The 1,111,464-nt window shown below is 38.9% G+C and overlaps 2 protein-coding genes, 2 long non-coding RNA genes, 1 other non-coding gene and 1 pseudogene across 21 annotated transcripts; 3 read left to right on the top strand and 3 right to left on the bottom strand.

Annotated features, from left to right (window-relative positions):
• The first annotated feature begins 58,503 nt into the window (after positions 1-58,503).
• Positions 58,504-60,644, top strand: LOC129038791 (uncharacterized). Its single transcript, XR_008503231.2, has 3 exons — positions 58,504-58,775; positions 59,016-59,168; positions 60,246-60,644. It is a non-coding gene; the product is annotated as an uncharacterized LOC129038791 (long non-coding RNA).
• Positions 60,645-212,899: 152,255 nt separating this feature from the next.
• On the bottom strand, positions 212,900-560,091 carry RUNX2 (RUNX family transcription factor 2). Of its 7 annotated transcripts, none has more exons than XM_063666237.1 (9): positions 555,296-555,554; positions 554,972-555,095; positions 460,368-460,732; positions 451,298-451,454; positions 445,261-445,365; positions 390,933-391,106; positions 370,628-370,789; positions 217,469-219,990; positions 212,900-216,730 (listed from the first exon to the last, which is right to left on the bottom strand). In XM_063666237.1, the coding sequence occupies exons 1-8, from the start codon at positions 555,431-555,433 to the stop codon at positions 219,383-219,385; spliced, it is 1,833 nt and encodes a 610-aa protein (XP_063522307.1). In that variant the 5' UTR covers positions 555,434-555,554; the 3' UTR covers positions 212,900-216,730; positions 217,469-219,382. The 7 variants fall into 7 exon arrangements, with proteins under 7 accessions (XP_063522307.1, XP_063522311.1, XP_054346175.1 ...); XM_054490200.2 differs by lacking the exons at positions 212,900-216,730; positions 217,469-219,990 and adding exons at positions 333,549-337,805; positions 339,346-339,411 and having other exon boundaries at positions 555,296-555,534; XM_063666241.1 differs by lacking the exons at positions 212,900-216,730; positions 217,469-219,990 and adding an exon at positions 295,582-298,809 and having other exon boundaries at positions 555,296-555,532.
• On the bottom strand, positions 236,985-237,089 carry LOC129039689 (U6 spliceosomal RNA). The gene has a single exon (XR_008503408.2). It is a non-coding gene; the product is annotated as a U6 spliceosomal RNA (small nuclear RNA).
• Positions 505,620-1,071,360, top strand: SUPT3H (SPT3 homolog, SAGA and STAGA complex component). Of its 11 annotated transcripts, XR_010126711.1 has the most exons (14): positions 505,620-505,922; positions 518,393-518,493; positions 782,582-782,666; positions 861,763-861,849; positions 865,325-865,415; positions 882,442-882,581; positions 929,012-929,087; positions 936,221-936,333; positions 937,412-937,519; positions 957,847-957,957; positions 1,046,453-1,046,546; positions 1,048,068-1,048,169; positions 1,050,239-1,050,313; positions 1,067,188-1,071,360. XR_010126711.1 is itself a non-coding variant. In XM_054490206.2 (12 exons), the coding sequence occupies exons 2-12, from the start codon at positions 518,393-518,395 to the stop codon at positions 1,046,484-1,046,486; spliced, it is 1,011 nt and encodes a 336-aa protein (XP_054346181.1). In that variant the 5' UTR covers positions 505,620-505,922; the 3' UTR covers positions 1,046,487-1,047,470. The 11 variants fall into 11 exon arrangements, 5 of the variants coding, with proteins under 5 accessions (XP_054346181.1, XP_063522312.1, XP_063522314.1 ...); XR_010126708.1 differs by lacking the exons at positions 1,048,068-1,048,169; positions 1,050,239-1,050,313 and adding an exon at positions 943,420-943,484; XR_010126709.1 differs by lacking the exon at positions 1,048,068-1,048,169 and having other exon boundaries at positions 1,067,188-1,071,359.
• On the top strand, positions 622,428-624,843 carry LOC134739723 (uncharacterized). The gene is made up of 2 exons (XR_010126714.1): positions 622,428-622,528; positions 622,855-624,843. It is a non-coding gene; the product is annotated as an uncharacterized LOC134739723 (long non-coding RNA).
• LOC129038221 (pre-mRNA-splicing factor RBM22-like) lies at positions 789,316-794,238 on the bottom strand (annotated as a pseudogene).
• Positions 1,071,361-1,111,464: the final 40,104 nt, after the last annotated feature.

Below are 1,111,464 nucleotides of genomic sequence, written 5' to 3'. Positions count from 1 at the left end.
AGTGTTAATGGTGGTCCTCATATGGTAAGTAGTACATACTTATATTATCTCACATTCTTATAACATTCCTGTACCATATCTATTTTCTTATTTACAGATATAGTATGAGGCCCACAACAGTTGCTTATATTCATAAGCAATAAGAGCTAGGATTTCAACCCAAAGACTGCCATCAAGTCTCACAGGTGAGGAAAACAGACTGCAACAAACAATAGTCTTCCTCAGTCAGGAAGGCAGAGATGTGATATGATCAAACATAAGGTCGTGAAAAACGTTGTGAGTTGATCTCCAGATAGAATGTAAACCAGGTAGCACACAGTATCGGAAATCCTGTAGTAGCTAAAATTAAAAATAAAAATTGCTTCACAATGTATCTTGGAGACACTTCTGTATAAGTACATATAGTTTTCTCAGTTGTTCGTTTTACAGGTGTATAATCTTCATTGTACAGTTGTACATTTATTTATTTATATTTTTTAATTCAAAAAGGAAAACACATACACAGTAAAAGAAAAGTCATGCAATTCAAAAGTCATTGCAATGAAAAGAAGGCAACTCTCCTACCCTAAACGTTCTTACCCCCTTCCCAGAACTCACCACTGTTAACAATTTATTTTATTTGCTCCCAGAAATTTTCCATGCACATATACACTCTTACACATGCATCATATGGCACATACACATTCTTTTTTTTTTTTTTTTTTTCTGAAATGAAGTCTTGCTTTGTCACCAGGCTGGAGTGCAGTGGCACGATCTTGCCTCACTGCAACCTCTGCCTCCTGGGTTCAAGCGATTCCCCTGTCTCAGCCTCCCAGGTAGCTGGGACCACAGGCATGTGCCACCACGCCCAGTTAATTTTTGTATTTTTAGTAGAGACGGGGTTTCACCGTGTTGGCCTGGATGGTCTTGATCTCTTGACCTCATGATCCACCCACCTTGGCCTTCCAAAGTGTTGGAATTACTGGGGTGAGCCACTGCACCTGGTCCACACATTCTTTTAAAATAAGAATACAGGATATGTTGGTGGGAGTATTTGCATACATCTTATTTATTTTATAAAAAATACAAGCAGAATGTGTTTTGTATGTTCTTTTTGGTAATTTCTTTTTTTGTCTTATTTTATTTTTAATTGACAAATAGTAATTGTATGTATTTATGGAATACAATGTTATGTTTTGATACATGTGTAAATTGTGGAATGAGCAAATCAGGCTAACTTGCATATCCATCACCTCAAATATTAATCATTGATTTGTGGTGAAAATGCTTAAAATCCTCTTTTTTCAGCTATTTTAAAATATACATTATTATTAACTATAATCGTTGTGCTGTGCAATAGATTGCCAACACTTATTCCTTCTATTTATCTGTAACCTTGAACCTGTTGATCAATGTCTCCCCCTTCCCTGTCCACCCACTCCTCATTCCCCCAGCCTCTGGTAACCACCATTCTACTCTATACTTCTGAGTTGTTAAGATTCCACATGTAAGTGAGACCTATGTGGTATTTGTCCCTCTGTGCCTGGCTTATTTCACTTAACATAATGTCCTCTAGGCTAATCCATGTTGTCACAAATGACACAATTTCCTGTTTTGTTTTGTTTTTTTAAGGCTGAATGGTATTCCATTGTGATTATATACTACATCTTTTAAATCCATTCATTTGTCAATTTGGGACACTTAGGTTGTTTCCATATCTTGGCTGTTGTGAATGCTGCAATGAACATGGGAGTGCAGACATCTCTTCAGCACACTGATTTCAATTCCTTTGGGTATATACACAGTGGTGGGATTGCTGGATCATATAGTCATTCTATTTTTAGTTTTTGGAGGAACCACTATACTGTTTCCAAAAGTGGCTGTGCTAATTTGCAATACCACCAACAGTGTATAAGAGTTCCCTTTGCTCCACATTCTCATCTTTGTTATCTTTCATCTTTTTGTTAATAGCCAGTCTAATAGGTCTGATGTGATATCTCATTGTGATTTGAATTTTCATTTTTTTCTGATAATTAGAGATGTTGAGCATTTTTTTCATATATCTGTTGGCCATTGGTATGTCTTCTTTTGAGAAATGAAAGCAAAAATAGACAAATGGAGTTGCATCAAAATAAAAAGCTTCTGCACAGCAAATGAAACAATAAAGTGAAGACACAAACCACAGATTAGGAGAAAATATTTGCAAATTATACATTGGATAAAGGACTAATATCCAAAATACACAAAGGAACTCAAACTACTCAGTAACAAGAAACTAATCTTATTAAAAATGGGCAAAGAACTTGAATGGACATTTCTCAAAAAAGCACAATGTTTTTTGCATTTTTTTACTTTAATGTGTCTTGGAGAGCTTTCCATATTAATATATGTTTCACATTCTTAGTAACATCCATATAGTGTTTCATTCTATGAATGCAACCTAACTCACCTAACTGGTCTACTTTTAATAGATATTTAAGTCATTTCTAGTCTTTTACTGTTGAAATAATGCTGCAGCAAACATCCTTGCAGGTGTCTTTGAACATGTATAAGAAACTATTTGTAGGCTAGGTTCCTGGAGGTGTGATTATCAGATCCCAGGGATGTACATTTAATTAACTATTATTTTTATTTTTTATTTTAAATAGGAAATGTATTTGCATGACTCAAAAGTTAGAATGCTAGAACACAGTAAACATTGGAAATTGTCACACTCTTACATGTCCCTGATCATCATATTTCCTTCACCCTATCTAAATTAAGACTTTATTTGTGTCTTGTACTTTTTCCAGATTGTTCGTATTCAGATGCAAGAAAATGCAAATATATATCCTTACTGCCCCACCTTCTTACCCAAAAGCACATAGTGTATACATTGTTCTATATCTTACATTTTCCACTTAATGTATCCTGGAGATCTGGCTATGGACTGAATGTGTTCCCCCAAAATTTATATGCTGAAACCTAATCCCCAGTGTGGTGGTATTAGGAGGTGGTGCCTTTAGAAGACGAGTCAGTCATGAGGGTAGAGCTCTCAGGAATAGGATTAATGCCCTTATAAAAAAAGACATGAAAGAAGTGTTCTCTCTGCCCTCCACCATGTGAGGATGCAAGGAGATAACAGCTGTCTGCAAACCAGGAATTATTTCCCCCCGCCCCCAGACATCAAATCTGCTAGCACCTTCATCTTGGACTTTCCTGCCTCCAGAACTGTGAAAAATAAATTTCTGTTGTTCATAAGCCCCCCAAGCTGATGACATTTTGTTATAGCAGCCCTAACAGACTGACAGATCTTTCATTATAAGTATATAGGGATCACCTTCCATTCCTTTTTACAACTGCATACTACTCCATAGTGTAGCTATTCCTCAACTTGATTAGTCCCCTTCTGATGGACACTAAAGCCATTTTCAAATTTTTGCTACTACAAAAAATGCTGCAATGAATGAATATGTACATACCTCATTTTATACTCATAGAAATAGATGTCATGCTACCACTTAGAAAAAATTAAGGGAACACAGAATTATATATCTGTGTTGGCTAGCAAATATATAATAATTCATCAGAAGTATAAACAAAGACCTAATAATAACATTCCTTGCTGGGGTGGATGGGAACTTACAGAAAGGGAACAAAGTGGGAAGTTCTCTGTATACCTTTTTACATGTTTTTATTATTTGAGTCATGTAAATATGCTACAGTACTATATAACTACTTTGAAAATTATGTAATATGTATCAAAATATGTTTATGATAGATTTAGATAAATTCACAAGGGATCATTTTCAAAAACAGGCTGTTTAAGGCATCTTTAGGCTTTTGAAGCAAAATTATAACTGGCCATGTGCTTCTCTTCCAAACTCAGCCCATAGTTCCTTACCTGGCTTATAGCATAACTGTAAGCATAAATTTTCATGAATTTTTTCCCCAGGTGGTTAATTGACCATTGCTAGCATTATCTCTCTTTCCCTGAAACTCTAGGAACACTAGAAATAATAGTTACCAGATTCTTTTTACAGAAGTAAATTAAGAAATGTAATTAATAGAAAATGCCCCACATCCCACATAGATCCAACATTAGGTAAAAGGATGACCTATGGCTATGGAGAATTCCTGGGCAGCCTTGGTTTATAGTACCCCACTCGTTTGGCTCATGTGTGAAATTTAAATACACACTGCTTTGTGCTTCAAGGCTCACAGGAAATCCCCCCCACCCCAGGGAAGAGGCGGGCTGTGAAGCTGCTCTCACTTCAGTCGTCTTCTGCGGATTGCCGCTTCTGTTAACACCCAACATTCTCCCATTACTTGGACCTTTCAGAAATTTTAGGGTCATGCACTATATTCTGAAGCTGCTTTGTTCATTTTTCTTTCAATTATGCTGTCTCTTCAATAAGCCATCCTAGAATTGCCAGATGTTTGAAAATTTAGTCCATTAACATTCATTGATTTTTCTTCCTCCTTTTTTTTCTCTCTCTCTTCTAGGAGCCCTTCTTGTGACAATTAGGTCCCCAGAGGCTTCCCTGTCCTTAGGCTTACAGCCCTCTTCTATAGTTGCATTATGATTTTATTACATGTGAGTGTATTATACATCATGTTACATCATACCAGATTATCTCTTTTTAGAATTAGAGCAAAAAATTAAAATGCCATTGCCTGTTTTAGAGGGTGAACCCTAAGCTGAGATGACAATAGATCAAAACTTCCATCACCTTCCAAGTATTCATGTGACAAATCAGGGATGGTGACTTTGTTTTTTCACATGTCCACCTTATAGGTTGAATTGTGTCCCCCCAAAAACTATGTTTGAGATAAAAGCTCAGAACCTGTATATGGAAACAGGGTTTTTGCAGATGTCATTAGGTTAAAATGAGGTCTCATATGGGCTTAGGGCTCACCTTAATCCAGTATGACTGGTGTCTTTACAAGAGGATAAAAATTTGGACGTAGACACAGAGGGAAGACAGCCATGTGAAGACAGAGGCAGAAATTGAAGTGCTGCCACAAGCCAAGGAAAACCTGGGACTAGCAGAAGGGGGAAAAGACAAGGATTCTCCCCTAGAGGCACTAGAAAAGTGTAGCCCCACCAACACCTTGATTTTGGACTTCTAACCTGTAAAACTGCAAGAGAATAAATAGAATAAATTGGTTTTCCCAAGCCACTCAGATTGTGGTACTTGTTACAGTAGCCACAGGAAACTGATATAACCATGCGTTTGTTCATTTCTAAAAATGTCTAGCATGTGCCCCTTCCCTGACCTGTTTCCACATATTCCCAGACAAAACGGAATGTCATCCAAGTATCATCAGAGAGACTGTCTGCTGCGTCAAAGGTTGGATTTTAGCATTTTGTGCCCTGCAGCCTGAGACCAAGTGACTGGTCCATGCCCCCTCCCTGGCATCATCTAGAAACATTCCAGATCCTCTGCACTGAATGGACACAGGTAGCATCCCAGGAATGCTCAGGAGATCAGAAGCCTAGCTCCCTATCATTGTTTTGCACACAATCCTCCACATTCCCAGCACTTCCCAATCCTGTGTTGCCCTGGCTACAGGCATTTGGAAAACATTTTCCTTTGCTCCTTGGGCTCATCACACAAGGAGGCAAACACATCAGCTTTGTCCACCCCAAAAGCCTTTGAGCTCTCCAGAGACTAAAGGCAGAAGATACCCATTTTCAAAACCATTTGTCTGAAGAGCACCTGGAGGACTTACTTATTTGGCATTCTTCCTTCAGATTTCCTTTCAGGTGATCACGGATTTGGCATTGGGGCACTTGGCTAATCCTCAAAAAGCACAAATCAAACGCCCCATTCTCCTGCCCCATAATTACATTACCCATTTACTCCTCGTGAGCTGGTGATAAAAGGAAATTTACCAAATGGGTGCTCAACAGGTGGCCTTAAAATGTTTAAATTGCCACTTGAAGGAGGGCTGATGAAAGGGGTATGCACAGGTGTGACTTAGGCTGACGAGACCTGCCGCACTTGTGCAGGGTGGGGCCGCTCAGAGTGAGCACACCCGACGGTGGAGGATTAGGCAGGCTTCTTCCTCTGTGCTTCACCTTTGGCTACCGATCCAGATGCTGAGGCAAAGCCTGGGCCAGTGACAGGACTGGGGCTGCACCTTGGGAAGTTGTTCAAAATTTCTGCTCCTTCACACCACGTGGTATCTTCTACCACCCGCCCTGGGACCACCAACTAACCCATTTCATGACGTATTCTGAAGTGACCCAAATAAGCCTCCTTCTTATTGGTAGAAGCCTCCTCCTTCTGGTAACCTTAGAATGGGGAAAGGTTGAGCTCATTTGGGGTTTCATCTTTCAGTTACTGCTCTAGCCAATTGGTCCCACCCTTTAGTATCCATTTTCAGTTACTTTCTGCTTTCATCCATGGAAATTTGCTAAAGAAGTTCCTGTGCAGTATCAGTTTCTCTGGATGGGGAGCTCATATTTTGATTCTGCTCTCAGGACTTGGAGGGTCTCCCATCCTTCTTAGGCCATCTCCACATTTGAAGCTTCCTGCTGTGGAATCACATTTACTTTTTCTCTGAACTTCTTGAATATACATGTTCCTAAAGTCTACTGCAGACATCCTAAAAAGCCCAGTGTTCCCTTAGCATTTGGGAGCTCCAGAATGAGAGGGCCACTTTCTCCCAAGGTCTCTATGACTTTGTTTCATCAATCAGCCTTTCCTTTTGACCAAAATGAGATTCAGAAGATGTCCAGAGAATTGATGTTCCTCATCTTTCCATCTTTTCTCTGTCAGATTTGTATCCACAATGGGAAAGCATTGTCCACACATTTCCACTATTCAGGGGAGGTGGCTGATAACCGCCCACTCTTTCAATTTGACCTATTTAAGAAATATATTTTTAATAACCATCTTCTGTTGACGTTATGGGCATAACATGACTAAAATATTTAGGGGAGGTATTTAGCATGGGCTGCTATAATAAGGTACCATCGACTGGGCAGCTTATAAACAATAGAAATTTATTTCTCACAGTTCTGGAAGCTGGAAGTTCAAGATGAGGGTGCCAGCATGGCTGGGTTCTGGTGATAACCTCTTCCAGGTAGTGGAGGGCTGACTTCTCATTGTATCCACACATGGTAGAAACAGGGCGAGAGAGCTCTGTGAGATCGCTTTTGAAAGGGTCCTAATCTCATTCAGGAGAGCTCCTCCTCCCAAAGGCCCCATTTCCTAATACCATCACATTGGACTTTAGATTTCAACATATGAGTTTGAGGCACATAAACATTCAGTCAATTGCAGGAGGGTAATTTTTGGATTAGGTAGTGGGCGGTGGTAGGGTGGGGAGTCTCTCAATTAGATCTCTCAACTGAATTGTCTTTTTTTTTTTTTGGCCCTTGATGAAAAAGCTGTGATTTTTTTAAAAACCTATTTCCTGAAGCATACAGCAAGTGTTATGTACTCTTGACAGTTTATCACATTTTGTTCAGTTACAAATCATTATTAACTTCCAGAGAGATGAAAAAGTTGGGGGTACCAGACCCCCAATATCCCCTCTCTCCCCAAAATTGTGTTGTCATTGTTCAGCCTTTAATCCAGTTCCCCACATGGGAAGCCACATGGTCTTCCTCAGTTACTGGGCATCGGTATCCACATGTAATAGAAAAAGTAGTCTACCTGCCATGACCAGTAACTGCCCGATCTCAGTGCTTCACCAAATAAGATTAATTTCTCACTCAGGACACAGCCCAGCTTCCATGACTGAATTCTGAGTGTCTTATGGCTACTGCTGCATTCTCCTTTGCCAGAGACTCCATTTCCCAGCCTTCCTTGCACTAGGGTTGCCATGTGACCCAGTTCCAGCCAACGAGAGAGGCGAGGCTGTGGGGGCTGCCCAGGAGAATTGTCTTTCCTGATCAGTGGAAAGTACATATTCCACTGCCCCCTTCTTCCAAGTCCTGCTAGGGATGCTGGTGTCAGCATGCAGTACTTTTTCCCTAGACAATTTCAATAACTCCAAACTGTCTCCTGCATCTGGTTTCTCCCCTCCCACTCTTGTCACTACATTCCTGCCAATCATCTTATAAAAACACCTGTAAACAAGGCTGGCTTCTCCTGCCTGTGGGACACCTTTAGATGCCTATGCTTAAGGATAAGGCATACCATCCATGAGAAATATGCCCAGTTCTATGGCTGCCTTCTCAGTGTGAGGCAGCAAACAGAGGATGGGAAGCCAACATGTTGAAGAATAGCCAAGTAGAGGGATAGAAGGAGCCCAGGCCCCCGGAGGCATCGCTGAGCTTCTGAACCAGTCCCAGACCCTCTCATTATGTACCTCCAGACTCCTTATTATGGAAGATAATTAAATCTCTTATTATTGTTGTTACTTGCTGAAATAAACCCTTCATGGTCTGGTCCCAACCTGACTCGTCAGCCTCAGTTTCCTCTCTTCACCACAACATATCTTGCCTGCCAGCCACTACAAGCTACTTCAACATTCTCATGCTTCTTTGTCTTTATTCATGCTCCTCTCACTGCCTAGAATGCTCTCCTTCTGCTTCTGTTCCAGGCACATATATATTTATACCCCTGCTTCAGGGTTCTGATGGTTCTTCCTACAAGAAGCTTCCATGGATTTCCTCCAGGCATGTTTAGTCCTCTTGTGGCACTGTGTTTCTACCTGTGTGACAGGCCAGGTACACACTTTACTGTGGTTATTTGTTTACACCCTGGTCTTCTCCATAATTAGGAGCCACTTGAGGTCAGGGGCAGTGTTTTGCTTTTTTCTGAGGGCCCGGCAACCAGCACAGCACACTATAGGTTCTTAGTAAATGTGCCTTGACTGAACAATAGATAAAGCCTTTCTCCTCAGTGATGACACTGCCTCCCCATGCCAGGAGCCCATCACTCTGTGAGCACAGCTCAAGCCCTTCTCTCAGCCTTTCATCCTCCCATGCTCTACTTCTGCCTTATCTGATGAATTCCTAGAATGCTAGAGTTGGAAGAGACCATAGAGTTTTCCTAAGGTTTATTATCGGAATGGCTAGTGAGTAAAATGAAGGATTCCAGGAATAAATATATTTGGGGAACACTAAATTAAATAAAATTTAAACAAGCCCTTCACCATAGAACTTCTCAGAACCATTGTATGCTAACATGTGGTGGGAATCTCTGATAAAAGGCAAATGGCAGGTAACGTTTCTCAATGCTCCACCCCACCCCCACTGTGGAACTCATTCCTGTGGAATATGTTGTAGGACACTGATCTGAAACAAGCCCTTTGTTCTACAGGTAAGAATTTACTATCTTGAATCCCAGAGCCAAGCTGGTAATGGGGCTGCCTGCCCACCAGCTCGTAATCTCTATCCCACTCTGTGGCTCCATCTTGATCTGCTCCACCACTTTCTGGCCACACCACTAATTTAACACTTTGCATGGTTGGTCATGTATGCACTTATGTCTAGAGCTAAATTATAACTTTCTAAAAGGGAGTGGTCTTTTCAATACTCTTCTAGTCTTCTCGCTGTGCATAGTCAGGCATGTGGTCAATGATATACTCTGACTGAAGAATGAACAGTACATGAATGAATGAGGGAGTTAAACATTTACCACATTATTTTGGAAAGTGATCACATCTCTTCGGAGACTAGAACAGATATACCATTAATTTTTGTACCACTAAAGAGGAAAATGTTTTCCATCACCTCACCGCAGTATTTCTTATCATCAATTAAAAGGAGCATTCTAATTTTAAGGGTGCTAAAACAAAAACACATGCGTATCTTACTACTAATGAGTTACAGTAAAGAAATTTACTCAAAGCAAAACTCAGTTCCACAGATCTTCTCATTCCACTGGTAACTCATTTCAAAATTGTCCAAACCCTCAGAGTGGGAAAAGAGTGGGAAGGAGGAAAGACTTGGAGTCACAGGGTTAAAGAAGAACAGCTAAGGAAGTTCTGCCAAGGGCCACGGTTGTGAGTGCCTTGAGGTTTTCAAGGGTGGTGGCCATTGCCATTGGGCAGCCTCCAGCTGAAACCCAACAGGCAGGGCACACAAATGGCATCAATTAATCTGAGATTGGTAATGACATGTTTGTTTTGGATTGAAGGAATGCCATTGTGGCTTCCATGCAGTGATTGGGTTGCTGTGGATGAAGGGTGGGGACATGTGTATCCTGGACACAGTCATTCCATGGCCTTTGGGAGCTATCCAACATGGTTCCAGGGTGTTTTTGGTAATTGGGAGTCTCTGGTAAAAGCATTTTCTCCAGGAACTTCAAAGAAAAGTCGCAAGTGTGCATTGTCATCCTGTGAGGCTAACACTCACCTGTGGATGGCCATGGGGCATTTCCAATGAGCTGTGCCTGGCTTATTGGAAGGAACTATAATGCTCTAGAGTTGATTCACATCACCTTTTTTTTTTTTTTTTTTTTTTTTTTTTTTTTAAAGGAAGGCTTCTTTCTCTGACTATGTAAACACTGGGGCTAAGGGGAAGTCATTTCCCCATTTCCAGAATACAGTCCAAGTTCACGAGTTCGACATTTCAAACCAGACCCATGCCCTTGGTGGTCAGGTTGGTTTTCCTTTGGCCAAACACAACCTTCTGCACTTGAAGAGGGCAGCCTGGGGTGGAAGGGCACTTACAGGGCTTATTTAAAAGGGCACCAAAGTCTTCTGGGAGAGAAAATAGCTCTTTCCAGAGAGATTTTCATGATTAAGTGCAAATGAATCTGAAACACATGGATCAAATTTCCCTAAAATTACACACAGTTTTAAAAATTAAAGGGGTAAAGGAAATGGTATTTCTGGTAACCCCAAAACATATGAAGAGACACACTTAATGCAAACAAAAATAAACCAAACAATGGTGTCTGGAGCCTTCTGTTGGTACAGAACCCAGCTGAGCTTTGTCCCTTCTTGGCTAGTAAGGCTGAGGCCCTCCCCACTCATCACCTAACGGGGAGAATCTGCCGCCGGAAGGCCTCCTCCAGCTGAGATGCACTGCAATTTTTAAGTAGGAGGCAGGGCAGCCAGGGAGAAAAGCCCATTTTCTGTCGGTTAAGCCTCTCCATTAGTTACCTTTACCTTTATGAATGCTGTTGAGATTTGGGCTTTAACATACATAACTTTAAATCAGTAATATCCTTCATGCTTGCATGATTTGTTGGCTCCATATGTAACCTCTTGGCCCATTAAATTGGCTCCAACTCAAATCCTGTTGTTTCTTTACTTTCAGCTTTCTTCTTGTTGAAAACAAGGGGGCATGGAGTAGAGGAAGAAGCAAGCAGAAGAAATGGGGAGAAGCTAGAGAAAGAAGAAAAAAATGGGATTCTTTCTACTGAAATTTCTAAATGTGGAACTCATTGTCTGTACTGGCTTTGAGGCAGAAAAAAAAAACCTAAGAGTTTAAATATTTGTCGAAGTCTGGATTTCTCCCTGCACCCGTCCCCCCATTCCCTCTGGTAAAATTAAAGCTGAAGCTAGCAGTTCATGTCTAGCTCTTGAAATGTCACCGGCAACACTGCTATTATTCTGATTTTCTGGGCAACGCCCGTCGGTTCCCTGCTGCAGTTCAATTAAACTAACTCTGCCTCTCTCAGATCTGGCCTGACAGCTGCATTGAATTTGGGTTCATTGGGTGATTTATCCGGCTGGGTGATGTACAGCCACATGATTTAGGAGTGCAAAAAAACTCTGGAATGCACCAAAAAAGCAATATATGCATTATTATTAATAATAATAATAAAGATAAATGTCAGCCCCAAGTGACTCTGGTGGCCCTCGCCACTCCATTTAACATTTTAACGGTGGCATGTGGCCCCTGCATGGCACTTGGTTCTGTCTGGTACCTTCAAGGAGGCTAAGAAAAGGTTATTTGTCAAATGCTGGGTCAGAGTAAAGGGGGGATATTTTCAAAGCTCTGGGTCAGACCAGCCCAGCTGCATTCCTGTCCCTGTCATTGAACAAGCTGAACTTTGTCACATTATTAAGCTGTCAGCAACTCCAGGGCGTTGTTTAGATTTCTGGTGGGAACTCCTCACACATGCTCCGGGGCTCCGTGGGGATTTTATCAACACCATTGTAAAACATGCACAAATGAGCTGTGCTGCAATTGCCCTGGGAAGACCAGCTCATTCGGCCTCATCAGGCAGGAATGGAAATACCAGAGCCGGGCTCTTGTGCCACCCACAGGCAGCCTCCCTGGTGCCCTCTGCAAACACCCACCACACAGCAGGTCCCTTGCTCTTCAAGCGACTTCTCCCTGGGTGTTGATGGCTGAGAGTTCTGCCTTGGCCCCAGCCAGATTGGAAGCTGAGCATCTTGGAGTTCAGATTCATGTGGAGTTGATGTGGCCCAATGAGGCCGTGGTTGAAGTCCAACTTTAGCCCCTCAGCTTCTCTGTTTATCCCTCTTTCCCCCTCAGTTCAGTTTGTCCCTCACCCCTGAGATCCAAATGTTCTCATATTGTTAGTCTTCCAGTCTGGGAGCTGGGAAAGCTTCAGATACAAATTAGAAAAGTTGAATCCCCAAGAATTGTCAGGTGCACCTTCTCCATAAGGAAGGTCTGCAATCAAAGGAAACTGAAAGCGAAAGCCATGCCTCAAATTTTAGCTATCAACAAGACTCCAGAGAAGGGACTCAAGACTGAGGGCCATCCAGCAGCCTTCAAATCATGCCACTGCTGTCAGTATACACTTTACCTTTGCATGGAACTTTCTGAGTGTGGGGAAAAGGGCATGGGCAAAACATGAGTTCTGATGGTAACAGGGATGCCTGCCATGTAGCTCCAGGACCCTCAGGTCTAGCACAGCAGCATTCCCACCATGGACAGCCCGTACCTGAAGGGAAGAAGCAGGCTTCAGGACAGCCTGGGAACACTTGGAATCTGTTCAAACATCAGGCTAGCTCTGAGCACCATGGGGGAAAAACCAACTCTGTCCCCTACTGGCTGTGTGACTTTGGGCCACAAACATCTGTGCAATGGATATATAACAGTAGCATGTGGTTTGTAGGCTGAAATGAAAACCAATCAAGGTAATGCAAATAATAATGCTACGTATACTCCTAAACATAGTAAGCAGTCAATAAATTGTAACTATTGTTAGTCCCATCACAAATCAGCTTATCTAGCTGATCTTCTTTTCTCCAACATCACATACGTAAATATGGCAAGGCAGGAAACAACCACCTCAGACTGGACCACACAGACAATCACTTTCCAAATAAGGACCTGTCCTAATCTTGAGACATCTTGGAGGGATACCAGTCATACAAGCATCCTTAGAAACTACTTTTAGGGTCCCCTTCACCCATTAAAAACTTATTAGTGTTAAGAAAACAAATAGATAGATAGATGGATGAATAAATATATGAAATATATGCGTGAGTACACTCTGAGGACTGTTGTGGGGTGGGGGGAGGGGGGAGGGATAGCATTAGGAGATATACCTAATGCTAGATGACGAGTTAATGGGTGCAGCACACCAGCATGGCACATGTATACATATGTAAATAACCTGCACATTGTGCACATGTACCCTAAAACTTAAAGTATAATAATAATAATTTAAAAAAAAGAAATATATGCGTGAATGAATAGGGTGATAGTATGTGTGAAGTACCTGTATTTATATTCTAAATATAATCTATGCATATATGTGTATACATATGGACATATGCACATAGATGATAAATGGCTGAAATATATAGCATGTATTGCGTGTATCTTAATGTGTATATGTTTATCTGTTTACATGTATGAAAACAATTGTATAAAGAGAAATGTCAGATGAATGGACAACGGACGGATGGATAGAGAGAGAGAGAGAGAGACCTGTCCCAGATGATTGTTGTCATTTGGAGTGTTACAACTCTGACCCTCTCTTTTCTAAAGAAATCAGAATCCAGGCCTGGGCACTCCTTGGCACCCCTAGCTCTTTCTACTTTGGTGTGCTTCTGCTCCAGGTTCTGGGTCTGGCTCTGCCACCAAACCAGCTGTGTGAATTTGAGAAACTCACTCGACCCTCTGGACACAAAGGAAGGTCCATTGATGACTCAGTCCTTCTCTAACTTACATGATTCTTTTTCAACTTGCATGATCAAAAACAGAGCAAAGGAGTCAGAGCCGCTGTTCAGAATCCACAGGCCACATGGGCTGAAACAACGTAGGCAGTGACACTTACACAAATGAGCAACCCACACCTAAATAGAAACACATGGCCGCTTCCCCTCCCCATTCCAGTGCACACAAACATGTGGGTGGTCTCCACAGGGAAGTGGAAAGGAACATGTACCTGCTCAAAGGATTTTTTTCCACATAAGAAGAGCCCCACATCTTTCTTTAGACCTCCCACTGCCAACAATCTGGTCCATCACCCTGCAAAGAACTCCTCAGTGAGGGGAAACTTCGCCTAACAAGGCCCCTTGTTACCACCCCTGGGGGGCTGGCTAACAACCTAATTAAATTGGGTCCATCATAACCTTTGAACGGATGCTCTGGGCACATCAGGTAGAAGCCACAAACCTCTCCTGGGACATACAAAGCATTAAATCTCCCCTCCTTCAGTATATTTGGTGATAGATATTGTTAATAACTATCACAGATGCTACCATGTTTATTAACAAGCAAAGCCAGTGAAAAGCAAATGGTCACCCTTGAGACTGAGCCACCAAGATTCTGAGACAAGTCACCAACATGTCATGGCTCTGAATTGGGATTTAGATTGAGGATACCCCAGCTACACCCTGGTTCTGCCATCAGAACCACTTCCACTCACTGCACCGCCTTCTCAATTGCAGAATGAGAATTACTATGATTGCACTGCCCTGCCTCCTCCTCAAAGGGGCTCTGGTGATTAAAAACAGTAAATTCAAATGAAGTTTTTAATAATACCCATTTCCAAGAGGATTAAATGAAACAATATGCATAAAGTCCTTGATACAGAGGCTGGTGTTCAGTAATAACTCATAATCATTTGCTATTATTATCATTGTCAATGTATCTTATCTTCTAGACGTAGTTAGTGCTGGATGCTGAGCTGGTCGCCATAAAATATTATTTCATTGGTTCTCACAACTTGAAGGGGGATATATTATTTTGCATTTTACAGATGAAGAAACTAAGGTGCAAGAGGATGATTTCTTCCAGATCAGGGCTGGGACTCACACCTATGCTCTCTAACTCCAAAGCTGGTGCTTTTTCATTTCTAACTAGATGAAATAATGTGTGTGGAAGTACAATCCTGTTGATAACTTTTATTATTACTATTTCACTAAAGGTCCTGGCTTCCTAAGATACTCTTTATTAGTTAGGATGTGTGTGGCTGCATACAACAGAATGCTCAACTGCCAGTGGCCCAGGTGATAAAGGCATTACATTATTTTACATAAAAATAAAAACAGGCTGAGAGCGGTGGCCCACACCTGTAATCTTAGCACTTTGGGAGGCCAAGGTGGGCGGATCACAAGGTCAAGAGATCGAGACCATCCTAGCCAATATGGTGAAACCCCATCTCTACCAAAAATACAAAAATTAGCCAGGTGTGGTGGCACACACCTGTAGTCCTAGCTACTAAGGAGGCTGAGGCAGGAGAATCGCTTGAACTCAGGAGGCAGAGGTTGCAGTGAGCCAAGATTGTGCCACTACACTCCAGCCTGGGCAACACAGCGAGACCCCATCTCAAAACAAAACAAAACAAAACAAAAACAAGAATAGAAGGAGGTGGTTCTAGGATTGGATCAGTAGCTCTATGAATTCAGGTATTTGAGTTAGCATTTCCATGATTCTCTGACCTTCCCCTCATGGCTGCAAGATGGCTGTCAAAGGCCTACACATCATGTCTTCACACCACAGCATCTCAAGAAGGAAGGCAGGGGTCAGAAGTGCTTTACCTCAGGCATCTCTGTCTTAGTCCATTTTTGTTTCTATAACAGAATACCTGTGAATGGGTGCTTTACAATGAGTAGAAATTAATTTCTTACAATTCTGGAAACTGGGAAGTCCAAGATCAAGGGGACAACATCTTGCAGGGCCTTCTTGATGCATTATCTCACAGTGAAAGGCAAGAGGGTGAGAGAGAGAGAAAAAAAGGAGGGGGCTAAACTTGCCTTTTATAACAAACCAAAATCTCACCCATGAGGATGGAGACATCATGGCCTAATCATCTTTTACAGGTCCTACCTCTTAATACTGTTATAATGGCAATTAAATTTCAACTTGAGTTTTGGAGTCAAACATTCAAGACATGACAATTTCTCTTTTTTTATTATGGACAAAAATATTTTTTGGAGGCCTCTAGTAGTGCTCTATTTATATCTTACTGGCTGAATTGAGTCACATACTCATCCCTAGGCCAATCACTGGCAAAGGGAAGAGAGTGCCTCTAATCAAACTTGAACAACCATGAGACAAGAAGAATATTGGCGTTCTTCTTAGCAAGGAGGAAGGGGAAAAGGCTATTGGATAGTCAACAATTCCTCTGCATGGCATTCAAGCCCCCACTCCTCTGCCACCTCATAGCCCACTCCCCTCTGCAGCCCCAGCCTCCACTGCTCACCAGATGGACCACAGTCTGGCCAGCCAGTCTCCTCATCACTTGACCCATGTGTCACACTCAGGCTCCCTTCGATGTCCTCCTCTTGGTAGTCCCTCTGTTTATAGTATCTTTCTCTTTATGCCTTTTGCCAATGACAATTCTACTCCATGATAAAGCTCAGTCACAACTCGTCTTCCCAGATAAGTTCAGTCCACACTGATACCACTTTTTATAAACTCAGGAACACTCATAGTTTGAAGTAGAGATGGTCTAGCACTGTAGTTAAAAGCATGGACTCTAGAGCCACCCTGCTGGTATTTGAGTCCTGTGTATACTACCACACGTGTGACCTTGAAAAAGTCACTTGGTCTTTCTGGGCCTCTGTTTCCTCATTTGTAAAGCAGAATTAACTATGGCACCCACCTCATAGGATTGTTGTAAGGGTCAAAGGGGTTAATATAAAATAACTTTTGAGTGGTGTCTTACCACTGTCTGTGAATTCTCTTTTTACTGGTAAACCATCCCTTTCCCTATTTAACTTCCAGGACTAAAAGAGAATATCTAGATTACTCAATTTTTATGGCACTTATACAATTGAGGTATACAGAGGTTAATTTTTCTGACATTTCCAATGTCATAAGCATGCAATGACATCCTGTTTGCAGATCATTGAAATATAGACACTTGGTGCTCTTGGGAAAACTTTGTACAGAGTTTCAGAACCTCTGGACCAGGGTGTGTGAAAGCTTGGGACTTCACTACCACCATCAGCAACCCCTGGCAACTTATTAAAAATGATCTTTCATGGTCCTTATTTCAGATCCTCTGAATTAAGTGGTAAGGCTCAAATCTGATATTTGAACAAACTTCCCAGATGATTGGTGAAGCAAAGATTGGTACCCACTGCTGGAGCTGGTGGTGGGGTACCCACTGTTGCCATTTCCTTCAGACTTAAGTCTCATGTAGAGAATCTCTAGGACAGGGAGATGGACATCTCTAAGGACCAAAGCAGACCTCTGTGGAGACATGAATGTAGGCTTAGACAGGGGGCACAGGGTAAAGGGTTCTCTTGGCACTAGTTCAGTCACCATCAGAGTTTTTTAGGATTCTAGAGACTGGAGAGTTTGGCCAATGCTATAAATTTCCTTGAAGGATCATGTTGAGGAATGAGACAAGATGGAAATGTGCCACTCTCTCAAGACCCAGCCTATCATTCAACTCAATTTTGGTCATTTTCCCCAGAGCTAATTCTATTTAAAATGTCATTTGGGAAGCCTGGGCAACTTGGATGACAAATGAGATAAGAGATCTTGTTATTTGTCTTCTATTGTGTAATAAATCACCACAAACTTAGCAGCTTCAAACAACACAATTATCTCAATGTGTTCAATGGCGAGGACTCTGTGGGAAGTTCAGCTGGATCCTCTGCTCCAAGATCTCACAAGTCTGCACTCATGCTAGGGGTGAGGGCTTATCTAAAGGTTTGACCAGGGAAGTATCTGCTTCCAAGCTCACAAGGTTGTTAGCAGTATTCAATTTTTTATAAGTGGTCAGAGTGAAGACCTTATTTCCTTGTTGGTTATTAGCTGAAAACTGCTCTCCGATCCTTGCCATATGGACCCCTCTAACATGGCAATTTGCCTCATCAAAGCCAGCACAGAAGTGAATTAGCAGGAAGGAAGTGACAATCTGTTGTAACCTAATCAATACTGCTGTGTTCTATTGACTAGAAGCAAATTACTCAAGGAAAAGGGATTACCCAAAGCCATGAATAGGAGGACATGGGTATCATTGGGAACCTTCTTAGAGACTGCTTACTATAACTCCCATATTGAAAAATTTCTCTCTTAACCGAAGGGGTTGAAGCCATTGAAAAGAACTGTCAAAGATGCAAATGTGTCACACGGGCAGGGTTATATTAATTCATGTATATCATCTCTCAAATTATTTTATTACATTAGCTAGTCATCTCAATATTTGTTCATGAAATGTTATTAATAACTGACCAGAGTGAGTATTTCCAGGGATACAAGATAAGTAAAAAAGGGGACTGCCCCCAAGATGCTTTTAGTCCTAAAGAAGAGGTAAATTACTGTTGCTGTTAAATTTCTATGCCCACAATCCTTACTGTGAACTACTCCTGGAAACTAAAGCACAAGATCTCCTAAAGGCTACTATTAAATGCAACTATATTATCCCAACAGAGAGAACTCAAGTGATATATTACATTTTAGTAAGATTTGGCTGCTAGTCACAGTACAGGTATAAATGGAAGCACAAACTCAGTCATGGTGGCAGGCTGGTGGGGGCAATACGGTCCTGCCCTTGGAGGGCTACAGAAGGGACGCCCCCTGTGAGGAGGGAGGAGGCATGGTAGAGGATGCTGGGAGGGCATAGGAAAAAGGGCCATTCTTCAACAACTGTCCTGTCTCAAGTTGGTGGACTCAAGTTTCAGCCAATAAAAAGTTGGTGAAGAAAGGTGTTTGATAAAACATGGAATCCTTTAACCAACATTCATCACCTCCAAACATTGTTAATGCAAAATGAAGTAACAAAAATAGGGTCGTGAATTGCTTCTATGCATCTAACAAATATTTATTGACTGTCTACTCTGCGCAAAGTGTGTGGGCACTGTACTTACTCCTGCACAACTTCTTGAGGGACCAAAAGCAGGATAACTCAATGCCTGCCTTGTAATACACTGGGAGAATCATTCTACAGTTTACACATGAACCCTGCCAAGGAAGATAAAATATGGCCCTAATCCTCCTTTCACGGAGCTCTCCATGAAGGAACAATGAGAGAAGCCAGCCTAACATTTATAAAGTGGGAGCCTCAAGTGAAAACTGCTTCTTGGAAAGAGAGCAAGAAGGGAGGGGCCCAGAGGTTTGGAAACAGCATTTGATAACAAGGCTGAAGGGGCTGCTCCTTATGGGAATTCTAACATGTTCGCTGAACTCATTGGTGTGGGAAAGACTGAGATTCAGAGATGAGCAGACCATCTACTTGAGAGAAGGCATGACGTTTGCCTCCCAGCGCCAGCCCTAGCCCAGGGACAGGACGCCAGGCTCCCCCTGGGCTAGGGAGGTGGGAGGGAGTGTCTTTAGCTGAGGCTCCTAAGCATAGCCAACCACTTTATCTTCTCCAAAAACACACACTGGAAGAAGAGAGGAGAGAATGTTTGCACTGACCTACCTAATTGTTGTTATATTTGAAGCACCTACATTTCCTTATTAACACTACAGTTTTTTCATTGCTCAAACATTCTAGTCAAAACCACACCCCCACAAACAAATCTACCCTGTCACCCCCTTAGAAGAAAAAAGTACCCAGGACTCCATCTGATAAACAGTTTTCACATGATTAGTACACTCTGCTTCAAAGTGTCCATCATCAACACAGTATAAGTAGCTTTCATTCTTGTGCCTAGAATGCTTTATGCTAGCCACTTAAATTCATCATAAGAGACTTGGTGTTTTACCATTAAATGATAATAGAATAACATGCAAAAGCAGCCATATCGATTATTCTGGGAACTAAAGGGGCAAAACTTTAGAATGAGAAGCCTCAGCTAACATGTGTGGCTGGGCCAGTTGAGTCTCTAGGAATGTATGGGCCAGAGGTAACCACTTCTCCTCCTTCCAGTCCCTCCAGGAATTGCAACTCACCTCAAAGACCCTCTGAAAATAGGCACCCCATCACCTGTCCCCTGTATTTTCCCTTATGGCTGTACCTGAGGGAGTTTGGTTCCGTCAGATCAAAAGTGCTGATTTTGGCCAATAATCAACAAGGATTATTAGCCCAAGCTATGTGCCCAACACCGCACTAGAAAGGAAGACCTAGTCTTTACCTGTGTAGGGTAACTTTAACTTAGAGGTGGGTATAAGATTGTGCCCATGATTTTCCTTTATCTTTTAGTTTCTATCCCTATTTTGGTATTTGTGATCTTTACACTGCCAGAGAACAAAGACATACGTAACACATGTCCCAATTCATTATGTTGAGTTTACATGTAATTATGGTTTGTGTTCTTTCACACTTTTTTCTGTTGTTTGTTTGTTTGTTTTCTGTCACCTAGGCTGGAGTGCAGTGGCGTGATCTCGGCTCACTGCAAGCTCTGCCTCCTGGGTTCGTGCCATTCTCCTGCCTCAGCCTCCTGAGTAGCTGGGATTACAGGCGCTCACCACCATGCCCAGCTAATTTTTGTATTTTTGGAAGAGACGGGGTTTCACCATGTTGGTCAGGCTGGTCTCGAACTCCTGACTTTGTGATCCGCCCGCCTCAGCCTCCCAAAGTGGCATTCTTCACATTTCTAACATTTACCCCACCACCACCAAAAATGGTTTTTCTTTCAGAACATGAGGACACCACATTAAGAATTGCCAGGGTGGCATGTGATGATATATGAGTACTGGGAAGGGAGGGAAGGTTTGGACAGAGAAAGGGTACATACCTACTTCATGTCGCCCTTGCCACCTTGAGGCTATACTTATAACCTGGACAAAGACTACCAGATTTGCAGAAAACTTAGAAAAGCAGGAAATGCTGAATTTTAGAATAAGAAGCAACTTGGAGATCCTATGCTACATTTCATTCATCTCAAAAACCAAGCAAGGGTACATAATTTGCCCAGCTCACAACCAACAAGGAGTAAAGCTAGAACACAATACCAGGTATGTCTTGCTCCCAAGCCTGGATTCTTTCTCCATGCTGGGCTGTCCCTGGGAATCAGACATTCACATCATGGCAGGACTCGAACATCAAACACACTTGTTGTCAGGCCTTTTGCAATGATTATTTTATGCCTGAGTATATATCATCTGTCTTATCCTCCAGCGGGTTCTGTGTCCTGATCTCTGGGGTGTCTCTGGTGTCCCTTCATGTGCCCAGCCATCTCCTGGGCCCTAGTAAACAGACGCATGTCCAGTTGCATTGAACTTTAGTGGTAGTGTGCTCACTCATCTTTCCATTGTAACTTTCCCTACAGTAAACTTACAACAACTTCTTACAGACATACACACTCGCAGAGAGAGACAGAGAGGGAGAAACTAACAATAGTTAACAGTAAGAATCTGAATCTGAGGAACTGTGACTATTTTAAAAGCAGAGAATATATTTTAACTCATGAAGCAGAGCTGATCTGGAAATAATCTGGCTTCGATATGCCTCTAGTGTAACCCTTCAAATATAAGAACTCACTATCTCTAATTTCTTTTGTTGCAATTTTCCAATAAAATCTGGCAGTGGCCCAAGTTCTCAGAGGACTAATAGGGATAAGAATGTCCCTGATTTTCCTTCAAAATGAGAAATCATTTCAACGTGAGGAGTCCAGCCACAACTGGCACAACCCCCAAGGGTCTCTGGATTTCAGGAGAGGGACCTGGGCCTCTCTCTAGCCATCCCAGCAGGCTCCCAGGCTTATAATTATTCAGTCAGCAGCCCAGAATTGTGGCCTACTTAGTTTTCTCTAAAAGCACTTAAGGACAGTTTAATGAAAGGAAAGAGCAGCAGAGAAAGGGGAAAAATGCTTTTTTTAGGAACTGAACAAAATATCATGTTTTCTTCTCTCTCTCTCTTTTTTTCCCTTTTTGCAATATTTCTCCTCAGAGAAAATTATAGTCTTTAGGGCCAGCAATGTGCTCTGTATGTTTTGCTTATTACAGTGGTTAAAACGAGAACCATGGGTGATGGAGTATCATTATAGCATTCCTGATATCCCTGATATATTTGTGCAAACATAGTTGTGGGTAATGCATGGACAACGATGAGCCCGTGTTGTCTGGAGAAGTTTCTCCTCATCTTTGTTTATTTGCACAGCCTCTTGCTTTACTCTGGAATCCTCCGATTGTATTCCTTTTTATAGTTTCTGCCTCTTTAAACTATATTTTTCTTTAGTGTATCTTCTTTTCCACCTCCCTCAAGCAGCCTTGAAATGTTTCCATGCCAAACAATTTGCAAAGGAAATGTTTCAAGTTAGAAATGGAGTAAAATGGCGGCTGTAATCACAACGGTGAATTTCTAGTCGTTAACACTTTACTCCCTTTGGTTTGTGTCCATGTCTTTCTCTATTTTCTGTTCCTGTCAGTAGGAGCCCAGGAAGAGACTTCCTTCTCCTACACAGGGGGCCAGAGAGCCAAAAAATAAAAAATAAAATAACAATACCATTGAAAAGCAATGCTGAATAGCACTGAGCCAAATGCTTTGAGACATAAAGGAGCAGCACCCTCCATTCCATTCCATGCTCTAAAATTGCTTGAAATGTACTGAAAAGAAAGACATGAAATATTAATAAGGGCAGGCAGTTTAGGGGCCATGGAAGTTCAGAGAAAAGGGGTCTCTGAAGGCTGGAGAATTCTAGGAAAGCCCCATGGAGGATTGGGGCCCTGCAGGATGAATGCGGCCTTGGGAAAGCAGAGAGGACGGAGAAACACTTTTTCAGGAAGAAGGAGCAGGGAGACTGTGATGAATGCTCAGCCAGGTCGCCAGGGTTCTCAACGACGTGCTCAACACCGGGAGGCTCACTGGACTCTCCATGAGAGAGCTTCCTAAATAGGCACGACTCCTACTCTACAGAGATTCATGTGCCCACTTTGCTGGCCTCTGGTGCTAACCATGCGTACTTTATGAGTTTGAGCCCTCTTCTTAAAATTTTATTTCTGCTTGAACTCTCATTAGATTCTGTTTGCAGATAACAAAAATTCTAGGATTCTAACAAACGTTACAGATTCTCTCCCAAGAAAAATTAACATAAATACAAAGTTATGCTTATAATTTTAGGAACCCTCCTGATGTCCCCTCATGAAGCCCAGGTTTAAATGCCTTGACTAAACTGTCCTTGAAGACAGAGACTGATTTTTATTCATCTTAGTAGCCCAATGCCCAAAACACAGTAATTGGTCAATAAAGATTGAGTGGATGATACAAGAATGAATTCTATCTCTCTCACTTTTTGGCCCCCAGGGACTTCCCTCAATCTGCCTGCCTTAGGCCACAGGCTCACATTGCCTACAGATCCCAGGTGCCCATGTGGAAGACTCTCATGGGACCTGCTCATATCTGTGGTTTCTGCTCCTATCCTTGTGAATTCTGATAATTTATGTTGCCTTGACCTCTATTTCTGCCATTTCACTTTCTCATACGAGAAACAGGTCTCGGTCACCTTGACAGTTTCCAGTTCAACACAGCACCCAAATGGCTCAAAAACTCAGAGGCATCTCTCCAACCTGGCAGATGGAGCTCCCCACTTTCCCATCCTTCCTTTAAAGAGAGCATTTGGCCATTTGCCCTCTAACTTGAATGACCCACACCCTACTCCTTTATCTGTGCTGTTAGTTGCAGAGCTCTCTTCTCTCTCCCTGCCTGACTCTTCACTTCTGCCTTGCATGGCCCAGGGATGGAGCACTGCCCTCCAGACTCATTGCACCCTCCCTGTCCAGATCTGTAAGTGAAAGTCTTTGAACCTGTTTCCCATTGTGAGTGGGGGACTGAATTTGCGCTTTCCACCTGGAGAACCAGGGACTGCCCCAGGCTAGAATTCCCCCCGCCCACCATGGAATGCCTTGTGGAGGGAAGAAAAAGAAGGGGCTCCTAGCACCAGAGTGATGGTCAGGCAGGCATGAACTGGACACAGCTCAGACAAGAGCCACGAGAGCATCTGCCAGTATAAACAAGTTTCCCATGTGAGGGACCCTTTGATCCGGGGCAGGACAAATAGGCGTTGGGCTCTCCACTAAGTAAAAGAAACATCCCATCAAAGCACACTGTAAATACTATGTCCAGCTCTACCTCATTTCCTGTTAGGGCAGGGCTGCTAGCCACCCTGTCACTCTGATACTGGAATCCCAAATTAGCTGGGGGCTCTCAAAACACCTAAAACTTGTCCTTTCTGTGAATCCAGGTTCTCATTGTTATTTTACCATCTTGCACCTCATCTCCCAAGAGTTGAGCTGTCTGGCATCTATGATGGTAGCCAACCAGCTAAAGAAACCCATGTTAACATGTGGAAAGAAGAGAAACAGATAAGGCTTTCATTCCTCTCATTTCTTTTCTAGGTAAACCACGTGCATCTTCACGGGTGCTCTCTGAAAGCACTGCCTCGATCTTATTTTCTAACCACAAAGTGTCTCCTGCGAGGAGTATTGATGCCTACTGGAATGAGATGCGTGTCCTGGGGAGGCGGGAGATGAAGATGTTCTGTGCCAGGAGGTGGCTTGTAGCACCTCTTTGGTCATACTCCATGTTTTAAAAAGTTATCTGAAATGTGAAAAAAAGCACATTTCCCTTTCAAAGTTATTCTAGAGCATTGTCTAACAAGCCTTCCGAGGAGTTGTTTGATTCTGTCCTGGAGAGATATATTTTTAACTTATTTAGTGTTGATCAAGAGCCCAGATTCTCTAAAGTCAGATGCTAATCTGTAGAAGGCTGATAGGTTGTATGACAATTTTATCTGGTAGCAATGCAATCAATTTCTGTCTGTTAGAAAAGGTAACCCCAAAGGTTACTGTTTTATTGTCTTGTAGTACATTAACTAGTTTTACAGTTAAAGTTTTTAATCTTATTTCAGTAATTTTTCTTTCATTGACTATCTACACTGCCATCTTTTGTATTCTCTTTTAAAATAGTTTTAGCATCCTGCAGAATCCCTGATTAATAAGTTCAACAAATGTTTGACTCGTGCTCACTCTATACTTGCAAAGGAATTTTTATTTTAATTTCTTGAAAACTGTCAACTACATTTCAGCTACGGGCAGAGGTCAGTGTCAGAGGTCTTTTAACACCCAGGGTGCTGTAGACAAGCATCTCTCAGACTCTAATGTGTACATGAGTCACTTGGAATCTAGTTATAATGCAGATTCTGACTTGCTAGTTCTGGGGTGAGGCACTTCTCATAAGCCTCCAGGTAAAGCCAACTCTGCTGTCAATGGACAACACTTTAGTGAGTCTGTAGGATGCAAACTGTCTTCACAAACTCCGTAGGAATCTGTGTCTCTTCCCTATCCCCCACCTCCCTATAGTCACGGCAGAATCCAACAATCCTGACTACTAAAGAACTGGGCTTGTGGAGAGTTTCTGGGCACTTTGGGGGTGGTTTAAGTGTGTGTAGAGGGGTGTGGGTAGGAAGGTGGGGCAACATAAAGGAAATGAAGTGATTCATGCTCAACTGCGATTGCCTGAGCATTAAATTCAATCAGCGGGAAACCCAATCTCCCCACTGCAAAGGGAAACATCCAGCTTGGAGTGCTGCTCTCCAAGCAACACAGCCTCCACCCTCTCCTGATGGGACCCACCCAGGCTGTTCACCAAGGACCCCTCCAGAGCTCTCAAGTGCATGGGTAGTTCTCAGACTTCATGTTTTCTATGGCTGTTGAGCTGTTTGCACCTCCTTTGAGAAGAGCAGAGGTAGGTCCCCTTTGTTTTTAGTGGGCACATTTCAACACTTTGGTGGCTGACTCTGCTCTGCTGTGTGCTTTCTTACGTCATGGTGCACTAGTATTTTAAATCCTTTACATTTCTTGGAAACAGAGATCTCAGAGACTCCAAGAAACACACAATTTGTTTAGTTCACTCCTACACAGGAACCTCTACCAAAATGGAGAGGCATGCATTCCCAGGGAGGACTGAGAGCTCTGGTCCTGGCTCTCAACAGCCAGTTCACGCAGTGGGCTGCAGTGAGAAGAAAGAGAGAGAGAGAGAAGAAAGAAAGAAGGAAAGAAAGAGAGAGAGAGAGGGAGGGAGGGAGGAAAGAAGGAAGGAAGGAAGGAAAAAAGAAAGAAAGAAAGAAAGAAAGAAAGAAAGAAAGAAAGGAAGAAAGAAAGAAAGAAAGAAAGAAGGAAAGAAAGAAAAGAAAGAAAGAAGAAAAAGAAAGAAAGAGAGGAGGGAGGAAGAGAGGGAGGGAGGAAAGGGAAAGAGAAAGAGAAAGAGAGAAAGAAAGAAAAGGAAGAAGGAAGGAAGAAGAAGGAGAAGGAAGGAAGGAAGGATGAAGAAGGAGAAGGAAGGAAGGAAAGAAAGAAAGAGAGGAAAAAGAGAAAAGAAGGAAGTCTGAGAAAGAAAGAAAGGGAGGAGGGAAGGAAGGAAGAAGAAGGAGAAGGAAGGAAGGAAAGAAAGAAAGGAAAAAGAAAAGAGAAGGAAGTCTGAGAAAGAAAGAAAGAAAGGGAGGAAGGAAGGAAGAAGAAAGAGAAGGAAGGAAGGAAAGAAAGAAAGAGAGGAAAAAGATAAGAGAAGAAAGTCTGAGAAAGAAAGAAAGAAAGAAAACAAAGGAGAAAGAGGTAAAAAGAAAGAGGGATGGAAACAGAGAAAGAAACAGAAACAGAAGAGAAGGGAAGGGAAAGGAGAAAGGAAGTAAGAGAGAGAAGGAAGGAAGGAGGGCCGGAGAGAGGGAGAGAATTGTTGATAGGTCATGAGAGTATGTTCTGCCTTCTGGGACGTGGTGTTAAATGTCTTCACTGAAATGATATTGGCTGTACACAACAAGTGTTTTCTTTGTTTTCATTTTTGTTTTATGTCCTATCCTCGTTCAGTAAAATAAAAGGTTGGCAATCACATGTTCATCCTCCAATTTTAGGGAAAATGTTTCTAATCTGGAAAGCCACACATCCAAGAACCACTGACCCTGGGCTCTCAGGCTGCAGATGACAGCCCTGAGTAACTTAGTCCTCTCTTCCAGCTGTCTGGAAAGCCAGCACTTTATTCTGCAGTATAGAAGCAGGTAACTTTCTACCAATCACCTCCCTGGTCCTCTTCTCCCGCTCCTCTTCTCCTCCCATCACCATTCTGCCTAGAGAGAAGAAACCTTGATGAAACAGATAACAAAGCCTCTTCGGCAGTATTTTAATGCAAAGTCTGAAGACTGGGAAGGAGCTGGAGTTTGAAGGCCTGGGATTGAGCCTTGGCTTTGCCACTTGAAAACTGCATGCACTTTTATAAGTGGTGTAATCTTTTTGAAGCTGAAAATCTTTCAGAGTTGCCAAGATAATAAAATCAGAAACATATATAAAAAGCTCTGTAAAACATAATGTAAAAGAACTGTGAAAATATAATCTATTGTTACAAACCCCCTCCATCCCTCCACATGTCTAAATATACACATGAAACGCTGTTGAGTGGAGAGCTAAGATTTCTGTTTCACTTGTACCCACTGTTGGTGTGGGGACAGTCAAATGATCTTAGAGACAAGCAATCTGATTTTCAATTATTTATTAGATTTCTTTCATCTGGAGTTTGTTGGATCATCAAGAGCCATCCAGGTAACTGGAATGTGGTCAGTAACCCCTGCTTTAAAGAAACTGAGGTAGAGGAAAAAAAAGTATAGCTAACTTGGTAAGTTAACAGTTTATCGAATGTTCTGACATAATCTCATTTAAAGACAACAGAAAAGTGAGTGTTAATGTTCCCAATCACACATGATACACAAAGGTTCTAAAGATAAGTTACAGCCCAAAGTCTCACCATCAGCAAGTGGCCAGGACAGGATGTGATCCCAGTTCAGGCTGATTCAGAGGCCCTGCTGTTTACCCTACACTATCCTCAGGCTATCTGAGAACCAACACTGAGCCTTTACTCACTTGTCATGGGGGAAATTCTTGGATAGGGTACTCAAGCCTCAAATTGCCCTCAATTCTACCATTTATCAGAAGTGTAATTCTAGACACGTCCTTTCTGATAGGTCCTGTACAATTCATAGAAGACATACAAAATTTCTAATCATTTCCATGAAAGCAATTAAAAGCAAACACACAAAATTAAAAAACAGAATAAAAAATTCAAGGCCCAGTGCGGTGGTTCACCCCTGTAACCTGTGCCCTTTGGGAGCACAAGGTGTGTGGATCAGCTGAGGTCAGGGATTCGAGACCAGTCTGGCTAATATGGTGAAACCCCATCTCTATGAAAAACACAAAAATTAGCCAGGCATGGTGGCAGGCACCTGTAATTCCAGCTACTCGGGAGGCTGAGACAGGAGAATCATTTGAACCCAGGAAGCGGAGGTTGCAGTAAGCCATTGCATTCCAGCCTGGGCAACAAGTGAAATTACGGCTCAAAAAAAAAAAAAAATTCAAAAAGCAAAACAAATAAGTTATAATCAGTAGGCTTCTCTATTGAACTCATCATTATCTAGAACTTACTCTTTTTTGCTTTAAATTAAATGCCAATGATCATTTAATCATTTACCTGTCCTACCTTTTTGGTAAGGCTGGTAAATGAAATTTCTTGTGCCTAAAGGGTTAAATAAAATATTTTTATACAATTTACACTGAACATTATCTAACTTCTTAGACTAATATTGGACATTATCTCATCAGTGTATGTTAGATGTAACATATGCATCTGTCACCGATGCTAAACATCTAACTGGGGGAGTGGAAATATAATATAATAAAGAGAATGTATACAGGAGGAAAATTGAACTCCAAAATGCTTTAAATTACAACATGATGCCTTCCACTTTATTTAATCAAGTCCTTTCTTATAACTCAGTTAAAATGAGAGAGAAGAGAAAAGAGAGAGGGAAAGTAATACTAAAATTTATTCCTAATTTTAACTCTGAAATATACAATAATCATAGTGATTTGATGAAATAGTTTGAAGTTTCCAAAGCAAAAAAAAAACAATAGTTTTGTGTTTCTTCTGCAAGGCTTCTCTTCAAGAAGACACATTCAGAAACTTTACCTTAATCATTTTAATATTCTGACCTAGGAAAATTAAGATGTTGGTAATGTGAACATGTATGCTGTAGAAATGGATGTGGACCACAGGTGGTGGGTATGAATGACAAGGTTCAGTACCAGAAGGTTCACTGGAGCTCTTAAAAACTTAAAGAACACATTAGATTAACTTACTATTAATATTTCAGTCACATCTAGTGAAGTGACTCATGCTTGGACTCAAAAAGCCACATGTCTGCTCTATGTTAGTCTATGATTGACTTAAAGATGGGAGAAAGAAAATAAAATCTGTGCACTTAAAAATTCCTTGACCTTGTTCATCTCACAAGCCATCTCTCTTTTCTCCTTCAAAACCTGACTGCTCCAAAGTCACCAAAAGATGGTGAGAGCCAGCAATGACTGCCTCAGACAGCAGCAATGGAAGCCACACACCCTCTCCATGAGGACGTTCCCATCCTCAATACAGGGAACTTTCAACTCAAGGGAGATCTACTAGAACAGGAGCCAGCCAATTACCCCTGTTTTTCTAAATAATGTTATATTGGAATATAGCTACACTACTTGTTTACATACTCTCTAGGGCTGCTTTTGCAATACAAAGGTAGAGGTGAGTGATTGCACTTGAGACCATGTGGCCACAAAGCATGAAATATTTGCTATCTGATCCTTTACAGAAAAGGTTCCTTTGCTTGCTCCTGAACTAGAAAGAGCTCCAGCTTTGGAGCACTCAGATTGGCATTTTATAAACTCCAAAGCTCTGGTTCTCAATCCTGCTGTCACCGTTGCACATCTGAGGGAAAAAAACATATTTTCATCAGTAATTCTGTCTTACTCCTTAGTAGAAAGGCTCCCAGCATGCACATACATGAGCAAAGAATTTCTTACGAAGCTAGTGAAATGTAAGCTTCAGGGTCACTCGCATGCACAAGGCCTTGGGAAGAGCCCATGTGAGGTGTTCATGTAGTTATCTGTTTTTGAATCATTTGAAAAAATAAGATGCGGAGACTGTTGTCTCTTTCCATTCCAGTTTTTCCCCAATGAGTCTTTCCATGTGTTGGGTAGGGCTAGGATGCCCTTGGCAATTTCGAGGAGCCAACTAAACAGAAGTTGAGATGGGGAACTGGGGATATTTTAGCTTGGGTGTAGTGGGATATAGAGAAATAGAGAGAAAGACATTTCACAGTCTCTTCTTTGTATGGTTAAGTTACTGCTCGTACCTCCCAAGATAGGAATGACTTGTGGGAATATTTCCATTGCCCACCATGCTGACCCTTTGGTGTTACGATGCAGAAGTGCAGGCTTAGTGGTCTTAATGCTATGTGAACATGTTCTGGGATACCCATCGCTAAAAAATGCATGGTAGTGGAGGAGAAACAGGTTTTGAAATGTGTAAATCCAGAAGCTAGTCTGTGGAAAATTCTTCCAAGCCCTCAAGTTCATGTATGAAAGAAACTTGATAGATTTTCCCAAATCTGACAACAGTCTTAAAATATTGAATGACACTATTAATGCAAGTTGTGATGCTGAAACTTTTCTACCAATGACTGTAAAAGTCTCAATCAGTGATGCTAAGGTAAAGATCAAATTATCTTTCTATAGAAAACATTACAACATTGTTATTGTATGAAGATATGATCAGAGTATTCAGCCAACAAATGTAGAATAGCTAGTACCATAGAGTGTGTCAAACTGTTAATTAATAAAAATAGTATGTTGTTGTCTGGATTTTGTGGTCAGCTTTTTAAAACTCGTGATTTCTTGTGATTTTACTTTCATTCTAAAAAAAGTATCATAATTATATATCCTTTTTCATAAATAGGGCCCTCCGAATCACGTAAGCTTTAGACCCACAAAGCCTGTACTACTTACATACTTGCACACGCTGGTTTCTTTCTTAGTTTTTTGTTTGTTTGTTTGTTTTATGCTGGCCATCATAACCCACTATATGGAGGCTGTGGCCCAGTAATGGATGGATTCACAGTTGAAAAACAGCCTTAAAGATCTATACAATGAATTAGTAATGCAAGTGAATCCACTACTAAAAGGAGCCTGTTGCACTCCAAGCTACCTTGCTACCTGGTAGATGGAAAGAACACACATCTCAGAACTAGGTTGACCTGGGTCTGAACTTGAACATAGTATCTAAGTTTCCCAAGCCTGGGTTTCTGCAGCTGTAAAACAGGGAAAATTGAACCAACTTCATAGGGTTGTTGTGAGGGTGAAATGTGAGGACCTGGGACCTGTGTTCAAGGCAGAGTCCAGAACCTTCATACAGCAGGTCTCTGACACTGGCCATTCCCTTCTTCACCATACACGTCTCCCGGGAGCCACCAGCGGCTCATGCACAGAGAACACAACTGGCAAAGAGACATTCAGAGGAAAGCCTCTGTAATTAATGTCATATTCACTCAATTTCAAGTCTAGACAATATTTTTCTAAAACAATTGCTTCTGAGGGCCAATAATGAAAACACAACAATGTCAGTCATCAGAACTCAGAAAGGTAAGGATAAATATTGCCTGACAGGTCCACTCTAACTTCGATCCGAAATTCTGCATTCTTCTGGGAGACTTGTAGTAAATGATTTCCACACTTCTCCAAGGCTGTTGGTCCTTGCTGTCCACCACCCTATACTTTAGAAACAAGAGACAGGAGTGCCAGGAGAAGACAGCCTTAAAACTCTTCTTTAAAGGATTCAGTAACTGGGGTAGCAGATGTCATTTGCCCTCCAGATATCACTGTCCTAAATATAGAGTGAGCTGAGTACTCTGAAAGCTATGGGCAGCCCCAAATCTTGGACTCAGAGTATATTCCCAGTCAGCATTCCAGGGGTCTGAATTTCCCATCCTCATGCTACTTGAGGTTGATCCTAAGGGTGGCCACCTCTTACCCTGGGGCAGCTGAGAAGAAAGTGAAAGGGAATTGCAATTTTTCCTGGTATTGGGTCTGCGGAAGGGGGTCTCTACTCTTTCTCATCCCACCTCTACTCTCATCCCATCCTCATTCTTCCTTATTAGTTAAAGGCGGAGATTAGGGAAGGCACTGGCCACAGCCACCCAAGTATCATGACTTGGGCAGGGTAACATTTTGATGCAACTCTATGCAAATGGCACCCATGGAAATGGGCACAGTTGTAGTCCAGGTGCTGTGGTGTCTGGCAAGTCTATGTCGTGCTGTCCCGGGGTGATGCTCCATCTCTGCCTCAGAATATGTAAAATGTTAAATCTCCTGTCCAGATAAGTTTTTTCCCATCTCCCTCCATAGAGAGACTGTGACTGGAAACAGGGCAAAACACAGAGAGGCTGACAAGAGGAAAAAGAGAAAAAGAAAACCAGAGGGAGACAGAGAGAGGAAGCAGTAGATTTTGCTACAGTCCCAGGGAATAAACCAATAGCTCTTTAGTAAACAGAATTCAGCAAGGAAGCTGGCAGATGTTCCCATGAACACAGGGCACAGCACAGGGACAGACCACCCAGTGCTCAGACAACATCAGATCCTGGAGTTTTGTCACCCAAAGGAGCTTCCCTGGTCAACAGGGACCCTGGGAGTCATTTGTATCTGCCCCATTACCCCACTACCCCAGATTCCCACAGTGGAATGAGGAAAGTTCTCCTGGGATCCGACAGGAAAATCTGCATTCTCCCCTCCTTCCTAGTTCAGTAGCTAGTGATACTTAGGAGACAGAGTGAAAGCACAGCTCAACCCAAAGCAGCATGCCATCTCCTGGCATGCTCACTCACCAGGCACTCAGCAACCCATTTGAAAGTCCCCTTTCATCCACCAAACACAAGTGTGATTTCCCCAACCCAGTCAAAAATCCCTTTCTCTGTTGAGAGTATTCTCAGCCACGTACAAAGGGAAATCTGATGTAACTAAATCTTACTCAAGTGTGAGTGACTGATGATCTTTTTCAACTCTCCCATGAGATTTACATTGTAAAACACAAGATAAAAACAAGGAAAGCAAGAACCGTGATGAATCTCCATTGGGTAGGGTTCCAGGTAAGGTGACAAAGGGAAGGAAAGCTTCAGGAAGGGTAGAAGAGTTTGGAAGGCTGAGCTGGCCTCCCAGATCTCCTTAAATCCCATCATGAGGGCACCTGCTTACTCTATCTATTCATGTTGCTTCTGCTTCCAGGCAGTCACACCTCTCCATATAGAAGAAACCCGACTCAACTGTTTTCTGCCATAATATCTAATAAGAGTCAGGTGCTATAAGGCAGGGGTTCTCAAAGTGTGAGCCGCAGGCCAGCAGCATCAGCAACACCCCAAAATTTGTTAGAGGTGCAAATTTCCAGGCCCATACCTAGACCTACTGAATCAGAAACTCTGGGCATGGGACCCAGAAATCTGTTTCAACAAGCTCTCCAGGGTATGTTGACGGACAGTAAAGATTGAGAACTGCCTATATAGGGCATGATGAACCGGGAGCCTTCCTCTCCCACTAACTTGAGCAACTCAGTTCACCTCTGTGAACCTCAGTTTCCCCAAATATAAAATATGACTGGATTTAATCAGTGTTCTATGGAAAATGGGTTTCATCAGATGCTTCTTGAAAAAAAATTTTTATTATCAAGTAATCCTGGGAAATCCCTTCTTAGACATCCATAATATATGTTAGCCTATTAAAGACTCCCGAAATCCAACCACAAATAAAGAAACTTGTTTAACTGTGTTTAGCCCTGTGCTTGCCAGACACTTTCGAGTATGAATTCCCTTTCTTAATCACATCCATTAACATCTGAAACAGAAGGGTTTAGGTGATTGCCAGGGTCTCTCCCTCTCCCAGCTGTAGCATCTGGCAGGTCTATGTCATGCTGTTCCAGGATGACGCTCCATGTCTGCTGTGTCATATGTAAAATCAGCTCTCAGGAGCATCTCAGCTCACATAGAGCAGCCTGTGCCCTATACTGGAGTTTATCCACATGGTGATTTATGCACATTCTCTGATTTTGTTAGTGTTACATACAATCTTACCCTTCCCTGCCATCTAGAGAAAAACCACAAGATAGAGGAGAGCATTAAACAGCTCCAGGGCAAGAGGTGAGAGGAGTGAGGAATAGAAGGAGAGGTGAAGAAGTCATCCTGGGGGTGGGGGTGGGTTATCGGGACTGAATAGCCCTGCCCAGCCCAGGGCAGAATTAAGCCTATGACAGCCTTCACCTATCTGCAAAACTGTTGATATCACTTCACAGTTTCTTGTTTCTTAATCCCTGCCTTTCTTAGAGGGCAGAGAAAATGAGTCACAGGCATGGAACACCCTGATCTCTGACAGCAGATGATGCCAATCATCATAAAAATTATGAATAATCATTATAATAGTCTGCAATTTACAGAGTGTTTCTTCATATATTCTTTCTTAATCTTTGCAACAACAAGGCTGTGAAGTAGAAATTACTTTTATCCTTATTTTACAAATAAGAAAACAGAGGCTTAGTTGGGATTTTTTTTCAATCCCACTGAACTGGGATTCTACCCTTGGCTTCTCCAGTCACTGGTTGCATAGCCACAGGTGAGAAATTCAGCCTTTGTGCCATAGCTTCTAATAGCCTGTAACCGAGGGTAACTGGATTGATTACCAAGGTTCTTCTACCACAAAGGCACATATCTACTGTTGTAAATCAATTTCCATCTGAAAGCACTCCTTGGTTTGTGCAATGTTGAATTAACTTCACGCCTGCCCATTGCATTCCTGACAACAGACAGTATACCCCCATGTAGTAATACGAATATGGTTTCTAGACTTGATTAAACCAGACTGAACCCAATTCCTCACACTAGTTGTGTGATTTGGGGTTTTGTGAGATTAATTGTGTAAAATGTTTAGCACAGTGCATAGTAAGTGCTCCCTAAGTGTCAGCTACACATCCATCATTGGAAGAAGACAAATCTTAGCTGAGTTCAGGCGCCAGGAAAGATAGCAAGCACTAAAGTGATGAAAAGTCACTGACTATGCCAAGACCAGGAGACAGGTAATTCAAAGAACTTTGAATATGAGACTGAAGACTTTGGTTGAAATCTTCACTTTGCTGCTTAATTACAGGTGGCCTTGCACAAACAACTAAAATGTTTGCTTTTCTCTTCTGCTTCTTGGGGGTTGTAATGCCTGACTTGCCTTCTATACAAGACTATTTGAAGGTTAGACAGGCCAGGCATGACCACTTGTAACAGAAACTGTTGATTGCCTACATAAAAGCCATTCACTCCAACTTCTTGATAAACAAACCTCAATTATTCAGGTATCTATCTCTTCCACGTGGTCATGAACTCTAGGAGGTGTGTTCCGGTTGGTGTAAACTCATAATGGTGGCTCCATTTCCCTCTGCTAGTGGCTGGTAGAAAGAAGGGCCTGTAATGCAATTCTGACCACTGAGATGTGAGGGGAAGTCTTTGAGGGGTTGGACAAAAGATTTCCTTGCTTTTACGAGGAAGCATAAAAAGAAGTGGTATCTTCTTCCCCTGGCCACAGCCATATCTAGATGGCCGTACTGGTCCTGTTGCTGCAGACATTTTGCTACCGTGAGGGGACATGCTTGAGCATAATGCCATCTCTCTGAGGATGGCAGAGCGGAGAGATGGAAAGAACTTGGGTCTTCGATAATATCATTGAGTCACTTAATTAACCATCCCCGAATGTGCTGTATCTCTGGAACTGCCACATGAAATAGTAAATGTATTCTTTGCTAAAGGCAGTGAAGTCAGGATACTGTGTTGCTTGCCACTGAGAGCATCCTAATACATACACTACTGTGTGGTCTGCTGCTGTAAAGTGCTGACACATAATACCTATGTGACACACATATAGTTATATATAAACTATTATTTGTATTGAATGCTCCAAACTCACTCCTTAAGTGGGAGGATATTAACAAATTACCAAGAAAAGTCAGAGTGAGTTGTAGCACTTGGGTAACAAGACATAGATCAGTGGTGGGGATAGAATCAAGGTATAACACGAAGAAGCCTAACTAAGCTTCAGTTTATTTTCCTTTAATGATATTTAGAACTATACCTCCCTCATTTTTTGTGTGTTTAACAAATGATGAATGTACCAAATAAATTAAATATGTATAATAGATATGTTATATATGTATATATGTTATATATGTTAATATACATATATGTATATTATATATGTTATAGAGGCATGTCATATATATGTTATATCTACATATGTGTGTATACATATACAACATAATATGTGTTATATATGCTATATATAGCATATATATGTGTTGTATATGTGTGTTATATATGTGTGTACATGCATATGTATATATAAACACATACACATAAGGAACATATAAGGAGAAAATTCTGCCACTCTACCAAATCACGTGTATTCTCCTTTGCCCTCAGGATTTCCAAAGTTCACTCACATCTATTGTGCATCAGAACATGGGCAAACCAACTGCGTGAAATAATTTGGAAGTCACAAGTCCACTGTGTCTATTTTTTTTAAGTGAAATGGAGAGATGCTGGCTGAACGAAGTGTTCCATTTTCTAAATAGAATGCTTTATTTGGCCAGGCCAGATATGACCTAATGATGAAGATTCAATTGCATCTGAAAGGAAGATAAAATATAAGTTGTAAGAGTGCATATTCTTACTAAACTGAACATGGGACAGGGTTTTCTCTTCTAACAGCTGTCCACTCTTACTGTTCTCTCTGGTTTGACAGAAAATGGTAAATGTCTTGGAAATTATTTAAAATGTTGTGGGATTGTGTTTGTTCTAAATTTTGGATTGGGAAGGCAGACAACTGTTCCTGGTAGGGAATCAGGATAATGTCACAGGAACATCTTGACTGGACTTGTGACTCCCAGTAACGGGAGAGCACATGCTTGCTTCTGACATATAGTAAGTGGCCAACAAGTAAGTTTTAAAGAACTGAAGCCCAATATTCTGTTTATCGTAGGCAAAAGGCCCTGAGCATCACTGAAAGTGGCAATTTCATATTATATGGAGAAATTTGAGAGTAAATTGTAATAAATTAGTAGAATAATGTTGTATTCATTGGCAAAACCTACGCTTTTTCAAAAATATATGACAATGATAATTGATGTCCATGATGAGCTCCTGGATTCACGACTTCTGAGTACCTTAACTAGAAGCATTATTATAAAAAGCATGGGCCTGGGAGTCCACTGAACTGGGATTCTACCCCTGGCTTCTCCACTCACTAGTTTCATGGCCACAGGCAAGAAAATCAACATTTATGCCATGCCATAGCTTGCTTATTGGCCAAGTGAATGATGACGATAGTGCCTACCTTATAATGTGGTTGTGGGGAGTAATGGGCATAATGCATTACTTGTCAAGTAATGAAAATACTTGTCAAGTTCCCTGGTATATTAGTTCTTGTTAAAATCACCTAAAATGTCATAAATAAATAAATAATGTGGGCCACAGCTTTTGAATCTAGTCTGTGATACTATTTAACCTAGTTCTGTATGACCAGTTCATGGATGATATACGCATGGGAACTCAACTAACCAGATTCTTTGATAACCAGAGTACCTGTCTATTATTGTGCTTATCTTATTGTATCATCATTATCAGTCTGCAGATTTCTCTATAGCTAGAAAGTGAAGATCACAGTGGTATGAACACTATGCATCATTTTTCTCTTCAATACACAACTCAGCATTTGGCACATAGTAAGCACTTAATAAACATTGTATGTGTAAAACGAGTCGGTGAGTGAGTGAGTGAATTTTGCCTTGGGCCAGACCTGTTTTTCTGTAAAATATTAAATGATTGACAGGGAATCCATTGGCAGTTACTAAGATAAATCAAGATGAAGCCACTACAGAGAACCCTCTCTGGAGGCTAAAAACTATAGGCTCCCATTGCTGGATCTGCTGCCAGATGAAAACCACATTGTGTGGCAATTTACATTGTGTTCTTCCAACATCGAGAGATTCAAGACAGCCTGGCTCCTGCCATCTTATGAACAATTCTGCCCCAACACACTGGCTACTGTTCTCTCTATTGAATTGCAACTTTTTCTTTTGGATATCGATAAACAGCTGCAGAGTCAAATTAGTACTGTTTACTGTCAAATTATGATGGAAACTGATCCTTTCTTTTCATTGTTTATAACGCCTGTACTGCTTGTCCCAAACCTCCAGAGTAACTAAATGCGAGTCGACGGCTTCTGACGGTGGATGCTATCCCAGATCAAACAGAAGGCAGATTTTGTTTGTCTTCTAAAATAAACTATCTTTTCAGGTTCATGGGCTCGGAATAACAACTATCACATTTCGCCAGCTGTTTTTTATTCCTTTGCTAATTTTACAGCTTGGTCTTTCAGAAGGAGGGCTCTGTCTTTGTTCCATTCCTATGGTGCTGGTTCAGTGCCAGGGGAACAGAACATTCATAGAAGTTTGGGAAGCCAAGAGAAAGAGGAGAGTATGTTTGTGATTTGGATGCATGGATAACAGTGTTCTGAAGACTCATCATGAAATAAAGTGTTTATTGTCAAAACCTACATACTGTAGCAATCTCTAAATAATAGAGTTTTTAAAATCCTGGTTCTATTACCTAACATTTGTTTTCCTTCCAAGCTCTTCACCATTTGCATATTCAATAGGCAGACCTTCGATGTATTCCTCTAAGTTCTTTTTTTTAAAAGATTGAAAAAGACAAAAATAAGTAGCCTGTCACTTAGAAATCATCTGCAGATTGACATGATTTCACTAATCATTACTTTGGGGACATGAATATGCAACTTGTTTTAAAACCAGTCAAATGCATTGCCCTCCTGCTTGTACTTTTTTATCTTGTTCATCAGCCTGTTGTGAAGAAGAATCTTGCAAATTGCCTCATTGGAATCCAGGCACTCTACTTCGGTTACATTTTCTGGATGAGTCAAACTACTCTCACAACAAAGAGCGTAATATTGTGCTGTCACGAACAGTTTTCAGGGAACCCATACTGGCTCTTGGTGATTACTGGAAATTTATTTCATGCTTGCAAACCAATTTTTCAGCAGTTTGATCTAGAATCTCACCAAAGGGCCCTATCACATTGTTTGCTCTGCAGTTAGCAACTATCTTTTTACCCTTTTCAAAAATAGGATCAATAATTTGCAAAATTCATCTAATACTCATCCTGAAAAAGTGAATTTACATGCACTATATAATTTAATCCTCATGATGATTTTATAAGGCAAGTACCATATCTCCACTTTATAAAAAAAGAAACCAGCATTCAGAGGAGTTAAGCCCTACAGCAAGAGTTGGAAACCTGTTTGCCATCCCTAGTCTCAACTCTCCCGCCATTTCCCCTATCCTGGCTTCTAAGTCATCTCTGATGTGACCTCACCCTTGCATTTCAAATTTCCACTCTTCTTCCATTTGAAGCTCCAGCCGAATTAGGCTACTACTGAGCTTAAACATGTCTGGTACCATCCTGCTTCCAGGCCCATGCCCTACCCTTTACCACATAGCTAGGTTTCAGCTAAAATATCACAACTTCCACACATCTTTCCCACACGAACACACATATATACACAAGCAGAGCCATTACTATGGCTGCCCAGTTGTTTGACCATGAATAGAAAGAGCCCCTTGCTGGGAGGGCCTTGGGCATTTTGGTCTTTAAAGCCAATGAGCTCAATCTGAGGAAAGTACTTGGAGGGCCCCAGGGGCTGGGGCAGAATATCTGGGAAGACCAGGCTCAGCAGACACAGAGCTTCAAATACCCTACATTGCCTTCCTTCTCTTATTGGTGCTATGCCTGGGAGCACAGACTCTTCCACATTCCTGAGTGTAGTGGAGAAAATGTCAAATCTGCACAGCCCTTGGCAGGGTGGGAGCAGCTAGAACACTTGCTGTTAACGTGTACTTATAGTTTCCTCAATCTGTGAGAAGCTGGAGCTTCTTGTCCAATCCACCATTCATTCCATCATTTCTTCAATAAGAAAATATTAACCACCTACCATTGAAAAACACGAAGGAGAGTAAAAAGATGGATAAGAAATGGTTCCTAAGCTGTAGTTTACAACTTGGTGTGAAAGATAACCTCAAACATCACAAATCAAGGCAATAGTACATAAACATACAAAAACAAAACAAAACAAAACACTTTCAAAGTTCAGAAGAAGGGAAGTTATTTGTATGGTTTTGTTGTTGTTGTTGTTGTTTGTTTTTTCATTTGTTTGTTTGTTTTGAGACGGAGTCTCGCTCTATCGCCCAGGCTGGAGTGCAGTGGCGTGATCTCGGCTCACTGCAAGCTCCGCCTCCCGGGTTCACACCATTATCCTGCCTCAGCCTCCCAAGTAGCTGGGACTACAGGCGCCTGCCACCACGCCTGGCTAATTATTTGTATTTTTTAGTAGAGACAGGGTTTCACCGTGTTAGCCAGGATGGTCTTAATCTCCTGACCTCATGATCCGCCCGCCTTGGCCTCCCAGAGTGCTGGGATTACAGGCATGAGCCACTGAGCCTGGCCCTTTCTAATGGTTTTAGAGGCAAGCTAGAAATGGAAGAATGGGAAGGATTTTAGAAATAAAGATGGTTGCAGGGACAGATGCATGAAGGTGGAGGTTGCAAGAGGCGTTCAGGCAATGGCAAGTGGATCTTGGCTACAGCACAGGCTCCATGCAGACCACGGGGACTAGTAAAGGGAAGACTGAAGACAATGCAAACACCAGGCAGATGAATTTGCATTCTTCTGGAAAGGTGATGGAGAGCCATTGAAGACTTGTGAGCAGGGGGGTGACATGATCAACACTATGTTTAGGAAAGCTAATCTGGTCATCACGTGAAATGGAATGATGTGGTAAGAGCTACGTGTGTAGCTCATATGTCACATGCTTTGACTTCATTCTGTTTGCAAATCCTTCCGAAACATCCTCTGAATCTTCTCACCTCCCGTTGTTTACTTACATTCACCACAAAATATAAGAAAGCCAGCAGTGGGATCTCAACATCTTTTTTCTTTCTTTCTTTCTTTTTAAAGAACAATATATTTGTGCTTGTTCTAGTTATTTAAAAATGGCTATGGTTGAATCAGACAAGCTGTTAAAAGGTGGAAGGAACTTCAAGCTGAGGGCTTGGATCTGGTGTAGCACAAAGTTCATTTTCATTATCATCATCACCACCTCTAGCAACTATTGAGGACTCACTCTCCACTAGATATTAACTATAAACTCATTTGATCTTCATAATACTATAAGCTAGAGGGAGGTGGCTGACTTTTCCATCTGATCAACACAATATTTTGCTTCTAGATTCTTTTTGGTGTATGCATAGTCCAGGCCCAGAAGAGAATTTCCAACTTGCATCCTGGAAACCTGCTCAGGGCTCAAGCTGGGTATAATCTGGTGTTCTGGTTTGGCTTTATGTTTGGACCTGATGAGTATTGAGATTTGGATTTCTTTCTTTCATTCTTTAAATATTTCTCAAGCATCTGCTATGTGCCCAGCATTTTGGTGAACAAGACAGACATGTTTCTTGCTCTCATGGATGGTTTTTCTTGGAATTCCAGGAAAGAGAAACATTTACCCCCCAACTCACGATAACAAGAAAACCTGGGTATAAGACTTGATTCAAATGCTAATTATTCTGAAACCTTAGCCAAGCCTTTAAGCCTCCCAGAGCCTCAGTTTCCTTGTGGTTAGAAAGACAGAGGTCACCTGGAAGATACCAGCTCTCTATCAGAGACTATGATTTTCAGAGTTTCAAAAAGTGAAGTCATGCTGTATTCAGATGCCTTTCCCATCCCCCTGCCTCAGCCTTTCTGCTTTCCAGGGCTGGAAGGCTCAGGCTTCAGAGGAGCATACTTATCACATTGCAAGCCCTTCCCCACTGGTGCTAATTAGGGTCATTCTTATGTGGGCACGTCCATGTCCCCAGAGGGCCAGATAGGTCCAACCTGGCTGTTTGCTCAGTGTCAGTCTGAATCAAAGACTGCTCCATTTAAACTTGACATTGTTTTTCTGTTTACTTTACCTAATAAGTGAATCATTTACTCCATAAAAAGCACATTTTGGAGATGGGGTGGGATTCAGGAAAGGGAGATGCTGGTCCTTCTTCCTAACCTGGTCTATGAGCTGAATTACTCAGTGAGAGGTGATGTCATTCCCTGAGACACACGCCAGAGACATGGAAATAAATAAAGCTGCTATTCTCCTCTCATTGGAAGAGGTCATGCTGACGGAGTTATGCAGGATTCTTCGGAGAAGGGAACCCAGGAACTTGATATCAATCTCATTATATAAAGACACCACAGAGTCTCTTTGAATGTAGGACTCTGTTGACCCACAGTGTGCCATTAAATTGGAAACAGGATTGAGTAAGGCAGTTGCAAATCACAAAGCATTTAAGCCATTTTCACCCTCCTCTGCTGGCTCCAATATGAGCATGCAACTTACTTTGTTCAATGACATTTGGCAGCCGCCAACCTCAAAGCCATTTTTATTTTTATTTTTCATCTCTGGTTTCAGCCATGCACCAGAAGGTTATCTTTTCCCCTTTTTCTGCAATTAAAAATTTTCATTAAAAAACAAGAATTTGATAGGAAGATAACTTCTTACACTAGAAAGCAGAGGGGAAAGTATGATGTATGCAAAGAAGTGACTTAACACTTTGGGCCAGTCATTATGTTCTCTAAGCCTCAGTCTCTCCATTTAGAGAATGGGAATGAAAGCTGAGAAGACTTGAACAAGATATCATGGATAAAACCATAATGCTCTTCCCTTCACAGATTTATTCATTCATTCAGTCAGTGAGTGCCTACTCTGTTCATCACAGGAATAACTTTTAATTCCCTCAAAAATAGGAGAATGCATACTTAGCTACCAAACCTATTAAAATATACTTGAAAATTTGTTCCAGTAACTCAGTGTTTAATAATCATACCATTTGAGTGGCCCTTTTCTTTTTGTCTGTCTCCCTCACCCTCCACCCACTAGTACAAACTTCAGTGTGGAGAAAAATATCTTCTCTCAATGGCCCCACCTCAACCCCCTTCTCTACAAATCTTTTATTGAGTTCAGGGAATCAGATGGAGAAAAGATGTCTTGAGAAAAAACACACATGAAAAAGAATAGATGGCCTTTGATTGATTTAGTTCCCAGTTAAAAACCCAAAGGACATCAGTTTATTCAATCCCACAAATGTCTAGCAAGGATCTATTAGACATTCTGCTACGCAATGTGGTAGCTCAGGAAGAGTTGGGTTCTAGTCCTCTTTCTACCACTAATTGGCCCCCTGACACTGGCCAACTCACTGCCTCTCTAGGCCTCTTCCTCTATAAAGGGGGCCTGGAATGAGTGGCCACTAATGACCCTTCCAGCACTAGCATTTTATGATGCTAATGAGCGCAGGGGAAAGAAACTGAAAACCAGCTCCTGCAAAAATGGAATTACTTTGCCGTTTCTGTTCTTTATTTGATCACAATTACTGAAATTATGTAGAACATATTTCCATGTTGAGTCTAATTACAGAATTTTCTAATTTTATTTTTGTTGTTCCTATTTGAATCCAGTTTGTTTTTGTTCATTTTCTTGGGTGGAAACTTTTTAGCACTGAGTGCATTTTTATGAGTGTCTTTAAAAGGGAGATTTAGATGCAGTTCCTCTGCCTTGGTATGGAGTTCTCTGAAACTTACAGGAGAAAAAAAATATCTAGTCACTTTGAATTTAGGTCAAACCAAATTTTAATATCCAAAGAATTTAATCAGAAGGCTAGAGTCTACATTACTGCTTTAAGATACCAGATTTGGCATGTGTTCTATTTTGTTATGAAGGACCTTACCCATCTCAAGGCTAATGCAGTACATATTAGTATTCAAGATCTCAGGAAATCTCATTTTGGTTTAAATTTAACTCTGTGTATTCTAGCATTTGTTAAGTAGAGAACTCCCTGCTTCATATGTAGTCTCATAGATCGCATCAGATTTATTTCCCCAGTTTAGGCTGATTCAGGAGTTACCAAATGGTTCAACACATTCCAAAGCAAATGTGATAACATCTCATGAACTCAGATCTCATTAATTTAGAATTTATGTATCTTGAGGGTGCATAGGCAAATCAAAGCAAATAGTAGTGTAAATGACTTTTAAGGAAAGTTTAATGTTCTTAAGAAGACATTGTTTTAAGTGCATTAACATATCTTTAGCATTAAAGAAGGTGCTAAATACAAATGATTCTAAATTAATCTCCAAAGTTGATAAAGTAGCCCCTTTTTGCACATACATATTTAGACATTATTTGTGACACTATTTATAATTAAAATTATCTTTGAAATTTTACCATTCTAGCTTTTTCCCTTTGGAGTGTATCGGTTCCTCAATTTAATAGAAATTTGTAATATTGCTGCTATATAGTATACCACATTGAAAAATGGAACGTTTGATCACATTTGATCATAGTGCAAAATTTGTTTTATATGATTCACCGAGGGTAATGATGAAAGCACTTGTGACAAGGATATTTGAGGTGAGTCTGGGTAAACACAGAAGGAAAACGCGTCATGAAAAGATCAATCCAGTTATCTTATTACCAGACAAGTAAGGCCCAGAAAGGCAAACTGATTTGTCTAAAGTTCTGCAGTTCAGCACAAAGTGAAGCAAGAACAAGAAAGCGTGGCTTTTGACTCTTACTTCAGCCTTTTCCACTACCCTGTTCTCTACTTCACAGAAGGGGCTGACTTCCATCAAGTAGAGACTAGGGTAGCGGAAAACGGTCCCTCCAGGCCCATCTTGCACTTCTATAAATGATCTTACACTGACCCAGTGTCTTAACTTCACACACCCCCTGAGTCTCTAGTTTAAGGTACACTGAGAGCCCGTCTACAAAATTGCTCAGCTTCCCCCAAAATCAGGTACTCAGCCACTCCTAAGACTTGTTTTTGTTCCAAAGCATAGCATCTGACTCAGTGGTAGCCTCATCTAGACTCAATTACTGTAGGGGCTGGGGGATATATATATCCTGCCACATTACTTAGCCTGACCCTTCTGCCCGTTTCCACCTCCTGCTCGCTGGTAAACCAAGAGAAAGTGGGTATTTTAGGGAAAATGCACTGGAAGGTCACCAAAGCAACCTGGATTGTCTTCAAGTTGAGCTCAAGAGCCACAGGCCACAGTAACCCGATTCTTGAAATATTCACCACTGATCCTGGAAGCTGTTTTCTTTCTGGTTTGTGATTTTCAATAGGATTCCAAACAACCAAAGGGGGTTGGAGTTGCGGGGTGAAGAAGAACAAGCAAAGAGAGAAAAATCCCTAACCTTCCAAAACCAGATATTTATCACTGTCATTCACACAATGACCTCAAGGGAGGTCACTGCTACTTTACGGCTGGCGACAGTGCTGTGGTGAGCACCAAAAGGCATTTTTGGCCTAACAAACCAATTAGCTGATGATCATATCCACTTCCTTGTTCCTTCCTAAATTTCTTAAACATGTGTTTCTTGGAATCCACCACTTTTGCCACATAAGCCCAAGTGACAAATCATCACCCCCGAAGAGCCAATGCCCCACAACAAACCACCAGTGTCTGTTGCAACTGCCAGAGGACAGGAGCCAGTGATAAGCCAGACTACCAAATTTGGTAAAAAGGAAAAAAAAAAAAAAAAGAAAAAAGCTGTTTGTGCTGGCTAAGTAGTACATTCCAAAGTGCAGTGATGGCACTGGCTTATTTGCAAAATGTTTTGAGATCTGTTACAGTTAGGAAGCTTGGTGACAGAGAAGACTGTCATCAGGGACAGGCTGGCTGGCTCCCAGGGAACCAGTAGCTTGACGAAGTTACCGCAGTCCACATGCTGGTCCTCAGCTTGGCAGGTCCAGCAATTAGAGTTAGTCTGCACTTATCCAGAGAGGAAAGGTCAGTTTCTTGTGGACTGGTATTTGATAGCCAAATATATAGTGGGTTGATGTATAAACCAGAGACTAGTCTATTAAGTAACAGTGGAGCTGACATCTTCAGGAGCCAGCGTGTCCCCTCTCCCCTCCCGTACCTATTTGAAATGCTCTTCCTCAGACACCTGGGGAACCATCCTAAGAAACTGAAGGTGGCTAGCCAGACAGCTTTGACTCAACAAAGGCAGAAAGATGGCCCTAAAAGAACTTTCACCCCAGCCAAAATGTCTCTTTCGTGAACAGGCCTAGATGACCCCTGCATATTTCTGTCCTTCTACAATTCCAAGCTGCCTGCCTCCCTTGTGTTCTTAGTCTTTCATAAAGACCCTGGAGCCAGTAAGTGGTAGAGCCTGTATTTGAAGCCGTCTCTGTCTCTCTCAAAAGGCTGTGTACTCAACCACTTCAAAGATGTCCTTGGTATTTTCAGATAGTCTGAATCTCCTCCGTTGCTTTGATTATTTATTTTCTAACGGAGAAAGTGAAGGGTGGGACTATTGTTAGCCATGGCAGAGAGAGGAGGGAAGAGATAGGATGGAATAAGGTCTGTGCACATTTAGAGACACGGCTCTGTTACTAAACAAGAATCTTGTTCAACACCTTTGTCTCCCTCAATTCTAGAAAGACAGGCCCAGAAACTTCACCTGGTTACCTAAGTCTACATGGCCATGGTTTACAAGAATGAGAGAAAAGTGTCTCTAATCCCTTTGAGTTGATGACATTTGAAACCTCTCTGCACATAACAAGATGCTGATGGATTAACTGCAATGCTGGAAAGGACAGAGAATCTCAAGATCAGTTTTTTTTTTTTTCTGTTAAAAATAACAAAAATAACAACAATAATGAAAAAAGTCACCTTTTAGCAGTTAATCTTTCTAAAATGTTTTAATTGATTCTCTACCTCAGTAATTAAGGTCTAATAAGCATGACTGAGCCTTTCTTAGATTATTGAATATATGAATGATGACTATAGAATATTATAGATATAGCTAGAGTTGCTATAAGATTGTTCCAGGCCGGGCACAGTGGCTCACGCCTGTAATCCCAGCACTTTGGGAGGCCGAGGCGGGTGGATCACGAGGTCAGGAGATCAAGACCATCCTGGCTAACACAGTGAAACCCCCGTCTCTACTAAAAATACAAAAAAATTAGCCGGGCATGGTGGCGGGTGCCTGTAGTCCCAGCTACTCGAGAGGCTGAGGCAGGATAATGGCATGAACCCAGGAGGCGGAGCTTGCAGTGAGCCAAGATCGCGCCTCTGCACTCCAGCCAGGGCTTCAGAGCGAGACTCCATCTCAAAAAAAAAAAAAAAGGATTGTTCCAAACCCTGGGTTTTTTCCCCCTGTCCTCTTTCCCTAATGCAAACCTGTTTTCTTATGACTTTTCCTTAAAGTTAAGGTGAGTTAAATTCTAGCTATGTGACAATTACAAGTAGTGAAGCTCTGTTTAATTAGAATTTTGCAAGCAGAAGGTCATAGAAAATAATAATTTATAGCTTGGGGGACTGTAGTAATCATATAGTCCAACAACCTCATTTCATAAATGAAAAAATGAACATCAAGACAGAAGTAATTTACTTAAGACCACTCAATTAATTAGTAACAGAGTAAATATGTAAATCACATCTAACTACAGGTTGAATTTTTTTTAACCCAGTGGGAATGAAATTAACAAATGACCTGGAAAGTTGTCCCATTGGTGTGGAGGAAGGACATGGGCATGTCCTCATGGCCCTCTATGTCTGTATGAAGACCTCAAATGCTAAGAGGTTTCAAATACCACCAACTCAAAAGAGATTAGAGACACCTTTACCCACAAAAACCATGTCTTTGAGGCCTTAGGCAACAAGGTGAAGTTTTTGGGCCCCTCTTTCTAGAATTGAGGGAAACGAAGATGTTGAACAAGATCCTTGTTTAGTAACAGAGTCTTGTCTATTCTGAGCACAGCTCGAGACCCTCTGTAGAGAGAACGGGGAGTAATGGAGGAAAAGATTCAACCTCACTGGTGGTCAGAGCTCCAGGAGTGAGGATGGGCACAGAGCAATGACTAAGGCAGAGGGAAACTGGTCTCAGGATCTCATCTGGGGTTGGGCTGTGAAGCAAGATTTGAAGCATCACAGCTAAAAGAACTAGCGAAGATTAAGAAGATCCGAGGAGAAAAAGCTCAAAAGATGTCCAGAGATGATGGGTTGCAGGAAGAGGAAGCCTTCCGAGGGCTGCCTGAGGATGAGCTCGTGGTGGATGCCAGGATGGCTGTCCTACAGAGTCTGACAGGTGGAGGGGGAAGCCCTAGCTTGAGTTACCTCCTCTCATTCTTCCCACCCCACCCCTTCTTCCCCCACCCCGACCCCATCAGACTCAGCAGGACCTCCCTCCTTTGGGAAATAGTTTTAATTAGGCATGGGAAGAATTTTCCACAACACAGCTTCTGGCTCCACACATTTATTCTGTCTTCCTTCCCTTCCATTACTCTCATACTCCCCATGCCAGGTGCCCTAGGACATGGTGAAAATGATAGATGACCTTTGTCCTGCACCCTCGTACCACAATAGGGGACAAGTCCACCTAGCGGCTAGTAGGAGTATCCCTGCCATTACTGCCCCAGGACAGCAATCCCATTACACAGCATATACCCAAAGGATTATAATCATTCTATTATAAGGACACATGCACACGTGTGTTTATTGCAGCACTATTCACAATAGCAAAAACTTGGAACCAACCCAAATGCCCATTAAAGAAAATGTAGCACATATACACCATGGAATACTATGTAGCCATAAAAAAGGATGAGTTCATGTCCTTTGCAGGGACATGGATGAAGCTGGAAACCATCATTCTCAGCAAACTAACACAAGAACGGAAAACCGAACACTGCATGTTCTCACTCATAAGTGGGAGTTGAACTATGAGAATACATGGACACACAGAGGGGAATATCACACACTGGGGCCTGTCAGGAGGTGCGGGGCTAGGGGAGAGATAGCATTAGAAGAAATATCTAATGTACATGATGGGTGGATGGGTGCAGCAAACCACCATGCCATGTGTATACCTATGGAACAAACCTGCACGTTCTGCACATGTATCCCAGAACTTAAAATATAATAAAAAAAATTTTTAAAAACCCATATATAAAAATGATGACAAATAACCCTAACATACTCCAAGAAATCTGAACTTGTGTATGCCCAACTCTATTGCCCTTTAGCCAGATCCCCAAAATGCCCAAGGCTGCTTCAAGGTCACCTAACTGGAAGGAAGGTGTGATGGAGGAAAGGTCGGGATAAAAAGTGATCTTAACTGGTTGTGTTAAAATGGCTTACTTTTCCAAATTTTACAAAGACATATGAGCACTAAGGCCCCTCCTCTGCAAGGGGTGAGGGCAGGGGGAGTGAGAGGGAGATTCAAAAGCTTCAGTCTCATCAGCTTCACAGTAAATCCAGGCCTTAAATCTGGAAATGGCAGACCCGTTGATAAAACTGAATACGTGCTCCCCACTCCTCAGCAGGCTGGATCACCTGACATCTGCACCATGGAGCAGACCTTCTTAAGTTTGTAGCCAGGGGATGGCAGTGGGGGTGGTCCAAGATAATCCTTAAAATGAATCCATATGTGGCTGGATTTGTCTGATGAAGTGGAAGAGGGTGAGGAACCGAGACCAGCAAATGTCTATATCCAGGGGTTGATTAGCATCATTGGGGAGGAGAGGAAAGAGTCTCATGTCAGTGTGGGAAGCTGGGAGAGGAGGGAGGAAAGTATGGTGTTGCATACACATGTACACACACACACACACACACACACACGTATACACATGCATATACACACACACCAACCAGTTCCAAACTCAGGTCTGGGCACTGTGGCGACGAGCTACAATGTGAAGCCGGAGCAGAGGATTTCCAAAGGACCTAGTAAGTCATGGGCACTCATGTCTTCACCCAGTCAAGCCCCAGTGGGCTAAGTGTGTGACAAAGTGGGGTAGTGGCCCCTCCATGTCTGAAGAGAACACAGCATGGCTCTGGCAGGGTGAAGGCTGGCAGCAGTCAGAGGACATGGCCCTGAACATAAACAACGGTATTTCTGCAGGAGGTACTGAAGCAGGGACAGGGAGAGGCAGCGCAGGAGGTCGTGCAGGCAGAAGACATCATCGGCGGGGCAGGGGAGGGGGAGCCAGAGTGAGAGAGGACACCACACAGTGACCTCGACTGACACAGGTGACACATCTTTCCAGGACTCCCAAAATGGCTGGTGGGGCTCTATGGAGGACCAAGGCCATGTGTGAACAGATGGGAAAACTTAGTGAAGAACCTATTGTTGCCATTGAGGCCAGAGAGATTCAAGGTCCATTTCATGGACATCAGCATCTCAGCCTGCTTTGTAAGAACCCCATCTGAGCCATATCATTGATCTGAGTTTGAAGGCTAAAGAAGGATATGATGACGGTTTCCAGGCCCAACATTTAGGGGTGAAAGGGTCAGATTAGAATGAGATTCTACTTATTCATTTATTCCTTCACTCATTAAATATTTATTGAGCTTCCACTATGTGCCAGGCACTGTTGTGGGTGAAACAGAGAGTTCCAGCTGTTAGACTGCTGAAGGAATCAGCAATCTCTGAGTAAGGAATTGGATTGCTCCATCTCACTTGCAGCTGGTGTGCAAGCTGTGGCAGGAGGCAGCACCACTTAATGGTAAAGATTCTACACTCCGGAGCCAAACCGACATAGATTTAAACTCATAGCCCTCCCTTACCAGCTGTGAGAACTTAGGGCATCCACTTAGTCTTGCTGAGCCTCTGGTGTTGTGGTCCTTACCTGTAAAATGGGAATAATAACAGGACGTACTTCTTAGGTAAGCACGAGGATTACAATGTAGAATCCACATAAGTGTTTAGCACCATTCCTGGTGCACACAAGGGCTTGGTAAGTGGGAGCTACTCATGTCCTATTCACATTATCATTCTCTCGTGCTCCCCATTTGAAAGTTATACTGCAGTGCAGAGCTGTGAGCCAGACCAGCGCACACATGATTGAAGGAAAGAAGACATAGCCTTCAGCAAGCATCAGCAGGAGACAGGGCTGTGGCCTCAGTGGCACCAGAGCCTGTTGACAGCAGGTGTGGGGATGTGGCAACTGGCTCCTGCACTGTAGAGAAGGAAATTGACAAATGCCACGAAGGAGCTAGAGAGCTGCGCACAAGAGCATGCAGATAATACCTTCCGGAGACTCTTTGGAAAACTGGAGGTGGGGGCATTCGGAGGGTGGCTTGGAGTTCCTGTGGTCACAGGTGGGGCCAGAACTGAGAGCTGAGCTTTGTTGGCTTGTGTTTCTCCCTCCAAGTTGGAGGGTGGGAAACTGTGGGCTATCATAGAAGTACCTTCCTCTTATTAGTCCTGGGTAAGGAGGTGGCACTGACCTGGTCCTGAAGGATGAATATGAGTTTGTCAGGTAGGACACCAAACTGTTTAGGGAGCCACCACAGCCCTGCAAGGGAAGGAGGAGGGAAGGGAATGGGAATGAAGTCGGAAAGTTAAATTGGAGCCAAATTGGGAAAAGCCTCCTATGCCAAACTCTACTCAATTTTGCAGGTTTGGGGCGGGAGGAGGGTACTGGAATTTTATAAGCCAGAAATGGAAAGCAGATAGAGCAGTCAGGTATGCGTCTTACTAAGGGTTCCCTATGGCAGCATGGAAAGTGGATTGTGTACGTGTTAGGGGTGGGAATTAGGGTGTAAGCAGTAATCAGAAAAAAGTCAGAGTTATCAACACTTTTGTGTACTGAGTGCTGCCAGCTGGCACACGAGGATGTGGTTTTTTTCTCTCTCTGCAGGTTTGCTAACCTCCTTTCTTTCTCCTCCTGCAGGGAGCTCCTGGTTCCTCTGATTCCTCCTCCTAAGAACACATAGACCAGACTGGTATCTAGGTTTTCTAGAAGTCCAGAACAAGGCCACCTCTGAAACAGCTGTGTCTCAGAGAATGAAAAATCATTCAAACTACATAGAAGACAAGAACCATTCATTCCCCAGAACCGTTCTAATACCCTAGATATCAGAGTCAGCTGGGTGTGAGCACCTGGGCCTAAGCCATGTATATAGCAGTAGAATGAGTAAGACACACTGATCTGAGAACCTGAGAAATGTTCCTCTATGCTCAACTTGATTCTCTTTATCAAAATGATTTTTCAACTGGGAGAGAAACAAGAAGAAACTACAACCTGGGCTCTTTGACTCTTGCTTTTTATATGACCAAAAGTGTCAGAAAGACATGGGGGGATGAGCTGGGAGATGAATGCTTTTTGTTGGATGCACAGACCCTGAAGCTTCCCCATGCCTCGCTCTGTAGAGCCTGCACCCCCAGCCAGTCCCACTCCACAGCCCTTCTGCCTCCTCGCTGAGCCAGGCCATACCATGCTCCTTCTTGCTTCCCAGCTTGCCCAACACCCTCAGCCATACCCGAAATACCCTTCTTCCTCTGTCCTCCTCATCCCATCCATCCCTCAAGTCTGGATCACTCTTTACATCTTCCGTTGGTTTCCCCTAATCAGCCCAGTCCTTACCAAAAATAGCAACAGCAATGAGGACAGTTATCCATGCTGAGCCCCGCCAGCTAGACACTGAGAGTGCTTCGCTCAGCCATGCACTCATTCAACACACTGTCTGGATGCCTACCAGGGGTGTGGCTGTGCACAGAACAGACGGGTCCCTAACTTCGTGGTATCCTACAGTGCTTCCTGTCCTCACATGGGCCCTGGAAGCAGGCTGCCCTGTTCATTCCAGACACAAAATTCAGTTGCAGCGGGCCAGAGGACCATCTCCTGTGCTGTACTGATAATGGCAGAGCAACCTTTAGATGCTGGTCAGTGTGACACACACTGCCAAACACTAAGACCCAGGGCCATCTCCTACTGTGTGTGTAGCTAGCATCATGTCAGACCAGAAGCACCTCCCATATTTCCTTATTGTTTGGTGTGGGATGGATTTAGCTCCTTAACTGAGGTCGTTCAAGGCCGGGCCCACTCTTGGGTGTCATTATTTCCTGTAACACCTAGAGCCATGCTGAGTCTAAAATACTTGGAGAGAGATGCAAGGCAAGTCTTATCTGGCTTCCAATCCTGTTTGTTTTTGCCCATAAATTCAGCCACAGAGGGAGGGCCAGGGGATCTCCTGGATACTGCAAAACCTGCAGGCTGCCCTGCTTGTCTCCAGCCCCCACTGTCTTCTAACCCTTTAAAGCCCTTCTAACACAGTGGGGGCATGGCTGGTTCAGTTGCTACCCAGAATCTTCTAAATGTACTATGTAATCATGCATGTATTCTAAACATATTGTAGCATTATTTTTTCTTCTCTGAAGTAAATAATGAACAACAAGCCAATCATATAGCACTGATCTTGTGTCAGGCATTGCTCTAAGACAGGGGTTTTCAGTCGGGCAGCATCAACATCACCTGCAGGCCTGTTAGAAACACCAACTAAACGGCGTTCTCTGGGGCAGGGCCCTGCAATCTGTGTTTTCACCAGCCCTCCAGGTGATTCTGTAAGCACCAAAGTTAAGAACCCACTGCTCTAAAGGCCTTTCGTGTATTCACTTGTTTCATTCTCATTCCAACCCTATGAAGTAGGTTCTCATGTGAAATTCTATTAATACTTTGTAGCTGGGGGAACTAAAGTACAGAGGTTTGTCCACTGTTCAAACCAGGATTCAAACCCGGACAGATGTACTTCAAATCCCTCAGTGGGAGCAAGAGGGCTTAACCTCAGGAAGTCAGGGGACCTCACATTGCATCTCTCTCACCCCTGGAAAAATATCTAGAGACAAGAAGCTGGTGGGCACACGACAGGCCTCTGGGAGTCTAGTTGGGCAAGGACATGCCTGGCTTCCCGGAGGTCATGTGAGTCTGTGAACCGTGGTTGACCTCAAGGCAGGAAAGAACAATTTGACTAAGTCTCTGAAGGTGGTGCTGTGGAAAGAATAAAACACTTTTCAAATCTTCCTCTGTCAATCCCAGGTTGTTTGATAATGTGCTCCGCTCAGGATCCGACACAGTGATAGGGAGCTTGGTAGGACGCTGCCAGGGCCCCTGCCACAGAAAAGGTGGGGTTTATCTCAGACCAGGGGCCTCAGTTGTCCCACCACTGTAGAGCTATTTAATTTAAAGGAAAGTGGCTGAGAGGGCAGAAAGAGCATCCGGGAAACATCACCGCAAGGCTCTCAGGCCCAGCTGGGATTCTCCATCTGGGGTCCTTGGGGTGGAGTCGAGGATGGCCACTGTTAAATGGTAACACATTCCTGCGGCTGATACCATGCAATTTTCTTTAAATGTATGCTTAAAGATTTTACTAACTTTGTGGATTGGGGTAGAGAAGAGGAGAGAAGAGGCAGGGAGATAAAAAAAAGAAAAAAAACAAACAGAAATAATAAAGATATGAAACTGTGGTAAACTAAGTAGAGCAGGTATAAAGAGCTTTCATCTTGCTTCTTCTGTGCTGGTCCATCTCCTCTTCTCTAAGGAAAGGGAATTAACATTGCTGAGAACCTACAATGTGCTGGGTGCTCTCCACATACCCCCTTGCTCAGTCGACATTACCACCTCCAAGGCACGTATTATCATTGTACCCAATTTGCAGAAGATAGAAGAAACAAAATTAGTTCTCAAATGTCTTTCTGTTTATTGCCAACCCAACACTTTCAGCTATATCACATTCTCTTGAAGGTGTCTTGATTCTTTTGGCTGTAAAACAAGTCCCTAGATATAACAATAAAGGATACTTTTAAAATTTATGAAATGCCTCTTTCATTCTTCCCTTGTCCCTACACCTCGTTCCTGTACTCTGTTCTCTGTTCTCATCTCATTGACACACGGACTTGTCAAATTAGTCAGTCCAGATGGGAATATTCATCTATTTATAAGGACATGAAATGGCATCGTTTGTTTGGGGTGGGGAGAGGAAAGGATGCAAGGGCAGGTTCTCTGGCCCTGTCAAAAATGGCCAGGTCATCATTTTGATCAACCCTTACCTAAACCATGAGGTCATGTATTCATTCACTGAAGGAATAGTTATGAATTTTAAAATTTTTGAAATAAATCCTGAAGTTCAACATGGTAGTTTAGGCCTACTTTTACCTCTCCTTCCTCCCCAATTCCACTGAAATAACAATAAATAAATGCAAAAGAATAAATTCATAACAAACATGAAAGGATCCAGCTGCAATCCAGAAAATTTTACAAATACCTGGACCAAAAGAAGATGGGATCATATCAACAGATAAAGCTGAGTGGAAAAATCTACATCCCAGAACCACATGCAAGGGGGGAGAACTGGCCTGGAGGTAGAGCCGCCCTTCCCAGCAAAGCCCTGCAGAGGCTCCCAGATCAGAGCCCTGGGGAAACGAGCAGGGATGGACTGTGGGGAGATTAATGAAAGGCCTTTCCAAGTTTCATAACTGCCCACCCTCCTCCTCAGAGAGCAACCGGCGGCCATGGCATTGGTCTGTGTGAAGAAAAGAGTATCCATTTGGTCTTGGCTTTGGGAACATTCTTCCCCTCACTGTTCTCTGTTCAATGATATGGATTTGGTCATACTACTTGGTTTTGCAGCGTATAAAATTTTCATAAACAGAATACTTCAAATTCATGTATTGCTTTTCTGTTTTCCAAATTAGCCTACAGACAAAACTTGGAAGACCTAGAATAGAAATTGTATACACCAGAAGTAAAGGCAGAAGGAAATGTTACAGCTCAGAAAAGGGAGGTGGGAAGGTGGTGAGGGCCAGGGAGTGTGGGTGTGCTGTTGTCGGATATTCCAGCACCTGCCTGTGTCAGGACGGTTCCAGGCCCAGTGAGGCATGGAGGAACCAAACAGATGTTCTCAGCCCTAGCAGCACCTCCATTCCCATCACAAGCCAATAGATTCCTCCTAACAGTTAACAAATCCCAAAGTGAAGATTTAAGTAGGTTGTTTAATACCTATAAAAGTAGCCACAAGAATGAATGAGGATAATAGCAGTGTGTACAAAAATCCATGGAAGACATGAGACAGTGTAAAGGTGCTAAAAATTCGTGTCATAGTAGTGGGGGGTGGATACAGTTTAAATAGGACAATTTCAAGAAATAGATTATAAAGGAATTATCTAAGGTTGTGGTGGGAATTACCAGAAGTAAAAAGACATGGCCAAGGAGTGTACATCCAGGGCATGAGCTCAGAGCTGCGGCAGAGAGACGTACTCTCCAACAGCCTTTGCCACATTTTGTTCATGTGTATGCATTACTGTTATAAATAAATTAAGGTAAATGATTAAAAAGCAACTTCACCTACCCCAGGAGGAATGTGAGGTGGATATTATCTTTCCCATTCTCATTTTATATGTGAAGAAACAGTAGGCCAGGCGCGGTGGCTCACGCCTGTAATCCCAGCACTTTGGGAGGCCAAGGTGGGCGGATCACCTGAGGTTGGTAATTCAAGACCAACCTGACCAACATGGAGAAACCCCGTCTCTACTAAAAATACAAAATTAGCTGGATGTGGTGGCACATGCCTGCAATGCCAGCTACTTAGGAGGCTGAGGCAGAGGAATCACTTGAACCCAGGAGACAGAGGTTGCGATGAGCCGAAATCATGCCATTGCACTCCAGCCTGGGCAACAAGAGCGAAACTCCATCTCAAAAGAGAAAAAAAAAAAAAGAAAGAAATAGTAGCCCAGCCCTGTTGTGTGATTAGAAACCAAGTCTCCTGATCATTGGCTTCAAATTCGGCCTGCACAACCCAAAACCTTCTGCTTTTGGATGCAGACTGACTAGGGTTGGAATGCTCAAGTGACTTCTGTGAACCTTGAGCAGCTCACTGTTCATCTTTGAAAACAGGAAGAATACAACTACCACCCCTCCCTGGGTTACGCTAATCACCTAGCACAGGGCCTGGTAAAAAACAAGCCCTCAAAAATGTCAGTTTCAGCCAGGTGTAGTGGCTCATGCCTATAATTCCAGCATGTTGAGAAGCCAAGGTGGCTTGAGCCCAGGAGCTCAAGACCAGCCTAGACAACCTGGAGAAATCCCATCTCTACTAAAAGTAGAAAAATTAGCTGGATGTAGTGGCACAGGCCTGTAGTCCCAGCTACTTGGGAGGCTGAAGTGGGTGGATGGTTTGAGTCTGGGTGATCAAGGCTGCAGTAAACAGAGATCTTGCTACTGTACTCCAGACTGGGAAACAGAGTGAGACCCTGTCTTAAAAAAACAAAACAAAACACAAACAAACAAAAAAAACTGTCAGTTTCCTCTCTTTATGTTTAGTTTTAAACCCATCCAAAATTTGGAGCATTAATATCATTTGTTGATGAGGTTGTCTTTCTTCTCATTTCATGTGATGTATCACGAATTCTGACTAAATTGAAAGCAATTCATTCTTGGCCATATCAAAGGATTTGTCACAACTTAGCAAGGTAGAAAAGGTCAAGTGTAAAACATGTGGCAGGAAGGTGTGATTTCATGGACACACGCAATCAATGTTCCAAGTAGGTGAGTGTTTGTGGTTGTGGGGTGAGGGGTATTGGGAAGGGTTTTACTTTCAGTCCCCTGAATACCTCTTTCCCACTCATCACACTGAGAGGTCACCCTTAGAGTCACTCCTTTGCACCTGGGAGAATTGTGGATCTCCCTGGTTCCCTGTGAAAAAGTCTAAGTGTCCCCAGGCAAAGAAAAAGCAGCTGCCCAGCTTAGAGAACAGTATCCTGGGACTACACAACTGAAGAATGGCCTGGGAACAGATAGGGGAGGAGAAAGAGGGAGGAAAACAGAGAAGCACTGGAGGAGAAGGCACCAGGGACAAGGGATAATTCCCCCAGCTCCACGGGTTTCTTCTGCTTGTTATAGCCCATGAGAAGCAGAACATCCTCCCAAAGACACTGCATCATTGGCACACAGTATATGCTAGGATGGCACTCTACTAATGCTTCACGGCATTTGCACATTTAATCATTACAACAATCCCATCAGGTTGTCACTATTATTCTTCCCATTTTACAGATTAAGAAACTGAGACACAGAGAGGCTAAGTGTCATATCCAAGTCACACAGCTGTGTGATGGAGCCTGGAAATGAGCCCAAGAAGCTTGACTTCAATGTCAAACTCTGCACCACCACATTAGAAACACATTCCCCACGCAGAAACACACACACACACACGCACGCACACACGCACATACACTCTGGGAGGACTCTCAGGGAACTCCTGCTTTCTCAGACTGCTAGGTGCCAAGTTCTGCTTTTTAGAGCCAGTGAGATAAGGAGAACTTGCTCTATTTCATGTAAGAAAGCTTATCTGTTACTAACATAGTAGATTTATCCTCTGTCAATCCAGAAGAAAGAACTAGACCTGAAGGGTGGAGCTTGTAGGAAGAAGACAGTAGCTCAACATTAGCAGTATAAAAAGAAGGGCTGCTGTAATAGGTAATGAGCTACCAGTCAGTGGACATGTTTTTGGTTTGGCAGCTGCAGTCTAGGAATGAGCAGATGGTCTACATCCTGGGGACGAGATTGGAAGAGATGAGAACCAAAGCCCCTCCCAGCCTGGGCAGTCAATCTGAACACACTTCTCCAGACCTGCTATTGCAAAGCAGTGTGCCGAATCAACAGGAGATGCATGTTAAATAAAACCCGACCCAGCCTCTCAAGAGTTTACAATGCGATTCTCAGGTTTTCCAATATCATCTTCATAGAGTTCCTGGAGGAATTTAATAAAGTACAGTGAAGATTCGTTCCTTTCATCTCCTAAGGGTAAGTACGTTCTGACCTGCCCAATAACCCTTTCTCTTCTCTGTCTGCTTCCGGAGAGCACTATGAGGAGTCAGTCTTACTTAAAAAAAAAAAAGTAAGAAAGAAAAAAAGAAAGACATGTATGATATGTTCTACATCTTTGCCTCTGAAGAGGAAATGCTCTGTGTTACTGTAAATAATAATTTGCAGGTCAGTGAAGGTTGTTAAATGCCCTTGATGCCTTTTCTCACTTCCCTCCAGACTCTCGTAATTACTATTGCTCTGAACCCAGCGGGCAAGATGCACATTTCTCTGTCCAGGAAATGACAGCAGCAGTGTGGTACCCTCTTCTCACTTCGGGGAAAGACTGTGTATCTGCATATTGAGCCTATCCAGAGTCCGTGTCAGAGCCGGGTATGTGCCTGCCTGGAAATAGCTGCATGGAAATGCAGGAAGTGGTTGCCCAAAAGACCTGAGGCTGCAGGTCATTGCCCCTGGGTTCTAAAGCTGGCTCTAACACAAGCTGCGTGACCTCAGACAAGTCACAAAATCTTCTGGGACTCTGTTTCTTCATCCGTAAAGCCAAGAACACAGCACTTACCATGACTCATAAATACTAATATATAATGAGAACTCATTCTTTTTATTCAATATCTCATTCAAACACATATGAATCATCACTAAGGACCAGGCACTGTTGTAGTCCCCGGGGGTGCAGTAGTAAACAAAACAGCGAAAGTCTCCCTCTCCCTGGAGTTCCACTGGGAGAAGCAGATAAAGAAATGAATAAACAAAACATGTGAGATTTCTAAGGGCTTTGGCAAAAAGCAAAGCCTAGAAGGGGAAGGAGGAGTGCTGAGGAAAAAAAAGGGGCCTCTCTAAGAGGGTGCCATTGAGATATAGGCTCAAAGGAGGTAAGAAGGTGAGCTGAGAGATCACTGGGGAAACAGTAATCCAGGTAGTGGAGTAGCCAGTGCAAAGGCCCTGAGGCCAGAGTGGCTGAAGCAGAGCGACTGGGAGGGATGCAGACTGGATTCAGAAGAACGTGGAACTGAATAGGGTAGGCCTTGCAAGGCTTTGGGCTTCTCTGAGACAGGAGCTACTGGAGAGTGTTGAGCCACAGAGGAGTGACATAACCTGCCTGGGGTTTTAAAAGAATCTCTCCAGCTTCTGTGTTTAAAAAAAAGAGAAGCAAATAACATATTTCCCAAGGTGTTTTAAAAACACAAAAGTACAACGTGAAAATGAAGCACAGTAAAAACTCAGTCCTCCAAGCCCCTCAGGAAAAAACTTGTTCTGGAAACCAGGTGTGGTAGATTAAATGCAGCCACAAGTTCATCATCACTTTCCCCACTGAGAGCTCAAATTTATTTCCCCTCCCTTCATCTGGTTTGTCCTGCAGCTGCTTATCAAATATGGCCAGAGTATTGCTGTGCCAAATCCAGGCCCAGCCTTTCAGGGGACTGGCAATTTCCTCTCTTTTCCGCTTAGAATTCTCACTCTTGGGACTGCTCTTCTCAGAACCCAGCTGCTATCCATGAAGAGGCCATGTGCAGGTACTCTGGGTGCAGCCCCAGGAGGGCTCCCAGACAACAGTCACCATCAACCACCAGCCATGTGAGGAAACGCTCTCAAGATGTTCCAGTTCAATTAAGCCCCCAGATGACTTTAGCCTCATCCAACATTCTGTGGGGCAGAAGAATCTCCCAGCTGAACCCATTTAACCCATAGCGTCATGAGACAGTAAAATATTTGTTGTTATAAGCCACAATATTTTGGAGTGCTTTGTTATGCAGCAATAGATAACCAAAACTTCAGGGTTTTCTAGAGTTCAGAGCCTACCCAGTAAGGTGTCAAAACTTGAAAAGGAAAAATATTAACTATAATAAATGGAAAACTTTCTAAAACAGAATATACATCTTACTTCCTTCCTAAACAGAGTTTATCCACATTGATCAATCTTTTCTTGGTGATTCAAATGTATCCATGTGAACATCATCATATGTTTGTCTTGTTTTTAATGATGCAAAGATTCCCTAAGGGTCTATTGAAATGATTGGAGCTTTTTCCCTTATACTTACTGGCCCTGCACCTGTTTGCTTCCTTAGGTATTTTTAAAACGATTCCTCCTCCTTCATTTTTCTGTTTGTGCCTGTTTATGTCAGCCTCTCCTCACGCCTTTTCTAATTTGTCATATACATTTTGAATGGAAGAAATTTCTTTTTTTTTTTTTTTTTGAGACGGAGTCTCGCTCTGTCGCCCAGGCTGGAGTGCAGTGGCGCTATCTCAGCTCACTGCAAGCTCCGCCTCCCGGGTCACGCCATTCTCCTGCCTCAGCCTCCCAACTAGCTTGGACTACAGGTGCCCACCACCACGCCCAGCTAATTTTTTGTGTTTTTAGTAGAGACGGGGTTTCACCGTGTTAGCCAGGATGGTCTTGATCTCCTGACCTCGTGATCCGCCCGCCTCAGCCTCCCAAAGTGCTGGGATTACAGGCGTGAGCCACCGTGCCCAGCCGAGTGGAAGACTCTTCTTAGAGTAATTTGAAAAGTATGAATAAACAGGATTAGAGAAAGGGCCTGATTCTACAAAAAGGCATGACTTTATGTTTGTGGATTTTGTGACAGCAGTTTTGTTTATAATCTAGTTCTTCCCAATATTCCATATGAATGGGGCTGCTGGATAACTGAGTTTAGGATGGGGGAGAAGTTTTTGTTATTCCTGTAAATGTATTTAGATACTAGTTCATAGAATCACAGAGCTGGAAGAAACCTTCCAGAGATGTTTACATTCCACTCCCTCAATTTACAGATGAGACCCACAATATTTGTTTGACTTGTACAAAGTGAAAGAGTTAATACCAGCAGAAGCAGGATTAGAGCCTAGGCCTCTACCTCACAGGGCAGTGTTCTTCTATCAGGTCCTTCTGAGCACAATTTGTCCTGTGATCTGTAAATCCTGAGTGAAGCGAGGAAGCCCAAGGAGTACATTCCTATGAGAGCTCATGAAGCATAGGAGAAAGTTCTGCTCATCTGTGCCACTTACCAGCCACATGATATTGGGCAAGCTGCTCGGGCTCTCTCAGCCTAATTTGTTCAGGATAGTGAGTTCCAATATCCAGGATTGTTATGAAAAATAAAAAACACAGGCCAAGTATGAAGCATGGTGTATGGCACTCAATTATTATTCATTTGATGATTGTCATTTTTCTGTAGTGCCTTCTATTAGTCTTAGCCCCTTAGAGCAGACAAAGTGTGAGGCTCCTTGGATTAAAGACTATACCAGCCTCTCCTTCTCCCCATAACCTTAACTACTTGATAGGAATAGTCTAGTCCCGAGACCCTTCCTTCTGTGGGTGGCATTGCCAAAGTTGTCTGGTAAAGGGTTCCACTAAGATATGCATAACTTGCGGAGGTAGAAGAGGAGATGTTGGGAAAGCCCAGCCCAAACAGAATCCAGGTTAGCTGACTCGCATTTTGTTGTTATTTTTGTTGTCGTTGTTGTTGTTGCTTGAGACAGAGTCTCGCTGTGTCACCCAGGCTGGAGTGCAGTGGCGTGATCTTGGCTCACTGCAACCTCCGCCTCCCGAGTTCAAGCCATTCTCCTGCCTCAGCCTCCCGAGAAGCTGGGACTACAGGCATTTGCCACCATGCCCAGCAAATTTTTTGTATTTTTAGTAGAGACAGGGTTTCACCATGTTGGCCAGGCTGGCCTCGAACTCCTGACCTCAAGTGATCCACCCGCCTCGGCCTCCCAAAGTGCCGGGACTACAGGCATGACCACCATGCCCGGGCTGATTCATGTTTTGGGGTCCTACTGCTGGATGAGGTCTTGTCTCAGGATGGAGAAGAATGGTGGATTGCCAAACAGCGAATGTTTAAAGAAGTGACACAACCCTTGAAGCCAGCAATGAGATGCAAATGCCTCCCTTCCTGCACTCCTCCTCCCACCGTCAGTGCTCCGAAGACTGTGAGGCCCCCAATACTTGTTTTAGAGAGATTTTAGTCAGTGCTCAGAGGAAAGGTGTGGGGGAGAAGAAGGCCAGTAAATCAATAACAGATCTTTCTTTCCATCAGCTGGTTTAAAGTATTGAGCCAATGTCAACCAATCTAGAATTTCTAAGTTGTAAATTTAAAAATTGAATAGTAAGATTTTTATCTGAGCTGCTTCATGAAAGCCACTATTCAGAGTCCAGTTTATCACACTCCTCACGTAGTCTGAGCTAAGGTCTGGGGTCATGCCAGTCTAGGGAATTCAGTGAGAAAGTTTTCATTTCTACCTGGCTCAGGCTGTGGGGCTTGGATATGGCACTTCTACTGGATCTTTGTGATTCTCCTCCAACTTGTTTCCCTCAACAGATTTCCTGGACTGTGAACTGATCATGCAGAAATATTCAGAGCAATGAAGGACACTGCAGGGCCCTGAACAACTTCATTGTCCAGGATTAAAGAGTCAGTCGACATCACATACTCAGCACTATACTAGGCATTGTGGAAAATAACAATGATGTCAGCAACAACAATAATAGTAATGACAATGAATGTTTATTGAGCACCTACTATATGCCAGACACTCAACTAGATACTTTTCCTAGATTATTTCTGAGTCTTCCAAAAATTGGATAAAGTGGTTGTCATTCCCTCTGTTCTATACACAAATAAATGAAGACTTAAAGAAGTTAGATAAGTTGCTCAAAGTTCTACAAGTAGTGAGAATAAGGAACAATATATGATAATTTCCTTGTCCTTGAAGAGTTTTAGGAAACACCATCTCCCATCTGTTATCCAAGAATATTCTCTTGCTTCTAGTCTCACATCAACATTCATTCAGACAATAAGTTTTTATATAGCGCTTAGTATGTGTATCTGCAAACACCACCTTGACAACAGAGAGAAAATACACAGAACAATTATTCACTCAATGCTGGGGAATGTAATGAAAGGTCAGAGACAGAAATCAGTGTGGGCTGGAGAAGTAGGGGAAGGTTTTATGGAGGAGTGGGACTTGGGTTGGGTCTTGAAGGATAAAAGAATTATTTAAAGAGCATTCCTGGCCAGGGGAACAGGATAGGCAATGGCACTGGGGCATGAATAAGCATGACGGGGGAAGTACATTGGGAGGACACAGAAATGTCATAAGTGGAAGAATGAAACTATTCAGATGCCCTATGGGGATTGGACAAGAGGATGGCATTCATCTAGGAATTTATTTGGGCAATTGCAAATGATAGTCCAACGCTTCAAGTTTCTTATTACCTGAAGATATGGAATACATAAAAATGATGAATGAAAACAAACAGTATTATTTTGCAGTAACATTTAAATTACTAACTCTTCTATAAGAGAAGCAGTCTACCAAGTTAAGGAGTGGTTAGGAAGATTAGGAGAGTGTTTCTGTCCCTCACTGAGAATTAAACTTTTTTTGTTTGTTTGTTTGTTTGTTTGTTTGGGATGCAGTCTTGCTCTGTCTCCCAGGCTGGAGTGCAGTGGCACGATCTCCGCTTACTGCAAGCTCCGCCTCCCGGTTTCACACCATTCTCCTGCCTCAGCCTCCCGAGTAGCTGGGACTACACGCGCCTGCCACCATGCCCATCTAATTTTTTTGTATTTTTAGTAGAGACGGGGTTTCACCGTGTTAGCCAGGATGGTCTCGATCTCCTGACCTCGTGATCTGCCCGCCTCAGCCTCCCAAATTGCTGGGATTATAGGCGTGGGCCACCACACCAGGCCAAGAATTAAACATTGTCCTCCAAAGATTCGTGTGTGTGTGTGTGTATTTGTTCTAACAATACCCCAGAAAACTAGAAAAATAAGAAAGCATAGCTCCTCCTCACCCTGATGTAAAAGGCTCAATGGGGACCACATTTATTGCGCCCATACCCCTCATGGATTAGTCTAAAGGTCTTGGAAAGTCAAAGACTACCATGGCTGCTATCCTACTTTCCCCCAGTAACCTCCCAAGAGGGCAGATGATTCCACATTGAATAAATCCAATTTAGGGGAAAACTCCTGTTGGGAAAAGGATGCATCCTATGGTAAGAGAAGTTTCTATAGGTAGAGTGGCATTTCCCAACAATGTAGAAATTTACACAACAGAAGTAAAAAGAAGAAAGTACTCTTGAAAAGAGGCAGTGACTTGAGGACAAAGACAGAGGAGCAAGACTGCAAACTGGGAACACCTTCAAGGAAACCCTTCTAGGATGATTTAACTTCTTAGATATCCTTGCTCTAGGAAAATTAGATACAGGTTAAAATTATTTTCTTTTGTGGCAGAGACTGTTAGCTGTCCACCTTGTGCTTCCTTTCCATTATACAAATTTCCCTCTGAGAAATGACTGCTCAACCAGGTGTCTCATTTCCAAGCCCCCTTGCATCTAAGTGGGGCCATGTGGAGTGTCGTGTGGAGTCTTCTAGGGCCCCGACTGCCATGGTCATGAAAAGGTCTTTTTCCTTCAAATCCTCCCTTGCTTCTTCACAGGAAATCTATTCATAATAACATTTCAATCAGCAAGATAATAATAATAACATACTAAAATTAATAACTTATAGTTTGCTCACATGTATGATCTCATATGATACCACAAACCCTGTAATGTGGCCATGGTATCACCTACTATTGTCCCCATTTTAGAAAGGAGGAAACTGAGATTCGAGTCTTATCAAAATCTGGTAAGTGGTAGAGCCGTAAGAAGCTAACGCGCCTCTGGATAGATGCTCCCTAAAAGAGAGTTGGTGGGTCTTTCCCAGGGAGATTGCTGTGCTCTGCTCTATGTCACTGCCACTGTCATGGGCACCCAGCTTCATCACCTTCAGTCCAGTTGCTCCCATTAGACATTGCTACCATTTTCACACCCAAATAGGCAAAAGACCAAGAAGGAGTCCTTGATTCCAGTGGTTTAATGTTGAGTCTCAAAGTGATCATTGAAAATTTAGAAAACAGTTCAAACTAAAGTCAAAATGTTGCAGTAGTGAGCTAAATCTCTTAACATAGGAATCTTTGCCCATGTTAGTTGTCCAGCTCTAAAAAGTGGAGGCACAGAGTTCCATTGCCTCTAACATTACATTTATTCAATCAGTTGACAGATGGGTTTAGAGCAGTGTCTCTTGATCTTTCATTATTAGACTCCTCTAAAAAGTCTTTTTAGATATTTCCCCCAATATCCCCATGAAAATTTAGTGGCATAGATATACTATATATTTATTTATGTACTATGGCCCTTTGAAGGGTCACAAACCATTGTCTTAAGTTTTTTTCAAATCCTCACCCCCTGAATTAATTTGCACCCCATAGGGGTATTGTCACCTCCTCTCCCACATTGACATTGCACAGTGTAGAGCATTTGCGTTGAGTGAGGGATATAAAGTGAGGAAATTGACCAGACCCTTGCCCTCAAGAGCATACACTCCAGCATGAAGTGGGCTTTGTCTTACATTATCAACAACCCTAGGAAAGGAGAGAAGCCAGAGCACCTGGGCTAATTTCTGTGTAAACCACCAAAGGTGATTTTAAAACCCTTCTCAATCCAGGAGTTTAGTAGCATTAGATTGGGTTTCAGTTCTGAGCCATCATCAGTGGGGGCTCTACATACAGAAAAATTGGCAAAGACCTGAGGTCTATGTGGAAATATGGTTGGGAGGCATTCACCACACATTTACGGCATGAAGAATAATTTTTGCTATTAAAAAACTGTTTATAATGAAACACAAGACAGAATGGAACAAATTCCTCCAAAAAATGAAAAATGTTTTTTTTTAAATCACTTCTATCGAAAAACCATTCAGCCGGATTTAAATAGCCAATCCTACTCAAGATAATGTTTCAGTTTCTTTAACAAGGGAAAGAATTTGAAGCCGAAAAGCCAACTGCTACTTCATTACTTTAATGAAAATCCCCTCGAATGCTATGATCTACTCAATCCTAGGCTCATAGGTTGAGTCACAAAGAAGTAACAAATTCTAAGAAAGGGACTGAGTGGGGAGTAATTCCATTCCACATTAGCACCTTTGAGCAGTACTACTTCAGTGCTTCTGGTGGGCGTGAGGGAGAAAATTAAACATAAGCCACACTCCTTCATTCAGCAAGTATTTATTAAGTGCTACTATGTGCCAGGCACCATGTGAGGTGTTTAACAACAACAAAAAGAAGCCCATTAGAGAAAGATTTAGGACTTCTCTAGCATCCAGAGCAAGCTTAGCTTAGTACTTTACACTTGGGAGGTTCTAAATATATTATTAGAAAATTCTTACATGAAAGCAGGAGACTCAGGTCCTAGATGTACCTCTGAGTTTAGCTGTGTGGCCCTTTGTCAGTTACCTAATGTCTCTTGGACGTGATCTATTCATCTGAAAATTAGGGGCCTATTCTGTATAGAGGTTCTCAACTATGGCTGTCACCCAGGGTACTTCAAGGAAATACTGATGCTTGGGGCCCTCCCATCTAAGACCTACTGACTCAGACTCTCTGGAGGTGGGGCTGGAGGGTAGGTATTTTTTAAAAGCTCTCCCAGCTGTACCTCCTTTGATAAAACTAAAGATAAAACCCTAGATAGAGGCACATCTGAAAACAAGATGGCAGCTCCGACTTCCTGACCACTCAGGCAATTCTCAAAGTAAGAGAAACAGGGCAAGATTTGCCTCCAGTACTTCCTGTTTTAGCATATTTACGCTTTCTTCCTCCTTTCCCCCATTACCATCTGCTTCCTGATTCCCTTTCTCTCCTGACCCATTCGCTATGGCTTAGCACTTAGTAAACTTTTCTTCCCCTTTTGGCAACACATATGGTAGCATTCATTTGCAGCTAAAAAAGAATTCATCTCCAGAGTTCCTCCTCTCAGGAAAGAAGACGTATAACAGTAAAATGAAAGGCTCGATAACACTGAGAACATCATCACAAGCTTCAGGCAAAATAGGTTGGGACACTTCAGGAGCCATACTGAAATCAAACCATGTAGAATACTACCTTCTCTGGCTATGTGTGAGCATCATATGCACTTGACCCCTAGTGGAAAATTAGACAAAAATTCTCCAAGATTTAACCTAAAATGCTAAAAAAAAAAATGTGGAATGGATTGAGAAGTCTTCTGGTCAAAAACTGCCACCCAATGTTCAGATACCCAAGCCCATCAGATAATTTTACTTGATATTTTCCAATTTGTGAATATGCCTCTTTTAAAAAATTGAAATTCCATTAAATTAAAATATCTGTTAAATTATTTCCATACATTGAAAACCCCATGTGCCTCTATAAAGTCCAGTTGTTTTAATTACCTGAAGACACGGACACAGATTTCTAACTTATATCCACAAGAACTTATATTCTTGAACATAGAAGGTATTCAACTAATGTTCCCTTCCTTTTCTTATGAAAGAAGTATACTTTACATTGCTAAAGTAAACACAAGACGTTTTTCTTCATTGACTTTCTTTCAGCCCCCTAAACCAAAAACCCTTCAAGGGAAGATAAGGATTCCTACTCATCTTTTGATTTCTATCACTAAGCAGACTCTTCGTCACTGCAGTGAATGGATGAATTGATGAACGAATGACTCCCTCAGGGAAGACTTCATAATTTTTTTATTGTATAAACCATCCTTCCTTCTTATTCCCAAACATGTACTTTTTCCCACCACGAGAAGACTTGTACTACTTCAAGATTAAGTAACCCTATGGTCATACCTAAATGCCAACCACACTATCTGCACTGTGCCCAAATGCCATCCTCCCTGCCCTTCTCAGATATCCATGAAGCTGTCACCCATGGTGATGGTGTGGCAGCCTATGATATCATTATAAAGAGCTTTCTACTCTGGGCATCCCATCTGGCCGCATGAAAGTTCCCTGTAGTCTCAGTTGAGAGAAGGTTAGTAATTCACTTAGATCTCATTCACAAAGCTGTTTTTGACTTTTATTCTGAAATAATTATATATTCGCAGGAAGTTGTAGAAATGTACAGAGAGGTCCCACACATTCTTCACCAAATTTCCTCCAATTCACCAAACTAGTATGAAGTTGGCAGAATAACTTTTGCTCATGTATATTTATGTGAAGGAATGGGAAACAGGATGAACAACCATTCTGGTTTGCCCAGAACTGAGGAGGCTCCCAGAATATGGGACTTTCATTATTAAAATGAGACAGTTCCAGGCAAACTGGAAAGAGATGGTCATACAAACACCATGGAAACATCCACATAAACTTGCTTAGCAAGTCATATTTGCTAGGGATAGAGCTCCATTGCTCTTTTCGGACCTCCTCTAAAACTTGCTCCCAATGGTCTCACTGTACTCCTACCTATTTAATTTCTCCTTCTGTTTGCAGACCCTGTCCCCTCAATACCTGGATCTATCTTCCCCCCAGAGCCCTGTTTTAGAATTATGCTCTCATGCTTTCCTGAGCCCCTCTTTGGCTACCAAAATTTGCATTTGTCCCAGTGCAGTGAAAATAGCCCCGGACCGGGCAGAAGTGACAAAGGTTCTCATCTCTCTCCTACCACCAATTGACTGATTGACTTTTTGCAAACTATCTTCTAGCTCTGGACTTTTTACTCAGAAAATAAGGATGTTGGTCTAAAACAAGCTTTCTCACCCTCGGCACTACTGACATTTGTGACCCAGTAATTATTTGTTGTGGGAGCCATCGTGTGTGTTGTTTGTACAATGTGTTAGCAGCATCCTTGATTTCTGCCCACTAGATGCCAGGATCATCCCTAAGTTGTGACAAACAAACATGTCCCCAGACATTACCAAATATCACCTGTAGGGTAAAATACCCCTGGTTGAGGACTGGTCTACATTATTTTTAGTCACTTCCAGTTCTAAAAACATTTGATTAAGTCAATTCCAAGTAAATTATGCATGATTAATAGTTTCCCCTCAGCTTCCCAAGAATATTTGCATTTTCCAAATAGTACCTATTTGGAAAAAAGTCTAGAAGAATCCTTGGAAAAATATTAAAAGCAGCCCTTTCTATGGTGGGGTCACAGAGGTTTAAATGTTCTTTCACTCCTCCTCTTCCTCCTCCTCCTCCTCCTCCTTTTCGTTTTTTGGTTTAATATCTACATGATTAATCCATTACTTGAGTCCTTTTTTTTAATGGATGCTTAAAATACAAATGAAATCAGTTTGTGCTATTCAAACCCAGCACTAAGAAACATGAGTTTAAACAGAAGAGATTACAGTGAAAACAGGGCCTTACAAAGTCACATCATTTTGAGCTATTTAAACCTTTTCACACAGTTGTATTTATTACATACTATGAAATTCTTATGATGTATTTACACAAATCAGATTGTTTCAGCAAACAATGAGTTTTGAAAATACCTTTCCTACCAAAAGCAACCCAGTTCAGGGCACCTCAGCTGGAATTAACCAGACCTCATTACCTCTCACCTCCCAGAAACAATCAACCTAAGGAGGAATCAGCCTCTGACTCTCTGCCTGTCTGGCTGAGAAAGAGTCTTAGGGGATGAATTCTTGGAAAAACCTAAAAGCACTTTCAAAAGCTTGCGAATTATTCGCTCCATACAACATGCTAAATATTTGATTGAACCATATGAAATTGTCAATAGTTGACTGTTTCTAACCTATAAAAATTTAGATTTCTTATGATTTCCCCTAGTAATATTCAGTAATGGTCAAATAGGTTAAGAAACCCAACCATCCATTGCAGTTATCCTGCCAGGTGCTTTGACATAGGAAGTTGGTGAAAAGGTAGAGAGAAGGGTATGGAGCCAAGTCTTGCAGGCCTCATGGTCTGACTAGACCCATGATGTCACCAAGAGGAAAAGGCTAAAAAAAAATAGTGGCTCTGCCCTGTGCAATGTGCAAGCTCTTGAAGGAAGGGACCGGGTGCTATTATTCAGGTCTGTGTGTCTCACTCTGTGTTTCTCACATTGTTTTATGCACAGCAAGGACCTGAGTGTTACTGTTTAATGGTTACGGGAGTAGGAACGTCTACAGCATGTTGCATAATAAAATGATTTATTCTGACCTTCATTCAGATTCCTTCTTCAAAAGTGTATCTATTACCTAGAATTTGCAAAGAAGAATGCTACACAATGTGGTTGGTTCAAAAATTTTGTCCCAGCTTTCACGCAATTTCTAGACTGTGCAAATTGGACCTGAAGAAGTGGTTTCAACACTAGAATCCAAGCGAGACATGGTTCCACGTGAATGGCTTTATCATTGAAATAAGTGAACTGGGGAAACGCCTTTGAAGTTATGTTCATGACCCCAGTTCCTCTGAAAAACTACAATGCACTGTTAAAGTGAAGAAAAAAGTCTCATTGGAAGGGAAAAATATGTTCACTTCATTAATGATTAAATCTTACGCTTAGCAACTTCTTTATGTACTCTCAAAAACCATGAATTTGGTCCTATTGTCAAAGCTACACATCAGCAGAAAATACTCCACAAATACTTCAATCTACTGAAGTCAAAATTGAAGCCATGAGGGAGGCAAATTATAAAATTTTTGTATTTTTTGGGGGGTGCATTTTCCCTTTTATAGCATTTATGACTTATGAACAAAATTGACTTGAATCAGGCCTTCCCACTGGTAGAAAGCCAATTAGAGTCATTCCAAATGACCAAAGCTATTAGCTTTGACTTGAGCTCAATAGAATAAATACGTCATTTTTCAAGGGTGTCTTAGGCCGTTCTGGCTGCTATATAACAAAGCCATAAACTGGGTAGCTCACAAACATCAGAAACTGATTTTTCATGGTCCTGTAGGCTGGGAAGTTCAAGATCAAGGTACTAGCAGATTTGGGGTCTGAGGTCCCACTATCTGGTTCATCGATGGCAGCTTCTCCATGTGTTCTCACATGGTGGAAGGGGCAAGCAAGCTCTGTGGGGTCTCTTTTATAAGGGCACTAATCCCATTCATGAAGCCTCCACCATCATGACCCGGTCACCTTCCAAAGGCCCCATATCCTATTACCACCACCCTGGGGATTAGAATTTCAACATGTGAATTTGGAGGAGATACAAACATTCAGACCACAGCAAAGGGGAGGCTGGTCTTCCATTTTCTATAAGAATTTCACCAAAATGCTCAAAGTCTGAAAATCTCACATGTTTTGATCATTTTCTTGTTTTGCCCTGACATTCGCATTGTTAATCACTTCTTCAAACATGGTTGACTGGCTTTAAGTGACTGCCAGAATTTGAGCAGGACCATTTATAAGAGGCACAACCACACACCAGCATGTGGCCCTGCTTCTTGGAACCTGCTGACTCTCATAGTTATCATGATGGAAAAACCTCTAGCTGGAGCTCGGTTCCATCCTCTCTTCCTAAGACAGCATGGCCTACCTAGCTTACTTTTTAAAATTCCTCTTTAGGTATCCAAGATCTCCATAGAAAAAGAAGACTACTGGGGGTGGTAGGAGGGTCAGGACAGAGCAAAGGTCAACAGAGCTCACAGCCCACCTTTCTGCCTTCTATGTCACCTAGGGCCAGTCATGCTCCTCCTGACCTCATCTACCAATCATAGAAACTACATTAGATAACATGAAGTTGTTTTAAATTTTAATAATCTGTAATTCAATGGCCAGTTATGAAAAAAGTACGCCTCTTTTTTTTCTGCTATCCCTTCTTCCTTTCTCTCTCTCCCTCCCTCTTCTCTATACCTCTCTGTCTCCCCCTTTCTCTCTCCCCACCTCCTCCCCCGTCACTCTCTCTCCTCCTCTTTTTCTCTCCCCCTCTCTTTTTCCCCCTCCCTTCTTTCTCCCCCTCTCTCTCTCCTTCTCTCCTCTGTCTCTCTCTCTCTCTCTCTCCCTCCCTCTCTCTCTTCCTCTCCTCTCTCTCTCTCCTAGCAAATGCTTCCCAGCAGCCAAATAGAAGTCATTACCAGAAGCACCGCAGCTAAACAGAGGGAAATGTTTAGGTAAGCATTATAATGGGCATGGAAATAAAGAGACCACAATTCAAAGCATAAGTCATCATAGATGAGAATGCACATGTTTGGGGCTAGTTTTATGAGAAATGAACGGGATGATGCTGCGCTGGCGAATCCCTGGGCTTGTGTTTTCTTAATGCCAGGAGTGATTTATTTTCTGGTAAACAGTTTTGCTCAAGTAGGGCATCCAATTACTACAAACCTTGTTTGGTATAAAAACTAACTGCATAGAAAAATATTGCCTTAGCAAGGTTTAACTGGTTGTTAATCCAAACATGTGGCAGAGCCCGAATTCCAGGGCTCAAAATATCCTCCCGATTCTCAGCAGCATCCGAACGTCCAGAGATCATAATCATCACTCTCAATGAGGCGTGACTCAGAGGTAGCGTATGGAAAGAGGACATTTCCAGAAAAACCATGGTATGGAAACCAAGCCTGCTGGGAGAGGCAAGGCCTCCCTTAGGTAAAAGTTCTGCTCTGCTCCTTTGAAGTGTGAGGTTGGGCTGCTTGGGGAGAATGTTAAGAAAGATGAAAAAAACTTTTAAAATCCTCCTTTCCACACAAATCTCTTCACATACAGCTCTGTTCCCTGGGATGTTTCATCACCTTGAGAAATATATTTAAAACAGACATAGTAAGAGTATCCTTTTATAAGTAAAGCAAAGCACTAGACTTTTATTTTTCACACACAAAAAAATTTTAATTGCCTCCTTCAAATTCTCAGGGTTTACCTCTAGCATCCATAAGACCTAATTGTCATACTTAAGATATTTTGCTTTCAAGCAAAAAAAATAAAAAAGCTTGAAAGAACTTAAGAGAGAAAGAAAAAGAAAGGAAAATGAAAGAAAGAGGGGGAGAGAGAAAGGAATAAATCTGCTCATCAAGAAAATTTAGCTTTGTGTCAAAAATATGTCTCAAAATGAGAAAGGGAGGAGATAAGTTTAATATCCAAATCTTCCTGTTTCCCACCTCTTTTTCCACGGGGTTTCCTGCTGTGCTAATAGTTTTCAGTTGTCTCTAGGAGGTGTCCAGTGACCATGTATTCGGAGTACTGCAAATGCATACTTTGCCTGCATGTCCTGCAGGATTTGTTTAAAATACTTTTCCTATTTCAAGGTGGCAGTTGGCAGTCAGAAAGATCCTAAACGACTCTGGAGCCATTTGAGTCGAAAGGAACGTGAAGTGTCAGCTTACCCCAGCACACAGACGCAGCGGCCCTGCCACAGGGCAGCAGGCTCCTGGCTCTGCACACTGGATTCCCTGCCACAGGCAATACACTCAACTCAAAGAATCATGGCGCACCAGGAGACTTGGCCTTCGGAATCATTGGCTCCGCCATCCTTCTGCTGGCTAGCAGGCAGATAACAAAACCATCCCACCACATTGATTCATGCAGATCACATTAATTTAAGAATTCCAAAGATGGGGATTTCATAATCCTCCTTGGTTGTTCGTTCCAGTCTCGCAACCCTATCAAACAAGACCTTCTTCATCTCTCACCCTAATCTCCCCTGATGCAATTCTAGCCTCTCAGTTTTTTTCTGTCTTCACTAGAAATGAAAAACAGATGGACACCATCTTCTGCATAATAACCCGCCATAAACTGGGAGACCATTATTAAATCAACCGATCAACCGGGTCCTTGTCTTCTCCAGGTTAAACGACGCCAGTGCCTTCAGCTTTCCCTCGTAGTTGCTGGTTTCTAACTCATTATTTTCATGACTCTGTGACACTCAAATTGTAGAGGCATAAACTCAAAATTTTATGAGGATTTGACTAATACTAAGTGCGTGTGTGTGTGAGTTTGTGTATGTTCGTGTAGGAGGGAGGTTTAGCTTACAGTTCCAACAAGTTAATTTTTTTTAACTTTTTTCTTTGTGAATGATATCAAAAAGAGTTTATATAACATACGAGCACAGTTTAAAAAAAATAAAATAAAATGAGAGCACATGCACCCACCACAAACTATTTTTTCTATTAAAACTGACCTTGTGTTTGATTTTGCTTTATTTGAGAGGAGGTGGAGGGTGATTACGTTTTAAATCACATTTACATTTGGATTTCACTGATTAGATTTTAAACCAATGATACTTTTTAAACTCTTACACACATATTTGTTATAGCCTCCTTCAAATCTGACAAAATTTAGCTGAGGCATCAAAATTTTATAAGACGGCCCATTCTAAAAAGTCCCAAACTACATCAAAAAGTCTTTAAAAGGGGGAATGTTTCCAAGGAGCCAAGTTTATTAAGAGTCTAGTTCTCTATTATTAAAATATTCATGTCTGAGCTAAAACAATGTTTTCATCAGGATATGTCAGGAAACAGGCCATTTAATCATGTTTCTCTCAGATGATATTTGATGGTATCATTCCCATCATTCAAACAAACTGCCAAGAAGCAGATGTGCCTGGGATCCAAGCGAGTTAGAGATTCAAACCTCCCTAGAGTTATTGTCATGAATTTTCTACTTCATATCAGTCCAAAAGATACCACTTCATGAAAACATCTGAAATTATTAGCACTAACCAATCACTTTCATTTTGTATGTTTTAGGGAAAAATACGTTAATGAGGTGCCATTATATAATTGATCCATAGCTTACCATTTATAGTCCATCTGAATCTCTGCTTGAGTCAAAAGCCAAAGAGCTTCCTGGAGATAAAGCCATAACTTTCAGTTCAAAGATTTGCAACTGCTTGTTCTCAAGAGCCTGATATTCCTACGTCTCTCATCACAGAGGGCCTATCCCATGTCTAATTGCAGAAAAGGCCTCAGTTTACCTTCTTGGCTCTAATTCCAGAGCTCTTGGTTGTCAAGTTTTCATGTTGGAGAAAAGAATTGGAAGTAAAAGCTATGCTGCAACCCTCCCTGTGTCTATTTTTTTTCTCTAGCAAAATGAGGTTATTTCTTGCTTGTTTTTGTTTTGTTTTGATTTTGTTTTTCCATTTAACCTCCCCTGCTTGCTGATTCACTCTTGTGGCTGAGACTGCACCTAATTTGCTTTGTGTTTACAGGTGCTGCTCTCGGGACTTGATCAAGGCTTGTGACTTGGTCACAAACTTATTTTTGTTTCTTTCAAGATTCCAGACCCAAACATTGAAACCATTTTTGAATACAGACCTCAGTTGGCTTCATCACACATTCCCAGGAAGCTGTGCCCTGTTTGCTTCCTGCATCCAGTCCCTTTATCCAATACCCACCCTTTCCCTTGGCTTCTGGGGAAATATTTTAGAAACCATCTCCATGCTTCCTGAGAATATATAAAGACTATTTGTTTCCATTTTTTTCCTAGCTAATGCCCACATTTTGTTCTTATTCCCATTGCTAACATTGAGAGACACTCAGGATTTTCTTTTTTCCCTCCTTGGTAGCAACTTCCCTGTGGACATTTCCTGCAAGAGTCTTGCTCCACCTGTCAGAACCAATGCCAGATTACTTCCCATCTTTATAATGCTGCAGGGTTAGAAACAGGGCTGGACCCACCAGCAGACTCAGTACAAGATCCAAGGTAGGGTTGTGTTGGGCTACCTATCCTGGAAAAGAAAACCTTGTCTATTAGGACCATCTGCCTGACACCATCCTGCAGTTTCAGGCTCGTCTTTTAAGAAGGAAAGGGGTGAAAAAGAGAAAAAATAACATAACAAAACTGATCTCAGCACTACCCATGGAGTCATTAATGTGGTTTCTAGCAAACTGCTCATAAAATTCATAGCAGCAGCTAATTGCTACCATGTTCTTTCTCATATACTCCCATATTAAATTTGAAAGAAAGAAAGAAAAGCCCTTTCAAAGCCATATTAATCCATGCACAGCAGTGGAATGCATGATCTAAAGTGAGCCTTTCGTATCACCACAGCTATGTGGGCTAGCTGTCAAATGGTGGATTTCATGTCACTCACAATACAATGAACAATGCCTTTGACTGCCGCTGGCTCTGCCTGGGCCCAGCTCCCTTTACTCCGGCAGCAGTAACCAGCACAGAGTGCCGTGTGAGTGCACACATTTGAATGTCAGTGTATCAGCCTCCAAGCCGTCTCCAGGGAATTCAAGCACAATCTTGGCATATATCTTTCTGCTTCTGCCTCCACCCCATATACACATTTGCTCGCAAGTCCACAGCGGAAGAGTTGTGGCCAGCGGCAAAACTCCAGCTGCTGCCTTACCCTCCATGAAGATATTTCACCACATAAAGCCATGCAATATGCTAAGACCAGCCTTGCCTCAAGAAAGCTCTTGTAAGGACTTACAGAACCACAAACTCAACAAGTCTATCATACTTTTTGAAACTCTTTCTAGTAGAAGGCTTCTTTTGGAATTAATTATTCCAAGCATTCATCTGGACTGGGCTGCTCCTCAGCTGGTCTGAGCTTATGTGGATGCATTGGTTGCTTCTGCTCAGCTTCTGTTTTGATTGGACAGGCCATTGATAGCATGCTGATTGGGGGTGACACCCATTCCATTTGATCTTGGCATCCCTTCTGATTGTCCAAACCAGTGTCAAACTGATTGTTGCATATTGTTAAAATGTATTAAATGAAATAAGTCTAGTCAAGAAACCAATATGTTCAAACAATGTATTAGAATAGCTGGGTAACAACTAGTCAAAGACATACCAGGGTCTGCAATGAGCATTTAATTTCAGAAGGTCCTGCTGCAGTATGAAAATCTGACTCTCTCCCAGGTATATCAGGGATGTCATTGCAGAATCACTACAGATAACTCTTTCTTTTCTCCATCCACCCTGAGGGTTAAGCAGGTAAGCTACAAAGAACTGATGTAGGTCTTCCTAGTGGAGAAAGAGAGCATACAGCATCTTACTGGAGGTACTATAACTCTTTCTTCTGCCTCAGCCTCATGCCCTGTAGGAACTGAACACCCTTCATTAACACCTCAGACCCACTGTAGCCCTGAGCCAGCCCAAGCCGGCCAGTAAATTAGAAATCCTACCCTAATCAATAGGCATGTTTGGAGTTACTTTGGATCACCATACAAGCTGATGGCTCATAGGAATTAGGTGATCATTGTGTGTCCACCAAGTCACTAAACTTAATCTCCTCCTCTCAATCATTGCTGCTCCATATCCCATTATTTCCATGGGGGTGAATGCCATGCTCTGAATCACAGCCCACTGACGCAGGTCTAAACCCTAACAGTGTTACTGATACCCTCACCTCTAGAAGTAGTTCAAGGCTTCTCTTCTCTAAGTGGCTTCTTCAATCCCCTCACTCTCTGTCTGCTTCCAAGAGAAAAAGTTCTGAAATCATGGAGTCTCAGAACAGAGTTCAATCTCAGTCCTAGGCAGTGAAGCTTTAGATGGGAGGAGATTAAATGGGCATGAACCTGGCCAATTTTTCTTTCTCTTGGGTTCTTTTTGTGTGCATCCTCATGTCAGAGTGATATGTCAAAGTGTCCTGACTTTAATCTAGGTCTTGGATTAGAGGAGAAATATGGGGTCTTTACAGTTCATACATGACCCAGCCCACTGCCATAGGGAAGACTATGGGTAACTATGGCCAGAACCCGAGTCAGAAATAAAGCGACTTCCCCTTGCCCCTCTCCCTTAGGAACCTGTAGCAATGATAAGCAGCTGGCGGAGTATTAGAAATTCATGATTTTGAAAAACACAACATTCTATCCAGGCCTATTATCATAGCCTAGGTTCAGGAGCCTATTCACCATATGCCTCCCTACTGGCTCAGGTTTTGCTGCTAACAGACAAAAGTGCCTAGACACAGAGGCACCCACCCTCCAGACGAAGAATATGCCTCTGCCCAGATCCTTTTGCTGTGGAGTTTCAGCCACCATGTTGGTATCTTAGGATGTTTTCATCAACACACATTCAATCTTAGTTCGGCCATGTCACTATGACATTTAATCAGCCCTCCTCCTTGGAGGCCAATCCTAGAGTTGGCTTTCTACATCCTGACATTCCCCTCTTTTCTACTGCCCTATCTTGGAGTCTTCAGATTGCCTTGCAGCCATGATAATAGAAGTGCTGGGTGTATGGACAAAAGTGGAATTGGCTTGAAGTAATTTGTGAGACCTTTCTATCCATTTGAAACCAAAGAATCACAGAGGAGACAGATAATATAATGTCCCAAGTCTGCTGGAAATGTGTACATTTTGACCAAGACAAATACAAATCTCAAGACATTCCCTTCCTTACCTCAAGGCAATAGTCTTCTGTTTTCAGTCTCCTCCCCAAATGATATTAGGACCACCCACATCAGAAGGTGAGAGAAAGAGGCACAGGGAGGGGTGTATTAGTAGAAGGCATGGGATAAACTTGGCAATATTTGGGTCTTCCTGTGAGTGCTTGATGTCTTGTTAAGTATCGCCATAAGGCCTAGCTGGCTTGATGTTTGGGTTCCATTCCTACCTGCAGGTAAATCCTAGCCACATTGATCCTACTTTTGACTAAGAATGACACAAAATATCCTAAGACATTAAGGGGATAACCCTACTAAAAGATAAGGAAAGCAAAACAGCTGATGCGTTGCTGGATGCAGAAAGGCAGGGGACTAAAATGCAGCCAAATCCTGGAGCAGCTTTGCTTCTACCCCCAGGATGTTTAGTGGGGAGTCCTGAGTATTCCTTCATTCAACAGAAGTCAAGCAACGTCTCTACCTGCTTTAATAAAAATAATCACTCAGTTGAATAAACCCGTATTTTTGCTCAGGAAGCTCTCAAGGGAATATTTAAGAGATAGGTACAAAAGATGAACATTAAATCAAACATGAAAATACAAGTTTGGCTTAACACGAAGGAGAGTGTCAAGGAGGGCAATATCCTCCCTGACAGGGTGGTCCACCATTACAGGTTGTCTGGGACTGAGGGGACTCTTGGGGCATGGAATTTTCAATGCTATAATTGGGAGAGTCCAAAAAAAAAAAAAAAAAAGGACCGTTGGTCACCCTGATCCTGGTCCACACTGAGTGAGGCTAGTGACAATGTAAGAGTTAAAGGAGGGTGTAGTGTGGTAGGATGGGACCAACTACACAATCTGAGAGGGATCTGAGGCTGTTGTCGATGCTGTACATTTGGAGGATGACATAATGAAAGCGGAGCTCTCCAACTCCGGCTTTGCTTCTGTCCTGTCTGGAAAGAACAGTGATCTTCAGGCCAACAAGAGCAATATAAAAATTGGTGAAGGATCTCCCAAAGCTCAACAGGGATGTGTAGCCAGGATGAGCTGGTCCAGCTTCCCAAAATGAAATCAAGAGTCTTGGCCCAGAAACTTAACCTGAGAGAAATAGCAATAGAACTACCAAACCCTTGTAGACAGTCTTCACAAAAGGGGCCCTAAACTTGAGTGTGCTCGATGTCTTCCTGGGAAGTTTGTTGGGAATACAGATTCCAGGGCCCCTCCTTCAGATAGGCTTATTTGATGGGTCCAAAGGAGGGGGTCTGAATTTTTAATAAACGTCCCAGGCGATTCTCTTAAAGGTGGACTTTTAATGGACCACTCTTTGAGAAACACTTGAAGAATTTGGTGAAAAACCAATTGGTAAATACCTATTTGTTGGTGGACAAACAAAAAAGACTAGAAATTTAAGAGAGAGAGAGAGGAAAATATATATATATATATATGTATGTATGTGTGTGCACCATTTTAATTTTCAAATAAGAAATTTCTAAGATGGATTTCTCAAAATACAAACTACTAAGCTACTTGCCAGTTCCTATCAGATGCAAGGCATGGCCTCTCAGAGCTAGGACAATAAGAATATTAGTGGCAAAGCCTGGTCTGCTGATGCCCAGTCTCTCTAAGAGATTTTTCCTCTGAACACACCTAAGCACTATTCTGAGCTATCTGTTTATTTGTTTGAAGTTGATGCCTTTACCCAAAAGAATGAACCTGAAGATAAAAATCAAAGATGCCTTGGCAAACTGAAACATAATATAGATACACATATCACTTGGGTGTATATGTGGTCATCAGTGGGCTAGACAGCTGCAAGTATGCAAATCAGAGGCCTGGAAGCCACACTGTTAAAAATGTCTTGGCTGGCACCTCCCCACCACTCAGGCAGCCCACATTCTAATAATGGCATTTCCTTCCTATCTGGTTGCTAATTCTCTGCGATGCAAACAAAGAAGAAATGAGAAAAAGAAGTGACCTGCCAACTAGCTCCATAGAAAAATTCCTCCCAGATTTAAGATTTTTATCTCTTGTTAACTTTGGTTTCTGAAATAATAACTAACATGTGCATAGCATTTTATTCTTTAACAAGGTTCTTTCATGTATATTATTATCTCATTTTATCCTCCCATCAGTCCCATAAAGTAGATAAGACAAATGGTTTAATGACACTGGAGCCATACAGGCTGAGCTGGAGGCAGAGCTCAGATGATCAGAACCGGGACTCGAACTCAGTGTCCTGATCACAAATCCAAAACCAGTCCTTTGAGACAGACAATCATCTCTTTAAATCCTTTGTGGAAAAGAAGACAGTGCAAAGTACTTAATAAGCTAATTAGTCCATTAAATAAATGGCTCAGACAGTTGTGGCTGCTCTTCTGATCACTGTTATATTTGTTTGCTTTCCCTCAAAATTAACTTCATTATGTCTCTGAGTTGGCAGATGCCAACACATATCCGCAGGGAATTACATTTCTGTACTGGAAGGAAGCTCCTTCTTGGATGTCTTGCAAGATCCATCAAGGAACCTGATGGAAATTGAGCCTGTCATTAATGAGACAGGGCAATTTGGCGCAGAGAAAACAAACCCCTAAAATGACTGTGTCAGCAACCTCCTTGCACTCCCCGCTGAAATAGAGCAGGAACCAGTTCCCAGAGGGCAGGGTCCATGTAGTCAAACACTCTGCCATGGTGCCTAGTGCAGTGTCACAGGCAGAGTGGGTGTCCAGAAACATTTGTGGCACGAATGATTCAGGATGACCACACGCTGTGTGAGAGAAGTGGAGGGAACAAAGCTGCAGAGCGATAAATCAGGGTCTGAGGGTTCTCTTCCCAGCTCCAGTCTGACATAGAGCAATTTTCTCTTCTTTCTCATGGGTAAAGCACTCTAGATGAGGACAAACTAACCATCTTATTACTGGAAAATCTATACAAAATCCACCAGAGGAGGTTAGGCACTTAAACCAAAGTGGCTTAACAAGAAAGGGGGAAGTAGCCCAAATTCAAAACTCAGAACACTAACCAGGAGAAACATCAGTTTCATTCACTTGCCTTTGTAAAATGATCCTCCTCGCTAACCTGAGGTTGACTGTATGCTTAAGGGTTAAATGTATTACCAGCTGGCAAATGACCTTCTTGAGAGAGAAAGGGGAAGCAAGAGAGGCCAATGCCTCAGAAATAACTAGTTTAATAAAAATAATCTCCCCCTCACATTTCTGACACCACTGGGCAGTCACACCATCCTGCCTCAGGTCACCAGATGCAGCTCCGTGAAGTCAGAGGAAATTATAGAAATCCATCATGGCTGAGTTTTCTGACCTGGTTATTACTTGCTGCTTTTTATCTTCCAAACAGTCCCTAAATTTAATTGCCTTGTTGTAATGGATTAACTCTGAGGTCCACAGTAGCATTTATATTGTGTTCAAAGGGAAGGTTGAGGGTTCTGAGCCAGTGTGGGGAGTGTGCTTTTATCAGACCAAAGCTGTCCTTGCTCAGTTCTGAGTAACTCCAGTAAACACTTGTCTGTGAAGGTCACATGAATGTCTAGGCAAAGAGAAACACAAAGAGACTCTCATTTGATCTGAAGGAAGCAATGCACCCTCTCCAAGCTAATTTCAATATGGAGGAGAAGAAGCAAAGGCCACAGGGACTGTGACTCTGCAAATAAGTACTAAAGGCACCAGTTTTAGAGGAGGGACAGATGTGGGTCTTAGTCTTTCCTGTGTCATATATCTCTCTACTTCTTCTAGATCATTCTCATCAGAAAACAGCCCCTCCTGTCTCCCATCTACTAAAAGGATCTCTTGACCCATATTCCCATTTCTTTGTTATTCCTTAAAATAAGCTATTTAAAAATATTAGCTATGCAGGCAATCTGTCACTTCCCTTCCACTCTACCTACACTTCTCTTGTCAGAGTCATCCACAACCTTTCATGAAGCCAGATTCCATAGACACATTTTTTTTTAATCCATCTCCATCACCTTTGTAGTAGCATTTGACACAAGACTGATCCCTTCTTCTTGAAACATGATTTCCTCCTAGATTCAGTGTGAAACCCATCCTCTCCTTGTTTTACTTTTCCTTTCTGGCCATTCCTTTCCCAGTTTCATTTCTCTTGCTCACCTATCAATCATGTCAGTGTTCTCTCCTGGGCCCTCTTCTTGTTTCTCTCTATCCTCCTTCCCTAGACATTCTCATCTGTTCGTATGGCTCTCAATGCCATCTATATACTGATGACTCTAAAACATACATCTCTAGTTTCTAACTTTGTGTTTGAACTTGAGACTAGCATATTCAGTTACTTGTCTGGCATCACTGATGTATCCCAGAGAGATCACAAACATATGCTCAAATCTATTTCTTCAAGTATTCGTCATCCCAGTACATGGCATCACCAACCACCCAGTTGCTCAAGCCAGACCCAACTGAGAGTCACCCTTGAGCCTACCCTTCTCTTACTGCCAATCTACTGCCAGTTTTGTTGATTCCATCTCCAAAGTACATTTCAAACAAATCTACTTCTCTGCATCTCTATTGACATCATCTAGCTCAAGCTGACAACTTCCCCTCTCAAACCCGCAGCCAGTGACCCCCAGTGCAGGCTCACACACCCTCTGTCAACTCCACCTTACTTGCCTGTTTTCTGTTCCTCAAGTACACCAAGTTCATTCCCACCCCAGGACCTTTGCACTTGCAATTCTCTCTGCTCTGTCTTCTGATCTTCTCATGCCTGGTTCCTTCCTGTCACTCTGATAGTAGCATAAGTATCACCTGTTTTGAGATCTTCCTTGCCTACTCAATCTAAAAAATTATGAGAGACTTAAGTTCAAATTCTAGCTCCCTACTTTCTAACAGTAAGGAAAAAATAAAGAGTGAGAATAGGAAGCAGGAGAGTGAACAACGTGTAACACTAACTGATATGGTTTGGCTCTGTGTCCCCACCCAAATCTCATCTCATAGCTCCCATAATTCCCGCATTTTGTGGAAGAGACTCTATGGGAGATGATTGAATCATGAGGGCGGGTATTTCCCATACTGTTCTCGTGATAGTGAATTGTTCTCAAGAGGTTTTTAAAACAGGAGTTTCTCTACAGAAGCTCTCTCTTTGCCTGCTGCCATCCGTGTAAGACGTGACTTGCTCCTCCTTGCCTTCCACCATGATTGTGAAGCCTCCCCAGCCATGTGGAACTCTAAGTCCAATTAAACCTCTTTGTTTTGTAAATTGCTTAGTCTCAGGTATGTCTTTATCAGCAGTGTGAAAACAGACTAATACACGAACCACGGTCTTGGGTTCAAGATCTGGCTCCAACAGTACCTGCCTTATGAGTCTTTCCACTATATTGTAGCAGGTAGAAAGATGCTAGGTAAGATGGATGGGCAACGAGCAAGAGGGAGTTTATGGTAGGATGGCTGTTAGACTTTCTGGCCAATATGTGAAGGAGGCTTCTGCCAAACAGAAATGACCACAGACAGCAATTATTGGCTAAAAGGGAGCTTTAATAAAATTTATGCAGCTTATATATCCCCAAAACTAGCAATAAACTTCGCTCAGTAGGAATATGAAGGATTTTAACTTATAGTCCTTTCCTTTGAGCCCTAAAAATACACATGACAATTAAGAATACATAGATCAAATAATAATCATGACTTGCATTCACTAATGCTCTTATGCTAGCTGGACACCCGACTCTCAATATCCTGTTCAATCCTTCCACAACCCCGTGAGGTAGGTTTTCTGTTACTATTCCCACTTTATAGAAGAGAAAACTGAATATTACACTAAAGCTCACACAGGTAGAAAGCTGAGATTTGAACCCAGGTGTGTCTCTTCCCTGGGGCTGTAATATTTCCTGTAAAAAAGATGTCTTGGGTAAGATCTGATTGGGTTCTAACTCAGGAAGTTAAGCAAAGTTCATTATTTTGGGAGAAGTCCTCTTAGAGGAGCTGGAAATCATGTTCAGTCTTAGTGTATGTGTTAGAATAGGAAAGAGAAAATCAAGAGAAGAGGGCATGGAGCAGTTATGCCTCTACTGAGTGCACAGCCTATGGACATGAATAATAGGGGACACATTTGGAAAGAATGGGAGGCTGCAGTGGCCACAACACAGTGTGCGTATCCTGCCTTCCCTCCTTCCTTCATTCAATCATTCATTCCATAGATGTTCATACAATACCTCCTGTGTAGCACAGTCCTGGCAGCTTGGGGAATATGAGAGACAACCAAGGAGACATAGTCCCTGCCCACACATGGCTAAAGCCAAGTGGAAGAAACAGATATTAACAAATAAGCACAGATAAATGCCTTGTTTCTTTGATCTAAGACATTATCAATTGTAAGAAACACAACTTCATCACAGGCACACATAGTTTGTAAGATGCAGCCCAGTTTGGAAGCTTTAAACTATTGGGTAAGAGATGTAGATATAGCATATAATTGCATAATTGTGAGAAGTGCTATGAAGAAAAAGTACAAAGCACTATAGGAGATGCTAATGGGGTGTGGGAAGGATTAATTTAGGCTGCAGGAATCATAGAATCCCTCCTGAAGGAAGTGAAGGATGCTGGAAGAATAAGGTGGGAGAAGAAAGGTGCTATCATACGTGCAATCCCTCAGGCAGGACTCATACTGTAGATGCAAGGACATGAAGGGCCAGTGTGGCTCCAGGAGGGCCAGTGTGTGTGTGAGTGGGGGCAATGCCACCAGAGTGTAGCCGTGGCCAACAGCTTCAACATGCGGGCTCTTGCAGGTTACATTAAAGACTCTGGGTTTTTTTCTAAGTCCATGGAGAACCATTAGGGGTTTTTAAGCAGGACAGTAACATGGTCCAATTCTTGTTTTTAAAGGTCACTCTGGCTACAATATGAAGAGCAGATTGTGGGAGCAATAGCAGGGAGATTAGTTAAGAGACACCAGCAGTAGTCCAGGAAGAAAGGATGGACCCTTCCTCAGGGTGTGGAGAGAAGCTGATGGATTTGAGACACATTTTGGAGGTATAATTGAGAATACTTGGTGATATTTGTATACTGAAGAGGGTGTAAGAATTAAGGATAAACTGTCAGGTTTCTGACATGAGAACTTGAGTGAATGGGGATAACCTTCCCTGAGATGAAAAAGAACAAACTTTGGAGGAGAAGACTACAACTTCTTTTTTGGATGTAAGTTTGGGATGTTTCAGAGAGTCCTAAATAAAGAGTCAATTTGGCACTTAGATGTGAGTCAGTTCGGCACTTAGATGTGAGTGTGGAGTGCAAAAGGGAGGTCTGGGTATTTCCATGTCTGCAGTTGGTGTCTTTAGATTGGGAGTTTTCGGCATAAATGATGTTTAAACTCATAAGATTAGAAGAGGTTGTCTAAGAAAAGAATATATTGTGAGAAAAAGACCAGGGTGAAAGCCTAAGGTGCCCCAGCATTTAGAAGTGGTGTGAAAGATGTAAGTCCAACAAAAAGGATGAGCAGAAATGGCCAGAGAGAGCAGGGGAGCCAGGCACCCAAGATGAAGGCCAAGAGAAGAGAGTTTTAAGAAGCAGGGAGTGATCAATTATGTCAAACACTGCAGAGATGGTCAGAAAAGATGTACCCTTTGGATTTTGCACTGGAGAGACCATGTATCACTTTAGCAATAGCAGGTTTTGGCTTGCGGTGAGGAGAATACAGACTGAGATGGGCTAATGAGGAAGCGGAGGCAGACTGTGTAGGCAGTGCTTTCAGGAAGCTTGGCTAATGACGGTATATGGGAGAGGGTGGAAACCAGTGAGGGCGATGAGGTCAAGGCAGGATTTAGTTTGCTTTTGTTTGGTGAGCCATTTGCCCAAGTGGAAAACTAACACAGAGATCCACACAACGGTGGTGGGTTGAAGATATGGGAAAGAAATGACAATATTAGAAGAGTAATATTCCTGAGCCCCCAGGGAATGTTGCATCTAGAGAACAATGCAAGCCATATATGTAATTTTAAATATCTTGGTAAATATGTTAGCAAAAGTAAAAACAAAGAAGTGAAATTAATTTCAATAACATATTATGCCCCACACAAAATATTCAAAATATTACCCTTTCAGCATGTAATCAATGTAAGAAATTATGAATGAGATATTTTACATTCATTTTTATCCTATTTTACACTTATAGCATATTTCCACTCAGACTGGATACATTTCAAGTGCTGAATAGTCACATGCGGCCGCTGGCTACCATATTGGACAGCCCAGGTCCAGAGCAAAGGTAGAGGCATTGACCTCTGATGGAGTAAACAACATTTTCTCCCTTGAAAGATAGAAAGGAAAAGCTGCAGGAAGTTTTGAAGATTTGGTGGTAGGTGAATGAAGGATATTGGGAGGAATTTTCAAGACCATTTAGTACAACTACCAGGACATTACTTAATCTTTCCATCAATATACTTCTGCTCCTTTGAAATTCCCTTTTACTTCCATAATACATTGAGAAGTCATTGGGCTTCTTGAGTGATAGAAGGTAGGCATATTTTATGTTGGAAAGCCTCCTATAAAATCTTTTAAAAATCCCTTTTTAAGCACCATAAGGGCTATTTTTATACATTGTCTTCTCATAACTTTGGAGAGAAAAAGCATCCTTCAGTGACAAAGCAAGTGTAAGTTCTCGGTCCTAAGCCCAGTCTTGCCATTAACACCTCACTGTGCTGGGCAGTTCCCTTCATAGGGAAGGATGGTCTAAGCAACAAGCATAAGAAAGATAAAGAGACCCTGCTAGGTATCTAAACGGCCACATGCATCATCAATAATGATCAGAACAACAATGACAGTGATACTCACAGGCCCGGCCACATCCTCCTGGTGCTGGCAGTTGATGCCCCCTCAAATCTATGTTTCACTCATCTAAGGATCAGCAAAACCCCAAGTGTGAGTCTGCCTAGGCCTTTTCCTCCTCTCCCTTCAAACCCACATGTATCTTGAGGTAAATCTAATCCACATGTTTCTGATTCATTTACACTTAACTCATCAAAATGTTGTTTTCTAACAGCTATTTGATGGCCAAAAGCTCTTTCTTAAAGCTTCTTTCTTACAAATAGGATGTTGTGGTTTGCCAAGAGAAAAAAAATAAAGCTGGGCCCCAAAAGGTTTGAATCTGACTCAAAACTAAGAAATCATGAAGTTTGGACCAAATTTGGCCAGAAGCTTTCTCATTATTCCTCATAACCTTTCTCCCCCAGGTGATTTTTCAACTCTCAGTTCAGTGATACACAAAGTGACAATGCTTAGGCCAGGCAGGGTGCTGGTCCAGGATTGCATTTGACGCTGGTTGAATGAGAAAATAGGATGCATTCGCAAGGGACATTTTTCAGTCAATTCACTTCTCCTCCCTTGAAATTCCCTTTACCTCTGTGGTTTACAGTGGGCCTCTTGTCCACTAAATGGCAGCTCCTTTACTCACCCCAGGGCGCTTTCTGCACACACAAACTGCTTCCCTCGGGTGGGGCTATTCATGGTACTTGGAATCATGCTTTTTTCTTCATTTCCTCTTCTCAATGAAAGCTCTGTGTCAAAGGTTTCAGGAAAATAATCCCAGAGCATGAAGAATTTCAAGGCCCTGCAAAGAAACAGAAAATACATTAGGTCAGATGTTAGGCTGATAAACTCACCAACTCCCTTTAACTTAAGACTTTAATTAAAATGACTCCTGTAAGGAGGATTAAAAATAAACACTCATTTATGGTTTCTCTCTGAAATCCTGTAAAATCGACATGAAGACACTACTTCTGGTTTATTGTAGCTTCCTAAGACACCCTGGCCAGACGGATTTTATTCCTGCCATTTGGAATTAAGACAAATCTTCAGCAGCCCTCACAAGCATAGATACTCTGATCTTCCTATGTTTGTTTCTCTTTGGGCAGCTTCCAGACACGGGCCATTGGACGCATGTTACACTAGCAAGATGAGTTTATGAGGTCTCTCTGCTGTAGGAGCAAACTGTGTAGTCTGGCAGTAGTAACTAGGACACAATAAATGTCCAAAAAGTATGTGTTGAATTAATCTGTATCAACAAAACTCAGTGGGTCTATGGATCTAGAGGAATAGAGAAGAACCATATTCGTAGTTTGCAAAGCAAGGGAAGAAATGAAAAGTGTGGTGGAATGAGGAGAAATGCAGAGAGAAGGTACCTAGTAAAGTCATTTTGCAAACAACTCCAACCATTGCCTCTCTTCCCAGCAAGAAATGAATGACAGTTTCTAGAAAGCTTTACTAAGGTGACAATGGATAAGACAGGATAAGCCAGATTTTGTGACATATACCAATCTAGAGCTATTTTGTTATATCTTCCAGGAGCAATGGCAGAAGCCCACATTTTGGTGTATCTGAAATTCCCACTGGGAAGACAATAGGATAATGGAAGAAATAAGGCACAATCTTCGGACTGGGAAGGAAGATTTTCCTGTTTCTCTCAGGCCAGTAGTTCACTGGGCCCAGACTCTAAGACACGGATATCCTGGATTGATTCCAGTAGTGAGGATGAGCTGTCCCTGGGAAAGTGGTAGGAGCCAGCAGCAACAGCAATGTAGAGAGATGGCCAGTTTCTGGGCAGCCAGGATGTAGGGCAGCAGCTGTGATGCCCTACAAACTCAAGCAGTGAGGCCCAGTACCAGTACCAGTACCAATCATCTGGTGTCCCAGTGCCAGTAGGAAGGTCAAGAGCAATCAGCCCTGCCTGTGAACTTGAGGTGAGCAGCGCCTCACCCTGAGGCTAGAGTCAAGTCATCACCAGCCAATACCCACATGAGACAGCAGAGAGGCAATATCAGATTATTCCACGCTCAGCCAGAAGCAAGATCAGAAGATGGAACCTGAGGGTTTGTTCCAATCACAGCCTTCTGCAAGACTCTCAGAGCATCTAAGTGACATTTTAGAGATGGTTCTGTCCAGAAAGCCTGCAGGCATGAACTCATGTTCTCACAGTCTTGGACTTTAAGAAAGCATAACTTGGTTCTTTAGAAAGCCTTGGAACATATATAGGTGGCATGAATAATGCCATCCTTAGGAGCCCCAGCCAACTATTTAGTTCCCTTATCTAAGACTGGCACTTTAGGATTCCCCCACATTTGACACCACCTTTCTGTCATCTTCTGCCATCACATAGAATCTTTTCCTGATGTAAAAGGATCAGAAATGAAGGTTAATATGTATTTTTTTTTAATGTAAAGAAGAAGGCGGCCGGGCGCTAAGGCTCATGCCTGTAATCCCAGCACTTGGGGAGGCCAAGGTCAGGAGATCGAGACCATCCTGGCTAACACGGTGAAACCCCGTCTCTACTAAAAATACAAAAAAATTAGCCAGGCGTGGTGGTGGGCGACTGTAGTCCCAGCTACTCAGGAGGTTGAGGCAGGAGAATGGTGTGAACACGGGAGAATGGCGTGAACGCGGGAGATGGAGCTTGCAGTGAGCCGAGTTCACACCACCGCACTCCAGCCTGGGTGGCAGAGCGAGACTCTGTCTCAAAAAAAAAAAAAAAAAAGGAAAAAGGCAAAGCTTGTGTACCCTGAGTTATACTCCTCGATATCCACAGATTTTCCAACCTGGTGAGGTATCGACCCTTCCTTGAATTAACTCCTATTCTACGTTCAAGAGGATTACAGCTATCGCACTTGGGGCCTCCCTTTGGGATGCTCCTCACATGTATCTGGTAGGCCCCTGGCCCCCTATTTTCTGTCCGCTCTTCATGAAGAGTGGTTGAGCTCCCCAACCTCTTCCTATACTCTTTGGGATAGGGAATCTTCCCACATCTCATTCAACAACATGTTAAAAATATCGCTTACTGCTCACTAACTAATGGATATGACAGAAAAAAATAATCTATCATTTGTCATTTCTGCTCCCACCATGTCTCCTGAAAGGAGTGAATTCTGGAAACTAGAAGATCTTTTTAATAAGCTGAGCCCTGCATTATGGTTCTCAAAATAATGGGCTTGCACATGTTGATGGCAATGTGATGAAAGACGTTTTCCAAAAGCCTTTCACCAGGACTCACAATATGAAATACATTTTGCACTATAGTCCCCCACCAACACACACCATTTTAATTTCATTTTTTAAAATTTATTTCATTTTTTAGAAATGACAGTGTCACCCACTAAATTGATTTCACAACTCACTATTGGTTTATGATCCAGTTTGGAAAATACGGAAGTAGATTTGGGCAGGGGTCTGCGTGTGTGTGTGAGAGAGAGAGAGAGATGGGAGAAAGAGACACAGAAGTGGGTCGGGAAGGTCAGGAGAAAGGAAGGAAAGGTCTATAGCCTAAGGGTAACTTTGGAGTAGATGGTACATGTTTTTAATGAGGATTTTTATTAGTCTCCCCTCTTGATTTCCAGTAAAACCTACATTCCTCAGTGATGCTCCATGGAGTGGATTAGCCTGGGCGACAGGGTGTATAACAAAGAGCTATGCCTGATTCAAGGATGGCAGGGAATGAAACCAGAGGCTGCCCAGGAGAGCAGAAGTGTGTGGATTGTGTATGTCAAATGGCCAACTCTCCAAATTTCATAGAATTCCATGCACTGGGAAGTCAGCAGAATTTAGAGAATGGCAGGTGAGTGTGATGGAAAGAGGGAAGGCTGGGAAGCCACAAGGACTGGATCTTAATCTAGGGTGGCCTCTAAGTAGTCACTTTGCCATGTGGGCCTCATCATCACCTAGAAAAATGGAAGAATTTTAAGATTTGTAAGATCCTGTCTGCCTCTAACTTTCAATGATTCCTACATTGTGTTCTTTATCCTTAAGAGCTCACTTCAGCAGCACATACACCTTATCCTTTAGTTGTTTACAGTCATTGAGATATCCTTCTTATGGACCAAATAAAATGTCATTGTTTATCTCCTTTGAATTTTTTTTATTATACTTTAAGTTCTAGGGTACATGTGCACAAGGTATCTCCTTTGAATTTTATGCCAAATTAAGGCTCAGTCTTTGAGACATCTCCTCTGACACTTCCATACATGATGTGCTTGCCCCCTTGCCACATATACACATTCCCCCACTTCCCTCCCTGTGAGGCTGCCCTGAGCTGCTCTGTCCCTCATTCTTCTTCTCAGAGCTCTCTTCCTTCTGGTTCTGGCAATGTCTTCTCTTTGCCCCTCCCTCCCCTGTCAGCCTAGCAGTGGCAATGACCCTGTTGCTTCCAGCCCTTTTTCCTGCCACCTCCCTTGTGGCTCCTCTGCATGCCCCCTGCACCTGTATAACAAATAAGCTCTCACAGAATTCGGACAATTCTAATTGGAGCGCACCATCTGTCCCTATTGACACCTTATACAGTGCAAGAGTCATAAAAGATCTCTACACGTCATCCTTGGAAGCTGGTGACAAAAAGAAGTTAATGAGATTTTAGTTGCTTTAGAAGCCAATAGTTATAAATTTTAAAAAATACGTGTTTTATGAGAGGTAAAATTTTTCTGTTTTTTAATAATATTAATAAATATGGATTAGGAAAATTAAATAAAGCTAAAATTGGGGATAAAGGTATTAGAGAAAATATCAGTTCTTGAAATGGCACAAAAACTTCAATCACAAATTCATCAATAAACTCATGAATTTTGATAAATGCTTGTATCCCTTATGGTCATATGAGTCACATAGTCAGGGCACTATGTTGAGCCTCTTCTCTGTTAAAAATATACTGTGTAAATATTATATATAATACATATATTACATATGTGCACACATAAAAGCCCACCCACGATGAGGAAATATAGTGATTTATGCTATATATCTGTTTACATGATATATCGTTTTATTTGGCTAAGAGTATTAAAGAGGGAACAAGTATTGAGCATTTCATTGATTACAGGCATATGTAATTTAAATCATATGCTGGGATAGTGATGATTCCATAGTTTATTTCTCAAAAGTTGTGTGACTATCTTGAATATCTTAGGGGAAAAAAGGATCTTAAGCTAAGTTCGTAAAAAAATACAGAAAACTCTGAATACTGAATGTGCAGCCGGATTATGAAAAGCATATGGCCAGGGCCCTCTGTTCATTTCTCCATTTCTTAAAAGAATTGTTCACAGCACTTAGCTCAGAGTTGTGCACCTAATAGATAACTGAAGTATGCACTTGACTGTTGATCAAGTTACATTAAGCCAAGTTAAGACCTTACTATAATTCTTTCATGTACACACACACACACACACATCTGCAGTCAGATTAATGCCTCATTTATCTGACATTATTTTTGTACATTTCCCAAGTAAATAAAACTCATTCATTTAAAGTTACATTTCTTTAATTGGGATCACAAAACTTTCTAAAAGAAAATACACACTACTCTACCTTCTTAAACAGAAAATTCTCAACATGGTATAGACTGTAAACAGTGACTCATGATGGTTCCAATTATGAGCATCAGTCATTTTACTTGGCCCTCACATTCTGTTGAGAATCTTTTAGCGATCGTCAGGCTATTTATTATTTTTAAGCTGCTTTCTAAACAGCAGAGGCAGTGAGGCCTCTCCCCTTCCTAACAGCACCTTACATCTGCTGACAACTTTTGTCCCCAGAAAAAGCCTGACATTTGGTCTCTGAAGAAAATGTTTTCTGACTGGGAAGGATCCAGGTATAGGATTGAGCCTGAGTATTGAAACAAATCTTTTGGTAACTGTAGCCATCACCCTGATTAGATTCTTAGGGAACCAAAAAGGCAGCTCCACCCAGGAGTAAAATACACTGAAGGGCAATACTCCCAGACTACAGCCCTCCTTCTTTTGTCCCTCTAGGGTTCTCCTGGCTGCTCCATGCCTTTTTACCCTATAGAGAGGCCCGTGCCCACTTAATCAGAGCACACAGCCTGCTCCCCTATTTATGGGAGAGGTTTGTTGGGTGAACAGCCTTGTCATACAAAAAAAACAAGGGAACTTTGTCACCAAAGGTCATCTCATGTTGATGAAAATCTGATTCCATAAAAGGATTGGATGAATAAAGACATCAGTGGTAATTCAGAGAATAGAAATGCTATTTTTAAAAAGTATAATCAGTGTCCACAGAGAGTTTTAAGAAAATAATGCATTCAGAAACCTAGAACAGGCTATACAAAAAAAGAGAAGCATTCAAAGAACAAGAAAAAATACTTGGAAACTTTAAAAATAACAATTTTCAAAATAAAACAGCCATATCAACAATAAAACAAAAGTGCCTAAAGATGAGGGGGATGGTCTGCAATCTACAACGAAGCAAACCACTCGTAATGTAGGGCAATAAGACAATGAAATGGAAAATGTAATAAAGTTAGGAGACGAAGAAGAGAAATCTACCAGATCCAGTATATGTCCAATAAAAGTTTTAGAAGGTGAGAACAGAGACAAGGGAGGGGAGAAAACAATCAAAGAAAGGAGGAATAAACTTTCCCTAGGTTGAGGAGCAATAAGAATCTGCAGATTGGAAGGGGTTCATAAGATCTCAACAAAATGCCGGAAAAGGTTCCACCCTGGGGATAGGAAATATTACAGTATTTTTAAAAATAAAAAGAAAACTTTAAAAATTTCTAAGAGAAAAAGTTTTTAGAAGGGAACTTGAATCAGACTAACATCAGACGACTTGTTGCTAACAGTAGATGCTACTTGTTGCTAACAGTAGTTGCTAGAAGTCAGTTAAGTAATGCAAATATACACATTTGGAGAGAAGCAAGGGACCCAGAAAATGCACCTGTGTATCATGCAAGGAAGCTGGAGGAAGACACTGCTAGTTATTTGCCCAATATAACTATTACCTTCTTTTCCTAACAGAAACCCGGTTTCTTGGGGCAGAGAGGTGGGTAACCAATGTACCCAGCTAGAATTATTTACATCACCAGACTCTCCTGAAGCTAAGAGTGGCCAGATAACCCAGTTGTGGCCAGTAAGTGTAAGCAGAAGTTGAGTTTGAATTGAAACTTTCCAGATGCCTTTTTCAAAAAAACAAACTTACCATCCTGTTTCATGCCTTTGCCCTTTTCCCACCTCTGTTTTAGAATGTGGACTTGATGTCTAGAGGCACACGCTGTCTTGTGAGTAAAAGGACTGAAGCCTATGTTGTAAGGAAGCTAATAGAAAAGGATGGAGAGAGCCTGGATCCCTGATGAAAAGCAAAATCATAAAAGTATTAAAAGAAAGGTGGGGAGATTTTAAAAATAATTTTAGAGGAAAAAACTATTATAAGTATGACACAAAATTCAGAAGCCATAAAAAGATTTAAGGAAAATTTTAAATTTCTGTATCAAAGAAAATAACCCCACAAAAAGTCAAATAATTACTGATGAAATGGAAAGAACATAATTGTAACTCATATCATAAAAAGATAATTTTCTCAACATATAGTGAAATTCCTAAGAACTGCTACAGAAAAAAAAAAAAAAGGACTTAATTAGAAAAGTAGGTTCAGTGGCTCATGCCTGTAATCCCAGCATTCACTTAAGCCCAGGAGTTTGAAACCAGCCTAGGTAACATAGTGACACCCTGTCTCTACAAAAAAATACAAAAAAAAAAAAAAGACAAATAGGCAAAAGAGAAGAGCATAAGAATCATTCTTTGCCTAGCCCTAGATCCTGAAGATTTGCTTCTGTGTTTTATAAAAGTTTTATAATTTTATGTCTTATATTTAAGGCCACTAGCCATTTTGAGTTAGTTTTTGTGTGAGATATGAGACTTAGATCAAGGTTCTTTTTTATGGGGGAGGTGTTGTGGGTGCCCAGTTGCTCCAGCACCATTTATTGAAAAAGCTATCCTTCCTCCAGGAAATTGCTTTTGCACTTTCATCAAAAATCTGTTAGGCATATTTGTGTGAGTCTATTTCTGGGTTCTCTTATTATATTCTGCTGATGTATGTGTTTATCATGCCATCAATACCACACAGTCTGGATTACTGTAACTATAAAATAAATCTTTAAATCAGGTAGATTGATTCTTCGCCACTTATTCTTTTTTATTTTTTTAAGACGGAGTCTCGCTCTGTCGCTCAGGCTGGAGTGCAGTGGCGCAATCTTGGCTCACTTCAACTTCCGCCTCCAGGGTTCACGTGATTCTCCTGCCTCAGCCTCCCGAGTAGTTAAGATTACAGGCACTCGCCACCACGCCCAGCTAATTTTTAATGTTTTTAGTAGAGATGGGGTTTCACTATATGTTGGCCAGCTGGTCTCAAACTCCTGGCCTCGTGATCCACCCGCCTCAGCCTCCCAAAGTGCTGGGATTACAGGCATGACTACCGTGCCTGGCCCATCACCACTTATTTTCATTTTTCAAAATTGTCTTAGTATTCTAGTGGGGTTTTTTGCCTTTCCATGTATATTTTAGAATAATTTTGTTTATATTTACAATGAATATCTTACTTGGATGTGGTAAGGGATTGAGCTAAACCTGTATATCAATTTGGGGAGGACTGACATCTTTACTCTGCTATTGTACTATTCATGAACACAGTATGTTTCTCCATTCATTTAGATTGTCTTTAATTTCTTTCATTACCATTTATACTTTTCAACATACAAGTCCTGAACATGTTTTGTTAGGTTTCCATGTAAGTATTTTATCTAGTTTGAGCACTTATAAATAGTATTGCATTCTGCTGTCCACGTGCTGTTCGCAAGTATATAGAACTACAACTGAGTTTTGTATGCTTATCTTACATTTTGTAATCTTGCTGAAATCATTTATTAGTTCTAGGAGGTTTTGCTTATAGATTCCTTAGGATTTTCTACGTAAACAATCATATCATCTACAAATAGGAACAGTTTTATTACTTCTTTTCTAATCTACAAGCGCTTTATTTTGTTTTTCTGCCTTATTACACTGGCTAGATCCTTCAGCATCATATTGAATAAGAGAGGTAAGAGTAGCCATCCTTGCCTGGTTCCCAATTGTAGGAGGAAAGTATTCAGTCTACTACCTTTAAGTATAATGGCAGAGGTAGGTTTTTGCAGATCATCTTTATTAAGTTAGGGAAGTTGCCTTTATCCCTATTTTTCTAAGAGTTTTTCATGAATGGGCGCTGAATTATGTCAAATGCTTTGTCTGGATAATTGATATGATCCTATGATTTTTTTTCCTTTAGCCTGTTTATATAATGAATTACACTGATTAATTTTCGAATATTGAAACAGCCTTGCATCCCTAGAAGGTACAAAAATCAAGGATTATTCATGTAAACTGGTTGTGGTATCTTTGCATCGTCCTTTCTCTGACCTCACCACACTTCCTCATGGGCTGGAGAGGTTGCCAACGCTAGCTGTGGTGGACACTAGTTCAGGCAAGGACTGCTAGGCTGTGGAGCTGGCATGTGTCATGGGGCAGCCAGTGTTCCAAGCAAGGAAGTGCCATGGATGCATCAGGCTCAGGGGAGAAGTGAGATGTGCCCTCCATGCCAAGCTTGCTGCCTGCAGTGCCCGGTGAGGCACTAGCCTTCAGTTGGCCAACAATTCCTACTACAGAACAATGTGGTTGGTTAATTCTGACTAACTATGCCTACAACCATGCAAAGCAGGAAGGAAGAATGTATCCAGCTATTATTGGAATGTAGTACTCATGCATGGAAACTCTCATGTTTGCTTACTTTGCCTTGCTAAACTCTGACAACTCATTCTGCATTTTTATTTGTGTGGAATAAATTCTCTTCAACAAATCCCAGACTTTGCCACATTTATCCAGTGCTAAGTCATAAAAATACCCATAGACCTTGAATATTGCTAACAGGTTAGGATAATGTGTCTGTGGGAGATGAAACTTGGAAGTAGTTCCTTCTAGCCCAAATTCTATATAACACTTAAGCAGCCTGGAAAAAACAGGCAATATCTGGTGTGCAAAAGATCCTTCTCTGAATCTAGGACCTCTAGAGAAGCCAGAAAACAGAGGCAAATCTCCATTCAGAAGCACAGGCCATCTGTAAATCTAATTCTCTCACATTAGTCATCAAGAAAGGAATTCATACATGTCTAAGAAAGTGGAAAAACATTGTTCAGCATTTTAAACTGAAAGAGTTCCATTTTCTATGTTTTTCCCCTAATTAGTGTTTCTTAAACTTTTTTCATTATGTCTCACTCTAAAGAGCCTTTTTAGACACATATTTCCTAAGTGTCTCCCTGTCTTCCCCATGAAATTTGAGTATCATAGATATACTGTAGATATTGTTGGATAAAGCTGAGCTTTAAAGAGCCACAAACCAGTGTGGTATCTAATTCCCTCCCCAGTCAATCTTAGCCCCTTAGGAGCAATATTGCCAGTGTTGAGAATGCATGTCCTAAACGAATGAGTGCCAAATTCTTCACTAGAGCAGAAGAAAGGAATAGTCTAAAACCACCTCTAAGGTTGCACCAATATCCTGTCCTCAGAATTACAATGACAATAATTCTCCTTTATCTGAGTGCAACTATTAGTATGCATTAGTCCAGACTCAAGTAAAAACGGATTTATTTCTATTAAAGAAATGTCAGGAAAGCTGGTGTCAGGAAGTCTTAAAAGGCCTGGCAAGTCATAATCAGGCAGCTACCTTTCCATCTTCAGTCTCTTCTGGGAACATGAGTTACCTTCTAAGTATGGTCCAAGTGAAGGCTCTCACCTGTTCCTGCCCAGGGCTGTGCACCTTCTGCACGGGTACAAATGCCTGAGTATCTCAATTACTCAATCTTCCAGTGTTCCTTTGCTGTTAGATAAGAGTTATACGGAGCCATTTGTTGCAATATTTGATGGCTGGACTCCGATGCCATAGTTAACTGGACCAGCTTAATTTAAAACGTTGTAAAAATCTTGAAATTATGTTTTGGGCTCAGAGTCTAACAGACTTTTGGTACCTGAACCATGCCACATGTATCGGGGGTGGCAACTGTTGTATATTAAAATTGTGCATCTGATTTTACTCACATTAGCAGCTTCTGTGACACATTTCCACTGGAAGTGGGGAGCAGTCACCACGGTGTCAGGTGGCAGGGAAACTGAAGCTTCGTGGTGGCAGCTCAGTGTGCTGGGAGCTAGGATTTTCAGGAAAGACAGTTGCTGAGTTTGAGGAAGCCTCTAACATTCTCTCCACAAACTGATTTGATGAGGAATCTTGATTCATTAGATAATAAACATAAAACAGATTCTTTTATCGAGTGTCTGTTACCAACTGGGCTCCGTCCAACTACCCTTTTCCCCTGGTGGGGGCACTCTTAGCAACACCCAAGAGGACAGCATGCCTTTCCTGTTTCATTTCAGTTCTCTAAGAGTCAGTGCTGTCAATATTAAATCTCCAATTCCATATTCAAGGGGTAGTGCTTCTCCTTCCACCTTCTCAGCCTCAGGGAAGACTGTGCATAGGGGCTTGACTGAATTGGCCAGGGGTGGACAGTGAGACACAGTCTCCCTCACATGCTTCCTTCCTCCTGTTCTCTCCTCTTGTGTCGGAATGGAGAGCAGAGGAAGAGAAGGTATGTATCTAGTATGTGAATGTCACAGTGAGCTTTCAGACATCACCTTGGTTGGTAGTAACTGCTGACTTGGTTCATTATCTATGAACTCAACCTGGTCACGTGGTACCTCCAACAGCCTTGCTGACAAAAAACTCTTCTAGGCATAGGTGGTCTCCTGGAGACTAGGCCACATCTTTCACTTGTCCTCCAGCCAATGAGTTCATCCACTTGCTCTGATGCCCCGAACTCCTTTGGTCTCTGGCAAGACTGTTGAACCAAGTCCCAATTACCCTTCCTAACCCCAAATCTGGGGCCCATGACATGTATAGGATCTGTTTTCCATCCTCTCAGTAACCAGGAACCCTAGAGAGACAGTCTTTGTTGCTGCCTGGTAGCACACCACGCCATCTCTTTCTGCTGCTCTGGTAGCCTAGATATGGGCTCTCAAGCCTGGTGACTGGATGCCACCATCAGGAAATAAAAAGCACAACTCCTTCTGCAGTTGGATTTACTTTCAAGAGTCTGCATAAAAATGTATTAGTGGTGCTCCATCCTTTGACTTCAAAGAGAGCAGAAGCCCCCTGGGAAGGGGAAGGGAGAACGGTGTGGGGGCCACATAACACTCCCTTATATAGACAGTTTTATTCCACTCCTAGTTGCCCTTTGATAGCTATGGGAAGAAAGGATGGGGAACAATAGAAGCCATGCTTCTCAGCAGCCCAGTGGTGATGTCTAACCCATTAATGACAAGAAAACAGGACCTCCTTCTCCCTGTTGTCTCCCTTCCAAAGCGTTTGACTCCTTTACCCCCATAATAATGACCTGCAAATATGCCTTTAAGTTGTTGTCATAACAGATCTGGCCACCGCTCCACCTGACCTCAACTCCATTGTTCAAATCCGCTTGGCTTGACCTTAGTGACTCAGTCCAAATTGTCGAGAGAAGGACTCCAATTGGCTCTGCTTTGGACAGAGGTTCATGAAGGATTCAACCCGATGTGGACATAACAGTAGATCACCAGGGAAGAACATGTCTTCCTAGGTCTATTTATTCATCAAAGCTTATGGCTGGGGTGACTGTATCATAATATCAATGAAATTTATGCATTTTAGAGAGTGAAAGGGACACTCTTCCCCAAGGCCAACAGGCATAAGCTGGGACTTTCCTGAATAAACCAGAATGGAGGTATGCCCTACACAAAGGAACTTCCAAAGAAGGAAGCGTAGCTAGACAAGTACACCAGGTACCTTGGTGCCATAGCAAAACACATTCAGCCAGCAGCAGAGGGTGAGACCGTTGTTTTGTTATCATTACTGTGTTGTAAATGGGTTCATATTTGATGATTTTCTATAAAAATATGATTTATATAGCTAGAGAAATAGAAAAGATACATAAAGATTAAAAGTATCACCATCTCCCCATCTCTCTTCCCATTTTAAAACTATACTTTTATTTCTTTAAATTGTCATACTGTAGTACAATATGTAAATACATAGTGTATCTTATTGTTGAGCCTTGTACTTATGAGTTCAGGTTGCTTTATCTTTTTTCTTTATATGGCTATATTATTTTAATTACAATATTGGCTGAGTTATGGTGATTTCTCTGGAAGGAAATCTGCACCCCCAACTTGTTCTGTGGGAGAAGCTCTAACGCCAGGCATTTCCCCTCTCAGCATGGCAGCCACCTGAATCTCAGACATAAAGCCTCAGAGTATTTAACTTGGCTTGCAAGAGTCTCCTTGCAAACTCCAACTTAATGAGGACAGGAAAATTATTACAGAGGTGTTCTTGATGGCGTTCAGAGTAAGGGCACATCTGCCATTGGTCAGTGACAACAGGGCACACCCCTCTATGTGTCTCTGCCAACCTCAGGCTCCCGGAATTTCCCTGAGGTCTTGTTGGTCAAAAACCCAATAAACAGTCCAGGTTGTTTATTGGAGAGGGGCTCTGCCTCTCACCCACCATTCACCATTGCCCTGGGTGGCCTGGCCACCCTTGCTTTCAGGTTGGGAAAATGGCAAATTCAGGGTTATGCGATGCACTAAGTTGTCACCTGTAAGAAAACAGAGAGAGAGAGAGAAAGCCTCAAGAAATCAGTTCATCTGGGCATGGAAAGATGAATGCATTTAGATTATAAGGACCATAAATGTATTATAGGTTTTGTTTTGTTTTTAAGATTTCAGAATGTTTTCATGATGGTTTAAGCCCATACAAATATCATTTTTTAGACCACAGGTTGGCAAAGTATGACCTGTGGGCCACATCTGGCCAGCAGCCTGTTTTTGTAAATAAAGATTTATTGGAACACAGCCACACTCGCTTGTGTACATACTGTCTGTAGCTGCTTTTGTGCCACAAGGCAGAGTTGAGTAGTTGCAACAGAGAACATATGTGGTCCACAAAGCCTAAAATATCTGCCATCCGGCCTTTTACAAAAAAATTTGCCAACTCCCGTTTTAGACCAACATTGACACAATCTCATTTTCCTCACTAATTTAACAGAAGGAAGTTTATATATTAATGCAAAAATAGAACACATGGCCCTTCCTCAAAATGTACCGCCTCTCATATCTTATAAGCATGTCACTGCTTTTCTATACAAGAAGCATTTTTTAGAGTAGCGGTAAAGAACAGAGAGTTTGAGTCCTGAATCCATGCTCTCCAGCTGTGTGACTTTGGGCCAGTCCTTCAGTCTCTCATGCCTCAGTTTTTCTCATCTGTATCTGGGGATTGTGATCATACCTAGTTCATCAGGTTGTAATGAAGATTAAATGAATCAATACACGTAAAGAGTCGAGAACAGTCCCTTCCCATAGTGTGGCCTCGATGAGCATTGGCTTCTAATTGTTTGCTTTGTGTGGTATAGCCATTCCTCTACACTTGATGTCCAGTGAAACACACATGTATCAGAAAAGGGGCAAGAAGGAGAACACAGAAAAAGAGAATAGAAATCCATTTTGCAATTTAGCAAGATCTAAGATCTACCTAGCCCAGTCAGCCTTTGCTTCCTTCTCGGAGCTCTTTCCCCAGCTTGCTACACTGATTTTTATTTATTTTTCCTAAAAACCATAAAATTTCTGAACTGGATGCATTAGAACACAGCCTGCAGAATGCCTCCTGGAACATCTGAACTAACAGCTGGAGAGAATGACAATTCTTAGTTGCGCTGGAATCTGTTGAATTCACGATTCCCCAAGATCCAGTTATTTCTATTCACTCTCAAGCTTCAGTGAGCTCATTGTTTCTTGGATGGAATCACCAGCTTGGGCTCAGCACCCAGCCCTTTTCAAAGTGCTTAATAAATTAGTGGCTCTCCACATGTACTTATCCATGTGGCACGAAGTGAGACACACAAGGTTGAAAAAAAAGGCTGATCTGGATTTGAAAACAGAAAGACTAATCAGGCCTTTGCTCAAAGCAGGTCAGAATAATTTGCCCCAAGCACCCAGCACTGCGTTGTCCCTTGACAGGGCTGCTGAATCAATTAGCCTAATTAAATGAGGTGGAAAATTACTCCGGCAAATAAGTTGCCATGAAAGGTAAGTCTTAATTTGGCCTAAGGGAAAGCAAACAGCTCTCCAGTGTCTTGCCAAAGTCTATGAATGGGGAATAATTGGCAATTTATGTGTATGTGTTTTTAAGGCCATGGGACAAATATGTTTTTGTTGACAAGCAGCTGAAGCTTTCCCTGGTATAAAGACAGGGTTTCTAATTAAGGGATAGTATAATTATGTGTGTTGGCAGACATGTCACATATGTACCATGGCTGCAAACATCGGGGGCCTGCGACCCAGCTCATCACAGGGGGTTCAGGCCAAGATGGACCTCTGGGGCAGCACCTCACATCAGGCCAGTCAGTCATTGCTTCCTCCTCGGTGATGTTTCCCCAGCTCGCTACACTGATGAGGACTCCATCACAAGCCACTGGGAAAGACAGGCTATGAAGTTTGAACATGTGTGAAAATGGACCTTCATCTCATAGAATCCACTGCAGGCCTCAAGAATGATGTTGGAGAAGTCTATGTTTTTTAGTGTAGGAAGGTGATTGAAACTATGTGATATGAAAAAATATATATATATAAAATGGTCTATGTCAGCATGGAGAGTGGAAAGTACGCATCTCCCTCTTCTGCAACCCAGGATCCAATCTCTGGGGCCAGCCTGCCTCAGCTCCATCCTGCAGGGGGAAATGTGAGATCCTTCATTACTGAGGTTCTATGTTCCTGGGATATCTCAGAAAGGCGCATCTCCAAACACAGAGAAGTTCTCTCCCTGTCATGTTGACTGCCTCATGCAGGTAACTTTGATAAGTTTTTTCACACACACACACAAAAGTCTGCTTTGTATGTATTTCTTAGAAATCTCTTTCTCAAAAGGGACGCAGGCTCGAAAGAAAGTAGGCTGTGGGGAGAAAGAAAATCCCTGCCTTTCCGGCTAACTAAAAAATTAAATTATTAAAACAATCACAGCATGTGAACTTCTCCCAAAACCCTATTCCAAGCTTCCCAGTCAGACCTAGAGCAATATTGTTCAGAGCCCAAGGGGCAGTGCAGACAAGCAAGGCCAACGTGGCCTTCTCAGCCAACTTGGCTTCCTCGGAGTTTCACTGGCCCCTCCCGTACAGTGCAGCCCTTAAGCCCCTACTGTTTGCTCACTTGTCTGTGAGCCCAGCTCAGCTCTGTGCAGGGCTTCTGGAATCCTGGCCTGTGTCTTGCAATCTCCTTCGATCTAGCTGGGGAAGTGAATGATTAGTTAATGACCTAGCATGAGGCAGAAGCCAGAGTTCTAAAAGATCCTTGAGAAGAGTGTCCTTGAGGTGATGGGGAGAGGCTCAACAAGAACCATCTTTTAAATGGTTGTGTGCCCTGAAGGCACCAGAAAAATTAGTGCCAGCCCCTCTGTATCATGACAGGGCTCTGTGTTTGAGATGGCAAGTTTACGAGGCAGCATAGCATGGGGTTAAGAGTAAGAGTGTCTTTCGCTCTTTCAGTAGCCAGACGGAAGGAGGGAGGACAGGAGAAAGAAGGAGGAAGGAAGCAGGCAAGGAGTGCTAATAGTAATTCCATCATCACCGTGTGCTGTGCTCTTCACAGACAGTGTCTCATTTAAACCTCCCCCAAACCTATGGGATTTATCATTCAAAACACGGCATTTTAAAGTATGCCCCCTTGATTAAATAAAGGTCAAAAGTCATATAATTAAATGTTCCATTTGATCTGTAGCCCTCAGCTCATCCCTGAACTTTACCTCAACTCTGACACCCCCACCCCTTCTTGAGCTTTATTCCATCCCAAACCCTCTCCATCCCTAATATGGGGCTCAGGGATGGGGTAGGAGTCAGGAATGTGTTAAGGTGTCTTCCTCAGAAGTTATTGGGGAAATTTTAGAGCTGATATTTTTTAAATGGATTTTAATTTTTATTGTATTTATTATTTTATTTACTTAATAGATTTTATTTATTTAATAAATAGATTTTATTTATTTATTAGATCTCCTTAAAAACAAAAGTAATCAATGATTCTTCTAACAAATTAAATAATAAAATGATAAATGAAGAATAAGTTAATAATTCCTCTCACAAGTTCTGCTTCATGTGATAATTAATGCTAATAGCCCAGTTATTCCTCCCTGCTCTTTCAAATACATACAAGTATCACAGATATAAATCTATATATTAAAGCTGACATTTTAATGGTTTTCTTTGAGTATCATAAAAATTTACTGTGAATGCCAAAAATCTCTACCAAAATGCCAAGTCAAATTGTCACATTACCACTATTTTTCCCATTTTAAAGATGAAGGAACTGAGCTCTAGAGAAATTAAATAACTGGGTCACATTCACACAGCTAGAGCCATGCTGGCTGGCTGGCTTGTGTGCCTGTCTTTCTACCGCACAGCACTGCCTCACATTTCATACGGGACTTGGGGTTGAGCTGCACAGACTAGAGGTCATCTGCTTACTCATCTTCCTATGCCACTCCCAGGCCAGGGCTTGATCTTTGAGTGTCCGGGATCATGAATCTGCCTGGACAAGTTCCTTCATACCTCATGCCTTAATTTTCCCGTTAATAGCCCAGTAGCTTACTGTGTGGGGTTGGTCTGAAGAATAGACGGAAAAAAAATAGTTCTTGTCAAACAAAAATATGAAGTCAGAACAAATGCTTCAACAAAAAAGCTTTCTTTTCTGACAGGTGCCATTTTTCTCAAACCCACATAGATTTAAAATGGGCCAGATGTTGCCTTTTTCAGTATTACACAAGGATCAGGTAAATGGATCCATGGGACCAGTTCCTACTCTCCATTTCCTTTTAAGGTACTTAAATAATATGGGCACGGTCAGTTGTTTAGGGAAAGAGACAAGCTCTTGAGATTGAGGTAATGAGAAGATCCATTGAGAAGAGTCCTGGAGAAGTGTCTGCACTGGACTTTGAAGGTACCCTCAGGCTGCACAATCTTCTCTGAGGCTTGTCAGACTCTGATATTCCTGCCAAAGGTCTATTTTTTTTCATTACTCTTTATTGATGAGGTTTTCATTTGAAACCTGAATGCACAAACCAAGAGTTCCTTCTGTCTAAACTCAAGAAGAGAGCCACATGAGCCAAAGTTGACTCTCTGCATTCAACTTTTTAGAAATGGTAGGGCGGGGGAGTGGCAAGGATTTTGTTTTAGTCTGTTAAAGGACAACAAGCTTCCAAGGTTCCATTTGAGGAACACACAGGAGGCTGAAAAGAACCAGTAGGCAGCTCCTTGTCCTAGCCCTGAGGTTACTCATGGATCAAATGATTCTACTGTGTTCTCTGCCCCCTTCAAGTCTGACAAGCATTGACTGTCCCTTATTTCTTAGGGTCTGTTAAGTTTTTTTGTTTTTTTTTTTTTTTCAAGTTGAAACACATAGCTTAATTTGAAAACAAATGAGTTTTCTTAGAAGAAATAATACTTGCCACCTACTAAAGAGGCTTATTGCATTCCACACTGAGAAACAAGTCACCAGAACCAGGGGTTTAGATGGAGACAGGTGGCAATGAGCTGGCTGATGTCCCCTCTCTGGACTTAGCATTTCCAGATCCACTGTGGCCTGACTGTGACATAGCCCTGTGGGCCTTGGCCACCTTGGACCCAGACACACATCTGCCAAGGTGAAGTAACAAATGCTTGTCCAGTCTGGTGATCAGCAGGACAGAGACAGGCACCCAAAAAATTATTTTTGGCTGGGTACGGTGGCTCACGCCTGTAATCCCAGCACTTTGGGAGGCCCAGGAAGGCGGATCACCTGAGCTTAAGGGTTGGAGGCCAGCCTGGGCAACATAATGAAACCCCATCTCTACAAAAATTAGATGGGTGTGGTGGCCTGTGCCTGTAGTCCCAGCTACTCAGGAAATTGAGGTGGGAAGGATCTCTTGAGCCCAGGAGGTCGAGGCTGCAGTGAGCCGTGATTGCACCACTGCACTCCAGCCTGGGCCACATAGTGAGATCCGGTCTCAAAAACAAAGAAACAATTTTTAAGCCAGAAACCTACCCCATTCTTAAGTAAAGACAACAAGGATTCAATAACCCTATCTACACCGTCACCACACAGCAGAGTACGTCGAGCCACTCCAAAATTGTGCTGCCCAAAGGGGACACAACCTGCCCAGCAGCCCCTCCACAAGGCTGAGGGGGCTGTCCTCTCATTCCAGGAACCCAAAACAGGCCCCAGGAAACGAGGGCTTTTTCAAAATAGCATCCTGGGGTCCCTTTTAACCTCTCTATCTCTGCAAAACCTACAAGGCTCTGTGGAGTTGGGTTGGAGCCAAGATAGGATTAACTGGAATTGTAGAAGTTTTCAGAAAAGCAGTTTCCTACTATTAGCAACTTCGCACCCATAGCTAAGGCTCAATCCCCCTTCCCCTTTCTTAGCCAAAAAGGACATATATAATAATTCTGCTTTGTGAGATAAAGTGTGTGGTGTGTGCATGTGTGTGTCTGTAGGTACGCATGTTCACAGTGGTCCTTGTGAGTGCATACACACCTACACACAAGGACTGCACAGCCATATCCCTACCTTCACCATACTGCAGAGATGGACATGTCCCACTCCCCAAATATATATATATACACATTTATATATATATACACACATATACATATATATACACATATATACACATATATATAGTAGATACTTATATGTTTTCAGTGTGTGTGTGTGTGTGTGTGTATAAACATAGATAGATATTTATCCCTTCTCTTCTTCCTCATTCTCCTCCAAAGTCTTCATCAAATCTAAAAACTGTTCTTTTCCATTTCTACCCAATCCAGACCTTCTGTTATGTCTGCTTCAAGCGTCACAAAACAGAGGTTAAATTCTGAGCCTCAGTGATTCTATCTAGAGCCCCTGTTGGGCGCTTTCCTTACTGGCCTTGACCTGTCTGGGATATCACCTACCAGCAGTCTCCAGAAACATGCCATCAGCCAGGATGCATGGCCCTGCATCTCAAGTGTTTTTTCTGGGTTATGCTATAAATTTTGGCTGAGACATCAACACATGTCAACATGTTACTTTCAGTGACATGTTTTTCTTTTCTCTGTTAGCTTTGGTTCAGGGCTGTAAATCCATTTGGGGAAGCAAAGTGTCCAAGCCTAAGCAAAAGTCATCTAATATGCTTCATGAATTGTGGGATTTCTCTATGCCTGACCCCTCCTTCCGTCACTCCCTTCCCTCCTTATTTTCCTTAGAAATTGAAGTGAAAAGGATATTCAGTTGGATATCCTTTAGTGATTAAAGTGATCAAAGTGAATTCAACTGGCAGGGCATAAATGAACACAAACCAATGAGCTCCCAGTGACCTCTGTCCTTGGTTGGCTCTTAATGAGATCCCTCCCAGGTACACACATTTCTTGCCTCTAGGGAATTGTAGCCAAATCTCCTTTTGTTCCATCTGAGCTCTGAATTTTCTTTTTTGTCTTTTCATTGACAACAGTGGTCTCTGTCCAGATTTTAACCCCACTTTGTCTAGTCTCTTCTTTCCTTTTTCATTATTCAAAATATCTTTGATCTGCTTGAAATAGGGCTCTGGGCTACCTGAAACATTCCTTCCAGGCGTTCTGAGAGCTCCAAAGACTCTCCTCTTGCCCCAGGGGGGCTGCTTCTCCACTCTCTTCCTTTTGCCCTTGACAGAGTGAGTTCTCTTGGCTGTGCTTTCATTAACTGTAATGGAGAAGGAGGCGCCACAAGCAACTCAGCTCAAAGCTGTGGCTTATGAAAAGTGATCTAAAAGGTGTGCTATACATTCCTCAGGCTGGCTGAAGGTGGCTAGCAGAAAGTCAGTTTATAGGGAACAAAAGGAACATGGCTTTACTGCTTCTCTATTAAAAAAATAAAAATAAAAAAGAACTTCTCAGGTTTTGAACAAATAATATTAATGTACAGCTTGAACACACATCTTAACCATCAATCTTAAATCTAAATCAGTTTTGACTGTTCCAAAAACCCATTTGCAAAGGATAAAGACTTACCACGATTAGGGTATCCTAAAGAATTAGTCATGGACTCTGAAGAAATCAATTGCAGGAGACAGCTTACGGCTGTGAAAAGAGCAATAAGCCAGAAGTCAGCCAACCAGGATTCTAAGCCCAGAACTGTGAGCATGTTATTTAATTACTTTAGGTTTCAGTTTCCTCATCTGCAAAAGGAGAGGGGTGAACTTAAACCTCTAAATTTCCATGGGTTTCAAAAATGTTTTGAACAAGTAAGCAATATTAAAATAAGCCAGTATTCTCCCAAGGCAAATACTTTGCAGGAAAAGTATATATTTATTAGGATATACAAGTTCTAGTGTTTGTTTTAAAAAAATTTTCATTGCTTCATAGTCATACTTTGTATATTCCAGCTTCTGTTAGAAGTCTTTTATGACTCTGTCACTCATAAATTTGTCCAAACTCCTTTTTAATCCATTTACATTTCCTGTCTGTACAGCCTCTCAGGGTAATGAGTTCCATAACTTTATTACATGCTAGGAGAAGTATTATTTCCTTATTTTCCCTAATCTTACCTCAAGCTTCTAAACTGCCTGCTTGCCCTGTATTTCAGAATTTGATAAACAAGTTCACCTATAGTCTTTGCTTTATAAAATGAGATTAAAATCATTTTAGGCTGCTACAAAAAGCAGTGGCCCACCCCACACCTTCCCCTAATTATTACAGTTACTTATACAATAAATGTGGGTATTGATGGCATAAGGAAGTCCTGGCTCCAAATGACTGAGAGTCAGGAGAGCCTGGAGGCCTAAGGTATAGCTTTAGAGTCAGACGGGCCAAGGCTCAGATTCCAGCTCTGCCACTTGCTGGGCAGTCTCTCTGAGCCTCATTTCCTCATCTGAAAAATGGAAAACAGTATTCACCTCAGACCTTGTTGTGAGAGTTAACTAATACAATTTTTGTAATGTGACTAACAGTGCTAGGTCCATTGTAAATATCTCCCCAAAACGAGTGGGTTTTTGCGATCATTAATGAATGTCAGGACACTAGATAGCCCTCTAGGTTCTAGAATCATTGCTCATATTGTGAACAGGGCCCAAACAACTGGTTGACAAAGAACAATCTGAGCTTCCATGAAGGAGATGATGGAAAAGCAGGGTTGGAGAGTGAAGTTTTGGACAATAGAAAGTTAGTAGAGTTTAAGAAGAGATCCTTGGCAGCAGATCCACAGAAAACCTACTCTCAGCTTGAACTAAAGTGGCACCAGACATGGACAATAAATATTTACAAGGTGCTAGAAGAGATTTTAAACCAAAAGAAGGAAGGGAAAGCCAATATGCTCTTTCCAGAGCAATGGCCTATGGGTCTTGAGAGTAGAAATTCCATTTCTAATGCTTACCAATCAGTGGTGCAATCTTAAGCAAATCAATGCCTATATCTAAGTCCAGGTTTCCTTGCACATAAAATGGAATTAGTCTGGTTCACTAACTTACAAACCATGCTCCTTGGAGCCTGTTTTAGGGAGGAGAGGAAAGAGTTGGGGAATGAGGATAGGATGTGAGTCCTCATCCCTAATTCCATCAAGTAGCCATATTTGTAAAGTCCTAGAATTGACTCATAAAGGAAAATGACATGGAGTCAAAATTACTCTTAAAAAACCCCAAATCACCCAAATGTTTACTGTGGGAAGTACAAAAGAACCAAAACCAAGTGAGGAAGAGCATCTCCCATCTCACACTTACTCTGGGGTATGCCGTCATTGAGCCAAGTTTCTCTCTCTCTCTGTCTCTCTCACACATACACACACACACACACACGTATGTATGATGAAATCTGTTCGAATGCATAACCGAATGCTACTGCAATGAGATTCCATTTAAGATTTAAAATTTGGTTTGTAAAAACGCTTCCCCAGCTATAAAGAAAAATAATCAATACTGCTAAACTAGACACTGGGGTGCTTTCCACTCTAACAGGCTGGGATTCCAACAAGAAGAATGTAAGCTTGAAATTCGGGATTCTTATTAGAGGGGTTTGGAAAGAATCCATTCACATAAGAAGAAATTGGGACAATTTGTACACCTAATCAGACAACCAACAGGTGCAGGAAATGGAAAGAAAATAAGCCAAAATATGTAAGCATTTCTGGAAGCCTAACAACAACAATAAAAAGAAACACTTGGCATCTAGCAGATTCATAACCAACTGGCATCCCCACAGTCAACTAGTTACAAGAAAGGAATTCAGGAGACTCTATAGGGTATTCCCTGAAGACATCATCCCAATGTGTAGCTAGGGCCAAAAAGGCCAATAAAATTCTATGCACATCATCAGCACGATTGCTTTTTTGAAAATATAGACAATTTATGTGATTCCTGAAGAAAGGTATGGTGCAACACAACCGGGGTAATTTGCATTGTTCTCATTCCCACGCCCCCTGACCTCGACCCCCAAAAGACGTAATAAGCTGAGCAAGGCAACCCGGAAAACAAAGAGAGAAAACAGAGCAAAAGAAACAAGGACAATGGATTGAGGGAGGGAGAAATGGAGGCAGACTGAAGCATATTAAAAAAAGGAAACTGAAATGATTAAAGTGATGGAAGTTTCTTTAGTCGGGAACATTTAGAAGGGATATTACTAATATCTACGAAATTACAAAGGAGAAAGCAAGGTGGTCATGGGTTTTCCCATGGCTCCCTTCCTTCCTTACACTCATAGTAGTTTAGAAAAAGTAGTTTTGGGGCTAGACTAACAAAAAGCATACTCTATTTATTCAATAAAGCAATATATATTTAAAGGATACATCACAGGTATTGTGTGATACATCACAGGATACGTCACATTTATCCATGGGAAATACATGGAAGTTGTTATTCTATCAAAAGAATCCAGCAGATGTTATAAATATATTCAAGAAAGGTTAGAAAAATACAGATAAATTTGAGAGGTTTATTTAAAGAAAATGCGTCTCTTCATATATCTTTGCCCAAAGAATAGTCAGTTTCTTAGGCAGGGGAAGTTGTCTTCTTCAACCAAAAATAAGAATGTGGACAACATTGCTTAAGGGTCTTTACATTTCCATATTAGTTTGCTAGTACCTGGAGGCGAGGATTAGGTCTTGTACTCCTTCATACCCATCTAATTCTCCTGCTAACGCAATGCCTTGTATATATTCAGCGGTCATTAATGTTTGCTGAAACAAATCTAAATGCATAGATTCATTGGAAGAGCTGGTAAATATAATCTCTCTACAAGCCTTCTTGGTACTTTCAGTGTTCCTCTTGGATACATAAGATCAATCTCTAATAATCATTACATTTTTGTCATCTGGAGAACGTTCTTTCTTTTTTAAAAAACTTCTTTGAAAAATCCAACCTATTTAGCTTCCCAAGAGTTCCATCTAATAAGCCTTTTAGAAAAGCATGCAATTTGAATAACAACAGAATAAATTCAACCTTTGCCTATTTATGATACTAGGAAACAGGGCCAATCAATTTCAAAACAAATCTCAGGGTTAGTGCATCCAAATAAAACAGCGGTCAACCAACAATTTTCTTCAGAGCATGACTGTTGGTGCTGAGCCTGAAGAGGAGAAGGCTTATCCATGAGCTATCGGGATTTGTCATCATTTCCTTTGAGGAGCAACCAACCAAGACACAGGAAATGGAAAGTCTCAGCCTAGTTCTATAATCAATGAACTGTGTGACCTCAGGTGAATGATATAGCCTGTCTGGGCCTCAGTTTCCTCATCTGTAAAAGGCAAAGGTTACTGACTAAGGTCATAATACACAAATCGTAGAATTCTATTTACTTAAATCTATTGATCAAGGAAAATACTGTTTTCAGAATGGAGTTTTGATTTCTAATTTTGAGAAGGTAGATTTTCTATCTTACTCTAACTTAATGTAACAGCTCCATAAGATGTTTGGAAGGCTGGAGAAGAGTGTGTGTGTGTGTATATAAGTGTGTGTGTGTAATATAGGGTGGGGAAGGTGAGGAGGGTTGGATAAGGCAAGAGTTCAATAATAAGCACCCCTTAGGCTCCCCTCATTATGGAAGAAAACAGTTATCTCACATCATACCACATTTCCATGTTCATATTTATCAATGAGACAGCCCTCCAAGATGAAATATTTCTTCTGAGAATTTTCTCAAGGCCCACGCTTTACTCCACCATCAGATGAAAAATTCCTAGAGAATGGAGACCTTAGGCCACCATCCTGAAATGGCTCAAGAAGGAAAAAAGCAGAGTCCTATGTGAAAAGAATGGAGCTAAGAGAGTTTCAAAAGAAAGGACTGTGGAGAAACATTGCAAGTCTTGCGAGAGAAGTAAGAGTGATGTGGCTCATTCTAGACAGCTACAATCCCAAAAGAAAACATAAGGCTTCCCCCAGAAGATCCTTCAATCCTTCTAAAATTCCACATCCTCACCAGGCACACAAAACTAAAATTAGTGCATCATACACCATGCAGTGACACACCAATAGGGCATGGCAAAGAAAATGAGAACAAGAAAGGGCCTGCTCCTGGAAAGGCTCATGGACCCAGAGGGTCAGCGCCTGGCACAGGGTAAATGCTATAGAAATGTTTGTAAATAAACAAAATAAAAATTAAAACCCTTATTGTTCAAACCCCATGTGAAATATAAGCCTGCCACACACATTTTGAAACATTTTCAGCATTGTTATCTATAAGATGTTCTCCATGCATATAAATAATAGGCCTGAGCTGTGACTGTGTTGTAACAAGACCAGATGGGGAAAGGTCTTGTTCACTTGCAGCCAGCTTCATATGAATTGAAGGTATGCTTTGTCCTATGGCAATAGAAGACAGAATAAAGTAGCATGTGTGGCCTCTGCCCAAAAGAAGATCGCAATCCAGTTGGTGAAGTAAATTAATTATACAGGTGCCCAAAGTTAATGATCTACCCAAGAGATGCCCTTAGACAATACAGATGGGATGTATTTAATACAATAGGGAAGAAGACAGAGAGTGAACTGGGCATGTTAGGAAGGGCTCCACAGAGAAAAGCTTTGAATGATAGGCATGAAAGTTACTGTGGAGAGGAAAAGAGAAACTTCCAGAAAGTTGGAAGACTGAGTATAGGCACCCATATCAGAGGAGATTGAGCAATTCAGGCAGGCTAGCATGGAGAATCACCATTTGGCAACTTATGCTATGATGTTGCAATAACTGGGTAAATCAATTGGGTAGGCTAAGCAGCTTGGACTTCATCCTGTGAATAATAGGGAACCCTTTGGATAAACACAGCAAGATAGGCTGTTGGTCACGCAAAATTCCCTAAGCCTAAGATATTCATCATTTCTATCAGTGGTGGTCTTTGCACTGAGTAACCATGGAAACACTACACTACCCAAGGGTGCCCCCTCACATGTGGTCTTAACAGACCTTCTTCCTAAGTTAAGGGCACTCTGGCAACCTTGAACAACGTCTTAGAATTAGAAGAAATCTAAGAAGTTATAAAACCCTATTCCTCAAACAGTGCAGATTTTTTTCTATGAGATCCTCAAGAGCAGCATATTCCTTGGGCTGGCACAGGACACTGCACACAAGAGGAACTCAGTAAAGGTTTGTGAGTAAGCAAAGTAATCCAGCCATTTCTTAAACAATTCTGATAATTTAGATCTCCCTTGCAGGCTTGGGCAGCATTTAATCATTAAAAAGTTCTTTCTTTATTTGAACTTAGGTCTATCTTCTTATTTCTACCACCCATTGGTTCTAGTTCTGTCATCCAAAGAAACATAGAACAAACCTCATTCTTCCATGTGACCACTTTTTGAATATTTGGAGATACTCATTGGGTCTTCTTAGTCTTTTCCTCTCAAAAACATCTCCAGTTCCTTTCTAGAGCAAAGGAACCAACATGCTGTTTTCAATAGTACTGTATTCTCCTGTCTCTCTTTAGTTTACTGAGAAAGATGGGTTGCATGAAGGGTTGGATAATAGATTTTGGGAGGAGAGGGATCCCTCTAGAGGCTAGATACATGAATCCCTGAACCTTTGTATCTGTGCCATGATTCTCAGTGGCATGTTTTCCGCCCCCACTTGCAGCCAAGTCTCCCGATAAGCCTGATCTTTTCTCCCCACAAGTCCCCACGCCCTCATGCTGTAGGGTCTCTGGGGGTCTGTCATCCTCCCCCACTTCCATTTTCAACAGATGGCATTTTCGCAGGTAAGAGCTTTGCCAGTGTCCCCTGGCAGCCTTTGCTGCTAGCCTCTCTGTCTACTACTCTAAATCGCAGCCATTACCATTTAAGCCCACTTCCTCCAGATTGGTCCCCAGCGCCTCAAGCAAGCAAGAGCAGCTGGTTCCTCATCCTCTACACCGTAATCCTTCAAATCCCTGAAAACCTTCATTAAATCACAGTTCCACCAATGTCACCACACCCTTAAGCTTCAGGGAATGCTCTGCCACAAACCTTCACCTTCTAAAGCAGAGGATCATAGTCAGCATTTTAAAAAAACAAAATAGAAAACACTAGAGTGCATGATACTCAATAAATGTAAATATTGTTTCTGGAATTTTTTTATATACGTTAATACTTTAGTTATATATATCCTATATATATCCTATATCCATATGCATATATATTCTTCATGCACTGTGATGAAATGTCACAGTGTTTGTTATTGTGAGTATAGTCAAAAGAGTTTGATGAACACAGATTTTCCCCAGCCCAAAGCTGTGGCTGTCCCTAGTTAATGTCTGAGCCTACAGGGCTATCTAATAAAAAGAACACTAGGTCAAGGCGATTAGACTCTGGATTCTCAAGGTAGATATCACATCTCTCTTATTTGTGAAGGCATCCCTGCATCTAGTTCAGTATCTGCACAAAATAAGTATTTGCTAAATGAATGAACACCAGTCACTGGCTACGTGACCTGTGGGACTCAGTCCCCTACTTATAAAATGAGTTTTCAGCACTTTATTATGAACTCTGAGTCCCCTGAAACCCAATCCTGAGAATTCGAGACCATCTCTGGGTCCTGGAAAACACTTTTGCAATGGCAAAGATTGGCTCTGGTAACTTCTCTTTTCCCCCATACTCACACTGTACAAATAACCATCTCTGGGTAGGAAGTGTGAGGATAAACTGGTGTTGAAAATGAGCTAAGAAAAAAAATAAAGCAAATCCTGCCCAGTGTATGTCAGGTTGTGGTTTGTACTAGATTAATGAAAGCCCCGCATGGCATAATTGTGTTTACAGTGAGCTTATAGGAGTTTTCCCTCAAGGTAGGGAAAGGGGATCGGGTTAAACAAATTATTTAGCTTTTCCTGACCTGACCTGGCAACAGTGATGGGGAGCAGTAGCTGAGGAATGGCCTTCTCAACGTCAGCCTTAACTATGCTCACCTCGAGCTCCTTTGAAACCAGACACTGGTCTTCCATCTGGGAAGGGGAAGACAATTCTGAGGCCTGAAGCTCCAAATTGCTTCCTGTGGGCAAATTGTGTGGCCAATTGTGTAGAAGTGATTTCCAGCTACGAGGCAATAGTATTATAGGAATTAAAGGTCTTGCTTTTTGGATAGCAAATTTGTAGCAAATAGCAAATCTGATTGTCTAGAACTAGAATCTATCTCTTTCTTTATTATTGTTACTGCCTCTTCTTCCTGAAACAGAAACACTTTATGGAGTTACATGCAGCCCACTTCCGCAGGAGGGTACTATCCTGCACTTCTATTAAAAACAAAACACAGATTCTATCTGGATGCTGAATTTACACAACAAAAATCCAGTTTGAATTAACATTGAATGGATTCAATGAACTACATGTTGCACTGACATGTTTGACTTCGGTCTAAAAGCAAATTAATTTTAACTACAGTTTAGGGAGTGTGGATATAATTTTGCTTTGTTTTTATGGTTGACTTTTTTTTTCAGTCAATCTATAGACATTGCCAGTTCTCTTTAGTCTCTGAAGATATTTTTAGGTATGAGACTGTACTAACAGGATGTATGTAATTTATTGGCAGAACTTTTCTGTCAACCCGTCAGTCACTTTTTATTCCAAATTACATGGGCCCAACCCAGGTCTGGGATGCATTCACATTAAATGATCGTGGATCATTTATTTCAGAAATGATAGGTTGAAGAAAATGTGCTTTGCATGTGAGAAATAAAATCCCACAGCACATCCAGTTTCCTGTTTCCTTGAGAGCTTCATTTTTCCATTTGGCCCTTATTTAACTTTTCTTCCGTCTTACTTAAAGGTCTTAAGAGGATCCAAATTCAGACCAGGAAAACCCTAACCACCCACTCCCTGGCCCTGGGTTGTGTAAGACCGCATTCCCAGAGGGCAGGAAGGAAATCACAGTCACAAATGATGTTTTGTAGAACTCTTAGGAGTTCAGCAAGGGAGTGAGATTAGGTGTTATGACCCACATTTTGCAGGCCAGGAGACCTAGGCTGGATTAGATGATGTGGCCAAAGTCACACAGCAAGGAAATAGGGAAGCCAGAACACAAACACTACTCACCTGTCACCAAATCAGGTGTTCTCACGACACTGCACTCTTTTCCTGGAAATAGTTTCCACGGTTTGTGAGTCTTTTCCTAGCTTATTTCACCAAGCACAGTACCTGTCCCAATCCAGCAAATTCTTATCATCAGGGTTCACTCATAGAAGCATAACCTCTGTATGGCATGTGTTCTGGGATTGGGCCTTCTGCAGTCATGGAAGTAAGCTACATGGATTATGTCAGTCATCTCCTCGCTATCAGGGTGGGCAGGCAGAATGGGAAGGCGGGGAAGTAGGGGAGGCCAAAGACAAACATGAACCCTGTGCACCTCTCACCACCTCCGATCCGGTAATGCAAGGAGCGTGTGGGTGGAGCTGCACTCACACCTGGTCCAGGAACTGGAGAAGCTGAAGCAGGAGGTCTGTGGGAGCTGGAGCTACCCCGGGCCTGGAGGCTGCCCTGGCAATGAGCAGACCAGCCATAACACACTGACAGCAATTATACAGGGTCTACTCTATGACCATTTTCACGTACTGTTTAGATTTTATGTATTTAAGCTTTTTGTAGATGTATAAATTACATATCCTGAATCTTACATGTAACTGTGATTGACTCTGACAAATGCACATGTCCATGTAACACACACCCTTATCAAGATATAGCATGCTTTCATTACCCCAGAAATTTCCCTCCCAGTCAACACCCCTCCCCAACACTACCAGAAGCTACCACTGCTCTCATTTCTTTCCCAATAGATTAGCTTTATTACTAGACTAGTAGTACTAAAGATAATCTATTAGCTTTAGTACTAGTACTAGTTTAGTGTAATACTAGTACTAAAGCTAATCTATTAATCTAAAGCTAATCTACTGGGAAAGAAATCTGACTAGTACTATCAATAGAGTAATACTAAGACTTTATGTAAATGGAATCATACTGTATCTACTCTTTTGCAATCTGGACTCTTTACTTAACATAATGTTTGTAAGGTTGTCCATGTTGCCAGTATTAGTAAATCATTCCTTTTTATTGCTTAGTAGTATTTCATTATATGAACATGCCAAATTTATCCATTCACCTGCTTATGGACATTTGGGTTGTTTTTATTTTGGGTCTATTATAAATACAGCTACTATAAACATTCTTGTACAAGACATTTGGAGGGGGAATATGTGATTTCTCTAGAGTACTTAAAAATAGAATTACTGAGTCATAAGGCCGGAATATGTTTAACCTTATTACAAGCTGCCAAACTACTATTTTTCAAAGTAATAAGTTACAGGCTACATTGTGTCCCTCTAAAATTTATATGTTAAAAGTCCTAACCCCTAATATCTCAGAATATGACTGTATTCAGAGATAAGGTCTTTAAAAGAATAATTAAGTTAAAATGAGGTTGTTAGAGTGGGCCCAATCCATTATGAATGTGTCCTTTTGCAAAGAGATCAGGACTGAGATACACATGGAGGGGAGGCCATGCGAAGACACAATGAGAAGACAGCCAGCTACCAGCTAAGGAGAGAAGCCTCAGAAGAACCAGCTCTGCTGACACCTTGATCTCGGACTTCCAGCCTCTAGGATTGTGAGAAAGTACATTTCTATTGTTTAAGCCACCTAGTCTATGGTACCTTGTTATGGCAGACTAATACATGGTAGTGCCATTTTTTTACCTCCTAACAGCCATGTATGTGACCCCTGGGTGTTCCACATCCTTGCCAAGACTTAGTGTTGAGAGCATTTTTATTTTTAGCCATTCTAGTGGGTGAATAGTGCATATAAGTGTGATTTTCATTTGCATTTCCCTGATAACTAGTGATGTTCAGCACTATTTTTTGTGTGCTACTAGCCCAGGGATCCCCCTGCATCCTCACTGGCCTCTTTGCAAACCATTTTCCACAAACACATCTGATCCCTTTTACCATCTAAAATCTTTAAATGACTTCCTATTTTTATGAAGCTAAAACAGAACTCTTTTGATGGTTTGAAATAAGGCCCTACGTGGCTCTCCACTCCATGCACACTAGACTTCTTTCATCCTTTGTTCTCTCCTGATTTCTCCTGCCATCAGAACTTTGGTACACTATTCCTTGTGCCTGGAAAATGATGGTTTCTCTTCCTTATTCAGACAATGATGGCTTCTCTTGCTTACTTAGCCTGTAGCTCACTTCTTCATGGAACCCTCTGTTCACCTTTCTAATTAGATCCTTTTCCTCTCTTAGTGGTAGTATCTGTCCTTTACAGCCAGCAAAAAACTGGGGGAAAGAAAAAACCAAGGTCTTCCCCATCTTTGAAGTTTCTTCTCCCCAATTTTTGACTGACACAGTCATGTTCACATTCTACTGAAGTTAGTTTCTCACTGAAGCAGTCATGTTCACATTCTATGGAAGGGAAGCTTATTAGAAGACAAATCCCAGAGCCTAGGGCACAGTGGATTAGTAGACTCTCCCTCCAGATATTGGCTGAAATTTGGGGCCTGGAAAGACAAACTGGCTTGATGTTGAAGAGGGCATGATGTGGCAGCATAGGGCTAAGTTTACAGTTTTCCTTTCTTGATTTATTTTAACATGAATCCATACTTATAACAATGCTGATTTCACACTTATAACAAAGTGTTGAATAGGAACTTGGGAAGGAGGCAGGGAGGTCTAATTTAAGGCTGATGTCCCATAGTAAGATTGGTCCCAGTCTTTAACTTTTACAAGACACTTGCTGAGGATTTGTAATAAATAAACATGGGGGGAGGAACAAAACCTCAAATTCAATACTATGTCTATGTCTTTAGAGTTGTGAACAAAGATATTGAAAGCAATGACATCAGCTCTCAAACCATGGAATTCAACTTGCAAGTTGTCATCTTGGGGGCATCTACTCTGTTTCTTAAGTCTCCATTTGTCCTGTGGCCCTAGGGAATAATTACTTGTCACCAAGGTAGAAGTCAATTCCCACTGTCTCCTGTCACAATCCAGTTTGTGAAGAATATAGCATCTATATGGAGTTTAATAACCTCCATTGACATTTTTGTGAAAAAAAAAAGCAAGCGAATCTAACCCAGAAACACTGCCCATTCTAATGTAACTTATACAGGAATATCTTATAATCTTTGTTTTGTTTGACTAGTAGGATTTTTTAGTATTTCATTACGCAGTGTTTAATTTATATTACTTATACACATTTTAATAAATTTAGCATAGAGGGTATGGATAATATCTTCTTTGGAGGACTTTAAGTACTCTTCTTAGTGGTAGATATTCTTTATTTATGTATTGTATACTTCAGATTTCAAAGCACTGAGTTTGCAACATTGTAATGAAATAAAAGCAGTTTTAGAAAATTAATATGAGGAACTGTAAACAATTTAATGAGAGGGGATGCTGTTTTGTTAAATGCCTAGGATGTGAAACTGAAACCCTTTAAGTTTGGCTTGAAGATTCCTAGCAGCCTAGGCCAAAAGGAGATCATGATGCCTTCTAATGAAATAAATTATTTCCCTGGTGCTAAAATGTGCTTGGAATATTACACAGAGCCCTATATATAAAACCCCAAAATGCAATTATATCTTCAGTTTGAGTTGCAGAGAAAACACAAAAATTGTCTTCAACATAATCCTAAAATAAAATCTGAGGGTACATTATCCATCAAGATATATATTTCTTCAGGAACCTTGAGCACCAGATTTGCTCTGATAGTGTAGGCTTGTGATAACTAAGATCCCATCATGATGCTGGGCAAAAGCCAGTTCTTCTGATGTTAGTTGCCAGGGCAATGGCAAAGGCACCAAAAGCGAAAATAAGAATTCTCCAGGAAAACATGAAACTCCCAAGCGTCATAAGTAACTGTAGAAAGAGGCTCTCTATCTTGGCATAAACCTGAGCTACTTGAGGGTGACTTGTATCCTTATATGGTTAGGGATCTGGGCTTCCTTCTGCCACCAAGATGCAACTTTGCAAGTCTCAGAGTACTTGTGCCCGGAGGGAGAGGTAAGAGGGTAGTGCAATCATCCAACCCAGGTAGTGGTCATAGGTGGTCGTTTGACAAAATCATTGAACTAAGTGAAAGCTTTATAACTATAAATCATAATTTTCAACACAGGAAAAACAAGCTCCTGCAATGAAGACTGTATCACAAAATTAAACTCAATGTTTCTAAACAAATTTGTTCCCCTCTTTTTCATTATTTGTAACACACTCTCCCAGCAACTGTCACCCAAAAAACTTCTGAATAGTCACTAAGTATGGATTGTCATTGAGGTGTCATTTGTTTAATCTGACTATCTCTGTATTTTAATTGGTATGTATAGGCCATTTATATTTGATGTAATTATTAATATGGTTGGATTTAGGTCTACTATTTTATTATTTTCTGTTTGTCCTTTTTTATTCTCCTCACTTTTCTGCCTTGTTTTGGATTATTTGTCTATTTATCTTTTCACTTTTTGGTTATGTCTCATTGTACTTTCTTAGTGGCTATTCTGCAAACTACACACCTAACCTTTCACAGACTAAATATAGTTAACATTTTACTTTGAGTAAGATGTAGAAGACTTCAGGTAAAAGGTAGTTGCCTTAGCACTATATATATCTCTTTAAATATCCGCTTTTTATTACAGTTGACATATGTATTACTTTTGTATACGTTTTCCACCAACATAATTTTTGCTTTCAATAGCCATACATATTTTAGGAAACATTAGAGAAAAATAATCTTATATTACAGCCAGATATATACCATTTCTCTTGCTCTTCCTTCATCCCCAAAGTATAAAGTTTTTCCCTGATACTCTCTTCCTAAAAAAACTTCCTTTAGCATATCTTTTAACACAAGTCTGCTGGCAAAATTACCTTACTCTTTATTTCATCTTTATTCTTGAGGGGCTTTTAAAAAATATAGTTTGACAGTTCTGTTCTTTCAACACTTTGAGGATACTCTTCCACCATCTTTTGGTCTCTTTTGTTTCCGATGAGAAATTCACTCTCATTCAAATTTGTGTTGGCGTATATGTGGTGTTTTTCTCTGGATGCCTGAAATTTTTTCTTTATCCTTGGTTTTCAGAAGTTTGATTTTGATATATTTGGGCTTGGTTTCCCTTGGGTTTCTATTGTTGGGGTTCACAGAGATTCTTGAATCCATATATTTGTATTTGCACTGCATTTTGGAAGTGTTCAGACATTATTTCTTCAAAATTTTCATACCAATCTATTTATCTTATCCTTCTGAGACTTCACTGATATAAATGTTGTTTTGATATTGTCCCATAGGTCCCTGACAATCTATTCCCCATAGATTTTTTTTCTCTTTTCTCTATTCTTCAGGTTGGATAATTTCCATTAATCTATATTAAAGTTCGCAAACTTCTCTGTTATCTTCATTCTGCTATGGAGTGCATTCAATGAAATTTTCATTTCAGATATTATATATTATACTTCTAAAAATTAAACTCCATTTAATTTTTTTAGTTTGTATTATTCAGTTGAGAATTTCTCTCTTTCTATTCACTTCTAAAGTGTTTGCTTTTATACTAAGGAGCATGAATCTACAAGTTGCTCTAAAGTTCTTTTTCTGATAATTCCAACATTTAAATCACCTTGGGTTTGGCAACAGTAGATTGCCTTTTCCTTTGGGAAGTGGTCCCATTTTAATGGTTTTTTTTTTTTTTGTATGCCAAGTAATATTGGATTCCATCTTGGAAATTTGAATAGTATGTTGTGATCCTCTAGATTCTGTTAAAATCTTTGAAATTTTTTCATCTCTTATTTGTTTTATTACACAATCAACCACCGTAGGTTCAGTCTGCAGTCTTACCTTGCTTTTTGTGGATGTTGGTTTTAATGGCAGTTCATTTTCATGGCCTTTGCACTGCTGTTTGTGTTTGCACCACCCAGGGGTTAGTCTGGTAGGTGCTTGGGCAGTCTGTATCTTAGCTCAGTTCTCAAATACTTTACCATACTTCTTAGGTTCTTACCCACACATGCATAGTTCAGGGGCAAGCCTGACACTTATGTTAGATTATCCATGACATTTGGAGATCTTATCTTTTAGCATTCTTCTCTTATTCATTTCCTCCAAACCTTCATCTTCTAAAGACTCCTTTAGACAGTTTTTACAGCCAGAAATATGTGTTCTTCTCAGAGCTTTAGCCTCCTATGCTGTCATGCAGTTTTGCACCACTGGGGTTGCCTCAGGGAAGAGAAAAAAGAAAGAGAGAGAGAGAGAGAGAAAGAAAGAAAGAAAGAAAGAAAGAAAGAAAGAAAGAAAGAAAGAAAGAAAGAGAAAAAGAAAGGAAAAGAAAAGAAAGGAAAGGAAAAGGAAAGAAAGGAAAGGAAGAAAGAAAGAAAGAAAGAAACAGAGAAAGAAAGAAAGGAAGGAAGGAAAGAAAGAAAGAAAGAAAGAAAGAAGGAAGGAAGGAAGGAAAAGAAGGAAGGAAGGAAGGAAGAAAGAGAAAGAAGGAAAGAAAGAAGAAAGAAAGAAAGAGAGAAAGAAAGAAAAAAGAAAGAGAAAGGAGAGGGGAGGGGAGGGAAGAAGGGAAGGAGGGAAGGGGAAGGGGAAGCGGAAGGGGAAGGGGAAGGGGCTTTTTGTATTTTGTCCAGAGTTTTTAGTTGTCTTCAATGGGAAAGATGTGCTCTAGTAGGCCTACTCAATCTCGGCCAGTAGCAGAAATCCTCTGCGAAGTTTATAAACATGAAAGACACAGAGCTCCTCAGATTTTCTAGTCCTTCCTGTGTCCTTTGGGTAATTTGTATCTTTCATGTATTCATTTAATCTTAACTATCAAATTTGTTGGTATAGAGTTGTTCACAATATTTCTTTATTATTTTGTAATGTCTTACAGTATGTCCTGATAAATTCTCTTTCATTCCTTATTATCTGATTTTTTTTTTTAATTTTTCTCCCTTTACCCTAATCAGTTTAAATCTAAGTGTTAAACAATTTTGGTGATCTTTTCAAGCAACTAGTATGGAGTTTTGTTGATATTCTACTTAGCTGTTCATTATTTCATTAATTTCTGCTCTTAATTTTACTATTTCTTTTATTTCACTTATTTAATATGTTCTTTTTCTAACTTCTTAAGGTTGAAAGGTTAAATTATTGATTTTACACCTTTCTTTTTTCTTAGATATGCATTTAAAGCTATAAATTCCCTCTAAGCACCACTTTAGTTGCATCTCACAAAATCTGTTATTGTGTTTTGTTTGTAAGTCAGTTCAAAATGCTTTCTCACTTCCCCTGTAATTTCTTCTTTCATTCATGTATTACTTGTGTTGATTAATTTTCAAATATTTTGGAATTTTCCAGTCCTCTTTTTAAAATTTATTTCTAATTCAATTCCACAGTAGTAAGAATACGTACTCTATATGATTTCAGTCTTTTAGTGTTTACTGAAATCTGTTTTGCAGCCCAGAATAAGATCTAGCTTAATTAAAGTTTCAGATCTTGAGAAGAATTTATGCTCTGCAGTTATTTGGTAAACGTAATCCATAAATATTAATTAGATCAATTAATCTAATTGATATCAAAACTACCAATTATTGATAGTTTTAAGGAGTCTTCGATGTCTTAACTGATTTTCTACTTGTTCTATCAATTACTGGAAGAAAGTGTCAAAAATCTCCGATTATTATTGTAAATCTGTCTTTTACTTCCTTAGTTCTGTAAGTTACTTGCTTTATGTGTTTTGTGGTCTGGTTATCAGGTGTATGTATCTTTAGAATTATCATGTATTTATTATGAATTGACCCTGCTATAATTTTGAAATGTCTCTCTTTGTCTCTGGAAATACTCCTTATTCTGAAGTCTATCTTGTCAGATACTAATAGCCATGCCAACTATTTTATAATTAATATTTGCCTTGTATATTTTTTACATGTTTTTACTTTTAACCTATATGTATTTACATTGAAAGTGGGTTACTTACAGACAGCACAGTTTTGGATCTTTCTTCTTAATTCAGTCTTAAGAATCCTATCTTTTAAATGAAGTGGTTAGTCCATTTACATTTAGTATAATCATTGGTGTGGTTAGATTTAAGTCTAGCATCATTTCTATTCATTTATTTGTCCTATCTGCTGTTTTCTTTTTGGATTTGAGTTCATTTTGCCTTATCAGTTGGTTTTTCATCTATTCCATCTTGTGGGGTTTTTTGTTTGTTTGTTTGTTTTTAGTTAAGATTTACAATATGTGACTTTAACATATCACATTCTGCCAAAAAGCAAGATTTCATTGTTTCATGTATAATGTAGGAGCTATACCCATCTTTTGTACTTTGAATACATTTTAATTCTCCATTTGTTATAAACCCTAAAACATATGGTTGCTATTTTTGCTTTAAGCAGTCTATTAGTCTTTAGGGAAAACTAGGAAAAAAGAAAAAAAAATGTCTTTTACATTTACAGTATATTTAGCATTTCCAGATCTCTTTATTACTTCTTCTAGCTCTGAGATTCTACCTAGAATCATTTTCCTTCTGACTGAAGGTCTTTAACTTTTTTTTCTAGTGCTGGTTTGGGTGGTGACAAATTCTCTGAGCTTTTGTTTATGTAAAAATGTCTTTTATTGTACCTTAATCTTTGAAAGGTATTTGTGCATTTTTGTGGGATACAGAATTCTTCATCGATTTTTTTTTTCTTTCAGTATTTTAAAGATGCTTTCTTTTGTCTTCTGGGTTGTGTTGTTTCTAATGAGAATTTAGCAGTCAATTTTATGACTGTTCTCCTGTTTGTAGAATGTCTTTTCTTTTATGAATTTCTCTTTATCTTTAATTTTAAGCATTTTGATTATTATTTGGCTAGGTTTGTCTTCATTCTGCTTAGGATTCATTAAGTTTTTGTCCCATTCTTTCTATCTTTTCTTTCTGGGATTCCAATTACACACATTAGACAACTTAATATTGTCCCACAGATCACTGATGCTCTTTTTTTTCTTGTTTCTTCTTTCTGTATGCTTCATTTTTGATAATTTATCTCCCTGTTGTCAGGCTTATTGATCTTCTGTTCTGCAGTGCCCAATCTATTGTTAAGCCTGTATATTGAATTTTTTCATACCTGACATTGTATTTTTTAATTCTAGAATTTCTATTTGATTCTTCTTTTATGTATAATTTCCATTTCTCTATTGAGATTTCCCATTTTTTATATATATTTCATATATTTTTAGAAATCTTTGACTATATTTAAAATAGGACTTTTAATCCTTGTCTGCCAATTTCAGCACCTCTGTCATCTAGGTTTATTTATATTGATGAATTTTTCTCCTGGTTATAAATCACATTTTCCCATATTTCTCCATATTTATCAGTTTTTTTAATTGCATAGTGGACAGTGTGGCTACTACATTGTTTAAAGGCTTTTGTTGCTAAAATCCTTTAGAAAGAATATACCACATTTCATTGATTCTAAGAAACTAACTTTTCCATTTTAAGTTTTCTGAAATCAAGATGCATCCAATAATTAATGGCATGTCATAATTTAATTTTTCTTACTTACTTTTACATAAAATAATAGTAGATTTTTAAATTGGTGGCACTTAGATTTGATGAAATATGGTACTGATGTTCATTCCATCAACAACACAGGAAAGTTATTCTGAAAAAATTCATCGACATCAATAATTTTTGCCAATATAATAGATGAAGAATATATAATTTTATTCCTATTTGCGTTCCTTGATTACCGTGGGGTCATTTTATAGATTTAAAAACCTGGGGATGAGGAAAGCAATTAATAACCTGATATAAGTCCTTCCTCATCCCCTCTACCCTACATACTTTGGGCTAAATTTTACTAATCTGAGAAATACAAGAATCTCAGGACAGCTGCTCTTTGCTATTTTTCTCCAGGCAAAACAAAAGTAATAGTTACATACTGTGAGGGTGGATTCTCAAGCCAAGATGCATTAGAACATGTACACAAGTTGTTAAAATATTGAGTGTTTTCTATGCAGGTTGGTAAATAGCCACTGCCTGAAGATGCCCAAGTGTTCCAAGACATCTACAACTATCCCAGCCATTCCCATGGTTCTCCAAGACCATCCAGTTATCCAGCAACTAAAGAGTTAATGCCTAGTTCAGTAGACATAGGATCCTTCAGAAACCTGCTCCAATTCTATGACCAGTATCTTTTTGTTTGGTTGGTGTGTGTGCCATACTAGTCACTGAATCTTTTGAATATCACCCCTGTTGAATAATTGATTAAACTTATCCCAGTTTATCTATTCAGGAACAATTCAGAGGAAGAGGAAAGAGAACAACTCAAAAGTGGCAAGAGAAAATGTATGAAAGAGAAGTCTGTGTGGTTACCACACTGGCATGCCTGGGATAGCCAAGAAGTATCTTGAGGCTTCAGGACCTCTGAGAAAAACATGGAAATTCAATCAATCAGACATCCGCTGAATGCCGGCCACTGTCCTATAGAGTAATCACGGGGGAGCAACAAGGGCACACATTTCCTTCATAGAGGAATTTAAGATCTAATGGGAACAGAAGGCCACAAATGTACAAAAGGGTCCCAAAGGCAGCCCTTCCCCCATTTCATATTATTGGCAATGGTTAGCTCTTAAGAGAAGCTGGATGCATAATGGGATGAGAAAGGCATTGATCTTCCATAAATCCTCAGAGCTACCACATGCACTGCCAGCTACTCTTTGACCTTGAAATATATCCATTGACAGAAGCCAAGAAGTGGATATCATGTTCAAAAGTGGGACAAAAAACAGGTAGCCTAGAATCCTAAATCTTGTCCCTTAAAACCTTTCATTTCACTCTTTGAGATTTTATTTCCTAAAAGGTAAATTCTGTTTACACTGTTGGTCATTTGGTTAGCATTATTTATTGTCTGCTTCAGGAAGGGCACAGTTTGGTTCCTGAAAAGTCATACAGACAGTAGGACAAGGACAAAATGAGATTCAGAGCAACTGAATATGTGATGTCTTTGCAATAGGAAAGCATCATGAGCTTCCTGAGCATTTCTTCAGGGGAATTACATAGTGTCAGAGTAGGAAGAGATTCACATCAGAATTAACAAAGGAGAATCCCAAGACCTGAAACATTGTCCCATTTCTGGCCCTTTAAATATACCTGGACTCCTACAAGACAACATATCAGGCACATAAGAACCTGTTTGTGTAGACTCAGCTGGTCCAGCCTCAACTGTTCCAATTCCAGATCTTTGCCTAGGACTCGTGCTTGATCGCTTTTGACCTGCTGCTGCTTCTTGACCTACTGCTGCTTCCCTGGCTCTGTACTCAAACTCTTCACACAATGTCTTTGATTAATTACTGTGCTTGATTTAGGAGAAGACATAGTCTGGCGTCTTGGATTTCCCAGCCAGACCAATATCACTCACTGAGTGTAACCCCCTCCTTCCACCACGGCTTATTCACTGAGAAGAGACTTGCTAAAGACTTAGAAAGAGAAAGCTGATGGTAAAACTGCACCCAGAATCAGGGCAAATCATTCTGCAAATACCAAGTTCTTCCCTTCCTCAAGACTGAAGCAACTTAGCAAAAAAAAAAAAAAAAAAAAAAATCTGCAAGTTAACAACTTTCCTACTATTTGTAGGAGAAGGAAAGATCTCTCTAGCTCAGTAATATTTTGAAATACCACGAGTTTTCAAGGTGCAAATCACTACATTTATATTTACTTACAGTGTAGAACCTACAAAAGAAAGATAAACAGCATAATACAACTCTAAGTAAACAACAACAACAAAAAAGGTAAGCTCACATTCTATCCACCCCATCTCCACCATTGTCACCACCACCATTCAATTAAACACTAAAGCTTTTTAAAAATCATACCTGCTCTCCAGGATCTTACAATTTTACTTGAAATGATAAGTGTAAAAACTAGAGATAAACTAATTCTCATAAGTTGTTTTCAAGAATCACTTAACTCTTTAACTTTTTAAGCTCTTGTTAAAAGCATTAAAATTCTAATTCTTTTCAAATGAATTTGGAGCATCTAAGATCAACACACCATATTATTTTGGTCAATTTAGTCCACCAGCAAAAAAGCAAAGTAGTCAAAGCACTGATTTAAAATTGTGTGGGTGCCGCCAAAAGAGTAAAGCAAACCGATTATATAAGGTTGTGTAGATGCTGCCAAAAAAGTCATCACCAAAATTGCCCACTTTTCATGATTGTACAAACACAGGCTTATTGAGAAAGTCCATCAACAATGATTAAAAAAAAAAAAAAAAGAAGAACTTCTGTCTCTCTCCTGCTTTGTACTGGAGGGTCGGTTACTAAGAATCTCAGATAAGTAGAGAAAGAACTATTAAAAAATTGAATTCCTGTCTACACAATGCCAAGACATCTAGTAAGTCTGGTTAAAAAAAAATGTCAACCCAGATGTTTGGCACTGCATAGACAAAACATCCAGATGATTGGCTGAACTTGTGAATAAACTGCTGAAATGCACCAGATGTTCTGGATTCTTAGGGCTTCAAGGCCTAGCAGTCCTTGGGGACATCAGGAGAAAGCAAATGTCCCCACTGGACCTTCACCACCTGGATGCCTTCCCTGGAAACTGCAGCGGGTGTGAGCAGGGTTTAAATTAAAAACGTCAACAACCACCTTAGAAAAACCAAGTGAAAAGTACAAGAAGGACATAATGTGATATCTATCTGAAATACACGTTTTGGGAAGTCACTGAGTCACACTGATCTTGAGGCATTGTGGTTGCACCTTTAAAGATTTTTTGCCCCTCAAGACTTTCTCTTTCAGCCCAAGCTCTGGCCTGCCCTTTTCCAACCCAAGGTGCTGTGGATTTTTTTCTAGGCAGCCGTTGAAGCTGAAATGTAGAGCCTTCTCTTTCCCCATCATTTTGCCTCTTCATTGCTCCTTTCTTCATACCTCATTTTATGGCTTTCCTTTCCTACCATGTGCAAAGTAAGAAAGGGAGCATAACAATCACGCCAAGGATTCTTCTGGTACAGCCGAGAAATGGGCACCCCTGGCAGAAAAGGCTCAGTGCTGGCAATGGCAGGCCAAGCAGGAAGGAACAGCAGGCACGGAGTACAGAGATCCAGGCACAAGGAACAGAGACACTGCAGGATGCTGCCCCACCCAGGGGACACCCGAGAGGCTGGCGGCCAACGGGGCTCAGAGCAGCACTTAGGAGGATGTTAATTGACAGGGTGGGACGGAACCACAGAACCCGGAGTCTCCTCCAGCCAATTTGTCTAAAATGGCGCTTGCAGGAAACTGAGGGCAACAGAAAAGAAAAAAAAAAAAATCTCAAAAAACACCATGTGATTACTAAGCTCCCAACTGTATTTAAAAAACAGCTTTGGCTTCCTGCAGAAAGTTCTGCTATGCATTTAATCTGTTATATAATTTTTGTTTTCAGAAAGGGGTTTGTTTTGTTTCTTTTTTAAAATGTCATTAAAAGATTTCCTTTGTGTCAGTATTTTCTGGGCCTTCCCTGGGACAATTTATGCTGTTTTGTAAAAAAAGGAAAGAAAATAAAATAAAATAAAGAGAGAGAAAGAAATGAAACAAAAAGAAAAGAAGAAAAGAAAAGAGAGAAAGGAAGGAAGGAAGGGAGGAAGGGAGGGATGAGAGGAGGGAAAGAAGGAAAAGAAAGGGCAAAGACAGACTTATTAAAACAATCTTTCTACTGCCACTGGAGAGGGACTTGACTCATTAGGATACAATTAATAGGACATGGGAAATGATGTGGGAAGGAAAATAGAAAAAGAAATAATTCCTCGTTTTCCTCATGAAGTTGGTCCCAGTGTTTGCTGGGAGGAAGCAAATCAGAATACTAACTGGCAAGTTAAAAGAACATCAGCTACAGTCCCACCTCAACCCCAAGACAGATGGGACACACCCCAGTTTCACTAATACTAAAAGATGGCAGAGATAGGCAGGAAAATTTAAATACAAAAATATAGAGTATTATTTTCCTCTCTTTGGATTAAAAAAAAAATCCCTACTCCTATTTCTAACCACCCCCCACCCCTGTCTTCCTTTCCCCTCCCCTTACCCTCTCTTCTCTCAGGGATTGGCTTTATTTAAAAAACTATATTTCTGCCCAGGCATTCAAAAATGCTGAGTGCCTGAAGCAAAGTAGTAGAATAAGCATGTTTCTTACTGTTTCTTGGCAACTGTGAGGCCCAAGACCTGCTTCCAATTAGAGATCATGTGGCTTCAGTTTAGTATTATCATGAAAATGAAATTACCACTTTAGAAAAGTCAAGTTATTTTGGAAGTGAAAACTGCAGGTCAGAGCCCACCAAAATTCCAAAAAATTTGCTCAAGAAACATCTTGTTGAAGGGTCAAAAAGGCCTGGCTGATAAACATCCTGGGGTTGTTTATCACAATAGGGCCTCCCTGGGCCCTATTGTGAAGGTCAAGCTCATTGTCTTGCAAGAAAAGGTATCCTTCTGCTGGTAGGTCCAAGCTCATCCTGCTTGCAGAGAGACAGCGCCAGCTTCTCAGCTCCTCTTGCCATGCTTGAGCTGCTGATCTCGACGACTCTCCTGGCTGGTACATACCTACCTTAGCTAGCTTTTTCTCTCTACTAAGGTTTATATCTTCCCTCCCCAACAAGATTGTAAATTCCTGAGAGCAAGGCCCATGTCTTTCCTTTTTTGTCGTTACATAACTTCTTAGAATAGGAAGGAATCTCGTCCAATCACTTAATTTGAAAGATAAGGCATATTAACTAGTTTCTGGCAGAAACATCATTAGGACTAAGGCCTCTGGCTATATCAGGATCCTCCCTGAACCCACAGATTGCCTTACCACCAGGATGAGCTTGAGATGCTTTATTGACTAGACATGGAAAACCTTGTATAGCAACACAGTGGTTAAGACCCTAGAGATTCAGAAGCACAAGGTTCAATCCCTGGAGCCTCCACTAACTACCTCTGTGACTTGAGACAAATTGCTTTACTTATTTGAGCCTTCATTTATTCATCTGTAAAACTGGGAAAATATAAATATCTACCTTGTTGGTTTACTGAGGATTAAACAAGAGAATGTATGGAAAGTACTTAGTCCATGTGCCTACAGTTGGTAAGCACCAAATAAATGGTTATTGTTTTGTTATCATTATTATTACTATTATTATTATTATTTGGAATGTGTTTGATAGAACCCAAACACGGGTGTGTGTGTGTGTGTGTGTGTGTCTGTGTGTGTGCTTGTGCGTGTGTGTGTGTGTTTTATAGAAAGCTCCACAGCATGTCCTGTGAAAACATGGGTTTGTTTAGAGGAAATGGCCTGTGTCAGCTTTCTGGAACCATCTCTGTGTCAGCTTTCTGGAACAATCTCTGTTATTATGAAATTCCAGGAACTAGAATAAAATAGCAAGGGAATGGGGGAGAGAGCCAATGGGTTCTTCACAATACAACTTGAACCAACCAGCTAGCAGGTCAATAATTTGTTGAACACACATTGTGTATCAGGCACTGTCAGATGCTTTAGGAAATTCAGGAAATGTTAAACACAGGCTCTTCAAATGTGCACACTCTAGGTACAGATACAGGGTGAATGGAAAGAGAACTAAAATTCCAGCTATGTTTAATGTGTCTCTTGGGATCTATTGACAAGTGCTAGAGAAGTTCAGAAGAAATAGAGATGGCTTCCAGGTGGTGTGGGCAAGGAAGATGTCATAGAGAGGGTGAAACTTAAGGTGGATCTTGAAGGACTGGGAAGACTCAACCATGTAAACATGAGAAAGCAGTGTTCCTCATGCTAAGGGAAAAGTCTATGCAAAGGTCCAGATGTGGAAATTTCAATGTGCATTTAAAAGCAGTGAGATCAGACTGGCTAAAGGTAACAGTACATCTATAGGCTTAGGGAACATAAGAGTAGAAGAGTTTCTTGGAAATATACTATGAAGTGCTTTGAATGCTTTGCTTATTACAGGACCTCAGTATGGTTGTGCATAGAATGGTGCACCTTAGCATTTTGCAGTGTACAACCTAAACAATTGTACTTAGCAGTTTGGCTAACTCTTTGGAATTCATCCTGCAGGTAGCCATGAGGCACTGAAGGTTTTTGAGTAAGATGTCAGGATTTGATTTTTATATAGGATGTTGGGGACCATGCACTCAACTTGGAAGAGTTTTGGAAATGAGCAAGTCAGAAATAATTCACCACCAATTTGGGGGTGGGAAAGGAGAGAAACTGTGGTGCTTTAAAGCCCTGGCTTTTGACATTCACAGTCTGAGTACCTTTGGAGTCCGAGGAATCGTGATCCAAATTAACAGAGTTTTTGAGCTGACTGGTGGCAAAAAAAACAAAAAACAAAAAAAAACCTTTAGAGTAAAACATATCATAGTTGACTAACCTTTATTATTGTGGGCTGTTCTAAAATTCTCCTTGTCTAATGGCACAATTTCTAAGGGGGCTTAGGGGAGGAGTGGCAGGCTGTGGGGCTTCGAGGAGGGCAGAAGGAAACATGGTACTATCTAAAACTCTTCAGAGAGGCAGGAAATGAAGGAGCAGGTGGTTGAGAGGAGGATTGGGTCACAATTACTCCATTTTCTTTTTTGCTGTCTTTGAGAACAATTGTTCTGTGGCCTACATCAAAAATGGAGGCAAATCCATAACCGTGCCAAGAAAAACTCCCCTGGATATAACATAACACTGAGTCTAACATGAGGTGGTGGGGGACAAGGAGGGAGTGTATCACAAAAGAAAACAACGGTGTGTGGTCCTCCTCACACACACTGGCAGTTGATGGGTGACTTTTGGTTTCACAGGTTCCTGCCAGTGCAATTGAACCCTGAGCCTTTACTCAACATCCAGGGTGACCTGAGGCTCCCAGCCACACCTAGCTCCAGGGTCCATACACATCATGGCTCCCACCGAACCCCAGGGAAGACTGAAACTCAAAGGAGACCAGAGAGTTTCTGCAAGTCGGAAAGGTGTGAAACAGATGCTGGGGTGGAGAGTGCCAGAGGATGGGGATAGACATGTGCAAGTTTCTGCCACCAACTTGTGGATTCAAGTTTGAGCCCTCATTTGCAAATGTCTGTGTAAAAGACTCCATTTCCCATGACCTCAATGGAACATGACTTGGCTGGCTGGACAAAGCATCCTGAGGAGAAAAGCAGCTTGCCCAGGACGTCACAGGAAACTTACAGGAGCCCTAAATGAGCCCCACTGCTCAAAGGCAGGAGGACCATGTGGAGGGAAGGGATCCCCCAGCCACACCAAGAAAGCCTCTTCAGACCCTAAGAAAGAAGAGATAGGAAGGGAGAGCACAAGGTGGAGCATGGCTCTTCCACACCCTCGAGGGCAACAGGACCAGGGTCCCCACCTCACCACTCCCCCATCTACCACACTCAGACATGCCTGGGAAGTGCAAGTTGTTCTCTCAGAGAGACAGGCCCAGGCAAAGCCCTGCTGACCCTGCAGCTTTCCCATCCCAAAGCCTGCCCAGCCCAGGACAGACCCCTAACCACCCAGCCGCAAGGTGTGCCTCGGGACAGAAACAACAACCCGGGATTGCTGACAGGCAGACCAGAGTCAGCGACCCAGAGAGAGGTTCTGGACGGCTGGCATTCTGCTCCACAGCTACCACCTGGGACAGCAGTGGGGATTAGTTGCATTTAACTGTTTTCTTTCATTTCTTATAAGTGCTGCTTGGCTCATTTCAACCAGGGGCTCCTGAAGGATTGCAGAGCACTGCAGAGGCACTGCGTGTGCTGAAACAGCTGAACCACAAGAGGAGTTCCCTGAGACTCTTGCCGCTGGTCAGCACTGTTCAAGTGACACACAACGCATTCCCAACTCCCTCTTTCCTTGCCTTTTTCTCATAACACAGGTGTGTGTGCGCGTATGCATATCTGTGTGTGTAGATACAAATGTAGATATACAATATATAAAACCTTACAACACAACACAGTATAACATAGTAAGAGATAATATCGTACAATATAATATCCTTATATACTACCATTGAGATCAAGACCCTCGATCTCAACCAACTTGTGAACTACAGTCCGTTTTACCAACCCCAGTTTGCTGGAAGTCAGTTCAGAGCAAGGTTGCGCTGAGATCTGTGCCCCTACCATCATTCTCTGAGGAAATACCAGTTGTACTTCCCATCAGTGCTCCAAATGTTCTTTGTGGGTAGATTTTTTTTTTCTCACTTCACAAAAACAGAAGCTTCCAGGTTACATGTACTGCCAATCATCGATAGGCTCCCCAGCTTAGGTAAACAGTTCATCCCAGATCACGTCTTCTGTACAGCAAAAGTGGGCTCACACTTGCAGATGGAGGAAGAGTCTCTTCTAAGTGCCACAGGCCCTTCTGCCTCCCTTTTTAACCCCCTATTTGCCTCCTCATCTTCTCCTGCTGCTAATGTTATAAGAATGAGCTGTTCTCAATGAGAACACATGGACACAGGGAGGGGAACATCACACACTGGGACCTGTTGGGGGTCAGGGGCAAGGGGAGGAAGAGCATTAGGACCAATACCTAATGCATGCGGGGCTTAAAACCAAGATGACAGGTTGATAGGTGCAGCAAACCACTATGACACATGTATACTTAAAGTAAAATAATAAAATAAAATAAGAATGAGCTGTTCTCCCACAGTCTCACCTCTACCCATGTCTAGATGTTGATCCCTAACTCTCCTTGGATAATAAAGAAGTAAAATTCTGCCAAAAGTGCTCAAATATCTCTGGGCATTCAAATCATCCATTCAGGCCACAAAATCTGAATGTGTGGATCACCCAAGCCATCACCATCACCCCTAAGTCACCTCCATCTCCTATTGCGACTACAACTCCTGATGGGCTCAATGCTACATGTGCCTGCATCAAATTTCTTCAAGAGATCTCCGGTTTATTCATTCATTTGCAAATGTTTGTTGAACAGGCACTAAGAGCCAGGCGCTGGGCCAGGCGTGGTGGCTCACATCTGTAATCCCAGCATTTTGGGAGGCAGAAGGTGGCAGATCAATGGAGGTCAGGAGTTCGAGAGCAACCTGGCCAAAATGGTGAAACCCCATCTCTACTAAAAGCACAAAAATTAACCAGGCATGATGGTGAGTGCCTGTAATCCCAGCTACTCGGGAGGCTGAGGCAGAATTGCTTGAACCTGGGAGGTGGAGTTTGCAGTGAGCCGAACTCCTGCCTGGGCAACAAAAGCAAAACTGTCAAAAAAAAAAAAAAAAAGAGCCAGGCGCTGTTTGTCCTAGGACCTGGGAATCAGGTCAGTGAGTAAAACTGGCAAAGACCCTGCCCTCCGAGAAAGATAATAAACAAATGATGTATAATAGAGGCTGATGAGTACAAAAGATAAAAATAGAACCAGTGAAGAGGATAGAGAAGGACCCAGTGGGTAGCACTTCAGATGCTGAGGGGCTGGTCAGAAAAGCGTCTCTGAAGGGGAGACCCTGGCGGGGGGTTGCAGTGCAATGTGAGAGCATGGCATGAGGGTATCGTTCACCTATGAAAACACAACTCTCAATTCTCCTTGGCAGTGGAAGGCAGTCATACAAATTAAACTCCCTTTATTATTGCAGCAGCGTTCATTGATCACATGCTTTTACACCTGTCAACGCATTTGCTTCTCACAACTCCATGGGGTATGATTCACATTTTAAAATGCTGCAACAGAAGCCTCAAGAGGGGAAAGGACTACCCAAGGCCATTCAGAGAAAACCCAGTGGCAGAGCTAGATTGGAACCCAGATCTTCTCACAACCAGCCAAGCACTTCCTAGGAGAATAGATCTTTTTAAACAGTCTTAACCTCGGGTATATTTTGCTTAAGACTTCCATCAGAGGTATGTGCCTCAGAACTGACAAAAGTCTGCTCAGGTATATATCACTGTCTGTGCGGCCCTCATTCCCTTCCAACGTGACCTAAAACTGCTGCATGGTTACAAATGGGCTAATGAGTTACTGAATTACCATAAGTATCCTACTCTTTGGTAAATAGGAGCTGGCTGTCGTCAATAAAAAACCCAACAGAAAGGAGATAAAGAGCAGCATATGTACACTATGTGTACTACATTTGCTAAAACTACCAGTCCTATGTAACTTTGGACACATCTTTTTCCATCTTTGACCTTAGTTTCCTCTTTTGTAAAAAGAACATTTTAAATTAGGTGATCACTAAGTTTCTTTTCACTTCTGGCATCCTACAATTCTATGCAAACATATAGATTTGAGTAAGGACCCTAAGCAAGCCCTTTGGTGATGTGCCACATTGTACCTGGCTAGAGAGAATTTCCTGGCTAGAGATGCTACCATCCATGATTCATTTTCCCAGCAGAGATGCTCTTCCCAGGCTAAAGCACTTCCTAAGATTTTCTGAGGTAAAGGATGAAGTATGTTGATTTTTTTCTAAATCAGTGTTCGTTGTTGATTGGAAAACTGAGGCAGGGTAAAGCCTTTGGGGATGAAGATGAGAATAAAAGGGAGGAGCAAGAAGGGGGCAGAAAACAAGAAAAGGAGAAGAAAGAAAGATAAGGTAAAGAAAAGAAGATAGAAGTGGTGGTGGTGGGTGATAGAGGGGTAGGAGCAGGGACAGGAGATGTCCTAGAAAAGTGTTTCCCAAGTTTTGTGATTTGCTTCCTGTATGAGGCACATAGGCTTCATTAATAAGAAAGTTTGTGTGTGTGTGTGTGTGTGTGTGTATTCTGAAGTGTGTATTAATCATACTGGCAATGAGCAGATGAAATCAATGATTCCCCCAACTTCCTCTGAAATCTACTGGAGAGACCACATATATGATGTTTCCTCAAACTGGCACCCATATTCATCCTTCGTGCAGTGGTTTCCTATTAAGGTTTCCAGGACAGTTTCCTATTATGATCACTCCTCACTCTGGGATGCACCCCCAAATTCTCTTTTCTTATCCAATCTCATCACTGGTTTCTCCTGCTCTCCTGGAGGAGCAAGTTTCATGTCATCCCCTTAGCTAACTTCAGCCAGGGAAAGCTTTCACGTCTCAGCTTTCACACTCTTTCTGTAAGTGTTCTCTATGAAGGAAAAAAACACTGTTTTTCCTCTGCTTTCACACTACACCATCAACACAGAAGGCTTCTGTGACCAAATGTGTCCAAGTTTTTCCCCACAAATTAAGCAAACAATCAATTCTGCAGCAGACACCAGCTGGGTGTCCTCAAATTCAATTCAATCCTGACACCATCTACCTGGAAGTAGCATCAGATCCCACAAGTTGAAGGTTCAGCCCCACAAGACTGCCTCCCCCCACTTCAGACACCAATCTCAATTAATAAGTTGTCACCTATACTTCTATCTGATCAGTTATAAATTGGGGACCCCATGATCCCCTTTTTGGGATTTGATTAATTTGCTAGAGCAGCTCACAGAACTCAGAGAAACAGTTGGTTACATTTACCAGTGTATCATAAAGGATATTACAAAGACTACAACGAAGAGGTGCATAGGGCAAGGTGTGGGGGAAGGGACATGGAGCTTCCATACCCACCCTGGGTGCACTGCCCTCCAGGAACCCCCATGTGTTCAGCTATCCAGAAGCACCTGGAACTCAGTCCTTTTGGGTTTCTATGGAAGCCTCATTACAAAGGCATGATTGATTACAACATAGGCCATTGAAGATCAATTCAACTGTCATCCCTTTTCTCTTTCCCAGAGGCTGGTGGGTGGAGCTGAAAGTCCCAACTTGCTAATCCTGCCTTGGTCTTTCCTGTGACTAGTTCCCATCCTGAAGCTACCTAAGGATCCCCAGCCACCAGTTATCTCATTAGCATACAGAAGGACACATCACTTGGGAGAGTCCATGGATTTTAGGAGTTATATCCCAGGAAACAGGAGGAAGACCAAATACATATTTCACAATATCACATTTGTTATTCCACTTTCTTCCTTCTGGTTCCTTTTCCTGCTGTGGTCTTTTTTTTCGTTTTTCTAGGTGCACCTTTACCTGCACCTAGAGCATTCCAATACTACAGAAATAATCTTCAGATTGGCTGTGTATACCTCTATGGGGAACCAAAGACTTTCCAGAAGGATACACAAATGTGAATAAATTGGGAATCATTTTCCAGATCCTTGACTCCAGAAATGCTCTTGAACTTGCTCCCCGACCAGCCTGCCATTCTGCCTCTGCACTTCCCTTTCACAGACAACATTTTCCCTACTTGACAAAACATGGCGTATTTCTTGCCCACTCAGATCTTGCTTTGGAACATTACTTTGGTGAGTATAAATCTCTAGGATACCAAACAAGGGGACAATTCAATAATGCATGGCTCCTGAAAGGAACCCCTTGACAATGAGACAATGAGGTCTTTAGTAAGAATTATTGAAGAGCCAGAACCTTATTTCTTCCAAAAAAAAAAAAAATTACTGGCATAGCTCTGTGCCTTTAACTGCATGTCTATCTACCTGTCTGTGAGTTAGGAATGGATGGTTGCCATAGGGTTGCACCAATTTGAGTTGAAAATTTAAGTCAGATTTTTTTTTTCTGGCAAAAAAAAAAAAAACAAATAAGACTGTGTGAACTGCCTTTGCCAAAGTGATTTTATATGACCGGACATTTTCAAAAACTGAATGAGTTCTAAGGTTATGACAAAATTATTTAAAGCACATACACAATATGTCAGAAATTACAACGTTTGCAACTAGTAAACTTGTAATGAAAAATTTTTAGATGTTTTGATAGATTGTATTTTTGTTTCTATTTGCTGCCATCCTCATACTAAAACTATACTTGGGTCAGGTTTGCTCATATGACCTTCTTTTGCCCGTTGAATGTGAGCCATAGCTGCGCGGAAGCTTTAAGAATGATCACATGGTTCTGGCAGAGCTATTTTGTCTCTTAAAAAAATTATAAACAATTTTCCATGATGTGCTTATTTCATACTGCATGCCTGTGTCAAAACATCTCATATACTCCATAAATATATATACCTACTCTGTACCCAATAAAAATATAAACAAAAAAAAAAATGCGTGTCCCAAACAGCAGGTGCTTCTTCCATGTGGATCCTGGAAAAAAGAATCCATGTGGAGCAGAGTCACAGTCAAAGTATCAAGTAAGCAAGAAATAAGACTTCGTTGTTATAAATCTAAGATTATATTTTATATATTATATGCTTAATTTTATATATTATATGCTTAATTTTTACATTATATGCTGTTAACAACAACATAACCTAATTAAAACTGACTAATATATCTGAGAGGCTAAATACCTTTTTAAGTTTTATTTAAAGAGTATGAGGGCAAATATGTTACAGACTAACATTTTAGATCAATGATCAATTCCCGTTAAATAAGCCACCTTTTAACCATTCTCCAGGCTTATCAATCAAATATTAGATGTGAGCCCTAGAGATACAGAAGAACACATACTCCTCAGTCTCAAGGAAATTACAGTCTGATACAGTAGAGACATACAAGCAACATACCTCACTGCCTGGTGAGGATGACCATGGATATGGGTCCAGAGAACAGAGATATCAGAGAAGGTAAAAATGATTACATTTATATAAGGTAGAAAACACTGAGGAAGAATTACTGGAGGAGATGTAGTAGGGAAGGACATTTCAGTCATACACAGGTGCATATATAAATTCCTAAGGATTTAAAGAGACATGGTATGTTTACAGAACTAGAAACATCTGATATTGCTGGCATCCACTTTTCAAAAGCAGCAGTGGGAGATATAGGCCGTGGAAGACAGATCCTAGATCCCTGCCTCCTTGTGTTCATGACCTAGTATATCCCTCTCCCTTTGGGAGTGGGAAGGATCTATCACTTACTTCTTATCAATACAATATGGCAAAAGTGATGATAAGTTCCTCCCATGATTCAATTACATAAGACTCCTAGAAGACTAGCCTGGAATCTCTTTCCCTTGCTGGCTGTGAGAAAGAAAGCTGCCATAAAGTAAGTAGAAGCTCATAGTGCAAGAAACTGCAGGAGGCCTCTGGTAGCCAAGGATGGCCTCAGTCCTGCCACACAAGGAAATAAGCTCTGCCAAAAATCTAAATAAATGTAGAGGTGAATTCTTCCCCAGATGAGCTTCTGATGAGACCACAGCCCTGGCCAATAGCTTGATTGAAGCTTGGTGAGCCCCTGAAGCTTACAACCAAGCTTAGTTTTTCCCCAGGCTCCTGACCCATAGAAACTGTGAGATAATAAATGTGAGTTGTTTTAAGTCATTACTTCATGGTAATTTCTAACACAGCAATAGAAAACTAAAAGACATCTAGAGCTGTGGGAAGGGGCTGTGCTAAAGAGCTCAGCTGGGAACCTTGGAAAGAACTCTGAAGGAAACGATTGAAGTAAGATTGGTAGAACTTTGACTTTTACGATTCTTGTATGCCTAATATGCTGACTACACTTAGTACTTTGATGAATGGGTGAATGGCCACCCAAGAAGTCTTCATGGAAAAGTCAGATGTTAGCAGGTTCTGAAGGAGGGCAACAGTTAGATAAGTACTGAGGAGCAGAGAACTTTCCTGTGGGGAGCAGGAGATTGCCAGAGGAGTGGCAATGGAGTAGGGGTTCAGGAAACATAAAGAAGACCTCTCTGTTAAAGAGAAGGGTGGGAGAATATAAATAAATAGTAAAAAGATGGATGGGAAAATTGGTTGGGGCCAATTTTTTACCTCAAAATCCTTAAGACCAACGTCCTGTCAAGCTCTTATGTTCTTAGCCCATCCATGATTACATCACTCCTTATTTACCATCTTTTGATAGCTCCCTATTATCTTTGGTATTAAATCAATACTTCTTCCCAACACCTACAAGCACCGCCTGATGCAGCATATCTCTCTTGACTCAACACATATCCCCAAGACCCCTAGTACTCTGGGCTCATTTTCTCAGAACACCCAAATTCTCCTGTCCTCCTGCCCTTGGGTCCTTCACACAAGCCAGGAGGGGTTGACGGAGTAATGTGAAGGCACATTCCCGGCAGAACTTCCCCAAACTCTCTACACCCCAGTTTGGAGTCCTTCTTTGTCATATGCTCTCATGACACCTGCCTGCTTCATGGCCTGTACTATACTTGTAAATGCAACCCTGGGGATGAGTTGTTGAGTATCTGTGGATCTCATTAGGACATATGAGACCTAGGCTGTGTTGCTCACCATCACATTCCCCAGAGCAAGCACAGTGCCTGTCACAGAGCTGGCACTCAATAAATATTGCCCCAATGAGTGTATGGATCTATGGGTCCACTCTCTGCTGGAGTTTAACCCAGTATAGATGACAAGAGTTGAAGCTTGAAACTGATGCTTCTACCACTCACCTTGTGATGGGCTTTGTACCCAGAGCACGAGATGAAGCCGTGTCACAGCAGCTTTCTACTCACCTGCCGGGGACAGAGGGGCCACTAGACACAAGGACACACCATGAACTGACAGTGCATAGAATGCTTTTACAGTCATCCCTCAACACGAGGTGAGGAAAGTCACAGGACAACTAAATCATACTCACTTCTAACAATTCCATTTCTTATTACTCTCAGAAAAGCAGTGTAAAAAAAGAATAAGGTCTGGCTTGGCATCTTTACACACCATAACTGCATAATGCTTTTATTGGCAAGATGTCACAACAAACTTATGCATTTGGTTTTTTAAAATCACCATCGATAGATAAGAAACCAGGAGATTTTGACATGCATGGGGTCACATGGCAAATTAACAGTGGAACTAAGGTTCAAGCTAAAAACCACAGGAGAGTCAACATATTTATTGAATAGGCTTTGTTCAACTGTGAGCTCTTGGGTTACATCTGGTGACTTCATTCCAATTGTATGTAGACTGAGAGAAACCCCGGTCTGACAGAGGACGTATTAATTAGAACGTAAGAGGATTTAGAACGTTCTAGGGTTGATACCAAATTCGGTGTGAGGACAGGCAATGAGTTAAGAGGAATGAATGGCTGAGAGGGGCGGCCTTTTTGAGAGAGAGAACAGGGGAAAGGAGACAGTTGGTAGAACTCAGCCTGAGATGCAGGGACTGCCAAAGAGGTCCCAGTGCAGGGAGAAGTGGGTCAATGTTTGGTGCTTTTAGAAACTCAGAAGAAAAGTGGTTTAAAAATAGGGCCACTACAGGCACCTGTAATCCCAGCTACTGGGGAGGCTGAGGCAGGAGAATGGCATGAACCTGGGAGGCGGAGCTTGCAGTGAGCTGAGATCATGCCACTGCACTCCAGCCTGGGTGACAGAGCGAGACTCCGTCTCAAAAAAAAAAAAAAAAAATGGGGCCACTAGACTGGATTTAATCCTGACTTTAGGGCTTTCTTTCTGGGCAACCTCAGAAAAGTGACTAAATCTAGTTAACTAGAACCTGCCTCGTGGGGTTATTACAAACATTAAACAGAGTAATTCAAATAAAGCAGAGATGGAACACTACAGATGCTCCTTGACTAACAATGGAGTTACCTCCCAATAAACCCATTGTAAACATTGTAAGTTGAAAATGCATCTAATACACCTAACCTACCAAATGTCACAGCTAAGCCAACCCTACCTTAAACATGCTCAGCACGTTTACATTAGCTTACAGTTGGGTAAAATCAGTTAATGTAAGCCTGTTTTATATTTAAGAGTTGAATAACTCAGGTAAGACTGTACCATAGAGTACAGTATTGGCTGTTTACCCTCATGGTCGTGTGGGTGACTGCGAGCTGCAACTTGCTGCTGCTGCCAGGCATCACAAAAGAACCTCATATGGCATATTGCTAGGCCAGAAAGAGCAAAATTAAAAATTCAAAGTCTGGTTTCTAGTAAGTGTGTATTGCTTTTGCACCATTATAAAGCAGAAAAGAAATCATAAACTGAACCATTGTAAAACGGGGATCCATCTGCACAGCCTGTGGATCAAATTGAGTCCACTCCTTGCTTTTCATAAATAAAGTTTTATTGGAACACAGCTGCGCCCATTTGTTTACATATTTATCTATGGCTATTTTTACATTAGTGGCAGAGTTGAGTAGCTGCAACAGAGAGCTCATGGGCTGCCAAACTGAACATATTTACTATCTGACCCTTTCCAGAAAAGTTTGTGACCCTCACTCTAAAGCAATTAATACACATTTAGTAAAATACATTAGCATGTAGGCTGGAACAAATAAGTGCTCAATAAGCATTAGTCCTTATTATCTAATCCCATGCTGTCAGATGTAGGACCAGGTTAGGTAAGTGATTTGCCCAGGAATGCTAAGCTAGGTAATAGAAAAGAAACAGGGCTTAAGAAAGAGGATTAGGTGCCAAGCCTGGTCTATCAGAAGACCTAATCCAAGCATAGTGTGTGCAAAGGACACAGAAAGTTCAATTCAAGGAAATCTGCATGTCAAATCCAGTGTCTTGTGAATTGAACTGGATATAGAAGCAAATTTTATTGTAATCAAGAATAAAAAGGCTATGGACAGAAACTTTGCTAAGATGTGTTTGCTTGATAAGAAAATCCAGGAAGAGAGGCCTGGAGAGAAAAGTTTTCAGAAAGGATGGCTGTGGCAAGTTACCCTAGAGTGATAAAAACCAGCTAGCAAATGTTCATCTAAATTAAATTTGGGAACTGTCCAGTCATTGCAGGTCATGATTTACATACCAGGATACTAGATTTAAAACGTTCTATTTAATTTGTGTTCTGTAACCCTGAAAATACAATCCAGAATATAAATAATGAAAATAAGCACAGACAGGTCAATGATACCTTTGTACAATCAAATTATCATTTAGGTGTGTCTGAGGTGGAGGTAGTTATTGTATATAAGAAGTTATATCAGGAGTTCTTGAGTAAGCATGCAATTTTAACATGAAACAGCCAAACTGGAGACAAAAATAATCTTGCTACTAGTTGTTTTTGTTTTGTTTTGCTTTTGCTCACCCAGTGGCGTCCAACATAGGGATGGCAATTCTATGTAAATACTTGTTATATGTAAATACTTGTATTCATGTAAATACTTGTTATATGTACTTTCACTTCTCTACCCAGAGTAGACATTACTAACCGTTCTTGGCACATTTTCTGACTGATCTAGACTGCTTCAGAAGTCTCCGGAGTGTCATGCTGTATGAATCTTCTATGTAGCATTCAAGATGAAATAAAATTATCATTCCCAGATCCACGGTACATGGTAGATGCTTATTAAATTTTTATTGAATGGTGATGAATAGGTAAATGGATTACTGAATGGATGAACAGGTAGGTGATTCAACTGTAGACCTCTCTAAATGCAGCAAACTGTTTTGTTTGTTCATACCATCGATCACAAGATAAACCAAGTAAGGTGGAGTTGGAGCAGGGTTGGGTATTTACTGGAGACAAACAATTCCAGCTCATGCTTGGAGCCTCGAAGTCATGGTGACAACTACATCTCTAAACACCAGAATACAGGAGAAAAATGGCTCTGGAACCCACTTGTTGCGATTGCCCGGAAACAAGAGTTACTACAGTGAAGCCTCATTCATTTGTTTATTAGATAAATCTTCATTTCATCAGTCAGGCTCCCAGCAGGATGTGGGTAATGGAGGAAACAGATAACCTCAGATGGAGTCACTTTATGAGTTTAATGAAGAGACTATTACCAAGGATAGCACAGTACCCTGGGGCTAGAAACGGAGGGAGACATCACCCTCCCTGAGCCCAAGAGGAGCTGCTGTTTCAGTAGAGGGACTCAATCAACCTGTATGCAGGTTTACTCCTGGTTCCTCCATGGGCTGCACGAAAGGGAAGCCAGGGGCGAGGGAGCCCACTGATACAGTTCATAAATGTCAGCTTCCTGGCCCAACGCAGGGAGGAAGTGTAGCGAGTGGACCTGGAAGGACAAAGTAGATCAACACAAAGCTGGGCAGTAGCATTGAGCATACCTTGTCCTAGACACTGAGGGCTCAACAGTGAACAAAACAAACAAGGTCCTTATTCATAGGAAGCTTAGAGTCTAATGGGGGAAGAGAAATGTTGAACTAATTAATATGATAAAATAAGATGATTTCAAGATATTTTAGAAAACACAAAGCTAGTGGTACGTAATAATATTGTTTCTATTACATTTTCCTAAATTAAAAAATGAACCATCACCAACAGATAATGCAGATGCCAGGAGACAGCGCTTGGCCTAATTGGCTGTTTATTCTTAAAAAGGAAACCAGGCACTATTTTCCTATCTTGTCTTTTGATCACATGCTTGCTTCCAAAGTCATTCTCTCTTTGATAGTTTGAGAAAACAAATTTTTGGTTTTGGAATGGGCGCCTTGTTTAATCCTGGTTTCTGCAATCTTGGTAAATCAGGGAGAAAGATATGTCCAGTGGGCAACACAGGAATGTTTTATTTGCGTAAGAAGAAGAAAATAGATTTTTTTTTCTGAGTTGCAGGAATAGAGTCTTGACCATATTTTGGTGTTTAACATCCGTTCATCTCAAGAAACTTTTTTATTTCCAATCTGTTCTTGATTCTATTCAAAGAGAACTATGACATCTCTCTCCATTAATAATATTTTAAAGCTTATTACCCTATAGGCTCTTTCTTAAAGGTTATGAAAGGAAGCTGCTTTGGCCAGAAGTTTTGAAGGTTTTCTCTGGGGGGGTACCTGAAGGTTGGCAAGTGGGTGGGGGTGGAATAGAGGAAGAGTGTTTATCACCAGGACACCAAGTTCTGATCCCCAAATCAACAAGCCATGCCCCAAGTTAGGAAAACGGAGAAGGGCTGGCTGGACTTCAGAAAGACATGCAAACAAATTTACCATACGATGGATTCGCAATATTAAATTAAGTATTCAGCAATCACAAATCTTATAACACATTCCAGAACAATTGAGTGTGTGAGAGAGAATGAGACCTCAAACCAGCTAAGCCAGTATTTAAAGCCTTTTTAATTTAACAGAACCCATTTTTTATGGTATCCAGGATATGTTTCTGGCTTTTCAAGCTGTCACATGATCTCTTGTCCAGATGTGAGGGTGTATATCTGGGACTGGACCAGCCAAAAACCGCAGCACTTTCCTTCAGCTTGTAACTCGTTACTGTAACTCAACCGTACTCCTCTCAGCTACAGAAGCCCCACATTAATATGTGGTACAACAACAATAACACAGGAGGGGATAAAGTTAACCAAAACATTCACATGAATCTGGAAAAGAGGAGAGGCGCGGGGCGGGGCGGGGGTGGAGAGAGAAGGAGAGCCAAGTCAGATAGGTTTATTTGTCAGCTCCACACAACACTGAAAATGAAACCTCCAAGTGTGTGGTGGTCTGAAAACTTCCCTTTTTCTCACCTACTGTGAACAGCTTTTACCCAAGGAAAAGACTTCCTGGAGCTTTCTTCAGGAAATTAGCAAATGCCTCTGTTTGGAACGTCAGGTTGCAGGAACCCACAGCAAGGCCAGAAAGTGCCTCAAGAACCACAGAGTGTAGAGCTTCTCCTTCAAAGAAATTTCTGGAAGCCCAGGCCTTCACCACAGAGCGGGCAGAAACAGGAGGGAGAGGGCAACCGCCTGCCTGCCTGACTTTGCACCTTTGCCAATGACCTCTGAGGGACCAGCTCATCAAGTTGCTCAGATGGCTTCTGTCAATCAATTACATTTGTCACGAGGTTTCTTTGTGTATAAAGTGGGGACAGTAATAGAACGTGCCTGGAGGGGATGTTTTTAGGAGTAGAGGAAAGCACTTAGTATCTTGCCTGCCTCAGTGAGTGCTTTCATTCATTCCTGAATCCACAAATATTGACTGAGCACCTACTATGCACCCCTGTTCTAGAGGCCTGGGCTACCTCTCTGAACAAAACAGATGAAGATCCTGACCACAAGGAACTTACATAAGAACAGGGGGGAAAATAATATAATAAACAAGAAAACAAATTCGTACCTACAAAGGCAACATGAGCTACGGCAAAAAGGGGAGAAAAAGCCTGCTCGGGAGACCGGGGCATCCGGAGAGCAGGCGCCATGTAATAAAGTGATAAGGAAGGTGGCTTTTAAATTAATTAAACAAAGCAAATGTTATTTATAATAATCTTGTCTTAATTCAAAAAGGACATCTTTCACCCTGGAGGGCTCTTCCACCCTATGTCTAGCCCCAACAAGTGGCTTCATTAGAACAGATGTGCACAGCCGGATAGTGCTGGGGGGCCTAAGAGGCCTCCCCCATTGAAGATCCTGCTCTTCTTTCTGCCCAGCCCACCTCGGAGGCTCACCAGGCCTAGAACTGCACCTCTGACTGGTCATGAGTTGGAACAAGTGGGCCTCTCTTGAGCACATATTGTGCAACTGGCTCTGGCCGGCTCACCCTTAAAGCAGAGAGGGTAAGGCAAGGAGAGCTCCATGTCCCCTTTCATGCTATTCTGATTCTCCTCTAAAGGGGCTCGAAAGGTGAAAGCCAACAATGTATTAAGGGGAAGCCTTGTATTCTTCTTCGCCTTAACTCCCATCCTTGCAGTGCCACAGAACGGACGCCAGAAGAGAATTCTATCCCGGGCCCTCCCACGACACCCTCTACTTTCAAGACACTTTTCCTTCTTCCTTCGAGTATCAATCCTTCCAAATCCTCTGTGCACTGCTCGGTTTGACTTCAGCTCCAGTGGTGAAAGGGAAGATTTATTTCCAAAACGTTCTGTGGAGAGTGTTTCATAGAAGATGTATTGTTTCTAGCAAGATCTTCACCAGGGCTGAGGAAGAGGCAAGAAATCTCCCCCAGAAATAATGCCACATTTCTTGGAAATCACTGACTCTGCAAAAGAAATAAAGAAAAAACCTATAGTCATTTCAGTTAAGTTGTATGCAGGTATCTATTTTTTATGTTTAAATACATCTGGATATGTGATACAATGCACATATACACATGTTAAATCATATAATCTCAGGGTCAGAAGGGTGCTTATAGTAGAATTTCCTCCCTTACTATAATGCACTGTGAATTATGCCTGCATTAAGTGTAACATGGGTTATAGCCAGGGAGAAATATCTACCCAGCTGCAGTCCAGCCACTCTACTGAAATTCTGCAGATGGCACCTGACAAAGCCAGGATCTTAATTCACAGCCTAAATTATGACAATTAAATTAATTTCAAAATACTTTTATTTAGTTTAAGGTGAGTTTAAAGGCAAAGAAGTTAATAAAAGACTTACTGAGTTTCAGCAGTGGTTCATATCTCTGGCTACACACTAGAATCACCTGGACTGTGGTATTTTTAATTCATACCTATGGAGAGTCTTATTCACAAAGTAGTCCAGCACGCATTATGCTAGGTTAATTTTTGCAGTAAAATATTCTGCTTATAATAATGAAAATTTGGGGCAAGAAGCCTCAAGTATAATTAATATTATTTCCCCTCAGTAATGTCTAAAATGAAATCACTCTCCTCTACACTCCATACCCATACTGTGATTTTTTTTTTTTTTTTTTTTTAGTTGGGGTCTAGGCTGGTGTGCAGTGGTGCTGCGATCATGGCTCACTGCAGCCTCAAACTTCTAGGCCCAAGTTTCAGCCTCCCAAGTAGCTGGGACTACAGGCACACCACCACACCCAGTTAATTTTTCTACTTTTTGTGGAGATAGAGTCTCACTATGTTGGCCAGGCTGGTCTCTTACTCCTGGCCTCAACTCATCCTCCCACCTCAGCCTCCCAAAATGCTGGGGTTATAGGCATGAGCCACTATGCTTGGCATGCTCTGATATTTTTTATTGGCCTTTGCAGAGGGCCTTTTGATTGATCTTACTGCAAGAAGGTAAGGTAGTTGAAAGAATCATAGTCTAGTAATCAAGAAACATGGTCTTCTGCTCTGACGCCAATAGCTGTATGCGCTATGTTTACCTTTCTGGCCTCAGCTTGCTCGTCCATAAAATGGGCAGATTGTCCAAGGTGACCTTAAAAACCCTTCTTTTAGAAAGAGAGCATTGAGGTTGTAGAAGGAGTGTGGATTTTGGAATCAGAGAGATAAGAGTTCTGTTCCCAACTCAGTCACTTCCTAAGCAGGCGACCTTGGGCTTGTCTCTGAGTTTCAGAACAGCCATTGGTAGGCATTTATTGGGAAAATGAATTGAGATGTGGAAGCACTTTTGCAAAATAGATGCAATTACATATTCTTTTTAATTCCATTTGATTCCCTTTCTCTCCTCAGACCTCCTCCTCTTTCCCCCTGAATTAACAGAGGATTCAAGTAAAGTATGAGTTTCTTTCTTTTTTTTTTTTTTTTTATTGAGACGGAGTCTTGCTCTGTTGCCCAGGCTGGGTGCGGTGCCACGATCTCAGCTCAGTGGAAGCTCCACCTTCCGGGTTCACGCCATTCTCCTGACTCAGCCTCCTGAGTAGCTGGGACTACAGGCGCCCACCACCATGCCCGGCTAATTTTTTGTATTTTTTAGTAGAGACAGGGTTTCACCATGTTAGCCAGGATGGTCTCAATTTCCTGACCTCGTGATCCACCCACCTCAGCCTCCCAAAGTGCTGGGATTACAGGCGTGAGCCACAGGGCCCAGCCAAGTATGAGTTTCTTAACCAAAGAAACCCATCCAAATGACAAAAGGACATTTCTACCTTGCATCCTTTTCTGTCCAGTAGAATTATTCTTAGATTCTACCCACGTGACCCAAGAGAAACAGAATTGTCCATGCAATCGGCAGGCTCTCTACATTCAATTCACTTCCCAGAGTTGGTGATTCCCTTTGGTGCCTCACAGGCAGACATTTTAGGCTATGGGAGGGACATTTTGGAGGCAAGCCTTCCGTGGAAACCTCCAAATCCCATTCTGTAGTCACCCACTGGCTTTTCCAGTGTTAGATGAATCCTACTTGTCTCAGCCACTTCCTTTAACCTCATCAAGGGCAGGCCCTCAGAGTGGCCATCTTTGGGTAAATCTATTGTTTCAGTCTTTTCATGGGAGGGAAGAATCTCTTGTGAGAGAGGAGAAATGAAGCTAACATATTCTTGTCATCCCTGAAAGGCCTTCTAATAGCTTGGGTGTGCTGGGAATTTGTCCAGCCCTCCGTGTGGAGGGCTTTCTACCTTGAATGAAATAATCCACTTGAATACCCCAGTAAGTCAAATCCAATGGGAGATAAGACAAGAATCATTCCTTGCCGCTTTTAGCCAACTTATAAGTTTGGTGTCTGGATTATTTTGTGAGCCTGGCCATTGGAAAAACATCTAAATCTGACTTGTTCCCTGAATGAATATGACTTGGGGTGTGGGGGTGGAAGGGAGAAGAGAAAAATGAACTGGAGCTGTGTGAAATTTGACAGTTTCAGTTCACAGGGGTTTGAGTTAACTTCTTTCAGTTTCAGCTCATGCAGGCTTCCCTCCTTTGGAGAGAAGATTTGACTTTCAGGTTGAAAGAAGCTAAACGGAGCCAAAACCACATTATTTGACGTACTTTCAGGTTGAGTCGAGGAGAAGAAAGAAGTGGAAAGGTTGCCCCAGCCTTATTCCAATCTCTCCTACAAAAACTCACACCTGGTTTACCTCCAGGGTTCTCTGTTTCCTGGTCGACTTTCCTCCCAGCTAGATTCAAGTTGAATTGTGAACCCAAACCCTTACATATTTAGCTTTTCCTGGTGGCCTACTCCCTGAGCTCCAGAAGAGCAGAGCCAGTCTGAGGAGGGACAGGGCCTACTTGAAACATCCGTATGCCCCCAATTGTCCCTATTGCCCCTGTTTACCTTTCTAAAATCCCCCATGGGGCCAGGGACAGTGATCAGCAAAGAATCTGAAGTTGAACCCCACTCCCGCAACATACTATCTGTGGGGTCTTATGTGGGTTAATCACCAGGCTCTTGACACAAACCTTAATGATTTTTTTAAGTTCTAAAATTTGTCTTATTATAATATGAAAAATCACATTTTTCCCCCTTTGTGGTGAAGTCGACATATTTAGTAGAGACTCATTCGTCTATTAGTAGCCCAGTCCCCAGAAAAGTGCTAAGGGGTTTCGGAGGAGTTAATTTCTAACATTAAGAAATGTTCAGAAGAATGGGATGCTGCTACGACCTTGAGGGGGGTGAGGATCCACAATTTGACCACAGACAGAAGACACCCTCCTACAAATGTACAAAGCTCCCCTGAAAGACAAAAGTCCCCTCGCCAGCCGCAGGGACTGCAGCAATCCCTCCCAGTCCTACCCTTGTCTGACTGAGGCCATCATTCAGCCCAGATCACATCTGTCCACTCTGAGGTCTTGGCCTGAGGAAATGGGTCACAGAGGGACCAACACCCCTACTCCATGTTACCTGGCATTTCCAAATAGAAGGATCAAGGGAAAGAAGGAGAGGGAGAAATATATAATCTTCCACGTAGGGAGAATAACTGCTTCTAAGGTTGTTTCAATTTCCAAAAATTAATTTGCATATACCCTGAGAAAATTCCTGCTGCAGGTGGAACTACTTTAGGTAGTGATCACTTATTGGATGGAAAAAGAGAGAGCAGATAGAATCCAGAATAAGAAGAGGACCTCTAATGAATACAGATGGGCCCCAATCAGTAAGACTGTGGTTTACCAGATGTTTTGAGTAACCAGCATGTCCATATTACATAGTTAGAAGAGACTTAGTGAATCCTATCAGGATGATTTTCGGGGGTTTTTTGTTTGCTTTTTCTCTAGAAGAAAAGCAGCTAAAACTCTCTAAGTCTGACCTGAACTCAGTATTGAATCAAGCTGACCTTTGATGACATAGGTCACAAGAGCTGATTCCACAAGCCACACATGGTAGGCAGCTCTCGTATCTCAGACAACTGCAGACAGCGCAGTGGCTGAGCAGCCGAGGTACACATCCCCACTGTGCAGGTAGGAAGACTCTACCCTGCTACCAGAGCCTGCTAGACCACGGCTGCAGGAAACAAGGGTTTCGTGGGAAGGAGGTAGTTCTAACAAAACACCCTGAGGCACAAATCCAAAACACTTCTTCACCTGGATCAAAAGACTCCCTGTTATCAAAGCAAAGTTTGCAGGGCTGCCTTTCTCCAAATTCTGTAAATCCCCTGCATCAGTAATTACTAATTATCCCCCAATAGCTAGCTATGCTCTTTCTCTGCCACACTACTAAGATCCATGATTTTTTTGTGCGATGCCTGGATGCTAGATTAAAGACCATATTTCCCAACCTTGTTTGCAGTTAAGTGTGACCATGTAACTCAGCCCTTGCCTTTGTGATTGAAGTGGTGTGTATAACTTGCTGGAAGTGGTTTAAAAAGCCAGGCTGTGCCTTTTCCTCCTGCCTTTTTCCTGCCCATTGGCTGGAATATAGATATAATGGTTAGCACTCCAGCAGCCATCTGGGACCACGTGATAACCTAGAGAAGTCACACATAATGGAGGGCTAAGATTAAAGACGCCTCTACCTCTGACACCACGAAGAGCCATTGGAGCCCTGGACTGACCACCTCCAAACTTCTTGAACATAAGGTGTAAATAAACTTCTATCTTGTTTAAGCTGCAACTCACAGCTAAGCCTAATTGTAATTGATAAATTCGCTCAATAGGTTACATATTTCCTCCCTTTATTTCCTCTTCCAACAATTTCAATTATTCAGTTAACACAAATTAAAATACTAGCTAGCATTTATAGAGTGCTTCTTGTGGCCGAGCCACTGGTCTAAGTGCTTTATATGAATTAATTTGTCACAACAACATATGAAGTAGGTACTTTTTTCTGTCTGACAATATTTATTTTTATAAAATATTTTTTATATTTTATAAAATATTTTATAAAATATTTTTATAAAAATGTATGCAATAGCAAAATATAGGAAACCTATATTGGTAGGGAAATAATTAATTGTGTGTGTATGTGTGTATTAAAAGAATTATGCAGTTCTATATATATTGATATAGAAAATTATCCCAGGTGTGTAGCTAAGAAAAAAAAAACAAGGTATCAAAGTGTATTTTTTACAAATCAGAAAACCGAGGCATAGAGTGCTTAAAGAACTTCCTCGAGGTTACTTGTGAAAGCTTCTTGTAAATGATTTGGTATCTGAATCCAGTTTATCTGATTTCAATTGTGAAAAATAATAGAGAGGGAGGGTTGACCTGGGTTTTCACCCACCCAATGAGGTTCATAGGGACAAAGGAATCTATCCACTGAGCAGAAAATTGGATCAGATGACTTTTGAGATGCATTCTAGTTTTCAAAATTCCATAATTCCATGAAAGGGCAACATTGTAAGATCCTTAGGTAACCAATAAAAATCCACTTATATGCCTTACATGTCTCCTCCAGGGGGGAAAAGAGTGAACTATTTTAGATATATTTTCAATTTAGGTATACTATGTCAATGCTTTTGTTCCAAGAGGATTTTGGAGTCATCATAAAGCTCAGTCAGAACTTGCATTTCTCCAAGTTTCTGGTTAATCAAGTCTTTTCTCCATCCACTCAGGATTCATACAGTCAAGAGCAACTAAATTCTTTCATATTCAAGTCACTGTGCTACATGGTCAGGGATATTTAAAGATAAAACAAAACAAAATAAAAGACATGACATTGTCCATGCCCCGCAAAAGCCTATGAACTGCTAAAAGGGTCCTATAGAAGAGTCTTAGGCTTGAATTCAGAAGACCTTGGTTTGCCTGGACCTTAGGAAAGTCATTTTTTCTCTTTGAGTATGTTTCTTCATATTTGAGTTGGGATTGATAAGACTTAGCTCAAAAAGTTAGAAGAAAGATTAAGTAGCAAAACACATTGTAAATCAAAAAGTGTTATAAACACGTAATTCTTCACTGCTCTTCCTAATCTATGCACCACCTTCTCATACACTTTCTCTGTCATTAATCCCTCATTACAATGCTGTGGGATATGTAACAGGGATAATATTATCCCCATATGACAATTGCCTCAGAAAGAAACCAAGATGCAGAAACATGAAGAACCTTGGCCAAGTTCACACCTGTTACATAGCAGAGTCAGCTTTTAGAGAAGACGCCAAAGCTGAAATCCTGGCTGTGCCATCTCCACAGAGTGAAGCAACAGAGAGGGAACCTGGTGATTAAGAACATGGTCTCTGCACTATTCACAATAGTAAAGACATGGAATCAACCTAAAAGCCCATCAATGACAGATTGGATAAAGAAAATGTGGTGCATATACCCTATGGAACACTATGCAGCCATAAGAAAGAATAAGATCATGTCTTTTGCAGGAACATGGATGGAGCTGGAGGCTATTATTCTTAGGAAACTAACCCAGAGACAGAAAACCAAATATCACATGTTCTCACTTATAAATGGGAGCTAAATGATGAGAACTTATGAACACAAAGAAGGAAACAACAGACACTGAGGTCTACTTGTGGGTGGAGGGTGGGAGGAGAGAGAGGAGCAGAAAGATAACTATTGGGTACTAGGCTTAACACCTGGGTGATGAAATAATCTGTACAACAAACCCCTGTAACATGAGTTTACCTATACAACAAACCCTCACATGTACCCTTGAACCTAAAATAAAAGTTTAAAAATAAATAAAATAAATTTTAAAAAAAGAACACGTGTTCTAGAGCCAGACTCCCTGACTGTGAATCCCAGATCCACCACTGCAACCCGTAGGACTCTAGGAAAGTGATTTACCCTCTCTGTGCCTTAGCTTCCTCATCTGTAAAATGGGGATGTGATAAGATCATAGGGCAATGAAGGTTAAGTGAGTCTCTGCAATCTTTTGCTCATGTATTGGAAGTTTTATTTCCAAATCTCTCCATTACAAATGGCACCTTTCCTAAAGGACCGTCCTGTGCCGGGTTCAGAGGAGCTTTGAAGTTCATTGTCCCCTTTTGCTTATCCTTCCTTCAGTTCATGGATGTCTGGTGTCCACACCTTTAGCCATGGTCCAAAACCTCAGGAGGGAAAAGGACATTACAAGAAGCACATTGCTTCCTCAGCTGGGAAGCCAGAACCACTGGCTGTGAGCTCACCCTCTGAGGGGAATTTCCACCTCAACAAGAAAGAGTAGACTCCACTGAGCACCAGAAGCAAAGTAGGAAAGAGAGACCAACCCCTCACTGTCCAAGCTCGACTCTTACCATGTAAACACTCCCTGGCTGTACGCAGACACCCATAGCCACACTGGTGTATACATTTACATTAGAGCGAAGCGGATGAATTGGCTCAATTCACTAACACTCTTGTTTTATTTGGAGCCATGAGCACTGGGCTGCCAAGTGAAATGGCTGTCTTAGAAAGCGCTTGTGTATTTTAAAGAAACATTGCATGCATTTTAACCAGAGATTTCCTGTGTGTGTTTATTTCCAATAGTGTGAGTGCCAGAGGGTGGTCAGTTTGCTGCATCTCATCTGTGGTTGTTGGGGTAAGATGAGGGGCCCGCCTGAGGACACTGAAAGATGGGAGACACAAGTAAATTGGAAGTCAGTGGGGTTCATCTATTCCTCATTGTTCAGTGGGGGGCAGGATGTTGGACATTCTTCCGAAGTCAGGGTGCTTGCAGATGGTGTATTTTATGCAAGCCATCATTGTAATGCTTCCTGTTTGAATACTGCTTTGCAGATTAGAATTCCTTCATACACACTCTGCCAGTCACTAGGCAGCAGGAAGTCTGCTGGTCTTGTCTCTTTACATCCTGGGGTGTGTGTAGGGTGACCCTATGCTCGGATAGGGTGCACAGCCTGACAATGACAGGAGCCACGCCTTTATAAAACTGCTGCCATGTCCCCAGCATGTAATCTTTGATGGGTGACTCAACCTCCCTCATATTCCTATTTAAGGGCTTGTGAGGATTAAATGAATTAATGTGTGTAAAGAACTTAGGACAGTACCTGACCCATGACAGTCACCTCACCTAATTGAGAATGTAATAAACATTAATGAAAATCACAATGATGAAGTTAATGATGATGATAGCAATAGTGACAATGGTGATGTGAGGATGGCGAGGATGGTGAGGACACTTCGCTCTCCTCCTTTTTGGTAAAATAACAATAACAGACTCCAGTCACTTAAGGCCAGGAAGCTACCTGATGGGCACTTTATAACATTGTGTCTAATCATTACAACTCCTATCTTATAGTTGGAAAAACTGAGGTTCAGAAAGGTTAATGAACTAGCCTGGGGTCACAGCACTAGTCAAAGGCAGAGGATTTGGATCTGTCCATCTTCAATCCATGCCTTTTCTTCATGTCACACTGTGCACATCTCCATGTCACCTTCCGGTCATTGGAGTCACCTGAATACTTCCTTTTAAAAGTTCACTTCTGGAACATTTATCCTTCATCTCTGCATTTTTGTTTCACATTTATCTTTACTTTTATGCCACCTGCCAGCTTATATTCCCAGGCTTCCTGTTGATTATATCCCTCATTTGCAAAGTGTCTTGTGAAATTCCAGAGTGTGTTCTGAGGTTTCAGGCTACTTCAATACCAGCTTGGAAATCCTGGGTTACTTGGACAATGTATTGATTGGAAGTGACAATGGCATAGGATCCATTTCAGCAGCCTGTAGAAATTGAGCCACTGGTATGTGCCAGGCGGAGTCCCACATGCAGGGACAATGGCTCCATTCTCACAGGCCTACATTCTGGAGCATGATACATGCAAATCCCAATACATACAAGAGAAATAATTATATCATCTCTATTTCACCAAAGCTGCATTCTTTATGGGGAAAACCATATATTTTAAAGCGTTCATGGTTTTGGCCCAGTCTTGAATTCAAAATAGCAGAATCCAGCCCCTGCTGGGAGAGACAAGAGTAGGGAGGCCCAGGTTCAAGCCTTGGCTCTTCTTTTCTTATCTGTAACCTTAAGCAAGAATTTTCCCCTCTGATCTTCACATTATTCCTCTTCAATAAAGATAATACCTAATGTCTCCATAACAATGCCTTGCTTTTACCTAATACTTTTAGCCATCAAATATGTTTCACGACAGTATTTCATTTAATCAGGCCAAACCTGGCCACCCAGGTCATGTGAAGCATTGACTCCCTGGATCTCCCTAGAGTACAGTAGCCAACAACCCACACACCCACCATTGAATGGCCCCACCCCTTTGTGCAGATCAAGGCAGAGAATTCTAAGAGAAGAACCCTGACACCACCAGATATGCTGGCTGAGGGTGTCTTTAAGTGTACGCACCTTAGAGTGCTGAATTCAATTCCCACCTCTTCACTTGCTAACTGTGTGACCTTGGGAAAGTTGCTTGACTTGTCTGTACCTTGGTTTCCTTATTGCTAAAGGGGAGTAATCATATTTGGGGTAGTTTTAAAGATTCAGTCAAATAATGTATATAAAGAATTTAGGACACCAAGGAATTAAAAATTGGTATCTTGAAAATAACTAATTCTTACCAAGTAGAGTGAGGAGGAAGAAGAAAGGGGGCTCAGGAGAAATAGGAAGTGTTAACATACCTTGAACATTGACCCTATGAAAGGACATAAAAATGTATCCTTGCTTCAACCACCCACAAACAGATGGACACCTTCTAAACGTCTTGGGAGTGGATACGAATTGACTAATTTTACAGGTGGATAAACAAGTAATCACTCAGAAATACTGATACTGACATCACACAGACAGCTAGTGAGTTTCTTGAAGATGGGAGCTACATGGATCTTATTCACCACTGTATCTCCACCCCTTCCCTGGAAGGTGGCTGTTGCTGGATATGTTTGTTGTTGCTTTGCCTGCTTCACCAGGCAGCATGTCCCTCCCAGAGGAACAGTGAGTAGGAGGTGATGCCATGCCCAACAAGTGGCCATGGCAACAGAGAGAGATCAAAGTTATTAAAAACCCTACTCACCAGGCTATTCCTGTGTCCCTATGGCCTACCAAGGATATGAAATCCCACAGGCTCTTCCATGGAGCTCTGAGCTTCAACCTCACCTGCCTCCACACTAGGAAGAAAGTGTCACCACCATGCAGTTGTCCAAAAAGCATTTCTCTCATGCAAAAGGCCTCCTCCCTGACCCACCAGCAGGAATGATGCCTAACGCACACCTCCAGGCTTCTACCTCCATCTCACTTTTTACTACCATCTCAACTCCCATCCAATAACTCCCCTATGGTGACACTTCCTTAAATCTGGGATTCCTCCTTCTCCCTTAAATCTCAGGGATTAAGACTGGTGGCTCCTGACTGATGCCACTTCTTGGCCTAATCTTGCTCCACTCTGGGGCATTGCTCTCCCCTCCTCACATGCCTCCCGTTTACTCATCTCACCCTCCAAGGCCCACCCTTCCTGAGGTGAGGGAGTTCTAAAGGATGGACCTCTAAGGTGGACGTTGCAGGACCCAAGCCAAGGCCACACAGTTACCGGGGCCCTTAGGCACAGCCACATTGGACAATAGAAGGCAGTGAGGACTCAGGGCACAAACAGGACAGTGTTAGGGTTCACAGGAAAAACAGAAGAGATTGGCAGTTTCATGGTGAAGGGGCCACATGAGCTCAGTCAATAGCCAGGAGGATTTTGACAAGTCCAACTTGGTATAGAAGGAGATGCCCCTCTGGGAAAACCTGAACCAATCATTACATCTGAAAAAGGACTGGGGTACATGGGACTAGCCTGATGGTGAGACAGAGATCCAGATGCACCGTAATGGGGAGTGACAGTTCCCTAAGGCACCTGGAATCTTAAAAAACATGGGTTTCAAAGCCAAATAGGCATGGGTTTTACTCCTCCCTCTGCTCTTTTAAGCTACAGCACCTAGAGCAGGTCACTTAACCTCCCAAGCCTCGGTTTCCTTATCTCTAAAACAGGACTATCATTATCTCAACAGGATTGATAAGGAGATTAAATGGCAAAATGTGCATAAATCCCTAAGTCCTGACTCTGGCCTATATTCTGAGCGCATAAATGATTCTCCACTGCCTTTGGGATCAGGTACAAACCCTTTACCCTATGACTGTAAACCTTTACACAAACACCATTAGAGTAATTTAATTTTATATTCAGAAATTTATTTTTTAAAATGATTTTCAGAATACACACTACAAGATATACAGCTCAACAAAATCTTGCTGGTAGAAATATACATAAAAATTTACAGTCCTGTTCATAGCAGGGGTCAGAATTTGGCCGGCATAAAATTGTCATGCTCCTCAGTAGAGGATAAGTGTACAAAGGAAAACCCTGGACTCAGGAGTTGCCTCAGGATCCCTCTGACTGCAAGATTCAAAGTCTCACTGGAGCAAGGCCAAGAGGAGTGGAAGACAGAATCATACGCCTCCGAGCCTGAAAGGGATTGAAGAATGAGTATTGTCATAAGGATTTGTCTTCCACACACATTTTGCCTAAGTCTGGCTCTGGTCCCAGGCCACACTGCAACAGGAAGAGCCATTTAAAAGGGGTAGCAGGTTTTAGAGGCTGAATTGCTTCTGTCAGCCTTGTCATAAAAGGGGCTAAGAAAATGCTGGAGTTCAAATGACCATCCGTATTCTAGAACATTCCAGAATCTTCCCAGGAGTTCTCAAGCCACTAGCCAAGCTGAAACGTGGCACCAAATATTTAATGGGAAAAAAAATGTTGCCATATTTTGCTTTCAGAATACTGCCACAAATTTCAGGACCTGTCTTCCACCTGCCCTCTATCTCCCCTCCCACTGGAGCCAAGTGCGCACAGGATTCTGGCAGCTTCCTCTTCCCTCACACCAAGTTCTAGCCTTCTCAAGAACCAAGCACCTGCCACCACTGCTTCCACTGGCTGGACTTCCAGGGGCACCCTGCTCTTGGTTGGGATGTGATGAAAACTACAGTGATTGAGAAGCAGCCAGGCCTTGGCCTCCTTTCCTCTGCCCAGAACATCCATCTCCTGTCACATCTGCCCACCTGATTGACCACAAGCCCCTTTCTGCAAGGGCAGGCTGAGGTCAGAGCCAAGACAGCTGCAGGAAGAAGCTGTATGGCTTGGGGATCACCACCTGGGCTGCCAGTGCACTTCAGTCCTGCTGATGCCTGGACCCTGGCCGGGCATCTGAGATGCAGGCACTGGAGCTCAGCTGGCAGCCCTGGCCTCTGATGAAATTAAGCCCCAGTGAAATCTGAGCTCCCTGCTTCTTGGGCTGTGTTGACTCTGTGTGCACCTGTTCTATTCACATCTGTGCCTTCAAAGAAGCATGTAGGATCAGGGAAGAGGTGCCTCAGGCCAGTTTGGGGAGGTGCCCAGGAAACAGTGCCAGGTGCATACAAGACACCATGCTCACAAGGCCAAGTGTGGGAATACTGGGTGGCCCAGGTAGGTCATAGCCTTGAGCCATGGACACGCCCTCCTCCCATCCCTAACCTTAGCTAGCTGTCTTAATAATGCCTATGTGTAGACAGCAAGGAGGCTAAGTAAGAATATGGACAGTTCAGGGAAACGTGTCCCCGAAACTACAGAAAGAATCTAACCCAGCTTTGAAGAGGTAGAAACGGACGTCGTCTCCTCCATTAACTTCATTATGTTGGATTTCAGATACCTTCTCTGTCCACTCAAAGAGTAGCTAAGATGGTAAATGATTCCTGAGGGCAGTTAAACTGTTTCAGCAAGAGCGCTGATCCCAGACCCGAAGACAACACAGGGATTTCCCTGAGTACAAGCCTCTCCTCCCAGAGCTCCTGCTCCAGCCTGCCCCTTTGGCCCTGTGGCACCCAAGATGGCAGCCCTGCAGCAGCTTCTATGCCAAGACTGATTTGGCAGAAAAGCCCCTGCCTCTGGACTGGCCCAGGCCCAGACTTATATTAATACCTATTACATTATCACATTGACTGGCTGGGGGAAAGTGAATGCTCTTAGGATTGGTTGGCTAAGGTTTTGAGTCTTGCATGGTCCAGGTGAAGAAAGAGCTTTCTTTTTCAAATCCGGTTGAATTATGGTTTTATACAGTTTCAGCTACAACTCTTTTTTTTTTGAGACAGAGTCTCCCTCTGTCACCCTGGCTGGAGTGCAGTGGTGTGATCTGGGCTCACTGCAACCTCCACCTCCCGGGTTCAAGCAATTCTCCTGCCTCAGCCTCCTGAATAACTGGGATTACAGGCACGTGCTGCCATGCCTGGCTAATTTTTTTGTATTTTTAGTAGAGACGGGGTTTCACCATGTTGGCCAGACTGGTCTCCAACTCCTGACCTCAGGCAATCTGCCTGCCTCCGCCTCCCAAAGCGCTGGGATTACAGGCATGAGCCACCACGCCCAGCCTACAACTCTTTTCCTAATACTTATAATGCAACAGGACTAAGATCCATGTTGACTATAACCAGGAACAGCATAGAAGGCAGTGTAGTGACCCTCACCTCCATGGTGCCTACTTAAAGGACTCTAATGTCCCCTTAAAAAACTCTCTCCCGAAGACTTGTCACAATCCAAGGAATTACCATCTTTGGAGATTCATTCCTTTGGGTTAAGATAGTGTCCTTTGTCAAAATATTAAAATTTCTGGGAGGCATAGCACATTGAGTATCAGTCTCTGGCATCCAAGAATTCATTCATCACGCTTTCATCACCCTCACCCCGATCATCGCTGGCTGACTGGCACTGCTCTCCCCTCCTTCCCATTCATCTTGCCCTCTTCTGACAGCAATTGCTTTTTAAAACAGCCCACATCAGTCCCTGTCTCTTCCCTTTCTAAAATGCTTTGCTAACTCCCCTTCATTTACAAATACAACTCCAACTCCTTAGGGTCCTTAGAATTGAGGGCCTCTCATGGTTTGGCCCCTGCAGGGAGATCACGTCCCTTCAGTTGGCACACCCCACCCCTAACGCCTTATGCTGCACACCGGGCTCCCCAGCATTCCTCTCAATATCCAGGCCCTTTCACACCTGTCTTCTCCCATGCGCTTCCATTGGCCTTCCTCCACTTCTCCTCCTGAAGAACTCCACCCCACCCTTCGAGATCCGCCTGATATTTTATCTGGACTGTGCTGGGTTTCCACATCCCACCTCACTCTGGGCACTCTGTCCTGCCAGTCTCTTTATCCCAAAGTTCTGGAGACCACATTTGTGACATGGTCCCATGTTATAGGAATATAATGGGTATTATACTCCTTTTTGTGTGTGTGTGAGTGTATAAAAATGGATATAATAATATTCCTTTCCCCTTTCAACTGGGAGCTCTTCCTGGGCAAGAACTACATCTTATTCATTGTCCCAGCACCTGCTACATAGTCAGCCTTCCACAAACATGTGTTTTCTTCCACTCCGACCATCAGCTGGGAGATTTTTATATGAGAAAAGGGAGCAATGTGGGGTGAGGGCAAGGAGTGGAGTAGGATAAAAGCAGTCAGTACCTTATAAGTTGGCCTAAAGACCCAGGCAGCTACGCGAAGCCTGGATAAAGGAGAGGAATCCTAAAAGGCCGGGACCCAGGACAAACATCGCCAACAGAGTCATGTTCTCCAGGGCCAACCAAAGCTTAACAAACAGTGCTAGTAGCTACTTAGAGCTTTTTTTTCTTCTTTTTTTTTTTTTTTTTTTTTTTTTTGAGACGGAGTCTTGCCCTGTTGCCCAAGCTGGAGTACAATGGCATGATCTCGGCTCACTGCAACCTCCGCCTCCCAGGTTCAAACGATTCTCCTGCCTCAGCCTCCCAAGTAGCTGGGATTACAGGCACCCGCCACCACACCCAGATAATTTTTGTATTTTTAGTAATGATGGGTTTTCATCATGTTGGTCAGGCTGGTCTCAAACTCCTGATCCGCCCGCCTCAGCCTCCCAGAGTGCTGGGATTACAGGCATGAGCCACCGTGCCCAGCCTACTCATAGCTTTTTAAAAGCTCTCTGCTAAATTTTACATCATCTCTTTGATTCCCAAGTTATTTAGTAATATGTTCACATTTCCAAATGTGTGTGTGTGTTATCCTTTTGTCGTTAGTTGCTAACTTAATTGCATTCTAGTCAGAAAACATTGTCTATGTGTTCCTGATTTCTTTATTGCCTAAAATGTGGCCGGTTTTTATAAACATTTACACTGGGGAGAATATGCAAGCCCCAAGTGTAGGAAGCAGGACTCCCTATAGGTTCACCAAATGGATCTTGTTCATTGAGTTGTTCAAAGGCTCTTCAGCTGTACTAACCTGTGGTCTGATGGATCTAAAATAGATGTATTCAACATCTCCCACATTGATGGTGGGATTCACAGTCACTCCTTTTAGTTCATTCGACCTTTGCAAACTTATCTGTTCTCACTTGCCTCAAAGAGGTGTCAGCTCCAAGGAGGAGAGGGTTTGCAAACCGCAAAGCTTCATGTGCAGGGTATCACTGGTGAAATTTTTTGCAGCACCTATTATCATCTTGAGAAGAATAAAAGCCTTTTCAATAGCTCCGTAGGTCTTCCTCTCTCACCTTCATTATCATCACTCCCCATCATGGAACACATACTGTACACAGGCTCTTCTCACTTGATTCCTGGTTTTCTTTGGAGGTGCCATTAGTCACAGAGGGAAGAGCCTTGCTCAGATTCCTCATTAATAGAACTGCAAAACCTGGAGCAGAGCCCAGGTTGGCCTGCCTCCAAAACCTATGCTTTTATGATGTTTTGTTTCATTGCTTAAGTTGTTTTTCTAATAAGGAAATATTTCATATACATATGTAATAATATACATAACACTATATAGAAGGTATAAAGAATAGCAAAACAAAACCCATGCCCCCACCACAAAGCCTAACACATGGCCACTATAATTGCTTTTAAATCCTGTGTGCCCTCCCAGTTCTCATTCCCTTCACCTCTTCTCCAGAGTAAACACTTTCCTAAATTTTATGGGGTTTTTATCACCTTGCTTTTTTCTCAATAATCTTACTATCTATGTACATATACACATATACACATATGTGTGATAATATATTTTTAAGTTTTATATGATTCTGAATCTCATAGAAATGGGTTCACATTACATATACTCTTCTGCAACTTGGGAGTTTCATCTGTGTTGATGGGCTGGAATTCATTCCTTTTTACTGCTGTATAGTATTCTACTATATGAATGTACCACTATTTATTTAGTTTTTTGTTTTTTGTTTTTTTACCATTGATGGACATTTAGTTTGTTCCCACTTTTTGCTACAATGACGGTGCTATAAGCATTCTGATCCCTTGGTGCACACATGCAAGAGTTGCTCAAGGGTATAAATACCAAGAGTGTCTCTTAGTCAGCTTGGGCTGCCATAACTGAGTACAGACTGGGTGGCTTAAACAACACAAATTTATTTTCTAACAGTCCTAGGGGCTAGAAGTCTAAAATCAAGGTGTGGGCATAGCTGCTTCCTGGTGAGGGCCCTCATCCTGGCTGATAGGCAGCCTCCTTGTCTACCTATGCTCATATGATGGAGAGAGAAACAGCAAGCTCCCTGGTGTCTCTCTCTTTTTTTTTTTTTTTTTTTTTTTTTTTGAGATGGAGTCTTGCTCTGTCGCCCAGGCTGTAGTGCAGTGGTGCGATCTAGGCTCACTGCAACCTCTGCTGCCTGGGTTCAAGTGATCCTCATGCCTCAGCCTCCTGAGTAGCTGGGATTACAGGCATGTGCCACCACACCCAGCTAATTTTTTGTATATTTAGTAGAGACGGGGTTTTACCATGTTGGTCAGGGTGGTCTTGATTTCCCGACCTCATGATCTGCCCACCTCAGCTTCCCAAAGTGCTGGGATTACAGGCATCAGCCACCATGCCCGGCCTTTGGTGTCTCTTTTATAAGGGCACTAATCCCATAATGAAGACCCCACCCTTATGACCTAATCTAAACCTAATTATCTCCCAAAGGTCCCATGTCCAAATACCATCAATGGTGGAGAGATGACGAGGGGCTTCAACATATGAATATTGTGGGAGATACCATTCGGCCCACAGCAAAGTGGAGCTGCTGGGTCATGGTGCATACATCTCTTCGGCTTTACTAGATATTGCCAAACTGTTATCTAAAGAAGTCAATTCAAAAGCCATGCTCAAGACCTACTTCTTCCTAACTCAGCCACTCACCTCTTTCAGTATGCCTGCCAGGAGCATCCTTGAGCCAGATTCGACATTTTTTCTCTCTAAGAGCTTAGGAATTTTTCATGTGTCATGACCTGTTTCTCTCCCCTGCTCGCTTTCTAACTGGTTTTCTCTTCCCCCACCTTGAATGTCTCTTCTCCCGTCTTCCCAGCAATAACACTGGCTAAAACACACCCACACTCCACCTGTGCTCCCTTCTGGAGAGAAGCCACACCCTCAGGAATGTGGAGTGCTTCCAGGGCAGAGCATAAAGAAGCATTTGTCTCTCAAAGACACCAAAAGAAATGGTGTCTACATCTTCTTATAGTTAGCCACCAGGAATGAACCAGGCAGTTATTAAATCAGTGGGCGCTGAGACTCATAGAGGTGGAGGAAGTCCAGGAATCACTATCTAGTCCAGCCCCCATCCCAGGAGGAAACAAAGGCCCAGAGGAAAGTGCTTCACCCAGCGTCACCAGGCCAGTGAGGTGAGGCTGTCCTGGAACCCTAGCTCTGTGTTGCTAAGCAGAAGTTGCCATCCAGGCAGCTTGCAGGATCAGAGGTAACAAAATTATGCTATTTCTGGGCTTTGCATGCAAACAGCTAGCGTACACCATAGTCTAAAATTGTTTAAAAAAAAAAAAAGATTTGCCTGTTCAGGGAGTTTATTATTGAGGACTAATTTTCGGCTCAGCCAAATCAAGGAATGATCAATATTTTATCACAAAGGGTTTGTTTATAGCAAGTGACAATTAATGTCTTGTTAACCACTTTTCCTTCATGCATACAGTAAGTGTTTATTGAGCAGCTGCTATGTGCCATATTCTAAGCATTGATAACATATCACAGATAAAAATCAGGTGAAAATTCCTGTCTTTCTAAAACTTACTTTCTTGATTTTTTTTTTTTTTTGACAAGTTCTTACTCTGTCACCGAGGCTGGAGTGCAGTGGCGTGATCTCAGCTCACTGCAACCTCCACCTCCCTGGTTTAAAGGACTCTCGTGCCTTAGCTTCCGGAGTAACTGGGACTACAGGCATGCGCCACCACACCCAGCTAATTTTTGTATTTTTAGTGGAGAGAGGGTTTCACCATGTTGGCCAGGCTGGTCTCAATCTCCTGACCTCAAAGTGATCCACCTGCTTCAGCCTCCCAAAGTGCTGGGATTACAGGCATGAGCCGCCACACCCGGCCCCTAGAGCTTACTTTCTAATGGGTGATGACAGACAATAAACAAGCCAACAAACATAGAAATATGTGTGTGTGTGTCTGTTTGTGTGTCAGGTGCCAGGAAGCACTATGAAGAGGAGGAAGTAGGGTAAGAGAGGGTGGAAATGCCAGCCAGCAGAGGGTGCTGTCATAGCTAAGGGCACTGCAGAAGGCCCCTGGCCTGCCCTATTAGAGCTTTGAACAGAGGGAGAGGAAGGATGCCACACGGGAAACGCACTCCAGGTTGAGGAAACTGCAAGAATAGAGACCTGAAGCAAGAGCCCTTTTGGTGTGTGCAGGGAAAGATCATGGAGACTCGTTTGCCCCAAGCAGGGTAAACAAGAGGGGGCCTAGAAAGAGGCGAAGTCAGAGAGGTAATGGGGACTGGATCACGTAGGGCCTTGCAGGCTGTGATCAAACCTTTGGAGCTAACTTAAGTGGGATGAGAAATTCTATCAGTTTCCTAATGCTGCTGTAACAAAGCTATAAACACACACGCTTACTGGCTGAAAACAACACAAATTTAATATCTTACAGTTCTGAAGGGGAGACGTCTAACATGGGTCTTACTGTGTTAAAATCAGGGTGTCGGCAGGGCTGTGTCCCTTGCTGGAGCCTCTAGAGAATCCCTTTCCCTGCCTTTTCTAGCTCCCAGAGGCTGACTGCATCCTTTGGATCTTGGTTCCCTTTCTCCATTTTCAAGGCCAGCAATGAACGGTCAAGACCTCCTCACTTCAAAACTCTTTAATTATTCTTCCACCCCCACAACTCAACTTCTCTGACCTCAGCCTGGAAAGGGTCTCTGCTCCCAGGGACTCATGTCCCCAAGACGTGTCACCCTAGGTTGTGTTGGACCCACCCAAGATACTTTTTCCATTTCAAGATCTGTACCCTTTGTCACATCTGCAAAAGTCCCTTTTGCCTTGTGAGATAACACATTCACAGGCTCTGGGCATGAGGCTGTGGACATCTTTGAGCCTTTAGTCTGCTGACCACCATCTACACTGCAGGATTCTGGGTAGACAGAGGCATGATGTGACATGACCTGCTTTCCAAACAGCTGCAGGGCTGGGAATGGGCCACGGGAGGCAAAGGTGGTGGCAGAGACAACAGTGAAGCGGCTACAGCAGTTACTGAGATGAGAGGGGAGGGTGGCGTGGATAAGAGCAGTGGGACTGTGAGGAGCAGTCTTATGATGGGTATATTTTAAAGGGAGAATCATTAGGATTTGCTGACAGATTGGACATGGAGGGTGGCAGGAGGAGAAGAGTTTGGGTAATTCCATGGATTTAGTTCAGCGCATGGGAGAATGGAGTTACTGTTCATGGGGAAGGCTCCCCACAGAGGTGGGAACACATGACATCATATAATGATTCCACTATCCAAAGTTTAGCTATGCATCCACTCTGGCCTCCCAGCCTTCAGGATCTTATATTTTAATCAGGGAAAAAAGACATACAAGATAACAGAAATGATTATTTACTGAAACATCAGAACTTATTCCTACAAATGAACACTATCTCCAAAGCTCTTATCTTGGGAATCCATATACATTTATTCCAACGCTGCAGCCAAAAGATTTTTGGAATCTCTTTCTAGGAATCTAGTTGATTTATAGACCATAAAAGAAAATCGGCCTTGTCATTTCTCCCTCCAAAGGTAAGTTTATAAAAGCATTGACTTTATTCACTGGACCTCAACTTCCAAAAATTGAAGCCATTTTCCCTAGGATGACCATCTGCTACCACAGAGGATATTCACATGTCCAGCTGTGCTGGTGTCATTAGAAGTCAGCTACAATTTCCAGGCAGCACAAATTTCCTTCCACACACCAGCACCCCTTCACTGGAAGTGAGAACTACCGCCCTTCTGAAGCTCCAGTTTTTATGCTGTTAACATCGGGCAGGAGGTGAAGGGGGTGCAGATCTTCTTAACAGCCCAGCACTCATTTGGATGTAGATTCTGGCATAATATGGTTTTTAAATTGTGTTATTCCGCAATAGTGGATCATCCACATATCTTTAAAGAGACATTTGAGCTCATCTCAATACCAGGTATATTTATGTTCTCTGAAGCTACTAGTTTGTTCTGATGTTATCGTCCCAGTAAATATGTAACTAATTGTATTTCTTGCTTGATTCTAGAGGCTAGAAAATCCTCCAGACTGAGATTGCTCAGTTGTAAAATGTGGGAGATAACAGTATCTTCTTCATATGGTAGTTTTGAAGAGGAAGTCACATATGTCACAGAAAGCACTTAACATAATACCCAAGAAACTCTTGAGGTATCCTGGCCATGATTGTTATTCTGCATCCTCATGTGTGATCACAGTTACTAGATCCACAGCCTACCTCTTGTTTTTCCTTAGAAGAACCTACTTTTTGGCTCCAACTGATTTTGTTGCTTTCTTCTCATTCTTGCCTGGTTTTCCTAAAGTTCCCTTTGAGTAACTTGACTGCCCAGTTGGGTGGGTGAGCAAGGTCTTCTTCTCCTCCATTCGGGTCTCTCCTCTACCTCCCAGGACCATACCAGAGGCAGGCAACGGTCCTGGCCAAACCAGCCTCCTCTGCTTCCTTCATGACTGACAGACAGCTGGACTTCACCTGCATAGAACGACACAGGAAATTTATAGGCTCAAGGTGGGACATGGTCTTTGCTGCTATCTGGGTACCAAGGAGGAGAGGGAAGGTCTATCTATGTAAAATTTTGAATGTCCATCCCTTTCTCTGAAACCAACCCCCAAGTTTTCTATTAACCTGAAAAAGAAACACATGCGAATGCCAGGGGACTTTTCTTCTCCCACAGAGAATTTTAGGAACAAAAACAGAGGGCTCCTAGAGTCTATGGCTCATGCTTAAAATCTGATTCACCAGTGGCTCAATTGTTTGGAATTTTAGTCCAATGGAGGAGATAGTTTTGACCAGAAGGCCCTTTAGAAGCACTCCCCCACCCACTGAATTACAGTCACTCATTTTCTCTGGTTGAATACAGGTTAGAGTGGGCCCCAGGGCAGCTTGAGGCTCCTCTCCACCCCTTCTTTCCCTTTCTTCCCCACTCTCCCCAACCCCATTCCACCCTTAAAGAGGAATCATATACCCCAGGTGATCAGATCATCACCCAAATTAGATGACAAAATAGATTTAGAAGTGCCTCACCTCACTCTATGTCTGGCATATCATGGGTACTTTATGAATGTCAGTTTAATTGCCTTTCCCATCTCCCACATTTGTCCACCAAAACTATAAAGTTCAGACCCCAACCGACCATATGCCAACACTCCAGTGATGAAGCTCCCCATCCTATGGAGCCTTCCCAGCCCGTTTATTCCATCTCGGTACAGCTGCTGATGGACCAGCCATGCCTGTCTTTCTTCTTGAGTCTCCGGACTTTGTAGAAACTTCCAACCGCTTGATTTGACAAATGACTTTCTGAGTGGAGGGAGGTTTTACATTTAATACATATCATAAGGGACATCAGAGCTATGCTCAGGAGATCAAATACTTTCTTCAGCTAAGAATGTAAGCATTATCCCTATTAATATCTTTCCAACAAAAGCCCTGTGCTCCCCACCCCCGTTCGTCTATGATCTCAGTTTATTAATGTCGCAGGTCCCTCCCCTGTCAAGCTGTCCTCACCACATACTCTCATTCCAGCCTGATGTCTACCCTCTGTAGAACACACCTCCTTGGCAAGCATTTAATGCAAGAAAAAAAATCCTCCATCATCATAAATTGTAAAATCAAACAACTGAACACCATCCCCTGGGAAATAAATTCTGAAGAGTTAAGAAGGGAAAAGAGAGGGCTATGATTATTTTAATCCTATTCCAGATGCCCAGGTACTCTCCCCAAACAAAACCCAAATTAAACATGAGCCTTATTCAAAGGGATAATGACAACAAAAGTGCAGAAGACAACATTTGGCAAATAGTACATGCTCAATTAATGTTTATTTAAAAATAAGTAAGTGCATACGTACAAAGCAACGCTGTGCACCATGCTCGGCCAAGCCCCAGCCTGACCAAACAAAGTGAGTTATTGAAACCAGAGTCCCCACACTGAGAGCATGCTCTGCTGTTCAAAAGTGCCTTCGTGCTCATTAGTTGGTATGACTAATGCAGCATATCGAAGCTTGCACCTGGCCTCCAAGGGATGTACCTCTCGGAGGTCCCTCAAAGAATGGAATAATACAGATACCCACAAACACTGAGAAAATCCTGTTCTCACAAGATTTTTGAACCATCTAAAGACCTTAAGACCTCTATCCTTACTACAAAAATTGCTGAGATTATGAGCACACCAATTCCTTATCAAAACTGGAATGAGTAAAGACCTCTTTTTTACCACCACCACCAACAAAAAGTGTTAGAAGGGTACTGACATTATAAGGTGGATACTTCAGATGTAGAGGTCAAAAGGGCAAAAATGTACCAGCCAGAAAATTTCTTTTACTTAGCCAATCAAACCCTGTAGTCAATGACAAAGTCAGATATCTCTCTGGGCCTCAGTTTATACATCTGTAAAGTAGGAACAGGGAGGTTGGCTCCACCTACCTACAAGGGTTCTTGAGAAAATAAAATTAGATCGTGTGAAAAAGATCTTTGAAAAATCAAAACCTATACACATAAACCGGCCACAATAAGTAAAGGACAGAAGATGTGAAAACCAAGGAGAGATCGTTCTTGGTTTTGAGTTAAAGAAGGTGTCCTTTCCCAAGACAGTACCAGGTAATAGGAGCAACAGCGATGAGGTCATCACAGGTCATGTCCTGTCATCAGAGGCAGCGTATCACAGGGTCAGAGCATATTGCCTAGGATCAGAGCTTCCACCGTCCTGGGTGTGAATACCAGAGCTGCCATCTGCAAGCTAAATAATCTCATGCCGGTCTTTCGGCCTCCCAGGTCCTTTGCTCCCTTGCCTGTAAGGTGAACTAATATCTTCTCCCTCCTAGAAAACTACTGTACGAATCCAATGAGGTAACTGAGGCCAGAGCATGCAGAAGTGCTGCACAGATGTCAGCTCGGCCCGAAAGCACATCCTTCAAAGAGAACATTCCACTCTCACAGACCCTCTGAGGGGGAGAAGGCGCTTCCTTGCAGCTTCCTGTGTCAAGTTTTCTCAGGTTCTGCTTCATTGCTCTGGGTTTCCGCCCACCACCCTCTCTGTGGCACCTCCACAGCCTTGGAGGGTGGCATGCTGGGAGGTAAATGGCCCTTTGCCTCATGCCCTGTCCCCTACTGTTGGAGGTGGTGCCCAGAGGAAAGGAAGAACAACCTGGTGTAGTGGCTGGCAGCTGGTGGCTGCCTGATACGGATGCCATCTCTGGCCCAGATGGCTCTAACATTTTCCAGTAGCCCCCAAGCAGTGCCCTAAGCAAAAGGCTGAATCAGGTGAGATTCTCTTGCATGGTTTTCCCATCTACATTTCAGTATACTCCCTTCAACAAGGCCCAGATTCCCCCAAAAGTACTGTACTAACTTGTTCACTCCTGACCACATCCTCCCATCAAATCCTCCTTGGACTCACAACTCTAAGATCCAGAAGGAAGGTAGAGATCATCTCATCTGGATCCTAACCTGGGTCCCTGAGCCCCCTAAATGTCCTAGCAGGCCATAACAGGAGTCCTAGAGGTATTCTTCATGTTTTTAAAGCCATTCATAAGCATATGAGTGTGCTACGCATGAGACCAGACAGGCTAATTATGCCTCAGGTGCTTTGCTTTTGGATGGAATTATATCCACTCACGGTGTTCACTCTAGTTAGCTGGTGTTAAAAGTTCTGATTACATGTTTGTCATTTTAAATGTCAACAATTACTCTTTCAGTAAATGTTGCTTGTGTCATAGACAGGCTTTTTTGCCTAAAAAAGAATCAATAGAGGAAAAATAATAAAAAGGCTCCTTTGAGGCAAATAAGTGGAGAACCAAATCACCTCCCCATTTTACAGATGAAGACATGGAGTCCCAAGTGTTTCTCAAATTCATGTGGCTACTCTGGGGCAGAAGCAAGAGTCTAGCCTTGGCGTTTTTCCTCCTGCTCCAGCACTGCTTGTACAAGCTGTTCTGCCACATCCCAGGTTCTGTCCTCTCCTCGCAGCCCTGCCAATTATCAAGCAGCACCTAATAAGAAAACTGCTGTCTTGTTGGCCAAGTGATGTACATATGTCAACAAGTCTTTCCTAGAACTGTCCTGTCCATCAAGTAGCCACTAGACACATGTAACTATTTAAATTTAAATTAATTACAATTAAATATGATTCAAAATTCAGTTCCTCGGTCACCCTAGCCACATTTCAAGGACTCAGAAGTCACATGTGGCTGGTGGCTACATATTAGACAGTGCAGACATGGCTCATTTCCATCATTGTGGAAATTTCTACTGGGCAGATTGTTGTAGATGCACTGACTCTAATAGGGAAGGCCCCAGCCCTCTGACTGGGGGAGACATGAAGGTGCTTCTCACGGTATCAGGCTCTCTGCCTGGACTTACGGTCTATGGGTCACCAATGACCTGGGGCCAGACCATTTCTGACCCTATTCCCTGGGGTCAGTTGGAACTGCAGTAAGTCCACCCAGGTCAGAGAAGGAGACCTTGCAAGAGAAACAATCAGAAGAACCACCTTCTCCTTAGACAAGCCCTGTGGTTTCCATGACCAGAAACCACGTTCAATGTTCAGTCACTCTGAATATATATGTCACTCTGTTACAGGAGAAAGAGCACTAAAGGGGAGTCGGGAGAGGCGGGGTTCCTGCACAAGTGTTGCCTCTTACCAGCTGTCTGCTTTCAGCAAGGCCCCCCTCTCTGGCCCTCAATCCCCTACTAGGTAAACAACCCAGTCTTCTGGAGTCCTAAAGTTCCACGCTGACCCCATCATCATTTCATTCCTCTCTCTCTGGTATGTGTCTTATCTTTCTTAGATGTGTGTGCATTTACAGAATGTTTCATCTTAATCAAGGAAATAATAGACAGGGCAGGGGAAATTGCCTTGGCGACTCCAAAGTGTGTGTTAACATAGAGAAAGAGCTCTGAAAACCTTCTAGGGCAGCAGAGGCTGTCAGGGTGCTGTTTTCCATGCAAGAATCCAGTAGAGGGGGATATTGCATAGAGGCGAATTCCTAACAGGCTTTGCCTTCAGCTTGTCATTGTTAGTGCCCAAGCTCAGAGGGGAGGAAATGTCTTTTTCGTCCTTGCGGGACCTCACATCTACTCTCTGTGTACCAGGACTCAATAAGTCTCTAAAAGCCTCTGGATGGACACGGGAAAGCCCCTGGTGTTCTTTCTGTGCATTTAACCCTAATGAATTTTCCCTTCCCATTTCCAAATTACAAAATCAAAGCTATTTTCTCAGGTGCCATATTAAGCAGCTGTCAGAAGTTGGAATCTGGCAAGATCAACAACTTTTGAACAGCTCAAAATTCGCTAAAGTCCCAGATGGGTTTTCCCCTTCTCTGCCTTCCCGCTCCCTTCTCAGAGACAGCTTTCAGAGTCCACCTCGGGCGCCTGAGACCTGAGGAGTGTGCCTCTTTCAGTAAAGCACGGTTTTAAGGAAATAAAAACACGTTTCCCTTTCACATGCCTCATTGCCTTATTTTCCTTCTCATTTTGACAAAATGGGACTCTGCAGTCCTCCTCCTCAGATGAAGGCTGATTAGCAGCCACGGTCACTAATCTGTCACCATCTTCTTCTAAAAATGAGACTCACCCAGCCTCAGCACAACAACTAAGAGCAAAAGGTTCGTCGGAATTTCCAACTCCTGTGATTTCTCCCTTTGGTTCTTCAGAGATAACGGTGAGAGTAAAAGACGTAGAGATGAGAGTAAGACACGCAGAGAAGCCCTGGCTATGAGCGCCCATAGTGGGCGTGGGGCAGCAGCCCTTGAAACTTCACAGTGAGATTCCACAGAAGGGCTCTTTCCCTTGTAAATGTCCCACTTACGGCTTAAAGTTCAAGAAGGTAGGCCGGGATCCAGCCTCACCAGCCTCACCCTATGCCAGGCTTTCTGCAGCGCTGGGAGGGAAGGGTGGAGAATGCTGAAGACAGAGATCTCCAGCAGTCACACCTTTCATGGAAAACAGAGACATCTGTCTTGATAGGTGAAGCTGCGGATGGTGGCTCAGCTGCTGTCTCAAAGCAATCAAAGAAAATGTCTGTGATAGGTGGAGGGAGATTTTGTTCCCCAAGGTTGGTTCTCCAAGCTGAATAGACAAAGGTGCAAGAAACAGGGAAATTCTCAAGCAAAATAAGGTGTATTTGCCGGAAAGTCTATCTGAGTGAGAATTCTCAAAATATTTTCTAAAGCTCCGAACTGTTTGGAGAACATAGCCACAGTATATACAGAAATAAATGCCCCGTTTTCATTAGGAGAGCCTGTGTGTATAAAGGGACGCATCCAGGCTTTGGGGCCAGACATTGGTTCAAATCCCAACCCTGTCACCTTCTACTCAGATAACCTCAGACAAGTCACCTAGAACCACTGAACCTCCGTTTTTTCATCTCTAAAATGTAATAGCACCTACTTTTACAGACTTATTGCAAGGAATAAATAAGATAATCCATGTAAAAGCACTCAGGGCCAGGCGAGGTGGCTCACCCCTATAATCCCAGCACTTTTGGAGGCCAAGGTAGGCAGATTACCTGGGGTCAGCAGTTCAAGACCAGCCTGGCTAACATGATGAAACCCTGTCTTTACTAAAAATACAAAAATTAGCTGGGCATGATGGCGGATGCCTGTAATCCCAGCTACTCGGGAGGCTGAGGCGGAAGAATCACTTGAACCTGGGAGGCGGAGGTTGCAGTGAGCCGAGATCGCGCCACTGCACTCCAGCCTGGGTGACAGAACGAGAATCCATCTCAAAAAAAAAAAAAAAAGCAAGCACTCAGCACCATGCCTGGCATATAGTCAGCACTCGCCAGATGTTAACTGCTATCATTACATTGCTAATAAAATAATACCACAACATTCTTCTGAGTGTAGAGATACAGACATACACGAAAATCCTCTCTTTGTACAAGAAATTTCTTCAGGATTAAAATTCTGATGCCTGTGTGACTTAAGACTAACCCACAAGAAAATGTCATGGGGGACTGTGATACATACTTCCTAAAATTTGTTTCCTGTTCTGCGCAACAGCCCTTGTGTTTTTGGAGTTCTAAAACTGAAGCCATGTGGTCAGTATAAATGGCAGAGTATTAATCAACTGAAAATAAATATTTCTGAGATCCAAGGGCAATAAAACCCTGTGGAAGCATCCACCCCCAACCCATTACTCAAATTCAGACACAAAGAGACTGCGTCTGTCCTCATCCTCACCATGATGACCCTACATTTCATGCAATGGAATATTTACAGCATCATAGTGGAGCTTGGGGTACAAGTGGGGCATGGTGCTGATAGCCCTGTGTTCGGTGGGACACTGCCCTGGTGGTGGCAACTGGTGCATGCTTCAGTTCTTCTCCTTGATCCTCAGCCACGCTCGAGTCGGTGTTTGCTGCGCAACTCAGCATCGCTGCTGCCCCTGCTCATGAGAATTACATTGTCATGTAATAAGTACCTTCCTTGAGTCCATGAAAATTTAAAAAAAAAAAAGTCTTAAAAAGAAAGGAAGAAAGAGCATCACTTCCACGTTTGAGGACCTCAAGATTGGTTAGAAATTAACTATGACACTTGCCCCAAGTGGTCAAGATGTTGTCCAATAATCAGTTGTCACCAGGCTGGGCGCAGTGGCTCATGCCTGTAATCCTGGGATTTTGTGAGGCCGAGGTGGGTGGATTGCCTGAGCTCAGGAGTTGAGACCAGCCTGGGCAACACGGCAAAACTCCATCTCTACTAAAATACAAAAAATTAGCCGGTTGTGGCAGCATGTGCCCGTAGTCCCAGCTACTCGGGAGGGCGAGGCAGGAAAACTGCTAGAATCCGGCAGGCAGAGGTTGCAGTGAGCCGAGATCGCGCCACTGCACTCCAGCCTAGGTGACACAATGAGACTCTGTCTCTAAAAATAAAAATAAAAATAAAAAAATTGTCACCAATAATTGAAAAATGGGCTAGTTTATTCATTCATTTCTAATCAAGCAGATGCCACAGTGTTATTTGATACTAATATCTGACCTTTGATACTAATATCTGACCTCTCACTTCAAAAATTGGGAAATATTTCTTCACATGGTTCCTCTGACACCATGAGCCAGTGGCCTCTTGCTGGGCACTCACGAGGTATAGAGCCTAACATTATTAGCTTAATAATAACAACTTTTAAAAACCTAGAGAACAATAAAATGAATAAAGTGCCTCAGATATTGCACTTAACTCCATTCCCTAAGTCAGCAGCTACAACAATGCTGGTTTGAGTTGATTGATCCAGTTCATGGGCAGACCTGAAGCCGGCTCTGCCCCACATTTAGGTAAGATCTGAGAGGCACGAAGAAACTTACCCTTGGTGGTGGCATTCCAGTAAGTTATTCATATTTTGAGTGAAGGGAGTGGGAGTTTGGAGCTTTGTTTGTTTTATCTTTTTGCAAAGCAGTGGAAACCCTCTTTCAGACGAAATCTCTGAGGGCCCCTATGTAGACGATACTAGTGCATTCTTAAGTAGTATTTACTGTATGCCAGATGTTTTAACTCATTTAGTCCAACAATTCTACAAGGTAGATACAGTGTGCTGCTACTGTTCATACTTTACAGATGGCAAAACTAAGGCACAGAGAAGTTAAATGATATGCCCAGCATCACACAGCTGTAGGTGCTAGAGCTGGGTTTCCATCCTGCCTGGTCTGACTCCAGAGCCCACCCTCTCATGGATCACACTGTGTGACCCCAGTATAAACTATTTTTAAGGAGGCATATAAAATCAGAACAGCTCTGGCTGGAGCTCTGATAGAAGGCAGAGGTTCCAAGCTCTCTATAGTGACCCTCAGGTACATCCAAGGAAGATGAGGACTTCAGGAAGCCACTGGATTAAGACTTTATCTACCTAAGATCACTTTAAGATCGCATTTACTTCTTGAGGAGTAACAAATTAGTGCATTAGTAGGAATCTATTTCCAATTACCAGGGTCTTTAGAGAATGAAACTTAGGTAAGTGGTGACTGGGAGACCCTGGCTACAGGGTAAGGATGTGGAGGGCACACGGGTAGAGGGAGTGCTGGACTCGAGTCTGGACAGTAGGAGGGGAGGGGGCTGAGAGAGGCAGTGCCTCCAGGACAACCAAGCCTCTACTTGACAGGCGAGCTGGAGGTCAGGCTAACAGCAGTGCTTATGACCAGTATTTGAAAGGGCCTCTGGGCAGGCCACTCTCTGGGTGCTGAACACTAAACAGCAGGTTGGTCCCTGGCAGAGGCATAGCGTGACTAGAGCCGTGGGGATGGGTGAGGAGAACAGTCTGACATGAGAGTGTCAGGGCTCCCCCCATGAGGTGACACTCAGAGTTTCAGTTTTTATCTTGATAAAAAGTTTGCAATTTTCACAATTGCAGAACAAATAGAACCATGACTCATATTTCACAATTTGCCTGGCAAATTCACTATGGGATCATGTTTCTGACAACTGCATGTTTTCCAGGGGTGAGGTGACATCAGGATAGAACATTTGGCCTGAGGGGCATGTTATAATGGGGGACAGTGGGACACACATTGCCCCCACCTCATGTCTTAGGTTCAATACCAGAAGCCAGTGATTCATGCTGTACACAGGTCTCAGTGGACCTGGGAGTCCATCACAAATTCTGAGGTATCCACGTGCATATTTTACTGTCTGATTTTTAATCATCTCTGAGCCACATTTTCATCCTCTGGAACTTCATGGTATAAATTACTTGAGGTTCATCGTTTAAAAAATTTTTTTGAAATTTGCATAGCGTAAGTTTGAGTAGCAACTTTCAAGATAATGTAATTTAAGAGATGATGATACACGTGATGAAATGTGACACTTTGAAGGAACAATTAAAACACTGATTGAAACTGAAAAACCAGAGTTTCGCCCTCTGGTTTCTAACTAAGGAATTGAGTCAGAAGTTCTGTAGTCTCCTGTGGAAGAAACAGACACGAGGGCCAACTCTGTGTCACCCATAGATAACACCTAGTACCACATCAGCAGCATGAGATAATGAATTATTATTTGTCAAATGAATGATAAGTACATAGATGCAAATACATAAGCATACAGTCCACAGCAGCTGAAATACAGGGCCCAATCTTATTCTTAGGGACCATTTCCCTATTCAACATGCTAATAATATTTGTTCCTTTTTTTTTTTTTTTGAAACGGAGTTTCACTCTTGTCGCCCAGGCTGGAGTGCAATGGCACGATCGCGGCTCACTGCAACCTCTGCCTCCCAGGTTCAAGCGATTCTCCATTCTCAGCCTCCTGAGTAGCTGAAATTACAGACTTGTGCCACCATGCCCAGCTAATTTTTTTGTATTGCTAGTAGAGATGGGTTTCACCATGTTGGCCAGGCTAGTCTCAAACTCCTGACCTCAGGTGACCCATCCGCCTCGGCCTCCCAAAGTGTTGGGATTATAGGCGTGGGCCATTGCGCCCAGCCATTTGTTCCTTTTAAAATAAGCGTTGATTAATCTTGGAAATGAGGTTTATATAGACAGCAGAAACTTATCTTCCAATGGTTATATCTCACATTCGTTGAGCACCTTTTACTCAGATCCCTTGAAATGGTCCATATTTTTGATTCTCAGAGCACTAGTGGGCTGTTAAGCCCCAAGGTAATGGTGACGTTTTCCCGTATCTCCCAAACCACCCAGTGTGGCAAGTATAATTTTGTTCATTTTAGGAGATGAGGAATTGAGAGACATCCAAGCCACAAAACAGGAAGGGACAGAATTGAGATCCTAGGCCAGGTTGAGCCCAATGCCTGTGGTCTTTATATCAAGGGCTAACAGCCTTAGTGAAGATGGGGGTGTCTGCCTGCCCCCTCTGCAATGTCAGTACCATGAAGGCTCATTGAACCTCAATTTTCACCATGTAGAAATTTGACCCCTTCAATGCTGCAAGGGCCTCCCAACAGGTCCCAAGCCCAGGCTTATTCCCATCCAGGCTGCCGCCCACCTTCAGCCAGAGTGATTGCAAGTCTGGTCAGGTCACTCCCTTGTTGAAAACCCTTTAAGACTGCCCATTACATTGAGAATAAAGGCCCAAATCCCCACATGCCAAAAGCTCCTACCAGACCAGCCCTGTCCACCCCTTTGGGCTCCCCTGCTTCTGCCCAAGCCCTCTGCTCCCCAGACATGGGAATTCACTTTCTCCTTTCTGTCACAGGGCCTTTGCATATGTTGTTCCATCTCCCAGAGGGTTCTTTCCCACCACAACACCTTCCCCCTTTCTCTTGTCTTAGCTTAAACGTCCCTTCCTCAGAGAGGCCCTTCACGATGACCTTCTGCAGTGCATTCCAGAGCACCCAGCATCCATCTTTCATTTCACTCGTCACTGTTAGATCAGGATAATGCTTTACATAATTGTTTCTTTCATGTCTGTTTCACACATTGCCCAGAGGAGGAGGTATGATTAAATAATACCTGTGAGGGCAGGAACTCTGTCCGTCCCACTTATGTCTATGTTTATTACCAGTGTCTGCTTCAGCACCGGACATGTAGGAGATGCTCAATAGATGCTTATTCCATCCATGAGGCAATTCATCACCAAATCAGGACACTGCTAATCCAGTTTTAGGCCCAAGGTCTTGTAATCTCCAAGCGTGTTTACCATCTGATATCTGATTGGTTCTGAGTTTTATCAGAACCAATGTGTGAGAAGCTGGTGGAGCTGAAGTGTAACATGCATTACAGGAAACCATTTACCACTCTGGGATCCCCTCTCCCCACTATGTTTTAATAAGCTTAATAATAGCGACAGCTAACATTTATTAAGTGCTATGTTCTCACCAGTACTTTAAGAGACTTTCATACAACCTAAGTCCACATGGCATGATCTTTTTAACTTAAGCCAGATCCTGTCCAAGCTCTGTTTACCTCCAGAGGCTCCATCTCACTTACAGTAAAAGCCCAAGTTCCATCTCACTTACAGTGAAAGCCCAAGTTCCAGGCATGGCCTGTAAGGCTCAGAGGGTTTGCTCCTCTCTGACCTCATCCTCAGCACACTCTGCCCATTTCACTGGGCTCCAGCCACACCAGCAGCCTCCTTGAAGCTCCTAGAATACACCTGACATCTCCCTCACAGGGCCTGTGCGCCTTCTGTACCCTGGGCACGAAAGGCTCCTGCCTCAGATAGATGCAGTTCTAGCTCTATCATATGCTTTAAATGTCATCTTCTCCACGGGCCTTCTCTGACGGCCATCCTGTACTCCTTCAGCCCCTTTCTTGCTACGTTTTTCTCCATCGCATACCACCATCTAATATACCACTGCTATTACCTGTCTGCTCATTCATTGTCTGCCTGCCCCCTCTGCAATGTCAGTGCCACAAAGGCAAGGATTGTTGCCTATTTAGTTCACTGCTGTGTCCCTAACTGCCTGGTGCATACAAGGAACTCAACAAATGCACGTTCCATGAGTGGATGTTCTCATTTCGTCCTTACATTAATCCTGAGAGATACACACATCACCCAAATACCTTCCTTGCCACCTTTTCTGCCAAGTCTACTGCTCCTGTACTTTGCTCACTGGTGGCAGAAAAGAGAACCAGGAAACTCAGACCTCGAGACATTCTGGGTTCACACCCTCACCCCTACAAAGCCTGTCTGAAACAGGTGCCCTGTTTCAATTTCCCACTTCTCTAGTCTAGCCAGAAGTGAGTTTCCTTATGCATCAGTCATTCATTTGTACGTTGTTTTCCCGACATTTGCTGGAGACGGAGGCCCCAGGTGAATGAGGTAGGCCCCACCCTTGGGGAGCTCAGAACTAAAAAGCTGCCTCCATCTCTCAATGGCCTCTTCAGATTCTTTCTGTTGCACCATTTTCCTGCTCATTTATTTTTCTAATTTCAAACACAGATTTTGTTACCTTTCAAAATATGAGGCATTTAAGAAAAGCAGCATTTTAAAATAGTGCTCATGGCTAGAACTGAGAGAGATTCTTTCACACCTCCCTGTCCCTACCTCCAGGGGCGAAAGAGGTGCAGCTTGTTCTCAAATAGAAAAATTCAGCATTTTTCCAAAGCAGGCAAGGGTTGTGTTTCTGCATGTAGGACAGGTTCTGAGCCCTGGGATAGTGGTGAGCTTCATCATTTTCATTTCAGATGCCATTTCTCTGGATTCTTTCCCCAGCCATGACTGCTCAGCATTGCTATTAATTCTTCCAAGCATTTTGCCCAATAAACACCCAAAACATGCTTTTCGCCCTTGCACCCACTTCCTGTCCTGCATCTACCTCTCCATCCCTTCCACTAGCTTCACATCTCTGTTGTTTTCAAACTTGTCCCTTGTATTCTGGGCAACCTGTTTCTTGTTTCATCAAACCATTTTGTTCTCAAGTACCTTCCTCTCTTTAAGTCCCTCTTCAACCATCAGCAAAATCTGCTGCTGCTGCCTCACAAGGAGGGCCCCTCCACCTCGACACCCTGCCCTGAGAATCTGAAGGGAAAGGAGTAATAGTAGAACTGAAATTAAATGTCAATTTCAGCTAACCTGAGCAAGGCACACTTTCACCAGAGGGGATCACAAAAGCAAGGGATGAGGACCGCTTGTCCTCTACACTTATAGACTAGACTGTCAGGGTCAGCACCTGCTTCTGAATAGACAGGGTATGGACTTGCTTACCCACTCAGATGAGAGGAACTATCAGGGCACCATACACTCATTAGTTCATTAATGCGGTCCTTCACACATGCAGCAAATAGTGATTGCAAGGTTTATTTCTTTGACTGCTGGAGGTTTTATAGTCTTTCAGAATGCTCTATTACATTGCAAATATTCTTGAAGGGTCTTACATCTTTTGAATGAAATTTAATTTGATACAATTCAGTTCTTCCATTTGAACTTCCATAGCATTTTGTGACATGGAAAAGAACACTGGACTAGGGTGAAAGAGAACTAGAGAAAAATCCAGTCTATTCTACTTACTGGCTGATTAACCCCAGGAAAGTCACCTGACTTCTTACCTCAGTCTCCCTCATCCATTAAATGGATGTGATACCAGCTACCCTACCTATATCATGGGAGTTCTGTATCCCATGTACAATCAGCAATCAGCGAGATGCCTGATATACAGTGGTCTTTCCAAAAATGTAGATGAAACTGAAGAGATTCCAATTAAAATCAATCCGTGGTAACAAAGGGCCTTTTTGTTGAGTCGAGCATTACAGAAATGAAAGCTTCATCTCTACCTAACAAAATTTTGTGCATCCTTCAAGGCCTAAGTGAAATGCAATTTTATTCATGAAGTGGTCCCTCCCTCCAACCCCAAGACAGAAAAGAGCCAAGGGGATTGAGTGGCATCTGGGACACAAGGCCACACCTAGGAAGTGCAGCTCCCTGGAGCAAAGCTCTTGAGAGTCACCAGGAGAAGGGATTCATTGCAGAAAATGGAGTTTGGAAACCCAGGGCCTGCCAAAGAGGAAAGACAAACCAAGGACCCAGACTGAAAAAGAAAAGGAGGGCTCTGAGCCGTGGAGAGCAGACATGGAGCAGAGAGGAGGTTTGAGAAACAAAGTTGGGTGGTGTTATGGAGCAAGTAGAGTGGTGTCCAGGGGTAAATAGACACTGACTGCTTGGAATATTCTCCTGGAGCTGAATCATGCTGGACAGAAACCATCCCACCCTTTCTCAAATCCCATAGCACTTTGCACTTCTCAGGGCACTGCCCAAACTGCCTGTCTTTACGAGTCTTTGAGGATGTGCATATCTTCCCTCCCCTACCAGAACATAAATTCTTTGAAGGCAAGAGCCAGGTCTCACACCCTTTGTACACCCTTCCCAGCCCACACCTAATGCCTAGACCAGTGTCCTGCATATGATCAGTATAATAAATATTTGTGATGGATTAATAAAAACATTACACTCTTTGGTTTCAAATATGACCAAATAAAACATGACCCAAAATACTATTGAACCTTAAAAACTAGTTGTGCACAGGTACCCTGGAACTTAAAGTATAATAATAAAAAAAAAAGTCTACTCCTGTAGCTTTATCATCTGGGTTTTGAACTTTCTCTCTATCCTTGAACACTTTACAGCATACTTAGTTTTGTTATACGACAAAATCACCGCTCACTTAACTATGTGTTTCATACCCAATAGCGTAAGCATGAGTACCATTTATTGGACATAATGGCAAAATAGCTACCTGTTGGTCAAATGCATTTGGCACCCCTTCAGAGTGTAAGTTATTGCTAAAAGGTGGCTGCTACACTAGGACTACATTTCCCAGCTCTTCTTGCACTCGGGGGAGGCCACGAAACTAGTTCTCATCAATGAAATGTCAGTGAAACTAGATGAGTCTCATCTCTAGGCCAGGACTTTTAAGAAACAGTTAAAGCTTCTACACTCTCTCCTTCCTCTTTGCCACCTGGAAGCAGAGACTTTGAGGTTTCAGGGGATGCAGAAGTCACAAGATGAAAGCCACAATCCCTGAGTGACCACAGGGAGAAAAGCCCTCTGCTTTCTGTATTTAGATGGACAAAGGGAAATCGCAAGATGGAAGCCTGGATCCCTGAGTCACCACAAGAAGGAAAGCTCCAGCTTTCTCCATTTGCTCTGTCACATAGGCAAGAAAAAAACTTTAATTATGTTAGCCACTGGAATTTGGCATTTAATTGTTAGAAAAGCTAGTGTCACCTTAACTAACCCAAGTACCTACTGTATGGCAGGTGATTCACATAATTTACTTTCATAGAACACTTGCAACAGTCTTGCATGGTAGGTACTATCACCATCCTTTTTATTTTGCAAATAAGTAAACCAAGACACAGAGAGGTTAAGTTACAAAGGTTAAGAAAGGTTGTCACAGCTAGTAGGCGCTGGAGCTAGAATTTCACTGAGATTTGTCTGGCCCCAAATGCTGTGTTTTCTCCCATAACATCACACAGCCTCTCATTTATCAGTGATCTTGGACTCTGCCTTTGACATCATTTTTAAATTAGGGGTTTCTGGCCTGATTCTGACCTACACTTTTTAGAAGCAGTTGAGATATATGTCTCTGCTTTCCTTCACTGAACTCTGACCATCACCTGGAAGAATTATGTATTCCAAGCCCTGGGGTGTTCCCAAAGACTTTAATTTCTTCCTCACCTGTTTTGACACAATTCTTTTACTATCAGAATTGAATTCTTTCTCTAAGCAAATATTTAAGCTTTATACTGCTTGACTTCCATTTTTTCACCAGTTGGGAAGGGTAAGAAGACAATTCATTCTGGGTTTAGGGTGGGAGACAAGAAACAGGGTGGGGGAAAAGGGAAATTGTATGGGTTCATCAAATCCCACCTGGTCTTTGCTTGTTTCAGAAAACCCTCTCAGACGTCTTGTTAATAAAATTTATGCCACCCACGATTATATCTGTGTTAGTTCTGTTTCTATCTCACTTTCCTACTGAGGGATAAAAAAGTTCAAATGACTTATCCAGAGTCATACAGTATCAGTGGACAGAACTGGAAAGCAAATTATATTGACGTGAAAAGAAATAGAAAGTAAGTCAATACATAAACTCATCTGCAAAAAGGAACTTGTAGAAATTGGGTACCTTTTTTGGATTCTTTACATATAAAACGCCAGTTATCCAATGTAGAAAGAAAAAAGAGTAGGCAGCCCCAATTTGTAAGTAATTGAAACCAGCTCCTTTAGCTACTGGGTGAGTAATCTTTCTAAAATGTATATACGTGTTGACTTCTTAAACCATATTAACTATTCTTAGTGACTCAAGATAAAAACCAATTGTTGAATTAGATTGTTAGAGGATGGTGCCTTCAGAGGATAGTGAAGAAAACAAGGCTTCTTATACTAAATATTCTCAAAGTATTACTGGTTCAGTGCACTCCAGGAGAGCAGAGATTTTGTCTTTAGCTAAAGCACCTGGACCTGCCTGGCACATAGTAGTTGTGCAATAAACATTTGTTTAATGATTGAATAAATAGATGAGTTTTTTGCTTTCTAATCATTTCATCTCCTCCCTTTATATCAGGTTCTTTGTTGTCGTCATTCCCTGTGCCTTTAACTTGCTATTTCTAATCTGTTGTGGGTCGAGAAACTTAAAATAAATTACATAGATAAGAGAAATTGTAATATAACTCAGTAGAACTTCTAGAACTTTCTGCATGATGGAAATGTTCTATGTACCCTGTGTACTTACCACTTTTGAACATTTGAAGTACAGCTAGTTTAGCTGAGAAACTGAGCTTTAAATTTTATCTAATTTTAATTAATTTAAATTAAATTAAAATAACTATATGTGACCATTGGCTACTGTACTAGACAGCACAGGTTTTGAACTAAGTGCTAAATAAAAGAAGGACTTGTTTGAGGGCCAGGGGATGGAGATTTTGAAAACTGTGCAGTCTTTTTTTTTTTTTAACTTCTGCCCTGTTATGAACGAGTAATGAAGCAGGTCGCAGGGCTCTGCAGGATGCCTAGGAGTGGAGTTGGGCAGGTTGATTTGGCTCAAGTTGCAGTTTTTCCTCAGTGATAATGTTTAGAAGGGCTGAAAGTGGAAAGTGGAAAAAGCTCTGTCAGGGATGCTCAGAGGCCAGGTGAAGCCAGAGGAAAAAGCTGGTCTATTCAGGGAGACGTCCAGCATGACCAGACACCTTCTATCCCTGATCACTCAAGGCAGACAGCACCGCAGTTACGTGGAGTTGTGTTTGTGTCTGTTTGTGTGCATTTTTTTTTTTTTTTGAGATGGAGTTTCACTTTTGTTGCCCAGTCTAGAATGCAATGGTGCAATCTCAGCTCACTGCAACCTCTGCCCCCCAGGTTCAAAAGATTCTCCTGCCTTAGCCTCCCGAGTAGCTGGGATTACAGGCATGCGCCACCATGCCCGGCTAATTTTGTATTTGCAGTAGAGATGGGGTTTCTCCATGTTGGTCAGGCTGGTCTTGAACTCCCGACCTCAGGTGATCTGCCTGCCTCGGCCTCCCAAAGTGCAGGGATTACAGGCGTGAGCCACTTCAACTGGCCCATTTGTGTGCATTTTAAATCCCCAGACTTTCTCACAATATTTTTTAACACAGGGCTTCAAGCAATCAGTATGGTTTAAAAGCTCTTCTGTCTCTAAAGAGAAAGAATCACCCTACCTTAGTCAGGAGGTCTACTATCTGACTACCTAAGGAGCTTTTCTGGAGTTTCTATGTCCTGCAGGGATGATTTGGAGGCTTTCTGAGTAGAATGGAGGCAGCTGTGCTCACTGGAGGGAGTCCACCCTTTGCATCTTTGTCCTAGGTTCCCCTGGAGCTAGAACAATCTCAGCCATTTAGACCTCAAGGAACTCACACTGAATTCAATGTCTATTGTCTGCAGAAATGGCATCTGCCTCTCTCTATGCAGGGAAAGAGTCTCAGTGGCTGAATATTGTCACACACATATCTTTTTTGCTGGTCTAGAGGACATTGCTTATATGTGACCTGCAGGCGCACACCACTGATCTCACCCACTTACTTCCTAATAAAAGAAAGAAATTTGGTCTTAACCACACACACTGTAGCACCAGGTCCTGTTTCATGACCAAATCCATGCAATTCTTGTGTTTTTAAAATATATATCTATATCTATGCATAGATATAGATGCATATGTGTATATAATATAAAAGCAATAATTGATCATTAAAGAAAATGTAAAGATAAACAAAAGCATTCAAATACCCTTATCCAAAGACAACCTCAGTTAACATTTTGTTGTATTTCTTACCTGCCAGTCTTCTATGCATAGATGAGGGATTTTCCCTTCTTAACCTTGTTGCAAGCGTTTTATATTCTGCATCTTTCCTTTTGTTATATCATGAGCATTTTCCTTGTAATCACACAGACTTAGCAGATATCTTTTGTAATGCCTGCAAAGTATTCTGTTGAGTGGAGTTAACATACATACTTAATCATTCCCCTCTTGGAAAAGCATTTGTTTTCTAACACTGTCCTTTTATAAATTATGATAGCAAATAATTTTGTGTGCAAAGGTTTGTCTCCACAGACACCAGCTTTGGAATATCCTCCTTAAGACAGAAGCGTAGAAGTAGAATATCTGAGTCCAGAGTCATGAGCATGTATTAAAATTAAAGTCCCATATTTCCAAGAGTCAAGGTTCAGGGTAAATGAGCAAAGCCAAGTTCACAAGCTGATAATTATTTGACCTCAGTATTCTAGCTCAGAAGTTCCCAAACATAAGACCTGCTGCAACAGGAGTGCCCGGGCATTTATTTACAACCCAGATTCCCAGTAAAACAGGAGAGTTACCTGACCCCCTCCTGGGACTTTTGACAGGAGTGTGGCTTATTTGCTTGGCTGCAACACCTCAAACCCTTTACAGGAGGGAGAGCATGCAGACGGGCAGGTGCAGGAGCCAGGGTAAGCGCTTTTGGGCTCCGGCCTCACGGTAGCATCTAGGGAGGTGTTACAAATAATGCTCTTCCAGTAGTTACCAGCCACGGATGGCTAAGTGTTAAACCAGCTCAGTGTATAGTCAGGGTGCCGTCCTTTTATACCCTGCCCTCTTGGTACCCGAGTCCTTGTTTGGTGTCCAGAAAGAATCAGGTCACATGGACTTGAAGGATGGTGAATGTGGGGATTTTTATTGAGTGAGGGGGGTGGCTCTCAGTGGGATGGAGTGGGAAAATGATCTTCCCATGGGATTTGGCTGTCCTGCGGCCAATCTCCTCTCTGACCATCCTCAACCAAACTCCTCTTGATGTTCAGACACTCCTTCTCTTCTCTCCTTCTCTGCTACACCAATCTGCTGCTCTGCTGCTCATGGAGTCTGGGGTCTGGGGTTTATATGGGTACAGGATAGGAGGGCAGGCATGGCAAGCCAAAAGGCCACATTTGGGTATGAAAACAGGAATGCCTGTTCCCATTTAGGGCTGCAGATTTCCGGGCTTCAGGGTGGGGCCTTTGCCAGAGACCTGCCCTCTTCTGCCCAGTATTTCCCTGCCTTCTGTCTATATTAGCAGGACCCACCCTAGACTTACTGATTCAGAATATGCTGGGTTGAGCATGAGTGGAATGCTAACAGTCTCTAGGTGAGTGTTTAATAATCACTGCTTCTGGACAAAGGAACCTCCAGGCAGAAACACATTTTGAAGAACAACTTTACAAGCCCTTCTGTTTATCTGCGATTAAAACTGCAGTTAACAGACCTAATCCTAACCCTGCCACATGGCAGGGGTAAAAACTCATAATAGCAACCAGTATACTTCTTAGTTCCTCATTGTACTCATTTAATCATCACACATAAAAATATGAAAATTCACATCCCACTGATCAAAAATGCTTCGCCTTATATGACCTTTGGAAGTTAGCCATTTCCCATTTAGATGTTCACTCTTTTTCTCAATATTTCCCTCACTAAGACTGTCTACAATTTCCTCTGCTAAGACTCTAGGGTCTTATTTCCTCTTTATTGGAGGATAGAGAGTTTCACCTATTTTAATTATAAATCTCAAAGACTTCACTGGAATTTTAGTAATATAACAATGCCCCAAATCTAAAGTATTTCGAACCGTTGATGAGATCCTCTAAAAAAGAAAAGCAAACCTGACTTAAACCCAGGATAGGCAAAACACTCAAAACTCACCCTCTCCCTGAAACCCACTGTGTTTCCGTGGTGTTCCTTTGGTCAGGGAACAATGAATTCACACAAACCAAAATTGAGAAACAAAGAGAGAGAAATCATGTCAAAAGCAGAGACCAATTTTGAAGCATTCAGGAGGACATCAGGCCAAGATGGGTGTGATCCTAAAGGCTACCACCCAATAAGGCTTGAGGGGAACAACTTGCCTCCCACATCTTGGCCCTGGGTCAAAAGTCTCTTTCTCAAAGGAAGTACTACAAAGCGCTGAAAAGGTGTCCTTTGTGAGAAGTTCTAATTTGTCTTTTGTGAGAAGTTCTAGTGCTACTATAAATCACTGTGGACCATAAAGAGGGCGTCAGTGGAGGTGTCCCTGAGCTGCTTGAACTTGATGAGTCCTGAAGAAAAGAAACTTCCACCAATGAAGGTCAAGGGAGGACTACGATCCATTTTTAATCACTTGAAGTGGTTAAAGGGCAATAGCTCCGGTGGCACAAAATCACCCAACAAAAATGAACCTGGCACCTGTGCTGTCCTGGTAGTTGAGAGATTTTTAAGGAAGCATTTCTCAAGAGCAGGATGCATTGAGACCCAGAGGCTGAGGTTCAAGGTTAAAGGGTCCAGGTCAGGAAAGAATGACATTTAACTATCCAGTTTCTTTTTTGTGTGTTTGTTTTTTGTTTGTTTGTTTTTTGACAGGGTCACACTCTGTCTCCCAGGCTGGAGTGCAGTGGCACCATCTCAGCCTACTGCAAGCTCTGCTTCCCGGGTTCAAGTGATTCTCCAGCCTCAATCTCCAGAGTAGCTGAGAGTACAGGTGCATGCCACCAAGCCTGGCTAATTTTTGTATTTTTAGTAAAGACAGGGTTTCACCACATTGGCCAGGCTGGTCTCAAATGCCTGGCCTCAAGTGATCCACCCACCTCAGCCTCCCAAAGAGCAAGGATTACAGGCATGAGCCACCGCACCCAGGCTAGCTTCCTTTTAATATTGGCTTAGCAGTCAGCCAAATCCAGATAAGTCTGGTAGAAAAATGAGAAGATGGCCAGGGTTGCTGGTGACCTGGTGAGGTCATGGATGTAACTTCAAATTAAGAAAGTCACCCAGGTTTTAAAATTGCCCTACCCACCTCTCCAATCATCCTCAGGCTGGCCTGGTACAGTACACCAGCTCTAGCATCCAATTCGTAATTGCTCCCAGATGATAACAGAGGCAAGGGAAGAGAAGCCAGGAGCAGGCTATCATGATATAGCTCATTTTCTAACTTCATATTATTAAGACGTCCCTTCTCTTTAGAATGTAAAAGACCTGGAGAATCCCAGGCCTAAACCTCCAAAGATTCCTAGGTTAGCAAGACCCCATCCCTACCAAGGGATTCTGATATTGGTGGTTCAAGGACTTACCGTGACCAAAACCCTCTCCCAGAACCCCATGTCTGGCTCCACTCATGGGCCCCAAACAGAACACATGTAATCAGGGTTGAGCAACCCGGAGATAAGCTCTGTGCTCCTGGGGTGAAAAGGCCATGGTTTTGTGGTCGTTCTTTTGGAATGCATTGCAGAAGGAGGACTAAGCATTTGTTCTTCATGCACGCAAGCTGATGACTCAATTCTGACAGCAGACTTCTTGTAAGACGGCCTCCGCTGGGCTCCATAAGCAAAAGATTTAGTCAAGTGTGTTAATTCAGGTAGGGCTGTAATTAACTGACTATGGCTTCATCTCACCCTCAGAGTGTCCTTTTTAGATTGTATTATTGTTCCCAAATATTAATTCTCCTCTCTCCACTCCACCAGAGCTGCTGCCAACACAGCTTTCAAGCAATATAAGCAAGAGATAAATGTTTATTCTTTTAAACCATGGAGTGAGGCTGTTTGTTACTGTAGCAAAAACTGGCTAACATAACCCTGTTTTGACAGGTACAGGAGTAAAGGACATTCTTTCACCTAACATACTTATTTTAAAGACCTACTGTGTGTCAGGGATTATTCAAGAATAAATGTTCAAAGCTTACAAACACAGAATTTGACCACACCATCCAACTCAGCTTTAGTCCCTTCTTCAATGGAAACAAATCGTGTTATTCCTCTACTTAGAACGCTTCAAGCATTCTCCAGCTAACTCAAATTAAAGCTTAAGTCCTCTATAATGGCCTGCAGGGCCCTACACACAGTCTGACTCTCATCTCCCCCGTGACCCCATTTTCTACTACTCCCTATGTCCACTTTTCCAGCTGCCCTGGCCTACTTGCTGTTCCTTGAATACACTGAGCATGCTCCTACCTTAGGGCTGTTGCACCTGCTGTTCTTTCTTCTTTGGCCGCTGTTCCCCACAATATGACAGGGCTCACTTCCTCACCTCCTTTAATGTCACCTATCAAATGTCACCTTCTCATTGAAGCATTCCTTGACCACCCAATTTGAATTGTAACTCTCCCCATGCCCTCCCTATACCTCTCCCCAACACATCTCTCTCCACTGCACCCATCACCATCAAAATGGTGTGTATCAGCAGTTCTCAGAGTATGCTATACAAGCCCTGAAGGTTTCTGAGGCACATCAAAAGAATTTTCATAATAACACGAAGCCATTACTTGTCCTTTTTCCCTTGCAGTATATGTCCTTTCTCTCTTGCACTTGCAGTACGTCTTTAAATACTCTGAAAAATATACAAAAAGGTCTTTTGCCACCTACCAAACTATGATAGTTGTCTCAAGGAAAAGTACTTGTATGATTGTTTGAGATGCAAGCTGAACTGGCTGTTTTCTTTTTTTTTTTTTTAATGGATTTTTCTTTTGATCTTCACAGAAACCCTTTTTAGGGATTAATTGTTTTTATTCCCATTTTATGGTTGAAGAAACTAGAGCTTAGAGAGTTTAAGCAGAATGCTTGCCTAATAAGCACCAAAGCTAGGATGAAAATGCAGGTTTATTCATTAAGTTACATCATTAAGTTACCTTTAAAATTCTGTCTGGGTGTAGTGGCTCACACCTGCAATCCCAACAGTTTGGGAAGCCGAGGTGGGCGGATCACCTGAGGTCAGAAGTTCGAGACCACTCTGATGGTAGTTTCTTTTGCTGTGCAGAAGCTCTTTAGTTTAATTAGATCCCATTTGTCAATTTTGGCTTTTGTGGCCATTGCTTTTGGTATTTTAGACGTGAAGTCCTTGCCCATGCCTATGTCCTGAATGGTAATGCCTAGGTTTTCTTCTAGGGTTTTTATGGTTTTAGGTCTAACATTTAAGTCTTTAATCCATCTTGAATTAATTTTTGTATAAGGTGTAAGGAAGGGATCCAGTTTCAGCTTTCTACATATGGCTAGCCAGTTTTCCCAGCACCATTTATTAAATAGGGAATCCTTTCCCCATTGCTTGTTTTTTCAGGTTTGTCAAAGATCAGATGGTTGTAGATATGTGGCATTATTTCTGAGGGCCCTGTTCTGTTCCATTGATCTATATCTCTGTTTTGGTACCAGTACCATGCTTTTTTGGTTACTGTAGCCTTGTAGTATATAGTTTGAAGTCAGGTAGCGTGATGCCTCCGGCTTTGTTCTTTTGGCTTAGGATTGACTTGGCGGTGCGGGTTCTTTTTTGGTTCCATAGGAACTTTAAAGTAGTTTTTTCCATTTCTATGAAGAAAGTCATTGGTAGCTTGATGGAGATGGCATTGAATCTGTAAATTACCTTGGGCAGTATGGCCATTTTCACGATATTGATTCTTCCTACCCATGAGCATGGAATGTTCTTCCATTTGTTTGTATCATCTTTTATTTCATTGAACAGTGGTTTGTAGTTCTCCTTGAAGAGGTCCTTCACATCCCTTGTAAGTTGGATTCCTAGGTATTTTATTCTCTTTGAAGCAATTGTGAATGGGAGTTCACTCATGATTTGGCTCTCTGTTTGTCTGTTATTGGTGTATAAGAATGCTTGTGATTTTTGCACATTGATTTTGTATCCTGAGACTTTGCTGAAGTTGCTTATCAGCTTAAGGACATTTTGGGCTGAGATGATGGGGTTTTCTAAATATACAATCACGTCATCTGCAAACAGGGACAATTTGACTTCCTCTTTTCCTAATTGAATACCCTTTATTTCTTTCTCCTGCCTGATTGCCCCGGCCAGAACTTCCAACACTATGTTGAATAGGAGTGATGAGAGAGGGCATCTCTGTCTTGTGCCAGTTTTCAAAGGGAATGCTTCCAGTTTTTGCCCATTCAGTATGATATTGGCTGTGGGTTTCTCATAGATAGCTCTTATTATTTTGAGATATGTCCCATCAATACCTAATTTATTGAGAGTTTTTAGCATGAAGGTTGTTGAATTTTGTCAAAGGCCTTTTCTGCATCTATTGAGATAAACATAGGCAACCTATAAAATGGGAGAAAATTTTTGCAACCTACTCATCTGACAAAGGGCTGATATCCAGAATCTACAATGAACTCAAACAAATTTACAAGAAAAAAACAACCGCATCAAAAAGTGGGCAAAGGATATGAACAGACACTTCTCAAAAGAAGACATTTATGCAGCCAAAAAACACTTGAAAAAATGCTCACCATCACTGGCCATCAGAGAAATGCAAATCAAAACCACAATGAGATACCATCTCACACCAGTTAGAATGGCAATCATTAAAAAGTCAGGAAACAACAGGTGCTGGAGAGGATGTGGAGAAATACGAACAGTTTTACACTGTTGGTGAGACTGTAAACTAGTTCAACCATTGTGGAAGTCAGTGTGGCGATTCCTCAGGGATCTAGAACTAGAAATACCATTTGACCCAGCCATCCCATTACTGGGTATATACCCAAAGGATTATAAATCATGCTGCTATAAAGACACATGAACACATATGTTTATTGCGGCACTATTCACAATAACAAAGACTTGGAACCAACCCAAATGTCCAACAATGATAGACTGGATTAAGAAAATGTGGCACATATACACCATGGAATACTATGCAGCCATAAAAAATGATGAGTTCATGTCCTTTGTAGGGACATGGATGAAAGTGGAAACCATCATTCTCAGCAAACTATCAGAAGGACAAAAAACCAAACACCACATGTTCTCACTCATGGGTGGGAATTGAACAATGAGAACACATGGCTACAGGAAGGGGAACATTACACTCTGGGGACTGTTGGGAGGTGGGGGGAGGGGGGAGGGATTGCATTAGGAGATACACCTAATGCTAAATGACAAGTTAATTGGTGCAGCACACCAACATGACACATGTATACATATGTAACAAACCTGCACATTGTGCACAAGTACCCTAAAACTTAAAGTATAATAATAATAAAATAAAATAAAATAAAAAAAGAAGTTCGAGACCAGCCTGGCCAACATGGCAAAACCCTATCTCTACTAAAAAATACAAAAAAAAAAAAAATTAGCTGGGTGTGGTGATGGGCACCTGTAACCCCAGCTACTCAAAGGCTGAGGTACAGAGAATTGCTTGAACCCGGGAGGCGGAGCTTGCAGTGAGCAGAGATGGTGCCACTGCACTCCAGCCTGGGTAACAGAGCGAGACTCTGTCTCAAAAATAAATAAATAAATAAATAAATAAATAAAATTCTTTCCATGTGTAACATGCCATGACTATACCAAATTGTAGAACGTCTATGGTGATCACAGACCTCTTGTAGCTAATGGTGTTTGAACTTCAGAGTTACATAAATATAAGAAATAGAAACAAACATATTGGGCACCTTATATGCCTCATTTCTAGACAATGTCTCTTTTAATACCAGCCTCGGTTTATTCCTTCTGGAATTCCAGTTAGATATTTGCTGGATATTTCCATTTTATCCTCCATGTATTTTAATCTCTTTCTCTTTTTTTTGCTGGATTCTGTGTCATACCCTTAGGTTTATCTTCAGTTTGCTAATTCTTTCTTCAGTTTTGTCTAATTATCTGTTCAGTGCATCCACTGACATGCTTTTAATGCATTAACCATACTTTCTATTTTTATAAGTTCTATATTTTTAAGTCTGCCTATTCCTTCTCATCTTATCATATTTTCATCATTATTCATCTTGTTTCTTACATTTTTTAAATTAATTAATTTATTTTTTCCATAAGTTATTGGGGTACAGGTGGCGTTTGGTTACATGAGTAAGTTCTTTAGTGGTGATTTGTGAGATTTTGGTGCATGCATCACCCAAGCAGTATACACTGCACCATAGTTGTAGTCTTTTCTTTTATTTATTTTGAGACGGAGTCTCGCTCGGTCGCCAGGCTGGAGTGCAGTGGCGGCGATCTCGGCTCATTGCAAGCTCCGCCTCCCGGGTTCACGCCATTCTCCTGCCTCAGCCTCCCGAGTAGCTGGGATTACAGGCACCCGCCACCACGCCAAGCTAATTTTGTTTTTGTATTTTTAGTAGAGACGGGGTTTCACCGTGTTAGCCAGGATGGTCTTGATCTCCTGATCTCATGATATGCCTGCCTCGGCCTCCCAAAGTGCTGGGATTACAGGCGGGAACCTGCGCGCCCGGCCCATAGTTGTAGTCTTTTATCCCTCACCCCCTTCCCACTCTTTCTCCCAAGTCCCCAAAGTCCATTGTATCATTCTTATGCCTTTGAACTAGCTGTTTTCTTTATGCATCACGTTTTTACTTGCAAGAATGACTACTGACAGACGAGGTATGGTTACTCAGACTTGAGTATTTGACAGACATTTTCTGAAAAATAACTAATGCATTTGTTGCCAAGGATAAAATATAGGCTTTCTTGCAAAAATTTAAAATTTTGTAAATTTTATATCTGTCACTATTCAATACTTAAAGACTTCTCTAATGAAATTGGTGATGATATTAATAAACGTGATTTTGGGGATTGGATAATAAAATGTAGTAACATTTGAAAGATTTATGTAATTGGGTGAACTTATATTTTTCAAAAGATCCATTCACACTGCATTGGTAAAACACTCATTCAAAGTGCAACATAGACCGATGGATTTCAATAAAACAGAATGTTGTTACAGTTTCAGATTCAACATTGCAAATGACCTTTAAGAAACAACTACTTGTTGAGTTCTGGTGTAGTAGCAAAGAAAAGGACTCACAATTAAATGAAAAGGCTCGTAACATACTCGTCTCTTGTACACAACTATATGTCTGTGTGAGGCCAGATTTTCTTCATATACTTCAGCCAAAACAGTACATCAGCACAGATTGAATGCAGATGCAGATATGAGAATCCAGCTGTCTTCTACTTGTAAATTAAAGAAATCTGCAAAAAAGACTTTTTTAAATATCACTGTTTTCTAAAATGTTGTTTGGGAAAAAACTATAATTTTTCACTAAATATATGTTATTTGTGCTAAAATGTAATAGTATCTTATTATTACTTTTAAGTATTCATATGGATGCATTTTTAATTTCTCAATTCTAATTTCTAGTATTGTAAATATCAACAGTGATAACTTTTATAAATGAAAGTTCTTTGGAGTCCTCAATAATTTTTAAGAATATAAAGGGGTTCTGGGACCCAAAATTTTGAGAACTGCTGATGCATATAACTCACTTATTGCTGTAACTGTTTTTCATCTTCCTCCATTACAATGCATGCCATAATATGGCAGGAGTTGTTTCCTGTCTTGTTCATCACTGAGTCCCCAGAGTTTAGAATAGTGCCAGGCAATTGTAGGTGCTCAGTAAAGATTTGTTGAGTGAATGAATCAATGCCACTCAACAGCAACCTCCACTTCCTGAGGGCTGTGTGCTGACTCTCCTATGAACCTCCCCAGGGCACAGAGTGTGAGGTTGAGCTAAGAATCCCCACATCCATTTATCTGTTGTAAGATATTTTCCAACTTTCTGCCCATTCCATATCAAACCGATCTCACCCATTCTGAACTCCCCATGCACTGGCCTTCTAACACTGAGTGCACACTATGTCCTCAATCATTCATCCTGGCCCTTAAGGACACCACTTTGCCTTGTTTATATGCAATTCCTTTTCTTCCCCTCAGACTGTAAGATCCGGGAGTGCTGTGTTTCATGGTTCGCCTATTTTCAGCTCTAATCACAGTACCTAGCCCTGAACAGGTATTCAATAAATGTTTTTTATATAAGTGAATAACATACAAAATGAACACTCTTTCACCTGAATATGCACATATATACACACATTGAGAATATTTATTTGTTTCCAGCAGCCAATGAAAACCTTTCACCAATAAGAGCATGGTTCCCATACTTTTCGTTCCCTATAGCTAAGCCCTTCCCTTGCTTCCAAAAGTTCTCTAGACAACCCTGCCCTCAGGCACACCAGTGCAACAGTGCAGGTGACTCACTGTCAATGCCTATTTGTACGACATCCCTCAATGGTCAGTGCCCCAGTATCCAGGCTTCTGCCTCATAGCCACAGGTCTAGTAACCAGGCCTAGGCATTGTTCCCTTGCAAGAGTCCTGGCCTCCATGACAGTAGCATTTGTTGAGCATCCACAATGTCATGAGCTTGGTCATAAATATGTATAATTCCCAGGCATCTCAGCAACCTGATAGGGAAGAACCACAGAGAACATGAGATAAGGACCAAGCCTAATCAATTTGTTGTATCTACACACCCACAGTGCATGCTCAGTCAATATTTAGTGAATAAACGGCTGAATGAATGAATCCTACAGTGTGGGTGTTCACATCCCATTGTACATATGAGCAAACAGCCTCATAGAGCTTATGTGGCTCATCCATCATGTTGCCAACCCCTGCATATATTTAGGGCCACCAATGATCTACACCCAGTGGCTTGCCCCCACAAGCCTCTGTCCACTCAGGCAAACTGGTTTTCAAGTCACAGACATTCTTGGTCTTGGTGGATCCCACTGTTCATTCAGCAACAATCTCTCAGTGTCAGCCACCTGGGACAAGTCACCTCAGTCCTTCCAACTCCTGTCATCCTTAGCAGACCAGGCAGGTGCATTTTCAAAGTACCAGTTAAACCTCTTGATTTCAGCTGGTTGGTCCAGACTAGCAACCCAGAGAGCAGGACACCCAGTCCAAAGAAAGCCATTCTGCTCTCAACAAGTCTGCAGCTAACAGCACTTCTTTCAGTCCTCCTCAGTTTCTGTTGCTGGAGGAAGAAAGATAAAGGAGGCTGGGAAATTCAGGCCAACCTACATGCTCATATTGCACCCAGGCTCCCAGTCTGTGGCTGCAGCTTTTGCTGGAAGGTAATAGACATGTGACTTGGGCAAGGCTACACTAGCTAATGCTTTGCTTCGTAAGTGCTCCTAAGAGCTGCAGTTAACCAGGGAAAATGAAGCTGAGAAGGATAATGGAATGCCAAGGTTTGCCACTTTCCCCAATGCCCAGGCCCCCCATGGCCTGGCCACAAGCGTCCTTTGCCCAGTTATTGCCCTGACAGCACAGGGAGCAAGTGGCCCCTTGTGCAATCTAGCAGTGCAGCCAGCTGAGGAGAGCCAGGGCCCCAGACAGAATGTGAAGGCCTGGACAGGAGCATTCTTAAGCCCTGTGGAGCACTAGCCTGGTCAAGGGACAGCATCTACTTGGCCACAGGAGTAAAAGCATGGGAGAAGTGGGCCCTTCCCCTGAAGCCTCTGCATACAGGAGGCTGTGGGGCCTTCAAAAAGAAGAGGAAGGAAGGAAGGAAGGAAGGAAGGAAGGGAGGGAGGGAGGAAGGGAGGAAGGAAAGAAGGAAGGGAGGAACGGAGGAAGGAGAGAAGGAAGGAAGGAAGGAAGGAAGGAGAAAGGGAGAAAGAAAAGAAAGAAAGAAGGAAAGAAAGAAAGAAAGAGAAAGAAAGAAAGGAAAGAAAGACAGAAAAAAGAAAAATGAAAAGAGAAAGGAAAGGAGAAAGAAAGAAATCTTGTATTGCTTTGGGTTGTTTTCTATTCTAAAAAGTCATATATTTCAATAATAGAAAATTCAAATAATACATAGAAGCACTAAGAAACTGGGTGCAGTGGCTCATGCCTGTAATCCCAGCACTTTGCTGGGGTCAAGACAAGAGGATTATTTGAGGCTGAGAGTTCAATACCAACCTGGTCAACATAGCAAGACCTCATCTCTACTAAAAGTAAAGGAAAAAAAAATAGCCAGGTGTGGTGGCACGCCTGTAGTCCTGGCTACTGGTGGGGATGAGGTGGGAGGATCCCTTGAGCTCAGGAGGTCAAGGCTGCAGTGAGCTGTGATCATGCCACTCAGAGTGACACAGTGAGACTCCATCTCTAAAATAAAAAAAGAAGCACTAAGAAGAAAATTTAAGTTACTTGTTACCTACTTGTCATCTAGAAATGACTACTGTGGACATTTTGTACCAGTCCTCCTGTCTTTCTTCTGCATGTGTCTTTATTATAACATATTGATGTCATAATGTTCCTATTGTAAACAGACTTTCCACTGAACACTGCATGATAAGCATTTTCTCCACCATAATAAATAATATTTTGTGATTTTTAAAGCATACAGAATATTCCACCATCATCTGGAATTTATTTAAGCATTAATTTTTTTAACTATCCCCTATTATTGAACTTCCAAGTTGTTTTCCTTTTTTCTATTCTAAGCAACATGCTGATTATCTTGAACATAAACTGTGCCCTCCTTCAATTACTTAATTAGAAGGGTTGCTAGAAACGGAATTATTGGGTCAAAATGTACCTACATTTAAAAAAAATTTAAGAAGTCTTATTAATGTATAATTAACATACAATAAATTGCAAGTATTTCAAGTGCAAAATTTCGTAATTTCTGACATATGTATATACCCATGAAGCTATTGCCACAACCAAGGTGATGAACACATCCGTCACCCCCATATGTTTCTTTGTGGCCCTTTCTAATCCCTCTCTCTCTCCCCTTCCCTTCCCCATAGCAATGACTGCTCTGCTTTCTATCACTACAGACTAGGTAGAATTTTCCAGGGTTTTTTATAAATGGAGTTACCCAATACGTACTCTTTTCCTCTGGTTTCTTTTCTTCAGCGTAATTATTTGGAGATTCATCCATATTATTGTATCACTAGTTTATTCCTTTTTAATGCAGAGTCTTACTCCACTATATAGTCAGGAACGTGCACCCATTTTTAACACTTTTGATGCCTACTACAAAACAGACTGTGGGGGCTTCTTGAGGCTCTTTATCACAAAAGCATGGACATTTGGAGCTGACCGCCCCCTCCACTGAAAAGCTAGGATTGAAATTCCATTTGTTCCAAGTGTACCATTCTGTCCCCAGAACTGCATAGCCTCTGACCCTCCCTAGTTCCAACATCCATTACCAGGAAAAAGGAAAAACTCCAGGAACCAAGAAAAGACCCAAGAGAAGAGGAGCCGGCGAGGGCAGCAGCAGTGTCACTGGAGCCCTGGTACCTCGTGCCTCAACTCTCCAATCCCAGAAGGGACCTACTTCCTAGATGCTGCTCTGCTCCCAAAGAAGCCGGCCCTGAAGCCGTGGCCTGAGCCGTCACACCGTGGGCTGTCATGGGGGTGACGAGCAGGGCACAGGGACAAGACAGTTTCTCAGACCACACAGACAAGTGCGTGTGAGGTCTATTTGCGCTCCCTGTAACCTGTAACCTTGCATGAACGTTGTATTGGTACAAATAGAACTATAAAACAGGGAGGAAAAAAAGACTGCATTTGCTTCCCTGCTAGACCATGAAACCACTGAAAGTCGGATCTGTGGCTGACTCATCTTGCTTCATGGCTTCTTGCTCTGGTGAGTTTTCAATCCGCTTTTCTCGAAGGCTATTGACTACATTTTCTTTGAAATAGCTCAGCTCCTGCCCAGCACCAGAAATCAGGTGACCACGGGGAAGACGGCAGGGGGCTGGGGCCTGCCCTACCCCCACACCCGTCCCATAAACTTCTCTGCTTCCTTCAACATGCAGTTGCATGTCTTTTCTTTAGAACCATGTCCAAACTCCCCAGGTGGAGTCAGTCATGCCCTCAAGCTGCCTGTTTTCCATTTCACTGGGATTATTTGCTTAACCATTCAGCAAGCTTACTGGGGGCCCACTGTGTGCTGAGTACTGGGCCCTTCTGCTCGTGGAGTCCAGAGTCCAGTGAAGCACCAAGGCTCAGTGGAGATGACTCCCATGCCAGGGGTCAGGAGCAAAGATGGAGCTGTGCAGAGGACACCATGGGTCCACCGAGGAAAGATGCCTCTCATGGAATGGACAGGGAATCAAGAAAAACCTCCTGGAGGAATTAGGCCCTAAAACAAACCCTAAAGAACAAAAAGGGGTTATCTAGATGCAGAAGTTAGGAAAGAGGCAGGGTCCAGACTGCATGGATCAGGGAGCAAAGGCAGAGAGGCAGTGGGGTCAGGGGAGAGATGTACAGAGGGAAGAATCAAATCCCTCACCCACCAGGAGAACAGGAGGCCAGCCAGTCCAAAACGGCTGAAGAATCTGGCTGGTGGTGGAGTAGCAACTACGAGGGGCAAGGCAAGAGAGGCAGGTAGGAACCAGGGCACCAAGAACTTTGTACTCCGTGTAAAATGGGCAAGAGGGAGCCACTTGAAAATCTGAATGAGCAACTTAGTTAGAAGTGTATGTGAGGCAGATTGTGTGCTACAGATGGGAGAGGGATTTCGGAGGGTGGCACCGAATCAGACACACTAGTTATGGGGGAAGTACAATAATCAACAGAAGAGGCATTAAAGGACTAAACTAGGGGAGTGTTGGCTGGGATGCAGAGTAGAGATGAGTATGATGGATGTTCAGAAGGTAAAATTTGTAATACTTGATGTTCAATTCCAATGTGGGGACTAAGGGTGAAAAATAAGTTGATAGTGACTCGAGTTTCCCAAGTGGCACACATGTGGATGGCACCTTCCCATCAATTAGGACAGACATGGCTTATTCACCACTCCATCCCCAGAGACCAGTACAGTTTCTAAGATATGGCCAGTGCTTCATAAAAGTTTCTGAATGAGTGAATTAGTCTAAGAATGGTCCTGCCTTACCTACTCCAAGGGGGCACATGCACAGAGCACAGAGTGAAAGATGTCCTGGATTTGGGTAGCTGCAGACCCTGCAGGGAAACCCTCAATGTAAAGATGGTCTCCGGTGCCAATAACATGAGCTTTACAGAGGAGGATGCCAGCAGAGGACCCAGCCATATCGAGGAATGGAGGATAGCAAATAACACAAACAGACATGACTTGGATCCTTGCTCCATTCAGACCATTGACAGCTCAAGGCTGTGGAAGAAGAAACATAGGAGCTTGACCCAAAAAGATAAAAGATTTGGAGATTTTAGTCAGCAACAGACACCGAAGGTGGGCAAGGTCAACATTTACAAAGTTATGAAGAAGGCCTTTAAACAAGGAGATTCCCACCATCTTAGTAGGAAGTGGTTGTTGGAGGTCAATGAAATGGAAGTCACTTCCTGCAAAAGGGATCTTCCAGAACTGTGGACCCTCTTCCTGAAAAAATGTAAGATCAAAAACTATGATAGATTTAAAGAAGTTTTAAATTGATTGTGGCTAACAAAGTTTCCAGAGCATAAAGTGGACCCTTGGGTTTTTGTAGCACGTCCCCATTATAGGGTGGGATGACTGAGGGCTTCCACACTTCAGCCTGTCCCTTTTGGTTTTTGTCAAGAATTACATCGTGGGTTTTATGAAGCCCACTCAGAGCCCTCCTCGCTGAATATCCTTGAACATGTTTTTAAACTTCTCATTCCTCAGGTTCCTCATTGCACAAAAGGGGTGGTAATACCAACCTTGGAGGACTGTTATGAGATTGAATGATAACAGACCGTCTAAAAAATAGCAAATTTTATTATCACAGGCATCACTGTTATTATCTTACAATAAGTCAACCTTTCTGAGTTTCACCACAAAAACACATGATCAGGTTTTTGGATAATTAAATTAGATAATGGAGAGGGATACGTTTTGTGCACTGTAAATAATTCTGTAAAAAATAAAATGATTATTGTTGTGTGGGTATGAGGAGGGAAAAGAAGTCCCCTGATTCTCCTGGAGCGACTGAGGGCTGTCACCCAGAGCATGTGCATTTTTATCTTTAATTCAAAGCCTATGACTCAGGTTGGAGATCTGCTTACTGGACTGCTGGAAAGCTAGGCTTAGGACTCCCCTGCAGGACCACCCAGGAGTCTGAGCAGCCACAGGACGCCAGCATCTTGTTGACTTAAGAATATGAACCATTGGAATGTATTACACCTGTCTGTCCTGGCTACCTAGCCTCTTAGTCCTTCAAGGTGTTTAATTTAATCTGCAAAACTCTATACAGTGGGACCCTCATTCCCTCTGAGGTTATTGCTTGCTTTTATAACATTAAGCTAGGAAGTTATAAAATTGCAGAGTGTGGGAAAAATACCAAGATCCTAACCTTGGTTTGACCACCTACCAACTGTGTGGTCTTGAGCAAATCATTTCACTCCTCTAAGCCTCGATTTCCTCTCCCATAAAATGGGGCTCATAATCCCTGCTTATCTCTCATAATTGTTATGAGAATCAATAAAGTATTCTGTGCAGTGTAAACAATTGTATAAAATAAATATGTAAAAGTATTCTTACTACTTCTGCTATATCAGTTAGGCTAGGCTACATTATTCTTCAATAAATACAAGAGTCATTTTTTATTCATGTAAAGTCAGGTGTAAATTGAGTGGCTCCTCAGGGCAATTCTCCTCCATGCAGTGATTCAGGGATCCAGGCTCCACCCATCTGGAGATGCCAACATCTGAACATCTGGTTTCCAGAGTCATTGTAGCAGAGGAAGACAGGGGTGATGGTTTGCCAAGAATTTTATTAAATGTCATGCCTGAGAGTGGTTGGACATCATTCTCACCTATATTCTTTTGGAAGCACCCAATCATACAGCCCCAACGTAATTACAAACAAGAGTGGAAAACGTAGGGGAGTCAATGGAACAATTGGTGAATACCAGTGTCTTTGCTACACCTGCACTAATGACAAATAATTTACATGTTCAGGAAAATGCATGACAAAGAACAAAGAGCTTAAAATCAAACAAGCCTGGGCTCAAATCCAAACTTTGCTGCTTGCTACCTATATGACTTTGAGCAGTTTGGAACCCGTTTCTTTGTATTTCAGATGGGGGTATTATTTTGCTGTAAGGATTATATGAGATAATAAGTATAAAATGCTTTTTATCTGGCACATAACTGCTTAATAAATCGTAACTGTTTATTATTTTTCTATTCTCTGAGCTTTGAAACTGCTGATTCACTTCTGTGAATATTCTGTGGCAATCTGCGAGAAAACATTTAAGTGTCTGTCACATTCACCAGCTCCCACCTGAGAAACACTTTATTGCTAGTAAAACCTGATTAAACTGAGCTTCAAAAAAGAAGCAGTCATCTGAGAGGTTATTCATCGTCAAATAAGCCTCTTGTACTCTGCTCTGGGCATCAAGGACCAGGGTTCCTGCTGTACCATGTGGCAGCAGTTACCTCATGCTGTACCTCATGCTGTACATGAGGACCTGTGTGCAAATTAGAAAAAAAAGCCCTTCCTCTTGATGTAGAATAATCCCATTGGCCCTACTGCTTGATAAGTGTGGATTTCACTTACTCTTTAGCCTGGTACCCTTGGGCAGTGACCAACCTGCACAACTATACCCACTGGTCTGCCAGGGATATATAGACAAAAACATCTAGTCATGCTCCTGAGGAGGCCACCAGAAAGCTCTGGGGAGACAGACTTATAACCAATTGACTTCACTCCACTTTAGAGCAGAAAGGAGAGAGCAGACAATTTTGTGGGCACAAAAGGCAACAAGTTACCCTTTATTCCTTTTCTCCCTTCCTATAAACAAGACTGTCCTGGACTGTGGTGACTTTCTGTCTTGGTTGGTCCATTCAGAGTTAAAAAGACTCAGTGTCTTTGGTCTCACTGAGTAAAGGCTGGTCACAGTCCAAAGTACAGAAGTTCAATCATTATAGTTAGGTCTAATTGAGACACATCCAATCCTTCCTCAGGAATCCTGAATAACCCATTTTCAAGTCCCCCCCACATCTCTTTGACTAACAGGTTGTTTTACTTTGGACAACTCAGTTAAACCTTTCCTTGCCTCAGTTTCCCCCAATACAGAATGGACATGGGGTACTAATCAAATGTGTATTGAGGGGAATCTATTAAGAATATTGTAAACTTTCAAAAATATAAACCAACATAAATGCATGGAAGTCATTGTTCTTTTATGTATATGATTGATGTACTTGCATAGTAATTCACAATGATGTTTTCTGTGAAATATCTTTATTTGTTCTAAGCAGTTTCTTCAAATAAGGATAAAATAGGCGCTAGAATGTGGTATTAAGAATTACAATGGACCAGAAGTGGTGGCTCACGGCTGTAATCCCAGCACTTTGGGAGGCCAAGGCAGGTGGATCACCTGAGGTCGGGAGTTCAAGACCAGCCTCACCAACATGGAGAAACTTCATCTCTACTAAAAAAAACAAAGTTAACCGGGTGTGGTGGCAAATGCCTGTAATCCCAGCTACCCGGGAGGCTGAGACAGGAGAATCCCTTGAACCCAGGAGGCGGAGGTTGCAGTGAGCTGAGATCGAACCATTGCAATCCAGCCTGGGCATCACAGTGAGACTCTGTCTCAAATAAGAAAAAGAAAAAAATGAATTACAATGAACTACAAGTAAAAGAAGTAAAAAATAAAAAAAAAATAAAAACAGTGGCATAATTAGTTGAGAAGTCTTATTTTTTTCATATGTAGCTAGAAGTGAAAAAGGAGGCAGCCTATGGCTGGTACTGCAGTCATACCATCAGAGACCCAAGCTCCTTCTGCTTTCCTCTCAATTATTCTCAGCTTGTGCTGGCTCCTTGGGGCCATAATATTTTCCAGCATCAGATTTTTATTCCAGGAAGGAAGAAGGAGAAGGGCAAAAGGACTCCCCATCCTCCTTCAAGGAACTACTCAATATTTCACTTGCTTCTCAGTGGCCAAAGGAATGTCACATGACAACTCCTTTCTACAAAGGAAGCCGCAGAATGTAGGTTTTTAGCTGGGCATGCGGTTCTGGCAGTAAGAAAAAGCAGGAGAGTGGATATTGGGTAGACACCTAACAATGTTCAGAGGTATTTGTGACAAGTTGATTGAAACAAGGGGAAAAGGAGTTATTAAAAAAAAAAAAAAGCATATGAGGCAATTCCCTAAATCAGTCATCTACTTCCACAATAATGCTCCCTCACAGTAACAAAACCTCAGGGACATGCAACAGTAAACATCTAGGGTCAGCTGGAGGTCAGCTAAGTGGCTCTGCTAATTTTGGCTGGGCTTACTCATATGTGTGAGAGTCGGCTGGCAGTTGGCTGATCTAGACTGGCCTTGACTGGAGCAACAGAGATGGCTCAGCTCTGCTGCTCAGTTTCTCTTCCTCCAGCCAGCTAGCTTGAGCATGTTGTCATGGCAATGGCAGATGCGCAAGATAGCAAAAGGAAACACACACAGTCTCTGGAGTTCTATATGTGGAACTGATACTTCCACTTTACCTTATTGGCCAAAACAGGTCCATGATTAGGCTCAGAAACAGCATTGGACAGCAATACAGATGTGTATGGTGAAGGACATAGATACAGGAGGGATGAATAATTAGGGTCATTTCTACACTCTGCCATATCCCCTCTCTATAGATTCTTAGAGCTAGTAGCTAAAAGAGACATTAAGTGGTTAAAAAGGATTCTCTAGAAAGCAGAGTTTATCACATTCACATTCACTCAAAGATCTGCTGTTAAAAGAGTCATGTCCCAGCAGTATGATTGCATGTTTTAAAATTATAAAAATAATATCCTAGATATTTAGAACACCAATACCATGTTTTTGGGAATAACACCCTAAAGGAAGAATTTTCTTTAGATTATTAAAACTTTACAATATTGTTTCCAATTTTTTATCTTGATAAAATACACATAACTTAAAATTTAACCTCTTAATGATTTTTCAGGGTATATAGTTCCAGTGGTTTTAATACATTCATTCATAATGTTGTATAAACATCACCACCACCCATCTTCAGAACTTTTTCCATCTTGTAAAATTGGAATTATTTACCCATTAAACAATAACTCTCAATTGCCCCCATCCCCTGGCAACCACCATCTCTATTATTTTGAATAGTAATTGACAAATTTAGATTAGATCTAGTAATTTTATACTGAAATAATTACCTCATATAAGTGGAATCATACAGTATTTGTCTTTTTGTGACTGTCTTATTTAACTTAGCATAATGTCCTCAAGGTTCATCCATGTTGTATCCTGTGTGAGAATTTCCTTCCTTTTTAAGGCTGAATAATTTTCCATTGCATGTATATACCATTTTGCTTATTCATTCTTCTGTAGACGAACACTTGGGTTGTGTCTGCATTTTAGCTATCATGAACAATGATGCTATGAACATAAGTGTACAAATATCTCTTTGAGATCTTTCTTTCAATTCTTTTCGGTATAGACCTATTAGTTTGGTGCAAAAGTAATCGTGGATTTTGCTCTTTCTTTTAATGGCAACAATCGCAATTACTTTTGCACCAACCTATAGATGCAAAAAATTGCTGAATCCTATGGTAATTCTATTCTTAATTTTTTGAGGAATCATCGTACTGTTTTCCACAGTAGCTGTACCATTTTACATTCCCACCAACAGGGCACAAGAGTTCCAATTCCTGTGTATCCTCATTAATACTTGCTTTTTGCTATAGTGTTTTGATAGTAGCCATCCTATTTGGTGTGAGTGTTACCTCATTATGGTTTTGATTTGCATTTCCCTAATGTTTGGTGATGTTGAGCCTCTTTTCATGTGTTTATTGGTTATTTGTATATTTTCTTAGGAGAAATGCCTTTTTTTTGTTTTGAGACTGAGTCTCACTCTGTCACCCAGGCTGGAGTGCAGTGGCGCGATCTCGGCTCACTACAAACTCCACCTCCCAGGTTCACACCATTCTCCCGCCTCAGCCTCCCGAGTAGCTGGGACTACAGTTGCCCACCACCACGCCCAGCTAATTTTGTTTTTGTATAATTAATAGAGACGGTGTTTCACCATGTTAGCCAGAATTGTCTCAATCTCCTGACCTCGTGATCCACCCACCTCAGCCTCCCAAAGTGCTGGGATTACAGGTGTGAGCCACCACACCTGGCCCAGAAATGCCCATTTTTAAATTAGGCTCTTTGTTTTTGAATTTTAGTTCTTTATATATGCTGGATATTAATCCCTTATATGCATGATTTATACATATCTGCTCTCATTCTGAGGGTTACCTTTTTACTTTGTTGATGATCACATTATTTCTTACAGCTAATTTTGAGAGTGGACTGTCTTCCCAGAAAATGGAGAGAAATAATGTCTCAATTTTTTAAAGGTAGAAGACACAGGATGAATAAAGTTTCAGGTCTAAGGGGAAAAATATAAATTCTTAAGCTATAGAAATGGCCCTTCACCTGATTTTGTGCCTCACAGTAATACAAAACTGAACCTGTTTCAAAGCCACCTTTTCTGTACAGTGCTGCTATTGTGTGGTGGGTGGTACAAATTTAGCCAACCCTACAAAATCCACTTCCCTAGACACATCCTGCAAGGTTTCTGTGACCGCTAGTGGTAAAGCACCACAATGGCGCTCATTAGTCAAACATCACTGCCGGTAGTCTCATTCCTCCTGGAGGCACACACTGAAAGAGAGAGCTTTTCCTGTAGGGTCCTGTGCTTGTGTGTTCATGGTCTTGTAAGTCACATCAAAGACAGAGAAAAATACAGGAGAAAATGAAAATGTCCACAGGAAACAGCCAACTGTACAGAGACAGTGCTTTGGGAAAACCTAAATGGGACTTTATTTCTGTACAGGGGGAAAGAACAAGAATTCAGTCAGCTCAGGTTTATACCAGGATAAAGTGAAATGGGTGGAAAGATGTGTGAGTTCTTCCTTAGGTAAGTTGGCACCCCTCAGTTTCCCCAAATGAGCAGGTGGAACTGGCTGAGCCTGCGGTTCCTTCCAGTCTTTGTAGTCTGTGTTTGGGGAAAACCAGGAGGCCGCCAGCACAGAATATTTGTGTGGGGCCATGTGTGTGTCCTCCCCAAAGGGGAGAAGATAGCAGGCAAGCTCAGCGTCAGGGTGACCGAGAAATAGTGAGAGCTCCCAGCCCAGGAGAGCAGGCCCCTAACAACGAGCCCTTATGAGGGGCAGGTACATGCACACAGTGTGTCCCTGAAATGAGCTGTCAAAAGGAGGGGAAAAAGTACCCTGAAGGTGTGTTTTGGAGAGAAGAGTGGTAGCGAAGGGGGATTCAGAAAACAAACTTTGCTTTGGAACTCCAGAGGAATAAGGACAGGGAATGCCCTCCAAGTACATGTGGACAACATTCACAGCAGATACCTTAGCTCCCAGATCCAAAGAGGGTAACCACGTCCAACAGGGATGACCAGGTGGCATTTCTGAACCTGATGTGCAGTTCTAAGAGAAGAATCCTTTTTTTTTTGAGATGAAGTCTCACTCTATCGCCCAGACTGGAGTGCAGTGGCATGATCTCGGCTCACTGAAACCTCTGCCGCCTGGGTTCAAGCAATTCTCCTGCTTCAACCTCCCAAGTAGCTGGGATTACAGGTGTCTGCCACCACGCCAGGCTAATTTTTGTATTTTTAGTAGAGATGGGGTTTCACCATCTTGACCAGGCTGGTCTTGAACTCCTGACCTCGTGATCCACCCGCCTTGGCCTCCCAAAGTGCTGGGATTACAGGTGAGAATCCATTATTATATTTAGTATTTCAATGCAGGGACTCAGAGCCCTTAAACCAATTGGACCTAAAAAACCATTCATGGACACATATGACCTGACCACTCTTGTTCCCTTCCTGTGTCTGTGACACAGACAACAAATGCCGTGGCTTCTCGGCCACAGGTGGAGACCCTGGCCAAGAATACATGACCAAGGATACATGACAGAGCTACAGATCAGTCCGGAACTGAAATGCAGCAGAACAGCCTCTTGCTTCCTCAGCCAGACTTCTAGACCGAATTTCCTGCCCTGAAATGCTGTCCACAGCCAGGCCAAGGAGCGGAAAAGAGAAGCCTTTTAAAATTAGCATACTAGCATATGGGGCAGTGGGAGGAGGGGGATGAAAAGAAGGATCTTGGAAGAGCTCCAGCTATTTTATTCCTGCTTTTTCATTCCAGTTTGGAGATCTGGGACACATTGATTCACAACTTTATAGTTCTTATTCAGCATTGATTTATGGGCTGACCAATCTGGGCCTAATCAGTCAGGGAAGGATTGGGGTTTTTTTGTCCAATAATGTTATATTTATGAGTCCATGAAGTGCACCGTGGCTGCAGCCCTGCCTGGAGTCAATAGAACAGAACTTCTAAGATCTCAGAGAAGGGGGTTCCCAGACCATTTTCTGCCCCCATATCATGCTTAAAGCTCCACTGTACATTAGACGCCTCTGGTGTCATCTCACATTTAAACTCCAAACGGCTTGCCTGTAAATCTTTAACAACTGTGAACAGCTATGACAGTCTCGAATGTCCATGGTTCTGTGCATCTGTCACTCTTATTTTCCTCTTTCCTTCTCTGACTGTGGAAGTAACTAACCCGCAGCTGAATGCTCACTGAATATTTCACAGCTGCAGAGACCAGGGCAGCGTTTGTTCACTCAGAGAAGCCCAGTCAGGGCTGTGCGGAGTTCAGCGGGTTATCATGTGCTTCCGGCTTGATTTGTGGTTATTCTGGTTCAGTGACTATAAAGAAATGAGCAGCCTGGCTAGACAGGAACTAGTTGAGAAGCCTGTCGTGGAGGGGAGGAAACAGAAATACTCAGATTGCAAGCATCTTTATGTTTTTCTTTGATGGGAAAGACATTTTCCTTGTCACACTCTTGGCAGCTGTCTGTTCTCAGCCTCCAACTCTGGTTAGCCCCAGCCGAGTCATTTATTTGCAGGACACCTCAGGCAGCAGTCTCCCTGCCTCCCTGCCCTACCGTGGGTACCAGCAGTAAATGTCCATCACCAGCCTCGGCCCCCTAATTCACCTGACAAAGGATTCCACTGCTTGATTTATCCTGAGGAGAGAAAAATTCAGCAACAGCAAGAAACTTAGAAAAGCCATAGGCATGTGACAGATGAAGGAAGAAAGCTGCCAATTCCGCATTTCAGAGTCCGAGCCTATGAAGCCAACCAGATCTACCTATAAAGAGGGAGTCTTGAATGTCCTAGGAAGACTGCCAACCATTACTGGGTGAACGATCAGACAGGTCATCAAGTCAGGGATTGGCAAACTTTTTCTGGAAAGGGTCACATGGTTAAGTATTTCCAGCTTTGAGGGTCACATACAGTCACTGTTACATCTTATTTTTTCACTATGACTTAAAAATGTAGGCTGGGCACGGTGGCTCATGCCTGTAATCCCAGCACTTTGGGAGGCTGAGGCGGGCAGATCACGATGTCAGGAGATCGAGACCATCCTGGCTAACACAGTGAAACCCCGTCTCCACTAAAAATACAAAAAAAAAAAAAAAAATTAGCTGGGCGTGGTGGCGGGTGCCTGTAATCCCAGCTACTTGGGAGGCTGAGGCAGGAGAATGGCATGAACCTGGGAGGTGGAGCTTGCAGTGAGCCAAGATTGCGCCACTGTACTCCAGCCTGGGCGACAGAGCGAGACTCCATCTCAAAAAAAAAATAAAGTAAAAGTCATTCTCAGTTCACAAGCTGTACAAGAGCAAGTCACTGGTCGTAGTTTGCGGACCGCCCCTCACCCCCACCCTTGGTTTAGACAAACTAAAATTGTTTTTTATTTTAAATTTTGTATCCACTCCCACTGTGCATACATGCATGTGCATGAGCATGTGGCCTGAAAGCTCCAGGCAGTCCCAATGCGCCACACCTCACCTTCCTAGGGTAGAAGTAACACTGGGAAACTCACTCCAGAGAGCCAAGACATGCTATAGGAGAAAGAACACAGGCTTCAGGGGCATGAGGTTTCCTCCCAGCTCAGTGCTGCATCTGTTCTGTGCCCTGAGCCAGTCGCTTGCCCTTTATGACCTTCCGAGATCCATTTGCCAGGTGAAGGGGGTCAGGCCAGATGATGTCCAAGCTCCCTCCCAAAGCGATATTTCCTGTAGGCATCCCAAACCCATTTAGGACCAAATGAGGTTGTAAGAGAAAGGAATGGATACAAATGTCTTCTATTTGTTCACTCTAGCTCAAAGCACAGCCAATTTTGAGGTGACCACCCCCCACATCAGAAAACCCCCTTTGGGAACAGAGTGGTTGGCACAAGCTCTGCTCAGGGAGACCTGGGAGGAATGCTTGTCAGCCTGGGGGTGCCAGCCACCCCTGCCATGCTCACCATGGAAACAAGCCGTGCGGCCCGTACACCAGGCCAAGAATCTGGGCAGCTCGAAGGAGCCATGCCATTGTGGGCAGACACCGAGTCTCCCAGAAAACAAGCAAAGGCGAGGCCTGGAAGCTGTAGCAGAGACAGGTCATCATGACCTTCCCTCCCGGGCCACTGCCAGACTGGCCAGCGGACAGGTCTTCGTCTCCATCCAGACAGCCCAGGCATCCCTCAGGAAGTAAGAGATGGAGCTCACCACTGCCAGCGTGGGCCCAGGGACTGCTCCCTCCATCAGTCCCTGTATTGGGTACCAGCTGTATTGGGTACCAGCTGTATTGGGTACCAGCTACACGCCTAGATGGCGCTGGACATTATAGGGACAGGGTGGACAGGATACAGTGCCTGCTCTGGAAGGAATGGCTGGGTCGGAGAATTAGCACCCTCCAGTGACCACGTGGGCAGCAGAAACAGTACCTTGTGCATTTTGAAAGAAGAAGCTGGAGCTGAGAGCCTTGAAAGATGCTCCTGGTGTCTCTCAGCAGGGGCTTTGCACATGTACTTTATGGAAATGGTTTGAGCCCACGGGGCATCCTGCCAGCCGCATCCATGAATGCAAAGGTTAGAGTCAGTGTGCTTGAGCAAAGGAGTAGTGGGGACCTTGCTTTGTAGGAGGCTTAGCAATAATTTGGTAGCAAATGCCCTTGGACCTTGGGATACTAATACAGTCACCATAGACACCTATAGAAATCCTTGCATTTTCTAGTTCTCATGCAGAGTTGGTTGTTGAAGTCAGATGGTCTAAGGGGACGAGAGAGGAGGGTGATAACATACAGTAACAGCCAAGTCACCTTGTACATGGAACGTGATTAATAACATTGACCTTAAAGGGCCTAGGAGCCATTGGTGCTTCTGAGCCATCAAGTTGGACAGCCCACTGGCTTCTCTCCTCCTCTTTCCTGCACCTTGTCCTCTCCTTCAGCACCTCCTTTCTCCCTCCCCACATGATACTGATTCTGTGGCTGATGGGGGATGAGGGTATTGGTAAGTTTCCTTGTTTTCCAGCTTTCTGCCCTAGTTTCCTGGCATTTTCTCATTTATCAGAGATCTAGTGCTTCCAGAGAGCAACTTCGCCGCCACCCGATGGGAGACCCACTAGTCAAAGGCAGCTAAACAGTTCCAGGGCTTTGACCTACTACCAAGAGAAAGTCTAACGGGAGAGGCAGCCCCAGGTGGTGGTACAGCCAGAGCCCTGGAGACAAACAGATCCTGTCTCTGTTCGGTACCAGCTATGTGACCGTGGCCAAGTCACTTTGCCTCAGTTTCCTGATCAGTGAAATGGGAGTGATAGGCCCTACCTCCTAACTTTGCACACAGGGTTACTGCAAGGAATAAATGAGATCCTATATGTACAGCACATAGCACAGGGCCGGGACCTGATAGGAACCCAATAAACACTTGTACAGATGTCCTTTTGGTAAAGGAAGATGGCCAAGGGCCAGTCCCTGGGAGGTATGTGGCTATGGTTTGAATATCTGTGTCTCCAAAATCCATATATTGGAACCTAAGACTCCATGTGATAGTATTAAGTGGTGGGGTCTTCTGGGAAGTGATTAAGCCATGAGGGTTCTGCCCTTATAAAGGGCTAGAGGGAATTGGCAAGATGTTTTTCCTTGTGCCCTTTCACCTTCTGCCATGTGAGGATGCAACAAGGGGTGTCATCTTGGAAGCAGAGACTAAGTCCTTACCAGACACTGAACGTGCAGGTTCCTCGATCTTCCCAGCCCCCAGAACTGTGAGGAAATAAATTTCTGTCGTTTATAAATTGCCCAGTCTCAGGTATTTTGTTATAGCAGCACAAAAATACTAAGACTTATCTGCCTTATGGGCAGGCTGGCTTCCTGTCTCCCAGAATGGCAATGCACACTGGTTAGCCTGCCCTTGCCCAGGGCCTAGCAGTCCACCAAGAAGGTTCAGAAACCCCATCTGTCTGTGCTCTGCAGCAGAGCCACTTCTGCAGGCCAGTCTCCCACAGCATGTTCTCGTGGCATAGACTGAGAGCCAAGGGGCAGCGGTCACCACAGGTTCTTCCTGTGGCTAGCTCCAGAGAGCCAAGCCCACCTCTGCTGGCATGAGCACTGCCCATGTCACTCTGTGGTGCCCCATCTTCAGTGCCTCCATGGCTGCGATGCCCCTCCTCTGACTGACAGTTGCTCTCTTTAGCTATCCCACTGCTTTGACCCATGGTACTACTTGCGCTGATCATTTGCCTACTCGCTGTCAGCTGCGTTCCCAGCCTTCTTTGCTCTGCTCTAGCATAGCAGGGTGAGCCTCCACACGCTGCATTTCCCAGACGCCCTCCAACAGGCTTTCAGTGAGGTTCTGTGAAGAGGAGGCACTGCCAAAAGCCTGGATAGTTCCTCCCTGCTGGTCTCTGGTGGGGTCTCAGGCAGTTGTGACAGTGCTATTGACACCCAAGGGTGGCAGTGGCAGTGGCTGCAGTGTCAGGGGCTTTGGCCTAGCAGTGCTGCTCTTGGTTTCCTGCTGAAGCAGCTCAGTTCTACAGCCATGGCTTGGAATCACACCGATTCTGGTTTCCAAGGAGACGTTCCCCCTTGGCTCCTCCAGCCCACAGCTGGTGGTGCTTTCCTGCAGCCGCCAGTCTTTGGATAACCTTACCTGACTGCCACTGTTCCTCCAGTCCTTCCATCACCCAGTTTCTGATTCCTCAATTAGATCCCCTCAGCGTGAAAAACCAGGAGGGCTTGTTTCCTGACCGGACTCATGCACCACTTGAGTGACCATGATTCATCTCTTCAGCATGGTTTTGCACATCTCTGTTCTGGCCTGCTGTGTGCTGATTTTAAAGTTTAATCTTCAGAAGATAGCTTTGTTTTTATTTCCCTTTTTCAAAGTTTTTAAATGGAGCCACCCCGAGACCCCAGTGTTCCTCCTCCCATTCATTCACTTCCCCTTTTTGAACTTTGGTGAAGCCATAACAGCACTAAAAAAAGAAGTTAGGAGTGTATGCCCTTGGACCCAGCAATCATACCTCTAGGAATTTGCTTACACAACATAAATACAGAAGAGTAAAAACATGTATGCTCAGATAGATTCATTACAGCAATGCATGTAATAGTGAAAAATCGGAAGCATAAATAAAAAATTGGTTAAGCAAATTTTGCTTCAAATATAACATTGCTTTTTAAATGAAAAGATTTCTATCATCTATTATCAAGATTAAAAAAAAAAACAGGTTACAGAACAGCAGGCCTGCTATGATCACAGTTAAGTAAAATTGCACACACACAGGTATTTGTATTTAGACACAAATGCTTCAAAGAGTAGTTGCCAAAATATTAACAGTGGCTGTCTCTTAAGTGTGGATGAAACTTTGGGTGAGTTTTATATTCATAAGCTACCTAGATGGGTTCAATCACTACATCTGTATTTAGGATTTATAGGCCAGTTCCTCTTTGTTCTTGAAAGATTTCAGTCTTTTGTTGTTGTTTTTAATCTAATGCAAAAGAAGTCAGTTAAAATCAGAATGAAATACTGCTCAAATCAACAAATGAATAAAAACTTGATGCTCCCCATTGCTGCAGTTGATGCCGGTTTTGCTGTTTCTTCAGCTAAAGGGCAGATCACAGGGCAGGACAGTCACTTTGGGCCATCAATTCTCCTCCTGAAGAAAAGAAGGGGAAAGCTCAGCTCAGACCTGAGTCTATGACTCTCACTCTACCAGAGTTGCCTCCTAATGATACAGGACTCAAGAGAGAGGATGTAACAAAACTTGATAACCATAAAAGGACATTTGGACAGCACTTTTCAGAATACCGAGCCCATCACATCCATGCCTGAATTTGATCGACTGCGGTAATCACATCCATGCCTGATTTTGATCGACTGCGGTACAGTGATGTTATCTCCATTTGATTCAGATTAGGAGACTGAGGCTCAGGGGGATTAAAGAACACTCCCAAAGTCAAACCACAGGAAGCCTGGCCTCCCTGCGAATACTAATTTCACCACACCCTGCTGCCTCTCTCCACCACCTTCAAACTGCTTACACACTGGAACTGTTGATAATCCCTCCCTGTGTGAGACACCAGGCTGGGATCCCCTGGAGGGCAGGGACCTTATCCTATTCATCTTGTGTCCCCCGAGGCACCAGCATTGTAGCACTCAGTAAATGTTTGTTGAATTAGATTGAACTTCACTGGAACATTTTTAGAAGTAGGAGGCCAGAGCTAACACTCTGCCAAAAAAAAAAAAAAAAACCAAACCCAAAGCTTTGGTTAGAGTTGAGGAATCTAGGCACTGTGGGGTACAAAGACAAGCAGAAGTTCCTGGGGAGCAGTGGCAACTCAAATAAGCAGGAATTCCAGAGCAGAAAACCCCTCATTACTTTCTTGCTACTCACAGTGTGTCTTGGATCAGTAGCATCAGCGCCTCCCTGGAGCTGTCTAGAAATGCTGAGTCTCAGGCCCCACTCCAGAGCTTCTGAATCAGAATCTGCATTTTCACTAGCTCTCCACGTAGTTCCTGCTTATCAAAGTCTGTGAGGCACTAGAGGTGCACAAACTCTACCAGCCGCAGAACGCCAGCTGCGAGCCCTACAAGTGCTCCCAGACAGGGTTTTATTTTGTGCAATGTGGTCTCAGACCCTTCGTTTGTTTGTTTGTTTCTTTTTCTTTTCTTTTTTTTTGAGACTGAGTTTTGCTCTTGTTGCCCAGGCTGGAGTACAATGGCACGATCTCGGCTCACTGCGACTTCCGACTCCTGGGTTCAAGCCAGTCTCCCACTCCCGCCTCCTGAGTAGCTGGGATTACAGGCATGTGCCACCATGCCCAACTAATTTGGTATTTTTAGTAGAGACAGAGTTTTACCATGTTGGTCAGGCTGGCCTCGAACTCCTGACCTCAAGTGATCCACCCGCCTCAGCCTCCCAAAGTGCTGGGATTACAGGCGTGAGCCACCGTGCATGAATATTTTCGTTTGTTTCTGAAGAAACAGCAGCATAGCATGTTTGCTTCTAGCAAAGAAGCACACTTTATTAAAATTCTAATAGGAAGAAGAGAAGAGCCCTGCCTCACCACAGGAAGCCAGATTCTGGAGAGTGTGGGTCATCCCAAATTTTTGAAATTCTACATGGGTTAGTGGATCTCAACCAGGGGACAGTGGCGATGTCTGGAAACATTTTTTGGTTGTCTCAACTGGGGAAGCTGGTCATTCTGGCAGTGAGCAGAGGCTGGGGATGCTGTTTCCTCCATATTTATTGCCCAGTCACTCTGGAACTTGGTTTCCAGTTAGCCAAAATGAGAGGAGTGGGTCTATCAAATTTATGGAGATGTGGGAGTTATGGAAAGAATCAGAAGAACCATTAAAAGCTTATTCTTGTCAGGTGCAGTGGCTCATGCCTGTAGTCCCAGCTACTCAGGACGCTGTGGTGGGAGGATCACTTGAGCCTGGGAGGTAGAGGCTGCAGTGACCTGAGATCGTGCCTCTGCACTCCAGCCTGGGTGACAGAGTAAGACTGTCTCTTAACAAAAAATAAAGTATATTAAATTTAAAAAGAAGCTTATACTTCACAAGTATGAGAAAAGTTCAACAACTCAAGGACTATAGGAGGGCTGGGACAAGCAACTAAGCACAGAGAGAAAGGGGCCGTGCAAAGGAAGAAATGTGGTAGGGAAAGCCCAACGCCCAGAAAGTGGATATAATTTTTTTTTTATTACACGAAATACTTTCTTACTCATAAGAAAGACTTAAATACCCCCCTTTTCCACAAATACACCAGATTTTGTTTCATTTCTCTATTTTCCAAACTTCTTGAAATGTGGTTATAAGAAAAAAATATATTTTTCCAAAAACGATTTTAAAAACAAACAAACTTGTGAACGTCACCAGAGATGGATACCCCACCAACGCTGGAGCTGGCCTCGCTGCTGCTTTGGTGACATGCTTTGAGCTCCTCTCCCTCCACGCCAGCGGAAGTCGCAGGACTGGAATGTGAAAGTGTTTCTCTAAGCATCCTTCGCAGGGTGCCACCGCCGTCTCCAGGCACTTTTTCTGCTAGGAGCTCAAGGCAAGAGAAGGGCATGTGAAGGGCCAGGAAGCCGGGGCAGGGGCCGCCGTGAGAGAGCCGAGGAGGAGGGTGTGAGGCGCAACCGGGTCTGTTTCACGTTGAAACGCTAGGGCCGTGCGTTCCGCTAGGCAGCTGCGCAGAGCAACCGCTCCTCCGCCGGGCGCGCTTCGCTGCTGGGGAAGGACAGGCAGGGATGCCTGGTGCAGGCGATCCCTTGGCCCCGGGGCGGCCCAGCCTCGCCGAGCTCCATTAGGTGGCATCCGGAGCATCTGGCAGAGGCTCAGGCTGGGGCCCCAGGGACGAAGCCAGTTTGGTGAGGGCCCGCGCTATGATGTCCAGGTGGCCGTTCATGGTCCGCAGCTCCACCAGGATGTCCCCGACATGGGCCTCCAAGCTCGCCGCAGCGGCGGGCCGGGCTCGGGGCGGCGGGGATGTACCCGCGTCCACGGTGCCCTCCTCCTTGCCCGCGGTGCTGGGGCGCGGGGCGCGGCTCCTTTCCGGGCCCTCGGCCGGTGCGAGGACGGGCGGCGGCCGCTCCTTGTCATCCCCGCGTGTGCTGGGAGAGGTGGTCGAAGGGCAACCGTGCAGCCAGTCGACCAGACGCGGGGCGGCCTCCGGGGAGGAGGCGACAACTGAGTAGCGGCCTGTGCGCCGGGAAGCGCCGGCGCCTGGGGGCGCCGAGGCTGCGGGGAGCGGAGGCAACAGCGGGGGCAGCACTGGCGGACCTGGAGAAAAGGCCTGGGGCTCGCAGGAAGAGGAGGAGGGAGATGGCAGGGCGGCGGTGGAGGGGCCTGGCTCCTCCGAGGAGAGGAACAAGGTGGTCGAAGACTGGGAGTCCAAGGTACTGGGCTCTGAATCTGTCAAGGGAGAAACGAGAGTCACTCAGGCATGCATGCTCATCAGCATTTATTGTGCGCCAACGCTATGCCCAGCTCCATGCTAGCTGCTTAAATGAATGAGAAGGTGGAAATGTATTTCCTACCCCTCAGAGCTTGCAATTCAGTAAGGAAAAGTGGGTTATATGAGCAGTTAATGACTGGAGAACAAAGTGAAGAGGGTGTGGTACACAGCCTAGGTACTCAAGGGCAGAGAAGATCAGCGAGTCCAAGAAGGCATCCTGACCTAGCTCTCCACTGGGTCTGGAAAGGTGGCACGGGTGTGAAGACAGAGAGGGAGGTCCAGGCAGGGGACCATGCTGCAGCTTATTTGGAGGCAATCTTGCCAAGGACAACCCGTGAAGACTATGACAAGAAGGGCCTTCCCCAAGATTGCCAAAAACAGAACTGTGTTAAACAGATGACCCTCCACTGCCCCAGCAGAGCGAGGCTCTCAGGGTGGAGAAGAAAGAGTTCAGGGCCGGGAGCCAGGAGACCTTAGTGCTGATTCTTGCTCTGCCAGAAAATGCCATGGGACCTTGGGCAAGCCCTATCCCTCCTTCGAGACTTGGTTACATCCTCCCATTTATATAAGAAGGTTGGGCCCAATAGCCTCTGGGACCCTTCAGGACAGATCATTCTACCTTCAAAAGTCTGCAGCTTGAAGCATTGATCTAAGTTCACAGTGGACGCACTTAAAAATCTGGAAGCACTTTATAGACCGACTTTTGTTAGTTCTCCCCTAATCCCTTGAGCTTCCAGGTAGAAAGCAGGTGGCAGCTCTTTGTGACTGGATATGGTAACAAGGTTTACCAACCTCAGATCAAAGGAGCCACATGAATGCGAGCTACCTTAACTGAGCTATCTCAGCCACCCTGGTCGCCGCCTTTGGGGAGATGGTCCATGCTCACCCTGGAAACAGTTCTGAGTTTTACTGGAGCCAGGTTTGGAGGCTTCTCTCCCGGTTCCAGCTAGAACCGTCTGTGCTTGGCTTTCTGCATTGTCTGTTTGGGTGCCCACCCTGGTGCCCCGCCCTTTGGGGATTCCAAGCTTTTCAAAGGCAGAACTTGCTCGAGTACCTCAGCTTATTATCTTGGGGAGGGTGACCTGATGAAAGAGTCAGTGAGTAAACATATCCCCCGCTGCCTGTGAACATGTGTGCTCTCACTCTCGTCATGGGTGAGCTGTTCCTTCATCTGGTGTCTGGCTGAGACTCAGAGAAGCCCTAGTCATCTGGGGAGAGGTTGGTCCCTCATCCCTCCAGACTCCAGTGTCCAACAACGTTCTCACAGAGCTCACAGGCCCCAGATGTTCAGATGTCCAGTTTGTGTGGGAATTGTGTCTGAGGGGATCAGAGAGGCAATTATTCCTCAGGTGACAGCATTTGAGGAGAAGCCAGCAATGTGCCTAAGAACTTCTCTGATGGAAAAAGTTAATGGGGCCAGGCATGGTGGCACACGCCTGTAATCCCAGCACTTTGGGCGGCCAAGACAGATAGATTGCTTGAGTCCAGGAGTTTGAGCCCAGCCTGGGCAACATGGTAAAACCCCATCTCTACGAAAAACTTGGTGGCATGTGCCTGTAGTCCCAGCTACTCAGGAAGTGAGGTGGGAGCATTACTTGAGCCTGGGAGGTTGAGGCTGCAGTGAGCCATGATCACATGACTACGCTCCAGCCTGGGCAATAGGGTGAGACACTGTCTCAAAAAAAAAAAAAAAAAAAGCTCATGGGTACTTTCTGCTGTTGACTTTCACAGAACTGCCTCTCCCCCACCAAAGCTATATTTCCCCAGGTGTCTGTGATTATTTTCTTTTATAAACCAAGAATCACGGCTAGTTCTAAGAACCCAATCACTATGAATTGAAAATGATAAAAAAGAAACTCCACAAACTGTTTTCTCTAGTTTTACTTGAGAAATGTTAATGAGCTTCACATATCCAATTCTCGTAGCAGACAATAAAACCTCTATATTGAACCAAATAGAGGTCTAATGTGTAAAATGAAATAGAGGCAAGCACACAGAATATTCTAGGGTAGAAGCAACCTAGAGACCTAATGCCATCATAAAGGTAGTGATAGCAATGATGCTGAGATTTCTCTGGGCTACCAGAGGTATAAGAAAGGTGACCTCAGCTGGGCGCGGTGGCTCACGCCTCTAATCCCAGCACTTTGGGAGGCCAAGGCAGGCGGATTATGAGGTCAGGAGTTCGAGACCAGCCTGGCCAACATGGTAAAACCCTGTCTCTACTAAAAATACAAAAATTAGATGGGCATGGTGGCATGCACCTGTGATGCCAGCTACTCGGAGGCTGAGGCAGGAGAATTGCTTGAACCCGGGAGGCAGAAGTTGCAGTGAGCTGAGATTGCGCCACTGCACTCCAGCCTGGGTAACACGGCGAGATTCCATCTGAAAAGAGAAAAGAAAAGAGAAGAGAAGAGAAGAGAAGAGAAGAAAAGAAGACCTCTACAGCCATTCACTTAATAGGCCCCAGCAAAACCTTGAACCAAAGAGCACTGGCTCAGTGAGGGTAAAGATGTCTCAAAGAAAAACGCTTCACTGTTGTTTCAGCTAAAACTTTAAAACATGTACAAAAGTTGTCAAGACTTAACCCAACCACATTGGTAAACAGAACTGAAAATCAGAATCACTTTTTCACAAGCCACATCACCTCCCAGAACTTTCTCCTGGCTGTCAGGAAAGTTGGTTGCAGCCCTAGCTCAGCTAAAATTGGCTAAATGATTTATAGGTCTCTTCCATCCAAGCAACTGCTCATTTTATCCCAAATTTGGTGCACGAGCTTTTTGAATCAATGACATTTTTATGCATCTTTGGGGATTGCTGCAAAATAATATCACAGTCTTGCTGTACAAACACAGGTCTGTGTGGAGGTTGGGGGCTTTCAGGTGCACAGAGTTGAGTTCCTCAGCCTCCTTGACTCCCTTTCTCAGCCCTCCACATGGTCTCTGGCCCTTAGCCTGCTTTGCTAGCCTTCTGAGCATGATGACTACATGACATTTTGTGTACTTTTTTTGTTTGCTAGAATTTAAGCCAGTGAAAACAGGGACATTGCTTATTTCATTCTCTGCTGTATCACCAGGGCCTCAACAGTGCCTGGCGTACAGTAGATGCTTAATAAATACTTGTTGACTGAACACCATGTAATCATCATAGTCTAGAAACACGACTCTAAATGCAATAAACAGATCCAGCTGCATGTTGTTTGGTCATTCAGCACTCCAGTTATTTATCGAGCCTATGCAATATTGGGTACATATTTATACTTTTAAAAATGTGTTTCTTGTTTATCTGATATTCAAATTTAACTGTGCATCCTGTATTTTATCTGGTACCCTCATAGGAGGTTGACATTTTCATCCTGCCTATTTCATAGATGAGGAAACCAAAGCAAAGATGGTTAAATGTTTTCACACAATTTCAGAGTTAGAAGGAATCTTTGCTGCCATTTTGGATTAATTGCTTAAAACGAGGAAGTAGAGGCCCATGAGAGAAAGTGACTTACTGTTTAGTGACACAACTGAGAACAGAAGTGAGAACAGAGAGAACAGTGTCTCCTCTCTCCTAGTTATCCCTTCAGGATCCTGATCATTCAGTCACAGAACAAATATGTACTAAGAACCTACTGTGTGCCAGGTGCTACACTATATTCTAAGACACAGCCAAACCAGGCAGAGTCCCTACCTGAAGGAGCAGATCGGGCTGCGGGCTCTCTGTCCTCCCACAGAGTCAGTGGGAGAGCACACGGGGTGCAGATCTCACAAAATCAGACTGCCTCTCTGTGCATATCAAAACCCAGATGGCAGATCAGATTAGGGCGGAAATCCAAAAGAGCTGCACAGCAGACATCCACCAGCTATAGTTAGCACTGATTTGCTTATAAAGCTTTCACCCTCATTCGGAAGAAGGCGGACTAGAGACTGGTGGTGAGCCGTTGTCACGCAGCAGTTGAGTGCAAACTTTCCACCATAGCACTTCTTTCTCTCTGCTTTGCCACCCCCATCCCCCTCATACATATGGTTGGTTTTTGAGGGGAGAGATGCTACTTCTTGAGGTGAAGGAAGTGGGATTTAACTAAATATTGGTTATTCTGGTTCCTTCCAAGTCTAGAAATATCTTTGCAAAGGTCACTTGAAAAAAAAAATGTAACAAGCATTTGAGAAGTGGTCAGGCTCTCTAGAAATTTTTTTAAACCTGCAAATTAAAATAATAATCAATTACTATTTCTCACTTATAAAATTGACAAAGTATTCTTTTGCTAACGCTCATTGTGAACAAGATTGCCAGGAGAGAAGCATTCTAATATACTGATTCTAGTGGAGTAGATCAGTACAGCCTCTCTAGAAGGCAACTTAGAAACATGTATGATACTGTTTAGTGAGAAAGGGAAATTGCCAAATCACATTATTCAGATGAGTGCCACTGCTTACAGGAAAATGTATATAATAAAGATTGGGAGAAAACACATGGTGATGTTAGGCATGTTAAGCATGTACTGGGATTGTAATTTTCTGAATTTTCAAAGATTTCTGCAGTGACTATGCATGGATATGCCTTCCCTCATCACTGACTTTTGAGCCCAAAGTGACTGCTTCCTACCAAGCCTGGTATCAAGGTCTTCTGACCACTTTCTCTTCAATCTTGTTGCTGAGTTGAGCTGAATAACTTGGCTGGTAACTATGCACCTTGAAAGTCCAGTTGTTTGGGCATTTTTGGGGGGGATGAGGTGGGGTTCAGTTAACTTTTTTTGCATCCATTTGGTATTCTCCACCACTGACACCCCCCAGCCTGGGGCTTAGGCTTCCTCTGTGGAAGAGTGCACCTGGCTATGGGAACCTGTGGCTCATTTGCAAATAAGACCTTCAGACCCTCTCCTTAAAAGCTATTCCTTTCACTGTCTTCCCCTTCTCCATAAATGGCCTTCCGTGTGTTCAGCCAAACACCCAGGACTAATCCTTGACCCTTATCTTTCCCTCAATTCCCACATCCAATCTGCCAGCAATTGTTGTCAGCTCTACCTTCAAAATATACCCAACATCTGACCATTTCTTTCTCTAGGCAGTGGCCCAGCTGTTGATGGCTGAGCTGAGATCAGAAAACAGGTCTTCTGAGTTCCAGGTCAACACTTTCTCTGCCACACCTAAAGCCTGCTAGATTTGGATGGACTATTTAGAATGCATCTCCCAACCCCTCTCAGCCACTCCCTACGACTTGCCCCAGGAAAATCCTTTGCCTAATTCTTGGTCTCCCTTTAACACATTTTAGGTAATATCTAAATTTATTCATTGATTCATTCAAGAAATACTTATTGAGCACCTACTGTGTGCCAGGCAGGATGCTCCATAGTGCACAAAACCAAGCCTAAAATCTGTCCTCGTCATGGGGGCAGAAAATAGTCATACAAAACAAATGTGTGATTGCAACAGTGACAGAATCTACATGTTATAGCTAAAAATACAAGAGGAGGATAAAAAAATCTCTTCTAAATAGGAGGGTCTGACCTCTGGAAGGTTCTTCGAGGGAACTCTGCTTGAGTGGAGTTCTGAAGGATTAGTAATTAAGTAGGAGGGAGGTGACAACACTGAAGCATGAGCAAGGGCCTATGGCAGGAGGGAGTATTGCAAATGTGTGGAACATCTGGAGAAAGCCAGTGTGTCAGGAGTGGAGAGAGCCAAGGGAAGAAGGCGTGCAGTATAATGATGCTCAGGAGAGGAGCACTATATAATTTACACTGCCAGTTATCACTCAATATCTATTCTCCCCTTCTTCCTCCATTTTTGGTGGGCTATGGCCACTTGGAAGAAACTATTACATTTTCCAGCCTCTCTTTCAGCTACCTGTAGCCATGTGACTAAATTCTGCACAGAAGGATGCAAGTAGAAGTGCTGTGTGCAATTCCTCCTTCCTGTGAGCTGAGATTTGGTTGCAATGGCTGGAGCTCAAGCAGCCCTCTTGGACTGTGAAGTGAAAACTGCATACTAAGGATGACAGAGCAGATAACTCAAGTAGTCTGAGTACCCCATCACTTTAAGGAGTTGCTGTGCCAATCCTCGCTGGTTGAACTGCAGACTCTTCACATAGAAAAGAAAACCTTATCTATTCAAACCTCTATTAACTTGGGTTTTCTGTCACTCATAGCCAAACCAAATCTTGATATACATGACCGTGTCAGACTTGTTAGAGGTTTTGCCTTTATCCCAAGAGCAATGTGAAGCTTTGAAAAAGTACTAAGCTTAAATGTGCATATGTGTGTATGTGTCATGATCAGTTTTATATTTTGAAAATTTTACCTGTCTGCTGGTGGCAGGTTGGGAAGACAAGGGTAGACAGAATAGAAACAGTAGAAACAGGAGGTTGCAGTTGCAGGTGAGAAATTATAAAATGACAGTGGCTTTTGCTAGGGTTGTGGCTCTGGAGATGCAGAGAAGTAGATTCTAGAGATAGTTGGGACGTGGAAACAACAGGACTTACTATTGTTAGGGATGTGACGGGGTGTGGGGAAAGAAAGCCTCAGAGAAATGGGTCCCCTACCTGGCTGCTGCTTCAGTGCAAGGTTCCAGAAATCCTGGCTCCAGAAGGGGAACTTTCCCTTTCTTATTCTTTGGAATCTGGGTGGCCCCTTCCCAGCCCACACCCAGCCCTTGAAAATAGCTCAGCTCTAACACACCTCACCAGAGGCAACCCTCAGAAACATTTTCCCAGGAACCTGGAGGGAGGAGAAAGTCTATAGCCTTGGGGGACTGGAGGAGAAGAGGAATGGAAAGAGGAACAGACCTACCTGCAGGAGAAGCAACATCTCCCTGCACTGCAACCAGGCCATTGCCTTTGATGGTTCAGACTTGGCTAAGTTGCTGCCTGCTCTCTTCAGAACCACTGGCATACGAAAGGGAGGGCTGAGTGTCTGATGAACTCAGCCCAATAATATTCACTTCTTTTATTTTCCAGAAACGTCATGAGACCCACAGGGCAATCTTCTGGTTTTAAGACTTGGTGAGTCAAGCCTACAAATACCTCTGACTCAATCTGATCCCAAGTTCTCACCAGGCATCTCCTAGGAACATGGCTCAGCAGGAGAGCTGGAACTGACCAGCCCTCTGCAGGGAACAGGAGGGTTGGTTTCTCTGCTTTGGGGTTTGGGGAGGGAGGGGGTGAGAAGGGCTGGCTGCAGTGGAAATGATGGGATTCTTGACTTGACGCTGACCATGCTCACAATAAGAGCTGACATTTATTGAGTACTCTCTAACTCCAAGCCATGTGTTATCTCTTCTAATCGTCACAGAAAACTAGAAGTGGTTTCTGTCATCAATCCCATCTTACCATTGAGGAAATTGAGGCTCGGCTATGTTAGGAACCCTGGTCACTGGCACAGAGCTGTGATATGAACCAAGGCAGCTGATGCCAAGGCTATTCCATGTGAGGGAGGACATGTGCTTTCTAGAGTTTTGGCAGGCACGGGAGGAGGACTGAGGAGAGCTAGCATTTGAGGAGGGTCTGCTGCACTCTAGGCCAGTTATATGCCACCTTGACTGCACATTAAAATCACCTGGGGAGTTTTATAAACACTATCAGTGCCCCCGACCAATTAAATCAGTATCTCTAGGAGTCATACCCAGGCATCCTAGGTTTTAAAAGCTCTCCAGGTGATTCTAATATGCAATAAGGGCTGCTCAATAAAAGCAAGTTTCATGTTTTGTTTTGTTTTTTTTTCACTTAATGACCCTATATCCATTTGTAAATGGGGAAGCTGAGGCTCACAGAATTTGGATGGCTTGCACAAACCCCATGGCTGATAAGACCCATGTCTTGATCTGTATCTGGCTGATTCCAACACCCGTGTTTGTTCAGTTCATTCCATTCTCTCTCATATTTGGGCATCCTCTATTTTGAAAGCATGCGATTTTTTAAATATAAATTTCTTTTGCAATTTTCATTTTGTTTGTTCAAGTCCAAGTGCTGTTTAGGTCAGCTGCCTGAGAGTAGCAATGCAGTCTATAGCCACTGAGTCGGGTGGGTTGGCCCAGGGGCAGCTGAAACCATGGCCTTAGCTTCATCCAGGCTCTGCTGCAGCCAATGGACCAAGATCTCTGAAGAGATGTCCAGGAGCCCTGGCTGGGAGGTGCCCACTGACTCTCCCAGGCAGAATACTGGCCATCTTCTGTGGCTTCGACCCCTGAGGGGCCACCATCTGAGAATGAGAAGGCCCAGCCCTGGAGAAATCCCTAGTCTCTGTTTCGAGCAGTGCTAGTGATTTCCCAAGGAGTGACATTAGAAAAGGCATCACATATTTATTTCTGTATATATCATTCAGAGCCTAATTTTCTGGTGGCTGAGGGTTGAGCTCATCAGAAACAGACTTCATCATCAATTGAGTTAATAAAGCCAAGTCAAGACAAGGGAGAAGGGCAGCCATCCAAATGGATTCAAGCAGCCAAGACGTGCTTCTGCTCAAAGACTACCTTTAAAGAAGGGAAGAGAGAGAGTGAGAGCAGATACCTGTACACCCTTGTTCATAACAATATTATTCACGAGAGTCAAAAGTGGAAGCAACCCAAGTGTCCATCCATGAATGAAAGAATAAACAAAATGTGGCACAAACATACAATGGAATATTGTTCAGCTTTAAAAAGGAAGGAAATTTTGATATATGCTACAACATGGATAAACTTGGAGACCTCTGCCAAGTGAAATAAGCCAGTCACAAAGGCCAGTACACAAAACATTGTATGACTTCTTTTGTATGAAGTTCCTGGAGTGGTCAAATTCATAGAGACAGAAAGTAAAATGAGGGGGAGTTAGTGCTTAAAGGATACAGAGCTTCTGTTGGGAAGGATGAAGTTCTGGTGATGGTTGCCCAACTGTGTGAATGTACTTAATGCCACAGAACTATATACTTAAAAATGGCTAAAATAGTAAATTTCATGTTGTGTATACTTTACCACAATAAAAAGGTGGAGGAGAAGTTTGACACCTTAATTCACAATTTTGTCCAAGCACTTGAAAGATCTATATATGGCATTACCATAAATGTTTATAAAATGGGAATGGGAAGAGCTGATAAAATAAATTGCTATTGAGGACATGATAGATCAGATATGGGTTATGCACCCCAGGAGGCTCCTGAGGATGAGGTTTACTTACCCAGTCCTGGACTCTAACTAAACATTAATGCCTCCTCAAAGATGTCTGGTTTTTTAGTCATCAGGGTGTCAAATTCTACTAAAATGGCTTTGTTGAGACTGTGTGGATGCAGATTGGGAGAAAGTAAAGTCTAGAGCCTGACACTTTCAGAACCACTCTTACACTCATCGGCATTATAAGCAAAACGTTGCAACCTCCAAGCATTTCACAGCCAAGCTTCTGGCTCAGGTCACTCATTCCCACTGGCAATATTGGCAAGTGTTTGGGTCAAGAGCCCCATGTCTCTAGAGTCTCCAGACTTCCAGACACCTCATCCCTTTATTGCTCACCCTGCTCCAACTATTCCTTGAAGGCACCAAGCACATTCCCACCTCAGTGCCTTTACACTTGCTGTTCCTGCTGCCTGAAATGCTTCTCCCTCAGATATCTGCAGGCTGTCTCCCTCATCTCCTTCAGCCTTCACTCAAAGTCACCTTCTCAAGTGTGCTTTTCTGGCCACCCCAGTTAAAAGTGCCACCCCCCACTCTACCACATCATCTTCCTGTCCCCCTTGCTCTGACCACAGATGCTATCACTGTTCCACTCATATCCCCAGGGAATATGCCAGTGGAGGAAATTGCATGTGCAAATGCATGAGGCTTGGAAGACTGTGGCCTCAAAGGCCGTCTGAAATGCCTGGAGTGGAGCGTCCATGGGGCTGGGGGACTTCATGGAATGGCTTAAAGGGTAACGAGGACAGAAGGTTGAGGGAGTTTGTCTACCAAGCTAAGGAATTTGAACTTTAGCAGGCAATGGGGAGCCACCAAAGGGTTTTAAGTAGGAAAGTAATAGATGTGATTTGCCTTTTAAAAAGATTACTTTGGCAGCCAGTGGAGTGGAGGCTGAAATGGATTGGGTGAGGCTAGAGGCAAGAAGACCAAATGTAAAATTAACATCTTGAACATTGATGAGCTCAAATGATGTTACAGCAGAAGTGAACATAAGAGTGACTTCCAGCCAGCCAGTATTAGAAGCAATTTTTTTTTTCTAGGAATAGATTGAATTTCAGCAAAAAGAAACTTTCCTGCCACCCTTTATGACAATCCTGTGAACGCTGGCTCCTGCCCTCATTCAAGTTGGCCACCCTTGGTCTTTCATGCATCACCATTCAATAAAAGCAAGCATGGGTTTTATGGGATTGTTTGGAGAGCCCCGAGCCAAAGTTTTCTACTCACTTAGGCAAGGCTGTTCTGCCAATTCTTAAATTGGCTGTTTTTTACATATAGGGTGTGAAAGATATCTCTATGCATCTCTAGGAACACACCCATTTGGAAGGAGACATATGTGACTATATATAATATCTTTATGTGCTTTTTGAAGGGATGTTTATACAACTTGCATATTCTTTGGCATGAATATTTTTGTAGAATGGAGAAAGGGAGAGACAGCATGAGAAAGCTATTCCTATGCCATAACTGACTTTGGCTCATGAAACGAAATGCAAAATAGATTATGTTCCTTAGCAATGCCTCCTGGGTTGAACGGCTCCCAAGTCAACCCACTTAATCCTTCCTCCTGGAGGGTCACTCACCTTTGAACCTTCTTTTCTAAAACTACCATTAAAAAAAAAATAACAATGATGTAGCCCAGTCCAGGCCCTACTGAAACCCAGGCTCCCTACCCCCAGAGGAAGAGCTCACCAAAAGAGTCATCTCGCTTCTAAAACTCGGGTTACTGGAAGAACTTGATGGAAAGAGCAGGGTAGTAAAAGACAGCATTTTGGCTTTAACAAGGCTAGGAAGCCCAGAGTGGGGCCAGCTGTATAGTCTGAATGAACCCAAGAATATTAGAAGCTGGGGTCACATGGAGCTGGGACACCACCAGGAATGTGGAGAGCAGAGACAGTCTGGCGAGGAGCGGAGGGAACGACTGCAGCCCCCTGCTACCTGTTCCCACGTGAGTCAACCAGGAGGGTGGGGGGACAGCCAGGATAGGCAGGCAGGAGGACTGATCCTGCAGGGTGAGCGGGCAAGCTGCGCCCAGCCACATGGAGTCCACTTGGGCCCTCTTCACACCATCAAGCTCCAGGACTTCCAGGTGGAGCCAAGGGTGACAGATGTGTCAGCCGGGACAGGCACCTCAGAGAAAAAGCCTCCTTGGTTTGTTCCACGGTGTCCCCTTGCCAAGCCCCCAACCCACACTGAGCAACCAAGCAGTGGGACACCCCATCTGGAGACGAGGGAGGTGATGGCTCCATTCCCCAAAGCAATAGGAAGCAAGGTTTCCGACAAGGATGTTCAGTAAGTCAGCGGAACTGGCTGAGTCCTCTAGCACCTTCCATTTGCTTGGGGAATAAAGTAACACTGCCCAGCCCTGAAAACACTTGGTAAACATCTGGTAAGAGGATAATCCTGTTTCCGTCAGCGTTCCATGGTGCCCTGGGAGCAGACGCTGGCTCTTAATAACTGATGCCTCTGGTGTCTGTTGCCACCTCTTACCACCACGCCCTTGCACTTAGAAGCAAATAATCCCAAGAGATGGCAGGGCCATATTCAGTTCCCTAATTGTCCCATCCAGGCACTTTTAATGCCCAGTCCTTTCTCCTAAGAATTCCTCTGAGACCAGAGCTCCCAGCCTTGCCACTGTGTCTCTCCCTCAGGACATCTTTTCTAATTTGGGTCTGAGCTTTTCCATTCCTTCATTTCATGCCATTCCTCCTAATGATAACCCTTTGTGCCAGGCTCAATTATATACAAAGCTTAAATGAGCAACCCCAACTCTAAATTTGGCCCTGTCCATTGAAGGGGGTGGGGGTGGTGCCTGGTGATTTGGCTTTGCTCAAAAAGAAAGATGCTACTCCCCATGGGAAAACAACGCCAAGGAGAGGGGAGAAAATCTTTTGCAGAAATAAAAATCTAGAATGAAGAAACATACCAGCGCTGGCTGCACCTGGTCACTGGGGTTTGAAGCTGCTTCTGCATCTTCAGCCAGGCCTGTTAGGACTCTTTGTCCCACCACAGGCATGCAGAAGCTACAGACATGCTTTGATTTTTCCTTTTAAAAACGTCCTCCGATCTGACCCTACCTATGCTCTCCCTGCAGGGTTAGCAGAGGGTGAGATGAGAGCATTTGCCAGGAATTTCCTGACTTCTGTGAGTTTTTCTCAAGATCTGGTGATGAGTCAACGTGATATACTGGGACACGTGGTGGAGCTTGCAGTGGCCTCCCCTCCCTTCTGGAACTTTAAGAAAACCATGTCCCTGCTGAGTAACCCTGGGCAAAAATCCAGAAGGCCCCCTCCCTCTCCCTGACTCTCCCTCTGTACAGTCCCCAAGTTAGAGGAGATAAGGGAAATATATTTACAACAAACTTGATCAGACTATTAATATTCTCCAGAGCTACACAAAGATCCCTGTTTATGCAGCTCACCTCCTTTCAAAATTAAGCTCTCTTGTATGGTTCTGTTGCTCTTTATATTTTGGGCATTTAGAAAATGGGAGGAGGGGGTGATGAGGAGAGGAATAGAGAAGAAAGGAGAAGCATTGCCCAGATTCACAATGACAAGATCTGAGACCCTAACACACCCTCTGAGAGGCCCAGGTGAACTGGGCTGCCAGGTAGGTAGAACTATCTATGCAATTTTATTGATGTTGACAACCCATCTGAAATACTCAAACGAAGTAGATTCAATACAATTTCTTGTGCGAGTTCTGACTACCAGAACTGGCTATCATGGCCAGTGGAGTCCAGCCATGATCAGTTTCTGCTAGTTATAGTTTAGAATCACCCCTAAGAGTTTGGGGGAGAAGCTCAAAGAAAAACAATCACATCCTTCAATAGCTCTTTGAATTAAAACAAATGGAGTGCTACCATGAGACTGTTAAATATCTGTGAAGCCTTGCCTCAACCCGGGTTAATGGGAGCAGATTCTGAGAAGCACTTTGCAAACTGTTAGATTGTAGCAAGGAATTGTTGGTATCACCATCGTGGAGGTTCACTAGCTTCAGCTCTTTGGGCCAAAGAAGATGAAAGTCTTTTACGAATATAGCATAGACTCACACCTGTAATCCCAGCACTTTGGGAGGCCAAGATGGGCTGATTACCTGAGGTCAGGAGTTCCAGCCAAGCCTGACCAATATGGTGAAACCCCGACTCTACTAAAAATTCAAAAAAATTAGCTGGGCATGGTGGCGGGCAGATGTAATCCCAGCTACTTGGGAGGCTGAGGCAGGAGAATTGCTTGAACCCGGGAGGGAGAGGTTGCAGTGAGCCGAGATCATGGCATTGCACTGCAGCCTGGGCAACAGAGCAACACTCTGTCTCGAAGGAAGGAAGGAAGGGAGGGAGGGAGGGAGGGAGGAAGGAAGGAAGGAAGGAAGGAAGAAGGAAGGAAGGAAGGAAGGAAGGAAGGAAAGAAGGAAGGAAGGAAGGAAGGAAAGAAAGAGGAAAAAAAGAGAGAAAGAGAAAGAAAGAGAGAGAGAGGGAGGGAGGGAGGGAAAGAAAGAAGAAAGAAAGAAGGAAGGAAGGAAGAGAAAGAAGAAAGAAAGAAGAAAGAAAAAAAGAAGAAAGAAAAGAAAGAGAAAGAAAGAAAGAAAGAAAAGACTTTCTAATATCCTTGAGAGTTTAGAGGTGAATATCTTTATTCCTGTCTTTCAAATGCAGAAACTGAGGGGCAAAGACATCAAGTGAGTTGCAGGCATTGAGGAAAATAGGATACAGCACCTCCGACCCCTTAGGCCCTTTATCTCCTTCTAGCCCAAGACCCTCAGGAAGGGTCAAGGCATCCTTAGTTGTGGAAAGCATAACTTGGGAAGGAAAATCTCAACTTGAAGGAAAAGCTTGCTGAGGAGAGAGGCCCTGTTTCTCCTCTCAGCCTTTCCTGTGTGCTGATATCAACTGTCCAAGTAACAGATGGAGGTAGTGGGGCAGGTGGGCTGCTCTGCTGTCCCCAGCTGTGCTGGGGTCAAACTATCCACTCTCCCCATCGCAGCTGCCAGCCTGGCACGTTGTACCACCTGCCAGACCTGGTTCCTGAGGCCACAACAGAGTTCTCATACTTTCTACCATTCTGAGGAAAAAGTGAGATCAATATTTTCCAGAGCTCTTTCAACTGAGGTGAAGAAGGCAACTGTCCTCTTCTCCACAGGCTTTTCTCCCCTTTCCTCACTTCCCCTGTCCTCTCACACGCAAGCACACAGGCCAATGGTCTCACCACCCTGGAAAAAGACAGCTCCCAGTTTCCTTCTCATTATGGGAAAAAAAAATTCTGAATGGCTGCTTTTTCACATACATATAACAGCAAAAGGAGAACAAAATGAGGCAAAGAAGAATAAAATTTTAGTGAACTATAACTTTTACATTTTTATTTTAAAATGTTTATTATACATTATATTTTATTATATATTTTTATTATTTCTTTATTTGTGCATTTGCTTATTTATTTGTTGTAAGCCAGCAGAGCCTTTCCTTCTCCCAGCTGACCGTTTTCTACCATCTGCTGTCTGCCTGTTGAGGTGCAGGCCGCTGGGAGAGGCTTCCCGGAAGCAGAGCTTCCCCTGAAGCAGAAGTTCCCTGGATATACGCAGTTGGAGCCCAGGCTTTCTGTGAGACCCAGACCCAGGCCACTTTCACTGGTGGGCTCTGGAAACATTTTCTTTCAAACTCTATGGGCTGTAGCTCACTTACACATAAAATGAGCAAAACAACACTCTTTCCCACAGCTATGCCATGAGGTTTAATTGTTGCAAATTTGTGAAGTGTTTTAAGATCCTTGGATTAAAGAAGTTATATGAGAAAAAAATATTATTATAGAGTGGAATTCTGCTTAGTTGTCATATGTTTCCTGTAACTCTTCCCCTTTGTCTTATATAACTTGGAACAAGTAGTATGAGCTATGAGGCCGTCAGAAAGCCTTTAAGTAATTTCTTGGCCTGCTTTCTTTACCTTTTAAAAAAAAATTCTTCTACTTCTCCTTTTTTTTTTTTTTTCTTTCTAATGCAGCCAAAACTTATTCCCCTCTAATCTGTATGATGAGAAAGGAAGTTGCTTGGTTGGGGTGGGCCCTTGTCCACCTGAGTACTTCCTCGTCTCTCCTCCCTTCCTCTCCCTTGCCTTTGCTCCCCACCTACACCTCTTCTTTTTATCCTCATATGCACGTTCATAAATTGAAATAAATTTGACTTTGAGCCCTGGCTCTAAAATTTGCTCTGCCTCTTGGACCAATTGCCAAAACAGGTTACTGAGTGAGGCTCCCTGAAGCCCAGCCTGATGTGGGTTGAGGCCTGGTGATGGTGACAGAACAGAGCCTGGCTGACCAAAGAGCACAGGAGGCCCTGGGTGACTCTTCCCCACTAGGACTTCCCAACATCAGCGTCACACCTGAAATGCGGGAAAACACCCAGGCAGCTGCTACGTGGCCATGAGGCAGCATCCAAGAATGCCCCTTGTCCTGGCTGCAGCTGTGTCCCTAAACAGGTGCTGCCTGGCAGCTGGGCATGCCTGCATGTGTCACATCCTCCCCTGGGCACACAGAAACACATCCCAGATCAGGGATACACACTGGCCCTCACAAGTGGCACTCTCAGGCCCCATGCCCGTCCTGAGGCCATGGAGATTGTGAACATAAGATAGGCCCCAGGTGATAAATTCTTTGTAACCCAGTATCTCAGCCTCAAGATGCATTTAAACATTTTTTTTCCTTTCTTGCTTTCAGCCTTGAGGCAGACTTTGAAACTCTTTGCTTCTTCCTTTCCCACCATGCACGCTTGTCTACTTATGAGCTTGCTTAGAAATTCCAGGCACCAACTTTGAAACAAACCAGGCAGAGAGACCCAGCTCAGGATCCTCCCACTCAAGAAGAGTTAGGAACAGTGAGCTCCCCACTGCTGGGCTGAAGTCAGTATGATGCGAATCAGACCTCCCCACAAGCCATTACTGAGATGGCCACAGAGCAAACACACGGACCTGCACCCCTTTTCACTACTCCTGCCTATTTCCACACCTTTTCCTTCCTAAAACCCTTCCCTCGGCCTAAAAAGTTGGAATGATCTTCCAAAGGCATGAGCTTGGCCATACCCCAACCACCAGCATTTTCATAAAGTTGCTTTCCTTTCTCCACACCTCCCTTCTTCTGTTCTCTACCTCTGAGCGGCAAGCAGTCCGACTTCAGCCAGTTACAAAATGGGGCCCAGAGTCTCATTCCCTCTGCGCTCTGCCCTCAGCTAATGGACCCTGAACAGATTAGAGGAACCCCCTTCCACTGACCCTGCACCTCCCTGGCATCACTGCAAGGGACGGAGTGTCCCCAGAGGAGGAGGGAGCACTGACGCTTGGCTGTCTGGCCCCACACAGGGACCAAACAGCTACTGCCATCCCCACACCACCCTCACCCGAGAATTCTCAGTCAGGGACCCACTTCTCTGCTCCCCACAGACTGGAAGAACACAGTGAGGGAAGGCTAAAGTGGGCCTGAGCCTGGGGACAGGACAGAACCAGGCAGCCTTCCTTCTGCAGGTGGGCTGTTTTTTTTTTTTTTGTAATCTTTCATTTTTTTGTGCACATAGTAGGTATATATATTTATGGGTTCCATAAAATACTTCGATAGAGGAATGTGATGCATAATAACCATATCAAGGAAAATGGGGTATCCCTCCCCTCAAGTGTTTATCCTTTGTGCTACATGTAATCCAATTATGTACTTTTAGTTATTTTTAAAAGTACAATTAAATTATTATTGACTATAGTCACCCTATTGTACTATCAAATACAGGTCTCGTTCATTCTTTCAATTTTTTTTTTGTACCCATTAACCATCCTCACTTTCCCCCCACCCCGCCTCCCCCTAAAATTTATGGAAGGCTTCACAAATTTGCATGTCATTCTTGCATAGGGGCCATAGTAATCTTCTCTGTATCCTTCCAATTTTAGTATATGTGTTGCCGAAGCAAGCGCCCTGGGCCCTCTTTGTGTCTCATTCCTTACTCTTCCTCACCTGCTTCTCCCCAACCCCAACATTCACTCTTTTCCCCTCTTCTCCTACTGGTCTCCACTCCCACCCTCAGCCTCCCCTAGATCCTTACCCCCAGCAACCTACTCTCTTCTTTTTTAAATTTAATTCTATTTTTAATTGATACATAATAATTATGTATATTCATGGGATACATGATGATGTTTTGATACGTATAATATATTGACCAGATCAGGGTAATGAACATATCCATCTTCCCAAACATTTACCATTTCCGTGTGTTGGGAATATTCAATATCCTCCTCCTAGCTATTTGAAACTATATGACTGTTAACTACAGTGGTACAGAACACTGGAACTTATTTCTTTTATCTAGCTGTAATTTTGGATCCTTTAACAAATCTCTCCCCATACCTTCCTCTCAAGGCTGGTTGGTTATCTGGGGGTATGGGGAGCTGTGTGTTGCCTCTTCAACAAGAGGAGAGTAGGGACTGTGTCTCATACAATGATACAGTCCCCTCCCTAAATGTTTTACTCACCCCTGCAGAAACAAAAACCAAACCAGAGAAGCATTTCACTTTTAAAAGGGGGTTTCCTAGAGGCTGTTTCCTAGGGTCTATGTAAATTCGGTCCCATGATAGACATGCTAGAACATTCTGAGCTGAACACAGTTAAATGGTTTCCTTCCCTTAGGAATTCTGAGGACCTTAACATGATAAAGAGCATGATAAACATCCAAGAGAGAGAGGCAGAATGTAGAGTTTTCCAAATTTATTTGAAACTCCCCTTTTCTAAGAAATATTTTGAGAGGCAAGGCAAACATCCCCTTGCCCAATGCTGCAGGAGATGCCAGCTCCTCCAAGGCTGGCTCCACTCTGGAATTATGGACAGTGCCCAGCATAGGATCCTGGATAGGCCACCCCTTCACAGAGACCAGCACCTCTGCCCTCCTTCAAGCCAGAAAAGCAGAATTGGCCTCATCTTCCAGAAACTTCAACTGTCACTTTGACAAGTGGAGGACTTGCATTACTCTGAGACTTTATTCTGGGGAGTTTCAGCCATGGACTAACAAAGAGACACCCAAAGCTACTCCTCTCACAATAAGGCCCCTCAGTTGTTCACCCACAGCAGCACCTGCATTAGCACAACAAAAGTATTTCAAAGTCTAAAATCTACAGACTCAGCACCTTGGCCTGTGGCTACTTAATTACAGCCCTTCCCCTCCTGCTGCCTGCTTTCTTGGACCTGCTCTCACTTCTTCCAAGCCCCTCAGTAATTGACTGTCACCTCCTGGCTCCCTGGGGGTTCAGCTTGGTGGTCCATGTGACAGGGCCCTTATCAAGAAGTCTCCAAACTGCCCTATGGCCTGGACACGTGCCCATGGACCAATTTTGTTTCCTTCAAATCAGGGAAAGGAGAGGGGAGTCTTCTTGCTTCCTGAGAGTGTTGGCGATGCCTGACAGCATGAGGGGAGGAGAAGGGAGACTGTCCCAGCCAAGCCAAGGACAGGGTGGGGTATTCCCACAGGGCACCAACAGCATGGAAGCATCAAGAAACAGGGCACACCCTGTGCAAAAGATGTTTAAGCCTACAGCCATTGCCCTGCTGCGGCCAGAGTGTATACTCCCATCATTTCCTCCCATTTCCCATTGGCATTGTCCCTACAAAGAGGGGTAAGAATTACGTGAGATTTGGGCAGGTGATATCCCCTGGACAACCATCAGGGCTGCTAAGAATCACAACCAGCACTGCAGGCCCACTCATGTTTCTTCCTCTGCAAAGGCGTGAATACCTGGGGTTGGGGGAGCAGCTGGGAAAGCACAGCTTGGGGGACACCGACACTCTGAAGGTGCAAGTCATGCTGCAACTGGGAGCCTCAGTGTGTTCATCTGCAGCACGAGCACAAGGGCTCCCCATCCCACCCACAGTGTGTCTGCCAGGGGCCTCTGGGAGCTCTGGGGGCAGGAGTGTGAGAGAGCTGAGTACTAGTCCCTCCACCATTTCCTAAAACTTCCCATTCCTGCCACTCAGCATCTCTTCCCTATGAAGATCAAAACCTCACTCTCCCTGTCTGCCAACATATGCAGGTACAGGAGACCAAAGGTCCCACCTCATTCGATTCCAGCTGCAGATGTCATGGTGAGAGCCCCCTGAGCTGCCTCACCTTGGACGATGAACAGTGTGAATCACAGCAAAGACAGCCTAAGCCCCTCTCTTGCCACAAACCCCGCCCTGACTACGCCTGAGAGTCTCCTCACCGCTCACCTCTGCAAAGAGCTTCTTGAGAAGCTCTGGAAGACTGTGGCAGAGCAAGTGTGTTACTTTTAACCTGTCAAGATTTTAGCCCAGGTGACCATACCTCTATCTTCCTTACAGGGTCTTCTAGAGTAAGACAGCAGAACAAGGGTCGGAGGACTGGTGGGAGAAGGCGAGGAAGGAGGAGGGAACAGCATGGGGACACTTCTGCCTCTTCACTCCTCTCTGGTCATGGCCAGTGCTGCTGCTTATAGGCACTCTGAAGCTGGTTCCCAGCATAATCAAATTGAAGCCAAAGGTCAGGAGATGCCTTTGCCAGACAGGAGAGCCCTCCAGAGGACCCAGTACTGCCAAAATGCTCAGGATACACACTTCCGGTTACTACGTTGCTGCCCTTTGCCTTCCTGGCTGTTGCTCACGTCTTCACCAGCCTAATCTCAGGCTTCAGGAATCCTAGACGGAGTCCCAGCCCTTCACATGCCGCTCTGTCTGGAGGGACCCGACTATGATCTCTACTCCTAAGCCCGATGCTGCCTGCTTCCTTTCCCTGAAGGCACAGCTCAGTGCTGGAGGCAGCACAAGGAAGAAGACTCTGGGAGAACCCCAGTCTGTGATGTGGGAAAGAAAGGACACAGTATCCAAGGACAATAGAGAATGGCAGATACAGAGAAGGGGAGGGAAAGGAGGACAAGGGAAGGAAGAGAGGAAAGGAGGGGAGAGGAGAGGAGAGGAGGGGAGGGGATAGGACTGGAGGGGAGAGGAGAGGAAGGGAGAGGGGGGAGGGGAAAGAAGGGAAAAGGAGAGGAGGGGAGAGGGGGAGAGGAAGGGAGAGGAGGGGGGGAGGGAAGGGGAGAGACGAGTGGAAGGCAATGGAGGAAAGAGAGGAGGGGAGGGGATGGGAGGGAGAAGGGGAGGGAAAGGGAGAGAGGAGCAGAGAATGGAGGGGAGGGGAGGAGAGGGAAGAGAAAAGAGGAAGGGAGGAGAGGGGAAAGAGAAGGGGAGAGAGAAGGGGAAGGGAAGGGAGGGGAGAGGAGGGGAGAGAGAAGGGGAGGGGAGGGGAGAGAAGAGGGAAGAGAGGAGGGGAGGGAAGAGAAGAGAGGAGAGAGAAAGGGAAGGGAGAGAGGAGGGGAAGGGAGGGAAGAGGAGGGGGGAGAGGAAGGGAGAGAGGAGCGGCGGGGAGGGGAGGGGAGAGAGGAAGGGAGAGGAGGGGAGGGGAGGGAGGAGAGAAGGGGAGGGGAGAGAGGAGGGGAGACAGAAGGGGAGGAGAGGGGAGAGGAGAGGAGGAGATAGAGAGGAGAAGGGGAGGAGAGGGGAGGGGAGAGAGGAAGGGAAAGGAGGGGAGAGAGGAGGGGAGACAGGAGAGAGAAAAGGGGAGGGGAGAGGAGAGAGGAGGAGAGAGGAGCTGAGGGGAAAAAAAGAAAAGAAAGGGAAGAACATGAGGCAAGAAAATCTTTAAAAATGAACTTTCTCTTCCCAGAGGGATATGAATGGGAGAGGAATGCCACAAAAAAGAGCCCATACAAGTCAATATAAATATGGTTATTTTAGGACTCGGTGGAGAATGGCTGCTGGTGGTCTCCCCCTTCTTCCTGGTGGGTCGGCGTTCATCCCAGGGAAGAAAACTGGGTCATCACAAGTCTGGCCCTGCGGCCCGACGAGGCAGCCAGCATGGAAGCGCAGTGGGCGGCCACGCGGGCGGCGGCCCGGGCCGCACCTTGAGGCGGTCAATCTGTATGTGTGAGCAGCACTTTGATATCTGGCCACGAAAGGACAAGTTCTCAAAGCCCCCATTCATGGACCCTACACACAGGAGCAGCACACAGAAAAAAAATTGTTTCCCCATCGGTCTAGAAAGGTGGGTTCCTGTTTATTAATCGAAGACCACATAAAGAATGCATGGTTACAAATGTTCCTTCTGAGGAGCACAGAAGCTGGTTAAAAAAAAAAAAAAATCCATCCGGTGATTACTTGGGACAAAAAACTGCTGCTGCGGCCCCCATGTTAGTTTTAGAAGGAAAATTCTACAAAAGTACGGGGGGCCTATTTTCACCAGGCCTCACTGAGGGCTTTCCACGGGGCCTGCTGAAACTCACCCCCTGTTAGAAGCTCTCAGACGGTGGGGTCACCAATGCCGGCCACAGCTCCCCCTCCCCACCACCCCTTCTTCCTGCACTGAGAAACACCCAAGATGATTTTTTTTAAAAGGGTCATTGGCAATTAGCTCCCTGTGGAAATCAGAGAACATTCGAAAAGAGTTCCCTTGGAAGAAGTTCAGAGAAACTCATTCTCAAGGCAAGGCTCACCCAGACCGTGAGGGTCCCACCCTCCATCTGACCACAGGCTCCGTTTCCCACCTACAGCAGGGACCGTGGAAAGGGAATTAAGGGGCAAACAGGAGATAAGATGGAGGCTTGGGTTCTCTTTTGAAGCTTAATTAAAGCAAACCGATCAGCCTTCTACTGCACATGCCGCAGACTACACAAACGGCGAACATAATCACTAACAGGGAGCCCTGTCCTCCGCAGCAGGCGGGTGGCAAGGAAGCCAGTTCAGGCTTCCAGCGCAGTAGAGAAAGCCCAACTGTGATCATTCAGTACAAATCGCACCTAGAGGCCAAGAAAACTGCTGATCTCTCCAGATAAGGGGGGAAAAGGGACGGCCAGAGGAAATGGATTCCGGGCCATCTTCATTTAATTTATTTCTGTGGCGGATCCTAACTTATTTCTAGGTGAGGGGATCAAACAGGCCTGTCACCAAATCACAGTCATCTCAAATATGCACAGACTGTACCCCATCCAGCTCCCGGACCACCAGCACGTTTTATGATTTCTTTACACTACAAATATTTGGCAGTGCTGAAATCACCCAATAAAGTCAATCCGGGGCTTCATCTGCAGTTCTGAGGCGCTCTCCAAGTGCTTGCTGGAGACTGGCCCAAAATAACCACTGCTCATCTTATTCAATATCGCAGGAAAATGTGTCCTCCTTCCCGTATCTGCCTCCCACCACCTGGGAGCACAGGGACGGTCCCGTTTGGTGTGTATTTGTTGCTTTTGCTGTTAAAGCGACTGCTGTTGTTTTCCATACACAGTCGCAGACGCGGTCAGGATGAATTGCCTGTGGGTGACAGCCAGGTCCTATGAGCAGACTACAGGGCCAGTCTTGACCCTCCGCCGACAAAGTGAGTCCAGGCCAGCCACTAAGGCGGAGGCCGCGCCTGTCACTTTGGGCAGCCACAGAGGTAGCCTCAGGGCCTGAGTCAGAAGACCAAGACTCGGAGACCTTCCATCCTGGGCCCTTCTGCCTCCTGCCCTCCACCTTCCTCCTGGGAGAATGAGGTCAGGGCAAATTTAGGGGTGGATGCCATAGGAACAGGGAGAAAAAGAGGCGTGTCTGAGACAGGAGGAAGCCACGGTTCAGGGGTGTCATCCTGAAGAGGTTGTCATTCAGAGTAAGCAAAGGGAGGGAAGAAGAGTAAGCAGCAGCCACCAACGTAACTCCACAAGGACGTCAGGCAGGCAGGCAGGCGCCATCGTCGGTGGGGCCACTGTGTGTTTCTGATCACAGAATAAGAGCTCACCCCACATTAAGACCTACACATTTCTGCATTCTCTTTCTCTTTGAACTTAGGAGTTCTTGGAGAATATAATCTGGGTTGCCCCTGAAGCCATCCTGGCTTTACTTAGAGAAGTTGGTATGATTTTCCCCTCTTCATAGAAGAGAAAACAGAGGTATGGAGAAAATGAAGTGAATCAGAGGAAGTCAGGCAGGATTCCTGAGGAGTTTCCCAGCCTCTAGACAGCAGGGGTGGGGCTCGAACACCTATCGGGAGGCCTGGAGGCATCTTCAGTTGGTTTGATGGGCATCTGTCCCCTGAAGCCTCTATGTCAGTGGGTACAGGACCTGTACCCACTATGGAACCTGATGATCAATTTTCTTCTCACTCCCACAGGCTTCCAATGCCTGACAACACCATGAAGGATGAAGTCCTGGGCAGCAGCCAAAGCTCCATGCATTCTACCCTAACCCTTCCCAGCCAGGACTGTGGACACAGCAGCCTCCATCGCCCTCACCACCACTAACCACTTCTCCAGCAATGACAGCTAGCCCTGGGCCCCAAGAAGGGAAAACGAAAATCAGCCCCGCTGTTCATCAGAAACATCCCTGAAAGACTTGACAGGGCCTGAGGCAAGGCCAACAAAAATCAGTGTTTCTCCCAAAGCCACACCATGCTGCAAAGTGACTAACAATTCTCCTTCTTTTTAGAGATTGCCTTGCCCATGACTTCTCCAGCTTTGTCTCTTTCCTCCTGCCTCAGAAGTTGCTGAGATACCCAACCTGTCCCCTCTTCATGTTGGCATGCAATTCAGAGCAGGTCCACATTTCCCCTAGTCCCTCCTTACCATCATTCAGCATGAGTTCAAAGATTATAAAATGCCCCTCCCCATTCCATCCTCCTGAGATGGGTCCCTGGGGTATGTTCTTCCTTGCTGCAGTAAGTTAACAAGCCTAACTTTATTTGACAGTAAGTACCTTCTTGGTAGTTATCCGTTGGAAAGCAAAAATATGAGCAATCCTTCTGATCACAGGGGCCTCTGCAAGCTTAGTTTCCACAAGGATGGTGCCGATGCTCTGAGATATCCACCTGGTAACCAACAACTGGTTTTCCAAAAAGACGTCACAACCCCAGCCGTGGCATCAGTGATCCATGTCTTGTATCCTCTTTTATTTCTCCTGGAGGCCACATTTCCAGTATGCAGCCAGGCTTCATGGGGAGAGAGGAGGAGAGACACCCTGAGCTCTGAAATGCAGGGAGTTGTCTTTGTGTTATTTTGCTATCTTTATTTTTGCATCGAAAGTAGCTTTATTGTTTTCTGATTTTAAAATAATAAACACTGTAAAAAGTTCAAACACCAGAAAGTATTTTTTAAAATGAAAGCTAACCTAAAGCCCACTAACCTGCTAATCATCACCAACATTTTGATAACCATCCTTTCATCTATCTCCTTATATATGTGAACATAGGTACATTTTCTATGTAAATGGGATATCACACATATTGTCTTTTAATACAGTGCACACATTTTTCTCTTCCATGATCTTTTTTTTCTCATATCCCACCTTCCCCTCTTCAATGCTCCTGCTCCAGGTAACCAATGTTACCTGAGGTGCTTCCTTCCACACTTAGCTCCTTTCTACTCTCTCCACATGCAGCAGAGCCCAGTGAAAGCCCTGCTCCCATTGAAGGCATTGATTTTAGACAATGGACCCTGATAGAGACAAGGATGGAGATCCACACATGTAATTAAGGAGTCAGAAGACCTCTAACCCATAGACACTGATGTGCTGCTATAATTATAAAGATTGTTGGTTGGTTGCTGGGCCATAACTGAGTTGCACTCAAAATATACTTGTGGGACAAACAGAGTCTCCTCCTCCTCCTCCTCCTCCTCCTTCTCCCCAAACTAAGTTGCATAATAAGGTGACAGGGGTCTGTGTTGATTTTAACACACCCCATTGCCCCATTGTCTGTGTGTGGCAGTGATTTGGACAAGATGGTATCAAACCAGGTTGTTTTCAGACTTCTTGATGGCCTCTCCTCAACACTACTGAACAGAGCTCTTCTCTGCTCCCACAGAGCGACTGTTTCCTTCCTGACTTTCTCTCATCAAATTATTTAGATCTTGATCTTCCTGACCTTCACCTGAGTAGGTTTGCCGCGCTCTGCATTGAACTTTTCATGCCTGTCCATGCATGCCAGTTGTTCACCATCTTGAGTGACATCTTCAAGACACCAAATATGATAAATGCCCACTTTGTAATATGCTGCACTCTAGAGCATGCGTTGAAAATGGATGTTATGTTAATCAAATCTATCTTTTGAAAATTCCAAAGTACACTAAAAATAAATTAGATGATAATTTTTTGTTTCTACAACAATTCCTAGCATAAGAAAGAAATAGCCTATTAATATTTGGGGCTACAAAAACACGTGATTTGTACTCCACATTTCAGGAACATATTTATTGTATTAAAGTGACAGGGGGCACATCTGGGTCCCTGTTTGCATGTGTATTTCTGCATCCAGGAGCCTGGGCCTCTGGTCTCTGGCCTTTTAAAATCTGTACCAGGTTGCCTGCCACATACCTCTCCCCTGCCTGTCACTCACCACAAGCAGCCCCTCACAGGCCAGAGCTCTGCTGTGCAAACAGGTGCCTCAGAGTTCACCCAAAAGATTTTTTTAAAAAAACAAAAGACAAAAACTTTCCACTCAGAGCAGGCAAGCTTTACTTTTTTTAAAGTAAGTGTTACTTAACAGAAGGCCTCGTAAAGCTCATAAAACACTGGAACATCTGGTAAACGGTGTCAACTTTACACGTTCTCCAGCACAGGGTACATGACTCTTGTTTCCACTGGCGTAACTCAGGGATGCAGAGCCCCGCGCTGGTGCGTCTCTGGGCTCCCTGCCCGTCCTGCTTTTCATAGGATGGTCTCAAGCCAGCAGGCCTGTCTCTACTTTCAACCAGCCCAGCAACAGACAACCAACAACCTCAGAGCCCAGATACAAGAGGCAGCAAGGGAGGCGAGGAGAGTGAAACAACCTGAGGACCCAAGGACATGACCCTGCTGTGACGGGCACACACTGCATGCTGGGAGCTGGGGGAAGCAGACTAGGATGTCGCATATGATTGGCAGCCTGCCTCTTTTGGGTGCCTTCAAAATAACATGAGAATCTGTGGTTTAAATGTTCATTCATTTATCCTAGATGTTAAACACACTGCTTTTTGCCCAGGTGGGGTGCCAGGGGTTGGGGAGGGTTACTCAAAAACATTTAAAATCAACATTTCCAAAGTCCTCTGGAAATGAGGTCATCGTTCCATCAGCAGACACGATTTTCTATACCTGTTTTTATATCCTGGCAAGTAAGGACCCCAAAGACTCCACTGTAAGACTCTGACTTCACCATGAGAAGAAAGCTTCTTTCTTCCCAGCTGGTCTCCTTCCTACCATGTGACTTTGAATCCCAGGGATAGCCACAGGAAAACATCAGAGTGACACTATCAACATTTCAAGACTCTAAGCAAATACCTCAGCGAGCAAACCATCATGTCCCCTTAGGAATCTACTGCGTTTAGGGCTCAGGATCATCCCACTCTCCCAAACACAGCAGAGACCTGGTGATGCAAGCATCCAAGGGTGAGATGAGGACCTCTAGCTGGAGGGGGACTGACTGCGTGTTTCCGGGCAAGTCCCTCAGCTGAGCTCCAATGCTTTCATCTGAAAAATTGCTCCGTCTCTCTCCCAGGATTGATGTAAGAATCAGCCAACTTAATACACACAAGTGTGGCTTATAAGGCATTCCACAAATATTACTTAGCATTATACACATATAATCGCTGACTAGTTTGTCTTTTCTGTAGTCTTCGTTAAAAAAAAATCAAACTCAGTTCTGGCTAATAAAACGTAGCAGAAAGTCTGCTGAAAGATTTCTGGGAAAGAAACGTTGCTGCTGATGAAGTATAATTATGTTAGAGAAAAGAGTTCTCTAGTATACCTCCTTCCCTGTGCTTCCAGTCTTTGAAAGTGGAGCTGCTGCAGCTATTCTGTAACCATGAGGCAACAAGCCTATGGGTGGAAATTCATTATGTTGAGGATGGCAGGGAAGAGGCAAGAAATGGCCTGGAGGCTTGATATCGCTGAACCAATGCCAGCAAATGTCTGCTTTTGGACTTCTTGTTATGTGAAAAAAACAAACCCTACTTAGGCAAGCCACTGTTGATTGGGTTTTCTGTTATTTGCAGCTGAATGCATTGTAAAGGACTTAATCCTTCCTTTATCTGTTCTCACAGGACCTTGTATTTTCCTCTGAAGAACTTATCACAGTCATAATTATTTAAGTATTAGTGTGATTATCTGCTTAATGTCTCTATCAACTAGATTTTAAGTTCTGTGAGGGTAGAAACCACATCTGTCTGGTTCACCATTGATTCCCTAGCTCCTATCTCAGTGTCCAGCATATAGTAGATGCTCAGTAAATACTGGTTGAATGAATGAATGACTGAATAAATGAATAGCTCTTATTCTAAATAGACACTAGTCAGTTCACTTCCTATTCTCAGTAGGACTAGTGTGGCAATCTCTCAAATTAGTGTGGAAGTTTTGGCAGCATGGAGGGACCTCCCTCTACCATTTCTCTCCAACACTGACTTTAATCAGCTTTTCCATGCCAGTCAAGCCACTTTCCCCTATGGAGAATAATGCCCAACACAGACCCCTTAGAAGGACCTCAGTAAATCCCGGCTGAACAGATTTTGCAACCCCCAAGAGTCATTTTCCATAAGATAAGTGCATCCTGCTTTCTAAAGACAATTTGAGTCTCTCCCTCTAAACATTAAGCCCTGACCCCAGCTTCAACAGCAGGAAGATACCTCAGTAAGCAATATCCCCCATAGCGTTACCTGATTTTGCTTCAGGAAAAAGGAAGAAAAGTCTCTTAGTGAAAACCCTTCTTTCCTCTACTGCCGCTCCCTGGGCTGTGTGTTACCACTTCTAGTCTCAGCTGGAACTAGCAACCCAAAAGCAGTCCCAGAAAAGAGAAGGAAAAAGAATTAAATCACACCACCCACGAGGGATCAGGAGTTTACAAAACACTTTCCCCGTGGTTGGCTGCAAACGCAGTGCAGAGGGTGGTCTCTTTCCCTCCATTGCCTGTCCCTTGTCCTCCCTGTGCCAGAGGGGTATATATTACCTTTTTCCTTCTGCTAAATGCCAACACACAAACTCATGGAAACGATCCATCAGCAATTCGGAGAAAGGATCTCCCACATAAAGCAGGAGGATCCTGAGTTTCAACTTCCTGTCTCCATTCACACTGTACCTTCCAAAAGGAGGGAGACTGGCTCCCTGGAAGCCATAAAGCGTAATGGTCAAGAACCAAGATTCCAGACCTGGGAACTCTGCCACTTCCTCATTATATAATCCTGGGCATTTTATCCAATCTCTATAAAAACTCATTCTCTGTTTTGGTAAAATGGGGAAATAAATGAGATAATCCATGTAAAGTGTAAGCTTGCCACATAGCAAGCCTCCAAAAACTTCACATATTTTTATCCAGGTTCAACTCAAATCACACTTACCTATGAAACCATACTCTGGGAGGTTGTTAAATGTCTTCCAAGGCATTTTCTCCTGATTGGCCGGTTCCCACCAGCCTTCTGTGTCCTGCCTATGTCTTCTCTGAGTCCATCCGCCTTTCCTAGGTTCATTCCCTCTAAAAGAGCTGCTCCAACTTGAGAGATGCCTCCCAAAAGATTGTGGAGCCCATCGTGGGGATATCTCAGTTACTGCCTTAGTTGCCCGAATCTTGCTCTCCTGTTCTTAGCCAGCCAAGTTACCTCCCCTCGGTCTGTTTTCATCATCTAAAAATCAAGGATAACCATTTCTACTTCACAGGATTGTTATAAGGTTTAAAATTAAGTATTTGTAAAACGCCAGGCACATACCGGGCACTCAAATCAGGCTTAATGTTCCTATTCACATTATTATTATTCAAGATCCAAGTTAGCATATGCCTAAGTTAAACAGAAAAAGAAGAGAGAAAAGGCAAGAGCAAAAACATTTTTTTCTTTTCTTCAAGCTGAGATGCAAGTTGGCCATCAGCTGGGGTCTGGAAAGGGAGCTGGCCAGCCACCCAGCACGCTACTGCTTCCCAGGAAGATCCTGCTTTAAAGCTGAAGCCCCACTGGGCAGGGTCCAGCGACGCTTGGCACATGACTGGCACCACCACACAAATACAGAAGACTGTCTGGTTGCAAATGCATTTACAGATTTGGATTAAAAATGAAGTCCCCGAATGGACCCACCAAGCTTATATTTTAGAAGGATTTCTTTCTCTCTCTCTCTCTCTGGAAATGTTCTGGACTCCTGAAAATAGAGGTTTATTATGGAAATGCTGACAGACCCTTAAATAGAGCACTGTATTTGCAACACTGTAATTATGCCTCCATTGAAAAGCTCCAAAGAAAACATGATTTCCTTGTGCAAATAAATCATGCATGGCTTTAAAGGCCCAGATTTGGATCATTTGAACCATAAGGAACCGTCGTCTTCCACATGTAAATGAATTATAAATAATAATGGCTTTAAAAAAGGCCCATCCCAGGGAAGTATGGACCCACTACTATGGCATTTGTAAAACTGGACCCACATCTCACTATTGTCTTACTGCATGAGTAGGCACCAGATTAGCCTTATTACAGCATTGATTTGATTGGCCTAGAAATTGTCCCTGAATAAATAAGTCATTCATATCTTCTTCCATTTATGTCCCGCACAGAACTTTCTCCCACACTCTCTTTCTTTCTCTTCCACTCTAACATATTTGCTCTGTGTGCCATTCCTCAGCAAGACGATCTGAGGTTAGACCCTGCAAATAACCACTTCAACTTGATGCAGTAGCTCACATGTGTCCAGGGGCTGCAGATCTGTTTGCACCCACAATGGAAGGTGCCACCTGCACTTCTCTATGCTCTTGACACATCTCATGGAGGGTGTGGGGCCACCAATACTTTAGAACTGTATCTTGACAGGCACTGTATGTTTGACATACAACATGTGTCTGCAGCCTCGGCAAAATGTGCTCCAGATTTCATAGCCACTGCCCCGAGCACTGGATAAGGGGCCATTATGTGAATCTGCAGCAGCTCCAAGCAGTAATCAGAGAAGCAGACCACGGTCCTGGAGGACAGGCTTTATTCTCCCATCCAGATTGTGGTTTGCTTATTTTCAAACAGTTATTGATACTTCCAAATTGCAGTCACTAAATGACAGGTTTCATTTAGATGATCATCAAAAACGAAACTAGCAGAGTTGAGGCTATAATTCTTTTTTTCTTAATAGCAAAAGAAAATCTGCATTATAACTATATAGAGCTACATGTGGTTACAAATACTTGATTATACCTACAAAAAATAAGTGTTACATGACATTTGTTTTTTTCAACAACAAAACTGTAGCTGGATTTTTTTCATACATATAATTTTCATATTTGGGGATAAGTAAACTCCTAAGAGGCTTTTTGAATTACAAATGAGAGATTAAATTAGGTTCCTTCTGATTTTCTTATCAAGTCTACTTTATTACATTCTAATTAGTTGAAATTGGGTAACAGAGAGTTGCCTGAATCTGAATGTGACACATATAAACCCAGAGGCCCTGTGGCCCAGGCTTGGTGAAGTGCTATGTTAAAAGCAATTCAACAGAAAAGATAGATAAATATAATTGAAAGCTATTTAAATCCTTTCTTGTTCTTTTTAGAAAACACCAAATCAGGAGAGGACATATATTTCATATAATAAAATAGTTTTAAAACTCTTTTTATGGACTGAATTGTGTCCTCCTAAAATCCATTTGTTGAAGCCCTAATCCCCAATGTGACTGTATTTAGAAATAGGACCTTTAAAGAGGTAATCAAGGTTAAATGAGGTCATTAGGGTCATTAGAGAGGTGGTCCTAATCCAATATGACTGTAGTCCTTGTAAGAAGTGACATCAGGTTAGCATGTACGAAGAGTAAAGGCCATGTTGGGAGACAGCCATCTGCAAGCCAAGGAGAGAGGCCTCAGGAGAAACCAATCCTCCCAACATCTTGATCTTGGACTTCCAGCCTCCAGAAGTGTGAGAAAGTAAGTTTCTGCTGTTTAAGCTACCTGCTCTGCAGCATTTTGTTATGACAATCCCAGCAGACTAATCCAACCCTCTTTAGATATCTTTCATGATTATTCTGTTACACCTATCAGTGGCTCCCCCTAAAAATCTATTTACTCCTTCCCTGTCTACGGCTGTCACACTCTCCTGAAAGCCCACTTCACGCCTGCTTTCATTTTTCTCTCCCTGCTCTCCTCTTTGGCTCAGCTCTTTATTATGTGTGTCGACTGGGCTTCTCTGGTAATTTGAGATATTTTTCTTCCTCTTTTCTTCTTTTCATCTTATCTTAACCAATATAAGAGATACTGAAAAATTAAAGGCCTTCCTCCAAAGGGGACGTGGGGAGAGAGGCTATAAGTATGTATTACAACCTGTTGTCCTTATTACACACTTCAAAATTATAATACAGAAGCAAATGGGACAAGAAAGAAATGGATGAAGGTTCAGAAAGACAGAGATACAAAGCCAGGTGCAGTGGCTCACACCTGTAATCTCAGCACTTTGGGAGGCCGAGGCAGGGGGGTCACTTGAGGCCAGGAGCTTGAGACCAGCTTGGCCAACATGGTGAAACCCCGTCTCTACTAAAAAATAGAAAAATTAGCCAAGTGTGGTAGTGCATGCCTGTAATCAGCTACTTGGGAGACTGAGGCAGGAGAATCACTTGAACTCAGGAGGTGGAGATTGCAGTGAGCCAAGATGGTGCCACTGCACTCCAGCCTGGGCAACAGAGTGAGACTCCATCTCAAAAAAAAGGACAGAGATACAAACAGCAGCACTGCCGACATGATGCCGGAAGTGCAGTAGGAAAGGCCAATTCTCTAGTTATTAAAAAAAAAAAAAAAGAAAGGGAATCTAAATGTTTGACTACAGTCATGCATTGCTTAACAGGATAAGTTCTGAGAAATGTGTCCTTAGGCAATCATGTCATCGTGTGAACATCATAGAATATACTTACACAACCTACATGGGCAAGCCTACTATACTCCTAAGCTATATGGTATAACCTATGTTCCCAGGCTACAGACCTGTGCAGCATGTTACTGTGCTGAATACTGTAGGCAATTACAACACAATGGTAAGCACTTGTGCATCTAAACAAATCTAAGCATAGAAAAGGCACAGTAAAAATATAGTATAATAGAGAAAAAAATGGTACACCTGTATAGAGCAGCTCTATTATAATCTTAGGGAACCACAGTTGTATATGTGGTCCACCGCTGATGGTAATTTATAACAATGCATGTCTGTAATATGTTTGCCACCCTGAAAAATTGGCTAAAAGTTTTGACATCCTGTCCACCTGGTCAGAAATGAATGTGAAGGTAAACAAGAAATGGTGTATTCAATTCTCAGCAGGCTCTCCTCTAGGGGAAAGCGGACAGCTAAGTAAACCTCATTTGGCCTAAGAGAAGAGAAAGGAGGGAGAAAGAGGGAAACCGGAAATCCTCCACAGAACAAGTACAATTTTATAAGCATCAGTAGAAGGTCTGATTTTTGTTTTGGAATGGGCTTGTTTATAGTTGACAAGCAAAATATTTAGAAATGTAATGGGAAGAAAAGGTCACCACCAACTCCAACAAATTCTACTATTAGTCAGCAAAATGCCACCAGTCTGGATTCAGGCATCTGTGTACAATTATAACAGCATTCACAATGCACTCTTCACCTTCAAAGCCCTTTCCCCAGCATTAACGAATCAATTCTCACAACAGCTTTGTCAGGGAGGTGTGATTATATCTGTGTGGGAGAGAGAGGCTGGGGTGGCCCAAAGAGGTTCTCTTTTCCCTAAGCCTGAGAGAGATACATCCTGGAGATGCAAATTCTTGGCAGTGTCTGGTCAGCTAGGGCCCTCCCAGATCTCCAAGGGCTGTAGATCTCCTGGCTTCCCCTGAGTGCAGGAGCCATCCAGAGAGGAGGTCACCAGCTTTACTGCTGCCAATCACCAAGAAGTGAAAGACATACCTCCCTCTCTCAGGAGTGATGAAAGCTCATTTCTGTATCCAAACAGGCATCTCTCCTCCAACCATTAGTTTTCCGAGCTCTCTTGCAACATATGCTGGCTTTGTCCTGGGTTGACTTAGCTAAACTGTAACTAGAATTCTCAGAATCCTCTTCCTTGTATAGTTCTAAGTTAGGGTTGGCTACAAGAAACTTTAGAGTGGGATCTGGGAGGTGAAAGTGAAGTAGCCTCCATTATGCTGGGAAGGAGGTATGGGGCTCCAGGCATCTTTTTAGCTTAAATTGCTGCTACAGGTCCACTGCCCATCTGTTGGAAGACAGCAGAGCTGGTCCTGTGGCTCTTTCAGATCCTACAAGATTTCTTCCTTCAGCTTCTCTGGGTCCTGAACCAGGCATGTGCCCAGTTCTATGGAGAAGGACACCTGCTTCTGCAAACCAGCTGCTTTGTCAAGGTGGTGAGTGCTATGGTCTGAATGTTGGTGTCTCCTGACAAATTCATAGGTTGAAAGTTAATCTTCGATGTGATGGTGGGAAAAGGAGAGGCCTGTGGAGAAGTGCTTATGTCCTCACAAATATAATTAGTGCCCTTATTCAAAAGATTAAAGGGAGCACATGAGGACACAACTAGAAGGCACTACCCGTGAAGCAAAACACAACCCCTCACCAGACACCAAACCTACTAGTGCCTTGATCTGGAGTGTCCCAGCCTCCAGAACTCAAAGAAATACATTTCTGTTGTTTATAAATTACCCAACATAAGATGTTTTGTTAGAGCAGCTTGAATGGACTAAGGCAATGAGTGACACACGTGAGTTCCAGTTTGTCTTCAAGGCTTCGTGCTGGTGCATTCCAGTTTATCTCTGGCCATTTCCACTTCATATCCAACCTTTTCTTTCAAATTGATGATCCTATGGACCTGCAATGGCCGCAGGCCCATCACCAGATGAGGCAACAGCCTTCCATCGACTTCCTCACCAGCTTCCACTGTGTAAAACATAATCCCTACAGAAAAGCCCTCATTCATCTTGTCCCTCTTAGTGGTTCAGCTTTCTTGATCAAATTCTAACTGACACAGGGCATTTGACTACTTATGTGAACACAGAATCTCCAAACAGAATGGGTCCCCAACCAGGAGTCTACCCCCGGAAGCCTACAAGGCATGTAAAATATCATCCGTGGTTTCAGTGAGCCTCTCAGTTTCCCCCATTTCTCTCCTATAGATCTGCTTGGCCTTATTTCCTGTGAACTAGGACTTAGCAGACCTGTGAATCTGAATTCTAACCCAACAGCACATGTCCAGTCCTCTCTTATCCCTCCTGCTCACCTCCATCCCACTGGTGAGGGCAAATGAAGAAGCAAAGACTGGACAAACAAAGTGCACCCAGCCTGTCCCCTTACTGGTCAAGTGTTTATTTAATGAGTAGCTGCCTAAAAGGTGTTCCATTCATATAAGTTTCAGTCTCAAGTGTGAGGCTAGTTTGGGGATTTAGTGGCTTCGGTAAGAAATCTGAATATTTTCCAAGGCCAAATATGGAAGAAAGAGGAGAATAGTTCAGTATAACCTTCCCAAGGGGCCACCATTTATCCAAGCAGAGTGCACCCATGTTCCCTCAACTTCACACCGTACAGGAGAGTCAGCAGGAGTGTTGGGGATGGATGAGTGGATGCTGTGCTGGACATCTGCAAACAAGCTCTAAGATCCAGACTCTGCCATTTCCCAGCTCTTCTCTATATTCAAAGAAGGATGACCTCTATAAACTACCAAGGTTCCCCACTGCTTCCTGCTTGGTTTGGCCAATGAGAAACATGGGCAGGATATTTGAGAATGGGCAGAAAAGAGAAGCCAGGTTTTCACACCCCTCCCCTACTAGGGGCTGAGACTTCTCTATCCAAGACACTACCAGTTGGATTCCCCCCAGAACCAGCTTTCAGCAGGTAGCTCAGGCTCTTGGCTCAGGTAATACCTTTGTTCCTCCAGCCCTAGGGAAAATAGGAGTTTTCAGCAATTGCTAATCTTGGGGTTGCCTTGCCTTACCCTGGTTGCTCTTTCAACTCTTCTAAAAACCTTTGTAACTAATTTCCCATATTAAATTTCCTCTATTAAATTATTCTGCATGGGTTTTGTTTTTTCTGGAGAGACACTGGCTGATACATATGCTTTCAACTCTAGGGATTAGAATTTGCCAAAACTGATGCCCTTCCAAGATTTTTAAGTTCCCTAGGCTAGCATCATTTTTTTCCATTGCTTGTAGACGACAATACACAAAGTGTTGCTGAAGAGGAAAACTGAATGGTAATTCAGCACCCAGTCTTTGTGTGGAGGGTGGGGGTAGAAGACAAGGAAAATTGACTCAGGTTTTCCCCTAACTCAGTAAAAGTAGGTATATACTAGAGGGGTTTCTCATGTCATAGTAATGGGTTTCTACTCATCCTTTCCACACTGTCTTACCCAAACTTCACTTCTTTCATATATTCACCAGCATATATTAAGCATCTGCTAGGCCCTGGGGATATGAAATGGACAAATTCTACTTACATCAAGGAACTTCTAATCTAGTGGACAAGTGTGATCATGTGCATGTCCTTTCTAGGATCAGCCCTTGCCATTAGAACCTGTAGTACTGACGTAGAATTATCCATTCCAATCAAAACAGCCAGATAATTCCTCACAGACCAGAATCTTTCCAGCAACTTCAGTAGAGGTATTCACAAACAAAAGCACATCCCTTCAAAGTCATCCTCACAGCAATCCTCATCACTAGGGTCCTTCATATAAGAAGGCAGCAAACATGCACTCCCACAAAGGAGACCATATTCTCCCTCTTCAAGTTCAGATTCCAGTCTCTTCCAGATTTGGACATTCTGGTCATTCATATCATTGCCATGTGTGATCTGACCACATATTAGTCCAATCTACTAAATCTTCGAGGGTTGTCTTGGCCTACATGTTCGAAAGATCTCTTTATCTTCCCTTTTCCTACTCCAAGCAAGACACTGACCCTGCTACTCTTCAAGGTTTCTTCAGATCATGCTTCCACCTCTTCCTTCTTAATCAGTTTTGTATCTTTCCTCAGCACTTGGTAGATTCTGGCAAGTAGAAGGCATTCAGTGTTTGTTGAATGAATGAATGTACAGAAGCAAGGATGATGAATTTGGGATGAGAAGCAATCAATGATGTGTTAACTAAGGGTTGTCTACAAAGCACTGGTTTGGAAATCTTGCTTTAAGTGCAGTACCATGCTCATCTGTGATCATCATTGGAGTCATATGCCAAAAATAAGACTTTCAAGGAATAATACTGAAGGCTTATCCCCAGGCACAGACCAGCACCCATGTGTACAGAGGAAGGCTGGCTGCTATACATGGACCTGCAAGAGTAGTTTTGTCCCAAGATTCAGCCAGTATTGGAAAATCAAGATTTCTAAGGAAATGTTTGAGCCATCCATTTCTCAGATTCCCCCCACAAATTTGGCTCGGTATGGATCCAATATTTTAAAATCCTCCACTGGCATTTCCAGTTGCAGAAAATGTGGATCATAACAAACTGCAGCAGACAGCTTCTTCATTTTCCTTTGCGGGAGCGGCCTGCAAACCCAACACCCACAGGCAAAGTCCTATGCAGTGTCAATTAGAGACCACAGGAGAGTGTCTGTTAGTGGCTGTAAGACTTTCCCTCTTCCCGGACCTCAAACCTTAGAATCTGGCTCATTAAAGATAGACAGTAGGCTCCCTGGAGCCCCAGACCTTTCCCCAGCCTACTAGAAATAACCAAGAAGCCAGAGGTGACTCAGCTCCTACTTAGACCCAGACTGACTTTTCTACCAGCCAGTGCTGTTGTTTCAAGGTCCAGTCTTGACAGAAGCCACCCACACCCCAACCTATGAGTAGCTCTTCCCCAGGAAAAAAAAAAAACAAAACAAAACATAAACCAATAGAAACCCTGAAGATTAGGTAGCAGATTTGCAATGACTTGGGCGCCATGTAGAATTAACACAGAATGCCTCATGCCATAAGATGAAGTCACAGCACCCAAAGATGAGCCAAAGGATGGCCTCCACGTCTCCCTACATTGCTGAGGCGAGTGGCAAAGGCCTGCCCACTCTCTGCTTTCTGGGCAGGAAGTCTTACATGGCTCTTGCATTCCATCCAAAAGACAAAAGATGGGGTGGATTTCTCTGAACCCTCGCCAGGTCACACTGAGGTGGGTGTTGGGTCTTTTGAAACTGTCAGAATGAGTATGCTTCTGATTATGGGGTTCCCAAGACTCTGAGCCAGCTTTTTTTTTTTTGTAAGCACATACATTTTCTTTCTGGACCACAGCCACGTTGCTCTGGCTATGTTAATCCCCACAAGTAGTCACAGTGCTTCCCAGGGCATCCAGGGAGTTGCTTGTTTTAGGGAAATCCTGTTAGTTTGAACTCTGTTCAAGAATGTGCCCAGTGTGCTTCAGCCCAGGAGCAAAGTGGATTTGGCCTGGAGAGTTAAAAGCACTTGGGTCCTTGGGGGTAGGGGACAGAAATGATCTGTGAGCCTGTAAGCCTGGAGGAAGAGTATGCAGATCCAAGGGTCAGATAACTCAGCCCTGCAATGTTCTGACCTACAAACTTGAAGATTAACTGGCTACTGGAAGATTCTCTGCATGCCCTGATTAGCGAAGGGTCAGTGTACGTTGATGTGATGAGAGCAATTGCGAAGCGAGATTGTCCTGGTCACTCCACCTCTTGTTTTAGGGCCTTCCTCTTCCAGTAGGTTCTCTGGGCTCTTGTCTGTCTAAAAGACCCACGACTTAACACAGTGCCTTTGCTGGTAATGAAATATGCTGCACTTTCCAGATGTTTACCTCTTATTTTCCCTACTCATCAAAGCTTGCCTGTCCTGTGTGTCTACACTGATAATAGGAGATGATAATTACTCCCTGTTAATGTGTTTTCCAGGATAATCCTTAAAAATAACTGGAGCAGGCCACTTTCTATAGGCTGGGAATTTAAAAGAGCCTCTTACATCCCAAAAACTCTCCACCTCTGACTCAAGGCCACTTCGAGGTTTACCATCAAGAGTGACTCATTTGGCTTAAAGTTTTTGTTGTATGTCAAAAAGCGAATCGAAGAGGCAGTATAATCTAGAGGACAGAACATGAGACTGAGAATCAGGGGCCTCAGTCCTCCTACTGGTTCTGTGGTAGCTAGCTGTGTGATCTCAGGCAGTCACTTCAACTCTCTGGTTTGTAATGTGCCAGGCGTCCCCAAAGGTCAGAGCAACGGCAATTTACTGAATCAATCAAGTTACACAGCCCCAAAGATTGCCTGTAGAGGGTACTTCTAAATAGTCGGTGATCAGATATGTTCCTGCCATAGACTAGCCTGCTCACAAGTTGCCACCTTATGATCACTCATATGTGTGCACTCATCAGATTCCCTCCTGAGACTGGGTTTTATTTTGTAGGCAGAAGAAGAGAGGAAAAAAAGAAAAAGGGAGGGAGGGACAGAGAGAGAAAATGAGCCAAAACATAAAAGGTGCCATCCAGAAAAGGGAAAGAAAGTAGAAAGGGAAGGCAAAGGCACTGGCGCTGAGGAGAAAATGGGCCTTCTTGCAAAACATACTTCCCTTTCTTACAACCCAGCTAAGATACACACAGCGCCCGTGGCCCAGTAGCTAATCAAGCTAATGGAGAATGTTTCAAATTTAAATCCAGACTCTACCTCTCATTCTAGGAAAGTTATCTAGGCTTTCTAGGCCTTGATTTCCTACCCTATAAAAGGAAGTTAATATTAGAACCTACCTCAGTGGGTTACTCGGAGGACTAAAAGGAATAAAGCATGTTAAGCTCTCCCCTAATAATGCAGAACTTTTCCCCACTAAAGACTCACTCTATGTAAGCTATTTTTATTATTAGGGAGGAACACAGATTACCTGAACTCCAGGAGGTGTCTACAGGGGCAAGTATTCTTCAAATAGGAAGACAAGGATGGTGCGGGTTGCAAGGCTTCTGAAGTCACAGCATGTAAAATGGGAAAATTAGCTCTGCTGAATGAGCTACACTAAGGAAATGCCTAAGGCCTCCTTATAAACCCAGGTAATCCATAGACACCAAGCTATTAGTGCTCAGAGTGCATCCCCGGCCAAACGCCTGGTCAAACATCATATTTGGTTGGTGCAAAAGTAATTGCGGTTTTCGCCATTAAAAGTAACGTCGAAAACCGCAATTACTTTTGCACCAACCTAATAGCATGGGACTGAACCTACATGTGTGATATGTTCCCTATGATGCATTTTAAAATTTTGTGGTTCATCACCAATGGTAATTTTTAGTTAAGAATGGATAGGCTGAGCATGGTGGCTCACGCCAGTAATCCCAGCACTTTGGGAGGCTGAGGTGGGTGCATCACTTGAGGTCAGGAGTTCCAGACCAGCCTGGCCAACATGGTGAAATCCCGTCTCTACTAAAAATACAAAAATTAGCCAGGTGAGGTGTTGGGCACCTTTAATCCCAGCTACTGGGGAGGCTGAGGCAGGAGAATCACTTGCACCTGGGAGGTGGAGTTTGCAGTGAGCCAGATGGTGCCACTGCACTCCACCCTGAGTGACAGAGCAAGACTCCATCTCAAAAAAAAAAAAAAAAAAGAACAGATAGATCAAAGATCAAAGTTAAAAAGTTAAAGTATCATCTAGAATAAGATCAGCTGAAGCCTGAGGATACAGCTATGCTCAGAGGGAATGAATCAGGATGGAGGATGGGTTGAGTGGGTGGGTTTTCTTCTTAAGCCATAACTTGAGATTCTTATCACAATGATAATAATGGGGGCTCTCAGCTAGGGCAACTTACTAAACTACTAGGGCTTAAAGAAGTTTGTGTGAAAGAGAAATGATCTAACAAAACATGTTTTTTGAATTATTCCATAGAGTTCTTTTCTGAAGAACTAATTTTAAAAAATCCGAAGTCCTTACAATGGCTTCAATGTTCTATATGATCTAACCCCTTCCGTGACCTCATCTCCCGACACTCTTCCCCTGCTCCTCCTCAATCACTGCCAAGCTCACTCTCTCTTTAACTTGCCTTATCCTGTTTCCAGAAAATTCTCCCCAGATATCCACATGACTTGCCCTTTCACTCCATTTAGGTCTCTGTCCAAATGTCACCTCATCTGAGAACCCTTCCTAACCATACTATTCACAAGAAAACCCTAACAATCTTTTCCTCTTACCCTGTTTTATTTTCTTCATAGCACATAGTACCATCTGAAACTCTAATAATAGAACTTACATACTAATAATGGCACTTTAGTACCACCTTACATCCTGATGCACTTAGTACCACATAGCACTTAGTACCACCTTACATGCTAATAATAGCACTTAGTACCACCTTACATGTTGATGCACCTATTACCACATAGCATTTAGTACCATGTGCTGATTGGGGACATTTTACATTTTCTTATGTTCATCTTAGTATCCACATACTAAGTGCCTGGTACATGGTAGACACCCAAAAACTATTTCTTGAATTAATGAATGAATGAAATTGTTGAGTGGATGGATGAATGAGTGAGTGGGGATGCAGTTAAGTGGCACAACCATTAAGCTAATGTTGGCTCCAGAATGTGACTCTCTTAGAGAAAGCTGTGTGGTAGTATTCCTACATGTTTTGTTTTATGAAAGAAAGCATAAAATAGAAGATTTGCCCATGACTTTAATCCATTTTGTGTTCTTATTTGGTTCTAAAAATATAAATCCCCCTTTCAATTCATTGCTTTGTGTAGAAGAGCCCTGGATCCAGTTGAGAAGAGCTGGATTCAATCCTGATTCAGTCATTTCCAGGTACATGATCTTGGATGAGACATGTGACTGGCCTGAATCTGAATTTCCTCATTGGTAAAATGAAGCTAAAATAACTTCTTTCTCAAAGGCTGTTGAGAATTACATGAGATGCTATATACAAAGGCACTTGGAATTGTAAAATATGATGTAAATGTGGATGGTAGATGGTAATGCTTTCTTACAAAATATGGAAAGTGTTCTCCTTTCAAAAAGTAGATACTTGATGAATTAGAAGGAAGTAGAGACTGCAGTCAGGACTATCTCTAGGGCATTATTTTTTGAAACTGTGGGACTTTACCTCTTAGTGTGTCATAAAATCAATTTGATTTAAAACCAATTATTTTTGGCCGGGTGCAGTGGCTCACGCCTGTAATCCTAACACTTTGGGAGGCCGAGGCAGGCGGACCACGAGTTCAGGAGATCAAGACCATCCTGGCCAACATGGGGAAACCCTGTCTCTACTAAAATAATTAGCCAGGCATGGTGGCATGTTCCTATAGTCCCAGCTACTTGGGAGGCTGAGGCAGGGGAATCGCTTGAACCCAGGAGGTGGAGATTGCAGTGAGCTGAGATCATGCCACTGCACTCCAGCCTGGGAAACAGAGCAAGACTCCATCTGAAAACAAAAACAAAAACAAAAAAACACTATTTTTTGCAGTAAGTGAGAAAAGAATAGAAAACATCAAGATATTTCATAAAATCTTTAATTTTGTGGAAGTGTTTCTAATGTCATAATTTAGTAATGAAGTAAATTTGTCACCGTGGGTCATGGTTAAAAGGTTTGAAAACTACTAGTTTAAAAGAATCTATTATTACAGTGCTAATTTGGGTCACCAAAGCCTGAACTAGATTGGAAGTATGAGTGAGTAGAAAATACTCACACCATTTTTCCACTCCTCTCACTCCACAATGATCAACACAGAAGACTTCTGTGACCAGACCAAATGCATGAGGATTTTTCTTCACATACCAAGCAAGCCATCAATTTTGTAGTGGACAGTGGCTGGGTGTCCTCTAATTTAATTCAGTTCTGACACTATCTACCTGGAGATAGCATCAGATCCCATAGGCTGAGGACTCAGTCCCGTAAGACTGTCCACCTTTCAGATGCCAGTTGCAAATTCAGGCCTCTGGAACTTCTGATCGACTGACTTCGAGTTGGAGTTCCCATGACTCCCAGTTTAGGTTTGATTAATTTGCTAGAGTGGCTCACAGAACTCAGTGAAACACTTACAATTACTGGTTTATTATAAAGGATATTACAAAGGATACAGATGAAGAAATGTGTACTGCAAGGTATAAGGGACATGGAGCTTCCGTGCCCTCCCTGGGCACGCCACCCTTCAGGGACCTCCACATGTTTCAATATCCCAGAAGCTCCCCAAACCTTGTCCTTTTGGGTTTTTATAAAGGCTTCATTGTACAGGCATGATTGATCAAACCATTGGCCACTGGTGATCAACTTCACCTTCGACCCCTTTCCCTGGAGGTGTGGGGGGTGGGGCTGGTCATCAGAAAGACCAAGGGTCCCAGTCCTCTAATCATGCCTTGGTCTTTCTGGTGATGAGCCCCCATCCTGAAGCTACCTAGGGGTTGCCAGCTATTGGTCAATCATTAACATACAAAAATGTATCGCTTTAGAGATGCTAAGGATTTTAGGAGTTTTATGCCAGGAAACAGTAGAAGACTAAATATACATTTCACAATATCACAATGAAAGAAAGAAGAACAATAATAACTATTATTATTAGCTCATATTATTATTATTATATAATCATCATAATAAGTCTATGTGGTAAGTTGTCTCTTACCCTAGTTTTTAAGAGGGTTAAAACAGGTCCAAGGTCACACAGCAAATAAGTAGCAGAGCCTGGTTCCAACCCAATTTTTATTTTTTGTTTCTCTCTCTACTCCAGATCCTACAGTCCTATCACTATACTATCTGCTTCACCTCTGAGAGAGTTGAAGAAGGTGGGAAGCCAAGGAAAGAAAAGGTCAATATTGACATCGAGGCTTCAGTGCTGAGTAACTGAAAGAATCCCTGTACAAATGTCCAAAGTGGGCACATCAGCAGAGTGAGTTGGTTTGAGCAGGGGAATGGGAAAAACCTGAATTTAAAATGATGGACTGACATCCAACTATCTAATTTTCAGGTCAAAAGAGAACTTCAAGCCCTTGGTAGACATCACTGGCATTTCAGAAGACCCAAAACCCCTCTGGGTTTGTGTGTCTTGGGATCAGAACCAGCCCTTGTGTAAAGGAGCACTTCCTACACCCCAGAGGGGCTGCAAGTGCTTGTGAATGGCAGCGCCCACCTCATCATGGCGCCAACATCCTAGTAACACATTTGGTTTGTGAAGGCCATCAGCCCTTCCCTGTTTGCACACCTTCTTGCCTCCTCCAAATCGTAGTCTTCCACTCAGAGGTCAAAGAACATGCTAAAAAGTCATTTCCTGTTTTGCAGCTGTAGTCTCTGAAGGCCTCTCAAATCTCCTCCAACCCTGTCCCTTGCCAGGTTGAAAAGAATGCAGTGAACCCATCACTTGCCTTTATGATCAGATCTTCTACATAGCTCATCTAAATTTCTCTCGTGACAACGTGAGCCCCAGTGCTTTCAGAAGTTGTGGGCACCAGATGGGCTGTGGCCTTCTGAGTAAGCGCTGACCAAGGGCAACCACAGGCTAACCATCTGAACTGAAAGTTAATCTTATGAGAACAGTGAACATTAAGGCTTATATGTCAATGAGGAGTTAACAACATGGCACAAACACATTACAAATTATTACACCGACACTGGTGTGAAGAGACTTAAGCTGTGGGTTCTGGAGTCAGAAAAATAAACAACAAGAACAAAATATGTAAATGGCTGAGCTGTCAATCTAGGCTGCTCTGTAACATTCATCATTAGTCTGTATGGTAGGTTGATTCGTGGTCCCCGCAAAGATATCCATGCCCTAGTTCCAAGAACCTGTGGATGTTACCTTAAATGGTAAAAAAAATAACTGCAAATCTTAAGGATTCTTGAGATGGGGAGATTATCCTGCATTACCTGGGTGGGCCCTGCGTGTAATCACATGTCCCTAAGTATAATCACACATGTCCCGTAAGACAGAGGCAGAAGAGATTTGTCACACACACAAGAGAAGAAGGCGATGTGATCGCAGAGGCAGAGATGGGAGTGATGTGGTCAAAGCCAAAGAATGACAGCAGCCACCCGGAGCTGGAACAGACAAGAAACAGATTCTCCCCGGGAGCCTCTGGAGAGCGTGTGGTTATGCTGACACCTGGATTTCAGCACAGGGATGCTGATGTCAGACTTCTGGCCTCCAAAACTATGAGGAATACATTTCTACCACTCAAGCCACTGTTTGTGTAATTCGTTATGGCAGCCATAGGAAACTAATACAGTCTGGAACATAGAGATGTGAAAATGCCAAGCACAATAATGGTATTAGTAGATACAAATAAACAAACAGCGCTGGTAATCAAGCCCAATGTTCTTCTCTGTAGGCATTTACCCCAGAGGGCATCTGAGGTGAAGAAATGTTTGTTTCTTCCCTGCATGCCTTTCTTCATCTCTTTCCTCCTTCATATGCCTTCTATTTTCTCATCCCCCTTTAAAAAAAAAAAAATCTAGTCTGTAAGGCATAGAAAAAGGAGCACCAGCTTTGGAGCCTCACTTCAAATTCCACTACTGCCTATTCACTGAGAAAACTTAGGCTAGTCCTGTGACCTCTCTCAGTTTTCCCATCTGCAAATGGGGACAATGCCACCTACGTTTTAGGGTTTTTGTGATAAGCAAAGGAGATAAACCATGTAAATCTTGATGTGGTCGGTTTATATCATGTACTCATTTACCTTGCAAATTGAACTTTCCATATTTGTTGGGGGCATTGGAGAGAAAATTAGAGAAAAATAGAATTAGCAAAATAAATAAGCAGTGCTAGTAATTAAGCCCAGTGTTTGTCTCTATAGGCATTTACCCCAGAGGACATATAAGATGAATAATACAATCTACTGTTTCATCTGTGACTTCAGGCCTCAGGTGCTTCTGCTGAGTGCAAGTCCAACATTCAAAGATATATTTCTCATATAGCATGGTTTCTAAACACAAGACAACTTTTTCATCTGATACTTAACATGGTGCCTTCTATGGTATTTTTGCCAATAATTTAAGCATTCATGGTGTGCACTGTATAGCTGACTGCAGAACCGTGGACCCAGGCACAATGCGGCTCCACTGTAGTGCCTGGTCATTATCCTTCTGCACAGGTATGCCCTGAGCTTACCCAAACCCTTCATTCCCCCACTGAGCTAACTCTTACCAAGCTCCCACAAGCACCAAAGGCTACTGGCCTACTGGTCTTTCAGCAGCCATGGAGTTCTGGAACAATTATCCTGCTTGTATCTTATCTTCATTCCATAAATTTAATGCAAGTTGCAAAGGTGCCACCAAGGGGCCTAATGATCCCCAAAAGTTTGGGAAATGTGGAAAGCACTAAAAATTCATGAGATCCACCAAATACCAAGTTATCTCAATAACTTTCTTGCCCTCAGCAATTTCCTCAAAAAAAAAAAAAAATGACCTGCATATTTAGAGAACAGTGGTCTTCCTACAGTGTTCTCCCACCACTTCAAAAGTGATTTTTAAAATTGTGGCAGAACTTATTGCTAAACAGCCACATCCACATCCAACAGCTTTTTGGGAGGTTATAAAACAAATAGGTAGCTCTTTTGGAGTCATAACATAGCAAAAACCTAGTCATACCACTGAAAAGAGGAAACCTGAAATTTGCACTACCCGTCTTAAAATGGGAATCTCTCAAGGAAAAGAAAAAGGGGAGGGGGAAGCTTTCTGGCTCCTTTAAATATCTTCCTGTATTTAATTTCACAGAAAACCAAGCTTCTGGCCCTACCATGCCTTCAGCCTTCTCATTACCTCCAGCAATTTACATTGCATCTTTTTTGAACTCTGAGTTCCCGGACAGAGTCGACTGTGGTGTGGCAAATTAGTGAATCATAAAAATTAGAGCTGGAAAAGGCTTCTGGGGTTATAGGGTTATCCTCTGCCAATTCTAGATGGTTCTCTGTGGTTTATTCCTGAGTGCTTTGTTCAAACTGGTTTTAAGTCAACAATACATCTCACAGGGAGGGGAGAAAGCAAATAATAACAAAAAAGTCTTTTGCCCTTCCGTTTCCCTAGCCAGCCCAATCCAGGAGAGGGAAGCCTAGGGCCACTGACTGGAGAAAGAGGGATGAATCATGGGATATGAGGGCTGGAAGGGACTTCAGAAGGTATCTAGTCCAACATTAAATTTTACAAAGAAGGAAGGGAGGTTCAGGGAGTTTAATGCACAGTGCCACAAGGATTACATGAGACCTATGTCAATGAAAGCAGGGCCTGGCACATCAAAGGAACTTGACAAATATTGGTTCCATTTCCCTCATCAGATCATCTTCTGCCTTTGTATTGGAGTTTGTTGCTTACACACATTAAATGATATCTTGTGAATTCCTTGAGGGTGGGGACTCTTATTTATGTCTCCCACAGCACCTAGATCTGGGCCTTGCATAGAAAGAATGGCTCAGGAGATGCTAGTCATGTTGAATTATGTTTCAACAAAAATGATCTCTCTTCCTTATACAGATCTCACTAGCTTATATCCATGTTTGTGCTTGCCCCCATCTCCCAGATCTTGGAATAATGGCTGTACATTACAGGAAGTGGGGTTTAGGGTCAACGTTAGCAGGACCTTCCATGGACTACATCTGAAAGGGACTGGGCTGCCACAGCATGTATCAGGCAGAGCTGAACACTTGGGCAGAGACAAAAAGGAGGGGACTTGGGCATCCAAATTAGGTTTAGAGTATTGACCTCTGAGGTCCCATTCCACCTTCAAGTTTTTAGACCCTGTGATATAAAAGAGCTTTATTTCCAAATGCACATAAGGTTTCAACTAGTTGAATCCCTTAAAAGTCAAAGCCCTCTCAAGACAGATCCCCACAGTATCTCACCCTTATAAATCAAAAACATCAAAATATGACTCTAACTGTGAGCAAGGGGAAAGAAGGGTCCCCAAAGTTTTCTCCCAAATGCACCTCTTGATCTAGCTTAGAGACTTCAAAAGTTATCCTCTTAATACACTTTTTAAAACCTCATTTAACATAGTCAAAAGTGGAATTAGTTCTGTGAGTTAGTTTGGCAGAGAGACGAAATCACATCAAATCCATATTCATTATAGACATCCTAAATGTCAACCATGAGGATGGATGGGAGCTCTCGTGTAGGAGGAAGAGTAGCTCAAGAGAAACACTCCAGGGTTTACAGAGATCTGCCTTTTGCCTTCCTGTTTCACCTCCTTTTAATTGATTCATCCCCAAACACTGGAAGACTCATCCATTCCAGCCAAAACTCTTTCATTCTTAATACCTCTCTTCCTACTTTTAGCACTAGCCAGTTGTGTCTAAATGGGCCCTTGAAGACATTTGAAAATTCTTATATGTTGTTTTAAATTTTAACTTTTTTAAAACTGGGAGTGTCATTGTAGAAAAATTAGAAAATGCAGGTAAGCAAAAGAAAACCCTCACCTCCTAGAGAGAATTCTATGAATATCTAACATGTAAGTTTTCAAGCCTTCTTTCTCCTCCTATCCTCTAGAACAATGGGAAAGAGGGTAGTTAGAGAATAACTGTATAACCTAGACCAGCGGTCCCCAACCTTTTTGGCACCAGGGACCAGTTTCATGGACAACAATTTTTCCACAGACAGAGCTGAGTGGGGAGCATGACATTCTCATAAAGAGTGCACAACCTACATCCCTCACATGGGCAGTTCACAGTAGGGTTCGGGATCCTATGAGAATCTAATGCTGGCAGTAATCCAACAGGAGGCGGAGCTCAGGCAGAGATGCTCACTCACCTCCTGTTGTGCAGCCTGGTTCCTAACAGGCCATGACCAATACTGCTCCGTGGCCTAGGGGTTAGGGATTCATGACCTAGACCACACTGAGAGTCAGCTGTACCTGCTAGCTCTTGACTTCACTCTTGAACTCTGAATGTGGAATAGTCCAGAGTAGAGGTGAATGGAAAAAAAAAAACCTACAGGAACAATGCAGGCTGTTTCACACAGAAGTATCCTCTTGTGAGTGGGGGAAGGGAAAAGGGACAGGGATAGGATTTATTCAGACTTTCAATCACTGTAATCATAACAACCATTTATTCAACATTTATAACGTGTCAGGCATCCCTCATCTCAATGAGTTCACACCTCCTGGAGATTTCCTAGGGGTGTGCTGGTAAAGGGTTAGCATCTGGCAAATCTTGGAGGAAAGCCCTGGCTTGTAGCATTTACCATTTCCTGTGGTGTAAATACCCCTACCAATTTCAAGCTATGACACCAAGTCGGGAAGAGATGCTCAAGAGTATGAAATCATGTAGTATTTCCACCATTCAGATGGAATAGCCATCAATAACCTCAAAAGCATAGATAATAGTGAAATGCAGTAAAAAATTTGGATATGGTTTTGTATATTTTGTATGTTTTCAATATAATTTGTTCAGTGGAAAGTTTGTATAACTTAATTTTTATTAATGGCTATATTTAACAACTGGCTTGCAAAATTCCTGAAAAGTGCAAGCTTTTGTGGAGCCAGCATCAGCCAACTCCATTGCACCACTGAACCCTCCTCATCACCTCTTCTTCATCTTGCTGTGTAAATACAACCTGACTCATGAGCTTTTGTTTTACCCGAACTTAGGTTTTGTTTTTATGTTTTTGTTTTCCTTTTTGTAGAGAACCGGGTCTCACTATATTGCCCAGGCAGGTCTCAAACTCCTGGGCTCAAGCTATCCTCTGCCTCCCTAAGAACTGGGATTACAGGCCTGAGCCACCACGCCCAGCAGATTTTGTTTTAATCTTTTCCATCTTCAAGATGTTTTGCTTCTCCTCCCCCTTCTCTGATTTTGGCTTTCTGCAACAGGAGAGGTTATGGTGGAGAAGAGAAGCTGATGTCCAGAGGGAAGGACTTTCCCATTCAATAAAGATTTTAAGAAAGGGGAAGCGTTAAAGCAAGAAATGTGATTCGTGATTAAAAGTGGTGCTCTCCAATATGGCAGCCACTAGCCACATGTTGTTGCTGAGCACTTAAAGTGTGGGTAGTTTCAATTGAGATGTGCTATAACTATAAACCACACACCAGATTTTTGAAGGCTTAGTTCAAAAATATATAAAATAGCTAATGAATAATTTTATATCAACTAATTATGAAGATGATAATATTTTATATATGCTGAGTTTAAAAATATATTATAAAATTAATTTTTATAATATATTTTTACTATTTTTACTTTTTAAAATACATTGACCTGGTGAGGTGTCTCACATCTGTAATCCCAGCACTTTGGGAGTCCAAGGCAGAAGGATCATTTGAGCTCAGAAGTTCAGCCTGGGCAACATACGGAGACCCTGTCTCTACAAAAAATAAAAAATTAGCCAGGCTTGGTGGTGCACGCCTGTGGTCCCAGTTACTTCGGAGGCCGAGGTGGGAGGATCACTTGAGCCCAGGAGGTCAAGGCTACCGTGAACCATAATCATGCCGCTGCACTCCAGCCTGAGCAACAGAGTGAAACCCTGTCTCAAAAAAACAAGTAAATAAAAAATAAAATACATCTACGAGAAAATTTTAAATTATATATGGCTTACATTTGCTTTCTACTGAACAGCACTGCTATGGAGAGTTAACAGAGATCGAGGGACTTTTGCTAGAGAGGGCATTTTGGATTATTTAATCCCAGGTTTCTCAAGCTGGAGGCGTGGTTTCTGAAACTTGCTGGCTTGGTGGGAAGGTTTATTCCCATAGAGTCTTTCAGGAACTCAGGCTGACCCTGATTTATTTAGTGCTGACGATTGGGTGCACTGTGAACAAGAACCAGCATGTGCTGGCGCAGCACTAACAGAACACTGCTGCTCGTTCACGCCATCTGACTTCCTCACTGCATTACTGTCCCTAAAACCAGCAGCACTGAACTGCATCTAATGAGAAACTCCTGAAAACAGCTGGAGTCAAGTTATATCCCCGAGCTGTTATTAAACACGTGCCATGTGCTGGCCCTGAGCTGGGGCTATGACAGAGTAGGGTTCAAGCTTACAAAAGAAATAGCCCCACAAATACATGGCCAATTGACTTCTGAAATAGGTGCAAAAGCTTTTTAGAGGAGAAAAGAAATGCTTCCCCACAAATGTTGCGGGAACAATTAGAGACTCATATGCCAAAAAAGGGAATTCCATCCATTCTTCAAACCATATACAAAAATTAACTCAAAATGGCTCATAGACCTAAAACTTCAAAACTTTTGAAGAAAAAAATGGGAAAAATACTTGTGATTTTGTGGTTAGGCAAAGATTTCTTAGATATGATACCAAAAGCACATCCATACAAGAAGAAAAATTATAAATTGGACTTTATCAAAATTAAGAAATTTTGCTCTTCAAAAGATACCATTATGAAAATGGATAAAACAAGCCACAGACTAACAGGAAATATCTGTAAGTCATATACCTGATTTGAAAAAAAGACCTGTGTCTAGAATATACAAAGAACTCTCAGAACTAAATAACAAAGCAAACAACCCAATATGAAATTGGGCAAATGATTTGAAAAGACACCTCACCAAAGAAGATACACAGATGAAAAGGTGCCCGTCCTTATTAGGCAAATGTACATTAAGGACACAATGCAACTTAAAATCACAATCAGATACCACTAACTATTAGATACTTATTAGCATGTCTAAAATTAAAAAGACTGACCATAACAAGCGTTGACAAGGATATGGAGCAACTGAAGCTCTCATACAACGCTGGGTGGGAAGGTACAATAGTACAACCACTTTGAAAAGCAGTTTGACACTTTCTTAAAAAGTTAAATACAAAAAACTACACAACTACCACATAATTCATTCCACTTGTAGGTATTTACCTAAGAAAGATGCAAGTGTATGTCCACAGAAAGACTTGTACATGAATGCTTATTGCAGCTTCGTTTGTAATAGCCCAAAACTGAAAATGACCAAAATGTTCGTCAATGGGTGAATGAATAAACAGGTGTCTAATACCTGTCCAGTGGAATAATACTCAGCAGTAAAGAGGAATGAACTATATAGATGTAACAACATAGTTGAATCTCTGAATAATTACACTGAGTGAAAGAAGCCAGACCAAGAAATAATACTTATTGTGTGATTCCATTTACATAAAATCCTAGAAAAGGCAAACTAATCTATAGTGACAGAAAGCAGATCAGTGATTGTTTAGGGATGAAGGGGGAATCAGGGAGGACCAGGAGGGAGAAATTATAAAAGGCCACAAGGAACCCTTTTGGGGTGATGGATATGTTCATTAGCTTGATTGTGGTGATGGTTTCAAGGGTAGATATACATGTCAAAACTTATTAAATTGTACACATTAAAAATTTGTAGTTTATTGTAAATTATACTTCAAAAAAAGTATAAAGCATGGCCCCTCTCCTTGGGGAGCTTTCAATAGACAGTGTATAATCAAGATTCACCATGGCTTTCCCTGTATTTATGGAGATTGTGGGAGGGAGTCTCATGCCTGCCTCTCCCCCACCTCCCCCATTAAGCACTGCTGCTGCAGCAAAGACTCTGCTAAGAATCCTAACAAATAAACGAGAGTGATTCCATTTAGAATCTGGTCCCACCTGGCCCAAGCCAGGGCCAGACCCCAATAACCTATGGACTCCGTCTTGCTTCCTTGTCTGAGTACCCAGTGAGGAACTCTGTTCTCAGCTACTCAGGTTGAAAAATTCGTGCTTGAAAAATACTTGTGCTATTTCTTTCAACAAGACCTGCATTTTTCATAGACTGGCAGAATAAAAAAACTCAAAATGCTTCCTGTCTAGAAAGGACATTTCAGGCTCTGTTGAAGCTGGGGGGACCTTACCACTGCATGGACAGTCTCCTGCAATCACTTACCTTCTGCATGTGCATGGCACATGTTCAAAGTTGGAGACCTTTACCCTCTGGTTATTGGCCTGCTGGTAGACGGAAGCCGAGCTAATTTCTCACCTCCCTTCTAATTCAACACTCAGAAAGGGCAGGTAGTAGAAGAGCCCTGGAGTCATTGCTGCCTGTTGGAAGCTCAGTCATGCTGGTCTCCACTGAAATTGTACCTGCAATGGTGAGTTCCAGGCTGAGAAATGGGGGATAAATTCAGTGTCCTATGAAAACACATTTCAATGAGACTATGTCTGCCAACGGGTGGCTCGAGGTCTCCCTGCAGCAGAGTCCTTCTTCCCTCCAAGTAATAATACCTGGGCCAGGTTAGCTTTAGGTGGGGTTAGAGGACAACCTGGACCTTGCCTCAGAGCCACCTGCTTTCTAAGATGGCACAGATGGGCCCTGCAAGAGGGCCTCTTTAAAGTCCCCCTCACCCAGTGCTGGCTGAGCCCCAGGTCAGAATCCAGTCATATAAACAAAGCAACAGTACTGTTTCTAGACAGGTTTTAATTCTTCTGTGATTCTTTGGAAAACTTAACATAGGATCAAGAAATCTCAGTTGGAGGAACAGTAGAAATATTCTAGCCTGACTGCCTCACTGACACATAAATCTCTACTCCATCGTACCTGAGAAGTGGCTGTCTATTCCTCACCTAAATGCTTCCTCTGACAGAGTTTTATTTTAAAACAAGCTCTAATTGTTAGAAACTTCTTCCTTATATGTGCAGCTGTGAAAAAGAATGAGGAAGTTCTCTCTGTACTGATGTGGAAAAATCTCCAAGATATACTATCAAGTTAAAAAAAAAAAAAAGGTGCTGAACAATATGTCTAATATACTAGCTTTGGAACTTAAAAAATAAGAAAAATAAGAATTGACGTTCACATTTGCGTATATAATATACGCATTTTAAAACTCTGATAAAATACAGATGGAATATAAAAATAATGGTTGAATACTGGAGAAAGGGGAGAACTAAGCAGAGAAAAATGAGAGCTAAGACATTTGTGAAATTGACTGCATGCCAGCAACTGTTCTAAGTACTTTACGTGGATGTACTCATTTAATTCTCACAACAACCCTATTAGATAAGTACCATTATTATCCCCATTTTTCAGATGAGGAAGCTAAGGTTCAGAGAAGTTAAGTAACTTGCCAAAGGCCACACAGCTAAGAAGTAGCAGGACTGGGACAAACTGAGGCAGCACAGCTTTCAGAGACTACATCTTAAGGACCATCACAAACTGTCCCTACTAGAGTACAAGGGTGGGAGGGAGGCTTTGTCCTGTATTTGTCTTTATGCTTTTTGTTAGTTAGATTGGTTGGATGGTTAGTTGGTTCATTATTTATGTATTTATTTATTTGGTTGGTTAGTTGGTGGGTTGGTTTGGTTGGTTGGTTGGGTTTTGAACCACGTGAATGTATGATATATTTAATAAGAATTTCTCTGGCTGCTGTCAGGTGACAAGGTTAAAAGCTGGGGGACCAGTTTGAACAACAACAACAAAAAACTGCTTTCCTGCTTTTTTGTCGTAGGTTGGTTCTCTGGGCAGCGATCAGGTCCTGCTAAATGAACCCTTTCCAGGAAGGAAAAGGACATTTTCAAGTCTGTCTGCTGATCCCTGATGCCCCAGGCTTTCATACTTGTCACCATGCTGCTTAGTCTTCCCCAGATACACCCTGGGACCTCATTGCCCTCTTTAGGTGGGGCGCCAAACCCAGCCCAGTTCTTCAGCACTGGTCTAGCCAATGTGACTATTACCTCCTTGTTTTGAGAACTGCATTTCTACTAATGCAGCCTGTTTGCACTTGGAGTTTCCAGAGTCCTCATTTCTGTGTTGCCATTAACTGCAACGTCCAACACTCATCCTTATGTGCTCCTGCCTATTCAGCTCCTCCCCATTCCTGACTGGTACAGTTGTTTCTGAGCCCATGACTGGGACATTAAATCTCTCCCCATTAAACTTTATCTTGTTAGCTCATTTGATCTATTGTTCCAGCCTGGCTCAGTTGGATCCTGACACCATTTTCCAAAATAGTCAAGATCCTTCCCAGCCTCATGTAAGACAAGTATAATTATTCCCATTTGGCTGTTAAGGACACTTAGCCCCAGAGAGGGGACATGCCTAACATCTCACAAATTGTGCCAGGGGAGGAACGAACCAAGGGCTCTTGACCTCCACTCAGTGCCCGTTCCAGGAAGTCTTGGTGTTGTACTAGGTCCACAGCCCAGGCCTGCCGGAAGAATTCCATCCTGCAGGCACTATGGCTCAGGACTGCCTTCCAGTGCTCAGGACTGCCTCCCAGGGTCCAGCACTGGCACCTTCAATAGGAGCTGGACAAAGGGAGTGCACTAAGACAGACTCATGCTTAAGCTTCACAGGCAAGAAGGAAGGCCGTCATGTGCATGGCACATGTTCAAAGTTGGCTGGTGATTATAGCAGCTTAAAACATCATGTTCTAGATGAGTTGCTGGGGGTTTTCTGAAGCGTGCGCCGAAATCAGAGATGCCGTGGGGATGACATCTTCCTTATCTGTGAAGTGATGTGATGTGGAGTTACTCAACGAGCAATCCCCAGAGACCACAAACCAAGAAACTGATCCAGGAATTCCACTCTCGTCCGCCCACCAGATGTGCAGGTTGAAGTGTGTTTCCACGCTCCACATGTCTTCTCTCCCAGAGACGAGATCAGACAGCTATTTCAAAGATGGGTAAAAAAAAAAAAAGGGGGGGAGGGTGTTGCCTACCTAATCCACAGGCTGGTCACATGTCTGATTTGGCAAAATGGGTGAACAAAGTGAAAACAGGGCAATTTCCCAGGATCCATTAATTTGTGGTCTTGAAGACACCAGAAAACATGGCGGAGGAGACAGAGAACCACGACTGCGTGGTCCACGTGCTCCGGGACCGCCATCTATGGGAAAAGCCAAGAAAGCAAAGCACAAGGAGCAACAGGCGCCTCCTGGAGAACTGAAAATGCCTTTGAGATGAGGTGATGCTGGGTTGAGGAGAAGTGAGCCAATCAGATTCGTTGAAAGCCAGCCCTCAGTAAAGGTCATGGCAGGACACGCCCCAACATCTCAAATTAAGTCTCAGATGCCATCAGGAACTCCGGCTTTACTAGATAGGAGTGGAATTTAAAATGAAAGCTTTCTAACCCGGAAACCAAAACGTGGTCTCTAATTCTGACCCTGCCCTATTGTAGTGGCTTTTGAACATCCTATGACCGATGTGTGCCTCAGTAACCCCGTTTTCAAGGTGACTTGTTGGGAGGGTAAGAGGCAGAATAAAAGAAATGATGAAATCCACCCTGCTAGCCTCACTGGTGTCCTATAAATTCAGAGACGATAACATCAGGACATTCTTCTGAATTACTTAAAGAATGACAGAGAATAAATAGGATTCTTTATGACTGCTATTATGATGAAATTCATAAAACTGCCTGTGGGGGTGTTTTCTGAAATCCTGAAACACAATTTCATTCTCAACTATGTAACAGTTTTCACCTTGTCAAAATTCTTAACAGAAAGTCCCCAGGACCCCGTCATGGGAAATTAAACCCCTGGAGTAGTAGAAAAGCTACTAGAATATGTCCTTCTGACCCCAAACCAGGAGTAGATTAGTGCGGGAAGACGTTTCGAGTATGTTCAGTTGTGAACTGGGTGCAGCTGGCACCCCTTAACGGATAAAACTGGTTCCAAGAATGAGTCATACTGATTATACCCTTGGGACATCATTCATAAATATCATCTGTCCCCAAAGACTTCCAAAACACAGGAGTCATGGCAAAACACACACACATATATACATGTAAGCAAGACTTTTAACAATCAGGCCATTGTTCGCAGCAGAAAAACCAGGCACACCCTTTATCTAAGATAAAAAAGAAAATGCAAAAAGCAATCAAATGAAACCTATCTTGCTTAACCTGAAAAACAACAGTTGGATTAAAACATGTCTATGATCCATTTTCAGCAAGCCACTTTCCTGGGAGCATTTCAGTGAGCAGGAAGCTTTTTGGGGACAGCCCTCCCCTAAACAATGAAGTGCTCCTTGCCACCTGTATTCATGTCCCTTTTGTGGCTAACTTCCCAATCAGTCCCATCCTCACTGAAGGGGCACAGCATCTGGTTTATTAAACCTTCTTCTTTCCTGTAAAAATATGTTATCAGAAAGTAGTTTTTGTTTTGTTTTGTTTTATTTTATTAGGGAATACAACTTAAGAAACAAAAGTTAATTTCAGCATTTCAGGCACCTACAGTCTCCTGGAGAGGGGGTGAGATGAGGTGAAGGGGTTATGTATAATCTCCCTAATTCCACAAGGGAAAACCTGGATTCAGCACCTCACGGGATTCCCTCCCACCTCCCCCTTCATCCCTGCACAGAGCAGAAAGTCTCTAAAGGGCCAGCCGTACACATGGCCATTTGGTTCGACTGTGGCATCTTACCCTAAACAAAACTCTCCCAAGTATGCCTTTCTACAGAAAATGACTGGCCTGAGAAAAGCTTGCCAGCCACATAGTGTGAGGCCAGGTGCAGAATATGTTCATCCTTGCTGAGCCTGCAGCAGTGGGGTAGAAGTTGAGAGGTTTCAGACTCTGTCCCCAACCTGTTGTCCTTGCCTTCTTGTGCACACCTCAGAGATACACATAAAACTCCATCCCACAGCCCCTCCCCACTGCTCTTCCCTCTACTACATTTCAGGAGCTAGGAACTAACAGGAGCTCTGCCTGTCTCACATGAAAACTTCAGTGAGGCCATCAGTCCCACACCCACACCCTGCAATAGCACCAATCCTAAAAGAAATCCCCCCAACACACAACCGCCTGCTCTTTAGAGGGCATTAGACATAACACTTCCCATTGAACACACATCTAACTTGCTCACCCAGAGACAGTCACTTCAAATAGAAACTATTCTAGCGTTGATTCTGCATGTTCAAAACACTCACGCAAAGAGAGAGGGAGACAGACAAAGAGAGACAGAGACAGAGAGACAGAAGGAGGGAGACAGAGTCGGAGACAGAGAGGTAGAAGAAGAGAGGGACCATGGGCAAGGACTTCATGTCTAAAACACCAAAAGCAATGGCAACAAAAGCCAAAATTGACAAATGGGATCTAATTAAACTAAAGAGCTTCTGCACAGCAAAAGAAAATACCATCAGAGTGAACAGGCAACCTACAAAACGGGAGAAAATTTTCACAACCTACTCATCTGACAAAGGGCTAATATCCAGAATCTACAATGAACTCAAACAAATTTACAAGAAAAAAACAAACAACCCCATCAAAAAGTGGGCGAAGGACATGAACAGACACTTCTCAAAAGAAGACATTTATGCAGCCAAAAAACACATGAAAAAATGCTCACCATCACTGGCCATCAGAGAAATGCAAATCAAAACCACAATGAGATACTATCTCACACCAGTTAGAATGACAATCATTAAAAAGTCAGGAAACAACAGGTGCTGGAGAGGATGTGGAGAAATACGAACACTTTTACACTGTTGGTGGGACTGTAAACTAGTTCAACCATTGTGGAAGTCAGTGTGGCAATCCCTCAGGGATCTAGAACTAGACATACCATTTGACCCAGCCATCCCATTACTGGGTATATACCCAAAGGGTTATAAATCATGCTGCTATAAAGACACATGCACACGTATGTTTATTGCGGCACTATTCACAATAGCAAAGACTTGGAACCAACCCAAATGTCCAACAATGATAGACTGGATTAAGAAAATGTGGCATATATACACCATGGAATACTATGCAGCCATAAAAAATGATGAGTTCATGTCCTTTGTAGGGACATGGATGAAATTGGAAATCATCATTCTCGGTAAACTATCGCAAGAACAAAAAACAAAACACCACATATTCTCACTCATAGGTGGGAATTGAACAATGAGACACATGGACACAGGAAGGGGAACATCACACTCTGGGGACTGTTATGGGGTGGGGGGAGGGGGGAGGGATAGCTTTAGGAGATATACCTAATGCTAAATGATGAGTTAATGGGTGCAGCACACCAGCATGGCACATGTATACATATTTAACTAACCTGCACATTGTGCACATGTACCCTAAAACTTAAAGTATAATAATAATAAAATTAAAAAAAAAAAAGAAGAGAGAGACAGAGAAAGCGAGAGAGGAAAGGAAGTTTTCATAGACCACTAGGGCTAGAAGAGACCTCCTTTTAATTTTTTCAATAGTTATAGGTCAATTGGGGTTTTGTATTTTTTCTGAGTCAATTTTGGTAATATGCTTTAATAGGAAATTGTCCACTTAAATTTTCAACTTTATGGTATAAGGTTATTTAAGTAATCCCAATAATTTTAAACTCCTATGTTTATAGTTATGTCCTTTTTTTCATGGTTTGTTCATGCTTAATTTTTCTGCAGATATCCAGTAGTCTTTAAAGAACAAGCTTTTGGCTTTCGACAATCCTCTGTTGAATCTTTGTTTCTGTTTCATTAATCCCTTCTCATACTATTATTTCCTCTTTCTACTTTCTTTATCTTTACTCTTCTATTTCTCCTAACTTCCTAAGTTGGGGATTTAGCTCATTGATATAAATATTTCTTCTTTTTTCTAATTGTAATGCCCACTCTCAGACAGACAATTACACAATCACGGCAAACCTCCCTTGAATCAGCTTCACTTAGAAGAATACAAACAAGAAACACAGCATGCCTGCAGGCCAGGATCAGACACTGCTCTTCATAGCACTCCTCACAGTAGTTCAAGGACTAGTGTCTTGTTTTTAAAATGAAGAAATTGAGACCTAGAGAAAGAAACAGTTTGACAAAAATCAACAGCAAGCTGGACCTAGACCCTAGGTCCTCTGTCTCTTTTCCATATTGTACTAATTGGAAAACTAAGATAACTGTTTAAGTAGTAGCTGTACCTCCCATAGTGTCATAGTATCTTTGACTCTCTACTTCAGTTTCTTCATCTGTCAACTAGAAATACCATCCTTCTCGACCAGGTGCGGTGGCTCACGCCTGTAATCCCAGCACTTTGGGAGGCCTAGGGGCTGGATCATCTGAGGTCGGGAGTTCGAGACCAGCCTCACCAACATGGAGAAACCCTGTCTCTACTTAAAAAAATACAAAATTAGCCGGTCGTGGTGGCACATGCCTGTAATCCCAGCTACTCGGGAGGCTGAGGCAGGAGAATCGCTTGAACCCGGGAGGCAGAGGTTGCAGTGAACTGAGATTGTGCCACTGCACTCCAGCCTGGGCAACAAGAGCGAAATTCTGTCTCAAAAGAAAAAAAAGAAAGAAAGAAAAAAAGAAAGAAATACGACCCTTCTCTTGTCCCTCCCAGATCACAATCTTTGGAAAAAAAGAGTAGCCCATATTTAAGAGTTTTTGTTTGGTTGTTTGGTTGTGTTGTTGGGGTTGTGTGGGGGTAGATGTGTGTTCAGTCAGCTGGTGAGGGGGTTGGAGGTTATTGTGGGTAAGTATCATTAAAAACTGACCGTGCTCATGATGGAGTCTGGTTGAGGTCAAGATGTCTTGGTTTGCATGATCCATGATCTTAGCATTTATCATTTAAAATTAGCACCAAAGTGAGTTCCCCACAGATAAGTAAATTTTAGTTCTTCAAATTACATCAGTGGGTACAGCAGGTCCCCATAGAATTCAACAGAGGAGAGAAGTTTTGCTCAGGGCTTTGACGCCTCATTGTCTGGAAGAGCCAGAGGGAATGGACTCACATTTATTTGGGGCCAACTCTATGCCAAAGACTTTGATAGGCATCTTCCCTACCATATTTCTTTTTGGAAGAGTGTTAATTACAAATTTAATTTCTTGTTATAGATCTGTTCAGATTTTCTATTTCTTCTCTAAAGAAGTTGGTTTTGGCCATGGCATGGTGGCTCATGCCTGTAATCCCAGCACTTTGGGAGGCCTAGGGGGTGGATCACCTGAAGTCAGGAGTTTAAGACCAGGCCTGGCCAACATGGTGAAACCTCATCTCTACCAAAAATACAAAATTAGCTGGGTGTGGTGGCGCATGCCTATAATCCTAGCTACTTGGGAGGCTGAGGTGGGAGAATCATTTGAACCCAGGAAGTGGAGGTTGCAGTGAGCCGAGTGCAGCTGGAGTGCAACAGCACTCCAGCCTGGACAACAAGAGAGAGACTGCATCTCAAAAAAAAAAAAAAAAAGTTGGTTTTGATATCATTTCTCTCTAAGATTTTATCCATTTCAACTAAATTGTCTAATTTGTTTGCATAAAGTTGTTCATAGTATCTCCTTAATCCTTTTACTTTCTGCAGGGTCATTACTAAATTTGGTAATTTGTGTCTTATCTCTCTTCATTCTTTGGCCAGTCTAGCTACTGTTTTGTCAGTGTGGTTGATCTTTCCAAAGAATCAACTTTTGGTTTCCTTAAATTTCTCTGTTGTTTTTCTGTTTTCTGCTTCATTCATTTCCACTCTAATCTGTGTTATTTCCTTCCCTCTGCTTTGGGCTTAGTTTTCTCTTCTTTTCTCTAGTATCTTAAGATATGAACTAAGATTATTAATCTGAGATCTTTCTTCTTCTCAAATATAGATGCATAAATTTATAAATTTCTGTCTTATGAAATGGACCCTCTTAAGTAAGGACGTTTGAAAGTCGATTCCTCTATAAAGCCAACAACGTTGGCAAAAATGTCAAAATGAATTTTTTTCAGAACTCTAAATTAACTAAAGGCTTGCAGTAATCCAAGGAACACTTAAGGATCAGCTTTTCCATTTCTGCAAGAAAGGCAGTTGGAATTTTGATAGAGATAGCATTGAATCTACAGATAAATTTGGGGAGTATAGCCATGATATGGTTTGGCTGTGTCCCCATCCAAATCTCATCTTGAACTGTAGCTCCAGTAATCCCCATGTTCTTGGGAGGGACCCAGTTGGAGATAATTGAATCATGGGGGTGGGTTTTTCCTATGCTGTTCTCATGATAGTGAATAAGTGTCACAAGATCTGATCTGCCCATTATAAAGTGCAGTTCTCCTGCCACACGGTCTCTTGCCTGCCACCATGTAAGACATGCCTTTGTTCCTCCTTTGCCTTCCGCCATGATTGTGAAACCTCCCCAGCTATGTGGAACTGTGAGTCCATTAAACCTCTTTTTCTTTATAAATTACCCAGTTCGGGGTATGTCTTTATTAACAGCATGAGAACAGACTAATACACCATGTTAGCAATATTAAGTTTTCCAATCCATGAACATGAAATACCTTTCCATTTTTTTATGTCTTCTTTAATTTCCTTCATCCATGTTTTGTAGTTTTTACTATAAAGCTTTATACTCCCTTGGTTACATTTATTCCTAAGTACTTTCTTTTTTTGATTCTATAATAAACAGAATCATTTTCTTAATTTTATTTTGGATTATTCATGGCTAGTGTGTAGAATTACAACTGATTTTTATACATTGATATTGTATCTTGCAACTTTACTGGACTAGTTCCATTGCTCTAAACGTTCTTTTCTATGGAATACCTAGGATTTTCTGTATACAAAATCACTTCATCTGCACGTGGAGATAGTTTTATTTCTTCCTTTCCAATCTGGTTGTTACCTTTTTATTTCTTGTTCTCATCTAATTTCCCTGGTTAAAACTTCCAGCACAATACTGAATAGCAGTGATGAGAACAGCCTTCTCTTATTTCTTACTTTAGGAAGTTTTTCACCAGTAAGTCTGTGGGATTTTCATAGATATCCTTTATGGCTGGTGGGTATGTAAAATAGTGCAGTCACTTCTGAAAACTTTTTGACAGTTCTTCAAAAGGTTAAGCATAGAGCTCCCACATGAACTAGCAATTTCACTAGTAGGTTTATGCCGCCAAATAATTGAAAACATAAAAACCTGTACATGAATGTGCATAGCAGCATTATTCATAATAGTCAAAAAGCAGAAACATCCCAAATGTTAATCAACTAAAGAATGGATTTTAAAAAGTGGTATATCTATACAATGCATTATTAAGCCATGAAAAGGACTGATATACTTATAGATGCTACAACATGGATGAACTTTGAACACATTATGCTAAGTGAAAGGAGGCAGACACAAAAGGCCACATACTGAATGATTCAATTTATATGAAATGTCCAAAATAAGCAATGCATAGCAATAAAAATTAGATTCGTGTTTGCAAAGGAATGGGGGAAGGAGGCAATAGGCAGTGACTGGTAATGGGTATAGGGTTTCTTTTGAAATAATGAAAATGTTCTGAAATGACTGATGATAGTTGCAAAACTTGGTGAATATAGTAAAAGCTGTTGAACTGTACACTTTAAAAGGATGAATTATATGGTATGTGAGGTGTATATCAATAAAACTGTTATTTAAAATTTTTTCTTTCTAAGCACTTTAGCTGCATCATATATATTTTGATGATGTGCTTTTGTTTTCATTCAGTTAAAAATATTTTATTATTTCCTTTGTGATGGGTTGTTCAATTTCCAAACACTTGGAGGTCTCCCACATTTACTTCTCTTGTTAATTTCTAATGTAATGCCATTGTGTTCAGAGAAATACCGTGTATTATTTAAATGCTTTTAAATTTATTGACACTTTGCTTTATGACCTAGGATATAGTCTGTTCTGGAGAAGTTTCCATATATGCTTGAAGAGAATGTGTATTTTGCTGTTATTGGGTGGACTTCTATACATCTATAGAAATAGATGTCGGTTAGCTCAAGTTGGTTAATAGTGTGTTCAAGTCTTCTTAAATCCTTATAGATTTTCTGTCTAGTTATTCTATCAGTTATTGAAAGTGGGATGTTAAATGCTCCAACTATTGTCAAATTATCTGTTTCTCCTTTCAATTCTTTCCATTTTTGCTTCATATATTTTGGGACTGTTTTCTTAAGTGTACATAAGTTTATAACTTTTTTATCCCCCTGGTGAATTGATCTAATTATCATTACAAAATGTCCTTCATTGTTTCTAATAATACTTTTTGTCTAAAAGTATATTTCATCTGACATTAACAGATCCAATTCTAGCTCTCTAATGGTTTCTATTTATACAGTGTATCTTTTTCCATTTTTAAAAACCTATTTGTATCTTTGAATCTAAATTGTGTCTCTTGAAAGTAGCACATAGTTAGATCTTGGTTTTTTTTGCAGGCTGATAATCACTGCCTTTTGATTGAAGTGTCTAAACCATTTGCCTTGTATGCAACTACTGATATGCTTGGATTTGCATCTTCCATGTTTTATTTGTTTTCTATAAATCCCGTGGCTTTTTAAATTCATCTGTTCTTTCTTTACTACATTCTTTTGTGCCAAATAGGTATTTTCTAATATGATATTTTGATTCCTTTATTGGCTTTTAAAACTGTTTTTAAAAATATTTTCATATGGTTACTCTAGGGATTACAATATGTATCTGAATTTATCAAAATCCACTTTGGATTAATACTAGCTGAATTCCAGTACAATATTGAAAACTTGTTCCCATACCTATAGCTCCATTTTGTCTCCTTTCCTTTGTGCTATTATTATATACATTAAATCTTTACATGTTATAAGCCCAACAATACAGTTTTATAAATATTGTTTTACACAATGATCTTTTAAATCTGATATGAGAAGAAAAGAGAAAAATATATAATACAGTTCTTATATTTACCTACATAATTACCTTTTCCAGTGTCCTTTGTTACTTCACGTGGATTCAAGTTATTCTCTGGTGTCATTTCCTTTCAGCCTAAAGGACTTCCTTTAATATTTCCTGTAAGGCAGGTCTCTTAGCAATGAACTCTCTCAATATTTGTTTTTCTGGGTAAGTGTTTAATTCACCTTCATTTTTTAAGGACAATTTTCTTGAATATAATAACCTCAGTTTACTTTTTTCTTTCAGGATTTGAATATGTTATCCATTGCCTTCTAACTTCCAATGTTTTTGGTAAAAATTCAACTTTAATCACGTTGTTATTCTTGTGTACTTAGTCTGTTGCTTTTCTCTTGCTGCTTTCAAGTTTTTCTCTGTCTTTTAATAGTTTGACTATGACGTGTTTAGGTATAATGCTTTTTTTCTCATACTACTTGTTTGTTGAGCTTCTTTGATATTTAAATTAATTTTTTAAATCAAATTTTGGAACTATAAAACTATTATTTCCTTAAACATTTTTTCTGCCTCTTCTCTCTTGCTTCTCCTTCTGGAACACATATTACACATATGGCATATGCTTGATAAAGTCCCACAAATCTCTGAAACTCTGTTCACATTTTGTCATGCTATTTTCTTTCTATTCTTCAGTTTAGATTATTCCTGTTCATTTATCTTCATGTTTGCCAATTCTTTCTATTGCTATTTCAAATCTGCTGTCTAGGGATTCTAGTGAATTTTTCATCTCACTTATTGTTCTTTTCAACTCCAGAATTTCATTCTTTTATACGTTTCTCTCCTCATTTATATTCTCTATTTGATGTGTCATCACCATACTTTCCTTTAATTCTTTAAATATGATTTTTTTTAGTTCTTTTAGCATGTTTATTATATCTTCTTTGAGGTCCTTCTCTGCTAAGTCCAAAATCTGGATTTTCTCAAAGACAGTTTTTTTTTTCTATGTATGGATCATACTTTTCTGTTTTTTTTTTAATATGTCTTACAATTTTTTTGTTGAAAACTGAACATTTCACTTAATGTATTGTAGCTAGTCTCGATTCTGATTCCTCCTCCTCAAAAGTTGTTGTTGCAGCTTTGGTTCGTTGGTTGGTGACATCCTTGGATTAATTCTGTAGAGTCTGTCTGCCTGCAGTATGTAGCCACTGATGTATCTGCTCAAGTTTTAAAAATTTTTCTTTTTTTAATCCTAACTTCCTATACCTAATGTTTAGCCAGAGATGTGTGGAAAATTAGGGCCCTCTCTGGTCACTACTGAGTGTGTGCACAGCCTTGCATCTGTGTGCAGCCTTCCACAATTCCAAAAATGTTATCAATGGCCACGGTGGCTATCCCACTCCTTGGATCTTCCTGTTCTTTTTGGGCAAGTTGTCTTTTCTGTTGCTTGCCTGAACCAGAATTACAAACTCAGGATGGCTGCTGTATTGGCATTTCTTATTCATTCGCCACCAAGATGGTTACTGTTTTAACAGGGTTTTCCTGCACTTCACCCCAAAGCAAGTCAACCCCCTCCAGCAGCAAACCTGCTGGATTTTATGGCTTATCCTGCTCTGTTAGGAACTACTGTGCTGATGGAGCTGGAGTGAGAGTTGGGGAGGTAGGAGCAGTCCCAGTCTACCGTGGCACAGACTCCCTTTTTTCTTAATTAAGGTTCAGCAGTTTGTAATGAATAAATACTTCTCAATTTGTTGTGTATCTTTAGTTAATTTTTCATAGTCCCAAAATGGTTGTTTTTTACAATTTTGTCCAGTTTCATTGTTGTATTTGGGGAGTGTTGGACAGGCTTCTCATTCTACCATTCCAGAAGTTCCACAAGTCTCCATTCTATGTTTCATTTAATCTTCGTAAATACTATGAGGTAATTTTATTATTACCAATATATGATGAGGAAACAAACTTCAGAGTGATTAAGTAATTTGCTGGAAGTCATGACTTATATTTCTCAAAGGTAGTACAGTGTTTTGTGGATTCTACACCAGGATCTGAATTGTTCCTGATTCTTTGAAGACACCCTCCCTTATAGAGATGCCATCTTGAAGAATTTTGTATATCTTGACAAGGTTAGGAGTCAACACTATTGTCTTGATAGTTCCGGTAACTCTGTTTTGGTGTTGATGATGCAGATAAAAGTTGTTTTTATGGTGTACACCCCATGTTCCAGATGCCAAGCAATGTGCTACTGTATTTCAAATGTAATCCTCATAGCAATGCTAGAAGGGAGTGAGACCTAGTCATGCCCACTATGAAAATGTGGAAGCTGAGACACAGGAACATCTCATGTTTTAAGTGCTAGAGATAGGATTCAAACACAGACTTCAGATTCTAAGGCCTAGTGTTGGACATAGTTCAACAGTCTCCCTCAATTGGAATGTCATCCTGCTAAAAATAAAGTGGGAAACATGGAAAGAGCCGTGAGAAAATTAATAAAAATAATGAAAGATTTAGAACTATAAATCAATGGAGAAAACTAACATGAGGGACAATTTGGTCTAGAGAGGAGCTAAAAATAGCAATCTTTAACTACATGAAGTGATACTAACATTTGCTGATAAGCACTAAATGTTTATTTCATTGAAGGAAAAAAAGCAAAGCAAAGCAATAGAAGTATACTTTTATTTCATCAGGAAAATCTCACTTCTTTCAAGGATACAGGAGATGCTTTAAAGTTTGTTACTCAAAAGATTATGTAATCTTCTTCAACAACTAATTGCTTTTCAATTCTCCTCATAGTATGGCTTAGGTAAAAGCAGGGGGTGATTTGCAAGACTCTTTCAGCCCTACCTGCCCTTCCCAAATTAGAAGAGCAGACTCCCCATCCAACCTCCCTGGTGCCTAAGCTCCATATTCTGCTCATCTCTGTGTCTCCATACCTCTCTCTGGTTCACAAAGCCAATTAATTAAAGCAAGACTCTTGCAAGATACATTCCCTTCAGGCAGGCCAAATCTGTTTATCAGATATAAACAACTACTATGTGAGTTCTAATACATAAGTGTGTAAAAGCCCCACTTGCTCAAGCATTTCTTCCTGACTACCATTAAAATCCCCATTTAATACTTTGGGTTAAGGTATAGTCTCCAGAATGTGACTGGTAAAACACATGCATCATGGTGGCCACATCTATTTCAATAGATGCACACATCAACTTGGCTAGGCATCCCTTTGGAAGAAGGAGTGGCTCTAAGATAACATCAATTTACTTCCGGGGAAATTTGATTTATGGACAAGAAAGGTAGAAAGGTTGAGATTTTGCCATAGTGGATAAATGAGTCCATGGGTACTGAGACAGGAAAAGTGAATGAGAGGAGGGCAAGCTCACATTCAGAAAAGTGGCATGACACATTTGATCTTCACAATTGTCCTTCAGTCTAGTCTTGACTCAGATCATCCAAAATTTATTCCTTGGGGCCGAAAGTCAGAAATGGGGACCTAAATCCTGTGCAAACTTGACTACATCTCTGCCAGCCAGCTGGAACCATAGCATATGTTTTTACATTCACTTTTATATGAGCTTCATTTTGCTAGTGATTTCATTAAAATCCACTTCCAGAGCTGATATGTGCAACTTGAAATCCTCCAGATGAATAAGTTCTGTAGATGGTGACAACACTCCCGCCACACTCCATGGATCAAATTGCTCTTTATCCACTTGACTTGGCCAGAATGTAAAGGCAAAGGCTGAGCAAATGCTATGAAATCAATAGCTACAGAGTATTGGTTTTGGGTTTTTTCCCCTATGTAGACTCCAAAGGAGACTGACATGCAGATTAGACAAATCACTTTTCGTAATCCTAAGGACTGCTGCATGAGGTATGCAGAGTATTAATCAAAGGCTGAGACTGAGTAAAATGTGAATTAAATTTCTTAATGGAGAGAGACATGAACTCTCTATCCTTAGATCCCTGGCTGTGGACGTCTGTAAGGCAATGAAAAATTCTGCTACCCAGTTTATAATATTCTGAGAGATATATCACCGAAGTGACACAACTTACCATGGTTACAGTTTCTGTTTAGAGAACTCAGTTTCCGATGCGGTCAAAGGGAACTCGGGGCTGCTGGCAGAGAATTTAGGGTAGCCCATGAAAACCAGAGTCCTGTATGTTTGGAGTCATTTGAACATCCTTTCCACTACTGGGGGCTTGCCTGAGTCTCAACCAAACACCAGCACCTTAACTTTTTTTATTTAGTCCATCGAATTGCAATGAAGTGAAATCATTTGCTTTCTATGCCAGCAAAACCAAGGTGAGCCTAAAAGAAATTAGACTAAAAGCAAATAAGATTTCATGCTAAAATTGAAAATAACCCTGTATCATGGCCACACGTGAAGATCAAAGTCACGCCACCTAAAGTCACTGCTGTGACACTGGTCAAGTTAGGGATGAATGGCAAAAAAAAATGAAAAGTTAGTAAAAGTGTTTGTAAACAGAGCTTTTTCTTCTTGCTCTCTGCAAAGATCTTTTTGGGTGCCATGGCACTGCAGAGTCAAGCCATTACAACTGTCTACCCCAGAAGGAATGAACCTGGCAGCAGCTGGAGATGATTCCACTTCATCTAAGACTGTCTCTGGTTCTCTGAGGATGGATGGGGCTATGAACCCACACAGAAACGTTATAGGATACAGTATTTGTATGTGGGCAACTTTTTCCTAAGGGGTTAAAAGCCTTTTATGGGCATTATCTGACTTATCCCTACAACCTTTGGGTAGATGGTAGGATGGGAGGGGAAGCCAGCAGTATAGATGGGAACACAAATCAGAAATCCGTAAAGCCTATGTTAGGAGATATCAATGACTTCCCTAGGATAAAACAAGCTGGTGGAAAGGAATTTGAGGCATTCAGCTTTTCCAAGGAGCTGGAGGCTACAGGATTGCATGCCTCCTCCAACATACATACACACATGCAAACACACAAGTCTGAACCTCTCTGTGACTCAGTTTTCTTCATTTCTAAAGTTGGGATTACAGTGTATACCTCATAGGATTTGATGAGGATCCAAGGAGAGGATCTAAGTAAAAAATAATAATGATGATCCATAATAAAAAGGCAGTTCCCTGTTAATCCCTTTCCTTTCTCCTCCTCACTGCCACATCCATCCAGAAAATGGACCAGCCACAGAAGGAGGCAGAACACATGAGTTTGGCAGCAGAAGGAGTAGTGCTTCTAACAACCTCTCAAACAAACTGAGTATACTATATATTCTAGAGTGTGCATGGTCTAGGTTAAAGCAACATTCTAAAATGTATTTTGCATTTTGTCAGGCTGTTAAGAGTGCACTGAATCACTGGCTGAAACTTCAGCCTCTTCTGCCATGACCATCTGCTTCTCTGTGCCTCTACTGGTGTTCTTAGTAATTGGGAGGAGGCGAATTTCCCTCTAGTTGAGAGACCCCATGAGATTATCAGCAATTGTGCAGTAAATCTTAAAGATCTATCCCCCCTCGAATGCAGTATGCTATGGCACACCAGGTTACAAGATGCATAATTAGAGCTCATTTGGCTGACAGATTAATGGGGTTGTAGCAAAGGCCAGATAGCAGTAAATCAGGCAGCTAAACACTGCTATCTCTGGCATAACATCAGCACTAAATAGCATATCTTTTGTAGCATGTTGGGCACTTCTCACAGATTCTTAGAAGTGTATCTGTTTTATGAGGTGTTTTCCTTTTAAGGAGCCTCAGCACAAATACTTTTGTGGGCAGCTTGGCCTACTGGTATTGAGCACTTTCATTGCCCCAGCTATTTCAGAGTCACCTACTTAATATCTGTATAATATACTGTCAAATATAACAACAATGACTTCTTAGTAGCAGTCATACTCTTGCTAACTAGCTTAAAAAAAAGACTAACAAATTCATGATTATTGTACATATATTTTTATGACCTTGGTAAAAGTTGGTAAAAAAGGAAAGTAAATTTCAGAGTGTTCAGATGGATGAAACAAATGAACCTGAGTGATTTGGGTATTTTCATTCTAGATAGGACAGCTCACCAAGATGACACAATGTCAGACAAATTCATGCCCATAGTGCTGACAGTGGGATCTTCTCTCCCAGGGTCTCTTAATTCTTTTCCACCTCTTTTCAGATTTCTACAATTTTGAGAGCATTTTTCCAATCCCACAGCACCTTTCTGCCTATTAATGAGTTTCCTCCTTGCCTATGTCTCTAACCCTTCTCTAAATGAGAGGTCTTTGAATTATTTGTTTGTGTATACCCTAAAATAATTTTTTTAACTACATTTTTAAGAAGACACCTAAATTTCATCAACATATGTTTAGGTTGTTATGAAGGATGTACCACCTGACAACCTGTGCACTCTGCTTATGCATTAGCTATATTTTCATCAAAACTTTCTTGCAAAAGATTTAGGTGATTCTGTTTATGTCTGCCATATGACCTAAATGGTAAAGCAGTCCTCATTGTCAATCCAATTAGCCAAATCATACTCACTTTCTTATGGAGAAATTCTAACTTCATTTTCCAATTCAAATGAGTGTGTTAATATGTCTCCCCAAGGCAACTAATTCATTTCTGAAGTGTCATCCTGATAGACAGATGGATGAGTGGGTAGATGGATAGTTATGACACTACATACATGCATGGAGGCTTGTCAGGAGTTTGCCATGGGACAGAATGGTGCTCTGCCCACTTTCAATATTTCCCCCCAACACATTTTTTGGCTTTTTGTTTTTGAGACAGAGTCTCACTCTGTCACCTGGGCTGGAGTGCAGTGGCATGATCTTCGCTCACTGCAACCTCTGCCTCCCGGGTTCAAGCGATTCTCCTGCCTCAGCCTCCCAAGTAGCTGGGATTACAGGCGCCAGCCACTACACCCAGCTAGTTTTTTGTATTTTTAGTAGAGAGGGGGTTTCACCATGTTGGCCAGGCTGGTCTTGAACTCCTGACCTCATGATTCACCTGCCTTGGCCTCCCAAAGTGCTGGGATTACAGGCTTGAGCCACCATGCCAGGCCCATGTCCCCACTGTTTAGAGACCCAGAGGATATTTAGACCCTGAAGAAATGCTCTATAGTGGGAGGGGGACGAGTGAAAGGATATCTTTTATTTTAAAAGAGTGAGAAGGGCAACTGTGAAGGGATGGTGGGAAAGAGCGACGAGAGGTGTGTTCTCAGGATGGTGACTTTGAGGAAAGGGTGCGCATGAAAGTTGAGCATCTGAAAATCAACGGCATTAAAGCCACCAGCATCTGCATAATGTGCATAATGTGACTCTGCATAGTGTGAAGATGGCTGTTCTTGATCAAACACACAAGTTGGGGTCATTCTGGGGCAAGCAGTGAGAGACACCTGCTGTACCAATATCTGCCTCTGCTCCTCTAGCCGCTGCAAGCAAGAGGCCTCACCAAGGGTGCCTCACTCGTTTATTCACTCAACAAACATCCTCTTTGTGTGATGCTCAGTGCTATGTGTGCTCCCTTGGCCTTGCATTCTAGGGGTCATCTTGGATAATCACTGCCATCAAAATATGGAGACTCCTATCAGCCCTCATTTGTGACAACTTCATATCACAGCAAAACTCGGGTGTGTACAGACAGCAGCTGGTGACTTGGTTAGAAAAACCTATGTAGGGTATTTCCAGATGCTTGAGCCATCTAGATTCCAGACCCAAAATAAAAGAAAATAAAAAAGGTAGGAGGGGAGCCTGAGGGAAGAGGTCATATCCTAAACTCATCATTAAATTGCCGGGAAGTGTGAGTGATGAAAATGGCCAGGAAATACGATCCTTTGGTGAATTGGGATCTCACTAATATTTAATTGGGTCTCCTGTGAGACATTTAAATCTATGGGCAGCCATCAAGGGTGAGAATTCTACTCTAGTGGCCCCCAAATGGTTTCACCTTCACTTTCATTTTAGTGGTGGAGGAAAGCCAGGACATTTGCTAAAATATTTGAACTGTGGGTATGTGTTTTAAGGCCTGTATGTGTGTGGTAGTCACCATTGAGGAAATTCAGAGCTTGATGATCTCTTTCAGCACATCGGTTACCAAAAACCAGGGCAGCCACGCTGGAGGTCTGGTCACCCTTGTACAAGCTCTGGATTAGTCAGTTTCCTAAAACAGATTTTTTTCCAAGAAGGATGGCTAGGAAATGACCATCTTCAATTTTTCTACAAGTATTTACAAACCTCCTTAAGGCTGAAATCTAGGTGCTTTCAAATAAACAAAAATAGTTTGCAAAGCACTCCATAGCCTCTGCACTCCAAGCCCCTTCAAAATAAATGAAAAGGTAAAATGTTGTGTGTGTGTGTGTGTGTGTGTGTGTGTGTGTTGTTGTTGTTGTTGTTCTAAATTCCACCACATCATCACAGGCTAGGGGACCAGAGACAGATAGGAAAATCACTGGACCAGGAGGAAGGAGACAAAAGTTTTAATCTCAGGTTTATGACGGGACCAAGAGAGTTCTGAAAATGGTTGTGAACCTCAGCCACACACTTCCTTGCTGTATAATCTTAGACAAGTTACTTAACGGCCCTTTGCCTCAGTTTTCTCATCTGTTGAAGGATGAGCCTACCTCTCAGTGAATTGTGAAGAACTGAATGAGATTAGGCATCGGAAGTGCTAAGCCTCATACCCAGCACATACGACAAGCCAAATCATATTTGCTATTACTGTTTGTGGCAGGGGCAAGTAAGTCTGCTCCATTTCTCCAGACCCCTATTTCTTCCTCTTCTCTGTCCATGTAGAAAAAACAAAGGTACATTTTATTGTTTTTAAAATGTAGGTTTTACTAAAAGGCAAATGGATCAAAGTCCAATTTCCTCCTCCATTAAATTGCAAATATCTTGAAGCCTGGGACCAGAATCTTGCTTTTGTATTCCACCCCCAGCCCCCGACCCTGATCCCCTGCATTGCCTAACAGTGCCTTATACATGGTAGGCATCAATCAATATTTATTGACTTGAATTACCTCTACATTTAACTTTGTGATAAGGGAGTAAATGAGTGAGACAGTTTTTGTGGGGGCGTTAGGTGAGTCTGGGAGTCTGTTTGAGTGAGAGTAGGTGTGTTTATTAGTGATTTAGTGAGGGGAAGGGGGATGACTGCACATGGATATAAACATTTCTGTAATTACTGAGACTGCTTTAACTGACCCAAGACTTCACAGGAACATAAATCTCTGCCTAGCAGACAGAAATGCTGCTATTTAAAAAAAAAAAAAAAAAAGCCAAAAAAAAAAAAAACTTATTCAACCCTCAAATGAATCAGATTTTGAAACTGATCTTCCAAAGATAAGTTTGTGTGAGGAGAAAATGAGATGCATGTTTTCCATCTTTGCCCTTTTTTGCCTTTGTTTATCAAAAATATCACCTAGAAGAGAACTTTTTTTGCACTTCAGAAAACAACTAAAATCAACCCCTGCTTTTCTGTGGGAGCTCCACTCATCTCCTCTGTGAATAACACCAAGTACGGATAAAGCCCTTTGAGACAAGCACGGGTATCCAAGACTCTACTTCAGAAATGTAAAATTAAAAACAAATCTAAACAGTGGATATTAATTGTTTTATATATATACATACTTTTTTTTTAGATAAAGGAAAGAAAAAATAAAAACACGAAGTGTTTTGCCTGGCTCGTGCATTTGTGATGACTCACTTCAAGAAAATTCTAGGGGAGAAAACTCACCTCACTTCTACCTCTAGGAAATTCCCTTTTCATGGGAATGAAAATCTCAACTTCCATGCTCTCAGATCTGGGGACCCATGGTGTGGGGAAGTGGGTCTGTCACCCCACCTTGAAGCTGCAAGCCCTAAGGCAGGCCAGTGCTTTCTTTCTAACCAGATCATATTTTTCGATCTGAACAATTTTATGGTGGGGGCTTAAGCAGCTTCCTACATTCCTGTTGTTGCTCTGAATTTCTTCTACTTGGACTGAAACCCCTACAGGGAAGCTGTAAAGAAAATAGAATAAATAAAGAAGGAAGAAAATGTTTCTCTTCTCTTTCCTCCCTAAACCCCCCTCATAAACATCCCACCCCAGGTCACAAAATGTATGGCGAGCGTTAAGCCTTGGCAGTATTTTGACACGGTGCACAGTCCTTTTCTCCTCCCTTTTCCTTTGAGGTTCATCTTGCAGCCCGGGGCTCTGTTCCCCTGCCAACTTGGTGGGAGTGTTTAGTGACTGGAAGGCTGTGGCCTGCTCTCCCCAGAACTTCACACTTCATTTTTCCATATCCCTAGGAGCAGCAGCAAATATTTCACCAGCCTGGTTTGCTGGCTACTGCCATAAATCAGACTTAGGCCTCAAAAAAATATCCAGGCCTGTCAAGGCATTAAGCTTTTATTTTCTGACTCGATCCAGTGGTAAATGAGAGCTTGTATTTTCCTTTAAAACTGTAAAGGGATTTTTGAGGATTGTCGCTGGATGGCTGCCAGCTACGAAAGATACAATACAGAGTGTAACTGGTTAGGAGAGATTTGAAAAAGTCTTAAGTATGAAAAATGTCTTTTCTTAAAGGTTTTTCAATGAAATGGGAAACAGGGCTTAAATTTCATAAAGACTTTAAAAAAAAAAAAAAAAGACCCAAACTATTCATGAGAAAAGCATTAGGAAATGGAAGAGTCGTGCTCTTTGAGAAATATGAGTTATACTTGTTCTGCGTGCTCTCTGCCACTGGCCCCCTTTCTTCCTCTCTCTTTCTCAGTGTACGTAGATACTTGGGCCGGTTCATTAGTCAGTTCCTGCCATCATTACTGATGATATGACAGCAAGAACAAACAGACTGGACAGTTTTATGTGCTGTATATTAATTGCTTCATAATTTAGGCCTGCAAACAGGACAGTGAGGCAAGTCTACTTGGAAAACCCCCTGCTTAAAATTCTAAGCAAGCTTGCAAGGTGCAAATCATGCCAATGAGATCACTTCTGAATATTTCCCCTGGATGAGTAATCAAATCTTAAACTCCAAATGCTGAAAGCCAAAGCCTTCTTGCAGTTGGAAGAGAGATGGAGTTAAAATAGGTAGGTATTGCACCAAAACACCATGTCCAGGAAATCTGGAAAAAGGTGCAAGAAACCAGGCTAAGATCAGGTACTAGGTGTAGAAAAACAGTCTGCTTAGATTTTGTGATGTGTCATGTTTCATTGAGGTACACATTTAATTTCAGTAAAATATAATTAAGTGAGAGTAAACATAATCTTTCCTCTGCCCAGTCCAGGTTGTTGCATACACTTGCAGCTGGGGTCATAAGGAGGTGTGGGAAGTGGGGGATGAAATAACTAAGGAAATAGTGAACCTCTATTTACAAAGGTTTCAAGGTAGCATTTAAATCAGGATGAGACCAGTCAAGACAGTAGCAGTGCCATTTAGGCAAGGTGATCTGATTCTGCACTCAGGAGAGCTGGGGATGAGGTAAGTGGGAGTGATGAGAACACAACACCAATGGGATGTGGGAAGCGGAGATCAAAAATGAGTAGAAAGGAATATCATTATAAGGAGGGTAGGGGGAGGAATAGACTGCCACAGCTGACTTTGCAAGGAAGCCATAGACCATCCACCCTATTGGTGAAGTTATTTATGTAAACCTCTCACACTCCAACCTCAAGATGATTATTTGTGTTAAATCTTGGACGTTCTCAAGGCGGGGCGTTGTTTTCCTGTGTGTTGCTCTTTCTTCTTGAAGGAGTTCAGAAGAACCTGAAACCAGACTTTCTGGCCTAACATAGTTTGAGCAATGGTTTGAATGTTGATATAATCCCAGAATGGATCCTCTTCTGAAGTCCATTCCAGTTGATCTCTCTCCACCACTCCCAACCTTTCAGTGGCACATGGAGCCGAGCTATGGGTATCTGAAGCCTCTCCAGGAGCACGCCTCACCTCCAGCCTCCCACTCAATGATATATCACACCCTTCCATTAGCTCTTTAACTTGCCAAAGTTTCTCTTGCCTCTGGTCTTTTCCTTCTCCTGTGACATTACCCCCAAAAGTCTGCAAACGGTGGTCCATGGACCAAATCTAGCCTGCCACCTGTTTTTGTATGGTCCACAAGCTAAGAATTGGTTTTTTTTAAATATAAAATTGAAAGAAGAATACTTTGTGACATGAAAAAATAATTATAGGAAATTTAAATTTCAATGCCCATATGTTTTATTGGAACACAGCTATGCTCACTCGTTTACATATCGTCTCTGGCTGCTTTCACAGTATAACAGCACAGTAGAGTAGTTGTAACAGAGATCATAGGACCTGCAAATATTAACTACCTGGCTATTTACAGAAAGTTTGCCAACACCCTGTTATCCCTCCCCTGATCAACCACATCACATTGAGCCTGACTGACCCGTCTTCTTTCTTGATATCACCTTTCGGACTCACTCCCAGGCTAGCTGCTCCTGCCTTGCACACACTACACTTCATGCATAGTGAATATTCTGTACACTGAACTCATTTCAAAATGGTTTGCATTCAAACTACGAACTGGCAAAACTACTGGATGAAAACATAGTAAAAGTCATCAATCAATCGTAAAAAGTACCCTAATTGAAATCTGGAATAATAAATCTAGAAATGTTCATAGGGATAATCCATAAGGAGTAGTATGGGTGAGTTCAACATACTTTTGATTATCGATATTTTATAAATTTTCATAATGTGTATTTTTCTAGATTTTCTCTATAATGTACATGTTCTGAATTTTCTATCATGTACATTCATAATTTGTAAATATTATATAAATATTATTTTTAATGGAACTTTTACAAAAATGTGTATTGAGCACCTTTTTCATGCAAGGCACTGAGATAAGCACCATGGAAGATATACACATTTTGCCTGTTTGGGTTGAGTATTCAAGAAAGCAACTATTATTTGCTGAGGAAATGTGTTTAGGTATTATTAGATAATATATATGTGTCTATGTGTATGAGCCCCTAGTTTATTCCCTCTTCCCAGGGTTATCCACTTACTTACTGTAAGTCCTTGAATATGTCTATATCATTTTTAAAAATGGGGTATACATGTTTTACTTTACACTGAAGGTATTCTGCTATAATATCATCCTTTTATTTTTACACTCTTTAAAATAGTTTGTTTGTTAATTTCCCAAAAACGTTTTGGGGGATCTTCTGTGAGGTCAATTCCCGGGTATGTTGTGGGTTTAGCTGTCATTGTGAGTGGTATTTCACGTTCTATCATCATTTCTCAATGGTAACTGCTGGTGGATAATGAATCTTGAACCGGGCAATCTTGCTGGGGAAGGGAAAATATAAATAACACAATGAAGGAGCCTCTTACTGATCTGTGTTGCAAACTCTGGAGTTGGGTCTGCACCTGTGGTCTAAGAGGCTGGGGTAGGGTGTGGCAGGGTGAGAGTGGGGGTAGGGGGCGTCTCCATCTGTCACTGATGGTGTGTTCCACGCTTTTCATAACTGAGACTTCTGCAGGCCTGCTACATGTGCACCTGGCATGTCCTGACACCACACCACTGCCCCACTGACTATCCAGCACACAGTCACTGCCCACGAAGTAAGCTATCATTTCCTTAAAAAGCCCTAAACTTCTTCATATCTTTCTACAGAGTCTCACTGAGGCTCTAAGCCCATAATCTCTCCTGTAAATATATTGGCAGGAAGCAGCCCTGGCTCTGTCCTCTCTCTCCTTAAGTGGCATTTGTGCCCTCCAAGCTATCCTGGTAGGTTTAAGATGGCCTCCAGGATCTGGCAGATGGTACTGGATGGAATTCATTATTCTAGGGCACACCTATTCGTTCAATAGCATCTGAAGGACTGTGGAATGATCTGAGCATCAAAGGTTTCAGGTCTTGGCTGGACCCTCTTATCACCACCACCATCATCTCTGCTAAGTCATTCCATTGTTATCATAACTTCTTAGCTCCCCAGTGATTTACTAAGTAAGCCATTTTGGCAGGTATAAAATGAGCTGGACGATATATACTCTTTGTCCACATCCATGGAGTGTTGGGAATAAGTTTTTGAGAGCCTTGTCAAAAGACTCTAGGTAGTCAAATCCTCTTTAGCTAATGTTTGTGCAGGAATAAGAAATGCTAACTCTTACTAGCTGGGTTCAACTTTTTCCCCACTGACTTGCCTTCTAAATGCAGTGAGTCATCCAGTACCTTCAATAACTAGAGCAGTGGCTCTTGATCACCTGGGAGCTTAGAGCACATACCTACACATGGACCCCACCCAAGAGAAACTGAATCAGAATTTCCCTATCTGCTGTGCCAAGTGTCATGTTCTGCTCTCTGAGACCAAGTAGAACACTTGGGTGGGGGGTGAAGGAGGGGGATGGAGAACCTGTCCTCTGACCCCACCTTTCTCTAACCACATCTAAGTGAAAAACCACAAAACCAAGTAAACAGGCAACTGAGGGTTGATACAGTGATTGAAAAGGGGCAGGGGTGTGGGGTGATGAGGATGGATGAGGACAAGAGACCACATCTCATTAACAGAGTCTTTCTCAAATTCAGACCTCATACTCCACGGTGGAAGGGATCTTCGGGTGCCAGGGTCAAGTTGCTGACACTGCCCTGGGAAGGACTGTACCCTGCCAGTGTCCAGGCTGGAGGGGCTGAGTTCAGCTAACTAGAGGCCTCAACACCCTTTCCTCCCTGCACCCTCCAGGCGGCCCTCCCGCCCCTCCCTGGTGGCCCCCCCAGCCTCGCACACGCACTTCATTATCACCACTGTTGCCTGTGCTTCTTTGGTGTTCCACCCATCTCTGGTCTCCGCCCCAAGTGAGGGGATTAACTTCCTGCAATGCCACAGCTGCAGCAGGCTGTTTCTGCAACAGGCAGCAGGGGGGCCACATGGCCCAGGAGGATGTGTATCCAACAACTAAGGGTGCTGAATACTCATTCTGGGGGAACTTGGGGTGGGAGAGTTTGCTCTCTGGGGCATTTCTGAGAAAGGGGGAAATTGGCACTTGGAGGCCTTGTCTGACACCTTCACCACAGTTACCAAAAAACGAAAGAACGTTGCTTCCATCTCCATTATCCTCCTGAAGTGACTTCTCTTTTCCCATGCGGTTCCTCTTTGCTTCCTCCCCATAATAAGAAATGCCTTTTATTGAATGCTGGCCATGTACCAAGTGCATTCCATGTGCTCTCTTCTGTAATATTCTGTTTGTAGATGAAGAAACTGGGGCCGAGGGAAATGAGACTCAGCTTGTTAGTAAAGTCAGAGGTGGTGCTCAAAGGGCCTGACCATCATTAACCAAATCCATCACAACTCAGAGCCACGTGGGCAATTCTGATGGGAGCAGCATAAGCAAGAGTTGGGAGCACCCACAGGCTTTGGATCAAACAGTTAGCTCTTCAGCCTCCAACTTCATCTGTAAAAGAGGACAACAGCACGTACTTCATAGGGTTGTTTGAGGAAATAACACAGGAGGGACATTTAAGGCCAAGTCAGGTGTAGCATAAGAGCTTCATAAAGTAGCCATTTTATTATTAATCTCATTGTTAGTTTTAGAAATATAACTGCCAAACATTTACTCACTCATTCAGTAAATATTGATAGAGGGCCCTGTACCCATCACTAAGGTACATCTGTGAACCAAAAATCAAGCGTTACTATCAGTTGATGGGTTCATTCTCGCCCCAGTTGGAAAGCCCACTGTGGAAAGCAGGTCACCATTGGAAGGTTGCCTGGAAATTCTGGGATTGTCAGAGGACAAGGACGAGTGTTTTGAGTTGAAGTGGCCACCTCTCTTCAAGCGTCCTTGAATACTGGAACCAAGGCTCAGGATGATCTGTCCCATGAACAGGAGGGTTGTGGGGAGGAGAAGAGACCAATCATTATTAAGCACCTTCAGGTAAGATTCCTGAAACTCATGATACAGAAAATGCTTGTAGGAGGCACTTGAGATGCTCTCAGAGTCCATGAAGTCAAAGCATTCAATAGCACACACTGACACGTAGGAGAAGATATAGTCCTGTGCTGAAGAACTCCAGGTCTGGAGTCAAATTTCTTTGCTTCCCATTGTCTACACCCCTAACTAGCTGTGTGCTCTGAGCAAGTGGTTTATTCTCTCAGACTTGATGTCCTCAGCTAGAAAACAAATGAAAATGATAGGATCACTGGTCTCATAAGATCTGGAGGTGTCAATGGGAGGATACGTAAAAAGAGACTCAACAAATTTTACCCATTACTATGATCTGTCAGTCTTTCTTACTACTCCAAGAAGAAAGTCTGGGTGTGCTGGTGAGTCCAGCACTTTCTAATCTTCCCTTTAACAGGAAAGGAGAAATCCTCAGGCCCACAGCCTTCTATAGGTAAGATAACCTCATTAGGACTTCACGACATTGCTTTATTTTCATGGTGTGCGGGGGGAGACAGGATGATTGTCTTCTAATTATGGCAAGTGATACTGGTTTTTTTCTGATAATGATAGAAAGCTTCCTTTTAAAATAAACATTTCAATAAAAACAAATCAACTTCAATACAAATGTTAAAGAAATAATAGAGCAGGTGGATACGGCAAACGTCTTAACTGTGGCATCCAAATGACCGAAGTTTGGGAAACAATGACAGAACAGCCCCCATGCCACTGCTTTTGGCCTCCAGTTAGAGATGAGAGGCTCCAAAAGCCATGCTTCGAGCCTCATTCTAACTATCTCTAACATCACTGTCCTTTCCTAATATGTCCCATCAACAGAAATATGCCTTTGCTTCCAAGCCACTCCAAAGAGACCACTGCACTTCAGCCATTTCCTCCTTTGTGTACCAGTGCTGTACATTTCAGCCCCTGCACTCCAGGCTGAGGGATATGGCCCAGTCCCCTGACAGGATCAAGTTGCTTCTTGAGTCTTCTTAGAAACACAACTATACCCTGTTTCTAGGTGTGGTCTACTTTTGCGCATAGCTAACCCCACTCACAGGGTATCAATTCCAACTACTTCCTTCCTCAGGCAGCAATTTTGGCACCTTTTTGTACCCACTCATGTTCCAACCACACACCCGAGATGAATGAGCATCTCATTAAGTTGGGGAGGCCGAAGCCACTGAAGGATTCTGTTTCTATTGTGGCTGTCATTACTGTTTCTCACATTAGAGCGCATGCCACTCTGGGAACGCATCGCTGGATTCAAGAGTATTCTTTCACACAGCCATAATTATGGGTCCTAGAAGTCAGTGAACTAGGGAGTCCAGGGGATATGGATGAGAATAAAAGATGAGAATCATAGAATTTAGATGTACAAATTCCCTAAAACTACACAGTCTCACTCTTCTGCTTTACCCAAAGGGGAATGAAGCTGGGAGAGGTTAGTTGACCTGCCCAAGGTCACGTGCATGCCAGTCAGAAAACTACCACGTTCCCCTTTGGGCTTCTGAACCCAATTTGACCCTGGACCTCACTAAAAATTCTCTCCATGTCTTCTTTCTTCAATGGATAATTTAAAATAGAAATAATAATAAATATAACACCTCGTTGTATATGTGTAGCACCTTTCTTCCAATAAATGGTGTTCTTTCAGCTTGCCCACCCATGCTGCACAGAACGGAAGTGTTTCCACTATGGACTCTGGTGTTGGTTATTGACTGGAGCCCAGCTTCTAGACCACACACATACCACTATCAAAGATATAGCTCAGAGTACAGGCCCATGTCTGTTATTATTAACTACTCAAGGGGTAGTGTTTAAAAACAAAAGACCCTCCCCAACATAATACACATGAAGAATATGTTTAGAAAGCTTAAATCTTAACTATTTTAAAAATTAACTATTTTTGTTTTAATTGGATAGTTATTTGATTCTCCATGGAAGAACAGGCTCTTTTGTGTTGTTAGTAATAAGTTGTACTAATATTGATAGTATTAGTAGAATAGTGGCAGCAGTAATAGTAACAATCATCATTTATTAAATGTCTACATGGAAGGCATTTATATCCAGTCTTTTATTTAATCCTCACGAAAATCTTAATGATATGTGTTTTTTCACCTTACTGAGGAAATAAATGAAAGTTCAGAGACATAATTTGCCCAATATGCAAAAAAGTGAGGTCTTACCTTTTTGACAATAGACATGATTTAAAGAAAAATCCCTCACTATACTAGGTAAAATATTTAAAAAATTTAAATGTATGACAGATCTAGCTAGAAAGTAATTCCTTGGGCCCCATGAATGATCAGAATGCCCAAATCCAGAGTCATCGTCAAATGATGGAGTCAGCATTTCCTGGACATGAGAGAAAAAATCTGAAGCCCAAGGTGAGTGAAATATCAGAATGGAGACCCACAAATAAGCCAATATCATGGAAAGGCAACACTCCATTGAGGGAGCTAAAAACACATCTATCCCACAGAACAAAATGGAGATACATGACTGGCTTGGTGTTGACTCTGAGTAGAAAAAAAAAAAAAAAAAACGAAAGAAAAAGAAAAAGTTCTCCCTCCCTATTTCTAACCCTATTGCTAACTACAGATGTGTAGGTTTATGACTTTGGGCCTGAATATACACAACAAATGTGGCTAAAATAAAACTCTACAAAGTTAAATTGATTCCAAGTTGGTGATACCTTCAAGCACCTGGTGATACACTCTGGAAGAAAATACTTTTAAATGGAGCCTCAAAGAATTACTACATATTATTAAGTTACAAAGAAAATGAGCTCTGTAGAAAAAAAAATCAGGAATAAAAAGTAAATAAACAACCCTGAGTGAAAGTCAGCAGAAACAATAAACTCTACAATCAGACCTTCAAAGACCACAGATACTGGAATTATTCAAATATAGAATATACAATTAGTATGTTTAATAGGTTTATAAATATGAGAGGAGATTGAAACTATGTGAAAGGTAAAAGAGACTATCATAATTAGCCACATTTGAAAAGTACCAAACAGAAATTTAGAAATTAAAAATGTAATAAATGAAATAATTTCAATAAATAGGGTAAACATTAAAATCAATGAACTGTAATACCTAAGAGATTACACAGAATCTAGTAGTAAAAAAGCAATGAGAAATGTGAAAAATGGTGAGAAAATATAAAGAATAATTTGAGAATGTTTTCTAGGAAGCAATAAAGAGAATGAGGATAAGCGATATTAAAAGAGATAATAGCTAAGCATTCTCCAGAGTTAACGAAAGACACCAGTGCACAAATTGAGAAAGCCTAGAGAATCCTGACGAAATCCCTGCCTAGATATACCATAGTGAAGCTGCAGAACAACAAAGACAAAGAGACCTTAAAAGCAATCAGAGAGAACAGGTAGATTGTCTGAAAAAGAATAAGGTCATAGCTGAGTTCTCAAGACCAGCAGGGAAAATTGAGTTAATTCAGATCAACCAACTAATGTCAAATAACTGTCTAGAATTCTAAACAAAGAAAGCTATCTTTCCTTAAAAAAAAAAAAAAAAAAAAAAAAAAGAGGGCTGGTCAAAGAAACACAATTTCAAACTATCACAAATTGAGAGACTTTATTATCAGAATATAGTCATTGTAGAAACATCTAAAGGACATTCATTTTAGAAAGAAATCATCCCAGAAGGTAGATCTGCATTGCAAGTGAGTCAATGACAAAGATAAAAGTAAACATGTGGATAAATCTAAACAAACACTTATATGTACCAAACAACAATGTCTAATTTATGAATCTTTAAAAATCAAGAGATAATTAAAATCTGGACAACTTCATGTAAAATTTAGAGATGAATAATTAGATTTCAAGAGTTCTTTGTTTCTTGTAGTGTTCAGAAAAAGCTTATATTAATTGGCTTTCAATTAAATTATGTTAAAGTTGCATATTAAAATTTTTAGGGTGGAATAGAGGGGAAAAATGGAATTCAGAGTTGAGTGAATAAAACCAATCAATCCAAAACAAGGAAGCAAAGGAGAAAAAAGAAAAAACATATAGAAAAAAAGGTAAATATTACTATAAAGTACAAAATAAGATGGTAGAAATGAATCTAAAACAGTTTGGCTATTACAAATGATATAAATGGGCTAAACTCTCCACTTAAAAGACAATGACAATCAGACAAGCACTTGACCTGGAGGGAGTTGTTAGTCCAAGTTGAGAAGTGGGAAAAAGGTTCAAAAGGTAACCCAAGCAGCACCAAGTCACATAGTGCTTTCAAAGTTTAGCTGAGGCCTTTGACTTCAAAGCTGTGCTATTGAAGCATGGAGCAGGAGATTGTTGCTTTTCATTGTAAGACTTCTTATTATTGTTTGAATGAACTTTCATTTAGCATATTGATGAATTACAAGGATAAAATATTTAAAGTTAACAAGAAAAAATAGAGAACAATTCTTTGGTTTGAATATATATATTTTTATATATGCACACACACACACACACACACATACTGTTATGCATTGTTTAACAATGTGGATATGTTCTAACAAATGCATTATTAGGTGATTTCTTCATTGTGTGAACATCATAGAGTGTACTTACACAAACCTAGATGGACTAGCTTACTACACATCTAAGCTATATGGCATAGCCTATTGCTCCTAGGCTACAGACATATATGGCATGTTATTGTACTAAATACTATAGGAAATTATAACATAAAGGTAAGTATTTGTGTATCTAAACATAGAAAAGATAATGTGTTGCACTATGATGTTATCATGGCTAGGATCTCACTAGGTGACAAATTCTTTAGCTCCATTGTAACCTTAGGGGACTACTGTTGTATATGCAGCTCTTCATTGACTAAAACATCATTTTGCAGCACATGACTGTGTGTGTGTGTGTGTATGTGTGTGTGTGTATACATATGTATGTATGCATATGTATGAGATAGTTTCCTTTTTATATTTATGTATTGTTTGAATTTGGACAATAAGTAAGTTTACTTTTTTACAATTAACAACAAAAAAACAAAAACAAAAAAACTCGGGCTGTGGTGACTCACGCCTATAATCTCAACACTGGTGAGAGGATTGCTTGAGGCCAGGAGTTCAAAACCATCCTGGGCAACATAGCAAAACCTATTGGTGTGGTGGTGCATGCCCATAATCTCAGCTTCTTAGGAGGCTGAGGCAGGAGGATCACTTGAGCCCAAGAGTTTAAGTCTGCAGTGAGCTATAATCACACGAATGTACTGCAGCCTAAGACAGAGTGAGACCCTGTCTTAAAAAAAAAAAAAAATCTTAAAAATAGGCAATGGGATACTGTAGATTTTTTAGTCAGGAAGGGCTTGAGAATAAAATATTATGTGGGAAGTAGAGAACAAGATGGATTTAGAGATCAAGAGACAAAAACTGGAACCAGAGAAACAAATCAAAACAACTAAAATAATTGTCTGGGACAGTGTCATAAATGCAAGATAGAAGGAATGGATAAATCTAAAAGAAGCAACAGAACTTCCTCACTATTCTTGTTCTTGCAGGTCAGTGATAGGAAGAGCAATTGAGTGAAACTGAAGGAAGAGGCAAAAATGACTTAATGATGATAACAATGCCTGCTCTACTCTGCTTCTGCAGAAGGTTCACTTACTGGACATTCTGGAGCATTCATACAGAATAGTGAACCCCTCCCTGATATCTTCCATATCTTCCCTTGCTAGGCATAACAGAGGACGAAGAACCACTATGGTCTTGAGAGCCTCCTAAAACACAAGTCAATTTGATTAGAATGAAAAAAAAATCCTCATTTTCATGTCCTCCAAGGACCCTCCCTAATTCCAGTCCACAACATTAGAGGCTCTGGACATTCAGATAAATTGTTGGAAGGGATGGAGAAGTACCCCAACCATGCCATGGGTTCTTGAATGGGGCTGCCAAGTGTATCCTCTGTGCCCTAGACCAGGAACTTCCTGGAGTCACATCATCCAGTGGTTAGATACAAGATCTTAAGCAACCAAACGACAAGGAATCAGTTACCTGGAAATGGAGGCAACTTTATAATTATTTTCACAACCTCTAGAATGGTATCCAAACTGGCCATTCCCTAGGCCTTCTAAAGCTCCACTTGTGTGGCCTACATAAGTCACTTAGCCTCTCTGAGATTTAGTCTCCTCATCTGTCAAATGGGGATGGCAGTAACAGACTTCTAAAGGTTTGTTGGGAGCCTTAAATGGGATGATAATATAGAAATTACCTGGCACAGTGATTGGCCAATCTAATAATTCAATACTTATTTTTAAAAATTAATTTTGTAAAAAGTGAAGATAAAGAAAACCCTTCCATTTCTGTAGAAATGCTAGTGGAAATGTAAAGGAAAGAAAAGAGAGAAAAAAATAGAGGAGAAGTAGAATCAATAAGACTGAAGAGAGGGGACAAAAGAAATGGAATCTTCATGAATTAGAATGTTAAAGCCTGGCCTATTATGGAAAATACTTTATCAGTGATCAAAATAAAGATGTCAGAAGGGAAAGACTTGTCTCTGCAGTGAAGCTGTAAGATCTTGAAGGCAAGAAACTTGCTCCCTTGTGCTCACAGCATTGAGCATAGGTCAAACATTTTAGTTCTAAAAAACAAAATATTTGCTGCATAAATAATGAATAATGAATATGTGCTGCATAAATCATTGAAGAGTGGATGAACAAGTGGGAGAAAGGGAAAAGGAGAAAGACAAAGAGATGGGAGAGAAAGGGAAGGAAAGAGAGAGAACAAACCATAATGTGAGGCAGGTACTGTCTCCTGGAGCTGGGAAAGCAGCACCTCCACATGGAGGAGGCCGCCACTGTGGCGTCTTCCACCCATTTGGTCTCTTCTCAAGCAAGATGGGATTCTGAAGTTTGAGGCTACCTGCATATTATCAACCAGAATCCTTTACGAGTAGCCAGCACTGTTCTTGAGCTTCTTCTGTGCTCCTTCATAGCATTTCCCAAGGTCTGACCTCTGAGAAACAACCAGAGAGCTAGAAGTGTGCCTAAAGAAAGGCAGCCTTCACTGGCTTTGCTGGTTACTGGTACTCAGACACGACCAGACCTGAAGCTTTTGTGCCTGTGCTGCTCCAGACTTAGCTTCCACAGGAAACCCGTCCGCTCCCATGGTATTAGCCGACTTCCACTGGACTCTCTCACTGGTAAGGACAGTGGTAGTTAATAACCTTGTATATGAAGTCAGGAAATGGCAGGAGTTATTTATTTTCCCTGAAGACAGTTTGTTCTTTTGATAAACTACAGTTTTATATAATTTTATTAATGCCAATAGTAAATTGTGTTTTCTCATGACTAAGCTTCTTCCTCCCACCCTCCCAACCCCCTTTAGACTTTGGCTATAAATAGGAACCTCTTTGTTCTGTCTCCTCTGGGCAATAATTACAAACATAAACTGGGGAGAAGCCCTCATGTCTTTCCACATCTCTTGGTTATTTCTCCACAAGTAGGCAGTCACACAAACAAACAGCCTGCTCTGTTTGTGTTTTCTCTGAAGTCACAATTCTTCCACTGAATGTTTATGCATTCCAGCATCTCAAGAACTTCAGGACCGAGATAGATGGTATCTTAATATGCGTTTGAACATGTGCACTTAATGTGCTTGGTTAATTGGAGTAATTAGTAGTCTTTTCATTCCAAGGCCGTTGCTGAAATTAAAATGGGGCTGTTATTTATTTTAATGGACTAACTGAAGAATTATTATTTTAAAAGTGAATCAAGACTGAAGGATGCAAAGTTCTGTGCTCCAAAATAGGAGGAAGGGACTGGAATTCTAGGGATCTGAACATCTTTGGGGAAAGTTCCCAGCCTCATTTACTCCCTCCAGGTATCACAATACCCAGGGTGATATAATTTATTACCCAACCCAGGACACTTTTGAGAATGAAATGGGGCCTGTTTACTGATTTCATCGGGATAACAGTCCTAAACAGAGTGTTCCGGCAAACTGGAGTATGAGCACTCTACCAACACTTCACATGGGTATAGCTGTATACACAGGGGACTAGCCATTTGATACCATCTGTTTCTCACACACATCCATGAGGGAAGAATCATTCCCATTTAACAGACAATGTAACTGGGGCTGAATATAGCTCAGTGACTTGCCCCAGGCCCACCAGGAAGTGGATAAAGCCATGCTCAACCCAGCACTTCTTCAAAGCCTTATTCTTTGTCTCCCACACTGACCCACGCTGAGTCCTTCTGGTCAGCCAAGAATGGCACACGGGTGGGCTGGTAACATGTGAGCATGTGCAGCTGAACTGGAAGGTGGACAGAAGCTGAAGTAGCAGAGGGCAGAGCTGCATTTCAAGAGGAGGCAGCAGGGCATCCCGGCCAGGAAGGCTCACAGGCAGCCAGGTGGGTTGCCAAAAGAGGCTGCTCCCTTGGTGTTCTGGACCAGCTTCTGTCCCTTAGGCGTGGAAGTGTCTCAAATGAGCTCCAGGGTTCCTGTGTGACCAAAGGAGCTTAATTGCAAAGGCACCAGCTGTTGTGACAGAATTTTTGAGAAGATAACTTTCAGCAAGTTCCTGGACTGAGAGGGCTGGCTGTAAAGTGGGCATGGTCTATGGGCTGTCATAGTTACCGTCTTCTCTGACGTATCCAAAGGGCATTGTTGATGCTCTCATTTCCACCGGTTGCTTCTCCCTACCTTCCACCGATCCTGCCCTCTCATCTTCCCTCCTTGGTGAAGCCATGTGTGCTGTGCTCTGCTTAACTAATTTCCCTCGGATATTCGCATTTCTATCTTTATAATTCGGCATCCCAGTGAGGTTTCCCTTTGTATATTTTCCGGTTCCTGTATTCCCGTTATTCAGGTATCATCACTCAATAACCATTCGACAGCAGTAATGCTTTTCACATGGAAAGAATTGGGTTTTTATTGATGGCAAATGTTGTGATGAACTTTCATGCCCGCTTGGAGCCGGAGCAGCTTTTTTATAGGATGAACCACAATGAGAAGTGGTTCCAAGAAATGTCTTTGGAGTGTGGACTGAGATGTACTTTTAGGAACAGGTCCTGTGGCCAGAGTGGGGAGAGAGGGGCCTTCCCATTGTCAAAATCTCATCAGTCAAAATGTATAATAGCAACATTATTAATAACCGTATAGTTGCATTGCACTTGGTACTCTTCCAAGCACTTCCCTAGAATCCTAAAATGAAAGCAGGGCAGATATTATATCCATGTTACAGGTTAAACAACATTGTAACAGGACTGACTAAACCCATGAGTGAGAAGTCATTTGATCAATGGGTAAGTGTCTCATGAGAAAGAGACTTTTAGCAGGCCTGAAAGCTGTCTTTGGGGGTCATAGATGCTCTCTGTAGGAGTCCTTCCAAGGCTAAACTCTTATCAAGATCCCTTTTGTCCAGTCCAAATATAAATGCATGGCCACTATGTCCAGGCATGGTGCTCCATCTGCAATAAAATTAAGCATCCTGACACCTAATCCAGGTACAGTGGGGAACCAGGAATTATTTCACAACATATGCCATTGGCATATGTTGCCATGGTATGGCAAACAGAATGTGAATGCCGTGTATCGACTTCCCAGGCTAGGCTGGAAACACTATGGACAAAATACACAGGGCATTCTGCACTGGATCTAACAAAAGAATGGCAAATGCTGTGTGATGGAGGTGGTGATGCTAGTGAATCACATCTGCATTACCAAATAGGCTAGTTTGGGTCCTAGGCCACCCCTGTACTCCTCAGAAGCCAGTCTTGGCACTTGCCTTGGTGAAAAAGAGAATTAAGCAATTAGACAGGAACTTGCAAACTAGCTAGGGCTACCACCATCACCATTTTGTTGATATGGAAGATAAAGCCTCAAGACTGAAGAGACTTGCCCTAGTAGCAGGATTAGCCAGGGCAGAGTGGTGCTAAGAATGCAGGCCCCTGGCAGAGAATGCCACCCAGCCTCCCACATTGAGTCAGGAGGTTTTCTAACTAATCATGCTGTCTCTTCTTCATCCTTAACCAGGAATTACCCTTATTGGTGGTCTGCAGCTGGTACTTAGGGACTCAGCAGTCTGAGTTAAGAAGAGGATGCCTTCCCTACATATTTGGCTTCTCCATGCTCCTCCCATCCTCACTACTATTGCATAGTGCAGCAGGTGTCCTTGCCCTTCATTGTGAGGAAGCACCTACCCCTAGGGCAAAGCTCCCTGAACAGCAGGTTGTGCAAGGAGCACTGGGAAGCTGGTATGAACCCACAGGATGTTGTAACTCAATAGGGGAATGCATGCTCCACATGCACCTGGCGCACCCCAGCTGGCTCACCATGGCCTGTGTCCTGATAGCTCAGTCTCAGGCTCATCCTAGTTCCAAACACACCAGATTACCCAGGAGTGTGCCTAGAGGAAAGGTGCTTTTTTTTTCTAAGCCACCTGCTTCCATTACCCGTGGATGTTCTTCCCTGGGTCCATAGCCTCATTACTTCTGTCAGGAATTGGTTCAGAATGTAATACTCAGACTCTCTGGAGCTCAGATCTTTTGTCATTTCAAACCTAACCCTCCCTGGCTTGTGTTTCAAGGGATGTTTTTCTTGTCCTTGGTTTTCCTGTCTGCTTTTCCCATTTTGGTTGGCTTATGAAATGTCCTATTTCATTCTAAACCAACACGCTGTTCCTATATCAATTCAATTTCAGTCAGAGAATATTAAATAGAGGGCACACCTAGACCATCATTAGCTTCTATCCATCCTAAGATTGTAGAAAATTCCATCCAATGGATCTACAGCTAACTGCCCATGCTGCATGCAGGCTTCTTAATTTATATTTTGCTTGGCAAACAAAATAACTCAGGGGACTTTCCTCTTCCTCCTTACTTTGCCTCAGAACTCAACCATCTCGTGCTCCTACTACCACGGTTGACGAGGAAGCTGAAGCCACCAGACAGAGCAGTGGTGACCTACAGGGCCGTGCTTTCATGACCATATGGCCTCTCAGCCATGGGACTTGCCACACTGTCTCATCCAATCCTCTTTCTTTTTAGTATGTGTCACTGCCAGGTCTTCTTCACACCAGCTTGAGAGAAAAAATTGTGTGCATCACTTCTCAATCCTGGTTTTAGTGACATCATATTGATAGCTTGCACTTTGCCATATTTACATCATATGAACTTTGCCATATTTACATCACAGAAATCAGTAAACACCATTAAAAAGGATTTTGTTTTCTTCCTTTTTTTTTCTCAGAGAGCCAGTTATTAAACATTTACCAACATGTGCAAGGACGGGTTTCAAGGCCGAAGTGGGCAGATCACAAGGTCAGGACTTCGAGACCAGCCTGGCCAATATGGTGAAACCCTATTTCTACTAAAAATACAAAAAAACTAGCCAGGCGTGGTGATGCATGCCTATAATCCCAGCTACTCGGGAGGCTGAGGCAGGAGAATTGCTTGAACCCGGGAGGCGGAGGTTGCAGTGAGCCAAGATCGCACCACTGCACTCCAGCCTGGCGACAGAGCAAGACTCTGTCTCAAACACAACACAACACAACACAACAAAACAAAAAAGAACGAGTTTCATAGTGAGAAACAGCGGAGAAGCCAGCTTAACTGGTGGGCCTTGAGTGGCCCCTACAAACTCCAACCTGTTCAAGACTCATTTGCCATGTTGTCCCCTCCAGCCAGGGCAATCCCCCCCAGCCTGAGCTACTTCCCAGACCAGACCACAGAAGCAAGGCCGTGCTCACCGAGGACCCCACTTGTGGACTAGACTTCCGTCCTGCTCTGGCCTCAAAAGCAATAGCCAGGGCCCCATGAGGAAACTGCCATCAGAAGCACAGGTGTGCCTGGCGAGGACGCAGGAGGACCACGGTTCCATGCTGATGAGAATGGCAGCTAAGTCTGAAGCTTTCTATGATCTAGATTCCTGGTTGCAGGAGGGAGCCTATAGGAATGGCGAGAAGAGTGAGAACTTTGCAGAGGCAGCAAGGTGAGTTTAAACTGGAAACTATGAAGTTCCTGGTTCGGGGCTTTCACTTTTTCCCCTCAAAGTTCCAGGAGAGGACTGTTCTAACTCAAGAAAACCCAGGCCAGGTGGACTCCACTATTGTTCCGTGGGTTCCCCTGACAAAGACCCCAACTTCCCTCTCACTCAGCTTCCCATTTTAGGTGAAGGATCTCAAAGGAAGAGTGGCAGAGGGCAGGTCAGAAAGAAAGAAGGAAGAGGATGAGAAACAGAGGATGGAGGTCAACACAGCCAGAAGCAGAGGAGGAAGGCATAGGAAATAACACCTTTGCTCTGGTAACCAGAAGGAAGGAAGAGTTGGGTGGGGCTGGGGAGAGGACAAGGGCAGAGGCAAATGCCACCATGTCACACGTTTCCACCATGAAGGCTTTCTCAGCTCGAATCCACTCTGCACCCTGCAGCTAGATGAACACTGCTTTCCCTGGGCCATTGACAAAAACCTTCAGTGGCTTCCTAGGGCCCCGGTCATTTGCTTCATACCTAAAATCTTCCTTATCTGGCCCCAGTCTCCCTTTTTGAACCAGGCTCCTCTTCTCTTCCCTGGGCCTCGCCTAAAGGGGTCCTTTTCTCAGACATCCAAGCCTTTGCACTCACTGAGCCGGGTTTTCCTGAATTAGAACAGTCCTCTCCTGGAACTTTGAGGGGGAAAAGTGAAATACATGAATGAATGAATGAATGAATGAATGAATGACTCTTTATATATTAATTTGACTGCAGAGGTCTATTCCAAATTAAGAGACGAAAGAGACATGACAGCTAATGCAATATGGGATCCTTGATCAAATCAGAGAATTTTTATTAAAGAGCTGTGAAGAATATTCTTGAGCTAATTTGAAAATTTTAATATATTGCTATTTAGTATGTTTAATATTATTTTATGTATTAACATATTTTAATATTTAAATAATAGATAATATTAATAATAGATAATATTATTTTATTAAAGCTTCCTGGGTGTGATGTCATGTTTTGAAGATGTATATATATAGATATATAGATCTATATAGCTATATAGATCTATATCGCTATATATATGTAATGAGTATTTATGCCTAAAGTGTCATGATATCTGCAACTTACTTTAAAGTGGTTGAGGGGGAAAATAGAGAAAGAAGAGAGAGAGCTGCAGTGAGATGCTAATTGGTGAATAACCTAGGTAGAGTATTTATTGTAAAATTCTTTCAACTTTTCTGAAAGCTTAAAAGTATTCTAAATAAAAATTTGGATTAAAGATAACATAACACGCTGGGCTTGGTGACTCATGTCTGTAATCCTAGCGCTTTGGGAGGCCAGTGTGGGAGGATCACTTGAAGCTAGGAGTTTGAGATCAGTCTTGGCAACAAAGCAAGACCCTATCTCTATAAAAAATAATTTTAAATTATTTAAAATTAGCTGAGTGTTGTGGCTTGTACCTATCGTCCTAGCTACTTGGGAGCCTGAGGAAAGAGGATCACTTGAACCCAGGAGTTGGAGGCTGCAGTGAGCTAGCATCCTGCCACTGTGCCCACTCCAGCCTGGGTAACAAAGCGAGACCATGTCTCTAAATTAATAATAATAATGATAAAACAAATAAAGCCTAAGAAAGCTTGTGCCCTCCATCCACTGCCACCACGGCTTCCCCAGTCACCTCAGAAGAAATCCTGAAGTCCTTCACAGCCTGCTGCTGGTCCTTCATGTTTCAGCCCTGTCTCCTCCTGACCTCTCCTGCCGCTCCCCACTCTCCCACTACATTCCAGGCACAGAAGCCTCCTGATTGTTTCTTGAGCCAAGTGTGGGCATTATACCGGGGGAAACAGACAATAAATATATAATCAGATAAAGAACAGAAGATTAGTTAGTGCAAGAAGAAAAACAGAGCATGTGCCTGCCCCAGGGCCCTCACACTCATGGCTCCTGTGGCTTGGCCCTGTTTCTCCTACAGTTATAGCTCACTCTCTCACTTTCTTCAGGTTCCCATTAAGTGTGCCCACTTCAGAAAGCTCTTTCCTAACAGCCCTATCTAAAACAACATCGCTACCCACTCCTTGCCCTTTCTTTGCTTTTTGTTTATGCAAAGCACTTATCGAAACTTATCGAAATTCATTATGAATTTACTGTTTATCTGCCTTTGTTATTGTCTCTAGTGTCTAGAACAGTGGATGGGACCTCTTTCACATGAAATACATGAATAAATGAATGAATGAATGAATGAATGAATGAATGACATTCTTTATATATTAATTTGACACATATCATACCTGACTAGGTATTGTTGGTTACCTTTCCAGATACTGGATATTTATCCTCCATCACACCTAGCTGGGGTAAATTACTTTTGATTTAGGCCAGGCATGTTGGCTCACTGTCTGTAATCCCAGCACTTTGGGAGGCTGAGGCGGGCAGATCACTTGAGGTCAGGAGTTCAAGACATGCCTGGCCAATGTGGCGAAACCCCATCTCTAATAAAAATACAAAAATTAGCTGGGCATGGTGGCACATGCATGTAATCCCAGCTACTCAGAAGGCTGAGGCATGAGACTTGCTTGATCCCGGGAGGCAGAGGTTGCAGTGAGCTGAGGTCGCACCACTGCACTCCAGCCTGGAGGACAGAGTGACACTCCATCTCAAAAAAAAAAAAAAAAATTACTTTTGATTTAACAATTTTGCCTGAGAATAGTTTCAGGCATCATATACACAAGTTCTCCCTTTGGAGAGTACACGTGAGAGAATCTGCATTGAAGCCCCAGCTCTACCATTTACTGTTTGTAGAACCTTGGCTAAGCTACTTAACCTCTTGCAACCTTTGTTACTTCACTCATAACCTCATTACCTACTCTACTTTGCAAGGCTATTGCATTAGAATGAAGTTTGTAAACCACAAAGTACTATTTTAAAAAAAAAGTCTGTTATTTTATCTCTGAGAAGGACTTGGAATAAATAAGTAATTCAAGTACCATTATAAGTATCAATTAAACTAGCTGTAGAACTAGTTATGAAAATGCAATTCTTTCTCGACTTACTCTCTGAAGCAGCACTGTTCAATAATACATTGCATGTGGCCAAAGAGCCCTAGTGTGATCAGGGAACTGCATTTTAAATTTAATTTTGTTAGTTTTATTTAGAGCTGTGCTGCCACATGTGGACAGAGGCTATCTCATTGGACAGCACAGCTCTAGGTCATCATTTCTTCAAATATGTTTTGCAGAAAACTCCTTGACCCTGACTATGAAGGGATTAGGTTTTGCAAGCATCAAGACATCTAGTGATGGAAATATTATAGTTTAATGAAAAAGGTGTGGAATAGAATGAAGACAGGAAGAGGAGAACAAAGGGTGGTGTCCTTGTCCTGTGACAATGCTGATTTTGGAACGGCAAATGAAATCTGCCTCTTTGGAATTCTATCATCCCCTCTTACTGCTCTGTGGCCTTAAAAATGATATTTAAGATCTCTGAGCCTCAGTCTCTTAACTGTAAATTAGGAATCATAGCGCCTACCTCATAGGATTACTGTGAGGACTAAATGAGACTGGCTAATGACACAAAGTGACTAACACAGTGTCCAACACAAAGCAAGCTCTCAGTCCTCTAATTCTCCCCTCCCCACACACTTTTGCTACTCTGGGAACACAGGGAGGTCAGGAACGGCATGGTGACCTGTGTTTCTTGCCCCAGACCACTTGTTCTGGGGCTGCCTAGCCGTGAGTGGGGCATCCCTCCAGCTGCATGCAGCCTCGAAGTGGCCTGGGCTGGCACACACCCAGTCTCCCTCCCTCCATCCAGGCCTCTTGAATGCCCTGACCTCACCCAGCACTTTGCTCTGAAGATCTCTGAGGGCTTCAAAGGCTCCTGTTTGGATTCAATACAAACGATGTTCCTTCTGGGTATGTACACAGGTGGGGGGAAGGCTAGTGGGTGGGGCCCAACCACCTCCTCCTAATGAAGCCACTGCTCCCTCTTCTCGGTTCTTAGGGAGAGTTCCTTGCATTGCCATTTCCTTTGCTGTTGGTAGAAAAAAATGCAAAGTCTAGTTCATGCCCACACAGGCTTCCGGGCGAAAGCTTCCCTTGGTGTCGCCTGGGCAGTCCCACTCCAGTTAAAAAGCAGATGGTGGTGAATCCACTTCTCAGATGTGGCAAATGAAAATCTTAAGCAAACTGCTTAAAACTCTTAAACTCCCTCCCAGGATTACCCGAGATAGTCTCATTTTTAATTACTCTGTCTCTAAACCTTCAAAAATGCCCCAAAGATCCAATACATCAATGTCCAAGTCTCATCTCTTAGACTGTCTCTTTTCCCTGGAAGCAGCACCAATCCGGTCAGGCAGTGGATTCTCAGTGTTCCGAAACTTGATCACCATGTGTGACCATTTAACATCACGGGTGCAAACCTTTGACACTCCCACCTTGAGAGATGGGGTCCCCTCTCCTTGAAAGTGAGCAGGCTTGTGACTGCTTCGATCCATGGAGTATGGTGAAAGTGAAAGACACCATGTGACCTCTGAGGCTATGTCATAAAAGGTCACACAGCTCCAGCCAAGTTGGCTGGGACATTTGTTCTCAGAGCCCAAGTTACCATGGAAGAAATCTAACTACCCTGAGACGGCTATCCTGGAGAGACCATGGAGAGTGTCTTAGCTAAGATTGTCCTTTGACCAGCCCAATCAGGCACCCAGCATGTGAGTGAAGAAGCCTCAGAAGATTCTAGCCCCCAGCCTTTCAGGTCTCCCCCTGCCTTTCAAGGTGACCAGCTGAGACCACAGATATTTAGAGTGGAGATGAGCCATTCCTAGTGTGCCTGCTCCAATTCCTGATCCACAGAGTCTGTGAGCGTAATAAAATGTTGTTCTCTGACACCACTGAGTTTTGGGGTGATTTGTTGTGCAGTAAAACTAACAGGGCCCTGGTATAATGTCTCATGGAACCCAGGCCTCCTGACTCTCATCTCATCTGGAAAACTAATTTCCATCGACCGAAATGCCCTGACTCCTTGTCAATGGACAACGAAGTTCCCAGTGCTACTTGTTGATAAGAGGGAGACCAATTTGGACTTGCGTAAAACTTGTCTGGTATAGAAGTGGCAGGCAAGGATGGAGTGGGGCACAGCCTGGAAGGAGATACATTCTTTTTTAAAAAATAATTCTGGCTGGGTGCAGTGGCTCATTCCTGCAATCCCAGAACTTGCCAAGGTGGGATGACTGCTTGAGGCTAGGAGTTAGAGACCAGCCTGGGCAACATAGTGAGACCCCATCTCTGCAAAAATGTTTAGCCAGGTGTGATGGCATGCACTTGTAGTCCTAGCTACTCAGGAGGCTGAAGTAGGAGGATTGCTTGAACCTAGGAGGTCAAGGCTGCGGTGAGCCATAATCCTGCCACTGCCCTCCACCTTGAACAACAGAGCAAGACCCCATCCCTTAAATAATAAGAATTCTGAACTCTGATCTTTAAAATAATTTTTTTAACTAAAATAGAAAAAAATACAAAGAGAAGAGTAAGGGCTTACTCATGTGATTTAAGTGGATGGTGATGGCTTTATTCAAAGATTTTCATGTTAAAATTTGTTGGTGTTTTAATTGGTTTTATTTGGTTGTCTGTTTTTTAACATTTTGCTTTGTTTTTTTAAGCTAGGATTTTCTCTTTTGGTCACCCTGTGTTCTCTGGGGTCATATAAAGTACTCTACTCAAGAACAAAGGCCAGTGTGGCTATGATGAAAATGCATTGACAGAGGGGCTTCAATGTCTATGGAACAGAAACAAGAGCCCTGGGCCAAGAGGAGGAAACGTGGATTCACCAACATGTTGAAAATCATTCTAACATCTCCAGGCCTCAGCGTGGTCATTCATAAATGGAATTCTACAATTTCTAAGGCAACATTTCTAACATTTTGGAGATAAAAAATTTAATGTTTAGTAAGCGCTTACCCCATGGCAAGCACCATGCAAGACCCTTTAAATTTTTAATTCTTTAAAAAAAATCCTGAGCAGCACAACTGTGCATTTTTCATATCACCAATGTGTGTATTAGAAAACGGAGGCCCAGTGAGATAGAGAGTCCCGTAGTTGAGAAGTAGAGGGGCAGAATTCTAGAATCAACATTGCCATCCCCAAGAAACGCTGGCTCCCCTCTGCTTCCGCAGCATTTCCCACACCTTGCGCCCAGAGGCTTTCGCAGTCTGGTTCTTCAGTCTCTAATCCTTCATAGTTAGAAGGGAGGATCCTAACTGCATTCCTTTGTACTGTCATCAGCTACTTAAAGTGGCAAGAAACAATAGCCTCTTTCTCTGGAGAGTCCCAGCTCTGCCTTCCTGGAAGGGTTGCTCTTTGGACCCTGCTGGATCTCTGAGTGATGGCCAGGGCAGCCCCCAGGTGCACTGGGAAGTTCAGAGGACTCCTGCCACCTAGCACTTCCCTGAAGATCTTGAAACGTAAAGTGATGTGAGTCCCTATTTCCCCCTTACCAAGGCTCCCTCAACTGCCGGTTATTTGACATATACTCAGTCTATTACAGGACTCAGGAAAGCATATAATGACTCCTTTCACAAAACACTAGGGACTCATCTTTTCCTGCCAAACACTCACTTTCCTTATCACCATGATGCCTCCTATCCTTATGTCTTGACGAAGAGGGGTCTGCCTGTGCAGGGATGCCTCATGCCCAAAATCTCTTCTCCTTGTACACCTGTTACTGATGCTGGAACCCTGAAATAATCACCAGATGTTCACTAAGTCCCACTGCAATCAGCACTGAGAGGGGTAATCGAGAACCATGATATCTGAGAGGAATCATTGCAAAGTGATTAAGATCATGGGCTTCCAAGTCAGTCACGATGGGTTTCAACTATTAAGACATGTAATAGTTTAAAGACAACTCTAAATTTGTTGCCTCTCCACTTATTCCTCTCTCCTTGATTCTGGGAAGGTCCCTGTAACTAGCTTTGACAAAGAGAACACAGTGGAAGTGACCCTGCCAACCCCTCTTCCAAGGTAGACCTTAAAAGACCTGTAGCTTCCACTATTGTGCCTCCTAGAAGCCTGTACCATGTAAGAATTCTAACTACCATGGGAACATCATGCTGTGAGGAAGCCCAAGCTAGCCATTTGGGAGAGAGAAAGGCCATGTAGAGAAGCACCAAGAAACTAGACATGTTTGTGAAGCCTACTTGAACTTTCCAGCCCAACTCCAGCTGAATGCATCCAAGTGAATGGCCCCAGCTGATCCCCTGTGGAGCAGAACCACCCTGCTGACTCCTGACTGAATCCCTGATCCACAGAATTGTGAGCAATAATATGACTGTTGTTCTAAATCACAAAGTTGTGGCATAATTTGTTAATCAGCAATAGATAACTGAAACAGAGTATAAGAGGATTGGAGGACCAAACTCACAGTGCAGGCTACATATACTATCACTGGGCAATTGGGTCAGAATAGCAAGGAGATCTTCATGGAGGAGGTGGGAAATGGCTTGCAGAAAGGGATAGAGTTGGATGAGTGAAAGGATAAGGTATGCAGGAGAAAATTCTACAAGAGCTAACCACTCCGTAGGCCTCTGGGGACATACCCTGAACACTGACAGGACTTCACAATTATTTCTATCACAGCCACCTAACTACCTCAATACCCGGGAGTCTGCCTGGGTTTGGCCCGAAGTAGATTTCACCAAAGTCCTGCTTTATCTTCACAACTCCTTTGAATTTTATACTGCATTTCATAATTTAGTCATCTACATTTTAATTTAAAAAATGGTTGAAATTACTTACCAATTACATTGCTTAAATTCATCCCACCCATCCCAATCTCTTCAGTAAAACAGATGCCCCATGAAGAAGGGTCACCATGAGACCTGGACACTGTGTGCCCCAGAACATGTGACTTCAAGGGGGTCAGAGACTTGGGTTTTTCCTTTCAGGATCTATGCACAGATCTTTAGTTGCCGTAACTGGCCTCTGGGTTCCCCACTCCTGTCTCAGTTCCAACTTTAAGCTATCCTTAGATTCACAAGGAACCTGACTCAGGAGAGACCACCTGCTGACCCTGCCCAGAGGCAGCTTAAAAACAACCTAATTCTTCAGTCTCTGGACCATGCTCCTGGCCTCCTCCCACAGAGCATTTGGAAAGCAACCCGAGGCAACGTTCAGTCTTCCCTGAACATACTCGAATACCCCTCAAACCTCTTTTTTTCCTAAACAGGCAACTCACATATGCATCTATAACCTGTGTAGATACGTTGACACTTGGAAGCAAAATAGAGGAAAACTTTCATTATCATTTGCCATTTGAAAATGATTATATGGGGGGATGATGGGTATTGAAGGAGCCAGCTTACAGTTAGCATCTCGGGGAGACCTCCCTCTGAAGACCCAGGTGAGACTACACTACCTCCCGGCTTCCAGAGTGGGGACTGCCTGGTGCCAGACCTGGATGCCTACCAACACAAATTAAAGGAATAAGACACCTCCTAGATGGGAAGGCGGAACACCCAAGAGTGAGAATGCTGAGAATTTTAAAGGGATCATCACCTCTGCAGGAGACCAAAAATCTGCCCCAGAAAGAGCAGCTACCCCAACAGATGTTTCCCTCACATTCAGAAAGTCTTTGATTCTGTGTTACCATGAGATTCCAGACTCTGTCTCTCCCGCATCCCATCCCAATCCCAGCCCAGGACCTCTGCTGCTCCCCATGAGAAATACTCCCTCTCTCCTCTCAGTCCCATCCAGAAATACAGCCACGCCTTATTTAAAGTTGTGAATCCCTAACTGGACACTCTGTGGAAACCAAGCTAATCAGGTCAACTTATACTCAAAAATGGATGTGGAGGTGAGACTAGGAAGCAACTGCTTAATGGGCACAAGGTTTTCTTTTAGGGTGATAAAAATGTTTCGGAACTAGACAGAGGTGGTGGTTGAACAACATTGAGAGTGTACTAAATGTCACGGAATCATTCACTTAAAAATGATTAATTTTATGTTATGTGAATTTCAACTCAATTTTTTTTAAATCTCCCGATAAAGAGTCAATCCTTCTAGAATCCTATAAACCCACACACATTTCACTCTGGAGCTTCGTCTCCTCATTTGTTAATGGAAGGTTGTGGGAGAAGAAAGAGTTCTGACCCCTATGATTGTTCTAATTCCTAGCAGGACAAGGACTCCAGATGATCCCCGGACAGGACAGAGAGAAAATAAGATCAGCAAGCTGCCAGTAGGCTAAAATTAACTGACCCTCCAAGATCTGGATTTGGCAAGTGACTGAACTTCTCTTATGTTCCTCCTCTGTGAGCTCAAACGTATCATATGAAACTCTTGAGAGCAGCCCATAAAAATGATTCTAAGACTCAGGCCAAATCTGGAGAGCTATATATTTGAATCCTATAACTTCATTTCTCTCTCAACCATGAGCTCGCAGTCTGCAATAAGTCCCAACATTAGGCGACGCAGGATTTTTCTTAATACATGATTATAATCTTCAAAAGCCCTTGCTGATTCAAAATAAAGAGAAAAGAAGATTCCGGGAGCAGGCACCCTACAAATTTTAAAAGAAAATGAAAGGGGTCCCATCTGGTACTTCAACAAGTTGATTTGATACTTAGAAAATGATCTTTTTGGCCAAAGAATATTTTTACTTCGTGTGTCTATATAAATACACTTTTTTTTTATAGAAAGTACATCACTAGTCTCTAAAACCAAACGTGGTTTTGATTGAACCAGACTTACATTTATATCTGAAGCTCGTTTGCTAACAATAGAACTGGCTTTCCCATTTGCCAAGATCAATGTTGACCTGTTTTCACCTAAATTTTATAGATGTCAGAAAAAGAAACTGTTCACTATTCAGTGGCATACCCTGGCCTTTCTCAGCCACACTTGCTTGCATTTTTGCAGCTCCTTTAAATTCCCCTTGTCACAAAAACTAACAATAAGGTCAAGTATTTCAGTAAGAAATATTGAATTATTATCCAACGTTGTCAAGCAGCCAAGTAGCTACGAAAGCTAACCACGAACTGTAGAAGAGAGCAGCTTAACCTCAGGCCTTCCAGACCTGCCTCCATTGCACGGGGAAGGATTTTTGGCAGTGGGGGGCACCAGAAGGGTTGGGGAGGAAGGGGGGAGGGTGGATGGGTAGAATGAGAACTGGACGGCTCACAGTCACGTCCAGGCTCTCGTCCCTCAGGAGTGTCTTGTTGCACTCATTTGCTGCTGCAAAGAGCCAGCTTTGATTTTTCTTGGAGAGGGCTCCAGGCACCCTAACATCTCAGCTATGCCAACACCATGAAGCTGCCGAGCTCTCCTGATTTCCTGGCCATATCCCTGTCCATCAGTGCTAATTTCTGTGACAACATAAACTTAACTGTGTAGCCAATAAACTCAAACCCGATGGAACTTGATGTGGCCAGGAAGGAGAATGACAAACGGGCAAGATGTCAGGGCTGGAAATATAACTCATTTCGCCAGCCAGTGGTTTGGGAGGGGTATAGATGAATTAATGTGTGTGTGCATGCATGTGTTTTATTTGTTCTAATAACTCTAATAAAGATTCCATGAATCAATAAAATAACTCTCACAGAGACAGAAATCAATGCAAGCTCCTAAAATGGGCCTCTGATAGAATCAGAACTCTCTCTCATTTTCACCCCAACCCACAGCGGCTATGGGCTCAGATCCTCTCTTACTTCAAGGGATCTGGGCTGGATGCTTGGGCGCGAGAGAGAAGAATGGCTGTCAGCTGGGCGGGGAAGAATAGCCCGCAAGGAGGCAGCGGCTCCAGGATGGGAAGTGAGGATGCCAAAAAAGCATCCCTAGGAAGGTTCCTGCCTTTCCACAAGCCTATGGGGCTTTGAAGGTAAGGTTTTCATGGTTCCAGAAAACTTCCCTGGAAATGCAAATTCACCCCTCCAGGATGAGAGTCAGGACAGGTTCATTTTATAAAAGGGGAGGTCCACGGGAAAGGGTTAGCTGATGTGGGCTTAGAGAGAGGGGAGTCCATGTGAAGTCCTCTAGGGGCATGGTGGGCCTCCAAAGGAGAGCTCTGGAGGTGTGGGTAGAGAAGACACCAAGATCCTGCTTTAAAATTTTACATAGGATCAGTCACAAGCATAGCTCTTGTCAAGCTCTTTGAATGTGTGACCATGCAGAGTGGTCTTACCCCAACCATTTATGTTTGACGACCTTTCCTATTGAAGGCTGAAGGGTCCTTTGTGCCAAAATTATCCTTCACTGCTCCATCAAGACTCTAGTTCACTTGGTAGTAGGTACAGGGTGAGCAATCACATAAAATATATCCCTGTTCTGTACTGAAAATTTGACATTTTATGCTGTCCTCTCAACATTTTTATATCTATGCCTTCTTTTGTTAAACATTAAAATCTCACATTTGTTCATGTTATCTGTTTTAACAACATACATGTTTCTCTAGGTTTTTAATTATTAAATTCTACTATTGACTATGGTTTTCCCAAGTATGACTCTTATCCCACAGAAATTCTCATACTGCCCACCCTACCCCACCACTCCACCCCCTTGCTCATCCTATCCATGGATGTGTAGTCTGGCATGCTAAAGAATGCTGCAGAGCCTGGGATCATTCTCTCTTTCTTTCTTTCTTCTTTCTTTCTTTTTCTTTCTTCCTTCCTTCCTTTCTCTCTCTCTCCCTCTCTTTCTTTCTTTCTTTGTTTCTTTTCTTTCTTTCTTTCTTTCTTTCTTTCTTTCTCTTTCTTTCTGAAGAGCTACACGTGGGAGCTCCATGCTGGCAGTATGTGTCCACTCCCAGGTGCTGCACTGCAGGAAGGACGTGAGCTGACACTAGCTCAGCTTCAGACCCTGAGTGGCAAGGAATTACTCAGGCTTCCAGATCCAGCCCAGATGTCATCTTCCTGCCTTTCCCAGGACTTGCTGCCTCCTTGGGGCCCCCTCTGCCCTTGGTTCATATGGCACCTGCTGCACTGTACAAGTTTATATTTCTTTCTTTTTCTCTTTTCTTTTTTTTTTTTTTCTTTTTTTTTTTTTTTTTTTTGAGAAGGAGTCTCACTCTGGCGCCCAGGCCAAAGTGCAGTGGTGCAATTTGGCTTCCTGCAACCTCTGCCTTCCATATTCAAGTGATTCTCCTGCCTCAGCCTCCTGAGTAGCTGGGACTACAGGCGTGCACCACCACACCTGGCTAATTTTTGTATTTTTAGTAGAGACAGGGTTTCACCATGTTGGCCAGGCTGGCCTTGAACTCCTGACCTCAGGTGATCCGCCTGCCTCAGCTTCCCAAAGTGCTGGGATTACAGGCGTGAGCCACCGCACCTGGCCGTGAAGTTTATATTTCTGTCTCTCTGAGCAGATGGTGAGCTTCATGAGGGTGGAGATGTATCTCATTCATTTTCATTTCCATCATTTCTAGTAAGTGTTTAATCAATATTTTTGAATGAATACAATGTAACCCCTCCCTTAAGATCAGACTAGAGTTGGGGACTGAAGCAAAGCAATGACAATTATTTTCTCAAGCAAGGGATGTGGTGAAGCCACAGATTCCTCCTCCTGTTAGCTTTCCACCTTCCTCTGCCCTGTAAATGGCTTGGCACTTATGTCTGAGAATCACTTGGCACAATAATGGCTGTGTCTATCATTAAACAAGGGTCAGATGAACTATGTTATAAGTCTTTTAACACTATACTTAATACCTGTGTGCTCTATCATCACCCCATTAGAATGGTTTTCCCCTTCTACTTTTTAAATTGAAGGGTGATATGGTTTGGCTGTGTCTTCACCCAAATCTCATCTTGAATTCCCACGTGTTATGGGAGGGATCCAGTGGAAGGTGATTGAATCATAGGGGCAAATCTTTCTTGTGCTGTTCTCATGATAGTGAATAAGTCTCATGAGATCTGATGGTTTTAAAAAGAGGAGTTCCCCTGCACAAGTTCTCTCTCTTTGCCTGCCACCATCCATGTAAGACATGATTTGCTCCTCCTTGCCTTCCACCATGATCGTGAGGCCTCCCCAGCCACATGGAACTGTGAGTCCAATTAGACCTCTTTCTTTTGTAGATTTCCCAGTCTTGGATATGTCTTTGTCAGCAGTGTGAAAATGGACTAATACAAAGGGATATTGGTTACAGGTAACTTAGATAGCAAGCAGATAAAAGGTACAATTGAGATGACAAGCCCTTTTTCAAGAATAGCTGTTATGCTTTGATTTGCTTAGGTGGCTAGGACATCATGTTAATGAAGTTAAGACTATGGCCCCATCTCTAGAGGTGAAAGCTTGAAACAGCAAATAGAAAGACCTTTCCATAGCAAGGCCATTGCCACTACCCTTAACACTGATGGCAAGGGTCTGGGTGAGAAAATCCCTCTTGTCCACTAAAGGGAAATCAACTTGAAGCATGTTGCCAACAGATATATCAGCTTTCTCCACGAAGAAATGGCACTGATTCTCCTAGACTGGATTCCTCATCCACTAAGTCAGGCCTGGTATGCTAACTTCATCTATGTTTTAAATAAAGTAACATATAACAGGTCTTTAATTAATAAGGTTAGCTGGAGCATGGTATGGGATCAGCACGTTGGAAATTAATTTATATAAGAAAGTTTTAATAAATCAGTTTGCCTAAATTTATAACAAATGAAAATACGTTCATGAAAACTAGGAAATTAAAAAAGTAGTTAATGAAAATATAATGCAGAAGGTGCTACTATTATGAAGGAAGGAAATATCTCTTACGGTGAGTGAGTATACAAACTGCTTGAAATAGATGTCCTGACCCTTGACTTCCAATCATCTGTCTATGGGGTGATCCTTCAAAAGTGATTTGACCTCTCTGGGATTCCATTTCCCCGTCCTCTACAAAATGACCATTTTGCCAGTTCTGCAGTAAACAATGGACCCCATTCTCTTTCTTAATGTTAGACAGACTCTAGTCTTTTAAAACTCCTCATAATTTCTCCATTCTAAAAGCCATTCCAAATCTATAGGTAAGAGCTCCATGGTCCTTCAGCAGACCATCTGGCTGGCAATATATTATTGTTATTGTCCCGAGTTAAAGAGAAGGTCAAGAGAGGTTAAGTGGCTTGTTCAGGGTCACGCATCTAGTTAGTAGGGGTTAAGGATCTGGAACCCAGAACTTTTTGCCACTTTCTGATGTCCCCCTTTCAATACACTGCTCAACCCCTTCATGGAGAGTTGGCTCCATGGCTGCTACAACAGGGTGGAGAAAATGGAAGAGCAGATTTTCCCTCTTTGACTGTATGAAAATCGCCCACTTTTAGAACACCAAACCACCCATATATGTGGTGGGAATGAAAGTCTTGTGTGACTAAATATAGATGCCAAGTACCTTACAAATATTTGAGTGTTTGCTTTAGGAAATGAGAAATGGAAAATGAAACTGGCTATAAACAGAAATCAAAACTGTCTAAATTCTCTCTATAAACTAATTACTAACTTTTAATATCTGTTTTTTGCAATCTGAAGAATTCACGAATTTGCTTAAAATAAAGAATGGCATGACAAAAACCTCTTTTACTGAAATAGATTAAGTTGAACAGACATGCTTTCCAATATGCTTCTTAATGACGGCAAGCCTTCCAACATATTGGTCTGCCTATAGTAGCTGTTCAATAAATATTTTCAAAGAGAAGAAAGAAAAGAAGGGAGAGAGTGTGAGAGGGAGAGAGATAATTTCTATTATCTGGACTTTCAGTAAAATATAATATTTTTTTCCATATAGATTTAAGAAAATTGTCTGCAAGGTACTTTAAGATACTTGGAGAGAAGTCTACCTATTCATTCAAAGTGATTTAAATCATTTAGGGCAAGAAACAGTCGTGCCCCATCCCTGGGCTCCTCCAGGCTTCTGCACACCAACACAAAGCCTTGCCCAGATCAGGGGTTCCACTTCAGATGTGAAGGAACTGGGTAGTGCCCCTTTGTCAGATTGCAAGGAGGACCCCAGAGCCATTCATAGAAAGGTAAGGGTTGAAGTTGACAGGAATTTCTTGGCTTGGGTCTCTTTCTAGTTAGATGAAGCCAATGCTGCCAAATTAGGTGCAATAATAACTTTTTCAGTGACAATGTTCACACAAAACGCAACATACCTACATGGAAAACCTTGGAAGAAACTACAGATTGAGGATTGGGATGGGGGTAAGGTCAACATTCTTGTTCTGAAGGTGTTGATGTATTCCATTCATGGTTTATGTGATACGATATCTCTGGGTTCCCTAGGGAAGCAGCCCATAGTAAGCCAATTGCCAAACTTAACCTTAATGAAACGGACTAATGGCTGTTGTAACAGCCTGAACCTTAATGTTCAGTAGAAAAATAGTTTATAAAATATATGGGAAAAAAACCTCTGTCAAAGAGCAACATTTTTAAAAATGTTAAAATAGTATTTTTTAAAAATCTTCCACTTCTGGCTTCAGCTCTATTGTGATTCCAACTAATTGAAAATTTTATTTATGCTTTTAAAAACAATCTTAATTATTATCAACAATAATAATACATACCATCTAGTTTACATCTATTACGTGCCAGACACTTTGCTGGGCATTTTTAGATCTCACTAATTCATTTACTTCTCATAACCTCCATTATACAGATGATAAAGAGATTGTTCCCAAAGTTTGAGCTTAGGAACATAGTCTCTGGTATCAAGCAGATCTAGACTTGAGGCTTAATAGCTGTATAACTTTGGACAAGTCTGAACCTCAGTTTTCCTATCAGTAAAATGGGGATAAACACAGTACTAACTTCTTCATAGGTTGCTGGGAAGATTAAGATAAGGCACGTTAAACATTAAGAAAAGTGCCAGGTACCTATGTGATCATGCTACTGGTACCAAATCTGACTTTTCCTCAAAAGGACATTAAAACAATGGGCTTCAGTGCCATCCTAAGTAGGGAAGGAGGAAAATCATCTTTGGCTCCCATTCCTTTCCCCCGGGATGTTCATACTAGTGAGATCAAGGCCAAGTGAACTTCAAGGACAGCTAGGGAGGAAAAAATAGAAAGGATAATGTGCGCTTTCTGCATTTCAAGGGAGGATGTGGCAGTTGGAGAGAGAAAGTATGAGGGTTTAGGAGGATGATGTGAACAGGAAAGGTAATGAAAGGTGTCTTTGGGGAACTTATTCTGGGGCGAGCCTCTCAACCTGCTCCTAACATCCCCTTCTTCTCTCGCTCACTTTCCTGCAGACCTTGGAAGCAAAGCCCCCAGGAGTGACTGGAAGACAACATTGTGCAGACCCCTTCCACAGGGCACCCCTGCTCTCCAGGAAGGGCCTTCAGGGCAGCATTTGGAGGTGGCATGAGCTAGCAGCAGCGTGCAGCCTGGTCACTGTCTGATCTGGTCAGCCCAGCCGCACAGAACACCACACAGGCTCTGGCAGCTCCCTGGGAAAGAAGAAAGCAGCATCTTGCATGTGTGGCTTATTCTGAAAGGAATAGTATCTGAGGGATTTGATGGACTCTGACAGGGGGAAGAAGGTAGTGAAAAAGATGGAACAAAGATGCCATTTAAAAATACTGGCTCGTGTTCAGGATTTCGCTATTTTTTACGGCAAGGAGCAAGTAAAAAAAAATCCTCCTATTGATGAGTATTTTTCTACAGTCATTAAAAGTCAAAGGGCTCAGGGCTTCCGACTTTCCCTCTTGGGAAACCTGTGAGCTCGTCTTCTGGACAGCTTAGAAAAGGGTTGGATGGCAAAGGCGAGAGGCTCAAAGGCCCCCAGCAAGCAGCTCCGCCGAGGAACGGGTGCAGGGGACACACTGTGTTTCCAGTTCAGATTCTGTGATCTTTCTGCCAAACAGGGGTTTACAAAGCAAAAACCTCCAGAGAATTCTCGTACTTTCTGGCTTATTCTCCTGGTGTTCGTCTTAACAGGAATCAGCTGTTTGCCTTCTCACTTATACAGCATGTTGCTGAGGAGAATTTAGCATCTGGCCTGGCTATTATTAAAAACAAGAACATCCTGCTCTGTTGGGAGAACAGCACCACTGGCAATAAAAGGACAGAGATCATTTGCATTCAGGATTCCAGAGATGTGTTTCAGTTCAATATCTGTGCTCCCTCCTTCCACCCCTGCTTTCATTTTAAGATTTCCTGATGCATCCATCATTTGCAGCGTGGTCTACTTTTTTTCTGAAACAGGCACACAGAGACAGAGCATATTTTTTCCTTTCACTGGGAGGCAGGAATGACTGGAGTTGTTCAAACACCGGTCCGTTCCTGCATTTCCTATGATAAAGTTGAACTACCAGAGGAATTTTTTTTTTTTTTTTTTTTTTTTACAACTGCGGAAATGAAAAAGTAAACAAGACTGGGACTGCATTGGTATTTAGGCTCCAGCTTTTTGTTGTTGTTTTTGTCTTTCCCTTTTTTTAAGCCATTGGGCTAGGAGCCTGAAGGGACCATATAATATGAAAAACCCTGAGAGGTTTTATTAGCCAATAAAAAAAACTGAGTTCCTATTAACGACTTAACTCCTTGCTGAAGTTCAAACTTGCTTTCTCCTTGGATCCTTCTCTCCCTCTCATGCCCACGAGGAATGACGGTTGGTTCACCAATCTTTCCCTGCACAACCTGAGCTCACAGTTTGTGCTCCAGAAGGTGTGGTTGAGAATCGTATTCAATAATAATCTCTGTATTTCTCATCTGTGAAGCCATAAATAAGATTTCTGCAAGGAGCCGAATGTTCTACGCCCCCAAATCTACACACACAAAGACTCTTTAAGCACTCTGCTAAAAAAGAGTAAAGTCATTGTGATTTCTAGGATTTTAAATACTAAGTGATGGTTAGGGAGAACAAAATCAGGCTAAAGCATTTCTGGGATAAATAATGATCCCACAAAAGGCTCCTCTCATTTGGGGGCAGAAGAATGAAGGGAAACTCACAGAGAAACAGAAAGTGAAATTGGTCCAACTATTTCACTGCTGGAGATAGATGGAGTTAGGATACATAGGTGACTTCATTTAGGAAGGAAAGTATGTCAAAGGTGATTTAATCCTAATACTGTTTTATTAATCGTGCCGCAATTCTATATGTCTTGTGGTTTTGTTATCTGCTTTTTGCTGCTTTTAAATAAATTTGTACTTTTCTATCAATCCATCATCCAATTGTGTTTTGGGTGTTCTTGGTATTCCCCTCTCTCAAAAACACCCTTAATTTCTGGCATTATATACTGTATCTCTAATTCCACAAAGCTCACTCTATCCTATTTCCATTTTCCACATTCGGGTTAACTCTAGCACTTTTGGTCCTCCCAGAGAAATTTCCTAAGGCCACATGAGCCTGTGCATTTTTGTGTTCCGGTCCCATTTAATGTTACTGCTGCAAGAGCTACTCCCTGAAGGGCTTATGTGGAAGAATTTTGCCTTTTTGTTAAAAGTATTTTGCTCTATGTCCTTGATTTCTTTATAAGAATAGCAGGTGGGGGAAATTCTTCCCTTTTCATTGGCTACGGAGTGGGACGGAATGACCTGGAAAGAATAGATAGCAATCAAGAAGTGAGCTATGTTTGCAATGCTAAAACAGGAAGCAAGTTTTGCAGAAAACCCCACTAAGTGGCCTGACATCAATGCAACAAGATAATAAGAAATGAATTAAAATACATTTTGGTAAATGTTAAATGTGTTTCCAGAAATTTGATCCCTCTGCTTCCCAAATGGCTGAGCATATCTGAATAGCAGGGCTGGATTAAGTCACAAGCTTTTGAATAAAAGCTTTACAAAAATTACTAAAAACTCCTTAAATGTTAGCTTCTCCCTGCTCCCTTAACTGACATATTAAGGAGCATCCAGTGTCCCTTGTCCCAATAACCTATTTGAAGACAAGTAATTGTTTCTTTATCACTTGTGGGATAAAGGTAGCACTTTTTTTTTTTTTTGAAGAATTTGCAGAAATAAAAAACTGAGGCCAAGAAACACTGCCTCCTGAGTACGTGTGTGGGGGTGGTGAGCCCCATCTTTCTCTGAGTGGGTGGCTGTTCAGGTACCCTTTCCAAACTTCACCCTCCTCCCTCCCTCCCTTCAGGCACGCACATACCTGTGTGTGCATACACATATACACACATACACACATACACCACACCACACACACACACACACACACATACACACACATCACAAATATACACACACACGCACATATATACACATGCACACACACCACACACATATACACACACATACACATGCACACACACCACACATACACACCACACACACACCACACACATATACACACACATACACATGCGCACACACACCACACAATACACACCACACACACCACACATATACACACATACACACACCACACATGCACACATACACACATACACACACACCACACGCACATATATGCACATACACACATGCCACACACACATATACATACATGTGCACATACCACACACATACACACATGCACCACACACATATGCACCACACACATACACATACACACATGCACCACAGACACATATACACGCACATACATACATACATCCCCCCCACACACACACATACACCCCACACACGCCCACACACCCACATCCCTGGTATATTACCCTTTGCATCTTCACCGGATCCTTTTCCTTGATAAGTTTTGATTCATAACTTTTTAAAATTTCATTTCCAAGGCCTCCTGATTGAATAGCTACCGCTGAGAAGCCCCTAGGAAGACACAAAGAGGCTTCTCAGGGTCCACAGGAAAGGTGGTGAGGAAGGAAAGACTCCCTTGCCTTTGCTCAGAACCCAGAGTTTAAATCAAGAGTATCAGCTCTCCACATACTGGTTCCTACCTGGCCTTTCTTAAGCACCTTTTCTGGACCAGAGGAGAGAGACAATGGAAGAGCCGAGATGGGTTGGGAGCAATTTGGACTATACCTGGGGTGCATAGGCCTAGGGTGCAAGCCTGATTCCCAGTACCAATACCTGGACAGCTCAGGTGTTATGAACTCTTGCATGAAGATGTCCTTTCCAGCCCCACAGAAACTGACTAAGGAGTGAATGCATGAGAGTTTGCTTGGGATTTTCACAGCTGAGCTGGCCCACATGCTACAACTGGAGCAGTCAGTTGAGTTGTCCTCCGCTTCCCCAGAAGAACTTAGAGATGGTGACACTGTTATCATAAGCATCCTTTTTAGATACCTCCAAATTGTTGCTTCCTAGGACTGGTCTCTAAAATAATTTTCGAATAGTTAGGACAGAGAGGCCAACTGATAGCACTGCTTATTGTTAACCTGGTAATCGAGGTACAGGCAAGCCAGTACCTCCATTTCTGCAGTGGCTCTTGGCTAGGTCATTATTGTTTACCAACCATTTCCAGAGAGAATGAAAAATTAACTGATAAACAGCTGTAGGACCTGCTCTCACTGACTGCCAATGAGGGCTTCCCTGACATCCTCCCTTGCCTTTCATACTGTTTTCAAGTCCCATAAATATAAATATGTGGCTCTTCCACTGCGTCTGCAGATAATAACTTCAGGGGCCTTCCTGTTTACATGGCAATACCCATTTCCCAGCCAAATAAACTCTGTGACAGAGACCTGAGGTGTTTATTGGGCCAGTCCTGGCTGGGATTGAGTTAACAGGAAACACCCACTCTTGCAGAAATGCCTGATGATTAAATATTTGGGGGATAGGGGACACCAGGGGTCAAAAACACTGCAGAAATTGCTTTCTTCTTCCGCCTGCCATTTCAGTGAGAAACAGGCCATGATAAATATGGCCAACCAATCCAGGCTTAACAAAGCCCCACAGCTGGGCTGTTCACTGGCTGCACAGCCCATGTTGCAGAGAGGAGTGAAGAAGTGCAGATGAAAAAGCCAACAGCAGCCCTCACAATACATCCAAATCTTGGGGTGCCATCAGGTGAAGGGATGGAAAAGGTTGATGTGTAGCCGTCACTGGGAAGTCCCTCAGCCTCTGCCTGGCTACTCTGATTTAATAAGCAACGTATTCTCATATCAGTTCTGTCAATAAAGCCTCTAGTTCAGTGGTTCTCAATCGGTGGTGATCTTGCCACCCAGGGACCATTTGGCAACGTCTGGAGACATTTTTGATTGTCCTAACTAGGGAGGTGCTCCTAACGTTTAGTGGGTAGAGGCTAGGAATGCTGCTAAACATCCTACAATGCACGGGACAGCATCCCTGACACACACACACACAAAGAATTACCCAGTCTGAAATGCCAATAGTGCCAAGATCTAGCCCAGTGCCTTTTCATAAACCAAGAAACTGAGACACAGAGGAATAAAGGGATTCGCCCTAGACCATCCTGATGGAGAAAAGTGGAGACAGAAAGAAAGCCACCGTGACCACCTCCCTTGTGAATGCCCTTTAAAGTCACACAGATGTTTGATTTTTTTTTAAATAAATCAATCTACATCCTCAGAGTTGCAGACAAGTTCCCTGGCTTAAGCTCACCCAAGTGCTTTCAGGACATTTCCTATTCTTGGAATTTAACTATTTCCAAGACTTCTTAGAAAATAGTCCCAAAGGGTTAAGAATGAGCAGATCTTCAAGGTCTCTAACTCTCCCTATGATGTGGGTCAGCTTGGCCACTGGCTGACCTTCTCTGCACCACGATTTCCTGGGTCCCTATTTTAGAATTGTGGTGAGCCCAAGCATTCAGAAAGCATAGGACACAGAGAAAGCAACCTTTCTACCCCAGGCCTTCAACCTTATCACAAGGGGGGGACTTACCAAAAATAAACAATGGCCAAGGGAAAAAAAAATCTCCAAACTATAGTTATGTTCACTAGGAGAATTCTTCTGAGGCTATAGCCCTCCAGGCCAAGGTCCATTTTTACTCATCCTTGGGCTTTGGTTGACTTTATTTTTAAGAACCCAAAAGAGATGTGGAAAGGAAAACAGACTAGCCTATATCTGGGCTGCCTGAGATCTTCTGTTGATAGCCAGAGGTTCACTTGCGGGGCCCTGTTCATGTTCTCAGAGATTAGAATCATGAAGTCATCAAGACTGCATCTATACCTCTGATAGGTCCCCCAGTTGGAATAAATGGCCTTACTCAAGGATGAGGTGAGCACTCCTTCCTTCAGACACAAGCTAGTAAGGAAGTGAGTTCACTGCTAGATTCTTTGCCCACCCCTCTCTAGGAATAGGACAAAACAAGAAGACACCGTTTACCAAGATTTTTTTTCTTCTCCCCAGTAATATAGCATCTCTTCTCTTAGCTAGCCCTGGCAAGTCCTAAGACCAAACAGTGCCCAGGTGTAAGCAGGAGTAGACATCAGACTAGGGAGAAACCGTGAACAAGAAAAGACCCAAGGTACACACATAACAAAACCAAAAAAGCCATTTTATTGAAAATTAAATTCAAACTTCAAATTAATATTACAATCATGAGAAAAATGCCAAATAATTCAATTTACAGTTGCAACATACAATACAAATAGTCCCTTTGAAGTTAAGAGTAAACTCATCCACAATCATGACCTGTGGCACAAAGCGGAATTTTTACAATATGTGCATGGAAAGCAATTCTTGGGCAATAGCAATTGGAAAAAATAAAAATGAAAGCTTGTATTTACACAAAATGCTACAAATATTTTTGTTCCACAGAAACCTAAGAATGGTAAAGCATATCCAAAAGAAATGGAATTTTATTCAGAATACCTAAGAAATTATTGTAAGTTATGGTTTTGGCTGATATATTTCAAAGTACTGCATTAAAAAGCAAACAGTTATTTGTAAACATGAAGTAAACAAACATCTAAAAAATTCTCACATAGAAAATATTTTTTAAATGCATTCGTTTTCTAAAAACAACAAATTCAAGGTTTGGAAGAAGTGTCTTTTATTATTGTTCTTTCAAATACCATAGGTATAACGATTACTTTTGCTAATGCTTCGTGTTTCCATGTATTAACCTGGATTCTGGGCCAGTCCCTTTCCTCGGAATGGAGGGAATCCTTAAAGCTGTACACACATCTCCTCCCTTCTGAATTTATCACAGATGGTCCCTAATGGTGTGGACTTCTCTGTTCATTTTGAAACGGCCCTGGCAAGGGAGAGGCAGTGAGACCGTCTAAAGAGCAAACAATAGTTAATCCGTTGAGTTTCTCAGTTCTGGGCTGAATGTTATTCCACTAATCTAAAACCAAAGGTGTGGTACCTGTTCTGGAACTCTGATATGGGTTAAAATTTGTGAGACAACTGAAATGGATAAAAATGTGGCTGCATTGATAAGACTGTAAATTCCAGCAATGTTTGTGCTACATACAGAACCACGCTATTTTAATTCCCAGGAACTAGTACATGGTTCCACAGTAGTAGTAAGACTTTGCTTTGGTCTTGAAATCACAAATCAAACACATGACCCAGTGCAAATTAAGGGTTCAGTGAAAAAAAAAAAAAAAAGAAAGAAAGAAAAACAAAATTTTAATCCCTAGACCAAAAAAGGGCAGAATTTGTTCTAAGAAATGTGAATTACCCCCATTGGGGTGGTTGGAGTGAGGGTGGAGGGAAGAAGTGCTTGAATTTTTCCCAAGGAAAAAAAGCTTCTAAAGTGTTTCTGGGTTGCTGCCTGCAGCCACTATAGTAACATTTCAACACAAAAGCATCCCTAAAGTCACTCGGTATGTGTACTGTAAACTTAAAAAAGCCCTTTTAACATTAAAAAATAATGTACAAATATAGTACCTTTTTAATTAAATAGGATGCAGCTGGCACTGGCGGTAGCATTTTTATGTCAATTAATTAAAATTGAAATGTGTAACCAGACACTGGCTTTTTTAAGTGCTGCTGAAACGAACACACATATTTTACACTTACAAATAAATGGACAGTGGTGTGCTTCAAGCTACCACACACAAACAATAAATAGTATCAATTACTACTTCCATCTTACTTAAGTAATAGAAAAAGTGGCTTATTTATCTAAGCATACTTGGTATACAGCCTTTAGAAGGCAAAGTGTTTTGTTTTCCCATCCATTTTTATTAGAAGGAGTCAGGATGAATTCCAAGGGAGACTCCCAGGCAGAAAGCACAGGTCCAGCTGCCCCACACGCTGTCCTGCAATGCTGGGTGGCCTACAAAGGTGGGTTTGAGAAGGACCAGAGAACAAGGGGGCTGTTAGGGTTTGAAGGCAAATCTCTGCTAAATTCTGCTTGGGTGGGTGGAGGATTCCAATGAAGGGACCCTGACTTTTCGGGGAGGAGAGCAGGGATTGGCCTGGTGGTGTCATTAGATGATCCTTGTTTGGATTAAGGATTTGCACTTGGAAATCTGCCATGTGACTGCCAGGAGTGGTCAAAGTGCATGCCACAGAAGGGCTCTAGCTCAAATTCGTACACAGTAGTAGACACCAAACTCCACACCCCCTTGCCCTCCTTGGCCCTCCATTGTAAGAAATACAAATGTCAAAGGCTGTCTGTAGGTCCCCATGGGCCATATGTCCTCTCAGCTCAGCTACCTGCTGGAACTTGGCTGCCTTTTCAGAGGACCTACTCCCAAAGGACAGTGATGTCATTCTGCTCCTCTAAATGCAAATTCTGTGGAAAGCTGCCAGTGGGGCCTTGGGTAAGGCAGATTGGGGTTCCCCTGTTGTGTTGTTTGGTAAGGCTGGTTGGTTAAGAATCCCTGGTGCAATTTTGCTCTCCTGTACTAGGTGTCTCATAATTGATCCTCTATCCACATGTGTGGCTTTTAGCTGACTATGTCTTTGCTATGAAGCCTGGCGATTTAGAGTTTTGCTTAACTATGAAACCACAGAACATTTTTCTGTAGTTCAATGATTTACTTGTGCTTGTCTTTTTAATATGACAAGAGTCATAATTACCCCAAAGAAATTAGAAAACCACATCACTCCAGCATTTCATGCTGATAAAGGGCTAAAGGTTGTTTTTTAAATCCCTAATTACTGCTTTAGAAGGCAAAGCTGTGTTAGAGGCATTCAAAGATCTGAAAGAACTAAACATAACATTTCCTTCATACATCACAAAAACAATCTATATCTAAAATATTTGGAGATGGAAGTATTTTTTAAAATCACATTGTGCCTGGATGAACTGAAATTGCTTAGCAATATTTCAGATATGGCTCTAGACCACTGAAGAAATTTGTTATTTAATAAAGAGCACTTTTAGAGACCGAAGTCAACATATCAATACACTAAGAAATGTTTCAAGGGTCCAAATGTCATTAAATAATTATAAATATATCTTTAAAGTTATATGACCATTCACGTTAGCAAGTTACCTCAGATTTTACACATATTCATAATTTAAAAAAAAGAAAACAAATAACACATAGCCAAACGCAAACACTATCTATACCATTATGGCTATAATAATGTATTACCATTTTCAGTTTTGCATAAAAGGAGAAGGCAGGTTTTAGGGATAGGATTTGTTTTTGGTTCAGTGGGAAAAGGGGAGAAGGAGTGTTAAAAAGTAAAATAAAATAATCTATCCTGATCAGTTATTTTTGAAGTCACTTTCTTAGAGCAGGAAAAAAGAAAAAAAAAAAAACGAACCCAGATGAGGACCTGCAGCATGTCTGAAAGCAGAAATTGGAAGAGTTATTCTGAATGATGGTACTGTGATGGAAGCGTCCATTCTACCTCATGTCCCTTTAGTGCACCTCAACTGGTTTTGTAAGCTGTCTGCGGAGGGCACTGGTCCATACACAGCTGCCACCATGAGGGTGTGAGGTTTCAAAGCACAGAGAGGAAGCGGTTTTGCTCTTCTCCCTCCTGAACCTGGAGTCCACCTCTCTGAATTGGCATATGAACAGGTTACTGATGATAACAGACCAAACAACAAAAACAAAAATACCTTTTCCCTTCTTTGTTCCTTTGTAAAAGTACATCTTAAATAGTAAACAATCTGAAGCTCGATTGCGATTGTCTCTCTTGAGCCTTCTGCTTCTCAATATCTACCCTCTTATGGCTGCAAGATCATGACTGAGTGAGTGAATGAAAAATCTTCTAAAAAATAGGCACTTTGTAGATAGCTAATCGATATACATATATATGCACTCTCTCTATATATGTATATATTGATACGTGTGGGATGTGGCCCCCAGATACCACTGGGCCACTGCTGAGGAATTTCAATATGGTCGCCAAACAGATTCATCCATTCTGCCACTAGAATTCAAAACAGTTGGGGAACTGCTGTGGCTTCCATCAGCGTCAACACCATCATTCTGGTTAGGCAAATTTGGATTTAATAGCGTGCTGCCATTCGAGGTGGTGGTGCATGGCGGAAGCATTCTGGAAGGAGACCGGTCTCCCCCCGGCACCATGGGAAACTGATAGGATCCTGACGAAGTGCCATAGTAGAGATATGGAGTGCTGCTGGTCTGGAAGGGTCCACTCTGGCTTTGGGAAGAGCCGGGATAGGGTGGTGGCAGGTAGGTGTGGTAGTGAGTGGTGGCGGACATACCGAGGGACATGCCTGAGGTGACTGGCGGGGTGTAAGTAAAGGTGGCTGGATAGTGCATTCGTGGGTTGGAGAAGCGGCTCTCAGTGAGGGATGAAATGCTTGGGAACTGCCTGGGGTCTGAAAAAGGGCCCAGTTCTGAAGCACCTAAAAATTATAACAGAAGATGGAGGGAAAAATCTGTAAATATCAATTAAAATAATGATAGAATTGTTACAAGAAAAAAAAAAAGAAAACTTTAGCTTTCCCATAAAGGAACAGCAAGCCACAGACAGACCTTCAAATGCACTAGTCACTTTATAGTCTTTTTCCCCCACTTTGCAGTCTTAACAGCATTGATCCTTAAGTTCTTCACCCCCAGAGAATCCCAGAGGGCTTTAAAAACCCACGTGTGCCAGGTCAATGTGTAAACCAACCCAACACTCTGATCACATAGGTTCACTCACCAGACTTTAAAACCAAATCCTCATGGATTTTTTTCCTCTTTTTTTTCTCATTGCACTTTAGATATTTGAAGTGAAATTTTTACTAAGTCAGACAAGTTTATTTTCCTCAACTCCATATAAAGAAATTCCAAAATAATGTCTTACTGTTATTTACTCTTGGTAGGCTCCTTCATCAATGAAGGAACATCAAAAAGATATCCTATCATGTTCCTATCATTTCCTTTAACGCCTTAAAAGAATTTAAAATCTTGTCAGAGGTCTCGTCTTAGCAACAGTGAAATCAAACCAGAAACTCACAACTTCTCTGGGGGTGGACAGGGAGGGTCATAAGCTACTAGATAGTCGGTTTTGAAAGTGGGAGTTAGGAGGCACAAGGGGGCTTGGTACCTTAGGAATCATTGATTTCAAGTCTTGATGGGAGACTTGTAACCTGATTTAGACCAGGTGCTAACAGTAGCTTTTGCGAGAGGCTCGCTGCCTAGGGGAGATTAAGAGGAGGGCACTCCCCACCCGTCTCCCAGGCCCCAGCACCACATCCTACAGAACCAGCTCCAGGTCAACCTGAAGCAGTAACCTGAAGGCAAAGATGGTTTTCCCCTAAAACATGAAGTCCTTTCACTTCTAAAGCTAACAGTAGGCCTCCTTAATAGATGTTTCTGGTGCCTAAGTTATGAAACCACCGTTATAAACCATTTCATGTGGCAATTAGTTTTCTGAAATGCTAGAATCTTGTAGTTGTGATCTTTAAAGATTGGGTTTATTATTATTTTTCTAGAATTGACAGAATTGTGACAAGCTCTTTTCTAATACCAGTGCTCTTGTTAAGATATTGTTCCCTTCTAAAATATTTTGATTATTCAGATCTCATATATTTGTTTCTCCTACAGCTTTTAGCTATAAAGGAAAGCACTAAACAATTCTTGAGGACTTTAATGAATGGGTACTTCTTCACCTCATTTTTATTCAGACCTTGTTCTTGGATATTACAATGTTTATTAAGGGAATAATCCGAACACTTTTCTTTAAAGGTGTTGATTGAAGGTTGCTAATTTTTGTTAAAATGCACACTGCTTATAATCTTCACAAAACGCAAGGGTTAAGTGCCATGATGTGCATTTGTAATAAAAAGTGACTCTTTAAAAGCAACATATAGTTAACAAAACTCACAAATCGGACAGTAACAACCAGACAGCCCAGCCCAGCCCAGCCCTGCCCAGCCCAGCAATTGTTAAAAGTCTCACCTGCCTGGCTCTTCTTACTGAGAGTGGAAGGCCAGAGGCAGAAGTCAGAGGTGGCAGTGTCATCATCTGTAAAATGAGGGGGATGAGCTCTAAGTTCCCTTCCAGCTCTAATGTTCTATGACTATGAATTCCAAGAGAGAAGGAGAAGCAACAGCCTTAGGGGAGGGGTAGACAGAGAGTTTCCCATCCCTCATTAGTATTTCCCAGAGTCTGCAGGCCCATAAGCAGAGGGTAAAAGCTAGTGAGCAGCTTCTAAGGCCAGAAGCAAACACTTTCAAGATGAAGAACCAAAACTGACATAGCCCAGGCAGTCACTCTCTGCTTTTTATAAATTCTTCCATCCTCAACTAGCCTCTACCTATTCCTCCCAAAAACGAAATTCTGACAAGCTTAAGTTTAAAAATATGGAAGCAGCAATTATGACAGAATCAGAAATGGGAGCAGATGCTCCATAACAACTCCCCCGCCCAATGCTTGTACCCTGCCTTGTACAATACAGAGGCCAAATGGAGGCCACAGACGTTCCTCAGGCAGCCTCTGCATTGCAGGGCATCCAGGTGACCTTGAGCTGGCAGAACTAACAGCGATGGGCAGGGCAGTTCTGTATGCATTAAGTTCAATATTTAGATCATATAAGAAAAACCAGAATAATGTGAACAGCGTGTATCAGAAAGAAGTCGCACTTAAAACGCCAACGTGTGCCCCCTGCAGAAGTATGGAGTTGACACAGATAGACATGTTAATGTAAAAACTGCTTCTCAGGTGTATTTGTACTTAAAACACACTGTAGTAATAATTACAATTCTGTATGGTTTCACTTATTTTGATGCAGAAGCCTCATTAAAACTCTTTATGTGGGGCCTCAGCAGTAAACTCCAATATGGTTTTGAATTTACCCCTCCCCCCTCCTTCCTCTCAATTTTACCTGATACATTTTGCTGATGTTTTTATTGCCCATCACATGCCAGGATCACTGTACCTTTTTGGTTTATAGATGCTAGCTAACACAAAATGACATTCGTTTTTCAATTAACGAGCTCTGGTTATGGTTTATAGAAAACAATGCAACAAATTTCCGCTAGGTTTACAGCATTTTAACCAATCACTTCTAGGCATTTGAGTCTTAATGTCTTGAGAATGGCCTCTTTCTTGATAAAGAGCACTAATGTTGACTTGAAAGGGATTATAGGATAATTTTTCAACTTACAAACAATAGAATTTTCTGGAATTTGCTTAGTCATTTTATGTTACCAAGAAATGTTCCTGAAACATATTGCAACATGTTCTGTAGGAAGAAATAGTAACAATTTGCTCTAGTACCATACGAGATCCCTTATAAAATAATCATGATAGGGTGGTGGGAGAAATCCTAAACTTCAAAGAAAGACTATAAACTCCTTCCTAATCTTCAATTTTTTAAATAATAATGGTTACAGAAGCAAATAATATCATTAAATTTTCTTTCATTGAATAAGGTTGCATCTATGCTTCTAATGTCTGTTTTGTACATGAAGTCAGGTTTTCTTTTAGAACCCCTTCTTGGGCTATTTTGACATTGTATCCTAAACTAGTCATCCTTGTGTCACCAACCACATTGTAGCCACAAACTTACCAACATAGAACTGGATGTTACATCAACTAAAGTAAGCAAAATATAAATTTGACTTATTAAGAGTCCATATTATGAAGCCCTAGAGTTCTAAAAGCAGTGCAACCCCAATCTGATTTTATAAATATAAAACCAAAGCTCAGCCACTCCCCCAGTGATATGCCTGGTACCCTCAGAGCTCCCAAGAGCCAGTTTAAAACTCATGACTACAACTTACTGGATAGATAAAGCCAAAGGTGGTTTGGGGACCTTTTTAAAATAGCAAGTAACAACTTGCACAAGTCCATTCTTTTTGCTGTTATCCATGTTATCTCCTCCATATACAAAGTACATTCGGCTATTAGGCTTTGCTGAACAGTGGAGAAGTTGAGAGTGCTATAGCCAACACAAGATCACTTGGTGCTAAGAGTTTCAAAATGGTATGTGCCTACATCTTCCTGGGGGACTGCCAGGAGTTACCAGAAGCCCAAGATAATCATCGTTCATTTTCCTGATGGGCTGGTTTTACTCAACTTGGGGAAAATAATACACTATACAATAAACATGAATATGATGTGGAGGAGAATGCAACATTTATGTGAATTTTTAGATAAATACAAAATGACTTCAACAAAACTTTGCACTTGTAAAGCTTTAGGCTATGCTCCGAGATCCCCTAAGGTACTCAAATACTCCTTTATGCTGGTTGAGGAACTCTGATGGAAAAGTCTAAACTCTTAATTTACTGCTTAGGTAATGCAAATCTAACCCATTTGACAAATAGGAAAGCTGGTATCTGGAGAAAGGAAGCCATTTACTCAATATCACAAAATCACAGCCACAGCTAGACAGACCTCTTTGACTTCTAACAAAGGATATGCGATCTTAGTTACCCTTAAGGAATTTGGTTAACATGATCACAGGTCTACCTACATACACACACACACCTGCTATCTTAGAAGTTGATTTGCCTAAATGAAAAATACTCAAAATATCTCAAAATACTTAAATTGACTCTTCTACTGCCTAAGTGTTGCCCCAGTGAGAGTTCCTATCTTTGGGATATTATTAATAACTCTTTTAGGCCTTGTTGATCTAATCTGCTAAATAATGGGCAATTAGTTTAGTTTCTCAGGGCAACATGTGAATGAGACCAAGGTCAAGGGTACGATCCCCTTAGGATTTGCTGGCTTCTTACAGATGCATTTCATTCCAAAACTGCTGTCTACACCCCTAGCCAAAGCCAAACAGCTTGCAAACAAATGCAGCTGTCATAAAAAGAGCTGCAAGATCTTTGCTCATTAAAATAGTAACAGCAGCGGCAGCAGCAATTTTTCACAACCTAATATACACAGGGAAGAATATATTAATAAAATTTCCATGGAGCGCAAATAAAAATAAAATCACTAATAAAAATAAAAACATCTTGCCCCTCCTCCCAAGGTCTATGAGGGAAAAGGAAATAGCCTCTCTTTACCCAACTAGGTTTCTTGGGTCTTCAAGTGGAAACTGTGTGAAACCAAGATAAGGGGGGATCAAACAGAATGTCTGATCTTCAATTTTCAGGGCCTGGAATCCTCCCTGTGGCATCTTTCACACACTGCTTTCCAATGCTGCTTATCCTGAGTCACGTTTGGCTCTCACTGAGAGTGAGCTGTAGAGGGTAGAGAAGTGTCTGATACTTCTTTGCCTCCCCTTCAGAACTTCATAACAGTCACACCTGTGTTTGACATTTGTAGGCCTTTACCAAGGCCTTTACTTTAACATACATTTTCTCATTGACTAGGCCCCCAATAAATATGGTTGGTTGATGGAAAATGGGTAAGGAGATCTCTAGAACAAAAAAGAAATTGGAATTTGAGCAAAATAACAGACTGGGTACTTGCCACTGGGGCTGTCAGCTGGGAAACCCCATGCCCCATGTCCTGTTGGCCTCTGGGCAGTACATTCACACATCCCAGCAGAGCAGGCAGGTCAGGGCAGAAAAAAGGAAGTGGGGCCTTGAATCCAGACTGAACATATGCTGGCATATTCAGAGTCCTCTGCCCACTTTATGTGAGGGGATAAAGGTACAGAATGAAAAGCCATTGTACTTCTCAGCAATGAGGTGTTAACTTCAAAGCTTCATTGGGGCCTTTTAAATGGTAGGAGTTATTGCTTCAACAAATCTCAAATAAATCCCAAGGACGTTTTATTAACCCCTCTCAGAGTTCTTTCTATTGAAACATGTAATACACAAGACCTACGTGGGGCTGCTCTCCCCTGGTAACCAAGAATCTTCTCCCCCTTTTAAACGTTTTGGCTGCCCCCTTCCCAACAGCTCTATTATTTAATTTCCTATTTTACTTCTGTTTCAATAGCATTTATTTTCTGTATCACTCTTTTGGACCCTTACTCACTGCCTTATTGAATTATTAGCTGAGTTTCTTAGCCTGTTTTCTCCAACTATAAAGTCAGCTTTGGATGGTAAAGAGTATGTTTTCCTCTCATATCCCTCTTGGAACCTAGTACATTGTAAGAGGCTAAAACGAAAAAAAAAATGTGGGTGCATGGTTGGATGGATAAATGAATATGTAAATGAGTCTAAGGATTGGGAACTCTGTACAATAACTCTGTACAGTTTTAACACAAAAGAAAAAGATATGAAAAGCACTGAGCAATGCTGACATCAAACCTAAAATGTAATTCAAATACATTCCATACCTATAAAACCTTGTAAAACTCCCTTTAAAGAGCATTCAAAGCTATTCCCAAGCATTATTGCATCACTTGACCTCACATTGCAGACAGGAGCCCCCAAAACAGCAGTTGACACTAGTAAACGGATGCCTCTGCTTTGTTACCACTGTTATTTCCTCTTCACTCCCAGCACCTGTCCTGCCTCCCAGCCAGTATCTGGGTGTAGATCCACACTAGGGAGCCCCGGGGAGACTAGATGAAGGGGAAAGAGGGCCAGGCCAGAAACCCATGGCCTGCTGTTAGGTAAGCATACTCATCCTTCCTCATAATCCTGGGTTAATCACTGCCACTAAGATCATAATCTTTATTTGGAGTGAGTAGTTTAAAGGAACAGAGAGTGAAACTAGCATCTTGCTCGAGTTTTTTTAGACTAGTATACAGAAGCAGAAGTCAGAGTCATCAAGAATCATAGATGAGTTCTATAGATGAGTTTTACAGACACGGAAACCTGCAGGCATGGTAGATCTGAACGGCAACACGAGACTCCAACATGGTTCTCCGTCCCAGCTCCAGCATTCTACTCTACCTCTACATCCTGACAGAGCATGCAGGGTGCAGAGGAAAACATAGAGGGTCTGCCTTGAGCTTCCTGAGATCTGCATCCTATGAAAACACACATGAAAAGGGAAATTCTTCCACTTACTGCCTTTTTAAGTCACATAGGCAGCAGGGCCTTAAAACAAGAGTGTATTACCCCTTACTCAAGCATAGGCCAGCCACCTTTCAAAAAGCATATCTGAGCAATTCTGTAATGAAGGGGTGAAAAGGAAGGAGGCTATGGGCATATTCAGAGTCCTCCGCCCTATTTCAAAGTCATATCCCACTGCTCCTAAGCATGGCCCCTCTTCCTGGTGGAGTGATATATACTCAGGACACTCACGGGAGATTTGCCCATGCTCTCCCCAGCACCCATGGCTTTCTCTCTTCTCTCTGCCGGACCAAAGTAAGCAAGCTCTGTCTTCAAAGCTCACCACTACACAAGGATTTCCTGGGCATACAAATTCTTACCATAATATTTCATTTACCAAACTAACCTTGGACATTTATGAAGATAAATCTTACTGCTGCACACATTCCTAAGTATTATCATTGGTTTTAGATAAGAATTTTCATTTTCCAACTAAAGAGGAAGCAAATTAAGAGGAAGAACCACATATTCTTCTTCCAGATCCTACCTAATATATAGTATGGTGCTGAGAAGGCAGATGCTTCAAAAAATTTTGCTAACCAGATGAATTACTACCAAAGTCTCAAGCAGGCAAACAAGACAGAGGTAGAAATGCTATATAAACATTATCCAAGTCAAATGTAGACTATATGCAAAATATTACTTTGCATTTTCCACACTGAGGTTCTAAGGGACCAATTTTCTAAATTTCCCTGAATTTCTCCCCTCACACTAAAAAATGATCAACTATCCATCACTAACTTAGTTTTACTTTTCATTTCATTAGATAATAATTAGGAAAATATACCACATATAGAAGACATGCAATGGATCATGCTGATGGAGAAGAAACCAGCAAAATGAGATTGTAAAATCATTTTAAGATAATGAAATGACCAGCAAACTCCACTCTTTTGCAAAAGAGAGGGAAAGGAGGGAAAGTGCCTCGACTATCCAGTCTAAATATTTGTTTTCTGTGTTGTAATGAATTGTACTTTTCCACTGCATGCTCACAAATTCTGAAAGAACTAGCTGATCCTAAGGCTAAGAAAGTATGTTATGCTGAAGGAAAAAGAGAGAGAGAGAGAGAGAGAGAGAGAAAAAAAAAAAACCTGGCAATTTTCAGAAAATTCAGCCATTCCTTAAACCCACCTAAATTTTGAGGATATTGTTGGAAGAATATATTTCCTTTTATAAAGGGAAAGGGGGCAGGCAGTAGATGTGTGAGTGAGTGTGTATGCATACAGGGAGGGAGAGTAAGGGAAGGAACGAGCCAAAGATGGAGGGGGAGAGAAAAGGGAGGAAAAATGAGAGAGATCTTCCTGCTAGGCCTTGATTAAGAACTTTTTAAATCCTAGGAAGGGTGGATAGTCTTTGAAACCAGATCTGCTGCAGGAAGGAGGCCAGCACCCAGGACACCGTGTCTTTCAGAAGGGGCCACCCACAGTGCCGTGGCGGTCATATGACTGCCCTGTCACATCCTGAAGCCATTTCCAGCCCATGCACACGTCTGTGCTCCCATTTAGAGAGGATGGGATATATTGGGAACACATATGGAAACACTTTCAGAGAATCAGTTTCCATGAAATTCATAATGAGCCAAGTGGCTTCAGATGTGGTTGCGTTCCTCCGATTAGCCAGCAAAAAAAAAAAAAAAGGAAAAAAGGAGGAAAAAAGGGACAAATCCACCCTTTCAGACCTTATTTCAGTTTCAGAAAAATTAAAAACCACTAATGACTTATGGCTACCAAAACATGGAGCCACAATTAGGAGAGAAGGAACTAGGAAAATGAGGGAGAGAGGTTTAAAAGTGATAGCTTTTCCCTCCTAAAAATAACAGCTTCAATATCGGTAATCTTATCTTAAATCAGAGAGAGCCTTTCCTGCGATGGTATCTGCCTGGAGTGGCATAATTAATTTTCTGACATCCTGGCAGAAGGTTGTACACATGTGCAAACGAGGGGGTGGGAGGTGGCGGGGAGACGGCGAGCGAGGCAGAGGCTACAAGACCAACTCTTATTTGATAACATATGTGGTCAATTAAGATTATTTTAAAAATTGCAAACTAAATGATAAATTGCTCCTAAGTAAATCTTTCAAAAAAGCCAGAATTCAGACAGGACAGCCTGGTATTTTCCTGTGGCCTGCGCTAGTGGTAACTTGGTCTATATTAAAAGCAGAAATTTATGAACTGGTTGAGATGTTATATATTAGACACCAAAGCCTAACTGATAGGAAGGCATGAAATACAAGAAGTGGACAAATGGAGAAGGGTTTTTAAAGAGGGACATTTAACTGATATTAGTAAGTTAAAACATTATTTTTATATTAAAACAAAAACATACATATTCTAAAATAAAATTCACATACATTCTCAGATAAAACAAGAGACTTGAAAATATTCTCTTTGGGGACTTGGGGTTGTTTTGAGTTATGCCAGCAGATCTGGGAGAGCAGGGATAGTGAAGGAGCCCTTGAATTTCCTCTGTCCTTTGAGGCGCTCCCGTGGAAAAATCTGCGCAGCGTTTCTTTCAATCTGCGCAGCGTTTCTTTCAGGCTTGGTAGCAAGCCTGAAGCCCTGGTGCAGGAATGTTCTGACTTGAAGCTGCTTGATGATGGGCTGGGAACTAGAATTGCCTATTGCTTAACAGACTAGTTAGTTGCTTTTCCCTAACCATATGAATCCTATAAGTGATGGAAGAGCCACAGCATCCCATGGTGTTAGCAAAAATTGACTAAGAGGAAAGAGTGGCTAACCAAACAGCTGGGATGCCACGGCTCAGATCTGCAGAAGTACTCAATCGAAGCACTCCCACTGCCATTTTGTCATTAAATCCTCTGTAAGGTAGCAATGCCACTGACTACACTTTATGAACGGCAAACTCAAGCTCAAAAAAAGTGATTTCATCGAAGTTACAGATCAGTACATGGTGGCCCAAGACCTGGCCCCAGACTTGTGGGGGCTTTGCTGCCACTGTCTCCCCTAAGGTGCAGGGATTTGGGGTCATTTTCATGTGAATCTAGCAGCCTGGCCATGGCTACCTGGAGGGCAATGATGAAAAGCATTCTGACCAATTATCACTGACAGCCCTGGGATGGAGGTGGAATGGGAGGCAGATACATGCACTTATTAGCCATGCTTGACCCAGCCCCAGAATTCCTATCTTGTCTTTACCACTGGTGTTCTGAATGATATGAAGCAAATCATGTTTTATACTCCCTAGGTAAACTCACTGCATGAGACTCTTCTAAGCAGGAATTGGTAACAGTACACAGCAAATAGCAAACATTTCCATCCTAAAAGGGCATTCCTCCTTACCCGCACTATTTGAACTAGTAGAGCCAGAGAAGAAGGAAACCAAAAAGATTGGGTCTCCAAGCTAGAAAATACATAAATTGAGAATCAAAATCTTGAAATTTGTGATTAACCCCACACACCCAGCTGCAAGTCCAGCCAAACTCTTCTGTAAAAAAACCATAACTGAGAAGAGAGACGCTGGTTGAGGTAGGAAAAGACTATGAAATGAATAATCACCACAAAGTCCAATGTTTTCAGACAGAGTTTGAAGAGTTCTGGTCAGACTCTGCTTCTTAAAGTAGGACTCAAGCTGCTCCTTTAAATCTAAAACCAACCCAATCTAAGACTACACCTGTAACTGAGACTAGCACTGGTCCAGGAGAGATGCCAGGGAAAAGGAAGAGTCCACTGCAGGCAGCGGCTGTTTTAAGGCCGAATCACACAAAACCTGACAAGCTGGGGCACTATTTTTTTCAAATACAACTTCCCAAAATAGATCTCAAAAGGCTTGGTCCCCAGGTGTGGTCCAACAGCCCTGAGGCCATCCTGGGCCTTAAAGCACGTGGCTCAAATTGCCTGATGCCCCTAGACCTAGGACTTGAACCAGATTACCAAGTGCTGTTCAGTCTCTATAATTCAGCTCCAAAAGATACAGCTACCCCAGGCCTAACGCAATCCATATTAATCTAGGATCAAAGCCACAGGCTTCAGCCTCAAACTGTAACCTGAGAGGACCTATGCTTATTTTTGCCCTTTCTCCCTCTGCAGTCAGATGCAGCCACTTACCTGTGCCCCACCAGAGGCCTGGGCTGACCATGCCCTGGGAGGGGTTCCTGCCCCAGGAGGAAATACATAAGGGGCTTCCGGGTTATGACAGAAGCTGGCTTTGTATTCAAGGTTTGTGTGTTGCATCTTCTGCTTGGGTGGTTTATCTGGCTTCCTGAATCTTTACCTTGTTTGACTTTCTAGTTCCTTGGGATTTCCTTGTTCATGTCTGCCTACCTGTTCTGTGACTTCACGTCAGGCTTTTTCGCTCAGGTGTGTGTGTGTGTTTCTAGACTCTGTGTTAAGGGAACACAAACATTTGCAAGAGCAACAATCTTGTCCCAACTTACCTTTCCAGTCTTGTCTCTCATTTTACTTCCACGAACTCTACAATCCAGTCATACCAGACCCTTTTCCATCTTCTGTGCTACCCTACCTTTTCCCACCTTCCTGCCTGGGTTTACATTGGCCCCTCCGCCCTTAGTATCCCACTAGCCCTCTACCCTATCTCAGCTCCTTAAAATTCTAAGCAGCCTTTAAAATCGACCTCACAGTCCCCCTCTGCTGTGAAGCTTCTTCATATATTCTTGCTTTAGACCGCAGTAACCTCCCCTTCCTCTCTGCCGGCAATTAGTTCTTCATTTGTATCTTTCTTTTTTTTTTTTTTTTTTTTTTTTTTGAGACGGAGTCTCACTTGTTGCCCTGGCTGGAGTGCAGTGGCGCAATCTCAGCTCACTGCAAGCTCCGCCTCGCGGGTTCACACCATTCTCCTGCCTCAGCCTCCGGAGTAGCTGGGACTACAGGCACCCGCCACCACGCCCAGCTAATTTTTTTGTATTTTTAATAGATATAGGGTTTCACCGTGTTAGCCAGGATGGTCTCCATCTCCTGACCTCGTGATCCGCCCGCCTCGGCCGCCCAAAGTGCTGGGATTACAGGCGTGAACCACTGCCCCCGGCCCATTTGTATCTTTCTTATAAGTGTGCTGGGGAAGCAACAATCGCGCGATCACCTCTATAGCCTTTTTTTTTTTAATTTAACTTTTAAATTCAAGGGTACATGTGCAGGTTTGTTACATAGATAAACTTGTGACTCGGAGGTTTGTTTTACCGATTATTTCATCGTCCAGGTATTAAGGCTAGCACCCATTAGTTATTTATCCTTATCCTCTCCCTCCTCCCAGCCTCCACCGTCCAATAGGCCCCAGTGTGCGCCGTTCCCCTCTATGTGTCCTTGTGTTCTCATAATTCAGGCTCCCACGTATAAGAACGTGCAGCGGTATTTGGTTTTCTGTTCCTGTGTTAGTTTGCTAAGGATAATGGCCTCCAGCTCCATCCATCTTCCTGCAAAGGACATGATCTCGTTCTTTTTTATGGCTGTGTTCAACTAGCCTTTAAACTGCTTAAAAATGGGAATGCTGTCCTATTTATCTTTAAACACACCATGGCCCCTCTCACAGTTACATACAAAAAGTATTTAAATGTGTGTCTAAGGGAAAAATGATGGCAATAGCAGATTTGACCTAAATCCTTGTCTTTCACTGAAATTTGTGTGTGTCATCTGCCTTCTGCCTGTACATCTTCAACCAACTGCCTTTCCTATTTACTCTACCTGTGTTTACCTGAAAGGGTTCAGGTTAGTTGCAGAGCCACAGCTCTGCCCTGACTACCAGTTAGTTCTGCGGTGTGTCTCTTGCTCTCCTCTGTTCCCTGGCTTGCCCCCTTTATCCTATGAACAAAAACTGTTTCTGATTGTTTTCAGTCCCAGCAAACCATCAGGGCCCACGTCAACCTACCTCTCAAAAATCATCATGAAATGATAAGGTAACATCTCAGATTTTGCTTTTTAAGTTTTCACTGTTTTTACATACATTTGGTTTTACCTTCACAAAGAGCCTGAGAGGTAGGCAGGATAGGCACCGATTGATAAGGAAGCTTCATCAGAGAAAGAAGGCACCGTCTCGAGGACACAGCTCATTAGTGCAGAGCTGAAGTGAATGCGTTGGGTTTCCAATTTGTGTCCTTTTTTCCCCCAATAGAGGTGCCTCATTAGCATCTACTACCTTTCATCCAAATAGAAGTCTCAATGGGAGGTCTGGGCATGGTGGCTCAGGCCTGTAATCCCAGCACTTTGGGAGGCCCAGGCAGGCAGATCACTTGAGGCCAGGAGTTTGAGACCAGCCTGACCAACATGGTGAAACCCCATCTCTACTAAAAATACAAAAATTAGCCAGGTGTGGTGGCGGGCACCTGTAGTCCCAGCTACTTGGGAGGCTGAGGCATGAGAATCACTTGAACCCAGGAGGTGGAGGTTGCAGTGAGCTGAGATGGAGCCACTGCACTCCAGTCTGGATGACAGAGCGAGACTGTCTCAAAAAAAAAAAAAAAAAAAAAAAGTCTCAACAGGGGAAAGGATGGTATTTCTTTAAAAACAGGGCACATTTCAATTGATATTTTTAAAGTGATGACTGGTATGCCTTCTCGCATTGGATGTTTATATCCAGTGACATCAGGAACCAAACTACTACCTTTTATTTAACTGAAAAACTGACTTTGCAAAGAATTTCTTTCTCTTTGGTGTTAGGATTTAGCCTAAAACCATGTACAAGAGTCTTCCTGCTATCCTGAGACAATGCTCCTTATGTAACTTCCGAATCCAAATGTAGCGTTGTAGTAACTTGTTCCTCTGACAGTCTCAGCGTTTTTCCACTCAAGCCCTGCACACAGAATTAACTCAAAACTTCTGCAAGAAAAACGTCCCTTTTAGAGTTTGATTTGGCATCAGTTTCAAAGAGCTGTTTGTATATTTTAGAATATGTAGAATTTTCCTTTGATTGAAAACTCTCTTTTAACAATGGACAAGAGATGATTTCTCTTCTGAGTGATTTAAACAAAAACAAACACATCTTAGTTACATAGAGCCTTGTTCTCAAAGTGGTCTTTCTGAAAGAAATCAAACCCTACAGATTGTTAAGCATTTGGCAAAAGCCTTCAAACAGCCAAAGCCAAATAGCGAAATTTTCCTTGTTGTAGGAGATAAACAAATACTAGAGCAAATTTTTTAAAAAATAGAACCTCCTTTCACTTTCTACTCCGCTCGATAACATTCCCCTCTCAACACACACACACACACCCCTTCAGAGGGGTTTCATCTTCAATGTTTATTCCTGGTGCTATAGTAATAAACTCGCCACAAATGGACATTTTCAACATCTGTTTGTGGCTGTTCCCAGACGTCTTGTATTTCTTTGGGACATGAAGCCCTCTGTCTCCCAAGTGTAAACAGACACACCTAATTATGTATTAAGGTGTCTGAGAGGAGCTACTTGTTTTGATGACCGTAAAAAAAAAAAAAAAAAAAAAAAAAAAAAGAAGAGCCCGGTCTGCTTAGCTCGCTGTGGGATGTGGGACAAACACACAGTAGTCCAGTAGTAGCTCCTCAAACAGTGGAAGTTCTCTGCCTGCCAAGGACAAAATCCAAGTCCTATTTTTCTCAGCCTGAGAATCATGTCCACTGAGTCCACTCCAGATGTGGACCAAAACAGTCAGTGACTGGTCAGGAGAGACAGTGCTGCCACAGATGCAGGGCCACATCTATTTAATCTTTTCATAAGGACTAATTTTCGGGTGAAAAGAGGAAAGGTGCACAGGAGGAAGAGGTCATTGGGGGTTCATTTTTTTCTTCTTCAGATCTCAATGGCCATGGATAGCAATTTTAATACAATGTCAGTAGCCTATGAGAAGCGTAGCAGGATAAAATAATTCTAGAGTGTTGGACTAGCAACTGGAGATGTGGGTTCTGGTCACAGTGCTGTCCCTGCCTCGCAGGGTGATCACGGTGGAGTCCCTTTCCCTCCCTGCCCCACACATTCCTTGTCAGTAAAAAGAGGGGTGGGGACGAAATCATCTCTGTGGGTTTCCCTGCTCTAAAATTCTGATCCTGCTACATATTGGACAAGTCTGAGAATTCCAAAAATACCTTCAAAAATTCTACTAGAAATACTGTTCCGGTAAAGAATGGTCCCCATTCATTAAAAAGCACTACTAGTTTTCAAAATGAGGTAATAAATCTATACATTCAATGTGCCAAAAAAAAAAAATCCCCCAGGTTTTCTATGTACAAAATGTCAATTCAAAAATTTAGGATCTTTTCTAAAAATTAAAAAAATGTAATTGTTAACAGTTCCCAACACAGGCCAAAAGAAAATGGGAACACTACTAACTTTTTAAGAAAGTCTTTCATCCTTAAATTTAGCAGTAAAGGAGGTTAAAACTAACACTTCAGGCTCCCATATTCGATGGGAGATATCATGTGAGCTATTTGTCTTTCTTTTCTGTTCTAGATTATTTAAGCAAATTGTTTGATCTGAATTATCTAACGTTAAAATAAATGATTTTTTGTATCAACCTTTCCAGCTCTCGCAGGGTAGAATATATTGTGCATAATTTAAGTAGCTTTAAAGTTCCTTGCCCCACATATAAAACCATATATTTTGAGTTTTGTTTTTTTTTTAGACGGAATCTCACTCTGTTGCCAGACTGGAGTGCAGTGGCGCCATCTCGGCTCACCACAGCCTCTGTCTCCTGGGTTCAAGTGATTCTCCTGCCTCAGCCTCCCGAGTAGCTGGGACTACAGGCGCGCACCACCACGCCTGGCTAATTTTTGTATTTTTAGTAGAGACGCGGTTTCACCATGTTGGCCAGGATGGTCTTGATCTCTTGACCTTGTGATCTGCCCACCTCGGCCTCCCAAAATTCATTACACACATGTGTATTGTCAGGATTCAGACCTCTTGGCTCATGGGGAGAAAGCACGCCTCTTTCCAATAAAGTACCCTACCAATTTTATTCCTTTTTAAAGTGACTGTTTTTTTCCAGGGGCTGTTATCTGTTATCTGCTGCTTCTGACTCTAGTGAGAAAATTCACATTACATTTTTTCACCTCCATTCTCTTTTACTATACCCTTCTAAATGAAAGGGAATGTAATAAGCCTAACTCACAGATTGTACTTGTACCAATCTCTTTGTTCTTCCCGTTTCCCTCAATGGGCTGTCAAACCTAGTTTTTAACCAGGGAGAAAGGTTAAAAACTAGGTTTGACAGCCAAAGAAACAGCCAACCCATCATCTGAAGCTCCAATCTATGAAGTTTTTGGAGCTCTGAGAATTATTCTGGATTCCCCGTGCTGACACCCTTTGAACTGTATCTTCTATGGAGTCCTTGAGCTTCCAAAACTCAAAATAAATCCATCAAATACATTTTAAGTAGGTTTGGTCACTGGGAAATGTGCTCTCCAGGTCCTGATTTTACTACTCTCCTTTCCTTTAAAACAAACTAACAAATGGCTGTAATAGTTTTCAGTACACACACCTCTGCACTTCAGGATTCCAGAAAGAACAGAAAGCTGTGTCCACGGAGAAATGGAACTTCATTACATTTTAAACAGGAAATATAAGAAAAAGTGTTCATATCTGCATAAGATCTTGAAGCTAACTTTCAGAGCCCCAAATTTAGAGTTTCATGAGGAGAAATCTCCTTTTAGGGCATGGTTGAAGGATCTGAGAATGGAGTGATAGCTTACTACAACTGTGATGCCAACAGGGTTACCTGTTTAAAGCTTTCTCCTTTAAGCTTGGCTTGCGGTTATGAGATTCTGCTTAGAACATGTTCCTCATCCCTTACCAATTCAAGTTCCTTGCTATTTAAGATAAGCCCCAATTTCTCAGTCCTCTGAAGAAGCTGCTCTGGGTACTGACTCCACAGGGAGGACAAGTGCTGGTTTCTCACCTGGACTGACTTTTCTCAATTGCTGGATATTAGCTCGCCAGCCTGAAGGAACTGATAGCCCCTTGCCTAAGTGTTTCTTCACTTCAGAGTAGTTGCCACACACTGCCCAGTGTGATCATCTAATGATTGCCTGCAAAGCCAGACTGGTCATACCTGCATGCATGATGCTTTGCATTGAAGTGCATCTTTTTTATTTTTATTTTTTTTGAGACAGAGTCTCCCTCTGTCACCCAGGCTGGAGCGCAGTGGCACGAGCTAGGCTCGCTGCAACCTCTGCCTCCCGGGTTCACACAATTCTCCTACCTCAGCCTCCCCAGTAGCTGGGATTACAAATGCGTGCCACCACACCCGACTAATTTTTGTATTTTTAGTAGAGACGGTGTTTTGCTATGTTGGCCAGGCTAATCTTGAACTCCTGACCTCAAATGATCCGCCTGCCTAAGTCTCCCAAAGTGCTGGGATTACAGGCTTGAGCCACCGCGCCTGACCTAAAGTGCATCTTAGAAGCAGTAGAAGGAACTGGTGTGTATGAAAGATATAGAAGATACATTCTGAGGATGAGAAGAACGTTGATATGGTTCGGCTGTGTCCCCATCCAAATTTCATCTTGCATTATAGCTCTCATAATCTCCACGTGCCATGGGAGGGAACTGGTGAGGGAGGTAACTGAATCATGGGGGTGGGTCTCTTCCATACTGTTCTCTTGATAGTGAATAAGTCTCATGAGATCTGATGGTTTTAAAAAGAGGAGTTCCCCTGCCCCCTGTACACATTCTCTTGCCTGCCACCATGTAAGATGTGCCTTTCTCCTCTTTTGCCTTTTGCCATGATTGAGGCTTCCCCAGCCATGTGGAACTGTGAGTCCATTAAACTCATCTTTCTTTATAAATTACCCAGTTCTTGGGTACGTCTTTATTAGCAGCATGAGAACAGACTAATACAAACATATAATGTTGTTTCAGTCCCCAAAATTCATCTCATCATTGTACATCATTGTACTAAAATCTGGGTTTGCACAGTGCCAAGGAAGGAAAGCTACTGGAAATCAGAAGATTAACAAAACGTGATTATAGAAAACTAATAATTTTCAGTCAAACAAAATGTTTCAGACCTCAAAATGGATTTCTGGCCTGAAATTTCCAGGTTAGTAGTTCTGTATTTGTTTAACAAATCAAGTAACTCCTGAATTACCACTTCACTTAGGGTGTATAATAGTGTCTCAACACTAATTAAACTTGTAAAAGATGCAATATTATTCCTTTTAAAGTAAACTAACAATTGGGAGAAAACATTACTAAAGCATTTTGATGATACCAGCAAAATTCTCTCTCTACTCCAATGTCTCTATACCCACCATTTCCAGGCAAGCCCAAGCCACCGTCCTCTCACTAGGGTGACTGCCACAGCCTCCTAACCACACTCCTTCCTTCCTCCCTACCCCTGTTACAATTATCCACCCAACCACCAGAGTGAGCTTTGAAAAATATAAATCAGTGTATACCAAGACCCTGCTTAAAATCTGCCAAATGGCTTAACACTACACATAACATCAAATCCAAACCTCTGATCTTGACCTGTAGTGGCCCTGCATAACTTGGACCCAGCCTATCTCTCTAACTTCATGTCATCTACACACTCCGGCCACTGAGCATTCTTCTCAAACACCCCACAGTCTTCCCACCTCTGGGCCCTTGCACTAGATTTTCCCACTGCCTAGAATGCCCTCCCTTCCTCCTGATCTTGACCGGGCTAACTCTTTTTTGTTATTTAGATCTCAGCTTCAGCTTCAATATTGACTCCTCATCACATCACTCTATTTTACTTTTTTCATAGTACATATCCCTAGATAATATTTTATTATTTTCAATTGCCCACCCTTTGGTAGTAATAGCTAACATTTATTGAGCATCAGGCATTATTCTAAGGGCTTTACATATATTAACTATCCTTTAGTCCCCATAACAACCTATTAAAGCAGGTATTATTATTATTAGATTATATGGTCATTTAATTGATGTGGAAATTGAGGTACAAACAAGCTAAGTTACCTCCCCAAAGGCACAAAGCTAGTGAGTAAAGAAGCCTGAATTTAGACCTGGCTCTAAAGACTGTTTAATTATTATGTCATATGCCAATAGAAAAAGTTCCAAGAGCCTTTCTGTCTTGTTCATCAGAGTATCTCCAGTGGGCAGAACGGCGCTCAATAAATGAGTAAATTTAATGTTGGCAATAACTTGTGTTAAATATTTTTATCATGCGGTCATAAAACACTATGACAGTAATGTTTCATTAAGAGAAAGCGCATTATGATTCAAATCATATTTTCTTTAAATAGATCTAATTTCTTTAATATAGAAAGCCTGGTCCTGTGATCACATTTATTCTGTTATTACCAGAATTCATCCGTTTCAGTAACTCTTAGCTTATAAGGTTCTCATTTCTCCAGTAAGATAAATTACCACTTATAAATGTACCATTCTCATGTAAAGAGGGTTAACAAATAAATTACATAAAACCATGCAAGCGTATGAGAGATGTCAATAAAATTCCTTAATTTTACATTAAACCTGGGATTTCAAAAATTGTCTATGGATTCTGACACACATGCACATATATAAGGCTTCACCTTAAAGACAGGTTCAGCTGTGGTCAGGTATCAAGATCTAAATGTACAGTTTTTTGGTATTAAATAACCTGATCTTAGGTTGCTTCTCATCAGAATCTCTTAACTGAAATACAAAACAAAATCTTTCCTGACATCTATCATAGTTGCTCCTGTTAATTTAGTTCTTCAATTAAATGCTATATTAGCCTTTAGTGTTATTACTGATGGTGGTATTTAGTTTTCCTTTTTTTTTTTGGAGACAGAGTCTCGCTCTGTCACCCAGGCTGGGCTGCAGCGGCACGATCTCAGCTTACTGCAGCCTCAGCCTCCCTGGCTCAAGCAATCCTCCCACCTCAGTCTCCCAAGTAGCTGGGACTATAGGCACGCACCACCCCCGGCTAATTTCTGTATTTTCTGTAGACACGGGGTTTCGCCACGTTGCTGAGGCTGATCTCCAACTCCTGGGCTCAAGCCAACTGCCCACCTCAGTCTCCCAAAGTGCTAGGATTACAAATGTGAGCCACCGCACCCAGCCGGTATTTAGTTTTCTGATGTGATGATTACTAAATCTCTCCTGTAAGAAAACCTGCCCTTTCAGGCCTTAATTTAGAATCACAGACATCAAAAACTTTATGATATACCTTGATGAAAAACTAGCCCAACTCAGTTCACGCTTAAAGAAACTAAGACCTACAGAAGTTAGTGACCTGCTCAAGAACTCACAGGCACATCTGAAATTCAAAAGAGAGGCTCCTCAATTCCCAGCCAACTCCTATTTCCAATACACTGTCAACAATGCTATGAATGTTTAATCACCACTCTACATGCTTGAGTCATGGAAGAAATGTTTTCCTGATAAACCAAATCAATTCAACACAATTTTATTGAGCAACTGCTATTTTATCAGTGTTGAACTCAATTCTTCTTTGGGAGGCAAGACCCAATTCAAAAGTTTCAACCACCTACTGGATTAAAGAAGTTATGTGAGGTTTTATTAACCCTTCAAAGAGTATCTGTGGCACCTGCCAATTTCTAAGGTTAGAGAACAACTTTAACTTTCTTTGTTAACTGCCCTGAGGGCCAAACTCTTTCCTTTTTGGAATCTTTTAGGTCAGTTCTCTACTATATCTTTTGAGACTGAGTCTCACGCTGTCACCCAGGCTGGAGTGCAATTACGCAATCTTGGCTCACTGCAACCTCTGCCTCCCTGGTTCAAGCAATTCTCCGGCCTCAGCCTCCCGAGTAGCTGGGACTACAGGTATGCGCCACCACACCCAGCTAATTGTTGTAGTTATAGTAGAGACGAGGTTTCACCATTTTGGCCAGGATGGTCTCAATATCTTGACCTCGTGATCCACCCACCTCAGCCTCTCAAAGTGCTGGAATTACAAGCATGAGCCACCACGCCCAGCCTCTACCATATCTTTAAGCCACACTGAGAATGTACTGTTTTCCTAAGGTGTAGTTTGGGAGCTTACAAGTTTGTTTTCTTTAATGATGAGTACCATAATGCTATTATCAGACTTTTTCCTCTTTTCCAAATCTGTTTTTATTTCCTTTGTAGTTTTTATTTAGAAAAGGTTCTTCTTAATTATGTACGGATTTATTGTGACCACATCAATGGGTTTATTTATTGATTTTTCATGAATCACTGCTCTCCTTGGCACAGGTCAGGGTGTGTTTGTAACCATCATTATATGTGTTATTTTTATTCCATCAACTATAGCATTGTTATTAATTACCACAGAGAGCTGGAACGTCGGTGACCATTTTGGATAGAACGCGAGACGGCGATAAGCTTTAGATACAAAAGCACAGGGCTTCTCCTAGTCTCCCATGCTTGGCTGCATAGTTATGGGATGATCACTTAAGGTCACAGTCTCTCTGGAAAATACATGACATGTTTCTACTTAAAAAAAATCATCCTCTGAGATATTTAGGAACAATGTTGCCTCTGCAGCATTTTATTTTTATTTACATTACTTTCATGGATTTGAAATTCATTAATTTATTGAGTCATATCAAAAAAAATTTAGACAGTATAGTCAAATGGGGTCCTAGATTTGCCTCAGACCAAGTTACTTAAATTCTGACCCAGTTCCATAAAATACGCCTTCTTGTTTGCATTTCAGGAAAACAAAAAAGAAGTCAGAAAATGACTGAACTATTTGAAACAAAGTGTTGTCCACAAATGACTTTGAACAATTCAAATTAAAGTTCTGTCATTTGCATTTTATCATATAAGATATTTTAATTAGAAAAAAGCTTTTTACTTGTTTAGTTATCTCTTTTTTTGTTTTTTTGTTTTTCTTTTTGAGACACAGTCTCGCTCTGTTGCTAGGCTGGAGTGCAGTGGCGTGATCTCGGCTCACTGCAACCTCCGCCTCCCGGGTTCAAGCGATTCTCCTGCCTCAACTTCCTGAGTAGCTGGGATTACAGACATGTGCCACCACGCCTGGCTAATTTTGTATTTTTACTAAAGGCGGGGTTTCACCATGTTGGCCAGGATGGTCTCTGTCTCCTGAGCTCGTGATCCGTCCACCTCTGCCTCCCGAAGTCCTGGGATTACAGGCGTGAGCCACCGCACCCGGCCTAGTTATCTCTTTTCTAAGATTCCCCTTATAACTATTTCTGCATGTTAACAAACCTAAGAGCTAATTTAAAATAAATTTAAAATCATGCAGGCCGGGCGCAGTGGCTCATGCCTGTAATCCCAGCATTTTGGGAGGCTGAGGCAGGTAGATCACCTGAGGTCAGGAGTTTGAGACCAGCCTGGCCAACATGGTGAAACCCCGTCTCTACTAATAATTTTTGTATTAGTTAGCCAGGCATCGTGGCAGGTGCCTATAATTCCAGCTACCTAGTAAGGCTGAGTCAGGGGAATCGCTTGAACCTGGGAGGCAGAGGTTGCAGTGAGCCGAGATCATTCCACTACACTCCAGCCTGGGCAACAAGAGAAAACTCTGTCTTAAAAAATTAATAAAATAATAATAATAATCATGCAGCTCCTCTGTCCCCTTTCTACCTTTTCTACCAACAGTGATCAGTTAATGTTTCCTGAGAAATCAATGCTCAATGAAGTAATCAAATAATATTAAGACATAGGGATGTCAGTGATCCTATTTTTCCTGAAAAAAGTATGACATTGGCTGATATTTATTAATATCACAAATAATAGACCTGTCAAGACTATTTATATGTATATTCATTATCAACGTAATGAGTAGGTGGATCCATGCATATGGGGATGTATATGCTGAAGCAGAGCTAACGTTATTTGATTTTATCAGAGTTGCTGGCATATTCCATAACATATTGCATAGTGAGACCCTATATGCATTGATGAAATATGAAATACAGGTAAACAGAAATTGTCTCAGTCTCCTATAGAATCTTACTTCTAGATCTATTAGCCAATTTCTAATAATAGTCACAGCATAAGAACCCTGAAGAATGCAGCACTGATTCCTGGGTTGACTTTTCTACTGAATGCTAGTACTTCCCACGATATTATGCATGCTGAGCATCGGAGTAGGAGTTAGAGATAGAAAGGGATTAGAAGGCCAGGCCCTGGGCCAATGGGAGTCTTCAATCTAGCAGGAGCTCTGGAGAGATAGCAAAGGATTAGAAGACTAGGCCCCTGACTTAGGGGAGCTTTCAGTCTAGCTGGGAAAAGACAAGATCTTCCATATCCTTGTCACATCTTAAGAAACATGAAGCCACACATATCAAACATATGTAACTTTTAAAAGTTGAAAATGTAATTGTTGAAGCAATTCGCAGTGAAAGTATAATCTGAGCTGAATGGGATTGATTTTTTTTTTAATTTCCTAAAGGAGATGGCTTTAAGTTGGTTACGGATGTGAATTATTATAATAGAGCAAAGGAACAAAAGAGATCTCCTTTCCTAAAATCCTGAGCATTCTTTGCATATTTTTGGCATCTACATGGGCTAGTACTATAATGTAACCATCACATTTGCTTTATGTTGTATCCTAAACGAGACTGAAAGCTTCTTGAAGGCAGAGACTATATCTTCTATTTCTTTTTTTACTCCTCACCTGCATAAGCACATTTTAAGCATGTGCCAAATATTTGTTGAGCTGACTTGAAATGACTGAAATGAATGGAAGAAAAGCATTCCAAACAGGAAGGAATGCCAGGGACTACTAATATATTAGATGACATTATTAAAATCTAAAATGTTCTAGACAGACAGAAATTATTACCTGAATTAAATAAGGTAAAACATAACAGGGATAATTGTAAAGTGTCATATTTGGATCTACAAAAAAACAGCTCTAAAGGTAAATAATTGGAGAAATGCAGATTGACAGAAGTGACAAATAGGAGAAAACAGTGTAATATGGTCACCAAAAGAACAAAGGCCACTTAAGCCTGCACTACCAGAGGCTGAGAAGAGAGGAATAGTTTGGTTCTGGGTACGAGGCATTAAGCTGGACACTAATGAACTGTGTCAGAGACCACTGACCATATCAGTAGGATGACCTGCAACCATACTATACAGAAATCGTTGAAAAAAACAGGCAGAGGTGGGGCATACAGGAAAAATTAAGCCTGAAAAAGATAAGACTGAGAAATGATAGCTGTCAAAACTCTATCTTTTGCTTTGTTCTAGAGGAATAGCTGTGCTTCAGTTTACAGATTAGTTAACATAATTTCTATCATTTTCTCAGAAAAGAGCTTTGACACTTTATTACATGATGGCTATAATTAATGTCAGACTCTAAAGTAGAAATCAAAAATTCTATTTGATCATTTGGTTTCAAGCTGGACCTAAAATATGTTTTGGCATTGTTACTAACTGTTAGCAGCAAGTTCTGGAAACAGATACAGTCTTGATATGTGTTCTAAATATGAAACACATTGCAAAAAGACTTGGAGATAAAAATATATACTGCTTATGCACACTCTTACTGCACTATTTCCTGTCCTTATCAGCAATGAAAGTTTCTCTTGTTTTGCCCTTTCTTTGTTGTTCCAGGTGAACAAAATCTTTTTTCTTCCTTTTTTTCTCCTACATATCTATCTTCCTCTTTTTTTTTTTAATCTTCTTTCCCACTAGTACTTGTTTCATTAAACATTCCTAAGCACCTACCATGTGCCAAAAACTGTGCTAGGTTACAAGGATTCAAGAATATGCAAAACATAGCCACTGTCCTTAAGAAGCTTATAAAAGGAGAATGGCATGCAATTAAATTTTTATGCTAAAGGATGATATGGGCTGGGCATGAGGCCTCACACCTGTAATCCCAGCACTTTGGGAGGCCAAGGCGGGTGGATCAACTGAGGTCAGGAGTTCGAGATCAGCCTGGCCAACATAGAGAAATCCGTCTCTACTAACACTACAAAAATTAGCTGGGTGTGGTGGCTCATGCCTGCAATCCCAGCTACTCGGGAGGCTAAGGCAAGACAATCTTTTGAATCCGGGAGGCAGAGTTACAGTGAGCCGAGATCACACCACTGCACTCCAGTCTGGGCAACAGAGTGAGACTCTGTCTCAAAAAAAAAGAAAGATATGTACACATTAGAAGTGTGTCCAAAGTACAGAAATGACATACAAATGGGTGTAGATGAGACAGCGATTCACTTTGAAGAAAGTGGTGTTTGGGAAAGGGATGCCCAAGAGGGAACAACAGGGCCCTGCCCACCAGTGCAAAGAAACAGGCTGACATGGAAGTGGGAAATAGCACAGCACACTTAAGGAATGCCAGGCATTTTTAAGAGAAAAGGCCCCCCTTTACCTAGGAGAGTCAAATATTTTGGGAGGCAACTAAGCAGTCACATAACTGGATTGTTATTTTAACTAGTTATGTTCCGTATTTGAATTGGTATGCATGACTACCAAAAAGTAGATGTTCAGGAATTTATCTATGGGCAAGACTAGGAAAAAAAGATTTAATTTAAAAATGCACCCAAGATACAGAAAACCATTTGGTGACAATTGCTATGACAGAAAACATGCTTCTCCAGGAAGAAATGTGTGAAATGCTTTCTAATAAGAATGATCACTGACAAAGTCAGCAACAAAAGGAAAATGGAAGATAGGATAGTATCCTCAGGTTCAGGTAGAGCACCCTTGATGATTTTAAAAATATAATAGCATCCAGTCGGGTGCAGTGGCTCACACCTGTAATCCCAGCACTTTGGGAGGCCAAGGCAGGTGGATCACCTGAAGTCAGGAGTTCGAGACTACTCTGGCCAACATGGTGAAACCCCATCACTACTAAAAATACAAAAAATTAGCCAGACGTGGTGGTGGGTGCCTGTAATCCCAGCCTGTAATCGGGAGGGTGAGGCAAGAGAATTGCTTGAATTCGGGAGGCAGAGGTTGCCATAAGCCGAGATCGTGCCATTGCACTCCAGCGGGGGCAACAAGAGCAAACTCCATCTCAAATACACACACACACACACACACACACACACACATATATATATAAAATAGCATCCTTCCAATGGAATGCAATTCGGGGTAGAATGAAACGCATTACTAAGCCATGAAAAGACACGGAGGAACTTAAATGCATATTACCAAGTGAAAGAAGCCAGTCTGCAAAAGCTACTTACTTATTGTATGATTCCAACTATATGACACTGGAAAAGACAAAACTATAGAGACAGTTAAAAAAAAGAATCTGTGGTTGCCTGGGGCTCAGGAAAAGAGAAGGGAAAGAGAGATGAATAGGTGGTGTACAGGGGATTTTTAGGGTAATGAAACTACTCTTTATGATTCTGTAATGGTGGACACATGGCATTATGATAAAACCCATAGAACTGCACAACACAAAGAGCGAGCCCTGTGTAAACTATGGACGTTATTTCATAACAATGTATCAATATTGGTTCATCAATTACATCAAACATCACACAAATGCAAGATGTAAATAACAGGAGAAAGTGGGAGATGGTGGGAGAAGAATATAAGAAACTATACATTCTGCTCCATTTTTCTGTAAACGTAAAATCGCTCAAAAGAATAAAGTATTAATTTTAAGACATATACATAAAAGTAATAATGTCGCATGCATTTCTACTTTTTAGAAGATAATTATGCAACCTCCTTTTTCCACTAGCATTTATCTGGCAAGGCAAACTTTACTAAAAGTCCTAAGAACATCAAATCCCTAAACAGATAGCATCTTACTCCTTGCAGAGCCTCTGAGAGATGTGATTCAGCGATTTCCAGTAATTCATTAACACAGGACCACTGAGGCACAATAAATTAACTGTATCTGAGAATGATACAAAGACTCTTTAGTGACAATGAAATGAAAACTCAGGTGTCCTAAGTTAAACTGCCCCCCACCTTCTCAGACCCCAGTGCACTGCAGAAGCCATTGTATCTATCATTAGAAAATTAATACTTTGGGTGAAATGAGGTTCATACATTCAATTTTTCTTTGATGGAAAGGAGATTTCAGCAAATCTCTCAATAAAATATATAACCATGTGTTTGCCATCCCTGCAAAAGCATGATTCCTTTCATTACTAAATCTTTTCCCTATGTGTGGGTGGTTGTACATGTGTCAGAAATAAATACCCACAAAAACAACTGAGAAAAACCATGTATAAAATCAGAGTCAAACCATGTACACAGTTTTCATTCTGAGCTTTAGTATCTCAGTGTAGCTACAAATAACAGTAATTAGTCATACAACCAAGCTTAGTCAACTTTGTGAGCTGGACCAACTATTATCTCCAACTGATCTAGTAGGAATGAAAACCACTTCTTTGGGCCTCAGCAGCAGTAAATCAAAAATTAGAGTAAATGGAGGTCCAGGTGAGATTAGAACACCATCTGCTATGTCAAAAGATAGGCTATTTTTAGGGAAAGCAAGATGAATTTCAACTTATGGAATGCAAAAGTAATCCATCCAATCAGTGGCGATATAATGAAGAATACGGAACATTCAATTGTTGACACAGGGCTTGCCTTTGTTTAGGGTCCATAAAATTTAATAACTTCCCCACTCTGTGGCTTTAAATGGAGAACTTCTTCAAAATAAGAGTTACTCCTATTAAACTTAATTATTTGCCTGTGGCTGCTGTGGCAGAGTATGTCTACTAAACAGGTGGCTCTTAATAAAGGAATGGTTCTGTAGTAAAAAGTAGATGCTCTAGTGTTTTATTACAGTTGCTTTAACTTTCTGGTTTATTAGTATTAATTGCTGAAGTTTTCCTTTTAACCTTTCTTAAGGCATTCCTCCCTCCTGTGAGTTAAGAGCTGCTCTGCTAAAATAAATGTTCACATATAATTGGCACATTACGAAGCTGCTGGTTTCAAGAACTTGACTCGGTGGACTTGATAGAAACTTGGTTATAAGGGACATTTTAAAATGAACTACATCAAACTCTACTGGGTTTGAATCCTCCTGACAGACCTGGAGTAATCAAATGGGGTTTTTCCACTGGCAATTTCTAGATTTTGGAGTAGTGATAAAATAATTTTTAATAATTTTATTATTAAACTAATGCTTATTCTCCTGACCTTGGAATATTATAGTTTAGCCACTGAAAGTCATAAAACTGGAGACGTCTTCAATAGTCCTGTGTAGTCGAGTAAGTGAAAAGTGTTAATATTTACATATTTTGAAATAAGAGATTCAAGACTATTTTCCTAAGCAGAAGAAAAAAATAACCTTACAGAAAGATTAACTCTGTCCTATGTTAACAACAACAAACAAAAACCCCATAAATGCAGAGAAAAATCTTCCATACAATCTATAGTGGCAAGCAGGGAGAAGTGGCTCATGTCTGCAATCCCAGCACTTTGGGAGGCCAAGGCAAGAGGATCACTTGAGACCAGGAGTTCGAGACCAGCCCGGGCAACATAGTGAGATCCTGTCCCTATGAAAAATATTGGCCTGGCAAGGTGGTGCAGGCCTGTAGTCCCAGCTACTCAGGAGGCTGAGATGGGGGAATTGTTTAAACTCAGGAATTCAAGGCTGCAGTGAGCTATGATCACGCCTCTGCATCCCATCCTGGGCAATAGAGCAATACCCTGTCTCTTAAAAAAAAAAAACTATAGTGACCTCTTTCAGAGTAACTGAGGCAGCCAACATCTGTGAATAAGATGCATCTTACCTGTGCATCTTTAACTGTGCATATCTTAAGTCTCTAAGAAACCTCCAGAAAGCATCAGAAAGGTATAAATCCTTCTACCTCATTATGCCAAGAGTGGTACAGACTTAGGTTAATCTAAGCTACTTCACTCAAATGAGTGGGATAGTGGAGGAGTTATTTGCAGTGAAAAAAAAAAACCTGTGTAAGCTCTCTAGGAGACTCATACTCTGACCCACAAGTCAAACAATCAGCCTCAATAAAGAGTTGCGCTTCTTTCCATAGTAGGATAATTGTATAAAATACATTTTGAAAGTCAGCAATTATTTATTTACATAGTATTTTGTAATGACTTCCAGAAATGTAATTATAACCTTTGTGTCAAGCCTCACAAGTGCTTTGAAGATCAAAACTGCCATGGGTGATACGATTGCAATTATAAAGACATGAAGGGGTTCGGGTCATATGAGGCTTGCTGGTCCTTGCCTTGTCACACCTTGCCCTTGACTAGAATCAATGAGAAATAACTTTGGCCACCTCTGTGTAGTGAATAATCTTTTAGAAACATGTAGGATGAAGTGAGATAATGTATAAAATCACCTGGGGATAGGAGTGCTACTTAAATACAGATTATTTTATGATGAGGCCATACTTATCAAAGTAAGTATGGTAGGAAAGGAGGTGTCTTCTGCACTGTAACATCACTAGACTGGTTTCTGAGACTAGTGCTGACTTTTATAATTCAACTGAATATGATTCAAACTCATTACCATAACGTACACCTGTTAGTCAATTACATGGCAATAACTTCTCATTCAATTACAAACTTATATGTGCTCTTATTGTTCCATTACAATATTTAAGGCTACCAATGTTAAGGAAATATTTCCTGAATCATTGTATTGTACCTCTGAACTTGAAGACATCTAGTATTATATCTTTCTCTGCAGTAAAGTAAGGATTGTGGGTAACATACCTTTATCATTTTATCTTATTTTGTTTATACCTTGCTTCCAAAAATGGTCTGAGGAAAACTACAAGACTATATAATATAATATCACTGTGATTATTGTCATTTATTAACTTCTAGAATTGTAGCCATGCTTGAAAATTACACAGAAGAAAGGATACTAATAAAGAAAGGTGAAATATTGGATTCTCTGAAGGTCTTTAGGTAGATTAAATCATGGTCTTTCTTTGGAATGGTCTTTTAGGAGAAAATGGAATTTCTTTAGGAACAGTTCTTTCTGGTGGATCTTTCTGGTTGTTTTTGTTCCTATGATCCCTTGGAACACAGCATTAGCATGCCTAGTTAATTCAAGTGTAACTCAGCACTTTCTATTGTCTGACATAATTGAATTGTTATTTTCTCTTAATGCTTTATTGACTTTTTTGTGAATGGTTCCCAATTGCTTTTTGCTCTGTAAATATTTATTTTAAATCTACAGAATAATAATAATAAGGGAAACATTTGAGGAGTTCTATGTGCTAGGTACTGCATTAAGTGCTTTGTGAAAGCCATGTAGGTGTTAACTTATTTAGATAATCTAAGGGCTTTGTTTTAAATATGCCCTGTGGTGATCTATTTTGTGAAGGAAAAGTCCCCTTTAAAAGTTTAGATTTTTATCTAATCTAATTTGACTCACTTAACAAGACTTGCCTGCAAATTACATATGGATATAGAATTTTTACAAAACAATTTTAGCTTCATAATATCAGCTACAATCTATTTGGCACCTATCATGTGCCAGGCCAGTTCTAAACACTTTATATAAAGTATCTCACTTAATCCTCACACCAACCCTGAAGATGAGTATTGTATGCCTATTTTACAAATAATAAAACTAAGTTTCAGAGAAGTAAGAAGTTGCCTGACATATGTATGAGCTGGGATAAAAACCTGGGTCCGAACATCCAATCCTACTGTGAAGTGAAGAATTTTATTCTTTCTCACCCAAAATCATGAAAGAATATTTTGTGTATCCCTTTAGATATGGAGACGAAAATTGATCGATGCACACAAAAACATAAACTGTTCTGGAAAGAGTCTCAAAAAGAGACCACAGGACTGCCTGTAAACAGGGATAGAGGTTAATATTTTTAGCTGTCCGTGTTATGTGGAAACAGCATTATTTGGCACAGAGCATTATGAAGACTAAAGGCACAGGAACGGACTCAATCCAAAGGACTTTATTTACTAAGACACACAAACAAAAAAAAAAACTCCAAATTAAAAAACCCCTCATGCTTAAGTCTCACATGTAGAAGCCTCTAAGTCATGGACTTAGACATTGGGTTTAGATGTTGAGAGGAATCATAAGACACAAATTGTCCAACTTGGTACCTGGGAACCTATGAGACAGGCTCCCCCAAGAAGGCTCCCAGGACTAGTCCCCAGGGAATTAGAAATGGTGCACACTCCGATGACATGGTCCCTGAGTCCACCAGGCAGTGCTTGGGTGTGCAGGCACAGCCCCGCAGCCCAGGGCAAGGTCAGGTGAGTCACGGCTCCTCCAGTTCCCTGACAGTCCACGTCTAGTTGTTTCTTCCTGTTTCCCTACCTACATGCTGACAAGAGGGATTTTCTGTTCTCTTTACTGTTTATACAGAACCTCCCACCCTGGCACCATGTTACTTTACCAGTAACAACTCCAGAAATGTTAAGGGTTGGAGGAAAAAACTGGACTAAACTCAGTATAAACCAGTTTAAACCAGAGGCTCACTCCTACCTTTGGCCTAAGATAGATACATGGCTGGAAAATTAACCAGTTTCTGCTCCTGCCTCCTTCTCTGTGAAATGGGAAAGGTACTGTTTTGTGGAAATGTTTTAAGTAACCCTCAGTAAAGTAACTTGAAATAATCTGGCTGTTTTCCATTACACATGTACGTGATAAACAATGATGACTACTTGTTCATGCAGCATTTTTCCAATGTTATTTTCAATGGCTTTCCTGGTGAACTCACAGGAATATACCTTAGTAGGAAACTGCTGTAGATAAGTGTCTCTAATGCTACCATCACTCCCTGAGGTTTTTTTCCTGTAGATACTGCTAGAGAAAAAACAGAAAAATCCGCTTCAGCCACAGTGGGTTGGGCAGATGGAAGCCCCAGGGGACCCCAGACAGAAGCAAGTTTGCATAAGTCTATTCTGTCAAAGTGTCCTTTTGGCCCTATGTAAAACAAAACAGACTCTCAGTATGAAATGCAGAAGGAATAACCAGAACTAACTCAACACCATCAACATTATGCTTTTAATCCCGCATCAGCCTTCATTATCCCTACTGTGCCTTACTCATCCTTTCCCATATCTTTAATTAATGTTTGCCTAAAGGCGACGGTGATCCCAGGCAAGGGAAATGATAACTAAAATTCTATACTCTATGCAATTCCCCAATACATACTATGTGATTCGTAAAAATGATAACAGGAGTCATAATGAAAAGTGGTAACATGGTTTTCCAAAAAACCTTGCAATTCTCCCTCCACCCCTCTTCTTTCCCTACTCACCCCCATGGGAGTCCATCTGCTGCAGAAAATGTGAGGCACTAGGACCAGAGAGCCCTTTCCTGCTATTTGCTTGAGAAACAAAGCCTTCCCTCCTCCCAAGTTGAAAGAAATAAAGGAGTCTGAACTAATCAAAACCCGCAAGCCTGCTGGTGGAGCTTCAGCTTGTCAGTGATGCAACTCAGCGGAGTGAGTAACGGCTTCGAGCTTTGCAGAAAATGAGAGAGGGAGAGAAACAGAGACAGAAACACAAAGAGAAAGAAAGAAAGGCATTAACCTGGCCAGGAGTCAAACAGGTGCAGGGGCCCGAACGCTGAGAAGAGTATCTGGCAAACGTGGGATCCAATGGGGTGTGTGCCTCTGTGGACGTACGTCATTGAGTGGCGACAATGTTTGCAGTTCATATGTCAGGGTGGACCGAGAGGTTTCTTTTCTTATTCACGGGACTCATACAGTCAGCTAAGGGCCTTTAACTTTTCTCTACTTGTCAGTTTGGAGTTTTTGTGAACACTTTCTGGCTCTCTGTGATGAATTCTCCAGGATAGAGGGGCAGCCAGGTCATTTGTCACACACACACCCCCCATGGGCCACACATTTCTGTGGTGCCTTTGGAACAGAGGAATTGTGAGCACTGGGCTGCCGGGCTGCAAGTGACAGCAGCATGCATTATGTTTCACAGAAAGGCTGCCTCCTTCTTGAGTTAGCCACTCAGAGGCCATGCATTGCCTTTTAAGACTCTTCCAGGCTTCACGGCACTTCAAATGACTAGTTTCTGACAAAGATCCTAAGTTTGCAGGTGCTCTCTCTTGGAACTGACTAGCTTGGACTCCTGGGACTTATAAGCCTTTAGGAATGGAGGGCTGTGCCATCAATCTGGTTTATAGGCAGATGTTAGGAAAAGAAAGGAACACAAGCAGAGGAAGGCCTGGCATAATACCCTCAGGAAAAGGCCCTAGTTATGAGACAGTGCCCACCATATGGGATGCAATTCAGCAGGACACTAACTGGGCGGCATTAAATACCATCTTAAAAGTATGCCATCTCTAGCGGATTTTCAGTCTCTTGACTTAAAATGTTCCAGTGTTTGATAATCCCATAATTCAGAAGATTTAATTTGCCAATTGTCATTCCCTTGCCCACATGCCTCTAATAGAGAGTCACTGTGAGCATGGATGAGACAGGCTCAGCCCATCCCACTCCCCCCGACCCCTGTGCAGGGATGGATTTTTAGTTAAAGCACGGTCTTTACCTGAAATGCGCCTAGGCACATCGGTGATGGCAGGAAGCCCAGTGCCCCGTGTGGAAGACAGCGGGGTGGTAGAGTGGATGGACGGGGACGTCATCTGGCTCAGGTAGGAGGGGTAAGACTGGTCATAGGACCACGGCGGGGAAGACTGTGCCTGCCTGGGGTCTGGGAAAAAGAAAAAGAAAAATCTTTAGTATAGCAACCATTGCAGCCTTAGAAACATGCAACCCAAAACTTAGAAAGGAAAAAGCAGAAAAACAGACAGAGAGAAAAAAATGGCTTATATATATATAATATATAAGGAATGGCTATTTATCTCTTATAACCCCATCCTTTCAGGCCTTGAATAGCACAAAGCATTCTAGACTTTGAGTCTCAATGAAAGCAACAAAATGGATGATGCATAAGGACTGTTTGTCTCTCCTAAATATTTCTATTTGGAAAGTCTAATAGTCATTTAGAAAACAATCTGCTTTGGTTATCTTTATAAAGTGGAATTATATTTATTTTCTGTATCTCTAAAATTCTTCCAGTGAACATGGATAACTTTTTTTTAAGTTAGAATATTTTATGAACAAATAAATTGGTTAAAGATTATGTAGACTGTGCCTTTCACTGCTGCATATCCAGCTACTTACTATCTTTCAGACATGCTTTTTGGTTTTAAAGTGCATGATTCCATGATTTCATCTCAGGGCACTTTCTTTTCAGGCGGGTCAATGGAATGGCCCTTTCTAGCATGGGGTGAAGGGAATAGGCAGGAATGAGAAAGGAGGAGCAGCACGTAAGATGAACAGGAAGGAGGGAAGCCAGTTACGTTACTCTTATGCTAAAGCTAAACCAGAAAATAACCCGGAAGAAAAAGACAAAAATTTAATTTCAAAGTCAACTACCATTAAGAACTGAAAAGTTTCATCACCAGCCAGTTTCAATGTTAAGCACCATAGTTTCTGACGGTAAGAAAATGGCCCAAAACAGGAGAACGGGGAAATGTTTTTAATCCTATTGGAATCTGTTTAGAAGATGTCACATGTCTGGAATTTGGCCTAGTGTTACCTACAGTCACTGTAACAGTAAAACTAATGGGCAGTCAGCTGTTTAGGGTTAATTGCTGAACATTAACAATATTTTTTGATGTATCTCTAGGAGTTTCTTGGAGGTACAAACTCAAGGCCACATAGATTTATTAAAAGACCTTCTGCTTACATACAGAAAAAAAGGTAAATGTGCTATGTTTCCAAAGCAAAAAAAGTATGTATTTCAAACTCTTTTGCTCTTACTTGAGGGCTAATCAAACAAAATCATAACCAAATTTCTCTTAACGCATTTTTATGCTAATTTTTAAATTATGTTAATTTTTAAAATTCTAATAGAACAGGCTGTTCACAAGATAGCTTGGTATCTTAGAATATGCATGGACTTTGGAATGTTCAGAATTAGATCCAAGTTCTGAGACTTCTACTTCCTGTGTAATCTTGGCTTAATTACTCAGTCACTCTGAGCCTCAGTTTCCTCATCTGTAAAAGGTGAGGAATGAGGGGCAGCAATAATACCTGAATCATAAGGATATGAAAATTACATGAGAAAACGATTAAGAGAAAACTAGCACAAAAGACACTTAATAGGCATTAATTATTTTATATATATATTAAAAAAAAAAACTCTGGGTGACATAGGGATAGTTCCATGTTTCAAACATATCTGAACTGGAGTTAATACACTTGGAATAGGTTTCAAATTATCCCCACACATCACCTATTATTCTTTGAAAATAAAAACTATTAATATACTTGAACAGTTAATTCAGGTTTATCTCTAAAAGTAAAAATGAGTATAATAAGATGTGGATTTTTAGATGATTCCTCTGTTAAAACCTCTCAGTTTTTCTATACAGTCACAGCAGTTTAGTTCAGCTATTTCTTGTTTATTTGTTCAATTCAGAAACAACTTATTTAAAGATTGTTTAAATAGGACATACTTCCTTGAGTCAAAATAATTAAACACATCTGGATATCTATCTGATGTTTACTGACATTGACATATACAGAAAAATGTCATCCAATTCAATTTTAAGGAACATTTACCTGAGTTTGCAATTTGAATAAAAAAGTAGTACTATAAATGGTTAACAAACTTTTCCTTCAGAAATCTAAAGGATAATTGATCATTAAAGTAATGGGCTTCTGTGCCTTAAAATTCTCAAGGCTGAGATTGTAGAGATTGGCAACATTTCAAATCTGAGTGACTGGTCCTTGTTATATATCTTATATTGACGTACTTCCTTGCCTTACACCATTAATGTAATTCAGTATTCAGAGAAACGGTAAATGATCTTCAGATGGAAAAAGATTCATTCCTTACAGCACAGGAAAGCAGTCTCGCAAGGGCAAGTCCTTCTCTCAAGCAACATTTTCAAAAGACAAAGAGCTCGAGAACCACATAGCTAAATAAGTTGGGTACACAGGACTCAAATTTGAATTTGAGTTCTCATCTAACTTCCCCAGATGACTTCCTGAGCAAGCAGTTTAACCTACACCATTCCTCTCCTGTAACAAGTCATCTGTCTAGGGCCCCCTGCCTAAAAACGAGAACAAATACAAAGAAATGTAAAAAAATGACGAAAAGGAATTAGGGTACTCAACCTGGATGTAAGATACAGTTCTCCTTGTGCAGAAAGGCGGCTCAGTACAGTGGGAAACAAGTGGGCTTTCTAGTGAGAGGATCTGAGTTGGCGTGCCAGCTCCGCTATTGAAAAGCTGTATGACCTCACCTGGGTTAGCTAACTCTGAATCTCGGTTTCCTCATCTGGAAAATGAGGCAGCATAGTACAGAAAAGTGAATACAGCAAAGTGGTCATGCACCCTGCCTGTGCAGACAAGCCTAGGCTTCAGTTAAACCTCCCTGCTGTGCTAAGCAAATCACTTAAACTTTTAGGCCTTGGTGGCTCATCTATAAAATGGGAATAATGATACTTATTAAGGTTTTTGTGAGGATTACATGAATTAGGCCATATCTAATATGGTACCTGGCACTCTTAGCACATATTAAGTATATAATAAATACAAGAGCTATCTATATAATGAATACAATAATAATTACTCTCATTTTTGGAAAATGAGATGAGATAATGCAAATAAAAGCATTTTGATAACTATAAAGTACTACAGGAAAACTATTTTGACTCTCTTTAGGAGCTCACATGGTGAAGGCCCTGCCCGAGCCTTGTGACCTGGGCTGTGTTTCTCAATGTTACTGAGCTTTAATTTCCTCATCTGCAAAATGGAGATGATGATACTATCTCAAAGAGTTGAATCCTCATGCTGAAGATTAAATAATATACGGTAAATGGAAAATCATCATTATTAAAAATAAATATTAAAATATGACTCTATGCTATCTAGAGTAGCTGGGTTTGTCTCATGTTGTTATTCTTAAAGACTTCCAAGATCAGATTCAGCATAACTAAGTATAATGCCTTGCACATAGTACTCAATAAACAACTACTGAATGAAACTTTCAGGGTGGCTTGAGTGAATAATAAAATATTAAAATTAAGTCATAATTAGTAATTCTCTAATTTCTCCTTAAGCTACCAAAGAGGTTTATATCATGAGGTTTTAGGTTTTACATCCTGACTGCCAGAATATATACTAGAAAAGTCTATTAAAGGATAGTTTTGCTTTTAGTGGAGGCCTTTCCAAATATCCAAGATTAGGAAAAATAACTTCTCACTATCCCTAAACAAGTCAGAAGATCTATCTTTGTCTTTTTGTCTCTCAGAGGATAGGCTAGAGTCAAGCCAGTCTCTTTCAAGGTCACTGTCCTAAGAGTCTATGATAATGATTTAAAGGAAGAGTTACTAAAGAAAAATAAAATAGGCCGGGCGCAGTGGCTCACACCTGTAATCCCACCACTTTGGAAGGCCAAGGCAGGCGGATCACCTGAGGCTGGGAGCTCAAGACCAGCCTGACCAACATGGAGAAAGCCTGTCTCTACTAAAAATACAAAATTAGCTGGGCATGGTGGCGCATGCCTGTAATCCCAGCTACTCAGGAGGCTGAGGCAGGAGAATCTCTTGAACCCAAGAGGCGAAGGTTGCGGTGAGCCGAGATCATGCCATTGCACTCCAGCCCAGGCAACGAGAGCAAAATTGCAACTCAAAAAAAAAAAAAAAAAAAGGAAATATAAGAACTGCCATATGGGGTTATGGGGTTCACTAGATCTAGTATAAAAAACAAATTTAAAGAGGATAGCAACCTTTTAAACAAAAGCAATGGTCTCCAAACACCCCCATGCCTTCTCTAATACCTTGTGAATGAGTGATTACCAATCCAAGCTCCACCATTTCCAGACTGTGTGATTGGACAAATTACGTATCTAAGATTAAAGTTTCCTCATCTATAAAATGGGGTAAATAAGAATATCTCCTTCATAAAGTTGTCTGATGATTGAGATAATATAATATAGAGTTTAGCATATGGAAAGAACCTAATAAATGTTTCGCACAGTTAAAGACTCTACCTTACTGAACCTTCATTTTATATTTGTTTCTAGCCCTTGACCTCTTTTTCTGGCAGAGTACAATTTTTAGGAGAGCTTCCTGTAGTGTGTAGTTCACAATTTGGAGCATATATGTCCGTGTTAGTCATGTTGATATCCTTTCACAACGGCTTAACCTTAATCATGTTCTTTCTTAAGTTTTGGTTTCTTCCCAGAGAAATCCTAATTTTGTAAGTGTATTTTCAAATACCATACACTTTAACCTTTTCAATCTTTTAGTGGGGAAAAAAATGGCTGTAAAATATCTTCACTTCCTAAATGCACAATCACCAAGAAAATATAATCCTGTCATAAATACATGATTACAACATATTTGCTTTTTATGGACAATTATTAGTGCTTATAGTAGAGGAAAGTCACCTTAACCTGATCTCATAAACAATTTCTGAACTCAACTTCCTGAAGAAACCTGAGACTTCTGAGATTTACTCTCAAATTGGATGAGTCAGAACAGGTGATAGATGTTTTTCAGGCATCACCAGTCAATCCTAAGTTTACTAATAGGAAAGATACAAGGCCCAGCTCTGAGACAAACCTACTAATTAACGACAAACAAGAAACTGTCTTTATCTCAGCCTCAGGTCCCACAGAGCAAGGACAGTACATCCGTCACTCTGCCTCACCCAGAGTTATATTGGATGGTGTGTCTTTTCAAATTTGCAGAAACACGGAGGGAAGAACCATGTCCTAACACTCCAGCATAAACACAAATATCCTTGATTTTTAATCATGGCCTTGAGGTGACACCTTGGCTGACTGCAGTTATAGATCGGCCAGAGTGTCACCTCAAGGCCATAAACTACCTACAAGTTTTCAGAGGCTAAATCAATGCTATCTCACAGAAAGTTTCCAAAAAAAAAAAAAGAGAGAAAACTGTTGCCAGGCATGATGGCTTAGGCCTAGAATCCCAGTACTTTGGAAGGCCAGGATGGGTGGATCACTTGAGCCCAGGAGTTGGAGACCAGCCTGGGTAACAGGCTTTTGTAAAGATGGTGAAACCCCACCTCTACAAAAAAATACAAAAATTATCCGGGTGCGGTGACAGATGCCTGTGGTCCCAGCTACTCTAGAGGCTGAGGAGGGAGGATCATTTGGGCCTGGGAGGCACTGAGTCATGCCACTGTACTCCAGCCTGGGCGACAGAGCGAGACTTTGTCTCAACAACAACAACAACAAAACTGTTGTTGAACTTTAAATATTTTTATGTTTTTTAAAAACTATACTTCATTCTTTTTATATGGCAATCTTCAGAAACAGTATCAATATTATTTTAATTACTATATTACAGAAATTCAACAAATTGACATACGTTTTTATATGGATATGATATATGAACAACCCTCTGGTGTTGGGTTTTTATGCACACACTTTTGAGTGCTTGGGAAATCTGAGGCACTACATATCACTAAAGATGACTCCACTCTTATTTCTCCACCAACTTCTCTCCTGCCACCTAAAATAGGGGGTCTTAAAGGGAAGTGGTAATCAAATCTGACCTGTAACATAAACTTGAGAGAGAAAATCAGGTCTTTCCTATCTGATGGGTCTGCTGTACTCACAGACAGGATGTGATTAATCAAAATGACTACATGCAAGAGAAGAGAACGAAGCAGAGGACCAGGGCTGCTCCTGCAGACCCTGAGGATGAACCCAGGGAGAAAGGGGTCCCCAGGGCCGAGAAAGCACACTAAGAACCACCACCAGGAATAAAGGGAAGGCTATTTATTGGGCCCCTCAGATCTGCAACAACACATTTTCAGAAGCAATCATGGTTTCCTCTGTGAGAGTAGACCAAATCTAGCTATTAAGAGTTCAGGTTAATTTCTCTTTTTCTGTCTAAGGTAGAAGCCACTGAAAGCCGTAAAAAGGAACAAGTCATCTGACAAAAGGAATCCCTTCAGCATGTGTTTCAACGGAGGCAAAGTCTGTCACAAGCACGGAATTGTGTTTTTAAAAACGCTCTAAAGATGGAAAGGAACCATGGAACACCAATGTCAGAATCGATTTTATAAGTTCTCCTTCTAGGGTGGTGTTCCTTCAGCTTAGACTTCTTGGAGAGTGGTTGCATCTGCTTTCCATCCTATAAACCACAAAACATAAAAGTACAGAAGGCAAAATCGTACCCAGGGGGTGCTCAAAAATGCTAATTGGGAGAGGGGTGGTTCATCTGTCTCAAGTTGTCTTTCATCAGGCAAAAATGGAGACAACTCTTTATGTAAACCTGTGGAGATGAGGAAAGCAAACAGTCTTCTTTGAGCAGGACCACAGCTTCTGAAGTACAATCACTGGTATGGGGAACAAAAAGGGGGTGGCTGTGCACTTCCTACAGTGATATATAAAGAGTCATGGGCTCTAGGAGTCTCCATACTTTCAAATGACTAAAAAGCCAAATTTCGCATCTGCATAATTGAACCCTAAACACTTGGAGTCATATTGAGAAGGGAAGACGGCAGACAAGAAAAAAAAAAGGCACCCCAGGAAAATGAACTGACTCCAGGAAAACATGTCCAATTCTCTTCTGAATGAGTAAGTTTGAGTGGGGGCAGCAGAGCAGGCAGAGAGCTTTCTGAAAGCCCAAAGGTATGCTAGAAACAAGGCAGCTGCTATTAGCAAGGCTCCTTTTGTAAACACTTTGGTTAAACATGTGTGGGTGTGAAGGAGGATCTGCTTTCCTAGGAATTGCTCACAACAAGGCACACCAGGGACAGGGTGCTGAACTTCATGCAGACGGGAGGAAACAAGTCAATGGGAGCAAAGCCTGAACCTGCACACAAAAAGCTATTTCCTGTTCCTGCGGGCCAGCAGGCTTCTGTGTAACAGGACACCATGACAGCCAGTGATTCTGCCAAAGCTGTCTGCAGGGAGTACCTGCCGTACTGGGGCAGCAAGGTATAATCAAAGATCCCCACAATCCCACCCCTTATTTTCCACCCATTTTCCCCCTAAACAGTACTCAAATCAGGCTGTGTAAACCTCAAATATTTCTTGAGAAAATTGGGGTGTCAAAAATGATATACAGAGTCACTGGCTTAGAACTATGCCTCTTAATTGCTACCAGGGTCAATCAACCTAACACAGAGGAGCAGATTTGCCATTTCCTATCTTAAACTATTTCTGTCATATTACTGTCATTCACAATACAGACATACTCACACTTATACATATACACATTCATACATACAGAGAGAGAGATTCCCATTTCAAAACAATCTATACTAAATATGAAATGTTAAATTCTATGTCTTTTCTAATAACCCTGTCAGCAAGACTGGAGTTTTAGAATGAGCTTTCTTCACTCATTTCTGGTTCTCTTGACTAATAGGAAACCGCTTACAAACAAATGGCCTCCTCCAGGCATAGGAAGAGCCCTAGACTGGAGGCTCTGGCACTAACTGTGCAGCCGTGGACCAAAAATTTATGGCCTCTGAGTCTCACTGTTTTCACCTGTAACATGAGAATGGGTGGGTTATCTCTAAGATGTTTTACAGATACAAAATGCTATGATGCTAACCACTCAGAAGAGTGAGCTCCCAACCCTCAGTCCTTTCTGGAGACTGTAACTGCATCAGAAATTACTGAAGCCATGCAGAGCTGACTTGGGGTGGCTATGAAAGGTAGCTGACAATGCAGCACCTCCCATCACAGAGCATCTGGCTCATGTCTGCTGAGAAGCCCCAAGAGCAAGGTGCGGACCCCCCTTGTTGTCCCCACCAAGGGCCTTCTCCAACTGATCTGGTGGCTACCAGAATCATCCGGCAGGAGATAGACCTGAGTGACAGAGTCTAAAAATGAAATCTGAGAAAAAAAAGCAGCAAACTGGTTAAAACTGGAGGCTATGTAGGGTACACCAGGCATGACCATAGGTTATATTACAACACAAACAATGGGAGAAGAGAGAATTAGTAAACTTAGGAGACAATAAGCAGAGAATAGAATGAAAAATGATATGTATAGCCTAAGATATCATATCCTGTAATAAAATGTTAAAAGAAAAACCAGAAGGAAGTTGCATTGTTAAGACAAGGTGATAAGAAGCACTCTTATGTATCACCAACTTTTGCTAGATAGGGATCATAACTGTCTTACAGAAAAGGACAGGCATTTCTTGTTTTACAAAAATCTAATAGAAGAAGAAAGAGGCTATACCACATGTCACACCTGTCCTGGCCTCTCAGCCTTGGCATATCCTGAATCTCAATGGTAAAGCTAGAAGAGGGAAAGAAATGAGATACAAAAGGGTGGGACAAGAACTTGAAATGCCACTGAGATGTGATGCTGGCAAGGGAGAGTGGCCCTTAGTTCGAATCATAGTATTGAACTGGGTGTGGTAAATTCAGGTTCAAATCAGGCTGATGTCAACATCCAGGGAATCAGATATGGGCAGTTGGGGTATTACAGAAGGTCCCCAGGCATGGTGATACCTGATGTCACATGGATGATTATATCCATCGTTCTAGTAATTGTCTCTCATTCATTCATTCATTCATTCATTCATTCATTCAAAAAAATATGTATCAGGTATCTACTCTGGTATTGTGTAGGCACTTGGAATATTAATGTTGAATAAAAATAGACCTAATCCCTGGTGCTATGGAGTTTTATGACCTAATCTCTGGTCCCACGGAGTTTTACAGTTGGGTAGGAGAGATAGGCATTAATCAAATAATCATATAACTATGGTAAATGCTGAAAAAGAGATGTTCATGGTACCATAAAAATGTACACTGGGGGAACTCCAACCACATTGAGCATCAGGGAAAGCTTCTCTAAGGTAGTAAAGATTAAGCCAAGACCTGAATGACAAGCATAAGTCTAGAAGATGAGTAAGGGAGGTTAAGAGGGCTTTAGGCCTGTATCCAGTTCCTAGGAAGAAGGCAATATCATTTTTTTATGGACTTGATAGAAGGCCTGTGTTTAGAGCATTGTGAAAAAGGTTCAAAATATTGTGAGGTGAGAATGGAGAGCAGGCAGGGAAGAGCCAGGCTGTGCTGACCCTGCTGGGCCATGCTAGACATTTTAATCTTTATCCTAAATGCAATAGGTGACCTTAGAAGACGTTTAGGTATAGAGTGACAGAATCAGACATGCATTTTTAAAATCTCCCTCTGGCAGCATCCTAACAGAAACAGGACAGAAGTCCAGTCTAGGACCAGGCGTGCAGGAAAGGGTGTGGAGAGAAAACAACAGCTGGAATGGACACAGGGGTGGAGTCCAGGGGCTGCACTCAGGCTTCGGGCTCTTAGCTGCCTCCACACATCATCTGATCATGGGGGCAAGGCTCCTGAGATGACCTCAGGCTGGATCAGGATGAGTTCTGGATGGGTCAGGTGAGCCTTGAGTAATAGGCCTGCCTTGGGCCTACAGCTGGGAGTGATTTGGGCCGGCTCCACCTCACACCTTCTAATTCAGGGGTAGAGCGTGGGCATCTGTATGTTTAACAAGCTCCCCAGGTGATGTGATTATGTGCCAAAATTCAAGAACAATAGGCATAATTTTTATTAATGAAAGTTAGAAAGGAAAATTACCGAACCCTATTTTGATTTAATCTTCCCTATCAAAAAGGATGATCTTACATAGAAAGAGCAGAACAAACATGCATAAGAGCAAATTAAGGCCCAAGAGAAGTGAGGAGATAAGGGAGAGCAGTGTGCTGCTTTAGATGAATTCAAGTCTCTGCTCCAAGATAAATGATATCCCACAACATGGCAAAAATGTAGGTTACTAGTACTCAAGGGGCTGCTTCTTGATGGAGCAGGGTCTAAAAATTTTCCTTAGATTAAGTAAAATATGCCTCCCTATAACTCCAATCACTACTAATCTTAGTTTTGCTCTCTGGGATTACTACTCCACATGACAGCTGTTAAATTACCTGAAGATAATGCCTTTAAAGTTTACGACACAAAATACACTAGGTTTTACATTCCCTTATTCCATTTATCTTATTCTGAAAACAGCATTGCTATTGGTAAAATCTAAGTTGCTGAAACTAAGTTGTTTTGGAGCCACTGTTGGTATTGACTTGCTTGCAGCCCACTAAAAACACTTTCAATAGCCAGTGTGCAAAGAACTTTTCACACTTCATCCCACAGTGACTATCAGAAAGCAGAATGGGCTCACTAAAAAACTGTCTCCTAGAATTACTAAAGCAATAGATTAGAAGGCAGCTCATCTGTCTATTGCATATCTGGACCTCAGCAAGATATATGCCTTATCCCTAAGTGATTTATAGCTAGTCAAAAAGCCTGCCAGAAAGTGGTCATTAATATATAGATCGTGGTCAGTTTGGACAGAGTTATAGGGTGGCATAATCCAGGGCACAATAGTCTTATTTCTGTCCAGCATCTTCACCAAAGTCTTGAAGGATTAGAAGGGACCTTTCCAAGCTTCAAGATGAGACAAAGTTGTGAAGAATAACCCAACACAACTGAAGAAGAATCAGAACTACAAAATAACCCTACAGGATGGAAAGAGGAGGTGAAAGCAACATGATGAAACGAAATAAGAGCAAAAGTACAGTGCTGCATTTTGTCAACTACAAGACAGGATGGGGGAGCCTGCTCCAAGAGCAGAGTTTTTCATGGACTGACAGCCACAATGTGATGGAATAACAAAAAGTTAACACAAACTTGGGATATATTAACAATATTAGTAGACCCCTACTGACCTGGTCAGGCATAGCTAGAGGATTGTGTTCTCAAGAGGCAGCGTCAGGCTGGAGCACTGGAGAAGACAGGGCAAGGTGTGGGGCCTCTATCAGTCATATGAGGAATAGCTGAAGAATGGCTAAGAGCGCCCATCTACCTTCAACCTCTCCAGATGACACTCCTTCCCCTTCCCACCTGAACGAACACTTGGATTTCCCCGTAAAATTCCCCTCTTAACCCTTCCACTCGGCTGCTGCTCATTTTCCCAGTCCAGATGGGTCAAGTCATCTTTGGAAGTTCTTCCATCTACCAACCTGCAGGACATTCTCCCACATGGGAAACTGGCTGAACATCTTCCTTGTTCCCCTGTCTTGTACTGAGTCCTACCCAGTCCTAGCAGACAGATGGTCCACGACAGCCTAGCCCACTCCTAGTCACAAACTGTAACCACTGCGGAAGAGAATCACATAATCATGCCAATTGGCTCTTCCCATGATCTCTATCCTCAGCTGGGTCCTCAAAGATGCTCATCCAAAGTCATTTTCCATTCACACCATTCACCCTGGCAATAGCTCCAAACATTTTTCATTCTAAATCTCTCCCCCTACACCCTCACCCACTCCCCACCTAAAACTATCTGTCAGGTTTCACCTTCCTAAGACACAGATTTCCAATTTCAGCTCTGAGGATTTCAGAAATCTCCTAGCACCTCAGTTTTCATATTCTCTATATGGTTCACAATCTGATTCTTCCGTTAAATCTTGTCTTTTAAAGTCTATTAAAATCAATTGTTTTAAACCATTAAAAAGCAAGTCTTTATTACAATAAACAAAGCCCTAAAGAGAAGCTGATGCCTCTAACTGGGAGTAGTGCCATACAGTTCTATTCCTGGAATACTTTTGCATATATTAAAATGAAAACACTTTTTAGACTGATCATATCTATAATATATTATTGTTGCTATTAATACTGCATAGTCAATGTACACCAACTCTCTGTGTGAAGCCCTGAGATATGTGGAAGCATATCACATAAATAATGGATATGTGAAGCATATCCATTATTTAGTGTGAAAATACACCACCGGGGCATCTTTGCACAAAGTTCAGGCTTAACTTGCCCCTCTGCTGGGTTACCCCGTAAGTTAATATTTCCTTCAACATTAATCTCCTATTCTGATCCTTTTGCCCACAGTCCATCACAAAAGGTAAAACAGGGCAAAAAAGGACCCTAAGCAACTAGTAAAGGGAAGAGGTATGCATACATGTGGGTGTACATATATAGGTACATATACATATGTATATAAAACTAAAACTAAATATAAAACTAAAAGAGAAAGATGATGTGCTGGAAAATAATAGGAGAACAAAATCAAGACTTCCTCTGCATGGAGACTTAAAGACAGGCTAGAAATGGAACTGTTTTGGGGAAGAAGGATAAAACAAGGCATTATACAGGAGATGAACCCTTCTTATCACAACTAAGTGTTAACTATGCATCTTATATTCCCAGATAGGAGAAAATTACAAAGACAACTTTTTGAAACAAAAAAATAATTTTTCTGGGAACATCACCCTCTCTACTTTTCTGAAAGCGTAATAAAGTCAGACCATCTTCAGTTAATAAGGGAATGCCAACAGACAGAAATCCAAACAGAGCACCTTTAAGAAGCTCATCTGTGGATACTGCTAACAGGCTAAGCAACAACATAACGGGTTGACCACCAGGCCTTCACAGAGTCCTAGGCAGCTTCATTCTTTAAAGCCAGCACAGGCTGCGCCTAAAGTCTACTCTTCCTCATAAGGTGGCCACCAGAGCAGAATCAATGTGAAACAGTGTTTACACACAGGATTTGAGCCCTTTCTAAAAATAAGGATTGTGACTAGCAACCTCCTGTACAGCGATTCCCTGCTCACACATGTGCAAGGCAGCAGCAAATTTGCCCAGCTGCCCCACCTGAAAGATCTCAAAGGAAGAAGACAGGGCAAAACTTCCCAGGAACTTCAGAAATTACAACACTGCACCACCAAAGTGAAAAAGAACCACTTCCAACAATCTGTCTTTCAATGCAGTGACTTCAGTTCCTTGACACAAGTTGCCTACAAGTGAGCAGGACCACAGTGACTGTGAAGCCTGAGAATTCACTTGACTCCTACTCTCCTCCATACCCACACTGATGGTACCCTACTGTCATTCTTCCTGCTCACCAACAGTACCTGAGCCTCTTATGTGTCCGTCCGCCCTCACACTCACAGCCACCATCACCCCAGGCCCACTTCATCTCCCAACTTGTTTCACATTAAAGAACCATGTGGTCACTCAGCACTTGAACAGAACAGTAACTTAAGACACATGCAACTCAGCTGTGCTTTCTGATTTCTGAAAGGATTACACTAGTAAATGTTTCGGGACAAGCACTAGAATCCTAGGACAGCCAAACATATACACAGCCTAATTCCAGCTGGCCTAATTGGCTGAGGTCCCCTTAATTTTTAAAGGAGTTCTGTTTGCTGAGGGAATACAGAATCAGACTGAAGTTAAGTGGAAACCACTTCAATCACAGTAACTGCTGATAAGCGTATTATTAGACAGGATGTCTGGCAAGCAGTTTTTACCTTAAATACATGCCTTATATAACTGGAATTTAATCATTTAAATGATTATATTGAATTTTAAAGTATAATTCAGGTATTTCTAATGCTAACTCCCTTTTATGAAAATATTCTCTCTAAGTATCCTAAATAATGTATAATGGACAGAAGAAAAAGAAATTAGTCCTGCAGGACACATGTCACTTAGACTGTTGGCAACAAGCCCAACTTGATAGGGATGAAGGTGACTGCTTGCTAAGAATCCGGAACTCAGAGTCAACTGCAATAGCTGAAGTAGCCTTCAGCAAGTCATTTCTCCAAGAATAAATTTCTTCCATCTGTGAAATATGTACTTTTAGAATTGTTTTAGGCCTTTGATTTGTAAATGGTAAAGAATTGCATAAATGAAAGTGAGGTACAGAAATGGGAGGAAGCTGAGCCATGATAAAAGTACATTTCAGCTTCCCAAGAGTACTTGGTGGTAAGTACACAGGGCCATGGAGCTATGGAGAGCTGCCTTTAATTCCTGTATTTACCACTTACTAGCAGTAAGTGGGACCTTGGGTGAGTTATTCCACCTGTCTACCATCAGTTTCCATAAGAATGCCACCTATCTCATAGAGCTGTTGTGAGGAACGTATGAGTTAAACTAATTAGAACAATGTCTGACACATGACAAGCATTTAATAAATGGTAACTAATAGTAATTCAATCAAACAGACACTAGAAAAATATTAAGGCTAAGATAATAGTGGGTCCCGCCTCCTGAAGAGGTCAGTGACCCATTTATTCATTGATCACCAAACCAAAACTCACGTAGTAAGCAGATACTGTGTAAGACAATGGCGGACACAAAGATGAACAAAACATGGCCCTAGACTTTGAAAAGTCCAAAGTCTGATGGATGAGACAGACATGTGAACAGTAATCATCAGCACATGGAACAAGATATAATCAAGGGTTGTACAAGGTGGCACGGGAGCCTGACTCAACTCTGCTTGGATAGGTTGGAAGAGGCTTCACAGAGGTGGCAGCATTTGATCTGAGTTTTGAAAAAACAATAAAAATGTGTTTGGAAAAACAAGACAAGAAAGAGTGTCTAGGCAGAGACAAAAGCATGAAATACAATAACATATTAATTTAAAATAAAAAAATAAGTGAAACTTCAAATGAATTGCTTGTACATTGCAAAAGGAGAAAAAGTCACAATAAATAACATGATGTAATATCTAGCAGCCTATGCAGAAGTGTCCAGAATCTTCTCCTGAGTGAAGGGCAAATAGGGGTCTGAACCAAGGAAAAAAATGTCCTATGCACTTCCTTCCAGCGTTTACATGCAGGGAAAATCAACTTTCATTGACTGCTTAGAAAAACAACCAAGACTCAAAAGAACCAAGAGCTGCTTTTAAAGGAGAAAGGAAATCATGAAAGGGAACGCTGCAACCTAGGAAGAATCATGAGAAGGGAAGCCCCTTGGGTGTCTGCAAAAGCAGTTTTACAAGCTACTGTAGGAGTGAGAATGTCGAGTCTCTTCTTTCTTAGCATCTTCTTTTCTCCACCCAACTGCTTCTCTGAGCTCCCCAGCCCCACTCCACCTTATCCTCCCTGAGTCTTCCCCACATCCGTAAATGGCACCACCATCCTCCAATTGCCCAGGTCAAAACTCTGAAGTCCTGTTTTCCCCTCACTATCAGCAAGAGTTGTGAACTCTCTATTAAAAAAAAGAGAGTATTCAGAATCCTTCAGTGTCCTTCCATCTCCACTGCTACCACCATTTACTCTCTCGAGCTACTGTAGCAGCTTCCTGAACATAATTCTGCTTCTTTCTTTAGCCCCTTATGGTCCCCTCAAACAGCATCCAAACAGGTTTTATTATGCATGTAAATGACATAATGTCATTCCCTTGCTTCACATCCCCCACTACACTGGTACCCCACTGCAATCAGAACTAAACCCAAGCCACTATTGTGGCCCCCAAGACTCCCCATAATCTAGGCTTTGCATGAGTTTCCTACTGCCTGAAATGTCATTCCTCACAGATCTTCAAACCTTTTCAAAGGACCTTTTCTCAACTTTCCAATCAAAATTAGCTCCTTCCCTCTCCGAGTTGTTACCTAGCAATTATCCTATTTCATTTTCTCAAAGCATTCATTATTATCAGACATTATCTTATATGTATGCTTATTTACCTATTTATTGACTATATCTGACACTAAAATATAAGCTCCTTGTGAGCAGAAGCTGTGTCTCTCTCACTCACTTGCATCAACGCCTAGCAGATAATAAGCACTCATTAAGTATTTTTTGAATGAGTGAAAAACAGAATAGCAGCACAACCCCCACCCTAAAAGTGAGATGAATGTCCCAATCCACCAAACCCAAGGGCCTGAATCAGCATTAGTTTTTAGGTGTAGCGGACCCATCTAGAGGATAATGAGTTTAAAGATATCTTAAGCGATATATCCCAACATCATATCCTTACTCTACTGCTATCGCCGCTTTCTGAATCAAAAGAAGTGAACATTTGTGACAGACTAGGTGTTTCCTGGCACCTAGAGACAAGCAGCAGATGTCTGAATGATAAGACGTCTAGTGGAAACAACTTCCCCAGGAAGCTGTGGGGAGGCCCTGGGCCTTCAGCTGAACATCAGCCATTAAAGACTTCCACAAAATATCACCATCAGACAAGCACTGCAAAGATAACAGGGAGGGAATACAGAATCAGACTGAAGTTAGGTGGAAACCACTTTAGTTAGGTTCTAGCCACCACATGGCTAGAACTTTTGGTCCTAGGACCTGCAAGAGACACTGGAAAAGGCTAACTATGAAACACTAAATGCTTATGACTTCCTCAATTTATGATTGCTAATTTCACTTCACTCTTCTGGGAGTTTAAAGACGTCTTCTGCCTTTTATGTTGGCAAGTGGGAGAACTAGAGGGGACTATATAACCATGATCATTATCTACAGTTTTGGGGTAAGAGCTTGAGATATCAAGAGTAGCAAGCCAATCTCAGAGAGGTAACTGGGACCTTCCTGTTACAAATGTCTTGTCCAAAGGATTACATGAACTAAAATGCAGATACGGCATATTGCAAAGAAGTTACAAAATCCACTACAGGCAAGAATTTAAATTTAGTCATGCAGTTACATTGACCCTAAACTGGAATAAAACCAAACAGTTTAACTATGTAAATGTTTTATTGAAATGTGATTTAAGCTGCTGCCCATCACTGGGGAACAGTGACATCCTGGGACAGGAAATTAGAAAGAAGAGTTAATGCTACTAAGACAGATATGATATCCTCTCAACCCTTATTGCACCGATTGCGTCTCACCTGAACTTTCAATAATTCACATTTAATGAGACACTGCCACTGGGCTAGTCACAAAAGAAAATAAATCCCTGTAATAAATCCCTCAAAGAATGTACAATCTAGCAGGGCAGAAAAGGTGAATACACAGTATCCTTAAAAGAAGGCAATCTTAACTAAAGCTTAGAGGGTGGATACACTGCCTTTGGATGAAGGTTCCAGAACTTTTTCCTGAAGAAGATAACATAGTGGCCTTGGAGGATAGGTGGAATCTTGTCAGCAGACAGAGACTACCATAGATGGGCTGGCTGAGTAAAGGGGTACAGAGAGAAGCACGTGTACTCAGGAATGGTATTACAGTTGGGGCACAGTATGTGGTATGCCAGGGCTGGGGAGGATAACTATCTCTTCAACTATAACTAAGAACAGCGCTTTTCTTCTCTCTCCATATTACCTAACACCCAGTTTGCTACATGTGGTAGGCCCCAAATCATACTTATTGAATAAACAAAGAAGTCAATCCAGAGATTAAAAAATTAAACATATTCAATTCATTTTCACATTGCTGCTGCTCCAGATGTTCCTGGGCTTTCCTTTAAAAATTGGGTCACAATAGAACACTGCATCTCCTTGGTTATGGACAGATACAGGCATTCTCCCACTCATAATATGGGAACATTTAAAGAAAGCTCACATGGCCAAGAGTGGTTAGGGTGACAAGTATGTATGTGGACATCTGGAAATTTGGAAAGTTTGAGAAAAGTTGTTGGGTCCAATACCTAGTGGATGTTGAAAAAAAAAGAACACTGGTCTATAAATCAATTCTATTACTACTATAATCCCAAAATGAAGAGCACTAATACTCATAAAAATTCCAAGAAGCTATCAGTACCTAGAAATTAACTTGTTTTATATTTTCATTTTCAGAAATATATCCAGTGAATGTGCTCCCTGCCCTGCCAGTAACTTGCTGTGCAACTGCAGACAAGAAGCAGTTGCTTCTTGAGCCCCCTAACAGGGAAGAGGATGAAGAGAAGCTGACAACTGGAGGAGGGCCAGGCCTGTGGAGGTGGCCACACTCTCGATCTGCTCAGATGCATTTGTGGCACAGGCAAGCCCCACACCTCCTCTGAGCCTCACTCTCTGCACGCCTATCTGCTAGGCGGGGATGCTGCTAAAACATAGATCCTCTTCACAATTTTTCCAGCCATTGGTTTCACAATATCTAAGGTATCTTTAGGTTCTAAAATGTTCTCTGGATCTATTTTAGGATCTCATCTTTAGATTTAAGGACAAAGCCTTGAGAGAAGCATCTTCTTAAGTGAATCTGGCAACACACAGTCTCCAAAGGCCATTTCTAAAGCATTAGTCATTAACGGCATAAATAGCAAACAAATAATGATCAGAATACAGAAATCAAACATTTAAAAAGCCAGTGGTTGCCAAATCATAGAACATATATTTATATATATTTTATTAGTCATCATAAATCCATTACAAATCATATATAAACACTTATATATATATATGTGTATATATATACATTTGCTTCTACAAACACACACACACACACACACACACACAGTCTAAGGATTACTATAAAGACAAAAGGAAAGCTATTTTATGCCTTAATGAATAATCTAAAGTCTACTACTTTATTTTTTTTTACATATATTTAGGGGGTATAAGTATGGATTTCTTATATGCATATAGTGCATAGAGGTGAAATCTGGGCTTTCAGTGCACCCATAACCCAAACAGCAATCATTGTACCCAATGGGTCATTTTTCAACCCTCACCCCCCCCCCACTCTCCCCCCTTTTGTAGTCTCTAAGTCCACTGCTTTAAATGCAGTAGCACCCATAGCTACAAGCTTCAAATTCACAAGTTAGTGTGAATTTTACTCTTGCATTTTTATCAAGGACATATGTCTAGTGAACACGTTGACCTTTCAATCCCACATAGCAATGATTAAAGTTTTATATAGTCTAAAACATGGCCATTCTTCAAAGAGCAATAATGTTCTTCCTTAATGCAGATATCTGGTTATCTTTAGTGTTAAGATGTTTGATTTTTATAATTCTATATTATTTTTTAAAATATACACTCATGCAAACTCATACATTCAGACTAAAATATATATACTCCCAGAAACTGAAACCTACTCTAAGTAACTATCCAAGAATACATTTACATAATATGGGCCGAAGAGAAGAAGAGATAGGACATTCTGTTTATAAACAATTATGTTTTGAGACCATTAAGAACATTCGAGCCTAACTACTATAAACAAAAATCTAACCATAAAAAAGATCCATGTTGAGGGCTTATTACACATTTTGTTTTGACTTACTTTCCCTCTATTCTAGTCCACCTCTACCAATGATAGCAATTAGATGACATGTAAACTTCCTTTCAGCTCTCAATACTTTTATCTGCAAATTAAAGATTTATAATAATTAATACACTCTCTTGTCATCATGACCTAAAAGCATTCAAACTAGTCTTTAAATAAATCTGTTTTTGCACAAGTGGGGCAAAAAGAAAAGAGTTGGGGGTCTTAATGCACCAAATGTGAATGATTAGTCTGTAATGTAATGCCGATGTTAATTTCTCAGAAGAAAGGTAAAGTAAGTAGCTGACTAGAATTTATAAAGAGAAATGTCTAATGGAGAACCAGAGCTAAATGTAAATCAGAAGTGAATTCTATGTGCCCGATGAGCCACTCATTGACCTTGCCTTATAACTACCAATCAAGGCTTCCTGTTCGCCCTGGGCAATTTTCAAGCAGACTTAATGAAATAGTTATACATGTAAGAAATGTAAGCCCAAATCTGAGGGTAACACTAATTTTCTAATAGTAAGGGTGTGATGTTATCCCCTGCACCACCTGGATACAATATAGAAATGTATAATAAACATTCTCCCAAAGTGCATTATTACCGTTCCACCAGGGTGTAGACTGAGATTGCTGCAGAGTAGAGCATTAGTAGAAATATCCCCCAAAATGTTATCCCCAAGTTATTGAATGTTATTTTTTTTAATCAAAAAGAAGAAATCAGTGTCTTCAAGTCTTGATTCTTTAATAATAAGCCGCTTCACAGCTCCAGGAGTTTTGAAGTGAACACATCTCCTCTGGTAGCCCCTCACCCCCAGCCTGCCAGCGTCTATGCAAGTGAAACCTATGAGTCTGTCTTACCTGTAATCTGACTCTGTCCTTGTGGATTAAAAGGACTTGGTGCAGAGTTCAGGGAGGGCCGTGGGTTCTGAGGCGGGACACCTACTCTCATACTGGGATGAGGAATGCGCCCTAAATCACTGAGGCGGTCAGAGAACAAACTAGGTTTAGAGTCATCAAGCTTCTGTCTGTGCCCTGGAAATAGCAAATCATAAAATAAAAGCATATTAATTAGCTGAACAATTGACCATGCTAAATAGATATGTGAACATACAAACTGGGAGTTTAAGCCAAGGAATTATCAATATTAATATTTATAATGACTTGTCTACATAATGCCTTCCATTTCAAATTGCTTTATAAGCGGTATCTGGTGGCCAGCATTCCTAGCTCTGTTTTATAAATGGAGAGCTGAGGTCTCAGAGGACAACTTGGAGTCAAGCATCAATAGAGAGGCAGGATACTAGACACCTTCTCCGGCCCTCTCAGTAAAAAAAAAAAAAAAAACAGGAGAGATGTGTATTGGGGGTGTTTGCTTGTTTCATGATGGAGGAAATCCCCTCTGAAAGTTCAGAGAGTCCATGCATGTCGGCCACAATGTCACAAAGCTGGAGCAGAGACACAGACAAACACGTTTGTCAAAGGGAAATTTCCACGATGATCATAGTGACTTTTCTTTAATGTTACAGCTACTCTTTACTAAGACTCTTTTCTGGAAAATTAAAACTAAAACCTAAACCCCTTTAAGAAGTAAAAAAACAGAAATGTAAGCAGGGAAACTCAAATTCTCAAGAGGAATCTGGATATTTTGTGATATGCCAAAGCTGGAATGTGTATAATAAACTCTGTTAAATCAGAGAGAATGCTTTTTTATTTTAAATCCACTACTGTGGTTTTGGAAAAGAAGCTGAAATATACTCTTTAAGTAAACATGCGACTGTGACAATCCATTATTTGGGGGGTGGGGGGAAGCCTTTCTATCTCTCTTCTAGTTTATTCAAGTCTAAAAGCTAAGGAAATTCTGGGTGTTAGAGAAATGCGCAAAATTAAAATAAACCAAGGTACTAAGACTTCTTAAAAATCATCAAATCATTCTTAACAAAAGACATACTAGTGTCTTGGTGCAAGTATAACAGAAAAGCATCTGAATCTGGGTGTAACATAGTAGAGTAAATCTATAGGGTGGTGCTATTGGGGACAAATGCAATGCTAATAGAGAAACAGAAATGGACTGTGGATTCCTTCCTCCAGATTCTGTGCCAGTGAGGCCCTAGGGTGCTGCCCCAACATTATTGTTATCAGTTACTATTAAGTAACATTATAGTTATCAGTTACTATTAAGTAACTGAAGCTGATTCGAGGAAGAGCCACCAAGATGATGACGGGATTAAGAGTTTGCCCCTTGAATAGAAACTAAGGGAATTAGAATATTATCCATAAAAGAAAAAAAACTTGAAGAAGGTTTATGAAAAGCCTTCAAGCCTGGGAGTTTTTCACTACTCTATAGGTAGCGCAAACGCCTTAGCTTCCACTTAATACAGAACAAGAGGAATGTATCAGGATAGGGTTAAATTGAACATTAGAATTTCCCAACTATAAGCTGTCTTCGTAAGACAAATTCCTTATTTTATTTGCCCCAAAATGTATTTTCCTGTCTCCTTTTTCATTGCCTACCCAGCCCAAAGAAAACAGATAGGAAGCCAAGGCTTGGTAATATGAGTGTAGCTGTCTCCACGGCCAAACATGTTCCAACTAGGCCCATTAACTGAAATGCACCCACCACCCTATTTCCTGCCAGTGCAAGTTTTTGGGCATCTGCTATAACAGAGGGACTAGACCTAGCAGAAAAATGAACAGGAAAAATTAGAGAAACTCATTGTTAATGGTTGTTTTCCCCACCATTACTGTTTTGTATCCAGATTACAAATAGATTTTAGATCCCTAGAGGACTTTTAGAAATGACCCAAAACAGCTCCTAGACCCTGGCAAGTAAGGTGTTCACCTATGAAGTGACTGAGGCACACAGAGGTAGAACAACTAGCTTATGGTCCTCGGCTGCCGACTAGCTCAGCCTTGACAAGGATATAGCCCTCGGCCAAGTTGACTGAGCTTTCCATTCATCATGTGGCACCATCAATGCTGGTATTCTAGCTTTCTCTTCCCTTCCTCTTCCAGCTGCTATGGAGGACTGAAAATATCCAGATCATATAGAGTGAAACACCTAAGAACTAAGCCCAGTGAGGTGCCGAGGTGCCAAGGCTGGCTTTCAACATAAGCAGAAGTAGCAACAAGGATTCAATTACAAAGTTAATAATTCACCCATTACCCTAAACAAATGGCTGTAGCCTAACTCACCAAACTTCCATCAATACATCTTGCTGGGTCTAACTGGTTTCACAATTAGGGAATTATATAGTACTTTTCACAGATCCATAGAGTCTGTTCCTCACACTCACACACACACACACATGCACACACACAGTATTGGTGTGGTGTTGATACAGCTGTAAACATTAACAAGAAAGCTTACGGAATTGTCCCTGGAAGTTATTTTTCTTAATAGGCCATATTTTTGGAATGGCAGGTTCCCTGAGGGCTGAGGGGAGGGCTACATGATCTTGCATGGTTCCTTTATACACTAGGACTTTACGTGGGCCATGGGTCACAAGAAAATTTAATAAGCTTTGCCTCTGCTTTCTATAGCCTTTTCATTAGGTTTTCCTAGAGGCTGTATGAGATGTGAGCTCAGACTGTACATGTGTGAGTACATTTTTACTTTCTCTTAGCCCAGCGCTTTCAGGAGTAATAAGAGGTTGCAGGCAAAAATAAAGGACATAGGCTAGGACTGGTAAGTGTGAAAAATTTTAAAGCAGGTGAAATTTTAAAACCCTCCATGATCTTTTGGAAATTATCTTCAAAGAGCGCTTCCAAGTATCTACAGGCACCCTAGAATAATTCAGGAAACATTCATCTGCAGATGCACACATACAAAAACATATGCATTTTTCTTTGTAGATATCTGCCCCTTCACAGCCACCACTACAACCACAACAAAATGCACTCTTCATAATGTATGAAGTACATTGAAGAACAAAGTACACTGAAGAGCAAAAGCCAAACAAGTTCTTCACATTTCAACTATGACAAATACCTGTTACCACTAAACCACATCAGGGTAACACTCGAATGATGGGCTGAAAGAAGGTGTACTTAAATCCCCAGCACCCAAGCAATTCCTTCAGAAATCAAGAACATGGAAGACCAAGGACACACTGACTAAGTCAAGGACAGGGTACTCTGTCATAGTGCAGTGAGGACTAAACCTCATCCAAAGGGCCAACGAGTGATGTTCCAAACAGGAGGAGAGTATGAAGAATGGAAAACTCCTGTATTATACTTGAGACTCTATGTAAAAATGCTCAGTCCTGGATCCCTTCTCTAGCTGAACTTTCTCCCTGAATCCTTCCATCGTTGCTGAATAAGAAAATTCCCTAGGGAGCTTTGAAACATGGATGTCCAGGCCCCATATCAGATCAATCAAATCAGAATTTCTGATAGTGGGACCTGGGGAAAAGGTCTCTTTTATTCAAGAGTTCACCACATGATCCAATGGGCAGCCAGGATTGAGAACCACTGCCCAAGGTGATCTCAATCTCATGCACTAAATACTACCTATTTATACCAATGACTCCCCCTTTTCTGGTTAAGCCCTGACCTCTGTCTATAGTTCCAGGTTTGTGTGTTCCACTGCCTACTTGACATCTTCCCTGGGATGTCAAGGCATCTTAAATGCAGTATATTCAAAACAGAATTTTTTATTCTCCCCTCCAAAAAAAATCCTATTTCTCTCTAATAGTCCCCCATCTCAGTAAATGGCACTAGCCACTCAGTTTCCTAAGCCAAAAGCCTAGACATTTTCCTTGATTTCTCCTTATCTCTCACTCTCCACATTCAATCCATTACCGAGTCCTGTCATTTCTATCTGAATGCTGTATCTCAAATCAATTCAGTTCTCTCCATTTCTACTGATATAACCTTGGCCTAAGACTCTAGCATTTCTCTCTGGGCAGCTGAAAATTTGTCTCCTTTTCAGTTTCCCATCTAAAGAGCTTTCCATATTCCTGAAGTGCTCTCCTCTGATTCCTTGTAGGGCCCACTCTTTCTTACCCCTTAGACCTCAGAATGAACACCAACTCCTATGAGAGGCCTTGTCTGCCTCCCATAACCAAAATAGGTTCCCACCCTCTTGAACACACCCTCTCTTTATTTTCTTTATGGCAGTCATCACAATCTATAATTATCTTGTGTATTTATTTTTGTCTCTCCTGTAAGACTGTAAGTCTCATGAGAATGAGCCCTCTGTCTTGTTTACAGCTATAATCTCACAGCCTAGTTCAGTGCCTGCTACACAGTGGGTGCTCAGTAAATATTTATGCAATAAGTGAATGAATGAATATTCTCCTCTTTTAGATAAATTCCTTGAGTGAAAGAAAATTTTCTGGTCCAGGATATCATATTATATATATCATATTCTTTCCCCAAAAACGTTCTTCTTGTTTGACAATCTAGTGACTCTAGTGGGCAAAACCTTTCTCTAGAGACAAGCCCTTATTAGTGCTTCCTACAAAATTTTACTGAAGGACATTCATTTAAGTGAAAACTTGCTTTCTTTCTGGAAAACCCTATTTGCTTTCACTGTAATTCTTAAGCATTGTTGAAAGTCACTGGGAATCAGAGAGATGAAAAGGGCAATAGAAATCATTTAGACTCTAAAGTTTAGAGTAACGTGCTTCTTTTATGGATGAGGACCCTGAGTCCCTGAGAGGGGACATGCCTTACCCAAAGTCATATAGTTAGTGGCAGGACCAGACTCAGTTTTCCTGATTGCTGGTCTGGGGCTGTTTTCTCTCCCATTGCCAACCAGCTTATTTCAGCTCATAATAGTTCAGCAGCAGTCATTCAGGGGAAATCATGATCAAAAATCAATTTAAAATTAAAAACAAAAAAGTGGTTTCCAGAAAAGATTTCTTTCAAAAAGTTGAGTGTGTTTAGCTGAATATGACTTTTGTTGCAATAAATTCAGGGGCACAAGAAGAAAGCATAATCAAAAGGTCACAGCATTCACACATCCTTAGAGCAAAGACAAATGAGAAACAGTTAAGTCCCTAAGCCATAGTCTAGCGAATCACCCCATTGTGCCCTACCCACAATGAAAGTTAGTAATACTACCATTATAACTTCTGCTTTCAAAAATCACACATCTGAAACTGGCACACGAAGACTCTGAAAATGGGGTCTGTGAACTATGAAAGTAAACTTGACTCTGTGTGATGTGACCCATTTTGCCCATTTTTATGAAAGTTGATTGAGAAACATTTAACAACTTCGGAGAGCTACGTGGCTCCCCAGCCAGAACCTTACATTCTCTGTACTATATCCACAACCTGATGCACTGCACCAGTCAGCACACCCTGAAGAATGTCAAAATGCACTTACAAAAAACAAGGCACTTTTCATGAAGAGTGTGCCATGTGATGCCCAGTCTACCCTAATGTGGCACAGCAGAGTCATTTTGCTGATCACTAGGGCATGATGTTTGGCAGCTCATCTTTTTGGAGTAGTATTTTAACTTGATTTTAAAAATTTCCTAGGTATCTACTTGTATCCTAAGTATCATGAAAACATAATTTTTAAATAAAATAAAGTTTAAAAGAAGATCTGTAATAGAGCATCAATAAGGAATCAGTACCATGTCCATATTTGGGTAAGTTAGCACAGCTAATGTGTACTGGTTATCTACTACATGCAAGCCTCACTAGGTATTGTGAGGAGGAGAGGATAGAAAAATATACAAGATAATATCCTTGCCCTCAAGGAGTTCACAGTCTAGTGGGGAAGAAAGCAATTAAATATAACTGAAGAAAGGCTGTGGTGAGGGCAATCACTAAAATGCCATGATTGCGGATCAGTTGAGAAAATCTGAATATGAACTGTTTTTAAATATTAAGGAAGTGGTACTTTCTGTGATTATGTAGAAAAATGTCCTTCTTATTTAGAAGGGCTAACATATAGTTAGGGGTTAAATATCATGACGTCCAGTATTTGCTTTAAACTATTTGGGCAAAATAGTAGGTGAGGAAATATGCCAAAAAATAAATAAAAGGTGATGGGTAGATAGGATTGTGTTCAATATAATCTCTATTTTTATGTTTGAAATTTTTCATAATAAAAAATTTAAAAAGTATTGAAGTATTATAGGAAGTACAGGGGAGCAATTGATTTTGACTAAGGAGAAAGAGGAAACCCTCACTGACAAGATCATGATGCCTGTCCTTGAAGGTTGACTAGGATTTTGATAAGCAGAGAAGGAACAAGGAAAGTTAGCTGGAAGAAAAATGATGAAAACCTGATAATAAATATCTTGTGAGACAAGATGATGCTAAATATATATATATATATACACACACACACACACACACACACACATACATATACATGCACACATATATATACACATATCTATACATGTGTGTGATATCAATCTAAACAGATGCACACCATTCTTCAAACCACTTTATAACTCTAGTCTTACTACTATACATTAATTTTTCTAAGTTGTGCAGTACCTATGGGAATCTGCCCTTTAAAGACAGCTCTCAGCCAGGCACAGTGGCTCACACCTGTAATCCCAACACTTTGGGAGGCCGAGGCGAGCGGATCACCTGAGGTCGGGAGTTCGAGACCAGCCTGACCAACATGGAGAAACCCCGTCTCTACTAAAAATATGAAATTAGCCAGGCGTGATGGCACATGCCTGTAATCCCAGCTACTCGGGAGGCTGAGGCAGGAGAATCGCTTGAACCCAGGAGGCAGAGGTTGCAGTGAGCCGAGATCACGCCACTGCACTCCAGCCTGGGCAACAAGTGCGACACTCCGTCTCAAAAAAGAAAAAAAAAAAGAAAGAAAAGAAAGGAGAAAGACAGCTCTCTTAATGAATAAAACCATACTTTGGCAGTCCATGAGCCTCATCCACCATGCATTCAGACTTCACTGGAAGAGAGGGGTGACTGGGGAGACATGAGCTAATTTTGCTGTCACCAAGTATGTGATTGAATAAAGTCTGGTCCAATACTCTAGGGCTCAAGCCACAGGATGTAACAGTTTCAGAATGTTGTGACAGTGATCCCTGGAGTAAAAAGGAAGAGAGGAGAGGACTTGCATCGGAATTACTATTTCTCAGAGAAAATTGGTTATATGTCCACAGAGCTGCTATTCCACAGCAGTTTTGGAAAAAAATAACGAGATCCTTCACTTCTAATCTATCCTAAAAGTGCTACATGAAGGAGTGTGTTTGTAGGGAAGCGTTAGGGAACAGGTTGACTAATTTTAAAGTCATGATTGCATTCCACATGTAATTGTTGCATTTCTACTGCTAAGGATGAGCCTTACTGTATCTTAGTGAGTTCAGTCGATGGTTTCCAGCAAAAGCAATAGCACAAGGAAGATTACACAGACTCAAGTACATTCTTAGGAAAGCCACGCAAAGTTCTCATCCACATACTTTATTATAACTGTTGAGGCTCTAGATTTAAAAACTTTGATTTTCTGCATTCCTACATACATGTAAAAATGAAGATACTACGGAGAAAAGTGAAAGTCTGCTCCTCTGTTTACTTTCAGATGACTACATTTCACTGGTGGTTTGTGAATGTCTAGAAATCAAAGACCTATACTCCTGTAATGTTTAGTCAAGCCCTTTGCCCCTCCCTTCCTCCTCAAACCATCCCAACCAGCTTCTCTTCTGATTTCCTTATTTTCATCATCATCATTTTCTAGTCTCTCAGACTCAAAATCCAGCTTAGGCATATCTTTGTCACCTCCTTTCCTAGACCCCCATCATCCACTCCAGCCCATTTCTATAGTTTCTTCAGGAATGGGCCTCTACTAGAACCCTCCTAACCTCTGGCCTGTGGCTAATACAACTGAGGACCAGCCTGGCATATTTGGAAGGGCACAAAAATGGAACCCTGTTGGTCTTAGTTTCCTCATCTACCAAAAAATGAAGAGTTAGTTTCCATAATTTCTGAAATTCTTTCTGCCCCCAAATCCTAAATTCACATCACTTACCTACTTAAAACCTTTCAATTGTCTTCCATTGTCTATTGAATTAAATAGAGCCCCCTGAGCCCAGCAAACAAGGACCTGGAAAATATGGTCGCAACATGCGTTGTCACTCTCATTTCCAATGGCTACAACTGTACTGCTCCCAGCCTGTGCTCTACTCACACTGGTCTATCGACAGTCCAAATACACCCTGTGCCTTTGCTCAAGCTGTCCCCTCCACTTGGAACACCCTCTCCGCATCAACTCTGTTTGGCAAAATCCCTTCCAAGCTCAACTTGGTCATCAGATTGTTCTGGTGTTTCCTGTCTCGAGAGCCTTGATGATCCCTCTGATTTATATCCCAGCAAGCTGACAGCAGCTACAACTATGTTTTGTCTACTACATGTGGTTATGCTTATGTGCAGTAGGTATCCAGTAAGCATTCACTTACTATGAATTGACATAAAGTATTTATACAAAATTTCAAACTCTAGTATTTTAGATTTTCCTAGACTTGACTGAGAACCCCTTAAGGATGGGTGTCACGTTTTATGTCTAGCACAAACTTGGAGCCTAGGTACAGAGAAGTCACACAACAAATGATTGTTGAATTAATAAATCAGAACATGGATAAATTTAAAATTATCTGTACTTTTGTCCAGTAAAGACAAAGAGGACAGAAAAAAAAAAAAAAAAAGCTGGTTATTGGGAAACATTTCCCACAGTAAAATTGATGAGTCTATAATCTTTGCTGGGAAAGGCTGCTGAGTCATCTTTTTCCCTAAGAGTGCACTGTCTGATTCAGGTCAGAAACTATTTCTGGACTAGAATAATGAAATGGGCTAAGAAACTGTCTTCATGTTTAAGGCCTCTAGCCCTTTGAGCCGCTGGAAATTAATAGCCATGCAATATGACACAGGATAGCTCATGAGTAGAGACAGCCCTAGAGCAATGTTAGTGTGTGGCTTCAGACACAGGACCACAGATCATAAACAAATCTGCTTCCAGAAGATTCTTCTCTGATGGCATTTCAAAAATGAGCTAACAGAGCTTCTCTCTAAGGGCCCTTCTTAATATATAAACCAATTTCTAAAGGAAAAAAATCATAATCACTACCACATATCTTCAAGAGTCCCCTTTTAGCTCTTAAACAGAGTCAGGCATGTAGGATTCGGTGTTTATCAAGAGAGAAGAGAGGAAGAACAATTTCACCCAAGAGAGGTCTGAAGCCTTTCCAGTCTCTTGGGTGAAACATAATTATGGGAAGAAAAATATAATCTACTCAAGAGACATAATTATATGGTTAAGCCATAGACTCCATAGAAGTATTCTAGGGACTCCATTTCATAGAAAAAATGTTAAAAGCTGAATTTGCCTTCTTTTAATACTAAAAGGCACCCATTTAGACCAGTGACATAAAGTTCACTATCTCAATCTCATATGTAGTGATTTTTAAATACAATTAGATGTGTGTGAGAGAGAAGTGAAGGCCTGCTCCTTTCAAAATTTAGGCTTCTAAGGGTTGAAGAATTCGAGATCTTTGAATAAATTCATAAATAAATAAAAGAATTGTACGATGTTACTTTGAATGTCTATAAATGCAAGTTCCTTTATAACTTTTAGGTTTTAGGCTGTGGCGAATCACAACAATCAAAGCATACAGTGTCTGGGAGAAAGGACAGTTATCAGGCTACACCAATATCAGTCACACTTCAGGAAATAAATTATAATAAACACGTGCTTACAGTACAAACCCTTTTCTTCAGATAATGGACTAAAAAAACTTGAGACGTCTGAAGAAAAAGAAACTTTATAGGAGGTAGGAAGCAAAAAAGGATTAAAATTTTTTTAAAAAAGATCGGATGAAAGCATCATGGAAATATACAAGACGAGAAGTAATACTTTTTGCAGGCAGGAAAAAAAGAGCTAACCGGGAATCCGGCTAACTTCGCCGTAGCTCCTCTCCCATGTCCTAATACACCTCTAACCTACTATGCTTCATTACAAATCTACTGATATTTTCTCATTTCAGACCTACTACTCAAATTTGTCTGCCTGTTGTTTCCAAGTGATTCTTCCATCCCTCCTTACTCCAATTCAAAGTAAAATTATATGAATTAGGATTTTTCAGAGTTGAAAGAGAATATAGATTTCATCAGACCAGGTTCTCCGTTTTAGAAAAATAATTAATGCCCAGAAAAATACCGAGACTAGCTTTGAAGTCATGGAACTAGGCAGTGACACTGGGAGGCAGTCCCCTAAACTGCCTGAGCCCCCTCTTTCCTATACCAGGCTGCCACTGAGGGAAAGAAGAAGAAAACGTGGAGCAAAGAGACCAGAAGGACACATTAAGAAAAAGTGCAGAAGCTTACTTCAAAGATGTTATTACATTATGCCCAGTCTCTCTGACTCCATTTTATCACTTGTTCTCCTACTAATTACAACTGAACATCCACACCATCCTGGACCATGTGAATCTTTATCGCTCCCTTGACTTTATGGGAAATGAACAAAAAAATCTCTTTCTCTATGTCTACACTTCCAAACCTTAGTAAAACTTGAGTGTTTTAGTTCCAAAAACATTTTCTTTGCCTTCTTTTTCTGTAACATGTTCACACATACCACAGTTTTTTGTGTTTCGAGCACTTATAGAGACCCCACTGAGAGATGCAAAGATTTTTTTAGCCGTAACATTTTTAGCAATGGAAATAGCAGTTTTCGTAGTTGAACAAAAAGCATCACTGTTTATTTGCCAATCCAGCTAAACATGGATGGCATTATTCTTCAAAGAGTGCAGTGACAACTAGCCTACAAACAGACTGTCACGCAATTCCTGGATCCTGGCTCAATTTCCTTAGCATGCGATCCTTTCTGTTTCTCTTTCATTATTAAGGTTTTGTGCATATTTTATGTGAGACAGAGAGTGAGACAGAGACAGAGAAACAGAGAGACAGAGTGTTTTAAGCAAAAAGAAACACTACACAGATGTAATTAAAAAGGCAACGGGCTCCTCTCTTGACATTCACTGCTGCAGCAGCAGAACATCATTCTCAATTTTCTCATTTCTGTAACAGGAAGAAAATGTTAAAAAGTAATAACCAAAGAAAAAGTCAGCCAGCTCCCACAGCCTGGTCTTGCTGTGCTGAATGGCAGAGAAGATCACAGAGGAAGAAAAAAGAAAAAGACAGAAAAAAGGAGGGGGAGAATTTCTTGCTTAAACTGGACCTAGTCCAGCTGGCAAGAAGAGGTGGTTTTCTTAACGCCTGCAAAACCTGATTACTTTTTTTAAAGGAATGAAGAAGAAGGAGATGTAAACACGGCCATTAAAACAGATTTAAGGTACTTAGTTTTAATCTAGTCTAAGACCTTTTCAATTGTATGCTGCTCTGCAATTCTCTGCTTGCTAGACATTAATACAGTGCATAAGCAATGTCAGTGTCTTCTAACCAGTGAACGCTTTCAGCTGAGCTCTGTGGTTACCCTCTCAGGTCAGGCATGGAAGGAACAGCAGCTTAAGCAATAATGGATGCATGTCTGTTACGTGCTATGTCTGTCAGAAGTCTGTTTTATGACATTAAAGGACTATTGTGTTTATATCTACACAACAGGTCTTAAACAGATTGTTTAAACATGATTAAACAAGAGACTCTTTGAAATAACCCCCCTAATAAAATTCAGATGGGTAAAGAACTGAAAAATGCAGTCAACAATATTTTGAAAAATCATTTCTCTCTAAGCTGCAAGGGTAACATGATATAAACTCCAAAATAAAACAGTTTTTACAAGTTAAACTCAAAGGATTACCTCATATATCAGCACCGCTTTCCAATGGAATAGCGTTTATCCACCTATCCATCCACCCTTTCTTAATGCTGTTGCACAAGTTGCTAGTCTTGATAGACAGATAATTGCTTTACTCAGCCAGGTGTAATGAAGGGGAGTCTATTGTGTTAATCCCAGTATTCTTACCTTCTGTGAACTCTGCATAAGGAACTGAAAACTCTACCTCTTCATTTCAGAACTACTGGAGTTTACTCACATTCAAATCTGTTAAAGTGTTCTTACATTCCACTCTGTCACTAAAGGTGCCAAGTATTTTGAGTAGGATCAAGTTATTGTTATATAAAAAGGAATCAAATGTAGTGTTAAATGGAGTTAGAAGATAGCAAGTTTTACTCTTCTTTTCAAGGCACAACAGATTTTTTTAAAGTGTATTATTCTCAAGCCAAAGGAAGCAGGTTGGTGTGGGTTAATATTAAAAAAAATCCTTCCAGTGATTACATTTAAAACCTTTTTTTGTTTTTCAAAAGCAAGTGTAGTGTTAAGTTTTGTGGATATCTGCCTGCTGGCTTCATGCTGAATTATTTCATCAATAATGACAGTTTGGCAAAATGTTTTTCTTTGGTCCATATGAAATATATTCCCTTTTCCATACATATGTACATATATGTGGTTATACATTTATATTATCTCTATTATATGCATACATATGTGTACAGAGAGGAATGATCCAGCCAGAGGAACAGCGTTACTACTAACATTAGTTCCATGTCTCTATCCAGGTAATTAGGGATACCATCCTCTCAAGGCCCCACATGCTTTATACTCTGCCCCATGACATCACAAACACTTTTGATCACAAACATACCTTTCTTTGCAATAGAAACATACCTTTCTTTGCAATAGGAAGTTCTCATCCTTCAGCCTAATTAGATGCCTTCATTTTAGTTCAAAATGATACATACTGAAGAACCTATGAAGCTCACTGGAAAAGAAGCAATGCAATCTGGAAGAATGGGATAATCCCTGAAAGAACATTATCATTTAATTCTTTCTCTTCTGGGTCCTATCTCTTTCATGGACCTTTCATTGAGAATGTTCTCAGGAATGGCATTCTTTCTGCTCAGAAGACGGGCTCTTCTAAAGATTTAACTTGCCTAATGTCTCAACAAATCCTACTAACAACCCTTGCAATTCAACACAGAAAGTCTGTCCTATTGCGGGCACCTGTAATCTCAGCTACTCAGGAGGCTGAGGCAGGAGAATAGCTTGAACCCAGGAGGTGGAGGTTGCAGTGAGCTGAGATGGCGCCACTGCACTCCAGCCTGGGCGACAGAGAGAGACTCCATCTTAAAATAAAAAGAAAAGAAAAGAAAAAAAAAAGTCTGTCCTATGGAATTGATGACTGCCCAAAATGCAGTATGAAAGAGAACATGTGACAGAAAGGAGACATGGGTTCTGCTACTAATAGCAAGTGTGAACTTCTCAGGTACAGAATTTTCTCATCTGTAAAATAACAGGTAACCTAATTTGCAATCCTAAGAATCAATAATGCTATGGATTCCTCACCTGTCACTATGAGTTCTACAAATACACACACACACACACACATTTACACACAATTAGTGAACTTAATGGAATAGTTAAAAGACCAAGGCAACGTCTGATTAAAAAGGAGAATCTCATATCTAATTCTGGGCCTGACTATACAAGGAGCAGGAAAACTTGGGAGTCTATTCCTAGCTCTGCTACTAAGTTAGTTGTGAGGGTGTAGGCAAATAATCTATCATCTCTATGACTCAATTTCCTCCTATGACTCAACTTCCTCATCTGTCAGAAAAAAACAAAGTATCTACAACACAGGGATGTCGTCAGGACAAAATGTAATAAGAGGTGAAAATGTCCTACACAGGTAAAACCACTATGCAAATTGACACTTATCAATTAAAATGTCCTAAGCACTATTATGTTTCATGAACTATGCTAAACTAGGGGGCTCAGGGTATACTGGAGGCATCATAAAAACAAATAATTACAGCAGTGTGATAAATAATATAATTAAAGTATGAAAAGGAAACCAAAGAGGAACCAAAGATTAAATACTTGACTTTCAAGAGCAGTCAGGAAGGGCTCCCAGAGGAAACAGCGTTGGAGTAGACTTAAAGAATGAGTAGAATTTAGTCAAGCAAATGCAGAAGAAGATAACATTCCAACCAGAAGGAACAGCAGGTGCAAAGACACCGAGATGAGAAAGTATAGAGTGAAGCAATTTGGCATCGCTGGAGCTCAGCCACAGGTGTGTGGGTGGAAGGCAATTGGGCAGAGCAGATGCTGAAGGGCCTTGTCAGTGTGCCACCAAGTCTGAACTTCATCCTGCAAATAACAGGGAGACATTGAAGTATTTTAAGCAAGGGTGTGCCATGCGTTGGTTTACAGTTTAGGAAGATTGCTTTACTTACAGGGGAAGATAGATTTAGAAGGGAGTGCAGTTAGAGACATAAAACCAGTTAGGAAATTGTTTTTATGTTATAAGTCAGAAGACAAACACTGAGAGAGTATACTAAGCTAAACCAGCACTAAAAGACTTGAGGGAGTCAATGTGAGACATAGAATAGAGGTACAGACAACAGTACAGTGGAATACTTAGATGTCAGAAGTAAGGCAGAGAAGGTGAGTCTCAGGTTTCTGGTTTGGTCACCTGGGTGAACTGTAGGGCACTCAAAACTGGTAAAACTGGAGGAGGTTCATGTTTGGGCAGAGAAGTTTGGTTGAAGTAGAGGTGGGGAATCCCTAACGCTGTGTTGGCTATGAGTTTGAAGTACCCATGGGACATATTCAGGTGCAGACACCCAGGAAGCAACCTAGAAATACCAGTCTGAAGTTCAGAAGAGACTGAAGATGCATTTTCAGTGGTCTTGGGAACATGAAGTTAATGGTGTCAATGAGGACACTCAGGGAATGGGTACAGAATGAGTGGAGAAAAGTGTCTAAAAGGGAATCCTGAGAAGCAGAAACACCTAGGGTGGCTAGGCAAGGAAGAGGAACACAAAAAGTGATCTAGGAAAGAGAAGGATGAGGAGCCAGTGGCGGAGACAACCCATGCAGTGGCCACTGAAACGGTTCTGAATCTGCTCTTCTGCTGCTTTAGGGACCCAGGGGAGCTTAGCAAGAGAACCTTTCATTCCAGGCAAAGGACACAAAGTTAGGTCACAATGGTAAAAAGGATAACTCTCCTCTATTCATTCCATACCCATTCCTCATGCAGCCTCATCAATCCCAATGGCTTCAAGTTCCTATGACTATGGAAAATGCATTTCCATTTTCTACCAAGCTTCAGATTCATATTTCTAAATGCTTCCTGTACATCCTTGCATAAGAATACCTCTAATGATATTCATTATTTAAAGGGAAAGATAGATTTAGAAGGGAAAAATGTCTAAATACTACTAGAGGTATTCTTACACAAAGATGTATTATTTTCTAATATTTCAAAATGGAGCCCTAGACTGGTCTATAATTTTATATACCAGGTCGCAGTATAAACTTTTATTTCTTAACACTAATTTGAAAAGAAATGCATGCACAGTGTCTTCTGAGTTCAATCTTAGTCATGTTATTTTAAACAAATGGGAGAATTTTTTACCCAGTCTAAAAGCCCTCCCAACTGCATGACAATCAGCCCTTTCTGGGCCAAGTCACAAGTCAGACAATGGCTCTGTACCTGTCACTTGCACAGGCCAGAGGGTAGGCAAAATTTGTTCTGGTCCAAATATTACAGAGGGAATGCCAACATCAGAGTCAGCATCAAAGATGAGGGAAATCAAAAGAAAACATGAAGCAACAACAAAAATCTCCAAAATTAACCATCCTCCCCAGCCTATCTTCTGAGCAAGGTTCCTTCCTCCCCAAAGGCTCCTTGCATCTCATGGGGCAGTATAGCTGACCACTTATCCTACCGTTTGCCACTCCAGTAAGCTTAGGAGAAATACGGAAACAAAATAAAATAGACTCACTCCCTCTTTCCCATCCTCTTTCTGCATTCTCATTTCTGTTGTCTATCAGAAAGTAACAAACCTTGAGCAACGTATAGTGGAATGGAAGAAAAGAATCCATCTGTTATGGATGGAGAAATGGCAGGGATCCAATGCAAATAGTACAAGTGATACCATTTATAGAGCTGCAAACTTAACTAATAAACACATATAAAAGGGCTTGAGAAAGAAAGTCTGAGCCACCAAGTTGGCCTGAAGATTTTTGGACCTCTTACTTTTCCCTATAAAAAACGGAACACCAGAGGTTGCTAAAATCTAGAACAATTTAGAATGTCCCTTGAAAAAACATGATTATCATCGTTTTGTAATGGGCTTATTTTCTAGTATTTCAACATCGGGCCCTAGGGCTATAATTTTATGTACCAGTTCACAGTATAAATTGTTATTCCTTAACACTAATCTGAAAACAAACTTCAATATGTATTTAAAAGACTAATTCAGATACCTGATCTACTTTGTTCACCTGAATCATATTCAATTGAATATCCAGAATGTGCAAAATGTTATCACACTGTAGTGGTACAGCTCTAGTAGGGGAGATCAATAAATACAGAACTAAAAAATGACAGAATTGTTAGAGTACTAGAGAAAGTGGCATTTAAAATTAGCTCTGAATGTTGAATAGGCCCTAGATTAATAGAGCAGATCACCACTGAGGTGGAACCACCTAAGCTAAAGCACTAAGGCATGTGATATTATAACTCCATGCCATAACTTCCATCGGTATACCTGTACATGGAGCCAGGGACAAGACAGTGAAAGACATATAGTGTTAGTCTCCTAAAAGTCATCATATATCTACCTAGAATTTTATAACCAAGAATTTCTGCCAATAAGCCTAATTACTAATCTTCAAGATTCAGCTCAAATGCCTTGACTTCAATAAAACCTCCCCTCCACCCCCAAATAGAAGTAAAACTGTTTCTGAACTTCCATGTCACTCCAGTTGCCACTTTCTTATGCCCTTTCTCATGTTCTAACACTTTCTGTCACATAATCACAGTCATTAATACCCATGTCTTATCTCCTAAAACAGATTAAGCTTCTTTTTTTTTTTTAAGATGGAGTCTTACTCTGTCGCCCAGGCTGGAGTGCAGTGGTGCAATCTTGGCTCATTGCAGCCTCCACTTCCCAGGTTCAAGCGACCCTCCTGCCTCAGCCTCCTGAGTAGCTGGGATTACAGGCACACGCCACCACACCCGGAGATTAAGCTTCTTTCTAGGCTATGTGATGGGCCAGAGATGGGTCAGAACTCAGTCATCATCTCTGAATTCCCACAGCCCTTTCTTAAAGTGCCTATGGTAGGTACCCAATAAGTTTCTGTTGAATAAGTAAATTATTGAATTCAGAGTGTGATTCAGTGACCAAAGGATCTACGCGCTAGCAACCATTCTACTTAATAAAAAACAGCTCTCACTACAAAAACAAATAAAGCAATAGAAAAAGCCATCCATCTCAACCATTCACAGTCATAGATTATTTTGCCTTCTTCCTCTAGGATAAGAAATGAAAAGCTGGACTCAATGTCTATTAAGTACTCACCGACAGTCTGATGCTCAAAGGGACATTTCAACTCCCCAGCATTACCAACAGCCAGACTAAACTCTACAGAGTCTGATAAGATCCCAGGCTTATTAACAGATGTGAACAAACATCGATGGTTTGTTTATATTTCTTCTACAGCAAAGACTAACCAGGAAGACTGCCCACTCCTCTCAAAGAAAAAGATAAAATCCACAGTGATTTATCACAATGCACACATTGTATTGTCTACTGAAATACACACACACACACACATATATATATAAAAAACATAAAAATATGGTGGGCATTATTTAATATATTTTCCTAACTTAGTTTATCCCCAAATATTCCCTAGCCATTATACAAACTAAACTCTTATTCACTTTACCTTTTACTCTACTATACCTATCTCTAGGGCACAATAGCACTGTGACAAATTAGTTCAGAGAAAGTTTTATAGCCCCTGATGCTGGGCAAAGGGAAAAAAAAAAAAAGAAAACAGAAAAGCCAACTAAATCTGCACTAAGGGTTTGGACAGACAGAATGCAATTAACCTGACCTTAAGATGTGTTTTCAGGGTTGACAAATCACATTTCACTGGATTAAGGGCAATTTTTCTTTTCTTTTAAGGACAAAATCATTTGGCGCAGATAATAATTCAGACATTTACACCTGAAGTGGCGGTGCTGCTTCTTCCCAGGACCTGGTGAACGTGGTGGCATTTGTGAAAAGGGAAAGGAAACATCTAACTTTCACAACTATGACCGAGGAAGAAAACCTGACATTCATTCCCACATATGTGACTCCTTTCAAGAACTCCTGACTCAAAATTTCAGAGGGAAGTGGCCCTGTAATAACATCTCTTCTGAGAATAGTGCCATATGGTTTTAACAGAGGTTTATTTCCTGAACCCAAAGAGGGCTGCTGATTCTCAATCCAACGAAAATAATTATGCAGACAATTTCACTCTATTACTTTCAGTGAAACCCATTCTGTGTGGTCCACACATGCCTGCTGACACCTTCAAAGAGACATTAAGCCATTTTTATGTACCGTACCCTTAATGGGTGGAATGCAAGGTAAATTTCCTTGAAGATTAGCACCTGTCGTCATGCATAAGGCACCACCGCTGCACCCCTCCCCCACCTTTGAGTACCACATGTTAATTCTCAGAGTGGGTCAAAGAAAAGGAGAGAGATGGACATAACTTCCAAGTTAAGTAACAACTTATTATCAGTTAGATATTAAGGCAAACATACCACACAAACACACATACGCGCGGGCGCGTGCACGTGCGCGCACACACACACACACGAACTGGAAATACTACATCTCCCAAAGTCAACAGCACTGCTGGGAAATTACTTCAGACACAATTGGCAGGTGGGAGGGATGGGGGAGGGTGGAGCTGGGGGGTGTGGGGAACCACTCCCTTGTGTAAATTCTAGCAACATTCAACTGCTAACCTTAAAATAATCAAGAGAATAGGAAAATAAAATCCCTTCAGCGCAAAGGCTGAACAACACAAATGCTGTAAAAATAAAGATTTAAACCAAGGAATACAACTATTAAATAGTTCTTTCAAAGAAGACCACCCTTTAAGCCTAAGAATATTCCCTTAAGAACAAAATATGCTAACTCACACCAGGTTGCCCCGGAATCTCAATTTTATTACACTAGCTGGGTATGAAATGAACTGGTTCTCCCTTTCAGACTACTAAAGATTATTGAGCTTGAAAATGAACTGGTGAAAACATGCTTTTATTTTGCCAACATACTTGGCCCATTGCAGAAAGATACTCTTTTCCTCCCATAAGATCTTTGCTTTCTAATACCCACCCACCTCTCTTTGAATCAATACAGAAACAATAAAAAAAAATTACAGTTTCTCTAGATGTCCACGGGTGTTTCACTAAATCGAACCAAAATCACGAATATTCTTTAAAAGAGAGAGACAGAGACAAAGACTATAAGGAAAGCAGTGTCCAGGCCACAAGGTCAGAGCAGGAACCAGATACAAGCCAGCACAGTATTAACCACAAGGCAGGCCCAAAGGCTGCTCCGGGACTGTTTTCTTTAGACGGCCTAAAAGTCCTGCCAAGAAACAGACGGATGCTGCTGAAAGAATATCTTCCACAGCTGGGCATCTGGGTTCAGTGACAGACAGCCCCGCTCCTGTGTGTGTGGCCTGCAGAACATATCGAAAGCCTAGGAGGGAATACTTGGCAGAATGGGAGAAAACCTAAGGATGTTCTTTCTGGGGGAGAGGGGAATGTAATTCCAACATCATATACATCTGACTGAAACTTTGCCTTTGTTCCTGACACCCAGACTTAAATTTTGTTTCTCACTTTTGCTAGCCGTTTCTGATGTCTGCTTACTGATTGGGTAGAGAAAGCCCTCTGCTCACTTTCATTTCCAGTAATACCTTTACATCTAGTTTTTGCACCAGGCAACACTAAGGCTATTTTGTTTTTAACAATCCAGGGGACTATTTAGATAAAAAATAAACTAAAAATCTTGAAATTTCTTAAAAACAGAAACAATTAAAAAATGGCCTAGTCGTGCGTGAGAACTATATCAAACAAGCTTCAGTTAATTTTCTTAAATTAAAAAAAAGAACCAAGAACCCACTTACCTTCATTCATCAGATCTATTTTCTTAAAGCATAAGCAGTATCAAAGTTTAACTTTAATAGTATACTGGCTAAAACAGTAAAACAAAAACAGGGCTCTATCGAAGAAAAAAGACCAGCCTCTACTATATGCCTTCAAAGGAAAAACTCAGAGCTCAATAGAGAAAAGGAAGGTAAGTCTGAGAAATTACCATTAATAGACAATACCTAACTTCCGATTTTGATGGAATAATAGGACACTGTCTTCATGATTATCCTATTTAAACAGCTTTGAAAATGTCGGCCGGGCAGCGATGGCTCACGCCTGTAATCCCAGCACTTTGGGAGGCCGAGGTGGACGAGGTCAGGAGATCAAGACCATCCTGGCTAACAAGGGGAAACCCCATCTCTACTAAAAATACAAAAAATTAGCCGGGCGTGGTGGTGGGCGCCTGTAGTCCCAGCTACTCGGGAGGCTGAGGCAGGAGAATGGCGTGAACCTGGGAGGCGGAGTTTGCAGTGAGCCGAGATCGCGCCACTGCACTCCAGCCTGGGAGACAGAGCGAGACTCCCTCTCAAAAAAATAAAATAAAATAAAAACGAGGTGGGCGGATCATGAGGTCAGGAGATCAAGACCATCCTGGCTAACACGGTGAAACCCCGTCTCTACTAAAATTACAAAAAATTAGCCAGGCGTGGTGGCAGGCGCCTGCAGTCCCAGCTACTCGGGAGGCTGAGGCAGGAGAATGGCGTGAACCTGGGAGGCGGAGCTTGCAGTGAGCCGAGATCGCGCCACCGCACTCCAGCCTGGGCGACACAGCGAGACTCCGTCTCAAAAAAAAAAAAAAAAAGAAAAGAAAAGAAAATGTCTGGGGCGAGGGATGTAGGTACCGCTTGAGTTCTACAGGCACAGGAAAAAACATGCACAAAACACCCTGCTTTTCAGGAACTTAGAAAGAGGATGATTCCCTGACATATCCATAAATATCACCCAAATGCTAGCACTTTGTTAGGAAGTCAGACACACTCCTTACAACCAGGAACTTATTTGTTCTGGACCTACTTTTTAATGTAACAAATCTGGTGACATCAATGAGTGGAAATCACTTTACCAAATTTAAAAGTTGAGGCACCTTTGCTAAAAAGAACGGGAAAAAATGCAGTAGTAATTTTCCATCCCCATTCCCAACCCCCAAGTGTCCACGTCCCAAGATGGCTCCTGGGTTGGCTTTCTATCATCTTGGCTGTAACTAGAAAAACTGAAAAGCTATGCCGTTATTATTCCCACAATGCCATTACTATGTAAGCTTTTGTCAAATCTCAAATTTGGGGCCTTGAATCCACAAAGTCTAAGCCAATTTCTCTGGGACAGAGTGGTAGAGGGAACGGGTTAAAATGAATCAGTTTAATTTCTGTGGAAATTTTTTGCCCTCACAAAAGCCACAGGACTCGCCAGAGTCTTGAGCTAACAAGCATAAGAGCTACAAGAGCTTGAGGCATGTCTTCAGAGAAATATATTACAAGGGGAAACAGGCCTACAGGTGAGACATTTTAATGCCCAACCATGGTGCTACAAAAAGGCACAGTTTCTGAGTCCCAAGGGAAAAGTTCATAGAGACCAGGAGAAGTATTTCGGGTACCAAAGAAAGGACAATCTGATCAAAAGACAATCTTGGACTCACATGGAGGCCAGGTTGCTTTTTCTGAGAATCAGGGTCCACAGTGATCTCATCCCCCAAATCTGTGGTACTCTTGTCTGTATCACTCATGTGACATTTATCATACACTTCTTTGTAATCTCCTCTGGCAGATGCTTAACTTCCCAGTTCTATGTAAAATCCTTGAAGGCAGAGTACATCTTTATACTCCATTGTGTCTCTCAAACTACAAGAAGAGCTGGTTTTTAATTGACTGATTCAACCCAAGTCTGGCATTTTTCTATCAAGCTGGGCTCTGGGCGAGGCTCAAATGCATCTGAGGCAAGAAATGGAAAGAAAGTAATGAAAATTAATCATGTCATTTGGCCATATCATTTTGTTGGATCACTTTACACGGTCTCTACATTCAAAGACAAATACTTCCTACTTCAGAAAAAATTATAAACAAAGAGCTGTTAAGTTTCTTATTGTAAATAGTAACGAACTTTTGTTGATTAGCACCTATGGTTCGACTAATTATTTAATAAATGAAAACACAACCATGAAAACTACACATTGCCAGAGTACTGCAGTTGGATTGGCAGAAAAAATACCTACTTTTCCAGTGGCGATAGTGTGTGCAGTAGCTTAAATGTGTTTTTCATTGTCGAAGGGGTCTGATTTCTTTCATATGGATATTGTTAGGAGGCTGAGGATTCGTGACGGAGTTAAGATGACAGAAAATGAAGCCATGGCAGGAAAGACTACACAAATGCTTGATGCTCCTCTAGTTAGAGATGAAAGGTGGGTGGAGTGAGCACTGCGCTTTCCTAGCTCATGTCATTGGAGAGGGATACTCAAAAAAGTTGAAAGCTTTCAGTTCTTGGAAATCTTGCTTACTCTTTAGACTCTATGTGTTAGAAGGAGATCTTGAGGGAATTACCCATAGTGGTTTTGAGGTTTTTGAATAAAGGGAGAAAACAGGGAAATTGTATGGGCATCCCAATTGACTTCAAAAGTTGATTTGATCTGTACATTTCAGAATTGAATGAAAAAGAAGCACTTTCTCCGTATTTTCTCTACAGTGTTTGAATGCTGGTTCTTGCTGTGTGTAGAGAATGATCTTATCTTTAATAATAATTCCAATGGACACATATTCATAAGTATGTGTACAGACCAAACCATAGGCCTATAGGCTATGTGCTTTTCTGATATTATTTTGTACTATTAGAAGTTTATGACATGAGGATAAAATGTAAATGTTATAAAAACAAAAGTAAGTTTTAAATGTTAAAATAAAAACCAACCTTTTCTTTTTTCTTTACAAATATTCCTTTAAAATTAACCATTCATTTACCCGATAAACATTCACTGGGCACCTACTATGTGCAAGACACTTTGCTATTAATAGAAACACTGGGGAATATAACCTCTTATAACATGTAAATAACATAAAGGGTCTATATCCCCAAGGACCTTACAAGCTGGTAGGTAATAGCTGTACACAAATAACTAACATGAAGCAGTATGTTTTAAGAGTTGTAAGTGCCACAGTCTGGATGCTGCAAAATTTTAGACTGAAGGAAAATTTAATGGGGTGTATGCCATTTAAGCTAAAGAGATAAAATTTCAAAAGGCAGAAATGAAAGAAATATATTCAAATCAAACGGCGCCACATGAAAAGAGATGTGCAATTGGGAAAAGGCAAGGCATGTTCACCAACAGTGAGAACAGTTTGGCTAAAGCAGTGGTTCTCAGCTCAGGTAGTACAAACTCCTCGGGAGTTTGGGAAATATGTGGAGGCAGTTTTGATTGTTACATGATTGGGGGTGTGCAGCTGTAATCTGGTGGATATAGGCTAATGATGCCAGTTGTCCTGCAATGGGACAGTCCTACAGAATGAAAAGTTTTTCCACATTCCTTATGACTTTTGGGACATACACCAGAAATTCAAGTAGGTGAAAAAAATCTGGTTATAATTACCTGAGCCTAGAACCTAGTTCTACTTAAATATAAAGGGATTTTTTTTCCCTAAAGTTTTAACACATTGGGTTTTCTAGGAATAAAACCATCTAGAAACCAAAGACAAAGCATATTTTGTTTCATTAGGAGCTTCAACAAGAGTTGCTCTACATTTCAGAAAATCTTCACTAACAGTAACATCATTCTTAGTGTTTGAGTTACTAATATGCACCTGCATCAATCTTGATATGTAGCTGTCATATTCAAGGTGGTTTTACACATGTTCAAGAAGCTGGCTAGTTCATTGTGTTTTCTAGCATGTTCTCTAAGTATTTAGATATTAAAATGTATGAATATAATTTTGTTTTAAATTAGGTTCCTTTATTTTTCTTTTATACTACGGTAATGGCATCAGAGTGATCTTTCAGAAATTGTGTGGATATATTTAGAAAATCTACAGATTTCATTGAGGATAGTAAAGAGAGATTATCGAGTATTTGTTACAAAAAGGAGGTGTTGGCTCTAATACATTTGAGAAGTACGGGGCTAAAATGTGTATAAGAAAGTGACTGCAGTTGTAATGATAAGACTGGGCTAAGTTATTCTGGGCATAGGGAAACAGCCTGAGAAGCCTATACTTGGTTGAGTAGCACTTGGGGCACCACAGAGGGTCTGACAACATGAAGGCCTCATGTTGACATGATCAAAGCTGAGATTGAGGAAAACTGAGTTGCAGCACTGCATGAAGAGAACTTTAAGGAGAAAGAGGCTGGTAGCCAGAAGAATAATTGGTAATCACTACAATTCCCTATATTAAGGTAAGGAAAGGTTAGTTTTTACAGAGATACATTATTTAAAGATCAAAAGGATTTTGTGGCATTAGTTTTAGACATAAGGGAGATGGGACATTGAAGATGGCTAGAATGAAAGATAAAGATTTGGGAGCTGTTCATTAAGTCAAGGTGACTGCTCAAGTGATAGTGTCTTTGATGAGCAAGCAAGGAAACAGGAAGAAAGGAAAGCCAAGTCAGAACTTTTGGTAATGTCCACTTGTCCACTTGTAGGAGGTAGGTGAGTGAGGGGCGGGGGTTCTAAAAGATAAAGCAGGCCTGGTGCAGTGTTTCACGCCTATAATCCCAACACTTTGGGAGGCCAAGGCAGGTGGATCACTTGAGGTCAGGAGTTTGAGACCAGCCTGGCCAACATCGTGAAACCCCACCTCTACTAAAAATACAAAAATTAGCCAGGTGTGGTGGTGCGCATCTGTAGTCCCAGTTACTTGGGAGGCTGAGGTAGGTGAATTGCTTGAACCCGGGAGGCAGAGGTTGCAGTCAGCTGAGATCATGCCACTGCACTCCAGCCTGAGCAACAGAGTGAGACTTCGACTCAAAAAATAAAAGTAAATAAATAAATAAATAAAAGATAAAGTGAAAGAGAAAGAGGACCAGTCATACAGGCAGGAGAAAATTAGAATATGATATGGAAGAGACCAACGATGGAGGCAGAAGGGGTCACCAACAGGATTATACCTGCAAAGAGGCCAAGGATGATGAGGATTGAAAGTCGGCCAGAGTGAGGCATGGACCATGGCTAGCAACCTTCAAGACAACAGGCAAGCCGTGGGAGCAGAAGCCAGACTGCAGGAGGCTCAGCGTGAGTAGGCGATGAGGAAATGAAGGCGACAAGTCTAAGTGACTCTTTCCAGAAGTTTGGTGGTTAGGAGCAAGAAAAATAAAATATCATCTCAAAAGAGTAAGACAGGAAAGGGGTGTTTTAGCACAATCTGACCAAATAAATATTAAAGCATTGCAGGAATTGTTTGTCAGTTTCTTATCTGTCGAATAAATGAACTGAATCAAAGCAGCGTTTGTTACAACTCTAAGGTTCTATGATGAGCTACTCAGGCATACAAATTACACTGGTTAAGAAATGAAGCATTCCTAACAAAAATCTGTTTAGTGGAAATAGGATTTATCTCTCTAAGAGACAGAAAGAGGGGAAAAGATAAACTATGTACTCCTACTGGAATCCTACTAAAAACTACACAGCATTAGAATACTGGAAGGTCTCTCACCAAGGCCACCTGTGAAGAGATGTCAATGCCATCCTGGCCACCCTTCTTGGAGACCTGAAAGATCATCACACAACCAGACTGGGAGCTATATTGTAGCCTGGCAATGGCTCAGGCTTGGATGTTGATGCTGGATTCTAATCCTGACTCTGCAGCTCACTGGGTTTGAGGACTTGGGCACACTACCTAACTTCTCCCCATTTTTTTTCTTCACATTTAAATTGAAATCACACTAGTACCTCATAGGGTTATCATAAGTACTTTATAATATTAGTTATTATTTTTAGTTTTCTTTTTTTCTTTTTTTAAGATGGAGTTTCACTCTTGTTGCCCAGGCTGGAGTGCAATGGCGAGATCTCGGCTCACTGCAACCTCGGCCTCCCTGGTTCAAGCGATTCTCCTGCCTCAGCCTCCTGAGTAGCTAGGATTACAGGCGCCCACCACACTCGGCTAATTTTTTTGTATTTTTAGTAGAGATAGGATTTCACCACGTTGGCCAGGTTGGCCTCAGGCTCCCGGCCTCAAGTGATCCGCCTGCCTCGGCTTCCCAAAGTGCTGGGATTACAGGCATGAGCCACTGCACTCGGCCTATTTTTAGTTTTCTTAACATCTCAAGATTAGAGCTACTGCTGCAATTTAGTAGGCATGGAACTAAGGCATAGAAAAAAGAAGTAGGCGGGGTACAGTCGCTCACGCCTATAATCCCAGAAATTTGAGAGGCCAAGGTGGGTGTATTGCTTGCGTCCAGGAGTTCGAAACCAGCCTGGGCAACACGGTGAAACCCTGTCTCCACTAAAGATACAAAAAAAAAAAAAAAAATTAGCCAGGCGTGGTGGTGTGTGCCTGTAGTCCCAGCTACTCAAGAGGCTGAGGTGGGAGAATCACCCGAGCCTAGAGGCTTCAGTGAGCCAAAATGGTACTTCTGAACGCCAGCCTGGGCAATTGAAATGAGACCTTGTCTAAAAAAAAAAAACCAAAATGAAAAAAAAAAAAAAACAGAAAAATTAAGTAGTTTTCATCAAGTTCCTACAGATACAGACCAGAAGGAAAATTTCTAAAACATCATATGACCATATCAACTAGACAAGGCTGCTTTTTAATTAACTGAAAAGTTTATACTTGTTCAGATTAATTAAATATTAATATTTATTATATAAGGTATGCATAGTACTAAAATTAGAGTCCTTTGAGAATAGGACTCTTGACCAATAATATTTATTATCCAGGCAGAACACCCTCAAAATATCATATAATTAACCATGAAGGATTAATATTTCAGAAGGATGAAATAAGAGTTGTCATATTTCCATTTCACTGCCCTTAGATGATCTTGCTGAGCAATGTCTCTGAAAGATCCTCTGGGATTATAACAGGAACTTGGAGTTTTCAGAGTATCTATGGAATGCCTACAAGAAATGGATGGGTTGGCTAAGGCTTATAAATACATCAAAAAGCAGGTAACCTTACTTCAGAAGCATACTGCTCTCCCCAAGCCACCGAGTGATTTATAAGGAACCATGGCAGAGACAAAAGAAAGAGTCACATATAAATTCTAAAGTATTTCCCCAGCTTATAAACATTTTTTCTTATAAGGCTCAAAAGATGGCAAATCTTGTATATACTCAAGAATCAGCACCACTCCCAGTTTCCTTGTGTTTGAAAGCAGTGAACTGGCCATATGATAGATAAATGTTCCAGACACTTAAGGAGCTGCCACAATCCCACTGTGCATCAAGAGATGTTGTGATTCACACCCACCAGAGGGTTTGTCCAGACAACTTTAAAAAGCTTAAATCCTACCAAGGCACAGTTAAATACCTATGGTTATCAAAATGACAACTTCTGATGTGACTGATAGGAAAATATTCATTAGGGTAAAATGAGAAAAGTGAATGAACAGGCTACCTAGCTGCTCAATCATATACAGACTCTGAAAGAGGAAATTCCCTTGTTTTCTGTAAGAAAGTGAGTTTTGGATAATGCTTGCACATTGACCTAAGCTGGTTTTTCCAGCTCTGTAGAGAGTAAAGCAACAGATAGAAATATCTGGTTTGAAGCAGCTCATGCAACCCAAGGGCCACTGTAGATAGAGTTTTAGAATGCTGACACTTATCAAAAAGAAGTAAAGGATTTGTATTTCACTTTACATTATTCTCATGTCATCATTCTAGCCCATAATCACTAAAAAGAAAAAAAAGTTTATATTTAGGGTATAAACTTCTTGGGTTTAGCAATCAATTAACAGTACACTTATTCATTTGAAAACTTTACTGTTAACTACTACCTGACAGATACTGGGCTGGGACCTTGCACATAAGGGTGAAAAGACACAGTCCCTGATACACAGAGAACCAATAAATGATCATTTAGGAGTCAAACTATCACTGATGTTATAAACATTTTTTTCTTTTTTTTTTTTGAGACAGAGTCTCGCTCTGTCGCCCAGGCTGGAGTGCAGGGGCGTGATCTCGGCTCACTGCAAGCTCCGCCTCCTGGGTTCACGCCATTCTCCTGCCTCAGCCTCCCGAGTAGCTGGGACTACAGGCACCTGCCACCACGCCTGGCTAATTTTTTGTATTTTTAGTAAAGACGGGGTTTCACTGTGTTAACCAGGATGGTCTCGATCTCTTGACCTCGTGATTCACCTGCCTCAGCCTCCCAACGTGCTGGGATTACAGGCGTGAGCCACCGTGCCCGGCTGATGTTGTAAACATTTTTCTAATTTCAAACACAGTCCACAATGAGTCCAACTCATTGTCAAATTAGTCTTATCCCACAAATTAATGAAGATAGAAACATTTCCATTAATATGTGTATTTCCAAGATAAAGTAAAGATCTGGATGCAAATCCCTCACTGTACTGTCTCAAAGCTGACCCAGAATAATGAATAAACGGAGATACCCTATTCTTTCCAGGGAAAAGTAAACTGAAAGAAAAAGGGAACAAAAATAAAAGGAGGGAGAATTCATTTTTTTAAAAAAAGCATTTAAACAAATTTGAGTATCGCTGTATAGATTTCTTTGCTTTACATTATCATACTTACACTGAGAAAATCCATCAGTTTTAATTCTACTGGCAAGACAAAAGGAAAAAAACCAGCATACACCAAATGAAATAAAGACTAAAGTTGGAAAGAATTTTTCTCCCCAGCTAGAAAGAAAATATCTCCTTGTTTTGGAATAATAAGGTCACCTAAAATGCCTTAATGGCAGTCTATTTAGCATATGGTCCACCTTATAACATTACTTTAATATTTGATGTCTTAGTCAATTCATTCTGTTTTTAATATGCCTGAGGATGATATAAATGCCTCCTTATACAGACTTTTCCTCTTGTTTCTGTATGGAAAGATTTTATTTCTGTTGGAGAGTAATGGTATGCATTTTGTTTCCATTGGAAAGTATCAGCATGTATTTTATTTCCTGTGCTTACAAGACCAAAAAGAAAAGTGACCCAGGAACTAAACCATTTGGTAAAGACTCCTTCTTTTTAAAAGTCATTGATCAATATTTGGTAGAAAAAGAAACTGCCTGAGATGTGCTCGTGTTTCAGGTCAGATACCCAAGTGGCTGCTGGTCTGTAAAGGTGCCTGTGCCACTGTATGCATCCTTCACATAGGGCCAGATGGGGACAACGTCAGCCTCAGGTTCTGCCCAGCCAGCAGAACTCTGGGGTTAGACAAGCAACTTGTTCCTTTACTCACATGAGCACAGAGGGACAATACTACACTATGACTCACTGTGGTAATTGATGATGCCTTCCAGACATCTATGTCAAAATTAACTTGCAATTGATGCTCACTTGCTTAAGTTTCATTCAAGTTCAAATTATCTGCTCTGAAAGGGAACTGTTTACTTTTGTACGCACTTTGATTTCAACCTCCAAAACCATTGCTAGAAATTAATCTTAACCACTGAACATCTGCTTTAAAACCCAAACCCGAGTCCATCATTTTAACAACATCAATTACAAATATACTGTTTTAAAAACTCTATTGTGAATAGTGGCATATTGTCACCACACAAATCATTAAAACCAGAGTCCTAGCCCTGACGAATTATTCAAAACTACAGTTCAGAAATTAGTAAGCACATTATTTCATGCTTAAGGTTTGTTTTTAGCCAGTTTGAGAGCTCATTTATTCACGTATCTGTTTATTCTCACCTAAATCTCCAGGTACAATGTTCTGTGGTCTTCTTGTACATCCCTCCCACAGATACACATAAGACCTATAAGACCATCGATGTCAATGAGAAGCAATGGCAGAACTGTCATACCCCATCAACTTAATGTTGAGTAAACGGTGGAGTACCAATGCCGCCCCCTTCTTATTTCCCTGGAAAGGATCCAACCAGCACTTTCACTGAATTAGAAGTAGAAACATGGGTTGCTTAAGATATGGATATAAATAACTGCAGTGCACCTCATTGATTCTAAATCCTTTCATGTATTTAAGGCAATTTCCTTAAAGCAGACTGTCAGGAATGGAACCTCTTTTTTCTCTCTTTATTTTTAATCAGTGTTTCTCTGTACATTTTGCTTTATTTATCTGAATGTCTTTTTTATTATTTGTTTGTATGAGGGTCACACGAATGGCTGGGGGGCTTATATTTGACAGAATTCTTTAGCAGTTGGACAAGCCAAATCTGGTCATGTGTTCTAGCCACAGCTGCCCTGGGAACATTTTTAAAGCTAGTAATTTATATTATCAAATCACATTTTTTAAAAAGTTGCAGCAACCAATTAATATTGATAATTCATTTAATAAAAATCATTAATTCACTTAGCAAATTATGTGGTAGGCACAGAAGAAATACAAAATCAAATGGACCTAATCCCTCAAAAAACAAAAAGAAAAAAATAGTAAGCCTCATTCTATCACTATTTGGCTTCCTCCCACACATTTCCTGCCCTTGAGCATGTTTGTAGTTCATGCCTAGAACAGATCTTAGAAGAGTGCCCAGACTAGTGCCAAGAACAGCAATGGTACGTAGTAGGTGCTTAATATTCTTGTCAATTGACTTCAGACTCATTTCATGAGTGTTTCCCCATCTTAAGACATTCCTTCCTTTTGCACTTTCCTTCTCCATGATGTTGATACTGACTTTAAATGGCATATACATTTCCTAACAATGAGGTTCATTCCTGGGTCTCATCACACTGGGGTTGTGCGAGTACTTTTCCTGCTGGCTTCTTTGCCTCTATACATCGCTTACCGCCTATGTCTTCCTTATATTTGGTTCCTCTTGTTTTCCCCACCAAATCAAAATATCTCTGTTGCTTCACAACACTGGAGCTCTTCTGTGGACAGAGGTAGAATGGATCCAGTCCCTGTAATTCCCTGTCAGGTGGCAATCCAAAGCCCTCCCTTCAACTATCTTGTTGGGGAGTTCATGAGGCCACCCTAACTGCCTGCTCCATTAACTGAGACTTTTCTGAGTAGCTTTTACAGCCCTGCATCATTAGCCTGATTCTACCTATTCAATGTGATTTTCCTCTTCTCCCCAACATTCATCCTCTGTTCCAAACCAGCTGTTCTTACTTCTTCACATTCCCTGGTCTTTCCCTTCCCTGTGCCTGTAACACATGCCTTCAGTCCACCTAATCCATCATAACCATTTTCTTCAGGACCTAATTTCCTCCAAGTGATCTTGTCTTTCTTTCAAAATTTCTATTACACGCTAAGGATAGTATGACTTTTACATTTATGTTGCATTTTACAAATGACAAACTTTTACTATACACTATCCTCTAAAATAACCATTATAGGTAGGTGTTATTATTTCTATTTTTCTGCTGAAGATGCCAAGGCTCTGAGAGACAAAGTGGTTTGTCAAGGGTCACTCACTCTTTTTTATTTTTAAGAGTTGGGGTCTTGCTATACTGCCCAGGCTGGAGTGCAGTGGCTATTAACAAGTGCAATCGTACCACATGACAGCCTCAAACTCCTGGCCTCAAGTGATCCTCCTGCCTCAGCCTCCCAAGTAGGTGGGACTACAGGTGCATGCCACCACACCCAGCTCAAGGGTCATTCATTCTTAACAGTTCAGCACAAGAGCTCCATTATGCCATAGCCCCTTCCACTTACTGCCCCATTTCTCTGCTCCCTTTAAACATCCTGAAAGTGTGTTCACTTTCTAAATTCATTGTACTCACCTCCTAGCCTCCATTTCTCTTAATTTTCAACAAATGATCTTTTGAATCTATCCTTGCACTACCATCTTTTTTGCCAAGATCATCAATGCCTTCCACACTGCCAAACTCAATGACAGTCCCTGGTCAGCAAAATTTGACACAGTTGGTGACATTCTTCTTGAACAGAGTCCTTTGCTGTCTGAATACCACATTCTTTGGGGCTCTTCCTATCTCACTGGTTGCACCTACTCAGAGTCCCACATTGGCTCCTCTTCCTAATCCCTATTTCCAATGTTGAGAATTACCCCAGGGATCTGTCCTTGGCCTTCTTCTCTATCTAAAATTATTTATTCCAGTCCTGTGACTTTAAATACCACACCAGACTTGACCTAGAGCCTGAAGGCCAACTCATGGTCTAGCTCCTACCTGATCTGTGCCTTCCATGCACCATTCTCTGTCCCCAGCTATCTCTGTGGCTTCATGTCATACCACTTTCCCATTCACTCACTCTGCTGCAGCCACACTGGCCTGCTTGCTATCCCATAACCATGCCAAAGAGCTGGGCCTCAATGCCTTTGCTCTTGACATTCTGCTACCTAGATATTGATAGATGGCTCGCTCCCTATTTAATTCAAGTCTCTGCTCAAATGTTGCCCCATCAGCAAGGCCTGCCTGACCTACATGAAAAAATCATCCACCTCCCTCCCTCTGTCCCCTTACCCTGCTTCTTTTTTCTTTAAAGTACTTATCACTACCTGCATATTTGCATATTATATATACTCATTTGTTTGCTTATTGTCTCCCTCTTTCAGTAGAATGGAAGTTCCAAGAGGGAAACAAATTTGTACATTTTGTTAAAGGCTATATTCCTAACACATAGAAGAATGTCTGTCATATGGCAGGGCTCAATAAATACTTGTTGAAAGAATGAACATGTGATAGCCTAATTGAATACACAGTGCCATCTAATTGTTTATTAATTATAGTACTATCTCCAGGACAATATTTTAATTCTTCCAAAGTAAAACTCTGTGCCTTATATTTCAAACTTGTGTGTACCTGGCATACTCGTAGGCACACAGCAGATGCTCAATAAATACTGTGGCTGCCTGGTTGATTTGAGCAACGTAGAGAAAAGCAGGATCAGAATTTCAAGTATATTCAGCAATTCAAGTATATTCAGTTATTTTTAGGTAATTCTATGATTTTTACAAAGAAAATTAACTGTTACATCTCTGCTCTGTGGGAATATGGTTTTTGATACTGAAAATGGAAGATCATGATGTATGTGACCATAAGAATGTGTACAAATAACTATAAACATGTCAAGCTCTGGAGTTCTTTATGGCAAGAACCCAAGCTAAAGTAAATTCAACTGAAAGAAGAGTAAGGGTTGAGACTAAAGAGAGAATATGGGATGTCAAGAAATCCAGACAGAAATAAGGGCTGCTTAATGTCACATACACACAGGGAAAAGGAAATTAATCAGGAGAGGGGAAGGAAGAAGGCAAGTGGCTCAAAGCTGCAGGTTACTGTCAGGTTTTAGAAACAAAGAATATACAGCTACGCATTTCTGTTGGCAAGTTTTTCACAAGAGGACAGATTGTGCACCTTGAGGTTTTGCATCCATAACATTTGCCCTCTCAAACCAGAGACATTAACAAAAGAGCACCTCAGGAATTTGAAGGAGTCAAGAGGTTCTGTATGTTTCCAGATCATACTTAGAGCCACTTTTTCCCTCCTGCCACAGATTATTACACATGAGTTTTATGTAGAATGAATATATGAACCTTGAAAGGTCCATTCAGCTAACTGGAAGATTCCATTTGCAGTTTATTTTTCATATATTTTTACTGAAATGTCTTATACCAGAGAGGAAAAATAATCAACATTTTCTTGTTGATTTAATTTATTTACATAGCAAAAAGGATTAGAAACTGAAGGAGATCATAATGTATTTGCCAGTTAACACATTGGTGGCACGGAATAAATGTATAGTTTATCAAAGTTGTCACAGCTGATTCCTTAGTAACCCAATATTTCTATCTGATTTCTCAATGTTACAAAAGTGAAACACAGACTCTAGGTAGTTTCATCAAGAATGTAAGATACTTAACAAATACTCTTCATTGCCTAAAAGTTGGCACTGTTTTTGTTTTTAATTTCCTACCCCAAGCCGGGCACGGTGGCTCATGCCTGTAATCCCAGCACTTTGGGAGGCCGAGGCGGGTGGATCACCTGAGGTCGGGAGTTCGAGACCAGCCTGACCAACATGGAGAAACCCCGTCTCTACTAAAAATACAAAAATTAGCCAGGCGTGGTGGCAGGCACCTGTAATCCCAGCTACTCAGGAGGCTGAGGCAGGAGAATCTCTTGAACCCAGGAGGCGGAGGTTGCAGTGAGCCGAGATCGCGCCATTGCACTCCAGCCTCCAGGCTAGGCAACAAGAGTGAAATTCTGTCAAAAAAAAAAAAAAATCCTATCCCAGAATTCATCATTGCATTTGATTAGATCCCATATAGTCAGTCAGAGAGCCTTCATTGCCTGTGAAACCTTCATATGCCTGTGAGCTTCCTTGTCATATTAACCAGGCAAATGCATTTTAGAGCCACCTCTGCACACTTTTCACAAAGCTTTTAACCACAATGGTTGACTGGGCCTGTATGTTTTTCCACTCAGTCCCAGGCTCTCATCAGCCAAGTTGCCATTGCCCTGGCTTATTTCTTCTACTTTGTTCTATGGGCCAGCCTCCCCAACCTAGTCTCCTACTTTTCTCTACTTCACTTAGCCTCCTTGATGTCAAAAGTCACACTAGAAAGGCTGCTTTAGTTTTTACAAGCATTGAATAAAAAATAATAATAATTCAAATTACATTTCCAGGTAGACTTAGTAGCTTAAGGCCAAGCATTTGCCAAGCAGAATGCTTCTTCTTTTCCAGATATACTTATGAACTGAAAATGTTATACTTTTCAGGATTTTTAGAGTCTTCAAATCTACATCCTCTCATCTTTCATGTTTCTAGAATTCCAAAAATAGGAAAAAGCATTGTCTGACATGGGATCTTCCTTCCACCTTCCCTTCTCCAGTCACCCTATCTCCTATGGAGATGGTCCAGGAGGAAAAAAGAACTACCTTACCTGCTGATTCAGCCATCCCTGCCCTGACTTGCAGCCTTCTTCTGTTGGGAAAGGTTAAGCGTTACCTTTCCCTTCCATCCTTAGTAAGGAACAAGCTGCTACACTAAAAAGGCTATGTTTTCTTTTTTTCTACATATATCTTTTTCTCCATTAATTCCGCTTTTCTTTGATCCTCCACCAGAGCAACTCAGAACAAAAACTACAACTATGTAACCCCCAAAATTGATTTGAATTGTTTTTTTCTTCACATGTATCTGATTCCTACTTACTTTTGCCCCCTCCTCCCAAAAAAGGCATATAAAAATTGGCTAGCTTCTAGTTAGAGTAATCTGAAATTATTTTGGATGTGGTAAAATAGTAACATCTTACACATTTTTCTTCAAATTCGCAGCAGGAACCTTTTTTCAACTTGAATTTGATTTGAATCATACTAACCAATTTTAAATATGAAATGTTCAACACAGATGTGCGATCCTGGGCAAGTTCTCTAATTTCTCCAGCCTTCTTTCTCACTTGTAAAACGGCATCTTCTCTGTCTACTTTACAGAGTTGTTGTGAAGTCATCAGTGTTATTACAAACTTTGTATGCTATGCAAACATAGAATATATTATTTTCTGAAAGCCCAGACCATAGGGCAGGTCTGAGCATCCTATGCTAAGGTATACATAAGCCACTCCAAAAGATGACATAAAGAGATGGAGCCTTGAGGAAGTCTGAAGAGGAAACCCAAGAGACCTTCAAAGCAAGCTTAGAGTGCCCAACGTAGCATATTCTTATTCAATTAGCATACCAAACATCTTGTGAGCACCTATAAAACAGAACAGAGATAAAAGGAAAAAAGAGACAAGAAGAAAAGCAAGGAGAAGAATGTACACTTAATATGAGTTGTCTTCTGAGGCAGGCAACCATATCAGAAAATAATGCAGTGGGCTGTAATGTTTTTAAAGGAATAGATTTTATACCAATTTTTGTAAATCAATTTTCAAAATGTTCATTTTTAATCAAACAGGATTTACCATTTTGCGATTAAGACTCAGGGTATAGGTCAGTCAATTCCTTTGAATAATTAAAAAATAAAATTAGTTTAGAAAATGCAAAAATGTATAAAATAAAAAGTATATGTGAATATATATTCGTACATACAAATACATTTAGGAAAAAGTAGTAAAAGGAATTACGTCAAAATATTAACTGAGATTATCTTTGGTGTTGAGTTTCAAATGACTTTTACCTTTTTCTCAATGCTTTCTGAATTTTCTGAAATGTTTACAACAGATCTTCTTATATACTAATTAAATTAAGTAAATGTTATTTAAAATGTAAAAAGAAACAATTGGCAGCACTGAGCATCATATATATGCTTTTGTTACTAGTCCTAACAATGTTGTATTTTCACCAAAACAGAATTTTTTTCCACATAATTGAAATTATCAAAAACTAAAAGTATGATTACCTCTCTACAATGGCAGGGCATTTATCTACAATGATATTAAAGACTAACAGGATAAACAAATCTTGTAAGGTACATGAGAATATTCATTTCTTGTGACCAATAATAACTGCAGTTTCTCTAAGAAGAAAAGATGGCTTAGTAAAGATAAGCAAAGCCCAAGGAACTTAAAGGCGTATTGCTGATTGTCACAGGAGTCTCTCTTTACCTTGCTCCTTCACCTTCCACCCTAGTCCATCACACTTGACACTGTGCCAAAGACAAATAAAAGGACTACAAATTAAGCCCTTTATGGACCTTTATAGGTGCTAATCTTGGGTTTATACTCAATTCTGCTGGAGGCTCTTTCAAGTTAGACTCTCAAAGTTATTTCATCGGCACTTAGCATTCTCAAAAGCCCTGGACAGAGCAGCCATGGTGCAAATGTTTGCTCAATTAATGTAGAAATAAACAATATGGATACATTATTAAAGCTGATTTTCTTTCCTAAAATTACCTTCTTTTAATTACCAAGCTCACCAAGAACAAAAGCATCTAAATATCAACATTAGAATTTTACTGGAATATAATTATTTGTCAATTAAAAATGAAATAAAACTTAAAAAAGAAGAATTTCCCTGAATTGCTACAGTTACTTTGTAAGTTGTATAGAGGTCTTGAGATTTAAGATGCTATTGTACAAATAATAATATTTTCTAACGCAGTTGTTTTAAATAATTTCTAAACCACGAGCTTTCCAACAGCCTGGCCACATTTATGTGGAGGAGAACGGTGAGACTATGTTTTCTTTTCTTTTTTTTTTCTTCCCAAAGTCTCGCTCTGTCGCCCAGGCTGGAGTGCAATGGCACGATCTTGGCTCACTGCAAACTCTGCCTCCCAGGTTCAAGCAATTCTCCTGCCTCAGCCTCCCAAGTAGCTGGGACTACAGTCGCCTGCCACCACGCCCAGCAAATTTTTATATTTTTAGTAGAGATGGGGTTTCACTATTTTGGCCAGGCTGGTCTCGAACTCCTGACCTCAAGTGATCCACCTGCCTCGGCCTCCCAAAGTACTGGGATTACAGGCATGGGCCAGCATGCCCGGCCTGAGACTGTGTTTTCCTGAAGTGAAAACTATCAAAATCCATTCCAAGAACTGACCAAATAGCACCAGGAATAGATGTAGGAATAGAACTCAGCTATGGTTCAGCTGCAGGAGCTCATTGCAGTAACAAAAGTACATACACACACACATACATACATACATACATACATACATACATACATAATCTTCTGATAGACTTTTTGGAGCAATTTGTTCCAATTTAGAAAGGAATGAAAGGAGACATTTACAAATTAGCCGGAAATGCCACCTATTCCTTCAAACACAAGGATTTCTCCCTTCCCCATAAAAGTTTTTGTTTACAGCTAAGAGATGACTCATCCTGTTGAGTTCTTAGCAGAGAGGCATTTAGCAAAAGTGGTAATAACCAAAGGCATCTATCTAGATCATCAGATTTCCTTCCTCTGGTCAGTTTGTGGCACAAATCTCATGCTACAAAAGCTACATTTCATCCCTCAGTGTCAGATTTTTTCCAATTCAGTTGCAAATTTTTATTTATTTATATTTGTTTTCCTAACAAAAGAATAAAGAAACGGTGGCTCCATATCACAGAAGGGCTTCTCCAGCTATATCTGACAGTGGGTTGACCCTCAGCAAAAATGAGTGGCTGGGGCTGGTATGTCTTGCAAAGTCCTTTTCCATTAACTTACTTCCGTTCAAATGCTACCACTGGGCTAGGAGGTGACAAATTAACTACAATCAGTTTCTCTATTCACCATCCTCAGCATAGCTCCAACACAATCTAGAATGAAAGCAAAGGAAGAGGCATCTCTCCTTCTTTTCATTCAGGCTATTTGGCTCTACCAAGGAACTGCTGCACCAGGTCTCACAAAATATAGAACCAATATATAATACACAGAAAGGGGACAAAAATATGTTCTGTAAAAAATAAAATGAATGTTCATCCTGCGTTTTGGACCATCAATGCTTTCCTAATTATAGAATCCAAAAACTCTTGGATCCCTGGCCCCAGCAAATTTCCTTGCTATGTCAGATCTGTGCCAACAATGTAGACTTTCATAAATACCCAAAGAGAGTCAATGTGGGAATCTCCTGAGACATGAACAAAGCACAGGACCTTCACTGACACATTCTCCAAATCATCCACTTTTGTTCCCTTTGAATCTCAGGACCTTCATAAAAGCCTCCATCCTTCTTCATAGTGCTTTAGGCATTATCATGGCCATGTGTCCAGCCTTCTAGAAAGCCCTGACCACTGAAAGCTCTCACTCTGCCTCTATCACAGTACCTCTTAAGGAAAGGGAGACTGGTTTATAAGTCTTAAGTAAAGTCCTCAGGGGAGAACAGATAATCAAACACTTTTTATGGGTATACCAATGGGTGTTCTGTTGCTTCAGATAACCCAGTATATCCTCAGTTTCACAGCTTATTCCTCAAGAAAACAGAGCCAGCCTCAGTTATTGCAGAAAACATGGAACTGGCCCTCCATTGTCCCCACATAGGTTATGAAGAGACCTTTCCTATAACAAAGTGTTTGAGAAGAGCATTCTTTTTTATAAAGATAAACAACAGGAGGAAACCAAACCTCTCTCCAGCTGATTTTCCCTCCCACTATCAGTCCTCTGACCTCACAGCAAAAAAGGAGGGCCACTAATCCCCTTTAGGTTGGCTTTTCCCATGAAGAGACAGCTGTAGCTTTTACAAATCTTTAGAAGAGGTTTGAAAATAAATCATCTGGGGGCGAGAAGTGGGGGAGACCCAAATGTAGAAATCATAAGAAGGACATAAGAAGTGCCAAGGACCACTAAGAAAATGTCATGGACAATGAAGAAAGGAGGGCAGTGGAAGAAAGCAAGTTGTGACTTCTGACCCACCTTGAACTGTGGGTGGTTCTCCACCAGTGATGGTGCTTTGGAAGGGTAAAGTGTAGTGGCTAAGGGTCTAAATGTTCTTAACGAGCCATGGAGCCCAAGTTATTTTGGGAGGAAAGAAAAATAGGCTTTCTGAGTATTTTTCCTTTCCCCTAGGCTGGCGCCACACCCACTCAGCCTTCTTCCTTGTTGTGTCACCTGTTTCAAAGTCTGTTTCTTTGGTCTCTCGATTATTTTTTTCCTTTAGAGAAAATTGTATGCACTTAGTTCAAAACAAGAGCTCATCTAAAACACTGTGTGTGTGCGCATGTGTGTGTGTGTGTGTGTGCACATGCTTTGTTTCTCATCGTTTCATCAGTGAGCTATCAGTGAATGCTTAAAGCAAACCATGTGCAGGTGTACTAATTAATTATTACAAAAGTTGCTCAGACAGGTATTTAATAAGCAAAAGAATGAATTAAAAAATAAACTTAAAAATACAAACTCTGATGCTTGGTTTCTCCAAGAAAAGTTAACCCTGAAAACAGGGCTCTTTCTTTCCTGCAGCTCCAGCTCCAAAGCTGAAAGGAATGGTGTGTTCAGCCAGCCTTTCTCAGACTTGCTCTGCTCAACTTCACTTCTCTGCCAGCCTTTAAATGCATGAAGGTTTCTGTTTTCAGAAATAAATCCTGCCTATTTCCTCTCTCTTTCCTTCCCTGTGACGATAAATTCCTTGAGGGTGATTTTTGGATTGCATCACTCAAGTTCCAGGTTATACGAACTTTGGTGTCACCTGGAAATGTTTTTAATTTCTCCCAGTAGGGAAGGAACAGACAAAAATGAATCAATTTCATAAAGCCCCCTACCTTTTCTATCTGGAATATACAAATCAAATGAACGTGGGTTTTTCTAAAAATAAAACACTATCCCCCTCAGTCCAAAATTAATAATGCACCTATTCTGATTATCAGTAACAATTTTTTGATCATATGGCAGATCTGTTCCTCTTTTTGGTCATATTTTTCTCAATTAAAGATTCTAATGGCCACTGAATCAAGACAAATTACCCTCATTATTTATGTCCACAAACCTCTGTGAGTCTGAGCTTCAGAATTATAATCGAAAACAGAAATCATGCCTTTGATTTTGAAAGCAGAAAGGTGGCACTTTGTTGCACTTTATAAACACACAGAGAATCACTAAAATGGAAGGTATTTGAAAAGCCCTCCATTCAAGCCCTCATCCTTCAGCAATCTGTACTATTTAACAATTCTTGTAGTCAAGAAGTTCTTCTTTAAATCTAACCTAATTCAGTTGAAACCTATTCTTTCTCTGACCTTGCCAGAAACAGAACAGCTGGTCACCATACATAGCTTAATAACTCTCATAATTTTGAGTCTGTTATTAAGTCATTTTTCAGTCTCCTCTTCTTGAAGCTAAACGATCCCAAGTCTTTCAACTTATCCTCATAGGTTCAATTTTACAAGCCTTTAATCATCATCAATGCTCTTCGCTAAACATTCTGAAGTTTTCCATGTTGCTCTTATGTTTTGAAACCCAGATCACCTTTGGGATTGCTTCTCATTGTCCACATAAGCCAAGGCTTTACTGCATGACACATAGTCCTAAGAGAATCTACTTATATAGGTAACCTACGGCTTTGTTTGGGTTATTTTTAGTACAAGCCCACTCCTATGGCTCTTTATCTAAGAAAACATGTTCTTCGGGACCCAGAATTCTTACGGAGCCCCAGCTACAGACAAGCCATTCCCCCTCCCCCTCCTCCCACTCGATTTTTCTCACCAGAGCTCTTCAAGGTCTTTCTCAACCTGCTTTCCCTACCAATTTGGGTCTTGTGGTCCTCTGCTATAAAATAAGTATCTAGCTAATCTGATTTGATTCACTTACTTAAACCAAGTTGTTCACCAAAAATGGCTTAGAATGTGTTATCCTTTGCAGATAACATCTATGAACATCCTGTCCTCGAAGCCTTAACTCGACGAAGAATCTCAGGCACCTGGTGAGAATGATAAGAGAGCGGTTTGGGGCCAGGAGGGATGAACATGAAGAGTCCTTTTGTGCTCCTCTAATTACACCACACCAGCCTTGGGTACAATTATAAACAGCCACTTTTGGGTGTGTGAGTCCAGTCTACTTTTTTTGCAACCTCTTCCCAACCATGTAGGCATTGCTAATGCCCTCTCACCTAGCAAAGTTAGGTATTAGATTCTGATACTGACTGTGTTCAAGGTTTGCACACAATGTACCTTTTGCCTTGATGTCTCTTCCCCCAACTCTTCCTCAAACCGGCTTCTTCTCACCCTTTAGGTCTGTGCTCCAATGTCATCTCCCCAGACAGGCCTTCCTTGGACCACTCTTCAATAGGTTCCATTCTGTTCCCTCCCACTCCATTACTCTTTACTATGACATCAGTTCCCTTTACAGCACTTATCACAATTTGCAATTAGATGTGATTATAGAGAAATGTTTGCTTACTTGTTTCTTGCCTTTTTTCTCTACAGAATGTAGGCTCCTCAAAGGGAGGATCACGCCTGCCTGGCACCTGGCTAACAGTAAGCACTCAAAATAATTTTTTGAATGAATAAATGTTCCCATGCCGGAAATATTTACATTTTAAAACACATCTCTAATTGTAACCAAAAAAAAGGCTCTGTCAGCTATTTTAAAGGGAGATGGTATTTTCAGTGGTGGGACAGGGTTGGGGGAGGAACAGATCTTTCTCAGATCCATCTAGTCCCACATCATTCAGGCAGCACAGGCCCTTCGCATCACAGAGGCAGCCATTAACTGGAAACAATCGTCGGTTCTATTGTCATGCTCCTTTTCCTTACAGCAATTATCCTCGTTTCCAGTTATTTGCTCTCCTTTGAGCTTCAATGTGGTCATGCCATTCTGTAGCATTCCATCATTTTCCTGATGTTATTTCCCCAACTGCTGTTATCTTTCACAACAGTACCAGCATTATCTATCACAGAATATCTGGGAGGATACACATCACGATGTTAGTAGTGGTAATCTTGGGAGATGAAATTATGAGTGATCTCTGTCTTCTTCTTTTTTATTATTAGTTTTTATTTTCTAGTGTGCAATTTTTTCACTTGTGCAATTTTTTAAAGTTAATTTTTTTTTTCAAGTACTAACTTCATTTCACTGGTATTCAAAGTAAGATTCTATTGAGGTTAAGTTATACAATGTATTATTTTCATCTCACAAAATTTAGTGTTTTCAACTGTTAAACTAAAATGAATTCAATACTCATTCAACAAACATGGCTACATCCATGAACTGCATGCTCACTCTGTGCCAGGCCTTATAACTTTGACTTCTGTACTATTCAGCGATGCTACTGCAGCACTAAGCATGCTTCTTATGTAACACTGCTTCATCACACCAACCAAGAATCCCCTGGGTCCGACACTTACACAGACTTGACAAATGGCAACAGGATAAACAGGAAAATATCTGGAATCCTTGCCTGTCTCTATAAATCATCTGCTGACTTGCAGAGTAACATAGGACAAATGAGTTCTCAGGTGTCCATGCCTCAGTTTACCTATGTGTAAAATGCATAATGCCTCCCTCAGAGAGATGTACAGAGAATCACTGAGGTAATGTCTAAGCATTTGGAACTCCTTGGCAGAAAGGCGCTACATAATTACTATTTGGTATTTAAGCTGCCCTTCATGTGTGCCAAGTACTTTATGATCATTCCTTAGGAGTTACTCCCAGCTACTTTGTGAAGTTGCCTTCATGTCTATTTCCATTTGAAAGATGAAGAAATAGAAGTAGAGAAAAGTTTAGTGGTTTGCTTAAGGTCACAAAGATTGCAATGAGGTCTCAAAAGAAGAATTCCTGAGTCCTGCAATCCCCTTAGCCATAAGGGAATCCACCTCTTAAACATAAACTACCCTTACAGATTAATTCCCTGTTAAGCTACTCTGAAACAGTCTTCATGGTAGAAAACACATTGTCACTTGTTTTTGTAGGCTGGAGTAAACAGTGAGGGGGTGAAACAGAAACCAAAGCTCTAGAATTAGTAACCCAGACTTCACACTCACCCTTCTTTTTACACATCTACATTTCTCCTCACTTCCTGTAGAACAACCTGCATTTGGTACCTTCATCATCTCCTTGAAGGGCCCATCTTTGCCTACTAATAATTTCCTGGGCCAATCCTAAGGAGGCATAAAGCCCAGATTAATCATCCTGAGTATCCCCCACAACCAAAATACATGCTAGCGTTTTTACCCAGATTGTATCTCATAAAATTTAACTCCAAGGAGGTAAATGAGAAGATGAGAATGCGTGTTGTGGAGGGTGCATAGGCAGCCTGAGAGTTCACGGAAAGGCAGAAAGCACCAGCTTGCTTCAGTGTCATCTTATGTCTTCCCCACTCGCCAACTACTGCACAACCCCAGGAAGACACACACCAAGCCAGCACTGGAGTCACCCCATCCACCTTGCCCAGAGCTAGTCTTACCCCAGATCATGGTCTCCTGGCCCTCTTAAACCATGTTCCTCTAGTCCACACATTATTTTCTTCCCTCTTCTTAATTCATTGATTCGTTTACCATAAAAAAGACAGCTCTTGTGGTTCTGAGTCCTGTACTCTCACCAAAACGACAGAAACGTGTGGACACCAATATCTAAGCATTCCTGCTCTGGTTGTTCAGGGAGCAACAGCCACATGACCTCTGCAGAGCAAGTGTAATGATGGAGTTCTTTAACATAAATTTGGATAAAAAGTTCCAAAGCAACTCAGTGCCTGCCCATGGCAAAAGTGTAAAATAAGGGATTCAATTTCCTCCCCCTTTGCTTTCTCCTCTGCAGGAACATTCCCTCTGACCTCCTCCCCACTCACTGACCCTAGACCTCTCCAGAGCTCTCCAGAGTGACAGGAGCTTAGAAACATTTCCCTTCCACCATCTTTCATGAATATTATCTGTCCTGTGTTCCATTTCCTTAAATACTACTCCAGCTAACCTGGTAATAATGACCTGAAAGTCTCAATACAAAGGAATGACTGGAAGTGTGGATCTCAGGCACTCAAAGCAGACAGGCTTTCAGCAGAACGCCTCTCACATCACCACATGTTGGCAGCAGCTAATACACACAACTGCTAACATTTTCAGGAATAAAAACTCTCTGAGAGTTTCACACTAACAGTTTCTCATTGAAGGAATTACTGAAGGATCTACATCAAGAAAAAAGCAAACTCAACTTAGAAGGAAGAACTACGGTGAAAGAAGGAATGATAAGCAAATGAATCAATAAACATAATGGATAAATACAAGTATAAACATTTTTTAAACACCGATAATGACTAATCCAGGAAATATAAAACAAAGATCTACTAAAATATCAGATAACGACATTAGAAGAGAGGGGGTGAGACTGAAGTTTAAAGAATGCTAAAGTTCTTGTATGGACAGGGATCATGATTAATTTTAATAAGACAAATAGACATAATAAAATGGTAAAGATAATAGTAAAATAAAAGAAATACATTCAATGATAACTTGCAAACCAATAGAGTAGGAAAGCTAGCATGTATCTAGAACAACAGAAAAGGAATACTCTGAAAGGAAAACATTTGCAAAAGAGAGAGATATGGAAATACAGAAACCCAAAACTCTCACCTTTCAATAACAAAATCTTGCACTTAAGAGTATATCAGAACTGAAAAGCATCAGGAATGCTCATTGCTACAGCTGACCTGCAGCAAAACTGTGATGCCTGAAGTTGGCAACCACTGGCATCCAGGCCGGCAAAGGTCCTGCCTGCTGCACACTGCCACTCACTGTTTACTTTCTAGTACCCAGGATTTTACTGATCACTCTCCCTCTATCTTCCAAAACCTACTTCCCAAAAAATGATTCTATATCACTTGTTTTTATCGTAATAAGAATTTAAGTCTGAGTTACCTTTTCCAGGGGTGCTTGGGTTTAAGCCTTAATCCTAAATTTTAATGAAGGGTTTTGGTCTTCCAACAAATAGATTTTCACCACCAGTGCACAGTAGCAGAGAAATTCTGAGAAGTGGAGCCCTTCCTTTGCTACTTACAAACACAGTCTTTTATTTTAACTGTTACATATGATCTTGAATTAATATTTTAGACCTAAATGGTTTTTATGCCTCTTCTTAATTTCCAAAAGTTACTTGAACAAACAAGAGTAATTAGTTATTTTTTATACCTGCCTAAATAAAAACTTTAGAGATTTTATGTGAAGGCCAAAGATGTTCTTTAGTTGACATCATAAATGTATCCTATAAAAATGCTAGGTAGGGACAGGTATGAATGGGAAAAGCAATACAACAGATCCTTTTTTTCCCTGCTATTTTTAAGTATATCCTATTCACTGGTCTAGTCTTCCTTGAAGAAATTGCCATGGCACAAACAAAATAGAGGTGAACAGAGTATTTCAGTGATCTATCAGGAATTATCTTTCTTGAGAAGGAAAGGTCATTTTTATTTAAAAAAAAAAAAAAAAAAAAAAGAAAGACCAAAAAAAGGGGGAGGGGAACCTCTTTCTCTCAAGTCCCTGTCAAGTCCCTAACACTATTTTCAGAATGAATGATTTCTGACTTACACTAAGATACAAACTACTGACACATTTGGATCAAGCATGTATGTGTTTTTAGAACACATATCACTTGAAAACTTGCCATGCCATATTTAGTTAGAAGTAAATATATCAACTGGAACATATGCACGCAGAAACTGTGCTCTTGCTGTGAAAGCTACAGCACCTTGTTAACACAAGTCCAATACAACGAGAACACACATTCAGAGCTGGGAAGCCCGGGAAGAGTGCAAAGGAGGGACACGAGCATGTTTTAACGGCTGTGATAATTTGCCATGAAAGGATGTTAATGCCATAGCTCCTTGCTGCAGCATGCCATGTGCTGCTGAATTAAATTACTGCCATGCAGTCCGCGAGGGAAGGAATGTGTAAACAGGCCATATATCCTTGCATCAGTTCCACAGAATGTTGCACAACACAAAATGCCTCTCGATGTGTCATTTCCTTCTTGGCTATCTTCCCAGCTCCTGACAGCCAGTCAACAAAAAAAAAGGACTGAAAGATATTTAAAACTGGTCTTCTCAAGAGCACATTCCACCAACCACCAGACATAACCTCCACCAGCGCTTCTGACCCATCCCCCTGCCCCCCTCATCCTTCTTGAAGAAAGGGAAACAGAGAACAGTGGGGTTTTTTTACTGTTATTATTCTCTTAAGTTGAAGAGTTTCAACGATGTTTTATATACTGGTAGCCAAGGGATTAATATCTATGACAATCAAATTGCTGCTTGTATTTGTCAACTTGTAAATATCAAAACATGGCATTTACCCATAAATTCTATTCCTTGGGCACTTTGGAGACAGTGAAGAATCCAGGAGAAGTCTGAAAGTCAGGAAGTTAAGGGATTCTCTGCTAATGCTTTGTGCTAAGGACTAAAACCCAGGCCTGTGGCATCTGGGGCATGGCGCAAAGCCTATCAAGTTTTTTCAAATCATCTTCACAGACTGCAAGAATGTGAATGCAAGAACTGTGTCCAGAAGAATCAAATAACCTTAAAAAATACATCTGCTGTCCCTCTATCCAACATATTTTACATGTACCCTCACCTTATTTCACATGTGACCAATCTCTAAATAAGCATCTTCCTGGGCCGGGCGCGGTGGCTCACACCTATAATCCCAACATTTTGGGAGGCTGAGGCGGGTGAATCACAAGGTCAGGAGTTTGAGACCAGCCTGGCCAACGTGGTGAAACCCTGTCTCCACTAAAAATACAAAAAATTAGCCAGGTGTGGTGGCACACACTTGTAATCCCAGCTACTCAGGAGGCTGAGGCAGGAGAATCGCTTGAACCCAGGAGGCGGAGGTTGCAGTGAGCCGAGATCCCACCACTACACTCCAGCCTGGGAGACACAGCAAGACTCCATCTGAAATAAAATAAAATAAAATAAAATAAGCATCCTCTTTTGGTAAATAAGCAAAAGTCATGGGCTAGCCTTTGGCATAAAAAGTCTATTCCTTCACCCAACTAAGATGAAAAGTAATGGAGGATAAAAGTAAGCTGCCGCTGACATCAGCTGGAATGAGGAAGAGAAAAATGTCAACCCCTCCATTCTCTCCACCCTTCACCAGGCTGGAAAGCAGTCCCAGAACTAGGTGGAACAGCGTGAGAGAATAATGAGATGATGTCTTGCCTACACCACCTGTTTCGTTAAGTCTGTTAACTAAAGTTTGTTAAGGTAAAACTTCTGCAATTGGACATGCCTCAAAAATACAGAGAAATAAAACTTCTCTGAACAATTACAGATTTGTTGATGAATTGGGCACAACTGAGAATGAGCAAACAGGAAAAGAAAATAGTTTAGCTGCAGGACCTAAGCCTAACAAGCTGAGTGAAGCAGGATACTAAGGCAAGCCTAGAAATACCAACAGTACTCTCTACTTCCAGATAACCTCTCACTAACCTAAGCCCCAGACCCTTATTGAAGCCACACACAAAGCCAAGCAGAGAAATGTTGCAGCCATGTACTCTGAGCTTGCAAGAAAGGAGCTAGATTACTGGAGGGAAAAAGGCAGGGCTTCTCCTTTCTCCCACCAGGTCGAGATAGGTGGCTGGCTGATCAGTGGTGAATGCCAGTGCCTTGGCAGGAAGTACAATACAATTCACAGCTTTGGTCTCTCCTTGAGAGTAAATACGGTTTACCCACCTGAGACCCGACACACAAAAATTTTTAGAAACCCACTCACATGTGTCAGGCAGTAGGTTTGCCAAGGTGCCAGCAAGCAAGAATTTCAAAGTTGGATGATACAAAGTATAAAACCTCTAATCTTGGCCAGGCGCAGTGGCTCACACCTGTAATCCCAGCACTTTGGGAGGCCGAAGCGGGCAGATCACCTGAGGTCAAGAGGTCGATACCAGTCGGCCAACATGGCAAAATCCCGTCTCTACTAAAAATATAAAAATTAGCCAGGCATGGTGGCACACGCCTGTAATCCTAGCTATTTGGGAGGCTGAGGCAGGATAATTGCTTGAACCTGGAAGATGGAGGTTGCAGTGAGCCTAGATCAAGATCATGCCACTCGAAAAAAAATTTTAAAAATTGAAAAAAAAAAACCCTCTAATCTTAACCATCTGAGGATTCATAAGATATTTCTGCTACAGACTTGTCATGTTGCCGGGTAAGGCTCATACTTCTTTTTGTTCAAACATCTAATGTTCTTCTCACTTGAGTATTGATCTGCTAATACCAAGCACCACAAGGGAATACCCACCACTAATTCATCTGATATTTACCAAATCTGTTCAATTCAGAGTGACGCTACCATTAGACTAGTAAATTTGGAGTCATTTTCTTTGAATGTCCCCTAGATTGAAAAAGCCAAGAGTCCTTTCAGAAGATGGCACCTTGAAAAGAATTATTTTTCCTGTTGTGACAATGACAACTGCCAGCTAAGCACTTATGTAAGTTGATGACATTGGTGTCATGAACCACATCCCCCAACATTCACACCATTGGTGGTTTTTTCCCTTAAATCCAGGCTGCACCTGTGTCTTGCTTCAACCAATCAAATCTAGAGGAAGCAATTCCATGCCAGTTCTGAGCCTAATCCTTAAGAAGGCCCAACATCCTTGGGTGCAGTAGCTCACACCTATAATTCCAGCTGCTTAGGAGGCCAAAGCAGGAGGATCACTTGAGGCCAGGAGTTCAAGACCAGCCTAGGAAACACAGTGAGACCCCATCTCTACAAAAAATGTAAAAATTAGCCAGGTATAGTGGCACATACTTGTAGTCCCAGCTACTCAGGAGGCTGAGGTGGGAGGATGGATCACTTGAGCCCAGGAGTTTGAGGTTGGAGTTAGCTATGATCATGGCACCGTACTCCAGCCTGGATGACAGGGCAAGACCTCATCTCAAAAAGAAAGAGAGAGAAAAAAAAAAAGGCCTGAGAACTCTCACTTTTGTACCTTAGGGAGCCCTGAGCTGCCGCCATGTGAGAAGTCAGACTCAGCGGGAAAGACCACATGGAGAGGCTACGTGGAGAGGAAGAGGATCCAGGATTATATGGAAAGAGATGCAGTGGGGCCTGCTGTTGCATCATTCCAGCTGAGCCCAACCATGCAGCCATCCCACCAAGGCATCAGACACATAAATGAAGCATGTGGGATGTTCCAGCACCAGCCACTATCTGATTGCAGCTACTTGATAGACCCCAAGCCTGACAAATAGAAAAATCATCCAGATGAACCCCAATCAACCCACAGAATCATAAGAAATAATAAACTGGATGTTATATTTGAGGATAGTTTATTATTTAGTAATAGACAACTAAAAAATACAGCAAGAGAATTTAAAGTATCCTGTGTAAGCTTATTTACTTTTTCCATCCTCTGCACAACCAGTAATACCTTCTTCCATCAGTCCTCTTCCCTAACTCTGAACCACTTCTATAGAATATGATGTTGCTAACCAAGTTTTCACATTCCTGTAGAAATTATTTAAATCAGACTGGAGGTGGAACCAAGTCCACAGATGGAACAAGGGATCCTAATAGAAACCGATGTTTCAAAGAGCTAGGTATCTAAATGCATTACTATTACTGCTGCTGCTACACCACTTCTCCGGCTGACAGTCGTTCTTCAGAGCTAGCTTGCCAACAGAAGGTCAATATGCCTTGCCTAAACACAAGACTTACAAATTTGGGATCTTAAGTATGATGTCATGTCTTAAAATGATAAGCTGGCAAAGAAAATAAATGGCATTTTGTAAAGATGTGCACCATTTTCATGTTTACGCTACTTAAGATGAAGGTTCTAATAAGTCATCGGCTATGTTCCTTTAAAGGCAAGTTTTATAACCGAGATGAATCACAACTGCAAAAGATCAAAGTTAAAAAACATCAATGATGCCATAGGGTACTTTTTAATCTTGTAATGAGTGATGATCATGTGCTCTTATGAAGTTAGTCCAACTGCCAGCACCAGATGTGTATATTAAGAAAAGAAGTTGTTTGTGATGTGACAGCACTGGTTCAGCTGCCAGATACAGAAAACATAGAAGGATGAAATCTTTTGGATTTTTGAGTGAAAAGCAAGTCTTGGCAGATGTGTTGATAGGCAAGGCCTCACAGTGGGGTACTAGTGGCATAGCATCTGCCCTTGGACTTTGCTGCAAACAAATTAAATTTATCATCAATTCTGCACAGCTTTCCCTGAGCAGCATGAATATCTGCTCAGGCATAATTTATAATACTTATTAGTGTCATTTACTAATGAGCAAAAATTAGAAAAGCCATCTGCAGGGGAAAAAAATAATATACTAGAGGACAGAAGCTATAGATGGTATCTGTTTCCTAGAGGCATACCATAAGCAAAACTCTACAGCAAACCTCTGACACTAAAGAAAATTGATGTAATAATAGCTGACACTTAATGAACACTTACTACATGACAGTCACTGTGCTACCCATTTTACATACATTACAACATTTAACATTCTTGCAGCAACTGATGAGGAAGGTATTATCATTCTCACATAAAAGATGAGAAAACCAAGGCAAAGAGAAGTTAGGTAACTTGCCTGCCTCCATACAGTTAATAAATGGTGGAGTTGGGATTTCGATCCAAGCAGTCTGACATAAAGACCCAACCAGTTAACCCAGAATTTGTCCTTGTTCAAACAGCTGAGCTACCAGAAGCAGGTTTTTCAATATATATTCAGATCTTTAGAGGAAGGAGTAAAATTCCATCAACAGGAACCAATAGTAGAAAATCCTCAACTCCTTCAAGGCACTATAAGTGATAAACAGAAGTATACTACTTTTATGACTAATAACCACTAATTAAGGAATTATAATTTGGGGGAGAGGAGGCTAAACAACTGCATATAAATTGTTCCACTCCCCCTGCCCCAACACTGCCCCAGGAAAGCCTTTTACTAAAGCCCTTCTCTGTTAAGGATCAATAAAATAAGCCACTTTGAATAAGCAAGGGTTGACAAACTACAACTTGGCCCACCAATTATTTTTATAAGTAAAATTTTAGTGGAATACAGATCAAGTATCCTTAATCTGAAAATCTGAAATGCTCCAAAATGTGAAAGTTTTGAGCACCAACATGATGCCACAAGTAGAAAATTCCACACATAAGTACATAACACAAACTTTGTTTCTTCCAGGAAATTATTTAAATATTGTATAAAATTATCTTCAAGCTATGTGCATAAGGTGTATATGAAACATACATGAATTTCATGTTTAGATTTGGGTCTCATCCCCAAGGTATCTCATTATATACACAAATATTCCAAAAATTAAAAAAAAAATTGAAGTCCAAAACACTTCTGGTCCCAAGCATTTTGGATAAGGGATACTCAACCTGTATAGCCATGACCATGAATGTATGTATTTGCTTACGCTGCTTTTGAGCTACAATGGCAGAGTTGAGTGGTTGTGACAGAAACCACCATACGGCCCACAGAGTCTAAAGGATTTGCTATCTGGCACTCTGTAGAAAACGTGTGCCAATCTGTGTTCTAGAGGATCTCCCATTTAACATTATATGCACCAACTAATCAAACTCCTATTATACTCACTGTTTAAGAAAATTGGAAATCTTGTGCATTTCCCACACCTGGGAGTGTCAAAATTAAAGAACCATATTGAGAAGAGTGCTATGCTACAAATATTCAATGCCCAGGATGGCCAAAAGCAGGGAGGAAAAAAATAATCCAGCACAGAATCCAGGTTATAGGATTCAGCTGTCACTCAAAGCAGACCCATGCTTCTCTCCAGACACTGACTTCGTCAAGTCACCCCATGATGTCAGGAAAATGACCCCGCATTTTCACCGATATTTTCAGTTAATAAGAAATGTTACTCAGGCTTATCTAGGGCAGGTGGTCTACCACTTGCAGATCTGTATCTGCTTCCACCGCCCACCCTGGGCACCACACAAAGCTTGAACTCAGGTCCCACGTATACCACCTGGCCCCTCTACTCCTAACTCTCACTGCTTTCAGAGCACTCCTCTGACTTTACAAGGCACATCTCTGCCTTTACAAATTAGCCTATTGACTAATTTGGACCAAAACCTCTCTGAAATAAGGTACTGCTATCCACACTTGAAACAGAAGTGACTTTTCCAAAGCTACCCTGCCTTCTCACTTATTGTCATATCGTTCAGAACAGGGAGCACCTATCCTTCCCTCTTTCCTCTCCCAGCCATCAACTTTTGAGCATCAACTCTTGTGTGTATGTACACATATACACACATAAACATACACACACACACATACACACACACACACACGCACACAAACACACGCAAATGGTTTTTCCAAGAACTGAGAAAAGCAGCTGAGATCAGCAGGAAACATCTTTAAGAGATAAGTATTAGTGGTGCTACATTTTAAAAACCAACTATCCTGCTATATGCATTACTAAAATGGATGTCCTGCCTTTTCAGGAATTCCGGGGCTAGTCTGACCAAAAGTTAGAAGACATCTTCCATCATAAGGCATCATTCCCAACTTATGGCTATCCAGAAAAGGCAGGCAAAGCCCCAAACCAGGCAAAGCTCTGTTCTATTCACCTGCACTCCATAACCACTAGCCCTTAGGACTAGAGACTTGGGGCTTACACACATGTGTACAGCAGTCACCTAACAGGGCATTCCCAAACTGAACAGACAGGGCCAGCACTGACTCAACATTATGAACCTGGAAGAATGCCATACACATGAAAGGAGAAGAAAACAAAAACCTCAAAGACTTGCTTTTGAGGCAGGAAACCTCCCTAGTTCAGGCAAGCAGTCAGCCTTTGTGAAAAGAGACAGCAGCTAAAGGGACGGGACCCACCATATGCTCCCACTGCTAGGAAGGTATGCTGCTTGGGTAGAGGCAAAACTTTATGAGACCTTTTCTCTCATTTTAGGGGAAGAAAAGATATGCCACTCTCATGGTCTAGGCAGGTTGATTGTTATAGAGCAAGTACTTCTGCCAGCTATGCCTCCACCACAAACCAAATTGAACTCCCTAAATGCAGTGGTTAGGATTCCAATGTATTCATTCAGCAAAGGCAGAGTTCTATATGATGTTTCCATTGGCACACAATTGTTAATGGTTTATATATCAAATAATCTTTAATCTCTAAATATATTTAAATACCGCTATGCTGAGTTTGTTCAAAGCAGTTTTTTGGTGGGGGTGGGGGAAGCAAACCTCGGTCAATTTAGATTTAGAGGGAACATACATATTGGCCCAAATAGATTATGTGCACTACCTGAAACTGATTGCCGGTGAAACCTTCTGGATGTCCAGACAGACAAATAAACCAAGATGGATTTAAAGGTGGTTTGACTCTATCTGTTAAAAGAAAACTACCTATAACAATTACTAGAGCATGACCAAACAACAGTGTTGTAACAATCAAGCAAGTTATCATTTGCAAATAAATTCTTTGTAATTAAGCAGTGTGCTCTTCATAAAGGGAATTGAGTGGGCGAGTTAAAAAGCTAAAACACATTCTTAGGCCATGGGAAACACATGCCAGTGCTTTTTGACTAAGCTCAAGATTTTTAAGTTTACTCTTTTCTTCCTCAGCTCTCATGGGTCTATTCTGCCCCATTATGTTCAGTACATGAGCAAAATTTCTTAGCAAATAGTTAACAGTGACTGAATAATTATTCACTCATTTCCCAAAGCTACAGAGGCCTTAGTGATTGTGTGGCAAAGGTTAAAACCGTAGTTTTATTTTCTACTAACTCTGAAGTTTGACTAACTGTCCCTCACTAAAAAAAATATATGCAGATAGCAAAGTCTACAAAGACACTATGGACATGAAAGTGACACTAACTTATTTGGAATAAATTCCTCATAGGGTCTCTGGAAACTCTATTACCTTCTTCAATAAAAAGGGGAGTACTTACTTCTGGGTTCCCGAGGTCCATCCACTGTAACTTTAATTGCTCTGTGATAGGTAGCTACTTGGGGAGGATTTGTGAAGACAGTTATGGTCAAGGTGAAACTCTTGCCTGCAGATATAAAAGGGGAAAATATACAGTGAATATTAAAAAACAGTATTGATGATTACACAGCAGCATAGATTTCCAAATTGCATTTAAGCATCTCTAAGGAGGCAATGAAACAAAGACAAGAGGCAGGACTCCTTCTTCTAAATTGGAAACCCTCCAATGACCACTTTAGGACATTTCCAAATTTGCTTAGAGTCAAGATCATTGTCCTCATTGTAGTGCTACACAGGAAGACTCCAATTCCAAAAAAGCTCCTCAGTAGCAACAGTTGTAATGAAAACAAAACCCTGGTCCACTTGAGGAAGGTTCTTTTTCTTTCAGTTTTCTCCAACATCAGGAACACATCCAAGCACAGACAATTTTAGAAGTCTTTATTTAGGGTTAGGTCATGACCTCACGAGAGAACAATAGTAAATCATTGTTGATTATGTTATTTACTTCACATAGCTTTAGCATTTCATTTGCTTAGCTGCACTACAATAAGAAGATAAAAGAGGAAAGTTCTTATGGGAATCATTTTAACAGGAGCCAGTGTCTCCTGTCCTGGCCTTAATGTGCCTGTGGTATGATGATTTCATCATTACTGGAACAAAGTTTTTCTCCTCCCTGTCCACCCCTCCCCTAACATACATCCTTGCTGTTAAATCTTGAAATAACTCCCTGACAGTGACTTACTTTTTGCTAAATGAACATGACATCTCTCAATATAAACTCAAATTTTGCTTTTAGCAGAAGGTGTGCTTCATTGAAATATTACACCTGATGCTTCAAATTAATGAGCTAAAAGCGATGAATAAGAAGGGGAAAAGAGACAGGGAAAAGTTTGGTAGCATATTTGGATGTCTGTTTTCTCCAGAAGAAGATACCATTCTCTGTTGCACAGACTGACTAACAGTTGTAATCAGTTAGATTTGCAACGGTTAATCATGTCAGATAGTCAAAACTGCAAACTGTTACAAGACAGGAAGAGGTGGGCGTGAAACAGTGACTCAATAAAACATTCAGCAATCTCAGGCCAGAGTACTCATTTAGTCTGCTCCTGTAACAGACCTTTAAAAAGCTCATTTTGTTTTGCTTTGTTTTTTTGGTCAGAGATTCTTTTTCCCTTACTGAAAACTGAGAGTATTAAACCAAAACACAAATCTTTGACAATATGTACCAATGCAAAGTTTAATGCAGTCTTTTCAAAGCTTAATATGGAACAGGTTATATACAAGGCTTAATGGAGAACAGGTCTTTGGCTGTCAAGTCTCGTGAATGGGTTTTCTTTTCAACCTAGACCATGTAAGTTCCTAAAATCTGTTTAAGACGCACATCATTTGTTACTGAGTATAAATAGTTTTAAGTCTCCCCAGCTATACTTTTCAATAGCCAAGGGGAAAAAAAACAGGAAAGAAAACACAGGAATGGGGTGGGTGCCATTTGAATAGGGAAAGGTGAATAACAATTAGAAACGTATTACGTGCCACTTCATACACATTATCTCAATTAATCCTCCCCACTTAGATCTCTCACCCCCATTGCACAAATAAGGAGGCTGAAGCCTCGAGAGACTTAGTAATTTACCCAAGTTCATACAACTAATAAATGAAAAAATGAGGATCTGAACCTCATTTTTCAGACCCTAAAATTAAGGCTCTTTTTTTTTTTTTTAATATTCTGTCACTTGGCCACTTCCTTAAGTGGCTTGGTCACTTGCCATTTAAAAAAATTAATAAGTAATTTATTTCTAGATGCGTCCCAATCAGCTCTATGTGCCCAAGAAACAGTAAATATAAATGGACTAATGAAATACCTCAGGATGATGAAAGCATCTATTTTTAAAGTGTCATTGATATATTTTATCCACTATATTGGCTATTACACGGATTTAAATAATTTATAATTGGTTAGCAAAGAGAGGCTTTATTATAAACATTAAGACTAACCAGAAGAATAAACCAGCCAGGAGTCCAAACTAGCTACAGAAAACTAAAAGCCTACAGAATTAGAAACCAGAAACTTGAATAGGAAGCCACTGGGTCCAAGTTAGAACCTCAAAACAATGGAAAGATCGCAAAAAGTGAAACAGCTGAATCTCTAAATTGAAAGTTAATTTACACCAAAATATTTTAAAGTGCCATTTTGGGGTCAGATTAGTGGTCTATGGGCCCAGGATTGCCTTTCTAACAGTGGCTCCCATGGCTGTGTTTCAGAGTCAGTTTTCATCTATGGCACTCATCTTAATAAATCAAGGATATATACAGATCTCAGTTATCCTTAATGTCTCTAAATAACCTGGTAGAAAGATTGTCGGCCGGGCGCAGTGGCTCATGCCTGTAATCCCAACACTTTGGGAGGTGGAGGAGGGCAGATCACCTGAGGTCAGGAGTTCAAGACTAGCCTGGCCAACCTGGTGAAACCCTGTCTCTACTAAAAATATAAAAATTAGCTGGGTGTGGTGACGCACGCCTGTAACCCCAGCTACTCAAGAGGCTGAGGCACGAGAATCACTTGAACTCAGGAGGCGGAGGTTATAGTGAGCCGAGATGGTGCCACTGCACTCCAGCCTGGGTGGCAGAGTGAGACTCCATCTCAAAAAAGAAAAAAAGAAAAAAGAGATTGTCCATAAATTTATTTAAACCAGTTTTGGTAATAGTTCTACTTGAGACCTTTACAACTTACTTAGGATATTAAAAGTCATCTATGCTTCCCCTAAATTCAGGGCGACGCCTCATGTAGGAACAAAAGCCAAAAATAAAATTCACCCTTCAAGTATAAAGCACTTAAATTTTCAGAGTAGAATGAGTTCTCTATAAAAAACTGCTTTTAAAAAGAGATGGGTTTGGGGGAGGAAACAAGCAGTTAAGTATAACTATGATCTGCCAAAATCAAACCCTAAGGATCAAGATGTAATTAACAACTACAGCAAAAGTGAATGAGGCTCCTTCTGCTTCTTATTGCCCCTTCAGAAGAAATATGTATGCAATGTTGAAGAAATTTTCAGAAATTACCAACCAATTTAGTAATTGGTTCTTCATCCTATAATAATAATGCACTTCTTAAGTCAAATGTTTATGTGGGCATTCATGATTTCCTTAAATTAATTTTTTTTCAAAAATCCCCTTTTTATCATTTTCCATAAGTGATAAAATACAGGCTCTTATTTTAAAATGCAGGCTCTCAAATAGGGAGCTAGCAGTCAGTAGATAACTAATTGTGTCATCCATGGCTTCATCAGGAAAAAGAAAGCATACCAAAAAAAATTTAAGGACCAAAATCATTTTAAACACTTCTGTTTAAAATATTAACGATAAAAAAAGGAAAAACAATGAAAAACCTTAAGCCACTCCTAATTTAATGCAAGTTCCACTGATGCTCTACTTTTATTCTAGCACTTTCAAAAGTTGTGGTCATAAGATGACCCATAAAGTCGAAGTCAGTGGGGACATGACTCCTTTATAATCTAAGATTGTTTTTCAGTTTCTGAGAGTTTATGTTTCTACCAGTGGAAAGAAAAAAAAAGTGTAATATTTGAGGAACTTGGTATTTTTTTATAACACTACTGAAAATAGAAATATTTAAAGCCGGGAAAGAAAATATAATGGTAGCAGCATGTTGATCCAGACTTAATAGCTTAAGAGAAATGTAGAAGTGTGAAAACCAAAGAGGAAGCTGGAAGAGTCTGTTACAAAGCAGGTCAGGTGGAAGGGGTACAAAGGCAGGTTAAAGGGTTTCCTGTCACTGAAAAACTGACCCATTTTTTTTTTCAGAGTGTGATCTGTTATCAGTGTCCTCTGTCCTTTTTTCCGCTTCATCTCAGCTTGATATTACGGTTTCCTTTCATACAATGTTAATGCAGTGATATAAAAATATATTATTAGTGATAAATCAATTTTTCTTTCTCTCTCCACCGACTCCCCCTACCCCCCATCTAAGTCTTGAAGACAAGTCTGGACCAATTTCTCCATCCTGCCTCTGGCAGCAGACTGTAGCATTTCAGATCCTCCACCAAGTCCCGGCTGCTTCAAAGGAAAAATCCTACTTTCTTCAGTTAAGATCATAAGAAATATAGGGGGAGGGGGTCAGCTCTGTTTGGACATAATTACACTTCATCAAAAGAAGCTTTCTTCATCTTCCATGCGTGAAAAGTCTGCAAGCAGTTAAGTCTGTCTTTTTTTTTTAAATATAAAAATTGCTATTTGGGAAACCAGCCAAAACTCAGAAAGCCAATATAGTAAAACAGTGCACACCCTTTGTTTCTCTTTGAAGTTTCTTAAATAAATATGTTGAGGGTTTACAAAGTACACTATCACTTTGACATAGTTTCTACTTAAATTGATCAGAAAAAAGTTGTGCAGCATCTATGTAATACAAAAGTAAGATAAATGAAAACACTAATTTGAATCTGTAATGTAAAATTAAGCATGGCACCCAATCCTTTAAAAACTAAAATTCATTACTCTAGTTAAAAAAAAAAAGTATTATTACATAAGAAGAAAGATGCAATTCAGAGTATACAGGTAAATCATCATGTTCACATTTTTCTTGATTCTTACTAGAAAAAAAGGAAAAACTTTAATTGCATAGTGGACCTGCATAAGTAAATGAGAAAAAGGAAGAATGAATACACACACACACACATACTCCAAACCTAATCAGTCAATAGTGATATAGGATGTGTCTTTTTTCCTCTTTTTATGAAAGTTAACTAAACCTGATGCAGAGATAACCCCCTTAGTTTTGATTCTACTAGAGTCTGTGAGCCTCATTTTATTTCAAACAACCTGTCAGTGACAGTATCTCATTAGCATGAATCATTTTTTTTAAGTTAAAAAGTACAACTTCTTGGCCCTGTTCCTAGAAAGTAAACTAACACTACTCATCGGAAACAGCCTTGCTTGAATTTCCCTTATCAAGTTTTTACAATGGTAATAATTTGACATCTGATCCAAACTAAAGAGCAATTATTAGACATGGTTTAAAAAGTGGTGCTCGTCAATTCCTATTCAAACCTTGGTTGCAATGATTCCATAACGCTTTATTTCACCTCAGTTCTAAAGTGGTCTATTTTCTTTCTTCTTATCAAAATACTTAATATGGAAATATTAGATTCAGTTAAGTAAATAAATAAGCATAATGCTTCTAATAGATGAGTAACTAGTAAAAGTCTTTCTGTAGAATAAGTAAATAAAAGCCAAAATACTGGCCTCCTTAAAGACTTTTTAAAAAAACGTTAACCTCATTTATCAAACAGTTACAAAAACCTTAAAAGGGATAATTTTCTATTTAAAGATCTGTAATTTTTGAATATGGATTCAGATGGTGGGAATCCTTACATAGTATGGAACTGTTAATATTAGAGTACTAATCATTCGTCTGTCTAGGCAACCTTACATAGTCACTCTAACATAAGTAATACATTATTCACTTATTCAACTGAAAAGCCTTATGTTAAAAAAACCACGATTGTTAATAAATTCTTATTATGAGAGTAAATTAAATCATATAGAGGTAACCTGTGATAAGTGAAGAGCATTATGCCAGCTGTCCTTGCTACAACTTAGACCAAAATTGATATTATCAGGAAATTGATCCAACATATCCATTTTTCTTTCCCCTTTACCACTCAATTTACTCAGTTATTTGACTCCTCATAATTCAGAAGTTGATCCTCCAACTGTTCTTTTCTCTACCTTATATGCTCACACCCAGTGAAATTAGGAGCTAGTTTTTCTGAAAACATTGTTTGAATTTTCAATATCATAAAATAAATGAAAAAGGCCTGAGTACTCAGAAAAACACTCACCTTCATCTGGATGTATTTAAATCAAATCTTCAATAATTCTATTCAGAAAAAGAAGGTGCTGATTTGTATACAGACTAGTCTACATTTCATCAAAGGAGCCTAATGTGCTTATTCCATTATCAGTATCAAAAGTCAGAGACCTACCTCGTCCACTCCGGCCCACAAATCTCAGATCATTGAACCTTGCTACTTGGTTTTTCATAACAGCAGAGGCATTCCGGAGCTCAGCAGAATAATTTTCATCGTTACCCGCCATGACAGTAACCACAGTCCCATCTGGTACCTCTCCGAGGGCTACCACCTACATAAAACAGGAAACACAGCAGCAATAATGGCACATCAGAAAGGCTTACAAACAGAATATATTCTCATTGCAAATGCTGTGTCTTATCAGGACTTAGTGTTCTAGTCCAGTCCAGTAATGGCCGACAGGAATGAAGCATCTGTGTATGGGTTGTGATGCCACTTCAAACAGACCAATGTTTCAGGGTCCACCCATTTCAAAGGCAGGCAAAAACTTCCTTCATTTGTTGTTGGATTCTTCACAGAAAATATGTACATTTTTATTAAATCCCCATGTTAAGTTGTCCATAGGAATTATGCCACAGAAGGAAGGGGGATGCCCCATCTGCAGATTGCATCATACAGATCAAGGCACCACCTGTCTGCAGGCTTTCTCTCAGGGAGAACCCTGAGGTGTGGTCTTATCCCATCAGAGGCTAAAAAATATCAACTCTGGTCAACTCTATGGGAGAAGATTTTTAAGTGAAACCCTGGGGTTGCTGACTACATAGAGCCTAGATATCGTGTGGTCTGTTTTATCTCCTTACTTTGGGCTAGCACTTCAGCTTTTAATAACAGTATATTTACTGAAAACCCATGCTGCGGTGGGACCCAGTGTGATATCCGAAGTCATCAAGAAACTGAAGGTGAAAATAATTGATGATAAATAAGAAAAAAACAATATATACCCTTAGCCTCAGTTCTATTTTGTCTTGTGTCCCATCTGCCATCCTGGAATGACATACTTGACTGCTTAACCTTCAACAGTTAATATGAAGCAAATTAACTCAATCAAGAAAAGATCTAGATTAATCCATCTTTGGAACTAACAAACATTTTCTCTGCTCCAAGACTAGAGATAACACTTTAACCTGAGTCAGCTACCTTGCAAATGTGTGCCTTTGATTAACACAGAGCCCAGTAAGGAGATGCTGGTGCAGATCCTTCACTGTCATATATGAAACACTCCTCCTAATCCACTGCCAAGATCCTGACCCTTGGTAACAATCCTTTCTCTCAATGAACTTCCAGGACTCTATATTCAGATTATTTCCATGTCTTCCTCATTCAGCTTCCAGATGCCCTCATGGTAATTCAGCAATGACCCCAGCTAAAGTAGCCCAAAACTGTCTGACAATAACACCCCTGTGTGCTTGCCTGTCTGGTAAACCTCTCACTTATCTTTTTCTCCTTCTAGTGTTACTCCCTCCTTTGTCAAGATTTCCATAAGACAAACCTAAGCATTTAATTCCATGTTCCCAATACAATTGGCATATTACAGTAGATTTCTTACAGTGTGATAATATACACTATACCTATATTTTAGGGCTGAATTTCCCCCATCCATGAACCCTACTGCAACACCCCTTCACTATGTCCTCTCCTCCAGCCAGGAAAACAATCAAACAAAACACTTGTCAATATTTTTGTCACTCTTACTTTTCTCTTAGGCTGTTTCTCAGTTCCATTCCTTCCATTTAGTACTGTTATTCAGTTCAAAATCAATAAAGCCTTCCTTAAATTACAGGCCCCACTTTCCCCAGCCTCCCACTATACTCAAGTGATCCTCATTTCAACGTACATATATTAATATTAATGGTCTATGACTACTTTAAATATACCAGGCCAAAGCTGAGGGACTCACTCCTAGGAGTCCAGATTATATGAGTTAGGAAACTACACGAGAGAAGGGCCTTCATCTCATCTGTCTTGTTCACCACTTATCCAACCCTGCTCCCAAAAGTGTCCAGCACATGGTAAGTGTTTGATTAATTTTTTTTTTTTTTTTTGAGATGGAGTCTTACTCTATCACCCAGGCTAGAGTGCAGTGACACGATCTCGGCTCACTGCAATCTCCACCTCCCAGGTTCAAGTGATTCTCCTGCCTCAGCCTCCCGAGTAGCTGGGATTACAGGTGTGCACCACCACACCCGGCTAATTTTTGTATTTTTAGTAGAGAAGGGGTTTCACCATGTTGGCCAGGCTGGTCTTGAACCGCTGACCTCAGGTGATCCGCCCGCCTCAGCCTCCCAAAGTGCTGGGATTACAGGCGTGAGCCACCAAGCCCAGCCAGGTAAACATTTTTGAAATAAATGAAAGAGCTCCATAAAGAGCCCCACTTTGCAGAGACAGAAGTCTGGGGCTACCCACTAAAACTCTGAGAGGGCCAGTTAATGATGAGTCAGCACCCCTTGCTAACAGCAATGTGCCCTTGCCCCCAGCTCGTTTTCTGACATTGTTTTCATCCCAGACGAGACAGAACCATGCTGCCTCCCCTTTCCCTGGAGTATACAGTTATTCTCAATATGAGAAGTCTCCTGGGTCAAAAGTAAAATCCCTTGAAAATAAGACTTCCTCCCTGTGTACTTCATCTCATACCTCAAGCGGCTACTGAATACAGGTAATGCTGTACTCCTGATGGAGGCAATGTGCTTTTCAATTTTTCAAATTCACCATGCCAAAAATGTGAACATTTGAAAATACTGCAATAATTGACTACATTTGCCAGGATTCATCTGAATGTTTGACATTTTGTACACTCAGCATATTGTATTTTAACACCTGCTGTGTGGCTTTCTATGTCAAAGTAAATATGGACCCAGTAAGCATATTAATAAAGGCAGGAGAAAAGTTGTACTGTTTAGAAGAGAATGAATATACCAAAATCAAGAGGCTCCACTTTTTCCCTACTTCTGCTACATATCTGCTATGACCTCACACAAAATAACTTCATCTCCAGGAACCACAGTTTTCCAATATGAATTGGAAAGTCTGCAAAATGTAGAAGATACTATATAAGTATAGAGTGTAATTATAATGATGTGCTTTTTGTAAGATGAGGAGGGTAACACAGTGTTCTGTTCCAAATCTGCTGTCTGTTAAACATAGGCTTTTACTTATAAGCATTCTTAAAGGGTTCAACTGAATACGTACTTCCTCACTTCATGTTCTGAGATGTTCTTTGATGTTGTTGAGAGATACAGGATGACTGCTAGTGGATTTCACTCAAGTCTGGCTACATTTCCGAAAAAAAAAAAAAAAGCAATCTGCCCCAATATAAAGGTTTTCAAGAGCTCTGGGACATTATTATTTTACTGCATATTTTTAACATAATGGATTTTTTTTTTTAGTTAGAAGAAATGGAAAATTGATTCAATATGGGAAAATATGAAAGAAAAGATCCCTAAGAGTGAAATACATAAATCCATTTTACTGTGCTTAAGCAGAATAATAATGACCATATTCAATATTGGTGTGTTTTACATATCACATTTTACAAAACAAATAAATAATCACAAGTTGTGTGAGCCTTCTATGAGGCTGAGAGCAAGACCTGAAAAAAAATGCTAATGCAATGTAGTGACAATCTTTCCTGTTAAAGCTGAACTCTAGTTTAATGGCTAAATATATTGGGTTTTTTTCTGCTCTTCACTCTACCAAATCAGATTGCCCGATGTTTTTCTGAGGGGGAAAAAAGGCTGGGAGTTGGGGGAAGTACTGTATTTGACTTTATATCAATCAGAAGTATAATTATATGTTTGAGAGGTTTTTTCTTTAAGTAGATCTCTGAAGCTAAAAAGTTTCCCTTGGAGATTCTCAACTGTGTTTATCTAAAAGAAAACCAAAAGAATCAAGAAATTTTTACACATTTCATCTGTACCAAAACCAAGCAATGGAAAAACATTTGAAGGGGTAAAGCGCAGTCAGAACTCGCTCTTTAACTAGTTAGGAATAAGCACAAATTAAAATTTGCTTCCATCCTACCCAATACAAAAGTACTGCTCTGCAAAGAGTAATTTGTGATGATCTTAACAATTACATTTCTAGGTGTTTTTAAAATATAAAATCTACAAATTCAAGAAACTTCATAAGAAAAGGAGAAGTAATTTTCTGTCCTGACATTTCAGAATAGAGAAAGACGTTCCTTTATTTAGCGCACCTCACCATAACTAGCATTTAAATCACATGATATGTGGCTTGCACAAAATAAAGTAGAAGGATATTTAACTGTAGTAATGCTATTGAAATTTTGTATGAGACTCCTTATGACTAAATCTGTGAATCACTAAAAGAAGAAGAATGGAGAATTAACTCAAACCCTTAAAACAGTTTCTCATCTTTTTATATGGAAATTAAAATTGCCTATGACATTTCCATGGACAGAGGTCTAGTCTTAACTAATCAATTACTCTTATAGGCCAACATAATTTGGGACATTGTACTTGAGGTATAATTGAAATATAATTATTTTTCAAGATAAAATCTGATCAAATCTTTCTTTGCAATAAAAAGAGAAGTGAGTCTAATTGCAAAAAGCAAAAATGTTATTCTATCACAATTATTTAAAGATAACTTCAAATACAGTATCAAAACATTTCAACAAATACTACAGTTAATATTTTGAATTTATCCTAGAACTTAGGAAAAGCCCATTGAATTCTAGAGAAAAAACACAATATATCATTTCATAATTTTAAAAATATATACGTCAAAGATAAATTTTGATAAAAATTATTTCAATTTAAAGCAGCAATTTGTGGGCCATGTATCATGGTGGTTTAGATCATCTAACAATAGATATTCTGGAATTTTGAAAGGATACAAACAATAATGCCAAAGAGGAAAAAATAATGAAAGATATCTACCATACCTATTTTCAAATATTTAATAGAAGTTTTCTAAAAAATTTTATAAGTATTTATTTTCCACCTGAAATTCTTTGTTCCAACTTCCTTACTTGGAAGTTTTATATATTCAGTCCCAAAATATTTAACTTTAAATAAGTTTTCTTGAATTCAAAGGCATAACACAAAAATGTGTCTGTCTTCACACAACTTGAAATCTATTGTGATTTACATAATTTTGCATAATAATTTATATTAAGGTTAATAAGGATTTAACAGGCTTAACAACCTATTTTCCCTAGTTTAGATACAATGAGATTCAAAAAATATAAACATAAAATCTGATCATTAACTATGTAAGAAAAATACTACTCACTGGTGTCAAGTATTTACTAGTTGTATATTTGTTTTCGAAGAGAGGAAAATGGTTAGTGATGCCAAAAATTTATTTTCAAACAGAAATTGCTCATTTTGAAACCCCTCCTTTTGACAAGCACTGAAAGGTATTATTAAACGTACAGAATTAACTATGAGTGCTAGATTTTATATCTAAAAATGTGGTTTCTTTCTTTAACACTGCCAGAAAAACATATGATACTGATAAATATATATAGTCCAGTGTTCTCTAACTTCTTAAAACAGCAGAATAGGCTTGAACTACTTTTAGTTTTAAAATATACATCTGGACTTATAATTTCTGCACAGTGTTTCAGCTTGAAGCTATTTAAGGCAACTAAGTTATGAACCCTGAACACCAGGCTTCACAGTGGAAATGCTGACAGACCCCTAACTAAAAGGGTGCTACTGGATGCAAGGTTGACACGCTCTCTCCACCATTATCTGACCATCAGCTAATGAGCTGAATTTGCAAATTACTTCTTTGTCACTAGAATTATCTAGGATAGAAAGGGTCTGGGATCCTCTAATAGTATGCCTTAACTATTTTAAGGTTTCAGTGAGATACACCTGAAAATGTTAAAAATATTTATTTCTGTTTCCTTGACACCTGGGGGGACCGAACATTTCAAAACTGCAGAACTTTGTTAAAAATACAATGTTAATAAACAACTTTATGTAAAGTATACTAGTTGTTTTTGCATTTTTACATGTAAAAATAAATAAATTTTATATCATCTCGAAACAAGAGTAGATGAACAACGCTAATACATTCTTAATGAAATAGATTGCCAATATTGTGTTTAAACACGAGTTTAAACTGACATTTCAAAACAGTCTATTGAATTCATTTCTGATTCTCTGCGGTGTCAAGCTCAGTGTGACAGATATAAAATATGGGCTCAATAAATATTGTATTGATTTGAATACCAGACTTCACAACAAATAAGTTGTGTGTGTGTGTGTATGTGTGTGTTTAAATCCATTTACCTATCTGCTATTGACCTGACAACCACTATAACCTATTTTTTACATAGCTCTAAGTATCATGGCCAAATTGCTGTCACCACTTTTAAAAGGGAGACTTCTTCATATTATTTCTTCATTGCAGATGTATTTGATTATATTGTAAGAGTATAGAAAGTCTAGTGCTCTCAGGCTTTTATTCCAAAAGTAGGGTAAAGAGAGGTTGTCACAATCTAGATGTTCCAAACATCCATACATTTTTTTTCAACAGAGTATTTTCTATACTGAGTAAATCTTAGCTATCACCCACTTTTTGAATTCTGTTTAACACAGGTATGTTGATAGAAAGACATTGACAGTCAGGTTTTAGGTTAACTCAATTCGTTATTCAATTGATAATGAATTAAAACAGTCAATTTAATATGGTCTTGTTACCTACGGTCTGTTTACTGCTTAAGATACAAAAATGTACTCTGTGTAATTAACAGGTTGATTAATAACAAAGAACAAAATTTATTTTCAAAATAATTTTTAAAGGGTGGTAGTGAAAAATCTTAGATGACAGCCAAAATATCTGAGACTAGCTCAAGCTAAAGTGCAAAAAACAACCTTTCCATCCAAAATGCTCATGTTCAAATCAATTCAGTAGCATAAATGCAAGAGAACAGTTCAAGATAGACCTTAAATATGTTTAGCAGAATGGTATACGGAACACTTTAAATATGTAAGCATCTGTTCTTATATTTTCACATATTCTGATTTGTGGCATTGTGTAGACAAGATATCTACTTATTTGTATTTTTTGCTGTTTTCATCCAGGTTTGGGATTTTTGGGGGCTTTTGGTTTGGGGGATTGGAGGGCGTTGGTGGAAACAAATTTCCATTCTCATATAAGACTAATTTAAAAATTCTGGGCCCTTGGACGATGGACATTGTAAAAGATATATATTGTATGGAAATTTAAATTTATACAATTCACATGTATTCTGAGCTTTTCCTATTTCAAGGAAGCAAACATTAACCTACAAAATGGGTGGTTTATAAAAGGAGAAATGTGACGGTTAAAAAAAAAAATTTCTTGAGCCAACTGCAAAATGAAACTTGCCCCAGAATGCAACATCCCCTTTCCATAACAATTCATTCTGATTTCTTTTCTGATATAAGACCTAGCGAGATAACCAGCTCTAATTGACTTGGACTCCTCTTTCTTTCCATCCCACCCACACACGGAATCTGAATTGGTGCGTGGGGTGGGGGTGATCAACAACTGGGAACTGTCAGTGGCCCGTGGGAGTTTGGCCCCAGGGTCCCCAGTGGAGAAACTGGCATGATTCCTCCCCCAACTTTTTTTTTTAACCTCCCCCAAGGCCTTGCTTGCCCTGCTCTCCACAGACCTCAGAACCCAGGGGACCCAGGCCCACCTACTCAAGTTCAGAGGTTAGCAAGGGCCCAAAGCACCTTTATGAGAGTGCTCATCTCCACTTCTGGCTTACCACCCCTGCATCCCTGGCGTCTTGCGAGTGTGGACAGTCCTGCGAGTGTGGACAGCCCGGGAACCCGTTTCCCCATCAACCCAGTGTGCGCTGGGCCCTGGGGGCTCCGCGTCTCCCCCCTGGAGAGGGCTACCCCGGGAAATCCGGATCGGGTTATGGAGAGCCATCGGGCTACTCTGAGAGGCTCCAGATCCTAAACCCTCAACCTGTGGAGCACCTGCCTGCGACTCCCGCGGCTGCCACCCGCCCTCAAACTAACGGGCCGGGCAGGCACAAGAGTCCGCGGGGCGCGCAGAGGCCGCTCTCAAGCCTTCGAGCTCACTCCGTGCTCAGGCCACCGGCAGGAGCCTCTCACCACCTTTCAGAAGCAGGAGGGATCTTTTTTATATTTAAGTCCTTTAAAAATAATAATAAAGCAAAAATACAAAATTTCACCTCCGTTTTCAAGTTGGGCGAACTAAAGTTGTTCCACAGGTTTCCCTCATCCCGCCCTGGCGGGGCGAGGCGCAAAGCTCGGTCCCGGCTGGAAGAAGCGGCCCGAGCTCCCGCCCCGTCCCCTGGCCCGCGCCTCCCAGCACTCGAGGGTTCAGCGCCCAGGCCCCCTGAACGCCCCCGCTTCGGGGCTCGCGGACGTCCCAGCGGCCCCGCCTTCCTCCCGGTAACGGGATCTGGCGCGGGTCAGCGAACACAGCAAACGCCCCCGTCCTGACACCCCCTTCTCTGGAGACCCTAGGTTTGTCCAGGACCCTCCCGGGCACTGGTAGCGCAGCCCGCGCGTCTCAGTCAGCACCCCACGCCCAGCCCCGGGCACTAATGCCCGGCACCGGCACCCCACGAATCCCGGCACGGGAGGCCGGGAGGGACCAGGACCGCTGAACTCTGCGGGTCGGGGAAGGGGACGCCGAGACCTGAGGAGGGGCGTTTGGCTGTGAGGGAAGCGGGTGAGAGCGCGCGGAGCCCCAAAGAGAGGCGGCGGGGGCAGCCCGCAATGCGGCCAGGCCGGGATGTCCCGGGAGGAGGACGCGGGCGCCCCAGGGGACAATGTCGGGGATCTTCGCCCCCGGGAAAGGGGCGGGGTGGAGCAAGTCCGCTCGCAGTGCAAGAGTGGGTACTTTAGGGATCCTGGGAGAAAGGGAGACGGCGCGAAGGAGTGAGTGAGAACCGAGGCCGGGCAGGAGGCATGAGGAGTGATGAACGGGTCAGGGGGACTAGGGCTGAAGTCGGGGTGGCAGCGGGCACAGGTGGGAGAGGGAGGGATTTGCGCGGAGGGACTGAGCCCCGAGCCCGCCAGGGCATCCGGAGGGAGAGGCCTGGCCAGGGGTTTCTGGGGTTAGAGCCGCCAAGGCAGGAGGTCTTGGAGGACGTCAGGGGCCCAGCCCCGTGGGCAGGAAGACACCGGCGGGCAGGTTCCGCGGCTCCCGGCCGGGGGCGGGGGGCGGTGTAGCCTCTTACCTTGAAGGCCACGGGCAGGGTCTTGTTGCAGCGCCAGTGCGAGGGCAGCACCGAGCACAGGAAGTTGGGGCTGTCGGTGCGGACGAGTTCGGCCGGGTGGTCGGCGATGATCTCCACCATGGTGCGGTTGTCGTGGGGCGGCCGCAACCGGGGCACTGCAGCTGCCGCCGCCGCAGCCGCCGCCGCCGCCGCAGCCGCCGCCGCCGCCTCCTGCTGCTGCTGCTGTTGCTGCTGCTGCTGCTGCTGCTGTTGCTGCTGCTGCTGCTGCTGCTGCTGTTGCGCAGCCACCACCGGGCTCACGTCGCTCATTTTGCCGGGCTGCAGGCTGCTGGAGGGGGGGCTGAAGCGCCGGCTGGTGCTCGGATCTACGGGAATACGCATCACAACAGCCACAAGTTAGCGAAGTGGCCGGGGGAGGGGGAGGAGGGTGGAAATGAGGGGCAAGGAGGAAATTGGGGGGGTGAAGGCGAGACGGGGGGAAAGAGGATGGAGGTGATGGGGCTGAGGAGGTGAGAAATCAAGTTTGATGAGGCCGACTGCCGGGCGGAGTCTGATGGGCCAACAGAGTCTGGCGATGCGGCGCAGTCGGGCTGGCGGGTGGGGAGACCCGGGAGGCGCAGATCTTTGCCGGAGCCTTTGGAACACCCGGGGTAGCAGCTGCGAACGGGCGCGGGGGTGTGTTTGGCCCGGGGAGGCGGGGGACTTGAGTTTGCAGCTTGGAGTGGGATCCCTTGGGGCACCGCGTCCTGGGTGCGCTGGCGCCCCCTCCCAGTTCGAGTCCGGTGGTGAAGCGGTGTGGGTTCAGCAGTCCAGCCCCGGGGCCGGCATTGCCGCGTGCAGCCCGCCACCGCCGCGCCGCGCCGCGCCGCGCCGCGCGCTGCTACCCAGCTGCAGGCGGCCGCGCCTCCGCCCTCCCGCGCCGCCGCCTCCGCGGCGGCCGCCGCTCCCCCCGCGCCAGCTGCACGCTCAGATTCCTCCCGCGGCGGCTGCCAGCCCGGCTCCCCGGCTAGGCTCCTTCCTTTCCCTTCTTTTCTTCTCGCCCTCTCACCGCCACCTCTTTGCATCCACTCCCTCCTGCAATTTGCAAAGCTCCCCTGTCTCTCGCGCTTCAAGGTGCCAAGAGGTAAGTCGTGGGCAGCGGATCTCGGGGCAACGAATCTCGAGCCTGCGAATCGCAGCCGCTGCCGCCGCCAGCCGGCCGCGAGAAGGAGCCCCCCGCGCGCCGTGTGCAGCTTCCGAAGCCGAGAGGCGGCCCCAGACTAGGGACAATCTCGCCTGGTCGCGTCCTCTTGCTCTCCCCACCCCTAGGACAAGGAACCCCCTCTTTGTCGGAAGAGATCGAAGCCGAGACACCAGAGAGCCCCCGGCTGATCTGACTGTAGCTATTTTTCGTTGTAACTTCAGGAGAGGAGGAAGGAAAATTCTTGAGCGTCTGTGCTGACTTCTCAGCACTCTTCACCCTCCCACCTCCACCCCCACCTCTGTCTGAGCGACTCCCAAGGGAAAAAGATTTTGCAGGGTTTCGGTGTTTTTTGTTTTAAGTGACACAAAAAAAAATGAGGGGGGTGGACGGAGATCTAGTCAAAATAGTTTTTAGGAACTCAAGTACATAGCTGGATATTTCTTTTTTCTTATATATTCAATCTTGTCATTCCTAGAGAACAAGAATGAGGTGTGTGTTTGTTTGTTTTTGTTTTAAGGACTGAAAAACTGTCAGCTTTGTGATTAAAATAAGTTGCAAAACCCTTGCTGGGGAAAAGCACCAGCCGTTTTCCATGAATTTAAATCTTTTATTAAGTCTATTCTACATCTAAGACTAAGTTTCGTGTCTGTCTTCCCCAGCGCTCACGGGAAAAAATTAAAAATACGAACTAAAAAATTCAAAATGCTTCCGTGGCTGTTTATTTATGTATTTATTTCCTAGTGTGGGTTTAAAAAGCGACTTTGGATCCCCCAAAAAGTTGTGGTCGAGAGGATGAAGGAGCGCGGAAAAAAAGCGGCACTTTTTACCTAAAATGTGGTTTTTGGAGGCTGGGATTTCTAATGATTAGGTTTTTGTGGTTTATATAGACACGACTCTGGCTAAGGCTGATGAGAGTCAGAGCACGTGGGTGTCTACGACCAGCCTCAAACTCTGAGCCTTCAAAACAAATAAAACAATGTGCTGCGCCCGCAGAAGCCGGGAAATCCGCTTGAGGCTATTACACCCCAAGAAGGGGGCACAGGGCCGTTTTACCCTCGGCGTTGTGTACTATTACGTTTCTTGCTTATTACCAAACTCTTTAAAGCCTTCCAAAGCTTGAAAACGTGTTTGCGAAAAAAATCACCAGTTGCCAAAGTTTCAAAGATTCCTAGTGGAGTAGCTGACACAGTAACAAGTGATTTTATAAAATAAATGAAGAATTAGAATGCCTCCCCCTCGAAGCATTAAGGAAGAAAGATGGTTGGGTCATCTCTCACGCCCTCCCATCTTATTTAAAGCAATTCACGTACCCATTACTGGGTGTTTTTATTGCTCAGTGCAAACGACTCCCTCACCCTCGTAGCGACCTGCCACGACCCTCCCTGTCTGGTTTTAAAGCTTTGCTCCCACTCGCTGAGCCCACGCCCGGGTCTGCGCCCTAGAAGGGGCCTGGAAGGGCTCTGAGAGCATGAGGGGCACGGAAGATGGGGGCCTGGTGCCAGTCGCGGACTCTGGAGCCCTTTCGAGTACAAGATGAGCTTGGGGGGCTGTGGTTGCGTGACTCGGGATCGCCCCGCTGAAGAGATGCGCGGGGGACTGAGGGTCTGCCAGACCGCGGGAGCAGAGGTGAGGGTGCGGGGTAGCCAGGTGTGTGCTCTCGAGGGGTAAGGATGGCGTTCAGGGGATACTACCTGTCCTTCCTAATTGGGGCTTTATTTTTACCTGCCTTTCCTCCATGCACTGCTCCACGCCACCCTCGTCGGTCTTTCCCTTTCACGTTTCTCTCCACGTTCCTGCCTCTTCCCCAAATCCCTCCACAGACACTAGCCCCGAGCCGCGCCCCTCCCGCCCCAACAGCCGCCTGCCACTGCCACCCTCGGTGACTCCGAGAAGCGATTCTGCGCCACCGGCTATGACACCTGGTCCCCAACCTACTCTTCGCGCCCGGCCTGCTGGCCTCCCAGCCCGGGCGCCGCCAGGGTGCGAGAACCCATTTAGCCAGACCGGACGAACTGGAAGCGCAGCCAGGAGCTGAGCTGGCTCCTGCGCGTGCGATTTTTAATTATCTTTTCGGTCACAGGGGAGAGCTCTAACCCCGGGCACCGCCGCGTCCCCTGCGTGCACAGGTCTCTCGAGTCCCACAGGCGGCCGATCCGGGAAGGGAAGCCAGGCTTTCGCTTCAAAAAAGAGAGAGAGAGACTGCATCCATTGCTGTCCTACCTTGCACATCCACTCGTGCACTTGGACACACACTCTTGCACGTCCACACGCAGACACACATAAATACATACACACTCATACAAGCATGGCTTTTTTTTTCTGCCTTTTTTTTTTCTTTTTAGGGGGCTAGTTTTACTTTGGGCATGTTGTGCCACTGTCTAACAGAGATCCCTGGCTCGTTTTTTGTTTTTACATCTGTGGGGGCTGCAAAGGGGGGAAGAAGTTATGGGAATTGATTATTTCTATGGTAAAAGTGAGATCAAAATTCCATAACTACCATGGTGGGTGATATGCCACCTTCTCTGGGATTGTCCTCCTCCCAGGAAGTCCACAGAACAGAGAACTCCTGGAACTTTGAAGACAATAAGAAACAATTAATATTTCAAATATGGACCACCAGAGGGGCTTTCTAAATAAAAAATTCTAGAATTGAATTTAAGAAGTTACCTTGGGGACTTTTCCTCCTTTTTTCTCCATCACTGTTTTGTCCTTTGTTCTATTTGGTGGATAGCAAACTATGCAGGCCTCAGTGGTTGGGGATTTTAAGGGCAATTTAATCAATAGTGAGATTATTTATTTTAATTAATCATATCCAGTAACTCAGCTTTATGGCCTTTCTCAGTATCCTTCCTCCATTTCACATTTCAGTGGAACTAATATAAGCAGCTCTTGGAAGTTACTAGTCTTGGATCTCTTAAAATATCCTACAGTTATTTATAATGTGGAAATGAAATTTTCCACTGAATACCCTAACAAACGTTTCAGGTATCTGGCACAGTGGGTTTTCAGTCTCCTTTCAAAAACATCCTTTTGCTGAACATTCACACTTTCGACTGGAACTGACTGAGCCTGGAGCTGATGATGTCTTGGCTCTGAGCATTATGCTTAAAGAAAGAAAACATTTTTACAGACCCCTAAACCAAACCTCTCCTGTTAATAGTAGGCACATAGGAAAACCATGAGGTTTTACATATGTGTATTTTGTGCTATAGTTTGCTTGATGTCATCTTTGGGTTTAGATTTTCTACATCAAAATGTTCGAAACAGATCACCCACCCTATTTCTCTTCAGAAATATTCATCTTTTCAGTTGTATGTGATGGCACTAAAAAGTATACACTTTTTTCTGAAAATGTGGCAACTCTGGAAGATACAAACATAATCCCAACCACCACTCCCTACCATGTCCTTTAACATTTAATATAACTGCTTAGTAACAACACCTGACAATTCTGACTTTCTAGACAAAGAAAATGAGATGTGAAGCAGTCAGGTTATTTATCCAGTCAAAGAACTGACTGGGAACAGAGCCCATAGTCCTTTTATCCTGGTTTCCTGTTCTAACCCTCATACATTATTTTATATATACTTGTTATGATGAAAAGTAGAATAAATCCCTGTAAAATCTTAAAATATTTTTCAATGGACCAGCTAATAAAGTGGGAAAACCAATGGAAAATTATGGGCACATTGATGATCCCTAAAGCTTTGAATGTCTCATATGGGAAAACTTTATAAACAGAACGATCTTTAGAGAATTTTCGTTTGGACTGTGATTGACAGAAGGTTACTCAGCCCTTGAAGAAGCAGCATTGCCACTAGACCAGGAGTCGTCATACTATGGCCCATGGGACAAATATGGCCTAATGCCTGCTTTTGTATGATTCTCAAAGATGTTTTTTGCATTTTTAAATAGATGAAAAATTAAAAGAATAATATTCATAGTACATGAAAACGATATGCAATGCAAATTTCAGTGTCTGCAAATAAAGCTTTATTGGAATATACCTATGGTCAGTCATTTGTGTATTATCTATAGCTGCCTTCACCTAAAGCAGAAGAATTGGGTAGTTGTGACAAAGACTGTACGAGTCACAAGGCCTAAAATATCTACTGACTTTTTACAGAAAAGTGTGCCAACCCTTGCCCTAAAGTGAAAGGGATGCAAGACCGTGGAGGAGTGAGATAGCAGAAAAGAGTAGATATTTTATAAAGATACTGGAATGGGTGTGCATGTAGTTCAGATTAGTTCTCTAAAAGTGAACAATGTAACATTTAACTTATTCTTTTCTGCATAAATTGTTAATTAGATTAATATTTTTCACTTAATAACTTTGGAGGTGCCAAAACAGAAAGAAAAGAATGAGGAGCGAGTACATTTTCACAGGCTCCTTAAGAACAATTTTCTTACACATCTCCATATGTCAGCATTTTCCATTGTCCCTAAAATATAGTGAGAACACATTAACTGCATAGATGAAGAAGAGTGAAGAAACTCTCATGTAGTCTGAACATAAAAAATAGGTAAGGCTTTAGTAGGTTTATTCCAACTGTGTTGCACATGATTACACAAGAAACTCAATGAGCTTACCAAGAATTTTCTAGTATACAATATATTCATAAGACCTATATACAGTTTTAAGACAGTTAGCTTAGTAACTTAAGTGATCCCAAAGCTTTTTGACGTATTTTTTCCATTTTACTTTTTATACCGTTAAATACTGTCTGATTTGTTTTAAGCTCAGTAAATTTTTTCCATTGTCAATGGACCTATAATAATTTGCATGGCTGTAACAAGAGATGAAATGTTTGTAGTGGAGGACTTAGCATCATAAACCTTTCCTTGTTGTTTTAGTTAGCATTCCCAAGGGCCATGTTCAGGCACTTACAAGAGAGTACAGTGTTGTCATAAAAAGGCTGACACTTGCCATATGACCTTTCAGAACTACATTCATGGAGCATCTGTCTAATTACTCTTCAGGCATGGTACTGACTAAAGAGGTATATATTTTGTTTGACTAAAATACCAACTTACTAAACGACACCCTAGTTACCTTAAGAAACCAATGTAATTTCTAAAAAGAGCCTAATTCATTACCCAGGAGTCAGAGAAAACTAATTTTCTCAAATCAGCCCTCTGGTATTTTGGTGTTGGCAATTGTCCTATGGCAGTAGCAGTGATCTTTGAGCAGCAGTGGAATGTTATATATAAAAGTTTACAGAGGTCTGTGATGAAACTTCTAAGAACACCCTAAAATTAAAGATTTCCTGTAGTAATTCAGCCATTCTTTATCCAGCTGCTCACATATTGCCTTTAAGGCACCAACGAAGGTGCTATCCTATTCTAATCTCACTGCCGAAGGTTCCAAAGTTTCACTTTAGGCATTAGAGCAGTGACTTCAATTATTTGTCCCCTCCCTACACCCTGCCATCAAAGTGAAAAATGTAAATCATAACACTCTCAGTTCATCTAGTAAAGTACCAAAAATGTCAACATTTGCACAGTGTGAGAAATTTGAATCACAAACTAGCAAAGTAAGAAAAAATAGAACAGAAAAAAATAGAATAGTAAGAGTTCAACTTGGTTCTATTAGCTGCAATCCTAGGGGATGCCAGTTATTATAAGTCACCATTCTAAGTTTTTTGCTACTCTGGATTTCATACTCAGAAACTCTTCTGTCAGTGTTTTTCCCCATGCTTTTCTAAACTAGACTTTTCTCAGAGAAAACAATTTCTTCTTCCCATCTAGTCATAATCAATTTCTAAAAGCAATGACTCATCTTTTCTGACTTTAGATGATTCTCCTGAATTATCTTCGTTATTGGCAGGATCTTTTCCTGACTCATATTCCTATTAGTGACAATATTTCTTCCAAATCATTTTTCTTTCCTAGGTGTGCCAGTTATCGGTTTATTGTCTCGCAGCTCCAAATTCACCTTTTTTTACCTGCTCTGTGAAGATGAATCCGGATCCATTAAATATTTCTCTTTATCAGTTGGCAATCATGTTTTGTCATGGGGACGTTAGAAAGACATTGCAGGAGGAAAGGGTTTTGTTTCCTGGTTCCCTTGTGCTCACACAGCAGGTTTCTGCAGTGCAGGACATATAGGTTTCCCAACTCCTGGCTCCTGAAGTGTATACATACCCACATCTTCTCCAAAGCCCAGCTGCTGCAATAAAGCTGGCTTTTCCAGTGCCAGGCTCCTGAAGCACCGGTAGCCAGAAGTTTCTCCCAGCACCCTCCCCTCCTGGGCTGTTTGTAGCAGTGTGGCTCTGGTGAAACAACTCCGTTTGAACAGCCTTCCCCAGCACCCTAGAGAGCAGATCTGCAGCAAGCTCTACTAGCACAACTTCTCTGCCACCCAGGGAGCCAAGGCTGTGCAGGGTCTGGATTCAGCCTTGGTTGAGAAGAGGGGAGGACTCTTACTTGGTTGCTGTATTTCAGCACTGAGGGTAGTGGATGCTGTTATTCCTGTATTCTTTAGAGTTATTTTTAGTTCTTCCTAGCCAATTCCTTGTTTCTCCAATCCTCTGTTATAATCAATAATTCTTCACATTAAACTTTTCTTATTCAAATTACTGTATGGTTTCTCTGTCCTCATTGGACTTAGACTGATATGCTAAGGTTTCCATTTTCTGATCCCCAAGACATGCCTATTCATACTGGTTTCCATTTTGGATCACTCCACTGGGGTCATTATAAGGTGAGGATTTCCAACATCATATCACATCTATTAAATGATTTATCTCTTCCTAATTATAAGCCTGTAATTAGAGGACATATATTTTAAAGAGAAGATGTAGACACAGAGTATAGATATGGATATTTCAAAGCACAGGCTAAAATTGGTCAATGTTTCTTCCCACAGTCGTCCTGACATCTTCCATGAAATCCATGATCCTATGTCCATACTGAAACTAAAATACACATAAACAAAATCCTGTGCAAAAATTCCAGAGCTGCCTTATCACTAGATCTGATAAAAAAAAAAAAAAAAAAAAAAAAGCCAGGACCAGGGAAGGTGGAGAGATACCTTACAGAATCAGAAAAGTAAAATGCTACCACCAAGGAAAGAAAGGGAGCAGGGCTAGATGAGTGCTGCCTTATTGCAGTTGAAGTCAGAGGCTGGGTAGTGCTGTGACTCTATGATAAAATAAAATTGGGAAAACGCTGTATTAAACAAAATAAACAGACTTCATATTGTCAACTTTATCCCAGATTTTAATATGCTACATGCATTTTGAATCTCCACTAGACAGACTTAAAATACAGCATTTACAAACTTATTGAATTATTGCTTCTAAAGGAATTTAAAGGTCTTTGAAGTATTTTTAGAAAATACTGAGCTAAATCAAAGTGGGAAAAAAAATGTGTTGGAACATTAAAGGGACTGTTCCGTCTAGAAGGGAATATTGTAATGTAGTGGAGAAGTGAAGTTGGCTTGGCTGCTTGTAGCCAAGCCAAAGAGGGCCTTGGTACCATGATTCCCACCTTTGTGCACATTTACAAGAAGGAGAATATTCATGTTGCTTCTAGAAGCCACAATCTTGGTCTTTTCCTCGCTATTACAGCCCATTACCTTCCTTGATCTATAAAGGAGAGTTGAATGAAAGTTTCTCTGGGCATGACTTTTCACTCTTCTTGAGTCCTCATTAAGATGAAGCAGAAGAGTTATGCAGGTGTGGGAGTGGATCCCCTCATTATTTAATACTTTGATATTTTGTTTATCATGTATTTATTGGTATTCAATTTCATTTTTCAGAATATTCCATTAAAATCATATCTTGAACACTAGGGTTTGTTTGGAACCCCCTTAAGTTTTGCCCCTAAGGCTAGCTAGGGCCTCCATCATTTCATCTCATCCTGGCCCAGCCCTAGGTCTGTGGGTATTGAGAACTTACCGAGTGATTTCAGGCCTCCTTGCTTCATTACGAGCATCTTTATTTTTTTAACATGTTATTAAATATAAGTACAAATTGCAATCAATGCATATTCTTCTGCAAAAGAATGTATCTTTTAGGCCGAGCTCTGGTGGCTCATGCCTGTAATCCCAGTACTTTGGGAGGCCAAGGCTGGCGGGTCACAAGGTCAGAAGTTCGAGACCAGCCTGACCAACATGGTGAAAACCCATCTCTACTAAAAATACAAAAATTAGCCGGGTGTGGTAGCGTGTGCCTGTAATCCCAGCTACTCAGTAGGCTGAGGCAGGAGAATCACTTGAACCCAGGAGGCAAATGTTGCAGTGAGCTAAGATCACACCACTGCACTCCAGCCTGGGCAACAGAGTGAGACTCTGTCTCAAAAAAAAAAAAAAAAAAAAAAAAAAAAAGAATGTATCTTTTAACTTTCTGTATCTACTTGAAGTATTGATAGCAGATATAACAGAATTTTGACCTTCACTATGTAAGGGTGATTGTGTGTGTGTGTCCTGTGCTTACCTGGTTGTCACTCTAACAACAAAAATATGGATTATCTGCTTATTACTATGTAATTTTAAAGAAGCAGACATTCCTGTTTTGTTGTTTCTGTCTGTTTTAGAATTGTCTTTGATTTTATTTAAATACATTGCAAACACATTACACTTGGGGCTCATTATCTTTCATTCCCATAAGTGTATCTTTGATGTCAAATTAATTAGATTCTCCTTTAGTAAATAAAATAGATTCCATTATCAAATCTTTACAAGAGTTTAAAACAGGCAGTTCCAGCCAGGCCTGGTGGCTCACGCCTGTAATCCCAGCACTTTGGGAGGCCAAGGTGGGCAGATCACTTGAGGCCAGGAGATTGAAACCAGCCTGGCCAACATGATGAAACCCCGCCTCTACTTAAAATAAAATACAAAAATCAGCTGGGTGTAGTGGCACACACCTGTAGTCCCAGCTACTCAGGGAGGCTGAGGCAGGAGAATCACTTGAACCTGGGAGGCGGAGGTTGCAGTAAGCCGAGACTGCGCCACTGCACTACAGCCTGGGTGACAGAGCGAGACTCCGTCTCAGAAATAAGTAAATAAATAACAATAAAAGGGGCAGTTCCCACCAGTGCCACGATGAAGGTAAACTTTTACCAGAGTAAAAAAAAAAGGTAGGAAAAAAACTGGTTTTTATAAAAAGGTTATTTGGCCAGTATTCTTTCCTTTGTCAATACAGTTATTTTTCTCTGAATTCACATCTTTGCCCAGAGAATATATTTATTTCTGTTTCCTAAGTGAAACCTCTTTCTATAGTTTATAGTTTTTGATGACTAGGTTTGAGTCTTAACCATGATACGCTGATTCTCTGGCTTTTTGAAGTAGGGATTTTTCACATGCCTCAAAATCAAAACCCTTACTTTACTTCTCATACGTACAAAAGAATCTTAGCAAGTCTTCTTTTTTTGTGTGGTTTTATTTTTTATTTTTTATTTTTTGAGACAGGGTCTCTCTCTGTCACCCAGGCTGGAGTGTACCGATGTGATCATAGCTCACTGTAGCCTCAAACTCTCAGTCTCAGGTAATCCTCCTACCTTAGCCTCCCGAGTAGCTGGAACTACAGGCATGAGCTACCATGCCCGGCTAATTTTTTTTTTTTTTTTTTTTTTTTTTTGTAGATACTGGGCATGTAGCCCAGGCTAATCTCAAATTCCTGGCCTCAAGCGATTCTCTGGCCTTGGCCTCTCAAAGTGCTGGGATTTCAGGCATGAGCCATTGTGCCCAGCCTCAGCAAGTTTTAATTTGGATTTTTACGTCAACATTTAGACCAGATTTATATGTACATAGATAATCAACAAATCTAAAATGCTATTGAGTGACATTATTCTTATTATTTTCAAGTAAGATATCCTACAGTAAATCACACTGAATGAGATGTTCCAGATCTTAAGCTTAATGCTTACTGTTCTCCAGGATTGCCGGAAATGTGGATTGCATCTAGTAGTTTCATTGAATATAGTTTTTTTATTTATTCTGTTTTTAACTTGCTTCACTGGTGTTTACCCTTACTGAAGGGAATTATTATAGTGTGCCCATAACTATAAACAAGAAAACTGGTTGAAGTGTTATAACTTATTATAATATATAGTCCTTCATAATTTAATTATGGCTTCTCTGATGCTGATGGTATTGGTTCATACAAAAATAAATACCTTTTTTCCAAAGGCTTTTCTGATAAAATTTAAACTGAGAAAAATAAAAAATAAGAGAATTACCAGAAGTATGATGCATAAGAAGCATAACTCATCTTACATTAGCCTTGAAAATTGAAAACTTTTCCATTTTCAACTTTGTTTTGCTAGCATTTACAAACTCAACCATAAAAAATCCCTCTAGGCAGAGATCTGGCAAAAATATTCCAGTTCAAAGTCAAATTTTCTATAGAATGTTTCTTACTGTCAGTGTTAAAATTACAAAATTGAAAAAAAATTGTGGCAAGTTGCTTTGCACTTGTCACTGAATAAAAGGCGGGAGACTCACATCTAAATACGTTAAAGTCCAAACAATCCATCAGTCATTTTTATTAGACATATATGAAAAGAAAAATAAATTAGTTTGAATTCATTTACTTCACCCTTAAAATTGTTCTATTATGTGAAAAACCTTTGTGGTCTTGAAAATTTTATTATGAGTTACTCAATTTTCTGAACTTCTCAATTGGAGAGTGTGCAATTTGGAGCCATTGAAAGAAAAAAAACTTTCAGAAGGTTTATATTGGAGTGGAGACTTGGTCTCTTCCCTTTGAACTCCCTTCCAGGAACAGAGCAACAGGACCACATGTAAACTACATTTCTTCTCTGCACATCCTAAAAGATTGGGTAGACTGAAAAGTGGGAAGTGCACTGGGAAGCCTTTTTAACTAACTATAAATCCTTAAACAAGGGCTCTAGACTAACATGTCCAGTGGTTTCATAGAAATTTCCATCTAAACATTCCATAAACCCTTCAAGGTCAGCGTGTCCAATATGCCAAACTAATCGTTTCAGGTGAAAAGAAAGACAAGGGGCAACATGTAGGTTCCCAAGGCTCGGTGCACAGTCCTTATTTTTTTTCCATCTTGGTTAACAGTACAACTGTACACAGAACTGTGTGCTCCTTAACCGTAGGAACTATGTCCTATCCACAGAAAATCTGGAGCAACACTATTGAAGAAGTCTGGAAACACCATCCCTACCATATTCCATGTATATACCACGTGAATAGTGTCCCCTGGAGCCATGTTAACATGTTATCCCTAGATAGCCCCCACAGTCAGCATAAGTTCTGGCATGTAGCATGTGATCAATATATATTAGCTGATGAGTGAATGAATGAATATATCCCCTTAGGCAGAAACTTAGGTATCATGATAGACTAATCTTTCCCCATTATTTTCTACTTCTAGTCTATCACCTGATTCTATTAATGCTACTTCCTGAATATTTTTCATATCTATTTTCTTTCCATCTCCATTGTCACTGCCTTAGGTTCAGGCTTTTATCATCTTGAACTTCAACTACAAAGGACTCCTAACGTGTCTCCCTGCCTCCATTCATGCCCGTCTCAATCCCAGTCTATCCTCCACATTGCCATCAGCATTCTCTTTTTAGAATACAATTTCGTTCATTTTGTTGCATTGCCTAAAATTCTTTAAGTGGTTCCATATCATCTATCATACAAAACCCCTTCATGTCCTGGCCTTCCCAAGTTATCACTACAGAACTATGAGTATAGAGTTTAAAAAGTAAAACCCAAATTTGAAAACAAACATATCTTGTGAAAAACCTCAACCTACACATCTCCTGATATCTCTTGCCCCAAACTCAGACTCATTTTTCTCTTTCCTTCATCAGTGCTACAGAAATTTGCATTTACCTCCATTATTGCACTCATCACCTGAATACTCTGTTGACATATATGCATTCCATATAGAGTGTAAGTTCCTGGAGAACAGGGATTAGTCTTAGTCATCTTTTATCCTCAGCATTTAGCATAATGCCAAGAGCAAAATAAGTGCCAATCAATGCTTGTTAAAATGAGTCACTGAATAAATAAACCTATTAAATTATCTTTAGACCTGAATTTTCTATCCTTTTAAAATAGGAAATTTTCATATTATTAAGTGTTATTATTCTTTCTGAAATTATCAAATATTGATTAGGCTGTGGCTCAATGGGAACTTTCTTACATCTTGTTGGGAATATAAATTAGGAAAAAAACTTGAAATAATAGTTTGGCATTAAGGTTGAAGCTGCATATGCTGTATGACTTAGCAATTCCGTACCTAAGTATCTACCCTAGATATACATAGAAAATTATAATATGTTGTATGTCATACTGGAATAAAGAAATGAGAAGCTTGTGTTTGGAGGCAAAAGAGTACAGCTCCAGCCACCTTAGCCCATATGGGTATCCTAAGGGCTCAGGAGATCAATATCTTGCACTTGTCCTGAATGGAAGGTTTTAGAGTGAGTTAGTTAAAAAGGCTTCCCAGTGCACTTCCCATTTTTCAGTCTACCCACTCTTTTAGGATGTGCAGAGAAGATATATAGTTTACATGTGGTCCTGTTGCTCTGTTCCTGGAAGGGAGTTCAAAAGGAAGAGACAAGTCTCCACTCCAATATTGGTGGTGTTCTTCCAACCAGGTGCAATGGATATTTGCTGTTTTATTTAAGAATATTCAGTATGCTATGAAAAATGAGAAAAATAAGGAAAATGAATGAAACTAAATATAAAAGCTAGTAGCTTGTGAGATATGTTAGACATAAAAGAAGTTGAGCATATGTGTGCTTAATTTCAGTTGGGAGGGATAGTAGGACCAAGAGCACCAAATATTCATACAGTAAACATATATCAGGCACTCAATATTCATAAGGTCTTAAATTGACTTCTCATTTACGAAACCCATTCTAGCCCATGTGTCCTTTACCCAGTAAACTCCATAGCTGTTCATCAGTGTAATTGGCAAGCTACAGCTGTGGCCAGGTCTAAAATAAAGCCAGTGTGTTTGCTTGAGGCACCATCCTTCTGCCAAGTCCTGTTGCTCAAACCTTGACTCTGTCTTGTAACCACACCATCAGGGGAAGGTTGATACACAGGAGGAAGAGACAAGATGTATGAACTGGAATACTGTAATCCTTCCATTCTGCTTGACCCTAGCCTAGGTGTAGGTTAACCTACGCCATTCCTCTCCCCTTGCTTATCCTTCTGTTTTCAATTAATTCACTAAATCACATGACACAGGCATCTTATTTTAGTCTGAAAGACATTTGATTCAGTGACTTTTAGGATAGCTTGCTTTAGTGTTCTTAGGGGCTGCATTGCATCAAGGTAGTTTTCCACAAGATGTACATGTACTCCTGCAAGCCCTGAAAACTTTCCACAGACACAGGTTTAAGAGAATCAATTCCTAAATCCTCAAAGTCATATATACTCCTTCCTAAAAGTGATATGCCTAGGAACTTGCCCATAGTTCCCATTTTCTCCCTTCATATTTCCCTTTTCCTACTTTGCAAAAGTAGGCCACCTTCCCTTACTGTTATGCATTGCCTTTGGGCATAAAAAAAATCTCCTGGCCTCCATGCCACTGCACTCCAGCCTGGGCGACAGAGCGAGACTCTGTTTCAGAAAAAAAATAAAAAATAAAAATAAAAATCTCCTGGCCTCCACACAGAGCCTCCACTAATCACGGCACCAAAAGCACCACTTCTTTCAACTCCTTAAGAGATGTATTTCCAAAAAAACAGTTAACTTTCATGTTTAATAATTGTTTATAAAAAGTATAATGTAGTTATGGTCTTTCATCAATTATATACCATGGTAATAATAATATTATAATAACTCAAACCAGAAGTATTTTAACAGTTATAAACTCATGGACCTAGGAAGCTTAACTACTTACTTGCAATTTCAATTTATGTACTTATTTTTCTGCTGAAAAAATAGTGAAGCATGACTAATTGAGACTCTAAAGCAAAAAAAAAATACACCATTAAAATATTATTTTGGGCTGGACACAGTGGCTCATGCCTGTAATCCCAGTATTTTGGGAGGCCGTGGCAGGAGAATTGCTTGAGGCCAGGAGTTCGAGACCTGCCTGGGCAACATAGTGAGACCTCTGTCTCTACAAAAAGTCAAAAAAAAAAAAAAATTAGCTGGGCTTGGTTGGCATGTTCCTGTAGTCCCAGCTACTGGGGAGGCTGAGATAGGAGAATTTCTTGAGGCCAGGACTTAAGAGGTTGCAGTGAGCTATGACCACACTACTGCACCCGAACCTGGTGGACAGAGGGGGACCCTATCTCAAAAACAACAATAAAAACGATTTTGTGGAAGAAGAATAAGAGTGGGATAAAAATAAACAATGTAAAATTTCTGACTGAGGAGGATCTTGTTCATGTATTTTTTTAATGGATGAAGGTGTCTCACATCACTGTGGTATTTATCCTGCATTACATATATCTGAGGCTGCTAGTAGTGGCTCATCCCTGCATCCCAGCAGTTTGGGAGACCGAGGCAGGTGGATCACCTGAGCTCAGGAGTTCGAGACCAGCCTGGGCAACATGGTGAAACCCTGTCTCTACCAAAAATACAAAAAATTAGCCAGGCATAGTGGTACATGCCTGTGGTGCCAGCTACTTGGGAGGCTGAGGTGGGAGGATCGCTTGAGCCCGGGAGGCGGAGGTTGCAGTAAGCAGAGATTGCACTACTGCACTCCAGAGTGAGACACCATCTCAAAAAATATTAATAGTAAATAAAAATTGAGGGAATTATAACCCCAAAATTCAGGATTGTGTTTACCTCTGAAATGGATCAGAGATCAGATCAGGGTTTTACAGGTATGGATAATGTTTTATTTTATAAGTGGGGTGGTAGCTACACAGGTATTCATTGTATTGCTATTTTTTATACCCAACAATATTATATTTTGATACTACTCAGTATTTAATAAAGCAATTTTTAAAAGCTCTATGGTTCTGAATATCAAAGTCTATGACTTAAAGCACATATATTTCCTAGTACTGGGTTGGGCTGGAGATTGGTTTGGAAAATTCATGTCATTATTTTTAGTATTTTTGGGGATTGGGAACAAATACATCCTTTCCCACAAAATAATATAAAAATTGGTCAAATTCTTATCTGGCCCTGGAAAGCCTATTTAACATGCAATAAAACTAAATGTAATGCTAATCCCAGCACTTTGGGGGGCCAAGGCGGACAGATAACTTGAGGACAGGAATTTGAGACCAACCTGGCCAACATGGCAAAACCCCGTCTCTACCAAAAAATACAAAAATTAGCCAGGCGTGCCTGTAGTCCCAGCTACTTGGGAGGCTGAGGCACAAGAATCGCTTGAACCTGGGAGGCAGAGATTGCAGTGAGCCAAGATTGTACCATTGCACCCCAGCCTGGGTGACAGAGCGAGAGACTCTTCCAACAGCAACAATAAAAAGAATATTAAATATAATGCTAAGAGTCTTATTCTTCCATTGATTCTACAAAAAATGGGCCCAACCTTTACCTGAGAAGTCAGGATACCAGAACACACCACTTACTACTTTAATTCCAGCCTCCCCATGATAATTTCTACTGTAGTCATCCAGACAGAAGGATTCCTATGCTGTGGTTAAGTTCCCTTATCATAGGGGTAGGTGAAGAGGAGTCTGTTGAGACAACAGAGGACGTTTACTGGGGAGTTGTGGGAAATAATGCTGTATAGATTATGATCATATCATAGACTTCCTTGAAACGTTTACAGAGCATTCGAGAATTTGTGAAATATGTAGAGAGATTATTTAATAAATTAAGCTAATAGTTGTTGAATATATACTATGTACCAATGATTTTTCTAAGTGGTTTACATATATAAACTCTTATTCTCCTGAAAACAACTGTATGAAATAGGTAATATAATATCCCTATTTTCAGATGAAGAAAGTGAGAAGCACAGAGTGGTATCTCATCAAATGTCACACAAGTAGTAAATCGTAATGCTAGATGTGAACCCATTCTACTGATCTGTAGCACTTGCCAATTTCTATGGTCTAAATATTCCCATCATAGTTGGTGTTTTTTTTTTTTTTTTTGAGATGGAGTTTCACTCCTGTTGACCAGGCTGGAGTACAGTGGCATGGTCTCGGCTCACTGCAACCTCTGCCTCCCGGGTTCAAGTGATTCTCCTGCCTCAGCCTCCCAAGTAGCTGAGATTACAGGCGCCCACCACCACCCGGCTAATTTTTGTATTTTCAGTAGAGACCGGGTTTCACCATATTGGCCAGGCTGGTCTTGAACTCCTGACCTCAGGTGATCCCCCTGCCTCGGCCTCCCAAAATGCTGGGATTACAGGCATAAGCCACTGTGCCCAGCCTACCATAGTTGATTTTTAAGCTACCAGCATGATGTCACCAAACAATGGGTTGGAAGGAGATGTGCACGACTGGCTCTAGCAGCTGATATGAGCTAGCTGTAATGCACTACTGAACAAAAATCTATCAAATTATGATTGTATACAAGAAGCACTCTGTTAAGGCACAAAATTGTTTAGCTCCAACTTTTGCCCTTATGGTAGTGATGGTCTAAATGAAGGGATGATATTTGCTGCCGTGAAGTATTAAATAATACATATGTATGTAACTTTATAAGAGGAATAATAGTTCACACTTAATTGCCAGATAAATGTTGTAGATATTGGCTTACAGGTGGAAAAATTGCAGTGTCCTCTATGGGAAAATAAGATTTTATGGAGAATTAACAAGTTATTAAATCATTGCAGAATTTGCATGGATGAAAAGGAAAACATTCTAAATACTGGTAAGAACATGAACAAAAAGGGTTATTTACATGAGTTAATGCTTTCATCAAAGCAGACTGTGAAGAGAAACTGTAGAACTCCTCTCAATGAAAAATTTCCCAGCAACCGGGATAAGTTTCAACATTGATCTGCCAAAAGGCAAGAGGGTTAATCAGATGACATTTTGAAATACTTTCCAAGTTTGCTGGTTCGTAAAGTTATAACTCATTAGCCTATCTGACCATATGGCTATATCACTGCCTTTCCAGAAATACATTCATGAAGGGAGCATTGAAATCTAGTCTTTAAAAATAGGATGTTCTGATTCTGCAATGTTGAGACTCTTCCTCTGGCTAAAATAAAATCTAATATACTTTTCTGGTAAATTGTGAAGTTTGGCGTCTGGTCTATTTCCTAGTAATAATCAGGTCTGTCTGTTGATGTCTAATATGCTGCTGACAGGCACCTTGAGAACTGTAAATTTTGTTCAATTGCATAGATATTTTAAAGAATTGATTAATACATGTTAATCAACAACAACACTATCAAAAAGAATAGATGGGTTGTTAAACGGAAAGGTGCAGAAAGCTGTTTTCACATTGGCTGTTTCAATAAACGGGGAGAAGAAGAAGAAGCACCATTGAAGGACACAGAGGAGGAAGTAGTGAAGAGGCAGGGGTGTGGGGAATGGAGATATCCTAGAGCAGGAGAGAGTTTCAAGAAGGTGGGTCCTTTGCACTTGCAGATTCTTATGCCTAGAATACTTTTTTTTTCTTTTTTCTTTTTTTTTTTTTTTTTTTGTTTTGAGACAGAGTCTTGCTCTGTCATCCAGGCTGGAGTGCAGTGGCATGATCTCAGCTCACTGCAACCTCTGCCGCCTGGGTCCAAGCAATTCACTTGTCTCAGCCTCCCTAGTAACTGGGACTACAGGCTCATGCCACCACGCCCGGCTAATTTTTGTATTTTTAGTAGAGGTACAGTTTCACCATATTGGTTAGGGTGGTCTCGAACTTCTGACCTCAGGTGATCCACCCACCTTGGCCTCCCAAAGTGATGGGATTACAGGCGTGAGCCACCTCGCCCGGCCTACTCCCTTATCTTTTTAAATGTCACCTCAGTGAGTTTCCCCAGATCAGGTATGGGAGATAGCGATTTTCTCTCCCCACACCATCCAGCCCAAACTGGCTCCGTATTCTTCCCCTCCTTTGTTTTTCTCCATTTCTCTGAAAGTTTACCATTTGATATACATTTACATGTTTGTTTGTTTATATTCTGTCTTCCCTCTTCCCCCAAGTCACACATATGTTAGAATGTCAGCTCCATAAGAGCTTGTTTTTTTTTGTTTACTATTAAATCCCTGGTACCTGGAACAGTGACTCAAACATAATGGGCATTCAATAAAGACTAGTTAGAATACGAGTAAATGAAGATATGATCAAAAGTGGCAGAGGTGGTCTAGTTCCTTGAATAGACTACATCTCCAGCATTGGTCAGCTAGATTAAACACATCTATGTTAATTAAAAGGAAAGTCAGGCCAGGCGCGGTGGCTCACACTTGTAATCCCAACACTTTGAGAGGCTGAGGCGGGTGGATCACCTGAAGTCAGGAGTTCAAGACCAGCCTGACCAACATGGAAAAACCCAGTCTCTACTAAAAATACAAAATTAGCTGGGCATGGTGGCTCATGCCTGTAATCCCAGCTACTTGGGAGGCTGAGGCAGGAGAATTGCTTGAACCTGGGAGGCGGAGGTTGCAGTGAGCCGAGATCGCACCACTGCACTCTAGCCTGGGCAACAAGAGCAAAACTCCATCTCAAAAAACAAACAAACAAACAAAAAGAAACTCAAACAATTAAATGGAAAAAGAGACCTTAAACCCATTGCCAACTGCTAAAGATAAATAAAACAAATCCTTAAATCCTATTTTTTGTGTCAATAACAAACTTAATGTAATGAACTTGGATCTTTATTATAAGGTTGTTGTAATCATATCCTTGTGTTTTATAACCTTAAGAAGAAAAATGTCCATTGAGTATGGATTACTTTTTTAAACCTCATAGATCTGCCAAAATGTTTTTGCTATATATGTGATAAAGGTATTTTTTTTAAATATAGTTTTATGTTTTTCCAAAAAAGGACTACTAAATAGATATTTCAGTGTGTTTGTTTGCGGGATAGAGGAGTGGGAGCTGTTGAGACAGAGTCTTGCTCTGTAGCTCAAGCTGGAATGCAGTGGCATGATCAATGGCTCATTGTAGTCTTGACCTCTCAGGTTCAAACAATCCTCCTACCTCAGCCTCCAAAGTTGCTGGGACCACAGAAGCATGCCACCATGCCTGGCTAATTTTTTTGTTTTATTTTTTGTAGAGACAGAGGCTCTCTATGTTGCTCAGGCTGGTCTTGAACTCCTGGCCTCAAGCAATCCTCCTGCCTCAGCCTCCCAAAGTGCTGGGATTACAGGTGTGAGCCACCGTGCCCAGCTGATATTTAAGTATTGATTATCATAGCCAAGATTTTGTTAATGCTTTATATAACTGATTATTATCTTTTGGCATTTTATAGGAAGCTCTATAAAAATTCCTAAAATATTTGTTGAGAGATAAATAAAATTAATATGTATTTACTCAATTTGGGTGAAAACATTTCAGGGCTCTTTAAAATAATTTGTATTCTTCTGTTTTAATGGTATTTCAAATGGCTTGCTTTGGAAGACATCCTGATATTAACTGATCTTTCATAATGCTACTTGTGGTATATGATTTTTGCAACTCTGAACAGCATGAGGCAATTTGCAAAATTTGCCAGTTGCTAAGGGAATCATTGTTTTAAAATTCCCATTTATATTAGCTTCAGCTAAAGAAGTAGATAAGTTAAAAGAGGTAAGAAATATTTAAATTATTTTTAAGAAAGTGAAGTGGCAAACAAACATGGGCAAAGAAAATTTGTGGAGAGGTAGATGAATATTCACAGTGAAATACCATTATGCACTCTAAGAGCATAATTAACCAACACTTTCCTTAAATTATCTAATCCATTACTCACAGTATAACACGATGTCGAATGGGACATTTCTTGATATCCTAGTAGTAACTCTAGAACCTAAGACACTAGGAACGAAAGCTGAAGACAAAGAGAGTTTGGGTCTCAACATTACCACTGAGTGGTTGACAAGGATACATGAGTTATGTTTGTGCCAAATGGGTACCGCAGAAAGTAGCAGTTCTAGAACCATCTGAACTGCCACTAGGGCTGCAGCTGGGGTAGGAGAAGAGAGGCCATTGGAAGAGGTTGAACGTCTACATTAGGAAGATGTACTGGCATTTGTATGCCTGTTGTTCATTAGCCAGAAATGCAGGGGCCCCAATAGTCAGTCACACAGTCCAATCACATAAACAATCTTTGCCTTCTGTTCATTATCCAATTATTCAGTTACTGGTTGCAGTTTTAAAAGCCTGCATTATCCAATTTAATTCTCATGGCAGCCCTGTGAGGTAAGAATTGTTTAAAAATCATACCTCTTTTTTGGATTAGAAGACTTAGAAATGGACTCAAAGAAGTTATACAGCTAGTTCAAAGTCATAGTTAGTGACAGAGCCAGGACTTAAACCAATTTCTTTTGGCTTCATACCTCCTCCTTAATTCTACTGTACAATATAGCCTCACATGTATATTTGTATCTCCTATGAACAAGGCATTGTTAAATGGATTAAAGAGTATATAAATATGTGTAAGATGTTCTTGTTCTTAAAGAATTCTTAAGGAAGTCTTTGTTTAGGAGGAGATCATAAGCAGCTTGGGTGAGAATGCAATGAGACTGTGGTTAGCAGAAGATAACAAAGAATGATAAAATGCTTTCCATTAGAAATGAACAGAAATTTTGTCAGGGTTTACCCACTGGAAGATAATCCAGAATTTAAGAGAGAAGGTAGGATAGATGGCTGAACGACTTGACAGAAAGGCTGAAGAAATTTTTTGGTTTTGTTTTTTGTTTTTCTCAATATCTTATTATGAAAAATTTCCAATAAATAGCAAAGCTGAAAGTTGTTTTTAAACAGCAAACACTCATATACTTACCACCTAGATTCTACATTAATATTTTATTATACTTGCTGTATCATACATCTGTACATCTATCCACCTCTATCTATTCAGCAACTCATCTTCCTAAAGAAAATGAATTTCAAGGTACAGTGCAAACAATATGGCTGGAGGCATTTTAAAAATAGGAATGTATTATATTCAATTTACATTGTTTTGCTGCACTGTAATTCTTCTTCATTTCTCTTTACCTTCAGTAAAGCTCATCACACAGAGAGTCTTTGTGAAGATGGTGTCTTTCAATAATAGAAATCAAGGAAAATGGCTGGGTTCCAAGTGTAAATAGATGCAGAGAGACTGAAATAAAAGAATATATAAGACAATGGGAAGAACCCAAATTTATTGGAGTCAGGAAATTAGAACTGGAGGTGATCACAAGACTATAAATTTTCAGGAATTTGGAGAAGTCTTGGGGAGGGCATCAGATTTTGCATAAGGTGTGAATAGGGATTTAAGCCCATTTATCTAGATCATTTAAGGAACAGGCAAATACCAGTTGACAAGTAAATTACCACTTCGTTTCTCAGTTACCATTTACTGGAACTAGAGGTCTTCTATCACTAGAGGCAATATTTGTGGTGGGAAAAAGGCAAGGAAGGAAGGAACAAGTTAGACAGGAAAGAAAACCCGAACTTGTCATGAAGGATCCAGCCACTGCCAATGGTTCTCCTCTCTTTTCTCCACCTTCTCCCACACCTCTCTAATTTCCCTTCCTCCCTCTGTCTCCCCTTCCTTCCTTCCCTCCCTCCTTCTTTCCTTCCTTCCTTTTTTTCCTTCCTTCCCTCCCTCCTTCTTTCCTTCCTTCCTTCTCTCCCTCCCTCCTTCCTTCCTTCCTTCCCTCCCTCCCTCCTTCCTTCCCTCCCTCCCTCCTTCTTTCCTTCCTTCCTTCCTTTTTTCCTTCCTTCCCTCCCTCCTTCTTTCCTTCCTTCCTTCCCTCCCTCCTTCTTTCCTTCCTTCCTTCCTTTTTTCCTTCCTTCCCTCCCTCCTTCTTTCCTTCCTTCCTTCTCTCCCTCCCTCCTTCCTTCCTTCCTTCCCTCCCTCCCTCCTTCCTTCCCTCCCTCCCTCCTTCTTTCCTTCCTTCCTTCCTTTTTTCCTTCCTTCCCTCCCTCCTTCTTTCCTTCCTTCCTTCCATCCCTCCTTCTTTCCTTCCTTCCTTTTTTCCTTCCTTCCTTCCCTCCTTCTTTCCTTCCTTCCTTCCCTCCCTACTTCTTTCCTTCCTTCCCTCCCTCCTTCTTTCCTTCCTTCCCTCCCTCCTTCTTTCCTTCCTTCCTTCCCTCCCTCCCTCCTTCTTTCCTTCCTTCCTTCCCTCCCTCCCTTTTTCCTTCCTTCCTTCCTTTCTAAAGAAAACGAATTCATCTTTCTAAAGAAAATGAATTTCAAGGTACAGTGCAAACAATATGGCTGGAGGCATTTTAAAAATAGGAATGTATTATAGTCAATCTCCCTCCCTCCTTCTTTCCTTCCTTCCTTCCTTCCCTCCCTCCTTCCCTCCTTCCCTCCTTCCTTCCTTCCCTCCTTCCTTCCTTCCTTCCCTCCTTCCTTCCCTCCTTCCTTCCTTCCCTCCTTCCTTCCTTCCCTCCTTTCCTGCCTCCCTCCTTCCTTCTTTCCTTCCTTCCCTCTCTTCCTTTCTCTCTTTCCCCACTTGCCTCCCTACCTCCCACTCTTCTTTCTTTCTTTTATTGGAGAGTGAAAGAAAGAAACAGGGAGAGATAGAAATGAGAGAGAAGGTGGCTCACGCCTATAATCCCAGCACTTTGGGAGGCCAAGGCGGGCCGATCATGAGGTCAGGAGTTCAATACTACCCCGACCAACAAGGTGAAACCCCGTCTCTACTAAAAATACAAAAATTAGCTACTCAGGAGGCTGAGGCAGGAGAATCACTTGAACTCAGGAGGTGGAGGTTGCAGTCAGCCAAGATCGCACCACTACACTCCAGCTTGGGTGACAGAGCGAGACTACATCTCAAAAAAAAAAAAAAAGAAAGAAAGAAAAGAAAGAAATGAGAAAGAAGAGAGAAACAGGAAGACAAAAAAGGGAAAGGGGGAAGAGAAAAAGAAGCCACTTTGGGAGATGGGCAATTTCTCTCTGCCTCCAATGCTGATCTTGCTCAATTTCTGCTTCTACCTTGACACTATTCATTAGTAGAAATACAGACGAAGAGAGGAGGAAACAAACTGGGGTCAGGGGAGTAGAAAAATGGGAGAGAAGAGGAGAGAAACTTATGTGAATAATATCACTAATTTTTCGAATTCAGTCCCAACAACTCAAACTCACTGTTACAGGTAGCTCAATGATTTTTTTATCCCTCGCTAGAAATTTCTTTACAGCTTCCTTTTGTAAACAAAAGCTTCAAACATCTTTTCTGCAAGAGAATACAGCCCTCAAGAGTCACACAGATATTATACTAAATATAGGCTTTTCATTTACCAGGTGTGTGACTTGGGAAAATTACATAGCCACAGTGTGTCTCAACGTCCTCATGTCTAAAATGGGACCAATAATACCTACTTTCCTAAATTGTTGTGATAATTAGAGATGAGTTGTATTAGAGCACATGCCACATGGCACTTATTAAAAGATAGCTATTAATGTTATAAGGAGGAGAGCCCTAAGTCGGAACTCTAGATGACAAACTAGCGTGAAGGTTAAAGGAGCTCTTTTGAAGGACTGACTGACTTCAAGATAAAGATCTAAGGTGAGTCAGAAAAAAATGTTCTACATAAGTCAGGGGATGAATGATGCTAGACTGTGGTCAAGTAATATTTGTTAAAATTGAAGGATTAGTAATGAAGTTACCATATTGTATGTACTTGCCAATTTCTTTAAAATCTTCACATATCTTTTGAACATTTGTAATGTTGTTATGTATATTGGTTTCAAAAGAAAGCCTATATATATAAATATTTTAAGGAAAAATTGAGGGGAGAAAATGCAGCTAAACTGCCTCTTTGTTAATCAGACTTAAAGCTGAAGTCTCACTGTTCAGACTCTTAACAACTTCAATGATAATAGCTCATGCTTCTTGAGCACTTATTGTGATCAGGCAGTGTGCTAAGAGCTCTGCATGGATCGTCTCATCTACCTCCCACTACAACTCTAGGCAGCAAGTACAGTTAATAGGTGAGGAACCTGGGGCCTAATAAACAGGCTAAGTAACTTTCCTAAGTGCACACTGAAAGCAGGCAATCTGAATCTATAGCTTACACCCTTAACTGCTATGTTCTATGTCCATGTGTCCCAGAGCCAAAGAGGCAGCCCTACAAAACCACTGGCAAAGTCCTAAGGAGAAAATAACTTCACACAGACTGGATTTCCAAACCTGAGTGTAAATCATCCACTGAACACTCAAAATGTTCTAGGCACAATGCTAGGTTCGATGTCATACGCAGGGAACACTAAAATGAGATAGGATCCTCCCTGCCTCGAAGACTTCAGTAGGTCAGTATTGATATTCCATTGTGCTGTTTATATTTAATGTTATAAGTTTAAAAATGATTAATTGCACCAACTATATTAAGTATATATGTGTGGTTCTTGCATAAAATATCAAATTCAATCGAAATAATTTATCAATAATTCTTTAATTTTGGTCCTTTAAAATATTATGTGACTAGCAAAAGATTTGAATAGACATTTTGCCAAAGAAAGTGTAAAAATGGCTAATATGCCATTTTTGAAATACTAATAAGTATCATGAATCTGGCATCACTAGTCATTAGGGGAAAGCAAATTAAAACATTATGAGACACGATTTCACACCCGCTGGGATGGCTATAATCAGACAGACAATAACAAATGTTAGCAAGGATGATGCGACACAGAAACTCTCAAATATTATTGATGGGAATGGTAAATGGTACCATTTCCAAACTGCTACTTTGGAAAACAGTTGGATCTTTTTTAAAGTTTGAAATATATGCCGGGCATGGTTGCTCACGCCTGTAATCCCAGCACTTTGGGAGGCGGAGGTGGGCGGATCACAAGGTCACGAGATCGAGACCATCCTGGCTAACACGGTGAAACCCCGTCTCTACTAAAAAAAAAATAGAAAAAATTAGCCGGACGTGGTGGCAGGCGCCTGTAGTCCCAGCTACTAGGGAGGCTGAGGCAGGAGAATGGCATGAACCCTGGAGGCGGAGCTTGCAGTGAGCTGAGATCGCGCCACTGCACTCCAGCCTGGGCGACAGAGCGAGACTCAGTCTCAAAAAAAAAAACGTTTTAAATATAAATTTACCATATGACCCAGAAATTCTACTCTTAGGTTTATAGCCAAGAGAAGTAAAAACATATATAGTACATATATATACTATACACATATAGACACAAAAATTTGGACAAAGTATGTATAAGCATTTTTTATAGCAGCATTATTCATAATAGCCAAAAAGTGGAAATGATCCAAATGTCCATCAACTGGTGAATGGATAAATAAAATATACTGTATCTGTTCAATGGATATTGCTATTCAGTGATATAAAGGAATAAAATCCTGATACATGTTACAAAATGGACGAAGGTTGAAAACACTGTGGTAAGTGAAAGACACCAGTCACAAATGGCCACATATTATATAATTCTATTTATATGAGATGTCCAAAGTCAGAAAGATTAGTGGGATGGGTACAGTGGTTTACACCTGTAATCCCAGCACTTTGGGAGATCAAGGCAAGAGGATCGCTGGAGCCCAGGAATTTGAGAGCAGGCTGAGCAACGTAGCAAGACCCTGTCTCTACAATAAATTTTAAAATTAGCTGGGCATGGTACCACATGCCTGTAGTCCCAGCTACTTGGGAGGCTGAGGCAGGAGGATGGTTTGGGTCCAGGAATTCAAGAATGCGGTGAGCTATAATGGTGCCACTGAACTCTGGAAAGTAGATTAGTGGTTGTCTAGGGCTGGCATGAGAGCATAAATGAAATGGGTATTAACAATCCTTTTAGGGTGATGCAAACCTTCTAAAACTGGATTATGGTGATGGTTACACATCTCGGTAAATGTACTAAAGCCATTGAATTATACAACAATTTCATGATATGTAAATATGATATGTAATTATACCTCAATGATTGTTTTAAAATTATAAAATATTATTATATGACTAAAATTCTCAGATTTTTATGTAATATCTGAGAATTAGTATGAAATCTGTTTCCATTTTATAAAATGCTTATTTTGACAGATGCATATTATGGTATCTATTAGGAGAGTTTTTTTATACTAAAGCTTTATAATTGCTTGTCCTAGGTGATATCACTTCAGATTTAAACTGTCTTTATTTTAAAGCAATTACCCAATTAAAAAATCTTTTCATAATCTTTTACTGATTAATATAGTGGGTTGAAAATGTTCTGGGTTAAGGCTGGTGCAGTAGCTCATGCCTATAATCCCAGGACTTTGGGAGGCCGAGGCCGGTGGATCACTTGAGGCCAGGAGTTTGAGACCAGCCTGGCCAGCATGGTGAAATCCGTCTCTACTAAAAATACAAAAAAATTAGCTGGGTGTGGTGTCACATGCCTGTAATCCCAGCTATTTGGGAGGCTGAGGCATGATTGCTTGAACCCAGGAAGTGGAGGTTGCAGTGAGCCAAGATGGTGCCACTTCTCTCCAGCCTGGGCAACAGAACAAGACCCTGTCTCAAAAAAGTCTTGGGTTAAATAGTGTATTACTCATTTGAAATGTTTACTTTTATAGGTTATAATGTAAGGTAAAGAACCATAGAAATTGCCTCCTCTTTTGCTAAATTTTTGTCACACATTTTCCCCTAAATTTTTTGTTATATGTTCTTATTTTACTCTCTCTTCTTATGTTTTAGGAAGAATTTGTATTACTCTCATTTTATAGAAGAGGATATATGAGCTCATATGGGTTCAGTAATTCAACTAAAATAACCTAACACATAGGAGGTTTAAGAACCAGATTTGAGCATAAAACAGTATGTCATTCTACCACTGAGTACTAGCGTGAATTCAGCTGATAGATGTTAAAATTCTAATAGTCATCAACTATTTCTATGTATGAGACTGAAGTGGACTTCCAGTTTCCAGTGTGACATGTAAAGAGCTTGGAAGTTGTCACTTCCACTCTCACAAGAAAAAAAGCTGAACAAACTGAAAACCAACCATTCTTCTTAGTTCCATCAGAGAGTGGAGGTCACAGGACAAACCACTGCCCCAAACACTGTAGAAACAGACTGAATATAGACAATCACAGATTATCAGGAACAGAAGTGTGGCTGAAACCTAGCAGGGACACTTAAAGGGTAATTCATTAACCACTGGAGACTAAGCTTGTGGACTAGCTTGAGATATTAAAAACAGCAACAATAAAATTCCTGGGGCCCTAGTCTTTCCTCCCCCCCCCCACACACCCATTCCTGAGTTTTACCTCCAGGAGTCCCACTAGGTTCTCAGGATAAAGATCAGGGAAAAATGCTCTCAAGCTTCCTGTGGAAAGACGGGAAAGTAATAATTTGAAATATGCTCAGAGCACTTTGTTCTGCTTAACCAACGCCTGCCCTTAAGGCAAACTATTTTACCCGGGTTTAGCTGAGCTGGGGGAAATAAAATACCCAACTACAGCCTCCTCCAGCATTCCACAAGGAGGAAGAGAAATACATAACCCCAGCCCCTACTGGCCTTCCTATCTAACTTGATGGCAGTGTCGGGAGGAGGAGAAGATGAGAAGCACTTGTGAAGTTCACAGCCCAGAGAGCCAGGCTCACTAAAAGACTGAAAGCTAATAATAAAATTATGGAACACTTCCTCTGCTCCTGTACTTTACCACCACATCAATCGGGGTCCTTTATACTCACTGAGAATCACAGCTAAAAGATCTGTAAGCTTCAGACCCTACTTAAAAAGGAGTCTCTAGGGAAATGCAAAGACAACAGGTGAGGCTAAAAGGAGGACTCTAGAGGACATTTGATATGGCTTGGATTCTTGTCCCCTCCAAATTTCATGTTGAAATATAATCCTCAGTGTTAGAGGTGGGTCCTTGGTGGGAGGTGTTTGGGTCATGGGGGCGGATCCCTCATGAATGGCTTGGTGCTTTCCTCATGACAATGAGTAAGGTCTCACTCTGAGTTCATATGAGATCTGGTTAAGAGTGTGGTAGCTGGTCGCAGTGGCTCACGCCTGTAATCCTAGCACTTTGGGCCAAGGAAGGCGGATCACGAGGAGGGCGGATCACGACCAGCCTGAACAACATGGGGGGATCCCGTGTCTACTAAAAATACAAAAATTAGCTGGGTATGGTGATGCATGCCTGTAATCCCAGCTACTCAGGAGGCTGAGGCAGGAGAATTGCTTGAACTGGGACCCGGGAGGCAGAGGTTGCAGTGAGCCGAGATCGCGCCTGGGCAGAGTGAGACTCCGTCTCAATAAAAAAAAAAAAAGAACGTGGCACCCCCTACCCAACCCCAACCCTACTCCTGCTGTCACCATGTTATGCACTGGCTCCCCTATTCACCTTCTGCCATGGTTGTAAGCTTCCTGAGGCCCTCACCAGAAAGGGATGCTGGCACTATACTTCTTATATAGCCTGCAGAACTATGAGCCAATTGAACCGCTTTTCTTTATAAATCTTCCTTTACCGGGAGAGTGCAGTGGATCACGCCTGTAATCCCAGCACTTTGGGAGGCCGAGGCTGGTAGACCACGAGGTCAGGAGATGAAGACCATCCTGGCTAACGTGGTGAAATCCCGTCTCTACTAAAAATACGAAAAATTAGCCGGGAGTGCTGGCGGTCGCCTGCAGTCCCAGCTATTCGGGAGGCTGAGGCAGGAGAATCTCTTGAACCCAGGAGGCAGAGGTTGCAGTGAGCCGAGATCGGCCATTGCACTCCAGCCTGGGCTACACAGCGAGAATCCATTTCCAGAAAAAAAAAAAAATCTTACTTTACACAATGCAAGAACACATTAATAGTACATTTTAGACACTGACACCGCAGCTATAGCAAACAATAAGCACAGCTTAACTCCTAGCCAGAAAAACATAAAACCACACAGTGAAGGCCTATCTACCTCAGTTCCTTTTACCAAATACACCATACTTGACTTTCAACAAAAAATTACAAGAAATACTGAGAAGCAAAAAGTACAGTCTGAATAGACAAAGCATCAGAACCAGACTCAGATATAACAGAGATTTTGAAATTTTCAGACTAGAAATCTAAAATAACTATAATTAATATGCTAAGGGCTCTAATTGAGAAAAAAAGAATGCCATGTGAGAGCAAATGGGTAATGTAAATAGATAGAAACCCTAGGAAACAATAAAAGTAAATATTAGAAGTCAAAAACACTGTAACAGAAATAAAGAATGCTTTTGATGGGCTCATCAAAAGATGTGACATGGACAAAGAATCTGAGCCTGAAGATACGCCAGTAGAAAGAAAAAAATCTGAACAGAATGTCCAAGAACTGTGGGCCGATTACTAAAGGGTAACATACTTGTAATGGAAATAACAGAAGGGGAAGAAATAAAGAAATCAACAGAAGAAATACTTGCAGTAATGATGGCTGAGAATTTTCCAAAATGAATGAGAGACACTAAACCTTAGACTAGGAAGCTCAGGGAACACCAAACAGAATAAATATTTAAAAAATAGATCTAGGCATTTTCTAGGTAATTTCCACACCTAGAAATTAACATTACAATGTATTGGTCTCCCTTCTTTTTCTTCTGACCCTCCCCACCTAAAGTCTTTGCTGTCTGGGAAATGTCACAGAATTATTATGGGGATTATACAGCCTAATTAGTTTTCCCTTTAAGAAGTAAAAGTGTATTTATTTTTATTTATTTTATTTTATTAGGGACAGAATCTCACTCTGTTGTCCAGGCTGGAGTACAGTGGTGTGATCACAGCTCACTGTAACCTGGACTCATGCATTCCTCCTACCTCAGCTTCCCAAGTAGCTAGGAATATAGGTGGATGCCACCATACCTGGCTAGTTTTTATATATTTTTTGTAGAGACAGAGTCTCACAAAATGTTGCCCAGGCTGGTCTCAAACTCCCAGCCTCAAGCAATCCTCCTGCCTTGGCCTCTCAAAGTGCTGGGATTACAGGCATGAGCCAATATGCCCAGCCTATATTTAAATATACATAGTAAAAAATAAAATGTTCTGTTAGCTTGCACGCTTCAATTGGCGTGCAGATTTCTTGAAGGCAGGGATTATGTATTATGTAATTCTGAGTTCCCCAGAGCCTCTAGTTCTATTATACTGTACAAGCAAGGAAAATGTATGTTTGTTTAACCGATTGGAAATAAGTATAAAGGCCTGACTACATATATGAGAGCCTGCAGATGAGGACTGGAAACTGGTGAAAAGATGAGCCACCAACGAAATGGATTAAATAGTTTTGAAGTATTATTTGAATATTTAAAAAGCAAAACTAATCTCCTCTATGCTTCCATAGTGTGTGATATGGTTAGACTTTGTGTCCCCACCCAAATCTCATCTTGATTTTTATCCCCATAATCCCCACGTGTCAAGTGAGAGACCAGGTAGAGGTAATTGAATCATAGGGCGGTTTCCCCCATGCTGTTCTCGTGATAGTGAGTTTTATAAGGGGCTCTTTCCCCTTTGCTTGACACTTCTCTTTCCTGCTGCCTTGTGAAGGAGCTGCCTTGCTTCGCCTTCGCTTTCCACCATGACTGTAAATTTCCTGAAACCTCCCCAGCCGTGCTGAACCGAGTCAGTTAAACCTCTTTCCTTTATAAATTACCCAGTCTCAGGCAGTTCTTTACAGCAGTGTGGAAATAGACTAATACAATGTGTTAGGTCATTTTAGCATTGCTGTAAAGAAATACCTGAGGCTGGGTAATTTATAAAGAAAAAAGGTTTAATTGGTTCATGGTTCTTCAGGCTGTACAAGTAATCATAGTACCAATATCTGCCCAGAAAGCTTATAATCATGATGAAGGGTGAAGCAGGTGCAGGCTCATCACAGGGCGAGAGTGGGAACAAGAGAGCAAGGGGAAGGTCTCAGACTCTTTTAAACAACAGAATCTCATGTAAACTAACAGCAAGAGCTCACTTTTATCAAGGGGATAGTGCTAAGCCATTCATGAGGGATCTGCCCCCAAGAACTAGTCACCTTCAACCAGGCCCCAGCTCCAACTTTGGGAATCACATTTCAAAATGAAATTTGGAGTGGATAAACATCCAAACCATATCACATAGAATCTTGTACCTATACAAGACATGCAATGATTTGTTTAGAAGTCCATTTTTTTCCGGTTAGACTATAAGCTTCTCTAGGACAGGGATCACATCTTTCTTCCTCTTTTAATTGTGAGAGACACTTCATTCATATTTTGTAAATAAATAAAATTTGAGAGATATTTGATCAGAGGGAAGAGAGTCTAAAGCCATTCTATAATAATAAAGTTATGTATTTAAAAGAAGTACTATGTTTCAGAGTAATTTTGAAGGAGTTTTCCCCGAAGGAAATGTACTCCCTTGCCCCACAAACCCAATCTTTTTAGGGAGCCTGTATTCCCAGTTATCCAGCTTCTCTCCTGTGATGTTCATATCTCTATTTCCATTTCCGTTGGCCTTTCTCTTTTTTTTTCTGACCTAGTTTCTTTCTCATGGGGGAAAATAACAACCAAAACTCTTTTCAATTACCCAACTACACTTTCACCTTCCATTTTGTTCCCTTCCTTCTTTTAACTGCTAACCTTCTCAAATGAGTGATCTGTTCAATACGTTCACATTTATACCCTCACCACACCATCAAGACAAGTTATGTCAACATTAAAGAACTTCTGAAAACTCAAAAGTCACTTCTCAGTTTCTCATCTTCTTTAAATTCCCAATGTTTTAAAACATTTTCATAAAGCAAACGATCCTTTTATAAGGTGAAAAAGCACATGATAATTTATCTGTTTCCTGTAGTTGTTCAGAAGAAAGGCAAGTTTCCAGGTTGGGGTACTGCCAAGGGAGACTGCCTGAACCTCTTAGAGTTAGGGTTTGGGGTTTGACCCCCTTGACCCTCACCAGACAACATATTGCTGTTCCAGAGCTGACTCAACTTATAAGAGACCCAGCATAAAAAACAAAATGCTGAGTTATTGACGTTATCGTTGACATTATTATCACATTACTGAGAAGCCAAATACTACTCATGGAAGCCAAAGAACCTGAAGGTTGCTTGGTCACAACAGAACTAGGATAATGAGAGTTATCTACATAATTTGAATTTTTAAATAATACTAAGACCCTCATAGCCTGACCTATTTCTTCTCCTCATTTACCTCCACAGTATTGGAATGTGAAATAACTTTTTTTTTTTTTTGAGACAGAGTCTTCCTCTGTGGCCCAGGCTGGAGGGCAGTGGCGCAATCTCGGCTCACTGAAACCTCCATCTCTCAGGTTCAAGTGATTCTCGTGCCTCAACCTCCCAAGCAGCTTGGATTACAGGTGTGCACCACCATATCTAATTTTTGTATTTTTAGTAGAGACGTGGTTTCACCATGCTGGCCAGGCTGGTCTCTAATTCCTGGCCTCAAGTAATCTGCCCACCTCAGCCTCCCAAAGTGCCAGATTACAGGCATGAGCCACCATGCCCGGCCTGCCAGTATGTTCTAATTCTTCTCTTTCTATGCTTCCTGACTAACCTGTCTTCTTATTTATATCATATTTTAATCAGGTTATGATTAAGGCTTGCTATTTTGGATCTGTATCTCTACAATGATCCATTATTTACTTACTGTACAAATTAACTTTCAGAGCTTAGTCTTAATTGTAAGTAATTGGAGAATGTCTCACTGTCATCTATATGTCCATCTATGATTTACAAATATGGATTTCTACATATTATGCCATATTTCTTTAAGCAAGGCATACCTGGTTAAATCACCTTGATCACCTACACACATATTTAGCTGAAAAATAAGTCTTTGTGATCTTTCTAGACTAGCGGTCTGTTGGCTGTTTAATTGTTCAGGATTTCCAAAAGGATATCTCCCAGATCATGCAAGTAGTTCCAAGTTAGGTTCCAAATATTTGAGCAATGGCAAAATTATTGGGACAATAATAGTAGAAAATGACTTTATTATTGGTATGCAATATAAAAATCACAGTCATAAGCATGTGTTCTATTAAAGAGAAACTATTGAACTAAGTATGACTGGCTAACTTCAAGTTTCATTAATATTCATTTACTATTTGTTCACTTACTTGGTCATCAATTAGCACTTGCTGCAAGACAAGTAGTACTAGAAGCCAAAGGTTTAAGAAACATTTGTTGGAGGATAATTTAAAATTGAGAAATTCAGTTCATAAACTCCTTTCCCATGAATTGGGAAATGACTGCCATTATTTGGTTAGAATGAGATGATACCAGTGCTGGAGCATAATTTGAGAATTGCTATATACAGGGAGTCGCTGAATATTTCTGATGCTATGAACAACAATTTTATTATTTCTCTATTATCAATGTAAAATGAGAGTAGAGAAGTAAGATTATTTTATAGTATTTGCTTTGTAAAACTTGGAAGAAAGAAATCTCTTGGTTTAGATTTTTAAATCCTGTATGACACCCATTTCTAGAGAGAAACCAGTAGAGTTCTAAAAGTCCTTAACAATATTGTTCCAAATAAATATATTTGTAATACGAAAAATATGACCAAAAATGACTAGAATGTGGTTGAGTGGCATAGTTTGTGCTTCATCATTGCTTGCTGTTTGGAGGAGTCACCAATTCTGTAGATGCTCTAGTGCAAGCTGTTCTCAAACATTAACTTACTTGAAAATCACCTGGACAACTTGTTAAGGTAGATTGCTGAACTCCGCCCCTCAGAGTATCTGATTCTGCAGGTTTGGGGTGGGGCCCAAATATTCATTTCTAACGAGAAGCAGATGCTGCAAGTACACTTTTAGCGCCATGGCTGTATGCTCTGGGCTAGCTGCAATTTAACAAGCCTCTGGTTATTTCTGTCCCATTCCTCATAGCGTGGCAACAAAACTTTATCACCTTATACAGGATTTACCCTGTCATCCTCACTTTTTCAGCAAAATAGTTGCTTTCATACATTACTGAAAAAACTGGGATCATCAGGTGTGGTCTGCTTCAAGTTCTTATTTCTTTTTTCCAGTTTGCCTGTTTTCTAATTTAAGACTCATCCCACTTTCTGGGCTCTTTTCTAGGGTCTAATTGCATCTTTGCATCGTAGTGATTTTGTCATTAGCCTTTGTCTATCCCAAGTGTTCAAGCCTTCCCTCCTTACCAGCTTCTTCTCGAAAGCCTGTAAACAACCTCAAGTCTTTTGATCTTGAAAATCTATCTCATGGCCCTGAATATTTCTCCAGCTACTCTTTCTCTTTCACAGGCCAAGTTCTTCGGAAGAATAAGGAACTTATAGGACTTTCCAAGTCACCATAACCAAGCTTCTATTCCTACCACTCTATTGAAGCTGTTTTGCCAACAGTTACCTTCAACTGGCGAAGTCCAATTAATCCTGATTCTCATTTTAGCATCATCAATATGCCTCTTTGAAACTCAGCTCTCCTGGTTTCTGTGACACCACTAACCACCTCTCAATGTTCCTTGCTGACTCCTCCTCTCCTCCTCCCATTGACTGTGTTTAAGGTAACTGTATAAAATCCCAGTGTCTATAACCAGTAGCACAACTGGAATATTCAGGCAGAATGGTGCAGATAGAAGTTAGAATACAGTCTGAAGCTCAGGAGAGTATGTAGACCTTTAGATCTGGGAACTAGAAGCATTGAATGTGGATATTTAGGATTTGATGTTTGACTCACTTCTCATTGTTTTATGCACTGTCTCGGGCATTTCATTGTCTCCTTTGGCTTCCGCTGTGCCCACACAGATTCTTGCGAGAATGTTTCTAGGCCGAATCTAGGAACAGGGCTGTGTGTCGCATGTGAGTTATGTGTGTGGAATGATGAGTGCTGTGTGCTTCTGGTTCCTAAACCTAAATGTCCATCTACTCTCTTGAACTACAGACTTTATTCTAGCTTCTATCTTGACTATTTTGCCTAAATATTCCAGTTCGCTACTTGTCATAGCCACTGAGATTTTGTACAGTCACCTCAAATGTATGTCCAAAACTGCCATTTTAGTATTCCTTGTCTTGATAAATGGTACCACCATCCACTCAGTAAGTCAAGAAACCTTGGAATGATACTTGAGTTCCTTCTTTGCCTTACTTCTATCCTCATGTCTTACGAGTACCCAAGTCATATAAAATTCTACTTCTTTAGCATTTCTCTTGCCATCTTCTATTGTTTCCTACTCCATTGACTTAACTCTAGCCCATATCACCTCTTCCTGAACTGTTAGCTCCTTCCAATTTTTCACCCTTCCAACCTGTCTTACACATTACTGTCAACTAAAAGGAAAATTTAACCATGTCATTGCATTAAAAAAAATTCTTCCAAAGCTCACCATCTTTTATTAGATAAAGCCCAAACATAATGCCCAAGACTTTATTTGATCTGGCTCCTGTCAAATTTCTAGCTTTCCTTTTCATATCCTATGATCTCATGATGCTGAACAACTCGCAGTTTCCTCCAACATGCTCTGACTTTGCTAATATGGCTCCCTCTGCCTAAATTATCCTTCCTCATTTTGCTAAACCATCATTTACTTTTCAAGGCTGAGTGATGAGACATCTTCTCAACAGTAACGACAATAATAACAAAAAAAAACATTTATTAAGAGCTTATCATGTGCAAGGCACTTCGCATACATTTCCATGTAATCCTCTTCACAAAACCTTGAAGACAACTGAGGTTCAGAGAGGTTATCTTCCTTGACATCTTTCTCTGCTCCAGTCAACACTTAGTGGCCTCAAATGACTACTCCCTAATTGTGTCTCTGCTACAATCTATACATATGGAGGTAAGATAATTTATATTAGAGCAGATAGTTTTGAAGGAAATGATCTCCAATTTCTTTGAGAAAATGCACTAATAGGATGGGTGCAGTGGCTCACGCTTGCAATCCCAGCGCTTTGGGAGGCCGAGGCAGGCAGATCACCTGAGGTCGGCAGTTCAAGACCAGCCTGACCAATATGGAGAAAGCCCATCTCTACTAAAAATACAAAATTAGTCGGGCATGGTGGCGCATGCCTATAATCCCAGCTACTAGGGAGGCTGAGGCAGGAGAATTGCTTGAACCTGGGAGGCGGAGGTTGCGGTGAGCCGAGATCATTCCATTGCACTCCAGCCTGGGCAAAAAGAGTGAAACTCCATCTCAAAAAAAAAAAAAAAAAAAAAAAAAAAAGAGAAAATGCACTAATAAGCTGCTGGGTGGCCAGTAAGCCCTCAAAGACTGGAGCCTGCTGGAATCTAAGAAAAAAAACACTACTTAATATTAAAAACAAATAAGAATTTGTGGGTGAGGAAGAGCAGAGGACTGAGTAGAAAGAAGAAAAAGGGGCATTGTGGAGAAGTACGACATTGTGGCAGAAGTGCTTTTTCGCCAAGGCTGGAGTGCAGTGCTGCGATCTTCGCTCAACACAACTTCCACCTCCCAGGTTCAAGCGATTCTCCTGCCTCAGCCTACTGAGTAGCTGAGATTACAGGTATGCACCACCACGCCCAGCTGATTTCTGTATTTTTAGTAGAGATGGGGTTTCGCCATATTGACTAGGCTGGTCTTGAACTCCTGACCTCAAGTGATCCACTCACCTTGGCTTCCCAAAGTGCTGGGATTACAGGTGTGAGCCACCACACCTGGCCCACTTTTAAGGATAGAAATTTACAGTACTTTTAAGTTGTGTTTCTGTGATGTTGTGATGTTAACTCCCTCTCATCATTTCACAACCTTGGTAAATCTGCTGTGCCCACACAGAGCTTTGTGAAAATGCTTTTGGGTGAAACCTAGGAACAGGGATAAGTTCCACATCTGAGTGGATGTTTGTAGAATAAGGACAGATGGCAGCTCATCCACGAACCTCACTAGTTTACCATAAGGGGAAGTTCAGAGCCAAAGCGGTTCAGTGAGAACATTAGCTCCCCAGAAATAAGAAGAAATCTTGGGTTGGGCATTGGACTTGCAAATGAGGTGGAATGGAGGTTCAAACCAATCCTAACTGAGAGCTTAAAACCCAGGGAGATCTCAGCTGACACCCAGGTTACATATTATCATAGTACCTTTGCTCTTCCTTGTTTATATACCTTTGTCTCTCCTAAATTCACCAGTAAGAAATCTTTTTGAGAGCAGAGACTCTGTTATTCATCTTATATTCCCAATGTCTAACAATGACTAATAGTGTACTTACTATGTCCTCAGTAAATGTTTGTTAAAAGAATAATTGTCACATTTACATAAGTTTACTGAATTAAGAAAAAATAGGCTGGGCATAGTGGCTCATGCCTGTAGTCCCAGCAGTTTGGATGCTGAGGCAGGAAGATGATGTGAGGCCAGGAGTTTGAGATCAGCTTGGGCGACATAGTGAGACCCCATCTCCACAAAATTTTTTAAAAAAATTAACTGGGTATGGTGGTGTGCATCTGTAGCATCAGGTAGGAGGATTGCTTGAGCCCCAAAGTTTGAAGTTATAGTGAGCTATGATCGTGCCACTGCACTCCAGTCTGGGAGACAGAGTGAGAGCCTGTTTTAAAAAAAAAAAATACACCCTAATATCTAATACTGGAGATAAGATTTTGTGTTTAATAGTACTATGTCTAACACATTAAAAATATAAACATTATAAAATTAATCAATAACTAATTATAATAAAAACTAGAAAACTGGCCAGGCACAATGGCTAACACCTAATCCCAGCACTTTGGGAGGCCAAGGTGGGAGGATCACTTGAGGCCAGGAGTTCAAGACCAGCCTTGCCAACATAACGAAATGCTGTCTCTACAAAAAATACAAAAATTAGCTGGGCATGGTGGTGCATGCCTATAGTCCCACCTACTCAGGAGGCTGAGACAAGAGTAGCTTGAACACAGGAGGCAGAGGTTGCAGTGAGCTGAGATCATGCCACTGCACTCAGCCTGGGCAATGGAGCGAAACTCTATCTAAAAAAAAACAAAAACAAAACCCAACTACCCCCCCACCCCTGGAAAACAATAATAACTACAAATTATTAAATATTTTCAATGTGTCAGGAACTTCCCATTTAAATCCTGATATCAACCTTCCTACATTAGGTATTCCTATACTTATTTTACAGTGGAGGACACTTATTTTCAGTTGAATAACTTGCCCAGCATTATGGCTAAAGTGACATCAAAGCCCTTATTTTTTACACTATACCTGACTGAGTTAAAGAAATGGTTTTAAATATATTCTGGAAAGAGGAAAATACAGCTTATGCTGCATCTGTAAAAAGCTAAAAATAAAAGTAACCTGGTGAAACCTGCTGGTACAGTTCCCTGATTATTATTTAACAAATGATCTGAGCATTACTTAGTCAAAATAGGTTTGTTGCATCCACCTTCAGAATGTGAAGTAGGAATAGCAGGTTGCGTTAGCCACACTGTAGTTTATTTTATATGGCACCAAATAACTTTTGGTCCTGTTTCCACATGTAATAGAAAAAGAAGGCAGTTATTTGAATAATTCACTGAAACAGATTCAGTTTCAATGAAAATACTTTGGAGAACTGGACGTTTCTGTATACTAGTCTTAACTTTATTCTCTACTTTCAATGACTGATAGACCAAAAAAAATTTTTCTTTTTTTTTTTTTTAAACAAGGGGATGTTTAGCTTTTCTCAAACTTTCTTAAAGGTATTCCTTGACATACATTAGATAGGTCTAAATGGAACTTTATTACATGAGCAAGATTAGAAATTAATTTAATTATTATAAAATGTTACAAATTCAAACTTCATTTCCTTAAGAACTTATTTATTTATTTACTGAGACAGGGTTTCGCTTTGTTGTCCAGGCTGGAGTGCAGTGGCGCTATCTTGGTTCACTGCAACCTCTGCCTCCTGGGTTCAAGCGATTCTCCTGCCTCAGCCTCCCAAGTAGCTGGTAGCTGGGATTACAGGCACGTGCCACCCCACCTGGCTAATTTTTTTTGTGTTTTTTTTTTTTTGGTAGAGACGAGGTTTCATCATGTTGGCCAGGCTGGTCTCAAACCGGCCTCAAATTATCTACCTGTCTTGGCCTCCCAAAGTGCTGGAATTATGGGTGTGAGTCACCGTGCCCAGCCCAGAACTTATTTATTTTTGATGGCAAAACATTAAAGATAATACAAACATCATGCTTAATTATGTACTTATTCCCCAAACTGCATTCCTGATCTTTTGCACCTACCCAGCATACTCCAACCCCAATCTTCCCCATCTCAGCTAATGTAGGCAAATCAATTTTTCCATTTGCTCTGAACAAAATTGTTCATCCTTGATTCCTCTCTTTCTCTAGAACCCTAAATCCAATGTGTCAACAAATCATATTGGTTTTCAAAATATACCCAGAACCCACCCATGTCTTAAGGCCTCTACTGTAACAACCCTAGTACAAGCTACCATCATCTTTGGCCTGGGTTACTGCAATAGGACCTGTCACTCTACAGACTATTTTCAACCTGGCAGCCAAGGTAACCCATTTAAAGCCTAAATCTTACAATGTCAATCTTCTGCCAATAGCCTCTCAGTGTCAGGCACACAAGGCCTTTCACCATCTGGCCTAGTGCTTCTCTGACCTCATATCACGTGATTTTCTTTCTGGGTTACTCTTCTTTAGCTACAGTGGCCTCCTGGCAGTTGCTTCAACTTACCAGACCTGTCCCCACCCCAGGGTTTGCGCAAGTTGTTCTCATAGTCTGGAATGCTCTTTCTTCAGATATGTCCAGGTATCTCCTTCACTTTCAAGTCATTCTTCAAATACTACTTTCTCAGTGAGGCCTGCTTCAACTGCCCAGTTTAAAAATGACATCTTCCCCATTTCTCCTGTGCTTGGTCTCCTTCCACATCCCTTCCTGTATAAACTTTTCTGATAACACTCATGACCTTCTAACATACTATATAATTTAGGTATTTATTTTAGGCATTTATTTTTATTGTCTAACTCCTGCATGTGAGTTTGATGATGGCATAGGTTTTTGTCTGTTTTGTTCACTGCTCTATCTGCAGCTTCGAGAATAGTGTCAGGTACATGGTAGGCCTACAACAATCTGTTGAAATGTAAAAGTTGTTTGATTCCTGTACAAGAGTATTACACATTGGATTCCATGGGAACGGGAACAACTAAGTTTTGAGCCTGAAGAGCTCAAAGGCTCTTTGAAACTCTGGTATTCCATGGTTTCCTTACCATTCTGACTCTCAAAAACATAATCATTTTTTCAGCAGCCAAGCACTAATTTTAAAAGACCCTGGACTGTGAAATGTACAATGACAGGTCCCTAAGAGGATGATCATGATTACAATTCTACAAGCTACCTGGTACTGTATAATTTTTTAACATTTCTTTTCTAATCATTGTACTGCTTTTCCTTATGAGTGCAATTGGAAGGTAGGGGAAGCCAATTTGATTACACATTAATAATTTTGTGACACCCTGACCCCCTGCAGTGCATCAGCATATTTGATACATCTTTTCATGTTGGTTTTTCTTTTGAAATGTGTAACATCAAGCAGGGCATGGCAGCTCACTCCTATAATCCCAGCACTTTGGGAGGCTGAGGCAGGAGGATCTCTTGAGCCTAGGAGTTTGAGACCAGCCTGGGCAACAGGGAGATCCCCATCTATACACAAAATTTAAAAATTAGCTGAGTGTAGTGGCACATGTCTGTAGTCCCAGCTACTGAGGAGGCTGAGGTGGAAGGATTGCTTGAGCCCAGAAGGTTGAGGCTACAGTGAGCTATGATTGCATGACTGCACTCCAGCCTGGGCAACAGAGAGGGAAATCCTGTCTCAAAAGAAAAAAAAAAAAATCCCTGAATACTTTTGTAATTTTTGTAGCACAAATGCTGAAATTATTCTGCACAACTTTAGGATCCATCCTTTGGCTATTCCCGTTTTGAAGGAACATAGAATTTTAGGGCTGTAAGGTTTTAGTTCATTTGGTTCTATCATCTCATTCTACAGATACAAAAACTGGGGTCCAATGATGTTAAGTGACTTGCTCAGGTACTACCGGGCTAAGTAATCTTTTTGGTCAGAACAACTTGCTCTAAACATAAAACAAGATACTTTTGAGAATGCCATTGGAAAACAGTTCTCAATGTCAGAAAACGAATATAGCAACAATTGCAATATACAGTTCTAAACAATATGCAATCTACCCAGTTTATTTCCATGGTGACAACTTAAGCATTAAAAATAGAAGGCAAATATAGCAAAGGATGAAATAATTGATAAATAGAAAATAAAAAGTCCCCACAAACATCCTAGCAAGTAAGAGTTATGAATCTCAAACAACAAAGAATTTCCAGGTCACCTGAACTGTCACTGTGGCATCCACATGAGAAGAAACCACTTCTGGCTGGGCGCGGTGGCTCACACCTGTAATGCCAGAACTTTGGGAGGCCGAGGCAGGCAGATCACAAGGTCAGGAGTTTGAGACCAGCCTGACCAACATGGTGAAACCCTGTCTCTACTAAAAATACAAAAATTACCCAGTTGTGGTGGCGCACGCCTGTAATCCTAGCTACTCAGGAGGCTGAGGCAGGAGAATTGCTTGAACTGGGGAGGCGGAGGTTGCAGTGAGCCGAGATTGGGCCACTGCATTCCAGCCTAGGTGACAGAACGAGACTCTGTCTCAAGAAATAATAAGAAACCACTTAAATGGAATCAGAGAGATGGTTCTATATGAGCCATGACTTCTGCTGTTCTTTTGAGAATGTGGGCTTACTACCTAATCATTTTAAGATGCCCATGGGCACTTTTACTTAGATATATGCACTTTCTCTTTGCACCAGTGAGTCTACGTGAATGTTACATGCCAGAGGAACGTAAAAGTCTACACTAACAATGCTTCATTTTTCTTTAACAATTTTGTCCAGGTCATGGAGACATTTTTGTGGAGTGATAAATTAACTTGGTCTCCTGATGCGTTTTCCCCACATGGCTTGGAAATCACTTGTTTTTCTGAGAGGTGGTAGTCATCAAAGCCTTAACTTCAGCAACAGCTTTGCTGTTCTAGCTTTGTTATAATTAAGATACCCTAGTACCATTGATAGTTTAGGGAATTTGATATGAATGTAATGCAAAAATATTTTTGGCCCTTTGTATATAGCAATGGTCTCAAACTATGAGCAAAATTATGGCTAAATCAGATTTTCAAAAATGGATTTTAAGAAATTCCAGGAGGTAGGAACCTGGTTAACTCATGTGACTTTAAAACTCAGATATCTGCCAACAGCCCAATTCAGTTTCCTAAGAATAAATTTTTAAACTTCCTGTATCAATGCCTTAACTCAGTTTCCCTTCTCCATGTGTCACTCTCATTAACTTTTGTTGTGTGTGATTTTTTTTTTCTTTTTTTGACGGAGTCTAGTTCTGTTGCCAGGCTGGAGTGCAGTGGCGTGATCTCGACTCACTGAAACCTCTGCCTCCCAGGTTCAAGCGATTCTCCTGCCTCAGTCTCCCGAGTAGCTGGGACTACAGGTGCGTGCCACCACACCCGGATACTTTTTAGTACTTTTAGTAGAGAGGGGGTTTCACCATGTTGGCCTGGGTGGTTTCGATCTCCCGACCTTGTGATCCACCCGTCTTGGCCTCCCAAAGTGCTGGGATTACAGGCGTGAGCCACCGCGCCCGGCCTGTGTGTGATTTTATGCAGGCTGGACACCAGTATCCTAGAATAAGATGATCTGGAGTCTATTCTGATAAACTGGATCAAACAGGTACTTATCTGATGCAGGTGAAACTCCAGTGCAGGAACTTCTATGATAACATTAACTGAACATAATTTTAATTGAAATGATCTACTTTTATGTTTCTTTAGATGAGAACATTAATTTTTCTCTTAATCTTCTGTTAACTAATTTCTTGGTAATGTACTCAAAAGAGCTTTCAACCAGTCTTCCCATGTAAGAAGTTATCACGATACTCACTGTTACTTTCCCTTATACTGCACACTGCTCAGCAATGAATTGATCCCTGATTTACACAACATGCTGAACTCTCACATCCTAAATATATCTATTCTTTTGGAGTTTTAGGTATTTGGCAAATATTGAAGGGTTGGGGAGATTAAAGAGAATCAAACACAACATTAGCAGACTCAACTACAATCCAGAGGAAATAACCAAATAAGTTCCTATTTTAAACAATTTAAGCAAATAGAAGGAAGTGATTATTTCAGAACCCACAGTGTATATAGGCAAGAAAATAACTGAAGCAGTGATGCTTAAAAAGACTTGGTGAGGGTTAATACTTGAATCCCTATAAAATACAGTATTTTATAGTATTTGACAACACAGGTGTGAAGGTGAGCATGGATAACCAGTTTTCTTCTCTAAGCAGCCAATAAGAATGTTACAATATAAATAAGACTTCATATAATATAAAGAGTGAAAGACTGAAAGCATTGTCTTACGACTACTGTATTATTTAAAGAACTACATCTGTATCAATCAAATGCGGCAGGACAGGATGTACTGTGCAATACTGGGGGTGCAAGATTTTAAAATGAGGAACAGGTCAAAATCTAAACACAGAATCGTCCAAAAAAAAAAAAAAACTTCAAGTAGAAAAAGTTTTCAATAACAAAACATGGTAGTTAAACGCCTGCGTCTAGTAACATGGGTTGGGAAAAAAAACATTAATTGCAGATTAATGAAACAGATTCTGTGCGAGGTCAGGGTAGGGAGTGATGGCGCGCGGAAGCGGCGGAAGAGCTGGTTTCGCCGTCCCAGAAAGGGTTCCACGTCCACACGCCCGCACTGCGGCCCTGCGGGGAGCGTTCAGACCCCTCCGTTTCCCTTCACCATTGTAAACCCGCAATCCCATTAAGACCCCGTTCACTCCAAATCCCGGAAAGCTTAGAACGGTGAATCTCTTCCTTGGAGTTGAAAATCAACTTCCAGTGCCGGTGAGTTGAAAATCAACTTCCAGTGCCGGTCACCCAATCCTTCAAAAATCCTAGCCCTCTCGGGCCCAATTCCTAAAGAATTCAAGCCTGCACCGTGTACACCCTGACCGATCTCAGTTAGTCCTCACTCCGCTCCCAGCGGCCCCAGCTCTAAACGCCGCCGCGTGGCTCAGCGCTGCCCACGCCGGGCCCTGAAGGCTGCGCACAACGCCCCGCCCCCGGCGAGCGTGGCGGAAGCAGCTCGCTCAGGCTGGGAGACCGCGCGCCACCTGGCCGAGCGCGCATGCGCCCGCACTACCAGTGCTGGGGGCGTCCGTATCGCTTACTCCTCAGTCTCCGCAACCCCCGCCCCACTGAGAATCGAGCTCACGCCATCTTGCACCCCCCCACCATTGCCCCGTCACACAGCCGAGTCACCTTTTCCCTTTCTACACTCCACACTCTCTGCCCCCTACCCCGCCCCTTTCCAAGCGTGTCCTGGGCCGCAGCAGCAGAAACCGCACCATCTCCACCCCCACATTCTCCTCGCGGGAAGCGCAGCACTGCCTACAAGGGTTCTTAAAGCAGAGGTTGTGGGGCGTGCGGGGGGCGGTGCGGGGGTGCGGGCCGGGGAGACGTGAGAGGGCCGGGAGGGACGCAGCGCGGAGATCCCAGCGTTGCTGGGCCCCCGCGCCGGCCACGCCCTGGCCCTGGTTCGAGGGTGGCTGCCTGGGTCTTCGGCGTCTACGCCGGAGTGTTGAAGGGAGGGCGGCTGTGGGAGGCGCTGGCCGGGCGCAGCGCCCTGGTTCCGCTGCCGAGCGTGGAGTTGCCTCTCGACTCCTCCCTGTTAGCGGGTGGGCGTGGGGTGAGGGGGGCTGGGCTGTGCTAAGAAGCGGGGTGCGCGGGTCGTCTAGGTAGTGTGGGGGCTGCCGGAGGAATCATTAAAGAGGGAAATTGTTGCTTTATGGCACGGCGAGAGAAGAGTTAGGTAGTTAGTGGGAGTGTAGCATCCAGAAAGAGGAAAAGATCCGCTGTGTTCTCTGTGACCCCTGGGGAAATTATTTAGCTTGTCTTTGCCTTGTTTTGGTTTGTAAAATGGCAATCTTATAGTCTAGTTCAGAATTGTGAGGATTATATGAGAAAATACACGTTAAACGCTTAGAACAGCGACAGGTGCTGCTCAGTACATGTTAGCTCTGCTTTTGCCGTCCATGTTTTAGGAATTCAGAATGACTGTGACCTTATCTTCTCAGAGAATCAGGACACTTGGTCTCACAAGTGAGAGTGAAGTTATGAAGACAGTGATATGTAATATTTGACACTCAGACGATCCTGGACATAGTATTACTGTACACGTGGATAAATTAGCATTTCTCCATGAGGTTAATAGAAATGTTACATTATTTCGGTGGAAAGAAATGTGTGTGTATATATATATATGTATATACATATGTGTGTATATATGTATATGTATGTGTATATATGTATGTATGTATTTGGAAGGAGAGGACCTGGGGTCTTAGTATATGTGAAGGGCAGACTTTGGAAGAGGAATTAAATTCGCCCTGCAAAGATTTACTTGAAGGACAGAACTTGGGGAATTTCTGGTGAATGTTTCAAAGAGGCTGAATTTGCCTATGACAAACAGTTCGTGATAGTACTTTGCAAGAATGGAATGCACTTCATTGTGCTGTTGAAAGTTTCTTATCTCAGGATATTAGGGACATTGGAGCGAAGTGTGCCTAAGTCTAGGGCTGCACTTTTCACTAGCAGTTTCTGCCTTGATGGAGATGTTCCATAATCTGTGCCTTTAGGCACTAGTGGTAGCCTAGGCACAGTGGCTCTTCAGCACTTGAAATGTGATGTGTCACTGAGGAACTTAATTTTTAATTTTATTCATAAATTAATAAATTGATTTACGTTTAAATACCCACATGTGGCTAGTGGTGGCTACTGCATTGGACAGCACAGGTCTACAATTTAGATTTTGAGAGTCCTTCCAAGTCTTGATATGGTTGAGTTTTAAATCAGAGAAGCCAGCTCTTTGGAACATTTATTGCCATAGGGAATTGTAATTATATTCAAATAATGCCCTTCATTCAAATACTGCAGTTCAGACCATGGGTCTGTTAGTACTTATTTACATCTTGACAAATTAAAGCAAAACGTTGTCTCCTAGGTTGTACAGCTAATGCCAGATTCAGAGAGCTATGACAGTATTAACTGGAGTTTTCTTTAAACATTATTGTACTATTTTGTGATTGTCGGTTTCTACTATCGTTTACCACTTTGGTTGGTTTTCAGTGAGAAGTTTCCAGCTGTTTTTATTCAAGCTTTTTTCTTTTATAACCTTTTGTGTAATAAAGCGATTTGAAAAATTGTAACTCTTGAGCATTAGGACGTTTTAGAACTAGTTTTGTGGTTATCCAAATCTTTTGGAGAGATAAGTGAAATTAGGTAATAGATGTTTCACAAAATTACTTTCCTTGAAATATGTGCATCTGTTTTTTTTTTTAAAAGCAAGTGTATATAAAGTCAAATTTGAAAATAAAACTAAAAGAACAAACAAAAAACCTTTATAGGTAGCGGTAGCACCCTTAACATTGGCCTGATGTCTGTAAAATGGTGCCCTTGGGTCAGGCACGTTGGCTCATGCTTGTAATCCCAGCACTTTGGGAGGCTGAGGCCAGAGGATCTCTTGAACCTAGGAGTTCAAGGCTGCAGTGAGTCATGGTCAGGCCAGGCTTCCAGCCTGGGCTACAGAGGGAGACCCTGTCTCTTTAAAAACAAAAAACAAAAACAAAAACAAAAAATGATGCTCTTAGTCTTAAGGCTGAAGATAATTGTTAGATCCGGAACAATAACTTAAAGCTTACGAGTTAAATCAGATGGAGAGAATAGCTCATAATATACAAATCAAAATGGGGTGCTTTTATGGGTGACTATAGAATCTTAATTTTTCTGAGACAGTCGTGGTATAAAGCCTGATTGTTCCAGCACAATTATTTAATTTAATAGAACCCCTTTCACTATCAAAAATGTTCGAATTGGGACCACTTAATAATGTCACCCTACTGTTAGCCTTGTAGGAACTTGTAATATATAGTTTTAGGATGATTAACCACATTGCAATATCAGAAATACTTTATTATTATTATTTTTGAGATGGAGTTTCGCTCTTGTTGCCCAGGTTGGAGTGCAATGGTGCGATCTCAGCTCACTGCAACCTCCCCCTCCTGGGTTCAAGCGATTTTCCTGCCTCAGCCTCCCGAGTAGCTGGGATTACAGGCACACGTCACCATGCCCGGCTAATTTTTGTATTTTTTGTAGAGACAGGGTTTCACTATGTTGGCCAGGCTGGTCTTGAACTCTTGACCTCAAGTGATCCACCTGCCTCAGCCTCCCAAAATTCTGGGATTACAGGTGTGAGCCACCGTGCCCGGCCAGAAATATACTTTAAAACAGTGACAAAATTACTGTTTTTGTGTCTAAATAATAAATGAGATACCTGGAATAAGGCCAGCAAGTGACTTTCCCATTTAAGCCGCTGATAATTTTAAAATTTTGCTTTGGATAGAAACCTTTAGCAGCTTGAGTTTTGGTTCCCTCTGGAAGAAAATTATCTTTTGGTGGGGGTGACTGCATGTTAGTCTATGTCAGTCAAATCAGGAGATTGAGTATTTGTGTTGAAATAACACTGATTTTATTTTATGGTGAGGTTGAATAGTGAAGTCCGTCAGAAATCTGATTATGTATTAGAATGTTAAAGAAGGGTTTGCTTACAGTTTACTTAATGAAAAATAACTCAGCCACATGCATTATTATATTAAGTTTATATTGAAGTGGGTAAAATATTTTATTGAGGCTCTAACACTTGATTTGAGTTCTCACTCTGCTGCTTCCTGATCATGTGATTTGGGACAAATTATTTAATCTTCCTAAGAATACTGGGTTCCTCATTTATACAATGAAGATGGTAATGGCATCTGCTTCTAGGTTCATAAGAGGTTAATTTAAATAACTCCTGTGATGGGTTGTGTGCAGTTCAGTAACTATTAGCTGCTGTAGCCTTAAGTTTATTGGATAACCTAGAAGTGATAATAATGTTCTGAGATGTTCTGTGGGTTGGTGAACAGAGCACTAAGACCCAATTCTGTAAACCTAGCTTTTGCCCTTTTCTGGCACATTCTTTTGTCATTTCAGTTAAGATATTTAACTTATTAGTATCAGAGCCTCAATTTCCTTATCAGTAAAATGGAATTAGTACCCAACCTCATCCCGCCTTCTCATAGGACTGTTGGTGGCATCAAATGAGAATTACATTTAAAAATTATCGTCTTACTTTACAAACATTTTTATATTGAATTGGTTTTGTCTCATCTTGTCTACCTTCAACCTCCACTAAAGAGTGACCTGCAAAAATTGTTCTGTAAATTTTGTGTAACAGCATAGATAGTGTATAATAGGCACTATTACTGAAGACAGTTCTCTTTTACAAATAATATTGTAAGTCACAGGCTGGGTGTGGTGGCTCACACCTGTAATCCCAGCACTTTGGGAGGCTGAGGTGGGTGGATCACTTGATGTCAGGAGTTGGAGACCAGACTGGCCAACATGGCGAAACCCCATCTCTACTAAAATTACAAAAAAATTAGCCGGGCATGGTGGTGCATGCCTGTAGTCCCAGGTACTCAGGAGGCTGAGGCAGGAGAACCCGGGAGGCGGAGGTTGCAGTGAGCCAAGATTGTGCACTGCACTCCAGCCTGGGCAACAGAGCAATACTCTGTCTCAAAAACCACACACACACACACAAAACAAATATTTTAAGTCGCAGTAATGGTGCTTTTTTGATTTGGTCACAATATATTTTCTACGGGAAACAACCCCATACTACTGCTAAGGGAGAACCAACATTTTCTTGGGCACTTGATGTGTTCCTTCCATTGTACCTCATTTATCCAAACATATTCCCACCTAATAGGTTATACTAATGAGGCTCTTACTTTCTAGAATAGGTCTGTGAGGCTTTTTTGTACTGTAGTTCTCCCTCTGAAAATACCTGGCCCATAGTTAATGGGTAGTGAAGGTTAAATAAGATAATGAACATGAAAATAGTGGCCGGCTCTGTGACTTCATGCCTGTAATACCAGCACTTTGGGAGGCCAAGACAGGTCCGGGTTGCTTGAGCCTAAGAGTGATGGGCAATACAGTGAGACCTGGTCTCTACAAAAAATTTAAAACAAAAATTAGCTGGGCCGGGTGCGGTGACTCACAACTTTAATCCCAGCACTTTGGGAAGCCGAGGTGGGTGGATCGCCTGAGGTCAGGAGTTTGAGACTAGCCTGGCCAACATGGTGAAACCCTGTCTCTACTAAAAATACAAAAATTAGCCACGTGTCTTGGCGTGCACCTGCTACTCGGGAGGCTGAGGCATCAGAATCGCTTGAATCCTGGAGGCGGAGGTTGCAGTGAGCCAAGATTGTGCCATTACACTCCAGCCTGGGTGACAGAGCAAAACTCCATCTCAAAAAAAAAGAATGTAGCCAAGCTTGGTGGTTCATGCCTGTAGTACCAACTGCTTGGGAGGCTGAGGTGGGAGGATTGCTTGAGCCCAGGAGGTGGAGATTGCACTAAGCTGAGATTGTGCCACTGTACTCCATCCTGAGCAACAGAGAGAGACCCTGTCTCAAAAAGAAAATAGTACTCTGTTTGGTGTATGGTATGTAGGAGTTACCGAAAAGATGCTGTTTAATTCACAGGACAGTAAATTGAAACAATTTATGTGAATATACTTTATAAACTAAAATAACATACAAATATAAATCATTAAAAAAATATTGAAATGTACTTTTGCTGATTTAAATGCTATAGTGGTTTTATGACTGAATTCTGTATATTTCACTTTATTCATATTAGTCTTTAAAGGTCTACTCTTAGTCATAACATTCTTTGAGAATATACATGTTTAACAATAATCTTTTGTGATATATTTTCAAGAAGCTATGCTTTTGCATGAGTTCATCATCATCGTTGGCATGAACTAAATGTCTTATATGTACAAGGCAGTTTCCTAAGGGCTTTACATATGTTATTTTATGTAACCTATGAGAGAAGTAATTTTAATCTCCATTTTAGAGATGAGGGAACTGAGGCAGTGAGGTGGCATAACTTGCCCAAGGTCATGTGTAAGTGTTAGAGCCTATAATTTAACTCCAGAGCCTAGCTCTTTACTGCTCCCATTGTGGTTTGGCATAGGCAGATATTAATATTTCATAACACAGTTCACTGTGACATACACATTGTGGAGGCCTTTTGGGTTAGTTATGATAAACTTTTATTTGTATATTCTTTGATGTATAGTAGAAAGAACTCTGGACCAGGTGTCGGGGGACCTCAGTTTTAGTCCCAGCTTGTATCACTAAATAGTAGTGTGTCCTTGGGCAGTTCAAGAAACCCCTCTGGACTTCAGTTCCTCACCTGAAAAATGAGGGATTTGGAGGAAATTAGTGATTTTCAAACTGTAGTTCTGAAGTCTGCTCAGATGTCTTTGGTTCCCTCCCACCAATTTGCATATATATTTGTCTGTTATAGTTGCTTATCCATCTACCTAAGATTTTCTTTCAAACAAAGAATTTCTTAACTGAGTGTTTAAAGTCATCAGTCTCCAAGATAACTTAATGACCATGTAAGTCCCCTGACTGCTGTGTTTACAACTTTTCAGTAATTTCACAATATTTTAGTGTTTTAGGAGATAGAGATCTTTTACTAATGAAAAAACTAAAGCACTAAAATGAGAGGATTGTTATTAAAACATAGTATATCTAAATGGCCTGAACATTTCAGGTTATCTGCTATCTGGGATCAAAGCCTGTTGTTTATTGGATTTGTGACCTTCAGCCAGTCTTAGTTTCCTCATTGGTAGAGGGAGAATACTTGTCTTGTAGGGTAATTGTGAAAAAAAAAAAAAAGTGAGCTAATACTGGTGAAGCACCCTTTATAAACTCCAAATTCCTCTATTTTTTACATGCGTACAGTAAATCCCCCAGTCCTTTTTCTTTTTGGTCACATAAAGCTGTTTTTAAACACATCAGATATTTTGTAAATTGTTTATGTTTAATGCAGAATTCTCATAAGCTTTAATATTTCTGAAATGTGACTCTAGACTGGAAGAGAGTCTTGATTTTTAAGGGAGCTGCTTTTTTTTTGACATGTTTGTCAAATACACTTACCTCTTACTGTTAGGAGTATAATTGCTGCCAAAATCTTCCACATATCTCAAAAGTTAACCATTAAGTAACTCTTTAATTAAGTTTGTGCAAAAACAACAGTGTTTTAATGTTGGAAAAGTAAGTGTGTTATGTGCCATTTGTCAGGGCTTAAGGATAATCTGATAGGCACATTTGCAGTGCACTTTAGGGACTGTTTTTGCAAAGAAATTTTTTTTTAAACTCAATTTTTCTGTGAGAGTACTGGATATGAAAGCATATGGAATAGAAACTTAATGTGAGACTAAAGAAGGAGGATATGCTAGAAACTCCTGTGTCTCAGAGCAGTCTATCACTGGGCTCCTATGTCTGTCCAAAAAGATGCTCAGGTAGGATATGTAATGCTGCACAGTTTTAGCTGTTTATCATCTAGAGAGAAAGGATGGGGGTAGTTTTCATGTTTACAGGGTGTTTTGATATTTTCAATTCAGATTTTTTTTAGTGCCCATTATATGGAATCCTGTGAGATAAATTATTCCTGACGGAGAAACTGAACTTATGAGATTAGTTGATCCTTATGTCCTTATACAAAGTTCTATTATATTGATTAATTATCCTTCTTAACAAAAATCTTGTGACCATGGCTTTTATTTCAGTTTTCTGCTTTACAACATCTTTCACAAAGCTTCTGCAGGTTTTTAAAATCTCCACTTGAATGTCTAATAGTTGTCTCAAACTTAACATAGACCCAACTGAACTGTTTTTTTTTCTTTCCCAGTCTTCTGGATCTCAGTAAATGGCACCACCATTCAACCAGTTTCTAAGGCTCCAGAATTCAGTCATCCTAGACTGCGCTTCTCTCACACCCCACGTGTAATCCATCAGCAAATCAGTTCTGCTTTCAAAATGTATTCCAGAAATCTGACCACTTCTCGTGATCTCCACTTGTTAAACTAATTCAAGCCACTGTCATCTCTTGTCTGCACAACCTCAATAACTTCCTGACTGGTCTTCTTGATTGCACTCTTGCTTCCATATAGTATATTCTCCCAGCTGTTGGAGTTATCTTTTTAAACCTAAAACATTTCAAGTAACTTCCCTTTTCAAAATTCTCTAATAGCTTCACATTACGCTCGAGTGAAATGTAAACTCTTGTGGCCTAAAGGCTTTATAAGATCTGCCCTCTTGCTACCCCTGTGTTCATATCTTTCTAGCCACACTGGCCACAGGATTTTGGTACTTTGCTGTTCTTTCTGTTGGGAAGTTCTCCAGAGCTGTCTCCCAGATCTTATATTAAATGCCACCTCCTAGTTGAAATCAACTTGTTTTTTTATTTCATAGTATTTGTTATTTCCTCAAATTATATTTGTTTATGTGCTTGTCTCTTGCATTATAATGTATTTCTTTTTGTCTGACTTAGTCACTACTATATCCCTACCTCTTAGAACGGTGTTTGGCCTGTAATAGGTGCCCCGTAAATACTTAGATATGAAGAATCCAAAGCACTGGTGGTGTTGGCCTTAAATAAGAGGGTGTCTTTATTATAAGAGGAGGGAATTAAGGGAGGATATGATACACTGTCTTTGGTGGAGGAGAGTGGAGGGAATGACTAAATGATAGCTTTTTATTTCTCTGGAAGTAGAAGATGATGTCAACTGTCCATAGCTAGGGGAGAGATTCTCTGTGGGACAGAGGCTTATTCAACTAAAATAATTAGTATGCACTAAAGTAATTTAATATTAAACTAATATAAACTAAAATAATTAGATGTCAGAGAAAGAATTTCTTTTGTTTACATATCTGGGAAGGTTTCTTGGAGATGGGCTTAGGTCAGTAGAGTTTGGATAGGTTGAGAGATACTGTATTGTTTCAAAAGGTATTGCAAGTAGAGAGAACTGTAGGGGTAAAGGTTCAAAAGAACATGGAATGGTTCTGGAGATAGTGAAGTTTGATTTGACTGCTGTAGAAAATGAGGCTGGGGAGGTCAGGTGGGACTGATTTGAGATAAGTTTATAAACCAGGCTTTTTAATACCTTCCAAAGTCCACTTAAAATGGGGCATATATTAATATATTGAGATTACCTTTGTGTTATTCTAAACACTAGGTCTAGAAGTTTTTATAGATATTTTATGTATTTAATTTTTAATTTTTTGCATTCTCAGTGATTGACCATTTGGTATTATTTTTCACATCAGAAGAAATTTAGATCATGATGTAACCTGATATTTTTTTTAAACAACAAAACTAAAATGCAGTGTATAATAGTGTTGGCTTAACCATAATTGCTTCCTGCCTTTGGAATTTTATGAAAATAAAAATGTTCTAATTATAAAAGTTTTCTATTTATTTATATTATGTGGGATGTTCAGGTTATCAATAGAATTGAGACTCTGTAGATGCTCAAAATCAGTACATAGGTCTGCTGAAATAGTTTTCTTCAGCAATATAGAAGAAAAGATTAAAACTTCTCTTTTAATTAATGGATTGACTGATAGTTTTCACAGTCCAGATTTTGATGATGTTTGGAGGGTGCAGAAACTAGTAATAAGGTTCTCAACAATTCGAGGTCTTTTAAGCTTAAAGATGTTTCATGGTATTTCTTCTGTGGTCATTTAGTCCCCCAAAATATGAGATCTAACTAGAAACCCAGTAGCATGTTCAGTGCATTTTGCTGAACTCACTTTTTATGATTAACTTCACCACAATTAAAACTTTTTTTTGGATAGCAATATTTTCTGAGGAAAGGGGTGTATCCTTAAATTCCTTCATTTTAAATTATAAGGTAAATGCCAATTTTTCTTCTCTGGAACACAGTTTTACAGGTGTGTTATAGTATTAGCTATTAGCTTAATGATCAGTTTTAAATACTATTAATCAGATATGAACTTATTCCTTGGGTTCATATTTAAACTCTGGCATGTTGAAATAATCTAGGTCCCAATCTGCACATCTGAATTCATTTTGTAAAATATGGCAAACAGATGCATTTTCAATTGAAAGCTGAAACAACTGCAGGACATTAACCCATTGAGAAGATTACAGTAGGTTTTCAGTTCCACAGTAACTGTATTTATTAGTGAAAATTGACTTGAGTGCTTCTGCTTTTAACAGACATTTCTTTTTTAATGTCTAGAAGAAAGGAAATAGAGCATTGGAATGATAGGACTTTGATGTGTAAATGAGTTAATGTCAAAAGAAGTTAATTATCTAAATCATCAAACAGAATGTGGGTATGGGAAATAATTATTTTAAAGTGTCTAATGACCTATCAGCTCATCATGTCAAGAAAAATGTTATTCACCTGTTTGATATAAAAATTGACTTGACTGTGAAAGGATGATCATGGTTATAATAAACTAGGTTTGGTGACTGGATTTGAAAATGAAAAAGGAGCAGATTGCTCCAGCAATGTCTCAGGACATTTGACTATAGGATAATCCCATGGAATGGCATGTCTGTCAAATCAGACAAGTCAACTCAAATCATAACTTTCTGGAGGCTGGGGTTACCACTTACTCTTTGAGTTTAACATGTTCTCCAAGATAGCTCTGTCAGCCTTCTATTGGGACAACAAGGGAACATTTCCTGAGGTCTTTGAGAAATCCAGGCTCCCTTTTTTCGCATTTTGTCCCAATTCTGCAGGACTATTTAGGGAAGTCCTTGGTTTCCTATTTTCCCCCAGTCTTGGACTTGTGATTTTTTTTTTTTTTAATCCGAGTCTCAAATGGTTGTTTCTTTTCCTGTGTTATTTGTAGAGAAAAGTACTTATTCCAAAAGTCTTTTTAAACAATGGCACAAATTTAGGCTTAAAAAAAAGCGATGGTCTTTCTTAGCATTACGTTCTTCATGTGTTTTAGAATTTTGGTTTTCAGGCTCAGTTTAAGTGGAACGTTTTTGTTTTCCTTCGCTTTTTGTGCTCTTGCCTTCTTGGTATAGTGGTTTTGGCCTGGCTGTTAGGGCCCTCAGACTAGACCAGAGGGATATTGGGATATTCCAAACCTAGTCACCTAGCTAGTGTGCTGCTTGCCTTAGATCTTTGTCCTGTCACCTTCTCAAAAGCTTCAAATAAGGCCTGTCTCCATCAGTGATTTGTAGTAGCTTTTTTTTCCCCAACCTTCTTTTGTGGGGCCCAGCCCTTCCATCGCAGCTCTTGGTAAGTGACCCTGGTTTAGGTTCCCTTTATGAATTTTATCATTACCCACAGGAGTGGTTAGATTAGAAAGATATATTAAGAAGATAAATTTGGCAACAGTATGGAGAATGAACTGAGATGGAGATAGAAGATGTAGCTAAGAGTTTTTAGAAGGCCATAGCAGTAGGACAAGAGGGGAAGGATGTGAGAACATACAGAAAGTAGAATTTACTTGACTTCTTACAAATTGTAGGGTGCAGGAGAAGGAGTCAAAGGTAGTGACTGAGATTTTGAGCCCAAGTGACTAGTAGTTGGTGTCATCAGTGAAAACTCAACTTACAAAGAAGCTACTTAGTATTTGTTTAGTTGCATAGAGTTCTTTTAGTAAAAATCTTTAAGTTTTAAAAACTTGTGTGATTGTGAAAAAAGGGTAATACATCTAAATTTATATAAAAGTTTTTAGCAGATAAAGGAGGGGAATTCTTTTTTCTTCTTTAACTTTCCCCTTTAACGGAAGAGGGAGTTCTTAAGGTCTGTTTATTATAATAGCTAACATTTATTGTGTATTCACTGTGTGTTATCAGTACTGCTCTATATTTTTGTATGTATTCATTTAATTCTCACAACAGCCCTAAGAAGGTGAGATTATCATTGCCATTTACAGATGAGGAAACTGAAGCACAGAGAAGTTAGGTATCTTGCCCAAAGTCTTAGCAAAGGAGCGGAGCTGGGATTCAAATCTAGGCAGTCTGACTCCAGAACCTGCCCTCTTAGTTTACTAAAAGTCCTGTGCACTGCTTTATCATATGTTCTAAATATCTTACATTCTTCTTTAGAAACTGCAAAAAATATTTTGAGGAAAATTACAGCTTTGCAAAGTTTATGCAAGCATATGAAATAATAACTAATGTTTATTGAGCACTTCCAGTATAATAGTATAATAGATGAGGGTTTACTTACTTTCATGACATTATTTTAATGTTACTTTGACTAAATCTTGCTAATTTTTTTAATGCATTAAATAAAATGTCGTACATTAGGATTGGCACCCGCTCTATCATTATGCATCACCTTAATTTTATTGGGAAAAATGTCATATTTTAAATTGAGTAAGTTATTTACCCATAGGATTATAAAATATCAATGCTTTTGATCTACTGATTGACATTATTATTTGTATTTTAGGCTTTTGTTCAAATAGGATTTAGATTATGCTATAGTTTTCTAATTTTGTATCTTTCAGCTGTGGAATTGTTTCTTTAAATGAGATCTTACTTGGAACCTTCATATATCAACTAGAAAAATCAGGGTTGTTCCGTGGCCTGAATGAAACTGGGGGTGTGTTGTGCTTGGGGTCCATCTGGAATGCCCTGAAGCATTGCTGATGAACCATAGGGCTCCCTGAAGCACATTTTGGAAACCAATGAGCTCTAGTAAAATATGTTAATAAATACTGTTTTTACATTACCTGTTGTAAAATAGGTGCTGAAGTATTTATCACTGAAGTGAGTAATTGGCTGACATCTTACTTGACTAGTTTTTTTCCACCTTGCTATTTTGTTTTAATAAAGAACATTAAGTATAAGTGAATCAGTTTTATGCAAAACAAATCAGAAATTTAAATTTTCTCTACTTTTTGAAGTAATTTGTATTTGCTTTTTTTTTTTGCATTTACTTATAGCTAGGTACATTTTGTAAGCTTAATTTCTCCTTTTTATTTAGATGAATAATACGGCAGCTAGTCCAATGTCTACTGCAACTTCAAGTAGTGGAAGGAGTACAGGGAAGTCTATAAGTTTTGCAACAGAATTACAGAGTATGATGTAAGTATGTCCCTGCATGCTATTGCTATTACTATTTTAAATTTATTCATGTTGAAAGACAATAGACATAACATTTATAAAACTTAACTTGGAAATAATTTGTTATTAATCAAGTAAAAATGAAATACTGTGGTAACATTTTACATTGCCATATGTAGAGGCAAAATTGGTTAAAAATGCTACAGTGGTACTGTATTTGAAAAATGAGTATTGGTTCATCTTTATAAATGATAGAATGAGTAATCAGGTGGACACATTTGCTCTAATTATTATTTGCCTGAGTCTGTGTTATGTATTGTTTGTTTCTATTCTAGTTTATAGATTTAGGAAATTTTGAAACTGATTATGTTCTTGGACAGTTGAAATGTTTTCACATGGAAGTTCTTAGTTTTTCTCAACTGTTGTAATAATTCAATAAGCCTAATTTAAATTAGTTTTTAGTTTTGATAACATTTGAAATCACTGTGTTTCAGAGCATTGGAGAAAAACTTAGAGCATTTAAAAAACAGATGTATTCAATCTTTGGGAAATTGCAGAGTCATTAAGATTTCTTAAGGCTCTGTTCAGCTTGATTTCTGGTGTCTTGCATTAAGTGAAACTACATCTCTTGATTTGATAAGAGGTAGCATATTTATTAGAAATGTCTGTTGACATATAGTAGTTTTTCATTATATTGGTTCAGGAGACAATTTTGTCTGTATAAGGTGGGGGACAACATATTATAGTGCTCTTCTTTTCCTGTGGATACATTATTCATGACTTAACAGGTAGTTTAAAAGAATATATCTGTTGAAGGTTTAAGTGTCTTCCTCTTGTGGCTAAATTGATAGCCTTCATAGTTGAATTAACGTCACTATGTGATGATTACTGTTAAAGGGTAAAATGAGTTTGGGCATATGTCTTATAATTGCATGATGAACTTACTTTATACAACATTAAAAACATTTAGTTCAGGAGCTCTCAAACTTTTTGGCCTTAGGATCCTTTTATACTTTTAATCATTGAAGATCCTGACGAATATTTGTTTATGAGGGTTATATCTATTAATATTTATTACTTAAAATTTATTATTAAAAATTTTTTTTTTTTTGAGACAGTCTCACTCTGTTGCCCAGGCTGTAGTGCAGTGGCACAGTCTTGGCTCACTGCAACCTTCACTTCCTGGGTTGAAGCGATTTTCCCGCCTCAGCCTCCCAAGTAGCTGAGATTACAGAGGTGTGCCACCACACCCAGCTAATTTTTGTATTTTTAGTAGAGACAGGGTTTCGCCATGTTGGCCAGAATTACTTAGAATTTAAAAAGAAAGAAATTTATGCATTAACTTGAAAAGTAGTAAACCTATTATATGTTAATGTAAATAATATATTTCTTATAAAAATATTCTAAAGCCAAAAATTGATTATGCCTTTCAGATGAGATGCCAATAAATTTGACATATTTAGCAACTGTATGAAGTGAGCCTATATTTTAAATTATGGAAAATTATAAGAGTTTATGCTTATATACATTTTTGTGGATTAGTTTAATTTTTTTCATTACAGTTTAGTGGCTTTATATTAAGAATATTTTATGTTGTATTATGTTAATTATGTTTAAAAACACTAAGCATGTTTTAAAAGGTTTAGAATAAGGTGAAAAAATTCATTTTCTGTAGAGCTGGTTCATTGATTTACTTTGTATTTTTAAAACTTTTAATTTGGGAATTTTCAAACTTATAGTGTAATGAAACCTATATATCCATAATCTGGCTTTAACAATAATTGTGTTTTTCCAGTCTTATTTAACCTTTCTCCCTACTCTCCTTTTTTAAAAAAAAAATGAAGTATTTTAAAGCAAATCCCAGACATCTTATTTCAAAATTTATGGTATTTATTAAAACAATATACTTGTTAGTAAAGTTAAAAACAGATGTCCTATAGCAGAAGTCAACAAACTATGGCCATGGACTTGCTGCCTGCTGTTTTTGTAAATAACTTTTTACTGTACCATACCCAGGCTTATTCATCTATCTGTTGTCTATTGAAGCGTTCATGCTCTGTGCCAGAGTTGAGTATTTGCGACAGAGACTATATGGCCTGTAAAGCTGACAATATTTACTATATGGTCTTTTACAGAAAAGGTGTGATAATCTCTGATCTGTAAAAGACAGTTGCCTTTAAGAAGAAGGCTACAAAAATTAAAAATAAAAATTAAAAAAACCTATGTACCTACCAAAATTAAAAATAAAATATTAAAAAAACCAAACTATGTTCCCACAAAAATTAAAAATTAAATTAAAAGCTGTAGAGTATTATATTCTTCTGTTATTTATACTTAGGAGAGCTTCTATTTAGTGCATTTGACGGACCTTGGGCCATTTTAAAAAAAAACTGAGAAAAAATAAAGGCTAAATTCAGCACTTTCTTATTAAATACTTTTGCAAACATCTTCCCAACCAATGTACCTAAGCTGAATTCGGAATGCAAAAGTTATTGTTGGCTACAGCTCTGGAAGAAATGTACATTTTCCTTCTATTTCAGACCTCATAGAGAGGCCACTCCTAATAGTTACGTTCATCATTTGTAGTCTGAAGTTATTTTTTTCCCCCTTAGGAATTTCTTTATAGAACAGGGAAATAGGGCCAAAATTGGGAGAATCTTTTTAAGTTTACCGGTATTTCTATTGTTATAAGATTTTTAGGCTTTTGATTGTATAAAATTAGACTCATTATACATTTAATTCTTGCTTATGTATATTTCAAATGAGAAAGTGTGGACTTATGCTGCTATGTTTATTTTGTGTTACAGTAATTTCATTCTGTGAATCCCTACTTTACTGCTGCTGTTCATAGTTCTAAGCCTGTTTATATTGCTACTTTTCAATCCTCTGCTGCTGTCTTCCCCATCCATTCACTATTAATGAGTTGTTGTTCTTTTGGCTCCCTGGTCTCTAAATAAGTAACAATATTGTAGCGTCATTTCTGGGGAATGGTTTCACTGAAAGTTATCTGGTTGTCAAGCACAAATGAAATAGTCATGATCTGCTATTAAATCTAGAACTGGCAACCAATCTGTCCTAGTATTAGAGCCTTGAAGAACTTACCATATTTTGAATTTGGGTGATAAATACCACCAGTGAAGCATTCTTAACAGAAGTTGCGTTGTTGTTGTTTTTTTTGAAAGGAATCTAGCTTTGTTGCTCAGGTGCTGGAGTGCAGTTGCCTGATCTCTGCTCACTGCAACCTCCGCCTCCCGGCCTCAAGTGATTTTCCTGCCTCAGCCTCCCAAGTAGATGGGAATACAGGCATGCGCTACCATGCCAGGCTGATTTTTGTATTTTTAGTAGAGATGGGGTTTCACCATGTTGGCCAGGCTGGTCTTGAACTCCTGACTTCAAGTGATCCACCTGCTTTGGCCTCCCAAAGTGCTGGGATTACAGGCTTCAGCCACCGCACCCGGCCCCTTCTTACAGATTTCAAAGGAAAGGATTAGTAGTCTAACAAGTGTTAGTGGGTTGGGATGATAGCAGTTGTGCCTTACCTACTGCATATAACTGAGTGCATTTGCTATATGCTCTTTATCACAGCTCCTTTGAATAACCTGTATTGGAATGGTCCAGAGGTTTTTCATTTTTAGGTTATTGAACTCAAGCAGCCTGTAAATTTGAAAGTGAAATCTTTTCAGTTCACATTACAGGTATTTTAACAAACTTCTTAAGAATTTTAATTAATTTAAATGCACTTTGAGAATCTTCACTGAGTTCTTCCTTACTTTACCCATTTATATATTTCTTGCCTTGTCATGTACTTTTTCAGAGTTACAGGCCTGGTGGTAATGATGCCAGATTTCACAGCTCAGTAGTGCTTAGTAATTATAATGTTACCATGTTTTTAAAAATTGGGAGTTTTTGGGATAAATAGCAATAACATTGAAAAAATCTTGTTTACATGTTACTTTTATATTGTAAGAATTCTTCCAAATGAAAATTTCATCCTTATCTAACATCCACAAATTAAAAAAATTTTAATCAGAATTTTCTTATATACAATAAAATACATTTTTAAAATTGTACAGTTCTGGAATTTTTGCATTTTAAAAAATTACCTTTGTATTTTTGAGATGGGGTCTCTATGTTGCCCAGGCTGGTTTCAAACTCCTAGGCACAAGTGACCCTCCTGCCCCTGTCTCCCGAGTAGCTTGGACTACAGGCATGTGCCACTGTGCCCAGCTAAAAGTCATTCACTGAGTCCTTATTAGATGGCAGGAACTGAATGCCTTCAAGAGGCATATACTCTAGCAGTAGAGAAGGAGACAAATATTTGTAATGAAATAGGATGCGAAAAATTCCATGGTAGTACAAAGGAGGGAATGAGGAACTCTTCTGAGGATAAGCTACCTACGTTTAGGTCTGTAGTTCTGCGCGCTTCCTGGAATGTCTGTTAAGTGTTCTGTGAGCACCTCAAATTTAGAATGTCCAAAACTGAACTAATAATTTTCTCAGTAAGATTTGCTTCTTCTCCTGAGAGTGTTTGGGATAAATAGCAATGACCATTTATTCATTGCTGCAGTATACTAGAGCTTTGTTTTATATGTGAAATGGTATCATTTGACTATTTTTTAAGTATTATGAAGATATGAGCTGTGAAAGAATGTGTGCCCCCTTCATCTGACTTTAGAGAGCCCTGATATGTATAGTCTCTGAATTTTTAGTAGATGGGTTTTTAAGCTAACACAGGCTTCCTTCAAATATTGTTTCCCTGGTTCATTTAAGTTTTACAGGAAACTGGGAGAAAGAAAAACTCCTGAAGGTAAAAAGTACGAACATACTATAATTCCAAGGGTGCTTTAATAATATCAGTGATAATAATGAATGCTTGTATAGAGCATGCTGTGTACCAGGCGCTCTCTTGAGTACTTCCATATGCCATTTCATTTCATCCTCACACAACCCTGTGAGGGTAGATGCTATTATTCCCCTTTTATAGATGAAAGAATAGAGACACAAAGGTTGAGTAACTCACCAAATATTATCCTATAGTCAGTGGCAAATTCTGGATTAATGCCAGGAAGTCTGACTCCAGATTCCGTGCTGTAGACACTTACGCTAAACTACATTTCAGTTAATAAACTTTTTATTTTGATTTACAAAATTTAGTTTATAAATAACTTTCAACAGTTTATGTGTGACTACTGTGCTATAATGAAATAAAATGTGAAAGCTAAATGTTTTTTCAGTTGATTGCTCAGTTATTAGTAACAAGGTCCAGGTGATCCTCCTGCCTCAACAAGTAGCTGGAACTACAGGGGTGGGCCACCACACCTGGCTGATTTTTGTGTTGTTTTGTAGAGGCAGGATTTTGCCATGTTGCTCAGGCTGGTCTTGAACTTCTGGGCTCAAGTGATCCTCCCACCTTGGCCTCCCAAAGTGTTGGGGTTAGAAGCATAAGCCTCTGTGCCCAGCCTGTCATTTTTATATTGTCATAGCATTTGTTGCAGTTTCTTATATCTAACAACAGATCTTTTTCAGCAAGGGCATATCAGTAACCAAAAGAAAGTATAATTTTTTCATAGAAATTATATACTTACTATATACTCCTTATTAGATGCTCGTATTTGTGTTATTTCATAATTTTGGATATAAATATGGCCATATTATTTGAATATTTAAATGTCTATCCTACTTTTGTGTTTTATCACTGTTAAATAATAATTGATCTTAATTCCTAATATTTAAATTACACTAAAATATGTGGTAAACTTATCCATTTACTTTTTGTGAAATGCATCTGTTTGGGATATTTTAAGATATACTTTAGTTTATAACTATAATAGTAATTAGGACTATTTTCAAATTGTAATGTAAGTGAGAATATGTATAAAGGCAGATTTCCTGAAAGTGAGAATATATATAAAAGCAGATTGAGAACATAAAAACACCGCATAATGGAAAGTCTTTTTTCCTTTCAGAAATGAAATAGGAAATGTTTAAGTTTCTAGATCCAGTGAAATTAAGTGCTTGTGTTAAAAAATGTTATTTTATAAATGTGGCTACATAAAATAATTGATGTTTTTATTTAAATATTACTATCAGTTCTCTCATGAGAAGGTAATAACTAGAACTTTCAGTTTAGGATTATATGTGTAATTACCAGGGAAAAAAGTGTCTTGCTTACTTATAGAAATGAATTCTTGAAATTCAGGTAGATGAAGTTATTTGAGTAGTTTTGTGATGAAAATCCTTAGTTATATGGAGAAAAATAGGTAAAAATTCACAGATCCATCAGCCTAAAATTGCAGTATAATTCCTGATTATCACACTGGAGAGTGGTAATCCCTGTTCTGAACTAATCTGATGGTAGATCCAGGCTATAATTGATACATAGCTATTTATAGTCTTTTTTTTATTTTTAGAGTGAATAGTCTTACGTTTCACCATGTTCCTGAATGCTTCTCTAGACTCTGCTGAAAGTATTATGTGATTTATGTACAGTATTAACTTTCAAAAATCTGAAAACTTTTTATTCTGCAATACATATTTCAGATAAGAGATTGTGAACTTGTATCTACCTCACAGGGTTAGTACGAAGATTAAATGAGATGATTGAATTAAAACACATAGTATAGTTCCTGGCAGATGATAAACATTGTGCTGTTGTTACCACTATCTTTTTAAAAAATAAATATTATCATCAACATACTGATTAAGGAGTTTATAAAAAGTAATTCAAGTGTAGGGGGAAATATTTGCAATTTAATGTGAAGAATTTCATAATTATAGAGAAGAAAGGATTTGTCTACATTATAGCATGCTGTAGAACTTTCCACAGTGATAGAAATTTTATTTCCTTTTTGTCCGGTGTGATAGCCACTAGCCACGTGTACCTATTGAGTGTATTAAAGAAGCCAGGCAGCTGAGCAACTGAATTGTAGATTTTATTTAATTTAAGTTTAGCCATAAACTTAGCAAATAGCTACCATATTGGGCAGCACAGAAGAAATATAGTAAATACAAATTATTTATAGAATGCTTCTTTTCTGGGTTGCATGTGTTACATTTTTATTGAGATTGGGAAAAATACATTTTACATGTTATAACCTGTTTTTATATTTGATTTTAACACAGTCATTGATTACTTTTTTCCTGTCTCTTTTTTAAGTTGTCATTGTCCCACAGTTCTTTATAGCTTTGAAGATGTTAATTTTTGGCTACTTTGGCAAGTCAGATTTGATTGAGAAGTTTAATATTACATTTATGTTCCATTTTTTAGAAAGTATGAATAATAAATGTTCAGTTTCTTAAAAATGTTCTTTTGTGAATGTATTTATATATATATATATACTCTTAGTCTTTCTGAAAAATGCTATGACTGTAGCTCTGAATGTATTACACTTGATTATCATGTCAGCATGTGTAATTGAATATGTAATGTCATTGTGAGTTTTAGGTTCTCATTTTTATGTAGCTAGATTTACAAAATTTCTGGTAGCTGTAAAATTAGCAATGTTATGTAGTATTCTGTCAATTCATTATTTTTATTATGGTGAGATTTTGAAAACTTGTTAGTTTAAATGTACCAGCTTCAAAATTAATCTTTAGAAAAGGGGGACCGGGTGTGGTGGCTCGTGTCTGTAATCCCAGCACTTTGAGGGGCTGAAGTCGGGGGATCTCTTGAGGCCAGGAGTTTTGAGACTAGCCCGGGCAACATACTTGAGACGCTGTCTCTACAGAAAATAAAATTAAAAGCAGTTATCTGGGCCCTGTAGTCCCAGCTACTTGGGAGGCTGAGGCAGGAGGATCATTTGCACCTAGGAGGTTAGGGCTGCAGTGAACCATGATCCTGCCACTGTTCTCCAGCTTGGGTAACAGAGTGAGACTGTCTCAAAAAATAAAAAATAAAAAAGGTACTAGATAAAAATGGATTCTTGACCGGGCACGGTGACTCACGCCTATAATCCGAGCACTTTGGGAGGCCGAGGCAGGCGGATCACAAGGTCAGGAGATTGAGACCATCCTGGCTAACATGGTGAAACCCCGTCTCTACTAAAAATACAAAAATATTAGCCAGGCGTGGTGGCAGGTGCCTGTAGTCCCAGCTACTCGGGAGGCCGAGGCTGGAGAATGGCATGAACGCAGGAGGCGGAGCTTGCAGTGAGCTGAGATCGTGCCACTGCACTCCAGCCTGAGTGACAGAGTGAGACTCCGTCTCAAAAAAAAAAAAAAAATGGATTCTTCATTACTAAAAATATATCAGAGAGTGGTTAGTAGTTTTAGATAGGAAATTAATATTTGATGCCTATGATTATATATTGATTTGCCTCGTTACAGTAAATTCTGTAAATTAAAAAAGGTGAGTGTAATTTTAGAAAAGAGTAGTGAATTCTTAATATAGAGGAATAAATTTTGTTGATTTTGACTTTTTGCTGGTTCTGAAGTCCCATGATAGTTAAGTTTACCAAAGCACAGTTTTGATTATCTCTAGATGTGAGACTGATGGACACTTTTACATTACAGCCAAAGAAATGAGAATTGGGCCAGGCGAGGTGGCTCACGCCTATAATCCCAGCACTTTGGGACGCTGAGGTGGGCAGATCACTTGAGGTCAGTCAGGAGTTCGAGACCAGCCTGGCCACCATGGTGAAACCCTGTCTCTATTAAAAAAAAAAATAAACATTAGCCAGGCGTGGTGGCACACGCCTTTAATCCCAGCTACTTAGGAGGCTGAGGCAGGAGAATCGCTTGATCCTGGTGGGTGGAAGTTGCAGTGAGCTGAGATTGCGCCACTGCACTCCGGCCTGGGTGACAGAGTGAGATTCTGTCTCAAAAAAAGAAAAAAAAAGAAATGAGAATTGATATATTTTGATGTGTTTTAAGATGTTAACATATATTAACATATATGTGTGTATATGTATGTGTGTTTTTAATATACTAAAATATATCAAAAATGTATATTCAGATGAGTATGCCATCTTTTGCAAATATATCTTTTTTGGACATCTATGTAGATTTTAAAAAAAACCTTAGCTGTGAAATACCATATGCCTTTGAAAAAAATGTTGTTGTAGTCATTAGAAAGTTTTCTAATTGGCATAACATTTTTTTCCCGTGACAGAATAGAGTACACAACCACTTTTCTAGAGAAGAGGAGTGAGAACTAATCCTTAATCTATTATCTTTGACTGCTTTCTTCTTCTTACCTTTCATAGGTTTCTGTGTCTTAACCAACTACGTTACAACCAGTTTTTGCCATGGCTGGTAGAGTCCTATTAGCCTTTCATGGCTTTCTCTCTATTCCTGTATTACACTGGTCAGTAATGTGTGTTTAATAGGGAAACGGGGGGAAATTAAATTTTTGGGGTTGGCCTGGCAATCAATTAATATTTATTTATTCAACAAAAATAACACTCTTTTTGGTTGGAATTACTTTCCAAACATTCAGACTTGGAATACAACCCATTTCTAAGTCAAGCACCGATAGTATTTTTTATTCTGCCTCTTCCAATTTAGAATTTGTGCGTATCAATGTCTTTTATATATCTCTAATCCTTTAGAAGTATGTGAACATAGTTAATGTTTATTTTTAATGGAAATAAAACTTCACTTATCTGGAATTTGTAATTAAATATAAATATTTCAAAAGGCAAATTGATACAAAGAAAACGCTACATCTGAGTGATTAAGGTAGCATGATACAGTGGAGAAGACTAGTTTTGGAGCTGCAAGATCTTGGTTCACTTCTTTCTGTATTGGTGGATTTTATATTTTAGGAACAACCCCCACCCCCAGTGAAAAACCCTGGAAATTTTATGGGTAGGGGAACTGTTATATCAACATTTTATTCTATAATAAATGAAGTATTTTTAATATTTCCTCATACAGACAGTTTATATTATTTTCTGAAAAGGAAAAAATCAGAAAATACAGAAAGTTCATAATTAACACCTTAATTATTAAATTAAATTAAAGTGCTTGTTGGAGCTGGGCATGGTGGCTCATGCCTGTAATTCCAGTACTTTGGGAGGCTGAGGCAGGAGGATTGCTTGAGCCCAGGAGTTTAAGACCAGTCTGTGCAACACAGTGGTACCCTATCTCTAAAAAAAAAAAAAAAAAAAAGCCAGGCCTTTTGGCATGCTCCTGTGGCTCCTGATGCTTGGGAGGCTGAGGTGGAAGGATTGCTTAAGCCCAAGTGGTTGAGTCTGCAGTGACCTGTGATCGCTCCACTGCACTTTAGCCTGGGTGACAGGCTAAAGTGTCTCCAAAAAAACCTCAGTGCTATTAAGGCTTTGGTATTTATCTTTCCCGTTTCTTTCCAATGCATACAAACAATTAAAAAATACCAAAAGCCCATATCATAATTACTACTGTGTAACTTGGGTTTTTACTTAATATATATCACAGGACTTTTTCCATGTTGATAAATACACAGCATTATCTTTATAAGCTGCACTATAAACCGTAGCCTGAAGCGATCCTTCTGCCTCAGCCTCCCAAAGTACTGGGAATACAGGGGTGACCCACCACACCTGGCCTAAAACCTTTTTTTTCTTTTTTTAAATGTGTCTAGAGATCTCTGCATAGCAATATATAGGAGACTGTGTGTGTGTGTGCGTGCATTTGTGTAGTTACTGTTTGAATAAATCAGGAAGCCTTAAATGCAGTGAAGCCCCTTATTATCCAAGGAAACTGAGACAATCCCTGAATGAGTTAGCAGCGGCAGTAGAAGTAATGAGATCCTCACACAGATAAGCAAAAAAGAAGATCATAAAAGCATCTATGATTCCTTTCCAAGCCAGGCATACACTTTGGGGTGTGTACATTTGTGTGTGACTTAATTTTTTATTATGTTCCTAGTAATTTTTAGTCATTACTGTGCTTTTTTGGTAACTGTCCTTTTTTCCTTTCACCTACTATATTGTGAACAACTATGTTATCAGATCTTTTTATTTCATTGTGTGTATATCTATCATATTATTTTTAATCCCCTGCTGTTAAGTAATTAGGTTATGTCCAGTTTTTCCACTATTATTAAAAATGATATAATGGAATCTTGATACCTACTATTTGAAAGTCATGGAGGAATTTTTGAGTCTAAAGACTTTTTTGATACTAACTTCCTAATTTTTCCTACAGGAAAGTTGAACTAACGTATTTCTATCAAGTTATGAGAGCACCTCCCTCCATCTTCCCTGACAATTTTTAACAGTAAAAATATTGCGTTGTTTTTCAGCTTTTCTTTGACAACTGAGCTTGAAAATACTTTGGCCATTTTTATTTCTTCTTTTGTGCTTGTCTGTATTCTTAGTATAATTCTACTGTTTTTTTTTTTTTTCCTATTAAGGACCTTTGATATACTCAAGGCACTGACCTTTAGTTGATTATATTTGGCATTTTCCCTGTTTTCCCCGCCAGCCCCTAAATCTTGAGGTTTCCTTAAGGTTTGTATATAGTGATTAGAAAAAAAAAATAAGAGTTTTCATTGCTCATATAGTTTAATCAGTCTTATATATCTTATTGCTTCTGTCTTTGACAGAATGTCCTACCCTTGATTTTGATACATGTCTTCATGCACTTACATTTCATGTTTTTAGTTTCTGTGGTTTAATATTTAATCCATTGTTTTGTTTTATGATGTCAGGGAGGGTTCTAAGTTAGAATAATTTTTCTTCAAATTGATTTGCCAGTGTACTTACCATCTCAAATTATATAAGCCTTCATTTCTCCTCAGAATTGAAATACTACCTTTATCAGATAATAAATTATTTTAAACTTTTCTGCTTTGTTCCGTTGAGTAGTCTATTCCTTTGCCAGTACTGCATTATTTTAGTTATTATAGCTTCTTGATATGTTTTAATAGTTAGTATTATAGTTCAAATCCATCTGCATAACTTTTCTTTTTAAAATATTTTTGACTCTTTTCGTATTTTTATTTTTCCAGATGAATTTTTAGGAATCATTTTATCAAGTTCCAAAACAAATTCTAAGTGCAAATTTTAAGTAGTTTCATTTTTCTTTTCTTTTTCTGCTTTTTGCTGTGTACTCAGATTTCAGACATTGGTCTGTGCAATTCATTTTACTTTTAAAGTTGATTAATGAAATCATTTCACATTTAGAAAGTTTATTTGAAACAACGCTGGAGAGAAACAGTAAAAACGACTAATGAGTGGGCTGGTTAACTACTGTACTATTAGAGACTCTGAAGAACTTCTCAGTTTTCTTTAATATTTTTCTTGCTAGAATGTAGAATTGTGCTGTGACTGCAGTATGTAAAAATCAGCCAAACTATTCCCTCAATTTTAAATCATGCAGTTATTGTCTTAATTTTGAATGGTAGTCATAGCTGGAAATAAATGACCAGTTTAATTTTTTTATAGATATATAAAACTGCATTCTAATAGAATTGTATATGTAGATATCTATGCAATATAATAAAGAATAAAGCTATTTAATGTATTCTTTATTTCATAAATATATGATCTAAGTGATCAAATGGTTCTATTTTAAAGAAATTATTTCTACAGTAGATTATGAACATTCATGACTACTTGTAAACAGAATACTAGGTACAGTTGCTCCATAGTACTCTACTTGTAATACAGTGATGTCCTAGTGAATCATAGAAGCATAAAATGTACTTTGTTTCTAGGATAAATAGTCCCAATCTGTAATTTTGTTTGAATTTATAGATTTATTTTTATAGTTTTTGTTTTCTCTCCCCTTGGCTGGTAATTTTGTTGCTGTCATGCCAGACTCCAGCAATGTTTCACCTTCTTTCCTTTTGAATGTTGCTTCCAGTCTACAACAGTATAGTAATCAAATTTATTAGATTTGTATCTATAATAAGAGTTCATAAACTAGGAAAACTTGATACACTTTCTTTTCTGAAAAAAACTACTTGATCTTTGGTGCATAAACATAATAATTTTGAGAGGGGTTTGCTTACTCCTTGGTTCAGATTTTTTATTGTATTTTCTAAGGCTGAAATTGTCAGGTAGACGATCAAAGGTTATTTGTAAGTCCTTTGGGACTGACTCTTTTCTCAATGAAATACTGTTAGGATTTTTAGTTAGATTGCTGTAGTTCAATACACTTTTTTTGCTTATAAAAAAGTTCAGGTAATATTTATTTTCAGCTGTGTCTAATTACCATTCATGTCATTTTAAGGAAGTAGGCAAGACAGCTGGTTGGGATGGCAAAGGTTTGAGGTAGGGGAGTTTGAAGAGAGTGGTAAATGTTTGTTATGTCAGCGGTAAAATTAGGGACAGAAAGCTAATTAGGAGTATACTAATTGTTGCCTAAGTTGTCAATGACTCAGCTGAGCTTAGTCAGCTTATAAGGCCTCTAACAGGCTGTATTTCTCTTTTTCGAAGTGCTCAGCAGCTGGGCATAGGGCTGGGAAAGAAAGATAATTGGGTTAATTTAGGTATTTGAAGGGCAGATGTGGCAGAAAGCTATTGAAATTTGAGATGTTGGAGGTTCTGATCACTAAGTTTGGGCTGGTTGGGAGGGATAGAATAGAAAGTATGGAGTTGATCAATTTGGAGAAAAATGGGGAGGGAGAAAGGATTGGAGATTTTAGTGACGTATAAAACTAGGTAGAGTAGAAGTAGTAATTAAGAGAGCTGGAGGAACAGAAAATGTAACAGAAAATACAAGTATCACCTTGGAAATCTCATCGTCCTGGAAGTCTTCTTTGACATCTCCACTCAGTTTCCTTTCTGTGTGCTGTGGTAACTTATAATACTCTTTTAAGTCCTCATTTTACTATGTTACAGTGATCTTTTTATTTTTCTCTCTTCCTCACCATAAGCTCCTTGATTATGGGGATTGTTTTAAATTTCATGTTTTACAGCGCCTGGTACGTAAGTATGCCTGGTAGGTGTTGAATTTAGTAGAATGCATAGGAAGTTGTGATCTTGATGGGTTAGTATAGTGTAGGAGGGCAGTCTTTGTGGGAGTGGCCGAAGTGATGAGTGAGTTGTATACTTGAAGTGTTTTCACTAATTTAGAGCATAATTTTTTTGTATGTGTCTTAGTTTCTGTGACCAGCTATTACAGTGGTCCTCAACCATTTTGGCACCAGGGACCAGTTTCCTGGAAGGCATTTTTTTCCACAGACCTGGGTTGGTGGGGTGGGGACATGAGGAGTATGGTTTTGGGATGCAACTGTTACACCTCACATCATCAGGCATTAGATTCTCAAGGAGCGCAGAACTTAGATCCTTCGCATGTGCAGTTCACAATAGGGTCGGAGAATCTAATGCTGCTACTGATCTGACATGAGGTAGAGCTGAGGTGGTAATGTTCGCTCTTGCTGTGCAGCCTGGTTCCCAACAGGCCATGAACTGGAACTGGGGGTTGGGGACCCCTGAGCTATTATAAATCAGTCTGAAAATGTAAAGACTTCATTCATTTAGACACTACTGGGATATCTTAAATTTCCTGATTAGAACCTGGCATTTAGCTGACAAAAAGAGCTTATCCTTAAAATTTTTTGTTGTTTTTATGTGTTTTATAAGCTTCCTTTAAAAGGCATAGTAATATGATTATGACCACATCTTAGCAGCCAGAAATTATTTTTAGAAATTATTATTTGCTTTGAAGTTTTCATCGCCCAATTTTTCCCTCTCATTTGTACTCTCAACATTTGGTCTAAAGCAGTGTTACTCAGCAAGTTTGTGACTATTATTGGTCTTCTGTGAGAAAGTAGCTTGAGCCAAAATGTAAACCAATTCCCTGCTTCCTTTGTTGAAATAGTTTTCTTGTGATAAAAGCAGAAATTAAATGGTGTGTATTACAAATTACCTAATGTAATTGATTTACATTCTGGTGCAAATTCCTTGTATTTTATTGTGTACTTGAAATAGTTTTTAGACTAGCACCTGTTGGGCAGACCACATTTAATCTAGAAGATTATTATATACAAATGTTTTTTGTTTATTCATTCACAAATACCAAGTGGGTGCCTACTGTGTACTATGTACCGTTCTAGGCTCTGGAGACATAGCAGTGAATAAAACAAACACAAAATCCTTAATCTCAGGGCTACATTCTAATTCTATTAGAAATATCAATTTTATTTCTCCTTTCTCAGAAATACTTTTTTGTAGTAAACTGTATTCTTGCAGTTTACAGTTTTGTGTATAAAAACTTTAGACTTAATTGTATGTATCTTTACGTATAGTGGCAATACTACTTTAAATTATATTTTTGGCTCTGGTAATTTTTTTTCCTGTGACTAATAAAACCTTTGAAAACAGTAATTGCTTATTTGAGTCACTTCCCAATTTTACTTGAAATTCGTTTTTCTGAAGCAAAGATCTTTTTATTTAAAAGGAGATGTAAAAAGAATTAATTTTGAATAAAAGAGAACATTGACAACATGAACTGATTATGCAGTGGATGGAATTGTATGTTAAGCAATCATTGTTTGGTTGCCTTTCTTGTATTCTGACAGATGACCTGTTTGTCAGACTTCAGAGTATTTTAGAGACTATATTGAAATAATGTAATTTTAATGATGAAATATAAAGAGCAGCAAATTGATGAAAACCAGTGAAACAACCTATGACTTAAAAAAATGAATCTTCCAGTGCAATGGTTCCCAAACTTTAGTGTGCATTAGAATCACCTGAGAGCCTTGCTGAACCATAAAACTGCTGGGTCTCATCTCCAGCCTTTCTGATTGAGTAAATCAAGGGTGAACTCAACAATTTGCCTTTCAAATAAATTCCCAGGTGATGTTGATGTTGGTGATCCAGAGACCATACTTGGAAAACCAGTGCTTTTATATAATGTCATCTTCTAGTGCCCCGATTTATCAATAAGTAGCTAATTTAATCATAGTTGTAGCAGATGGTGACTTAAAACTCAGCAGGTAAACTGAAAGCCAAGAAAGAACCAACATTTTTCTTAATCCTTATTTTAGTGGACTCATTAAATGGAAGATTGTGGGACAAAATATAGAGAATTATTGTGATTCCATAATTGTGACTTTAAATATGTAGAAGTAGACTGAAATACTAGTGATATTCTTTTTTCCCCCTCTAGTGTAGTTGTCTCTAGAGGAACTAAATTGAAATTTAAATACCCCATTTGTATTATAGGCAGTAACATTTACAATCAGGATCCCACCGATTATGTAGAGACAGAATTTAATGATACCAGTGGAAAGATTATAAACCTCTTTCCACTCATAAATTCATTTATTCAACATTTACTAAGTACATGTGGTGTGCCATGAACTGTGTATACATTTGTGGAAATAAATAATTATAAATTGTGATAAGGACTCTGAAGGAAAATGTACAGGGTATTATGAAATAGTGTAATGGGGGAACTAAAGCTTCTCAAAGAGAGTTCATTTAAGCTGAAACATGAAGGATAGATAGGAATTTTGGTTACACAGAGTTGTGGGAAGAGGAAATATCACTTCCATCACTAAATAGGTAATGTGCACTAACATCTTCCTATATATTATTTCATTTAACACCTTGTTAGTTGAATGATATTATTGCCAATATTTTTTTTTTTTTGAGTTGGAGTTTTACTTTGTCACCCAGGCTGGAGTGCAGTGGTGGGATCTTGGCTCACTGCAACCTCCACCTCCTGGATTCAAGTGATTCTCCTGTCTCAGCCTCCTGAGTAGCTGGGACTACAGGCATGCGCCACCATACCTGGATAACTTTTTTTTTTTTTGTATTTTTAGTAGAGACGGGGTTTCACTGTGTTGGTCAGTCTGGTCTCGAACTCTAGACCTCAAGTGATCCTTCTACCTCGGCCTCCCAAAGTGCTGGGATTACAGGCGTGAGCCACTGTGCCTGGCTATTGCCAAATTTTAGATCAAGAAAACGAGGAGACGATAAAACTAATGGTAGATAATTTTTTTTTAGAATTTAGAATTTCTTTAATAGAAATTAAATAACTTTCCAGAGTCATCTAGCTATTCAGTGGTAGAACTGGGATTAGATTTGGTCTTTCTGACTCCAGAGTCAGACTTTTAACTGCTATGTTATATTAGATTTAAACTTATTTTCCTCATTATTAAATAATATAAGTATACCCCTTTTTTTCTCATTTCTATGGAAATGAGAAAGGTTCTGCTTTTAATGTAAAAACTATAAGCTAGACATAAGCAGGCCATTTAGAGGGATACATACACATATCCACATATCCACACGTGTACACATGCATACATACCTATTTATATAACTTTAAACTTTCTCTGATTGTAAAAGTAATGCATTTGTTTGAGATTTTGGAATCTCTAGAACTAAAGAGGGAAATAATTTTTTCATTCACAGATAACCATACTGACATTCTGTTTCATTATTTCAGTAGGCATGTAGTATTTTTTAAAAATAGTAATTACAACGTGAATACAGAATTATTCTCTGATAAATAGACAAACAGTGTTTTAATGAAATATATGTCTTTTTTTAAAAAAAAAAGAATTGCGAAGTTCTTTTTTGGATGTAGAAAAATAAAGTATTTGGATTTCACTCTTCTGTTTAAAGGGAATAATCTCACAGGATTATGTTTCTTTTATTTAAAATTTTTTTCTCTGTCATGTGCATACTCCCTTGCTTTTGCAGACAGACCCCAAGGATGCTGGGGAGTTTAAAAATATATGGAATGTAAGCCTTGTTGCATTTATGTTTATTAACCAGTGTAAAAAATATATTAAAGGTCAAATTTTGTTTTTATCAAACTTATCATCTTGCCTGTAATGATACATGGATATTCCTTTTGGGTTCATTATGTGCCATAGTGATTTATGTTGAGGTATTTCTTTTGTGCACATCTACCACCAAAAGATTTTAAATACAATTGCAGAACTTTACATTTGTAACTTGAGAAAGAAGGAAATACATCTTAAAAAGAAAATCAGAACACTGTTCCCTAACAGTCATATATATATCAGTGAAATCGAATTCATTTTAAAGAAATTTAATTATTCACTGTAGTTTAATTTACTATATCTCTTAATTCTAAGGTGTTAAATATAAATTAAATTTAGATGTTAGCCAGATATCCCATTATTTCACTTATCTTAATATGATACATGTAAATAATTCTTTAGTCTTAGCTTCTTTCTTTGATAGTAAACTCACACATATTTGTGGGGTATTTTTATTTAAAATGTGTTCAATTTTTAATTATATAGAGTACCACCTCTCTCTTCAGCCATAAAAGTTATTTTTAAGGCATGTTCTTTTCTTATATAGTATTTCTTTAGCTGTTACCACGTCCCTTTGCTAAGTCCTCCTACTTTTTGTTTAGGCACTTGTTTATTTGTCCATCCACTTCCATCTACTGATTCATTAATTCATTTAATAAATGTTTATTGAGGCCTGGCATGATGGCTCACGCCTATAATCCCAGCACTTTGGGAGGCCAAGGTGGGCGAATCACCTGAGGTCGAGTTTGAGACCAGCCTGACCAACATGGTGAAACTGGGTCTCTACTAAAAAAAATACAAAAATTAGCCAGGCGTGGTGGCCTGCACCTGTAATCCCAGCTAGTCAGGCAGAGGCAAGAGAATTGCTTGAACCCGGGAGGTGGAGGTTGCAGTGAGCCAAGATTGCACCACTGTACTTTGGCCTGGGCAATAGAGTGAGACCCTATCTCAAGAAAAAAAAAAAAAAAAGAAATGTTTATTGAATTCCTATTATATGCCAGGCATTTGGCTAGATGATGTGAAAAGAAAGTAAGAGTGGGAGAGAGGGAATTCTTGTGTATCTGTGCTACCAAGAGAATGTGTAGTTTAGTGTACTGTATTGTATCTCTGTGCTTAATGAAGTTGCCTGTGGGGCTGCTCAGGAGGGCATGTGAGGTTCTAGCTACCCTCTCAGCCCTTCTTCGTTTCAACCCTGTAGACTCCTTTAAAAATCTATTTTATTTATTGGGCTTTCTTATAGCATTTCCTATGAAAAATGGATTTTGCAATTAAAAAACTTCAGTATCACCTGTGTAGTAGAATTATATATATTTACATATATGTATAAGTAGAGTGAGAAACTTACACACATAGAAACTGAGAGAATGACAGGTGGTAGATGCAGATAAGTATGTGAAAAGAGTTACAGATATGCTACTATAGGAATATGGAGGTGGATCAGAGAATTTTCAATTTGGAGGAAGAAAACTAGTGAAAATAGTGTCATTTGAGATTTTTCTTCAAGGATAGGCAATATTTAGCCCTGTAGAGATTTGTAGGTAGGGTGACAGTGAGGATAGGTAGGGAATATTGCAAGTACGGGAGACAGCATGATCAAAGACACAGAGGCAGGGATGAGGCATTTGGAGCAAATAGGTTACTGTGTCTAGAGAGAAACTGGGTCATAGAAAATACAGATAAAATATGATTAGTATCAAAATGTGGCAAGCTTTGGCAGACTGAGGAGTTAAGTCTTTTTCAAAGACAGTCGGAAACCTTTGAAAAATGTTTGAAAGATAAAGGTACGGTGTGCATTGATACTCATTAAGAAGAATTGATAATGCAGCATGTAAAATGAGTTGGCTGTGGAAAGACCTATTGTAGTAGTCCATGTAAGAGGGAATGGGAATGAAGAATAGCAAGCAAGTGTAAGTGATATTGCATAGGTTAGATTGTTAGGTCTTGGGGATTTATGAGATTAGAGAATTAGTTACCAAAAATGATTCCAAGGTTTCTATATTAGAGGACTAGCAAGCTGATCGTGCCATTAAGCTGCAGGTTTGAGCATTGGTTTATCATTTGTATCCTGGTTGATTTTTAAAAGATTTGAGGAGTCTGTCATAATTATTTATAATACTAAAGGATTAAAAAATGGAAATTGAGATGAAGCCTGAAAGGAATAGAGATACAAAATTAATCTTGAAGGTAAAAGTCTGCAGAGATGCATATAATAAAGTCCCTCTGGTTGCTGAGATGGGGCAAAAGTTTTACTGTCAACTTCATAGCAAATAGGAAAACATGTCATTTGAGCATGACATTTTACAATCTTTAACAATCAAGTGAACAAAAGTTTGATTTATTTATAATACTAAATTGTAATAGCTTATCTTTGATATTTTTATAAAGTGTCAAAGATTTTTATAAGTATTCTGACATCTTGTATTAATATCTCATTTAAATCTCAAAACATCCATGTGAGGCAGCGCAGATGGGTGGGTAGTTTTTCCTCTGTTTCATCCCATGAGGAACGTTTTAATATACAACCTTTTTGTTACATAAATCAGTTTGCTAACTTCTGATTCAGCTAGGTGAAACAGATTTCTAAACTCACCAGAATGAAGCCTGGCTTCAGAGCGTAGTACATGGCAACTACTAAACTATCCTGCTTGTAAAGAGTCCCTTAAACTTCAGGGATTTAAAAATTCTGTACCATTAGTTTTATCGTCTCCCTTGTCATAGTCTGAATCTTGGCTTATTGCCTTTTTAATTTCTGGAGTGGCCTTCTTTTTTAGGTCCACCAAGTATATTTCTCTTTTGTCTTAAAGGCAGACTCACCTTTCATATTTAGGATTTTTTTTCTCTAAGCTTTCCTAGCCAACCATGAAGAGCTAGTTTATACACTTTACCCAAAAAGTTAACATGCTTTTGACATTCCTGATTTTTAATGGGTTTTAAATTTGTGGTAGGCATAGCTTTTTGTGGCCTCTGAATAGTTTTTGTTGTGCATATCGTAAAGCAGTTAAGTGCTTAATTGATAATGTTACTATTCTAGATGTTCAAAGGAAAATGTACATATATGGGCTCTCCACTGGATATTTAGAATCTAAGGCAGTGCTCATTTGGACATGAATGAAAAAACATCAGAGAATGAAAACAATAAAGCACTGCATGAATGGGCAACAAAGTACATTATTTATAGCTAAGGGCAAGTCAGTTTTAAGCGTGGAGAGCAAAAATAAGTATACAGACAAGGGGAAGTTTAGGCCAAGTATAAATGAAGGAGTTCCCAACTGTATAAGAAATAAGATTGAAAATTCTGGTTCAAGTCGTCTAAGAAACCCCTTCAGAGGAGCTGAACTTCTAGGAGCTTTGTCATGGTCTAACTCTTTGTATACTACTAAGTATTTAGTGGATGTTCTTTCTCTGTGTCATATCCGCTTCATATCAACTTTTATCTCTCCAAATAAAAGGAATTTGAATTGCTCTTTAGTTTGACAGTTTTTCATATATACAATTGTCTCTCATATTTTCTGTTTTATTCAATTAGTAGTCATGGAGAGGAAAAAAGACAGGAATAGGCACCTGTGATTATAAAATATTTTACCAGTAAACAACTAGTATAGAATATCAGGGGCAACTGGTTATAAAATGAAAGCCTGTAGACCTGTCCGGTGGAGGTCTTTGATGGCTAAGATTCTAATATGGGTTATTAAAAGCTTGATTTTAAGCACCTAGAAGGTGAGTAGTTGCAGCCAAATGGTTTTCCTCAGCAGTAGTCATGCCTCACAAACTTCTGTATTACATCAGAGCTACTAGATAGCTGTCTCAGGAACATGGGACAGAGACACCATTTTTAAACTTCATCAAGGCTTTTCACAAGGTTGTGGTGAGACATCATTGACAACATGAAGAAATATAGACTAGTAGCTAGTTTGTACTGTTATGCAACTTAATAATTTGCAGAATGTCTCAAATTATTGAAGGCATGTTTTACAAGAGAGAGTTATGTACATAGGACCTTCTCTCTTAATCAGTCATTGTGGATAAACTGAGGCATGTATGAATGTGAAAATTCTATTTAGGTTTGAAAAGTTGCCTTTTGGAGGTGGAATTATTATAGATTAGATGATCTCTGTTAGTCTCTTGAGTCCTTCATAATTAAGAATCAAGAGTAAACTACCAGGTGCTCTTAACTCAGTATCAGAACTCTGAAACAGATCAAGTGAACAACTTTAGGGACCTTTAGTAGAGAAGGGGTTTCACCATGTTGGCCAGGATGGTCTTGATTTCCTTGATCCGCCCGCCTCGGCCTCCCAAAGTGCTGGGATTACAGGTGTGAGCCACCGCACCCGGCTGAGAGTCTGCATTTTTAACAAGCTTTCAGGTCATTCTGATTCTGCTGTTTTGTGAGCCACACTATGAGTATGAGTTTAGACTTAAGATGATTTAAGGTTTGGAAACTTGATTATATTTAATAATTGTAATGCTTTTGTCAGATCAGTGTAGACACTTTACATTTTATTTGACTGGAAACTTTCAAGGTAGGTAGTAATATTTTTACAGATGAGGAAATTGAGACACAGGGAGCTTAAAAGTTGGTTGCTCAGGGTTATATACTAGGCGCTATAACTGGAATTTAAACTTAACACCAAAATCCCTGCTGTCCTTGTGTTTCCATGACATTCTGTGGTTTTTGTGAGAATACTTTTTTGATTTACAAATATCTTGTAATTGGAGGACTTTGTTCTGTTTCTTACAACTTGAGCATGAAAAATTAAAAACATTGTTCTTCATATGTATTTTTTTAATGTGGATTCAGGAAAAATAAGCTTTTAAAACATTAATGCAAACTATTAACTAAATTTTTGAAATTTTATGTATTCATGGTTAATTGAAAAATATTGGCAAATAAAAAAAAAAAAGGCTTCCAAAATCCTACTACTGTCTAAACCTTATGACTGTTTTGAGTTCCTCTGATATAGAGGCACTCTCATATTATTTTTAAAAATTGAGATTGTAGGGCTGGGTGTGGTGGCTTATGCCTGTAATCCCAGCACTTTGGGAGGCCAAGGCGGGCGGATCACGAGGTCAAAAGATCGAGACCATCCTGGCCAACATGTTGTAACTCCATCTCTACTAAAAATACAAAATTAGCTGGGCGCGTTGGTGTGCACCTGTAGTCCTAGCTACTTGAGAGGCTGAGGCAGGAGAATCGCTTGAACCCAGGAGGTGGAGGTTGCAGTGAGCTGAGATTGCGCCACTGCACTCCAGCCTGGCAACAGAGCGAGACACTGTCTCAAAAAAAAAAAAAAAAATTGAGATTGTGTTATATATAACTTAGTATTCTATTTTTTTTCCACTAGGCACAACTTCTATAGTGACAAAGATAGAACTCATTCTATTTATAATAAAAGCCCTTTCCTTTTCCTCATGATCATTGGCACCATCAACCATTCTGTCCTAAGTGGCAGTCTCATTTTCCTTATTCTTTGCCTCTTCTATAACTGCTGCCAAATTCTTCTGTTAGTTTCTTTGTAATATCTCTTCAACTTGCCCATATTTTTCAGTCCAGTCTCCGTTTTTTTTTTAATGCTAGGCTAATGACTACTAAATCACCATGTTATTTGTGAATTTATTCTCTGCTGTTTTGGTTGACTGTTCTGGCTGTACACAGAACCTTTTGTCTATCTTCATATATCTTTTTAGTGGCTTCTGATGAAATAAGTGTGAATAATTGTAGGGTTTAAACTAAAAGCGATGGATTATCTTAGTGTATCATTTTTAATTTGTAACCACATCTTTTTCTAACTTCTTGCCTTCATTGCCGGATAGGGTACCAGAATCTGAGAACTTGTAATAATATTGCTACTACTAAGGACTTTTAACTATCTGTTATTCCGTAGTTATTTTCATGTGTATACCACATTTTGCCATTTCATTCCTTTCTGTTACCTGGAGTCTTATGCCATTGTACTCTTCATGAAGTTGCTGAGACAAACTCACTTTTAACCTTTTTCAGTGGATGTTTCTAATGAAAACTAATATGAAAATTTGTGTTTTCCTTTTAAAATGTAGTTATGACTTTATACTTGCATATGTATTTATTTAATATTAGTGTGATCCTACCTCATGTAGCTTTTAAAAGTTGTTAGTTTGCTCATTAAAATATTACCTATCAAGTTAAATATAGGTGCAGAATGATTGGAGAAGTCTATTGAGATTCATAGATCCCCAAACAGCTTTTCTCTCTTCCTTAGTGCTTTATCTTTGCAAAAATATCTCTATCATATCATAACCTATGGTTTCTAATCAGCATTTTTTCTCAAAACCATATAGACTGAAAAATATAATCTCATAGCTTTATTCCTACCCTCTGCCAGAGAAAAAAGCAGAGCACTTTTGTGGCTTCTTTGAGAACTTTTTGTTTTGAGTAATAATGTGGATAATTGTGGTTAAAATTGGGATAAAATTGGGGTGAATAGTACATGTCAAGGATTTACTTCTTAGAATCTTATGCAGTATTTTTTTGGTAGGCACAGGAAAAAGTACACTTACTAGTGGATTTTTGTGAATATCAAATGAATTAGAATTTAAGAAATTATAATTAGAAGTTAAAGCTTAGAAATTAAGGTTGTCTGGGTCACTTAGGTATGTGTGGGGGTATAGGTCTTTGTAGATGGGGCTATGAGACCATAGTATAAGGAATGCTACATATAAATATAGGAAGTAGGATTTGATTCCAGATCTGACACCAAAGCCTATGATTATAATCATATTTATGATACATGATTATTTTAATTTTATAAATGAGGATTATACATTCTTGGTGTTTAAGTGTTTAATTTTTTACTCCTAAATTATATTTTTATATCGCATAGAGTATATATGTGTATTGTGAACATTAAGACTATTAATTATAATGATTAAGAATTATCTAATTCCTTGAAACTTTTTTTTTCTGATCAAACTCGACCTAAAGGCCAGGTGCAGTGGCTTATGCTTATAATCTCAGCACTTTGGGAGACTGAGGTGGGAGGATCGCTTGAGCCCAGTAGTTCAAGACCAGCCTGGGCAACATGGTGAAAACCTGTCTCTACAAAAAATTACAAAATTATCTGGGCATGGTGGTACGTGCCTGTAGTCCAGGCTACCCAGGATGCTGAGTCAGGAAGATCCCTTGAGCTCAGGAGGTCAAAGTTGCAGTGAGCTGTGATCATGCCAGTGCACTCTAGCCTGGGTGACAGAGTGAGACCTTGTCTTGAGGGGGAAGGGGACTAAACAAACCTCACCTTAATCTTATTCCTTGATATACTTTTATTTTTTCTTAAATCTCTTTGGTTCTGTCGGATTAGTATTTCTTAAAGAAATGTGGCAGGGTAATTTGAAGACTTCAAGATTATCTTCCTGTTTGTATTTTATCGGTTTAATAACTTTAGAATAATTATGTTTCTGAGAACTAACACCTTTACAGATGAAATTGATTGAGGACTAGGAAGTAACTTCATTTAGGTCATGTATAACACTGTAAAGTGGTAATTAAGAGTTAAAAGGCTTGGGTTGGAATCCCACGTCTTCAACTCTGCAACCTTGAGCAAGTTCCTTTACCTCATTCTCAGCTTCCTCATCTGTAAATAATTATGATACATGTCTCATATAAGGGAATTGTAAGAATTAAAGGAAATAATGTTTATAAATGGCTTAGCATAGTACCTGGTACAGTAAACACTCAACAGTGAAAGCTAACAAAGTACAGTTTCAATTAAGGTATACTCTATAAAAATTATAGACTATGTTAGGTACATTGATTTTTCAAAATATGTTAAGTCTAATTAAATTAAAACTTTAATAAATTTTAAATAAATTAAAACAAATAACATTTAAAATAAAGTTTTGTAATAGATTAATTATGTACTTAGAATAGCTATTTGAACCTAATAGAAAAATAAGAATATTAATGTTTTTGGCTATAGTCATCTTATGGAATCCTCTGTACTTCTTACTTTATTTTCCTTATTAATATAGCTTGTTAAACACAACTTTATTTTTCTTATTAATATTACCGTTAAACACATAACCATTGACTATCACCTCTATTGGAAGAAAAGGAAGGAAAGAAAGGAACTAATTTTTTCTTGTGAACAAGCTTTACAAATGTTTATTGGGGACACAATTTGGAATTAATATATTTTGGATATGCATTTTGTCTTTAGCTTATTTCTAGGAGTATTAAAAGTTGGCTATCTGTTGGCTCACAATCTTGGCTAATTTACCTAGGGAGTTTTGTTTTAAAAAAGTTCTGAAGGCTTTCTCTCCACAAGCTGCTCTTCCCCAAGACTTACTCCCCAGGTAATTCTGTTGATCAGCCAGATTTGGATACCACTGTAGTATAAGAAGTCTTGTATAGGCTAGTGAATTCTTTAATGGAATACTCTTTCAATCCCTTTTTTCTTAAAGCCTTATAGTCAAGTAATAAGATTACTTTGCCTTATACTCAAGCAATAAGGCCATAACTATCTTACTTTGCAAGATATTTATGGCAAGTATGTCTTCTTTAATGTAAATATTCTTATTTCTAATTCTTCTTCTTATATTACCTTATTTCTGTGTTTTATGTCACCCTGCTTAGTATGTGTCATTTTATACTCACATGCGTATAAATAGTTTATACTTATGTGTCTCCAGCTCAGGACTAGAATTTGTATGAGGCAATCAAAGTACCTAGGGCACAAAATTTAAGGAGGCTGTGTCTTTGAGGACTGTGCAAGAGTGAGTACCTCCTTAAATTTTGTGCCCTGGATGCCTCCCTTGTCTCATCCAGAGAAATAGGCTGCATATAAATTATTTTTATTTTAGTTCAGCATAATCGCCTACATACTTGGATGTTTTATAAAAAAATTGATGACAAAACGAAATAGTATAGCTGAACCCAAATTTATATCGCCCAGTATAAAAATAAATTAACTATTTGAGAAAGATAGCATTATTATTTTTATCACATGGTCAGTAACCCTCAGAGCTTCCTAAATTCCAGTTCAGCAGAATCTTGTCTGACACTGAAATACACTTGGTTGTTTTACCTACTGGCAGCTACCTGAAATCAGTGCTCTTGTAGCTGTCAAAGTTTCTTAATTCAAAATATAGTACCATCAGCTTTTTATATAAGCTTATATGTGATCATTTGAAGTAATCAGAAATGATACCAGTTTTATTGTATTTTTATTACTAATTTTAGAATTTCTTGAGAATTTGCCTATAATTTTTTTTTTTATGAGAGCTACATCTGGAAATGCTCAAAAGTTGTTTGCCTTTTTTGAGAGAACAATCTGCAGTGAAAGTATAACTTCTTTAGAGGTGATGTTTAAGTTAGCAAATGATGAACCATAATGTGAGGAACCATAATATTGTGAATTATTTGGCAAACATACCTAATACAGGCATTAGCTGTTGAAACCATTTGTAAAGTACCACTTACAGAAAGCTAGAAAGATAGGCTACACAGAACTTTATCTGTAAACTCTGAGGATGAAAACTAGAGTACAACTTAAGTTTATTCAATAAAGACTAAATTCTGTAAGTTTAAGTTTGATTTGTTTATGGGTTCCATGATTAATGTGTAATTAGAGTATGAAAGAAGCATTTAGAATCCTTTAAAATTTATAGGTGTAACATCATTGTCAAGTCAGGAGTTTTGTTTCTTAAAGTTAGAATTTACTTAAATATACTTTTTTAGAATTTACTTAAATATACTAAAAAAATAAAATCTTATTTCTACTTACAGTAGTACCAAAGTGAGTTTTCGCGAAAAGAATTATTTAATATTTATTTAATATTTGTTTCAAATAAACAAAAATAAACATAACAACCAACGGTGGAGGGGCATCTTAGATTTGTTTTTAGCTTTCTTTTTCATGGCTTCTAGAAGTGTATCATATTATAAATACATTCAAAATGTTTTGCTCTGAGGATATGTAGCATTCCTATAAAGGTTAAATCAATAAAAATGATTTGGACACATTCCTAAGCATGGCTAGAACAGGTAGTCCGTTGTTTTAGGTACCCTTGAGTTTCTGGAGCAGATCATTATGGCGTAGCAAAAGAACTTACTAAAAGTTGCTTTCTATGTGTAGATGCATCAGCTTAAAAAAATAAGATTTTCTGGCCTTCTAGAAATGAGTATTTTTAGAGTAACCCTTGTATATATTGGTTTAATTATATATCTTAAATGCAGTTAAAGTTTTGGAGCTTTTTTTTCTTCGAATGCTGGAGATACACCATAATTGATAAGGAAGAGGTACGTACAGGAAAAATGCAATGGCAAGCTTTTCCAGCAAATTTAGAATAAATGACAGTCTTATGGTTAAAGAAAGTATCACACATTATAATTGCAAAATAGGGATTGGATGTGATTCTTTTTAGTCTTTCCAGTTTAGAAAAAAATTCTGTAAGTCATTGGCATGTTGTTCTGTTCATATGGGCAGTTCAAAAGGCAAGCTTTAATTTGAGCTTTTATTTTAAAAAGCATATGTATATCTCCTATGTTCGGGGTTGGCTTCTCACTATATTATTGTTGCTATGTAGTTTTATGCATTTGCTTGCATTTCTTGTGTTCATGTCATAAGTTTTAAGTATGTAAGTTTTCAGATCACAGTTTTCACAGCAAGTTTCAAAAAATATTTTTATGCCAGTTTATAATAATGAGTAAGGCCATTTTTATTAAAGTTTCCTTTAAAACAGCATTTAAGATGTTTCTGGATCAAAAAAATTCAGTGAATTGACCATGTATTTGAATGAAGAAAGTTTAAAACAGAGGTAGAAAATTTGAGTTACATGTATTATTAATGAAGTTACATTATAGAAAATCACTTCCTATCTTTTTGTACATCTAATATATATTTACTTTGTAAATAAATACTTTATTAAAAATACTGTGTTAAATTATTTGTTGGAGCACAGGATTTAATTTTATAGTCCAGAAAATTGTTTGAATACGTCTGAGTAAAAATTTTTTTTACATATATAGAGTGGTTTAACCATTCAATAATTAAATAATTTAGCAATTTAAGCCAAGTATTTTGATGTTTTAAAAAATATGTAAGTGTATCTTGATAGATTCCGATTTTAGTGTGTCTTGATAGGACCAGAATATTTATGAAAATAAAAATAAGCCTAATAATCAGCACATGGCTCTAAATTTTCTTCCTGGGTAATTGTGAGTGATAATGTTAAAAGCAGATCACTTTATGTGTTTTCTCTAGTCCTATTGGTGTACAAAAATATTCTGCAATATGCTTATGCGTGTTATAAGGGAGGGATATTGTTAAATCTTTACTACATAATCAAGAATAAAGCTTTCCTGACAGTACTCATTGTCCTTGTCTAGCTAACACTTTTAAAATGAAGTGGTTACTAGTGGTAAAAAGTTTTTAAAATGTTAAGTTTTCCTTTTAAATTACAGAGAGAGAAAGACTGTATATGTGTTTAGTTTTGAAAACTGGGAGAATATAAGAATTCTGTGTGGACACTGGAGTTTATAATATGAGAAAAGGATTTTCTTCTATGGAAAGGAGGTTGGATTAATGATCAAAAGTTGGAGTACATTGACTTGTATATTTCCATTTCTTTAGAAATACACTGTAGCACATTGTCTTTGTAAGTAGTATCTCCATAGGCACTATCTTCTTAAATATTTCATTTTTGCATTGACTCTTATAAGAGCAGTAGCAAGTTTTTCTGCATTTTGTCAAAAGCTGAATTACCGAAATGCTTTACGGATTTCATGAGAGGTAAAAAAATTAATCTTATTAGATTATCTTTTGTAACCATTTATCCTGCCTAATGTTAAGATGCTGTTGTCTTGATGGGAGTTTTCTCATAGATTACTTCATGATGTCTTAATATTTTTGGATTGGGTGTTAGGTTCTTAGTATGAAATGCTTATATACTTTCACAGGTATCAGCTTTATGGAAAACACAGTGATTGATATAATGTGGATTGTTAGCATAAAGAAGTTTCCTTTCTGTGATCCTGTACAGTTGTTACAGATATCTGTAATCTGACAGTTTATGAAATAAAATGAGAATTTACTTTTATCTAAAAAAAAGTATTTTAATGAGCTGTATTTGCATTAAAGTATCTTATAATAAAATTGTAATTGATTGAAGAGAATCCGCACTGTGTACTTTTTTGATACGCATGGATTTTCTGGGATCCTTATAGTGATACAGCAGTAGGTTGACATGTTGTAAAATGTAATATCTTATTACATAGTAAAATAAATGTCATGATCCTTTATTTTAAGCTTCAAAGTAAATTCACATTGTTTAGATACATTTAAATAATTTGTAATCATTTAGTAGAATTATATCTTTTCACTTAAAATTATATTAGGAATTTGAAGTCTTAAACTGGGAAGTTCAGTACAGAAATTTAAAAAGAAAGTTAATTCTAGCAATTATTATAGAAAAATTAGAAATTCAATGCTTAAGTTGTTTACCCAGTTTACATGGTCAATGAGAAAATATACATGTTTAGCTTCAAGCCAGAGTTGTTCTTTGAGATAATATTTATAAATAGGAATCTATTAGCAAATTAATTCCATTCATATTTGCCCTTATAAACTCTTAATACTTTGTTTAACTGATATCAGTTTTTAATTATGGTTACTTAAGTTTATAACTGGAAAATAACATCTTTGGATTTTACAAGATTGATTATTTTAGTCTTGAAATTCCTAGTAGATGCCTAATCCCTGTTATTGGTTTTATAGATTGACTTTGTTAACTTACATGCAAAAAAATTTTGATTATATTTCATGACAGAACTATATACCTCAGTTACATAATTTACAATTTTTTTCCTGGTTTATAATCATTATTACAAGTTCTGTAGTCATTGGTGTGAATGCATTCACACTCATGCATGTGTATATGCCATGTATAAAAATGTTAAGACAAACATAGCCAGAAGAAATTTAAGTTGAACATATATGACACGTATTTTGTTTCTGTATAAAAATACATTGTGTTCATATGAAGTTCTGTGGAATATCACATTATTATTCTGATATTTCCAAAGAAAGACTGCATATATATGTATTAAAACCTTATTGATGATTGTTATTGTGATTTGGCTAGCATTTAACTTTGTCTTTTTTTTTTTTTTGCTTTTCCTGAAGCACTAAATAGATGTAGGTGTAAGATACATTACTATAAGGAATATGTAAATAATGGTATGGTTCATGTAATTTAGGGGAACCTACAAATGTGTATTTAAGTTCTTGAGTTTTAACTTAGTCTATTATGTAAATATATGTTTATAGTTGATGGCATATAATGATTCTGGTAGACATCATTGATGTAAAAAATCAATGTAACTGAAATGTAAAATAAAAGTACCTTATTTGACTTTGTGGTAAAAATTATTTGCCTTGCATAGGATATTTAGATATATCTTTTTAGAAATGTCACTAATCTGATGTAACTAATGTATAATTAAGAGAATTGGCAATAGGAATAGTAGAGATAAAAGAGCCTTTAAACTGTTTACCAAAATAATCTTAGATATATTTCTAGGAATAATGTTAACTTGGTAAATTTTCTAACATCAGTATGATAATTTTTAAATATCTCAAACATTATCGAAATTGCGTATGTATATATGTCGGAGATTTCCTTGTTTGGTGGGCAGTTAATTTAAAAGATGAAAATCATCTAATCAAGGTAAACATTTATCTTTTACTTAGAGCTCAAGTCACCCTTGGTATGATTTTTGTTCCTTGGATGTATATTGGATTTATGAGTATTAACAAGAATATAGAGTAGAGGAAGTGCATGAATAACAATTTTTTTCTCTTCATGTATTAAGTACTTACGTAGCAACTAGCCTTTAAAGGCCTGTTTTAATTCTACAGCTCATCTTATTTGGGGATTGTTTTTTATATCAGGTTAAATGATATAAAAATGATTGTTTTTTATATCATGTTAAGTGATGCAGTTTCTGTTTATTAGTGTTTATGAAAAACTTTGCTTTAGTTAGGCTTCTTTCTATTCAGCAGTAACAACAAAACCTAAAGTGTTTGATAACATGTTGCTTACATCCACTCAACACTGTTCCAAATCCTGAATCCTATGCCCTTAATAAATAGTATAAAGGGGAGGAAATGCCTAAGAATTCTACATAAAGTGAAGATATTGTATACAATATAATAAAAGAGCATTTAATCTCAATTGCTATACAGGTCTTAAAACAGTTGTATGGGAATGTATGGTCTGTTTCATGTGTATGTGCTGTTGAATTGACAAAAGCTTGTGGTTGACTGTGGTTAAAAATGAAAGGAAACTCCCTTTTAATAAGGTATAGAATTTCCCTGTTATTTTTTGAATTGTAACACATTAATCAAAATATACATCCAGTGAATTTCATAATCTTTTTGAAATGGCAAGAGATTATATTAAGGCATATAATTTCATTATGTGAGACTTCTTTTAAAGATTTGTTTTAAAATATTGAACATCTCAGATTTGATGAAGAATTTTCACATGCTTTAGACAGTTAGCTTAGAATATTTTATTATTTAGAAAATACCAAGTATTGGAGTTCATTGTTATCTTTATTATGAGAGTTTTATGATTTTTGGGGGGGTGAGGAGAGGCAGAATTTTATCTATCTTCAGTGGAAGTTGCAGCGTTCATTGGTATAGGAGAAAAAATAGTACATTAAGGTAACCTATTGAGAAGTCTCTGCTTAAATTATTATTGGATTTGCTAGCACCTGAATAGTAATGTCTGACATGTGAGTGACTAGAAAAAATAGTTATGCTTTGCCATAATTACAATTTTAGTATTTGCAGGAAGGATTTTTTTCACATTGAGTTGATGGCATTTGTCTATTTGGTCACATGTTTTTATATATTTTTAATAGATGCTATAGAGGTAGACTGTTTCAGTGAATCCTTCATATAAAAATGTCTAAAGATTTTTGTTAGGTAATAGTATTTGCAATTTTAATGCATTTGATGAGCTTTTGCATGACTTCACTGTTGACTTAGAGTTGTCATATCTTAGTTCTAACCTAGAACAAAGGTTAGAACAGTATGGAAGATTGGTATTTGTATGCTTTGGAGAGGGATTTGAGATGTTACCCTGTTTTGCCATCAATTTTCAAGTATGCACGGGTGCATCATTAATCATGAGAAATGCAAAAATAAATAATCTAGTCCCATTGGATTTTTTTCTATGAATACTTACCTTTTCCTTTTTTAAAAATATATATATATATACAGTTGAGGTATTTAGGTAACCCCTAACCTTTTGCTTCAACAAAGAAGTACAGTATAAAAATATTACCACAGTTTTCATGTGAGCAGTTCTTGAATCGGGGGGGAGGGGGAAAGCCCTCTAGATGAATATTTGTTGAAAAAAAAAGTTGTGATACAGAATGTCTTAACTCAGCCTCAGTACAGTACTTGAGGACCACCAGTGTGTAAAATTGAAAGCACATGAATTTTGAAGCACTAGAAAAGGTTTGTAATTGGTTAGCGCTGCTTTAAAGTATTGGAGTACAGTGAGTTTTGATTTGTGAATGGTTCTATTCAATAAAGATTAATTCTGTGTGTTTGATAAAATCTTAGTGCCTTCGATGAGTTAGCTCCCCCAACCCCTGCAGTTTATTTAACCATCAAATATTTCAGTGTTCTTTTAACAAACTGGAACATTTCTATCTTACCGAATTTAACTTTAGCATGACTGATTTAAGCAAGTCAGACTATCAGTTAGCTGGAAGAGTGTAATTGAATAAATTAATATTTTGTTCTTTTAAAATAACTAAAATATATCATAATGTAATCATGTATATTTCATGCCTTGTGATATAGAGACGGATTGATCAGGAGAGTCACACAGACCAGCCAGATCTTTTTCCACAATTTCTTTTCAGTGTTTTAGATTTCAAAACATTTTTTAAAAATAAAAAATAAAAATCTTTAACAGTTTGTAATGTAAAATTGGGATTATTATAATTTAAAATAATTTATATGAGTCTTTGGAAATTACTTTGACATTTTTAGCCTTTGATATGTGTTAGAGTGATTTTCTGTGTTTGTTCTTAACTTTGTAATTCTGCTCCCTAGATTTTGGAATTTAGCTCTGTATTTTAAAAAGAAGCTATAAAACTTTGTCACTACTAAATCTTGAAACCATAAAAATATTATTGATATGGACCACAACTGCTGTTTTGGAAATCAGTGTTCACACATCATCCTCAAGCAGTTACAAAGATTTTATGTAGATAATCAGTCAGCTGATATATTTTCATGAGTCATTAATTTTAAGATACTCTATGAGTCACATCTGTGATTTTCAGCAAGCTATATTTATGATAAATGATGGACAGATTTTGAGTAGTACAGATTGAAAATTTTTGATTAACTCGAAGTATGCTGAGAGATCAAGGACACAGACATATTCTGTTTCTCTAGCGTGTGCGTGTGCACACACACACACACACACACACACACACCACTCATTGTATTTGAGGTGAGGCAGTTGTTAATGTGAGCTTTGTACCTCACCTAGGAACATCCTAAACTTTCTTTTTAACTATTTTACAAAATTGGGGCACATACTTAAGACATTTCGTTAGGTGGTGGTGATAATCATTATATAAAAATCTAAAGCCTGAAGTGAGGTTTTAGGCTTTGCATAGATTATAGAATAGGGAAATGTTTGCAATGTGATGATAACATATACATGATGTCCACTATTCACCTGTAATTAGTCTGAGGTAGTGGGTTGACGTTAAGTCCTCTATTCAGGCTTTAAGATACTGTTTAGGGGCTGGGGGGGAGGGAGGGTGCAGCCCACTTTTCAAAAGAGGAAGAATTGGTTGTAATGTTGAAAAAAAAAAAAAGGTTCACTACTGTGCCTTGCTTAGAATCCTGTCAAGTTTTGGAAATTTTAATGTGGAATAGTTATTAATAATGTTACAGAAATATAAGATCCCTATTTTGATAGAATAAGAAGCAGTTTAATATATTCTTTGTGAGAATTTTAACATATTCTTCGTGATAGCTTTACTTCTAATACTGAAGAATATTTTGAAACTTGTGTTGTTCCTGATCTGGTTTTCAAAATGTGTTTAAAATAAATAGTTAAACAGAGTAATAATGTGAAAGAGTAACTTAACTGCCTGTTATCCCTCCCTGATATCTCTGTTATCCCTGTTTCAAGTTATCCCTCTGTGTAACGGTAGTTTTAACTATTCTTTTTCCTTTTATCTCTTGGGTAGTAGTAACAAAACTTTCGATGTATAAGCTATAATTATGCTATGCGTTGTAATGTAGTCTAGCTGTATTTATGTCCTGCTTCCTTAATATAGAAGTTTTTAGAGTAATACTTGGTACCATCATTAAAATTTTAAATTAATCTGTGATTATTATATTGTATATATATATAACTGAGGGGGCCCACTTACAGCTATTGAGGGAGTCACTACAGCAATTTTACATTTTTTTGTAAAATACAAAGTACATTTCCTCACCCTGTAAGAGAAACCTTTTTTTCTCCCTTCAGGTTTAATTATTTCTGTTTGACCTAAACTGAGACTGATCCTCTAGTAGTATCCAGTTAAAATGTGTGAAGTAGGAGGAGTAAAGGAAACTCCAGTCATTAGTTGTAAGTTAAAAGCAGAGTTAAATAGATGTACACAGCAAGAAGATTTATTTTAATGGATATAAGAAAAATTTTTGAAAACTTGCCTTGTAGTTGGAACGTATTGGACATCATAAAGAGAATCTTGTAAGTGTGTTTAGATATTTTGCTATAATAACACATCAGCTGATGAATGTTAAAGTCATTTACATATCTGTATCAACACTAACTTGAAATTAAATATTAAGGGACTAGATTATGCCTACTTTCTTTTAAAGTCCAGCATGGGTTTAATAGTTGTGGCTTTTAAAAATCATACGGGGTATCCTTATGGAGCTTTATTTTTCATGAGACTAAACAGCAGTTATTCATTTTGGTAGGTCCAAGAATGTGATTAAAAGAATCTTAGACGTTTCAGTGTTTGCTGTGTGTTTATAACAAGGTCTATGGATAAACAGTGTGTAGATGTAAAATTAAAATTATATAGAAAAATGCAGTTGCATGTAAGTTTTGAAATACTTCCATGAACTTTTCAATATCCTGGGCAACTATAAAGATCTTTTAAAAATGGCTGTGATGTGCTTATCATAATTTTATTTCAGCTGAATGTATACTTATATAAAGTTGTTTAGAAACAAACTTATTTAGATAGGATACAGTTTGAATTTATAAATAGATTTCTTTTAGTTGAGCTGGTTAAAATGTTAACTGTACTACGGGTTTATTTCTGTGTTATACATGGTAGACCATAATGTTGAGATAATTCTGTGGTCTGTTATTTTGTAAAATTGCTTCCTTTTTGAAGTTTGCTCAAATATTGGGAGCTGCCGGAGTCAATAATTTATAATGCTTTGATTAATTTAGGATCTGACTTTTCTTCTGGTGAGGGTTAATGAGAGTATTAAACTGTTTCTTTTACTGTTTTCATATCCTCACCTCTATAACTCTAGAGCACATTTTGATCAATGTGAGATAATTTAATTTTGTCTATTTCAAGTCATTACTTTGAAAATTAGATACATTACAGATACCAAAGGCAAATATGTACAGAAATTTCATTTTTCAATTCTTAATGCAACAAGATAGCATAATTAGGATCTTTAATATACTATTTGGAAAAGCTAGCAGTTTATCAAAGAATCATACCTTTATGTTTAACAGGTTCATATCTTACAGGATTTTTAAAATGGTAACACTTACCCCAAAAGAAGTTTTGCTGACATGGTGTCACTGTGCTGAAGAGGCTGTTTGATGCCATAGTCCCTCCTTTTTTTTTCAGATAGAACTTGTACCCTCTGTTGTAAATACTGCTTGCAGCCTTAAACTGAAAATACAAACCATACCCAAAACTTGTTTTAGTTTTACAGTATGCCTGGAGTACATAGACTTTATATTTATTTTTTTCTGTCAAGAAATTATGTAGCTGGTAACATGTGAAAAGCAAAGAAACAAAACAAAAAGAGAATGAGCAAATATTTGAAGGACCTACTATTACTGCATAGACTGTGGTTAGAGAGCACTCACTGACTCTGTTGGTCTCGGTGGCTGGTAGTGACCTGCGGAGATTAACCATTTAAAAACCAGAGACTTCTTGCTGTCCTCCTGGAGAAAGTTTGCACCGCACTTGTGGTTCTGTGGTTGTTTGTGAGGCGAATGAAGCATTCACACAATCCAAAAAAGCAAAAGCTTTAAAACTCCTTTTTTTGCAAGCACTATTACTGGAGAGGCAGAATCATGTGGTTTGTGACCTCACAGTACTCTAAGTAAAGTGGGACTGCCTACCACTGTGGCTTTTCCCCCTTGCTCTTTCTCTCTCTCTCTTTCTCTCACAAAAGGCTTGTGGTAAGGCCTTTCCTGGCATCCAGAAGGATATAGCTTTTTAATTTTTGTGACTCATGAGGATTTGGATAGAATACAAATGCTGAAGGAGCCCAAACTCCTGTAAGGTTAAGCATTTGTAGAGCAGAGCTCTGCAGTTAAGGGCTTTCCTTTCTACTCCCCCCTCAACCCCTGCCTTTTTGCCTCCTCTTTTTAGTTCATTATTGTGTCTGTGGAAAAATGAACAAAATTGGCTCAAGAGTCTGTGTGAAATTCTGAACAACAGTGATGATTTACAATAATTCACATCTTTGGACTGTATCACATTCTGGGGTCTGCTTCATATTTGCTGGGTGGCTGGATTCCTTCTGTTTTCCTTTTTCTTGTCTTCTTAAACTTATGAATCTGTAACTCATTGTAAAAAAAAAAAAAAGTTTACCTTAAGGTCTGGTTGCAAACTGCTTGCTAGGCTTGACTATAATTGGCTGTCATGAAAGTGTTAGTCTGCGCATTCTTTTACAAATTTTAAATCACGTCTGTCTAGTTTATTATCAATATATTAGATGGCGGCCTTCACAATAAAGATTAAATGTAATGTTTCATGTATACCATTATCTCATGCCTAGTTTGAAGATCTTTAAAAAATGAATGACAGGGATTGTAATATAGTTTATGGGATGAATCTTAGTTTTCTTTATGATTGTAATATTTTTTGTCTTTCATGGAAGTGTATTCAGTTTATATAGTTCTTTAAGTAGTTTAGACATTAATAGAGTTTCTGATAACAGATCTTCTATAAAGTAAAATGCTTATGTTATGATGTAGATTGTTCAGTATTCGATTCTATGAGCTTAGAATAGAGTGGGTTAACAGAAGCTATGTATTTTTTTTGTTTCTAATGGAAGCTTTGAAATAAATTACAAAATGCTGTGTGTAGTAAGGAATAATGCCCACAGACAGAGTATGTTAGTCGTCTCGATTTGCTAATTCTGATTCAGAAGAAAATTGGAAACATCTTTGGGAAACTATCTCCTTTTTTGCCCCTTTGGACAAGTATGTATAGAACTCATTTTCTTATTAGGATGATTATATATCATAGGCAGTGAATTTTATATTTATGAATAGAGCTTCCTGTTTTCATCAGTTGGGAGCGATGGAGTATTTTTCAACAAAAATTATAAAGGCGAACAGACCAATTTTCTAGGCATTTTTTTGCCATTTATCCATGCCACTCTAAATCTGCATGTTAGACTTCTTCCTAGTGTGACAGTAACTAGGAGTGGCATAAAGTAAATGGGGTGGGCGGAGACAGTGAATTACAAAAGATTATTTGGAAAGTACAAGGAGGTAACGGCTAGGGAGACAGGAGGGTGTTAGAACTAAAATATCCCCGTGTTCTTCCTAGTGCTATTCATTATCTGCTTTTGGTTCATATTAGATCACAGTAACTGTACAAATATGTTCATAAGTTTCTTTACAGAAAATTTGATTTTCCCAAAATACACTGGTAGGGTATGGGAATGATTCTAGTCCTTTATTTTTCAAATGTCCAGAACCTTTTCAGAATAAACTTTTAGTGATAAAAAACCAGAAATACATTTCGGTGTTTTATTTTAACTATGGACTTATCATGCCTTATTGTATGTGTAAACAGGTTTTACATTGAAAGGTAAAAGCGTTCATTTAACATGCAGTTATTCATGTGAAGGAGAGAAAAATTATTTTTTCCCTTTTATAAATAAGTTGTATCCATATTATCTGTATCTCTAATTAGTATCCAAAGTAAACAAAAGGAGGGTTTTGTCTATATAGCTTGTGGGATTTCCAAACATAGTTTCATGTGTACCTATAATACCAGAATCAGTTAATTGAAAATATGTAGGTAGCTGCTGTAGTATGATAAGCAAATGGTTTTCTTCTTTTCAAATAAGCTTATAGTTTCTACATTAGTATTCACTGAAACATCTTACAAACCCAACATTTTGCTATTTTCTTCCTTAAAATCTTCTTTATGTAAAGTTTGGCTCTTCAAATTGACCTGGAATTTAAGTAATTTTTAACATCTATTTGTCATTTAATTACCTGTTCACTTTTTGCAGGTAGTCCTCCTGCATGTAATTTTTGGACCAGGATTATTATTCTTAACGCATGAGAGTTTAGTAGATATTGTTATATATGCACTTTTTGTCCTGGGTGAGACCTATCAAATTCTAGCAGGAGAAAGATAGTGAAGTCATGTGCTTTCAAGTTTGTATATTCATTATCCACATGAATTTTTTTCCTAAAATGAAAATATATCCTCTTTGGAGCAAATATTACTTTGTTGTAAAAATTTGAAAAACAGTGATAACTGGGGCACATTTGATAATTGGTACACATTTGATAACAGTGTGTTTCATTAGAAATAGCTTACTACACGTGGTGAAGAGATACTGATTTAGAAAAGTCAATGCAAATACAGCTCTTGATTATAGATTTATACCATGGTTATAATCAGAAATTGAAAACCACAGATTTATTTTTATTTTTATTTTTTGCTTTTTAAAGACCCATAAAATTTTATTCTCTTTGGGGACATGTTAGTATTTGCTGTTTTGAAGTAAGCAACAAGTTTAGGTATACTGTATAAATCACGTACTTTAATGCCACGGAAATGAAATAAAGTTTTGATCTTGAAATCAGTTTCAAAGAAAAAAAGTTGTTGGTATCTTGCTTCTCCATTGCTTTGTAGTGAATAAAATGTGTCAGAATTGGCTGAACTTTTGAAAATACCAAGGTATTTGTGTTTAAATGCTACGTGTGTCTTCATTGTAACCATTTGAGTAATTTTTTATTTTCTTAACTAATGATCATATTTTAATACATTAGTTTTACTTTATCAATATTGTGCTCATTTCTGTGCATTTTTAAAGGATTGTTTTAGACTTATTTGCTGCTAACTCTATTCTTTTATTTGCTGCTAATTCTTTGAAAAACAAAGGAGAAAATGGTTTGATGCAGGAATTTTTAAACTGTAGAAGTCCTAATTTGGCTTAAAATGTTCTGAATATGAGGTTTTACGAAGGAAGTTTTTAATTTATTGTTTCATCTTGGTATGTGACTCTTACTTTTTTTGACAATTTTTCTTTTTTTTGGATTTGATGCATAGCTGTTTGAGCTTACATGGGATCTATTTGGCCTTATATTGACTACTTCTGTTAGTAAAATTTGTATTGTTTCATCTGTTAAATTATGGTGACTGTGCAATATTCCATTTCCTTGTTTAATGGGGTATATGTTTATGTACACAACTGCATGCACATTTGTCTGATTGTGTATGTATACAAGGCATTGTTTTGTAGTACTTTTTGTAATGAGAGTATTTTTCTCAGTTTATTTTAATTAGATCAGGTAAAAACCCAAACTAGCACCATTTCCCTGATTGTTTGAACAACTTCATTTGATTAGTTTTAGCAGCTGTCTAAATGTGAGATTATGTGGAAACTGGATGCCAGAAGAGAAAATGCTAAGTCAATCTCTCCCTCCTTCCCTCCCTCCCTCTCCCTGTCTCTCTCCCTCTACCTATCTCTCTCCCTCTACCTGTCTGTCCCGTTCCTCCTCTTTCCCTTTCTTTCTCCTTCAGGCTTTTTTGGTTTCTCTTCCTTTTTTCCCTCATTTCTATACAGCCTCAAAGTAGATTCTTAAGTTCTAGTAGGGGATATTGACATTAATCTTCACTAATGAATACTCGGTAGATTTGGAGCTCTTAACATTCATTACAAATTGTTATATTCTAATATGTAATGCCTCAGTTGTTAGATAGTATTGGCATCTGATTATGGAGACTTAATTTCTTTTAGCTGTTTTTAATTGTTTCTTGAATCCTTTTATGCTAATTTACTTTAATACATTGTTCACATAGTATTAACACTTTAATTATGAGGATTACTTTGTTTTTCTTCTTTGATTATTCTTTGAAGTGCAGTGATCCATACTTGTTTAATGTAGCTATATAAGTAATTCATGTTTCTTGTAATTATTAGAACAATTCATCTTCGAATGCTGTCATTTTTGTAATAATAAAAAAAGGCGAGAACTTGCAGAAAATGTGGGAAACATGCTCATATGACAGCTGAGGATGTGGCTAGACTAAAGCAGGAAACTACTACCCACAATGCAATGTTACATACACTACCACTTAATAAAATTTATATCAAACATGCTACTGACAAAACCAAAGAAAAATAATATCCCAGCTATGCTATTTAACGTATCTAGGGAGAAATGAAAGTAATCTTTTTAGAACCTTTGTACTTAGAGAATATAGTAAATGAAACTGTAGGACATTGTTGTATACGTTGGAGCGCTGCTGTAACTTTGTGCTATGGAACATGGCTGTAGGTAAAACTGTCCTATAATGAGAATCTTTTGTATATTAGCTTTCTTGGAAAAGGTACAAAAGGAAAATCTCCTCTCTTTCAATTGAACTCTTTTAGTATTAAATAGGATTAGAGGATATTATCACTTGGAAAAATAAGTTAAATTTTGAGAAATTCAGTGTCATTATCTAAACTTTTAATATAGTCATGTATATTTCGTTACAATTTGTTTTAAGATGTCTTTTATTGCCAAGTTAGGGGTGGGACTTGAATTGTCCACTGAGGCATATTTCTTTTTCAAGTAATTGTTTTTCTTGCTCTTTATGTTAATGGCTTGCTCCATCAGTCTATGTGCTTTACTGTAGGGAGGTTATTCTAAAGCAAAAATGTGAACTGCTTTTATAATGTGGTTGAAAAACATGTTAAGGCATCATCTAAAAAAATCGGGTTTTAATATATTTAATGTTTCCGTTTATAAATCTTAATCCACTGTGCTCTTAGCTGTCAGACTTCAGCAATTTTGATGAATTTAGTAACTTAATAATTTAGATGAATTTTGAGGTTTATAAAGGAGGTTGTTGAAGGTTTAAGGGAATATAATAGAGTTTTTGAATTGATAACTAATGTATACAAGTTTAGTTAGAGGAAGAATAGAGAAGATTGTAAGTTAGTGTTACTTATGAAGGATTCCCCTCTGAGCATTCCAGTATATAAATTGTCAGTGTTATGTTTCACAACCGGCACAGTAATTGTCATCTCATCATTTAAACATGAATATCATCGTATGTCTGTCTGTATCTCTATTAAGGATGATTTGCTTAATTGTTTGAAGTTTTTTCTCCTCTAGAAACTGCTTATCAATAACAGCTGTAGCACTGTGGCTTTTCTCCATGGACTCATGGTGGTCTTTGGAACAACGTTCTTCAACTTTGACAGGTGAGACAGAGGCTCTCCAGTGCCACTGCTTTTGGATGAATCTAACTGTGGTTGGAGAAAGTGCATCTTGCCAAAATATATGGGCGAGACCACACACAGCCTTTAAAATAGTTATTGTAGGCTTATTTTTAGGAATACATGTCTTGACAGTTCTTTTATTTGCATGCCAGTTTCATTACTGTGTATAGATTTTTCATTGGTTCCAGTAAAGGCGATTGCAGATTTAGGTCTCTATTTGTTAGGCCTTGTGTATAACTTATGCTGGAAAATACCTTGAGTTCAAGCATAATTAACAATATAGAAAATATATTGAAAATGAAGTGCTAGAATACTGATCTTTTTGTTTTATATATTTGACAGTATTCCCATTGGAAATCTCAATTTCTCAGAAAGCATAGCAGTAAAAACTTGCACTAATTTTACTTTTAAGATTAAGGAAGTCAGGAGAGAAATGTTAAAATATTCATATATTTTAATTATATTAATATTAGAAAGTTATAAAAGTATGCATTTTTATAATATTGGTATAATAAAGCATTGTTTAAAATGTAGGTTTTATACTTTAATAGAAGCTTGAAAGCATTGAAACTAATTCCTGAAGAAGTCTGTTTCTTAATGCATAGGCATAATATACATGTTATCCAGTCTTTTTATGGGATGATTAAAACTTTATTCAGCTTAATGAACTATAAAATTGTTTGAATATGTTTAAAAATAAGTATTTCTAGTTTTCTAAAACTAGCTTTTTTAGTGACCAGTAGAGATCACTCTAGACTTTTATAAAATGTTAATTGTTTCTTTTTATAAAATGCTGCATTGGATAATTATTCATGATTCTTATTAAGTTATTAGTGATAACTATTAAAACTTCTTGGGAACTGGGAGGTCACAAGACTTTTTACTTGATGATTAATGAATGTTTCTTAGGTATTTATTTATAATATGTTTTAACCATCTAAGGTGAGATTACAATTTTTTTCTAGCTTCATAGAGAAAACAGATTCTATAGAAATAATTGGAAAATCAGTTTTTCCTTATGGTTATCACAATATCCTTCCATTGCTGAATGATTCTGGCAGGTAAGTAGTGGGAAATTGTGTTCCTATCGCTTTCCAAGAGAACAAGTTTATGGATAGAAGAGAGAATGTATTGTATACAAATAGATTGTTTAGAGAAAGATCTGGTGCTTACCTGTCAGAAATCAACATGTATGTGAAACTTGATTGGTTGCTAGATTGAAAGTAGAGCTACATAGGTCACTTTTAGGATATTTGAGAAAACTTGGAATATGGACTGGATAGTGTTGATACTATGGAATACGTATTAAGTTAGATGTGATAATGCTATCGTGTTTTTATAGTACAATATCCATAGTCTTAAAAGAGATATGAGCTGAATTAATAAAATTTAATTAAATACATTCATAAAATAAATACATTTGTAAAATAAATGTGTCAAAATGTTAATTGGTGAATATAAGTAAAGGATATATAGGCATTTTTCAGCTTAAACAGTGAATTCTGAAACCATTTTATGTTTAAGTGATACAGAAATTTGATTTCAAATGGAAATCAGATACTTGAGGAAAATTCACTCATGTATAAATAAATTTTAAAAAATGAGTGAATATGAATAGCTTGGGCTATACAGCAATTTTAGATTTTAGTTTATAGTTTTATTCTTTAAATTTTATTCACAGTAAAAAAAAATGGCTAGTTTTCACAGTTTATTTATATATGGCAAATATAAATTGAAGATCGTAAAATATTTTTGAAAATCCTAACTTTAAGAATTATGAGTTTGTATTATGGTTATTCAAGGCTAGAAATTTTTAGAGGATCAAAACAAGCATCTGTTATTGGTATGTCATTTGTGTATTCTTAACTGTATGCTTCTGGAATATATATATAAAAGCCTTAAAAAGTTTATTTACATTAAATACTATTATATTGTACTACTATTACTAAATTATTTATACTACTAAAACTGTACTAATACTACTAAATTGTTTATACTACTACATTACACTTTACAAGCAATATTTTAATGATCAGAAGACTACATCTCTATGTATAAAGTAGTAATTTTGAATTTGTGTTATACTAGTTGATGCCCTACCAGGAATTGACACACTTTTTCTAAAAGGCCAGGTAGTAAATATTTTTGGCTTTGTGGGCCATAGGATTTCTGTTAACTACCTAACTCTGCCATTGCCGTGTGAAAGCAGATGATAAGTAAACAAATGAGTATGGCTGAATTCCAGTAAAATTTTATTTACAAAAACAGGAAGTTGTGGCCAGGCATGGTGGTTCACACCTATAATCCCAGCATTTTGGGAGGCTGAGGTGGGAGGATCACTTGCCCCCAGGAGTTCGAGACCAGCCTGGGCAACATGGCGAGACCCCATGTCTACCAGAAAAAAAAAAGGAAAAGAAAAATTAGCCAGGCATGGTGACGTATGCTTGTGGTCCAGCTATTAGGGAGGCTGAGGTGAGAGGATCACCTGACCCCAGGAGGTACAGGCTGCAGTGAGCTGTGTTCTTGCCACTGCACTACAGCCTGGGCGACAGAGCAAAGCCCTGTCTCAAAAAACAAAAACAAAAAACCTGGGAAGCTGCCATAGTGGTTTGTCCACTCCTCTTATAGAACAGGCAAAAATGACTTGTAATAATGAAGATCATGTTTCTTATTTCTATATTATAATAGAATTCTTGAAGTATTTGGAAATTTTTTTTATAATATTGTTACATGAAAGATCGTGTCTATGGTATGTAATAACCATCTCTTGAATTGAGTCATGCAGGTTCATCTTGATCATATAATCATTATATTGTGTCACCCTAAAGTCCTTTTAGGATGAGGTTGGAATCCAAATAATCTTGATTAGAGTCCATCTATAAATTATCTTAAATCTCAATATTTAATTTATTTACTTTTCATTCTTACTAATAAGGTGTTAAGATTTATGTACTTATTATCCACAGAAATGTTCTTTTAGAGTTCACTATGTTTAATGCCTAAGCATGAAATATTTTAGCAGAAATCTTAGTAACAACTATGATCAGCTATTTTCCCTCTGTTTTATCCATATTTGAATTTCGTTCTGAGTGGAAAAAGTAACTAGTTATATTTGATATTACTATGTATTTCCAGAAACAGTCATTGCATCTTCCATTGGACATAATATCCAAAGTAAATTCATTTTCTGAGGATTTACCTACATTAGGTAGACTTTGAGTATTATTTGATGATGATGGTTACTACTGAGTAAGAAAAGTAATATTTTATGTATTTTTATTGGTAAATACAAATTGAGCTTGTATTCTGATCTGAATTTCAGATCTTTAGCCTGTTAACACTTAAGATTTTATATAAATAGGATGGCTTTAAGTAACAGCTTACAGTTCAAATTATTGTGTACTTTATTTTGTCCATGATCATTTTAAGCAATTCTAATTATTAGATATATCGGTAAGAATATGTCTCAAGTAATTTTGTTATGGAGGAGGAATCTTTCTGCCTGCTTCCTCCTGCCTTACAAACTCTGGTTATTTCCTGTTTGCCCTCATTTATGATAAAGTTCCAAAGTGATTGTTTGTACCTCCCATATTTAATTATAAGACACATCATAAGACACATAATTATAAGACACAAATTTAATTATAAAACACATAAATCATTGTAAGCAGTAAGAAAGATAGCTTGTCTGAGAGGGAAACACACACACGTACAAACCCAAAAAACATCTTCAAGGGTCATTTAATGTGATGGCAGATTGATTGCCCTGTCTGCCTCAGTACATTTTAAAAGATATCAGTGTAGGAATTTAAGGAACTAGTTGACAAGAGGAACATTTTTTTAAACATACTTTTTTATGAAAGACTGGGAGATATTTAATATTTATGTAGGGAAGATTTTCATCCAAAATTAATAAATTAAAAATAGTTTTGACATTTAAAGTTATATAATGATCATGTAGTAGGAAAATCTCTGAGAAATAAAATCTTGACTAATAATAAATGGTTAATATAGATTTACTTTATTTATTTCACTATCTCTTGGTACTATTTTAAATATCTAGGACTCCTGTCATTTATAGTTATAAATTCATGTTTTTTGAAAATTGAGAAATCCTAAAGACTGCTATATTTTTGAAATAATTCATGGATTATTCAATACAATTGGTTGGTATATACTCTAGCATTGCTATTTAGTTATTTACTGCATGAAATATTTATAAAGTTGGTTAGTGATAATGTCTTAAATTAATAGACTTTATTTTTCAGTGCAGTTTTAAATTTACAGACAAATTGAACACAAAGTACAGAGAATTCCCATAAGCTCTCACCTTCCTGCCACTGCCAACAGCTCTCAGTTTACTCTTACTAATATCTTGCATTGATGGTCTACACTTAATTACAGTTGATGAACCAATATTGATACATTATAGTTAACTAAAGTCCACAGTTTATATTAGGATTTATTCTTTATGTTGTACCATTTCGTAGGTTTTGCCAAATGTGTAATGTCCTGTCTCCAAAATTACGATGTCATCCAGAATAGTTTCACTGCCCTAAATATCCTCTGTGCACCTCCTAGCCATCTCTCTCCACAATCCCTGTTAATAACTATTTTTTTCTTCCCTTTCTTTTTACTGATACATGTATATAATAGTGGTTAAATACATATAACATAAATTTACTATCTTAACCATTGTGACAACGGATCTTTTTACTCTGTCTATAGTATTGCCTTTTCCAGTATGTCATGTAGTTGGAATTGACTCCCAATCCTGCAAGTCCTTTTCATAATGGTGTTAATCTATTCCTGAGGGTGAGGCTCTCATCACCTGAAAACCTCCCATTTTGAAAATTGTGTTACTTGTTTTTTGTGTTCCTTATATATTTTAGATATTAACCCCTTTGCAGATGTATGGTTTGCAAATATATTTTCTCATTCTGTATGCTTGTTTCTTTACTCTGTTGATTGTTTTCTTTGCTCTGTAGAAGTGTTTTAGTTTATTGTAATCCCATTTGCCTATTTTTGCTTTTGTTGCCAGTTCTTTTGGGGTCATATCCAAAACATTATTATCCAAACCAATTTCATAGAGCGTTTCCCCTCTGTTTTCTTTTAGCAGCTTTGCAATTTCATGTCTTATGTTTGTGTTTAATGCAGTTTGAGTTGATTTTTGTGTATGTTGTTAGATAAGGATCTAATTTTATTCTTCTGCATGTAGCTAACCAGTTTCCCCAGCACCATTTATCGAAGAGACTATGCTTCCCTCATTTTGTGTTCTTGGCATCTTTATTGAAAATCAGTTGACAGTAAATGTATGGTTTTACTTCTGGATTCACTGTTCTGTTCCGTTTGTGTGTGTGCTTTTATGCCCGTACCATGCTGTTTTGATTACTGTAGCTTGATAGTAGATTTTCAAATTAGGTAATGTGAAGCCTCTGGATTTGTTCTTTTTGCTCAAGACTGCTTTGGCTATTTGGGGTCATTTGTGGTTCCATATGAATTTTAGGATTGTTTTTTCTGTTTCTGTGAAAAGTGTCATTAGATAAAGATTGCATTCAGTCTTTAGGTCACTTTGGGTAGTCTGGACATTTTGACAATATTCTTTTATTTTTTTTTTTGAGACAGAGTCTTCCTCTGTTACCCAGGCTGAAGTACAAGTGGTGTGATCTCAGCTCACTGCAACCTCTACCTTCCAGGCTCAAGGGATCCTCCCACCTCAGTCTCCTGAATAGCTGGAGCTATCCGTGCATGCCACGATGCCTGGCTAATTTTTGTATTTTTTGTAAAGATGGGGTCTCGCCATGTTGCCCAGGCTGGTCTCTTCTGAGCTCAAGTGATCCGCCCACCTTGGCCTCCTAAATTTCTGAGATTACAGGTTCCATATGGCATGAGCCACTGTGCCTGGCCTTAACAATATGCTTTCAGTACATAAAGTTAGAATATCTTTCCATTTAATTGTGTCTTCTTCCATTTCTTTCCTCAGTGTTCATACAGGCATGAGCCACTGCGCCTGGTTTTAACAATATTCTTTCAATCCATAAAGTTAGGATATCTTTCCATTTAATTGTGTCTTCCATTTCTTTCATCAGTGTTTTATAGTTTTCACAGTGTAGTGTACAGGCTGTACTTCTTTGCTCAAATTTATTTCTAAGTATTTACCATTTTTTGGTAGCTATTGTTAATGAGTTTTTTAAAATTTCTTTTTTGAATAGTATGGAAATGATACCGATTTTTGCATGTTAATTTTGTGTCCTGCATAATTACTGAATTTGTTTATTTGTTCTAACAGTTTATTCCAGAGTCTTTAGGTTTTACTCCATGAAAGATTATGTTGTCTGAAAACAGAGATAATATAACTTTTTCCTTTGGATGCCTATTCTTTCTTTCCCTAATTAATTTTGCTTGATACAGTATTTTTTTTTTTTTTTTGCTTTTCATAGGAGTTATTTAGTATTTATAGCTTTCAACATAGACATCCCCCTGATTCATTTTTATTTTTTATTTTTTTTAAATTTTATTTTTCCGTAAGTTATTGGAGTACAGGTGGTATTTGGTTACATGAGTAAGTTCTTGAGTGGAGATTTGTGAGAACCTGGGGCACCCATCACCTGAGCAGTATACGCTGCACCATATTTGTTGTCTTTTATCCCCCACTTCACTCCCACTCTTCTCCCCAAGTCTCCAAAGTCCGTTGTATCATTGTTACGCCTTTGTGTCCTCATAGCTTAGCTCCCACATATCAGTGAGAACATACGATGTTTGGTTTTCCATTCCTGAGTTACTTCACTTGGAATAATAGTCTCAAATCTCATCCAGGTCATTGCCAATGCTGTTAATTCATTCCTTTTTATGGTTGAGTAGTATTCCATCATCTATCTATCTATCTATCTATCTATCTATCTATCTATCTGTCTGTCTGTCTGTCTGTTGAGTAGTATTCCATCATCTATCTATCTATCTATCTATCTATCTATCTGTCTGTCTGTCTGTCTGTCTATCTATCTATCTATCTATCTAGAGTTTCTTTATCCACTCATTGATTGATAGGCATTTGAGTTGGTTCCATGATTTTGCTATTGTGAATTGTGCTGCTATAAACATGAGTGTGCAGGTATCTTTTTAGAATAATGACTTCTTTTCCTCAGGGTAGATACCCAGTAATGAGATTGCTGGATCAAATGGTAGTTCTACTTTTAGTTCTTTAAGGAGTCTCCACACTGTTTTCCATAGCAGCTGTACTGGTTTACATTCCTAGCAGCAGTGTAGAAGTGTTCCTTGTTCACCGCATCCATGCCAACATCTAATGTGTTTTGATTCTTTGATTATGGCCATTTTTACAGGAGTAAGGTGGTATTGCATTGTGGTTTTGATTTGCATTTCCCTGATCATTAGTGATGTTGAGCATTTTTTCATGTGTTTGTTGGCCATTTGTATATCTTCTTTTGAGAGTTGTCTATTCATGTCCTTAGCCCACTTTTTGATGGTATTGATTGATTTTTCTTGTTGATTTAGTCCGTTGTAGATTCTAGATATTAGTCCTTTGTCAGATATATAGATTGTGAAGATTTTCTCCAACTCTGTGGGTTGTCTGTTTACTTTGCTGACTGTTCCTTTTGCCGTGGAAAAGCTCTTTAATTAGGTCACAGCTATTTATTTTTGTTTTTATTGCAATTGCTTTTGGGTTTTTGGTCATGAAATCCTTGTTTAAGGCAATGTCTAAAAGGGTTTTTCCAATGTTAACTTCTAGAATTTTTAGTTTCAGGTCTTAGATTTAAGTCCTTTATCCATCTTGAGTTGATTTTTGTATAAGGTGAGAGATGAGGATTCAGTTTCATTCTCCTACATGTGGCTAGCCTAGTATCCGAGCACCATTTGTTGAAAAGGGAGTCCTTTCCCCACTTTATGTTTTTGTTTGTTTTGTCAAAGATCAGTTGGCTATAAGTATTTGGATTTATTTCTGAGTTCTCTATTCTGTTCCATTGGTCTATATGCCTATTTTTATACCAGTACCATGCTATTTTGGTGACTATGGCCTCATAGTATATTTTGAAATCAGGTAATATGATGCCTCCAGATTTGTCTTTTTGCTTAGCCTTGCTTTGGCTATGCGGGCTCTTTTTTGGTTCCATATGAATTTTAGAATTGTTTTTTCTAACTGTGGAGAATGGTGTTGCTATTTTGATGGGGATTGCTTTGAATTTATCGATTGCTTTTGGTAGTATGATGATTTTCACAATATTGATTCTGGCCATCCATGAGCATCGGGTGTGTTTCCATTTGTTTGTGTTGTCTATAATTTCTTTTAGCAGTATTTTGTAGTTTTCCTTGTAGAGGTCTTTCGACTCCTTTGTTAGGTATATTCCTAAGTATTTTATTATTTTTGCAGCTATTGTAAAAGGGGTTGAGTTATTGATTTCTCAGCTTGATCGCTGTTGGTATATAGAAGAGCTACTGATTTGTGTTCTTTAATCTTGTATCCGGAAACTTTACTGAATTCTTTTATCAATTCTAGGAGCTTTCTGGAGAAGTACTTAGGGTTTTCAAGGTAAACGATCATATTGTCAGCAAACAGCAACAGTCTGACTTCCTCTTTACTGAGTGGATGCCCTTTATCTCTTTCTCTTGTCGGATTGTTCTGGCTAAGACTTCCAGTACTATGTTGAAGAGGAGTGGTGAGAATGGGCATCCTTGTCATGTTCCCATTCTCAGGGGGAATGCTTTCAAGTTTTCCCCATTCAGTATTATGTTGGCTGTGGGTTTGTCATAGATGGCTTTTATTACATTAAGGTATGTCCCTTGTATGCTGATTTTGCTGAGGATTTTGATCATAAAGGGATGCTGGATTTTGTCGAATGCTTTTTCTGCATCTATTGAGATGAACGTGATTTTTGTTTTAAAATCTGTTTATGTGGTGAAATATATTTATTGACTTGCGTATGTTAAACCATCCCTGCATCCCTGGTATGAAACCCACTTGATCATGGTGGATTATCTTTTTGATGTGTTACTGGATTTGGTTAGCTGGTATTTTGTTAAGGATTTTAGTATCTATGTTCATCAGGGATATCGGTCTGTAGTTTTCTTTTTTGGTTATGTCCTTTCCTGGTTTTGTTATTAGGGTGATGCTGGCTTCATAGAATGGATTAGTGAGGGTTCCCTCTTTCTCTATCTTGTGGAATAGTGTCGAAAGGATTGGTACCAGTTCTTCTTTGAATGTTTGGTGGAATTCTGCTGTGAATCTGTCTGGTCCTGGACTTTTTTTTTTTGATAATTTTTAAATTACCATTTCAATCTCGCTGCTTGTTATTGGTCTGTTCAAGGTATCTAATTCTTCCTTATTTAAGCTGGCAGGGTTGTATTTTCCAGGAATTGATCCATCTGTTCTAGGTTTTCTAGTTTATGTGTGTAAAGGTGTTCATAGTAGTCTCGAATGATCTTTTGTATTTCAGTAGTGTCAGTTGTAGTATCTCCTGTTTCATTTCTCAGTGAGGTTATTTGGATTTTCTCTCTTTTCTTGGTTAATCTTGCAAATGGTCTATCAATCTTATATATCTTTTCAAATAACCATCTTTTTGTTTCATGTATCTTTTGTACTGTATTTTTTGTTTATTTGTTTCAATTTTGTTTAGTTCTGCTCTGCTCTTATTTTTTTTCTTCTACTGGGTTTGGTTTTGGTTTGTTCTTATTTCTGTGGTTCCCTGAGGCGTGACTTTAGATTGTCTGTTTGTGCTCTTTCAACCTTTTTGATGTAGGCATTTAGGGCTATGAACTTTCCTCTTAGCATTGCCTTTGCTGTGTCCCAGAGGTTTTGAAAAGTTGTGTCATTATTGTCATTCAGTTCGAAGAAGTTTTTAATTTTCATTTTGATTTCATTTTTGATCCAATGCTCATTCAAGAGCAGGTTATTTAATTTCCATGTATTTGCATGGGTTTGAGGGTTCCTTTTGGAGTTGATTTCCAGTTTTATTCCATTGTGGTCTGAGAAAGTGCTTGATATCATTTCAATTTTCTTAAATTTATTGAGGCTCTTTATATGGCCTATCATATGGTCTATCTTGGCAAAAGTTCCATGGCTGTTGAATAGAATGTGTATTCTGCAGTTGTTGGATGAAATGTTCTGTATATATCTGCTCAAAGCCTATTTGTTCCAAGGTATAGTTTAAATTTATTGTTTCTTTGTTGACTGTCTTGTTGACCTGTCTAGTGCTGTCAGTGGAGTATTGAAGTCCCCCCCGCAACATTATTGTGTTGCTGTCTATCTCATTCTTAGGTCTGTTAGTAATTGTTTTATAAATTTGGGAGCTCCAGTATTAGGTGCATATATGTTTGGGATTGTGATATTTTCCTGTTGGACAAGGCCTTTTATCATTATATAATGTCCCTTTTTGTCTTCTTTTTTTTTTGAGACGGAGTCTCACTCTGTCGTCCAGGCTGGAGTGCAGTGGCATGATCTTGGCTCACTGCAAGCTCTGCCTCTTGGGTTCACACCATTCTCCTGCCTCAGACTCCCGAGTAGCTGGGACTACAGGCACCCACCACCATGCCTGGCTAATTTTTTTGTATATTTTGTGGAGATGGGGTTTCACTGTATTAGCCAGGGCCAGGATGGTCTTGATCTCCTGACCTCGTGATCTGCATACCTTGGCCTCCCAAAGTGCTGGGATTACAGGTGTCAGCCACCGCGCCCGGCCTTTTGTCTTTTTTAACTGTTATTGCTTTAAGGTTTCTTTTGTCTGATATAAGAATTGCTACTCCTGCTTGCTTTTGGTGTCCATTTGCATGAAATGCTCTTTACTACCACTTTACTTTATGTGAGTCCTTATGTGTTAGGTGAATCTCCTGAAGGCAGCAGATAATTGGTTGGTGAGTTCTTACCTATTCTGCAATTCTGTATGTTGTAAGTGGAGCATTTAGGCCATTTACATTCCATGTTAGTATTGAAATGTGAGGTACCCTTGCATTCATCATGTTCTTTGTTACCTTTATACTTTGTTTTTTTTTTGTTTTTGCTTTTTAACTTGTATTTTTGTTTTATAGGTTGTGTGTGCTTTATGTTCTAAAGAGATTCTGTTTTGATGTGTTTCCAGGATTTGTTTCAAGATTTAGAGCCCTTTTAGCAGTTCTTTTAGTGGTTGCTTGGTAATGGTGAATTCTCTCAGCATTTGTCTGAAAATGACTATCTTTCCTTCATATATGATGTTTAGTTTCACGGGATGCAAAATTCTTGGCTGAAGATTGTTTTGTTTGAGGAGGTTGAAGATAGGGCCCCAATCCCTTCTAGCTTGTAGGGTTTCTGCTCAAAAATCTGCTGTTAATCTGATAGGTTTTCCTTTATAGGTTACCTGGTGCTTCTGTCTAACAGCTCTTATGATACTTTCCTTTGTCTTAACTTTGGATAACCTGATGACAGTGTGCCTAGACGTTGATCTTTTTGTGATGAATTTCCCAGGTGTTTTCTTTGTGCTTCTTATATTTGGATGTCTAGGTCTCTAGCAAGGCCGGGGAAGTTTTCCTTGATTATTCCTCCAGATATGTTTTCTAAGCTTTAGAATTGTCTTCTTCCTCAGGAACACTGATTATTCTTAGGTCTGTTAGTAATTGTGTATTCTCCACAGAGTATTCTTAGGTTTGGTTGTTTAACATAATCCCAAACTTCTTGGAGGGTTTGTTCATATTATTCTGTTTTCTTTTTCTTTGTTGGATTGGGTTAGTTCAAAGACCTTGTCTTTGAGCTCTCAATTTCTTCTACTTGTTCCATTCTATTGCTGAGACTTTCCAGAGCATTTTGCATTTCTAAAAGTGTGTCCAAAGTTTCCTGAATTTTTGATTGTTTTTTCTTTATGCTATCTATTTTGTTGAATATTGATCCCTTCACTTCTTATATCACTTTTTGGATTTCCTTGCATTGGGCTTCGCCTTTCTCTGGTCCCTCCCTGTTTAGCTTAATAACTAACTTTCTGAATTCTTTTTCAGGTAAGTGAGGGATTTCTTCTTGGTTTGGATCCATTGCTGGTGAACTAGTGTGATTTTGTGGGGGTGTTGATGAACCCTGTTTTGTCATATTACCAGGGTTGATTTCCTGGTTCTTTCCTATTTGGGTAGGCTCTGTCAGAGGGAAGGTCTAGGGTTGAAGGCTGTTGTTCAGATCTTTTTGTTCCACAGGGGGTTCCCTTGATGTAGTACTCGCCCCCACTCGTCCCCTTTTCCTGTGGTTATGGCTTCCTATGAGCCAAACTGCATGATTGTTTTCTCTCTTCTGGGTCTAGCCACCCAGTGAGTCTACCCAGCTCCTGGCTGGTGCTGAGGGTTTCTGTGAACAGTCCTTCTGATGTGAACCATCTATGGGTCTCTCAGCAGTGGATACCAGTGCCTGTTCCGGTGGAGGTGGTGGAGGGTGCAACGGACTCCGTGAGGGTTCTTAGCTTTGGTGGTTTAATGCTCTATTTTTGTGCTGGTTGACCTCCTGCCAGGAGGTAGCGCTTTCCAGAACGCATCAGCTGTAGTAGTGTGGAGCGGGATCAGCAGTGGGTGAGGCCCTAGAACTCCCAGGATTGTATGTCCTTTGTCTTTGGCTACCAGGTTTCTTAGGGAAATCCCATCAGGTGGGGATGGGGCTAGGTGTGTCTGAGTTCAGACTCTACTTGGGCCGGTCTTGCTGTGGCTACTGTGGGGGATGGGGTGAGATTCCCAGGTCACTGGAATTGTGTACCTAGGGGGATTATGGCTGCCTCTGCTGAGTCATGCAGATTGTCAGGGATGTGAGGAAAAGCGGCAATCACAGGCCTCACTCAGCTCCCAGGCAAACTGAAAGGCTGTTCTCATTCCCACCGTGCTGCCCACAACAGCCCCAAGTCTGTTTCCAGGTGGAGGGCACGCTTGGAAACTTACCAGCGGCTTTCCACTTCCCAGAGTGTTTGAGGTGTCTCCCAGGTCCTGCAGGAGCAGTCCGCTTTCTTCAGAGGTTCTGTGGGTCCTCTCAGGATTGCTGGTTTGTTCCTGCAGTTGATCAAGAGCTAAAATTCACAATCTGGTACACTATTCTTGGTGGACATTTTTTCCCCATCCTTTTCATCACTTTGACTATATCATCCCATTCTCTCCTGGTCTGTAAGGTGTCTACTGAGAAAACAGCTGTTAGCCTTATTTGAACTCTGTTATATGTGATTTCTTTCTTTTCTCTTGTTGGTTTCAGGATCTTTTCTTTATGTTTGATTTCTGACAGTTTGGTTATAATATACCTTCGTCTATTCTTGTTTGGATTAACTCTGATGGGAGATTTTTTTCCCTGCCTATATGTTGATATTTATATCTTCTTCAGATTTGGGACATTTTCTGCTATTTATTTAAATAAGATTTCTATCATTTTTTCTCTTTCTTCTTCTTGAACTCCTATGACCCAAATATTTGCTGTTTTGATGCTGTCTCATATATTATATAAGCTTTCTTCAGTTTCATAGTTTTTTTTTTTTCTCTTTTGACTATATATTTTTAACTAACTTGTCCTTAAGATCACAGATCTTCTGCTTGATCAGTTCTGATATTGTTGATACTCTGTTAAAGTTTTAATTTCATTTCATTGTGTTTTTCAGCTTTGGAATTTGTTTCTTTTTATAATTTCAATCTATTAGGTTTTTCATTTTGGTCATTTATTTTCTTGAAGTTCACTGAGCTCACTTAAAATGATTATTCTGATTTCTTTCTCAGGCAGTTTATCTCCATTTCTTTGTGGTCAGGCACTGGGAGATTGTATTCTTTTTTTTTTTTTTTCCAAGTATTTAGACATCTATTCTATTTTTAAAAGGCATAAACACTCACAGTGTTAGCATACTCCTTTCTCCATTTATTTTTCTTTTTATTCAAAATGACTAGCTAGCTTATATGCATATTTTAAAGTAGCTGAATAGCTCAGGAAAAACAAAAATTTGCATAACCAAATTGTGCACCTTTTTTTTTTCAAATATTTAGACATTCTATTTTTAAAAGGCATAAACAGTGCTATCATACTCCTTTCTCCATTTATTTTTCTTTTTATTCAAAATGACTAGCTAGCTTATATGCATGTTTTAAAGTAGCTGAATAGCTCAGGAAAAACAAAAATTTGCATAACAAACCGAATTGTGCACCTTTCTTTTTTTTTAAATTCAGAATTTTCATTTTTTTTTTTTACTTTTTTTTTTAATTTATTTTTTTTTATTATACTTTAAGTTCTAGGGTACATGTGCACAATGTGCAGGTTTGTTACATATGTTTACATGTGCCATGTTGGTGTACTGCACCCATTAACTCGTCATTTACATTAGTTATATCTCCTAATGCTTTCCCTCCTCCCTCTCCCCACCCCACGACAGGAGCTCTTGTAGGGCAGGCCTGGTGGTGACAAAATCTCTCAGCATTTGCTTCTCTGTAAAGTATTTTATTTCTCCTTCACTTATGAAGCTTAGTTTGGCTGGATATGAAATTCTGGGTTGAAAATTCTTTTCTTTAAAATGTTGAATATTGGCCTCCACTCTCTTCTGGCTTGTAGTTTCTGCTGAGAGATCAGCTGTTAGTCTGATGGTCTTCCCTTTGTGGGTAACCCGACCTTTCTCTCTGGCTGCCCTTAACATTTTTTCCTTCATTTCAACTTTGGTGAATCTGACAATTATGTGTCTTGGAGTTGCTCTTCTCGAGGAGTGTCTTTGTGGCATTCTCTGTATTTCCTGAATTTGCATGTTGGCCTGCCTTGCTAGATTGGGGAAGTTCTCCTGGATAATATCCTGCAGAGTGTTTTCCAACTTGGTTCCATTCTCCCCGTCACTTTCAGGTACACCAATCAGATGTAGATTTGGTCTTTTCACATAGTCCCATATTTCTTGGAGGCTTTGCTTTTGTTTCTTTTTATTCTTTTTTGTCGAAACTTCTCTTCTCACTTCATTTCATTCATTTGATCTTCCATCACTGATACCCTTTCTTCCAGTTGATCGAATTGGCTGCTGAGGCTTGTGCATTCTTCACGTAGTTTTTGTGCCATGGTTTTCAGCTCCATCAGGTCCTTTAAGGACTTCTCTGCATTGATTAATTCTAGTTAGCCATTCATCTAATCTTGTTTCAAGGTTTGCCATGGGTTTGAACTTCCTCCTTTAGCTTGGAGAGGCTTGATCGTCTGAAGCCTTCTTGTCTCAACTCGTCAAAGTCATTCTCCATCCAGCTTTATTCTGTTCCTTGTGAGGAGCTGCATTCCTTTGGAGGAGGAGAGGCACTCTGATTTTTAGAATTTTCAGTTTTTCTGTTCTGTTTTTTCCCCATCTTTGTGGTTTATCTACCTTTGGTCTTTGATGATGGTGTTGTACAGATGGGCTTTTGGTGTGGATGTCCTTTCTGTTTGTTAGTTTTCTTTCTAACAGTCAGGATTCTCAGCTGCAGGTCTGTTGGAGTTTGCTGGATGTCCACTCCAGACCCTATATGCCTGGGTATCACCAATGGATGCTGCAGAACCTCGGATATTGGTGAACAGCAAATGTTGTTGCCTGATTGTTCCTCTGGAAGTTTCGTCTCAGAGAGTTACCCGGCCGTGTGTGGTGTCAGTCTGCCCCTACTGGGGGATGCCTCCCAGTTAGGCTACTCGGGTGTCAGGGACCCACTTGAGGAGGCAGTCTGTCCGTTCTCAGATCTCCAGCTGCGTGCTGGGAGAACCCCTAGTCTGTTCAAAGCTGTCAGACAGGGACGTTTTAAGTCTGCAGAGGTTTCTGCTGCCTTTTGTTCGGCTATGCCCTGCCCCCAGAGGTGGAGTCTACAGAGGCAGGCAGGCCTCCTTGAGCTGCCGTGGGCTCCACCCAGTTCGAGCTTCCTGGCAGCTTTGTTTACCTACTCAAGTGTTGGCAATGGCGGGCGCCCCTCCCCCAGCCTCAGTGCCGCCTTGCAGTTTGATCTCAGACTGCTGTGCTAGCAATGAGCAAGCTCCGTGGGCGTGCGACCCTCCAAGCCAGGCGCGGGATGTAATCTCCTGTGTGCCGTTTGCAAAGACAATTGGAAAAGCGCAGTGTTAGGGTGGGAGTGACCCGATTTTCCTGCTTTGCTTGGCCATGAAAGGGAATTCCCTGACCCCTTGCACTTCCAGGGTAAGGCGATGCCTCGCCCTGCTTCGGCTCACGCTCAGTGTGCTGCACTCACTGTCCTGCACCCACTGTCTGACAAGCCTCAGTGAGATGAACCTGGTACCTCAGTTGGAAATACAGAAATCACCCGTCTTTTGTGTCGCTCACGCTGGGAGCTGTAGACTGGAGCTGTTCCTATTCGGCCATCTTGGAACCGCCCGATTGTATTCTTTTGGTGGTGTTTTGTCTCCTTGGTTTTTCATGGTTCTTGTTGCATTATGTTGATGTCTGAGCATTTGGTGGAGTAGTCACCCCTTGCAGACTTTTTGGGCTAGTTTTGCTATGGAAAGACCTTCACCTTATGAGGGCGCTTGTTGGTTAGGGTACAACAGTTCTGGCACCAGTGAGGGTTCAAGCTGGGTAATCTGTGTAGCTCTGCCAGCCGAGGTTGATTTTAGGCCAAGATTGGAGGGATGCTCAGTGGCTAATATTGTGAATCCTCAGTGGCTAATACTGATGTCTGTGGTGGCAGCAAGGGTTGTTGGGTCTTTGGTGACAATGACTGCTAAGGTCCTTGTGATTTCTTTTACTCCTAACAGGGAAGTTGTGGCTGAGCATAGATTCATTTTGGTACTGGGTATGGCTTGTGGACTTGCTTGAAATAGCAGTGGTACTAGTTTGTGATGTGTGTTGCCTGTGATGGGGCCTTGGAGTTGAGACCTGAAGCCTGGGTACTTGTGGAGGGAGTATGGCTGTGGCATCTGGGTCCATAATGGCACTGATATGTATCGTGTAGGCACCTCAACTGCCATGTTGGCAATAGTATGTGATGCCTGGAGGCTTGTGAACACATCGGTGGAGATGAGAATTGGGAGTACAGGTATATGCAGAATTAGAGAAGCTCCTAGGTAGAGGTGGGGCCTAGCTCTGTGTGATAGCTGGTTTGGTACTTGGAGTACAGGCATGAGCAGTGAGGGCTTGGCTTTTAGCCCAGGGAATATGAAGTTGCTCACTAAGGTGATGGCTCGGATATCTGAAATGTGGGCCCAGTGCAGCCACATTGCCTGGGCTTGGAGTGGATTATTTGTAGAATGACTGCAGTTCTGGGGTTGGGGGAGGTGTGGAGTTGGGAAAGATAGTGGCTTCTACTCTGTTGTTGGTGATGTCACTTCCATTATTGGATTTTTAAGGCAAGGAGTGACTTGATGTATGGTTTTGAATCATCTGATAGCAATGTGGTATATAGTATATATTAGAAGGGACCAGAAGGATTTTGTAGTGAAAAATGCTGAGGGCTTGAATGAACTAAAACCACATAAAGAAAGGGAACTCTGAAAACTGGTTGAAAATTAGTTTTGTGGCATGTAATTTAATTTATAAACAAACAAGTTGGCGGAAGGAACATTTTATAAAATGTTATTAGAATAATCTAGCTGAATTTATGTAGATGTATTTGTGAAAAGACTTTTGTAACTTCTTGAAAATTTCAAAACATGACAATTCATTCATTTTATATGTGTAATAACACTGAATCATAAAATGCAGTAGGTATAGCGGGAGCAATAAATATTGTAGTTATATTGGAGTTAGTATGAAAAGACCATGATATTATATAATACAGGTGGTGAGATGAAACGAGTTACGTTCCAGTAATATGGAAACCATTCATTTAGATTTAGAGCTAAAAGCCGATGTTTTTCATTTGAGGTAGTTCAGGGAGTCTAATAGCTTAGATTCAAAAGTTCTACAAACTATAGTTAGCCGTGTCATTTTCTGGAATTTATGCCTTATGAAAATAATACTTTTCTTTGAAAAGCAAATGAATAAGCAAATATAAAAGCGTGAAGAAAATGCCTATTCCTCTGTGATTCCTATTGGATACATTATGTATTCAAAACAAGATCAGGCCATGGTGTTCTTGAGTTGGGTTTCTGTAATCAACTGTTTGTAAAAATAAATGTTTCAGGCTGTTGAGTTCTTCTATTTGTGTTCTTTTAGTGCTCAAGTGGGTTTTCATTTTAAGTACATTATTGACTGATGATGGTGCTTAAAAAGAATCTAGGTATAATGGCATTGTGCATTTTCTAAGATATTTTTGGCATTCTTACCCATTAAAATGGTTACGTTGCTAGGATAAGCAACTGGAAAAAAATCATTGAAGCCATTCTTTTCTATTTGTATTTTTGGTTTTGTTTTGAATACTACTTCTTTTATTTTCTCGCCCTGTATTCCTAATAACTTCTTCCTCTTTGACCTTTCTTTTTAGGAAAAAAAATTTAACAGAAACTTTCTGAGGTCTGTTTGTGTAGCTTTGAAATAACTTTTGCTAACAGTCTGTTTAGTTTTAGAAAATGATACTAGCCTTGTAGAGCAGTAGAATACTAAGTGGTATCATTAATGCCAAACATAACGATAAAATAGTGGAAAAATTTATTACATAATTAGTTTTTTGGATGGTTTTATTGAGGTGTGTCTTTGAGCATAATTATCAAAGTGATTTTTCCTTTAAATTAAGTAACATTCCTCACTCTGCTAAATTGATTTTCAAAATTAGACCTCTTTAAATTGGATGGATGGGTAGAGATTAGTAACTTTTATCTGTAATATTTTCCTGTATAAAGCAGTTTTAAATGTCTTTTAATATATTTTAAATGAAATATAATTATTAGATATTGCTGTTTACACATTTAAGTAGATAAAAAGTATATTATTTTTCCATTTATAAAGCATCCACTTTGTGAGAGTGACTAACTCTTACTGATCCTAATCTGTAGTATACTAGTACTTAGTTCTCATCTGCCAACATATTTAGCCTTCTACAGTATATAGTCTATTAAAAGAGAAGTACAACAAATTTAATTTAAAGATTTAATTGGCTTTTTTTTTTTGAGACAGAGTCTTGCTCTGTCGCCCAGTCTGGAGTGCAGTGGTGCAACCTTCCCCTCCTGGATTCAAGCAATTCTTTTGCCTCAGCTTCCCGAGTAGCTGGGACTACAGGTGCGCACCACTATGCCCGGCTAATTTTTGTGTTTTTATTAGAGACGAGGTTTCACCATATTGGCCAGGTTGGTCTCGAACTCCTGACCTCGTGATCCGCCCACCTCGGCCTCCCAAAGTGCTGGGATTACAGACATGAGCCACTGTGCCCAGCCTGGCTTTTTTTGTTTCTTTCTTTTTTTTTTTTTTTTTTTTACTTCTGGAATCAGGCAACATCTCATTCTATCAAATAGAATGGACTGAGCAGAGATAGTTGGCTTTATAGGTCAAAAATGGCTGAAGAAAACAGAAACAAGAAACAAAAAGCAAATTGGTTGTTTCAAAGTTACTTTCCTTAGTGATGTTAAGCATTTTTTCGTATGTTTGTTGGCCATTTCTATATCTTCTTTTGAAGATTGTTCATGTCCTTAGCCCACTTTTTGATGGGATTGTTTGCTTTTTTCTTGCTAATTTGCTTGAGTTCCTTGTAGATTCTGGATATTAGTCCTTTGTCGAATGTATAGCTTGTGAAGATTTTCTCCCACTCTATAGGTTGTCTGTTTACTCTGCTGTTTATATCCTTTTGCTGTGCAGAAGCTCTTTAGTTTAATTAAGTCCCACCTATTTATTTTTGTTTTTGTTATATTTGCTTTTGGGTTCTTGGTCATGAAGTCTTTGCCTAAGCCAATGTCTAGAAGGGTTTTTCTGATGTTATCTTCTAGTATTTTTATAGTTTCAGATTTTATATTTAAGTCCTTGATCCATCTTGAGTTGATTTTTGTATAAGGTGAGAAATGAGGATCCAGTTTCACTCTCCTTTATGTGGCTTGCCAGTTATCCCAGCACCATTTGTTCAATAGGGTATCCTTTCCCCGCTTCATGTTTCCTTTGTTGAAGATCAGTTGACTGTAAGTATTTGGGTTTATTTCTGGCTTCTCTCTTCTGTTCCATTGGTCCTGTGCCTATTTAAACCAAAACCCAATGCGATACCACTATACTCCTGCAAGAATGGCCATAATCAAAAAATAAAAAAATAATAGATGGTGACATGGGTGTGGTGAAAAGGCAACACTTCTGTACTACTGTTGGGAATGTAAACTAACTAGTACAACCACTTTGGAAAACAGTGTGGAGATTCCTTAAAGAACTAAAAATGGAACTACTGTGTGATCCAACCATCCCAATCCTGGGTATCTACCCAGAGGAAAAGAAGTTGCTATACGGAAAAGATACTTGCACACACATGTTTACAGCAGTACAATTTGCAATTGCAAAAATATGGAACCAGCCCAAATGCCCATCAATCAATAAGTAGATAAATAAATTGTGGCATATATATATATATATGTATATTCCTGAGTTACTTCATTATATATTATATATAATATATATAATATTAATATATATTATATATAATATATATAATATTAATATATATTATATATATTATATATAAATTAATATATATTATATATATTATATATATTAATATATATTATATAATATTAATATATATTATATTATATATAATATTAATATATATTATATATATTATATATAATATTAATATATATTATATATAATATATAATATTAATATATATTATATATAATATATAATATTAATATATATTATATATATTATATATTATATATATTATATATAATATTTATATAATATTAATATATATTATATATATTATATATTATATATATTATATATAATATTTATATAATATATTATATATATTATATATATTATATATTATATATATTATATATAATATTTATATAATATATTATATATATTATATATATTATATATTCTATATATATAATATATATTATATATATGGAATACCACTCAGCCATAAAAAGGAACTAATGACATTCACAGCACCTGGATGGAACTGGAGACTATTATTCTAACTGAAGTAACTCAGGAATGGAAAACCAAACATTGTATGTTCTCATTCATAAGGGAGAGCTAAGCTATGAGGATGCAAAGGCATAAGAATTATATAATGGACTTTGGGGACTTGGGGGAAAGGGTGGGAAGGGGGTGAGGGATAAAAGACTACAAATTGGGTTCAGCGTATACTGCTTGCATGATGGGAGCATCATAATCTCACAGATCACCACTAAAAAACTTACTCATGTGACCAAATACCACCTTTTCCCCGCAAAGCCTATGGAAATAAATTTCTTTAAAAAGTTACTTTCCTCATACAATTGAAACAGAGGGGACTTCCTTATCATGCTGGCTCCAGGTAAACTGGGCCTCATTGGTTGCTGTGGATCTCCTGTTTTTGGAAAACTGGTCCATCTCAAAGTTCAGTTCATTTGCTTGGCACTTAACGGGAGTGATCCCATTTTGATTTGGTCTGGTCTGCTAAAGTTTAGTGTGGGAGGCTAGTCTAAAACAGTGGCTTGCCATAAACTTTAACAAATCAAATCCACTTGCTAAAGGACACTGAAAGATACAAAGTTAAAAAAATACTGTACCTTTGGCTCTTTTCTAGTTATATTAAAACAAAGTACAGCTTAATTCAACAAACTATTTTCAGATTCCCGTTAGGTGCCACATACCGATAATATAAAGATTGATAAACTAAAATGATCCTTGCTTTCAAGTATATGACAATGTTAAGAGTAAACAGTCTTGCACACATGATACATATGAAATAATACAAATCATAGCTATAAACAGGATTTTTAGGGACATAAATTAGAAGAACCACTTCTGTAAGGTGATGTAACATTAACTAGGAGATTGCCAGGAGGGAGAACTGGTGACAAAGGTCATTTCAAGCAGAGATGAAGCAATTATCCTCAACCCCTGCCTGCACCAAAAAGACCCAAAACAATAAAAGAAAAACCCTAAACTAAAAAGAATAAGGGGAAAAACTTAAAGGACTAATGAATAGAAAAAAGAGCACTTCCCATTATGTTTTAATAGGTTGAAATTATGTAAAGCTGGAATGGGAAAGAGCATGAGTTATAAGGTAAAGAGAATAAGTTTCAAGTTCCAGTTGTACCTGCTCTGTGTTTCCAGATAAATCACTCAATTTTTGTAAGCTTCCTTTTCCTCGTTGCAGTAGATGCTGTTAGTACCCCATCCAGTCCCTTTTTATCTGGATGGTTTATTTACCTATCCCTCACCCATAGTGTTGGTGACTCACAGCTCTCAGTTCTCACTAGTGCCACAGAATTGCCAGGACCTGCCTGCCCAGAAACCCCGGAGATCTTAAGCTTCCCACTTTCCCAGGGGGTAGGTAGGTGACTTGTAGCCAATGACTGGTTGATATAAGGGTATAAGGCTTTGTCTTTGTCTCAATATGTGACATCTCCCTGGTGCCAGTTAGACTCCAGAGCTCATTCTGGGATCAGGTTGAGGCTAGACTTTAGCTGAACCCATAGTTTTGTTGCCTCATTCACTTCTTTAAATTTTTTACTAAGAGCAGTTCCTCAATCATGTGCACGGAGTTCTTGTCTTAGGTTTTGCCTCGCAGGGACTTGACCTAACACCCACCCCCACTTTCCCCAGCCCTTTAAAAAATCTGCGATCAGGTATACATAATTTAAAATGTACAGTTTTCACCATTTTAAAGTATACAATTCAGTGGCATTAAGTATATTCGCAATGTTGTGCAACTGTCACCACTATCTCTTTTCAGAACTTTTTCATCAACCCATAGGATAACTCCAAACCCATTAAGCAGTCGCTTCCTATCTTCCGGCCCCTAAGCAGCCACTGGTAACACCAGGGAGTAGAATTACCTCATCATATGGTAATTTAACTCATTGAAGTACTTGCCAGCTGTTTTCCAAAAGGGCCATGTAATTTTATATTTCTACCAGCAATTTTGAAGTATTAGTATTTTGATTCTCCACATACTCACCAATGCTTGTTATTTTCCAATTTTATTCTAGTGGCTGTGGATACTCCTCTTTCAAATTGAACTAACTCTCCTCTTAACATTATTGTGAGAATCAACTTGTGAGAGAAAACTTTTGGCGTATTACAAAGCACTGTATAGATGCCTTTACTTGTGATGTACGATTCAAACTGAAATCGGATTTAAAAGATTTGTTCTATCTTTGGTTTTATAAGACTTGCGTAGAAGGAAAATAATAAAATTCAGTTGTGATTAACTATTGGGCAGTCTAATAGAAGTATACAGTATTAAGCTTTTGGTTGTCCCTTTTTACATTTGAAAGATGTTATTCTTGACATAGTTTCAGTGTAAGAAAAGATAATTGGGGCTTAGTTTCATTTTCAGTGCCTGCTATTAATTAAAGGGCTACTTATGCCAGAATTTCCCATTGATATGTTTTGTTGTGTGTGTGTGTGTGTGTGCACATATATATATATTCACATATATAATACACATATAAAAGTCATGTTATATACTTATTAAGAAAAATGACAAAATGTTGGACAATAAAAAGAACATAAAAACATTTTTCCTATAAAAATTTTAAATCAGTCTATTTTTGTATGTATTTGAGATGTATATATATATATGTACATGATACTGTTAATTAATTAATTTTTTTTTTTTTTTAGCAGAGCCAGGGTCTCACTGTGTTGCCCAGGCTGGTCTGAAACTCCTTGGCTTAAGTGATCTTCCTGCCTCAGCCTCCCCAAAGTGTTGGGATTACAGGCTTGTTAATTTTTTTAGCTACCATTAAAATTTGTTTTCTGAATTGACTAAAAAATCTCTATAGTGTCATTTTTAGTGACTGCGTACAGTATTCCTCCTTGTGGATATTACAGCATTTTCACAAAAAGATAAATAAAATTGAACTTTTATTTATATGACACATTTTTGTGTGTGCATATGAATTAAAATCTCTAATCTTCAATCTTCAGTTAAGATTTCTTTTGTTCCAGGGGACACATATCTTATATTACTGCTTTTGTTTTTAACATAGTCATCAGTTTAAGATCATTACTTCATACAATTCTTTTTTTTTTTTTTTTTTTTTGTGAGACAGAGTCTTGCTGTGTTGCCCAAGCTGGAGTGCAGTGGCGCAATCTCAGCTTACTGCAACCTCTGCCTCCTGGGTTCAAGTGATTCTTGTGCCTCAGCCTCCCAAGTAGCTGGGACTACAGGCCCCTGCCATCACATCTGGCTAATTTTTTTTTTTTTTGTACTTTTAGTAGAGATGGGGTTTCACCATGTTGGCCAGACTGGTTTCGAACTCCTGACCTCAAATGATCCACCTGCCTTGGCCTCCCAAAGTGTTAGGATTATAGGCGTTACCACTGCTCCTGGGCACTTCATATAATTCTACAAAACATTTTAATTTATTTTGATGTTTTTTAAACTTTGCACTTATGTGGTCTTATGGTTTTTTTGCCAAGGAGAATTTATTACCACAGGATTAAAATGGTCCATATTTTAGAAGCATTAGTTTTATTCTTTGATGAGTAATTAAAAATTTTTAATATAAAAAGACACAGGGATCATTGTGAGATCAAGCTAAAGTTGACAGGAACTTAAAAGATAAATTTGATTATATGCTTTTAAAGGTTTCCTATATTCTAGAGAGTACTTTAGTGGAGAGGTTTAGTTTGCAATATGGGATATTTTCAGATTTTACCATTCAGTAAATAGAAAAGTAACGATTACATTGGCCAATTTTAGTCATTTTTCTGTCTCATTTGAGCAGATCTGATAACTTTCTATGTTTTACAAAGTGTTGTTTGGATGTTTGAGTTATTGGTCATTAAGAGATAACATTTTAGGGAGGCTGAGACGGACAGATCATGAGGTCAGGAGATCGAGACCATCCTGACTCCGTCTCAAAAAAAAAAAAAAAGAGATAACATTTTAATGAATATTCTTATGTGTTAGGCCCATCTTGGAAGGCTCTTTTCTGATTTTTGTAAATGACTTTTTTGATATGTTACAGGTGGATCAAAGAACAGATATCTAGGAATTAACTGTGATACATCTCCCATTCTCCTCTTGATAACCTACTTTTTTTTTCTTTTAAGTGACAAAAATAATTTTAGTTTTTCCTGATTCTAAAACTTATTCATGCACATTGCTAAAATGTAGAAAACAAAATTTCTTAATGGCACTGTCATCCTTCCAGTCTGTCTTCTGTGTTCTTGTTCCTAGTCATTCTTTGGTCTATAATAATCTTCTTGTCTCCACTTTCTGAAGTCATGATCATTCATTAAATTATCAAAAGTCCTAACTCTTCATAAAACTTCTCAGTATAGTCTTGTGGAAAAGAGATGAACTTCATTGTGAGAACTGCATGAAGCTGTAAAAAGTTACCAACTTTGGATTTTGTCAAATTGCATTCCACTCCTGGCTCTACAAATTATCAGCTTGGTGGCCTGAAGCTTGTTATTAAACTTCTGTGTTTTTATGCTTTTTTATCTCTAAAGTAGGCATAATAATCTTTTTATGGATATTGTGAGCATTAAATTAAATAATATGTGTAAAGTACCTAATACAAGGAGCTGATAAGCAATTCATGTTGAATGGTTCATTCAGTAAATACATACTGGATGTCTACTCTGTGCTAAGTTTTCTCTGGGTGATGGGCTCCATAGAGAGACAGATACTAAAGTATTAAAATTTTATATACCATTAGTAATGGGGAGAAGGGAAGTATCTTACTGAACTTCAAGTTCATTATGAACATGTGTGTAACATTGTGTGTGTGTAATTTGTTAATATGTTAAGTTTTAAAAAACCTCCAACAATTTATTGGTTCCCAGAAGACAATAAAATGAGCTCAGGTTTAAAATAAATGTGTTAGCATATTTATAGTAATCCTTCTAATACTTGCATTTCTGCCAACCTGTCTTGGAACTTCAGTGACAGAGGGACTCCTAGTGTTTAAAATATTTTATGTAATTTTTGTATAACGTGAACCTTTAAACAGAAACCAACTATTTTATCTAGAAGTACAAAAAAGACAGTGATCTGATGCACTGGTGAAGGAAAATCTGGCTTTGTTATGCCTATGAGACAGTACTATTCTGCACTTTATTAAAAACTTAAGGGACTTTGTACAGGATAACTCTGAATACAGTTGATTTCCTCTTTTCCTTATAAATCTGCACCTAAGACACAAGTCTACTATACAGAATTTTAGTTAACAATGACAGGTAGATAGATATCCCTTTCTCTAAAAATTTTTGCTTGTATAATGGTTGAATTAAACTTCATGATGTCTGAAACCTGGCTTTACTATTTGCTCTGTAATGGGGGATGAAGCACATCATTTTTTTTTCCTTTTATTTTTTTTTAAATTTATTTCCGTAGGTTATTGGGGAACAGGTGGTGTTTGGTTACATGAATAAGTTCTTTAGTGGTGATTTGTGAGATTTTGGTGTACTCATCACCTGAGCAGATTACACTATACATTTGTAGTTTTTCCTTTTTTTTTTTTTTCTTGAGACAGAATCTCACTCTGTCGGCCAGGCTGGAATGCAGAGTGCAGTGGCACGATCTCCATGGGGAACAGATGGTGTTTGGTTACATGAATAAGTTCTTTAGTGGTGATTTGTGAGATTTTGGTGTACCCATCACCTGAGCAGAATATGCTGCACCCTATTTGTAGTCTTTTTTTTTTTTTTTTTTTTTTTTTGAGACAGAGTCTCACTCTGTTGGCCAGGCTGGAGTGCCGTGGCACGATCTCAGCTCACTGCAACCTCCATCTCCCGGGTTCAAGTGCTTCTCCTGCCTCAGCCTTCCAAGTAGCTGGGATCACAGGCATGTGCCACCAAGCCTGGCGAATTTTTATATTTTTAGAAGAGACGGGGTTTCACCATGTTGGCCAGGCTAGTCTCAAACTCCTGGCCTTAGGTAATCTGCCCACCTTGCCCTCCCAAAGTGGTGGGATTACAGGCGTGAGCCATCGCACCTGGCACTATTTGTAGTCTTTTATCCCTAACCCCCTTCCCACCCTTTCCCCCTGAGTCTCCAAAGTCCGTTGTGTCATTCTTATGCCTTTGCATTCTCATAGCTTAGCTCGCACTTATGAGTGAGAAAATAACGATGTTTGGTTTTCCATTCCTGCGTTACTTCACTTAGAATAATAGTCTCTAGTCTTATCCAGGTAGCTGTGAATGCCATTAGTTCATTCGTTTTTATGGTTGAGTAGTGGTCCATCGTGTGTATGTGTGTGTGTGTGTGTGTGTGTGTGTGTGTAGTATGTGTATGTATATATGTATGTATATGTGTGTATGTATATGTATACGTGTATATATATACTTATATATATCACAATTTCCTTATCCATTTGTTGATTGATGGGCATCTGGGTTGATTCCATGTTTTTGCAGTTGCGAATTGTGCTGCTGTAAACGTGTGTGCAAGTATCTTTTCCCATGACTTTTTTTTCCTCTGGGTAGATACCCAGGATTGGGATTGCCAGATCAAATGGTAGTTCTACTTTTAGTTCTTTAAGGAATCCCCATACCATTTTCCATAGTGGTTTTACTAGTTTGTATTCCCACCAGCAGTGTAGAAGTGTTGCCTGTTTAGTGCATCCATGCCAACATTTACCTAGTTTTTGTTTTTTGATTATGGCCATTCTTGCAGGATTTGGTGGTATTGATCATTAGTGATGTTGAGCATTTTTTCATATGTTTGTTGGCCATTTGCATATCTTCTTTTGAGAATTGTCTATTCCTGTCCTTAGCCACCTTTTTGATGGGATTGTTTTTTTCTTGTTGATTTCTGTGAGTTCATTGTAGATTTTGGGTATTAGTCCTCTGTCAGATGTATAGATTGTGAAGATTTTCTCTCACATTGTAGGTTGTCTGTTGACTCTGCTGACTGTTTTTTTTTTTGCTGTGCAAAAGCTCTTTAGTTTAATTAAGTCCCAGCAATTTATCTTTGTTCTTATTGCATTTGTTTTTGGGTTATTGGTCATGAAATCCTTGCCTAAGCCAATGTCTAGAAGGGTTTTTCCAATGTTACCTTCTGAAACTTTTATAGTTTCAGGTCTTAGATTTAAGTCCTTAATCCATCTTGAGCTGATTTTTGTATACGGAGAGAGATGAAGATTGAGTTTCATTCTCCTACATGTGGCTAGCCTAGTATCCCAGCACCATTTGTTGAAAAGTCTTCCCAATTTATGTTTTGTTTTTTTTTTTTCAAAGATCAGTTGGCTATAAGTGTTTGGGTTTATTTCTGGGTTCTCTATTCCATTGGTCTATGTGCCTGTTTTTCTGCCAGTACCACACTGTTTTGGTGACTATAGCCTAATAGTATAGTTTGAAATCAGGTAATGTGATGCCTCCAGATTTGTTCTTTTTGCTTAGTCTTGCTTTGTCTATGTGGGCTCTTTTTTGCTTCCATATGAATTTTAGAATTGTTTTTTTCTAATTCAGTGATGAATGATAGTGGTATTTTCATGGGAATTGCATTGATGAATTTGTAGATTGCTTTTGGCAGTATGGTCATTTTCACCATATTGATTCTACCCATCCATTAGGATGGGATGTGTTTCCATTTGTTTGTGTTGTCTGGGATTTCTTTCAGCAGTGTTTTGTAGTTTTCCTTGTAGAGGTCTTTCACCTCCTTGGTTAGGTATATTCCTAAGTTTTTTTTTTTTTTTTGCAGCTATTGTAAAAGGAGTTGATTCTTGATTTGATTCTCAACCTGGTCACTGTTGGTGTACAGAAGAGGTGCTGATTAGTGTACAATAATTTTGTGTCCGGGAACTTTGCTGAATTCTTTTATCAGTTCCAGGAGCTTTCTGGAGGAGGCTTTAGGGTTTTCTAGGTAAACGATCATATCAGCAAACAGCAACAGTTTGACTTCCTCTTTACTGATACGGATGCACTTTATCTCTTTCTCTTGTCGGATTGCTCTGGCTAGGACTTTCAGTACTATGCTGAAGGGGAGTAGTGAAAGCTAGCAGCCTTGTATTGTTCCTGTTCTCAGAGGGAATGCTTTCAAATTTTCCCTATTCAGTATTATATTGGCTGTGGGTTTGTCATAGATGGCTTTTATTATATTGAGGTATATCCCTTGTATGCTGATTTTGCCAAGAGTTTTAATCATAAAGTGATGCTGGATTTTGTCGAATGCTTTTTCTGCTTCTTTTGAGATGATCATGTGATTTTAAATTCTGTTTATGTGGTGTATCACATTTATTAACTTGTGTATGTTAAACCATCCCTGTATCCCTGGTATGAAACCCACTTGATCATAGTGAATTATCTTTTTGATATATTGTGGATTTGGTTAGCGAGTATTTTGTTAAGGATTTTAGTATCTGTGTTCATCAGGGTTATTGGTCTGTAGTTTTCTTTTTTTGGTTATGTCCTTTCCTGGTTTTAGTATTAGCGTGATAATGGCTTCATAGAATGATTTAGGGAGGGTTCCCTCTTTCTCTATCTTGTAGAATAGTGTCAGTAGGATTGGTACCAATTCTTTCAATGTCTGGTAGAATTCTGCTGTGAATCTGTCTGGTCCTGGACTTTTTTTTGATAGTAATTTTTAAATTACCATTTCAATCTCACTACTTGTTATTGGTCTGTTCAGGGTATCTAATTCATCCTGATTTAAGCTAGGAAGGTTGTATCTTTTCAAGAATTTATCCATTTCTTCTAGGTTTTCTAGTCTGTGGATGTAAAGATCTTCATAGTAGCCTTGAATGGTCTTTTGTATTTCTTTGGCGTCAGTTGTAATTTCACTTGTATCGTTTCTCACTAAGCTTATGTCGATTTTCTCTCTTCTTTTCTTAGTTAATCTTGTTAATGGTCTCTCAGGTTTATCATTTCAAAGAACCAGCTTTTTGTTTCATTTATCTTTTGTATTTTTTTTTTTTTTTTGGTTGTTTCAATTTCATTTGGTTCTGCTCTGATCTTGGTTATTTACTTTCTTCTGCTAGGCTTGGGTTTGGTTTGTTCTTGTTTCTCTGGTTCCTTGAGGTGTGACCTTAGATTGTCTGTTTGTGCTCTTTCAGACTTTTTGATGTTGGTGTTTTAGGGCTATGAGCTTTCCTCTTAGCACTGCCTTTGCTGTGTCCCAGAGGTTTTGATAGGTTGTGTCACTATTGTCATTCAGTTCAAAGAATTTTTTAAATTCCATTTTGATTTCATTTTTGACCCACTGATTATTCAGGAGCAGGTTGTTTAATTTCCATGTATTTGCATGGCTTTGGAGGTTCCTTTTGGAGTTGATTTCCAGTTTTATCCCACTGTGGTTTGAAAGAGTGCTTGATATACTTTCAGTTTTCTTAAATTTATTGAGGCTCGTTTTGTGCCCCATTATATGGTCTGTCTTGGAGAAAGTTCCATGCCTTGTTGAATAGAATGTATATTCTGTGGTTGTTGGATGGAATGTTCTGTATATATCTGCTAAGTTCATTTGTTCCAAGGTATAGTTTAAATCCATTGTTTCTTTGTTGACTTTCTGTCTTTATGACCTATCTACTGCTGTCAGTGGAGTATTGAAGTCCCCCACTATTATTGTGTTGCTGTCTATCTCATTTCTTGGGTCTATTAGTAATTGTTGTATAAATTTGGGAACTCCAGTGTCAGGTGCATACATTTTTAGGATTGTGATATTTTCCTGTTGGACAAGGCCTTTTATCATTATATAATGTCCCTCCTTGTCTTTTTTAACTGCTGTTGCTTTAAAGTTTCTTTTGTCTGGTATAAGAATAGCTAGTCCTGCTTGCTTTTGGTATCCTTTTGCATAAAATGTCTTTTTCCACCCCTCTGCCTTAAGTTTGTGTGAGTCCTTATAAGTTAGCTAGGTGAGTCTCTTGAAGGCAGCAGGTAATTGGTTGGTGGATACGTATCCATTCTGCATTTCTGTATCTTCTAAGTGGAACATTTAGGCCATTTACATTCAATATTAGTATTGAGATGTGAGGTACCATTTTATTCATCATGGTATTTGTTGCGTGTATACCTTAGATTTTGTTTTTGTTTTTTAAATTGTATTTTTGTTTTATAGGTCCTGTGAGATTTATGCTTTAAAGTGGTTCTGTTTTGATGTGCTTCCAGGATTTGTTTCAAGATTTAGAGCTCATTTTAGCAGCTCGTGTAGTGGTGGCTTGGTAGTGGCGAATTCTCTCGGCATTTGTTTGTCTGAAAAAGACTCTATCTTTCTTTCATATATGAAGCTTAGTTTCACTGGATGCAAAATTCTTGACAAAATCATTTTGTTTGAGGAGACTGAAGATAGGGCCCCAATCCCTCCTAGCTTGTAGGGTTTCTGCTTAGGTATCTGCTGTTAATCTGATAGGTTTTCCTTTGTAGGTTACCTGGTGCTTTTTTCTCACAGGTCTTAAGATTCTTTCCTTCATCTTAACTTTAGATAACCTGATGTCAGTGTGCCTAGGTGATAATCTTTTTCTGATGAATTTTGCAGGTGTTCCTTTTGCTTCTTCTGTTTGGATGTCTAGATCTCTAGCAAGGTCAGGGAAGTTTTCCTCGATTATTCCCCGAAGTGTGTTTTCCAAACTTTTCAATTTCTCTTCTTCCTTGGGGACACTGATTATTCTTAGATTTGGTTGTTTAACATAAGCCCAGACTGTTTGGAGCCTTTGTTCATATTTTCTGATTTTTTTGGTCTTTGTTGGAGTTTGTTAATTAGAAGACCTTGTCTTCAAGCTCTGAATTTTTCTTCTACTTTTTCAGTTCTATTGCTGAGACTTTCCAGAGCATTTTGCGTTTCCATAAGAGTGTCCATTGTTTTCTGAAGTTTTGATTGTTTTTTATTTATACTGTTTCCCTGAATATTTCTTCCTTCACTTCATGTAATATTTTTTGGATTTCCTTACATTGTGCCCACCTTTCTCTGATGTCTCACCTATTAGCTTAATAACTATCCTCCCGAATTCTTTTTCAGGTACATCAGGGATTTCTTCTTGGTTTGGTTCCATTGCTGGTGAGCCAGTGTGTGATTTTGGGGGGTGTTAAAGAACCTTGTTTTGTCATATTACCAGAGTTGGTTTTCTGGTTCCTTCTCATTTGGGGAGGCTCTGTCAGAGGAAAGGTCTAGCGCTGAAGGCTGTTGTTCAGATTCTTTTGTCCCATGAGGTGTTCCCTTGATGTACTACTCTCCCCCTTTTCCCGTGGATGTGGCTTCCTGGGAGCTGAGTTGTGATTATCTCTCTTCTGGATCTAGCCACCCAGCAAGTCTACCAGGCTCTGGGCTGGTATTGCAGGTTGTCTGCAGAGTCCTGTGATGTGAACCATCTATGAGTCTCTCAGCTGTGTATACCAGCACAGTATTTGGGGTGTCTCCAGGGTCTTGCAGGAGCAATCTTCTTCCTTCAGGGGGTCTGTGGGTCCTCTCAGGTTTCCTGATTTATTCCTGCAGTCGTTCTGGACCAAAAATTCATGATGCGAGCCTCCACACGCTGCGCTGCCCATCCGAGTTAGAGCTGCAGTCTAGTCCTGCCTCCTGTCTGCCATGATCCATCCATTTTCTTGGGCCTCAGATTCCTCATTTGTGAAATGAGACTAGAAAAGCCTCTGGCGCCATAGGCTTATGTGATACAATACTGTGGGATACTTAGTACATAGAGTAAGTCCTCAGTGGTAGCTACTGTTATCATGTCACACTAGAAACAATAGTTTAGAAATAATTTGGAATTGGATAGACCTGATATTTGGTCTAACTCTGCTTTTAGCTTTCACTGAGAGTTTCAGCCACTTCTTTGGACTTAGTTTTCAGTTTTTTAAAAATACTTTTTAAAAGAGAGATCATAAGGCCCACCTTATGGGATTTTTGTTGATGTTTAAAGGAGTATATAGTTGAAACAGTGCCCAGAAGAGTAAATACAAAATAAATGCTAGATTTCCCATTCCACTCCCTACCCTCTGCTTTTTTTTTTTTTTTTAATCATCCATGCCCTGATCTTTTTCCAGAAGAGATTCACTTAATCCTATGACAGTGCAGTTCAGACCTGACTGGAGTGCTACAAATGTGGTTTGATCTGTGCCTGGTGGATAATTTAAACGGACTAACTCCAAGGTAGTTATATGTTTTGTTAAGTCGTATTTGTCTTCCTTTTTGTTCACAAATAAAAGCAAGAGCCTTTTTACTTTCCAAATGATTTTAAAATTTAGATTGAATTTGTCCAAAGGAAGAAAAATATATTTAAATTTTTTTTCTTTTTTTGAGACGGGGTCTCACTCTGTTGCCCAGGTTGGAGTGCAGTGGCATGATCATGGCTTACTGCAGTCTTGAACTCCTGGTCTTAAGCGATTGTCCCACCTCAGGCTTACCAGTAGCTGGGACTACAGGTGTGTGTCACCATGCTTGACTAACTTTTTAAAATTTTTGTAAAGATGGCATTTCTGTTGCCCATGCTGGTCCTGAACTCCTGGGCTCAAGCAGTCCTCCTGCCTCAGCCTCCAACATGCTAGGCGATTATAGGTGTGAACCACTGCACCAGGACTTTAATATTTTTGTTAAGAAATTGTTGCTGTTGAAAACAATCATAATTCAGTCTCCTCTGTACTAGTGTTACCAGCTGATATACCATTTTTTCTTTAAAATCTAAACAGCAAGCATATTTAGTAAATATCTCATCCTTACCTATGAAACTTATAGCATATGACATAATAGAGGTAGGACTGATGGATGTTTTCTCGTGTTTACTTATTCCTTTTTGAGGAACTGAAGAGCAATAATAGTTTATGTATAAATATTTTCTAAAAAGCCTATGTGTTAATATATTATCTGACCTCTCAAATTATTCAGATGATATCTTTTTAATATGCCACTGAGAATGGAAGGAGAGTGGCTCAGGGAAGATAAGACAAAAACTTTTCATGTTATTATTTTTAAAATTATGAATTACTTTAAAGATACAGTGAATTACTGAGAAATCCTCAGATTTCCACTTTCTCAGTATTTTATTTGATAAAAGAAAGGTGGATGGTGGCTTTCTGTTTCCTCAGTAATACTCTGTATCTTTATAGTACTTTATAATTTCAAAAATGAGTAAGAAGCAGTTTGTCATTAGAATTTATTAATATCTTATTTTGGCTCTTCTTATGGTTCTCTTTTATTTATAATACATGATTCTGGATTTTTTTATGGTAGGGATATAAAAATTCCCTTTAAAATTAATTTTAGTAACAATTTAACAACATAAAGGGTTGATCATTTGAAAAAATATTTGAAGAAAATATTAAGCAAATAAGAGTGCAGTAGTATGCTGATATGCAAGACGATTAAAGATGGAATATGAAAAACACATTAGAAAGAACCATGTTTTAAGATACAGTTTCTTATTAAAAGAAATGTGTTACTAATCCTGGCCCAATGCTGACAGTAGAGAGAAATAGCTCCTATGGATCCTATATTAGAGGACACTGTATAATGTTTATCACCTATATCAAATATAGAATGTTTATATAGGACCTCATCTCATATAATTCTTTAAAACTGAGTCAGTGGAAGGGAGAGAAGATAAGTGAAAAGATGGATCAATGGACAGAGGATGGGCAAAAAGTTCTCTCTTTTTCTTTCTTTTAAATGTCTTTTGTGAAAACTGTCAGAAAAAGTTGTGTTCTTTATAATGGTGATGGTTTGTCTTTATCAAACGGTGAATATTTAGAATATATTAAAGTATCCCACAGTGTGATTATTGCAAGGAATTAATGAATTTATAAACAGTACTCAGAATATTGCATGTAGACTGAAAAATACTTTGCTGTATATATATATATACACATATATGTATGTATTTATATACACACACTATGTCTCTTATTGTGTGTAAATATTGTGATTAATAAAGTACAAATACATTTTAAAACATTACTGAATTTATAATAATTTTGCCATCTATATTCTAAATCAGCATTGCATAGTTATTATGTTTGAATATGTGATTTTTTTGTATTAAAGAAATTACCTTCTGACAAAATGGCAGGAAACCACTGTTACTGATTCAAAAACTATCCTTAAGTCTCTTAATAAATATTGTTATTTATGCTTCTCAGTTATAATCCCTAAAAGATACATTAGTTTCAGCCGTTTTTAGTTGTCAGTTAAGTAATGAGTTATGTTTGAGGTTGAGGTGGAATGGATTTGATATCATATTGTGAAAGGTGAGTAGCAGAAGGTGGCTTTGGCACATAAAAGATGTGAACTCAGAAACTACCTGATGGCTGCACTAGGATTCTCTTTAGAAAATAGTATTAGGTAAGTTCTAGTAAGAAATAGGTGCATCAAGCCTTATAATTTCATAAAATACATGAATGGCTCTCATGTTAACCTGGCAACTTTAAAGGCAAATATAACAATTAGCTGTTCTCAGCTATAGAAGTAAAATTTTAGGAAAGGAATATGCAGCAGATCTCATTTTCAAGAAGTTACAAAACACACGAAGAACTAAGTGTGGTAAGTTGCTTTAAGGAATTTTTAGGATAAATCTGTTACAGTTCGGAAGTTGCAGTTATTTTTGGAAACTGTTGAAATTGATGAGTGGTCTTGTGCTTTTCAAAATTGTAGTGATACGTTAAATTTACCATTTGCACTATTTTTTAAGTGTAGAGTTCATTGTCATTAAGTACCTTGACATTGCGTAATCATTACTCCTATTCATCTCCAGAACTTTTTCATCTTCCTAAACTGAAATTTGGCACCCATTAAACAATAACTGCTCCTTCCCCCATCCTCCCAGTCCCTGGCAACCAGCATTCTACTGTTTCTTTCTTTGAATTGGACTATACAAATTATATGAGGTCCCTCCGGTAAGTAGAATCATGCAATATTCATCCTTTGGTGACTGGTTTATTTCACTAAACAATCTTCATAGTTCATCCGTATTGTAGTGTGTTACAGAATTTCCTTTCTTTTTAAGGCTAAATGCCTTATATGGATATACAGCATTTTGTTTATCAATTTATCTGCTGAGGGACAGTTCGATTTGTTGACCTTTTGGCTATTGTGAATAATGGTGTTACGAACATCAGAGTACCGATATCTGCCATTCACTCATGTTATAATTATTTTTTATTTTTATTATACTTTAAGTTTTAGGGTACATGTGCACAACCTGTAGGTTTGTTACATATGTATACATGTGCCATGTTGGTGTGCTGCACCATTAACTCGTCATTTAACATTAGGTATATCTCCTAATGCTATCCCTCCCCCCTCCCCCCACCCCACAACAGGCCCTGGTGTGTGATGTTCCCCTTCCTGTGTCCATGTGTTCTCATTGTTCAGTTCCCACCTATGAGTGAGAACATGCGGTGCTTGGTTTTTTGTCCTTGTGATAGTTTGCTGAGAATGATGGTTTGCCCCTACAAAGGACAAGAACTCGTCATTTTTTATGGCTGCATAGTATTCCATGGTGTGTATGTGCCACATTTTCTTAATGCAGTCTATCATTGATGGACATTTGGCTTGGTTCCAAGTCTTTGCTATTGTGAATAGTGCTGCAGTAAACATACGTGTGCATATGTCTTTATAGCAGCATGTTTTATAATTCTTTGGGTATATACCCAGTAATGGGATGGCTGGGTCAAATGGTATTTCTAGTTCAAGATCCCTGAGGAATCGCCACACTGACTTCCACAATGGTTGAACTAGTTTACAGTCCCACCAACAGTGTAAAAGTGTTCCTATTTCTCCACATCCTCTCCAGCACCTGTTGTTTCCTGACTTTTTAATGATCGCCATTCTAACTGATGTGAGATGGTATCTCATTGTGGTTTTGATTTGCATTCCTCTGATGGCCAGTGATGATGAGCATTTTTTCACGTGTCTTTTGGCTGCATAAATGTCTTCTTTTGAGAAGTGTCTGTTCATATCCTTTGCCCACTTTTTGATGGGGTTGTTTGTTTTTTCTTGTAAATTTGTTTGAGTTCATTGTAGATTCTGGATATTAGCCCTTTGTCAGCTGAGTAGATTGCAAAAATTTTATCCCATTCTGTAGGTTGCCTGTTCACTCTGATGGTAGTTTCTTTTGCTGTGCAGAAGCTCTTTAGTTTAATTAGATCCCATTTGTCAATTTTGGCTTTTGTTGCCATTGCTTTTGGTGTTTTAGACATGAAGTCCTTGCCCATGCCTATGTCTTAAATGGTATCGCCTAGGTTTTCTTCTAGGGTTTTTATGGTTTTAGGTCTAACATTTAAGTCTTTAATCCATCTTGAATACATTTTTGTATAAGGTGTAAGGAAGGGATCCAGTTTCAGCTTTCTACATATGGCTAGCCAGTTTTCCCAGCACCATTTATTAAATAGGGAATCCTTTCCCCATTGCTTGTTTTTCTCACGTTTGTCAAAGATCAGATAGTTGTAGATATGTGGCATTATTTCTGAGGGCTCTGTTCTGTTGCATTGGTCTATATCCTCTGTTTTGGTACCAGTACCATGCTGTTTTGGTTACTGTAGCCTTGTAGTATAGTTTGAAGTCAGGTAGCTTGATGCCTCCCGCTTTGTTCTTTTGGCTTAGAATTGACTTGGCAATGCGGGCTCTTTTATGGTTCCATATGAACTTTCAAGTAGTTTTTTCCAATTCTGTGAAGAAAGTCATTGGTAGCTTGATGGGGATGGCATTGAATCTATAAATTACCTTGGGCAGTATGGATATTTTCACGATATTAATTCTTCCTACCCATGAGCCTGGAATGTTCTTCCATTTGTTTGTATCCTCTTTTATTTAATTCAGCAGTGATTTGTAGTTCTCCTTGAAGAGGTCCTTCACATCCCTTGTAAGTTGGATTCCTAGGTATTTTATTCTCTTTGAAGCAATTGTGAATGGGAGTTCACTCATGATTTGGCTCTCTGTTTGTCTGTTATTGATGTATAAGAATGCTTGTGATTTTTGTACATTGATTTTGTATCCTGAGACTTTGCTGAAGTTGCTTATCAGCTTAAGGAGATTTTGGGCTGAGACAATGGGGTTTTCTAGATATTCAATCATGTCATCTGCAAACAGGGACAATTTGACTTCCTCTTTTCCTAATTGAATACCCTTTATTTCCTTCTCCTGCCTGATTGCCCTGGCCAGAACTTCCAACACTATGTTGAATAGGAGTGGTGAGAGAGGGCATCCCTGTCTTGTGCTAGTTTTCAAAGGGAATGCTTCCAGTTTTTGCCCATTCAGTATGATATTGGCTGTGGGTTTGTCATAAATAGCTCTTATTATTTTGAGATACGTCCCATCAATACCTAATTTATTGAGAGTTTTTAGCATGAAGGGCTGTTAGATTTTGTCAAAGGCCTTTTCTGCATCTATTGAGATAATTATGTGGTTTTTGTCTTTGGTTCTGTTTATATGCTGGATTACGTTTATTGATTTGTGTATGTTGGACCAGCCTTGCATCCCAGGGATGAAGCCCACTTGATCATGGTGGATAAGCTTTTTGATGTGCTGCTGGGTTTGGTTTGCCAGTATTTTATTGAGTATTTTTGCATCAATGTTCATCAGAGATATTGGTCTAAAATTCTCTTTTGTTGTTGTGTCTCTGCCAGGCTTTGGTATCAGGATGATACTGGCCTCATAAAATGAGTTAGGGAGGATTCCCTCTTTTTCTGTTGATTGGAATAGTTTCAGAAGGAATGGTACCAGCTCTTCCTTGTACCTCTGGTAGAATTTGGCTGTGAATCCCTCTGGTCCTGGACTTTTTTTGGTTGGTAAGCTATTAATTATTGCCTCAATTTCAGAGCCTGTTATTGGTCTATTCAGAGATTCAACTTCTTCCTCGTTTAGTCTTGGGAGGGTGTATGTGTCGAGGAATTTGTCCATTTCTTCTATATTTTCCAGTTTATTTGCGTAGAGATGTTTATAGTATTTTCTGATGGTAGTTTGTATTTCTGTGGGATCGGTGGTGATATCCCCTTTAATCATTTTTTATTGCGTCTATTTGATTCTTCTCTCGTTTCTTCTTTATCAGTCTTGGTAGTGGTCTATCAATTTTGTTGATCTTTTCAAAAAAAAACAGCTCCTGGATTCATTGATTTTCTGAAGGGTTTTTTGTGTCTCTATTTCCTTCAGTTCTCCTCTGATCGTAGTTATTTCTTACCTTCTGCTAGCTTTTGAATGTGTTTGCTCTTGCTTCTCTAGTTGTTTTAATTATGATGTTAGAGTGTCAGTTTTAGATCTTTCCTGCTTTCTCTTGTGGGCATTTAGTGCTATAAATTTCCCTCTACACACTGCTTTGAATGCGTCCTAGAGATTCTGGTACATTGTGTCTTTGTTCTCATTGGTTTCAAAGAACATCTTTATTTCTGCCTTCATTTCATTATGTACCCAGTAGTCATTCAGGAGCAGGTTGTTCAGTTTCCATGTAGTTGAGCAGTTCTGAGTGAGTTTCTTAATCCTGAGTTCTAGTTTGATTGCACTGTGGTCTCAGAGACAGTTTGTTATAATTTCTGTTCTTTTACATTTGCTGAGGAGTACTTTACTTCCAACTATGTGGTCAGTTTTGGAATAGGTGTGGTGTGGTGCTGAAAAGAATGTATATTCTGTTGATTTGGGGTGGAGAGTTCTGTAGATGTCTATTATGTCTGTTTGATGAAAAGCTGAGTTCAATTCCTGGATATCCTTGTTAACTTTCTGTCTCGTTGATCTGTCTAATGTTGACAGTGGGGTGTTAAAGTCTCCCATTATTATTGTGTGGGAGTCTAAGTCTCTTTATAGGTCTCTAAGGACTTGCTTTCTGAATCTGGGTGCTCCTGTATTGGGTGCATATATATTTAGGATAGTTAGCTCTTCTTATTGAATTAATCCCTTTACCATTATGTAATGGCCTTCTTTGTCTCTTTTGATCTTTGTTGGTTTAAAGTCTGTTTTATCAGAGACTAGGATTGCCACCCTTGCCTTTTTTTGTTTTCTATTTGCTTGGTAGATCTTCCTCCATCCCTTTATTTTGAGCTTTGTGTGTCTCTGCACTTGAGATGGGTTTCCTGAATACAGCACAGTGATGGGTCTTGACTCTTTATCCAATTTGCCAGTCTGTGTCTTTTAATTGGAGCCTTTAGCCCATTTACATTTAAGGTTAATATTGTTATGTGTGAATTTGATCCTGTCATTATGATGTTAGCTGGTTATTTTGCTTGTTAGTTGATGCAGTTTTTTCCTAGCCTTGATGGTTTTTACAATTTGGCATGTTTTTGCAGTGGCTGGTACCGGTTGTTCCTTTCCATGTTTAGTGCTTCCTTCAGGAGCTTTTGTAGGGCAGGCCTGGTGGTGACAAAATCTCTCAGCATTTGCTTGTCTGTAAAGTATTTTATTTCTCCTTCACTTATGAAGCTTAGTTTGGCTGGATATGAAATTCTGGGTTAAAAATTCTTTTCCTTGTGAATGTTGAATATAGGCCCCCGCTCTCTCCTGGCTTGTAGAGTTTCTGCTGAGACATCAGCTGTTAGTCTGATGGGCTTCCCTTAGTGGGTAACTTGACCTTTCTCTCTGGCTGCCCTTAACATTTTTTCCTTCATTTCAACTTTGGTGAATCTGACAATTATGTGTCTTGGAGTTGCTCTTCTCGATGAGTATCTTTGTGGCGTTCTCTGTATTTCCTGAATTTGCATGTTGGCCTGCCTTGCTAGATTGGGGAAGTTCTCCTGGATAACATCCTGCAGAGTGTTTTCCAACTTGGTTCCATTCTCCCTATCACTTTCAGGTACACCAATCAGACGCAGATTTGGTCTTTTCACATAGTCCCATATTTCTTGGAGGCTTTGTTCTTTTCTTTTTATTCTTTTTTGTTGAAACTTCTCTTCACTTCATTTCATTCATTTGATCTTCCATCACTGATACCCTTTCTTCCAGTTGATCGAATCAGCTACTGAGGCTTGTCCATTCGTCACGTAGTTCTCATGCCATGGTTTTCAGCTCCATCAGGTCCTGTAAGGACTTCTCTGCATTGGTTATTCTAGTTAGCCATTCGTCTAATTTTTTTTCAAGGTTTTTAACTTCTTTGCGATGCGTTCGAACTTCCTTCTTTAGCTCGGAGTAGTTTGATCATCTGAAGCCTTCTTGTCTCAACTTGTCAAAGTCATTCTCTGTCCAGCTTTGTTCCGTTGCTGGTGAGGAGCTGCGTTCCTTTAGAGGAGGAGAGGTGTTCTGATGTTTAGAGTTTCCAGATTTTCTGCTCTGTTTTTTCCCCATCTTTGTGGTTTTATCTACCTTTGGTCTTTGATGATGGTGTTGTACAGATGGGCTTTTGGTGTGGATGTCCTTTCTGTTTGTTAGTTTTCCTTCTAGCAGTCAGGACTCTCAGCTGCAGGTCTGTTGGAGTTTGCTGGATGTCCACTCCAGACCCTATATGCCTGGGTATCACCAATGGATGCTGCAGAACCTCGGAAATTGGTGAACAGCAAATGTTGTTGCCTGATTGTTCCTCTGGAAGTTTTGTCTCAGAGCGTTACCCAGCCGTGTGTGGTGTCAGTCTGCCCCTACTGGGGGATGCCTCCCAGTTAGGCTACTCGGGTGTCAGGGACCCACTTGAGGAGGCAGTCTGTCCGTTCTCAGATCTCCAGCTGCGTGCTGGGAGAACCACTGTCTTCAAAGCTGTCAAACCGGGACATTTAAGTGTGCAGAGGTTTCTGCTGCCTATTGTTTGGCTATGCCCTGCCCCTGTAGAGGTGGAGTCTACAGAGGCAGGCAGGCCTCCTTGAGCTGCCGTGGGCTCCACCCAGTTCGAGCTTCTGGGCTGCTTTGTTTACCTACTCAAGTGTTGGCAATGGCGGGCGCCCCTCCTCCAGCCTGGCTGCCACCTTGCAGTTTGATCTCAGACTGCTGTGCTAGCAATGAGCGAGGCTCCGTGGGCATAGGACCCTCCGAGCCAGGCGCGGGATATAATCTCCTGGTGTGCCATTTGCTAAGACCATTGGAAAAGCCCAGTGTTAGGGTGGGAGTGACCCGATTTTCCAGGTGCCATCTGTCACCCCTTTCTTTGACTAGGAAATGGAATTCCCTGACCCCTTGCGCTTCCTTGGTGAGGCGATGCCTCGCCCTGCTTCAGCTTACGCTCAGTGTGCTGCACCCACTGTCCTGTCCCCACTGTCCGACAGTCCACAGTGAGATGAACCGGTACCTCAGTTGGAAATGCAGAAATCACCTGTCTTCTGCGTTGCTCATGCTGGGAGCTGTAGACTGGAGCTGTTCCTATTCGGCCATCTTGGCTCCACCCCCCATACATTTTTAAAGATATTAAAAACTAAAACAGTCTTTTATAAGTTGCTTAATTTGAAATGAGCTATCTGATTTAATTACTACTACTTTAAAAAACAAATAATCTACATCTGGTTACACTGAAGTGCAGTTTTCCCCCTTTATTTTTGTTAGCTATTTTTAATTTTATGTTTTTTATGGACATTACAGATGTTAATGGCAATTACTCAACCATTTTAGGAAGCTAAAAATATTTAGGAATGTTTAACCACTCTGTTGTTATAGAACATGTTACATTTTTACATGGGAGAAATAAAGTTGATAAGGCATAAACTATTCTTAATAATTTGCCCATATATTTTATCCCATGGTTACCACTCTTGGTGAAGCCATTAGGAGTTCTGTAGTTGGTTTCCTCTTATCCACAATAGACCTTTTATAACCAGTTTGTGTTACAAGGGGAGTAATTAATAATAATCCTTCTCACATGTTCTGAATATGTTGAAAAGACATAGAAGATAGACAAATCATAATCAAAGTATCAATCTTTTTTTTTCTTTTTCTGTTTTTTACTGATAAGCTGATTGGAAAATGTCGTTCTGTATCTACACCTAAAAGGTTTTTTTTGTTGTTTTTTGGTTTTGTTTTGTTTTTGAGATTTTGCAGTGTCAGGATCTTGGCTCACCACAACCTCTGCTTCCTGGGTTCAAGCAGTTCTCCTGTGTCAGCCCCCCAAGTAGCTGGGATTACAGGCATGTGCTATGATGCCCGGCTAATTTTTTTTTGTATTTTTAGTAGAGACAGGGTTTCACCATGTTGGCCAGGCTGGTCTCAAACTCCTAACCTTAAGTGATACACCCACCTCGGCCTTCCAAAATGATGGGATTACAGGTGTGAGCCATGACACCCGGCCTATACCTAAAAGTTTTTGCTCACATTCTTGGTGTACCCTCATTTAGTTCTTGGGAACTGTTTTTGATTGAGGAAAAATTTGACTTCCTGTCTTAGACATACATATTTTTGCAGTAGAAGAGATGGTGAGACATGATTAGATTCTGGATATATTTAAAAGAGTCAAGATAATTTGCCAAGAGATTGGATGTGGGGATTGAAAATAAAGCTGGAGTTAAAATGACTCAAAAGTTGTTGTTCTTGTCAACTAAATAGATAGGAATGGTCATCAGCTATCTTGGAGTGCAAGTAGAGTAGGTATATTAGGAATTAAGTTTTGGTTATGTTAAGTTTGAGGTATCTGTTAGATAACCAAGTTGAAATATCAACTAGGCTATTGGATGTGAGTCTAGAGACATTTCTGGACCGGATATAACAGCTCTGTCAATATGATAGCTTTTATAGATGTCTTGGTATAAATACATTGTATTAGGCCATTTTTATATCACTATAAAGAAATATGTGAACTCGGTAATTTATGAAGAAAAGAGGTTTAGTTGGCTCATGGTTCTGCAGGCTGTACAGGAAGCGTGGTGGCAGCATCTGCTTGACTTCTTATGATGCCTCAGAAAGTTTACAGTCATGGTGGAAGGCAAAGGGTGAGCTGGCATCTCACATGGCAGGAGCAGGAGCAAGTGAGAAAGGGGGGAGGTGCTACATATTTTTAAAAAATCAGATCTTGGCAGAACTCACTCTCAGGAGGACAGCACCAAGCCACTCATGAGAGATCTGCCTCCATGACCCAAACACTTCCTGCCAGGCCCCACCTCCAATATTAGGGATTGCATATCAACATGAGTCTTGTCGGGGACGCATATCCAAACCATATCATACATGCACACAAACATACACATAACCTCTACTTAAATGGTTTCTCTCATTGTTTTCATTAAATATGTACATTTTACATTGTCCCTAAATATTTTCTACAGTGTAATGCTTACTGGTCACATGGTATTTTATTTTGCAGATGTTGTAATTTGGTTTCATTAATCCCATTTTGGGTCAAAAGATTTTAGATATTTGAAGGCTGTTTTTAAACTTTTAAATAATAAAAGTTGTAGTTAACACTAAGAAACATAAGTATCTTAATTGAGAATTGAATAAAAATTTTAATTAGGTGACAGTTTTTTCATTGTACTTGGGATCTGGAGTTTTAGGTTTCATGAATTATTTTAACTTTTTTCAGAAATATTATCCAAATGTCTTTTTTTTTTTGAAATATGCTAGTTGTAAAAAATTCTACATTGTATCTACTCTATCAATTAAATGATTTTTGTGTTGCTTGAAGGTCACAATTAGCACTTTTTGTGTTTATTGTCTTATTCATGAATAATTTGCAATGCTCCTAAATATGTCTGCTTGTTGCTCACAGTCCAGTGTGTTTTAAATTATTGTTCTGTCATTTTCTATAATCTGTATTGAACAAGTCATAGACTTCTTATTGTACTCTTCTCTGTGTAATTCTTGCTTATAAATTGTAGTGCTTTGAGGAAATCATTAATTCTTTTGCAATGACATTTAAAATGAAATCAGCATTTAGTTGTTTGAAAAAGTAACAGCTGTGACTTTGTAAGCTACTGTTAGTGGCTTTGGAAGCTAGTTAGCTAGTTGTCATAATGAGGTCATTTTCCAAAAGAAGATGAAGTCATTTGCCATTTTGTTTTAGTCATAGTGGGCTTTTTTTTTTGCCCAAATATTTTTGGATTGCACATTCCCAACTCACTTATTTTCATAGTTGCTAATGCTTTTGTGGAATAGGATAATGATGGAACTTTGAAAGGCAACAGTTTATACTTAACATGTTCATTATAGGATTTTTGTTTTGTACCATAGTTGGAATAAGACCTGTGTAGACTTGAATATCATTAAAGTATATTTTCTTTTTTTAAAATTATACTTTTAGTTCTGGGATACATGTGCAGAATGTGCAGGTTTGTTATTTAGGTATACATGTGCCGTGGTGGTTTGCTGCACCCATCAACTCGTCATCTACATTAGGTATTTCTTCTAATGCTATCCCTCCCATAGCCTCCCAACCCTCCCCCGACCCACCCGCTGCCGACAGGCCCCAGTGTGTGATGTTGCCCTCCCTGTGTCCATGTGTTCTCATTGTTCAACTCCCACTTATGCGTGAGAACATGCAGTGTTTGGTTTTCTGTTCCTGTGTTAGTTTGCTGAGAATGATGGTTTCCAGCTTCATCCATGTCCCTGCAAAGGACATGAACACATCCCTTTTTATGGCTGCATAGTATTCCATGCTGTATAAATTGTAGTGCTTTGAGGAAATCATTAATTCTTTTGAAATGACATTTAAAATGAAATCAACATTTAGTTGTTTGAAAAAGTAACAGCTGTGACTTTGTAAGCTACTGTTAGTGGCTTTGTAAGCTAGTTAATTAGCTAGTTGTCATAAGGAGGTAATTTTCCTTATGTGCCACATTTTCTTTATCCAGTCTGTCACTTCTAATCAGAGATCCAAGTCATGTTTGGAATTGCGTGTGTGTAAATCCCTACACAGAGAATATGGAGTTACACCAAAAATTGTATTTTTCTGAGTCCCTATAGGGTAATGCTTTACTCAGAGTCATGTAATAATTCCCACCTACTTGAATGCCTGCCTGTTGCTTCACCATATGTCTACAGTTTTGGAGAGTCTGTGGCCCTCCAGATCCATTTGTGGTGGAAAGTTTATGGGTAGTAGAGATAAAGATTGTATCCGTCCCACTGCTTGTCATCTATTTTCACTGGTAAAAAAAAAATTCTCTTTTCTTCTGGGATATATTCCATATAAACCTGTAAGTTTATTATAGCCTGAGGATTCCAGACATATTAGAAGTGCTAATTCTAGATAATAATTCTAATCTAAACCTCCTTTTCTTTGTAAAGGAAAAATAATTGTAATATTGTTATGCAGTAACATAAAAATAGCTATATATAATTTGGACACTTCTAATAGAGAAAAGTATTTCTATGAAGTATTAGAATTTATCTTAACTAATAATAATAATTTGACATTAGTGGAATAAAATGGAGAGTCCCAAAATGAATTCAGTTGCATTTAAGAATTTAGTATAAGCATCACAAAGCAAGAATAAGTGATTATTAAATAATGTTACATTAGATTAAATGGTTTAATATAATGAGTTTACATTGGATAAGGAGTTTTATGTAATATAAAAATCATAAGAAAAGCTTATAGAAAATAGAAATGTGTTTTATCTTTGGAAGTATTGTAATTAAAAAGTAGTTTCTGGTGACCAGGGACCTAAGTAGTTCATAGTTAAGTATCTTGTATCAGTTATCTATTGCTACAGTAATGCAATATCACAAAGCAGTTCAAAGTCTGTGTGGCATGCAACAGTTAAGTCTTCATTGGTCTTATGTCTGTGATGGTCAGCTAGGCAGCTCTGCTGATTTTGGATGGCCTTAATTGGAGTAACTGGTTGACCCGGTTTTACTCTCTCATCAAGTATCAGGTATGTTCTCCTCATAATGGGAGAGATGTGACAAAGACCAAAAAATGCAATACATTTTAAAGCCTAATCTTGTAGCTGGTGTGCCATCACTTTAATCTATTGGCCAGAGTAAATCAGAAAATCAGCTAGGGTTCAATGAGTGGGAAATATACGCTGACCCTTTAAATGAAAAGAATTGCAAAAATTGCAAAACCACATGGAAAAAGATACAGATATGGGGAGGGGTGAAGAATTGGGGCCATTATTGTAATCTATCTCACAGACCCTAAAGCAACAAAAGCAAATGAACAATAACTATTTTAGTGCATAACTTTTTTCTTTATATAGTATTTGATTATATTGTAAAAGTTTTTATAGGAGAGGTTTCTATTTTCATATTACAATTTTGGAAAGCTGTGTAGTTTTTTACATTAATTTTGAAATGTTAAATGGTACTAATATATAAACTCCATTTAGTTGTGCTGTATTATTCTGTTTATATGTCTGCAGAGTGTGTTTGTTCAAACACTGTCTTTAGTAAACTTTTTAGGCTTTTATGTTTATATTTGTTGACATTTTTGGTAAAATAGTAATGCAGTAAATAGCAGAATCTTTTAGTGCATTGTTAGCATAAATTCTGCGACTGGAATTGTTTTATGAAAAGCTGTTTCTGGGGGAAAATAATATACATACCTGACAGGTATGTATTTTCTTATGGTATATTAGAAAAAATAATCTCTGGAAGGGAATAGAAAGCAGATAATACTGGTTGTTCTTCAGTAAGGGAACTAGATAGTTAGTAGACAATAATAGGAGGGAGACTTTTCAGTGTGTGTTTCTTTTTTAATTTTTTAACCTATTGAATATTGAGCTAGATAAATGTATTATTCAGTCACAAGGTAATATTTTTAAAACCTTTTTATTTTTAAATAATTTATGTCATTCTAAAAAGTTGCAACAATAGAATGGAGAATTTACGTATTCTCTTCACCCAACTTCCCCTAATATTAACAACTTACCTAACCAAAGTATAAATATGAGAAGTAGGAAATGCTATGTTTTATCATACTATTAACTAAATTACAGGCCTTATTTAAATTTCACCAGTTTTTCCCCCAATGGAATTTTCCTGTTCCAGGAATCAGTCTGTCATTTCACATTACATTTAAATATTCTGTCTTCTTAGTCTCTTCGAATCTGTGACAGTTCTTCATTCTTTTCGTGTCTTTCAAGACGTGATACTTTAGATGAATACTGACAATTATTTTACACAATGTGTAACAGATAATTTTAAAAAGAACACTTTTAAGAACAAATTTAGAAATATGTCATAGTGATTTTTTTCTTTTTCTAAAAAAATGATAAAGTAAAACATACATCTCAAAAATAACACAGATTATAAGAATATTATAGATGAATGAATATTGAAAAACTGAACATAGTCATGAAACAAGTAAGCAGACCAAGAAATAGAAGATTGCCTTCATCTTAGAATCCTCCCTCATGTTCCCAGTCACCAAGCCCACTACTTTTTCATCTCCCAATTTATTTTGTGATGTTAATATTACTGTGATATAAAAAACAGTAATTGCAAGAAAAGAAAGCTGTACAGTACTATCACTTATGAATATAGGTACAAAAATTCTCAACAAAATAATAGCAGCATATAAAAAATATATACCAAGTTTCAGGGAAATTTATCTCAGGAATGCAAAGTTGGTTCAGCATCCAAAAATCAATTAATGTAATATGCCTCATTAATAGAAAAAAAGAAAAAACCCAAAGCATTAACTCAATAGATACGTACAAAAATTAATATTTGACAGTGTCCAACACCTTTTCTTTCTTCTTTTGAAACAGGGTTTTGCTCTGTCACCCAGGCCAGAGTGCATGTTTGGCTCACTGCAGTCTCGACCTCCTGGGCTCAGGTGATGCTCCCACCTCAGCCTCCAAAGTAGCTGGGAGTACAGGCATACACCACCACACCTGGCAAATTTTAAAAATATTTTTAATACAGACAGGGTTTCACCGTGTTGCCCAGACTGGTCTCAAACTCCTGGGCTCAAGCCATCCACCTGCCTCAGCCTCCCAGAGTGCTGCGATTACAGGCGTGAGCTACCGTTCCCAGCTAATCAATTGATTTTTGATAAAGGTTCTGAAATAATTCAAAAGGGAAAGAATAGCTATTTCAAGGAATGGTGCTGGGACATGAAATAATTTGGACCTCTTCTTCATGCCGTACATAGATATTAAAGTGGATCATAGATCTAAATATAAGAGCTCAAACTATAAAATGTTTAGAAATACAGGAGTAAATGTTCATGACCTTGAGTTTGGCAAAACACTCTTAGGTATAACACAGTGACCTTGAGTTTGGCAAAGCATTCTTAGATGTAACAAGCTAACAAAGGAAAAAAGGTAAATTAGACATCATTGTAATTAAAAGTTTTTGTATTTTAAGGACACTTTCAAGACAATAAAAGCACAGTTCACTCAATGGGAGAAAATTTTTGAAAATCACAAATTTGTAAGTTGTATCTGTGAAGAACCTCTTACAAGTCAACAATTAAAAAGACATTACAATTAAAAAATGGGCAAAGGATCTGAATAGACTTTTCTCCAAAGAAGATTTACAAATGGCCAAATAAACACATGAAAAGATGCTCAATATCATTAGCTATTAGCAAATCAAAACAACAGTGATGACTACTTCACACCCGCTAGGATAGCTATGATCAAAAAGATAAGAAATGTGATGATGTGGAGAGATTGAAACCTTACAATGTTGATGGGAATGTGATATGGTGTGGCTAGTTTGGAAAACATTTTTAGCAGTTTTTCTAGAGGTTAAATGAATACAGATTTCCCATGTGATCAAGCAGTTTCACTCCTAGTGAAGCAGAATGAAGAGAAATGAAAATATAAGTCCACACAAAATTTGTACATGATGTTTGTAGCAGCATTATTTCTAATAGTCGGAAAATAAAAATGACCCAAATATTTGTTACCTGATGAATGGATAGCAAATGTGGAGCAGTCATACAATTAAATATTGTTATTTGATAATAAAAAATTAATTACTGATATACAAGGGATCTTTTAAAAGTTTGTGGAAAATGTGAATTATGAAATACTATGCCTGGGTTTCACATTTTTTTTAAACAACAAAATAAACTCTTACTAACTTGTTATAACATGTATGACAAGATCTAGTTTGAGGGATTAAGATGGATAAGACATCCATTTGAAAAGAGCAACATGAATTCTGCCCAAGTTGAAGCAAGAACTAATATCAAATTTATGGTGAAGCTTGGGTGGTAGAATGGTGAAATCATTGATGCTTCACAAAAAGTGTGTGAGGACAATGCCCCAAGATATCAGCAGTTTACAAATGAACGTCTCATTTCATGAAGGGATGAGGCGATGCTGTGAAGCCCACAGCAGCGGACCATCCACATCAATTTTCAAGAAAAAAATTAATCTTGTTTGTAGCCTTATCGAAGAGGATTGACAGCAGCAGAAACTGGCCAATACCATAGATATCTCAATTGGTTCACTTTATACAATTCTGACTGAAAAATTAAAGTTGAGCAAACTTTCCACCCGATGGGTGCCAAGATTGCTGCACCCAGATCAGCTGCAGACAAGAACAGAGCTTTCAGTGGAAATTTCAAACAAATGGGCTCAAGAGCTCAAAGCATTTCTTCAAAGAATTGTAACAGGAGTTGAAATGTGTATTTACTAGTATGATCCTAAAGACAAAGAACAATAAAAACCATGGCTACCAAGAGGTAAAAGTGGTCCAGGCAAAGCAAAAGCAGATTGGTGAAGAGCAAAAGTCATGGCAACAGTTTTTTTGGGGATGCTTGAGGCATTTTGCTTGTTGACTTTCTGGAGGGCCAAAGAATGATAACATCTGCTTATTATTAGAGTGTTTTGAGAAAGTCAGCCAAAGCTTTAGCAGAAAAAAAATGCCTGGTAAAGCTAGAATCCTTCTCCACCAGGATGGTACTCCAGTCTTTCCTCCAATCAAGAGCAATTTTGTAAGCGTTTCCATGAGATATCATTAGGCATCCACCTTACAGTCCTGATTCAGCTCCTTCTGACTTCTTTTTCTTTACTAATCTTAAACTGTCTTTAAAGGTCAATATATTAGTCCATTTTCACGCTGTTGATAAAGACATATCCGAGACTGGGCAATTTACAAAAGACAGAGGTTTAATTGGACTAACAGTTCCACATGGCTGGGGAAGCCTCACAATTATGGCAGCAGGCAAAGAAAGAATGAGAGCCAAGTTAAACGGGTTTCCTTTATCAAACTATCAGGTCTTGTGACATTTACTCACTATCACAAGAACAGCATGGGAAAAACCTGCCCCCATGATTCAGTCACCTCCCACTTGTCCCTCCCACAACACGTGGGAATTCAAGATGAGGTTTGGGTGGGGACACAGCCAAACCATATCATTTCATCCCTAGCCCCTCCCAAATCTCATGTCCTCACATTTCAAAACCAAACATGCCTTCCCGACAGTCTCCCAAAGTCTTAACTAATTTCAGCATTAACTCAAAAGTCCACAGTCCCAAGTCTCATCTGAGACAAGGCAAGTCCTTTCTGCCTATGAGCCTGTCAAATCAAAAGCAAGTTTGTTACTTCCTAGATACAATGGGGTACATCATTGGGTAAATACAGCCATTCCAAATGGGAGAAATTGGCCAAAACAAAGGGGCTGCAGGCCCTGTGCAAGTCTGAAATCCAGTGGGGCAGTCAAATCTTAATGCTCCAAAATGATTTCCTTTGACCCCATGTCTCACATCTAGGTCACACTGATGCAAGAGGTAGGTTCCCATGGTCTTGGGCAGCTTTGCCCCTCTGTTTGCAGGGTACAGCCTCCCTCCCAGCTGCTTTCATGGGGTGGAATTGAGTGTCTGCAGATTTTCCAGATGGACAGTGCAAGGTGTCCATGCATCTGTCATATTGGGGTCTGGAGGATGGTGGCCTTCTTCTCACAGCTCCACCAGGGAGTACCACAGTAGGTACTGTGTGTGGAGGCTCCAACCACACATTTCCCTTTCACATTGCCTGAGCAAAGGTTCTCCATGAGGGCCGTGCCCCTACTGCAGACTTCTGCATGGGTATCCAGGCATTACCATGTATCCTCTGAAATCTAGTTGGAGGCTCACAGACTTCAATTCTTGACTTCTGTGCACCCACAGGCTGAACACCACGTGGAAGCTGCCAAGACTTGGGGCTTCCACCCTCTAAAGCCACAGCCCAAGCTGTACCTTGGCCTCTTTTAGTCATGTCTGGAGCACCTGGCATGTAGGACACCAAGTCCCTAGACTGCAAACACCGTGAGGACCCTGGGCCTTGCCCAGGAAACCATTTTTTCCTCCTAGGCCTCTGGAACTGTAATGGCAGGGGATTCCGTGAAGACCTCTGACGTTCTCTGGAGACATTTTCCTCATTGTCTTGGGGATTAACATGTAGCTCCTTGTTACTTATGCAAATTTCTGCAGCTGGCTTGAATTTCTCCCCAGAAAATGGGATTTTCTTTTCAATCCCATTGTCAGGCTGCACATTTTCCAAACTTTTATGCTCTATTTTCCTTTTAAAATGGAATGCCTTTAACAGCACCCAGGTCACCTCTTGAATGCTTTGCTGCTTAGAAATATCTTCTGTCAGATACCCTAAATTATCTCTCTCAAGTTCAAAGTTCCACAAATTTCTAGGGCAGGGGCAAAATGCCACTAATCTCTTTGCTGAAACATAAGAGTCACCTTTACTTCAGTTCCCATAAAGTTCCCCATCTCCATCTGAGACCACTTCAGCCTGGAGTTCATTGTTCATATCATTATCAGCATTTTGGCCAAAGCCGTTCAACAAGTCTCTAGGGAGTTCCAAGCTTTCCCACATTTTCCTGTCTTTCTGAGCCCTCCAAATTGTTCCAGCCTCTGCCTGTTACTCAGTTCCAAAGTTGCTTTCACATTTTCAGGTATCTTTTCAGCAGCGCCCCACTCTGCTGGTACCAGTTTACTGTATTAGTCCATTTTCACACTGCTGATAAGGACGTACTCGAGACTGGGCAATTTACAAAATAAAGAGGTTTAATTAGACTTTCAGTTCCATGTGGCTGAGGAAACCTCACAATTATGGCAGAAGGCAAGGAGGAGCAAGTCCCATGCTACATGGTTGGCTGCAGGCTGAGAGAGAATGAGAGCTAAGCAAAACAGATTTCCTGTTATCAAACCATCAGATCTCGTGAGACTTATTTACTACCACGAGAACAGCATAGGAAAGGCCTCCCCCCATGATTCAGTCACCTCCCACTGGGTGCCTCCCACAACACCTCGGAATTCAAGATGAGACTTGGGTGGGGACACAGCCAAACCGTATCTGTCAACCACTTTTTTTTTTTAATATAGTTAATAGTGTATTAAAAAAGACTGCACTGACATGGCTGAATTCCCAGGACTCTCAGTTCTTTAGGGATAGAGTAGTAAGTAGCTGTTATCATCATTTACAAGTGTCTTGACCTTGATGGAGCTTATGTTGAACATAAGGTTTATATTCTTTTATTTTTATCTTTTAATTACATTTTCCATTAACTTGAAGTCCCTTCATATGAACTTAAAAACATTATGTTGAAGAAGCCAGTCATAAAATACCACATATTGCATGATTTCACTTATTTGTAATATCTAGAATAGGCAAATCTATAGAAACAGGATAGATTCGTGGTTGCCTAGGGCTGGGAGCAGGGAGTGAGTAGGGTCAGGATAGAGGAATGACTGTTAAAGGACAGGGTTTGTTTTTGGAGTGGTGAAAATGTTCTGAAATTAGATTGTGTTGATGGTTGCACAACTATGAATATACTAAAACCTATTAATGGTATAATTTCAGTGGATGGATTTTATGGTATGTGAGTTATATCTCAATAAAATTGTTAAATGATCAATAACCCTTGCGCTTTAAACATCTGTCTCATATGGGAGGCAAATGTATAAAGCAAACAATTAAATTGATAACATGGTAAGTGCAATAGCTTAAAGATATTGTGAAGCTTGAAGGTTGACTAGTTGTTTACCTGTCAGACTGTAGAAGGGATCTCTGTAGAGGGAATTGTCTTTCCTAACCATTCAAATGTCGGTTAAGGGGATAATACTTTCAGAGATTTACAAATGATTCTGTTTAAGTAGAAATAAAGTGCATGCCTAGTACTCAGAGCTTAGTAGACTCTCAAATTGTAGTTGTCATGGTGAGACAACAGTACTAATAATTTTGATGATTAAAATGGTATAGTCTGAGGAAGTAATTGTTTCTTTAGCATTTTCTAAAATGTGTTCTAAATAAGGCTTTCCTTCAGATGCTTCTTGATAAAATGGTGTTAAACAAATGAGGAATGTGGTATTATTTGTACTTAACAGTGTAGGTACCATATTAAAGTCTCCAAATAGTCCTACAGTAAGGAAACTATTTAATTTTGTTCAACTCAGGGTTTCCCAAATTTAGTTCATTCAGTATCCATTTGATTTGACGATACCTGTTACTATGTTTTGCCGTTATCCTTCTCTGAAACATAATTTAGTATGTGCTGCTCAAATTTCTTTCTTTTCACTAGCTGTGGTGATCGGAGTGTGATATACCCAAGCTTTACTTATTTGGCTTTCTAGGTGATTGACTTTCCAGAACAATACCTTCAGTTATAATGTTCATGTCTCTCTTTCATAAAGCTCTGCATGACACCATCTTTTTGAAGATAGGAAAAAAGTTACATTTTCCTGATGAATTGTTTTGCTTTGTTTTATTAGGTTAAACAATAGGAACCTTTTAACCAACATATTCATTAAATCTTTAATAATTTTGACTAGGATGAAGTTCAGAGTAAAAATCCATATTCAATTTGTCAGGTTATCTGAAATAAGTTTCTTTCAGAAACTATCACACATTCTTCTTAATTATCTAACATTTTAGTTTTGTTGAATAGTTATGGTTTTTGTTTTCTATGTGCCTCTGCTGTAGTTTACTTTAGACCCTTTTTGCAAGTAGGTATACTATACACTTGTATAATTGCTTACAATGAGAATAAAAATTCATGTCAGTTGACGTATATAAGAATGTCATGATTATGTTTTGGAGATTATATTTTAAATGACCTCCAATTTACCCAAATCATTCATTAAAAAATATTTTAAGGGGTTTCTGTTGTCCTTTTATGGAGAATGATGTCTTTTGTTGTTGTTTTTACTCTATTTAGGCAGATCTGTAAATCATGTATCTAGATGCTAAGCTGTGGAAAAATATTTGACATTCAAGTTTGATGGCATTTTTATGTTTTGGAGGATTTGCCATTAATTTCGGAGTTCCATACACACCCCTTTTTAATTTCTAAAAGTGTGAATTGTAATTACAAGATATAAATTATTTGGGTCTCTGAGTCTATCGTGTCATAGCAGCAGGACTATGATTGCATATATGTATTCCAGATAAAAGAAGGAACTAATTTTTTCCATTGATGTGTTTGCCTTAATGATTTCATTTGTGTTTTATTATAAGTTTGACTATCAAGGCCTTTCATTCTATGGAAAGAGAACTAATTTTATGTTGTTGTATACTGTTGATGTTTCAACCTTAATGTCAATGAGAATAATGTACCTGTAACTCTTTTTACTATCGTTGCATAGCAAATAATGGGTAGCTCAGTGGCAACAATTATTTGTATGTGAGTTGGCAGCTCTGCCTCGCATTGCAGATGTGTGGTTAGGCTGGGTTGGCGCTACTCCATGTGACTTTCATCTTTACTTTTGGATTAGGGGGCAGCCTAGGTCATGCTTTTTTTCTTTTTCTTTTGGTGATAGTGGCGTCTCCAGAGGGCCTCTTAAGTCCTTGTAAGGCCTGGGCTCTTAACTGGCACATTTTGTCACTACTGCCTATTTATCATTGGCCAATTTAAAGTCAAGAGGCAGAGAAGTAACTCTGCTAAGTGTAATATATTGGATGTAGACGTTGTATATTGTAATCTATCGCAGTGTGAGAGTTCAAAGGAGATAGGTATTAGGCACTGAAGAATAACACTAAGAAATTGAATTATTAGCTAAGTTTTTAAAATAATTTCTTAATATCTCAACTATTTTCAAATATATTTTTAATTCAATAACTTTCAGTTTACTGCCCTGGCAGACAACATTGGGATCATTTTAAAGCTTGCAATAAAAACATTGCACTTGTATGCATGTGCAGAAATGTGTGCATATTTTTATGTATGAATATGGGAGAGACAATAAATATTTTCCTTTTTACTCTATAAAAAGAATAGATTGAAGAAGTAAGGGATTTTAGATGTCCTTGTTAATTCCTTAATTAGGGCATGAATTTTAGGTCTTAAAATGCATATTCTCTAAATCCGTTATATAAATTAAAATCGGAGATATGTGTGGCATAGTCAGCCTTTTCAATAATACAGGTTGAGTATCTCATATCCAAAATACTTGGGACCAGAAGTATTTTGGATTTTGAATTTGTTTTTCATATTTTGGAACACTTGTGTATATAATGAGATACCTTGAGGATGGGACCCAAGTCTAAACATGAAATTCATTTATGTTTTGTGTATACCTTATACATATAGGCTGAAGGTAATTTTATACCATAATTTTAATAATTTTGTTCACTGAACAGTTTTGACTATGTAAATTGTAACCTGTCACATGAGGTCAGTTGTGGAATTTTCCTCTTGTAGATATCATGTTGGTGCTCAAAAACTTTTGGATTTTGGAGCATTCTGGATGTTCAGGTTAGGAATGCTTAAGCTGTACTCATTTATTGAATATGCCAACATAATTTGTAAAGAAGATGTTCCTTAATGGCTACCTCTGTAAATATGTGAAAAAATATTTTTCATTTTATGCCTCAGAGTTTTTACATATGACTGAATATAGTGTCTCTGAATATAAGGCAGATTTGTATTTATCAGGTGAGAAGATTTTAAAAAGTTGTTTACTTAGTTGAATGTGAAAATTATTAGGAATATAGATGTCATCAAATGTCTACTCATAACATTTAATAATTTAATATACATTCAAATCATATAAATGTTAATTTAAATATACTATTTTTCTATTTAAATTTCTTGAGTCTTTTCATATTGTTACATGCATTTGACTTAAGTGTCTTCATCAATCCTAGAAATATTTTTTAAGATATCAACTGAGTTTTCCATGGTATATGATTTTTATTTCTTCTTGGTTGTTTGAAGTAAAGCATCACTTTGACGAAATCATTAGAAATTTTTACCAAGTCCTAGGCACTCATTATTTATGATGTCCATGTTGTAAGTATTTTATTTCTTTGTAAGTTTCTAGATTTAAAAAAAAAATTTTTCACAGTAACATCTAGCATTTGGAATTGTAAAGTAATTCTCCCGGGAATAACTACTAAACCCATTTTGAATTTCCTTGTGGCTTTTCTCTTCCTTAAAAAAAAATTGTCAGGTTACGTTTATAAGTTTTCAAGCTATAACTCTATAAGCTTCCAACTGATTGAGGTCAATTCAGGCTAGTGTATTTTTCTCAAATGTTGCTTTTTGATTAAAAATAAAAAATCGTGGTGGTGTTGTGTAATATGAGAACCTTTGTTAGGATTCTAACGTGAGGCAACTGTTTCTGAACAGTAATTCTGTGAAAGGTGACTTATATTTGGGCAAAAGATATGAATGAGTTTCTTTTTGATCACTTTTTGCTAGATACATTTTGATATATTTTATCTTCTCAAATATTTATTTTATTGTTATAGTGTGATCTTTTTAACTACTTTAAGGAGATTAATTGGTCAAACATAACATTCTTGCTTGCATAATATATTCAGTACCTCTATCCAAATGGCATAAGTTTTGTTGGAATGCTGCAGGGAACACACTAATTTTACGTGATTTTTTTTTTTCTTGGCCATGTAATACTGTTAGTACTTTTTCTGCAGATTTATTTCTAAAGGTAAAAGTAAAAACCCTACTTTGGTGTGCCTTATATATTTAAGGATTTTTCAAAAGTACTAGATTTTAACCTTAGTATATTTAAATATATCATCAGTGTTGCTCAATGTGCAGTCTTTTCTTGGCTTAGCTCAAGGTTGTGATTGCTAAGATGTATATCCCAGGAAGTATGAAGGTTAAAAAACTTTTGAAAGTTATTTTAAGACCTAGCCGGACTAGACTCATACTAAATATCATTAGCCAAAACAATTGGTAGTTGATTCTGTTTGACAGGACAAAGTTCAGTTAAACATTCTCCATCTGTCAACAACTTAGAAAAACTAACAATGAAATATACAAGGTTTCTTTTGTGATATAACAAAGTAGAATTGAAAGTATGTGGAAAGGACATAAGGTCTTACCTAAGAAAAATTTTCAATTATGTTTAGTATGGTTTTATTAAAATTGAGGATCATTTAAAATACACTGATAATATTAGGTGTCCTGTTGAGAGGTCTTTTCTATTGTATGTATTTCGTTCATTTCCAAAAATATTGCTTTAATCTGAATAATTGAGATTTTCTTGAGGAAATGCACTGGATTTGAAATAATTGTGTGTATATCAAGGAAAATTCATTGTAACTAGAGCTGTTGTCTTCTCACTCCAATACTTCATAGGGTAAATTTCAGTTCAAATTAATCTCATTAAAGTGATTTTTTTCCTTTAATAAATGTTTATCCTTTTTACATTTATTCTGATACGTTTTGCCTTCTCTTACTTAAAAATAGTTTCTCTTTTCTTTAAACTAGTTCTCGTGTTTCCTAAATTTTGCTCGTCTCCCTACTTGTCTTCATTTGTCTCTTTCCTCTCCTTCCTTCCTCCCTTCTTTCTTTTCTCTTTCTTTCCCTCCCTTCCTTTCTTGGTAGCAAATATTATAAGAGTTAGGCTCATATTAGACTTGTTGTAATGAAAACATAACAAATAGTGACTTAATTAAGTGGTGTTTTATTTATTTTATCTTGCCTTACAAGAAGCGCAGGGCTAGACAGTTTAGGATTGGTATAGCTGATGAACTGTTGTGCTTTGTTTATTAAGTTAAACAACAGGAACCTTATAACCAGTGTTCATTAAATCTTAATGACTACAGGTGTGCACCACCATGCCTGGCTAATTGTTGTACTTTAAGTAGAGACACTGTTTCACCATGTTGGCCAGGCTGGTCTTGAACTCCTGATCTCAAGTGATCCACCTGCCTCAGCCTCTCAAAGTGCTAGGATTACAGGCGTGAGCCACCGTGCCCAGCCAGTTTTCTTGAGGAAGGTAGAAAATGAAAGAAAAATGACTGGCTGGTGAACTTTTACCCACAACAGTTTTTACACCACAACAATTAAAAATATATATAAAAATACTTCTTCTGAAACATAATCTTATTCTGGGTGTTTCTAAAAAATACAGATTTCAAGATCCAATCAGTTTTTTAAATACACTTTGTCATTTCTGTTTTATAATGCTTATGTAAATTTTTTAAAAAATAAGTGTTTTCATTCCTTTTTCATTAATTAATTCATAGCTAATAGATTTCTACTTCTCTGGTGTACCACCACAATGTTTGACTTAATGAAGTAAGTAACTTTTTTCTGTAAATTGAATTTGCTTATTTAATTGGATCTGGTTTTCTTTGAATTTTATGTTGGAGAATCGATCCTCTGGAAGGTATTCAAATGATGTACATAATAGATGTTTAAGTACAAGTTACTGATCAGTTAACATAATTTTCCTAAAAATTTACTTTAGTGGTATTTTTGATAGAAAATGGACTATAATATACAATGTTATGAAATCACCAAGGTGCCTTTGTGTGATGGTTACGATTTTATAGCAAGAAAAAGCACATTTTTTGGGGGAGAGAAGGAACTATGTTTGTTTCTTTTGTTGGATTTGAGACTGTAGGGATACAAGAATGGCATTCCCTTTATCATCATGCAGCAAGTCCATTTTTTACATTTGTTCATTTCTGTAGCTTTTCAAATGATAGCCTTTTTTCCTCCAATTTTATTTTAGATTCAGGGGTGCATGTTCAGGTTTGTTACGTGGGTAAATTGTATGTTACTGAGGTTTGGTGTACGAATTATCTCATCACCCAGGTAGTAAACGTAGTACCCAATATGTAGTTTTTCAACCCATGCCCCACTCCCTCACCCACCCTCTAGAAGTTTCCACCTTCTGTTGTTGCCATCTTTATGTCCATGTCTGCCCAATGTTTAGCTCCCACTTTTAGGTGAGAACATATGGTATTTGGTTCACTGTTCCTGTGTTAATTTGCTTAGGACAATGGCCTTCAGCTGCATCCATATTGCTGCAAGGACATAATTCGTTCTTTTTATTGCTGTGTGGTATTCCATGGTGTATATGTACCACATTTTCTTTATCCAGGCCACTCTTGATGGGCATCTAGGTTGATTCCATGTCTTTGCAGTTATGAATGCTGCTGTGCTGAACATATGTGTGCCAGTGTCTATCTGGTGGAAGGTTTTATTTTCCCTTGGGTATATATCCAGTAGCGGGATTGCTGGGTCAAATGGTAGTTCTGTTTTAACTTCTTCAAGAAATCTCGAAACTGCTTTCCACAGTGGCCGAACTAACTTACATTCCCACCAGCAGTGTATAAGCTTTCTTTTTTTCTGCAACCTCACGTACATCTATTATTTTTTGACTTTTTAATAACAACCATTCTGACTGTTGTGAGATGCTATCTTATTGTGGTTTTGATTTACATTTCTCTAATAATTAGTGATGTTGAGCGTTTTCTCATAGATTTGTTGGCTGTTTGTATGTTGTCTTTTAAGAAGCTCCTGTTCATGTCTTTTGCCCACTGTTTAATGGGGTTGTATTTCACATATTAAGTCCTCCTAGATTCTGTATATTAGACCTTTGTCGGATGCATAGTTTGCCAATATTTTCTCCCATTTTGTAGGAGACATTGTTTGCTCTACTGATAATTTTTTTTGCTGTGCAGAAGTTTAATTAGGTTCCTCTTGTCAATTTTTGTTTCTGTTGCAATTGCTTTAGGGGACTTGGCCATAAACTGTGCTAAGGTTGATGTCCAGATAGGTACTTGTTAGGTTTTCTTCTAGAGTTTTTGTAGTTTTAGGTCTTACATCTAAGTCTTTAATCCATCTCGAGTTGATTTTTGTATGTGGTGAAAGGAAGGGGTCTAGGTTCAATCTTCTGCATATGGCAAGCCAGTTATCCTATACTATTCATTGAATGGGGAATCCTTTCCCCATTACTTGTTATTGTTGACTTTGTTGAAGATCAGGTGGTTGTAGGTGCTCGGGTTTATTTCTGGGTTCTCTATTCTGTTCTGTTGGTCTGTGTATCTGTTTTTGTGCCAGTAATGTGCTTTTCTTTTTACTTAGAATTGCTTTGGCTATCTAGGCTCTTTTTTGGTTCCATAAGAATTTTAGAATAGTTTAAAAAATTCTGTGAAGAGTGACATTGGTGGTTTGATGGGAATAGCATTGAATCTGTAAATTGCCTTGTGCAGTATGGCCATTTTAACAATATTGATTCTTGCTATCCACAAGCATGGACTGTTTTTCCATTTGTTTATGTCATCGCTGATTTCTTTCAGCAGTGTTTTGTAATTCTTGTAGAGATCTTTTACCTCCTTGGTTTGCTGTATTCCTGGGTATTTGATGCTATTTGTGGGTATTGTAGGTGGGATTGCATTTTTCATTTGGCTTTCAGCTTGGGCATTATTGTTGTATAGAAATGCTTCTGATTTTTATGTTGATTTTGTATTCTGAAACTTTACTGACCCTGTTTACCAGTACTAGGAGGCTTTTAGCAGAATCTGAGATTTTCTAGGTATAGAATCATATCATTTTTGAAGAGAGATAGGTTGACTTCCTTTGTTTTTATTTGAATGCCTTTTATTTCTTCTCTTTCCTTGATTGCTCTGGCTAGGACTTTCAGTACTATGTTGACCAGATGTGGTGAGAGTGGCGGCATCTTTGTCTTCTTCCAGTTCTCAAGGAGAATGCTTCCAGCTTTTGCCTGTCCAGTATGATGATGGCTATGGGTTTGTCATAGAAGATTCTTACTATTTTGAGGTATGTTCCTTTGATGCCGTTGATGAGAGTTTTTAACATGAAGGGATGTTGAATTTTATTGACAGCCTTTTCTACATTTATTGAGATGATCATGTGGTTTTTTTTTCTGATTTTGTTAATTATTTTTGTGTAGTGAATCACATTTATCGATTTGCATATGTTGACCCAACCTTGCATCACAAGAATAAAGCCTACTTTATCATTGTCAGTTAGTTTTTCGATGTGCCTCTGGATTCAGTTTGCTGGTTTTTTGTTGACAATTTGTGCATCTGTGTTCATCAGGGATATTGACCTGAAGTTTTCTTTTTTTGTTGTGTCTCTGGCAGGTTTTGGTATCAGAATGATGCTGGAGTCACAGAATGATTAAAGGAGGAGTTCCCGCTTGATTTTTGTTTTTTTTGGAATAATTTCACTAGGATTGGTACTAGCTCTTCTTTGTATGTCTGGTAGAATTTGGCTGTGAATTTGCCTGGTCCAGGGCTTTTGTTTTTTATTGGTAGGTTTTTAAAAAAATTATTTTAAAATGTACTTCTAATTCTTGGCTTTATTTTCAGTTATAAACATCAGCTGGCCTATCTGGTGGTGTGCAGGTAGTATACTGTGGGCAGTTTCATCTGTTTAGATGAGGAATTTATTGCAGGGTATTGGACCAGGACACCTGACGCAGCTGGGTCAAAAGTCTTTCAGTGATTTTCATCTTGGTGACTTCTAATATAGCTCAGGCTGTCACATATTTGTTTACCTTATTTTATTTGCCTATCTTGTTAGCTTGGTAAGAAGTTCCTTCATTGTTCAGAGATGATCTTTTATGTAGGCAATTCATGTAAGGATTTTCAGGAACTTTTTATTTTTCATAAAGAGGATATTCTTCAAACATCTTTGTATAACTGTTCCTCAAGAAGTTGGTGGAAGCTGTTAAATAATCTTGTGTAGTTAATGTTAATTCATTATTTTACTTGTTAAAATGTAGGGATTAAAAGATAATCTATGTTATGAGAGACTAATAAAAATGGACTAATTTTAATATACTTGTTTTAAAAATGATTTATTATGATTATCATTCAATCAACAATGCTGCTAGAAAGCTGTTATTTAGCCTGAATTTTAGAAAATGTGTTAATTTTTTAAAGGTACATTGATTTTTTTGATAGGAATAATTGAATGCAGTGACCGTGGCAGCTTTGGCCATGATTATTTAGGTAAACCACAACTAATTCATAAAGTGCTGAGGACCCTTTAATACCTACCAAAAATGGGCAGGCTGTCAATTTGGAAGTTTCCATGTGAAACATATTCTTTCACTTGGCCTCTGAAAAACTTTCCTGCAGTTCCCTGCATAGAATGTAGTTTATTTACTGAAAAGAAGGAATGATTGAGTCAACTCACAGGAGATAAATCTGTGGTAGGTGTTACAGGGCTGATTTTTATACCATATAACATAAGTTTATTTTACTTGGTAGTATGTAAATTTTACTGGTGAAAGCAGAAGTACCCATTCAGAGGTATTTTAGACTTCGATGAAGAACAGTGCTTTTTGTTAGGAATAACATATTAGTTTGTTCCCTAGTAATGGAATTCAAAGCTTTTAGAAGGAGATTAAGTTCTTTCTTTAATCTGTGTTAACACAAGAGACAAATAACTATCTAATAATAATTTAAATGTTTAAAGGTTAATTTATAATTTACCTGTAACATACATTGTTACCTTCCATCAGATTAACTGCAATGAACTTGTCATTTCCAACATCAGTTTTGAAGACCAACATTATGCTGCCTTTAATGGAGGGGATCGGTGTAAACAACATCCACATTCCATTCAAGGCCCAGACTAGACACCAGAGTTACTAGTTTTTACATGGCTTGATTAGAAAAGAGGTGGTTCCTATGCACTGAAGTTTTCTCTATTAGAATGGGCACATTTCCCAGCACAAATATGATACTTCTATACTAATCAGGATGGAGTCTTATCCTGCAATGAGACTTAAATTTTGGACCTTTCACCACATCATTGCTGTTTTCTACGTGGTCAAAAATAGATATAGAGTAAACCAGCCCCAAAAGTCAATTACAGGGTTTTATAGTGATGTACTGTGAAAAATTTGGTCATGTTTTTCATTATACAGAATGTTCTTTCCAAAGACATAAACAGAAAAAGCACATACGTTTGATTTTAAAAATAACTCTGCCTAGCCGTTTAAACTAGTGGAGACATTTTGGATCTTTTTAAATGATCATTATTATAATTACATGATAAACCTCTATCTAAAGGCAGCCATTCTTTGTAATTACTTATTCACCCTCCCCACCAATTGAAAAGAATTTTTTAAAAAGGAAGTTACAACACAGGTACTTTGAAAGTATTTCTGGTGCACAATTGGAGGATCTGATAAATGCATCTTATTTTCTCATCTCTTCCCAATAAGCAAATGCTAAAGTGTACTGCATCATTTTTGGAGCATACACACTAATTTACAAGTATAAAATTATAAAAAGTATAGAAAAAATTTGTCTATTATCAATTAATACTATGGTTAAAATATGATTGATGAAATCTGGTTGCTAGTACAGTTGTTAGAGTAACATAGTACTTGAAATTATTTTAAATTAAACTTGACATTTTTAAGGCAAGCTTATCTAAGCCTCAAAAAACTTTAAAATGAACAAAAATTTTTGTTATATAAGTGACATTTTATTGGAAGAGATACTTTGAAGCCTTGTAACTTAAAATCTTGTTTTTTATTAATGATTAATTGCTGTTTTTCAGCTTTAAATTCCACATAACTCAAGTTTCTGAAGATTAGGAAATGTGCAAGTAAATTTTTTTACTTAATGCTTTGCTCCTGTAGTGAAGGCTTAGTTTTCCATAGACACATTTCAACCTAGTGCAAATTTTTGTTTGTTTGCTTTTTTGAAATGGTGCTTCCTTTGTTGTGAAGTCTTTTACTGACTGACTTGTAATTATCCATTTACTCACACCTATGCAAATAACACTAGCGCAATGGAAGCTGAATGATAACTCTTTAAATCTGGTAACTTTTCTTATTTCTGAGATGGTATAAAAAGTGAAAACAAAGTTTTGTTTGTTTATACCTGTTGCAGATACTATTGATTTGACTGATCAAGACTTACCTTTCTTGAAGAGCCCTTATTTTGCTTGGAAATCTTGAATAGTCTCAGCCAATTATGGTTGCTATGGTTTGAATGTTTGTCCCTTCTAAAACTCATGTAGAAATTTAATTGCCATTGTAATAAAGAAAATGGACTTTTAACCCTTTTCCCATTTAGAAAAGTGCAGTTTGCTGACAACGCTCATTTAATTTTACATAAACATGTTCTTTGAGGCTGAAGAAAATCTGATTTTCAATGTGAAAATAAAATGTAAAAACTCTTCTTGGAGTTGTGTCTAAACAGAATAATATCAGAATTGTCTGATTCATCAGAATCATCTATTTCAGAAAAATTGGATTCAATAAGTGAATCTTTGGCTAACAATTATTCAAGAACGATGTTAACATCATGCCTAGGAATGCTACGTTTTCTGGGATTTGAGGTTTTCCGTGATTGAGAATTATTATGTTTTGTAAATGGAAATATCACTATTAAAAACAGAATGCTGTAAATAGAATGATGTTTTTTGTTTCCAAAGTCAATATGTTAGACAAATGCAAAAATAATAAAAATGAGATATTTTGTGGCAAAGTTATCTCAGGGTAAATGCTGCAGCCACAGTCGCCCCCGTGAGTATTCTCAGGGCACATGGGAAAAAGGTTAAGAGGTGATCAGGCCATGAGGGCTTCACACTCATGAGTATGATTGTGACATTATAAAAGGGCGAGTTTGGCTCCCTCTTGTTCTCTCTTGCCCTTTCACCTCCTACCTATGGGATGATGCAGCAAGAAGGCCCTCACCAGATCTTGGACTTCCTAGCTTCCAGAACTGTGAGACAATAAATTTTTATTATAAATTACCCAGTCTGTGGTAATCTGTTATAGTAGCACAAAACAGACTGAAACAATGATGACTCTATTCTTCTTATCAGTAATTGGTTTAAGAAGGGTCATGTGACGCAAACCTAGTCTATGACATTTAAAAAGTTTGAATGGCTTCTGAGAATGTTTTCTCACTGATAAAACAGACTCTATGGAAATGTCTATCCTTCTTGCATTGAATGAAATGCCTAGAAATGCTGCTGGAGTATAATGTAAAATTCCTGGCATGGAGCCAGGCTGCCTGGGTGAAAATCTCAGCATTTCCCTTAGTAGGTTTGTGACCTTGGATAATTTATTTAATACCTCTGTACCATAGTTTTTCTTATGGTAAAAATGGGGCTCCTATTCAAATGGAACATTAGTTGTTTGGAGAAAGCCATTATAGTCATTAATCATTAGGGAAGTGCAAATCAAAACCTTAATGAGATACCACTTCACACTCGCTAGGATAGTTAGGATCAAAAAGTCAGATAGCAACAAGTGTTGGTGAGGATGTGGAAAAATTGGAACCCTCATACGCTGCTAGTAACAATGTAAAATGGTACAGCTGCTTTGAGAAACAAACTAATAGTTCCTCACACCATTAAACATAGAATTACCACATGACCTAGCAATTCTGCATCTAGGTATGCACTCAAGAGAACTGAAGACATATGTCAGCACAGAAACTTGTACTTGAATGTTTATAGCAACATTATTCATAATAGCCAAAAGGTTGAAACATCCCAGATGTTTATCAGTGCATGAGTGGATAAGCAAAATGTGGTATATCCACATAACAGATTATTATTCAGGCACAAAAAGGACGGAAGTACTGACATATGCCAAAACATGAATGAAGCTTGAAAACACTGTGGTAAATGAAAAAAGCCAGTCACTATATTATTTTACTACTACAAAAGTCTATAATTGGGAAATTTATACCGACAGAAAGCAGATTTGTGGTTCCCTAGAGTGGTGTTGGTGGAGGTTCAGGAAGACTAGTGGAGGGAGGGTGGGGGAGGGTGGAGAGTGCTGTAGTCAGAATGTTTGTGTCCTTCCAGAATTCATGTTGAAAGCTCATTCCTGTTGTGGCATTAAGAGATGGGGCTTTTAGGAGGTGATTAGGTAATGAGGGCTCTGCCCTCATGGATGAGATTAGTATCCTTATAAAAGAGGCTTGAGAGAGCCTTTACGCCTTCCTCCATGTGAGGAAACAGAGAAATCGTCATTCATGGGGAATAGGCCCTCACCAGATCAATGAATGTGCTGGTGCCTTGGTTTAGGACTTCCCAGCCTCCAGAATGGTGAGAAATAAATTTCTGTTGTTTATAAATTACTGTCTATGGCATTTTGCTATAGCAGCCTGAACAGACCAAGACAGAATGACAGCTAAAGGATACTAGTTTTATTTTTATTTATTTATTTTTTGAGACAGAGTCTTGCTCTGTCACCCAGGCTGGAGTGCAGTGGTGCAAACTCAGCTCACTGGAAGCCCCGCCTCCTGGGTTCACACCATTCTCCTGCCTCAGCCTTCTGAGTAGCTGGAACTACAGGCACCTGCCACCACGCCCGGCTAATTTTTTGTATCTTTAGTAGAGATGGGGTTTCACTGTGTTAGCCAGGATGGTCTCGATCTCCTGACCTTGTGATCCTCCTGCCTCGGCCTCCCAAAGTGCTGGGATTATAGGCGTGAGCCACCACGCCCGCCAACTAGTTTTATTTTTGCTGTGTGATAAAAATGTTCTCAAATTGACTGTGGTAATAGTTGCACATATCTGCGAATATATTAAAAGCCATTGAATGAGTGAATTTATGGTTTATGAATTATGTCTCAATAAAGCTGTTGAAACATGGTGCTAATAATAGTATCTACCTAGTCTGGGTTTGATGGGTCATGCTTTTAGTCCAGCCACTTTGGGAGGCTGATGCGGGAGGATCACCTGAGGCCAGGAGTTCAAGACTAACTGGGGCAACATAGTGAGACCCCATCGTTGCTGGGCATGGTGATGCATGCCTATAGTCCCAGGTACTTGGGAAGCTGAGGTGGCAGGATTGCTTGAGCCCAGGAATTCAAAGCTTCATTGAGCTATGATTTCGCCACTACATTCCAGCCTGGGTGAGAGAGAGCGAGACCCTGACTCAAAACAAAACAAAAACAAAAACAAAAAAACCGCCAAAAAAACCTATTATAGGTTGTTGTTAAGAATGAAATAAATTAATGAACATAAAGTTCTTTGAACAATACTTGGTGCAGAGCAAGCACTCAAATAATGATAAATATGGTAAAAATTAATTATAGCCCTCAGAGGAGCTAGTCAGGAAAGAAGACAATATCATAGTCCCCCATTATCCAGGGAATATATTCCAAGACCCTTAGTGCATGCCTGAAATCTCAAATAACTACCAAACTCTCTCTCTATATATATATAGTGTTTTTTCCTATACAGATATACCTTTGATAAAGTTTAATTAATTAGGCATAGTATGAGATTAGCAACAACTAATAAAATAGTACAATTATAGCAATATGCCAGCATCACTACTCTTATGCTTGGGGCCATTATTAAGTAATATAAGGATTATTTGCACACAAGTGGTGCAGTACAGCAAGTTGATCTGATAAACTAGACAGCTGCTAAGTGATTAATGGGTAGATAGCCTATACAGTGTAGATCTGCTGGACAAATGGAGGATTCATTCCAGAGGGGAATGCGGCAGGTTGGCATGAGATTTCATTATGCTGCTCTGAATGGCACACAATTGAAAACTTATGAATTGTTTATTTCTGGAATTTTCTGTTTAATATTTTGAGACTGCAGTTGACTGTAGGTAACTTAAACCATGGGTAAGTGAAACTTGGGTAATGGGGAGCAGAGGAAGGAATTTTTTAGAGTTGGAAAGGCCTTGGTCCGCTCTGCTTTGGGATTACTTATGTGATGAAAATAAGGCATGTGATTCAGGGCTTTCTGTTTCTTGCAATGGAAGGCATTTTACCTGATACTACAGCTCTCTTCTGTAATTTTATTTATTCCTTATCAGAGCAATAAAACTGTCACTTTTTCTGAACTTTTGCACTTAGAATCTTTGCCAATCTTTGACCTTTCTATATACTAATGTGTGTGTGTTTAGTTTTAGTTTTTGTCTCATTACTAATTAACAGTTCTTTGAGGACATAGACTGTGTTTTAAATTTTAGTGTCCTTTGTATTAAATTGCTGAGCACAGATTTGAGCTTGCTAATAGTAGGTGGTTAATCATGTATTAGTACAAGAGAAAAGGAAATGGCTTTTAAATTGTGTGCCTCCTCTAAAATTTACTAATTTCTGCTGTTTCTGTCCTGTTTGTCAGTGCTTCATGGTCGAAATCTCCCTTTGTTGGTTTAATACAACTTGGGTTCCTATTTCAATTCTGCTTAAAGTAGAAATATATCTAAAATGCTAGTAACTATCTGCCCCAGACTTTTATCCCAGTTGCCAAATAGAGTGGGTCCCATTGCTGATTATAAATGTAGTAATACTCATTTAAAGATGTAAAATATAAACATATGAGGTACATTTCAAAAGAATTTGTTTGTTGCTCGGTCCCTATTTCTTCACATATCAGTAATGATACAGGTATAGATATGAATGTGTGTGTGTCTATGCATGTGTACGTGTGTATATATGTATGTATTTTTGTTCTGGTGCTTCCACATAACTTTTGGTTCTATATGTATGTACTGTGTATATATATATATGTACTGTGTATATATATATATGTGTGTGTGTGTGTGTATATGTGTATGTATGTATTTTTTCCTCCAGTACTTAACATTTTATTTATTTATTTTAGAGACAGGGTCTTGGTCTGTTGCCTCGGGTGTAGTAGCACAGTCATAGCTCACTGTAACCTGAAACTTCTGGACTCAAGTGATTCTCCTGCCCCAGCCTCTCAAGTAGCTAGGACTCTAGGCACGTGTGACCATGCTTAGTTGATTTTTTAAGTTTTATGTAGAGACAAGGTTCTGCTTAGGTTGCTCAGGCTGGTCTCGAGCTACTGGGATCAAGTGATCCTCCCACTTCAGCCTCCCAAAGTTCTTGGATTACAGCCGTGAGCCACTGTGCCCAGCTTATAATTTGTTTTGATTCTGAGCTAGAGATGGAATGGGGTAAATGGAGAAGTGGATTAATTACAATTTAAAAATTGTGCTCAGTTACACTGTTTTCTTTGGAGGGCACTTCAAAATGCCCAGTAGTGCTTGATAATTAGGTAGTTATCAGATCATTGTTGTCTACAAAAATAGGTTTTTGGTGCCTAGCTCTCTGCCCTTACTTCAGGCAGACTAATTCTTTGTAAATTATCTGCTATTCTTTACCCACGTAAAAGTGTTGAGATATTTGTATTTCCTTACTGAGTTACAAGAACTCTTTGTATATTGAGAGACGTTCTTTAATCCTTTGTTTTTTATAAGAAATTTTTAGTTTATTATTTGAAATAATAAACATATGTTTATAGTACTTATTTTTATTCAGGAGTTTAAAAATCTATGTCATGTCACATGTGAGTCTTTTTTTTGTTTTTTTCTAGCTTCGATGTCATGCTAGGTAACTACTTTTTGGTAAGGTTAGTATTAAGTCATCCTCTCATAGCCCTCTATGAATAACTCAGTGAAGATGGTTAGGCTCACATGTTGTATTTTTAGTCTCCATTAATGCTTGTTAGTTTTTGAATCCAGTTATCCCAGGAATAATCCATAGGAATGCTTTCTTTCTTGGTTTTTTTCTTGTGTTCTGATACATTATTTCTAATTTTCTTTTATTCATCACAGCCCTGACCCTGCTCACTAACATTTGTCTTGTTGCTTTACCACTAAATATGACTGGCATATAACAGGCTTGTAGAAAATATTCTTTTAATGAATGAATAAAAGAACCTACACATGAATCACCTCTTCTGATAGATGTTTTCTGACAACATCCTTTTTTTTTTTTTAGGTGCCTGTTTGTATTGTACCTTAGAACTCTTAACCCTTTCAAATTTACATGTTTAGGTGTCTACTGTGCCATTCCTGGATGTGAAATTCTATTGGACAGAACTGCAGCACCAGAACAGTGCTTGTTGCATCATAGGAAATGAGTGAATTATTCAATGGAACTGAGCTAAAGGGCAGCATACACACAATTGGCAAATATCTATTTTCCCTGAATCTGTGTTGTTTCATCATATTATTTCATTAATAGAAATATTATTGGTTTCACAGCATCAGAAACATATTGAAGCAAAAGTATAACATTTCATTTTTAAATTGTGCATTACTCATTTTTGGATTAGAGTGACTTTAGCTGGAGAATTAAGTCAGTTTACCTCTCTCTCATGAACTGTGACCTTGGACAAACTGCTTAACCATTTTCAGCACAGTTCTCTTTCTACAAATGAGACTAATATGTTTGTTGTTGATGAGAGCTAAATGAGATGTCTATAATATTATATGTAGAACATAGTTGAGAATCAATAAACATTTGCAGTATTTTCTCATCCATTCTTGTTTTAATTTGGAACATAGAGCTAAAGTTGACCATATCTTTACCTTCTGGTCAGCTGGTTATTTTCTTATTTCCACTCCCTCACCCCATTTATAAGACCTTTTCTTTATTTAAACATAATTTATTGAAATTGAATATTTGAGATAATGGTTTTTTTTTTTTTTTTTTTCCTGATTGATGACCTTTCTTATCTTGGGACCCTGTTCTTTTATACTATGAACAGTTCATATCTAAACCTTTGGAGACCATCTAGCCTAGTGGAAGAAATACTGACATTTATCATCAGGCAAGGAGTAATTCACTCAATTACTCTGGTTTTTGTTTATGGTAAAATGAAACTAGCACTGGCCTTGTTTTATCAGTATGTGAAGGTACTTTGAATTTTTTTGAGAAATTATTCAGTTCTGTAAATATCAGAGGGGTGTTTTATTGAAGCATGTCTTTTTCTACTTGAAAATACCTTCTTTTTTTCTGTTATACCTATCTTTTCATTTAAATTTTCCAATTTTTACTTTACTCTTTATTAGGACTTAAGAATTCTGTGACTAGATTGCTGTTCAGATGGAAATTGACAGCTATAAATTTCTTTATATTCACCTGTGCCTGGGAATTACAGCAAATTTTCAGTCTTACTTTGGCTTTCTGCTGGCATCGAACACTTTTTGTGTGTGTGTGTGTGCACAGCTTCTCTTCTTAGTCATTTAGAATAAGTTTAAAGAAGAGACTAATTGGTTTTAGAGAAACATAATTTAGATGTTAACTGTTGTTGAAAGTATATACATAACATAAATTCTAAAGCCAAGAATAATGATTGGGAACACATACATACACATACATCTCTGATCATTTGTATATAAACTTCATATTATTTGACAATAGGTTTTATATTGCAGATAATTTTCCCTTAAAAATTTGAAGTCTTTGTTCTGCTCTTTTCTAGCTTGTATTGTTGCTGTTGAGAAGTCCTGGCTGGGAACGGTGGCTAACACCTGTAATCTCAGCACTTTGGGAGGCTGAGGAAGGAGGATTGCTTGGGCCCAGGAGTTTGAGACCAGCTTGAGCAACATAGCGAGAACCCTGTCTCTACTAAAAATGAACAAATAAAAATAGCTGGTGTGGTAGTGCTCATGTGTAGTCCCAGCTACTTGCTTGAGCCCAGGAGTTCAAAGCTGCAGTGAACTATGATAGCGCTACTGTATTCCAGCCTGGGTGACTGAGCAAGACTCTGTCTCAAAAGAAAAAAAAAGGCAGTCTTATGCCCTTCTGATCCATGAGCTTTTCTATTAACCCTTTTTTCCCCTTCCTTGATGCTTTTAGGATCTTTTTTTTCTGTTGTGTTCTGAAATTTTGTGATACTGTGCTGTGAGATGGGTCTTTTTTCATTCAATTTGCTGGATATAGTTATCTTTCAGTTCTTGGAAATTTTTTTCGATTATTTCTTTGATAATTTTTTTCTCCTGTTTCCTCTGTTTTTCCATCTTTCAGCTTTCTGGAATTGCTGTTATTCAGCTATTGATTTTCTTGAAGTGGTCCTTCAACTTTCTTTTCTATCCTGTTTTCCATTTGTTACTTTTTTGTTCTACTTTCTAGGAGATTATTCTCAACCTTATCTGGAAAATTTTAACAGTTTTTTATTCTTCTAGTCACAATTTTAATTTGTAAGAGTTTTTTTTATTGTCTTTTTTTTGTTTTATTTATTTTTTATTGTTTTATTTTTTTATTGCCTTAATGTTTCTTTTACATTTTTTTTCATTGAAAGAAAAGCCTCTGGGGTCTTTTCATAGATGTAAGATTCTGTCTGCCTTAGATATTTGTCATGATTGCATGAAGTTTTCTTTTACTCCCTTTATTTTTCTGCTGCTTCTGATTTCCTTTTTATCCTTTTTGTTTTGCTCACCATCTTTCATGTCAGAGGCTTTTCCTTATTCTTTGGTGATTTTTGATGCCTGTTCATACTTAAGACCGAGGCATCAAAATGTATTTGAGGTAGATCTTTATTGTAGGATGACCAGTTAGAGATCTGGCTGTTTTTTTGTGCAGGATTCCTCAGTAATAGAATTAACTGTAGATTTTGTTTCTCTTAGACCGAACATTTCTCCAAACAGGAACCTTTTAGTCTTTTGTCTAGGGTTTGTAAGCCTGGTTGTGAATACTTTTGTAGCTGAGCAGAAGGGGTCTGGTTTAAGGTTTGAGGGTGTTTTCTCATAATTTGGTATGTAGACTTTTCTTCTTTTCAGTATGATATATCATCAACTCCTTCCCCTTGGCCCCCGCCCCCCACAGATGTGTTGTTCACAAGCACAGCGTTTCTCTCGTGTAACTTCCCCAAAGATGAAAGCTTCAGTGTTTTGCAGGAGTGGTGAAGGAATAGTGGCATGGCTTGAGTGAGGTTGGAAAAGGGATTTGGAGTTCTAACTGTTTCCTTTAACAATTTACAATGTGTTTTGGTTGTCAATGTCACCGTGGATCCCTGCCTTCAGGTCCCAAACTTTGTCAAGAGTTCTGTGGCATACAGCTTCTTGATTGTTGCTGAGTTAATCCCCCTGGGCTTAGGTTTCTATTTCATCGGGTGTGCTTTCTAGCTTTCAAAATGCTATTAACATTTTTTGTCTGCTGTCTTCCTTTCCCTTTTTTGTGTGTGTCTGTTGTTTGTATTCCTTTAGTATTTTTACTAAAATAAAAAGACTAGTAATTTTGCCTCTTTAGTACAGAGAAGAGTTAAATGTCATTTGACTAGACATACTATTTCCTTCTTAAGTATAGATATACTATTTCCTTCTTAAGTTAGGGCATGTAATGTTTGCTTACAATTTTATCTACATGATAGGCAATAAAATGCAATACAGAGAAACTAAGCAAAATAAAAGAATAATGCTAAGTAAATCTCTAAAGAATGAAATAGTAAATCAGAAAATGAGGGAAGATTAACATATGAATATTAGGAAATTATTTAAATGAAATATTCTTATATCTGGGAAAGAATAACTGCTATTCCTCAACTCCTTTTTTTGTTGCTAAAAAAGTTTAGAAAGGATATTGCGTGGTTTCTAAGTGGTAAATTCCTGGGAGTAGAATTCCCAGATTGCATGGTACATGTATACTTAATTTTGTTAGAAACTGCCAATTTTTTTTTCCAGAGTGTCCTTTGTATTTTGCATTGCCATCAGTAGTGTATGAGAGTTCTTTTTTTTTTTTGAGATGGAGTCTTGCTCTGTCACCAGGCTGGAGTGCAGTGGCGTGATCTCGGCTCACTGCAACCTCCGCCTCTTGGGTTCAAGCGATTCCCCTGCCTCAGCCTCCCGAGTAGCTGGGACTACAGGCACGCTCCACCACACCCAGCTAATTTTTTGTATTTTAGTAGAGACTGGGTTGCACCATGTTGACCAGGATGGTCTCGATCTCCTGACCTCCTGATCTATCCACCTTGACCTCCCAAAGTGCTGGGATTACAGGCGAGAGCCACGCCTGACCAATGTATGAGAGTTCTAATTCTTCCACATCCTCATTGGCACTTGGCATTGCCAGTTTTTTCTCTTTTTTCGATTTAGCCATTCTAATAGGTGTGAAGATGTGTCATACTATGATTTTCTTTTGCATTTCCTAGTGACTAATGATGTTGATGGCTTATTTGCTATCTGTAAACCTTCCTTGGTGAAGTATCTGCTCAGCATTTTCCTTTTTTATTTACTGGATAATTTTCCTTATTTTTTTTATTTGGAGAGCTTTTTATACATTCTGGATACCAGTCCTTTAGAAGTCCTTTGTCTCATATGTAATTTGAAATATGTTCTCCCATGGAAGTATGTAGCTTTTCATTCTTCCAACAGCATCTTTTGCAGAGCAAAAGCTTTTAATTTTTATGAAATTCAATTGGTCATTTTTTCCTTTTATATATCATGGCTTTGGTATTATATCTAGGAACTCTGTACATAAACAAATGTCACAAAGATTTTCTTCAGTTTTTCTCTAAGTGATTCATAGTTTTTTTGTATAGGTTTTTTTCTGTTTTATATTTAAGTGTGTGATTCATTTTGAATTAAATTTGTATAAGTTGTAAAGTATGGGTCAGTATTTTTTCTGCATATGGGTGTCCTGTTGTTCTAGCACTATTTGTTGACAAGTAAGTCTGTCATTTCTCCATTGAATTACTTTGCATCCTTGTGAACAGTCAATTGACTATATTTCTTCGGGTTTATTTCTGCACCTTCTATTCTGTTCCATTGATTTTTGAGTCTAACCTTTCTCCATTACCACACTGTCTTGATGACTGTAGCTTTGTAATAAGTCAGAAAATGTCTTAGAGTGAATTCTTTTTGTTCTTCTTTTTAACGTTTTTGGCTCTAGTTCTTGTTTCCTTACCTTTTTTGTATGAAAGTTAGAATTGGGTTTCTATGTCTACAAAAAAAAAAAAAAATGGAAAAAGAATCCAGTAGAGTGTCGAGGCATCTAGATTTAAGCTTCCAAAGTTCTCCCTATTGAGAGTGGTAGGCCCAAAGAACACACTTCTTCCAGCAGTGAATTGTAGTAATGCATATGCATTGTTTCTATCTAGAAAGCCCCCTTAAGACTTAAGAGTTTTTTTATTAAGGGTTGGTCATGTAGGCACATGGTACCTGCATGACTAGCCATAACTAGTAAAATACTTGACTCCAAGAAAGAGAACAGGTCTTTATAATAAATCACAGTGTTTCTACAAAAGACCTAGATAAGCTGGTATGTCAGGGTTTTGTGCCCAAAACAGGCGAAATAACCTTGTTACATGGGAACACCCCAAAGGCCAAGTTTTTACATGCCAGCTGAAGGTCAGCTCTGCAGTCAGGCTCCCCAAAAGATTGCAGAAGGGCTGCTCAACTCTTTCCTGAAAAATATAGGACTATTCCAGTTGTCTCTTTCTACTTCAGTGAATTTTGGTAGTTTGTATGTTTCAAGGAAATCATCAATTTCTTCTAATTCGTCAAAACTATTATCAGAGATTTGCTTATAGTATTCCTTTATTATCCTTTTAGCATCTGTGGGATCCATTGGGATAGCTCTTCTTGTACTTTGGGCTTGGACTGGCTGGAAAATTATCAATTTTAAAGTTTCTACTTTTATTGATTTTACTCTGTTTTCAATATCATTGATTTCTGTCTCAATTATATCTTCCTTCTGCTTACTTTAGGTTTACTTCTTATCTTTTCAGTTTCTTAAGAGGGAAAGTTTGATTATTGACTTAAGACCTTTCTTCTTTTCTAATATGTGCAATTAATGCTGTAAGTTTTCCTCTTAGCACTGCATTAGGTGTATCTTACAAATTTTGATATGTTGTATTTACATTTTCATTTAGTTAAAAATATTTTTAAATCCCCTTAAGACGTCTGCCTTGACGCATGAATTGCTTAGATATGTGTTTTACAATTTCTGATTACTTGGGGGATTTCACAGGTACCTTCCTTTTGTTGATTTCTAGTTTATTTATGGTCAGAGAACATACTTTGTAAGAAGCGATAGCATCTTATTTTCCTATTTTAAATCTGCATTACTTTCTATTTTTTACATGCTAGTAGGAGTTAAATATTGATTCTTTATTCTTAAGAGGAAATGCCTTTCATAATTTGGAGAAAACCAACCATGGGACCAATAACTTTAACTTAGTGCAAAGTTGCACTCTACTTCCTGTTATGGTAATGGTTAAAAGTTCACCTGTGTTGATAAAAGACCTGAATGTAAGAGCTCAATCTGTAAAACTCTTAAAACATAGTGAAGAAGCTTCAAGACATTGAATTTGGCAGTGATTTCTTAAATATTATACTAAAAACACAGGTAACGAAAGAAAAATAAAAAATTAGACATCATTAAAATTTAAAAGTTTTGTGCATCAAAGGATGCTGTCAAGAGAGTAAAAAGGAAATCCACAGAATGGGAAAATATTTCTAAATCATATGTCTGATAAGGGGTTAATATCCAGAATAACTAAAGAACTCCCAAAACTCAACAAAAAAACCCCCAAACAATCCAATTAAAAAATGGGCAAAAATGTTGAATAAACATTCTCCAAATAAAATATACAGGTGGCCAATTAGAATATGAAAATATGCTCTATATTACCAGTCCTTAGACAAATGCAAATCAAAACCACAATGAGTTACTGTTTCATACCCATTAGAAGGGCTGTTTATTAAAAGAACAGTGTTGGCAAGGATATGGACAAATTAGAACACTTCTGCATGGCTGGTAGGAATTTAAAATTGTTGAGCTGCTGTGAAAAATGGTGTAGGGGTTCTTCAAAAATTAAACAGAATTACCACATGATCCAGCTATTGTACTTCTGGTTATATACCCAAAAGAATTGAAAGCAGAGTATCAAATGGATATTGGTACACCACTGTTTGTAGCAGCATTATTCACAATATCCAAAAGGTGGAAACAACCAACATGTCCATCAGTGGATGAATGGATAAAAAAATGTGGTACCTACATGAAATGGAATCTTATTTAGTTTTACAAAGGAATTAAATTTTGAACTTCTTGCGTCATGGATAATTTTAGAAAACATTAGGCTAAGTGAAATAAACCGGACCTAAAAGGACAAATGTTATACGATTCCACTTATATGAGGTACCTAGAATGGTCAAATTCATAGTGACAGAAAGTAGATTACCAGGCGCTGCAGGAGGGGGAGTTTGGAGCTTTTGATTAATAGGTGTGGAGTTTCAGCTTGGTATGATAGAAAATTTCTGGTTATGGATAGTGGTGATTTTTGCTCAATAATGTGAATGTACTTAATGTCACTGAATTTTAACCTTAAGAATAGTTACAATAGTAAATTTTATGTTATGAATATTTTACCACACAAAGAAAAGTTCACTTGTATTTTAATTGTTTGGAACTCAGAATACACATTACCTTGGTAATGGTATTATTTAGGGACTTAAATTCCCAGATTAACCAAAATAGATATTCTTGAAAAAAATGCAAAATATCTGAAATACTACACATTTGCAATGGAAAACTTGTAGAAAATATTTATGATCTTACCAATCAAAGCATTACCAATCTTAAAAAATGTTTTTTACAAAATCTTTATTATTATTATTCTTATTATTCTTTCAGTTTTAGGGTACATGTGCACAATGTGCAGGTTAGTTACATATGTATAAATGTGCCATGCTGGTGTGCTGCACCCGTTAACTCGTCATTTAGCATTAGGTATATCTCCTAATGCTATTCCTCCCCCCTCCCCCCACCCCACAACAGTCCCCAGAGTGTGATGTTCCCCTTCCTGTGTCCATGTGTTCTGATTGTTCAATTCCCATCTACGAGTGAGAACATGCGGTGTTTGGTTTTTTGTCCTTGCGATAGTTTACTGAGAATGATGATTTCCAATTTCATCCATGTCCCTACAAAGGACATGTACTCATCATTTTTTTATGGCTGCATAGTATTCCATGGTGTGTATATATGCCACATTTTCTTAATCCAGTCTATCATTGTTGGACATTTGGGTTGATTCCAAGTCTTTGCTATTGTGAATAGTGCCGCAATAAACATACGTGTGCATGTGTCTTTATAGCAGCATGATTTATAGTCCTTTGGGTATATACCCAGTAATGGGATGGCTGGGTCAAATGGTATTTCTAGCTCTAGATCCCTGAGGAATCGCCACACTGACTTCCACAAGGGCTGAACTAGTTTACAGTCCCACCAACAGTGTAGAAGTGTTCCTATTTCTCCACATCCTCTCCAGCACCTGTTGTTTCCTGACTTTTTAATGATCACCATTCTAACTGGTGTGAGATGGTATCTCATTGTGGTTTTGATGTGCATTTCTCTGATGGCCAGTGATGATGAGCATTTTTTCATGTGTCTTTTGGCTGCATAAATGTCTTCTTTTTAATGCTTGAAGATAAAGCTAGTTTTACTGTGGAAGAATTTGTAAATAATGAAATGGGAATTTTAGGTGCATTCATGGATATTTAGTAACTGGTTGTATTTATTATGTCAAATTGCAGCTCAAATAATAAGATTTTTCATTTATTTAGTATAAATTTATAATACGTCTATATTATAAGCACATAGAAAACTTTATTCTCAAGAAATTTAACACTCAGAATGAAAAGTGCTGAAATATTGGAATGGAGAAGGGAATGAACATGTGTATTTTAGAAGGTAGGGAAGTAGGAATTAGGTTAATGTGAAAGAGAATGTTGGGTGTGGAAGAGATAGAAGTTTACTGAGGTGTAATAGCAACAGGTAAGGAGTTAGAAAATTACATACAATTAAACTCTAAACAGTGTTAAACACGTAGAGATGATAGGCAAGAAAATTGGGTAAAGTTAGTGTAGAAGGTATTAACCAAGAAGAATTTAGTATTGTGTGGACAGCACCAGTTTTCAGGAAAAGGTAGTGGGGTTGTTTGTTTAAAATGTTCACTTATACAAGAGTATTGTTTTGTGTAAGATTTAAATAATGAAGGAGAGCATAAGATTGGAAAATTTTCCTAAAGCTATTTGGGAAAAATAATGATTTAAAAATGAGATGAATAATGAAATTATTATTAAGGATATAAATAAGGTGTGGCTAATAGGTTTTATCTTTATATGCAACTCCCCTTGGTTGCTTGAAATGTTTGAGAAGAACTATGGGAGTGTATCTGGGCTTTAGCAGGAAAAAGATTTGTGATTGGTTCTAATGGCTCCTATACGTGAATTACGGAGGCCGTGCCATCTCTGATCTAAATGGTAATCAGTCAAAAGCAAAACAGCCAGATGCCATGGCTCATGCCTATAATTCCAGCACTTTGGGAGGCCAAGGATCACCTGAGCCCAGGAGTTTGAGACCAGCCTGGGCAACATAGTGAGACCCTGTCTCTACAAAAAATAGAAAAAAATTAGCCAGGTGTGGTGGCATGTGCCTGTCTTCCCAGCTACTCAGGAGGGCAGAGGTGGGAGGATGACTTGAGCCCAGATGTTGAGGCTGCAGTGAGCCATGATCACACCACTGCACTCCAGCCTGGGCAACAGAGTGATACCTTGTCCCAAATAAAATAAAATGAACAAATAGTAAATTAAAAATATAAAACATTGGGTATATTGTAATCTGATACAGGGGAAATACAGGCAACAGTATTAGTGCAAAGAAGAAGAACTGCTCTTTGTAATTCAGAATGATATTTATTGGAAAGTTTTTACTTAGTAGTTTAATATCTTTAATACATATAGGGCTATTCAGATTTTCAAAGTTTTATACCATTTTTGGTAGTGTCTTTCAAGGAGTTTGTCCATTTCATCTCAGTTGTTGAATGTATTGGCATAAAGTAACTCAAAATATTACCCTATTATCATTTCAGTGTTTGTGGAATATATAGTTATGCCTCTTTTACAATCTCTTATATTAATGAGATTCATAATTTGTGTTCTTTTTCTCATTCTCAATTAGTTTAACTAGCGATTTATTGATTTTATCAATCTTTTAAAAAGATCAGGTTTAGGTTTGAGTAATTTTTCTGTGTTTTTGGTCTGTTTTCTATTTGATTTTCATTCAAATTTTTATTATTTCTTTTCATTGGCTGACTTTGTTAATCCTGTGCAGTGAGTTTTTTCACTTTGTATATATTTTTTATGCTATAGAAGTTTTCTTAAGATTCTTTTTCATTGTTACATTTTTTTGTCTGCTCATTTTAAATTCTTGAGCTTATATATAATATATAGTAGCTTTTTTTTTTTTTTTTGAGAAGGAGTCTTGCTCTGTTTCCCAGGCTGGAGTGCAGTGGCACGATCTGTTTCAACTCATTGCAACTTCTGCCTCCCAGTCTCAAGCAGTCCTCCCACTGCAGCCTCCCAACTAGCTGGGATTACAGGTGCGCACCACCATGCCCAGCTAATTTTTGTATTTTTAGTAGAGACAGGGTTTCACCATGTTGGTCAGGCTGGTCCTAAATCCTGACCTCAAGTAATCCACACTCCTTGGCCTCCCAAAGTATTGGGATTACAGGCGTGAGCCACCACGCCCAGCCTTATAATAGCTCTTTTAAAAGCTTTTCCTGCCAAGTTTTGTTATCTATGCCATTTCTGCATCTGTTTCTATTGACTTTTCTTCTGTTTATGGGCCTTATTTTCCTGCTTTTGTGCATGTCTAATAAATTATTTGGTGGTGAGTCATTGTGACTCATGTTTTTGACTTTCTAGATTTTGTTATCTTCCTTCAAGAATGGTGAATTTTGTTTTTCCAGACAACTTAATTATAGATTAGTTATAGATACACTTGATCTTGTTGAGTTTTTAAAATTTTCTTAGAATTAGTATGGAATACTTTTTACTCTAGGGCCGTATAGTCTACTACTTTCCAAGAGTCACTATTGAATGCCACTATTGTATTCAGTGATGTCTGCACTCTGACTGGTGTGAACTTAAATGTCTCCCAGCTTGATACGAGCTCTGAGAATGTTCATCTTCAAGCTCCCCTATGGTTGTGTCTTGTGTTGTAAATTTTGTCTTTATGCATTTTCAACTTAATATTTAGCCAAAGCCTCAAGGGGACATCAGTGGAGACTTCTAAAGTTCTTTCTTGGTGAAATACCATCTCTGCAGTACACTTAGGCACTTCAGTTGCCTCTACCTCTCAAGTTGTTGTCTCTGTCTCTTGAACTTTAGCTTCTATGTTCTATCACTGTCCTTATTCTGTTTAGAAAGTACCTACACATGAAAGACTGGATAAGCATAGGGTGTTCTTTATTTTGCTTCTTTCAGTCATTGCTGTTATGCATGGTTTTTGTTTGTTGTGTGAGGCCAGTTATTTCACGTATTTTATCTAGTTTTCTGGTTGTTTACAGCAGAAGACCAAGTCAAGTAAATTTGCTCTGTAGTTTCCGCAAGTGGAACTGTCTGGAGTGTTATTTAGAATACTGTTGGAATAACATAATTGATTGGTTTCTTATTAATCATGTTTTATTGGATAGAGTAAAACATAACCACTTTGTGTAATCCTTCACGACTAGCAATTTGCTTTCTTGCCTTGTGTTCTTTCCTCAAAGGAGCCTATGCTTTGTTTTATTCTTCTGGACAAATTTACTTTGCTTTTTCCTAATTATATTCCATTCTCTTTAAACTAGTCATTTTTACTCTAGTGACCTTTCTTTTTCCCCCTTCCATTTCTGTTAACTCTCTTTCATTGGTCATGTACTTTCTTGGCCACAAAACTCTTTTCTCACTGATGACCTCTCGCTCTTGCTGAGACCAGCTTGATCGTGGAGACCCTAACCCAGCAGCGCTAGAGGAATTAAAGACACACCCACAAATATAGCGTGTGGAGTGGGAAATCAGGGGACTCACAGCCTTCAGAACTGAGAGCCCCGGACAGAGATTTACCCACATATTTACTGACCGCAAGCCAGTGATAAACATTATTTCTGTAGATTATAGATTAAAAGTATTCCTTACGGGAAACAAAGGGATGGGCCAAAACAAAGGGATGGGCTCTGGCTAGTTCCCTGCAGCAGAAACGTGTCCTTAAGGCACAGATCGCTCATGCCATTATTTGTGGTTTAAGAACACCTTTAAGTGGTTTTCTGCCCTGGTTGGGCCAGGTATTCCTTGCCCTCATTCTGGTAAACCCACAGCCTTCAGCATGGGAGTCATGGCCATCATGAACATGTCACAGTGTTGCAGAGATTTTGTTTATGGCCGGTTTTGAGGTCAGCTTATGGCCAGATTTGGGGGGGCCTGTTCCCAACATGTCCCCCTTTTTTGTTTCGCAAAGTGATAAAAGCAAAGGCAGCTTTGTCACGGTGAGCTACTTCTTGCAGGAGTCGGGATCCGCATCTGCAGACTATACAAAGACAAATAACACAGATTAAAAGCACAGTCATCATTGAAATCACCCAGCTTCCAAGTGTTTTTATCCTTTTTAATGGGTTACTAGCTGCTAATCTGTCTGCAGCTCCTTCAAGCATTCCAGTTCCTAGCATTAAGGTCAGGTGTGCCTGGGATGCTTTAAATATTTGTTCTTTTAATTTTGCAATATCCAAAGACAAGTTTGTGGAATGTCCTTCTAGATTTTTTTTTATTCTTTCCATTAATAGTTTCCACAAATCCTTATGTTAAGCTCCTACAGTGGGCCATATCATTTGAGGTTGAGGTGCCACTATACCACCATGTTTCCAAATAATAGGAACTTGCCGTATTTCTTACTGTTTCTACCATCTGATTGTTTTGTTTGGACCAGCTGAACATAGTGTGGCCATGGCATGCAGACTGAGAGGTGTAATTCAAACTAAACATCCCCTTAGGGGACCAATCAGTGATTCCATAGGAATCGTTGCACAGCACCTCTGCCTGTTCTGTAATGCAATCTTCCCAAACAAGTACGTTCATTATTTCTGGCGAGGTCCAATTCTGTTTACAGATAGGTTTTTGAGGGCAGTACGCCTCAATTATAGGAGCAGATTTATTATGGTAAATACTGAGACCAGAAAGCATGTGTGTATGTGTCATAGAGTGATTACATCCAGGCATTATTGCCAGCCAAGATTGATAAATATGCCCAATAAGAATAATTGTTCTCTGTGTCAGCCCTTGTTGAAGGAATACTCACAGCAGTGGTGATCACTGCTATCATAGCTATCATTAAATTACTCGTTGTGACGGGTTGTCCGCTTTCCTCAGGTTTTCTTCCGCCATCTGTGACAGCTGGGGTCCTCCTCAGCGTCAGTGTCAACATGGCTGCAACCGGGGGGTCCTCGCGATCCTGCTAGAATGTCTTCTTTGGCATCTGGCCCATGATAAGTTTTCAGGTGTCTTGATGGTATCCAAATCGACTGCTGGTTTTGGCCTGGAGAATCACAAGCATAACCTCTACCCCAAGTTATTATTTTACCTATTTCCCAACTTTTTGTTATCGGATCTCTCCACCAAACCAGTTGTTCTGCTTCTGTCTTCGCAGCTGGTTTCTGTAGATGTTCTTCAGCTGCTGATAGCATCTGGTCTTTAGGCAGGCTCAAAAAATTTGAAGTCAATAATGCTAGATTAAGTTGCATATGGGGTGTTCCATAGTCCCTGTTTCCCCCTTTGTGCTTTTGCAATTGTTGTTTTAGGGAGAGATTCATTCGTTCTACAATGGCTTGTCCTTGAGAATTATATGGGATGCCAGTAATGCGTTTAATATTCCATGTAGAGAAAAATGTAGCTAGAGCTTGGCTAGTATAGCCTGGGGCATCATCTGTTTTAATAGAAGCTGTAATGCCTGTCACTGTAAAACACTGCAAAAGGTGATGTTTAACACAGGCAGAAGACTCTCCTGATTGGCATGTAGCCCAGACAAAGTGAGAAAAGGTGTCCACACGTACATGTACACAAGCTAGTCTCCCAAACGAGGGAACATGTATGATGTCCATTTGCCAAAGAGAATTAGGTTCCAGTCCTCGAAGATTAACTCCTCCTGTAAAAGATGAGGAATGCACCATTTGGCAAGTTGGGCATCACTGGATAATAGTTTTAGCTTTTTTCCAGGTAATGCTGTATCTACGTTTGAGACCAGAGGCATTAACATGGGTTAAATTGTGAAAGTGTCTAGCATTAGATATTGTAGTAGCAACTAGGCGATCAGCCATTTGATTTCCTTCAGTTAAAGGTCCTAGAAGAGATGTATGAGCTCTAATATGAGTAATGTAAAAAGGGTGCGTTCTACTCCTAACTGCTGTTTGCAGTTGGGTAAATAAAGTCATCAGTTGTTCATCTGTATGAAATCGTAACTGAGCAATTTCAGTTAATTGTGTAGAATGAACCACATATGAAGAATCAGAAATCACATTAATAGGCATATTAAAAGCAGTCAATACCTCAATTACAGCCAGAAGCTCCGCATTTTGAGCTGAAGTATAGGGAGTCTGAAAAACTTTACCTTTCGATCCAGAATAAGAAGCTTTACTATTACTGGACCCATCTGTAAAAACATTCTCAGCACCTTCAATTGGTTTAAATTTAGTTATTTTAGGGAGAATCCAATTAGTTAATTTCAAAAATTGAAACAGTTCATTTTAGGAAAATGACTATGGAGAATACCCACAAAGTCAGCTAAATGGGTTTGCCAAGTAAGACTCTTTATAAAAGCTTGCTATATTTGTGCCTTCGTGAGAGGGACAATAATTTTTCCAGGATCATATCCATATAATTTAACAATCCAAGTTCTCCCATTTCCTATCATAGTAGCAATTTGATCCAAATAAGGAGTTAGAGTCCATGAATTAGCATGTGGAAGAAAAAGCCATTCTACTAAGTCCTGTTCTTGGACAATAACAAAATAACAACAGTAGGTGAATGCTGAGTTGGAAAAATTAGCAAATCTAGAGTCTTCTCAGGATCTATTCTATTTATTTGAGCTTTATGGGCTTGCCTTTCAATCAGCTGTAACTCTGCCTCAGCCTCCTTTGTTAATTGCCAAGGGCTAGTGAGACTAGGATCTCCTCTAAGGATAGAAAATAGATTACTCATGGCATAGGCAGGAATGCCTAGAGCAGGTCGTATCCAATTAATGTCCCCTGGTAATTTTTGAAAGTCATTCAGTGTTTTAAATTGATCCCTACATATGGTTACTTTCTGTGGCACAATTGTAGTGTCAGTTACTGAGGTCCCCAAGTAGGAATAAGGAGTAGTAGTCTGAATTTTGTCAGGAGCTATAATTAAACCAGTGCAAGAAATCGAATTTTGCAAGTGATCATAACATTGGAGTAATATTTCTCGAGTTGGGGCAGCACAAAGTATATCATCCATATACTGAATAATGTAACACTAAAAATTTTTTTACGAGTAGGTTCAATTGCTTGCCCTACATAAGTCTGGCAAATTGTTGGACTGTTTAACCTGCCTTGTGGCAACACTTTCCAGTGAAAACGCTTGGCAGGCTGCAGGTTGTTTACTGCAGGAATTGTAAGTGAAAACTGTTCACAGTCTTGCTCAGCTAAAGGGAGAGTAAAGAAACAGTCTTTTAAATCTATGACAATTAAAGACCAGTTTTTTGGAATCATAGCAGGAGAAGGCAATCCTGGCTGTAATGCTCCCATAGGTTGTGTAACTGAATTAATGGCTCTTAAGTCAGTTAACATTCTCCATTTACCTGATTTTTTCTTAATTATGAAAACTGGAGAATTGTAAGGGGAGAATGTTGAAGCTATGTGTCCTTTTTCTAATTGTTCAGGAACTAAGTCCTCTAAAGCCTCCATTTTCTCTTTACTTAGCGGCCATTGTTCTATCCAAATTGGCTTATCTGTTAACCATTTTAAAGGTGTAGGTTCTGGAGGCTTAACAATGGCTGCCATAAAAAATGATAACCTAAACCTTGGCGGGAACTTTGTCTTTCCGCTTGATGTGGTTCCTTCAAACCTTGCAAATTTTGTCCTGGTCCCATACCAGGGACATACCCCATTTCATGCAACATACTTTGACTTTGAGGGCTGTACAATTGCTCTGGAATTAGAACTTGTGTTCCCCATTGTTGTAATAAATCTATCTCTTCCCCATAAATTTATAGGTACAGAAGTTATAATTGGTTGAATATTCCCAGGTTGTCCATCGGGCTCTTCACAATGCAAAATGTAACTACTTTGATATGCTTCAGGGGCTTTACCAACTCCAACTATGTTAAATTGAGTGGGTTGAACTGGCTACGTGAACAGCCAGTGCTGTAGAGAAATGATTGAAATGTCCACTCCTGTATCTACTGAACCTTTAAATTTCTTTCTTTGAATAGGTATTTCACAGGTAGGACATTTATCAGTAATTTGATTCACCCAATAAGCTGCTTTGCCTTGTTTATTTGTGTTTCCAAATCCTCCTGTTTGTTTAGTTTCACTTTTTCCCATTTCCACATATGGCACAGTCAGGAGTTGTGCTATACGCTCTCCTGGCCCTACTTTCCAGAGAACAGAAGTAGATATAACAATTTGAATTTCCCCATTGTAATCTGAATCAATGACTCCTGTTTGTACTTACACTCCTTTTAAATTTAAACCAGACCTACCTAGAAGTAATCCTACCATCCCCACTGGCAGCATCTGACTGGAGACAGCAACATTCTTTAACAGTCCCATTACAAAAGGAGAACCTGGTCCATATTGATTAATCACTTGTTTAAATTCCTTGAGTAATTTAAAAGGAAAAGGCTCAAATGTAGCTATAATATTTCCCTGTTGATCTCGGGGTGTGTATTCTAACAGGGAACTGCCAAGCCTCTAAATCACCCTCTCTTCTAGCTTGCTGGATTCCTGCCTGAATAGAACTGAGAGCAGTTGCTTAAGCACTGTTTGAACAGTCACTGGGTCAACTACTTTTCACCCAGGGTCCTCCAGAAAAGAAAGATCTGGAGGATCAGGCCACTCTTTTTCTTCAAAATAAGGAGGGGGTGCAGAAGGGTAGGGATGAACACCTACCTCCTTTGCCACTTTAGCTTTAGCTGGCAAACAAATCTGCTCTCTTACTTCGTTATACTCTCCTTCCTCCTCATCATCAGTGTGAAAAGGTTCCAAGGTGGAACTAACCAGAGCCCACACTTGTCCCATTGTTACCCTGATGCTTCTGAGCTCCCCTTTTTACTCACGACAGGGATTGCTTAAGAGCACTCAGGTGTCCTCCAGCTTAGTTCCACCTTCTCCAGCCATTGCCCTGGCGACCTTTCGACCTGGGTTTGAGCCCCCACGTTGGGTTCCACTTGCCGAGGCCAGCTGGGTTGTGGAGACCCTAACCCAGCAACGCTAGAGGAATTAAAGACATATGCACAAATATAGCGTGTGGAGTGGGAAATCAGGGGACTCACAGCCTTCAGAACTGAGAGCCCCGAACAGAAATTTACCCACATATTTATTGACAGCAAGCCAGTGATAAGCATTGTTTCTATAGATTATAGATTAACGAAAAGTATTCCTTATGGGAAAAAAGGGATGGGCCGAAACAAAGGGATGGGCTCTGGCTAGTTTCCTGCAGCAGAAACATGTCCTTAAGGCACAGATCGCTCATGCCATTATTTGTGGTTTAGGAAAGCCTTTAAGTGGTTTTCTGCCCTGGTTGGGCCAGGTATTCCTTGCCCTCATTCCAGTAAACCCACAACCTTCAGCATGGGAGTCATGGCCATCATGAACATGTCACGGTGCTGCAGAGATTTTGTTTATGGCCGGTTTTGAGGTCAGCTTATGGCCAGATTTGGGGGCCTGTTCCCAGCACACTCCTAATCTGCCTCCTTCTTTAAGATTAACTTTATTTTCTCTAGTTCCTTAATTCTCTTGTCCAGTAGAAACCCAATTTTCCACCTTCTCACCATCCTAGTACCTGAGACCCTAAATTGATTTACTTAAAAATAAATGTGCGTGTGTGTTTGTAAAGTAAATCAATTTAGGGTCTTAGGTACCAGGTACAATTTAGGTCTCAGGTACACACACACACGTGTATATATCCTGTAAATATATATTACATTTTTTTGTTTCTAAGGAGCTCTTTCCCTAATAATATTTATATTAGAATCTACAAATTTAATGCCACTTGATCCTCCCAGATTTCAAAAGAGAATTAATGCTGACTTTTGAGTAAAAATGAAGACATATTTATGTACAGTACAGAATGGATATTGTCCTTATCAGTAATTTAAACTTTTCAGATATTAGAATTATTCATAAGCGTTTATAAGGTGGGGCTATTTTATTTAAAATGTGGCCTTATAATAATGTCTATACTGACTCAGAAAAATTCATTGGAAACATATATATCATTTCCCTTTAATTTGTAATTTCAAATGTTTTATCCATAGTTTTAGATAAAGTGTTTGTTGCTTGTATCATTGGCTTTCTTTCCAGTGTTAATTTTAATTTCTTTCCATTCTCTTTTTCTCATTTAAAGTAATTTCTGTGTCATTTTTTTCCTAAATCTGAAAAAATTCTCATGGGAGGTATTTTCATGTTAGACAGGTTAAGGCAGAATTTTGTAACACTACTGGTTCATTCAGCTCTTAAATTTTATTAAGAAGCGTTTTGTATCTTGTCAAACTATTTCTGGGCATTTTAAGGACTTGGGAGTGTTAAAATTCATAAAAATCTATTGTACCATGGAATAGTTTCTGATCAGCAGAGATCTCCAGAAAAGTTGCCACTTAAGAAAATTATCAGTTGGATATAAAAGTGGGTAACTTGATAGCTATAGTTTGTTTATATTTTCAAAGTTTTTAAGTTGAATAATTTTAAGTTGGCATGCTATGAGGGTTGTGACTAGGTAAGGAAAAAACAAGTTTTTAAAAATTGCAGCAATTATTTGAAAATAAGCATTTGTTCAGCCCAATAATAATTTAGAACTTCAGGTCATGTGTATATATATATATATATATATATATATATATATATATTTTTTTTTTTTTTTTTTTTTTTTTTTTTTTTTTTGTGACAGCGTCTCGCTCTGTCTCCCAGGCGAGTGTAGTGGTGCAATCTTGGCTCATTGCAACCTCTGCCTCCTGGGTTCAAGATATTTTCCTGCCTCAGCCTCCTGAGTAGCTGGGATTGCAGGCGCCCACCACCATGCCCAGCTGATTTTTGTAGTATTAGTAGAGACAGGGTTTCACCATGTTGGCCAGGCTGGTCTCGAACTCCTAACCTCAGACCATCTGCCCACCTCAGCCTCCCAAAGTGTATCTTTGGTTTTATTCAACAACATCAATGTATCTTACCAAAGGATTAAAGAATTTTATCCTTTGTGACTGATACTCCAGACAATAATTGAATATAATGTCAGTATTTACTCAGCAATATATTTTATGAAAGTCAGTTATACATAGGTAATATTTACAAAGGAAAAGGGGATTTTATAGCTTTAAAAAGAAAGAGAGTACTTCTAATAACATTGAGCCAGTTTAGAATTTAGTACATATTCAAATAACTTGCAAGGACTAGGTGACTATTTTTTAGATAGTAAGAATTTGAGAATGTATCCATTTTAGTTGTTTTTAGTAATTTATTAGTGACAGCAAGGGTGTTTTTATTATCCCAATAAAGGACATCTATTTTTAAGGTAATTTATAGTTTTAGTCATACTGTTCTAAAAGAGTTAATAGAAAGGGAAAGATTTTCCTTCAGAGTAGCTGTAGGTGGCTTTATCATAGTGGTTAGGAATGTGGGTTTAGAGATCCCAGTTTAAATGGCTAAGACATCAGACACACATCCTCTCCAGAAAGAAGAGCTAAAATTACAAATAGATAGTCATACCTTGAATAGAATATATAGGAGAGAACACCAGAATCCAACAGAGAAGTCGCAGGAAACATCTGCGGCACAGAAGAAGGAAGCCATTGGAGACTTGGCTGAGATTGGTTGGGAGCCCATAGGGGCTTGATATTGTGGTGAAAGAGTAAGTGAGAGAACCTCAGCAGTTAACATTGCCACTGCACAGTACTGTGGTTGGAACCAGAGAGAGCTTCTTTACCTTCACAAATTCTGACACTAGCATGGGTGGCCATTTAAAGACCTCACCAAGGCATTAGACTGGACAGGGTACTCACGCTGGCTCATTCACACACCTGAGATTTGATTGACTGCAGCTGAGCACCATCGTGAGTGCATAGCTGTCATGGGACTGCATCCTGTCTTCGGGACGACAGCTCCCATATTTCCACATCCTGTGAGCCACCACTGATGTCTCCCAGAGTCCACTTGGAGGGCTGTAGCAGCACAGCACTGGCTGGACCCAGCCCAAAAGTGCTGAAGGGTCCTCAGTACTCTAGCCCACAGGGAGTACTAATCCCTGGAGTAAGGACAGTGCAGCACACCAAAGACAGCCTTTTGTACAAAGAAAACTAAAGCGCGTCATTTCTAAAACCTGGGAGACTCCTGTCTCAGGCTATGAGAAGTGACCCTGCCCCCAGCTGAAATAAACTGTGTGCTCGGCCTAGCACACAGAGAGTATGATCTCTTCCCCCCGTAAGAGTTATCACTGTGTTCAGGCTCTCACATGTAGAGAGGGACCCTTTGTCTCACTCCAGATGCTTCTGTAGGCCCAGCCACTGTTGCTGCTCCTGGAGGCTGGGGCAGGCGAACTGGAAGGTTAGCTTTCCAGGGCTGTGAGTGGTGACTGCACCCTTACTGGCAGTGGGATCGTCGGTTTGTGTGTGAAGGGCTGGGTGCCTCCCCCTAACCCTTATGCAGTGCTACGGTGCTTCTGTCACAGAGAGTGGAAGAACCTGAGAATTGTGTGTCTGGGACTCTGGCTGGTGACCGTGCACTGTAGCCGGTGTCAACACCAGTGTGCAGCACTTGGGCCCCAGAGGATCATCCCACCACTACTACCATCACCCACATCACACAGGTTATCCAGTGACTCAAGAACCCTCTCATCTGCTCAATCCACTGATTACACTACCAGTATTTGAGCAGGCCACCTGGGTGCCCACGAATTGGCCTGCCTGGTCCCATTAATACCCTTGTACCAATGTACACTGCCCTGGAGCCCATGATCAGGTACAGTCAGCTCATCGCTGCCATCATTGGGATCTTAAGACTAGCCCACCTGGCATCTCTGTCTTCAACAAAACATTACCATAGGATCTGCTGATAACCATAACCTAAGCCACCAGGGAAAGCACAGATACCACTGAAACCATTTACAGCTGGAGAAATCATATAGTGATGACACTACTGCACACACCCATAATCAAAGCCAAAGGGGCCTACCCAACCAGCACAATTGGTACATCTTCAGAAAAAGTTCTCCCCTAAGAAAGCAAATTCAGAAAACCGGAAGAAGCAGCTGTTCCACCAGATGTGCAGATATCAATGTTAGGACACAGGAAGTATGAAATAGAATGTGATAATCCCTCAACAATAGATCCCAATCAAAAATAAATTTACAAAATTCTTGAAAAAGAATGTAAAATTAAACTAAAAATGCTCAGAGAGATACAAGAGAATTCTGAAAATACAAAAAATGAGAAAAACTATTCAGGATATTTATGAGAAATTTATCAAACAGATAATCGTAAATAAGAATCAAATAGCAATTCTGGAACTGATGAATTCCTTTTATGAAATACAAAATACACTTGAAAGCTTCAGCAATAGACTAGAACAACCAGAAGAGAGACTCTCAACTTGAAGACACATCTTTTGTAATAATCCACTTAGACAAAAATAAAAGGAGTAAAGGATGAACAAAGTGTTCGTGATATATGGACACCACATAGTGATCAAATGTATGAGTTATTAGTATCCCTGAAGGTGAGGAATGAAGGGGTTCGGAAACTTATTAAACAAATTAATAGATTAAAACTTCCCAAGCCTAGCAAGAGATTTAGACATCCAGATTTAGACATCACAGAAAGCCTAGTGACCCCCAATCACATGCAATGTAAAAAGGTTTCTCTACCCCACATTATAGTGAAATTGTCTAAAGTCAGTGACACCTAGAAAATCCTAAAAATTGTAAGAGAAAAGCATTTAGTCACCTATAAAAGAGCCCCATCAGACTAACAGCAGCTTTCTCAGTAGAAACCTTACAGGTCAGCAGAGAATGGGAGGGTATATTTAATGTGCTCAAAGACAAAAACCCTGCTAGCCAAGCATACCTTATCTAGCAAAATGATTCTTCGTGAAGGAAGGATAAATAAAGTCTTTTCCAGACAAGCAAATGCTGAGGGAATTCATCACTACTACATCTATCTTACAAGAAATATTCAAGGGAGTCCTAAACCTAGAGGCAAGCAAAAGGGTGACAGTTACCATTACAAAAACACTTGAAAGTATAAAACTCACTGGTAAAGCAACAAATGAGGAAGAAAAAAAGACTCAAATGGTATCAACACAGAAAATCAGCAAACTACAAGGACAATCAATCAGAAAATAAGAAAGGAACAAAGAATATTCAGAACAACTAAACAACAGTTAACAAGGTGACAGGAAAAAACCTTTCATATCCATAATAACCTGTGTGTAAATGATTTAAATTCTTAAAAGATATAGATTGGCTGGGGGCAGTGGCTCACGCCTGTAATCCCAGCACTTTGGGAGGCCAAGGCAGGCGGATCATGAGGTCAGGAGATCTAGGCCATCCTGGCCAACATGGTGAAACCCTGTCTCTACTAAAATACAAAAAATTAGCCAGGCATGGTGGCGCATGCTTGTAGTCCCAGCTGCTCAGGAGGCTGAGGCAGGGGAATCGCTTGAACCCAGGAGGCAGGGGCCTCCTGGCAGGGGAATCGCTTGAACTCCTCGGCAGTGAGCCGAGATCGTGCCACTGCACTGTAGCCTGGTGATAGAGCAAGACTCCATCTCAAAAAAAAAAAAAATATTGGCTGAATGGATTTAAAACATGGTTTCACTACATGTTTACTACCAGAAATGTACTTTACTTGTAAAGACACATACAACCTGAAAGTAAAGAGATGGAAAAGGATAGTCCATGCAAACAGAAACCAAAAGTGACCAGAAGTAGATATACTTAGATAACACAAAAACCATAAAAAAAGACAAAGATGGGCATTATATAACAATGATAAAGTGAAGAATTCATATAACAGTTGTTACATAAGCCCCCCACACTGGGGCACTCAGGTTCATAAAGCAAAAATATTGCTGGATCTAAAGAAAGAGACAGACTCTAATAAAATAATTGTGCAGGCCTGAACATCCCACTCTCACCATTAGGCAGGTCATCTAGACAGAAATCTATAAAGAAACGTTGGACTTAAACTAGACTTTAGATCAAATGGACTTAACAGACATTGATAGAACATTTTATGCACTAACTGCAGAATCCTGTGAATGCAACTGGAAGTCATTTTATCTAACAGCTTTATCCAGTTTGTGGATGGAACTGGAGGTCACTGTGTTCAGTGAAATGAAAATTAGCCAGATACAGAAAGACAAATACCACATGTTATCACTCATATCTGGGACTAAAACACTAGATCTAATGGACATGGAGAATAGAAAAATAGATACCAGAGACAGGGTAAGTTGGGAGGGTGGGAGAAAGGGACCATGAATAGAGGTTGGTTATGGGTACAAATGTATAGTTAGGTAGAATAGATAAATTCCAATGGTTGATAGCAGAATAGGGTGACTGTACTAGTAAGAATATTATATATATTTCAAAGTAACTAGAGGACTTGATACCTGTACATAAAAATAATAAATAGTCAAGATGTTAGATTACCCCATTTACCTTGACTTGATCTTTACACTTTTTTTTGTATGTAACAAACATTATCATATATCCCCAAAATATATAAATTATTATGTATTAATAAAAGAGAGAAACAAAATGTGGGCTTAGAGTTAGGCTGGGGTTTGAAGGAGGTTTAGCTACTTAGTCTTTAATGTGTTCTCGGAATAGTTGTTATCTTTGGGCCTCAGTTTTCTCATCTGCAAAATGTGGCTGGTAATTGTATCAACAAGATAATCTGTTTTAGAAGATTATATATATGTAGAACACCATCTATGTCTGGAATGTAATAAGTACTCAGTTCATGCCATATATTGTTATTTTTATTTTAGTATTTTGCTATAGTAGAATACATGGCTCATACTCCTATTTCATCCTGTGTATTTCATGCAGTGGGGCAGTATCACCTTTCAGAATGCAGAAGAAAACTCCTCTCTCAGTATAAGTTGATTTGTAGTTCTCCTAGGAAAAAGAATGAGTTTAAAGACATAACTCCTGCTGTGATACAGTGAGTCCCAAGAAGTTAGTTAAATAATGGCTATTTCGGTAAAAATCGTTGTTGCAATAATAAAAAATTAAAAAATAAAAGTAAAAAACCCAAAGCAGTAATATTTCAAATAACTCAGTTTTTACCAAGCTCACGATTTTTATAAAAAAGGATTCCAGAATTTTGATTTTATATATGATTTTAAAAAAATGTTAGGGTTTAATCTTAGCATATTTTGGAGTGCTTGTTAATTCATTCAATTAAATAAAATGCTTTCATGCAAGATTATATCTTATCATCATAGCAAAAGTTTGATAATCCTATTGGTAAATTGATTATTAATAATTTATTTTTAGGTTGGGCACGGTGGCTCATGTCTGTAATCCCATCACTTTCAGAGGCCAAGATGGGCGGATCGCCTTAGGTCAGGAGTTCGAGACCAGCCTGACCAACATTGTGAAACCACATCTCTACTAAAAATACAAAAATTAGCCTGGTGTGATGGTGCACGCCTGTAGTCCCAGCTTGTCTGGGAGGAGAATCGGTTGAACTACAGTCCCGCCACGGCTGTAGTGAGCCAAGATTGTGCCACTGCACTGTAGCCTGAGCCACAGAGTGCTCCATCTCAAAAAAATTTTTTTATTTTTATTTTTAGAAGGTATATTCTTCAGAGAAAACCAATTGTGTGTGTGTGTGTGCGCGCGTGTGTGTGCGCGTGTGTGTGGGTGTTTGCATAGAAAGAGATTTATTATGAAGAGTTGGCTCACATGATTCAAGTTTAAAATCTGCAGAGCCAACATACTAATTTGAATCTGAAGGCTAGAAGCTCCTATATAACCAGGAAAAGGCAATGTTTCAGGTTTAAGACAATAGGCAAGAAGAGCTCATGTTTCATTTCTAAGGCTATAAAGCAGCAAAATTCTCTCTTACTTGGAGGAGGGTCAGCCTTTTGCTCTATTAAGGCCTTCAACTGATTGGATTAGAACCACTGCCATTATGGAGGGCTATCTGCTTTGCTTAGTTTGCTGATTTAAATGTTAATCTCATCCCAAAACATTCTCATAGAATAACTTAGAATTTCATGAGATATTGGGGTGCCCTTTGGCCCATTTAAGTCACACACAAAATTGAACATTGTAAAAGGTAAGCAGAAAATAATAAAAGCAGACATTTTTGGCTTCACTTACTGATTGCACTTGAGGAGCAGATAGAAAATGATTCACCTGTGTGTGATATTGCCATAGCATTGCTCTGTATGTTTTCATATTGGCAACAGATCATTATGTACTTTGAGTGTAGTTTTTTTTATGCTTGTTTTCTTCCCCATTCTTATTATTTTGATAAAAATTAAAATATAAAAGTTTCATTTTGTTTTATTTTTAATGTATTCCTCACTCTCAGCAAGCTTTACTGTATCATCTGAAAACATTAGCTATATTGCCTTAATGGGCTTAGTGTGTTTTTAGTCAGGCCAGACACAATGTTAAATTAAGGAATAATTTAATCATTGAAGTGATTGGTACCCGTGTTTTGGACCTTTTCTTATTATTCTCTACCTTTGAATCTTATTATTCATGGCATAAAGTTGCCTGGTGGGTTGGGTGTCCTGTCTCACTGGGAAACCAGTTGTGATCTAGGAATGCAACAGGTGTCCAGGTAACCTTTTGTTTAATATTATGTGTTAGGTTCCTAATCTGAAACATAAAATGGAAAAGGAAGTCCAAGTATAAATAGTCTTTTTTGGAGGGAGTCTGGAAATAGTTTAAAACTAGTGGGAAAAGCTAATAACTGAAATTGCATGAATTTTATTTTTTATGAGCAGTATCTAGTTTTATGATTATTTTTAAAGCTGAAATCTACAGTTGAGTTAAATAAGTTAAACACAATTGTGAAGGCATAAGCACATAAACACAGAGTTAAGGAATCAGCAAACTAATTAACATATTACTAATGTTGAAAATGTCTGAGGGAGAATATGTTTTTCAAAAGATATCTAATATAAATAATTTTTCATAATTATTTTAATTCCAGAAATTTTTCTCTTATAAACATATTCTAGTTTCCTTCAATCATGGAATTTATTTTAGTATTATTTCGTATACTAACTATCATTAAATAGGTTAAAAATTTGATAATTTTGGCTGGGCATGGTGGCTCATCCTGTAATCCAGCATTTTGGGAGGCTGAAGCAGGATGATCCCTTGAGCTCAGGAGTTCGAGAATAGCAAAACCTTTTCTCTACTAAATATATATATTTAGTATATATTTAAATATATATATATTTTGCTAGATAGTCTCAGTCTGTCATCCAGGCTAGAGTGCAGTGGCGTGATCATAGCTCACTGTAACCTCTAACAGGGCTCAAGCCATTCCTCCACCTCAGCCTCCCGAGTCACTTGAGACTACAGGCACTTGCCACAGGGTACATGTAGTTTTTTAAAAATATTTTTGTTGGCCAGGTGCAGTGGCTCATGCCTGTAATCCCAGAATTTTGGGAGGGCAGGGCGGGCGGATCACGAGGTCAGGAGTTCGAGACCAGCCTGACTAACATGGTGAAACCCCCTCTCTACTAAAATATAAAAATTAGCTGGGCGTGGTGGCATGCGCCTGAAATCTCAGCTACTCAAGGCAGGAGAATCACTTGAACCTGGGATGTGGAGGTTGCAGTGAGCCAAGATTGCGCCACTGCACTGGGTGACAGAGCGAGACTCCGTCTCAAAAAAAGGAAAAAAATTTTTTTTGTAGAGATGGGGGTCTTCCTATGTTGCTTAGGCTGGCCTGAAGCTCCTGGCCTCAAGCAGTCCTCCCACTTCGGCCTCCCAAAGCATGACAATTTAATAAGCCTATTTTACCAGCACAGCACAATACCACATTCAGTCATCATGCAGACTTAAAATTTAATTTTTTTCTGTATTTGAATAAACATTATACACACATACACTCAAACATACACACATGCAAATATATTGTATGCTTAGAGTCATATTGTATAGTGTGCATCCCCTGGTGGCAAAAAGCAAAACAATTTAGCTGCCTTAAAATAGGAATACTTTTCTGAAATAAAACTTAAGAGTTTTAATATACCCAACTGAAAAATATCACATTTTCCTGGACTTCGTATATCTGTTGTAAAATTATAGGATTATCGAGAGGATTAAATTCACTGATAAATGTAAAGGGCACACTACTTGGCACATTGTAAGTGCTTAATATAATGTATGACTTATTCTTCCATATCTGAAGATTGCATTGGTATATATGTCTTGTGAAGACGACAGTGTTTAGGTTAATTTTTTTTCTCCTTAACACATTTATGCCCTCTTTGCCATTGTACTAACAGTTGGCTCCATGTTTATTGCTTGTTATGTAGAGTAGGGAATGTTTTAGTGGTGTATTTTGGTTTCATTGATAAATTGCTACAACCATGTGGAAGGCTGTTATTTCTTCAGGTCTTTTGGGATCATGCTTGATCTGTGGGTATAAAAGAGATTTTTGTATGTATTTAATAATGTGATGAGAATGAAATACACTAAATTGTATATTTTATTCTACAGCAGACTCTGTTAAAAAGTGGATTATTGTTATATACACTTAATAATAGACTTGAAACAAACCTCCAAGATACTTGCAGGGTTGCCAAAAAGCATGCTAGCATACCATCTATTTAGTGATGAGGAAGAAGATAGTAAAAGAAAGTAGTAATCCAACCAGTTAATCTCTCTCCATATGTGGAATGGTCAGAAATATTAATTTTTATAAGAAATTTTGGGTGGAGGAGCCAAGATGGCCGAATAGGAACAGCTCCGGTCTACAGCTCCCAGCGCGAGCCACGCAGAAGACGGGTGATTTCTGCATTTCCATCTGAGGTACCCTGTTCATCTCACTACGGAGTGCCAGACAGTGGGCGCAGGTCAGTGGGTGAGTGCACCGTGCGCCAGCCGAAGCAGGGGTGAGGCATTGCCTCACTCAGGAAGCGCAAGGGGTCAGGGAGTTCCCTTTCCAGGGGTGACAGACAGCACCTGGAAAATCGGGCCACTCCCACCCGAATACTGTGCTTTTCCGACGGGCTTAGGAAACGGTGCCCCAGGAGAGTATAGCCCGCACCTGGCTCAGAGGGTCCTACACCCACGGAGTCTCGCTGATTGCTAGCACAGCAGTCTGAGATCAAACAGCAAGTCGGCAGCCAGGCTGGGGGAGGGGCGCCCGCCATTGCCCAGGCTCGCTTAGGTAAACAAAGCAGCCAGGAAGCTTGAACTGGGCGGAGCCCACCACAGCTCAAGGAGGCCTGCCTGCATCTGTAGGCTCCACCTCTGGGGGCAGGGCACAGACAAACAAAAAGACAGCAGTAACCTCTGCAGACTTAAATGTCCCTGTCTGACAGCTTTGAGGAGAGCAGTGGTTCTCCCAACACGCAGCTGGAGATCTGAGAACGGGCTGACTGCCTCCTCAATTGGGTCCCTGACCCCTGACCCCCGAGCAGCCTAACTGGGAGGCACCCCCCAGCAGGGGCAGACTGACACCTCACACTGCCGGCCAGGTACTCCAACAGACCTGCAGCTGAGGGTCCTGTCTGTTAGAAGGAAAACTAACAGAAAGGACATCCACACCAAAAACCCATCTGTACATCACCATCATCAAAGACCAAAAGTAGATAAAACCACAAAGATGGGGAAAAAACAGAGCAGAAAAACTGGAAACTCTAAAAAGCAGAGTACCTCTCCTCCTCCAAAGGAACGCAGTTCCTCACCAGCAACGGAACAAAGCTGGACGGAGAATGACTTTGACGAGCTGAGAGAAGAAGGCTTCAGACGATCAAATTACTCCGAGCTACGGGAGGATATTCAAACCACAGGCAAAGAAGTTGAAAACTTTGAAAAAAATTTAGAAGAATGTATAACTAGAATAACCAATACAGAGAAGTGCTTAAAGGAGCTGATGGAGCTGAAAACCAAGGCTCAAGAACTACGTGAAGAATGCAGAAGCCTCAGGAGCCGATGCGATCAAATGGAAGAAAGGGTATCAGCCCTGGAAGAGGAAATGAATGAAATGAAGTGAGAAGGGAAGTTTAGAGAAAAAAGAATAAAAAGAAACGAGCAAAGCCTTCAAGAAATGTGGGACTATGTGAAAAGACCAAATCTACGTCTGATTGGTGTACCTGAAAGTGACGGGGAGAATGGAAACAAGTTGGAAAACACTCTGCAGGATATTATCCAGGAGAACTTCCCCAATCTAGCAAGGCAGGCCAACATTCAGATTCAGGAAATACAGAGAACGCCACAAAGATACTCCTCGAGAAGAGCAACTCCAAGACACATAATTGTCAGATTCACCAAAGTTGAAATGAAGGAAAAAATGTTAAGGGCAGCCAGAGAGAAAGGTCGGGTTACCATCAAAGGGAAGCCCATCAGACTAACAGCGGGTCTCTCGGCAGAAACCCTACAAGCCAGAAGAGAGTGGGGGCCAATATTCAACATTCTTAAAGAAAAGAATTTTTAACCCAGAATTTCATATCCTGCCAAACTAAGCTTCATAAGTGAAGGAGAAATAAAATACTTTACAGAGAAGCAAATGCTGAGAGATTTTGTCACCACCAGGCCTGCCCTAAAAGAGCTCCTGAAGGAAGCGCTAAACATGGAAAGGCACAACCGGTACCAGCCACTGCAAAATCATACCGAAATGTAAAGCCCATCGAGACTAGGAAGAGACTGCATCAACTAAGGAGCAAAATAACCAGCTAACATCATAATGACAGGATCAGATTCACACATAACAATATTAACTTTAAATGTAAATGGACTAAATGCTCCAACTAAAAGACACAGACTGGCAAATTGGATAAAGAAGACCCATCAGTGTGCTGTATTCAGGAAACCCATCTCACGTGCAGAGACACACATAGGCTCAGAATAAAAGGATGGAGGAAGATCTACCAAGCAAATGGAAAACAAAAAAAGGCAGGGGTTGCAATCCTAGTCTCTGATAAAACAGACTTTAAACCAACAAAGATCAAAAGAGACAAAGAAGGCCATTACATAATGGTAAAGGGATTAATTCAACAAGAAGAGCCAACTATCCTAAATATATATGCACCCAATACAGGAGCACCCAGATTCATAAAGCAAGTCCTGAGTGACCTACAAAGAGACTTAGACTCCCACACATTAATAATGGGAGACTTTAACACCCCACTGTCAACATTAGACAGATCAACAAGACAGAAAGTCAACAAGGATACCCAGGAATTGAACTCAGCTCTGCACCAAGCAGACCTAATAGACATCTACAGAACTCTCCACCCCAAATCAACAGAATATACATTTTTTTCAGCACCACACCACACCTATTCCAAAATTGACCATATACTTGGAAGTAAAGCTCTCCTCAATAAATGTAAAAGAACAGAAATTATAACAAAGTATCTCTCAGATCACAGTGCAATCAAGCTAGAACTCAGGATTAAGAATCTCACTCAAAACCGCTCAACTACATGGAAACTGAACAACCTGCTCCTGAATGACTACTGGGTACATAACGAAATGAAGGCAGAAATAAAGATATTCTTTGAAACCAACGAGAACCAAGACAAAACATACCAGAATCTCTGGGACGCATTCAAAGCAGTGTGTAGAGGGAAATTTATAGCACTAAATTCCCACAAGAGAAAGCAGGAAAGATCCAAAATTGACACCCTAACATCACAATTAAAAGAACTAGAAAAGCAAGAGCAAACACATTCAAACGCTAGCAGAAGGCAAGAAATAACTAAAATCAGAGCAGAACTGAAGGAAATAGAGACACAAAAACCCTTCAAAAAATCAAGGAATCCAGGAGCTGGTTTTTTGAAAGGATCAACAAAATTGATAGACCGCTAGCAAGATTAGTAAAGAAAAAAAGAGAGAAGAATCAAATAGATGCAATAAAAAATGATAAAGGGGATATCACCACCGATCCCATAGAAATACAAACTACCATCAGAATATTACAAACACCTCTACGCAAATGAACTAGAAAATCTAGAAGAAATGGATAAATTCCTCAACACATACACCCTCCCAAGACTAAACCAGGAAGAAGTTGAATCTCTGAATAGACCAATAACAGGAGCTGAAATTGTGGCAATAATCAATAGCTTACCAACCAAAAAAAGTCCAGGACCAGATGGGTTCACAGCCGAATTCTACCAGAGGTACAAGGAGGAGCTGGTACCATTCCTTCTGAAACTATTCCAATCAATAGAAAAAGAGGGAATCCTCCCTAACTCATTTTATGAGGCCAGCATCATCCTGATACCAAAGCCTGGCAGAGACACAACAAAAAAAGAGAATTTTAGACCAATATCCTTGATGAACATTGATGCAAAAATCCTCAATAAAATACTGGCAAACAGAATCCAGCAGCACATCAAAAAGCTTATCCACCATGATCAAGTGGGCTTCATCCCTGGGATGCAAGGCTGGTTCAATATATTCAAATCAATAAATGTAATCCAGCATATAAACAGAACCAAAGACAAAAACCACATGATTATCTCAATAGATGCAGAAAAGGCCTTTGACAAAATTCAACAACCCTTCATGCTAAAAACTCTCAATAAATTAGGTATTGATGGGACGTATCTCAAAATAATAAGAGCTATTTACGACAAACCCACAGCCAATATCATACTGAATGGGCAAAAACTGGAAGCATTCCCTTTGAAAACTGGCACAAGACAGGGATGCCCTCTCTCACCACTTCTATTCAACATAGTGTTGGAAGTTCTGGCCAGGGCAATTAGGCAAGAGAAGGAAATCAAGGGTATTCAATTAGGAAAAGAGGAAGTCAAATTGTCCCTGTTTGCAGATGACATGATAGTATATCTAGAAAACCCCAGTGTCTCAGCCCAAAATCTCCTTAAGCTGATAAGCAACTTCAGCAAAGTCTCAGGTTACAAAATCAATGTACAAAAATCACAAGCATTCTTATACATCAATAACAGACAAACAGAGAGCCAAATCATGAGTAAACTCCCATTCACAATTGCTTCAAAGAGAATAAAATACCTAGGAATCCAACTTACAAGGGATGTGAAGGACCTCTTCAAGGAGAACTACAAACCACTGCTTAATGAAATAAAAGAGGATACAAAGAAATGGAAGAACATTCCATGCTCATGGATAGGAAGAATCAATATCATGAAAATGGCCATCCTTCCCAAGGTAATTTACAGATTCAATGCCATCCCCATCAAGTTACCAATGACTTTCTTCACAGAATTGGAAAAAACTACTTTAAAGTTCATATGGAACCAAAAAAGAGCCCGCATCGCCAAGTCAATCCTAAGCCAAAAGAACAAAGCTGGAGGCATCACACTACCTGACTTCAAACTATACTACAAGGCTACAGTAACCAAAACAGCATGGTACTGGTACCAAAACAGAGATATAGATCAATGGAACAGAACAGAGCTGTCAGAAATAATGCCACATATCTCCAAGTAGCTGATCTTTGACAAACCTGAGAAAAACAAGCAATGGGGAAAGGATTCCCTATTTAATAAATGGTGCTGGGAAAACTGGCTAGCCATATGTAGAAAGCTGAAACTGGATCCCTTCCTTACACCTTATACAAAAATCAATTCAAGATGGATTAAAGACTTAAATGTTAGACCTAAAACCATAAAAACCCTAGAAGAAAACCTAGGCATTACCATTCAGGACATAGGCATGGGCAAGGACTTCATGTCTAAAACACCAAAAGCAATGGCAACAAAAGCCAAAATTGACAAATGGGATCTAATTAAACTAAAGAGCTTCTGCACAGCAAAGGAAACTACCATCAGAGTGAACAGGCAACCTACAAAATGGGAGAAAATTTTCGCAACCTACTCATCTGACAAAGGGCTAATATCCAGAATCTACAATGGACTCCAACAAATTTACAAGAAAAAAACAAACAACCCCATCAAAAAGTGGGCGAAGGACATGAACAGACACTTCTCAAAAGAAGACATTTATGCAGCCAAAAAACACATGAAAAAATGCTCACCATCACTGGCCATCAGAGAAATGCAAATCAAAACCACAATGAGATACCATCTCACACCAGTTAGAATGGCAATCATTAAAAAGTCAGGAAACAACAGGTGCTGGAGAGGATGTGGAGAAACAGGAACACTTTTACACTGTTGGTGGGACTGTAAACTAGTTTAACCCTTGTGGAAGTCAGTGTGGCGATTCCTCAGGGATCTAGAACTAGAAATTCCATTTGACCCAGCCATCCCATTACTGGGTATATGCCCAAAGGACTATAAATCATGCTGCTATAAAGACACATGCACACGTATGTTTATTGCAGCATTATTCACAATAGCAAAGACTTGGAAGCAACCCAAATGTCCAACAATGATAGACTGGATTAAGAAAGTGTGGCACATATACACCATGGAATACTATGCAGCCATAAAAAATGATGAGTTCATGTCCTTTGTAGGGACATGGATGAAATTGGAAATCATCATTCTCAGTAAACTATCGCAAGAACAAAAAACCAAACACCGCATATTCTCACTCATAGGTGGGAATTGAACAATGAGAACGCATGGACACAGGAAGGGGAACATCACACTTCGGGGACTGTTGTGGGGTGTGGGGAGGGGGGAGGGATAGCATTGGGAGATATACCTAATGCTAGATGACGAGTTGGTGGGTGCAGCACACCAGCATGGCACATGTATACATATGTAACTTACCTGCACGTTGCGCCCATGTACCATAGAGCCTAAAGTATAATAATAATAATAATAATAAAAAAAAAGAAAAAATAATAAATAAAATAGTTCTGTAGTAAAAAAAAAAAAAAAGAAATTTTGTATAGATCTAACTGGGGCCAATATTGATTATGATACAGTAGCTTTCTGTAATGATTTGGTGTTGATTCTTAATATTGAAAATTAAGGCATATAAGATAGTTCACAAAATGTCGATTAAATGAAGTAGCTGTATTTGCCTACATGTTCTTTTGTCCTTGTTAGTGAAGAACATAAAAATCCTATCTGACAGTATAGATTGTATATATTTTTATTGTCTTTTTTTTTTTTTTTTTTAGATGGAGTTTTGCTCTTGTTGTCCAGGCTGGAGTGCAGTAGCTCAATCTTGGCTCATTGCAACCTCCACCTCCCAGGTTCAAGCGATTCTCCTGCCTTAGCCTCCTGAGTAGCTGAGATTACAGACGCACGCCACCACACCTGGCTAATTTTTGTATTTTTAGTAGAGATGGGGTTTCACCATGTTGGTCAGGTTTGTCTTCAACTCCTGTCCTCAGGTGATCCACCCACTTTGGCCTCCTAAAGTACTGGGATTACAGGTGTGAGTCACCACACCTGGCAGATTGTATATTTTTAGAAGTTTAATAACTTAAATGTATGGGACCTTGTATGTGTTCAGAGATAGAGATAATGATAACTTTTATTTCTGTGTCAAAATTTATTATAGTGGCAATGATAGATATTATAATAAATGAAAAATTATCTTACCTTGACTAATAGTTAATAAAATCTGTTGAGTGTAGTTTTTTTCTTTCTTTCTTTTTTTTTTTCTGGAGACAAAGTCTCACTCTGTCGCCCAGGCTAGAGTGCAGTGGTGCGATCTCAGCTCACTGCAACCTCTGCCTCCCGGGTTCAAGCAATTCTCCTGCCTCAGCCACCTGAGTAGCTGAAATTACAGGCTCACACCACCACGCCCGGCTAATTTTTGTATTTTTGATAGAGACGGGATTTCACCATCTTGGCCAGGCTTGTCTTGAACTCCTGACCTCTTGATCCAGTTGGGTATAGTTTTGAATGAACTCTTGCTTGCCTATTCATCCTTTTGTCAAATGATGGTAATATATAGAGATTTAAATTTTTTTGAAGATGTATTGATACTAAAATGCTATACACTGTGAAGTGTCACTACCATTTATTTAAAATAGTAAACTCAGTATGTAGGTCGTGACAGAACCACACAGTGAGAAACATTCTTTCGGCATGTCATAGTTCTGCTCAAACCATAAAGTACTGTAGATCTTTTAACAATCTCATTGAGAGAATTTTATGCGTTTTAGAGGGAGTACTTACATATGGGTAATGAGAACATCTTTAAGTAGACAATACAGTTGGAACAGGGAAACCTGTATAGTGAATGGTAAGAATGATAGTTTTAATGACATTTACATTTATATGTATATATATTATGTTTGTCTTTCAATCCTGTGAATGAATTCTAACTAAAAATATGTTGCCTTTGGTTCTTTATGGAATTTTTTTCAAATGATTTGTTTTTGGTACATTATGATATATTTTACCTTTAATATGTATATAATATATATTAAGATATTAGATATATTTTATTAAGGCTTATTGGTGTAATTTACTCTTGGTAAGGATTTCTATCATTTTTAGTATTCTGACTTGTAATTTAACGTTGTTAGATTAAGATTATATTAATGTTTTAAATTGAGGAATTTAATATAAACTAGTAATTTAGTGCTTCATAGTAAATTCTTAAGTAGAGCTCTAGCTTTGATTATACTTATATATGCAATAATTTACATCATGATGTGATAATTACAGTAAATGTATCCTTGAAGTTAAATTTAAATATTTGGTAATTTTAGACTTTACTCATTCAGAATTTGCTAGAATTTGATAGAGCTTGCAACTTAGCTTTAGTTTATCTGTTATAAGAGGGTAAGATTAATTGAGAAGATATATATCAGATTAAGAAAAAATTTATTAAATATAAAATTTAGGGGCTTTGTAGGGTATGATTTATATAGTTAGAAAAAAGTTCTATAATTGATGTTTTAATTCTGGGAATCTGAAATTTTAGATTGGAATTTCTAGGTACTTACGAATTTAGTATGGCATACCTTACTGAACTTTTACAATAGTGTATGGTATCATTTCTGTTTCTTCATTTTAGTTATTTAAAATTAAACTTTTTATTTTGAGATAATTGTAGATTCAAAGGTAGTTGCAAGTAATAATACAGACAGATCCTGTGTATCCTTTATCTAGTTACCCCCAATGGTAAGAGGTTGTAAACTTATAGTACACTATTAAAATTAGAATATTAACATTGATAACATCCATTGATTTTGTTAAGATTTCTGCAGTTGAACTTGTGTGTTTGTTTAGTGTTTAGTTCTCTTCTTTTTTTCCTCACATACGGTTTCATGTATCTACTACACCAGTCAAGACACATAACAGTTCTATTACCATAAAATTCCTTGTGTTGCTTCCCCTTTTATAACCTCAACCAGCTCTCTCCCATATTCTCTACCTCTTTCTCTATCCCATGGCAACCACTGATTTGTTCTTTCTATTGTTTTGACATTTTAAGAATGTTAAATGGATGAATTACAATATGTAATCTTTTGGTATTGGTTTTTTTTACTCAAACATAATTCCATGAAGATTCATCCACGTTGTTGCATTCATTAGTAGTTATTAGCTCTTTATTGATAAGAGTATTCCATGGTGTGGATGTACCAGTTTAATAGTCACCCATTGAAGGACATCTGAGTTGTCTCCAGTTTTGGGCTATTAAAAATAAAGCTTCCGTGAACATTTATGTACAGAATTTTGTGTGAACACATGTTCTCATTTCTCTGGAATAAATGCCCAAGAGCATAATTGCTATGCCATTATGGTAATTGTGTGTTTAATTTTTTAAAGAAACTGGTAAACTGTTTTCCAGAGTATCTGTACAATTTTACATTATCATCAGCAATGTATGAATGATTCACTTTCTCCATAGTCTTATCAGTCTTTGTTGTTGTCACTGTTTTTAAATTTTAGCCATTTTGATGGTCCTGTAGTGATAATCTCCTGTGGTTTACATTTGCATTTCCTTGTTGGCTAATATGTTGAACACCATTTCGTGTGCTTATTTGCCATCTGTGTGTCGTCTTCCATGAAATGTCCATTCCTGCCTTCTGTTATTTTCTAATTGGATTATTTGTAGTTTTACTGTCAAGCGTTGAGTGTTTTCCTTATGGTTTGTAGTTTATCTGTTCATCCTCTTAACAGGCTCTTTTGCATAGCAAAAGTTTTTAATTTTGATGAGGTGCAGTGTATCTAATGTTAGGGATCTTGCTTTTGATGTCAATCCTAGCCTTAGATTCTAAAGATTTTCTTCTATTTTTTTTTAAGTTTTATGTTTTATATTTAGGCCTGTGATACATTTTTTAGTTTTTATATATGCTGTGAGGTTTAAGTGGAAGTTTATTTTTTTGCCTATGAATGTCCAAATGCTCCATCACTATTTGTTGAAAAGGTTATATTTCCTATATTGAATTATACTTTTAAGCTTCTAAAAAATCTGTGAGCCATTATTTGCTTGGTCCATTTCTGCTTTCTGTATTCTGTTCTATTGATCTATGTTTTTGTCCATCTACAGTACCACACTGTATTTATTATTGTAGTTATATGTAGACTTTAATATTAAGTAGAGTGAGTCCTTTATATGGATGAATTACAATATGTAATCTTTTGGTATTGGTTTTTTTTACTCAAACATAATTCCATGAAGATTCATCCACGTTGTTGCATTCATTAGTAGTTATTAGCTCTTTATTGATAAGAGTATTCCATGGTGTGGATGTACCAGTTTAATAGTCACCCATTGAAGGACATCTGAGTTGTCTCCAGTTTTGGGCTATTAAAAATAAAGCTTCCGTGAACATTTATGTACAGAATTTTGTGTGAACACATGTTCTCATTTCTCTGGAATAAATGCCCAAGAGCATAATTGCTGTGCCATTATGGTAATTGTGTGTTTAATTTTTTAAAGAAACTGATAAACTGTTTTCCAGAGTATCTGTACAATTTTACATTATCATCAGCAATGTATGAATGATTCACTTTCTCCATAGTCTTATCAGTCTTTGTTGTTGTCACTGTTTTTAAATTTTAGCCATTTTGATGGTCCTGTAGTGATAATCTCCTGTGGTTTACATTTGCATTTCCTTGTTTATAAGATTGTTTAGCTGTTCTAGAAGTAGCTGTTCTACAAATTATTATTTTCTTAAATTATTGTGATCATGAAGTGAGAAAAGCACTACAAATTAGAATAAGCTTCCCTATGTCTACAAAAAGAAAAAACTTTGATGGGATTATGATAGGAATTACATTAAACTTATATATCGATTTAGGGAAAATTAACATCTTCAGTATGTCGAGTCTTCTATGAACACAAAATGTGTCTCCATTTATTTAGGTTGTCTTTGATTTCTTTCATCAACATTTTATACTTTTGAGTATATAACTTGTTTACGTTTTGTTAAGTAATTGTCTTAGGAGTAATTATAATTTCTTTGGAGTATTTTAATTTCTGTTTTCACATGTTAATTGTTAGCATTTATAAACAACTTGATTTTTGTGTGTCAATCTTGTATCCTGTGACTATTTCACTCTGTTATTATTATATTTTATATTATACTTTAAGTTCTAGGGCACATGTGCACAACGTGCAGGTGTGTTACATATATATACATGTGCCATGTTGGTTTGCTGCACCCATTAACTCGTTATTTACATTAGGTTTATCCTAATGCTATTCCCTCCCCCATGCCCCTACCCCACGACAGGCCCTGGTGTATGTTTCCCGCCCTGTGTCCAAGTGTTCTCATTGTTCAATTCCCACCTATGAGTGAGAACATGCAGTGTTTGGTTTTCTGTCCTTGTGATAGTTTGCTCAGAATAATGGTTTCCAGCTTCATCCGTGTCCCTACAAAGGACATGAACTCATCATTTTTTATGACTGCATAGTATTCCATGGTGTATTTGTGCCATATCTTCTTAATCCAGTCTACCATTGATGGGCATTTGGATTGATTCCAAGTCTTTGCTATTGTGAATAGTGCCACAGTAAACATACGCGTGCATGTGTCTTTATAGTAGCATGATTTATAATCCTTTGGGTATATACCCAGTAATGGGATTGCTGGGTCAAATGGTATTTCTAGTTCTAGATCCTTGAGGAATCACCACACTGTCTTCCACAATGGTTGAACTCCCACCAACAGTGTCTTGCCCATGCCTATGTCCTGAATGGTATGGCCTAGGTTTTCTTCTAGGGTTCACTCTTGTTATTTTTTCCCAGGAGGTTTTTGTAGATTCTTTGTGATTTTCTATGCAGATAATAATGTCATTAGCAAGTAGGAACAGTTATATTTTGTTTGTTTCCAGTATGTGTGCTTTTTATTTCTTTTTCTTATGGCGTTGTACTAGCTAGAACTTCCAGTAGTATGTTGAGAAAGAGTGGGGAGAGTGGATCTCTTTGCCTTGTTACTAGTCTTAGGTGTAAAGCATTTAGTCTTCTATCATTGTGAATAATTTTAGCTGTCATTTTTTGATTGTTGGGAAAGTTTCCCTTCATGAAATAATGTTGGATTTTGTCTAATTTTTTTTCTGCCTCAATTGATATGTTCATATTATTTTTCTTCTTTAGCTTGTTGATGTGATTGTTTGCATTGCTTTATTTTTGAATGTTGAACCGGGTTGCACATGTGGAATAACTCCCACATTTTTAGGATACATAATTATTTTTATATATGGTTGAATTTGATATGCTAATTTTTGTGTAGGTATTTTATGTCTGTATTTGTGAGAGAAGATGGTCTGCAATAATCTTTTTCTGTCTGGTTTTAGTTTCAGTTTATATTTGCCTTATAAAATGGGAAGCATTTTCTCATCTTTTTTTTAATAGATTATGAAAATGAGTGTAATACTTTTTTTTTTTTTTTTTTTTTTTTGAGACAGAGTCTCTCTCTCGGTCACCCAGGCTGGAGTGCAATGGCATGGTCTCGGCTCACTGAAACCTCCGCCTCCAAGGTTCAAGCAATTCTCCTGCGTCAGCCTCCCAAGTAGCTGGGACTACGGGCACGTGCCACCACACCCAGCTAATTTTTGTATTTTTAGTAGAGACAGGGTTTCACTATGTTGGCCAGGCTTGTCTCAAACTCCTGACTTCGTGATCCTCCTGCCTTGGCCTCCCAAAGTGCTGGGATTACAGGTGTGAGCCGCTGCGCCTGACAATTCTTTTTTAAAAGTTTACTTGAATTCTCCACCCAACCAGTTAGGCCTAGAGAATTTTGAATTCTCCACTTAAACCAGTTAGGCCTAGATAATTGTTTTGGAATTGGGGGGAGCTTTAAAATTATGAATTCAATTTTTAACATTGTTATAGGACAGTTCATATTATCCATTTCACATGGGTTGTATTTTGGTAGTGTGTGGTTTTCGAGGAATTGGCTTGTTTCTTAGATTCGTAAGTCTAAAGTTGTTTATAGTATTACCTTTTTAATCTTTTAGTAGATGCAGGATTTGTGGTGATGTCTTTTTTTTTCATTCCTGGTGTTTGTGATTTGTGTCTTTTCTCTATTTTTGTTAGTTTTTCATTCCTGGCATTTGTGATTTGTGTCTTTTCTCTATTTTTGTTATTCTTCCTATAGGTTTATTAATTTTATTCATCTGTTTTCAAAGAACCAGTTCTTTTATGGATTTTCTCTACTATTTTCCTACTTTCAATTTTGTGTCTTATCTTTATGATTTCCTTCCATCTACCTGCTTAGGTTTATTTGCTTTTTTCCTTTCTTGAGATAAGAACTTAGATCATTTATTTAAGACATTTTTTCCTAATGTAAGCATGTAGTGATATGAGTTTCTTTTTCCTCTTGACTTTAGCTGCATCAAACATATTTTGATGTGTTGTCTTTTTATTTTCATTCAGTTTTATGAGTTTTAGACTTTCTTTGTAACTTCTTCTTGACCCATGGATTATTTAGAAGTGTGCTTAGAGATTTTCTCATTATCTTTCTGTTATTGATTAATAGTTTGATTCAATTATGGTTAGATAACATGTTCTATATTGATTTAACTCTTTGAAATATGTTGAGATTTGTTTCATGGCTCAGGACGTGGTCTATCTTAGTGAATATTCAATGGGCACTTTTTTCTGGTGGAGTATTTGTATGTTTTAATTTGATTTTGTTGAGTGTGTCGTTCAGATTTTCTATATTCTTGATGATTTTCTCACTAGTACTTTTTTTGAGACGGAGTTTTGCTGCTGTTGCCCAGGCTGGAATGCAATGGTGTGATCTCGGCTCACCGCAACCTCTGCCTCCCAGGTTCAAGTGATTCTCCTGCCTCAGCTTCCCAAGTAGATGGGATTACAGGCATGCGCCATCATGCCCAGCTAATGTTTAAATATTTTTTTAGTAGAGGTGGGGTTTCTCCATGTTGGTCAGGCTGGTCTCGAACTCCCGACTTCAGATGATCCACCTGCCTCGGCCTCCCAAAGTGTTGGGATTACAGGCGTGAGCCACCGTGGCTGGCCACTAGTACTTTTATCAATTGTTGAGATAGGGCTTTTGAAATCCCCACATATAGTTGTGGATATATCAATTTTTTTTCCAGCTCTATCAGTTTTGCTTTATGTATTCGAGACTCTGTTTTTGGTTGTTTGTATTTACAGGATTCCTATGTCTTCCTAGTAGATTGCTCCTTTGATCATTATATAGTATCTTTTCTCATGTTTAGTAATTTTCTTTGCTCTGAAATTCACCTTATCTGATATTAATACAGCTCCTTCTGCTTTTTATTAATATTCCATGTTATATATTTTTCACGCTTTTGCTTTCAAAGGATTACCTTCCCGTGTTTTTATGTACTCTGCCCAACTTTGCCCCTTTAAATGGTATATTTCAACAATTTTCATTTAATTATGAATATGTTATAGCTTTTCTTCCATTTTATTCATTGTTTTCTGTTTATTTTCCTCTATTTCTCACTTCTCCCATTCTTTCTTTTTGCCTTCCTATGTATACTAGAACATTTTTTCAGATTCCACCTTGCTTCTTATATGTTTTTTTGTTTTGTTTTGTTTTTTCTTTTGAGACAGAGTCTTGCTCTGTCACTCAGGCTGGAGTGCAGCAGTGTGATCTCGGCTTACTGCAGCCTCTGCCTCCCAGATATAAGCAGTTCTCCTGCCTCAGCTTCCCTAGTAGCTAGGACTACAGGCGCACGTCACCACGCCTGGCTAATTTTTGTATTTTTATAGAGACTGGATTTTGCCATGTCGATCAGACTGCTCTCGAACTCCTGACCTCAAGTGATCCACCTGCCTTGGCCTCCCAAAGTGTTGGAATTACAGCAGGAGCCACCACGTTCGGCCAGATTAATATATATAGTATTTTTGACTATATTTTATATAATTTTCCTAGTAGTTGCTTTGGGTATACATACATGTGACTTATTCTAGTCTACTGATGTCATCATTTTATATTTTATTTTATTTATTTTTTTTTTTTGAGGCAGAGTCTTGCTCTGTCACCCAGGCTACAGTGCAGTTGCGTGATCTTGGCTCACTGCAGCCTCTGCCTCCTGGGTTCAAGTGATTCTCCTGCCTCAGCCTCCTGAGTAGCTGGGATTACAGATGTGCACCACTACACCTGGCTAACTTTTGTAGTTTTAGTAGAGATGGGGTTTCACCATGTTGGTCAGGTTGGTCTTGAACTCCTGACCTTGTGATTCACCTGCCTCGGCCTCCCAAAGTGCTGGGATTACAGGCATGAGCCACCGTGCCTGGCCATCATTTTATTTTTGTAAAGAAATGTAGAAACTTTATTTTTATTTAGGTCTCTTTACATTTTGGATTTTTATTTTATTTTTCATTGACACATAATAATTGTATCTATGGGGCATTGAGCAATATTTAAATACAGTGTGTAATGATCAAATTAGAATAGTTTTATATCCTTTAACCAAAGTTGTCCTACCTTGTAATCTCTCTGCCCTCCCTAGTCTCTTATAACTACTATTCTATGCCCTACTTCTGTGAGATCAAATTTTTTAGCTTCCACATGTGAGTGAGAACATGTGGTACTTATTTTTCTTTGCCTATCTTATTTCCCTTAACATAATATCCTCCGGGCTCATACATGTATTGGAGTCTGTTTCTCTCCTTAGGTATAATAATTTTAAATATATATCGGGTGTTCCTGTGTTAGGTACAAATATATTTACAACTGTTATATCCTCTTGCAGTTTTGATCCATTTATCATTACATAATGACCTTCATTGTCTCTTTTTACTATTTTGACTTAAAGCTTGTCTTAGCTGATATAAATATAGCTACTGCTGCTCATTTTGAATTTCCATTTGCGTGGCATACCTGTGGCATCTTTTCACTTTCAGTGTATGTGTGTCTTTACAGCTGAAGTGAGCTTCTTGTAGGTAGTATGTTTACATCTTTTTCAAAATAATTTATTCAGTTTATTTATCCAGCCTATCTTTTAATTGGTGAATTAAAACTTTCTATTTAAAGTTATTATTTACAAGTAAGGGCTTACTCTTATCATTTTGTCAATTGTTTTCTGGTTGTTTTATATATGCTTTGTTCCTTTATTAATATTTTTACAGTTTTGTGGGTTTCTTTTTGTAGTGATAAGCTTTGATTCCTTTCACTTTCTCATATGTATCTGCTGTATCAGTGAGTTTTATACTTTGTGTGTTTTCATGATGGTAGTTACCATCCTTTTACTTCCAGATGGTAGTTACCATCCTTTTACTTCCTTAAGCATTTCTTGTAAGTTTGGTCTAGTCATGATGAATTTCCTCAGTTTTCTAGTCTGGGAATGTGTATATTTCTCTTTCATCTCTGAAGGATAGCCTTGCTGTGTATGATATTCTTGGCTATTATTCCCTCCATCCCCCCACACCTTTCATCACTTTGAATATATCATCTTAGTCTCTCTGGACTGCATGGTTTCTCCTGAGAAATCCTGTTAGTCTAGTGGGGATTCCCTTATATGTGACTTGACACTTGTCTTGCTTGTTTTTAGAATTCTGGCTTTGACTTTTGACAGTTTGACTATATTCTGCTTCAGAGAAGATATTTTTGGGTTCAGTCTATTTGGCCTTTAAGCTTTATGAATCTGGATGTCCATATCTTTCCCCAGACTTTTCAGCTATCATTTCATTAAACATGTTTTCTATGCCCTTTCCTGTATCTTCTCCTTTTGGGACTTCCATAATGTGGCTGTTGTTTGCTTAATAATTTCCCATAATTTCTGTAGGCTTTCTTCATTCTTTTTTTTCCTTTCTTTTTTGTCTGACTAGATTAATTCAGAAGATCTGTCTTCTAATGTAGATTTTTTTTCTTCTGCTTCATCTAGTTTATTGTTAGTGCTCTCAATTGTACTACATTTTAAAAAATTTCATTCATTGAATTCTTCAACTCCAAGATTTTTTTCCCCAATATTTATCACTTCATATAATTTTTCTTGTAGATCACATACTGTTTTCTTGATTGGGTTGAATTGTCTATGTATTCTCTTGTATCTCATTGAGTTTTGTAAGGATCATTATTTTGAATTCTTTTTCAGGCATATCATAGTTATCTTTTTCATTAGGGTCTGTCACTGAGGATTACTGTCTTCCTTTGGCAGTTTCATATTTTCTGGCTTTTTCATGTTTCTTGTGTCTTTACCTTGGTTTCTGTGAATCTAGTGGGACAATCAACTCTTCAGATTTGATGTTAACTTTGTTAATTAGGGATAACATTTTTCCTGCTAGTTGTGTCCTATCATGTTGGTTGAGTAGGCTTTGATTTTTGGTTCTGAGTTAGTGCAGTAGTGGTAGTATAAATTTCCAGTGATTTCTTCAGCTCTATTTGATATCAGTGGTGTCTGTGATTGGCTTTGTGGCCTAAGCTGTGGGTATTTGTTGTTGCTGTTGTGCAGCTTTCCTGGGAGTAGGAGCCATGGGGTAGGTTGATTCTCAGGTCTGGGATGGAATACACTGGGCACGGCAGCTCTGCTGGTTGCAGAGGTAGTATCACTAGGAAGGGGCATGGAGTGCCGATTCTCGGTGGTGAGGGGGTTACAAGCAGCGGGTCTTGGCTCCAGTGTTAATGAAGTCTCTGTTACCTAGTTAGGAGTGCATTGCCGTGATCATAGCTCACTGCAGCCTCAAACTCCTTGGCTCAAGCAATCTTCCTCCCTTACCCTCCCGAGTAAATGGGACTACCAGAATGTGCCAACACACTCAGCTAACATGAAATAAATTATTTTAGAGATGGGATCTCACTGTATTGCTCAGGCTGGTCTTCAACTCTTGGCCTCAAGTGATCCTCCCACATCAGCCTTCTGAGCAGCTGGGATTACAGATGTGTGCCACCACACCTGGCTTTTCAGTCTTTATTTCAAAATTGTCTGTACTTAATGATCCATCTTTAAATATTTATTTTCAGTGTTTTACATGAAGGGTTTAATTATTAGATACAAGTTTCTGTATTTCTTTCCTTTCTGTATTTTTTCATTTTTTTGTATGTAATTCTTTTCTTTAATGGTGATTTCCTTTCTCCAAGTAATGCTGATTTTCTTGCCTCAGCTTTTACTATCATTAGTTTTCTGAATACTGTCAATCACATTACATTCCCATTTGGCAATTTTTACTTTTTCTTCATTTTTAGATTTTTTTTTCTCTGTTATTTTCACTCTTCTCAGCATGGATTGAGAATGTGTGTGGTCACTTATTTAAATTTTTTTCGTAAGGTGTTGTAGAAAACTGATTTTTTCCTTCTCAGCTGTTATGTACTTGGGTGGTCACTGAATCGTTTGATACTGTAGCTGTGAGCTGTGTTTGCTCATTTATACATTGGTTTATTGTTTAAAATCTCTTCCTGGAGTTAATTGCTTTCAGTCTATTGACCTGTTTTTTTTTTTTTTTTGCATTTCAAAATCTCAAAAGGCTTTTTGAGTGCTATTAACATGATTATGGACATGGCTGATTACATTTAAGTAGTAAATTATATAAATTTAAATGTATTTTAGAAATTTGAAATAAGCCCTTTTTAGTACCAACTTTCAAATTGATTCCCAGATGAGAATTTTTATCTACTGTTTAAAATGATAGAGATTTGGTAATAAAGACTGCTGTCTTAATTCAAAATTTGGAATAATTTTTGTGTGACTTAGACTAAAAACTTATAAAAATTTAGATTTTTTTTCTAGCTTTTAATAAATAACGAACATTTAATGAGCTTCCTTGTTCTTAATAATTTGATTGATTAATTATCATAGGATATAATCCTTAAAAGTTTGCTTACTGTTTCAGCAGAATTGGTCAGTTAGGATTAATATTAGCTAATTGATTTATGAATGTTTTGTTCATTCTCTTATTTACAGTGGCTATAAATGTTTGTTTCTCTAACATATTACAACACAGTGTTTATCTGTTTTATCTTTGCCAATGAAGAATAATAAGTTATTTAATTTATATTCCCTCAGTGATGTTGAATATTTAAAAAAATGTTTTGGCCATTTATGTTTGTTCTTCTGTGAATTATAAAACAGTTCATTTTTCTTTTGGAGCATTCTTTTTTTCATATTAAATTTACATGGCTTTTTATATGTTAAAGACATTAACTCATTAAAAAATACATGTTGTTATATGTTTTATTCAGTAGTTTTCTTTATATTCAGTTCATCACCAGAATGCTTGCCTTTAGGGGTCCTGTTGCTTGAACAGTGCATACTCAAACTCTTCCAGGCACATTTCCTGTGGTGAGAAGCTCAAGCTAAATGAATCATGAAGGAACTTAGATTCATGTCACTCTTCAGGATATATGCTAATTGAATTGTGTGGCAAACACAGTTGTTTTGTCTTTTTGACTCCCATATTTTAGAATATGGGTGGGGGCTTGGTGTCATTTGTTTGGCTAAACCAGTATATTTTTGCATTTACATTCAAAATCGGCTTCCTTTCTTGTGCTGATTGTGGCATGTTTTGGTATTTGGGTTTTGTCATCCTTGGAAAATAAACTTGCCTTGCCTGGAAATAACCTTGTATAATTTTTGATCATGTAAATGCATCCATGGTGGGGGAAGGACATCACCTGTAAACAGAAGGATATTTAAGGTAAACAAGAATGGTGTTTAATCAGGTATCAAGAGTAGATCCTAAAAGACAATGAATGATGTCCTAAGAATTGTGAGGGAAGGCTATTTGTATGTAGAATTCGATACCTAAGCAAATTGTCAGCCCTGAAGACAGAAAAAGATTATTTTTAGGTATTCAAGTGATTAGTACTACATTCTATATACCCTTTGGAAATTTCTTGAAGGCTTTCTCCAATAAATAAGGAAGAAAATCAAGAAAAACAAATTCATAGGACCTAGTGAGTAGTAGAGTCAATACACACACAGACACACACACACACACACACACACACACACACACAAATAATGGAAGTTTCAGAACCCATGGCTGACGAAGAGAGCATTTTCCAGGAAGAAAAGGAAATTCCTTTTAATAAAGCCATGATGAAGTGAGTGGAAAACTTAAACTCATTGAGATACATTTTTCATTTTAAACAAGAAGAATGAAAACAAGTAAAATTCCAACCCTAAAAGTTATATTAAAAGTTCAGGGAAGAGTAACCAAGTACAGTAAAATGAAGCATGATTTTTAAGCAATTGATTCAGCATAAGAAAAGTGCATATATTTGATATTGCTACTAGAAAAATTTCCTTTTTTTTTTTTTTTTTTCTTTTTGTGACAGAGTCTTGCTCTGTGGCTCAGGCTGGAGTGCAGTGGTGCAGTCTTGGCTCACTGCAGCCTCTGCCTCCTGGGTTCAAGGAATTCTCTCGTCTCAGCATCCAGAGTGGCTGGTAATACAGGCGTGCACTGCCACACCTGGCTAATCTTTTTCTATTTTTAGTAGAGATGGGGTTTTGCTATCTTGGTCAGGCTGGTCTTGAACTCCTGGCCTGCTGTGATTCGCCCACCTCAGCCTCCCAAAGTGCTGGGATTACACGTGTGAGCCACTGTGCCTGGCTGAAGAATTCTCTCTCTCTTTTTTTTTTTTTTTTTTAAATTGAGATGGAGTCTTGCTGTGTCTCCAGGCTGGAGTGCAGTGGTGCTATATCATCTTACTGTAATGTCTGCCTCCGGGATTTGAGTGATTGTCCTGCTTCAGCCTCCTGTGTAGCTGGAATTACAGGCACATGCCACCACGCCCCCCTGATTTTTATATTTTTAGTAGGGACAGAGTTTCACCATGTTAGCCAGGATAGTCTCGATCTCTTGACTTTGTGATCTTCCTGCCTTGGTCTCCCAAAGTGCTGGGATTACAGGTGCGAGCCACCGTGCCTGGCCCGGAATTCTCTTTTAATTGGCCTAGAGATCGTGTTATTGGACAAACACCGAAGGAGATGTATTCGTTGTCGTCTACTTGGAAAGCACAGAACATAATTATAGTAAAAATAATAATTTTTATTGATTTTTAGATTTTAGAGTCATTCTGTGGTCAAAACATAAGTGACTTGTTTGTATTTAAGGGAGATAATATGAATCTTAATAAACTTTACAGTATAAAAATAAACCTAGAGATAAAGTATGAGGACCATGAAAGGGCAGGGAAGAGAGTAGGAGCCTTACTCTTACAACTTCACCTTACAGAGATGGGTATCGAGATACTGTAGAACATTAAGAAATAAAAGTTTACTTACATTTACAAAAATTAGATTTTTAACCATGTAAGTATTTGCTTGTAACTTTTATACTTGTTATTTTCAAAGACAGTTATGTTGGGAAATTTTGACTCATTAAAATTTTTTTCTTCTTTGTTTAAAAAAAAATGGAAGTGTAATAAAATGAGTCTAATAAAAAACACCTTTTCCCATGCTCCTTTGTGGAATGGTCAGTTAAAGTGAAAGTCACTGGGTGGAAGACTTTTGGGACTGGTGCTTGAAAGAGGCTTGTTCAGCTGGAAGCTTATTTTACTTTTTGCTCCCTTTTCTTCTCTTTTCCATTCTTGTACTTGGACCTGGTCTTGGATCTTTAAGAGAAAGACTGGAAGCACAGACATGCTTCTGAGATATTGTGGGTTTGGTTCCAGACCACCGCAATGAAGTCAGTCTCATGAATTTTTTGATTGCCCAGTGCTTATAAAAGTTACATTTACCCTATACTATAGTTTATTAAGTGTCTGTGAATGCAAAAGTATCTGAGACAGATCTCAATCAGTTTAGAAAGTTTATTTTGCCAGGGTTAAGGATGCACCCATGAGACAGCCTCAGGAAGTCCTGATGACATGTGCGCAAGGTGGTTGGAGCACAGTTTGGTTTTACATATTTTAGGGAGACATCAATCAATATGTGTAAGGTATACATTAGTTCCATCCAGAAAGGCAGAACCTATTGAAGCGGGGGAGGGGGCTTCCAGGTTATAGGTAGATAAGAGAAAAATGGTTACATTCTTTTGAGCCTCTTAGCCTCTTACTGAAGACACAATTTATATGTGAGAGGAGGGTAGAGGAATAGTCACTTATGCCTTTGTCGGGCTTAGTGAAACAATAGGGCAGAGAAAGCAATCAGATATGCATTTGTCCTAGGTGAACAGAAGTGTGACTTTGAGTTCTGTCTGTCCTTTGTCTAAAAGCAATTTCCTTGTGGGCAAATTGTGAGGGGAGTATGTAGCTTTTTATCTTTGTAGCTGTCTTATTTAGGAATAAAATGGATGGCAGATTTGCCTAACAGTCTCCAGCTTGTCTTTTCCCTTTGGCTTAGTGATTTTGGGGTCCCGAGATTTATTTTCCTTTCCAATAGCCTTATGTCTTTAAAAAAACCAGTATACATACCTTAATTACAAAAATACTTTATTTTTATAAAATGCTATCTTGATCATCTGAGCCTTCAATGTGTCATGGTCTTTTTGCTGGTATCATCTGAGCCTTCAATGTGTCATAGTCCTTTTGTTGGTAGAGGATCTTGCCTTGATGTTGACAGCTGCTGAGTTTGAGTGGCTGAGGCAATTTCTTCAAATAAGACAACAATGAAGTTTGCTGCACCAGTTGGCTTTTGCTTTCACAACAGATTTCTCTATAGCACACGATGCTCTTTAATAGCATTGTACCCACAGCAGAACTGTCAAAATTGGATTCAGTTCTCTCAAACCTTGTATCTGCTTTAGCAACTATGTTTATGGAATATTCTAAATTATTTGTAGTCATTTTGACAATGTTCACAACATCTTCACCACGAATAGATTTCATTTCAAGAAACCACTTTCTTTGCTCATCCATAAGAAGCAACTCCTCATTGGTTCAAGTTTGATCATGAGATTGCAGCACTTTAGTCACACAACAGGCTCTACTTCTAATTTTAATTCTCTTGCAGTTTCTACCACATCAGCAGTTACTTCCTGCTCTGAATTTTTGAATCCCTAAAAGTTATCCATGAGTGCTGAAATCAGCTTCTTCCAAACTCCTATTGATGCTGATATTTTGACCTTCTCCCATGAATCACAAATGTTCTTAGTGACATCTAGAATGGTGACTCCTTTCCAGAGGGTTTCAACTTACTTTGCCAACATCTGTCAGAGGAATCACTATCTGTGGCAACTGTAGCTTCATGAAATAGATTTCTTAAATAATAAGCCTTGAAAGTTGAGATGACTCCTTGATCCATGCGCTGCAGAATGGATATTGTGTTAGCAGGCATGAAAACAACATTCATCTCCTTGTATATCTCCACCAGAGCTCTTGGGTGACCAGGTACGTTGTCAATGAGCAATAATATTTTGAAAGGAATCTTTTTTCTGAGTAGTAGGTCTCAACAGTAGACTTAAATTATTCAGTGAACCATGCTGTAAGTAGATATGCTGTCATCCAGGCTTTGTTATTTCATTTACTGAGCAAAGGAAGAGTACATTTAGTATAATTCTTAAGGGCCTGAGGATTTTTCTGAATGGTAAATGAACACTGGCTTCAACTTAAAGTCATCAGCCTCATGAGCCCCTAACAAGAGGGTCAGCCTGTCCTTTGAAGCTTTGAATTGACTTCTCCTCTCCAGCTATGGAAGTTTTAGATGGCATCTTCTTCCAGTAGAAGGTTGTTTTGTTTCCATTGAAAATCTGTTGTTTTTTTTTTTTTTTTTTTTTTAGACAGAGTCTTGCTGTGTTGCCCACACTGGAATACAGTGGTGTGATCTTCACTCACTGCAACCTCCACCTCCTGTGTTCAAGCGATTCTCCTGTCTCAACCTCCTGAATAGCTGGGAATACAGGTGCACACCACTACACCTGGCTAATTTTTGTATCTTTAGTAGGGACAGGGTTTCACCATGTTGGCCAGGATGGTCTCAATCTCCTGACCTTATGATCTGCCCACCTTGGCCTCCCAAAGTTCTGGGATTACAGGCATGGACACCACACCCAGTCAAGAATCTCTTTTTTTGTATAGCCATCTTCATCAGTGATCTTAGTTAGATCTTCTTAAGTTGCTACAGCTTCTACATCATTGTTTGCTCCTTCGCCTTGCATTTTTATGTTATGGAGATGGCTTCTTTCCTTAAGCCTCATGAACCAACATCTGCCAATTTCTAACTTTTCTTCTGAATCCTTACCTTTCTCAGCCTTCATAGAATTGACAAGAATTAATGCCTTGGTCTAGATTAGGCTTTGGCTTATGGGAATGTTGTAACTGGTATCATCATCTACCCAGACCACTAAAACTTTCTCCATATCAGCAATGAGGTTGTTTTGCTTTCTTATCATTCTTGTATTCACTGGAGTAGCACTTCTAATTTCCTCCAATAACTTTCCCTGAACATGCACAACTTGGTTAACTGTTTGGCACAAGAGGCTTAGCTTTTGGACTGTGTTGACTTTTGGTGTACCTTCTTAACTAAGCTTAATTCTTTTTAACTTTTTATTTAAAGTAGAAGAAGTAAAACTTTAACTTTCACTGGAACAGTTAGAGGCCATTGTAGGGTTATTGACTGGCCAAATTCCAATTTTGTCGCATCTTGAGGAATAGGTAGGCTCCAGGAGAGGATGTGAGATGGGAGAATAGCCAGGTGGTAGAGTAGTCAGAATATACACAGTATGTGTCAATTAAATTTGCTATTTTATATGGGCCTGGTTCTTGGTGCCCCCAAACAATTACAGTGGTGGCATCGAAAATCAATGATCACAGATCACTATAACAGTTGTGAAACTAGTGAAGAGTTTAAAATGTTGTGAGAATTATCAAAACATGACACAGAGGTACGAAATGAGCCCATGCTGTTGAAAAATGGCACCAAGTAGACTTGCCACAAATGATATACAGACTTGCATGAATTTTACTCATCTTAAACAACAAACACAACATCTAGATCATATATTAGTCATCACTTTGCTTCCTTTTTAGCAGAATTTCTCAAAGGAATTGCTTTCTCCCTATCTCCAGTTTTTATCCTCCCATTCTTTCTAAAATTTACTTCAGTCAGACTTTTTCTTTTTATCACTCCACCAAAGCTGCTTTTCTCAGGTTCATCACTGACCTTTATATTGCTAAATCCAGTGGCTAGTTTTCAGTCCTTATCTTCCTTGACCTATCAATAGCATTTGACACAGTTGTTCACCCTCCTCTTTAAAAGACTTCATTCACTTGACTTCCAGAACACCTCAGTCTTCTGGTTTATTTTTATTTATTTAGGTTTAACTTCACTAGTCGTTTCTACCCATCTCCTAGATGTTGCTTGCTTTTCTTCTTCTGGATCTCTGAACAATGGATTGTGCTAGGTTTCAGCCTTTGTTTCTTGTCTTCTCTATCTAAACTTAACCTATAGTTGATCTCATCCAGTCCTTTGGTTTTCAATATTAAATACCATATACCCAACTGTTTCTGACTACTCCACATAGAGCTTTCCTCTGAGCTCCTTGTTCACATATTGAAATCAGTACTATATCTCTCTCTCCACTTGAATGTCTGGTAGATTTCTCAAATTTATGTAGCCAAAACCAGGTCCTTATATTCCCTCAAACATGCTCCTGCTGCCATCTCCCCCTCATCTCAGCCATCTATTTGGCAATTCTTTACTTCTAGCAGGTCAAAATCTTTGGAGTTATCTTTAACTCTCTCACAGCCCACATTTCTTTCCACTGCTACACATTGCTCTTAGTCATCACTATCTTTTACTTGGATTTTATTCTTGTAATAGGTCTGTCTTTCTGCAACTACTTCTGCTCCTGATTTTCATTTCTACCCCCTGCCCCTTGTTTTATTCTTCCTGTGATATTAAGAGTGAAATTTTAAATATTTAAATTAGATTTTTTTTTTTTTACTTTTATAATTTGAAATTCTCTAATGGCTTCTCATTTTATTCAGAGTAAAAGTCACATATTTTATGATTGGCTGTGTGTCCTCACTTTTCACTACTTTTCTGATCTCAGTTTCTTCTGCTCTTGCCCTCACCTTCTGCTAGAATATTCTTTCCTCAAATATCTTTTTACTCTCTTCCTCATGTTCCTGCTTAAAGGTCTCCTCATCATTGAAGACCTCATTAATTGCCATATTTGAAATAGCAATCTTTCCCTCCTCTACTTACCATTTCTACCTAATTTTTCTTCATAGCCTTATCTCTGTGTGACACTGTAAATATCTAATTTACATATTCATTTATTCATTCATATATTATTCTTCCTTACTAACACATGTTCTTCATAAATGTATTTTAGTCAGTTTTGTTCAGTATTGTCTCTCTCACACATGGTAGGTGCTTGTTAAATGAATGAGTCTTACATACTGCATAGATACATAGCTAAAAATTAATACAATGGAATGTCAACTTTTGTTTTCAAGTAAGCGTTGTGACCTATTTTCAAACTCCAGCACTGTGACTCTAGAATCATTTCTCATAATTGTTGAATTTTAAGGCCTTCTGTGAAAATAGTTGTAACTGATCATAAGAAAAAGGCAGTGAGCCGATCTCAACTGGTAGTCTATTTTCAACACTACCGTTAACTTAGTGGTGTAACTTTGAACACATTGCTTACTGTTTTTTTTTTTGTTTTTTTCTTTTTTTTTTTTTGAGACGGAGTCTTGCTGTGTCACCCAGGCTGGAGTAGAGTGGCGCAATCTTGGCTCACTGCCGCCTCTGCCTTCCAGGTTCAAGCAATTCTCCTGCCTCAGCCTCCTGAGTAGCTAGGATTGCAGGCGCTTGCCACCATGCCCAGGTCATTTTTGTATTTTTAGTAGAGATGGGGTTTTGCCATGTTGGGTAGGCTGGTCTCAAACTCCTGACCTCAAGTGATCTGCTGTCCTCGGCCTCCCAAAGTGCTGAGATTACAGCATGAGCCACCACCCCCAACCATTGCTTTTTTGAGCTTCCTTTTCTTATCTATGAATTGCATTTTGTAAGCTATACATTATATAAAGTTTTTCAGAATTTCAGGAATTTTATATTATGTAATTGTGGAATGGTATGCCATGACCTAATGGAGCTGGAAACTATAGAAAATGTGGGAATAAATAAAGATCATTCCAATAGTGCAAACTCGCAAAACTGGCAACATGGAGTCCTACTATGTTATGTCTGATGGTCTTCAGTAACTTAGGGCATACTACTTTGCATCTGTAGATAGAAGTGTAAAATATCCTGCTTAAATGATTACAGTGTACTTTTGAGAAAATTAAAAAACCAATCTGATAGAAGGAGAAGGAAATCTAATAGGTTGAATAGCTAGTTTGGGCAGGTTGTAGAAAGAGGATTTCAAAAGTCAGGGATGGGAATTTGGTTTTGCTTTATAGTATAGTATAAAACTGGAATCTATGAGATATATTTTTCTATAGTTAAAATGAAAGTACTGTATGAGAAAGTTGAGTCCAACATGGGCATATTTAATGAAGGGGAGATTGGAGTTAAGCAAGCAAGTTAGGAAGTAAAATTACTTGGTATAGTAATTTCAGGAATAAGAAGGGTCTGAATCTGTTTTGAACTGACAATAGTGAGAATGAGAAAAATGGGATAATGTAAGAAAGGAATAATAGTAGGATCTGGTGATTGATTAGATATGGGGGAGTCAAGGAATCAAAAATTAAGGTGATTTTGGGTTTCAGCCTGAGTTATTAGGGATGGTTTCTGTCAGTCAGTAGGCTGGAAGTGATTCCAGGGAAGGATTGTATTTGAATGGAAGGACTGCATCAAGATTTGGAAATTTTTCAGCATAGAGGTTTTCAAACTTTTTCCCCCCAAATGAAATGTTATGTGATGACTCAATATGTTAAAAACACATAAGATTGAAGCAGATCTGTTTGATGCAGAGGTGGAGAATATATGTGAAGGAACGAGCATCTTCCTGACTCTTGTCCTCCTTGAACCCAAAGGCGCTGATGAGTATAGTCAGAAATGACCAAAGTAGATCCTTTGTAAGTGTTCCCGTAGATCCAGTATTTGGTGAACTGCTTGTCTGTGATAACCTGTGTATCTTCTGCATGGCTGTATCTTTTTTTGTTTCTTCTCAGCTTAGCAGTTATCAAATGTTTGTTATTTTAGACTCTTATCTGGCTCTGAGGATGTATAGAGTACAAAAGAGATATAGATGGTTCTTCTTCTTCTTTTTTTTTTTTTTTTGAGATGGAATCTCGCTCTGTCACCCAGACTGGAATGCAGTGGCTCAATCTCGGCATACTGCAGCCTCCACCTCCTGGGTTCAAGCTATTCTCCTGCCTCAGCCTCCCGAGTAGCTGGGACTATAGGCATGCACCACCACACCCAGCGAGTTTTTGTATTTTTAGTAGAGATGGGGTTTCACAATGTTGGCCAGGCTGGTCTTGAACTCCTAACCTCAAGTGATCCTCCAGCTTCGGCCTCCCAAAGTGCTGGGATTATAGGTGTGAGTCACCGTGTTTGGGTGGCCCTTCTTAATGGAACTAATAATTTATTATAGAAAGCTGCCATTTAAAAGCTGTGACAGAGAAGTATTAGTAGTTCAGAGTTTAAGTAGACTTAGTGCAGTCTGTCATGTTTCACAAGAGGGATGGTCAAGGGGGGCTTTCTTAGAAAAGTTACAATTGATCTTGCCTGGAGATGAGAGAGAGAGTGCACAAATAGGTTGTATGAAAAACTGAGAGAAGTCCTTCATGGCTGGGGCAGAAGGCTCTGCATGAGGCTGGAGAGGTAGAAAGTAAAACTGGTAAGATAGATTAGGACCACAGCAACACATGTCGTGTTAAAGATTCCGGACATTATTTTGGCAGTATTGGTAATCCACTGAAAGGTTTTTTAGTGAGGGCATGAAGTGACCTGATTTGCATTTCAAACAGATCATCCTGGGCAGAAATATGCAGAAAAGGTTTCAAGTGAGGGAGAATGAAACTGAGGGCAAGGGGATGCAGTAAGACTACCTTGGAGGCTGCAAAAGTAGTTCAGATGAGAGATAGTCTGAATAACAGGTGGTGCTGCTGGGGAACTAAAGACAGAACTCAGGATATACTTAAGAGGTAGAACTAACAGGAACTGGTGATCATTTAGGTACAGAGTGTAGGGCAGAGGAAAGTATCATTGATGAAAGCTTAGATTTTGACCTGAACAGTTGGGTAAATGTTAGTGCCGTTTATAAACTTTATGGACTGCACCTCCTTTGTTTCAGTTGTTTTGCATGTTGTCTTTACATGGTGTTTTCTGTCTCCTCTGTGCCTGTGTTCCTCGCCATTTACTCCATGCCCTGTATTCTCTCTATCCACTTAAATGACTGCTTTATAAAACCTGTATTTTATTTTATTTCGAGATCTTCCTCCAAACTGTGGTGCAAGACTTCCTTCATGGAGTCTTTCATTAATATTCTCATCCTTGATTATGTTATCGTTACCTTATAGTTTATCAGTATTTGTGTATAATCTGTACCTTACTGTCTTGTATTTGATGCTGCTCTGTAATTGATCTCTAGTGATTTTTATATATATATATATGTATATACATTTGTAGGATTTTTTCAATTTATATTATCATTTATTTCTACGTTATGAATATCTGTACCTGAAAGTCAGTGTAAAATGTGTAAGTACTACCTCTGTTAAATCAATTTGCTCTTTAGTTCATTAAATAGAATTGTATATTATTTATAAATGTCAGATTTATAATATTGATAAACGTTTTTTGTCCGTTCTAGGTTAATGCTCCAAATGGAATGACAAAGATATTTCAAAATAGAGATTTTGATAGTACGAGTAGTAATAATGTGCAAGGTGTTTTTTGACGTTAATGACTAGGAAAGGTTTATGGATACAATTATTTAGGCAAACTTCTAAATGGGATATTTGATTATGTTATACAAAAGATCATTGGGTAAAAGCAATCTGATTAAGTTTTTATTAACTTTGTAAATGCTTTTGAAGATACTGTTATATAAAAAGTAATCCTAAATTTTTGTTGCAGTAGTTTTGACTTTTAACAAATATGTAAGGCCTTCATTGTTTTCCTTTTTCTGTTTTCTCCTCTTCTTTCTTTTATACTACTTTATTTTTATATTCTGGATGTGAAATTTTTTTTAAAGCATTTCATAATTATCTGTAATTTTATAATTTTGTAAATGTTCCAAGGAAGGTATCATCATTATTAAAAGATTCTTATGATAGATAATGTCTAAATATTGCATGATTTATTTTTAATTTCCAATTATTGGGTATGTCAAAAGAGTGAAACATTGAAAATTAATAGTATTGCTTTTGATGCCTGATTCTGAGAGCTGGATTTCTTATTTTGAAAGATATTCAAAGTGAAAATAAAATGAAGTCACCTTAATATTATAATGGCGAACTATATGATTTGTACCATTTTAAAAAGTTGCTTGAGTCAGTGAAAAACAATTGAGGTTTCCTAACTTTGGAAATCACAGATGTAAAATGTTGATTAGTCGTGCATATTCTACTACTTTTTAACATGTTAACATAATTTGAAAATGTACATTTTATGGGCTTAACTAGTTGAAAATTAAGCAAAACAATGTAAAACTGTAATATTTTAAAAACTAAGCATAAGGCAGTTTGGTAAATTTTAAGAATGCAAATGTTTTAGTTGGAACAGATGTGAAAGACATATTATTTTAAAGGAAAATGGAGTCCACAGCTATCTGTTTGGAAATATCTTTCAATTACAGTGGCGTCCATGACTGTTGGATTTGAATGAAGATTTGGCTGGAAGTTCTCTCTGTCCTATTCTGTGTTTCTTTTTGAATAAGAAACAGCATGTGTGAAGTACATTTACTATAATCCATTCCATACTGGGTAATAAAAATTCTGTGAAAAATGATTATGCATGTTATGAAATTATTCCAATTATGTTTTTTTCCACTTTCAGCTCGCTAGTATTTTTAAATTTATATAAATTTTACAGAGTGTGTTGATATATTAATTTATTTTTAAAAATGGGAATATGGAATAACTAACTCTCATTATAGATAATCGCATTCCATTGGTGGTGTGACTTCCTGTGTTTTACCAAATGTGAAACAGTATTCACTGAAAAAGAAATAAAAATTTTCTGAGTGAGCAATAAACCAAGCAATTAGAAATGAATTCTTGCATTTTAAGTTGGCAAATTGTGGTATGAGATTATTTGCATTTACCAATTCATATGTTAAACTCTAGGATTACACTGAACTTTGAAAAATAAGACAGTTGAAAGGGTAACTTTTAGTTCACATTACAAATAAAATGAATGATTTTGTTATCCGTATTATTCATTTAAACTTAAATATTAAAATTTTGGTTAATGAAATGCAAGTTAACATATATACTTAATTATTATGTAAGTTACTAATCATCAGAAAATATTTTTATGCTTGATTTTAGTAAATTCGTTTATATTGAAATCTTCGTGTTGTTCCCATAAGGAAGTAATACATAGGTGCTTATGTGTATATTTGTACACATGACTGTTTAATTCAAGTTGATAAGAGAGAAACTTTGATTTTGTTACTTTGAATGAAAATGATTACAAATAAGGTACATTTATTACCAGTATGTAATCTATATAAAGTTTATGGTAGCATCCTCAAATAAGAATATTTGACATATTTGTTCTAGGCATTATGTCAGTGAATACCACCTTTTTCTACTTTCAAATTAAAAAAAAATCTTATATTACAGTGATGCTTATCAGGGTAGGCCTAAAGAGAATGGACTTTGGAACCAAACTGTCACTTAATAACTGTGTGACTTCTGGTAAGCTGCTTAACCCCTTATGAGCTTCATTTTTTATAGTCTCTAAAGTGAAAGGTGTTCTGAGCATTAAGAAGGTTCAAAAATGTAGAGTGCTTACAAACAGTACTTTGCACATCATAAGTACTATTAGCATATGATATCTGTTAGTTTTTTTACCAGCTGCACCTAAAAAATATGAGGTTTTAGGATCTTGTTATGTTTGTTAATATTTTTAAAATGTGCATCAAAATGGGATATATTTTAGACATTTTGATCATGGGTTAATTTTTTATTAATGTAATAAGTCATACTTGCTTTCATTCAACATTGAACAATTTAACTTTCATTTAATGGTAACTTATTAGAAATAGACAAAATATATATGGCAGTTATACAAACAATATTTTGTATGATAATACAATTAGAGAACATATAAATACAGCACTCATTATGTTTACGTTTTAGGATTTTATTAAATATTTGTAGAATTGAATAAAAAATGTTAACATAAATATTTACACTGAGTATATATTGTTACTAATTAATTTTCAAAATTATAAATGTTTTTCTTTCATCACTTTGCTTTTCGTTTTTCTCTATTGCACAGAAGATTTTTATCTGTCGCACAGAATAATGATTCTTACAGTCTCTGATTTGGTTGATGGGGTGTGTAACATTTGACTGAGTGAGTCTTTGCAGATGTTTATATGGACGGAAGCTAGATTATGGTATTTCAGATACAAACTGACTGACTTTCCCTGGAACAGAAAAATTCTTGTCAGTTAAGCCACAGACTCACATAAATAAGGCTCTAGACTTAAAGAAACATAATGTTTAACTAATCTTTGAAAAACCTGAGTTCAAAGTCATGTATTGCAAAAAAGGAAAACATTTCTGAATTATGAATGGTTTTTGTACTGCTGTCAGATAAAACATATTCCTTTTAGGGTTAAAGATAGAAAAAGTACCCACAGAGAAACAGAAAATGTGTTATAGGTTTAACAGTGGTTTCAAGTAATGTGAAAAATTATGCTACTGTGAAACTACTGAAGAATTATCATCTGACTATTGAATTACCTACAAATGTCAATCTTCTGTATTTAGTGGGGTTGGTTGCCTGACCATAATATAGGAAAAATAGTCTATTGGATGACAAAGTATTTTTGCTGTATTCTTTATTCTAAAACAAATGACTTTTTTTTTCACTGTAAGAAGCCCAGGAAATGATCTTAATGGAGTTAAAGAAATATGCAAAAAATACTTTTTTTTATAAAGTTACTTAAGGTGCTGCAGAATTGTGGAGATTCATGCTCTAATTGTAATTCCTCAGATGACCAGAGTAGGTCTCAGGTTACATTATTTGTATATAATTTTAAGTTCTGAAAGGTATAATAAAATAGTTAAAAATTAAGCTGAGTTGTTTTTTTCTGGCAAGGAAAAATAGACTTAAATCTTTATATTGGAAGCATTCATTAATCACATATATACATTTAATCCGATGCAACAACAGTATTTTAAAAATAGATCTTAAGAAATAGGTGTGTTTTATTGTCTTTGAGTTAATAAATTTTGAAATATAAAGTTGTATGCATTTCTAATTTTAAAGATGTTGTGTCTTTAAAGATGACAACAGCCCTTATAAGCACTAGTAAAAGATGTAATTATTTCTAGTCTTAAGATTTTAAAATGTTATAAAATAGCACAGATATTTGTAAAGTAACAGTATGGGAAATAAAGTGTTGTAATTGGTCTGTTATATAGCTATTCTGTTGCATTTTTCTATATCCTTAATTACATGGTTTAGTTTCATATTATTCAAAGCTTAAAATAACAGATATGATTAGAAGTTAGTACATTTACTTAATAGGTAGCTATTTCATGATAATAATTAAGATATTGGTGTTCCAAATGTTGTAACTTCAGGTAGTGTGACTTGACTCAGAGTAACTCAAAGACTGTGTATATAGAATTAAAAAGATGTAGCAGCTTAGTCAAAAACCACTCATGTTACCTGTTATAAATAACCCTGGATCAAACAAATTTTCTTAAAAATTAACTTATATCAAGAAATTATTTTAACTGTGTCACTGTTACAGGTGAGACATTGATTCATTGTTATATGCTATTCCCAAGTTCTGAAACTTGATTTGTTTTCACAAGTGAAAATTTCAGCAAATTAATGTATTGGGACTGATTCTTTTCTTTTTCTTCATTTTCTCATGGTTAATTAAGAAAACAAATATTTTAACCTAAAGATATAACAAAGTATTAGGAGGAAAGTTTCTAGTTTTAAATTGCAAGGCTTGTATGTTCCATACACCAGTGTTTAATTCAGTATTTCCATCTAAGAACTTACATTATGGCAAATGAGGTAGACATTTATACCTTTTTTTTTCTGCTGCTGTTGAATACAAAATGACACTCAGTATTTGTAAAAGTGATCCTGTTTCAAATCAGAAAACTGCATCACTAGAATATGTATTCCTATTTTGAAAAGCTATTTTAAAAATATTTTTTTGTTTCTGCCTGGCTTTCATATTGATTAGACCAGCTCTTAAGAAGATATGATTAAGTATCATTTTAAATAAAAATGGGTATTCAAAGCATATAACATTTCAGATAATATCTTGTTCAGCAGACAAAAAGATAAGTTGAGAACTTTGAGAGATTTTTTTATTTCTAGAAATGCAGTGATGGAACATTATTAAGTTTGGGTTATTAAACAGTATTCAGAGTAAGAAGAAATCTGAATGCTTTTGTGAGTTTACAGTCTGAATAGATGCTAATTGCAGATGAGAAATACAGCTTTATGTTTCTTAAGTTGTATGTAATTTGGGTTTTCTTGGTGATTAATTTGGCAGTTAGATTCACTTTACACTTTGTAAATTCAAAGAAAAGCAATTATCTAACAAAATCAAATTCTTATTAAAAGACATGGGGTAAAACCATTATGCATTGTATTTTTAGGTCCCAATGCGTGTGAGCCCTAAAAATACAATGCGTAATGGTTTTTTACTCTTTATCTTCTTATTTTATATAAACGAAAAAATAGTACTAAGTCAATTTTTTTCTGCAAATACCCCAAAACTTTTGTCTTTCTCACAGTTTACCTTAATTTTGTTACATTGCATATTTCAATTTGAATTCTTATTTTTTAGTTAGTTTTAAAAAGCATATATTATAAAGGACATATGAAGTATTCATCTAACCAAATAGCACAATTTAACTGATCTTTGAAAAACGTTTATTGGTTAAATGCACTTAGTAACAATGCATGTAAAGAAGAAACACCATGTAAAACAGGAGCCACTTAAAAATTCCTTGGTAGATTTATTTTTCTTTCAAATCATTTAAGTTATTAGATCATAGTATGAACTATTGTTCATCAGTTTTTGAGTCATTTATTTTAAAAATTTCATGAAAAAAATCTGAAATGATCAAGTGCTATTTTCTCTCCATTTACTTGATTATTTGTTCATTCAGTGTTAATTGAACACAATTTTATTGGATGCATCAAAATATTAAAAATAATCTTTATTCCTATTACTGATAATTAAAACCAATTTAAATATGTAGTAGCAATTTTAATATTAAAATGAGAACTGAGTATTGAAGAATTATGGCTTAAAGCTTCTTCCTCCACTGTTGAATTTAGCATAAAAATATTTTTTATGTTAACCTTTTGTACCAGGGATTTTTTTTTCTTCTCCTCAGAAGCTAAGGATGTGTTATTTTAGATGTATCTTTACCAAGAAAGAGATGGTAAATCCATATAGTGGCTTTTTACGTATTTTATAAAGACAGGGTTTTAAAAAAATAATATAGCAACACTGTAAGTCAATCTTCTCCATGCTTTCTTGAATCATTTTTGTATTCTCATCTTTTATCAATTGTCACACTTTTTATGGAACCAAATACCTAATAATTGAAACACATACACATGATCTTTGAGAAATCATGAAAATACAATTCTTGTGCTTAATGATATCCAGAAAGCATAATATTCTGAAAAAAATTATTCCCTTCAGTCAATTTAAAATTAAACACTCTAATGCAAAAGGATATCTAAGGTGAAAGATGTTTGTGTAATGCTAAACATAACCAAAGAAACTGTGGTTTTAGCAAAGGTACTATTGCTCTATTTTATCAAGTGCCAGAAATTGCATAATGAAAGTCTTTCAGTTAGTGAAAATATAAGTATAAAAACACAAAAATACCACCCAGCTGGTAGAGATCTTCCGAATTTTTACCTGATTGTATTTCTGAAGAAATATGGCAGGGCTGTTGTAAATTTTCAACATGAACTGCATTTTTGTTGCCAATTTCCATATCCTTTAAAAAGTGCTGAAGCGTGCATTTGCTATTTATGTTTGCAGTAGACTGAGTACACTTTTACTATTTGTGGTTTTAGAAATTGGAAACAACCAAACAGTGGTGCTATGGTCTAAAAAAATAAATTTTAAACAGCTGCGGGACAGTATTTTTAGAATGGTAGGAGTACTTCTAAAGCAATATAACTGCCTCCTACCCCCTTTTAAAATGATCGAATATTGTCACAGATATAAAGTCAGGTATCTATTGTGTATTATCTGTGGTAGATGGGATAGATTAAACTAAAAGTATATTTTGATAGATGTGAAATATATTTTTAGCATGCTAGTGTCAGCTCACTTTTCTAACCTGTAAATATTTGTTACTATATGCCAGCTACTGGCATATACGCTTTATAGGCGTTGAATCTTCCCCTTCCTTGGATAAGAACTATCATTATTCCCATCTTACAAATAAGAAAACTGATATAAGTAACTTGCCCAAAATCACAAAGTTTGTAACTACAGACCTCAGTGAGATTCAAACTATTCTCTAAGACTCATGAATCCAATTGTTTTTCACCTTATGTTTGGGGCAGATACTATTAAAAGAGGAAAAGAAACAGTATGTACCCTAGTTTTAACTTCAAGCATTTTTCTGCTGATGTTACTGAAATATGAACAAACATAAAAATCTAGGTAGCAATTCCTCATTGCATTTAAATCTATTGAAACTACTAAGTCAAAAAAATCAGAAATGAAAAATAAATCGATCATATCACAATCAAAATAATAACCTTAATTTGATGTGACAGACTTTTAACTCCTGAAAATAAATTCCCTTTCTTAATATGACTACTGTGTTCTAAGAGTTTGTTACATCTTCCCAGTGCTTTGCAATTCTTTTGACATTATGGCACAAGTGAAAAATGATAATATTCATAGGGCCACTGGATATAGAAGCACAAGGTTGCTCTTGACAGCAGACAATTCAGGGGTTCCTAAATGCTTCTGGCCCCACCAGCCAGGCATTCCACAGGCTGAGAGCATTAAAACCTACACAGCTGTACCTAGTTGGTAGCTTTTGTTCCTAAGGGTATGCGTTGGAAAGCTCTGATCATTGCTCTCTTTCTGTAAGATAACACAATTTCCTGTGACTTTTCTCTGTTCCAGTTATTATGAAACCATTGTATAATATATCATAGCATCACTTGGCCATTATTTTATATTAAGCTAGCCTCATTTCACGTCCCTTCTTTCTTTTCCTTTATCCTGCCACAAAAAGCCAATTTTTTGTGCCAACTGTTTTTTATTGACATAAAAATTTAATTATACAAGAAGTATTACAGAAAATTTGCAAACTCTCAAGAATTAGATTCACAGATTTCAACTGAAAAACATTACACTGCAATTTATAGGTCTTTTCACAGTAGTTAAAGCATTTTAGTTTTGCCTTTTATGATTTGGTATCCTAGAAACAGATACATTTGTCTAAAGTATAGTAGTCAACTTCTTTTGGAATAAAATTGCTAAGCATTCTGAGATTAGATGAATACTACTTAGGATGAGATTGGGTTTAAATTGTATTGATTTAAATGACTATAATAAAAATATCACAGCAGGTTCAGTTTAATTTTCTATTGCAATGACATTCTTTTTGTTGCATTATAACCGTAGTGTATTTTTTATTAGAATTAATGTATTTTTATTAACCTTGATGCCACTTTAGAGAACTTCTTTTGATTGTATACATATGTGTGTGTATTTCACTAAAATGTTTTGCAGCATGTGCTTATGAAGACATTAGAAAATAAATCATTTTTACTTTAACCAATTTAGTCATAGAAGATTGAATGATGATTTTACTCTTCTCTTTTTTGGTAGAAAACAGTTATCACCAATACAACAAGCACTTGGATAGTATTCTTTAAACTTATGATTTCTGTATTTTGTTGTAAACAATAGGTTTAGTAAAACAAAATTTATATTTGTAGATATATAATAGATGTGGTTTTTCTTCTTCCTCCACACCACAAACAATACTTTAAAGTATCATTCTGAGTTGATTTTTTTTCTTCTCAACCAGATTCTATATAGCATGATTCTTGTGAAACCAGGGATACATGTGTTGTGTTTGAAATACAGTTAATAAAGATAAGATGATTTTCTTATTTGGATGATGGAAAAAATGTAAATTTTATTTTTTAAATGCATACCATAAAATGTACAGTTTGACAGAATCCTGTTGGTTGTGAAAGTATGTCAGTTGTGAAATAACCACATAGATCGTGTAAAGGCCTGCTAATAATGATCAACAAAAATTTGTCTTTAATTTCTAATGAATGAACCCACTGGAAAAGGAAGCTGAAGACCCAAGTGTATAACCGGACAGTTTAAATTTCTAATGTGGAACAGATATATACTCTCTTCAATGTGTGTTTAAACTAAGACACATTTTAAATAGATAAAATAGTTAAAATTTCAAAAGCTGTATGTTAGTTTACAGAACTAATGTTAATTATCTGTATGAGGGCTCACTCTAAGAATTCTGTATTGTAATCTTTGGGATTTAATCCCTAATATAAGTTACAACCTGGTGTGACTCTACTGATTGAACTTTTCTAAGAAAGCTAACAAGAATACATTATTTTTATTTTTATTATTTGAGATGGAGTTTTGCTCTTATTGCCCAGGCTGGAGTGCAATGACACGATCTCAGCTCACTGCAGCCCTTGCCTCCCGGGTTCAAGCGATTCTCCTGCCTCAGCCTCCCAAGTAGCTGGGATTACAGGCGCCTGTCATCACGCCCAGCTAATTTTTTGAGGAATACATTATTTTACTCAACTTTGTTCAATGAAGGAGTATTTATTGAACACTGACTGTGCTTGGCCTTGGAGATTTAAAAGTGAATTTGATACAGCATCTTAATGTTTAATTTGACATTACAGAAGCTTTTTCTTGACATAATCTTGAAATATTAAAATACTTTGATTTTAAAAAGTCAAAGATTCTTAATGAAAAACAATCCCTTTTAAAATTTGGAACTAAATTTTAAAGCTTATTTAGGACATTAAACTTTTCTGATCATGGCCTATTTATAAATAGTAGATTTTACATTAGGAACCAGTGTACACAAACTTATATATAAATGGATATAAGTGGGGTTTTTTTGGTGTATATGTGTTATTCTGAATCGAGAGTTTCAAAGAACATTTATTCCTACTTCACATACATACACTCTAATATTTATTTCTTAAAGCGTGGTGATCATGTTCCCTTAACGAATCATACTTAGTTTGAAGAACATTGTCAGAGAGAATTCTTTGGAACTCTATGGGTGCTGTTTCTGTTTTTGTCCTGGTTTTTACAGTAAGTACCTTCATCAAATGTAGAAAATTTGGGCGGGCTGGTCATAACAAAACCTTTTTATAAAATGGTTCAAAGAGCAAAAGAGTCGGATACATTTTCTTAAAATTTTGCATTTCTCACATCTATAATACTAGAAGTCAGAGTTATTATTTTTGTGTCTTAAATCTTATGGAATTTTATATTTCTGATTTTCTTTATATGTTGTAGCTAAATTCTCTGTGGTAAGGATCTGCTTTAGTGTGGTGTGATGAGTCATAATCAATGAGTTATTAAGTTCTCTGTGCCTTTTATTCTCAGAGTTAACCACTTTGCTTTGATTCAAAATATTAAGTAAGGAATCTTTGCTTTATTAGATGATAAAGGCTTATAAAGTGTGCAAAGTTGTTCTTTCGTTAGATCTAAGATTAAGAACACTTTATTTAAATAGCTTATTAATACAATTTAAAGAGAAACACCAAAAATTACCTAATTATTCATCCTTAGGCTGACTTATTTGGTTTATAAACATACTCTTTAAAAACATAAAGCTGAAATAAATTAAAATGTATTTTTTTGAAGTAATCAAGTTTCATTTTCATCTGATCCCAAGTTAACCATTCTCCTTTCAAAGAATATAATTCTTGTGCTTAATCAGATTTTTGCTTTTTCAAACAGTTTTGTTTTAATAAGTCAAAATGTTATATAAACAGAAAGCATTGTATTTCCCTATAAACTGATTTTTTCCCCTTGCAAAATCTATATTACAGCCAGTTCCATAATGCCAGCATGGGAACCTTGACTTCTCCTTTCATCATATGACTAAGAGAATTCAGTTAACTGCCTGCAAAAGATATTAGAAGTATACTGGGAATACCAACTCCTGGAAATCTAAATTGAAGGGATTTAGAGAATAGGAGTACTGGACTAACAGATACGAAAACTTATTTCCGTGGCAGAGCTTTCAGTGAACTAATGTGGCCCTTTTCGACATAGCAGTTTCTCTGACATCAGTTTACTCAGTAAAGTAAGTGAATATGAGGAGACTGAAATAAAATGTTGAAGACTTGTATTGGGTGTAAAGTTTGATTATATAAATTTAAGAAATGAGGTATATTAATATTTTTTAGTCTCATGACCTGAATTATTTAAGCCATAGACACTGGAAGTGCTGGGATAGTAAATAATATCTTCTCTGCTTTTGCTAGGGAGATGACATAAATACGTTGTTGTTGGTCTTAATGTGGAATTGGTGATTTGATAAACATTTTTGTAAAATTTGAATGTAGCTAACTTTTTCTGTCTTAAAGTGCCCACATTTATATTATTTTTATAGACTGTATTTTTTAGAGCAGTTAATGTTTACAGAAGAATTGAGCTGAAAGTACAGAGTTCCTACCTGCCACCCTCCCTACAGTTTCAATTATATTTGTTGAGCCAATATTGATATGTTATTATTAACTAAAGTTCATAGTTTAGGATTCACTCTTGGTGTTTCACATTCTGTGGGTTTGGACAAATGTATAATGACATTTATCCACCATTATATTACTACACAGAATAGTTCCATTGCCTTAAAAATCCCCTATGCTCCACCTATTCCTCCCTCCTTCCCTCTGAATTTCTGGCAAACACTGATCTTTTTATTGTCTACATAGTTCTGCCTTTTTCAGAATTTCATATAGTTGGAATCATATATGATGTAGCCTTTTCAGATTGACTTCTATTACTTGGCAGTGCACATCTAAGTTTCTTCCATGTCTTTTCGTGGCTTGGTAGCTCATATCTTTTTATTGTTGCATAATTTTTCATTATATGGGTATACCACAGTTTATCCATTTGCCTATTGAAGGACATCTTGGTTGCTTACTAGTTTTGGCAATTATAAATAAAGCCGCTATAAACATTTGTATGTAGGTTTATATGTGGACATAAGTTTTTTACTCAAACCTTTGAGTAAATACCAAGGTATTTGATTGCTGGATCATGTAGTAAGAATATGTTTAGTTTTATAAGAGACTGTCAAATTATATTCCAAAGTGGCAAATCATTTTACATTCCCACCAGCAGTGAATGAGAGTTCCTGTTGCTCCACACCTTTGTCAGCATATGGTATTCTTAGTGTTTTGGGTTTTAGCCATAGTTGTAACTCATTGTTGTCTTATTTGCAATGTAATGACATATGTTGAGCATCTTTTCCTGTGCTTATTTGCCATGTGTGTATGTTCTTGGGTGAGGTGTCTGTTCAGATCTTCGGGCCCATGTTTGAGATTCTTATTTTCTTACTTTTGAATTTTAAGAGTTCTTTGTATATTTTGGATACCAGTCCTTGATCAAGTAGGTGTTTTACAAAGACAGTCTATGGCTTGTCTTTTTATTCTTTTAAAACATTTATTTTTAAAATCTTCCCTTATAAGCTATCTACGTTTTCAAAATCTATTTTCATTCTACCTGATGGGTCTCCTCACAACTCAATTTAATGGTTTAAATGAGAATAACCCAACTAAGTCTTCTATCATTTTTTTTTACATAAGTTTCAGCACAAAGAATTGGCCCGTATACAGAGTTTACATATGGAAAAACATTTGTAAAAATTAAATGTTAGGTTTTTGGTTTATCTTATTCTTGGTGTGTGTTGCTTTGGGAAGCTTTGCATTGAAACCACTGATTTCTTTGGGCCAATGAGAATTCCTCATCCGTTTTAGTTTGCAGTTAAAATACTATTTCTCAAACTGTATTTCATGGAATTTGAATCTTTTTCAAGATATGTATAGATTTCTTTTTTAACCATAACATTTTTATTTCTTAGTCACATTGTTTGGGAAATATTTCATGCTATATATTATTACTTGGAGAGTTGCAATGCATATTAAAGCTTTAACAAGTTTTATAGTAAAGAAACGTAATTCATTAGTTTAATGCAACAGTTGAAGTCTTTGACAATGGAATCTGTTCCTTTGGAACATATATTAAAGCTTCCAGAATATTGTTGTGCAGAACATTGATGAAATAAATGATGCCCTAGATCTGCATGCAGTAGGACATTCCCTTGGCCTAGTTCCAAAGGGAAGATACATTAAAAAGTTTAAATTTTGCTGTGCCTTTAAAGGGATTTTTCTGTGGTGACTTTTCAGAAACTGTTTCCAATCCTATGCTTATTAAAAGTGGCCAGTTGTGTTACATATAACTTGGGACATCAAGGAACGTGGGGTTATTAATGGCTTTCCAATAAAAATAAAATCAATTGTGCTATTCCTCTGTAAAAAAGGGGTCTCAAAGGTAAGGCTCTTGGTTTGTTTCACAAATAAATTTTACTGGAAAGAGTCTTGTTTTCTTTGGTGGTGAGGACTTCCTCTTTGATTTTTCTAAGCTTTGACCAGTGAAAATGTCTTTGGGTGGTCTTTTGGCCTTGGGGATTGATACAGAAATCCTACTTTACCTTTTCAAATAAATAACGATTACAGTTCTCCTTATTCAGACCCCATCTTATGGTTTCCTCTATAGATTTGGTCAAATGAATAGGATTGGCTCATGAACTTCCTTAAGGGTTGGTTTTTTAATAAGGGAACTATGTTTCTCTGAAATTTTGGATTGATGAGAACATTAACATTTTTTGTTAGTTGAACTGAAATGAACCTGAAATATATTCACATTAAAAATTAAATTTTTTATTTTAGAGACTATCTTAAAGGTTTTGTTTTATATTTAAAACTTTGAACCTTGTGATTTATAAACATGGTAAGGAGAAAAATAACACTAAGTGATACACTAATTATCTGAAACATTTTATTTTACTTACTAGGGTTTCTCACTCATAAAAGTTACTTTTGCCCAATATAATTTTATTTGTTTGGCAAATAAGACAAATGATCTCTCACATTTTATTTTATTTTTTTAAGTTCTTTCTAAGAAAGGGCCAATGGGTCAGATCTGTTGGCTCATGCCTGTAATCCCAGCACTTTGGGAGGCCAGTGCAGGAGGTTCACTTTAGCCCGTGAGTTCAAGACCACCTTGGGCAACATAGACCTCATCTCTAGCAAAAAAACAAAACAAAACAAAAACAACAAAAAACCAGAAAGAAAAGTGCCAATGATATTGCCACCCTCAAAGGTTTATTATACAATGAATACTTTTTCTACCTATTTTAAAGAACAAAAAGTCTGCAATGATGTGAACTCAAATTACCTATAAAAATGAGTACCATCATTTAAGGGTGGTAAGTGCCGAGGTACACAATGAGTACAGTAGAGGTGAGAACCAGCATTTGCTGAGAGTTTTTTTTTTTTTAATCATGAAATGATGTTGAATTATGTTGAATGATTTTTCAGCATCAATTTATATGATCATATAAATATCTTTAGTTTGTAGACATGGTGGATTACATTGATTGATTTACAAATGTAACAGGATTGCTTGCCTGGAATAAATTACACTGATTATTGTAGACACAGTAGTTTCTCCTTATCTGTGCAGGATACATTCCAAGACCCCCAATGGATGCATTAAACCACAAATAGTAACAAACTTGATTGCTATAAATTAGAACACATTTCTATTCATGTCTTCCACAAATTTAATGCCTTTTCCACCTTCACTAAGCACTTATCATGCATTGTGGCCGTAACTTTTGCAGTTTGAGGTGGGACAGCAAAACTAGCAAGAAAATCTTTTTCCTTTTTCCCGATTTCATGAATAGAAGATTCGTTCTTACCATAAGTCTTAGCAATCTCAGCATAAGATTTCTTTCCTTTCCTTGTTAAATCAAGAAGTCTTACCTTTCCAATTTAAGAAACCACTTTATGGCATCTCTTTGGCAAATTGGAATTGCCAGCATCACTGCTGTTGCCCTTTGGGGTCATTATTAAATAACATAAGGATGACTTGAACACAACCGCTGTGATGCTGTGACAGTTGATCTGATAGAACTTAGAAGGCAGCAAAGTGACTAATGGGCAGGTAGCCTATAGAAGTGTGTACATGCTTAACAAAGGGGTGATTCATGTCCTGGGTGGGCCAGAGTGAGATTTCATCATGCTACCCAGAATGGTATGCAATTTAAAACTTATGAATTGTTTATTTCTTGAATTTTCCATGTAATATTTTCTGACCACAGTTGACAGTAGATAACTGAAACCTCAGAAAGTGAAACTATGGTGAGGGGGAACTGCTATAATTATTTTTCTATATTGCCAGACTTGATTTGCTAACATTTTGTTGATGATTTTGCATCTAAGTTCATGAGAAATATGGGTCTGTTATTTTCTGTTTTGTACTTCCCTTTGGTTTTGTTGTGCCTTGGTCTTTTTGTACTGTATTGTTTTGGTATAACAGTAATAATAATAGTTATAAAATCAGGTATTTCCCCTCATCCTTTATTTCCTGGAACAGATTATATAAAATTGATGTGTTTGGGATGAAAAGTGTCTTTTCCTCACTCTTAGGTCCTCACATCTTAGGTTCATGGCTAAGGCCGGTATAACAAAAGACAGATTAACAAGAGAAAAGATACATTTATATAATAGAAGTTTTACATGGCACATAGCCCTCATAAGGGAAAGGAACCTGAAGAAAGAGGTAAATCTGTGTGTGGGTTGTCTTTTTTTTTTTGGAAACAGAGTTTTGCCCTTGTCGCCCAGGCTGGAGTGCAATGGCACAATCTTGGCTCATTGCAACTTCTGCCTCCTGGGTTCAAGCAATTCTTCTGCCTTAGCCTCCTGAGTAGCTGAAATTACAAGCACCTGCCACCTGGCCCAGGTAATTTTTGTATTTTTAGTAGAGATGGCGTTTCGCCATGTTGGCCAGGCTGGTCCCGAGCTCCTGACCTCTGGTGATCCACCTGCCTCCGCCTCCCAAAGTGTTGGGATTACAGGCATGAGCCACTGCATCTGGCCATCTTTTTTTTTTCTTTTTTTTTTTTTTTAAAGGCGAAAAAGTATCACCATGTTGCCCAGGCTGGACTCCTGGGCTCAAGGTATCTACTGGCCGCAGCCTCCCAAGTAGTTGGGGCTACAGGGGTGCACACTCTGTGCCTGGCCTAAACCTGTGTACTTTTAGTGCTAGGTTTGATGAAGAAGTGGATAGTGTGTGTATGACTGGATTAAAAAGTATGACCTAATGGTAATAAACCAGAGGGAACATAGCAAGCTGTTATTCAGATTCTTCTCTGTGACCCTAAATCATCAGAAATCAGGATGTTCCTTTCCTCTGAGTATAGGAAGGACACCTCTCAAACGAGGATCTTATGACTTGCTTCATGGGAATGTCAGAAAATCCTTTCTAGATTTTATGACCTGGGTCAGGGGAGAAGAGCTGGAGGAAGGTAAGAGTGGTCTACCTGCTTCTGAGATTTTCTCAAATTTTTCCAGCTTAAAATATTTTGGAGGAGTATGTACTGAACCTTATTAGATGTTAATTCTACTTTAAATCTGGTAGAAGTGTGGTAGAATTTTCCTGTGAAACTATCTGAGCCTGGAGATTTTGTCTGTCATCTCCACTCTAACATTGAGTGCTTCCAGTGAGTTCATTTGGGCTATTATATTTTCAGTTCTATAATTTCTATTTGGTTATTTTTTTAATTGTGTTTCTTCGCTGAGATTTTCCATTTTTTGAGAGAGATTTTTGAAGGTTTTTTGAAATACGTCTTTGATGGTTACTTTAAAATCCTGTCAGATAATTTAAACATTTGATTCATCTTAGTTTTGACATCTGTTGGTTGTTTTTTTCATTCATATTATGATTTCCTGGTTCTTGGGATGACAGTGATTTTTGGATATTATGAGGCTTTGAATGTTTTTTTTTGTTGTTGAAGTGTAACATGAGGGCTGGGTGAGTATATTCTCACCTTCCCACTGCCTGCCCTTTCCCCTAGTACCACTACAGCAAAGTGGGACAGTGACTTACATTGCCTTTGCAGATAGGATGTGGATGTTCACCTCCTCAGTCCACTGATGCCTTCTTGCGAAAGTGGTCTACCTCCCTTCCTGTTTGCCTCTGGTTTGAGTTTAACATTGGTCCCCTGCTGAGCCCACTGCTACAGGAGTAGGAGGGGAAAGTGGAGTGCCCACCAGCTCTGCATTCGTTCACCTTCTTTGGCTTCATTGGTACAAAGTGGGTTGGGACTCTGCTTCCCTCTGCTCTTTGCTGATCCTGATGGGTGGAGTGGAGAATAGGAGTGCTGAGTAGCCCTGTTTGACACTGCCTCTTCAGTCTGTCAGCGTGAAATAAATATACAGAGACAAGTCTCTAAGCAAAGGTTTTATTTGGAAATAATATACAGGAATTGCAGTTCAGAACACACAAAGTGGGGTAGCCCCTAGGTGTGTCTGAAGAACAAAGGAAAAGTCTGGGGCTTTATTGGGGGAACAGAGGAAGCTTATGTAATTTGTTTTGCAAGTTCATTGGTGTTGGCAATGTCTTGCAGGGGCTGGTGAATTCTGATTGGTGAGTGACAGTTTCTAGGTAAAACTTGTAAGCTTAAAGTTATGGCAGGCTGTTGCGGTTTTGGACAGGGCTTGTGAGATAGTTCCTAGAATGTTTTTCCCTAAGACTCCTCCCACTTTATTTTTGTTGGGTATGACAAAAAAATCTCCTTTGCATAATCAGTTTTCACAAGTCTCTTTGCTTCTGGGTAGGTATGGAGACTCAGCTTCATTGGGTATCAGTGACACCAGGGATAGGAGAAAAGTAGAATACTAATTAGCCCCCACTTGTACAGTCTCTTTGTTGCTGTCTGGTAGTTCAGGCTCAACTCTTTCCTGCGTCCCACTAACAACAGACATAGTGGTGATTAGCTGTGCTTTGGATTTCCTTCTTAGTAAAATCTCCTTGCTGCTGGGTCAGGATGGAGGCTTAGCTTGCTGCTGCACCCTGTAGACACTAATCAGTTGGAGGAATGCGATCCACAGAAGGGAATGTAAAATCAGTTCCTCCTGCTTCTGCCCCAGTGAAAGTACCCTCAGCCTATCTGGTAGATGATGGAAAATTAGCCTGCCAAACTTCCTGATTGACTACTGTTGGGTAAGTTAGGCTACCTGCAAGGACGGAATAGGTTAGAGATTTTTGGAGTGGAAATTTAATGTACCATTTGGCCTGCTGAAAGTGGGTGGTAAAGCTGTTTTTCCATTGATGATTGGCTGAAGTCAGGCAGATACTGCCAAAAATGCTTTTTGTTGTTTGCCCACCCTTTTTCTGATCATTGCTTTGCTAGTTAGGAACAGGCTTTCCTTGGAGCTTTTTTTTTTTTTCCTCTGCCTGTTGGTGGTTCTACATCGGAGTCTTCTGTATCACCCTGTTTGGGATATATGGGAGGCAGTAAGGAGACGCAGGGGACTCATTGCCATGTTATTTATCAAATAGTGACATCCCTAGGCAGCCAGCCTTCTTTTTTCCTACCTTTCAGCCATGTCCTGTGCTTTTCTTGTTGTGTTGTGTTTTGGGTTTTTTAGTTGTAAGAGAAACGACCTGGGAGCTCTGGGGCTTTCCACGTTGATGCAGCCAGAGAGCCTTCAAAATATTGTTTTTGTTCACATAGAAGCACTCAAAAATAAAATTAAATCTCATTATTATAGTGGAGTAATACTTGGTGAGAATTTTTTCCATGAAGATTTTCATCAATTTGTACATTGGGCTATGATTCACTATTACCATTTCCCCTGTTAGAATAACAGGATTATTTTCCTATAAAAAAAGGAGTGCTTTGTCTTTTAATGTGGTAAAATATATATAACATAAAATTTATAATTTAACCATTTTTAAGCATACAGTTCAGAGGCATTACATTCATGATGTTGTGCAATCATCACACTGTTTCTAAAACTTAAAAAGATTTATGGACTTTTTTTTAAGAAGTTTTAAGTTTACAGAAAAATGTAAAGGAAGTATAGAGTGTTTCCATGTACTCTCTCCTTCCCCCACTTATTAACGTCTTGCATTAGTGTGATGTGTTTGTTAAAACTGATGAGCCAAATACATCCTGTATGTTCTGACAAATGTATGACATGTATCCACCATTACAGTATCATACAAAATAGTTTCACTGTGCTAAAAATTGTTTGTGTCTACCTGTTCATCCCTTCATCTTTCGCTTCCTCATCCCCCACCAACCCCTAACAACCAATGATCTTTTTACCATCTCCATCGTTTTGCTTTTTTCAGAATGTTGTATCAGAATCAAGCAGTAGGTATCCTTTTCAGATTGGCTTCTTTGACTTAGCAAGGTACGTTTAAGGTTCTTCTGTGTCTTTGTGGCTTAATAAACTTTTTGTTACTGAATATTTTCCAAAGCACTCTCATTATACTTGATATTATTTGGATGTATGTCCCCTCCAAATCTCGTTGAAATGTGATCCCCAGTGTTGGAGGCGGGGCCTAGTGGGAGTTGTTGATCATGGGATGGGATCCCTCATGAATGGCGTGCTACCATCCACTTGGTGATGAGTGAGTTCTTACTCTGAGTTCACGTAAGATCTGGTTGTTTAAAAGCTTGTGGGACCTTTTTCTTCTCTCTTTTGCTCCCTCTCTTGCCTTATGATGTACCTGCTCCCACTTCACCTTCTGCTATGAGTAAATTTGTTTATATTTTCATTATAAATTATCTAGTCTCAGTTACTTATGTACGTTACTTATGCAACGTGAAGATGGACTAACACGATAGCTAACAGAAACTCTGTATACATTCTGCAGTTACTTTCCATTTCTCTCTCCCCCCAGCTTTTGGTAACCACTAACTTACTTTGTCTCTATCAATTTGCCTATTCTAGATACTTTATATAAGTGGAGTCATACAATATTTGTCTTCTTGTGTCTGGCTTATTTTACTTAGTACAGTGCCCTCAAGGTTCATTTATGTTGTAGCATTATCACTACTTCATTCTTTTTGTGGCTGAATAATATTGTATGCATATACCACATTTCGTTTATCCATTCACCTTTTCACACTTAGGTTGTTGCCACCTTTTGGCTATTTATTGTGAATAATGCTGCAGTGAACATTGATATACAAATACCCATGTATGTCTGCAGTTCTTTGCATATATAACTAGGAGTGGAATTGATGGATCTTATGGTAATTACATGTTTAACCTTTTGAGGAACCACCCAGCTGTTTTGACAATGACTGGACCATTTTGTATTTCCACCAGCAATGTAAGAGGATTCAAGTTCCTCCACAACAGGCCAACACTTGTTATTTTCCTTTTTGTTTAAATAGACATCCTGGTAGGTATGTAGTTGTATCTCATTGTGTTTCTGTGTGTATGGCTTTTTATGTTCAAAGTAACGATAAGTCATCCAAAAAAGAAATACAGCCTTCCATTCCTGTCCTGTGTAGATAAGAGACTTCATATTAAGCTTTCATAGGTCAAATACCATATAGGAATTACCACTTAAAAATTGAAACCTTTTGCAGTGAACCTAAAACTGCTCTAAAAAAGTGTATTTAAAAAAGAAAGGCAGGCCAGGTGCGGTGGCTCACGCCTGTAATCCCAGCCCTTTGGGAGGCTGAGGCGGGCAGATCACCTGAGGTCAGAAGTTTGTGATCAGCCTGGCTAGCGTGGTGAAACCTCATCTCTACTAAAAATACAAAAATTAGCCAGGCATGGGGGTGGGTGCCTGTAATCCCAGCTACCTGGAGGGCTTGAAGCATGAGAATCACTTGAACCTGGGAGGCGGAGGTTGCAGTGAGTCGAGATTGCGCCAGTGCACTCCAGCTTGGGGGTTAGAGTGAGACTCTGTCTCTCAAAATAAATAAATAAAAAATAAAAATAAAAAAGGCAAACAAATGAGCTATTTCTCTATAAGCTCTATGGGACAGTAACAGCAGTTGTGGCTCCTTCAGAATACTCAACACTGAACGTTGGAATTTTGTTACAGGCATCAGCTCCTTCTATTATGAATACCTTTTGAAGACATCAGCTCCAGCACCTTTGGTGCATAAAAATTTATTAAGGTAAAGTACAATAAAAAAGGAAACGTATTATGATTATGTTCAGAGAAAATGGATGGACTTACTCTCAACCACTGTGCCTTTGAGAATACAACTAGTATTTATTTTCAAAGCATAAATTTACTTAGCACTTTCAAAAGCAGTTTTATTAGACAAGATATAGTTTTAAATACCAATCTTAGACCAAGGTTAGCAATCAGATTGAGTCATTGCTTAGGAGATACAAAATAAATTCAGTTATATTGGAGATATCTGCTAGGAAGAAATTCCCTTCACCTTCTTCCCAAAGATTCTAAAGTAATTCAAAGGAAATCAGCCAGTCTAGCAATAAGCTTGATGTCACATGAGAATAACTGGTATCTATAAAGAGAAGCTTTGAATCATGGAGTTAATCTGTTTCTCAGTATAAGCTTATTTTTAATATAGTTTATCCAAATTCTAAATAGGATTTCATAAAACTTTGGGTTCCATAATACGTAGCCTAAAAATTACCATTTTTTTTTTAATATCACTTAAGTCTGCCTCAGGGCCTAGCACCATGGTATGGTATTCATGTAGGATGCCTTCAAAATCTGTTAGTTTATTTAATAAACTCGTGAGTACTGCTGTTAGTCAAAAACCCAAACCTCTGCCATTTAGGAGCTGATATGGTTAGGCTTTGTGTCCACACCCATATCTCATCTTGAATTGTAATCCCCGTAATCCCCATGTGAAGGGAGAGACCAGGTGGAGGTAATTGAATCATGGGGGCAGTTTCCCCCATGCTGTTCTCGTGATCCCCGTTTGCTCAGCACTTCTTCCTGCTGTCTTGTGAAGAAAGTGCCTTGCTTCCCCGTTGCCTTCCACCGTGACTGTTTAAGTTTCCTGAGGCCTCCCCAGCCATGCTGAACGGTGAATCAGTTAAACCTCTTTCCTTTATAAATTACTCAGTCTCGGGCAGTTTTTTGTAGCAGTGTGAGAACGGACTAATATAGCAGTTTAATCTAGTAATAAAAGATTATATGTGCACACACACACATCTACAAACATATATGGTATATATATACACAAACAATTTTTATTAGATGTTAAGTGATATAGTAGGAAGTTCTATGTAAATAAATAACTCAATCTAGTATTAAGCAAAAATGTGGACAAGGAAGTGACATTTAATTTTTTTTATTTTTTATTTTTTATTTTATTATTATTTTTTTATTTATTATTTTTTTTTTTAGTGATGAGGGCTCACTATGTTGCCCAGGCTGGATTTGAACTCCTGGGCTCAAGTGATCCTCTCACCTTGACCTCCCGAGTAGCTGGGACTCCAGGCGTGAGTTACCATGCCTGGTTTAGAAGTGACATTTTAGACAAATCATGTGTAAGGAGAAATTAATGAAGATACTGCAGATAGGTATTTCAAAGAATGGCTATTTTTATTTTTATTCTATACCTAATTCAGTCTAACAGAATTTCTGTATATATATATGTGCAAAACTTTTGGGGAATATAATTTAGTTTCAGAACATCAGGAAGATGAGATATAATATAAAAACTTTTTTATAAATGTTGCTCTAAAATAGCATGTTACTACAGACTGTATGTTCTTCTTTTAGAGTATTTTGTAAAGGTGCTGTTTTATAGCTCATAAAAGTGAAAGCTGTTTTAAGCAGTTAGCATTGTGCACCATTATGGCTGTTGATGTTCCTGTTGCCCAATTTTTCTGTTATTCACCTCACTTTATGCTCAATGATTCTTAACCTGCCGCATGGTCTGTCTTAGATTTGGAGCATAGATTATAGATTTGAAAGAAAGAGGTCAGAATCTTTTATAATAATATACTTAAATACCCTTGTGTCATAAGAGAGGAACCAAACTCCAGAGATGTAAAAGATTAATTTCTAATTTATTTAGAGAAAGGCCATACACTCCTGCTTTATAACTAGAATGTGTCTTTATGCCTGTTGACAAACCTGAGGATCACATCAATGGGTAATCTTGCCTATGATCACATAGAACGTTAATGGGACAACCCAGATTAAAACTGTTGACTCTTAACCACTGTAACCACTGTTCAGTACTTAGCCAAGAAAAGCTGCACATTGAAAAGTCTTTTTCAGGTTTCTTCACTTTTTGATGTTGAAGCCTCATTGCTGAAGTGAGCTAGAGTGAAAGGTTAGAGTCAGGTGGATTCTATTTATCCCTGAATGAAAGAATTACTGGGTCAGATCCCCAAGCAAACCGTTGTGGCCACGAGCAGATGCACTATTTTCCAGTAACTCTTTGGGCAGCAGGGGCACAAAGGTAAAAAGGCAGAGGGCAGTGGCGTGAGTAGAACAATAAAGTAGGTATTGATAGTGCAAGGTGAGCAGTACTGTAAAATTTTTTTGATTATACATGGTGGGGGCATCAGTGATGTCTTCCCCCAAAAGAGGACAGTTAAATTCAATTTTGCTATTGGCATGACTTGAAGAAGTGTTAATGCCTCTGCAGCATCTGTCTCTTAGGCTTTTGAAGTATATATGTGGCCTTTTCTGGCTCTATGCTGATAAGTTCTCCCCAACACCAAGATTTCAAGTCTCAGTTGACAGAGTATGGTTTACAGTTATTGGTTTAGAACCATTTGAAATAATCAAACTTCTTCATCTACTACAGGTGTCAGATGTCAGTGATAAAATCATTTAATGAAAAGTGGTTGGCTTTCTCAGGAAAAAGAGATCAGCTCTGGCATTTGGTAAACCTGATTTGATTTAAATCCTGCTCCTATAGTGTGTGACCATGGATAAAGCAGATAATCTCTGTGAAACACTAGTTTTGTAGATTAAATGAGATTATGTTTATAAAGCTCTTAGCACAGTGCCTGATATATACTCAGTACCGTGTTAACTGCTTTTATTAATAAAATGAGCTTGTATTTGTAATTGCAAAAATGTAATGGTTACCACATGTTACCTTTGATACTAAGTGTGCCTCAAATAGTGGGGAAAATGTTCTGTTTAAGTTTATATAAGATTTATAATATTTCAAGTAGTAACCATAAATTTAAACCTGTGTGAAGAAACAAGAATTAACATTCTTATTTTGGTGATAGATATTAAAACAGTGTTTTTTGAAGAAATCCACAAAGAATTTACCAATAGAGTTCTTCAGTGTGTGTATCAGGATGTTTGGTGTTTGATTATTTGTATGTACCTTCTCCAGGACTTGGAAATCTATATGCTTTGTTTACATCTTTATTTCATCACATACGGAAGCGGAGAAGTTTTTGATAAAGGAATTTTTGTCTCATTGATATTTTTCAGATTTTTATCTGTTGAAGGATAGCCAATATCATTCCTCAACTACTAATTTTTAAAAATATCTGGGCCGGGTGTGGTGGCTCACACCTGTAATCCCAGCACTTTGGGAGGCCGAGATGGGCGGATCACGAGGTCAGGAGTTCGAGACCAGCCTGGCCAACGTGGTGAAACCCCATCTCTAATAAAAATACAAAAATTAGCTGGGCACGGTGGTGTGCACCTGTAGTCCCAGCTACTTGGGAGGCTGAGACAGGAGAATCACTTGAACCCGGGAGGCTGAGACAGGAGAATCACTTGAACCCGGGAGGCAGAGGTTGTAGCGAGCTGAGATCACGCCACTGCACTCCAGCCTGGGCAACAGAGCAGACTCCATTTCAAAAAAAAAAAAAAAAATCCATCTATCTATCTTTAAGGGTTTATCTTCAGACTTTTTTTTCCCTTTTTTCAGGCATATTGGGTTTCTATTTAATCATAAATCATCAATTGTGTTCCTATTTAATCATAAATCAAGCTGCATTCCCTGGATTCAAAGAGTTTACGCTCTGAGATGGTCAGGATTGTTACAGATAAATAGAGGATAATGTAAGGATAATATTTTATAGACTATGAAGATAAAATAGGGCTGGTCACAGTGGCTCATGCCTGTAATCCCAGCACTTTGGGAGGCCAAGGGGGGAGGATCATGAGGTCCAGAGATCAAGACCATTCTGGCCAACATGGTGAAACCCCATCTCTACTAAAAGTACAAAAATTAGCTGGGTGTGGTGGCGTGCGCCTATAGTCCCAGCTACTCTGGAGGCTGAGGGAGGAGAATCGCTTGAACCCAGGAGATGGAGGTTGCAGTGAGCCGAGACTGCACCACTGCACTCCAGCCTGGTGACAGAGTGAGACTCTGTCTCAAAGAGAAAAAAAAAAAGATAAATAAATGACCATATTCCATTGGAATCCCATCACTTTTTAAAAAGTGAGTGGAGGCCAGGTGCAGTGGCTCACGCATGTAATCCCAGCACTTTGGGAGGCAGAGGAGGCCTGATCACGAGGTCAGGAGTTCAAGACCAGCCTGGCCACCATGGTGAAACCCCGTCTCTACTTAAAATACAAAAATTAGCCAGGCGTGGTGGTGCATGCCTTTAGTCCCAGCTACTTAGGAGGCTGAGGCAGGAGAATCGCTTGAACCTGGGCGGCAGAGGTTGCAGTGAGCCGAGATCACACCACTGCACTCCAGCCTGAGTGACAGAGCGAGTCTGTCAAAAAAAAAAAAAAAAAAAAAAAGCAAGTGGAATTTTTGTTAATGCCTTACCAGAAGGGCATGATTTCAAATAGTCATCTGCATTTTATGACAGCTAGGTGTTGGTATTACATAAGATCATAATCTACTTTTATCAGTCTTGAAGTGACTCACTGTTCAATTTGGGGACACTGGCTTGAAAGGTCCTCTTCAGTTATAAGGCATGAAAATACCATGGTGGTTTTGGGTTTTGATTAAAAATAGCATGTACTGATTTTTGTGTAGGTGTACTTACCATATTTGTTTATATTTATTTGGTGTTGGTATTGCCTTTATTTCTAGCAAATATTTCTGAAGAGTATTTTTGCCTTGTTTATGTTGTAAAACACTGAAACAACAAAACTGAATGTATAAATTTATACACGATTTATAATGTTAAATAAGGTATTCATTTTAGAAAATAATATGACAGGTTGCTTTTTTTCTTTGATTTTATGTATCTTCTGATAAATCAATGCCCTGAGATTAAATAAAATTTGTTTTCATCATCTTAATGCTCATGCTCAAAACTAATATAGATACAAAAAATGAATACATTTCAGAAATTTGGACAGTTAGTAGAAATTAAAATACACCAGTAGCTAACATGCATATAACATTTTGCAATTTATAGAACCAGTATGTCCTTTTGATTCCACCGCCAATATGATAAGGGAATGTTACTGTCTCAGAGCACTTACTTGACTTGCCTGTATCATAGCACTTTGATACTACCAAGACGTTTGGCTCTAGATTCCATGTTCTTTCTATATTCCTCAAGGAAGTGTCTTGATTTTAAAATTATTGTCATGAATATTGGACTTATGATATCACAGAATTAAGTTATATGACATTCCAATGCATTTTGGAAAAGAAAACAGAAATTATGCTAGCATTCTTATGTTAATAGTTAGAAATGACAGCTGTGGAGAAACGTTAGGACCTATGGAAGTAAAAGTAATTGTAGGATCCAAGTTAAGTAAAAGCCAATTGCCATATTCACATTCTGAACACAAATTCAAGGGACTCTACCAGTTCAGAATTTTAAATAAAAAGAAAAAGAAAAAAAGAAAACGAACCTAAACACCCTTGGTAGTCATTTTTATTTCAGTAATGATAAACTAACACACCTTTTAAAGATTGTGATGAACTACACAGATGGGCTTTAATTCCCTTAAACAGAATTTCGCTGAACTGATTTCAGCTACAGGGGATTTGTGGATGTAGTCAACAGTCAATGAACATAAACATTTTATTTGGCTGGAGAGGGCAGAGAGGTTTTTCTGTAGAAAGGAGTGTGGGGATATGCTCTTTATTTGTAGACTGAGGAAAATTTCATGTTACTGTTTTGTTTTGATCCAGAAAAAATTGAGGAAACACAAAGTACTGCTCAAAGTTTTTAATTGTCTTTAATTCAGCAAGACTCATATTTGCAGCCAGTGTAGAACAATGCCTATAGAATTATTCAGAAATGATTTTTTCTTGTTCTGTCAGCCCTAGGAACGATAATAACATCTCTGTAGCTATTACAAATATTGATAGTTTGCACTTTTAAGAGTTAAATTTTCTTACCTAGAAGTCTACGAAGAGTTGTTTTTTAAATCATAGCCTGTCCTAAATCAAAGTGAGGCAACTATTAACTTTCTGTGTTGAAAGGGAGAAGTGGGAAGTATGAAGGCAAGCTCCAGGAGTCTGACTTAATGTGTGACCATTCCTACCCCCTGGGGCTGTGCCCTGTGGATCTATTTTGAGCTGCCAGACTCAAAAGTAAATAATTTTATTTAGCATCTTCTTTATATAATGGTTTGAACCTTAACTTTGTAAGTTAAAAAAATGACATTGCAAGCAGTATATCCTCTTAACTGATTTTATATTCATATACTTTGACTACCATCCTTGAAATCATAGGATGAATCTTAGAGATTTTAAATGTATTACTGTTCTGGCTAGAAAATAATAAAACTACAACATTTTACGGAAAGAGGCTCTTAGATTTATTAACATTGCTCATCAAGGAGCTATCGCAGAATAATCTGAAGAGCTTTTCCACAAATTTCTCCAGATAATTTGATTGGATATTTTTATACAAAATGCTTTTAAAAGACTCTAAACTTTGATATTAAATTGGAAGCAAGTTTACAATAGGACCCGAACATATAAAAAAATTTTTTTTATGTTCAAGCAATATTTTGGATAGTTCTTACAATAAATATAATAAATGCTTTTTTAATGAATAATTCTGATTTGGAATAACGTAGCATCTAGTGCTGCATACAGTTGGATCATAGTGAATGTTTATTTTGTCTGGGAGCCTTTTTTACAATTTTAAGTATAAATTTAATATTCCTCATAATTTAGAATAATTTTAACAATTTAGAATGATTTTTATTTCCCCAGAATAATTGGTTTGCATTATGTGTAACAGCAGCAGAGTTGTTGAATCTGAAAATAAGAATGCATTTGAGTAGTAAAAAATCACCCATGGAGTTTATGTGAGACCAAATTATACCACTAATTTTGGCTTAATTTTTTCCCTCATATGTAAATGAATGAGTTGGGCTAGATTTCAACTCTAAAATTTTATGAATGTTTTTGTAGTTATAAAGAAAAATATATGGACTCTAATTGTATGCTCGTTTATCATCCTTTTTAAAATTCTCTGATCCATTACAATCAGACTTCATACTCATCACTACATTAAAATCAATCATTCATTCAAAGTTCAACAGTGCCACTGGAATTAACGAGTCCAGTTGTGTTTCTTCAGCACCAGAGAGCAGAATCTGATCAGTTTTTGACAACTTCCTGGCTGATTTTTTGAAAAAATTTAAGTCTCTTTATGACATTGAATGGCATTGAAGGCCCTTAACAGTTTAAGCTAAGCTTTCTCTTTTGCTCTTAGCTCTGGTAGCAAAACACTTTTCTTTCCCATACTATGCCAGGTGCATGTATACTTACCTCTCATTGCTCACAGTGTTCACTTTACCTGGAAACAACCAGAATCCAACTTTCTCTGGCCCAGATTTACCTGAGCTTCATGGAATCAGAGATTTAGGCTCAGGGTTTATAAGTAATTTAAAAACAGATGCAGCCAGGATTTTACCTCAGGTCTTACTGATTTACTGTGTGATTCCCAAATATCTGAGATAGGTCTCAGTCATTTTAGAAAGTGTATTTTGCCAGGGTTAAGGATGTACCTGTGACATAGCCTCAGGAGGTCCTGAGAACATGTGCCCAAGATGGTCGGGATACAGCTTACTTTTATACATTTTGGGGAGACATGAGTGCCAATGTGACATTCAAGGAAATGCTGATTGGACCATTTTGGGTTTTGGATTTTTGGATTAGGGATGCTGAACCAGTATAATGCAAATATTCCAAAATTTGAGAAAATTTGAAATCTGAAACACTTCCAATCCCAAGCATTTTGGATAACGGATATTTAGCCCGTTACTGTATCCTAGCATAAATTGTGAGATTCCTAGAAAGCAGTAGTGCCCTGAAGAATACAGGTAAACAATTTTCCAAACAAACTAAAAGCAAAAGAGCATAATTGATTCTTTGGTGAGAGGTACACTTTCATATGATGTAAGAAGTGAACTTTGCCAGGCACGGTGGCTCACACCTGTAATTCCAGCACTTTGGGAGGCCGAGGTGGGTGGATCACCTGAGGTCAGAAGTTCGAGACCAGCCTGACCAACGTAGAGAAACCCCGTCTCTACTAAAAATACAAAGTTAGCCAGGCATGGTAGCACATTCCCATAATCCCAGCTACTCGGAAGGTTGAGGCAGGAGAATCACTTGAACCCGAGAGGCGGAGGTTGCAGTGAGCCGAGATAGAGCCATTACACTCCAGCCTGGGCAGCAAGAGTGAAACTCCGTCTAAAACAAAAAAGAAAAAAAAATAAAGAAGTGAACTTATTTTGCCAGTGTCAGAGTCAAAACTTGAGTGAAGATATTACTGTGTTTCATCAAAGTTAAGTAAATATTTCTCTCAATGTTTTTCATCCTCTAAATTTTCCTTATTCCAGCTAGAAAAAAAAAATGCCAAAATCACAAGTCTCTTGTGTCCTAGAAGTTTTCATTGAGGGTGACAATTCCTAAGGTAAAAAAATGTTGAGTTTGACCAAAAGATACAGATGATCAAAACATTAATTATGAAGCAGAAAATATAACACATAAGCAAAGACAGAAAAAGGATAAGAAAAATTCACTCCCCACCTTCAATTGGCCTTACTACCAAAAATTACTTCAAAAAGGTTTCTTAATATGACTTCATCTTAATCTCTCACATAGGGATAAGAATTCTAGAAACTTCACAGGAAAGATAAGTGCTTAGTTATCATTTAATAAGCCCATTCAGAGCAGTGGAGCCAGGAGTAAAGTTCCAAGAGAAATTCCAGGAGACCATCAGACTTTGGTATACTTGGAAAGGATTCTTCCAGTTGCTGTCACTTCTTTTCCTCTTTGTTCTTGCCATTCATTAGGTTAAAGTGAGAAGAAACCAATGACTTTGGCTAGGTTTTACAGTACCTACACTTCTGTCCATTAAGCCCTTAGCCCATTTGAGGAATCCTACCCAGGAGCACTCATATTACAAGGTTGTGTCTTTTCAGAGATCTTAATGTGCTCCTGGAAATTCAAATTTAAGGTTTTTTATTAAAAAATTATTTGATTACTTTATTGGGTATATATGTATAAGAGTGGAATTGGAATTGCTTGGTCATGTAGTGTATGTTTACTGTTTAAAAAACTGCCAAAGTATTTTCCAAAGTGGGGTACAACTTTACTTCCCTGCAAGCAATGCATGAGAGTTCTAGTTACTCATATCTTCGCCAACACTTGCGCTTGTCAGTCTTTTAACTTTTAGCCATTCTAGTGGGTATGTAATGGTGTGTAAGTGTTGTTTTAATTTGCATTCCCTAATGACTAATCATGTTGGATATCTTTTCATGTCCTTCTTAGCCATTCAGATATCTTCATTTGTGAAGTGTTTATTCAAATCCTAAATTCAGTTTTTATTTTTGGGGATTTTGCTTTTTGTTTTATCCTTTTACTGAGTCGTGATATTACTCTTCTCTTTTCTCTCCTTTTTCTCCCTCCTCTTCTCTCCCCTCTTTTTTTTTTTTTTTTTTTTTGATGGAGTCTTGCTCTGTCGCCCAGGCTGGAGTGCAGTGGCCCAATCTCTGCTCACTGCAAGCTCTGCCTCCTGGGTTCACGCCAGTCTCCTGCCTCAGCCTCCCGAGTAGCTGGGACTATAGGTGCCTGCCACTATGCCTAATTTTTTGCATTTTTTAGTAGAGACAGGGTTCACTGTGTTAGCCAGGATGGTCTCAATCTCCTGACCTTGTGATCCTCCTGCGTTGGCCTCCCAAAGTGCTGGGATTACAGGCGTGAGCCGTCGCACCTGGCCCTCTCTCCGCTTTTTGAGACAAGGTCTCACTATGTCACCCAGGCTGAAGTGCAGCATTGCAATCACGCTCACTGCAGCCATAAGCTCCCAGACGCAAGCAATCTTGTCACCTCAGCCTCTTAAGTAGCTGGGACCACAAGCGCGTGCCACCACCTCCAGCTAATTTTTAAATTTTTTGTAGAGATGACATCTCCCTGTGTTACCTTGGCTGGTCTTGAATTCCTGGGCTCAAGTGATTCTCCTCCCTTGGCTTCCCAAAGTGCTAGGATTGCAGGCGTGAGCCACTGTGCCTGGCCTACATTTCTTTATTTCGTCTAGATTTCTTTATTTAGTCTAGATACACGTCTTTTATCAGGTATGTGTTTTACATGTATTTTCCTCCAATATGCATCTTATTTTTTCTCTTTCTGGGATTACAGTTTTACCTATGTTAGATCATTTAGTATTTTCTCACAGCTCTTGTGTTCTCTGTTCCCTTTCTTTCAGTCTTTTTTTCCCCCTTTGTTTATCAGTTTAGATCACTTTTGTTCACTTGTCTTTATGTTTTTGGATTCTTCCCTTAGCTATATCCTTACTGTTAATAAGCTCATCTAATGAATTTATCTCTGATGTTCTGTTTTTTATTCTTAGCACTTTCATTTGATTTTTTTTATGTTTTGTTTCTCATTTGCAATCCTTCTTCTCTGCATATTGGGCCCTTTTCCACTAGGACCTTTAACATATTAATACTAGTTAATTTAAAGCTTTTATACAATATTTCCAACATCTGGATTATCTCTGATACTAGATATGTTGATAACTTTATCTTTTGGCAATGGTTGTATTTTTGCATTTCATAATTTTTTATTTGGAATGCTGGATAATGCTTTTAAATGAACAGTATAGATTGTGCTAAAGAGTATTTACTCCTGGAAATAGGCTCATTTCTTCTTCTACTAACTGTGAATGGTAGGGTCAATCAGTAGTTGAGCTATTTTGGATTTTGGTGTTGCTACGTTCATTTTTAGTACACCAGGCTTCAGTCTTCTCCAGTAGAAAAAATGTTACCTTGTGCTTAGTATGAGCTCTTTGGTACTGGTGGTTTTTCTCAATGTTCCAGCTCTTTTAGGATAGCTTTCATCAGTGCCTGTAGGGTTGCACCACAGACAGGGAATTTCTGTCTGTGCTCTTGCTCTTCCCCTAGCAGTAAACTGCTGTTCCTTGTTATTGGATGTGAGCCTTGCGGTGGGGACAGAATGGAAATTTCTTAGTTCTCAACCTTAATCTTAGGTGGGCCCTGCATACATGTGCCTTGGGGGTGTGACGTTCTCTGTGTATGTGCCTTACCCTCCTATGCAATCAAACGTTGCCTTGTATCTTTGGGGTCTTGGGCTTTAGATGACTTCTGCTAAAGTCTTGACCCAAAGTTTCATGCTTCTTCTCTGGTGGCTTAAACTTTTGTTTGGTATGAGAGAACAGTTATTGTGGATCTCTACATCCTAAAGTAGAAGCAGAACTTCCGAAAAATTTTACTATACTTTTTAAAATATGAAAAAAGTGGGATGAATTTTTATGACAAAATATAAGTTCACAAAGAAATACCTATTTATGGCAAGCTGCTTTGTGAAACACTCCTCAGACTTTCTGGTATACATGTTTGTCTTCTCTGACCTTAGGGGAACTTTTGTGGAAACTTTGAGAAGTACCAAGTCTTAGGCCAAGCAAAAAACAAAGGCAGAAAAACCCACCTTAAAACACTGGTGAGTCATCAATGAGGCAGACACTTGTAGGTTGACTAACGAAGCACTCATTGCCTAACACCTCTCCTGTCTACCTGTATAAAGGAGACTGGAAACGCTAAATACAGTCAATTTTTGTAACTCTTGGTAGTTAGATTCTGTAAAGTCACCATGATGACTGAATTAGCAGATTCTGAACTATTGCTCCTAAGGAAAATATGAACAAACACACATACACACACACGTTTCATGTAGGCTATATAATCTTAATCCTGAAAACTACTCATCCTGGTAGAGTCTCTCTTTATTTAACAAAAGAGAAACTGAGGCTCAGAGTGTTAACTGACTTTCTGATGCCCCATGAATAGGTCCCAGATTTGGAATTCAAACTCGTTCAGCTGGTTCTAGAGCTGGAGCTACTTGCACTACACTGCGCTGCCCCCAACAGGCTCTGTCTTCTGGTGGTCATCTCTGTGTGAGAGCTGAAACAAGAAGGCAGGGTGTCTCCTTGTTAGACCTTAGCTGGGAATATGTGTATCAGCTACTCAGATTTTTCACTGCTCTACATGTTTGCTAATGATCATGAAAACACAGCAAGTACTGATTTTGGGGTTACAAGTAAATTTTGGTGAGCAGGCTGATTCACAAATATGGGATTGCAAATAATAAGGATCAACTTTTTACTTTTTAAATCTCCATAATAATTAGGGGTAGGTATGTGACAGAGTTCTTCTGGTTAAAGGTAAGTAATTAAATGTATGCTGAGGACCTCTTGCTTTTTTTTTTTTTTTTTTTTTATGAAAGTGACAAGTGGTGCTGCATCACCCTTTTCTTTCTGATTTAATGTTGTTTTGAGTTGAAAAGTATGGCAGTGATCCTCTGACAACAAGGTAACAAGTATAAACATGAAAAGCAGGGCTGTAAGGGAAAAGATAGTGGTCCTTGGTTATAGCAATGAGCAGCTAAACCCATCCTAGCAACCACCTACCGACAGTCATTTTAATTGAGAAAAATAACTATCTACATATTTAAGCTGCTGTTGGTTAAGCTTACTGTTATTTGGAAAAGAATGATTTCCAATTGACATAGCCAATAATCCAGCTTTTACATAAGTTTTTTTAAAAATAGAAAGTTAATGTATTTACTGGCAGTCGATTATGCTCACTACTTTACATATGTAATACTTATGTACTATATTAGATAGAAGATTATTTTAACTGGCTGTATTCTTGACCAGATTTAGGTAACAGTAAATTACCTAAATGCTAAGTTAAGTGCAGTATTGTAGTGCATTTCCTTTGATAATCACAATCAACAATGCAATTAGCAGTGAAATGAATTGTACCAACTTGAGCTTTGTCTTTCATGACATTGTTACTTTGAGTCATTAGTAATGCAGTGCAAAGCTTTTTAAGTTGTTTCCAGTTATCTGCAGTTCACCTAGAAAGATTGGAAATACAGAAACTAGTGCTCAAGAATTCCATATTGCTCACTAATGTTTTAGCTATGTAATCTCCCCACTTCTCTTGCAATATATGTGTTGTTCTGTAATTTCATAGGCCAGCAAAAGATCTTTGAACATCAGTTGTTCTTGTGCTCTATCAAAACAAGAAAATAATTGTAACTTCACAGCCTACAGATCTCCAGGGATGCAGACAGTCTTTGGAATATACTCTAGTCTTTAACTTCTTGAGCGATCAAATAATCTTATATTTAAGTGAAGTTTCTCCTTTTATTTGAAGTCATTTTCCCCCCTTTGATCTTCATTGATTATAGACAGTTCATTATTCTTATCATGAAAATAATTTATATATTATCTATCACTATGAACAAGCATCATTACTCTTAGAAAAGAATGAGCATTTTAAGGGACTTGAAGTCTCTTCTTGACTGTCTCCCTTGAACCACCTGGAGAAGACATCTCATAGAGTTGTAAACACTTTAAGGTTAGGTACTGCCTCTTACCTTTATATCCTCAACTGTTAGCACATGGCCTTAAATAGGGAGTTTTATACCCATTTGTTGAGTCTAATTGTCTTTAATTTGTATATAATGTTTTGGTTCTTGTTTTAGAGTTGGGGTTTTGCACTGTTTCCCAGGCTGGAATGCAGTGGCATGATCTTGGCTCACTGGAGCCTCAAACCTCTGGGTTTAAGTGTTCCTCCTGCCTCAGTCTCCTGAGTAGCTGGGACCACCCCACCTGGCTAAGAGTTGTTATTTTTGTAGAGAAGGGATCTTGCTATGTTGCCCAGGCCTGCCTCAAACTCCTGCCCTCAAGCAATCCTCCCTGCCTTGTCCTACTAAGTCACTGGGATTACAAGCACTACACCTGGCTCTTTCTTCTTCTTCTTCTTCTTTTTTAATGGGTCTCATTAATTTGTAGCAAGTCATGTACCACTGAATTAATCTGGCAATTATATGATCATTGGTAAATCTATGGAGCAAAGACCTGCCTGTCAGGTTGGGGAATGTGAAAAATATCCATACCCTTGAAAGCAAACTGTGGCATTACCTTTGTCAGTTCCATGTTTTTGTTTTTATTTTTTTAAAACATGTTCTGAAGAGTTATACACATTCCTATGTATTTGTTGGAATACTGTGGTTGTCATTAAGTCTTTATTTAGTACGTGTTATATTTAAGACACTGCCTAAGATACAAAACCAACAACAGGCATCATCCTTCATCTCCTGATTTTACTGTTTTGTTGAGTGATAAAGACATTTGAATTAAATAGTACAGAAATAGTGTGTAAAATAGTGTTTAAATTAAGCCACATAAAATAAAATGTCTACTTGTGTGATGCTGAAAAAAATTCGAGAGAAGAATAATGTAGTAGGTCTTTATTAATCAAATGTTTACTGGGTGTCGGTTGTGATTAAAGCACCAAGACAGGCTTTGTGTGTGTGTTGAGTGGTCAGCAGCTTTAGGGTACGGAGGGAGGGTCAAAGTCAAATAAGACACTATTCATGCCTTCAAGGAGCTCTGACTTCATGTACAGTGGCCTTTCGCAGTAATGGTACTTCCAAAAGTGCTTTTGAAAAAATGCAGTTTATGAGAGTCTCACACAATTTGTTGTAGAGAAGAGAAAATGCAATAAGAGTTCAGAGAGTAGAGATATTTTTCTAGTTTCCATACTCTCAAGAGACTTATGTTATAGAAAAGTATTGCCCTACATAGAGATCAGATCTCCTGAGGTAGGTGCAGTCAATTGAAAGTTTATAATGTGGCTGTGAACTATTCTTTTGGGGCTCAGGAGTCACCTTTATAGTCAGGCCCAGGTAATGCTTCCTTCTGGACACAATAGTTCATCAGATAAACATTACTGTGTTAGTCTGTTCTTGTGTTGCTATAAAGAAATACTTGAGACTGGGTAATTTATAAGAAAAGAGGTTTAATGGACTCACAGTTCTACAGGCTGTACAGGAAGCATGGTGCTGGCATCTGCTTCTGGGGAAACCTCAGAAAGCTTACAATCATGGCAGAAGGTAAAGCAGGAGCAGGCGTCTCTTGGAATGAGCAGGAGCAAGAGAGAGTGTTGGGGGAACACACTTAAACAACCAGAGCTCCTGAGAATGAACTCACTATTTCAAGGACAGCACTAAGCCATGAGGGATCCGCCCCCATGACCCAAACACCTCCCACTAGGCCCACACTCCAACACTGCAGATTTTATCTCAACATGAAATTTGGAGGGAGCATTCAAACTATATCAATTACCCTGTTTCAGAGGCAGGAAAATTTTGTGGTGTAGTTAAAGGATTTTATAGGGGGAGATTCATATCAAGACCTAGAATAGAAACTTTGGGTATCCATATTTTTTCTTGTATAACAAATTTTTGTACTGCCTACATATTGTATTTCTTTTGTGTCTATGAGTAGTTTTACTGTGTTCATTAATTTTTTTCCTTTGTACTTTACTTTTTTATTCTACCTTCCTCACAAATTTACAAATTTTATGGATTTTTTTTTGTTTCAATTCAGTATGCATTTCAGGCCTTTTGGAAACTCACCATAATTCACTTATATATAAAAAATGTTTTTCCCAGCTAAAACAATATTTTTAGTTTCAGGTTTTGCTATGCATGCAGAATCTGTGTGTTGTGCTCATTCATTTTTATGGAAAATCTCTTTACATCTTGACTGTAGATGTAGTACTTACGTCTTTGGTCATCTAATTTTAGACTGATTTTCAAGAAAACATTTGGTCATGCATTTATTTTGTCCTCTACATTGAAGCACTACTGTTACACTACTACTATGAATACTTGCTGTAGATCTTTTTGTAAGTCCCTTTTAATATTCCAGAAACTTTAACTGCCTTGTTTGAAGACCTGCCTCAATATTAACAATTTTTCAAAATAAACAACATTTTAGTGAGTTTGTATTTATTTGACAAGAACATGAATGTGAGTCTTATCTCAGCCTGCCAAATGGCTATTTAAGAGAAACATTTTGGTATCCTTGTTAATGACCTTGGTTTTAACCATTTGAGAGGTACATGCTATGCTTTATATTAGTTCTTCTGGTACCTACTTTGCAATAGTATTTTAAAGTTCTATTTTATTTCTCTGATGACTGTACCATAAATTAATTATTTGAACCCAGATTTTGTTAGTTTATAACTCGCATTAATTTTTGGGATTGTGGACTATGTTGTGTTATTTGGGTATATGTAGGTGTGGGTGTGTTTTAACTGTGACTTCTGGTCTTCAAGAAAAAAGCTCAGACCAATAATTGTTTTTGAAAAATTCCTGACATAACTGAAATTTATTAATATTTTACTTTTACATTTTGGAAACAGAAAATAAAGAGCAAGAACAACCAACAAACAAAAAAGTAATAAGGAGAAGCTAACTAAAGGTGGATCTTGTTGTAGTAGCTAAACAAAGAAAGGAATTTGAATACTTTAAACATGATAAATTTATGATAGAGTTGTGTAGCAAGTACACATTTATAATTTATTTAAAACAGGATCTCTGACTGTTCAGAAACTATGTAGATGAATTGTGAGTTATGGGTGAATCTACATGGTTCTTCCTGGCCTCCATGACTGAAGAAAGCTTGATGTTTAGATATTGGGTGAGGCTAATGATGGCTCTAGATCCAAGGATGACAATCTGTCTCTCCGTAAACCCTTTCTCTGGGATGACTGTTTTGATCTGTGCCTCATATAACTGATAGTGCTAATTGATTTTGAAGCCTAGATGCCTAATTAGGCAGCCAATTAAGTCATTTTGAGTAGTGACTTCATGATAAGTAATTTGAGCCAGTTACGTCCAGGTGTGCCCAGTAACAATCTTTCACCTCTGTAGAGGTGGAATCAATGTCATTGAGTCCCATATTGCATCATTGGAAAATGGGTCTGCTGCATTGACAGTGAGTTAAGTACAGCTTGATCAAATCTGGTCAGTTCAATAGCATATTGTGCTTGAAGAGCAGAGGCTTGACAACCTACAAAGAAAGGTGACTGGAGAACTGAACATCTTGGTCATCCCCTTCAGTGGGGAGGAGAGAGTGGGAATGTAGGGACTGGGTTCTAACACAACTGCATAGGTCATCCTGACATACTACATTATGGATTTTAGAATGCAGCAGTGATGAACACTCAGTCAAATTGAAATGTGTCTTCCTTGCCATTGGATTTGAGTCCTTTTGCTCTGATTTTTTTGATCTTGTAACCACGCTTTCTGATAAGATAGCCCCACTGACCGGCAAGGACCACCTACCTCAGGGTGACTAGTAGTAGTGGAGTGTCTGTTGTTTTCCCATTACCTACATATTCTTGGTGACAGATGCTATAGAATGTGTTCATATCAGGATATGACCTCTGGTTCTGCACTGTCATAATATAAAACAGGTGAGTGAGTAGGGTGGGCAATAGGAATATTTCTGGAAGCCATTCCTATACTCTGACAGCTAGCAATAACCATACAGGGAAGTGGCTGGGTATGTCTCAACCCAAATCAAAGGTATCCCCAAGTCATCCCTTCCTTAGCAGGATTCCAAAAATGTCTGATCTAGAAAACTGTTATCCTGTGTAGAGTTCAGATCTTCTGAGGTTGGTGGAGTCAACCCAGAACTTAGAACGTGGCTGTGAACTAGTGTTCCTTCTTCTAGGGCCCAAGATTTACTTTTATAGCCAGTCCTAGGTATGCTTCCTTCTGGACACTACAGTTTATCAAGTTGAACATTACCCTATTTCAGTTGCAGTGAGCCGAGATAGTGCCACTGCACTCCAGCCTGGGTGACATAGTGAGACTCCATCTCAAAAAAAAGAAAAAAAAATATATATATACACACACACACACACACACACATATTTATATATCTAAAACATAGGCATTATATATCTATTTATCTATGTATCTATCTATCTATCTATATATCTCTCTATGGTTTCCACCCAGACCAATTAAATGATTGTAGATCAGAGTCAGGGAAGAAGTGACTGTTAGGGGTTGAATTTATAAAATAATTATATAATATTATATATTAATATATAAAATATAAATACATTAATTATAAATTATAAATGTGATTCTTTTTTAAATCCCCTAGAGCATGGATGGGTCATGTTGAGGAATTATAATTATGTATTAATAGTTATTATAATTACAGAAATTATAAGTTTAGATATATAGTTTTTAGAATGCCAATCATGATCTATAACAATGATTCTCATCCTTGGCTACACATTAAAATTACCTAAAAAGCTTTTTAAAAATATAATGCTGGCCGGGTGCGGTGGCTCACTCCTGTAATCCCAGCACTTTGGGAGGCCCAGGCGGGCCGATCACAAGGTCAGGAGTTCAAGACCAGCCTTACCAACATGGTGAAACCCCGTCTCTACTAAAAATACAAAAATTAGCTGGGCATGGTGGCGCACACCTGTAATCCCAGCTGCTCAGGAGGCTGAGGCAAGAGAATAGCTTGAACCCGGGAGCCGGAGGTTGCAGTGAGCTGAAATAGTGCCACTGCACTCCAGCCGGGGTGACACAGTGAGACTCCATCTCAAAAAAAAAATACATATGTATATATATATTTATATATGTAAACATAGGCATCATATATATACATATATGTATGTGGTTTCTACCCAGACCAATTAAATCAGAATCTCTTGGGGTTGGAGTTCTTGGCATTGGTACGTTTTGCAAATCTGTAGGTGGTTCTAATGTGCAGCCAAGTTGAGAATCACTAGTCTTGTCATACATTATAAATGTATGATCTGATGATACATTATAAATGAAATATTAAATAATAGATTGATTTTTGGAGGTTGGTTCTTAAATACTGTTTTTAAAAAGAATTGATAACCATTTTTCTTAATCATATGTTGATTGTTAAGCCTCTCCAATTATTATGACATTATTGAAACTCTTTTCTACAATGTTGTATATAAACATAGTCCATGAAGTTGAATACATTTGTGAAGTTAAAAAAAGGACGGGAAGATTTCACCAGTGTTTTAACAGAAATAAATAATATTTTTGCCAGATGATTGCATTTTCATGGAAAATTATTGGAAGTTGCATTCCTTTAACTTATTAATGTTCTCTGATCAAATCAACAGATCAAGTATAGGTGGTAGTTTTTGTTCTTTACACATGTGTCTTGATTTCAACTAGATTATCCAAGTCTCACTTTTTTTTTCACTAAAACCATAAAAATTATGGTACTAAATCATGGAATTACTTCATTAAATGTCTGTGTGTCAACAAATATTTCACACTAGCTTTGGAAGTTATTGTAAAAAATGTTCTGATAAAAAAATCAAAAACTTCATCATTCTAAAATATATATATATTAAGAGAAAACCAAGGGTTTTAAAAATGTAGAATTGGAACATTTAAAAAACTCGTTTCTTGTTATACTCATAAACTTATTTATGTTTCTTTGGGTTGACAGATGAATTCTGCAAAGCTGACACTGATTTAACATTTTTATAAACAAAGATTCCAGAAATTTATTGAAATTATATTAATTATATTAGTATCAGAACAGAAATATATATTATTATATTAGTATCAGAACAGAAAAGGGAAAGAAAAGGGAGCTAGCATTTTGAAATTTATCTTAGTCATTGAGCCTATGCCTTTAAATGTAACAGCAAAGGTTATCGTAAGAAGTGTTTGCATTGTATCTTTTGACCACTCTAGAACTCAGGAAGGATGCAACAGTTTTGTTAGTTAAAAAACACTATACAAATGTTGAGGATATCTGCATGACCTTAGGAGACTGAAAGCATTTTTGTCATCCTGTGATAAAAGTAAAACCAGGTGGCTGTATTCTGTGGCTTAGGATGTGGGTTTCTTTGTTTCTGATAGTCTCAGACACTGAGAGAAACAAGTTACATATGCAAAATGAGCTGTGTTTTTAAGCATCATGTAGCTTGGTAGCATAATTATTGGCCATAGAATCTTCTATTGGCTGTTTTTTTGTGACAAGCTATTTTCTTTTTTCTTCTTTTTTAAATCCCCTAGAACATAGATGGGTCATGTTGAGAAATTATAAACATATTATTTACTCTAAGATAGAGGTAATGAGTTTGGCTTTATTCTCCTTGAATTTGAACGTTAGATGAATTATTTGCTGTAAGGTGTATTTCAAAAATATAAATTTGCCCATTTTTGGGTAGATTGGCCTATCATTTATATATAAGTGAACTTTTACTGGTTTCTTCAACAGAATGTTTCATAGTAGCTTCAAGTTAGCTCCATTGCCCTACTATGTGGGGGTTTTCCTGATTACAGTGACCCTGGAATCTCAGTCTTGCCCCTTAGTCCTTTTCCCGTTATTTATCTATAATTATGTAACAGTGAAAAGGAGGCCTAGCATGACTAACTCCATTTTTGTTCCTAACTCCCCATCCTTCATGCCCTCTTTTAGGTTAGCTGCTTTTGCTTATCTTTGTACATAAGCCAAGTTAACTATGGGAGGAATTTAGCTTATAGTTTAAAGCAAGGATGATAATAGTCCCTTCCTTGAAACTAACTCCTGAGGAGAGAAGGAGGGTTTACACAGAAGTAACAATGTGTTAAAAGATTTGTTGAAGCATTGTGACCTGACCAAGGACAAAGAAGTTTCAGTCTTCTTTGACCCTCACTGCTGCCCACATCAGCCCCTTCCCTCATCTCCCTTTCCCCCACATAAAAGGAGCCTAAAATTCATATTAAGATGGTTCTTTAGGACACTAGTTCACCATCTTCTTGGTATGCTGGCTGTCCAAATAGAAGTCACTTTCCTTGCCTCTTGACGTCTTGGCTGTCATGTGGCGAGTGGTAAGAGCTTTGAACTTCGTTACAATTCATTATAAAACAACTTTCTCAATTAATTGCTTATGAAGCAAAGTCTACTTAATATTTTATGAGAATATTTATGGTTCAACATATATATTTGAAATAGGAAGTTAGAGCTATCTTAATCACACATTCTAATGAGACCAGTAAGATGCATTTTTTGTTTCACACTAGTTTTGTTGTGCTGTTTTTTTCAAACCTAACTTTTTTCTTTCTAAGGTGACCAGAGTTTGACTCCAAATTGCAGATCAAACACTACTTTCTCCACGGAAGTCATGTACTGACTGTCCATATTATCAGGCACGTAGGTATAGAGGCCAAGGGGGAGCTTCCCCTTTGCCCTCTGAAGGTTCTCTGAAAATGAACTGACAAAAGGCAGATTAATAGGGGAAAGGGCATACACGTTTATTTAACAGGTATAACACCGGGGAATTGCAAGAGAATGATTACCCAATAACCCAATGAGGTTTAGATGCTACATATTCTTCCTCATTAGGGATAGGGTTGATGGGTGCAGGACGGGATGTAGGAGTAAATGATTTTTAGGGGAGATGAATGAGCCTAAAGAACAATGGCCTGGGACTAAGTTCCTCTGAACTGGAGTCAGGGAGCAGGAAGGTGAAAAGCACAACTTCACTGTGAACAAAGGTTGTCCTATTATGCAGATAAATTCCCTCAGGTAATCTCTAGAAGCTGCTCTCAGAATAGATGAAAAGTCTATATGAGCATGGTGACTACTCACTGAAGTCTTCTCTCTTCTCTAGTGGTTAATTGGTCTTGATTATTTGATGAGATTCTTGGGAGGAGGTCTGTTATTTTCTGAGCCACGACATTGGCATAAGATATCTTTCTTGGCCCTGATGCCATTCTTGGAAGTTTTCTTCTTCTTCTTTTTTTTAATTGTTCAGTCATTTCTTCATTGAACAGACATTGACTAAGCATCATCCTCCAATTGTTTTGTTTCAAACACTTCCTAGAATCCTTCCTATATAGTAGGTGTGAAGTAAATAATATGTGAATGAATTAGCTATATAGATTTCAAGCTACTTGTGTTTTAAGCTAAGTAGGCAAAACCAAAAGTATTGATTGACCTTTGGGATTTTCTTTGTTTGAAATTAGTTCTAACATAGGAGGACTAAGTGCTGTTTTTTTTTTTTTTTTTTTTTTTGAGACAGAGTCTTGCTCTGTTGCCCAGGCTGGAGTGCAGTGGCACGATCTCAGCTCACTGGAACCTCCGCCTCCCGGGTTCAAGCGATTCTCCTGCCTCAGCCTCCCGAGTAGCTGGGTCTACAGGCATGCACTAGCACGCCTGGCTAATTTTTTGTATTTTTAGTAGAGACAGGGTTTCACCATGTTGGTTAGGCTGGTTTCGAACTCCTGACCTTAACTGATCCACCCGCCTCAGCCTCCCAAAGTTCTGGGATTACAGGTGTGAGCCACCGCGCCCGGCCTAAGCTCTGATTTTTTATCTTGCCCAAATTCCAACCTACAGGCATGTGCCACCACTACCGGCTACTTTTGTATTTTTGGTAGAGACAGGGTTTCACCATGTTGGCCAGGCTGGTCTCAAACTCCTGACCTCAAGTGATCCATCAGCCTCGGGCTCCCAAAGTGTTGGGATTACAGGTGTGGGCCACCGTGCCCAGCCAACATTATCTTTTGACCTATCTTTGGTAACACAAATATGCACATTTTTCATTTAATTTTTAACAATGTATTATAGTTCCTATGCAGGTTGAGTCATCAGTTTCTTTTCATTGTTGCCTTATTAATTTTACTTTATTATTGAGAGTTGTTTCATAAACATGAGACATACAGTCTCATATCTACCTGTTGTTGCTATTAAGTGGTTAATTATTGTTGTCCCTGTTAAGGGACTAATTTATTCAACAAACATTATTGTGTGCTTATCATGCCTAAGGCATTGTTCTGGCCACTGGGGCTACACTAGTGAAGAAGATGAAGGTTCTGCCTTCATAAAGCTTACATTCTAATGGCAGAAGTAGACAACAAACAGATACATGATATTATGTCTGATAGTGGTAAGTCCTAGGAAGAAAAATAAAGCAGGATAAGGGGATGGAATGTGATAGAAGCTGATATTTTCAATATGATGACCAAGAAAGGCCAATCTGAAAGGTGATATTTGAGCTAAGATCTGAATGCCATTATGCCAGATGCCCCAGATACTGCTATATTGCTCTTCCTGTATGAGAGAATAGCAGATGTAAAGACATTTAGGTAGGAATGTATTTGGTGTGTTTGAGGAACATCACAAAGGCTATTTGGTAAGGGTAGAAGGTATATATAGATGAGGGCAAAGAAGCCAGACCTTGTAGGGCATGGTCAGGAGTTGTGATTTTATTTAAACGTATATATATATTTTTACTTAAAGGATTTTGATTAGGGGAGCATATGATTAAATTTAAAAGGATTACTCTAGGAGCTGGACATAGTGGCTCATGCCTGTAATCCCAGCACTTTGGGAGGCTGAGACGAGTGGATCACTTGAGGTCAGGAGTTTGAGACCAGCCTGGCCAACCTGGTGAAAACCCATCTCTCCTAAAAATAACAAAAATTAGCCGGGCATGGTGGTGCACACCTGTAGTCTAGCTACTCGGGAGGCTGAGGCACGAGAATCACTAGAACCTGGGAGGCAGAGGTTGCAGTGAGCTGAGATAGCACTACTGCACTCTGGCCTGGGCGAGAGAATGAGACTGTGTCTCAAAAATAAAAATAAAAGGATTCCTCTAGCTGCTTTGTGGAGGAAACACATCAGGTGGGACAGAGGTGAAAGCAGACAACCAGATAGACGTCTACTAGAACTGCCCAGGCTAGAGACGATAGCAGCTTAGCTTAAGGCATTAGCGGTTGGAGATGTGAAAATTGATTGCATTGTGGAAATAAATATTCTAAAGGTAGCTGGCAAGATTTGCTAATAGATCTGATGTGGTGCACAAGAAAAAGCAAAATGTTGGAGATGATTTTAAGGCCTTTGGGCTTAAGAATTGGGAATGATGGTGCCAATGAGATAGTGAGGAACTACGTTTGGAGAAGAAAATTAAGATTTTCAGTTTGGATGTGTTCTGTTTATGATACCAAGTTAGCAGTGGGATCAGAGAGTCCAGAATTCTGGGGAAAAGTTAGCATAGAAGTTTGGGAATCAGCTTATAGATGGTATTTAAAGATTTGGGACTAGATGAGGTCACCTAGGAAAGTATATGTAGATATAGAAGAGAAGTTGGTCTGAGAATTGAGCCCTCAGAAACAAGTTAATGTTACAAGAACAGAAAGAGAACCAACCAAAGAAACTGAGAAGATGCTGCCGTTGAGATAGAAGAAAACCAGTAGAGCATGGTGTCCCAGCAACCAAATGAAGAAGGATTTCAGAAAGGAAAGACTGAACTGTTTTAATGCTAAGGGCCTTTATCACTGGGCTAACTAGCTAGCCTATTGGTAGACAATACTTGCCTAGAAAAGAGAAACTTGATATAAATTGATGTTAATTTTAAAAATACTTTGATTTAGAAAAGTTACAATTATGAATTAGAATTACATTTTTAAGTCATAATTAATTACCTGTAAGATTTAATGCTCAGTGTTGGAGGAAGGTTAAACACTTTTAACTTGTTTTAAAGTGAGTACAGTTAACTTTCTGTTTCTAAGGGCCTGATTTAAGCATTTCTTTGCCCAGCTTCACTCCATTATAGTCTAGTCTCTGTGTGATAGTCTTAAATGGCTAAATATTTCTAAGAATATCAGTTTGATATGAGCAATCTTAATTACAGATAATCTGAAATACTTTTGTCAATATGAATGCTATATATGGTAGTATATGGGCTTTCAATCTTTTTGAAACTTGCTTTACAGAGGATATTTGAAAATAGATTTAGAATAGTGTTTGTAGAAGTTAGTCAATTAGAATAGTTTTTTCCCAACGCTAAATTAAAACTACTAGATTAAAAAATAAAGCTTTTTATAAGTACTAAAATTTATTAAGAGTTTAGTTTGAACTCATTTAGTTTACTATCTGCACACCCACTTTTCTCTTTTCAAAATTTTTCAAAAATTTTGTCCTGTAAATAGTCATAAAGGCTATAGTTGGAGAAATATGTATGAAACATCTTTTTCTTTGGATTTCAAGAAGTTAACTTTTTTGTTTTCTGGTTACTTCTCTCATTGAATGCTTTGAAAGCAGAATAAAGATGGCTGGGTGCGGTGGCTCACGCCTGTAATCCCAGCACTTTGGGAGGCCGAGGCAGGTGGATCATGAGGTCAGGAGTTCGAGACCAGCCTGCCCAGGGTGGTGAAACCTGTCTCTACTAAAAATACAAAAAATTAGCCGGGCATGGTGGCGCACGCCTATAGTCCCAGCTACTTGGGAGGCTGAGGCAGGAAAATTGCTTGAACATGGCAGGCGGAGGTTGCAGTGAGCCGAGATTGTGCCACTGCACTCCAGCCTGGGTGACAGAGTGAGACTCCATCTCAAAAAAAAAAAAAAAAAAAAAACGCAGAATAAAGATTATAAGTAGAAGTAGAAGTTGGTCTGAGAATCGAGCCTTCAGGCACAAGCTAATGTCTCAAGAACAGAAAGAGAACCAACCAAAGAAATGGAGAAAATGCTGCCACTGAGATAGAAGAAAACTATAAAGCATGGTGTCCCATGCTGAGTTTACTTTATATTCTATATTGATTCTGAATTTAGTTTATATTCAATGTTGAATGTTTAGAGAAAAAATCTCATTTTGTGTTTTGTCTTTATACTCAGCTGTGTTTTAGTAGACTCTTTAAGTATATGTTTGTGTATTTCGTATGATAGCGCTAGAAGAACAGAAATTTCCAACAATGGTCATTTTTTCATCAGACATTTCCATGTATGTTTGACTGATGTCAGTTAAGACTTGACAAAAATTTCCCAAGTAATATTTTTAGGGACCCATATGTTAAGCTATATCTGAATGCTACTGTTTTTAGTAAAAAAAGGAACAAATAAAACTTTGAACTTTTAGAATTTAAAATGTATAATTTTCTTATATCCTAATTGGTTCTTTTGATTTATGAGTAGCTCCTGGAATCATGAGTAAAAAAAATTAGCTTCATTAAAGAAATCATCATTATTTTAGAATAACAGTTCTCAACCTTAGTTGTACATATTTGTAACCATTCTGAGGAGCTCTTAAAAAAAAACATTGATGCTGGGTCCCCAATTTCAAATATTCAGATTCAATTTACCTGATGTGTAGCCTGGACCTTTTTTAAAAAAATTGTTCAGGTGATTTTAACATTCAGCCAGTGTTAGAACCACTGTGCTGAAGCTGTCACTCACTTGATCTTAGCCAAAAGGCCGAGAAGCGATGCTGAAGCCATCACTCACAGTATCACTGTCTGAATAAGGATGGGAAATTTTACTTAGATATGCTAATATTTTAGCTATTTAATACTAAACATAGAGATATTTGGAATTTTTTTTAAAGTTTTTTGTCCAGATTGTTAACATTTTTTAGACTTTGCTTAGCACTGACCAGATAACATCTACCTTAGTATATTCTTACTTTGATTCCTGGTTTATACTACATTTAAAGACATTTATGTAAGTTCAAGTGTGTCTATCTAAATATGGATTTCATGTGATTTCAGCTTTTCTTCTACTTAAGCATTGCAGAGATAATTTTTAAATGGTTTTTGCAACTGACATTTATTTTCTCTCAAATGATTTGGCATTGATGATATTTCATAAAGTAAATCAACTAATGGAAAAATTGTAAAGTCTTGAGTAGTTCCAGTAGGGGATTCCATTTCCATTATTAACTTGCTACTGTAGACTGTACATAGTGGAAACTGAATTTAGAAGTGTTATGCAGAGTTTTTAACCTAAATTATTAAACCTTATTCTGTCATTTTTTTGGTTATGATTTTCCTTTCAACTGTAGTAGGTCATAGATAGCTACAAGTTGGCATTTATGGGAAATAATTGGAGTGAAAATTGACAGTGACAGTTCGTTTCCACTTTGGACAGTATTTATAATTTGTAACTCATGATGGGGTTATTCTTATGTATAGGCAATGTTTGTTCATACCAATGCATATTTGTCACAGGTATGTCTTATAATATTTTTCAAGTTACAACTACTATATATTAATATGTTTAGTAATCCCAACAGTTCACACAAAAGAGAACTGGAAATTTAAGATGTCCAAAAACATGTTGTGTATAAAAGTTTGGGATGACTACATAAATAAAGATGGGAAAACACTATAACTTACAAGCCTGGGCACTGAAATCAGCAAACTTGAATATAACTCCACTACTTAGAGTCAGTCCTGCTAAAATGCAACATATTTGCTCCTACAAGTCAGCATGCGTTTCAAAATTACACAATGAAAACCACAGGACTTACGGGAAAATGGGGTTATGGCACAATACTCAAAAACTCAGTGACACATTTAAAAAAGATCATAAATGTTAAATGGCTAATAAATAAATACTGCAGTATATTTGGCACTTTATATTGAAAAAGACCTGAAATCCCTCGTGGAAGCAGAAAAGGTTGCAGCTTGTGAGTTGTGAAGTGGTGGAAAGAGGATTATCTGAAGTCAGAAGGAAAGTTGTAGTACCAGATCTGAATACGTATCAGTCACAACTCACATGGTGAACTGAGATAGCTGGTTAATGTCTGAGCGTGTGCTTTTAGTGTACTCCTGTATGACTTAGTTCAGTTGGTTCAGTTTTCTGTAGTCACCTCATGTTTCTTATGGATGAAGTCACTCATAAGCAAAATGAAATCTGAGTTATGCTCAAATTGTTCCCTAATGTATCAGTTGGATTGGGACACATTTGCATTTCAGAATAAGTATTATAGCAGAACTGATTGTACCGTCTAGTTAGCTTTGGCACATTAGTTAACTCTCAGAGCCTTGATTTTCTCATGTGTAACATAGGGATAGTAGTATTGACCTCATAGGAGTTTGAGGAGGCTTAAATGAATGTATATATACAAGTTTAAAATAGAATATGGCATATGTTTGTTAAAAAGGAAGGAATTTTCTATAACTCCTATTTAGAAATCATCCCATCTGGAGAAATTAAAAATGTATGTTTTTGTGATTTTTATTTCTTCAGTTAGACATAGATGTTATATATATAGATTTAGTGTTTTGTAGATAATTTAAGTCTATGTCTATAATTCAGTTAGTTGCTACCAGCAGTGATGCTTTGCTTTACCCATGGGTACATGATAAAAATACATGATAGAAAGTTAGCATGTTCTTATTGCTTAATTTTTTCTGTAATCATCAATTTATTTATTAAAATAGTACAGTTATTTAACTGCTAGCTAACTGACACTACTTATTTCATCATCTTTCTTCTTTCTCTTACATTCATGTCTTAATCTTTCATCTTCAGTATTACCATAATATAATCAAATTCCTCTGTCCTCTGCCCCTTTCCTGTTTCTAGCACTAAGATTTGCCTTTATCTTCCCCCAGTTCATTCATCCTCCATACCACTGCCAAAGTGACAGGGATCAGGCTATTTCCTTGCTAGAATTTTCTCCTCACCTCCCAGCCACCTCTTCCTATGACACCAGGCACTGAAGCCATCCTAGATGATCTAATTCTTGTCTGTGCTGTTGGAAATGTCTGGATCATATCTGTCTGGTCAGGTCCCTTATACCCTTCCTTTATGTATATCTCTCCTACAACAACAATTACACTGTATAATATTATTTTTCACATTTATGGCCTCACTGAAGTCTAAGTTCTTTGTGTTCAGAGATTTTGTATTATTGTCTCTTGGGTCTAGCATATACTAGTTGTCCAATTAGTATTAGGGAAATGAATGAAGGAAGGAAGGAACAATGAAGAAAAGGTAGGTCAAAATGTTTAAAAATTGAACACCTAGGTTCAAGTTAATGAATTAGTTCAGCTTTTATCATTCATTGTTTAATTTCATATTTCTTTTTCTTTTTTTCTAAAACAAGGACAACGTATTTTAAATATCTCGACAATATAATGTAGTAGTCAGGAGAACAGTCTGTGAAGCTAGACTGAAGACTCCTTGGTTAGATTTCTCGCTCACCTACTTATTCATTTGATGAAGTTTGGCAATTTACTAAACCTCTCAGTGCCTCAGTTTCTTTACCTGGTAAATGAGAATAATAATAGTATTTGTTTCATCAACTTATTATAATGATAAATAAACTGTTACTGGTAAAGTGTCTAGAATTTTAGGTGGCATATGGTAAATAATAGATGTTATCTATTCTTGTTGTTCTCAATTATTATGAACTAATGCCCTGCTGTTAAGTTGCAAGGACTTTTTTCCTATAACTTGCTGTTAAGTTTCAAGGACTTTTTTCCTACCGTTGCTCTGGAGCATCTTTGCTTATACCATTCTCTCCTCCTTACTTATGATGTGATGCTTCTTCTCAATTGAATAAAGAAAATCTTCCACTTACCAGATTCAGGTGTGAGTAGTGATTAAAGGAAATCAAGGCTAATCTGTTTCACCCAATTTTGATGCTTTATAAGGCCAACCACCTTTTGTAGTGATTATTAGGCATTGATTGTATTTGTATTGTTGCTACATGTATTATGTGCTTAATATGTTTAGCTATTAAAGATGAGTAAAAAACAAAATATCTATTTTATTTTTATTTCAATAGTTTTTGGGGAACAGGTGGTTTTTGGTTACATGGATAAGTTCTTTAGTGGTGATTTCTGAGATTCTGGTGCACCATCACCCATGCAGCATATACTGTACCCAGTGTATACTCTTTTATCCCTTACCCGCCTCCATCCCTTCTTCCTGAGTCCTCAAAGTCCATTATATCATTCTTATGCCTTTGTGTCCTCATAGTATAGCTCCCACTTATAAGTGAGAACATATGATATTTGGGTTTCCATTTATATATTCCATTTAGTATATACATATATTTTCTTTATCCACTCATTGATTGATGGGCATTTAGGCTGGTTCCATATTTTTGCAATTGCGAATTGTGCTGCTATAAACATGCATGTGCAAGTGTCTTTTTCATTTAATTACTTATTTTCCTCTGGGTAGATACCCAGGAGTGGGATGCTGGATCAGATGATGGTGCTACTTGTAGTTCTTTAAGGAATCTCCACACTGTTTTCCATAGTGGTTGTACTAGTTTACGTTCCCACCAGCAGTGTAAAAGTGTTCCCTTTATACCACATCCACTCCAACATCTATTATTTTTTGATTTTTTAAATTATGGCCATTCTTACAGGAGTAAGGTTTTCATTTGCATTTCCCTGATCATTAGTGATGTTGAGCATTTTTTCATGTTTGTTGGCCATTTGTACATCTTCTTTTGGGAATTGTCTATTCATGTCCTTTGCCCACTTTTTGATGGGATTGTTTGCTTTTTTTCTTGCTGATTTTTGTGAGTTCATTGTAGATTCTCGATATTAGTCGTTTGTTGGATGCATAGTTTGTGACTATTTTCTTCTACTCTGTGGGTTGTTTACTCTGCTGATTATTTCTTTTGCTGTACAGAAACTTTTTGGTTTAAGTCACATCTATTTATCTTTATTTTTGTTGCATTTGCTTTTGGGTTTTTGGTCATTAACTCTTTGCCTAAGCCAATGTCTAGAAGAGTTTGTCTAATGTTATTTTCTAGAATCTTTATGTTTCAGGTCTTAGATTTAAGTCTTTGATCCATCTTGAGTTGATTTTTGTATAAGATGAAAGATGAAGATCTAGCTTCATTCAGTCTTCTACATGTAGCTTGCCAGTTATCCCAGCACCATTTGTTGAATAGGGTGTCGTTTCCTCACTTTATGTTTTTTTTTGCATTGTTGAAGATCAGTTGGCTCTAAATATTTGGCTTTATTTCTGAGTTCTCTGTTCTTTTCTATTGCTCTATGTGCCTACTTTTATACCAGTACCAAGTTGTTTTGGTAACTATAGCTTTGTAGTATAATTTGAAGTCAGGTAATATGATGCCTCTAGATTTGTTCTTTTTGCTTAGTCTTGTTTTGGCTATGTGGGATCTTTATTGGTCCCCTGTGAATTTTAGGATTGTTTTTTCTAGATCTGTGAAAAATGCTGACGGTATTTTGATGAGAATTGCATTGAATTTGTAGATTGCTTTTGGCAGTATGCTTATGTTCACAATATGAATTCTCCCCATCCATGAGCATGGGATGTATTTCTATTTGTGTCATTGGTGATTTATTTCAGCAGTGTTTTGTAGTTTTCCTTCTAGAGATCTTTCACCTCCTTGGTTAGGTATATTCCTAAGTATTTTATTTATTTTGCAGCTGTTGTCAAAGTGTTTGAGTTCTTGACTTGATTCTCAGCTTGGTCGTTGTTAGTATATAGCAGTGCTACTGATTTGTGTACATTCATTTTGTATCTTGAAACTACTGAATTCATTTATCAAATCTAGGAGCGTTTTGGATGAGTCTTTAGGGTTTTCTAGGTAAATGATCATATTATCAGTGAATGGTGAGAGTTTGACTTCCTCTTTACCAATTCAGATGCCCCTTATTTCTTTCATTTTTGTCTGATTGCTCTGGCTAGGACTTCCAGCACTATGTTGACTAGGAGTGGTGAAAGTGGGCATCCTTGTCTCGTTCCATTTCTCAGGGATAATTCTTTCCAATTTTCCCTGTTCAGTATAATATTGGCTGTACATTTGTCATAGGTGGGTTTTATTTCCTTGAAGTGTGTCCCCTCTATGCCAGTTTTGCTGAGGGTTTTCATCATAAAGGGATGCTGGACTTGTCAAATGTGTTTTCTGCATTTATTGAGATGATCATATGACTGTTGTTTTAAATTCTGTTTATGTGATATATCACATTTATTGAAACCCACTTGATCATGATATATTATCTTTTTTATATGCTGTTGGATTCAGTTAGCTAGTATTTTGTTAAGGATCTTTGCATCTATGTCCATCAGGAACATGTTCTTTAGTTCCCTTTTCTTGTTATGTCCTTTTCTGGTTTTGGTATTAGGGTGATACTGGCTTCAGATAATTATTTAAGGAGGATTTCTTCTTTTTCTGTCTTTTGGAATAGTTTCACTAAGTGGCGTCAATTCTTCTTTGAATGGCTGATAGAATTCAGCTGTGGATCCATCTGCTCCCGGACTTATTTTTTGTTGGCAATTTTTTTATTACTGTTTTAATCTCACTACTTGTTATTTGTCTGTTCAGAGTTTCTGTTTCTTCCTGATTCAATCTGGAATGGTTGTATATTTCCAGGAATTTTTCCATCTCTCTAGATTTTCTAGTTTGTGTATATAAAGGTGTTCATAGTAGCCTTGAATGATCTTTTGTATTTCTGTGGTATCAGTTGTAATATCACCCATTTTGTTTCTAATTGAGCTTATTTGGATCTTCTCTCTTCTTTTCTCAGTTAATCTTTTACTGGTGTATATATTTTGTTTATCTTTTCAAAGAACCAGCTTTATGTTTCACTTTATTTTGCATTTTTTTGTTTCAATTTCATTTAGTTCTGCTCTGATCTTTGTTATTTATTTTCTTCTGCTGGCTTTGGGTTTGGTTTGTTCTTGTTTCTCCAGTTCCTTGAGGTGTGACCTTAGATTGTCTATTTGTGCTCTTTCAGAGTATTTGATGTAGGCATTTAATACTATGAACTTTCCTCTTAGCACTACTTTTGCTGTATCCCAGATTTTGATGAGTTTTGTCACTGTTATTCAGTTCAAAGAATTTTTAATTTTTTTATCTTGGTTTCATTTTTGACCCAAAGATCATTCAAAAGCAGATTATTTAATTTCTTTGTATTTGTATTGTTTCAAAGGTTCTTTTTGGAGTTAATTTCCAGTTTTATTCCGCTGTAGTCTGAGAGGATACTTGATATACTTTTGATTTTGTTATATTTATTGAGACTTGTTTTGTGGCCTATCATATGGTCTCTCTTGCAGAACGTTCCATGTGCTGATGAAAAGAATGTATATTCTGCAGTTGTTGGGTAGAATGTTCTGTAAATATGTTGGTTCCATTTGTTCTAGGGTGTAGTTTAAGTTCGTTGTTTCTATGTTGATTTGCTGTCTTGATGACCTGTCTAGTGCTGTCAGTGGAATATTGGAGTCCCCCACTATTATTGTGTTGCTGTCTATCTCATTTCTTAGGTCTAGTAGTAATTGTTTTATAAACTTGGGAGCTCCAGTGTTAGGTCTATATATATTTAAAATTGTGATATTTTCTTGTTGGACTTATTCTTTTATTATGTAACGTCCCTCTTTGTCTTTTTTTTTTTGATTGTCGTTCCTTTAAAATCTGTTTTGTCTGTAATAAGAATAGCTATTCCTGCTCGCTTTTAGTTTCCATTTGCGTGAAATATCTTTCCACTCCTTTACCTTAAGTTTATGTGAGTCCTTATGTGTTAGTGAGTCTCCTGAAGACAGTAGATACTTGGTTGGTGGATTTTTATGCATTCTGCCATTCTGCTTTTTTTTGTTTTTTTTTTGAGACGGAGTTTAGCTCTTGTTGCCCAGGCTGGAGTGCAATGGCGCAATCTCTGCTCACTGCAACTTCTGCCTCCCGGGATCAAGCGATTCTCCTGCTTCAGCCTCCCGAGTAGCTGAGATTACAGGCATGCACCACCACACCCGACTAATTTTGTATTTTTAGTAGAGACAGGGTTTCTCAATGTTGGTCAGGCTGGTCTCAAACTCCTGACCTCAGGTGATCCGCCCGCCTCAGCCTCCCAAAGTGCTGGAATTACAGGCATGAGCCACCGCTCCTGGCAATTCTGCATATTTTAAGTGGAGCATTTAGGTCCTTTATATTCAATGTTAGTATTGAGATGTGATGTACTGTTGTAGTTATCATGGTAGTTGTTACCTAAATACCTTGTTTTTCTTTTCATTGTGTTATTTTATAGGCTCTGTGAGATTTATGCTTTAAGGAGGTTCTTTTTTGGTGTATTTCAGGGTTTTGTTTCAAGATTTAGAACTTCTTTTAGCATTTCTTGTAGTGCTGGCTTGGTAGTAATGTATTCTCTCAGCATTTGTTTGGCTGAAAAAGACTTTATCTTTCCCTCATTTATGAAGCTTAGTTTTCCTGGATACAAAATGCCTGGCTGATAATTATTTTGTTTCAGGAGGCTAAAGATAAGACCTCAATCTTTTCTGGCTTGTAAGGTTTCTGGTGAGAAATCTGCTGTTAATCTTACAGGGGAAATTTCCCTTATAGGTTACCTGATGCTTTTGTCTCACAGATCTTAAGATTCTTTCCTTCGTCTTGACTTTAGATAACCTGATGACTATGTGCTTAGGCAATGATCTTTTTGTGATGAATTTCCCATGTGTTCTTTGAGTGTATTATATTTGAATGTCTAGATCTCTAGCTAGACTAGCGAAGTTTTCCTCAAATAAGTTTGCCACACTTTAGATTTCTCTTCTTCCTCAGGAACACCAATTCATCTGTGAATCCATCTGCTCCTGGACTTGTTTTTGTTGGCAATTTTTTATTACTGTTTTAATCTCACAACTTGTTATTACGTAATCTCAAATTTCCTGGAGGCTGTCTGCACTTAAAATTTTTTTTTTGTCTTTGTCTTTTGGGTTAATTTAAAGCCTTGTCTTCGTGCTCTGAAGTTCTTTCTTCTACTTGGTCTAGTCTATTTTTGAAACTTTCTAGTAGATTTTGTGTTTCTCTAAGTGTGTCTTTCATTTCCAGAAGTCTTCATTATTTTTTTTCTTTTTTGTACCTATTTCTCTGGATCATTTTTCATCTATATGCTGTACTTTTTAAAAAAATTTATTTAAGTTGCTTTTCACCTTTCTTTGGTGTCTCCTTGAGTAGCTTAATAATAGCTTAATAATCAAACTTCTGAATTCTTTCTTTTTTTTTTTTTTTTTTTTTCTGAGTTGGAGTCTTGCTTTGTCTCCCAGGCTGGAGTGCAGTGGCACAACCCAGCTCACTGCAACCTTCGCCTCCCAGGTTCAAGCGATTCTCCTGTCTCAGCCTTCCGAGTAGTTGGGATTACAGGCATGTGCCACAACACCTGGCTAATTTTTATAATTTTAGTAGAGTTGGAGTTCTACCATGTTGGCCAGGCTGGTCTCTATCTCCCGACCTCAGGTGATCCACCCGCCTTGGCCTCCCAAAGGAGGGTTTACATGCTGGGATTACAGGCATGAGCCACTGCACCCAGCCTCTTCTGAATTGTTTATGTGGCAATGCAGAGATTTCTTCTTGGTTTAGATCCATTGCTGGTGAACATTATGATCTTATAGAATGCTGTTTTGTCATATTACCAGAATTACTTTTCTGGACTCTTTCAGTGGAAAAGCTTGGAACTCAAGGCCTGCTGTTCACATTCTTTTGTCCCACTTGGTGACCCCTTGATGTTGTGCTCTCCCCTTTTTCCTAGGAATGGGGCTTCCTGAGAGCCAGTCTGTAGCGACTGTTACTGCTCTGGATCTAGCCACCCAGTGGGGCTACCAGGCTCTGGGCTGGTGCTGGGGAATGTCTGCAGAGAGTCCTGTGATGTTATCCATCTTCAGGTCTCCCAGCCAGGGATACCAGCAACCTGCTGTGCTGGAGGTGGCAGGGGTGTGATTTACACCATGTGAGAGTCCTTGGTTATAGATATGTTTAGTGCACTGGCTTTTTTGAATGCTGATTATGCTAGCAATGAAATTGTTCTGTGGACAGACTCAGGACCTTTGGTTAGGTAGGGTATTGCAGGCGGTGAAATTAGCTGTTGTTTTCTCATTCTTGGGAGCAGGGTTATTCTGTCATGAGTTGATGTAATTGCCTGAGTTGGGTGGTGCTTTGAAGAAAGTGGCAGCTGTGGCAGTAGTAGGGGGATCTAAGCTTGCTCTAAGTTGGCCAAGGTAAATATGCTAAGTATTCTGGCTTCTCAGGTGATGGGGCCATAAAGCTCCCAAAAGTTACATCTCTTGTGTTTGGCTACCGGTGTGGGTAAAGAAATACCATCAGGTAGGGGCATGCTTAGGTGGGTCTGGCCTCGGACTCTTGTTGGTTGGAGCTTGCCATGGCCACTGTGGAGGATGGGGAGGGGGTGGTTTGCAGGCCAATGGGGTTATTTTCCGTAGGGGATTAGGGCTGCTTCTGCTGTGTCATATAGTTCACCAGTGAAGTGGAGGATAGTCAGTAGTGAAAGGCCTCACCCAGCTCCCATGCAGTTCTGGAGGCTGGTCTTGTTCCCATAGTACCCCGCTCAGACCTTGCCCCAGGCTGATAAAGCAAGCATGGCTTTCAGTCTTCACCCATCCCTGTCTGCCCACATTGTTGGCAGCGGCTCCTGTGCTTGTGTCTGTAGCAGTTCCTGTTTGCCCCCTGAATTCTGCTGAGGTTAATTTGTGCCCAGTCAAAATTATTACAAATTTCAGTTGGAAGCTTGGTTCACCCTGTGACCCCCTCCCTAAGTACGCTGTCTGCTTTCCCCAAGGGCCCCTGTGAGATATATGAAGGTGGGCTTCCCTGTGCTCATGTTATAGACTGGGAGTGCCTGTAAGGCTCTTCCCGCTGCTGCTTCTGCTTTTATATTTTATGTGGCTCCCTAATCCATTTCAGCTTTACGTGAGGTAAATCCTTCTCCTGTTATCTGGAGTTTCACATTCTTCAGTGGGGATGTGTGTTCAGAGACAGGTTTTCCCCTTCTCACACTTTGGGAACTCACAGTTTTTCTCCTGTCTCGTGGAGTCTGCAGCAGTGTGCCATTTGTTTCAAAGGATCTGCGAATTCTTTCGGTTTTTCTGGTATGTTGCTGCAGTGCTTCTTGGAGCAAAAGCTCATGGTGTGAGTCTCCATATGCTGTTCTGTCTATCCAAGTGGGAGCTGCTTGTTAGCCCTGTCTCCTCTCTGCTATCTTCCCCTACCTCTGTCAAGAAAATATGTTTTTTAAACAGAATGTGACCTGATGCTTCACCAAAATTTTTGGCACACAATAATTGTTTGTAAAATATAATAGAGGTTGTTTTATGAAATTAGAAAAATTTTCATTTTGTGTTTTTATTGCCAATTATATTTTTAAGTGTTATTTACCTGAGTATCTTTTTAAGTCATAAAACTTTAGCTTTGATTTTAATTTATGAAAATAACATAAAAATAGTGACCTTCATAGGAAGGATAGACTGCAGATTTAATGACAGTCTGACTTAAAAGGGGGGTAGACTTTTAATAAGCACTGCATTTATATGCTTGAGGTAGCTAGGAATTTTTTTCTCCTGCAATTTAAGATGACAGCAGTGCCACCAAACATGTCAATCATTAGGGGATTTGATGCTATTCTCTGACACTAGACTTGAAGTCAGTGTTGCAGTAATAATACAAGTGCATTATTGTCATTATCATTTACTTAGCTTTTTTCAGATTTATTGAGGTATAATTTAAATAGTGTAAAATTCACTGTTGTAAGTGTTGAATGATTTTTAGTAAATTTATAGAGTTGTGTAACCATAACTGTGATTCAGTTGTAAAACGTTACTCACCTCCCCCTAAAATTCTTTTGATCCTATTTGTACCCAGTCTCTATTCTAATAACTACTCCTCTTGATTGGCTTTCTGTCTTCATATATTTGCCTCTTCTGGGCATTTCATATAAATGAAATCTCACACACACACACATGCAGTATTTTCCATCTGGCCTCTTTTATATAGCATAATGTTTTTGAGGGACATTCATGTTGTATCAGTATTTCCTTGGGTTTTGCTGCTAAAAAATATTCCATTGTATGGATGTGCCATATTTTTTTTACCCCATTCACCAATTGATGGACATTTGGGTATTGTTTGCTTTTTTGCTTTATGAGTAATGTAGCTGTGAAAATCTGCATACAAATCTTTGGACATATGTTCTCTATTCTCTTGGATGGATTGCTGGGAGTGGAATTGCTAGCAGTGGGTTATATGAGAAGTTCGTGTTTAACATATTAAGAAAATGTCCAACTGTTCTCCAAAATGGCTGTATCATTTTACATTCTCAGTAGCAATATATGAGGATTTTGATTTTTCCACATCCTCCCTAGCACTTCTTATTATCTGTCTTTTTGATTATTGTCATCCTAGTTGGTATGAAATATATCTCATTGTGTATTTGATTTGCATGTTCTTAATGACTAATACTGTTGAGCATCTTTTTATTATTTTATTGTCCATTTGTATATCTTCTTTGGAGAAACATGTATTCAAATCTTACAATTTAAAAATTGGGTTATCTTCTTATTCAGCTTTACGTGTTCTTTTTATATTCTGAGTACAAGTCCTTCAGATATATGATATGCAAGTAATTTCTCCCTCTTTTTGGCATGTCCTTTCATTAGCTTAATATTGTTTTTTTGAAATGAAAACGTTTTTCATTTTAATTAAGTTCAGTTTGTCAATTTTGTCACTTATTGCTGGTGCTTTGTAAGTTGGGTGTTTAGTGTATTTGCATGTAATGTGATTATTGTCATGGTTGAATTTATAACTGCTTTTTTTGCTGTTTGTTCTCAATCTTATATCTTTGTTTCTTGGTTTCTACTTTATTGCCTTTCTGTTAAATAAATATTTTTTAGTTTACAATTTATATTTGTCTGTTCATTTATTATTATTATTATTATTATTATTATTTCTTTGTGGTTCTAGGAATTACAATTTGCAACTTTGTTATAATCTGCCATAGAATAATACCTTAATTGTGGTAAAATATTGAAATATTATTCTAATATATATTCTCATTCTCTTTTTTGTTCTGTTATTGTCATATAGATTACATTGGTATATGTTGGTATACATAGACATATGGTATGTTTAAACCTGGTGTACATTGTTGTAATTGTTGTTTTTTATAATATGTCTTTAAAAGAAACTAAGGGAAGAAATGTGAAAAAGTAACTTGATGGGGATGGCATTGAATCTGTAAATTACCTTGGGAAGGATGGCCATTTTCATGATATTGATTCTTCCTACCCATGAGCATGGAATATTCTTCCATTTGTTTGTATCCTCTTTTATTTCCTTGAGCAGTGGTTTGTAGTTCTCCTTGAAGAGGTCCTTCACATCCCTTGTAAGTTGGATTCCTAGGTATTTTATTCTCTTTGAAGCAATTGTGAATGGGAGTTCACTCATGATTTGGCTCTCTGTTTGTCTGTTATTGATGTATAAGAATGCTTGTGATTTTTGTACATTGATTTTGTATCCTGAGACTTTGCTGAAGTTGCTTATCAGCTTAAGGAGATTTTGGGCTGAGACACTGGGGTTTTCTAGATATACTATCATGTCATCTGCAAACAGGGACAATTTGACTTCCTCTTTTCCTAATTGAATACCCTTGATTTCCTTCTCTTGCCTAATTGCCCTGGCCAGAACTTCCAACACTATGTTGAATAGAAGTGGTGAGAGAGGGCATCCCTGTCTTGTGCCAGTTTTCAAAGGGAATGCTTCCAGTTTTTGCCCATTCAGTATGATATTGGCTGTGGGTTTCTCATAAATAGCTCTTATTATTTTGAGATACGTCCCATCAATACCTAATTTATTGAGAGTTTTTAGCATGAAGGGTTGTTGAATTTTGTCAAAGGCCTTTTCTGCATCTATTGAGATAATCATGTGGTTTTTGTCTTTGGTTCTGTTTATATGCTGGATTACATTTATTGATTTGCATATATTGAACCAGCCTTGCATCCCAGGGATGAAGCCCACTTGATCATGGTGGATAAGCTTTTTGATGTGCTGCTGGATTCTGTTTGCCAGTATTTTATTGAGGATTTTTGCATCAATGTTCATCAAGGATATTGGTCTAAAATTCTCTTTTTTTGTTGTGTCTCTGCCAGGCTTTGGTATCAGGATGATGCTGGCCTCATAAAATGAGTTAGGGAGGATTCCCTCTTTTTCTATTGATTGGAATAGTTTCAGAAGGAATGGTACCAGCTCCTCCTTGTACCTCTGGTAGAATTCGGCTGTGAACCCATCTGGTCCTGGACTTTTTTTGGTTGGTAAGCTATTGATTATTGCCACAATTTCAGCTCCTGTTATTGGTCTATTCAGAGATTCAACTTCTTCCTGGTTTAGTCTTGGGAGGGTGTATGTGTTGAGGAATTTATCCATTTCTTCTAGATTTTCTAGTTTATTTGCGTAGAGGTGTTTGTAATATTCTCTGATGGTAGTTTGTATTTCTGTGGGATCGGTGGTGATATCCCCTTTATCATTTTTTATTGCATCTATTTGATTCTTCTCTCTTTTTTTCTTTATTAATCTTGCTAGCGGTCTATCAATTTTGTTGATCCTTTCAAAAAACCAGCTCCTGGATTCATTTATTTTTTGAAGGGTTTTTTGTGTCTCTATTTCCTTCAGTTCTGCTCTGATTTTAGTTATTTCTTGCCTTCTGCTAGCTTTTGAATGTGTTTGCTCTTGCTTTTCTAGTTCTTTTAATTGTGATGTTAGGGTGACAATTTTGGATCTTTCCGCTTTCTCTTGTGGGCATTTAGTGCTATAAATTTCCCTCTACACACTGCTTTGAATGCATCCCAGAGATTCTGGTATGTTGTGTCTTGGTTCTCGTTGGTTTCAAAGAACATCTTTATTTCTGCCTTCATTTCGTTATGTACCCAGTAGTCATTCAGGAGCAGGTTGTTCAGTTTCCACGTAGTTGAGCGGTTTTGAGTGAGATTCTTAATATGACTTTCTTCACAGAATTGGAAAAAACTACTTTAAAGTTCATATGGAACCAAAAAAGAGCCCGCATCGCCAAGTCAATCCTAAGCCAAAAGAACAAAGCTGGAGGCATCACACTACCTGACTTCAAACTGTACTACAAGGCTACAGTAACCAAAACAGCATGGTACTGGTACCAAAACAGAGATATAGATCAATGGAACAGAACAGAGCCGTCAGAAATAATGCCACATATCTACAACTATCTGATCTTTGACAAACCTGAGAAAAACAAGAAATGGGGAAAGGATTCCCTATTTAATAAATGGTGCTGGGAAAACTGGCTAGCCATATGTAGAAAGCTGAAACTGGATCCCTTCCTTACACCTTATACAAAAATCAATTCAAGATGGATTAAAGACTTAAACGTTAGACCTAAAACCATAAAAACCCTAGAAGAAAACCTAGGCATTACCATTCAGGACATAGGCATGGGCAAGGACTTCATGTCTAAAACACCAAAAGCAATGGCAACAAAAGCCAAAATTGACAAATGGGATCTAATTAAACTCAAGAGCTTCTGCACAGCAAAGGAAACTACCATCAGAGTGAACAGGCAACCTACAAAATGGGAGAAAATTTTCGCAACCTACTCATCTGACAAAGGGCTAAATCCAGAATCTACAATGAACTCCAACAAATTTACAAGAAAAAAACAAACAACCCCATCAAAAAGTGGGCGAAGGACATGAACAGACACTTCTCAAAAGAAGACATTTATGCAGCCAAAAAACACATGAAAAAATGCTCACCATCACTGGCCATCAGAGAAATGCAAATCAAAAGCACAATGAGATACCATCTCACACCAGTTAGAATGGCAATCATTAAAAAGTCAGGAAACAACAGGTGCTGGAGAGGATGTGGAGAAATAGGAACACTTTTACACTGTTGGTGGGACTGTAAACTAGTTCAACCATTGTGGAAGTCAGTGTGGCGATTCCTCAGGGATCTAGAACTAGAAATTCCATTTGACCCAGACATCCCATTACTGGGTATATACCCAAAGGATTATAAATCATGCTGCTATAAAGACACATGCACACGTATGTTTATTGCAGCATTATTCACAATAGCAAAGACTTGGAACCAACCCAAATGTCCAACAACGATAGACTGGATTAAGAAAATGTGGCACATATACACCATGGAATACTATGCAGCCATAAAAAATGATGAGTTCATGTCCTTTGTAGGGACATGGATGAAATTGGAAATCATCATTCTCAGTAAACAATCGCAAGAACAAAAAACCAAACACCGCATATTCTCACTCATAGGTGGGAATTGAACAATGAGAACGCATGGACACAGGAAGGGGAACATCACACTTTGGGGACTGTTGTGGGGTGGGGGGAGGGGGGAGGGATAGCATTGGGAGATATACCTAATGCTAGATGACGAGTTGGTGGGTGCAGCGCACCAGCATGGCACATGTATACATATGTAACTTACCTGCACGTTGTGCACACGTACCATAGAGCCTAAAGTATAATAATAATAATAATAATAATAATAAAAAAAAAAAGAAATGTGAAAAAGTATCTTTAGAGAGTCTTTTATGTTTACCCCCATATTTAACTTTTTGAGTGTTCTTCTTTTTGCTTGATTGATTTATCATGTAATGTCATTTCCTTTCAAACTGAAGGACTTGTCTTAGTATTTCTTACAAGGTAGGTCTTCTAGCAACACATTCTCTCAGGCTTTTTCTTTTCTTTTCTTTTTAATCTGTGAATGTCTCTGTTTCTCCTTTATTTTTAAAAAATAGTTTTGCTGGATTTAGAATTCTTAGTTGACATTTCTTTTAGCCCTTCTAACATATTGCATTGCTTCTTGTCTTCACTTTTTAAAAAATGAGAAATCAGCTATTAATCCAGTTGTAATGCCCTTGTATGGAATGAGTCACTTATCTTATGCTTCTGTCAATAATCTCTCTTTTGGCGTGAGTCTCTTTGAATTTATCTTATCTGGAGTTTGCTGAGACTGGATGTGTAGATTAATGTTTTTCATTACATTTGGAATTTTTTGGCCATATTTCTGTAAATATTTTTGTCTTCTTTTTTTCTCCTCCTTCTGAGACTCTGTTATTTGCCCATTGGTACACTCGTGTGTCCAGAACACTTATGATGTTCTGTGAGGGTCTGTCATTTCTTTTTTACTCATTTTGTCCTCTTCAGAATTGATACTTTCTATACATCTGTGTTCAAGTTCACTGATTATTTTGACAGCTCAGTTCTGCTATTGAGCCCCTCTAGTGAATTATTCATTTCAGTTACTGCACTTTTCAACTCCAGAATGTCTTTTTTGTTTTTTTTAAATAATGTCTCTGTTGATATTCCATTTAGTGGATTATTGTTGTTATACTTTCCTTTAGTTTTTTTAAACTTGAATTTCTTTAGCTCTTTGAAATATTTGTAATGACTGCTTGACTTGTATTTCGATTGACTCCCTTTTTCCCAGGTCAATAAGTTACTTTCTTGTTTTGTTATATCTTATAATTTTTTGTTTGAACACTGGACTAAGATAGTATTTTGTAGCAAGCAATTATAGTTTTTTATTTTTTTCTCCGCTTGGGGTTATTGTTATTGTTGATTTTTGTTTGTGTGTTTGGTAATTGTCTAGATTAGTCTGTCACCCAAACATGTAGCCACTGACTTCTCTGTTTTATTTTTTAAATTGTTTTATTTTGGGCTTGACTTTCTGGGTTTTTCTTCTGTTTCTTACAGCCTTGCGTTTAGTCAGTTCAGAGACTGTGCTCAAATAGAATCAGTTCTTCTTCTTTCTGCTTATGGATCTGTGTTTGATCATGGCGGGTACATTCATTGTTCAGGCTGTTAAGTTTTTCATGGCTCTTATTTTCCACTGGATTCACTGGTGTGTCTTCAGTGTGTGAGCTCACTTCTGTTGGCTAAGGAACTATGGGTGGCTGATACTCACTTTGATCTCTGCTGTGCATATTATCAACCTCAGTCAATGCAGGATAATTAGTGATCACATCAATCCCCATATGGATGAATCACCTCCCAGAATTACCTGCTAAATCCCTGACTTGCCTGCCTGTCTGAGTTCAGGCCATTATATCAAAGTATCATGGACTGGATGGCTTTTTAACAACAGAATGCAATTTCTCATAGTTCTGGAAGTTAGAAGTATGAGATCAGGGTGCCAGCATTGTTGTTTCTGGTGAAGGCCCTCTTGGATTACAGACTGCCAACATTTGGTATAACCTCACATGGTGGCATGGGCAAAAACTCTCTGTGGTTTATTTTATAAGGGCACTGCTATGGTTTTAGTATGTGTAAAGACTATCCTTGTTATAAATTAGCAAAGGACTTAGCTAAGTTGTGTCCATGCCCTAGGGCTTCATAAGAGGTGGAATTTAAGAGTGATGAACTAGGTATGTGGTGGAAGAAATTTCTATGCAAAATACTGAAGGCACTACATGGCCTTTTAACCACATATAGTAAGATGTGAGAAGAGATAAATATTTAATTTATAATTGAAAGAGAAATAGAACCTAAAAATCTGGAAAATTTGCAGCCATGCCATGTAAAGAGTGAAAAAGGCGTCTTTAGGAGAGTAAACCAAGGGTGTGTCCAAGCAACTGTTTGCTAAAGAGATTACTATATATAGAAGGGAGCCAGTTACTATTCATTAAAACAATGGGAAGATGACCCCAAAGGCCTTTTAGAGACCTTTGAAGCAAGCTAAGACTCTGAGGGCAAAGTTTCTAGCAAGGTGCCAGGGAGACTTCAGCCTTCACTGCCCTGTGCTGCCTTGGCACTCTACTCATTTATTTGTGGTTTATTGTTTCTTGGCCACCTCAGCCATGGCTCAAGCAGGCTCAAGTGCTGATTATGCCACTACTCCTGAAGGTACAACATGTAAACTTTGGCAGTGTCCATATGGTGCTAATTCTGCAGGTGCACAGAATGCAAGACATTTGGGGCCAAGGTGATCCTTAACCCGATTGCAGTGGATGTTGTGGACACCCTGGAGGTCCCAGAAAAAACCTGCTATAGGGATAGAGCTGCCACAGAGAGTCTCCGCCAAGGCAGTGCCTAGTGGAGCCATGGGAACAAGGCCACTGAAGATAGTCCCCATAGGGTAATTCCTAGTGAAGCCTTGGGAGTGGGGCTGCCTTTGAGAATCCAGAGCTGTCGAGCTACCAGCATGTAAATCCATCCTGGGAGAACTAAGACTTAATGTTGTTTTCCCTGTTGGGTTTTAGACCTATGTGGAACTACTTATTGCTTTCTTCTTTCCTGTCTCTCTCTTTGGAAATGAGAATGTCTGTCCTATGCCTTCACCCCATTTTATTTTTGCAGTACTTGTTATTTTCATAGGCTCACAGCTGGAGAGGAATTTGCCTCAATATGTATCATGCCTTGAGTCTCATCTATATCTGACTGAGATGAGGCTTTGGACTTTTGAGTTGCTGCTGGAATGAGTTAAGACTTTGGGGCTATTGGGATGGAATGAATGTGTTTTGCATTGTGAGAAGGACGAATTTTGAGGCTAGTGGCGGAATGCTGTGATTTGAATGTATCCCTAAAAGTTCATGTGTTAGAGTCTTCTTTCCCAATGCAACAGTATTGCGAGGTTGAGCCTAATAAGAGATGATCAGTTCATGCGGGCTTTGTCGCCCTGAATGGATTAATGTTGTTATTATTGGAGTGGATTAGTTACCATGAGAGTGTTATAATAGTGAGTTCGGCCCTCCCTTGTTTCCTTGCACTCTCTTGCCCTTTCACCTTTTGCCATAGGATGATACAGCAAGAAAACCCTTATCAGATGCCAATCACTTGACCTTGGGCTTCACAACCTCCAAAACTATAAGAAATAAATCTATCTCTGTTCTTTATAAATTACTCATTCTCAGATATTCTTTTATAGTAACATGAAGTCAACAAAGACAGGAACAAACTTTATTAATGAGATTACCTCCCAAAGGCCCCACCTCCTAATACCATCACATTAGGGGTTTGTAATTCAACAAAAGAATTTTGCAGGGATCCAAATCTTCAGTTTAATGGACTGCTAATCTGTTTCTTGCCAAAAGAAGGCTCACTACTTCAGGTGAGTGGAGGTGCTGGCACTCCCTGTTCATGTGCCACTAATATTGCCACTTTTACTGACAATACTAAATCAAGTTTTCTCCTCTTTAGCAACATGAGCAGAATTTTTAGTTATCACCTTCTGCTTTCTCCTGATTGAACTACCATATAAATAGATCTGGAGGGTTGTCAGATGTTCCAGAAAAAATATCCACAGAGTCATGCTGTTTTACCCAAAATTCAGTAGTTTCATGAATAATCACATCTCAGATTTTTGTAAGCCTATGGTTGGTTTTCCGAGTGCTGAAATAGTTGTTGTTGTTTTTCAGTTTTGTCAAGCTTTATATTTTTGGGGAAATGGCAGAAGATTTGTTGTCCTCCCATCAAGCAGGACTGGATCAACCTTAGCATTTTAACTAAGTATCTGGTATGGTTTATTTTCAGTTCTACAATGATTAAAATGTAAAAGATAATCAGAAGTTCAGTTTTGCTTGGCTGTTCTCTCCCATGTCAGAATATTCTGTATTTGAAAGAACAGTTCTGCTGGGGAAGGAAAGAGCTTCATTAATTCATATTTCAAAACACTTTTTGAAGATAAGTGGAAACTAAATATGTTGGCTAGAGATCTGAACATGTAATATGGAGTATTAGCAAGAAGAAAAGAACTTTGTGTAGAGTCAATTTTTTCCCACAAGTTTAGAACTTTGATACTGCCTTCTCAATTTGTGTGCTAAGCAGTCTAAGCAATTAAGTAGAATTGGGCAAGAAATAAGCATGTCAAGGTCATAACTGTTAATTTTGTCTGTGTGTATGTTTACTCTTAAAAGATTACTCTCCTTCTTTATCCCTTTATTATTCAAGTAGTGTCTATTCATGGGAGGCAATATTTGTACTGGTAAGAGCTCAGGATGTGTACTCAGACAGACCTAGATTCAAACACTTACTACTTTTGTCCTGTTGGGTAAATCATGTGACTTCTGTCTTAGTTTCCTTTTTTGTAAAGGGGGTGATAATAATACCATTTTATGTACTTGTATGAGGATTGAATTAGATCATTTCTATTATTGTTACTGTTCTATTTCTAGACAAACACTAATCTGGACAACAAGTGTTGAATCATTTTGCAAAGTAAGGAAATTTTTTTAAGAATAGAATCACTTCCTAAATTTACTTTAATAAATTTAGATGCGTTGTTTTCCATTGGGTTCTTCTAAAGCATAGTGCACTGGCATATTGGAAGAATTATCAATAAAAAATAGTGACATGATAATCTGCCAAGTCTTTTGTAGAAATATTACTAAAATTGCAATCAAAATATAACACACTGTAAGATAATTTAATATTTAAAATGTGTTGGTTTCAGTAAAGGTCTAGTGGTCAAAGAGAAATGTAAGATAGCAGAAAGAGATTTGCTCTTCTATCCTCTCATTTATTTTGTTGGACAGACGTTGAAATACGTTATCAAGCAGTAGGGAAAATGTTTAAAAGTAGGTTTGAAGTAATCTTTTGTAGCAAATTTTATAGGGAATAGGGAACTGAAAAAGGTCTTATAAGTTAGCTTATTTTATGTGCCAGGGTTGATGGGAAGTTTACAAACAGTCTGACAGAGCAACACTTCCTATCTCTCAGTTTGGACAGCTTCCAGAGAATGCAGAGATTTAATTTTATAGGAATTCTGGAATTGCCAGTGCCAGGAACAGGAAAATATAGTAGTCCTCCTCTTATTTGCAGTTTAGCTTTCTGCAGTTTCAGTTACCTGCTGTCAACTATGGTCCGAAAATATTAAATAGAAAATTCCAGAAATAATTCTTAACTAATGTACTGTTCTGAATATTGTTATCATTGTTCTATTATTAGTTGTTAATATCTTACTGTGCTCAATTTATAAATTGAACTTTATTATGGGTATTTATAGGAAAAAAAATGTATGTTTAGGATTCAGTACTACCCAGTTTCAGGCATCCATGGGGTGTGGGGGATCTCAAAACATATTTCCCGTGAATGAAGGGGGACTATTGTAAACCCACCATTGTTCCAACCAGCCTGAATATTTGGGGGCTGTAGTTACAATGAAATAATACTTAAGCTACAATTTACCTGTTTTTCTCTGTTCATATCGCTTTTTGGGAATAATATTTATTTTTGATACTTAGCTAGATTACAGTAGTTAAAAGTAAAGAGTTAACATGGTAGATTTTCTTCTTTTTTCATATTTATACATATTCCGTCAATCTGAATATCTTTTTATATGTGATGCAAGGTAGAGGGCTTTGGCTTATATGGTAACAGTTTGACTTTAATGGCTTCCTTTATCAAAACTGGCACATAAGCTGTTAATATGTATGTTAGAAACCCATGTATACTTGAGGTACAGTGGTTACATACAGGCTTGGAAATAAATATTAAGTTATGCTGTATCCTGGATAAGATGTGTAAATTGAGAGTGAATAGATTTTTAATTTATTGTAGACTGTGATTGTGAATCATGCATGAATGAATTAGGCAGAAGATTGAGGAAAAAACTCATGAGATTTTTCTTTCTGCTGCCTTATTTTGCCATATCTGGAAGGATGAGACTATAGGTTTAAATTATAATACTTTAGAACATAAAGCAACCTATAATTTAGCCCAGTATTCCATATTTACATCTGAGGAAACTGAGCTCCTTGCAGGGCGAGTGATCTAATCAGGATCATGGAGAGGATAGCAACAGCACTGAGAGAAGATACCTCAGATCCTTGAGTCCTAGTCCTCTGCTCCTGCTTGTTACTTAAAAGTGTTCTTGGCTGGGCACGGTGGCTCACACCTGTAGTCCCAGCACTTTGGGAGACCGAGGCTGGCAAATCACCTGAGGTCGGGAGTTTGAGACCAGCCTGACCAACATGGAGAAACCCCGTCTCTACTAAAAATACAAAATTAGCTGGGCGTGGTGGCACATGCCTGTAATCCCAGCTACTTGGGAGGCTGAGGCAGGAGAATTGCTTGAACCTGGGAGGCGGAGGTTGCAGTGAGCCGAGATCATGCCATTGCACTCCAGCCTGGGCAACAAGAGTGAAACTCCATCTCAAAAAAAAAAAAAAAAAAAAAAAAAAATTGTTTTTCTTTTTTTTTAAACTTTGTCTTTTTCCTGTAAGGTACGCTTTCACCAGTGTGACTCTTTAAAGTTCAAAAGATAAAAGATACCGGTAAATTACTTCATACGATGAGAATTTACAGTAAAAATGCAGTAGGAAGTACAGACACATGGACCTACTATCCCAGCAGCTACAGAGCTAGGCCTCAAAAAGGATGGAATAAACTTGTATACAAATGTTCATAGCAGCATTATTCATAATAACTGAAAAGAGGAGAACAATCCAAAGGTCCATCAGCTGAATTTTATTATAAGTAAAATGTGGTATATTCATACAGTGGAATATCATTTAGACATAAAAAGGGATGATGTAGTGATAACATGTTACAACATGGATGACCCATAAAAACATTATGTTAAGTAAAAGAGAAAAGATACAAAGGCCACATATTGTATAATTCAATTATTAAATATCCAGAATATGCAAATCCATAGAGACAGAAAGTTGCCTGAGGCAGGGGAGAGGCTGGGAGAGGGGGTGAGAATAGGGAATAACTGCTAATGGGTAGAGAGTTTCTTTTTGGGTTGATGAAATATTTCAAAATTAGATTAATGTGATGGTTTCACAACTCTGTGAATGTCCAGAAACCTACTAAACTGTACACTTTAAATGGGTGAATTTTATGGTATGTTTATATCTGAATGAAAGTGTTAAAAATAATCTTTAGAATATTTTGATCACTTAGCTGTCTTGTGCCAGTTCGCAAGTGGCTTTTACCAATCATTACGCCAATCTTAACACTGCCTTTTTTTGTGTGTTTTGACTCATTTCTATTTATTTCTCCTTATTTTTCTCCTGCAGTCTTCCTCTCCATCACTTCCTAAGTTCTTCATTCAGAATTCCCCCAAAATTCCCCCAAAAGAGAATATCCAATTGATTGATTGATGGATTTTTAAAAAAAAAATTCCATAAGTAGTATACGTCTTCGCTTTCTGGCATATGATATTGATTTCTGTGGTAGATTTTCATGATAGAAAGTTTATTTTAAAATAAATTTATTAAAGTAATAAATATTGACATACAAAAATCAGTAGCTGCATAACTAGTACAAAAAACAGCACAAGTTGTGAAGGTAGTAATCAAATGACTGACATTTAGTTCATATGGGTATCTAGGACGGGGTGAACTTTCAATAAATGATCTTTAGCAGTCCAATTCTCCTTATCATAAACATGAAATTATTGCTTAAATATCTACACAAGGAAACCAAGAATTTGAAGTGCGAGACCACATAACTAGAAATTTGTTGTGTGAGGACTTGATTCCAGATCTTCAGTATCCTATACTAAGCCTTTTTCGTTAATGGGCACCATTGTCCAGACTGCCAAATGAAAACTTCTTTATCCACCAAAGATCCTGTGTAGAACATACATCAGTAGTGAGTAAATAGTTGTCTTTTACATAGCACTTTTCGTAACAATGCAAAGAGAATGAATTTGAAAGGCTTTGTACAGTGTAATAGCAGGTCAGAGTCTGAGTAGAGGGTAATTCAGATGAGCCCTATTAACGGTTTTCTGCTCTATAAAAATTGATACAGCAACTACAGTAAACCACATTCAAGTTATTTATGTATAGGAAATATTCATCTTTTTTAAAAGCCTTTGCTTATTGGACAAGTTAATAATAAATTTGTCATGAATACATAGTTAATGTGACAAAGAATCTTTTAATAGAGGCCAGGCATGGTGGCCCATGCCTGTAATCCCAGCGCTTTGGGAGGCCGAGGCAGGCGGATCACTTGAGGTCAGGAGTTTGAGACCAGCCTGGCCAACATGGTGAAACCCTGTCTCTACTCAAAATACAAAAATTAGTCAGGTGTGGTAGCACATGCCTGTAATCCCAGCTACTCAGGAGGCTGAGACAGGAGAATCATTTGAACACAGGAGGTAGAGGTTGCAGTGAGCCAAGATTGTGCCGCTGCATTCCAGTCTGGGTGACAGAATAGAAAAAAATACTTTTCATTCTATAGACTGGACTTTTGTGGATAATTTGTGTGTGTGTGTGTGTGTGTGTGTGTGTGTGTGTGTGTGTGTATATATATATATATATATATTTTTTTTTTGAGACAGTCTTGCTCTGTTGCCAGGCTGGAGCGCAGTGGTGCAATCTCAGCTCACTGCAACCTCCACCTCCCGGGTTCAAGTGATTCCCCTGCCTCAGCCTCCTGAGTAGCTGAGACTACAGGCACATGCCACCACGCCTGGCTAGTTTTTTGTATTTTAGTAGAGACGGGGTTTCACCATGTTGGCCAGAATGGTCTCGATATCCTGACCTCGTAATCTGCCCGCCTCTGCCTCCCAAAGTGCTGGGATTACAGGCGTGAGCCACTGAACCCGGCTGATAATTATATTTTCTAAGACAGGTTACTTTAGCTTGTGAGCTATTTTTGTGACTTTTTCATTAAGAAAACTGCCTTGATTCTCTTGTACATTGCAAAGCCCAGTCATAAGGATTGGGCAAGCTGATATGGCTATATTAATATCAGACAAAGTAAACGTCACAATAACAAGCATTATCGGTAATAAAGAGAGGTATAATGATAAAAGTCTGTCAAGAAGAAACAGTAGTCCTAAATATTTGTGCACCTAATAAGAGAGCTTCAAAATACAGGAAACAAAGCTGACAAAATAGGATAAATTTTAAAAATTCACCTTATGATAGTAAACACAACCTATCAGAAATTATTAGATGAATCTAAAGCTGTGCCTACAGAGAAATTTATAGCTCTAAATGCTTATGTTAGAAAGAAAAATGTTGAAAATCAGTATTTCCTCTACCTTAAGAAGATAAAAAAAGTGAAAATTGAATCCAAAGTAAATATAAAAGGAAATAGTAAACATGAGAGTAGAAATCAGCGAGATAGAAAACAGACAATAGAGAAAAGTCATTGAAAATAGAAGTCTCTGAGAACATCAAAAAATTGATAAACTCCTAGCTACATGAAGAAAGAAACATAAATTATGAATGTGTGTTTGAGAATACTAACTCTGGATTCAGAGTCTTTGTTTGAATCATGACAGGTAATTTTACCATATTTGTGACCTTAGACAAATTATTTAATCTCTTAGTGCATCATTTTTCTTATCTGTGAAGAAGAGGTAATAGTACCTATCTCATAGTATTGTTGTAGAGTTTAAATGATTTAATGATGTCAGGTGCCTGGGAAGTGTATGATGTCACTGTATGAGGACAGTGTTCATAGTTGTTATTTTTATTATTATTTATTTATTTATTTTGAGACGGATTCTCTCTCAGTCACCTAGGCTGGAGTTTGGTGGCACGATCTCAGCTCACTGCAACCTTCACCTCCCAGGTTCAAGCGATCCTCCTGCCTCAGCCTCCTGAGTAGCTGGGATTACAGACGCACGCCACCGCACCCAGCTAATTTTTGTGTTTTTAGTAGAGACGGGGTTTCACCATGTTGGTCAGGCTGGTCTTGAACTCCTGACCTCATGATCTGCCTGTCTTGGCCTCACAAAGTGCTGGGATTACAGGTGTGAGCCACTGTGCCCAGCCCATAGTTGTTATTTTTTATTATTAATAATATTGGTTTTGGAGGGAAAACAGCATTATTCAAGTCAGGTACAGAGTGGAAGTCAGAATTTTCAGAACTCATGATCTCTTGTATCAATATAATGTTTTTTTAGGCAAGCTTTTTCCATTTTTTCTCCTCGCATCGTCTCTTCCCCCTTTTTAAAAAATGAACTAAATTGCAGAGATATTTAAACTTTAGAAATTATTATGGAATCCTTCAAAACACTTTGAAGTCAGTACAGAAAAGATATACAGTACCTATTTTATCCTGATTTCCCTCAGTGGTTATTAGTGTGTATCTTTTATTCTAAATTCCAGGCTTCTCCCTTAGAGGACAGGCGTAGTCAGTGTCCTTATTCCTTACATCGCTAACACTGTTCTTCATATCTTTTGGGGGAACCCTTAATTATCAATCCCAGAACATTCTATAAATCTTCATTAGGAAATTCCTTCTGAACTTTTGCTGAAAAGTAGTTACTGTGCACTGTGTGTATAGCAGCTGTTTGCCTAAGTTAAAAAAAATTGACCGTTTTAATTTGTTTTAAAAATATCCACTGGCACTGGTTCTCATTACAGATGTGTGGTTGTAACATTTCATTTTTTAAATGTGTATCCATCTTTTTTCAGTTCTAAAGGAGTCCAAAGAAACCATCTAAAACCTTAAAAATAACCACTAAACCTACAATGTTTTTGGGTTTTAAAAATTCTCAAGGGAGGACATTTTTTATCTTGGACTTAAGCTTCATACAGGGTGGCCCATTTAAAAGAGTCCCTGTACACAGCCACATTATTAAATGGGAACTGTTTTAAATGGGCCACCCTGTAAATCAGAGGTTTTTTTTCCAATGGGTATTTACTTCTTTGCACACTTCTGAGTTTAGTGCAAATTTTCAGTTACTGTGCTTGATAGGCAGCCCTGAAATTTAAATTTGGGCATCCAGGTGACATTGAAATGCACAAATCTGAGTTCAGAGACATGCAGAAGCTTGTTAGTTCATATTTTAAGAGATCGTGTTTGGGTCTCAGAAAATTTGGGCAACATTCTATGTGAATCTCCTTTTTCAAAACTTTTGAAAAAAAATGGATGGAATACAAATAAACTGAAAATGGAAACTTTTAGTGTAAAGAGTAATACAATTTTGGACTTTCTTTTATTGGAAGTCTTTTAAAACCGGAAAGATTTTTTTTTTTGTAATAGTTTAAGGTCAGTAGTTCTTTATATTTTTAATGCAGTATTTCAAACACATACCATTGTGTTCAGTTACCTGAAAAATAAATCAGTGCTAGAAATGAGAGTTTACTGAAGCCATGATCTGATCCAGGTTTTGCTGAAGCCCACCCTCAAAATTTGTAGGACACAGAGCAAGAGTGTAAGTGGAGACCCATGTACCATATTATCATCATAACTATCCCTGAAATCACAAATCAAAACAGGAAGAGATGCAAGAAAGTGGATATGTTGCACTACTGAAAACGGTACTTTAGAATGCAAGAATCTTTTGCATCCATACTCTATGACAGGAAGATTTAAGACCCCAAGCATATCTACCACTTAATTTTCCCCACTCCACAGTAGTGTGCATTTGCCATCAATAGTAATACAACCCAAAAACCAGACAAAATTTGGTTCAAAGAATTGCAGAAAAAAAATGTTTGGTAGTCATATCATGCATAGAAAGTCAATTTAATTTGAACATGACAATTTTAATTCATGGTTTATTTTGGACTTAAAATTTTGTTCATTAAATGATGACATGTTATATGATTACTATAGTGATAGAATTACAAAGTGAAAAACACTCCTAATACATTGATATGTTTGTGTATTTGTTTCCTAGGGCTTCTATAACAAAGTACCAAAAACTGGGTGACTTAAAGCAACAGAAACTTACTGCCCATATTGAGGTTGTTAGACATCCACAATCAAGTGTCTTGTTCTCTGAAGGCTCTAGAGGAGAATCCTTCCTTGTCTCTCCTAGCTTTATGTTTTTGCCAGCAATCCTTGGTGTTTCGTGGCTTTTAGATTCATCACTCCAGTCACATTACTGTCTTCTTTCTCTGTCTTCATATTGCCTTCCCTCTGTGTGTGTCTGTCTCTGTGCAAATTTCCACTTTTTGTAAGGATACCAGTCCTGTTTGTCTAGAGCCTACCCTAATGACCTTGTTTTAACTTCATTATCTCTGTAAAGACCGTATTTCCAAATAAGGTCATATTCTGAGGTACTAGGGGTTAGGATTTTTATACATTGTTTTTGGAAGGACACAATTCAACCTATAACAGTTTATTATTATTTTAAACATGAATATTCAATATTTTAAAAATTGGTAAGCTGTACAGTTTAAAAATAGTACAATATTTCTTTCTTTTTTTTTTTTTTTGAGATGGAGTCTGTCAGACAGGCTGGAGTGCAGTGGTGCAATCTCAGCTTGCTGCAACCTCTGCGTCCCGGGTTCAAGGGATTCTCCTGCCTCAGCCTTCCAAGCAGCTGGGTTTGCAGGCACGCACCACCATGCCTGGCTAATTTTTGTATTTTTAGTAGCGGGGGGGTTTCACCATATTGGCCAGGCTGCTCTTGAACGCCTGACCTCAAGTAATCTACCTGCCTCGGCCTCCCAAAGTGCTGGGATTACAGGCCTGAGCCCACTGTGCTCAGCCAGTACAATTTTTCAATTGTACTTTTACAATTTAAATAAGAACATGAAGTTGATTGCTTGTTTTCCATATATTTTGACAAATTAGTGTGTTTTTTCTTAAAGAGTGGAACAGTTTTTTTGCAGTTACTAAATAATATAATAGCTACAGTAAATGAGTTATCATCATCCTTAGATTAACTCAAGCTCTTACTCAAATACTTCTTTAAAAGAAGTTCTTGATTATTTGAATATGTTTTCCTTTCTCTCCTCTCTGAACAGTGGCAATTATGGTCAGCTACTAGTCACTCTTAATTCATATTATTTGATACTGGTGTTTGATTATACCAGGGATTGGCAAACTGTGGCTTGAAGGCAAAATCCACACAGCTCCCTGTTTTTGTACAGCAGCCTGTGTAACCACGAATATTTTTTACATTTTTAAATGGTTGGGGAAAAAATCAAAAGATGAGTAATATTTCAGAGATGTAGCACTTACATGAGATGAAATTATGTGAGATGCAGAATTCAGATTGCAGTGACCATTCATAAGTTTTAGTGGGACATAGCTATACACATCCATTCATCTATGGACTGTCATTGGCGGCTTTGGTATTGTGATGGTCATTGTGCGAAAGAGACCTTATAGCCCACAAAGGTGAAGGTATTTACTGTTTGACCTTTTCCGGAAAATATTTGCTGACCCTTGGGTTATACCTATAGTTTTTTTCCCAATCTGTTACACTTCACCACACAGGTTAAAAAAAAAAAATATATATATATATATATAAAATCTTTGCTTTATTTTTTGTAATAGTACAAATTTTTAATTGTACTTTAAAAAATTATACAATTTAGTGGCCGAGTGCAATGGCTCACAGCTATAATCCCAGCACTATGGGAGGCCTAGGTGGGAGGATCACTTGAGACCAGAGGGTGGAGGCTTCAGTGAGCCATGATCACACCACTGCACTCCAGTCTGGGTGACAAAGCGAGACCCTATCTGGAAAAAAGAAAAAAAAAAAAAAGAAAGAAATTGTACAATTTAAAATTCACACTTAAAAAAATTGATGATTTTTGTATTGTCATAGTAGAATTTTAATTAAATTAGACTGACTGAAAGAGAGTTTCATGTGTGCTTATTTGTATCTCATTTACCAGTGTGCTATGTACTAATTTTGGAGTTCACAAGGACTTGGTGTTTACATTTGCATTCCTCAGGCTTCAGGAGAGGACTTTCATCTTGGTTGATGTTCAGTGAATATTGTTAAAGTGAATTAAGTTTATATGTAAATTAAGATGGTTATGTATATATGTGGTAGAATTTTAAATCAGAAAACCCAATAAAGAAAATAGAACTATATTTATTTAGTATTCCACTTATGTGTCAGCTTTTGGACCTAGCTTCCATTAACTAATAGGGTATTAGAATATTTACCTGTTGTAAAGAAATTTACCCCAGGTTCTCAAACATGTTAATGATGAAGCTGAAAATAGAACATGTAGACTCTAAATGTCCACCTTTCATTTTCAGTGTACAATCCAAAATGAAAGAATCTAGCAATTTGTGGATGATTATTCTTGTTCATTGGGTCTGCAAGCACAGTTTTCAGTATGATATAAACTTAGAAAATAGACATGAAGTGCCTCTCGTTTAATTTGATATATCTTCTAATATGAATTCTCTTCAACAATACTCCCAAAATTTTTTTTTAATTAGAAACAAAATGTCATGGAGGTAGGAGCAATTCTGTCTTCTATTTTTGGTGTTTTAATGGTGTATGTGGTGATTTATCCTTAAAAGGTTAACTTTGTTATCAAGTCATTGGGATAAAGTTAGTTACCAAAATAAAATTAATGATGGTGGGTTTAGTATTCTTTCAAAGTCTGTTGTTTTGTTTTGCTAGCAAATAACTTAAAGAGACATTTTAAACATCAATATTTTATTTAAAAACCTTTTTTCTTATTCCTTAGGTACTGTGAAATTATTCCTAAGTTTTTGAGAGAGAAAGTGTTTAAGGGCTTTAACTATATAAAGTATGTGTGATTTTCAGAAAATTGAAGTAGTTATACTGAATTGAATCAATTTTTTTTGTTATGGATTATTCTTATAACATGTACTAAAAGTGCTACAGACAGCCTTGTTACTTTTCCACTCCCTTGCCAAACCCTTGCTCCCAACCCCAACCCCATATCTGGAATAGATTATTGTAGGCTCTAGCATTTTACAGTGTAATAAAGGTGACACCTGTGTGAAAATATAGTTATGGTAAATAGATTAATTTTGCATTTTCTTTTTTAAAGTTAATATATGTAGTAAATACAATTTGTTCATTTTTAATTTTTCTTTTTTTTTTTTTTAAATGAAAGATATCTTTCACTTAACTTTCTTTACTCAGAGTTTTAAAGAACACATCTGGCTAGGTGCGGTGGCTCACGCCTGTAATCCCAGCACTCTGGGAGGCTGAGGCGGGTGGATCATGAGGTCTGGAGTTCGAGACCAGCCTGACCAACGTGGTGAAACCCCGTCTCTACTAAAAAAAACACAAAAATTAGCTGGGCGTTGTGGCGGGTGCCTGTAATCCCAGCTACTCAGGAGACTGAGGCGGGAGAATTGTTTGAAGCTGGGAGGCGGAGATTGCAGTGAGCCAAGATCGTACCACTGCACTCCAGCCTGGGCAACAAGAGCGAAACTTCGTCTCAAAAAAAACTATAAGTAGAAATGAGTTCTGTGAGTTTAGTGAAGAATTGAATACTGCATTAGGAACAGTTTAATTTGAAATGTTAAATATTGTTTTGAGTCATTCAACTGTGAAAGATATACTTGGATAATCACCCCTGGCATAATTTCATAGGGTTTTGAAATCTTTGGAATGTGGGGGAAAGGGAAACTCCTGCAACTGAGAAAACCCAGATTTAGTAATCTAATATTCTAATTCCTTGTCAATACTCAGGAAGTCAAATTCCTTACATTTGTTTGAATCCTGGAAACCTCTGGTCCCCAGGACATACAGAGCATCACAGTTTCCTTCTTTCCTCTCAGAGTTGCCCAAGCATTCTCTCTGTAGAGAAAAATGGGACGTTCTCCAAGGGCTTTGAGATAGGAAATTTGTTCACCATAAAAGAAGCTCTAATTTTTACTCCTATAGGATCTAGAGGTTATGGAAATTAGAGATCCTGGTTGTGGAGAGTTTCTGGGCCAAGATTTTTGTGGAATTTTTCTGTTTATCAAACTCTCTGGAAACAGTATTTGAATGGTATTGGTGTCTTTATGCTGCAAGGAATATTTCCCTCTGAATATAATAATAATTACATACCTAGATAATCAACCTGTTCCAAAGTATCAATTTTAATCTCTGTGTAATATTTGTATTATAATATATCTATTAATAGTATGATGAGGTTAACCTATACTTATTATTGTTCTAATATTTCTGCAGTTTATTTTTAGCAAATTTTAGCCTTGGGAAATTTTTGCATTGTTTAGTACAATTATTCCTGAACTTTATCTCAGAACCTGAGAAATTTCTATGTGATTTATGCATAAAGACACTATGGAGTTCCCCAGGTTTGTAGCTTTAATATTTACCCTTAATTCTTGAAACCTAAAAGCAAGGTGAATTTCATGTGGCAAACTCAGCTATTTGCATGAATAGAGAGGAAGCCAGTTATTTGCTTTCGACTTGGAAGAATTTGTTCAGCCTTTTAATAGATTCCTTTTTTTGGTTATTGATGTAAACATCATTTGTTGTTCAGCTTCTTTAGTTTTCCTCTTAATCTTCTAAATTCAACTATTGTGGCATTTATATATTGGTTTGCATTTCTGCATGTACCACACTGGTTGTCAAAAAGTTATTTTCAATTTTATCAAAGTATCATCATCATCCTACTCCAGTCACCCTAACTTGGATATATGCTTATATAGTCTTTTTTTTCTTTTCTTTTTTTTTTTTTTTAAGACAAGGTCTCACACTGTTACCCAGACTGGATTTAAACTCTTATGCTCAAGTGATCCTCCCGCCTCGACCTCCCAAAATCCTGGGATTATAAACATAAGCCACCATGCCCAGCCTATATAGTCTTTTCACTTTTAAAATTTTCTTTATTGTGGCGGAAACTGAAATAAATTACTTCCGAAGTCTCTTCAGTTTCTATGAAAGACAATATTATAGAGCAGTTAGAGGGTTTTTGTTTGTTTGTTTGTTGTTTTTTTTAGAGTTTGCAGTCAGACTGATGGGAGTTGGAATCTCATTTCTGCCACTTATTAAATATGTTACTTGGGTAATCTAGTTAACCTCTTCAAGTCTTGAAGTGGCAGTAGTAATAGTACTTACCTTATAGAGTCATTTTGACATTTGAATCAGTTCAGTGGTGTCTAGCAAACAGTAAATCCTCAGTATGTACTATGGATATAATTGACGCATTGTCATTTTGTTGTAACTATCATTATTAAACGGATTCTAAATTCTATATATTTTCAGATTATTTTTTTTCCTTTTCTTTTTTAAAAGTATTTGCTGCCTTTAAAAAAATAAATCATTAATCTAGTTCCTTTTTGAATATTTTTTACTTGGCCCCAAATGCATACCAAGTTTAATGAAATTTCAAACATTTTTCCTTCTACATGTGAAAATCTTAAGTTTTCTAGGAATACACCCTTTGATTCTCTGCCCTGGCATCTTTTACTGCATAACCTAATTCCACTCTATATTTGGTCCAAAGTGCTGCAATTATTGACTTTCCTGTTAACATTATGCCCACAAATCACATGAATTTGTGGCCATCTGTGCTCATCCAACAGGCAGCTATATACATATAATAAGCATATATTAAAGCCTGTATGCTTAAGGTTTTAATCTGCTCTAACAGTATCTAGTTTGTGTGCCCACTGAACTTTCACAACATGGGGAAGGCTCCTTGTGGTCTGAGATAATAGTGGAATCAGTTGGGAGGTGAATCCGTGCTCGTTCCTTCTCTTCCCCAGACATACATTGAGTGCCCACATACAACTGGCATCTTCTTAGGTGCTCAGAATACAAATTTAAATAACAGTTGATTATTTTCCTCTAAATGCATAGGGGAGAATAGAGACAAATTAGTTCACGTGAAAGTATGACTATGTAACTACATAACTATACAGCTATGTAACTATACTATGAGGAGGTTGTGAAGAGTGCTATGGAAGCATCTAGGAGTGGGATTTGTTATTTATTGCCACAATAATGCTGCATAACAAAACATTGTGAAACTTCAGCATTTATGATTATATGTCTATGACAGTAGATTAGGCAACCCCACCAATCTCAACTGGGCTCTGTTATCTATCTGAGGGTCAGCTGACTGCCAGCTGATCTATGATAACTCAACTATGATGACTGGGGTGACTGAGCTCTGCTTCATGTGTCTCTAATTTTCCAGCAGATTAGCCTTGTCTTACTTTCATGGCAGTGGCTGAGTGCAAGAGTGCAAGTTGAAATGCTTAAGCACTTCTTAGCCTCTGCTGCTAATAATATCCCATTGGCCAAAGAACATAACAGGGTTAAGCTCAGGGTTATAATGCAGGGCTACTTAAAGTTACTTGGCAATGGGAGTGGATATAATATGAGGTGAAAGGTGAGTTAGGGCAATCAGTGCCGTAGAGCAGCAAATGAGTATTATGGAAAATTTCCCAAGGGTCGTACCCCTCGAACTAAGTTTGGAAGGCATTGGCTGAATGGAAGAAGAAACAAAGACTTATTTGACAGAGAAAATATCATGTACAAAAGTGAGGAGACACGAAACCTATTGTGTGGTCAGCTGTCCATAGGGAGTTTGATAATGTTAGGAACAAATGGTGCATGGCTAGAAATAAGGGTGGAAACAGAGAGAAGCCAGATTTCAAAGACTTTTATATAATAAACAGAGGAGTTAGAAAGTTGTAGGATTCTGTGAAGGCTCTAAGCTAGGGTCTTAATTACTGTTTTATTGATATTAACTATTATAAATAATTAATTGCCTGGTATTGCCTATTAATATTTTTATTTGCTACCACAGAGCTAGTACCTATGAAGATCTTAATCTTGTACAGGGTGGTAGTTGGTAGATACAGAGATATATGTTTTCACTAATATTTTTAGTATACTTAAAGACTTTATATGTTCGTTGTAAGCTTCTACAAGTACACACTGAGCTTTTCATAGTAAAATTTAAAGGTTAATATGAGTTTCAGTGCTTACAGTGTATATAAATATCTATAAAGGGTTATTATTTATGCATGCCAAATTTTTAAGTTATAGACTTTATACTAAAGTAAAAGATCATTTAATGTATGCTATGTGTTTATTCTCAGTAGAGTTGTGTCTTAACGTCTTTCTCATGTCATCACTTTTTTATCCATGTTCTAGAGAACAAACTGAAAACACATTTCTTCTGGGCATACTAAATTTCATTTTTATTTGAGGAATACAGTATTGTTGAGACTAGAGATGAACTTTTTCTTAATGTTCTTAAAAGTGACTGATCACTATAAGACAATTGTCTTATATACTTCCTGATTCAAGCGAAAGCCCTTTGTGAAGAAACTAATGGAATGTATTATGTAGTACAACTGGAATATATTATGTATTCTCCTATTGGCAGTCACAGATATTTACACAATTAATTTTCAAGTTGCATTATTTCCATATTTGTTAATTTATAGTTTTATTCGTATTCTGAGACCAAAGCCATTGTTTTTGGTGACAAATTAGATTTTGCAAATACAACTACATTAGGAAAAAGATTATGTACAATAGTGGTATTAATTATTGCCAGGTGGTTTTTCTAGAATGCTTTGTAAGGAAGTGTAATAAAGTTGTAATTTTGGCATGAGTTTGCTTCATTTTTTAAAATGTTGGGTGAAGGAGATTCTAGTCATTATACCCTGATGAACTTGACATCAATCTCAAGAAAAATTTTGGAATCTATAATTATTAGGAACTTGCATGAGCTCACAATTCATATCAGAATAAAATAATTTTACTTTCATTAAGGTAATGCCACAGTAGTAGAGTAAAAATTTAAATGAGATGTTTGATGTCATCTCTCCTGATGTTCTGCTGGATGAGATGGAGAGTTATATTTCAGACAAAGACAGCTTGAAACCTGGATCAACTCTTCCCAGCCCACAAAGTGTTGATTATTGGATCTGTTGTTTCAAGGATATCTCTTTGCTACAGGGCTTTATAATTGGCCTATGACTTGTTCAACACTTAGAGGTTTGCATTCCTTTGGTTTGTTTACTAAAAGTTTTATAACTTTTTTTTTAATGAAAACTTGGGTAGGACCTTAATATATAAATCAAATAAATGCCGAACTACTCTGATTCAAGTGAGAATTGAAAGTGGTAGTAGTTTTGGAAAGTCTTTTCAAAGGTATGCTATTTACATTGAGACTAAAATGATAAGAAATAGGAAGTCTTTAACCTTGAAGAAGGCTAGAGAGGATGCATGGTTTCTTCAAGTAGATTAGTGGTTGCCTTTGGCTGAGGATGGGAAATAGGACTGACTGTAAATGGGCATGAGACATTGTTTTGGAATGATGGAAATGTTCTGAAACTAGATTGTGGTGATGATGGTAAAACCCTGTAAATTTACTAAAAGTTATTGAATTGTACACTTTTAAACAACTGGATTTTATGGTATGTAAATGACATCTCAATAAAGCTGTTTAAAACAGATGCTGTTTAGCAAAAACAAAACAAAACCAGACCTTTAAAGTAAGCTTTCTTCATACTTTTGAAGACCTGTCATGTAAAAGGATTTGTCATTTCATCAGTTCCAGGGGACAAAGCTAATCCTAGCATATGGAAATTAATTTTTAAAAACCCAGAATTTCACTTACTGGAACAAATATCTCTCCAAGATGCAGAGGGACAGGCATAGTGATAGTGTGTTGCAGGGTCTTTAAGAGGTTTAAATGACGTATATAAGTATACCTGGCACTTAATACATGCTTACTGTTTAAAGAAAAATTAATACAGATAAAGATACAAGTGTATGTGTGTATAATTTTTAAGACAGAGAGAGAGAGAGAAACGTGCGCAATTCTGCTAAAATGTTAACAATTGGTGATTCTAGGTGAAGGATTTACAGGTGTTCATTCCACTGTTATTTCAGCTTTTCTGTTGGTTAGGAATCTTTCAAAATAAAATGTGAGAAGAAGGAGAGGAAGGGAGGTTAGGCTGACTAGTGTGTAGGGGCAAACTTCCTTAAATGCTGTGAAAAATAATGAGCCTGTCATTTAGTATCTGAAATAAAAAAAGAAAACTTGATTTATTTCTTCTTATCATAAAGGAGAGATACATGCCGGTCAAGCACAGTTTGTTAGCAAGGAAGGCTGCTGATCTTTCGAGTTTTCAGGAAGCATTGAGTTCAGGGATTGGTCATGTTCTGGAGTTGACATAATCTGTAATAAGAGAGATGAGAATGTTGTTGATTGGTTGGCACTCAAGGGTGTGATTACTGGAATGAGTCTGTTGCTGGTTCTGGTGGCTGTTTATCACCATGGCTACAGAAAATCAGTCATGTCTTCAAGTTTGTGGGAACTTTGAAAATTCTCAGCTAGTATAATATTCAGTGCCTGACATATTCAATAAATATTCGTTGAATGTAAGTGCATTTTTAAAAAGCTCACAATGTTTGCTATTATCACTACCATCATCATCTCATTGTTAGAAACTGAAGAACTTGGTTTTGAAGTTCTAAAATCTTAGGCTGCATTTCATTTGGAATCCTCCCACTAAAGTCCTTAAGTTATTTTGGAAGTTGTTTTGTTTGTATGTTTAAATCAGTGTTTCCTAATTTTTTTTCAATGCTATGTAACTACATGGGCTTAGAAAAGGATTACATACACAGTAAATATGTTTAAAATCAAGAGTTTCTTTTCTTCAGAACCTCTCAGAGTGTTTAGTATGGTAACATGCATTGCAAATCTAGAGAAGAATAAAATATGTCATTTTCCAAGCTCATTTAACTACAAAATACTTTTTTTTCTGGACACTGTCAATCTGAAAAATGTTGTTGCAGTATGCCACATTTATATCCATTTTATATTGATAATTTTCTAAAGATCTGATAGTACAAAATACTCTTATCTCTGTGACTATCTCATACCAAGTAATCTTGAGGCTTACTGTTGCTGACTCCCTGGGTAAATCTCTTAACTTTCTTGACTCTCTCTGATTCCATGTTTATGTAACATGGGAGAAACTTTCCTGTTTGCATGCTTTACAATTTGCTTTAAATGATAGGTAAGAAAAGTCCTCTATGACTATGAGATGTTATTGTGATTACCGTTTATCTGTTTTCAGTGTTATAGGAAGTTAGTTTTTTGACTAAATTTCAGTCAAACTAAGATAGTAAAGTCCATTAAATGTTTTGGAGGCTTAATAGACGTTCATTTAGCATGTTGTTGTACAGTGAGTTCTGGATGAGGTAGAAGTCCTAGTTTTACTTCTAACTGGACTTATGACCTTGAGATGGCTATTTAACCTCTTGGACTTTCATTTTCCATCTGTTTAAAACTGAATGAAAGGACTACATAATCTTTTAGATTCTTTTTTGACCTAGCATTCAATGATTGCTATATAGATCTTTCCTGTTCCTCAAATAGGGATGGTTTATAATAATTTGCTTTATGCTGCTATCTATTAAGAGTTTGAAGATGGGAATATTTGCTTCTTAGAAATGTAGGATATATGAGGAAAAATGCCATGTAAATTGTTCGAAGAAATTCATAAAGATATTCTGCTAGTTTTGTAAACTTTCTCAGATGCACATTTTCATGCACCGTAGATGAGTTTTATTTTATGAGCTTTCTTATAAATATTTATGGATGAGCTTTCTTATGTAAGTCTTGATTTTTTAAAAATTTTCTAATTTATATATTTTTTCTATTTAAAGCTATTTCTTTCACACATCAGATCTTAATAAATACATGTTTTAATATTTCACACTGCCCATTGCATACTTTACATTTCATGATTCTGTTCCAAGTTTTTTCTCTCATCTTTCTAACATACAAATTATTTATTTAGTAATTCATTAGTTATATTGTTTATTGTGTCCTTTCCTCATTGGAATGTAAACTTGACTCATTTTTTGTCTGTTTTGTTCACTGGTATGTTCCGAGCAACCAGAACAGTGCCTGGCACATACCAGGCAGTCAATATTTGTTGATTCAGTGATTAATACCTATAGGTATTATGTGTTTACCTTTTCAAAATTTTATACTGTTTTATCTTTTATTTTAAACGTATGTGTATATTAGTATATTTGTATTTTTTTACATCAGCATTATTTATTTTATATCATAAATAATTTAATTTTGCTTTTTATATATCTTCACATATTTATATTTATTTCATAGCGTTTTGTAAAATTCTAAAAGTTTTCTCAAAGTTCAGTTAAATTATATGAATGTTTACTATCAGAAGGGGAATGGGGAAATGGTTGTTGAGAAATCAAGCAAGCAATAGAAAAATCACCACTGCTAGGAAATCTGTTGTCTTAGATGTTTATTTGATTTTTTTTTTTTTTTTTGATGGAGTCTTGCTGTGTCGCCCAGGCTGGAGTGCAATGGCTCAATCTCGGCTCACTGCAACCTCTGCCTCCCAGGCTCAGGCGACTCTCCTGCCTCAACCTCCCAAGTAGCTGGGGTTACAGGCATGCGCCACCATGCCACGCCTAGCTAATTTTGTATTTTTAGTAGAGATGGGGTTTCACCATGTTGGCCAGGCTGGTCTGGAACTCCTGACCTCAGGTGATCTACCCGCCTTGGCCTCCCAAAGTGCTGGGGTTACAGACTTGAGCCACCACGCCCAGCCTTATTTGGTATTTTGATTTACCTATCACTTGAAGTTTCTTAGAGCTATTAATAGAATTCATTTCTTCCTTTGAAAACAGGTGGGCAAAATCATAGATTTGTGAAAGAGCTGTTAAAATTTGAAGAGCAAGGCTAATTTGTAGTGTTTATAACTTTCCAATTGCATTAAATGACTGATCATGGCCAAACTTCTGCACTTTTATTCCCCACTTTGGATAGTGGACAAATCAGTGTCAACAGATATTGGGTAAGAATGACATAAACAACAGTATGATGTCTGTGTTCACATATATCATCTAGTACTAGTTTAGCTGACTAGAGTGTATGGTAGGGCTGTAGCCTGCTATTCACTCTAATTCCATTTAGGAGAAATTCTTGGGTATTTTAGTAATACCTAGTCTATAAAAGTGTAATCAAAAAAATGCTTTGAAGGGGAAAAAAAAACAAACCTTTCTTTTGGGGACAGTAAGTTACCCAGAGCCTTCTTACACCAAGCAATAGTCACACAGTGTCCATTCTAAAGTAATGTCAATTACCTGGGGTAGGAAAACATCCAAAAAAAACCAGAACTAATTAAAAAAAAAAAAAAAGTAACTAGCTCCCAAGACCACAGCAATTACTTAACCACAGTATCCAGAATGATTTAACCACATTAGAATCTGTAGCCAGTGGGAAGTATTGAAAGCAACTCAGCATCCAAGAAGATGTACACATGGCTGTAAAGAAACATCTCTTTATCCTTTCTTTATGTTTGGTTTCTAGATGCTTTATGAGTAGATCTGCTTGTAGGCCTTGTGTGCTTGGTGACTGGCCCAGCAGGCTGTCTCACAGATCATCACCAAACTTATACCGTTTGCTTCTTTTTCAGAATCTCTTTAATTAAAACTTAATCAGTCCTTCCCCTCTGTTAGAAACTTAATCAGTCCTTCCCCTCTGTTAGAAACTTAATCAGTCCTTCCCCTCTATTCTTAATCAGGGCTTGGAAATTTAAAAACAAGTATTTTAGACTCAAAGTTAGGCCTGTTAAATTCTTTTAATTGAAAAAGAATAATGTAAAATTCGGTGATAATATGTTCAACACCCCCCGCCTTTTTTTTTTTTTTTTAATTTAAGGAACAATGACATGTTTCTTAGAAATTATTTCCACATATAAGGCCAGGATAAACTATAGCTTTCTTTTCCTTCCTCTAATTATTTTTATTTATTTATTTCATTCTGTTATTCATTTTTAACATGTTTTTCTTTTTCTTAATTTCATGATTTTCCCACAGTTTACTCTGTACGATTTGATTTTCTCATAACAGTGTTGCCCCATTCTTGAAGACAGTCTTTAAGATTTACGAATTATAGTTGAATCAGATATATTTGATTCAAAATAAAGTTTCTGAAAAGGTTTCTTTAAAATTATCTAATCTAGTCCCCTCCTTTTACTGCTGAGAAACTGAGGTGCCAGGAGAAGTTACCTGCTCATTGCAGTACTTCTTAATAGCAGAGTGGGAACTAGAACCAGATCATCTAACTTCCAGGATATTTTCATGGTTACTGACTTTTCCTACTTTGTAGCTGATGGCCAGAATATGGTATGACTTCTAGCAGCATTATTGTAATCTTTTTAGTTGGATACAAGCCCTGTGAACTTCATCCATTTTTCTGGGCTCAAATCTCTGGCTGGTCATTTAGTTTGGTGCTATTTCTTTCCCTGAGTCGGGGGGCCGTGACTACAGTGAGATGTCAGCTGGGCACTTACTCATCCACTGACTCTCATGAACTTCATCCTCAACATCAGAGAATGGAAAAGCATTATCTTCAGATGAAGGAATAAATTTCCCATATGCTATTTGTTTCTGTTTTGAGACTTTAGAACTGAAATAATAAGGGTAATTGTTTGAAAGCAAATATACAAGTTTTATTTATTGTTAATTCATTCCCTTAACAAACTGTTTTCTTGCTTGTTTTTTTTTTTTTGGCAGGGGAGGGGGGAATGTATGCCATGACCTCCTAGTACTAATTAGGCTGATTTACTTGGTAGAGAATACTTTGGAAAACCCCTCAATCCCAGGCAAACTAGGGTGATTGGTCATGCTGATAACAATAATGTATATATGTTAGTGAATGTAAAAAGATTTTCTAACACCAATAAATAAAATATATTTTTAAAAATACCATTTTGGCTGGGGGCAGTGGATCAAGCCTATAATCGTAGCACTTTGGGAGGCAGAGGTGGGCAGATCACGAGGTCAGGAGTTCGAGACCAGCCTGGCCAACATGGTGAAACCCTGTCTCTATTAAAAACACAAAAACTAGCTGGGCATGGTGGCGGGCGCCTGTAATCCCAGCTCCTCAGGAGGCTGAGGCACGACAATTGCTTGAAGCTGGGAGGCGGAGGTTGCAGTGAGCCAAGGTCGCGCCACTGCACTCCAGCCTGGGTGACAGAGTGAGACTCTGTCTCAAAAAAAAAAAAAAAGTATCGTTTATTTTTACCTCCTTTGATATTTCTCTTTTGTGTTTATTTTATGCTGTTTTGTTATTATATTAATTTGTATAACTTGAAAAGAAATACACACACACATATGTACACACATTGCATATACTTTCTCAAAAAGTATTTATTTTCCCCTTATAGTTTATGCCATTAAAAGAGTTTGGAGTTGACTGTCTTTCACAGTTGGGGATATATAGATGTGAGGAGAATAGGTCAATTGATACATCATCGAATACATGCATTAACATAGGGTCCAGTGGTTAGCAAAAGATTTTGGCAAATGAAATGATGCTTTAGAATTTATAGAGAGATTAAAAGAGTATTGCTATATTTGGGTAGCATCTTGGCATAGATTACTAACCAAAGATGTCACATGTGGGCTCAACATAAGTAAGATAGTAAAACTCCTTCATTTTTAAGAAATCTGTCACCTTTTTTTTTTTTTTAAAGCTGATGTTAGAAACCACTGAAAAGGGGTTCTGTTGTTTTTTTGAGAGCAAAATGACTAGACGTTGATTGTATATTTTAATAGATGTCTATTTGAGGGATCTCCCCTAATTTTAGATAGTATTGGGCATATACATAACACAAAAATGTTTAAAGTGTTAGTCATAAATTCTGCTGTCTTTTTAAAACAGTATCCAATAGTTTTGTTCAGCATTCATCCTCCTGGATCCCAGTATAAGTATACAGAATAAAAAGTTTAACTTCATCTCTCGTGAACGCCCTTGTTTGTTTCATACTTTCACTGTGCACTTGTCAAGCAGATTGCAGTCAGTTGCCCTAGTTTGAACTGAGACATTTCATCCCAGCATTGAATAAAGCCAGTGCTGTTTGCGTGAGAAGATAGAGTGTAAGTGGCTCGAGCGCCCCAGTCATTGTTAAGTTGCTCTGGCCTTAGTTATAATCATGGCTGTCAGAGTAACAGTCCTTCCTAAACTGGAGGGTTGTGTGTTACAGCAACAAAACTGCTGCAGGAGACCAGGAGAGGGGCAGCCTTTTCAGAAGGTTTCCTGAAAGACCTTTAGTGGACGCTAGTCAGGCAGTACTTGTATTGCCACAGGCATCAAGACAGTATGTAAATGAATAGGGTATCAGATTCTATTGATTAGGACAAGACCCAGGATAAGTCAGTCAAGACATCAGAGCACTGGGAGATAGGTCTTTAAAGGGGAAAAAATCAAAATAGTTGTATAAGTATCAATTATTTGTCTGTCTTTAAGTGGCTTACAAGTAGTACATACATTGCAGAGCAAAAAAGGAAGTGACTATGGCCAGGTACAGCAGTTTTCATTTCTGTTTTCCAAAAACGACTAGAACAATATCTAGTTTTCTGTGTATGAAGGGAAAAATGGCAGAAGTTATTTATAAAAGCTGTTGGAGAAAAACTGAAGTACCAATAACCCTGAAAATTAAAATAATATACTCATCAAATGATACACCTGATACCAGTCATTGTAGCTAATTTAGGTACTTACTTTACGTGTGTATGCTCATGAAAACTGTTTTTAGTACAAAGGTCTAACTTTCTCATAAAAGCTTAGGCAATTTGTTTATTTTATTGATATAAGAAGTATTTTTAATTTTTTTACGATAGATGTCAGTTGAATTTGTAGTTTTATGTTTAAGCCAATTATTTAGCTTTGATAACTTTGCACTTTTTTTAACAGTGACATTCGAAGTAACTTAGAATAATGGAAGGAAAACCTTGTTCAAGTATTCCAAAGAATTAAATAATGCATATATCAGTGAATACAACAAAAGATTTTTGCCTTTGTGGAGTTTGCTTTTTATTGTGGACTTTTTATTCTCTTTTTGTTCTATTGGTTGTTTGCACCAAATAACATACTATCTTAATGATTGTAGCTTTATATTAAGTCCTGTAGAAAATACTCTCCCATCTTATACTTCAAAAGTGTTTTGACTATTCCTGTCTCTTTACCGTCTCATATAATGTTTAGAACCAATTTATATTTATTTTTAATTGCATCTTCTACCTTTATGTTAATGATGATTTTTTGTAGATTGATCTTATAGCCAGAAACTTGCTAACTTATTAATTCAAATAATTTGTTTCTTGATTTTTGGTTTTCTGTGTAGATATTCATATTATCTGCATATAAGGACAGTGTAGTTTTCTCTTTTCCAATACTTTTATAGTTTTAGTCTTTTCTTCTTTTATTGTTCTGACTATAATCTTAAATATTATATTGACTGAAAGTGGTGATAATAGTTATCCTTATATTGATCTGGTTCTTAAAGGGTTTAAATGCTTCTGTGTGTGTGGTTTCCTGTAGGGTCTTAGCAGATTCCCTTTATCAAATTAAAGAAAGTTCCTTGTGGTGCTAGCTTACTAAAGGTTTATGTCATGAGTGGTTGCTGGATTTTGATGAGTGGTTTTCTTATATCTATTGAAATGATTATGTAGGTTTTCTTTTTTCATTTTCTTAATTAATGTAGTTATATTAATATATTTATTCAATATTGAGCTATTCCTTTCCTGGCTATGTTAGTCAAAGTTCTCTAGAAAAAATACAAGCAATAGGATTTTATAAAGGAGATAACCACATACATATAAGATATATGCACATGCATGCACACATACACACACATATCAAAACAAGGAGGAACTAATGATGACAGTTATAGTCCTTGACTACAGGTGCACGCTGCCATGCCTGGCTAATTTCTTTTGTATTTTAGTAGAAACAGGGTTTCACTGTGTTGCCCAGGCTTGTCTCAAACTCCTGGGCTCATGCAATCCGCCAGCCTCGGCCTCCCAAAGTAGTGCTAGGATTACAGGTACAAGCCACTGTGCCTGGCCTATTTCTTTTTCTTACCTAATTGCTTTGGCTGGAATTTACAGTATTGTGTTGAATAGAAGTGACAAAATTGGACATTGTGTTGATGCTTATCTTAGGGGAAAAGTTTTTAGTGTTTGACCATTAAGTTGGATGGTAGCTGTGAGTTTTTCATATATAGTCTTTATCAGATTGATAACTTTTCTCCATTAACTTTTTAAATGCTATTCTATTTTTCATTTCTATTTCTGTTTAGTACTTTTTCAAAAATGTCTAAGCATTTGGTAAGGTTTTTGTTGTCCTACGTATACTTCTCATTTGTCTTTTAAAAAAACATAAATTACTATAGTTAATAGATACTTATTTATTCAGGAATGTATAGGCTGTAGGTCTGATTCTGCAGTTTGTTGGTCCTGCTCACTCTCATTCTTGATGACTTGATTCCTGGTACACGTAGTGAATTTTGATTTTGAATTTATGGTCCTTGATATGTCATACATGGGAATTCTTTCAGTTATTTGTTTGAAATATGTTCTTCAAGAAATGAGTTGCATTTGTTTCTACAAGGTACCTGTGGGCAATATCAATATAAATCACTTTAAATTAATGCTTGGCCTTTTTTTAAGGCTATATGGGCAGCAGATACTCTAGCACCATGGAGGTGAATTTATAGTTAACAATTCTTAGGGAAGATTTTTTTCCTCTCCCATTCAAAGCTTCGGGTGAGGTAGGCAAAGTACATTCTCTGGAATGGGTATTTTCCTAGTTCACACATTGAGGGTATCACCATCACTTTATGTTAGGTTTCTCAATGTTATATTGGATTCTCAAACTGATTTCCTACCTTTCTTGTGGTCCCCACATTCTTTTCTATACCTTGAATTCTCTACTAGTTCAATATAGACTGTAGGTTACTGTGATTAGGTAGATACCTTCAGAATAAATTTTGAAGGTTCAGTGCTCTATTATAGAACTCTTTTTTCATCTTGTCTGACTTTGGTTTTGTCTTCCCTACTGCTGGTTAAAGCATACTTTAAATATATTATTGTGCATTTTCAAGTGTTCTTTACCAAGAAGGTATTCTTTGCACATCCAGTCTACTTTTAAGAAGAGGAATTCTAAGGCCAGCCTTTTTAATCCATTCTTGAAAATCTGCTTCTATATAATTCCAAGTCATATTCAATGGTATTTACATAAATTTTTCATATCAACTTTCAAAGCTGATTACATCATACACTTTTATACCTTTCTATGTGGCTCTTACTAGCTCTTGTATTGGTAATTGGGATGTGGTTACATGATTTGCTGGTTGCCAGTGTTGTGAAGTAGTTGTTAGTATTTTGCATTTTGAAACAATAAATTCCCTTTAAAAAATACTGTACAAGCTGGGCGCGGTGACTCATGCCTGTAATCCCAGGACTTTGGGAGGCCAAGGTGGGTGGATCACCTGAGGTCAGGAGTTCGAGACCAGCCTGGCTGACATGGTGAAACCCCGTATCTACTAAAAATAAAAAAAATAGCCAGGTGTGGTGGTGCGTGCCTGTAGTCCCAGCTACTCAAGAGGCCGTGGTAGGAGAATTGCTTCAACCCGGGAGGTGGAGGTTGCAGTGAGCCGAGATGGTGCCACTGCACTACAGCCTGGGCAACAGGGTGAGACTGTCTCAAAAAAAAAAAAACAAAAACAAAAAACTGTACGAATCCAGAAATAGCATAGATAACACTGCACTTTTCTTTTGAAGTTGCAACTTGTGTAGGAAAGACTTTATTTTCTTTTTTCTTTTTAAACAGGATCTGACTCTGTTGCCCATGATGGAGTACAGTGGCATGATCTTGGCTCACTGCAACTTCTGCCTCCTGGGCTCAAGCCATCCCCCCACCTCAGCCTCCCAAGTAGCTGGGACTATAGGCACATGCCACTACTTCTGGCTAATTTTTATATTTATTGTAGAGGCGGAGTTTCACCATGTTATGTAGGCTGGTCACGAACTCTTGGGCTCAAGTGATCCTCCCGCTCCGGCCTCCCAAAGTGCTGAGATTAAAGGCGTGAGCCACCACACCTGGCCAAGAAAATTGCACACCCATTCAGACATTTGAGCAAACAATTTATATTCTTCTTACTAAACTGATTCATGTAATAAATAATGTTTCACTTTTTGCCTTTCTTAGTTTTATAGTCCTTAATATTGGTGTGTTTAAAATTATTTTGCAGGTATTCTTTAGGTGATGCTAGAAGACCTCTTCATGAAACAGCAGTTTTGGTAGAAGATGTGGTACACACTCAGTTAATTAATCTGGTAAGAGCATATATAATTTGATTCGGTTTCTCTTCTCTGCATTCTTTTATTAGGATTGTAACCCAACACTTTAAAAACATTTTATTTACAGCTGGAATTCTTTTTTGTTAGCATTATTGAAGTATAATTTATATATAACAAAATTTACTAGTTTAATGCATAATTTGCTGAGCCTCAACAATGGAATATTCTAATATTATAACACAATCATGTTATCGAAAATTTGCATAATCTAAAACAAACCCTTGTTCCCCTGGGCAGTCAGCAGCCATCATCATCACAGCAAAAAGATTACGACTCACTGAAGGCTGAGATGGTTGTTAGCATTTTGTAACAATAAAGTATTTTTAAATTAAGGTATGTACATTATTTTTTAGACATAATGCCATTTGACAATCAATAGACTATAGTATAGTGTAAACATAGCTTTTATATGCACTGAGTAACCTCATAATTTGACTGTACACCTACTCTGTACCCACAAAAATTAAAAGTTAAAAAATTAAAAAAAAATTTGTCCGACTCACTTTATTGCAGTAGTCTATAACTGAACTTACGGTATCTCTGAGGTATTCCTGTACCATATTTAAAGAGGAATTCACTCATGTTGCCTTCTAATCCTTGTATGATTTTATTTTTACATTTAGCTCATTCATGTAGTTGTTGTTTATTCCTGTTATTTTGTGAGATACGGATCTAATTTTATCCTTTTCCAAATGGGAACTCAGTTTTACCATCACCATGTATTTTAAAATTTATCTTTTCCTTAGTGATTTGAAATGCCTTCTTTATAATATACTAAATTTACATATATAGGTATCTGTTTCTCATTGTATATGCTATACTAATGGTTTAGCATATGTATATTCTAGTATGGCATTTATTACAGGTTTTATCGTATGTTTTAATGATTATTAGGGCTAAACTTCCTTGTAGTTTTTCTTTTTTTTCAGTATGTTCCCAGCTATTCATGTATATTTATTGCTTCTCATGAATATTAGTAGCAACTTATCTAGCTAATAAAATTTTTCATTGGTATGTTTATTGAGATTACATGATTTTATAAGTTAAGGAGAACTGCATCTTTAAAATCTTGAATCATTCTATGAGTGGGGATATCTACATTTGTTTGAGACTACTTTTGTGTCTTTCAGTTGTGTTTTAAGATTTTTCTTCTTTTAGCGTCACACATTTCTTGTTAATTTGTTTTTTTAACTATTTCATCTTCTTTGTTGCTATTGCTAATGGATTTTTTCTATAATTATGTAACAGCTGAAAACATTCAAAAGTTTAATGAAATACATAAATCTACAGATTCAAGATGAGCCAACTCCGTTTAGAACAAATTAAAAGAAATCCATGTTCAAACTGCTGAACAATAATAACATAATACAAATCTTAAAGCCTGACAGGTTTATTATCATAGGGGAAGGGTGATTTGAAAGATAGTGGAATTCTTATCAGAAAACAGGCAGGCTAGAATGAAATGGCACAACAGTTTTAAAGTACTGAATGTAGAATATTAGGTTGACTGTTCTTTTTCTCTATCTTTCTATAGCCTTCTCCCCTTCTTTACGTGACCTCCTGTCTTAAAAGGACACCAGATATTTACTCTTTAGTGGTATTGTTATTCATATTAAATCTATGTATGTTACTATTTTTATATTACAATATTATAACTTTTCCTTTAAAGTCAAATGCTTTTAAGGAATGTAGATAAAAAAGGAAGCATATGGCCTATTTTGTATTTACCCACATATCTACCATTTCCCATGCTCATTATTCCTTCTCACAGATTTTAGTTGCCATTTCAGTCTTTTCCTTCATCCTGAAGAAGCCTTGCAACTGTTTTTGTAGTACAGCTGTGCTAATGATGAAGTCTCTTACATTTCTTTCATCTGAACATATCTTTATCTTTATTCTTTAAGTATGTTCTTCCCTACATGGAATTCTATGTTGATAATCTTCCTTTCAGCTCTTTGAATATGTCATTCTAATATTTTCTGACCTACATTAGTTTCTGACAAGTTAACTGTTATTCATTTGTTCCCCTTTTTGTAACATGTAGTTTTTTTCTAGCTGCTTTCAAGATTTTTTCCTTATCTTTGGCTTTAGGTAGTTTGCTATCTCTAGGACTGATTTTTTATATCGTTATTTTCTTGTTGAACACTAGGTATCAATTTTTGGAAGTTTTCAGCCATAAGTTTTACCATTTGACATTGTTTCACAAGACTCTCACGGCCTTTAGTGTTTCTCCAAACTTTTTCTGCCCCTTTTTCTTCTGTTGTTTTGTTTCATCTGACTTTTGTAATTCCTATGGCTTTACCTTTAAGTTTACTGTTTTTTCTGCCATCTCTAATATGCTATTTAGTCAGTGCTAGTGTTTTTTTCAGTGTAGCCCATAGTATTTTCTATTGCAGTATCTGTTAGAAAATGTATCTTAGTGGGTTATAAACCCCTTTTGAATTATGGATACATACTTTTATATTCTATTTTAAATATAGAAGTTGGAACATTATTTGATGACTGCTACACTAGTATAAACAAGAAATAGTATGTGCCTTTACTTATAATGAGAAATCCTCTTATTACAATAGATGCTTAACCTCTCCTTACCCATTTAATATTTGAATGATAGTTTTGATGCCTATTTGTGAGATTCATCCTGTCCAGATTCCACTAAATATTACATTGAATGATATACCTAACTACAGGAAAACCTTGTTTTGTTACCTCTACAATATCCAGGCATATGCCAGAGTGAGTTCTTTAGAGGAAAGGAAGAATTATAGAGAACAGTTATTTTCAAAAAGTCAGTCCTTTTTTACCATGGAATATCATGTAGTCATGACAAATTATATGTGTGTGTTTTGTACTCTTCATTTAAATCTCTTTGTAGTTCTTTATCCATTTACCTATTAAGATCAGTTTTTTCCTGTAATTATTTGAACATCTTTTTCTTTTTTTTTGAGACGGAGTCTCACTCTGTCGTCCAGGTTGGAGTGCAGAGGCATGATCTCGGCTCACTACAACCTCCACCTCCCGGGTTCAAGCGATTTCCTGTCTCAGTCTCTTGAGTAGCTGAGATTACAGGTGTGCCACCACGCCCAGCTAATTTTTTGTATTTTTAGTAGAGACAAGGTTTCACCATATTGGCCAGGCTAGCCTCGAACACCTGACCTCAGGGATCTGCCTGCCGCAGCCTCCCAAAGTGCTGGGATTACAAGTGTAAGCCACCACGCCCGGTCAACATCTTTATAATAGCTTTGTTGAAGTATTTATAGTCTAAATTCAGTAACTGTACCACATTGGAAGCCATTTATATTGACTCTACTTTTTACTTACTAGGTGTCATTCTTTTGGGGTTTTTTTTTTTGCATGTCTAATAATTTTTTTAAAAGTGGATATTTTATATAATACATTATTGTGACTCTTCTGAAGACTTCTTGTTGGTTTTGTTTTAGCTGGCAGGTAACTTGCCTGGACATAAAATGTTTTCTCCCCCATATTGCAGACAAGAGTTCACCTCTCTCCTTAATTCTTATTACTTTCTGCTGCTGTTTTTGGCTTTTCTCCTTTTGTGTCTGTCTGAAACTTGTACGTTTTCCTCTTTTATGTCTCTCTTAAACTTGTACGTTTGAATGCTTGAGAAGAAAGGGAAAAATAATAGGCAAATTGTTTTTTAAGTGTTAATACTCCCTTACTGTAGAATACTGTGTAACCAGTATACATTATATTTGTTAGTTTTTTATAATATTAAATTTTTTGTTGAAATTACATAGAACAAAATGTTTTGTTTTCTTTTTTCAGTTCTTTATGTTTTGTCAAATGTGCAGTCTTATAACCATAACTTAAATTGATTCAGAACAGTTTCCTCGTTCCCCAAAAAATTATCTCGTTCTACCCATTGTCAAACTTTTCTACCCCAACCCTCTGCCACCATGAGGTCCCCATTGTTTGTCAAAGAAGGAGAAGACTTCTCTTTTAATTCTTTTTGTCTATATTTGGTAAGCAGTTCCTGGATTCATACTCCCTTTGAGTTCAATACAGGGGATATGAGTAGAAAATAAAAACAATGAAACTCACTGCCAGGTTTTTTTTTGTTTTTATTATCATTTTTAATAAACACATAATAATTGTACATATTTATGGGGTACAGTGTGTTATTTTGACACATGTATACAATGTGTAATGATCATATCAGGGTATTTAGCATATTCGTTACCTTAAACATTTATGATTTCTTTGTGTTGGGAATATTCAAAATCCACTCCTAGCTATTTGGAAATATACAATAAGTTGTTACTATTATAGTCACTATATAATGCTGTACAACACTAGAACTTATTTCTCCTATCTAGCTGTTTATTTCCGTACAATTCTTTGGCTATACCTTGCTCTCCACTTCTCTTTCCTCACCTCTAGTAACTACTATTCTATTCTCTACTATTATGAGATCAACTTTTTGTGGTGGTGGTGGTTGTTTTGGAGACGGAGTTTCGCTCTTGTTGCCCAGGCTGGAGTGCAATGGCACGATCTCGGCTCATCGCAACCTCCGCCTCCCGGGTTCAAGCGATTCTGCTGCCTCAGCCTCCCAAGTAGCTGGGATTACAGGCATGCGCCACCATGACCAGCTAATTTTGTATTTTTAGTAAAGATGGGGTTTCTCCATGTTGGTCAGGCTGGTCTCAAACTCCCGACCTCAGGTGATTTGTCCGCCTCGGCCTCCCAAAATGCTGGGATTACAGGCGTGAGCCACTGTGCCTGGCCAACTTTTTTACCTTTCATATATCAGTGAGAACGTGTGATATTTATCTTTCTGTGCCTGGCTTATTTCTCTTAACATAATGTCATTTAAGCTCATTTATGTTGCCACAAATGACAGAATTTCCTTCTTTTTTATGGTGAAATAGTATTTCATTGTGAATGTATACCACATTCTTGATATCCATTTATCTGTTGATGGACACTTCAGTTATTTCATGTCTTGGCTATTGTGAGTATTGCTGCAATAAACATGTGAGCACAGATATATCTTTGGCATACTGTTTTCCTTTGTATATGGACCCAGTAGTGGGATTGCTGGATCATATGGTAATTCTATTTTTAGTTTTTTATTGTTTTCCATAATGGTTGTACTAATTTACATTTCAATCAAAAGTGTATAAGATGTTCCCTTTCTCCTCCTCATTGCTAGCATTTGGTATTATTAATTATAACCTTGTTTTTGATAATAACCATTCTAATAAGGGTGAGGTGATTATTTCATTGTGTTTTCATTTGCATTTCCCTGATGATTAGTGACATTTAGAGTTTTTTCATGTACTGTGGGCTATTTGTGTGTCTTTTTTTTTTTTTTTTTTTTTTTTAAGTACAGGGTCTTGCTATGATGCCCAGACTGGTCTCAAACTCCTGGGTGCAAGCCATTTCCCCACTCAGCCTCATGAGTAGCTGGGATTACAGGTGTGTGTCACTGCACCCAACTGTGTCTTTTGAAAGATGTTGATTCAGCTCTTTTGCCTGTTTTTTTAATTGGATTTTTCATTTTATTGCTTTTAAGTTCCTTGGATATTAATCCCTTGTCCAAAGAAATTCAAGCATTTTCTCCCATCTTGCAGGTTGTCTCTTAACTCTTGATTTTGTGTAGAAGATTTTTAGTTTAATATAATTCCATTTGTCTATTTTTGGTTTTGTTGCCTGTACTTTTGAGGTCCATTTCATAAAATATTTTCCCAGAACAATGTCCGAAGTGTTTTCCCCTATGCTTTCTTCTAGTAGCTTAAAGTTTTGGGTCTTAGATTTTAAGTCTTTAATTCATTTTGAGTTGATTTTTTGAGTATGGTGAGAGATAGGGGTCTAGTTTATTTTTCTGCATATAGACATCCAGGTTTTCCAGCACCGTTTATTGAAAAGACTCACCATTCTTGGGAATGTTCTTGTCTTTATTTCTTTGTTCTGATATGTGGGAATCCCTATGTGGCTAAGCCTTTAACTACACAATCTAAAATGATATGATAAATGATAAAATGGCCCTGAGGTGTTCTTTGCACATTGAAGTTAAATTTTTTTAGTTATCCTGAAAACAAAAGTGTAAATGAGGTCAGCATTTTGTTTTTAGATTGCCATTTACTGTTTTGAATGGTTTTCTGCTTTAATAAATTATTAGGTATTTTTTACTTTTTCATGTTTTATTCATTTATTTAGTACACTTATTTATTGACACTGGTATAGCTCTGGTTATAGTGATACAAAGATGAATAAGAGTTTACAGTTTTGTCAGGTACATAAACACATAGAAGCTAATTTTAAAACATTATGGTAAGTGATAATGCTGATATCCAGAGTGAGATGAGGGTTTTAAGAAGAGATAACTATCCTGGGCTGGAATTCTTCATGTATTTCTATATTCATGTCTCTGATAAAAGATAAATCTTTCATAGGATTCAACATGTATTTACTGAGTTGAATTGAGGAAAGTAAGCATCGGAATAGAGGTTATAAACTTGGCCCAAAATGTGACATAGAAACATGTTTTATTCCATTTGCAGTATGATTTTTTTTTTAAGGAAAACTCATTTATTCCAAGATTCAATGATACGGATTTTTAAGTGTTCTTTCTTCCATAGAGCCCCAGAGTGTTGATAGTGTGCTAGAGTTTCCTATGATTTCTGGCATGAGCTCCCATCCTCTGAGGGTCATGAGAAAGATAGTGGATTAATCCTGGAGTCGTCATGAAAGGAAGGGGTGGTCCCATTGAGGTGAATATGTGTGGCCTAAATCCTGGGGTTGGGGGTGTGGAAAACTAGGGGCTGGTGGCTGGGCAATGTTCACCACAGCTGGAGGACCATGTTGGGGCGGTCGAAGTAGCATGCATCTTCTGCTGCTGTAGGAGGAGGAAGAGCTCATGGCAGTGCTGGAATAGGCTGTAGCTGGATCCCAGAGTCTGTGATCTGTTCTTCTCTTTTTCTTTTCCTCTGGATGCTTGGGATCTTCCCCATTTTATGTTGAGTCTACAGCCATTGACAATCAACTTATCAAAGGACTTCTCAGCAGCCACTTCTGCAGCCTGCCCTGTGGAAACCTGGATGAAAGCACACTGCTCTCTCTGAACAACAGTAATCATCTGCATCTCTCCAAACTGGTAGTGATGATGTCTTAGATCTGTCTCAGAAATGGTATTACCCAGACTACCAACATATAGGGAGGATAACCTTGTCCTCTGATGGGTCCAGATGGAGCATGATTGAAGCCCACTTTAGATGCTTATCTGTTTCTGGATCATTGATTCCATAATATTCTGATTGGCAAGGGAATCATCTGGATCTGTAGGCTTCTCATGTCTGCATGGACGTTCCTCTCCTCTCTTATACTCTCCTTTCACCCAGGAGGAGCAAACATGGGGCTTACTCCTTTGGTAGGAGGGTGTGGTCCAAGCTGGACTGAGTAGCGTGTCTCTGGTCAGTGTGGCTTTTTCCCCAGCAGGCAAACTGGCCGTGTTCCATCAGAGCTAAAAATCCCTGTCTCTCATATTCTACATGTAGTACTCTTTTTTTGACATCTGACTTTGGCAGGTCACCTTCAGAAGACAGTTCTGCATTATTAACCTGGATGGGCAGACCGTGCTTTAGGTCTTAAGATTTAGGCCTAACAGACATGCTTCAATTTACTGCAGGGTTGGCACACTTCTGTCTTCTTGAAATGCATGTGGACCCCAGGGCACAAGCAAAACATTGAATGGCCTGGCACAAATTTTGCGTTCCTTCCTGCTTTTTTCTTTGGCTATTTAATATATATAGATTTCTGCAAGACATTCCTGGCACAGAACAGGAAAGTCCGCCCCCTCCCAGTTCTGCGTGTTGTAAGCTTGGGAACCCAGAGCTCACCATCTTTAGAGCATCTGGAGGCAGTGGTAGCTGTTGAGGTGGGAGAGAGGACCGCCACAATCCTATCAGACCCAGCCCCAAATTTCATGATTTTTCTGCAAGAATACTGAAATGGATGACCTTGCAGTCCAATTTTTTCATAAGTGTCTTTATCCAGTATGAAATTAATTTCCCTGTTAATGACAAGTCTTTCTAAGAAGGGAGTGAGTTTGGAGAGAAGAAGATACAAGGGCAGACTTTCAGTTTATAAAAACCCGTATGTCTTTTTGCACAGTATATGTATTTTTATCATTAGAGATAGAAGAAACATGAGTGTTGTTACTGTTTTGTAGAAGGACAGCAGTATTATCTTCATCAGTATTTGTATTTGCATAGCAGGAACCTTTGGGGACCCATTGTAGCTAGAGTCACCTGTAATTGTGACAGTGGATCTCTTTGAGATGTCAGTGGCATGACTTTGTGTGGCTACAGTTGAATTTCTCACAAATCAGCAAGTGGCTGGAAGCCTCTCACAGCCTGCATAGGACTGCCTTGTGCCGGCCCATCTTAAGCTAGGTGGGCTGCCCTCTTTCCTTATCACATCTCTTTCCTCTGCCTTTGCTTCTGTGGCAGCTCAAGAAATTGTGAGTCATCATCAATTCTCCTTCAGGGCATGGACTTCTCTCTCTAGAGTTTCTGGGAAGCCAGAAAACTCACAGCTGGGCTTGACACTTGTGTCCTGTAGCAAACTTCCTGACTAAAGCAGTGGCTTTCAAATTAGCATCGTCCATGAAACACCAGTATTCAAAAGAATATTCAGGGACACCTCATATTTGAGGAAGAGAAGAAGATGGGGCTCTGAGATCCCTACCCCAAATTCAACCAGAACAGTTCCTTTTTGATCATTTGTGTATTGTAGATTTCTGTCAGTCAAAAATTTTTGAAGTCCATCTTTTATCAGTGTTATCTTTTCATCATTTCACTATGTATAGGATAACAAGTTCCACAAGATTGCTGCCTGATATATATTATACTACACTCCCTTTGTCCTACAGCATTTTTTCAGTATCAGTTATGTCAGTCCTTTCAGCTCCTCAAAATTTTATTTTGGGACTATGGACTATTTCTAGCTATTATCTCCTGATAGATATATATCAAGATTGAATATAGCACCTCGAAGTAGGTGAAGCTGTGTTTTTGACAAGGCTTATTATGATATACTTTGATTCTTTAAAAAAAAAACCTCCCTTAGTCAATACAAATTTTTATTGAATATCAACTGTTGATATTTTGTTGAATATCAACTACCAATGATGATGGACATTTTTTAGATTATTTTGGCAGTAGGTACATATTGTTTCATTTGGGGAATACTACCGTAAGACTGGCAGTAAACTACATTTAGAAGTTTTTACTTGAATCATTTTTTTTTTGTCTCCTCTTTCTTTGACCTGTTGTTGCCATGTGGAATCTATATCCTCTCATCTAACGCGTAATTCTTATCCAGTGCTTCACTTGGGCCTGTGCTTCATTTTAAGTAATTTCACCTTCTTCCACTCTTTTCCACTTGTTAGGTTGTGGATAGCTTAGGCCTGAGTTGACTGTTCTTCCCTGAAGTTTATATACATGTAGATTATATAGTATGTTAAATAATGAAAATATATCATCTAAAATCTATATAAAGCTTTCAATTTTACTATTTCAAGAACAGATTAGAACAATAAAGTCATAGAATTTTAAAGTTGAATTACACTTGAGAAATTATTTAAACCAACTCTTATATAAGTTTGAACCAAATGAAATTGACATTTTACAGGCTATAAATGATTGAATATTGGTGATTTTATATGATTCAATGCAATATAAATTAGAAATTGTCACTAGAGAAAGATTTCAAACTCTTAGTTTCCTTATTTTGTTATGTTGCAATGTTAATATTTACTTTTTACTGTAGATATAAAGCATCATAAAGATTATATATAAATGAAGGATTTAATGAAATTCCTGGAACGTAGTGTCCCTTCTCTAGGTTACTAGTAACAGTAGTAATAGTTGCTATTGTTATTAATAATGGGGCTATTTAATGGCATGATTGAGATGAAAAATGGATTAGAAAATTTCCAAGAATTTCACATTTAGCAGAGAGATGCAAACTTTTTCATATCTTAAGCTTCCTTATTCCTCACTTACCAGGTTGAGTTAAATCACATTTGAAGTAAGTAGAGATTTGTGCCAACTGCAAATTATGTTTGAGTTGCTGTTATGGTGCTGTCAATATCTCTTTCAAGTTCAAAAAGTAATGATTTCAGATGGCTATATAGCTGCTTTCATTTCTCTGTTCATTCAAAGTTAAATATCAAAAGATTCACTAAATTTTATGCATAGAATCTAATTACCATTCCATTTAAAAATCATATTAGATTTTCACTATATGAATCTACCAGTCAGTAGTAAGCTGTTCAGTTGGTTACACTGGTTTTCACATCAGAACCAATTTCTCATGTTTAGCTAATTCTCCTTAAGTATGAAAAGTAATAACAAATTTATATGTGTGAAGAGTTATGGCTTAATCTCCCATCTGGATTAAAATGCACTGAATTCACCCCTCCCTCCTGTAATGCTTTTTAATTTCCCTTGTAGATGCAGTTCATGCAAAGCTCTGTTCTGTCCTCATCACCAGTTCTGTGAGGCTGTCACTTATGCCACCTCAGTAATGTTTTATGGGTATGTTTTAAAATAGTAATAAAGTTTCCTATGTAGAACTTCAATTATAAGGGTTATCAAAATAGGACAAACTAATATAATTTGTGATTGCATAAAATAAAGGAAGCAGAGGTACCATGGGGACCTAATGAATCATAGGATGGAAACAGTCTTCTTGCTAACTAAACATTCATACTTTGTACTAAGCCAGAGCGTGTATATGTAGTTCAGCAAACTGGAACACACTCTGTGTTTACATGAATGGAATATGAAGTAGTCCACAAATACCATCCGGGAAAAAATTCTCGGCCTTTCTGTCTGTTACTGTGGAGTAAATTAAGCACATGTTTAGAATAAACAGGCTAAAAACACATCTGCTTTGGGGAAAACATGCACGTATGGTCACATATGCGTACAGAGTGGTTCAAAATAGAATATTTTGTGTTGGTAAAATCTGATTACTTTTCTTCATTTTTACTTCTTATGAATAAGTATTATGGAAAATTTCCTGATTATTTCTGTATAGCACCACTTGTTTGTAATTGATCGCTCCTAATATCTTCTACTTAAATTTGTCTTATTTTCTCTCATATATTACTACCTAATGCATCAATAAATACAATTGTCTTTTTAAAAAAATAATAAGTAACTATTGACTGATACTTAGTTTTTAAAATGGGCATATTCTGAGTAGAATGCCTCTTATGCTACATTCTCCCCACCAATTGCCATGGATAGTTTGCTAAAGGCATGACACAGAGGATCAACTGGGAAGGAATTCCCAGTCCTTTCTCCCACTCTTAACATATTTTTTTCCTGCTGTAGTATATCCTACTAACCAATTCATTTTGAAAAGCAGTCTTTACTTCAGTGTCACAGAATTTCAGAGTATAAATTGTTTTTCACGTCCAGTAAATTACAAGTATTGTCTCATGTTACTTGGTTTTCTTAGCATAGATATAAAATAGCATCTTCTCACCTTTCCATTTGTGTTTCTTTTCTTGCATCAGGCTTTTCTCCTTAAAGGTTCTTCCTTTTTTTCTCCGCTGGTCTGCTAGACTCCTGTCCCCTGACTTAAGCTAAGTTCTAGCTACTTGTATCCTGTGCCATGCTTGGATTTTTAATCTGTGCTGAACGTTTTAGTTCAGGCTAAAATTTCTCATAAATGCTTAGGTTCCAAGTGTTTTAGATTTACCAGAGAGATGCAAACTTTTTATAAAACTCACTCTCCAGATTGAATTGCATGTCTTAATAGAGATAGGCAGAGATTTGTGCCATCTTGAAATTGTGTGACTGAGTCTATATTATGCTTTTGATAATATCCAATTTTAAATGAAGTTCAAAAACTGTCATGATTTCTGATGGCTATGTGGCTGCTTTCACTACTCTATTAAATATGTGTAGAATATAATTTGTTTTATGCACAGAATATAATTATCTAACCTTCCATTTGAAAATCATATTAGGTTTTTTTCTATGTGAATCTGCCTGACAACTAGTAAGCCATTCAGTCTGTTGAACTATGCTTTCATATGTGAATCTATTCTCTGGATTATTTTTGAGATTATTCATAATCTTGAATTATAAAAAGTAATGAAGAATAAACATATCTGTGAAGAGTAACTGTTCAGTCTCCCATCTTGATTAGCATGCATCAAGTTCTCTCTCTCCCTCTTTCTTTGTTCTTACTTTTTGTGCTTTTTAATTTGGCAGATGTTTTCCAAGTATTCTATTCTCATTTATCAGTTTTTCTTTTCTCCTCTGTATCTGAACTAAGAGATTGTTTAAAACTTCCTCTTTCCAGTTCCTTTCCCAAGATCTTTGAATGTCTTTTCTTTATCCATAACTCTACATCTTCTTTCCCCATTGCTGCCATTACTCTTGATTAGTGTTAAGTTTCTGCAGAAAAGAAGAAAATAACAGTTAGTAAATATCTACTATGTGTGAGGCCGTCTTCTAAAGAGTTTGCTTATATTATTTTATTGTATATATAGGCCATTTTCCAGGTTTTAAATAAAAACATTTCTGTATAGCTTTTTAACTTATGAAATTTTAACCTAGCTTGACTTTATCCTATTTTTTATAAAAATATAATTAGCAACTTTTATTTATTTCTCAGATCTCAGTATTGTATATTTTTCTACACTTGAAGAACATACCTTTATTTTGTAAAATATGTATTTTTATCCCTTTAGATTCTGATATGAACTCTTCACATCCATTGTGATGTTTTATTAGGGGTGTTATTTTACTACATTGTGTTAGATGTTTTATTAGGGGTGTTATTTTACTACATTGTATTAGGGAACCGATTATTTATGCTGATAATTTCAATTCTAGTCTTTCTCACATCTCTGGGTGAATTTATAAATCACATTCTTAGTTTCCCAAGCATATATTAACTGTCCTTAGAGACTTCTCTAGTAAGTTGTTATGAAACTCTAAGTATATAGGTAATCTGAAATTCAAAAAGTATTTATATTTGAAGCACTAGAATAAAATTGACTTCAGTTTTTTTTTTTTGAGACAAAGTCTCACTGTTGTTCCCCAGGCTGGAGTGCAATGGTGCAATCTCAGCTCACTGGAACCTCCACCTCACAGGTTCAAGTAATTCTCCTGCCTTGGTCCCCCAAGTAGCTGGGATTACAGGTGCCTGCCACCACGCCCGGCTAGTTTTTGTATTTTTAGTAGAGGCAGGGTTTCACCATGTTGGCCAGGCTGGTCTAGAACTCCTAACCTCAGGTGATCCACCCGCCTCGGCCTCCCAAATGCTGGGATTACAGGCGTGAGCCACCGTACCCAGCCGACTTCAAATTTTTAAATCAAGTGGAAAGAGAAAGTCTATTAAATAAATGCGTCAATTAGAAAAGGCTTAAGAAAACATCTTCAGGATAGAACTTTGAAAATGATGTTTATCAGTAAAATTTTTACTGACTTTGCACTTCTAATTCAACTAATAATATGGCATTAAGTAATAAACATCAGCATAAATACTGTAAAAATCATGCTCAGTACCCAGAATGCATTTAATCTAAGAGTTTCTTTATGTGTTTTTTGGGTTTTTTTGCAGTAGAGTAGGAGGAAAATGGAATGGAAAGGGCCAAGGCAATTAATAAGGCAGATGCTGATAAGAAACAGCAAGAAGTTGTGACAGTGTAGAGCCAAGATAAAATAATTGCTAAAAACACAAATCCACACAATTATAGGTTATGTAGTTGGTTTATAAGTAAAATATATAATGTAAAGTATGTTCTAGAAAATATATATTAAAATATCAAAAGTCTCCTAACTTTTTGGTTTCAGAGAACATCACTCTGTTGTATTTAGCCCAGTATGCTTATTGATATTTGTAACCATACAAAATATAAAATTTATATTTTATTTATGTAAAATGACCAAAAACTTTATATGACCAAAAACTTTTTCTCCCCAAAACTGTATATAAAGATTCCATAATTTAGCAAATATCCTTAAGGAATTAAGGGAAAAATGTTTTTAAAACTTTCTATGTTTCTATCTATAGTTTGACAGAGTGGCATCACTTATAAGAAACATTTCATTAAATACTTCCAGTAAACCTAGAGAGTTAGAAGATACTCTCTTCACTTTATAGGTTTAGAAACTGAAGAACAGAAAGATTAAGCAACTTGCCCACAGTCACACAGCTTATAAGTAGTAGATAGGGAATTCAAACCATTTCTTCTCTAGAGACTTTGGGGATTCCTTAGTATAGAAAATATGCTGTTTTTTTTAATGGGTACTTATCAGACTGAATTTACTATATGTCTGTAAGGTCCCTTCTAATTCTGAGTATTCTGTGGCTCTCTGCAGTAAAAAGAATACTGTTTTCAGAGTAGTATTTACATTTTGCAAATAGTTAGTGAGGAGTGGTTGAAAAAGAAGTAACTGAAAAAGAGAAGTGCCAGGAAAGGTAAGCACAATCTTCTTTTGGTGTGGAAAATACAAATTCAGTTTCATGTCTGTGATAAATATTTATCATATTTGAAGTTTGGAAAGAGAAAGTATAGCATTCTTTAACATGAGAAATGGTTTTAATAGCCAACAAAACATAATGTAGGCATAAGTTATAATTTCATAACATTAAAATAGAAATCATTTGATAGACCACTGGACAAACGTAATTCAATATATAAGAAGGAATTTAAACATACTTGAAAAGGATATTTAAAATATTGTGAACTTTTCCAGAAATCAACCATATTATTGCTTGCTTTGGTAATAAGCTTTAAGAAGAAAAGTTTTAGTAGAATCTTTTTCCTTGAGCACTGAAGTTTCTCTTTGTAGACTGTTTTTATTAAGAAGATCACTAGACTTGATGTAAGATTTGATGATAATACAAGAAGTAAAATAACTGTATTCCTAATAAAATGTTTATGGTTCACATATAGTTAAAAGAATAATAATTTTTTCACTAGTTAACTTTTACTCCCATCATAAAAGTCTCAGCTTTATCCTTTTCAATTATTTTGTCTATGGCAGGCTTTAAAAATCAAATATTGCCTTTTTTTCTAAATATGCAAGCATTTGATTTCACTGATAAGAATAAGGTTTCAATGAGTGCATTATATTTAGTAGAAACTCAATATTTTTTAATTCGTTTTTTCACTAAAAGCAAAAGTATTAACTCTTTTTCTAAATAACTTCGGTATTTTCTATCATGGTGGATAAAAAAGTCCCTGCATTTTCATAAAAATCAGAGATCAGGTGGTGATATTTTCAAATGTCTCTTTTGTGAGAATAAAGAAAATACTGGAATTCAGTTTCCCATTTCTAACATATCTAATTGATTTGTTCTCTTTTTATGCTAGTCAGGAAATGAAAGTTTTTTATAAGACAAGAAGGAAGTTATTTATCTATGTCAGTATTAAAGACCTAATGGCTGTTCTCCAAAAGAGAGAATGGTAATTAATAAATTATCCTTTTATTTACACTGAGTTTCAAAACCAATTGCTTCTTTGTTTTCAGTAAGTATAATATTTTTGTGTGAACAATAAGCTACATAGTAATGATTAATAGCTAACCCTGTTTGGATTTGAGAATGGATGTGAATGATGTTGTCAGGAATGGAATGCCTATTTTAAAATGTCAGCGATATTGCAGAGCTTTTGCATTTTATGCCAAGAACCAAATTCAGCTATTGGTTGATACGATATCACCTCTGATCAAGCCATATGGGTTTCCAGTTGTAGTATGAGCAATGTTTCTTAATTGCATAATGGAGAAAGGTGATGAAAAAGACACTTGGGACCAGATTTTCAAGGTCATTGAATTTCAAACTGAGTAATTTGTATGTAACTCTGTAGACAGCTGGGGACAATTAAAAATTTTAGAGAGTGGCGTAGTAAGTGAAGTGGGTAGAATAACCTGGCTATTTTATATCGAACTGTGAAAGACTCAAGATGCTGCTTCTGGAGAGGTCAGTTATAAGGAGGATATTGCAGTATTTAGGCAAAAGATGTTGCTAGCTCTAAGTTGCACGTTACAGATTCTGAACTAACACATCCTAGTTTGAAAAAAAAATGTAGAGCTGCAATATGCAAGATTTCATGGGTTCAGGAATTCAGGGCCAGAAAGGTTCAATAAAAGATAAGGGAGAGCAAGTCAGAGATTATTTCCTAAGCAATTGGGAGAATGACAGATTTGTGAATTGAAATAGGTCAGAAAGCACAGATTTGGGGGAGAAATGATGGTTTTAGACATGAATTTGAAGCTCTGATGAGAGACGCAGAAGAAGAAGGGTTTTAGAATAAGGTGAATGGCATTTCAGGAAGATACTGTGTTTGCCTACAAAGAGGCCTGGTCACAAGTGAAATGGGTGACACCACCCGAGAGGATACCCAGGAATCCTGGGAAGAGAAGAATTGAGTCCTGATTGTAAAAGGGAAGAACATCATTGAAATAAGAAATGTAACATATAGATTGAAATTTAATTTTATTAGAATGATACAAAACTGCTGTTTTTGGAATTCTTATAATGCTTTGAAATGAATGGGATGTTTTTAAAAACCTATATATTTTTACTTTTGTTTTAAGGTGGACTAAAGGAAAATGTTATAGGCTACTCTTGGCAAGCATTTTGCCATAAAATTTTCTGATATGGATAAACAAAAAGCCAAATTGTGTATACTTGCTACTGTATTTTCCATTCATATGATATTTTGAAGTCCATATCTCAATGTACTGAATGCTACTTTCCTTCAGATGAATACATCTTATTCTGGTAAAGAAAGATATCAAATTTACAAAGTTAGTGTAATTGTTATATATTCTTTTGTTTTAGCTTCAACTACTTATGCTTACTACCTGTAAACAATAGTTCAGTATGGGTATAAATTAAATTCCGTATCACAGAGAATAAATGAATTTAAAATCATATAACAATCAAATCTACCATGACAGCTGTCAGTATTGATCTGAGTGAGAAACTGATAGAAATACTGAGTTGTTAGTACATTTATATGTACTAACTTGGTATATTCTCATTTGGTAATCACTGTTCTAGATGTGACTCCCCTGATCCCTGATTACTTTTGCAAAACCCACAGGGTTTGTGAGCCATGAGTTGGTAAATGCTTGTAGACTGGAATGTTTTTGGAGACAAACATTGCTGGATTTGAATCTTGGCTTCATAACTTGCCAGTTATACAGTCTTGAGCATATTCCTTAATCCAAGTCCTCATTTAGTCATCTCTTGGAATTTACCTACATCATAGGCATTATATAAGATAATGTATGTAAATGACCTAACACTGGTCCACATTATTTGCCAATGGGAACAGGATTAATGGCAGCCAAAAAATTTTTTGACATTTGGAGTAACAGAGTGTCAAAGGCAAAGACACTAAGAGACAGAAAGAGAGCTTGAAGATTCGTAGCATGCAGTATTTCTGAGGCCACTCTTCTGCTTTAGCGTGTCATGCCGTATACAGTTTTGTCACTATTTCTGCTACCTCTACTTTTTATTGCCAATATTCTTAGATACCTTAACGTTCTTAAAAACCAGTTTAGATGATTTATTATACATGAGTTTCCTTGTTCCTCCCTTGTCAGTTCCCGTCTGATTTTATGTCCCTGAGAAGAAACCTGCAGACACAGAATGATCTAAATTTAATTCATTTCAATCCTGGAGACTTAGGAAGCTTTTCCATTAATTTTATGCCTTCTCGTTTTATCTCTATAATTGGAATAGAACTTAACTATCATTGAAGTAAGAAACAGCATTGACTAAAAGCACTTATTTTTATCCAGCAAATCCTTGAATATTCTCCTAAATGATCTTTGCGTCCTAAGATATTGTATTTTAGTGGCGACTTCTATGTTTAGTTTTGTTCCTTTTTCAAACTTGATGGTTTTCAGGATATTGTATGAAGAAGTTTCCCAACATTCTTGACAAATACATGATTTCATAAGTACATAGTAATGTGGAGTTTGAGGGAGGTGAAACAGAGAAATGGATAAATAGGTAGATGAAACAGAGAGCTCAAGCCCCCAAACTTGACCAGTGTGCTAAAATGAGTATAGATTTCTTAAATTATTATTAGATGTAAATTAAGTAATACTATGAATGTGTTTGTAAATTGTTTGTAAAGTGCCTCTTCATAAAACTAGGGGTACTGTTTTGATGTTGACATTTCCTTTTATTATTATTGCTAATAATAATCTTTTTAAAACTTGTGTTTTAAAAGCATTTACTCTCAAAAGTCTATAGAGAAAACTCTTTATCTGAAATATTGGTAAAGTCATTAGATGATATTTTTTAGTATAAATGTTAGCATTTATACTTCAGAAAAATTCTAGGTACTAAAATTTTAAGAGAAGCAATTGTACTTCTCAAGTTCGTGTGCCTTTTTCTTGTGAATTGACCCTTTAAACATCTGAACTTTTAATAACTTGAAATTTATGTGGGAAACTTCTGTTTAGGGAAAAGCTTTAAATTCAGTATCATTTATTAATCATCCAGCATTATTATTTTGAAAAATAACCAACGAAAATAATGCAGTATAGTAGTTCTACACTTTAACACTTCAAAATATGTATTCCTAAAAGTAGAATTTTCTTCAAAATATATATTCTTAAAAGTAAAAATTTGCTATGCTTTATGTAGCCAAAGTTACAAAAGACTTGTAACTTCTAATAATTAGCTTAATCTGATTTTAAACTCTTGATGGTTTTGGAACAGGAATTTTTGTTTGAAAGAAAGATTGGCTTGTTAACCGAATTATGTAATTATAAGTAAATGTGGTCACAGCTGCTTTTGATTTTATTGTTATACACCTGATTGGAAACAACAGGTTTTTAAAAATATTTTTCCGTTTCTTACACTGACACCTAGTGTTCACTATTACTGATATCTTAAATATTAAATTTTATTTATTAATAATTATGGAAATAGATTTACATTCAACATATTTTAGCCGTGTACCTATTCACAGATAAATAACTCTCATTTTCAATACCAGTGATGCACAGTTTTTCTGGTTACTCATGTGACATCATTATGAACCAATTGCTGAGGCCATTTTGAATGCAGCAAAACTCTAAGAAGCCTAGAGTTTTAAAGATGGAAGAATTGCTGGGGGGAGTTTTTAAAACCAAGATTCTTAAAATCCCAGTGCTTTGTTATGTACATAAGTACTTCAAGCCATGTGTCCAAGTGGCTGATTTAGTTTATGAATGCTTAGTCTCTGTGTCATAGAACAAAATCATATTTAGTCATGCAAGCATTAAATTTAAAATTCTTGGTTGACCAGGCGTGGAGCATGATGGAGTTATTTCTAATTTTCGAAAAGGGAGACTTGGTGATATTATATGTTTACCATTTCCTATGAGTTCCTAAGGATGATTTTAATCTCCCAGTTTTCCTAGTAATCAAGTTTAAAGTTGTAGATTAATATCCGATTTTTACACAATTAGGTGAAACCGTATATATAATTCGGAGAAAATTTATTTGTGCAGTAAGCATTTGGTACGTCAGAAATATAGTTGGCCAATACAGATAATGAAATTTGTTCATTTTATTTTTTGTATCTCTCATTAAAATGGGGAATGATATTATTAATAGGATGAAAATTTTTAGCTAAGATTGAGCATTTAATTTATGCTTAACTTTACAAAGTCAGTGACAGAAACTGAGTTTCAAGTAATTTCTAATAGAACTCCTGCAACCTTCAGTGTTTGACTTTCCAAATGTAATTTTCAGAGAAGTATGTTTCTCATACCTAAAGATCAAACATTTTAAATATAGGAGGATCATAATTGAGTTGTTTTAAATAATAGTTATGATGCTTTTAATATACTTGTGTTTTTTATTTCTACCTAATAAGCTGTTGTTTTATAATTCATATAATACCTTTTCCCCAGACAAGCAAAAATTATCATTCTTCTTTTGATCCATTCATCAACTATTTATTAATCATCCAGTATTCGATTGAATCTCATTCAAGAGATAAAGTGCCAAATGAAGTTGTCATTCATGTTGTCTTAATTAACAGAAAAGATAAGTATATAGAAATGTGGAAAACATATACAAGCAAGAGATAAGTAGAAAGGAATTTTGATTACAATGTTAAATACTTTCTGCTACATTTCTCATATAATCAGGTTTTTGGGTGGATTTCCATAATTTCTGAATATTTTTTTCCAGAATCATCAAATTCATTCTAGAATTAACCAAGTTCTTAGAAATGAGGTACTAAATATGTTCAGTTATATCTCTAGAACAGGTGACACAAAAGGTCTGAAAAGAACTTTGTCAGATGTAAAAAAGGAGAAACAAAACAGGTAGTATGGAGTATGTAGTTTTTCCTTGGCTTTAAATGGGTTGAAACTTATCATTTGAGAATGTCACACACATTTATGTTGAATAAAAATTCCAGCAATAGCAAAAATGTATGTAAATACTTTGTTTCTGGGTGCATAGAGATGCTTCAGAATATTTAATTAAATATTTAAATCTGTGTTGGGAGACAGGACAGAAAAAATTTCAAATCACATTTTTCTCCTGTAACTTAGTGCAAATGTATAGATGTTTGCACTTTCTTTTTTACATTTTTATTTATTTTTAATTAATTTTTTTTAAATTTCAACTTTTATTTCAGATTAAGGGATTTGTGTGCTGGTTTGTTACATGGGTATATTGAGTGACACTGAGGTTTGGGATATGAAGGATCCCATCGCCCAGGGAGTGAGCATAGGACCCAACAGGTAGTTTTAAACCCTTGGCCCCCTCCCTCCCTCTCACCTCCTATAGTTCCCCGTGTCTGTTGTTCCCATCTTTACATCATTTGTACCCAGTGTTTAGCTCCCACTAACAGGTGAAAACATGCAGTATTTGGCTTTCTGTTCCTGCATTAACTCACTTAGGATAATGGCCTCCAGCTATATCCATGTTTCTGCAAAGGACATGATTTCATTCTTTTTTATGGCTGCATAGGATTTCGTGGTGTGTATGTAACACACTTGCTTTATCCAATATACTGTTGATGGACACCTAGATTGATTCCATGTCTTTGCTATTGTGAATAGGGCTGTGATGAACATGAGTGCCTGTGTGGTTTTGGTTGAATGATTTATTTTCCTTTGAGTGTATACACATTAATAGGATCCTGGGTCAGATGGTACTTCTGTTTTAAGTTCTTTGTGAAATCTTCAAACTGCTTTCCACAGTGGTTGAACTACTTTACATTCCTACCAGCAGTGTATGAAAGTTTCTTTTTCTTTGCAGCCTCGCCAACATGTTATTTTGATTGGTATGAGGTGGTACCTCATTGTGGTTTTGATTTGTATCTCTCTGATGATGAATGATATGGAAATTTTTTTCGTATGTTGTTGGTAGCTTGTATGTTTTCTTTTCAGAAGTGTCTGTTCATGTCCTTTGCCCACTTTTTAATGGGATCATTTGTTTCTTGCTTGTTGAATTAAGTTCCTTATAGATTCTAGACATAGACCTTTGTCGCATGGATTATTTGTGAATGTTTTCTCCCATTCTGCAAGTTTTCTAATGTACTCTGTCAATAGTTTCTTTTGCTGTGCAGAAGCTCTTTGATTTAATTAGGTCTCACTTGTCAATTTTTTTGTGTTGCGCTTGCTTTTGAGGATTTAGTCATGAATTATTTGCCAAGGTCAATGTCCAAAGTGGTGTTTCATGGTTATTCTTCTAGGATTCTTACAGTTTGAGGTCTTACATTTAAATCTTTAATCTATCTTGAGTTAATTTCTGTATATGGTGAAAGGTAGGAGTCCAGTGTCATTCTTCTGCATGGTGCTGGGATAACTGGCTAGCTAGCTAAATGCATCCAACGAAGGTCTATAGTTAGCCAGTTATCCCAGCACCATTTATTGAATATGGAATCCTTTCTCCATTGCTTAGTTTTGTCAACTTTGTCAAAGATCAGATGGTTGTAGATGTGTGGCTTTATTTCTGGCTTATCTATTCTGTTTCATTAGTCTACGTATCTGTTTTTATACTAGATCTATGGTGTTTTGTTTTGTTTTTTTACTGTACCCTTATGAAGTCAGGTATATGATGCCTCTGAGTATTCATTTTACTTAGGATTGCTCTGGGTATTCAAGCTTTTTATTGGTTCTGTAAGTATTTTAGAAGAGTTTTTTCTAATTGAGGTAAAAACAATGTTAGTAATTTGATAGGAATAACATTGAATCTGTACCCTGCTTTAAGCCATATGGCCTTTTTAAAGATAGTGATTCTTGGCCAGGCACAGTGGCTCATGCCTGCAATCCCAGCACTTTGGGAGGCTGAGGCGGGTGGATTACGAGGTCAGGAGTTCAAGACCAGCCTGGCCAACATGGTGAAACCCTGTCTCTATTAAAAATACAAAAATTAGCAGGGTGTGGTGGCGGGTGCCTATAATCCCAGCTACTCAGGAGGCTGAGGTAAGAGAATCGCTTGAACCTGGGAGGCAGAGGTTGCATTGAGCCGAGATAACGCCACTGCACTCCGACCTGGGCTACAGAGTGACACTCCGTCTCAAAAAAATAAAAATAAAAAATAATAATAATAATAGTAATAATAATGATTTTTTAATATCTATGAACATGGAACATTTTTCCATTTGTGTCATTCTGTGATTTCTTACAGCAGGGTTTTATAGTTCTCCTTGTAGATCTTTCACCTCCTTTGTTAGATGTATTCCTAGATATTTGTGTGTCCATGACTATTGTAAATGGGATTGTGTTCTTGATTTGGCTCTCAGCTAAAATGTTATAAATGTGTGGAAGTGCTACTGATTTTTGTATGTTGATTTTATATCCTGAAACTTTACTAAAGTCGTTTATCATTTCTAGGAGCCTTCTGGTCAAGTCTTTAGGGTTTTCTAGGTGTCGAATCCTATTGTCTCTGAAGAGAGATAATTTGACTTACTATTTTCCTATTTGGGTGCCTTTTATTTCTCCTGCCTGATTGCTCTGGTTAGGACTTCCAGTACTATGCTGAGTAGGAGCGGTCAAAGTGAGCATCCATACTTTGTTCCTATTCTTAAGGAGAATGCTTTCAAGCTTTTGCCTTTTTACTGTGATGTTGGTCGTATGATATGATAGTATGTCCTTTGATGCCTAGTTTCTTGAGGGCTTTTATCGTGAAAGAATGTTGGATTTTACTGAGAGCTCTTTCTGTGTCTGTTGAGATACTCATATGGTTTTTGTTTTTAATTCTGTTTATGTAGTGAATTACATTTATTGACTTATATATGTTGAACAAACCTTGCATCTCAGGAATAAAGCCTAATTGATCGTGGTCGGTTAACTTTTTGATGTGCTGCTGGACTTCGTTTGCTAGTATTTTGTTAATGATTTTTGTGTCTACAATTGTCAGAGATATTGGCCTGAAGTTTTCTTTTTGTTGTTGTTGTGTCTTTGCCAGCTTTTGGCATCAGAGTGATGCTAGTTTCATAGAATGAGTTAGGGAGGAGTCCCTCTTCCTCATTTTTTTGGAATAGTTTCAGTAGAATTGATATCAACTCTTTGTATGTCTGGTAGAGTTCAGCTGTTAATCTGTGTGGTCTGGGGCTTTTTCTGGTTGGTAGGCTTTTCATTACTGATTTAATTCTGGAACTCAGTATTGGTCTGTTCAGAGTTTCAATTTCTTCCTGATTTAATATTGGGAGGTTATGTCTTTCCAGGAATTTATCCATTTCCTCTAGATTTTCTAGTTTGTATAAAATGCATAGATGTGGCACTTTCTTTATTTGCAAGTTGATTGGCTTTATTTAAATTGCTTATTTTATTTAGAAGCCCAAATAAAATAAAACTAATGCATCACATTTTCATGTAACTGAGTGAAAGTTCACTTGATTTTTTTCCCCTATTTTTTCCAGGCTCAAAAATTGGCTGAAATTGCTGGGCAGGCAGTTCTTTTAGAATTGTTTCTGCGTCAATATTTTATCAGGCCCAAGAGTAAAATATTCTGCAACTACTGCAGTTTTTTTTATTGCCACTCTTAAGGTAGAACCCTGTTAAAATGGTGTATAAGTATGTGGATTCAGATATGATAGAAAATCCTGTTTCCACAATTATAGTGTATATGTAAGACGTGGAGTTAGATTGGATGGTGATTTCTAGCCACAGAGGAGCTCTATCATTCATTCATTCATCAAAGACTTATTGATAAATGTGGCAACCATTGTTTTAGGTACTGGGGATATAATGGTATATACAAGAAAGTCTCTGCTCTAATGGAGCTTATATTTTGGTATGCAAGAAAGACAATAAGTAAATAAATAAATAGTATCACATAGTGTTAACTACTATGAAGGAAATAATCCAGGACAAGGACTAGGAGTAATAATGTTAGATTACCTCAGAGAAGATTATATATGAGCAAAGAATTAAATAATGTGAAGGAGAATACCATATATTAACAGGGAGTATAAAGGTACTGAGTTTGGAATGTACTCCAGAAACAGTGAGAAATATCAGTATGTCTGGAGTGAAGTGAGTTAAGGATCAAATGGGACGAGCTGAAATGTAAAAGTTAGATAGGGACCAGATTATGTAGGCATTGTTTTTCTCTCTCTCTGTCAATTTCACTCTCTTTGGCTTTGTTCAGGAGAGAAGGTTTTATTTATTTATTCATTTAATTTCTTAATTTTTAATTTTTGTGGATGCATAGTTGTATATATATATGTATGTATATGGGATATATGAGATATTCTGATACAGGCATAAAATGGATAGTAATTTTATCAGGGTAAATGAGGCATCCATCACCTCAAGCATTTGTGCTTTCTATTGCAATCCAGTTATACTCTTAGTTATTTTTACATCTATAGTTAAATTATTATTGATTATAGTCACTGTTCTGCTGTCACATACTAGACCTTATTTATTCTTTCCGGTTTTTGTACCCATTAACCATCCCCACTTTACCTCCACTTCTTCATTTCCCTTCTCAGCCTCTGGTAACCATCTGTCTACTCTCTATGTCCATGAGTTCAATTGTTTTAATTTTTAGCCTCCATAAATAAGTGAGAACAAGTGAAGTCGGTTTTTGTGTGCCTGGCTTATTTCACTTAATGACCTCCGGTTCCATCTATGTTGTTGCAAATAACAGAATCTCTTTTTTTTTAATGGCTGAATAGTACTTCATTGCATTTATGCCACATTTTCTTTATTCATTCTTCTGTTGATGGACACTTATGTTGCTTCCAAATCTTTACTCTTGTGACTAGTAAACATGAGAATGCAGATATCTTTTCAATATATTGATTTCCTTTTTTCTGGGATATACCTGGCAGAGGTATATCTGGATCATATGGTAGCTCTGTTTTTAGATTTTTGAGGAACCTCCAAACTGTTCTACATAGTGGTTGTACTAATTTACATTCGAACCAACATGTATGAGAGTTCCCTTTTCTCCACATCCTCACCAATATTTGTTATTGCCTTTTGGATAAAAGCCATTTTAACTGGGGTGAGATACTACCTTATTTCAGTTTTGATTTGCATTTCTCCAATGATCAGTTGTAAAGCACTTTTTCATATACATGTGTATTGTTTGTCTTCTTTTGAGGAATGTGTCTTCAGATCTTTTGCCCATGTTTTAATCATATTATTAGATTTTTTCCTATTGAATTGTTTGAGCTCCTTATATATTCTGGTTATTGAACCCTTGTGAGATGGATAGTTTACAAATATTTTCTCCCATTTTGTGGGTTGTCTCTTACTTTGTTGATTGTTTCCTTTGCCGTGCAGAAGCTTTGCAATTTGATGTAATCTCATTTGTTCATTTTTACTTTGATTGCCTATGCTTGTGGGGTAATACTCAAGAAATCTTTGTCCAGTCCAATGTCCTATAGAGTATTCCTAGTGAGTTCTTTGAATAGTTTTATAGTTTGAGGTCTTAGATTTAAGTCTTTAATCCATTTTGACTTGACTTCTGTATATAGCAAGAGATGTGGGTCTAGTTTCATTCTTCTGCATATGGATATCCAGTTTTCCCAGAACTGTTTATTGAAGAGACTGTCCTTTGCCCAATGTATATTCTTGGCATCTTTCTCGAAAATGAGTTCACTGTAGATGTATGCATTTGTTCTGGGTTCTCTTTTCTGTTCCACTGTTCTGTGTATCTGTTTTGATGCCAACACCATACAGTTTTGGTTACTATAGCCCAGTAATATTATTTGAAGTGAGGTAACATGGTTCTTCTAGGTTTTTTTCCTTCCTTCTTTTTTTTCTTCCTCCTTCCTCCTCCTTTCCCCTTCTTCTTCCTCCTTTTCCCCCTTCTTCTTCCTCCTCTTCCCCCTTCTTCTTCCTCCTCTTCCCCCCCTTCTTCCTCCTCCTCCCCACTTCTTCCTCCTCCCCACTTCTTCCTTCTTCCACTTCTCCTCCTCCTCCTCCTCTTCTTTTTTCTTCTTTCTTTTTCTTCCTTTTTCTCAGTGTGGTTTGGCTATTCTGGGTCTTTTGTGGAGTCTCACTCTGGCACCCAGGCTGGAGTGTGGTAGCATGATCTCGGCTCACTGCAACCTCCGCCTCCCAGGTTCAAGTGATTCTCCTGCCTCAGCCTCCCAAGTAGCTGGGAATACAGGTATGTGCCGCCACACCCGGCTGATTTTTTGTATTTTGTTGTAGAGACGGGGTTTCACCGTATTAGCCAGATGGTCTTTATCTCCTGACCTAGTGATCCACCAGCCTCGGCCTCCCAAAGTGCTGGGATTATAGGCATGAGCCACCACACCCAGCAATATATGTAACAAAATAATAGCTGAAAACTTCCCAAGTATTGGGAGAGATGTGGACATTGAGACCAAGAAAGCACAAATGTCCCCTGTTAGATTCAAGTGAAAAAGATTCTCTGGAGCACATTATAATTAAACTGTCAAAAGTCAAAGACAGAGAATTCTAAAAGCTGCAAAAGAAAAACACTGAGTCACATATAAGGGAATTTCCGTTAGACTATCAGTATATTTATCAACATAAACTTTGTAGGCCAGAAGAGAATGAGATGTTGCATTCAAAGTGCTGAAAGGAAAGGAAAGGAAGGAAAACAAACAAACAAATAAAACCTTTCAGCCAAGTGTACTGTATCCAACAAAGCTCTCCTTTTGAAATGAAAGAGAAAAAGATACCTTCCCAGAGGAGCAAAAGCTGAGGGAATTTATCACCACTTGACCAGACTTACAAGAAATTCTTAAAGGAATGTTACAACAGGAAAAAATGTGAGAATCATTGTAATGAAAACATGTGAAAGTATAAAACTCACCAATAGAGCTAAATTTATAATAAAACTAAGAACATCCCCATGCTGTAATGATACCGTGTAAATCTTTCAGTCTACTAATATGAAGGTTTAAGGTCAAAATGGTCAAAAACAACAACTACAATGTTGGCTAAGTAACACATAATAAATAAAAATGTAAACTAAGGCCACGGAAATAAATTGTGTGGCAGAATGGAAAAGTCGAGAGTATTTTTATGTGACCAACATTTAATTAATTACAGCAGATATACAAACAAAAAAGAGACGAAAACCAAAGCAGTAAACAGTAGAGCATGAAAGGAAGAAAGGAGTTATAAAATGACCAGAGGACTGGGCGCTGTGGCTCACACCTGTAATCCCAGCACTTTGGGAGGCCAAGGCGGGCAGATCACTTGAAGTTAGGAGTTCAAGACCAGTCTGGCCAACATGGCGAAACTCTGTCTCTACTGAAAATACTGAAATTAGCCAGGCGTATTGACAGTCCTGTCTTTCTTATGTTTTAGATTGTGTGTTCCCCCACCCCCCCAACCAGTCCTTCTATCCATCTGATTTTGTTTAATTTCTGTTTTTAGCAATTCCTTAGTTTTGGCTCACTAATACCATTCCTTATTTTCCAAAATTGTTTTTGAGGCTTTTCTTTTTTCCTCCAAAATACACCTTTTTAAAACTTCTTGAAATTTTAAGCAAAACAAAAAGTTGAAGTGTGGGCTGTCATTCTGATCTATCTTTCTTTACTTTTGTGTTTATTGAGTTTTTCTACTGATAATGTGACACTATCAGTAGAAATGCACTTGGCCTTGCAGAAATACAGATTTTTATTGATTTGTTTCATGAACATTTCTTTTTGTTTTTTCTTTTCTTTTCTTTCTTTTTTTTTTTTTTTGAGACAAGGTCTCACTCTGTCACCGAGGCTGGAGTGCAGTGGCACGATTATGACTCACTGCTGCTTCAATCTCCTGGGCTCAAGTGATCCTCCCACCACAGGCTCCTGAGTAGCTGGGACTATAGGCACAGGCCACCATGCCTGGCTAGTTTTTAAAGTTTTTGTAGAGACAGGGTTTCACTATGTTGCCCAGGCTGGTTTCAAACTCCTGGACCTAAGTGATCCTGCCACCATTCCCAGCCTATGAACATTTCTTAAACACCTATCATAAGCAAAATCCTATGGTTGGTACTATGGACAAGGCCTTCTATCTCAATAGAGAGGATATAGTTTGTATGGGATATGGTCTGTTCAGGAAGGAATATACTGCTAATGAAGATGTAATGTTTTATAAAGTGTCACAGTGGTTCAAAAAGGGAGAAAGTACTTCTTCCTTAAAAGAATGAGGGAAAGCTTCATGGGGGAAATCATTTTTATGCTGGTGTTGGAAGTGGTGGTATCTGACCACATAGAGATTAGAAAGAGAGTTGAGACAGTGGGAAGTACAGGTAGGAGAACAAGTCAAGAAAAGTGAATAGAACATTTTGAGGGGAACATAGCATGCATGAAAAGGAACAAAGGGAGATTAAAAAACTACCAAACCATATTCGGTAGAAATTTAGAGCCATTTAAAGTTTTGAGCTTAGTTTCAGCTGGTGTTTTTAGCTGATAACCCAGTATTGTGCATGGAATAATTTGGGGTAAGGAGGCCATTTCTGGGGGGCCCTGCTAGGAAACTGGGCATCTAGACTGCCAGGGCTTGACAACAGGTTGGATTTTCTTTCAAGCAGATTGTAAGAAATCATTAGTGTTACTCAGTAGGCTGCAACTTAATCATTTTGACAGCCAAAGGGGGCTAATGATTAAAGGTGTCAATTTAATTATTTAAAACATTTGACCATATATGCTGAATATAACCTTATATCACTATTTTACAAGTACAAAAGCATTTTTGAGTGAGAGTCTGACTTCACTGACCAAAGTTTGGAAGAGCCTGTTTGTATCAGAGAATACATCAGAGTCTCTGCCCTAGTTTTTTTTTTTCTTCTTGTAGTATATTCTTTATGATAATCAGACACGTAACAGAAGAACATCTCCATCTGGTAATCATTACCTGTAGGATGTAGAGCTTGTATGTGTCTTCTGGAAGTTAACTTTTAATGTTAAACAAAGGAAGCTGATCAAAACCAGCTGTAAAACCTTTGCATAGTTCATATTTTATACAGTCAGCATTACATTACCATTCACATGACTGTATGTCTGAAGTTTTCTAAAAAAGTAAATCTTTCATTAAAATTATTGTAATCCTGATTTTATAGTTAACACAACTTAAATGTTTCCCTGTTTGGCAGGAACATTTAACGCAATTGACATCACTGTGTATGTGGTTATACACCTTGGAGAAATAATGGCTCATTTATTAAACATATATGCCACTATTAATATATTTGGGATGCAGTCAAAATAAAAACAGTAGGTAGGTCAAAATATAATTTTCTAATTTAAAATTATGAGGTTAATAAATGTAGAAACTTGCCAGCTAAACATGTGACAGGCCATTAAATATATTATATGAACTAATTATATAGATACTGAAAATTACTCTAGTAATACCCCCTTTGACACATGGCATTTATTATAATCCTAGGTACACACAAGCATAGTAATTTTAGATCATTATTATTTATGATAAGAAATGGCTCAGAATTATAAATCAAGAAGACTTTTTTTTCCCCTTAATTGAATTTAGAACTACTGTGGAACTTGGAAGAATTAAAAATTCATCCTGGGCAGTGCTTTGCATTCTGCTGGTATATCGTGTATGTTAAATAATAATAGTTTCTTCTGCCTGGAACTTGCAGTCGTTATATAAATAGCAATTTTGAAATCACAAAGCACATGAATTTCTAACAACACATACTTGTGAAAGATCTGTAACAACAGTATTGAGGATTTGCTATCATGAGTTGGAATTTCATGACGACAAAATGTACCAGATAATGTAATGACTCAGGCAGAACAATTTAAGCAGAAGACAATAAGCATTTCTCTCCCAAGGAAATATTTTGTTATTCAGTGGTTGTTTTGTAAATGATTAATACTGTTGTGTTGGAAATGTTCTAGTCTGGAGAAACCTAAGTATTGCTCACAAATACCATGTGTAGTCAGAGAAGCCAAGGACATTTCTGGTGATTCAACTATAGTGTAACATCAAGTATGACCATATCTGGTATTAGGGCCACTGTTGTAAAGGTGCTTTTCTCAGGCCTTGGTTAACTGTTTAGGAAGGTATTTAAAAATGTACAAGCACATAAGTGGAAAGTAACTGATGGCAAACGAATAATTTTCAAAATACTATAATTATAGTTTTCATTTCTGCTAATAGTGGCATATTCCTGTTTTAAAAGATATGGAATATATTAATTGTATGCCGAAAAGGCACTGAACCATATTAGTCTCTGAGAATTGACAAGCTATCATTTCTTAGGAGAGGGATTTAAAGAATGTTCTACTTCAGTCATAGTATTTGTGTTAGAACACTTAAGTAAATTTAAGACATTCATTTTTAACACAAAAATAAATAATTTGTAGCATGAAGCACATAGCAGAAACTCAGTATATGTATGTTTATTAAATTATTATACCAAGAAGACTTAATTATATTAACACCTTCTTAAACTATATCTATGTGTGTGCGTATAATATATGTAAATACACATATTTGTATACATAAGATTAACAGAAAAAGTGTAGATTGTCAGTGCTCAACTCAGGGAGTTTTGACAGTTCTGCGCTCCCATGTAACCAGCACCCCAAAAGCAAGGAATAATATTTCCCGTACTTTAGAAAGTTCTCCTTTCCAGTCACAACTTTCTTACTTCCTCCAGTGGTTTCTATTACCATAGTTTAACATGTCTGTTCTTGGATGTCATGTAAGTGCAATTACATAGAGTGTGCCCTTTTGTGTCTAGCTTTCCTTGGTTTTGTTTCCTTGTTTTTGTTTCCTTGGTTTTATCTTTTTTACTTTATGTATTCTAGTGGGTGTGCAGTATTATTTTATTGTGATTTTCATTTCTGTTTCCTTAAAGATGAATGATATTGAGCACCTTTCACTTGGCTTATTGCCATTCATATATCTCACTTTGTGGTGTGTCTATTCAAACTTTTTGTTCCTTTTTATTGGGTTATTAATACTTTCTATGTTTTGTCCAAGAAATCTTTGCATACCCAAAGGTCAAGAAGACTTTCTGTTAGGTTTCTTTATGTTTATATGGTATCTATTATCTTTATGGTTATGTGGTACCTATTATCTTTATGGTTATAGATTTTATGCTTAATTTTGTGGTCCATATTTAATTATTTTTTAGGTATTGAATTAGATAGATAGTGGAGCTTTTTTTTTTTCCATTTAGCTGTTTCAGTAACATTTGTTACCCATGTTTCAGCAACATTTTTGGACATAAATAAAGGACGATGTGACTAAAATTATGTATAGAGTTAACATTTTTATTCTCTTTCCTCCTTTGATTTTAATTGCTTTTCTGTTTAGGTGCTTTTCTGAACCCTTGCAGGTTAATCACTAGTGAATCACTAAGCTATGTCTTTCATAACATTTCAACAAATTGGTGTCAGCACTCATTGCAGTTTTCTGTTCTTTTCCATAGAAATACTCAAAGATCAATTAATTCTGTCAATATGAAGTGATCTGTAGAATTAGTATCTAACTTCTATCCTGTATCCCTCCTCCTATTCTCACCTTATATAGCTCCTTTTTCTTGCCCTTTTCATAGCTGATAGTAAAGAAACGAACTTCAGTACCTCACAAAACAAATCATAAGATCTTAAGTATTTTCTGAAACTATTTAGCTGTGGTTTTAGAACATGATGCCCCTAACATGTTAAGGTATTTGGTATAGTAGTATAAATCAAGGTATTAGATATAGTAGCATAAATTAGTGACTCTTCTATATAAAATTTCCTAGTCATCTATGTTCATTTTGGGATGCATCCCATCAAAGGAGATGGATTTGTGGTTTTTCACATTAAATATATTTTATCAGTTCGCCATAAACTGACATAAATTGGAAGATCTATTTTTGGATTTGAGTTTTGAATTATTTGTGATTTTTATCTTTATTAAGCTTTTTTTTGTATTTTCTGAGCTTTCCGTGATAAACATTTATTGCTTTTATAACAAATCCATGGGTAGATTGTATTCTCTAAACTTTTGGTAATGTCTAATTAACAAGGTATATGTAGATACTAGGGCACTTTGATTAATGAATTCTCAAGCTGATATAAATGGAAGACAGAATTGAGCTTCTAGAATGCTTTCAGTTGGTAGGTTTCATTATATTGTTTGAGTTATATAGACACATGTGTGAATGACACTGCTCATGGAATACCTACATATCTTCAGCGTAGATAATGAAGACTATCTGTCAAAGTATCAACTAAAATCTTGTCTGTGAGTATAGATAAGAGATGAGAAATAGACTTTAATGGAGAAAGTCGTTTCTTTCAAATCCATATTTAGGCAAATAAACATCAGAAAACATCAAGAAATCTTAGAAATGACAGACCAATAAATGATACTATTGTTTCATGGCTTCTAAGGTGTACTTTTTTTTTTAAAACTTTTTAACTTTCTTATGTTTGGATGTGTGATGACACAGCTGTTATTGCCTGAGTTCTGGTAAGATAGAGAGAGGGCCAGTATCCAAGTTTGAAGAAGGTGTCAGTGCCTCAGATTAAAACCCAGGAGCTTTTAATCCTAGATTGTGGGGACAGCCTTGGTAACACAGAGGAAGATGGGTACCAATTACTCTGCATCAAAAAGAGATTCAGAGGAGTCAGACTCTGAATGTGAAAACATTTTACGAATACTTTAACCAATTTTTTTTGCTGCTGTTTTCCTCCTTTTTTATGCTGAAGTGAAACAATAATGCCCAAGTATGATCTATAATGATAATCTATGCCTTAAATCTAAAAGAATTTTAAAAATGAGAATAAAATAAAAATTCTAAGTCAATGCTTCGTCGACTATCTGAAGCCAAGGTCTAGTTTTTTGTTTTCTACCTTCACCACTTTTATAAAATATATTTGAAATTTTCACTGCAATATTAAAATGTTACAAAACTTTCTAAACACTCTTATTTTCTGACCTTGTAGACTGATAACAGTTTATGGTCTGGCACTGGTCAGGGTCCACATTTTGAGTGGCACTGATAAGAAAACATTTTATCAGTTTAATTTTCATTGTGTCTTTTTTTTCTTAACCCACCAAAATAATGGTGATCTTACACTTGGTGGTGTTAGAGGTTTGATGAAATAGTTGGTGTATATTGCCTAATTTCTTTAAAAGCATTGTTTCAGGAGTCTGACTGCCTAGTTAACTTTGGAGGAAGTCCCATATCATTTCTAAGCCTGAGTCTTTTGATTGTAAAGTGGAGATAATATTAGTTCTGACTTCATAGCATTGTTGTAATCATTAAATAAGAAAATTTGTGGAAATCACTTGACTGGACGTAGTAGGAATGTCATATATATTAACATATTGTTATACTCACCCAGACTTTTCCTCATAGGAACTCAATGACAGGGCACTGTAGAGAGATTATTAGCATGCCAGGAGATTACCCCTCCTTAAAGAGCTGGCTGTCAAGGACCTTTGAATTCAGGTATAATCCAGGGAATACCAACAGCCTTGCATTTCTTTGGTAGGTCTGGGCATCAGAGATCTGTATCACATTGAAGGATGTACGTCTGAATGAGCTGAAGCAGGTCTTTAGTAAGCAATTGATAGAAAATCAAGATCTCCCTTCTCAGAGAGAGGAATCTAGTAAAGACTTAAGATGGCTTGTCAGGACTCATTTTGGACAGATCAGTGTTCTCAGTAGGACTCTAGTCCCAAAAGAAAACTGGAGTGCACCCTAATAACTGGGACAGATCCCCAGTCACAATATACATGGCTCAGGGTTCTGGGAAAGCTGTTTCTTGGTTGACATGTGAACATATAATATCTTAACCTGTCCTCTGCATTGGGTGTCAGGCTAAGACAACTGATTCTCTTTTACCCTTTTCTGGCTGCTGACTCTTTCTCCTTGACTCCAAGCATAATAAGGACTAAGATTGCAGATCAGTGATCTTTAATGGATATCATGGGGCAAAAAAAAAGACAGGGAAATAATAAAGAGTTTACTGGGTTTGGTTAGGTAGTTTCCTCATGTATAACTTTTGCAGTTTTTTTCAATGTTTCTAACAATTTTAAAATATAATTTAGATTTTCTTGATGTGGGTCTGGGGAATCCTTGGTTTACTGATCTATGGGATTAATAAAAATTTAGGTTTCCCAGGTGTCTGTTAACCATGCTTTCATTGTTCATATATCCCAATTAACTTGAAACTCTTGCCAAATAGGAACCTGCCTGAAATGAAGATACATATTTCTATTACTATGTCCATTTTTCTTCATTTTACATTCTCCAAAAAAGATAAACAGAGACAAAATATGAGAAACATCTTTTTTCTGTGTTGGTTTGATTACTTTTTATCATTTATTTTAATAGTATAGCAAACATACTGATTAATTAGGAATAAATGGCAAGAAAAGACTTACGAAGAATAGGGAATTTGTTTTGTGGCTTGGATGTTTGTTGCTTATACATCTGCTTTGTTTCCTGTGAACTTAATGGTGATTTTAAATTTAGTAATATAAACTCTCTGCTATACACTGGTAGTAACACTTCTTTCTTGTCATCACTCCAGTTTGTAAAAAGAAATTGCTTTCATTTTGAGATTAAAGCAATTCTTTCCTTTTTTTTTTTTTTTTGTTTGTTTGTTTGAAACGGAGTTTCACTCTTATTACCCGGGCTGGAGTGCAGTGGTGCAATCTCAGCTCACTGCAACCTCCACCTCCCAGGTTCAAGTGATTCTCCTGCCTCAGGAGTAGCTGGAATTACAGGTGTGTGCCACCATGCCAGGCCAATTTTTTGTATTTTTAGTAGAGACGGGGTTTCACCATGTTGGGCAGGCTGGCCTCGAACTCCTGACCTCAGGTGATCTGTCCGCCTCTGCCTCCCAAAGTGCTGGGATTACAGGCGTGAGCCACCACGCCCGGCCAAAGCATTTCATCTTACCAGCTGTTGTCCACGCATGTGACCTCATCAACAACAAAAGTATATACTTCTGAATACCAAATAAGATTAGGTTGGATCCTGGAGTTTCCAAATTGGCTTTGGGTGGTCTTGAAAGATCAGAAATCTTCTGTTGATCTGAAAACTCTATATAATTCTCATAAATTTCAATGTGTTATAACTTCAATCAATATAGAATTTTTTTTGATAAAATGGGTTTATTGGATAACAATGGTCCTTTTCCCCTTAAGTTTCCAGATTATGTGAAGTAAATGATGATATATCATTGGATTCATAGCCTATGAAAATATGCAGATTTTCTTCTGTGCTTTAGGTAGCTTCAAAGCAGACTCTGATAGAAGTCCTCCTTGGGAATGACCATGATATATTCATACCTGGCATTGATCTGATGGCTCTGCCAAATGTGCCCACTTTGTTGCACACCTTTGCTGAAGTGAGCAGAGATGTTTTCCTCTTCTGGCAGTTAGAAATGCTGCTACCAGCAGCTGTTGGCAGGCTCCTCTCTAGGCATATTTAAATCAGTGGAATGGAGCTAATGTATTTTTTTTTCCTTTGTGTCACGGAAGTTATCTGAGACCTGCAGAAAATTAAATATTACCATTCAAATACTTTTGAAAAAATAAAACCAATTCGGTGACTACTTTTAAAAATAAATAAATAAGAGTTCTCTGCAAAATATAATTTTGTTGAGTTAATCTATGGATTTTTTGGTGGTTTCCTCACCCTCATGTATTTCAGATTATTTTTAGTATAATGCTTAGGCAGTTAATCTTTTAAAACTCTTCACAGGAACTTTCTAGGAAATAGGAAGGTGACTATGAGTGTACTGTTTCCTTCCATTAGTTTACGTATACTTATACGGATCATACTTACATTTTTTCCCTCAAAACACTTTTTAAACCAAGCCAAATATGCCATGCCAATTTATAGGGGCCTATAAATCTAAGTAATATTAGGACCACAGATCCATCCTTTTTCCTTACTCTCTTCTTAAAACTATAAAATTAGACCAGGTGATGATATCCAGATTTCAGTGTTAGTCCCTCTTGTGTCCTCCCTGTCTAACACATACTGTTCAACTAAACACATTTTTTTGTCATGTCACTCTTCCCTGCTCAGAGTCCTAGAATGTTGTTTAACACCTTCTGCATGAAGTTTTTGGTTCCTCTTAATACAATTGGTTTATACTGTTATTGTGGTATTTACAGTCTGTTATCTTGTTTTACTACCTTCATAATTTTCTTGGTTACAAGGCCACAGATAATCCCTCTTTATCCTTCACCTTCTAATTCAGTTTTTTACATTCACATGTTCCATACGGTACTTATTGATTCTCTATTGTGCTCTAAGCATTGTAAAGTACACTAGGAATCACAGGTGGAAGCTATACAGTGTACTCTTTAGAAGGCTGATCTGCTTTGATGCTCCATTTAGTGTGTCTTGGCCGTAATATTTGTTAGTGTCTCAGAATTATAATTTTATGATATTTATAATGCTCTGGATTTATGCCTTGAAAACTAGAATTTATTACAGTGTAGATTTATAATTTGTATTATTTCAACTTTTTCAAATGTTATTTGTGTTACTTTGTAAATTACTTTCTAAGATGAATGTACTAACTTTTCCCAACAGTATTACAACAACTTTATTATAGACTGAATTGAAATAATTTGCCTAAAAGAGGCATCTGTATCCTTTGCCATATCAGACACCAGTGTAAATACTAGATAAATTTGTTTACTTTGTGTTTAAAAGTGAATTCATACTGGATAATGTCTAATATCAAGAAAATTTGGATATTAAATAACACTCTAATTTTAATAGTGTGTGTTTTAGTGTGTAAGTGTTCATATAACACATCACCCAATTTAATACCTTTCAATTAGAATTTGAGTCTTTGCCAAAAAAAAAAAAAACACCTTATGGATAAAAAACTGGCTGTACCTGACTTTGACTTGGAACCAACCCAAATGTCCAACAATGATAGACTGGATTAAGAAAATGTGGCACATACACACCATGGAATACTATGCAGCCATAAAAAATGATGAGTTCATGTCCTTTGTAGGGACATGGATGAAATTGGAAATCATCATTCTCAGTAAACTATCGCAAGAACAAAAAACCAAGCACCACATATTCTCACTCATAGGTGGGAATTGAAAAATGAGACACATGGACACAGAAGGGGAACATCACACTCTGGGGACTGTTGTGGGGTGGGGGGAAGGGGAAGGGATAGCATTGGGAGATATACCTAATGCTAAATGATGAGTTAATGGGTGCAGCACACCAGCATGGCACATGTATACATATGTAATAACCTGCACATTGTGCACGTGTACCCTAAAACTTAAAGTATAATAATAAAAAAAAAAAAAACGGGCTGTACCACAGTTGATTTTGGGGTGTAACTCTGAATTTACAGCTCAGAACAATGGTATCATTTTCAAAGATATCAAGACTAGAATTATGTTATTCATAAGTATCACATAAAATATTAGTCTGATATTGATATATATAGTCACATAATGGATTTTAGAACTATACACATATTGCAAAAGCGTATAATAAAGATTATGAATCTACATTGTAAGAAATTGTTTTTAAAAGCATAAACAATCCCTAATTTCTTTTTTGTTTGTGTCTTTTTTTTTTTCTTCAACTTTTATTTTAAGTTCTGGTGTACATGTGCAGGACGTGCAGGTTTGTTATATAGGTAAACGTGGGCCATGGTGGTTTGCTGCACAGATCAACCCATCACCTAGATATTAAGCCCAGCATGCATTAGCTGTTCTTCCTGATGCTCTCCCTCTCCCTGCCCCCTCTAATAGGCCCCCATGTGTTGTTCCCCACCATGTTTCTATGTGTTCTCATCGTTGGGCTCCCACTTATAAGTGAGAACATGCAGTTTTTGGTTAGCTCTTCCTGCGTTAGTTTGCTGAGGATAACGGCTTGCAGCTCCATCTATGTCCCTGCAAAGGACATGATCTCATTCCTTTTTATGGCAGCATAGTATTCCATGGTGTATATGTATCACATTTTCTTTATCCGGTGTATAATTGGTGGGCATTTGGATTGATTCCATATCTTTGCTGTGGTGAGTAGTGCTGCAGTGAACATAAACATGCATGTATCTTTATAATTGAATGATTTATATTCCTTTGAGTATATACCCAGTAATGGCATTACTGGGTCAAATGGTGTTTCTGCTTCTTGATCTTTGAGGAATTGCCATATTGTCTTCCACTATGGTCGAACTAATTTACATCCCCACCAACAGTGTTAAAGCAAGTTCCTATGTCTCCACAGCCTCGCCAGCATCTTGTTTCTTGACATTTTAATAATCACCGTTCTGACTGGCATGAGATAGTTTCTCATTGTGGTTTTGATTTACATTTCTCTAATGATCACTGATGTTGATCCTTTTTTCATATGTTTGTTGGCCACACGAATGTCTTCTTTTAAGAAGTGTCTGTTCATGTCCTTTGCCCACTTTTTAATGGGGTTGTGTGTTTTTTTCTTGTAAATTTGTTCTAGTTCCTTGTAGACTCTGGATATTAGACCTTTATCGCATGGATAGATTGCAAAATTTTCTCCCATTCTGTAGGTTAGGTTGTCTGTTCACTCTGATGATAGTTTCCTTTGCAGTACAGAAGCTCTTTAGTTTAATTAGATCCCGTTTGTCAATTTTGGCTTTTGTTGAAACTGCTTTTGGTGGTTTTGTCATGAAATGTTTGCCCATGCCTGTGTCCAGAATGCTATTGCTTAGATTTTCATCTAGTATAATTTGGGGTTTTACAGTTAAGTTTTTAATCCATCTTGAATTAATTTTTGTATAAGGTGTAAGGGAAGGGTCCAGTTTCAATTTTCTGCATATGGCTAGCCAGTTCTCCCAGCACCATTTATTAAATAGGGAATCTTTTCCCCATTGCTTGTTTTTGTCAGTTTTGTCAAAGATCAGATGGCTGTAGGGTATGTGGTCTTATTTCTGAGATCTCTATTCTGTTCCATTGGTCTATGCATCTGTTTTTGTACCAGTACCGTGCTGTTTTGGTTCCTGTATCCTCGTAATATAGTTTGAAGTCAGGTAGCATGATGCCTTCAGCTTTGTTCTTTTTGCTTAGGATTGTCTTGGCTATACGGGCTCTTTTTTGTTTCCATATGAATTTTAAAATATATATTTTTTTCTAATTCTGTAAAGAATGTCAATGGTAGTCTAATGGGAATAGCATTGAATTCATAAATTACTTTGGGTACTATGGCCATTTTCACGATATTGATTCTTCCTGTCTATGAGCATGGAATGTTTTTCCATTTGTTTACGTCCTCTCTAATTTCCTGAAGCAGTGGTTGATAGTTCTCCTCCAAGAGATCCTTCACTTCTCTTGTTAGCTGTATTCCTAGGTGTTTTATTCTTTTTGTGGCAGTTGTGAATGGGTGTTCATTTATGACTTGGCTCTCTGCTTGCCTGTTGTTGTTGTATAGGAATGCTAGTGATTTTTGCATTTTAAAATCAATATTTTTTAACCTGAGAATTTGCTGAAGTTGCTTATCAGTTTAAGAAGCTTTTGAACTGAGACAATGGACTTTTTTAGATATAGGATTATGTCATCTGCAAACAAAGATAATTTGACTTCCTCTCTCCCTATTTGAATATGCTTTATTTCTTTCTCTTGCCTGATTGCCCTGACCATAACTTCCAATACAATGTTGAATAGGAGTGATGAGAGAGGGCATCCTTGTCTTGTGCTGGTTTTCTGGGGAATGCTTCCAGCTTTTGCCCATTCAGTATGATGTTGGCTGTGGGTTTGTTATATATGGCTCTTATTATTTTGAGGTATATTCCTTCAATACCTAGTTTATTGGGAGTTTTTAACATGAAAGGATGTTGAATTTTATCAAAGGCCTTTTCTGCATCTATTGAAATAATCATATGGGTTTTGTCTTTAGTTCTGTTTATGTGATGAATTACATTTATTGATTTGCGTATGTTGAGCCAACCTTGCATCCCAAGAATGAAGCTGACTTGATCATGGTGGATAAGCTTTTTGATGTGCTTTTGGATTCGGTTTGCCAGTACTTTATTGAGGATTTTTGCACCAATGTTCATCAGGGAACAATCCCTAATTTCTGAATAGAGTGTATTCCAGTGCTGTATACCAAAACTTGGTTCTATGCTATGTAGAAAATACTATGAAGGAAAGGAAAGCAAAGATTAGTGAGACTCAGATCTTACCCTCCTGGTGCTTCCTATCTTACACCTATATTGTAAATATAAGTGTCATAAAGAAAAAGGTACAAAGTGCTTAAATAGTCAACCAAGAGAGCAATCAGACCTACTTAAAGCATCAAAAACAGCCTTATAAAGCACTTATAATTTTGGGTAGATCTTACTGGATGAATAAGATTTCACATGGAAAGATGGATAAGTGGAGAGGGAAAACGTTCAAAGCCAAAAGGAGCAGATAGGTGTTCATATGAATAACTTCATAGACTAGTAAATAATGCGTAGTGAGTTTGGCTAGAGCTAAAAATGATGGGGCAGGGGAAGGGATAATGAATCTGGAAAGGGAGCTGAAGTTATACTGTAGTGCAGTGTTTCTCAACAATAGCTGAACGCTCCTTTTAGTAGGAAGGGTTGGAATCTTAAAACCAGTATGTAAGATTTCAAAGAGCCCCACAGGTACTTCTGATAAGGGCCTCTCCAGGGTGTATCCCCAAACTGAAAATCAATCTGTATAATATAACAGTATTTTATGCCAGACACTGTACTAGGTACATTGCATCCATTATTTTAATCTTTACAACAATTGTATGCATAGCATATTCCTTAGACTATAGAAGGCGTTCAGTATATATTTGTTGAATGTATAAATAAGAGTTTAAATAGTGAATATAAATTATAGTTATTAGTGTGTCTGTTTTCCAGATGAGGAAACTAAGGTACAAAACCTTAACTATAAGAAATCAATGGCTAAACTGCCAAAAATGTGCATAATTTCTAGGACTAAGAGTCTGGTGTGAGGGTTTGTTTTAGGTTTGGAGGCTCTGATCTCACATGGATTATTTTAGATTCATCTTGCTTCATCTCTTATCTTACTCTTTCCAATAATAAGGAGTTTAAAATGTAATCTATTTTCTATCAAAATAATCCACTAATGCACATTAAAGTTAAAAAAAAGCACCCCATAATTTTCTCACATTCATTTGTGTGTCTAAAAAGATACTTTTAACTTAGATAACTAACTTATATCACTCTCTAATTGGCATTGTTTCATGTGCATAACTAAAATTGTCAACATTTTCAGGTAGTAACCGTCACATTGATATGTTAGTTCTCTCTGGAACGGCCTTTGCTGTGTTTACTTAAGCAATTCTTTGTCCTAGATTTTTCTTTTTTCTTGTTTTTGATCCTACTGATTGAAGTGACATTTTTCCCCTCACACTGTGGCTTTCCCAGCAGTTTGTCTGCAGAAATGGCAGTCTTTCACAAATCCAGGTTTTCAAAGTAACTGTCTCTGTTTACAGACCCAATAATTAAACTTTATATTCCAGGCCCTGCAAAATATGTGGTTATCATTTGTCCAAGCATTCTTTGTTTTTTCTCAATAAGAGACACATGACTACTGAAAAACTATGAGTTACACTGAGCAGCAAAATAAATACTGCCATCCTCTCAACTCTGAGTCCTCCTCAAGGTAGAAGCCTAAAGCTTAGTTTAGCATTTCACTTTGTCAGGCTCTATTAGGTTTTTTTTGTTTTTTGTTTTTTGTTTTTTTTAGTTTAGTTAGTTTTGTCAGGCTCTGTTGGTTTTTGTGTCATCACAATACTTTCTATGTTTCAATTCTTTTTTAAGAAAAAATCTTGATTTTTCTAAGTGAACATTGCTGGAAACATTGCTTTATTTAATTTAATGTACTTTTATGTATGTCTAGAAATGAGATAAAAGACTAATATAAACTTTGTCTTCAAATTATAAAATATGGTACCGTTACCTGATTTCTCTCTAGGAAGAATTGATAAAAGATTGAGTCCCTAATAAGAAGGATTTTAAAAACGAAAAAGATTATCAAAGAAATCATTTAAACAATTTAAATCAATATCTTTTGTTTTTAGGGTGAACTTCTATGTTTACCTAAGGTATTTCTCATATTATTAATATATTCTTTAGGTTTTAGAAAGATAATTGTATTTGTTTTAGGTCTTTGTGAAATACACTCAAATACATCTTTCAATTCTATGTTTATGATACCTTATTTAAAGCCTTTGTCTCCTAAGTCCAACATCTGAGCTCTCTCTGAGACACTTTTTATTGATTGCCTTTTTTCCTGTGTGTGAGCTGTAGATTTTTTCTCTTTCTTTGCATATCTGGTAATTTTGTTGTTGTTTAGACTGGAACTTTTTTTTTTTATTTCAATTGGTTTTGGGGAAACATGTAATGTTTGCTTACATGGGTAAGTTATTTAGTGATGATTTCTGATATTTTGGTATACCCAATCACCCACGCAGTGTACACTCTCCCCAATGTATACTCTTTTATCCCTCACCCCATCCCAGCCTTCCCTCCAAGTCCCCAAAGTCCGCTGTGTCATTCTCATGCCTTTGTGTCTTCATAGCTTAGCTCCCACTTGTAAGTGAAAACATACAATGTTTGGTTTTTCATTCCTGAGTTACTTCACATAGAATAATGGTCTCCAGTTCCACCCAGGTTACTGCAAATGCCATTATTTTGTTTCTTTTTATGACTGAGGAGTATTCCATGATGTACCAATACATTTTCTTTATCCACTCATTGATTGATGAGCATTGGCACTGGTTTCATATTTTTGCAATTGTGAATTGCGCTGCTATAAACATGCATATGCAAATATCTTTTTCATGTAATGACTTATTTTCCTCTGGGTAGATACCCAGGAGTGGGATTGCTAGATCAAATGGTAGATCTACTTTTAGTTCTTTAAGGAATCTCCACACTGTTTTCCATAGTGGTTGTACAGTTTACATTCCCACCAGCAGTGTAAAAGTGTTCCCTTTTCACCACATCCATGACAGCATCTATTACTTTTTGATTTTTTGATTATGGCCATTCTAGAAGGAGTAAAGTGGTATGGTATCTCATTGTGGTTTTGATTTGCATTCCCCTGATCATTAGTGATGTTGAGCATTTTTTTCATATGTTTGTTGACCATTTGTATATATTATTTTGAGAATTATCTATTCATGTTTTTAGCCCATTTTTTGATGGGATTATTTGTATTTTTCTTGCTGATTTGTTTGAGTTCCTTGTAGATTCTGGATATTAGTCCTTTGTTATATGCATAGTTTTCTAATATTTTCTCCCATTCTGTGTGTTGTCTGTTTACTCTGCTGCTTATTTCTTTTGCTGTGCAGAAGCTTTTTGGCTTAATTAAGTCCCATCCATTTATCTTTGTTTTTGTTGCATTTGCTTTTGGGTTTTTGGTCATGAACTCTTTCCCTAAGTCAGTGTCTAAGAAGAGTTTTTTCCAAGGTTATCCTCTAGAATCTTTATGGTTTCAGGTCTTAGATTGAAGTCTTTGATCCATCTTGAGTTGATTTTTGTATAAGGTAAGAGATGAGGATCCAGTGTCATTCTTCTATATGTAGCTTGCCAATTATGCCAGCACCATTTGTTGAATAGGGTGTCCTATCCCCACTTTATGTTTTTGTTTGTTTTGTCGAAGATCAGTTGGCTGTATTTGACTTTATTTCTGGGCTCTCTATTCTATTCTATTGGTCTATGTGCCATTTTTATACCAGTACCATGCTGTTTTGGTGAATACAGCCATGTATTAATAGTATAATTTGAAGTTGGGTACTGTGTTGCCACCAGATTTGTTCATTTTGCTTAGTCTCCCTTTGTCTATGCAGCCTTCTTTTTGGTTCCATATGAAATTTAGGATTGTTTTTTCTAGTTCTGTGAAGCATGATGATGGTATTTTGATGGGAATTGCATTGAGTTAGTAGATTGCTTTTGGCAGTATGGTCATTTTCACAATACTGAACTTACCCTCCATGAGCATGGAACCTTTAGATAATGTATTTTAGCAACTCTCAGAACCTCTGTCACCTCTAGGGAGGTTGTTTCTCATATTTTTGTTTATTTAGTGAAATTACTAATTCCATAAAATCTGTCTGCCTTTCTGTATATAGCCACTGAAGTCTCTGCTCAAGTTTTTTTCTAAATTTAATTTAATAATTTTTTTAATTTAATAATTGTTATTATGGTTAAACATGGCTTTTTAGTGATTACCCCTGGGGCAGCAAGTTTTAATGGTCAGCCAGTGATTAAAATTTTTCTTATGGGTTCAAACATTTTGAACCCATAAAGCTTCCACTTTTGCTGAGAAATCTGTATGTATATTAGGGCACACATTCAAAGTTCAGGCAGTTTACAAGTCTGCCTGTGCTTTCACTTCATAGTCTGCTCAGGATGTACAGGATCTCGTGGTCTACAATTGATAAGTAGGCAGCTGAGGTCTTTTCTGGTCTTTCCTAAGCATGCATGTAACCTGGTGCATGTGTAATCTGTTCAGATTGTCAGGAATATATTGGAACTTTTCAAAGCCCCCAGTGGCTACATAGTGGCAGAAAAGATTTATCTTTTCCTCACTTATTGCAAGGTTCATGGCTGAGATATTTGTATTAAAAGATAGACTAACAAAGGAAAAGCATACACATTTATTTCATATAAATTTTACATGACACAGGAGCCTTCAGAAATTAAAACCTAAAGAAACTGGAAAAACTATTTTTATGCTACATTAAATGAAGAGTGGACATTTGTGCAGAAGTCTGATTGGATAAAGAGAGATATGATCTAATAGTAATAAACTGGAGAGATTTCAGCAAGGCCTTTTTGTTCAGAGTCTTCTCTGTATCCCTATGCGACATTCCTTGCCTCTGTGTGTGGGGTACATGAGGGCCTTAAGACCTGCTTCAGAGAAAGGCCAGAGAATTCTTTTGTGGCCTGCTTCAGGGGAGAAGGGTAGGAGAAGGTAAGAGAGACCTTCCTACTACAGCTTACAGGGGGGAAAAGATTTCTCAGTCATTGCAAGGTTCATGACTGAGACCCCTATAACAAAAGACAGATTAACAATAGAAAGGCATGCAAATTTATTTAATATAAATTTTATATGACACGTAAACTGGAGGGAACTTAGCAAGTGCTGTTTGTTCAGATTTTTCTTGGCATTTCAGCGCCTTCATTCCCTCTCTCTGGGTATTGGCGAGCTCACCTGTCACCTGAGGGTCTTCAGGGGAGAAGGGAGGGAGAAAGTCAGAGTGACCCTTTTTTTTTTTTTGAGACGGAGTCTTGCTCTGTTGCCCAGGCTGGAGTGCGGTGGTGTGACCTCAGCTCACTGCAAGCTCCACCTCCTGGGTTCATGCCGTTCTACTGCCTCAGCCTCCCGAGGAGCTGGGAATACACGCGCCCATCACCACACCCGGGTGATTTTTTTTTTTTTTTTTGTATTTTTAGTAGAGATGGGGTTTCACTGTGTTAGCCAGGATGGTCTTGATCTCCTGACCTGGTGATCCGCCTGCTTCGGCCTCCCAAAGTGCTGGGATTACAGGTGTGAACCACTGCGCCCGGCCATCAGAGTGACCCTTTTAGGTTTTATAGCCTGCTTTAGGGATGAAGGTTGAGGGAGAAGTGAGAGTGGCCTTCCTGCCTCTGCTATTTTCTCAATTTTCAAGATGCCTTATTTTGGAGTAGCGTTTCTTGCACCTCATCATACTGTTTTCTCTAATGCTGAAGTGCCATATTTTGGGGTAGTATTTCTTGAACCCCATCAGGTATCTTCTGCAGATTTCCATTTTAAATTTTTGGTTGCTATTCTGTTAGCCACACTTGGTATTCCTGATTACTTGCCACCAATTGCTGTTGTTTTCGACAATGCCCTTGAGAACAGGTAGGAGAATCTCTTGAGGCTGGGAGTTGGAGACCAGCCTGGGCAACATTGCGAGACCCCATCTATACCACAAAAAAAAAAAAAAAAAGGCAAAACAAAACAAAAAAGCTGGGCACAGTGGCACATGCCTATAGTCCCAGCTACTAAGAAGGCCTAGGCAGGAGGAAAGCTTGAGCTCAGGTGTTTGTGGCTGCAGTGAGCTATGATTGTGCCACTGCATTCTAGCCTGGGCATCAGAGTAAGACTGTCTCAAAAAACAAAACCACTGAAAACAAGAAATTATTCTCAACTCTCCTCCCTCCCTTTTTACCTCCCTTCTCTCTACCTTCTCCCTCTCTTTTCCCCCTCACTCTCTTCCTCTCTCTTCCTCTCTCACTCTATTCACTCTCATATCACACATACCTTTTTTACCCCCTTCTGTGTTGCCTATTCTATCTGAAATTTCCTTATCCTCTTTCATATTCTTCTTCTACTCACCCTTCCTTTTCTGGTCTGTCTTGCCCATTAAACTATGATCTACTTAAGGTAAGGACCACATTTTAGTCATCTTTGCATTCCCAGCCTCTGGTGTAGTGTCCAGTATAGGAGTTTAGGGTAAGGTGTAGTCTATGGATTTATTTCTCATGACTTTAGGACTAAGGTAATGTCTGTTGGTAATAATGGGGCATTTTCTAAGAACTGTATTTATGTAGAGGTTTTGTTTTGTTATTGCTTTAAATTTAGCTAAATAAGAGTGTCTGAGTCAAAGGTGTCTAATTACATTGACAGTCATCCACTGAGAAACGCAGTCAATACAAAATGCTACTGTTTGTATGATTGGATTTTTTGCAAAGCTACTGAAAGGTAGTCATGCCATAATCTGGAAATTGTATTCAGCACATTCCTATAAAACCTTTCAATGTAACTTGGTATAGCTATGTATCTGCAACAGTCCTTAGCTCTTGTCACCTGATAAACAAGTTTCATGCTTTTCTTTAATTTTAATTTAAATTTCAGAATGAATATCACAACATAAATAAATTACAGCAATCTCATTTTTAAATGGGCTTTTAAAAACTCCTAACTACTTAATGACATAGTCTTTCCACCAGTTAATTATCCCATTTCAGAAAATATATTCCGAATCTTCTATCACCGACTCTCTTCAAAAGAGCTTTTTGTGCATCTCCTTGTAACTAAATATATCATTCTATCAGACAATACCGCCAAATTCCTAGGTGATTCCCTCTGATTTCTCAAAAGATTTTATTGTCTGGCTCATTGTTCTTTTGTCTATAATACTCCTGTTACAATTCTTGATCATTTCAGTAGCCACGTGCATGATCCTTCCAGTATCCTGGACTTTCAGTTTTTCATTTTCTCTCCAATGGCACTGTCCTCCAATTTATTTTAGCCATTAATTCCATGACTGTACCCTAGACCTTGTTGTTTACAATGACTGCAACTCCTGTGTAACTTCAATTTAGAGTATTCTACTCTCCAATCACCACCTCCCATTGTCCGTCACCTAATTTAAAGTTTTATGCTCAATAGTTATAATTACTCCTTTGCATACGTGCTTAATACCCTTGGCCTCATTTCATTTGTCTTATTCACCTGGCAATACTCAATACTGGTTAAATTCTGCTCTTTAGCAGCTTTTAACCTGTACCAATGCAGCTGAATATTGCTAGAGATAAACACAACATGCTTACAGTAATTCCTGATCACTAACTTTAGAGTTTTAATGAGTTGTTAATACTGTCCTGTGATATATGTATAAATATATATAAATACATATATTTAATAAATATATATAAATACATATATTTAATAAATATATAAATACATATATTTAATAAATATATATAAATACATATACTTATTAAATATATAAATACATATATTTAATAAATATATATAAATACATATATTTATTAAATATATAAATACATATATTTAATAAATATATATAAATACATTTGATAAATATATATAAATACATACATTTGATAAATACATATTTAATATATATTTAATAAATATGTATTATACATATATATATAAATTTTTCCCTATTTATTTCACTCTCCCGGTATCCTGGATGATGTGTTATACCTTTTTCTTTTTCTTTGAATTTCTAACAAGTTATTTCCTATCCTGATTCTCAGCTTATAGCTGTGCTTCCTACCTCTATAAGGAAGTATGAGGAAATATAACAGGCCTTTCATATGTTTCTACTTCATCTGTTCTTTTCCGGTACATATGCCCACATACCTGTCTTCCCTCCCTTTATTGTAGCTTAACTGTCTATTCCCCAACCTCTCCACTTGTTCTTAAACTCCCATACCCTCAGGCTGAGCGCGGTGGCTCATGCCTGTAATCCCAGCACTTTGGGAGGCTGAGGCGGGCGGATCACGAGGTCAGGAGTTTGAGACCATCCTATCCTGACTAACATGGCGAAACTCCATCTCTATTAAAAATGCAAAAAATTAGCTGGGCGTGGTGGCGGGCCCCTGTAGTCCCAGCTACTCGGGAAGCTGAGGCAGGAGAATGGCATGAACCTGGGAGGTGGAGCTTACAGTGAGTTGAGATCATGCCACTGCACTCCAGCCTGGGCGACAGAGCGAGACTCCATCTCAAAAAAAAAAAAAAAATCCATACCCTCTTATACACACAAGGACATCAGCACTTTTCTCTCTTGCATTATTACATTTCTACTCTTTACTAGATTATTCTGAGAATAATTAGCCAATATATAAAGTTAACATCAAGTTTCTAAGTATTTGAACACTGCGGAATGTGAGAAAGTAGCTTTTGAAATGTAACATGCCTACTCATTGACCTTGTATTATCAACATGCAAAATCAGAAAACTGTCTTCCATGAGGCTTTAAAACAAAATTAATATCAAATATATGTGGCATGGTTCATTTTCTACTGAATACTGCAGTGGAGACCAAGAACATTTTAGTAATTGTATTTAATTTATAGGTTCAAATGATTATTGTGCCTCCCTCTCTTCCCCTGCCCGTCCCCATGAAAATTTCCTAAATGGAAAACTAAACTATGGGTTTTTTTTTCTTTGCCTTTTAATGCTTCTGTATTAACTTCTTGTGTTATTTTGTGTTAATTGTGTTATGCAAATATTCTTGGGAAAATGTCCATGATCCCAGATGATTTTGTGATTTATAGATATTTCAAATGGAAGTATCTTCTTTTTATACACACACACACACACTGCAGAAAAAGCAGTGTTTGCTAAACCATGTGTGTGGACTGACTGGCAAGGTGGCTCTGAGTATCCTGTTTCTTAAGCTATAGCTTACCTAGATAATCTGCTGCAGTGGCTTTCAAACTGTCTTTTATAGAAGTACTTCAGGAGATTTTACTCAGGAGATGATGATGACCTTGTGGGTGGAATCCTAGACTTGCCATACTTGGAGTACTTTAATTAAAGGAGCTCTGTTTTTACCTGTTCATGGTAAGGGGGTTTCATATATGATTTCATTTTCCCCAGAACATTCTGCTGCTTAGAAAGAGGGTACCAAATATTTATCTTACTGTCAAGTAATTAGTCTTATTGTGGTTATTCTTTTGGTTCTTATTTTATTGATGGATACATAACATGAATTTTTCCATATTATTATGTAACTATTATGCAAATTAATCTGTATTTTAATTGTAAGGGGCTGCTTTAAGAGTATATTATCAATATTGTCCTTATTTTATAAGGATTAGAATTGGGTAGAAATAATTCCATCAGGAGGTAAATGTAGTAAAAAGTGAAGGAGTTTTTTGCTTGTTTGTTTTTGTTTTCTTTCGGAGTTAAGCTATAAACAATGAAGCTACTTGTGTATACTCAAAGACTACTTTAACCAAGGCCCTGCCCTTACAGTCACTTAAACTCTGAGTTGGCCGAACTGTGAGTTTGGTTGCCAGCGGGCAGCAAAATTAGTGGCAGGCAAGTTGTGAAATGTCATTATAGTTTCATTTGATACAAGAACTTAGGAAAATAAAAGGGGACCTAGAAGATTCATACCCCTTATTTTGTGAAGGTAAAAGTTGAGTTCTGGAAAGGAGAAGTGACTGATGGTGTCACATGTAGACCTAACTTCCTGTTTTTATCCCTGTGAATGAGTGTAACTTGTGTTGACTGTTTGAGTAAGGCTGATTGTGTGGGACAGAGGCCCCTTGGAGCATCCCTGAATAATGAAGGTTATCTTTTAAAGGATCCACATAAATGAGATCCAACACCAGAAGGCTCGGGGTTGGAAGCAGATTGGTGGCTGAACTCTTGGCATCCTTCTTTTCTTCTCATTTTCTTTCTAAGCTGATTTTTTTAAAAATTGTTTTAATTGACAAGTAACAATTGTATATATTTGTCATGTACACTGTGTTTGGAAACACGTGTACATTGTGGAAGGGCTAAATTGAGCTAATTAATATATGTATTACTTCACATGTTAATTTTTTTGTAGTGAGAAGACATATGCACTCTTAGCAATTTGCAAGAATACAATATATTTGTTATTAACTATAGTCACTATACTGTACAGTTCTCTTGTATGTTTTCCTGTGTAACTGAAGTTTTGTATCCTTTGGCCAAAACCTCCCCAACCCTTCTATAACCCCTCCCTCCCCCTCAGCTCCTGGTAACCATCATTCTACTCTCTGGTGAGGTCAAACGTTTTAGATTCCACATATGAGATCATGTGGCATTTGTCTTTCCATGCCTGGCTTATTTCACTTAACATAATATCCTCTAGATTCATCCATGTTGTCACAAATGACAGAATTTCCTACCTTTTTAAGGCTGAATAACACTCCATTGTATATAGCACATTCATCCGTTTACCCACTGATGGACTGCTAGGTTGATTCCATCTTGGCTATTGTGAATAACGCTGCAGTGAACATAGGAGTAATGCTGCCTCTTAAACATGCTAAGTTTACTTCTTTTGAATATGTACCCAATAATGAGATTGATGGATCATATGGTAGTTCTGTTTTAAATGGTGTTGAGACAACTGGATATTCATATATAAAAGAATGAAATTAGACTCTTATTTCATATGCAAAAATCAACTCAAAATGGATTAAAGAGTTAAATGTGAGATCTGAAACTGTAAAACTACTAGAAGAAAACACAGGAGGAAAGCTCCATTACATTGATCTGGGCAATGATTTTTTGGATATGAACCTAAAAGCATAGGCAACAGAAGTGAAAATGGATGAATGCGATTACATCAAACTAAAAAGCCTCTGCCAAAAAAAAAAAAAAAATAGAGTAGAGAGACAACTTACAAAATGAGAGAAAATATTTGCAAGCCATATATCTGATAAGGGATTAATATTCAGAATCTATAAGGAACTCAATAGTAAGAAAATAATACAATTAAAAAATGGGCAAAGACTCTATATAGACATATCTTAAAAGAAGACATAGAAATGGCCAACACATATATGAAAAATTACTGAACATCACAAATCATCAGAGAAATGCAAATTAAAACCACAATGAGATATGACTTTGCATATGTTAGAATGGCTGTCGTCAAAAAGATGACAGATATGAAGTGTTTGAGAGGATGTGGAGAAAACAGAACCTTTGCACACTAGTGGTGGGAATATAAATTAGTACAGCCATATGGAAAATAGTATGGATTTTCCTTAAAAAAATTAAAAATAGATTATTCTTATCAGAATAAAGATATACTCTTATTTCTCCCATCTGAAAACTCCTTTTTTAAAAACCTTCTTTCTATAGCTGCTACCCTTAATAGCAAATTCCTTAAAATAGTTGTTTGTATGGGCCATCTCTAATTCCTGTTTCCCCATCACTTTTCCCACAGTCCAATTATTGCTTATTTTGTATGTTATTCTCCTTTCTCGCATACTAAGAACTTGATTACCAACAACCCTAATATTCTTACTTATTTGTTCAGTGCTCTAATACATAAGAAATGGTTTCAGGATTGCCATACCAGTACCTCTGCCAATACAAACCTACTTAGTAAAGCTCAAGACTGAATGCCTTCACCTTAAGAATGAGAACAAGACAAGGATGCTCCTTTCACCAAGTATCTTGACCATTTTGTATCAGATGCCCTATGCATTGCATAAGGAACAATAAGAAAAAAGCCATAACAAATAAAAAGAAAAAAGTAAAACTGACTTTAGTTGCAGGAAACATAATCATATACCTAGAAAATCCTATACAATTTACCAAAGAAGTTTTTCTAGAATTAATAAGTGAATTTAGCAAGGTCAAAGATACAATGTTAATCTACAAAATTCAATTGTAATTGTATTTTTATATACTGGCAGTGACATCAGAATTTAGTACCAAAAACGTAAGGTATCTAGGGGTAAATTTAACAAATTGTATATAATACCTGCAAACAAAAATTTATAAAACATTGCTAAATGAAGTTTAAGAAGCCTTAACTATATTGAGAGGAGTAATTTTTCAGGAATTAGAAAGCTCAATATTGTTGGGCATCATTTTTCCCCAAATTGTTCTACAGATTCATTGCAGCCTCTATTAAAAGGCCAGCAGGCTGTTTTTTAGATATTAACAGCTAATTCTAAAATTAATATGGAAATGCAAAGGAATTAGAAAATCGAAACACTTTTAGAAAAGAACAGTTAGATGTTTGTTTTAAAACTCACTGTAAAACTAGAGTAAAGCAGTATGGGCTGGGAGCGGTGGTTCACGCTTGTAATCCCAGCACTTTGGGAGGCCGAGGTGGGTGGATTACTTGAGGTCAGGAGTTTGAGACCAGCCTGGCCAACATGGTGAAACTTCCTCTCTACTAAAAATACAAATATTAGCCTGGCGTGGTGGTGTACAGCTGTGGTCCCAGCTGCTTGGAAGGCTGAGGTGAGATTATCACTTGAATCTGGGAGGCAGAGGTTGCAGTGAGCTGAGATCATGCCACTGCACTCCAGCCTGGGCGGCAGAGTAGGACTCCATCTCAAAAAAAAAAAAAAACAAGCAATGTGGTAATGACATAAAGATAGACATACATATACATCAATGGAACAGAATAAGAAATGCAGATATAAAGACAAGCATATGTTGAGTTGAATTTCTGCAGTTTGACAGGTTAGATAATTTAATGGGGAAAGGTTATTATTTATAACAAATGGTGCTGAAGCAACTGGGTATCCATGTGGAAAAACAATCTCAATCCTTTCTTCGTGCCATGTGCAAATATTAAAATAGCTAAAGTTATTAAACTTCTAGAAAAATGTGTAGGAGAAAACCTTCACCTTAAGAATGAGAACAAGGCAAGGATGCCCCTTTCACCAAATATCATGACCTCAGTTAGACAGACTTCTTAGATAGAACATAGAAAGCGTGAAGAACAACAAAAGAAAAAGTGATACATTGAACTTCACCAACATTAAAAAACTTGCACTCTGAAAGATACTGTCAAGAAAATGAAAAGGCAGGTTACAGACAAAAAATATTTGTGATGCATATATCTGACAAACAATTTGCCTTTAGAATAGATACAGTACTCTTTATTAATCAGTAATAATGTGACAAAGAATCCAATGATAAACAGGTAAAAAACTTGTATAGACACTTTATAAAAGAATATATGTGAATGACCAGTAAGCACAAGTGAAAATATTGGAAGCTCTGGCCAGGGCAATCAGGCAAGAGAAAGAAAAAAGGATATTCAAATAGGAAGAGAGGAAGTCATATTGTCTCTGTTTGCAGATGACACGATTCTGTATTTAGAAAACCCCAGTGTCTTAGCCCCAAAACTTCTTAAGCTGATAAGCAACTTCCACAGTCTCAGGATAGAAAATCAATGTGCAAAAATCACAAGCATTCCTATACACCAACAATAGACAAGCAGATCTGCATTTGCAACTACATGACTACATCCCATGAACAAGGTAGTTTGGGGTTATGACAGTATTTTAGAAGAATTTAGAGGTCTTAATACTTTGATGTTTTTGGCTTGAAGGACAGTGTGTTCCCCCAACAAAAAGATGAAGTTCCTGAGGAGGAAGCAGTTTCATTTCTTATAACGGTAGTTCTCAAAGTATGGTCCCCATAGACCACTAATGGTCTTCTAGGATTCTCTGGTTGGTCTGCCAGCTGGTTTCTTGAAATTCTAAGGTTTATAATATGACAGTATCTGTAGTCTGTTTTATGGCATGGATTAATAATTTACTTGTGACATTTCTTAAGTATTTTTTCAGATGCCATTCTTCCCATGAGTCATGATGAGGTTTCCTTTCAGTGGCATAGTGGGTATAGATGGAGTTGGTCACTCTTTTTTCCTCTCGTGAAATAATCCACAATATGAAATTGAGAACTGCTACCTTAGAGATGTCAAACTATTTATATGATTAAAGCTTTGAGAAGTCCTTCACTGACAATTTGTAACACTAAAATAATTTTTTTTTAACTGAAATCCCAGTTTGCATGCTTAAAATTGACTCCTCAGTTGGCCAGAGAGAAGTGGCTCTATTTTAAAACTGGAAGAGATCCCACACAAGAATCTAAGACCTAAGAATCTAAGATAACACTTTGAGTTGAAAGCATAGGGTCACCTGGCCTGAAACCCAGCAGGCCTGGATTTATTTCTGGTTCCATCACCCAGTAACCATGAGACCTTGATCATGTTATATTCCATCTCTCAAGCTATTTTTTGCAGTAAAATTTTAAAGTACTTGTTTTACCATAATTAAATTCCTGGTATAGTGCCTGACTCATTCATTCAATAAGTAATATATTGACTGTCTCTTCTAGTGATAGCTGTTTGGATGCATAGTAAGGTAAGATGTGATTCCTGACTTCAAGTAATTTACAGATAAGTAGTGGAGGTAGAAAAGGAGATCTAGCCTAACATTACAGTGTTATCACCTATTCCCTAGTGCTGTAGATATCCTGAGAACCAGGGGATTAGGGGTTTCCCCGAGGATATGAAACCTGAGCTGAGTTTCAAAGGTTGAATAGGAGTTAGCTAGACAAAATTGGAAAGATTATTCCAACCTGATAAAGGATTCAAAGGCATACAAAGCAGGATTTGTGTAGAGAACTCTTAGCCCTGCAGTGAAAAGTGCAAAGGGGCGAGGTTGGAAATGATAATAGAGATTTGCACAGAGGCTTAAGAAATCAATGAATGGACACTACCATTAGCATTAACACTGCACTGCCTCTACTACTACTGCTATTTTATTAGCAGCATTAGCATTTTAGATGTTTAGGTAAATGGGAGGGAACTGTAGTAGCTTAATTTGAATATATAATTCAGCCCACTTTGTTACAAATAAAAGTATAGGAAAAATGTTTTTTTCTTGACTTACATACCTGAAATTAATAAATTCTGTTAATATGATATACATTTCTGAGTTTCTCATTTTTAGAAAGGCAGTAAGGGGTTCTTGAAAGCCCTGAGTTGTTTGTAGCTTCAGTTCATTTAGTTTTATTCATAGTGAGTAAAAGCTGAATTTCAATGTCTACCATGCCCCAACAATTATAAATTTGAAATTAGTGAAAGCTGAATTAATGTGATTTCATCAAATAGTAATGGTGCATGGCTATAATCAGATCATATTTATTTGTGAATTTCTCTCCTTTTTTTTCAGCCTTTAGTATGTCTATAGTCTTCCACAGTAGAATAAGCTCCTTGAAGGCAAGCTGGGACATTTTTGATTTCCATGTTTTCACCTCTTTTTATTCTTCTTTTATTTCCAATTCTAAATAGCATCTAATATTGTGTCTGAGTGTAGAATAAATGTTCAGAATTTATGTCATGAAGGGATTTTTTTTTTTTTTTTTTTTTTTCTTTCTTTTATTATTATTATTATTATACTTTAGGTTTTATGGTACATGTGCGCAATGTGCAGGTAAGTTACATATGTATACATGTGCCATGCTGGTGAGCTGCACCCACCAACTCGTCATCTAGCATTAGGTATATCTCCCAATGCTATCCCTCCCCCCTCCCCCCACCCCACAACAGTCCCCAGAGTGTGATGTTCCCCATGAAGGGATTTTTAACTTAGGTGTAAGTTTCATCGTTGCTCCCTGTGGGAATTTTGCCTGAGAAGGAAACGGACTGTGCTAAAACTAACATTATGTCAGGTACCATGCTCACTACTTGGGTGACTGGATCATTCATACACCAAACCTCAGCGACATGCAACTCACCCATGTAAGAAACCTGTACATGTATCCCTGACACTAAAATAAAGGTTGAAAAAATAAATAAGACCATTTATTTCTATTTGTGTGCATTTGTCATTTCTCTCATTTTCATGGAGAACGAAACAAAATTAAATAGGTGTTAATTAAGTTAAAGATTTTATCCTCTTTTTGTAATTTGCCTTGGTTTTGGTGTTTGTGTGTGTGCATGTGTGTGTGTGTGTGTGTAAGATACAGGGCTCCCAGAAAAGTATACTTTTTATGGGATAGTTAAAATAACCAATGAAACAGAAAAGATTCTTTTTTCATGTATGCTATATTGCTTTAAATATTTAGTAAGGGAGGACACTGCCATTTTGTAAAAACCCTTTGAACAAAATGTTGAGAAAGGGTAATTTTTTAATAAAATAAATAGTTATAGGTATATAACTTAGCTTCTAGCAGTTTTTTTAAGCATTAAAAACTAATTTTCCACATTTTCTTAATCCAGTCTATCATTGTTGGACATTTGGCTTGGTTCCAAGTCTTTGCTATTGTGACTAGTGCTGCAGTAAACATACATGTGCATGTGTCTTTATAGCAGCATGATTTATAATCCTTTGGGTATATACCCAGTAATGGGATTGCTGGGTCAAATGGTATTTCTAGTTCTAGATCCCTGAGGAATCGCCACACTGACTTCCACAATGGTTGAACTAGTTTACAGTTCCACCAACAGTGTAAAAGTGTTCCTATTTCTCCACGTCCTCTCCAGCACGTTGTGCACATGTACCCTAAAACTTAAAGTATAATAAAAAAAACTAATTTTCCCTTATAATACCAAATATGAGTATCTGCCCTATTCCAGACGTATAGTAAGCAACCATATCATGTTCTAGGTATGCATTTACAACTATAAGGAGGGATTAGACTGGATTTTGTTTTGAGACAAGTCTCCCTCTTGTGCCCCAGGCTGGAGTGCAATGCCGTGATCTCGGCTCACTGCGACCTCTGCCTCCCGGGCTTAAGCGATTCTCCTGCCTCAGCCTCCCAAGTAGCTGGGATTACAGGTGCCTGCCAAAATGCCCAGCTAATTTTTTTATTTTTAGTAGAGACAGGATTTCACCGTGTTGGCCAGGCTGGTCTCGAATTCCTGACCTCAGATGATCAGCCTTCCTCGGCCTCCCAAAGTGCTGGGATTATAGGTGTGAGCCACCACGCCCAGCCAGACTGAATGGATTTTTAAACAAGTTTGATGTTTTTTAAAAAGCTTTCTTTCTTAACATTAAATTCAAGTAAATGATATTTTATTTACTGTCTCTGATATAGTTGACACTTCTGGAAGACGTGCTGCACACTTACGCTTCACTTTGTTTTACCCTTGATGGAGGCCTGCGTACCATGGTATCTTTATACTTTGTAGGATAAGCCCATAATCATCTCATAACCCTAAGAAGGAGTAGCCATTATTATCCAATATTTGAAATGAGGACATTGGAACCCAGAAAAATTATTGAGTCCTGAGAATATACAGATATCTTTACAATATCCTATTGGTAGGAGACACTTAATTTTACCTGTACTTAGGACTACTGACTAGTGAGGAAGAAATGTTTAGATGTTAAAGAAGAAAAAGAAGGTGGAAGGTAAGAAAAAAGGCATGTTTTTTCTTTGCATTTTCAGCTGCTCCTGGAAATTTCTGTTTCAAAAGCAATTTTTCTGGTTTGGAAAGTTTGGCATTTATTATTCATTAATTTTGAAGGTTTATAAACAAATAGCCAACACTGCCCTGCATCAGTTGGCAACTGCCTTTTTCTGTGTCCTCACTTGTTCATTCTTATTTCTCTTTCACCATTGTCATCTCTCAGTTTCTCATATGACCAAGTTATTTGCTGTCCAGAGGTCTTTGGACATGTTCTTTCCTGTACCTGGTATGCTACTCACCACCACTCTCTCTCCAGTGAATGCACTTTGAATAACCAGAGCCCTGTAATCCTTTAGATTTTAAGTCTCAGCTAAAAGGTCACCCACTTAGAAAGGCATTCCTTGACACCATTGTCTGATGTAGGTGTCTCCTCTGCCTTTAAGTGCAGTTTCGGTGAACTGAGGTTTTTATTTTACTTATTATGACTTGTAAATCTTTCATTTATTGATTTATTTATTCCCTAACATAATGGAAGCCCCTTGAAGCTAGGGATATTGCTCTGTTTTTATCATGATGGCACCCTAGCTCCTAGCACAGTGTTTAGTGTGTAGTGGGCACTCAGTAAGTATGGTTAAGTAAATGAATGAAAACGAATTGAAAACTAAAACTCACTTTAGTCCTGCTTCTCTAGGACAAGATAGAAAGTAGCCACCAGTTCTCTGGTGAGATTTGTTTGCTAAGATTTTGAAATGGAAAAAATAAATTGCTCATTGAGAGCTTGGGGTCCAATTACTTGGCCTCACATATAAGGTAGGGAAAAATCTCTCAAGAGAAGGAAACAGAGAATATTCAACTTAAAACTAACAAGTTAAAAACTTGTGACATATTGTGGGTTTGTAGTCTGAATTTCCACATCATCCTCAATATATTTAATTAATTACACATGTTAAAGTTGTGGGGCTTCTCTGTTATTCAGCAGGATTGTTGGTAATTAGTATTATTATTTGAGCGCAAATGAGAACAGTAAAAACAGAATATTTAGTGTGTTGTTCAAGAGTATGAATTTCTCTTTGAAAAGCTTTTTTGTTTGTTTTTGTTTTTGAAAATCCACTCTGTGTTGGTAATGGTGAAAGCATTAGGAGAAAACAGGACTTTGCAAGTATATAATTTGCAATTAACTGTCAACATTTCTGAATGCTGTCTTAACAATACTTCATACAGTTGTGTCAAAACTTTCAAACTAATTATTTCTTATTGTGACTATTCTTAATCTGCATGTACAAATGTAGATTGTAATAAAGTCTAAGTTCATGTTCAGTACTGCTCGTTTTTGTTTTACATTATAGTATAGCATTTTTCCTCCCACTATATAATTTTCATATTTTCCCCACACTACAGTAGACCAGGGGTCAGCAAACTACAGCCCATGGGTCAAATACGGCATCCTTTGCTTGTTTTCGTAAATAGAGTTTTGTCAGAACACAGCCATGCTCATTCACTTATGTATTGTTTATGGTTGATTTCATGCCACAATCTCGGGGTTGAATAGATGAAACAGCATATGGCCTAAAAAGCTGATGATATTTATTATTTGGCCCTTTATATTAAAAGTTTGTCAAACCCTGCTGCAGATGGTATAAGGGCAGTGACTGTGTGGTCACTGTTTATCCCATATGTCCCCTGACATAGTCTGACCAACTGCAAAATCCTGTTGCCAGTTTAAAAAGCTGAAAGCCTTTATTCTTATTTATATAACAGTTGTCCTAATCTGGAACATCTTGTGCATTTTACTCAAGCATAGCAAAGATAAACCCTATTTATCTAACAAAATTTTTTTTTGCTGTGATTAGGTCAGAGGGTTTTTTTTGTTTGTTTTTTGTTTTTTTTTTTTTCTTTTTTTTGAGACACAGTCTCGCTTGGTTGCCTAGGCTGGAGTGCAGCGGCGCAATCTCGGCTCACTGCAGTGGAACCTCCACCTCCCAGGTTCAAGCGATTATCCTGCCTTAGCCTCCCAAGTAGCTGGGAATACAGGAGCCCAACACCACGCCCAGCTAAATATTGTATTTTTAGTGGAGACAGGGTTTCACCGTGTTGGCCGGGCTAGTCTCGAACTCTTGACCTCGAGTGATCCACCAGCCTTAGCCTCTCAAATTGCTGGATTACATGCCCGGCCCAAGAGTTGTATTTTTTTAAAGTTAGGTGATGGAAACAGATTTCAGAGCAAAAATTAAATTCTTTAATAGTACAGAAATACTCAAATCAATCCTAGCAGTTTTTTTAATTCCTTCAATTTTGACATTTTGCTATTTTGTTTTGATTTTTTGTTTAAAGCCTATCACATGTACCACCTCAGCAAAGTAGATTTGAAATGTTTGGACAATACCCATCACATATTAAAACACTTTTCTTCCCAGAGGAAGTACAGTAATTTATTCTTTTAGGAGTGTTGTGACTTAAATGCGTCTTTTTCTTCCTGTTTCTTGATCCAATGTAATTAAATAATAGATTTGATTTCATAACTTTTCAGAAGCAATAAAGAGGAAATTATGTTCAGCAGATTTGTTTATTTTTTTTCTGTGCCCTTCCAAAGTTTAAATGGGATCCTTTTTCCTTGCACTAACGGGAAGCGAAATAGCTCTTTCAAATCAATGTCCTTGAGAGATGAATGTTAATTTAAAAATACATCTTAAAGAACAGAAACATAATTTTTCCCTGGAAATATCCGATGATTAAATCTAGTTAGATGCTACTTTGAAATAATACCAAGATTTTAATAACTATTCAGTTATTTAAAAATCAGTGCCATGCAAGATATATACCCAGTAAAGTATAATTTAATGAATTGCCAAATTAGTCCTTATCAAGTTTTAGTTTTTATACCAAGGTGTAATACACCTTTAAACTTTGTCAAAATCATTTCCTTCAAATTGTGTATGTGTATTTTATGTGCTGTATTCACTTGCCTTGTTTATGTTGAAAAATAGTTTTCTCCTAATGTTATTAAAAAAATAATTACAGAATTAAATAAGTCCTAATACCTCAAACAATATAACAACCAGAGGAGTCTTTCCTGTTTACATATAATGAGATAGCTATTTGTACATGTTTTAAAGCCAAAAGTGGACTCAGTCACTTACTAACCAATATTATTCAGTGTTTCTAGGTACGATGAAGTGGAAATCATTCATTTCTGATTATTATGACAAATGATGTAAAAACAAAAAACATGAATAGCTCTCAATATGAATAGCTACTCTAATCATTAGGCATTGTGAGCTGTTGGTGGGTGTTAGACACACAGCTCTTTTCATCCATTTTGATTTTACAACTTGTCATATGTGTTTTAATGCTAGTAAAACCTATCTAAAGAAGAAAGTACTTTGATTTTTGGAGGACCTTGATGAATTAATTTGAGTACCCTCTGAACAAGCCAGCTAGCAGTTTCTCTTTCAGGCCCAGGGAGATAAATTTGAGACTATTCATAGCATAAGTAAAACTTGAATAGTTTTTGTAAATGAACTGGATATTTTTAGGGTGTTTTTATTCTTTTTAATTTTATCTTTCATTGATTTGACATGGATGTCGTCAAGACTCTAACAAGACTGTGGATTCTCTCCCATCTAATACAACATTTTACGTATAATTTCAGAAAGTCTATGAGCCTCAGTTAAAATTTCCTCATTGACAAAATATTTACATGATTAAACTTATCCTTTAAACTTGAAGAGATAGTTTAAAAGCATTAACTGTATAACTGTATTAGTGTAAAAGTAAGAAAACTTAATTGTAGAGAATTTGAAAAATACAGAAAGGTATAGAAAATAAAAATCACATGTGATTTCATTATCTAGACATAACTACTCCTTAGTGTTTTTTTTTTTTTTTTTTTGAGACTGAGTTTCACTCTTGTTGCCCAGGCTGGTTAATTAATTCTGTTTTCCTACTGAAATAAACTACCCCTTTTATTTTATCTTAAATTCTCATATATTTCTTTTTTTTTATTTAATTTAATTAATTTATTTATTTATTTATGATACAGAGTCTCGCTCTGTCGCCCAGGCTGGAGTGCAGTGGCATGATCTCAGCTCACTGCAACCTCCACCTCCCGGGTTCAAGCAGTTCTCCTGCCTCAGCCTCCCGAGTAGCTGGGATTACAGGAATGCACCACAACGCCTGGCTAACTTTTTTTTTTTTTTTTTTTTTTGTATTTTTAGTAGAGACAGGGTTTCACCATATTGGCCAGGCTGGTCTCGAACTCCTGACCTTGTGATGCACCCGCCTCAGCCTCCCAAAGTGCTGGGATTACAGACATGAGCCACTGCGCCCTGCCATATATTTCTGTCTTATCATTATGTTCATCTACTTTCATAGTCTTTTCTTTTCTTTTTTTTTCTGCATCTTTTCTTTTCTCCCTCCATTTCTTACCCCTCTTCCGCTGCAGCCACTCCTACCAAAGCTTTCTAATACAATTATATCATAATTTTCAGTTAATTTAATTGGTCATTGTTTTGGCTCTGAAATCACCTGAATTCATGGCTGAATTGTATATGGTACTATATTTGCATTTTCTTATAACTTTGTTTTATTTTCCCCACAATAATTATCTTATTCCTTTGTTTAGTTTTCTATGTACCAGTAATTCATATCCAGCTCTCAGTGTGACTCTCTTGTCAATATAAATAAAACAAGTATTTCCCACAATATCATCTTTTTGGGGAATACCTCTCCTAGATTCTTCTGTCTGCTTGCTTTGGAAGTTGCTCTTTAAGCTTCCTGCACATCCATCCTGGGATCTACCCTTACATCTTGGGGACTTCCTCTATTCCGTTTGGGACCCCTTATGTCCTATCTTACTTCTTAGGCATAAACCAATGAAAAGTCATCTTCTTACTTGGATTTATTACCTTATTTTGCTGGAACACATCCTCTACTTCCTGAGAAAGAGTCCATGAGTGGTGAATTTTTATATATTTTGCATGTCTTAAACTACCTTAATCTACCTTCACAGGTTTTTGACAGTTTGGCTGCGTGTGAAAACTTTTAGGTTTGAAATTATTTTTCCTCAGATTATGAAGGCATTTTTTCATTATTTTCTGGTGTTTAAGATTATTATAACTTAAACAGTTAGAATGAGATGGCAATGTAACTTTCTTTTTAAGCTTTACCTGTGACCTCATTTTTTCTTATCTCTGTTTTTAGTATTACTGTTCATCAGAATTTTGAAATTTCACAATGATATGTCTAGAATCTTTTACATGACATGTCCCCCACCCCACCTTGGCTACTTTTCTGATCTCATCCCCAGCCACTCTCCTTACTCTCAGTGTACTGTAGCTGTGTTAGCTCCTTCCCTTTCCTCCAACATGTTCAAGCAAAGTCTTGCCTCAGAACCTTTGCACTTCCTATTGCCTTTGCATGGGATGTTCGTGAGTACTGCCCTGATTACCCTGTATAAAGTAATCCACAAACTCCCCTCACCTGATCCGGCCTACTCTTCTTATTTGGCATAGCAGTTATTATGACATTGCAAGTTGTTTATTATTTGTCCTCCTGACCACTAAACGATAAGCTTCATGACAACATGGGCGTTATCTGTTTTTATTCAATGCTGTGTCCCTGCCATCGAGAATTCTGTTGGATTTTCAATATGAATAGTGAATGTGACTTGGTATGGTCTCTTTTCATCCATTGTGCCTAGGAATTATAATAGTAGATTCAGTTTGAAAAATCCTATTTTTCATTTCTGGGAAATTTTCTTGAATTGATTCTTTAATAGTTTTTTCACCTATTTTTTTTTTTTTTTCTCTTCCAGAGCATCCATTTTGGGATATTGGAACTGTATTAATCCTCTAACTTACCTTTTTTATTTTTCATTTTTTGTCTTAGTTAATTACTAATATACTAGGCTCAAGTGTTTTAAGAGAAGCAAATTAAAATGGAAAGTGAGTTTTCTACCCACAGTTATTTCACAATCTGTAATAACTATTTACCTTTATCAGGTCACAGTGTCACTAAAATAAATACGGTTTTGGATAATTTTTCCATTCTAATTCATACCTACAACTGTGGCAATACATTAACTAAACAGATTTTTAAAATACATGATATAAATATTGATGGAGGTAGGGAAGTAATCAGAGTCTGTACATGAATGGCATTGGCATCCAGTTGAGTTGGTAACAATTCGCAACTAAGCTCTACCTCCATCCTTACCTAGTAAGGAGTCAGAGTGCTAGTACTTTTCACATTACCTCTCCGTACAACCTTTTGGACATAAAACAGTGAGGATACAAATGAATATTTCTTGAGAGTCTAATAATAAACAGTACCAGACACTTTGTATACATAGCTTAATATGGTCCATACACACTCCTGAAGTGCAGGTATCATTACATCCATATTAAAAATTGGGAGATTGAAGGTAAGAGACATCAGTTACCTAGCACAAAGTCACATAGCCAATGTCAAGTCTAATCCATCAACTGAAAACTTTGAATTTAATGAAAGTCTTAGTAATGCGTTTTAAGAGTACATCTGTTATAAACCATATGAAAAATTCTTACCCTACACCAAAAATGAAACATGTTTACATAGAAATACTTACATAAATTTATCAGAGACTTTAAAAACTCCATAGAAACTATATTAAACTAATTCTGTGTAAGTCCTCTAGCATGCTGGATGTTGATTGGTCAAATTACTGAATTTTACATATTTAAATATTAGCTTCCATGAGCAAACTATTAAATATTAGTTTCCTAAGGAAAATGGGAAACGTTGTCTACTAGCTGTGGACTACAGTGGAGACAGGAGTTATTGTCTAATAGATTTGTTCAAATCCCATTTTTGTCACTTAGCTGTTCTCAACTACAGATTTCTTATCTGTAAAATATCTGTTAAAAATAATAAAATACTGACATCACCTAACAAGGTTTTTACAAGGGTTAGTAGAACTAACAATTTTGTAAAAATAATGTAAAGTGTCAGAAATTTCATGTTGTATTCAACAAATGCTAATTTATGTTCTTGTTACTGTTATTATTGATGTTGTCCTTTCTTAAATTAAGTCTTGGAATCTGGAATTACAATTTTCATCACTGGACTATAGTGTTTATCTGGTGCTGGACACCTCCCACCATTTATGTTTTTAAATAGTCTGAACAGAACTACTTTTAAAGAGGACTAAAAGCATTCTGCTTTAAGTGTTTTAAGTGGAAAGTGGCCCTGGTGAGGCTGTTCTTGATAATTCTAAAGACTTATATGACACTGAGTGTCTTCTCTTTCTCCCTCTAGATCCTTTTTTCACCCTTTGTTCTTTTCTGTGTCCCAGGAGGCTAGTCTCTTTAGATCTCTCTTGCCCTCTGACTTCTGGTTGATTTTGGCCTGTGGGAGGGACTGGGGAGCTCTGAGAGTGGGATGAATGTACAGGGTTTGTTGTATCCCTATCAGGTGGGCTTCTCTAGCCTCCAGCTTCAGGTAACAGCTAATTCCCCCTTAACCCTCTAGGCCTAGGTTTAGTAATGGTTTCATGCTGCTGTTGGAGGAGGAGGAGGTAGGATGGTGAGGAGGTACCACAATCTCCCTGGTCATTTCCCTAAAGCCTTCTCCACATTTTTATAAACAGTTCCTGTAGTAAGCTCTTCTTCAGTTACACAGTTTAACTATGCTGTTTCCCTCCAAGCCCCTGACTAACATACATATATTCAAATCAATATTAATACTTCCATTGGGGTCATCCCCAAAGATGCCTCAGACACACATATATTAGCTGAGATTCAGCCAGTTAAATTCTCAAAATTGAACTTTTTCCAAATCCTGATTAGAGACTTGGAGGCATAATCTGATTTGCCTTCAGGCTTAAAATTCATGATGGCTAGTATCTAACTGAACACTAACTCAAGATGGGTAGGAATATTTTCTTTAGATATTTTAGATAATCTGTGGCAATCTCTTTGAGACACTTAAAATCCATAACCTTAATTTAGTCTGGTTTCCTTGTGCAACTTTAGAAAGATGTTAACTTTACACATTCCTCAATATAGTATATAAGTTATGATACCTACCTTGCAGTTGTCTGATTTCTAGCATAAACTCATTGAAATTATTTTAGAATAAACTTTTCGTAGTGATAGTCATAATATCTGTACAATATTTATTGTACATCTAAAAGTAATCAGTCTGTAAGCCCTGTGAGGTGAAGGACCATGTTTTCATTTATTTTCTTCTTGTTTTTGTTGTGTGTGTACTTGCTTTGGTTTGCTTCTGGTTAACATAATTTCCATTCTCAACCCCATGACTGGCCTATACTAGGTGCTCAATAAGTATATATTGAAGGAACAAAGAGGATACCAGTGTTTCACTAAAAATAATAGATTTTTAAAATCTCCATGCTTGCTTATTTTATTTTAGGTTCAACCACAATACTGTAGTTTGAAGATTTATCCTTCTGTGACTTCTCTTTTGTGATATTACTGCCCTAAGAATCACAAGATAGAAATAAAAGGCTAATGTATGTTGGACTGTTACTATATTTCAGACATTTTTTTTCTCTGTTTTTTTCCCCTTGTTCTTCTTAACATATCTGCAAGGAAACTGGTATTACACTTATATTTGCTTTTTTGTTTTGGTGAGTTAGTACAATCTTCTCTATATTTAGTTATTGACCACATGCACACAGAGCCCACAGCAGGATCCAGCAGCGCTCGGTCTTCCTACTCTACTTCCTGTGCCTGTTCCCCTACATCTGCCTACAACTCAGAGTCTTCAGAGGCTTTTACTGAATTGCTTAAATACTGTTTTAGCTCATTCTAACACACATTAATGGAGAGTTTGCATCCTAGTAGAAAGGAAGCCGCCTTCTTATAAAGAGAGCTTTGTAAAGTAGAGTGCTGAGTGGTAAGTTGGCTGAAGTTCTATGAGGACCTGCGCAGTACAATGGAAAGGGAGTGCTTAGGTCTATGCTTGTGTTAGAGAAGACCTCAAAGAGGCAGTGATGTCTCACTTTTATTTATGAAGGTTAAGAGGTTCCATCTTCTCTACGCTGTTTGCTTCCTTAGAATGTAACTGTATGAGTGTTGCATAATTGTACCATTTTATCCTGATGTGAATGAATCTCCCAGGAATATCCTGATTTTGGTTTTAGTGACCAGAGCTAAACATTTTCTCAGCCTACCAAGTTATTAGTGGAATCTCTTTTCCTTTTCTATATACATTGCTGTCTTACCTTCTCCCTAGCCAAAAATGAGCCATCCCTAAGCAATACTTATGCGGGTATAGTGTTTTGTAGTTCTCTATTTGTCTTTACTACATTATTTCATTTGATCTTTACAATGATCTGTAATAAAATCTGTGCTTTGTCACCTTCTTGAGCCCTTTTTAATAACCTGATAGTGAAATATGGAACGGACATCTGAGCTTAGGGAAACCTGACTTTTCATTTCATTTTACATATACTGCATCTAATTTGATAAATACTGTATACAACATGTATTGGTTTTCCTATGCAAGCAATCTTTGGATACAGAATTTGAATAAGGGCTACTTTCTCTGACAAACTGAGGGAGAAGTATATACAAATTATCTCTGTTCATCATATGATGAAAGCATAGGGCAGATGAGAAATGGATAGAGACCAATCTCTTTTACATATTAATTAGCAATTGCATTGCTATAATCCCATTTTGCAACTGTCTTTGGCTTTCAAATACACCTGGAACTATTGAATAGGATACTAAAGTAATTATGTCACCTGCTGATTTGTGTACCATGGTAAACATTATGGTAAAATAAGTCATTACTGCTAAATAAGAACCCAACCCCATGCTTCCTTTCATGCACATGCAGCTAGTTGAGCTGGTTGCTATTTCCACTGGTATGACTAAGTGAGTTTCCCTTAGAGCATTGACTCCCATCTGCACCTTACCAAGTTGTGCCATTCTTTCTTATGGTTCTTCTTTATTTTTTCTCTTATTGATGTAAGTGCTTAATTATGGAACCAAAACTATACCCAGGGTTAAACACTAGAATCAGAAAGGAAAAGCCAAAAGGATCTTTGGAGCTTATTTGATATTCACCTCTCTTTAGTTCTCACTTGAAGAACCCGAGGACCAGAAAGATCAGCTATTCTGTTAAAAACCGTAACTACAAAACTAATGTGTGCATTGTATTTCATTTTGAGGTAATTTTACGTGAGAAATTATTAGAGAAACAATTAGTTCTCTATCAAAAAAGCCCACATTATTTTTCCCTTTAAGTTTGGATGAAAGTTAGCTTACATTTTACAAGAAAGTGATTCTAGTGATGTACAGACATGTTTGGTATGTATCTATGTATATACACACAAATATGTATTATAATTAAGGATAAAAATATCACACATATATACAAATACATTTATCCACAAATTATTTACATCCTAAATTTTTTAATGGGAAAATGTCATTAATACTTAATAATAATTTGATAATAACCTTTCATCTTTGTGAGTACTAAAAGTTATGAACTTTTTTATGAGTTCTTCACAATTTATCTTTTCTAAATAAATGTCAGTAACATTTACGTCAGGCTAGCTATATGCTGCATGATGTTACCTCACTAAAACATGAAATCACAGGCATTTTAAAAATGTTATGAGACAAAGAAAGTCAAGATGGTTTGGGAAACTTTTTCTAAGTAATGATTTTTAAAGCTTCGACTACTGTATTTGACTATAACTTGGAGGTAATAATCTAAAGATTCTGGAACACTCTTCGGGATATACCACACTAACAGAGGAGGCCACATTTTAACCGAGTTTCATAGCAGATCCTTGCCCTCTGCATGGATCAGGTTCTTAGATCCAGCATCAGAAGCTGCAAATCTAAAATTGGCACTTTCTCTATATATTTTCTCAACAAAAAGACAAAATTATAAAGTTGCTTTTGCCAAAACAAGGGTAATTAGTAATAGAGATAAAATTAGATATCAACTTTCCTTACTCCCCATAATTATTCTAAAGCAGGACTTTATTCTTTCCATTTGGTAACTTTTCTAATCATTACATTGGCCTGTGTGTGGTCTGGTGTAATTCAGTGCTTTTAGTACCCTGATCCAGCCATGAAGACTTAGCACAAGACCTGTGTTTATTCCTGAACATTCTAGGGTGAAATGAAATCAGGCTATCTTGTAAAAACAAATCAGGAAGCGTTCTGAAAAAAAAACTAAGAAATTCAGTCTCTTATATGTTATATTTTTGTCCTTTAAAGAAACAAGTAAGGGCTACAACCGTTCAGTGGATGCCTGTTTACAAATGTGAACAGAAGGGAATATGGAAAGGGGCGTGGACATGCCAAGAAGGAAGCTGAGAAAGAAGAGGCATTATTAATGTAGTCAAGTAAAGCACATATTATGTAGGCTACCAAAATATCTTATGGTTCTGAATTTTAAGAAATGCAAATGAAACCTTTTCTTAGACTTCAAAAATATTTCAATTTCCAGTTACTGAGTTACCAAAGGATAACTATATATTATGTTGAACAAATTCAAGGTAGGCGTCCGTCGTTCTGCAATTTTAATTGTATTTTAGATTCAGTAAATAGTCAAAGTGTATTTTCATTTCAATAAATAGTTAAATTTTAAAGAGGCTGTGTGTGATAGCTCACACCTGTAATCCCAGCACTCTGGGAGGCCAAGGCAGGAGTATCACTTGAGCCAAGGAGTTCGAAAACAGCCTGCAATAAAGTGAGATCCTGTCTCTACAAAAAGAATACAAAAATTAGCTAGGCATGATGGCATGTGCCTGTAGTCCCAGCTCTTCAGGAGGCTGAGGTGGGAGGATCATTTGAGCCCAGGAGTTTGAGGCTGCAGTGAGCCAAGGTAGTGTCACAGTACTGTCTGGGTGACAGAGCAAGACCCTGTCTCTTAAAAGAAAAAGAAAAATTTTAAAAACAGTTATCAATTACAGTTAATTAATACTAAATTACTATGTTATTTAAACTATGAATTTATTTAATTTCAACTTTAAAAATTTCTAAAATGTGCCTTTGCTTACATTCAAAACTTAGATATATTTAGAGTTGAAAGTTGCTTATAATAGCTTGTGTGCAAAACAGGTTAAAAGAAAATGTTCAAATGATTATTGCTTCTTGTTCTCCTAATTTCATGTTTAAATCACAGAGTAACCACAGAATTATTTCCATGTTAAGGCTGCTATCTTCATACAGTAAATATATAGTTATTGTTTATTGGATATTTTGTAAGCTTTAGAGGCTCACATTGATTGTAACTGAGTAATTATATATATATACACGCAATATATATACACACACACATATTTTAAAGAATATGTATATATATATACACATACATATATGTCATATGTACACACATAGTATATATGAATGAATTTTTTGAGCCATGACATCCTGGTAATTATAGCCTTATATATTTTTTAAAACCTGACTTAACTGTGCTTGACTTACTATTCTAAAAAGAACAGTTAAAATGAAACTCTAAAAAGTTAGGCACATCTTTTATCAATTTATATGCTCACTTATGTTTCAAATGTCTTAAGACAACAGAATACCAATCATCAAGAAAGAATAAGAAGATTATATGGTAGGAAAATACTATGTCAAATATCTTAAATGTAGAGTATTCTGAATGTTAACTTTAGTTACAAATACATTTCCCTTCAAATACTTACTTAGCTCACAATCCTTAGGCTGGGTCTGCATGGAGCCACTGGCTTGGATGTTTTGATCCAAACCTTTTATCTTTCTTTCTTTTTTTTTTTTGGCAACTGTTTATTCACCAAGAAAGAAAATGTTTTGAAAGGCAAATAAACATTTTTATGGATAGACTTTTCTATGCAATGTAAGGCTTGATTTAGTGAATGCATCTTCCTCTATTCTGAATAAGAAATCTAGGAGAGAAACATGAATGGCTTAATGTTAAACATGTTTTACTTAGTAATAGTTTTGTGTGTTTGGACATCTCTCATAAGTTTGTTGTGAAGGTTAAATGAGATAATATATAGAAGACATGAAGCATAGGATAATAAATTCTATAAATGTTAGCATAAAAAACGAGTGTCAGCTTCTTGTTAAATACGGGTAGTACACATGCTTCAAACTCTGAAAACTCCACTAAATAACAAAATAATGTTAAGTGTATAAACTTACAAGACATAGAAAATGGGAGAGGACTAAATAGCAGGTGAGAACTGTCAAAAAAAAAAAAATCTGAAAGCTTAAAGTGGGTAGACAGGCTTAACAGACCTGAGGAAAATGAAACTTTGGAACATGGAAAAGTTTGGGATTGAAGGTTCCTCTGAAGAAAAAAGTCTTGTGTAGACTAAAAAACAGGAAGATTGGTAAAGGCATAATTTTATCCCAGTACCCTATCCAAACCATGTAGGCCATTAGCTACCCCTGTGCCATTCTGGCAAAATAGTATAACTTTACTTTGTGGAAAGGTGAAATAAAATGATGTCCAGTATTAGAAATCCTAGACACAAGTCCACCAGCATTCATTTAATAGACATTTCAGGAAAACAAACAAAACAAAAAACAGACAATAGAAATTTTCAAAATAGTCCAAGAACATTTTTCAAATGTAAAGGACAAGAACATACAGGTTGAAGTATTGTTATGAGTATTTAAAAAAATATTTCAAGATAGACCTTCATCAAAGAAGCATCACGAATTTTCAGAACTTGAAGTATAAAAAGAACGATAGTAAAAGTTTCTCAGACTAGGGGAAAAGTCACACAAAGGCTTAGGAATCATAATGTAGTCGACTTGTCAACAGCAACATTTTAAGCTAGAAGAACAGGTAGCAGTGCCTTGAAAATTCTGAGGGAAAATTATTTTTAATCTAGAATTCTATACTCAGCCAGATTATCAATTGAATCGAAGGATGACATAAACACATTTTGAGACATACAAGATTTTTAAAAATTTATTTCCCTTGCACCCATTCTCAGAAAACTGTAATATCAAGTATATTTCAGCTGTAGCCCACCACAGGGGAGAAAAAGATGTTGCAGTTTGAATCCATTCTAGTTAAGTACCTATTTTTTAGTCTTCAAAGGAATACAACAAAATCCAGAGTTTCTACAGTATATTATTCACAATATCTCAGATAAAACACTAGATTACTTAAAATCTGAAATAACAGGAAAACATGACCCAAAGCCAAGAAAAAATAGTCAAGGGAGACTGATTCCAAGATGACACAGATGTTAAAATTAATGTACAAGGATTTTAAAGCAGCTATCATAACTATGCTCATGAACTAAAAAGGAAACTTTCAGATAATATGCTTTGCTGAAATGAGGAAGTAAATGAGGAAGGAAATGAGAAAGCAGAAATGGGGTCATGAAAACAAGAATCCAGTCTGGGCACGGTAGCTCCTACGTGCCTGTAATCCCAGCACTTTGAGACACCAAAGTGGGCAGATTACTTGAGCCCAGAAGTTCCCAACCAGCCTGGTCAACGTGGTAGAACCCTGTCTCTGCAAAAAAATACAGAAATTATCCAAATGTGATGATGCACGCCTATAGTCCCAGCTACTCAGGAGGCTGAGGTGGAAGGGTCTATAGTGCCTAGGAGGTTGAGGCTGCAGTGAGCTGTGATCACACCACTGCACTCCAGCCTGGATGACAGAGTGAGACCCTGTCTCAAAAAAAAAAAAAAGGATCCAAAGCAGAAGAGTAGAAGGGAAGTCTGGAGGGCTCCAGATGAGATGTCTCATCAAAAGCAAAACTGAAATAAATTCTGATACATTTCAAATTTTTCAAAAATAGTTTGGTATAACATAAACACTGTATATTTAAACAAAAATTATATTTCATAGGTAAAGAGGAGAGATGGTCAAATTTGGGGTGTCTAAGAACACTAAATCTTTTTCACCTCTCATAATAAGTCATCTGATAATTTTTAAAGCTGAAAAAACAAGTATTATAAGCTTATTTCAAATATGTTGGTAAATAACATAGAAATAAGCTTAAAAAGTTAAAGATGATTGCCACTGTAAGCAGAATTACAGATTCAGAAGAAGTGTGGCAAGGTATTCCTATCTGTCATAAAATTTATAGTATTATTTCACTTTTAATGTTTTATATATTTTTTAAATTAGATATAAAATTTAAAAGTTAAAATTAAATATAAGGCATATAGCACAGCACCTGGCACAAATTAGGGACACAATATATGGCCACTATTATTACCACTAAGATGATAATTCTCCTACTAGTAATTAAAGTCATTGATTACCCATTTCAAATAAAAGAGAAACAACCCACAAATCTAGAGAACTTATTTGATGTATCTGAGGTTGTGCAATCACTTAGTGATGAAACTACACTGGAGTTTCCTAACTCCAACTTAGGAAATTTAACTCCGGGTTCTTTCAGTCTTATCATGGAAGATTTAGAGAAGACCTTTGAGGTTATCTCTGGCTAGCAAATATGGTTGCAAGCAGAGCTGACCATTCATAGCCTAACCTAGAATCTGGCCTGATAGATAATGAGTGCATAATAGATAGACTGATAGAGGGAAAAATAAATAATTTTAAGCCAGGTGACAATCTTACCTAGGATTCTGCTTCTTCATCATACTTGCTCACCACAACTCCTACCGTTTACCATTTATCTTCAAGGACAAATCCAAGGTCTTAGGCAAAACCTAAAGGAAAGAGCTGCAATGGAAGTCTCATTAAAATACTTTCAGTAGCTTAGTAATTGTGGAATAATCAACTTAATTCTGTTATACTTTTTTTTTTTTTGAGACGGAGTCTCGCTCTGTCATCCAGGCTAGAGTGCAGTGGCGCGATCTCAGCTCACTGCAAGCTCCGCCTCCCGGGTTCACACCATTCTCTTGCCTCAGCCTCCCAAGTAGCTGGGACTGCAGGCGCCCACCACCACGCCCGGCTCATTTTTTTGTATTTTTAGTAGAGACGGGGTTTCACCGTGTTAGCCAGGATGGTCTCAATCTCCTGACCTCATGATCTGCCTGCCTTGGCCTCCCAAAGTGCTGGCATTACAGGCGTGAGCCACCGTGCCCGGCCAATTCTGTTGTACATTTTAAACCTTTTAGAACTTTAGAGAAATCTTTGTGCTGAATTTATGTGGGCCCCAGCCAAATGCAAAAGGCCATTGATTTTACATAGCTTAACTCATTTCTGTTACATTTAAATTGAAAAACTGAAAATCATGAAGGGGAAGATGGATTGCCAACATTTAACAAACATTTATAGATTACCTGTTCAGGGTCAATGGTTCTGGACCTACGTGTATAATTCAAAAGAAATTTGGGAGGCAGGAGTGTTACAAAACTTGATAACAAGTGCAATTAAGATATTATAAACTGTGCATTTAAGTTTTCTATCTACGTTAGATGAGAAACACTGTTGTGTGAAAATAATCATACATCTTATTTTTCTGAGAAAATTATTTTAAAGCTTGTATTTTAAAGAAAAAGTGCCACATCTTATAAAGAATCAAGATTTTCTCATAATTTAACTGTAGTACTATATTAGAGACCAGCAGTAAGTATATGTGAGTGTGCACACTTGTGTGTATGAGAGAGATTTATGTATTATTATAAGAATAATAAATTATAATTATGCAGTTATAGAGTCTAAGGATTCCCAAAATCTTCATTTGGCAAGCTGGAGACCCAGGAAAGCCAATGTGTAGATGTTTAGTTCCAGTGTGAAAGCCAGCAGCCTCAGAACACAAGAAAAGCTGATGTTTCAGTCTGAGACCAAAGGCCAGAAAAGGCCCAGGGTCCCAGGTTATGCATTCAGACAGAAGTTGTTTCCTCTTACTCAGCCTTTTCTGTTCTATCCATGTCTTCAACTGATTGGATGGGGCCCACCCACATTAAGGAGGACAGTCTGCTACTCAGTCTACTGATTGAATTGTTAATCTCATCCAGAAACACCCTCATAGTCACTCCCGGAATAATGCTTGACCAAATGTCTAGGTACCCCATGGTCCAGTCAAATTGACACACAAAATTAACCATCACAAGTACACAAAGGTAAAAAGAACCAAAATTATTGGAGCCTAAATGTAGAATTATATGAGAGAAAAACAAGAAATATAATTAGTGGAAAGGCAGGGAAAATATGTGAATCATTCGAGCTTTAAAGACCACATTGAATTTAGATAATAGGGAATTATCATTAATCTTAGAGCAAGAATTCAGGCATTATATTTAAGGGAGATTATAGTAGAACAAATATGGTGGAAATAGCACATTCAAGAGCCCTGAGAAGATTAAAAGAAACAACAAAATAAACAGAAATTGGTGAAAATATAATACAGTGAGGAAAAAAAAAGAATGTCATGGATAGCAATGTGAAATTGAGAACAGATTTATTTATAGGGTCAAAGATGTGGCATTTGAGGTGACATGTAATAGTGTACCTTTTACTTCTCAACCTCCTAATAAAGTATTATACTTAAAATGTAAACATGAATTTTAATATTTTAGGGAATTTTTTCCTAACAAAGTTGTTACAAGTTAATATTTTGTTTACTTTGACAAATAGAAGTAATATTAATCAGAAAAAAACAGAAATGCTGTAACTGAACTGCTGTTAACACTGAAGTTTTGAGGAACATTTTTGATATTGGTTTCCCAGTTCTACTATTGTTTTCACATTAAATGCACCAATTTTAAGTTTAATGCCTGTGGAATTGGACTACCCAGTTGCTCACCTGTTTTTTGTTTTGTTTTGTTTTTAACTTTTATTTTAGGTTCAGGGGTACGTGTGAAGGTTTGTTACATAGGTAAACTCATGTCACTAGGGTTTGTTATACAGATTATTTCATCACCCAGGAATTAAGCCCACTACCCAAGAGTTATCTTTTCTTCTCCTCTCCCTCCTTCCACCTTCAAGTAGGCCCCAGTGTCTGTTTCCTTTTTTGTGTTCATAAGTGCTCATCATTTAGCTCCCACTTATAAGTGAGAACATGCAGTATTTGGTTTTCTGTTTCTGTGTTAGTTAGCCTCCAACTCCATCCATGTTCCCACAAAAGACATGATCTCATTCTTTTTATGGCTGCATAATATTCCATGGTGTATATGTACCACATTTTCTTTAATCTGTCATTGATGGGCATTTAAGTTGATTCCATGTCTTTGCTATTGTGAACAGTACTGCAGTGAACATTTGTGTGCATGTGTCTTTATGGTGGAATGATTTATACCCCTTGGGGTATATACCCAGTAATAGGATTGCTGGGTCCAATGGTAGTTCTGCTTTTAGCTCTGAGGAATCGCCATACCGCTTTCCACAATGGTTGAACTAATTTACACTCCCATTAACAGTGTATAAGTGTTCCCTTTTCTCCACAACCTTGCCAGCATCTGTTATTTTTTTGACTTTTTGATAATAGCCATTCTGACTGCTGTAAGATGGTATCTCATTGTGCTTTTGATTTGCATTTCTCTAATGATCAGTGTTACTGAGCCTTTTTTTCATACGCTTGTTGGCCACATCTATGTCGTCTTTGGAAAAGTGTCTGTTCTTCTCCTTTGCCCACTTTTTAATGCTCACCTGTTTTTAAAGTTTGTATTGTTAAAGAAAACTTTCTTTAGTCTTTCTGGTAGTAGGCAAAAATTTGCAGAAGTAAACCAATGCATAATAACACAGTTCACCCTTGATCAACTTGGGCTTGAACTGCATGGTCCCACTTATATGCAGATTTTTTTCAACCAAACATGGATGGAAAATAGTATTCCTGAGATGTGAAACTCCTCTATAAGGAGGGCTGACTTTTTGGATACACAGGTTCCATAGGGCTGAGTGCAGGACTTGAGTATTTTGGTATGGGTGTAGTAGATGACTTTTGTATGAGTTACTTTAAGTAGCTAATAAGATTTCTGTCTTCACTTGGTAGAGAAGAGGAGGTCAGAGTTTGGGAGAGGTAATTTTGGGGTTTGGGACACATCCAGGATAGGCAGGCCTTGGTAAGGTAACATAGTGAGACTTTCAGTTCCAGAGACATACTAACTAGGCAGAGGTCCAAGGCAGACTAGGGAGTGGTACCAATGCTAGTCCTAGTAAGGGTATTATGTTGGTTGAGATAAATTAGAAAATCAGGTAAATAAAAAACAAAGATAGACTTTTACGGCTACATACGACAGCATAACCATGATATAAATTCCAGATCCTTACAGTGGTCATGTATTGGTTCTGAAAAAAAAAAAAAAACAAAAAAAAAACAGTGATTCCAAATGTCCAACTCTTCTGTGTCTTTATTTTCTATTATCATACTTATCCTGGCTAATATGTTTATAAACTGATACTTTGGAGAATGTTATGAATAGAGATTATTTATATGTAGTGTGCATAAACTGTTGATTAATTGAGAAAACTATTTAGGGATACATATTTCTCCTGATCCTTTCTTAATGTGAGTAAAATTACATATGTCTGTAGAGTGTTTTTCAGATTTCAAATGATCAGCATTCTTCATTTAAGAAAATAAATTTACTGTGTATGTGTCCAGACAAATGTATATATAGCCCATATTTTTCTCAACACTGATTGCCTGTATTTTAGACTGTGATAGAAATATTTTTATTTGAAAAGCATGTGCACATATATTTCCCTCACACTCTACCAATTTTTAGGAAAAATATGTTCATGCCTGCTGAAAACTGTTAGTGTCTGAGTAGATAACATCATCTTTTTAAAAACCTGACCCCCCCAAGATTTCTTTTTAAATGGTTCACAGTTAAATTTAAATTTCTATATTTAGATAGGATTGTGTTTATATACCAACCGCAGTATCCAGGAAATTCAGTGGTAAAGCTGACACATAGCGAGTTTATAGTCTATTTTGTAGTCTGTGTATTTAGAGAAGGTTTGAAGCTTACTTAGCAAAATGGATTAAACATTCAAGCAGAATTTCTTTAGCACAAATGTACTATTTGATTTCATATATTTGTTGAGATAATAGTGTGTCACTTTTTAAAGATTAGTTCTCAAGAAAATGTGTTAGGTTTATCTTTTAAAAGAAGGATGCATTCAGGAACAGCTTTTATATGTAAATATTTTTATAATATTTAATATTGGATAGACTTGGTTCAGTGCAATCAGTATGATTTGATCAAATTTGGAAGAAGTTACAGACACATTTTTATAGTGTTTTCTGTAGCATCTTTATTTTTTTCAGATGGGCATATTTTATGTGCTTCCAACTAATCAAAATAAGAAATTGAGTTTGCCTGTGCCAAAAAATGGAACTATCATTTTTCACATTCTTTTATTTTCCAGGTCATTTTTAAGTAAGATTATGTTTCTAGGACTTACGAATTCCTGAAAAATCTTGACTTTGTAGATATAAGGGGCTAGATGAACATTTCAGGGGGAATCTAACTTTTCGTGCAGTAATGTTTTGTGTTGTACATTCCAGATACAGTTAACTTTTTGTGTGCATGTGATTAGTATGGAAAGAAATTAATGCAGTCCAGTATTATGACTTATGGACTGAATCCTTTACCCACTGAAGACTTGCCAAAACTAAACGTATTTTTTTTCCTTTGGATATTAGAAACAGCTACTGTTTTTGTTGATCTTTTAAAGTTCTGAATGGGCCTATTTCAAATCAGAGCAGCATGGGAGCTCAGATTAATATAATATACTTATTCAACTAGTGATACTGAGTGAAACCATTGCTCACATGAGTATGAAGGATAAAATTTCATGAAATCATTTTCAGGTGCATTAATGCATTTCTGGAAGCTGTGTATGATTTTTCTTTTGCATGAAAGAAATAAAAGATTTCTGTTTATTGTATTGGTTACAGGTGGGCTCATAAGTAAATTTAATTGTATGTTTTATATCTTAAAAACATAAGACATTTTGCTCTTAAAAGCAGTAATGTGATTGCTGGATTATTCCCAAAGGTTTTTAACTCTTAGTATATTTATCTCTCTAGAGACATCATGACTGTACTATATATAATTTATATTACTGAGAAAAATTTCTGAATTTTCATTATTGTTAGTTACAGCAAGCTGCTGAAGTTTCTCAGCTGCGGGGAGCAAGGGTAATCACTCCTGAAGATCTTCTGTTTTTGATGCGCAAAGATAAGGTAATATAACGTAATTTTATTGTATTAAAATCCACATGTTTTGCTTAATTGAACTTGCATGTGGAAACTATATATCCTTGTTATGTAGCTTTCAAATTAAAATAATAACTATTGAACTGATGTTTTAGTCTTCATAGTTTGTACGACAAAATGGGTTTACAAAAGAATTGATATTTATTATGTGGACAAAAGCACTTATATAAAAACTGTGCTAACAGCGAACCCTCACTTATCCTTATGTGTCTGTGTAGACGCTTTCATTGCTACATGACACTCACTAAATACTGACTCTATGTTCTATTGTCGTAATTGGGATATAACTGAATGGCGTATTTATTTTTCTCCTCTTCTTACAGATTAACATTACCAGGATTATAGACTTTCCTAGAATAATTTTTTAAGCCTGAAATACAAAGTTTAGTCTGTAGCTCTACCTTATTGAAAAAAGCAAATTAATTAAGATTAATTTTCAATGGGATAAACATATACCATAATTTCTGTTTTTGAACAAAGACCTACCTGTCTTACTCTTTGAAATTTGGTATTAAAATATTTAAGCTGATATTTGTGTGTCTAATTTTGCTATAATTATTTTTCATGAGTAGGTAGTCAAAAATATTCTCTAATATTTTACATGTTTCAGTTAATCAACTCCTAGATGATATGAAGAATATTACAAAATGAAAATCTTCACTATTAAGAAAATTATTATTTAGTATAGGGTATCTATATGATTTAGTTGAAGAAGCATTTTAAGACTCATGAAATTTCAAGGTTGTATGATTAGATGGAGAGACTGTAGGATTTTTTTAAAGTGAAAGTTTCTGCCTAGGGTGAGGCAGTCTTAGGTACAAGGCGCCAGATGCAAAGAAACTATTGAAGATATCAAATAATGTGCATGTAAAGAACTGTGTGAAATGCAGTATTTTTCAGCTATTAATAGAAATCTTGAACCTGAAGGTCAGGAACGAGTGATAATACATTCTAAGTGTAAGCATACAACAAGCTACAAAGGGTTATCAGTTACTTTTAAAATTAAGCAGCATTAAGCTCTCATAAATCTAAAGAAGGCCACCATTAAGACCTAACTATCATTCATCAGCTTTGAATTTCATAGAACTACATTTTTCGGGTTACAGATTGTTTTCCATAAATATAACACATAAACCAAATCTTCTAGCAAAAAGATAAGATTCTCAGAAAATTTTAAAAAAAAAGTAAAAAGGAGTTTATTGACTTTTAAAGCAACTATTACAAACTCACTGTCTAGGTATTTATAAGTTAATTTTTTAAAATAAAATTTCATCTTGAGTATATACCAAATTCTATAGCGTAAGTACAGTCAGCTTGGTATGAAGATTGATAATACAATCTTCAAAAAAAATTAGAACTTTATTTCATTTATTTATTTATTTATTTATTTTGAGACGGAATCTTGCTCTGTCGCCAGGCTAGAGTGCTGTGGAACCATCTCGACTCACTGCAACCTCCGCCTCGCGGGTTCAAGAGATTCTCGTGCCTCAGCTTCCCAAGTAGCTGGGGCTACAGGCTCATGCCACTACGCCCAGATAATTTTTGTATTTTTAGTAGAGACAGGGTTTCACCATGTTGGCCAGGATGGTCTATATCTCCTGACCTCGTGATTTACCTGCCTCAGCCTCCCAAAGTGCTGGGATTCAGGTGTGAGCCACCACACGCGGCCTAAAACTTTTTATAAGATTAAAAAAAGCAGGCCAGGCACGGTGGCTCACGCCTGTAATCCCAGCACTTTGGGAGGCCAAGGCGGGCAGATCATGAGGTCAGGAGATCAAGACCATCCTGGCTAACACGGTGAAACCCCGTCTCTACTAAAAAAAATACAAAAAATTAGCCAGACGTGGTGGCAGGCAACTGTAGTCCCAGCTACTCGGGAGGGTGAGGCAGGAGAATGGAGTGAATCTGGGAGGCGGAGCTTACAGTGAGCTGAGATCACGCCACTGCACTCCAGCCTGGGCAACAGAGCAAGACTCCGTCTCAAAAAAAAAAAAAAAAAAAAGAAAACAATTATAGTCAGGTACCACATGATGAACTTTTTTTCAAAAATGTACTGCAAATACAGCAGTAGTACCATAAGATTATAATGGAGCTGAACAATTCCAATTATCTAGTGATGTCATAGGTATCATACTAACATTGTAGTGCAATGCATGACTCAACTTTGTGGTGATGCTGGTGTATACCTCTGCACTGCTGATGGTGTAAAAGCCTAGCACATAAAATTATATATAGTACATAATACTTGATACAGATAATAAATGACTGTTACTTGTTTATGTATTTATAATACTCTATCATTATTTTAGAATGTACTACTTGCAAAAAACACTTAACTGTAAACCACCTGAGGCTGTTCCTTCATGAGATATTCCAATAGAAAAGCAGTTATCAAGGGAGCTGACAGTTCCATGCATGCTATTGCCCTTGAAGACCTTCCAGTGGGACAAGATGTGGAGGTGGAAGACAGTGATATTGACAATCCTGATCCTATGTAGCATAGGCTAGTGTGTGTCTGTGTGTGTGTGTGTGTGTGTGCACACGCATCTTAGTTTTTAACAAGTTTAAAAAGCTATAAGAAATTTAAAAGTAGAAAAATGTTTATAGAATAAGGATATAAAGGAAAAACATTTTTGTACAATTGTGTAAGGTGTTTGTGTTTTAAGCTAAGTATTACTGTAAGAGTCAAGTTTTTTTTAAATTAAGTCTATAAAGTAAAATACTTACAGTAAGTAAGCTAAGGCACATTTATTATTGAAGAAAGAAAAATTTAAAATATAGTGTAGCCTAAGTGTACAGCTTTTTTAAAAATAAAGTCTGCAATAGCATGCAGTAATGTCCTAGGCCCTCAAATTCACTTGCCACTCATTCATGGACTCAACCAGAGCAACTTCAGGTCCTACAAGCTTCATTCATGGTATATGCCCTCTACAAATGTATCATTTTTTGTCATTTACATGGTATTTTAACTAATTTTTCTGTATTTAGATATGTTTAGATACACAAATACTTACCATTTTCTTACCCTTGCATACGGGTTTGTAGCCCATGAACAGTAGGCTGCACCATGTAGCCTAGGTGTACATTAGACTGTTCCATCTAGGTTTGTGTAAGTGTATTCAATGATGTTCACAAAACGATGAAGTCTCCTGAGGATGCATTTCTTAGATCCCCATCATTAAGCAATGTGTGACTATTGTGATTCTGGAACTTGGATGTTTACATTCATATTTGTAAATGAAAACTGCTTTTTAAAAGACTTGTATTTTGGCCTTTGTGTTTGATGACTATCTTTTTATGTCATAGCAGTATGCTAAGGATTACTTTATTTTCTCTGATATCATGAGGTACAAGTTTATTAAATTTGGTTATAGTAGTCTTTAATCAGTAAAGTGAATATATATATAGGTTTTCTTATTTACTTATTTTATATTTTTAATAGAAAAAACTTAGAAGATTGCTAAAATACATGTTTATCCGAGACTACAAATCAAAGATTGTCAAAGGCATCGATGAGGATGATCTTCTTGAAGGTAACCAAAACAAAACACAAAACTAAAACATGAGCTTATGACAGTCGTGTGCTGGATAACACATTTATGCAATTCCAGTGTAACTTGAGAACTAGTTAATTTTGTTTACTGTCAACAAATCAAGTGGAATACCCTTGCAAAAGTATATATTTCTGATAAAACATATTATACCGTGTTACCTATTTAATATTACTACACTTCTCATAGAATCTAATTCTTGAAAAGTAGTTCTGCAGATGAATTGAAATGTTTCTTTTTATGGAGCACATAGTGAATGCAGACTTAGAGTAAAACAGACCTGAATTCCAATCAATACCAGTTCTCTGCTTTCTTTGTGTGACCTTGAGGGTCAGTTTCCTCATTTATGTGGAGGGAAATTATATTGTGTAACATGTGGCGTGCTTAGGAGAGTTTAGCATAATATATGAAAAGCACTTGATACGTGCCTGCCACTGAATAAATGATAGCAGTTAACACCATGCTTCAGACACCATGAAGTTTGGGGTAGTAAGAGTAATATTCAGTTTTGCTAAACCATCATATTAGTTTGATGTCCTCTCATTCATTTCAAATCTTCCCCCTTATCTTCATTTGTATGTTCTAATTTTGTGTGTCTTACAAAAAGCACACTAAAACTTTAAAAAAAACAGTTGATAGAAATTATAAAGTAAAATATTCAGGTAGAACACATCTAATCTTGACGTGGCACTTCTGAAATGGCTATGTAAGGAGTATGGCAGAGTTTCTCCCCAGTGAAACACATTTAACTGGTAAAATTTTTTTGAAATAATCATTTAAAGTCTGTAGAAATTGTCCTAAGCGCATACAGCAAGCAGGGCAACACATATTCAAGATCAACTAAATCTTGTTAAGAACAGTATTGAGAGTCTGTTGCATTTAAACCATGACCTGCTCACATGATCACTTTTCACCATTCTGCCACCTTAACTCAGTGTGACAGAAGCTCTACTCTGAGTGAGTGTAGCTTGCCCCTCCAGTTCTTATTCTAGGGCAACAATTTTACCCCAGAAGGGGCAAGAGGTAGGCATCTCTCATCTCCCTCAGCCCCATGTTGCAAAAGCTTTATTCTAGGCAGGCACAGCTGAGATGACTGGGGCTCCCTTTTCTCACTTAACCTCAACTCATAGGATAAAAGCTCTAACTCAGACATGGTAGTCTGAGAATACTGGGCTCTGATTGCCACCACCCTAGCTCTCATAGGGAGCAAAGCTACATACCAGAAGAGACAAGCCTAGAAGTCTAGGGGTTGCTTCCCTTTCCAGATCCCCATTCTCAGATCCAGGGAAGTCTTTCCAGGAGAAGTTAATTGCAGGTCCACCCTCAGCTTCAGTACAGCGGTACAGAGGTTCAGCTCAGACCTTGGGAGCGAAAGCTCTGCAGCTCTTCCACATCACTGCTTGGAACAGAGTGTGTGGAAGTTCATACCTAAGTACATTGTAAAAATAATAACAACAACAACGAAGATCCTGGTGATGAGTGATTAAGAGGGGACTGGTAGCTCCATGATACTGGTAGCAAAAAGCAAAACAGTGGGTCAGCTAGATGTTAAACAAAGAAAACAAGGGAAAGAGATAGTTAAAAAGAGCCCTCCTGCAGTCAGAGCAAAACTTAAAGGCTGGCAACATTTCACAGGGGCCCAACATTATTTAGGTCAATCAATATCTGGAGCAATTTATGCCCAAGGGTATTATCAGAAACAGTGGAGCAAACAGCTGTCAATTAGTGGGGGCTAACAGCTGTATGTGATAACAGTAGAGGCAGAACAGCCAGAAACTTAATGGGGAGATCAGGGAAGATAACAGCCAAAGACCCCCTGACTAAAACTACAGTCATCTCTGGTTATGGAGGAGATTGTTTGCATACTCAAGGCTGCACCCTCTGAAGAACAACATCAGAGGCTGCATACTGCAAGGGAAGAGACTTCATTGTACTAGTTCAGCCACGTCATGAAATAAACAATGACAAGCCCCAGGGAGGGGAGGGAGTTATCTAGATTTGCTACACTGTATTATCTGAAGTGTCCCTTTTCAACAACAACAACAAAATACTAGATATGCCAAGTAATAGGTAAGTGCGATCCATAAAAAGGAGACAAAAAAAAAGTAGACAATAGAAACTGCTTTTTGTGGGCCCAGATGTTGGACGTAGCAGACAAAAACATCAAAGCGGCTATTATGTATGTGTTCTAATAACTAAAGGAAATAAAATTGTAAAAAAAGGAAGATATAATGGATGAAATTGGAAATCATCATTCTCAGTAAACTATCGCAAACACAAAAAACCGAACAGTGCATATTCTCACTTATAGGTGGGAATTGAACAATGAGAACACATGGACACAGGAAGGGGAACATCACACTCTGGGGACTGTTGTGGGGTGGGGGGACGGGGGAGGGATAGCTTTAGGAGATATACCTAATGCTAAATGACGAGTTAATGGGTGCAGCACACCAGCATGGCACATGTATACATATGTAACTAACCTGCACATTGTGCACATGTACCCTAAAACTTAAAGTATAATAATAAAATTAAAGGAAGATATGATAATAGTGTCTCACAAAGTAAAGAGTGTCAATAAAGACAGAATTTATTTAACAAAATAGAAATTACGGTGTTCAAGAATACAATTACTGAAATGAAAAAATTCAGAAGGGCTCAATAGTTGTTTTCAGCTGGCAGAAGAAAGAATCTGAACTTGAAGACATCATTAAAGAGTGTACAATCTGAAGAAAAAAGTGAAAAAATAATAAAAATAAACAGCTTCAGAGAAATGTAGAGTACCATTGTGTAAAAATACACATAATGAGAATATCAGAAGATGAGAGAAAAAGTAGAAAAATAAATATTCAAGCAATAATGACTGAAAACATCCCACATTTGATGAAAACTACCAGTCTACTAATTCAAGCATATCAACAAGCTCCAATTAGGATAAACATAAAGAAATCTACACTAAGACACTTTTACCAAAAATGTGGGAAAAAAAAACAGACAAAAAATCATGAAAGTCACAAGAAAAAAGCATATACAGGGGGACCCTGACAATATTGATGGCTGACTTCTCATCAACATAGAGATCAGAAGGCAGTGGAATGATATATTCAAAGTGCTGAAAGAAAAAAACTGTCCACCGAGAAACTTACATCCAGCAAAACTATCTTTCAAAAATGAATGCAAAATACAGTCCCAGATAAACAAAAACCAGGAGAATTTCTTGCTGTCAGACCCATATAAGAAAAGTTTTTAAGGCTAAAAGCAAGCTGCACCAAATAATTTGAATCCACACATTTATAAAGATAATTAAGTACATGAATATAAGAGAAAGTATAATTGTCTAAAAGCAAGCTGCACCAAATAATTTGAATTCACACATTTATAAAGATAATTAAGTACATAAATATAAGAGAGAGTATAATTGTATATTTCCTTTCCTTTTTAAAACTGATTTATGAAACAGCTAGATAAAACAGTATGTATATAAAAATTGTGATGTTGGGTCTATAATGTTTGCAAATATAATATATTTGACAGTAATGACACGAATGAGGTAAGTGGTAATAATGCTGTACTGGGGTAAGGAAATGGCACCTCAAGTTATAGAAACAAATGAAAAGAACCAGAAGTGGCAAATAAAATGGTTAATATGACAAACTATGTAAATATACAGTTGGTCTACTATGAAGACACAGACAAATGAAATTGAATCAAGAAGGAATGGAAAATCTGAACAGGACAATAGCAAAAGGTTAAATTAGTAGCTTAAAAATTTCCACAAAGAAAAGCTCAGTCACAGATTATTTCACTGTTGAATTCCACCAAATCTTTAAAGAAGAATACCAATTATTTCCCAACTAATTCTATAAAAGTAATATAGATTGAGCCTGATATGAAAACCAGACAAAGATATCACAAGAAAAGAAAACCAGACTGCGATCTTTTTTTTTAAATTTTTTATTTTATTATTATTATACTTTAAGTTTTAGGGTACATGTGCACAATGTGCAGGTTAGTTACATATGTATACATGTGCCGTGCTGGTGTGCTGCACCCATTAACTCATCATTTAGTATTAAGTATATCTCCTAATGCTATCCCTCCCCCGTCCCCCCACCCCACAACAGTCCCCAGAGTGTGATGTTCCCCTTCCTGTGTCCATGTGTTCTCATTGTTCAATTCCCACCTATGAGTGAGAACATGCGGTGTTTGGTTTTTTGTCCTTGTGATAGTTTACTGAGAATGATGATTTCCAATTTCATCCATGTCCCTACAAAGGGCATGAACTCATCATTTTTGGGGGCTGCATAGTATTCCATGGGGTATATGTGCCACATTTTCTTAATCCAGTCTATCGTTGTTGGACATTTGGGTTGGTTCCAAGTCTCTGCTATTGTGAATAGTGCCGCAGTAAACATACATGTGCATGTGTCTTTATAGCAGCATGATTTATAGTCCTTTGGGTATATACCCAGTAATGGGATGGCTGGGTCAAATGGTATTTCCAGTTCTAGATCCCTGAGGAATCACCACACTGACTTCCACAATGGTTGAACTAGTTTACAGTCCCACCAACAGTGTAAAAGTGTTCCTATTTCTCCACATCCTCTCCAGCACCTGTTGTCTCCTGACTTTTTAATGCTTGCCATTCTAACTGGTGTGAGATGGTATCTCATTGTGGTTTTGATTTGCATTCTCTGATGGCCAGTGATGGTGAGCATTTTTTCATGTGTTTTTTGGCTGCATAAATGTCTTCTTTTGAGAAGTGTCTGTTCATGTCCTTCACCCACTTTTTGATGGGGCTGTTTGTTTTCTTCTTGTAAATTTGTTGGAGTTCATTGTAGATTCTGGATATTAGCCCTTTGTCAGATGAGTAGGTTGTGAAAATTTTCTCCTATTTTGTAGGTTGCCTGTTCACTCTGATGGTAGTTTCCTTTACTGTGCAGAAGCTCTTGAGTTTAATTAGATCCCATTTGTCAATTTTGGCTTTTGTTGCCATTGCTTTTGGTGTTTTTGACATGAAGTCCTTGCCCATGCCTGTGTCCTGAATGGTAATGCCTAGGTTTTCTTCTAGGGTTTTTATGGTTTTAGGTCTAACGTTTAAGTCTTTAATCCATCTTGAATTAATTTTTGTATAAGGTGTAAGGAAGGGATCCAGTTTCAGCTTTCTACATATGGCTAGCCAGTGTTCCCAGCACCATTTATTAAATAGGGAATCCTTTCCCCATTGCTTGTTTTTCTCAGGTTTGTCAAAGATCAGATAGTTGTAGATATGCGGCATTATTTCTGAGGGCTCTGTTCTGTTCCAGTGATCTATATCTCTGTTTTGGTACCAGTACCATGCTGTTTTGGTTACTGTAGCCTTGTAGTATAGTTTGAAGTCAGGTAGTGTGATGCCTCCAGCTTTGTTCTTTTGGCTTAGGATTGACTTGGCAATGCGGGCTCTTTTTTGGTTCCATATGAACTTTAAAGTAGTTTTTTCCAATTCTGTGAAGAAACTTCTTGGTAGCTTGATGGGGATGGCATTGAATCTATAAATTACCTTGGGCAGTATGGCCATTTTCACAATATTGATTCTTCCTACCCATGAGCATGGAATGTTCTTCCATTTGTTTGTATCCTCTTTTATTTCATTGAGCAGTGGTTTGTAGTTCTCCTTGAAGAGGTCCTTCACATCCCTTGTAAGTTGGATTCCTAGGTATTTTATTCTCTTTGAAGCAATTGTGAATGGGAGTTCACTCATGATTTGGCTCTCTGTTTGTCTGTTATTGGTGTATAGGAATACTTGTGATTTTTGTACATTGATTTTGTATCTTGAGACTTTGCTGAAGTTGCTTATCAGCTTAAGGAGATTTTGGGCTGAGACAATGGGGTTTTCTAGATATAAAATCATGTCATCTGCAAACAGGGATAATTTGACTTCCTCTTTTCCTAATTGAATACTCTTTATTTCCTTCTCCTGCCTGATTGCCCTGGCCAGAACTTCCAACACTATGTTGAATAGGAGTGGTGAGAGAGGGCATCCCTGTCTTGTGCTAGTTTTCAAAGGGAATGCTTCCAGTTTTTGCCCATTCAGTATGATATTGGCTGTGGGTTTGTCATAGATAGCTCTTCTTATTTTGAGATACGTCCCATCAATACCTAATTTATTGAGAGTTTTCAGCATGAAGGGTTGTTGAATTTTGTCAAAGGCCTTTTCTGCATCTATTGAGATAATCATATGGTTTTTGTCTTTGGTTCTGTTTATATGCTGGATTACATTTATTGATTTGTGTATATTGAACCAGCCTTGCATCCCAGGGATGAAGCCCACTTGATCATGGTGGATAAGCTTTTTGATGTGCTGCTGGGTTCGATTTGCCAGTATTTTATTGAGGATTTTTGCATCAATGTTCATTAAGGATATTGGTCTAAAATTCTCTTATGTTGAGTCTCTGCCCAGCTTTGGTATCAGGATGATGCTGGCCTCGTAAAATGAGTTAGGGAGGACTCCCTCTTTTTCTATTGATTGGAATAGTTTCAGAAGGAATGGTACCAGTTCCTCCTTGTACCTCTGGTAGAATTCGGCTGTGACTCCAACTGGTCCTGGACTCTTTTTGGTTGGTAAGCTATTGATTATTGCCACAATTTCAGAGCCTGTTATTGGTCTATTCAGAGATTCAACTTCTTCCTGGTTTAGTCTTGGGAGGGTGTATGTGTTGAGGAATTTATCCATTTCTTCTAGATTTTCTAGTTTATTTGCGTAGAGGTGTTTGTAGTATTCTCTGATGGTAGTTTGTATTTCTGTGGGATCGGTGGTGATATCCCCTTTATCATTTTTTATTGCGTCTATTTGATTCTTCTCTCTTTTCTTCTTTATTAGTCTTCTTTGTTGATCCTTTCAAAAAAACCAGCTCCTGGATTCATTAATTTTTTGAAGGGTGTTTTGTGTCTCTATTTCCTTCAGTTCTGCTCTGATTTCAGTTTTTTTTTTTTTTGCCTTCTGCTAGCTTTTGAATGTGTTTGCTCTTGCTTTTCTAGTTCTTTTAATTGTGATGTTAGGGTGTCAATTTTGGATCTTTCCTGCTTTCTCTTGTGAGCATTTAGTGCTATAAATTTCCGTCTACACACTGCTTTGAATGTGTCCCAGAGATTCTGGTATGTTGTGTCTTTTTTCTCGTTGGTTTCAAAGAACATCTTTATTTCTGCCTTCATTTCGTTATGTACCCAGTAGTCATTCAGGAGCAGGTTGTTCAGTTTCCATGTAGTTGAGCAGTTCTGAGTGAGTTTCTTAATCATGAGTTCCAGTTTGATTGTACTGTGGTCTGAGAGACAGTTTGTTATAATTTCTGTTCTTTTACATTTGCTGCGGAGAGCTTTACTTCCAACTATGTGGTCAGTTTTGGAATAGGTGTGGTGTGGTGCTGAAAAAAATGTATATGCTGTTGATTTGGGGTGGAGAGTTCTGTAGATGTCTATTAGGTCTGCTTGGTGCAGAGCTGAGTTCAATTCCTGGGTATCCTTGTTAACTTTCTGTCTTGTTGATCTGTCTAATGTTGACAGTGGGGTGTTAAAGTCTCCCATTATTATTGTGTGGGAGTCTAAGTCTCTTTGTAGGTCACTCAGGACTTGCTTTATGAATCTGGGTGCTCCTGTATTGGGTGCATATATATTTAGGATTGTTAGCTTTTCTTGTTGAATTGATCCCTTTACCATTATGTAATGGCCTTCTTTGTCTCTTTTGATCTTTGTTGGTTTAAAGTCTGTTTTATCAGAGACTAGGATTGCAACCCCTGCATTTTTTTGTTTTCCATTTGCTTGGTAGATCTTCCTCCATCCTTTTATTTTGAGCCTATGTGTGTCTCTGCACTTGAGATGGGTTTTCTGAATACAGCACACTGATGGGTCTTGACTCTTTATCCAATTTGCCAGTCTGTGTCTTTTAATTGGAGCGTTTAGTCCATTTACATATAAAGTTAATATTGTTATGTGTGAATTTGATCCTGTCATTATGATGTTAGCTGGTTATTTTGCTCGTTAGTTGATGCAGTTTCTTCCTAGCCTCGATGGTCTTTACAATTTGGCATGATTTTGCAGTGGCTGGTACCGGTTGTTCCTTTCCGTGTTTAGTGCTTCCTTCAGGAGCTCTTTTAGGGCAGGCCTGGTGGTGACAGAATCTCTCAGCATTTGCTTGTCTGTAAAGGATTTTATTTCTCCTTCACTTATGAAGCTTAGTTTGGCAGGATATGAAATTCTGGGTTGAAAATTCTTTTCTTTAAGAATGTTGAATATTGGTCCCCACTCTCTTCTGGCTTGTAGAGTTTCTGCCGAGAGATCCGCTGTTAGTCTGACGGGCTTCCCTTTGTGGGTAACCTGACCTTTCTCTCTGGCTGCCCTTAACATTTTTTCCTTCATTTCAACTTTGGTGAATCTGACAATTATGTGTCTTGGAGTTGCTCTTCTCGAGTAATATCTTTGTGGCGTTGTCTGTATTTCCTGAATCTGAATGTTGGCCTGCCTTGCTAGATTGGGGAAGTTCTCCTGGATAATATCCCGCAGAGTGTTTTCCAACTTGGTTCCGTTCTCCCCATCACTTTCAGGTATACCAATCAGACATAGATTTGGTCTTTTCACATAGTCCCATATTTCTTGGAGGCTTTGTTCTTTTCTTTTTATTCTTTTTTCTCTAAACTTCCCTTCTCACTTCATTTCATTCATTTGATCTTCCATCACTGATACCCTTTCTTCCATTTGATCACATCAGCTCCTGAGGCTTCTGCATTCTTCACGTAGTTCTCGAGCCTTGGCTTTCAGCTCCATCAGCTCCTGAGGCTTCTGCATTCTTCACGTAGTTCTCGAGCCTTGGCTTTCAGCTCCATCAGCTCCTTTAAGCACGTCTCTTTATTGGTTATTCTAGTTATACATTCGTCTAAATTTTTTTCAAAGTTTTTAACTTCTTTGCCTTTGGTTTGAATTTCCTCCTGTAGCTCGGAGTAGTTTGATCATCTGAAGCCTTGTCTCAACTCGTCAAAGTCATTCTCTGTCCAGCTTTGTTCCGTTGCTGGTGAGTAACTGCGTTTCTTTGGAGGAGGAGAGGCGCTCTGCTTTTTAGAGTTTCCAGTTTTTCTGCTGTGTTTTTTCCCCATCTTTGTGGTTTTATCTACTTTTGGTCTTTGGTGATGGTGATGTACGGATGGGTTTTTGGTGTGGATGTCCTTTCTGTTTGTTGGTTTTCCTTCTAACAGATAGGACCCTCAGCTGCAGGTCTGTTGGAGTTTGCTAGAGGTCCACTCCAGACCCTGTTTGCCTGGGTATGAGCAGCGGTGGCTGGAGAACAGTGGATTTTCGCGAACAGTGGATTTCGTGAATGCTGCTGTCTGATCGTTCCTCTGGAAGTTTTGTCTCAGAGGAGTACCCAGCCGTGTGAGGTGTCAGTCTGCCCCTACTGGGGGGTGCCTCCCAGTTAGGCTGCTCGGAGGTCAGGGGTCAGGGACCCACTTGAGGAGGCAGTCTGCCCGTTCTCAGATCTCCAGCTGCGTGCTGGGAGAACCACTGCTCTCTTCAAAGCTCAGATGGAAATGCAGAAATCATCCATCTTCTGCGTCGCTCACTCTGGGAGCTGTAGACCGGAGCTGTTCCTATTCTGCCATCTTTAATACAGATGCAAAAATCCTCAACAGAATGCCATTAAACTGAATTCAGCAAGTACAGAAAGGATTATAAACCATGACCAAATGGGATTTGTCATAGGGATATAAGGTTGTTTTAAACTTAGAAAACAATTCATGTAATGCATCAAATTAACAGAATAAAGGAGAAAAATCACATGATCACCTCAATAAATATAGGAAAAGCATTTAACAAAATTCCAAAAGTTTTTAATGAGAGGGTCATTCAACAAACTAGGAAGAGAAGGAAACCTCTTTAACTTGATAAAGATGATTGCATGGACTGAATGTTTGTGTCCCTCCTCACCCTCTGAGTATATATGTTGAAGCCTAATTCCCAGTGTAGTAATATTTGGAGGTGAGAATTGTGGGAAGCATTAATAATTAGGTCATAAGGATGGAACCTTTATGATTAGGGCATTTCTGAGAAGAGACACAAGAAAGTTTGTTTCCTCTGTTTCTGCTGTCCACCATATGTGGATACAACAAGGTCATGTCATCTGTAAGCCATGAAGCAGGCCTTCGCCAGACACTAAATCTACTGGCACCTTCATCTTAGACTTCCCAACCTCCAGAACTGTGAGAAATAAATGTTTGTTGTTTAAGCCTCCCAGTTTATGATGTATTTGTTGTAGCAGCCTGAGCTAAGACAGACATATATGGAAAACCCACACCTAACATAATACTTAATGGTAAAAGACTGTATGCTTTCCCTTATAAGATCGGAAACAAGACAAAGATGTCCATTAATGGCACTTACATGCAATATTGTACTGAAGGTTTTAGCCAGGTGTTTAGTCAGAAAGAGAAATGAAGGGCATCCAGATTAGAAAAAAATAAGTAAAACTACCTCTGTTTACAGAGGTAATATAATTTTGTATATAGAAAATTATAAGAAATTCAATAAAAACTATTACAGCTAATAGACTGGTTTGATGTGTTTGCTGGATATAAGAGAAATATGCAAAAATCAAGCACATTTTAATATATCAGCCATGAACAGCTCAAAAATGAAATTAAGAAAACAATGCCATTTACAGTAGCATCAAAAAGAATAAAATATTTTGGAATAAAATTACTAAAGACCTGCAATATTTATGTACTGAAAACTACAAAATATTGTAGAAATAAGTCCTAGATAGTAATGGAAAGACATCCTACGTTCATGGATTGGAACATTCAATATTATTAAAGTGTTAATACTCTCCAACTTGGCCTACAGATTTCATCTGCTTTTTTGTAGAAATGAATACACTGATTCTACCAATCATGAATATGCTGATTCTACCAATCATATAGAAATGCCAGATTCTGATATGGAAATGAATCATCTAGGTCGTGAGGGAACTAGAATACCTAGAACAATCTTAACAAAGAATAAAGTCAGAGGACTCATGTTTACTGATTTCAAAAGTTACCATAAAGCTACAGTAATTACGATAGAGCAGTACTGGCATAAGTGTAGACATTTTTGTCAATGAAATGGAATGGAATGAAAGTTCAATAATAAGCATTTAGGGTCAGTTGATATTGACAAGGATTTCAAGAGAATTTGATAGGGAAAAAATAGCCATTTTGATAAATATTGCTGGAGCAACTGAATATCCACATACAAAAGAAAGAATTTGGGCACCTACAACAACACAGTACACAAAGTTAACCCAATATGGATCATAGACCTAAATATAAGGGCTCAAACTCTAAAATTCTTAAAAAGAAATACAGGAATAAATGTTGATGACTTTGGAGGAAGCCAAGCATTCTGAATGTATGACATCAAAAGCACAAACAGCAAAAGAAAAAGGGAAAATTGGACTTGATCAGTTATTTCAAAGTCAAAACAATGACTAATAAATTAACTGATCAATTTTAAAACTTTTATGTTACAAAGAGCAACATCAAGAAAGTGAAAAGACAAACCACAGAATGGGAGAAAATTTTTCTTACATATCTGATAGGGTACTTTTGTATAGAATATATCAAGAATGCATGCAACTTAATAATAAAAAGACAGTGGCCCAATTTAAAAATGGGCAAAGGGTCTGAATAGACATTTCTACAAAGAAGATTGACTAATGGACAATAGACACTGAAAAAGATACTTAAAAATCATGGCTATAAATAATCCCAGCACTTTAGGAAGCTGAAGCGGGTGGATCACTTGAGGTCAGGAGTTCAAGACCAGCCTGGCCAACATGGTAAAACCCCATCTCTACTAAAAATACAAAAAATTAGCCGGGTGTAGTGGTGTGTGCCTGTAATCCCAGTTACCTGGGAGGTTGAGGCAGTAGAATACCCTGAAACAGGAGGCAGAGGTTGCAGTGAGCCGTGATTGTGCCAGTGCACTCCAGCCTGGGCAACAGAGGGAGATTCCATCTCAAAAAAAAAAAAAAAAAGTCATTAGCCATCAGAGAAATGCAAATCAAAACCACATTGATATAATACTCCACACCCACTAGGATGACTGTGATCAAAAAGATAAAAACAAGGCTGAGTATGGTGGCTCATACCTATAATCCCAGCATTTTGGGAGGCTGAGGCAGGAGGATCACTTGAAGCCAGAATTTTGAAACCAGCCTGGGCAACAAAGCAAGACCCCATCTCTAGAAAAAAAAAAAATTAATTAGCCAGTCTCAGTGGCATGTGCCTGTGGACCCAGCTACTCAGGAGGCTGAGGTGGGAAGATTACTTGAGCCCAGGAGTTTGAGGCTGCAGTGTGCTATGACTGCACCACTTCATTCCAGCCTGGCAACAGAGGGAGACCCTGTCTCTTAAAAACAAACAAACAAAATGATAATAACAAGTGCTGTTGAGGACATGGAGAGCTAGAACCTTCTTACGTTGTTAGAGTATAAAATGGTGCAGACAATTCAGAAAGCATTTTGGAAGTTCCTCAAAAGGGTAAACATAGATTTACCAACTGAACCAGAAATTCCATTCCTAGCAAAAGAAGTGAAATAAGATAAATGAAAATATGTATTCACATAAAAATTTGTACATGAGTGTTAGCAGCATTATTCATGATAATAAAAAAGGAAATAGCCCAAATGTCTATCAGTGGATGAATGGATAAATAAGTGTGGAATATTCATATAAAGGAATATTATTTGGCTGTAAAAAGGAATTAAATACTGATATATGCTAAAACATGGATGAACCTTGAAAATATTAAGCTAAATGAAAGAAACCAATCACAAAGACCAGATATTTTATTCTATTTATATGAAATGTCTAGAATAGGCAAATCTAAAGAGACGGAGTGTAGAGTAGTGGTTGCCTAGAGTTGGCAGAGGGGAAGATTGAGATAGGGAATCATTTAAAATCCCATTAAAATCCTCCATTCAAACCCTAAGTTACCATTGATTACATTGCAACTGAATCCCAACAAGCAGCAAAAAACAAAAAAAAAGGTGGGGGGGAAATATTTATGGTGAGGGGAGTAATGCACCAACATAGAGGAAGCTAAGACAGAATGTAATACCTGCCAGCAAAATAGTTGCGATTAGATGACAACTTAAATTTTAAAAAGTAAGGAGAACAATAGTGGGACTCAAATGTAGCACAAAAGAGATTTTCTAGAGTTAACACACAGTAATTCACAACTAAATAACTTAAATAACTTAATAATTTTTTGTTCAAAAAGTCACTCTTCAGACCTAATTAGGGAGAATAAAATGCAATAGTTATCTCAAAGCACATAGAAAAATGTAAAGATATGAAAATTATGAGGGAAAAAGGTAAGAGATATAGAGGATAAATTCGGAGGAGTTAAGATGCATATGATAGGCATTTCAGAAAGTAAAAGTAGGAGATGGAGGAGAGGCAATTATTAATAAATTATAGAGCTAAGAAAATCCAAGACTGCAGAGTAAAAAAGGTTGAGTAGATGAACACCTGCAATGTCTTAGTAAAATTCTTGATCTCTAAACATAATGAGAAAATCTTACAAAAGCTCAGCCTCCTCTACCTCCAAAAAAGGAATTATTAAATGAATCACATTATAATTGGACTTCTCATGTATAACACCGGAAGCTAGAAGGCACTAGAATCGTATTTATTGATTCATGAGAGGAAGGGACTGCAATCCAAGGACTTTATACCCAACCAAGATAAGATGTCTGTCTATAGTGCTAAAGAAACATATTCGACAATATGCAAATATCAAGTGCAGAATGCAAATGCAGAAAGTAAATCATCCATAGATCCCAGTGATTAACTTCAAAGTTAGAAAAAGGAAGAATAGGAAAGAAATATGTTGAGTAGTTAATCTTGTTTGGACTCAGTATTTATCTCTAATGATACAATATGTGAGAACATGCAATATAAGTGCTAAATTTCTTGAAGTACTGGTGAAATTCTGTTAATACTGTAAAAATAATACCCCTCTTCATCGGAAAGCCAAAAGTTCAGAGATGGAGAAGGGGTGAAGTAAAAATTTTTCAAAGGTCTATTGATAGGAATCTGAGATAGGGAAAATGAAAGTGTTCTGAAGGTCTCTTGATACTGGAAAGGGGGAAACGTTAGAAGAAAAAGTTACTTGATTGGGAAAATGTTACCTCTTGGTAGGGGTATAATTGACATCTTATTTTAAATAATAATGGAAACTGTTGTTTAAAATATGTTCCAGCAATGTGTCCAACCAGAAAAGAGCGAGGTAAACATTAAAGAAAATGGAAAAAGGGATGGTAAACATTAACAGAATAGAAAAGTATATTACAATTTCAAATTAACGATGAGGAGAAATGGAAGGACTATCAACATGGCCAAACCATTAAAAATGAAGAAAGGAAAAGGAAAAAACAAGAATATAAAATAAATACCAAATATAAAGCAAGAGAAAATAATAAAAATGAAATATATTGGTCATTGCACTAATTATGAAATGGATTAAATTCTTACATTGAGACATTATAAACACAAAAATAAAACTTGAACATAAAGAAAGGTTATAAATAATGCAATGAACAAATAAATGGTAAATAAATGCACACACAAATGTAAAGAAAGCAGAAGTGGCAATATTAGCATCATGCAAGCTATAATTTAACATTAAAAGCCCAAACAGGACAAAGAGGAATATTTTATAGAAGGATAAAGGGGAATAATAATAATAATAAAACAGGATAAAGAGGAATAATTATAGAAGACACAATTTTTAACATAATAGACCAATAAGCACTAAATAGTAAATAGTAAATCAGCAAAATAGCAAGAAATGCTTAGACCTGTATTTATCTGGAATAGAGGGTCTATGAATTTTTTCAATGTATCTACAGAACATTTACAAAACTTAATTGTAAAATTGACCACAAAGTGAACCTTTACAAATTTAAATAAGAATAGATATCTGATAGGATCCATTCCATCTGTGTGAATGGAGAGAAGTCATCTCAAACAAAAGTTATAAAAGAAAAGATGAACTTATTTGACAATATAGAAATTAAAAAAAATTTTTTTTTTGAGACGGAGTTTTGCACTTGTTGCCCAGGCTGGAGTGCAATGGAGTGATCTCGGCTCACCACAACCTCTGTCTCCCAGGTTCAAGCGATTTTCCTGCCTCAGCCTCCCGAGTAGCTGGGATTATAGTAGAGACAGGGTCTCTCCATGTTGGTCAGGCTGGTCTCAAACTCCTGACCTCAGGTGATCGCCTGCCTCGGCCTCCCAAAGTGCTGGGATTACAGGCGTGAGCCACCACGCCTGGCAAATTTTAAATTTTTTAGTGGCAAAAGATGCTTTAAAATTCATAGGCAAATGAAAGACTAGGATAAACATTTTTAACTCAGATAACAAAGGGGTAATATAAAAGAACCCTTTGTATTGTTAAGAAAAAGACAACCCAGTTGAAAATGGGCAAAGGGTAAAACTAGACAATTAACAGAAAGTCTTATTTAGATAGCTGACAAACATATGGGAAAAAATGTTTAGATTCATTAGGGAAATTAAATATTTTAATCACAATGATATATCACTTTACATTTATTAAACTTTTCTCATGGAGAGACAAGGCATTCCTCATTAGTCTTGGAAACTTGAAGTGTTAGTGCACTGGTAAACAATCTCTTAACTTCCATTAAAATGTTTGTACCTTTTAACTCAGTAGTTCCATCCTTGTGAATCTATGCCATAAGCATTAAGCCAACCATACAGAATGCCATATGGATGGGATGTTTATTACAGCATTTCCACCTGGTAGCAAAAACCTGAAACAAAGTTTATGCCCATCAATAGGGGATTGGCTGGAAAGCTGTGGTACATACATACTGTAAAATATTACACAGTCATTAAGAAGGAATCAGGGCTGTACCAGTTGACTTGGAGGAATTTTTCTCCCTAATTGACGAAGAAACATGAAGTGCAAGACAAGAAAGAAGTAGAAGGAATATCATAAGAACCCTTTTCTAGAAAGTATAAATGAATAAAACAGCTCTGTAAATGAATGTATTTTTATGGATATATGAGCATGGAGAATACATATTGGGTGGTGTTAATATGAGTTACAAGATTTTGAGTTGGAATTTGGCTGATCATGTAAAAGGGAAGGAAATGGGAAAGAGTAATCAAGCAAAAATGATGTGATATTTTAATATAATTTATAGATATTTATAAAACTTTTTGATGTAAAAATTAAAAAGAAATGATAAAAATGAAGAAAAATGATCTATGGACCTAAGATAATCATATAGATTGTTATATGTATATCGTTGTTAATGTGCTTAGAGATATATATTTTTTAAATCTTCTGTAACCTTAAGTTGTCAAATTTTTAAAAATATATTCAGATATCTCACAATAATTGTGCTTTTTAAGATTTTCTTTGTGTTATTCATTTTGCTGTTATTTTGTTCCATAAATGTTTATGGCCGTTTAAAATTCCTTTTATTACTAGATACTATTTCACCCTGTCTCCTTTAGTGTTTTTGGTCTTGAGCTGTATTTTCTAATGTTAATGTTACCAGTTCTGCTTTCTTAGCTTGTATTGGCCTAGCATATCCTTACTCATCATTTTTTGTATTGTCATTTCATTTCAGAGGTGTTTGTTATAAATAATATATAACAGTATTCTTTTTCCAAATCTGAGCACACCACTCTCTCCTTTTTATAAGGGATTTAATTAGCCCTTTCACACTTATTTTGGTAATTGATCATTTGGTTCTATTCTTTCAGTCTAATTTGTGACATGAAAAATTATTTAATTCTATATGACTTATACTTTTATTTTGAATGCAAGATTTTTTTTAAAGGTTATTTTCAGAGAACCCCAATTCTGAATTTGGTATACTATATTTAATACATGTAATAATTAGTGCTGATGTAAAGCTATTGAGAACATTTCTTTTTTTCTTTCCCTTGACTTCATGAAGACAAATTGAGTGGCAGCAATAATGCGAACAAAAGACAAAAGATTGCTCAGGACTTCCTCAACTCTATTGACCAGACAGGAGAACTTTTAGCAATGTTTGAAGATGACGAAATTGATGAAGTTAAACAAGAAAGAATGGAGGTATAGTACATTCTTCCCTTTTTACAGAAATAGAACAATCATTGCAGTGCCTATGCTGTTTGGTTCTATTCTCATGTTCTTTAAATATTGTCTGAAATCTCTAAGTCAGTGGTTTTATGTCTGATGGCAGCAATGTGCAGAGGATCAGCCCCTGAAGTGGGAGTCAGATCTGCCTTCAGCATCAACTTTGGGAAACGACTTCTGTTTTCTGTTTCCTTATTTCCTGTTTTGAAAATGATTAGGTTTCCCTACTCTGGATCTGACATTTACTGATTTTATTTTATGAAGCTAATTTCTAATTAAATATTTACCTTTTTGTTTCAAATCATCCAGTTTTATTTGTAAACAAAACTAATTCTTACTGCTTTTATGTTGGCGTATATAGTGTGAAGAGCTATTCTTCTGGCTATAGTTGCAGGCTGTGATTGGACTTACTAGCTAGGGTAATATCCAGGGCAATTACATGCTTTATATCACTGCAAGACAAAATTAGTGACATGTATTTGGGTTCCCTGGATATGTCTTAACAATGCATTTGAAAATTATATGTCTTCTATTTACCTTAGCTATCTATACATAAAATTATTATTTCTTTAAACACTTAAGGAAAAATTTAAAGTAAAATGATTTATTTCATTTGAGTGCCTTCCAAATTACAAGACAGTATTTTCACAGTTCATATTGCTATTATCATACTTTCACGTATAAGGAATCTCCATTTTCCCCTTCTCTTTCAGTTGGGCAATGGAGGTAATTTCAGAATTGCAAAAGATTGTGCTAAGTGCCAACTTTTTTATAGTTTCTATGCATGCTGAAAATATAATTATTTTATGTTAAACTTTGGAGAAGGTCCAGTAGACATACATGCTTTATAAACTTCAACAACCTTTAAAGAATTAGCATGCTTAGATCGTGAACTGTGATCTAAAGGCAGTGTTCTTTTAGGTATCAATTACTTTAGAAATGTGTGGTTATCTTGGTTTGGTACAACTGCAAATGGTTTTAGTTCAACTTTGCCTTGGGCCAAAAACATGCTAAGTTGTCCAAAGCAGATGATAAACATGTATTTCTGATGTCATCATTGCCCAAACAGGATATGGTTGTTTAGTGGCATGGTTTCACTTATGATGCATTACACAAAGAGCAAATATTGTTTATGCTTTATTTTTTAAATATTTTTATATTATAAAAATGGCCACTGAGAAAGGTTCATTAAGGAATAAAGCATAATACATAAAGCATTAGTAAAATTGAACAGGTAACTTTTCAGTTTTGATGGGAAGATCTTGGCTAGCCAAACCTGTTGCCTAAAAGGGCATTCCACAATCAAGAAGAGAAGAAATGGAACATTTTGTAGCTCTATAATATCAGGCTACTGTAGACCTAGAAAACTGGGGATCAGCAGGGTACTAAAGTCAATAAAATATCTGGAGATGCAGGGTAGAAAAAGCTTGGGTACTTATGCAGTCTGTACACTTCTTCTTTATAGTTATGTATTACATACTGGTAACCAGGATAATAAAATATCAGAAGTTGATAAAAATAGTTACAATGAAAGTCTTCATATGTACAAATAAACATGAGACTGGCAACTTCGTTAAGCTTTGTATCATAACAAAAATCTTCTCTGGCCAACATAACAGAGTAGCTTTTATATTCTCCTCATCCAAATAACAGTTTAACTGAAAAAAATATGCTGGGCTTGTAGACATAACTTAACTGTAGACAGTAGAAAGTGGAACTGTTAAGAGCATAGGCCTTGCCTGCTTCTAATTTGATAGGTTATAGTTTCAAGGGTAAACCACAACTGTGGCAGTTCATATGAAACCACTTTGGACTCAGAGACTGCAATCTCTTGCTTTTAAAGTTCAGTAGAATAATCAGTCCTGGCATCATCCAGTGACTTAATTTTCCTCTAAGCATCACTTATGGTTGCAGAAACTTTGTTTACTACCTTCTCCCCTAGCATGTATGAAAATGGTATAGACCTACCAACAGGCTTAATTTTAGTTTTCTTTCTTCTTTATAGATATAAAAACTCACTTGGTATTCTAGCTTCTTCTCAAAACGTTGAACAAACATACAAAAAACAGCCTGAGTTCTTTTTTTTTTCTTTTTATTATTATTATTATTATTATTATTATTATTATTATTATACTTTAGGCTCTATGGTACATGTACGCAACGTGCAGGTAAGTTACATATGTATACATGTGCCATGCTGGTGCGCTGCACCCACCAACTCGTCATCTAGCATTAGGTATATCTCCCAATGCTATCCCTCCCCACTCCCCCCACCCCACAACAGTCCCCGAAGTGTGATGTTCCCGTTCCTGTGTCCATGTGTTCTCATTGTTCAATTCCCACCTATGAGTGAGAATATGCGGTGTTTGGTTTTTTGTTCTTGCGATAGTTTACTGAGAATGATGATTTCCAATTTCATCCATGTCCCTACAAAGGACATGAACTCATCATTTTTTATGGCTGCATAGTATTCCATGGTGTATATGTGCCACATTTTCTTAATCCAGTCTATCATTGTTGGACATTTGGGTTGGTTCCAAGTCTTTGCTATTGTGAATAATGCTGCAATAAACATACGTGTGCATGTGTCTTTATAGCAGCATGATTTATAGTCCTTTGGGTATATACCCAGTAATGGGATGGCTGGGTCAAATGGAATTTCTAGTTCTAGATCCCTGAGGAATCGCCACACTGACTTCCACAAGGGTTGAACTAGTTTACAGTCCCACCAACAGTGTAAAAGTGTTCCTGTTTCTCCACATCCTCTCCAGCACCTGTTGTTTCCTGACTTTTTAATGCTTGCCATTCTAACTGGTGTGAGATGGTATCTCATTGTGGTTTTGATTTGCATTTCTCTGATGGCCAGTGATGGTGAGCATTTTTTCATGTGTTTTTTGGCTGCATAAATGTCTTCTTTTGAGAAGTGTCTGTTCATGTCCTTCGCCCACTTTTTGATGGGGTTGTTTGTTTTTTTCTTGTAAATTTGTTGGAGTTCATTGTAGATTCTGGATATTAGCCCTTTGTCAGATGAGTAGGTTGCGAAAATTTTCTCCCATTTTGTAGGTTGCCTGTTCACTCTGATGGTAGTTTCCTTTGCTGTGCAGAAGCTCTTTAGTTTAATTAGATCCCATTTGTCAATTTTGGCTTTTGTTGCCATTGCTTTTGGTGTTTTAGACATGAAGTCCTTGCCCATGCCTATGTCCTGAATGGTAATGCCTAGGTTTTCTTCTAGGGTTTTTATGGTTTTAGGTCTAACATTTAAGTCTTTAATCCATCTTGAATTGATTTTTGTATAAGGTGTAAGGAAGGGATCCAGTTTCAGCTTTCTACATATGGCTAGCCAGTTTTCCCAGCACCATTTATTAAATAGGGAATCCTTTCCCCATTGCTTGTTTTTCTCAGGTTTGTCAAAGATCAGATAGTTGTAGATATGTGGCATTATTTCTGACGGCTCTGTTCTGTTCCATTGATCTATATCTCTGTTTTGGTACCAGTACCATGCTGTTTTGGTTACTGTAGCCTTGTAGTATAGTTTGAAGTCAGGTAGTGTGATGCCTCCAGCTTTGTTCTTTTGGCTTAGGATTGACTTGGCAATGCGGGCTCTTTTTTGGTTCCATATGAACTTTAAAGTAGTTTTTTCCAATTCTGTGAAGAAAGTCATTGGTAACTTGATGGGGATGGTATTGAATCTGTAAATTACCTTGGGAAGCATGGCCATTTTCATGATATTGATTCTTCCTACCCATGAGCATGGAATGTTCTTCCATTTGTTTGTATCCTCTTTTATTTCCTTGAGCAGTGGTTTGTAGTTCTCCTTGAAGAGGTCCTTCACATCCCTTGTAAGTTGGATTCCTAGGTATTTTATTCTCTTTGAAGCAATTGTGAATGGGAGTTCACTCATGATTTGGCTCTCTGTTTGTCTGTTATTGATGTATAAGAATGCTTGTGATTTTTGTACATTGATTTTGTATCCTGAGACTTTGCTGAAGTTGCTTATCAGCTTAAGGAGATTTTGGGCTGAGACACTGGGGTTTTCTAAATATACTATCATGTCATCTGCAAACAGGGACAATTTGACTTCCTCTTTTCCTAATTGAATACCCTTGATTTCCTTCTCTTGCCTAATTGCCCTGGCCAGAACTTCCAACACTATGTTGAATAGAAGTGGTGAGAGAGGGCATCCCTGTCTTGTGCCAGTTTTCAAAGGGAATGCTTCCAGTTTTTGCCCATTCAGTATGATATTGGCTGTGGGTTTGTCATAAATAGCTCTTATTATTTTGAGATACGTCCCATCAATACCTAATTTATTGAGAGTTTTTAGCATGAAGGGTTGTTGAATTTTGTCAAAGGCCTTTTCTGCATCTATTGAGATAATCATGTGGTTTTTGTCTTTGGTTCTGTTTATATGCTGGATTACATTTATTGATTTGCGTATATTGAACCAGCCTTGCATCCCAGGGATGAAGCCCACTTGATCATGGTGGATAAGCTTTTTGATGTGCTGCTGGATTCTGTTTGCCAGTATTTTATTGAGGATTTTTGCATCAATGTTCATCAAGGATATTGGTCTAAAATTCTCTTTTTTTGTTGTGTCTCTGCCAGGCTTTGGTATCAGGATGATGCTGGCCTCATAAAATGAGTTAGGGAGGATTCCCTCTTTTTCTATTGATTGGAATAGTTTCAGAAGGAATGGTACCAGCTCCTCCTTGTACCTCTGGTAGAATTCGGCTGTGAACCCATCTGGTCCTGGACTTTTTTTGGTTGGTAAGCTATTGATTATTGCCACAATTTCAGCTCCTGTTATTGGTCTATTCAGAGATTCAACTTCTTCCTGGTTTAGTCTTGGGAGGGTGTATGTGTTGAGGAATTTATCCATTTCTTCTAGATTTTCTAGTTTATTTGCGTAGAGGTGTTTGTAATATTCTCTGATGGTAGTTTGTATTTCTGTGGGATCGGTGGTGATATCCCCTTTATCATTTTTTATTGCATCTATTTGATTCTTCTCTCTTTTTTTCTTTATTAATCTTGATAGCGGTCTATCAATTTTGTTGATCCTTTCAAAAAAACAGCTCCTGGATTCATTTATTTTTTGAAGGGTTTTTTGTGTCTCTATTTCCTTCAGTTCTGCTCTGATTTTAGTTATTTCTTGCCTTCTGCTAGCTTTTGAATGTGTTTGCTCTTGCTTTTCTAGTTATTTTAATTGTGATGTTAGGGTGTCAATTTTGGATCTTTCCTGCTTTCTCTTGTGGGCATTTAGTGCTATAAATTTCCCTCTACACACTGCTTTGAGTGTGTCCCAGAGATTCTGGTATGTTGTGTCTTGGTTCTCGTTGGTTTCAAAGAACATCTTTATTTCTGCCTTCATTTCGTTATGTACCCAGTAGTCATTCAGGAGCAGGTTGTTCAGTTTCCACGTAGTTGAGCGATTTTGAGTGAGATTCTTAATCCTGAGTTCTAGCTTGATTGCACTGTGATCTGAGAGATAGTTTGTTATAATTTCTGTTCTTTTACATTTATTGAGGAGAGCGTTACTTCCAAGTATATGGTCAATTTTGGAATAGGTGTAGTGTGGTGCTGAAAAAAATGTATATTCTGTTGATTTGGGGTGGAGAGTTCTGTAGATGTCTATTAGGTCTGCTTGGTGCAGAGCTGAGTTCAATTCCTGGGTATCCTTGTTGACTTTCTGTCTCGTTCATCTATCTAATGTTGACAGTGGGGTGTTAAAGTCTCCCATTATTAATGTGTGGGAGTCTAAGTCTCTTTGTAGGTCACTCAGGACTTGCTTTATGAATCTGGGTGCTCCTGTATTGGGTGCATATATATTTAGGATAGTTAGCTCTTCTTGTTGAATTAATCCCTTTACCATTATGTAATGGCCTTCTTTGTCTCTTTTGATCTTTGTTGGTTTAAAGTCTGTTTTATCAGAGACTAGGATTGCAACCCCTGCCTTTTTTTGTTTTCCATTTGCTTGGTAGATCTTCCTCCATCCTTTTATTTTGAGCCTATGTGTGTCTCTGCACGTGAGATGGGTTTCCTGAATACAGCACACTGATGGGTCTTGAGTCTTTATCCAATTTGCCAGTCTGTGTCTTTTAATTGGAGCATTTAGTCCATTTACATATAAAGTTAATATTGTTATGTGTGAATCTGATCCTGTCATTATGATGTTAGCTGGTTATTTTGCTCATTAGTTGATGCAGTCTCTTCCTAGTCTCGATGGTCTTTATTTACATTTCGGTGTGATTTTGCAGTGGCTGGTACTGGTTGTGTCATTCCATGTTTAGCGCTTCCTTCAGGAGCTCTTTTAGGGCAGGCGCGAGGCTGGCGGACCCCGTGCCCCGCCCCCTCGCTGGGACGGGGGCGGGCGCCGGGGGCCTCCCACTTATCCTACACCTCTCATGTCTCTTCACTGTGCCAGACTAGAGTCAAGCTCAACAGGGTCTTCTTTCCCCGCTGATTCCGCCAAGCCCGTTCCCTTGGCTGTGGTTTCGCTGGATAGTAGGTAGGGACAGTGGGAATCTCGTTCATCCATTCATGCGCGTCACTAATTAGATGACGAGGCATTTGGCTACCTTAAGAGAGTCATAGTTACTCCGCAGCCTGAGTTCTTTCCTGTTGTTTTCAGCTGATGTATGTGTGCTTGGCTTTAGTTTCATCCATAATTTACTTCATTACTATTAATTTATGTGACTTGAAATATAAAAAAAAATCTGAATTTTTACATCCATTTTGCCTTACTAGTTCATCATCGTGATAATTAGCTAACTCTTACACATTTATTTTTCTCTAGCACCAGATTCTAGCACTTGGGCATACCTATAGTAGAGATCCATGATCTCAGAACATCCTTTTAAATGATCAAATAAAGATTAAATAATGCTCAGAGTTGCTTTAGTGTATTTGAGGGACTGAGAAAGAAAAGCAGGGAAATACATACAACTATAGCTTCCCTCCAACCCCACCCACCTCCATCCCAAAATAAGGCAGGTGTGTCTAAGTGTAGCTAATGTTTCTTTCGTTCTAATTTTTTCATCTAATCAAATATTTTGTGGCTTTGTCAACCAAAGACCAAAATACAGTCACTAAAAGCTTCAAATAGCTTTGAGTTTTCTTGTCAGTGAGGAACTGTGGTCACCCACAGAAGAGCTGTGCCTAAGAACCTGCTTTGCTGCTTGTAGAGGAACCTGAGAAGCTCAAGTTTGTCATTAATCAAGTAAACTATCTAGTCTTGTAAGCCACTAAGTTTGTAAAGAGATGTAAACAATGGGTGCTTAAAAAGTTGAGAGAACTCTACCTTCAGAGTAATCCTCAAATTGATAAAAGTAAACAAGAGACCAAGGATTAGAGTTTACCAGAGAGAGCAGCTTTTAAACAGTTTGGGGTGCAGAAAATCCCTAGTAACTTTTTATCTCGTGTTTTCATATCAGAGGCTTAATAGTGGAATCTAGAGGGAAAGCAGAGTGATATACATAACATTTAAGGCAGCTTAAAGTTTGTTGATAATAAGCTTTAAATTAAATAAGGTGCCAGGTAGTCATCTGAATTTGCCTAACCTGAAATGAACTGACCATAGATTTGAAAACATATAGTTTCTCATAAAGGCTGAATAATAAGAGAAATCAGGTATATCATTTAGTTGTGCCCAAGTATAGTATGGTTTGGTTCCTGGGGATTTTGAGTCCCAGGGATATGGTTTTTGGAAGTAAGTGGATTAGAAAACTCATTGAAGAAGAAATAGGTGGATGCCTGTAGAAGTTGTCCATCTTCTCCTGTTTTTGAAGTCTTTCTACCATTCCCATTTCTACCTATCATGATTTCTTTTAATTATAAGGAAAAGGAAAATAAAATGCCTGTAAAGCTCACAGTCCAAAAATATCTTATATAAGACTTAACATAAAAGAAAAAGGCTAATCCCAGTAAGATAAACATTCACAAATACCAGAAAAGTTTAAAAAGTTGAGTTAAAAACTGAAACTCTTAAATATGTTATAATAAATGGGACTATGAAATGAAGATAGAATTATATACTACAAAGATATATGTAGTTTACATATGTACATAATAAATACATGTATGTATGTATCTACGTATATACATTTATATATGCAAATTCATGTACATACATGTATACACTATGCCCATATATACATATATAGAAATAGGAATGTAATTTTTCTAGATTATTTAAAAGGTAAAAGTTAAAGAACAATCAGAGGTATATCATACAAAGTCTGTAATACTGGTGGTTACAATATTAATTTCAGAGAAAAGAGAATTTAAGGAGAGAGGCTTTAAAATGGAATAAAGGCAATAATTTTATGTTACTAAAAAATACGCCTATAGTGAAAATATAGTAGGTGCAAACTGTTAATCATCAAATTCCAGAGCATTGAAAGCTTCTGGTGTGTGGGGAGAGGTCAGAGAAATACATTTGTTATAGAGACTAGAACACACCATCCCAATCCTTGACTGATTAATTCAAGGGAAAAAAAAGACTTTAATAAATATCTAAATTTATCTAATAGATCCATATATAATGTTTTATAAATGAGCAATAGTCTTAAAATCTTACCCAGGTAACTCCAAGGATTCCATGGGTCTCTTCAGGGAAGAGAGAAGAGGTTTGGTGGGGCTGTAGCCTCCATCTGCCCTCACACCTTCAACCAGCACATCTTCAATTTTATGTAATGGCTGTACATATCATCAATGAAGAAAGTGATTCACTGTTTTCTTAAAATTGAGAATCGTTACAAAACATCACCATTCAGGTGCACGTGGTGGCGTATGCCTATAGTCCCAGCTGTTTAGGAGACTGAGTCATTTGAGCCTAGGAGTTCAAGTCCAACCTGGGCAACATAGCAAGACCTCATTTGTTAAAAACGAAAAACCAAAACACTATTCAACCATCCATGAAGAATCAAACTAAACCTTTCTCTGTCTCTGTCTCTCACACCCACCTTCACTCTCACTCTCTTTCTTACTGTCACTTTCTCTCACACACATACAGTCAACAAATTCCAAAAATGCAAAAATTTATAGGGCATATTACTTTACCAGAATGGAAAGAAAACCTAGAAAGTAATAACAGAAGTTAAACTAACAAACAAAACCTTGACTGATTGAAAATTAAAAAGGGAAAAAATCATAGAGGCAACTAATGAACCAAAAATAAATTTAACAGTACTGTCACAGACTGTTTAGATAGTAACAACAAGAAAAGTCCATATAAAATTAAACAAGTATAGACAAAGCTTTGTTAAAAAGAGAAGCAACTTTTTTGCTTTTAAGTCTTCCATTATTAAATTGGAAATAATGAAAATAAACCAAACATTCAACTAAAGCATAGAAATTTTACAATAAAGTAGAGAAGACAGGAAAAATGAAAATACAAAGATAAGCAGAAATAAAAAAACATATAATTAAATTTATCAACTTAAGAAATTCTTTGCAAATATAAGAACAAAATAGTAGAATGATTCTGTGTCACCTCTAAATAAGAAAAATCAAAAATAAGTATTAGGTTGGTGCAAAAGTAATTGCAGTTTTTGCTATTAAAAAATTTAATTCTAGAATGCCCACTGTTACCACTTTTATTTGCCAGAGTTCAAGGAGCTCTCAATAAAAGGTATAGCTATTGGCAGAAGACCACAATTTATCATTTTGCCATTTAAAAAGGCAAAAACCGCAATTACTTTTGCACCAATCAATACTAAAAATTAGCAGTGAGTAATGATATAGCCATAGATGCTCATATAATTTAGTAACCAGTTTATTTATAAATCTTGATGAATGAGTGTTTTTCTAAGAAAATATAAATGTGTAATTTTTACTCATCAGGAAGTACTAAACCTGGATAAATCAGTAACTCAAAGAAATGCCAAATTTTTTAAAACAGTTGTATCCTCAGAAGTCTCTGAATCTAACCCAGTTTATGAAAGAGCTCTTTAATTCATGAAATAGTTAATTATCATGCTATCCAAGCTATCTCAGAGCATAGAGAAGAAAAAAAAAGGAGAACTTGTCATTAAATTTTAAAAAGCAAGCATAACTTCAGACAGAGCTCAAATGAGTGAAAATTATCATAATACCTTCCTTAAGAATATAGATGCATAAATCTTAAAGTATTAGCAATTTTAATTTGAAAGTATATATAATGAAGAATGTATCACAACTGAGTAGGATTTTTTCCTTGAGTTCAAGTATGCATCAATATTAGAAAATATATTACTATCATATATCAAATAGCTAGGTCAAATAAGAATAACCATATGATAGTTTTAATTGGTAATAAAAAGAGATATGACAAAATTCACTTCCTAGACTTTTTAGAAAATCTTAATAAACTAGATATAGAAAAGTCCTTCTACTTTATGATAAAAAATATCTCACTTAAATGAACAGACATCGTGATAGTTTTAAAAATATTAAGAGTTCTGTTAAATTCTAGAAAGCCCACTGTTACCACTTTTATTTGCCAGAGTTCAAGGAGCACTAGGCAGTGCAATAAAAGGCATTGCTATTGGCAGGAGACAAAAATTTATCATTATGTACAGATAACATAATTTATTAATTTTGGTAATCCTTGAGCATCAATGTAAAAATACTGAAGCCAGTAAAAGTCTTCATTAAGTCAGATAGACGCTGACCAAAATTAGGAGCTTCTTCCATAATTCAGTAATACTCAATAATAAATTCAGTAATATTCAATAGTAAAATTGAGAAAAAAGACAGTGTGAATCAGAATAATACAAGAAATAAATTATTTGGAGATAAACTTTATATTAACAAAAAATGTAAAAGAAATATGTAACTCATTTTTAATAATGTACTGAGACATGAGTATATAAATGAAAAAGTACTATGTTCCTGGATACAGACTAAATGTTGTAAATAGCTCAGTTGTTTCCACATTAATGTATTGGCTTAATGTTGTTTAAACAGAAATCTCAGCAAGATTAAAAAAAAACTTTATAAAATGATATTAGACTTCATCTGAAGTTATAAAAAATTAGGATAGCCAAGAAATTTTCATTAAAGAAGAGTAGGAGATTGAGTTTAATTTAATGGCAAAACGACAATTACTTTTGCACCAACCTAATACCACCAAATAATATAAGATTCCATGAAACTACGACAGTCAAAATAGTGTGGTACTGGTGTAAAACCCACAGGCACTCCTGTGAAGAGAATAAATGATACAATTAAATATAAAGAAGAATTAGTCACAATAAAGATGGTATTAGAAATCAGTGGGAGAAAGATGCCAAGACAATTATAGAACTATTGAAAAAGAAAACGTAATGATAACTCTTAACCTTATACATGCATCAAAATACATACCAGAATATTAAAAATTTGCTATAAAAAGTAAAACCATTTTTAAAAAACACAAATAACCACAGGTAATATGGAAGGACTTTCTAGGCTTTTGTTTCAAAGCTTTTGGGAAATGCTATTCCTCAAGATGTTGTTGTCAGATACACTGTGGTAGTAGGGAGTGGTCTGTTTTCAAATAAGTTTGTGAAATGCTAAGTTCAAATTTTTAAGAAATTTCTTTTAGGAATTTTCAGAGGGTTTTGTATGCTAAATTTTGTGAATTTTTCAAGAGAGGAAATAGACTCTATTAAAATATTCTGAAAGGTCACTCAGAGCCCAGTTTGGGGGTGAAAAAATCACAAAGGAAGTGACTTTTAAATTTGATCTTATAAAAATTATGCCTGTGTTTCGAAAACACAAAAATTATTAAAAGGCAAATGAATAAAAATATGACAAAACTATCAGTATCATTTATATAGATCTTTTAAAATCAATAAGAACATAACATTCTAGTAGGAAAATTGGCAAAGGATATGAAAAACAAGAAGAAATAAAAATAAATATATAAAGTATCTACTTACTGGTATTGAAATAATGCCATTTTTGTATATAAAATGGTCAAGAGTAAGATGGGAGTGGTAACACATTAACTGTGGAAATGTAGATTAGTAAAACCGAGAAAGTATTTTAAAATATCAATTCAGTTAGAAGCATTAGAAGCATTAATATACTGCAACCTAGTAGACCTACATTTGGTAATTTCTCTTTAGATATCAGGAATTTTGTTCATATGCACATTCATATGCACAAAACTGTTCATCACAATGTTTTTCATAGTATTGGAAATGGGCTGAGAACCCTGTTTACCTGATGATAAGGGAATATTCATGTTTCGCAAACACACTGAAATTAAGGCTGCAAGGAGAAATATACCAACATGCTAATAGTGGCTGACAGTGGAGGATGAGATTTACAAGTTTATTGAATTTATAAATTTATGCCGTTTTGAATTTACATATTTACTATCTCTGTTATGTTTCTCTTAATCCTCATTTGATTTCCTTTGTTCTGCAATTTCTCTTTTCATTTTATTTTATTTTTCCCATCAGAAGTATTTACTTTGTAAGTGGTGCTGAAGGATATGCTTTATGAAGCAAATTAAATAGGCTCTTTAGATGCTTGCAGTTAAGACTGAACAGATGAATGTATGAAGCAATATACACATATAATATGCATGTAAATACAAGTAAATGCATGTTGTGGAAGAAGATGTACCATTGATTTTATCTTGTCTAGAGAAGGCGCCTGTTGCCAGATTGAAATACTAACAGTTAGAAACTCGTAAAGTGTCAGCTAAATTTTAGACGTAAGGAAGTATGGTGGTTTAGTTGTGATTTGCTAAGTAAGCAGTTGTTTCTTATGCATGTTTTTGCTTTTAATTGTCCCTTGTTTCTAGATGCAAGACAATGTAAAGAGGTAGGGAATAAAATAGATCTTTAGGGAAAAAAAAGTTGTCTGTGAATTCTCATACTGAAAGTAATAAAGTTTATTTTGCATTTTATTTGAGATATGATTATATCAGGAAGATTCTAGTTTCATGGGTATTTTTGTATAAATGCAGTAGCATCTATTAGATGCTGTCAATAAATAAATATCTCAATAGATATTAATATTGGTGTTGATTTTTAGTCCTTTAAATGTTTTATTCAGCTATAGTTTGAGTTTAGATTCTCAAATATTTCAGAAAGCTGCTGTTCCAATTTTGAGGATGTATAGGTATAATATTATGTCATATAATTGAAGAGTAGGAGACTATAACCCTGCATAATGTCATACAGACCATCTTCAGAGCAGTAATAATGATGTAAATGTTGAAAACAGTTAATATTTTTGCATGATGCTATTGATTGCAGTTAATTAAAAAAAAACAATTCAAACAAAATTAAGCAGCTAGGGAAAGGTTTTGTTGCAGATAACAAAGCCCAGAGGTAGATTTGGCTTCAAGCAAGGTTTGATATTGAAGTTCACAATGTACGTTGGGTTTCTAGCTCCAGTTCCCTATTCTGCTTTTCCTGCCCTTTTATGTTTTTCTTGGCCTAATCTTCAGGTCATATTGAATATTTATTTCTCACATAGGAGCACAAATGACTATAGAAGTTTTAGGTCCAGGTGGAGAGAGAATGCCTTTGTCCCAAGATTTACTCTTAAAAAGGCTTGGGTCACAACATCTCCCCAATCCCTGCCAGTGACAGTAGCTAGTAAGATGAAATGTCCTGTCTGGCTTACCCTAAGCTGTATGCTTCATCCCTGAAGTTGAGTATACAGTCAGACTTCAGCAAAACCCTGGATCTCTGGAACTTTAGGAAGAAGTAATGGGTGTGAAAAGATAGCCACAAAGGTCCTTCAGTGTAAAGGTCTTTAACATTACGGCAGTGTGAATTAATAGAATGATGTCTTAGAATCTTGGCGCTCTGTTCAACTCTCTAGGAAGTTTTCTCTAAGACACACCGTGGTAAAAATGAATGCAAATCTTTTTCTTTGGAGTCAAGCAAATCATCCATCCATCCTTTCACTCCTTTATTTATTGAACATTTATTTATTGAGATTTTTGAAGTCAATCACTGTTTTAGGTCCTGAGGCTGTGACTATTAAAAAAAGATAAAATATGGCCTTTGCTGTCACAGTCGTAGAGTAATAACTGACCAATCAAAAGTAAGTATCTAGTAAAGGTAAATACAGCCTCAATAAATGGGTTACTATTCTAATTATTACTATATTTGTTTTTAATTTTGAACCTTCTTAATGGATTGTTGGTTGTGTTATTGAGCCATATATTTTCTACTTGCTACATAATTTGAAATTTAGTTTATTCTGACATAGGGCACATTACTTCTTTAAGACATTTAGGCAGGGTCATTGAATTAGCTTCAGTGTGGTTTGCTAAATAAACTTGAAAAGGGCTAGGGTACATTGAAAAGCATGAAACAATGTAATTCGTCAAGGTTAGTTCCTGGAAGAGTTTCATTAGGATAACTCATTGTTATGTTTATTAAAGGTTAATTTTTGTTCAAACAATTTCAAAATACTTATGAAATTATTCTGAATGGAGTATTAGTAGAAATACCAACAAGATACCTGTGGTAAATCTAGCTGCACAGAGCAGGATTAATGTCATTCAGTATATGTTATTCTGGCATAGGAACTGCAGAAGAGGTAGTATTATTTGATTTAGAAGAATCCAAAATAGATGTAATATGTAGCTCTGAAAGTGATTTCCATCTGTGACTTTTTATACCATCAAATTACATTTTACCCATAGCTATAGCTGTCCTTTTATGGTATAATGGTAAAGAATTGTATATTTGTTGTCATAAGTGCTTGTCTAAAATTGGGGAAAGTGCCTTCTGGAGAAGGCATTTTTCAGTTAATGAAATAAAAAGCAAGTTACAGATCTATAAAAATGGAACTCTAACCTAACTCTTACCTAGATCCCTATTTTTCTGTAGCTTACTATATCCAATTTGAAGATGGCTCTCAAGGGATCTTTTTATGCTTTTCTTAACCTTGTGAAATATGAGCTTCAGCTGAGGATGGAGTCGGACTTCTGCTTTGATGATTAGAGCACCTCACATACAGGTGTGAAACTAGAGTGATTTTGTTTGTTTTATTCTGTTTTTGTTTTGTTTTGTTTTGTTTTAAAGACAGAGTCTCCTTCTGTTCCCCAGGCTAAAATGCAGTGGCCCAATCACAGCTCACTGCAGCCTCAACCTCCCAGGCTTGATCGATCTTTTAGCCTGAGCCTCCCAAGTAGTTGGGACTACAGGAACGTGCCACCACACCCACCAAATTTTCATATTTTTGTAGAGACAGGGTCTTACTATGTTGTCCAGGCTGGTCTCAAACTCCTAGGCTCAAGCAATCCTCCCATCTTGGCCTCCCAAAATGCTGGGATTATAGGTGTGAGACACCAAGCCTGGCACTGTTTTTTAATCATTCTCTAACATTTCTGGATATATAATCTCTTACAGTTGTTGCTTTGCTGTAGAGAAATTTTATAGCAGGATTAATCAAATGACTGCCATCTTTTTAAAAACAATATTAGTACCATTCCCATTTGTCCCCCACCCTCGGACCTATTTAGATTCTTTACTGTTAGTTTTTGGATGAAATTTTTAAGTTTTCTTCCCCCTATTCCTTTCTTTAGTCTGCAGGGGAGCAAAATACATGGTGGCAGCATTGAAACCATACTCATAGTAATCCTATTTTCCCTGATCCAGATCAGAATATATTATCTGATATTCACAAGTATCTTTTGTTATGGGGACATGATATTTTCTATCTGGATTTGGTAGGAAAGCATTGGAATAATGATTGCTATTTATTTCCACCTTTCCTACATCAAGGGAAGTAAAACAGAGTCATTTATTTGGATAAAGATAGACATCAGCACTGCACACTGTGAAGACTCGTGTCCACTGTTGGTGATGCGTGATGCAGGCCTTACCGGGCTGCTGTTTTTAGTCTTGTCTAAATGGATATTTGACTGCCACATGGTGATTATACTGTTCAATTAAGTTTTTTATAGAATCAATCAATATTTTCTGTCTCAAGTAATTTCAATTTGTTCTTTTTAAAATGAGATCCTTCTCTTTTAAAAAAATACATTTCAAGGGTTTTCTTAGAGATCAGTCTTCTAGCTTGTTTATAAAATACCTTGGCAAAGATGAATTTTAAAATATCATTGAATTTAAGAACACCACAAGATTTGCCACTAATTTACATTTAATGTTTATAGTTCTCAAATCGTGGTTGTTGTAATAACCAAAATATTTTTGCCTTGAATATTTTGTGGATTATATTTCCCTATTCTTTCTCCTTACCCACATTCCCCACAGTAGGTGGGCAGATGGTTGTTACATAGTTTGGCCTTTATTTATCTTTATTGGTTTAATCTCACCAAGTTAGTGTTTCTAAATATGAAAATAAGTGTATTCTCTGGCAAGATTTTTGTCTTTTTTAATGTTTCAGTTTATTTAGTGGAATTAACAGATCATTACTTGTTTGGTATAGATAATTTCCCCCATTTCTTTATGTGCATCCATGCTGAGGAGCTGCCTTTAGTTTAATTCTTATTGTTGCCACTACTTTATAGAAAATGTGCAAATCAAGCTGTTTAATGTAATTAGATTTTTTTCTATATGATTGTGTTCCTCATTTAGAATTAACAATTTTGGATTAACGCTTGAACCCACAAGGCGGAGGTTGCAGTGAGCTGAGGTCGTGTCACTGTACTCCAGCGTAGGCAGCAGAAGGAGACTCCATCTCAAAAAAAATAAATAAATAAATAAAAAGAATTTTGGATTAAGCCATAAATATTTAGTGATTAGTATAATCTATTGTATTGGCATGTCTGTTTGGAACTTTTCATAGCATCAGTCAAAAAGGCAGATCAGATCCTACCAGGCTTCTCCTTTTCATGATTCTCCATTTTCTAGAGAGCAGTCTTAATTCCTTAGCATGGGATTAATATAATTATTACTGTCACCACTATGGCACTTATATTCAGTTACAAAGGGCAGTGTTTTGCATTGCTATAGAAATTCTGAAAATTTTTACTCTCACCATTAATAGCCATGAAATAAACTTTTGAGTGTTTAATTTTCAGATAAATAATAAGTATTAACAATTTGGGCATTTTATCTCATTCTTTTAAAATATTTATTATATCTTACTTTTAAAAGTCCTACCTTGAAGAAAGGACTTTTATTTCCTCGTTATTATCACCTCAAATAGTAGAAGACAGTCATGACTAATGGATTCATTGAGCTGCTCTCAAATATAGAGGTTTAATTACAAAAGTGGCCACCTTTAGGAAAACAAACTTTAGAAAAATCCAAAATCACTGGGTAATTGTTTTCATTTTGCAAGAATACTTTTATTACATAAAAGTATAGTAATTATTATTTTTAATAAATAAAAGAACAATGATTTAAAATAAATTCATTATTATTAAAATAATAAATTTATTTTAAATCATTGTTCTTGTAAGTAATTTAAAATAGGACTTTGCCAAAATTTAATACATACACAAATATCTGCAAAGAATACTACCGTATACCTTTACTGTAACTGTAGAAGTTATTCAAGTGAGGGAGAGACAGAAAGAAATGAGGTGGGGGAAGAAAAAGAGAGAGATGAATGGATGAAGAAGTGAAGCCTTTTTTCCTAGAGATTAGCTCTGTGTAAAGTTCCATTGTCTATTCGTGATGGACTTGCCCCCATGATCCAATCACCCCCAACCAGGCCCCATTTCCAACACTGGGAATCACATTTTAACATAAGATTTAGAAGGGAAGAATAACCAAACCATATCAGCAACCTTGAGAAAGAACAAAGTGGGAGACATCACACCCTGATTTCCAATTATGTTACCAAGCTATAGTAATCAAAACAGTACCCTACTGCCCCCATGATTCAGTCACCTCCTACCAGGCCCCACCTCCAACACTGGAAATCACATTTTAACATGAGATTTGCCATAAAAACAGACACAGAGACCAATGGAACAGAAAGCCCAGAAATAAACCTACACGTGTGTGGTCAACTAATCTTCGACAAAGGTGTCAAGAATGCAAAATGGGGAAAGGATAGTCTCTTCAATACATGGTGTTGGCAAAAGTGAATATCCACATGCAAAAAAAAATGAAATTGAATCCTTATCTCACACCGTAATTAACTCAAATGGATTGAAGATAAACGTAAAAGTGTAAAACTCCTAGGAGAAAACATAGGGCAAAGCTCCTTGACATTGGCCTTGGTAAGATTTTTTGGATATCACACCAAAAGCTCAGGAAGCAAAAACAAAAATAAACAATTGGGACTATATCACTCTAAAAAGCTTCTGCATGGCAAAGGAAAAAGTCAACAATATGAAAAGGAAACCTGTGGGTTGGGAGAAATATTTGCAAATCATACATCTGTTAAGGAGTTAATACCCAAAATATATAAGGAACTCACACAACTCAATAGCAAAATAACAACCCAATTAAAAAAAGGAACAAAGGACCTGAAGAGACATTTTTCCAAAGCAGACATAAAAATGGCTAACAAGTATATGAAAAGATGCTCAACAGTACTAATCATCAGGGAAATGCAAATCAAAGCTGCAGTGAGATATATCACCTCACACCTATTAGGATGACCTTTATTAAAAAGACAAGAGATAAGTGTTAGAGAGGGCATGGAGGAATAGGAACCTTTGTACATTATTTGTGGGAAAGTAAGTTTGGTATAGTCATTACGGAAAACAGCATGGAAGTTCCTCAAAGAGTTAAAAGTAGACTATCAGATGATCCAGCAATGCTGCTTCTGGGTATATATCCAAAAGAAATGATCTTGATACCTCAAAGAGATGCCTGCACTCCCATGTTCATTGCAGCATAATTCACAATAGCCAAGATAGCCAAGATGTGGAAACAACCCACCTGACTTGTCAGTCAGCAGGTCAATGGATAAAGAAATTGTGAAATAGATATACACACATATATAATAAAATATTACTCAGCCTTCAAAAAAGTGGAGATTCTGCCATTTGTGACTACATGAATGAACCTAGAGTATATTATGCTAAGTGCAGTAAGCCAGACACAGAAAGAAAAATACTGCATGATCTCACTTATACATGCAGTGTAACCAAAGAGTGATGGGTTATTTTGGTGGCCTGTATTTTATTTCCTTGGGATATCAGTCATCTCAAACTCATCAGATATTTTTAAATATTCTTTTAATGTCTCATTATAAATCATTCCATCCACTTGTGTGGGACTTGGGTACTTTCACGTATGACTATAGGCCAAATTTGTGTTATTCAAAGAATTGTGGGATCTCTGAGGCATGAGACATCTATAAGAAAATTTACAATTCATTTGTAATAAATTTTAATAATATTGAATCTCCCCACCCCAGAAACCAAATCAAAACCAGGAAGAAAAGAAGCCACACTTTATTTAAGCTAGAAAATGTAATTTGTTTAATTTGTACCAAGAATTACCCAGCGTTTGCTTGGGTGTGAAGAAATAGACAATGTCATATTAGTGGAAGCATATGTTGATACAGCTTTCTGGAAATACATGTGGCAATATCTTTCAAATACATGTTAAAAAACATTATATGTTATTTGATCCAGAAATTGCATTTCTAGGTACTCTCCTAGGGAAATAATTTTACAAATATGTTTTAAAATCAAATGTAGTCATTGTTTTTTAAAAATAGGAAAATTTTTGTTTAACAATAGAAATATTAGTGTTGTAAACTTTCATCTTAATATTGCTTTTGGTGTAGCCCATAAATTTTTTTAAAGTTTTTTTTATTATTTAAGCCTTTCATACATAGTCTGTAATTTCCCTTTTGAATTGCCCTTTGGCCTAATTTACTTATAATATTTAAAATATATAGATATATATTTTCCAAATGGCTGGGTGTTTTATGTGTTTCTTCCTTTATTAGGTATTTTAGTTGTTTTGTTGCATAGTAGTTAGATTGTTATATATATTAGCATAAGGAATTTATTAGAATTTTCTTGGTGACATTAATATGTAGTGGCTTTTTACAACTGTTCCATGGACAGGTTAGGAGGATTTTCAAGTATCTTTTAGATCATCAGTATTAGTAGTACTTAGTGCTTTTTCATCCTTAGTCTCCGAAATTTTTTTTGACCACAGACCCTCTTCAGTAAAAATTTGAAAACTCATACTGCACCGTGCCTGCCCTAGTAAAACCCCAATCCTGGTTAGATCTCACTCTTTGCCCATTTCATAGCTATATTATGTCTATTCCCCAGTAGCAGAACACAACTGGAGAAAAATATAATCAAGCGGACTAATCTTACTTTCTTACTTCACTAAGAATCTCAAATACCCTTGGTGCTGCCCAGCAATCCTAGAACATTCCCTAGTGTACCCATTCTTCCTTGGTACTTAATGATTATTTAAACCTTTTCCTGTCTTCAGACTTTTTGCACTTCTTCCCTTTTCCAGCTTCATTCCTAGTTCACTCGTTCTCCAGATTCACTTCATCTTGTTGCACTGAGAAAAAAGAAGTAATCAGAAGAGTACTTTCACAAGCTACCAGAGCACCGACATACATTATTGGTTAATTTTTATCAGCACAGAACAATGTTATAATTTCCCCCATCTTAAACAAACAAAAAAAGCTTTCAGCAGTATTTTTTTGCTCTCATTCAGCATAAAACTTCTCAAAAGACGTTACATTTCCTCTCCTTCCATTCTCTTTAGAACCCACTTGAATCATGCTTTCATCCTCAGCACTCTACAAGAAATTACTCTTGTTAAGGTTGCTAATAACCTCCATTGTTGCCAGATACATTGGTCAATTCTCCATCTCCATCTTTCCCCGGATATCAGCTCTCAGTGGCCCTGAACTGAACCAGCACACGGCCACTTCCAGAATTTTGCATGTGCTGTTTTCTAGCTTTCTCATTTTCCTCAGATCTCTACTCACATATCATATTTTCAGAGAAATTTTCTCTGACCATCCCATAAAAAGGGGCTATGGACTGAATTGCCCTCTTCCCACCCACCCCCCGCCCAATTTATATGTTGAAGCCCTAACTCCCAATGCCCAGTGTGATGATATTTGGAGATGGGACCTTTGGGAGTTGATTAGGTTTAGACGAAGTCATGAGAGTAGAGTTTCATGATGGGATTAGTGTTTTGTAAGAACAGGAAGAACCTCTAGAGATCTCTGCCATGTGAGGACACAGGGAGAAGGCAGCTATCTGTAAGCCAGGAAGAGAGCCCTCACCAGAACCAGAGTGTGCTGGCACCCTGATGTTGGACCTCTAGCTTTCAGAACTGGGAGAAATATATTTCTGTTGTTTAAGCCACCTATTCTATGGTATTTTGTTATGGCAGCCCCAGCAGACTGACAAAAGAAACAGTGTACTTCCCATATATCAATCCTTTTCTAAATCCTTACTCTACTATATTATTATTCATGGCACTTATCATCCGTGATCTTTTATATGTTGGTTTTTTTCTGTCTTCCTCTACTTGAGGAGAAAGCTCCAGGAGAGAAGAGCTTCATCTATTATGTTCACTGCAGTATCTCCAGTACCCTGAACAGATTGTAATAATAGTAGATGCTCAATAAATATATTTTATATAAACAAATAATGAAAATATCTTTAGTATGTGATTCTGTTCAGAAATTTCATAATAACCACCTTTAATTACTTTAATTACTTTGCTTAGAACCAGGGAACCTTTGGGTAGGATAAAGGATTTTGACCTTCATTCTACATCTCAACTCAAAGTATTGTAAAGATTTCGACTACTGATGGTATAATTTTAATTGACAATAGCTAAGACATTTCCCTCTACCAAGTGCAATAAATTGTAGTGTCCTCAATAGTAGTAGTAGTTGTAGTACCAGAGTCATTCATTGCACTTACTGCATGCCAGATACTGTTCTAAACCCTAATATATGTATTATCTGATGTATTCCTTTCTTCACAGTCTACCTATGAGATAGTTTCTATTACCTTGTTCACTTTATAGTTGGGTACACTGAAGCCCAGAGATTAGGTAACTTGTCTAGGGTCACAGTTACAAAGTGAAAAGTACTAGGAAAGCAATCTCCTCGGTGCATGCACTATCTGGAAAAGGAAAGTATTGGGAAAGATTTATATTTCTTCCATTCTGGCCTTTATCTGGAAGAAACTTCTCGAGTTTTGTTATGTATAGTTGCTAGGCTCCCTAATTTTAAGGCTGATAAAGATATTTTATTTTTGCTTTGCCATGTCAATTTCTGAACAGAATCACATATTAAAAGATAATGGACTTATCATACTTGGTTTACAAACGTGAAACCTCATTATCTTAAGTCCACAATTTATAAAACCATAGTTGATAAGAGATTACTTTATCTTCTTTCAAAAATTTTAAAAACACATGAAGGGCCAAGGACACTCAGTTATTTACATATTAGTGTGAATCAGATTTCTTACCTCTTGATCATTAGCTAAGAGGGTCTTTAAAGAATTTTGGTTGGCAAAGAGTAGAGGTAAAGTAGTTTTGAACCTTAAAGAGTAGAGAATATTAAGCGAGGTGCTGTACTTGTTGGAAGGAGAAAATTCTAGAGAGAGATGCTAAGAAGTTGAGAAGATTTCAGAAATAAAGTGAAAATATGTCAAAGACCACCTTTATGCTTTCAGAATTTTGCCTAATACTGGTACTTGTAGAAAGAGGACAAAATTTTCTTAAATATGTCCTTTCTGATTCCTACATAAACTGACTATGTCCAGGTGCATATGGGTTAAAGAGGTTTTTGTAGATTACTTGGGAACCTAACCACCGTTTAGGACAGTGTTTCTATGGGAAGATGGATTTGTTTAGGATGTTGTACCCTAAACAGACTTTTAGGATACAACGTATTTATGAATTGGGAGTTTCTATATCTTCTTTTTTTTTTTTAACTTTTTGGCTAAAGGATCTCACTCTGTCACTCAAGCAGGAGTGCAGTGGTGCCATCATAGCTCACTGCATCCTTGAACTGAGCTCAAGCGATCCTCACCTCAGACTCCTAAGTAGCTGGGACTACAGATGCATGCCACCATGCCTGGCTGTTTTTTTTATTTATTTATTTTATTTTATTTTATTTACTTTATTTATTTATTTATTTATTTATTTGGTAGAGATGAGGTCTTGCTTTGTTAACCAGGCTGGTTCTGAACTCCTGGCCTCAAGCAGTCTTTCCACCACAGCCTCCCAGAACACGAGGATTACAGGCATGAGCTGCCACACCCAGCCTATATTTTAGTTTTGAATGTGACTTTTTTGTGATCACAAATTTTCAATGACACAAAACTGTTCATCATCCCCCAAAACTCTTTCATCAAGCTTGTTTTCTCTGGGAACAGAAAACTAGTATTACAGATGAATACTGAGCAAAATTTGGCACCTCTACCTGATTTATTATGGGTTATTTAGGAAGATAATATTTCCTGCTATGTAAAGAACTTTGTGTTAATCTTTTGACCTTTATATAATTTATGTTTATGTTTCTGGCAATGCCCTGATGGTTAATGTCCTTATGGTAATTAAAACATGTATATTAATTAAATGTGCTACTAGTAATAAAAGTTAGTTACATATAGGAAAGAGGTCAGTTTTGTCAGGATGCTGAAGCAAAGTTGCGATGGGAGTTGTATTTCATTGAGAGTTACTACTGTTCTTCCTGCAATTGGTGACAGACTATACAGAGATCATGGATTCATGTAGAGACTGGGGATCGCAAAGATGCTAAATATATATTCACTTATACTCTATTTGACATGTTGTTTGGAAAAATAGTTAACTACATAGACAAATTTCTCATTTTATAAGGATGTGTATCTTCTAAGCAACCTACAGATGGGTATACAACTGGGCCTCAAGAACTACAACTCAGACACCAATAAAATAAAAATTTTATTCACTATTTCTAATCTCCACTTCTCTCTACATAGGCTTAATTTTTCTCTCCTTGTTGAGCTATGCTTTATACTTAGAGGGTTACATGCCACCAGTAGTTCCCAAGTTAGTTTCATCACCTTGAGAGAGGCAGGCCCAGCTCACTGGATTACCAATCTTAAGTCTCAGGAAATGGCCTCTGTTTGATTCAGCTTGTGTCTAGTGTCCAGGCCTGGACTTGCACCATCACTAGAAGGCAGGATCCTGTTATACCTCTCTCACATAGAGGCTTCTAGGCAACCTTGCAGAGGTGGAGGCAAGAGGAGGCAGACAGTGCCTTAGCTCCTTACTAGATTAGACCCTCTATTCATTCATCCACTCAACATTTATATTCATAATATGCCATATATATGCTAGGTTGATCTTGAGACTGTCAGTATTTTATTTCAAAAATGACTTTTGTCATCTAAATTTTCTTTAAAAAGCTACAGAGCATACTGTACAGTTATCTTAGACTTAAAGGAAAATGCCTAATGAAAAAGTAAATAGAAAATCTCACTAAAGTTCACAGAATGACAGAAAGTAAAGTGTACTTCCAGTCAAGCTCTTTCACTTAAAAAACATCCTCACTAAACCTGTAAAACATTTCAATAAAAACGTTTCTTTGAATGTTATTTTAAATACTATATTACTTAAGCAAATATTTAAATACTATATTAGTTTCTCTGCATTCTTTACTTGAATTTAATTCTACCTGTCTGCCAAGTGTGTCAAAACCCCAAGTCCATTTTCATTTGCCAGGTTAAATGTTTATTTTGTTTTCCCACATAATATGCTCTTTGAAGTGTCATAAGCATACCAAGCCTGATTTCTTTTTAATAGGGACATGGTAGGGGATTTTTTTTCTTTCTTTCTTTCTTCAGTTAATGGGATAGGATATGCTTTTCTCAAAGAATATGTAAAGGTACGTTCACATTCCCTGCCTACTGAAGGTACACACTGCCTTCATTAGCTATTAGAAAATGAACTTTCACTTTCTTAAAATGTGTCCAATAAATTTAATGTAAATTTTTGAAGGCTCACTTTATCTCCTTATTATCAGAATACCAAAGGCTTTCTTGTAATCTAGAATGTCCACTTTTACCTAACGAGTCACCCTGTATAGACTAATATAGTGAAAAAGTACGAGGCTATGGTGATCTACAAATAACTGACATTATTTGATTTGGGAGTTTCCATTTGCTTCTGCTCATCTATGCTTATGTGACTCAAACATCCGTTTAGAATTTTTTACACTTATTTTCAAAGAGCATTGACATACATTTGAATACCATAATCTCTTAGATATACTTCTCTCAAAAAACAACTATTGATAATAGCTTTCAACATATATTTTATCTTAAAAAGACAGATTTAATATTTAGCCTCTGTGTGAATCCCATGGTGATTGGTACCTTTTGCAAAGTTCTTTAGAACATCTTAGATTTCTTGTGTTGGACCTAATTCACTATACGAGCGTCTCTAGGAAGAACTGTTTGAAGCCAGAGTAGTGGTGATTTTCCTATCCTTTTATTTTCTTGACTTTAAGAAGTACCTGAATTCTTTTTCCATTCTGTTATGAAAGTGCAGATTCTTATGAATGCCATAGTCTGTCTTTCATTATCACTATCACAAGGCCTCTTCATTCTCTAAATCAGCAAAAAATTCTTCTGTGCAAGATAGAGGAGAGATAGGAGACTAGTACAAAGTTGATACAGTAGAGTACGTAGCTGTATCTTTGATACAAGTGAAGTGATTCTAGCACACTCATAGTTTTGAAGTATCTGGATGTTTACCAGAAGTTAGGACCCTTATGGCTTCTTCCAGTGATATTTCTTCTATATAAAGAATCGGGCTGGGCATGGTGGCTCACGCCTGTAATCCCAGCACTTCAGGAGGCCAGGAGATTGAGGTCAGGAGATGGAGGCCATCCTGGCTAACACGGTGAAACCCCTAAAAATACAAAAAATTAGCCGGGCGTGGTGGCGGGCACCTGTAGTCCCAGCTACTCGGGAGGTTGAGGCAGGAAAATGATGTGAACCCAGGAGGCCGAGCTTGCAGTGAGCCGAGATTGTGCCACAGCACTCCAGCCTGGGCGACAGAGCGAGACTCCGTCTCAAAAAAAGAAAAAAAAAAAAAAAAAAAAGCTTGGGTGACAGAGCGAGACTGTCTCAAACAAACAAAAAAAAAGAATCATTGCAAACAGCTTGAAATTTTCTCACTGTGGATTTGGCCAGGTTGTCTTATCTCTTAAATCTTAGAACCATGAAATATTTCTTTGCTTTTTAAATTTCTTTTTCTTTTCTTTTCTTTTGCTTTGCTTTGTTTTAGACACAGGGTCTCACTCTGTTGACCAGGCTGGAGCACAATAGTGAGATCATTGCTTACTGCAGTGTCAAATTCCTGTGCTCAAGCGATCCTCCCACTTTAGCCTCCCCAGTAGCTGGGACTACAGGCACGTACCATGGTGCCTAGCTAGTTTTGTTTTTTTTTTTTTTTCATGTTATGTAGAGATGGAGTTTCACCTCCCAAAGTGCTGAGATTACAGGCATGAGCTACCATGCTGAGCCAAAATATTTCTAAGGCTTTCAGGAGTTCCCTGAGATAAGAGAATACACATAGAACCACAGAATCTCAGAGCTATATTAAAGAAGAGAGAACTCAGTCACAGTGAGATGAAGCAACTTAACCTAGAGAGTCCCATCTTGTGTTAGAGGTAAAACTGAGACCTAGAGTCCAGATCTTCTGATTCCCAGGTAAACATTCCTGTTACCACTCAATGCTAATCTTTTTCTAATGGTATAGAATGTTTCTCAATATTATAGAAGAATATTTCAAAATATTTAGGTTATGATTAAAACTCATTTGCCACTGAGTTACAACACTTAAGCACTGTTGATATACAGAATGTATTGGGATTGGGTTGGAATCATATTTACCCTATGATGTACCCAGTCCGTTCCTTTTTAAATATATCTTAAATGTCATTTGCTTTATTCATATCTCTCTCATCAAAATAAAACTACAAAAATGTAATTTCATGCTTTTTGTTAACAAGTGAAGCAATATTTTCCAGGTATATGGCTTCTTCATTAAAATCCATCCTTCATTTATTTATACCCAGCTCTGCAAATATTCTCTGTTACTTTCAAGTTCCTTGTTCTTGGAATCACTTTACCCCTCATATCCTGTAGTGTATTTCTCCCTAAGATGAAGTTTGAGATCGATAGCAGCTATAGCTGAGCTTCCAGTAAAGAGTTAGAATAGAACATGTCAGTAGCAGTGATCCATCCCACCAGCTGGCATTTACGCAAAATGGCAAAGCATTTAAGTAGGCATTGGAGTGAATCATTCGTCAAACCCCTTTTCCTATCACTTGCCTTCCTTGAGGAGTTGTTATGCTAACTCTAAGGTATGAATAGCTTAAATGCCACTAAATCTACTTCTTCAGACGTGCACTTCTTAATCTTTTTGGAATTAGGACAGTTATTAGACATGGTTATTTGTTTGACTTAACTTTGCCTTCTCCTTATCCTCTGAAAGTACTCCAGTGAAGTTTAAAGCTACATAAATTGCATTTAAAAAAAAGTTTATAAGTGATGTGATGGAAGAGAATCCTCATTCTTAAACTTATTAGAGGTTCCTATGCCTGCTAAAAATCAGTTCTGGAAATGATTATGATGGGTCACATAGATGTAATGAATTTTTAACCTCAGTCATATACCACCATGTAGACACAACTACTTGCCACTCAATATCCATGTTCTCCTTCCTTTGTAACAAAACTGATTTGTAGCTGGGTATTTTGCCATCCAGACCAAACAAGAAGAAAGAAAGAAAATCTGCATTTCTCTTACCCTTAGCCACGTTTGGTCACACGACTGAGTTGTGGCCAATGAAATGTAAGCATTCTATGGGAATTCCTAATAATAAATAAGCCCTCACGTAACATTATTGTACAGCAGGCCCTCAACTTCCTTTCCTTCACTGTCATTTTGTTATAACATTGATGAGGGACAAAGAAAAAATTGATTTTGTTATATGTTGTTTCACATAAATTTTCAGTTTCCAAGAACTTATCAATGAGATGAAGTGAGGACTTACTGTCATTTTTTCTTTTTTTTTTTTAGAGAAAGGGTACACTCCCTACCCTTTCTGCATTTGTCTATTTTATGCAGATTCAAGGCTGGAGCTTTAGAAGCCAAGACATTCTGAATCACAAAATGTCAGAGCAGATACTGGAGGAGATTGAGGCCCTGGAGACTTCAGTCAGTGTTCACGTAAAGCCTGAATACCTATCTCCAGAATTCATTTATGTGAGGAAAAATGAACTTTGATCTTGCCTAAGCAACTATAATTTTGGCTTATATATATGTAGCCAGAAATAATCTTAACTAATAAAACATGAATGAGCCCCCTGGATTGATAAGAATGTACTTCAAGAAAATAATTAGTGTCTTAAGGTAGACCTGGTCTACTATAAAAATTGTTTTAGTTAACAGTTTGGTAAATGGAAAGAACTTAATAATTCCAATCTGTATGACAATAATTGCATTCTGTTTTACCTGATGCTTGAAGAAATCCAGGTTATCTCATACAGTCTTATTTCTAATTTGTGCCAATGAAATGAACTCGTAAGTTCATAAGATGTAAAACGAACTTTTTTTGTGCCATGTCATGAGAGCAGATAATTCTTAGCTGTCACATAAACTCATCACCTTTTAATGGGTCAAGGAGGCTGTAGAGATTACTCATCCTAGCTTTTGTGTGGACTTCCACTGTCAATTCCAAAGCTCCACTTAACCTATTACATAGAACATTGATTCCCCCCCCACCTTTGTTAATTCTTTCACAGATAATTGATAAAAACTGAGTTTATTTTTTGTATTGAAAGAGTATTTTGTCATGGTTTATGATTTTCAAAGAACAATCATAACCATAGGACAAGTGTTAATATCTTAACAATGTTTTAGCCTAAGACTCATACTAATTTGAAGAATTTTGTTCATTGAAACCTGTCAACATCAAATGGTTGAAGAAATCATTGAGTATTTATTAGTATGTTTCTTGTCTCTTAAATTCTGAAAGAAAATGGGGGGAGGATTTGATTTTAGGCTTTTTTGTTAATCAAAATATTCGTTCTGCGACTTGAGAAATTAAAATACTGTGCTATAGAAAAATAAGTACCATCTGGGCTGTGTGTTTTTCTACCTCTAAAGAACATTATGCAAAGGAGGGTATGCAAAGTAACAAGGCGTGTTCATTTAACTATATGGGATACCTGGTGTGGTACAATAGAAGTATTACTTAAGAGTTGTATAAAATCCAATTTAGTTTATCATGTTGTAAATGTACCTAAAAGGCACCAATAGAAAAGAATATTAACAGGATTGCTTTTGTGCTTTGAAGAATATTAATTTATTATTTTGGCAAGGACATATTTTCATTGTGTGGATTTCTGTTACTTATTTCAATGTTGTCCATGTTTTGTTTTGTTTTTAATCTGCATACAACATTTGGGCAATCTGGTCATGAAACCTGTTGCCCCAGTGATTATAGGGTTTTTAGCCTGTTCTGACAGACCAAACTCTCTCCCTACTTTCACCTTCACCCTAGTCCTCCCATGTGGATCCTTCATGTTGCTTCTCACTCAATAGAATAACTATTATTCTGTTACTTAGAAGGAATAGAAAGGAAGGATGACCTTCCCAGACAGATGAGACCATGCTGTGTCACAACACTGTGTTCCCACTTAAAGCCTACAAACTAATGAAACATACACAGTATGCATATTCTCATTGTTTAGCAAATGTATCTCTTCCCTCTGCATCATTTTCTTTATTATAGAATGACAGTTTTTATCTTTTACCAAACTGTTTGTTGTATACTTGTCTTTTTTCTGATATTCCCTTTAGATTGTATGGTATTATGACCAGAGCATGGGCTTTGGGGTCAGATAGACCTACATATTCAAATCACAGTTCCATTCTTTATCCAAGGTATGTTACTAACCTGGACAAATTACTACATGTTTCTGAGTCTCAGATTCCTTTATCTGGACCTGCATCTTAGAAGTGTTGGGAAGGATTTGTGATAACATATGTAATGTACCTGGCTCAATTCAGCACATGGGTGTTTAAGAAATGGTAGCTGTCATTGACAGAATCTTCTTTATGAAAATATATAATATAGCAATATTCCTATGGAATTTACTTTAGAAATAATCTTCCCTTCATAGTGACTAGAATCAGAATCAAAGGATTTGCAGCATGCATAACATCAAGTTAGTGGAATATGTAATATTTACTACTACCACCGAGTAAAATGACTCCGAAAATGTAGTCTGAATATTCAGTAAGCACTATGATAATTCCATGACATTCGTCCACTTATATTTCATTAAGCAATGTATTCATTTTAGAATACATTTCTAGATCTTATGAAAACTGCATGTAGCTCAATCTGAGGGTTTCAATTCTATAAAACAAAACCAGTTTCTTATCAGGGCCACTACAGAGCATTTCATGTAGAATTTTTTAGATTATTGCAAATTTTATACATCTTTAAAGTTGTAACATGTAGCAGTAATGTCAAGTGAACTGCATAATTTTACTTGATCAGATAGAAAATTTTATATCTGAATAAGGAGTTTTGTGTAGAAGTCAGTAGTATAGTAGAAAGAGCACTGATTTTGGAATAGGAATCTTAAACTCTTTCTAGCAATATATTTTACCTTGGTGAAAAACCACAAAACTCTCATCCAAGTACTAAACAAACCTGACCCAGTTTAGCTTGTGAGATCAGATAAGATGCATGTAGGGTGGCAAGGTGGGGTGAAGAGTATACAGGAACTCTCTGTACTATTTTTGAAGTTTTTCTGCAAATCTAAAATTAGTTCAAAATTTTTTTAAAAAGTGTTTTTGAAAAATCCAGAGAGTCAGTAAGTTTCAGTTTCTTCTTCTATAAATGGAAATGTAATAATAGCTTATCTTTCTCCCTGACACAGTTGTTGAGTGGATAAACATGTAAATAAGGCAGTATACATAAAACTTTAAAATACTGCTGTTCTATGCTGTGATTCTTCCTTACTTGACTTCACCCATTTTACTGATCTTCCCTTCCTCTTGCTGCCAAAATAGTCCTTTGCTTCTTTAAAGCTTTTGTGGTTACCTTATTTAAGGTGAAACACTGCCTCACATCACCAAGTTGCAAAAACAATTCTCTTTTCATCATGTTTCTTTGTAATCATTCCACACCCTCTGTGGCTTGCCTTCTCTAAGCTTCTTGCTTATGAACTAGGCCTAGTGGCCACTGACATTTAATCAAATAACAGTTATAATACATTTACTCATGAGTAAAGCCTGAATAAAATGTGGGCACTGACATCTAAGAGAATGGAAATTTCATCATCAAATATCTTAACAGAAGCCATTTTGTTAAATAACCATAATTACAGGTTTTGCACTTATGATTGCAGAGGATTTTGCTCTTCTGCATTCTTTGAAGCTCAAGGGACAGCCATTGTGTTCAGGCTACTTGAAATACCTATACTGAATCTAAGTATAGCCAGGGCTTCTTCAATAGAAAAGTCCCTGCAAGACTTTATAATTCAAAGATTTTCATACCCACAATTATTTTAAAGATTATTTCTGTTTTTAAAAAATATTTTTAGTTTAGGTAAGTAGACTTTTCAGATAAGAATTCAAAATATGGCCAGGCGCAGTGCCTCATGCCTGTAATCCAAGCACTTTGGGAGGCTGAAGTGGGCAGATCACTTGAGGTCAGGAGTTTGAACCCAGCCTAGCCAACATGGTGAAACCCCGTCTCTACTAAAAATACAAAAAAATAGCCAGGCATGGTTGTGGTCACCTGTATTCCCAGCTATTCGGGAGGCTGAGGCAGGAGAATCTCTCGAGCCCAGGAGGCAGAGATTGCAGTGAGTCAAGATTGCGCCACTGCACTCCATCCTGGGCAACAGAGCGAGACTCTGTCTCAAGAAAAAAAGAAAAAAAAAAAAAGACATTAATTTTCCAAATGTGTAGACATTTCTGCTTTTTCTTAAGTATTTAGGAATTTACTACATCTGAAGCAAAGCATTTTTGATATGATTATTCTTGTATCTTCGTGATAGTCATACGTGGTAAAGACTATCATTTTCTCCTTTTCTTAGTGACTAAATCTTGGCATTCTCAGGAAAAAAATTTTCTTCCCTTTGTTTTATCTTAACTCATGCTTCTAGCTTAGATCAGTCTCTGTGACAGATTTCTATTGATGGACTTGCTCATTTCTGACTCGTGAAAACAACTCAGCCAATTACAAGAAAGGAAACTTTAGCATTAAGATGATTAAGAACGTTCCATTTAGAGGAATAAATAATTGAATTGTGTTTGTTTTGTTTCTAATCTTAACTCAAATGCTATCCAGTTATAAAAGCCTATTTTTCCTCAAGAATTTTTCCCACACTGGTGGCATTGTTTCCTTACTGGAGCATGACATACTCAACATGAGTTTGTTTTTTTCATATTTTCTTTTTTTAATAATGAACTCATCATTTTACTTATTCTGCTTATCAAAAATCAGAAGTAACTTGATGTTTATATTATTAATAGGACTCTTTCCAAGTATGTTGACATTTCAGTTTTTTTCCCAATAGTGTTTGGGGAACAGGTGGTTTTTGGTTATGTGGATAAGTTCTTTAGTGGTGATTTCTGAGATTTTGGTGCACCTGTTACCCGAGCAGTGTACACTGTACCCAAGTGTAGCAGTGTACACTGTACCCAAGTGTAGTCTTTTATCCCTCACCCCCTCCCACCCTTCCCACCAAGTCTTCAAAGTTCCTTATATCATTCTTATGCCTTTGCATCTTCATAGCTTAGTTCTCACTTATAAGTGAGAACATAAGATAATTAGTTTTTCATCCCTGAGATAATTCACTTAGAATAATGATCTCCAACTCCATCTAGTTTGCTGCAGATGCCATTATTTCATTCCTTTTTATGGCTGAGTAGTATTCCATGGTATATATATACCACATTTTCTTTATTCAGTTCTTGGTTGATGGGCATTTAGGCCCAACTTAGTTCGTTAGTTAGAATACTTACGGTTTTCTATATAAAGAGTCAACTTTTAAAATATTTATAAACTGGGAGAGCGAAACTAGAACATAAATTACAGGTAGTAAAAGCTATAAACTGGTCATCTTTTTTTGTTTGTTTGTTTGTTTGTTTGAGATGGAGTCTTGCCGTGTCACCCAGGCTGGAGTGCAGTGGCCCAATCTCTGCTCACTGCAACCTCCGCCTCCTGGGTTCAAGTGATTCCCCTGCCTCAACCTCCTGAGTAGCTGGGATTACAGGCATCCACCACCATGCCCAGCTAATTTTTGTATTTTTAGTAGAGACGAGGGTCTCACCATATTGGTCAGGCTGGTCTCGAACTCCTGACCTCAGATGATCCACCCGCCTTGGCCTCCCAATAAACTGGTCATCTTAATACATCATTGAGCCAGTTATCTCTGCTACTCATTAACATTTCTGGCAGCAGTAGGGTAGCTTTCACATAGGGTATAGAATTTTTATCAGAGGTGAAGAGAGGTCTTATTGTATTGACTCAGGAAAGTTAAATATAGCAACATTTGTTCTAGTCTGTTTCAGGAGCAGTTTTTCCTAAGTGCTTTATAGATAGCCTGTCATTTTTGCAACAGACCATGATGTCAGGACCAAGGAGGGTTTTGATAGAAATGACACAGCATGATTTGCATTTTTAAAAGGTCACTTTGTCTGGTGTGTGGGGATTACTTTTTCCTTTGGTACCATGATCTTCCTGTGAAATGGCCTCTGTTTTGAAACCAGAAGCACAATGCTTACTCCTTGAAGGGAAGGCAATGTAGTATAGTACAGTAGTTTTCAAATTGTGTTTTGCAGTTTTTGGTATTTCATTGAGAAGTACTTTGCAGAGGAGAAAGAATATTGGAGGACTCTGAGTCTTCTTCCCTCACCTCTATCAAAGCATCTCTGGTTTTAGCACCTTCATTTATGAGGGTTCCATAAGATATCTCTTAAATTACACACACACAAGCACACACAATTTATATACACACATTATACATATGTGTGTGTATATATTTATACAGACATATGTATATTTATATATACAAACATATGTATATATGAATATATATACACAAATACATATTTTCAAATGTTCACATACACCTACCCCACCCAGAATATACACACATAGCCAAACCCCTTTTGTAGTAAAAAGAGCATAAACTTTAGAGTAAGACAGATCTCATTTCAGATTGCAGCACACATTGCTTAGCAACCTTGGACAAGTTACCTAATATATGTGAGCCATAGCAGGAAGACTCATTAAGAGTCTGTTATAGCAATTGATACAGTTTGGCTGTGTCCCCACCCAAATCTCATCTTGAATTGTAGTTCCCATAATCCTCATATGTCATGGGAGGGACCTGGTGGAAGGTAATTGAATTATGGGGGCAGTTACCTCCATGCTGTTTTCATGGTAGTGAGTGAGTTCTCAGGAGATCTGATGGTTTTATAAGGGGCTTCTCCTCTTTTGCTCGCCACTTCTCTTTGCTGCCACCATGTGAAGAATGATGTGTTTGCTTCCCCTTCTGCCATGATTGTAAGTTTCCTGAGACCTCCCCAGCCCTGCAGAACTGTGAGTCAATTAAACCATTTTCCTTTATAAATTACCCAATCTCTGGTATGTCTGTATTAGCAGTGTGAAAACAGACTAATACAGGAAAATTGGTACCAGGTAGTGGTGTGCTGCTGTAAAAATACCTGAAAATGTGGAAGTGACTTTGGAAGTTGGTAACAGGCCAAGGCTGGAACAGTTTGGAGGCCTCAGAAGAAGACAGGAAAATGTGGGAAAGTCTGAAACTTCCTAGAGACTTGGAGGGCTCAAAAGACATGAAGATGTGGGGAAATTTGGAACTTCCTACAGACTTGTTGAATGGCTTTGACCAAAATGCTGACAGTAATGTAAACAATGAAGTCCAGGCTAAGGTGGTCCCAGATGGAGATGAGGAAGTTGTTGGGAACTAAAATAACAGTGACTCTTGCTGTGTTTTAGCAAACAGACTGGCAGCATTTTGTCCCTGCCCTAGAGGTCTGTGAAACTTTGAACTGGGGAGAGATGATTTAGGGTATATAGCAGAAGAAATTTTTAAGCAACAAGTCATTCAAGAGGTTTCTTGGGTGCTGTAAAAAGTATTCAGTTTTATGTATTTACAAAGAGACAGTTTGGAATTGGAACTTATGTTTAAAGGGGAACCAGAGCATAAAACTTTGGAAAATTTGCAGCCTCATGATATGATAGAAAAGATAAACCCATTTTCTGAGAAGAAACTCAAGCCTGCTGCAGAAATTTGCATAAATAATGAGGAGGAAAATGTTAATTGCCAAGACAACAGGGGAAAATATCTCCAAGGCATGTCAGAGGTCTTCACGGCAACCCCTCCCATCACAGACCCAGAGGCGTAGGAGGAAAAAAATGATTTCATGAGTCAGGCCCAGGGCATTGCTGCTTTGTGCAGTTTTGGGACTTGGTGCCCTGTGTCCCAGCATGGCTAAAAGAGTTGTGGCTTCAGAAGGTGCAAGTCCCAAGCCTTGGCAGCTTCCACATGGTGTTGAGTCTATGGGAGCAAAGAAGTCTAGAATTGAGGTTTGGGAACCTCCACCTAGACTTCATAGGATGTATGGAAGCACCTGGATGTCTAGGCAGGGGTGTGTTGCCGGGGCAGAGCCCTCCTGGAAAACCTCTACTAGGGCAGTGCAGAAAGGAAATGTGGGGTTGGAGCCCCCACACAGAGTCCCCACTGGGGCACTGCCTAGTAGAGCTGTAAAAGGGCCACCATTCTCCAGATTCCAGAACGGTAGATCCACTGACAGCTTGCACTGTGTTCCTGGAAAAGCCACAGATACTCAACACCAGCCCATGAAAGCATCTGGGAGGGGAGCTGTGCCCTACAAAGCCACAGGGGCGTAGCTGACAAGAGGCGCTGGGACCCCACCTCTCTCGAATCAGTGCGACCTGGATATGAGACATGGAGTCAAAAGAGATCATTTTGGAGTTTTAAGATTTGACTGCCCCACTGGATTTTGGACTTACGAGGGGCCTGTAACCCCTTAATTTTGGCCAATTTCTCCCATTTAGAATGGGTATGTTTACCCAATGCCTGTACCACCATTGTATCTAGGAAGTAACTAGCTTGCCTTTGATTTTACAGGCTCATAAATGGAAGGGACTTGTCTTGTCTCAGATGAGACTTTGGACTTGGACTTTTGGGTTAATGCTGGAATAAGTTAAGACTTTGGGGGATGTTGGCCAGGCGCAGTGGCTCATGCCTGTAATCCCAGCACTTTGGGACGCCAAGGTGGGCAGATCACAAGGTCAGGAGATTGAGACCATCCTGGCTAACATGGTGAAACCCCGTCTCTACTAAAAATACAAAAAAAATTAGCCGGTCGTGGTGGTGGGCGCCTGTAGTCCCAGCTACTCAGGATGCTGAGGCAGGAGAATGGCGTGAACCCAGGAGGCGGAGCTTGCAGTGAGCCAAGATCCGCGCCAGTGCGCTCCAGCCTGGGCAACAGAGTGAGACTCCGTCTCAAGAAAAACAAATGAAAAAGACTTTGGGGGATGTTGGGAAGGCATGATTGGTTTTGAAATGTGAGGACATGAGATCTGGGAGGAGCTGGGGTGGAATTAATATGGTTTGGCTGTGTCCCCACTCAAATCTCATCTTGAATTGTAGTTCCCATAATCCCCATGTGTCATGGGAAGGACCCATTGGGAGGTAATTGAATCATGGGGGGGCAGTTACCCCCATGCTTCTGTTCTCATCATAGTGAGTGAGTTCTCCGGTGATCTGATGTTTTTATAAGGGGCTTTTCCTCCTTTTGCTTGGCACTTCTCCTTCCTGCCATCACGTGAAGAAGGATGTGTTTGCTTCCCCTTCCACCATGATTGTAAGTTTCCTGAGGCCTCCCCAGTTCTGTGGAAATGTGAGTCAGTTAAACTTCTTTCCTTTATAAATTACCCAGTCTCAGGCAGTCCTTTATAGCAGCCTGAGAACAGACTAATAGAGTAATCCAGAGGAGAGTTGATGATGGTGGCTGGGACTAGAGTAGTATCAGTGACAGTAGAAGGTGATGAAAGTGGTTTATTTTAGTTATATTTTAAAGATAGAGCTGATGGAACATGCTTAGAGGGAATTAACTGATGAATTAATCTGTGATAAAAATTTTTATTTTCACGTGTTTAGAAAAAGTCCTTACTGAAAAAACTAAGATAAATCACATAGTAGCAACAAAGGGAGATTGCAACCAGGGCTCCCTTGTTCTTTACAGAATTCTGTGTATCCTTGGGGAGGATGGTGAGAGCCATGCTGCACTGACAGGCTTCCCTTTTCACAAGATTTTACCTTAAAGATGCTAGACTTTTATTCTATGTAAGTAAAGCCAGACTCCATAAAGTGTGCATATTTGACTACTTGAGAATTTGATCTTGCCTAAACCAAGATGGAAAGATCTGCAGTTCTAACTCAAGGTTAAAGAGAAAGTATGAACTAAATTTTATGCATTAATGGCTTTATATATTTTTCAGGCAATATTCTAAAGTTTTACCCAAAATGACCAAAATATTTAACCATATACCTATATGCTTGCTCTACTATAAAGCCTTTCAGCTCATCTAGATATTATGTAAACCTCTGAGAATTTTTAGGAATGTTATTCAAAATGCCTAAAGATTTTACACATATTAAACTAGCATGTTCACTTTTTTATATACAGCCAAATAAAAATCACCAAAAAAAAAAGGGTTATAACATCCTTAATCAGGAAAACAAAAAGTCAAAGTCAGTGTTCTGTTACTTAAAAGAAATAGTTTGGGCAGAAACTCACATGGCTTTTTATGTTATTTGCCAACTGAGTTATTCCAGCGCATATTTACAACTTTAAGGAAACGTTAGCAAAAATTGGTACTAACACTAAACAATGGGATTTACAACTTGACAGGGAATTAGGTTGTATGGCACTAGGATATTTTAAAAATGATACTTTTCTTAGCACACATTTTATCCCAAGATGGGAAATATTTTATTACATATGGTTTTTTCCCCATTACTGGCTTAATAAATTTAGATTAAAAATTTTTAATGGGCATTAAAACATTTTTAAATTTATTACTTTGATTTTAATAACTATATTTTTCATTATATAACCAATTAATGCCCACTCTTGATAGTTTAAAATGTATAAAAAAGGTAAAGCTCCTATGATGACATTAATTAATATATTTAGACTCATAGGATATAGATTAAAAAAACTGAATTCAATATTTTGAAACAACTCTATTATGTCATAGTAGCACAAATATCTTTTTGTGTGTTTCTCAATCACTGATGCTTTGTACTTGCTGAGGATTACTCACTTTCAGCACAAAATTTCTTTTAAATCCTTTGAATCTTCTAGGGTCTACAGTTCTTTCTTTAGGAAACTTCATATAATTACTGTAAGACATTCTTAATACCTTGGACACGTAAAATTGGTGTATTATGAATGCCACTCTGGGGAAACAAATTAGCATCACTGGAAACCTATTTTTTAAGGCTGTGATGTAGAAAATATACTGCATTTCTATTCAAGTCGATATAATTCAGTGAAAATTGCAGGTCAAACCTAAGTGAAATTTTGGTTTCTACTGCATCAATCAGGATTCTGAGTTGGTCCCTTAAATATTGCGTGACATTCTCCTTTGTGTGTGTATGTGTGTTTTTGTTTTTTGATTTTTTTTCTAAAAACATATATTCAAGCCTCTGCTGTTTCTCTGTGATTTTCTGCCTCTTGGGTAACTGCTTTGATTATTTTTATGTGTGCACAGTTAATGACTTCCTGTAAGTGAAGCAAAATTAACTCAAGAGGAAAGAAGATTTCTTTACTTTTGAAACTCTTTTTCTGTTTGTAATTCACTGTAAAAAAATTACTGAAATGTGTAACTGAAAAGTTAAAGTTACCTATAATTTCACCTCCAGGATAAATACTATCAAAAGTGTAATGTATATGCTTCCAGACTTTTTCCGTGTATTTGCAGGCATACACATGTGCATATGTGTGTGTATGTTCAAACATAAATGGAATTAAGGTACATGCATTCTAGTATGCAACTTGATTTTTCCATTAATAATACATTCCTGCAGCTAATCTTTGAGGAGAGATAAAAGTAGCACACATAGAAAAGTGCAGGAAGGGGTATAATACTATCTAGAAGAACAAATAATTTCAGAAGAGAGAAATCAGTGTAAACTGGACAAACTTCCCAGAGGAGGTGGGACCTATGCAAGACCTTGAAGAAAGGGAATGATTTAAATGACCCTGAAGATGGGGAGGGGTGGCCAGCACAGTAATGGGGGAGTGGCAGGGTGGTAGCAGTACATGGCACATGCGACAAAGGGTGACCTAACTAAAAGAATAAATTTGGTTTTAGTGAGAACAATGTGTGCTGAGGTAGAATGGCCCAGATTATGTCTGTATTTAGAAGTCAGGCATTTGAGCTTAAATTTGATGCAGTGCTTAGTTTAGAGCCATTTGTTTATGAGTCAGAGAAAAGAAAGTGATGTGGGGATACAGGGCAGCCTACTACAGTGAATCTTACAATGTACGAGGGCCTTTTCTCCATGTTTTTATTTAAAATACTAGTATGCAGGATAGGTTGGGAGAGGAAAGGTCTGTGAAAGCTAGGAAGCTGTTGTAATACCCCAGGCCCAAAATGATGACTTTTGCAGTGGAATAAAAAGAAAGGGTACTTTACCATGTGTTTTGAGGGAGGCTTACTTAGCTTTTGGGTAAGGAGTCTACCAAATTACAAACTGACTCAGCAAGTAGAATGAGCACTCACTGGGGTACTGGATTGCCTCTGCAACCATCCCAGTAAATCTTTTAACCTTTCTGGACCTCAGCTTCCTTACCTACAGTGAGTTGGAGATACGGTTTCTTCGGCATTCTGTGGTATTTACTGACTTGTTAATATTATCCTTCTGCAAGTGAACCACATTATACATATATAAACATGCATACGCATTTCATAATTTACACATTGCCGCATTGCTGAATGCTGCTGCCAACCACTCCATTTGAAGTTTTCAAGTTCAACAACCAATGCCTATTGAACATGAGATTGTTGGTAGATTACCATTTTGGTAAAAGGCATTTTGCCCTTTCCATGCAAAAAAGACTCTGCATTTCAATTGTAAGACTTTTTAGAGTAATCAGAATAAGATTTAAAAAAAAATTTTTTGGCCAGGTGCAGTGGCTCATGCCTGTAATCCCAGCACTTTGGGAGGCTGAGGCGGGAAGATCACTTGAGACCAGGAATTCAAGACCAGCCTGGGCAATTTTATAGAGATCTCATCTCTATAAAAATAAGAATAAAAAATTTGCCAGGCCTGATGGCACGCACCTGTAGTCCCAGCTACCCAGGAGGCTGAGGCAGGAGGCTCAATTAAACTGGGGAGGTCGAGGCTGAAGTAAGCCATGATGGTGTCACTGCACACCAGCCTTGGTGACAGAGCAAGACCCTATCTCAAAAAAGAAATGAAAAAAATTTTGAAGTAGAAGCGAGAGCAGATACTCTCATCTTGGTTTGAAAGTTATGTTCTGTGTTTTTTGTGTTGCTGAAGAAAGTTAAATGCCATGTGCCTTGAGAAGCTGCCAAGAGATACGCCAGCATATAGCTTCCATAACCTTTAAAAATGCTTCAGTGAAAGCACACAGAATTTAAATGCAACTGCATACTGCATAAGTAATCCAGCCTTACACCTCGAAGTGGTATAGACAGGGCAAATGATGATTGTCCGTACTGAAAGTATTTTTCAAAGACTCAATCAACTTCACATTAATTGAAATAAAAACTTTTCACTGAAAATTCAGATTAACAAATATGTACCAAGAGTTTGTTATATTCATGATATTGAACAAACAAATTATACTAGGCACTGTATCTGTAGGGATATTAGCATTTCTGTTTTCATTTAAGTAGGACGCAGAAAGTGAGTTCATCTAGCATAAAAGTCTGCCTTCTCTGTATGTTTTACAATAACAAGAAAAAGCTGTAACTTCCTGGTAGTGAGAAGAGCAACTAGTCACCAACTATTCTGTTTTACCTTTTTAAAAAGCTATTTCAATTAAATTTTAAAATACTGTTGAGTATTTGGAAAACTTTAGGAATAATTCTTTCACAAGTAGTTTCTCCACATTTGCTGCTATAATACTTAGCTATATTGTAATACTAGTAAGATTTAATTTCCTAAAATCCTCTAAGTATGTTGCATATTTTATAAATGTTCAAGAATGCTGTTGTTGACACCTAAAGAAACCAGGGAGTGGGTGGAATTGACAGATTAAGCAGAAGACAAACTGGACTTGCAGATACAAGAGTATGACTAATCCAAAGATGACCTTACATTCATGTGGCAGTCTGAGATAGGAGAGCATTGTGTAATTTGAGAATGTTCGGTATGAATAAAAGCCATGATAAATCATCTGTGATTATTCAGTGACTTTTATTTCAGAGATTTGTGTTTTCAATGCCTTTGACAATGATATGATGTCTTTTTTATTCTAGTTTAGTGACTATACGGAATAGCCAAAGTAAGTCTTTTAAAATTAAGTTTGCATTGTAATATTTAGTTCAAAAGAAACTAGAGCCTAAAGGGAGTACAACCTTCATTACAATTAATATGATCTAGAATAGTAACTGTTTTCTGAGAAACTTTGTATACCTTAGAGGTAGGTATTTAGGACCCAAGTTTTACTTCTAGTTTTGCCTCTTTATTAACTGTATGCTTTTAAAGTTTTCCTTTAAGTTCTCTAAATCAGTGTCTTCATTTGTAAAATGAAACTAATAAAACTGCTTACCCTTTATTGAGATGGTTTTATTTTATAAATATTTTAAATATGTATATAAATATAAATATTTTATAAATTTTATTTTATAAAACCATCTCAAAGAATAAGCAGTTTTATTGGTTTCATTTTAAAAATAAAAAAATTATGTTCATTTTAAAAATAAAACCATCTCAATAAAGTAAGCATTATTCTGATCATGATGTTTTACTAGGCTTATGATATTGTCCCCTTGAATCTTTTTCCATAGATTTCTTAAAGGAATAGAAAAGGACTGCCAGTGTATACTTTAGTATGGATCAGAATGGGTGATCTGAATAGAGGCAGAGGAGAAGGTAGAATTAGGACACCACAGAAAATAAGAGCCACACTTATTTAATATTTGACCACTGTCTTGATTTTTTTAATGGATTTTTGTCTTTAAAACTGCCTTGTCTCTCTGGGATTTGTAAAATTGGATTACAATTTGATCCTAATTCTTACAGTTTCTGGTCTTAGGCCGGTCAACATGTACTTAAATGCATTTCTTTTGTCCTAGTCCATCCATTCATCTGTCCCTTGATTCAGCTAGTGAGGCCCAGGCAAATCCAAGCAAAGCATTGCCTCAGCACTCTAGAAGAGCAGCATGGTTCCTGTATTTGGAGAACATACAGTTCATGAAAGTTAGATATTTACTCCCTTTCTCAGTATTTAAGATGATAGTGGAAGGACAGGAGTAAATATAATACTCAGATGTTGAATTATTTGGATCATATGGCCAAAATTTGTTCCTTTTTTTTTTTTTGTATTTTTGAAACAATTCTGGGGGAAGAGAGGAATAAACAAAAATTAAGTGATAAGCATATCCAAATCATCATCATCAGCCAAAATTTGTTCCTTTTTTTTTTTAAACAATTCAGGGGAAGAGAGAGGAATAAACAAAAATTAGGTGATAAGCATATCCAAATCATCTTCATCATCCTCAAATCCAAGTCAGTGCATATATAGCTCGATCTCTGATTTCATGAACTCCCTTGACCATGCTGTGAATACCATTCATGTGTTATATCATGTAATATTCAAGGACATTAGTATTAGTACAGTGCTTCCAGTCTTTCTCACATCATGGCACACATAGAAAATGATAATATTTTTATCACCCACCAAGGTAAATAGACAAGGCAGCTGGCAGCCGATACCAGCCTAGGGGTTCTGCTGCCTCAGCTTCGTTCAGCATCCAGAGAGTGAATGGAATCAGTATCTCTACACACCTGTGATGTGCTTGCACTATCAGATACACTACAGTTTCTACACTCTTCATTAGATTATCCCCAGGTTGTACATTATTTGCTGACCCAGGGCCTCGCTAATTTCTTTTTCTTATGAATAGTTTGAGCATGTTAATTGTAGGAGCTACATGACATGTTTTAGTAAGACAATATATGAAATCTAGAGCATCCCAAAGGAAAACATTGGAATAAAAAATTACCATTAGTTGAAGACAGCTTTTTATAATGAAAATAGGCTGACTTAGGAATTGGGAGTCCTGGGCTTGAATTCTAACTTAGTCCACCTTTGACAAATCACTTCTCTGAGTCTCAATTCCCTTATCTTTGAATTGAAGAGATTTGAACAAGATGAACTTTAAGCTGCCTTCTATCTCTAAGCCATGATTTTGTATTGTCTATAAGTCTTTGCTATTGAGTCAGCTGCTTTGCGTGGAGTATTTCCTGTGTGCTAGGCACAGGATAAATGGCTTCTTATATATACCCTAGGGTCAGATTTGTGGGGCTCCTCAGATCAAAGTTTACTGCTTCGATGCTGGAGGAATTAAAAAAGAACTAGGATGCTTAATGAAGAAAAGAGAATAGGCATTGGAGAGGGTGTCTGAGAGGAATGAAGCTAGCCATAATAATTTAGTCTTTCAGATGTTTATGGATATCTTTGAAATATTGTAGCTGGCAATTCTGGCAACCTTAACCTCTGATGATAAATTTTGCTACCTCTCATTTCTAGAAACACTTATTGCCAGTACATCAGCTATGTAAGCATATATACAGAGGCCAAATCTTGGTTGTCCAACTTGGGGGAAGAAAAAGTTAGTGTTAAGAATCCCTTTAGGAACATTCTTTTTCCATAGTTATCCAAGTCTTTTCTGTCCAGCCATTTATTGGTTAGAGGAGGCTACTAAGCTGGAGAGCAGCAGAGATGGTATGTAGGAATCAATAGATAATCATTCTCGATCTAGTTCCATTATGGTGATAGTCATTTGCCCTGTGGAATAAAATGGTCGCATTTGTTCATCCAGCAAATGTTTATTGCTTATTTACCATGTGTCAGTTATTTTCCTAGGAGCTAGAAATTCAAACCTGAGTGGTTCCTGCTATAGTGAGACACAGACAAACAGATATATATACACAAACATACGTACATAGATACAAATTAATGTTAGTATTATCAGTCTTAGAGAGTTTATTTAAATAAACACATTAGCAATTTTTTTTTTTTTTTTGAAACGGAGTCTCCGTCTGTTTCCCAGGGTGGAGTGCAGTGGCGTGATCTTGGCTCACTGCAACCTCTGCCTCCTGAGTTCAAGCGATTCTTCTGCCTCAGCCTCTGAGTAGCTGGGACTACGGCCGCATGCAACCACACCCGGCTAATGTTTTATATTTTTAATAGAGACGGGGTTTCACCATGTTAGCCAGGATGGTCTCAATCTCCTGACCTCATGATCCACCCGCCTCAGCCTCCCAAAGTGCTGGGATTATAGGCATGAGCCACCATGCCCAGCTGCAACTTTTTTTGTAATGTTCAAAACACATAAATAAATTCTCCCTTTCTTGCTTCCTATTTTCATCAGGAAACATTTATTGAGTCATGTGTCAGATACTTTAAAAAGAGGGCTAAAACTAGATCATGCATTTAAATATCAAAAAATACTTCCAAGTAAATAAAAACCCAATAATATACTCTTAAGGAGACATGGTTGTGTGGTTGTTTGTTTGTTTGTTTGAGACAGAGTCTCACTCTGTCACCCAGGGTGGAGTGCAGTGGTGTGATCTCAGCTCACTGCAACCTCCACCTCCCAGGTTCAAGCAATTCTCCTGCCTCAGCCTTCCAAGTAGCTGGGATTACAGGCCCATGCCACCATGTCCAGCTAATTTTTGTATTTTTAGTAGAGACAGGGTTTTGCCATGTTGGCCAGGCTGATCTCGAACTGCTGCCTTCAAGTGATCCACCTGCCTGGACCTCCCAAGTGCTGGGATTACAGGTGTGAGCCACCACACCCAGCCGAGACATGATATTTCTGACACATGCACAAGAAGATATGTACATACATATATACATATATGTGTGTTTGTGTATATATATAAAGATAAATTTATGTGTATATATGTGTACATATATAATTTATATATTTATCTTTATATGTGTATATATATACACATACATATATACCTTATATGTATATATATATATAAAATGTTTGTATATGCCCAAAAAGTACACTTGAACCTAGTGGGTAAATAACCAAGAGAGGCTTGCGTTTGTGAGTATGTGGATGTGTGGGAAGTAAGGAATGAAGGGAGAGAGGGAGGGAAAGAAAAAAGGGAGATGGAAAATAAGGAAGGGGAAAAACAGTCAGTGGTCTTAGAAGGAACCATAGTAGTGACTAGTAATTTTTACGTTAACTCCCACTGCCCCATCTATATTCTCTATTAAGCTCCGGTTAGTACACCATTATTCATTCCATCAACTGACCTATCATTGGAATGGACTACTCACACAAATAAAAGAAAAAAGAATAATTTAAAATACAAAAACATCCACAGACATTAGAAGAAATGGTACTTATGTGCTCTAACAACGATGGTAAAGGTAACTTGCTGAAAGTTCTTCCACAACAGAAAAAAAAAAAATTAAATCTCAGGGATTTTTTTTTTCTTCGCTGGGCAGAAATTCATTCCAAGAAGTACCAGCCTGTCTCATTTCAAAATGCTCTCTTTACCAAGGAAGCGGAAGTGGTCATATTCTTTCCCACCAAACTATGGATGAATTATAATTATCCTACCTCTTGTGGGACAGTGAAGCAGTAAACATCTGCTATACTGAATCAAAAACTCCACAAATGAAACTATACCAAATGAATCATACCTGGACTCAGATTAAAGGATCTGTATTGTGTTTACCTTTTTCTTTATTTTCTTGCAATCTAAAATATGGATTTGTCAACTGTGGCCCCAGATTCTAACTGAAAGGGAATATATGGATTGTATTCACTGATTCTTGTTTAACATTGAACATCACAGCTTTAGAGCAGATTGACAATAATATTTGTAACAGTTTTTCTGTTTGGTTTATTAGTCCCTCATCATTTTCTTTTTCTTTAAAAGGATGATACAAGTTAGAAAATTTAGACGTGAGGTCCTTTAGTTTTAGTTTCAGTAACAAAGGAGCAGAAAGTAATATTTAAACTTTATTTCCAAAACACATCAGCTTCACAACTAGTGTTAGTTATTGTAATTTTATGTATCATGATCTATGTGGTGGTACTACCCTGTTCACCTGGAATAAGGAAAGGAAAATGGTACTTCAATTCTAAGTTTAAGCTGTGAAAACATATATAATAATCTGCTTGCTTTAAAAAATATTATGTATTTTTATCTTTTAGAGAGCAGAAAGACAAACTCGAATTATGGATTCAGCTCAATATGCAGAATTCTGTGAAAGTCGACAATTAAGTTTCTGTAAGTAACTATTTAACTTTGCTTAATTATATGCATAAGAGATTTGTGTTATAGATGTACTAAAGTATGACAGGATCTGTTTCTTAGAAATTGGTGAATTTAATATATGTGTAGTTGTAACTGCTATAGAAACAACCTCTACATTGTGGGGAGCCTATAAATGATTTTCCTACATTCTACTGCTTTGCAGTTAATAACATTAAGAGGTCTTAAGTGGTGCTGGTAATATACAGAGTGCTATGTTAATTATTTACAGTACTTTTAATCATAAAAATTCCATTGTCTTAATATTTCCATTTTAATTTCTAGTTTCCTAGTCATATTTACACTAGTATTTCTGATTGCATTTGATCCATAATGGACTCTAATAGTAGTCATGACATTTAAAGGCCCCTAATATTAATTATTTTCCTTTATGTATACTCATATTACCACAAAGGAACATATCACTGGTCTCTTCCATTTTTGTCTGACCTCCTACTATGGCATGTATTCAGTGTTAGCCAAATTTATTAGTACATGCTCTAGTAACACTAGTAACCTCGTGGTAAAATTAGTACTTTCACATCACTGTACATCAGCTTATTAAAAGTGTATAACGACTCATAATAGTGAGCTAGATTGTGTAGCAAAACATCCTTACAGCAAAGTTTCAGTTGTGACTAAGGCTCTCGGGGTAAAGGTCAAAGAAGAAAGTGTGATGAAAAGTCCAGTCAAAAATATGACAAAGTAGCACATGACCATGGTCTGAGGGATTATAGAAACAATGGTGTCTTTAAATGGAAAGCTATTATGTGGTCACAATAACAGCATATTTGATTTGGAAAAAGAAAAGGAGAGCTTCATTTATAGATTATAAAGTGCAAATAAATGACACATTTCATACTATCCCATGTAAATGTCAGTAAAATATAGGAAAACATGTTTTGGAAGATTTTTTTTTTCTGACTAAATATACTTTCCAATTTGACTAACAACTTGGCATCATACATCTGTGAAGCATTAAGTAAATGGCACTTCAGATCATGGCAATTTCAGCAAATGAAAGGTTTTGTATTGTAATTTTTAGGTTTAAAAATGGCATTCAAGTCTTTATAAGTATCAACCTCCAGTTTATAAAGTAACATTTAGTGCAATTGAACTATTTTTTTAAATTATATTTTAAATTTAATTCACTTAAAGGAACAGACATACTACTTTCACACTAAAACTCATAAAGTCTCCTAATATGCCTTCTCTTTGAAAATCAGATTTTCAGTTACTCGTGTTTTTTTGTTTGTTGGTTTTTGTTTGTTTTGTTTTCTTTTTGTTCTTTTTTTTTTTTTTTTTTTTTTGAGATGGAACACTCTGTTGCCCAGTCTGGAGTGCAGTGGTGCGATCTCAGCTCACTGCAGCCTCCTCCTCCTCCTTCTCCTGGGTTCAAGTGATTCTCCTTGCCTCAACCTCCTGAGTAGCTGGGACTACAGGTGTGCACCACCACACCCAGCTAATTTTTGTATTTTTAATAGAGACGGGGCTTCACTATGTTGGCCAGAGTGGTCTTGAACTCCTGACCTCAGGTGAGCCACTGTGCCCAGCCCATGTTTTGTTTTTAACTCAATAATAAACTATAGTAGATTAAAAAATAACATTTTCCCTTTCTGTATAAAATAACTATAGTATAAACAGTATATTGTGTTTAATTTTCTTTTCTTTAGAGTGGAAGGATTTGGTCATTTAAAACTATTTATATATGGTGCCCATAGGTGTTTTATTATGAAACCTTGGTGGGGAAATCTGTTTTATATGGCAAAATACTGTGGTTGAGAATGCTTTAATCCACGTGGGTGAGCAAATTCAGAAGCTATTCCTGCACTTGTCAGAGTGTTATGCTCTTTTCATTCTTCTCCTTCTAATACATTACCAAGATACAGGAACTGTGGTCCTGCCATATGTATCTTTTTAAGTATTTGATCATAGCCATCCCTGGAATTACTGGTACATTTTAAAATAATGAGTCTGTAACTTTACAGGCTGAGGGTAAACTGCAGCATCGGCACGCTAATCTAATTCACAATTCAGTCTTTTGTTTTTAATATGTATGTAAGTCAGAGTTATTTATCTTAAAGTCTTTTAAAATCTGATGTTAATATTGACACACAAAGCTCATAATTATAAAGAATAATGGTAATAATTTAAATTATTAAAATTTATAATCTATAATTAAAATGTATAATTGGTAAATTATTTTTCAGTCCTTTACTTTCAAGTTTTTATTTTGTATTTGGTTTTATCTAGATTTTCTTTGTAATCAGAGAGGCTCTGTGTATTTTTATTGATTAGTTTAATTTATATGGATTTAATTGCTTATACTGTATATGCTGTCTTGTGTTTTAAATTTCTGTGCTTTTTAATTTGCTTTTTCTCCTCCTTTTCTATGTTGTATTAGATTGATTGGGTTTTCTTCATTTCTTTTTCCTCTGCTAGTTTGTAAGTCCTATATTCTCTTTGCACTATTTCAGTTGCTATCTTTTTTTTGATATACATCCATGACTTAAAGTTTTTAAAATTGTTAGGTATTTGGCTGGGCACGGTGGCTCATGCCTGTAATCCTAGCGCTTTGCGAGGCCGAGGCAGGTGGATCACCTAAGGTCAGGAGTTAGAGACCAGCCTGACCAACATGGTAAAACCCTGTCTCTACTAAAAATACAAAAAACAAACAAACAGACAAACTAGCCAGGCGTGGTGGTGCATGCCTGTAATCCCAGCTACTTGGGAGGCCAAGGCAGGAGAGTCACTAGAACCTGGGAGGTGGAGGTTGCAGTGAGCCACAATCGCGCCATTGCACTATCAGCCTGGGGGACAGGGCGAGACTCCGTCTCAAAAAAAAAAAAAAACATTCGTAAGTACTTAACCTTTCCTTCTTGGCCTAATGTCATTTTTTCCTACAGCTCTGTACAAGCTTAAAACACTCATTTTTTTTTCTTAAATGGCTTTATTTTGCCTCCATACTTAAGTGATTGTTTAGTTGGGTAGGAAATGGTAAGCTGATAGTTACTTGTTAAGACATAATTCCCTTGTCTTTTGGCCCCTGTTGTTGGTAGAAGTTTGCTGTCATTCTACTTATTTTTTTCCTGTGGAAGAAACTAAGAGAATGAAGACATTGACTCCAGGTCCCCCCTTATATGGGGAAATGAACACACTGGCCAAAGTAGTTGCCCATAAATATGTATAAAGGAAAGGAATAAGGAACTCCTGCTAGAGAAGTTTCCAGGGAAATCCATGCCCTCTGAAGAAGGCTATTTTCAATTAGGTTGAAGTTGCAAAGTAGTTTCTTCTGAGTGGAATGAGCATTCCAGAGGACCCTAAGGAAAGGACTGGGAATGGAAAGACTGTTGGGAAGGGATGGGATAGAAATCACCGAATAGTATGCAGGCATGAGAGAATGGAATATTGCAAGAAACTTAAATTTTGTTAGTGATCATTGATAAGAAAGATAAAAAGTATGTGAGATTAACCTTAAATTTCCATATGAAATTATCATGCAAAGTTGTTTTTTAAGTTCAGCACAGGCTGAAAATCCAGGTAGTATTACAAAGCTAATAATCCTAGGAACTTTTGACCATTGCTCAGGATTCTGTTTAAGTTGTTAGTCAATTTCCAGGTTATCCTTTCTCCTGATACGTTGGGAAGAGGGGTGAAGGAGAAGGAACTTGTTTATTCTGAGGCCCCTCTCACCTCTTGATGAAAACAAACTGTCTTAACTAGAGGTATCTGTGCCTCTTTTGCTGGAACCAACAATACCTTGGAAGGGTCAGGCTCTAAAGCCATCCTTCTCCAGGTGACAGGGAAGGAATTAGCTCTCAAAGAATCTCCACCACTTGGTGGAACAGCAATAACCCAAGTGATTTTTGGGACTTCTATGCATGTCTTTTGATGAATAGAAAAGTTTGGACTCTACTCTTTTATTTAAAAAATGCTTTATTCATTCATTTATTCATTTCTTCTGGAAATATTTCTTGTGAGTCTACTAATGCCAGGCAGTATTCTAGCTGCTAGGGATACAGTTGGAGATATATGGTCCTTGTCCCTGCATTCTTGGTGGTTACAATCTAGCAAGGAAGCTAATTCTGTTGCTTATGTGGATAGATCCAACTGAATATTAATAATGATCCTTTCCCTCACTTTTAAAATTAACTGTTTAGAGCACAGTCACAAAATATCTGTTTCTGTCCTAAAGATCTGTCAAGGAGATAAGTGATTAATGTACATATCATTGATCTTGCCAAATTGCTGCCTGTTAACTTTAACTTCAGAAGTATTCCACAGATGTTAAACAAGTGTTTGTGAGCTATTGCAGCATACTAGTTAGATGGAATGTTGCATGTCAGAAAGTATTTGGAAGATTTGTTACTTTGGGGAGATAGCTTTAAGGGGGATTATCATAATTCTGCCATATTTGACAGCTTTGGGTATATGCTTCGATAGCAGGACTTAATGTTTTCCATGATTTATTTGAAAGAGAACTCTTCTGTATGTGGAATCCTTGAAGATTCTATATAGAAGGATCAAAATATCATGCTTTGAGTTACTGTTAAGTGTTTTATAGACCTGTGGGGCCAGATTAATCAAAAGAATAATCAGTGGATTATAAAGAAAATCTTACAGATTTCATAAAATCTTCACTATCAATCTTTCCCTCTAGGTTACTAGTTAAATGAATAATGTCTAATGAAGTCCCTGTATCAAATTAGACTGCTTAGCACTGTGGCAGTGTAGAGATATTTAACTAAAGGTTGCATACGTGCTTGGTTCTGTATATGCTTGGTACTATTACACATGCAGAGACATAAGGCATGGTCTTCTCCCACAAAAATTTGTAATATGGCTTAAGAAATTATAAGCATTTGTGAAAGAATATCTGATGGTATCAGTGTTCAATAAATGGCTAGAGTAGGGAAGTATACCTTTGGCCTGTATGATCAAGATTCATATGAATGAAGAAGAGTGATGGGAGAGCATTCCATGGAAGGAAAGGAGTAGGCGTAGACACACAGAGGAAAAGACTCAAGGCCAGGTGATGGTTTAATAGGGAAATATCCTAAAGGCTACTTGGAATCAGTCTGGATGGTTTTGAGTCAGGCTTAAGAATTTAGACATCTTCATAATCAGAAAAAATGTAACCACAGGCTTAGATTAGACCAGATGTCAGTTTATTTAACTTTAAATTTACAACTTTGAGCCATTCTAGTAATAGACTTTTTTTTTTTTTTTTTTTTTTTTTTTTTGAGACAGTTTCGCTCTTGTTGTGCAGTGGCGCCATCTCGGCTCACTGCAACCTCCGCCTTCCAGTTTCAAGCGATTCTCCTGCCTCAGCCTCACGAGTAGTTGGGACTACAGGCACGCACCACCACGCCCAGCTAATTTTTTGTATTTTTAGTAGAGATGGGGTTTCACCATGTTGGCCAGGGTGGTCTCCATCTCTTGACCTCCTGATCTGCCCACCTTGGCCTCCCGAAGTGCTGGGATTACAGGCGTGAGCCACCGCGCCCGACCTAGACACTTTTTTTAAACGTATTTATTTCAGTAGGTTTTTTGGGGGAACCGGTGGTGTTTAGTTACATGAATCTTTTTTTTTTTTTTTTTTTGACAGTCTCGCTCTTTCCCAGGCTGGAGTGCAGTGGCGCGATCTCGGCTCACTGCAAGCTCCGCCTCCCAGGTTCACGCCATTCTCCTGCCTCAGCCTCCCGAGTAGCTGGGACTACAGGCACCCGCTACCATGCTCGGCTAATTTTTTTTGTATTTTTAGTAGAGACGGGGTTTCACCGTATTAGCCAGGATGGTCTCGATCTCCTGACCTCGTGATCCTCCCGCCCCGACCTCCCAAAGTGCTGGGATTACAGGCGTGAGCCACCGCGCCCAGCCTACATGAATCTTTAGTAGCGATTTCTGAGATTTTGGTGCACCCATCACCCGAGCAGTGTGTATATTGTACCCAATGTGCAGTCTTTTATCCCTCACCCCCCTCCTACCCTTTCCCCTGAGTCCCCAAATTCCATTGTATCATTCTTATGCCTTTGCGTCCTCATAGTTTAGCTCTCAGTTATAAGTGAGAGCATACGATATTTGGGTTGCCATGAGGTGGAGGCAGGGTTAGGCATGTCTGAGCTCAGACTCTTCTTGGGCGGGGCTTGCGGCTGCTGTGGGGGATGAGGGTTTGGCTTCTAGAACAAGGGAGTTACCGTTCCCAGGGGCATTATGGCTGCCTCTTGTCCCACGCAGGTCGCCAGGGAAGTGGGGGAAAGCCGGCAGCCGCAGGCCTCACCCAGCTCCCATGCAGCCCACAGCCCGAAAGGCCGGTCTCACTCCACCATGACCCTTGCCCGTAACAGCACCAACTTTATTTCCAGGCGGCTGGTGAGCAGGGCTGAGAACTTTCCCCAGGCTACTGGCTTCCTAGCTGAGAAAGCAAGCCTACTCACAGTTCCTCTGCGTCCCACAGAGCCTGCAGCGGTGGTCCACCTCCTTCAAGGGGTCTGTGGCTCTCGGCTTTTGTGGTATATTCCTGCGGTAGTTCTTGGAGCAGAAGTTCACAGTGTGGGTCTCCACATGCTGCTCTACCCATCCAAGCGGGAGCTGCAAGTTAATCCTGCCTGCTATCTGCCATTTTCCTCTGAGACTAGAGAATATTTTTGAAAAGTATCAGCAATAGTTTCTGTATGTTTCTTTTTTCATCACAGGTTCTTTCTTGCAAGATTTTCTTTCTATATGAGTAAATTAAGGTTACATCAGACAAGAACATCTTCTGACTTCTTGTTGTAACATAAGCTGTAGCCAATGGTAAATCTGACAGTGTGAGAAGTATTAAATATTAAATGGTTTAATATATACTATGTCATATAGCATAGGTGTAAAATAAAAGACCCAAATACGTAAGAGAGTTGTTGAAAACAACCATTGTATTGCCTTATAACTGAGAGTTAAAACTTGGATTTCTTGGGGCCAGAATATCTAGACATTAATTATTGCATTTTATGTGCATTATTTTTTGTGTACAATTCTGAGTATACTTTTTTAATTTTGTGATAGTAATGTGCAGTATTAAAACACTTTAAAAATTAAAATTTCTGCACTTGTTTTTTTTAAATGGCCAGCCAAAAAAGCTTCCAAATTTCGAGACTGGTTGGACTGCAGCAGTATGGAGATAAAACCCAATGTTGTCGCAATGGAAATCTTAGCATATTTAGCATATGAAACTGTGGCACAGGTAAGAATTCTAATCTGTCATGTCGGGCCACGCTGGCTGGTTTTTCTTTATCTCTGCCCATGATCAATTCTTCTTCTCCCTGCTGCTCTACCAGTAATAACAGCCATGAATTCTCTCCTGTGACATTTACATCATTTTCTAAAATTTAGTTCAGTTATGTGTCTCTGCATCCTCAATTCAAGTGGATGTTAGGATAAAAAAGAGTTTCTTGCACCTTTATCTTAATGAGAAATGGAATCCCTGCATGCTTTTTCTTGACATTGAACTCAAGTCCACATCTGCCTTGTTTAGAGATTATTTTTGAGCTTTGAAAAACACCTTTCTACATATGTGAGAATTTAAGAGTACTTACCAAATTCTGGGTCTGGAATCTTGCCCTCTAAAAGACTTTCTCAAGTTGTGGTCTTTAGACCACAGGCATCAGCATCTCCTTGGTTCTTGTTTAAAATGCAAATTCCGGCCAGGCACGGTGGCTCTTGCCTATAATCCCAACACTTTGGGAGGCCGAGGTGGGTGGATCACCTGAGGTCAGGAGTTCAAGACCAGCCTGGCCAATATGGTGAAACCACATCTCTACTAATAATACCAAAAAAAAGTTAACCAGGCATGGTGGCGGGCGCCTGTAGTCCCAGCTACTCGGGGAGGCTGAGGCAGGAGAATCGTTTGAACCTAGGAGGCCGAGGTTGCAGTAAGCTGAAGTCGCACCATTGCACTCCAGCCTGGGCAACAAGAGCGAAACTCCATTTCAAAAATTAATAAAATAAAATAAAATAAGCAAATTCCTAGACTATATGCTTAAAACAGACCTACTGAATTAGAATCTCTGGACTTAAAGCCCAGAAATCTGCACTAGTGACTGTGAAATAAATTTTGAGAACTACTCTCCTAAAAAGTCAGAATATATCATGACTAGGTCCATTCACCAGTCAATGAAAGTGTGTGCTCATGTCTACAATATAGATTTTTAGGCAAGCAGGATTATCAGTAACATTCAGAATGTGTTGCTTTTAGGTTTGCCACTTCAGTGGCATTCATGATTATTTCTAGCTATGTGACTGTCATTCTTCTGGTCTTCTAGTTAGTGGATCTGGCTCTTCTTGTGAGGCAAGACATGGTAACCAAGGCAGGGGACCCCTTCAGCCATGCCATTTCTGCAACCTTCATTCAGTATCACAACTCTGCTGAGGTAAGTACAAAAAAAATCTGTCTTAAAACATTTGTGAATTTTGACACATATCTGGTATTTACGTTAGTGGTTCTTTAATAAAGATTATGCAGGAGTGTATAACCTTCAGTCAAATAATCTTAATACATTAGACATTCAAATAAGTATTTAATTGAGCACCTACTGTGTGCCAGGCCCTGACAGTCCACTTAAGACAATGATTTTTTTCACCTTTTTCTTGCTTCACTTAGCTTTCCTAGCCCTTCATTGAAAGGGATAGTTGCAAGGCATTTCTTATTTTTATGGGAGATGAAAAACTGGTTTAGGTAATGTTGGAAAAGTCGTTTATTTCTTTGTGCTTCAGAAGATAAGAGTGTTATCATTATTATTCACATAATAATCCCTGGCATTTATTGATAACTTTCCATTTCAATTATTGATTCATCTCTAAAAATGATTTAAAGAAGCTTGTCTTCATTCATCTTGAGTTTTTAGATTGCCCCTACTATGTGAAAATTATATTCTTTTCTGATCTGGCTTTGCTATGGGAACTGTAAAGTTTTCTTTCCAATTTTAAGGCTCTGTATAATAACTGTGCACCACTTTTAGTATACAGAATATCCTCTGTAAACAGCATCTACCTCAAAACCAGAAATGTATTGCAGTATCTTGAATGTATTTGCCAATATTTGACCCTTTTCACTAACAAAAACAGCAGTTTCACGTAATTCAATCGAATATCCATAGATAAGACAGCAAGAAGGTTAAGTTCGCATCTGCATGTAGAGTTGTGAAGTAAGTTTTGGATCAAGTTGGTTGGAATATATAACCTGAAAATGGCTAAGCTCTGTTTTACAGCCATACCTTAATTACACATGTCTACTCCTTGTTAAATATCTGTAGGCAAGGATAGTGGTTCAAATCATCTCTAAGAAGTAGTTGTAGTCTTCTTTAGGTCACAGACCCCTTTGAGAATCTGATGAAAACTATAAACTCTTTTTCTATAAACACATTCACAAATTTTGCCTACAGTTTCAGATTGTTCAGAGACATTCTGAAGCCATTCTGTGGATCCAAGGGATCTGTGAACCCTATGGACCCTAGGTTTAAATTTCTCTGCTCTAGGATACATAGAACATATGGTAACATATATGCCCATATAGCATCTTATTACAAACAAAAGGACAATTTAACGTTTTCTTATGCCCCTCGGAAAATCAAATTGGCTTGGAAACCAAATAGGGATTAAAATGTTTATGCCCATTAAAAATCCATTTTTTTCTTAGAAAAGGTCATACGTCATTATCAGTCAACATACAAAAGTCCCTAAAGCTTACTTAGTTGATTAATCACTATTTGTTTTCTTTATGTTACAAACTCGAATTATGATGTCAAAAAACACCCTTTAAAATGTCTTTGATGCATGTTCACTTTATGAATATGTGTATAAGTATGCTTTCCATTAACATCAGACAAATTTGTTATAACATTTCTAACTGAGAAAATTTACTGTGAACACAACGAGCCTAGTTTTCTTTTAACATTCAAGTGATTGCTTGCATGCCTAGGAAAACTCTTTATTTCCCCTCTTTTCTTGGTTCTCCAGGGTGGCCAAGCTGCCCTAGGCAACTGCTCAGCAACCGCAGCCGCTGTTCCCAGCTACCCAGCAATTGAGAGGAATATCCTATATGTGCTGGATTTCCTGGGCTCTCTGGGAGGTGGGAGCATGAGTGTCAGAGAGCCTCCTGACAGAATATGTTAGTATAAGGCTCAAACTTTTTTCTGGCTGGCAGACACCCCTCCTCTCCTGTGACTGGTAGTCAAGATGAATATTCAGAGACTGGAAGTCTTCCTTCCTGCCCTTTATCACCTGACAAAATCAGCAGCCAACATCAAGGGCCTGTACATCAAATACTGTACCAAATTGAGTCCAAAGTGAGGCTCTGGAAACTGATATGATCTCTGTTCAGGGAGACAGGATATTTTGTAAAACAAATAAGCAAATAATTGAACAAACAGTTTAAGATGGCATATACTAGTTTCCAAATGAGTGACTCAGACAGAAAATACAGAAGTTTAAAAAAACAAAACAAAAACCTTCTCTAGTTGCAGTCAAAGACTTTAAGAGAGAAAGCTGAGGTTAAAAGAAAAATAGGACGATGATAAGGTAGAACTTAGGATAATACTCTAGGACTCACAGACAGCATAAGTACCATTTTACAAGGAGAAAAACCCAATGCTGTTTAAAATATTCAAGGATTAAGGTTCATTAAAGAGGAATAGTAGGCACTTGGATTAGAAAATTAAGGCTCAGATTATATAGCGTCTCAGACTGCTAGAGTTAGGAAGGAATGAATGGTTGATGGTTTCTTGGCTGAAGGGTGAGGAGTTCAAAAGGGTGTTTTAAGATCCAAATGGTAGTGCCATGTACAGTGGATTAGAATTGGAAACTCAAGATGTGGGTTAATACACACTGCATTTTATTTTAAGGGGTATCATTCGTGAGCACTAACCATATAAGGAACTGGGCTGGTTAAGCTTGGGTTCTTACTAGATTAGCAAGTTTAATATTAATTCAAGTTAACTTTCTAGATTTTCTGTGTTGCCCAGGCTGGAGTGCAGTGGCTATTCACAGGCATGATCATAGTGCACTACAGCCTTGATCTCCTGGCCTCAAGCCATCTCTCTGCCTCATCCTCCCATGTAGCTGGGACTACAGGCACACCACTATGCTTGGCTATTTTTTAAAATACATTATGAAGAATTGTGGGCCAGTAGTGCGGTTGGTATGATTGATAATGAGGAAAATGTAGATTAATAATACCATACATTAAAATGATTTTGAGATTTTTATTTGCCTGTGAATTTCTTAGAAGCCAATATTGTGATGTGACTGATTAGGAATTTTTTTTAGTGTTGGGCATCATCCTATAGAATGGACATTGACACAGTGGAGCATGTCTAAAGGAGAGTCATGGGAGAGGGGGCAGGTGTGTGAAGAAACTGAAAAACATTTCTTGTAATAACCGCTGGGATGAACTTGAGGTGTTTGACCATTAAAGAGAAGAGACTATGAAATATAAGTCTTCAACTATTTAAAAGTACTTCTACATAAAGAATAGAGTTGCGTGAACATATCAGTTTATGCATTCTCATGTTGGTGAATATCTGGACTGTCATCAGTTTCTGAGGTATTATGAATAAACCTGCTGTGAATATTATTGTACAAGTCTGGAAGGACAAATGCTTTCGTTTTTCTTAGGTAGATGGCAGTGAATGAAATTGTTGGGTCATAGAGTTAGGCATGTGTTTGGTTTTTAAAGAAACCGACTTTTTTTCCAAAGAGGTTGTACCATTTTATACTTCCACCAACAGTGTATTAGAGTTCCAGTTGCTCCACAACTTCATCAACATTTGGCATTGTTATTTTTACTTTTAGCCATTCTAGTGGATATTTTCTGATAACAGTTTAAGTGCGTATTTCTCTGATGACTGATAAGGTTGGGCACTTTTTTTAATGTATTGATTGGCCATTTATGTATCTTAAGCTGAGAAGTGTGTCTTCAAATCCTTTACCCATTTTTTTTTTTTTTTGCAGGCAAAGGGGCTGACTTTTCTTACCAGTTTGTAGTTCTTTACATGTCTTGTGACAACAGTCCTGTATCAAACACATATTTTTCACATATTTTTCTCTCCGTTTGTTAGCTGAGAAATTTTAAGTTTCTGATGAAGCCTAATTTATCCAATTTTTTTCTTTTTTTTTCTTTTTTTTTTTGACAGTATTCTCCTTGCATTTATTTATTTTTTAAATTTTTTTAAAATTATACTTTAAGTTCTGGGGTACATGTGCACAACCTGCAGGTTTGTTACATATGTATACATGTGCCATGTTGGTGTGCTGCACCCATTAACTCGTCATTTACACAAGGTATGTCTTCTAACGCTATCCCTCCCCATTCCCCCCACCCCACAATAGGCCCTGGTGTGTGATGTTCCCCACCCTGTCTCCAAGTGTTCTCATTGTTCAATTCCCACCTATGAGTGAGAACATGCGGTGTTTGGTTTTCTGTCCTTGCGTTAGTTTGCTCAGAATGATGTTTCCAGCTTCATCTATGTCCCTACAAAGGACATGAACTCATCCTTTTTTATGGCTGCATAGTATTCCATGGTGTATATGTGCCACATTTTCTTAATCCAGTCTATCATTGATGGACATTTGGGTTAGTTCCAAGTCTTTGCTATTGTGAATAGTGCCACAATAAACATATGTGTGCATGTGTCTTTATAGCAACAACATAATTTATAATCCTTTGGGTATATAGCCAGTAATGGGATGGCTGGGTCAAATGGTATTTCTAGTTCTAGATCCTTGAGGAATCACCACACTGTCTTCCACAATGGTTGAACTAGTTTACAGTCCCACCAACAGTGTAAAAGTGTTCCTATTTCTCCACATCCTCTCCAGCACTTGTTTCCTGACTTTTTAATGATTGCCATTGTAACTGGTGTGAGATGGTATGTCATTGTGGTTTTGATTTGCATTTCTCTGCTGGCCAGTGATGATGAGCATTTTTTCATGTGTCTGTTAGCTGCATAAATGTCTTCTCTTGAGAAGTGTCTGTTCATATCCTTTGCCCACTTTTTGATTGGGTTGTTTGACTTTTTCTTGTAAATTTGTTTAAGTTCTTTGTAGATTCTGGATATTAGCCCTTTGTCAGATGGGTAGATTGTAAAAATTTTCTCCCATTCTGTAGGTTGCCTGTTCACTCTGATGGTAGTTTCTTTTGCTGTGCAGAAGCTCTTTAGTTTAATTAGATCCCATTTGTCAAATTTGGCTTTTGTTGCCATTGCTTTTGGTGTTTCAGTCATGAAGTCCTTGCCCATGTCTGTGTCCTGAATGGTATTGCCTAGGTTTTCTTCTAGGGTTTTTATAGTTTTAGGTCTAACATTTAAGTCTTTAATCCATCTCGAATTAATTTTTGTATAAGGTGTAAGGAAGGGATCCAGTTTCTCTAACCAAAACAGCATGGTACTTGTACCAAAACAGAGATGTACACCAATGGAACAGAACAGAGCCGTCAGAAATAATACCACACATCCACAACCATCTGATCTTTGACAAATCTGACAAAAACAAGAAATGGGGAAAGGATTCCCTATTTAATAAATGGTGCTGGGAAAACTAGCTAGCCATATGTAGAAAGCTGAAACTGGATCCCTTCCTTACACAATTTTTTTCTTTTATATTTATTGCCTGTGTCCTAAGAAACCTTTGGCTACTCCCATGTCATGATGATATTGTTCTGTGTTTTCTTCTAGAAGCCTTATCCATTTGGTTTTTGTATTTAATTCTATTAATCTGGTCAAATTAAAATCCATTTATTGTATGAGTTGAAGCCAAATCCAATTTTTACTTATGGATACCTAGTTATTGCAGAACTATTTGCTGAAAGACTCTTTTCTCCTATTGGATTGCTTGAACAATATATCTAAATGGATTTATTTTTGGAGTTTCATTTGTGTTTATTTGATTATAATGTAAGTCTTCAAACTCTGTTATTTTTTAAGCTTAATATGGACATGCTGTGTTCTTCGCATTTCTATGTAAATTTTAGAATCAACTTGTTAGTTACTGCCAAAGAAAGAAAAAGAAAAAAGAAAAGCCTGGTGGGATTTTGAACGGAATTAGGTTGAATGCTTACATCAGTTTGGGATATGTTTTAGCAATACTAAGTCTCACAACCCATGAACGTGGATTTTCTCTCTTTTTTATACTTATGAAATATCTTTTTCTTACTGAAAATGCTGTACATATGAAGTCTGTTTATCTGATTGATTTAGCCATTCCAGCCGTGTGATTGCTGTTTACATAATATGTTTTTCCATCCACTTCCTTTCAATATATTTGTATGTTTCTGCAGGCATACTTCAGAGATATTGCAGGTTTGTTTCCATACCACCATATTGAAGTGAATATTGCAATAAAGTGAGTCACACGAATTTTCTGCTTTCCTGGTGCATATAAAAATTATGTTTACACTATACTGTAGTCTATAAGTCTGCAATGGCATTATGTCTAAAACATGTACATACCTTAACTTTAAAATACTTTATTTTTTAAATGCTAATTATCATCTGAGTCATTAGCATGTCATAATCTTTTTGCTGGTGGAAGGTTTTGCCTTGATGTTAATGGCTACTGATTGATCAGGGTGGTGGTTGCTGAAGGTTGGGGTAGCTGTGGCAATATCTTAAGATAAGACAACAGTGTGAAGTTTGCCACATTGATTGACTCTTCCTTTCTTGAAAGATTTCTCTGTAGCATGTGATATTGTTTGATAGCATTTACCCATAGCAGTACTTCTTTCATAATTGAAGTCAGTTCTCTCAAACCCTGACATTGCTTTATCAGCTAAGTTTATGGAACTAAGTCTAAGTCCTTTGTAGGAGTTTTTGTAGTTATTTTTAAAAATGTTCACAGCATCTTCACCAGATATAGACATCTTCTCAAGAAACCACTTTCTTGACTCATCCATAAGCAACAACTCTCACCCATTCAAGTTTTATCATGAGATTGGGCAGTTCAGTTACATCTTCAGGCTGCACTTTTAGTTCTCCTGCCATTTATACCACATCTGCAGTTACCTCCTCCACTGAAGTCTGGACCACTCAAAGCCATTCATGATAGTTGGAATCAGCTTCTTCCAAACTCCTGTAAATGTTGATATTTTGACCTCTTCACATGAATCACAGACGTTCTTAGTGGCATGTAGAATAATGAATCCTTTCCAGAAGATTTTCATTTACTTTCCTTGGATCCATCAGAGGAATCACCATCTATGGCAGCAATAGTCTTATGTAATATATTTCTTAAGTAATAAAATTTGAAAGTTGAAATTATTTCTTGAACCGTGCTGCAGAATGGATTTTGTCAGCTATCGTGAAGGCAATGTTCATCTTTTTGTACTTCTCCAGCAGAGCTCTTGGGTGACCAGATACATTGTCAATGAGCAGTAATTATTTTGAAAGGAATCTTTTTTTCCAGAATAGTAGGTCTCAACACCAGACTTAAAATATTCAATAAGCCATGCTGTAAATGGATATGCTGTCATCTAGGCTTTGTTGTTCCATTTATAGAGCATAAGCAGAATAGATTTAGCATAATTCTTCAGGATCCTGATATTTAGAATAGTACATGAACACTGACTAAAACTTAAAATCACCAGCTGCATGAGCCCCTGACAAGAGAGTCAGCTTTGAAGCTTTGAAGCCAGGCATTGATTTCTCCTCTCTAGCTATGAATGGTCAAGATGGCATCTTCTTCTAACAGCCATTTCATCTACAATGAATATCCGTTGTTGTGTGTAGCCATCTTCATCATTGATCTTAGCTTAACCTTCAGAACAACTTGCTACAGCTTCTACATCATCATTCGCTGCTTCACCTTGCACTTTTATATTATAGAGATGGCTTCTTTCCTAAATCTTATGAACCAGTCTCTGGTAGCCTCTAACTTTTCTTTTGCGTGTTTCTCATCTCTCTCGGCCTTCACAGAATTAAAGAGAGTTAGCACCTTGCTCTGGATTAGGCTTTGGCTTAAGGAAATGTCTTGGCTAGTTTGATCTTCTATTCATCCTACTGAAACGTTCTCCATATCAGCAATAAGGCTGTTTCACCTTCTTATCATTTGTGTGTTCAGTGGACCAGCATTTTTTAATTTTCTTCAAGAACTTTGCCTTGGTACTCACAGCTTGGCTATTTGGGGCAAGAGGGCTAGCTTTCATCCTGTCTTGGCTTTCAACATGCCTCCTTCACTAAGCTTAATCATTTGTAGCCTTTGATTTAAAGTGAGAGACATGCAACTCTTCCTTACATCTGAAATACTTAGAGGCCATTGTAGGGTTATTAATTGGCCTAATTTCAGTATTGTTGTGTCTCAGGGAATAGGGAGGCCTGAGGGAAGAAAGATGGAGGAACAGCTAGTCAGTGGAGTAGTCAGAACAAACACATTTATTAAATTTGCTATCTCATATGAATACAGTTCATGGCGCCCCAAGACAATTACAGTAGTAACACTAAAGATCACAGATCACCATAACAGATAAAATAATAATGAAAATATTTGAAATATACTGTGAAAAGTACCAAAATATGACACAGAGACATAAAGTTGGACACATACATGCTTTTGGAAAAATGGCACTGATAAGACTTGCTTGATTTAGGGTTACCACAAACCTTAAATTTGCAAAACATACAACATCTATGAAGCACAATAAAGCAAAGTGCAATAAAGTGAGGTATGCCTGTATTGAAAGATAAATATAATATATTTAAAGTCATCTCTTACAGTCAGCAAATAATTGGGTCTTGCTTCTTTATTCCTCCTTTCTGTCTGTCTGTATCTTTTTTTCTTTTCTTTTTTCTTTTTCTTTTTTTTTTTGGAGAGAGGGTCTTGCTTTGTCTCCCAGGCTGGAGTATAGTAGCATCATCATAGCTCACTGCAGCCTGAATCTCCCAGGCTCAAGTAATCATCCCACCTCAGCCTCCTGAGTAGCTGGGACTACAGGCATGCACCACTACGCCTAGCTAATTATTGTATTTTTTTTGTAGAGACAGGGTTTCACTGTGTTGCCCAGGCTATTCTCAAACTCCTGGGCTCAAGCGGTCCACCCACCTCGGACTCCCAAAGTGCTGGGATTATAGGCATGAACTGCCGTGCCCTCCCCCCATCTGTATCTTTTAATTGTAGTCCATAATTCTGTGATATTTGGTGTATTAATTCACGTGGTTGGATATAGGGTAACTTTTCCTATTTGTTTTCTGCTTATTTCCTCTCTTATTGTTTATCTGTTTCTCTTTCCTGTCTTCTTTTGGGTTGTGTGTTTTTTAGAAATTCCTTTTAATTTATATATTGATTTCTTTATGATATCTTTTTGCATCCTTTTTTCAGTAGTCATGGTAAGGATTACAATGTACATCCTTAAATGTTCAGTGTACTTGGGAGTTATTATACTGCTTAACTCACATAAAATGTAAGACTCTTGTATATATATAGGTCCAGGTCCTTTATGCTATAATTGTCATGCATACTATGTCTATATATATTGTAAGCCATAATACCATAATTTTTGTCTTAAATAATCTAGTGTGTTTTAATGAAACTAAGAGAAAAAATAGAGCTTCACTTGATCTTAGCCAAAAGGCTGAGAAGCAACTAAAAAAAAGAGCTTATTGTTTACCATTCCCATTGTTCTTTATTTCTCTTTCATAATTAGAGTTTTCTTGTATCATTTTTCTTTTCTGTTCTGCTAAATTTTGTTTAACATTCGTTGTAGTGCAAGTTAGCTAGTGATGGTTATCTTAGTTTTGATATTTCTGAAAAAGTCTTTACTTTTTCTTCATTCTTGGATGATGTTTCATTAGATACAGGATTCTGTCTCGAAAGTTTTATTTTTCAGTATTTTAATGATGTCATTCCACTTTTTTCTCTATTGTTTTCAATCATAAGTCAGTAGATTTCTATTATTGTTTCCCTGTGTCCAATGTGTTGTTTTCTCTGGATGCTTTCAGAATTGTATTTTTACTTTTGATGTTCAGCTGTTTGGCCATGATATCCATAGACATGGTTTTCTTTGTATTTATCCTGCCGAAAATTCACCGAGATTCTTGAATCTTGAATCTCTTGAATCAAAGAGTGTATGTCTTTAACCAAATTAGGGGACTTTTTGGCAGTTATTTCTTCAGATTTTTTTCTGCCTTATTCCCTCTCCTTCACTTCTGAAACTCCAAGTACATTGTATTAGTTACTTTCATATTATTCCATAGGTAACTCAGGTGCTTTTTAATTCCTCTTTTAATATTTTCTCTCTATTCTTCAGATTGGAGCAATTCTATTGAACTTTTATCTTCTATACATTTCTTTCTGTCAGCTCCAATCTACTGTGACACCCATCTAGTAATATTTTATTTCTGATATTTTATTTTATACTTCTAGAATTTCTGTTTGATTTTTTATAGTTTCCGTTTATCTGTCATTATTTTTTATTTGTCCGTTTGTTACAAATGTATTTTATTTTGTGCTTTGGAGCATGGTTAGAATTGCTGTTTTAAAATTTTTGATTGCAAAATTAAATATGTGAATTTTATTGGTCTCCATTGAATATAAGTCATGCTTTCTTGTGTTTTGCATATCTGGTAATTTTGAATTGTAAAGTGGACATTGTGAGTAATACATCATAGGCATTTTAGGATTCTGTTTTATTCCTATGAATATATTGTTTTTATTGGTGGTGGTGGTAGTGGTGTTGGTATATGTGTTCAGCAGGGAAGTTACTTTTCTAGACTCACCTGTAAACTTTGAACTCCTCTTCAGTGGCAGCAACTAGAATGTCTTTTCATTTCTTTTTGCTTTAGTGAGATTGCATGCATTTCATACCATACAGGAAGAACTTAGGGGTTAGTAAAAGATTTGAGGAAAGCCATACATGATGGCACTTGTTATTTCAGCTACTCAGGAGGCTGAGATAGGAAGATCACTTTAGCCTAGGAGTTTCAGACTAGCCCGGACATAGTGAGACCCCATCTCTCCCCATCCACAAAAAAAGATTCGGGTAAAATTTGTACACTGAATTTTGGGCTCCCCCTCTTTCTTTTCTGTCCCTTTGGGGATTTCCTTTCTCATTCCTCACCTACTGTGATTGCCCGACCTCTGGCATCTCGTTTATCAAGGATCTAAGATTATATGTCAGCCACTCCTCTACCCACTGGATGCTGCCCTTAGGCTAAAACTGTAAAGACAGGAAATCCACCCACTGACATTCCCTTCTAAAAGTACATACTACCGTTTCCAGTTTCAGTCTGGTTTTGATCAGTCTTCAGTGCTTTCATATACTTGTTGTTTTTTTTTTTATTACCTATTCAAAGCTTATAAGAATTTCAGCTATTGTACTCTGCATCTCATTCAGTAACTAAAACTATGGTAACAAAATGTTACCTAAAAGACCTCTTCAGTTAATTTGATTCACAAAGTATGTGAGAAGGAGTTGTAATTAACCTAGTGATGTATACATAAATTAATTTTTTATAAGTTTTAAAAAATTCTTTACATTTTTCTCCGTATATTTAAACATTTCTCCCCGATCCTGTTGAAAACTATTAAATTGGAGTTATTTTACAACAAAGTTTTCCTGAGGAAAGTATTATCCCAGTCTATGCCTGTATTCTCTTGAATTTGAAATTAGTGGCATCAGAATTAATAATGTTCCACTTCAGAGGCTTTAATTATTTTCTACTGATTTATACACTTCTTTCTATATTCAGACTTTTGCTACATTTTGAGTTTTACTCACTGGAAACTTCAGCTATGATGCTATAATGGTTCAAGTAATCCTGCATATAATAATAAAATCTCTACACTCACTACGTGTATTACAAGCCAAGAGATTTGATGTATAGTTATATCTGTAATACTATTGTTGTAGCCTTGGACATGTCCCGTATTTTCACTCTTTCATCTATAAAATTGTGTAGGAGTTGGAAACATTTAGAATAGACCATTCTTATGTCCCATCCAGAGATAATAATGTATGAATCCTTGAATTTAGTGAATCTCTATTATTTTTTTCCTTAAACACCTTTCTGGTTTTAATTAAAGAAAACCTTTTTCAGTCACTTATAAGAAAACCCCATCAGACTAACAGCAGACTTCTCAGCAAAACCTTACAGGCAGGCTAGGAAATAATGGGATGGCATTTTCAAAGTACTGAAAGAAGAAAAACTGTCAGCCAAGAATTTTGTATACAGTAAGATTAAGCTTCATAAATGAAGGAGAAATAGCTTTTCCCAGGTAAGCAAACACTGAGGGACTTCATTACACTAGTCTGACCTTACACAAAATGCTCAAAGGAGTCCTAAACATGGAAACAAAAGGTTAGTATTCACCATCATACAGAGACACAAAAGTATAAAATTCTCAGGTCTTATAAAATATCACACAAAGAAGGAAGAGAAATGAATCAAATGGCAATTTGGCAGAATTCCACCAAACCACAAAGAGAAAAAGAGACAAATAATTTATCAAACAACTAGAAAATAATTAACAATATCACAGGCGCAAAACCTCACTTATCAATATTAACCGTGACATAAATGGATTAAATGCTCCACTTAAAAAATAAAGATTGGCAGAATGGATAGAAAAAACAAAACATGATTTAACTATACGTTGCTTACAAGAAACTCACTTTACCTATAAAGACATATATGGACTGAAAGTGAAAGGGAGGAAAAAGATATTTCATGCAGATATAAAGCAAAAGTGAACAGCAGTAGTGATACTTAGATAACACAGACGTTATATCAAAAATAGGAAAAAAGACAAAGTCACTACATAATAATAAAGGAATCAATTCAGCAAGAGGCTAAAACAATTCTAAGTATATATGCACCCAACACCGGAAGGCTCAGATTCATGAAACAAATATTACTAGACCTAAACAAATATTACTAGACCTATTACTAGACCTAAAGAGATAGACAGCAATACAGTAATAATGGACAGCTTCAACACCCTACTGACAGCATTAGTCAAATGGTTGAGACAGAAAGTCAACAAAGACATATTGGACTTAAATTGGACTTTAGACCAAAAGGACTTCAACAATCATTTACAGAACATTCTACCCAACAACTACAGAATATACATTCTTCTTATCAGCACATGGAACATTCGCCAAGGTAGATATCACATGTTAGGCCACTAAACAAGTCTTAAGAGATTTTTAAAATCAAGTATCTTCTCAGACCACAGTGGAATAAATCTGTAACCAGTAACAAGAGGAACTTCAGAAAGCATAAAAATACATGGAAATTAAACAATATACTCTGGAATGATCATGAAGAAATTAAGACACATTAAAAGATTTTTTGAAACAAATGAAAATGGAAACACAACACACTGAAACTTGTGGTATACAGCAAAAGCAGTGCTAAAGGGAAGTTTGTAGCATTAAATGCCTATATATCAAAAAAGCAGAAAGATCCCAAATTGATGACCTGTCATTCTGTCTCAAGGAATTAGAAAAGCAAGAAAATACCAAACCCAGAATTATCAGAAGAAAAGAAATAACAAAGACCTGAGCAGAACTAAATAAAAATAAAGACAAAAAAAAATACAAAAGATCAAGGAAATTAAAAGTTGGTTCTTCAAAAAGATAAACGAAATTGGTAAATTGCTAGCAAGACTAACCAGGAAGAGAGAGGATCCAAATAAACAAAACCAGAAGTGAACAAGGAGATATTACAACAGATACAACAAACATACAAAAGATTGTCACAGATTATTATGAGCAACTATACACTCACAAAGTAGAAAACCTGGAAGAAATGGATAAATTCCTGGAAACATACAACCTCCCAATACTGAACCCAGAAGAAATAGAAATCCTGAATAGACCAATAACAAGTACCAAGATTGAATCAGTAATTTAAAAATCTCCCAACAAAAAAGAGTTCAGGACCAGATGGATTGACAGCCAAATGTGTACAAAGAAGAGTTAATACCAGTCCTCCTGAACCTGCCCCAAAAAATTAAGGAGTAGGGAATTCTCCATAAATAATTCTTTGAGGTCATTACCATCCTGATACCAAAACCAGGCAAGGACACAACAAAAACAGAAAAGTACAGACCAATATCCCTGATGAACACAGACTCCAAAATCGTCAACAAAATACTAACAAACCAAATCTACTAGCATATCATAAAGATAATTACTATGATCGAGTGAGTTTTATACCAGGGATGCAAGGATGCAACATACACAAATCAATAAATGGGATACATTACATAAACAGAATGAAGGACAAAAATCGTGATTATCTAAATAGGTACAGAAAAAGCATTTGATACAATTCAGCATCCCTGCATTATAAAAGTCCTTAACAAACTAGGCATAAAAGGAATATACCTCACAGTAGTAAAGGCCATATACTACAAACCCACAGCCAACATCATACTGAAGTGGAAAAAGTTGAAAGCGTTCCCTCAAAGAACTGTAACAAGACAATGATGCCCACTTTAACCACTCCTATTCAACATAGTACTGGAAGTCCTAACCAGAACAATAAAGCAGGAGAAAGAAATAAAAGTTATCCAAATTGGAAAAGAAGAAGTAAAATTATTCCTGTTTGCTGATTATATGATCTTATATGTAGAAAAACCTAAAGATTCCACCAAAAACCTCTCAAATTTGTTGAATGAATTCAAAGTTTGAGTATACAAAATCATTGTACAAAAATCAGTAGTGTTTCTATTCACCGATAATCTAGCTGAGAAAGAAATCAAAAGGGCAGTCTCATTTAAAGTACTACAAAGAAAATAACAAAATATCTAGTAATATTTAACCAATGAAATGAAAGATCTCTACAAAGAAAACTACAAACCAGCGATGAAAGTAATTGTAGAGGATACTGACAAATGGAAAACCATCCCATGCTTATGGATCAGAAGAATTAATATCATTAAAATGATTATACTGCCCAAAGCATTGTACAGATCCAGTGCAATCTCTATCAAAATACCAACCCCATCCTTTACAGAATTAGAAAAAAAAATCCTAAAATTCATATGGAACCAAAAAAGTGCTCGAATAGGCAAAACAATCTTAAGCAAAAACAACAAAGCTGAAGACATTATATTTCCTGACTTCAGATTATACTGTGAGGCCATAGTAACAAAACAGCATGGTACTGATATAAAAATAGACACATAGATCAATGGAAGAGAGTAGGTAACCCAGAAATAAAACCATGTATTTACAGCCAACTAAACTTTGCCTAAGTTAACAAGAACATACACTGGGGAAAGGACACCCTCTTCAGAAAAAGGAGCTGGGGAATTGGATCACCATATGCAGAAGAATGAAACTGGTCCCATATCTCTTATCATATACAAAAATCAACTCAAGATGGAATAAAGACTTAAAGGTAAGACCCGAAACTATAAAAAAAATACTCAAAGTAAACCTGAGGAAAACTCTTCTGGACATTGGTCTAGGTGAAGAATTCATGACTAAGACCTCAAAAGCACAGGTAAAAAAAAAAAAAGAAATAGACAATGGGACTTAATTAAACTAAAAAGCTTCTGCATGGCAAAAGACATAAGATAGTGACAGGAGGCTGAGGCAGGAGAATCGCCTGACCCCAGGAGGCGGAGGTTGCAGTAAGCTGAGATTACACCACTGCACTCCAGCCTGGGCTACAAAGTGAGACTCGGCCTCAAAAAAAAAAAAAAAAAAAAGATAGTGAGCAAAGAACCTACAGAATGGGAGAAAACGTTTGCAAATTGTGCATCCGACAGGAGACTAACAGCCAGAATTTACAAGGAACTCAAACAGCTAAACAACAGCAACAACAAAAAACACCAAGTAATCCCATTAAAAAGTAGTCAAAGGAAATGAATAGGCATTTTTTAAAATAAGACATACCAATGGCCAACAGGCACATAAAGAAATGCTCAACATCACTAATCAGAGAAATGCAAATGAAAACCACAATGAGATATCATTTTACACCAATCAGAATGGCTATTATTAAAAAGAGAAAATAACGTGTTGGTGAGGATATGGAGAAAAGGGAACTCATGTACACTGTTGTTGGGAATGTAAATTAGTACAACTTCTATTGAAAACAGTATGGATTTTTTTTTTTTTTTTTTGAGACAGTGTCTCACTCTGGTACCCAGGCTGGAGTGCAGTGGCATGATCTGGGCTCACTGCAACCTCCACCTCCTGGGTTCAAGCGATTCCCTTGCCTCAGCCTCCCGAGTAGCTGGGATTACAGGCAAGTGCCATCACACCTGGCTAATTTTTTTATATTTTTAGTAGAGACAGGGTTTCACCATGTTGGCCATGCTGGTCTCAAACTCTTGACCTCTAGTGATCCACCCACCTCAGCCTCCCAAAGTGCTGGGATTATAGGCATGAGCCACTGCGCCTGGCCAGTATAGCTATTTCTTAACTGAAAATAGAACTATCATTCAATCCAGCAATCTCATTACTGGGTATCTAGTCAAAGGAAAAGAAATCATTACATCAAAAAGATACCTCCTCTCATATGTTTATTTGCACCCCTATTTACTTTGGCAAAGATACAGTCAACCTAAGTTTCCATCAACAGATGAATAGGTAAAGAAAATGTGGCATGTATACACAATGGAATAATATTCAGAAATGGAAAAGAATGGGTCAGGTACAGTGGCTTATGCCTGTAATTCCAGCACGTTGGGAGGCCGAGGCAGGTGGATCACTTGAGGTCAGGAATTTGATACCAGCCTGGCTAACGTGGCAAAACCCTGTCTCTACTAACAATACAAAAATTAGCCAGGCGCGGTGGGTGTGCCTGTAGTCCCAGCTATTTGGGTGGCTTAAGCATGAGAATCACTTGAACTTGGGTGACAGAAGTTGCAGTGAGTCAAGATCGCACCACTGTACTCCAGCCTGGGGGACAGAGCAAGATACTGTCTCAAAAAAGAAATAAGGAACGAAATAATATTTTTTACAACATGGGTGGAACTAGAGGCAATCATCTTATGTGAAACAGCTCAGAAACAGAAAGTCAAATATTGCATGTTCTTACTTATAAGTGAGAGCTAAATAATGTGTACACATAGAGGTAGAGTGTGGAATGATAGACAATGGAGATTTGGAAGGTTGGGAGTAAGTAGGGATAGATGATGAGAAATTACTTAATGAGTAACTATGTTACTCAAAAAATGGATATCCTAAAAGCCCTAACTTTACCACTCTAATCTATGTATGTAACATAATCACACTTGTACTGCAAACATTTATACAAAGAAAAAAATAAATAAAAGCTTTTTCTAGTTATATAAGAACTGCATTTTAACAGTTACCATCTCAAACTTTTAAATGAGAAAATTACATATGTTGTACACTATATCCTTTGGCCAATGAATGGCCCACCTTCATGTGAAAAAAATTCTCCATAAGGATGAAACTTTGGAGGAGCTATGTGTGTAACAGAAGAAAGACAGTACTTCCTTGGCCAGATCACATCAACTTTTGTGGTCTGCAAAATTAGTAATAGTAGTACTAGCCTTTCAGATGCTATAGTCTGAGGTAAGTGTTACTTCTCTGTAAGACTTAAGATTTTACATTTATCAAAAGATCTAGTTTACCATTATAGATGTGGAAAGAATAAGATGCAGTTGAATGAGATTCTAGATGCTTCTTAAACACTCACTCTGGTAAGGGGAAGGCTGAGAAAGGATAGGACACTAACCCTGCCAAGAACTTTTAAGTTGGGAGAAAAAGGTTCAGTGAGAGATCCAGGGGCAAACCTAAGTTTTAGTATAACTTCCTGCACCACCGTTGAGAGTTTAAACTGCTAAGATATTTTGTTCATTGTAAACCAGCAAAGAAAAGCAGAGAGACAACAGTCAAATCCGGAAAATATGTAGAACTCCATATGCTATTTCAGCTTCTAATACCCAGCATCAGTTTCTAGTTGAGGATACAAGAATAGAGTGTGAATGCAGCCATGAGGAAGAGGACCTGACATATGGAGAACTTTTCCAAACAGCTAATACTTTTCTTAAAGAAATAGAGAGTTTAGTTCCCAGAGAGATTTCTGCACTCTATAAACAGGTCTCAGTATTTTGTCAAATATTTGGGTTTAGTTTTTGAAAATTTAAAGAATATCCTAAAATTTAGGCCTGATCAGGATGCTAAAGATGAATTGATGTATAAGTATAATGCTCTTCACATGTTTTATAGCTGATATAAGATTATTAATAACAAATATGTACATTTTATGTTAATTCTTCTGAAGCAATTTTGAAGAATATAATGCTAGAATCACTGCTGTATTAAAAATTCTAAACTTGGGGTACATTTTTAATTTGAACAGATTATTAGCACCTAGATAAAGGACTAGATGTTGACAGACAAAGAGAATGTGAAGATATTTGTTGAGGTGGAAAAAAAAAAACTGGGATTATAATATTTAAAGGCTTGCTTCCAGAGAACTCAATGAGCAAATCAAGAAAGTATAAAAGTGCACCTAGTAGCTTGATTATGCTAACGTTAACATTGCTGAATTATGGCAGATAAACCTTTAATGTCACCTTTTGGCAAAAATAGCATGATTCAGCCAGGCTGGCTTATGTGTCTCTACATCTTACAAATGGCAGTCACAAGGTTTTTCTAATTTACGCTTCTATCTTAGTCCATTTGGACTTCCATAACAAAATCCTGTAAACTGGGTGGCTTATAAACAATAGGAATGTATTTCTTATAGTTCTGGAGGCTAGGAAGTCCAAGATTAAGACATTGGCAAATTCAGTGTTTTGTGATGGCCCACTTCCTGGTTCATAGGCAGTCATCTGTTCACCCAAACCTCACATGGCAGAAGGGATGAGTGGTCTTTCCCTGGTCTCTTTTATAAGGGAACTAATTCCATTCATGAGAGCTCCACCCTCGTGGATAAATCAATTCCCAGAGGCTTCTTATCCTAATACCATCACTTTGTGGGCTTGGATTTCAACGTACAAATTTTAGGGGAACACAAAGACTTGACATAGTAAACCTCCTACTTCAGTTTTTGATCAGTGTTTCATGTAATATCTTAGAGATAGCTCCATAGGAGTATGTAGGGAACTGCCTCATTCTTTTCAGTGGTTGCTTTGGTTTCTGTTTCTTTGAATGGATAATTTATTTAACCAATCCCTCATTAATGAACATTTAGTACTATAGTAAGTATCCTTATGTATATATATTATTTTGTACCTGTGCAATATATCTGTAGGATAAATTCTTACAGTGAAATTGCTGAGTAAAAGAAGTTGTTCTTTTTCGTTTTTATAAGATTTTGCCAAATTACTATCCATAGAGGTTGCTATCTGTAGAGTTATATTCCCTACAAAGAATTATGAGAGTAAAAAAGTATTAATTATCAAAAAATTACAGTAATTATCAGAAAAAAAATATATTAATTGTTTGACTACAAATGACTTCTAGACCCCAGTTATAGTAATATGCAAGTTGATTCTTTAATGTTGATGACCTGCCATCTGCTACCTACTATATTTTGAAGTAAATGAGCTTCCATTTCAAAAACATAGCAATCCCATTTTTAACACTTAATTTAAATAACCTAATACTATTACTAGCTAACATTACCCAGGAGGCTGAGTCAGGAGGATCATTTGAGCCCAGCAGTTCAAGACCATCCTGGGCATCATAGCAAGACCGTATCTCTAAAGAAATTAATCCTTTTTTTTAGCCAGATGTAGTGGCACTTGTCTTTAGTCTCAGCTACTTCAGAGGCTGAGGCCAGAGGATCACTTGAGCCCAGGAGTTTGAGGCTTCAGTGAGCTGTGATCACACCACTGCACTGCAGCCTAGGTGACAAAATGAAACATCATCTCTTTATAAAAATAAAACAATTTCCTAGCATGTGTCAGGCATTGTTCTAAGTGGTTTATGTATTTCAACTTATTTAATTTTCACAACAGTCCTACAAGCAATTATAATTTTTTTCCCAACTTACAGGTGAGGAAACCGAGGCCTGAGATATTACGTATCTTGGCAGAGCTGGTAACTTGTAGGGCTAAACCCTAGCCCTATAAGTTATTTTGAAAAATCACGCTGAACACACGTATACACATCTATAATTTCTTAAGTTTGTATTCACACTCTCATCGCAAATAATCCTTATCTTTCTTGTATCTTTTTGTGCTTGCAAACCTGCCTTTTACAGATGCGGCAAATTAAAACAGAAAGTTGTTGGTTTCGTTTTTGTTTTGTCCTGAGATACCTAGAAAATTAGAAACCAATTTGAAATGGTCTTATGACAATCCCAGGTATGATAAATAAATGTATAGCAATTTAACATTTTTCATTTTAAGTTGATGACCCTCAAGTTATTTCAGAAATGTGCCAAAGAAGCTCCTAAGAAATGTTTATAATAATAAATGTTAAAATTTTTTTTTTAAAAAAAGTAACTTCCTGTGGTTCTTTCAGTAAGCTTTCATGACACTTTTTATCTGCAGGCAAGTGGCTGTATTCTCCTGCGTCTTGACATGCAGGCTTAGGTGAAATATTGTGGGCATAAAAATTGCATTTGGTAGGTCTGCTAGGAAGGGGTCATGTAGAAGTCATCTTTGATTTGTTAATGGAATTGTTTTTTAGATGTAGTATATGGCAGTAGTGATGTGCATCCTAAGGGAAAAACCGGTCTCTTTTGTAAAGGTTTATTTTCATATTTATACACTGTATTCTGTTGTGTGTTTTTGATTTAGTAACAATTTATGTGTTTTTCTGTCGCAGAGCACTGCAGCCTGTGGTGTTGAGGCTCACAGCGATGCCATCCAGCCCTGCCACATCAGAGAGGCCATTCGACGCTACAGCCACAAGATTGGCCCACTTTCCCCATTCACAGTACGTAATAACAGAGTTATAAAAAGTTATATTTATAATATGAAAGAATTTTGATTTTCAAGTGGTCAAATGAAGAAGCAATGGAATTGTTGAAAGCAATTTGTGGTGACTGTAATTTTGTTGTATAAAAGTGGCATAATTCTCTTGGGAAATGAAAGTCATTTTCATCTCTTTTTGGAAGGACACTTTTTTTCTACAAAATATTATTTTCTTTCAATTACAAATTAAGTTTTTTTGTTGGGGTTTATAGTTTCTATTTCTCAAAGCTTAAGTTTATAAAACATTATTCTCAAATTATATGTATCCAAATATTGCTAGTAGCACTTTATATTTTAAAATTGGTTAGATTGGCATTACCACTTCTATCAGATATCCTTCTCCTAAACATGCTTTTAGTTGGAAGAAGAAGAGATATTTCTTTACTGGCTTTGAACTAAGCTGAACTTTTACATCTTCAAATGATTTGAAAACTTATAATCAGGGTTTTGCGTTGTTTTAATGGGGAATTAAAGACCTGATATTTCAACAGTCTAAAGAAAGTGTGTGCAGGTGTGTGTGTTTTAATTAAATGCTCGTCTTATGGCCCTTTAAAAAAAGATCTTATTTGTGTTAAGAGAAATTTCTTCAAGTCCTACTCTGTTTATAAGGAACTAGTTCAACAGAAAGTAAAGTTTGATATACATAACTGAGGAAAGTCAGATTTACTTTTTTGATATTCTGTTTTAACAAGCTAATGAAAATGCATATGTATAACATTATACATAAACAAATGAGAAAATAGATAGAAAGTATTACATAGTATACATTTTTACCTGAGTGGATTTTACTATTCATAAAAGTCATGATTTTGTCTATATTATCTTTTTTCCTTATGTTTAGTTAAATAGAATGCTTTCTTTCCGTCCTTTATTTTTATTAGTTGTTGTTAATTATATAGATAGATTCTCTGTGTAACAGGAAGAATATGTTTTATAAATGTCTCCAGAAGCTCTCTGTAATGGTGAAACTTTGCACTTTTAATATTTGAAGTTTATCTTGTATAAGAACATGATTTTAATATTGCTGATTAAAGCAATATATCCTTTTGCATGAATGTTTTTAAAGTCTTATAATTGAAAAGAAATAATTAAATCAAGTTTCTTTTACATGATGGGTGAAGCTGTTTTAAATGACAGGCCAAAAGGAAGATGAATATGAAAAATTATGAATGAGAAAAATAAGAGATAATTGGAAGTAAGAATTTAAAAACCAACTGAAATTGAAAAAAAACAACTTATAATGAAAGATTAAAAATATCAAATCCATCGATAACAGTCAAATAATGACAAATAGGTTGAGACAATGGAAGGGAAAAAGAAGAAAAAAGAGGCAGTGTTTGATAATAATCTAGCAGCAATTAAAAGATAGCAAAGGGAAACATGATTTTTGAGAAATAACCTAAAATGGTAACTAAAAGTAATAAATAAAATTACATAAAGGAAAATGTATCTGATACAAGGAGAAAACGCCCTAATCATGTAGTCTGCATTGTTTCCTCAAAAAGAAGTGGTAGCTGCTTCATTCTTCAAAGTTTTTGTTTTTAAAATAGACTGGACAGATCACCTGAGAGCCATCTTGGTTGATGACACTGTTTACATACATGTGTGTATGTGTATCTTTTCCCCCATGTCCAACCTGGTACTTACGTATTACTACTTTTACAATCTAAGACTGTAGTATTAGTATATGATAAAAATGTACTTTAAGCTAGCTTCAGATATTGCCTAAACTAATTTTGATCTAAGAAACATAAAGAATGGGCTTTTTAAAACTGATGACACAATTTTAAAATGCTTAATTTAAATACATCTAGAAAATAAAACAAGCCATGACCTGGAAGGTTCAGTTAGCCGCTAGTAGAACAATCAAACAAAATCAACAACAAATTGTAACAAACTCCACCCCAGAGAGGCACCCAAGGTGTTATTATTCCTCAGAAGGGGACCGCCACCTGGAAAGGTCTGCTCCATTTTCTTCAGCTATGAGAATTTGCCCACTACAAGAGTGAATATGCCCGCACTTTTTTTTTTTTTTTTTTTTTTGAGACAGAGTCTCACTGTGTTGCCCAGGCTGGAGTGCATTGGTACGATCCAGCTCACTGCAACTTCCACCTCCCAGGTTCAAGCAGTTCTCCCTACCTCAGCTTCCTGAGTAGCTGTGATTACAGGCACCTGCCACCATGCCCAACTAATTTTTGTAATAATTTTTTTTTCTTTTTTTTGCGACGGAATCTCGCTCTGTCACCCAGACTGGAATGCAGTGGCGCGAACTCGGCTCACTGCAAGCTCTGCCTCCCGGATTCACACCATTCTCCTGTCTCAGCCTCTTGAGTAGCTGGGACTACAGGCACCCGCCATCACGCCCGGCTAATTTTTTGTGTGTTTTTTATTAGAGACGGGGTTTCACCGTGTTAGCCAGGATGATGTTGATCTCCTGACCTCATGATCCGCCTGCCTCAGCCTCCCAAAGTGCTGGGATTACAGGCATGAGCCACCTCGCCCAGCCTAATTTTTGTAATTTTTAGTAGAACTTCCCCATGTTGGCCAGGCTGGCCTTGAACTCCTGACCTCAGGTGATCCACCCACCTCGGCCTCCCAAAGTGCTGGGATTACAGGTGTGAGCCACTACGCCTAGGCTACCTATGCTTTTTTATATCATGAATTGCATGACCAGGGTGACACAGGTTTCACAGTATATAATACATAAATCTTTCTTTTAAAGTTAAAAATTATCTCATTAAAATGGGATGGATTTGTAGACTGTGTGTGTCAATAACGCGGCCACCCTGTCTTGGCTCCCACATAACCTCAAGCTGCTAAAAAAAAAAAAAAGGGACCTCGTGGTAGAAACTTACCATGATTGGGGATGCTGATGTTCAGTTCCCTAAGGTCCACTCCGAGGACCTGACATGGTACTTTAAGCTGCAGTGGGGACACTTTGCCACCTAGGCTTTGAGCTGCAGCTCCTAACAAGAGAAAAGGTATGTGGGCTGCTTCTATAGTAATCATAGATTGACACCTATATTTTCATACAGAAAGGCTGAACTGACTTGCCTCCAGTGTAACATGTACTTCATAAATTAAAATGCCAATGAACAACTAGTTTATATTTATGAAGCATAGAGATTTTGTCTTCATAGCATGTCATCCCGAATCTAGAGTTTTTGGTATATATTTAAATGTAACATCTAATTTAAAATGCCCATAACAATGTGTGTGTATATATATATATATATATATATATATCTCCATTTACCAATAATTTGATATTGTTAATAGTTTACATGAAAACATAATTAAGATAGTATATTTAAAAATCTGCTTTTAGTGAGTCATCTTTCTGTCTACTATATGACTTCCGAAAGAATTTTATACCAAATGACATGATCAATTTCAGGAATATAATTCATTATATAAAGAATTGTAAGTGAATTTTTCACCTTAGGAATTATTTAAAGTGGTAGAAGAAAGGAATACTTAAAGCTGTGTTAGCTGGGGAAGAAGGAGAAGAGTACAAACAATGCTTTAAATTGTAGTAGCTACTGGAGTAGGAAGTATACAGGGAGAATGGCATAAACATCAGTCACCTGCCACACACCTGTGAACACCACATTCACGTGTGCTGTGGAGACACACACCATCCATCCCCACTCAGCGGTCAACAACAGTACTCTCTTTGGCATATTGGTTTTCATTGGTGATTTGTTTCTTTTCTGTATTCTCATTTATTCTCAATCCTACACAGAAGATAAGAAAAGGTATCTTACCTTCTTAAGTAATTTTTCTAAGTCAAGCTATTCATTAGATTAAATTAAATTAAACCAGAGCTAAGATTCAGGCCTTCCAACCCCTAGCTTCAAACACTTTCTCCTGACATACACACTTTTGCAACTGTCTCCACGGTACCTCACTTTCTGTATACACACTCTAAAGAACCTTTAGAGAAACTAATTTTACTTTTTTGCTTCTTGTTTGTTTTTCTTAATTCTAAAAATCACTTCAGATTCTATGATCTGCAGTATTCTAGAGTGCTTTTGCAACCTAGAATGTCGTGAGTGATTTTGATGCTTGCCATCTTATATTGCATTTTTATTCATAGTAGTTGATAATATGTGAAGTTATATTGTGTGGTGATTAAGAACTTTGATCCTGGAGCTCAATGGCTAGGGTCTAGATCCCAGCCCTGCTACCTACAAGCTGAGTAGCCTTACACAGGTTTCTTCACTGCTTTATGGCTGTTTCCTCATCCCTAAAGTGAGGATATTAGCTTATACTTCATGATAGGATTTAAGAAGTACTGTGAACTTAATTAACATATAGTAAGCTCTTAATAAATTATATTAGTAATAGTGGAAGTAGTAGTAGCTATGGTATATTTTTTAAAAGAGATAAATAATACAAAGTAAGCGGAAACCATTCCACTCAACCACACTCAAATGCATGTGCCTGTGCACACACATATGTACACACCGAGGCTATCTGGCCTTACTCCATAAGCCTGGAAAAAACTAAAAATTTGAATAATAATGTGGTTTGTTTATGGACTCATAGTTTGTACCATTAAAATTTAAATACCATGTAAGAATTATTGTTCCTGAAAATAAATGTTCATTTTTACTCTTTGGATTAATAATGGTTAAAGAATATAATTGTTTTTTTAAATCACTGATCATCATAAATAAGTCTTAGCAACTGAGTGTACATACTTACCACCTGATTTTTTGCGTACCAGATAGGTTTTGCATACTAGCTCTGTGGAACAGAAATCTAAAGATCAAATGGGTGACCTCATTTATAAAGTTTCTTCAATTTCAGTGGTTGTGATTTTACATATTTGCATAAGTTATTGAAAAGGTTTTTAGAAATTGATGAATATATCAAAGTTGATACATTTCTTAATTACTGGGCTTATTTTTCTCAACTTTTAAAGTTTCTTCAGTTTGCTCATTATGAAAGAAATGCTACTATGTTAGAAAATTATGAAAATATAGAAAAATAAAGAATAGAATAAAACTTACGTCCTAGAGATAACTACTGTTAATATATCACTACCTTTTCATCCTGCCCTTTTCTTTGTATATACATATTAATAATTTAGCAAAATTGAGATTATTCTAATATTGTTACTTATCACTTTATAGTATATTATGTATTCCTTAAAAACATGATTTGTAATAGCTTCATAATACACCTTATACATCTAACTGTACCTTTATTCACTTAACCATTCCATTTTGTTCTTTATTTAGGTTATAAATAGTGATAGTGGATATTCTTGTATGTAAATATTTATCCATCTATCTAGTTGTTTCCTTATGATAGATTACTAGAAGTAAAATTCCTGGATCAAAGGATTGGATGTTTTAAATTTCCTGATAATCTTACCAAAATAATTCTTAGAAAACATGAATGACTTCATAATTGTATAAGTCATATATGAGAGTATAAACTGAAATCAGCATTGAATATTATCAGTTTTATTTTTGTCATTTTCCAGGCAAAAATAAAGTAGCAATTATAGCAGCTAATATTTATTGAGCACTCATGCATCATGCACTGCACTGTGCTAACTCACACAGGCCTCATGACGACCTTAACAAATAGAAACTATTGTTAATTTATGGATGAGAAAACTAACAGACTGTTACTAGCCTTCCCAAGTTAACATACAGCTAGTGAGTGATAGGATATTTTTGTTTTAATTTGTATTTGGTAACTAATGATATTGAACATTTTTATATATTTACTAATAATTTGTATTTCTTTGAATTGAATTATGTCTTTCCCATTTTTTGTAGGGCATTAGATTTACTCGTATGAATCTACTAACTTATGTGAATAAAGTTTTGTAATTAAAAAAATTTTTAAGACATTCATCAATTATGAACAGTAAAACTTTTTGTCAGGTTTGTTGCAGGTATTTTTCCCCGTTCTCCATTTATCTTAATTTTTTTCTAATTTGATATGTTTTCAATATATAGGATTTTATGTACTTAGGTCTACTGGTATTTTCCTCTATCATTTTCCGTTGTCTTATGATTTAAAAAATTGTATAACCTGAGATTAAATACACATCTGTATTTTTAATTATTTTTTATTCAGCTATCTACATTTTTATCTAATATATGGTATGAGAGTTTCTATAATATAAAAACTAAATATCAAAATATGCCAATCAATTAAATGAGTAATCTATCCAGTTCCTATTTATTAGGATTGCTTTATTTATCATCTGTTAAATTACTACAAGCGTATCTCAGGTCTTTCTGTTTTCTATTCTATATTATTTTCCAAAATTATTCATAATGTTTTGTATGTACTACCTGAATATATAAAGAATACAATATTTAGGAAGGGCATCAGGGTCTAAAAATGGGTGTAACAAAGGTTTAAATGAATTGTCACATCAGAAAATTCATTGGCATTTTTTTGAAGATTATTTTTTTCACAACCTAAAAATTCAAATGCTTTTGAATGGTAATGGTAATGATTTTAACAAAAACATTCTTAGAATTTACTTGTTCAGGGTTAGAAGTAAAGAGCATTTTAAAATGTTATGATTAGAGCATTTGGTGTTTTCTCTCAGAGAAAATACTCTGAGGGGTAGTCTAGTGTTCTCTTATGTCACAGGGAAGGTGGTCAGACATGTTTTATCTAGATCTTCACTATTTACAAGCAGTGGGTGGTACCCATGGTTACCTACTCAAGCCTAGCTCTCAATGGGAAGTGCTGTAAATTGCTGATATAAACCCAGGTCTGTAATTTTGAAAGCCAGAGAAAGGAAACTGTGTTCGCTGAGTGTGATGACATAATCCCATCTGTAATGCCTAAATCTATTTTAGTTTCTTCTGATATTCATAGTAGAAAAATGTTAACCCTCTGAACTTGCATGTTATCAGGTAACTTTCTATTGAACTAGAATAGTGAGACAATAAAATTGCTCATTTAAGCATGGTCATTAACCTGAATAATACCTTAAGTGTATCTGTAGAAACAAGGCTCTAGTCTTTACTCAGCTGCCTTAAATTGAGACAGAATCATAGCATTTTAAAACTGGAGAGGACTTGAGCTAGCCAGTTAGTCTGGACCTCTGAGAAGCTTTGTGATGTACCCAAAGACGCTTTGCAAGTGCATGACAGAACTAACCCTAGAATCCAGCCTCCTGACTCTCAGATTACTGTGCCCATTTACTTTGATGTAAATTTATTAGAGGGTACTAGAGATGTTTTCATGTCATTAGTTTAGGGATGTTCATAATGGACTAATAGGGATCGAAAATATGAAAAATTTTTAAAGAATTCTTCACATTGAACTTTTAAAAACAAAAGTGGCATGGCAGATTGTTTTGACCATTTTGATCTGGAATTTCATATTTGCAAATATTTATGTCATGAGCACGTTAGATTTGTCTGCATCTTATGTGTTCAACCTGGAAAATTAAATGTCACAAAATATTAGAATAATTTTCCAGTGTAAATACCAAGTAGAAATTTGGTAGAAATAAATTATATGTGTTTTTACTGGAAGTGAAAATTTTCATAATAAATTTTTTGAGAGTACTAAATCTATTATTACAGATTGGAACCCAAACACATGTTTAAAATTGTAGGCCACTGATCCTAAGGAAAAAAATAAACATGTAGCATATTTATCATATAAGAATAACCTGAAAGTGAGTATTTCCCAGAAAAATATGAAACATTTAATTTAATTACTTTTAATCACCAGAGCCTTTTCTGTGTACAGCAGCTAAATACTCTGTGGCTCACTGGTACCATAGGCTTCAATAAATTCTTACTAATCCTACCCACTAAACTTTTTCTTTATTGGTTGACCTGTATTCTTAACTCTTTAAGTGGTTTTATTCTAAAACTACAGCATTTCCTAAACTAAATTCTGTAGAAGACAAGTATTCCAAGAGGTATTAAGTCTGTATTTGTGTAAGGAAGATCCACTCTTAAAATTTCATTCAGTAAGTATAGGTGTATTTTGAAGTCAGAGTTATGGATGACAGTTGGAATATTATATCCATTAATGTCCACTTTATTTTTGTATATTTTTAGTTGCACAGCATTGAAAAGAGTTTGATTCAAAATACAGCCATTTTTAATAATGTGCTACACAGGCTTGCAATAGTCTTGGTGCAAAAGAAATAATAAAAATTATTTGTTTGAAAGTTGTTTCACTAACAATATCTGGCACGTGCTTATATTTCTAAACTGGAAAGTGTTTAGAGGGAATCAATATATGGATTTCTTATCCAGCATAATTCTTCATGGTTTTCTGGAAAATATTTTTTAATGAATCTTAAAACACTGTAAGCTACTTAAAGATGTCACAAAGAAAATCTCCGTCATCTGAGGATCCTTCTCTGACAAATATTTATTGAAGTTTGAGAGTTAAATTTATTTTGCTTCGTCTATTGAAACCATATTTGGTGAACTTCATTTTCCGCTATTGTAAGCATAACATCATGATTCTACATTGCCAACTGGAGTTGGTACGATCATGTTATATTATAAAATTGTTCAGTTAATGTTTTTTTGTTTTTTGTTTTTTTTTAATCAGCAGGCAGATGTGGGGAGAAGGGAAGAGAGATCTTATCTCATTTAAACTCTCTGCAGCAGTATCTTACCTTGGGGCAGCCAGTACATTTGTTTATAAGAAATTATTCAGTTCTATTTTGAAAAATCCTGGTATTGCCGATAACTAATGTTTGTCTCTGTGGTATACAGTGACTGTTGAAATACATTTTGCTCTTTCCTGCTTTCACTTTGTATTATTAGTAAACACCTCAAATTTAGTTCAGCACAGGACATACATCCTGAGGTGATAGACTTACTTGCACAATTTTATACAGAGTGTATTTGGGCTGCTTTAAATATCAAAAACAAAACCTAAATTCCAAGACATAACTTACTAATCAACAGAACAATTATGAAAAGTTCGAATATAAAACAGTGGATGACATAACCTTTATTTGGAGTAGCACAAAAACTGTGATAGACGTTCAAACCAAACATCTATGGAGACCCTAGAATACTCCAAAGAATCCTAGAATTTTCAGGAACATAGTCTGAAAAAGCAAATCACTTTTCTCTAATGGGGGATATAAAGCAGCAATGAAAGATGACAGTCTTAATCATCCCTCTGTATTTTCTCCAAGTTTATATATTTCAAGTCTTTTTAAATGGGTAGTACTTCAAGAAATTAATCTATTTTTGTTATAACAGGTATACTATATCTTGAGGAATAGAGGAAGAATTTGATCATGAGTGCAAGGAAAGGGGTAATTTATACCAAATAGAAACCTTTTGAGTGGCATATTCTAAAAGGACTAAATCTTGAGGTTTAAATGTTGTTATAGTTTCTGGGTCTTTGCAATCTTCTGGAGGAATGGAAATCGAATGAAGAAAATCCTTGGAGTGACTCTGAAAAGGAAAATATGTCTTTTAAAAAATTACAGGATTCTTTTAACTCATAAATTCATGAAAGCAGCACAAGGATTAGCCAGGAGGAACTAAACTAAGTTGAGCTATTTCTAAATTTTAAAATTGTGCTGTAAAAATGGCAAGAAACTTCTTTTAAGTCTATGAAGAAACAAGATTATAAATACTCAGATAGATGACTCTTTCAGTATATTAAATTGCTCATGTTGACTATACTATTATAGTATAAATAGTATATATTTATACTATATTTTCATAATAGTATTATGAAAATACTATTTTCATTTTTTAAGTATTTTATATACAAATTAGTTGAATATTAGAAAAATAACATATCAGTTCTATTTAAATAGATTATTTATTTACTATAGCCAGAAACATCTAACATTCATAAGTGTGTTTTGTTTAAGTGAAACATTTGTATACTCTTTTATTGATAGTGTGACAAAAAAAATCCCCTCCAAATACCTGTGATGAGAGCCTGTTGAACTGTAGGTGATTTACTTTTTGGTGATTTCTTAAATAGTGTTACATAACTTTAGTCAATAAATGTAATCATTGAAATGTCATTTAATTTACTGATATAGCTGCAAAGTTAATCCCAGAACATAAGTAGATTGTTTTAAATAGGAAATTTGCACCTTTCAAAAATGAAACTGATACCTTACTCTTATTGTGCCCAACATATATTTAAGACTATATGCAAGTTAGTTAAAATGTGCAGGAAAAAAATAATTATGCCTTGTTTTCCTAACCAGTATTTTAATTATGATTTGATTTAAACCCAATCCCCTAGGCTATGTATGCACAGATCAAATATCCCACCCCCACATACTGCCTCTGCATGACTTTAGGATGCGAGAAGAGAAAATTCATAGTCCATATGTCAGTCAGATGTTAATTTTTGCCCTGGCACCTGGATGGGTTCTCCCACCTGATTAGAGTACACTCGCAGCTCTGGGCATATGCCCAATAAATGGAGTATGCTCTCTAGATCAGGAAATATTTTGACTGATTAGTTGGCAGAGGTCATGAGGACAGAGCCCAGTGTCAGGCTCTGAGTTTGCCCAGGCTCATTCAAGGTGACAGTTGGGCTGCTGTGCCTCTCTGGTGGAAATAGCAAGGAGGGAGTATTTGAGTTGACTTTCTGGCTGCAGAAGTTCACAGCCTGGCCTACAGATTTCTGTCAATCCAATTCAAACACTTGTGTAGATTTTACAGTTTCCAGTAGAGACGTTAGAGACTACATTTCTGGCTCTGATTTTACTCTATATTCCTGATCTAACCCAAAAACCCATACCTGTATTTGAGACTGATTAGATAAGATCCTAATAAGTAAATGAGTTATAGTTGATAAATTTTTCTCATCCAAGCAGGGTTTTGGTGTTCAAAAGAGAAAGAGAAAAAAGAAAAGAGAGCTAGCTTGGTTTCTACACTGTGCTTTTCTCTGAAGCCACTGTCTAAAGAAGAAAGTATTAGGGGTTGATCTTCATGTTGGTGACCTAACTTTTCCTTAATTTTTGATGGCAAGCAATGTCTATCGCTCACACAACCAGCTTGCAAATGGTTAAAATAAAAAATTAATAAGGAGGCAGGGCAAGACTGTGTACTGCTATGAGTCAATCTGTCACCCACCACTGCTGGAAAAACAATCCAAAGTACATGCCTTCCTGATAGAATGAAAGCACACTTCACATACAAAGGACAGCACTTGATTTTTGAGTATGGACAAGAATCCGTATCTGTACAACTGAACTACATGTGACCATTATTAACATCCACATGTGTCCTGAGATCCTTATAGCTTTGATATCTGCATTTATTCAATAAGCATGTGCCAGACATTGTGTTAGAAATATATTGGGAGGGAAGTATGGTGTATGGAGATAAGAAACCAGTTATCCAAATATAGCAAAGGAGGTGAATAAATAAGCAGTGCCATGTGATTGATGTTGTAACTAAAAGAGGGCCAATGCCTTAGATACAGTGAAAGGATGGCACAATCTGCCTGAGGAAGTGAAGGAAAACTTTTAGGGTGTTTAATATTTGACTTTATAAAACAGAGGGGAAGGGAATGAGTAGTGATTTTGAAAAGACAATACAAGCACACAGAGGAGCAGGAATAAAATGAAAAATAAAATAGATGTATGAAAGTAGCATGGCTGTTCAGGCAAAGATGAGGAACTGGATCTGGAGTACGCTGAGATGAGATGAAGCATCAAAGACAGAGTGATGCCATTTTGAGAAGGACTTTTAATTGCAAGCCAGTTTACCCAGACTTTATGATTTAGGGCAGCAGTTATCAAACTGTTCTGCCAAAATACATTATGGATTTCCCACAAATAATAGTGTTTTCTCTAGTTATACAAATTTATGTCTCTTAAATTTCTTTTTCTTTTTCTTTTTCTTTTTTTTTTTTTTGAAAGAAACAGGGTCCTACTCTATCACCCAGGCTGTGATGCAGTAGTGCAGTAATAGCTCACTGCAGCCTCCATCTCCCAGGCTCAAGTGATCCTCATACCTCAGGCTCCCAAGTAGTTATGCACCAACATGCCTGGCTAATTTTTTAAAACTTTTTGGAGAGATGGGGTCTCACTCTCTTGCCCAGACTGGTCTCTAACTCCTGGCCTCAAGCAATCCTCCTGCCTTGGCCTCCCAAAGTGCTGGGATTACAGATGTGAGCCACCGCACCCAGTGGGAAATTTTCTTTTAAACAACAGACATAGTCATTAAGGAGCTATTTCAGATTTTTTTAAGCAAAGTGTTAATATGAACAGCTCTGTGTTGTAGAAAAATAAGTGATTGTGGGTTGGGCACAGTGACTCATGCCTGTAATCCCAGCACTTTGGGAGGCCGAGGTGGGTGGATAACGAGATCAGGAGATGGAGACCATCCTGGCTAACACAGTGAAACCCTGTCTTTACTAAAAATACAAAAAATTAGCCGGGTGTGGTGGCATGCGCCTGTAGTCCCAGCTACTCGGGAGGCTGAGGCAGGAGAATTGCCTGAACCTGGGAGGCGGAGGCCATGGTGAGCCGAGATCACGCCACTGCACTCCACCCTGGGCAACAGAGCAAGACTGCATCTCAAAAAAAAAAAAGAAAAAAGAAAAAGAAATGATTGTGTTGAGAAGAGACTGGTGTGAGGGGATATAATAGGCAAAGAAACAAATTAGGTGGCACTGCAATATTGCAGGCGAGAGGCTAAAAGAGCATCTTCTGAGGCAATGGCGTGAGACCAGAGAAGACATATATTTGCCATATAGAATAAGTAGAAAAAGACCCTGAGTGAAAGAAGAATAAAAAAATAGCAAGTTTACAATTTGGCTGAATGCATAGAACAGACAATTAGAAATGTTCTCGAGACTAAATTCAATGCTCACATACTTAACAAAGAACTTGCATTAAATTTAAAGATTCACCAGGGAAACTAATTTCAGGGGGATTTCCTGGTTAAGGGTGGGGGTAGCTCAAAGCAGAAGTCATCTAAACTTTAAAAAAAAAAAAAAAAAAAAAGACACTATAGCTTTCTGTTTGAACTTCTGGGAGTGTTTGTATATACAACCAGAAAGTCCCACATATTATGCTGTTTTGATGAACAAATTGACTTTCTAAACCGTTAATGAATTTGGTCATGCATTCTTAGAAGACACCTAATCTAACCAGGTTTTGACTTTTTTTTCCTTTATTAAAGCCATGCCTGCAATAGCTTTGGGTAAGATCCAAAGCATTATTTTCCTAAACTTTGATTAGCAGCTTTTATCTCTGTGAGAAGCCATCATCTCTGTCATTGCTCTTCCACGCCCCCTGAAAAAGAAACTGTAAGGAACGTAATGAGAGCAGCACTAACTTACACACCAGATTTTATAGGATTTATGAAATGATGAGTTAGCGCTTTTTCTACAATTTAACAGAAATCCAGCCTTACTGATTGTAGTGATGCTTCTAAAGCAGACTTGCTATGTAGTTCATCATCACCCATAAAATCATTCCACCTCAACAAGCACTTCCAGTCTGTAAGAAGTTCAGGCTCAATTTCAGACATTTTTGCCCTTGCCTGCTAAGTGTCCCTCCTTCAGATTTATGAAAGAAAACATTTCTTTCTGTGAAAGGTTTTTGTACACCCGCATCTGGAAGTGTTTATTTCAGTGGCATGTAAGCTATCTGTGGATTTAGTTAGCACCAGACCCCCTTTTGTGTACTTCTGCCTTAAAAATTTTATAAATGATCTTATTGAATTTGTGCCAGTATGCACATGGTTTGGCTGATTGCAGCATATATCCTTTACCTGCCAGTCACCTTTGATTTATGTTCCTTCTGCTAAGCTTTTGCCTTCCAAAAATGGTGCCACTGAACTGTCCTCTAAATCATCTTATTGGTTAAATTACTCCAAGATGAGTTGGTATGTTTTTGGTTGCCTACAGTCAGATAAATTTATATTTTTATGCCCTTACCCACTTCTAGTAAAGTCACTTATAAAGGAGGATTGGACAAGTTATATCATCGATCTCTTTATTCCAAATGAATACCATCTGAAACACTGTGCCAAGTCCAGACTAAAGTGATGAATAAGTGTTCTTTGGCATCTACTTACAAGTCCTTCTTTTGCAAATAAGTCTGTACCTTGAACTATAAATCTGATGTGGGGACTTTTTAATTCTCAGAAAAGGGGAAATAAAGTCACTGAAACAAAATATGTAAACTTTGTCAGAAAGATAGGGATTTTGTAGGCTTTCCAAAACTTTACTAACTTGTGAGTTTCACGATGTTTCTTGGAGAAAACCAGGTGGCTTAGCAGTTACTTAAAATGTTGGCTATTTGTGGGAGTGGTTTCAAGGGGATTCATATTTCTAAAGAGAGATCTTAGCTAATTCCTAAGAGCTTTTGACAAAATGATGCATCATTTTGAACTAATTTTCTAGAGATACATTGGTCATTTAACTTAATGTCACAGGTTACCAGCTGTATCACTAGATTACCCCCAGTGAATTTACTTAGAGTGAATTTGCTAATGAGGAAGCCAATATTGTGCTGATAGAGCATGGCATTACTGATAGAAATTTTAAAGTAGGTTTTAAGTACTCAAATATGTCACTTAAGTAAGCTTTGCAAAGAACTGGGTTTTTTTTCTATATAATATATGATGATAGAGGAGTATTTTTAAATTTCCATGATTGTACTTGAAATGGTGTGGAAGTATTTAAAATACTTGGATTACACAGCTCTCAGTATCATAGTTCACAAGCTATTGTAAGCAAGGATAGAACTTCTAGGCTGCTTGGCTGTGGTCCCACCTAGCCTGGAGGTATTTATTCTAAAAGACTCATGAGGCTTCATTTATACTCCTGAAAATTTATGTGGTTCTCCTTGTGCTCTACCAAGGTGAAAGCTGTCTCAAGAGTGTGTCAGTCACATTTGCATGTTTAGACAGTCATGGCACTGACATGCTGTTCAGAGACACAGCATGTGTAGGGCTGCTGCTAATAGAAAATCACTACCAGAGATGTAAGCACCATTTCCATTAATATGTCAGTTTGACTTTTAAAAATATATATGTACACACATATATGATCTTTTAGATAGAATGTACATATATTGTACCTATATGTGTGTAAACATGTATATGTATGTGTATACAGTCTCAAATATAGTCTCATTTAAATTGATTATCCTAAATGAACCAAAAATTTAATGAATACTATTTTACGTAAATGACCAGTTAACATTCTACCGTCTTTGATGGTTTTTCAAGGGCTTTTGAGTCAGACAACTTGCCTGTGTCAGTTTTGTGATTTGTTAAAATTAGAAATTTTTTTTTTCTTTTTGAGACAGGGTCTCACTCTGTTACCCAGGCTGGAATGCAGTGGTGCAACCCCGGCTCACTGCAGCCTCAACCTCCCAGGCTTAAACAATCCTCCCGCGCCTCAGCCTCCCAAGTAGCTGGGACTACAGACATATACTGTCATGCTCAAGTAGTTTTGTTTGTTTGTTTGTTTGTTTGTTTTTTGTAGAGACACGGTCTCACCATGTTACCCATGGCCTTGAACTCCTGAACTCAAGCGATCCACCTGCCTCAGCCTCCCAAAGTACTGGGAAATTACAGACATGAGCCTCTGTGCCTAGCCCCCAAATTAGCAACTTTTAATAAGTGTCAGTAATAATACTTCAAAGCTTCTAGCACTGTGCTTAACATAGAACATGCTTAAAGAAATGCAGTATTTTAAAATCATTATTATCATATTAGAATTTAAATGTAGATTACAATGCTAGTTTGCCAATAGTACCCTTCAGAGAATCACAAAGGGAAGCCCAGCCTGACATTTGAGTGTGAGACAGAGACCCAGACCCATAATTGGCTTTCTTTATAGCCTTCAAAAACTTCCCTAATGTTTCTATGTCCATTTTCAGTTAGTAATAATATGTTCTCTATACCAAAACCTTTCAGAGTATCTTGAGATCCACGAATGCTGGACTCCTTTCCTGCCCTGCATGTTTGCCCTTGTGTGGGCAAACAGACCCATGCTGAGTACCATTTTACTTCCCAGTGTCCATCGCATTACTGACCACATATGGGGAATAAGACTTAGAGGCAGTAAGGGTATGGTAAAAAGATGAGGATCTACAGAAATTGTGGGTTCCTAAAAGTAACTACCAAAATCATTTCCAGGAATGAGAGCTTACTGAAGTTGGAAGCTTTAGATTGAAAGAAAAAAATGAAAGATGCAGTGTATTGTGAATTGGCTTTAATGATAAGTTTCCAGCTTGAGCATCAGGAAAGGATCCTTATCCGGAAATAGTTCCTACTTCTGCTTTTACTGATTCCTAAACTTCTACTAGTGTAGAGTCATTGTCATCTCTTAAAATATGTTTTTGTACACCTGTGAAAATTTAACGTTTCAAACATCTAGATGAGAGAATCTATAATTCAACAAAATTGTTCGGCAATAACACTTTAAGTTGATAATGTTGACGAAAAGAGTCAAACTCTGTAAAATATTTGAAAAGATTTATTCTGAGCCAAATATGAGTAACCCTGGCCCATGATGCAGCCCTTGGGAGGTCCTGAGAACATATGTCCAAGGTGGTTGGGGTACAGCTTGGTTTTTTACATTTTAGGGAGACATGAGACATCAATCAAATACATTTATTGGTCTGGTCCAGAAAGGCGGGACACCTTGAAGTGGGGAGGGTTCAGGAGCTTCCAGGTTATAGGTAGATTTAAAATTTTTCTGATTGGCAATTGGTTGAGTTATTATCAATAGAAGTAAATGTCTGAGTTACAATAAGAGGTTGTGGAGACCAAAACTTTTATCATGCAGATGAAGCCTCCAGGTAGCAGACTTCAGAGAGAATAGAGTGTAAATGTTTCTTATCAGGCTTAAGGTCTGTGTTGATGTTAGTGCTGGAGGGTATAATGTGGCATGTCCAACCCCCAGTTCCCATCATGGCATGAACTAGTCTTTCAGGTTAAATTTTAGAGTGCACTGGCCAAGGAAAAAGTCCATTCAGATGGTTGGGGGGCCTTAGAACTTTATTTTTGGTTTATGGTAACTAGTATGATCTTTGGTTTATTCTCTTAGTCTATTTCAGCAGAACCGTAAATTATTCAAGATAGATGAGAATGTATACAGTTTCCAGAAATTTCCTAAGAATTTAATTGTGAAGTCTTGGTCACCAGGTTATCTTAGCATCTGATAGTTACATACTTTTCTTCAAACCTAAGTTGAAAGTGTTTCTTTCTCCCCAGTGGAAAGAAAAGTGTGTAATGTTGTATGAACAAACTCTCTGAGGCCCTTCCAAATTTTGGTAGCATTATTTCTCATGCGCTCAGTTGGGAGAATTTTGCCACTCTCTTTACTTTTATACCGAGACGGCTTCTTAGCACTCATACTTTCTTTAGAGGTAAGGTAAGGAGAAAGCATTGCATGTTCAGATTTAGATAGATATGGGCCCAGGGAATTTCTGATGATACAGGGCATGGTAGTAAGAATCCAGATCTCATCTCTTTCTTACTTCCTTGACTTTGTTTGAACTGTTTTCTCCTTTTGGATCTAGTCGTAAGCTTTGACCCACTTGCTCCAAGATAAATCATATTTCCTGATCTGATCCACACCTGGTGAGGACCTGTATCCTCAGGTAGACCAAAGGGCTGCATCTTAATCATCTTGGGTTCCTCTCTCAGCAAAGGACAGTACTTTTTGTTTATTTGTAGCTCGACATAAAAGATGGATGAATGGATGGACAAGTGTACAGAATGATGGTCTGAAGAGACAACAGCCACCTGATAGAGTCCAATTTTAATCTCCCTAATCAGTTTTAGGCCCCTCAAACTTGATGTGCCTTATATAAATGTACACTTCATTACCTGTGATTAATTTGTATATGGATAACTGCAGGGCAGCCAAAGAAATCATTAAGATTGTTTGATTATTACTATCCAGGATTGATCATTGATTCCTAATGAATCCAGGGCAAAATAATGCCCAAGCTACCTCATGAGTAGTATCTGTTTTAAAATAATATGTTCAGTGGGTAGTTATGTACTAAACATATTGAAGAATCCTAACCATACTGGGAAAACTATGAAGCTGAGCTCCTAGCACCATGCTGGAACTATACTTGGAGCTAATAAATGCCTGTTTAACTGACCTTTGCACTCTGCACCTCATTCAGCACTGAGGAGCAAAGCTCCACATAACCAACAAGAAAGAACTTTGCTGTCAATTTTAAGCCTCTGAGGATTATCTTTTAACTTCACTGATAAAACTCTTTAATCATTTTGCAAAAGTGGCTTTTAGGTGACTAGGTAATATGTATAAAACAGTTAATCTTCATGGTTACTTTTATCACAGAAGTCCATTGTGTCTACCTAATTGTTCTTGACAGCAATTTTTTTTAAAAATGTATTCAAAGGAGCAATGCCTAACTATTAGGCTCTGGATAGAATATTATTATAATAGAATATTATTCTTTGTAATGGTATTTGATGAAGGCAGATTTTACTCATGTGGCTATTTTATGAGCTATTAAATGGAAAATATTTAATGAGGACTCAAGTTGATAGTTGATAAACATTTGTTATGAAAATCACAAGTTACACATGAAACTATATGATAGGGATGGCACCGAATCATCACTATCCATTTAGGAAGCTTTTGTCTGAAAAATTTTAGATACCAAAATAACCACTTGGAAAACAAAATTTGAAGAACCCCAAGTAGCAGAATAATATGGACATTAAGACGCATCTGTTTGTTAGATGAATGTGTGTTCTCATAGACACAACCTAATTTTTCTGATAAAAGTGCTTTTGTTAGTGGGATGCTTTTGTAGAGTTTCAGACACATTTTTATGATACATTTTTATGTGTAGTCATCAATTAAGAAAAGCGTCTAGACGTCTTGTTTTCAAATTTGGAAGTTATGTTCTCTTCTTGGATAACAAATTCACATGCAGCCATGAAATGCATCAGGTTCCCATGCAGACTGTAGTTATCTACATTCTTAATGAGGAGCCCTTCTCTCATCCTGTTAAGAAATTCCCAACATAAAATATTTTGTGCTATATGGCTAAATAAAAAAGCTAGACAGCTGCAAGTTGAAGATGGGGCTTCACATGTTTCCTGACTGGAGGAGAATTCATCTTTTTTTGTTTTAATTGTGCCAAATAAAAGCCGATGATAAACACAGGCATGCTGTGATTCTACTTTCCTTGGGAAAAAAAGAAGAATTCTCAGCGTTGTAGCAAAGAAAAAATAGTGCAAAGAAATGTGTCCTAATGTAGACTGTCAACTGGAAGGATGATGATTCTACTCCATTATGCAGATAGAGATGAGCCTTGGGAAGAAAGGGAGAAGAAATCCCCTCTCCCATCTACAATCAGGAAATGCAGAGTTCTCTGAAGCCTCTTTTTCCTGAGGGATAAGCTTTGGTTTGCCTCTTCTTACTGGCCAGGGAAATCAGTTTTTCTGATGAACAAGGAAGAATGAGAGTCGAGTATTTCACACATTTTCTTGGGAAGAAGGCATTTTCCAATCAATGAATCGGCAATAATTTTGAATTCCTAGTGTATTGTCAGTGCAATATTAGACATTGGAGAAGAGAGAAGGGGAAGAAACTGAACATCTATGGTGCCTCCTCACCTAGCATAGTAACTGCCACATTTAGAGCCAGTGTTCATTTCCTTCTGTATCAACTACCAACAGCTGAGAACAAAAAGAGAATTTACATTTAATTGTAAGGAGGGCAACAGTAACTCATTCTGTAGATAAGTGTTAAACTTCACATCATTGGTTCTAGGTGCTTTAGGAATCCAGAGATAAAGGGAACAACAACTAGAATAATCAAGAATCTCTGCCAGTGATTCTTGTGGGGCAGCACTACTGCTCTCAGACCAGGCAGAAGGACTCCTGCCCCAGGTCCCACAGTGTAGAGAGTATCTCCTATCACAAACATTGTTCAGATTCCACTTATCCACATCTCTTACACTGTGTCCTGAATAAGAGGCAACCGATGATGAATGGGGATGCAAAACATAGTATATACATACAATGAAATATTATTCAGCCATAAAAAGGAGTGAGGTTCTGATAACATGCTACAACATGGATAAACTTTGAAAATATTATGCTAAGTGAAATAAGCCAGACACAAAAGGACAAATACTGTATGATCCTACTTACTGGAAATATCTAGAATAAGCAAATTCACACAGACAGAAAGTAGATTAGAAGCTACAGCAGTGGGGGAAGAGGAGGAATTATTGCTTAATGGGCACAGAGCTTCTGTTTGGGGTGATGAAAAAGTAGATGATGATGCTTGTAACAATATTATTAATGTAATTAATGCCACTGACTTGTACACTTAAAAATTGTTAAAATGACAAATTTTGTTATATATATTTTATCACCCCCTGCCTTCAAAGGAAACTGCTGCTGAATTCCATGAAGTTCTGTGGATTGTGCTGCCATGACTTCGTAGACAGACACTGCTTAAGTAAGAGCAAGGGGAAGATTTGAGCTGCAGAGCTTTTATTCAAGAGGGAAAGGAAATTAACTCATCAAAGCCTTTCTGTGGGTATGAATGCAATAGTTTCTGGCATAAGGAAGCATTGTTTCCTACTGGTGCCAAGCATCAATTTTCTTGCCTTTCTCCATATTCTAATTCAAGGTTCCAAATATGCTCACAAATTAACACAGTATCCACAGCAGTTGCAAATGTTATCTGAAAAACAGTAACAATTCGTATTACCCTTACACTGGTACATATTTAGGCCTAGATGTAAAGTGCATGAAATATAATAGTCATCCCTTATATTGGCAACTATATGGATAGTAGACATTAGAATTGTGAATACCTTCTTTAAAATAGAAATATTTAATAAGATTCCATTAAATTTTCAAAAAATTAAAATAAAAATTGCAGCTTTCTTTTAAAAATTTAAAATCATCTGAAAGGCAAGACCATCATGATGGTACTAATACAGCTGACAAAAGAAAAGGTATACATGCCAGAATTTTGGCATAAATTCCAGAAGTATTTTTTATGCCGTAAGTAATGCATAGTCTTTTGAATGTATTGCTAGGAGTTGTGCCAATAACAGTGACATTCTTTGGGACAATTTGGAAGATAGTTATGATATTTTCTGAATCTGCCCAAAAGAAAAAACATCTTAATTAAATATATACCAAATTTGACCTTGCAACCACTGTCAAACATGTGGTGGGAATGCTGACTAAAAAATTTAAGTGATTAATTCTAAGACAAAAGAAGATGCACTAAAAGAGAACAACAGAAGATTCTCAAAGCCTTTTTGGAGGAAAATGAAATCAATTTTGAATTGTGCTATCAATAGTTACTTGATATGGATAATGATATTAGCAAAAGCTTACCAATAGTGTTAGCAATAGCTTTAAAAAAAAAAAACCTCATCAAAAACAATTATATCTAAATTAGGCTATTTCACCTATAAAAGAAGCTCCTTTTTTTTTTTTTTTTTTTTTTTTTTGAGATGGAGTCTCACTCTGTTGCCCAGGCTGGAGTGCGGTGGCATGATCTCGGCTCATTGCAACCTCTGCCTCCCAGGTTCAAATGGTTCTCCTGCCTAAGTCTCCCGAGTGGCTGGGATTATAGGCACCTGCCATCACACCTGGCTAATTTTTGTATTTTTTAGTGAAGATGGGGTTTCACCATGTTGGCCAGGCTGGTCTTGAACTCCTGACTTCCAGTGATCCACCCTGCTTGGCCTCTTAAAGTGCTAGGGTTACAGGCATGAGCCACCATGCCTGGCCCCTTTTTTTTTTTTTTTAATTTGAAAGAAAATACATTTTCTAAATCAAAGAGAAATTAGAAAAAGGAAATGAAAATATTTGCCTAATTATGAAGAAGATTCACAATCTTAATTTCTTTAGATAATATTTTCTGGTCATTATAGATAAAGGCATATTATTCAGAGAAAAGTATTTCAGTGACTGTCTTATCATTTGGGGGTTTATTTTGTTGTTATTTCTGGAAAAGTTACTTAAATCCCATGAAGTAAGTAAGGGGATGTGCATTGTTTGAAAAAGTTTTAATTTTGTCATTTAATTGGAAAATGAGAACAACGGTTATTAATTCTGAAATAAAAATGAAAGGAATATAGTAAACAATTTTTTCTACCAGCAAGATACGCAGTAGAGAAACCTTGGGAGAAAATAAGAGACTGGGAATGAAGGCATGACATGTAAAGATCTGGAGCTAATGGGAAATGTTGGGAAACATGGAAGGTCAGGTTTCAGTGACACCTTGCCAGCCTGAAGGCCCAAGGTGTAGGGGAAAAAAGACAAGGAGAAGATAGGGGAAGGGAGGTTCTGCAGACAGGTAGAGAGTTGAGCATGATTACAGGACTCAGAAGACAGTGGGGAAATAGGCCCAACTGGAGCAAGGGAAGTGGGTTCATGAGCAGAGGGAACTGCAGCCCAAAAATCCCAGTAGCAATTTTCTTCTTCCTCTGAAACACTTTAAGACTTTTGGTATGTATTGTCCAAATACTTTCCAAAAGCGCTATGCTAGTTTACCCTCCCACCAGCAATTGGTGAGAGTTCTCATTTCACTGTATTCATGCCAGTATTACTGTGTTTTAAACTTCATTTAAAGTTTGAAAATTTGATAGCCTGCCAACATTTCTAAAATGGTAGCATTCCCTATTTTGAAAATGTTTCCTGAAGACTCGTAATGCCCTCAGCCTTTGGTATAATGGGAAGAGCCCTGGGCCTGGGCTAGGTGTCAGAGCCCTTACCTACAGGCCTTGAGGACAAGTCCATGCGCCTCTCTCCATCTATAATGTGAGAGTCAAAAGACAGGCCCCTGCATGGTGCCATAGTGGTTGAAAAGGTTAAAGGAGATAATAAAAGTGAACAGTCTTCGTACATAGGAAAACTCTAGATAACTATAAAATTCAAGATAATTGTTATATATTAGTATGCCACATGGTTAAGACTTAATCTGAGTATTTTATAGGATAAGTGTGAGCTTAAAGATGCAGCACTTCTGATCCCAATTTTTAAAAATCAAAATTGGAGGTTGGGGAAGGGACTAAATAGGTGATCCAGAATTTCATATAGAAAATGAAATATACAAGAAGAGCCAGGAAATTTCTCGAAAAGTATAATTAGGGAGGGAGTTATTAATTAACTAGGCCCAATATCAAAACATTACAAAGCTACAGTAATTCAATTTGATGTTAATACATAAATAGATTAATTGAGCAGCCAGGAAAGATCAGAAATACACCCAAATATGGATAGCAAGTTCAGCATATGATATAGAAAAAAATTCTCAAAATATGTTAGTAACCACACACACACACACCTCTTAGGTATAGAGCAGCAGAAAGATACATAGTGTTATTTATATTAAGGGGGTAATTAAAGATATATTTTTATAGATACATGTGTATACATATATATGCTAGTATATACATAGAATTCTCTGGAAGGACACATGAAAATGATAAAAGTAGTTGTTGCTGAGGAGATAGATGAACGCTTATTATTTAATATTTCCCTATGCTATAATTTGGAGTTTCTAAACCAATTTTCCAGTATTTCCTATTTATTAAAATTTTAGAGACAATATTAGCTCAGAGTAAGGCTGAACAAGTGAGTACTTCTATAAACCAAATATTTCAATATTTTTTTTTTTAGTTTGTACTCAGATATTTTAGTGGCCTGGATGTCTGATATGTCAGGAATTATATATACCTACCTTTCCACAGTTCTTTGCATAGTGCTGGGCACAAAGTTGGCTTGCAGTGAAGACTTTCTGGAGTGTAAAGGTGACTTTCCTTTACACATGGAATGGGTCTAATTTAGGAAGCTAGATTGCGTAGTTGGCCGTTCTCTTAAATACTTTCCCCATAGTACCAGTGTGAAATAGCAAATTTTTGGCAGCCAGGCAAGTTCCATGAATTCATGTGTAGTTTGTCTTTTCTGTTTAGAATTGAGATTCAGTGCCCAGTGTCTAGCTTTTAAAAATGGTATTTCTGGCCAGGCGCGGTGGCTTATGCCTGTAATCCCAACACTTTGGGAGTCCGAGGTGGGTGGATCATGCGGTCAGGAGATCGAGACCATCCTGGCTAACACGGTGAAACCCTGTCTCTACTAAAAATACAAAAAATTAGCCAGGCATGGTGGTGGGCGCCTGTGGTCCCAGCTACTCGGGAGGCTGAGGCAGGAGAATGGTATGAACCCGGGAGGCAGAGCTTGCAGTGAGCTCAGACAGCGCCACTGCACTCCAGCCTGAGTGACAGAGTGAGACTCCGTCTCAAAAAAAAAAAAAAAGAAAAAAAGATATTTCTAAAAATCTTGCTACATTTTTGCACTGGTTGAAATTAAATTCTTTGGACACATGGGGAGTTGTTAAAATTTCTTCCTTGAGAAGGTCAATGAAATGGATTTCAGCAGATTTGGTTATTTCTTGTTGCTCTTTCAAGTTCTCCTGGCTCTTTGGTCCTCCACAGTTCCTTACTTTACCATAGTCAGAGCCATATCATCAAAACTTATCTTCAAAAAGTAAGCAAGTTTTGTTTTTCTTTTTCTTTAACTTAACATTGAGGAAAATATAGATAAACATTCATTACTAATATTTTTAGCAAATCAGAAATTTTGAAAGCCTGTGAAGTCAGCATCTCACAAAATGGAGACAGCCATGTTGTGTACAAGATGAAAAATATCACCTTCCAAAACAATAATGCCTATAACAACCATATACAAATTAGAGTATAATAATTTTACTGTTGGCCTTTTGGCCAGCTGTGATCATTAGTACTAGTAGTCTGTAATAACTGATAGAATTACAATGTGGTAAGCTGTTGCATGCTCTCAAGGTTGGTATCTATGTTCACTTCATTTCTTTTTCTGATTCATCGCTGCGTTTTTTTTCCCCTTTTTTGAGATGGAGTCTCACTGTGTTGCCCAGGCTGGAGTGCAGTGGTATGATCTGGGCTCACTGCAACCTCTGCCTCCCAGGTTCAAGCAACTCTCCTGCCTCAGCCTCCCAAGTAGCTGGGATTACAGGTGTGTACCACCATGCCTGGTTAACTTTTTGTATTTTTAGTAGAGATAGGGTCTCACCATGTTGGCCAGCCTAGTCTTGAACTCCCCATCTCAGGTGATCCACCCATCTCAGCCTCCCAAAGTGTTGGGATTACAGGCATGAGCCACCATGCCCGGCCACTGCTTTTATTTTATAGGTAAGAAAACTGAGACATTACATAAAAAATGAAATCCATTTTACAATGCTAATACAGTCAAATATCGTGAAATAGATTTGGTGGCTTAACCATCATTTCCCACCTTTAAACAATAAACATTATTCCCCTGTAAAGGAGGTGAAAATTTACTCAGATTAAATATAGTGAAAATAAACATCATTAATTAAATACTGTCTAATCTCTGCATTCATTAACACTAATGGTTTTTGTTATGGCTTTATATTTCTTTAAAATAACTAAAATAGTTCTCTAATTTGAGAAACATAACTAGTGCCATTTGGTTTTTAAAAGAATTGCATCTTAATCATGAAGGTAATGACACAGCAAGAAAACAATGACATTAATCACTTGAAGGTTGTGTCCGTCTACATTCCACATCTAATCAGACACCCTTAAATTCCAGCATAAAGTCTATGAAATTCATGGATCAACCTCCAAAGTACATCAGGAAAAGTACTAATGCATTTGAGAGTAAGAACAACAATGGCCAATAGCAGGAGAACATCTTATTTAAACTTTTGAGATAATAAAACAATGCAGAGTGGGAACCCTTGTGAATTTTTTTGTTTTGTTTTTTGAGACGGAGTCTCACTCCGTTGCCCAGGTTGGAGTGCAGTGGCGCAGTCTTGGCTCACTGCAACCTCTGCCTCCCGGGTTGAAGTGATTCTCCTGCCTCAGCCTCCCAAGTAACTTGGATTACAGGCACCCACCACCACACCTGGCTAATTTTTGTATTTTTATTAGAGACAGGGTTTCACCATGTTGGCCAGGCTGGTCTCAAACTCCAGACCTCGTGATCCGCCCACCTGGGCGTCCCAAAGCACTGGGATTACAGGCATGAGCCACCGTGCCCGGCCACTGCTTTTATTTTATAGGTAAGAAAACTGAGATATTACATGAAAAATGAAATTCATTATACAACGCATAATACAGTCAAATGTCGTGAAATAGATTTGGTAGCCTAACCATCATTTACTACCTTTAAACAATAAACATTATTCCTTTGTAAAGGAGGTGAAAAATTACTCATATTAAATATACTGAAGATAAACATCATTAATTAAATACTACTATCTAATCTCTTTGCATTCATTAACACACTGGAGTAAAAAGCATAATGGTTTTTGTTATGGCTTTATAGTTCTTCAAAATAAAATAGTTTTATTATACTTTAAGTTTTAGGGTACATGTGCACAACGTGCAGGTTAGTTACATATGTATACATGTGCCACGTTGGTGTGCTGCAACCATTAACTCGTCATTTAACATTAGGTATATCTCCTAATGCTATTCCTCCCCTGTCCCTACACCCCACAACAGGCCCCGGTGTGTGATGTTCCCCTTCCTGTGTCCAAGTGTTCTCATTGTACAGTTCCCACCTATGAGTGAGAACATGCGGTGTTTGGTTTTTTATCCTTGCGATAGTTTGCTGAGAATGATGGTTTCCAGCTTCATCCATGTCCCTACAAAGAACATGAACTCATCATTTTTTATGGCTGCATAGTATTCCATGTTGTATATGTGCCACATTTTCTTAATCCAGTCTATCGTTGTTGGACATTTGGGTTGGTTCCAAGTCTTTGCTATTGTGAATAGTGCCGCAATAAACATACGTGTGCATGTGTCTTTATAACAGCATGATTTATAATCCTTTGGGTATATACCCAGTAATAGGATGGCTGGGTCAAATGGTATTTCTAGTTCAAGATCCCTGAGGAATTGCCACACTGACTTCCACAATGGTTGACTAGTTTACAGTCTTACCAACAGAGTAAAAGTGTTCCTATTTCTCCACATCCTCTCCAGCACCTGTTGTTTCCTGACTTTTTAATGATTGCCATTCTAACTGGGGTGAGATGGTATCTCATTGTGCTTTTGATTTGCATTTCTCTGCTGGCCAGGGATGATGAGCATTTTCTCATGTGTCTTTTGGCTGCATAAATGTCTTCTTTTGAGAAGTGTCTGTTCATATCCTTCGCCCACTTTTTGATGGGGTTGTTTGTTTTTTTCTTGTAAATTTGTCTGAGTTCCTTGTAGATTCTGGATATTAGCCCTTTGTCAGATGAGTAGATTGCAACAATTTTCTCCCATTCTGTAGGTTGCGTGTTCACTCTGATGGTAGTTTCTTTTGCTGTGCAGAAGCTCTTTAGTTTAATTAGATCCCATTTGTCAATTTTGGCTTCTGTTGCCATGGCTTTTGGTGTTTTAGACATGAAGTCCTTGCCCATGCCTATGTCCTGAATGGTATCGCCTAGGTTTTCTTCTAGGGTTTTTATGGTTTTAGGTCTAACATTTAAGTCTTTAATCCATCTTGAATTAATTTTTGTATAAGGCGTAAGGAAGGGATCCAGTTTCAGCTTTTTACATATGGCTAGCCAGTGTTCCCAGCACCATTAATTAAACAGGGAATCGTTTCCCCATTTCTTGTTTTTGTCAGGTTTGTCAAAGATGAGATGGTTGTAGGTATGCTGCATTATTTCTGAGGGCTCTGTTCTGTTCTATTGGTCTATATCTCTGTTTTCGTGCCAGTACCATGCTGTTTTGGTTACTGTAGCCTTGTAGTATAGTTTGAAGTCAGGTAGCATGATGCCTCCAGCTTTCTTCTTTTGGCTTAGGATTGACTTGGCAATGCGAGCTCTTTTTTGTTTCCATATGAACTTTAAAGTAGTTTTTTCCAATTCTGTGAAGAAAGTCATTGGTAGCTTGATGCAGATGGCATTGAGTCTATAAATTACCTTGGGCAGTATGGCCATTTTCATGATATTGATTCTTCCTATCCATGAGCATGGAATGTTCTTCCATTTGTTTGTGTCCTCTTTTATTTCGTGGAGCAGTGGTTTGTAGTTCTCCTTGAAGAGGTCCTTCACATCCCTTGTAAGTTGGATTCCTAGGTATTTTATTCTCTTTGAAGCAATTGTGAATGGGAGTCCACTCATGATTTGGCTCTCTGTTTGTCTGTTATTGGTGTATAAGAATGCTTCTGATTTTTGCACATTGATTTTGTATCCTGAGACTTTGCTGAAGTTGCCTATCAGCTTAAGGAGATTTTGGGCTGAGACGATGGGGTTTTCTAGATATTCAATCATGTCATCTGCAAACAGGGACAATTTGACTTCCTCTTTTCCTAATTGAATATCCTTTATTTCCTTCTCCTGCCTGGTTGCCCTGACCAGAACTTCCAACACTATGTTGAATAGGAGTGTTGAGAGAGGGCATCCCTGTCTTGTGCCAGTTTTCAAAGGGAATGCTTCCAGTTTTTGCCCATTCAGATGATATTGGCTGTGGGTTTGTCATAGATAGCGCTTATTATATTGAGATGCATCCCATCAATACCTAATTTATTGAGAGTTTTTAGCATGAAGGGCTGTTGAATTTTGTCAAAGGCCTTTTCTGCATCTATTGAGATAATCATATGGTTTTTGTCATTGGTTCTGTTTATATGCTGGATTACATTCATTGATTTTCGTATATTGAACCAGGTTTGCATCCCAGGGATGAAGCCCACTTGATCATGGTGGATAAGCTTTTTGATGTGCTGCTGGATTCGGTTTGCCAATATTTTATTGAGGATTTTTGCATCAATGTTCATCAGAGATATTGGTCTAAAATTCTCTTTTTTTGTTGTGTCTCTGCCAGGCTTTGGTATCAGGATGATGCTGGCCTCATAAAATGAGTTAGGGAGGATCCCCTCTTTTTCTATTGATTGGAATAGTTTCAGAAGGAATGGTACCAGCTCCTTCTTGTACCTCTGGTAGAATTTGGCTGTGAATCCATCTGGTCCTGAACTGTTTTTGGTTGGTAAGCTATTAATTATTGCCACAATTTCAGAGCCTGTTATTGGTCTATTCAGAGATTCAAATTCTTCCTGTTTTAGTCTTGGGAGGGTGTATGTGTCGAGGAATTTATCCATTTCTTCTAGATTTTCTAGTTTATTTGCATAGAGCTGTTTATAGTATTCTCTGATGGTAGTTTGTGTTTCTATGGGATCAGTGGTGATATCACCTTTGTCATTTTTTATTGCGTCTATTTGATTCTTCTCTCTTTATTAGTCTTGATAGCGGCCTATCAATTTTGTTGATCTTTTCAAAAAACCAACTCCTGGATTCATTGATTTTTTTGAAGGGTTTTGTGTCTCTATCTCCTTCAGTTCTGCTCTGATCTTAGTTATTTCTTGCCTCTTGCTAGCTTTTGAATGTGTTTCCTCTTGCTTTTCTAGTTATTTAATTGTGATGTTAGGGTGTCAGTTTTAGATCTTTCCTGCTTTCTCTTGTGGACATTTAGTGCTATAAATTTCCCTCTACACACTGCTTTGAGTGTGTCCCAGAGATTCTGGTATGTTGTGTCTTTGTTCTCGTTGGTTTCAAAGAACATCTTTATTTCTGCCTTCATTTCATTATGTACCCAGTAGTCATTCAGGAGCAGGTTGTTCAGTTTCCATGTAGTTGAGCGGTTCTGAGTGAGTTTCTTAATCCTGAGTTCTAGTTTGATTGCACTGTGGTCTGTGAGACAGTTTGTTATAATTTCTGTTCTTTTGCATTTGCTGAGGAGTGTTTTACTTCCAACTATGTGGTCAATTTTGGAATAAGTGCAGTGTGGTGCTGAGAAGAATGTATATGCTGTTGATTTGCAGTGGGGAGTTCTGTAGGTGTCTATTAGGTCTGCTTGTTGCAGAGCTGAGTTCAATTCCTGGATATCCTTGTTAACTTTCTGTCTTGTTGATCTGTCTAATGTTGACAGTGGGGTGTTAAAGTCTCCCATGATTATTGTGTGAGAGTCTAAGTCTCTTTGTATGTCTCTAAGGACTTGCTTTATGAATTCTGGGTGCTCCTGTATTGGGTGCATATATATTTAGGATTGTTAGCTTTTCTTGTTGAATTGATCCCTTTACCATTATGTAATGGCCTTCTTTGTCTCTTTTGATCTTTGTTAGTTTAAAGTCTGTTTTGTCAGAGACTAGGATTGCAACCCCTGCCTTTTTTTTGTTTTCCATTTGCTTGGTAGATCTTCCTTCATCCCTTTATTTTGAGGCTATGTGTGTCTCTGAACGTAAGATGGGTTTCCTGAATACAGCACATTGATGGATCTTGACTCTTTATCCAATTTGCCAGTCTGTGTCTTTTAATTGGAGCATTTAGCCCATTTACATTTAAGGTTAATATTGTTATGTTTGAATTTGATCCTGTCATTATGATGTTAGCTGGTTATTTTGCTCATTAGTTGATGCAGTTTCTTCCTAGCCTCGATGGTCTTTACAGTTTGGCATGTTTTTGCAGTGGCTGGTACCGGTTGTTCCTTTCCATGTTTAGCACTTCCTTCAGGAGCTCTTTTAGGGCAGGCCTGGTGGTGACAAAATCTCTCAGCATTTGCTTGTCTGTAAAGGATTTTATTTCTCCTTCACTTATGAAGCTTAGTTTGGCTGGATATGAAATTCTGGGTTGAAAATTCTTTTCTTTAAGAATGTTGAATATTAGCCCCCAGTCTCTTCTGGCTTGTAGAGTTTCTGCCAAGAGATCTGCTGTTAGTCTGATGGGCTTCCCTTTGTGGGTAACCCGACCTTTCTCTCTGGCTGCCCTTAACATTTTTTCCTTCATTTCAACTTTGTTGAATCTGAAAATTCTGTGTCTTAGAGTTGCTCTTCTCGAGGAGTATCTTTGTGGTGTTCTCTGTATTTCCTGAATTTGAATGTTGGCCTGCCTTGCTATATTGGGGAAGTTCTCCTGGATAATATCCCGCAGAGTGTTTTCCAACTTGGTTCCATTCTCCCTGTCACTTTCAGGTACACCAATCAGACATAGATTTGGTCTTTTCACATAGTCCCATATTTCTTGGAGGCTTTGTTCTTTTCTTTTTTTTCTTTTTTCTCTAAACTTCTCTTCTGGCTTCATTTCATTCATTTGATCTTCCATCACTGATATCCTTTCTTCCAGTTGATCGAATCGGCTACTGAGGCTTGTGCATTCTTCACTAGTTCTCGTGCCTTGGTTTTCAGCTCCATCAGGTCCTTTAAGGACTTCTCTGCATTGGTTGTTCTAGTTAGCCATTCGTCTAATTTTTTTTCAACGTTTTTAATTTCTTTGCCATGGGTTCAAACTTCCTCCTTTAGCTCGGAGTAGTTTGATTGTCTGAAGCCTTCTCCTCTCAACTTGTCAAAGTCATTCTCCGTTCAGCTTTGTTCCGTTGCTGGTGAGGAGCTGCATTCCTTTGGAGGAGGAGAGGCGCTCTGATTTTTAGTTTCCAGTTTTTCTGCTGTTTTTTCCCTATCTTTGTGGTTTTATCTACCTTTGGTCTTTGATGATGGTGATGTATAGATGGGGTTTTGGTGTGGATGTCCTTTCTGTTTGTTAGTTTTCCTTCTAACAGTCAGGACCCTCAGCTGCAGGTCTGTTGGAGTTTGCTGGAGGTCCACTCCAGACCCTGTTTGCCTGGGTATCAGCAGCGGAGGCTGCAGAACAGCGGATATTGGTGAGCAGCAAATGTTGCTGCCTGATCGTTCCTCTGGAAGTTTTGTCTCAGGGGAGTACCCGGCCATGTGAGGTGTCAGTCTGCCCCTGCTAGGGGGTGCCTCCCAGTTAGGCTACTTGGAGGTCAGGGACCCACTTGAGGAGGCAGTCTGTTGGTTCTCAGATCTCCAGCTGCGTGCTGGGAGAACCACTACTCACTTCAAAGCTGTCAGATAGGGGCATTTAAGTCTGCAGAGGATTCTGCTGCCTTTAGTTTGGCTAAGCCCTGCCCCCAGAGGTAGAGTTACAGAGGCAGGCCGGCCTCCTTGAGCTGTGGTGGGCTCCACCCAGTTCGAGCTTCCAGGTGGCTTTGTTTACCTACTCAAGCCTCTGCAATGGCGGGCGCCCCTCCCCCAGCCTCGCTGCCGCCTTGCAGTTTGATCTCAGACTGCTGTGCTAGCAGTGAGCGAGGCTCCGTGGGCATAGGACCCTCAGAGCCAGGCGTGGGATATAATCTCCTGGTGTGCCATTTGCTAAGAGCTTTGGAAAAGCGCAGTATTAGGGTGGGAGTGACCCGATTTTCCAGGTGCCGTCTGTCTCCCCTTTCTTTGACTAGGAAAGGTAATTCCCTGACCCCTTGTGCTTCCCGGGTGAGGCGATGCCTCACCCTGCTTCGGCTCACGCTCGGTGCGTTGGTTGCACCCACTGTCCTGCACCCACTTTACAACACTCCCCAGTGAAATGAACCCGGTACCTCAGTTGGAAATGCAGAAATCACCCGTCTTCTGTGTCGCTTACGCTGGTAGCTGTAGACTGGTGCTGTTCCTGTTCAGCCATCTTGGCTCCATCATCCTAAAATAGTTTTCTAATTTGAGAAACGTAACTAGTGCCATTTGGTTTTAAAAAGAATTGTATCTTAATCATCAAGGTAATGACACAGCAAGAAAACAATGACATTATCACTTGAAGGTTGTCTCCGTCTACATTCCACCATCTAATCAGACACCCTTAATTTCCAGCAGAAAGTCTATGAAATTCATGGATCAACCTCCAAAGTACATCAGGAAAAGTACTAATACATTTGAGAGCAAGAATAAAAATGGCCAATGGCAGTAGAACATCTCATTTAAACTTTTGAGATAATAAAACAATACAGAGTGGGAACCCTTGTGAAATTTTTTGTTTGTTTGTTTTGTTTTGTTTTGTTTTGAGACAGAGTCTCACTCTGTTGCCCAGGTTGGAGCGCAGTGGCGCAGTCTCAGCTCACTGCAACCTCCACCTCCCGGGTTCAAACGATTCTCCTGCCTCAGCCTCCCAAGTAACTGGGATTACAGGTGCCCACCACCACACCTGGCTAATTTTTTGTATTTTTATTAGAGATGGGGTTTCACCATGTTGGCCAGGCTGGTCTTGAACTCCTGACCTCGTGATCTGCCCACCTCCACCTCCCAAAGCGTTGGGATTACAGGCGTGCGTCACCACACCTGGCCACATTATAACTTTTATAGGCACAAATTTCCTTAAGTTTCAAGCAGGTTTAGTCAACCCTCATTATTCATCAGGACTACAAATAGACCAGCTTACAACCAGGCAGCACCTTACAAGTGGCTCTTACTATATAATTCTTAAGATAAATGTGTTTCTACTTTGAATAGTCACATGGATATTGTAAAGATGGCAATTGTACGTCACTACTCAGTGACATTTCTTGCCTTCATGATTTTGTCAGTCTTTTTTTCAGTAGACAAAATATTTTCTTAAAAGTGTGAATCTTCTAGGTAAGAAAAGCCAGCTCATAACCTGGTAAAAGCTGGGCATCCCATCAGCAGTTAATAAGGTGATCCCAGCCATCTTTCCACCCTTCCTAATTCATGATCCAAACAAAATTTTTGCAAATCAGGGAGGGGGGCAGAGTTTTCAAGTCTTCTTATTTCATAGAACTTTGGGGGCAACAACCAAATTTCTGTTGATAAAAAAAACTGTCAGTTACCTCTGATGTAAATGACCACTGACAGCTCACCACCTTGGCCAAGTCGGGGTAGTCATGCAGCAGCTCACACAGGCAGCATAGGAAGAATACCCTGTTGAAGCAGCGACTGCCACTGGATGTGAAAGGCGTGAGCCAGCTGCTCCTGTCATGCAGCGCCCAGGTGTCACGCTGTGCAGTCTGGGTGTGTATAGGCGCACCAGGCGGCCAGGCCCGGTGGCAGTGCAAGAGTGCAGGCACCTCAGGTGTAGGGGGCTGGCTGGGAGGCCTGGTTTCTATTGTATAGCAATAACCCTAGAACTTACTGTTACAACAGTAACCACTTATATGGTGATTTCTGTGGGCAGGAATTTGGGAGTAGCTTGGCTGGGCAATTCTGGCTTGGAATTTCCTGTGAGGTTGCAGTCAGATGTCAGCCAGCTGTTCACTGATTTGTTACGTAGCTGATAGAGTAATGCTGGCAGTTGGCTGGGGGCCTCAGTTTTCCATGGGAGGTCTGAAGCATTCTCATTGGATGGCAGCTGGCTTACTTCAGAGCAAGCAATCCAGGAGACCAAGGTGTGAACCACAGTGCCTTCTGCGACCTAACCCTAAAGGTCACATACTGTTCCTTTCACCATTGTTACATTCAGTATGGGAAGGAACTACATAAGGGCATGAATACCCGGAGGCAAGAATTATCAGGTACCATCTAGAAGCTGGCTACCACCATACCTTAAGAAGGATATAATCTTTAGGATAAGAGATCATTTCTACTTCAAGTTAACAAAAGGCCTCAAAGGATTGTGAGATGCAAATTCTTAGTCCCTTATTTCTTAAAATTGGTTAAGCAAGTATGTTATGTAATAATAATTTGTGTATGTGACAAATGGTTATAAGTTTTTTTGGATGGAATGGTTCTGAGATCTTGGCATTTTCTCGAATGTCATATAATTGTATAACAAGAAAATACAGTATGATTTGGTGACTGAAAAAATTAAATGTCAACTCTTTGTTGACAGGACGATAGTAGATGAGGCCTAGGGCTCAGTGAAGAAGGAGTTTGGGGGAGCCAGAGAAAGAAGAACATAGCAAAGATGCCCTTAACTGGGGGATATGAGAAATAAACTGAACTTGAGCTCCCTCCAGGAGCAGGGTCTGGGTCACCTTTGCTCGCTGTTGTCTCCCCAGGAATCAGCACACTGCATAATACAAGTAGATGTCCAGTGATTAATTTCTGGAGTTCCTAGGATGTGGAGAATATTGTACAGACAGCTAAAAATTGAAGCATGACCTTTGCGTAGGGCTTTATGATTTTGCTTGAAATGATGTTCCAGTACATCACATTATCAGTAAAAACATGATGCAAAGTCAGAAGCTTTAATCTATTCTCCATAAGTACAAATGCTGAAGATTAGGCTATATTACACAAAGTAACTGGTCATTTCAAAAGAGGAAATTTCTATTGGATAAAAGACCACAGCCAAGAACTGCTGAACATAGTTCAGAGAGTTTTTCCCACTATATTTTAAGTGAATATTTTTCTAACATTAGATTTCTATAGGATGACTAATGGACTGTAGGGCAATTCAGCCATTGTTTTTAAAAATCCATTTTGGCAAATAAACCTGATATTCTGTCGAAAGAGTTGAGGTTAACCCCAGCTTTTTCAAAAAGCACCAAGTGTGTATCCTCACTGTAGAGAAAAGGTCTTCATTCTCAATGTCTAGCCCAAAGCCCACACTAACTAATCTGCTTGGCAGTTTATTCTCTGTATTAGGACCTTGGGCTGAATTGACACAACTGGGATTTGCGATCCTGACTCCAGAAAGTCTGCATTTTGTATACCTCAGGCTTAGCCATTCTGTGATTTTAAAACTAACAGCATTTTAAGTCACATACTCAGAAATAGATTTAGCATTAAATGAGATAATTTGCATAAGGCGCTTTGGCACCATGCCCTAAAGAGAATCTGGATCTGATGAATGAGATGATATTACAGCCATCTTCATTGTGTCATCATTGTCACTATCATTCAGTTGACCTTGACCCTCTGTCTAGCTGTGCTGTATACATGCTGACTTCAGGGTATCCTGCATTTTCTCATCTGATTTTTTAAAAAATAGAAATTACAACTCTCCCGCTTTTCTACCCTAGAGGAATTTTATACATATAAGTGAAATATATGAAAATTACTTACAGGAAAGCAAAATAGGAAGGAGATGTGTTTAAAAAGCACAGGAATAAGAACTAGAAGACCTGGTTTGATGTCTGCAGTTAACCAATTTTTTTGTGATGCCTCTTAGTTACTGTTAGAGCCTAGACTGGATGATCTCAGAATCTGTTCCATCACTAACTAGATTATTGATTTTGTTTTATCTCACAACAACCCTGTGGAATAAGTGTTACTGTCTTTGAGCAGGTTACTTAACCTCTCTATAACTCAGTTTCTTCATGTAGAAAATGTGACCAATAATAGTGGTTTCTCTTGGGGATGTTAAGAATTAAATGAATTAAAATATGTGAGGTCTTTAGAACATTACTTGCGATGTATTTAGTACCCTAAGTGTTAATAATGATGATGATGATTTTACAGATGGGGAAGCTGAAATTCATGACAGTTACTTAAGTTTTCTGAGGTTACCTAGAGCTTATACAGCTGGAACTTGAATTCAAGGCTTATGAATTCCATCAAACCACATTATTTGCACGTATTTATTTCAAACCTCGTTACCTGGTTTTGAAATACTAATTGACTAGCACAGCATCTACACAGCTGGACCCCTAATCACACTCTCCCAACGTTTTTTATAGGTTGTGTTACAGAAAAAAGCATGGAATGAGAAGTTGTAATGTTTGTCCCCAGGCCTCTGAATGCCCATGGGACATATACAATCCCTCCTTCAAAAGTAAGAAGTCTTACAGGGCGTCACTACCTAGGAAGGTAGAAGAGAATTCTACTTTTTTCCCCAAGCACTATTTGTGACCACTTCACTTTTTTTACCCTACTTTAGTTATGTCTACACGTTTCTTACTTATTTGGATAAAGAGAATGAATTTCATTTTACATTATACAGCCTATTAAAGCAGTAAAGTAATTGTTTGCTTTTGAAATCGGCTCTTTGTTCTCCAATTCTCCAGTCTTTTCCACTAATTGTGGTTCTGCCCTGGCTAAGTGCATAAAAAGTAAAATCCCATTCCCTTCACTGCAGTTATTCCATCAGGCTGAACCACAGCCCCAGACAATACAAACATTGTTTTAGCCATGTTAAAAAGACAGGTGATACTAGAAAGTAATTTCACTAGTTTTGTTATTGCTTGTTTTGTTTTCAAATATAACTAGAGCATTATTTCTCAGAGACTGTCTCTCAAAACAAAATGTCCTTGAATATATCTACAGTTCCAAACAGTGCTGCCTTTGGTCAAAATATTTTTAAAATCAGTTTTAATAATTATCTTCAGAGCTTTCAGCACGTCCTTTTGAAAAGACTAAATGATTGAGCCAGGTATGGTAATGTGTGCCTGTAATCCCAGCAAGAAGCTGAAACAGGAAGATCCCTTGAGCCTAGAAGTTCGAGACCAGCCTGGGCAACAGAGTGAAACTGTGTCTCTTAAAAAAAAAAAAAAAGTCTAAGTGATGACAAATAAATCACATTATTATTATACCATATAGTTATAGATTAAGACCACTTCTGATACTTCTGACTTTAATATGAAAAAGAAAAATTATGGAATGGATTTTCTTATGGTTCAATTCATTGTCTGTGTATAATGAATCTAAATTGAGGAAAAAAATAAATGTTAAAGAAAATGTTTAAGTATTGAACGGTAATAATGGGTTATTACCATTTCTGGATATCATTGGCACATTCCCATTGTATCAACATCATTAGAAGTACTTCTCTTCATACACTCTTAAGTTTACCTAGTGGAAAAGTGAAATTAAAAGTTCTATAAGAACTCTTTTAAACAAAATAATGCTCAATTATTAGATTGTTCAATTTTTATATTTTATATTATTTTAAAATGTTATAAAAGATATTATTGCCCTATGAAACATTCATGCTTATTAACATGGTTTTCCTGGCCTATAAGGGCGTTTTATCAAAATACATATTTTAAATATAATAAATATGTAATACTTTGCTAAATTAGATTATAAATAATTTGAAAAACAAATACATTTTTATTATTTTTCCAGAATGCCTTTATATATTATAAATAGGCAACTAGAAGGAAGTGAGATGAGATGCCTTCTCTGTGTACATATGCAATCTTTAGGCACACAGGCCTCTGCTGTAAGTGAATAATTGAGTCAACATTTGTCCAAATTTAAATTATGTGTGTGTGTGTTTGTATATATTGTTTTGTATTTTTGTATTCCTACATACATTTTGTATTTGTTCAAAAGACTTCTTTAGTTTTTATCCTGTTTGGATAGTTGGTTTGTGGGTTTAAAAAAAAAAGAGTAAAGTACAAAATCAGGAAAATTCAGCTGAATTTCTGAAAGAGATTTTAGTGGAAGGAAAGTAATTATAATTTTGGCTGCTAACACTTGGCTCAGGGTGTTTGATTTGATGAAGCCATGTGCTGTGGTGAAAAGAGCAGAAGTCAAGAGGCCTGGGCTTCAGTCCTGGGCTCTACCACTAATCTGTCTGAAGGACCTCAGATAAATCACTTGACCTGTGTGGGCTTCTGTTTCCCTATCTGTAAAATGAGAGGTTTGACAGTAGTATGGTTGCTGGAATGTCTTCGAGCTTTAATACTCCATCATTCAAATTCTGCATGTACTGTTTCAGATCCTTTTTTCCCTGTGTATTAATTGCATGCAGATTATCTAAATATCCATAGATGTTTAACTCCAGACTTTGTCTTAGTTAGCTAGGGCTGCCATAACAAAATACCACAGACTTTATGGCTTAAACAACAGAAATTTATTTTCCCTCAGTTCTAGAGGCTGAAAAGTCCAAGATCAAGCTGCTGGGTGGCTCAGTTCCTGGTACGGGCCCTCTTCCTAGCTGTAGATGACCACCTACCTTCTCGCTGTATTTTCACATGGCCTTTCCTTGGTACTTGTCTGTGGAGAGAGAGATCCCTCTCTCCCTCTCTTCCTCATCTTATAAAGCCACCAATCCTGTAAAGTCAGAGCCCTAACCATATGAGCTCATTTAACTTTAACTATCTCCTTAGAGCTCTATCTCTAAATATAGTCACATTGGGGGTTAGGGCTTCAACATATGAATTTTGGAAGGATACAGTTCAGTCCATAGCAGTTCTCCCAGAAGTTCATTTCACTCTAGGCACTCCCTTCATTCCAAATGGTTTGTACTCACTATCCTCCTTTTTAGATTAAAAAGGAAGAAAATACTAACATTTCATGAGCTTTCTAAATTAATAAGAGAAATAATAAATATATAAAAGAAATAGAACATTTTGATGGAATTTTCCCCAATATTTTATTATGGACACTTAGGAACATACAGAGAAGTTGATAAAAGTTTACAGTGAACACCTGTATACCTACCACCTGTATCGACAGTTAATATTTTACTTGTCTTTTTTTTGTCACTAATCTGTTCATTCTCCATCAACCATCTTTTTTTTCCTGGAATGAATCTTTTATTTTTTATTGTAAAATATACATAATAAAAAATTTACCAGTGTAACCATTTTTAAGTGTACATTCAGTGGCATTCAGTACATTCACAGTGTTGTACAACCACCACCACTATCCATTTTCAGAAATATTTTATCATCCCAAACAGAAACTCTGTACCCATTAAGCAATAACAACCCATTCTTTCCTCCCCAACCCCAATCCCTAATAGCCTCTATCGACTTTCTATCTATAAGAATTTGCCTGTTCTAGATACATCATATAAATGGAATTATATGATATGTGGTCTTTTGCGTCTGGCTTATTTCACTCATAATATTTTCAAGGTTTATGCTTATTGTAATGTGTATCAGAATTTTGTTCCCTTTTATGGTTGAATAATCTTCCATCATATGTATATACCACATTTGTTATAGTCAATTGATGCTTGGGTTATTTTCATCTATTGGCTATTGTGAATAATGTGGCCATGAATATTGGTGTACCAGTTTCTGAGTTCCTGCTTTCAGTTATTTTGATTAGACACCTAGAAGTAGAATTGCTGGATCAGATGGTCATTTTATGTTTAACTTTCTGAAGAACCACCGAACTGTTCACAGCAGCTGTACCATTTTATTTTTTATTTCTTTTTTTGACTTCTTGAGAGGTCTTCTTTTTTTTATTATTATACTTTAAGTTCTGGGATACATGTGCAGAATGTGCAGGTTTGTTACATAGGTATACATGTGTCATGGTGGTTTGCTGCACCCATCAACCCGTCATCTACATTAGGTATTTCTTTTAATGTTATCCCTCCCCTAGTCCCCCAACCCCGGACAGGCCCCAGAGTGTGATGTTCCCCTTCCTGTGTCCTTGTGTTCTTATTGTTCAACTCCGACTTATGAATGAGAACATGCAGTGTTTGGTTTTCTGTTCCTGTGTTGCTTTGCTGAGAATGATAGTTTCTAGCTTCATCCATGTCCCTGCAAAGGACATGAACTCATCCTTTTTTTATGGCTGCATAGTATTCCATGTGTGCCACATTTTCTTTATCCAGTCTATCATTGATGGGCATTTGGGTTGGTTCCAAGTCTTTGCTGTTGTGAGTAGTGCTGCAATAAACATATGTGTGCATGTGTCTTTATAGTGGAATGATTTATAATCCTTTGGGTATTTGCTGGATCAAATGGTATTTCTGCTTCCAGATCCCTGAGGAATCGCCACACTGTCTTCCACAATGGTTGAACTAATTTACACTCCCACCAACAGTGTAAAAACGTTCCTCTTTCTTCACATCCTCTCCAGCATCTGTTGTTTCCTGACTTTTTAACGATCACCATTCTAACTGGCGTGAGATGGTATCTCATTGTGGTTTGATTTGCATTTCTCTAATGACCAGTGATGATGAGGTTTTTTTCACATGTTTGTTGGCTGCATAAATGTCTTCTTTTCAGAAGTTGCTGTTCATATCCTTCGCCCACTTTTTGATGGGGTTGTTTTTTTCTTGTAAATTTGTTTAAGTTCCTTGTAGATTCTGGATATTAGCCCTTTGTCATATGGATAGATTGCAAAAATTTTCACCCATTCTGTGGTTGTCTGTTCACTCTGATGAGTTTCTTTCGCTGTGCCGAAGCTCTTTAGTTTAATTAGATCCCATTTGTCAATTTTGGCTTTTGTTGCCATTGCTTTTGGTGTTTTAGTCATAAAGTCTTTGCCCATGCTTATGGGTATTGCCTAGGTTTTTGTCTAGGGTTTTTATGGTTTTAGGTCTTATGTTTAAGTCTTTAATCCATCTTGAGTTAATTTTTGTGTAAGGTATAAGGAAGGGGTCCAGTTTCATTATTCTGCATATGGCTAGCCAGTTTTCCCAACACCATTTATTAAATAGGGAATCCTTTCCCCATTGCTTGTTTTTGTCAGGTTTGCCAAAGATCAGATAGTTGTAGATGTGTGGTGTGTTATTTCTGAGGCCTCTGTTCTGTTCCATTGGCCTGTATATCTGTTTTGGTACCAGTACCATGCTGTTTGGTTACTGTAGCCTTGTAGCATAGTTACAAGTCAGGTAATGTGATGCCTCCAGCTTTGTTCTTTTTGCTTAGGACTGTCTTAGCTATATGAGCTCTTTTTTGGTTCCATATGAAATTTAAAGCAGTTTTATCTAATTGTATGAAGAAAGTCAATGGTAGCTTGATTGAGGATAGCATCAAATCTGTAAATTACTTTGGGCAGTATGGCCATTTTCATGATATTGATTATTCCCATCCATAAGCATGGAATGTTTTTCCATTTGTTTGTGTCCTCTCTTATTTCCTTGAGCAGTGGTTTGTAGTTCTCCTTTAGGAGGTCTTTCACATCCCTTGTAAGTTGTATTCCTAGGTATTTTATTATCTTTGTAGCAGTTGTGAATGGGAGTTCACTCATGATTTGGCTCTGTGTTCGTGTATAGGAATGCTTGTGATTTTTGCACATTGATTTTGCATCCTGAGACTTTGCTGAAGTTGCTTATCAGCTTAAGGAGATTTTGGGCTGAGACGGTTGAGTTTTCTAAATATACAATCATGTCACCTGCAGAGACAATTTGACTTCCTCTTTTCCTATTTGAATGCCATTTATTTCTTTCTCTTGCCTGATTGCCCTGGCCAGAACTTCCAATACTATGTTGAATAGGAGTAGTAAGAGAGGCCATCCTTGTCTTGTGCTGGTTTTCAGAAGGAATGCTTCCAGCTTTTGCCTATTCAGTATGATATTGGCTGTGGATTTGTCATAAACAGCTCTTATTATTTTGAGATACGTTCCATCAATACCTAGTTTATTGAGAGTTTTTAGCATGAAGGAGTGTTGAATTTTATCGAAGGCCTTTTCTGCATCTGTTGAGATAATCATTTGGTTTTTGTCATTGGTTCTGTTTATGTGATGGATTACGTATATTGATTTGCATAAGTTGAATCAGCCTTGCATCCCAGGGATGAAGCCAACGTGATTGTGGTGGATAAGCTTTTTAATGTTCTGCTGGATCCGGTTTGCCAGTATTTTATTGAGGATTTTTGCATCGATGTTCATCAGGGATATTGGCCTGAAATTTTCTTTATTTGTTGTGTCTCTGCCAGGTTTTGGTATCAGGATGATGCTGGCCTCATAAAATCATTTAGGGAGGAGCCCCTCTTTTTCTATTGTTTGGAATAGTTTCAGAAGGAATGGTACCAGCTCCTCTTTGTACCTCTGGTAGAATTTGCCTGTGAACTCGTCTGAGCCTGGGCTTTTTTTGGTTGGTAGGCTATTAATTACTGCTTCAGTTTCAGAACTTGTTATTGATATATTCAGGGATTCTACTTCTTCTTAGTTTAGTCTTGGGAGGGTGTATGTGTCCAGCAATTTATCGATTTCTTCTGGATTTTCTAGTTTATTTGCGTAGAGGTGTTTATAGTTTTCTCTGATGGTAGTTTGTATTTATGTGGGATCCGTGGTAATATCACCTTTATCATTTTTTATTGTGTCTATTTGATTCTTCTCTCTTTTCTTCTTTATTAGTCTTGCTAGCAGTCTATTTTGTTAATCTTTTCAAAAGAACCAGCTCCTGAATTCATTGATTTTTTGAAAGGTTTTTTGTGTCTCTGTCTCCTTCACTTCTACTCTGATCTTAGTTATGTCTTGGCTTCTGCTAGCTTTTGAATGTGATTGCTCTTGCTTCTCTAGTTCTTTTAATTGTGATGTTAGGATGTCGATTTTGGATCTTTCCCACTTTCTCCTGTGGGCATTTAGTGCTATAAATTTCCCTCTAATCACTGCTTTAGCTGTGTCCCAGAGATTCTTGTACGTCGTGTCTTAGTTCTCATTGGCTTCAAAGAACTTTTTTACTTCTGCCTTAATTTCGTTATTTACCCAGTAGTCGTTCAGGAGCAGGTTGTTCAGTTTCTATGTAGCTGTGCAGTTTTGAGTGAGTTTCTTAATCCTGAGTTCTAATTTGATCGCACTGTGGTCTGAGAGGCTGTTTATGATTTCCGTTCTTTTGCATTTGCTGAGAGTGTTTGACTTCCAATAATGTGATCAATTTTAGAATAAGTGCAATGTGGTGCTGAGAAGAATGTATATTCTGTTGATTTGGGGTGGAGAGTTCTGTAGATATCTGTTAGGTCTGCTTGGTCCAGAGCTGAGTTCAAGTCCTGAATATCCTTGTTAATTTTCTGTCTTGTTGATCTGTCTAATATTGACAGTGAGGTGTTAAAGTCTCCCACTGTTACTGTGTGGGAGTCTGTCTCTTTGTAGATCTCTAAGAACTTGCTTTATTAATCTGGGTGCTCCTGTATTGGGTGCATATATATTTAGGATAGTTAGCTCTTCTTGTTGCATTGATCCCTTTACCATTATGTAATGGCCTTCTTTGTCTCTTTTGAACTTTGTTAGTTAAAATCTGTTTTATCAGACTAGGGTTGCAACCCCTGCTTTTTTTTGCTTTCCATTTGCTTGGTAAATATTCCTCCATCCCTTTATTTTGAGCCTTGTGTGTCTTTGCACATGAGATGGGTCTCCTGAATACAGCACACCAATGGGTCTTATCCAATGTGCCAGTCTGTGTCTTTTAATTGGGGCATTTAGCCCGTTTACATTTGAGGTTAATATTATTATGTGTGAATTTGATCCTGTCATTATGATGCTAGCTGGTTATTTTGCCCGTTAGTTGATGATGGTCTTTACAATTTGGTATGTTTTTGCAGTGGCTGGTACCAGTTGTTTCTTTCCATATTTAGTGCTTCCTTCAGGAGCTCTTGTAACGTAGGCCTGGTGGTGACAAAATCAGCATTTGATTGTCTGTAAAGGATTTTATTTTTCCTTCACTTATGAAGCTTAGTTTGGCTGGATATGAAATTCTGGGTTGAAAATTCTTTTCTTTAAGAATGTTGAATATTGGCCCCCACTCTCTTCTGGCTTATAGGGTTTCTGCAGAGAGATCTGCTGTTAGTCTGATGGGCTTCCCTTTGTCGGTAAGTCTTCTCTACTCTCTGGCTGCCCTTAATATTTTTTCCGTCATTTCAACCTTGGTGAATCTGATGATTATGTGTCTTGGAGTTGCTCTTCTAAAGGAATATCTTTGTGGTGTTCTCTGTATTTCCTAAATTTGCATGTTGGCCTGCCTTGCTAGGCTGGGGAAGTTCTCCTGGATAATATCCTGAAGAGTGTTTTCCAACTTGGTTCCATTCTCCCCGTCACTTTCAGGTACACCAGTCAAATGTAGGTTTGGTCTTTTCACGTAGTCCCATATTTCTTGGAGGCTTTGTTCACTCCTTTTCATTCTTTTTTCTCTAATGTTGTTTTCACACTTTATTTCTTCAAGCTGACCTTCAATCTCTGATATCCTTTCTTCTGCTTGATCGATTCGGCTACTGATACTTGTGAATGCTTCATGAAGTTCTCATGCTGTGTTTTTCAGCTCTATCAGGTCATTTTTATTCTTCTCTAAACTGGTTATTCTAGGTAGCAATTCCTCTAGCCTTTTTTCAAGGTTCTCAGCTTTCTTGCATTGGGTTGGACCATGCTCCTTTAGCTCGGAGGAGTTTGTTATTACCCACCTTCTGAAGCCTACTTCTGTCAGTTCGTCAAACTCATTCTCCATCCAGTTTTGTTCCCTTGCTGGTGAGGAGTTATGATCTTTTGGAGAAGAGGCATTCTGGTTTTTGGAATTTTCAGCCTTTTTGCTCTGGTTTTTTCTCATCTTCGTGGATTTATTTACCTCTGGCCTTTGATGTTGGTGACCTTCAGATGGGGCTTTTGAGTGGATGTCCTTTTTGTTGATGTTGATGCTATTCCTTTGTTCATTTTCCTTCTAACAGTCAGGCACCTCTGCTGCAGGTCTGCTGGAGTATGCTGGAGGTCCACTCCAGACCCTGTTTGCCTGGGTATCACCAGCAGAGGCTGCAGAACAGCAAAGATTGCTGCCTGTTCCTTCCTCTGGAAGCTTCATCCCAGAGGGGCACCTGCCAGATGCCAGCCAGAGCTCTCCTGTATGAGGTGTCTGTCAGCCCCTACTGGGAATTGTCTCCCAGTCAGGAGGCACAGGGGTCAGGGCCCCACTTGAGGAGGCAGCCTGTCCCTTAGCAGAGCTCGAGCGCTGTGCTGGGAGATCCACTGCTCTCTTCAGAACCAGCAGGCAGGAATATTTATGTCTGTGCCCACATCCACCCCTTCCCCCAGATGCTCTGTCCCAGGAAGATGGGAGTTTTATCTATAAGCCCCTGACTGGGGCTGCTGCGTTTCTTTCAGAGATGCCCTGCCCAGAGAGGAGGAATCTAGAGAGGCAGACTGGCCACAGCGGCTTGGCCAAGCTGCAGTGGGCTCTGCCCAGTTTGAAGTTCCAGGCAGCTTTGCTTACACTGTGAGGGGAACATTGCCTACTCAAGCCTCAGTAATGGTGGACACCCCTCCCACCACCAAGCTCAAATGTCCCAGGTCGACTTCAGACTGCTGTGCTGGCAGCAAGAATTTCAAGCCAGTGGATCTTAGCTTGTGGGGCTCCGTGGGGATGGGATTTGCTGAGCTAGACCACTTGGCTCCCTGGCTTCAGCTCCGTTTCCAGGGCAGTGAATGGTTCCGTCTCACTGGCATTCCAGGCGTCACTGGGGTATTAAAACAAACTCCTGGAGCTAGCTCGGTGTCTGCCCAAACAGCTGCCCAGTTTTGTGCTTGAAACCCAGGGCCCTGGTGATGTAGGTAGCCAAGGGAATATCTTGGTCTGAGGGTTGCGAAGACCCTAGGAAAAGCATAGTATCTGGGCTGGAATGCACCATTCCTCACAGCATGGTCCCTCACGGCTTCCCTTTGCTAAAGGAGGGAGTTCCCCAACCCCTTGCTATTCCTGGTGAGGGAATGCCCCACCCTGCTTCGGCTTGCCCTCTGTGGGCTGCACCCACTGTCTAACCAGTCCCAATGAGATAAGCTGGGTACCTCAGCTGGAAATGCAGAAATCACCCGCCTTCTTCGTTAATCTCACTGGGAGCTGTAGACCAGAGTGGTTCCTATTCAGCCATCTTGCCATCCACACCCGAGAGCAGCTATACCATTTTATATTACTACAAGCAATGCGTAAGTGTTCCAGTTTCTTCACAACCTAACCAATGGACTGAAATATTTTTAAGCAAGGGATTCACACACATACACAGTAACTTCATTCAACACGATCTTCTATTTCTCAAAACTCTCATTAGTTCAAAAAAGGCTTTACTATAAGCCCAAATATCTCCAAAAAAGGCCTATCTCACGATTTATGATAGGAGATTAGAAATGCCATACCCACAAGTGGCACATTGTTTTTAAAAGAGTTTAGATTCCATTAAATGTTACAAATACATGTATCTTCTCCATAAGCATCACATTCGATGATCGACTTTGCTTCAAACAGTGTCAAAATCAGTAATGCATCACGTTTTAGAAAACAATTTCAAATAAAACCTTGTTACAACACTGCTACTATATTACTTTATCACTATTTAGGATCATATCTAATTGTTTACAACAGCATATGAATTATTTAGGATTTGTTAGACTTAAAAGCAAAATGCTGGCAGCTAGGGTTCAGTGTTTGGCCCATGTTAGCATTCTGTCCTGGTAGGACTCCTTTAGTTGGGTGTCAAAATAGCTTTAATGCTTCACCAAATGAAGAAACGGCATATCATACATTTTATATTAAATTCCTTTTAGACATACTAAGGAATTTACAAACAGGATCAGGTTCCAAGATGAAAAGCCCATCAGGCTTATTCAAAGAACCTTTGGAAGTCAATAAGGAAAAAAATACCAACATCACAGTGCAGAACTAGAGAACAAACACAGACAATTCATCTAAAAATATAATGGCAGACTTCACTGATAATTGAATTCTATGAAAACAATGATAAACCAATGTCTACATCACTGACAAAAAAAATTGAACATAATGTTTGATGCCAGAGAGGTTTGCATGAGAAATGCAATCTTAGGTCTGTTAAAAAATGTATAGATACATAGATACACACACACATAAACTGTTCCTACCCTTTAGCCATCCTGAAGAAATAAATGGGATTGAATAATTTTCATTTAAGGGTTTTCCTGGTAGTACACTTATGTTAGTGAAAATGTGGAAATAATCTGCTTACCCATAAGGAGACACCTGAATAATTTGTGTCACAAACTGGGATTTTTTTTTTTTTGAGACTGAGTCTCACTCTGTCACCAAGGCTGGAGTGCAGTGGCACTATCGCAGCTCACTGCAACCTCTGCCTCCGGGGTTCAAGTGATTCTGCTGCCTCAGTCTCCCAAGTAGCTGGGACTACAGGCATGCCCACCACGCCCGGCTAATTTTTTTGTGCTTTTAGTAGAGACAGGGTTTCACCATGTTGACCAGACTGGTCTCGAACTCCTGACCTCAGGTGATCTGCCTGCCTTGGCCTCCCAAAGTGCTGGGATTACAGGCGTGATCCACTGTGCCCAGCCCATGCACTGGGATATTAAGTAGCCATTAAAATAACATTTTTTTCAATGTTGAATGGCTTGGGAAAATGCTCAGCATATTGTAAGGAGTAAAGAAGGCTACATTATTTGACATAGGATAAGATATTTAAAAGCAAATTTATAGAAATACACTAGACATAACTGTCAAATCCTTTTTCCAGTTTCCTTGAGGTATAACCTACCCCATCTTTTTAATGCATTTCTAAGTAGGTTACAAACATCAGCATTTAAGGATGCATGTTATTAACTAATGTTCAATTTTTTTCTTTTAAGATAAAATTTTCATACAATGTCATACACTTTCTTTTTTCTTTTTTTTTTTTTTTTTTTTTTGAGACAGAGTCTCACTCTGTCACCCAGGCTGGAGTATAGTAGCACAGTCCCGGCTCACTGCAGCCTTGACCTCCTGGGCTCAAGTGATCATCTCACCTCAGCCTCCCAAGTAGCTGGGACTACAGGTGTGCACCACCACACACCTGGCTAATTTTTGTATTTTTCGTAGAGATAGAGTCTCACCGTGTTGCCCAGGCTGGTCTTGAACTCCTGGCCTCAAGAGATCCTCCTGCCTCAGACTCACGAAGTGCTGGGATTACAGGCATGAACCACCACACCTGGCCGACGTACACAAATCTTAAGCATACTATGCTGATGAAACTCTTTTTTGATCATCATTTTAAATCTTGCTGTGCTCTGTATACATGTTAATTGAAAGAGCTGTTTTGTGAGGAAAGAGGCACTGTTCCATTGGTAGAAGCTGTTTATAACTTAAGTTAGTTGTTGAAAGCACCATTATTTGCCAGATCAAAGTTAAATCACTGAAAAGGACAAGGTTGGGAAGTAGATGAATGAAGAGAAATGTTGAAATTCTTTTGGGGGAGAAAAAAGCAAAATTGGCTGATAATTGGCAAAAGACTGGTTATAGTTGTTTGGGTACCTCATACACAACTTGCTTGTATAATTTGCTTTCTACTTTTGTTTTGTAAATTTAGAGGCAGGGAAATGAAAAGAGATATTGTTTCTCATCTCCACTATTCTCTCTAGAAATTCTTTATCTAATACAGAGAGCCTCACATTGTCCTGACACATGTTTGACACCTTGTTAAAGATTGATAGGTGAGTGAATGAGTGAAAATAAATGAATAGCTATTCTTAGCAGTCAGAAGGTACTTCCTAGGGACTTCCTAACTAGTGGTTATGAGATAATTATGCTATATCTTCCAGTGGACTGTGGCACAATGCTTTCAAGAAGTCTTAGAGCAAGGGATTTGGGGCAGGTTAGAAAAGAGTTTTCTGATTCATGGGTATACTTGATTTATATTTCTTTACATTTAGGTAGGTAGGTAGAATTGGTTTAGGTTTTTTTGCATTTAAATAGACACACAGATACACACATTGAAGTTGTCTGGGCATATTAGGAGTAATTACCTACATACATGCTTCTTCTTCTAAATTAGTTGTAGATTTTCAGAACAGTTGCAATATCGTCTGTTTCAACCTACTGGGTTTTCTTAGTGGTTTATATCTCAGCCCTTGGTTCACTGCTCAGAGGTTCATCTCTGCCTCAGTGAGTCACCCAGCATTTAGCAGCATGCATGGCTATTTTTCTCGAGTCCCTTGAAATGAACTCCCAAGGAGTTGTTTTTGTAGAAGACAGTTGGTAAAGAAGGGCTTTTTCAGTATTGTCACAGCCTTTGGGGTGTGATATGCTATTTGTCTTTCCAAGGAGGCAACCTTCAAAGAAAAAAAAAAAGGCAAAGCAGCCTATTCTCAGTGTTAAGAATTGCTGCTTACTTTTGATGTTTGGACAAAAGCTGGCACTGCTAGAGATGTTCTGCCTTTTGAGGCACAGCTCATGCCATCCATGTGAGCACAGAGTCTCATCAGCACTCACATCTTACCTGCTACTGGTCTCACACTGTGGAAATGGGTAATAGAAACAGGAACATCCATGACATTTGGCTGTTTTATTCAGAGGAATCAAAAGTGACAAAGAGAAGCCAGGGTCAGCAGTAGGCAGTAGGTCCACCCATTGGGATAGCATAGCTATTGGGGAAATTGTCAGCACAGAGGCAAAACCATGGTATTCCATGACTGCAGCAGGAGGTCTGCAGTTGTGACTTTAGCCAAGAAGCACTGGGGAATCCAAGATGAGTTGACAAGGAATCTATCCTGATGTTTGTCTTTGGGACAGACATCAGGAAACACTGGAAGTAGTTGCTGTGATGAAGTCCAAGAAAACAGACAGAGCTAAGGAGCTCCAAAGAGGGGAAGACAGGCAGGAATTGATAGGTATGGGGACCCCCACAGGCAGAAATGGCACCTTCAAGACTCCCAGCAGCAGAGTCTTAGAGGGAATGGTGGAGCAGCGTTGGGTTGCCTAGCAGCTGAACAGAGTCCATAGCATGACAAAATGGACAAGACAGGACCTAAGCAGAGAAAGCCATATACTCACAGATGACTACCTTGTCACAGAAGCATTATGAGACACGGCCTCATCTAGGCAGGTAGATGGTGACATCATCCTTAAAAGGCTAAAATGGATAGTTCCATCCTTAGAGACTTTTCTTTAAAAAGTATAATTATTGGGGCAAGAAAAACATGAACTTGGTTTTTAAATTTTACTTTACGTTTTCCTGGGGTTTTATTCTGTTTGCTTCCAGCATGGTCCAAATACCTACTTCAAAGCAAACATTCTAACAAGAACTTGTTAAGAGGAAGGGAAACCAGCTCCTGTGGCTTCTTGTACACCAGCTATGGGGGCACTCACAGAACCACGTTTGTGAGTTGAGTGTAAATGAATCCGAAACCTACAAATTAGATTTCCTTTGAAATACACATGGGTTTAAAACTTTAACGGGAAAAGAACTTGGCAAATCAAATCTGAGCATATTCAGTAAAACCTCACTAATTTGCACTAATGACCAAGAGATCCATTGAGAATTACTGGATTTTTGTGAGTGTGTTAGCATGGGAAAAAAAAAAATACCAAAATGGTTGAGAAGGTAGGGATGGGGGGTAGAAAAAGAGAAGGAGGAGGAAAATCAAAGTTCTAGCATCAAACAAACATACTTTATGGTACAATGAAGAATGTATTTGAACGGTTACTGGAATGAAACTCAATAGCTTAATGAGTGCCTTGCTGTGGTACGCCTGCCCACTGGGGAGGCAGCCATGTCATAAGGCCTGCCTAAGCCAGCAGCTAATGTGCACTTAGGTAAAGAGGCCTTTGCTTTTTTGAAAGTTGAGGGGTTGTGGTTTTTGCAAGGGTGTGAACCAATGAGATTCTACTGTGTGTCATGCAGGTTTGTTATAGACTTGCACATGTAGGCTGTGATTCTAAGTCCACATTGGGGATGGAATTGCTTATTACTGCTTAAAAAAAGTGAAAACTTGCTAGAAAGAGACAGCAATTCTGACTAGCTGAATCTTTTTTAGATGTTAGTGAATCAATCATATCTATAGTAGAAGATGAAATTTAAAGCATTCTGAATTGAAGATTGAATATTTGGTAGCCCTTTATTGTGACATGAATTTTATTAAAAATAAAAGGTGGGAGGCCGAGGCGGATCACTTGAGGTCAGGAGTTCGAAACCAGCCTGGCCAATATGTTGAAACCCCGTATCTACTAAAAATACAAAAATTAACTGAGTGTAGTGATGCCCGCCTGTAATCCCAGCTCCTCTGGAGACTGAGACAGGAGAATCACTTGAGCCCAGGAGGCGGAGGTTGCAGTGAGCTGAGATCACACCACCGCACTCCAACCTGGGTGACAGAGTGAGACTCCATTTCAAAAAAAAAAAAAAAAAAAAAAAAAGGTGTGTCTTCCTTTATAAGTAACTGTCTAAAAAGTTCTTTTAAGATTTAATTATTCGTGGCCCAAATTTCAGTAATCATAGTGGCTGTTTTTAATCCATTTACTTAAGAAATAGTTTTCTTCAGTTGTTAGTATTTTTACATGTGCAGTTAAAGGACAGTGATGTTTCCTTTCATTTCACTCTCCTTTCCATAATATCTGAGAATATCTAAAATTGTGATAGTCTTTATTACTATGGAATATGTCTTTACTAAATGTGCTATTCTTCTGACTTAAGAGCAACCCTTGGTAATGATTTGTGTTTACACTGATTTAAGTCACTCCTTAGACTTCCCTTACTGCAAGCTAATGTTTTACCAGCTGAAGAATAGTTTAGAACTTCAACTCAAGTAGCCATTGAAGGCTGTGGGGGATAATAAATATGAATAGTCAGAGCTTTCTCTAGGATATAAGCTGAGGCAATGATTACAGGTCTTAAACTGCTGCCCCTGGACCAGAAAAGGAGTTGTCACACCAGCTGCTGCAGAAAAACACCAAACCTAATTTGACACACAGTAAAGCCTAAAAGGAGTTGGGCACTAGAAGGAGTTGCTTGTATAGAAGACAGTGTAAAGCTTTCATGTTTTTTTTTTATTTTCCTAAGAGATGGATCTCTATATATATATATTACCTAAGAGATGGATCTCAACATATTACCTAGGCTGTCCTCAAATTCCTAGCCTCAAGTGATCCTCCTGCCTGAACTTCCCAAGTAACTGGGACTACAGGCGTGCACTGCTAAGCCGGGTTTGCTTTTGTCATTTTTAATATTTTCTTTCTTTTTCCCCAGTTAAACAATAAAACATAATTCATGTGCCACCTCCCCCTCAAGTCATGGAGTAGAGAAGTAGTGAATTTGGAGGATTCATTTATCCCATAGGAATCATACAAAAGTTATTCACTCTTTTCAAGCCCCCAGTTTTGCCCCTGTGACTCTTAGGCAGGCAATCTACTTTGCTTTAAAAAAAAAAAAAAAAGCTGATGTAGGCTTTCTAAATTATTTTCTTCCTCACCTCAACATTTCTGTAATTTAATTCCTGTTATCTCTCTTAGACCTGTTTCTGAGGAGAAAGTACTGATTAGTTTGTCAAGCAGAGCTCTTAAACTCCTCTCCCTCACTGCAAGTTCTCCCACTTGGCTTTCTGCTTCCTGTCTGTATTTTAGCAGACTCAGGTCTCCCCCATCTTGAGTCCTCTCCTTGGCAGTGCAGATGACTATTATTGTTACTGCCCTTTTACAGCAGAACTCTTTAGAAGATTGGAGAACATTCTACTTAATATATGTGATGTACCTCAAGTCCCTGCCTCTAAGGCTTCTGATACAGTTTGGCTCTGTTTCCCCACTCAAATCTTATCTTGAATTTTACTCCCATAATTCCCACATATTATAGGAGGGACCCAGTAGGAGATAATTGAATCATGGTGGTTTCTCCCATACTGTTCTTGTGGTAGTGAATATGTTCCACAAGTTCTGATGGTTTGATAAGGGGAAACCCGTTTCATTTGGTGCTCATTCTCTCTCTTGCCTGCTGCAATGTAAGACATGCCTTTCACCTTTTGCCATGCTTGTGAGGCCTCCCCAGCCACGTGGAACTGTGAGTCCATTAAATCTCTTTTTCTTTGTAAATTACCCAGTCTTGGATATGTCTTTATCAGCAGCATAAAAATGAACTAATACAGTAAATGGGTACCAGGAGTGGGGCGCTGCTGAAAAGATACCTGAAAATGTGGAAGTGACTTTGGAACCTGGGTAACAGGCAGAAGTTGGAACAGTTTGGAGGGCTAAGAAGAAGACAGGAAAATGTAGGAAACTTTGGAACTCTCTAGAGACTTGCTGAATGGCTTTGGCCAAAATGGTGATAATGATATGGAATGGACAGTGAAATCCACGCTGAAGTGGTCTCAGATGGAGATGAGGAACTTGTTGGGAACTGGAGCAAAGGTGACACTTGTTATGTTTTAGCAAAGAGACTGGCAGCATTTTGCCCCTGCCCTAGAGACTTGTGGAACTTTCAACTTGAGAGAGATGATTTAAGGTATCCGGCAGAAGAAATTTCTAACCTGCAAAGTATTCAAGAAGTGACTTGGGTGTGTTAAAGGCATTCGGGTTACAAGGGAAGCCGACATAAGAGTTTGCAGCCTGACAATGCGATATAAAAGAAAATCCCATTTTCTGAGGAGAAATTCAAGCCAGCCTTAGAAATTTTTATAAGTAACGCAGAGCCAAATGTTAAGCCCCAAGACAATGGGGAAAATGTCTCCAGGGCATGTCAGAGGTCTTCATGGCAGCCCTTCCCATCATGGCCCAGAGGCCTAGGAGAAAAGAGTGGTTTTTTTGTGGGCTGGGCCCAGGGCCCCCACGCTGTGTGCAGCCTAGGGACTTGGTGCCCTGTGTCCCAGCCACTCCAGCCATGGCTGAAAGGGGCCAACCCAGAGCTCAGGACATGGCTTCAGAGGATGAAAGCCTCAAGCCTTGGCAGCTGTCACGTGGTGTTGAGCCTGCCAGTGCACAGAAGTCAAGAATTGGGGTTTGGGAACCTCTGCTTAGATTTGAGAGGATGTAGGAAAATACCTGGATGTCCAGGCAAAAGTTTGCTGCAGGGGCGGGGCTCTCATGGAGAACCTCTCCTAGGGCAGTGCAGAGGGAAATATGGGGTTGGAGTCCCCACACAGAGTCCCTACCGGGGCATCACCTAGTGGAGCTGTGAGAAGAGGGTCACCATCCTCCAAGCTCCAGAATGGTAGATCCACTGACAGCTTGCACCATGGGGCCAGTAGCCCCTTTGTTTTAGCCAATTTCTCCCATTTGGAATGGCTGTATTTACCCAATGCCTGTACCTTCATTATATCTAGGAATTAACTAACTTGCTTTTGATTTTACAGGCTCATAGGCGGAAGAGACTTGCCTTGTCTCAGATAAGACTTGGGACTATGGACTTTGAGTTAATGCTGAAATGAGTTAAGACTTTGGGGGACTGTTGGAAAGGCATGATTGGTTTTGAAATGTGAGGATATGAGATTTGGCAGGGGACAGGAGCGGAATGATATGCTTTCGTTCTGTGTCCCCACCCAAATCTCATCTTGAATTGTACTCCCATAATTCCCACATATTGTGGGAGGGACTCAGTGGGAGATAATTGAATCACGGGGGCAGTTTCTCCCATACTGTTCTCGTGGTAGTGAATAAGTGTCACGAGATCTGATGTTTGATAAAGGGAAACCTGTTCCACTTGGCTATTATTCTCTCTCTTGCCTGCTGCGATGTAAGATGTGACTCTTACCTTCCACCATGATTTTGAGGTCTCCCCAGCCACGTGGAACTGTGAGTCCATTAAATCTCTTTTTCTTTGTAAATTATGCAGTCTTGAGTATGTCTTTATCAGCAGCATGAAAATACAGCCCCACATGATCTGGCCCCTGACAACCTCTTAATTCATCTCTTAATACCTGCCCTCTTGCTCATTCTGCTGCAGCCACCCTGACCTCTATCCTATTGCTCAAAGACTCCACTTATGTTCCTACCCCAATGTCTTTCCACTTTCACTTCTCTCTACCTAGAGTGCTTTTTGGTCATATACTGTACTATATGGCTTATTCTGTCATTTACTATAGTTCTCCCTGATCTAATGATACCTTCACGAACAGGACCTCCTGACCCCTTACATGAAACAGCAACACCACCTCCTCTCTAGAACTCACCGTTGCTTTTTCCCAGGATATCTTTTCCCCATAGCACATTACCCCTTTTCATCCCACAGCATGTGTCACCCACAAATACTGTGTGTGTGATTGTTTCATATTTCTTCCACTGTAATATTTTGTGTGAGAGCATGGACTTTACCTGTTTGGCTCACAGGTGCATTCCCACACCTAGAAGAGTGACTGGTAAGTAATCAGTGCATGACTGGATTAAAGATATTGTAGAGATACATACATTCTACAAATATACTAGCCCTTTCTTTGGTGAACTTGTTATTTTATTTTGTTTTTAATTAGTAATTTTTAGGTTTGTTCTTTGAGGGGAGTTTTTATAACAGTTTTTAGGTGGAGTGTTGCCCTCTTGCTTCCTAACAAGCAAATGTCAGCTGCAGTCAAACCTTGTGGAGACTCCTTTCTTATCTAAAATGTTTACTTAAGAGAATAAGCCTTCAAAAAGAGAAGCTGTACGCCATCAGGGAATTTTTTAGTTTTTGAAATTAAATTGTTTGATCAAGTTCAAGGTGTTTTTAAAATTTTTTAATGTCCTCCTTCAATACGTCTTTACTGAACTTTTAGACACTAATATTTTAACAAATACAAAAGAGAAAGGCCTTGCCCAGAAGACAATTACAGCCCAAATGAAAGAGAAACTATAGAATTCTATCATTTCTTTTTTTTATTTTAATATTTTTTTTTTTTTTTTTTTTTTTTTGGATACAGAGTCGCATTCTGTTGCCCAGGCTGGAGTGCAGTGGTGCAATCTTGGCTCACTGCAACCTCCACCCGCCATGTTCAAGCAATTCTCCCTGCCTCAGCCTCCCAAGTAGCTGGGATTACAGGTGCCTGCCACCACGCCTGGCTAATTTTTGTATTTTTAGTAGAGGCGGGGTTTCACCATGTTGGCCAGGCTGGTCTCAAACTCCTGACCTCAGGTGATCCGCTCACCTCGGCCTCCAACAGTGCTGGAATTACAGGTGTGTGTCACTGCACCTGGCCCTATATCATTTCTTTATAAGGTGTAATTACTGTGCTAATCCTTCACAGGCTGTAGTAAGAGCAAGTAGAGGGTGCTTCACCTGGTTTTGGGGTTCCAAAAAGACTTTGTGGAGAAAGGATTGCCTGAGCTGAATTTTGAAGAATAGGAAGAGTTAAGCCAAGCAGAGAAGGGGGCAAATGCAGAAGGAGCATGAGCAAAAGTGAGTACCAAGGAGATGTGAAACAGCACTGCATTGTCAGATTATTACCAACATTTTGAAATACTTAAAGCATGAAGTACATGGTGAGAAATGGCTGGAGATGAGAAGAAAAGGAGAGGCGGGGGCTGAGGCATGGAGAATGCTGTATTTAGGAGCTTGGGTTTAATCCTTAAGGTAGTGTCCTTGCAGGGCTTTTAAGCGAACATCAGAGTCAGAAGGTGTATTATAGGTACTGTCAACTTTTCAGTGGCTTTGACACTTCAGCCACGTAACTTGTTCATCAAACAAGATCTTACATTTTAGCTTAATATTAAAATCAGATCAAAGCAGAACTGCCCAGTTGAGGTTGGGGTGGAAAACACAGAACTTCCAAGCTTGGTATCTTCCTTATTCTTCTCCTAGCTCCTCTTGTCAGCTCCTAGGACAACTCTGGGAAACTTCCAGGGCCCTTCTTAGCACACTATTAAAAATCAACCCTTTCAATTTTTATATTAGAAAACTGTGGCTGGGGCCGGGCATGGTGGTGGCTCACACCTGTAATCCCAGCACTTTGGGAGGCTGAAGCAGGTGAATCACCTGAGGTCGGGAGTTGAAGACCAGCCTGACCAACATGGTGAAACCCCGTCTCTACTAAAAATACAAAAATTAGCTGGGCGTGATGGACACCTGTAATCCTAGCTACTCAGGAAGCTGAGGCAGGAGAATCACTTGAATCCAGGAGGCGGAGGTTGTAGTGAGACAAGATTGTGCCACTGTACTCCATCCTGAGCGACAGAGTGAGACTCCTTCACAAAAAAAAAAAAAAGAAAAGAAAAGAAAAAGAAAAAAAAGAAAAGAAGAAAAGAAAACTGTAGCTGAGCATCATGGCCCATGCCTTTAATCCCTTTGGAAAGCTGAGGTGAGAGGATCACTTGCGCCCAGGAGTTTGAGATCAGCCTGGGCAACACAGGAAGACCCCATCTCTACAAAAATAAAACAACTAGCCAGGTGTGGTGGTGCTTGCCTGTAGTCCTAGCTACTCAGGGGGCTGAGGCAGGAGGATCGCCAGGAGGTTGAGGCTGCAGTGAGCTGTGATCGTGCTACTACACTCCAGCCTGAATGACAGAGTGACACCCTGTATCCAAAAAATAAAAAATAAAATAAAAAAAAGAAAGCTATGACTGAGAAAATTAGAGTATCTTAGTGAATTAATAGCAGAACCCAGGACTCTTGATTCTCAATCTAGTTCTTTTCTGCAGTATAATGTACTATCATTGGCAAAATAAAACTTTTACTGTTTAGTACAGAAATTCCTCACTCTTATGCAGGTGCAATAGATGAGATTAAAAAATATATATATCACCCAAGTAGAGTAAATGTTCTACATTGAGTATATCCCTATTAATCTTATTAATGCAGACTTTTTTAAAAAAGATTCTTTTAGAATTGGTTTCTAGTCCATATAGTTTCTTTGCCTTTTTATGTTAGTGGATAGAATACCATGTTACCATCCCTCAACTTGAATTTTTTAGGAATTAGATACAGGGAGTTTTTTATTACAGCCTCTTGTTGTTAATGAAATCACTTGCCATTAAGTCCTAGTAGTGTCTGTTTACTGACCTTGCTTAAATAGTATGTCATGGCTGAATCCTGTTATAATGGCAAAAGCAGTTGAATAAGAGTCGGGAGACCTGGTTCTACTCCCAGTCCAGCCATTAACTGGTTGAATAACATTTGGAAAAGTCACTGAAGCTCAACTGTACAATGAGAAAGTTGAACTAAATTACTTCTAAGGCCCATTCCAGCTCCTACAGTCTGTGATTCTAATTATAGGGTATGTTGTGTTTTATCTGTGAGAGTGGTGATGTTATAGACTGCTGCAAGCTCTCATTTTTGGTGGTCTGAATGACTCAGAATAGTTGGGTACGTGAAGCAGTTGATTGTGAACATCTCTGAAGAGACGCAAAAGTGGGCATTTACTCATCAGGGCAGAGGATATGTATTAATGAAATGAGTTCATTTATTTGCAACTATATTCACAGTCTGGGAATTTGAATGGCTTCACTAAAATTATAGTAATAAATTCCCCACGACCTTATCAGTGGACAGTTCAGCCTTGGGACAGCCCACTTAGCAGATGTTTATTCAGAGTGTTTATGAAGAGCTGTGCTTATCTCAGTGGGAGTCATGGTATATAAACTCTTTTAGGACTCTCAGAATAATAGAAGTCCTTCATAGTCCATTTCTGAATTCCCCATTCTGTGTTTGATTCCCCAATCTCATTTTTCTGCAGAAGCCCTTCCTCAATGTGCTATTTAAAGTCCTTTAAATCAAGCCCTATTACTTTGAGAGTAAGTGTGATATAACAAACAATGACATTATTATATTGTAAGGACAAGAAATGGGGTTAAGTTATAAAGCAGAACATTTTTATTTACACAGCAGTGTTTTAATAACCAGCAAAATTTTGGAAGAGAACTAGAAAAATAGTTAAAAGATAAATGGACTTATGTTTCAATGTTATGATTTTTCACATACACTAAAGTTCATTTTTACTTTTTTAAATCCTTGAATTTCGGACAGAACCCTAGGAGAGTTGTTGGCATCCTTTGGTCAACACATTTGTCAGGGTATTTTCTTTTTTCAATGTCCTTCTATGGTTCTATTAAGCAATAACCTCATTAGCACCACATTCTGAGTGGTATAGTATGATAGCTTTACTACAAAGGGGTTCTGTATTTCACTTGCCAGGATATAACACTCTTATGACAGGAGAGAAAAAGAAAACTTGCTATGAAGGGGAAGCTTAGACATTATTTACTCTAAATATTGGAGCTTTCCATTTGAAAGTTTACAGAGGCTGAAGAATTGTTGAATTTGGAGATTTTGAAATGAAAATCTCCAGCAAACTCTAAAAATGTTTCCACCTTAAAAAACAAGTTCTGTTTCCTTCTGTGAGCATTTGCCTTACATAGCTTTGGATTAGTCTATAAGTTATTTTCATCACAAATACCTTTCACTAAGAGACACAGTGTCACCCTCTTCTGGAGTGAAACAAATAAAACATTCTGGTTCAGGGCTAGGCAACTTGAGAACAGACTGTCAGTTGTGTTGAGTTAGATGGACTCTTTTTACCTCTTTATATCAAGTCTATTTTTTAGGCTACATCAAGTTAAAGTAATGCAAACTCTGAAAGGCCCAATCCAAATTAACCCTGGCAGTATTCCAGAAGTGCTGGGAACTGGCAAATTTAAATCATTTTCAATTCCAGATTCTTTTTTTCTTTTACCTTTGGCTTTATGTCATCCTGGATGAGTTAGAACTATGGAAAAACCATCATTACTAATTTTACCTCTTTTGAGTCCCTTGACTTTGTCTACACAGGCAAAATGTATTATAGCAAATATATCCCAAAAATATCATTAAGTCCTAGACAGCCATAGGAACAAAGCTCTGTTGACACAGTTAAAAATAATTATGTGCATAAATACCTTCTCAGGTCCCTCTCCAGGTGCCTGTCACTCTAGCATGGCAATGTGTAGGTGCATGCTACCCAGTTGTGGGTAGATTTAGAGATAAAGCACAGGGATAAAGATGAAATTGCCATTTATGTAGGTCAAACCCAATTGAATGCCAACAGTTTTATATGGTTCAACCTAGCAATTATTTTGATCTGTTATCAATTAGCAGTTACTCTTCACTTCACCTTTGCTCCGAGCATATAATCTGAATTCATCTAAATTGACAAGCCACTACCAAAACAAAGCAATGCAACAAAATACAGAAGGTTCTCTGTGTCTCAGCTTCTTCATCCATAAAATGGAGGTGGTAATGGCACAAATGCACCTTCCTTGTAGGGTTGTGAAGATTAAATGTAAAAGGCCTAGAATAGCACTTGACATGTAACAAGCACTCAGTAAATATAGCCATTAGTAACATTGTCATCATTATCAGCATGTTACTAATTTGTTTGTTCAATGAATATTTATTGGCTTCTGACTATTTGGCAAGCTGCCTGGTGCTGGGGCCACATTTCTGAACAGGCTATATTCCCTACCCTCAAGGTTCAATTATAATGTAGTATAGTGTAGTAGTAATGTAGTATAAGTGCTACTGTAGGGCTAGCAGGTGCTGTGAACTTAGTGCACTTGGGTGAGGCCTGATTTTGTCTTAATGATCAGGGAAGGCTTCCTGCAGGGAATGTCAGCTAACTGAAATCTAAAGGACTAATCAAGTTAGCCAAGAAAAAGTAACCAGGAAGAACAGACTCATCAGCATGAATATAAAGTATAGAGGCTGGAGGGAGAGAGAGCATTATGTGTTCTGAGAACAAGTCTTTACTTCCCTACTGTTTTGCACTTGTTACCCCATATATCAACAGGTTTCATCTGTTGACACCATGGCAAAAATGTATATGATTTTTACCAATGTGATCAAGAGCTTATTGCTAGTTGCCTATTTGAATAGTTCGAGAGTTGCTTACCAAAGGATTCCAACTGTAATGTTTTTGTCCTGTAGAGAAGTGGCTATTCTCTAAAGGTATTTTTATGTAATCCTAGGTAAGAAAAATTGACTAAAAAATAAAAACTGGGCCTCCAGAATAGAAAAGAACTTTTAAAGAAAATCTGTTAATAATGCTACATAATAATAGCAATAGTAAAATGATTTAGAAGAGTTGGATTACTTATTTATCTGAATAACCAAAGAGTGCATTTTTCGAAACAAAGCCAGTTAACATTGAGCTAAATATAGACATTAAAAATCAATCCAATTGATATGGATTTTTTTTAATAGAGCAAAGTAAACCAGTTAAAGCAAACGATTGTAGCAGTCAGATCTCTCCCAATGAGACTGCTGTCCCCAGTAGAACATCCCTTTCTTTCACAAACCCATACGAGCTTAAGAGAATGTGTTTCTCTTCCACTTTTGTCCTTTTACTAACATAAAACTTATGTGTCCATTATGGCGCTTTGTATTTTATAAGGGTATTATAAGTGATGCTTTATTTTGTATTTTCAGAACATCTGGATAAAAAGATTAAAAAGGTAAACAATGTGGAAGAAGCAAAATGCAGACAGTAACAACAAAAAAGAAAATTTACCAATTAATATACTATTGAAAATCTGAACTTTTAATAAAGGGATTATTTCTTTGAGTCTCGAAAGACTGCTTACTGTTGAGCCTATGTTTTGGGTTAGTTTATGATATAGAAAATTGATTGAATTGAAATGTATATCTTTCCCCCATATAATAACATACCTAATTCTATACTCGTGAATACCGAAGTCCCCATGATTTATTACGGATTTTATTCTCATTTATGAGTTCCATGTCAAACTGTTAAATCAATGGAATCATTACCTTTGCCTTAAATTAGCATAGCACATCATTAGGGAAAGCAATGCTATACATTTAATTGCTGTTTTTAAAAGTTATGTCATGTTGCCATGCCCTACGTTTGTGTTCATGTGTTACCATGTTTAATTTATAAGGCGTTTGTTTAATTTACAACAAGCTTCTGGGCTGCTTCCTGTTGTTCATTAGCTCCCTCAAAGCCCAACTATTTGGTAATAGCTGTGGCTAATGCTATGTGAGTATTTGAAATATAGTGAAACTGAAATGATATAGGATAAGAGGGCAAATGTTAGAGAATTGGAAAAATAGAAAAAACCAGTGCAGCATGAAATGTCAAACCACATTTTAGGGCACTTTTACAGTATTTCCATAAATGCATGAGGGAATTATGTTGCAAATACTTGAAACTGTTTATTTTCATTTTTGGCCTGATTTTCTAGCATTGAAGAAACCATGTCTAATGATCTTGAGTATTCCTAAAGAAAAAGAAATTATATTTTACATAATGGTTTGCATGTGTGAGTTCCCTCTGGCAGAAGCACTATAATTAGTGTGTCGTCTCCGAGGGAAGAGACTAGCTGTCTTAAAGATGCAGTGGCCACATTTGACTGCAGGAGCTGAGTGCAGAACATTATGATTTTGTTGAAAGATAAACACCATCCCTTTTCACTTATTCATTCGCTCTCCTTCCTGCTTCTTTGGCAAGGGAAGCAAAGGACAACTGAGTACAAGCAGTTTTCTTCCTTTCTTATTCAGCAAACCATGGAGAAATATCTTGGCTTCTTGACATTAATAACTGCTTCAACTATATTTGGAACCATTTGGGCAGCTTTTCAAAAATGAAAAAGGTACAATAAAAGAGGACCAAACTTCCTGTTTTACTCATAAAGTAGCAGATTCAGCAAAGGCTCACTCTTCTCTGGGAACAGTCATATTCTTCCCTGGAGACTGGAGATTGTAGAATATTATTTCCTTGCACAGCTTTCATTGAAACTATTAAAAGACAGCTTGAGGAGGCATAATGGCAGACAGTATGAAGCTTTTCAGTATTGTTACTAAACAAGAATAATGGTAGTGTAAATGCTTGACTGCCTCTGAAGTAGTCAAAAGTGTCTCTGATTGTCAGGGTGGTGGGGTGGGATCTAAAGGCTGTCCTAGAACTGAAACAGAAAAAGAATGTGAGCGCATATATAATGGTTTTGTGTAAGATGTATGGATGTATCTGTTGTCTATCTGCATTATCGTCTACACACCATCTTTGTGTAGTCTTTGCTGTATATTACTTCTTGATTCCCTGCAATATTTGAAGAAACTGGAATTGACCAAGAGTCAAATACAGAACATTTCAGACCAATACCTATGGCTGCACAGAAGTAGTGAAAAGATATGAAGAAACCATTCCATGAATAAAGATGACAGTTTCATTAGGAGAACAAATAAGAAAAACTGTGCCTTCTGATTCTGTTTTGCATTAGTTTGTATTCGTTTCTGAGCACACTAGAGCCAGGATGTCTGCTACCCCTTATCTGTTACAGTGTGGGCCATAAAGCTGGGGAGATGAAAAACTGCTGCTTCAGTAGAAGCATCTGCCAGTCAAAACTGGCCAGCCCAAGAGATGGGACTCAAGCCCGTCAGCACCTCCCTGATCCACAGCAAAGCAGTTTGGGAGAAGAGGGGCAAAGTTAAGTGTGTGGTATTATATGACCCTCTCTAGAAAGTACAAGATGCTTGTGTGCAATTCCATGTGATAGAAAAAGCTTTGAGATCAGAAAACATGAGTTTCTTAATATAATCTGACTGCTCTTTGATAACCCAAGAATTGCAAGTTGCACAACTGAGTGGTGAAAAATGAACTCTATGATTGTTTTCATTCTAAGGTGAAAACATCAAGGACACATTTTGTGCTTCCTCTTTGTGCTTATCTTTTAGATAAGGAAATACTATATTTTATCTCTGGAAGTTTCTTGAACTTAAGTAATAGAACGAATCCTGTCTCATAAGATAGTCCTTCAGATATTTGAAGATAGCTGTCATGTTTCCAGATTCTGTAAGAAAGTCTTTAGTTTAAAAGAATTATCCAGATGGAAATAAGTTTCTTCTTATCTTTCATATGAATAATATTTTAAAATCACATTTTAGATACATTTAAATGCTGGCATTTTTACTTTAATGTGTTTGTGGTCATAAGCAGAGATGGATCATAAGGGGATGCTCACTGAGTGCAGAAGCTGAGTGGAGCTGGATCTGCAAGAAGCGTAAAGAAAAGAGAGGAGAATTCTGGCTGCAAGGGATTGAGGGCATATAGAATGGGAAAAAGGAGAAGGAACCTCAGCAGAGAGAAGCTGTTCAGTAACATTGACGCCACTAAGCTCTCCCGCTCCGGAACCAAGTTCAACAGAAGAGCAGAATGACTCCTAGTATCTACTGTTCAGTATTAGTTTATACTGATTGACAGATAGCTTCTTTTCAAAATAGGTGGTAAAGGATCACTCAGGCTGCTATGAAGAGAGTGTCCTACAGACCAGAAGAGAAGCAAGGAGACCAGTTAGGGTGTTATTAAGAGTCCATAGAAGGATGATGGTACAGTGCATTTTGTTTTGGGAAAGCTGATTTCAGCCTATTTTTTTCTTGCCTGTTAACAAGACAAAAAGAATCATTCCTGCATTCATTTTTATTCCCCTGTTTGGAGGAATAAATTTTATAATTTGTTCTATGTGCATTTTCAGGCCCCAAGCATGGATTAACTTTTCATTTGTTTACATGACTGAATGTCATGGCAGTGATATTTGTGTCTTTGTTATTCTTCTGTCTCCAGTGCAGACCCCAAGAGCTCTCTGCGTATATTTATTATAAGTGAAGGGGTTCAAAATATACCACTTTGACATTTTTTTTTTTTTAGCTAAAGGCAATTGAGAACCAGCTAATGCAGGAAAAGCCCTTTACCTCCCCCTCAACTATCTAGAATAAAGTATAAATTTACTTTTGTAAATGAAATTTCCACTACTGAAGTATTTTTATCAGGAAGAGAACTACTCTCAGTAGTTCTTATCACTCTTTCCTGCATAATAAAGCAACCTTTATTTGCTACACATTTTTCCCCTCACCTTCCCATAATTTGCCTCCCACTCCCCCCACCAGAAGCCCCTAAACCACTACTCCTGTTTATAGCTCAGGTATGTAAGTCTCAATTATCTGCCCATCTCCTTGAGCCTCATTTTTGTAAAACACTCATGCATATGTATGTAATTAAATTTTTTTCTCCTGTTAATCTGTCTTACACTGATTTAATTCTTAGACCAGAGAATCTAGAAAGAGTAAAAGGAAGCATTGTTTCCTCCTGTACACATGCACTTATTTAATTTTTATTTTTTTATTTTCGATAGAGATGGTTTCCCACTATGTTGCCCAGACTGGTCTGGAACTTCTGGGCTCAAGCAATCCTTCTGCATTGACCTCCCAAAGTGCTAGGATTATAGGCATGAGCCACCTCATGCACCAGTTGCATTTATTGAATGCATGTTTCCTATGACGATTTTAGAGCTTCTCGAGGTTATCAGTGATTCAGAGGCCAGTACAATGTAGAAGTTGAGAACATGGGTTGTGGAGCAACTGCCTAGGTTCACATCATGACTCTCCACTTAGTAACTGTGTGACTTTGGGCAAGTTATATAACCTTACTGAAAGAACCTATTTAATAGCATTGTTATAAGGACTAAATAAGTTAATACATGTTAAATGCTTAGAATAGTCCCAGGCACAGAGTAAACACAGTATGTTAGACTTTGTTATTATAATTAAAAAACAAAAGCTTATTTCCGTTTAATCTCTAGAGAGCAAGGCAGTCATTAGGTAACATACTTTCTACAGCCACTAGGACATTATTTTAAAATGTTAAAGATATCGATGTAAAACTCTGTTTAGAATTGTTTTGAACCAGGTGGTAGACTGGACCCTCCTACAAGACAAAGTGCAAAACAAATTGCTTCATAGTTAGCTAATACTGTACGTACACCTTTTCTCTGCACTTGCCCTAAGGTCAGCTCACAGAACAGAGACAACTATGGAAGAAGTAACATTTTTTATACAAATTACTTGTTTTGTGGGAGAGCAAGACCTTTTGTATGCTGATAGGAGTTTTTGTTTAATAAAACACTTAAAGGTTAAAAATGTAGAGAATTTACCATAGCTGTTCTTCTATGAAAATAATATGTTCTCCAAATTAGAAGAATGAGTAAATACAGCATAAATTTTTAAGATGTTTTCATTTTCTTCTAATGTTCATGAATATTATTTTTCTTGTGGGAGGTTGGGAAGAGGGTAAGGAAAGTTAACAGAAAGCTTGGGAGAAGAGGTTGTTCCTTCTCCACTTAATTTTTCAAAGGATGAAGTCCTTGAATAGCCTTAGAACCAGAAGAGGTTAAGTAAAAATGTAAAAGTAGAGCCCTGCTGAAACTTGACCTCCAAAGCCTTTTTTGAGGTAGGTGCCATGTGATATGTTCACAGCTCTATAATATGGCTTTCACTATAGTAAATGAAGCTGAGCAAGGTCTGAGCATGCCTCAGCCAAGCATAATGCAAAATTAGGGAAAAAATAGTAGAGTGGAATTAGTTGAAAGGTAAAGAAAGCAAACTAGAAAAGGTGACTAGTGCCACCTATAATTACTTTTCCTCAGGTGCCCATTTGCCTAATTCTGGCTTAAATACTTTAAATAATTGATTCTCAGCGTCTTCCCTCCTCACTAGAGTACAGTGAAAATTAAAAGCAAAAGTTTTTGAGTTTCCCCAAGGCTGGAAAATAGAAGGTATGGTATTATTACTATGAATTGGTCCTCTAATGTGTGAGGATGATGGATTTTCCATTTCATTTGGCACCCAAATTTGTAGGAAATGCCAATGGGGCCCCTCTTATTTAAATAAGGAGTCAATCTTTGTCTCTTTGGCAGATTAAGTTCCTGGAAAAGGCCTGACAAGTCAAAATGATGTAAGTCAATTTTAGATTTTCCCATAGAAACAGTGTTCAGTAGGAGTTTATAATCTTGATCAGGGGTTCAATGAGCAGCTTTTTATAGAAATCACTCCAGACACCAGATTTCATCAACTGAATCAATTTTAAAAGGCACTCTAGTATTTCATAACCTAGATATTTATGTATTTTTAATAAGTTCATAGCCATATGGAATCCTTTTTAAAAATTATCCTATCACATTTTTATTTTAAGGAACTAGAAGGCAACAATATGTCTGCATTGGTATGGAAATTCAAAAGGCTAACTGGGGATCATTTTGACAAGTTTCTCCAAGGAGACCTAGGATAACTCAGTGATGGCTCTTCAATAAAGAAATCACACTTTTTCTCATCACTAGTTCCACTGTATCTAGCACAAGTCTTAGAGACTGAGTATTTTGGTGGATCAATCTGAAGTTGGATTTATTTCCTTCTAATTGCCTGATAAGTCTGTCTGTTCTGCCAACCATAATTGTGGTGAATATGAACACAAGCGTGAGTCACATCAGCGTCTCTCCAAGACTGCCTGTTTACCAATGAAGGAGAATTTCTTACATCCCCACTTTCTGCTCATCCTAGCGAGTTTAGAAAACTCTTTTTATTCCTTAGATATTGGTATTATTTTATTCTGCTCCTGTATTTAAGTACATCTTTATATGTAAATATTTCAAAAAATATACTTATAAAGGGCCATGGAAAGGTATTCAAATTTATTGAAACCATTCCTATGAGGAGGGCTAAAGGCTGATCCCTTCCTGTGGTCTCTACACATAGAAAAATCCCCAGGTCCTTGATGCTTATTTCCAGAATTCCATCACATGAACTAAATTCAGTGTCATCATGTGCACCATCTGTCAGAGGTCACAGCCATGTCATTAGACCTTGAGCTCCCAAAAAAGAGAGAACTTGATCTATGGGTGGGTTCCTGCTGGCAAATCTTGAACAAACCAGAAGTTTTATCAGAAACCTCTAGATAAACCAATAGCTTATTATGAATACTAATATGACTATAACTGAGAAAACTGAAAGCTATAAATGGTGGCTTCATAGCATCTATATATGTTTGTACATACAAGGTACATTTATAGATAGATAGATAGATAGATAGATAGATAGATAGATAGATAGATAGATGTATATAAAACCAAAAGCAAAATAAGCCCAGCTTCCCCGGATTCTGACTGACAACGAACAAAATAATTGAAAAAAGAAAGTTCAGTATTTCAGTCATAAACTTTCAAGACTTCTTTCTATTTGAGAATGTTTTTGTCTTGCTAACCACAGAGAACAGTTGGAGTGAGTGGATCATTTTATTTTGATTGCATCTCCTGCACTGGCCCTGAGGGACAGACTTGATGATCTAATAAGTCTTTTCCATCTCTAATATCTGTAATTTTGGCTATTCTGTGGCAGCTTCTTATTGCTTTAAATAAGCCATCTTAATTCAAAAAACATACATCTGGATTTGACCTGCCTAATATATGTCAAGAAGAGTGTGTCCCTTTAAAGCCCCACCAGGGAATTTCTGAGAGACTAAAGAAACAGAAAGGAAGCAGGAAAGAAAAGGTTAGGGGGAAGTGGAGGGGGACTGTGAGTCAAACAATTTTCTGTTTATTTTATTTAAGTTTTTATTTTTCAATAATGAGATTGTCCCTTAGGCCTCCTTAAATCATTTATTGGTTAAAATTTAATCTGATCATTAGTGCATTCTTACATCAGTAGCATTTTAAAATTGTTGATTCTTTTTCTTGGAAGTTATTCTACCATTAACTAGCATTTTGTTTCACAGATTTTAGTCATCATCTCTGACCAGTTCTTGGCCTCATATCCACTCTGCAACTCCTCAGACTTGAATGTCTGAAGAGGAAGTGGTATCTATGCATTGCTCCAAATGTCAGCCAGTGGTGGTCCTCAGGCCAGGTGTGCTGGGGGCATTATTACAAATACATAGTAACTGTCTTCTCCCCAGCTAAATACATTGCCAACACTGAATTGGCTTTTATAAATGTATAAATATATCACCTCTACAGTTGTACTCAGGCCATACATCTGGTTGATCTGCTGGAATAGCTATCTTTTATTTTTCCTGCCCAGTGATTTTAATTTAATGTGTAGGTCTTGTAAGCTGTTTTTGGTTAATATTTTCTCCTGCACATATTTAGTTATTTCCTGAGATTATTATTCCAGACAGAAGAATAGAGGACTATGTCTGTGTCTCTTTTTGTCCATCAGTCTGTCCTTGTCTTGCTGCAAGACTAATTCAGCCTAAATGCTTAGTTACTTTTTCTGACCCTTTCTCCAGATCCTTACGATTATAGGCAGATCAAACTAGAATAAAAATTAGTGTTCATTTGTAGTGCTTATATCTACAGCTGTGCCCTATAGAAAAGTCATATACATGGCAAGAAACAAGTGGAAGTTTGTAAATTTATTCAACAAATATTTGTTGGCCGTATGTTATATTCTAGGCACTTCATGAAATTACGTCAAACTGCTCCCATATATGGTACCCATTGCTTCAGCTATGACTTAGCCTATAATGTCACATTGGAGTTGAAATTAAAGTTATAAGGTAGTGTTTTTATCAGTTGTTTATTTAGACTAAAATGCCTTTAAAAAGAAAGTTGTCTCTTATTCACTTCTGATTTCCTTCAAAGGAAGGTTGGGGGGAATGAAGTAGTAGGAAGTGTAATAGATTAGATGTTAGATGTCATTGTTTCGAGTCCTGAGTCTGTCATTGAACCATGAAATTTAGAAAAATCATTTACCTTTTGAGCCACAGCTTCTCATCCAAAATGGGCATAGTAATCCCACCTGCTTTCCAGAATTACAGTTAGGTTCACATGAGAGAATGCTTGTAGAAGTACCTTGCCTAGCTCCATAATATCTATTGGTCTGTAATAGAAAAGACTGTCTTATAATTGTAAGTCAGCTCACAGGAAAACCTTTATTAGAAAAGGCCAATTGCAGAGATCCACACAACAGATGTACACAGACTATTACTCTAATACTGTTCTTATCACAAGAATAAAAACAACAGAGAATTAAAACTAGGAATGAAGCTGACAAACAAATAAGGTTTTGATTTTTCTCCCTAGCCTAGTGGTTCTCTGCCCTGGCTGAACTTTGGAATTGATGCCTGGGGCCTATCACCAGAAATTAATTGGTGCCAGTGGGTCTCAGGATATTTAAAAGTTCCCCAAGTGGTTCTAATGTACAACCAGCCAGTGTTGAGAAAAGTCACTGTGCTAGAGAAATCAATAAAAGACCTCCAAAAGTTGAGTTATAAAGACACAGGCTGGGTGCAGTGGCTCACCCCTGTAATCTTAGCACTTTGTGAGGCTGAGACAGGTGGATCACTTGAGGATAGGAGTTCGAGACCAGCCTGGCCAACATGGTGAAACCCCGTCTCTACTAAAAATACAAAAAAAAAATTAGCTGAGTGTGGTGGCACACGCCTGTAATTCCAGCTACTCAGGAGGCTGAGGCAGGAGAATCACTTGAACCCGCAAGACAGAGGTTGCAGTGAGTCGAGATCGTGCCACTGCACTCCAGCCTGGACAACACAGCGAGACTCCATCTCAAAAAAAAAAAAAAAAAAAAAGAGATAACTGTCAACACTAGAAGAAAATATTTCTGTAATGAATGGTAAAGAAAATTAGTGGAATCCATACATCTCCAACAATAGTCTGTAGTAGCTTAGGTTGACATCTCACCAGTGACAAGAGCAGGAGCAGAAAAGACAGAGCATTTAAAAAATCTTCCCATAGGCTGGGTGCGGTGGCTCACGCCTGTAATCCCAGCACTTTGGGAGGCCAAGGCAGGTGGATCACCCGAGGTCAGGAGTTCGGCCAGCCTGGCCAACATAGTGAAAACATAGTGAAACCCCATCTTTACTAAAAATACAAAAATTAGCTGGGCATGGTGGCACATGCCTGTAGTCCCAGCTACTCAGGAGGCTGAGGCAGGAGAATCACTTGAACCCGGGAGGCGGAGGTTGTAGTGAGTCGAGATTGTGCCACTACACTCCAGCCTGGGTGACAGAGCAAGACTCTGTCTCAAAAAAAAAGAAAATCTTCCCATAACTGTTAAAGTTTCCATTTAAAAATTAGTATTCAACCAGTAATATGATAGCTATAGAATGAGTCAAGTGGCAATAGGTATACATAAACACAAGTGTAAGTGCTGTTTTCACAATTCTTGTTCCCTGTAGTAAATATTTAAGTAACAGCTAATCTGTGTTGTTATAACCAATCATGGCTGATTCCCTTAAATGTGTAGACACTTTGATTGTGAGCAGACTTGTAGTCTCAGGTCATTTATATGCCTAACAAAATAACTGTATCAGCAATTGGAAAAGTATATAGTATATAGTAGCTAGCACAGTCCCAAACTAAAATACAAGAAACAAAATATTAGTCTTTCATTGTGATGCTAAGGGTCCAGTTCTCAGAGCATTGTCCTGATTTGTGCCCAAGGATTCAATCCATCCTTAATATAAATTACTAAAAACAAAAACAAATCACATTTATGTGTTTTCCGGTTTAAACACAGAAAAAGCCAAGAAAGTCAAACTGTAAGCCTTAAAAGCTCCATCCCTGATGTGGAAATTGTCTTCAAAACACTTTTCAATTGGGGCTGGGTACGGTGCCTCACGCCTGTAATCCCAGCACTTTGGGAGGCTATGGCGGGGAGATCACCTGAGGTCAAGAGTTTGAGACCAGCCTGTCCAACAGAGAAACCCCGTCTCTACCAAAAATACAAAAATGAGCGAGGTGTGGTGGCGGATGCCTGTAATCCCAGCTACTCAGAAAGCTGAGGCAGGAGAATTGCTTGAACCCAGGAGGCGGAGGTTGCAGTGAGCCAGTATTGCGCCACTGCACTCCAGCCTGGGCGACAGAGGGAGACTCCATCTCAAAAAGGAAAAAAAAAATTCTATTGGGAAAGACAAAAATGTTCAGAAAGCTCAGGCTTCCCATGTTCTCTCCAAAGACCATTGTCAGTTTCCCTGCATATAGACATCTATCCTGGTCTTACCTCCTTTTTCCCACTCCTTCCCTTCTAAAACCTCTCTTGTTTCTTCTGTAGTCTGCTGCACATGCTTTATTGAAGGGCTCTGAGGTTCCTCCCTTCAACTATAAGGTTGTCTGGTGTCTGAACTACCTTTGAGCCTCTTGTCACTATCTGTGTGATTAGCTTGTTGGAATATGCATAAGTGTAACTCTTGAAGAGATTAGTAAATCGAACTGTTGGTATCCTTAACTAGCCTTTTGCATTAAGTTGAGGAAAAGTTCGTGATTGACAAGCCTAAAGTTAAAGAGCAGAGTGAGTGCAAAGTTGGAAGGCAAAGTGATGAAAAGGACAAAGGATCAGGGATGGTACTGAAACGGGAAAAATTCCCTTGTCCCCCTCACAGGGCATGCAATGGGGGTGTGGCTCGCTTGTTCAGTGCCCCGCTGCCCATACCTCTAGAGGAGCATAAAGACGGGCAGGCTGTGGGCTCTGACCCCATGGCAGTGTCTAGGGGTGAACCTTTACAGCTGAAGCCCCAGTGGGTGTGTGTTACAGGGTGCTCTTTTAGTTTAGCTGTCCATAGGCAGCTTGTGTTAGTCAGCTCAATTAGACCCCTGCCTTATCACAAGGACAGAGGGCTTTCTGTATCCCCGGGTTCTTGCCTTGGTGTACCGGAAAAATCGGATCACACGTGGGCTTGGAGAATGAGCACAAGGTTTTATTGAGTGGAAGTAGCTCTCAGCAGATAGGGGAGCCAGAAGGGAGATATTTTCCCCTGGAGTTGGGTTGCTTGGTGGCCTGGGCTCATGCCAGCGAGCTCCCCTCGATGTCCTTTTGACATCCAGCCTCTTGTGTCTTCTTCTGCCAATGTGTTCCTCTTGATGTCCAGCCGCTTGTGTGTGTGCCCACTAGGGTCTCAGGTTTTTATAGGCACAGGATCGGGGCATGGTGGACCAGGGTGATCTTGGGAAATGCAACATTTGGGCAGAAGTGCCTGTCCTCACCTAGGTCTGTGGGTACAGGCCCTAGGGTGGAGCCCTCACCAGGGACCCACCCTTCTCTTCCCAGCACTTCTTTGCCCCACTTCCATATCAGTACCAAAACAGTTTTTGAAAGCCTGCTACTTCATATACCTTTATCAAGGAGCAGTTCTTCAGAATTAGAAGTCAAGCCCTCCATAGAGAAATGCCATTTCAGAGCTGTGTAGTGATTGCTGTATCACTTCACAATGATAGCTTGTGAATGGATGGCTTAGATATACTCCAGTGAGTCCCAGGAGACCATGTTTTATGCCTCACGTATCTGTTTTTCTCCCACTCAGTTTCTACCCCAGTGCCTGGTACTAGTAAGCATTCAATAAAGGTTTGCCAAAATGAATGGAATTTATTGTATAATTATATACACAGTTTACCTTGGTCTTAAGTAACTCTAGCCATATAATTTTTCTATTCAACTGGGACTTTCCAATGAACATGTAGTGTGCTGCCATGTAGAAAACCAACAACTTGGAAACTTACTAAGTGCTGTGTTTCATTTCTAGTACTGTTCAAGTCCAAACAAGTACATCCTGCCTGTGATGTACAAATCCTGACCATCTCCAACAAAAGCATTATTGGGGGGGGGGGGGGGTTGTTTTATTTTACTGAGTTATAATTTACATACAATAAAATTCATTCTTTTAAAATATATAGTTTGATGATTTGACAAATGTATATAGTCATAAAACCACCATCACAATTAAAATATTAGAGCATTTCCATTGCTGCAAAAAAGATGTCCTGACATCTCATTATAGTCAGTCCTCTACCCCTACCATCCATAGCTCTGTCAACCACTGATGTGTTTTCTGACCCTATAATTTTCCCATTTATAATATGTCATATAAATGCAAATTGTATATATGTACCCCTTTGAGTCTGACTTCTTTTTGTTTAGCATAATGCATTTGAAGTTCATCTGTGTTATTGCATATATCAATAATACATTCCTTTTTTATTGCTGAAGAGTGTTCCATTCTATGGGTGTACCATGTATGGTTTCTTTGTAGTGGACATTTGGGATATTTCCAGTTTTGAGCAATTAGGAATAAAGTTTACATAAAAATATATAAATGTTCACCTATAAAATATGGACATGTTTTCATTTCTCTTGAGTTGGTAATTTTGACATAGTCTAATTTATCGATCTTTTTTTACAGATAAGTGTGTTAGCTAAAAAAGCTTTGCTTGTAAGGGCACAAAAATTTTGTCCTATTTCTTCTAGAATTTTTATGGTTACTTGTGTTTGGGTCTATGATTCATTTTCAGTTAATATTTGTACATGGTATGCGGTAAGAATCAAGGTTCACTTTTTTGCATATGGATGTCTAGTTGTTCCAACATCATCTGTTGAAGACTGTCCTTTCCCTATTGAGTTATCTTGGCACCTATGCTGAAAATAAATACTCCAAAAACATGTAGGTCTATTTGGACTCTCTCATCTGTTTCACTGATCTGCATTTCTATCTGTGCCAATACCATACTGACTTGATTACTTTAGCTTTAAAATCAGGTAGTGTGCATCCTCCCAACTTTGTTCTTTTTCTGTGCGTGTGTGTGTGTGTTTCTGGCTGTTCAAGGTCCTTTGAGTTTTTATTTGGAATCAGTTTATCACTTTCTACAGAAAAGCCTGGTAGGATTTAGAAAAGAATTACACCGATGCTATAGATAAGTCTATGGAAAAATATCTTTACAATATTGTCTTCTGATCCCTTAACACAGTATATCTCTTCACTTATTTATATATTAATATTTAAAATTTTTCTTCTGTAGTGTTTTGTAGTTTTCATTGTACAGGTCTTACACATATTTTAAGAGTCACCTAATTAATGTTATGTTTTTATGCCATTTTAATTTCTTAATTTTTTCTTCTTGTTCACTGCTAGATATAGAAATAAAGTTTATTTTTTTCTGATGTTGATTTTGTATCCTATAACCTTACTAAACTCCCTAGTTCCAGTAAGTTTTCTGTAGATTCTTTGGTATTTTCTATGTAAACAATTGTATTACTGTCTGTGAATACTGGCAGTTTATTTCAACACTTCCAATCTGTATGCCTTTTGTTTTCTTTCCTTATTTCAGCTGGTATTAATGGTGAAATAGGTGCAGTGGGAGTAGATATCTTTGCTTTATCCCTGATCTTACGGAGAAATTGTTTAGACTTTCACCACTAAGACTGAGATTAGCTGTGGGGTTTTTATGTATGTCTTTTATCAGATGGTACAGCACCATTGTTCTTGCCTGTTTTTGTGTATGTATACATAAGTCATTTTGAAATTTCTAATGCTTCTTCATGTATATCACTTAAAGCACCGATATAAAACAATTTATAATAATTTGCTGCTACCAAAAAGGTTTTTTGTCAGCACACTGAATTGCATGTGTCCTAAAACTGGGCTTTTATTTTTTACTATTCCTAAAATTTCTAGAAATATTGGATATTTTTTATCCAGTCTCCCTTCAGTGGATGGACATTTGGGTAGCCACAATGTGCCCAGGTGATAATTCCCTTCCACGTAACAGTATGTTTCTTTTCAAAAGTCAGTAGACATGGGTCTTTTTCATTGAGCAATGTCTTTTTGCTCCCACCGAAAACAAGTGACATCATTAACATTCATTATGATTCATTCTGATGTGAGCATGTATTCATAGTCATCACCATAATCTTGTACTGATGTATAGTAATGTGATAAATGGTCCCTTCTGTCTCACAGGAGGCTGAATAAATAGGCCTGTCTGTAATCGTGTTCCCCTTGTGTCAAAGCACAGACCATCAAACTGCTCTTATATCACTGGTATTTTAAAAAATAATCTTTCTTATCTTTATGTGTCATGTAAGCTTTTTTTAAAAAAAATAGGTATATGACAGCATGAAAAGCCTTTAAATGATTTATGGTTGGTAATGTCTTACTCTTTCCATTCATTTCTTTATATTGAAATAATCCCAAGACAATTGGACAGCACTGACTAGCCTCATGATCTCATGTCCTGACACAGATACCACTTACCTGTTTTTGTAGAGGAAACATTTATTTCTAAATAAATGTTAATAAGCATTATTTATCAATGAATAATAAAGATTTATATTTCTAAATCCAATATGCATGTATGCATATACATGATACACACAGACATCTAAGTAACTTCCTTCCTCTGCCCACCCCCGGCCCAAAGTGAGACTCCTATGTAATAAGAACCATGACTGTTTAACTGACTCCTCAGAGCCTACCATGTGCATTTTACAGAGAATATACACAGAAAAAAATGTTGGAAAGACAAGTCATTCTCAGTGTTCCCAGCATCCTATCAAAGCCTTCCTTTTAAACACAATTTCAGCACCCACACTGCTGTCCATTAATAGGCCATCTACACTCTGGTGTCTGCATGGCTTCCTCCATTCAGGCCTCTAAATGTCACTTTATCAGAGAGGTAACACCTTCACCCCATCTCTCTCTGTCACCTCATCCTGCCTTATTTGTCTTTATAGCACTTACCACTGTCATTGTGTGTGTACACACACACACACACACACACACACAGAGAGACTATCTTACCTCACTAGAAAGTAAGACTTAGTGGATTCACATGTATTCACGATACATCTCCAGCACTAAGAACTGTGCCTGACATGTCATAGGCACTTAATAAATACTTGTGAATGAGTGAATGAACAAATGAATAAGCAAAAGTAGGCCAGAGAAGCGTTTCCAAACCTGAGTTCCCCAAGAGCCTTATGCTTACAATGGGACATCTGCAGACCCAAAGATGCATTAAGCATTGTCTGTAGGGAGAATAACTGATTGTTCTTGATGTTTTTCAGTGGTATGTAGATACCATTGTGATTAATAAAATTTATTTAAATACATTATTGAAGGCTTTCAGTCATTACATATTAGATACCATCGTGATTAATAAAATTTATGTAAACACATTATTGAAGGCTTTCAGTCGTTACATATTTTGTTGGTCAGTGGCTACGAGAAGTACAGCACCTCTTATGTGGGTGTCTTTAAACACCTCCCAACACTTCCACATTGAGGACCAAGCCTTACCAAAACCAAGTTTTGGTGAGGCTTTAAAAAAATAGTTTTGGTGGGGAAAAACCATATTCACAGCATAGCAGGGACTACCTAAACTTGAATAGTATTTAAACTTGAATAGTATTTAAATAAATTCTATTCACCAAATACCTATTGAGCATCTAAATGTCAGACATTATAGGAGATATAATAATGGCTAAAACAGGGTTTAAAAGGTGGAACTTATTAATTCATATAATTAATAATAATATCTGTTAGGACATTCTTGCTTGCTATAACAAAATACCTGAGACTAGGTAATTTATAAAGAAAAGAGGTTTTATTGGCTCATGGTTCTCCAGGCTGTACAGGAAGCATGGCAGCATCTGCTTCAGGAAGCTTCCAATAATGGCAGAAGGCAAAGGGGGAGCAGGCACATCACAGAGAGAGACAGAGAGATAATACTTTAATGTACATTATCATAGCCAAACTCTCAAATTTCTCTTCTCCAAAGTTAGATGACAACATCATGTTTTAAGGTATTGCAACCTTATTTGACTTTTTCATTGGAAGTTTGACTCTTTAATATCACCATATAATTATGTTTACACAAAGAATTGGAAAGAAGGCATAGAGTCTCCATATGTTCATTTCAGCCTGGGTGGCTAAAGGGCTTCTAAGAGTCAATGCATGAAAATGGCCTAGATTGAATAAATTAGCAAAATCACAAAAGGAAACCACTATAGGAAATAGTTTTACACATGTAATTGCTAAAATCCTATAGTGAATGTGTCAATCTGTACTAACTAAATAAATTTGTTTATAGACATGTTCTGTATTAGCTTCCACTCTTTCACAGACCTTTGCCAAACAAAATCCCACTAGAAGTAGGATGTTCACACCCGAGTAGGAGTTTCTTGGATAAATATTTTTACTATATGGAGACCAAAACCACTTTTACAAATTTTAGACTTTGATTGAAATACTATATTTCTTTTGCTTTTTTCTCCCATCTTTTCTTCTGGCAGCTACTTATGCATTAGCTTACCTCCTCTCACCTCCCACGGGTCTGCTGAACAAGAGACTTGGCTGCATGCACAGGAGGCCAGGCAGTCCCGAAAGTGGTGAGACCAGCTTACCCAGTCACTCCCACCACCAACTGGACTGGAGAGACAGAGGAAGGTCCATTTGCCCTTCTCCTAAAACCTAGTTGAAATTATTCCTTGAATTAAGCATAGAGATTATACATTGTGAGGCTATATTTTATAGAATGCCTGTTTACATTTCATTTGACTGCTACATGAATAGAATATATAAAGGTAGAATTTATGCAGCTGGTCCTCAAGAAATCGCAGTAAAAGTTATTGAAATATAACAGCTACATTCTTTCGTAAGGATGACTCTGATCTCATTGCCAACCAGTTTGGAACAAGAATTTCAACTGACTTCTTAATTCTGTAGTCAAAAACTGGTGCTGGGCCGGGTGCGGTGGCTCACGCCTGTAATCCCAGCACTTCGGGAGGCCGAGGCGGGCAGATCACAAGGTCAGGAGATCGAGACCATCCGGGCTAACACGGTGAAACCCCGTCTCTACTAAAAATACAAAAAATTAGCCGGGCGTGGTGGCAGGCGCCTGTAGTCCCAGCTACTCGGGAGGCTGAGGCAGGAGAATGGTGTGAACCCAGGAGGCGGAGCTTGCAGTGAGCCGAGATGGCACCACTGTACTCCAGCCTGGGCGACAGAGAGAGATTCCGTCTCAAAAAAAAAAAAAAAAACTGGTGCTGAATTTTTCATAGGCCCTTTTGAAGATCCATTTTGTTAATTTGGCTGTTGAGTAATAAAATATTTTTAATTGTAATAACTTCTGTTAAAAGTGAAACAAGGGGCCAGGCATGATGCGTAGCTAAGGCAAGAAGATCATTTGAGCCCAGGAGTTCAAGACCAGCCTGGGCAACAAAGTGAGACCCCTATCTCTAAAAAAATTTTTTTTAATTAGCTGAGCGTGGTGGTGCACACCTGCAGTCCCAGCTACTCAGGAGGCTGAGATGGCAGAATCGCTTGAGTCTGGGAGATTGGGGCTTCCTTGAGCCATGATCACACCACATCACTCTAGCCTGGGTGAGACCCTGTTTCCAAAAAAAAAAAAAAATAGTGAAACAAACATTTATTTTTGATGCGCTTAAGCCTTTTCACTGTGTTTGTGAGACAATGTAACCAGTAGGCAGTTGACTTGGACAATAGTGTGATAAGGTTGATCTGGGCCAGTGCAGGATCCTAGTTACTATGAGCCCAAAAGCTCACCTTTTAGAATTGATTAGAATAATACCCAATAAAATGAGTAGTGTCACTACCACACAAATAATATATCTGACTTGGGATGGCTCCACAACTCAGATCTTGTCATTTAATATGATAGCTCTGTTCAAATTAATCTTTCACATCAGAGGAGACACTTTGGTTATTTATGGTATGTTGGAGATAAATTTTCAGAATGGTTAAGGCATATTATTGTAAATGTCCATGGCAAATTTAACACAACTCTGTTTTAGAAATACAGATGTGTAATATGTACAAGGTAAAAGTATGTTCATAGTGTCTCAAGAACACCTAACTTTAAGGAAAGAGACAAAAAGGCATGGAAGAGGCATGCCCCCCTGTTGTCAGTCCACAGCAGTTCAGCTTGGAAATAAATGCCAACAGAGAGTACTCAAATTTAATATAAAGAGTTTATGCCAGGCCCTAAAGCAGTGATTCAAGAGAATCACTTGGTTGAATGCTTATGAGTATCTCGGACCTGAATTTGGATAAGCTCTTTAGTGGTAGGTAGTTTGGGTTGGTGTCTCAGATTTAACATTTATTGACTAGCCTATAGATTGGCATTTGGAAACAAGATAAGTCAAGATCTCTCTCCTCTTGGCCTTACTTAAAACACTTTTTTGTCCCCTGAACCCATCCCCTTCCCGTCCCCAACTCAGATCTCAGCTGTGTGACTTCTTCAAGAAGCCTCCTTGATCACCACCATCTCCCTCTACTGCCCTCTTACACAGCCCATTACACTCTATTCTCATTTTGTAACTTCCATCACTTTTGGCATTTCTCATTCAATATGTGTCTTGCCCCTCAGCCTGTTCACCACAGAGGGCAGGAACCACATCTGTGATCCTGCTGTATCCACTGCACCTTGTACTCTGTGTATTTTGAATGAATAAGTAAAATGACAGTAGATTCATACAGACATACACCTTCTCTATCATTTCTCAGCCTTTTGGCTAAAATCGAGTGTAAAAATATATCTTCTCAGGTGGCTACTGAATGTAATTGATATTATTAACTACCATCTCCTGATTTTTGTCATAATTTTTTATTCATTGTCTTTAAAGAATTCTTAAAGACCTTAATTGTAATTTACTTACTGTCCAATCAAATCGGTGTTGACCATTGGCAAACAGCTATTGCTATCTGTGTTCTTACTCCTTGTGTGGTGTTTTAATGTGGCAAAGGCCATTGAGAAGGGGGGGGAAGGCCACAGCAACAGTATTTTCTTTTTGTTTTTGTCTTACATCAGTATTGTCTAAGACCTTGAAAATTGCAATTGAGTAACATGACTACAAAACCAAGATTGTAAAAAAAATTATCTACTACAAACTTACTGTTGATTATAATTTTTGGTAACAGAGTATTTGAACCTAAAATGTTTATAGACTCAACAAAATGATTTCACAGTGTTGTTTTAGATGAGTTGAATACTCTTTTTCTGGCAAACAAAGCAATTGGCTTGATTGATGCATAACTTTTCACTGTTGACTGATAATCAGTAAGAAGAAGCCCAGAAATGCTCCCAATGGGAACTGAGACCTAATATCAGAATAACTGCTTTGCAACATTGCTAGTGGTTGGGCTATCAAGGTCACTAATTTAGTTTTCTTAATAACTGGTGCTGATGGTTCTCTTGCAAAATGGTAAGTGTGTGGTCTAAGCCCAATTTTTAGGAACTGAGACTATCCCAGCCCCTGCTCTAATGATGAGCACATCAGCATTTCCCATTATTGCCCAGAGGAAAAGAAGCTACCTGCTAGTCAAATTCATTCATTCATTAGATGACTATTTATTAAGCATTTAATTTATTTCATGCATTGGGTTATGCCTTAGACATACAGAAATAAATAGAACAGTAAGTTCCCTTCCTTCTGGAGGTTATAGGTTACTCAAGCGAAATAAGAATTAACTGTTGTTAGAGCTGAGCCCCCAAACAATTGTTATTTGGGTTACTAACTCCTGACAATTTGGCACTTTTTGGCCGTTCTTTTTGTTTTTATCTTGTGTCAGTATTGTCTAAGACCTTGAAAATGCAATTGAGTAACATGAGTACAAAACCAAGATTGTAAAAAAAAGAGTATTTGATGTTATCTATTACAAACCTACTATTGATTCTAATTTTTGGTAACAGTATGTGAACCTAAAATGTTTACTTATATGCGTTTGCAGCTTGGAATAATTTGAGACATTTGTTTTGATTGTCTTTAATATAAAAGTAGCTGAAGACAAGTTTAATATTATTGGTGTTAAATTATTATTAAACATAGATGTATGTAAGTGCATATAGTGTCATGGAAAGAATTTATACATAGTCTCATAAAATTGCTGAAGATAATATTTACAAAAAACCTTTTTTTCCTAAAATACAATGTTGTATTTATTAGCCACTTAATTATTTTGCTCAACAACAAAAAAGTCTTAATATATCTCATAATTTGAAATGACTTGGGCAATTAATTATGAATGGTAATTTTTAATAACTAAATTTAATCTAGAGATTTTTGTATTCAGACTGCCAAAACAACTTGGTAATAACTCGAGAATTTATAAAAGTCCAATGTTAGTATTTTCAATAAAATAAGAAGAGACTGGCATAGAGTTAAGAGAAAATCAGGCATAAAATGACAAGTTCCTCAAGATTTATGGGCTCTGGGTTACATGGACTACAATGAGAGTTAATACTATGTTTTTTTCCCATTCTGCCAGCCAGAGAAGACCTCTTATTTAAAGGGCAGGGCTCCCTCCACTGTTGTTAAATCAAGGCTCTGCTTCTGACAGGATATTTATAACATAGGGCAAGTATACAAAAGAAAAATGTTTAATGATGAGTTTTGCATGTTATACAGTGCTATACATCATATGGTTTAATTTAGATCCTCTGAAATATCAGAGTTAGAATGAAATTATCAAAAGGAGAAAAGTCACATGGCATGGTGCAAACAAGATGTGCCTATTTGTATTTATGTTTGCTAATGAAATTCAGCCATGATTCCCACTTTGATTTTAAGAGTCTTAGACCACCATTCGGCTTTATTCATTATAATTGAATATCTTGCCCACACGCAGACACAAGGGCAGCAAAGAAAGGGGCATATTTTATCTTTTAAAAAGCGATTGCATAGCTTTCATATGAAACTCCTGAACTTCCAAGATTTATAGTATTAAAGCAAAACAATATGTCTTTCAGAGCACGGTCATCTTAGGCAAATGGAGGGCTTAGACTCGGAATCTAATGACCTCACAGAGACCAGGGCTGAATCTTAGGCAAAAGAGAGGACTTAGACTCGGAATCTAATGACCTCACAGAGGCCAGGGCTGAATTCGGACATACGGGAGCAGTTGAATTTGAAACAACCTAAGTTTGAGACAACTTGGCATAGTCTCTCTTCTACCAGAAGAGAGATTGAAAAAGGCCTGTTAGAAGCACAAATGATTTTTACTATAAAGCTTGGGAGTGGGGTGGGACAGAGAGGGGGACTAATTTAGTTGACCGAAACAGCATTTATACATGAAATTCAGAAATGTACCTACCAACCCAACTGTGGCTCAACTGAGTATTCCAATAAACCAGACATTTAGGGTAAGTTAATAAGTAAGAGTTAGTGAAAGCCTGTTGCTTCTAGTTTATTCTACTACCTCCCTACCTTTTTCTCCCAGCAAAGCAAAGCCAGCGTAGAACCTCAACCCTCTGTGCCCATCTTCATCCCTTTCAACCTCAGCCCTCTGTGCCCTCACATCCCAAGATGTGAAGAATTTGGAAAACCCCAGGCTCTTGGTAACAGGGCAGCTCCTGTGGCCCACAAATCATCCTAGAGACAAAAGCATCTATACTCTATACTTAGTTAATCAGGAGTTAACAGTAGTTTGGGAGAGGGTGAATGTATGCTCCAAATCTTTTTATCATCCCTTTTACTGCTGGATTTAACCCAAACTTGCCAACTCCAAACAGCTCCACGCAGGCCATATTATTTGCTCAACCCAAAATCAGACACCGAGCATAGCCATAGTAAGACTTCCATGAAAACACATGGTGTGTCAACCCCTTGAAGGTCCTAAAGATGCATACATTTGCCACAGAACCTTTCAGCTTTGTATATCTTATTTTGATGCTTTGTCCATTTATCAGAATTATTATTTTGGGCACTCAGGAAAATTAAGTGATTCTCCAGGGGAGGGCTAATCATAAAGCAGAAAAGCCCAAGGTAGAACTCAAAGCTTATAATGGCTTGACCTCTACCTGCTCAGCTATATTGTTTCGGACATAATTAAGTTGTGTTCCTTCCTTCCCTCTCCCCTATCCGCCCCGCTCCCCAACTCCACCAGTTTCTTCGCTTTCATTCTGCTCCCAAGGGCTGTTCTTTATCCAGAAAAAACTGTTTCTTTCCCTGCATCTGTTTTCCCCATTAAGGCTGGGGAAGCTAAACACATAGCTCTGGGCAGAATCAGAACCATCTGCAACAAGCCCTAAACTGAGTCAGGAATCTTAGGCGAAAACCATGTGACTGTGGATGGGTCACTCTCTCTGGGCATTAGTTTTTTCATCTGTTAAATTAAGAATGGGGCCAGAGGAATTCACAAAGATACTTTCCAATTCCAAAGTTATATTGTTCCTTGATTCTAGATGTTAGTAAAGGGTTTGTTCAGCTTGGTTTAGCAGGCTTAGTTTCCAAATTCCTTTTTCACTATAGTATTAAACATGTTGTGGCAGTCAGACAGACTGTGGTCCTAACAGTGGCATCTCAGCATCTTGGGGGCGGAAAGGAAAGCCTAATCTACAGATAACCTAAAGTGAGAGATACAGGTAACCCATCTGCTGTGGGTAAAAGCCACAGTCTGAAAACTTCAATTTCTGCCTCTTCCATGTTAAATTTACTAAATGCCAAAATTAGAATTTCCATTAGGAAATATTTACTCCATAATCACGACAGATTCTGAAAATGTTCCATTTATTGACAAAACCATTATTGGGTCTTGTTAATGGTCTCCTCATCCATTTTACCACTGTTCTCAGCTCTCACTGTGCACCAGGGATACTTCTAAAACATTCCAAAGCCTAAACTCCACTCAGACCCACTGGCTTTGAAGAACTGGAGCTACAGCATCTGTATCTTTTAAAGCTCCCCAAGTGATTTGGGTGCAATGTTCTATACTATACACTATTCTTAAAGTTAGTTTGGAAAATAAGCAGTAGTTGAGAAAGCCTCCAAAGTGAAGATGATTTAGATTCAAGGTCCATGTCTGTACTCTGAAGTATTATACCTGGCTGATTTAGCTTAAATTTGAAATAAAATTGTAATTTACCCTTTAAGTGATGTTTAGCAAGAATTGAGTTTGTTAGGACTAAGAGAATATGTGTATCTACAGTGCTCTGGGTGGAATTGGGGCAGGGGACTGTCTGGTTTGTTTTGTTTATTGTAAGACAATGTAGTATAATGAAAAGAACACAGGCCCTGGGTTTTAAATCCAAAATCTACTCTTTTACTAATTGTGGTAAGGCTCAAATTAGATACAGACATGAAAATATTTCATAAACCATAAAACCATGTATCTCAGCATTTTTTAATCTTTGCCCCTCCCTACTTTGAGAAATAGACAAATCTCATGCCTTTCTAAAGTGTAAGTTCAAATTAAATATTGTGATTAGAAGCAAAAAAACAAAAGCCTGCTTTGTTTTCTCCCTCCTTTCTCACTTTGAGAATGACCTCTCAGTGCATTTTACTTGTGGTGGTTAAAACTTGAATGTGAAACTGGAAGTTTAGTGAAGCCAGGGACTGTCTATTTATCTTAGTGTCCTGTTGTACCACCAAGCACATAGTGATTTACAGAATAAGAACTCAGTAAAAATTTGCTGAAATCATATTAAGCAAATTTATAGGAATTCAGACAATAGAACCAAAACCTCTTTCTTATGCCTTTGAGAAATAAAGTATTTGTAAGAGAGTTTGGGACTTACTACAGTGAGATTCTTACGCTAGTTTATTTAAGATTTGAGAAAGCAGAAGAGAATCAGGAAAGGTAATAGAATAAAACAAGTCTGTACTGGAAGAAAGACTGGTGTTTATAGTTAATGTTTTAATAATTAGGCTAATGGCAAAAATACACAGTAATATTTAAGTTGGAACTACAAAATAAGTTTTGTAGCATGTGCCCTTTTGCTTAAGAAAAATATTAATCTTTTGCTTTTTAATATTCATTTGTATCCCTTAAGATGTATCAATTTATGATAACCCATAAAAAACAGAAGTAAACCACTATGGGATTTAAATGTTTTCTCTAGCTTGTCCATATGAAGTAAAAAAAAAAAGTCATTTTAAAAAGTACACACTTAGAAATTAATTACCCCACCAATGCCCAGTGCAGTAGGTAAAATCTGTATCTGCTTATCCAGGTAGATTGACATTCTGGCACAGGTCATAATTTGGCACTGTATGAATAAATGAATGTCAAAACTTGGGTCCTCAATTAAAACTGGGAACTATGAATTCCTAATTTTATAACTAATTGGGCCTTAAAAACATTAAGTATTGTCTTTGCTGTGAACTTTAAGAGATGCTAAAATGTTTGAGCTTTTCAGCAAATTCACAAAGGAGCAACTGATGTTGAGAACAGAGCTTTATTAAACCAGAAATGACCCTTAAGTAGTATATAGGCATGTAGGATCCAGTTTGTTGGGGAGGTCTAATTGTGTTATTGATTAATCTATAATTTTCAGTAGTGGGTGGAAGTCTTGACTCTTTCTGGTCAAAGCCCGGATTTTACTAACTAGGAGTGTCTGTAAAGATACAGAACTGGGAATCATTCATAGGGTCTGACAGAAGAAAGTAAGAGGGATACAAAGTATTCCATGAGAATGTGGCCTCTGGAAGGCCCTCACACCAAGCAATGTTTAAATTTAGTTTCAACATTTGCAACACAAATAGAGAGAAATTTACAGTTGACGTGAAGATGAGTTGTCTTCATCCATCTTCCTGTAAAGCTGCTTACTCTGGAAAGCATGCCAAAATTGGGACGTTCCCATAATTGCCTTACATAGACAATGTACATCCTTTGTACATCAAAAGGAAAAAGCAGTGACTCAAAATAGAGGACCCTAGGGAATATGTTTACTGAAATTGCTCTTCACTAATTACACATGCTTGTTTGTTCCTTCTTTATTTTAGAATTCAAATAGGAAAAACCCATCACAGAAATTTGGGTCAACTCTAAACTTTGGTTTTCTCATAGGATCTGTGTTATTAAATAAGCCTGTAATCTTTTAATTGTTTGCAAAGCAGTGATAAATCATCCGTGAAGGTGAATTGATCTTTCAAAAGTGACCTTTTCCATGCTAATAAGAACTATTTTATATTGCCCCATCTGAAAAGATTAAAACCTGGTTATTTCTCAGGTGAACTCAGCTAAGACTCAGTCTCCCTCTAAGCCAAAACCTCCTTTCTCAAGCAAGGCTCACTTCAACACTTTATGTTTAGAAGGAATGCAGCCTTACTCCTAGGTCCATTTAACTCCATATAAAACCATCCCTGTGCTTTAAATAATGCATGATGTTAAAGATTGTCACTGTGGTTGTAAAATTTAAAATATCAGGGTCAAGAAGCTAAGAGTATTACTTTGGCATAAGCCTCTGTAAGGCAGCCATGGCGGTAGGAGCTGTTTCACAGACTGAGGCTCCACTGCCTGTGGTTGTGGGAAGACACCCTATGCATTCCTGCAAGTTATTTGTGGCTCTCTGAGGCATTCGCTTAACACTGTTCTATAGCGCACAATTTTAGGAAGTAGAGTTGGAATTTTCTAGTCCTTGTTAGAATGTTTTCTTCAATCCAGAAGTGTTCTACAACACAAAAAGCCCCATGGTAAAGAACAAGCTCACAGAAAGAACACTGAGGAATGACACTTGGAATGTGCCACTGTTTTGTCATCCCTGATACACTGATCTGGAGTGAACTGCATAGCAGCATAACTAACCGAAGAAATTTCAGCCAGGGCGCCAAAGCCTGACAAGCATAGTAAATCTTCTTAAGCAGGATATTTGGAGAGAAGGTTTTCAAGTTAATTGAATTTTATGATTAACAGAAGGTTATCTAGAAAATTGTATTTGTTTCACCTCATGTTGATGGAAGTCTTTCTAAAAGGGTTAAGCCTACTTTCCATTTTTAGTATAATTATAAATGTGGTTTAATTATTTTTTAAGATGAAGATTTCACTGCCTCCATAGCATTATCTTGATCGTAAAAGGTTATTCTGTATTTCTTAAAATATGGCTGTGGCTGTTCAAGGTTAATTCATTGGGTTGGAAGTATACAGACTCCAGAACTGCTTCAGAGTTATTAGCCTAAGGGGGAAAAAATCCCTAACCTGAATTTTGTGATTTTCTTTGTTTTTCTGAAAAGATTGTAGGAAAATTCCATCCTGATTGAAGTTTATGAATTCTCTGGATGTGACTGTTACTAGTTTAAGGGATTAAAAATGTGCCAGTGAAAGGGAAATTTTATTCCTAAGTCCTGAATTTTAGTTCTGCTCCACTCTGGGTCTTATGGTGAGATTCAGGATGTTACAGAGACCCTGTGTGTTCCAGGTCTCCCAACACTGAAATGCAAAATATGCCTCTTGGAATGAAAAGCATGCAGCTTTTCTTTCTTTACTGAAATGTATTAATTATTGCACTTAGAATCCATTTTCCCATTTTCTTTTATGGGAGTATTTTATCCCACCATGCATATCCATGTGTACATCTGTATGTACAGGTATGTATATAAAATTATATAAGATTTGCATTTTTGATACTGTCTACAGTATGCAGAACTATACAGAACTCCTTTGAGATCATCATATTTTAGGGAGGAGGAGAGGCCTCTATTAGTGTCTGTTCCGATAGCTTTTCACCCGGACTATAAATTAGGCCCGGGAAGGGCCAGTAATGAGTCAGTAATTTATAGACTATTAAGATACTTAGTTAGAAGTGATTCCTGAGCATATCGAATAGAGAACACATGTTTATAAAAGACAAACAGATTCAATACATCTCTTTGGCCTAACCAAGCCCAATCAGTTAACAAAATGGGATGTCTTATTTTGTGTATCTGCTACTTCCAAAAATAGAATCACTAAACCACTTGTTAACCACACTGACTTTTTAATAGACAGAATGGTTGCTATAGTTTTGCCACCAGAAATATTCAGATTAAGCATTCTATTAGATTGTAGCCAGCAGAGTCTACAAAACAGGAAGAGGGCTCTGCTTGCTTTTTGCCTCCTTTGCTTGTTTGACTTGATGTGATAATTCATTGCAGATTTCTTTTTCTTTGACAGAATGCCTACCGCAGGAATGGGATGGCTTTTCTAGCCTGCTGATGTGACAACTGTGATGTGCCTGCAACAACAGGAAAGGCAATGTTATATTAAGGTGATTTCTTGGGAACAAAATAAAATACAAATTTACCTTTCTTTTATCTGAGGGAGTGGGCTGGTTTGTTGTGACTTTCAACTTGCTGACTCCTCCTCTTTTCCAGCCCCCCTCAACCATCGGTCTTGTTTACTAGATGGGCTGTTCAGCTAATTAATGGCAGGATGTTTAGGATAGTCTGTAGGTGGACAAGAATGCAGATCACACAATTTTGAAATTTTAATTTGAGTAGATTTACTGCCCTCAGCTCACATATCTTAAAAGCAGTGGTTGCCCCCGTCCAGTGTTCTGTCTGCGTTTTATTTGATACATTTTATAATCCAGGTTTGGAACAAGAAAACAAAATTAAAAGGACAGTGAGTTTTTGCCTTCCCTTACACCACCAACTTTACTTTCCAACATTTGTTGACTACATGTATTTTAGTGACAGCTATCCATTTTATAAAATTACAGTAATCAAAGATCTAACAGACCTGATAAATCACCTGTTCCCACCTTCTTTCCCCTTCACTCCACTTATAGTATGTGTCATTTTCAATGCCTGCTTCCCAACTTCCTGCCATCTGCCTTTCATGTGTGTTTTTCCTCACACAGAACCTCTTCCTCCATCTTCGTTTCCCTCCTTTTCCTGTTCCTCCAATCCCCAGATCCACCACTCCTGCACATGCCATACACATTTAGAAGCCAAGTATTCAGAATCAGTAGAAGCGGAGCAGAGTGATTTCTTGCTTCCTCCCTTCAAAGCACTACCACACCTAGACTGGAAATGTGGGCTGGGTAATTTCTTGCTGTTAGCAGCCGAGCTACCCTTCTGGCATCTGTACTTTCTCCAGTAAATGAGGAACTGTAACTCCTTGGAACAAACCAAAATATAGCAGATGTAATTGTCCAGTTCCTGATTAAACTTCAATTGCAAAGAAGAAAGTTATTTCTTTAATTCTGTGGGAGTTTTGTATAATTTTACTTTTATGGTTTTTACACACACTTGAAACACTCTAAAGAAAGAATTAATAAAAACAGAAATGAGAAATATGAAAGATCTTTTTCTTGTGGCCAAAGAATTATGAGTCTCAGTTAATATGATTATGCCACATTATTTACATTTGTTAACTGTCATTTACCTGCTCTATGTTAATCTTTTTAGAAAAAATTTGCATTTCAGAAACAAAAAGCACAGATATATAATATCAAAATATTCCCAAAGGATTTTAATGTTCCATCTATGCTTGTTAAAATGTATGATTAAACTCTTCTTTTTATCATTCTTATTTTCCTTGGCATCCGTAATCATGGAAAATTACAAGCTTGCAGTAAACATCCTAACTTAACTTTTAAACGATAGCATTTATTGTATTTAGTTTTGATCTGGCAGGCTTATAGATGGTATAAAATTTTCAGGGGATAATTTTTCACATCAAAATTCCTTCTCTCCCACATTATACAGTTTAAAGTATGCACAAGGCAGAAAATATAGGGTTTGGGTTTTTTTCCTTCATTTTATTCTACCTGATCTCCTTATAGTCCCAGAGAAGGAAGACTCAACGTACATTTCTCTCAGAAATATGACAAGTCTGTGTTTTTGTTGGTCTGGCGTATGTTTGTCTATCTTGAACAGTCTGACAGGTAATTATTTATAAAATCTGGTTTTGCCCAGTAAGTTCATATAATAACCTTTCATTTTTCATCATAAGCCAGTAAGCTGAATTTAGAATAAAGCAAGGTCATTTATGTCTGTCCTGAACCAGCCTACATGTCCCCATAATTGCTCAATATTTTTAATTCCCTTTTCTATTTTTTATACTTAGGTTCTTTCTCTGACTCTTTGCACAATACTAAATTTGAAGTGAAATAAAATTTCCTTCAGCAGTGACTATAGAAATAAAAGAAAATTTACAGAAGGAATGTTTAAGAAAACTTCAGTAAATTATTTTCTCAATAATCATAATGTTAGAGCAGAAGATAGTCTTAGAGATCATTAAGAACAGCTGCTTATCTTACAAATGAAAAAAACCACGGCCTAGAGAGGGAAAGTGACTTTCCTAAGATCACTCAATAATGTAGTGACAGACCAGAGATGAGAATCGATGGTCCCTAATTTTCAGTCGGTATTATACAGTATTTTCTACCATACTGGGTTAGCATAAGAATATTACTAAGACATGTTGGGGTTTTATGGCATATTTATCCTAGACAACAATGTAAATTTATTTAAAAACTGTACTAATTATGGATACATCCTAAAGCATAGGTGTTATATAGTAAAATCTTCAGTGTGACTGTGGTATTAAGTAAACAGTCTGTTATCTTACACATCAGGCTTAACTCTAAGTCAAATGGAAATATACAAAGCTAGTTTCTATTTTTCGTCCCTTGTATTTTAGAGACTGAATTTGAAAATAAATAAGCCAATAAATAAATAGCCTCTCTTGATACTGCTGCCTAGATTTAAGGGTAAAGAAAGTAGAAATATTTCTCCCTTCACCTAATTTGGAAGTATAACTTTCTGAACATGCCATTTAGAGGTTATGTCATTAGCTTTCCTGCCTTCTTATATTGTAATAGTTGTGATTCAAAAATACTGTTTCAATTTTAAAACCAAGACTTTTTATTTGAAAACCATCAGAAGCACAAATATTTTTTAAATGGTGTATATAATTCCTGTATCTGGGGATTCATTTATTGCTGTTCTTTGTTTTTATAAAATAATAAGCAAGCCATGTCTAATGCTTTTACCATGTAGAAGACAAATAAACATAACTGGTGATTCTTGGTCTGAAAGAAAACATGTTTACTTGTTTAGAATTATAAAGTTTAATTTTATGAATTTTTTTACATAGTTCTCAAATCAGGCAGTGCTTTCCAGTTCATATAACCTCTTGTGTAAAACTGAATCACTAAAGAGAACATATTCTCTCATCTGCCCCCCTGGAATTTGGATAGAACCTTTCCAGGCTACATTTAAAATTCTACCATCAACCATGTATACATCTCATAAAATATTTTACAGTTTCCTGTATGCTCTGGCCGAACATTTCATAGTACATAAACACTCTGCAAATAATCTAAGGGCATCGAGTTGAATATGTCATAGCAATGGCCACTACATAAAGCTAATTCTCCAGCAACATAGTTTCTTATTTTTACCTTCTTATTTGAAACTCAAGATGAAACGTTACATGCTATTGTTGTACAGTGGCAGGGGTGGGAACAGAGCAGGGAACTCTAGCAGTTTTTGTGGAATTGTGTTCATTAAAGCAAAGGCTTTCTGCAGAGGGCATCTAGCCAAGCTTAAACAACAAAACTTTGCCTGCAGGAACTGGATGTAAATGTGATGGTTAAATAAGGGCCAGATGTCATTAAAAACTCAAATATTAGAAAGTCGTTATCTCTTTAAGTAAGTCTCAAATGTTGTAAGTCGGATACTGATACCATGGTACCTAAAGAAAGAGACGAGACTTGCATTTGTTTTCCGGAGCAAGATAGATAGATAGTAAGTATTCAAGCTGTCATAAGTCATGGAAGTTTTGGCAATTGAAGCATATTTTAAAGCAATCAATTCCTGCAAAGTCACAAGAACGCCGCATACATATTTCATTGTTGGGAGCCACTGTAATTATCTGTACAGCATTGTGTTCATGATCCCTTTTCTGTTGATCACCACTGAATATTCACTATTCTCATTTTTTTCAAAGGAGGGTAAAGACAGAAAAAAAAAAAGGAGGCAAGGCTCAAGATGATCAAAATATAGTTTTACTTACTTATACCAGGTAACACTCTACTTGCTATCAAAAATGATGATGTAGTGTGTCAGCATTTTAATAAGCTATAACATAATAATTATAGCACATCATGTGCTACCCTGTGTACTAAGCAGTTTGTGTGATTTATCTCATTTAATACTCACAGCCCCACTACCACATATGCCCTGTTGCCCACAGGCAGGAGAGAGGAAACTGAGGAACAGGAGATTAAATGTCTTATGCAGAATTACCCAAGGTAGAGCTGGCTTTTGTACCCAGCACTTTGATCCCAAAGCTCATGCTGTTGACCACTGTTACACAACGTGGACTGTACTGGAGTAGAGATTTCTGAGAGCATATTAAAGAGAATTGCTGCCTGACCTTGAACCTAGAAGCACTTCTCAGAACCAGAAAATTTGATTGCAAGAAAATTTTAACTTAACATTCCTTCTCTAATGCCAAGTATTATGTATATAATAGAATATTATATCATGTACAATAGAATATAATTATATAGGCTCATGCCAAGTTTTTAATAATGTCTTAAGCCTTAAGATAAATGTATATAATCAATGAATATACTAAAAGTCCCTATACAAATTATGGGAAAAAATTCCTCAAAGATCCATTTATACAAAGCTTCACTCCTTTCTGAAGGCCAGATTTCCCCAGAAGGCTCTATTTACACAGGCTACTGTTTCACACTTTCATACAAGGTATTTATCCATGTTATAAAATAATTCCCATCTTGTTTACATGTGTTTGCAGCGGCAGATACAGAAGTACATATGGTAATGCCCTGAAACTTTAAATAAATGACCCTTTTAAAGGCTTGCTCATTAATTCATTAATTATATAGTAGTCGTAGTTTTTCCCAGCCTGACATGTTTGTGTGTGAGGCAGGTCTGGGGGGAAGTGGTGTATGGAGATAAATAGGAAAGTGGAAAAAAAGCTACCATGCACAATTTGAATTACAAAGGATAGTTTTCCATTCCACTCAGTAGTTAGCAGCAGCTTTGTTTTATAGAGAGTCAGGTCTCTGTTGCCCAGGCTGATCTCAAACTCTTGGACTCAAGTGATCCTCTCACCTTGGCCTCCCAAAATGCTGGGATTACAGGCATGAGCTACCGCACCCAGCCAGCAGCTTCTTCTTTTTTTTTTTTTTTTTAATTTATTATTATTATACTTTAGGTTTTAGGGTACATGTGCGCAATGTGCAGGTTAGTTACATATGTATACATGTGCCATGCTGGTGCACTGCACCCACTAACTCGTCATCTAGCATTAGGTATATCTCCCAATGCCATCCCTCCCCCCTCCCCCCACCCCACAACAGTCCCCAGAGTGTGATGTTCCCCTTCCTGTGTCCATGTGTTCTCATTGTTCAATTCCCACCTATGAGTGAGAATATGCGGTGTTTGGTTTTTTGTTCTTGCGATAGTTTACTGAGAATGATGATTTCCAATTTCATCCATGTCCCTACAAAGGACATGAACTCATCATTTTTTATGGCTGCATAGTATTCCATGGTGTATATGTGCCACATTTTCTTAATTCAGTCTATCATTGTTGGACATTTGGGTTGGTTCCAAGTCCTTGCTATTGTGAATAGTGCCGCAATAAACATACGTGTGCATGTGTCTTTATAGCAGCATGATTTATAGTCCTTTGGGTATATACCCAGTAATGGGATGGCTGGGTCAAATGGAATTTCTAGTTCAAGATCCCTGAGGAATCGCCAACTGACTTCCACAAGGGGTCTTTAATTCAACCCTAGGTTTGTTCTGCCTCAGGACAAGCCACCTTCTGATTTATGTCCTTTAAGATTCCAAATAACTGCACCAGCCTGTGGTACAACTTTCTTTTCTGAATTTTTTTTTAAGATGGGGTCTCCCTATGGCACTGAGGCTGGTCTCCAACTCCTAGGTGCAAGCAGTCCTCCCACCTCAGCCTCCTGATTAGCTGGGACCACAGGCACAAGCCACCACACCCAGCTATTTCTGAATGGTTTTAATTGCGTCTTCCAGCTACTTCACTTGGGAAAAGTTACCCTGCCAATGCATTGGCCACTTCTTGTCACCCCTTCCTGACCTAAACATACCAGTCAGTCAAGCAAGTAGACACTAAGCAGCAGCAACTACTGCAGCTGATGAGTTGGCTTGCCACACTTCTATAGGTTTGGCCTGTAAGGAAACGGTGAGCCCAAATGGCTTTAGACAGTTTGTTACACAGCTACATAAGCAAGATTGGCACAGTATCAACTTCCCACGTTCCTAATCCCACAGGAAGATACCAAGCCAGAGGGGCCAGTTGACAAGAAGACATGAGTGACTGGGGGTTTACTATGTCATGGAGGAGCCAACTCTAAGCCACAGCCAAGCAGTTTTTTGGTTTGTTTTTTGTTTTTTGTTTGTTTTTGAGACAGAGTTTCACTCTTGTTGCCCAGGCTGGAGTGCAATGGCTCGATCTCGGCTCACTGCAACCTCTGCCTCCCGGGTTCAAGCGATTCTCCTGCCTCAGCCTCCCGAATAGCTGGGATTACAGGCGCCTGCCACCACGCCCAGCTAATTTTTTGTATTTTTAGTAGAGATGGGGTTTTACTATGTTGGCCAGGTTGGTCTCGAACTCCTGACCTCAGGCAATCCACCCGCCTCAGCCTCCCAAAGTGCTGGGATTACAGGCGTGAGCCACTGTGCCTGGCCAGCCAAGCAGTTTCATAGCTTGCATTCACATCCCAAAGGGGGTTGAGGTGGAAAGACCTTTGTCTTACCAGAACTAGGGAGGCAGATGCAAAACTACCTGTGGCAGCTCCTCACAATAGTGGCTGTCTTGCTGTGTTCCTGTGACAATCACAGAGGAAGGTCCCTATGGCCTAGGTAGAGCTGCGTGGCCTATGTGAAGATGAGGTCTCCTGGGAGCCCTTCCACGGCAGCGCGTAGAAGGTCAGGTGTTTCTGTTAGCAGTATGCAAAATGAATCTGCCTCTTCTCGTTTTCATGGTGGTCTCCTTCCCTAGCTCTTTCCCATAAAGTTTCCTGCCTGTCTCAGCACATAGCACCCTTTGCTTCCTCTGAACTCTAAGCCCTTGTTGTTCTCTCTGCTTCCTATTGAGTGTTCCTGATCATCTGTCCATGTGCCTTTAGACTGCACCAGATTAAGAATTTCTTGAGGGCAAGTCTTGAATTAACACCTCTTTGTCATTCTCACATACACAGATACTCATAAACATTTGTGGTTTGGTTGATAGAAAAAAAATGTTTTTTGTTTTTTTTTTTTTTTTGAAATGGAGTCTCATTCTATTGCCCAAGCTGAAGTGGTTCACGGGAACCTCCGCCTCCTGGGTTCAAGCGATTCTCCTGCCTCAGCCTCCAGAGTAGCTGGGATTACAGGCATGCGCCACCACATCCAGCTGATTTTTGTATTTTTAGTAGAGACAGGGTTTCACCATGTTGGAAAGGCTGGTCTTGAACTCCTCATCTCTAGTAGTCCACCTGCCTCAGCCTCCTAAAGTGCTGGAATTACAGGTGTGAGCCACCTCGCCCAGCCAAAAAAATGCATTTAAACATGAGCTCAGAATCCTTTTTAAAAAATCTTTGTTTAATCTCATCAATTCTTATTTCACTTATTTGGCTACACAGCTCATGAACTTTAGATGATCACAGCTTTTTTCTTAAAGACAAATACAACGTCTCAGAAAAAGCAATTTAAAGCACCGCATGCATCAGGTTTCTTGTGGCCTTTGTGAGTAGGTCACTGTGCCGTCAGTCTTGTGTGAAGGGGTTAAGGACCTCATAAACAGATGACCTTAATCATATTTGCATTACTTTGCACTACTAAGACCTAAGAACCTTTGAGTTCCATCTGAATCTATACAATCTTGAAAAAGAATTACAAACTAGTTGGACTATTTTTGTATATAGTCCATCTTTGAAAACCTACCAGTTCTCCCACTGGTTCACTGTAAAGACAATGGGCCTTTTAGGATCAAATTTCCCTAAAGGTAATGGAATAACATGTCCACTGAACTTAAAGCAAATATAAAGATCTATTTAGACTAAAAATAACATTTTGTGAACCGGAAGCTACTCCAAAGAGTAGCTTGAAATTAAAATGTCTGTTTTCTTTATAGCCATTCCTTCAGAAATCTTATTTGGCACCTATGAAAATCAAGCAATCAACATGGAGTCTGCAGGCCCCAAACAGTGAGCCTGCGGGGAACCGTGGAATTATAGAAAGGGGTTCATGAGCCCACCTAGATTAAATTATCTGTAGATTCAATAAAGCATATTTTGCCCATGTAGGTGCTACTCTATTTTATTAATAAATATACACATAAGTCCCATTGTAATTATAAAATGTAAAATCACTTTAAAGTGATACTGAAATCCTGCTAGCTTTTTGACACTACCTTTTTTTTTAAACTTAATAGATAGCAAAAGCCAAGTTACAGAATGCAGGGATCAGTGAGTTTATGTTAAAAAGTGATTCTCCAGCTCAATAAAAGGTAATCGTTGCTTTCTATACTTTATCATAATTGCCACTGTCTCCTCAGTTCTCCAGTGGTGAGTAGATTGTGCCTTCTGAAGATTTCAGGCAGCTTTAACGTGGATTTGAGGGCTTTTTTCTTCCTTTGACATAAAGTATCACTGGAACTTTTTTCATATGTCTTATTTTGGGGAAAATTTATGATATTTTTAACATTAGGAAGTTTTGCTTTTCCTGACATTTTATTGCTTTGCCTATTTGAAACATTTCAATCCCAGACAATAAATATTATGTGATTATTGTTTTCATATGGATAGGCTATTTCCTCCTGCTCTTTCTAACCCCCTTTCCCAGCTAATGACACTAAAAAAGTAAATTCAGCATTCCCAAAGTCACATATAATGAAAATTGAAAGAGGGGCAGGTTTCAGAGAGGGGGTAGTAGTAGTTAAAAATAAAGTGAGGTATGTGGTTTTCTTTCAGTTGGATCTCAAATTGTTCTTGCTCAGTTGAAGATTATTCTGTAAATCATTTTTATCAGCAGTCATAACCAATTATCACATTAATGGTATATTTGAATATCATTTCAATGGAAGCTAAATGGGTCTCAACGAAGTAGATGGATGTTAGCTGCGCACACCGTGAGTACTCAGTGTTTAGAAGCATCCACCGTAAAAAGCTGTCCTCGTGGCTACCTTACCTTCTTCAAGTCATACATGAAATATCATATTACTTTCTCAGACTGGGCCACAGTGGCTCACACCTGTAATCCCAGAACTTTAGAAGGCCAAAGTGGGAGGATTGCTTGAGGCAAAGAATTGGAGACCAACCTGGGCAACAGAGCAAGACCCTGTCTCTACAAAAAATTAAAAAACTAGCCAGTCACAGTGGCACACTCCTGTAGTACCAGCTAATGGGAAGGCTGAGGCAGGAGAATCACTTGAGCCCAGGAGTTCAAGGCAGCAGTGAGCTAGGATCGTGCCATTGCACTCCAGCCTGGGCAACACAGCCAGACCCTGTCTCAAAAAAACATAAATCACTTTCTCTATAAGACCTTCTCTGACCACCCTTTTAAATATTGAGACCCCAACCCCTGCTCTAGCACACCATATCCCTTTCCTTGCTTTCTTTTTCACTCTAACACTTACTGTCTTCTAAAATACCATTTCATAGATCTGTTTATTTTGTTACTGTGTTCTCCCTCTAGAATGTAGACTCTGCAATTAAAGATCATGGTCTATTTTGTCTACTGCTATATCCCAGCACTTAGAACAGTGCCTGACACATCATACGTGTTGAGTCAGTATTATATGAATGAATGATTGATCAGTACTTAATCCCGCAAATTCTTGCAACACTATACCCATGTTATTATACTTCTCTGGTTCTTCTCCAGCCTTTAGCTTTTCCTTTTCACTTCTGTCCTGGCTCGTCATCTTCATATCTCAACATTCAGCTTCCCCTTGACTTTCCAAAGATTTCTGAACTTCTTCAACTGTGTTTTTCAACATAACTCTTTTAAAAAACATTTTTGCATTTGATACTTCCTAAATCACAGTGCATCTCCAACAAAATAAGAAATTTGACCACTACAAGCAGAAATTAGTTGTGATGTCATTAGGTTTCAGTAATATTATGTCAAATTTTATTTGATGTATCTTTTTTTCTTTTTGAGATGGGGTCTCACTCTGTTACCTAGGCTGGAGTACAGTGGCGTGATCCTGGCTCACCGCAACCTCTGCCTCCTGGGCTCAAATGATCCTCCCACCTCAGCCTCCTGAGTAGCTGGGACCACAGGCACATGCCACCATGCCCAGCTAATATTTTTTTGGTAGAGACAGGGTTTCACCATGTTGCCCAGGCTGGTCTTGAATTCCTGAGCTCAAGTGATCCACCCGCCTTGGCTTCCCAATGTGTTGGGATTACAGGTGTGAGCCACTGCACCTGGCCTATTTTGATATATCTGTTTCACCACTTGCTCAAATTTTCTTTTTACCACAGCTCCAGGTTAGCATTTTTATTAAAAAATCATGTATTATTTATCACTTCATATGTTGCAGAAGTTCTTTAGATAGGGCACATCGAAACAGAATATATTTCATTTTTTCTTTTTTTTGATACAGTGTCTTGCTCTGTCACCCAGGCTGAAGTACATTGGCATGATCACAGCTCCTGGGCTCAAGCAATCCTCCCACCTCAGCCTCCTGAGTAGTTGGGACTACAAAGCACATGCCACCATGCCCAGCATTTTTTTTTTCTTTTTATAGAGACAGGGTCTCACTATGTTGCTCAGGCTTATCTCAAACTCCTGGATTCAAACAGTCCTCCTGCCTCAGCCTCCCAAAGTACTGCGATTATAGGCATGAATCACCACCCTTATCTATGTTTCTTTAAAAAAAAAAAAAAAAAAAGCTTAGTCTGATCTAGTTTGCATATAGTTATAAACCCTTTTTATATGTACAGCACAATTTAGTGACTTTTGACAAATGAACAGTTGTGTAATCGCCATCACAATAAAAATAAAAGAACCCAAAACAGTTTTTTCATGTTCCTTTGTAACATGATTCCCCCACCTCATTACTAACCCCTGGCAACACTCATTCTGTCCCTATCATTTTTTATATTTTCCAGAATGGCATATTAAATGCAATAATTCCATATCAAGTTGAATTTCAAGATTTTTGTGTGTCTTTTTTACTTAGCATAATGCTTTTGAGGTTTATCCATCTTGTTTTGTGTGTTAGTTCATTATATGTTATTGCTGAGTAATATTCCATCATATGGATGCACTACAATTTGTTCATCCATTCACTATTGAGTGGACATTTGCATTGTTTCCATTTCCTTGCTATTAAAAATAAAATTGCTCTGAACACAAATGGACAGATCTTTGTGTGGACTCATGTGTTCATTTGTATTGGGTAAATACCTAGAAGTGGGATTACTGACTCATGGTAAGTGAATATTTATTTTTATAAAAAACTACCAAAATGTTTTCCAATGTAGCTGTACCATATGGCACTCCCACCAGAAATATGAGATTTCTCGTTTCTCCATATCTTCACTAGCTTTTGGTATGATCCAGCATTTGGTGTATTGCTTATTTATTTTGCCTTAATTTTGGCCATTCCAGTAGGTGCATAGTGATATCTCATTGTGGCTTTACCTGCATTTCCCTGATGGCCAATGATATTAAGCATTTTCCATGTGTTCATTTGCCATCTGTATTTTTTCTTCGTTGAAGTGTTTATTCACATCTTTTGCCCCTTAAAAACATGGTTGTTTGTCTCATTACAATATAAGAGTTATGTCTTTTAGACACAGATCTATTATCAGAAATGTGCTTTTCAAAACTTTCAAGTCTGGAGCTTGTTCTTTCTTAAAGTGCCCTTGGAAAAGCTGATATTTTTAATTTTGAATAAGTCAAAGTTATCAGTTTTTATTCTTTTATGGCTTATACTGTATGTCTTATGTAAGAAACCTTCATCTAACCCAAGCTCACAAAGGCTTTCTCCTATGTTTTCTTTTAGATATTTAAGTTTTGAACTTTTAGGTTTTCTATTTATTTTGACTTTGTATATGGTATTAATACAAGATAAGAGTTGAGGTTCTATTTTTTTGTTTTTTGCATATGGATGTCAGATAGTTTCAATACCACTCATTGAGAAAACTATCCTTACTGCGTTGAATTACCTTGGCACCCTTGTCTAAAATTAATTGACCATATAAATATTGCTCTGCTTTGAATCCTGTTTTGTTCCATTGGTCTATTTGTTTATCCTGATACTAATGCCTGGTTGTGTTGATTACTCTGACTTTTATACTAAGTCATGAAATCAGGTCTTATGAGTTTCTCAGCTCTTCTTTTTCAAAATTGCTTTGCATATTTTGGGTTCTTTGCTTTTTCATATTTCTACCAAACACTTTCTGAAATTTTGACTGGGATTGCTTACAATGTATAGCTTAATTTGGAAAGAACTGACACCTTAGCAACATTAAGCCTTCTAATTAATGAACATGATATAGCTCTCCACTTATAAAGGTCTTTTTAAATTTTTCTCATCAATGTTTTATAGCTTTCAGAATGTAAACCTAGTATATATTTTGTTAGGTTCATGCATGGATATTTCATGGCTGATGTTATAAGAAATATTTAAATTTTTTTCATTTTCCAATTATTCATTATTCATTTTATTTCATAGAGAAATAAAATTGATTTTTGTATATTAACCTTTTATGCTAAAACCTTGCTGAACTTACTAGCTCTAATAGATTGCTGAGGTGGTGGGGGCAGTTATAGCTTCTTCGGGATTTTCTACATAGATGATCATTTTGTTTGCAAATACAATTGTTTTTCTATCTAATCTGTATGGTTTTTATTTCTTCTTCATGTCTTATTGCAGTGACTAGGATCTCCAGTACACTATTGAATAGGAGTGGTAAAAATGGACATCCTTTCCTTTTCCCTATTTTATGGGGAAAGCATTCAGCCTTTACCCCATTAAATTAGCTAAGATTTTCTTAGATGCTTTTTATCACATTAAGGAAGTTCCCTTTTATTCCTTTTTTGCTGAGTGGTTTTATGGATGTTGAATTTTATCAAATGGATTTCTGCATCCTTGAAGACATTTTTTTTCCCCAGTGATAAATTATGTTGATTGATTTTTACTTGTTGAACTAATCTTCCATTACTGGGATAAATGCAATTCAGTCATGATGTATTAACCTCCGTGTGTGTGGGCATATGTGTGTGTGTGTGTGTGTGAATATGTATGTGTGTATTTATATATATTTGTGTGTTTGTATTGTTAAAGAGACAGGGTCTCACTCTGTTGTGCAAGCTGGACTGCAGTGGCATGATCATAGCTCACTGCATCCTGGAACTCCTGGGCTCAAGCCATCTTCTCGCCTCAGCCTCCCAAACAGCTAGAAGTATAAGCACACATCACCATGCCTGGCATTTTTTTTTAATGTTTTATTTTGTAGTGACAGGGTCTTGCTTGTTGCCCAGGCTGGTCTCAATCTCCTGGCCTCAAGTGATCTTCCCACTTTGGCCTCCCAAAGTACTGGGATTATAGGCCTGAGCTACTGTGCCTGGCAACATTTTGATGGATCTGATTTGCTAACATTTTGCTAGGTATTTTTGTATCTGTACTCATGAAAAGTATTGATCTGGAGTTTTTGTAATGTCTCATTTCTGGTTTTTATATCAGCTAATGCTAGGCTCATAAAATGAGTTTGGGCCTGCTGCTTCCTTTTCTGTGTTCTGGAAGAGTTTCTGTAGAATTAGTGTTTTCTGTTGTTGTTGTTGTTAAAATTCAGTAGAATTCACCAGGGAGGCTATCAGGGTCTGAATTGTTTTTTGTAGGAAAGCTTTTAGCTATGAATAATATTAGATATAAGGCTATTTCTTAGATAGATATAAGGTTATCTATTAGATATAAGGTTATCTATTTCTTCTTCAGAGAGTTTTGATAGTTTGTCTCTTATTTGTCCCTTATCTAAGTTAACAAAAGTTTTGGCATAAAGTTGTTCATTAAATTATCTTAAAATCCTTTAAATGTCTGTAGGATCTGTAGTGACACTCCTCTTTAATTCCTAAGATTGGCAATTTGTTTATTCTTCCTTTTCAGTTTCCCTCTAAACACTACTTTAGCTATATCCCACAACCTTTAATGTGTTTTGTTTTCATTTTCATCCAATTCACAACATTTTCTAATTTCCTTTCTGATTTTCTCTTTGACTCATGGCTTATTTAGAAATATGTTGATTAGTTTCCAAATGTTTGAGAATGTCCTAGATATCTTCCTGTTACTAAATTTTAGTTTAATTTTATAATAGAGACATACTTTGTATGATTTCAGTTCCTTTAGGTTTTCTAAGGTTTGCTTATGGCCCAGAATGTGTGCATATGCACTTGAAAACATGTGTATTGTGCTCTTTGATGTCGTACTCTATAAATATGAGGTCAAGTTGGTTGATAGGTTGGTGCAAAAGTAATCACGGTTTTTGCCTTTGAAATAGTAATGGCAAAAACCATGAGTATTTTTGCATCAACCTAACAGTGTTATTCAGTTCTTCTATATACTTACTGATTTTCTACTTTTTACAATCAATTACTGAGAAAGGAGGGTTAATGGCTTCAATTAATATTGTAGACTTATCTGTTTCTCCTTTGAGTTTTATTAGGTTTTGCTTAGTGTATTTTGAAGTTCTGTTCTCAGTTACACACACACATTTAGGAATGGCATGTCTTCTTGATTAATTGTCCTCTTTAGCATTCTGTAATTTTCCTCTTTATCCCTGACAGTATGTCATGTTCTGAAGTGTACTTGGTCTGATATTAATAAATCTACTTCATCTTTCTTCAGTACTTGTATTATGCATATTTTTTCATGCTTTACTTTTATTTAAAGTATCTTTTTCATTGATAGCCTATAGTTAGGTGGTGCTTTTTAACCCATTTTACAATCTCTGCCTTTTAATCCCACTCTTTAGACTATATCTAATGTAATGATTGATATGGTTACATTTAAATCTACAATCTTAGCCTCATCATAACTCCTTAACATGCTAACTTGTATTTCTTGGTTTTAATTTATTTTTGTCATTTTAACTCTTTAACTTGTTCTTTACCACCCTTTTTATTATTTTTAAAATATTCATTCATTGCAAACAAAAAACTCAGAAGACTCAGAAAAGCACAAAGAATGCAATTAGAATTAGCCATAGTCCTTTAACGTTGAGACTACACATGACTGACATTTTAATACACACATGCACACACACACACACACACACACACAATATGTTCATAAAGTACATACTTCTTTGTAACCTATAGTAACACTTTCTCATGACTTTTTTTTAAGACTGCTGAGTATTTCTGTTATGTAAAAAATTTGAAGCCGGGCATGGTGGCTCACAACTATAATCCCAGCACTTTGGGAGGCCAAGGCAGGTGGATCACTTGAGGCCAAAAGTTTGAAACCAGCCTGGCCAACATAGCTAAACCCCATCTCTACTAAAAATACAAAAATTATCCAGGCACACAAGTGGTGGCACACACTTGTAATCCCAGCTATTCAGGAGGCTGAGGCAGGAGAATTGCTTGAACCCGGGAGGCAGAGGTTGCAGTGACCTGAGATCACACCACTGCACTCCCGCCTGGGCAACAAAATGAGACTCTGTCTAAAAAAAAATAACAGTAAAAATAAAATTTTGAGACTATAACACTGCTCCCACCCCCAAACTGGGAAGATGCCAAGAAACCAAAGAATGATTCAGACAAGTCCAGCTTGGTGAGTAGATGAGTTTATTAAGACTTACAGACAGGGAACTCCTGGGCAGCAGCAGACAAACTCTAGAGATCCACGCTGCCTCCCATCTTTAAGGCTGCTTTTAAGCTAATTTTCTGGCTCTTTGCCTACCGTGTGTGTGATGGGACTGTTTTTCTTGGTATGTTCCCAGATACTCTCTGGGAAGTTTGGATTCTCAGGGACACCTGCTCCTCTGCTGGGCACCCTGGACTTGGATCACTGCCTGGCCTTTAGGGTTCAAGCAGTGAACATATACCCTTAAATAACCTGTTGGGAGACCTGTCACACTACATTTCTTCATACTGTGATGGCTGGTTCCTTTTCAGTTGTATCCTATTTTTGGATATTTCTGTTTTCCTAAAGTTTTGCATTATAAAATGTGCATTATTTTTCACACATCAGACTTACTTCCTTCTCTTTTGGCCTCTGTCATTTTGGTTGTCAGCCTCGTTGTTGCCCCTGTGAAGGTAATGTGCCTGCTTTTCTCTGGCTGCTTTTGAGGTTTTTTTCCTTTTATTCTTTAACAGTTGTAGTATGACATGCCTACATGTAGTTTTCTTTGTTTTTCTCTCTCTTGGAATTTGTAGAACTACTTGAATCTGTGGCTGGATATTTTTCATCGATTTTTTTTAATCCTATCCACTTTTCTTCAAATATTTCTTTATGTATTCTAGGATTTCAATTAGATGTATGTCAGACTTATTTTTTTAACCATACATTATATGTCTTCTGTACTCTTTTCTGTATTTCTTATTTCCTTTTCTCTCTGCTTCAATATGAATGTTTTCTACTGACCTATCTTGTATCTATTGAACTTTCCTTCTAAAATTCTATTAAGCTCATCTACTGAATTCTTAATTTTTTTTAATTTTTTTAATTATACCATCACCATTTGATTCTTTTTTGAAAAAAAAAAAAAATTCCAGTTCCAGTCCCTTCTTTATTACCTCAATATTTGGGTTGCTTGGGGATGTTTCTGTTGTCTGTTTTTTTTTTTTCCTCTTGGTTTTCAATGCCTCTTGCTTTGTCTATGAGTTTTTTACTGAATGCCAGACATCATATATGCAAAAGATATAGACGCTCTGGGCTGGGCACGCTGGCTCACCCCTGTAATCTCACCACTTTGGGAGGCCAAGGTAGGGGGGAGGATCGCTTGAGGATTTCAAGACCACCCTGACCACCCTGGGCAACAAAGCAAGACCCCATCTCTACAAAAATAAAAATTAACTGGGCGTGGTGGCATGTGCCTGTAGTAGTCCCAGCCACTCAGAAGGCTGAGGCAGGAGGATCCCTTAAGCCCAGGAATTTGAGGCTGCAGTGAGTTATGATTGCACCACTGCACTCCAACCTGGATGACAGATCAAGACCCTGTCTTAAAGAAGCTCTGGATGGTGATTTTTTCTACAGAGGATATAATTTTCTGGCAGGCAGATGGGGTACAGTTGGATCAAAGTTGATCTATTTCTGCTTTGCCTTTATTCCTAGAAAATATCCCTAGGGTCTCAGCTGAGAGCCTATGGTGTTTACCAGACCCCTTCAACGCTGGTGAGCTCTGAAATCTAACCCCTAACCTGACAAGATTGATAGAATTTTTGCTCACATTTTTAGCCTTCCATCTGCTGCTCTCACCATCCCTCCCCCCGCCCCCACCACCACATGTACAGCTTTGGAGTTGACATATGCTTCAAGGGGAAATTGCATGCAGAATTATAGACTTATTTCTCTGTAGTTTCCTCTGGTCAGGGAATCATGGTTCCTCAACTGCCTTGGTAGCCCCAAACTCCAACCTCTGTTTCCCCAGCCCAGTGATACTGCCATAATTCCCAGACTGTTTGGCCTCACTTTCTCTCACAGTTAATTGGCAAATTTCATGAGAAAAAAAGAGAACCTGACTTTTCTCCACTATCTTATTCTCTCAAGTCCTGGCCACACTGGTTTTTTTCTGATGCTTCAAATAATTTGTACCCCTACCCCAAGAGTCCATATCCAAATCTCAGAATCTGTGAATATGTTACATCACATAGCAAAAGGGAAATAAGGTTGCAGATGGCATGAAGGTTGCTAATCAAAGGAAGTTAAGATGGAGCGGTTATCCTAGATTATCCTAGATTATCCACATGGGTACAGTCTAATCACATGAGCTCTTAAAAGCAGAAGAATGGGTAAGAGAGATGCAACATGAAAATGACTTGATGTTCTAACTTTGAAGACAGAGTAAAGGAGCCATGAGCCAAGGAATATGGTGGCCTCCTAGATGGCCCCAGCTTACAGACCGCTTGAAAATGGAGACCTTGGTACTGAAGAAACAGAAACTGAGTTCTCCCAACAATCTGAATGAACAGGAAACAGATTGTTCCCTATAGCCTCCAGAAAAAAACATAGCCTGACAACACTGATTTTAGTCTAATGAGACTTATACTGGACTTCTGGCCTATAGAACTCTAAGATAATAAATTTGTGGTATTTATGCTACTAAATTTGTAGTCATTTGTTATGGCATCATAGAAAACTATTACACAACTGCATTTGTATTTTTTTTCCAGCTTCTGTAGTTGGCAGTTTGAAAATCAGTCTCTCATACCTTGAGGTATCAGTCAGGGGTTCAGTCACAGAATCAGAACCACTGTGTACTATGGGATGAGGATTACAGGAATCAGACCTTATACAGTTGTGAGAAGAACTGGGAAAGTGAAAGCATAGGAAGGAAGTTGGAGGATCAGAGAGAAAAAAAAAAAGACCAACCCATCAATGTGAGAAACAAAGAACAACTAGGTGCCAAAAGTGGCTGCAAAGTGATGGCTCATGAGAAGGTGTGTAGGAAGCCATGCTTCTGTATAACTGCCACCTTGGCAGGCCCACCACCGAGTGTCTGGCATAAGCTGGGAGCCACTGTTGGTCAATAGGCTCTTCAGTCAGAACTGAATGTTGAGTGGAAGAAAGTGAAGACAAGCTAGAACCTGTCAGCATTTCTGTGCCTTCTCTGTACCTGCAAGACCTTCAAAGATCAATAGCTGCTTCATTTCCACCTTCCACATCTGCATACATTTCCCTTTTGGCCAACTCTAACTCAGAACCCCGTAGGGAAGGGGACTATGGGAAAGTAGTTTAAGTTTCACCAGGTTGGCACACTACCAATGACTGCAGTCTATCCACCCTTTGTCTACTTGGTACCCATACATACATCTTTTAACCATGTTTAACCTCCAAATAAAGTCAACAGCAAAATGCTTCCACCTAACATGATGCATGCTAACCCTGTCCTCCAAAAAAGGATATAAATACCTTTGTGGTCATCTTCCCAGTAACCCATAACCCCTTCTAATCTTGAGCATCACACAAATGTCACTTGAGAGGCACTACAGAATACCTGACCACACTCCTCAAAACTGTCAAGGAAAGCCTGAGAAACTATCATCGCCAAGAGGAGCCTAAGGAGACATGATATAAATGTAATGTGGCGTCCTGGATGCAATTCTGGAGCAGAAACGGGACAATGGATAAAAACTAAGGAAATCCAAATCAAGTATGGGCTTTAGGTAATAACTACCAATATTTGTTCATTAATTGTGACAAATGTATCATAATGTAAATTACTAATAATAGAGGAAAGTAGGTGTTGGGTATATGGGAACTTTGTGCTATCTTCACAATTTGGTAAATGTAAAACTGTTCTAATATAAATTTTTTTTTTTTTTTTTTTTTGAGATGGAGTTTCTCGCTCTGTCACCCAGGCTGGAGTGCAGTGGCACGATCTCAGCTCACTGCAGCCTCCGCCTCCCAGGTTCAAGTGATTCTCTTGCCTCAGCCTCCCAAGTAGCTGGGACTACAGGCACATGCCACCAGGCCTGGCTAATTTTTGTATTTTTAGTGGAGATGGGGTTTCACCATGTTGGCCAGGATGGTCTCAATCTCCTGACCCCATGATCCACCTGCCTCGGCCTCCCAAAGTGCTGGGATTGCAGGCATGAGCCACCATGCCTCGCCAAAAGTGTATTTTTTTTTTTTTAGTAAAAGGCTATTAAGTCCTATATGACACATCCATTTTGGGGTGATATTTGTTCCTCTTTTCTCTGAGTCACACTCCCTCTTTAATATCCTGTAACCTAAATACTGAGCTATATGGCTAGCCACTATTAACACATCTTCTATTTAGATAGGGAATGGAAGCGGGGGAGTAAAGAAAATTAATACCAAAAAAATGCTGTATTCATATTAAAGTAAGAAATACTTATAACCACTACTGTCATCATTTCTTTAACTGGTCCAATGGTCCTTGCTAGTATTTATAACTTCCGTCTTCTGTTAGCCAGTCCATATCGCCTTTGCCCTTAGTAAACAACTCAGCCGATGTGCTTCCTTGCCTCATGGGGTGATCCTGCCTATTTCTGTTTCAGTTATCTTTTGCTGTGTAACAAACCACCCCAAACCTCAGTGGCTTTAAGACAACATGATTTTTTTATTTCTCATGATTCTGGAGTCAGGCATTTAGATGGTATTTAGCCCTTGTCCAGAGCTGCTGAAGGACAGAAGTACACTCAGTTTGGACCCACAGGCCCAGTCTTGGCTTCTGGAAAAAACTACACCAACAATACATTTGGCCCCTTCACCACAAGGTTTGTTTCCTCCGTGGATCTGGCACTAAGAAATTATATCTATTCATAACTCTTGCCTGATGGGTAACTTGGATCCTAAGTTCTCCCTGCCCTTAATGGCTGTGTGGTGTTTGAGAAATTGCTTTAACTTTGGGGTCTTGGATTCCTCATCTATTAAGTGGGAGCATTGAAGTTCTACCAGATGACTTTAAGACATATTTTTTACTCCTGAAATCTGTTATTTAAGAGGGGCATTTATGGAGTGTGGATTATGGAAAAACCAGCATAGGTGGGAGTCAAAACTTTAAGAATTTATTTCAGCCTAAAATGCCTATTTTTGAAGGGAACCTAATCAAAACTTTTTTAAAATAGTTTTTAATTATAGGTTTGAAACTTTGTGTTATTTGTAATACCTTTTTAGAAGCCTGAAAATAACATTTCTCTCTGTACCAACTTTGTGCTTTTCCATTTGGTAAACACTGATTTTATTTCTCTCTGTCCCTGTAGGAGTAAACCAAGCCAATTCAGCACTTCCTGTTTACTTCCTTGTCATATGTATCATAGATGGTGACAGACCTGCTCTCAAAACAAGCTTCCTTCGTTTAATTCTGCATTTTCTGCTTAGACAACCACCCTATCAATATACTTGAACAATGAAACAATTTGGCTACTGAAGCACTGTCTCTGAATTCCTCCTTCAACTTGTCAGTGGAAAGGAAAGTCCCTTGGTGGAATGGTAGGAATAGTTTTAAGTGGGATATCACACAGTGCCTTGCAGTGGAGAATATCAAAGCATTTTCAGCTCTTAATCTTGGTCTGCATGACATGGGTGAACACAAGGCTAGTAAACAACTTGATTTCCTTAGGAGATTCTCAATGCTTTATCTGTTTTTTAAGTAAGAAGATTGAGTTTCATGTATATTGAGTGACTAAAGTGTAAGCTTAGAAATATTTTATGTTTCCATCATAGTTTATTCTGTTCAGCATAAATCATCAGAGCCAACCATAACTTAACCATTTACTAGAGCTTTTTCAGAGTCAGTTGTATTACAAGCATGTCAGACACACCTTCCTACAAGTCCCTCAAGGTCAATAGTTTAGAAATTCTGCATTTTCCTTCCCTTCCCCACTCAACACTTATGGAAATATATGCTAATTGGAACAGAAGCTGCCTACCAAACTAACAGGGTTAGACCACTCTTAACACAAGATTAATGAGAAAGAAGTTTAAGGAAAAAATAACATTTCTCAAGCAGTAAGAAAGTACATGCCAAGTAAAAGCCAACAGTCTGCATCAGTCGGATACCAACTTCTGCTTTCCCTTGACTTTACTTAAAGGAGTTAAAGACAGGGAATCCTGTATGTCCAGCCTTGCTCCAGTCACTGTTGCCAGCCCTCTGGCTCAGTGTGGCTGGCTTCTCACCTTCCTTGGGGCCTCAGCTCAGCAGCCACCATTGTGGAAAACAAGACCACAGACTGAAGGGTTAGAATGAGACTCTATACATTGTTTACTAAGGTGACATGCCAGAGGGAATGATGAGGCACAGACATACTGCATGTGGCCTGCTGCATTCATGACAGGCCTTTGTAGGTGTGTGATTTATATTCATAAAGGGGGATTTGGAGACAATGGATGTTTAAAGTCACTGACATTGGCAAGAAATTAAGTTTGTGAATCACTCTATGCTGTTGACGAATGACTGAACTGTGAGTTAGCAGACATCAAGAGCTGTCAATTAGGAGTGATACTAACGTTCTTTTGAAATAGGTTTAGACAACGGTATTTGCTTAGAGTAATTGCAGAAACTGTAATTGGCATACTACATGACATATTTACATTATTTGGCAAGGGCCGGCGGGGGCGGGGGGCAATTTCTCTTAGAATTCCAACCCTTTCAGGATCCAAAGGCAGCCTTCACCTGTGGCACATGCTTAGCTCTTTATAAGCACCCGAAATTTTTCCAAATAAATTTTACACATTTAAAAAGTGATGATCTTTCATACCTAGTGCCCAGATCTTAGTTTCTAAATATCATTCCCCACTGGTATTCAGGGTTCCTTGGAGAAATGCCTGATCCCAGAACCAGGGCAGGGAAAGATGCCTGAAAAATGATCCTTGAATATTTTATTGCATAAGAAAATAAGGAATTGGTCAAAGAACCATGGGGAAATGTCAAAAATGGAGCTGGAAGAGGCTCTTACTGGCCAAATCTGGGACAATTTGAGCATCGAAATAAATAATGATAGTACTAGTTTGTCACCCATAGAATAAATATTCATGAGTCCATGCAGTATAAATAAGTAAACAGAGGAGAAAGTGAAAGGTCTTCTTTGCAGAAGAATGCCAACTAATAAATATAGAAAGAATAGTGGCATTAAAAGATCATCAATGGTAGAGGAAGACTGATAAGAATTGGTTTGTGTAGTCTCAAATTGTCTCCCCACAAATTACTGATTAATTGAAAAGGAAAAAATAGTAAAAAAGAAATCTGATGTTCTTTAAATTATTTATTCTAAGTATTGTTAATTAAAATGTTATGTTTGTGTTCAAAAATGGATAAGTACTCTTGCTTAAATTTTGTGTTTCTGCAGGCTATGCCACTAAAGAAGAAATGCAAACAGGGAGAAATTCATTTATAATAGTTGAAAGAATATCTCCAATGATGGCAAATCCTTTGATAAAATATATTTTGGTCAAATGCCTAAGACAGCTCCTTTTGTTCAGCCTCAATCTGGAAATTGTTCTTCCCTCCAAAAGCCAGAACAGGCTGACACTGTAGCACATCAGAAGCATATGGGAGCTCTCTGCTCCAAGCACTGCAATTTAAGGGAGATGGGGAGCTACAGCATCATGTGGGCAAAGAGGTGGCCATTCTAGGATGGCACTGGAACTCCGTCTGTCCCTTCCCCAGTGAGGACCCTGGCCACCTTTATTTCCCCCTTTTGTTGTCTATATAAAACCAGAAACACTGTTTTCAGTTCCTGTGATGGTTAGGTATCTGAAGCAGGCAGGACACCAATGTCCAGACAGGGCAGACTGGGTAAACAGGACTCAGAGATAATGCTGGCTCAGCTGGGCGCCCAGCCACCTGGTTATGTGATGATCTGCACTAGTATTCCAGGCAGACCGGACAGGCACCTTGAAGACTACATTTAGATGCTAAAATGCACACCCACAAAACAGCCATCTCAGACTTCTAATCTTACTTTATGACCAAACTGTAATTACATTACACCAATTACTTGAATATTACATTTTTATTACTGTTATGTCATTATGTCTACTAGGAAAAAAATATGCCTACTTTAACCAATAAAATTCTTAATGACTCATTTAAGCTGTGTCTACATGAAACCCCTGACTTAAACATTTTGGTCAAAATAATTTTTAGGGCCTGGGAGAAAAAGAGAGTTAATCTCCATCTATGTGATTACCCCCAAAGCAAGAAAACTTCCATTCGTAGATGTACGGCTAGAAGTTAAAAAGTTCCAGCCAAGGCTAATCAGAAAGTTACGATGACTGTATTTAAGAGCTATATTTATAAAGCCATCAATTCTTTATCGTCTGTTGATCAGTTACAACTATTAATAAAAAAGGAGAGCTGGGAACTCAGGAAACATCCATGTAGCCGTCCTCCAGATGCATGGAGGCACGTTTACATTTCCAAAATGTCAAGTAGGCCCAGCTGTAAAAAGATTCCTTAACGGCCATCTAGGCCAGTTTTTTGGGAGCCAGTGATTTCATTGGGACTCCCTAGGGACAGTCCCCCAAATAGAGTTATTAATGTGTAGAACTTCTGTTTTAAAATCATTATAATTACATTTTACTTCATTTACCTCTTTTAAGGTAGCATCTCATTTTCTGTAGGCCAGTGACCTGTAGAGCTTATCTCACTGAGAAATTCCAGGCAGTCAGACTCGGTGTATTTTCTCAGCAGAGGGATCTCTGACCTTAACCACCTCTCAGCTTGCCCCAAACCTATGTGTCCCTTTCCCAAGCCATGCAGACTCAGACAAGCATAGGACGCTGCCTGTCTCCAAAATAATTCTCTACTTTGGGAGCCAGAATTCAGACCCTTGAATTTTGAGAATTTACCATATGCACTTAAGTGAGTCAAAATATCCAAATTTAATCACTGTTGAAAACTTTTTTCACATACATTTTACACATGCCTTTTCCTCCCAACGTTTTATGCATTAAACACTTTCCTACAAGAAGATGAAGTGGGAACAGGTTTTTCTTCCCCTAGGCTTGGTATTTGCTTTATTTAAAAAAAAAAAACAAAAATCCTTTTGACAATATATGTACTCTGTATTACTGTGTAAAATCTCATGCCTAATTCTAAAGTTATGTGCATCTGCTGGACATAAACACTGTTAAACATTCATGACTGCCTACAAATGTGAAAAGTATTACCAGGTCTATTTTTAACATTATTTTGGCAAGACTGTTGCTGTGGAAAAAAAAATCCTATAGAATCTTAATGAGAAAACTGAATGATTCTTTGAAATGTAGTTGTGATTCCCTAACTTATTAAATGATGATGTCACTGGTGCCGAGAAGCAAGAAACAGTGGACTCACACACTTGCCAGCACGCTCTGGAGATACACCAGAAGGGAAATGAAACTCATCTTGAGTGCGGTTTGCGCTGAGCTGCACCTTCCCCCACAGCTCAGAAGGTCACATATGTCCCTGCACAGGACATGTCTCACACACTTGGTCTGTCATCTCTGTGAACCTTTGTCATAGAAGGGTGCACTGATTGCATTTGTTTTTATGGAACTTGATCTGTTTGCTGGCCTTTTTTCTGTTTATTACCCACATTTGTCTTACAGAAAAGAACCACCTTGTTTCACCTGTTGGAGAAAGACGGGGGTGTCCTCCAGCTCACCTGAGTCCCCTCAGTCACTTAATTAACAAGTGGCAAGAAGTCTGTCAGGACAGGAGTACAGGTCTAATGAAGGAGGTCATTCCTCATGCCTTCTTACTCCCCAACTCCCTTCAGACTTCCTGGCCACTCGACTTGAATCCCACTTGTCCTGTCCTAAGTGGGCACAGGCCCTATAAGAGCAAGGTGTGAGGCTGTTTGGTTCTAGGCAGCAGCAGACAGGACTCGGCAGAATTGTACAGACTGTGCCCTACACAAAGAAACCAGGCCAGGAAGGCACTGGTGGGGACTAACTTTTATTTTGGCCTTCACTTGCCAAGCCTTGCATCCTGGCACAGGAGTCGTGTCAGCCAGGAGCAAGGTCCGCTCAGAGGGAGCGTTGTTTTATCATTCCCCTACCTAGAAGAGGCACTTTTTTGTAATTCTTCTGCCCTACGAGGACCCATATGGCTTGTTTGTACAAAGTCACTTTGTGTGCTTGCAGAAGCCCTGGGGCTGGCCCTGGAGGAATCAGAACTTGTCATACTGAAGGGGCAGATTCTGCAGCTTAAATGCTGGCTGGGTCAGCAGTGAATATAAACGAGGTCATTGCTTCTATGGAAAAAGTGCTACAGAATAAGGTCTTTCATCCTAGACAGCAAGTCTGGAACCATTCAGAGTTCCAGAATCAGCCACAGCTGATTGAAAATTGAGGAAAGATTTTCAGCCAGAAGCCTACAGAACCCGTGTCTAGAGAGAGAGCTATGTGTTTCATCCAAAGTAGGGACCGGTTTAGTTCTGGGAGAAAATGCAGCCTGAGGGTGGCCTAGCTGGTCTTAAATCCGCATAAAATCATGGAATCACTGAAGTTTAGAGCAGAAAGAAGTCTTGGGCCCTCTAAGATCCATTCACAACTCTCCGAGATGAGCAGAGGAACATGAAGTGCTGGTCCCCACCACCCGCAAAGGTGGTATCTTCTCAGCCAAGGGAGCCTGCCGCTCCCTCCACATCCATTCTTCTCCCATCCTGACAGCTCTAGATATTTTGTGGCGAGAATTCTGATTTCTGGGCACGGACCCACTGGTGCTCCACTTCCTTCCACAAGTTCTTTGTGAAATACCTACCTGCCACTAATCACTCAGTGACGTCTACCATTTGCACAGAATGACCAGTGGCTCAAATGCTCTTCACTGGTCATCCATGATTGCCACAGACTTCCAGAGGAACTCAGGGCCATGAACCTGCAGTCTTAGTCCAGTCCCTGCCCCAGTCCACTGGAATGATGCAAGGACCCATCCTGTCACTCCCCTCCACCCCTGCCAGGGCACTCTTGTTTCCTACCCCTTTATCCTCTGGCTATGATGCAGCTTGAGCTTGTTGGGGGAGGTCCCCAGGAGCCAGCCTCCTGACCACTGCCTCTGCAGAGACTCCTGCCATGCCCCACTCAGCAGTGCAGACTTGTCCATGGACACCCCACACCAGAGCTCTGTTTATCACACACTCAGGACAGCGATTTGGACTACAGCTCGTCCTACACTCCCTTTATCTACCCTAACTCCAGAATCATACATTTTTTGACTACTTCCTCCCACCCAGCAGCCTCCACTGAAGTCCCAGCATGTCTCAGGGCTGAGGCTATGCTGGAGATGACACATGACATTTCAGTCCATTCTTGGAAGTTTCTTTGTCTTTGCAAGAAGGATGTTAATTTCGCAGGTTAATTTGGTAAACCTGTAAGTCAAGAAGGGGGACTTTGACTTCAAATTACTATATTTACAATGCTGCATATTATTTTAGCAGGTTCCACAGGGATAATTCACTCATTGTTACAATTGTGTTTTTATAAACTTCAAAGAAACATGGACTTTCCTTTGAGAAACTGCCTTACACACACTCATATTACATTGTTCTGAACCCCAAGTCTACCTGAGACATGACCAAAACATCATTTGATGTGCCATCCCATCCTCCTGCCAGAGAGTGTGACCCAAGGAAGAGACCCTCAGGGCTGGTGGCCATATTGCCCCTCTCTGTGATGGATTGCATGTGCCACTGCCATTACCTATACTGACTTTGCCCTTAACTATTAGTTCTGATTGATAAATTTTTGGCAAAATACTCCACAAGGTCCATATCAGTTAGCTATTGCCACCTAACAAACATCCTAGAACTCAGTAGCTTAAACCAATATGCATTTATTATTGTTGATGAGTCCAGAGATCTTCTGGTCTCAGCTGACTTACTCGTGCATCTGCATCTGCGTTCTATGTGTTGGTAGGCAGCTCTGCTGATCCTGGCTGGACACTATCATCTGTTTAGGGGTCAGGTGACTGCGTCTGGCATAGGATGGCTGTGGCTAAGACAAGTGGGCTCTTCTCCATGTAGTCTTACCCTCTGGCCCTGGGTGGTTCATATAGAGGCAGCAGGATTCCATGAGAGGGGAAACACACCAGGTCTCTTGAGCCCTGGACTCAGAACTGGTACAATGTCAGTGTCACTTCTGCCACATTCAAGGCCAAAATAAGCCACAAGCCCTGCCTAGATCCTCGGGGTGGGAAAGTAGGCTCTACCTCTTTCTGAGAAGAACTGCAAAGTGACACTGCAAAGGGCGTGGCAATAGGGAAGGGTGGTGAAGTGTGGATATTTTTGCAATCGATCTACCAACTCTCTATTAATAGCTTTTATTGGCCAGGTGCAGTGGCTCACACCTATAATCCCAGCACTCTGGGAGGCCGAGCTGGGAGGATCACTTGAGGCCAGAAGTTCAAGACGAGCCTAGGCAACATAGTGAGACCCTGTCTCTATTAAAAAAAAAAAAAAAAAAAAAAATCTAAAAATTAGCTGGGTGCAGTGGTGTGCACCTCTGGTCCCAGCTACTTGGTAGGCTGAGACAAGAGGATCACTTGAGCTCAGGAGTTAGAGGTTGCACTTAGCCATGATCACGGCACTGCACTCCAGCCTGGGTGACAGAGCAAGACCCTACCTCTATTAAAAAGAAACAAAACTTTTATTTTTCTCATTCTAGATGTAAGTAATTAAATGCCTTTATAATTATAAACCGCTTTTCTCTTATGTGATCTTGCATAATACATCCAACACATGCACTTCCCAGATGACGAAACTAGAGACTCTAAGAGGTTAAGCTGCTTGCCAAGAGCTAGTAAGTGGAAGTATCAGGACTAGAATCCTAATGGAATCCTAGAAGACTAGAATCCAGGTCTTCTGATACAAAGTTCAGAATCATTTCCAAAATTTCATATTCGTGATCCCCTTTGGGGTAATGGTGTTCCCTTAAAATAGCTTCCTCCAGAGGAAGGAGTAATTTGTGGCCACAGGATGGGAGCAGGGGTGGGGTTATACAATCCATATGGAGCCTGACGCCATCTTCTTGGTCTCCTTGTCTCCCTAGCACGGTGTTGCAATCCTCTAAGCCAAATAATCCCAGCAAGATGCTGTGCCCTACACACCCTCAGACACTTCATTCCAGACTATAGTTTTGTGAGACTTCATGCTACTTTAATTATCTTATTCCTTGTTAACTCTGGGTCTCCCTGCCAGCCTGCCTTAGAACTTTTGTCTCCTTCCACTGTCACACTTTGTCTCGAGCTACATATCCCAACCTCAGACCTACTGCCTGCACTTTCAGTCTGTTTTCTGCCTTCTCCTGATGTCTTCTTGAGATCTCGGGGTTATTGGCTTTTTTCCCCAGGACTACAGCTCTCAACCAGTTTTTACAGGACCAGCTGGTGACCTCACTCGCTATTTGACTGCTGCAGCTCATTTAAATGCAACCAACGGCCTTGGAGTTTTAATAAGAAACTTGGAGCTCCTAGTTCTGTTGCAACTTGGTGGCAGCTCAGTACCTGCTAAAGTGTTGCTTCCCCCCTGGCCTCACAGAGGGACTGTAAAAGGTTCGAGTTCTGAAAGCTTGAGTGGAAGCTGTTGCATGCAGGCTCCTGGGCCCAGAGAGGACTGCTTTTCTTTTCTGAGCCAGCCTCCTTTTTATTTCCTCCTGGCACGTGTCTGCTCTACCGAGGTCTCCACTAAGGGCTCTATGCTCAAGACAAGCAGCAACACGAGGGAGGCCAAGTCTGGTGCGAAGAGAAGAGGTGATGAGTCACTCAGATGTTTTCCTGGACACAGTCCTGCACCTCAGGCAGACACAACCCCACTGCCCCACAGAGTGGACCCCACAGAGCTCCACTCTGAAGTCTTGATGTGGTAGCCATGGACAGACTAAGGCAAACTCAAAAATTTGCACTTCTTTTGCCAAAAGCAAATCTTAGGTAACAGAACTTTATCTTTCATTTGGAAACCCCTTTTCTTCTTCTAACAGCTATGTGTGTCCCCCTGACAAAAAAGGAAAATGAATCTTCAAGATTCACCAAGTGATGACACTTGGCAAGTCTGAAAGGGAGAATTCTTAGCTCCACTCACTGCTCTCAGATTTCCTGATAGTTAAGTAATGGTGAAGACAAGGCAGGGAATGAGAACTGTGTGTTTAGTTGGGGTCTCCTTGGGGATTATAAAAAACAAACAAACAAAAACGCTTGACACTCAATAAATAAACCATTTATAGAAGCTAAGATAAGGAGTTCCCGTGAGCTTCGGAGCCACTTCTGTTTGCTGCTGTTCTCCAATTAGCCGAGAATGCAAGCAGATTGTGCGAACGCAGCACTAAGCCCCGTGCCAAACACCTTCTCAGGTTTTTTCCCCTCTGCATTTTGCTAATCCCTGGATGAAACATAATCGCAGAGAAATGTTCAAGGTTGGACACAACAGGGAGGAACTCAATGTTGGCTCCCACCCAGTGGAAATAACATGCCACTGGACTCAGCAAGGCAGGAATAAGGATGTTAAACAAATACACTTCTCTCCAGCCTCCCTAGCAACGGCTTGTTGCTTTCTGCAGAAGCCCTGAGTTTCCTCAAGCTGTTCATTCCGCTCCAAGATTTCATCACCAGAGATATGTTTTATAAGAGAGAAACAGGGAAGTCAACGAGCAAAAATTCCAATCAGGAAAAGAATGGAAAGAGAATTAAGTCATTTATTCCCCTCTAGGGAAAAATAAAAGTAGCAAAAGTATTTATATAGAATAAGTATATAATTATGTGTAATAATTAAACTCCAGCAACTTGCAGTCATCATTCTTTGTCACTTTGTCTCAAACCAGAGGAAAACATTTCTCCCTATTGTGGTTTCAAGTTAAGATTTCTGAATTAGAAGTTCCAGGTTCCAACTGACTCCTGTCATTTGTGTTCTGATGGTGGAATGGGAAAAGAAATCAGAGAATGGGACAGAACTTTCTGTAATAAAAAGGGAAAAAAATCCTGTCTAAAAGTACTTAAAATATAACACCTATCTCAAATATACACACATATATATTTATATCTCATTTAATCTTTACCACAGTCCTGAGATTGATGTTATTATTCCATTTTACAGATGAAAATCTGAGGTGAAGAGGGGTTTAAGGCCACACAGACTGAACCATGGAGTGAACTGGAGATGCCTATGCAGTTCTCCTAAACAGAAAAGGGGGCTCAGAACGGTTTAGGAGAGGTACCACTGGAGATTAAAAACAATCACAAGAGCAAATACTTGTGCATGCTGAAAAGCAAATAAAAAATAGAACATGGCCAAAGTTCTAGACCTCTTCCTGAGGGGTTAGAAAGTGCTCAGTGGTGATTTTGGCATCTCTGCCCGCTTATAGTCCAGAAAACTGAGGCTTTGTAATGTACGTTTGCCTGCAGGCATGCCATAAATTTGTGCTGAAACCCAGTCTGAAACAGGTCTCCTCATTCCTGTTGATCTCGCTTTCATGAACCCAAACGTGATGGAACCAGGAGGGGCATCAGCATTTTTACTGGCCCTGAAATGGAGAAGGTAAAATGGCAGCCTCTCTTATTGCACTTCCTAGAGTGAATCCATGTGGCTTTTCATTAACTTGCTTGGGGCTTCTTTCCTTTTTTTTTTTTTTTTTTGAGACAGAGTCTCGCTCTGTCACCCAGGCTGGAGTGCAGTGGTGCAACCTCAGCTCACTGCAACCTCCACCTCCTGGGTTCAAGCGATTCTCCTGCCTCAGCCTCCCAAGTAGCTGGGACTACAGGCACCTGCCATCACGCCCAGCTAATCTTTGTATTTTTAGTAGAGACGGGGTTTCACCATGTTAGCCAGGCTAGTCTCGAACTCCTGACCTCAAATGATCCACCCACCTTGGCCTGGCCCTGAGGCCATGAAGCCAAATATGGCCACTAGCTGAGCACTGGCTTCTATGGCTCTTAAAACTGTCTGCAAGCATGATAGTCACTCCATTTTCCTGTAGATCATCCAAAACTCTCTATGAAACAGTCTTTCCTCTTTTATTCATTGAGCCCTCTATGTTCCAAGCACTGTACCACACAGCAACAACACAGGGAGAATGCAGGTTCCCTTAACCAAGTCAAGTGAAGCCCTACTCCACCTAGGTTCACATTAAATGTGTAATTCTCTCACCCTTATGACTTAATAGAGTTTGCCAAACTTCCTTGGACTTGAAGATGATACACAGGAGTGAGAACTTCATAGGCTTTGAGTTCTGGTTCTGGTTCTGGTCAGCTGTCTCTTCTTGGGCATGTCACTTGACCTATTTGAGCTTCAATTTCCTCATCTATAAAATGGAGGTGATAATTCCTATGTTGCAGGATTTGGGGTAGTGCTGGTTATGCAACTGGCACAGAGCATGTGGTCAGTGAGGGGGACCCATTATTTTGCTACATTCAGTTTCATCAGCATAAATTTCTAACTCCATTGTTTATTCTGAAGACTTACTTTTTTTTTTCCCTTCCATAGTAAGTAATCACTAAAAGCCAATTATTCCATCCACTCTCTGGTTTGGGGTTTTTTTTGTTGTTGTTCTTCATTTGATAATTTCCTCCAAAAAAGTATCTGCCTGCCTCCTGGGTAAGAATATTCCTGGCCAACTTCTTTCAAAGCATTGGGCAGAGGTGAACACATTTCTAATAAAATGCCACTAGAAAAGAGAGTAGAGGGAGAGATAATCATACCCCTTCTGTCTAGAAAGTCTTTTACAAGCACAAAGAGCTTTCTCATCCACTGCCTCCTTCATCCCACAACAATACTGAGAAGTAATCAGGGCTGAAACTGTCAGTCCATTTTACAAATGAGAAAATTAAGGTTTGCAGAGATTGCGTGCCTTGCGGGGCACACAGGCAAAATGCAATGAAGATAGATCTCTAAAGCAAGTCCCTGACTTTCCATCGATGCTCCTTCTACCACAGGGAACCGCTTCTGGGATAAGTCCTTTTTCTTTTTGCAAATTAAAAGTAGGGAGGATTTTTTAATATGGCTTAAGTGCAAGGGGGTGAAGTCGCTGAGAGACCCAGGCCTGCCTTGCTTCCTGCATCTGTGAAGAAGTTCTCCGTACAGCTTCCTTTTCCAGGAACCAAGGGCATTAGGGCCTCTGTTTCTCTACTCAGGAATTGAATTTATCCAAATCTAGAATTACTGGAAGCTAAGAATCTTATCCACCAGCCCAACCTCCCTCAAGTTTCCACTTGTGACTACATGTGAAACCCTGCATGAGCAATTATCCTGCATGAGCCTGAGCCTCCTCATCTGTTAATTCAGGATAATAATGCTACCTCTCACTGTTGGGATATGTATGAGAAAGCAGCTTCCAAATTATGGGCATCTTATGAAGGTGTATTACATGTCAGAAATTATTCCAGGTACTGGGGATAAGCGGGGTACAAGACAGAAGGGAGCTTACGGAGCATACCTGCTAAATGGGGGAGGTAGATAAGAAACAAACAATGAACAAGATAAGTTCCCAGTAGTAATCACTGCTATGGCAATAAATAATATATAAATGAATGAATATTCATTTAGATGAATATTTAAAAATTATTCAAACAAACTGAAATAATCTTAACTTTGTATCAATTTGGTGATACAGCCACAAAGAGTAAAGAATTACTTCAGGTCACTTTAAAACACAGTATTTTGATTATACATCTCTGGTAAGGTATATTATCAGGACAAAACTACAAAGAGATACTGCATTCAGGTGTCTTATTGTAATTTTAATTCACATTGGAAAATCAATATGAATCCTTTGTTCTCTTAACAAAGCATATCTCCTAGCTCTTATCCATTGAAAAGGCTTAAAAACTGACAACCCAGTAGCAGTAAGCTCCTACATCGTGGCCTCTAAATGCGATTTCCTTTCAAAAGAAACCAAACATTCTTAGAGAAATGTTTGACTTCAGGTCTAGTGCAATAAATATACAAGATGGGCCTGATATCTTGAACCAGAAAGCAGGGAAACTATCAAAGACTAATTTTAATGAGAGTCTGCTCATTAAAACAGGACATCGGAGTCTATTTGAAGGGGCTCCTATTGGCCTACAATAGGATAACATGAACATCGAAAAGATTAAAACACATCCAATAATATATATATTCAATATATTATACATCCATGGGCTCAGAACAATTGTACAATGAAAATTCACAGCACCTTTTTTCAAGTTACTAAGCCACCAACTCATTATTCTGAAAACTTGCTTTTAAAAATTGGGAGGAATTAAGCATTTATCCTGTCTTTCCTGCATGAACTGGATTTTGGAGAAACTAAACTGTTATTAGGGAAAATTTTTTTAGAAGAATTCTAAATAATAAATGCAAAAAAAGAAAAATAGAAATATAAAAATCACCATTTTGCAACACCTAATGAAATAATGTATCAAGCAACAATCATTGAAGGTCCCAAAATCATCAGATGAAAGGTTGATGGGGAGCTTTCCAGTGGAAGGGACAGGTGGACACCACCTGAATGTATCAGTCAGTTTTGGCATCAGTAAAGGGAGGGCAGCTGAACACTGTGTGTTTCATAATGTGATATACTCCCTCTGAAGTATTGCCAAACAAACTTGAATCTGATCAACACTCAGTAGCAGTGTAGAGGAAATCCAGGGGACAGAGGAACAAACCAAACAATACCATGAGGAAGCAATCAACCAAATCAAAAATGTAGAACCTCCTTCAGGTCACATAACCTGATATCTCTACCAAATCAATGGTATTAAAAAGAGGTGGTAGATATTAAAAAGAGGTGGTAGATAAGGCAGTTTTTAAAGAATAAAAAAGACTTAGGAGATAAAACGACCAAATACAATGTGTGCACCTTGCTTGGATCCTGATTTGAACAAACCAACTGCAAGAAGGCGACAACAAATCAGGAAACTGACGATGGACTGGCTATTACTATTTATTTTTAAACTTTTAAGTATGATAATGGCATGGAGATATACCTTAACAGTTGGAGATCCACACTGAATTATTTAGGGTGAATTACATAATGTCTAGTGTAGTGGGCTGAATAATGACTCCTAAAGATGTCTGTGTTCTAATCCCTGGAACCTGTGAATGTGTTACTTTGCATGGCAAAAGGAACGTGGTGGACATGATTAAATTAAGTATCTTCAGATAGAGCAGCCTGGGTTATCCAGGTGGGCCCAATCTAATCACATAAGTGATAGAGAAGAGAGGTCATAACACAAAGGATGCAGGATGCGGGATGTGGGATGTGGGCTGCCTCCTGAAGATGGAAAAAGCAAGGAAACAGATTTTCCCCCAGAGCCTCGAGAAAGGGCCACAGACAGCCCTGCCAGACACTGTAAAATAATAAATTTGTGTTGTTTTAAGTCACTGAGGTAATTTTGTCAGCACTAATAGAAAATGAATACCTGTGGGATCTGTTTTTAAATGCTTCAGAAATAAAAGTGGTGGAGAATAAATGAAAGATTGGAAAAATATCGACGATAACTGTTGAAATGGGAGATGAGTGCTCTGAGTTTCATTATACTATTCTGTCTACTTATATATTTGAAATTTTCCATGATAAATGAGTTTTTAAAAACTACTACAGGGTAGGTAGTGAGCAAAGGAAGAAGAAGGGCTTGTGGGAGACAATGGGAGAGTGGTTTTGTGGTGTGGCATGAGATTGGAGGTCTCAGACTTGTGATCACCACGAGTGACACATGTCTTGGGTTAGGAAGATGGCTCCCAGGCTCCCCTTCTTGGTGCTGAGTGCTTTCTGGGTGCACTGAACTAGAAGTAAAAGGCACTCTCTAGAAAAAAACTAATCAACAATTTACTAAACATTTCTTGAGCATCTACTGTGGCCGTGATCACTAGATATAGCCTCCATGCTCTAAGAACTTGACCTCTATGCAAAAAACTACAGCAAACCCAGAAAGATGGCAGAATTAAAACCCAATTCACTGAACTCACACACTCCTTTGGCAGTGGAAGTGACTGTGAGCTCTGACTTGTCTCTGAGAGTGAGGATTAAATGTCTATAAAGCATTTGCCACACCCTGCCCCATGAAAAGTATCTGTGTGGTCACCAGCTTCATTGGCACACACATCAGCCAAATGAGCTCCCTGGGTCATTCACACTGCCTCAGTGGGCAGTAAAGAAAGGCCTTCTCACACTGGCTTAAGGAAAAGTGAGTTCGGTATAAGGAGTCAGGGCAGTAAACAAGGCAGATCTAATAAGGGGCTAAGCTGGAACCAGCTAGCTATAGGAAACACAACAACATCTTTCTCCCTCTCATTCCCCACACAGCCTCTCAGAGTCTCCCCTTCCTCTTTAACCCTGCACCTCTTTTACTCTCTCCATCAGTTCTGCCCACCAGCCTCCTCTCTCTTATGAGGTCAGATCACATCTTGAATAATTAGCTTTCTTTAGACCTGATCCTATTCAGACAGTGGCATCCATTGTTTAGGGAATGTTGGGGCTGTCAATCTAAAAGGAAGGGAAACAAACAAACCCTCCTCCATGCCCACCTTTGGAAAAGAGACTTCTGACACTGATGGCAAAAACATTAGTCTTGAAAGCCAGGGCTTTTGACTGGCAAGAACCAAGCAAATGTGGAAGCCAAAGAGTCTGTTGGGCCTTAATCAGTTTTGTGGTATGGAAACACAAAAGGCAAAATCCTGAACAGGATTGATGCCATAATCCACAGACTGATGGCACAGATTATTAGGTGTGGAAAGAGACCAGCAGACCCCAGAGGTGAATGGTTCCACAGGCTGCAAAATGGATGGCACCACAGGAACATGATGAGGCAAACTGGCAGGAGCCAGAGTGGGAAAGTGGAAGTAGAGTCTTGTCCAGAAACTGTCAAGTCAACACCCACAGGCTTCTGGTCACCATTCATTGCCTACCCAGAAGCTCACTGGGTAGCCTCATTGGTCAGCAAGGCTCTCCCATTGACGGCAGCCTGCACATGGCCTGACGATTGTTCCAGCAGGAGTAATGTTCTAACACAGTGTTCACCCTATTCTAATTTACATCTACTGTAATGGCACAGGACACTCATGAGCTCCCCAAAGAGAAATGACATGCAGAAGGAGGCAGAGTGTGGAAGTAAAGGCCGCAGCACCATCTCTGGCATGGAACTGAATCCTAGGATCTTTACCTAAGCAAGGATATTGGTGAACCACTGCCCTCTTATATTTAGCACAAAAACAGGCACTCCAGGCCCAGAGGCACTGATCAATCAACTGGAGTCATGGCATCTTGAGGCCTCTGTCCTGGAACAGACAATCCAACTGGCTCTACTTGGGTAAAGTCTATTCTTGTGCCTCTCATCTGTGGCCAGGCGTGGAGTCACATGGCCTGCTGCCTCCTCCCTAAGAAGTATGGGAGCACGTGCTCCAACTCCTCCCCACTCCAAAACCCATCTTCCAAGTCTTCCTCATCTCCTGTTGAGGTCTTCATGGACTCCACACCGCCAATCCAGTCGTTATTTCTCTCTCCTTTTCTTTCCTGGCCTCTGAGCAGCATTTGGCACAGTTGATCGCCCCCTCCTTTTTCATCCTCAATACTCTTGATGTCGGTGACACCATCCATGCCCAGTTTTCCCCCACTTCAGTTGCTATTCGTTCTCAGTCTCCTTCGCAGCTTTTCCTCCTCTGATCAAACATTTAATGTTGAGATTCCCAGTGCTTGGCCCTACAGTATCTTCCTAAAAGATCACATCTAGTCTTATGGCTTTAAACACCATCGCTTTGCTAGTGACTGCCACATATCCCTAGCTCTGACATCTCCAATGAGCATCAAACTGATATATCCAACCACTTACATGATGTCTTCACTTAAAAGATCTCATTTAGGCCGGGCGCAGTGGCTCACGCCTGTAATCCCAGCACTTTGGGAGGCCGAGGTGGGCGGATCATGAGCTCAGGAGATCGAGACCACGGTAAAACCCCGTCTCTACTAAAAATACAAAAAAATTAGCCGGGCGCGGTGGCAGGCGCCTGTAGTCCCAGCTGCTCGGGAGGCTGAGGCAGGAGAATGGCATGAACCCGGGAGGCAGAGCTTGCAGTGAGCCGAGATCACGCCACTGCACTCCAGCCTGGGCAACAGAGTGAGACTCCGTCTCAAAAAAAAAAAAAAAACACAAAAAAAGATCTCATTTAAAAGCCAAAAGATACAAAACATAACTCTTTATCTTCTGCCACAAATTTGTTCTTCCTGGTTTCAGTAAATGGCCCCAACATTCACCTAAGTGCTGGAACTCAAAATGTAAGGAGTCACCCTCAATCACCCTCTTTCCCCTAAACCCCACATCCAATACATCAAGCCAAAATATTGCCCTTATTCATCTAACTCCATCTCCACAGCAACATCCCTGATCCAAGACCTCGTTACTTCTGACCTGAGCTCCTGGAATCCATCATCATCTTACTAACTTCTTGCTGCCATGCTTACCTTCCTACAGAGCAGCATGGCTGACTCCCTCCTGATTTTATACCTCAGCTCAATGTCACCTCCTCAGAGAGGCTTCCCTGACCTCATCTAGCTCCCCTCCACTGGCCCACTCTGCCATGTCACACTTTCACTTTATTTATATCATTCAGTGTCATCTTATTTACCTTGTTCTTTTCTGTCTCCCCTCACCACAATATAAATTCTATGAGAGCAGAAACCTTGTGTTCCAAACACCTAGCACAGTACCAGCATTCAATAAATATTTACTGAATGAATGAATGAATCCACAAACTCCTATGTAGCTGGGGACAGTCTTTCTGTTCCAAAAGTAAGTGCAGGTTAGGAGCGAAAGAGAAGAGTGGGTAGAGCAGGGAGGGAACTCTTTGTCCAGACTGGGTAAGAAAAACTGTTATATTAATAGAAGAAAATCCAGATTTGAGGATTTGGGAGAGGACAAAGACAGCAGTGTCTTCCATTCTACAGTATTTTCACAGCGTTCGATTGTTACAACGCCCCCTCCTTGGGGGAGGGGGGGGACATGGAGGAGTACCATTTTAACTTTTTTCACTAATGAATCAAAGAATGAAGTGATTTCCCAAGGTCACACAGCCAGTTAATAGGATTCGGGTCTGGAGTCCTGATCACCAGACGCCCAGTTCAGCAATCCTGCATGTCTGCCCTTGGGCCACTAGGAAAGCTGAGTGGTGAACTGTATGAGTGGTGAGAGTTCTGCCCTCCATACTCTGGGCAGCTCCCCAGTTTGAGGACATGAGCAGGCTCAGGAAGATGCCAGGCCAGCCTCCTTCCTGAGGGAGGCACTCTCTACTGACTTGCCTTTCTCCAGTCTCGTTGGACACTTGCTCAGGAAGCTCATGACATAAGCACCCCTAAGCTTCCTTTCAATTCTTTGAGCCACAAAAGGGATGCTGGATGATCTGGTCCAAACCTCTCATTCTAAAGATGAGGAAACTGAGAGGTATGGCTTGCCCAAAGTCACATAGTGAATTAGTGGCAAATCTGGGGTGCAACCAGACCCCCTGCATGCAGAAAAGTATAGTAACATACCCACCTCCCAGCTCTGTTCAAGTTTTATACTTTGCAAAAATTGCCTACTTTTTGAGACAGGGTCTCACTCTGTTGCCCAGGCCGGATTACAGTGATGCAGTCATAGCTCACTGCAGCCTCAAACTCCTGGGCTCAAGCAGTCCTCCCATCCAAGCCTCCTGAGTAGCTGCGACTACCAAACCCAGCTAATTTTTAAATTTTTTGTAGAGATGAGTCTCACTACACTGCCCAGGCTGGTCTTGAACTCCTAGCCTCAAGCCATCCTCCCACCTCAGGCCCTCCCAAAGTGTACATCTTTTGTTTTTAAATGAAGGATTATAACACAATTGAGAGTCCCTGTGTACCCTCCCCTAATTCCATTCCCCACTCCTTTTCCCCCGAGGTTACCTGAATTTGGTATTTATCATTTCCAAGTGTTTTTATACTTCTACAACATATGTATGTATACATAAACAGTACATAGAATCATCTTGTATGTTTTAAAACTTCATATAAACATCACTATCCTGTACAAGTCCTCCAAATGGCCATTATGTTCTTGAGATTTAAAACCATGTTGGTAAATGCAGGGCTGGTTCATTCGTTCAAACTACTCAGGTACCGTAATTTATTTCTCTCTTTATTGATGGGTATTTATGTTCCATTTCTTTCACTGTTACAAATAATGTTGCAATAAGTATTTGGGGGGATACAGTTTTCCATTTTCCTATTGATAGACTCATTTTTTTCCCAGTGTGTTGCTATCTCTGTCAATGCTGCAATGCCCCTAGACACGTGGCCGAGAGTTTCTCTAGGGAATTCACCTGAGAGAAGAACTGCTGGGCTTCAGCTTTACTAGATATTGCCAATTTGCTCTCCAAAAGTGGTTGTACCAATTTACACTCCCACCCCGTTCAGTAATCTTTCCATTATGCCAAGCTGCTGCCTTATTCTGCTTTCAATTCTTTATAATTTATGAAAGGAAAATATAAAAGAGGTGCTATTACCTTATTAAAAAATCCAGCTTCCTTTCCCTGCAGAAAGGAGAGGAGAAAAGAAGGGCAATTGCATATTGGATTAGGGCCTGGCATGCATTCATCAACTTTATAGTAGCGCCGGCTTGGAATTTGGGTCTCCTGAGGGGGAGAGTGGGGCCACTGGAAACAAGAGACACTTTCACCACGGCCTTCTCCAGGAACGCAGATATAATTTACTCTAAGGTACAAAAACGTTTGCACTTACAGCCTCCCTGGTTCCAATCAGGACATGAAGGGAAAGTGCCAAGACACCAGAGAATAAGCCAGTTCTCATAAACTTTCCAGCCAAGTGCTGCAAACTCTGGAAGGTAGAATCAGGACTGGTAATGAACTTGAGTGCTCAGGCCAGGTCAGCTCTGAGCTCTTCTGAGCAATGCCTGGCAGCCCCCTCACGACTGCAGAGGGCCCTCACTCCCTCCAGCCCCTCACCACTCTGATGCCTTGCAGCAACCTCATAGACCTGTGTCACATGTCTGCCCAGGTGGGGTACCTTCTTCTCCTGGGTTTTAAGAGAAGCGGTTCTTCTGGCTTCCTCTGAAACCCTTCTTCCCCAGTCTCAAATCATCTCTCCCTCTCCTTAGACTCTCATGGCACCGTGCTCACCACTGTGTCATACAACTTACTTAGGACTTAGTCTGCCTGCCTTGATCCAGACTTGTGAGTGGATCCCCCAAAGACTATCGTCCCCTTACAGCAGCGATTATGTCTTTGTCACCTTGGTATCCTGCCTGGTATGCACCCACTGTTTTGCTCTGGGAGGAAAAAAGAAAAAGAAAGACAAACAAAACACCACACGACAGTTCATCAGGCCATCTCTGCGCTCCCCACTCCTTCCCATCGATGATCTCATTCTCGCTCCATGCTGTGCATATTCGCCTCCCTGCCTATGTTCCCTACCAGGCTGCGTAATCCCTGCGTGCGCCCTGAGAGCGGGGGCGTGCTGTGGGCAAGTGCTCAGTAGTTACTGCATGGCACATAGTAGGTGTGCACTGAACTGAATGGCACTGGGACTTCGTTTTCAACTTCAGATTCAACCCAGTTCCTCTAATCAGCTGCAGGTATATCTTTACTGGTGAAAAGAAAATGTCAGAATTCGCTCATGAGAGTTTGGGGTGGAAGGGAAAAATAAGAGTCCTGCTGACTCCCCAGTATGAAGGCTGAAGACGGGAGAAAGCCTGAGGGGAGGAGGAAAGAGTCCCATTTTAATTGGACAGCTTTTTCCCCCCTTTTATTCTTCTTGTTTTTAAGTTCCAGTCTTGGATCCTAGAAATTACAGGCTCCTTCAGCATCGCCTCTGCGGTTGGAAAAAATGCTTATTTCACTTTTAAAACAAACAATGGAAAGTTCCTTTTAAAGGAAAAATCTTATTAGCCCAAGTCCAAGGACATCTGCTGAGAGTCAGATCTGCTGGGATTGCCTACTGGGCAAACTGGGCCTCACAGGGGGCAGCCCCAAGACAAGGTCTGGCCGACCCCCACCCAAGGGCTCCCTTCTCAGAAGAAGAACCCACCCCTCCCCGCAGAGCAGCATGCAGAAGACCTCCCAGTGAACGCTCGCAGGAGGAAACCGCTCAGACATGAAAGGGAGGAGAATATCCTTTACCCAAATAAACAGCCAGAGGAAGATGCAGAGGGAAGCGAGTCCATCAGACAAAGCCACAAATTAAGATCACAAGAGGGCTTGGGATTCGGGCTCTGTCTTTAAAACATCTTCCAGGAAGCTGCCCCTGGGGCAACCCTGTCATCATGCTGGGCTCGAGTGGCCCTTCCAGTGGGCATCTGCGCATGTGCTGAGTCAGTGGTGACATAGAGTTGGCGGGAGCCTGAGAAGATGGGAATAGAGGTTAAATAGGCCACGGGTTAGGGTCAAGGATGTGGAATGGGGCCTGTGGAAAGGAGGAGATGGAGCCCTTCATAAAATCCTGGGTGGCACCAGACGACAGAAAACAGGCTGGGGCCGGAGCTAGCTCTCTGTCCTTGACAGAGCCTTCCCCACTCACAAGCAAGGCCTCAGGCCCTCCACAAAGAGGCTACACCTCTGGGACTCAAAGTGTTTCAGTTGTTACAGCAGACTCCGCTCAAGCCGTTCTCCCCGTTCCTCACCGCGTCCTTTGACGTGGGTCAGCAGTGGCTGCTATGGCACGTCTCGGGATTAGACAGCCTCCCCGATCCTCCTCTACTTGGGTAGTAGAGGTAGTGTGAAGGCATTCTGATGCCACCTGAAGGCTCACCTGATCTTGTTTAAATGTCTCAGTGCTTGGATGTGAGGACACAGGAACCACTGGTGGGAACGGGCACAGGCACAGTGGCACTGCAAAGAAATCTGGCAATATTTAAAGAAAACCAAGTATGTGTTTCCCCAAGCTCAAGCAATCCTTTTTACACAGTTTGGTAAGGGGATATGTACAGAAATGTTTGTGTAGTATTACTTTGGTGACAGAGAGTTAAGAGAATCCCAAATGTTAACCTCTAGGGGAGTGGATAAGAAAAATGAGCGGCCTGCATACCATATCAGAACTCAGGACTGCAGCTAAGAGCAGCGCACGGGCCAGGACACTGTACATGCTTACCTCAGAGAGTAAGGAAGGACCGAGATGAGTGACAGCCTTCCCACTTAAGAAGTCAGAAAAAGAACCACTCAGCCCACAGAAAGAAGAAAGCAGGAAATAAAACTTAAGGTAGAAGTTAGGGAACCAGAAAATAGATAACAGAATCAACAAAGTCAAAAGCGGGTTCTTAGAAAAGGTAAAGTCAGAAAAAGAAGCACTCAGCCCACAGAAAGAAGAAAGCAGGAAATAAAACTTAAGGTAGAAGTTAGGGAACCAGAAAATAGATAACAGAATCAACAAAGTCAAAAGCGGGTTCTTAGAAAAGGTAAACCTCAGCAAGATGAATCAAGAAAAAAAGACAGGACGCTAAAGCGCTCTATTTTAGGAATGAAAAATGGAACATGACCCACACATCCTGTAGAGATTAAACAGAAAATAAGAGGATACTATGAACAACTTTAAGTCTGTAAATTTAAAAATTCAGATAAAATGAAACAGATAAATTCTTAGAAAAATACAAGTTGCCAAAAGTGACTCAAGCAAAAATAAAGAACCAGGGTAATCGTGTAAGTACTAAGGAAATTAAATTACTAGTTTAAAATAGCAGTAAAAAGACAACCACAGTCCAAAAGGCTTTACAGTAACTTCTATAAATCATTTAAAGAATTGATCATTCAAATACAAATAAAATAATGGAATAAGAGCAATTTATTCCCCCCTCTCCAATTTACTGAAGAGACTAAAAAGAGATCAATGCAAATGACAGCATAGTACAAGCAAAAATATTACAGGACAATCTCACTCCAAACATTCTGAACAAAAGATTAGCAAACAAATATTTTATTAGAAATAAATTTTAAAACAATACATCCTGGCCAAGTTAGAATTTATTAATTATATAATTATATTAACAATTAGTAAATCATTACATTGATGTTATATTAAAGGAGGAAAACCCTTATGATCATCCCATTGCTTTTTAAAGCAATGAATTCCTTATAAAGCATTAGGTAAAATTCAAAAATTTACAATGGGAAAACAAAAGCTTTTTGCAAACTAGGATTCGAAGACCTGTTCTTGAATCTGATCAAGAATATCCACAAAGAACCTGCAGCAAACGCATTCCCTGAAATCCCAGAAGCCCTCCCTTTGTGACCGCAGAAACATGGGGCTGTCCCTTCCTACTCCTGTTCAGTGCTGTCCAGCCATCTCCACAAGACACACAAAAAAATGTCAGGATTGGAAAGAAACAAAATTACCATTATTTGCAGATGATTTGGTTTTCCATTTAGAAAACTCAAAATAATCTTGAGATAAATATTAGAGTTAATAAAATAGACTTTAAAGGTGATATTATGGCAAAAACCACGACTACTTTTGCACCAACCTTATACGTAAGCTGATTCCCTTTCTATATTCCAGTAAAAACAGCTAGACAACGTAATAAAACACTGCACTTAGAATAGCAACAAAAATATATCCAGAAATAAATCTACCAAAGATGTGAAAGTCCTCTACAGATAAAGTTATAAACATGTATTAAGAGATACAAAAACGACCTAATTAAGATGACTGTACTTAGATAGGAAGACTCTAGATCCTGAAGTTGTCAATATTCTCCTCAGTTGATACACAGTCAATGCAAGTGCAAGCAAAATCTCATTATGTGTGTGTATATGATGGTGGTGGCAGGGGGACAGCAACTAAACAAGGTGGTTCTAAAAATTTATATGGAAGAACAAAAGTCAAAAATAACTTAAAGATGAAAAACAAAATGGAGGGACTTGTCCTACCAAATATCAAAACTTTCAATAAAGCTATAAAAATGAAGACAGTGCGGTATTAGCACAAGAAGAGACAAGAGACCTGTGGAAGAGAATAATCAACCCAGGACCAAACCCAATACAAAACAGGCATTGCAGGGTGGACTGATCAATATAACTAAGACAATGTGTTATCTATGTGAGATAAAAATAAACTTAGAGCCTTACCTCACACTCTACGTTAAAGAAAACCACCAACTTTGGGTGGGTTAAAAACTTGTGAAAGGCAAAAGTTTACATCTTTCAGAAGACAATGGGAGAGGCTATCTCTATGATCTCAGAGCCAGGAAGGACTTCTTTAACAAGACAGGTAAATGCAAACTATATAGGATCACACCGACAAACTTGACTATAATAAAATTAAGTTTAACATAAAGAGCTGATATCATGCAACAGTAAGAAGCAATGAGCTAAATGAACATATAATCACATGGATAGTCCTCAAAACACAGCGCCGAGTAAAAAAATATGAAGCAGAACAAAAATTATAGCATATTTCTGTTTATGCAAATTAAAAACATATATACACAAAACAGTACATATTTTACAAAGATACAAACAAATTTAAGGATATTCAAATCATTCCAATGCATTGGGGTGAGTATTCAGAATAAATAAGAATGTGAGTCAGAGAGAAGGGGGAAATGGAATAAAATGCAACAAGAGAAGGGCTTGCCCAGGCTAGTGAAGACAGTGTACTACCAACTAGGGAGTACAATTACCTCTACTCTGCTCCTCAAGTTCAACAGAAAAAACAAAACAAGCAAATAAAACAAACAAAGATTGCCAATGTTACCTCAACCATGAATATCTCAACTTTGGATTTAAGGCTGTTTCATTCTTTTTTTGCCTGATATCCATGATGATTTCACAAAATGCCCCAAAATTCCATTAGGAAGTAAATATGTCTTGAACAGCACCACTTTATAAGTATTAGGTATTTTAGGTTGAGTTTCTTAGAAGCAGAACCTGAGGCAAGAATTCTGTGTGTAAATGTTTTATTGAGGGAGTGAAGAAAGCAGGATAGGACAAGGGAAGAAGATAGGCAAAGAAATGGGTTCAGAGGAAGTCTAGTCTGTCTGATCCCATGGGGAGCTCTGAAGTATGAATTACCACCTAAAATGTATGCCACTTACACAAAAGGATACTAGCCTCTATTATCCCACTATCAGTCAGGGGTACAACAGTCACACTTAGGGGCACTTGTAAGTGACATGAGTCTGAGTAGGAGGGCATCTTTGAGGCAGGCTATCCCAGTCTACCCTCTAGCCTTCCAAAATTCACTTCCCTCCCACATGCAAAATACACTCTCCCCTTTCCAAGTTTCCCAAAAGTCTCATAGCATTATGGCTTCAGATCAAAGTTCAGAATCCCTTCATCTAAATGAGGTCTAGGTGCTCATGGGGTTCCTTGAAGGTAGTTCCTTAAGCAAGCTCCTTGAATACACTACTTTTGATTTTAAAACCTTCAAACTAGACAGACAAGTTATCCCTTCCTCCCACAACACTTGATGTTGGAACATGGAGAGGATAATTTCTACAGGAATTCCTGTTCAAAAGCAGGGGAAACGGGAGGTACAAAGGAGTCACTGGCCCATAGCAATTCTGAAATCTCATGGGGCAAATTCCCTGATTAGGAATCAGTCTTACTTCTGATTGAGTCAAAAGCCAGAGAACAATTTTCCTTGGATTTTGACTCTAACATCCAGGCTCTTAGTTCCAGCCTCTGGGCTCTTGATTTCCCCTTGTGAGTCATTCTTTTTTTCTTTATTTTCGTTTTTTGTCTCACCCTGATTCCTGCCAGAATTTTGCGGTCCAAAGGCCTTTACTTATTTTGTACTAATTCTGTCCCTTTCAGTACAAGCCGGATATGTTTTTGTGATTATTATCTAAAAACTTGTAGCTTTCCTATGAATGTCATTGGGGGTTTTCTCCATTAGACAAAAGCCACATACATATAAATCTCTTTGAGATAAGCCCTTCTCTACCTTGGGCTTCTACTGCAATCAGTTAGCTTTACTCTTAAGCTTCTTAGAAACCTTAGCAAAAGGTGCTAAAACACTTTAGCACCTTTCGTCTATCTGAATGGTACTCTAAGGCATCCCTTAGATCTTTCTGAAATCTTAACAAAGAATTTTACAGCCACAGCCTCAGCTTTATTTTTGGACCATGTTTTCCCAGCAGTGCCCTTGATTTGATCTTCAGTTGAAAGACATTTCTTAATTTTTAGCATCATTTGGCATCTAGAGATGTTAGGAAGTGTCTAAATCACAAGTCCTTACTCCTTTTAGCTTATCTGTCTCCTGCTGCATTTTAGCAGAAGCATCATGAACCAGGTGAAACTTCTAACACTCTGGCTGGAAATATCCTTACTAGATCACACAGTTCATTAGGTGCATTTTCTATTTCCACATGACTCTAGGTGATACTTTTGCTACCCTTTCTGCCACTAGGTATTCAGGATTTCCCTTTATCCAGCTTCCAGTAACATGTTCCTTTGTTCCTGTTAGGGCCTATCAGCAGCCTTCTCATCCAGACTGTTCAAGGCCCTTCAGGCTGTCAGCAGCACTCTCTTCAATGTCCTTCCAGCTTCCATTTACCTCCTGGTTCCAAAGCCACTTCTACTTCTGTAGGTATTTGTTATGGCAACCCCCTCTTGCAGATACCAAAAACCTGTATTCTTGATTGTCATGTAACAAATTAACTCCAAAACATTTATTATGACACAGTGTCTGTGGTTCAGAAATTCAGGGGCAGTTTAGCTGAGAAGTTCTTACTTGGGACCTCTCATGTAGCTATAGTCAGAATGTTGGCAGGAGCCGACGTCACTAAAAGGCTTGACTGAAGCTGGATGGCTCCCACACATGGGAGTTAGCAGGAGGCTCAGTTCCTCACCAAATGGCCCTCTCTACAGGCTATTTGAGTGTCGTGACAACATGACATCTAACTTCCCCAAGAGCAAGTGATACAAGAGAAAGACTAACTTTATGTTTTAACAAGAACCACTCTGGTTGCTGTGTGGAGAACAGACTGCAGGAGGGCAAGGGTAGAAATGGAGAACTTACTAAGAAGCTAATAAGATGATGTAGGCAAGAAATGATAGTGGCTTGAACAAGAGAGGAGCAATGGAGATGGTAAGATCCTGGATATATGTTGATATTTTGAAGGCAGAGCTGGCAAGATGTACTGCTAGATTGTAGATGGAGTCTGAGAGAAGGACCACAGAGATCAACCAGGTTTTGACCTGAGCGAACTGGAGGAATGAGATCACCATTCACTGAGGCAGCCACCCTCCATATGATTTAGGAACCCTTATTATCTATATTTCAGAGGTGAGGAAAGTGAAATTTTGAGTGCTTAAGTAACTTGCCGAAGGTATCCCAGATGGTAAGTAACAGAGCTGGTTCTTAGTGATGTAGTGTACTGGTTATTAACTACTGTACACTACTGTCTACTGAGCCAGGAATATTACTAGATGGATCACTTGCCAACATACTTTGTTAAAGCAACTGGCAGATGTCTGTGTGCTTCCAGATGACTTGCTCAGCAGTAGGGGCAGGACATCAAGGGAATACACATCCCTACATTCACATGTGTGTGGCCACAGTGCCCACTGCCCATGCCACCCTGGCCAGGGTCTGGTGCTGAATGTGAGCCATGCTAATGTGGAAGCTTCCAAACATGCACTCCGCACTCCAGAGAGAAGGCAAGGTCAGGGGAATCTTGTCCCCCACATGCCACCAGGCTGCCTGCTTTCCAGCCAGTAACTGTTAGTACTTTAGGAATTCACTGCTAGGGTCAGCTCTTTAGTGCAAACCTGCTACGGGCTCTTTGCTAGATGATGCCAAGGGCAGGAGCCTGAAACATTAAGCCAGGGCCCCTGGGACATTCATTTCTGCAGTTATCCATATGTGGACTGACAAGGGAGGCAGCATTTAGCATTGTCTGCAGTCTGGATTCCTTCATGAGCAATTGGATTTTCTATTTCTTCTCTAATTCAGTTTCTACCCTCCCTGACTAAGCTACATCCCAATTCTTGATGAGGACTAGGAATTCCAAGTGGCTGCCCTGGGACAGAAGGGATCCTACTTCCAGGCTGGTCCCCGTTAGCCCTGCCCTTGCTTGAGAAACCCTTTACAGTCTTGTGGAGTGAGAATCTTTTCCTTTTTCCCTTTCTTTTCCTTTTCCCTCTCTATAGGAGAGTATAAAATGGCTGCTTTATATACCTAGTAAAATTTTTGGATAAGTCCTCCCAAAAACAATGTTTCTCTGATGTTGTATTGAAGAAAAAATATACTTTAAGGGGGGAAAGCAAAGCACATTTCAGTGTTTTCATGCAGGGCCTAATTAGGGAGAATTTCTGGGAGGTGAACCTGGAAGTAGGGGGCCTCGGTGTCTCCTGCTGATCTCAGAAGGGGTCTGGGGTGTCACCACTTTTTAATTTTAAATAGAAAAACACAGACAGAGACCCAATCTCCAAAGGGAATAGGTTCTAAGTGGGGACTGCAGAACTTTGGGATACTGAGACACAAAGAGTTTGAGGGAAAATGTCCGGCCTCACTTAGAAGAAATGCAAACTAAAACAAGTCACCATTTGTCACCTATCAAATCAGCAAGGAGGTTTTAAAAGATACATCTGACACCAGTGAGATTGTAGAATGACAGCTGTTCCCATGCAGGTGAAAGAATAAACTGTTATAAACTCTTGGTAGGCAGTTTGGCAGTTTGTATCAAAAGCCTTTAAATCAGACCAACCCTTTGAACCACCAATCCCTAAACTACAGGTTTGCCATAAAGAAATATTGCTAGATGTGCACAGGGCTTTGGGTAAAACAATGCTTGCGGCAGCTTTGCTTATTTGAGAAAACACTTAGAAACAATGATAGGAAAGGGGTTAATAAATCATTATGCCTCCAAATGCCGACATTAAAATGTGTTGTAAGAGAATATGTTGTGATGTAGGAAAATAAGCATCTTTTATTGACAAGTGAGAAAGAAAGATGTGATAAAGGGAGATATATAAGAAATGTTTCATATACATATATATAGATAGATGTATAAAATCAACTGCAGCATAGCAAAATGACTAAGAGCTGAAACTCAATATTCAGATAACCTGGGCAACTTAACTAATTCTCTCAAAGTCTTAGCTCTTCAGCTATGAAATGGGGATGAAAGGCCCTTACTTCTTCATGGAGTTATGAGGGCTCAATGTGATGCCCATGGCACAGTATCTCCACCTGGTGAGTACTTAACAAACAGTAGCAGAGATGTCTCTCTACCAAAAAGTAACAAGTGGAATCTCTGGGATATCAGTTGATAGGTTACTTTTCTCAGTTGTCTTATTGGTGATTTTCTGCGTTTTCTGTTATTTTGTGCAGGAAATATGTTGTACTTCTGCAACCTGAACATCAAATAAACCCTTATAAATAAAAATGAACTCTAGGCTCAGAGCAGCAGCAGGAGGTGAATCCTCCAAATGCCTGAGTGTCTGGCCACAGAGGCCATGAGGGTGCCGGGAGCCCCTGGTGGGTCAGAGATACGCCCTCAGCAGGCCTCAGGTCTGTCCTGCCCCTGGCCCAACTGGGGCCATGGCTTTAGTCAGCACTGGGAAGGGAGGGCACCTCCTCTCAGGTGCTGTTTTCATCCCGGAGTGCCCGGCCCAGGCCCCTCCATGCTGCATTCAGTCAGTGCAGGAACTCTTCCCGTGGACCTATCACAATGAGGTGGAGATGGTAAGTACCTGCCTGAGCCAGAAGGTCCCCACCATGCAAGGACCTCCACATTCCTTCACCCTAGTGGGCTTACCTGCCTGGAATGCTACTCTCCCTCATTTTCCCTCCCCGCTTCCCTGATCCTTCTCAGCCTTCCAGGCCCAGCTCGAGCCTCACCCCTGTCAAGAAGGCCTCTTGGGCTGCCATAGCCTCCACAGTCTCTTCCTCCCCTGAATGCTTTTCGCCCCTGCTGGGCTCACCAAGCACAACCCCATGCTTTCCTTGGGAGATGAGACACTCCAGCTCCTCAGCTCTCATCTCAATCAATCAGACTCACTCCAGGCCTACCACATGTGTGCCCTGCACATGTTACCTGACCTCTCTGGGCCTCCATTTCTCATTTATAAAATGGGGATAACTGCACTGCTTTGCCAGCTTGTTGTAGACACTAGAAATAAAACATGAAAGGCAGGTACCACTCAACAGTCATCATTCAATAAATGGTAACTGTTATTAAAAGCTAAACACTGCTTTTCTTTTGCAAATCACCCTCCCTGTCAATAGAAGAACTAGCAGGCTGTGAACAGAGGCCCGAGGAGCTCAGCATGAGTGAAGCATGTGATCTCAGGCACATTGACCTCTGGGAGGTTGGAGAACTTTTCTGCTTACTTCTTGGTTCACAGCTGAGAGGACAGGAGTTTTCCCCAATGTGTTCAATGATTTAATCATGTATGTGGGTTTCTGTTCCCTTTTTGGAAAGTGTGTTTTATATCCAATGTCACACACCCTGAATTTGTCTAAAACTCTCCAGTACTTTCCAGGTTTTGCAAACACTGCCCTGTGACAGAATGTCCTACTTTGGATGAGCCACTTGGGGAAGTGGCGACAGCAGAGACCACCTGTATTTCAAGCACAAATAAGGATCCAGCATGTCTCTTGAAGGGCTCACCAAGGAGACTACAGGTGTGGAAATAACAATCAAAGCCAGAGTGGAGGCAGCCAGAAGGCCACTCCAGGGCAAGGCAGGCATGGGTGGCTTCCAAGGCGAGGGCCTGAGCTACACAAGGAGTATAGGCTTGAGCTAAGAGTGTGTGCTGTGAAGGTCACAGGTGGCCTAATGATCTCCCAAGCTGGGCATTGCCATGTCTAAGACTCTCCCGATGGAGCTTCATTCCTCTGAGTTGAGCTCTGCTGCCTCTTTAAGCATGGCCATACTCTGGATAGGATTAATTACTCAGCTTACTTGTGCCTATTTGCACTAAGATGTTGCTGAAAAAGCCAACAACCCAAATGAAAAATAGCCAATGGATACAGTGAGTTAACAGATAATGTACATACATTGCCCTTAAACTTACAAAAAAATTGGTCAATGTCACTCATAAGAATGCATGTTAAAACTCCATTGAGATACCATTTCTCACCTATTAGGTTGGCAAAAATCAAAATGTTTGACAAATACACCTAGAGATGTGCTAGTTTTTGTTACTGACTCTCAGCTCCAAACCCACCCCTCTCGCTTCTGCTTTGCAATGCTGGGCCTGGACCTCTGCAAACCCCTTCTCTGGTTTGACAGCTGTTGACCTCTTAGGCTCTGCCAAGAGGGGGCACTAGATGGAGACTGCAAGGTTGGAGGGGGCAGAAGTTAACTCCTTCCTTCCTATTTTGCTACCTGTCGGTCTCCTGTTTGGTTAATGTTCTTGAGAAGATTGCCCAGCCCCTTCACTGATAAAATTGGTAAAACTGGTGAAAGCACAAAATAGTATATAACATTTATGTAGAGAAATTTCACAATATCTAATAAATTACAAATTCAATCACCATCTAGCTCAGTAACCAATCCCTCTTCATTCTAAATGTTCAAGATCACCTATTGCAGCATTATTTGAAACAGCAAAAAGTGTCCATATATAGGGGACTGGCCAAATCAACTATGGTATGTCTGTACAATGAGTACTCTGCAGCAGAATAAAAGAGAAAAACTAACATTGTTAACTAAAAAAACCAAGGTATATAACCATGAATGTGGTGTTCAGCTTTCATATAACAAACAACATAAAATTAGAAAATATATTTGCTTATAGTTACATATAGAAATGTTGGAAGGATACACAAGAAACTAATAAGAGCAAACATCTAGATGGCTAGGTGTGAGGTGCTGGGAGACAATTTTCTGCATGTCTTCTGAGCAGAGACCCTGACAGCATATGTTGCAGATTATTTTTCCAAGGATGTGTGTACAGAAACAGGCTTAGAAGATATAGTGTCTCTCTCCAGAGCAGAAAAGAGATTTGTTTGCTGTCTGGTAAAAGTAAAATAATGTCTTTCTCCAGGGCAAATATTGGGCAGGTATGTTCTCAGCCCAATATAAAACATTAGGGTTTCCTAATCTCGGGATTCCTGAGTTATGATGCAAACCTACTGCATGCATGGCACCCACCTTGGCCTCTCCACATGCCCGCCCTGGGGGACACAAGGAACTGGTATGAATATCAAATGCATGCTGCCTGTTGTGCCATGAGTAATGAAGTCCTTTGTTTCTTACCTAATTCTTACATCTTCTGCCTGTATAACAGTGGTGGCTTATATGTTAGCTTGCAAGCAGGGTAAAATCAAACCGTTCACAGTTCTGGATGTGGGGAGGAGGGAATTAGGTGGCTAGAGATGGAGCAGGACAAGACTTCTTATTGTGTATCTTTTCATATTATTATGAGTTTTGAAGTACACAATTATATTACCTCTTTAATCACAAATAACATTTAGTTTGAAATTAAAATGTTACTCTTATAAGTAGGCCACAAAATTTTAGAGTGCTGGGCCTGGCAAGAACATAGGAGGATGCTGAGTATGACCTTGGACTCTTACAGAGGAGAGGGCCAAGACTGAGGGACATGGCATGACCTACTCAGCTACTTACTGGAGGATCCTGGATGAACCCTGACCTCCTGACTGCCAGTTCTTTATAGTGCCCAGGCTGGATCAGGGAGATATAGGTGAGACAAGGATGTTGAAAACAGAGGTAGAGATTATGATTTTGACCTCACAATTTAGCCTAGAACCAGCCCCGCCTGAAATTAAGTAGTCAGGCTGTCCGGGGAACTCTTAACCTTCATTTCTTACAGTAATATCTACTGCAGCATATGCTATTTAGTAAACTGTCTCAAATTATGTTCGGGAGCAAACAAAACATTTTAAAAGGCATGCCGATATGCTAATTCAACCTAAAACACTCTCCCTATTACAAGCAACTGTGGAGAGAAGGCAGGTTTGAGGCTCCCTTAGACTCACTCCACATTCCTAATAAGTCAGTGGCAGCATAAAATAGACAAGAGAAATGTGGGGTACAGGAGTTTTGGTGGGCTTTTGTAGAAAGATGATCAGAGGCCAAAAATGTGGTACATCTATTCAGGAATCATATATCACATCTGACCCTTCAAAGGTAGGGCGGCTATCGGTTTTTAATAAAGGTTTCTCAAATGAATAGAGGAGAGAAGTATGTATTGCCATCACTCAGGCAAATTTCTAGAATCAATATTATCAGGCTGCTAATACTTGAGAACCAGAGAAGGATCACACAATTGTTCCTACTGCTGTGGAGCTTGATATGGTGTGGAGAAAGGGTGGAGGATGGGCCCTGAGAAAGTGCCTCTTCAATCAAACTAGCTCCACTTGATTCCTTCCTTTCATCCGTCTGTCCACTTGTCCATCCATCCATCCATTTATCCATCCATCCACCCATTCATCCATCCATCCACTCACCCAGCCGAACAACTATCTATCCATCCATCCATCCATCCATCCATCCATCCATCCACTCACTCAGCCACACAACTATCCATCCATCCATCCATCCATTCATCAACCCACCCCCACAACCAATCCCTGTCCTGTAAGATCTTTGAGAGTATTGAGCTTTTAGGGGAAATATACAGAGATTATTGGAGTACAGTTAGAAAAGTGCTAGAGTGCTAATATCTGTCGCAGATACGCATGAGGTGGAAGGGTAATGTTGCTTGTCTATTGGCCTGGTCTGTCTCCCTTAAACAGTGAGCACCTTAAAGGCAGTGAACTGCACTTTATTAATTTCTGTATTTTGGGGGCTCAAGACAGCACACGTTAAGTCAACATTTGTTGAATGAAAGAATTAATGTGTGTTAGAGAGTATCAGTCAGAATGAACTAGATTATGCTCTGGTTACCAAAACCTCACTGGCTTAGAATGATTAACAAAAGGTTGATTTCTTGCTCATGAAACATGTCTTTCAACTGACTGGGAGCTCTAAATTATCAACACACCGGAATTGGTCTGACGGAGTCGTCACCATCTGAAACAGTGTCTATCATCATGGCAAAGGGAGAGACAGAAATGGCAAATTGTTCACTGCTCAGAAGCGATCCATATCAACCCCATTAACATTTCATTGACCAAAGCAAGTGCTTCCTCCCTCAGGAAGACAATCTGTAAGTCTGTGCAGACCTCTGGTGGAGGTCCCAGATCCCTGGGCAATGCGCAATATTCTCATCATCAGGTCTACATTGGATGTGTGTTTTTTCCTGATATGAATGCCTATGACAAGTTATCTGCTCCATACCCACAATGTACAAATGTGGTGTAGGGGCAGAATGACACTCCAGTCCTAAAAGGGGAATGGAGAATTTAGCAGACAACAAACACCCGCCCTACCCACCTTGAGGGCACCTATCATTGGATGGGGATTGTTTCTTGATTAGGCCTTCATTTCCAGCTCTGGAAGAAGCTCCCATTGTCCACTGCCCTCTGAGATCTCTGGATCAGCCCTCTGGAATATTCTTTCTCTTTGGCCAACTCAGGAGTGAGCTCTGGAGACTGTGTCCCCCTTGGAGGCTGAGCAGCTTTCTCAGAGAAGCTACTGTCTGATACAGTAGTGGTTCCCACAGCAGAAGGAAACCTCCAGCATGGAAAATCACACACTAGCTCTGAATGCTTCCACCCAGAAGTGACACATACCACTGTGGTTCACACAGCATGTCACATGGCCAAGCTTGGCTCCAAGGGGCAGGGAAATGTAATACATCCATGTGCCTGGAAGGAGAATTGGAAGTACTAGGTAAATGATATTTGCAGTGAGTGAATTTCCTCTGGCACTGGAAGTCAGACTGTCATAGCCCAATGGGTTCTTTCTTCCTGCTGCCCAGAAAAGACAATGCACTAGGAACAGCAGGTACTGCAGCAAAGAAAGAGTTTAATAATCGCAGGGCCAGGCAAATAAAAGGATGATAGAGACGATGTTCTTTCTCAAATCTGCCTCCCTGATAATTCAGAAGCTAGACCTCAAACTATGAAATTATTACAAGAAAACACTGGGGAAAATCTTCAGGACATTAGTCTGAGCAAGAATTTCTTGAGCAATACCCCACAAGCACAGGCAACCAAAGCAAAAATGGACAAATGTGACGATATCAAGTTAAAAAGCTTCGGCACAGCAAATGATACAATCAACAAAGTGAAGAGACAACCCATAGAGTAGGAGAAAATATGTGCAAACTACCCATCTGACAAGGGATGAATAACCAGAATATATAAGGAGCTCAACTCTACAAGAAAAAAAAAATCTAATCATCCAATCAAAAAAATGGGCAAAAGATTTGAGCAGACATTTCTCAAAAGAAGACATACGAGTGGCAAACAGGCATATCATATTAGTCCACTTTCACACTGCCATAAAGAAATACCCAAGACTGGGTAATTTATAAAGGAAAGAGGTTTAATTGACTCACAACTGCACATGGCTGAGGAGGCCTCAGGAAACTTACAATCATGGCAGAAGGTGAAGGGGAAGCAAGCACCTTCTTCACAAGGCAGCAGGAGAGAGAACATGTGAAGGAAGAACTGTGAAACATTTACAAAACCATCAGATCTCAAGAGAACTCATTATCATGAGAACAGCATGGGGGGAACCACTCTCATGATCCAATCACCTCCCTCCCTCGACTTGTGGGGATTACAGGTCCCTCCCTCAACACGTAGGGATTACCATTTGAGATGAGATTTGGGTGGAGACACAGAGCCAAACCATGTCACATATGAAAATGTGCTTGACTTCATTGATCATCAGAGAAATGCAAATCAAAACTATAATGAGATATCATTTCATTCCAGTTAAAATGGCATATATCTAAAAGATAGGCAATAACAAATGTTGATGAGGATATAGAGAAAAGGGAACCTTTGTACACTTTTGGTGGGAATGCAAATTAGTACATCCACTATGGAGAACAGTTTGGAGGTTCCTTAAAAAACTAAAAATCGAGCTACCATATGATCCAGCAATTTCACCGCTGGGTATATACCAAAAAGAAAAGAAATCAGTATATCAAAGAGATATCTGCACTTCTATGTTTGCTGCAGCACTGTTTACGAGAGCTAACATCTGGAAGCAACCTAAGTGTCCATCAACAGATGAATGGATAAAGAAAATGTGGGACAGATACATAATGGAGTACTATTCAGTCATTAAAAAGAATGAGATCCTGTCATTTGCAACAACATGGATAGAACTGGAGATCATTATGTTAAGTGAAATAAGCCAGGCATAGAAAGATAAACATCACATGTTCTCACTTATTTGTGGGATCTAAAAATCAAAACAATTGAACTCATGGGCAGAGAGAGTAGAAGGTTAGTTACCAGAGGCTGGGAAGAATAGTGTGGAACTGGGGAGGAGCGGGGATGGTTAATGGGCATAAAAAAATGGAAAGGATGAATAAGAACTACTTTGTGCTATTCGGTAGCACAACAGGGTGACTATAGTCAATAATAACCTAACTGTACACTTTAAAATAATTTAAAGAGTGCAACTAGATTGTTTGTAACTCAAAGGATAAATGCTTGAGGGAATGATTACCCTATTCTCCATGATGTGCTTATTTCACATTGCATGCCCGTATCAAAACATCTCATGTACCCCTTAAGTATATAGACCTACTATGTACCACGAAATTTTTTAAATGAAAAAATGTAAATAAATAAATAAATAAATCCAGAAGCTAGGGTTTTTAAGAGTACTTTGGTGAGCAGGGGACTGGAGAATTGAAACAATTAATTGGCTTGGGATGAAATCAAAGGGATGTCTAAACTGTCTTCATGCAGCTGAGTCAGTTCTTGGTGGCAGGGTGTAGGGAGGGGGGCTCAGGACCAGGTGGCATCTTTTGGCTTACCAAAATGCTAAATCTGAAAAAAAATCTCAAAGATCAGTTCTTTAGGTTTCACAATAGTGATGTCACGTATAGGAGTAGTTGAGGAAGTTATAAATCTTGCAGTCTTTGATTATGTGATGGTGGGGTGGTAAGCAATTTATAGAAAAGCAAACTAAGCAATGGCAGGTTACTATTTATGCCGATTCCTTAACAAAGTTCAAGCCTCCACCATAGTTCTAGCCTTGTCATATGAATGTGGCTTCAATCTCTGGACAAGGAGAGGATCAGTTTTCCTTGCTTCAAACTTTACCTATGAACTAAAGTCCTCTCATAGTTATCTTGGCCTCAACACTAGAATAAGCAAAAAAACAAAAACAAAACAATAATTTAGCCTGTGAGGTTAGAAGTAACCTCTAACCTCAGTCAGTCATGTTAGATTTCCCTCATTACTTATAATTTTGCAAAGGCAGTTTCAAGACCAGCTTCCAAAAAATGGCATTTGCTTAACTTAAAGAAGGTGCAGAGAAGGGTAGCTTCAATCAAGGTGAAGCAGAGAAGGCAAAAGGAAGCCTGAATATGAGGCTGTTCCCTCAGGCTGCAAGATGAGGCTGTAAAGGAAAGGGGCTGAGACTTAAAGCTGGGAAGGTTGCCCTCCAGAAGAAGACACCCAGGACTTGTGTCCCCAACCCCCTGACCCCCAAGTCTAAGATGAAAGATTCTGCTAGGTGAGGCTGCAGAGCTGAGTTCTGGCAAATAAAAGGAAGGCTGATCTCCCAGGTGGGAAAGTATGGAGCGTGTACTCCCAGCTAGGGAGCTCATGGATGACCTGCATCATTTCTTTAGTAACGTAAAGGAGGCCCGTGAATCAGGAAGCTACAGATGTTCCAAAATGTCCCTAACCTCTTGAGGGTGATGTCACCACAGCTCCCAGACATATTTCTCCTTACTTGGGCCCTGGCCCTGACAGAGGGGGGCCCTGGCCCTGACAGAGGGGGACCTGGGGCTGACCTGGTTGGCAATTGTGGAAATAAATGGAATTTATTAAAACTCTCTATTATAGGCTGTTCTTAAAGAAATCAAACACTAGCTTTAAAGAAATGTAGTTTTTTTTTTTTCTACGGACAAACAGTATAACCTGAAACAAGCTATTGGCAAGTAGGGGCTTTAGAGCTTCCTTTGGTGCCACAAAGAAGAATGAAGTGGAATTAGCACATCAAGTGGTTACAGGTGAAAAATGGGTCTAAAGTATTTAAAAGCTATTTGTTCTCCTAAGGCAGTGAAGCATTCCCCTCCTCCCTGCCTTCCTTTCCCCCCACCCCCACCTCCTTCTGAGCTCTTCCTGCAGTTAGTAAAGAGGGCAAGCTCTGGCCTGGCCTCTGGCCCAATTATTGCCACTTCCCTGCCTGTGGATTCTCCTCAGCAGAGGTTTTGCCTGCTAATAAGTATCATTTTCTCTAGGCTGGCTTTTACACTTGCCCAGAACTGTCTGAAATTGTAGGCTGTTTCTGTAATCAGCAGCAAAGACAGATGTCTGAGGCTTCTGGTCTTGACTTTTTTTTATTTATGTTTTCCTACTTATTTGTAAAATTTTATTATATATTAAGGATATTAAACGTACAGGTTTGTTACAGAGGTATACACGTACCATGGTGGTTTGCTGCACCTATCAACCCATCTCCTGCATTAGGTATTTCTCCTAATGCTATCCCTCCCTAGCCCCCCACCCCTTGACAGGCCCCGGTGTGTGATATTCCCTTCCCTGTGGCCATGTGTTCTCATTGTTCAACTCCCACTTATGAGTGAGAATATGCAGTGTTTGGTTTTCTGTTCTTGTGTTAGTTTGCTGAGAATGATGGTTTCCAGCTTCATCCGTGTCCCTGCAAAGGACACGAACTCATCCTTTTTTATGGCTGCATAGTATTCCATGGTGTAGATGTGCCACATTTTCTTTATCCAGCCTATCATTGATGGGCATTTGGGTTGGTTCGAAGTCTTTGCTACTGTGAACAGTGCTGCAATAAACATACATGTGCATGTGTCTTTATAGTAGAATAATTTATAATCCTTTGGGTATATACCCAGTAATGGGATTGCTGGGTCAAATGGTATTTCTGGTTCTAGATCCTTGAGGAATTGCCACACTGTCTTCCACAATGGTTGAACTAATTTATACTCCCACCAACATTGTAAAAGGGTTCCTATTTCTCCACATCCTCTCCAGCATCTATTGTTTCCTGACTTTGTAATGATCGCCATTGTAACTAGCATGAGATGGTATCTCATTGTGGTTTTGATTTGCATTTCTCTAATGAACAGTGATGATGAGCTTTTTTTCATGAGTTTCTTGGCCACAAAAATGTCTTTTTTTCAGAAGCGTCTGTTCATATCCTTCACCCACTTTTTCATGGGGTTGTTTTTTTCTTGTAAATTTAAGTTCTTTGTAGATTCTGGATATTAGCCCTTTGTCAGATGGATAGATTTCAAAAATTTTCTCCCATTCTGTAGGTTGCCTGTTCACTCTGATGGTAGTTTCTTTTGCTGTGCAGAAGCTCTTTAGTTTAATTAGATCCCATTAGTCTATTTTGGCTTTTGTTGCCATTGCTTTTGATGTTTTAGTCATGAAATCTTTGCCCATGCCTATGACCTGAATGGCATTGCCTAGGTTTTCTTCTAGAGTTTTTATGGTTTTAGGTCTTACGTTTAAGTCTTTAATTCATCTTGAGTTAATTTTTGTATAAGGTGTAATGAAGGGATCCAGTTTCAGCTTTCTGCGTATGGCTAACCAGTTTTCCCAACACCACTTGTTAAATAGGGAACCCTTTCCCCACTGCTTGTTTTTGTCAGGTTTGTCAAAGATCAGATGGTTGTAGACGTGTGGCATTATTTCTGTTCCATTCCATTGGTCTATATACCTGTTTTGGTACCAGTACCATGCTGTTTTGGTTACTGTAGCCTTGTAGTATAGTTTGAAGTCAGGTAGCGTGATGCCTCCAGCTTTGTTACCAATATCATGAAAATGGCCACACTGCCCAAGGTAATTTATAGATTCAATGCTATCCCCATAAAGCTACCATTGACTTTCTTTACAGAATTAGAAAGAACTACTTTAAATTTCATATGGAACCAGAAAAAGAGCCCATAAAGCCAAGACAATCCTAAGCAAAATGAACAAAGCTGGTCTTGATTTTTCAGAAAATTTAAGCATCACATCCATGTGGAGGAAACCCTTCCTGTCTGAAAGATGTGAGAGAAAAAAAAAAAAAAAAAAACAAACTTTTATCTGGGGAATGTGAGTCCTTTTAAACTATCAGACCCAGAGAGACATTAAAATGAGGCAGCAATCACATCCTACTCCCTCCCTTTTGAGACTTGTATTTATCTCTTGAAACTGCTTGCTACTGCCACAGCTATAAGCTAACCTAATAATGCTGCTCCAGGCACTATAACCCACACCCTATAGCTTAACAATGTATAGTCAATCTATAGGTTGTTATTTTTAATGTACAGTCTTGGTAAACAACTTGTTACAGTAGGTAGTCAGGCAGATATGAGCAGGGTAGGAAAGCTTGCCCATCACAACAAGGAAGGTCAGGCGACCATCAGGTGACGACCGGGCAGTTGTTAACTGTCTCTCTAAAATAACAATTGGTCACAGCCAGTGCCAGGGAAAAGCAGTCTCACTATAGATTAAAAAAAAACAACCTGAAACTGGTGATCGGCAGCTTCCTGATAAGATTTCAGGACTTGGAAGACTGGGCTCACTCATGCGCACTAAGAGGCAAAATTATGGCATTTAATGGATATACGACCCTCTGTGGACATTCCACCAGCAAGAGAAAAAAATGCCTCAAGTGAGCATGTGTACAACTCCAGGACACACACTGTGCATGCTCACCTCCCAAGTGCTAGCAGGCCACTGTGCATGCAGACAACAGACCCCAAGGGAAAAATCAGGGGAGAAAGGATGCAAGACCCTGGAAGTAGGCCAATGTATAAAACCCCAAGGCAAAGGTCAAGCTGACTACTTGTCCTTCAAGTCACCCACTTGGACCTCTTCCAAGTGTACTTTCCTTCCTTTCATTCCTGTTCTAAAGCTTTTTAATAAACTTTCACTCCTGTGCTAAAACTTGCCTCAGTCTCTTCTTCTGCCTTATGCCCCTCAGTTGAATTCTTTCTTCTGAGGAGGCAAAAATTGAGGTTGCTGCAGACCCATATGGATTCACCGCCAGTAACTCAGATGCCTGCCACCGGTAACAAACTCAGAAACGGACTCTTCTTTCCCTTTAACAGTGTACTTGTAACTGCTGCCAACTGGAGCGTATATTCAGGACAACTTGAATCAATGCTCCTGGGTTGTAATCTTCAAGCTGGGCCCAAATAAACGTTCTACTTTTATTAATTTTGCCTCAGCTTCTTCCTTTTAGGTCAACATGTCTGGCGTAAATCAGCAGGACTCAGAGTGACTCCCCCGGACCCCAACCGCCTGGTGTTTCTTTCAGAAAGCAGCGCTCGGTACCAGCATAAACACTCTGTCTTCAGAAGTCCCGTTGGGTGTTTCAGATGAGTTTTCCTGAATTCAGACCTCCCAGTCTTTGGTTAAAGGGCTAGACTTTCTTTGGACCATTTTTCAAACTCTTTCTTGAAGAGTGAGGGCTTCAGTCTTTGGACAGGAGATTCTGGTGGAGAGCTCTGTGGGGAACTGCCTTTTTTCCCACTTCTGTGTCACAGCAGAAGTTCGAGTCAGGGTTTTTCCACCTCTGCCTCAGGACCAGAGGTTTGAGTCAAGGTTTTTCTGCCTGCCTCACAGCAGAGACTCAGGGCAAAAGACTGGCAGTTAGGCACTGGTGGTTTCATTTTACATAGCATGCTTTTAAGATTGTGGCTGTTTTCTATCTCTTGAAAATTCAGGGTTAGCCTTTCATTTGTGACTGGTTCCTGTTAGTTACTAAGTGAAAAGTGTACCCCCGTTTTGCTCTTCCAGACTCTTATAAGATAAGGGTCTGGCCCCACATACCTTTAGCATTCTGCTGCCACCTGGCAGTTAGACACACTCAGAGACTCATCACACTTTGACCCTAAACACATTCCCAGCCTCACTTTTGAAAAGTTCCTAAATGATGGGAAATCAAGCTTCAAAATCTCAATGCTCCTTTTAGAAACACCAGCTGGATTTACGTAGAACACTTATGGGGTGCCCTCTTGTAGATATCCAGGAACGTGGACCCACCTAACCTGGGATGGTCATAAGCAGCAATGACCAAAAATGAAGGCCTTTAAAAATACCAAAAACAGGCCAGGCACAGTGGTTCACGCCTGTAATCCCAGCACTTTAGGAGGCCAAGGCAGGTGGATCACGAGGTCAGGAGATCAAGAACATCCTGGCCAACATGGTGAAACCCCGTCTCTGCTAAAAATACAAAAATTAGCCAGGTGTGGTGGCACGCACCTGTAGTCCAGCTACTCAGGAGGCTGAGGCAGGAGAATTGCTTGAACCCAGGATGCAGAGGTTTCAATGAGCCGAGATCGCACCACTGCACTCCAGCCTAGGCAACAGAGCGAGACTCCATCTCAAAAAAAAAAAAAAAAAAAAAAAAAAAAAAATTATTTCTGTGAACAATTAGAAAGAGCTGGTCTTAGAACCAGATAAATTGAATAGGAGACTTATTTCCAATACACCTTAAAACCTCTAAAAGAAACTCTAACAGAAAAAAATTGCCTCTTCCATTCAACAGGTAAACAAAGGAATATTTGAAACTATTAAAATAGACTTCACAGGCTTTTTCCCTTTTTGCCTCTCACTGCTCCTTCAGATAAGCCCTGTGATCTGAACTCAGGCTTTCTCCCTTTCACCTCTCACTGCTCCTTCAGATGAGCCCTGTGATCTACTCATCCCTTTCTGCTTGTTCCTTCAACTCCCATACACCTCTTAGCCAGAGATATTCTGGAATTTTACAGTGTACACATTTCCTTCTCTCAAAAGGGGGAAATGAATTTAAATTTAGAACAGAAGGAACAAATGGAACAACTGCAGGATGGAAATAAAACTACTGTGATTATAAAAATGCAGATCTAACACTTTCCTAAACCAAGACTAATAAATACACTGATTTACTGACCCAATATCAAACAATACCCTTTAAACTTTACCGTGTCTTTGAAATGCTAACATCCAGAAAATTAGCTAAGCAGCAGTCCAACTCAAATCAGATCAGAAATAAGTTAAAATCCTTTAAACACTCAAACTTCCTGCTTTGGATACCCTGCAGGATTGACACACTAAAAAGCACTCCACCCTGTAGTCTAGTGGCCACGGTGGCCCAGGTTCAATCCCTGGTCAGGGAAATAGTCCCATTTGTTTAAAATTATTTGCATGATTCATGACCTTTAGGGATACTCATTTGTTACTGGTCCTTTTCCCTTCCATGGAGAGCTTTTCGGCTCCCATCTTTTTCCATTTGTGGGGCATATGGGGATTTTGGGTCCTTGTGCACAGGTGCTAGGCTGAAAGGCTGAGATCCCAGAAAACATGGCCAGACAGAAATGTGAGTTTACTCTATTTGCAGCTAGCAAAACTTTCCTTTCTTTGAGCTGTCTTTGGGGTAGTTCTGGATCTTGTGAGGACTGCTTTGAACTTCTTTGGAGATACTTCATGAAACCAACAAAGATCAAGACACAAAGAAGGCCATTACATAATGGTAAAGGGATCAATTCAACAACAAGAGCTAACTATCCTAAATATATATGCACCCAATACAGGAGCACCCAGATTCATAAAGCAAGTCCTTAGAGACCTATAAAGAGACTTAGACTCCCACACAATAATAACGGGAGACTTTAACACCCCACTGTCAATATTAGACAGATCAATGAGACAGAAGGTTAACAAGGATATCCAGGAATTGAACTCAGCTTTTCTCCAAACAGACATAATAGACATCTACAGAACTCTCCACCCCAAATCAACAGAATATACATTCTTCTCAGCACCACATCGCACTTATTCCAAAACTGACCACATAGTTTGAAGTAAAGCACTCCTTAGCAAATGTAAAAGAACAGAAATCACAACAAACTGTCTCTCAGACCATAGTGCAATCAAATTAGAAGTGAGGATTAAAAAACTCACTCAAAACCACTCAACTACATGGAAACTGAACCACCTGCTCCTGAATGACTACTGGGTACATAACGAAATGAAGGCAGAAATAAAGATGTTCTTTGAAACTAATGAGGACAAAGACACAACGTATCAGAATCTCTGGTACACATTTAAAGCAGTGTGTAGAGGGAAATTTATAGCACTAAATGCTCACAAGAGAAAGCAGGAAAGATCTAAAATTGACACCCTAACATCACAATTAAAAGAACTAGAGAAGCAAGAGCAAACATATTCAAAAGCTAGCAAAAGGCAAGAAATAACTAAGATCAGAGCAGAACTGAAAGAGATAGAGACACAAAAACCCTTCAAAAAATCAATGAATCCAGGAGCTGGTTTTTTGAAAAGATCAACAAAATTGATAGACCGCTATCAAGACTAATAAAGAGGAAAAGAGAAGAATCACATAGACGCAATAAAAAATGATAAAGGGGATATCACCACCAATCCCACAGAAATATAAACTACCATCAGAGAATACTACAAACACCTCTATGCAAATAAACTAGAAAATCCAGAAGAAATGGATAAATTCCTGGACACATATACCCGCCCAAGACTAAACCAGGAAGAAGTTGAATCCCTGAATAGACCAATAACAGGCTCTGAAATGGAGGTAATAATTAATAGCCTACCAA

This window comes from Pongo pygmaeus, chromosome 5 (assembly GCF_028885625.2).
Source record: "Pongo pygmaeus isolate AG05252 chromosome 5, NHGRI_mPonPyg2-v2.0_pri, whole genome shotgun sequence".
NCBI lineage: Eukaryota > Metazoa > Chordata > Mammalia > Primates > Hominidae > Pongo > Pongo pygmaeus.
Note: the sequence above shows the minus strand (reverse complement) of the source record. Positions and strands in the feature narration are given on the sequence as shown.

Excerpts from the sequence above, each read along its gene's own strand:
- SUPT3H (XM_063666242.1), top strand. The coding sequence starts at position 518,393 with ATGAATAATACGGCAGCTAGTCCAATGTCTACTGCAACTTCAAGTAGT. Across the intron at positions 782,667-861,762 it reads ACACTCAGTTAATTAATCTG|TTACAGCAAGCTGCTGAAGT; the intron begins GTAAGAGCATAT and ends CATTATTGTTAG. Across the intron at positions 929,088-936,220 it reads AAGTCGACAATTAAGTTTCT|CCAAAAAAGCTTCCAAATTT; the intron begins GTAAGTAACTAT and ends TTAAATGGCCAG.
- RUNX2 (XM_063666237.1), bottom strand. The coding sequence starts at position 555,433 with ATGCTTCATTCGCCTCACAAACAACCACAGAACCACAAGTGCGGTGCA. Across the intron at positions 451,455-460,367 it reads CCCTGCCCGTGGCCTTCAAG|GTGGTAGCCCTCGGAGAGGT; the intron begins GTAAGAGGCTAC and ends TGTTTTATGTAG. Across the intron at positions 445,366-451,297 it reads TGTGGGCCGGAGTGGACGAG|GCAAGAGTTTCACCTTGACC; the intron begins GTAGGTCTCTGA and ends TTATATCTGCAG.